Source organism: Dermacentor andersoni, chromosome 5, assembly GCF_023375885.2.
Source record: "Dermacentor andersoni chromosome 5, qqDerAnde1_hic_scaffold, whole genome shotgun sequence".
NCBI lineage: Eukaryota > Metazoa > Arthropoda > Arachnida > Ixodida > Ixodidae > Dermacentor > Dermacentor andersoni.
Window position 1 is genome coordinate 2,035,167 of NC_092818.1, and position 1,130,716 is coordinate 3,165,882.

At 47.4% G+C, this 1,130,716-nt stretch overlaps 5 protein-coding genes, 3 long non-coding RNA genes, 1 other non-coding gene and 2 pseudogenes across 11 annotated transcripts; 6 read left to right on the forward strand and 5 right to left on the reverse strand.

Moving 5' to 3' along the window:
- Nucleotides 1-39,370: 39,370 nt before the first annotated feature.
- LOC126529900 (uncharacterized) lies at nt 39,371-642,951 on the reverse strand. The gene is made up of 3 exons (XM_050177355.3): nt 642,028-642,951; nt 336,166-336,314; nt 39,371-41,960 (listed from the first exon to the last, which is right to left on the reverse strand). The coding sequence occupies exons 1-3, from the start codon at nt 642,657-642,659 to the stop codon at nt 41,812-41,814; spliced, it is 930 nt and encodes a 309-aa protein (XP_050033312.1). The 5' UTR covers nt 642,660-642,951; the 3' UTR covers nt 39,371-41,811.
- On the forward strand, nt 240,286-241,155 carry LOC129384575 (uncharacterized). Its single transcript, XM_055070093.1, has one exon. It carries the CDS (start codon nt 240,301-240,303, stop codon nt 241,153-241,155), a length of 855 nt encoding a protein of 284 aa, XP_054926068.1. The 5' UTR covers nt 240,286-240,300.
- On the forward strand, nt 589,738-591,733 carry LOC126529904 (uncharacterized). Its single transcript, XR_008612275.2, has 2 exons — nt 589,738-590,071; nt 591,693-591,733. It is a non-coding gene; the product is annotated as an uncharacterized lncRNA (long non-coding RNA).
- Nucleotides 642,952-643,427: 476 nt separating the features above from the next.
- On the forward strand, nt 643,428-713,936 carry LOC126529899 (uncharacterized). 2 transcript variants are annotated; one of them, XM_050177353.3, is made up of 3 exons: nt 643,430-644,375; nt 703,257-703,405; nt 713,676-713,936. In XM_050177353.3, the coding sequence occupies exons 1-3, from the start codon at nt 643,588-643,590 to the stop codon at nt 713,816-713,818; spliced, it is 1,080 nt and encodes a 359-aa protein (XP_050033310.1). In that variant the 5' UTR covers nt 643,430-643,587; the 3' UTR covers nt 713,819-713,936. The 2 variants fall into 2 exon arrangements, with proteins under 2 accessions (XP_054926067.1, XP_050033310.1); XM_055070092.2 differs by lacking the exon at nt 703,257-703,405 and having other exon boundaries at nt 643,428-644,392.
- Nucleotides 713,937-787,839: 73,903 nt separating this feature from the next.
- Nucleotides 787,840-932,186, reverse strand: mRpL32 (mitochondrial ribosomal protein L32). Its single transcript, XM_050177300.3, has 3 exons — nt 931,955-932,186; nt 827,918-828,106; nt 787,840-788,095 (listed from the first exon to the last, which is right to left on the reverse strand). Exons 1-3 carry the CDS (start codon nt 932,046-932,048, stop codon nt 787,896-787,898), a joined length of 483 nt encoding a protein of 160 aa, XP_050033257.2. The 5' UTR covers nt 932,049-932,186; the 3' UTR covers nt 787,840-787,895.
- Nucleotides 835,092-835,164, reverse strand: TRNAS-UGA (transfer RNA serine (anticodon UGA)). The gene has a single exon. It is a non-coding gene; the product is annotated as a tRNA-Ser (tRNA).
- Nucleotides 837,389-840,255, forward strand: LOC126529895 (uncharacterized; annotated as a pseudogene).
- On the forward strand, nt 840,161-840,737 carry LOC140218377 (uncharacterized; annotated as a pseudogene).
- A 61,496-nt stretch (nt 932,187-993,682) lies between the features above and the next one.
- Nucleotides 993,683-995,744, reverse strand: LOC129384512 (uncharacterized). Of its 2 annotated transcripts, XR_011894575.1 has the most exons (4): nt 994,373-995,744; nt 994,189-994,236; nt 994,042-994,107; nt 993,683-993,748 (listed from the first exon to the last, which is right to left on the reverse strand). It is a non-coding gene; the product is annotated as an uncharacterized lncRNA (long non-coding RNA). The 2 variants fall into 2 exon arrangements; XR_008612226.2 differs by lacking the exon at nt 993,683-993,748 and having other exon boundaries at nt 993,853-994,107; nt 994,373-995,742.
- A 93,483-nt stretch (nt 995,745-1,089,227) lies between these two features.
- Nucleotides 1,089,228-1,096,802, reverse strand: LOC129384576 (SCAN domain-containing protein 3-like). Its single transcript, XM_055070095.2, has 3 exons — nt 1,096,093-1,096,802; nt 1,093,381-1,096,011; nt 1,089,228-1,089,394 (listed from the first exon to the last, which is right to left on the reverse strand). The coding sequence occupies exons 1-2, from the start codon at nt 1,096,157-1,096,159 to the stop codon at nt 1,095,077-1,095,079; spliced, it is 1,002 nt and encodes a 333-aa protein (XP_054926070.1). The 5' UTR covers nt 1,096,160-1,096,802; the 3' UTR covers nt 1,089,228-1,089,394; nt 1,093,381-1,095,076.
- Nucleotides 1,096,803-1,123,963: 27,161 nt separating this feature from the next.
- On the forward strand, nt 1,123,964-1,129,591 carry LOC126529902 (uncharacterized). The gene is made up of 2 exons (XR_007599328.3): nt 1,123,964-1,124,310; nt 1,125,931-1,129,591. It is a non-coding gene; the product is annotated as an uncharacterized lncRNA (long non-coding RNA).
- Nucleotides 1,129,592-1,130,716: the final 1,125 nt, after the last annotated feature.

The following is a 1,130,716-nucleotide window of genomic DNA, read 5'->3' on the forward strand; positions in this document are numbered from 1 at the left end:
GTATGGGGAGCTTTGACGAGTAGACAGGTACTCTTCGATTTCAAATGGACGCTCACCATTTCGAGGGCAACGTGCGTTCACCGAAAAACCCCGAAGCCCCGCCTGGCGATAGTGGCACATTCTGTACAGGTGGCCAGCCTCACCACAGTGGTAGCAGAAAGGTATTCGGTCAGGACTGCGCCATACACCAGCCTTCCTAAATTTTCTCTCGGGTGGCCGCAGCGTATTTCGAGGCATCGAGCATAGAAGAAGTGGCTGCGACGTCAGCACGTCCGGGAGTTTGCCACAGCACATCGGCATACGAGACGCTCGGCTGGCACAGTAATGGCGCTTGGGGCTGCACACTGAGCTGTGGTTCCCGTACCGCCTGTCTGACCTATTCGCCAACCACGTCTGCCAGCGAAGGTGTTGGAGCGTTGCGGTCAAGCCGTAGCCTCTGAAGCTCTTCTCGCACTACAAATCGCACGAGCTCCCGCGTGACCTCCATGCTGTTTCCGATGGCGGCTGGAACTGCGTCTACAGAGGTGATGCTCATTTCCCGGTTGTACATCCTTGACTTCTGTTTCAACGTGCTTTCCATTGTTGTCGCCTCAGAACGAAACTCAGCGACGGTGCTCGGCGGGCTCCGAACCAACCCTGCGAACAGTTCCTGTTTTACGCCTCGCATGAGATGGCGTAGTTTCTTGTCTTCACTCATGTTCGGATCAGCTCGGCGGAATAGGCAGGACATGTCTTCTAAATACATGGCCACGCTTTCATTGTTCCGCTGGTTTCTTGCCTGCAGGGCAGCCTCGACCCTCTCTCTGCGGTCAGTACTCGGGTAAGTGGCAAGCAACTCCTGCCCGAAAGCATCCCACGACACAAATGTCGCTTCGTGGTTTTCAACCCACGTACGTGCGCTTTCCTCTAACGCGAAGTAAACGTTTCGTAGCTGGCGCTCTCCGTTCCATCCATTGAACTCAGCGACCTACTCAAAGCGTTCCAGCCAGTCCTCCGCGTCTTCAAATGTGTCGCCGTGAAAAGGCTCTGGCGTCATTGGCGAGTTCACCACGATGTGAGTTGGCGTGATTTGAGTTGTCATATTGGTAGCGTTTCCGTTAGCAGATGCTGATGCTCCGATAGAATCCGGCAAAGCGGAAAACTCGGGGGGCTCATCACGTAGGCGACGACACCTGCGTTAGTGAACAGGAGTCAATTCGATGGGTCCAAGTCGCCGTGAGGCCGGGCTCCTTTCTCTGACACGAGAACGGCTTGAAATCATGCCCCACACCTCCACCAGAATTGTAACGCACAGTTGAATGACGCTACTTTAGCAATAGTACCGGAATCTTGGAAAAACGCTAACATAATCCTAATCCACAAGAAAGGGGACGCCAAAGACTTGAAAAATTATAGACCGATCAGCTTACTGTCCGTTGCATACAAAGTATTTACTAAGGTAATTGCAAATAGAATCAGGAACACCTTAGACTTCCGTCAATCAAAGGAGCAGGCAGGATTCCGTAAAGGCTACTCAACAATAGACCATATTCACACTATCAATCAGGTGATAGAGAAATGTGCGGAATATACCCAACCCTTATATACAGCTTTCATTGATTACGAGAAAGCGTTTAAATCAGTCGAAACCTCAGCAGTCATGGAGGCCTTGCGGAATCAGGGTGTAGACGAGCCGTATGTAAAAATACTGAAAGATATCTATAGCGGCTCCATAGCCACCGTAGTCCTCCATAAAGAAAGCAACAAAATTCTAATAAAGAAAGGCGTCAGGCAGGGAGATACGATCTCTCCAATGCTATTCACAGCGTGTTTACAGGAGCTATTTAGAGACCTGGATTGGGAAGAATTGGGGATAAGAGTTAATGGAGAATACCTTAGTAACTTGCGATTCGCTGATGATATTGCCTTGCTTAGTAAGTCAGGGGACCAACTGCAATGCCTGCTCACTGACCTGGAGAGGCAAAGCCGAAGAGTGGGTCTAAAAATTAATTTGCAGAGAACTAAAGTAATGTTTAACAGTCTCGGAAGAGAACAGCAGTTTACGATAGGTAGCGAGGCACTGGAAGTGGTAAGGGAATACATTTACTTAGGACAGGTAGTGACTGCGGATCCGGATCATGAGACTGAAATAATCAAAAGAATAAGAATGGGCTGGGGTGCGTTGGCAGGCATTTTTAGATCATGAACAGCAGGTTGCCATTATCCCTCAAGAGAAAAGTACATAGCAGCTGTGTCTTACCAGTACTCACGTACGGGGCAGAAACCTGGAGGCTTACGAAAAGGGTTCTACTGAAATTGAGAACGACGCAACGAGCTATGGAAAGAAGAATGATAGGTGTAACGTTGAGGGATAACAAAAGAGCAGATTGGGCGAGGGAACAAACGCGGGTTAATGATATCTTAGTTGAGATCAAGAAAAAGAAATGGGCATGGGCAGGACATGTAATCAGGAGGGAAGATAACCGATGGTCATTAAAGGTTACGGACTGGATTCCAAGGGAAGGGAAGCGTAGCAGAGGGCGGCAGGAAGTTAGATGGGCGGATGAGATTAAGGAGTTTGCAGGGACAACATGGCCACAATTAGTGACCATGATGATGATGATGACTCTAATAACTTTACGTTGGGCGAACTTGTGCCCGACAAACAGCTAAGCGAGAGCCTCACTAGAACGTCCACAGTCTTTTTGGCCAGAGTCCCCCACCTCTTCTTCCCTGGTGTCCCGCGCTGATGACAGGTTGCTCCGATTGCACGTGCCTTGCGAGCCGGTGTTGCCCGCTTCACTGCCGCTATCTTTCGCAGGTAGAGCGCAGGGAGACGAGATTTTGATAATGCCCCTCTAGATCAGTCATGCGTATGCCCATATTAACAATAGCTTTGTCCGTCGACAATAAATGAACTTTCAGGTCTTGAACCTAACTGATTAATTGCGACTGACCAGCCGACAAGTTCTCCAATTCAGTTAGTAAAGCATCGGAGTTCGGGCCGGGGTTGCTTTCAACATCGCCCGACAACATCAACAAGGCACGAATTACATCAGAACACTCAAGAGCGACAAGAAGGCAGCAGTGAGGGCTCGGCAGCTGAAGCAGGAAATAATTGCTAGACTTCTTAGAAAAAAGACTGTAAGCTTTATCAACCTGCATGACAAGAGTGAATGGCTTAGCGATCTGCGTCTATGCACAGCCGCCGGACCCATAAGGCACCACCGGTAGTGTCTGCTCATTTATAGTTGACCGGAAAGTTGATGTCGATGACGGCGGGTTTGTCCACGCTGCATCGAGCACCACCGTCCTCGGTAGCGGTATCATCGAAAACGCAGATCTGCCGCTCCCGACGAAATCCAAGGGCTTGAAGGGTGGTACATTTGAAAATCCAGGGGTGCACGACAGGGATGGGTGGGACATGTTCGCCTGAACAGGGACGATGTTGCAGCGGGGCTGCCAGGGAAGCCGTTACAAGAGCTTGAAGCAACAGGCGCACGAATGCGCTCTGAAACACCTGGATGACAAGAGTGAATGGATTAGCGATCTGCGTCTGTGCACAGCCGCCGAGCCCACCAGCGGGAACCCCTTCTTGGACGGTCACCGCCCATCAGAAGGATCCACCGGTGATTGCTGTACTTCCAGGTGACGACGTTGAAGACTGGTTGGAGCTATACGACCGCGTGAGTGACTTTAACCGCTGGAACGGACCTGCAACACTTGCTCAGGTCGCCTTCTACCTACCCAGCGTCGCGAAAACTTGGTTTTACAATCATGAGCTCGATTTCGTCAAATGGATCACCTTTAAACACCACCTACGCCAGATTTTCGCGAACTCGTCTGTGCGCTCCGATATCGTCAAGAGCCTTGCTGAGCCTGTTCAGCACTCGGGCGAGTCGTACACTCCATACATAGAGGACGTCATAGCCCTCTGCCGCTGCGTGAACACCTCGATGGCAGAGAGTGACCGTGTACGCCACCTGCTCAAGGGTATTGGGACTGTGGCATTCGATGCTTTTGTAGTGCTGAACCCCACTGCCGTCGCAGACATCATCAGTACGTGTCAGCGTCTCTATGAGCTTCATAAGCTCCGCTTACACCCTGACACATGTTATTTCAAAGCGTCCAAAGACAGCGAGCTACGTGCCTTGATCCGCTCCATTATCCATGAGGAACTGCACGCCCAAGCTTCGTCAACCCCTCGTGGATGGATGGATGGGTTTTTATGAGCGTCCTCTTTGGAACTGGTCGGCGGGTTGCGCCACCAAGATCTTGTTATTATACTGCCTAATGTCCTATCTAGGTTAAACAATAAAAAAGAAAAAAAAAAAAACACTCGATGAACTCCCACAACCAAATTCTCTGATCCCCTATTGCGAATTGTGCTTTTGTACGTCTCCGTTTCTGTCGTTTCCCTACTTTTCTTCCACCGATCCTCCAATCGCCACTTATTATTCCCTATTGCGGACATGTTTACTTTTCCGCTGCTCTCGCTGAACACAAGGGCTTCAAGGAGGCCAGTGGTGCCTAAAGCGACCGCTGGGTCTTCACATTCTAAGAAAACATGCTCCATAGTTTCCGTAGCTTTACCGCAGCACGCAAGTGCTTCTTCTTCGTTCTTATATCTCGCTTTTTAGGCACGTGTTCTAAGGCATCCCGATCTCGCTTCGAAAAGTAATGAGCTTCCCCTTGAGTTATCATAAATGGTTTCTTTCCTGATTTCATTTTTTCCTCTTAAGTAGTTACTCATGGCAGGTTTATTTTCGATTGCCGCCACCCATGAGATTAATTCAGCCTCTCTGACTTTCCGCTTGACCTTCCTTGTTGCTGTGTTGCCCACCCCACAGGCCGCATACTTGGTGGTAAGCTTTCTAGTTCTTTTCCTCCAATGTGAATCAATGTTATTGCAGTACAGATACCTCAACCCTCTCCAAGCTCATCACTTTCTTCCATATTCCTCAGTCGTTCTTCATACACAATTTTACTGCGAGCTTCCCTCACTTCAAAACTAGTGCAGCTCATATCACCCAGCACAGCTTCATTTGTAGTGACTTTTTTTTGGGGCTCGTAGAGCAGCTCAGAAAGAGCAAGCAGAAGGTGGAAGGGGTAATCAAAGGGAACGGAAAACAGAGTGAGTGCTAACTTCTAACTGATGGTTTATTTCGTGACACAGAAAGCTACTTATACACTCGGCGAACCATGTGACATCAAGAGATTACACAAACCAAGCAACAAAACCGATAGTAAACATGCGAAAACAAATTCAGACAGCATGTGGCTGCAGTCGGAGAAATGCCAATTCATTGCTTGATAAGGATAATGAAGGTGAGCTTACACATGCATGGCCCAGATCTATGATAGCCTTTGCTTCGATGATTTCTCTTGTGAGCTGATTACGACTACGACTTAGAATGACGCATTCCTCTAAGACAGGTTCACAACCACACGTTTTGAAGTGCTCCGCAAGAAACCCCCAGCTGTAATACAATTCTTAGCATTGTAACCATATTCGCGCAGCCTGTCATTCAGACATCGGCCAGTTTGACCAACGTAACGTTTTCCACACTTGAGTCGAAAACAATAAACAAAACAATGTGTGCAATTAACCAACTTCTTATTGTGATTCTTGTCACAGCTAGGAGGAGCCTCCTTATTCGGATTATTGAGCTTGCAAATCCTCATAAGCTTGCTAGGGGCAGAAAACACTACACGAATATGCGCTCACTTGACGATTTTCTTAAGATTATGTGAGACGGTGTGAATATAATGAATAATGCTAGTCCTACCCCGAGTAGTTGCAGGATTATCTTCGTGCTGGTTGTCTTTTCTAAACTCTCTTAGAATCCGTTCTGCTACTGACACTTGTAGGGACACGGGATAACCAGCCTGTGAAAGCCGTTTGCACTGTGAGGCAAAGCTAGACGAAACAGTATGGTGGCACGATTTTTTCAAAGCATTATTTAGGCAAAGGTTAGCAATACCTCTCTTGACTAACTTAGAATGTGCAGAATGAAACGGAAGAAGTGCTTTGTTACCACGAGGTTCATAGTACCAACACGTGTGAATATCGGAACAAGCTAAGCGCAGATCCGAAACCCGGATTGTGTAATAAGAATCCCAAAAAGAAGTTCGTTCATTGCACACATTGTGTTGTTTATTGTTTACCACTTAAGTGTGGAAAACGTTACGTTGATCAAACTGACCGATCTCTAAATGACAGGCTGCGCGACCATGGTTACAATGCTAAGAATTGTATTACAGATGGGGGGGGGGGGGGGTTCTTGCGCAGCACTGCAAAACGTGTGGTTGCGAACCTGTCTTAGAGGAACGCGTCATTCTAGGTTGTAGTCGTAATCAGCTCACAAGAGAAATCATCGAAGCAAAGGCTATCCTAGGTTTGAGCCATGCATGTGTAAGCTCACCTTCATTATCATTATCAAGCAATGAATTGGCATGTCTCCGACTGCAGCCACAGGCTGTCTGACTTTCTTTTCACATAGTTACTATCGGTTTTGTTGCTTGGTTTGTGTAATCTCTTGATGTCACATGGTTCGCCAAGTGTATAAGTAGCCTTCTGTGTCACGAAATAAACCATCATTTGGAAGTTAGCGGCTACTCTGTTCTACGTTCTCGTTGATTAGCCCTTCCACCTTGTTTTTGCTCTTTCTGAGCTGCACTACAAGCCTAAAAAAAGTCATGTGATACCAACTCGCCCAGACTGCCGCGCTTTGACGTTCATTTGTAGTCTTCCCGTAAGCGCCCAATGCGAGGCGACCCACTGACCTTTGGTTCTCATCAAGTCCTGATTGTACGCCGGATTTGAAGCAAACAAATGCATTTCTAAAAGTAAGTCCTGAAACCATTACACATTTCCACATACCTCGGAGGACCTCGCACCTATTGTATCCCCATAGTGCTCTGTGCTTCATTATGGCTGCATTTCTCTTCCCCTTCACTGTTCTTGTTTTTTCCTGTGTTTCCATATATCTATTGCCTTCGTTTATACATCTACCAAGGTATTTATATTCTTTTACTCGAGGTATTTCCTGGCCCTGTATCTCCACTGTCTGTTCACTGTTTTCATTGAATACCATAACACCTGATTTTCTAACACTAAATTTCAAACCTAAATTGTTGCCTTCCTGCCCAGAGATATTAGCCAGACGTTGCAAATCACTTTGCTTGTTAGCTAGCAACACAATGTCGTCCGCATAAAATAAACCTGGCAGCTGCTGCTCTATTACTGTACCCGCCTGTTTGTATGAGAGATTCAACCCGAGATTACTTCCTTTTAGCGCCCTCTCCATCCTCCCCATGTACAGTCGCGGACATAATAAAATGGACCACGGCGAAGGCGGCCGGAGCGGCTGCGGTGCCGCACCACGGCGCTGCTATCGAGTGCTCGCGACGAGAGTACCTCGAGTGACGTCAAACTTCTCCGCACCCTTGCTCTCGCGCTGCTACTTGTCATGCTTGATACATTTCTAGTGCGCCGTTCGGCTGCTCTTCTGCTGACGGTCGGGACGAAGGGGCGCGTGAATCGCCAGTAACTCAGCAATTTGCGCTATCGCGCAGTGGCGGACGGCCGCAGGTCATCAAACCGCCGCGGTGTCAAGGAACCAGAACGTGATTTTTTTTTGTCGGAGATTTGCCATACTCTATGGATCTGCAGTCACAGGACACAATAAAATGAAGCACGGCTTCGGTTAAAAAACGCGGAGCAGTGCCAACTTGTGAAAAAGGCTCCCGGTGTCGAGACGCCTTCGCTCGCATGCACGTCCCTCTTAGCTCGCAGCCGCTCAAGACCTTTAGCATCGGCTTAGCGGTCTTTAATCGTAGGGAGCAGCGCGAGATGACATCGCTATAGCCGCAACGTCTGATGCGTTGCCGGAAGGGGTTGTCGGGAGTGCGGTAGTTCTCTGCACCCAGCTCACGTTGTAGCTTACGGCTGCCACATTAAATCCGCAGGTGCTATACATTTCTTTCCTGTTGTGTGACCACGATGCCGCGTAGGCAAAGGATCGCTGCGGCGTCTCGTCTGCTAGACTCGGAATTATCCGTGCGCGACAGTTGCTGGAATGACGGTGCTCGACCCACTCTTAATATTTGCCCATGCTATCTCACACTGCTGGATCCTGCTGAGTTTATACGCAATAGATGAAGTGGCTTCGGCAGGCTTTTTCCTATAATAACTGCCATCATCGAATTTTTGCTATTTTTTTTTCTTTTTGCTGCAACGTGGAGTGCTTGACGCCGTGCAAACCGTGTGGCTTGATGCTCTACCGCCGGCGTCTCGATATTACCAGAGTGCTTGGCCGGTGTCGTGGGCTTGCTGGTGGGTAGTTTTTACTCCAGCATCTTCCAGGCGACAGTTGCACCGAAGGGGCCTTGTTAGGGTGGCGACCATGTTGAATGGAGTTACCTCTATTTCTGGCGCATGTTATTAAAATCTGTTCGCCCAAGATTCGATGAAAGCAGTTCTTATCAGAGAAAGCTTACCGAAGCCGCTTCATTTTCTGCGAATAAATCTAGCAGTGCGAGAAAGCATGGGCAAATATGAAGAGTGGGTTGCGCACCGTCATTCCAACGACCTGTCGCGCACGGATAAATCTGAGTCTAGCAGACGAGACGCCGCAGCGATCCTTTGCCTACGCGGTATCGTGGTCACACGACGGAAAGAAAAATAATGATGTATAAGGCCTGCGGCTTTAAGGTGGCAGCCGTCTGCTGCAGCGTGAGCTGGGAGCAAAGAACAATCGCACCCCGGACAACCCATTCCGGTAGCGCATCAGACGTAGCGGGTACAGCGGCGTCATCTCGCGCTGCTGCCTACTATTAAAGACCTTTAAGCCGATACTAAAAGTTTTGAGAGGCTGCGAGCGAAGACGTCTAGACACCAGGCGCCTTTTTCACAAGTTTGCACTGGTCCGCGTTTTTTAACCGAAGCCGTGCTTCATTTAAATGTTTCCGCGACTGCAAATCGCCGACAAAAAGACAATCGGGTTCTGGTTCTTTCAAAGCGCAGCGGTTTGACGGCATGCGGCCGTCCGCGGAACGACTGGAGATTCACGCGCCCCTTCGTCCCGACAGTCAGCAGCAGAGCAGCCGGACGGCGCACTAGAAATGTATCAAGCATGACAAGCACCAACGCGAGAGCGAGGGTACGGAGGAGAAGTTTGACGTCACTCGAGGTACTCTCGTCATGAGCGCGCGAAGCGCGATAGCAGCGCCGTGGTGCGGCCTCGCAGCCGCTCCGGCCGCCTTCGCCGTGGTCCATTTTATTCTGTCCGCGACTGTACATCACAAACAGCAGCGGGGATAAAGGGCACCCCTGCTTCAGTCCCTTATTGATATGAACTTTCTGATCGCTCCTCATCCCTTTACATTAAACGCAAACGGTATTTTCTAGGCAAATCTCTCTCAAAAGCTGTAGACAATCGTCACCTAAGCTTTCCCCTTCCAGAATATCCCACACAATGTTGCGGTCTACGTTGTCATAGGCTTCTGTTGTGTCTAAAAAGGCCACATATAACGGCCTGCTTACTACTTTCGATATTTCAGTACGCAAAGTAACCCTTGAAACAGTTGTAGAAACGTTTTTATCTTCCACGCCCCCCCCCCAGACATATCCAAAATAGTTACTAGTGCCGTTAGTAACGAAAACTCTGAATGAAAATCAAGGCTTGATGACTTGGAGGATCGATCATGGAGGGACAACCTTTTGTTCTATGGGGTTGTTGATAATGCTTCGGAAACATGGGCGCGAACTGAAATCCTTGTGCGCGACCTTATTAAAAACCATCTAGAATTAGAAATATCTGATGAAGCGATTGCTAGGGCACATCGTCTTGGCTCTTTTGTGGTCGGCAAGACTCGCCCCATTATTATCAAGTTTTCATTATTCAAAACAAGAGAAAACATCCTGTCACTGAAAGGCCTACTAAAGGCCACAAAGGTATCGCTGGGAGAAGATTTCTGCAGGGCTACACGCCAATCTCGAAAGAAACTAATTGAATTCGGGAAAGCCAGTGGGCAATCATTTTCTTTGCGGACAAATAAATTAGTCATGAACAAAAAAAGCTATGTGTATTCTTCTGTTACCGATACTATCTGCAAACTTCATTCTTTCGATTTCACCGCTGAAGTAAATAGCGATGCCACAGGTCTTAACAATCCTTTCTCTCAGTCTGCATGGCTATCTTCAAGTCGACCTTGTCAAAATAGCGTGTCTGTTCTTTTCAGTAAAGTGCGTAGCGTTTCCAACAAGCGAACAGCTTTATCTTCAACTATCGATTCTTGCTCCCCTGACGTCATTGTCCTTACTGAAACTTGGCTGTCCGCGAAAATAAAGAACAGTAAAATATTCGACTGTGACTGTGCTTATAACCTCTACAGGTGCGACCGCGATATCCGGTCAGGAGGGGGCGTTTTCATTGCTATCAAAGATAACCTAGATTGATCTCTTTTTGACATTACACCACCCCTAGAATTAGTATGTGTGCGCGTCAGCATTTCAGACCGCCCCTTTATATTCTGTGCATGTTATAGGCCACCAAATTTGTCCTCTACATTCTGTGCAGATTTCCATGATGTACTTAAGAAATTGATTATTAGGTTTCCCAAGTCTCCGGTATTTATTTTGGGGGACTTTAATTTTCTAGATATAGTATGGGAGACTGACTGTGTTAATTTTAGGCGTACTTCAACCGAGTCCATTGAATTCTGAAGTTTTGTGCTTTGACTTCAACTTAACACAGCTGGTCCACAAACCGACCCGAGTCACTCCAACATCTTTAACACACTTGAACTAGTGCGGTCTACTACCCCCGACCTAGTTTCCTCCTTAACTTATCTTCCTGGGATAAGTGATCATTCATGCTGCAGTTTGATTTAAAAACACGCTTTTCTTACACAAAGAAGGTTAAGACAATTCGCAATTATTTCAAAGCTGATATCCCTGAATTACGCAAGAAATCGAGCATTTTATGGATGCAGTAATGCCCGATTTCGATCAACGAATACTTGAAGAAAAATGGCCCCTTTATAAGTGCAAACTGTTATTCCTACTTCGAAATTATGCTCCCCAACGAAACGAACACTGTAATCCCCAGTCGCCTTGGTTTACGGCCGCCTTGCGCCGTCTTCAGAACAAGAAAAAACAGTTATTTCATTCCGCAAAAAAATTGACAGCCCGATTCGTTGGTCCGAATACCACGCAATGAACGATGAATATTGTAGCGCAATTTCCCAAGCTAAGCAAACCTTTTTCAACATTACATTACAATCATACTTAAATGTCAACCCACGTAAATTCTGGAATGTTGTTCGTGATAATACACCAGCCACAATACAACTGTCCCAATCTAACACCCCTGTTCAAAGTGATCAGTGGTGCACAAATTTTAATATTGTCCTTGCTTTCTTTTTTCATGACGCTGCACCTATGCTTTTGCCACCTTCACCGAAAGTTTATGATACCCCAATCGATTCAATTCTTATAGAATGGGTGGACATTAGAAAACTAATCGGTAATTTGAAAATATCTTCGTCTGCGGGTTCAGATAAATTTATTCAAAAATGCTCAAATGTACCGAACTGTATTCATCAATTATTCCTTCTAGGATATTTCAACAATCATTACACTGCTCATCACTACCAAGCCACTGGAAGGTGGGGAAGGTGGTTCCTGTTCACAAATCAGGTAACACACATTGTCCCGAAAACTACCGCCCCATATCACTAACCAGCATTCCTAGTAAGATTCTGGAGCATATAATATATTCCCACATGGTTGATTTTCTTAGAAGGGTTTGGGTGCGAGCTAGTTGGTACGGATCATTCATGTTTAAAACAGCGCCAAAAAACACGGACAAGGGAGGACACAGGACGAGCGCTGACTGCCAACAACTCCTTTATTGGAGCCTGCGCGAATATATACAGTTTGCAACAGGCATAAAGAGAGTGAAAGAAGAAGGGGAGGGGAAGGCGAGTCGTCGTCGGTCAACTCCTGCTGCGCATGCGTCAATAACATTAACCCTTTAGTGCACCTTGTTGCATTTACGCAACATTCCGATGAATGGCGTTAAACACAGAAGCCAAGTCCGTTTAAAGCTGCCCGTACACGTTGTTGTATTTCCGCAACATTCGTCTAAAAAACGCGCCCCTTTTTGCTGCCATCTGTGCTCATCCTTCGCATCTTCTACCAAAACAAACTCAGCGGAGGCTGCGCGCGCCCGCGAGCAGTGATACGGATAAGTTTTGCCACATCTATATGTATTTCTCCATAGGAAAAAGCCCTCATAAAAATTTTTACGCTAAGATCCACATCCTCTTGACTCTGTAGATTCAAAGAAACATCGTTATCTCGGAATATTTTGTTCCTGGCGACGGAACGTTGCTATGTTGCGCAAATGCAACAACGTGTACATGGTTAATTTTCTTCGCAAAAGTGAAATGGCTCCCAAACACTTTTATGGTCGAGCAATTCCTCCTGAAGCAATTTCTCCTAACCTAACGCAGCGACCTTCCCAGGAGTGACGACAACCACGAGTGTAAATCCCTTTCGATTCAATATGTGTGGAAAGTGTTTTCTTGTCTATTTTATTTTTTCAATAGGATGCGGTGCATCCGCACGCTGCCACGTCTCGTCGTCACGGGCACAGCCTTACGTCTGTCTTTCTATTTTCTAAATTTTGACAATAACGCGAAAACACTATATTGCTTACTGGCTGCACGGGAATCTGCACCACGTACTGCACGTGGGGAACCACCTGTGGTACACAAGCAAGTACAATTGCTTCTTTTTGTTCCACACTAAATCATAGGTGCGCCAATGATTGTCACGTGCAAATAAACATCCAAGTATGAAAGGCACTAAGTCTATCCTTCACCTTCAAGTTCTTCTTTATTTGCACGTTGTTGCAAATACGCAACATACCCTTCTTCTGCAAATTCAAACCACAGAAATTCGCTAAAGTTAGTTTCCGTGGCAGTACAGCTACTGTTATCCTTCCCTACAACTCCATGAAAAATATTTTGAGGAAACAAAAAATTGTGCAGTAAAGGGTTAAACAATATAAAAGTAACCATAACATGGTGGGCACCGGCCAAACTGCTTAACTTCTAAGGAACTTAAGTTCTTTATCACAAAGTGCTATGGAAGGGGAAATAACACATGTGGCTCCTAACTCACACATTGAAAATGCCTCAATGATTTCTCTGGCCATCTGATTGCTGTACCTTTTCAACACACGTGTGTCGTCAAGGAGTGGAGAACAGCCACACTTCGCACAATGAACAGCCAGATTACTGGCAGTCTTAATCTTGACACAGTGCGCATGCTCACGCAAACGTTCATTGATACAGCGTACTGTTTGCTCTATGTAAGTGCAGCCGCAAGAGGTGGAAATGGAATACACTACATTGGTACTGCAATGTACAGGCTTGGCGACATGTTGCTTATTGCACGGTCCAGGTGTTCTCCGGCTTTCGTTGATTTTTTTTTGCACATCCTTCCCAACTTGTTAGGCGCAGTGAACACGACCTTTATAACAGCCCGGCCTGCGGCTTTCTTGATGCGATGGGACACACCATGTATATACGGGATCGCAATAGCCTTGGTTGAGACATCACCCGCTTCGCGCTGTTTCCTGGGGGAACGAGCCTCTTGCAATAAAACTTCCGCCAAGGATGACAGCAGTTGTTCAGGATAGCCACTTGTTTTTAGCCACTGGACTTGATTGGAGGGGCTGCTGGACAACGAGTGGTGGCAAGAGCGAACGACCACATTTCTAAGGGCCCATAGGGCGATGGAGCACTTCACCACTTTAGAATGGTTGGATGTGTATGGGAGAAGTTGTTTTTTGCAAGAGGCTTTTACACAGTTTTATTGCAAGAGGCTCGTTCCCCCAGGAAACAGCGCGAAGCGGGTGATGTCTCAACCAAATCCCCTACATACATGGTGTGTCCCATCGCATCAAGAAAGCCGCAGGCCGGGCTGTTATGAAGGTCGTGTTCACTGCGCCTAACAAGTTGGGAAGGATGTGCAAAAAAAAATCAACGAAAGCCGGAGAACACCTGGACCGTGCAATAAGCAACATGTCGCCAAGCCTGTAGATTGCAGTACCAATGCAGTGTATTCCATTCCCACCTCTTGAGGCTGCACTTACATAGAGCAAACAGGACGCTGTATCAATGAACGTTTGCGTGAGTATGCGCACTGTGTCAAGATTAAGACTGGCAGTAATCTGGCTGTTCATTGTGCGAAGTGTGGCTGTTCTCCACTCCTTGACGACACACGTGTGTTGAAAAGGTACATCAATCAGATGGCCAGAGAAATCTTTGAGGCATTTTCAATGTGTCAGTTAGGAGCCACCTGTGTTACTTCCCCTTCCATAGCACTTTGTGATGAAGAACTTAAGTTCCTTAGAAGTTAAGCAGTTTGGCCGGTGTCCACCATGTTATGGTTACTTTTATATTGTTTAATGTTATTGACGCATGCGCAGCAGGAGTTCACCGACGATGACTCGCCTTCCCCTCCCCTTCTTTCACTCTCTTTATGCCTGTTGCAAATTGTATATATTTGCGCAGGCTCCAATAAAGGTGTTGTTGGCAGTCAGCGCTCGTCCGGTGTCCTCCCTTGTCCGTGTTTTTTGGCGCTGTTTTAAATATGAATTGATTTTCTTGAAACGAACTCTTTTTTTTTTAACAACAGTCAGCATGGCTTTAGGAAATCCTTCTGCTGCAAAACGCAACTAGCTTGCTTTACTAACGACCTCTTTTCTAACACCGACTTAGGATTTGACACCGATTGCATCTCTATCAATTTTGCTAAAGCCTTCGATACCGTATCCCATAACCTACTAATCCATAAACTTAGTCTTCTTAACACTGACCCGCTAGTACTGGACTGGATTAAAAACTTTCTAGCTAATAGAACAAAATACGTAATAATCGCGAACAATTCGTCGTCAGCGCCTCTCGCGGTAACGTCAGGCGTGCCGCAAGGGTCGGTTCTTGGTCCTTTACTTTTTCTAATCTATATTAATGATCTTGCTTCCTGTGTGAAATTTTCAACTATTAGGCTTTTTGCTGGTGACTGCGTGATATGTCGTAAAACTACTGACCTCAATGATTCTCGTAAACTTCAAGACGACATTAATAACGTTCTGTTACGGTGTAACAAGTCGTCTATGGAGCGTAACTTGAGCAAATATATATGCATGCGCGTATCACAGCGTACCAATACTGCTAATCTGCATACATATTTCCTCAATAATAGCCCTCTCTCAGTTGTCTCATCGCACAAATACCTTGGACTACACATCACCAGCAACCTTTCCTGGCACATGCATGTCGACATTATATGTAACAATGCCAATCGCCTATTGGGCTATTTGCGCCGAAACTTCTCATCCGCACCATCGGTACTGAAACTAACTCAATACAAAACATTAGTTCGCTCCAAACTAGAATACGCATGCGCCATTTGGGACCCGGCAAACATTACACTCATAAACAGCATAGAAGCCATTCAAAATTGTGCAGCGCGTTTCATTTTATCAAACTACTCCCGACATGCTAGCGTTACCTCAATGAAAACAACACTTAAACTTGCCAGAAGTTTCTTTCCGTCGTAGATTCTTCCGCCTTTCACTATTCCATAAAATCAACCATCACAACCCTTTGTTGAAAGAACAGCTTATCACCCAACCGTCATACATATCATCTCGCTCTGACCACAGTTTCAAAGTTGGTGTGCCGTCTTCACGTACAAAATTTTGTAGTAATGCAATTATCCCTAGCACAAGCAAAGATTCGAACCATCTTCCCGCCACCGTTGCAGCCATACTGGATACCGACACCTTCAAAACCAGCGTTCATGAAACGCCACGTTGAATATGTCTTTGCATCTTGTACAATGTTTTGATGTTCACCCACTCCTTTCTGTAATGCCTTCGGGCCTTGAAAGTATCTTGAATAAATAAATAAATAAATAATTAAATAAATAAATAAATAATAAAATAAATAAATAAATAGTTATCATCTAAACGCCTACCAATTCTGAAGCCATGCTAAAGTTCTCCCAAAATGCCATTTTTCTCTGCCCATGCTTGAAGCTTTAATTTGATTGCCTGCATTGCTGGCCTGTATATTACCGATGTAATGGTCAACGGTCTATACGAGTGAACTCTACCTTTCTCCCCCTTATGTTTACAATTAAATTCATTCTACTTTGTCGCCAACTGTCCGGTATTCGTCTATCTTTTAAAAGTTTTTTTCACTGATTTCACCAGAGCTTCCTTACTTTTTGGTCCTAGTTCATTAATCAGCCTAACGGGAACCTCATCTCACCCTGTCGCTGTGCGCATGGGAATTGTCTCTTCGGCTTTCTTCCAGTAGAAATTTGTCAGCACCAGCTCCTTTTCCACCTCGGTCTCTTTCATGCTCTTTTTTTCTTCAATTACAACCTCGTCATTGCCTTAGAAAGATTCGGCTGTTATTTTCCGGATGTAATTTCTGCCGCTTCTCCTTCCAGTCTGTTTTCAACTTCCTCTAGGATATATTGTGGTATTGTTGTTGACTTCCTGCCTAATAATTTTATCTGGTTCCAAAATATTCTAGGTGCGGCCATCGTTCTCTCACGTATTTCTGACAACCAACGTTCACTTTCACCTTTTAATTTTGCTTGCACCAGTATTTGTACCACCGACTTTTTCTCCCAGTATATTTCCCATTTACTGATTACTTCATCCTGCGGCAACTGTGCCTTTGTTGCCTTCCTGCGCTCTCGGGATGTTTTCCGTCGTTCGGCGATCGCTTCTCGTATCACCCTGTTCCACCAGCTTTTCGGCTCCTTTCTTACTTGCCAACGAACATGTGGTTTCTCTTTCCGTATATCTATCGTTATTACACTTAGAAGCTCACTATATTCACACTCTTTATTTGGTCATTTGCCAAGTTCTTCCTCGACTCTAGTGACTATATTTGTTATTTGTTCAGCGTTCAAATTTGGACTGGCCATATTGTACACCTTGCTCTCTTTCCCAACTACATGCCCCATTTTTAAAATGGTGCGTTTATGGTCACTCCCTGTGCTGCTACACCCTTACTCGTCAATGACAATTTCTCTCAACATATCATGAATTTCTTCTGTCGTTAGACAGGACAGTAATCAATCGCTGACGGCCGGTTTCCCACTTTCCACGCATTTAGGCCCTGTATTCACGATAACGAGGTTATGTTGCTCACAAAGGTCTAGCATTGACTTCCCGTTATTCTCGGTATAGCTATCTAAAACCTTCATGTGGGCATTCATGTCAGCTAATAGAATAATTTCAGCACCATTCACGAAACCCTTAATACCATCGCTTATGCATTCCGCTAACTTTTTATTCTTCTCGGTGCAATTCTTTCAGGTTCAAAAATACGTAACCCCCAAGCCAAGTTTTTCTGCCGCTCATTGTACCTGATAACCAATGATGCTCTTGGCATTTTAGATTTACTCTTTCCATTTGGCTCCCTGATGGATGAGCATTCCGACTTCCCCTCCCTTTCTTTCCGAATCAGTTCTGTTGCACCCTTCCCAAACACAATTCTCAATCACTGGCGGCTCTTCCGAGTCTAGAAGGTGCGTTTCTGTAACCGCCTACACCGCTATTTGTTCTCTATTTAACTGCTCCTCAATCTCTGCCCATTTTTCCTTTCTTCTGCCGCCCTGCATGTTTATGTAGCCTATTGCATGGCGAGCTCTCTTTCTTGCTTTCCTCCTTTTTCTGTTATGGACGGCGATGCTCTTCTGAGGTTCCCTTGGGGGACCTTGATCATTACTACTTACTCTGGCCTCCTGAGCGCCCGTTGTCCCCCTAACAAAGCAACAGCGCGACCACCAAGACGCCAGCCCACTTCTCGTGCAAACCTTTAATTTAAGTAGATCCCGTCTCGTTTAAAACCACCGCACCTTGTCACTTCCCTGTTTACTTCGACAACATCGAAGCCTCTCCCTCGGCTCATTTTCCATATCGCCTCATTAGCAGCCACTACCGCTATTTGTACGTGACTAACGTACAGGCACCTCCAGCACCGTGTACATCACGATCTGCACCTGGGGGGATAGCTCGCGCAAGTCGTCCACCCCCTTCGCCAAGCGTTGGGCTAGTCCTGTCCCTTTCCTGTTTAGGACTTAATTTAGCCCACTTGCTGCTATGACAAGGTTGCGCACGTGGAAATTTTGCGCGAGCTTTTCTTTTGCTCTCTCAATGACAGAACCCAATGTCCGCCCTGGAAATATCCCTACCGCCACTCTTTTATCGTGTTTCACCCTCTCTACAATTGCTTCTGAGCACCTAGCCAGGCTTGAGTCGCCGGCGATAATCACCTTTCACTCTCTGCTACCTCTCTCTGCTTCCCTTCGTCCTTTTCCGCGTGATTCGGACTCGAGAAGGGTCATTGTCTCCTGTGCTCCTGCTTTTTCTGCGTGATGGCATCAAGGTATGTGCGCCTCTTTCCAGCTAACCGTTCATCACGTTGCACGCATTCCACGTACTTTGCTAGCACTCCTTCTCCTGTCACGTCGGGGGACTGCGTTCCATTGTCACGCACATTCTCGTTCACAATGGCGGCCCTGTTGAGGTTTTCCTCGGCATATTCAAGTCTTTTTTCAACTACCTTCCGCGCATCACGCTCCCTATTTACTTCACGTTTGAGCTCTTCCACCTGTTTGACAAGCTCTTCCTGAAAAGCCTCTATTTTCTGCAGTCTAGTATCGACATCACAGCGTGTGCCGGTCGACTTGATTTCCTCTCCATTCTCATCCGTCCTCTCATCGGCCTTGAGGGACCCCCGCGCACTGCCTGCTTTCCCGGCTTTTTTGTCATGTATTGCACGGCTTTTTCTGATGGAAATACTATAATACTACAATACTATAATAATGCAGAGCGCGTGCCTTTTAGCGAAAACCGGTACGCACAGGATCCAAATCCTCAAAATGTCGCAAAGCAACTCTCACCACTGTTTCAAAAGCAGTCAATGCCGCGGAGAACCAAGGTATGCAAAAAAGAGGTGAGGCGTGCAGACAGGACACAAGAGAAGTGGATAACACGAACGTCGACTATCAACTGAAGGGAGCACTGAGGCGAAAAAAGAAAGAAGACACAAAACGCATCTGCGCAAGCTCAGGAATGGTAACACCACGTGTCAGTCGGGTACATGTGCCGGTCTACGTGTACCCGACTGACACGTGATGTTACCATTCCTGAGCTTAGGCAGATGAGTTTTATTTTATTTAATTATTTATTTATTTTCAATACCCTAAAGGCCCCGAGAGGCATTACATAGGGGGGGGATACAATTCACACATGATATTGTAATAAAAATGACTGAAGGCAACAAGCACAGATTTCGGTAGAAGAAACACTTTGTAAAAGAAAGATGAAAAAAAAAGAGGGAAAAAAAATGAAAAGTAATTTGGGCGAGAGTACATGGTACAATTCATATTTGCTGTACATGGCACTTTTCAACAAGGCACAAGTGGCAGGTGGGTGCGGGTAAATGGAAATTTAGAAATTATACATATATGTAACACAGGCCAGTCAAGAAGTGGCAGCTGAACATATTATACATTTAAAAATGTGCGCAGGGCTGATTGGAAGGCAGACGGGTCAGTGATTGTTACAATATCTTCAGGTAGGGCGTTCCATTCGTTCGCTGATAACACGAAAGGGGAATTTTGGAATTTTTCCGTCCTAGCAAATATGGGAGCCACTTTGCATACATGGTCATTGCGGGTGGACAGATAATGGGCGGGTAAGATGGGAGCAGATGAAAAAGATGAACCACTATAGTAAAAGGGAGTGAAAAAAAGACAGACGGAAATATTTCCGTCGTGTGTCAAGATCCGGAAGATTAAGGGTCTGCTTTAATGCTGACACACTTTGATATGGAGAGTAGGAGCGCAAAATAAAGCGGGCGGCCTTATTTTGAATTGATTCGATGCAATCAGAAAGGTTAGCTGTGTGAGGGTTCCAAATAATTGAGGCGTAATCGAGGGTTGTTCTGACAAGGGAGATGTATGCACGAAGTCTTGTGTCACTGTTTGCAAGGTACAGACGGCGTTTTAAAAAGCCAAGTTTTTTTATTGCCTTGTTAGTAATATGCTCAACATGCATGGCCCAGCTTAAGTCAGATGTAAGAATAACGCCCAGATATTTAAAGGAAGAGGTTCGTTCGAGTATGCTATTGCGTAGAGTGTATACGTTAGATGGAAAGGTTAGCTTGGAAGAAAATGTCATGACCTTAGTTTTCTCTGCATTAATTTCCATCTTCCATACGCGACACCATTCAGCTAATGTGGTTAAATCTTTTTGTAATATGGCAACGTCATCAGGGGTGGTTATCTGTCTATAAATTACACAATCATCGGCAAACAGCCGTATTGTTGAAGTTATATTCGTAGCTATGTCATTAATATATATTAGGAATAATAATGGGCCTAACACTGACCCTTGGGTACCCCTGACCTAACGCGGCAGAAAGTAGATTGGTTGTTATTAATAGTTACCGACTGAGAGCGACCAGATAAAAACTCGTTAATCCACTGGGTAGTTTTCTCATCTAACTTAAGGCTGTTTATTTTCATGATTAGCCGTTTATGGGGAACACGATCGAAGGCTTTCGAGAAGTCAATAAATATTGCGTCAGTATAAAGCAAATTGTGCAAAGAGTCATGTAGGTCAGTGGTTAGTTCGAACAACTGTGTTTGGCAAGACCGTTTGTATCTGAAGCCATGCTGATTTTTGAATAACAGATTATTTGCATTAAGATGACTCATAATGTGGGAGTAAATTATATGCTCAAGGAGTTTACAGCAAACTGATGTCAGTGAAATCGGGCGGTAATTGCTTGGACATGAGGGATCACCAGATTTGAATATAGGTATGATATGGCCAGACTTCCAATCATCTGGAACACAGCCGGTATCCAGTGATTGTTGGAAAATTAAACACAGTATAAATGCTGATACGTGGGAAGTTAGTTTTAGTAGTTTAGAACTGATGCCATCCGGTCCAGGACTGGAGCTAAGCGGGAGCCTGTCGATAGCCCGTGATACACCTGTTGCAGTAACGGTGATGGGCTCGCTTGGATGAGTTATCGTAGAAAGAGAGACGGTACAAAACTGGTCCAGTGGCGGTTCGTCGGTAAAAGCTTGACTGAAAGTGTTGTTCAAGAGGTCACCACATGCTTCATTGGGCACCATGCAGCCATCTGCGTCCTTTAGGGTTATTGCAGTGTCCGTATCTTTAGGGTTAATTACACGCCAAAACTTTTTTTGGATCAGACATTAACAAAGTGGGCAGGGTATAATTGAAATAATGATCCTTAGCTTCTTCAATTGTTTTTTGTGATTCACGAGCTAATTCTTTATATTTTTTCCACGCATAATCAGTTTTGGTTCGCGAGGCTTTATTATACGCTCTTTTCTTTTTATTCAGGCAATGTTTGACTTTTTTTGTAAACCAGGGAGCATTTGTTCTTGACGTGAATGAAATCTCAGGGATGCCTGAGATTTCGCCTCTTTTCGCCTCAGTGCTCCCTTCAGTCGATAGTCGGCGTTCGTGTTGTCCACTTCTCTTGTGTCCTGTCTGCACGCCTCACCTCTTTTTTGCAAAATGGATCCTTACCAACTAGCTCAGCTTTCTGTCGTTCCAAGGTATGACACGCTCTCGCACGCGCTCAACCTCGCAGCCACGCTCTCAATTTCCTATGAAAACACGCACAGTAAAACCACTAATAGCTATTAGTCTTGCCACCTTCAAGCTACTATTTAAAGGCTACAAACACTCAACGTCCCACCCGGCTGCACGTGTTGAAGCACGTGGCGCGAAAGGACGCTCTAACTATCCTGCAAAACCAAATGTACACCAAACACACCCGCGCACACGAAATACGAGCTACAAAAGAAAAAGAAAGAAGAAAACCACGCAATTACTATTTAAAGGCAAAAAAATCTGTAAATAAAAAACAGAAGCAAGTTCAAAGCATACACAAAAACTTATGATTTTGTCGCTGCTACGGATCCCCGAAAAGCACGTCCATTCGCCACAAAATCTCAAACACAAATTCTGGGGTCCATATGACGCCTCCCGGTGGCGGCCTACGCCATATTGTGAGGGAAGAGATAGCTGCCGTGACCTGCCCGCAAGTCGCGAGTCCACACCCTATCCCTACGCTAACTTATGCTCAGGTTGCCTCTGCAATGCCACACTCCCGGCAGCCACCACAACAGGCACCTGCACCGCACGTGTCCCTGAATCCTATCACTACAAGACCAACACCTCTTCCGTCTTACAACGCATGGAGCCCACCTCGACCGGTTTGCTACTATTGCAGCATCCGTGGCCACATTTCAAGGTCCTGCCGAAGCCGTCAGCAAGGTGATAAGCGTAACTATGATGGGTTTGAAAGGAATGAGTTTTCTGGCCCTGTACCACAACTTCGGCATCCTTACTACGATTATTATGCACGACGTTCTCAATCTCCACAGGAGTTCAGCGCTGCCGGTTCATTGCGTTTCCCGCGTCGTCGCTCTCCATCACCGATGCGGCTCTCCTCCTCCCCGCTTCGACCGGCTACTTCGTCCTCCTATCACCGCCCGGAAAACTCAGTGGTGCAGCTTCAGGAAGGAAAGCTGCATCTTTTGGACAACGTGAAACACCTTCCGAGCGCCCGTCAAATTTACTTTTAGTGTGTGTTGCAGGTGTCCGAACCGAAGCCTTGGTTGACGCAGGTGCATCGCTTTCCGTTATTAGTACTTATTCGTGTTCTCGCTTGCGAAAAGTGAAGACACCGTATAACGGCCCTCCGCTTCGTTGCGCTAATGCAATTCTTGTTTGGCCCTCCGGTGTTTGCCCTGCGCGTGTTTTCATTGATGGCATCCTTCACCACCTTCAGTTTGTCGTGCTCTCTTCGTGTACCTACGCGATGATATTGGGACGGTACTTCCTCTCCTCCGCCTCAGCTTTCATCTCTTGCCGTCACGAACTATTCATATGACGGACACTGAATCTTCGTCCACTGTCGATGCTCCCAGCCTACATTTCGTCACGTCTACCGACTGTTTCATTCCCACGGGCAATGAGCATATTCTCACACTGACTTGTCACACTATTGTTAATGGTGATGTGTTCCTTGCGCCGAGCGGTCAGTGCATTTCTGGTGGGCTCAGTCTTACTCCTAACCTAGTGCGGTTTCTGGACGGTAGAGCGTTCGTCGCTGTTCGTAACCCTACAACTTCGCAGTTGTGCTCTCCCAGGGCGCTACTGTGACTTGCTTTACTGACACCGAACCTCTTTCGCCGGTGCCGCTTCACACCGAATCACCACCTTTGTCTACCAAAACTGATGATATACTGCTGCCGCTGCTTTCACGGCGGCGCTAAATCCCGATCTGTCTGCTCCGCATAAAGAAGACCTTTTGGCACTCCTGCAAAAACACAGCGCCTTATTCGACGTGCCCTCCAAGCTTCTTGGGCGCACTTCCGTTGCAGTACATCGCATCGAAACCGAAGGCAGAACGGAAAATCATTGCGGATAACGTTGATGACATGCTCAAAAGAGACATCATTCGGCCATCGTCCAGTTCTGAGTCGTGTCCTTTTGCGTTGGTTCGCAAGAAAGACACTCTGTACGATTTTGCGTCGATTATCGAGCCCTTAATATCCGATGCTAAGAATCGACGATGCCATGAGTCCCTACAGGGTGCAGAATATTTCTCAAGTCTAGACCTCCAATCCGGGTAGTGGCAAATCCCCATGCACGAAGCGGACAAGTACAAGACAGCCATTGCAACAGCAGCCGGACTTTGCGAGTTCAACGTGATGCCCTTGGGTTCATGTAATGCTCCTGCAACATTTGAACGCATGATCGACACAGTTTTATGTGGTCTTAAGTGGAAGACCTGTCTGGGCTACTTAGATGACATCGTTATTTTTTATACAACTTTTCGTCAGAATCTTGAGCGTTTGGACGAAGTTTTCACATTCATTTTCAACGCTGGACTGCAACTGAACACAAAGAAATGACATTTTGCCAGAAAGAACATCAAAGTGTTGGCCCACTATATTAGTAAAGATGGCGTTCGACCAGATCCCGACAAGGTTGATACCGTGCTTCGCTTCCATCGCCCTGAAAATGAAAAATAATTAAGAAGTTTCTTGAGCCTGACAGCCCACTTCCACCGCTTCATCAGTCATTTTGCTGCCATGGCGTCGCCGCTGCACAACTTGCTGACGTCGGGCACTGCTTTCCCTTGGACAGACGTCTGCGAACTTCCTTTCCAAGCCCTCAAGCAAGCATTCACCACTGACCCTGTCCTCCGTCACTTCGATGAGAACGCACCAACTTATTTGCACACCGGCGCTAGTGGCCATGGGATCGATGCTGTCCTTTTACAGCGTGATAGCATCTCACGAGAGAGAGTTGTTGCGTATGCCACTCGCGCATTAACGGCTGCCGAAAAGGACTACTCGATCACAGAACAGGAATGTCTCGCAGTAGTTTGGGCGATACAAAAATTTCGACCATATCTTTATGGACACGACTTCACGGTCATAACCGACCACCACGCCTTATGTTGGTTGTCGTCAATCAAAAATTTGTCTGGACGCCTTGATCGCTGGGTGGTCTGCTTACAAGAGTGCGATTTTGACGTTGCCTAGAAGTCTGGGAAAAAGCATCAAGATGCCGACGCTCTCTCTCGCTGCCCCCTGCCACTAGTATCTTCGAGTGCATCTCTCCATTGCTCGCCACTTGATGATGAAACTAAGTCTCCACTCCCGTTATTACCTCTGGCGGTCACTGGCACGTTATCTTCCAATCGGGTCACTCATCTCGGATCGTGTCAACGTTCTGATCCCTACTCGAATTTTTTCGGATGTCGGGTTTGTAGCGTAGAGAAGTGCAGAGCCATGATCAAACCTAACCAGCCCTGATGCAAAGGCGATCCCTCTTGCGAGACAACGTGCAGATGGTAATACGAGCACGTCGCCGCAGTCAATCACATCAGACGTGATAGTCACAATGCTTTGATGGCGAGGAGGTAGCGCGGTATCTTCTGCAGCAAGAAAGTGAAGTGGTGCGTCATCTGCATGAAATGAATAGGTCGTGTCATTCATGTGGAGAACGCGTTGCCCACAGCAGATGGAGGCGGAGGCCGTAGAAAGAAAATCCCATCCCAATATGAGCTGCTGGCCACACGAACTCAGCACTGCAAATTGTACGTAATGCAGAAGTCCATCGATGGAAATACGAGCTGTGCACACGGCGATAGGTCGAATGGCAGCCCCTTGAGCAGCGAGTAGCGTAGGTCCATCATAGGGGGTCGTAACTTTCCGAAGTCGCGAACACAATTCACAGTGAATGACTGAAACCCTTGCACTAGTGTTTATTAAAGCTTCTACTTGTACACCTTCTATTACAACCAATATCACATTGCACGGACGCGATGGAGGAATTTCTGTCCTGTAGTTCGATGCAGCTTTTCCTCCAAAAGCTGCATAATTTAGTTTCCCGGACGACGCTCGGCGAATTGAGAAGCAGGTCTCAGTGGGGACGCAGAGCGGTGAAGGGGTGACGGCGAGCGGCGTCTCGCAGGACGGTACGTCTGAGCCGTCTCGGATGCTACAGTAGGCGATGGAGAGCGTCCGCGCGGTGCACCATAAGGACGGCGTTGGTCATGGAAGCTCCCTAGACGCTGGAAAGTAGCTCTGGGCGAAAAGTCATCCCGTTCGTATACGTCATATCCGCGACGCTCGTCTTGCTGGCGCTTGCGGCAAAAACGTGCTATGTGGCCACGATAGCCGCAGTAGTAGCAGATTGGACGAGGAGGACGCCACTGCGGATAGCTGGTTTGGGTAGGTGCACTGGTAGTCATGGACGCGATGGGGGCCGATGTTGGTTTTTGAGGCATCGGTGGAACGATGACTGGAGTAGCTGCGGCTACTTGTGCGTACGTGGATGGGGCCCTAGGGGTTAGAGGGTCCGTGTACGCTGCACCAGTCATGGACGCCAATTCCTCCTTGATAACGTCTCGCAGATTGGTATCGGAGGCATGAGAAGGCATAGGCCCTGCGGCTAAGCCAAGATACTGGAGCTCTTCTCGAATTATTGCGCGTATCATTGCTCGTAAAGTAGGGTCGTCGGCAGTAGTGCTCGCAGTGGTGTCTGGCTGCAACCGTACTGATTCGAGTTGGTCAAGGCGCTGGCAAGTAGCGACGATATCAGCGACGGTAGCGGGCTTCTGGATGGCTAAAGCATTGAAAGCAATAGCTCCGATGCCTTTGAGGATGTGGCGAACCACATCCATATATACCATATATCCATATACCAACCATATATATATATATATATATATATATATATATATCATCAGCCTGGTTGCGCCCACTTCAGGGCAAAGGCCTCTCCCATACTTCTCCAACTACCCCGGTCATGTACTAATTGTGGCCATGTTGTCACTGCAAACTTCTTAATCTCATCCGCCCACCTAACTTTCTGCCACCCCCTGCTACGCTTCCCTTCCCTTGAAATGCAGTCCGTAACCCTTAATGACCATCGGTTATCTTCCCTCCACATTATATGTCCTGCCCATGCCCATTTCTTTTTCTTGATCTCAACTAAGATGTCATTAACTCGCGTTTGTTCCCTCACCCGATCTGCTCTGTTGCTTATTACGTTACACCCATCATTCTGCTTTCCAGAGCTCGTTGCGTCGTCCTCAATATATATACATATATACATACATACATACATACATTGTAAAGGATGTTGACAAACGGCATGGACGCGGAGAGGTAGTTTCGCCCCAGGATTGTGGGAGGTCGCCATCTGCGGGCTTCGCCGAGAGTGAAACCAGCCGGGCGCTTCGGTAATGAGTCGGGGGGCGCTCTTTGGCGGCAGGTATAGCCCGCGCCGACACCTCGGGACATCTTAACCTGTCGCGCGTGCGGTCGTGAAACGTAGGAAAGGGTGTGACGTTGGGGGCCCTTTGGCCCGGAAGCGCGGACGGGGGCGCCCTGCTGGGACGGACCACGGGCAAAGCGTCGTTAGGGCGTCAATGGCCATGCCCGGGGTACAAAGGGGCAGCTTAAAGCCAGGGGGATCGGTGACCCGACGCGCGGTCTCTTGAAAGGCAGGCCGGCACCCGAGACAAATCCATCTGTGCACTTAGCTTTACGGCCCCGCGGAGGAGACGAACCATGCACAAGACGGCATGGTGAATCAGTGGGTGCACTTCGGCAGGGGTGCCCTTTGCGGCATGCAGTGCGTGATGTTTTTAATTAAGGTGCGAGGATGGGGCGACGCAGATGGTCGCTTCCCGTAAGTGTTCGTCGAAGTGTCGGGAGGCTTTTCCATATATGTCGCGGAGACGAAACGGTTGGGATGTTATTTGTTTATTTGTGTCTGGTGGTTCCTTTCTCTCCCTCTATCTCTCTGAATGTTCCGAGGAACGCAGAGAGAGGGTGAGAGAAAGAGAGTGTCCAATGAGTGACAGCCCAGTTGACCCAATCAGGTCATTGGGGTGTCGTGATTGGCCGGGAGGGGATTCGGGAGGAGCAACTGAAGGGTTAAAACCTGGCTCCCGACCTTTCACGGTGGTTCCGGGCGCAGGACAGGTGCTCTGCACTTTCGGCTCTGCCGAGTTAAGGCGCCGGTCCCAGTGTAACCCAAGGGTCTTGACGTACGAACGGTGCTACGCACTATCGGCTATGTCGAGTTGATACGTCAGACCCACTGTAAATAGCTGTCAATGTAAATGTTCTGTACATAAAGTCTATTCTCCAAGTGCAACGTCTATGGCGTCCCATCTCTGATGGAAGGGGAGAAACGACGACAGCTGAAGAAAAGTTTTCTACCAAGTAAGCTGGTTACGCCAGCTTGGAGCACTCGGTGCTCACGTTTGTAAGAAGGAAGAGGTAGAAAATTTACTGGCGCGTACATGCACATACAATGCACAAGCACTAACGAATGAAAATGAACAAAGCAATAACAGACACCGAACACGGCTCATGAACAGCATCGCGAGTCTGGTAGTGTTACTGTATCACCATGGTGTGTTTGCATTCAGTGTTAGCGCAGGGGGGCTTGGTTGTTAAGGAGCGATGCTAGTTTAGGCACAGAAATCGTAGTGCCGAAAGCGTGACATTTGCTTTACTTTCTTTGCAACATCCTTTTTGTTTTGTTAGTATTCAGGTACCCGCATTTGAGCGCGTACATGAATCTTAGGGAGGGCGTGTAAAGGATGTTGACAAACGGCATGGACGCGGAGAGGTAGTTTCGCCCCAGGATTGTGGGAGGTCGCCATCTGCGGGCTTCGCCGAGAGTGAAACCAGCCGGGCGCTTCGGTAATGAGTCGGGGGGCGCTCTTTGGCGGCAGGTATAGCCCGCGCCGACACCTCGGGACATCTTAACCTGTCGCGCGTGCGGTCGTGAAACGTAGGAAAGGGTGTGACGTTGGGGGCCCTTTGGCCCGGAAGCGCGGACGGGGGCGCCCTGCTGGGACGGACCACGGGCAAAGCGTCGTTAGGGCGTCAATGGCCATGCCCGGGGTACAAAGGGGCAGCTTAAAGCCAGGGGGATCGGTGACCCGACGCGCGGTCTCTTGAAAGGCAGGCCGGCACCCGAGACAAATCCATCTGTGCACTTAGCTTTACGGCCCCGCGGAGGAGACGAACCATGCACAAGACGGCATGGTGAATCGGTGGGTGCACTTCGGCAGGGGTGCCCTTTGCGGCATGCAGTGCGCGATGTTTTTAATTAAGGTGCGAGGATGGGGCGACGCAGATGGTCGCTTCCCGTAAGTGTTCGTCGAAGTGTCGGGAGGCTTTTCCATATATGTCGCGGAGACGAAACGGTTGGGATGTTATTTGTTTATTTGTGTCTGGTGGTTCCTTTCTCTCCCTCTATCTCTCTGAATGTTCCGAGGAACGCAGAGAGAGGGTGAGAGAAAGAGAGTGTCCAATGAGTGACAGCCCAGTTGACCCAATCAGGTCATTGGGGTGTCGTGATTGGCCGGGAGGGGATTCGGGAGGAGCAACTGAAGGGTTAAAACCTGGCTCCCGACCTTTCACGGTGGTTCCGGGCGCAGGACAGGTGCTCTGCACTTTCGGCTCTGCCGAGTTAAGGCGCCGGTCCCAGTGTAACCCAAGGGTCTTGACGTACGAACGGTGCTACGCACTATCGACTATGTCGAGTTGACACGTCAGACCCCCTGTAAATAGCTGTCAATGTAAATGTTCTGTACATAAAGTCTATTCTCCAAGTGCAACGTCTATGGCGTCCCATCTCTGATGGAAAGGGAGAAACGACGGCAGCTGAAGAAAAGTTTTCTACCAAGCAAGCTGGTTACGCCAGCTTGGAGCACTCGGTGCTCACGTTTGTAAGAAGGAAGAGGTAGAAAATTTACTTACATATATATATATATATATATATATATATATATATATATATATATATATATATATATATATATATATATATATATATATATATTATATATATATATATATATATATATATATATATATATATATATATATAATTTTTTGCATTTGAAGAAACTTCGGAAAATGTTCGACGTATTCACGGATACATCATGAAGAGAGTAGAATCTCTACCAAACAAAGCCGCTAGGCTCATTTTATCGGATTACACTTTTTACTCAAGTATATCTAATTTGAAAAGCAGCCATGACCTTACATCACTAGCAAGGTGGCGGAAAGCTTCGCGAAAAACATTCTTTTATATATTATTCATTCTTTTATATATTTTTTATCGATATTATAATCCTATTCCTTACACTACAGCAACAAAAGAAAGGTAGCAGCTGCAGCTCTTCCACGCTTGCACCACTCTTAAAAGTTCACCAATCTTTTAACCACAGTGACCTGCTCAGTCTTTCGGTCAACTTGGCAATTCAGAAGTGAAACCAGTTGCCGAAATCATCGGATGACGTATTTATGCAGATAAATGTTCAGAAGCATGGAACCAGTTTCGGAAGCTTGCCAAGAGGCCACTAACATAAACATAAAAATGTTCCTGATTGTTTCCACCTATGTGAAATGGCATGTAGTTTGCCGCTTCACATCACGCTTTGCTTAACTTTATTTCTCTAGCTTTTCTGAAGCAATCCTTTATTAATTCTGTATTTGCTTTTCGAAATTGCTGTATTATATATTTCTATGCAAGTTCTTTCTTGTATTTTTATACTAAATCAAGAAGTCTGTCTGCACCTTTTTATGCAAATGACGTTCTATGATGTTTTCTAGGAATACATCACAAAATGTTGAAAACTGCAGGGAGCTTTGTTGCACGCATGAAATTTTCGGTGTTCATTGCACCAAAAGATAGACACTCAACCTAAGGGGCGTTACGTGCGTTAAAATCGGAAGCATTAGCGCTCTTCTGCGCGATACTTATTGCATTCTTTGGCGACGAAACAGCGTGTCTTGGATTGTCAACTATATCGAAATCCATGCTATTTCTACGTCCATGTAACGCGACATTTTCAGATGAAATTATCACTTGGTTATGTGCTCCAATTGGGCAAAGTCAATTTTTAGGGTGGACCACCAAGCTTTTATGGGTAGGCCAAGTCAATTTTGGGAATGGTTATGCACAATACATAGGGCAGTAAGAACAAAGGACAGATCGAGACTGGACAAACACTGACTTTCAAAAACGTTTCATAGCGGACCTTGAGGGCGTCCAAACTATCACGCACCAAGATTTAGAAATCTATAAATGCCACGTAGTTGTAAAGAAGCAAAGTAATGTTTGTGCCGTCGCTTGGAGATAGCTTATTTTTTTTACATGGCGCCTAGTTCCATAATCAGCCTTAATTAGTTATCTTCTAAAATGTTATAATTAGACTAAAAGGGTCAATGATAAAATTGTAGAGCAACATGAAAAACTCGCGATACAGCTTTCTGTTGCTCAATACGTGCTACATAAGAAGAAGACGACCAGCGGTAGGCTCGCTTCCGAATGCCCTGCTGTAATTTTAAATCTTTTTTAGCAAGTGTAGAGCTCATTTTTACTCCTTGTGCCTCTCTCTCACCGAACGCCGGTCTCGGGGTCACCGTCCTGCGAGAGAAGCACAGCAAGCGGCTCCCGAAGCGCACCGGACTGAAGCAACGCGGCGAGCCTCCGCCGTCGGCCGCCTTTCGTGATGCTCTGATGGCATCCGTCGCAAGCAAGCATGTTGCTTCTGTATACCACAGAGAAGATGAGCAAGCAAGGAAAAGGCTACGTGAAGATGAGATCGATACAAGGGAATGCACAGGAGACAACGAAGAGATGGACCAGACAGCCTTTACTGCTGTCTCTTACAAAAAGAAAAGAGCCGCAGGTGTTCCTGTTATATTCAAGCCAACTCAGCCTGACAGCACCTTATGGAAAGTAAACCCAAATCTTCTGGCTTCTGCGGTCGTGACAACAGCCCAAGAAAAGATACTCAGCCACCGCCTCAACAAGGATGGCAGCCTCATGGTGACAGTGTCTACACTTCCTACAGCCAATCGTCTCCTCACAGTGACAGATCTATCGGGTATTCCTGTAGAAGCTCGAGTTCCATACTCCTAGAACGACAGAAAGCTGAGCTAGTTGGTGAGGATTCATTATGCAAAATAGAAGTGAGGCGTGCAGACAGGACACAAGAGTATAGAAGTGGACAACACGAACGCCGACACATCATTTGAACTTCCAATGGGACGACACGATTACGACTATAAACCACGACATGGTTCTAGCGCGGAACATACATATCGCAATTAGGGAAGCTAACGAAGCAGGATTGTGCAGATAAGTAGGGGAACATGGAAAAGGGCTCAGAGTTAGAAATGAAGCTTAGAACGACAGAAGGCTGAGATAGTTGGTAAGGATTCATTATGCAAAATAGAAGTGAGGCGTGCAGACAGGACACAAGAGTAGAGAAGTGGACAACACGAAGCATTCGTGTTGTCCACTTCTCTATTTCTTGTGTCCTGTCTGCACGCCTCACTTCTATTTTGCATAATGAATCCATACTCCTACTCTGCCACGTACGGGAGGATACAGGCCGTTCCTGTTGAGTACTCGGCTGACGACCTCAAGAAGTATTTGAGCGAGCAAGGAGTCATATCTGCTAAAATGCAAGTTTTGTACGTCCCTAACGAAGATGACATAGTAACGGAAACCCGAAGACGCTCGGTCATCCTGGAATTCTCTAAGGACGCCCCTTTACCAAACCGAGTGTCGCTTGGATTTGCCGTTATACCGTGACGGAATACATGGGGTCTGCTACTCAATGTTTCAGATGTCAAAGACATGGACATATAGCGAAATATTGTAAAGGCCCCATCCGCTGCAAGATATGCGCTGGTCCACATGCGCATAAGGAGTGTACGTCACGTTCCCAGCCTCGGTGTGCAAACTGTGGAGATGAGCATGCTGCGTCATACGGAGGGTGTCCTAAAACGAAATCAGCCACTCTTGCACGGACGATGGGGCAAATCCAAGGAAAAGTGCGGAAACGACGAGAACCACCACCGAATCCGGATGCGATATATACATCTACAACCCAAAAGCAACACCACATGGTGCAGCGCAGCGACACGGCTTCGAAAAAGTCCTTCGCCTCAGTCGTGAAAGAAAACCAGCAAAGACCTTCGTCTGCAAAGAGTACATCAAAGCCCTCAAGTGATATTACCTCAAGCCCACGACAGCAACAAGTGTCCTCAAGGTCGCAGAAGAAGAACAGGAAGAACCAAGAAAAGCTGTTAGATGGTAGTACTGCAAATGAGATATCAAGTATGCTGATTTCCATGATCGCCGCAATCAAGGCTATTCTCCGTGCCAGCCCATCGTTTAAGAGCATCCCTAAGGTAGAGGCCGTCCTGGCTTTGGAACCGCTGGTGTCTTCTTTCACGGCGCAAAGCTGTGATTCTTCGCAGTAGCAACGATGGCTTCGCCAATAGTCGTCTCACAAGCGGTGTCCACCAACAAACACTTCCGCACATGTATTATATTTCAGTGGAACGCTCGCGGCTTGCGCTCGAAGTTAGCAGATTTTAAGCATCTTGCGCGAGTGTACCGATTCCCTTTTATGGTCATTTCCGAGTCTCGCGTCGACGAGCAGTTTAGGATAAAGGGTTATTATTTACATCATTCAAGGCGACAAAATGGAATTAGCCGACTGCTCGTTGGATTTCGCAACGACATACCTGCCTCTGCGATTGACGTAGCACCACATGACAAGAACGAATATATTTGCGCAACCACAGTGATTGCATCCAAAATGTGTACCCTGATCGGCGTCTACTTGGAACCAGCATCACCTTTCGACGTGACGAGATTGGAAAGCTTATTGACAAACACTCAGTCTCCACATATTATTTGTGGCAATTTCAACGCACATAACGAGATCTGGGGCAGTTCACATACATGTGCTCGGGGTGCTAAGCTGGCGAAGCTTCTTGCAAAATATAATATAGAGCCCTTGAACGATGGCAGCATAACATACCTGAAAAATCCGAAGACTGTTAGCTGCATTGACGTCACATTCGTATCAAGTCAAATGGCCCCTATGTTCGTATGGTGTACAGATTTCGAGACTCGAGGTAGTGATCACTACCCGATCCTAATCTCTGCCCTTCATTTTCAGACGTCGCCCAGAAAATTGAAACTGAAGTCGGTAGACTGGGAAGCTTACACAGCAGCTGTAGACAAAGGGATCACAGCCTCGACTACGAATGCAGAATTAATACCGACAATAGCTCATTGCCTCAAACAAAGTACCCGCTCTGCCACTAAACATTGTAAGGTACCAACTAATGTCGAGGAATCTGAAAGGTTATGTGCCATTCGAAGGCGTGCCGAAAGGAAGGCTCTACGAACTAAGAATATTGAAGACATCAGAACTTATCGACGGGCACAAAGACATATACGACGTTATCTCACCAAACTGGACCGGAAAAGGTTGAGGGACTTTTGTGGGACACTGGACATACGACAACCGCTGAGCATAATCTGGCGAGTCGTCAGAGGCATTCGCAAAGAGCCGCAACAGCTTTATCCTTTTATCGCCCTCTCATTACATGAGCGCGCATCCCTGAAAGAGGTGGCTGAGCAGTACTGCAGGCTTCTTTCCAACGGGGCACAACCTTTTCGGCAAATTGCAAGTCATCAGCCTAGTCCACCTCGAGCTACGCTTCCTGACTTAGAATTACCATTCACCATCGAAGAGCTCACGGCAGCAATCGGCGACGTAAACAAGCGATCATCACCTGGCCATGACGGTGTGAGTTATGAAGCGCTCGCGAATCTATGCCACGCATCTCGCCTACGCCTTCTGGAGTACTACAACGCCTCATGGATAACTGGAGAGGTTCCTACGGAATGGAAGCTTGCGAAAGTTATTCCTATATTGAAGCCAGAGAAGCAGCCAACAAATTACGCCTCCTTCAGACCCATATCTTCGCTTAGCTGCGTAGGGAAGCTATTCGAAAAAATGATCTACAAACGACTAAATTCGTTTCTGGAAACTACAAAAGTTTACCGGGAGGAAATGAATGGCTTCCGGCAGTATAGGTCCGCAATTGATAATGTCATTGCCTTGGTCTCATCAATTGAAGAGGAATTGTTCTCTGGAAACATACCTACTGCATCATTTTTAGACATTAAGGCAGCATATGATTCGGTCTATCATAAAGCAATACTTGACGCTTTGGAAACCCTTGGTCTTGGAGGACGGCTTTACGCATGGATTGAAGACTATCTTCAAGGACGCCAACTTTTCATGTGTACCCCTGATGGCCCCACGGCGCTTCATGCTGTCGAGAAGGGAGTGCCACAAGGAGCTGTGTTAAGCCCGGTATTACTTAATTTAGTCCTCATCCATCTGAGAAGAAACCTGCCCCGCGGCGTCCAAATCACACTGTATGGGGACCACATCTGCATTTGGAGTGCGGCGCGTTCCCGCAGTACCACCCAACAACGCCTCCAGAGAGCGCTAGCAAATATATCGGCCTACCTGAATCCAAGGGGTCTGAAATTGTCCCCCGACAAAAGCGTTGCCATGGCTTTCACGCGGAGGTGTATGGAAAAATACCAACTAGTGTTGGGTGGTCGTGCCCTTCCATACGTCAAGATGCAAAGGTTTCTTGGAGTGACGATGGACAGGAACCTCACATGGTCACCCCAAGTGAAAAAACTGAGTGAGAAGATTTCCTCGGCGTCGCACGTATTCCGATTCTTAGCCGCATCACAGTGGGGCAGCAACTGTCGATCAATGGTGCTCCTCCATAAGGCCTACGCCGACGGAACACTACGATATTACCTCCCGATCCTGCCCAAAATGTCTCCCACAAGCAAGAGAAAACTTGAGGCAGCACGAAACAACTGCCTTGTCTTGACCTTCCGAAGGGGTCGTCCCGCTCAGGAACTGTAGCAGAAGCTGAATGCCTGCCTCTCGAAGTGCTGTCTTCGCAGGAGACACTTCAGATTCACCTCCGCCACGTCATTCATACGAAGACTCACTTTTTAAAGGATATTTCTAGAACCCGTGCTACATCTAACTTTAGCCAGGACGTCGGAAGCATATCTATTTCCATTCCTGTTCAGGCGTCACAAATTATGCCCCGAAACATTTCCCATGGACACTGTCCCCACTGGAAATCGTGCCATATATACCTGGAATCAGTGCGAAAAAGAAAATGCCTCAAGCAGCGACTTATCAGATAGCTTTGGAATATATGCACAAAGAATACTCAGCCGCAACGCACATTTTCACAGATGATTCTACAGCTCCGCATCGTTCATCATGCGGACTTTTTGTTCCCTCTACAGGGCAACGATTCTCGTTTCGTCTTGAGCGAGCAACATCATCTACTTCAGCAGAGTTATATGGTATTAAGGAGGCCCTTGTGTATGTACTTCGACAACAGCCGCCAAAGACATGGGTAATTTTTACAGATTCAGAAGCAGCCCTACAAAGTATGTGCAACAGGCACAACCGTTGCAATAATCAACCTGCAGCATTTGACATTGCTTATTTTCACCACAGGGCTAAGCTTGCTGGGCATTGCATAAAATTCCAGTGGATACCTGGCCATGCAGGCATTTCGGGAAATGAAAGAGCGGATGAAGCTGCCAGAAATGGACTCCAATACCGCAAGTTCAAAAGAACATTTTTTACAAAAGCCGATGCTTCAAACATGGCAAAAAAATATGCCTATCAAGAAAAAGACCACATCTGGAATCTTCTGCTTCACCAAGATAACTTGCTGCGTTACATTGACCGAGAAATGAGATCGAAAATTCCACGACCACTTCCTCGACACATAGAGACATTGTACCATCGTCTTCGACTGAACCTGGCATACACGAATAATTATCTGTACCGCATAGGGCTTGCCACAAACCCATACTGTGATAACTGTCGCAACGTAGAGACAGTTGAGCACATATTACTAGAATGCCCCGCGTACCGCGACGAGAGACAATTTTTTGAGCAACAAATGGACATGATTTGCCACGAACCGTTAACATTACTGAGCATCTTAGGTCCAATGCCCGGCCCTGCAAAACAGCGACGGGTTTTAGATTTATTGTTCAAATACCTGTCAGAAATTAGTCTAATAGGAAAGCTTTAAAAATTGCACACTTCATATACAAAAGCCCAAATTTACCCGCCATGTCACCTGGAAATGTTAGTATCAGGTCCACTCGGACATTTCATATTTATTTTTATTCTCTTTCTCTCCCGCTCTCTTCTGGAATCTTTTAATCCCATTCCCCATCCCTATACAGAGTAGCATGCCAGCGGTTACATACGCGCCGGTGAAATTCTCTGTTTTACTAATAAAGAGCCCTCTCTCTCTCTTTCTCCTAGGACGAAAGAAGCCCATGAATGCACGCAAAATAATCGCGCGACTGGTCGCTTGACGAACTTTGTGTGTATTCGCGGGCTTCTTTCACGCTCGAGAAAATACTTTTATGTAGTACGTATTGAGCAACAGAAAGCTGTATTGAGAGTATTTCATGTTGCTCCACAATTTTCTCATTGACACATTTCATTTAATCATAACATTTCAGAAGTTCGATAATTAGGACTGCTTGCGCAACTAGGCGGAGTGTAAAAAACTGGGCATTTTCAAGCGACGGTAAACAACATTATCGTGGTTCTGTCCAAGTACATGACATTTGCATATTTTTAAATCTTAGCGCATGATAGATGGGACACCCTGTATATAGATAGATCTGAATCTGCAAATGGAAAGAACCGACAAAGAGGAAGAAGGTAACCTGCCACGTGTCGCCTACGCCAAGAGGTTAAGCTCTTTTTTTGATAAAGCCGCACACGTCCGATTGACGCATATATTTCCTGCCCGTGCTACCTCGATGGTTTCTACGATTTCCCTAGTAAGGCTGTTGTGGTGCCGATACACAACAGTACGTTCAAGAAGAGAGACGCCGGTTTTAAACGTGGGTCAATTCAATTATGGAATTAGGTAAAATCTGTGACAAAATTTTGGGGGTGGACCGTCAATTTTTGGAGTGGGCCAGGTCGGATTTGAACGTGGTTCAACTGAACTTTAGAATTGGGCAAGGTTAAATGTTTTTTTTTTCGTACTCAATACCGGTTTAACACAGAAGGTCTAGCGCCGGGAACGGGGCGTCACTTGGTCACGTGGGTTTTCTTGTCATCCGATGTTAACGCCGGACGCTCGCCGGATTTTCCGCTTCATGGGTATCGCCACTTTATAAAGGTATCGCCACTTTGTACTCCGTGATTGGCTTTTAGGACGAGCAATTTTTTTAAAAGTACCCTAAAGGTCGTGGAGTGACCACGAGATGCGTACGAAACACGACGACAGGTTTCAACAATTGCTACCCCCCCTCCTTCGCCCGTTCTTACACAGAAGTTATCAAAACAAAGCGACCTGGGTTAGAGCGGGAAAAAAAGGGAGAAATGTGGGCGGGAAACAAAAACAAGAAGTAAAAGCTGCTTGTCTGTGTCGGCGTCCTGCACATCCGACAAATTCCGGTGCAGAGCAGTAAACATTCCGTTGCAAGGTAGTGTCGAGACCTGTGGGGATCTCGTTCTCGTCTCAGGTCTTTCTATAGCGATATCAATGATATAGACACTCCAGGTGCATTCTTGTCGTCGGCATCGCCGTTCCGTATAAAGTCCAAGAGCGATAACACTGTCGCCGTATGCTGTATGTGCGAGTGAAAGCGTGCGAGGGTAGCCAACTATCGTGGCAGAATATTGCGCTCGCAAGGGAGGAAATCAGGAAAGCGCCTTCTTCCGTTGCGCGCTATGTTGAAAGCGACCATATCTTAAAATCGATCTGCGCTGAGGGCATAGTCTTTGTGTGTGCTGCGTTCTCGGCGCTGAGTTTGCATTGAAGCGAACTAAGCTCGCTCCGGCGCAGCAGAGACAGCTCATACCTTTGTGCCTCGCCGCTCAGTGTGCGTCGAAGCGATGGGCAGCGCCGAGGCCACTGGTGCTGGCGCGCTTCCTTTTGACGGCCAGTGTCCGCGCTCATCAGCTGTGATGTGTTTATATTTTCCTTTGCGCACTGACACCGTGTTTGTTAATTTAGTTAGTAAGCGAAGCTTTGCAAGTTTATACGGTAGACAAAACAGACAAAGTAATTTCCCCATATGTTGTCCTCGGTGTCAGTGTTTGTTGGCTTCTTATGATATGACTAACAAAAATCGGGCACCTCGGTTAACTCCCTTTCTCCTTGTTTATTACACAACGAGAGTATCGAATCCGGCGACATTGATGCCTTCAGGTAGCATGTGTGCGTTTTATTGACCGCTTGCCTTCACCCAATAAGATGACGTTCTCGTGACGCCTGCGGCAGACAGGATGCTCCACATCCGCCACCAAGGTCTGTGAGTGGTGGCGCTGCCTAACACTCCCAGGGTTCTACTAGGAAACATAAATACCCAAGAAAGTGGATGGGGAAACGGCGCCGCAGTAGCTAAATCGGTAGAGCATCACACGCGAAATGCGACGGTTGTGGGATCGTACCCCACCTGAAGCAAGCTGTTTTTCATCCACTTTTATTTCCGTGAATTTATCGTTTCTTTATTTCATTTCTTAAGCACAAGTAATTTCCCCTATGTTGTCCTCGGTGTCAGCGTTTGTTGGCTTCTTATGATATGAGGACACATGGCATTCATGTCATCATATGAAGGACATGCCATGTCTTGACAAACTGAATGCATCCGTGACCTGTGTTGCCAACTAGACATAACAGAACCCACTAGTCGAGGCCTTAAAACATGCAATGCGAGCACCAAAAGTATGCTAAAATTCCGCTAAGTGAAGATAACAATCAGAATCCTGTTCAAATTATGTTTTATTGCTTCTGCGTTGAACACAGCTGAAATGAAATTACACTGGATAGAAAAACTCATTTATTTTTACCCATAAAACCCATGTCTTCGCTAAAGTTCACTAAACTGAAAATGACAAGGTGCTTCGACAGTTATTTGACCGGCTACCCTTCGAATGACGGCGTTTGGTCGTCTTCCATAGGAGGATCGTCGCTCGCCTTGAGGTGGAACGGAAGTGCCTGGGTGATTGTGCCGGTAGGCGTCCTGCCAGGGACACCGGTCGGATCGTAGCCGTGGGGATGCCGGGGGGAGGGGGGGACGTATTCTGTAATTTTCCATGTCGTCTGTTGCTGAAGTTCTGATAGACTGGGCTGCAGTACACATCAAAAGGAGACAGGCGCTCCCAGCCAACCAGCACTTTTATAGCAGACGAAATGGACCGGTCCCCTAGTCGGACACTTCCAGAATGCCCTCTAGGCCTGCGCCTGAGAAGCTACTCAGGTTTAGGGTCCTCGTGCAGGTTGAAGACCTTGCCTGACTCAGCCGCAGCTTACTCCTCTTGCCACAACGTCCAGAGCACTATCAAGCAAGGTGGTACTAGGCGAGATGCCGTACCATTGCGACATTTCATCGTAGGCCAGAGGCAACACCGTTGCATAGGTAGGGGCAGTGTGGGAAATATGTTTCGCGTGACAAGAACAGACATTCATATAACGCACCTAGCGAAAATAAGATCACCGTAGCACCGACCTAAGCCGGAACTTCGTGAGCGTTACTTCCGCACACTGCATAATAAAGAAACAGAAGGAACACTTGCCATCTCACCGCAGAAGATGACATACACATCAGACTAATATCTGACGCTTTTTAAGGATTAATAGCATTATAACTGGTTTTGCACGCACCGGTATAGACACGTCACGTTCGAAAAATTGTTAATCACCATGTGTCACTTCTCCTCTTTGTATTTCGTCTTGTACTGACAGTAGCGATCAATACCGATGTATATAACATTACTGCATTAAGGGGCAACAAAGGACATTTGCGTTTTGTCATACGTTTCCTAGTCTACTATTTAGTCTGTTGCTCGTTCCAAGTGCATTTTTTGTACTAAGCGAGGCAGGCAAGTGAGCAGTAAATGCCGTTTAACCTGTATAGCGAAAACTGGGCGAGCTGGTTGACCGTCATGGCAAATGCAGCACAACACAGAAAAGTACGCAGCGCCTGTCAGGTGTGCGTCTCTGTCTTGCGCTGCCGCTCTTCTTGCGCTGCTTTTGCTCTACAGGGAGTGGTTTTTGCTCAATTGAAAACGTGAATTAGACCACCAAGCATACCGAGTGCGCTGTATCATTGCTGGGAATGGGCTCGCGCGTCAACTGCGCTTGGTATAACGTAACGCATATTACCTTGGGCGCTTCGGCTGCAATCCTGCCCTAAATAGTAACAAAATAATATCGACAGGCATAATATCGACACGTGTCATGCCGCAAATTTGCGGATGTGATAAAACGCCTTTCTCTGTTGCCCGTGGGAACTGCACAGGTCTCCTAATGGCGCACATAAATACTGACCACAATCACTCGGCTTTCCCTTTTACACTGGCTTGCCACGATGCCCACCTTAGCACTCTCCCGGGAAGACATGATTTATTGAAAATAACTGTGAATACTACGCACGCAAAGTGGTAATAAGACACGATTAGGTAAATAAAAAAAATTTCAGAAATTGAGCGATTAGGATTCGTAAACAGGTCAAACGCTATATGCCCTTAAGCGCAGCACCAAGTATGCACTGTTTTGGTTGGTTTCTATATTGTTATGCGGCTCAAACAAATGTAAGATGTGCGCTTTGAACGTGTGGTAAGATTAAGCAGCGCGTACTGTGGATGCGAGATTTCTCGTGCTCACCTGCTTTCTGCACAAGGACGGGCACTTTTTTCAATAATTAAAGCTTTAACAAAACTCCACGGGCTTCTCATTTCCTTTAGAAACATTCATAAATCAAACTATACAAATTTGTAATTCTAAACTGGCTGGGTAAAGTGTCTGCGGGAAGGTTGTACTTTCACGATGCCAGCCATCATGATGTACCCAATACGTGTAGGGCCGGTACAGACAGTTACCAGCAAGGAATAGAGAACGCCTCTGGCGATGCTGTGAATTATGTTGCGTCGTATAAGTTAGTCATCTCTAAAAAAAACGAAAAACAAGTCTGGTGCGAGAATAAATCACAGGAAATGAAGAACGGATTTCTGAGCCGATGACAGTAACAAACGCTCGAGCACTAAGGTGGAACGATGACCGAAAGAAAAAACAGCGCTCTTTGTGAAAGCCAGCGATGCTTCTATGACGTTGCTGCGTGCAGATCCTGCGGCTACGCGATGCCAATGGCAACCTGCAATGATTAACGCTTGCGTCGTTTCATTCCCTCCTCAACGTGTGTTCGCTCAGGCGGCCCCGCACTGGAGGTCTTGCTCCGTCAGTTGGCTGAACGACGTGTTGCGCAGAGCTTCGGGTTCGGTACACTCCGCGTGGCGCCAGATGTCCGGGAAGCTCAGCAGGAACCGCAACCGGCAGTCACACTCGAGTGGGTTTCCTGCGCGGAACCAAAGGGGTCAATGCTTGTCACAAACAGTCAACGACATCATGACGAGACCGATGACGAGACATCTAAGAACAGTGCGCACTTCTAGTGCAGGAGACCGGCCTAATCAGCCAAATGAGCGTGATACACTTTGAGTGTCTCCACTGCTATAACTGAGAGAATAATAAAAAAGTGCGAGCAGGCTTTAATTTCTCGCGGCAGTGATCTGCGAAACGAAACAGGCATCGGCAACCATGGAATAAATATGGACAAACACCGCAGCAACATGAACGGTTAGCGGCGAACGATCTTTATGGGAGCGAGGGTGCCATAAATGAAGGTTCGCCGTGACAGAAAAAAAAAATTTTCGACAAGTACGATACTCCCTAATGCGAAATTTGAGTGCAGCTGTATACGTGTCTTCATTTTCCGACATACTCAGCAAATAATTTGAGACCGCAATTACCAACTGGCAGTAGGCCAGTGCCGTCAGTGTCTTCGCAGAGGCTGTATCGGATTGCTGGCATGATTAGCGGCATCGGAGCCAGCTGTCGAAGACGACGACAATGAACGCGCTAGCAGTGCCACGAGCGCGTTCGCCTGGTTACGCCGAGGGACTCCTACGTTAAACGCAGGAACGGCCGCCTAGGAGCTGCGCTGTAAAAAACTCCGACGACGCTAGCAAATTCGTAACGCCAATGTTTAAGATGTTAGTGCAGATTAGGCGTGTTTACTCCCGATGCAGAGCTTGTCGAATCACTAGGGGCCCTGCAGATCCTGTATGTTGCATGACATTTTAGTGCAGGTACTCACTACGGCGATGGCCTGTCCTACTACTGTTTTGTTAAAGTCCGGGGGTCATATTTATGAAATCGCATGCTATGTACGCAGAGTAGCGCTAGTCAGTGGTTGTCCCGTGTCACTGGAGCACGCGAAACATAAGGTTAGCCGCTAGCTTTGCAGTGCGCCTTGGGGGCTCTCCATATTTGGCCAGCGTCAGAACTGCCAGTGCGAAGGCCGTGGACGATGGGCGCTAGCAAGATCATCATCGACACATACGCATTTGTTTGAAAACCTAATTATGGCACTTTCGACCTAAAAGCTGCGGACACAGACAAAGTTTTAATACTGCAACAATATTTCAAGCACGTGATTTGAACCGAAAAACACCCAGTCACAAGCGCAATATATGTTATTGCGCGGCACCGAAAAACAATCTCTTTAAAAGCGAAGCATTTATTTGCCTCGTAGGAGCCAATTTCAAACGCAAGGTCGTCCAAGGTCACAGATTTTGTCACCGATGTGCGTCGCACACGCCCGCTTTCTGGCCGCTGTCGGCGCTGTCCGCCCGCGCTGTTCCACGCACCCGCTCGCATGGCTTGGCGCTTCCTCTCCCTGCTCCACTGGCCGGGCGCCACAAACAGATGTGTCTCAGTTACGCTAGCTCTGCTATGCGTCGCCTATGACTACTTGCAGATAAAAGGATGGGCCCTAGAAAGTGCCAAGCGGGAGACAAACGTGCATAGTCTGTAAAGATTACATAGGTGTGCGATGCGTACCGAAGCGGCGAGGCAGACGGCGAAGCCAACGAAATACGCGCGGCCGACAAAACGCAGAACGCTGTGCGAACAGCTGCTGAACAGGCGCCGCCGAGACCGAGTGGCGCTTATTGGAGGACTCGCGGGACGCGTACTTTCAAAAGCACCTTTTTCGAAGGCGAATTTGGTTGGGCGCCACGTGAGGAGCCCGTGAGTTTGTTCGGGCGCCACGTGCAGGCGAGAAATTCCTCCTATTGACTTAAATAATCAGCGGCGATGGTTTCTGCAGTTGTTTCGTTTGCATGGTATTTATTAGAATGGATGAGATGGTGTACGGACAGGAACTATTTACCACGAGCACCAGATGGTCACAACAAATGACAGGACACCCAGTGGTGCATGCGCAGAGTGCGCCTGGCCCCGTCTGGTCACAATGCACTTTTGCAGTTTCAATGTGCAAGTAAACCAACTAGCGGAGTTATGCATTTTGTTACGTCATACTAAGTGCCTGCTTGTATCACAAGGAACATTTGAAATGAGAATTGCAATCCGGCTGACGTTCAATTTGACCACAAGTGTCGTTCAAGTACATAATCAAATGTACTCTTAAGAAAACTATTCTCTCTGCATTACGGTATAACACACGCGTTTCCCATCGGCTAAGCAGGCCTATCAGTAAAAACGTATCGCATGGTATGTGATCATACGGTACAAAATATGAGATACTCTGAGAATTTAGATGACACGATTTCTGCATACTCCTATTTAGAGCATTGCAGAATAAAATTGCATCTTCAGAGCCTATACAGCAGTGTTTTATAGATTAAACTACGCTAAACGGGCAACATCTAATTGACAACACGAAAATATTATTTTTCCAAGGCCATATATATATATATATATATATATATATATATATGTGCCAACCTGTTAACTGTACAATTCGTAAAATTCCTCGGCATGGCGGGAGCGAAGGGAAAGATAGCACAAATTATTTTAAAGCTGGCTCTGAGCACACGGATTATTTTAGGAATAGATAGTGCGTACGCGCCCAAGAGTAGCGATGATTTTAACTTTTAGACGTTCCGTCTAAGCCGAGCAGCAGCAAACTATGAACTCTCATAAGCTGTGAACAGTTTATAGCTTGCTCGAAGCCAGCATCTCGTTCGTTCACCATCAAAAGACTTGCAACGGAAGCTACGCACGCGCGGACACTGGCGTGCGATGCATTTTTCCAAATGGAAATAATGCTGCTTAAAACTTGAAGCGACGGTTGTAAAACGGGTCTAAATTTGTAAATATTGCGAAATATTTGGGAAAGTCGCAGGTATACATGTTGTCGCGAAGCGCTTGGGGTAGTAAGCATTCGCGACTAGAACGATAGAGTAGCGAGAGGTAGTACAACCGATCGAGCCCCGAAACAAGGTTTTTCCCTGTCGTCGTCCTTCTCTCAGTCTTAGCCACAGCCCCACTGCTCCTTATCTTACAGTACAGTTATCTCCCACGCGGAAAAGGAAGCCGTCCCGGCGACCTACGGGTAGGACAACACAGGCGGATCGTAGTACGGCTTGAGACGCTGGACATGCACAATTTCGCGTCCTCGACGGCGATAATCCAAAGATAGGTTGAGAGGTTCCAGCATATTGTCACGTGGTAGTGACGGTGAAGAAAGCAAAATGGTGATTGCCCAAACTAGCGTTTTATTTGGCAAACATGGGCCCACAAAAGCAAGTTACATTCAGAGTCGAGCAATAGCGGCGAACACGATCGGCTGTCGTCGAAATCTGATCAGCGGGTCAAGTGCGTCGGCTTTTATACATCAGTCGTCGAATTTTCCAGACTGGGACTGTTCGGCTGGGACTCGCGTGTCTTCCACAAAGTTCTACATTATTCGAGTTGCGCAACATGCAGTCAGATTACACAAGGTTCGGTCACAGACAGCGGATGGAACCATCGATAACATTCCAGAAACTTCCGATACGTGCAGGCGCGTCCTACGCTGTGCGATAACATTTGTTAGGCGGTGAATTAAACGTGGTTGCCCGATAAAGATAAACAAGTCCACATGTTAATACTCTTAAAAAGCATCGACCCGATGCTGCAAACAAACGAAAGTAATGAACAAAAACACCCGTAGCAAAGAAACAACAAAATAAGGAAGTTCGTCAGCGTGAGTAAAAGGGTTTGACTCCCATATTCTTAAACACGCATTCACTCAACGCTTCTCCTTGACTCAGCGAAGTCGAGGCGACGGGGCTTCCTTCGCTCAAGGCGCCGTAGCGTTTCGTGAACACTACTCCACCTTTCCTCCGCCAAGAAAAACCTTGAAAATGAGCCCTTGACTCGAGTGAAGTGCACCGACCGAGAAAAGCTTCTGATATCGAGACTATTCCTAAAGGTGCTTATCAAAACTACAATTATTTAAAACAAATATGCCTTTCGGTTAATTTATCTTCCTAATCAAACGACTACATGGTGCAATGCACAACTTCAGCTCGGCAACGATGCCACTGTGAGCATTCGACTGATAGATCAAGCGGGAGCTGTGTTTGAGGTCCGGCAACGATCGCACCCCAACAGACGAGCACATCATAAATGCATTTCTCCGCTCTTTCTGCGCATGCGCCAGCAGCAGTAGTCGCGAGAGAGAAATATGGGGACTTTCAGTCCTTGAGATTTCTCTTCGCCTAGGTACTACGGAGAAGAAAGTTGTTAGCTCCGTTCGTCCCTAGCCGAGCTGGCAACGCAATCGACAGAATGCGTGGCCGGCAAGGCGAAGAAGCCTTGTCCAAGGAGAGTTTGTTGCTATTTTCTTGCGGCGGTATCATATTAAATTCTGATAGTCGCAAGGGGATAAGTTTGGACGTGAGGCGTTTTCTCGGATGACTTTAATGACAAAACATTACGTCGTGCTGATGCATTTTCATTAGTGTCGTTGGGCATATCACACACTTCAAGGGAATCGCGGGAACAGAAACAATTTGTGAATTCAACTGCCGTGCCGATGAATTAGTTCTTAATGCAACTGAGCATACGACACACTTGAAGATTCGTGGAAATGGAACATATTGTACTCTGTATGTGAAAGTACTTAAACTTGCGTCGCCATGCAATCTGAGTCGTAAAACGTTGTGAAAGCTGCACAGCCACACTGGCAAAACACTACGCCCTGCGGATGAATACGGAACAAATGTATGCTGAATAAAAATGGTCGTCATGCAATTTCATAGCAGTAGACCCTTGGAAAGCTGTACAGTAACACTGATATTGGCTACGTGGCGCAGATTCGTAGCGATTCTGAGGTGCTTGTGCGCAAGGGTAATTAATGAAGGAGCGCGTATTACTAATCCCGGCTCTTACGATAGCTCATATACGGGGAGCTCTATGTGGGCGAAACAAGGGCTCAGATCGCTATAACGCGTGCGAAATAGCTCTGAAGGCCTGTCAGTACACTTATTCGGCGTCTCCGTGCTTGTACTGCGACAGGAGATGTGACGGCAGGTGCGCACGTATATCACACTATATCCTCTGACAGTGGCCGCTTTCCACTATTGGTATACTTCGCCGCAATACACTGCGCATACTTGATTGCGCGACATTGGTGCTTTACGGCGAAGCTGACTTTAAGCGAAGCCCATCGGAAAATGCACAGCTGTGGCTTTCCACAGGAAGGTCCCGACGCTGCTCCGGGCTCGGCCGCACCGCTCAGTCGAAACCTCAGCAGTCATGGAGGCATTGCGGAATCAGGGTGTAGACGAGCCGTATGTAAAAATACTGAAAGATATCTATAGCGGCTCCACAGCCACTGTAGTCCTTCATAAAGAAAGCAACAAAATCCCAATAAAGAAAGGCGTCAGGCAGGAAGATACGATCTCTCCAATGCTATTCACCGCGTGTTTACAGGAGGTACTCAGAGACCTGGATTGGGAAGAATTGGGGATAAGAGTCAAAGGAGAAGACCTTAGTAACTTGCGCTTCGCTGATGATATTGCCTTCCTTAGTAACTCAGGGGACCAACTGCAATGCATGCTCACTGACCTGGAGAGGCAGAGCAGAAGGGTGGGACTAAAAATTAATCTGCAGTAAACTAAAGTAATGTTTAACAGTCTCGGAAGGGAACAGCAGTTTACGATAGGTAGCGAGGCACTGGAAGTGGTAAGGGAATACATCTACTTAGGACAGGTAGTGACTGCTGATCCGGATCATGAGAGTGAAATAATCAGAAGAATAAGAATGGGCTGGGGTGCGTTTGGCCGGCATTCGCAGATCATGAACAGCAGGTTGCCATTATCCCTCAAGAGAAAAGTGCATAACAGCTGTGTCTTACCAGTACTCACGTACGGGGCAGGAATCTGGAGGCTTACGAAAAGGGTTCTACTTAAACTGAGGACGACGCAACGAGCTATGGAAAGAAGAATGATAGGTGTAACGTTAAGGGATAAGAAAAGAGCAGATTGGGTGAGGGAACAAACGCGCGTTAATGACATCTCAGTTGAAATCAAGAAAAAGAAATAGGCATGGGCAGGACATGTAATGAGGAGGGAAGATAACCGATGGTCAATAAGGGTTACGGACTGGATTCCGAGGGAAGGGAAGCGTAGCAGGAGGCGACAGAAAGTTAGGAGGGCAGATGAGATTAGGAAGTTTGGAGGGTCAACGTGGCCACAATTAGTACATGACCGGGGTAGTTGGAGAAGTATGGGAGAGGCTTTTGCCTTGCAGTGGGCGTAACCAGGCTGATGATGATGATGACTTTAAGCAAACGGCATTGTGCAACGCTCGAGCCATCTTGTCCGTCACTGCGGATAGAAAACGCATACGCGTTCAACCTATTTGAGGTGCATCGTTTTGTCGATGTTTATCCCTCTTTACTAAATGAAGAGGCTAACGTACGCCTGTGTGGGTGATTTAAAAGATTGATAGAAAGCCTGGTAACCTATGTGCAGTCAGTCAAAAAACACTATTTATGCATATGTCCACGCTCCAGTAAAAAAAATGCAATTCAGTGATGACCCTCTGGAGGTGGATCCGCACCTATGTAAGCACAGACGGCTCATCAGTCGCAAAGTAGGAGCCGAAGAGAACTTTTTAATTCTAATCATACGATAGTAATAGCGATTCATTTGTGGTCAGCCAGTGACGAACGCATTGCCCTAAACAGTGAGACTTCGCCTTAATCCGCAATGCTTATGTGGAGAACAGGATAGCAAAAGGTGAAAACAATGTTTTCATACGAGGCAAGTCATCCGTGTAGTGGAATTGCGTTTATCGTTGGTGTAGTGTTGACGCATTTACTTTCTGAAGTCCAACTTTTACTGCAACTTAGTTTCCATTGATGCAGGTGCTTCTATTGGAAACATCCAAATTATGACTTATCAAATCAGAATGCCGTCTTGTAGTTTGAGAAATTTTGGTCCGGTCTTAAGTCTTTTCTGAATGTGGAAGAGCTGGCTGATTGCACAAACCACGTAGCCAATATCAGTGTTACTGTACAGCTTTCACAAGGGTCTACTGCTATGAAATTGCATGTCGACCATTTTTCTTTAGCATACATTTGTTCCGTATTCATCCGCAGGGCATAGTGTTTTGCCAGTGTGGCTGTACAGCTCTCACAACGATCTACGGTTCAGATTGCATGGCGACGCAAGTTTTAGTACTTTCGCATACAGAGTACAAAATGTTCCATTCCCACGAAACTCCAAGTGTGTTGTATTCTCAGTTACATTTAGAACTAATGCATCGGCACGGCAGTTGAATTCATAAACTGTTTCCGTTCCCGCGATTCCCTTGAAGTGTGTGATATGCTCAACGACACTAATGAACAATGTATCGGCGCGACGTAATGCATTGCCATTAAAGTCTTCTGAGAAAACGCCTCACGTCCAAAGGTATTCCCCTGCGACTATCAGAATTTAATATGAAACCGCCAAAAAAGAACGCAACAAACTCGCATCGGCACGGCAGTCAAATTCATAAACTGGTTCCGTTCCCGCGGATCTCCTGAAGTGTGCGGTATGCTGACTTTGCTCAACGACACTAATGAACAATGTATCGGCAAGATGTAATGCTTTGCCACTAAAGTCATCCGAGAGACACCTCACTTCCAAACGTATCCCCCTGCGACTATAAAAATTTAATATGCTACCGTCGCAACAAAATAGCAACAAACTCACCTTGGACACGGTTCTTCGCCTTGCCGGCAACGCATTCTGTCGATTGCGTTGCCAGAATGAATGAATATATGATCTTTAATGGCGCAAGGGCCAGTGTGGCCAAAGAGCGCCAAGCTAGTGTTAATGAGTTCGTAGTGGACTGATGTGTTCTGTGAACTTAATGTGACGTGGCTGTGAAAGGCCTAAAAGAGTTGATATATATTCCATAAAATCTACGTGTAGTAATATTATGGGAATGATTATTGACGTGTAGTATGAAGATTAGAATGCATAAAGAAAGAATGATGCAATGTATAAAGTCTGTGAGGTGCTAAAATTGTCTAGAGCACTACTGCCTCACCAGAGCCCTTGGATGCCAAGGGCTTTGAGGCATGTGCTTTACAAAGAAAACTATCGTAGCAGCATCCTCTGGAAAGCGGATGCTCTACGAAATTAATGGGCTTGTGACATGGAGCACAACATCTTTCAAGAAGGCGAGGACTGCTTTGGTCTTAAAAAGCGGTTCGTCACCAAGGAACATAGCCGGATGCAGGGGAATACAATGGCTATATGCAAATGGAAAATGTTTTCTCCTGTCTCTTTCGGCTTCCCGGCACTCCAGGAAGACATGGAGAACGGTCAACCGGTCGCCACATCTACCACAGGTTGGAGGCTCGTTACCGGTTAAGAGAAAGTTGTGAGTGCTAAATCTGTGTCCTATTCTCAGTCTAGTGAATAGGACATCGGTTCTTCGTGTTTTCGTAGTTGGGTGCCAGGAACCTAACTTCGGCTTAATTAGGTGAAGCTTATTACTTGTTTCTGCGTCCCACAAGCGTTGCCAGTGGCTTCGGAGTTTGTTTCTTAGGAAAGGCTTCATGTCTGTGGCAGGGACAGCAGCAGAAAGAATGCTTCGCGATGCTATTGATTTGGCGATATCGTCGGCAAGCACATTTCCCTCGAATCCTCTATGGCCAGGAACCCAGCATACTACTACTTGCCTATGTGATAGGTACATGTTACATAAGAGTGAGTAGAGTTCATTGAAGACAGGATTCGTATGCTTTTGAAAAGAAATGAGTGCTTTTACAAGACTTACCGAGTCTGTGAATATGATGGCTTTGTCGAGCTTAAGTTTCTTTATATGTTTTACTGCACATAGTACTGCGTAGACTTCTGCAGTGAAGATACTTGTTATAGGGTTCAACACGTCAGATTCAGTAAAAGAGGGACCAACAGCAGCGTAGGATACGCCAGCATGTGATTTTGATGCGTCTGTGTAAAACTCGGAGCAGGAGTACTTCAATTGAAGCTCACGGAAATGCATGGCAATTTCAAGCTCAGGAGCGTGCTTTGTGACCTTTAGAAAGGATACGTCACATTCTATCACCTGCCAATGCCAGGGCGGTAATAGCTTAACTGCAGGCATTAGGCGACGTTCGAGAAATGGGACGTCAATTTCTGCGCCAAGTTCTCTTACATGCAGTGAGAAAGGAAGTCTCATGGAGGGTCTATTCCGAAAAAGTGTTTCACACGTCAAGTCGTTAACGGTTGTGAAACACGGATGTTCCTTATTAGAGCGCACTTTCAGAAAATAGTTAAAGCTGATGTATGTTCTCCGAAAATGGAGTGACCACTCATCGGACTCAACATACAAACTTTCAACAGGGCTTGTTCTAAATGCGCCAGTGGCCAGGCGGATTCCCAGATGGTGAACGAGGTCTAACATCTTTAGCGCGCTCGGGGCGGCAGAGTGATATACTACGGCACCATAGTCTATTGGTGACCGAACTAGGCTCCTGTAAAGATTCAACAGGCACTTCCTGTCGCTACCCCATGTGGAATAGGATTTTAAGTAGGTTCATTGTTTGTAGACATTTTGTTTTTAGACATTTTATGCGTGAAATGAATATAAGCTTGGAGTCAAGTATAACACCTAGAAATTTGTGTTCTTTGTTAAAAGGAACTTGTTGTCCGCCCAGTTCTAGAAAAGGGTCTGGGACCAGGCCTCTCTTTATTGTGAAGAGAACACAAGAACTTTTGTGGGGGTTGATTTTAAATCCATTTTGGTCTGCCCACATGGACACCTTGTTTAGGACCTGCTGTACCTGTCTCTCGCAGACTGTGAGGTCGCAGGATTTGAAACCTATTTGTATATCGTCTACCAAGACGGAATAAAAAATAGCTGGTGGTAATGATGCTCGATGCGTGTTCATTTTTACGACAAAGAGCGTGCAGCTGAGTACTCCACCCTGGGGTACCCCAGTTTCCTGTATGAATGTGCTTGACAGTGCAGGACCTATTTTCACCCGAAATGTACGGTTCTTTAGGTAGCTCTCTATAATAGTTAACATATTGCCGCGGATGCCCAGCGCCGAAAGGTCGCGCAGGATACCGTACCGCAAGGTTGTGCCGTACGCTTTTTCCATATCCAGAAACACAGATAGAAAACATTGTTTGTGCACGAAGGCATCGCGAATGCTCGTTTCGATGCGCACGAGATGGTCGGTTGTAGATCGCCCTTCCCGAAAACCACATTGAAATGGGTCAAGCATTTTACTGGACTCTAGGAGATGTATGAGACGGCGATTGATCATTTTTTCAAAAAGCTTACAGAGGCAGCTTGTAAGCGCTATGGGACGGTAGCTAGTGAGCAATGAAGAGTCTTTACCATGCTTCAAAACAGGGATCACAATAGCCTCCTTCCACTTTGATGGGAGATAACCAGCAGCCCAGATAGTATTCAGAAGTGTAAGTAGTGTGATTTGGGTGTCGGAGTGTAGGTGCTTAAGCCTATCATACATGATTCTATCGGGGCCCGGTGCAGAGCTCCGACATACTGACAAGGAAGCTTTAAGCTCCGCAATCGTAAAAGGACGATCATAAGGATCGTTTGGGATGGATTTCCGATTCAGTGGCTTAAGTTCTTCTATTGCTTTATGCTTAAGAAAGTTCTCCGAATACTGAGTTGAGCTAGACACGCGCTCGAAGTGTTCACCAAGAGCATCAGCCTGGTCTTCCAACTTCTTTCCTTCTTTAGTAAAAAGGGGCAATGGCTGAAATTGTGTTCCCTTTAGTCTCCTCAGCCGGTTCCATACTTTTGCCTCTTGTGTGTAGGAGTTAATGCCTGACAAGAATCTCTCCCAGCTTGCCTTCTTTGCTTGCCTTCGCGTCCGCCTTCCCTGCGATTTAGTGTTTTTAAATTCAATCAGATTTTCTGCAGTGGGGTATCGGCGCAGTATGCCCCACGCTTTATTTTGTTTTTTCCTCGCCTCCTTGCATTCCTCATTCCACCATGGAACTCGTCTTTTGGAAGAGGTACCCCTTGATTGTGGGATGAAGTTATTCGCTGCCTCGATGATAAAAGCGGTAAAATACACTACCGCGTCGTCAATACTAAAATCGGTGATAAAATCTCGTGATAGGTAGGTCGATTCCTTAAAATGCTCCCAGTCGGCAGAAGCTAGCTTCCACCGAGGCGTATATGAAGCGCATTGATGTTCTTCAATTAAGTTTAAAAGTATCGGAAAATGGTCACTTCCGTACGGATTTTTAATAACACTCCACTCTAGGTAAGGGAAAAGATCTGCGGAGCCGATAGATAAGTCTGTGGAAGAATATGAGTGGTGATACATACTATAATAAGCTGGTTCGTTTTTATTGAAGAGGCATGTTCCCATGTTTACTAAAAAGTTTTCTACTAAACGACCTCTCGCGTCGCATCGTGAGTCTCCCCACATCGTGTGGTGAGCATTAAAATCTCCCACAAGTATGTAAGGTTCGGGAAGTTGGAAAATAAGGTTGTAAAAGTCTGTTTTTTTTGAGAAGATGGTTCGGGGGTATATAAATAGAACAGACAGTGATTAATTTTTTACAGAGAATGGCCCGAACTGCCACTGCCTCAAGGGTCGTCTGAAGGGCGACGTGTCGGCAAGCTACAGACTTGTCCGCTATTATTGCTACTCCGCCGGAGGCGTTAGCCTCATCGCGGTCTCTTCGAAAGATGAAGTAATTGCGAAGAAGTTTTGTGTTTGTAGGTTTCATATGTGTCTCCTGAAAACACAGCAACTTGGAATTGTGTTTGTGTAGTAGTTCTCTAATGTCATCGAGGTTATTTAGAAGTCCTCGTACATTCCACTGTAGTATTTGTGTACCCATTATGATATTTGTGTTTATTGCTGTGTGTTTAAGACACGAGGATTAGCTCACGAGCCTTTTTCAGGCGCCGTGACGGGAGTTTTGTCTCTTTTGGAGCGGTCGAGAGTGCCTCGCCGCTCCTTAGGCGCTGGTGGCACCGTCTTGCTGGTGGTTGTGTCCATTGCCTCTTGCGAAGCGCTGGACACGCGCTCTTCCGAGCGCTTTGTTTGGCGTGAAGGCCTCGGCACGTTGGACGAGGCCTTTGAGGTCACTTGCCCGGAGGTAGATGGCCCCTTCTGCGGGGTTGGCGTAGCTGCGCTAGCTGCAGCCGCCGGGGAAGGGGGGGGGGGGGGGGGCGGGGCGGATGGCGTCACTGCCGCCTCACTGGGTGTGGGACGGTCAGCCGCCGGAGACCGTTGTGGCACTGCCCCCTGACGCGCCACTTCGGCAAATGTGTTCTTAGGCAGGTATGCCACCCGCCTACGTGCCTCCTTGAACGATACATTTTCTTTGACTTTGATCGTGACAATTTCTTTTTCTTTTTTCCAAGACGCGCACGACCGCGAGTACGCGGCGTGCTCGCCTTCACAGTTTACACAATGGAGAGAGTTTTCACACGATTCAGAGGTGTGCTCATGAGCACTGCATTTCGCGCAGGTTTGGCGGCCTCGGCATCTCTGTGAACTGTGACCGAAACCCTGGCATTTGAAACAACGCAGGGGATTAGGAACATATCGGCGAACACGGAGGTTGATATACCCGGCCTCCATGGACTCGGGCAGAACACTTGTGCCAAAAGTAAGTATCAGATGTTTGGTCGGTATTTCCTTATTATCACGCCTCATCTTAATTCGCTTAACATTTATGACATTCTGCTCACTGAATCCCTCCAAGAGCTCAGCCTCAGTCAGCTCCAAGAGATCATCATCGGAGACTACGCCACGGGTGGTATTCATGGTACGATGAGGAGTTACTGTTACTTTGGCGTCACCAAATGAAACTAGATTGGGTAGCTTTTCATATTGTTTCTGGTTGCGGAGTTCCAAGAGGAGATCGCCGCTTGTCATCTTGGATGCTTTATAACCTGTACCAAAAACTTGGGTAAGAGACTTGGACACGAGGAATGGTGAGATTGTTCGCACGGGTTTGTCTGGTGTTTCGGAGTGCACTACATGGAAACAAGGAAAAGTTTCTTTTTGACGGGCAAAAAATTCGAAGACATCATCGGTGCGCCCCCTCTTGAGGGAGCGATCAGGTAATGGGGGGAAAAAAGAAGCCATAAGAGATTGTAATTTCGGCAGTAACGCTAGCCACCCACCGTGGAGTCCTACAAGGGGACGTTGCAGGACCTGTGAAACACGGCCTGCAAACGCCAGCTGTACATTACCACTATAAGCAAATATGATATAACCTAGGCTGGCTGTTCACAGAAGGTTAACCCTTGCTGCCTGAAAAAATTGGAAGTAAGCGGAAGCTAGGAGAAGACAGGAAAGATGAAAAGTGAGAGAAAGACGAAGACTAGAGGTAGAGAGAGACAGGAAAAGGCAACTACCGATTTCCCCCGGGTGGGTAAGTCCGGGGGTGCCGTCTATGTGAAGCAGAGGCCAAAGAGGTGTGTTGCCTCCGCCGGGGGGCCTTAAAGGTCCAAACACCCGGCATCGGCTCAACCTCCAGGATCCCCCTTTCCACAGGCACGGCTAAGCCGCGCACGGCTACACGCGGGAGGGTCCGACCCTCGTGTGCTCGGGTCCGTGGTGTCGCAACACACCAAACGCCTGCTGACGCAGACGCCCCTGCGGGGGATTGCGTTGTCAGCTCGGCTAGGGACGAACAGAGCTAACAACTTTCTTCTCCGTAGTACCTAGGCGAAGAGAAATCTCAAGGACCGAAAGTCCCCACATTTCTCTCTCGCGACCACTGCTCCTGGCGCATGCGCAGAAAGAGCAGAGAAATCCATTTATGATGTGCTCGTCCCCAACAGCTGAGGGCGTGGCGCATGGCTAAAAACCCAGAAAATTTGCGCTGGCATTTGCCCGCTGCTCTTTGTTTTCTACTGCTTCATTGGTAGTTCACGTTGCGGTTTTTAATCGCGGTTATTAAAGGTGATTTTGTCCGTGTTTGTATGGTGACCGAGCCGGATTGACTTCGAAGGAAGCCACAGATGGAACGGCCGACGGGCAGCTTTGTTTACCTTAAAGATTCAAGACCGATTGGTGCTGAAAATTTGCTGAAAGCATCAAGAGGACAGAAAATACGGGTGAGTGAGCCATCTTTGCATAGAAGCACATTATGTTGATGCGGTTTTTGCGAGGTTGCTGCGGCGCTGTCGATAAAATTTTCCAGTGTGTTTAAGCATGACTGTTGTTCATGTTGCGGGAATTAGCACCTGAAGCAAATTTGAGGCAGCATAAGCTTGCGCAATACATTTTTTTTACTAATCGGAGCTTGTGGGAGATTCGGCACGACCATCTGTGATTGGTTCCGCTTCTTTAAGCAAAAATGCTGAATGTACCGATCGGCGCCTATGTCCAACGATAATTCCAGTATTGCGTATGAAATCTTTCAGTATTGAGCAGAAACCGTTATAGGTGCATGTGGCAGAATGTATATGGTATTTTGCGTAGCACCGGTAGGTTAAAGAAAAGCGTTTTTGAGTCCTGTACTTTGTTTTAGAAACCGTGGCGGTTAGTCGGTTTGTTCAAATTGTAGCACATAGTCAGTGAACCAGCACTGGTGCCTGCATTTTCAGTGATTCTTCACTTCACATGCACGCTACGCAATGTTTTAGTCTTCGGAAAATCCACTTGTAAAAAAAAAAAAATTAAAATATCGGGTTTAACGTGCCAAAACCACTTTCTGATTATGAGGCACGCCGCAGTGGAGGTCTCCGGAAATTTCGACCACCTGGGGATCTTTAACGTGCACCTAAATTTAAGTACACGGGTGTTTTCGCATTTCGCCCCCATCGAAATGCGGCCGCCGTGGCCGGGATTCGAACCCGCGACCTCGTGCTCAGCAGCCCAACACCATAGCCACTGAGCAACCACGGCGGGTAATCCACTTGTCACTAGTTCATCACCAGCATTAGTGTGTTTTCTCCTTACCTTTTTCAATGTGCTGTGTGGTAGCATCTGATGCGTGTTCCATTAACTGTGCTTTAACTTCGCGCTGTGGCCACATTTTTTAGTTGTGCTATGTCTTTTCATTTCCGTTGCTTAGATACACTGCTTTTACTTAGCGCGCGAACGTCCAGTGTACATAAAGTTTTTTTGCATTCTGGTGCAGGATCTGGGCTTTGGAAGGACCAGTTGATGCAAAAATCAATATCTGTGCTGCACAGCAAGGCTTGTGGCAGACCTGAAAGCATCGATAGATACAGTGCCTGCCCTGTTGGAATTACACCAGCCCGCTTCCCTGAAAGAACCTAGGTGCTCAAGATGTACTTGATTAACCTACTCGGTAATTAGTCTGTGCTTATTTTCATCAACTTTGTAATAATATTGATGTTACGTCTCCCTACATTCAAGAAATGGCAAAATGGACACTGTTATTTCGAACCACAAACGTGAAACAGCTATACCATAATGAAATGAAATGCATATTTTATTCGTGTTCAGCTCTCACATAAACTGGTTTTGGAGACCATATATATTCATGATTATGATGTGCGAAGTCATCGGTTGCGCATGATGCGTTACGATTGCAATGTGAGCTTTTTACTGCCCACAATTTGTGATGCAGCAGTTTCGTAGCACTTGTAACCACCACTTTTGTATGCTGAAGCTACATTAGCATGAGCTAGTGTACATTAAGAAATATTCCATAATTTTATGGTTAATCGCAGCTTGTCTGAAGTAACCGCAGCGATGCAGTCTATGCTGCATTTTTAAGGATCGTCACTATGACCGTCTGCATCATCATTTGGCCTAATTTGTGACTCTACAAGACACGCTGCTACCCTGCGTTTTGTTCCTCGGTCAATTGGTGAAGTTCTGCAAGCCCCATGGAAGCCAGCTATCATCCCTATCGAATGGAAGAAATTCATTGTTGCGACCCTCATAATTCATCTTAAGCTGAAGCTAGAACCAGAGCCGAAACAGCATATATTCTGCGAGGGTTTACCATTACACACCCTCGGGTGCCTGCTCCCGACAGGCTACTGTCTAGAATACAAGTGGCGTTTTATTCTAGAATATATTTGTAAGCAATACTGCTGCTTCTATTGCAATATCAGAGTTCACGCTGTATTTGCATACTATCAAAGTACAAAACGACGAGCACAATGTTAAGTCGTTTTATAAAAAATAATGGCGCTTGGATTGACCAGAAATTATTAAGGGGTACATACTATATTAATAAATATGGCTGAAGAAAAAAAAATCTGGATAAAAATACAATCACTTCAGCTACAACGTGTCTATGAAGGCAAATGCATGCAGTCAAACTGCTTTCAGTTGTGATGTTTGAGCTGATAGGATGTCAGATGCGGTAGGATAGACGTCTTAGCCAGAATATTTCGACACTCTTGTAGTGCAGCAGGACACATTAACTGGAGCTCTTCACTTGCACACCAATGCAAGCGGATAACACACAGCACACTTGGAAAGGCAGTTGCTCTGCGTGCTTGTGTTGGCAGTCTGGTTCCTGCATAAGACAAGCGGTTGGTGATAAATATACAACGATGTTAAGGCGCATGAAAAGAAGCTTAGGTACTCTATTCAAAAACTTTCAAAAGGGGCAACACAAGGACGAGCGCTCGTCCTTGTGTTGCCCCTTATCTTTGTCCCTGTCTGTTTGCGCACAAGAAGTTTTTAAATAATGAATCTGTTCCAACTAGGCCGACTCGCGGTTGTACTGTATTCGTTTTGTTTTGTTTACTTTTCGTGCTAATTAAATTCGTTTGAGGCTTTTATGTTCTAGAGCGCGTTTTCTTACTACAATAAGCTCATACTCTTTTTATTTATATTTGCAAAGAAAGATTTTTCAGCTGGTTTGGCGCTTGCGCCTCCAGACCGACATACAGCGATCTAAGGTTTACTTAATGAAACCTCTAGAGAGCAGGAATGTTCGCAACAAAGATATGCGAGATATACCTGCTACCACTTGCTAGCAATGTCTGTAATATAGGAGCTGTCACTCTACTGCTACAGCCTTTTTTGTCACAATAAAAAATAATGCGATGTGCAAAAAGTGTACTTTGTTGTATTGTTATTGTGGTTTTTACTCAAATAAAACATTCCATTCACCTGTGTACACATGCATGTATAATTCTCAATGCCGTTTCATAACTGGCCACTTCCTCGTTGGGCTCGGATGTTCATAGGCATGATAAGCTAATTAACTGAATATTTTGAAGCAAGACACACGTAGTTATTGGTTACGACTTTAAATTCCACCAACTGCAAACGATCCACACAAAATTACAGTACATTATTTTGTTTTCCCTAGCAAAACTAGCTGCATGGAATTCAAAGAAAATTAAATAAAGATAAAGTGAACCCACCTGCTCGTTTATAGAGATGAACAACTTGCTACGGTGTGCTTCCCTGTCCTTGGATTAGAGCAGTCAGTGACGATCTACTCTAGTGCAAACCACGCGAACGTGGAAGACTGCCGGCGCTTGCACAAGCAATACACGCACTAATCGCAAGAATCTTCGTCGTTGTTTTCATAGGTTTGAAGTCCGCCGCAGTTATGTATTGCGCCGTGCTTGAACTGATGCTGTCGTGTATACGATCAGCCGCGAGATACACGTAAATGCTCTGGCGCCAATAATAGTTTTGGAGCACTCGCACGAAGTATACCTGTATGCAGGTCAACAACTGGCTCATGCCAGGAGTAATATGACAGTCACTGCAGTAGCTCGCAGTCTTCTTGACAGGACGGCCGATCTGTCTCGGCGCCGCAGTGGAATAATTCCGTTGCCAAAGCACTCCAGAGGATTGCACCGGTCCCAAAAACGAAGCCTTTGAAAATGCGGAGCATCGTTAACATAAAGAAAAGCTACGGAGGCAACTGGCGTCCATCGGAAAAAGCTGACGAGGCGAGCGATAGATAACAAGGCCGCCATGTTTACGCACTAACTTCACTCAAGGAGCGATTCAAGGTAGCTGCGACAGGTAGCTGCCACCTTGACATTCTCGAGTAAGACGCTCGTGCTTTCCTTGACTGAAGGCGAGTTTCGAGTGGGGGGCGATTTGTGAAATGAAAAACCGCACTCAAGGAGAATTTCGAGTGTAGGGTCGAGTCGAGGCGCCTTTGTGAATATGTACGACGCACATCTGTACGACGAATCTGTACGACGCAAATCGCACTCCCTCCTTAAGTATATGGCCGCCTTGACTGCTAGAGGTACTGGCTGCGACCAAACAACGGCTCTCCAGGTGTGCCTGTCATGTGTACTCAGGCATGATGTACGCGTTACCAGTCCTGAACATAGCACCTAGTTTGATGGCCCAACTGGAACGAGATCATCGCGTTGCCCTTCGACTACGCATTTAATTCTTCTTTTCTTTCTAATCTTCCATCATCATCCGGAGGTGACAGCCTGTCTTACATGCAGCCGCGCTGCGAGCATACAATGTTTCTGCGACCAGTACCTGAATCGGAAGTTATTACAACGTACACGAGTTAAAAAAATAGCACAGCCACATATATGATGGACCTGCAGATAGAACTGGTAAAATTTGTTATTGACTTTAACGCATATAATTATTGGCTTAACGCATATAATTAACAATTTTCTTTCATGTGCGGTATTTCCTCGTAAAATGCAATGCGCAAAAGTTACACCAATCTACAAAAAAGGTGATAGGAATGATCTTACAAACTACCGTCCAATCTCTATTCTACCTGTTTGTTCAAAAGGTCGTGAAAATTTATTTTAGCGCGTTTAATTTCATTTACTGATCGCTAAAACATGCTAACTGACTCGCAGTACGGCTTCAGGAAAGATAAAACTACAGGGCTGGCATTGCTCATGCAAAAAGAAATAATATTTGAGATGTTTGAAAGTCAGAGCTTGGTCCTTGGTATCTTTCTGGATTTCACAAAAGCATTCGATAATATTATCACAACATACTTATGAAAAAATTGGAGCCCTATGGCATTCGAGGGAAAGCTCTGCCACTCATTTCATCGTACCTACAGAATCGGTCGCAGTTTGTCATGATTAATGATCACTCTTCTTTAGTCAAACCAGTTAATTCAGGTGTTCCATAGGGAAGCACCTTGGGTACTTTTCTCTTTGTTGTAACGATATTGTTAACATTGATCATACCGCCAAGTATATATTATACGCTGACGATATACCGGCTCGGATGTCGCATGCCTATCTTTTCGCGCAAATTAAAAACTTGCGCAATTAAGACCGGTGTACCGCAAGGCAGCGTGTTAGGCCCACTCTTATTTAGCACATTCGTAAATGACATTCCCGACATCGACACTTCACTTAATTTTGTTATTTACGCTGACGATAGCACTGTTTTGTTTTCTGGTCCAGATACAGACGTTTTGGCAAGAAAATGCAACATTTTTCTTGAGAAGTTGTTTTACTGGTCCCAAGAAACTAGACTTGAAGTGAATCAAACTTAAACCAAAATCATTATGTTCCGCGCAAGAAACAAACCATTGACAATCAATCGCGCCGTTTATTATGGAGGGCAGGAAAGTGCAAAAGCGCGTCGAATGGAAGCAGTGACATTGCTAGGGTAAAGCAAGTTGCTGTGGTACCATACATTCATTGCATTTCACATAATCTCGGAAGAATAACGGAGAAATCGGCGGTGGACGTGGTTTTCTCTGCCCCTCAGCGTCTACAGAAGCTATGCAAACAGGTTAACACAGAGAATAACAAAAGGCACGCACGTTCTACCCAACATCGCAAACAATTTGTAACCTGTACTCATGACGTCTATGCCGTTCCACTTTTATGCGGAAGAACGTATATTGGTCAAACCGGCAGATGCATCAATGAGAGATTAAAAGAGCATCGATATAACGTCACGAGGGTAATCTCGGGTCATTTGGGTATTCACTGCCGAGATTGTTCCTGCAAGCCCATGTTTGAAAGCACTTCCATTCTGTGTAAGGCTCATAGCAGGATGACGAGGGAGATTGCGGAGGCCTACGAGATAGCAAAATTAGAGCAAAAGTGCGTAAGCAAGCCTTCGGTGTCACCATCGGAAACGAAGACACGATTCCTCGGTTTGTCTTTGTGACCATTGCAGTACATATTTTCTCCATGCCTTGCACACGTGTACGGTTCATCGAAATGCATCACTGAATGTTCTTTTTGGCTGTTACGTTTGTTTCCGCTCGCAAGGTATATAGTTATCGATGCGTGCGAAAATAAAATATATTGTTGAGAGTGAAGCGCTGTGTCTGTGTATCTGTTTCTTTCTACGTCCTCGTTCAGTCGCGCTTATACACTCTACCATGGTAAATATTGTTACGTAGGAAGACACCGACGAAAAGCTATTTACAAGTATATTTACAAGGCAATACGCCGCAGTTGGCCAAGAGGCAACAGCCCGCGCTAGCTTCCAATTGTCGTCGTCGTCTTCTTACTGCTCGGCTCTTCGCCATTGGTAATACTATCCCGTAGCACTACCCCCGGCGACAAAAGCGCCGTCCCGGAGCGACTAAAGGCCGGACTCTGAAGCAGTGTAGTAGGTCTTGAGCCTACTGACGTGCACGACATCACTAGATGCCAGAGTAGATGACGAGGTTGAGCTCACAGGAGCAATTTCGTACATCACAGGCGTCACCTGGCGCAGCACGCGGTAAGGTCCTGTGTATCGCGAAAGGAGCTTTTCTGAAAGTCCGACGTGACGAGAGGGCGACCACAGGAGCACGAGTGCACCAGGCGAAAGCTGTACGTCACGGTGACAGGCGTTGTACTGACGCTGCTGCGTGGTTTGCGAGTCCGTCAGTCGAGCACGGGCAAGCTGGCGTGCATGGTCGGCGAGGGCGATGGTGTCGCGCGCATACTCGGTTGTTGAGGTCGCAGCAGGAGGAAGTACCGTGTCAAGGGGCAAGGTCGGTTCGCGACCGTAGAGTAGATAAAATGGAGAAAATCCGGCGGTGTCGTGCCGCGAAGAATTATAAGCAAATGTGACGTAAGGAAGGGCAACGTCCCAGTCGTGGTGGTCCTTCGAAACGTACTTGGACAGCATGTCGGTAAGAGTACGGTTTAACCGCTCTGTCAGGCCATTGGTTTGAGGATGGTATGAGGTAGTCAGCTTGTGTTCAATAGAGCAGGAACGCGCAATGTCGGCGATAACTTTCGAGAGGAAGTTACGACCACGGTCAGTAAGCAGCTGTCGCGGGGCGCCATGCACTAAGATAATGTCACGCAAGAGAAAGTCCGCGACGTCAGTGGCGCAACTGGTAGGGAGAGCCCGCGTTATAGCGTATCGGGTGGCGTAATCAGTTGCGACGGCTACCCATTTGTTCCCAGACGATGCCGTGGGAAAGGGACCGAGGAGGTCTAATCCAACAGGAAAGAACGGTTCCACAGGGACGGTGATCGGCTGGAGATGACCGGAAGGTAGCACCTGAGGTGTTTTCCGACGCTGGCAGGGATCACAGGCAGCAACATAGCGTCGGACGGAGCGAGCGAGACCAGGCCAATAGAAGCGGCGGCGGACGCGGTCGTACGTGCGGGTTACCCCAAGATGTCCTGCAGTGGGTGCGTCATGCATCTCAAAGAGCACAGTCTGTCGTAGATGTTTTGGCACGACAAGAAGATCAGGCCCATCAGGGAGGAAGTTCCTTCGGTACAGAATGCCGCCCTGGAGGACATATCGGCGAACAGATGCGTCGGTAGGTGAATAGCGCAGACGCTCGATGAGTACTCGCAGCGATATGTCTCGGTACTGCTCATTGGCGATGTTAGCGAAGGCAGACACAGAGAAAATGCCGTCGGCAGTACTACTGTCGGCGTCGTCAGGCTCGTCTACCGGGTAGCGAGACAGGCAGTGAGCGTCCTTGTGTAGGCGGCCAGATTTGTAGGTGACAGAGAACGAATATTCTTGGAGGCGTAAGGCCCAGCGACCAAGTCTTCCTGTAGGGTCTTTCAATGAGCATAACCAGCAAAGCGCGTGATGGTCTGTGACAACGGAAAAAGGTCGGCCATATAAGTATGGGCGGAACTTCGCAACCGCCCAAACTAGGGCCAGACACTCACGCTCAGTTATTGAATAGTTGCGCTCCGCGGGCGAGAGGAGCCTGCTGGCGTAAGCGATAACACGGTCGTGGCCACGCTGGCGTTGTGCCAGTACTGCGCCAATTCCGTGACCGCTGGCATCAGTACAGACTTCGGTAGGCGCAGAAGGACCGAAATGTGCGCAAATCTACCGCTCAAGAAGTAGAGAATGACGAAGACTAAAGGAAAGCAGAAAGAGACTGCGACGTTATTTCAATGGAACTGTAGGAGTATTAGAAACAAGATAGGGGAGTTACAACTATTCGTTGATAAATTGGACCAAAAACCGGATATCATAGCGTTACAAGAGACCAACGGCCGGGCCAAGCTCGCGGGATACATTACGTATACGGACCCTAGCGAAAAGGGTACTGCGATCTTGGTCCGCAGCAACGTGGCGGCCACACAGCACGTGACCGCTCAGCGAGGCTGCGAACATACGCTCATCGAAATTCACAGCAGAAGAGTGGGGGGGGGGGGGGGGACAAGAACTTTTTCGTCCTGAATGCTTATTGCCGACCGTCCAGCAGGGTCATTGACTTTGAAGGCATTATATTGGACTGCATTAAAGAAGCAAAAACAAGACCGATTTTAGTGCTAGGAGATTTCAACGCCGCCCACACGATGTGAGGTTATAAATATTCGTCCAAAAGAGGAAACCAATTGGTTAAAGCTATAGAGGATCACGACATGGAGGTGGTTAACGAACCGGGCGTACCAACCAGGACAGGCACTAGCACGGTCAGAGACACCACACCTGATCTGACTCTAGTTCGAGGGAACCTCGACGTAACTTGGCGTAACACGGGGGAAAATCTTGGCTCGGATCACGATATAATTTGTGTAACCCTCGGGGGGACTGACATCAAGGCGAAACTGGGTCAAGCCAACATTACAGACTGGGACCGGTTACGTAGAAGCGCAGACAGTGAAGGCGAGGACGAAAACCAAGACACCAAGACGTATGAGGCGTGGGCCAAAAAGCAACGCGAATTGGTAAAGAAATTTACGCAGAAGATTACTACGACCACGCAAATTCCCTTCGTAGACAGCAGGCTTAGTCACATGTGGGCGGCCAGGCACGGTCTTACTCGAAGGTGGAAGAGGCAAAGACATAACAAGAAGCTTCGCAGACGTATACACGCGCTCAACAAGCAAGTGACCGAGTATGCGGAACATTTATGCAGGGAAAACTGGATGAAGATGTGTGATGACCTGCAAGGCACACTGTCTACGAAGAAGACTTGGAAGCTGTTGCGGCACCTCATAGACCCGTTAAAAAGCAAGAACGGGTGCGCTCGAGACCTCACAAGAACGATCAACAGTTACGACGGGGACGGGGAGAAGCTCATTCGTGAACTCACAAGTAAATACCTCAAGACCGAGAAGAGCGGTAACCCGACTCACGAGTATGAAGGCGATAGCAACGTCGAGATGGCCGAAGCCTTCACCGAACTGGAGCTGATTGCGGCCATCGATGAAAGTAATCAAGGCAGCGCACCGGGAATTGACGGCGTTACATACAAGATGCTAAAAAATATGCGCGACAAAAGCCGAGCTGAACTACTAAACCTCGTCAACGCGTCCTGGGAGAAGGGTTCGTTACCAAAAGAATGGAAAGAAGCGGAGGTGCATTTCATTCCCAAGCCGGGGAAACCACCCCACGTCGACAATCTACGCCCCATCTGCCTCACGTCATGTGTAGGGAAGGTGGTCGAGCGTATGGTGTTCAAGAGACTACAGAGACATTTGGATGTCACTGATCAGATGCCACCGACCATGTGCGGATTCCGGAGGCACCTGAGCACACAAGACGTCTTGGTGCAAATACACGAGCTGGTTATCAAGCAAGCGAAGACCCCTACGCCAAGAGCTATCCTGGCACTCGATCTCAAGGGGGCCTTCGATAACGTCACACACGAAAGTATTCTCCGTAACCTGCACCAAACGGGATGTGGAAAGCGAACATTCAAATATGTACAGGATTTCTTAAGCAATAGAACGGCAACCATCAAAATTGGAGAGGAGAAGTCGAAACCGATAGCCCTGGGAGACAGAGGCACCCCGCAAGGATCGGTTCTTTCGCCGCTTCTCTTCAACCTGGCACTCCTCCCTCTCCCGACTTTGCTTCAAGACATAGAGGGCATAGATCACGCTCTCTATGCAGACGATATCACTGTGTGGACGTCGAGGGCAGGGTCGGAGAGTTGGATGGAGGAGACCCTTCAGACAGTGGCGAAGACCGTGCACGAGTTCGCTAAATCGTGCGGCCTCAGTTGCTCGCCACAGAAGTCCGAGTTACTCGTCATCAAGCCAAGAAGAAAGAAAGGAGACCAAGAGAACGTACGCATCACCATCGACGGGACGACCATAACACCAACCACGCAAGCACGTATCCTCGGTGTCATCTTCCAGAACAATGGCAAGGCGGGGGCGTCGATCAACAAAATCAAAGTTTCAACAGAACAAATTTCGAATATGATCAGAAGAGTCACAAACAGACAAAGGGGATTGAAGGAGGACGATGTACTGACGCTCGTCCAGGCCTTCTTGACGTCGCGCATCGTTTACGCGGCGCCGTACCTCAAGTTACTGAAAAAAGACAGGGACCACTTGAACGTCATTATACGAAAGGCAACCAAGATGGCGCTGGGCATTCCGAAGCATTCTTCGACCGACAAGCTTCTCGGCATGGCCAAGCACAACGTCGTCGAAGAGTTAATAGAAGCTCATCTGTCTAATCAAAGAGTTCGGCTTAGTCAGACGTCGGCGGGACGTCGCGTTCTTGCCAAGTTGGGCTGGCAAGAGGCAGAGCGGAAGGAAACGGGGCCGTTACCCAGGTTGTGGGCGCATAAAATCCACAGTAAGCCGCTGCCTAGAAACATGAGGTCGGGTCATAACGACGGCCGCAGAGCGGCTCGTATAGCGGCCTTGACGGAGACTTTGGGTCAAATAGTAGAAGAGGAAGAGGGGGTCACTCTCTTCACAGACGCTTCGTTACCCAAGTTTTCATCAAAAGCAACGCTGGCAGTTACGACGCGGGATGTGCTCGTAACCTGCGCCTCCATCAAGACGTCTTTTCCAGAGGTGGCAGAAGAGGCCGCGATAGCGCTAGCACTCGCGCAGCCCAAGGTGGGAAGAATTGTCACCGACTCGCAAAAGGCGTATAACAACTACAGGAAGGGGTGGGTGTCTCTTGCGGCACTAGATATTTTCCAAAGTAAACGCGACGTACCTGAAAGGAAAGTTGAGTTAATATGGACACCGGCTCACTCTGGGCTGGAGGGCAACTGCCCACCAGTTCGCCCGAGAGATGGAACACCGGGTTGAGGAAGGTGAGCCACAGTCCATATTTAGTTACAGAGGCATAACGAACCATTATAAGACGGAGAGGCGCCGTTACCCCGATCCTCACAAATCGCTTAGCAGAGAACAGCAAGCGATCTACAGGCAAATACAGGCAGGATCATTCCCGCACCCTTACCTTCAAAACAAGATGTACCCGGAAAGCTCCGACAAGGATTGTAACTTCTGCAAAACTCAGTTAGGCACGCTCCAACACGTCATTGGAGTATGCGATTTCATCAAGGCGATCCCCCCACCTCTTAACTGCCCCGCTACCTTACCCCATCCCTCATCCACCCTTACCGAGCGATGGGAGACCTTGCTAACCAGCACCGCCCTGGAAGACCAGCTCGTCCTGATCTCCAGGGGCCAGGCGGCTAGGGAAGCATATGGGTCCCGTGAAGAGGGAACCACTTCCATCGACGGCGTCTAAGAAGATGTCGAGCTCGGCTCAATGAAGTTGTTTCTCTCTCTCTCTCTCTGGGCCAGAACGGGAGGCGTTGTGAGTTGATGCGTTCAGTTGCAGACCGGCTCGCCGAAAAACGTCCAGAACTGCTGAGAGGCGCTCGAGGTGCGTAGCGAACGTTGGGGAGAATACTGACACGTGTACTTATCTTTATCGGGCGACCACGCTTCGCCGCCTGACAAATGCTATCACACAGCGTGGGACGCGCCTGCATGTATCCGAAGTTTCTGGAAAGTTATCGATGCTTCTATCCGCGGTCTGTTGTCGCCGAACCTTGTGTTATCTGATTTCATCGCCTGACGCGAATGGTGTAGAACTATGCGGAAGGCACGCGGGTCCCAACGATTAGTCTGGAACATTCGATGACTGCTCTATAAAAGCCGACGCGCTTGACCCGCTGATCAGATTTCCGACGATCGCCGACCGTGTTCGCCGCTATCGTTGTGCTATAAGTGTAGCCTGTTTTTGTGGCCACAGGTTCGCCCAATAAAAGCTAGTTTTGTATTCCACCATATTGCTGCTTTCTTCACCGTCACTACCACGTGACATCTGGTGGAGGTGCGTGTCCGTTCATGTACCGGACGCCCCCGACAAACCGTGATCCAAGCCCGGACCTCAAAGACAGCACCAACGTAGTCCCGGATCATCGAGCAAGCCGCCGTCTTCAACAATTGCCCCCGGAGCACGGACGTTTGCCTGAAACCAGGAAGATCACCACCAAGTCCACCCCAATGGCAGCCCCAGCATCTCCCTTCGTGCTGCAGCAGCCCAGGGAGCCTCCGACGTTCCGCGGTTCAACGTTCGAGGACCCGGAAAGCTGGCTTGAGACATACGAGAGGGTCGCTGCTTTTAACAACTGGAACAGCGACGACAAACTGCGACATGTCTTCTTCGCATTGGAAGACGCTGCCAGGACGTGGTTCGAGAACCGAGAAGCCACCTTTACGACCTGGGAGCTGTTCCGAAGCGACTTCCTGCAGACATTCGCAAGCGTCGTACGCTGAGAACGAGCCCAAGCGCTATTAGAAACCCGGGTGCAACTACCAAATGAGACCACCGCAATTTTTACAGAAGAAATGAGCCGCCTATTCCGCCACGCCGACCCGGAAATGTCCGAGGAAAAGAAAGTCCGCCTACTCATGCGTGGTGTGAAGGAGGAACTTTTTGCCTGGATGGTACGAAGCCCACCGAAGACTGTCGACGAGTTTCTTCGCGAGGCCACCAGCATCGAGAAGACACTCGAGATGCGAAACCGGCAATTCGACCGCCGCACGAACGCGACAAACTACGCCGGAGTTCAGTCACTGGCCACCGACGACCTACGCGAGACTATCCGAGCTGTCGTGCGGGAGGAGCTACAAAAGCTGTTCCCATCATCACAGCCTCAAGTGGCTTCGATTGCCGACGCCGTGCGTGAGGAACTCCAACAACAACTTGGATCCTCCGCCGCCGACGAAGACGCCGAAGAAACTACCTCGACGACATACCGACACGCCGCCGTCCCGACAAACTGTGAAAGCAAAGACTACACCGACGAAAGACGACTTGACGACGCGACGTTCAAGCTTCAGTTCAACACGACGCAGCCGTGATCCGACGCCAAGACCCAACTGCAACGCCAGACAAAGAACCACCGATCTCGACGTGCTTCTCGACGGCCACGCAGTTACCGCCTTAGTGGACACAGGGGCTGATTACTCCGTCATGAGTGGACACATCGCCGCCCAGTTGAAGAAGGTTAAGACTGCATGGGAAGGCCCTCAAATTCGCACCGCAGGAGGACACCTCATCACGCCGACTGGAATCTTGCACGGCAAGAATAACCATTCATGACCGGACTTACCCTGCCACTTTCGTTATCCTCCAACAGTGTTCACGAGACGTCATTCTCGGTATGGACTTCCTTAACCAACACGGCGCAATCATCGACCTGAAGTCACAGTCAATAACGCTGTCGGGAGATAAAGCGATACCGCCGGAGAGCCCTTATAGTCACCACGCCTTGAGTGTACTCGAAGATCAAGTGAGCATCCCGCCTCGCTCCAGCATTGTTATTTTGGTCGGCACCGAAACACCCGCTGACGTAGAAGGCGTCATCGAAGGCGACCAACGTCTACTGCTCGACCGTGAAATTTGCGTCGCAAGAGGGATCGCTCAACTGCACGGAGGAAACACGAAAGTGTTGCTGACAAACTTCACCAAGGAGTTCAAGCACATCAACAAGGGCACGACGATCGCATACATCGAGGAAATTGTGGAAACCAGCGATGCCTTTGTCCTCTCGGATTCTGTCGCATCTACCCCGACGACCGTAGTTCCCGAGCAAGACTTCGACATAAGTCCAAGTCTCCCCGTGATTAAGCAGCAACAGCTCAGAAGTCTGCTTCGACGATACAAAGGCTGCTTTTCGACGTCATCGAGGATTCGACAAACACCAGTCGCAAAGCATCGCATAATAACCGAAGAATGCGCACGACCACTACGCCAGAGCCCTTACCGAGTTTCGACGCGGGAACGTGAAGATATAAGAGAACAAGTCGACGAAATGCTGCGCGACGACATCATCCAGCCGTCGAAAAGCCCGTGGGCATCCCCTGTTGTCCTGGTAAAGAAAAAGGACGGAACCCTACGTTTCTGTGTCGATTATCGTCGACTGAACAAGATCACGAAGAAGGATGTAGACCCCCTCCCACGGATAGACGACGCATTACATCGGCTCTGCAACTCTAAATACTTCTCGTCGATGGACCTCAAGTCTGGCTATTGGCAAATTGAAGTCGACGAAAGAGATCGCGAAAAGACCGCCTTCATCACGCCAGACGGCCTCTACGAGTTCAAGGTTATGCCATTTGGACTGTGCTCGGCGCCTGCAACGTTCCAGCGCGTGATGGACACGGTTTTAGCAGGATTGAAGTGGCAGACCTGTCTCGTTTACTTGGATGACGTCGGTGTCTTCGCCGAAAATTTCGACGATCACCTTAGGCGGCTTGCAACAGTACTCGAGGCCATCAAGTCATCAGGGCTCACTCTGAAGCCAGAAAAGTGCCGCTTCGCCTACGATGAGCTTCTGTTCCTAGGCCACGTCATCAGCAAGTCTGGAGTCCGCCCCGACCCGCAGAAGACAGCTGCCATCGCAAAGTTCCCGCAGCCCACCGACAAGAAGGCAGTGCGTAGATTTCTTGGCATGTGTGCCTACTACAGGCGATTTGTCAAGGACTTTTCACGCATCGCTGAGCCGCTGACACAGCTAACTAAATGTGACATCGAGTTCAAGTGGGAAACGCCGCAGGCCGACGCATTTGAAGAACTCAAACGACGCATGCAGTCGCCGCCCGTACTTGCGAACTTCGACGAGCTCGCCGATACTGAAATCCACACTGACGCCAGTAGCCTAGGCCTCGGTGCCGTCCTAGTCCAGAGAAAAGATGGACATGAACACGTGATAGCTTACGCTAGCCGGTTGTTGTCAAAAGCGGAAGGCAATTATTCCACAACGGAAAAGGAATGCGTCGCCATCGTTTGGGCTACAGCGAAATTTCGCCCCTACCTATACACTCTTAGCACGGTACCTTTTATGGTAACCGGTAATCACGAGTAACTTATAAAATAAAGGTTACATGCGAAATATGTTGATGTTTTAATTAAATGTTGTTACGTATATGTATATCTACAGGTTACAAGAGTGAAAATTGACGGATTTAAAGGTTAATTCAGCGCAAAGCGCCTTGTAACCTTTAGATTTTAACCTCTAAAGAACACTGCAGCGCATCAGTGAGGAGACCTACATCATGGATTGGACGTTTGCTGATAAATGTATCCTAATGTGTTCGTGTTCTGCATTTATGATCTGGTTATTACAAACGTAGGCCTTCGGCAGTTCGGGCTGTATTCGGTCTTAATTTCTGTCAGCCAAGCACTTACATTTTTCACGATTTAAAACCAAAAAATAAATCGAGCACGATCGCACTTGCCAGTTCATCTGCGCGCTGTTCTTTGACGACCCTCCATACTTGGCGCACAGCCATATTTGAAATATCAGCAACGAAGACTCTGTCATCGAATGATGTGGCGTGCACTGCCTGCCGAAACCCTGCGGTCGAACGTGACGGAAGCCCCCTGCTCTCGCACGCATTCTAGCCACCATGAGACAGGCATGGAACATCGGTATTTCAACACGAGAAAAAAGAGCGGGCGAGTTTCTTTAGAAAAATGAACATTTTTTGACAAATTTCATGTGCGAGGCGAGAAAGAACAGTAGAAGAAAAGCACACGAACGCGTTGGGTCTTTCAGTAAAAGGTTGTTGAAAACATTGGATGGTTATATCACATGTCAATATAATTCAACTTGTCTACTAAAATGTCCCTGTGCAGAACCTTTCAGTTATCTGCATACATTTTCTGCCTTTAACCGGGTTCGTTTCATTCCCTGCACTGCCTTGATGCTGTCAACCAAAAATTTTCCATGCCTCAACCATAAGCGCTCAAGATGAGGTTAATAGTTTGTGTGCAAGAAGCGCGTGCCTAAGAAAACCATGCCGACACGCGGTACCAGCTAGGCAGCGTGCGTACATAAGTATAAACGCGCGGCGAGGGAGCTGGGGATGCGGTACGCGCTAGGCGACCGGCGTAACTACTTTGAAATAGACAACAACCTAAATGTCGGCGAACCATTCTGCATTGCACTTAGGATGTTTTCTAATAAAACTTGTAGCAACTGATTCCACTGCCAGCTTTCTTTGGGCATCTTAAGCTGTACCGAAGATTGGCACTACAACGACAGCAAATTTAAGTTACAGCAGACACGAAACGCGCCAAACGTTCAGTGAAATCAACAGGATGCCGCTACACTCACATAAAAGCGAGCGCCGTCCGCTCCGTTGTCTTCTTAGGAGACATAGATGAAAAGAGCGTTAAATGTGTGAAGCCGCCAGCTGAGAAATGAAATCTTTATCACTGTCCAAACACGAAATGCTTCCACCATCACACCAATAACATCACTGGCACCTCTGACATTTATTTCTGTAATTCATTGCTTGTTTTCATTCTTTTTTTCATTTTTGCTTGTGCCTCTAAGTGCCTCTTTCTAACATGGCGGAAGCGAGCAGGCATCAGCCACACTGGAGTGCGGCCATCCACGGTGCTATCATCTCTCCTCCTCGGTCCAATCGAGATAGCTCGAGTTGCACGCTGGGAAGATTTTAAGCGGGAGCGGGAGGCTCGGATCCGGCGGGAGTGGTTAGCGCGCTGTCGTCCTGTCGTTGTTGTAGTTGTCGTTCTGAGACGGCCATTATATTTGCCTTGTTTGGATACCATCCGATCACCGTTGTGTGCTGCCACCACTTGTAGCCTGCAGTAGTTATTACCGCTTCTACTGGGAACTTGCGCCATCCGCTGCACCCTCATGCCTTTGTGCAGCAGAGGCCTTTTCGGTGTGTTGCGCGGTCGCTGCAACGAGCCGGGTTGTGAGTGCAAGCGATACACTATTCTGCGCCTGTCGGAAAGTGACAACCTGGTGAGGTGTGACTATTGTGACCACGTCCCAAATGCACACGGAAAAATATGTGATCTCGGTAAGCAGCACTTTTGCTTTTAATTATTTTTAGGTGGATAGTACGTGAATTCTTTATAGTTCGCAATTCAACATTTGACATAGTGCATGCTCTCGCTGCGCGTAAGTGTTTCTGAAAAAAGTTATTGTTGATATATTTGCTTCTTTAAGCTCTTCGATTTATATTGAGCTAAATTCGATGTCATGTTGTCATTTTGTGCAAATATTAGATTAGACCTTTCTAAAATATTGAGATTGTCGGCGGGATGAGTTGTGTCAGGGCAACTAAATGACCTCAACAATACGTTTCTTGTACTGGCACCGTGCTTTGGGCTGACGTAGTAGACAGAAATCGTTCCGTATTGTACAACTCTCCTCGCGCACCCTCCGTTAGCCATGCTGTGGTGGTGCGTGACTGCCCGCGCCCTGGCCTGGAGGTAATCTCCGGTGTGTGCAGAGGTCGGGCAAGCCGAGGCGGCTCGTGGTTGCATTTCCGCTTTCTTTCGGTGCGCGTAGTGCTGGAGGTCGCGTAATCTCAAAAGTTCGGAGACACGCTGAAGGGAGCAACAAAACGTTCGCTCCCCTCTGCGTTCTTCAAGCCAACTTGATAGCGATTGTTCGCGGTCGTCAAATGATATATGTTCATTTATGCCTGTGCTCGCGTGACACCATGGTTATTAGTAAGCTAATGATTACTGTTACGGCAGGTAAAACTACGTGCCTTAGTTTGAGTAGTGGCCTAATGCTTTGCTATCGCTATTAGTGCTTCGCGTTTTGGGTGAAAATACGTGTTTTTTCTATGTTCTTTTAGTCAAACGGGCCAATAATTTAACATGGGAATCGGTGGTTAGCATTGACTATCTGCGAAGAATACACAATTCTCTTTTTACCACAACGTCACCCCTTCTCTTACAACTTGCATTCAAATTTCGCACAATGATGTATAATTATATACAGCGTTGTTCCGGAGAATACATGTTGTATAGCTGTCGCACGAATTTTGCTTACGTACGCGTTTTTTTTTCGCCTAGAGCTCTGCAATGCGCTCTGCATTGCTTTGTGAACACTAATGATGTTCTTTCGTTGCGTCTATAATTTCAGAAATGAAAAATGCAGCCGAGGCAAAGGCGCAATGCAATGTGCCAGGCACCGTGTCCGAGGCCTCAGTGTCAGATGAAACCGTGGAAGCTTGCACATCTAGTCTCTCCTCAGTACAATATGGTTAGTATAAAGTGGAATGTTAGCCAAAGCTTTTTTGATTGCCTAGTGTATCAAATATTTTAAAGCGAAGCTTTCTTTGCCACTTCCCTCGGCTTTTCCACTGCTGCTGCTGTCGCTTACCTGCACGCGGCGCGGGGAGTGGTTGAGTACGTAATGTATATAATGTACGCAATGTACGAGAAATTACATTGTACGTGTACATAGTAGGGACGCTGGAGTGGCGTCTGTGAGCCCTTTCCAGCAAGAGCGGCGCGGGCGTCGCCACAATGCCCTCTGGAGCTCTTTAGTCGTCACAATGTCCTCTGGAACTCCTCGGTCATCGAGACAATTGCCTCTGGAGCGCTGTAATTACGCGTTAGCCTGCGGTATAAGCATTGTAGAAGCTGCAGCGCTTTTGTACTCATGTGCAAATTTCCAGAGGGGAGATAGTCAATGGAAAGATAATACAGAGAATGCGTAAAGCCAACGCCTTGACCAAACGGATGAATAATAGCTGATATTCGCTCGTGGCGCCTTGCATACATAGTATGATCGCGGAAGAAGGGAAAGACGCCACCAGAAAGCATGCTTCATTTGGGGTCGCTTAAATAAAAGAGACGTCGCTACTAGACATGGCAACAGTTGCGGAGAAACTGTAAAAATGTTAGTTTAAGAATGAAGCGGCACGTTTCTGCTAATTCTGAAAAATAAACACCCTCCAAGGTTGTACATGATGACAACTGATGCAGGCGTGCAGACGCAAAGCTGCACTCAGTACCGCAGCGTCAAGACGACAACACGCAAGCGGCTGTCGAGCAAATAAACATTTCAGCCACGATGCCATGCGCCCGTGTGAAGAATGGCAGTGCTAAATTCCTTGCAGCATACGAACAATAGCGCACAACAATGCCTACTACGTAGGCAAACACAAGTGGTGCACGTAAGGTAACATTTAACATCGCATCACGACTGTCGTAGGCCGTCAACATCACCGCCAAATATTGCCACTGAACGCAAACAGCACAGAAAGCTTTGCTTACATCGATTCCCACAGTGCGTGGGATCTATATATAGTCCTTTTCTTTTTTTGCTTTAGAGAAGACTGTCCCAGTAGGTGCCTCCATAGAAGATGAATTGGCCTGCATGCCTGTGCAAGAATCACAGCCTGGCTGCTCTAAAGGTAAATGCATATCGCATACAGGAAAGAATTGGTTTCATTGGGTGCTTTGTTATCACTTGTTTGTTTCAGACTCCGCACCGTGGCCCCATGTGGAAGAGCCCCCACTTGACAGCCCAGTGGTTGCCATAGAGAAAGAGATCCGCGATACTGAATGCGGCCAAGGTATGTGATGTGAAAGATAATTTACTAGTTCATAAGGAAAACATCTCAAATGTAACGATGCTAAATATTACATTCATTTGTAAACTTTTCACATATCGTCCAGAAAGCTCTCTGCATTTACTTTGTAATTACTTGTACTCACATCTGTGTTCCTGTTCAGTACGTATATTGTAGCATTATCATTTGTATTGGTCAGTGGTGCGAGTCGAGCGGAGCATCACTACACGATTTAATGTTGTCGCCTTAGATTTTCTTCCCCTGAAATAATACTAAGGATGGAGGCATCGCTCATACTTTATATGCGCTTAAATTGAGGTATGGTAGTAATTTGGTGCTATTTTTTATTCACTCCTTCCGTTTAACTAGACTGCACGATAATTAACACATGAAGGCACAGAATGTAGAGAAGGAACAAATTAATGAAATTAGATGAAATTGTTAAATTATATTTCACAATTTAATTTAAATGTGATTTACTGCATTTGAAAGTTAATAAAGGTGAGGTAAGCAAAAACCGTAAGAGACATCCTGCCGGACGGAACGTGCACACAGCCAGCTCATGAAGTGTGCGATGCTGCACCAATTTACCTGGTGAAATCTCGTTAATGCTTATCTTGTGGGAACAGGGCATAATTACGCGCTAAACGGTAGTATCCTTTAGTGAGATTTCAGTTGTTTATAGTTCAGCAAACAAACGAAAATTAGTATTATACTGATTACTTTCAGTAAAATAACATTTCATTGCTTTTTCCTGCATGCTTAGTATAATGAGAGCTAAAGGTGAGCCAGTTCTAATTTTCCTTGATGTAGAATGGTTGGGCTCTTTGGGGTTGTGTTGTGCTCTGCAGTACTGCACGTTTTTGGTAAATTTTACTTCGTCAGTTCACATTATACTGTGCATATTTAATGTTTGATAGGCGAATGTTTATAGGCTCTAACTGTCTTTGTAGGCTCCACTGCCCAGTGGTGATATCCAGATTGCAGCTCCCCACGTCTACACATGCAGCGAGCACACGTGTGTTTATGCTGGCAGCAGGCAAGAAATAATTTGGGTCTCGAACGGCAGCCTGGAGCTAGCTGTAATTTATTGTATTTTAACCTACTACATCAAGAACCTCGATTATCCATATGCATTTGCACCATTCCTGGCGCTGATGCAGAAACTTGTGCTTTCCAGCAATGTTGTGCCTAGAGGGCCCATAAATGACAGATTGAAGTGTTTCTTTGCTCTTCTGAAGAAAAAGAATGTGATTTGACTCAACGTCTAGTTAACAATTTTCACCTTGCATTAATGTTCACTTGTTGCCAGGAGGTGGTGAACAGATGCATCATTTTGTGCATTAAATTTGCATGCCTTTTTATAACTTCAAAATTACTGAGGTAATACAACCATTCATGCAAGTGGCACTTAGTATTGTGCACAAGTATTTCATTTAGCTGCTCAAAATTCTTAAATTCGTGCAATGTGAATTATGGCGGCCTTACTTTGTCACTGAGTTATTCTAACTGCTAGCCTCTAGATGATAGAGTAATTGTGCAGTACTATGCATAGTAGTGTCCAAATGACCTTTTTCAATATTGATTTTAAATAGGTAGTGCATTCAAGAAGTTTGAATCCCATCCTTGACATTGTTAGCTAGACAGTAAAATGTGTCTTGTAGTAATTTTAATAAAAAAATGTTCATGTTTGTATTGTCACAAGGATCTAAACTGAGAGTTCACTATGCTGTAAGCATCACCACTTCCAACCTTTTGTCATTTGGCCCTACAAGCCAGCACTTTGCACATCTCCTGGTTAAGCTTTGTCTGATGTTTGTAAGAGCAACAAGTGGTCTTTTGATGCCAGCGGTGGTCAATGCTAACGCTAAGGAAACGTTGCTCAGGTATAGATGGGCTGCATGCATGCATGGCCTTGTGGTCTAGTCTTCTTTTTTAGGTTCACCTATAGCCAATACTTTGTATATTTTTTGCATTGGCTACATTGCATTGGCAACGTCTTTATTGACCTGCTCTAATGCTGCACAGGATGTGTAAAGCTTTTTATATGTAGTGTCCAATGTGGATCTGAACACAAGTGTCCAGTTTTTGTTCCTGCAATTCTCATCTACTAATCTTTGCCTTGTTTTCTTGCTTCCTGACAGCAGTACAAGTTTTTACATGGACAGTTAACACGAATTTATTGTCGACATGCATGGCTGAAACACGGTGATATGCTTTTAAAAATTCCTGTGATATGATGCAAGTGATAGTATTCTCTTGAATTTTCAGATCTAGTCATGTGCCAGCAAGGCCTGCTGTACTTGTGGTGTATTCTATGTTGTATTTTCAAATAAAGATGTTGCATTCTGAAGTTAACCTTATACTGCCTGTGGAACTGTCAATTTATACTCAAATTATTTATACAAGCTAACGGTGCCTCCTCCTCAGGCGTTCAAATTGTGTTTTGATCTGTATTTTTGGGAACATAACCGTTACATATTTGCTCAAAAGGTGCCGCACGGGGAGTTTCATTTCGTCAGAAATCCCAAGGGATACTAGTACAATAGTATCATAGTAGCCCTTTGTTGGCTGAAATACGACGATTTAAGTGATTTAAATGAATGTAAACTTTTGATACCACATTCAGTTGAGCGTTTCTTTTTTTTTTTCAGAGAATTTCATGTGCGCCCCGTTCTTTACATCGTCCGACAAGCCGGGTGCGGCCTAGCAACGGGGAGGCGCCACCTTGGGTTTTGTTCCAGAAAGGCCAAATCTCCGCATGGTACACCGAGCCGGCTGCCGCCAAACAACAGAGGTGCGTCATTTCTTTCTTTTGCGGTTCTCTCTGCTTGCGCCTCTTCTTACTTGCGCGCTTCTTTTCGCGGTCGGATTAAGCAGCCGACAACCATGCCCGGAGAAACGTGAGCCCTCGCGGAGGACGCCACTCGGCCAGTCTTTTTTGGACACTGTCTTTACACGCGGTTGCGCTTCGAAATAGTTCACCTGTACACCTCGTGTGGTTTCCACAGGAAAGGGTGTCCCTGTGTCTCTCCCAGCCTAAGCAAAAAAAAAAAAAACTGCGTTTTGCTGGCAACTTACGCAAGCCGTAACATCTCTTCGACTGCAATAATATCTAGTCAAAAAATTCTCTAGCTATCACAAAGCACAACAACGAGGAGCGCGGGAGTACAGATCTCCACTTACGAATGGCATAGCAAGTGACAGACGCATACTGTTTTTGGGTACAATTGTGTAGCTGTTTAGCGATAAATGAAGCAAATTCTTGCTTTGCTTATGAACAACGGCAAGTGTTCAGGCCCTTTACCCGTGCTGTTGCTGTTTTTCTCCTGCGCATGCATTTACGTTTACTGTGTGGATTGTACCAAGGGTATCATTCAGCATGCAGAAATTAAAAAGGAAATTCAGTCAGCTGAAATTAATTTTTTTTTTTTCATTTTCGCATGCTAAATGATACCTTAGGAACAATCCACCGAGTAAACACAAACGTATGTGCAGGAGGATAAAAACCGCAACAGCGCGAGCCAAGGGTCTGAACACTTGTCGTTGGCAAAGCGAAAATTTGCCTCATTTATTGATTAGCAGCTACAGAAATGTAGCCCAAAAGAATATGAGTCTGTCACTTACAATATACTATTCGAAAGTAAAGAAATTTCTCTGGCGCCCGCGCTCACCTTTGTTGTACTTTTTGGGATAGTAGGCTGCATTTTGTCTTCGTATTTTTTAGGTCAAACAAGAGATGTTGCGGTATGCGTAAGGTCTAGGTTGCCTGCAAAACGCAATGTTTCTTTTTTTTTACTTAAGTTGAGAGAGACACAGGGACACACTTTGTCCCGAAAACGGCACGAGGTGGACACGTGAACTATTTCGAAGCGCAAGCGCATGTAAAGGCAGCGTCCGGAAAGGACTGGCCGAGGGGCTTCCTCCGTGAAGGCTCACATTTCTCCGCGCACGGTTGTAGTCTGCTTAATCCGGCCGCGGAAAGAAGCGCACAAGAAAGAAGAGGCGCAAGCAGAAAGAAGCGCGAAAGAAGGAAGAGACGCACCTCTGTTGCTAGGCGACAACTGCCTGGGCGGAGCGTGCGCAGAGCAACGGGCTTTTATGAAACATAGCGCAGAAAGAAGCCCGAAAGAAGGAAGAGCCGCGTCCCCGTTGCTAGGCGACACCGGCTCTATATACGGAGCATGCGCAGCGCGGTGTCCATCTGGGACCTCCTGCAAGCCGCATTGTGTGAACATTTTAATCGTTCAACCGGTATATTGTAAAAGTAACCTTTATATTTAGGCAAAGGCACTCAATACTGTATGCCTATACTAGAGGTTAAAGTGTTGTAACCTCTAGTTGAGGTGCACGCTTTCTTACCTTTAATAGAAGTTAAATTTGTAAAGGTTGCTGTGTAACTTATAAGTTAAAGGTGCACAAATCTGTGAGAATATACCCCTTTAATAAACGTTACCGTGCTAAGAGTGTATGCAAGACGTCGTCCTTACACACGGGATCACAATACCTCGGCGAATTGCGTCTGCCTGCCAGTGGTCAATTTTGGCTTGACGACACAAGTGCTGCCACGAGGGATGTGTCTGGCCCAACTTTGCTCATTCGAGGATCACTCTGTAGCATCATTTCAGTAGGCAATTCAGCCGATCCTCCTCTACCATCGCAGTCGGCAACTTGTACCATCGCCAACTTACAGAAAATGATTGCACCCGACATGCCGTCCGAGCACGCTCGTGCACTCTACCGCGTTCCGATTTCTTACCAAAATATTTTTGACTTTAACGATCGTCCTTTGGCCCAAACAACAGCTGTTAAACATCGCATTAATACCGGCGATGCCCCTCCTATTCATCGCCGCCCGTATCGAGTATCACCGGCTGAGCGTCAAGTTATTCACACCGAAGTTCGCAAAATGCTTGCCAAGAACATTATTGAACCGTCATGTAGTCCATGGGCGTCACCTGTTGTGCTGGTGAAAAAGAAGGATGGCTCATGGCGCTTTTGCGTGGATTATCGGCACCTTAACAGGGTTACCAAAAAGGACGTGTATCCCCTACCTCGGATTGATGACGCCCTTGACTGCCTCCACGGTGCTCGCTATTTCTCCTCTATTGACCTTCGCTCCGGCTACTGGCAGATTGCCGTGGACGATCTCGACCGCGAGAAGACTGCCTTTGTAACACCCGACGGTCTTTATCAATTCAAAGTGATGTCGTTCGGTCTATGTAACGCTCCTGCCACTTTTGAACGCATGATGGACTCCCTTCTTCACGGTTTCAAATGGTCCACGTGCCTGTGCTACTTGGACGACGTCATCGTATTGTCACGATGTCACGTGGTAGTTACGGTTAAGAAAGCAGCAATATGGTGGAATACAAAACTAGCTTTTATTGGGCGAACCTGTGCCCACAAAAACAGGCTACACTTATAGCACAACGATAGCGGCGAACACGGTCGGCGATCGTCGGAAATCTGACCAGCGGGTCAAGCGCGTCGGCTTTTATAGAGCAGTCATCGAATGTTCCAGACTAATCGTTGGGACCCGCGTGCCTTCCACATAGTTCTACACCATTCGCGTCAGGCGATGAAATCAGATAACACAAGGTTCGGCGACAACAGACCGCGGATAGAAGCATCGATAACTTTCCAGAAACTTCGGATACATGCAGGCGCGTCCCGCGCTGTGTGATAGCATTTGTTAGGCGGCGAAGCGTGGTGGCCCGATAAAGATAAGTACACGTGTCAATACCCCCCTCTTAAAAAAGCATCGACCCGATGCTGCAAACAAACGAAAGTAATACACAAAAGCACTCGTGGCAAAGAAAACAACAAAAATAACGAAGTTCGTCAGCGTCCGTAAAAGGGTTTAAGGCGCACCACGTGGACCACTTCAGATCGTGCGCGGCGCCGCTGTGAATGCGAAATGCCGTCTGGCACGACCTCATAGTCCAGAGCGCCAATACGTCGGATGACCTTGTAGGGTCCGAAATAGCGCCGCAGTAGCTTCTCACTGAGTCCTCGTCGGCGTATCGGGGTCCAGACCCAAACACGGTCGCCGGGCTGGTACTCGACGAAGCGTCGTCGGAGGTTGTATTGTCGGCTGTCGGTCCTCTGTTGGTTCTTGATCCGGAGGCGGGCGAGCTGTCGGGCTTCTTCGGCGCGCTGGAGATAGCTAGCGACGTCAACATTCTCTTCGTCAATGACGTGGGGCAGCATGGCGTCGAGCGTCGTCGTCGGGTTCCTGCCGTAAACCAGCTTAAACGGCGTGATCTGTGTTGTTTCTTGCACCGCCGTGTTGTAAGCGAAGGTTACATACGGCAGTACCGCGTCCCACGTCTTGTGCTCAACGTCGACGTACATCGCTAGCATGTCGGCGAGGGTCTTATTCAGGCGCTCCGTGAGACCATTAGTTTGCGGATGGTAGGCAGTTTTCCTCCTGTGGCTTGTCTGGCTATATTGCAGAATGGCTTGGGTGAGCTCTGCTGTAAAAGCCGTTCCTCTGTCGGTGATGAGGACTTCTGGAGCGCCATGTCGCAGCAGGATGTTCTCGACGAAAAATTTCGCCACCTCGGCTGCGCTGCCTTTCGGTAGAGCTTTTGTTTCAGCGAAGCGGGTGAGATAGTCCGTCGCCATGACGATCCACTTATTCCCGGATGTTGACGTCGGAAACGGCCCCAACAAATCCATCCCAATCTGCTCGAATGGTCGACGAGGAGGTTCGATCGGCTGTAGTAACCCTGTTGGCCTTGTCGGTGGTGTCTTGCGTCGTTGACAGTCTCGGCATGTCTTGACGTAACGGGCGACGTCGGCGGTAAGACGCGGCCAGTAATACCTTTCATGTATCCTCGACAGCGTCCGGGAGAATCCGAGGTGCCCAGCAGTTGGATCGTCGTGTCAGGCGTGCAGTACTTCTGGACGCAGCGCCGACGGAACAACAAGAAGGTAGTTGGCGCGGACTGGTGAAAAGCTTTTCTTCACGAGTAGGTTGTTTTGAAGCGTGAACGAAGATAATCCACGCTTAAATGCCCTAGGGACAACGTCGGTGTGCCCTTCCAAATACTCGACAAGGGCTTTTAGCTCCGGGTCCCCTCGTTGTTGATCAGCGAAGTCTTCCGCGCTTATTATTCCAAGGAAGGCGTCGTCATCCTCGCTATCTTGCGGCGGCGGGTCAATGGGTGCGCGTGATAGGCAATCGGCATCTGAGTGTTTTCGACCGGACTTGTATGTTACAGTGATGTCGTATTCTTGTAGTCTGAGGCTCCACCGTGCCAGCCGTCCTGAAGGGTCCTTTAAGTTAGCTAGCCAACACAACGCGTGATGGTCGCTGACCACTCTGAGTGGCCTGCCATATAGGTAAGGGCGGAATTTTGCTGTAGCCCAAATGGTGGCGAGGCATTCCTTTTCAGTCGTAGAATAATTGCCTTCCGCTTTTGACAGCGACCGGCTAGCATAAGATATCACCGTTCATGTCCATCTTTCTTCTGGACTAGGACGGCATCGAGGCCTAGGCTACTGGCGTTAGCGTGGATTTTGGTATCGGGGTCTTCGTCGAAATGTGCGAGTACCGGCGATGACTGCATGCGTCGTTTTAGTTCTTGAAATGCGTCGGCCTGCGGCGTTTGCCATTTGAACTCGACATCGGATTTGGTTAGATGCGTTAGCGGCTCAGCGATGCGTGAAAAGTCCTTGACAAAGCGCCTGTAGTAGGCACACATGCCAAGGAATCTACGCACTGCCTTCTTGTCGATGGGCTGCGGGAACTTTGCGATGACGGCTGTCTTCTGTGGGTCGAGGCGGACTCTAGATTTGCTGATGACATGACCCAAGAACAGAAGCTCGTCGTAGGCGAAGCGGCACTTTTTCAGCTCCAGAGGGAGCCCTGATCACTTCATGGCCTCTAATACAGTCGCAAGCCGCCTAAGGTGATCGTGGAAATTTCAGACGAAGATGACGTCATCCAAGTAAACAAGACAGGTCTGCCACATCAACGCTGCTAACACCGTGTTCATGGCGCGCTGTAATGTTGCAGGCGCCGAGCACTGTCAGAATGGCATGACCTTGAACTCGTAGAGGCCGTTTGGCGTGATGAAGGCGGTCTTTTCGTGATCTCTCTCGTCGACTTCTATTTTCCAATAGTCCATCGACGAGAAATATTCAGCATTGCAGAGCCGATCCAATGCGTCGCCTATCCGTGGAAGAGGTAAACGCCCTTCTTCGTGATCTTGTTAAGTCGACGATAATCGACGCAGAAACGTAGTGTTACGTCCTTTCTCTTCACGAAGACTACAGGAGATGCCCACGGGCTTTTCGACGGCTGGATGACATCGTCGCGCAGCATTTCGTCAACTTCTTGCCTAATAGCTTCACGTTCTCGTGTCGAAACTCGGTAAGGGCTCTGGGGGAGTGGTCGAGCGCACTCTTCGGTTATTATGCGATGCTTTGCGACTGGCGTTTGTCGATGACGTCGAAAAGCAGTCTTTGTATCGTGGAAGCAGACTTCTGAGCTGTTGCGGCTTAATCATGGGGAGGCTTGGATTTATGTCGATGTTTGGTTCGGGAACTACGGTCGTCGGAGTAGATGCGGCAGAACCCGAGAGGACAAACGCATTGCTGGTTTTCATAATTTCTTCGATGGAGGCGATCGTCGTGCCCTTGCTGACGTGCTGCAACTCCTGGCTGAAGTGTGTCAGCAACGCTTTCGTTTTTCCTCCGTGCAGTTCAGCGATCCCTCTTGCGACACTAATTTCATGGTCGAGCAGTAGAGGTCGGTCACACTCGATGACGCGTTTTACGTCAGCGGGTGTTTTGGTACCTACGGAAACGATAACGCTGGAGCGCGGCGGGATGCTCACTTGATCTTCGAGCATACTCAAGGCGTGGTGACGGTATCGCGGTGTACAGCGGTATCGCTTTATCTTCCGACAGCGTTATCGATTTCGACTTCAGGTCGATGATTGCGCCGTGCTGATCCAGGAAGTCCATGCCGAGAATGACGTCTCGCGAACACCGTTGGAGAATAACGAAGGTGGCAGGGGAAGTCCGGTCATGAACAGTAATTCTTGCGCTGCAGATTCCAGTCGGCGTAATGAGGTGTCCTCCAGCGGTCCAAATTTGTGGCCTTCCCGTGCAGTCTTAACTTTCTTCAACTGGGCGGCGATGTGTCTAGTCATGACGGAGTAATCGGCCCCTGTGTCCACTAAGCCGGGGACTGCGTGACCGTCGAGAAGCACGTCGAGGCAGGTGGTTCTTTGTCTTGCGTTACAGTTAGGCCTTGGCGTCGGATCACGGCTGCGTCGCGTTGACCTGTGGCTGGTACGTGGCGTCTTTCGTCGGCGTATTCTTTGCTTACAGACTTCGTCGGGACGGTGGATCTTCGTCGGGACGGCGGCATTGTTATGCCGTCGAGATAGTCTCTTCGGCGTCTTCGTCGGCGGCGGAGGATCTTCGTCAGTCCGACGAATAGCAACCACGTTTTCAACCAAGTTTTCCAAACAAGCAACCAAGTTTTCCCGATATGGGCCAGTGTATGGACGACGCTGCGGCGACAGGTAGCGGCCTTGTGAGGGCGAACGGGACGGCTGTTGAGAGCTCCACTGAGTAGCGGCGAGGTAGTCGGCGATATCGCGAGGGCGGTCAGCTTGCTGCAAGCGCGAAGCGTTGACAGCGAACCCTCGTAGTCCCATTTCGCGGCATGGACATCGGCGGTAAACTCTTAGCGCGGTAACGTTTAACGTTTAAGCCTTTAGTTGCAAGTAATTAACCTATAACATAAAGGTTAGTAGGTTAGTAAACCAACTTGATATTTGTGTATTTGTTAATTTCCGTCGTGGCTAAAGGTTACATGTGTCGAAGTATACTATTTTAAAGGTTACTGCAGTGCTAAATATCTCGTAACCTTTCGATTGTAACTTATAAAAAGAAAGTTGTAATTCGTGACTCAGGGGGTGTATAGTATGGATTGGAATCTTGTTGATTATTGTGTCGCATTGCGGTCCCGATATGGTATATTCAGCCGGGAATAGCATGTAAAATATGGTGTGGGGCTGCGGGACCGAGGCAGGATGGTCTAAATTAAGATTTTTTTGGTGCCAGTCGGAACGTTTGTTTTCGCGATATAAAAAAGAAGTTTAAAACATGCACGAGCGCATGCTCAAGTCAACCAGCAGCAATTCAGTGGTCGATCATATATACTGCATACGTGTGATTATAATGTAAAAGCAAGCCACAGAAACATTAAACATACATCGGAGAATATTGTGGCGAGCGATGCTGTGGCATTAATTATAACTACGGTTCAGTGTGGTGGAAAGCCCTCCGCTACCAGTGTAGGTATATTATGCTGTGGTATAAAACCTACATGCCCAAAAACTAAACGCAGATGCATCTTGGTGATTGAATATACATTGGTGCCCAATAATTTTTCTTTATTTCTGTGGGCATCAATGCTTCCTTTAGTCGCGTCACCTTTTGACAGCAGTACGCACACTGAAAGGCGCACGCGGGCGCACGCAGGAATACTGTAAAAGTTTGACGACCGACATAATAGAAGCGTCGAGCAAACCCAATAACTATTCTGTAGGGGAGCAAAATGCGTCGTACACTGCAACAGAATGTAATATCATCATCATCATCATCATCAGCGTGGTTACGCCCACTGCAGAGCAAAGGCCTCTCCCATACTTCTCCAACAACCCCGGTCATGTACTAATTGTGGCCATGTCGTCCCTAGCTGCAAACTTCTTAATCTCATCCGACCGCCTAACTTTCTGCCGCCCCCTGCTACGCTTCCCTTCCCTTGGAATCCAGTCCGTAACCCTTAATGACGATCGGTTATCGTCCCTCCTCATTACATGTCCTGCCCATGCCCATTTCTTTTTCTTGATTTCAACTAAGATGTCATTAACTCGCGTTTGTTCCCTCACCTAATCTGCTCTTTTCTTATCCCTTAACGTTACACCCATCATTCTTCTTTCCATAGCTCGTTGCGTCGTCCTCAATTTAAGGAGAACCCTTTTCGTAAGCCTCCAGATTTCTGCCCCGTAGGTGAGTATTGGTAAGACACAGCTATTATACACTTTTCTCTTGAGGGATAATGGCAACCTGCTCTTCATGATCTGAGAATGTCTGTCAAACGTACCCCAGCCCATTCTTATTCTTCTGATTATTTCCGTCTCACGATCCGGATCCGCCGTCAGTACCTGCCCTAAGTAGATGTATTCCCTTACCACTTCCAGTGCTTCGCTACCTTTTGTAAATTGCTGTTCTCTTCCGAGACTGTTAAACATTACTTTAGCTTTCTGCAGATTAATTTTTAGGCCCACTCTTCTGCTTTGCCTCTCCAGGTCAGTGAGCATGCATTGCAATTGGTCCCCTCAGTTACTAAGCAAGGCAATATCATCAGCGAATCGCAAGTTACTAAGGTATTTTCCATTAACTTTTATCCCCAATTCTTCCCAATCCAGTTCTCTGAATACCTCCTGTAAACACGCTGTGAATAGCATTGGAGAGATCGTATCTTCCTGCCTGACGCCTTTCTTTATTGGGATTTTGTTCCTTTCTTTATGGAGGACGTCGGTGGCTGTGGAGCCGCTATAGATATATTTCAGTATTTTTACATACGGCTCGTCTACACCCTGATTCCGTAATGCCTCCATGACTGCTGAGGTTTCGACTGAATCAAATGCTTTCTCGTAAACAATGACAGCTATATATATGGGTTGGTTATATTCCGCACATTTCTCTATCACCTGATTGATAGTGTGAATATGGTCTATTGTTGACTAGCCTTTACGGAATTCTGCGTGGTCCTTTGGTTCACCGAGGTCTAAGGTGTTCCTGATTCTATTTGCGATTACCTTAGTAAATAATTTGTAGGCAACTGACAGTAAGCTGCTCGGTCTATAGTTTTTCAAGTCTTTGGCGTCCCCTTTCTTATGGATTAGGATTATGTTAGCGTTCTTCCAAGATTCCGGTACGCTCGAGGTCATAAGGCATTGCGTATACAGGGTGGCCAGTTTCTCTAGAACAATCTGCCCACCATCCTTCAACAAATCTGCTGTTACCTGATCCTCCCCAGCTGCCTTCCCCCTTTGCATAGCTCCCAAGGCTTTCTTTACTTCTTCCGGCGTTACCTGCGGGATTTCGAATTCCCCTAGACTAGTCTCTCTGCCATTAACGTCGTGGGTGCACTGGTACTCTATAAATCTCTATAGAACTCCTCAGCCACTTGAACTATCTCATCCATATTAGTAATGATATTCCCGGCTTTGTCTCTTAATGCGTACATCTGATTCTTGCCAATTCCTAGTTTCTTCTTCACTGCTTTTAGGCTTCTTCCGTTCCTGAGGGCATCTTCAATTCTATCCACAATATACTTCTTTATGTCAGCTCTCTTACGCTTGTTGATTAACTTCTAAAGTTCTGCCAGTTCTATTCTAGCTGTAGGGCTAGAGGCTTTCATACATTGGCGTTTCTTGATCAGATCTTTCGTCTCTTGCGATAGCTTACTGGTATCCTGTCTAACGGAGTTAGACAGCCTTACTAAAGCATAATAGCGGGTGGTTCCTAAACTGCAGCAAATGTCGGGTTCCGTATAGAGAACGCCAGGCACGCAACACTTTTGCCCGCTCGGTAACACGCGAGAAAGACGCCGCTACATTCACATGACAGCAGGCGACAGCCGTTCCAGTAAGGTCTCGTAGGGAGATGAACGGGCGCTCACGGTATGAGGCCACAATGGCGGTCGGTCAAATGAGCAGAGAGAAAATATATAAGCAGAAACGAACAGCAGCATCTTTAAACTACAGAATATTAGAGTCTTGATATACTGTTATGTGACACTTTGGCGGAACCGTAGCTTGATTATTGTATTTAGTTGCGCTCTATAGAGGGACGCTATAATCAAACGCCCTTCAGCTTCAGCCAAACATGAGCGCAGTCATATCTCTGCGTTGTGTAGCTCTCAAGAAGCATGCTGGGAAGAGTACCGCCGATGCGGACTTTTTGTAATGGTCGTGTCGCTCTTTGTTTCATCGCTTTAACCACGTTTGAACGCTCTCAGGTTTGGTGGCATGCGCTTACCAAGCGTGTTGTATGTCTGAGTCGCTCGTGACGCGCGTTACCAGAAAGACCCCTAAAGGTGCGCGAGTTGCTGAAAAAGAGCATTGCTGCCGTGGACTAGCGACATCTTTGGCGCGCTGCGTGGCCGCTGCAAGGAGCCGCATTGCTGATGGTCAATGGTAAAAGTTCTTCGCCTACATGAAAGTGGTGAGCATGGCTTATGTTGTGACTGCTGTTGCGAATACCCGAGACAGAAATAAATGTGATCCAGCTAAGCAATGCTTCGTGTTCAATAATTTATTTGCTGGTGTGTGTGTGTGTGTGTGCGTGTGTGCGTGTGTGTGTGCGTGCGTGCGTGGCAGTCAGCGACAAATACGTTCCCGGAGCTAATCATTTCATGCCTTTCGGCAGGTGCTGCATGCGGTCATCGGACGCTTCACTGAGACACGGGCAGTGCAGCCGCTAGCATCGGTGAGTCTGGATCAGCGCAGGGTCTGCGCAGACAGCGGGTTTCCGTCTGCAATTTTCGTCCGAAAGCTGTCACCCTCTCGTCAGCACATCACCTAGCCTGCACCCTAGACGCTTGGGAATGCCTACTTAAGGAAAAGCATCGCTCGGCTTCTCTGCAGTCAGCAGCAAATACGTTCCCGGAGCTAATCATTTCATGCCTTTTGGCAGGTGAGCCTTTTGGTCTTAGTTATTTTATCATTGCAATTTTTTGCCGCTGACTGCACAGAAATGCCTTCTGATTGTGCTGCTTGCTCTAAGCCGTTACCTTTGGATGCGAAATTTTTAACATGTTCGGCTTGCCAAGAAGGTTTCCACCTTGGAAAACGATGCTCTACAGTAGTTGAAAACAGCTACGCAAAAATGATTACAGTTAAACGTGAAACCTGGCTGTGCCAGTTATGTCGACCGGAAGAAAGCATACAAGGAGGCTTGACACAGACAGCAAAAGAAGAATCGTTTGCACAGCAATTTATTGCTGTAAATGAAAAACTAGACCGACTCGCATCTAACGTAGAAATACTCGCCACGAAAGTACAGGAACCTCTTACGTTTCAGGACTCCGTTGGAAAGATCGAGAACGCGATACAGGAAGTGCAGACTTCAATAGAATTTCTTTCCACAATATATGACTCGGTATTGGAGACAGTCAACACAAATCAGACGGAGGTGGTGGAATTACGTTCCAAGGTTGATTCGCTGTCTCCTATCGTCGAGTTTCAGTCAGACGTGATTGACAAAATAAGTGAGCAATCGAATGAAATGGAGCAGTATATGGTAGGAGAAAGAATTTCGAGATCCACGGGTTTCCCATCAAGCCAAAGGAGAACTTGCAATCCTTCCTCAATGACCTTGCACAACAACTTGACGTACCTAACTTTGCAACAACTCAAGTCTCTGCTATTCACCGTCTACACAGTAGGGACAATACTGCACCAGCTATTTTTCTCCAGATGTGCTCCGTTGAAGCGAAGGAACAATGGTATCGATCACGTAAAAACTTGCCAGGATTAGTTCAGAATTATTTTCCACGGTTGTATTTCAATAACAACCTCACACGGGTTAATCGTGAACTGTTCTGGCTAGCTCGTACTAAAGCAAAGGAAATGTCCTTCAAGTAGGTTTGGACAAGAAATGGCAAGCTGTGTCAAAGAAAGCAGACGGCGCTCCACTCGTTGGAATTAACAGAAAATTGGACATTGAAAGGCTTATCTAGTCATGGGTAGTACTTTCAAGGTTTGCAATGACGTTTTAGAAGTTTCTCGGTCTTTTTGTTGTCCGGGTATTCACGCGTTCTATGTTACTCATCTAAACATCAGAAGCATTCGTAAGCACTGCGACCATTTAGTAGCCCTTCTATCTTCTGTTCCACTGCCTTTTGATGTCGTCGTACTCACCGAGATAAATATCTCTCCAGGTCTATTTTCTAGTTTCGCGCTACCAGGCTATCTATCAGTCGTTCTCCTTTTTTCGTCCGGTCCGGAAGGATGCAGGTGTGGCTGTCTTCGTAAAAAACACTTGGTCAGTCTCCGAACTAAAGTTGCCTTTCAACCACGCCGAAACTGTTAGTCTCCGCTTATCTAATCCTCGATTTTCATTGGCCTTGCTTTCTGTAGATCGTCCCCCATGTGGTAACAGGCGTCTTTTTTTGACTGAGCTCGACTCTGCGTTATCTCGTCCAGTAACGGATGAATGTATTTACCTAACAGGTGACATTAATATAGATACGTTACGTCCAAGAGTAGGAATAGTTGCTGATTCTCTAGATACACTATGTAAATGGGGAATCGAAATAAAAATGCATGCAGCAACTCGCGAGGAATTCCTATCTCAATGACTTGTTTCATCCTGTATTGATCATGTAAATGTTAGAGCCCATAATCTGGAAATAAAATCTACCATTGCACAGGTTAAGCTTTCTGACCACTACTTCGTCTGCTGTTCACTGAAACAGACTGTGAATCCTTTGTTATCAGAGGCTATTAACTCTGTCAAACAAATTTGTATAATTGATCCAAGGCTTTTCGATAAACTAGTCCAGAAAAATGATTGGGATAATTTTCTATGTACTGTGTCACCTGAAAACGTGTAACGCGAATTTGTAACTGCGTTTGATGCTTTTAGGCAGGCGGCAACATGCGTTGTCGAAATCAGGCAACGTAACCTGAGCCAGAAATGGATGACCAGCGAAATCCTACCTGCTATAAAGGAAAAAGACTTGTTGAGGACTAAGGCCAAGCGGTCGTCAAACTGCAATGAGACGCGCTTAAGATATAAATGTGCCAGAAACAAGGTAAATGCAATGATCAGACTTGCGAAGCGCGTTTATCTTAGAAAGAAATTTCAAGAAGCTCGATCTGACATAAAGAAAACATGGTTCCTAATCAATAATCTTAGAGGCGGCAACATTTCAACGCCTAAACAGCGCCTTTCATCTTCTTTTTCTGCAGACGACGAAACTGTGGCAAACTTATTTAATCAGTTCTTTTCAAGTGTCTCGGGATCGAGGACACGGCGACCATCGGGGTGTACTTTAACAGATAGCTTGCTAGATTCCGCATATCTTCCTTTACTATCGCTTGACGAATTAAGGTCCATTGTCTTTGATCTTAAGACCAATAAATCACCTAGCTTCGACAAAATCGCTGTCAATGAACTCCAGGGAAATTTTGACGCAATTAAACTTGTATTGCTATCTCTTTTAAACTCTGTTTTGGATGGTGGTGTGATTCCAATTGATATGAAAACCGCAATTGTAATTCCGCTTCATAAGCAAGGTGCACGCAATAGTATTGAAAATTACAGACCTATTTCGATAATTCCCTGTATAGCTCAAATATTAGAAAAACACATGGCTATTACGGTAACACAGTTTCTAGATAAGCATAGTGTATTATCATCACATGAGTATGGATTTATACAGGAGAGGGTACACAAACACTGTTAGAAGCTTTCTCTGATCTTTTAACCTTGACACTAGACCGTAACAGGGTAGCATGTGCCCTCTTTATGGATGCCTCTAAGGCATTTGACAGTGTTTGTCATGATATTTTGTTACAGAAACTGTCTCTCCCAGGCCTTCGTGGATCATTCTTGAATTTATTAACAAATTTTCTGCAGGATAGACAACAGTGTGTAAAGGAGGGGAAATAGTGTTTTTATCTCTATTCATTCCGGAGTCCCCCAAGGCTCAATATTAAGCCCCCTCCTTTTTAACATTTATGTGAATGATTTATCCAATGTAGTAGGTAATTATATATATCGATATGCCGATGATACTGTTCTTGTATCCTGTGCAACTAATTACTCTGAGGTAATCATCCCCTTACAGAATGAGGCAACTAAAGATATGGACTGGTTTGCGGCTAATTTAATAAGCATCAACTCTTCTAAAACGCGACTTGTCTGTTTCCATAACCGCATGAAAAAAATTATGCCTACGACATCATTATTCTTACACACATCGGACTGTTATGAATGCACATGTCAACCTGTTAAAAATGCATCATCTGTTAAGTATCTTGGGTTGCTTTTTGACTGATCTTTTATGGAACTTGCAATTATCCCACCTCTGTAAAAGGCTGAGCGCGGTCTCCTGTGAAATATACAATATGCGATGTCTTATGCTAATCTCCGTTCGAAAAATTATTGTCCATGGATGCTTTAGTCTACAGTGTGCTACCTTACGGCTTGACTGTGTATGGCCATTGTACTCTTAGGTGGAGCTCAAGAATTAATTCAATTTTACGTTCACTGCTGTCAACAGTGGCTTACGATTTGTGTCCAAAGCAAGATGCAGACATCTTTAGGTTGTTGAATTTGCCAAACTTCACTTCCCTGTTTGTCGAAAGTGTTGTAATTAAACACTTCTGGAATAATGATGTTAAAACACGATATACGCCTGTCCGCTCCTTAAGACCGAAGGAACCCTACGTCATCCCCAATACTGCGACAAAGTACGGAAGGAGAACGCGGCAATACTATGTTCTAGCCATATTTAATAAATTTCCAACGCCTGTGTTAGAAGCAAACACAAGACGTGGGATTAAGAAACCACTCAGAATTTTCGATGTTTAATGTAACATTTTGCATAGTTATTCAACATTTTGCTCCGACCCGCTAATAGCTAACTCTGCTATTAACCCTGTGCAATTTTCTGTGACCTGACTGTCAGGCACTGGCACTCAAGCCCTCTGAAGCTTTGGTAGGCCTGCTTATGTACTTTTTTTCTTTATGCACAATAAAGATTATAGTGTGTGTGCGTGTGTGTGTGTCTGTGTGTGTCTGTGTGTGTGCGTGTGTGTGTGCGTGTGCGTGCGTGTGTGTGTGTGTGTGTGTGTGTGTGTCTTTCACTGTCATTTCATGCTTATGCTTACACTACTCAGTTTTATTAAAGCGCAATACTTGCTCTCTTCATAAACACAGTTTTTTTTTAATCTTTGAGTCCCCGTGTTGGTTATTCTTAAAGCTCGGCTATATGTTGCACTTTTGTGCGTGCGCACAACATTAGGCCTCATGCACGGAACTGGTGTTTTGTGCTGGTATGGTCACATGTTTACAAATGAATTGCAAACTATCTTTAATTAGAGAATAATAATTGCAGTAATTCAGTTTGTAATTTATTTCTTCATTTTATTTTATTTGTTTCCACAAGCAAGGAAGTACATGGTTGTGGCGAAACAAGGGGAAAAAAGCTGCGGAGAAAGCAGCTTGACTGGCCATTTGATAACGCGTTTTTACTGTTGAACTGTCACATTCTTGCGGTGTTTTTTGTACTGGAGTTGTGTACGAACTGACATGGGAATTAATTTACATTATTAGTTTGAACTGATTAATAATATTTTAAATATATAACCTTGAATTTTTATTGTTACCGAAATTTCATTGCTAGAACATACTTAAATATTGCGTGTTTAATTATACGTTCTCTGGCAATAATTTGTCCGTTTTGTTAATTAATGCCTGTTTCATTACATTTTGAAAGCTGTTTGCAGTGGAACTTAAACAAGTAAATATAAGATTTTAAGATTACTATTCTGTTATTGTAGGCTCCACTGCCCAGCAAGGAGATCGAGAATTACCAACTGACATACTGGCCGCAAACAGACATGATTGTGCTCACCAGAAGGCTGAGATTTTCTTTCTTATGACAGTCTAAAATTTATATGTATTTGTATTTAGACATATTGTACTCGAACCTTCAACATTTATGTCTATTTACGTCATTCCTGGTGCTACTGTAGCAACAAATGTTTGCTGCCACGCAGCGCTGTGCTCAAACGTTTTTTCATTATTGTTTCATGGCCGTGAAGAAAATAAAGGGAGCAACCTGCAGCGAGTCTGCAGCTGCCGCCACAGAACTTCGCACCCGAGCGGGGATTTGTCCATGAGTGGCGGAAAGGTTAAACGGTCTAATCGGTAGCGTGTGCAGATGTCGTGGTAGGGAATAAGCCGACCCCGCGCTGTAAACGGCGCGTCCTCCGTGGCGAGGTCCGACACATCTGATGCCTGAGCCCGCACTGTAAATCCTCGGGCACTGGCATGAGCCGCCTCGTTTCCGGCAAGGCCTGCATGCGCGGCCTCCAGATTAATGCCACATTTCGATGGAAAGGATGGGCCAAGAGGAAGGAAAGGGCTGGCTTAGAGACCCTGCCCGCTCCGAAGTTATGTATGGCTGCCTTGGAGTCGCTAACGATAACTGATGAATTTGGGATCGTGAGGGCCAGTGCTAGGGTCGCCTCCTCCGCCTCCTCCGAGGAATAACCAGGAATGGATGCGGCCGCAGCGACCTGGCCGTGAGAGTTAATGACTGATATTGCATAATGATTTCCGTTACCATATTCGGCGGCATCAACATAGAGCACGTCTTTTGAGGTGGAGAATTGTTTTTGGAGAGCCTTTGCTCACTGCCTCCTGCGCTGTTTGTGGTGCACATGGTGCATGTTTTTAGGAAGTGGGAGGATGCAGAGGTTCTCGTGCATGCGATGTGGAATGGTGTATTGAGGCTTCATGATGGGTACCGGAGTGATAGAGTTTGTAGAATGTGTCTACCTTTTGCGGTGTTAGAAAGTATCCTTGAGGTCCAACAGGAGATGTTGCGGTGTTTGTAAGGTCTATGTTGTCTGCAAAACACGTTTCTTTTGTTTTGCTTAGACTGAAAGAGACACGGGGACAACCTTTGCCCTGGAAACCGCACGAGCTGGACACGGGAACTATTTCGAAGCGCAAGCGCGTGTAAAGACAGCGTCCGAAAATGACTGGCCGAATGGTGTCCTTCACGAGGGCTCACATTTCTCCGCGCATGGTTGTAGGCTGCCTAATACGGCAGCAGATAGAAGCGCGTAAGAAAGAAGTGGCGCAAGCAGAAAAAAGCGCGAAAGAATGAGAAGACGCACCTCTGTTCCTAGGTGACAACTGCCTGGGCGGAGCATGCGCAGAGCAACGGGCTATTATGGAAAACACGTTGTAATTGTAAATGTAATTCCACGGTCAGTGTCAATAAGATTGTTCGCATATGACTGCGTTGTATATAAATAAATAACATCAATAGAAGACCATCAATTGCTCCAAGAATCTTTGCTTAAAATATGTCACTGGTGTGAGGAATAGAATATGGATTTAAACATTGCTAAGAGTGTGCTTCTCCGAGTTACGCGAAAAAGAAATGTTAGCTATTACCAATATTGCCTCCACAACAGTCACATTAGCGAGGTCTCACAATATAAATATCTAGGAATAACTCTTAACAACCGATTAACCTGGGGCACTCATATTTCTGAGATCTGTTCAACTCCATTCTCGAAGCTCTGTTTCTTGAGACGAAAATTAAAACATACTCCTAGCCATATTAAGCTCTTGGCTTATAAAACTTTCATCAGGTCCAAACTTGAATACTCCTCCGTAATTTGGGACCCCCACACTAAGAAAGACATCTACCAATTAGAGCTCGCTCAGAGAAAGGCAGTACGTTTCATGTTTCATAAATACAGAAGACCAGACTCCCCAACACAGCTTATGAAGGACAATAATATCCCGTTGCTTAGTACACGTAGAAAACTGAACCGCATTTCTTTCCTTCATAAAATTTTGGCAGGAAAGCTTAGCATTCCTGCCCCTCATTCCTCAGGCACTCCACCACTCGAAGGACTCGCCACTATAGCGAACACTCATTACAGCCTATGTTTGCTAAAACAAACTCATTTAAGCGCTGTTTCTTCCCTCAAACAATAGCTGATTGGAACACGCTTCCTGAATCGGTTTTTCGATCTCCTGACGTGGAACAGGCCCTTCAAATTTTGTTTCTTCAGTAGAAAGGAAACAATTTTCTTATGGGAAATTTCAATGTTCATTGGTTTCGTTTCTGCTCTGTCATCTTTTAATTTTTGATATTGTTGTATGTTACATGCAATGTAATTTTTTTTTTGCATGTACGTTTTTTTGCATTTGTGTTTTCATGCCCCTCCTACTGGGCCAATTCTGGCCTGCAGTATTGTGAAATAAATAATAAAAATTAATAAATAAATACCGCAGAAAGAAGCCGGAAAGAAAGAAGAATCGCGACCCCGTTGCTATAGGCGACACCGGCTCTACGGAGCATGCGCAGCGCGGTGCCTATCTGGGACCTCCTGCGAGCCGCTTTGTGTAAACATTTTGAAGTTTCAACCGGTGTACAGTGGAAACTTTCTGATTCCCTATTGCGAATTGTGCTTTTGTACGTCTCCGTCTTTTGTCGTTTCCCCACTTTTATTCCACCAAACCTCCAATCGCCTCTTACTAATGTCTATTGCGGACTTGTTTGCTTTACTACTGCTCCCGCCGAACCCAAGGGCTTCAAGGAGGCCAGTGGTGCCTAAATCGACCGCTGGGTAGACGTCTTCACATTCTAATAAAATATGCTCCGTCGTTTCCCTAGCTTTACCGCAGCAAGCACATGCTTCTTCTTCCTTCTTATATCTCGCTTTATAGGTGCGTGTTCTAAGGCATCCCGATCTCGCTTCGAAAAGTAATGAGCTTCCCTTTGAGTTATCATAAATGGTTTCTTTTCTGATTTCATTTTTTCCTCTTAAGTAGTTACTCATGGCAGGTTTCTTTTCGATTGCCGCCACCCATGAGATTAATTCAGCCTCTCTGACTTTCCGCTTGACCTTCCTTGTTGCTGTGTTGCCCACCCCACAGGCCGCATACTTGCTGGCAAGCTTCCTAGTTCTTTTCCTCCACTGCGAATCAATGTTTTGCCTGTACAGATACCTGAACATTCTCCCATCCCATTTACTTTCTTCCATATTCCTCAGCCGTTCTTCATACTCAATTTTACTGCGAGCTTCCCTCACTTCAAAACTAGTCCAGCCCATATCCCCCTGCACAGCTTCATTTGTAGTCTTCCCGTGAGCGCCCAATGCGAGGCGACCCACTGACCTTTGGTTCCCGTCGAGTCCTGATTGTACCCCTGATTTAAAGCAAACAACCGCATTTCCAAAAGTAAGTCCTAGAACCATTACCCCTTTCCACATACCTCGGAGGACCTCGTACCTATTGTATCCCCATAGCGCTCTGTGCTTCATTATGGCTGCATTTCTCTTCCCCGTGACTGTTATGGTTTTTTCCTGTGTTTCTATATATCTATTGCCTTCGCTTATCCATATACCAAGGTATTTATATTCTGTTACCCGAGGTATTTCTTGGCCCTGTATCTCCACTGTCTGTTCACTGTTTTCATTGAATACCATAACACCTGATTTTTAAACACTAAATTTGAAACCTAAATTGTTGCCTTCCTGTCCACAGATATTAGCCAGACGTTGCAAATAGCTTTGCTTGTTATCGAGCAACACAATGTCGTCCGCATAAAATAAACCTGGGAGTTGCTGCTCTATTACTGTACCTGCCTGTGTGTATGAGAGATTAAACCCGATATTACTTCCTTCCAGCGCCCTCTCCATCCTCACCATGTACATCATAAACAGCAGCGGGGATAAAGGGCACCCTTGCCTCAGTCCCTTGTTGATATGAACTTTCTCCGTGCTCCTCATCTCTTCCCATTCAACGCAAACGGTATTTTCTAGGTAAATCTCTCTCAAAAGCTGTATAGAATCGTTACCTAAGCCTTCCCCTTCCAGAATATCCCACAAAATGGTGCGGTCTACGTTGTCGTAGGCTCCTGTAATGTCTAAAAAGGCCACATACAACGGTCGGCTTTCTGCTTTTGATATTTCAATACACTGAGTAAGAACAAACAAGTTATTGTCCAAACGCCTACCTATTCTGAAGCCATTCTGAAGCTCTCCCAAAATGCCATTATTCTCTGTCCATGCTTGAAGCTTTAATTTGATTGCCTGCATTGCTAGCCTGTATATTACCGATGTAATGGTCAACGGTCTATACGAGTGAATTCTGTCTTTCTCCCCCTTACCTTTATAAATTAAATTCATTCTACTTTGTCGCCAACTGTCTGGCATCCGTCTATCTTTTAAAGTTTTTTCCACTGCTTTCACCAGAGCTTCCTTACTTTTCGGTCCTAGTTCATTTATCAGCTTAACGGGAACCTCGTCTAGCCCTGTGGCTGTGCGCTTAGGAATTTTCTCTTCAGCTTTCTTCTAGTTTAAATTTGTCAGAATCAACTCCTTTTCCTGGGTCTCTTTCATGCTCTTTTTTTCCTCAAATACAACCTCGTCATTGCCTTGGAAAGATTCGGCTGTTATTTTTCGGATGTAATTTATTGCCGCTTCTCCTTCCAGTCTGCTTTCATCTTCGTCTAGGATATGTTGTTGTATTGTTGTTGACTTCCTGCCTAATAATTTTATGTGGTTCCAAAATATTCTAGGTGCGGCCTTCTTTTTCTCACGTATTTCTGACAACCAACGTTCACTTTCACCTTTTAATTTTGCTTGCACCAGTATTTGAACCATAGACTTTTTCTCCCGGTATATTTCCCATTTACTAGTTACTTCATCCTGTGACAACTGCGCCTTCTTTGCCTGCCTGTGCTCTCGAGATGCTTTCTGTCGTTCGGCGATCGCTTCTCGTATCTCCTTGTTCCACCAGCTTTTTGGTTTCTTTTTTCCTTTCCAACGAACATGTTGTTTCTCTTTCCGTATTTCTGTCGTTATTACACTTAGAAGCTCACCATATTCCCACTCTTTACTTGGCCATTTGCCAAGTTCTTCCTGAACTCTAGTGATTGCATTTGCTATTTGTTCAGCGTTCAAATTTGGACTGGCCATTTTGCTCTCCTTGCTCTCTTTTCCAACTACATATCCCATTTTCAATATGATGCGTTTATGGTCACTCCCTATGCTGTTAAACCCTTCCTCATCGATGACCATTTCTCTCAACTTATCATGAATTCCTTCTGTCATCAGACAGTAATCAATGGTTGATTGCCGGTTTCCCACAGTCCACGTGACCTGTTTTTCACAATTAGGCCCTGTATTCACGATCACGAGGTTATGTTGCTCACAATGGTCCAGCATTGACTTCCCGTTATTGTCGGTATAGCCATCTAAATCATGTATGTGGGCATTCATGTCACCTAATAGGACAATTTCAGCACCACTCCCGAAACCCTTAATATCAGCGCTTATGCATTCCACTAACTCTTTATTCTTCTCTGTGCAATTTTTTCCGGTCCACAAATACGTAACACCCAGCCAAGTTTCTTTCCCACTCATTGTACCTGATAACCAAAGATGCTCTTGACATTGTGAATTTACTCTTTTCCATTTGGCTCCCTGATGGATGAGCGTTCCGACTCCCCCTCCCTTTCTTTCCGACTTAGTTCTGTTGCACCCTTCCCAAACATAATTCTCAATAACTGGCGGCTCTTCTGAGTCTCTAAGGTGCGTTTCTGTAACCGCATACACCCCTATTTGTTCTCTGTGTAACTGCTCCTCAATCTCTGCCCACTTTTCCTTTCTTCTGCCGCCCTGCATGTTTATGTGGCCTATTGCATGGCGAGCTCTTTTTCTTGTTTTCCTCCTTTTTCTATTATCGACGGCGACCTTCTTCATTACTATCTACTCTGTCCTCCTGAGCGCCTGCGGGTCCCCTAAAAAAGCAACAGCGCGACCACCAAGTCGCCAGCCCACTTCTCGTGCTAACCTGTAATTGAACTGGATCCCGTCTCGTTTAAAACCACCACAACTTCTCACTTCCCTGTTTACTTCGACAACCTCGAAGCCTTTCTCTCGGCACATATTCCAGATTGCCTCATTAGCAGCCACTACGGTTCTTTGTACGTGACTGTCACGCACAGGCACCTCCGGTACCGTGCACACCACGATCTGCACCTGAGGGGATAGCTCACGCAAGTCGTCCACCCCCTTCGCCAAGCGCTGGGCTAGTCCTGGCCCTTTCCTTTTAGCCCACCTGCTACTATGACGAGGTTGCGCACGTGGGCATTTTCCGCGAGCTTTTCTTTTGCTCGCTCCATGATAGAACCAAGTGTGTGCCCTGGAAATGTCCCTACCGCCACTCTTCTGTCGCCTTTCACCCTCTTCACAATTGCTTTTGAGCACCCAGCCAGGTTTGAATCGCCAGCGATAATGACCATTTCACTTTCTCCTACCTCTGCCTGCTTCCCTTTGTCATTTTCCGCGTGATTCGGACTTGACAAGGGGGGTTGTCCTCTGGGCTCCTGCTTTTTCCGCGTAGCGGCCTCAAGGTAGGTGCTGCTCTTTCCAGCTAACCCTTCATCACCCTGCCTGCGTTCCACGTATTTCTCTGACCCTCCCTCGCGTGTCGCGTCGGGGGTCTGCGTTCCATTGTCTCGCACATTGTCGTTCACAATGGCGGCCCTGTTCAGCTTTTCCTCGGCTGCTTCAAGCCTTTTTTCAACTACCTTCCGTGCCTCACGCTCACTGTTTAGCTCATTTTTGAGCTCTTGCACCTGTTTGAGAAGCTCTTCCTGGAAAGCCTCCATTTTCTGCAGCCTAGTATCGACATCAAATTGTGTGCCGGTTGTTTCGACGCCCCCTCCATTCTCACTCGTCTCCTCATTTGCCTTGAAGGACCCCCCCCCCCCCCCCGTACTGCCTGCTTTACCGGCTTTCTCGCCATGTATTGCACGGCTTTTTGCAAATACTATAATACTATATCAATGCAGAGCACGTGCCTTTTAGAAAAAAAAAACGATACGCACAGGATCCAAATCCTCAAAATGCCGCAAAGCAACTGTCACCACTGTTTCAAAAATAAACAATGTCGCGGAGACCGAAGGTGTGACACGCTCTCGCACGCGCTCAACCACGCGGCCACGCTCTCACTTTTCTACCAAACACGCACAGTAAAACCGCTAATAGCTATTTGTCTTGCCACTTCCAAGCTACTAGTTAAAGACTACAAACACTCAACGTCCCACCCGGCTGCACGTGTGGGAACACGTGGCACGAAAGGACGCTCTAATCATCCTGCAAAACAAATTTACACGAAGCACAGCCGCGCACCCGAAACACGAGAGACAAAAAAGGGAAAGAAAAGGAAAACCCCCCAATTAGTATTTAAATTCAAAAAACCAGCAAATAAAAAACAGAAGCAAGCTCAAAGCATGCACAAAAACTTATGATTTCGTCGTCGCCACGGAGCTCCGAAAAGCACGTCCATGCGCCACAAAATACGAACAGGCCGGAAACGAATACGAAATACGAATAAGCCGGAAACGGCGGGCGCCACCTATCGGCGTCCCGCTGAGGCGTCAGTCACGTGTCACGGCCGGTCTCTAGGGGAGCGAGCGCGCGCACCCCTCGAGACCAGCCGTGCACCTGTTTCGCGCCTCCTCCGAACGCGATGGAGCTGGCGGACGAACCTCCCCCCGGCTCGTCCAAGCAGGGCCCCGAGCACCTCGCGGCGCAGTTCCTGAAGGACCCGCCACGCCAGCCTGCCCCGCTGCCGAATCGAAAGGGGAGGAAGCACCAGAAGCACAACAAAGCTCCTGCCGTTGCCTCGTCTTCGTCTCCCATCGCTTCGGACGGCTCGCGGCGCCCGCCCGCCAGCCCTGTCACTCCCAGCGTGCCTGCAGCGGCTGTACTGAGGCGGACACCACCCGCCAGCGAGCCAACCTCAAATGGCTTCACCCTCGTGCAGTCGAGGTGGGACAGGCGGCGTGCGAGGGCCCTGGAGACTGCAGCACTCCCGGTGGACCCTGCGGTCATCGGTACGGTGCTCTTCCGACCCTCGGCGCCCGGCGGAGCTTTCAGGGGAGCACCGCGCCTCGCACTCGCGGCGGCCCTCTCATCGCGGGCCGGTGTTGCTGCGGTGCGCGTCAACCACAGGCGCAACATCGTGGCCGCCGACACCACCACCCGGGAGTGCCAGGAGGAGCTGCTGGCAATAACCGAGCTGCACGGCATCTCGGTGACTGCCCGACTGCCGGCCGTGCGCGGCCAGAGCACCGGCTACGTGCACGGGGTGAACGGATTACCTGCGGATGCTGACCTGCAAGGAGCCATGGAGTCGAGCGTTCCAGTGCTGTCGGCGACGCGGGACGGGAGCACCGTCACTATCCGGTTCGCGGGACCGGTCCCCCATGAACACGTGAGCCTTTTCAAGCTCGGCTTCAGGGTGAGGCCGGCCAGGCCGCGTCCAGTGCAGTGTCGCCAGTGCGGCCGCTTCGGGCACGTGCTAGAATCCTGCAGTTGGCCGTCCGACTGCATCTCCTGCGGCAAAAGCCATGTGGAGGGCGAACCCTGCCGGACGGTTCGCTGCAGGAACTGCGGGGGCCCCCACAGGGCCGACACCCCCGCCTGCCCCAAATGGCAAGAAGAACGCCAGGTGGCAACCATCATGGCTTCTTCCACCGCAGCACTGTCGAGGCGTGCTGTCAGGGCAGCAGTCAGGGAGGAGCAGCAGCAGCAGTCCTCAACCTTGGCGCGGTCATATGCGAGCGCGCTGAAAGGCCCCAGCCCCGCACCCAAGCGTCCGGTACCAGCCCCTCGAGCCTCCCGCCGTCAGGAGACACGGGACAATGCTGCACCCCCCCCCCCCCCCGGCCAGACTACAGTGGATCAGCTGGTAGCAAACTTGCTGGTTACCATGCAAGCAGTCGGCGCTATGCTGCCAGCTGACCACCCACTACGACCCATCTGCCTGCAGGCAGTGGCTTTAAACAGCCACCGAACCATCATGGCCAGTCCCACTGCTGAATGTCGGCCGCGCATCCTTCAGTGGAACTGCAACTCCCTGCGGCGAAGGCACGCCGAGTTGGCCGAGCAGCTGCCTCTGCACGACTACGACGTCCTCGCCTTCCAGGAAACGTATGAGCGTGCAGAGGAGGTCTCGCTGCCCGGCTACATCGGATACAGCAGCCCCACAGGGTGCCGACGCGACGACGGCGATGCTGCGCCCTGCACCGACGCGGCGCACCCGCCTGGCTCCCCTCGCGCAGCGGTGTATGTGCGTGCCTCTCTCCCGCACGCCCTCATCGCCACGGAACATCTGTGCTGTGCAGTGGTCGAGTGCGTGGCCGTTACCGTCCGTGTGCGCGGCACCGATACGTCGGTCGCGAGTGTGCACGTGCGACCCGCTCTGCAGTGCGACATGACATTCCTGTCGCGCCTCGCCGCTTCGCTCGCGCGTGACTGTGTGGTGTGCGGCGATTTCAACGCGCATCACGGGAGCTGGGGCTCTGCGAAGACCAACATCCGGGGGAAGAACTTGATGGGCGCGGCCGGTGCGGCGGGCCTTGCCGTCATCAACAGCGGCCAGCCCACCTTCGCCCGTCGCAGCGGGACCGCCACAGTGATCGATCTCGCGCTTGTTTCGGAGCGCTGCTCATACGACTGGCAGCGCGCCCCGGACACTGCGGGATCCGACCACTTCCCCATCTCCCTCTCCCCCGTGCGGCCGAATAATCACGCTGGCCCTTGTTCCGCGATTTCTGTGCCCAAACACCGCGCGGCGACGATTTCTTCGCGCACATCGCAGAATGCGCGAATCGGGCTTCGACGCGTGTTGCCGTACCTGCCGGTTACCCTTGCCTGGACATCAAGCTCCTCAATGTGCGCGCCGCTCGCCGCCGCGCTCAGCGGAGAGCGATACGAACCGGAGCCGAGGCGGACTGGACATTGTACAACCGCCTGGACGCTGTGTGCAGAAGACACGCCCGTGAGCTGCGCCGCCGATCTTGGGCCGGCCTCTGCTCGTCGCTCGCCCAGCCGTGCAACGAGCGCCGTGGATGGCGAGTCCTCCGGGCCCTCCTGAACCCGAAGGCACCGCGGTTCCCGGTGCTAGCCATCGCCATAGCGCGCGGGATCAGCGAGCTGGAGCTCGCCGAGCTTCTGGCGGACGCTTTTGCTGCCACCCCTCCTGCTTCCAGCGCGCCCACGGCTGTGTTACAAGCGCTGTACGCTGCGGTGTTCGTGCGGGGCGAAGCTCACACAAACCACACACAGGCAATCACAAGCCTGTGCGAGAGTGACTTCACTCATCACGAGCTGCAGCGGGCCCTGTCGCGCGGCCGGCGCCGCCGCAGCGCCGCCTCCTGCTCGACGCTTACAACGACGTCCTGCACAGCGGCTCCCTCCCGGATTCGTGGCGACATGCTGTAATCGTCCCCGTGCTGAAACGCGGCAAGCCACCTCACAGCCGTGCCTCATACCGGCCGATCTCCCTCACGTCTATCCCGGGCAAGACGATGGAGGCGATGGCTCTATCCCGGCTCCAGTGGATTGCGGATGCCCGCGGTGCTCTACCTCCCGAGCAGTGCGGCTTCCACGCTCGCCGCTCCACGGCGGACTGCATCGCTGTCGTCGTCGGCACCCTCGAGCAGGCCAGGCTCGACAGGGAGACTGCCTTCTTGCTGCTCCTCGATGTCCAGAGCGCATCCGACTGCCTCCCTCACGACACCATCCTCTCGGCCGTGCGGGCGCTCTGTGTGGAGGGCAGGCTCCTTGTTTACATCGAGGCCTTCCTCGCCGGGAGAACATCAGCTGTCCGAGTCGGGGGCACGGTCGGCTCGCCCCGTCCTGTGAGCTGCGGTGTGCTTTAGGGAAGCGTGTTGAGCGCATTTTTGTTCAACCTTGCCCTCGCGCCCATCATCGAGTGCATTCCCAAAACGGGCCGCTTCCCTGCGCGTGCTGTGCTCTACGCAGACGACATCGCGCTCCTCGTGCACGGGCCGACCTCTGCGACGGGGGAGATGCGCTACCGGCTTCAGGCGGCGCTGGTGGTGGTGAAAAGCATTTATTGGGCTATATATACAGAGAGGTGCTCGGGGAGAGACCTCTATATAGTTGGTCGCGCCCCTTGCAGTACTGGGCAGAGTCTCTCATTCCGGGACCCCGTTGGTCTTGACCGCTACGCAGGTCCGCCGAACTAGAGCTTGTTGGGCCGATAGTTCCTGGCAGCCGAGTAGGGCCGCCTCCCAGTCCTCTCGGGAAGGGGTGATGGGGGGAGAGAAGGATTTTGCCTGCGTGCCCAAACCATGTGGAAGGTGTCGGCCACCTCCCCTCAGAAAGAGCAGCGGCCGTCAAAAGAAGGGTCAAAGTGCTTGAGAACCGCCGGGCACAACAGGGTGTTTGTAAAGAGCCTAAGGAGAGTTCGTTCGCCAGCTTTACCCAATCCCTTCATAGGAACCGGGTAACGGCGGTATTCGGCACGATAGTACTCAGTAATGTCTTTAAAAGAAAGAAGAGGGCTGTGATCTGGGTCAAGGTCATCCCAAGTGATGCCTGGTGCCCGGTAAGTGAGTGCGCGGGCTGCCTCATGGGCGGCTTCGTTACCTGGCATGCCTTGGTGGCCGGGGACCCATATTATTGAGCGATGAGTTGGATCGCAGTCGCGAATACAGCGGCGAAGAATTTCGTCGGCGAGAGGGGTGATCCATCCAGATTGAATGTTACGACCGGCTCCACGGGAATCTGTGAGGATGAATTTAGAGTCGGGATGGGAGGCTGCGAGGGCGATCGCCACCTCCTCCGCATGCGTTGAGCTGGGCGCTTTGAACGAGAGGCCGTCCACTTGTATTTCCTCGTGTATGATTGCAGCCGTGTACCATCCCCCCCTGGAGTGGTTGGGGCCTGCAATATCGACGTAGAAGACGTGTTTCTTAGAGCCATAGTGGCGGTGCAGGGCATCCGCCCGCGCCTGGCGCCGGCCATTATGGTCCTCCTTGTTCTTCTTAGTTGGAAGGGGTCGAACGTAGAGGGCGCGTCTCCACAGTTCGGGCACTCCAACCCTTTGCATCGTATGGTGGTCATGTTTAATATGTAACCGGTCTAAGAGGCGGCGACCGGACACGGTCTGGGCGAGACGCGTGTATTGGTTAACGAGATACGCCTCGCGAAGTTCCCGATAGGTGTTTACCACCCCACCGGGAGAAGGCGCGCGTTGTAAGTGGAGATCGGGAGGTCAAGGGCTCTCTTGAACATTTTGCGGAGTACTACCTCCAAGCAATCTTCGTCATGTTTCCGTAAGCGTAGGTATGGGGTCGAGTACAGTACTCTACTAGTTACGAAGGCATGTGCGAGCCGCACCGCATCCTTACTTCGCAACCCTCCTCGCTTGTTGGAAACGCGGCGAACCATCCGGCCCACCTGGTCGCCGACCTTGCGGAGTTTGGCAATAGTTGTGCCTGCCATGCGGTGTTGATTAATGAAGAGACCGAGTATTCGAGTCTCCTCCACTTCTCGGATGGGGCCACTGGTGAGAGAAAGCTGAACTGAGATTTTGCATTTCGGGGAAGTTCGAATATGCACAAATTGAGACTTGGACGGGGAGCATTGGAGGCCGCAGTACGTGGCATAGTGGTCTACTATGCTCGCCGCTGCTTGCAGGCATTCCTCCATCTCTCCTAAATTTCCCGTAGTGGCCCAGATGGTGATGTCGTCGGCGTACAGCGCATGCTGAACACCATCGACACCCGTCAGCTGTGCCGGGAGGTGTGCCATGGCAATGTTAAAAAGAAGCGGGGACAACACAGCGCCTTGTGGTGTGCCCCGTGTTCCCATCACAAATGGGCCGTACTCGGTCTCTTGTAGTCGTATATAGGCCAAGCGATCCGTTAAGAAATGTTTGATATAGTTGAATGTACGAGCGCCGCAGTTGGTCTCGCTAAGGTGCGTTAGTATGACGGCGTGCTTAACATTATCAAAGGCACCCTTGAGATCGAGTGCCAGGACTATCTTGTCGTTATGTGAGTGTTCTATGGGTTCGAGGATCTCGTGATGAAGCTGTAAAAGGATGTCTTGTGCCGACTTATGAGGTCGGAAGCCGAACATGGTGTCGGCGAAGGTGTCCTTGCTCTCGAGATATTCCGAGAGGCGGTCACGGACCATCGTTTTCACGAGTTTCCCTACACACGAAGTGAGGGAGATGGGCCGGAGGTTGTCTATGTTTACCGATTTCCCCGCCTTCGGAATAAAGGTTACCAAAGATGTCTTCCAATCTGCTGGCAACGAAGTGTCCCCCGTCCAAATGGCGTTGATGTATTCTTGTAGGGTTTCGTACGCCCGATCTGGAAGGTTTGTCAATAGTTTGACTGTTACCTTATCCCTCCCGGGCGCCGTCCCCCTGCGCATTCGTGCAAGAGCCGCGCGAAGGTCGTGAAGCTGGAAAGGCTGATCCATTTCCGGATTATCGCAGCCTGCATACGAATAATCCATCCCTCGCGGGTCTCGATCCTGATTTAGGTATTGTGAGCGCAAAGCGTTCGCTAGCTGCTCCGTGTTTCCTTGAAAGTTGTGTAGTGCGCGAGTGAAGTGTTTCTTGGTTTCCGATCGTGTTTGTGTAGGGTCTATGAGACTCCTGAAGAGCCGCCAAGTGTTGCGGCTCGACATCTGTTTTGCTGCGCTGTTACATCTATCTACCCAGTTAGTGTCGGCGAGCTGGGGAGCGTACTCGGCTGCTTGCTGAGTAAGGTCAGAGATACGAGCGCGGAGTTTACGATTGTGTTTCTGCCGCCGCCATCGTATGGTTAGGCTGCGGCGAGCTTCCCAGAGGTGCATCAGGTGGTTATCCACGTCCGGTGCACGTTCCGTAAGCTGTATCTGCTTTTCGTGTGAACGGAGTGTTTGCATGAGTCCGTGCGCCCAAGTGGAGTAACCTTGTTCCAAGAGAGAAGTTACTGGGAGGGCCTGGCGGAAAGCATTCCAGTCGGGGAGTTTCGCTTGTGCAAGGGGGCGATGTAAGGGTCGAGTGTTCAGTATGCAGTGGTCGCTACCGAGGGTCTCTTCGGTGTTGATCCAGTCTGCGTGTCGGATGTGTTTCGTGAGGGTAAGGTCGGGGCAGGTGTCCCGAGTGACAGAATTCCCTACACGTGTTGGGTGGACCGGCTCGGTTAGAAGAGTGATGCCCAGCGTAGATATAAGTCCCGCCAACTTACGACCACGCGGCTCTTCCTTGCGATAGCCCCACATGGAACAGGGGGCGTTAAAATCGCCCACTATCTTCAGGGAATCGCGACCCGCGATCCTTAGCGCTGCGCTAAAGATGTTAGAAAAAGTAATGTTTTTTAGTTTCGGGGGCAATATAAAGTATGTGTACGGCGCTATCTGTTCGCCGCAGGGGGAGGACAGAAACCATCACGTACGAATATTCCAGATTTAGGTCGAGAGCAGCCTCCTGTGCTGTGTAGCCGTTATTGACTAGGAGACAGGTGGACGGGTCTCGCTGAAAAGCGTTATAGCCCGAGAGCTTAACCGCAGCCCCGGTTTCTTGCAGTGCAAGTACTACGGCGGGGTACTCGAGATTTTCAATGTATGCCCTTAAGTGTGCGCGTTTCGTCCTGTCTTTGAAACCCCGACAGTTCCACTGTACAAGAGAGAGAGAGCTTGCTGTCTTAGTGGGGGGCGCCGCCCTCTAGGGTGTTGGTTGGGAGGGGACGCAGCCATGTTGATTTGAAGGGAGATCGCCTTGGAGAGCCGGCCCAGGTTCCGTCACCTGTAGCTGGAGCGATTCCGGCTCCTCCGAGATTTCGGTTAGATCGATAGGCCGGGTGAATTTTGATGGGCGGTTCGCGTCTTTGAGGGGTCCCGTTCGGCGGAAAATCCGGGGTTTTGACTCTAGCCACATCTTAACGTTGGCCGTCACGGCAGCCGTAACCGTAGCTGTGACCGCCTTGAGAAGGCTGTCTTGAATTTGGCCAAAATTTGATATCTGAGCCGTTAATTCGGCAAGGGCGTTTTCGAGGGCGGTGAAACGCTCGTCAGAGCTAGATGGTGTCAGGTCCGCCTGCACCACTTGCATCGGTTCCGGAGCTACATGGGCAGGGGGCGGGGAGGACCGAGCCGTTTCTAGCGCGTGAATTTTGGCGCTAAGTTCAGCATTTTGTGCCCGGAGAGTCTCGAGCTCGCGGCGGAGGTCCGCGACGTCAGAATTAAGGGGGGGATGAGGAGGAATCTTTGGTGGGGGAGAAGGTAGGGGAGTGCGGGGAGGCAAGGGAGGCCCGTCTCGGCTGCATACCTTGGGCTGAGACGTATTCTTTGGTGTGCCAGACGGAGGGCCTTCGAGAGCCGGAAAGTCCCCGTCTTGGAATGTAGGGGCGCCTGTATCCCGTGACGCTATCGGATTAGTTGACCGAGATGACTTGGGGGCACGTCCAGGCAAGGTGCCTGCCGGTGGCGCTGGTCCCGTTGTGCCTTTCGTCCTCTTGTTGCTAGTCGTGGGAGCTTTTGAAGTGGTGTCAGAACCCGAGGACACTGCAGTCCGAGGTTGGGTTCGTTGACCGGTCGGCTTGCCCGGTTGTTGCAGCCGTCGAAATTTGGCTGTGCAGTCTTGCGAGCCCGTAAGATGAGCCCCACCGCACACGATGCAGGAAGGAGTGCACTCGTGGGGCGCCATGTTGCCGTCTTCGAGGACTGCGACCGTTTCGCCGCAGTGTCCACAGCGATTGTCTTGAGGATTCGGGCATAAGTCCGGACGGTGACCGATGGTGGCGCATCGGAAACACGCGGGAATAGTCCGCTTATATTCGCGCACCACAGTCACCACAGTGTTATAGTGCACGTAACGCGGTACTCTGTGTCCCACGAAGGTGAGCAGGGTAATCGTCGACTTCCCCAGCTTGCGGATGGAGGCTATCTCTTCTCCGCGCCACTGGACTTTAGATTTCAGGGTGGTAGAAGTTTCCTGCTCATGGACCGTAATAATCCCCCTGCAGACTTCACCGTTGACTTTGGCGTGTCCGACCACCGGGATGGGACCTTTCGAAGCATCGAGTGTAAATTCACGAGCGAGCGCGTTCGCCACATTGACGTCTTGAGTGGTGGCAATGACAATATTCTGGTCCCAGATGGGCCAGACACTAAGAATGTCCACCGAAGATGGATTTACATAGGCAGAGAGCAAAGCACCAAGCTCACCGTTCTTCAGGGCTGTCTTCAGGGAGATCGTCACTCTGGGCTTGATGACAATCGTGAAATCTTTGCGGAGTCGAGGCATAGCGGTGGGCCGCCATTTCTTCGATCCCGCTGCTTGTGAGAGCTGAGGGTTGGACTTTTCAGGATTCGTAGGCACAGAAACGCCGGAACTCATGGAGCGTCCGTTGACCGCCGAAGTGTTCGAGCGTTGCTGGCGTTTACGAAGTGCCACCAACGAAGGTTGGTGGCACTTCGTTAGTGGCACTTCGCCGCCAAGCGGAGGCCGCCATGGCGGCCTCCGCTTGGCGCGGTCATGGCGGCCGCGGAGAACGATGGAGATCGAGTACGGGGCGTTAGGCTCAGCTGGGAGAAGTGGCGGAGACAAAAATGCGCCTAAAAGGCCCCCAGAAATGGCCCACCTGCTCCACAGCGGTATCTTCGGGCGCCGGGTGATGTTATCCGTCTATAGTAGAGGCAAAATTTCACGGGGCCCCTTGGAATTTTCGGTAAACCGGAGAAAAATTGCCGGAGCCGATGTGAGGCGCGTCCGCTCGCTCCGCGCTCGCAGCGTTCCCGGCGCTGGACGGCGTCGCGAATTTCCTGCGCGCCATCGGCTTGCGGCTGTCGTTGATGAAACCTGAGGCTATCCTGATCCGCCCCTGCAGTGTACGCCGCCGTACCGGCTGCGTGCTCGTCGAAGGAGTGCCCCAGCCCTGGCGCCTGACAGTGCGGTACCTGGGACTCACGATAGACAACCGCCTCACATGGTTCGCTGCTGTGCGCCGGCTGCGCGCTGATGCGCCGAGTGGAGAGTGTGGTGCGCGGCCTTCTCGCCCGTGGCGACGGCTGCCCTGCCTCGTTCGCGGCGGCGCTCTACTCTGCGGTGGCACTGCCGAAAGTGTTGTACGCGCTACCACTGCGTCGTGTCAGTGCCCGGCTGTGGAAGCTCATCGACACGGACCACCGCCGAGCGCTTCGCATGTGCCACGGCCTCCCTCGCTCATCGCGGGTTGCGGAGATGCTCGCGGAAACTGGCGCGTGGACCGTCTCTTTGACGGCTGACCTGCGTGCCCTCGGCCACCTCGAGCGCCTCTCCTGTGCCCCTGACGCAGGACCCATCCTGTCCCTCATCCGTTGCCTGCCCCAGTCACGAGTGGGAACAGTGTGCGAACTGTATGACAGCCTGGTGGTCGACCTTCCGCCCGTACCGCCGACCTGGCCACCGCCACACCAGCGCACGCCACTTCACGTGTGTCTCGACCTCCCGGGCGTCCGCTTCAAACATCGAACGCCTCTCTGCGCTGTACAGCAGGAGGCTGCTGCCAGGATTGAGGACGACCTGGGAGGAAGGACGCACTTGTATGCCGATGGCTCCGTCCTCAGCGACGGCTCGGCGGCTGCCGCCTGTGTTGCTCCCGAACTTGGCATCACGAAGCAGTGCCGGCTCTACTACCGGGCTTCCTCTACCACGGCGGAGCTAGCTGGACTTCACCTCGCTGCGGACATCCTCGAGGAGTCGCCGCACATCACCAGCGCGGCGATTCTCTGCGACTCGACGAGCGCGCGCCGCCCCTTGCACAGCGCCTTGCCGTCCGTCTGCACGCACTGCAAGGGCGATGCAACCTACGCCTGCAGTGGATCCCCTCGCACGTTGGAGTCGCGGGCAACGAGACGGCGGACGAGCTGGCCAGGCGCGCACACGACCCATCGACCACGCTGACAGATCGACTGCGTGGAGCTAGGTGGAGCCCCCTCTCTCCTTTGCGGCGACTGCGGCGCGATCGAGACACTCCAGCATCTGCTATGCGAGTGCCCCAACTTCTCGCTCGCGCGCGCGTCTCTTGCCCGTGTTTACCGTGGGCACGGCCTGCCGTGCGACACCGTGACTGAAGTCCTGCACCCCTCGGGCTGCCCTTCACGACACAGGACACTACAACGTGCGCTCCTGACATTCGCCGAGGCTGTCGGCCTCGCCGACAGCCTTTAGCTCCATCGCATTGCCGCGGCGTGCTGCTGTTTCTGGTGCACTTTCTCTCCCTCTACTTTCATTCCCTACCCCCTGTGCAGCGCGGTTGAGGTGTCCTCTGCTGAGAGACCGTTACTGCGCTGCACTTTACCCCAACTTTTCCTTCCCATCAACAAGAATCTCCTTCTCTCATCTCAAGAAACGCTATTCAGACAGACCACGCACACCGACGTGAGTTTATTCTTCACGCAAGTACTATTCCTGAAACTTGCAAGGCGACGACCGTGCCCAGCTAAGCCTACCCATGATTGCCGATCCCGCTGCCCGGGGCCACGCGCCTCGTGCCTCGAGATCCACGAGCATGCCGGGCCGCCCGATAACGGCATTTAATGTTTTTTCTCTCGTCAAACGTAGCCGCAACCAAGCGTTATGGAAGTTGACTGAACGAGCTCCATAGCAGGAATAACAAATAATGAAGCAGAGATGAACGACACGGAGCCGACGTTCGACAGCAACAGCGGAAGAACACTATGCAAGACTGGACCGTGGGTGATGCTACAAGCGCGGCATCAGAAGAAGAAAGAATCCATTGCAACGTCGAAGACGCAGAAGGAGTTCGCATACGAACACAGCAAGGGGCAGAACACGAATGACGGATCAAACCAACGCAACCAAGCCACGTCCTCGCTGGCCAACGACTCCACCGCTACCAGAAAACCATTACAAGATTGTGTACAAACCTAAAGCCGGTGTGAAAGTATCAAACTGGAAAGGCGGAGTGATAGCAAGAGGATTAGATTAGCCCAAGCATGCGGAGTCACAACCCAGGAGCTCTACGCCAAAGTGGTTATACAGACACAGTGGCAACAAAACTTAATTCTGGCAAGTACCGAAGAAGAAGACTGCGCACTTAAACTAGCAGAAATAACAAGCATCGAAATAGGACACGCAACATATGGAGTCACACCATACCTCAAGCCTATTCCGGGCACTGTACGTGGTGTTGCTCACGGAATAGAGGAAGGCACCACCGACGAGCAGCTAGTAGATCTCCTAGCAACGACCAAAACTTGCAAAATCCTCTACGCTAGAATGCTGGGAAGATCGACGTCGGCAGTGATCACCTTCGAGGGCCCGCATGTTCCGTTCTACGTTAAAGTTGGATGTACGCTCACCCGCTGCAGACCCTACAGAAAGTCAGTCCAGTACTGCAGATCTTGCGGTGAGATAGGACACAGACAAGACGTCTGCCCTAATCCAAACGACGAACTATGTGACAACTGCGGAGAACACAACGCTGATCCAAACAACCACCAATGCGAGCCGAAATGTAAGCTCTGCGGAATGCCCCATGAAACGGCGAGTAGACACTTTCGAAGGAAGCTAAACCGGCCCCGCCACCATTCAGAGTCAGGGAGCGGTCAAGATCGAGACAGAGAAGATTCTGCTACCAGGCCAGCGAAGTAACTATCAACGACAACGAGCACATGATGACCATGTCACCATCGCCGCAGTCACCGAATCAGACCGAAGAGACAAAAAGATCGAGATCCAAGTCGGGATCAAGATCGAGATCGAGGGAGAGAGAACAGAGCATCGTCTGGATACCAGCAACGGGCGTGGAGCACGACAACACCCAGCGCAAGGCAAGCTGGGCCAACGTCATCACAGGGCACAATCATACGTCGAGGGAAAATAATGGCGTTCAAACCACAATACACTCGAGGTACGAGGACACGATAATGATTCTCCGAAGACAGAACGATGAATTGAAGCGCGAGCTAGAACAGGAAAAGAAGAAGACACAAGAGAAGGAAGCTAGCACTGAAAAACAGCTCGAATACCTCATGCGAGAAATAGAACAACTACGGAGAGAAAAGGGCCAGCAATCGCAAACACCACTACCGCGACCTTCATCCCCCCCACCACCATCCTAAGCAACACAACCAAAGCCAGCAACACTGTCGAATCAAGCGGTGATAACCCAGAAAGACCTCAGGACACTTGAAGACCGCATCAACGCCAGCGTCACCGCCATGATGGAAACCACAATGTCCACGCTAACATAGGTTATGCAAAACACGGTAACCCAGATGATACAGACTGGGTTCCAATCTCTCAAAAGAGATATGGACAACCAGATTCAGGCCCTACAGAACAATATGACTCAATCGGGAGAAAGTTTCAGTCAACGCATCCACATGCTAGAAGAAACAGATAATACTCGCAAGAAGCCTAAGTACCCTGCGAGAGAAGCCAAGATCATGCAGACCCTAGGCGAACAAGATGGCGAGGCTAACTAAAGAGAAAGATGACTACAAGCAACACTCACGGCTCAAAATTTGGCAATGGAATTGTCATTCTATCCGAAGTAAGAGAAGCAACCTTGTACAATTCTGCACGCAGTTTAACCCGGACATTATAGCCTTGCAAGAAACCGAAGCTGAAGACTTCAAGGTCGGTGGCTACCTCACTCACGTCACCGACGGTAAGACGAGGACAGCAATCCTGACCAAGAAGGCCATCAACGCTCAACGACACGACATCCAACACCGCATCGAACACACCCTCGTCGAAGTCGTACCCGAGAAAAAACAGCAGCAAAGCCTCTTTGTGTTAAACGTGTACAGCCCGCCAAAGGACCACCTAAAGGATCTAGGCAAGCTAATGCGAGAAGTAAAGAAGCTGAGCAAGGATAACGGACTCATAGTCGTTGGTTATTTTAATGCTCCCCATGTGGCCTGGGGATATGCGGCCTCAAAGAAAAAAGGAGATGATGTACACAACGTAGCCCAACAACACGTCCTCACGCTACTCAACGACCCGCACACACCCACGCGCATCGGTAACAGTGTATCTAGAAACACCAGCCCCGACCTCCCATTCGTACACGGACTCAAACAGTATGAGGGGAGCTGCATGGACGAGAATCTGGGTAGCGACCATTATTTTTTATTTTTTTATTTACACATACTGCAGCCCCTGCTGGGGCTATAGCAAGAGTGGATAGTACAAGAAATACAATAGACAACAAAGAAAGTTTAGGCGCAGTGTTGAGGGAGTACAGACAAGAATTCATTTAATGGGAGAGAACGGTTGGTTCCTGGTAGCGAATTCCATGTCTATAGGTGTTTATTTGGCAGAGCTCGGAGCAGCGCAACGTCGACGGGCAGGGCAGTCACAGCTTCCAAGCACGAGAGCTGTTGCTGAGCAGGAGCGCTCAACCCACTAGCGTTTAGAGCCAGTAGCGCTGAACCCACTAGCGTCTCTCTTCGCTACCATTACCCCCCGGGAGCGAGAAGGGAGCCGTCCGGCGACCTAACAGCTCGTCAGGATGAGCGGGTCGTAGTAACGCTTTAAATGGTCGACATGGACAATGTCTCGTCCACGGCGGCGCATGTCCGAAGATGGCTCAACTGGTTCTATGACATAGTTCACAGGAGGTGCGCGTTCGAGAACACGATAAGGGCCTTCATACTTAGGGACCAGTTTTGATGAGAGGCCAGGGGCAGTTAAAGGAACTGAGAGCCACACTAGCGCTCCCGGATCGAAGGTGACTGTGGCAGTGGCGTCACCGCGAGTGCTCCTCTGGCGCTCTTGACCAGCGGAAGTAAAGGCCCGTGCGAGGTCACGGCACTCTTCTGCATGTCTGACCGTGGCAGAAATAGGCACGCACTCGGACGCATCCGGCCGGTATGGAAGAATGGTGTCGATGGTGTGCGAAGGGTGTCGACCATACAGCAAGAAATAGGGTGAAAATCCAGTGGTGCTCTGCGTAGCGGTATTATACGCGTAGGTGACGAATGGCAGAACGACGTCCCAGTTCATGTGGTCGGAGGCAACGTACATTGAAAGCATGTCGCCGAGCGTACGGTTGAAGCGTTCTGTGAGGGCATTCGTTTGAGGGTGGTACGCCGTAGCCGTACGATGAACAACGTGACACTCTTTGAGAATCGCTTCAACTACTTCCGACAGGAAGACACGTGCGCGATCGCTGAGCAGTTCTTGAGGTGGACCATGCCGCAGGATGAATCGGCGAAGCAGGAATGATGCAACATCGCGCGCTGTAGCTGCTGGGAGAACGGCGGCTTCAGCGTATCGTGTAAGGCGATCTTTTGCCACAATGGCCCAGCAGTTACCAACCGACGTCAGGGGAAGTCGCCCATACAAATCGATGCCAACGCGCCCGAACGGCCGGGTAGGGCAGGGTAGAGGCTTCAGACCAGCTGGCGAGTGGTGGGGTGAAGATTTTCGGCGCTGGCAGTCGGGGCATGAGCGAACGAACTTTTGAATGTAGTTGTACATTCCTCGCCAGTAGTAGCGTCGTCGGAGGCGCTGGTAGTTTTTGAAAAGTCCCGAGTGAGCACACTGTGGATCAGAGTGGAAAGATGCGCAGATTTCAGAACGCAGCCTTCGAGGTACAACTAATAACCACTGGCGGCCGTCAGAGGTGTAATTGCGTCGGTGAAGCAGGTCGTCGCGAATGGCGAAATGGCGAGCTTGACGGCGCAATGCACGAGTGGTTGGCTGCGATGACGGATCAGCAAGGCAGTCTATGATGGAGGCAATCCAGGGGTCCTTGCGCTGCTCAGAAGCGATGGCTCCAATGTCGACGGAAGAAACGTCAAGCTGGGATATTGCGCAGCAGGCATTGTCGTCTGGCAAGGGAGAACGTGAGAGGGCGTCAGCATCAGCATGCTGGCGTCCGTTACGGTACAGTACGCGGATATGGTAATCCTGTAAGCGAAGCGCCCAGCGGGCGAGACGGCCTGAGGGATCCTTCAATGACGACAGCCAGCATAGTGCATGGTGGTCCGTGACGACATCAAATTGTAGACCATACAAATAGGGCCGGAACTTGGTAAGCGCCCAGATGATCGCCAGGCATTCTTTTTCCGTGACGGTGTAATTGGTCTCGGCTTTAGTAAGCATACGGCTTGCATATGCCACAACATATTCAGGAAACCCTTCCTTGCGCTGCGCTAGGACAGCGCCGAGGCCAACACCGCTGGCATCTGTGTGTACCTCTATAGGTGCCGTTGGGTCATAGTGGCGCAAAATGGGAGGAGACGTCAGCAAACGACGGAGCTTAGTGAACGCCTCGTCGCACTCGGACGACCACGAATGGAGAGGTCCGTTGCTGCCAAGGAGCTTCGTCAGGGGCGATATGACGGCGGCGAAATTGCGAATGAAGCGCCTGAAGTAGGAACACAAACCTACAAAACTGCGCAGTTCTTTGACGGACGTCGGTTTAGGAAATTCAGCTACGGCACGAAGTTTGTCTGGATCGGGGAGGATTCCATCCTTCGAGACGACGTAACCTAGTATCGTGAGCTCCCGCGCTGCAAATCGGCACTTCTTTAGGTTCAGTTGGAGGCCAGCGTTTGCTAAGCACGTCAAAACACGTCGTAGGTGTTGAAGGTGCGTGGTGAAGTCAGAGGCAAAAACAACAACGTCGTCGAGATAACATAAGCACGTGTGCCACTTCAAACCGCGGAATCTGTGTCCATCATGCGTTCAAAGGTTGCTGGCGCATTACAAAGTCCAAACGGCATGACGTTAAATTCGTATAAGCCGTCGGGTGTGACAAAGGCTGTCTTCGGCCTATCGACGTCAGCCATGGGTACTTGCCAATAGCCGGAGCGTAAATCTAAAGATGAAAAGAATTCTGCTCCGTGTAGGCTATCGATGGCGTCATCGATTCGCGGCAGCGGGTATACATCTTTGCGAGTGATCTTGCTCAGGCGCCGATAGTCTACACAGAACCGTACTGAGCCGTCTTTTTTCGTAACAAGGTCGACAGGGGATGCCCATGGACTGTTCGAGGGTCGGATCACTTCGCGGCGAAGCATATCGTCCACTTGCTCATTAATCACACGACGTTCTGTGGCAGAGACGCGATATGGTCGTTGCCGCAATGGCGGTTGGGAGCCAGTGTGAATATGGTGCGTGACAGCAGACGCCCGGCCCAGGGAAGGTTGCCCGACATCAAAAGAAGAACGAAATTCTTCTAAGATGCGCAGAAGCTGCGAACTCTGAGATGGGGTGAGGCCATCGGCAATAGATGAATCGAACACACCTGTGGGCAAAGTGTCCGACGTAGAGAGAGTACCGAGCGTGTTGTAACTGGCGCAGGACGTGTCTTCGGGAACATCCCTAATTTGTACGGCGTCGATCACTTCCACGTGGCCAAGACATTCGCCTTGAAGCAGCATGAGAAGGGGTTACAGACAAAAATAGCTGTGGAGCCCTGTTTGACGTTCACAGTCGCAAAAGGCAGCAGCAGACCTTTTCGAGTATAAAAGTGGCCTGACGGAGAAAATAGTGCGATGGCGTCAGAGAGACTGCTGCAATGCATTGATACAATCACTGACGAGTTGGGAGGAACGTTTGTGTCGTGCCTGACGAGTAGTTTGTTCGCAAACGAAGCATTATCGGCAAGCGTCATATTTGAGATCGGCGACAGTTCTAGTTCGGCCTGTGCGCAATGAATGACGGCATCGTGGCGGGCGAGAAAGTCCCACCCCCGGATAACTTCGTGGGAGCACGAGGAAATCACAATAAATTCGACGGCGTATACAACGTCCTCGATAAGAACACGAGCGGTGCACGCCGCAATCGGGTGAATACGCTGTGCGCCTGCTGTTCGGAGGGCGAGTCCAGCAATGGGCGTCGTAACCTTTCGAAGGAAGCGACAAAACTTTGCGTTCATAACTGATACATCGGTCGATTGTCCGCTGTACGCCACCTAGTCGTTGCGGCAGGTCCCATCCATGTGGAAGGACGCGTTGGACGTGGCGGCTGGTGAAGTGATTGCATAGCAGGCTGTTGTCGGGGCATAGCGAGGACTTCGGCATACGTGAGAGGTCCCCGTTGAGGGAGTTGTTGAGGCGGGGTGACGACTTCCGCGTAGCTGAGTGGCACAGCTGTCGGGATCTGTTGGGGCCTGGCCACGACTTCGGCGTAGCTGTGAGGCGCAGCCGCAGGAACACGCTGGTGGTGCTCAGGCAAAACCTCGTGCAGTTCTTGCGCTATGACGCGGCGAAGCGGAGGCGCAAAACTTGGCGTATACGCGTGTACCGACAGCGGCTGTGCAAAATCCATCAACGAGAGTTGCCGGGCAACTTCCTCGCGGACGAACGCCTTCATTTCTGCGAGCAACGCTGCCTGGTTGGACATGGCAGCCAAACCAGCGAGGTGTTCGTCACGCGGTAGAGATCGACGGGTCAGTGACCGCTGCCTGCGGAGTTCTTCATAGCTCTGACACAGTGTGACGATTTCAGCCACAGCGCGTGCACTTTTGGCCAGCAACATGTTAAAGGCGTCGTCTTCTATGCCCTTCAGGATGTTTCGGATTCGATCAGAATCCGCCATGGTCGAATCGACTTTCCTGCATAGGTCCAGGACATCTTCGATATAGCTGGTGAACGTTTCGCCTGGCTGTTGAGCTCGTTCTCGCAAACGTTGCTCGGCACGCAGCTTACGAACAGCAGGGCGACCAAATACATCGGCGAGGGAAGTCTTAAATTCCGACCATATCTGGAACCCTGCTTCATGGTTGTTATACCACAGGCTGGCCACTCCAGCGAGGTAGAACAGAACATGGCTCAGTTTGGCCGCTTCGTCCCACTTGTTATGGTCGCCTACCCTGTCGTACGCCGTGAGCCATTCGTCCACGTCAGTGTCGTCCGCTCCAGTGTAGATAGGAGGGTCGCGATGACGAGGCACCCCGGGACACGCAGTGGTCGCGGGAGGAGGCGTTTGCTGGGAGGCGTCTTGGGGCATGGTAGATGGTAGGGTACGGGACCGGAGTTCCAGGATGATCGTCTGAGGGTACCCCGCACATTTCACCAATTCTATAGGTGTTTATTTGGCAGAGCTCAGAGCAACGCAACGTCGACGGGCAGGGCAGTCACAGCTTCCAAGCACGAGAGCCGTTGCTGAGCAGGAGCGCTCGACCCACTAGCGTTTAGAGCCTGTAGCGCTGAACCCACTAGCGTCTCTCTTCGCTACACATGTTTCAATTGTTTTAGGGAAAAAGTTATACTTAAAAGTATTAGTGGGTGCAAAAAAATGGTGTAATGTTAAGCGCGTGATATCTCCTACTAGAAGAGATTTTTGCAAAGGTGATATATTGATTACTGGAGAGGCGACAAGATGAGTGAATAACGCCATGAAAAAATTTTAAAGAATTAACGTGTCGTTGTTCGGCGAGAGATGTCAGGTTGAGTGAAGACATGACTGACGATGGTGAGAACTGGTGGTCATAACGTCAGTAGACAAATCTAATGGCTTTCCTTTGTATGGCCTCAACTCTGTCTATTTCGTATTGCTTGTAGGGATTCCAAACGATGCTACCATGCTCAAGTATAGGGAGAACAATAGTTTTATATAACAGTAATTTAGTGTCGCGCGGAGAATTAGACAGAGTACGACGTAAATAACCGAGTTTTTGTAGAGCTTTAGTCGTAATGGAATCAATGTGCTTTGACCAGGACAGGTTAGTGGTGAACGTGAGACCAAGATATTTATATTCAGAAACGCGTTGAATTAAATTATCATTAAATCCGTAGCTGAAAAGGAACGGACTAGCTTTATTAGTGAAGGACATAACGACAGTCTTACGGAAGTTAATATTCAATTGTCATGTTTCACACCATTTAGAAAATCTGACGAATGATTCACTAAGGCGAACATGCTCAGAGGGAGATGGAATGATGTCATACAATACGCAGTCATCTGCATACATTCGAATTTTAGATGATATCTCGTGTGGCAAATCATTAATATATAGTAAGAAAAGTAGAGGTCCGAGGACCGAGCCTTGAGGGACACCTGATGACACATCCACCACCGAAGAATTGATCGAGTTAAAGCTTACGAATTGAGTGCGGTGAGACAAAAAACTTTCTATCCAGTTCACTAATTGAGGATTGTTAAGAATGGCATTTAGTTTGGACAGTAGTTTTGAGTGAAGTACGGTGTCGAAAGCTTTGGGAAAATCTATGAATATAGCGTCAACTTGAAATCCCTTATCCAGGTTAGAAGCTATGTCATGCGTGAACTCGACAAGTTGTGCTATGGTGCTAAAACCGCGTCTGAATCCATGTTGTACATGAGAGAGAATGTTATTTGATTCAAGGAATTCCATAATCTGTATATTATATGCTCTAGTATTTTGCATGAATATGGTGTTAAATATATTGGCCGGTAGATAGAAAGATGCTGCTTACCACCTGACTCATGTAATGGAATCACCTTAGCCATCTTCCATTATGAAGGTACTATGCCGGAAGTTAGTGATTTATTGAAGATAAGAGTAAGGTATCGTGAAGTCCGTAAGGCATACCGAACGAGAAACAAATTCCGGATTCCATCAGGCCCTTCACTTTTCTTTGTATCAAGATTTAGTATGAGGTTTAAGACACCTTCTGTGCTAACTAAGATATCATTAATGGGGCAAGTCGGATGAATGTTTAGAAAAGGATGAACAATATGATTATCGCAAGTAAAAACGGACTTAAAGTATGCGTTGAAGGCGTTGGAGTATAATAGTGAATCACTAGTAATTTCGTTCTTCACACATAAGGATGTACAAGAGCTGTCACGAGGAAAAATGGATCCCCAGATTTTATGCGGGTTACTTTTCAACAGAAGCGGTAGCTGCACGTTATAAAAAAAATCTTTGGCTGATTTGGTTTTTGTGCAAAGATTCGCCTTAGCTAACCTAGCAGTGTGTACGGGGTTATGGGAGTCCCTCAAGCGTCTAAGCCTGCGAACACGACGTGAAAGATGTAGTATATCTCTGTTCATCCAAGGGATTTTAGTATTTTTCTTTTTTGTTTTGATGGGAATGAAGTGTTCGATACATGACATGACAATATTTTCAAGATATGTCACGAGAACATTCACGTCACTTGATATGCTGAGTGTTTCAAAGATGTCAAAGACATCAGCCAATGCATCTAGAATAGAGGTGTCGTCAGCGTGATTGAAATCGCGAAATGTAGTAAGAACGAAGGATGGTTTAGGAACAATGCACGGAAGGGAAACAAAAACAACCTTATGATCAGAAATGCCTTCTACCACTTCACAAGTGTAATCATTCGCGGTGAGGTTCGAGCTAAGAAAAACCAAGTCCAAAAGAGCATTGTGCCTGGTAGGCTCGCAAACGATCTGAGTAAGCCCCAAATTCAGGCTAAAATTCAAAAGTTCTTTATCGAAAGAGCCATCATGACCGCATGTCGATAGAGAGGGCCAATGACTGCCAGGTGCATTGAAATCGCCCAGACAAATAAAGTTGGAAGGACCTAGGTTGTGCATCTGCATGAACGTTTCGATTGCTTGAAGCGAGTCCACCGTTGTTCCTGGGGGGCGATAGAAAGCGCCGTTTACAAAATGCGTTTTTTCTATGTAAAGTTTGCACCAGGCCGACTCCGTATCTAGAGGAGCTGGAAGAACGGCAAACGTAAGATCAGACCGAAGCAAAAGGGCGACGCCGCCCCCCTTGCTGTTCTGTCTGTCCGTCCGAATTACGATATATTCCGGTGGAGTGAATTCCGAGTCAAAAGTCCCATTGTGTAGCCACGTTTCCGTGATAGCAACAACGTGAGGACAGTACGAGTGAATAAGAGATAAGAAGGCAGGAAATTTATTGGTGATACTTCGTGCATTAAGATTGAGTAAACAAATGCAATCAAGCGATGTGGGAGCTGCTCAAAGATGCGATGACGGTGATGCAGCATGGCTACTCGCATCGGCACAGTTGTTAACTAAAGGCACAGATTAGGAGCGAAATGAATTACTGGAAGAATTCACCATTGAGTTAGACAAGTGATCCCAGTGATAGCGAATCTTGTTAATAAAGACATGATCATAGCGCAATTTTACAACAAAACCGTTGTTGCGAAATGAACCGGAGGGTTCCCAGAGATTTTTGCGAACAGATCTCACATTTGAAGACAAGTCATCGGTGAAGCACAGATCGGAATTTACGAGTTTAGTGGGATTATTGAAGATCTGAAGCTTTTCCTGGAAACTCAACATCTTCATTATTACGGGGCGCCGGTGGCCTTCCCAAGGCCGACCAATCCTGTGACACCGTTCAATGGACGGACATTGCATCATCAATGTCTCAGAAAATAGCCGTGAAATATTAGCTAATAATGTTTCGTGAGTTTCGCCAGTCGGTTCATCAAGACCGTGTAGAATTATATTGTTGCGATGGGACCTGTTTTCTAGTTCATCATTCTTGGAAAATAGCCGTGACACAGTTGTCGAAAGCGAAGTGACCTCTGCCTATAGTTTGGTGCGCAGGTCGTTGACCGCAGGGGCCTTAACCGCTGCGGTCATGCGATTGTCTAAGTCCTCGAGAAGTGAAGAAACAGCCTTGAAGTTGTTTTGACTGAGACATGCTTCCAATTCATCATTCTGCGTGACAAGCTTGTTCACTGTGGCTGTTGATGCCAGAATTTTATTTTGCACGTCATCAGACACAGAGCCAGAGGCCGAGAATGAAGATTCAAGTGAAGCTGGACGGCTTTCAAAGGCCTTGAAACGGGAGTCAACGGAAGTTTTAAGATTAACAATATCTTGCGCAATTCGGTTCTGGCCAGCGAGGAGCTGAGCAAACATATCACCAACGTTGTGAGTGTCAGCAACCGCTGCTGGCGACCTATCAAGGGAGGGGGCGCATCCGGACTGAGAGTTTAGCTCTGTGTTGGCTTGAGGGTTCCTTCTAGGAGGCCCTGGGTTCGTCTCAACATCACCACTCAACAAAAGGCTACGAACAAGATGCACAAGCTCTTTCGAAATGTACGCAAAACAGGAATCGCAGCATCGCGGGCAAGGCAGCAGCAACAAAAAGGGGTTGTCAGATCGAATGCAGTAAGCATTACTGAAGTGACATACCTGCACAAAGAGCAGAATTCGTCTAAGCATGGTTGCGGCGTTGCTGTCACCTTGCCCACTGAAGAAAGCGGCCAGCGGTGCTGCTCTTATAGTCGCAGGCGCTGACGTCACAGCGTTGAATACCAGTAGGATTGGACAGTCCGTGATTACGTAGTTGAACGGAGATAAGTTGAAATCGGCGGCGGTCGGGCCAAGGCTATCTCCACCAAAGAAGACAGGGCAGGCCAGACACGGGCGAGATGAATCCTGTATCCGTTGTTCCGGAATCGACGACGCATCCTGGACCGCCGGAGGGGGGCCCGCAGTAGCAAGGAACCCGAAGAGAAACTGCACAAAGAGCAGAATTCGTCTAAGCATGGTTGCGGCGTTGCTGTCACCTTGCCGACTCTTGTGGAAGTATAGTGCAAACGATCATCCCGCACCACAAAGCGACGATGAAGATTGGAAAACCCAAGATCACGGACTGGCAGGCATTTCGCAAAGACGAGAGCGCCATTAATGCGACGATAGACGACATAGAAATATGGATCAGAGGAGTCGTGGAAAGAGCCGAGAAGCATACGAAGACAATCCAGCTGTCGCAATTGACCCCCGTGGTCGACCCCCACTTACTCCACCTGTGGGAGGCGCGGAGGGGACTCGCGGAACGCTGGCAGCGTAACAAATGCAACCGGAAACTCAAAATTCGAATCTCCAAGCTGATCAAGGAAACACAAGAGTACTCTGAACAACTTAAAAAACAGAACTGGCGCGACACATGTAACAAGCTTCAAGGGACCTTAAGCAGCAAGCGCACTTGGGTTGTACTCAAGACACTCCTATCAAAGAAGGAGAACAAGAACGCCGCAAAACAGAAAGTGCAGAGACTTATACACAACCACCCGGGGAAAGAGGAAGACATCATCAAAGAAGTGAAGGAGAAGTTCCTCGGTACAGAGCGGAACATACACTTTGACGAGTATCGAGGGAAACCAAATATAGAATTGGATCGGCCCTTCACAGAAGCAGAAATCGAGAGGGCCTTAAGCAAGCTCACCCGCAACACGGCGCCGGGGTACGACAGAATAAACAAGACACTCCGGAACCTTGATGGACCCTCTGTTGACGCACTCTTAAAATACATCAATGAGTGCTGGGAACACGGTAAAGTACCACCGGAATGGAGACATGCCGAGGTAACCATGATACCTAAACCCAACAAGCCCATCAGCGTGCAGAGCCTTCAAGCTATATCCCTCACCTCGTGTGCTGGAAAACTCTATTAGCACATAGTGCACAACCGCATGATCGAACATCTCGAAGACAACGGACACGTCCCAAACACCATGTTCGGATTTAGAGCTCACCTGTCCACGCAAGACGTGTTACTGCAGATCAAAGAAAAAGTCATCGACAAACTGGACACGCACAGCAAAAGAGCCATCCTCGCACTTGATGTGAAAGGGGCTTTCGACAACGTGTCACACGAAGCCATACTGCAACACCTCAACGTATATAACTGCGGTACAAATATATATAATTACATCAAAGCTTTTCTGAAAGAACGGACAGCCACAGAGGCAATTTGCGCTCTGAGAAATTCGACATACCGCAAAAGAGAACGCCACAAGGCTCCGGCATTTCGCCGATGTTATTCAATCTAGCGATGAGCTCGCTACCCAAACAATTAAAGCAAATAGAAGGGATTGGTCACGCCATATATACTGAGGACCTCACCATCTGGACCACGGGAGGGTCGACAGGTAAACAAGACGCTCTGCAAGAAGCGGTTGACACAACGGAGAGGTACCTGGAAGCATGTGGACTGACGTGCGCACCAGAAAAGTCAGAGATCTTGGTGCTAAGAAAGCGCACAAGAGGCCGACAACCGCAGCATATACCAGACCCGGAAGTAAAGGTGGGAGGCATCGTGATTCCGCAGGTAACGAGGCTCCGCATCCTCGGACTCCTGATTCAAAAGGACGGGGCCGGGGGAGCAGAGCAACAATGCAACAAATAACCCACCTTATCAAAACAGTGACGAGCAAAAGGCACGGACTCAAGGAGGAAGACTGCACGAGAATAATACAAGCGCTGCTCACGAGCATCGTCACCTACGGGACCCCATACGTTGACATGAAGAACAGTCAACGAGATAAAGTAAACGCCGTCATTAGAAAACCCTACAAAATTGCGTTGGGCCTGTCCCCTTCCACATCCACAGTGAAACTAGTCAAAATGGGAGTTCACAACACGTGGGAAGAGCTCGTGGAAGCGCCCAACGTCAACCAACTGGACCGACTAAAGCTAACAAAAACGGGAAGAGCCCTGCTTCAAGATCTGGGCTACCAAGTCGAGGATGAGAGGCACCTACCTCAGCGTATTCCCCACGATATCAGAGACAAGCTACACATAAGTACCATTCCCAGAAACATGCATCCCGTGTACGACAAGGAAAGGAGACAGGCGAGAATACAGGCGCTCAAGCACATACTGGAACGCACCAACAGCAAAGAAGAAAATGTGAGATACACGGACGCAGCTGCGTACAGAACAAACGACCGATTTGCAATCAGCGTCGTCGACGAGAAGGGTGAACAACTTACAGCCACATCCATACGTGCCAAGGACGCGAGCACAGCGGAGGAGCTGGGCATAGCTCTGGCCATCGCAACGTGCAAGCAGACCCTGGTTACCGTGGTGACGGACTCGCAAGAAGCATGCAGGAGGTATGTGAACGGAAGGATCGGAAAGGCAGCACTTCAGGTCTTGACCAACACCGAGATAGAAACAGCACAAATCCACTGGACGCCGGGACACGAGTCTCTCGCGGGGAACCAGGCGGCGCTCGCCGCGGCTCGAGATCATGCACGCCGAGCCATCTCCGACACGCAGAGCTCACGGACCAACGACGGCTACGAGGATGATGAACGGATATCCAAGAAGTACTCGGACGTCCTGGCGCACTACAGGAAGCAGAGGCGTCGCTACCCACCCGCGCATAAGACGATGAGTAGGGAGCAAGCGGTAACCTGGAGAAGACTCCAGGCTGGAACCTACCCGCATGGAACACTGTTGCACGCCATGTATCCGGGCACCTAAAGTTCTGCCCGCCGGACACGCCCAACACCTTGCGCCATATGGTGCTGGAGTTCAGAAATAACCGCGAAGTACCACCGTCATCATCACCACCAGGCGATAACATGCAGGAAGAAGCGGATATAGAGGAAGAATTGGAAGACCAGTGGGAGGCTCTGCTGGTGACGCAAGACCCTGACAACCAGCTACGGTTGCTGAACAGGGCTCGGGCGGCGGCAGCGAGCCATGGCTACCTGGACTGAGGAGGCCACCCACCTTTGGGCTCAAGGAGCCTGGTCTAACAATAAAGTTTGTTTCTTTCTCTCTTCATTCAAGCTCTCCCAAGCAACAAGGAACCTAAGAAAAAACTACAAAGTATATGTGTCCTTTTTAAGAGATCAGATATAATTCGCGGAACTGTCCAAACGATCAACAGGGAGAAAGTAACGGATATTCGAAATTATAACATGAGAAAAATTGAGGAAGTATTAAAAAGTGGATGCAGCTTAAAATTAGTGAGAAGAAAAGTTGGCATAGGACAAGCCGAGATGTATGCGCTGAAAGATAAGGAGGGCAATATCATCAAGTTAGTTAATTGGGGTTTAATGGCGCAAAAGTGACTAAGGCCATGCTGCGCCAGCCACAAAATATTAAGAAATCAAATGTTCAAGCGGCGAACGCTGCGTTACTTTATAGTCTGTGCAAAAAAAGCGGTTTCTTGTGAAAAGCTCAACAAGTCGGTGAAGGGCACTAGCGGTTCATCTCCGAGTATTCAGGCGGGGTGTAAAGGTATGTGTAAGTTATAGAGATTCTGTAAAAGCTTCCACCCCTGTGTTTCAGTATGTGGTTATGTCATAATAATGTGCATTACTATAAGTGGTTCATGGCACTTCTCGCGACTTCGCAGGTTTTCGTTTTGACAATATCATCAACATTTCAGAATATATAGCAAAAGCAGCGGAAGAATTCTATACTGACCTGTACAGTACCCAGAGCAGCCACGCTACCTTTATTCGAAGTAATGATGAACTAACGATGAAGTTAGGAGGGCCTTGCAAGACATGACCCGGAGAAAAGCGACCGGAGAAGATGGAATAACAGTCAGTTTATACAAAACTTGTCGAGATATCATGCTGGAAAAGCTTGCGCCCTTTTATACAAAATGCCTCATGACTTCAAGTGTACCAGAGAACTGGAAGAATGCCAATAATATACTAATACACATGAAGAAAGACTTTAAAGAACTGAAAAATTATAGGCGCATTAGCTTGTTTTTGGTATAGTATAAAATATTCACGAAGATAACTTCCAATAGAGTGAAGGCAACACTTCACTTCAGTCAACCAAGATAACAGGCGGGCTTCAGGAAGTAATATACTACAGTGGATCCCATTCATGTCATCAATCAGATAATCGAGAAATCTGCAGAATACAATCAACCCCTCTATGCGGCTTTCATAGATTATAAAAAGACGCTTCATTTAGTAGAGGTACCAGCAATTATAAAGGCGTTAAGTAATTAAGGAGTACAGAAGGCATACCTGAATATCTTGTGAAACACCTATAAAGATTCCACAGCTACCCTTCTCCACAAGAAAAGTCGAAAGTTACCTATCAAGAAAGGGGCCAGACAGGGAGACACAATCTCTCGGATGCTCTTCACTGCATGCTTGGCAGAAGTATTCAAGCTATTAAACTGGGAAGGCTTAGAAATGAGGATCAAAGGCGAATATATGGCCAACCTATTATATAAACACTTTTTTATGTGTCACACCTGCTATAACCTCTATTCGAGATTGCAGTATCCATAAATGAATAAATAAATAAATAAATTGATAGTACGCATTTAAGGTGAGATGTGCTCGTGGTTTATATGAATACCCAGTAAGAGACAACGGCCGAGCAAGGCGAACGCGAGCACCAACAACAACCGTCTTCGTGCTCTTCGTCTTCTGCTGGCGTCCGTATTCTCGCTACAATCACTTCTTGGCGAAAAAGGAGCAATCCTGGCGACCTATGGAACAGGCAGCACTGGTGTTTCGTAGTGCGGCTTCAGTGGGCCGACATTAACAGTTTCGCATCCGCGACGCCGTTTCCGTAGATGGCTCAATAGGCTAAATGACAAAGTTGACAGGGGACGTCTGTTGTAGAACCCGGTAGGGGTCATCATACTCTTAGCTGAACTTTGTAGAAATGCCAGGAGTAGAGGAAGGAACGCGGAGCCATATAAGCGTTCCAGGTGAATATTGACTCGTGTACTAATCCTTATCGGGCAACCACGTTTCGCCGCCTAACAAATGTAATCGCACAGTGTGGGACGCGCCTGCATGTATCCGAAGTTTCTGGAAAGTTATCGATGCTTCTATTCGCTGTCTGTTGTCGCCGAACCTTATGTTATCTGATTTCATCACCTGACGCGAATGGTGTAGAACTTTGTGGAAGGCACGCGGGTCCGAACGATTAGTCTGGAACATTCGACGACTGTTCTTTAATATTCACTTTTGGCAGCAGCGGTTGCGGTCGCGAGCAAGTTGCTAATCTACTTTTACCACAGGACAGCATATGCGGAACAAATCGACGGGCTGAAGCAAGGAAAGGCTACCACCCCTGCCCGTGCGGTGCCCAGCTGACCACCTCGTCACAACAGTGACTGCTGCGTCTGCTGCGTCTGCCCTCTACCGGCCGAGTTCCAGCATATAAGCAAGCATCGTTGGCGCTGTCTCTCACTTTTGGCAGCAGCGGTTGCGGTCGCGAGCAAGTTGCTAATCTACTTTTACTACAGGTTGGTCTTTTTTTCTTCTCCTTTACTTTCCAACCACATTTTTTCTCTCTGTATACCGCTGCCGCTGCTGCCAAACTGCGTGCTGTTTACACAATGCCGACCAATGCTGAGTTGGCAAAAGAAATGGACGCTTTACGCGCTGAGGTTGCTGTGATGCGTGAAAGCCTTAACATGTTCAATGAACTGTTCGAGACGGTTAAGAAGCAGAATACCGATCTTGCTATTGAAAACAGGGCTCTGAAAGATGAAAATGGCCACCTGGCACGCAGGGTTTCTGAACTGGAACAGTACTCCCGACTCAATAACGTAGAAATAAAAGGTGTCCCTGCAACTAAAGGTGAAAGCTGTCTTGCGGTTGTTCAGTCTATGGGTGATGCTATAGGATGCAAAATCGCTCCTGAGGGTGTCGATACTGCACATCGTGTACCAGCCAAAAAAGAAACAAATATTATTGCCCGCTTTTGCTCCCGAGAAAAAAAAAAAGCTGAGTTCGTGAAAAAGGCACGCAAGGCTCGCTTGACCACTGCGACCCTTGGGTTTCCACAAGAGGATCAGAAGCCCTTATATGTCAATGAACATCTCACGCAAGTAAGAAAGCGATTGTTCGCACAAGCTCTCGAACTGAAAAAAGCAAAAGGCTGAAAACACCTCTGGACAGACCACTGCGTAATTAAGGCGCGAAAGACAGATGACAGCCGTGTCTACCGTATCTCTAGTGCGGGTGATCTTGGTGTTTTCACCTAGCTTACTAGTGTTTGCGGCTGCGTATCCTAAACCTGCACAAGAATGTTCTCTTGTCAGGATCTTAAAAAATATTTCAGTGATGAAACTCCCAAGTTATCGCTCATACATTTTAATATTCGTAGTCTGCGAAAAAACTATGACAGCCTCTTAGCATTTCTTTCTATAATTAATCACAACTTCTCTTTTATCTGCTTATCTGAGACATGGTTATCACTGGACGATAGAAATTTATATGCGCTACCAGAGTACAATGCAGAGTACTGCTATCGTGCTACGCCACGTGGCGGCGGATCTGCCATATTTATCAAGTTATCATTGACATACAAACCCCGCAATGATCTTGCCTTTTCTAAATTACTCTGCGAGTCTGTATGGTTAGAATTTGATCAGAGTGTTTTTTCAGTTGATGGCCGGAACACAGTGTTAGCGTGCATTTATCGTTCACCATCATCGTCATACTCTGAGTTTTGTCTGCAGTTTGAAAAGTTGTTGCACACTGTTGCGAACGAAAACAAAAATGTCATTATCTGTGGAGACATCAACATAAACATTATCGACCCTAATATTCCATCATGTTCTGATTATCTCGGGTGCTTTCTTAGCTACGGCCTTGCTTCTTTAATCACTTCTCCAACTAGATGTGACAAGACAGGATCTAATACGTTAATTGATCACATATTAACCAACTTTACTGCAGATTATACAGCAGGAGTCATCGAGCACAGCATAACTGACCACTACCCTATATTTTTGACTTTAGGTACAGAAAATTCTAAATCGATTGAACAGAAAGAGAAAGTGCATTTTGACTCTCAAAAATTTATCTCTATGATACAGTCAAATGACTGGACCACCGTACTCTGTGAATCTTGCGCTGAAGAGGCTTATCAGTTGTTCTTGGCTGAAGTTACACGCTGTATTCATGAATGCACTACTACATCTATCATAACTCGTTTTTTCAGTTCCCCTCGAAAACCTTGGGTAACGAGAGCGCTACTTCGATGTATCTTGAAGAAAAGTCGGCTCCAGAAAAGGGTAATTTGTGAGCCATTTAACTGTGAACTTAAATCTCGTTTCAAAAAATATTCTAACACACTTGCAGCCACACTTAAATGTGCCAAACGAGATTACTTTCAGAAGAAGATTTTGAATAATGGGAATAATACGAGGCGCAACTGGCAGGTCATCAACAAATTACTAAATAATAAATGTCATGAGAATTTACCAAAAATAAAAACTGAGACACAAACATACTGCCACCCTGCTGATATCGCCAATGCCTTCAGTGAGTATTTTAGTAGTACTTGCGATTCTCTAACAGATCCCCCATTACCGACATTACCTCGTCATCTTCATTCATTCTATTTGCGACCTACGAATGCAAAGGAAGTTCTTCATGTTATATCTTCGCTTAGGTCTACAGGACCTGCCCTAGACTGTTCATCCATCTCGTATCAAGTTAGTTTCTAATGAACTGTCTCCTATCATAGCAGATATTGTTAACAAAATGTTTAAAGCAGGCACATTTCCCAGTTCTCTGAAAGTTGGTAAAATAACACCTGTTTACAAAAAAGGCAATCGTGAGCTTCTGAACAACTACAGGCCTATTTGTATTCTTTCATTTTTCAGTAAAATAATTGAACCACTAGTTCATACACGTTTATCATCCTATCTAGCAAAATTTAATCTACTATCACCTAAACAGTATGGCTTTCGGCAGGGTTACTCAACTGAGCTTGCGCTTCTAACTTTCACCGATAAAGTCAAGAGAGCAATCGACCAAGGCTTGCTGGTTGGAAGTGTATTTATAGATTTAACAAAAGCTTTTGACACCATTAATCACAAAATTCTAATACATAAACTCGAATCTTACGGCATAACTGGCCCGCCACTTCAGTTTATTTCTAGCTACTTAACCAATCGTACCCAAGTTGTTCAGATTGACGGCAAACTCTCATCTTCTAAGAACATATGTCAAGGCGTTCCTCAGGGCTCGATCCTTGGTCCGCTGCCGTTTCTACTATTTATTAATCACCTGCCTAATGTTCTGACCACTGCCGACTGTATATTATACGCAGACGACACGACTATTTTTACTTACGCTAATAATGTCGACGAGCTTCAGCGAAACATTAACGTTGATCTGCATAACGTAACTTCCTGGTGCCGAAAGAACATGTTGCGCATCAATCCGCTAAAAACGGTTTTTATGGTTTTTCATTCCTTCCCGACACTAATTTCGAAATCTATATCTGTGTGTCTCGACAACAACTTAATACCAATATCTGATAGCGCAAAGTTTCTTGGCATAGTTTTAGACAAGCATCTGAAATTCACTCTCCATGCGCAGTCACTTGTCCGTAAGATTTCTTTTGGAATACGCGCCATAATCAAAACTCGCTCATATTTTCAGCCGCACATTATCCATTCCCTTTATCATGCGCACATTCACAGCCATTTATCTTACTGCGTATCAGCCTGGGGAAACACATACCTCGCTCACCTCAGCCAACTTCAACGCCTGCAGAATCAGGCGCATCGTCTCATGACTTTCAGCCATTTTCTATCCAATTCTACGCCACTTTATTGCCGTTTAAACATTCATCCTCTTCACCAGCTTTTTCAGTTCAAGTTAACAGTCGTGATCTATCAGTTATTTCGCAATATTGCACATATAGATGGCTTTGTTGCTGAAACGTTTGTAAATACTAACACTACTAGGTTCTCTGAACTCGATAATCGTCTTTTACCTAAAGTGCGCACAAACTATGGTAAGTTCACTACCACATTTGCGGGAATAAAACTGTGGAATTCAATTCCACATACCATTAAATCATCCCCCACAGAGCATATATTCAAGAACCAAGTCAAGAAATATTTTATGCAGCAACTCTCTTCATCCTAACAACTGACTTTTGTGATTGTAATAATATTTCGCTTGGCTATTGTACTATGTTATATTACTCCTACTTTTATTGTGTTGTAAATTTGCATTACTTGTTCACTACAGAAGTTTTCTTCGCAATTTTTGTTTTACTAAACAGCTTTATATTCTTGTTTTTTCACACTGTTCCTTATTTTTATGAAATTGTTTGTAAAGTCACCGTAACCAATGCTTGATCTGTATCTTGTTTTTTTTTATTTTGTTCATGTATGGGAGTCCCCCTGACAGTTTTTAACTTTGGGACTCCCTGTGTAGTGCTAATTCTGTACACAATTCTTTGTAAGACTCACATCGCTGATGAATAAACTTGAAACTTGAAAAACCGACGCGCTTGACCCGCTGATCAGATTTCCGACGATCGCCGACCGTGTTCGCCGATGTCGTTGTGCTATAAGTGTAGACTGTTTTTGTGGGCACAGGTTCGCCCAATAAAAGCTAGTTTTGTATTCCACCGTCACTACCACGTGACATCTGGTGGAGGTGCTTGTGCGTTCATGTACCGAACGCCCCCGCAAAGCCACGATCCAAGCCCAAAGCCCGACGACAGAACCAACATCGCCCAAGACCAGCGTGCTAGCCGCAGAGTGCAAGGACTGCCCCCAGAGCACGGACTTCTACCTGAGACGACAAAGAAGATCGTGGTCAAGACAACCCCAATGGCTGCCCCAGCGTCCCCCGTTATCCGACAACAACCTCGGGACCCACCAACCTTCCATGGAGCAGCGACTGAAGACCCGGAATCATGGCTGGAGACCTACGAACGAATAGTGACATTCAACAACTGGGACTCCGACGACAAGCTGCGGCATGTCTACTTCGCCTTAGGAGACGCCACCAGAACGTGGTTTGAGAACAGGGAGTGGACCTTGACAACGTGGGACCTGTTCCGTAGCGGCTTCCTGCGCACCTTTACAAGCGTCGTGCGCAAGGAAAAGGCCGAAGCTATGCTGGACGCCCGAGTGCAGCTACCAAACGAGAACGTTGCCATCTTTACGGAAGAAATGAGCCGTTTGTTCAGCCACGCCGACCCGGATATGGCCGAGGAGAAGAAAGTCCGCCTACTGATGCGTGGTGTAAAGGGGGAACTTTTCGCCGGAATGGTAAGAAGCCCACCAAAGACCGTCGAAGAGTTTCTTCGTGAGGCGACGAACATTCAGAAGACACTCGAGATCCGAAACCGGCAATTCGATCGCCGCACGACCAAAACTCCGACGTGGAGATGCCACGCTTTTCCATCGACTGTGGTTGGGTGTTGACGTCGCCGCACGACCAAAACTACGCCGGGGTTCAATCACTGGCTACCGACGATCTAAGCGAGACTATCAGAGCGGTCGTACGGGAGGAGCTGCAGAAGTTCTACCCAAGGACGCAGTCCCAAGTGGATCCAATCGCTGAAATCGTCAAAGAAGAGGTTCAGCGATCGCTTGGAGTCCCTGAGGTGCAACCACGATCACCGCAACCTCAGCCGGAAGCGATGACCTACGCCGCCGTCGCCCGCCGTCCAGGTCCAGCTCCGCGACAACGCCAGGGCCCTGTAACGCCGCAATTCCGTCGTCCACCGCCGCCGCCGCCAGCACGCTCACCCGTCGCCCAGCGCAGCTACACGAGGAAGACGGACATTTCGCGAGCCCCCGACCACCACCCGCTCTGCTATCACTGCGCAGAAGCCGGCCATGTGTACTGCCGATGTCCATACCGCGACCTGGGATTGCGAGGGTTCGCCGTCGATGCACCGCGCCCTCGGGAAGGTGAACGCCCTCGTGACATCGCCGACTACCTCGCCGCTACTCAGTGGAGCCCTCAACGGCCGTCCCGGTCGCCGTCACCAGGCCGCTACTTGTCGCCGCAGCGCCGTCCATACGCTGGCCCAGCATGGGGCCGCTCTGCGAGCCCATATCCGGAAAACTAAAAGCAGCAACCGATGGAGGTGCGGTTGCTGTTCGTCGAACTGACGAAGATCCTGCGCCGCCGACGAAGACGACGAAGAGACCATCTCGACGACATAATAACGACACGCCGCCGTCCCGACGAAGTCAGGAAGCCAAGACTACACCGACGAAAGACGACTTGACGACGCGACGTTCCAGCTTCAGTTCTACACGACGCAGCCGTGATCCGACGCCAAGACCTAATTGCAATGCCAGACAAAGAACCACCGACCTCGACGTGCTTCTCGACGGCCACGCAGTTACCGCCTTAGTGGACACAGGAGCCGATTACTCCGTCATGAGTGGACCCATCGCCGAGCAGGTGAATAAAGTTAAAACTGCATGGGAAGGCCCTCAAATTCGGACCGCTGGAGGACACCTCATCAAGCCGACTGGAATCTGCAGGGCAAGAATAACCATTCATGACCGGACTTACCCTGCCACCTTCGTTATCCTCCAACAGTGTTCACGAGACGTCATTCTCGGTATGGACTTCCTGGACCAATACGGCGCTATCATCGACCTGAAGCCGAAGTCAATAACGCTGTCGGAAGATAAAGCGATGCAGCCGCAGAGCCCTCGTAGTCACCACGCCTTGAGTGTGCTCGAAGATCAAGTGAGCATCCCGCCTCGCTCCAGCATTGTTATTTCGGTCGGCACCAAAACACCCGCTGACGTAGAAGGCGTCATCGAAGGCGACCAACGTCTACTGCTAGACCGTGAAATTTGCGTCGCAAGAGGGATCGCTCGACTGCATGGAGGGAAAACCGAAGCGTTGCTGACAAACTTCAGCCGGGAGTTCAAACACATCAACAAGGCCACGACGATCGCGTACATCGAGGAAATTCTGGAAACCAGTAACGCGTTTGTCCTCTCGGATTCCGCCGTATCTGCCCCGACGTCCATGGTTCCCGAACCAGACTACGACATTAATCCAAGTCTCCCCGTGATTAAGCAAAAGCAGCTGAGAAGTCTGCTCCGACGATACAATGGCTGCTTTTCGACGTCATCGAGGATTCGACAAACACCAGTCGCCAAGCATCGCATCATCCCCGAGGAGTGCGCTCGACCACTCCGCCAGAGCCCTTACCGAGTTTCGGCACGAGAACGTAAAGCTATAAAAGAACAAGTCGACGAAATGCTGTGCGACGACATCATCCAGTAGTCGAAAAGCCCGTGGGCATCCCCTGTAGTCCTGGTGAAGAAAGAGGACGGAATCCTACGTTTCTGCGTCGATTATCGTCGTCTGAACAAGATCACGAAGAAGGACGTATACCCCCTCCCACGGATAGACGACGCATTGGATCGGCTCTGCAACGCTAAATACTTCTCGTCAATGGACCTCAAGTCTGGCTATTGGCAAATAGAAGTCGACGAAAGAGATCGCGAAAAGACGGCCTTCATCACCCCAGACGGCCTCTACGAGTTCAAGGTTATGCCATTCGGACTGTGCTCGGCGCCTGCAACGTTCCAGCGCGTGATGGACACGGTTTTAGCAGGATTGAAATGGCAGACCTGTCTCGTTTACTTGGATGACGTCGTCGTCTTCGCCGGAAATTTCGACGATCACCTGAGGCGGCTTGCGACAGTACTAGAGGCCATCAAGTCACCAGGGCTTACTCTGAAGCCAGAAAGGTGCCGCTTCGCTTACGATGAGCTTCTGTTCCTAGGCCACGTCATCAGCAAGTCTGGAGTCCGCCTCGATTCACAGAAAACAGCTGCCATTACAAAGTTCCCACAGCCCATCGACAAGAAGGAAGTGCGTAGATTTCTTGGCATGTGTGCCTACTACAGGCGATTTGTCAAGGACGTTTCACGCATCGCTGAGCCGCTGACAAAGCTAACTAAATGTGACGTTGAGTTCAAGTGGGAAACGCCGCAGGCCGACGCATTTCAAGAACTCAAACGACGCATGCAGTCGCCGCCCGTACTTGCGCACTTCGACGAGCACGCTGATACTGAAATACACACTGACGCCAGTAGCGTAGGCCTCGGTGCCGTCCTAGTCCAGAGAAAAGATGGACATGAACACGTCATAGCTTACGCTAGCCGGTCGTTGTCAAAAGCGGAAGGCAATTATTCTACAACCGAAAAGGAATGCCTCGCCATCGTTTGGGCTACAGCGAAATTTCGCCCTTTCCTATATGGCAGGCCATTCAAAGTGGTCAGCGACCATCACGCGTTGTGTTGGCTATCTAAATTAAAGGACCCTTCAGGATGGCTGGCACGGTGGAGCCTCAGACTACAAGAATACGACATCACTGTAACATACAAGTCCGCACGAAAACACTCAGATGCCGATTGCCTATCACGCGCCCCCATTGGCCCGCCGCCGCAAGATGACGAGGATGACGACGCCTTCCTTGGCATAATAAGCGCGGAAGACTTCGCCGAACAGCAACGAGCAGACCCGGAGCTAAAAAGCCTTGTCGAGTATTTGGAAGGGCACACCGACGTTGTCCCTAAGGCATTTAGGCAAGGATTGCCTTCGTTTACGCTACAAAACAACTTGCTAGCGAAGAACTTCCCATCAGTCCGCGCCAACTACCTTCGTGTTGTTCCCTCAGCGCTGCGTCCAGAAATACTGCATGTCCTACATGACGATCAGACCACTGGGCATCTAGGATTCTCCAGGACGCTGTCGAGGATACAGAAAAGGTATTACTGGCGGCGTCTAACCACCGACGTCACCCGTTACATCAAGATGTGCAGAGGCTGTGAGCGACGCAAGACACCACGGACAAGGCCAGCGGGATTACTACAGCCGATCAAGCCTCCTTACCGACCTTTTCAGCAGATCCGGATGGACTTGTTAGTACCGTTTGCGACATCAAGATCCGGAAATAAGTGGATCGTCGTGGCGACGGACTATCTCAGCCGCTTCGCTGAAACTAAAGCTCTACCGAAAGGGAGCGCAGCCGAAGTGGCGAAATTTTTCGTCGAGAACATCCTGCTGCGACATGGTGCTCCAGAAGTGCTCATCACCTACAGAGGAACGGCTTTTACAGCAGAGCTCACGCAAGCCATTCTGCAATACAGCCAGACAAGTCACAGGAGGACAACTGCCTACCATCCGCAGACGAATGGTCTCGCGGAGCGCCTGAACAAGACCCTCGCCGACATGCTAGCAATGTACGTCGACGTCGAGCACAAGACGTGGGATGCGGTCCTGCCATACGTAACATTCGCTTACAACACGGCGGTGCAAGAAACAACACAGATCACGCCATTTAAGCTGGTTTACGGCAGGAACCCGACGACGACGCTCGACGCCATGCTGCCGCCCGTCACTGACGAGGAAAATCTTGACGTCGCTACCTATCTCCAGCGCGCCGAAGAAGCCCGACAGCTCGCCCGCCTGCGAATCAAGAACCAGCAGAGGACCGAGAGCCGACACTACAACGTCCGACGACGCTTCGTCGGAGGTTGTGTTTGGGTTTGGACCCCTATACGCCGACGAGGACTGAGCGAGAAGCTTTTGCGTCGCTATTTCGGACCGTACAAAATCATCCGACGTATTGGCGCACTGCACTATGAGGTCGTGCCAGAAGGCATTTCGCTATCACAGCGGCGCCGCTTACGACCTGAAATAGTCCACGTTGTGCTACTCAAGCCGTACTACCAGCGTTAATGAACTTTGGGGCTTCGCGTAACTGACTTTCGGACTTTGTTTCTTTTCGTTGTTTTGTTACTTATGTTTAATAAGTGTCCTTTTGTGTTTCACTCTCTTATATTTCTAGCATCGGGACGATGCTTCTTAAGAGGGGGGTATTGACACGTGTACTTATCTTTGTCGGGCAACCACGTTTCGCCGCCTAACAAATGTAGTCGCACAGCGTGGGATGCGCCTGCATGTATCCGAAGTTTCTGGAAAGTTATCGATGCTTCTATCCGCTGTCTGTTGTCGCCGAACCTTATGTTATCTGATTTTATCACCTGACGCGAATGGTGTAGAACTTTGTGGAAGGCACGCGGGTCCGAACGATGAGTCTGGAACATTCGGCGACGGTTCTTTAAAAGCCGACGCGCTTGACGCGCTCATCAGATTTCCGACGATCGCCGACCGTGTTCGCCGCTATCGTTGTGCTATAAGTGTAGCCTGTTTTTGTGGGCACAGGTTCGCCCAATAAAAGCTAGTTTTGTATTCCACCGTATTGCTGCTTTCTTCACCGTCACTACCACGTGACAATAGGATGGAAAAGTCAAGCTTGCGTCACGGCCATGTTTCTGGCTGGCCTGGTCTTGCGCGGTCAGTGCGATGGCGATCTGACGACATTCTTCGGCATAAGTGGCAGCTTCGGATGGAGTCGGAAGCGTCGGGGCGATACAAGAGAATTGTGTCCATAAACGAGGACGGTTCGCGACCATAACGAAAAAGGGAGAGAATCCCGTGGTAGACTGAGCGGCGCTGTTGTAAGCATACGTAACTGTAATGAAGCAGACACCCCCTGTGTATGTGCCGTCTGAAGAGGAAGACGAAGGGCCGTGCGGTGATCTCGAGCGACCCCCGTGCTTCGGACAGCCCTTGCAGTGCCTTGATTTACCTAACGTTCCACAACGTTGTGAACGAGAATAAACCTCATCTTATTTGGTGGAGGTTGCTGAGATCCTTCGCCTCGTCCTGGAATTCCGCACTCGAACCCTGCCAACAAGATCGCCTTGCACTATGCCTGATCCCGCCACCTCGTTGCCTGCACCACCGGCTGCCACTGTCATCTGCGCCGGCGTCCCTCGTCAACGTGACCCACCCATTTTCAGTGGGACCGCCGAACACGACGTGGAAGACTGGCTCTCATCGTACGAACGTGTAAGTGCCCATAACAGATGGGATGACCAGTCTAAGCTGACCCACGTGCCGTTCTACCTCGCCGACGAAGCCAAGCTTTGGTTCTTCAACCACGAATCAGACTTTACAAGGTGGTCCGCGTTTAAGACTCTGTTTGCTGAAGTGTTTGATCGCCCAGCTGTGCGTAAGCTACGCGCTGAACCGCGTCTACGCCAGCGCGCACAGCAGCCTGGAGAGACATTCCCCAGCTACATCGAGGATGTTCTCGATTTGTGCAAGCGGGTAAATCCCAGCATGTCAGAGGATGACAAGATCAAACACATACTCAAGGGCATCGAGGACAGCGCATTCCAGATGTTGCTGGCCAAAAGCCCAACTAGCGTATCCTTCATTATTAACCTCTGCCAGAGCTTTGACGAGCTGCGCCGCCAACGTTACATCGCCCGCCAGAACATTCAGCACGCCGATTCCGTCTCGAGCATCACGGTTTCTACCGAAATAACCAACTCGACCCTCTCGCAGCATATCAAAGATTTTATCCGTGAAGAGGTGGCCAGGCAGGTCTCGGTGCTGCCTCACAGTGACGCACCCACGGCAGCTTTGCCTCCAACGCTGCAGGAAGCCATCCGAAATCAGATATCTGAAGCGCTTCCGGCAGCTCAGAAGTTTTATTGGCTTATGTTCTTATTTTCGTCGCTTCGTACGCAATTTCGCATCCATCATGGCGCCTTTGACAAGTTTACTTTCCGCCACTAACGGCCTAGCAGCATGGTCACCTTAATCTGATGCAGCATTTGAGCAGTTGCGCCACTTGTTGACCTTACCACCGATTCTTCGCCACTACGACCCTGATGCTCCCACGGAAGTCCATATTGACGCCAGCCGAGTTGGCCTTGGCGCGGTCTTAGCGCAACGGAAAGCTGGCTATGATGAATACGTCGTCGCTTATGCGAGCCGTACTCTAAAGAAAGCAGAATTAAATTACTTCGTCACAGAAAAGGAGTGTCTAGCGATCGTATGGGCACTAAGCAAGTTTCGCCCATACCTTTACGGCCGTTCCTTCGCCGTTGTTACTGACCACCATGCCCTTTGTTGGCTTTCTTCCTTGAAAGACCCGTCTGGACGCTTGGGACGTTGGGCGCTTCGCTTGCAAGAATACGACATCCGCGTCATGTACCGCTCCGGTCGCAAGCACTCGGACGCTGATGCGCTCTCTCGCTCCCCACTCACGCCTGATTTGGCGTCGCTGTCAGCTTCCTCGTGCACCCTGTCACCGTTCACCATCACTGGCATGCTCACATAGCAGCGCAAGGAACCATCCCTTGCAATGTTACTTGACTACCTTGCTGCTCCGTCTGATGTCCCTTCGACACGAGCACTGCGTCGCCAAGCAACCCACTTTTCAGTGCGGGACAACATTCTATATCGCCGGAACTACATGCCCGACGGACGCAAATGGCTCCTCGCTATACCTCGTCATATGCGCTCTGACGTCTGCGCGTCTTTTCACGCTGACCCCCTAAGCGCTCATGCCGGCGTCCTCAAAACTTACACAAGGTTGTGTCAGCGCTTTTATTGGAGAGGCATGTACAACTTTGTGCAAATGTACATTCACTCTTGCACTACCTGCCAACAAGGCAAGACACCTACACAGCGTTTCACAGGACCGTTGCAGCCGCTACCATGCCCGTCTCGTCCGTTCGACCGCGTCGGCATCGACCTCTACGGCCCGTTTCCATGCAGCGGGCGTGGAAATCGGTGGATTATTGTCGACGTAGATCCCCTTACTCGCTACGCTGAGACTGCAGCACTGCTAGGAGCGACCGCCCGTGACGTTGGTGTTTTCATCCTTCACAATTTCGTTCTTCGCCACGGTGCTCCCCGAGAATTACTGAGTGATAGGAGCCGTGTCTTCCTGTCGGAGTGCAGGATAATTCATCGCAAATCGACCGCGTACCATCCCCAAACCAACGGTCTGACCGAGCGCTTCAATCGCACATTTGGCGACATGTTGCGGATGTATATTTCATCCGACCACTGCAACTGGGACACCGCACTCCCCTTTGTTACGTTCGCGTACAACACCGCGATGCAAGCGACCACCGGCTGTTCCCCCTTTTTCCTTGTGTATGGCCGTGAGCCTTCATGCCCTTTGGACACCATACTGCCGTACCAACCTGACGCTACAGAGTATACTCCGCTTTCCGTAGTCGCCAAATATGCTGAAGATTGCCGTCAGCTGGCACGTGCCCTGACTAGTGAGACTCAAGAACGTCAAAAGACAAGACATGACCGTGCTCATGAACCACCGCACAACATTGCTCCTGGTTCGCTTGTGTGGCTTTGGATACCAGCCCACATTCCTGGCCTTTCTTCCAAACTCTTGGCGCGATATCACAGTCCATACCGTATAATCGAGGCCACTTAACCGGTCAACTACATCGTCGAGCCACTCACAGTGTCACCAGACCTGCGTCGCCGTGGGCGAGAGACAGTACATGTCAACCGCCTGAAACCGTACTACGACCCGCTCATCTTCTCCGCGCCCTGAGTCGCCAGGATGGCTACGCTTCACTCCCGGGGCATTGTAATGAAGCAGACGCGCCCCTGTGTATGTGCCGTCTGAAGAGGAAGACGAAGGGCCGTGCCGTGATCTCGAGCGACCCCCGTGCTTCGGACAGCCTTTGCAGTGCCTTGATTTACCTAGCGTTCCACAACGTTGTGAATGAGAATAAACCTCATTGCAGTAACAAAGGGAAGGATACGGTCCCAGTTAGTGTGGTCAACGGAGACGTGCATGGCGAGCATGTCGCCGAGTACGATTAAAGCATTCAGTCATACCATCGGTTTGCGGATGATAGGCGCTTGTAGTTCTATGTACAATGTTGCATTGGCGATGGAAGGCTTCTACAGCTTCGGATAGAAATAAACGACCACGGTCACTCAGTAGCTCGCGAGGCGCACCGTGTCGAAGGAAAAGGTTGCGAAGAATGAACAAACCGATGAACAAACCAGCCGCCGATAGCGCAGAAGTTGCCGCGTAGCGCGTGAGGTGGTCCACAAATCCGTACAAATCCGTACAAAGAGGGCCGTACAAATCAATGCCGATACGGTCGAAAGGCCGGGAGGGACAAGGCAATGGTTGCAACGGCCCTGTTATCTTGTGTGGTGGGCTCTTGCGGCGTTGGCACTTGGAGCACGAGTGGACGTACTGCCGAACGAAGTGGTACATCCCTCGCCAGTAGTATCAAAGCCGTACGCATGGATAGGTCTTCAGTACACCGGCATGGGTGCATTGCGGATCCGCATGAAAAGAGGCACGGACGTCGGAACGTAAATCGTCGGAACACACGCCACATTTAACATCATATGCCGCCGACACGAGAACTTTCTTTTCCGGCACGGAATTAAAACCATTACATGATCAGGCTAACGATTGGCTGCAGGAACTGTGAAAATGGCTTAAAATTAACAGTTAAGAATTAACCATAAAAAACAAGGTATCTTATGTTTAGACTTCGTAATAAGCCAGCTCCTGACGAGAACTTTATTTTCGTAACCAAGTAATCGACCGAGTTACATCATACAGATTTCTTGGTATTCTTTTTAACGAATACCTAGATTGGTCTATGCATACAAATATTGTCCGTGGAAATGTGTCGCGAGGGATTGGTATTATATGTAAATTGCGAAGGTTGATTCCAGTGTGCTTAAAGAAACAGCAGTACTACGCTTTGGTACACTCACTCATTGATTACTGTCTACTTGTGTGGGGTACCACGACAAAACCTAACATGGAAAGTATACTTGTGCTCCAAAAAAGAGTATTATGTACTATCAAAGGTGAACCATACCATTGTCACACAGCCCCAATATTTCAAAAGCAAGAAATCCTGACTATTGGTAATATACTCAATAAGAAACTAGCTACTCTAATATGTAATCAAAGAGTATCTGATCCCTCTGGTTTCCTAAATAAATACCTTCGGAGAGAACACTGCCACGACTTGCGACGTATGTTTCATAAAAAGGAAAAGCTGCGCACACACTACGGCACCCAGAAGCTTGATTACGTAATACCAGACCTCTTACACAAACACCCTAATGCATCGTCCCTTATCGAAAGCAGCACTTCTGTCCACGCCCTGAAAGAAACTATGCATACCTACCTATTATCATTTCAGTTGGGACGGACTATGTAGGCAAATGATCACCTTTGTTCTACGGAATTGTTCTCATGTTTTCAATCGTCTTCAGTACTTGGTTACGAAAATAAAGTTCTCGTCAGGAGCTGGCTTATTACGAAGTCTAAATATAACATACTTTGTTTTTTATGTTTAATTCTTAACTGTTAATTTTAAGCTATTTTCACAGTTCCTGCAGCAAATCGTTAGCCTGATCATGTAATGGTCTTAATTCCGTGCCGGAAAAGAAAGCGCTGGTGTCGGCGGCATATGATGTTAAATGTGGCGTGTGTTCCGACGATTTACGTTCCGACGTCTGTGCCTCTTTTCATGCGGATCTTCAATGCACCCATGCCGGTGTACTGAAGACCTCTGCATGCGTACGGCTTTGATACTACTGGCGAGGGATGTACCACTTCGTGTAGTGTTTGTATAGTTCCTCTTGAAGTCATCATATTTTACATATATTGTGTATCCTTGCAGTTATATGTGGTTTCCGCTACCTTTCTAACTTTTTAAAATATGAATTGCCGTTGTTTGACTGTTCCTTTTTTTGTTATTATCTAGTAAAGCAATGAAGGGGGCTAGTTGGTGGACGTTAATGATTATATTGCGCTTAGTGTTACACTTACGATTTTGTTACACTGATTACACTGACGAAACTCGTCAGTGTAACACTAAGCGCAATATAATCATGATTTGTTATTCTCACTGAGTGTTTGTGCGTATGGGTAGGTGGCATTTTGTCAGGCATTTATTTGCATATTCGCCAGCGTCCACGGAAAATCTCTACATGATTGTCCGTAATAAACAAACTTCAAAAAGAAATTGAAAAAATAAATGGCGAGCAATCACTATTCGAAACAGAACAGCGCGTATTTTGACAGGGACAAGGAGTGAGACACGGCACGGACAAGCGCTGAGCTGCAACTGAAGTTTATTGCTTGAAACGAGGAAAATATACCAGCTCCAAACGACAAGAGAACCAAAAAAAAAAGACATTCATAGTTTCACAGTCAATCATACATGCCGCACTGAACCAAGGAAACAACTGTAATCATCATATATCCCCTCGCTAAAAATGAAGTTCTTTGGATGAAATCGATAAGGATGGGCTACTGATGCATGCGTCTTTTGATCTGGCGATGTGCGCTGCTTCTATGATTTCACGCGTCAGTTAGTTACTATGTGTACTTAAAACCTGTGTTCGAGCGAAGTCAGGCTGGCAAGCCTTGCTGCCGCAGTCTCTACAGTGGATGCCAAGGTGCCCTTTTACAGTATTATGCAACATTGTTGTTCTGCTCCTTCAGGTGTTCATTAAGGCCCCGTCTAACCGACATAAAGCCTGCCACAAGAGAATAGCGTAGTCAACACCCTCTTTACAAGAGACGAATTGATTTTCATGTTGGACATTGCAGCCTCTTTGAACGAATTCGTTATTAACCTACGAGGAATAAAAACAGCGCTACACAACAGGACGAGTGACGGGACACAGACAACAGCGCTGTTGTCTGTGTCCCTTCACTCGTCCTGTTGTGTAGCGCTGTTTTTTATTGCTGGTAATCATGAACCAACCAGCCCAAATGCGTACTCTTCTGCGGTATTAACCATTTTTCACATCTTCCCAAGCTTATACGGAGCCGAGAAAACGACTTTGACATATACTCTCTTAGCTATCTTTTTTTATTCTGTGGGAGACATGATGAATATAGGGCACTACAGTGGTTTTATCTTCTTCCTTTGGTGTAACCGAATCTACACGTTGTCCTTTTCTGTTTTTCCTCAAACTACTGCGGGTAGTTTCTGACACTGACACAAGCAGCTGCTTGGGATAACCAGCCTTTACCAGTTCAGTTTTATTATTGAAGCTATCTTGCATGGAGTGCATGCAAGATTTGTTAAGGGCGATGTGATAGCATGATTTGGCCACGGCTCGTTCAACCAGCTTATTATGAGATGACGTAAAAGGTAGCAATGGCTTATTGCTTCGTGGCTCGTAAGACCAACACGTGTGATGTTGCATTAATCTGAGTTTGATATCCAAAAATCTGCCGACTTCGTTTTCTGGCACTTCAGTAGTTAGTATGAGTGGATAAAGGCACTGAAGAAAGAGCTTTGATCTGCCTAACACTGCATTAAATTTTTCCACACTTGTGTCTATATGAACAAGAAAGTCGTCTACATAGCGAAAACACTGTGAAACATTTGACCCTTTAAATTTATCTTGGAGCCTCCTACCCTTTTGTGCTAATAAGAAGTCACTAAGCACAGGAGCTATGCATGAGCCGATGCAAACTCCCCATTTTTGCAAGTAAAACTCGCCGTCCCAGAAAATTAATGCAGAACTTAAGTACACTTGAAGTAGTTCTAAAAAAAATCGCCGGTGAATGCACCGGCTTTGTTTTGGGATTCAATTGATCCTTGTCGGTCAGTACATTCCGATATGGTCGAGAAAAGCTCATTATGCGGTAGTGAATAATATAAGTACTTAATGTCAAAAGAGCAGGCCATCAGTCCTTTGTTCTTGTTAGTTTCTAAAAACTGCTTTACATCCTGCTAATTTTTTCCCAGGAACAGATCGTCTAACGTGAGCGAATTAAAAACTTCTTTAGGAAAACAGCTACAGTTTTTTGCCAAGTGCCTTTCTCAGATACGTCACAAGACGCCAACGAACACTGACACCAAGGATAACTTGTTGGAAATTACTTGTGCTTAATAAATGAAATAAAGAAACGATAAATCAATGGAAATGATTGGAAATGAAAGTAGATGAAAAAGCAACAAGCCGCAGGTGGGGACGGAACCCACGCAAAATGCAAATCACACACGAAATGCAAAGGTTGTGGGTTCGGTCCCCACCTGCGGCAAGTTGTTTTTTCATCCGCTTTATATTCCTCGTTCCAAGCAATAAACTTCAGTTGCAAGTCAGCGCTCGTCCGTGTCGTGTCTCCCTCTCTGTCCCTGTCAAAATACGCGTTGATCTGTTCAAAATGGCTTACCAACTTGCCCAAATGTCCGTTTTAACGAGGAATCACTAGCAACCCCTTACGGCCATCAGGTAGGTTGTTGCGGCGGTACAGGAATCCTCCGCGGGTGGCAAAGTGGCGAGCAGTGCGACGAAGCGAGCGGTCAGTGGTGCGAGGTGACGGTTGACATAAATACTCTAGAAGAGAGGCTATCCAAGGATCCCTGCGTTGCTCTGCTGGCATTTCGGCGAATGTAAGAGACGAAGAATCGTAGCTGGAGATAAACGGGGTGCTATGCTTATCGGGTAGGGGTGAGCGAGAAAGAGCGTCGGCATCCGGATGCTTATGGCCTGACCGCTACACAGCCCGAATGTCATAGTCCTGCAGACGAAGCGCCCAACGAGCTAGATGACCAGATGGGTCTTTTAATGGCGACAGCTAGCACAGGGCCTGGTGATCGGTCACGACGTCACATGAACGGCGATATACGTAAGGTCGAAATTCGGTGATAGCCCAAACGATTGCAAGACATTCTTTTGTCCTTTGTGTCCTTTGACAGTCACTCGCGCTGTGCATCGTCCTGGTGGCGTAATGAGGTGGCCCCCTGCGGTGCGAATTTGTGGGCCATCCCAGGCGGTCGTGACTTTGTTCAGCTGCGCAGCGAATGTTCCATTCATCACTGAGTAATCGGCTCCTGTGTCGACTAGCTGTAACTTTCCGGCCGTCGATAGTCACTTCTAAGTTGGATGTCTTGGCTCTTGCATTGCGCGTCGCGCTCGGCATCGGGTTACGGCTTCGTCGCGTATTCGAGTCGTGGGTGGGGCGTATCGTCGAAGCTTTCCTGGGTTGTGGCGTCGTTTTGAAGGCAGTTCGGGTCGTGGTTGTCATTCTCTGCGGCGGCGCTGCAGCGAGTGGAGCTTATTCATGCGGCGTAGCGGGTGTAGCGTCTTCACCGAGCGTGGTCGGTGGAGGATCTTCGGCGTTTCGCTCGTGAGCCACCTCACCTCCAGGGGTGGCTGTCTTTAGTTTTCCCTACGGGGGCTGCGAGACCTTCCCCGTACCGCGCCTGCGTAGCTGTGGCGTGGCGACGCAAAGCGGGAGGTTGACGGCGATGGTGAGCGCGAAAGGCGGTTCGGCGTGTACTCCTCTCGGCGCAGGTACTCGTCGATTTCCTGCGGACGTTGGCCGAAGCGTGGTCGTGGAACGTCAACGGCAAATCCTCGAAGACCGATACGTCAGTAAGGGCAGTGACGAAGAATATGGCCGGCTTTACCGCAATGGAAGCACAACGGCCGGTTGTCGCAAGTCCTCCAGGCGTCGCATTTCCTGGGGCTTGAGCGTTGCTCGTAGGCTGGGCGGGCGGGGGCAGGGAGGCGGTATTTGGGAACAAGTTGTTCATGTCGGACAGGATGTAGTGGTTGTCGTTGGGGCTGAGGAGTGCGTACTACAGTGCGGCCTGGGGTTCTGTGGCCGTCGGGGTTCCAAGTGCCTGTTGCACTTGTTTCCGTACCATATCCATGGGAGTTGTTGCTTGCGGCTGTGCGGAAGATGGCACTATTCGGCGTAGCTCCTCGCGAACAATTTCGCGGATCACTTCCCGCAAGCTGTCGCTGGTGGTCGTGTCCGGACGGGTTGCACAAACAGAGGAAGGGCGGTCGTACTGCCAAGCCCGGACGTCGAGGGTCTTCTCAATCGTGCTGGCTTCTTGCATGAATTCCTCGGCTGTTTTTGGCAGCTGGCGGACGAGGCAGCCAGAGTTGTTCTTTTACGCCGCGTATTAAAAAGTAAACTTTCTTTGACATGGTCATCTCGGGGTCGGCGCGGCGAAATAGGCGCTTCATCTCTTCGACGAAACCACGGGCGGGTTCATTTGGCAGCTGGATCCTGGACTCGAGGAGTCGTTCGGTTCTTATTTTTCTCATGACACTGCAGAATACCTACAATAGTTCCCTCTTGAATAGCTCCCATGTCGTTAGGGACGACTCGTGGTTTTCGTACCACGTGCGTGCGGAGCCCTCCAATAAGAAAAATACTTCTCCCAATTTTTGCCGCATTATCCCACTTGTTGAAAGATGCCTCGCGCTCGAATTCGTCCAACCATTCTTCGGGGTCTTCGCCTAGGGATCCATTGAAGGTTGGTGGCACCCACGGCTGCTGCAGTATGATCGGTGTCGACATCTTCGGCGAGGTTGCGGTACTCTTAGCGGCGTCTTTTCGCTTTCTGGTGCAGTCCGGCAGGGTCCCGAACTCAGGATCCTCTTCCTGGAGACGTCGGCTGGCTCGCTGAGCTGCTGGCTCGTCCTCGAGTGCGAAGCGCTGAGGGCTGGCTTCACGACTTGAAGGAGGCGCCCGGAACATGGAAGGCTACCCCGCCCCTCCACCATGTGTCACGTAGTGGTGACGGCAGTCGCAGGCGCGATGAACACGGATAAAAGTTCTTCAACAGAAAACTATTTATTGGGCTGACTTCCGCCCACAATGGACGGAATAAATGGGCGGCGGCGAAGCGACCAGCGTGCTCGCCAGTCGTCGAACAGAATGCCCGCCGCTGTCGTCCGCGCTAAATTTAAAGCTGATAGCGAGCTTTCTAGATAAAGTGTGCAAAGTTACTAGAACAATCTGGAACAACTTATGGTATCTTCGACTGGTCGCCTGTATGCCCCGAAGCAGAGTCGGGTAGATCGATCGTTTCCCGAGTTCAAAGGTAGGGGACAAGCGCGCAAGCCGAACGTGCGACTGGCTCTCGGAGGAGGAAATTGCTGATGCGAAATCACGTGACTACTGCCAACGTCCGATGTTTCGCCTATCCAAAGCTCCCGGCGCTGCCCAAAAAACCGGCGGACGTGCCGGCGGGACGAACGTTCGTCGAGACGCCAGCATGCAGTGGCCTAGGTTGCCAAGGTTACGGTGGGCCGTCGCCAACAGCAGCGACGCGGCGCTGCGATGACGTTTCAATCTCGATGACTGCTCCGACGACAGGGCTCGGAGCGCCTCAGAGCGCTCCAAGATACAGGAGAGCAATCGAGAAGAACCAGCCGAACGCAGGGCGCGCACCCTCTTTCAACCAGTCGAAGACAACGCCGCTCGCGAGAGCGCTCCAGAGTGCTCAGAAACGACCAGCCGAAGATAGCATTAGAATCAGCGCTGGCTGGATGCTATCAATCGAGATAAATCTGGGCACGTCTTGCGTCGCAAACAAAGCGATAAAGCGGTGTGGCGGCAGATTTGAAGAATGAACAAACACTGCAAAGATTCGCGGCAATAGAAAAAAGATATTCTTGTTACAGAAAAAAGCGATTGGACGTATCGCAAGCGCCCAATACGACCCCAATACGAGTGAATTGTTTGGAAAATGTAAAATTTTAATAATCCACCAAATACACAGCTTTAACCTCATCATAAAATAGAAGCGAAGCTTGATATCCTACATTGCTTAATTTCTTAAGTTATGCAACCTTAGGAGAAATATGAAATCGCGTTATAATATTAGGTGAAGGCATTCCTTGTTTGTGCCTTTCTCTCGCACTAAGTGTTAAAGAAAATTGAACGCTACATTCCTGTTTGCTCAAACTGATTAGAAAATAGGAACATGGGAATTTTTAACATTTTCAAAAATGAATTCAAGTTTCAAGTTAGAAACGACGGCATGTAGTTCTTTTTTCTACATAGTTTGTTACGCTACTATGTGTTTTACATTTTCACACAAACTGCCCATGTAAGAGGCGTCCTCGAAGCCGTCTTGGAACGCGGGCGCCGATCGGTGGAACGCCGGATCACTTTATGCGTGCGCGTTCATCGAAGCACTGGTTGCGATCGATGCCAGGCCACAGTAACAACTCACGTTCCGGAGCAACTAGCACCGAAAATTAATGGCCCTTTATGCTTCGTTTCACAAGCCATTTGCAGCGCTGTGGAAGGTTGGGGCCTCTTAGCCAATCAGGGCTGCAGGAGCACAGCAAATAGTCCGTCAAATATATGAGCAGTTTAGGACTGTATTTAAAACATTAAACACAAAAATTTTAAACAGTTTGGCGTGACAAGTTTGAAGTATAGAGGGCGCTTTCAATCAGTCGCGAAACCGATAGCAATGACCCGCACGAACACAGCTCCTCAGAGGCCTGTTACAAGGTGGTCAATCGCCGTCTTTCGGCAACATGGCGTCGCCCGATTCGGTTGTGTCCCCTGTGTGCCGTCTTTCGAATGTGCGCTGTTTCCCAAGCTGGCGAAGCAGATAGCTTTAAATGTTTCTCAAGGGCTTCGCGTCGAGTGCGGAGGCAGTTCAAGGTTGAATTCACTTATCAAGAGGACTGCAAAACTCACCCAGGTGAGTGAGCGAGCGCTCTACCAGTGGACAACGGAGACGGACAATGCGGGCAGAGTGTTGTCACCGAAGATGCGTTGTGGTTGAAAAGGAGAAGGAAGCTGGGCGATTTTGACCTGAGCGTGTTGCGAAGGATGTTACACAACTGCTTCCAGGGAGGGTACATTCCGACTCTCGCCAAGGTGATGCACCGTTTCAGAGAGGACCACCCGCTACCGACTATTTCCACAGCAACTATGTAAAGCATGCTGAAGAAGCTCGGCTTCCGGTACAAGAAACGGTCTCGGAATGCGCTGCTCTTCGAAGCGACGTACAATGTGTAGTGTAGCCACCGGCACCTGCGTCAGATAGCGGAGCTGCGACGCAAGGGTAGGCCAATTTTTTTCACCGATGAAACGTCGCTCAACGCCGGCCACACGCGTAGTCGGGTGTGGATTGAAGGCACCATCCAGTCTGCGCCCGAAGCACTGGACTCTCGACTGGTCTTCAGTACCCCAGTGGCAAAGGCGGTTGACTGGTTGTGACGCATTGCGGCTACGAGCGCGGTTTTGTCGAAAACACTGCGGAAGTCATCGGAGCTAAAAAAAAAAAAAAGCTCGGGTGACTATCACGACGAAATGAACGTGGTTCTCACAGGAACTTCTCCCACAACTACCACCAGATAGTGCTATCGTCATGGATAACGCACCATATCATTCTTTGAAGCAGCATAAAGTGCCGCGCATGAGAAGCTTCAAGAAGGACATACGGGCATGGCTGTCGGGAAAAGGTGTTGCGTGGAGTAGCGACATGGTGAAAGCGGAGCTCATGAAGCTTGAAACACAGGCGGGGAACGATATCGTGTAGACTGCATCACTGAAGCTGCTGGTCACCTCGTTGTGCGCCTGCCACCCTGAAATGGTCAATCGAACCAAATAGAGCTTGTTTGGAGCGACGTCAAGGGCTTTGTGACGAGTGGCATTGAAACGTCAAGACGTGGAGCCCCTGGTTTGGCAAGGCATCGCGCAAGTGACTGCTGACAAGCGGAAGAGATATGTGGAGCATGTTCTCAATCAGGAGGATGAGATAACTTCACTACAGAATCGATGATGCTGTTGACCAAGGTCCTGTTGTGAGCAACCTGGTAGACGAAACAACCAGCGGGTCTGATCTCAGTTGTGACGAGGACGACGAATTGTGAATCCCTCTGACGGGATAACTTGATTCATTTCTTGTGGGCACACAAGTCGAGATCATTCAGTACCGTCGCAGTGAGAGCAGCGAAAATGAGAACGAGAACTTCTCCAATGAGCTATAGCAGACGCCGTAGTGGAAGGCTCCGGATTAATTTTGGCTGCTTGTGTGTAGAAAAAGAAATGGGGCCAGTACCTTTCGAACGGGCGTCGCCCGTCCAAAAAGAAAACAAAAGAAAGATAGAAAGACAGGATTGCCGCATTCTACAAAAATAAACAAGCTAAATATTAGTACACTTGAGCAGAACTTGTTGCTGGGCGAGTTGGTTGGGATCTAATGAATACATTGTTGCGCCAAGAAAGGACATAAAGACTTGCGAGGGAGAGTACGAAACGGCAGAGTTCAGAGCTCAATCTGTCGTTTCGTACTCTCCCCAGCCCCGAACACTCTCAAGTTCAAGAAATGGCCACAGAGGGCGAAACATTCGAGCGCGCGCCGCTGCTAATAAAATAAGCATAGCAGAAGCACTCAAAGGCTGCCCGAGTTAGTTTCAATATCTCCCTCTAGGGGCGCCGTAATAAGCGCCATTTTTTCTTACAAGCTTTCTCCTACAGTCACCGAAGTATCTTTACTATATAGAATAGGCCATAAAATTGTCATTGCCAATTAGATACTGTACTTTTCATTAGTAAGTTTAATGTTTTTTGTCATTATAAACGCTAATAGCGTTCATCATCATCGATCTTCCACGTGACCTCTGGCCTGGATTAAAAATTTTTACCGGTATTTTCGAGTGCATGGCGGCTCGGATCCATTCGTTCGTACACTTAGACTGGTTGCTTCTTTGTTGCTAAAACTAGTTTATAGCGCTTCGATGTCTCCCTTTATTTAACTTGTGGTGAAGTGACGTGTTTGCAAGCGGACATGTAAGCCCGAAAGCTATGTTTCGGTCGTGAGCCATGCATCTGGATCGAAACGGGAACCATATTCTGCGACTGAGGACAGCAGCACCGGTGAGTTCTTTGATATCGCTGCCTGAATCCAATCAATCAATCAAAGTTTATTTCACCAGAAAATTCTGGATGGTCTTCAGGGCTAAAGCTGCTCTAGGCAGCTTGACTGAGTCCCTGAAAACCCTTACATCGGCAGCATGCGACGTTCACAGCACATATATGCATATCGGATCATAATTATAACATGTGAGTAATACTGTAACAAGTTTACGTAAGGATCACTTGAAGTTAAAATACAGAGTTTCAGTAGGATTCGCATCAATTGTTTTATACAGCATAAACATCATCGTATAAAGACTTTTGACTTCAAAAAATAAAATAATAGTATATAAAAATGAAATTCCGTTAATTTTACAAGTTTCACAAACACTAAAGAGTAAAAATAGCACAGATAACAGACATCGCGCAACGATGACAAGACCAAAACAGAATGCAATAAGTACAGGATAGGCAAAAGCCACGTAAACAAGACACACGCACGCCTTTCCAAAGATAACTATGCGACATCTATTTACAACATTGTTGTGAAGAACTGACATAGCTGCCGTTGTCTAGCAGTAGTTAGTTCAGGAAATTCGTTTAGAATGGGGATGGTAAATTGAAGTGGAGTGCCTGTTAGTTGTAGGTGGTCCGGTAACGAGGAACAGACCATGTTAATGTATGTCGCGTACGCCTATTAGGGTAATTAGGTGTTAGGTTTGATATAGTTACAAGGAATTCTTTATAAGTGTTTGAAAAGAAGAAAGATCGCAAAATCCGAAATTTGTATAAGTGCTGTACCCGTATGATACCATATTCCTGAAAGACCGTTTCAGTTGAAGCCAGGTAGGAAATGTTTGCAACATGACGAAGAATCTTTTTTTACGAAGGTAAGATTATATTTAAGTTCCGTTTAGTTGTGGTAGACCAGATTAGACTACAGTAGTTAATGTAGGACGCGAATAGTGCGTAATACACTTGAAGTTTTACCTTCGAGGGGAGTGAGCGTTGACATCGGGATAATGCTCCAGTAGTTGATGACAGTTTCCTACATGCGAGCTCCAACTAAGGTGAGCGGAAAACATAACGCCGAGTATCTTGTGTTCGTTTACTACAGCGATGTTCAGACCTTTATATACAACAGGGCTTAACCGTGAAACTACTTTACTCCTTGCACGAAATATAATAATTTTAGTTTTTAGAGGATTAATCTTTATTTCTTTAAGGCTTGACCATGTCGATAACTTTGAAAGTGTGTTATTACATTGAAGGACAAGATCATTCATGTTTGGCACAGAAAATAGTAGGCTACTGTCATCGGCATATATGAGAAGATTTGCTGATTTTTCAATATCTACGTGGTCACTGATATACACATTGAACAAGAGGGGACCCAGAATGCTCCCTTGTGGCACACCTCTTGAAATTCACGAATTCACGAAAGACAAATCGAAATCGGAACGCGCGTCACACTTTTTATCTCGTTGTAGCCGTAGCCATGGGTGACAGAGTAGCCTTATCAATGTATTTTCTTTCCGAGTCCGCCTGCAAGTTCTTTCGTCCAAAGAACCGAATAACCTTTTCATAAACTGAAGCTAAAGTACTGAATTTAATGTATCAAACAGTTTCACGCATGATAATTCCCCCATATTTCGTAACTGTTGGTTCCAAATGTTCTGTCTGTTCAGTTTGGTTTACGTGAGGACATTTATTTTTGTAGTAGTGAAGCGGTGCATCACGATCATGCAGAAAAAGAATGCATCATTTTTAATAGCTCCATGTCTTTCATACATTTGCTTGTGAAACCAGCAGTGTGATCCCTTCTAGTGTATAAATGAGCGCACAAATGTTCTCATTTGTGATCTTAATAATACTTAAGCTGTTGACATGTATTGTAGTTATGCAGACATCAATTTTATGGAGAGTAGCAATACTTATTTACAATGCAGCTAAGCACCCTAGAACAAACAGTAAATATTTGCATGTGTTCTGTAGTCACAAACCATTACAATGTATCTCACACCTTTTCGCATTTCATATTGCAAACTTGTGCTAATTAAATTTCTGATGCAGCCAAAATTTCTGTTCCAGACATGCAGTAATGAGGACGGCACCAGTATAAAGCAACAAACTCCGCGCACTAAAGAGAAGTTGCTGCCTGCTACAACAAGGTCATTGCGTGGACTTTGGCTGCTACTACAAGGTAAACAACACCTGGTTCAGAAATAAATATGCTTGATATATGCTGTATTCACTTGCTAGTCTTGAGATACATGTAATATGTTTGTAGCAGATGATATGAACGTTTGTTCGTATTTACCGTTCAGCATAATTTGTTTGAACATAAAAGAAAACACTACATGAGTTTGGATAATCTCTGCTGTATCTCATGTGTCACTGTACTGCCCCAACAGAGTCTGTGCCAAGCACATCTTGGTCATCACGGGAGCACCCATCTACACCAACAGGAACGGGCTGGAGCCCAATTCGCAAGGCTTTACACCACGAACAAAGAAGTCGTTCCAGAAGTATTTGGATGAGATATCAAGTCTACAGACAACTGTGTCAAGAGTGAAAAGAGCCTCTGCCATCATTCCACCAGCACGGATATTGGCCGAGTCATCCAGGTACCTCAGCAACAAAAAATGTGTCGTTAGATGTACCTGCAACCTCTGCACAAATAAACACGACCCTGGCCAAAAGAGTTCTGTCAGCTTGTCATTCCTTAATGAGTTTCCTGGCTTTGTCAAATACCATTTGTGCCAAATATAATTTTTTTTCAATGAATGCAAGCTTTTTCATTCCACATTCTTGTTAAAGATCATTCCTCTTCCTCTTCCAAACATTAAAGGTCAATCAATTATTTGCTCATACTTAATACCAGTTACTGTCTAGTAGCATAACATATGTCTAGCAGTATTTTCTAGTGTACGTTGCCATGTGCAATTCCTCTCCTGAAATAGCTGATGCGGCATTGACGTGTGTCTTGCATTAACATTTGCGCTGTGGGCTATGCAGCATTGAACTTTTCCTAATGTTATTGGCTTTCAGTGCTTGCAAGGTAGAGTGGCTTCTTTCTTTAATGCAAGCTTTCTCATTCCCATATTTAATTTCTAGTCTCGTTCAGAATTGCTATTCTTGTTCGACAGCCTGTGTTCTTGCGCAAGCTACATTGATATATTGCGGAATCTTGTTTCGCTGCTGTCCGACTTGGTACTCGTCACCGTGTTACGTTTCTCGTATGTGGGAGCCTGGTCAGTTGCATTGGGAGACAGTCTCTTGGGGCAAGCCCCGGCTCCTACAGTCCGCACAGCAACGTAGACTACGAATTTACACGCACCGTGATTGGTGCTCCCCATTCCGTCCTTTCCTACTGCTGCTTTGTGCAAATTTTGCTTGTGGCCTTCCTCGGCCATGATTTGGCGTCAACGGAGGCTATTATACGTAATTGCATGGCCCGAAGTGTATGAGGTTGATATCCACATGGGTGGAAAGGACTGAAAAATGGCGATTCCCAGAAAACAGACTATGTCCATATTGAGAGCAGGTGGTGCACCAAGTGCGAGCAACACATTAGAGGCCACCGAAAGAACAAAAGGAAACGTGCAGACTGGAAAGCAGGTAACGCTAAAATGCCAGGTAGTCCATGTCGCTGCCTTGTCTATGGCAGCAGATGCGTGCATCACCCAATTGATTCGCAATGCCACTTACAGCGACTGTCGATGCAAACAGGTGGGACACTGTCCAATCTGCTTCTGCTGCTTGTCACTCGTTACTAGACCACCATGTGTGACGAAGGCAAGCACTGTGCCTCAAGTCGGATAGCTGAATTTTCTGTAAGCGACCCGTAGTGCGTGAATGCTCACGGTTGTCACGCGGATCTTAGCCAATGTACAGTGTATTGTCTGAACCTTATGCGGTGATTGAATGCCGAGTCTCATTTGATCATGATTGCCGTGTTATATTTCTTGGATGTGGCGACCTGGTCAGCCGCATTGAGCAACAGTCTCATGGGGTAACCATCTGCTCCTGCAGTCCACACAGCGACAATGACTCCCAGTTGACACACACCGTAATTGGTGCTGCCTGTTCGACCTTTCATGCTGCAGCAGTGGGCAAATTATGCTTGTGGGCTTTCATCAGACGTTATGTGGCGTGAACGGAGACCAGCATACGTGATTACATGATACGAAGTGTACGAAGTTGATAGCCACATGGGTGGAAAGGCCTCTGCAAAAGTGGCTTCAAAATGGTGATGCCCACAAAACCGACCATGCCCATATTGAGAATGTGAGCTACGAAGGTCTATTTACACATTAGCGGCAAGCGAAAGAACAAAAAAGAAACGTGCAGGTCGGAAAGGAGGTAACGCTAAAATGCTGAGTAGTCCATGTCGCTCTGTTGGCCGGCAGCAGATTCCGGTGTCACCTGATTGCTTCGCAATGCAAGTTAGGGCGACTGTCGATGCAAACAGGTGGAGCACTGCAATTTGCTTGCGCTGCTGATTGTCGCGCGTTACCAGACCGCCATGGGCGACGACGTGAGTGAGTTTCTCAGCGCATCTCGAGATGCAAATTTTATTCCTGCTCTTGTACGAGAAGGTGCACTGCTTTTCTTCTGCCAATAAAGTTGCACGTCCTGTTCACTCACTTGTGGGTTGTTTGTATGGGTACAATGTACTAGAATAGGCGCAGTGTGTTCAGACGGCGGACGCGCCGCGCACTGCTTTGAAGCAGGGAGCGTAGACAGGTCCCGGATGTATGCGGCGGCACTGCAGTCGCACGGGCTGTACGGACGCGTTCCCCGTGTGTTGCAGCCGGTGGCAGCGTGCTTGCTCTGAAGGACTCGGAAGGAATTCCTCTGAAGGAATAATTTCTGGTTACGTGGCAGCGTGGCTCAAAACAAATTTAACGGCTTTACGCCACTACTTGGGTGTCTGCAAAACCTTTGCTGTCAGGTTAATAAATCCGTCTAATGGGCGTTGAGATGCGCTACGAGTGCACATATAATTCATCTCATATATGAAGTGAGTTTCGGGGATGCATCTTAACATCCGCCGAGCATTTTCACGTCTATTTGACTGCGACAGAAAATGATTATCAATATATCAACATGCAGCGCTGGCTCTGCACCATCCGTTCCGTACTGGATGGATGGATGGATGGATGGATGGATGGATGGATGGATGGACGGACGGACGGACGGACGGACGGACGGACGGACGGACGGACGGACGGACGGACGGACGGATGGACGGACGGACGGACGGATGGATGGATGGATGGATGGATGGATGGATGGATGGATGGATGGATGGATGGATGGATGGATGGATGGATGGATTTCATGAGCGTCCCCTTTGGAACGGGGTGGTGGGGTGCTCCACCAAGCTCTTGTTATTATACTGCCCAATGTCCTTCCTAGGTTAAACAATAAAAAAGAAAAAGAAAACACGATGAACTCGCACAACCAAATTTTCTTTTCCCCTATTGCGAACTACCCGCCGTGGTTGCTCAGTGACTATGGTGTTAGGCTGCTGAGCACGAGGTCGTGGGATCGAATCCCGGCCACGGCGGCCGCATTTCGATGGGGGCGAAATGCGAAAACACCCGTGTACTTAGATTTAGGTGCACGTTAAAGAACCCCAGGTGGTCGAAATTTCTGGAGCCCTCCACTACGGCGTGCCTCATAATCAGAAAGTGGTTTTGGCAAGTAAAACCCCATAACTTAACTTAACTATTGCGAACTGTGCTTTTGTACGCCTCCGTTTTTTGTCGTTTCCCTAATTTTCTTCCAACAATCCTCCAATCGCCTCTTACTAATCCCTATTACGGACATGTGTACTTTTCCACTGCTGCCGCCGAACCCAAGGGCTTCAAGCAGGCCAGTGGTGCCTAAATCGACCGCTGGGTAGACGTCTTCATATTGTAATAAAACATGCTACATAGTTTCCCTAGCTTTACCGCAGAAAGCACATGCTTCTTCTTCCTTCTTATATCTCGCTTTATAGGTGCGTGTTCTAAGGCATCTCGATCTGGCATCAAAAAGTAATGAGCTTCCCTTTGAGTTATCATAAATTGTTTCTTCCCTGATTTCGTTTTTTTCGTCTTAAGTACTTACTCATGGCAGGTTTGTTTTCCATTGCCGCCACCCATGAGATTATTTCTGAGCCTCTCTGACTTTCCCCTTGACGTTCTTGCTGCGTTGCCCACCCTACAGGCCGCATACTTGCTGGTAAGCTTCCTAGTTCTCTTCCTCCATTGAGAATCACTGTTTTTGCTGTACAGATACCGCAACACTATCCCAATCCATTTACTTTCTTCCGTATTGCTCAGTCGTTCTTCAAACTCAATTTTACTGCGAGCTTCCCTCACTTCAAAACTTCTCCAGCCCATATCACCCTGCACAGCTTCACTTGCAGTCTTTGCGTGAGCGCCCAATGCGAGGTGACCCACTGACTTTTGGATCCCATCGAGTCCTGATTGTACCCCTGATTTAAAGCAGACAACTGCGTTTCCAAACGTAAGGCCTGGAACCATTACACCTTTCCACATACCTCGGAGCATCTCGTACATATTGTATCCCCATAGCGCTCTGTGCTTCAATAAGCCTGCGTTTCTCTACCCCTTCACTCTTATTGTCTTTCCTGTGTTTCCATATATCTCTCGCCCTCGTTCATCCATACACCTACGTATTTATATCTCCACTGTCTGTTCACTGTTTTCATTGAATACCACAGCACCTGATTTTATAACACTTGAAAGGGGGTTTATTGCAGCTCGTACGCGGGATCGCAAGTAGCGCTTGATCGCGAGTCCTAGGCGTTCGCATCAGCAGCCCGAGCTCGGGTCTCGTGCCGCAGCGGTGGTAGACCGCACAGCGCCACATGCATCTTACCCACTACAATTGCCCCCGCGGCGAAGAGGAGCCATCCTGGCGACCTAAGGTGATGACACGATAAGGGGGTCGTGGTACGGCTTCAGACGGCTGACGTGAACCGTCTCGCGGCCACGGCGGCGTTTGTCCGACGATGGCGTCACCCGTTCGACCTCATAATTTACAGGCGATGTACACGCGACGACCCTGTACGGACCCTGATATTTCGGAGCAAGCTTTGGGCTAAGGCCTGGAGATTGGAAGGGCAGCTGAAGCCAGACGTGAGAGTCCACGGCGAAGGACTGTGTGGGCTGCCCGTTGTCGTGGCGATCTTTGTGAATTCCTTGGATAGCCGACGTGAACGAGCGAGCCAATTGGCGGCACTCTTAAGCATGGCGAGCAACTTCGAAAAGAGGGGGGAATTGAGAGGCATCCGGATGATATGGTAGCACGGTGTCGAGGGTAGTGGATGGTTCACGTCGACAAAGAAGGACAAATGGTGAGAAGCCTTTGGTAGCCTGAACGGCGGTATTATACGCGTACGTCACGAAAGGGAGGACATCGTCCCAACTGGAATGATCAGACGCAACATACATGGTGAGCATGTCACCAAGAGTGCGGTGAACCGTTCCGTTAGACCATTAGTCTGTGGGTGATACGCCGTAGTGGTGCGGTGAATAGTGCGGCAAGCGTCGAGTAGCTCATTAATAACTTCGGACAAGAAGACACGGCCTCTGTCGCTGAGCAGTTCTCGCGGTACGCCATGCCGTAAGATGAAATGCCGTAACATGAATGCGGCGACGTCGCGAGCAGCAGCTGAAGCAAGTGCAGCAGTTTCGGCATATCTTGTTAGGTGGTCTACTGCGACAATTATCCAACGATATCCTTTAGCAGTGCATGGAAGAGGCCCATAAAGGTCAATGCCAATCTGATCAAAAGGACATGCAGGACACGGTAAAGGTTGCAGGGGGCCTGTCGTACAAGGAGATGTCTTGCGTCGCTGACAGGCTACACATGATCGAATGTATTTGCGGACATAAGAATACATGCCGCGCCAGTAGTAGCGCTGGCGGAGTCGCTCGTAGGTTTTCAGGACGCCAGCATGAGCTTGTTGTGGGTCGGTGTGGAAATACGTGCATATGTCGGAGCACAAATGGCGAGGGATGACTAGCAGCCATTTGCGACCCTCCGGCTGATAGTTTCGGCGGTACAAGATGGCGTCCCGTAGCACGACATGGGTGGCTTGGCGACGAAGGGCTCGAGGGCATGTAGCCGTTGAAGAACTGTGAAGAATGTCAATGTGAGACACAATCCACGGATCTTTCCTCTGTTCAGACGGCATGTCAGTAACAGCAAGTGTAGCAACCGGGCACTCTATGGATGAGGGTGGCGTTTCGTCGGATCGCATGGGCGATCGGGAGAGTGCATCTGCATCAAAATGTTGGCTCCCGAATCGATAGATGACGCGCATGTCAAATTCTTGGAGCCGAAGAGCCCAACGTCCAAGACGGCCTGACGGGTCTTTTAGTGACGCAAGCCAGCAGAGCGCGTGGTGGTCTGTCACAACATCGAACGGATGGCCATACAAGGGCGAAATTTGTTTAACGCCCAAACTATAGCCAAGCATTCTTTCTCTGTGACAGAATAATTGGTTTCTGCCTTCGTGAGGGCACGACTCGCATACGCAACCACATATTCCGGAAAGCCAGGCTTGCGTTGCGCAAGGACGGCTCCAAGACCAACGCCGCTGGCGTCCGTATGAACTTCGGTCGGTGCAGTCGGATCATAGTGGCGTAGAACAGGCGGTGAGGTAAGCAGGCGACGCAAAGTGGTGAAGGCGTGGTCCCATGACCGGAGTCCAATCGCGAAGGTCACCAGAGCCAGCCAGGAGCTTCGTCAGGGGAGCGATGATGCAGGCGAAATTGCGCACAAAGCGTCGAAAATAAGAGCAAAGGCCGACAAAACTTCGGAGCTTTTTCAGTGTAGCCGGCCGCGGAAATTCTGCGACAGCACAAAGTTTGTCAGGGTCGGGAAGGACGCCGTCTTTGGAAACGACATGGCCAAGTATGGTCAGCTGGCGGGCTCCGAAGCGGCACTTTTTCAAGTTAAGTTGAAGGCCGGCGGTGGCAAAGCAAGTAAGGACTTCGCGTAGACGAGAGAGGTGAGTGGTGAAATCAGGGGAGAAAACTACCAAGTCGTCTAAATAACATAGGCACGTCTTCCATTTGAGGCCTCGCAGAATATTATCCATCATCCTTTCGAATGTCGCGGGCGCATTGCAGAGGCCGAATGGCATTACAGTAAACTCATACAGGCCATCAGGCGTAATGAAAGCTGTCTTCGAGCGGTCGGATTCATCCACTGGCACTTGCCAATAGCCCGATCGCAAGTCCAAAGAAGAAAAGAATTCAGCACAATGTAGACAATCCAGGGCGTCATCTATGCGTGGTATAGGATAGACATCTTTTCGTGTAATCTTGTTGAGGCGACGATAGTCCACACAGAAACGAATCGAGCCATCTTTTTTCTTAATGAGTACTACGGGCGACGACCAAGGGCTGCAGGATGGCTTGATAACACCACGGTCAAGCATGTCTTCAACTTGCTCGGTGATGACACGACGCTCGATGGATGACACGCGGTACGCACGCTGGCGTAATGGTGCGTGATGTCCCGTATCAATGTGGTGAGAGACGGTACTTGTGCGGCCTAATGATGCTTGGTTCCAGTCAAAGGAGGCGGGAAAATCATTTAAAAGAGTTATTAGCTGCTCACGTTGTGCCGGCTCGAGGTCACCGGCAATGGAGCGACAAAAAACATCTGGTGGTACTCGGTTAGATGGCACATGGGGTGTCAGTGCTGTTACGTTGGCAGTATCTACGTCGTCGGCAATAGGGAAATGCACAATAACGTCAGCGTCCACAGACTCGATGGTACCAATAGTCTCTCCACAGTGCAAAGCCAAAGTGTACGAGTTTGGGCTTGAAATCTGTATTTCTGCAGCACCATGGTGAACCGTGAGGAGGGCGAAAGGCAACAATATAGGCTGGCGGGGAATGAAGACGGCAGCGGGTGTAAACATGAACGTCGCTTCGGCAAGCGATGCGCATAAAAGAGGGACAAATACAGCACTGAGGAGGAAGGTCAGTATCTGAAGCTACACAGATCCTGCTAAGATCCTGAACTTGAAAGTCGTGAGATGGCAAATCGCACAGAACGGAGAACTGAACCTCAGCACGTGCACAGTCAATGACGGCATGATGGCGCAACAGAAAATCCCAACCGAGAATCACATCGTGGGAGCAACAAGTTAACACAAAGAAATCAATCGAATACAAGATGTCTCGAATCAGCACCCTGGCAGTGCACATAGCGACTGGCTGTACTTTTTGTGCACTGGCTGTTCTAAGCAATTGTACCGAAGGCTTCATGGTCACTTTCCGTAATGCACGACAAAGCTTCTCACTAATCACGGATACAGCAGCACCTGTATCGACGAGTGCAAGAGATTTGATGCCATCAACGGAGACTTCAATAACGTTAGCGGGGGAAAAACGAGGACTTTGATGTTCTGACAATGACGCAGTTCGTGCCTCAGGAACTGCGGAAATCAGTTTTCCGCCTCAGTAGTACTGGCACTGGGTCTACGACGCATGGGTGAGAGTGAGCGCCGACGAGGGGAAGGCGAGCGACGAGTGCCGTAGAGCTGTGACTGCGGTGCCGGTATGTCATCAGCAGCGTAGACTTCCGGTGGTTGTCGTTGAGGCATACGGAAAGGTCGGAAGTCGGAGCTGGGTCGTCGCGGGCTGCCCACGAAGGCCGGCAAGCGCCGGCGGCAGAAGCGCACTACATGACCCGGGGTACCGCAGGCATAGCATATTGGGCGGTTGTCAGCAGTGCGCCAAGGATTTGTACCCTGCTGCTGTGCACTGAAAAAGGGATCCGCCGGCTGGCGAGGCGAAGGCGGAGGAGAGAACCCCGGCAGACGAGGCGCCCGTGCAATGGCTTCAGCATACGTCAGAGGCGCGGCCACGGGAGCCGGCTGACACGGAGGTGGAAGAGCTTCGGTCACTTGCTCTTGAATTATCTGTCGGGTCGCTGGAACCAAACATTGAGAAGGATTATCCGTGGTCGGCAAAATCGAAAGCTCTCGTGCAACCTCCTCGCGCACAAATTCTTTTATTTGCGTCAGCAAAGTTGTGTGGTTGTCGCCAATAATTAATGCTGCTAACGAATCTTCCGTAGGTGGTGGGCGCCAAGCTAAGATGCGTTGTTTCCTTAGCTCGTCAAAACATTGGCACAAATTTATAACTTCAGCCACGGTACGCGGATCCTTCGTTAACAACATTTGAAAGGCGTCCTCATCAATGCCTTTCATAATGTGTTTTATCTTGTCCTGTTCTGACATGGACGGATTCACGCGCTTACACAGGTCAATGACATCTTCGATGTAACTTGTGAAAGTCTCACCGTGATGTTGCGCACGCCCCCGTAAGCGTTGTTCTGCGCGAAGCTGGCGCACAGCGTGGCGCCCGAACACATCTGCGAAACTTGTTTTGAGTGCGCTCCATGTTGCGAAATCGTGTTCGTGGTTTCGGAACCAGGGGTTCGCGATGCCGGTTAAGTAAAACAACACGTTGTGCAACTCGGTGACGTCGTCCCACTTGTTATGCTGGCTCACCCGTTCGTAAGATGACAACCAATCCTCCATGTCATGATCATCGGTGCCGCTAAAGATGGCAGGATCACGCTGGCGCAACACACCGGAAACGATGACCGCCGGAGGCTGTGGTGCATCTTCCTGGGTGGTTTCGTCAGGCATGGTCGCAGCAGTAGGTAGCATCCGGCTTCGGAGTTCCAGTTTCCGAGGTCTACCCCACAGCTCCACCAAATGAAAGAGGGTTTATTGCAGCTCGTACGTGGGATCGCAAGTAGCGCTTGGTCGCGAGTCCTAGGCGTTCGCGTCAGCAGCCCGAGCTCGGGTCTCGCGCCGCAGCGGTGGCAGTCCGCACAGCGCCACATGTATATTACCCACTACACACTACATTTAAAACCTAAATTGTTGCCTTCCAGTCCACAGATATTAGCCAGACGTTTCAAATCACTTTGCTTGTTAGCTAGCAACACAATGTCATCCACATAAAATAAACCTGGAAGCTGCGGCTCTACTACTGTACCCGCCTGTTTGTATGAAAGCTTAAAGCCGATATTACTTTCTTCTAGTGCCCTCTCCATCCTCACCATGTACATCATAAACAGCAGTGGGGTTAAAGAGAACCCCTGCCTCAGTCAATTGTTGATATAAACTTTCTCCTCTCTCCTCATCCTTTCTCATTCAACGCAAACGGTGTTTCCTAGGTAATTCTCTCTGAAAAGCTGTAGACAATCGTCACCTAAGCCTTGACCTTTCAGAATATCCCACGAAATGTTGCGGTCTACGTTTTGTCATAGGCTTCTGTAATGTCTAAAAAGGCCACATATAACGGTCGGCTTTCTACTTTCGATATTTCAATACACAGAGTAAGAACAAATAAGTTATCATCCAAACGCCTAGCTTTTCTGCAGCCATTCTGAAGTTCTCACAAAATGCGATTATTCTGTGCCCATGCTTGAAGCTTTAATTTGATTGCCTGCATTGCTAGCCTGTATATTACCAATGTTATGGTCAACGGTCTCTACGAGTGAATTCTACCTTTATCCCCCTTACCTTTATAAATTAAACTAATTTTACTCTGTCGCCAACTGTCTGGTAGTCGTCTATCTCGTAAAGTTTCTTCCACTGCTTTCACCAGAGCTTCCTTACTTTTTGGTCCTAGTTCATTAATCAGCCTAACGGGAACCTCGTCTAGCCCTGTGGCTGTGCGCTTAGGAATTTTTTCTTCGGCTTTCTTCCAGTCGAAATTTGTCAGCACAAGCTCCTTTTCCACCTGGGTCTCTTTTATGCTATTTTTTTCTTCAATTACAACCTCGTCGTTGCGTTGGAAAGATTCGGCTGTTATTTTTCTGATGTAATTTACTGCCACTTCTCCTTCCAGTCTGTTTCCAGCTTCGTCTAGGATACGTTGTCGTATTGTTGTTGACTTCCTGCCTAATAATTTCCTGTGGTTCCAAAATATTCTAGATGCGGCCTTCTTTTTCTCACGTACTTCTGACAACCAACGTTCACTTTCACCTTTTAATTTTGCTTGCACCACTATTTGAGCCATAGACTTTTTCTCCCGGTATATTTCCCATTTACTGGTTACTTCATCTTGCGGCAACTGCACCTTCTTTGCCTGCCTGTGCTCTCGGGATGCTTTCTGTCGTTGGGCGATCGCTTCTCGTATCTCCCTGTTACCCCAGCTTTTCGGTTTTTTTTTTCCTTTCCAACGAATATGTTGTTTCTCTTTCCGTATGTCTGTAGTTATTACACTTAGAAGCTCACTATATTTGCACTCTTTATTTGGCCATTTGCAAGTTCTTCCTCGACTCTAGTGACTCTATATTTGTTATATGTTCAGCGTTCAAATTTGGACTGGCCAGTTTGCACTCCTTGCTCTCTTTCCCAACTACATATCCCATGTTCAAGATGATGCGTTTATGGTCTCTCCCTATGCTGCTATCCCCTTCCTCATCAAGGCCATTGCTCTCAACTTATGATGAATTCCTTCTGTCATGAGACAGTAATGAATTGTTGATTGCCGGTTTTACACTTCCTACGTTATATGTCCTTCACACTTAGGCCCGGTATTCACGATAACAAGATTATGTTGCTCACAAAGGTCCAGCATTGACTTCCCGTTGTTGTCGGTATAGCCATATAAAACCTTCATGTGGGCATTCATGTCAGCTAATAGGATAATTTCAGCACCATTCGCGAAACCCTTAATATCATCGCTTATGCATTCCGCTAACTCTTTATTCTTCTCGGTGCAATTATTTCCGGTCCACAAATACGTAATGCCCAGCCAAGTTTTTTTCCCACTCATTGTACCTGATAACCAAAGATGCTCTTGACATTTCGAATTTACTCTTTTCCATATGGCTCCCTGATGGATGGGCATTCCGACTCCCCTTCCCTATCTTTCTGACTTAGTTCTGTTGTACCCTTCCCAAACATAATTCTCGATCACTGGCGGCTCTTCCGAGTCTCTAAGGTGTGTTTCTGTGACCGCATACACCCCTATTTCTTCTCTACTTAACTGCTCCTCAGTCTCTGCCCACTTTTCCTTTCTCCTGCCGCCCGGCATGTTTATGTAGCCTATTGCATGGCGAACTTTATTCCTTGCTTTCCTCCTTTTTCTGTTATCGACGGTGATGCTCTTCTGAGGTTCCCCTAGGGGACCTTCTTCATACTACCTACTCTGGCCTCATGAGGGCCCGTTTTCCTCCTAAAAAAGCAACAGTGCGTCCACCAAGTCGCCAGCCCACTTCTCGTGCAAGCCTTTTACTGAAGTTCATCCCGTCTCGTTTAAAACCATCACACCTTCTCACTTCCCTGTTTACTTCGACAACCTCGAAGCTCTCGGGTGATTTTCCATATCATCTCATTAGCAGCCCCTACTGCTCTTTGTACGTGACTGTCACGTACAGGCACCTCCGGCACCGCGCACACCACGATTTGCACCTGAGGGGATAGCTTGCGCAAGTCGTCCTCGCCCCCCCCCCCCTTTCGCCAAGCGCTGGGCTAGTCCTGTACCTTTCTTGTTTAGGACGTCATTTAGCCCACCTGCTACTATGACATGGTTGCGCACGTAGGCATATTGCGCGAGCTTTTCTTTGGGGTCCATGTTTCTCGGTAGGGGGCTAATCTGCAATGTCTGGCGAACGCTGTCTGGGATGCAAGCTGCCCGATCCTCTATTCCGTCTGTGTTATGCCCTATTTTTTTTTCAGGAGCTTGCGGCCGGCGGCAGTCTGCTGGAGCCTGGCGATCTGTACATCGAGGATCTTCTGGATACCGGCACACACCGTGATAGAGGGCAACTCAAGGGTGGACAGCCTAGTTCGCGAACTCACGCACCGAGCAGAGCAGTCGGAAACCCTAGACGCCCCCTTAACGGTGGAGCCGACAAATGCAGAAATACTTAACCGCTACAGAGGAACGAGACTTAAATACCCCCCCCCCCCCCCCCCCCCCCACACACGTCGCTCACACAACACGAGGCAGTCAACTGGCGAAGACTGCAAGCAGGCACGTTCTTCAACCTGCACACACTACACAAAATGTTCCCTACTCAGTACAGGGATACATGTCTGTGGTGCGGGGCAACCCCCGCGTTATACAACATCACGTGGGAACGCAAGCGTAATTTCGCATTCCATAAAGTAAATAACCCAAGTGCGGAACAATGGGAGAGTCTGCTCACCAGCAGCGAGCTCACAGCCCAACGGGCAATTGTGCAGCACGCCTACGAGGCTCAGCGGTGCCCTGGAATAGGGGCGCCGACCCTGTGAAGCGGCCAGGACTCAAGACACGAAGACACCGGCCCACCGCCAATCTCTTTGAGATAAAGAGCAGTAAAGTTTTTCCATTCCATTCCATTCCCTTTGCTCGCTCCATGACAGAACCCAGTGTCCGCCTTGGAAATGTCCCTACCGCCCCTCTTTTATCGCCTTTCACCCTCTCTACAATTGCTTCTGAGAACCTAGTCAGGTTTGAGTCGCCGGCGATAATCACCCTTTCACTCTCTCCTACCTCTCCCTGCTTCTCTTTGTCCGTCTTCGCGTGATTCGGACTCGACAATGGACTCGACAGCCCATGTTCTTACAATGCCATCTCGTGCTATCTCCATGAAGCGCCCCAGCGGCGAACGCTTCCTGAACACACTGTCCCTATTCTAGTACACTGTAATATGGGCATCAGTAGAGTCTCTTTGGTCTCCTGGCAATTAGAACACACCAGCTACGCGGCAGCCTAGACAATGAGGCATGCCGCATTGGCAGCAGGGCGAGCACCATGACGCGTACCAAGCGCACACCACCGGTGGGAAACGGCCATATTTGAATTTACTCTAAAAAAAACTGCACTTCCGCTTCCTGGTTGAGCAACGCGATCTGGCGTCCGCCCCGTTAACTTCCACGCGCTGCCGCTGCTTATTTTCGTATCACTGTGGAAGGTACAGTTTCCCTTCTCTAAAGTTGGCTCTTTATTCTATGCTCTCCATCCCAAGTGTTTATTTTTCTTCTTTTTTTTGGCGCAACAATGTATGTATTAGTATACTTCTTTTAACATAGATGGAGCCACCTTTCATTACTATCAAGGAGCGACAGGCGCGTAGGAACACAGTTTTCTAATGCGCTCCATCCTGATTGGCTAAGCAGCCCCTACCTTCCATAAAACAGCTTGTGGAATTAACTGTAGCATTCACGCCTACGTAGCCGGCAGAGAAGCACGAAATGTAAAGGTGCTAAGCCGCGACGCGTAGGAGTTCACCACAAGAGAAGCACAAACATAAAGAAATGAAGAAATAACTTTTTCTTTATTCTTGGCTCAACGCAAGGAAACACTGCATTTTATAGACATGGGTAAATGATTCCATAATGCGATCGCACAGGAGGACTATCAAGATTTACAGAAATTATTAGGCACGAAATGCTTTTTGCGCCGGTTGCCGGCCGCCTTCAAGAGACCTTGAGCCAAAAGCCAGGGCTGTTATTCAGGCACTGAAGACGAGAACGGAGCGAGACAATCCAGCCATCGTTGCGTGAACAAAACGAGATCATATGGGCGAGTAGTCAAAACAAAAGAAAACTCTGGCTCCCGGCCAGAGTTACTGCCCAAACAAGTTACGAAAAAATAGTTTCCGAGTTGTTCCTTAAGTTTGCTCAAAATATCAGTCAAGCTGCAACTTCTACTAAGCTGATGTATTATTTATCATTTACAATAGCGAACGTTCAAAAGGCAGATACTGTGCCCCGTACACTTGACTGTCATCTTTTGGCGCTGAGACAGGGTTTGCTATGTTCTTTTTAACGCCAGCGGTCCGTGAGTTTTGCGGCGTTGGTCTTGCGCCGCCTCCTTCCAGAGATGGCGCCACGCTGCGTGACCAGGTCAGCAGTGTCCGGCGCGCCGGGAATGGTTGCGAGATGGTTTTAAGTAATTCTCGTAATTGCTCCAACCAATCTGCTTCGCCGGTAGCCACTTGTTGCTTACAGCTACTCTCAATTATGGCACAGACAGAATGTTATAAACTTCTCGAAGCAAAAAAAATTATTAGCTGAAATCTAAGTGCACTTAGTACACTCAGAATGAATAAAATTATTAGAAAGTTGATTTCACAGTAACACAGACTGAAACAAGTTATTAACAGTCAAGGTATCGTTGCAGAGAAGCAGGGTATTGGCGCTGCCATTGAGAGAACTGCAAAAAATAATCTGAATAGAGGGATGTTGCAAAACCTGAAGTGATGAGAAAGATTATGTTGATATGTATTCCCCCATGATATGATGCCATTATTAGTATGACTGAATATGTAAGCGAAGTAAAGAAAGAAAATGTGTATGATAAGAAAGAAAAATGAGGGTGCTTTTAAGCGCTCGTCCCGTGTTCCTGCTTCATCTTTGTGTCATTCTTGCGCTATGTATCCCAGTTTGTATGTATCCCACCAACACGCCCAAACTTCTTCCCTGCTAAAGTGCTTTTAAGCAGTGCCCGAACGCCACAGGCTGAGATATTTGTAATGCCAGCAATACGGTTAACAAACATAACGATGGCATCAACATGAACGTCAAATGAAGTCCAGTAATGTGGAAAGTTCACCTAGTTGGTGATTGATCATCATACCTTGCTGGTGAAGCAGCGCACTGACACGGACACAGTGAAGACACACAAGAAAAGCAGCGAGTGTCATGTTTTCTTGTGTGTCTTCACTGTGTCCGTGTAAGTGCGCTTCTTCACCAGCAAGGTATGATGAAGGACGTCAATGATTGGTCCACTATCACTGACACTAAGAAATGCGAGTCAATTGGAATGCCCAGTAATGAGGTTAGCTTACGTTGACGTGACATAAAAACAAGAAATTTTAATATATTCCAATAATTCTCCTTGCACCTCTTGGACCCGCTACAAAGAACAGCATTGCATTCAGTAGTGACAGCGTTATTGCATGCTTTACCAAACGAAATAGTACCACCGGCATTAAAACGCAATGAGTACTGTCAGGAAGATCATTTATATTAAACAAAGAAAAGAAATATTGTACCAAATAGTCAACCTTGAGTCACTCCTTGACTGAGCAACTAAGGTTATATTGAACGAAAATGTTTGATCCGCTTTTAAGAGGAATTGATCATAACACGAAAGTAACACGTGTATCTTAAACAATCGTGCTAGCGTCGTCGCACACTAACAAGTACAAGTCGATAAAAGGGCACAACATTCTATCAGATCTCGCAAACGTATTCGGGGAACCTAATACGTCAATAGACGTTAGCGCTGTACCCTCCATAACACTACAAATGTTGAAGAAGTTATCCAAAGTAACTTACGAGGCGCGCTGCCGAAGTGTGCTTTCTTTCATGATACAAAATTTCCGTACAAAAGGAACAGAGAAAAATGACGAGAAGGCTTTACGGTATTCACGCAAAGAATAAGGAAAAGCACGTAGCGACACCATTTGTAAAGTTGACACACAGATTTTTATCATGTAAGAACTTGTGTTCGTCTTCCTTTCCGTTGTGCCGTCCCGTTGCGCTATATTTCAAGGCGGTTTTGATGTCAGAACGGCCGTATTTGCGTCCATTCCTTTCGTCTACTTTTGGGCTTATTCGTTCTTGCGTGTTTCTGTTTGTGTTCCCATGAATTGTACAACGAGTGCAGCGGCAAACAGGGCCGCCAATTGCTTCTACGCGCGAAGTACACAAACCATGTCTGACTGATCGCAGACGGTCTTATTGTCGCTTAAATTAAGCATAGCATTCTGACTTGCTAGGGTCTGAAGCGTTGCCGGTACGCTAAGGGGCCCGTTCCACCATTTCATTCTTCTCATGAGCTCTGGCTTTCCAAACCTGCAGAAAGGTCGAAGACACCTAGGCGCTGTCAAGGTCGCCTGTTTTACGCGCGGCTCAGAACCACATTGTTCTGGCGGCCCGTCTCGCCACTCTTAGTATTTGCCCGGGAGCGAAAGTTTTGGTGTAAATGCAAGCCACAGCTCGGAAACAGCCGCAAAAAGCAGACAGACGCGACAATAGGTGGACGTGGGCCTCAGGGCTTCCCGCTAAACGTTGATTTTTTTTTCCTTTTTCTTCCTTTCTTTCACACATGTTTTAACTGCTGTTCAAGTTCGCCGAAAATATATCAAGTACCTAGCCACGCTCATGGCCGCCTGCGTACGTGAGATTCCGGAACCACGATTTCAGAACTATTGAGATATGACAGTATATAGTGTCGGATAAATCAAGGGCTCTTTAAAGCATGTAAGGCCCTCTGGAATGGAGTTTTGTGTGATAAGTTAGCCTCGCCGCTTATAGGGTTATCTGAATGAGCTATGTCGGAAGCTCGGTTGCCCTAGTCAGTAGTGCGAATCTTCGTATGAAAAAATATATTTTTCTTTATTTTTTACGCTGAGGATGGTAAGCTCGAATTTCATCTCCGCCAGTGTACTACATCTCAGGCTTGGAGTGGCGCCTTACAACGGCAAAAGATGTCGAAAGTGAGTGCGGCTATACTAATCCAGGTACAACGAAATTAGAAAGGTCCACTAAGCTTCAACAACAGACGCTCCCTCACCTGAACAGGAACTGGCCTGCCTGGCGCAGTATTCTGCCACTGCCTCCCAATGGACTCATTCGATCAACCAATGGCCCTTAGCTGCGGAGCAGCAGACCAAGGCGGCGGTCAGACCTGTAACGCAGCAGAGGGTGCTAAGAATCTCTGGACTTGGACAGGATACCAATGGAAACTGATCCTAGCAACCTTTAACACCCGAACTCGAGTGAGGCTAGCTTAGCGTGAGTCTTTTAGGAACTATCAGGCATTGTTTGAGATATTACTGGCATTAGTGAGATTAGAAGAACTGGTGAGGCTTATACAGTTTTGGCTAACGGCCATGTATAGAGGTCTCCCAGGTAAGATGCAATACGGGGTAGGATTCCTTATCCATAACGACATAGCGGGTAACACTGACGAATTCTATAGCATTAATGACAGGGTAGCAATAGTCGTAATCAAACTTAATAAGAGGTATAGATTAAAGGTAGTACAAGCCTACTCTCCAACATCTAGTCGTGACGATGGTGAAGTAGATCAGTTTTATGAAGATGTTGAATTAGCAATGAGAAAAGTGCAAACTCAGTATACTATAGTAATAGGCGACTTCAATGGAAAAGTGGGGAAAAAGCACGCTGATGAACAAGCAGTTGAAAACTACGGCGTCGATTCTAGAAACGCCATAGGAGAGATGCTAGCAGAATTCACGGAAAGGAATAAGCTGCGAATAATGAACACCTTTTTCAGGAAGCGTACCAACAGCAAGTGCACCTGGAAAAGCCCTCATTGTGAAACAAGAAATGAAATTGATGTCTCCTTTCTGCCGATTCCAGCGTAGTGCAAGGCGTAGAAGTGCTAGGTAGGGTAAAGTGCAGTGATCATAGGCTAGTGGAGGCTATGATTCACGTCAATTTGAAGAAAGAGTAAAATTGGCCAAGAAGAAATAGGCCCACCTAGATGCAGTAAGGGTAAAAACAGGCAAATTCAGGTTGTTACTTACAAACGATATGCAGCCTTATAATTGAGAGAAGAAGACGACATAGAGGTAATGAATGAAACCGTAACTAGGCTGGCTTCAGAGGCAGCATGTGAAGTGGGAGGTAAGGCACCAAGGCAACCAGTAGCCAAGCTTTTCCAAGTAACAAAGGATCTAATAAAGAAACGACAAAAAAGGGAAGGGTCCCAGAGATCAGATAGATTTTCCGGAACTGTCAAAGCTGAACAACAAGGAGAAAATAACAAATATTCAAAATTATAACGTGAGAAAGACTGAGAAAGCAGTAAAAAAAATGGACAGAGCCTAAAATCAGTGAGAAGAAAACTTCGCATAGGACAAACCAAGACGTATGCAATGAAAGATAAGCAGGGTAATACCATCAGCAATGTCGAAGATGTAAATGCAGCGAAAAAATTCTATACTGACCTGTGCAGTACCCAAACCAGCCCTGATACCTGTATTCGAAGCAGTAGTGAACAGGTTGCAGAGGCTCCTTTTACTAGCCATAGGCTGGAAGGGCCTTGCAAGACATGAAATAGGGAAATGCGACAGGAGAAGATGGAATGACAGTCGATGTAATAAAATCTGGAGGAGACATGTTTGAAAAACTGGCGGCTCTTAAGAGGAAGCTTTAGCTCGGGCGCTCCTATCTAAATGCATGTAAAAGGAGAATTCGTTTTTCTCGGCAACCAATGCACCAAATTTGACGAAGTTTGTTGCATTTAAAAAGAAAACTTAGTCTAGTGACTGCTGGTTTCGAATTTCTGAGTTAGGTTGTCAATTTTTTATTAAAAATTGGCAAAAATAAAAAATTTTCGGAGAATGAAACTATAAAGTTTACAACTCTGTAACTCAATAACTCTGTAACTCTGATGATATTGCCTTGCTTAGTAACTCAGGGGACCAATTGCAATGCATGCTCACTGACCTGGAGAGGCAAAGCAGAAGAGTGGGTCTAAAAATTAATCTGCAGAAAACTAAAGTAATATTTAACAGTCTCGGAAGAGAACAGCAATTTACAATAGGCAGCGAGACAAAACTTGGCTGGGCGTTACGTATTTGTGGACCGGAAATAATTCCACCAAGAAGAATAAATAGTTGGCGGAATGCATAAGCGATGATATTAAGGGTTTGGCGAATGGTGCTGAAATTATCCTATTAGCTGACATGAATGCCCACATGAAGGTTTTAGATGGCTATACTGACAACAACGGGAAGTCAATGCTAGACCTTTGTGAGCAGCATAGCCTCGTTACCGTGAATACCGAGCCTAAGTGGGAAGGGCATATCACGTGGTAAGTGGAAAACCGGCAATCAACAATTGATTACTGTCTGATGACAGAAGGAATTCACGATAAGTTGAGAGAAATGGTCATTGATGTGGAATGGGATAGCAGCATAGGGAGTGACCATAAACGCATCATATTGAAAATGGGATATGTAGTTGGGAAAGAGAGCAAGGAGTGCAAACTGGCCAGTCCAAATTTGAACGCTGAACATATAACAAATATAGTCACTAGAGGAGAGGAAGAACTTGCAAATGGCCAAACAATGAGTGGAAATAAAGTGAGCTTCTAAGTGTAATAGCTACAGAAATACGGAAAGAGAAACAACATATTCGTTGGAAAGGAAAAAAGAAACCGAGAAGCTGGGGGAACAGGGAGATACGAGATGCGATCGCCGAACGACAGAAAGCATCCCGAGAGCACAGGTAGGCAAAGAAGGTGCAGCTGCCACAAGATGAAGTAACCAGTAAATGGGAAATATACCGGGAGAAAAAGTCTATGGTTAAAAATATGGGGTTTTACGTGCCAAAATCACTTTCTTATTATGAGGCACGCCGTAGTGGGGGCTCCGGAAATTTGGACCACCTGGGGTACTTTAATGTGCACCTAAATCTAAGTACACGGGTGTTTTCGCATTTCGCCCCCATCGAAATGCGGCCGCCGTGGCCGGGATTCGATCCCGTGACCTCGTGCTCAGCAGCCAAGTCTTTGGTTCAAATACTGGTGCAAGCAAAATTACAAGGTGAAAGTGAACGTTGATTGTCAGAAATACGTGAGAAAAACAAGGCCTCCCCTAGAATATTTTGGAACCACAAAATATTATTAGGCAGGAAGCCAACAACACTACGACAACGTATCCTAGACGAAGCTGGAAACAAATTGGAAGGAGAAGCGGCAGTAAATTACATAAGCAAAACAACAGCCGAATCTTTCCAACGCAATGACGAGGTTGTATTTGAAAAAAAAAAAGAGCATGAAAGAGACGCAGGTGGAAAAAGAGCTGGTGCTGACAAATTGCGACTGGAAGAAAGCCGAAGAAAAAATTCCTAAGCGCACAGCCACAGGGCTAGACGAGGTTCCCGTTAGGCTGATCAATCAACTAGAACCAAAAAGTAAGGAAGCTCGGGTGAAAGCAGTGGAAGAAACTTGAAAAGATAGACGAATACCAGACAGTTGGCGACAAAGTAGAATGAATTTAATTTATAAAGGTGAGGCGGAGAATGATAAAAGTCACTCGTATAGAAAGAAATCGAGGGTTCGACGGAAGCCCGTCTGGTCGGGATGAAGCATTGAAGAAATAAAACGAAGGACACCGACCAACAGAAGTGCTAAAAATGAATAAATCTAAAAGACGTTTCGGCTTCGCTACGGTAGCCTTGTTCACAATGGGATGACGGAAGGTTCATGGAAGCTTATGAATACTACAGAACGTGACGTAAGCAGCGCGTGTATGACGGGGGGAGGGTTCCCTCATTCCGATTGAGCGTGTGACGTGTTTTCTGTATCTCCAGTGATTCCAGATACAGCCGCGATTTTAGGTTTATTTCTTGGCCGATGATTCTCGAGCGATCCCAGTCGATATTGTGGCCCGTTGCATCCGTGTGCTCGGCAAGGGCATTCGACACTGTACGGTTCTTTTGGACATCTTTCTGATGCCGCCTCAGTCTCTGTTTGAAATTGCCCGATTCACCGATGTATGCGTAGTCGCAATCTGCGCAGGGTACCTTATCTTATGTAGCATACAGGGTATCTGCGCAGGGTATCTTACGTTCTGTAGCATACATAAGCTTCCATGAACCTTCGGTCATCCCATTGTGGACAAGGCTTCCGTAGCGAAGCCAAAACGTCTTTTAGATTTATTCATTTTTAGCACTTCTGTTGGTCGGTGTCTTTCGTTTTATTTCTTCAATCACTCGTATAGACCGTTGACCATTACATCGGTAATATACAGGGTAGCAATGCAGGCAATCAAATTAAAGCTTCAAGCATGGGCAGAGAATAATGGCATTTTGGGAGAACTTCAGAATGGCTTCAGAATAGGTAGGCGTTTAGATGATAACTTATTTGTTCTTACTCAGTGTATCGAAATACCAAATGTTGAAAGCAGACCGTTATATGCGGCCTTTTTAGACATTACAGGGGCCTATGACAACGTAGACCACAACATATCGTGGGATATTCTGGAAGGGGAAAGCTTATGTGACACTTGTCTCAACAGCTTTTGAGAAAGATTTACCTAGAGAATACCATTTGCGTAATGGGAAGGGACGAGGAGAGAAGAGAAAGTTCATATCAACAGGGGACTGAGGCAGGGGTGCCCTTTATCCCCGCTGCAGTTTATGATGTACATGGTGAAAATGGAGAGGGCGTTAGAAGGAAGTAATATCGGGTTTAATCTCTCATACAAACAGGCGGGTACAGTAATTGAGGAGCAGCTCCCAGGTTTATTTTATGCGGACGACATTGTGTTGCTAGCTAACAAGCAAAGTGATTTGCAACGTCTGGCTAATATCTGTGGGCAGGAAGGCAACAATTTAGGTTTCAAATTTAGTGTTCGAAAATCAGGTGTTATGTTATTCAATAAAAACACTGAACAGCCAGTGGAGATACAGGGCCAGGAAATACCTCGGGTAACAGAATATATATCCCTTGGTATATGGATAAACGAAGGCTATAGATATATGGAAACACCGGAAAAAACAATAACAGTGAAGGGGAAGAGAATTGCAGCCATAATGAAGCACAGAGGGCTATGGGGATACAATAGGCACGAGGTCCTCCTAGGTATGTGGAAAGGTGTAATGGTTCCAGGACTTACTTTTGGAAATGCGGTTGTTTGCTTTAAATCAGGGGTACAATCAGGACTCGACGGGAACCAAAGGTCAGTAGGTCGCCTCGCATTGGGCGCTCACGCGAAGACTACAAATGAAGCTGTGCAGGGTGATATGGGCTGGACTAGTTTTGAAGTGAGGGAAGCTCGCAGTAAAATTGAGTGTGAAGAACGGCTGAGGAATATGGAAGAAAGTGAATGGGCTGGCAGAGTGTTTAGGTGTCTGTACAGGAAAAACATTGATTCACAGTGGAGGAAAAGAACTAGGAAGCTTACCAACAAGTATGCGGCCTGTAGGGTGGGCAACACAGCAACAAAGAAGGTCAAGCGGAAAGTCAGAGAGGCTGAAATAATCACATGGGTGGCGGCCATTGAAAAAAACCTGCCATTAGTAACTACTTAAGAGGAAAGAACGAAATTAGGAAAGAAACAATTCATGATAACTCAAATGGAAGCTCATTACTTCTCGAAGCGAGATCGGTATGCTTAGAACACGCGCCTAATAGCGAGATATAAGACGGAAGAAGAAGCACGTGCTTGCTTCGGTAAAGCTAGGGAGACTATAAAGCATGTTTTATTGGAATGTGAAGACGTCTACCCATTGGTCGATTTAGGCGCCACTGGCCTCCTTGAAGCACTTGGGTTCAGCGAGAGCAGTGGAAAAGCAAACATATCCGCAATAGGCTTTAGTAAGAGGGGATTGGAGGATTGCTGGAAGAAAAATAGGGGAACGGCAAAAAACGGAGACGTACAAAAGCACAGTTCGAAATAGGGGATCAGAAAATTTGGGTGGGGTAGTTCATAGTGTTTTTTTTATTGTTTAATATACGTAGGACATTAGGCTGTATAATAGCAAGACCTTGATGGTGAAACCCACCGCCCCGTTTCAAAGGGGACGCTCATAACATCCATCTATCCATCCATCCATCCGACCGTAAGATCTCTAATTTGCATAGACTTGGGGAGGGAATGGAAGAAGGTGGTACATAAGAAGCCGATCAATGAGCTAGCGGTAAGAGGGAAAATAGAGGAATTTCGGATCACGCTACAGAACAGGTATTCGGCTTTAACTCAGGAAGAGGACCTTAGTGTTAAGGAATGAACGACAATCTTATGGGCATCATTAGGGAATGTACCGGTAAGCTATCGCAGGAGACGAAAAAACGCCAATGTATGAAAGCCTCTAACCCTACAGGCAGAATAGAACTGGCAGAACTTTCCAAGTTAATCAACAAGCGTAAGATAGCTCACGTAAGGAAGTATAATATGGATAGAATTGAGCATGCTCTCAGGTACGGAGGAAGCCTAAAACCAGTGAAGAAGAAACTAGGAATGGGCAAGAATCAGATGTATGCGTTAAGAGACAAAGCCGGCAATATCATTAATATTATGGATCAGATAGTTCAAGTGGCTGGGGAGTTCTATAGGTTTATACATTACCAGTGGAACCCACGATGATAATGGCACAGGGAATACACTGGACGAATTTGACATCCCACAAGTAATGCCGGAAGAAGTAAGGAAAGCCTTGGGAGCTATGCAAAGGCGGAAGGCAGCTGGGGAGGATCAGGTAATAGCAGACTTGTTGAAGGATGGTGGGCATATTGTTCTAGAAAAACTGTTGTTCTAGAAAAGTTCACACGTACTCGGCTCTGAAACATCAGGTCCCGGAATGCCTTTGGCAACATCAACTGAGGCAGCTCCGGGCAAAAGGTTCCACGGAGCAGCACGTCCTATCCAGCCACACAAGTAGCAAGGCCCACATTCCGGAAGGACTTGCCTTGACAGAAAAAGTGCGTCAAGTCTTCCAGCGAGGACCTAAATTCGCTATGGAAAGCAATGAAGGGGGCTAGTTGGTGAACGTTCATGGTTATATTGTGCTCAGTTCTGCACACATGATATGAAGGAAGGACAGGACGTGGACGGACGTAGCGCAACTAGCGAACGTAGCGGACGGACGTAGCGCAGTCGCGCTACGTCCGTCCACGTCCTGTCCTTCCTTAATATCGTGTGTGTAGAACTGAGCGCAATATAACCATGATCGCTATGGAAGCTAACACCACAAAACTGGAGCTACTCTCTGTCGTGCGGCAGATCTCCAGACGTGCACCGGAAGACGAAGGCGTGACGATGAACTCTGAAGGCGTGGATGTCCTGAACAAATGTAAGCTGCAATGTTCGAAGTTACCACTGATACGCGTTGTTTCGTACTTTGTTGAAAATGCACTGTCTGCCCTACCTGCTAACAAAGAAGGACACTTTACATTATTTTCACATGGTGGCTACAACAAAAATCTAATGAAGCAATAACAGCCGTGTTTAATTAACACAAGGAAATTTCCCTGGCGAAAGTTAAGAGCAGAGCTGTCGCGATGTGCAGAGGCATGAACCTAAATAAAGTATTGAAAGCAAAAGGAAAAAAAGCAAGAATGACAGTCTCGATGTATTTTTTAGCGCGAAAACGCAGAAAGAAGGTACACCGTTCAGGGTAATAGTATCGGAGAAAGGCACATGCCAGAAATCTATTGCAGTCCATTAATTAGACAAACTTAACCTACTCGAGATTAGAGATTCGTTCATCACGAGAAATTCCGAGGAAGTTTTATTCTTTGTAGAGGCCAACTGTAACGTGGGACTGTATGTCAAGGACCTGTATTATCATTTGCCCCAAAATGAATTGTTAAGTTGTGTTCAATCATGTGTAGATGAATTTGGGGCTGTCAGATCTAGTACGAAAGCGGGCACAAGCGTTCAATATTTTTAGAACTTTTAGATTTTTACATGAAGTCAACATTTGTGCAAAGAAATGACATTCCGTGTCTTCAAAAACAAGGTGTCTGTATAGGATCCTGCTTAGCGCCAGTTTTAAGCGAACTGTACTTAGCTAAGATAGACAGTTCACGCATCAATGATACAAAAGTTGTCAAAATATTTAGATTTGTTGACAATTTTTTAGTCTTTGTCAATGTTAAGCTAGACAACTTTGACACAGAGTGTTCAACTGTTAGTAATATTAGACGTGAGCGCCTTTGTCCAGTACAAATTACGTTCGAAGTGCCGATGAAACAAAGGATCAGGTTTCTTGATGTTAAATTTACCTTCGCGGATGATCTAACTTGCTGGTGCTACAGTCCCAGGACAAATAAATCGTTGTTGTCATATCATACAGCCCATTCTAAATTGGCGAAAAGAGGAATTGCGAAAATGTATTTTACTAACACACTTACTAAATCATGCCATCATTGCACTGACGAAGCGTTCAGACAACAGGCCATGCGGCTACATGGAGCAGGTTATCCCAATCATGTTCTGGGATCAGTTGCAGAGGGAATACTTAGGCAAGTGCAGCAATCTGGGACTTCTGAACGTGCGGATATAAATAGTAACCGCCTGGAAAAAAGACCAACAGTGATAACCTATATCCACCGGTTATCGCACAACTTAGAATTGCCTGCCGAGGTAACACTGATGTGTTTTTTTTCTGCACCTAACAAACTAGTCAGCTTGTGCAGGTAAACTAAACAAGAAAAGAAAGAAAGTGCTTCTGGCTGCTAAGTTAAGCATAGGAACAAGTTTAGAGATTGTAAGACATCAATTATATATCGTATACCCTTATCATGTGGGAAGTATTTATTACATCGGACAGTCGGGCAGATGCATTAACGATAGACTGCGCGAACACAAAAATAAAGTCGACAAAGTTGTATCAGATGGGTTTCTCTCCCTTCATTGTAAGTAACATAAGTGCTCCCCTCTCTTCGCATCAACAACCATTACTGGTAGAAATAAGTGCGAACTCACTAGACTTATAATAGAAGCCGAGCAGTTTGATGCCCTATAGGGGATTCATGTATCAGCAAACCCTCATTGGCTCCCTTTGAAAAACTACTGAAATTTTTGCGTACGACTTAACGTATCACTTACAAAAATGTTTCGCTCTGATTGATTGTTTATCTGTTCACGTGGCTGACTCATGTTTGCTGAGTGTATAAGTACGACCTGGTTCTCGATAAACATTGTTGGAAGTTAGCGCTGTGTGTGTCCCTGTGTGTCTTCTTTTGTCCCTTCTTTTAATCGCGCTACCATACACCCCTTCTATGGTGGAGTTCAGGGTAAAAAGTTGCGCGTAGGCAACTTGACCAGCCCAAAAACCCACGAAAGGCAACAGCATTCAGCGGGCACTCCCATGTGATTACACAAGAGGGTACAGTTACTCGGAGGGAACCCTGATCATGAGAAGGAAATTCACAGAAGAATAAAAATGGGTTGGAGCGTATATGGCAGACATTCTCAGCTCCTGACTACAAGCTCACCATTATCATTGAAAAGGAAGGTCTACAATCAGTGCATTTTACCGATGCTGACATATGGGGCAGAACCTTGGAGACTGACAAAGAAGCTTGAGAACAAGTTAAGGACCGCGCAAAAGAGCAATGGAACGAAGAATGCTAGGCATAACGTTAAGAGACAGAAAGAGAGCAGTTTGGATCAGAGAACTAACAGGTGTAGCCCATATTCTAATTGACATTAAGGGAAATAAGATGGAGCAAGCCAGGTCATGTAAAGCGCAAGTATGATAACCGGTGCACCATTAGGGATACAGAGTGGGTGCTAAGAGGAGGGAAGCGTAGTCGAGGACGTCAGAAAACTAGGTGGGGCGATGAAATTAAGAAATTAGGGAGAGCTAGTTGGAATCGGTTGGCGTAGGACATTGTAGATCGTAGGGAGAGGCCTGGGTCATGCAGTGGACATAATATAGGCGAAGGAAAAAAACCAGTCACAAAACACAAACGACAAGAAGAGTGGTTCACACCACAACGACGGCACTATCAACTGAACTTTATCAGAAACGGCGTAGTCCCAGCAAGGCCAGCAGAGCATGCGCAACAACAGCATCCTTAATCACAGAGCATGAAACAGTCAAATCACAGGTGAAAACAGTCAAAGACGGGGTCCTGAAGACATTCTGCCGACCAACGACAGAAGTTGTGCGTTTGTAATCACCGTGATATACCGGTCGTGTCTAACAACGAGTAAGAGTTCGATGCCAAACGATCGAACGATTGGTTCGTTGAAATTCACCCCCACCGTCGGCGCCCGAGACGCACCGTCAGAGACAGTCTGCACAGGTGGCTCAATGGGTGACTTAGGCTCGAAGGACAAATACGCTGAAGTAACGAACGAACAAAAACTTGTATTTACAGATAAAATTACAAAGTTCGGTTACAAAAGTGCATAGTTTCAACAGTACATCGGTTACAAATAGCTACACTGGTTTGGACCACATAGGGCGACCCTATTTCGGCAGAGCCGATGGTGCTTAGCACCGAAGCCAGGTCCAGAACTCTCCATCGCAGCGCTGCGGCCGCGTTTTGTAGACGCAACGCTCCGCCCACAATATTTGCTGGCGAATTACCGCCGGGTTGCGTCTCAACTGGACAATTCGTTCACCAATCACTGCGTTCAGCAGAACTTGCGTGCGCGATTGGCCAGTCGAACAACCCTCAATCTAAGAACATCTTTTTTTTTTTGTACGGTTCACAGTGTAGAACCCTCACCCGAAATACACAACATACAACAACAAAGGGGTGAGGGTCATGCCAGCTGTACACACAGCAAGTTCCGAGCACCGGCTCACGAGCACAGCCGGCGCAACAAGCACTGACCAACAAAATACATTCCCAAAACCCAAAAGCCTGGGAACGTCGGGACCATGTTTTCAGTGCTCGAACACGTGCGCGACGCGACCGGTTTACAAGAAACCGCAGGCCATGCGGCGCCATAAACAAGCGATTGTTTGCAAGTCAAACTGTCACAGAGGAGCACGGGATAATTGTCCACCCGCCGAGGTCGGCCTCGTGTCCGGGCCGTAAGCCGAAGAAGACGTTCCCACGGCGCCTCGGAACCGAGCCAAAACCGCAGGCTCTTTTGCGGCTCAAAGAATCCCTACGCCGGTCAGCGCGCGGTGCAAAGCCATAAAAAGTAATGAGGCTGGCGCGCCTGCTTGAGGCCGCGCGATCTCCGTTGCCCGCGGCCAGACCCGAACCAAGCACTCTTCGAGGGCACCCATCAGAGCACCGCGGAAGTCAGACGCGCCCGCCCGTTGCGGCGTTCGACGCCCAGTCGGGGAGACCCCAGCTGGGAAGGAGTTTACCCCCGCCAGCCGGCCGCGCGCAAGGAAAACGCCTGCGGGGATTCCAAGGAAGCGCAATGCGACGGGCATCCGAAGCTCCCTTTTTTACTGTGATGCGCGACCGCTAATGTGGCGCTGCTGGTCCTCTCCGCTCCCCGAACTGTGCGGCAGCCATGGGTGCCGACAGTGTGGTTACTCTGCTTGCTTGCAAGGCCCCGCTCTGTGTCAACCGTTTACAGCCATTACTCAAGTGTGCAAACAATCTCGTCGAGACGTATGCCCCCTGCCCAGATGGCCCGCGTCGTCCTTTTGGTTTTGTCTTGCCGCTGCCCACAGCGGGGCTTACACCCCCCACCCAAGACGAGACAACAACTCGCTTACAGTGTTGTCGAAGCAGAAACCAAAAAAAAAAGCACGCCGCGTGTAAACTTGTACACACGCCGCATCTGGAGATGAGATACAAAAGTTACCAGCCAAGCTTAGGCAGCGCGTTTTAACGATGGTCTGAGTTCGCATACGTAGGAAATGCGTGAGCCGTGCCTTGCTCATGACAGTAAGCAACGAAGAACAATGTACAGCGCTGGCTCGCTTACTGAAACAACACAACTAAATGCCAGCGCTTTATGATGGGCGCTGTATGTGGCACATTCCGTAGAGTGTTAACACAAGAATAAGTTTCATCGTAAAAAAAAAGTACAACCAAGACACACACAAAGCAAATACACAAACGAAACAAATAGTAAGGCTTCCCTGATGCAACAGGGCTCGCTTCGTGAAACTATAATATGCAGTATCGTACAAATATGAGCCGGAAGGACACTGTCAGCCTCTAGTTTGGGATGAAAACATGCAAACATGCATCACTGCGCTTAGACGACGACACTCGCCGAAACAAACACACTAAAAGAACAAGGTACACACAGAAATGTGGAAGCATGAGTTCATCGTCCAAGGTCGTCTGTGTGGTTACCGCAGTCATATCACATCACACCACACTTGTTCCCTCGCCTCCACTGTCCGTCACTGCGGGTTCCCTGTCTTCTACATTCTTTCCCCAGCAATGGTTGGTCAGACGCGAAAGTGCGTCGGCGTTAGTATGTGCGATTCCCTTTCTGTGTCGCACCGCTACATCATAGCGCTGTAGCGCTAAAGCCCAACGCGTCCGTTTTGCACCCTGAGGCGTGGACTGAGTGAGGTACGTAAGAGGGTTATGGTCGGATTCGGATACTACCAATATTTTCGAGCCAAACACCCACGTGTCAAACTTTTTGAGACCCCAAATGACACCAAACGCCTCGCGTTCAATCGTAGACCATCGCATCTGAGTGGGCGTGAAGCGGTGACTGGCAAAAGCAATGGGGTACTCTGTGCCATTGTCGGTCATCTGAGCTAGACATGCCCCCACAGCAATTGCAGAGGCATCGGTGAACAGCCAAAATGGCTTGCTCGAGTCTGGAGTCGCCAGATCTACGGCACTGCACAGAGCACCTTTGAGACCTTCGAAAGCCTCGTTGGCCTCAGGAGACCACGGAATGCGATTGGGAATGTGCTTAGCAGTCATCTGCGTGAGCGGCTTCGCGATGGCCGCGAAATTTGAAATGTATCCCCTGTAATAACCACAGAGGCCGAGGACGCTTCTCAATTCCTTTTTAGTACGCGGCACCTGCAGTCCCTTGATGGCTGCGAGCTTAGTAGGGTCCGGACCATGCTTGCCGGAGCCTACCACATGCCCAAGATAGCGGATAGATCCACGGGCCACCTGACATTTTTCGAGGTTCGCTACCAATCCCACTGATGTCAGAGCTGAGAAAACAGCGTGAAGGTGTCGGATATGTTCCTGTATCGACCTGCTGAAAACAGCAATATCGTCCAAATATGCGCAGGCGTAGTCCTCGCGCGGTGCTAACAGCTGATTCATGCTCCTCTGAAAGCTAGCTGCAGCGTTCCTGAGACCGAATGGCATCACCCTCCAAGCGAATTGACCCAAGTGTGACACGAACGCCGCAGCCCGCTGCGAGTCGTCCGCTAAGGGCACCTGCCAATAACCACGACGGAGATCAATAAGGGTAATATGGCTAGCCTGCCCGACGTTCATTATTAAATCCTGTGGGAATCCCATAGGAAATGCGTCTGGCTCGGTCATCGCGTTTAAGCTTCTATAATCAACACACAGTCTCACTGTGCCGTCTTTCTTGGGGACGCACACCAACGGATGTGCAAAGGGGCTTTCACACCTATAGATCAGGCCTAATTCTAGTAGTTCCGATATTTGTTTGGAGACTTCGCTCTTCAGGGCTACCGGAATGCGATAGGGGTGGCAACGCTTTGGCGCGGCTCCTTCCATCAGTTTTATGCGGTGCTCGTTCACCCGCGCTATCCCAATATCGGCAGCAAACAAGGCGGCATGTGTCTGAAACACTTCATTCACTAACGCTCGCTCCGATGGTTCCAAATGTAATATGCTCTCTGCCGGCAGGAGGGCCGTAGTGCCGAGAACCCTGCCCGGACGCGGCGTGTACTCCACCTCTCCAAACTCGCGGTCGTCGTGGAATATAACGCCTATGCTAGCTACGCGAGATGTGTACGGTCTCAAGTGGTTCGCGTGAACGAGCATGCGCCTTCCTTCCGGGGTTTCGATGTAATAAGAGTGCTGCCTGTACTTCTCCTTGACCGTGCAAGGTCCTAGCCACTTTGGGTACATCTTACCAAGGCGATTACTATCGAACGCAAGCACCTGGTCCCCTACCTGAAATGCCTTTTTTTTCGTGCGGAGATTGTACTGAGTGGCATATGCCCTCTGCTGGTTGGTCGTAGTCAAGTCGGCCGCCTCAGTTGCTATCTGCAGCTGCCTTTTCAATTTCTGCATGTACTGCGAGGGTCTATCTGCGACCAAAGCGGGCACCTCCTACTCCCCTGACCACGTTCGTTTTAATATGGCGAGTGGGCCGACTGGTTCTCTCCCATACATCATACGGAATGGCGACACGCCCGTAGTATCGTGCGGGACTTCTCTGTAGGCCCACAACAGGAAGGGGACAAACTTATCCCACTCTCTCCCCTGTTTGCTGATCACGTGAAACAGCATGTTTTTGAACACTCGGTTCCACCGCTCCACCGCTTCGTTGCTTTCCGGGTGGTCAGGCGTGGAAAAGCGAGGTGAACAGCCGAGGCGCGAGAGAAACTCATTGGTGACTGAGGCGGTAAAATTCGTTCCGCAATCGGAACAAACTACCTCTGGTATCCCGGTTCTGCTGAAAACTCCTAACATCGCGTCGCAGGTTGCCTTAGCTGTTAATGATGTGAGGCACACGACCTCAGGCCAGCGGGAGCAAAGATCTATAATGCACAAGGCGTAGCGATGGCCGCGACTGCTAGGGGGATCGATCGGTCCTATAACGTCTAGGTTTACCTTCTGAAAAGGGTACTGCGGCCTTACAAGAGGCGTGATGGGCACTCGATCTGATTGTCTTTTGTCTGCTCCGATTTGACACCCGTGGCAACTGTTGCAGAATGCCTGAACGTCTTTTTCGACGCCTGGCCAAAAGACACTAAGCTTAATCCTCGCTCTCGTCTTGCGACAGCCAAGGTGGCCGCCCCAGCTTGACTCGTGGGCGAGACTAAGTACCTCCGCGCGCCGCGTCGTAGGTAAAACTAGCTGCTTTACCGGCTGTCCCAATACGTGGTCGCGGTGGTAAAGCAGACCATCAATCACGATCATGCCACCCCTTCCTTCTTCCGCATTTTTCCAGGCCCTGCTGAGAGTGGCATCACTCTTTTGTTCCTCACGTAACGTCCCGGCATCCCCCTTCACTGTATCGGAGCTACTATTGGATTCTTCTTGTGCCCCTTCCTCGTTTGGATGGAGCGCATCGGCCTTGCTCGCACCGCTAACCGGGTTTTCGTGATTAACCTGTCCCCCATCCAGTCCTACGGCTGTAACCAGCTCTTCGCTGCTGCTCGGCGAGAGTTTTTTGGTGGGCGGCTCGCAAGCCTCGTCCCGACCCTGCTGGAGTGCGCTCCAGTCCTCTGCTGAGAGCAGGCAATCCGCGCTCCCGCTCAGCCTATCCGTGAGTGCGCACAATACTGGCGTCGCCTCCTCTACTTTGGAAAACACGGGCTGGCCCTGTTTTAGTGTCAGTGGTAGCGCCACGAGTTTTGCTTCAACTCGTTCGCCAAAAGCTGCGCGGAGACTTACACTGCCATGCGACGGTGCTAATTCCGGTGGTACAGCACTTTCGCGAACTACAGTTATCTCGGCACCCGTATCGACTATCGCCTTCATTGTTCGGCCCCTACAATTGAGAGCTACACACAACAAGCGGTCACCCGCAGCTGGGTTCGCTAGCGCGACCCGAGCGGTGAGCCTCTCTGGCTGTTCCTGCTGGGCGGCCGTCTGCGCCAGCCTTTCGCGGATGCGCGGACAATTTGGTCTAATGTGCCCGGCCGACCCGCACTCAAAGAAAATTGTTGGCCTCTGCTGTCCTGCGGGTGGACACGGGGATTTTGGTTTTGTCCTCTGTCCTTGGTGCGAAACCAAACCACTGCTGCTGCGGTTCTCAATTGTAATTTCTGGGCCCTTACTGCTGGCGCCCCGGGGTTGCCCCTTAAGTAGGTCCACGCGGCCGTGAGCGTCCTCAAAAGTTTGCAAAAGTCTAGCAATTTCGGACGCCTTGTACCACCCTGCACCTTCTCGCAGCCTGACGTACCTGAGCGCCTCTTCCGACAACACTGTCTTCAGCTGGTCAGCCACCAAGAGTTCTAGCAGCTCCGTAAGATTTGACACGTCCCTAGATGCCACATAAAAAATTAGGTAACTGGCAAGACGTGTCGTGAAACTCTTCCACGTCTCGGTCTTCCGCTTCCGTACACCGAAAAACCTTTTTTGATATTCAAGGGGAGACAACTGCAGCTCATCAAGGACGACTTCTTTTAAAGCTTCATAATCACGGTGCTGTGCGGGGGTCAGACGTGTTGACAGGTACTCAATGCGCTCCGCTAGGAGCGGAAAAACTATCTGACCCCAACAGCTTCGCGGTACCTCGTAGGCCTCCAAGGTGTACTCTACAGATTCGAACCAAATGGGAACCTCGGCGTCTGTGGGAAATTTGGGGAAAGCACCAACTAATAATTTTGAATATTTACGCCATTCCGTGTTTCTGTCATTCTCAAGTGCTCTGCCACTACCGTCCCGACCACTCGATGGTGACGCTGTGCGTGCCCTGGCGAGCTCCAGTTCAAGGGCAAGGCTCTGGCGACGTTCCTGAGCCATCTTTAATCTAAACTCCATCACCCGCTCAGACAGAAAGGGCTCGCTTTCACTATCACTGCTACCCCTCTCCCTCTGACCATCCTCATCGTCCCTGTCGTTCTGCATCATGATTACTTCGAAGCCCCGCAGTGACTGAACAGTAAGAGTTAAGGAAACTCACGTTTCAGCCGAGGATCACTGTTGGACGAGGGTCGAGGTTTTCCTGCGTCGCTCTCGCTCGGGCTGCTTCCTTGCTGGGATTCAGTCAGCGCCTCGACGTCTCACTCGCTGAGGTGCGTCGCCTAGCGATGTCTCGCTGTTGGGCTTCCTTCTCCAAGGCTTGAGTCAATTGCAGACACCGGAGGTGGGGCTAGCTCTTGGGATGCCACTCTGGCAGATGTACCACTGTCTTGATAGCGTTTAGCTTGTCTTCCGAACCTATCCTGTCGACTGCGCCAGTAAGAGTTCGATGCCAAACAATCGAACGATTGGTTCGTTGAAATTCACCCCCACCGTCGGCGCCCGAGACAGTCTGCACAGGTGGCTCAATGGGTGACTTAGGCTCGAAGGACAAATACGCTGAAGTAACGAACGAACAAAAACTTGTATTTACAGATAAAATTACAAAGTTCGGTTACAAAAGTGCATAGTTTCAACAGTACATCGGTTACAAATAGCTACACTGGTTTGGACCACATAGGGCGACCCTATTTCGGCAGAGCCGATGGTGCTTAGCACCGAAGCCAGGTCCAGAACTCTCCATCGGAGCGCTGCGGCCGCGTTTTGTAGACGCAACGCTCCGCCCACAATATTTGCTGGCGAATTACCGCCGGGTTGCGTCTCAACTGGACAATTCGTTCACCAATCACTGCGTTCAGCAGAACTTGCGTGCGCGATTGGCCAGTCGAACAACCCTCAATCTAAGAACATCTTTTTTTTTAGTACGGTTCACAGTGTAGAACCCTCACCCGAAATACACAACATACAACAACAAAGGGGTGAGGGTCATGCCAGCTGTACACACAGCAAGTTCCGAGCACCGGCTCACGAGCACAGCCGGCGCAACAAGCACTGACCAACAAAATACATTCCCAAAACCCAAAAGCCTGGGAACGTCGGGACCATGTTTTCAGTGCTCGAACACGTGCGCGACGCGACCGGTTTACAAGAAACCGCAGGCCATGCGGCGCCATAAACAAGCGATTGTTTGCAAGTCAAACTGTCACAGAGGAGCACGGGATAATTGTCCACCCGCCGAGGTCGGCCTCGTGTCCGGGCCGTAAGCCGAAGAAGACGTTCCCACGGCGCCTCGGAACCGAGCCAAAACCGCAGGCTCTTTTGCTGCTCAAAGAATCCCTACGCCGGTCAGCGCGCGGTGCAAAGCCATAAAAAGTAATGAGGCTGGCGTGCCTGCTTGAGGCCGCGCGATCTCCGTTGCCCGCGGCCAGACCCGAACCAAGCACTCTTCGAGGGCACCCATCAGAGCACCGCGGAAGTCAGACGCGCCCGCCCGTTACGGCGTTCGACGCCCAGTCGGGGAGACCCCAGCTGGGAAGGAGTTTACCCCCGCCAGCCGGCCGCGCGCAAGGAAAACGCCTGCGGGGATTCCAAGGAAGCGCAATGCGACGGGCATCCGAAGCTCCCTTTTTTACTGTGATGCGCGACCGCTAATGTGGCGCTGCTGGTCCTCTCCGCTCCCCGAACTGTGCGGCAGCCATGGGTGCCGACAGTGTGGTTACTCTGCTTGCTTGCAAGGCCCCGCTCTGTGTCAACCGTTTACAGCCATTACTCAAGTGTGCAAACAATCTCGTCGAGACGCATGCCCCCTGCCCAGATGGCCCGCGCCGTCCTTTTGGTTTTGTCTTGCCGCTGCCCATAGCGGTGCTTACACAACGGAAGACGCCAGACGGGGAGGGTTCGGTGCGCGTCGCCATCGTGCGGCCTGACTTTTCTTTCAATAGGGAAGTGAGCCTTCCTCTCTTTTATTGCTCTTAGTTTGAATGTAGCGGCTGGCCCGAGGCTCTGCTGGATGCATTTCCACGCATGAGCGCACCTGAGATAATTTGCTCAAACCCCGGCTCTAACTTTACAGCCCAGCTGACGCAGGGGTTCTTAACTAGGGTACGTGCGATCCCACGATCTTTGACTACTGACCACCCGCAGAGCGATGGTCTTGCTGAAGGCTTTGATTGTATCTTTAGGAGCGTGCTTGTCGACGTAGTGCGTAAGGATGGCCGGGACTGGCAAAGACAGACACGTGCCAATTCTTCTTTATGCCTATCGTCAAGACCCCAGCGCAACTACCGGAACTGCTTCACTTGAGATTTTGGGAGGGCACCTGTGGGAACGTTAACGATACGACAGAAAACAGGTCAGGAGAGTTGGTAGTGCCTGAGGGCTTCAACCATTCCGCCAACTGCGTTGATGAAGACATTGAAGAGGAAGCCGCTAATGAACAGGCAGAAAAACTATCGGCTATAACACAAGCGAATCATGATGATAATAGTACTACAACTAACTGTGAAAATATTATAATAATATGAACAGCAATTGTATACTTTTAATTTTCATTATTTCTGAAAAGCGCAGTGTATTCACCAGGCCTGCCAAAAACGCAATGGGCTTGACTGGCAGAGCATGGCAGGCAGCATAAAAACTCTTACAAGGCAAATATCAGTAGGGGGTGATAATGGAACAAAAAGGAACAATAAAATGCGTATAAATCCGCATATGTACGGCAATACGGAAGTAATGCACACATTTACATACATGTACGCACATACACAATTATACATACATTTACGAAACATATCTTGCAAAGCACATTCGCCCGTACAATTCTCCCCATACTACCTAGTTTACATGGTACAATAAAAGGAACTACATGGACATTATAGAGAAGGGAATAAGTTGAAAGACTGAAAAGGCTCGATAGAACGAGACATATAAACAGCGAAAACTACAAAAAACGCTGAAGCAACATTTGCACAAGCATTGTGATCACGTTTTTTTACCATCACCCCCCCCCCCCCCCCCCTGCAGTCATAATACAGTGAATCTACTTTTTCATACGCTGCAGCCGCTCGAATCTACACCCTTTGCTGTATATTGAGCTTATATTTTGTAGTGCTTAGAAGAACTTCTTGTTGGGCGAGTTGGTGCATATGAGCAAACAGTTTTATAACTGCGCAAACGAACAACCACAGACAGAGAGCACACAAGAACAAGCGCCTGTCCTTGTGTGGTCTCTCTCTGGGGTACTTCGTTCGCGTTGTTCTAAAACTACTTTGTTGTGGACTGCTGCACATTACAAGCCAAAGGATTGAACAGCACCGAAACATAGTATTCGCTCATTCAAAATTTAACGGTATTTTGTTGCACATCGTGGTAATTGATAGCGCCATTTTGTTTTGAGGCTGCGTGAGGCTACATGGGGAACTTTAAAACGGTTGTCCCAGAAATCTCTCACGGCCATTATATGTAGCAAAACTGAAATAAAGTACGACATTCATAATGCTTTCAAAATATCAGTGTTCCCTTCCAGACACAACTCATAACCAATCACGTTTAGAAGGAAGCGCATTACTTAATTACCGTATTTTTGCTTTTAAATTTACCTAGAATGAAATTTACGCATTTTTACCTGTCGAATTTCGAAAAATTTCACAGTAATGTCGGGGCGCAGGCTATATGCACGGACACTGAGGTGTGGCTTCACGGGCTCACGCTGCCGTGAAGCACACCTAGGTTCTCCGTAATTCAAGATTTCGTTATCCCCCCCCCCTGGTGCCTGTTTGCTTCCTCCCCTTTGTAGCTCGGCGAATGGCGCACGCGGCCCCGGCTCGTACACGCCAGCCGCGGCGAGCCAAATCGCCGTCGTCATCTTCGACTCGGTCGCGTTTGCTTCATGCGAGGGCTGCTCCGTCCGCGCGGTCGTCTGCTGTTATGTGAATGCTAGCTGCGAAAATTACCCGAACCACATCACTTATTACGTGATTGATTCGTCCGGAATTACGTCCTGCGTGTGAATTCAGCTTTGTCAGCACAGCCGAAGGATGGCAGGTCGAAGTTACGACGTGAGTGAGTTGCGCATCCGCGAATGGAGACTATTTTCCCCAATATATTAGCGTTTTTTATATGCGCTTATTTCCACAGATTATACGCGCGGATATTTTTCTTTCTTTCCGGGATCTAGTAATTGGGGGTGCAGGTTATACTTGGGAAAATACGGTAATTAATTTTAGCCAACGAAGAGCGCAGTGAGCGCACGCAGTTAACTCTATCGAAGTGCACTGTAGGATACCGCAGGCGCTGTGGCTTACTGATATTTGCATGGGGTGACGGACATCCTAAAGTAAGCACAGCACTGAGAGAAGTCTATCACAAACATACAAGACATGCGAATTCCATGAATGATCGCCGTCAAAATGCAAGCCGACGCATTTTACGGATGCGCAGTCGATAGGATCGAAAGAACAAGGATTACAATTAGACCTATGTAGTATTATTTCTTTAGTAGGGTGAACGTTTTTAAAGGGGTTCGAAAGCACACGAATTTCGTTTTAATACGCTAGTATCAATTCAATTCGTTGCAAACCAGTCAATCACCTTGATTTCTGATTATTGTACGTGAGAGCCTGCATAAGAATATTGCTTTGCATGAGAAACTAATGCTGCATCGTCTACATACTGAAATACAGTTAAACCTCGACCTAACGAAATCTAATTTTACAAAGTTCCCGACCTAACGAAGAAATTTCCATTCCCCGGCAGGTACTCATAGTGTTCAGTGTATCATCAACCTGAATAACGAAATTAACTTGGCCGAACTCGCTATAACGAAGTTCTTTCCGAAATGAATGAGTGCGAAAGAAACTGTGCCAGCATCTAATCAATGTAAGCTTCACACAAGTGAAACGCCTTCGTGAATTTGGGTACCGTAACCGCATCATCGTATCGGTAGCTGAAGGATTACTGAAGCAACTTCATCAATAATTCTTTTTGGGCGAGTTGGTTCATTTCGAAGCATATGGTTAACAGCGCGAACAGACGGCCACAACAAGGGAGACACGTACACAGAAGCGCTGTGTGTTTACGTTTCTCCCTTCTTTTGGTAGTCGTGTTTCCGCTGTTACCCATGCGCTTCAAGCAACTTCAATGGAAAGTATTCTCGCCAGTGTGTCCGAATGCAGAGAAGAATAGGGTAGTAATCGTACCGTACATGCGTGGATTGTCGCATCGATTCAAGAAAATGGCACAACGCAATAACATGCCCTTGGGGTTTTCATCGCCTAACAAATTATGGAATGTCGAAAGACCAAGAAACACCAAGAGGTACAAAGAAGACGACCTGCGAAAAGAATCACCGGAATGCGCTTGTAGGGTGTATAACAGGTGTTGTGTACCAGATACCTACAATCTGCGAAGCTTGCTACATCGGCCAGACCAGGTGGGGCCTGAGTGATAGGCTAACAGAGCATAATAGCAATTTAAACAAAGAGCAGGTCGATGGTTTTCTTGCACAGCACTGCAAGAGATGCCGCTGCCGGCCCCTCTTCAAAGATAGTGATCCTAGGAAAAAGCCTTAACAAGAGGACCTGGCTCGCCACTGAAGCATATCACATCGCCACCTTCAGTCGGTCTTGTATCAGCAAACGATCCATGTAATTATCAGGAAAAGAGGTGGAATTTATGCGCTTGTCATGATTCTTTAAGAAAGATTTGCCATTCTGCCGCAAGAGACGCTATCAGGTTGCTCGAAGCACGTGTTTTGTGGCAGGCGGGAAAAGGGGATATATAGGGTGTTCAAAATTCTTGAGGGTTCGTTACAGCGCAACACAAGACAAGGACAAAACAAGGTATAAAACTACGTCTGGCCCAACTTGACGTCTTGATGTTGTTAAGAACGGCCCGCTGACGTGCAAGTTTTGCCAACCAGTTGCGACCACGGGCGTCATCTTTTCCTGGAGCGTCGCCGCAAACCTCTAGCCACGGCGTGACTAATTCGACTGTGTGTCGAGAAAATACGCGCGTCATCCACTCTCCGTCGTTGGAGCCGAGTTCGACGAAGCAGGCTTTGTGCCAGCACTCGCCACCGCCGCCCTGGTCTGCCGCGAGCGGGGAAGCGCCGCGGGAACGTCGATGGGGACCCCTTCCCACGCACCGTTCTTGCAGTAAGCCCCGAATTCTACGAAGTCCGCGTGACGTCGGTTCCGGACCATGAACCTTCGTGTGTGTGTGCGTGTGTGTGTGTAAGTCGTCCCGCAGAGAGGCGGCGTGTTTACGATGACTGGACGAACGTTTCCGCCACCTTGGAATCGGGGGAGAACCGAGTGTTTATAAACCGCTGTTGTGCGGATGCTCAACACAATCTCTCAAGCAGTCATCTTAGACTGACGTACTTTCTCTCGCAGTCATGCTAGACTGATGAACTGCATGTAAATACTGTAAATAAACCCATATTCCTCGTCCTCGATGAGAAGCAGTCCTTCCCTTCACCAACGTCCTCAGCGTGGATAAGTTGGACGACAGCATGGGCCAGCTACCTTCTAATTCATGCCGGACTCCAATCTCGACAACGGGTTACGAGCGATGGGATTGAGCCCCCAATCCTAGCAACTGGCTGACAGCGGTGAGATGGACTTTGCGACGTGGTGCTGTGACTGCAGTGAGTGCTTGGTTCTTGCTTTGACTCTCTAGGCTTCATTTTGTGGTTGTTCTGTTTAGAACAGTAAAGAAGCTAGATTGCTGAGTGTTAGCTAAGTTGTGTTTTCCTAGCTAGATTTAGCGAGCAGGACCAAGGCAGTAAAGCAGCAATCATGGAGTTAAGGACACTGCTGAGAGACGAATTGTTGATTGTTTGTGAGGAACTTGGCCTACATATACGCAAGGAAATGCTAAAATCAGAAATGTTGGAGCTAATTTCCGAACAGGCCAGTGAGGAAGAAATCGAAATGGGGTTGGAACTTCTGAAAAAGAGAGAAGAACGAGAGAGAAAAGAACAAGAGAGAGAGGAACGCGATAAAGATCGCGAGTTAAGAAAAATGCAACTTGAACTTGAAAGCAAACGTTCGGAGTTGTCTCAAGGAAGTGAAGGGGCTCTGGGACGTTGAAGTGAGGCAGAATCATACCGCATGGACAGGCTATTAAAGCCATTTGAGGTCGGGACCGACATAGGCTTGTTCCTATGCAATTTTGAAAGGACTTGCAAGAAGATGAACTTCGGTCCGAGTACATGGCCACAGCGGTTGCTGTGTATGTTGCCGTGTGAGGCGGCGGAAGTAATCGCCAGACTCAGGGCACAGGATGCATATGATTATGCAAAAGTTAAGGCTAGTCTCCTGAAGAAATACCGCCTTTCAGCCGAAGCTTTTCGGCAAAGGTTTAGGAGCATAGGCAAGAAAGATAGCGAGGGGTATCCGGAGTTTGCATACGGCTTAAAGGCCAACCTAGTCAAGTGGCTGAAAAGCGCGGAAGCGTACGACAGCAGAGACAGGATCATTGAATGCATGTGTCTAGACCAGTTTTACGAAAGCCTCCCCCAAGCTGTGAAACTGTGGGTGCAAGACAGAGGGAATGTAAACACTGTGGAAAGGGCGGTTGAATTAGCCGAAGAGTACGCAACGCGTAGAAAGTTGAACGCCGAGGACGGAAATTGCGACGGTCAAAATGGACAGCGGAAACCATTTCCGTGCAAAAAGGGTTCGCAGACTAGACGACCGGAGCATGTAGACGGGGAGGAAAAGTCCGCAGAAAAGAGCGAAGAGAAACTTAACGGGTAATCCGCACAAAATGAACAGAAAAGAAGATTGGCATCGTTTAGGCCGATCCGCTATTATAAATGCCACAAACTGGGACATATAGCTGTAAACTGCAGGAAGCCTAGCGTAGTTTTCTCCTATGTGTATGAAAAGGACGAGAATATGGAGCTTTTAAGCCCATATCTTCACGACCTGCAAGTTAATGGTAAACCATGCCGGGTGCTGCGAGACAGTGCCGCCACGATGGACATTGTCCATCCGTCTTACGTGACGGTAGATGACTTCACCGGAGAAGTAGCATGGATCAAACAGGTTGTAGAAGAACACAGCGTGTGTCTGCTCATACCCAAAGTCAAAATCAGTGGACCATTCGGGGAGCTAGAGACTGCCGCAGTTTCCAAATCTTTGTCACTGCAGTACCTTTACATCTTTTCGTATCGTTCGAATCAGTTACTGCGTGACAAAGGGCTTAAACTGGGAGAGGGCATAGTACAGGCATTGACCCGAGGTCAAGCTCGTAAAATGGCGTCGCTTTCGGAAGAAAATGCACAAGCTGCTCCAGAGGAAGCAGAAAAGGGGATAACTTCAATACCCGAATCCGAGCTAGGCCCGAGGGACAAAAGAACGGTTGAGGAGAGCCTGTCAGCTGACCAGCTCAATGAGAGCGTAGCACTAGAGTGTCAAAGTTCAAGCCTGCAGGAAGAGCAAGCTGACGCAATCGCAAGCGAGACAGGGTCGTTATTATCACCGGCCTCAAAGAACTTTCATCAGCTCTTACGTGTGGATAGAGAGTCACTGGCAGCCGAACAAAAGAATGATGAGAGCTTAGCTAAAGTACATCAGACAGCTAAAGAAGGCATTGCTAGGCGCAACGTGACGATAGGAGGATTGTTGTATCGGCACTACCGAGATCGAAAGGGTAGGATTTTAGATCAGTTAGTCGTGCCTACTAAGTACAGGGAGGACCTTTTGAGTCTCTGTCATGGAAATGGGTGGTCCGGCCACCTAGGCATAAACAAGTCAAAGGAAAGATTGCTTATGGAATACTACTGGCCTGGCTATATCAAAGACGTAGAAAACTTTGTAAGGTCATGCGACGCCTGCCAGCACTCGGGTAAACCAGGAGAGACATGGAAAGCTCCACTAAAGGTAGTGCACTTAATAACAGAGCCTTTCAGGCGACTTGTGATAGACACGGTAGGGCCTCTACCAAACACAAAATCGGGTTACAGGTACTTGTTTACCATGCTGTGTCCGGCTACGAAGTTTCCAGAAGCAATCCCTCTGAAAGAGCTCAGCTCCACCGAAGTAGTAGACGCACTTTTGACAGTGTTTGCACGAGTTGGGTTTCCAGCCGAAATTCAGGCGGATCAAGGGTCAGTATTCACCAGCGCACTGACTTCCAAATTCTTGAAAAAGTGCAGGTTAAAGTTAATACACAGTTCCGTCTATGACCCTCAGACAAACAGTGTAGAGAGGTGGCATTCAGTGCTTAAGCGAGTTTTGTGTGCGCTCTGTTACGAGCACAAGGAGGACTGGGAGAACTATCTGCCGGCAACTTTGTTTGCTTTGCGAACGGTTCCACATGAAGCGACAGGGTGCTCGCCAGCAGAACTAGTGTATGGGAGGACACTCCGTTCTCCGCTAAAAATGTTAAGAGAAATGTGGAAGGAAAGAGGAGAGAGTCCTACAGTGATTGAATACGTGCTAAATCTGCTGGAACGGCTAAGCGCAACCCAAGAACTAGTCGGAAAGAACATGGGAGTAGCTCAAAAGAACGCCAAATTCTATTACTACAAGAATGTGAGGCTTCGTACATTTAACGCCGGAGACCAGGTAATGATCCTCAAACCTTCAAGAAAGAACAAGCTTGAAGTTCACTGGGACGGGCCCGTTAAAGTGTTGCACAACCTTTCAGATACTAACTATGCTGTGAAAATGCCCAGTCGCAGGAAAGAGGTGAGGATATCTCACTGCAATTTGATGAAGCCGTATGTAGAGCGGAGCGGAGTCGTTAACTATACCATCAAAGAGCAGGATGGCACTGGTACCAAGTTTAAGGAGTATAGGGCGACCTCCAACTCTGAAATCAGCCTAGAAGAAGTAGTAGCAATTTTTTCGGACAGCTGGGAACAACACGTATCGCACCTCAAACAGGTGTTCTCATGGTTGAGGGAAGCTGGCTTAAAGATGAAAGCGGAAAATGTAGATTTGGTTGTTCACAGGTTACTTATCTGGGCCATGTTGTCGGCCAGGGCACGAGACGGCCGGCCGAGCTGAAAATAGCTATGATTGGAGAATTTTCTCAGCCGCGTACGAAAACAGACCTTCGTTCATTTTTGGGACTTGTGGGGTGCTATCAACGGTACATTCCGAATTACTTGCAAATGGCAAGTCCATTAACGGACGCCCTCCGAAAGGGAGCACCGAGTAGCGTACACTGGGATAAGGACAAAGAGAATGCTTTCCAAAGTTTGAAAACGCTATTGGTTTCTTGTCCTGTGCTTCGCGCGCCAGTCTACACAAAGGAATTAATAGTTTAATGCGACGCAAACGACAGAGGTATGGGCGTGGTACTTAGTCAGGTCGACGACGATAACGAGGAGCATCCTATCCTCTATGCCAGCCGTAAACTAAATGTGAGAGAGGAAGCCAGAGCGCTTAGGAGAAGGAATGCGCTTGTTTAGTTTGGGCCGCCCAGAAGTTGTCGTGTTACTTGTACGGAGCGAAGTTCATCGTCGAGACCGACCACTGTCCTCTGACGTGGCTCAATCAAATGTCACACAAAAATGGCCTCTTGCTCCGATGGAGTCTCACTCTCCAAGAGTACAACTTCTCCGTTAGATATAAGAAGGGAAAGTTGCATAGCAATGCGGATGGTTTGAGCAGACTAATTTGAATTCTGCGTTTGAGGGTCCCGCCTAAATTTTAGGTTTACTAGTGTTAACGTTGTTAAGCCAAGAAGATTCCCTCTCATTTAACAGTATTCCCTCCATGACTGCTGAATTTGTCAGCAAGAAATTGCTTCAAAAATTGGCATAGCGAAATGCAGCAGTTTTTGTTTCTGCACTTATATTTTCTTTGAAGCCAAGCGCGTCTAAAGTGAAAGCCAAGGTACGTCATCTCGACGCAGAGTCGTGTTGTGGGGTTCGTTTTGCAGTTGCCTGTCCTTGTTGGATGTTTTGGGGCGGTGACATCATTACACAAGTGGTCGCTGCGAGCCAAGGCATCACCCCATGGCCACCAGCCGTTCTCTTCCTGCCCAGCGGTTGTCAGCGCTGGACAGTCGAGATTTTCCGGGCCATGGAGGCGCTGTCAAGAACGGCCCGCTGACGTGCAAGTTTTGCCAACCAGTTGCGACCGCGGGCGTCATCTTTTCCTGGAGCGTCGCCGCAAACCTCTAGCCACGGCGTGACTAAGTCGACTGTGTGTCGAGAACAATACGCGCGTCCTCCACTCTCCGTCGTTGGAGCCGAGTTCGACGAAGCAGGCTTTGTGCCTGCACTCGCCACCGCCGCCCTGGTCTGCCGCGAGCGGGGAAGCGCCGCGGGAACGTCGATGGGGACCCTTTCCCACGCACCGTTCTTGCAGTAAGCCCCGAGTTCTACGAGGTCCGTGTGACGTCGGTTCCGTACCATGAACCTGTGCGTGCGTGCGTGCGTGTGCGCGCGCGCGCGCGTGTGTGTGTGTGTGTGTGTGTGTGTGTATGTGTGTGTGTGTGTGTGTGTGTGTGTGTGTGTGTGTGTGTGCGTGTGTGTGTGTGTGTGTGTGTGTGTGTGTGTGTGTGTGTGTGTGTGTGTGTGTGTGTGTGTGTGTGTGTGTGTGTGTGTGTGTGTGTGTGTGTGTGTGTGTGTGTGTGTGTGTGTAAGTCGTTCCGCGGGGAGGCGGCGTGTGTACGATGACTGGACGAACGTTTCCGCCACCTTGGAATCGGGGGAGGACCGAGTATTTATAAACCGCTGTTGTGCGGGTGCTCAACACACTCTCTCAAGCAGTCATGTTAGACTGACGTACTTTCTCTCGCAGTCATGCTAGACTGATGAACTGCATGTAAATACTGTGAATAAACCCATATTCCTCGTTCTCGATGAGAAGCAGTCCTTCCCTTCATAAACGCCCTCAGCGTGGATAAGTTGGACGACGGTATTGGCCAGCTACCTTCTAATTCATGCCGGACTCCAATCTTGACAACGGGTTACGAGCGATGGGATTGAGCCCCCAATCCTAACAATGTTTAAAATTAAGCTTTGTGGTTTTGTTAAAATTAGGCACTGTGAGGCACGCGAAGACCACCCGTGCGAATAAAACATGTGGCCAAGGGACGGAAAGTGATATAATAATTATCGCTGTCAGCAGCCCAATTACCTGAAATTGAATAGCTCACTTTTGGTTAGAGGCAGTCGCGCTTCTACACACTATCAGGTGCAAGAATTCTTCAAGTTTGTCTGTGCCCCAAGATATCCGACTCCGAATTTGAATTGTCTTTCGCGTGATTACGCATGCAAGGGAGTTAGGATCGACGCAAAGCTCCTCCCTGATTTGACGCGGGTGTTGCACGCAGCATTTAATCTGACAACGGGGCAGAGGCATTGGCAATAATGATTCCAGTGGCATGTTAGTTTCTGTCAAAAAAAAAAAAGAGCGGATACTATAAGTTAAAGCGACGGAATGGTCCCAATTATTCCTAATGCAACATATATTGAAATGGCTTATCCGCAAAGATTTTCTCAGTCTATACTTCTGCCACCAAATGACTAATTCATGGCCTGAGGAGTGTGACGTGATGAAGACAGCTTGAAGAGCACGGGATGTTGGTAAAGCCTGTGCACTGAACAGATCCTTAAGTGCACATGTCCGTAGCCTTGCTGAAGGGCACGAGTATGTGAGCGCCGACGATGAGCCTGCCAAATGCAAATTGTAATGTTCAGCATTTTTAAAGAGTCTCCCACTGACTACAAGTGTCTACAGTTGCAGCACGATTTTTAAGCATCAGAGGAGACACGAAGCGGCAGAAGCATGGCCTGACGCTCGTGACGGGGTGAATGCAGCTTGCATTATATGTTGCATTGTTTGCAGCTTGCAGTCTCGCATATGGCAGATTGCAGCCTTGCATATTGTCACGTAGTAGTGGCAGTAAAGAAAACAGAAAAACTGAGAATGACGAAACTAGCGTTTTATTGGGCGAACCTGTGCCCTCAAGAACACGATAGAATCAAATAACGGCAATAGTTGTGAACACAATCAGAGATCGTCGAAAATCTTATCAGTGGGCCAAGCGTGTCAGCTTCTACACATCTGTCATCGAAGGTTTCAGAGTATTCCCTAGGACCCGCGTATATTCAAGAAAGTTCGGCACCACTCGCGTCGCGTGATGAAATCAGGTTACGCAATGTTCGGTGACAACAGATTACGGAACGGATAGACAGCGATCGAGGCAACCTGAGGCTGGGATCTTGCGAACATCTTCTGAAGTTTTTTCCGCACGACCGCTCTGGTCGCGTCGACCGCAGGTCGTCGTTGGCCAGTGATTGAACTCCGGCGTAGCTTATCGAGTTCGTGCGGCAGTTGAATTCTCGGTTCCGCATTTCCAGGTTTTCTCGATGGTTGTTGCTTCGGAAATACATTCAGCAACAGTACTGGGCGGGTGGCGCATCGATCCGACGAAGAGCTCTTGTTTTATCCCACGCATGAGGAAGCGAACTTTTTTCTCCTCAGGCATATCCAGGCCGGCGTGGCGGAAATATCGAGCCAACTCTTCGGTGAAGATCGCTGTGTTCTCGGTGGGTAGTTGTACTCTATTTACTAGCATAACTTCGGCCCTTTCTTTGGGCACGACGCTTTTAAATGTTCGCAGGAAGCCGCTTTGGAACAGATCCCATGTTGCCAGGGTCGACTCCCGGTACTCTAACCACGTTCTGGCAGCGTCTTCTAAGGCAAAGTATACATGCCGCAGCTTGTCTTCGGAGCCCAGTTGTTGAAGGTTTCGATTCGTTCAGAGGTCTCCAGCTAGGTTTCTGCGTCTTCAGACGATGATCCATAGAAGGTTGATGGGTACCGTGGCTGTTGCAGAAGAATGGGGGACGCTGGGGCAGCCATTGGGGTTGCTGACTTGGGCTTGATCTCTCTGGTCTTCTCGGGAAGGGGTCCATATTCAGGTAGTAGTCCTTGCTGCCTACGGCTAGCTCGCTGGTCATTGGCGACGTTGGCGTTGTAGAGTTTCGGGCTGGGATCGCGACTTTGCGGAGGCGTCCGGTACATGAACGTAAAGCACCTCCACCAGATGTTACGTAGTAGTGGTGGTAAAGAAACGGGCAAAACTAGAAATTACGAAATTTAATTGGGCGAACCTGTGCCCTCAAAAACAGGATACGCTCGAAGAACGGCGATAGCGGTCAACACAGTCGGGGATCGTCAAAAATCTGATCAACGCATCAACCGCGTCGCCTTTTATACATCAGTCATCGAAGGTTCGAGAATAATCGCTGGGACCCGCGTGTCTTCAAGAAACTTCGATACCATTCGCGTCGCGCGACGAAATCAGATTACACAAGGTTCGGTGACAACAGAAAGCGGATAGAACCATGGATAACTTTCGAGAAACGTCTGATACGTACAGGCGCGTCCAGCGAGCGCTGTGCGATAAAATTTGTTAGGCAGTGAAACGCGGTCCCCCGATAAAGGTAAACAAGTACACGTGCCAATATGTTGCCGATCTCAATCTAAGAGCTAAATATTAGGAGTTACACGCGCAGGACCCAGGTTCTCGTGCAGGAGTATCTGGGTCCTGGAGAACGATAACAAGAACGATTAGAACGATGATGAAGCAGGAGAACAATGACACAGGAAAGCTAGCTTCAAAATCAAGAGGACAGGCAAGTTTGATTGGCCGTGAAGGGCCGTATGCATACCTAATCGAGCTAAATGATGGCACCTGATGGAAAATTATACCACTAAGATGCATGAGTATATAAAACTAGGCTAAGCTCTGTGAGAGTCACATGTGAAACCGATGAATAGTTTTATAAGGAGCCAGCGTTGCCGAGGAGCACAAAGGGAGAAAATAACTTCTACGCTGAAATAGATCACTTACCAGACGCTCCGATACAAGAGCTAAGACAGCTCATAAGTAGCTACTCACAAGGTTTTGGACATAAACCAGGCAGGTGCAAAGCAGACGCACACAGTATCCGCCTAAAATCAGAGTGAGCCCAAATGAGCCTAGAACTATCGTAAAGGATCTTCATTAGGGAAAGTACGCGAGTACAACGTAAGAGAGAGCAATAACTTCTAACAAACTTTATTCGAGAAAGTGCCGCAAATATTGGCACGCGCGCTTGTTTATCTTTTAAGGGTGAGTGCTTTTCAGCCTCTAACGAATGTTATCGCTCAGCGCGGGACGCGCCAACATGGATCGGAAGTTTCTCAAATGTTATCGATGCTTCTGTTGTCACCGAAGCTTGTGCATTGCGGTTGTATGTGATTTCCCTCTTTACTTCCCCTTTCCCTTCCCATAGTATAGGGTAACAAACCGGAGGCTTTAACTCTGGGTAACCTTCCTGCCTTTCTCTTTTTTGCACCTCCCTCCCTTCCTCCTCTCTCTCTCTCTCTCTGTTTGCAAGTGCGACGCGAATGGTCTAGAACTTTCCAGAGACAAGCGGGCACCAAATATTACTCTGAAACCTTTGATGACTCGTGTATAAAAGCTGACGCGCTTGACCGGCAGATTACATTTCTTGACGATTGCTCACTGTGTTCGCCGCTGTCACCTTTCTTTCAGTGTAGCCTGTTTTTGAGGGCGCAAGTTCACCCAAGAACAGGCTAGGTTCGTCATTCCCAGTTTTCCTGCTTTCTTCACCGTAACAACTACGTGACAGCTTCTGGAAGTGCTAGCGCGTTCATGTACCGAACGCACCCACAAAGCCGCGAACCAAGCGTGAAACCCGAGGACAACACCAACGTCGCCACGGATGATCGAGCTAGCCGTAGGCAGCAAGAAGTGCTACCGGAATACCGACTGCTTTCTGAGAAGACCAGAGTGATCAAGCCCAAGTCAACAACCCCAATTGCTGCCCCAGCGTTCCCCATTCTGCTGCAACAATTTCGGGACCCACCAACCTTCCATGGGTCATCGTCTAAAGACCCTTAAACCTGGATGGAGACCTATATATTGACACGTGTACTTGTTTATGTTTATCGGGTGACCGCGTTTCACCGCCTAACAAATGTTATCGCTGAGCGCAGGACGCGCCTATATGTATCGGAAGTTTCTAGAATGTTATCGATACTTCTATCCGCTGCCTGTTGCCGCCGAACCTTGTGTAATTTGATTGCATGTATGCGCGACGTGAATGCTGTAGAACTTTGTGGAAGGCACGCGGGTCCCAGTGATTACTCTGGAACATTCGATGACTGACGTATCAAAGCCGACTCGCTTGACCCGCTGATCAGATTTCGACGACCGCCGATCGTGCTGGCCGCTATTGCTCTCGATTGAGTGTAACTTGCTTTTGTGGGCACAAGTTCGCCCAATAAAACGCTAGTTTCGCCATTCACCGTTTTGCTTTCTTCACCGTCACTACCACGTGACATCTTGTGGAGGTGCTTTACGTTCATGTACCGGACACCCCCGACAAGCCGTAATCCAAGCCCGGACAGCAAAGACAACACCAACGTGGTCCCGGAACATATACCAAGCCGCCGGCTACAGCAGCTGCCCCCGGAACATGGACTTCTACCAGAGACGACGAAGAAGATCGTCCAAGAAGATCGTCCAGAGGCGACCAAGAAGACAGCCCCAATGGCAGCCGCAGCGGCCCCAATAGTTCTGCAGCAGCCCAGGGAGCCACCGAAATTCCGCGGTACCACATGTGAGGACACGGAAAGCTGGCTGGAGACGTATGAGATGGTCGCTACGTTTAACAGCTGGAACAGCGACAACATGTCTATTTCGCAATGGAAGTTGCGGCCAGGACGTGGTTCGAGAATCGAGAAGCCACCTTAACGACGCGGGACTTGTTCCGACCCGGCTTCCTGCAAACATTCACAAGCGTCGTACGTAAAGAGCGCGCCCAAGCGCTACTTGAAGCCCGAGTACAGCTTCCCAATGAGACCATAACGATCTTCACGGAGGAGATGGCCCGTCTTTTTTGGCACGCCGACCCGGAAATGTTGGAGGAAAAAGAAAGTCCGCTTCCTGATGTGGGGAGTCAAGCAAGAACTTTTTGCCTGACTGATTCGCAACTCGCTGAAGACCATAGCTGAGTTTTCTGCAGAGGCATCGACGATCGAGAAAACTCTGAAAATGCGCACGTGGCAATATAACCGCCAAGTGCTCACGCCGCAGTGCGCCATCCAAGGACTGGGTTCAAACGACCTTCAAGAGACCATCAGGACCATTGTGCGCGATGAACTGAGCACAATGCACCACAATGAATTGCACCACAATGCATTGCGCGCGAAGAAAAAGGCGCCAACACAACTCCGCAGACGGCGCGCGACTTGGCGAACGTTGTGCGCATGCTCCGAAGATAGTAGCCGACGGCGGACGCGTTGAAGTATATAGGGGATGGCATCTCGGCTGGCGCAGCGCAACCGACGTAGCGTGACTGACCGCGAACGACGCTCGCCCGCGCGCCGATAACGTCGGACTATAAACGGGCCTTTAGGCGGCTTACGACAGTACTAGAGGCCAACAAGTCATCAGGGCTCAGGGCTCACTCTGAAGCTGGAAAAGTGCCGCTTCTTGTACGACGAGCTTCTGCTCCTGGGCCACGTCATCAGCGAATCTGGAGTGCGCCCTGACCCGCAGAAGAAAGCTGCCATCGCAAAGGTCCCGCAGCCCATCTACAAGAAGGTAGTGCGTCGATTCCTTGGCATGTATGCATACTATAAGCGATTTGTCAATGACTTTTCACGCATCGCGGAACCAGTAACAGATCTAACCAAATGCGATGTCGAGTTCAAGTGGGAAACACCACAGGCCGACGCATTTCAAGAACTCAAACCGCGCATGCAGTCGCTGCCCGTACTTGCACACTTCGACGAGGACGCCCATACCGAAATCCACACTAACGCTAGTAGCCTAAGCCGCAGTACCGTCCTTGTCCTTGGAAACGATGGACTTAAACGAGTGATAGCTTACGCTAGCCCGTCGCTGTCAAAAGCGGGAGGTAATTATTCTACGACCAAAAAGGAATGCCTCGCCATCATTTGGGCTACAGAAAATTTCTACCCTTGCTTATATCGCAGGACATTCAAAGTTGTCAGTGACAATCACGTGTTGTGTTGGCTAGCGAACTTAAAGGACCCTTCGGGACGGCTGACGCGGTGGAGCCTCAGAAAACAAGAATGTGACGTCACGGTAATCTACAAGTCCGGACGAAAACACTCTGACGCCGACTGCCTATCACCTGCCCCCCACCCGCCGCCGCGACATGACGAGGATGACAGCGCCTTTCTTGGAATAATAAACGCGGAAGACTTCGCTGAACAGCAACGAGCAGACCCGGAGCTGAAAAGCCTTGTCGATTATTTGGAAGGGCACACCGACGTTGTCCCTAAGGCATTTAGGCGAGGATTCTCTTCGTTCACGCTACAAAACAACCTGCTCATGAAGAACTTCCCATCAGTCCGCGCCAACTACCTTCTTGTTGTTCCCTCAGCGCTGCGTCCAGAAATACTGCATGCCCTACATGACGATCAGACTACTGGGAATCTAGGATTTTCCAGGACGCTGTCGAGGATACAGGAAAGGTATTACTGGCCGCGTCTGACCACCGACGTCACCCGTTACATCAAGATGTGCAGAGACTGTCAGCGACGCAAGACACCGCCGACAAGGCCAGCAGGACTACTACACGAGGGTTGCGATCTGGGCTTGTTGGTAATGCCTATTCAAGGGGTGTACGGTAGCGCAATTAAAAGACGGGACAAAAGAAGACACACAGGTACACAAACAGCGCTAACTTCCAACAATGTTTATTATCGAAAACCAAGCGGTACTTATGCACTTAGCCAACATGAGTCACAGCCACGTGAACAGATAAACAATCAATCAGAGCAAAACATTTTTGTAAGTGATATTGACACGTGTACTTATCTTTATCGGGCAACCACGTTTCGCCGCCTCACAAATGTAATCGCACAGCGTGGGACGCGCCTGCATGTATCCGAAGTTTCTGGAAAGTTATCGATGCTTCTATCCGCTGTCTGTTGTCGCCGAACCTTATGTTATCTGATTTCATCACCTGACGCGAATGGTGTAGAACTTTGTGGAAGGCACGCGGGTCCGAACGATTAGTCTGGAACATTCGACGACTGTTCTTTAAAAGCCGACGCGCTTGACCCGCTGATCAGATTTCCGACGATCGCCGACCGTGTTCGCCGCTACCGTTGTACTATAAGTGTAGCCTGTTTTGTGGGCACAGGTTCGCCCAATAAAAGCTAGTTTTGTGTTCCACCGTATTGCTGCTTTCTTCACCGTCACTACCACGTGACAATATTATTACGATACGATTCCGCGAGAGACGAGCAGCCGCGAGAACGACGAAGAAGTTGGTCGGTGCCCTCGGCACGAGCGAGTGTCAGCCTGGCTACCTGGCTCCAGTGTAAATAGCGTGTAAATAGCATCTCTCGTCTGTGTCTTTCCACGCGTAACATTTCTGGTGGAGGTCAGCGATCCCCGTCCTCACCACGGAACTCCGAAGTGGTCGGCACACCAAGCTTGTCACCATGCCTCCTGGTGACGAACCCGCCTCCGCAACGGCTTCGGCTTGTCCGACTGCTCCAGTCGTCACGGTTGCCCCACATCGTGACCCAGGTGTGTTCTCTGGCCTGGAGGGACAGGATGTCGACGACTGGATCAAGCTCTATGAACATGCCAGCGCTAATAACAGGTGGGACCCAACGATTATGCTCGCCAATGTCATCTTTTATCTCGGCGGCACCCCACGCGTGTGGCACCAAACACATGATGACGAAATAACCAGTTGGGACAGTTTCAAAGAAAAACTGCGGGAACTGTTCGGCGACCCCATTGCGCGCAAGGCTGCCGCGAGAAAGGCTCTTGCATCTCGTGTTCCGTCACCTACAGAGCCATACGTTTCCTACATCCTCGACGTCTTGGCTCTATGCCGTAAAGCTGACGATCATATGTCCGAAGGAGATAAAGGGGCTCATGTGCTAAAAGGCATCGCCGACGACGCTTTCAATTTGCTTGTTTTCGGCAACGTGTCGACTATCGATGCCATTATAAAAGAATGCCGTCGCCTTGAACAGGCTAAAAGCCGCCGTATCTCAAACCACATTGCGCGCCTACCCAACACTGCTGCTACGTCGACATGTGACGGTCGACCACGTCAGACCACCACCTGTGACGACGTCACCCGCATTGTTCGCCGCGAACTCGAGGCCGCCTCCTTGCCAGCCTTCTCCACGCCGCATCCCGATCCGCCAGCAACCACCATTGCGATGATTCAGGCTGTCGTCAGACAGGAATTTGAAAACATGGGTCTGAACACCGTGTGTTCCACGTCTCGACCCAGCGTTCCCCAGTTATCTAGCGGCCCTCCTCGTCCCCGGCAGTCCTTTTCTGCCACATCTCGCCGCAACCCGTCCGAATGGCGTACACCTGATGACAGGCCGATCTGCTTCCACTGCTGTCGCATCGGCCACGTCGCCCGTCACTGCCGCAACCGATGGCCACCACCTCCTCGGACTTACGCCCCCACTTATTCCCGCACCTTTGGACCTTCTGTACCCTATGCCACCCGCCATGAACCTACTACTGCTGATGTCCCTGCTCCGAACCTTCGCTACAGCCGCTCGCCCTCACCTCGACGCCACCAGTCTCGTGCGCCCCAACCCCGCCGCTTTTCTTCGCCGCCTATCGCCTCCCGCACCCAGCCGGAAAACTAGGCACTGCAGCTTCTGGAGGTGAAGCTGCGTTGTCGACCCTGCCCTCAAATCCTCTGCTCACGTTACCTACTAACCGAAACCTTCTTGACGTTGACGTTGACGGCTATCCTGTCACTGCACTCCTCGATACAGGAGCACATCTTTCTATTATGAGTGCTGCCTTCCGACGACGACTGAACAAGCTCCTCAGCCCAGCGTCGGCACGTGTCGTCCGCGTTGCGGATGGCGGTACTGTGCCTATCATCGGCATGTGTACGGCACGTGTCAGCATCGCCGGCCGCCACACTCCTGTACTCCTCACTGTAATTGCTCATTGCCCCCACGACCTTATTCTCGGCCTCGATTTTCTCTCCGCCCATTCTGCCCTAATTGACTGCTCTTCCAGTACCCTTCGCCTCGAGTTGCCGATGCCCGCAGAACCTTCTGACGCACCCCACTGCCGCTTACGCTCCACCGGCTTTCTTCGCCTGCCGCCAAAGTCCATAGCCTACATTGAGCTGTTGTCTTTCCCACCAGTTCCTGATGGCGAGTACCTTGCCACACCTCTGCCCGACATCCCAATACAGTATGACGTCACTGTGCCTCACAGTATAGTTACTATTACTACGAACCACATTCGCATGCCTGTCAGTAACTTTGGATTGGCAAAGCAAATTCTACCGCAAGCTATTTGCCTTGCCACCATTGATTGTCTCGGCGACCAATACGTGGCAGCGTTATCGACCGATGGTTCTCGCGACCTTAGCATGCCCATCGCGCCAGCCTCGGGCGTCGATCCCAACATAAAGAAAATGGTTGCGACGGACCTGTCCTCTACGCAGGCTGAAGACCTTTGCGAAGTATCATCGTCCTACCGCGATATTTTCGACTTTGACGATCGCCCTTTAGGCCAGACGCTCGCGGTCAAGCATCGCATTCTTACTGGCGATGCTGTGCCTATTCACCGACGACCGTATCGAGTTTCTGTGTCGGAACGCCGATTAATTCAAGATGAAGTGAACAAAATGCTCGATAAAAACATCATTGAGCCTTCATCGAGTCCCTGGGCGTCACCTGTGGTGTTGGTTAAGAAGAAGGACGGCACGTGGCGCTTCTGTGTTGATTACCGTCACCTGAACAGCATTACAAAAAAGGACGTCTACCCGCTCCCACGTATAGACGACGCCCTTGATTGCCTGCACGGTTCCAGATATTTCTCGTCCATTGATCTTCGTTCGGGATATTGGCAGATTGCTGTTGACGATATGGACAAAGAAAAAACCGCGTTCATCACACCTGATGGCCTATACCAATTTAAAGTAATGCCGTGTGGATTATGCAACGCCCCTGCCACCTTTGAGCGTATGATGGACACCTTGCTCCAAGGTTTCAAATGGTCCACATGCCTCTGCTACCTCGACGACGTCATCGTCTTCTCGCCAACGTTCGACACTCACCTTGAGCGTCTCACAACTATACTTGATGTATTTCGAAAGGCGAAGCTGCAACTTAACTCATCGAAATGTCGTTTTGGCCACCGACAAATTACTCTTCTGGGCCATCTAGTTGACGCTTCCGGAGTACAGCCTGACCCCGACAAAACTCGCGCTGTCCGAGAGTTTCCGGTTCCGAAGACAGCCGCAGACGTTCGAAGTTTTGTAGGGCTGTGCTCGTACTTTCGTCGTTTTGTTCCAGATTTTGCGACAATTGCTAGGCCCCTAACTAATCTTTTGAAGAAAGGCATACAATTCTCGTGGGGTACTGCAGAAGCCGCCGCCTTCTCTCGTCTCGTCACCCTTCTAACCTCACCACCCATTCTCGCCCACTTCGACCCTGATGGCCCTACAGAATTACGTACAGATGCCAGCGGTCATGTCGTAGGTGCCGTCTTAGCCCAGCGTCAGCGTGGCAAGGATCGCGTTATTGCATATGCGAGCCGCCTCCTAGCACCATCGGAGCGCAACTATTCCATTACGGAACGCGAATGCCTTGCTGTTGTCTGGGCGGTTGCAAAGTTCCGTCCTTACCTTTACGGTCGCCCTTTTTCCGTAGTCACTGACCATCATGCTCTTTGCTGGCTCTCATCGCTAAAAGATCCTACAGGCCGGCTTGGTCGATGGGCTTTGAGGCTACAGGAATTTTCATATTCCGTGGTGTACAAGTCTGGCCGCCTGCACCAAGACGCTGACAGTTTGTCGCGTTACCCTGTTGACGACTCTGACTCCTCCAATATTGCCAGTGCTTCTTGGGTATTCTCGGTATCCCAGCTGCTTCATTTCGCCGACGAGCAACGCCGTGACGCCTACATCAGAGCACTCATCGACCGTTTTGAACACTCTCCGGCCGATGCTACTCTACGCCTCTTCGTCCTCCGCGACGGTACTCTGTACCACCGTAACCTTTATCCAGACGGCTCTGAGTTCCTGCTTGTAGTACCTAAACACCTCCGCTCCACCGTTCTAGAAGAGCTTCACGACGCACCAACGGCAGGACACCTCGGCGTATCTCGAACCTATGACCGTGTACGTCGCCGTTTTTTCTGGCCGGGCCTTGCCCGTTCCGTACGACGTTACGTCGCCGCTTGTGAACTTTGCCAACGACGCAAGAAGCCTTCCCAGCTCCCCGCTGGTTACCTGCCGCCGCTCGACATCCCTGCCGAGCCCTTCCATCGTGTCGGCTTGGACCTTCTAGGCACATTTCCGGAATCTACATCAGGAAACAAGTGGGTTGCAGTCGCGGTGGACTACGCGACCCGCTACGCCGTAACCTGTGCTCTTCCGACCAGTTGTGCAACTGATGTTGCGGACTTCCTGCTACATGATATTATATTGATGCATGGTGCTCCGCGTCAATTGCTTACAGACCGCGGCTGCACCTTTTTGGCCAAAGTCATTGAGGACATCATGCGTGCCTGCTCAATACAGCATAAATTTACCACCTCCTACCACCCCCAAACGAACGGCCTCACTGAGCGTTTGAACCGCACCCTTCCAGACATGCTATCCAAATACGTTTCAGACGACCACCGTGACTGGGACCTGGCTCTACCTTACATTACCTTTGCATATAACTCTTCCCGTCTCGAAACTGCTGGCTTTTCCCCGTTTTACCTCTTGTATGGCCGCGAACCGACGCTACCACTGGACACTGTGCTTCCGTCCGCCACAGCTTCAACTAGCGATTATGCCCGTGATGCAATCGCCCATGCTGACCATGCTCGCCAACTTGCGCGCGCTCGTCTACAAGTGTCTCAAGACAAGCAGAAACAACGCTACGACCTCCGTCACCGTGATGTCCATTTTGTGCCCGGAGCCCTCGTGTTGCTTTGGTTACCATCGCGTAAAGTCGGCCTTTGTGAAAAACTGCTTTTCTGTTACACAGGCCCATATCGCGTGATACGCAAAGTGACCGATGTCACCTATGAAATCGTTCTAGCTACGCCCACGACGTCCTGCGCTGTGACAACCCGTGACATTGTCCACGTTGCCCGACTCAAGCCCTACAACTCTCCATGCCCCTTGGATATTTAACAGCACCGTGACGGTGCTTTTGCCGCCGGGGGGTAATATTACGATATGATTCCGCGAGAACGACGAAGAAGTTGGTCGGTGCCCTCGGCACGAGCGAGTGTCAGCCTGGCTGCCTGGCTCCAGTGTAAATAGCGTGTAAATAGCATCTCTCGTCTGTGTCTTTCCACACGTAACAATATGTTAACCCATACGCAAAAATTTCAGTTCTTTTTTAGAGAGAGTCAATGACGGTTTGTTGATGCATTATTCCCCTAGGGCATCAATCTGCTAGGCTTCTATTAAAAGTCTAGAGAGTTCGCACTTATTTCTACTAGTAATGGTTGTTGATTCGAAGAGAGGGGATCACTTATGTCGCTTACAATGAAAGAAGAGAAACCCATCTGATACAACTATGTCGACTTCATTTTTGTGTTCGCGCAGTCTCTCGTTAATGCATCTGCCCGACTGTCCGACGTAATACTTCCCATATGACAAGGGTTGTTAGATACGGACCCTTTTCCTGGCATCACCTAAATTCACCAGACCACATCGAATCGCCGTCGTACCCAATTAAGGTGCGCAGAAGCGCGTCTAACACGTTCCCGGACCTGTCAGACAAGTTGGCGAACCCCCACCCAAGGCGCCGCAGGTCCAGACAAGTTGGCGGCCCACACCTCGTGCGCCGCACGTGGAGCTATTGTCCAACTGCTTGACTCTTCCCGAAAGTGCAACGGGAGCCCGCACGGTTCTGGGTAGTTAATCCTGGTCGCGAGCAAGGCTGTTTTGTAGCTCGGAAAGCTCGTTCGAAAACAACGCGTCTCCTCCAGCTGAGCGCTTTCAGACGGGGATGCAACACCAAGGCAACGCCGGCTGTAAGTCACCGTGCAGCCCTCGAAGCCATACCATCTGCCGATTGTGACGGCAGTTGCAGATCTGGAGGCCATACCGGTGGCAAGTCATCCCTCGAACATTGCAGCAGTTCGGGTGGCCCCCTCAGCCGAATGTGACTGCACTTGCACGGGGGCCTTCCATTGGCCGCAAATGGCGACACCTGAGCGGGCTCGACGATTCGCCGAAAATGGCGTGACCTCGAGACACCGAAGGGGTTAAAAGCCAGGGACAGGGAGCAGAGAGAAGCATTCCTTCATTCATCGCTTTCGGGCTTCTTGCCACGGGCCGCAGCGTCCGATCTGCTGCCGGCCATCAATGACTTTATGAATGTTAATTACTTCATGTTTGTACTGTAAATAATGTAAATAAACCTCCAGTTTTCATCTCAAAATCCTCCTCAACGTCGGCTAACTTCCGCACTCAACGGCAAGATCCAATAACTGGTGGCAGCGGTGGGATGAACCTTCGTCCAACGAATTCCTGAGGATCTGGGAACAACGAAGAAGAACGAGCTAGAGAGTCCGGAGGAACCAGGAACAACGAAGACGAATGAGCCTTCGTCCACAGAAGTCCTGAGGAACTGGGAACAGCGAAGAAGGACCAGGCACCGACCCAGTCAGTCCTGAGGAACCCGGACCTCGAAGAATTCGGACTGTGCGCGTGAGACAGCGATCGACACCAACGAGTTGTGCGCAGATGCACAACGTGAGCTGGGCATGCAGTAGAGGGCAGTTCGCAAGAGTGCGAGTTGCACAGCTCGAGTAAAAACAGCTTCATTGTTCCAGAGTCGGTTGAACTTTGCGCCAGTCGAGGCAAAGCGAGAGTAGATTTAAAGAAAAATCACACAGATTGTGCGGGTAGGAAAGCAATCCAAGCCGACGATATGTGTACCGGCCAGATGGAGGCGAGAGAAGGCGGCATGAAAGGGAGTTCGAGGAAAAAGTACCGTACGAAGAAGCGCCGTAAAGATCGGAATGCGGTGAATAATGGAGTCATCTTAAAACTTTTTGTGCGCAAACAAACAGGGACAAAGAATAGGGACAACACAAGGACGAGCGCTTCTAACAACTGGTTTTATTTTTTAAGAACCACCTGCTTATGTACCCACAGATCTGCGCGATCTAGTCAACAGAGCACGCCTATAGCGCACATGATACCCGCAGATCTGCGCGATCAAGTCAAGAGAGCACGTCAATAGTACATATAACACTTGTGATAAAAAGACGTGGACAAAAGCCACCCGGTCAACATAAAAACAGCAAGGTGCATAAAACAACCACTTAAAATAAAATGCGTTACAGATGTGATGATAGAAGCGAATTTTCTTTATCCAACAATGAAACAGAAGGATGGCTGATGCATTTTTCTTTTTGTTTTTCAATTCAGTGTGCTTCCACAATTTCTCTAGCCGTTTGATTCCTATGCCTATACAAAACGTCTGTGCTACTAAGACAAGGTGAGCAATCATGTTCTTGGCAATGCATTGCCAAATGCGTACTAGGGCGACCTTTCAGACTAGACAAGTGCTCCCTTAACCTCGTGTTAATGCATCTCGCAGTCCGCCCTACGTACACATGACCACACGTCATAGGAATCTGATAAACGACGTTCTTCGCGCAATCAACAAATTGGTTCTTGCGCGGATGTTTAACACTACATTCTTTCTTTACTTCATCCTTACTTTCAAACTTCTTTTTAACCTTAGAACAAACACTACCTATATTGTTTTTTGCCGAAAATACCACTTTTACTGCATAACTACCAGCCACCTTTTTAAGTCTGTGTGAAAGGCCGTGCACATACGGAATCACTGAAACCTTGGAAGCTACATACTTCTGGTCTTAATGAGTAAATTGGCGTCTTTTGTGAGTAAACTGAAGCGTTCAGGTCATCGGTGAGAGGCCTGTAGTAAGGCGCGTGTGCATTAGTTAACCTTCTTTATTTTTAGAATTGTTTCCGAAATTTCTAAGGTTAAGCCCGCAGGTTTTCAGTAAGTGCATAATTTGTACTGAGAAGCGTTCTTAGTTCCATTAGCGCGTGTCCTTTGCGGACAGAAGGAAGCAGAATGTTTATGACTGGGTCGCTCGTGTGTGTTGAGGACGGCCGCGTTCTGACTTACCTAGTAAGTGTGAGTGAAACTAGTTATTAAGAGACGCATGGTTTTAAGAGTTCTGCGGAGTGCGTAAGTTACGCAAGTTTAGTTGTTGTTTAAGTTACGTGTCCTGTATGGACTAGAGGAAGAAACGTGAGCAGGCGTTACGAAACCTTTGCATACGACGCAAGTGCGCGTTCTGAATAGGGACCACAAGGCTAGCGCGATTGTTATTACATATCTTTGGAGTGGACCAGACTCTTTAGTGGCACCAGTACGTGCTATAGGTACGCCACTGCGATAGGGTACGAACAGTCTGTTCGTGAGGTTAGGCCGCTTTAGTTATGTTCGTTTGTTTTCCTTAATTGTTTAACTTTCTCTCGTTTCGTTTGCAACGACAATATCATTCTGGCCTTGTCGGCATTCGATGAAATATGGAAAGCTGTTTAGAAAAGGGGTTGGAACTCCTTTATGAAAATTGGGGAAAGAAAAGAACAGGGTTCATTTTGACATAGTAATAGCCTGGCGAGTCAGGGGTGAAGAGCCTGCGTTTGCACGTGGTGCAGCGCTGTGTTGTTTCGTTTGTTTTGCGTACGTTCTCCAGAGCCCGGGATCCCGAAGTCGTCAGATGAGGCTCGTCACAAGTACCCTACATGTTCTATCAGCGTTCCTCATGGCCAGCGAATTGAGTTCACCGGCCATTCCGAACTTTCGGGGCGAGGAGGAGCTCTTAGATACGGACCCTTTTCCTGGCGTCACTCGAATTCACCAGACCGCATCGAATCGCCGTCGCACCCAATTAAGGTGCGCAGAAGTGCGTCTAACACGTTCCCCGACCTGTCGGACAAGTTGGCGAACCCCCACACGAGGCGCCGCACGTCCATACAAGTTGGCGGCCCCCACGTCGTGCGCCGCACGTTGACCTATTATGCCACTGCTTGACTCTTCCCGAAAGTGCAACGGGAGCCCGCTCGGTTCTAGGTAGTTAATCCTGGTCGCGACCAAAGCTGCTTTGTAGCTCCGAAAGCTCGTTCGAAAACAACCCGTCTCCTCCAGCTGAGCGCTTTCAGACGGCGATGCAACACCAAGGCAACGCCGGCTGTAAGTCACCGTGCAGCGCTCGAAGCCACACCATCTGCCGATTGTGACGGCAGTTGTAGATCTGGAGGCAATACCGGTGGCAAGTTATCCCTCGAACAGTGGAGCACTTGGAGCGACCGCTTGAGCCGAATGTGACTCCACTCGCACCAGCGCCTACCATTGGCCAAAAATGACGACACCTGAGCGGGCTCGACGATTTTCCGAAAACGACGTGACCTCGAGACACCCAAGGGGTTAAAACCCAGAGACCGGGAGCAGAGCGAAGCATTCCTTCATTCATCTCTTTCGGGCTTCTTGCCACGGACCGCAGCGTCCGATCTTCTGCCGGCCATCAATGACTTTATGACTGTTAATGACTTCATGTTTTTACTGTAAATAATGTAAATAAACCTCCAGTTTTCATCTCAATATCCTCCTCAACATCGGCCAGCTCCCGCACTCAACGGCAAGTGGGCAGTACAGCAGCGACGCCGGAATGTTGCTTAAACGCTGCCTGTTTTTCACGCAGTTCTTGGGATGCTACCATGGATTCTTCTGCGGGGAAGCTGTCTTATCTTCCGCGCTTCCTTTTCACCGGCACGTGGATGCGGTCGATGGTGTGCCCATGGACAGCCCTGTCACTCCTGTTGGTGATAGCCCTGGCATGCCCCTTGGCTTTGCCGACGCCCTCCCACGTGCTTCGCTTCTGGCTGATGTCACCGTCGTTCTACCAGTCACCGCTAAGCTGCGGCCAGCGACGTCTACACCGCATGATATAAAGTTCTTGGGATGCTTCCATAGTTTCTTCTGCGGGGAAGCTGCCTTATCTTCCACGCTTCCTTTTCACCGGCACGTGGATGCGGTCGATTGTGTGCCCATGGACAGCCCTGTCACTCCTGTTGGTGATAGCCCTGGCATGCCCCTTGGCTTTGCCGACGGCCTCCCACGTGCTTCGCTTCTGGCTGATGTCACCGTCGTTCTACCAATCACCGCTAAGCTGCGGTCAGCGACGTCTACACCGCATGATATAAAGTTCTTGGGATGCTTCCATGGACTCTTCTGCGGGGAAGCTGCCTTATCTTCCGCGCTTCCTTTTCACCGGCACGTGGATGCGGTCGATAGTGTGCCCATGGACAGCCCTGTCACTCCTGTTGGTGGTAGCCCTGGCATGCCCCTTGGCTTTGCCGACGGCCTCCCACGTGCTTCGCTTCTGGCTGATGTCACCGTCGTTCTACCAGTCACCGCTAAGCTGCGGTCAGCGACGTCTACACCGGATGATATAAAGTTCTTGGGATGCTTCTATGGATTCTTCTGCGGGGAACTGCCTTATCTTCCGCGCTTCCTTTTCACCGGCACGTGGATACGGTCGATGGTGTGCCCATGGACAGCCCTGTCAATCCTGTTGGTGATAGCCCTGGCATGCCCCTTGGCTTTGCCGACGGCCTCCCACGTGCTTCGCTTCTGGCTGATGTCACCATCGTTCTACCAATCACCGCTAAGCTGCGGTCAGCGACGTCTACACCGGATGATATAAAGGTCTTTGCAACGGCACCTTCCTTCAGTGGGCAGTACAGCAGCGACACCGGAATGTTGCTTAAACGCTGTCTGTTTTTCACGCAGGTATGTTATACTCAAGGTGCCTATAGCTACCGTTCTGATGACAGCTTTTTGCTGCTGCTGTTCTGCCCGAACAATGTTGTTACTTCCTGCTTTCGCATTTTGCACTGTTACAATAGCCTTCTCTTGAGTGGGGATGTTGAACTTAACCCTGGACCTAGAGGTGTGCCTTCAGCAAGTACATCAAAGTCAAGCGAGGCTCATAACACTACTACAAGTAGCAGTCAGTGCTCCACTATTTCCCCTCCAGAGACGGCTAATCTTCTCGCTCAATTGTTGGCTGGCCAGAAACAAATTGCACTTGACATTGCCGATATTAAGGAATCTTTTAATTCCCGCTTCGAAGCCCTTGAAACACGTGTATCTTCGCTCGAGTCTTCTACAGGAGCTGTTGACTGTAGTGCAATGTATGACAAGCTTAACTCCGAAATAGTCTCACTTAGGGAATCTATCACTAAACTCACTTCTAAATCCGATGAGGTGGAAAACCGGTCACGCCGGGACAATATCAGACCTACATCAGACCTCTCAGACCTTCAAGCCAAAATTGACGACTTGGAAAATCGTTCCCGAAGGTCAAACGTAATATTCTATGGAATTGACGACGGGGGACAATTTGAAACATGGCAATCGTCTGAACGCCTTGTGCGTGACTTCTGCACGAACCGACTTGGCGTTTCGATTTCGTCACTAGCCAGGGCTCACCGCATAGGTCGCTTCCCCTCAGATAAAAAGCGCCCCATCATCGCTAAACTTTCTAATGACAAAGAAGTCGAAACCATTCTGAGCAAAGGCTTCAAACTAAAACATACGCCCTTCAGTGTCGCACGGGACTATACTGAGGCTGTGCGGGACAAACGCAGGAAGTTGTTGCAGTTTTCGAAAACACTAAGGAAGGTAGGTGATCGTGTGCGTCCTATTTTTGACAGGCTGTGCCTAAATAACGTCACTCACATTTGGGACACAACTTCTAATTGCGCGGTGTGTGTACCACGCACCGACACACGCTCAGCAATGACCCCACCTACGTGACGTGCCCCTTCTAAGCGTCAAGCACATGTAACCACCCCATCTCGTTCAGACGAAAAGGTCTCTACACTAATAACAGAAGTGTTCTTTCTAAAAGTATTGAACTATCCTCAATTATCGACTCAAGTTCTCCTTCCATCATCGCACTAACAGAAACGTGTCTGAACGACACTGTTTTCGATAATAATATTCTTGTCAGTCAAGTAGATTTTAACTTCTTTCGCTGCGATAGAAAGGATCGAAGAGGTGGGGGTGTGCTTATTGGAATTTCTGAAGATTTCTTTGCTATACTTATCTTTGTTAACTCATTTCTTGAAAGCCTATTTGTGCCCCTGAAGCTTGGTTCCACTGACCTCATTGTTGGTGTTTTTTATCGCCCCCCAGACATGAATGCGACCTTCGAAGGTGAATTTCATCGCGTTGTTGTTGAAATATGCGGGAGGTTTCCAAATGCGGTTCTTATAATCTTAGGAGACTTCAACTATCCCAATATTCAATGGTCCACACTATCTGTTTCAGCCAACGATACTCAGGCACACGAATTTCTTGATTCTTGCCTTGATTTTTCGTTGTGCCAGCTTCTCGAAAAACCTACACGTTGCTCGAGCACATGCGCAAACATTCTTGACCTAATTTTAACTTCTCGACCTGACCTGTTTACTGACATAGCCCATCTCGATGGTCTTTCTGATCATGACATAATTACAGGAAGCTTAACTTGTTGACTTAACAAAAAGAGAGTTGCTGGAAAAAGTATCAGGTGCTATAAGCGAGCCAATTTTGATGCAATATGTATCGAATTATCCCATTTCACGGATCATTTTTTAGACGCCCACTTGTCACGTTCCATTGAAGATAACTGGAGCCTTTTTAAACATACTCTCTCAAACTTAATTGACAAATACATTCCAGTTATGACCATCAAAACAAGCAACATTTCTCCATGGTTCAATCAGCAATTACGTCGACTTAATAATAAAAAGAAACGACTTTTCAGAATGGCAGACAAAAACAGCTTATCGGCTTTGTGGTGTCGCTATAAAAAGTGTGACAAGGAATATCAACAGCTTTTAAAAACTACTCGTCGTCGCTTTTTCAGTCGTGATTTGCCATCTTTGCTAATAAATAACGCTCGGCGCTTTTCGCGCACAATAAATCCCAGCAACCACCCCGATGTAACTCTTGCTAATACCAATGGTCCTCCTGTTACTGAATCCGAATGTACTAAATTATTAAATGATTCATTCTCAACAGTTTTTACTCTTGAGGATATTACTACATGCCCTAGCATTGATGTTGTTTCCGGTATTAATATGACTGAAATAATAATTGACGAAAATGGTATTTTATCTCTACTTGGAAACTTAAAAACGTCATCTGCATCTGATAATAATGGCTTCAACAACAAAATACTTAAACATATTTCTTCTGGTATCCATCGTTGCTTGGCAGCCATCTTCCCTCTATCAATATCGTCAGGCACAATTCCTCAGGACTGGCTAATAGCAAAGGTAGTGCCCACATTTAAATCAGGGGATCGCTCGTCTCCACTTAACTACAGGCCTATATCTTTAACTAGTACCATCTGTAAACTCTTCGAACACATTATACACTCACAAGTAATTACATATTTAGAGGAACACAATATCATCTTCAAATACCAGCATGGTTTCCGCAAGGGCTTCTCATGCGAAACACAACTTGCAGGGTTTACTCAGGACTTACACTCATCATTGGACGCCGGCATCCAAATTGACGCCATATTCCTTAACTTCTCAAAAGCGTTCGATCGAGTTCCTCACCACCGGCTCTTACTAAAACTTAGACAACTTAATATTCACCCACTTGTTCTGGCATGGGTGCAAGCCTTCCTCTCTAATAGACAACAGTTCACGTCGGTCAATAACTTTGACTCTCCTTTCGTCCCAGTCTCATCCGGTGTTCCTTAAGGAAGTGTGCTCGGTCCATTGCTTTTCCTAATTTATATAAATGAGTTACCCTCGTCCCTCAAATCTAGAGTTAGGCTATTCGCTGATGATTGTGTTATTTACCGCAACATCTCTTCTGAAGCTGACCGCCAATCTCTGCAATCTGACCTTGACTCCTTAACTTCGCGGTGCACAACTTGGCTAATGACACTAAATCCTTCAAAAACTAAGCTGATGTCTTTCACTAAAAAAGCTTCTCGAATTCCAACGTCTTACTTGCTAAATAATACTTCAGTGGAACTTACGACCGCGTACAAATATCTTGGAGTTAACTTTCAGTCTGACCTGTCCTGGAATTACCATATTAACGTCACCCTTGCTTCAGCAAACCGCTCACTTGGGTTTCTTAAACGTAACTTGAAACACACCCCATCGCACTTCCGTAAACAGGCTTATATCACTTTAATCCGTCCTAAAATAGAATATGCCTCAGCCATTTGGGATCCCGACCAAGCCTACAATATTAAAAACATTGAAGCCCTGCAGAACCGTGCTGTGCGTTTTATTTTTTCGGATTACTCGCGTCACACCAGCGTCACTTCATTGAAGACTCGTGCTGAACTGCATGTGTTATCATGTCGCCGCAAAATCGCTCGCTTATCACTTCTTCATAAGCTCTATCATCATGCATCACTTCGCGAGGACTTCTTTAGACCACACCCTGCCATCTTTCCCCGCCGTGATCACCCTTTTAAAATCGGACGCTTCACCTGTCGCACACTAACTTATGCCAAATCATTCATACCACGCACCATAACCGAGTGGAATAGCTTGCCATCACACATCGCAACCGTCACCGACATAAATGAATTCCAGAAACTACTAATCCTTAATGAAAGTGCGTAAACCTTTCTTGTGTCATGTCCCCCCTCCCCCCCATTTTTTTTCCCACTACGAATGATGTTAAAAAATGTTCTTGTCCTCTATGTAACATGCATATTTTTATGGTAATTGTTCCTATTTTTATTGCGGTGTTTTGCGTTTTTCTTTTTAGTTTACGTGTTTCGTTTACTGATCTGTTATACATTAATGGTCCGAGTGCTTTCTATGACCCAGATTACCCTCCATTTTTTGTGTGTTTGTGATATGTATTCTCTTTTTGTACACTTCTGATTATTATTACTACCACAATAATCTTATTGGTCTTGTATTATTATCTTTTGTGATAATTGTTCATGAGTTCCCAATTTTTGTTTTCAACTTATTACTCATTTATTACATCTATATGCGTTACTGCACCCCCCCCCCCTATGTAATACCCTCCTGCGAGAGGGCCTTTAGGGGTATTCTGAATAAATAAATAAATAAATAAATATATAATGGATGTCTTACAATCTCTAAACTTCTTGCTGTGTTTAACTTGGCAGCTATAGAAGCACTTTCCTTCTTTTCTGGTCTTGTTTTCCTGCACAAGCTGATTAGTTTGTAGGCGAAAAAAAGAACTACATCAGTGTTACCTCGGCGGGCACTTTTCTTTATGTTGTGCGACAACCGGTGGATGCAAGGTATCACTGTTGGTCTTTTTTTCTCGCGGTTACTATTTCTTTCCGCACGTTCAGAAGTCCCAAATTGCTGCACTTGCCTAAGTATACCCTCTGCAACTGATGCCAGAACATGATTGGGATAACTTGCTTCATGTAGCTGCATGGCCTGTTGTGTGAACGCTTCGTCAGTGCAATGATGACATGATTTATTAAGTGCGTTAGTAAAACACATTCTCGCAATTCCTCTTTTTACCATTTTAGAATGGGCTGTATGATATGACAACAATGATTCATTTGTCCTGGGACTGTAGCGCCAGCAAGTTATATCATCCATGAAGGTAAATTGAACATCAAGAAAATTGATGTTTTGTTTCATCGGCACTTCGAACGTAACTTCTAGCGGACAAAGGCACTCACGTATAATATTACTAACAGCTGAACGCTCAGAACCTTCTTCTGAGATTGCGCTCCTGCAAGCGCAACTTCTCAGGGCCCACTTCGGCCCACAAGTGCGCTGTAACTACAAGCCTAGTGTGCCGAAATACCAAGTTCACAGGTACCCGGCTGTGACACATCAGGTCACGGAATACCTTTGGCAACATCAACTGAGGCAGCTCCGGGCAGAAGGTTCCATGGAGTGGCACGTCCCATCGAGCCACACAATAGCAAGGTCCACATTCCGGAAGGACTTGCCCTGCCACAAAAAGTGCGTAAAGTCTTGCAGCGAGGACCTAAATTCGCTATGAAAGCTAACAGCACAAAACCGGAGCTACTCTCTCTCGTGCGGCAGATGTCCAGACGTGCACCGGAAGACGAAGGCGTGAGGATGAACTCTGAAGGCGTGGATGTCCTGAACAAATGTAAGCTCCAATGTTCGAAGTTACCACTGAGACGCGGTGTTTCGTGCTTAGTTGAAAATTCCCTGTCTGTCCTACCTGCTGACAAAGAAGGAGACTTTGCATTATTTTCACATGGTGGCGACAACAAAAAAGCTAATTAAGCAATAACAGCCGTGTTCAATCAACATAAGAGAATTTCACTCGCGAAAAAGCAGAGCTGTCGCGATGTGCCGAGACATGACCCTAGATAAAGTATTGAAAGCAATAGGAAAAAGCAAAAATGACATGAAAGAGCGTAGGTTTGGGCATGTTGGTACTCCATAACTTTTAGGTTTGTAGTGCACAAAAAGGGGAAGAGAGACAGAGGTACTACGCGGACACAGCGCTTACTTCCAACAATTGTTTTGTTCTACGAAGCGGTATACATATATGTGTACCGCTATACACTACTATATGTTTTTTCTACACCTCTGTCTCTCGTCCCCTTTTTGTGCGCTAAAAACCTAAAAGTCAAGAATGAGTCTCGACACATTTTTTTTGCGCGAAAACGCACAAAGCAGGTGTTCCGTCCAGGGTAATAGTATCGGAGAAAGGCATATGGCAGAAATCCATTGCAGTGTATTTATTATACAAACTTAACTTACTCAAGATTAAAGGTCCCTTCATCACGAAGAATTCCGAGCCTTTGTCTCTAGAGGCCAACTGTAACGCGGGACTAAAGGACTTCTCAGCAGATGTGAAGGACCTGTACTATTCTTTGCCCCAAACTGAATTGTTGTGTTCTATCATGCATAGATAAATTTGGGGCTGTCAGATTTAGTACGAAAGCGGGCACAACCGTTGAATATATTTTAGAACTTCGAGACTTGTATATGAAGTCAATATTTGTGCAAAGAAATGACATTCCGCATCTTCAAAAACAAGGGGTCGGTATAGGATCCTGCTTAGCGCCTGTTTAAAGCAACCTGTACTTAGCTAAAAAAGACAGAGACCCGTGTTCACACATCAATGATACAAAAGTTATTCAAATATTTAGGTAATTGTTTATGATTTTTTAGTGTTTGTCAATGTTAAGCTAGACAACTTTGACACAGAGTGTTCAGCAGTTAGTAATATTATACGTGGGTGCCTTGGTCCACTAGACGTTACGTTCGAAGTGCCCATAGAACAAAAGATCAAGTTTCTTGATGTTAAATTTACCTTCGGTGATGATCTAACTTGCTGGTGCTACAGTCTCAGGATAAATAAACGGCTTTTGTCATATCATTCAGTCCATTCTAAACTGGTAAAAAGAGGAATTGCGAATATATGTTCTACTAGCGCAGTTACTACATCATGCCATCATACACTGACGAAGCCTTCACACAACAGGCCATGCGGCTACATGAAGCAGGTTATCCCAATGGTGTTCTGGCATCAGTTGCAGAGGGAATACTTAGGCAAGTGCAGCAATCTGGGACTCCTGAACGTGCGGAAGGAAAGAGTAACCGCGAGAAAAAAAGACCAACAGTGATACCTTACATCCACCGGTTGTCGCACAACTTAATGAAAATTGCCCGCCGAGGTAACCCTGACGTTGTTTTTTCAGCACCTAACAAGCTATTCGGAACTGCGAGTCGGCCTAGTTGGAACAGATTCACCTTAAAACTTTTTGTACGCGAACAAACAGGGACGAAGAATAGGGGCAACACAAGGACAAGCGCTAGACGAGGAAAACGATCGGACGAGCGCTAGACGAGCGCACAAGGATGAGGAAAACAAGACCAGAAAAGAACGAAAGTGCTCCTAGCTACCAAGTTAATACCCTCCGTGGTTACTCAGTGGCTATGGTGTTGGGCTGCTGAGCATGAGGTCGCGGGATCGAATCCCGGCCACGGCGGCCGCATTTCGATGGGGGCGAAATGCGAAAACACCCGTCTACTTAGATTTAGGTGCGCGTTAAAAAACCCCGGGTGGTCAAAATTTCTGGAGTCCCCCACCATGGCGTGGCTCATGATCAGAAAGTGCTTTTGGCACGTAAAACACCATATTTTAAGCTACCAAGTTAAACACAGGAAAAAGTTTAGAGACTGTAAGACATCAATTATATATTGTCACGTGGTAGTGACGGTGAAGAAAGCAGCAATACGGTGAAATACAAAACCAAATTTTATTGCGCGAACCTGTGCTCACAAAAACAGGCTACACTTATAGCACAACGATAGCGGCGAACACGGTCGGCGATCGTCGGAAATCTGATCAGCGGGTCAAGCGCGTCGGCTTTTAAAGAACAGTCGTCGAATGTTCCAGACTAATCGTTCGGACCCGCGTGCCTTCCACAAAGTTCTACACCATTCGCGTCAGGTGATGAAATCAGATAACATAAGGTTCGGCGACAACAGACAGCGGATAGAAGCATGGATAACTTTCCAGAAACTTCGGATACATGCAGGCGCGTCCCGCGCTGTGCGATTACATTTGTTAGGCGGCGAAACGTGGTTGCCCGATAAAGATAAGTACACGTGTCAATACCCCCCTGTGAAAAAGCATCGTCCCGATGCTAGAAATATAAGTGAAACACAAAAGGAGACTTATTAAACACAAGTAACAAAACAACGAAAAGAAACAAAGTCCAAAAGTGAGTTACGCGAAGCCCCAAAGTTCATTAACGCTGGTAGTACGGCTTGAGTAGCACAACGTGGACTATTTCAGGTCGTGAGCGGCGCCGCTGTGATAGCGAAATGCCTTCTGGCACGACCTCATAGTCCAGTGCGCCAATACGTCGGATGATCTTGTACGGTCCGAAATAGCGACGCAAAAGCTTCTCGCTGAGTCCTCGTCGGCGTATAGGGGTCCAAACCCAAACACGGTCACCGGGCAGGTACTCGACGAAGCGTCGTCGGAGGTTGTAGTGTCGGCTGTCGGTCCTCTGCTGGTTCTTGATTCGCAGGCGGGCCAGCTGTCGGGCTTCTTCGGTGCGCTGGAGATAGGTAGCGACGTCAAGATTTTCCTCGTCAGTGACGTGCGGCAGCATGGCGTCGAGCGTCGTCGTCGGGTTCCTGCCGTAAACCAGCTTAAATGGCGTGATCTGTGTTGTTTCTTGCACCACCGTGTTGTAAGCGAATGTTACGTACGCCAGGACCGCATCCCACGTCTTGTGCTCGATGTCGACGTACATTGCTAGCATGTCGGCGAGGGTCTTGTTCAGGCGCTCCGTGAGACCATTCGTCTGCCGATGGTAGGCAGTTGTCCTCCTGTGACTTGCCTGGCTGTATTGCAGAATGGCTTGCGTGAGCTCTGCTGTAAAAGCCGTTCCTCTGTCGGTGATGAGGACTTCTGGAGCACCATGGCGCAGCAGGGTGTTCTCGACGAAAAATTTCGCCACTTTGGCTGCGCTGCCTTTCGGTAGAGCTTTAGTTTCAGCGAAACGGCTCAGATAGTTCGTCGCCACGACGACCCACTTATTTCCGGATCTTGGTGTCGGAAACGGTCCTAACAAGTCCATCCAGATCTGCTGAAAAGGTCATAAAGGAGGCTTGATCGGCTGTAGTAATCCCGCTGGCCTTGTCGGTGGTGTCTTGCGTCGCTGACAGTCTCTGCACATCTTCATGTAACGGGTGACGTCGGTGGTTTGACGTGGCCAGTAATATCTTTCCTGCATCCTCGACAGCGTCCTGGAGAATCCTAGATGCCCAGTGGTCTGATCGTCATGTAGGACATGCAGTATTTCTGGACGCAGCGCTGAGGGAACAATAAGAATGTAGTTGGCGCGGACTGATGGGAAGTTCTTCACGAGCAGGTTGTTTTGTAGTGTGAACGAAGACAATCCTCGCCTAAATGCCTTAGGGACAACGTCGGTGTGCCCTTCCACATACTCGACAAGGCTTTTTAGCTCCTGGTCTGCTCGTTGCTGTTCAGCGAAGTCTTCAGCGTTTATTATTCCAAGGAAGGCGTCGTCATCCTCGTCATATTGCGGCGGTGGGTCAATGGGGGCGGGTGATAGGCAATCGGCATCTGAACGTTTTCGTCCGGACTTGTATGTTACCGTGATGTCGTATTTTTGAAGTCTGAGGCTCCACCGCGCCAGCCGTCCTGAAGGGTCCTTGAAGTTAGCTAGCCAACACAACGCGTGATGGTCGCTGACCACTTTGAATGGCCTGTCATAGAGGTAAGGGCGAAATTTCGCTGCCGCCCAAACGATGGCGAGGGATTCCTTTTCGGTTGTAGAATAATTGCCTTCCGCTTTTGACAACGACCGGCTAGCGTAAGCTATCACGTGTTCATGTCCATCTTTTCTCTGGACTAGGACGGCACCGAGGCCTAGGCTACTGGCGTCAGTGTGTATTTCGGTATCGGCGTGCTCGTCGAAGTTCGCAAGTACGGGCGGCGACTGCATGCGTCGTTTGAGTTCTTGAAATGCGTCGTCCTGCGGCGTTTCCCGCTTGAACTCGACGTCACATTTAGTTAGCTTTGTCAGCGGCTCAGCGATGCGTGAAAAGTCCTTGACAAATCGCCTGTAGTAGGCACATATGCCAAGAAATCTACGCACTGCCTTCTTGTCGATGGGCTGCGGGAACTTTGCAATGTTGGGGCGGACTCCAGACTTGCTGATGACGTGGCCTAGGAACGGAAGCTCATCGTAAGCGAAGCGGCACTTTTCTGGCTTCAGAGTAAGCCCTGATGACTTGATGGCCTCTAGTACTGTCGCAAGCTGCCTCAGGTGCTCATCGAAATTGCCGGCGAAAACGACGACGTCATCGAAGTAAACGAGACTGGTCTGCCACTTCAATCCTGCTAAAACCGTGTCCATCACGCGCTGGAACGTTGCAGGCGCCGAGCACAGTCCGAATGGCATAACCTTGAATTCGTAGAAGCCGTCTGGGGTGATGAAGGCCGTCTTTTATTTATTTTATTTATTTGTTTATTAGATACTGCCAGCTTGAATGTCAAGCTTTTGGCAGGAGTGGGGTACATAACAATACAGCATGTAGGAATAGAATGTACATTTGGTCGAGCAAGTACGGCATGAGAAGAACCCACATAAGCTATACAAAGCGGAGTACAAACAATATGCCACGACAATGTGAACTATCGTTAGCTATTGTGGAATACACTTAAGAAAGAAGACACCGTCGAACCCTCAACCACATTGGCAGGTAGGTTATTCCATGTGCGAATTGGGCTCGGGAAAAATGAGGCTTTGAACATGTTTGTTCTGCACAAGAACTCGCTCACCTTCTTTGAATGGAAAGAACGGGTTTGTCGCTGGGTAATTCAATGAAAATATGCATTTTTATTTATTCCAAGTTGGTTATGGTAAATTAAGTAGAACATTTTTAGTTTGTCCTGGTGTCGTTTTACCTGTAGGGTCTCTAAATTAGCGGTTTGCAAAAGGGCTGATGGGGATTTTTTCCAACTATAACAATTATATATGAACCTGACGCATTTGCGTTGGACATTTTCAAGTTTGGTAATATTGCACTTTGTGTGTGGATCCCAGAAAATTGCTGCATATTCTAGAATTGATCTAATGAAAGTTTTGTACACGAGTAGTTTAATTTCTGTGGAGGATTTACTAGGGGTTCTTGTTAAATATCCAAGTTGTTTCATTGCCTTATTTACGGTGTACGTTATGTGGTCATTCCATTTCAAATCTGATGTAATTATGACTCCTAAGTATTTGTATTTTGTAACATGAGACAAGGCGTTGTTATCGATGGTGTAGCGGAACTTCAAAGGATTAACTTTACGTGTCACAGTCATAGCTACTGTTTTTTTATAATTAATGCACATTTGCCAAGTTGAGCACCAGGCTTCGTCCTAATTCCTCATCGTCGTTGCACAAAATCTCATGGTGAAGTATGCAACCATCGGCAAACACACGTATTTTAACTGATATATTGGCTGCAATATTATTTATAAATACTAAGAAAAGTAATGGTCCCAGGACGGAGCCCTGAGGAACACCGGACTCTACAGGGGCAGGGTCCTAACTGATTCCATCAATATATACTGTTTGATGCCTGAATGATAAGTATGCCGCTAGCCATGCGAGCAATGTATCATTTTTCATAATAGGCTTAAGTTTCAAATGCAGCTTTTGGTGGCACACTCTATCGAAAGCTTTCTCGAAATCCAGAAATATCATGTCTATTTGATTGCTCCTATCTAATGCTGCTGCGAGGTCATGGACAATCTCTAGTAACTGCGTTACCGTGGAATGTTCGCGACGGAAACCATGCTGTCGGCTATCAATAATGCAGTTTTCCTCAGCAAAAGTGGAAATATGCGGGAAAATAATGTGCTCGAGTACCTTCGCACATGTACATAATAAGGAAATAGGCCTGTAGGAAAAGACAAGAGACCGGTCGCTGGTTTTGGGTATCGGTGCGATTTTAGCATGTTTCCAATCGTTCGGAAGTTCAGCACAGGACAATGATTTATCAAATACCAAGCATAAGTACTTTGCGCACCATTCAGCGCAACGGAAGAGAAAAGAAGCAGGAATGCCGTCAATTCCCGGCGACTTTCTGATATCTAATATCTTTCTGATTTCGCGATCTCTTTCGTCGACTTCTATTTGCCAATAGCCAGACTTGAGGTCAATTGACGAGAAGTATTTAGCGTTGCAGAGCCGATCCAATGCGTCGTCTATCCGTGGGAGGGGGTATACGTCCTTCTTCGTGATCTTGTTCAGACGACGACAATCGACGCAGAAACGCAGAGTTCCGTCCTTTTTCTTCAACAGGACAACAGGGGATGCCCACGGGCTTTTCGACGGCTGGATGATGTCGTCGCGCAGCATTTCGTCGACTTGTTCTCTTATAGCTTTACGTTCTCGCGGCGAAACTCGGTAAGGGCTCTGGCGGAGTGGTCGAGTGCACTCCTCGGTGATGATGCGATGCTTGGCGACTGGTGTTTGTCGAATCCTCGATGACGTCGAAACACAGCCTTTGTATCGTCGGAGCAGACTTCTCAGCTGCTGTTGCTTAATCACGGGGAGACTTGGATTAATGTCGTAGTCTGGTTCGGGAACCATGGTCGTCGGGGTAGGTGCGGCGGAATCCGAGAGGACAAACGCGTTACTGCTTTCAAGAATTTCCTCGATGTACGCGATCGTCGTGCCCTTGTTGAAGTGCTTGAACTCCCGGCTGAAGTTTGTCAGGAACACTTCGGTTTTCCCTCCATGCAGTCGAGCGATCCCTCTTGCGACACAAATTTCACGGTCTAGCAGTAGACGTTGGTCGCTTTCGATGACGCCTTCTACGTCAACGGGTGTTTCGGTACTGACCGAAATAACAATGCTGGAGCGAGGCGGGATGCTTACTTGATCTTCGAGCACACTCAAGGCGTGGTGACTACGAGGGCTCTCCGGCGGCATTGCTTTATCTTCCGACAGCGGTATTGACTTCGACTTCAGGTTGATGATTTCGCCGTGGTGGTCCAGGAAGTCCATACCGAGAATGACGTCTCGTGAACACTGTTGGAGAATAACGAAGGTGGCAGGGTAAGTCCGGTCATGAATGGTTATTCTTGCCGTGCAGATCCCAGTCGGCGTGATGAGGTGTAATTCAGGAGAGCACGTTGTTGGGCCAGTCGGTCGTACATACTTAAAGAAGAGAATTGTGCTAAAAAAGACACGGACGAGTCAGGACATGGACGGGCGCAACGTGCGCCCGTCCATGTCCTTACTCGTCCGTGTCTTTTTTAGCGCAATTCCCTTCTTTAAGTGTGATGAGGTGTCCTCCAGCGGTGCGAATTTGAGGGCCTTCCCATGCGGTCTTACCTTCCTTCAACTGGGCGGCGATATGTCCACTCATTACGGAGTAATCAGCCCCTGTGTCCACTAAGGCGGTAACTGCGTGGCCATCGAGAAGCACGTCGAGGTCGGTTGTTCTTTGTCTGGCATTGCAGTTAGGTCTTGGCGTTGGATCACGGCTGCGTCTTGTTGAACTGAAGTTGGAACGTCGCGTCGTCAAGTCGTCTTTCGTCGGTGTAGTCTTCGCTTCCTGACTTCGTCGGGACGGCGGCGTGTCATTGCTATGCCGTCGAGATGGTCTCTTCGTCGTCTTCGTCGACGGCGGAGGATCTTGGTCAGTTCGACGAACAGCAACCGCACCTCCATCGGTTGCTGCTTTTAGTTTTCCGGATATGGGCTCGCAGAGCGGCCCCGGGCTGGGCCGGTGTATGGTCGGCGCTGCGGCGACAGGTAACGGCCTGGTGACGGCAAACGGGACGGTCGTCGAGGGTTCCACTGAGTGGCGGCGAGGTAGTCGGCGATGTCACGAGGGCGCTCACCTTCCCAAGGGCGCGGTGCATCGACGGCAAACCCTCGCAATCCCAGGTCGCGGTATGGGCATCGGCGGTACACATGGCCGGCTTCGCCGCAGTGGTAGCAGAGCGGGCGGTGGTCGGGGGCTCGCCAAATGTCCGTCTTCCTCGCGTAGCTGCGCTGCGCGGCGGGTGGGCGGGCTGTCGGCGGTGGCGGTGGACGATGGAATTGCGGCGTTACAGGGCCCTGGCATTGTCGCGGAGGAGGAGCTTGACGGCGGGCGACGGCGGCGTAGGTCATCGCATCCGGCTGAGGTTGCGGTGATCGTGGTTGCACCTCAGGGATTCCAAGCGATCGCTGAACCTCTTCTTTGACGATTTCAGCGATTGGATCCACTTGAGACTGCGACCTTGGGTAGAACATCTGCAGCTCCTCCCGTACGACCGCTCTGATAGTCTCGCGTAGATCGTCGATAGCCAGTGATTGAACCCCGGCGTAGTTTGTAGAGTTCGTGCGGCGATCGAATTGCCGGTTTCGGATCTCGAGTGTCTTCTCAATGTTCGTCGCCTCACGAAGAAACTCTTCGACGGTCTTTGGTGGGCTTCTTACCATTCCGGCGAAAAGTTCCTCCTTTATACCACGCATCAGTAGGCGGACTTTCTTCTCCTCGGCCATATCCGGGTCGGCGTGGCTGAACAAACGGCTCATTTCTTCCGTAAAGATGGCAACGTTCTCGTTTGGTAGCTGCACTCGGGTGTCCAGCATAGCTTCGGCCCTTTCCTTGCGCACGACGCTTGGAAAGGTGCGCAGGAAGCCGCTACGGAACAGGTCCCACGTTGTCAAGGTCGACTCCCTGCTCTCAAACCACGTTCTGGCGGCGTCTTCTAAGGCGAAGTAGACATGCCGCAGCTTGTCGTCGGAGTCCTAGTTGTTGAATGTCACTATGATTCCGAGTCTTCAGTCGCTGCTCCATGGAAGGTTGGTGGGTCCAGAGGTTGTTGTAGGATAACGGGGGACGCTGGGGCAGCCATTGGGGTCGTCTTGACCACGATCTTTGTCGTCTCAGGTAGAAGTCCGTGCTCTGGGGGCAGTCCTTGCACTCTGCGGCTAGCACGCTGGTCTTGGGCGATGTTGGTTCTGTCCTCGGGCTTCGGGCTTGGATCGCGGCTTTGTGGGGGCGTTCGGTACATGAACGCACAAGCACCTCCACCAGATGTCCCGTGGTAGTGACGGTGAAGAAAGCAGCAATACGGTGAAATACAAAACTAACTTTTATTGGGCGAAGCTGTGCCCACAAAAACAGGCTACACTTATAGCACAACGATAGCGGCGAAGACGGTCAGCGATCGTCGGAAATCTGATCAGTGGGTCAAGCACGTCGGCTTTTAAAGAACAGTCGTCGAATGTTCCAGACTAATCGTTCGGACCCGCGTGCCTTCCACAAAGTTCTACACCATTCGCGTCAGGTGATGAAATCAGATAACATAAGGTTCGGCGACAACAGACAGCGGATAGAAGCATGGATAACTTTCCAGAATCTTCGGATACATGCAGGCGCGTCCCACGCTGTGCGATTACATTTGTTAGGCGGCGAAACCTGGTTGCCCGACAAAGATAAGTACACGTGTCAGTATCGTATACCTTCATCATCTGGGGAGTATTACGTCGGACAATCGGGCAGATGCATTAGCGATAGACTGCGCGAACACAAAAATAAATCCACGAAGTTGTATCAGATGGACTGAAGCGTAACTGCAAGTCGGCCTAGTTGGAATAGATACATTATCTAAAAATATATTGTGCGCGAACAGACAGGGACAAAAAAAGGGCAACACAAGGACGAGTGCTTTCTAACAACTGGTTTTATTTTCGAAGAACTTCCTGCTTAAATACCCATAGATCTGCGCGATCTAGTCACACAGAGCACGCCTATAACTCATGAGATAAAATGCCGTGGACCAAAGCCACCCCGTCAACATAAAAACATGAAAGCGCATGTAACAAGAAATTATGATGAAAATACGTTATAGATGTGATGACAACAACGAATTTTGTTTATCCAGCAATGAAACAGAAGCATGGCTGATGCATTTTTCCTTTTGTCTTTCAATCCAGTGCGCTTCCTCAATTTCTCTCGCGGTTTGATTCTTATGCTTATACAAAATTACGGTGCTATTAAGACACGGTGAGCAATCGTGTTCTTGACAATGCATTGCAAAATGCCTTCCAGGGCGACCTTTCAGACTGGATAAGTGTTCCCTTAGTCTCGTGTTGATGCATCTCAAAGTCTGCCCTACGTATATCTGACCACACGTCATAGGAAAATCATAAACGTTTTTCACACAATCAACAAATTGGTTCTTACGCGGGTGTCTAACGCTACATTCATTCTTGGCATCATCCTTTCTTTCGAACTTATTTTTAACCTTAGAACGCACACTACCTATCTTGTTTTTTGCCGAAAACACAACATTTACTTCGTAACTCCCAGCCGCCTTTTTAACTCTATGTGAAAGGCCTGTAACCTTCGAAGCCAAATCCTTCTGCCTTTGGTTCTTTGTGCCTTGTTCTTTATCCTCTTTCAGTTTTTTCATTAGTCTATCGCATGACACCAGCATCACAGTGAGCGGGTACCCAGCCTTTCTCAACCTATCAACTTGCTCAAGAAACGCGAAGTTTACAGTGTGGTGACATGACTTCATCAATGCTGACCGGAAACATGAAAGGACTATCCCATTCTTCACAAGCCTGGAATGGTTTGAGGCATTGTTCATTAGCGGTTTTCCAGCTCGGGGAGAGAATGACCAACACACATGTTCCGGTAGAAATTCTAACTTGACGTCAGGAAACTGTAGCTTATTATCTACCGGTACTTCCGGTGGCCAAAGCTTCGGTAAGCGATAGATCCAGGCCTAATGTTGATAGGACTGCTAAATATTTGGTTGAGAGCGATCTTCGTGTGGTTCAAGCAGACAAGGAAGGCTTTCTGGTGGTTGCACCGCAGGATTGTTATTTAGAAAAGGCTTTCCTAGCGGTGAATAAGTGCTTTAAGAAATGTGATGTAAATGTAGAAAGCGCTAAAAAGAAGGCGGTGGAGCTATTGAAAAAATGTGACCAAGAAAAGCTTTCGTCACATATAAAGAACTCAAAAGGAATGAAACTAGAGATATCTTTTACGGCAAAAACGCACAAGCAAGGAATTCCTTTTAGGCCATTTGTGTCCGAGCGAGGATGGTGGCAGGGTCTGGTAGCGGGGTTCCTGCAGAAAATGTTGAATTCCTTAGAAGCACAGGATGCGTACTTGTTAAAAAACTCTGAAGGCCTAGTGAATTTTCAGGAATCGGATAGTACAAGTCGCAGCTGGGGATTCAGCATAAATGTTCAAGATTCCTGACCGCATGAGCCCCTAATGTGCAGTGTAAAAGACTGCATAACAAACGAGAATGACGAGGTGTCATTGCGCAACACGTGGGGGATGGTTATTGAATCCGTTCTTGGAATTCTGCATTTTTACTTAGCGAATACACATGTAGGATTCTTTGGTGAATCGTATCTACAGGCAAGGGGTGTGTGCATTGGGTCAAAGGTAGCTCCCATCCTTAGTAGCATTTTTTTATGAAGCATAGACAGAGAACTGGCAAAAGATTTGGAAGGTGTAGTATATAAGGTATACAGATATGTCGATGAATACATTATTTTAGGCTTTCACGTAGACAAGTGTGCTCTCAGGAATAGGGTACTAGAAGCCTTTAACTCTCTGGGCAAAGGCTTGACATTTACTTCGGAAGTACCGGTAGATAATAAGCTACAGTTTCTTGACGTCAAGTTAGAATTTCTACCGGAACATGTGTGTTGGTCATTCTCGCCCCGAGCTGGAGGAAAACCGCTAATCAACTATGCCTCAAACCATTCCTGGCTTGTGAAGAATGGGATAGTCATTTCATGTTTCCGGTCAGCGTTGATGAAGTCATGTCACCACACTGTAAGCTTTGCATTTCTTGAGCAAGTTGATAGGCTGAGAAAGGCTGGATACCCGCTCGCTGTGATACTGGCGTCATGCGATAGACTAATTAAAAAATTGAAACAGGATAAAGAACAATGCACAAAGTCACTGAGCACGTGCTGGTGGGCGAGTTGGTTATGCACGATTACAAAGAAGGCGCCAAATAAAACAACAGAGGAAGGAAGGAGACACGAGACACGTAGGCGCACTAACAACAGAGTATTTTATTTCTTGACATGGGAATATATAGCTGCTGTCAAGGATCAAAACAACGAGAAGAAACAGGGCCGTCATCTGCATCGCGCAAGGAAGCCATGATACAGAATAACTTCTAAGTGTCGCTGCCAAGATACGCCAGTTCTTTTGTCAAAAAAGAAACTGAGGCTTCACTGATACAATCATCACCACGCTTCTTGATCTCAAGCGCTTCCAATATCACCCTTGTCAGTTGATCATCAGCTCTGTTCAAAACACACGTTCTATCAAAATCTGGAATGCACTTGTGAGCCTTACGATGCGCACTTATATGACCGGAGAGCTGGTTTTCCATCTTATATCGATGCTCATGCAATCTGTCATTCAGACATCTGCCCGTTTGGCCTACATATGATGAACCACATGACAAGGGAACCGAATAAACTACTTTACACATCCGACATATTTCTGCCCATGTTTTTTTGCGCACACCTGTTTATATTCTCGATGCCCTGCGTTCACCTTGGCACACATCAAACGAAGACGTTTAGGAGCGGAAAATAAAATCCGAACACCAGCTCGTTTACCTACTTTTTTTCAGATTGTGAGATATACCGTGAACATACGGAATGATAGCACACCTGGTTTCAGAAGGGCCTGCTCGACCCTGGTTTACAACGTTAGGTTGCTTGAGCTGTCTGAGCATTTTTTCTGCAACAGATACGATCACATGGTGAGGATAACTTGCCCCTTTTAGGCAGCTGACCTGACATTGAAAACTGCTTTGCAGCCGATGCAAAGCCGATGCACTGCTTTGCAGCTTTGCAGCCGAGCGGCTGCAAAGCAGTTTTAGCGACACTTAGAAGTTATTCTGTATCGTGGCTTCCTTGCGCGATGCAGGTGACGGCCCTGTTTCTTCTTGTTGTTTTGATCCTTGACAGCAGCTATATATTCCCATGTCAAGAAATAAAACACTCAGTTGTTAGTGCGCCTACGTGTCTCGTGTCTCCTTCCTTCGTCTGTTGTTTTATTTGGCGCCTTCTTTGTAATAATGCACAAAGAATCAAAGGCAGAAGGATTTGGCTTCCAAGGTTACAGTGATGCCGTATGTTCACGGCCTTTCACATAAACTTAAAAAGGTGGCTGGGAGTTACGAAGTGAAAGTGGTGTTTTCGGCAAAAAACAAGATAGGTGGTGTGTGTTCTAAGGTTAAAAATAAGCTCGAAAGAAAGGACGATGCAAAGAATCAATGTAGCGTTAGACATCCGCGTAAGAACCAATTTGTTGATTGCGTGAAAAACGTTGTTTATCAGATTCCTATGACGTGTGGTCAGGTATACGCAGGGAAGACCTCGAGATGCATGAACACGATACTAAGGGAACACTTATCCAGTCTGAAAGGTCGCCCTGGAAGGCATTTTGCAATGCATTGTTAAGAACACGATTGCTCACCGTGTCTTAATAGCACCGTAATTTTGTATAAGCATAAGAATCAAACTCCGAGAGAAATTGTGGAAGCGCACCAGATTGAAAAACAAAAGGAAAAATGCATCACCCATCCTTCTGTTTCATTGCTGGATAAAGAAAATTCGTTGTTGTCCTCACATCTATAACGTATTTTCATCGTAAGTGCTTGTTACATGCGCCTTGATGTTTTTATGTTGACCGGGTGTCTTTGGTCCACGGCATTTTATCTGGAGAGTTTGTAGCGGCGCGGCGATGGAGCTGCGCACCACCCCCGCAGCCATAGACAACTCCGCGGGGCGTCCCGCGGGCCTCCCGTAAGCGGACCTTCGCGACTGTTGGAAACCAGGCACACGGACACATGATCCGACTCACTGTGCCGAACGTCGTGCGCGAGCTCCCTTTTCTTATTACTTTGTTTACTGCTTTCCTTTCGCACTAGGTCCGCGCACCGCACTTCTCTATGCTCCTTTTCCCTCTTTTCTCCTCTCTCTCTCTAAAGCCCTCGCCACTTCCGGCGCGCTGCGCGCGCCCGCTCAGTTCTCTTTTTGGACAGAATAAACTAGACCTTGTTACCGAAAAGACGTGTGTCCGTCTCGTTTACCACGGCTCTGCAAAGGGGTGACCCGTAGTTTTCTTCGCGGCACTGCCGAAGTTATTGTGGAGCCATGCACAGCAACGAGATGCAACCAGACACTGAACTTACGGGCACGACCGAGCAACAAGACGTCTCTGCGGTTTCCATCCGACTCCCACCATACTGGGACCGCAACCCTGCAGTTTGGTTTCTTCAAGCGGAATCGCAATTTATTCTCTCTGGAGTTCGCACGGAACAACGCAAGTACCACCTAGTTGTTTCGGCACTGTCGCCTACTGCTGCAGAAGAAGTTGCCGACCTGCTTTCTGGACCGGCTTCCGCCGCTCCATACAGCGATCTTAAGGCTGCACGTCTCGAGCGCACAACAACATCGCAGCGAGCCCGCATGCAGCAGTTGCTCTCCGCACAGGACTTGGGAGACCGTCGGCCAAGCCAGCTCCTTCGCCGTATGCGACAGCTCATGAGCGGCAACACAACAGTAAACGACGACCGCCTCCTTCGGGAATTGTTCATGCAGCGCCTTCCAGTAAACGTTCAGATGATACTCGCTACAGCCACGGTAATGGACCTCAACAGCCTGGCCAGCCTGGCGGACAAAGTCATGGAGGTGGTGACGCCAGCGGTGTGCAACGTAAGACCATCAAGCACCACTGCGAGTTCAGTGCCGCAAAGATCCTCCGCCGCTTCTCCCATCGACATGCTCTGCAATCGCCTTGAACAATTAGTTTGTGCTGCGGAGCGTCATCGCACTTCACCCCGTCACGGAAGGTACCGCAGCTCGAGTAGATCACGGCGTCCAAGAGAAGAACGCTCCCGGTCTCAAACGCCACCACGGGTATGCTTTTATCACCGCCGCTTCGGGCACGAGGCACGCCACTGCCTCCGTCCTTGTGCATGGCAGGGAAACCAGCCGGCCGAACTTTAATGGCGACAACCGGTCAGGGCCAAAGCAAAAGTCGCCTATTTCATGCCATGGACAGAACCACAGGCCAGCAATACCTGGTGGACACCGGGGCGGAGGTCAGCATTATTCTCGCGCAACGTTCCGACCGAACTACACCGCCGACCTCCTACCTTCAAGCTGTCAACGGTGGCAGGATACCTGTTCACAAGTCGCGGTCCCTCACCCTGAACCTTGGCCTGCGCCGCGTGTTCCGTTGGGTTTTCCTCGTCGCTGACGTTCGCCGTGCTCTTATTGGCGCTGATTTCCTGGACCACCATGGACTGCTGGTCGATGTGAAACGCCAACGCCTGCTGGACACTGCTACGTTGCTCTCTGTTCATGGCGTCGTTTCCTGTGACTCGCCTATAGTCGCCCCAACCACAACAATTGCTGGTGATCCTTTTGCTTGCCTCCTTCAAAAGTTCCCCAACCTCACGCGACCACCCGACTGGACAACATGATGTACGTCATCACATCCTAACAACTGGTCCACCTGTATTTGCTCGCCCACGACGACTCGCCCCAGACAAACTCAAGATTGCCCGAGCAGAGTTCGAACACATGTTGGAACTTGGAATTATACGACCATCGTCCAGCAGCTGGGCGTCTCCGCTCCATCTGGTCCCCAAGAAATCAGGTGACTGGAGGCCATGTGGGGACTGCCGATCCCTGAATGCAAAAACCATTCCGGACCGGTACCCACTGCCTAACATCCATGATTTCACGTCGGCACTGGATGGCACTATAGTATTTTCCAATATTGACCTAGTGCGAGCCTTTCACCAAATTCCTGTCGCACAAGAAGACATTCCAAAAACAGCAATTACCACTCCATTTGTCCTCTTTGAATTTTTGAGAATGCCATTCGGGCTCCGAAATGCTGCACAGACATCACAGCGGTTCATCGACACAGTCACACGTGGTCTGCCGTTCGTTTTCGCCTACGTTGACGATTTGCTTGTGGCAAGCTCATCCCACGAAGAGCACCTCCAACATCTCCATCATCTTTTTGAGCGCCTATCAGCAAATGGTATCGTCGTCAACACTGCCAAGAGCGAGTTCGGAGTACCATCACTTGATTTTCTCGGCCATCGCTTGGATAACAACGGCATCCGCCCTCTTCCTCACTAAGTGCAAGCCATCATGGAGTTTCCCAAGCCAGCTTCAATCACTAAGCTGCGCCAGTTTCTAGGCCTGGTAAACTTTTACCTCCGATTCATTAGAAACTGTGCTATGCTGCTGGAACCCCTCGCGCGTTTGCTCTGCGGCAAACAATCGTCAACTGCACTGCCCTGGGACAGCACAACAGATGAAGCTTTCAATTCCATCAAGCACGCTTTGGCCGATGCCACACTGCTAGCTCATCCCAACCCCAGCTATCCGTTGTCGCTCATGACGGATGCCTCCAGCTCTGCGGTCGGAGCGGTACTGCAACAAAAAGTAAACGGTGGGTGGCAGCCCCTTGCCTTTTTCTCAAAACGCATGACCCCCGCACAAACACGTTATAGTGTTTTCGGCCGTGAGTTGCTCGCCATATTTCTTGCCGTGAGGCATTTCCGGCACCTACTTGAAAGCCGCTCGTTCACAATCTTCACTGACCACAAGCCTCTCACCTACTCAATCGGCCGCTCTGAATCATTATACTCTCCACGTGAGGTGCGCCAGCTCGCCTTCATCTCAGAGTTTTCAACTGACATACGCCACGTCAGCGGCGTTGACTACTCACCAGCTGACGCTCTCAGTCGCGTGGATGCTATCACACGCAGTCGCTCCAGGAGCTCTATCTCAACATCATTTCCTTTCAACCTCCAAGAATTGGCTACAGGACAAGCTAGTGATTCTGAGCTCCGTCACCTACGTGACGCGTCAACATCTCTTCAGCTTGAATCAGTTACCTTTGAAGATGTGCCAATTGTTTGCGACACCTCCACGGGCACACCTCCGCCTTACCTAACCACCTCTTTCCGCAAGCAAATATTTGACTCATATCACACTCTTGCACACCCAGGCATTCGCGCATCTCAAAAGCTTGTCTCATCACGCTTCGTCTGGCCGGGCATGAACGCAAATATCAGGGACTGGGTCCGCTCGTGCGCACCTTGTCAGCGCGCGAAAGTTCAGCGGTACCCTGTCCCCCCTACAAAGCCTTTCTTGCAACCCGACGAACGTTTCTCCGTTGTGCCCGTCGACATTGTCGGCCCGCTACCCCCATGCCAAGGCTATCGCTATCTTCTGACGTGTCGACCGCTTTACCCGCTGGCCCGAAGCGACACCTATCCCCGACATGTCTGCAGCTACTGTCGCCGCAGCTTTTGCGTCCATTTGGGTATCCCGATTTGGCTGTCCAACGAAAGTTGTCACTGATCGAGGCCGGAAATTTGAGTCGTCCCTTTTCACGGAGCTACTTCAACTTCTCGGAACAGCACGCTTGCGAACTGCCTCCTACCACCCTCAAACAAATGGCCTCGTCGAGAGATTTCATCGCCATCTCAAGGCAGCACTCACAGCGCACGGCTGCCCAAACAAGTGGGTTGACAGACTTCCGCTCACGCTTCTCGGAATTCGATCTGCCTTCAAAGAGGACCTCTCCTGCGCTACTGCGGAGCTTGTTTACGGCACCTCGCTTCGCCTGCCAGCCGACTTCTTCGAAGAAAAGACCCTCACCTCCTCTGTAACAGCAAGCGAGTACGTCGACCAGCTTCGCGATGTGTTCCGAAACCTCCGTCCGCAGCCTACACGTTTTAACAAACCCCGTGCAGTGTATATCACTTCAGACTTGCAGACAGCCACACATGTTTTTGTGCGTTACGGCCCCGTGCGCGGCTCGCTTCAGCCCCACTACCTCGGGCCATTCCCCGTTTTAGAACGTTTGCCTTCTAACTTCGTCGTTGACGTAAATGGGACACGGGATACGATCGCGCTTGAGCGACTCAAGCCAGCATTCAGCGAGGCACCCGCGCTTAATTATCTCGCCTTCCCGGGACATGCGGACTCCGCCTTGCAAGTGCGCGGTTCGTCACCTCTTCGTCGCGTGCACTGGGCTGCCACTTGTGCATTGTGAGCATCGTTCTTCGCTTCCGCTTCCTCTCTAAGGGGGGAGCAATCTGTAGCGGCGCGGCGATGGACAGAATAAACTAGACCTTGTTACCGAAAAGACGTGTGTTCGTCTCGTTTACCACGGCTCTACAAGTTATATGCGCTATAGGCGTGCTATGTGGGACTAGATCGCGCAGATCTGTGGTTATCTAAGCAGGAAGTTCTTCGAAAATGAAACCAGTTGTCAGAAAGCGCTCGTCCTTGTGCTGCCCTTTTCTTGATTGATTTGATTGATTATGGGGTTTTACGTGCCAAAACCACTTTCTGATTATGAGGCACGCCGTAGTGGAGGACTCCGGAAATTTCGACCACCTGGGGTTCTTTAACGTGCACCTAAATCTAAGTACACGGGTGTTTTCGCATTTCGCCCCCATCGAAATGCGGCCGCCGTGGCCGGGATTCGATCCCGCGACCTCGTGCTCAGCAGCCTAACACCATAGCCACTGAGCAACCACGGCGGGTTGCCCTTTTCTTTGTCCCTGTCTTTTGCGCACAAAAAGATTTTAAATAATGTATCAGATCGGTTTCTCTCTCTTTAGTGTAAGCAACATAAGTGCTCCCCTCTCTTCGAATAAACAATCATTAACGGTAGAAATAAGTGCGAACTCACTAGACTTATAATAGAAGCCGAGCAGATTGATGCCATAAGGGATTCACGTATCAGCAAACCGTCATTGATTCTCTCCGAAAAAGAACTGTTTCACTCTGATTGTTTATCTGTTCACGTGGATGTGACTCATGTTGGCTGAGTGCATAAGTATGACCTGGTTTTCGATAATAAACACTATTGAAAGTTAGCGCTGTGTGTGTACCTGTGTGCCTTCATTTGTCCTGTCTTTTAATTGCGCTACCACACACCACTTGAGGATTACTACAGCAGATCGAACCTCCTTGCCGACCATTTCAGCAGATCGGGGATCTGCGGCGTTTGTGAAAAGCGCTAAACACCGTTCTTCTGCCTTTTATAGCGACACCGTCGACGTCGCTGCTGAACCTGTGGGGATCTTGGGCCACGAGCTTCGTACTGCGGCTGTGATCTGCGCATCGTAAATCACGGTACACCGACACAGCTGTCTACTGTGATCGCTAAGGACGGCGCTTGCGTCGACTTCTGGCTCATGTGATACCTGGTTAGCTCAGATGGTAGAGCGGCTGCCCCGGAAAGGCGGTGGTCCCGGGTTCGCGTCCCGGACCAGGGGGAATTTTTTTTTCAACTGTGACGCTTTTCTTTCGAGGAACCCGTAGGGGTTTACTTTGTAGCAATTGCTACGAACGGGTGGATGTCTGATTTTTCCTTTATTAATTACTTCTCTCAACCTTGCGGGTATCCGCAGAACTATTACGATACCAATATATAAAACCGGCGACAAAAACAAGCTAGCAAATTATAGGCCTATATCCCTTACGTCTGTTGTATGCAAACTATTTGAACGCGCGTTATCTTCTCAAATCATGCAGTGCATGGCTAGCAACCACATTTTATTTGCAAACCAGCATGGTTTTCAACGAGGCCGGTCATGTGAATCCCAGCTTCTTGAACTAACTACAGACTTTCACCTTAACTTTCACTAACTTATACGAACTGACGCCATATTTATAGATTTTGCTAAAGCCTTTGACTGTGTGGCTCGTAACCGCGTAATATATAAAAGAAAGCTCATGAAAGCTGACGGAAAAGTAATAAACTGGGATAAGGAATATTCAAGTAACAGACCACAAGCTGTCGTAATTAATAATGCCCGTCCGTCATTTCAACCTGTTCAGTCCGGTGTTGCCTCAAGGTTCCGCTTTGGGACCCACTCTATATTTAATTTATATAAATGATATTCGTCAGGGTATAGACTCAGAAATCCGGTTATATGCCGACGACTGCGTTCTGTATCGGCCATTGAAATGTAAGTCTGACTGTGATAAATTACAAAATGACTTGAACAGGATTGAAAGATGGTGGTCAGACTGGTAAATGAGTGTAAATACCTCAGAAACTAAACTTATGAGATTTACTACTTGCAGTGAAATTACGAAACACACATACTTTCTTAAGGGTGAGGCTCTAGAAACTGCAGAATCATTTAAATATCTAGGTGTTCATCTTTCCCCGACTTAGTCTTGGGAGAATCATGTGGGTTGTATTGTTTCCGCTGCATGCAAATATCTTGGCTTCATTCGTCGAACGCTTCGTCACGCTAATAGTAATGCCAAGCTTCTTGCATATACCACCGTACTTCGTTAAAAGCTTGAGTGTGCCTCATTTATATGGAACCTGCACCAAACGCATCTTGTTAACAAATTAGAATGTTTTCAGGACAAGGCAGCGCGACATATTAGAGGTAACTATTCACAACATTCAAGCGTCACTAAAATAAAACATGACCTAGGGACTCATCCCATTGCGGACTAGAAGAAAGATATCTCGGTTAACTTTCTTCAATCAGCTTTTTCATCACGCAAATATCTTCTCTCAGGCACACATCTTACCAGCCAAAAGGAAATTCCCAACAATTAATCACGAATTTAAGAACGAACAACCATTTGCACGTACTAAACTATTGCAGTTTCCATGTCTGCACTTAGCCATTTTGGAATGGAATCATCTCCCAAGTAATATAGCCGAAATAACTGACCATATTCTATTCAAACAAGCACTTAATGAAACATTCGAAAATTAGAAACACTAACATTTCTTCCTACATTTCTTCAGATGTCAAGATTATTGTTTGTAAAATGTAAGAATTATTGGCGTATAGGATAGAAATAACATTAATAATGTGCCCGCAACCGACGGTTTAACGCTGGCCAACGCTGACGCTGACGCTGGCCAAGCGTCGACTCGGGGTTATACGTTACTCTGCACTACCCCAGTCGGGCCCGTTTGTAGTGGGTCATGAGGCTTGTGCTTTTCGAGCGCGCCCCGGGCCTCCTGGAGGGCCCATAGTTGTGTGTCCTTTTATGCAGACTGCAGTGCACCTTGAAGTTCGGGCAGGTAAGTCCTGGAAGTAGCTGCTGTCGGGAACCTGGCACAGTCCCACATGATCTGCCATTGGTCCGCCGGACAACAAACACCGCACAGCCCACTTGCTCTGGGTGGCTCTGGGTGAAGCACGTGCAGCATTGCGGGCGCAAGGAGTGACGCGGTCTGTATTTGCCTTAGGATTACGGCCTCCTCCCGACTGAGTGCCGGGTGGAGAGGCGGCATTGTCCGTTGAGCTAAGCGGTAACACTTGGTTACTTCGGCATAGCTGGTCAATCGGTCCTTGGTTTCGAACCACCACACGGAGCGGTCACTCTCGGGGACGCGGAAGGTTAGCGCTCACGCCGCCGAATGGGCCGTCTCGTTGTGGTTATTTTATTTATTTTATTTATTGAATACTGCCAGCCGCCATTTGGTAGCCAAGGCAGAGTGGTACAAACATACATCGCTGTACAACGCGATGCAACAAAGCGACGAAGTTGAAGAAGAAGCGGACGAAGAAGAGGAAGAGCGACGAAGAGCGACAAAGCTGGTGAGGATGCACCCTCGCCAGCGTGCGCCTGGAACCACTTGACACGGATGGTGCTACCGCGGTCACGAAGTAGGAGCTTGCCGATGATGGCGGCCGCCGGCGCGCATATTCGTCCTTTGGCAAAGTTGCGCACGGCGTTCCTCGAGTCGCTGAGCACGGTGCGACACTCGGCCTCGGTGATCGCCAGAGCGATGGCAACCTCCTCAGCGTCTGTGGCGTTCGTGCACCACACGCTCGCTGCCGTTGTCTTGGTGCCAGTAGCCGCCGCAACGACCACTGCCGCGAAACCTTCCCGCTTGTATTCCGCTGCGTCCACGTACCGGGCGTGCGGGTCTTGGGCGTGTTGTTCGGTGAGGGCCTTGGCCCGCGCCTGCCGCCGTTCTTGGTTGTACTCTGGATGTATGTTCTTCGGGATGGGGTCCACGTAAATATGGGCCCGCGCCTCCTCTGTGATCTCACACGGTTGCCGGCTGGGAGCTTGGGGGTTGTAACCCAGGGACGTTGGTATACTGCAGCCCGTCTTGGTGGTAGAAAGGCGCTCAATTTGCGAGGTGAGCAGCGCCTCGGCTATTTCTTCTAGGATGTTATGGACGCCGAGCTGCAGGAGCCGAGCCGTACTCGTGGTCTCCATTAAGCCCAGCGCCGTCTTGTAAGCCCGTCTGATCAGCGTGTTGATCTTGGTCCTGTCAGTGACCTGCCAGTTGAGGTAGGCTGCAACGTAGGCGATTTGACTGATCACGAATGACTGGACAAGGCGCACGCGACTGTCCTCACGCATGCCCGCCCGTCGTGTAGAGACTCGGTGTATGAGCCGGATGGCGTTCATTGCCTTGGTGGTAAGCTTGTTGATGGTCTCGTCGTTGCGGCCGCTCTTCTTGAGCAGCAGGCCCGGGACCCTGATCTTGGGAACTTCGGGGATGCGTTGCCCCGATGCAGTAACAATCTTGATGTGGTCACACTCCCGAAGGGGAGCGCGCTTCCGTCGCAGTCGAAGCGGTGTGAGGACGAACAGCTCGGATTTTGCGGTCGAGCACATTAGGCCTGTGCCTTCAAGGTGCTGCTCGATGGCGGTAACCGCCGCTTGCAGCTGTTGCTCAATGCTGGCGCCGGTGTCGCCGGCCACCCACAGGGTAATGTCATCGGCGTGGATCGTATGCCGGACGCCGGACCCCGCTACTGCCCTCGCTACCCCGATCATGACGAGGTTAAAGAGCAACGGCGAGATGACCGAACCCTGCGGAGTACCCGTACTGCCGAGCTTGTGTTCGGGGAGCTTGAGGTTTCCGGCGTGCAGTTCCAATGTGCGGTTCGTCAAGAAGTCTTGAATATAATTGTAGCTCGTTACCCCCATGTTGGCGTTACCCCCATTATTGGCGTATGATGTTGTCGAATGAGAAGCGATGTAACGGTTGCATAGCCTGTACGACTTCATATAAGGATATTCGACTTACTTGCACGTTACCTGATACCTTTGTATATCAATTGTTCTCCCCCCCCTCTATGTAATGCCGAAGCTGGGCCTTCAGGGTAAAGAAATGAAAAAAAAATTGTCGGGACGGTTTCCGACATCAACATCCCGAAATAAGTGGATCGTCGTGGTGACGGACTATCTCACCCGCTTCGCTGAAACTAAACCTCTACCGAAAGGCAGCGCAGCCGAAGTGGCGAAATTTTTCGTCGAGAACATCCTGCTGCGACATGGTGCCCCAGTAGTCCTCATCCCCGACACAGGAACGGCCTTTACAGCAGAGTTCACCCAAGCCATTCTGCAATACAGCCTGACAATCCACAGGAGGACAACTGCCTGCCACCCGCACACGAATGGTCTCACGGAGCGCCTGAACAAGACCCTCGCCAACATGATAGCAATGTACGTCGACGTCGAGCACAAGACGTTGGACGCGGTGCTGCCGTACGTAACCTTTGCCTACCACACGGTGGTGCAAGAAACAACACAGATCACGCAGTTCAAGCTCGTTTACGGCATGAACCCAATGACGACTCTCAACGCCATGCTGCGGCACGTCACCAACGAACAGAATCTTGACGCCGCCACCTATCTCCAACGCGCCGAAGAAGCCCGAGAGCTCGCCCGCCTACAGATCAAGGAGCAGCAGCGTACCGACAGCCGACAGTACAACCTCCGACGACGCTAGGTCCAGTACCAGCTTGGCGACGGTGTTTGGGTTTGGACCCCAATACATCGACGAGGACTCAGTTAAAAACTATTGCGATGCTATTTCAGACCCTACAAGATCATCCGACATGTTGGCGAACAGGACAATGAGGTCGTTCCAAACGGCATTTCGCATTCACAGCGGCGCCGCGCACGATCTGAAGTGGTCCACGAGGTGCGCCTGAAGCCCTTTTACGTACGCTGGCGAACTTTATTAGTTTGTTGTTTCTTTGCCACGGGTGTTCTTGTTTATTACTTTCGTTTATTTGCCGCATCCGGTCGATGCTTTTTAGGAGGGGCGGTATTGACACGTATACTTGTTTATCTTTATCGGGTGGTCCCGTTTCACCGCCTAACAAATGTTATCCCTCAGCGCAGGACGCGCCTACATGTATCGGAAGTTTCTAGAACGTTATCGATGCTTCTATCCGCTGTCTGATGTCGCCGAACCTTGTGTAATTTGATCACATGCATGCGCGAAGCGAATGGCGAAGAACTTTGTGGAAGGTACGTGGGTCCCACCGATTACTCTGGAGAATTCGATGACTGATGTATAAAAGCTGACGCGCTTGACCCGCTGATCAAATTTCGACGACTGCCGATCGTGTTCGCCGCTATTGCTCTCCATTGAGTGTAACTTTCTTTTGTGGGCACAAGTCCGCCCAATAAAACGCTAATTTCGCCATTCACCGTTTTGCTTTGTTCACCGTTACTATCACGTGACAATATTGTCACGTGGTAGCGACGTTAAAGAACGCAGTAGCAGTACTGTGAAAGACAAAACTCGCTTTTATTGGGCGAACCTGTGCCCACAAAACAGGCTACACTTAAAGCACAACGATAGCGGCGAACACAGTCGGCGATCGTCGAAAATCTGATCAGCGGGTCAAGCGCGTCGGCTTTTATACTGCAGTCGTCGAATGTTCGAGACTAATCGTTCGGACCCGCGTGCCTTCCACAAAGTTCTACACCATTCGCGTCACGCGATGAAATCAGATAACACAGGGCTCGGCGACAACAGACAGCCGGATAGAAGCATCGATAACTTTCCAGAAACTTCGGATACATGCAGGCGCATCCCGCGCTGTGCGATTACATTTGTTAGGCGGCGAAACGTGGTCGCCCGATAAAGATAAGTACACGCGTCAATACCCCCCTCTTAAAAAGCATCGTCTCGATGCTACAAATATAAGAGAGCGAAACACAAAAGGACACTTATTAAACATAAGTAACAAAACAACGAAAAGAAACAAAGTCCAAAGGTCAGTTACGCGAAGTCCGAAAGTTCATTATCGCTGGTAGTACGGCTTGAGTCGCACAACGTGGACTATTTCAGGTCGTGAGCGGCGCCGCTGTGATAGCGAAATGCCGTCTGGCACGACCTCATAGTCCAGTGCCCCAACACGTCGGATGATCTTGTACGGTCCGAAATAGCGACGCAAAAGCTTCTCGCTCAGTCCTCGTCGGCGTATAGGGGTCCAAACACAAATACGGTCACCGGGCTGGTACTCGACGAAGCGTCGTCGGAGGTTGTAGTGTCGGCTGTCGGTACGCTGCTGGTTCTTGATCCGTAGGCGGGTGAGTTGTCGGGCTTCTTCGGCGCGCTGGAGGAAGGTCGGGACGTCAAGATTCTCTTCGTCAGTGACGTGCGGCAGCATGGCGTCGAGCGTCGTCGTCGGGTTCCTGCCGTAAACCAGCTTAAATGGCGTGATCTGTCTTGTTTCTTGCACTGCCGTGTTGTAAGCAAAGGTTACGTACGGCAGGACCGCGTCCCACGTCTTGTGCTCGACGTCGACGTACATTGCTAGCATGTCGGCTAGGGTCTTGTTCAGGCGCTCCGTGAGACCATTCGTCTGCGGGTGATAGGCAGTTTTCCTCCTATGGCTTGTATGGCTGTACTGCAGAATTGCTTGGGTGAGCTCTGCTGTAAACGCTGTTCCTCTGCCGGTGATGAGGACTTCTGGGGCACCATGTCGCAGCAGAACGTTCTCGACGAAAAATTTCGCCACTTCGGCTGCGCTGCCCTTCGGCAGGTCTTTAGTTTCAGCGAAGCGGGTGAGATAGTCCGTCGCCACGACGATCCACTGATTTCCGGATTTTGACGCCGGAAACGGTCCCAACAAATCCATCCCGATCTGCTGAAATGGTCGGTAAGGAGGTTTGATCGGCTGTAGTAATCCTGCTGGCCTTGTCGGTGGTGTCTTGCGTCGCTGACAGTCTCGACATGTCTTGACGTAACGAGCGACGTCGGCGGTCAGACGCGGCCAGTAATACCTTCCCTGTATTCTCGACAGCGTCCGGGAGAATCCGAGGTTCCCAGCGGTTGGATCGTCGTGTAGGGCGTACAGTATTTCTGGACGCAAGAAGGTAGCAAGAAGGTAGCTGGCGCGGACTGGTGAGAAGTTCTTCACGAGCAGGTTGTTTTGTAGCGTGAACGAAGACAACCCGCGCTTAAATGCCCTAGGGACAACGTCGGTGTTCCCTTCCAAATACTCGACGAGGCCTTTTGGCTCCGGGTCTGCTCGTTGCTGTTTAGTGAATTCTTCCGCGCTTATCATCCCAAGGAACGCGTCGTCGTCCTCGTCGTCTTGCGGTGGGGGATCGATGGGGGCGCGTGATAAGCAGTCGGCGTCGGAGTGTTTTCTTCCGGACTTGTATATTACCGTGACGTCACATTCTTGTAGTCTGAGGCTCCACCACGCCAGCCGTCCTGAAGGGTCCTTTAAGTTAGCTAGCCAACACAACGCGTGGTGGTCGCTGACGACTTTGAATGGCCTGCCATAGAGGTAAGGGCGGAATTTAGCTGTAGCCCAAATGATGGCGAGGCATTCCTTTTCAGTAGTAGAATAATTGCTTTCCGCTTTTGACAGTGACCGGCTAGCATACGATATCACCCGTTCAAGTCCGTCTTTCCTCTGGGCTAGGACGGCACTGAGGCCTAGGCTACTGGCGTCAGTGTGGATTTCGGTATCGGCGCCCTCGTCGAAGTGTGCAAGCACCGGCGGCGACTGCATGCGTCGTTTGAGTTCTTGAAATGCCTTGGCCTGCGGCGTTTCCCACTTGAACTCGACATCACATTTGGTTAGATGTGTTAGCGGCTCCGCGATGCGTGAAAAGTCCTTGACAAAGCGCCTATAGTAGGCACACATGCCAAGAAATCTCCGCACTGCCTTCTTGTTGGTTGGCTGCGGGAACTTTGCGATGGCAGCTGTCTTCTGTGGGTCGGGGCGTACTCCTGATTTGCTGATGACGTGGCCTAGGAACAAAAGCTCATCGTAAGCGAAGCGGCACTTTTCTGGCTTCAGAGTGAGCCCTGATGACTTGATGGCTTCTAACACTGTCGCAAGCCGCCTAAGGTGATCGTCGAAATTTCCGGCGAAGACGACGACGTCATCCAAGTAAACGAGACAGGTCTGCCACTTCAATCCTGCTAAAACCGTGTCCATGACGCGCTGGAACGTTGCAGGCGCCGAGCACAGTCCGAATGGCATAACCTTGAACTCGTAGAGGCCGTCTGGGGTGATGAAGGCGGTCTTTTCGCGATCTCTTTCGTCGACTTCTATTTGCCAGTAGCCAGACTTGAGGTCCATCGACGAGAAGTATTTAGCGTTGCAGAGCCGATCCAATGCGTCTTCTATTCGGGGGAGGGGGCATACGTCCTTCTTCGTGATCTTGTTCAGACGACGATAATAGACGCTGAAACGTAAGGTTCCGTCCTTTTTCTTCACCAGGACAACAGGAGATGCCCACGGGCTTTTCGACGGCTACGCAGTTACCGCGTTAGTGGACACAGGGGCTGATTACTCCGTCATGAGTGGACATATCGCCGCCCAGTTGAAGAAGGTTAAGACTGCATGGGAAGGCCCTCAAATTCGGACCGCTGCAGGACACCTGATTACGCCGACTGGAATCTGCACGGCAAGAATTACCGTTCATGACCGGACCTACCCAGCACCTCCACCAGATGTCATGTGGTAGTGACGTTAAAGAACACAATAGCAGTACTGTGAAAGACAAAACTCGCTTTTATTGGGCGAACCTGTGCCCACAAAACAGGCTACACTTAAAGCACAACGATAGCGGCGAACGCAGTCGGCGATCGTCGAAAATCTGATCAGCGGGTCAAGCGCGTCGGCTTTTATACTGCAGTCGTCCAATGTTCCAGAGTAATCGTTCGGATCCGCGTATCTTCCACAAAGTTCTACACCATTCGCGTCACGCGATGAAATCAGATACCACAGGGTTCGGCGACAACAGACAGCCGGATAGAAGCATGGATAACTTTCCAGAAACTTCGGATACATGCAGGCGCATCCCGCGCTGTGCGATTACATTTGTTAGGCGGCGAAACGTGGTCGCCCGATAAAGATAAGTACACGCGTCAATATGAACAAATTGCGACTTTCAACAAGTGGGAACCCGATGACAATCTGCGGCGTGATACTTCGCCTCAGAAGATGCCGCCAGAACATGGTTTGAGAACCGGGATTCGACCCTGACAACGTGGGACCTGTTCCGTAGCGGAAGGCAAGGGACGATGATATGCTAGAAGCTCTTCCCAAGGTCACAGCCTCGAGTGGCGTAAATCGCCGACATCATCAAAGATCACGTTAAGCGATCACTAGCGGCTACTGAAATGTAACCGCCGTCGCCGCAGCCCGTAGCCTGAAGCGATCGCATACGCTGCCGTCGCTCGCCGCGAGACGGGGGATCCCCCTTCGCGCTCGCGCCAGGGCCCCATGACACAGTCATTCCGTCGCCAGACATCATCGCCGCCGCCGCCACCTCGCCCACTTGTCGACCAGCGAAACGCCCCGAGCAAGACACATTTGGCACACCCGCGACCACCGCCCGCTCTGCTACCATTGCCGGGAAGCCGGCCATGTGTACCTCCAATGCCCAATACCGTGACTTGGCACTGTCACCGTCAACGCGCCGCGTCCACAGCTTGGGGAGCGCCCTCCTGACATCGCCGACTACCTCACCACCACTCAGTAGAGTATTCGACGACCGTCCCCTTCGCAGTGAGCGGGCCGCTACCTGTCAGACAACAACGACCATGCACTGGCCCAGCCCGAGGCCGGCCTGTGAGCCCATATCCGGAAAACTAAAAGCAGCAACGAATGGAGTTGACGAAGATCCTCCGCTACCGACGAAGTCACCGAAAAGACTATCTCGATGACATATCAACGAGACACCGCCATCCCGACTAAGCCTGGAAGCAAAGAATACGCCGAAAAAGACCTGACGATCCAACATTCCAGCCACAGCTCAACACGACGCAGCCGTGATCCAAGACCTAACTGCAACGCAAGACAAAGAACCATCGACCTCGACGTGCTTCTCGATGGCCACTCAGTCACCGCCTTAGTGGACACAGGAGCCGCCTACTACGTCATGAGTGTACCTATCGCCACCCAGCTGTAGAAAGTTAAGACTGCATGCAAATTCGTACAACTGGAGGCCACCTAGTAACGCCAACTGGAATGTGCACAGCAAGAATTATTTTTCATTAACGGACCTACTCTGCCACCTCCTTTGTCCTCCAACAGTGTTCACGAGACATCATTCTCGGCACGGACTTCCTGAACCAACACAGCGCAATCATCGACTTGAAGTCAAAGTAAATAACGCTATCCCAAGGTCAAGCGATACCCCCGGAGAGCTCTCGTTGTCACCACGCGTCGAGTGTGCTCGAAGATCAACTGAGCATGTGCCTCTCTCCAGCATTGTTATATACGTCGGCACCGAAACACCCGCAGACGTACAAGGCGTAATGAGGGTGATCAACGTCTACTGCTCCATCGTGAAATTTGCGTCGCAAGAGGGACCACTCGACAGCATGGAGGATAACCGAAGGTGATGCCGACCATCTCCAGCCACGAGTTGAAGCACGTCTACAAGGACACGACGATGGCATACACCGAGGAAATTGAAGAAACCAGTAATGCATTCGTCCTCCCAGACTCTCACACATTTACCCCAACGAAGATAGTTCCCGAAACAGACTTCGACATAAATCCAAGTCTAAAAATAAAATTAAATTATGAGGTTTTACGTGCCAAAACCACTTTCTGATTATGAGGCACGCCGTAGTGGGGGACTCCGGAAATTTCGACCACCTGGGGTCCTTTAACGTGCATCTAAATCTAAGTACACGGGTGTTTTCGCATTTCGTCCCCATCGAAATGCGGCCGCCATGGGCGGGATTCGATCCCGCGACCTCGTGCTCAGCAGCCCAACACCGTAGCCGCTGAGCAACCACGGCGGATATAGAAATCCAAGTCTCCCCGTGAGTATGTAGCAACAGCTCTGAAATCATCAGCGACAACACAAAGGCTACTTTTAGACGTCATCGAGGATTCGACGAAGACCAGTTGCAAAGAATCGCATAATAACCGAAGGGTGCGCTCGGCGAAGCCGCCAGAGCCCTTACCGAGTTTCGACGCGAGTACCGTGAGGCTATAAGGAAACAAATCAACGAAACGCTGCGCGACGACATCATCTAACTGTCGAAAATCCCGCGGGAATCTCCTGTAGTCTTGGTGAAGAAAAAAGATGGAACTCTGCGTTTCTGCGTCGATTATCCTCAACTGAACAAAATCACGAAGGAGGTATACTTCCTCCCACGGATAGATTACACACTGGATCGGCTCTGCAACGCTAAATACTTCTCTTCGATGAATCTCAAGACTGGCTACTGGCAAATAGAAGTCGATGAGAGGGATCGTGAAATGACCGTCTTCGTCACGCCAGAAGGCCTCTATGAGTTCAAGGGCAGGCCGGTCGGACTGTTCTCGGCGCCTGCAACGTTCTAGCGCATCATGGCCACGGTGTTAGCAGGATTCAAGTTGCATACATGTCCTGTTTACTTGGATGATGATGTCGTATTCACTGAAAATTTTGGGAATCACCTTTGTTTATTTATTTATTTATCTATCTATTTATTTATTTATTTATTTATTCATTGATTGAGTACTTTCAAGGCCTAATAGGCACAACAGAAAGGATTGGTGAAACTATACAATATTCGGAGTACAGGGCAAGAATAGAAAATCAAACTGCAGGGCACTTTGAACGGTGGTCTTCAAGTTAGTGGAGTCACAAATTGAGACTGTGGAGGCAGGAAGGAAGTTCCATTCAATGGCTGTTCTTGGCAAAGAGGAAGAATGGCACAAATTAGTTCGACAAGATAGCACTTGAACTTTAGGTGGATTGCGACAGAACTAGCGGTGGTCAAGTAATCGGGGCTGACTCTGAAGCCGGAAAACTGGCGCTTTGCTTCCGATGAGCTTCCGTTCTTGGGCCTCGTTATCAGCAAACCTGGAGTCCACCCCAACCCGCAGAAGAGAGCTGCCACCGCAAATTGTCAGCGGCCCGTCGACAAGAAGGCAGTGCGAAGATTCCTTGGCATGTGCGCCTACTACATGCACTGCGTCAAGGTTTTTTTCACGCATAGCTGAGCGTCTGACACATCTAACTAAATGCGATGTCGAGTTCAAGAGGAAAACGCCGCACGCCGACGCATTTCGAAAAGTCAAATGACCCACGCAATCGCCACCGATACGGTAATATACACTGACGCCAGTAGCCTCGGCACCGTCCTAGTCCAGAGAAAAGATGGACTTGAACGGGTGGTAGCTTACTCTAGGCGGTCGCTGTCAAAAGCTGAAGGCTATTATTCTGCAACCGAATAGGAATGCTTTGCCATCATACGGGCTGGGGCATAATGTCGCCCTTACCTATATGGCAGACCGTTCAAAGTCCTAAGCAACCATCACGCTTTGTGTTGGCTAGCAGCCTGAAAGGACCCTTCAGGACGCCTGGCACGGTTGCGCCTCAAATTGGAATGATACGACATCACTGTAATCTACAAGTCCGGACGAAACACTCTGACGTCGACTCCCGTGGACACGCCGCCCCAAGATGACCAAGACGACGACGCCTTATTAGGGGCCATAAGTGCAGACGACTTTGCAGAGCAGCAGGGTGACCGAAGCTGCAAAAAACGCCTGAAGCAAACAAGACCACAAGGCCGACCAAGACGCGGAGTGCACAAAGCTGCCCAACAACACTGACCCCGGTGGTTTGTAACAGAAGACGAAGAATTGGAGCTCAGTGACTTTCCGGAGCTCCCTCAACGGCAAGAGGGGACCCCCTTCAAACTCAGGCAAGCAGGAACATCGAGATCCAGATCGAGATTGCGTACCAGGCGGCGGAGTCGTCAGAGATCTAGGTCAACATCCTGGGCACGTAATGTCAAGCCTCTAGCCCCCAAACAGGAGAGGGCTCCGCAGGCTAAACATCAGACGGCGGCCATCGCCACACAACAGGTAAGCTGGGCGCGAATAGTGTCTCCCACTGCCGATCCAGTAACTCAGAGTCCAGCCTATCAAAAAATCTTAGAGGAGAACAGAATTCGAAAGGACAGTCCTGAGGAAATTCTAAGGGAGCTAGCTGATTTGAAACAAAGGAATGAGCCCCACACGAACAAAGCCAAGCCAGGAGAAACCAAGAACGCGAACACACAGGTGACAGGAAAAGACGATAAACTGGATACCATAGCCTAACAAATCCAACTTCTTTTCGCAGAGCTGTACAAGCTCAAACGACAGATAGAGGACTCGTCTTCTCAAGCCACGAAAGAGGGACCGAACAAACGAAAATGTGCCAGCCCAGGAACTCCTCCACGCAGGCCTAAAGAGAGAGAGCTGACCGACAGCGAAAGTACTATAGATGGCTAATCGCCACACGAGAGTAGCCGAAAACCTCGAGGTCTGGCAGTGGAACTGCAGGACTCGTAGAACTAAACACGCAGCACTTTTGAGTTTTATAGATGCGACGCCTGTTCCCCCGGATATAATATGCATACAAGAACCAGGCAAGAAGATATCGAACCTCAGAGGATACAAAATGCACACGCACCCTGACCATCCTCAGATAGCAGCACTGACACGGGCGGACATAGCGGTGAGCGTGGACTACGTCCCTAACTGCGGTGTCCAACATCAGGTTCTCATGGTCTGGCCATGTAGACGCTGCAGTTATTGCCAACATCTACAGCCCACCTAGAGATAGGAAGGCAAAGTTCGACGTGCTAGTGACGGTCGCATTGTTCAAAGTGAAAAGCAACGACCGGGCAATTATTCTAGGGGACTTTAACGCTCCGCACTCTGATTGGGGCTATGATCGAGGCACTCCTAAGGGCCAAAGGCTAGCCGACCTCGCGGAGTAGCATGAGCTGGTCCTGCTGACGCGACCGGGTGAACCAACCAGAACGGGAAACAGTGTAGTCAAAGATACCACGCCGGACCTAACTTTCAGCACCCATGACAGAGGTGTTACCTGGACCAACCTAGGCGAAGACGGCAGTGATCACTGCATTATTAGTGTCTCAGTTAACACGACGTGGTTTCACTTTAGATTAGGAAAAGCCACCATAACCAAATGGACAGCTTATAGACAGAAGCAAAGGTGGGTCACACCATGCGATAGTGTTACAGCATGGACGGAATTCATCAGGAGAATACACAGAAGCACTACACGGGAAATATCGACAACAGTCGAAACACCGGCAGTAGACAGGCATCTACTACACCTGTGGGAAGCACGCAGAAGTCTTACCAAACGTTGGAAGAGACAGAGACACAACAGAAAACTCAGGATCGGGATAGCCAGGCTTGCGCAGGAAGCCAGTGAGTACGCGCAGCAGCTGCAAGACACCAATTTCCTTCAGTTTTGTGATGTACTCAAAGGAACGCCTAGCACAAAGCGAACATGGGCTATTCTGCGCAGTATGATAGATCCGACAGGAACACGGACCACCACAAACACAACACTGATATTAATTGAAAATGAATACGATGGCACGGCCGATGCCCTCATTGAGGACCTTAAGAGCGTCTACATAGGAGTACCGGACATAACATCGGTGCAATACAACTATGAGGGACCAGACAACGCGGAGCTGGATGCACCCATAACAACGGCAGAGCTCTATGCAGCCGCACAATCTTTCCGGAAGAACACCGCACCTGGACCGGACCACATTACAAATGCGATGCTGCGCAGCCTGAGTCAGGAATCACTGCGGCAGCTTGCGACCTATTTCAACGATGATGTCTGGCCCGACAACGGGGCACTGCCACAAGAATGGAAAGAGGCTACTATCATACTGATACCGAAGCCGGCTGAACCCAGAGATCTGCAAAACTTGTGACCAATATCGCTCACGTCGTGTGCAGGGAAGCTTTTTGAGAAGGTGATCCAAACACGACTGAGCAACTACATCGAGCGGAATGAACTTTTTCCCCTCTCTATGCTCGGCTTCAGGCCACACGTCTCGGCACAGGACGCCTTTCTTATGCTTCGCAACGAAGTTTTGGACCCGCCACGAAGCAAAGAAGCCAGGATAGTTGTGGCGCTCGATGTAAAAAAGCATTTGACACGATCTCTCACGAAGCAATCCTCGAAGGTCTGGAAGACATAAGTTGCGGAAGAAGGGTGTTTCGGTACATCTTTACCTTCCTTCGCGACAGGAAGGCAACGATTGGGTTGGACAGTACGCGCTCTGACGTCTTTGCGATGCCCAACCAAGGAACTTCTCGGAAAAGTATTGATGTGCTGTTCTTTTCCCATTTCATTGTAATTTCACTCCTGCTTGGGCCACATTGGCCTGCAGTATTGTGAAATAAATAAATAATAAAACTCCACAGGGCTCAATCTTGTCACCGCTTCTTTTCAATGTCGGGATGAGGCGACTGGGCCTAGAACTCGAGCAAGCATGGGACATCGGATATGCGATTTACGCCGATGACATAACGTTGTGGGCACACCAGGATTCCTACGGAGAAAAACAAGACCTATTAGAGGAGGCCATAGACAAGGTAGTAAACTTCACCAAGCACGCGGGTATCACGTGCGCACCCGAAAAATCAGAGTTCATGTGCGTACGCAGCAAACGTCATAAGAAAACTGCCACACCAAGGATAGACTTACATCTCGACGGCAAGGCCATTCGTGAAGTCGCCCAAATGAGAGTGCTCGGCCTACTTATCCAAGAGAATGGCAACGTCGATGCCACAATTCGGAGCTTAAAACCAACCGTTAAGAGTGTGGCACGTATGATATGGCGAGTTGGACGCAGCCGCAACGGACTCGCGGAAGAAGAAACTATTAGGCTGGTGCAAGCATTTCCGATTAGCCGCATTACTTACGGCCTGCCGTTCCAAAAACTTAACCAAACTGAAATGAAGAAGGTGGACACCCTTATCAGAACGGCATAAAAATCTGCTATGGGACTCCCGAACACAGTCAGCACGGAGCGCCTGGAGCGGTGGGGTATTTACAACAAACATGAAGAACATGCCACTGCAGTTCTGATATCGCAAAGAGAAAGGCTGAGCTCTACGCCCCAGGGCCGCTCTATTCTCCAAAGACTGGGATACAACGCTCGACCCCTGTTCTGCGGAGACAAAACAGACTTGTTGTCACGAGATTTGAGGGAGCACGTCCATGTCTCACCTACACCAAGAAATATGAGTGCCAGGTACCACGCAGGCCACAGACAGGCCAGGACGAGGACTCTGCAGAAGCGATTCGCCAAGGATCCGGCCGTCTACTACACGGACGCGAGTGCAACCACTCGCAGGCACTTCTACGCGATCGCCGCAACCAATAGAGTCACCACGATAACCGCTACGGTTAAGACTACATCGGCATGCACAGCAGAGGCAGCGGCAATAGCGCTGGCAATACGAGACGCCGACTTTAAGGGTCAGTCGGCTCATGTGCTTACAGACTCGCAGGCAGCGTGTCGACTCTTCATGCGGAGAATGTTACCGCGCAGCGCCCAAAGAATACTCGGCTCACGGCTGGACCTGGACCACGGCATTACATGGTGCCCCGCGCACAACGGACTCGACGGGAACGAAAGGGCAGACCGCATAGCTCGAGGGAGCAACGACCGAGCAGCGGCCAGAACCCTAGAGGAACCACTGTCCGCAGTGCGCGACATATTAGAGAATCAGAGGCGAGAAAGACGGACCTACGGCCCTCCGCACTGCAAACTAAATAGAAGACAAGCCCAAGACTGGCGTGGCATACAAACCAATTCATACCCACACCTAAACCTCTTACACAAGAAGCACCCGACATATTACGCTGACACCTGCCCGTGGTGCGGCGCAAAACCCACGCCGGCCCACATAACGTGGGAATGTGCAGCTCGGCCAACCAACGTCAATTCACCTTTTCTAAGCGTCACAGACTTCGTACGGCAGTGGGAGGCACTACTCGCAAGCGAAGATCACGGGAGCCAATTGACCCTCCTGGACCAAGCTCAGTGAGCCGCAAGAGCCAGTGGAGCGCTGGACTGAGGGCCCCACCCAGACCTGCCATAACTCCGATTAACTGAGCAATAAAGTTTTTTTTTCTCTCTCTCTCTCGCGCGACTATGGCTTCCGCACTATGATGACGAGCCCCAGATACCCCAGGCAAATGGGGAAGCAGAAAGGATGGTCCAAACAACTACACGGCTGATTATAAAAGCTATGGACTCCTATCTTTCGCTGCTAGCGCAGAGGGACACCCCAGGACCACTTGGAAAAAGCCCTGTAGAGCTTCTGATGGGCAGGCGGCTACGCACAATAGTTCCTGTCCCTCCCAAGAGCCTTCTGCCCCAGAGGGTGAGCTTGAAAAAGTTCAGAGATAGCGATGTAACCATCCGACAGCGGCAGCGTAGGTACTTCAATAGTCGTCATAGGGCTCTTCCACTGCCAGTCCTGAAACCAGGAGCGGAAGTACGGGTGACAGACTGCAAAGTGAAAGCGCTAGTCTCGCGTCTTGCACAACGTGCGAGGTCGTATGTAGTTAGAATTTCTACTGGTGTAGTTCTAGAAAGACACAGGAAATTCCTGGTTCACTTTGTTTCCCTGCAGAATGACTGCGAGGAAGAAGGACGTAGCTATGAGTTTCCGCAGGCATATGATAGTAGGGTAGAAATGGAAAGGGAAACTAATCCATCTAAAAACAAGGCACCTGCCGATCCATCTATTACTCCCTTGCCACGAACTGACCCTCCTGGATATAGAACGCGACTTGGCCGTCATGTCCGACCGCCAGACCGATACGGGTTCAGTAACTGACTGTTATATTGTTCTGAGCATTGGTTGCTTCCATTAAAAAGTGTTCATCTTTTGTTGGATGCAGTGCTAAGTTTCGTCGCAAATGCCGCTGTATCTTTTCAGAAAAAGGGAAGATGCGCTGATAGCGCCTGTGCCGCGTGTCATTTGTCTGCGTTATCGGGCACCCTGATGCCTGACACGTTGTCTGTCCATGACGTCACTTGTCACGTGAGTGCTTGCTATATAGATATGCTGCTTGCGTGAAATAAAGGTGGTTGTTATCGTGCCGGGATCGGAGCCAGGCTCAGTTCCTTCCTGCCCGCTGCCCGGCTGCGCTCGGCGTCCGGCTAGGGCCGAAACACCACAACAAGGCCAGCGGAATTACTACCGCCGATCGAGACTCCCTGTCAACCATTTCAGCACATCGGGATGCACTTGTTTCCGACGTCAACAACAGGAAATAAGTGGATCGTCGTGCCGACGGACTACCTCACGGGCTTCGCTGAAACGAAAGCTCTGCCAAAAGGCAGCGCAGCCGAAGTGGCGAAATTCTTCGTCGAGAACATCCTGCTGCGACATGGTGCCCCAGAAGTCCTCATCACCGACAGAGGAACGGCTTTTACAGCGGAGGTCACCCAAGCCGTTCTGCAATACAGCCAGACAAGCTACAGGAGGACAACAACCCACCACCCGTAGACGAGCGGTCTTAAGGAGTGCCTGAATAAGACCCTCGCCGACATGCTAGCGGTGTACGTCGACGTCGAACACAAGACCTGGGATGCTGTCCTGCACGGCAGGCACCTGACGATTACTCTGGGCGCCATGCTGCCGCACGTCACCGACGAAGAAAATTTTGACGTCGCCATCCACCTCCAGCGCGCCGAAGACGCCCGACAGCTCGCCCGCCTGCGGATCAAGAACGAGCAGAGGACTGACAGCATTACAGACTTCGACGACGCCACATGGAATACCAGCCCGACTACCGTGTTTGGGTTTGGATGCAGACGAGGACTCAGTGAGAAACTATTGCGACGCTATTTCGGATCCTGCAAGATTATCCGACGCATTGGCGCACTAGACTATGAGGTACTGCCAGATTGCATTTCCCAATCGAAGCGGCGCCGCTCGCCGACAGCGTTAAGGAGCTCGTGTCGCAGAAAAGCCGGTGTCGTCGGTGTCGGCGTCGGTGTCGGCCTCGGTGTCGACGTCGGCGGCGTTGGCCGTGAGCGATAAATCCCAGCAGGCACTTCATGAATAAAAAACAACTTGCAAGATGGGCTGGGTGAGAATCAAACCAGGGTCTCCGGAGTGTGAGACGGAGACGTTACCACTGAGCCACGAGTTCGATGCTTCAAAGCGGTACAAAAGCGCCTCTAGTGAACGCGGTGCTGCCTTAGAAACGCGCTCAGGTGTGCGTCGCTTGCTCAGGCGCACATTTCGTTGTCGCGCCGAACGCTGCGTTGCTCGACGCTCACCGCGTCCGACGCGGGGTGCGTAGTCGCTGCGCCGTAGCCCATTGTCTTACACCCCTTGGCGGGTCGACGAGAACGCTGTCGCGTTCCACTCTTGAAGGCGAAGCTTAAGCGTCCTCCAATTTCCGCTCTCCCGTTATGTTTGCGGCAGCTCGGACGATCGTATTTAAGAGGGGGGTTATGATAAGGTTACTTGTTACCTTTATCGAGTGATCGCGTTCCACCGTCTAACAAATGTTATCGCTCAGCGTCGCACGCGCCAGCATGTATCGGAAGTTTCTCGAACGTTGTCAAGGGTTCTATCCGCTGTCTGTTGTCACCGAACCTTCTGCGATCTGCATAATTGCATGTATGTGCGACGCGAATTGCGAAGTACTTTCTGGAATACCCGTGGCCACCAGCGATTATTCTGGAACCTTTGATCACTCGTGTATAAAAGCCCCACAGATCAGATTTTCGACTATCGCCGACTGTGTTCGCCGCTATCGTTGTTCTTTGAGTAATTTATTTTCGGGGGCACAGGTTCGTCCATTAACGCGCTGGTTTCCTAATTCAGGTTTACTGCCTTCTTCACCGTTACTACTACGTGACAGTATAGTCCAGCCAAATGGGCCACAAGCCATTGAAAGGGATACGCGACTTCTTTGAAATCTACACACCGTGGTTGCTCAGTGGCTATGGTGTTAGGCTGCTGAGCACGAGGTCGCGGGATCAAATCTCGGCCACGGCGGCCGCATTTCAATGGGGGCGAAATGCGAAAACACCCGTGTACTTAGAATTAGGTGCACGTTAAACAACCCCAGGTAGTCGAAATTTCCGGAGTTCTCCACTACGGCGTGCCTCATAATCAAAAAGGGGTTTTGGCACGTAAAATCCCATAATTTAATTTTTTTTCTTTAAAATCTCGGATATATGAAAGCGCACCTATGGTCTATGCAGTATCCATGGTGGCACTTCAGAGATGACGATAGGTTGGAAGCCTGAGGGAATGATATGCTTATGAGTAGTGAAAACACGGGGAAGGCGGGAGATGGAAATACAAAACGATGAGTAAAACGAGAACAAAGTGAAAGCAAGAGCCAACGTTTCGACAAGTCCACTTGTCGAAACGTTGAGTGGTGAGACATCTTGAGTAGGTGCAGCTTGGGCGGTTTCCTTGAATTGAAGACAAGGGATGGTGCGTTTGTCGAGTGTGTCAGAAAGTGCGTGCCCACGCCCCTCTCGAGTTGGCCGCCATTGCCGCCGCAGCCGCAATGCCGCTTGCACGGCGATGGGGAACAGGGCTCCCCATTGTTCCCGGACTCGCCGGAGCGTGATGAGGGACGAGGCGGTTCGGCGAGCGGGGAGAGTGGTTTGGAAGACGGAGCAGCGTGGTCGCGCACCGGGAGACAGCTGAAGATGTGGTCAGCAGGCTGAAATCTCCAGGCCGAAGTCTTCGCCGGTCGATCGACAGACGGTGCAAGTCCGTCAAGATCTTCGGCAGCGAGGTACCACCAACCTTTGACAACTGGCGTCCGCACGACAGGACTCGCTGATCGCGATCTTCCGTGACCACGAGACAGAGCGGGTGGAACAGACGCGCAGCGCCTAGAGTGGGAGAAGGCCGAGAAGGCTGATGGACTGCTCGATGAATTGGAGCGCATCGTGGCTTTCGGGAGGTATATGGGCCTTGAGGGGCCAGCGCTCCGGGAGTTTTTGCGCGACATGCGCTCCAAAGAGGCAGATCGTCGTGAACGCAAGAAAGCGCGAGAATTGCGACAACGCGAGGCCGACGAGTGCGATGCGGCACGGTCTTCCCAGCGCGTCCTCGAGTTGGAGATGGAAATTGCGCTCTTGCGCGCGGAGGACCGTGTCGAGAGCATTCGTGACTCGGAGGGGCTGCCGGGCTCGACCGCCGCCGCTCTGAAACCTCATCCCTCTGGAGTGAGCCTTGCTCAGGTTTGTACCCAGCCCGTATCCTCCCTCGTGCCTCAGCCCTTGGGTGCTGGGGCCTTCGAAGCGAACGAGAGGCCGTTGCTTCGAGAATTTGGCGGTGTGGTGGGTGACGATGGTCAGAGGCCGCCCAGGAGAAACGTCAGTCGCTGCTCATGCAAATGGTGCCGACATCGCAAGCCAAGAGAGGCGGCGAAATGTGTGGCCCGGCGGAGGCTGGCGAGTTACCACACACCGCGGGGGCACGAGGTACAGACCACTGGAAGACTCCGGAGAGTGAGGAATAGGCCGCGCAAAATGACGCAGAGGTCACGGAGGCGTCGACAGAGCTTGGCGGTCGCGGAGCGTTGCTCGTCTCCGTCAAAGAGAGCCCGAGCGAGATATGCGGTTTATCTGCGACAGATGCCATTGAGCCGCGACCTTCGTAGCACCCGGTTGGTCAGGCGCTGCGCGTAGGTCTGGACCGGGCAGGGTTATGCGAAGCATATTACGAGAGCTCAACCCAGCTCCTCAGGCGCGGTGGTGTCGCCTTCAATACCACGTGACACCGTGACGTCACGACAGAGGAGAAACGGGGCTCCAATTCGCGCCGTCGCTCGCGGCGTCATATAAGCAGCTGCGCTTGCCTCTGCTAGACACTCACGAGGTGAGATGCCTCCTGGAGACAGAGCTGCTCGTTGGAATGAGAAGCGAAGGTTGCGGCGTGCTACAGAGACTGATTTTCTAGGTGGCTTTGGCTCAACTCTTGCAAGATGGGCTGGGTGGAAATCGAACCAGGGTCTCCGGAGTGTGAGACGGAGACGCTACCACTGAGCCACGAGTACTTTTTTTTTTCTTTATTTGATGTTTCAAAGCGGTACAAAAGCGCCTCTAGTGAATGCGGTGTTGCCTTAGAAACGAGCTGTTTCTAAGGCTCAGGCGTGCGTCGCTTGCTCAGGCGCACATTTCGTTGCCGCGCCGAACGCTGCGTTGCTCGACGCTCACCGCGTCCAATGCGGGGCGCGTAGTCGCTGCGCCGTAGCCCATTGTCTTACACCCCTTGGCGGGTCGACGGGAACGCTGTCGCGTTCCACTCTTGAAGGCGAAGCAGAGTAACGCATGAGTTGTTTCTTCGTCTAGCCGAACCAAATATAGCGAAGCAACAGCAGTTCACCAGGCTAAACAGTGGTTCAACAACTAAAATAAAGGCTAGTATGCTTCGCATCCTGGGCTTAACCTTAGCTAAGCCACAGCCATTTTTTATGTGTGACTGCGTTTGTTGTTTGGTCTTCCTGCCCTTCAATTCACTGATCTGAATTCAATGAATTCACACGTGCAAACCGAAGCTGAGGGACTTGTTCGGCCGTCCTGCCGGGCGGGAGAGCACCGCTAATAACTAGCGACGCGCAGACGTCCACAGAATCATAAGTCTGTTACAGCGAGGACGTGCTGGCTTTGTGCCGTAAGGCCGACAGCGATATGGCTGAGTCAGACAAGGTTGGGCATGTACTAAAGAAGATCGCTGACGGTGCTTTCAACCAGCTCATGTGCAAAAATTGGTGAACAGTCCAGGACATCATAAAAGTGTGTCAACGCTTTGAGCAGACCAAGAGCCGCAGCTTTGCAACGCCGTTCACACGCCTGCCAAACACAGCTGCGACATCCTGTTGTGACGACAGGCTAGGAGGGCAGCGACCATCATCACCATATGATCTGACAGATAGTGCGGCGAGAACATGAAGCCTGCAGCCCCTTTTTCCCGCCCCAGTGAGCCGAGCTTGCAATTTGTGCAGGCAATAGTCGGCGAAGAAGTCTCAAATTTTGTAGTTAATTCTGCACGTGCCGTCGCCTTTTCACAGCTGTCTCATACTCTAGCTCCATCGACTGGTCTGCCGTGTCCTGCACGCTACCCAAATCCAGCTGAGTGGCGAATCGCAGGCTATCGGCCAATCCGTTGTGCCTGCCGACGTATTGGTCACGTTGCTTGCCACTCTGACAACCGTACGGTCTCCTCCACTCTGCGACCGCCATTCGCCAATTATTATTGCCCCGAACAGAACGAGCGTCGTTACCAGCCTCCATTGGCACCGCAACAACGTGGGCACCGCAATGTTGTGCATGTGTCCCGGCTGAAGCCTTAAGTTGCCGCGACTTCACGTCCCGTATAGTTGACGCCGAGAGGGCGCCTTTACCGTCGGGGGCTACGTTGCGGCGCAACCAAGAGTGGCGCCAGTCAGAAGAGAATTTGACATGTAGAGGTGGAATCTGCCTCGACAGCTATCCTGCTTATGCATCGTTCTCTCTCTTGTAAATATTGTCAACACAACTTTATATGTAACTTCTGCAATGTATCAATATTTATATATACGCTGCTCAAAGTGAGACAGCCGTCTTCTTAGCCCTCTTGCATTCCATTCTCTGCATATCATTCTCTGCCATCCCTCCAAGCCGAACTAGAACTTATCAAACATAACACCGTTCATACAGCACGCATTACAGATGACACTGAGGTACGTTTGGATGACGCCGAAAACAGGTCGCGACGTAACAATCTAATTTTCAACGGCCTTCCAGAAGCCAAGCCATCTGAATCGTATGCCGAATCTGAGCAAATAATCATTCGACATTGCCGTGACCACTAAGGTATAGATATTAACCCAACAAAAATCAACGATGCGCATCGCTTAGGCCGCCACACAGGCGGGAGATGTAGGCCGATCACAGCGAAATTCGCGTTCCACAAGACGGGATCCCTTCAAATGGACGTAAGTTGAAAGGAACGCCCTATAGCTAGGTGAGGATTTCTCACACAGGTTTCAGAACGCCAGAAGTCACTTGGTCAAATTTGCAAGACAGAAATCTGTTACATTTTCCCTACGCTATAAAACACTTCACATCGGCTCGAAACGCTATCTATTCAATGAAACCTCAAGAACAGTGCAAGAAATCCAGTAGCAACCATATTGGCGTCAAGCAGTTATCACCTGCTTTCACCTTAGACCAAAAACTAACCTTTCTTTTTCCGTATTCTTCACGAACATTCGAAGTTTTATATCTAAACGTGAGCACCTGTCTCATTTTGTCAAGTCTTCAGATAGCAGTATTCTGATACTAACCGAAACATGGCTATCAAGTGATGTTGCCGACGCAGAAGTACTCGCCGTTTTTACCAAATTTCAATGTCTATCGGAATGACTACAAGAGCACTCGCGAGGGAGGTGTTCTCATTGCAGCCAGTAAACAATTACCATGTTCTGTAGTTAACATTGGCTCCCGTTTGGAAAATTTATGGGTATTATTTCAAGCTTTACCACAATCTGTATTATTGGGTGTTTGCTATAGGCCCCCCATATAACTCCAGCGCATTTTTAATCTTTCCGTCCCCTTTCCCTTTCCCCAGTGTAGGGTAGCCAACCGGGCTCAGTCCTGGTTAACCTCCCTACCTTTCATTTATCATTCTCTCTCTCTCTCCCGCGCATTTAATAATAATCTAAACGAGCTTACCTTGACATATCCTAAAGCCGATCTCGTTCTTTTTGACGATTTCAATTTTCCTGGTATTCATTGGAGCGAAGAAACTGCAACGGCTAACACAACTGAAGCTAGAGATTTTTTTTTATGTTTGCCTTGACTATAATCTAACGCAGTTAGTAACTCAGCCAACGCTTGTCACTTGCGATTCCTCTAACATTTTGGATTTAATACTGACAACCCATCCCCATGGCCTGTCTTCGATTCAATATCTCCGTGAAATTAGTGACCATAAAGTTATTCATGTAGGTTTAAGTTTTTGCCCTACTGCCAATCCCTCGCACAAGAAAACTATAACCTTATACAATTGGGGAAACTATGATGCCATAAATAACGAACTTTGCACCTTTTTCCCGACATATGAGGGCAATTTTTACCATTGTTCCCTTCAGGAAAACTGGCTCACTTTTAAGCAGAAACTAACCGCGCTAATACACATGTTCATCCCTAAAACTACTATCCGTGTAAACAGCCAAAAACCATGGCTTAACAATATTTTGCACCTCCTAGACAACAAGAAAAAAACGTTTATTCCGGAATGCCAAACTTAAAGCGGGCGCCCAAAACTGCGAGAAGTATTATGCAGCTGAAAAATTTATCTCACGGGAATCCGTAACGCCAAATTCACTTTCTCTAACAACGATTTGCCTAATATTGCTACGGAACAGCCGCCACAGTGTGGCTGCACTGAGGAGGACGAAGACGACGTGTGTGCCGGTTTGATATAGCGTATCCATTATCTATTATTAATTATTATTGTAATTATTATTATTATTTTCTTATACTCGGTTTTCATCTAATTATCTATTTTTTTTTCTCCAGACACAAAACGTTTACTTTTAAGCTCACACGCCCAAATTGTTAACTCCCTTGTTTCATTATTATTTTTAGGCACCTAATTAAACCGCCCGATTCTTGACCAATCCCCCACTGTGGGTATGTGCCACGGCCACATAGGACAACAACAACAACAACAGCGTCGCCATTTTGGCCTCCGTGAGCTTACCTGTAAATAAATTGTAAATAGTATTCGGCTTCAGCTTCAAGTAACATTAATTTGGTGGAGGTGGACGTTTCCCGTACCCGTCATGGAGCTTCGCAGCGGTCCCAACGGCGACAATGCAACTTCGGCTCCTGCTGGCGGCATTTCATCTACGCAAGCGTCTCCGCCTGCAGCCCCGACCTACGTCGCCGTTTCCCCACCTCGGGATCCTGGTGTTTTCAACGGAGTCGGCAGTCCTGATGATGACGACTGGCTCCGCTTATACAAACGTGTCAGCACCAGTCACAGGTGGGATCCGACTATTATGCTTGCCAACGTACTTTTCTACCTCGACGGAGCTCCATTGGCGTGGTTCCAGACTCACGAAGAGGAGATCTCGAGCTGGGATCTCTTCAAAGACAAGCTACGCGACCTTTTTGGCAATCCGTTTGGTCGACAAGTCAACGCCAAGAAAGCCCTTGCCACACGTGTACAGACGTCGACCGAGTCCTACGTGTCGTACATTCTCGACGTGTTGGCCCTTTGTGCCAAGGCTGACCCGAACATGACTGAGGACGATAAGGTTAACCACGTCCTCAAAGGCAATGCTGACGACGCCTTCAATTTGCTGGTGTTTACGAACGTCACCAGCATCGATACCATCCTCAAGGAGTGCCGCCGTCTCGAGCATGATAAAAGCCGCCGGGTATCCCAGCACATCACGCGACTTCCCAACACAGCTGCTACGGCATCCTGTGACGACCTCTTCCACCAGCCGTCGCGCTGTGACAACTTGACTCGTATCATTCGTCGTGAAGTCGAAGCGGCACAACCGGCGGCCCTTTCATTCCCGTTATCTGATCATTCTCCGGTGTCAATCTCCTTGATCCAGGCCGCCGTCCGTCGAGAGTTGTCCAACGTCGGCGTGCAGTCCATTCGGTCCGTACGCTCGGAACCTTTGTCTCCACGCACGTCCGCACCGCGCTCTTCTTACTCCTCTTATGGACAGCGCAACCCCTCTGAATGGCGAACCGTGGACGACAACCCGATTTGTTTTAGCTGCCGACGCAATGGACATGTCGCTCGCCACTGCCGCAGCCGCTGGACTTCTCCGACGAGCTATTATCCTGATTAACTAATAACCCCCCAAGTTCTGGCAGATAATTAACCCCCAAGCAGTGGCTTCTAACAGTCTTACCAACGACTCTGGAGAGGTTATTTCAGAAGCTGAATGTGCCGATGCTTTTAACAAGGCCTCTTCGTCTGTCTTTATTAAAGAAGTAGACGTTTCCTTATCTATGTTTTCATGTCGTATCACATCTCCCATGCCTGAAATCAGCTTTTCTGTTTATGCTATCTCATCCCTTATCGAAAAGATCAAGTTGTCATTGTCATCTGGACTGAACGACATTCACGCTTAAATGCTGAAAAATATAGGTCACATTGCTTCGGCTTATCTTGTCATGTTATTTTCGCAATCTCTTTCAACAGGTATCATTCCAGATGACTGGAAAGTGGGAAAGGTCGTTCCCGTCTTCAAATCCGGTAACAAAAACTCACGTCTGAACTACCCACCAATTTCGTTGAACAGCGTATTTCGCAAACTCATGGAACACGTCATTTACTCTTACATCATGAATTTCCTCTACTCTCATAACTTCTTTCACCATTCTCAATATGGGTTTCATAGGGGTTTCTCTTGCCAAAATCAAAAATCAGAAAATCAAGATCTTTATTCAGCATTCTTCCGCGTATGACAAAAAGAATGCTGGGACAGGAGCAAAAAAGCTGCTACAAGCAGCTTGACGAGGCCCTTGCCCCTGTTTGACTGGCAGCGCGAAGGTTTTACACTCATCGTAAATACATATTGTTTACATATATGCGTTGCATCTCACAGAACAAAGCAAGACAAATGTATTCGCGTACAATAGCATCCCACGTACAGGCCAACTTATCTGAAAACATATACAGGAAAAGGAAAAAAGAAACGCATTTCTGGTCCAATTTAGACCATTTTCACTCAGGTCGTACAGACAATAAAAGAATCATACAAAGTTAATACGAAAACAAGTGACCTGCAAAATAAGAAAAAACGTTTACATTACATTTTTTTTTCTTTCGCCTTTTTTCCTTCTTTTTCAAGTTGAAGACCGTCGTTTGCCATTAAAAATTCTTTCCATTGTTATCTAGTGATGGTCCTCGGATCTATATGCCTCTTTTCCAGGCTATTTAGCAGGAATGGTACACGATATTGTAACCTGTTAAAACCATTATTGGTTCGGAAAAATGGCAAATCCCATATTTCTCTTTGCCTTACGCTGTACGGCAGCTGCAAGGATTTTTTGAGGCAGCTCATCCGAAGAAAATGCTCATTTGTGTGTTTTAAGGTGGTCTTGTATTTTAAGAACAGGTTAAATATGAATGCATGCCTGACAGAAAGGACATTAAGTGACTGAAACAAATCCCGCGTATGGGAATCGTATGGGGCATTTGCGATATGGCGAATAACTTTTTTCTGTATTACAAGTAATTTGTGAATGTTTGTTCGAGATGTTGTCCCCCAAACAAGGTTACAGTAGTTTATATGCCGGAGGAATAAGGCCTTATACAGAAGAAGCTCGAGTTTCAGTGGAATCGCCTGTCGCAATCTGCAAATCATTCCACATGCCCTCGCCAACTTTTTAGCTACAAGGTCAACATGAGCGTCCCAAGTTAAATTTTCGTTAAAAATGACTCCTTGTGTTTTAACCTGTTTCGCAAGCTCGATTTTAGAATTGTCAAAATAGATATCCAAGCAACCATTTATTTGCTTTTGCCCCGGCGCAAATAAAATACATTTGGTTTTCGCTGCGTTTATTTTTAAGGAATTTACTGTGCTCCATTGAAACAATCTATCAAGGGTAGTATTTGCTAAGCTTGCGAGTTCCTTAATATATTTGGACTGAAAGAAAATGCTGGTATCATCTGCATAGATAACAAAATATGCTTGATCACTAATGCTTATTAAATCATTAATATAAAGATTGAATAAGATCGGTCTCAGTATACTGCCCTGTGGAACCCCAGCCTTCACATGAAGCAAAGATGAATATTCGCCTGAAATAGCGATGCACTGTTTTCTTTGTTCGAGATATAATTTTAGTAATTCTAAAGGTATTCCACGAAACCCATAACGTGATAATTTGCATAATAAAGTAGTATGATTAATCCTGTCGAACGCCTTCGAAAAATCTACAAATATGCCAACGATTAACTTCCTTTCTTCAAATCCATTAAGTATGTACTCTTTTTGCGACAGTAGAGCCAGTTCGGTTGACACCTGCTTTCGAAAACCGTATTGCTGAGACGTTATAATCGAAAACCTATTACCAAAGCGTTGTCACTCTATTACAAACAACTTTTTCCAGACCTTTTGAAATAACAGGTAATATTGCCATTGGTGGGTAACTGGATAAATCATTTCTGTCTCCAGACTTATACAACACCGAAACTTTTGCGAGCTTCATTTTGTCTGGAAAAACACCTGTAGGCAAACAAGTATTAAACAGATGGGTAAAAACTGGTACCAGGAGATCGAGCACAAACTTAATAGGTCCTATTTGAAGTCCATCTATATCACGCGCTTTACTGTTTTGTAGCGATGAAAATACTAAGAATATTTCCTCCGGAGATGCCGGCTCAAAAAAAGTACTGTTCGTAATCTGCATGTCCAGGAAGCTCGTGGCAGTGTCACCTTGGACGCTATCAACCAGATTTATGAATTATTCATTAAACTTGTTCGCCAAATTTTGCTCGTTAAATGCTTCATCACTAATTATTATTTCAACCCAGCTGGCCATCTTTGTTCATGACCTTCATGCTAACCTTGATGTTAACGTACAAACTGACTCCTTATTTCTTGGCTTCGCGAAACCCTTTGATAAAGTACCCCACAAACGCCTAATTTTAAAATTATCCTTCCTAAACTTGCACCCAAATGTACTAAATTGGATAAAAGATTTCTTCACTAACCGTTCACAAGTAGAGTTTACAAATAACAAATTATCCAGTCAACTTCCAGTGTCATCGGGGGTGCCTCAGTGCTCTGTCCTCGGCCCTCTTCTGTTCCTAATATACACTAACGAGCTACCTTTGCATGTCTCTTCTAATATCCACATGTTTGCTGACGACTGCGTCATCTACCGAATCATTACTAGCCCACCTGACCATATGATTCAACAACAAGATATCGACCACATAGTACAATGGTGTGATGACTGGCCAATGTTCCTAAACCCTACTAAATGCAAGCTCATTCCCTGTACTCGTCGTAAAATTCCCCTTCACTTCACTTATAGCATGGCTAACGTCCCTGTTGAATCAGTAACCACTTATAAATACCTTGGAGTTACCTTATCTAACAATATGTCTTTGAACACGCACATTGCTAAAGTCACGTCATCAGCTAACAGAACTTTGGGTTTCTTAAAACGTCATTTAGGTAACGCTCCGAGACACGTAACACTACTTGCTTACAAATCATTAGTGAGGGCAAAGTTAGGGTACGCATCTCCCATCTGGAACCTACGGGAAGGAAGTCTCACTAATACCCTAGAATCCGTTCAAAATCGTGCTGCTAGATTCATTCATGCTTCGTATTCATATGAAATCAGTGCTTCATCCTTCAAAGCCGAGTGTAACTTCTAACCTTTGTCCTGCCGCCGACGCATTGCAACCCTCTCTCTACTTCGCAAATTCTTTCACCCGCCACTTAGTTGCGCTCCTTAGATTATGCCTGTAGCTCACATATCTCATCGCACAGGTCATGCGTTACAAGTTTCTCGCCCACGTTCCCGCACTAAAACATCTTCTGCTTCATTTTTTCCCAGAGCAGGAAAAAACTGGAACGGCCTTTCTCGTAACATCGCCACTATCACCTCATCAAGTCCATCAAGCTTCATGCAAAGCATATCAAATATAACATCGCACTGATCGTTGTCAACAATATTCTGTCTAACAAAGAAAACCCACCCATCCTGTAATGCGCCCTCGGGGGGTCTTTAAGGAAATAAAAATAAAATGAAATGAAATTTATTTCTTGAGTTACCTCACAGGTTCCCAAAGGAGTATTGTATGAGAGGAGGATACAGGGAATTAGCAAAAAAAAAAGGAGTACCTGAAATTATACATTGTTAGCTCAGAAACCTCAGCATTGCTCAGTAATGCAATGAAATGCATTATAGCAGATGCGCGTACACGCTCTTCAAATGAGTTCGCCCTTCTGTCTTAGGGAAGCGCTGCCCGAAGCGATTCCAGCACGTTGAGAACTTGGACTGCTGCCTTGGCAGCTGGCGTATGCAGCTCACAAAGAATTACACGTATTGCCTTTAGCACGTTCTTCAGCATGCTCTGGATCTTTTCATAGTCTTGCCTATCGTTTTCAGCCATCTTTGGAGACGCAGCCCATGATGTAGTCTTGCTCACTGCTATAGATGGTAGCGAAGGTCAATCTACCTCTGAAGCAACTGAGTGCGAGGCTGCTCCACTTTGCGATTCCCTTGGACGGGGCGCAGTTGCGACAGTTGTAACGGCTTTACGCTGGATTGGCAGGGCCTAATGGGGTGGTGCAAATCCTTGTGTGGCATATAATCCATCACTCCGGTAAACACTGCGGCTGCGCTGGCGTCTGCGTCTCGAACGTTGTCTGTGACGGTGGATAGATTAGACAGCCTCCCTGTGGGTCGAATTGTCCCGTAACATCTTCCGCAGGATGCGCTTTTCTCCCTTTGTCTTCGGACGATCTTTAGATGTCGCTTCATGTGCCACGGAGCAGTTTCAGCATTTAAGCAGTGCAGAAGCGTCGCAGTTCTCCATTGTGTGAGGTCCGCCGCACCGCTAGCAAGTTATTCCGCTTTTGCACACTGCACTGACGTGCCCCAGCTTGCAGCAGTTGTGATATTGCAAAAGCCCTGGCACGTAAGGAGGCACAGCATGTCTGACATGTCCAACCTTTACGTAAGCTGGTAGATTCTCATAATCAAATACTAGCTTAATACATCGAGACTGTCCTAAGCGGTGTATGGTCATGATTGGAACTGTCGACGTTAAAAGCTTCTGTAGGCTGGTGTAATTGATGTCAGCATCCACGTCGTATACTACAAAAGTCGCCGTTCCTCGACGGACTTCAGCGTCTCGAGGGTAGTCTTCTTTATGCAAAAAAGGTGAGGCGTGCTGACAGGACACAAGAGAAGAGAAGTAGACAACACGAACGCCAATTCTCTGGTGTCTTGTCTGCATGCCTCACCTTTTTGCGTAATGAATCCTTACCAACTAGCTCAGCTTTCTGTCATTCTTAGTCTTCTTCGTCACGTTCACTGACAGAATATTCTTCCTGCCCTTAAAGGGAATCTCATTTACCTGCGCAGGAGCGATTCGCTGAAAATATTCAATTAAAGACTGCCTGTTAAGAGAGTTCAATTTGTCTGTCGTGGTTGTTGCCACGTAAGAGATCATAACAGATTGCTTGCCGTTATACGTCTCGGGCTGTGAATCTCTTGAAGTTCACGTCCTTCGCAGGTTCCTTTTCAAACGACGGGAGGTGAACGTTGTAAAATCGGCCTCTGATTCCACCTCTTTCTCCGATGAGTTGTCGGAGGACTCACTAGCAATGGATGCGACGTCGACTCGTTGACCCATTTTCGGTCCATCAACAGGCGAGCCGTCAAAGTCCACGGTGCCTTTGGGTGACAATTCCCAATCATGGAGGAGGACGCCCTCCGCTTGGTTCAAAATTATCAAAATTAGGACATAACAGAGAGCGATCCAAGTGTTTTTTTATCTGAAGGTTGGAAGCTCGAATTCGCTTCCTTCAGTACAATACATCTTCCGGCTTGGAGTGGCGCTTGACACCGGCAAAAACACCGAGAGCAAGTGGTGCTGTACTAATTAGGAAGGCTCAAATTAGGAAGGCCCACTAAGCTTCAACAAAAGACACTCCCTCACTAGTACAAGAATTGGCCTCCCTGGTCCAGTATTGGCCATTCTCACTCAAATGACTCATTCGATAACCAATTGTCCTCAGTCCCCAGCAGCTGCGAAGCACCTCACCAAGGCGGCGGTCAGGATTGTGACGCAGTAGGGTGTGCTAAATATCTCTGGACGCGGACAGGCCGCCAATGCAAACTGACACTTGCAACGTTTAACACCCGAACTCTCTCGAGTGAAACTAGCCTAGCAGGAATCTTTGAGGAACTAACAGGCATTACTTGGGATCTCACTGGCCTTAGTGAGGTTAGAAGAACTGGTGAGGCATATTCAGCACTGACAAATGGCCACTTCCTCTGGTATAGAGGGCTACTAGATAAGAAGCAGTTCAGAATAGGATTTCTATTCCATAAGGACATAGCGAGCAACATTGACGAATTCTGCAGCATTAATAAGAGGGTAGCAGTAGTAGTAATAAAGCTGAATAGGAGGTATAGAATAAAGTTAGTACAAACCTACGCCACAAACTTAAGTCACGATGATGCAGAAATACAACAGTTTTATAAAGATGGTGAATTAGCGATGCGAAAATTTGAAACTCAGTATACTGCAGTCATGGGTGACCAACGCAATAGTGGGTGGAAAGCAGGCTGGTGAACAAGCAATTTGCAACTAAGGCGTGGAATCTAGGAACACTCGAGGAGATGTGTTGGTAGAATTCGCGGAATGGAATAAGCTGCGAGTAATGAACACCTTCTTCAGGAAACATTGGAACAAAAAGTGGACCTGGAAAAGCCTAATGGTGAAACAAGAAATTTTATTTATGCAATACTGCGGACAAGAATCCCAAGCAGGGTGGGCGAAATACAAGAGATTATATACACAGAAGAGCAAGATGAAACAAGTGTGTAACACGTTTTTCACAGAAATTGTTGGTCATATGGTAGACGATTAACAAAATTTTGAACTTGATTACAATAACTATAATTAATACGCGAAATAAGAAGAATATTTACACGAATGGTGTACAGCTCACGGGCGCTGGGGGGTATGCTTCAGTTAGTTTATTCTAGTCATGTATTGTTTGTGGAAAAATGAGTACCGGAAAGTGTCAGTCCTTGCGAAAATTGGTGTTAGAGAATGAGGGTAGTGGTGTCGAGTGGGTCTGCTTATCAAGGGGGATACGTATTTTGCGGTGTCTAAGGCTAGCCTATGATTAATTAAGTTCGAAAGAAACTCTAGCCGACTTTTCTTTCTTCGAATTTGTAATAGTTCAATGCCGTTATCGGTTAGTAATGCAGTGGGGGAGTCAGTAGTCTTATGTTTACTGTAAATAACTCGTACTGCTTTTCTTTGAATTCTTTCTAGGTTCTTGATGTTAATTTTTGTGTGAGGGTCCCAAACTATGGAAGCGCACTCAAGTTTTGGCCTAATTAAGGAAAAGTAAGAGAGTAGTTTAACACTAGGCGGAGCAGTCTTGAGTTTTTGGCGCAGAAGGCATAGTTTTCGGAAAGCGGCAGAGCAGATGGTATTTATGTGCAAGTTCCATGATAAGTCACTCGATAATGTTAAGCCTAAATATTTATAGCCGGCTACTTTCAGTAAAGGCACTGCAGCCAAATTGTAAGTGCAGTCTAAGGGGACTTTCTTGCGCGTTATGGGGAGATAGACACACTTAGTTGCGTTAACAAGCATTCCCCATTGCTCACACCATTTCAACACATTGCTTAAGTTAGAGTTAAGCTCACATTGGTCAGTAATGCAGGTGACTTCTCTAAACAAAACACAATCATCAGCAAATAGACGAACTTGAACTGGGGTGTTAACCACACTGACAATATCATTAATATATAGTAAAAAAATAGATGGCCAAGTACGCTCTCCTGCGGAACGCCAGAAGTTACCGGAAGGCCGCCAGAGTGTTGTCCTCCAACCTGAACATATTGGTTTCGGTTGTTCAGATAGACCGAAATCCAGGAAATGAACAATTCTCGTATGTCAATTATCCGAAGCTTAGTAATTAGTTTATCTTGTGTAACTGCATCGAATGTTTTGCTGTAATCTAGGAATATTACATCAATTTGACTGTTCTTATCTAGACAAGCTGCAAAGGTGTTAACTATAGTAACCAATTGTGTTGTAGTAGAAAATCCGCTTCAAAATCCATGTTGATGATTTCATAAAACTGCGTTCTCTTCTAAGAATTTGTGTAATTTGTGAGCTATTATGTGTTCGATAAGCTTACAACATGAAGATGTTAAAGAGATCGGGCGATATTTTTGTAGTGATAGACGGTCGCCTTTCTTGAATATAGGCACAACTCGGGCTGACTTCCAGTCATCTGGCAATTCCGCTGATAGCAGAGAGACACAAAAAATAATGACTAAGTATTTAGCAACAGACTCGACAAAGCGGCCAAGAAATATGCTGGGTATATTGTCGGGATCGCAACAAGCTTTAGTCTTAGAGTCAAGCAACATAGCAACGACGCCAGGATAAGAAATGAAGTTTACATTTACAGCATGGTCCATGTTTCTGGTGGATAGACAATCACTAGGGCTAGAAAATACACTATGGAAATAGTCATTGAAAAGTTGAGCAATGGCGTGCTGATCAGATACCATTGAACCATCGACAAAAACCTGTGATATGGGCTTCTTTTTTTCGCTGATATAGTTCCGAAACTTCTTTGGATCATTTTTTATGAAGTTTGGGAGTGACGTATTTAAGTAGTATTCTTCGAAGTAAGTACCGCATGTGCAAGGTTATTTAGAGCGTCTGATATAAGTTTGGGATCAGCATACTTTTTCTTTATTCTTTTCGCTTAACGCTTGAGGTGAATGATGTTTCTTGTCATCCATGGTGTATGTTTATGCACATTCTTACGTTTAAACAGTATAAAATTTTCAATGCAGTAGAAGCATACGCGTTTAAATTGGTCGCACAAACTGAAAACATCGCTATCAACAAAATCTATCGGACAAGTTTCCAGGTGGTCGATAATGCGTGCATCACGGGCACGTGTATAGTCTTTCACATAATGAAAGGACGGGTTCATAGTTTGCGAAAGCAGCACCAGAGGAATAGAGACTGAGACAAGGCAGTGATCAGACAGCCCTTGATCAATTACAACGGTGGATGTACCGAAATCACGAGGAATCAAGACCAAATCTAAAACAGATTTACAGGCACCTTGATAATGCGCTAGTTCATGAACAAATTGTATCAAATTATGTGTGAGCATTTATGTCAAACACAGTACTTGCATGATTGGTATTGGTTGAAAAGGTCTCAAAACCTTCCAAGTCTACTCCAGGCAGATTAAAATCGCCAATCAAAAGAACTTTGTTTTCCTGGTATTTAGACATGTGTACCTTTAATTTTAGTAAGTAATCAAGAGTTGAGTGAGGCGGTCTATATAATGCGTATAAAATTAATGAGCGGCCCCAAAAGGTTACCTTAACGCATATACATTCAAGTTCCGGTACGCCCTCCAGCAAGACAGCGTCAAATACGTGTTGGATCAGAACGGCCACACCACGTCCCCTTGACTGTCTGTCCTTACGAAAGACCGTATACGAAGGCGGCAAGATGTCGTCATCATTCACTTGTTCATGTAACCACGTTTCACGGTAATGTGAGGATCGTACTGCAGCAGCAAAATTTCAAGGGGCTACGTTTTATTCCTAATACTACGGGCGTTCAAATTGAAGAGACAAAGTTGCTTGTCGTGCGCATGCAAATTACGTCAAGTTTTTGACGGCTTAGGGGTGGTGCTTTTGTAGTTGGTCATTTTCACCCGCCTGTCTTGCACTTCGTCCCAAAAATACATATCCTTATTGATCTTAAGTTTGCCGTGTATCAGGTTGATTCTTTTGCCTTGTTCTATCTCGGCCTTCGCGCTGTTCCAGAGCAGACTGCGTTTTCTTAACGTTGATTTAGAATAAATATTCTTAATAAAGATATTTGAGCCCTTATGTTTGTTTGCGTTTTTTAGTATTCGTTTTTTTTTCTTGAAGTCTTGCAGGTGTACTATTACAGGCCGATTTCCCACCTACTTATCAAGTCGATGGATACGCCCAACAGATTCCCATTTAACCTCAAGTTTGTTGTGAAAAATACCCTTGACAACTTTGATCTTTAGTTCTTCTGAATCTACGGAGGTCCCAGGTATACCATGAATAATTAAATTAGAGCGTCTGCTATGGTCTTCGAGGTCTGTTAGCTTTTTTGTTTGAAAGGACATCACGTGTTCAAACGATTTCAATGTGGCTTGCATTGATCACTATTTTCATGCTGCACTAAGCGCTCAGACAACATATTTTCCACAGTACGCCTAAAGTCGTGCATCTGTTCTTTCAGTTCAGCAAAATTAGTTTTTATTTCTAATAGTTCCTTGCAAATTTCTCTCTGACCTTGAAGAAGTTGCTCGTACAGTTCCTTCTGGTTTTACCCAGTAAGGGTAAAAGTAGACCATTTCCGGTGGGAACTTGCAAACAAGTATGCAGCCTTACAACAGAGAGATTAAAAAGACATAAAGGCAATGAATGAAATTGTAACTGCGCTGGCTTCAGAAGCAGCAATTGAAGTGGGAGGTAAGGCACCAAACCTGTAGGTAAACTCTGCCAACTAACAAAGGACCTAATCAAGAAACGATACAGAATGAAAGAGATCAGATAGAATTCACGGAACTGTCAGAACTGATCAACAAGGAGAAAATAAGGGATATTCGAAATTATAACGTGAGAAAGACTGAGGAAGCAGTAGAAAAAAATTGCCGACGATTACGTTACTTACTAATGCGAAATATGAGCGCAGCTCTTCAGCTGTTCCGACTCTTCAATATATTCAGGCAAATAATTTGAGTAAGACATGTATGTCTAATAAATATCAAGGTACACATACTTCTTCATCCAAGGAACTGCGAATGCATTTTGTAAGCATGTGATCAGTAATTGTTTATCGTTCTTCAGATACAACTGTGTTACTGATTTTGTAACCCATACACATGTATTTCTATCTTCTGGTGTATCGAATGTTTCTTCTTTTTTTTAGTCTGTATTATCTAGTCTCTATATCAGAGCGAATTGTGTTAGCTTTGTTAGTAACCCTTACACGCATACTTCCACTTTTCTGATGTATCAAATATGTTTTTTCTCTTAGTCTCTATATTATTTTCGGTCTTGTTATTGTGCATCTATGTAATTAATTTATTCTGAGTCTCTAATAATGTTACGATTTTGATGCAACCACCATGTATATCTTGTAACGGACCATCGGCCTAGTCAAGCTGTTTTTCCAACAGCTTTTAGCCTTTGGTATCCAACAGAACATTTGTAATTCTGGAAATAAAAGTAAGTTGAAATTGAAATTGTACAGTTACAGACAACTTTTTATTCTTCACACACATTCCTTCTTCCAGAAACACTCCACTCCAAGTTCTTGATTGCCAGGAACGAAGCTTTGTGGTCGGAGAACTACATGGATATATGCTCGACTTGCTGCACCAATGCCTGGTATCGCGTAGCGCCCCTCTGGATTCTGGCGGTGACGGCGCCTCTGCTCTGGCAGCTCGTTTAGCAGCAGCGGCAGACGAAGGACTTTCACCGCTTGCCTCGCTCATGGCTCAGAACTGGCTGAGAATAAGCTATTTATCTAGGCGGATTATGTTATAAAGCGTCTGTGAGTCTCGGACGATCCATCCCGTGCGGAAAATTTCGCACCAGCCGCCGTAAACGGAGCGCAGCTTGGCGCAACTGGCTCGCGTATCGGGAGGTCGTGGGAGGTAGCGCGTAGGCGCATAGGAACGATGTCCAGCGGCCTTGTGTTTCGGCTTGAGGAGCGCGCACTGCTGATACCAAGCCGGCGATTCCGGAGAACAGCGCTCGCTCTCGCGCCGCCACGGCTTGCACGCTGTGGCGAACGGCGGCATCGTTCGGGCACATCGTCGAGATCAGCCTGATTGCCGGAGCAAGGCTCGCGCCGAGAGATGGCTCCACGAGTGCGTGCAGCGAGAGCAGGCTACGGCGAGGGTTACGGCGAAACGCAACAACGGGCGCCAAAGAGCTGCGCTCTCAAATGGACGCAGCATGACATCAGTGAGAAGGACACTTGCCATAGGACAAACCAGGATAAGCACGGTAATATCATCAGCAATCTTGAAGATATTGTAACTGCAGCGGAAGAATTCTATACTGACTTGTACAGTACCTAGAGCAGCCACTATACCTCCATTCGAAGTAGTAGGGAACAGGTTACAGAGGCTCCTTCTGTAACTAGCAATGGAGTTAGAAGGGCCTTGCAAGACATGAAAAGTGGAAGAGCGGCCGGAGAAGATGGAATAGCAGCCGATTTAATCAAAGATGGAGGAGACATAATGGTTGAAAAACTGGCGGCCCTTTACAGGAACTGTCTATCGACTTCAAGCGTCCCAGAGAACTTGAAGAATCTCAACATTATACTAATCCACAAAAAGGGAGACGTTAAAGAATTGAAAACTTATGGGCCCATTAGCTTACTTTAAGTATTATATAAAATATTGCCCACTATAATCTATAATAGATTGAGGGCAGCACTGGGCTTCAGTAAACCAAGGCAACCGGGTGGTTTCAGGGAGGGATACTCTACAATAGATGACATCGATGTCATTCGCATGGCATTCGCATATTTTAAAGCTCTGGTAATGTGAGCAGGGAGACCCTGTACATACTAATCTTTGGCCCGTAGGCCGTGTAAACATTTTGGCCAGCACATGCTTAACCACAACCAAAAAAGATAGAAAGAAAAAGCGGCGCGGTTGCCTATTAGTGACTAAATAGTGGATATGACGTTGGGCTGCTTAACTCGAGCTCACTGGTTCCAACCACGTCGTGGAATTCGATGAGAACGAAATGGAAAAACACTCGTTTACTTCTGTTTAGGTGCACGTTAGAGAACCCCAGGTGCTGAGAACTCTACAGGGTGCTTCATAATCGTATCGCAAGAGGTAAAACGCCAGAATTTGTGTAATTAAAGAAACATAAAAGTAGCTGCGTCCTTCGCCTTCTTTTCTAGGCGTGTAAACAAAATAAAGTATTCTCGAGTCTGATTTCTGAGAAAAGCTTGTTACACTTATCTTATGTAATGCCATTCCCGATTGCACGTCCACGCAACTAAGCAGCTTCTGTATTATAAACGGCTGCTTTAAGTTATGTGGTGCACTGTCTGTAGAAGCGCGAAACATAAGGAAGGAACGACGATAGACACCGAATGAAAAGAGCGCTGACTTCCAACAGTTTATTATAATGTCATGGGTATGGATATCATACATACGAAGCGCCAGCAGGAAAGGCAAGAAAGAGAAGAAAGGAAAGAACAACAACCAGCATGAGTGGCACAAGGTGATATCACCATGCTCCTAATCACCAACCATCTAAAATCCGTAGCTCTCTTTTGGTCAATGTAAGTGATGGCATGCTTACACGCCCCTCTCCTCCACGAGGAATCTTGACCACCTCGATAATATCTCTGATGCACTCATCCTTGTATCTAGAAACTATCCCGCTTTTTCCGAAACTCGGTCACGCAGCGCTTGGTACGATGACGCGTAGACTTATCGAATGTATGGCAGCGTAACCTTAGGTGGCCCTAATTACCGTTACTTATATTCTTGTCGTGGTCTTTTAGTCTGGTGTTTATGCGTCTGCCAGTCTGTCCAATGTGTTCGCGTCCGCAAGACAACGGCAAGCAATAAACATCCTCGTCGCAAGAGACACAATGATTTTGGTGTTGAATCTAGCATGATTTTTTCTCTTTACTGTTGCACGGGTTTGTTTTCCTGCACAGGATTGAAAGTTTTAACGAAGCCGAAAACACATCAATGCCCACGCGTTCTCCCATTTTTTTTTCTTTCTTTTTTTTTTTTTTGAGGCTGTGGGAAGCCTGGTGGATATACGGAATAATGGCTATTTTCTTGCGCGCAACCGGACCTGCGACATGTTGCTTCTCAGATTGTCGCACTGTTTTCATTTTTTGCCACGAGCCCTCGGCCACAGAAACCACAAGGAATTGTGGGTACCCTGCGACAGAGAGCCGTCTAATTTGAAGTGCGAGGCTTTCTTCCAGCATATTGCCGCAGGGAAATCTACACATGCCAGTTACGAGCACTCTCGCGAAATACCTCATTGCTAAAGTCCCTTGGCATTACTGATTGCGTCGCCATTAGAAGAGCGCCAGGAACGGCTAGCGCATGGCAAGCCAGCACGTGTCTCTCGTGCACGCGACAGCGCCCAAGTCCGCCATCCAATGATGAGTCACGGCGTGGGTGCTAGTTTTCAGGGCGCATGAAAGTGTGTTCGGTTTAGAGACGTTGTTCACTGTTGATTATGCTCCTGTTAACTTTTCTTGTAAATTGTGAGTTTGCGGGCACAAGTTCGGCCCACATTAAGCCAGTTTGTTTATTGTGCCTCATTCAAGAGTGCTACATTTCTGGTGGAGGTGTGGGGTATGATTAGAAGTCCCCAGTTCGTAACACAGCGGAGCCCCGACACTCAGCGATTGGAACCCCGAGAAGTGACTACAGTACACAAGCGCACAAGCCTGGAGACCCGCCCGAGTTCGGACGGCTTCCTGTTGCTGCAGCAGTGTAGGCAACTGTTACCAGCGACGGTGCAACCATGACCAGCCCCGTTGCATTGTCCCAGCTCATCGTGGACCCGCCGCGCACGCTTGAGTCCATCCACGGCGATACGTTCGGAGATGTGGAAGACTGGTTAGAACACTTCTAGCGAGTCGAAGATTTCAATGGTTGGGACGAGGCACGGAAGCTTCGCAACGTGTACTTCGGGTTAGATGAGTCAGCGATGACATGGTACGGGAAACATGAAGCGGCGCTATCTTCATGGGAAGAATTTCGGCGACAGTTGCTTGTCCCGTATACCAGCACCGATCGGCGAGAGAAGGCAGAGCCGCTCTACAATCCAGAAATCAGCGCACTAATGAGAGTGCCAGCATGTATATCGAGGCCATGTCCCTATCTCTTCAAGCGCGCTGATCCAAACATGACCGAAGAGAATAAATTGCGCCATCTGATGCGTGGCGTTAAGCAAGAGCTGGTTGCAGAACTCGTTCGCAACTTCGCATCCCACCACACAGTTTTGCTGAGTTTCGCGCCGAAGCGAGGACTAGAAGGCGCTGCAGCAGTGTGCCCATCACTGCACTCGTGATGTCAACAGCGCACCAGCCCACCTCCTCCCAGCAGACACCAGGCCGTAACACCGAAGTGCCAAGACAACTGGTATGATCATTAGCAACTGCAGGCCACGCTGAAAGTTTCAACTCTCGGCACCGTCATTCAGGATGAAGTGCGGCACGCCATTATGCAGCCAGAACTTGAGGCACCGCCTGTGCATCTTGAACCACCCCACCGGTACGTCGCGGGCCGGCGTACGCTGATGTGTTATGCCAACCGACCGCGTATAGTGCTCCACTCGCGACCTCCAGCAGCCACTAGCCGACTCCGTGCAGTGGACCCCTTCTAGCAGGGCTGAGGCCACGAAAAAGCGACGTGTACCCGACTGAACGCCACTCTGTTTCCACGGCGGAGAAGCTGGACACCTCTACAGACCATATCGCGGAGCAGGTCTTCGTGGCTTTCCGATAAAAGCACCTTGTCCCCATAATGGTGAAAAACCCATCGAAATTGAGGACTACTTGACCAGACAACAAGACCCGGCTGCTGCATACCAACACCAGCCACCATTGCCAGCGTTTACACGCTACCGATCACCAAGTTCACCGCCATCCTGGATTTCACCAAGGCATCGTTCCCTGAGCCCACGTCAATAAACCTGAAGTAATCGACCTGTAGAGGCGAGGCCGCTGACGTTCGAAAAAGTCAAGATCCTCCGTCAAGTTTGCCGAGGAGCAGCGATGGACAGGAACAGAAGAATAAGTTAATGGAGAATTTCTTCAGACTTGCGTATTGCCATAGACGGTCGTGAATTGAGCGCATTATGACCAATGTTAGGGCCCTTCTGTGTGCATTAGTTGACACATGTGCCGATTATTCTGTCGTAAGATATGCACTCACCAAGGAACTGAAAAAAGTTTTATGCCATGGAGTGCCATACGTACGGCTTGTGGCCACCTCATTACACGCCTGGGAGATGTACAGCGAGAATCGGAATTCAAGGTTTTTGTTACGTCGCTGATTTGGTCGTACTACCGGAATGTTCGAAGGATGTAATACTCGGAATGGACTTTCTTCTAGCAAATTGTGCCATAATGAACCTGCAGAATTCTAGTGTGTCCTTTTCTACAAAGCAGGCTATAAACATGCAAGAGTCGGAGGAGCGAAAGCACGTTGCATTGCGGGTTAGCGACGATGACAAAACCGTGCCACGACAATGCAGCATGCTGGTTCGCTTAAGAAAAGAAGCATTAGACGACTCGGAAGGTATATCGGACGCCAACGTCGAGTTACTGTTGAAGAAAGGTATTTGCGTTGCACGTGGAAATGTTCAACTACGCGTAGGGTGTGCTGACGTATTGCTGTCGAATTTCGGAAGTGAATTTCAGCATGTCGCAAAGCACACAGCCATTGCCTTCCTGCAGAGCGTTACTGCAGTCAGGGATGTATATAGTTTACCGCCAAGGCTGCTTGCTGTGCAAACTACGCATGAAGCCGCAACATCAGTTGCAATCAACCTAAGTCTGTCGCCAGCACCGAAAAAAGAACGATGGAGAGCTTTATAAAAGACTTTGCAGAATGTTTCGCCACCTCGTAAAAGGTACGGAGCACACCGATTATTAAACACCGTATAATAACAGACGACGTGACCAGGCCAGTATATGGACGACCAACTTGGACGAACAAATAGCCCAACATTCAACTCTTCCAGTATACCAACATCCGTGCCGAGTATCACAGGTTTTACCAGAGGTCACAAAAAATGTTTTCCTTGCCTGAATGAAGTTAGCATATTTACAGGAAGCCCCAAAACGGGGAATTTATGTTTAATGACAACTAGGAACTTGTTCGGCAGAACCCATTAGCATCCGTGCGTTAATTCTCTCATGAACAAGGCCACGGCTCTCGAGCAGCACAATCATTCGGAATAAGAGTCCTCACTTGCAACTGCCCCTCACTTTCGAGACTTAAAATTGCTGTTATGCGTTAATTTCGAATGGAAACGGCTAATGGATAATTTTTGATATTGAATTCTGAAGTCGAATGCGATCTGAATAGAAAATATCATTGGATCAGGCTATATGTTTCTACTTCATTTCGCATGCTGGCACGTTGAAGGACATTGCCAGACAAATCACCGAGATCACATTGGTAAAGGCACACCGAGAATTAGGTCTGAGTACACAGGCGATACCTTTTCCCTAACACTGTTGTTGATATTAACGTGCAATAATTGCATTGATTGCTTTTCTCGGAAAGTCGATTGGTTCACCTTGCGCTGGTCCAGCGTTTAAAAGAAACGCGCTTATTCTGGTTGGCAATTCTCACTTTTTCATTCAGTTCATTTAGAATATTTGATAATGTTTCTTTTACAGAGTATGTCGTGGATATGTATGTCTATGTACCCATAGATTTACCTAGAAGCGCATTGGTCTTCTGCATATTTCCCTATAGTATTCTTTTCTTTGATCATTATCCAAGACCAATATTCCACAAGCAAGAAAAGTGCGTAAAGTGACACGATATCAATCCCATTTTCTTACGTGGGTTCATGTTCCAGATAGGCGGCTTCCGTGGCAAAAAATTACGTGCTACTTTTGGAAAGCAATCTTAAATATAGCAGTTCGCCTGGCTAAAGCTTCAGTTGCTACCAGCTGACAAGTGTCGCGAGCGCACCAAAGCATGTAAAACCATAAACAAATTTTCCTGTACAGACTTCCTGCGAGAAAAACTGGGGGACTGCCAGCGTCCGCTGCAACGAACGCGCGCTCGCTATAGGAGACGACGCAGTCGACAACGACAACAGAATTGAAGACGGTATGTTGTAATACCCATCATTATTCAAAAGACTAGCGCAATATAGCAGGGACAGAAGACGACAGGACGAGCGCTAAACATCAACTGGTTTTTACTGCGAGCGAAGGTACATATATACATTTCGTTGGTGCATGCGCACACAGTGTTAAAACAGTACAATCACATTCTAATCAAAATGCGGCAGATTGTTCTGTAAGTACATTTTTTCTTTTTTGGACAAGGCAAGTGAAGCCGTGCTGAATTATTTATCACCTTCCCTGTCAATGAGATATGCCTCACAAATCTCGCGCCCCCACCTTGTGCCTCCCCTGCCAAGCACATACGTGGTGTCAAACGCAGGCACGCACCCGCATCGCTCACAGTGCATGACCAAATGGCCGCCCCCCGCTAATGGAATCTACCAGCGTTCGGTGCTCTCCTAGCCGTTCATTTAGGCAGCGGCCAGTCTGCCCCACGTAGCATCTACCGCATGAGAGAGGTATGCAGTATACGACCCCAACAATGCAGGGTACAAACTTGCATGCATGTGGGGCAGACTGGCCGCTGCCTAAATGAACGGCTGCGAGAGCACCGAACGCTGGTAGATTCATTAGCGGGGGGCGGCCATTTGGCCATGCACTGTAAGCGATGCGGGTGCGTTCCTGCGTTCGACACCACGTGTGTGCTTGGTAGGGGAGGCACAAGGTGGGGGCGCGAGATTTGTGAGGCATATCACATTGACAGGGAAGGTGATAACTGTCTCAGCACGGCTTCACTTGCCTTGTCCAAAAAAGAAAAAAATGTACTTACAGAACAGTCTGCCACATTTTGATTAGAATGTGATTGTACTGTTTTAACACTGTGTGCGCATGCACCAACGAAATGCACATATTGTCGCGGTACAACGCGGATAGAACACAGGGAGACGTTCTTCACGAACAACAGGACAATCTGTTCAAAAACAAACAGAGCAGAGACACGTCTTCTTCGTCACCGACCAATCTCACTCTGACCCACTATAGGCGGAGTCCGCTAGTGCTCCCATCGTCGTCGTCGTCTGCATAGAATACACGCGTCATTTGCCCCTCCCTACGAGAGCATCGTCCCGATGCTAAACAAGAGATGTCACTTGCGGAAAGTAAAGGCCGCTAGCATAGTCATTCGCTCACATACGGCTTCATGCGCACAACATGCACAAGTTCAGGACGGTGTGTGCGGCGCCGCGTACAGTTGGGATTATCGGGAACGACCTCGTAGGTGACATCACTGAGGCGCTGCAATACCCGATATGGTCCAAAGTATCGCCTTAACAGTTTCTCGGAGAGGCCTCGTTTCCGTATGGGTATCCAAACCCACACTCTGTCGCCGACTTCATAGGTAACTATTCTACGGTGAAGATCGTAGCGGCCTGCGTCGTAGTCTTGCTGCTGGCAGATCCGCAAGCGCGCGAGCTGCCGAGCTTCTGCGCGTTGCGTAAATACATCGGCTTCCGTATCAGTGTCGTCAAAGTCGTGTGGAAGCATCGCATCCAGCATCGTTCGTACATCCCGTCCGTGAACAAGTGAGAACGGAGTCATGCGCGTCGTCTCTTATTTCGCCGTGATATATGCAAAGGTGATGTAAGGTAGGATGTCGTCCCAATTTTTATGATCAACATCCACGTACATGGAGAGCATGTCTTGAATTGTTTTGTTTAAGCGCTCTGTTAACCCATTGGTTTGTGGATGGTAGGCGGTGGACTTTCGATGGGCCGTTCCACTTAGTAGCAAGACGTGATCTAAAAGTGCAGCCGTAAATGCGGTTCCTCGGTCGGTTATTACGACGGTTGGCGCACCGTGTCGCAACACCGCATGCTCAATGAAAAAGCGCGCTACCTCGGCTGCTGTGCTGCTCTGGATTGCCTTTGTTTCAGCGTAACGTGTGAGATAGTCGGTTGCGACGATAACAAAGCGATTGCCTGCAGTAGAAGTAGGGAGTGGGCCCAAAATATCCATTCCGATTTGGTCAAATGGTCTTCGAGGGACCTGGACGGGTTGTAGGAGGCCGGCTGGTTTCGTCGGAGGCGACTTGCGCCTCTGGCAGTCGAGACAAGTGCGAACGTGATGTTTCACGGCGGTGGTAAGTCTCGGCCAGTAGTACCTTTGCTGCACTCTGGCCAATGTTCGCGTGTAGCCTAAGTGACCAGAAGTCACCTCGTTGTGGCAAGCTTGAAGTACTTTCGTACGAAGAGCTGCAGGAATGACAAGCAGATAGGGGGACCCGGTCGAAGAAAAGTTTTTTTGTAAAGGACCTTGGCCCGTAAACAAAACGACAACAGTCCTCTTGTGAAAACTCTAGGTGGTTTCGCAGATCTTCCCTCCAAGTAATTGATTAGTTCAAGCAACTCAGGGTCGTCCCGTTGTTGCGCGATGGCGGATGTATCCATAACACAAAGAAAAGTTGAGTCTTCTTCTTCGGGCGGAGCAGGTGACGCTATCGGCGATCGAGACAAGCAGTCGGCATCCATATGTCGTTTCCCCGACTTGTACGTGACAGTCATGTCAAACTTTTGCAGCCTTAGGCTCCAACGCGCCAGTCGTCCAGAAGGATCTTTAAGGTTTGTCAACCAACATAGTGAATGGTGGTCGCTGATAACGGTGAAGTGGCGGCCATACAAATATGGGCGAAATTTCATAACCGCCCATACCACGGCGAGGCATTCTTTCTCAGTTGTGGAGTAATTAGCCTCCGTACGTGAGAGTGTTCTACTTGCATAGGCAAGCACTCTTTCTGTGTCCTCTTGCCACTGCACAAGAACAGCTCCCAAGCCAACATTGCTGGCATCAGTGTGGAGCAATGTAGGAGCGGTCTCATCAAAGTGAGCAAGCACTGGAGGTGTCTGGAGACGTTGCCGCAAGTCGTTGAATGCACCTTGCTCTTCGTCGCCCCATACAAAAGCAACGTCGTCTCTCGTCAGGCGAGTTAACGGCGATGCAATGCGCGCAAAGTCTGCAATAAACCGCCGGTAATAGGCACAGAGGCCGAGGAAGCGCCTGACAGCCTTTTTGTCGGATGGTACGGGAAACTGTGCGACGGCTGCAATTTTTTCAGTATCCGGCCGGACACCTGTGTGGCTGACGACGTGAACGAGAAACTGCAGTTCCTCGAAGCCAAAGTGGCACTTCTGCGGCTTCAGGGTGAGGCCGGCGGAATGTATGGACTGCAGAACCGCTTCAAGCCGTTCGAGGTGTTCTTGAAATGTTGCGGAGAACACGATGAAGTCGTCGAGATATACTAAGCAGGTTTTCCACTTCAGACCCGAAAGTACAGTATCCATGAGGCGTTGGAACGTAGCAGGGGTAGAACACAAACCGAAAGGCAAGACTTTAAATTCGTATGGGCCATCTGGCGTCACGAAAGCAGTTTTTTCACGGTCTCTCGAGTCTACTTCGATTTGCCAATATCCGCTTTTTAAGTCCATTGAAGAGAAGTAACGTGCCTGTCGAAGCCTGTCGAGTGAATCATCTATACGGGGAAGCGGTATACGTCTTTCTTTGTCACCTTATTTAGCTTTCGGTAGTCCACACATAAACGCAAGCTGCCGTCTTTTTTCTTGACTACAACTACAGGAGATGCCCAGGGACTTGTTGATGGTTGGATCACGTCATCTTCAAGCATTTGTGTCACTTGTTGTTGTATGGCTTCACGTTCTCTAGGTGCCACACGATATGAATTTTGGTGAATTGGTGTTACCGTATCCTCAGTAATTATTCGGTGCTTTTGTCAGAGGCGTCCGACCGACGCTGGACGTCGACGCAAAACAGTCGTTGAACTTGGCCAATAGCGTAAGGAGCCGCTCACGTTCGTGCTCCGACAAAGCAGTGCTAACGTCGAGTGCAGGAGCTGGGTCTCGCGTAGGCGCTTCTTCGAGTAGTGAACAGCAGCCACGAACATCCGCAACGCCGTCAAAATAAGCCACAGCTGTGCCCTTGAGAAGGTGCCGTCGCTCTGTGCTGAAATTTGTTAGCAACAGGTTTGTGCGCCCGTCGGTGACATTCACGATTCCTCGCGCGACCGAGATACCGTGAGTAAACAACAACGAGGTTATTTGGTCGGCAACTCCTTCGCAACGAAACGGTATGTCGCATGCTACTGAAACAAGGGCCCACGATCGAGGGGGGATGACGACGTCGTCTTCTGTTAGACGAAAGCAGTTGTGCTGCGGCGATAAACAATGGACTAAACCGGAGCTCTTATAAAACGTCACCATGCGGTCCGGGATGTTAATTACGGCGCCATATTCTTTTAGGAAGTCTATCCCAATAATCAAATCTTTGCAGCATACAGGGAGGATGATGAAAGCGGCCACGAAAGAAGAATCCCCGATGTTAACTCTAACAGTACATCTTCCAGTAGGCATCAGTTTTTGGCCGCCTGCCGTCCTTATGTGAGGTCCCGTCCATGGCGTCTTCACTTTCTTCAGGCGGAGGACGAGTTCCTGACTCATTATAGAGAAGTCGGCACCAGTGTCGACTAACGCTGTCATTGGTTGCCCGTCCACGAAAACATCAATGTCGGCGCTCACAATTTCTTCAGTGTTTCTCGCCTTCACGTCGTTCTGCAGCGAGAATGTTGGGGGCTCTTTAGTGTCTTGCGGCGGGCCTGCAACCTTGCCCCCAGAGGTCGCCGCCTTCAGTTTCCCCGACGGGGGCTGGGCGACCTTCATCCTCGGAGCTCCGCAAAAGTACGTCCAGTAGATGAAGCCATTTGACGTGGAGGAGTTGGAGAGCGCGATCGACGGCCGAAATCGGACCGATCATTGGGCATGGATTCGTCACTCGGGTGCGCTATTGGGGGTCCCTGAAAAGCAGCGTCGTCGCGGCGTAGCATGGCGTCGTCATTTGCCCGTCGACCATAGTACGACGGACGAAGAGGTCGAAATGATGTGTCACGATGCCAGCAATGACGCGAAATATGGCCGGCGCCTCCGCAGTGAAAACAGAGTGGGCGCCTATCGACAGTGCGCCATACGTCGGTTCTCCGAAGTTGCGGCCGTTCCGTAGCGTCGTTTTGCGGCGGTGACCAAGACGCGGCGAACGACGGCTGGCGGTATGACTGAAGCGGCATAACGGCTGCGCGCCTCGAAGCCTCCTCTTGCGGCGACGACCAAGGAGTGGCTGTCGGAGGCTGTTGGTACGGTGATGTGGTTGCAACCGGTGGTGGACATCGGACAGCAGCGGCGTAACTCAGGGGTCGCTGGTGGTCTTGAAGATCGGTTACCGGGAACGCCTGCCGGATTTCATCACGCACCACTTGGGCGATTGACGCGACGGGTCTATCTAGTGTCGGCGTCAGGATCTTTTGAATTTCCTCTCTGATGAGCTCTCTGACCAACTCACGCAAGGAGTTCTGATACTCGGTAGTCACTGCGGCGGCATTGATTGTAGTGCTGGTGGACAGTCGATCGTATTGCCTGCATCTTTGATGAAGGGCCCGCTCAATAGCCGTAGCCTCTTTGATAAACTCAGTAACAGTGACTGGCGGATTGCGCACAAGCCACGCGAACAACTGCTCTTTTACATGAGGTAGCGCAACTTCCTATCTTCGGTCATGTTCGTGTCGGCTCTACGAAAGAGGCGGGCCATGTCTTCAGCGAACATTGTGACCGACTCATCAGGTCACAATGGCATGGTGACGTTTTATAAGAGCTCCGGTTTAGTCCATTGTTTATCGCCGCAGCACAACTGCTTTCGTCTAACAGAAGACGACGTCGTCATCCCCCCTCGATCGTGTGCCCTTGTTTCAGTAGCATGCACGCGAAGCTCCATCATTTGCTGGGCGCGGTCGCGTCGGTCGGCACTCGCAAAGGTATCGGTGATCTTCTGCCGAAAGTCATGCCAGCTCGTGAGGCTGCCTTCGCGGTTCTCCAACCAAGTACGGCCAGTGTCGTCAAGGGCGAAATAGACGTGGTAGAGCTTTTGCTGCTCAGTCCACTGATTAATCTGTGCGACGCGTTCATACTTGTCCAGCCAGTCTTCAATGTCTTCGAAGACTGCTCCGCGATAGCGATCGGGAAACAGCGGATTCAGAACGGTTACCTGTTTTGGACTGGGAAACCGACTGCTTTGGGGTGCTTGTGTTGGACTGGTTTCGGTCATTGCGGAATGTGTGCAGCTCCTGGAGAGAGGTGGTTGAAAAGCGGAGAACTCCGGGGCAAGGCCTAGCAGTCGACGACTAAAGCGATGCACCGGTGTCGTAACTGGCGATAGTGCGTCCGGGCTAGATGACCGACTCCCAGAAGGACTCCGACGCATCAGACGCGGTCAGTACCCGGCACCTCCACCAGTGTCGCGGTACAACGCGGACACAGGGAGACGTTCTTCACGAACAACAGGACAATCTGTTCAAAAAACAAACAGAGCAGAGACACGTCTTCTTCGTCACCGACCAATCTCACTCTGACCCACTATAGGCGGTGTCCGCTAGTGCTCCCATCGTCGTCGTCGTCTGCACAGAACACACGCGTCAATATGTACCTTCGCTCGCAGTAAAAACCAGTTGATGTTTAGCGCTCGTCCTGTCGTCTTCTTTGTCCGTGCTATTTTGCGCTAGTCTTTTGAATAATGATGATACACCAACTAGCCCAGCTTTCTGCCGTAATACCCATGCCTCAAATATGTATACGTAGCAAGAATGTGTCAATATAAATTTGCTGGCGAAATAAAGGATCATTATAGAAGCGTGCGCGGGCAAGTGGTCTCAGCGCCCACAGCGAAATTCCGTTGAATATGCCGCAAAGCGCGTTTCCGCCCCAATGCAGTTAGCGCCCTCGCACAAATGCTTCCACGTGCGGCTCCTCAGCGGGAGAGCTCCGTTCGACCCACTTGATCATTCTCTAGTGCACTCCAGGCAGCAGCTGCATATGACGCGAGCCGTATACTGAAAGCGATATGCAATGCTCCCTGGCAGCAGTGGCATTGCACGAGCCACACCTTAAGGGTTCCACGCAGTTACCGTGACTGGACACTTTTCACCCACCCCCCTCTGTCTCAAACGGCGATCTTCGTGGAGACACATCGACGTACTGCCCTCCCGGACGCTGAATCATCGCCACGTGGTGAAGCTGCCTCTGCGTGAATACATCGTGGCTTGCTGACAACAGCAACGAGATTACCACTGGAGGTCGCTGCCCGGAGCACCACACCTTTAAATAAGCACGCACCGACGCCCACCCTTCACTGGCAGCAGTGACATTGCACGAGCCACATCTTAAAGGTTCCTTGTTTAAACAGGCACTCTTACCAACTCTTATTTTTCTTTTTTTTTTCTTTTTCCATACCACTGCCGCTGCTGCCACCAACTATGTGCTCCTCCTTCTTGTGTTCGAGTTTCTATTTAATTTTTATACCATGCCAACTAATGCTCAACTCTAAAAAAAAATCGAGGATTTATAGGCTAAAATTAACAGTTTACGTAAAGACACCTCTGATAAGGTGTTCGGCAGGTTCTTGCTAAAAATGAAAGGTTCCGGCATTGATGTTGCGGAGTTAATGAAGGAAGTTGAGTCCCTTCAATCAATTGCACAATACTTGAATCAACTTGTCGAGGACTTACGTGGCCAAAATACCTCATTGGTAAACGAGAATAAAGAACTACAAACTCCTCTCACTCGTAAGGTCGAAGAACTTGAGCGATATTCATGTCTCAGCCACGTCGAGATCAACGCCGGTTGCCAACGGGAGGACTGCGTCGCAGTTATGGAAATGCTAGGGGAGAAAGCTGGACATCACCTAATGAATTGCTCATCGTGTGCCTACACGGTCTACTGACAAAAAAAATAATTGCACGTTTCTGCTCTCGAACTAAGAAAACTGACTTCATCAGTAAAGCACGTAATGCCAAGCTTTGTGCCAGTGATCTAGGCTTCTCTGGCATTTCTAACGCACCTATCTTCATAAACGATCATCTGACCCCATGTAACAAGGCCCTGTTTTCCAAAGCCCTAACACTGATGAAATAAAAGAAGTGGATGCTTCTTTGGACTGAGAACTGTGAAATCGAGGCTAGAAAGACTACTAACAACAGAGTTTTGCGCATCCGTCAGCATTCCGACTTGACTCGAATAGGCTAACAGCATAGCAACCAGTGTTCATTGTCTCACCGCTTATCATATCAATAATGGCCTTTTTCCTGGAACCTAATTAAGTTAACTCTTTCATAAGTGCATTTCATTCCGTCATTCATTTCAATACTTCAAGTCTTCTCAAACACTTTGATAAGATTGGTCATTTCCTTTTATCATCTTCTAGCTCATTCTCATTAATTACCTTGACTGAAACTTGGTTATCAGACGATGAAAAATATCTTTATTGCTTCCTCAACTACAATTCAGAATATTTTAAAAGATTAACTAGCAGTCATGGTGCTGCGGCAATATATATCTCTCCTGATCTTACTTATCGCAGACGACATGCTCTACACTTACACATCACTAATTGCGAATCTGTCTCGATTGAAATAGTCAATTCTTCTCCCTTTAATAATCACAGAGATTTCATATTTGGTTGCATTTACCGTTCCCCTTCATCATCAGTCGATGGCTTTTTTTATAATCTTTATCATACTTTACATACCCTTTCACTAGAAAATAAAAATGTCATTATAATGGGTGATATTAGCATTAACCTACTCAATGACACAGCACCAACAGTTATTTCTTACACCAGTCTACTACGAAACTACGGATATGAATGCTTACTTGATGTTCCTACACGACAGGTTCCCAATGGCACAGAGACGCTAATTGATCACGCCCTCTCTAACTTAATACCTTCACCAGAGGTGGAAGTTCTTGATATTGACATAACAGATCATTACCCATTGCTTCTACGTTTTAAATATAACTCGAGTCCTTGCCCCCTTCCACACTCTAAATACGTTAACGACAAATAGAGATTCATAACTGCCATTGCTTGTAGACTGGTCTGAAATAAAAGTTTTAATGATCCTTAGAAAGCATTTTCTAAATTTCCTACTGTAATTATATCACTTATTCATAAATTTACTTGCAAAAGGAAATGTACAAAAACCATTGTATTCTCTCACAATCCATGGAATTTCTAAAAAGTTATTAGCAGCTTTGCGCAAACGCGATAACCTGTACAAAAAAACTAAAAACCAGCCTTTTAATACCAAATTAATTGCCCGATATATAAGGTTACGTAGCTCTATAAACAGCCAGTTAAAAGTGGCAAAACGAACGATTATATCTTGAACAAAAAATCTTGCAAGCCGGCAATACCAGCAAATTGAAATGGAACATCGTCAACTCCTTCTAAACAGGAATTCTAAACCAGAACCGGCATCAAAAATTATATACAATAACTCCGAGTATAACTCCCCTATCCAAATAGCCAACGCCTTCAGCTCCTATTTTTTTCATAATGACACACCCTCTCCTTCACAAGTAACTAGACTTAATCGTCTCCCTCACTCATTTCTTTCTTTTCCCCACAACGCTAGACGAAATATATAACGTTATATGTCACCTAAAACCCACCAGTTCGGGAAAATATGAAGTTCTACCTGCTACCATTAAAATGATTGCCCACCTAATTTCTGATATCATGTCTTATATTACTAATTCGATATTCAAGACAGGTGTGTTTCCTAACGAACCTAAGTGCGGTAAATTCATCCCAGTTCCAAAAAAAAGTTGACAGCACGTTAATACATAACTACCGCCCTATTTGCATCTTACCTTTTTTCGGCAATGTTCTGGAGAAATTAATCGAATTGCGCCTAACCAAATATCTCACTAAAATTTAGCAGTCTCTCCATGCGAATTTGGCTTTCGTAATGGATACTCCACAGATTTGGCACTCATACATCTAACTGACCAATTAAAAAAATTAATTGACAATGGTCTATTTGCGGGTTCAGTTTTCATCGATCGAACAAAGGCATTCGACTGCTTATACCACAGTATCCTTTTTGCTAAGCGTGAGGCTATCGGTGTTCGTGGTCCTGCGCTCTCACTATTAAAGAGTTACCTATCAAAGAGAGTTCAGGTAGTGTCTGTGTCTAATGTCTATTCGAGAGAATAAATCACTAACATTGGCATACCTCGAAGATCCATCTTAGGATCACTACTGTTTTTGATTTATATCAATGACCTATCTAATTGTTATCGTCTACTAAGTGCATTCTGTACGCTGATAATACTACCATATTTGCCTCTGATCAAAACGTGTCACTTCTTATTACCAAGCTAAATACTGATTTAGAAAATATTTTAATTAGATGCAATGCTAAGCTATTTCCTATTAATGCCACCAAGAATAAATTAGTTGTATTTTCTTCACATCAACAACATTCGGCATCCGCCACTTTAACTTTTGGCTCACACACTATTTCTCCCAGTCCATGCTCATCTTTTCTGAGGATTTCGCTTGACTGCAACTTGGAATAAAAAGATCACATTTATCACATCAAAAAGAAAATAGCATACGGTATTCGAGTTCTAATTAAAACTCGTCCCTACTTTACACATAATGCATTCATCTCGCTATACCACTCATTCATTCACCCTCATATTAACTACGGCATAATATGCTGGGGTAACACATATAATACTCACTTGGCATCCCTCCAGGTAATCAAGAACGAATACATAAGAATTATTACAAGCAGTTCACGCTTTGCGAATGGAAAGTCACTACTACATGAAAGGGCATCCTACATGAAAACAACATCGTTTCGCTGTTTTAGAAAAACGTGTCGCTCGTGCAGATCAACTCGAACAAACCGTTAAATCTCTAGAAACTAAGATAGTGGAATTGGAAGATAGAAGTAGGCGTTCCAATCTGACACTATTTAGCCTTCGGGAGGAAGCCGCTGAAACAGAAACCGAGCTTAAGCAAAAAATTGTGACTGACATATTTTCCCATATGCTAAACGTAAATTGCAGCTCGATTGGAAGAATCCACCCTTTAGGGAAGACTGGTAAAGTAAATACCCGTTATTATGTTCTTCCAGGACTTCAATGAAAAACGCGCAATCTTAAGAAACGCCCACAAGCTAAAAGGGACCATAATTCCTGTACAAAATGATTATTCACATGAAACCCTCAGAAAACGTAAACTGCTTTGGGACAGCGCGAAGGCTGAAAAGAAAGAAGGCAGAAAAGTTAGTTTGATAGACGCGTAACTGCGGGCCAACAATGAATACCTTAGATGGAACGATGCCACAAACCCCAGGAGTAAAATCCATGACTATCGCAATACTTCAAAAAAGGACTGACTTGCTCCCCCTCAATAATTCCGAATCTTTAATAAATATCAATGCACGCAGTGTTATCAACAAGAGTGATCAGCTTGACGTGATTATTCTTGTGCGTGACCCACACATTCTCGTCATCACAGAAACATGGCTGCACGACGAAATAGAAGATGCGGATGTCTTTCCCTCTAATTACCGTGCTTTCCGTTGTGATAGACCTACTAGAGGTGGCGGTATTGCTATTTTGGTGAGACAAGATATCTCGGCAGTTCTCCTACGTCAAGCAGATAATCTTGAAGTCATTTCTTTAAAAATTTTATACCATAATGCCTCTGTTTTTATGTTTGCAGTTTACCGAGCTCCCCATACCACTTCGCAGTTTCTCAATGATCTACGTGAACACATGGCGTCGTTTGAGCACGACAAAACTTTTCTCATAGGTGATTTCAATCTTCCGGGAGTTGACTGGATTCGCGGAACTGCTGGCGCTGATGTTATTATTAATATTGAGCAGTTGCGTAACATCAGCTTGATGCACAACTTGCAGCAAGTGGTTACTGAGCCAACACAAATTAGCACTACTGCTGCCTCAACAGTTGAGCTTGTGTTTATTAGCCGGACTTTAGATAATTATTCGGTCTCTGTTGAACATGGCACTTCTGATCATGAACTTGTGATTTTTTTTTTTTTTTGCTACCTTGATCCTCTCAGATCTACTCATTGTAAAACTATTACTGCAAAAGATTTTGCACGCGCCAGGGATGAGAGCATACTGGATTATCTTGACTTTCGTCTTAGCGGTTTTGGGGGACATGACACTGTTCAATTTTGGGATGAATTTAAGAACATTTGTATGCACTGTATTGACAACTTTATTTCAAATCTAGAGCTACTCCCTGGATGACGCGTGACATAGTGCACATAAAGAGAAAGGTCAAGCGACTAAGACGACATTTCTCGTGACATATTAGAGCCCTACCAAGCAAAAGTAAATGAGGCTGTCAGTGTTGCTAAACTTCGCTATTACCAGTTAACCCTTCCTAACTACATCAGAACTACTCCTTCCAAGTTTTGGGGTTATCTTAGTAAAAAAAAGTCAATCAGTTGACATATTATCCATGAGGGCAATCCTGTCGTCGCTAAACAAGATATCGCTGTTCACTTCAATGCTTATTTTAACAGTGTGTTTTCGAACTCGCCCGTTTCCGCTCGTGTGAATGGCGTAGCATACAACGATGATTTTAGTTTTATTTCTTTGTCTGGCGTCTTTTCTATGCTTTTGAATATTAAAACAAGATCATCTCCTGGGCTTGATAACCTACCAAGCGTCTTTCTTCAAAGGTATGCCGAAATGCTATCTCGCTTTCACATAATTACCTTTCGTGCTTCCCTTTCATCGGCGGTGCTGCCTAACGACTGGCTTTCTGCTCGTATTGTCCCGATACTGAAGACAGGCGATCCATCACTAGTGGCAAACAACCGTCCCATTTCACTAACCTCATCTTGTTGCAAACTTTTAGAACACAGTATTGCCTCTGAAGTCAATAAATTTTTTGATGATAGAGCCATTCTATCTCCTGTGCAGCATGGTTTTAGAAAGGGCCTCTCCACTGTAAACCAATTAACCACTGTAATTCGCAGTGTCGCTAGCACTATCGACAAATCAGGGCAAGCTGACATCATATTTTTGGACTTCAGGAAAGCATTTGATCTTGTATCGCACGCACAGCTAATAGAAAAACTTGAACATCTCAACATTCCTTCACATCTCGTAAATTGTATTCGCGCTTATCTTTCTAACCGTACGCGATTCGTAGTAGTTGATAATTGTTCTTACAGTATCCTTCCTGTCACTTCTGGTGTTCCCCAGAGTAGTGTTCTTGGACCATTATTATTTAAATAATTTATTATTAATTAATTTACTATTTATTTGATATGCTATTTACATTACTATTAATGACAATGTAGGCACTGTTACTCAACCCGTACAAATAAAGCTATTTACTGATGACTGTCTCCTCTTTAATGAGATCACCTGCCAACAAGATCAAGTTACTCTAAACTCTAACCTTCAAGGCATACTAGCTTGGTGTGCGCGCTGGGTTATGCAGCTTAACTTTGATAAAACAGTATTTATGAAAATCACTAGAAAAATATATAAATTGTCGTTGACGTATAGCCTAGCATCCAAACCTCTTACGGAGGTGAATGAATATAAGTACCTCGGTGTTACAATAGCCAGTAACCTTAGTTGGAACTCGCATATCTCTCATCTTTGCGACTCAGCTTTTAAAAAGCTTTGCTACCTCAGGCATAAATTAAAGCACGCTCGTTCTGAAACCCGTCTTATTGCCTACACCTCTCTTGTCCTCTTAAACTCGAGTATGCAGCTATTGTATGCGATCCCTATACATCGATGCGCTAGAAATGATACAACGTAAAGCAGTAAGGTTCATCTTCTCTAAATATCGCTCAAGTGATTCCCCAAGTCAGTTAATGGCTGAACACAATATTCAGTCTTTGCAACTAAGAAGAAAAATTCACAGGCTTAAATTTCTCTTCTTACTGAGTAACAATAAACTATCTCTTTCTCCCGAACCTTACATAACACCCCTTACTGCTTCCCGAACAAGACATCGCCACGCTGCCTCATTAACGCCTTTTAATGGTAGAAACAACGTCTTTATGTATTCCTTTTTCCCTCGCACAGTAACGGAATGGAACAGCCCACCTTATAACAAACTTCTCAGCACTGACTCAATAGCGTCTATTACTATCTAATATTAGTGCTTGTTGTTACGAAATCTCGCTTCAATTTGTATCGTTGTGCAATATTTAATTATTTTGGCGTTGTAATAATTCTGAATTATGCGCTCCTTCATTTTTCTATTACATTTCCAGTGCTTCTTCTACTCCTTCTTCAATCTATTGTGTTTTATTTTTTTGTATGCACCATTCCCCTCCTGCATGGGCCTTCTAAGGCCTGCAGTACTCCTAAACAAATTAAAATAAATAAATAAATAATCATTTCAGAACTCACCAAACATAATCTAGGGATTTTATTCTACAAATATATGACTAAGGAACTACCATCGATCTGCTTCTCACCCTGTGACGTGATAGCTCATAGTCGCACTAGACTTGCACTTAATAACAATTCCTGTCTGCATAAAGTGCGAACTAACTATGGTAAACAGACTGCGGAATTTTCCTCGATATCGCTTTGGAATACTCTACCACCTATAATCAAAAATGCAAAATATTTATACAAATTTAAAAGAGAACTAAAAGCATTCATAATAAATACTTACTGATATTATCCATTTTTTTAATTTTATTGTTTTTTTATATTGTCATGCTGTTAACAAGTGTTTTGTTACTCATATGTTATAAACATGTTTTGATATTATTCTTAGCTCTCATCTCTACTACTGTTGCTTAAAACATTGTATAACATCATAACTGTCTTAACAGGAGGTCCTGATACAGTCTATGGGACCTCCTTATGTATACTACACACATGTAATTATCTGTATATTTACTAATAAATAAATTATGAAATAATGAAATTAAATTAGGAAATTAATGTGTACCGAGTCTAGGTACGTCGGCGGCTCATAGGTTGGTGTGCGCTGTGTTCTCTCCGCATAGGTCGCGTTTAATCGAGAGGTAGCACGAAGCTGAATTCGCTCACTGTTGCTGCCGCTCTTCCTCACGCCAGCTTGTTAACGCGATAGCATTAAAGAGCCCGTGTCGTAGGAAATCTGGCGCCGACGTCCGGCATCGGGCGTCGTTTAAGCAAAAATATTTTCGAACGACAGAACGACAGAAAGCTCAGCTAGTTCGTAAGGAATCATTATCAAACCACCCACACCCAGGCCATTTGATGAATTTACGGAATTAATTGAATTTCTCAAGCTAAAATACCTGGAAAAATCGTAAACAATAGCTTACACACAACCTAAATACATACTAGCTCGCGGATTATAATTTCACTATGCGAGAAAACAATTCTGTTATGCGAAAACTCAAAGAAACCCCTTCTCCAGCGTTTCTACCATTTGCTGACCAACCGCGGCGTCTGCCATTCGCGCGCCGTTTCTGCGATACCTCGCCTCCGTCGCGTCACGTGGGAAACCGGCAATCGAGTATTGACTACTGTCTGATGGCAGAAGGAATTCATGATGAGTTGAGAGAAATGGTCATCGATGAGGAAGGGGATAGCAGCATAGGGAGTGACCATAAACGCATCATCTTGAAAATGGGACATGTAGTTGGGAAAGAGAGCAAGGTGCGCCAAATGGCCGAATTTGAACGCTGAACAAATAGCAAATATAGTCGCTAGAGACGAGGAAGAACTTGGCAAATGGCCAAGTAAAGAGTGAGAATATGGTGAGCTTCTACGTGTAATAACGACAGAAACACGGAAACAGAAACAACATGTTCGTTGGAAAGGCAGAAAGAAACCAAAAAGCTTGTGGAACAAGGAGATACGAGAAGCGATCACCGAACAATAGAAAGGATCTCGAGAGCACAGGCAGGCACAGCAGGCGCAGTTGCCGCAGAAGGAAGTAACCAGTAAATGGGAAATATACCGGGAGAAAAAGTCTATGGTCCAAATACTGGTGCAAGCAAAATTAAAAGGTGAAAATGAACGTTGGTTGCCAGAAATACGTGAGAAACGGGAGGCCGCACCTAGAATATTTTGGAACCACATAATAAAACTATTAGGCAGGAAATCAACAACAATACAACAACATATCCTAGACGAAGATGAAAACAGACTGGAAGGAGAAGCGGCGATAAATTACATCCGAAAAATAACAGCCGAATCTTTCCAAGCCAATGAGGAGGTTGTATTTCAAGAAAAAAACAGCATGAAAGAGACCTAAGGGGCAAAGGAGCAGGTGCTGACAAATTTCAGCTGGAAGAAAGCGGAAGAGAAAATTCCTAAGCGTCCAGCCACGGGGCTAGACGAGGTTCCCGCTAGCCTGATTAATGAACAAGAACCAAAGAGTAAGGAAGCTCTGGTGAAAGCAGTGGAAAAAGCCTTAAAAGATAGACGAATACCAAAGAGCTGGCGACAAAGTAGAATGAATTTAATTTTTAAAGGTAAGGGGGATAAAGATAGAATTCACTCGTAGAGACCGTTGACCATGAGATTGGTAATATACAGGCGAACAATGCAGGCAATCAAATTAAAGCTTCAAGCATGAACACAGAATAATCGCATATTGGGATAACTTCAGAATAGCTGCAGAATAGGTAGGCGTTTGGATGATAACTTATTTGTTCTTACTCTGTGTATTGAAATATCGAAAGTAGAAAGCCGACCGTTATATGTGGCCTTTTTAGACATTACAGGAGCCTATGACAAAACGTAGACCGCAACATTTTGTGGGATATTCTGAAAGGGGAAGGCTTAGGTGACGATTGTCTACAGCTTTTGAGAGAGAATTATCTAGGAAACACCGTTTGCGCTGAATGGTAAAGGATGAGGAGAGAGGAGAAAGTTTATATCAACAATTGACTGAGGCAGGGGCGCCCTTTATCCCCGCTGCTGTTTATGATGTACATGGTGAGGATGGAGAGGGCGCTAGAAGGAAGTAATGTCGGGTTTCATCTCTCATACAAACAGGCAAGTACAGTAATAGAGCAGCAGCTTCCAGGTTTATTTTATGCGGACGACATTGTGTTGCTAGCTAACAAGCAAAGTTATTTGCACCGTCTGGCTAATATCTGTGGGCAGGCAGGCAACAATTTAGGTTTGAAATTTAGTGTTAGAAAATCAGGTGTTATGGTATTCAATGAAAACAGTGAACAGACAGTGGAGATATAGGGCCGGGAAATACCTCGGGTAACAGAATATAAACACCTTGGCATATGGATAAAGGAAGGCAATAGATATATGGAAATACAGGAAAAAACAATAATAGTGAAGGGGAAGAGAAATGCAGCCATAATGAAGCACAGAGCGCTATGGGGATACAATAGGTACGACGTCCTCCGAGGTCTGTGGAAAGGTGTAATGGTTCCAGGACTTACTATTGGAAATGCGGTTGTTTGCTTTAAATCAGGGGTACAATCAGGACTCCATGGGAACCAAAGGTCAGTGGGTCGCCTCGCATTGGGCGCTCACGGGAAGGCTACAAATGAAGCTGTGCAGGGTGATATGGGCGGGACTAATTTTGAAGTGAGGGAAGTAAAATTGTGTATGAAGAACGGCTGAGGAATATGGAAGAAAGTTACCGGGCTGGGATAGTGTTCAGGTATCTGTACAGGAAAAACATTGATTCACAGTGGAGGAAAATAACTAGGAAGCTTACCAGCAAGTATGCGGCCTGTAGGGTGGGCAACACAACAACAAAGAAGGTCAAGCGGAAAGTCAGAGAGGCTGAAATAATCTCATGGGTGGCGTCAATGGAAAAGAAACCTGCCATGAGGAACAACTTAAGAGGAAAAAACTAAATTAGGAAAGAAACAATTTATGATAACTCAAAGGGAAGCTCATTACTTTTCGAAGCGAGATCGGGATGCCTTAGAACACGCACCTACAAAGCGAGATATAAGACGGAAGAAGAAGCATGTGCTTGCTGCGGTGAAGCTAGGGACACTATGGAGCATGTTTTATTAGAGTCTGAAGACGTCTACCCAGCAGTCGATTTAGGCACCACTGGCCTGCTTGAAGCCCTTGGGTTCAGCGAAAGCAGTGGAAAAGTAAACATTTCCGCAATAGGAATTAGTAAGAGGCGATTGGAGGATTGGTTGAAGAAAAGTAGGGAAACGACAAAAAAACGGAGACGTACAAAAGCACAGTTCGAAATAGGGGATCAGAAAATTTGGGTGTGGTAGCTCATAGTGTTTTTTTTATTGTTACACGTAGGTAGGACATTAGGTAGTATAGTAAAAAGAGCTCGGTGGCGCAACCCACCGCCCCGTTGCAAAGGGGACGCTCATAACATCCATCCATCCATCCATCCATCCATCGTAGCGCCATTCTTAGATCTTTCCGCCACCCCTCTAACCCTGGCGTTTTCTCGTCCACGGCTCCTGTCGTGCCAGCCTCCTCCGCTCCCCAATTGGCCAATCTGTGTCACGTGGAAGCAGGCGCCGCGCTTTTGTATATTTTTTCTTTCCAACGCAGAAACAGGCGCTGCGCTTTTGTATATTTTTTCTTTCCAGCGCGGAAGCAGGCGCCGCGCTTTTGTATATTTTTTCTTTCCAGCGCGGAAGCAGGGGCCGCACTTTTGTATATTTTTTTTTGCTTTCCCACGCGGAAACAGGCGCCGCGCTTTTGTATATTTTTTTTCTTTCCAGCGCGCTACGACCTCCATTGTTGGCCATGCGCGACGAAAGTACGGCAGACGGACTGATCGAGTGCGTTAGCGGAATGGGCGTCTTGCACTCGAGTTTCAGGTATAGTATCGTCGCCTGGTGGCGGCGCGCGAAACGTTATCTGGGTCGTACCGGCTTGGGTAGTGTTGAGCCCTGGCTGTGGCGAAGCACGTTTCTAACCCGAGTCGATTCGCACTTTTTTCTGCCCTGTTCACTTCTCACAGACCACGCCGTACGTACCACGCTGCGAGCTAGCCGCAGCCTATAGTTTTAACTAATGAACTGTGAGGCCAGGCTCCCAAGAGTTTCGCTTCCGTAAATGGCCTGTCATCCAGTCTATTTAAGGCACACTGGAGAGTCTCACGTTGATTATCGAAGCGAGAACAGTGGCACAGAAGGTGACTGATTGTCTCTTCACACTTGCACTTAGCGCCCATTGGTGAATCCGCCATTCCAATGCGATAGCTGTAGGAGTTGGTGAATGCTACTCCTACCCACAGCCGACACAGCAATGTTGCGTCACGTCGTGGAAGGCTCGCTGGTAATTTAAGTTTCAGTGATGGGTCGAGGCTGTATAAACGACACTTAGAGTTCTGTGGTGTATGCCAGCAACCTAACGTGATGGTACGAGCGAGACTGCGAAGCTCTCTTGCAGCGTCGACTCTGGATAAAGGTATAAGGAGTGTCGGTGAGCCAGCCTGGGCACGTCGGGCAGCGTCATCGGCGAGGTGATTACCAACGATGCCAAAATGTCCCGGCAGCCACTGAAATATGATATCATGTCCTCGTTCAGAAGCGCAATGGCAGGTTTCGTTGATTTGTGACACCAGCTGTTCATAATTGCCACGTCGTAAACTACGCAAGCTCTGGAGGGCTGCTTTCGAGTCACAATATATGGCCCATTTGTTGGGCGGTTCTTTTTCAATGTATTCGACAGCAGCTCGAAGAGCGGCCACTTCGGAACCTGTAGATGTCGTTACGTGTGAAGTCTTAAACTTGATGACGACCGATTGAGATGGTAGAACAACGGCGCCCGTAGAATTTTCCGAGACGGAACCATTCGTGTAAACATGAATTCGGTTAGCGTATGAACAATGCAGAAGTTCCAATGTGATCTGCTTGAGAGCTGCGGTGGTCAGGCTAGCTTTCTTCACTATTCCTGGAACAGCAACGTACACAGGAGGCTTCTTCAAGCACCACATAGGGGATGGCGTTCTTGTTGCGGGTGAGTGGCTCAAAGACAAAGAGTGCCGGTTAGCCGCAATTAATTCGAGCGCTTTTTCGCTACCTTAGGGCAACAGATTTGAGTGCCCGACTATAGACATCCTACACCTAAGTTCTCTCTCTCTCTCTTTCACTCCCCATTCCCCTGCCCACGTGTAGAGTAGCAAACTGGACTCAGTCTGGTTAACCTCCCTGCCTTTCCGTCTTCCCTTCTCTCTCTCTATAGTTTAACGAAAACTGACTCTCCGTGAGACGTAATGCTGGAAGCAGAAGGAATCGGCGACGCCGATCCGGAGAAACCTAGCTCAGCCTCGAAAAAGCGTCACCGTCGTTACTTCTGCGTCGTGGGCTGCCATGAACAAGAAGGCCTCAATCCCAACATCAGATTCTACCGTTTTCCTTCAAGGCCTCACGAAGCGGAGCGTCGGGCGCGCTGGATAGCTGCAGTTCGTCGCGCAACTTCGCGCCATGCTGACTGCTTCGCCTGTCTTGAAGCTTGCTTGATTATCTGCGTTCTAAAATTCGGTCTCTTGCGCCTACAGTCCCGACGGCAGACCTACATATAGCAGCAGGCATGGCTGGTGATTCACGATTCGAGACCCGGCCACAGCGACAATCCACAATTCGACTGGTGCGAACTGGTGAAGTAACCAGGTGTGTGCAAATGACCACAAATGGTCGGGCTGATTCGGTGACAATTAATTCACTACCCCACTACGAGCAGCACAGGTCAGAGAGTTAAATGTGCTCATCCTTGACCTCAAGCCAGCACGCTGAGGAAGCGCAGCAAGGTAGTATTGATTGCAGCACATCGATGTTCGAGCGCTGTCATTAAAACCTACATCAAGCGAGCAGCGCACGAGCTCTCGCACGTACGTACTGCGAGCTCATATTATTTCGCCAGTTATTTATCAATTGCTAAAGGGATAGATGGCCGCTACTACAGTGCAGGCATAACTAATTGTCTAGCGGCATGCAGTGAACAAAGATTGCAGGAGGCCCGCCGTTTCGCGGCATGGCCAACGACCGCTGCCGTCGCGGCACGCAGCGTCGTGCGCTCGGACAGTTCCGTACACGTGATGCCTGGTGATCGCTGCTGTGAATTCATTTATAGCAAGGCGGACCATCGACAAGCATGTGGCTTAAACCGTTCTGCTACCTTGTGCAGGTTAGTACTGCACGATTAGAAGTGATTGTCGTGGTCTTTTGGTCTTGCCGTGCCCCCTACGGTGTGCTTCTATTGTCCATGATGTGTACTGCGCATGCTTGCCGCTGATGTGCGGCGAGATTGAGTTAAATCCCGGCCCCACTGACGATAGTGGGGCCTCTATCGAATCCATGCTGAAAGAGCTGCTGTCTGGTCAGAGCAAGTTGGCAGCTGACGTGACTGCGCTCAGGGAGCAACAGAATAAGGTGGAAAACGTTATAGCTGATTGGGGAGCCAGATTCGTTGAATTAGACAAACGAGCCTCGCGTGTAGATGACCTTGAACGTACAGTAAGGTCACTGGAGGCGAAGTTGGCTGATCTGGAGGATAGGAGCAGGAGATCCAATCTGGTAGTCTTTGTCATTCCGGAGGATGCCGGCGAAACTGAACATATTCTTAAAAATAAAGTTCTTGACGAGGTGTTTTCTGCGAAGCTTGCTGTCCCTTGCAAATCTGTCGGCCGAATTCATCGTCTTGCTAACAAAGGTAACAAGAGACCAGTAATAATTTATTTCCAGGATTTTACCGAAAAACAGCTTGTCTTAAAAAGTGCGTACAAACTAAAGGGTAGTCGAATATCGATTCAAAACGATTACTCGCGCAGCACACTAAGGAAACGTAAACTCTTGTGGGACAGTGCTAAAAGTGAAAGAGAAGAAGGCAAGAAAGTTCAATTAATTAATGATAAGATGGGTATTAACAATGAGCTTTTCACAAGGGATGACAGTAAGAACTTGAGGATCAAAACTGACGGCCATGTAAATACTTCGAAAAATGATTGACTTGTCTCCGCTGATAATTCCCCTGGTGCTAAAGAACTGAGAATTTTAAAAATCAACGCCTGCAGTGTCGCTAATAAATCGGAAAGCCTTGAGGCAACTATCATGGGATACAATCCACATGTAGTTGTGATAATAGAAACATGGTTGCATGACAATATTGATGATGCTGTTGTGTTTCCTCCATCTTATCAAGCATATCGCCGTGACAGGTGTACTAGAGGGGGCGGGGTAGCAGTTTTGATAAAAGAAACTATATCCGCTACTCTGTTATGTCAGGCCGATAACTTGGAATCTGTTACAATGAAGCTTACTTGCTGGGATAAATCATTTTTGCTATTTGCAGTTTATCGAGCACCTGACTCGCACCCAGAATTCTTTCGTGATCTTTTTGAACACATGGTTTCACTCACAAGCGATAAAGTGCTACTTATAGGCGACATCAACCTACCAGATATTGATTGGGAGAACGGGTTTCTCTGCACCGGGATTAATTCACACTTAGATTACTTGCATGACATCATTCTGTCTCAGTCTACACCAGGTTGTGAGACAGCCAACGCGCACCTATGGTACGTCAGCAACCATACTTGACCTCGTTTTTGTTAGTCGTTCATTAGAAAACTTTTTTGTTTCGGTTGAGCCTGGAATTTCTGATCATAGTCTGGTATATTTTTCTTGTTCTTTGGAAGTGCTTAACACCAAAAAATGTAAAACAACCACTGTTAAAAGATTTTTCTCGTGCCAGAGACGAAAGTGTCTTGGATTATCTTGAGCAATGCTTTGATAACTTTCACAGTAACAATACTACTGTGCTTTGGGATAAATTTAAAGAAATTATCGCTCACTGCCTTAGCAACTTTATTCCTAATAGAACTAAAAAAAACTTCCAAGACTACTCCCTGGATAACGAGAAAGATCTTGCACCTTAAAAGAAAAGTTAAGCGCTTAAGACGACGATGTGCCTCACGTGTTTCAATCCATGAAATCCAAATTAAACTGAATCAAGAAGTACGGCTAGCTAAGCGCTGGTATTTTCACCATACATTGCCAAATTTCATTCAAACGGCACCCCAAAAATTTTGGGCTTTTCTAAGCTCAAAAACCAAGTCAATTAACCAAATTCTTCGCGAGGGCCATGTCGTTGTCGATAAACAACGCATCGCGGAGCACTTCAATAATTATTTTCAGAGTGTTTTTTTCCATTTTGATGGTGGTGTAAACGTTAACCGCATGTCATGCAACTCGACCTCTGATATTGTATCGCAACCAGGTGTAGTGTCGATGCTGCTGAACCCCAAAGCTAAATCATCTCCAGGACCAGACAACATACCGAACGCTTTTCTGCGCAGATATGCTGAAGCGTTAGCCCCTTCACTTGTTGTTATCTTCCGTTCCTCGTTATCTTCGGCTAAGCTTCCTACAGACTGGCTAACTGCACGTGTCGTTCCCATACCGAAAAAAGGTGACAGAACCCTAGTAACTAGTTATCGTCCTATATCATTAACTTGATCATGTTGCAAGTTAATCGAACATATTATAGCTAATGAAATAACCAAATTCCTAAGTGACAACAACGTACTGTCTCCTCATCAGCATGGTTTCCGGAAAGGTTTCTCTACTGTGACACAATTAACCACAATTATTCACAACTTTGCAAGTGCTCTTGACAAGTCAAGCCAAATTGACGTAATATTTTTACACTTTAAGAAAGCGTTTGACCTTGTACCTCACAATAAACTTATAGAAAAATTACAGTCAATAGATCTTCCAGCCTATATTATTAACTGAGTGGCGGCTTATCTGTCTAATCGCAAGCAGTTTGTTTCAATTGATAATTACTCTTCTAACGAACTTTCAATAACCTCTGGAGTACCTCAAGGTAGCCTGCTAGGATCTTTACTATTTCTAATTTACATAAACGACATCACTAACGAAATTGCTCATCCCGTTCAAGTTAGACTATTTGCTGACGATTGCGTGTTGTTTAACGAGGTTACTTGCCACGATGATCAATTAATGCTTAACTCTGACCTTCAAAACATTCTTTCCTGGTGCAGTCGGTGGGGTATGGAATTGAACAGAGAAAAAACTGTTTATATGTCCATAACAAAAATAAAATAAATATAATGTCGTTTGTCTATAACCTCGGCTCTGAACCGCTGACCAAGGTCAGCCAATATAAATATCTTGGAATCACAATAACCAGTGACCTCAGCTGGAATAGCCACATTTCTAACGTATGTAACTCGTCTTTCAGGAAGCTTTGTCTTCTCAGGCACAAACTAAAGCACACTCCCTCTAGTACTAGATTACTTGCTTACACTTCACTCATCCGACCGAAACTGGAATATGCATGCATTGTGTGGGATCCCTATAAGAAAATTAACATTAACACTTTAGAGATAATCCAACGTAAAGCTGTGAGGTTTCTTTTTTCTAAATATAGACTGAGTGACTCTCCTACTAGCCTAATGAATCAACATAATATCCAAACGCTACAACTACGCAGGAAAATACGACTGAAATTTCTTTTCTTGCTTAAAAACAACTGTTTGTGCCTCCAGCCACAGGCTTATGTTAAACCACTTACAGCGCGCCGAACACGGCATCGCCACGCTGATTTTTTGACGCCTTATAACACCCGAACTAACTTTTTAAGTTTTCATTCTTCCCTCGCACTGTAACAGATTGGAACAGCCTGCCATTATCACAATTGATAAACACCGATTCTATTGACCACTTGTGTCTTTGATACTGGGGGTGTTTCCATATCGGCAAGCCTTGTTACTGTTTTCTTTTTTACACGTGAACATTGTATAATACTTTCCACATCATCCTTATTCTATTATTTTCAGTATTTTGCAATGAGCGCTCGTTCAACTTCTGATGTATTCTTTTTCTCCCCCCTTTTTTTTTCCTCTCTCGATAGTGGTTGCCATTGCTCAAATATGCGTGTGATACTATTCCAATGTTTGTCAAGTTGCCTTCCTTCACAATGCGTTGGCGGGCTAGTTGGTGCGAATCCATGAATACTTTGTTTAGCGCAAAACGACAGAGACAAGAAAGACGACAGGACAAGGCGTTACTCTCAACTGACATCATTTTATTGCGTCACTCCTTTAGAGACCGCTCAAACCAGAGGAACATGCGCAGTGAGCACCATGCGGTGGAGCCACCAACATCCGATCCCAAGAGCGCACTCATGCGACAGAATCCAAAAAACCAAATTCAGCGCTGTACAAGGTTAAGGAAGGCACACTAATGCACTGTGACCCCAATGACTGAATGAAAAAAGCTTCCGATAACTCTCGGGCGGTGGTGTCACGGCTCTTTTTCAAAATCGTGGTATCACGAAACATGGGTTTGCACTTGCATGTTTTACAATGCTGAGCCGAATGGGAACCTGTGCCTGTTGGTATGGATCGCTCATGTTCTCTAAGGCGCTCGTTAACAGAGAGGCCTGACTGCCCTACATACACTTTGCCACATGACAAGGGAATCTTATAAACCACACCGACTCTGCAATCTACAAACTTCACGTGGTTCTTTTCACAATCAGGTTTTTTATTTGTTTTAGAAATACGGCTGCACAGCATTGACAGTTTCTGAGGAGCGGTAGGGTTTTCTGAATTCCGGTAGTGTTTTCCGCTCCTCAGGCCGCCATTGTAGTGTTTTCCGCTCCGGACAGGCCGCCATTGGAATATGAACCTGGCAACGTTTAACGCAAGAACATTATCTAGTGAGGCGAGTCTAGCAGTGCTATTGGAAGAATTAGAGGGCAGTAAATAGGATATAATAGGGCTCAGTGAAGTTAGGAGGCCCAAAGAAGCATATACAGTGTTAAGGAGCGGGCACGTCCTGTGCTACCGGGGCTTAGCGGAGAGACGAGAACTAGGAGTCGGATTCCTGATTAATAAGAATATAGCTGGTAACATACAGGAATTCTATAGCATTAACGAGAGGGTGGCATGTCTTGTTGTGAAACTTAATAAGAGGTACAAAATGAAGGTTGTACAGGTCTACGCCCCTACATCCAGTCATGATGACCAGGAAGTCGAAAGCTTCTACGAAGACGTGGAATCGGCGATGGGTAGAGTGAAAACAAAATACACTATACTGATGGGCGATTTCAATGCCAAGGTAGGCAAGAAGCATGCTGGAGACAAGGCAGTGGGGGAATATGGCATAGGCACTAGGAATAGCAGGGGGGAGGTATTAGTAGAGTTTGCAGAACAGAATAATATGAGGATAATGAATACCTTCTTCCGCAAGCGGAATAACCGAAAGTGGACATGGAGGAGCCCGAACGGCGAGACTAGAAATGAAATAGATTTCATACTCTGCGCTAACCCTGGCATCATACAAGATGTGGACGTGCTCGGTAAGGTGTGCTGCAGTGACCACAGGATGGTAAGAACTCGAATTAGCCTAGACCTGAGGAGGAAACGGAGGAAACTGGTACATAAGAAGCCGATCAATGAGTTAGCGCTAAGAGGGAAAATAGAGGAATTCCAGATCAAGCTACAGAACAGGTATTCGGCTTTAAGTCACGAAGAGGATCTTAGTGTTGAAGCAATGAACGACAATCTTGTGGGCATCATTAAGGAGTGTGCAATAGAAGTCGGTGGTAACTCCGTTAGACAGGATACCAGTAAGCTATCGCAGGAGACGAAAGATCTGATCAAGAAACGCCAATGTATGAAAGCCTCTAACCCTACAGCTAGAATAGAACTGGCAGAACTTTCGAAGTTAATCAACAAGCGTAAGACAGCTGACATAAGGAAGTATAACATGGATAGAATTGAACAAGCTCTCAGGAACGGAGGAAGCCTAAAAGCAGTGAAGAAGAAACTAGGAATTGGCAAGAATCAGATGTATGCGCTAAGAGACAAAGCCGGCAATATCATTACTAATATGGATGAGATAGTTCAAGTGGCTGAGGAGTTCTATAGAGATTTATACAGTACGAGTGGCACCCACGATGATAATGGAAGAGAGAATAATCTAGAGGAATTCGATATCCCAGAAGTAACGCCGGAAGAAGTAAAGAAAGCCTTGGGAGGTATACAAAGGGGGAAGGCAGCTGGGGAGGATCAGGTAACAGCAGATTTGCTGAAGGATGGTGGGCAGATTGTTCTAGAAAAACTGGCCAGCCTATATACGCAATGCCTCAAGACCTCGAGCGTACCGGAATCTTGGAAGAACGCTAACATAATCCTAATCCATAAGAAAGGCGACGCCAAAGACTTGAAAAATTATAGACCGATCAGCTTACTGTCCGTTGCCTACAAAGTATTTACTAAGGTAATTGCAAATAGAATCCGGAACACCTTAGACTTCCGTCAACCAAAGGACCAGGCAGGATTCCGTAAAGGCTACTCAACAATAGATCATATTCACACTATCAATCAGGTGATAGAGAAATGTGCGGAATATAACCAACCATTATATATAGCTTTCATTGATTACGAGAAAGCGTTTGATTCAGTCGAAACCTCAGCAGTCATGGAGGCATTGCGGAATCAGGGTGTAGACGAGCCGTATGTAAAAATACTGAAAGATATCTATAGCGGCTCCACAGCCACTGTACTCCTCCATAAAGAAAGCAACAAAATCCCAATAAAGAAAGGCGTCAGGCAGGGAGATACGATCTCTCCAATGCTATTCACAGCGTGTTTACAGGAGGTATTCAGAGACCTGGATTGGGAAGAATTGGGGATAAGCGTAAATGGAGAATACCTTAGTAACTTGCGCTTCGCTGATGATATTGCCTTGCTTAGTAACTCAGGGGACCAACTGCAATGCATGCTCACTGATCTGGAGAGGCAGAGCAGAAGGGTGGGACTAAAAATGAATCTGCAGAAAACTAAAGTAATGTTTAACAGTCTCGGAAGGGAACAGCAGTTTACGATAGGTAGCGAGGCACTGGAAGTGGTAAGAGAATACATCTACTTAGGACAGGTAGTGACTGCTGATCCAGATCATGAGAGTGAAATAATCAGAAGAATAAGAATGGGCTGGGGTGCGTTTGGCAGGCATTCGCAGATCATGAACAGCAGGTTGCCATTATCCCTCAAGAGAAAAGTGTATAACAGCTGTGTCTTACCAGTACTCACGTACGGGGCAGAAACCTGGAGGCTTACGAAAAGGGTTCTACTTAAATTGAGGACGACGCAACGAGCTATGGAAAGAAAAATGATAGGTGTAACGTTAAGGGATAAGAAAAGAGCAGATTGGGTGAGGGAACAAACGCGCGTTAATGACATCTTAGTTGAAATCAAGAAAAAGAAATGGGCATGGGCAGGACATGTAAAGAGGAGGGAAGATAACCGATGGTCATTAAGGGTTACGGACTGGATTCCGAGGGAAGGGAAGCGTAGCAGGGGGCGACAGAAAGTTAGGTGGGCAGATGAGATTAGGAAGTTTGGAGGGTCAACATGGCCACAATTAGTACATGACCGGGGTAGTTGGAGAAGTATGGGAGAGGCCTTTGCCCTGCAGTGGGCGTAATCAGGCTGATGATGATGATGATGATGATGTATCTTTACGTGCATACTTAAATATTTATGTATTCTGCCCCTCCTGCTTGGGCCCTCATTTGGGCCTGCAGTATTGTATAAATAAAAAAAAATAAATAGCAAGCATTTCCTCGCATTTGTGCGCCTGAATCTAGCAGCGTGCAAACCTTCCATGAAGTTCAACTTCGTACGCGCCTCGCTTCACTTGCGACTTACACCGCGCTAAAACTTCGCCGCTTATTTGTTGAACGGCGTAAACGTATTCGGCGTTGCATAATTTATTGACTTTACGCAGCGTGCCGCCCCTGAAAAAATCTTCGGCGCCCGATATTCGCTACAAGCCGTGGTACAACAAAACCGAAAGTGGCGGGTCCATATTGTAAACGTGCTTTCCGAAGCAGACGACCGAGCTTGGTACTACCCAGTTCAGGACAGATGGCGCTTTTTAGCACCATTTTCGCTGTGCCGCTTGGGCAATGCAAGAGCCCCATAGAATGTGTTAGGGCCGAGAACTTAATTGTGATGCCGTGCTGCTGCGCCTTCGGTTATCACAACAGACACAGCGACGGCAAAAAGCATTTTTCTTTGCCATCCTGCGGGCGCAACGCACAAAGAAGAAATGTGTGGATACACAGGATCGGATGGGCTGACTTCGAGCAAGTGCAAAAAATGCACGGCTTTGTGAAGTAAGTGCCACGGCTCCTCACAACCTCTTCTTTTGAGGCTAGTTCACGCCTTCCGCTTCGAGAAAGTGTATGTGTTCATGCTCTGCGTGGTTTTTAGCGCGTTTAAGCTGACTTTTTTTCGAATGTGCTCTCTTTGTTTCATGTAGTTTCGTCTTACGGTGAACGTGTATGCACTGCAGCTGGCCTGTGACATAAAAGCGACTTTATTCAGGCTGTGTTTTGAGCTCCACTAGAAGTTAGCACATTCTCGACGCTTTTTCAAGGCTCAATATGACTTACGGATGCATTCTTTTAGCTTCGAATATACGTCCGCATGTATTGATTTGGTTTGTGGTGATTAACGTTTTTAACGTCCCGAAGCGACTAAAGCTATGAGGGAGATCGTAGTGGATGGCTCCGGATAACTTTATTTAGGTAGCCAGGGGATGTTTAATGTGAACTTTGATCGTAAAGTCTTACGTGGGCCGGTAAATTTCTCATTTGCGTTTCGTAATTCTCGCGCGGGTGCGGCAGCGCTGCGCCAGAATTTGTCGCCTCGGCGCGATTGTATTTCTTTAATTGATTTTATTTACTAGTTGTAACAACGTGTCATTATTTCGTACTATTGATGGCGCCTCCAGGGCACCAAAGCAGCAACGGGAACACCAAAGCTAGAACCAGGGCTGGATGGGGCTCGCCGAAGCGTGTGCATGCCATGCGGGTATAAGATCGCCTGTCCGCGAGAGCGGGCAGCCAATTTTGTATGCGAACACTCCCTGCGCCGCCTGCTTTATTGTAATGTCACGGGCTCTTCAGAGGCCTCCGTTAGCCATTACATGTGCCCTCCTGGAGCAGTACTTGTAAAAAAATAAAAAACAGTCGATCGTCACGATTACCAAAGCACCCCGCAATGAAAAAAGCGCACCGCGACTGCTGCAACATGCCACGCCCGTGCGAGGGAAATTACGGAACACCAACGGGGAATCTCTTTACGGGCCGCTCGCATTTCGCCTCTATCCCGGCTGCTGCCGGACGCGTGCTTGGTATTGCAGGCATGAGCAGTGGCCACTCGCACGTTTTGCGTGCAGGACTATAATAGCCGAGAAAGGCCGCAGAGGACCGCAAGCCCGCTGATAAGGATTAACATTTTTACTGCTTAACGTTGACATTTTTATGCGTCCAATTAAGTAAATGGGTATCGCATGCGTCACATGCACTGTATGTTGTCTTCCATCTCTTGACAAATAATTTCGTATTTTTGATTATGGAGTGCGGACAGGGTTGCCGTGGAAGCTGCGTATTGAGATGTTATATAAATGCGTTTTCTTTTTCAATTCAGTATTGAAATTTCTTGTCTCTCTTCTCAAGACCACTTCGCTGAAGATCTGAAGATCAGATCAACTGCATTATAATGAAAAAATTGCTCTCAATGTCTTTTGGACTTGTTTGTGTTTACCAAGTTTGCATCCCTGTACCACTTGAAGAATCAGTGCATCTCTTGCAATCCACTTTAATACTTCTTTTTTCCCTTCGGGTTTGATTGCTTGTGCGAGCCTGACAGCTCAGTAGACTGTGTGTATTTGTGCTGTATACTTGTCTGCGAGACTGTGATAAGCACCTTTATTAAACCCATTTGAAGAGTGTTCGGTCCTATACCCCTATTGTTCTCTCTGTCTCTATACCCGCCGCGGCCACTAAGCCACCGCGGCGGCCGCACTTCGATAGGGGCGATATGCAAAGACGCCCGTGTCCAGTGCACTGGGGGCGCGTTAAAGAAGCCCAGCTGGAAAAAATTAATCCGGAGTGCCCCATTACGGCGTGCCTTATAATGAGATCGTGGTGTTGGGACGTAAAACCCAAGAATAAATTTTTTTTTCTGTCTTGTGTGCCTTCACTGTTCCAGTTAACGCAACACTGCTTCCTCCCGAAAACTTACAACGCAAAAGAATGCAGACGCACGTAGTATACAGATATAAAATTAGCACTTCAATAAAAGTGTTTCTGGTGCCAATGACGGAGAGGGGGATAATTATTTTCAGAACCTCTGTCCAGTTGTCCCATCAAGTTCCTTCTTTTCTTGCTATCAAATTCGAACCAGTTGCACTGTAAGGAATAAATAAAAACGATTTCATGTGCTGGTACGTTGTTCGAATGATCTACACCATCTATGTGTGAAAACGTTGCTCATGGCCGCCACAACCTTAGCATGATCTACACACATCTGTAGAAAGCGCGTAACAGATGCGGCCCTGTTGCTAGGCATTGCTGACCGCAGACAGTCGGACTATCTCACGCGCCGGCCGAACAAAAGTATCCTGCCAGTGCGTAAATGAACCTACGAAACCACGTACACATACTTTCACGCTGTCAAAACCTGAAACTCTGGTAATTACGCGCATGATTTAGCATACCACGCACTTGCGTCGTGTTTCAGCAACACGGGCTCTCAACGTGCGCGCGCTTTACGCCTTGAATACGCCTTAAATGATGGTGCTTTTCTCTATTTCTTCCGCAATTCCAACATGACACTCGTAAGGCCAGTTACCCACTGAGGAAGCAAGATCTCGATTGAAAAAACTGCTCCGTAGGGCTCGAACACGAGCGCATCATAATTAGATTTAACCGCTTTTTCTGCGCATACGCGAGGAGCAGTGGTTGCGAGAGAGAAATGTGACGACTTTCGGTCCTTGAGATTTCTCTTCACCTAGGTACTACGGGGAAGAAAGTTGTTGGCTCCGTTTGTCCCTAGCCGAGCTGGCAGACAGAATGCGAGGCCAGAAAGGCGAAGAAGTCGTGTCCGAGGTGAGTTTGCTGCTATTTTGTTGCGACGGTAGCATATTAAATTTTTATACATTCATCGGGATACGTTTGGAAGTGAGGTGTCTTCTCGGATGACTTTAGTGGCAACGCATTACGTCGTGCCGATGCATTGTTCATTAGTGTCGTTGAGCATACCACACACTTCAGGGGAATCGCGGGAACGGAAACAGTTTATGAGTTCAAGTGCCGTGCCGATGCATTAGTTCTTAATGTAACTGAGCATACAACACACTTGGAGATTCGTAGGAATGGAACATCTTGTACTCTGTATGTGAAAGTACTAAAACTTGCGTCGCCATGCAACCTGAGCCTTAGGTCGTTGTGAGAGCTGTACAGCCACACTGGCAGAACACTACGCCCTGCGGATGAATACGGAACAAATGTATGCTAAAGAAAAATGGTCGTCATGCAATTTCATAGCAGTAGACCCTTGTGAAAGTTGTACAGTAACACTGATATTGGCTACGTGGCGCAAATTCGTAGCGATTCTGACGTGCTTGTGCGCAACGGTAATTAATGAAGGAGCCCGTATTACTAATCCCAGCTGTTACGATGTCTAGCTCATATACGGGGCGCTCTATGTGGGCGAAACAAGGGCTCAGATCGCTACAACCGCGTGCGAAATAGCTCTGACGGCCTGTCACTAAACTTGTTCGGCGTCTCCGCGCTTGTACTGCGACAGGAGACGTGACGGCAGGGGCGCACGTATATCACACTAGTGGGGGCGAGGAGTTACGGAGTCGCCATCTATCGGAAGCGCCTCGTTGGCGTAGTATGAGGGATCACGCGGCGTGCTCCTCAGGTTTCGCTGTCAGCGCTCACTGGAAACACCGCGCGCGAGCTCTCCTGGACATTTCTGTAAGTACTTTCGAAACGAGGTAAGTTTTTTACTGTCTAAATAATAATCTTGGCCAAACTGAAAGCACAGAATCGTTTACAGACGCTATCTCTTTACCAAATACGTACAGTGAACGCCACTGCGCGCGGGCGCCGCGATGGAGCCTCCCGAACCGGCTTCTTGCGTGAAAGATAGGTAAACGCTGAGAGCAAACTATGTGAAATATGTTCTTATAGTGTTTGTATAACTAAATGGAGCGTAATAGAATGAAGCATCAATGCAGCGATCGCACAGATTCGTAAAGACCAACTGCGCGTCTGCATGCTTGTCCGCGCACTGTTTCGCTTTCGCCGCGTGCGCGTTTTCGCACCGTGCCATGAGCTTTAGGCCGCAGAATATGAGCATTTGACAGTATACAAGCAACCATTGTTGCGCGGGTGCTATCAGAGCTGTTCAAAAATAATTTCATTGTAGAAACTTCCATGCTTAGGGGGACGTGTCGTCGCGACGATCCAATCTTTTTTTTTTCTTCTAAATTCTTGGACATTTCAATATTATTTCTCGAGTTGCGTCGCACTGTGTGTTTATCGGTGTTCTCAGCGTGCGATTTCCCGCTGCCTTTTTTTTTTGTAATCCAGTGCTATAATTCATAACACAAAAATGACCATATGTCATACTTTTTTATAATGTGCTTCTTACCGCTTCCTTTACGCTCCAGTGAACTTGCCAGTATCTATAGCATCGACAAGTTCGTAGACCAAACCGTCATGACATTAGTCGGGCAGCGGACTCGGGCGAGCGTCTCAGTGCGCGTTTTCCGACGATCGCAGACCCGGCGCCGTAGCAGAAATCTTCCTCGCGTCTGTGCTTGCTGCATACCCGAGTTGTATCCGATGACTGTTTGCCGGTTTTATGTTTCGCGAGCCAAGCTTCACGCAGCTTGTCCTGCGGCTACGTGTGGATAAGGCTGACACCGGGCTCCGTTGCGTACGTCCGGCATTCCGGCACCGAGCAGTAGCCTACCATGTTGCGCGCCTTCAAAGGCAGCCACTACCTATTGTAGTGCTTTCAAGTGTTGTAAAGGAGACATTCGAAGCAGGAAAATCTCGCTACTAAATGAGGACCGCAGCGTACGAGGGAATTTAAACTCTCGTTTTCAGCTCGCTTCGGCGCTCCCGAAGCAGCCGACGCGGCCGCTATGTTCCCGTGATCCCTCATAGCACGTCGCGCCGATGGTGGCGCCAGCTTTTCCAGTGGTGGAGCTTGAGGCCAATTTACTCTGACAGTGGCCGCTTTCCACTTTGGTATACTTCGCCGTAATACACTACGCATGCTTGATTCCGCGACGCTGGTATCTTGCGGCCAAGATAACTTTAGGCAAACTGCATTATGCAACGCTCGAGACATCTTGTCCGTCACTGCGGATGGAAAACGCATACACATTCAAGCTATTTGAGCTGCATCATTTGATCGATGTTTACCCCTCTTTACTAAATGAAGAGGATAACGTACGCCTGTGTGGGTGAAATAAAAGATTGATAAAAAGCCTGGTAACCTGTGTGCAGTCAGTCAAAAAACACTATTTATGCAGGCATCCACGTTCATGTAAAAAAAAATCCAATTCAGTGATGACCCTCTGGCTCATCAGTCACAAAGTAGCAGCTGAAGAGAACTTTTCACTACATGGATGACTTGCCTCGTATGAAAACATTGTTTTCACCTTTTGCTCTCCTGTTCGCCACATAAGCATTGCGGATTATGGCGAAGTCTCACTGTTTAGCGCAATGCGTTTGTCACTGGCTCACCACAAATTAATCGCTATCAATGTCGTATAATGAGCATTAAAAAGTTCTCTTCAGCTCCTACTTTGTGACTGATGAGCCGGTTGTGCTTACATACGTGCGGATCCACCACCAGAGGGTCATCACTGAATTGCATCTTTTTTTTTTTTTTTTTTTTTTTTTTTTTACAGGAGCGTGGACACCTGCATAAATAGTGTTTTTTCACTGACTGCACATAGGTTACCAGGCCCGTATATGAGCTAGACATCGTAACAGCCGGGATTAGTAATACGCGCTCCTTCATTAATTGCCCTTGCGCACAAGCACCTCAGAATCGCTACGAATCTCCACCACGTAGCCAATATCAGTGTTACTCTACAGCTTTCACAACGGTCTACTGCTATGAAATTGCATAACGACCATTTTTCTTTAGCATACATTTGTTCCGTATTCATCCGCAGGGCGTAGTGTTTTGCCAGTGTGGCTGTGCAGCTTTCACAACGATTTCGGGCTCAGATTGCATGGCGACGCAAGTTTTAGTACCTTCACATACAGAGTACAATATATTCCATTCCCACGAATCTCCAAGTGTGTTGTATGCTCAGTTACATTAAGAACTAATGCATCGGTACGACGTAATTCTTTGCTGTTAAAGTCATCTGAGAAAACGCCGCACGTCAGAATGTATTCCCCTGCGACTACCAGAATTTAGTTACCTACCACCGCAAAAAAAAAAAAAAAAAAAAAAAAAACAACGACAAACTCGCATCGGCATGGCAGTCGAATTCATAAACTGTTTCTTTTCCCGCGAATCTCCTTAAGTGTGCGGTTTGCTGACCTTGCTCAACGACACTAATGAACAATGCACCGGCACGATGTAATGCTTTGCCACTAAAGTCATCCGAGAAGACACCTCACTTCTAAACGTATCCCCCTGCGACTATAAAAATGTAATATGCTACCGTCGCAACAAAAAAGCAGCAAACTCACCTTGGACACGGCTTCGCCTTGCCGGACACGCATTCTGTCGATTGTGCGGCCAGCTCGGCTAGGGACGAACGGAGCTAACAACTTTCTTCCCCGTAGTACCTAGGCGAAGAGGAATCTCAAGGACCGAAAGTCCCCACATTTCTATCTAGCAACCACTGCTCCTCGCGCATGCGCAGAAAGAGCGGAGAAATCCAATTATGATGTGCTCGTGGCTCGAACGAACGTTTCCGCGTATTTCCTCCCGTAGCGCATTAGCCGTCGTCTGCTACGGCAGGGCCAGCACCTGCAGGGCCACCGTCGAAGCGACGCCGAGCGGAGGGAAGTGGTTGTCGATGGGTTGGCGCTACTTTGGGAGATTGAGGGGATTTATCGCGGCCAGCGCCAGAAGCCTTTCTAACGCGACAGCGTTAAGGAGCTCGTGTTGCAGAAAAGGCGGTGTCGTCGGTGTCGGCGGCGTTGACCGTGAGCGATAAATTCCGAAAGGCACTTCATAAATAAAAAAACTTCCAAGATGGGCTGGGTGGGAATCGAACCAGAGTCTCCGGAGTGTGAGGCAGAGACGCTGCCACTGAGCCACGAGTTTTTTTTTGTCTTTATTGCCGGCTTTGACATACACAAACAATACACAAAAAACAAACATGTCAACAAGGATTTCGCTGGCACCACATATTAACATTTTTTCAATACTACAAGCTTATCTAGCTTGTCAATCCATGTTGGTTGTTGAGGGAGTGCCCGATGGACATCCCTGAACCGTACTACAGATTTAATGAAGTAATCACGTGTAGGTCGCCAATTGACATCAGCATTGTTGAACTGCGTTCTAGCTTTCCACAAACTGTGGAGGCCCAGGAGAATTATAGAGTCATACGGAAAAGCCTCCGTTTCTACCGGTAAGAATCTTATTCCATGTGGATCTAAAGGTAACTCTTTCTTTAAAGTCCTTTGTAGCACATCCCAGAAAAATATGGGGTCCCAGCAATCTAGAAACGCATGCTCTATTGTTTCAGGTTTCTTGCACAAGAAGCAGTTAATGGACCACGGGACAAAGATACCCGTGTTATACATCCATGTTTTAACTGATAATGTGTTAGTGTGTAGTTTAAAGAAAAATATTTTTACCGAAGGGTGTTCACCGAAGGGTTAAAAGAATGCCAGTACTGAGCCACGAGTTCGATAATTCAAAGCGGGATAAAAGCGCCTCTAGTGAATGCGGTGTTGCCTTAGAAACGTGCCGTAGAAACTTATACTGCGGTGTATATCGGTAATTATGAGCATGTAAATTACAGAAGTCGCAGTTACACGTGTAGCGAAGTACGTTTCCGCTACATTTCTTCTGCGCTCTGTGCACACGCAGAGCCATCTTGCGGCAAACACAGAAGACCCCCCTCCTCGCAATGTGCGGCGCTGCCCCGACACGTGGCGCGCCATTCGCCCGCTTCTCCCCTTCGGACAGTGCGGAGACCGGTGTGAGGATGCCCCAATACCGTTGTGTTTGATAAGTTTTCTCGCTTTCTCTCCTTCCAACTTTCAGCGTGCGTCGCTCGAACACTCGTGTTTAGGCGACGCGGTTCCTGTTTCCGCTCACAGCGCGATTCCTAGGTGCAGAGTCCAATGCGGGACGCCTCTGACGTGATCGCTGCGCCGTAGCGCATCTGATGCGAAAGCGTCCCCTGCTATGTGTGCCGAGCTGCTTCCGAGGAGTCATGCGTCTGCGTGGTGCTCGCTGCGAAATAGAGGACGATCCTATCGAATCGTCAGCCCATGATCGCGTCCGCCTTCATGGCGCGTCGCGGCTCCGCTCTCCGCGCCGATCACGACGTTTGGCTCGCGTAGATCGTTTCTCCCTCCGAGACACCGAGTTCTTTGGTTCGTTCCGCTTGCTCAGGCGCACGTTTCGTTGCCGCACCAAACGCTTCGTGTGACCCAAGAGCATGCCGAGCGAATGAGCGGGCGGTGCTAACGGTGTGCGATAACGCTATCGCGTTCCACTCTTGAAAGCGGAGCTTAAGCGTCCTGCAAGGTTTTTTACGAGAACCTCCGTGCATAGCGTTCGCGGCCAGCGTTTCCCGGTAAACATTGCGCTTGCATACGCTCCAGTTGCTGGGAAGCAATCCGGGATCTTTGAATGCTATCGCGTTCCACTCTTAAAGGGGAAGCTTAAGCGTCCTTCACTTTTTTTTTTCACAGCGAATATCCGGGCTCATCGAATGAGATGTGTTTTTGTTAAAGTGCGCGCATGACACTAAGCTTGTTAATTCAGTTAGCGAATGTTTACGAATTTACACGGCAGATAAAGCTTCTAACCTCGCTTTGCATAGCTCTGTACTAATTTGCTATCGCAATCAATGCTCCGCCTTCTGTGCGAAACTGCACCTGTTTTGTGGTTTCTGTGACATCCAATCCGAACCGTGGTATGAATCTGAAAAAAGCGTTCGCGACATCTCATCGACGCTACTTAACATGCAGCTATTTGAAGACGCCATTGGAAGCACACATAGGTTGTGTAATATTGTTCCTTATGAGCAACGTCCAATAATTCGGAAGTTATATAGTTTTAATGCAAAGGTGTCGGTTCTGTCTGCCCGGTGTAAACTAAAGCAGTCGGGTATCCGAATATTTCTGCCTAACCACGCGTGTTTCTCGGAAGAAGTTGAACGAAACTGTGAAATTGAGCAGTCAGCAGTTTCACATTAGGTACAAAAATTATTTATAAGCAAGGGTGTTAAGTGCTATGCCTACGTTTTTTCACGTGACAGTGTTCAAATAGGCATGGGAAATCATGCATTAGATCAAACCAGTGGTATTTTTTGCTTAACCTGGGAAGCAAGTCTATGCTACATCATAGCTATCGCGGCCTTGACCAAGGATAACAAGCGTCATTCGTTTTAAAATATTTATTCTATATTTCCAATGCCGGGTGGTAAATGGGGTGATTTCTACGGACTTGTCGACACTTGCAATGCAGATGTCACTGCCTTCACCTATACGTGGATGCTCCTATTAGCAACGATGAACTATTGTAATGTGACAAATCGTTCAATATCTACCGATGTGACCATGATGCCGACAAATAGGAGGCGTTTTAATCGCTGTGTCTGATCCAATGTACTCATATATTATACCATTTCAGTGTCACCTGTCATTTGATAGGGTGTGCGTTCGTATCAATCATCGCGATATCGCTTCATATTGCTATATTGTCTACCCGGTTCTTCGACGACAATCTGCGCAAATTTTCATGATATATAAAATGAGATCTTTGTAAGGTTCTCGCATGCCCCTTTATTCTGAATGGGTGACTTCGATTACCCAGATATACAGTGGTCGCCTACCAGACTAATCGCAAACAATTCAATTATGGAATTTTCTTATCATTTTTTAATTTGTGCCAATATTTCCATTTTACTGAGTTCGTAACAGAGCCAACTCGAACACGTTCAACGAGTGCACATATGCTCGACCTCGTCGCAACTGCTTCTGTAACTGACCCCTGTTTTATGCGAAGCATATTACTAGAGCTCAACTCAGCTCCTCAGGCGCGGCGGTGCCGCCTTCAATGACCTTTGACCCCATGCCATACCACGTGACATCGTGACGTCACGACAGAGGAGAAACGGGGCTCCAACTCGCGCCGTCGCTCGCGGCGTCGCCTTCAAGGCTGACCACGTGACACCGTGACGTCACGACAGAGGAGAAACGGGGCTCCAACTCGCGCCGTCGCTCGCGGCGTCGCGGCGGTATATAAGCAGCTGCGCTTGTTTCTAGGTGGCTTTGGCTCAACTCTTGCAAGATGGGCTGGGTGGGAGTCGAACCAGGGTCTCCGGAGTGTGAGACGGAGACGCTACCACTGAGCCACGAGTTCGATGCTTCAAAGCGGTACAAAAGCGCCTCTAGTGAATGCGGTGTTGCCTTAAAAACGAGCTGTTTCTAAGGCTCAAGCGTGCGTCGTTTGCTCAGGCGCACATTTCGTTGCCGCGCCGAACGCTGCGTTGCTCGACGCTCACCGCGTCCAATGCGGGGCGCGTAGTCGCTGCGCCGTAGCCCATTGTCTTACACCCCTTGGCGGGTCGACGGGAACGCTGTCGCGTTCCACTCTTGAAGGCGAAGCAGAGTAACGCAAAAGTTGTTTCTTCATCTAGCCGAACCAAATATAGCCAAGCAACAGCAGTTCATCAGGCTAAACAGTGGTTCAACAACTAAAATAAAGGCTAGTATGCTTCGCATCCTGGGCTTAACCTTAGCTAAGCCACAGCCATTTTTTCATAGTTAATTGTCTAATTTTGAACAAACAGGGTAGCTGTGGAATTTTTCTAGAAATATCCCAAGATATTTACGCACGCCTCCTGTACTTGATTACACAATGGCCTCTTGACCGCTGGTATTTCGACTAAATCAAATTCCTTTTGATATTCTATCAAAACCGCATAGGAAAGATGATTAATTGTATTCCGCAGATTTCCCAAATTACCTAATTACGTCATCAATAGTAGAATATGCCTTCCTGAAGCCAGCATGTTCTCTTGGCTGATTAAAGTGAAGTGTTGTTTGACACTATTTTAAATTATCCTAATTGATGAATATTTTATACGATAGTGAAAGCAAGCTCATGGGCCTACATTTCTTCAATTCTGTAACGTTAAGCGTAATGTCGGCAATCTTCCAGCTTTCTGGTTCAATTGAAGTCGTGAGGCATTGCGCATAAAGGGCCGCCAGTATCTCGAGCATAATATCTGCTCCATCTTTGCTAAAATTGACTTATATTCCATATTTTCCCGTCGCTTTTTTCCGGGACATGTCTTGCATGGGCCTTCTAACTTCATCGCTAGTTATAGAAGGAAGTCTGAATATCCTCTTCATCACTGCTTCCAATGTATGTTGTGTTGCTGCTCTGAGCACTGTACTGGTAAATGATCATGCAAATTGCTGATGAAATAACCCTGCTTATATTTAATTGCATACATCTTGCCATGTCCTATGCCAAGTTTTCTTCTCACTGTTCTTATGCGGTGACCATAACTGCGAATACCGCTTACTTCTTTCTCGTTTATCAGCTCTGATAATGCAACGAATTCTATCAGATCTCTTGATTTAGACCCTTTTATGAGTCGTCGCTTTTTTATTAGGTTCTTTCTTATTTGCGAAAGCTTAGTTAATGGTTGACTTCATGCCCTACCTCCCACTTCAATTGCTGCTTCTGAAATCACCCTAGTTAACGGTTTCATTCATTACCTCCATGTTATGTTGATGTGCTGTGTCTTACCAGTGCTCACGTACGGGGCAGAAACCTGGAGGCTTACGAAAAGGGTTCTACTTAAATTTAGGACGACACAACGAGCTATGGAAAGAAGAATGATAGGTGTAACGTTAAGGGATAAGAAAAGAGCAGATTGGGTGAGTGAACAAAAGCGAGTTAATGATATCTTAGTTGAAATCAAGAAAAAGAAATGGGAATAGGCAGGACACGTAATGAGGAGGGAAGATAACCGATGGTCATTAAGAGTTACGGAATGGATTCCAAGGGAAGGGAAGCGTAGCAGAGGGCGGCAGAAAGTTAGGTGGGCGGATGAGATTAAGAAGTTTGCAGGGACAACATGGCCACAATTAGTACATGACCGGGGTAGTTGGAGAAGATGGGAGAGGCCTTTGCCCTGCAGTGGGCGTAACAAGACTACTGCTGCTGATGGTGATGTTGTTGATGTTCCTGTTTTAAAGCTACATATTTATTTGCGAGCACCAGTCTCATAAGGGTATTTGTAAGCGTATGATACACAGACAAGGGAGTGGACGCACACAACATTAAACTTACGCCTGAAGTTTGTTTTCCTGAGCTCCGCTACAAATGCACATGATCAGGAAAAAGTTGGAAAGACAGACAGGTGAGGAACTAAATGGTGATCAGCCGCAGGCACGTCACGATTATTTCTGGATAAGAATTCGCGCTTCTTGCTAGACAAGAGCGATGCGACGCTTACGCACTTGTCGTCCCTTTTCGAAACATTGTGGGCTTCGATCATTTCTCCATTAAGGCTGTCTGCCTTTTGCGATTTCACACGCTTTACCAAACGGAAGCCGGCAGCCACAGTCGCGACAATGCACACCAAGGTGCGCACTGGCAACGGTTCGTCGTCATATGTGTGTTCACGAACACGTTCGTTCAGGCACCACCCGGTTAGCCTGAAATTCTCTTTATGACTGTACAAACTTTATCAATATATAACGCATGAGACGGCGACCTTCTCGCCCCCGATAGAAAATACCTCCGTAATATAGATCCAATTAGCCCAGCGATCAGACTTGGTGAAGAAGCTGTTCTTTCTTGACTAATTTTACTCTCTCTCTTCAATATAAGAGTAATTATAGACCTTGCTAACCTATGACCATTGCCCATTACACGGCCTAAAAGTTCTACATCCTGCACTATGCTGGGATTGGCAGAGAGTATGAAATCTATTTCATTTGTTGTTTCTCCAATAGGGCTTTTCCAGATCCCCTCCCTGTTACTGCACTTCCTGAAGAAGATATTCATTATTAGGTATCTGCGGATTGTGCGAATTCTCTCGTCTACTCTAATTTTCTGCTCATTACAGAGAATCACGGACGAGTTCCCGGGTACGGATAAGGAATTAGTACAAGCCCTTAAAAACAGATACATCGGGGAAGACACCAATACTAGCAGGAGTCCAATTAACTACACGGGTGTAAAAAACGAGAGCCTCTACGCCCCAATAACCAAGGGAGAGGTCCTTGCGGGAGCTCAGGCGACCAAAAGAAATACTACCCCTGGTGCAGACCAAATTACAAACGCAATGATTAGGAACCTCAGCGATAAGGCCATAGAGGCAGTGACAAACCATTTTAACGAACACTATTGGATCAAAGGGAAGATCCCTGATGAATGGAAAGAAGCCAAAATTATAATGATACCGAAATCCGGGAAAAAGCCATCCCTGCAGGCACTGAGACCCATATCTCTGACGTCGTGGATGGGGAAGCTTTTTGAACGGGTTACTCAAGCTCACCTTCAAAACTTCATAGAGGACGAGGGCCTATTCCCAACCACTATGGTGGGTTTCCGCAGTGGCCTGTCCACTCAGGACACATTCCTCCTATTACAAGGGGCAGTTCTGAGCTCCGTACCCAAAGGAGGAGAACATTTAATACTAGCCCTTGATCTAAAAGGAGCGCTCGACAATATCTTGCATAAGGACATCCTATCCGAATTAAACAACATCGGATGCGGTGGAAACACCTTAAATTACATAAAGGCTTTCCTAACAGCGAGGAGTGCTACAATAAGCGTAGCACAAGTCACGTCGGAACCTTTTCAGATGCCAAACAAAGGTACCCCTCAAGGAGCCATCATCTCTCATCTGCTCTTCAATATCGCCATGAGAGGACTCGCGCGGGCCCTGGTTGATGTACCGCGGTTGAGATGCACCTTATATCCGGATGATATCGCTTTATGAGCAACGCGCGGATGCTTGGATAGCAAGGAGCAGGCACTCGAAGAGGCTGCAACAGCAATTCAAAATTTCGCCAGGGCCAGCGGGCTCAATTGTGCCCCAGATAAATACGAAATTATCAGGGTACATGAAAAAAAATACAGAAGTAATGGATACATAGACATACAAATTGAAGTAGTCAAAATAAAAGAGGTAACCATTGCAAGAATTCTGGATTACTGGGTTCAGAGTAACGGAAGAGTAGACCACACAATAAACATGTTAAAATCAGCGACAAAACAATTTGCCAAAATGATACAAAGAATAACGTATCACAAAAAAAGGAATGATGCAGGCGTATACAATTAGATTAGTACAGGCCCTTGTATTGAGTAAGGTAACGTACAGTCTACCTTTCCACACGCTAAACAAAAGTGAAGAAGCAAATATCGAGTCTATTATTAGGAGCCCCTACAGGGTGGCCGTAGGGCTACCGGTAGGCACACCAACCCAAAAACTATTAGTGCTCGAAATACATAGTATCTACTCCGAGCTAAAGACGGCGGTACTGACCGCGCAGAGAAGTCGTCTAGGCCAGGCGAGGGCGGGGAGAGAGATACTCACTAGGGTGGGCTTCCCACCCTAACCCCCTAACCTGGACGAGGTACTGGTGGCAATCTCGGATCCCGTCCGATGCAAGATCTCGGTCGCTCCCCTGCCCAAGAATATGGACCCAAACCAAAACAAAAAGCGGAGGAGAGAGTGAGATGGGTTCATAAACACCTAAAAAACAAAACAAATGTTTTGTATGTGGACGCTTCCAGGTTCAACTGCAGGTACAACTGCCGTAGCAACAGTAATTGGCAGCGACAGGAGAATGTTGACGAGCCTCCCTGTACACGTCCTCGATCGCCAAGGCGGAATGCTTTGCCGTTGCCCTGGCGATGAAAGAGCAAGAACGGAGGGGGGAACCACACACGATTATCATCTCGGACTCGCAAGATGCGCGCCGTTTCTTTTTGAACGGCCGCCTCCCGATAAAAGTTAAAAATTTCCCGGGCGGGATATTGACAAACAGATACAAGTTTATCTGGTGTCCGCGACACACAGGCCTGGAGGGAAAGGAGAGTGCGGACGCTTTTGCTCAAGGGCTCACGAACCGAGCAGAGCCTCGACAGCACTGCCAATCCCCCCAAACATCCCAGGAGGAGTGAATCGAGGAGGACAACGACCTATCCCGAATGGCCCCTCGCGAATTTCTTGCTCACCAGCGCGGCACGCGACCAAAATACAGCACCGCCCACAAATCATTAGAAGGGGAGTACGCCATAGACCTCCGCAGGATTCAAACGGGGGTCTTTCCAAAGCTACAAATATGAAACAAAATATTTCCAACGCTGTATGGGCACACCTGTCCGTGGTGTGGCGGCCCGCCATCGCTATATCACATTTCGTGGGGCTGCCAAAATAGACCACCAAATTTAAATACCTTTTTAGGGCAATTTTACTTATCGAACACTTTGGAGCAATGGGAGGCACAACTCGCCAGCTCTGACCCGGAGGTGCAGCTTGCGCTTTTGGATCACGTCAGGCAGGCGGCAGCAGCCAGTGGAGCCCTGGACTTGGGGCCCCACCCATCGAGCTCATAACCTTTCATCCCAACCCTTTCAATAAAGTTATTCGTCCTCCCCCTCCTCATCTACTATTCCTAGAATCGATGTCATAGTTGCCGATTGTTTTTCACCAGCCTACTTCTTCCCTACTCTTGCACTGAAATTGGAGCGTAAGCTTGTACTGCCTTTCACCTGTATCTCCCATTTAGCTTTATTTTGACGACTGCTACACTCTCATTATTGCTGTAGAATTTGTCAATGTTGCCCGCTATGTGCTTATGAATGAGAAATCCTACCCCATATTCTCTCTTATCTAGAAAGTCGATGTAACAGAGGACCATTAGTAAGGACGGTAGTACCAGTTCTTTTAAATGCACTAAGGGCGATGATATCCCAGGCGGTGCCTGATAATTCCTCAAGTAGTCCCGCTAAGCTAGCCTCACTCGTCAGGGTTCATGTGCGTTGACAAGTTCAGTTTCCAGTGGTGGCCTATCCGGATCTAAAGATACTTAGCACTCTCTGCCGCGGCGCAGGCATCACTGCCGCCTTGGCCAGATGCTTCGCAGCCGCTCAGTATTGAATGCCACGGGTTTATTTCAGGAGTCATCCGGCAGGTAGTGACCAACTACTACACCAGGGAAACCAATTCCTGTTTGGTAAAAGAGTGTCTTTTGTTGAAGCTTAGTTTGGTTGCACTGGTAATATTATAGCTCCACTGGCTCTCGGCATATTTTGCCGATATCAGACACCAATCCAAGCTTTAAAAATGTAGTGGCCTGGACGAGGATTTGGACAAATGACCTTGAGATTAGAAGCCCGGTGTTCTAACTCTGCTACGCGCTACCACTTCTGTTGCACATACTCAGTGACTAGACAAAAAGAAAGGAAGTTTACAATAGCAGAGTCTAGGGTCAGTTGGCAATGCAGGTTTGACCACAGTGAATCGTCATAGACGGGGAAAGAAAGGCGAGACAGACGGAACAAGCACTTGTCTCGTCAATCTTACATTCTACCCAGTCTATCGCAATTCACCGTAGTAAAATAGGTTAAATGAAAGATTCCGTGAAATATATTTAACCATACCGCTATCACATCGGCGTGCCCTGGAGACGTCTGTAAGTGGACATTGAATGCTCAGGTATTGTGTGCGGACCAATATTTTTTGTTACTAAGCGCATACTTGATCGGCATATAAGAATACCAATATATAGCCATATAAGCCACTTCACGGTTTCCTTTAAAAACACTTTATATATATATATATATATATATATATATATATATATATATATATATATATATATATTCTAGTGACTAACCCAGAGGGCCGCCACACCAAATCGGCAAGGAAGACGGTTTCGTCAATGACAAGTCTGTGTGTTGCACAGCAGTGCGCGAAACTTTAAAAAAATTCTTCTGAATTTGGCTGTACCACAAGATGGATGAGGTTTCTCCCCACTTTTGCGAAGTGCCATAAGCGCGCCTTCTTTCATTCATTATATCCATGCTGTCCGCTCCAAAAAATATTGCTACTAATTAATGCTTCTCCTCTATCAGCCTTGTCTTCGGTTGTGCACTTGCTGATACGTTAAATTATGAAGACAGCTGACCACCAACACAGTTTGTCTGTCTGTCTGCCTGTCGGTCTGGCGATAACAGCGTCGGTATTGATCAATTGGCCCTTTGCGTGATCCACATCTATGCCGCTCACACAAGATAGGAAGTGTAGCTTTCTTGTACACGCGTAGCTTCAAAGACTATGCTATAGCAAAGATCTTTGCAAAACTCTCACCATCGAGGCTGGCACTTGTTACACTGGCTTGCAGGGGTAGCAGGCTGGCCTCGAGCACGGTGGCGATTCGGTTGTGCGAGAGGTCGAGCACGCGAAGCGCTGGCAGCTCCTCGCCGAAGTCGACAGGCAGCGTCGTCAGATGGTTCCGGCTGCGCACGGGTACCATAAACATAAACACGTTGAAGGATCGACATTTGGGCGACTAGGTACTGGCTGAACATCTTGAACATTTTGAACATTATGACGTAGGGAAACACCAGGTACAACAGAACCGGCATGGATCAGCCAATTTTTAACTATTTTATTTTCAGTAGAATACAGACTCTTAGGGTGTCCCAACTAACGTTAGCGAAGGTGTTCACCAATACAAGCAGGTTAAGAAACATGTTGCAAGATACTATTTCAAGACTTCAATGTGTTCGGTCGAGCGAATACCATAGGAGTTACAATTGTATCTTGCATCGTTTTTCGAAATATTTTCAACAGCTTAGTTAACGTTAGCGGGGACACACGGGTATATAGAGGTATACAGAACATGTCCTTTCCCATGTTCGCCTTTCCATGTTGGTTCTTCATTTCGTGGTTATTATGAAATAGCTCATCGGTATCGCTTGAGGCGTCGCGCGCTTCCACCACCGGCCAAGCAACTCGACAAAACGCAAGCGGTAGCGTTTCGGCGACTTCAGACAAATACATACCCACACCCAAAATACATTAACAAAATCACAGGGGGCAGGGAAAGCGACAAATGTAGGCTATGTTCAGAAACAGGAACACTAACACACATAATGTGGGAATGCACCTCGCTCCCGTTCTCTCATACCCCCGTCAGCAGCGAGACTGACTGGACAGCCTGGCTCAGTTCCGGGGACGTCGACCGACAACTTGAACTGGTGGACTGGGCGGAAAAGGCCAAGCAGGCCCAGGGCCTTACTTGAGCCCTAACCCTCAGCCACGTCCCTCTTTCCCCTTCCCCCTTTTAATAAAGTTTATCCCCACCACCACCTACTGCACTCTAATACTGGTACAAAATTGGATGATCCATCTTTGAGAGGAACTGGTCATAATACGAAAGTGAAACGTGCAGTCTAAGAAACCGTACAAATACATGCATATAAATGTCCGATCTTATTCATTACAGCCTATTGAATAAGGTCATTTGCATATAACTCATACATCTAATTAGCCGATATGAAACATATATGATCCCATAGAAAATCCCGTTTTTCGCCTATTGCATAGTATGTTATTGAATATGGGAGTTATGGGGATTACGGGTTTCTTTCAGTGGAGCAGTATCGATAGAAGGGTGAATCAGTGACAGCGATAACAAACATGGAAGGCGTGTGCTGCTACGTGGCGTAAACACCACCTCTGAGCCTACCGGGTGTCATAGCTTCGGACACGACGCTATGCTAAATGTGTATGTGGCGAAAAAGCGTCGTTAGGCCTTACTCACACCGCCGTCAAACGTTCCGCCTCGTCACTGTCACGTGAAAAATAAGTACAACAGGCGCGACTGAGAAGTGTACTAATCGGCAACGGCGGCGTTGACGTTGACAGCAGCATTGTTTTCTGTTATCATACAGGAACATGTGAGGCTTGGCTAACTCAATACCCGATTGGACGTTGAAACGCCCTTCGTCATTGTCCATGTCGCACATTTCAGCACCACCGAAACGCACAGCTCAATATTCGATGTGCCACGCGTGGAACGCAGATATAAACAAAGCAGCAGCCGCTGCTGTTGCCAGCTTCAGCTTTGTAAAATGGCTGTTTTTGGCGACGAATTCTTAATTTCTGATTGGTCCCTTTCATAGCGGCGGGGCTCCGTCACCGTGATGATGACGGAAACGTAAAACGCCGGCGACCCGTCTGTGAGGAGAAAACAATTCGGAAACCCTCTCCCTTGAAGAAAACCGGTGTTGTGATGGTGACGCAACGGAACGTTTGACGGTGGTGTGTACGATTGTGTGCATCCAAAGAATGAATGTGGGGTGTTTGGTGGCGCAAGGGCCAGGTACGTGTGCATACAACTGTACATGCCTATCGCTATGCAGTACACGTTAGCACGAAGATGACATTTGTACTCCGGCGAAGAAATTGTAAAACAGAGAAGCATGGGCGATCATGAAGTCAATAGAACGTAGCACAATTTCCACCTGGCGTTAGATGCTACGAGGAAAGTGCTGTGGAAACATGGCCTCTCCTGGAGATAGTGCATTCTAATATGGCGCCTCAAAACGCGAGCTGTCCCAACGAAAAAAGAGGAGAAAGTAACGCGGGAGGTGCCTCAAAGAGCTGGCTGGCTTTCCAGCACGAGTAGTATGCGTGCGATCGTGTCGTAAAATGCTTTGTTCAACAGAAAAACAATAAAGCAAAAAACACTATCTTGGCGTATTTGTTACATGGCTGTGTTTGACATCAAAGGCTCAATTTCTCGATCGGTATAACATTATTTCGACCTAGTGCAGCGGTGCACTAGGTCGAATTTTCCACCGGATTAAAGAAAAATCCGCGTGTTGATAAAATTGCATAAACAGGCCTGGACTGTGGCCTGATCCCGGTGACCAGAACCGGTAACGCACTCCCTCACTAGAGTGGGATTGGCCACCCTGGTGCAGTACTTGGCCACGACCTCCTATATGAACACAACGATCAAATCCCAGCCCTCAGTTCCCAGCAGCTGCGAAGCGACTGACCACGGCGGCGGTCAGACCTGCGACGCAGCAGAGGGTGCTAAGAATCCCTCGCTCCGGACAGGCCGCCATTGCAATATGAACCTGGCAACGTTTAGCGCTAGAACGTTATCTAGTGAGGAGAGTCTAGCAGTGCTATTGGAGTAATTAGAGGGCAGTAAATAGGATATTGTCACGTGGTAGTGACGGTGAAGAAAGCAGCAATACGGTGGAATACAACACTAGCTTTTATTGGGCGAACCTGTGCCCACAAAACAGGCTACACTTATAGCACAACGATAGCGGCGAACACGGTCGGCGATCGTCGGAAATCTGATCAGCGGGTCAAGCGCGTCGGCTTTTAAAGAACAGTCGTCGAATGTTCCAGACTAATCGTTCGGACCCGCGTGCCTTCCACAAAGTTCTACACCATTCGCGTCAAGTGATGAAATTAGATAACATAAGGTTCGGCGACAACAGACAGCGGATAGAAGCATCGATAACTTCCCAAAACTTCGGATACATGCAGGCGCATCCCGCGCTGTGCGATTACATTTGTTAGGCGGCGAAACGTGGTCGCCCGATAAAGATAAGTACACGTGTCAATACCCCCCTCTTAAAAAGCATCGTCCCGATGCTACAAATATAAGAGAGTGAAACACAAAAGGACACTTATTAAACATAAGTAACAAAACAACAAAAAGAAACGAAAAGTCCAAAGGTCAGTTACGCGAAGCCACAAAGTTCATTAACGCTGGTAGTACGGCTTGAGTCGCACAACGTGGACTATTTCAGGTCGTGAGCGGCGCCGCTGTGATAGCGAAATGCCGTCTGGCACGACCTCATAGTCCAGTGCGCCAATACGTCGGATGATCTTGTTCGGTCCGAAATAGCGACGCAAAAGCTTCTCGCTCAGTCCTCGTCGGCGTATAGGGGTGCAAACCCAAACACGGTCACCGGGCTAGTACTCGACGAAGCGTCGTCGGAGGTTGTAGTGTCGGCTGTCGGTCCTCTGCTGGTTCTTGATTCGCAGGCGGGCGAGCTGTCGTCACTGTGTCCTTGTCAAGTGTGCGCGCTAACTATTTTACTATGAATTCGTACCAACTCACCCAACTATCAGTTCTGCTGCAGTTCGAATCTTATACCCATCCCTTATGTAACACCCCTGAAATCTCCTACCTCATGGTAGGAGGAGGTAGGAGAAATCTCCTCCTCCGATATCTCCTGCCTCATGGAAATCTCATGGCTCCTACCCCGATGGTCCATTTCTCGATTCAACTTCCGTCGCACAGCTCCCGCCAGTCTACCCAACGCCATCTTCAACGTAATCACTTCTGCCTGCGAATTTAAACAGCTGGCACTCTGGCACGCTCTTCAGTGGGCACGGGACCAGCGTTGGCAGCGTTGTGCTTAATCGGCACGTTTTTGCGATGCAGGCGGTGTTATCGCTATCCCTTGCTTGGCTCTCGTCAGCTCCCGAATCCCGGACTAGCCTTACCTCACCGTTGCCGAGCTTCGACTACAACCATGGCTCCTACCTCGATGGTCCATTTCTGAATTCAACTTCCGTCGCACAGCTCCCGCCAGTCTACCCAGCGCCATCTTCAACGTAATCACTTCTGCCTGCGAATTTAAACAGCTGCCACTCTGGCACGCTCTTCAGTGGGCACGGGACCAGCGTTGGCAGCGTTGTGCTTAATCGGCACGTTTTTGCGATGCAGGCGGTGTTATCGCTATCCCTTGCTTGGCTCTCGTCAGCTCCCGAATCCCGGACTAGCCTTACCTCACCGTTGCCGAGCTTCGACTACAACCATGGCTCCTAACCCGATGGTCCATTTCTCGATTCAACTTCCGTCGCACAGCTCCCGCCAGTCTACCCAGCGCCATCTTCAACGTAATCACTTCTGCCTGCGAATTTAAACAGCTGGCACTCTGGCACGCTCTTCAGTGGGCACGGGACCAGCGTTGGCAGCGTTGTGCTTAATCGGCACGTTTTTGCGATGCAGGCGGTGTTATCGCTATCCCTTGCTTGGCTCTCGTCAGCTCCCGAATCCCGGACTAGCCTTACCTCACCGTTGCCGAGCTTCGACTACAACCATGGCTCCTACCCCGATGGTCCATTTCTGGATTCAACTTCCGTCGCACAGCTCCCGCCAGTCTACCCAGCGCCATCTTCAACGTAATCACTTCTGCCTGCGAATTTAAACAGCTGGCACTCTGGCACGCTCTTCAGTGGGCACGGGACCAGCGTTGGCAGCGTTGTGCTTAATCGGCACGTTTTTGCGATGCAGGTGCGTACACGGTTCTTGCTATACACTAAAGAAACTGATGAACTCTGCCTGATTGTCTTCCCGTGCCCACGGGTGTTGTGCGAGTCGTTGCTCCAGTGCTACGCAATGGCGATTTTATTATTGTTATGCGCTGGCGACATTGAATCTAACCCTGGACCTAACACACGTACTGTCGCCTTATCTGAACCCGCAGACCAAATGAAGATCGTGTTTAAACTGCTTAAGGACGTACACTCTCGTTCCCTACAGTCTTCGAAGTGTCAAACCGAACTTGTATCAGATGTCAAAACCATTACAAACGGACAGAAAAACATACAAACTGAGCTAGCAGGTATCAAGAAAGGCTTGACGATTTAGAAGAAAAATCAAAATCCCTTGACCGTTTTGACACTAACATAATACGCATGCAAGACAACGTAGATAGCCTCGCTGCTCAGAACAACTCCTTATTATCGCGTCTGGATGATGTGGAGGACAGGTCTCGTCGCAATAATTTAATATTTCATGGCCTACCTGACTCGAAAGAAACCTGGCAACAGACAGAAGAAAAACTAACCTCAGTACTTAACGCCGCTCTTGGCTCTTTTCCCAGCAATTCAATTCAGCGAGCTCACCGGCTCGGCACTTACCAAGCTAAGAAATGTCGCCCGGTAATTGCTAAATTTACTAACTACAAAGCGAAAGAATCAGTACTTTCATCACGCGCGCAGTTAAGACCTACCAACATTGCAGTTAATGAGGACTTTTCACCCGCAACTCGACTTGCCCGTAAAAAACTAATTGAGTTTGCTAAATCACAACCAGACTCGCCACAGTTTAAACTCAGCCACAAGAAACTGCTACTAAACAACAAATGCTACATGTACGATTCTAACTCCAATAGTATTCAGGAGATGCCAAGATGCAACGTCGGCCTAAACCAAGTTTCAGCTGCCTCGCAACATGATCCTACTTAGGGACAAGTGAGGGGTAGTGGGCATGCGCAAAATAATCAAGTCAGCATCCTTTATACTAACATCAGAAGTGTTCTGAAAAACCGTGACTCATTATCATCCGCAATTGGTCCGTGTTCAACCCATATCATCATTATCATCATCATCATCATCATCATCATCATCAGCCTGGTTACGCCCACTGCAGGGCAAAGGCCTCTCCCATACTTCTCCAACTGCCCCGGTCATGTACTAATTGTGGCCATGTTGACCCTCCAAACTTCCTAATCTCATCTGCCCACCTAACTTTCTGTCGCTCCTGCTACGCTTCCCTTCCCTCGGAATCCAGTCCGTAACCCTTAATGACCATCGGTTATCTTCCCTCCTCATTATATGTCCTGCCCATGCCCATTTCTTTTTCTTGATTTCAACTAAGATGTCATTAACGCGCGTTTGTTCCCTCACCCAATCTGCTCTTTTCTTATCTCTTAATGTTACACCTATCATTCTTCTTTCCATAGCTCGTTGCGTCGTCCTCAATTTAAGTAGAACCCTTTTCGTAAGCCTCCAGGTTTCTGCCCTGTACGTGAGTACTGGTAAGACACAGCTGTTATAAACTTTTCTCTTGAGGGATAATGGCAACCTGCTGTTCATGATCTCAGAATGCCTGCCAAACGCACCCCAGCCCATTCTTATTCTTCTGATTATTTCACTCTCATGATCCGGATCAGCAGTCACTACCTGTCCTAAGTAGATATATTCCCTTACCACTTCCAGTGCCTCGCTACCTATCGTAAACTGCTGTTCCCTTCCGAGACTGTTAAACATTACTTTAGTTTTCTGCAGATTACTTTTTAGTCCCACCTTTCTGCTCTGCCTCTCCAGGTCAGTGAGCATGCATTGCACTTGGTCCCCTGAGTTACTAAGCAAGGCAATATCATCAGCGAAGCGCAAGTTACTAAGGTATTCTCCATTTACTCTTATCCCCAATTCCTCCCAATCCAGGTCTCTGAATACCTCCTGTAAACATGCTGTGAATAGCATTGGAGAGATCGTATCTCCCTGCCTAACGCCTTTTATAGGGATTTTGTTGCTTTCTTTATGGAGGACTACAGTGGCTGTGGAGCCGCTATAGATATCTTTCAGTATTTTTACGTACGGCTCGTCTACACCCTGATTCCGCAATGCCACCATGACTGCTGAGGATTCGACTGAATCAAACGCTTTCTCATAATCAATGAAAGCTATATATAATGGTTGGTTATATTCCGCACATTTCTCTATCACCTGATTGATAGTGTGAATATGATCTATTGTTGAGTAGCCTTTACGGAATCCTGCCTGGTCCTTTCGCTGACGGAAGTCTAAGGTGTTCCTGATTCTATTTGCAATTACCTTAGTAAATACTTTGTAGGCAACGGACAGTAAGCTGATCGGTCTATAATTTTTCAAGTCTTTGGCGTCCCCTTTCTTATAGATTAGGATTATGTTAGCGTTCTTCCAAAATTCCGGTACGCTCGAGGTCATGAGGCATTGTGTATACAGGGTGGCCAGTTATTCTAGAACAATCTGCCCACCGTCATTCAACAAATCTGCTTTTACCTGATCCTCCCCACCTGCCTTCCCCCTTTGCATAGCTCCCAAGGCTTTCCTTACTTCTTCCGGCGTTACTTGTGGGATTTCGAATTCCTCTAGACTATTCTCTCTTCCATTATCATCGTGGGTTCCACTCGTACTGTATAAATCTCTATAGAACTCCTCAGCCACTTGAACTATCTCATCCATATTAGTAATGATATTGCTGGCTTTGTCTGTTAACGCATACAACTGATTCTTGCCAATTCCTAGTTTCTTCTTCTCTTCTTTTAGGCTTCCTCCGTTCCTGAGAGCTTGTTCAATTCTATCCATATTATACTTCCTTATGTCAGCTGTCTTACGCTTGTTGATTAACTTCGAAAGTTCTGCCAGTTCTATTCTAGCTGTAGGGTTAGAGGCTTTCATACATTGGCGTTTCTTAATCAGATCTTTCGTCTCCTGCGATAGCTTACTGGTATCCTGTCTAACAGAGTTACCGCCGACTTCTATTGCACACTCCTTAATGATGCCCACAAGATTGTCGTTCACTGCTTCAACACTAAGGTCCTCTTCCTGAGTTAAAGCCGAATACCTGTTCTGTAGCTTGATCTGGAATTCCTCTATTTTCCCTCTTACCGCTAACTCATTGATCGGCTTCTTATGTACCAGTTTCTTCCGTTCCCTCCTCAAGTCTAGGCTAATTCGAGTTCTTACCATCCTGTGGTCACTGCAGCGCACCTTACCGAGCACGTCCACATCTTGTATTTTGCCAGGGTTGGCGCAGAGTATAAAGTCTATTTCATTTCTAGTCTCGCTGTTCGGGCTCCTCCACGTCCACTTTCGGCTATCCCGCTTGCGGAAGAAGGTATTCATTATCCGCACATTATTCTGTTCCGCAAACTCTACTAATAACTCTCCCCTGCTATTCCTAGCGCCTGTGCCGTATTGCCCCACTGCCTTGTCTCCAGCCTGCTTCTTGCCTACCTTGGCATTGAAATCGCCCATCAGTATAGTGTATTTTGTTTTCACTCTACCCATCGCCGATTCCACGTCTTCATAGAAGCTGTCGACTTCCTTGTGATCATGACTGGATGTAGGAGCGTAGACCTGTACAGCCTTCATATTGTACCTCTTATTAAGTTTCGGAACAAGACATGCCACCCTCTCGTTAATGCTATAGAATTCCTGTATGTTACCAGCTATATTCTTATTAATCAGGAATCCGACTTCTAGTTCTCGTCTCTCCGCTAAGCCCCGGTAGCACAGGACGTGCCCGCTTCTGAGCACTGTACATGCTTCTTTTGGCCTCCTAACTTCACTGAGCCCTATTATATCCCATTTACTGCCCTCTAATTCTTCCAATAGCACTGCTAGACTCGCCTCACTAGATAACGTTCTAGCGTTAAACGCTGCCAGGTTCATATTCCAATGGCGGCCTGTCCGGAGCCAGGGATTCTTAGAACCCTCTGCAGCGTCGCAGGTCTGACCGCCGCCGTGGTCAGTTGCTTCGCAGCTCCTGGGGACTGAGGGCCGGGGTTTGATTGTTGTGCTCATATAGGAGGTTGTGGCCAAGTACTGCACCAGGGTGGCCAATCCTGCTCTGGTGAGTGAGTGCGTTACCGGTTCTGGTCACCGGGATCAGGCCACACTCCAGGCCTGTTTATGCAATGTTATCAACACGCGGATTTTTTTTTTTATTCCGGTGGAAAAATTGCGCGGCACCGGGATTCATGTTGCTTAGCAGTACGCGAATGGCATTCATTAAAGGCCTAATAAGTGCTATCACTTGCTCATCTGTTTTCCGCGACTCCTCGGATACAGCACCTTGATGTACTGTACTAGAATCAGGAACACCTTAGACTTCCGTCAACCAAAGGACCAGGCAGGATTCCGTAAAGGCTACTCAACAATAGATCATATTCACACTATCAATCAGGTGATAGAGAAATGTGCGGAATATAACCAACCACTATATGTAGCTTTCATTGATTATGAGAAAGCGTTTGATTCAGTCGAAACCTCAGCAGTCATGGAGGCATTGCGGAATCAGGGTGTAGACGAGCCGTACGTAAAAATACTGAAAGATATCTATAGCGGCTCCACAGCCACTGTAGTCCTCCATAAAGAAAGCAACAAAATCCCTATAAAGAAAGGCGTCAGGCAGGGAGATACGATCTCTCCAATGCTATTCACAGCATGTTTACAGGAGGTATTCAGAGACCTGGATTGGGAAGAATTGGGGATAAGAGTAAATGGAGAATACCTTAGTAACTTGCGCTTCGCTGATGATATTGCCTTGCTTAGTAACTCAGGGGACCAACTGCAATGCATGCTCACTGACCTGGAGAGGCAGAGCAGAAGGGTGGGACTGAAAATTAATCTGCAGAAAACTAAAGTAATGTTTAACTGTCTCGGAAGGGAACAGCAGTTTACGATAGGTAGCGAGGCACTGGAAGTGGTAAGGGAATACATCTACTTAGGACAGGTAGTGACTGCTGATCCGGATCATGAGAGTGAAATAATCAGAAGAATAAGAATGGGCTGGGGTGCGTTTGGCAGGCATTCTGAGATCATGAACAGCAGGTTGCCATTATCCCTCAAGAGAAAAGTTTATAACAGCTGTGTCTTACCAGTACTCACGTACGGGGCAGAAACCTGGAGGCTTACGAAAAGGGTTCTACTTAAATTGAGGACGACGCAACGGGCTATGGAAAGAAGAATGATAGGTGTAACATTAAGGGATAAGAAAAGAGCAGATTGGGTGAGGGAACAAACGCGCGTTAATGACATCTTAGTTGAAATCAAGAAAAAGAAATGGGCATGGGCAGGACATGTAATGAGGAGGGAAGATAACCGATGGTCATTAAGGGTTACGGACTGCATTCCGAGGGAAGGGAAGCGTAGCAGGGGGCGACAGAAAGTTAGGTGGGCAGATGAGATTAGGAAGTTTGGAGGGTCAACATGGCCACAATTAGCACATGACCGGGGCAATTGGAGAAGTATGGGAGAGGCCTTTGCCCTGCAGTGGGCGTAACCAGGCTGATGATGATGATGATGATGATGATGTACTGCGGGCGGCTTCTTCTGCGGCTCTTCTGGCGCTCGTGGACGCGGAAGTGGCGGCCATTCCTTTGTGGAAAGAGATCTGTCAGTTTTCTCCCTTCCAACATCGGTGTTCAGAGTGCTGGAAACGTCCGCTGATGATGATGCTTGACGAGGTGACTTTTCCTGAAAGCTTGATGTTTTCCGCTGTGAAGACCTTCGTCGGTGACGTCGTCTTCGCCGTACTTTCACAGCGGCCTCTTTGTGGGTAGAGTTGTCTCTCACCATTTGTTTAAGAATGGTGATCTCTTTCTTGATCTGAGGACAGTCTTTGGAAGAGGCGCAGTGATCACCTTGACAGTTAGGACACTTCAACATGGTAGCGCTGCAGTTGTCTTCTGAGTGGGGTTCGGCACATTGAGGGCACACGGCCGAATTTCTGCAAACACCCTTCACATGTCCAATCTTCTGACAATTGAAGCATTGCATTGGTCTTGGAATAAATGGTCGGACCTGGTGGCGAATGTGGCCAACCTTCACGTAGGGTGGAAGGAAGTCGCCTTTGAAGGTTATCCTCACACAACGTGTGTTGCCGAGGCGAGCAACATGCACAATCACGTTGTGTTCGCTTGCTGGTTTTATGAGAATTGGGAGGTCTGCATTAGATATTTCATTGTCAATGTCATAGATGACTCCTGTTATTGTGGCACCATTCGTTGGCACGATGGATCGGACCTTGATGTATCCCAGCTGCGTTACATGTTGTAGTATGGTCAGTGCACTCGGGTTCATCACATCGATTGCCAGGATGTTTCGCCTAGTGTTTATCCTAACATCCTTGATCTCATTTGGCACGGTGTTTTCTAGATACACGGAGAGGGCTTGCCTGTTGAGGACGCGCAGGTTGTCGGTAGCGTTCTGTGGCACAAACAGGATGGAGTGAGGCCATCGCTGAGGAGTTGTTTTCACAGTGTTCGAGCTGGACGCCGAAGATGAGTTGATAATACTTAGTTTGGCCTTGCGGTACTGGACAAGTCGAAAGCTGTCTTCCGAGGACTCGTCACCTGATGCGCAGTACAGCTCTGTGTCCTCGCTACCACTCGACGTATTTCCTCGCTTTCTCGAACCGATGTCCGCGGGTGAACGGGAACCGGGAGGATCCTCGGGGTGTTGTACATCCATCACCGCGATGGAGGGGGCGGTAGACCCCACAGGGGCAGTAAGAAGTCCAGAAAAACACAGAGACGGGCAAGATGTGTTCCGCAAGAGAAGCACTTCGTCTTCTTCTTCTTGTATAATTAGCAAGTATTGTGTATAAGGTCATGATTTATTTCCTTCTTATTTATTGTATAACCCACTCTCCTCTCTAATGCCGGAAGGCCCTGAGGGTAAATAAATAAATACATAAAAAATAATAGATTACAGCAAATCTGTATATGGCTAGGGTTATATGCATTTTTGTTCTCCATGAACAAAAACTATCATCATCAACGGCTCTTGCCCCGATAAATATTCATGCTACCGTCATCAAGCAAAAAATGCAATGGCTCATAGCCCCGTAAGGCACAAGCTACAAACATTCATCAAAGTGAAGCCAAATGCGATTATATTCTTGCTAATCACGCATACAACATACAGAACAACATGCCGAAAACTGTCATCATCAATGGCTCGCACCCCTGTGAGCAATAGCTCATATCTCCGTAAGCAAGCAAACAATGCAATGACTTATAGTCCCATAAGGTTCATGGCTACTCAATTTGCGTGACTTAGCTGCGATGACACTACCCCTGCTTTTGTCGGTGATTTCAATGTGGATGTGTCAGTACCAAAAAGGCAGCGGTTTACGTGTTCCGTGTTGCGAACACAATGCTTGCAATTGCACACCGATCCGGCTCAACCGATCACCGGATCGGTGTGGCATCGCAAGGGCTATGTCTACAACAAGGAAAGCGCAAACCGCTGCCTTTTCGGTATCGACACATCCTCATTTAAATCGCCAACAACGACAACAGGGGTAGTGTCATCGCGATCCGGCCCAACCAACCACCCAGCGGCGTACGTGGAATGATCTGACATTATCAAAGATTGTGATTGCAGTTGCGAGTGAAATAATGACCACCGATCAAGAAAACAAATGAGTATGCGTACCTTTCGTCACCATGACGACCCATCAAGACCATAAATGAGTTCGTATCTTTGTTCGAAATTATGTTATCACCTCCGTGTCGTGTGATAAACAGCTTCGCTGGTCAACCACCTTCACAAAGTCGAATGGCTCATGAATTTCAAGATGAGCCACTGTCTTCTTCTGAGTAAAAATTCATTACGACAATTACGACAGTCCCTAATGCGAAATTTGAGCGGAGATGTATACGCGTTTTCATTTCGCAACATATTGGCTGGCGCGGACAATCTGTCTCGTGTGGCACGTTCCAAATGGAGCGAAGTGTGATGCGACTGCCTCGGTAATCGGGGGGCAGGTCATGCGCAGCCGCGGTTCACGGCAGCCGCCGCACACGGAGCTCCCGTGTCGTTTTCAGTAGACGGTCAAAGCGGGCGAGCAATATTTTACAGAACATACGGGCTAAGCCAGAGCCAATGAAGATGCCCTGCTTCTGTATGTACAGGCCATTTGCGAAATTAATTAGGGCAGCACCAAGATCACTTTTCGGCAGCTCGAGGACGTGTTTTTTACGGCGAAAACACATAAGGAAGGAATACCGTTCAGATGTATCGTCAGGGAAAGAGGGGCTTGGCAGAGCCATGTTAGTGGTTTCCTGCTAAGGAATCTTAATAGTTTAGATGTTGAAGACCCATTTTCTTGCAGGAACTCTCTTTATGTTGTTAAATTTTTGAATGACAATAAGTCTTCAGGTTATATCTTTTCTATTGACGTTGTTGATCTGTTCTATTCTATCCCACAGACCGAGTTGTTAGCCGCTGTACTGTCGTGCATTGAAAAGAATGAGCCGGTTTCCTTCCAGAACTCTGCCGGTGTTTCTTTCGCGAATTTCTTGGCAATGTTAGAGTACTACTTGTCTTGCACGGTGGTACTAATTGAAGACCAGATGTTTGTTCAGAAAAAAGGAATTTGCATTGGTTCCTGCGTGGCTCCTGTGCTATGTAACATCTTTCTTGCGCAGATGGACAGGTCACTGGCGGATGCTTTTGACGAAGCCAAAGTGCTGAAAACTTTTAGATATGTTGACGATTCTTTAATTATTTTAAAGAAACAGGTTTCCTCATCTTACTTACAAATAGTGGAAGCTTTATCTGGTTTTAAACTACTTGGAAAAGGTTTGGACTTCACCCATGAGCTTGCCCAAGGCAATAGATTGCAGTTCTTAGACATTGGAATCACCCTTAAAGACCAAAGCTTTTGCTGGATGTATCGCTCTCGCGCACAAAAAAAAACTAATGCCCTATGATTCCTCACATTCAAAAATAGTAAAGCGCGCCATTGCTCAGATGCTCATCGCATTGGCTGTGGCGGTGGAGCGCAAAGGACACGGCACTTATCGCTCTTTCTGCGTTTTTCAGGTTGGCTGGGGACCCAACGCTACCACAACCGAACTGTAGTACAGCTTTTCTTGGACCTGCCCAGCTGCTTCCATCTTCAGTAGTGTGCTACCTGCCAAAAGCATTTTCATCGCCTCTGCCAAACTGGACATTTGAACTTCGCGCCTTCTGTTCGCAAGCCGGACCACGTGTGCCGCCATCGTCGTCGACGAAGCGCAGCTCGTAACTGAGCTGGGGGCGTTTCCTATCACATTGGCTGTGGCGGTGGAGCGCAAAGGACACGGCACTTATCGCTCTTTCTGCGTTTCTCAGGTTGGCTGGGGACCCAATGCTACCACAACCGGACTGTAGTACAGCTTTTCTTGGACCTGCCCAGCTGCTTCCATCTTCAGTAGTGTGCTACCTGCCAAAAGCATTTTCATCGCCTCTGCCAAACTGGACATTTGAATTTCGCGCCTTCTGTTCGCAAGCCGGACCACGTGTGCCGCCATCGTCGTCGACGAAGCGCAGCTCGTAACTGAGCTGGGGGCGTTTCCTATCACATTGGCTGTGGCGGTGGAGCGCAAAGGACACGGCACTTATCGCTCTTTCTGCGTTTCTCAGGTTGGTTTCTTTCATTACGTTACTCATCTTGCAACGCGCTCTTTCCGCTACAGCCAATGTACGAATTTGTGTTCATTTGTTGTTCTCATTGCCCTATTTTGGAAAGTGATAGACCTGCACAGCTGCAAACTATGTCGCGCTGCTGTGAATGTCGCTCTGTGATAGATGAAAGCGAATTGTTTCTGACTTGTTCACAATGTGAATTTTCGTATCATAGCGGTACCTGCTCCGGCGTTGCTGAAAGTGCCATTAAGGGCAAACGAGATCAATCCAAAAAGAATTGGAAGTGCGAGTCTTGCAAACCTACAGGAAGTAAAAGCTCCTCCTCTGCTAAAGCATGTAAGAATGAAAGTGAGATAATCAAAAAACTTGCTGAAATGGACCAAAAACTAAACTTGCTTGTTAGTCTGCCAAACAAGGTAGACGGGATCGAACAGTCCATCCAAACACTTTCCGATCACTTTGATGAAATTCAACGAAGGCTTGAGAGCCACGAAAAGGAACTAAACACTGTCAAACAGAAAGTAGAAAAAATAGAGAAGTACGCTTCTCCTAGGGAGCTCAATCAGATTCAGGCTGACATAGACGCACTTGAATGGCACAGCAGACGTCTTAACATTGAGATACACGGTGTACCTGAGGCTGACAATGAAAACCTACTCGAAAAGGTAAATGATCTTGCAAAGAAGCTTGAACTTCAACCTCTATCTGAGGAAGATGCTGTGGCAGTTCACAGGCTCCCGGCAAAGCAAGGAAAAATGCGAGGAATTATTATCCGTCTTGCACGGCAGGAACTGAAGGAAGCATGGATCGCCAAAAGGCGAGCCTTAAGAGACAGTCAGGGCAACATCTTGATTAACGAAAACCTAACCTCTCGCTCGAGGAAGCTCCCCGCCACTGCCAAAGAATGGGCAAAGGAGGCGGGATGCCAGTTCGTGTGGCACTCAAATGGAAAAGTACTCGTACGTAGGGCAAACGGTGAATCGGCAGTTGTCGTTAAGGGTGAAAATGATCTTCGTGCTCTATTGCAATGAACGCCAATTTCTTGTTGCTATTATTTGACTCTTTGCCGAAATGAATCATCTGGGATGTATTGGCAAGCAGGATTGGTTCACGTTATTGGCCACTCAAAAGAAGGGACTGTCTTTCATGCATATGAACATTCAATGAGTCTCCAGCAAGCTACCTGAATTAGAAACTTTTTTTTCTGATATAAATAGTCAGTGTAATGTAGTCATGCTAAGCGAAACATGGTATTGCTCTGATGATGTTTTTCGCCTGCCTTGCAAAAAAGTATTTTATAAAAACCGAACCTCACGTCGCGGTGGAGGAGTATCTGTTCTGATAGGTGATTCTCTAACATGTGAACTGTTAGCCGAATATTCCTGTATGACAGAAAATTGTGAAATCTTGTGTGTAGAAACACCGGGTGTACTCTTTGCAGTATGTTACCGCGCGCCAGATTGTTTATTGGAATCTTTTTTCATTTTTTTTAGAGCGCATGCTAGAATCTGCGTCAGAAAACAAGTATAAAGTGGTCTTAGGAGGAGACTTCAACATTGATATGAGTTCCGATGGTGCTAGGAAAACGATATTTCAAAGAATTTTTGTGGCAAGCGGATGTATAAATGCGGTTGAAACCTTCACGAGAGTAACAGAAACTACGAAAAGCACTCTTGATCTCTTTATAACGAACTATAATCCATTCTTAGTAACTAGTGGAGTCTTAAACTGTCCTCTCAGTGACCATATGCCGATAGTCATGTTTATCCACACAAGAGCAAACGATACCGAAAAAGATAACACTGAAAAAACATTTCTGACAATAAACGAGCACACATTAACTGCGTTTCAGGATGCCTTGAGACAAGTATCTTGGAAGGGGGTTTTTCAACAAAACGAGGCAGAGCCAGCATACAGCATCTTCTTAAAGAAATTCTCAGCTGTTTATGCGCAACATTTCATACATAAGAAAAGAAACCAGAAAGCTTATCGGAAACGTTGGATGACCAAAGAGCTTCTAAAAAAAATAAAGGAAAGAGATAAGCTTTATGCCAGGTTCATAAAATCTCGGAACAGCGAGGATCTAAAATCCTTCAAAATTTTTAGAAATAAATTAAATAAAGCGCTAAGAAATGCAAGAAATCGCTATTATTTACGTACTTTTTCTTCATGCGAGGGACAAACAGAGAAGATGTGGAACAAGTTAAATGAACTAATGGGACGTAAACAGAACACTGAACCTATAAAGAAAGTTTCTGTAAACGGATGCATTTTAACCGGAGATAATTTAGTTAACGCATTTAATGATTACTTTACAGACACTGATTCCCATTTATCACTAAGCCCACCATGTACATTTCAATTCCCTGCAACTATGGACACTATTTTTTTCCAACCGACAACACCTACCGAGGTTTGTTCAGTTTTTCTCAAACTGAAAAATTCATGTAGCTACGATGCTGATGGCCTCCAAATAAGACCTATCAAACACGTCATTTGTAACATTGCACCTGTGTTAGCTTATATTTATAACTTATGCATAACATCAGGTACTTTTCCTGAAAAAATGAAAATTGCAAAAGTAATTGTGTTATACAAGAAAGGTGACAAGCTTGATTTAAAAAATTACCGTCCGATATCTATTCTCCCGCAGTTTTCTAAAGGTCTTGAAAAAATCATTCTTAACCAATTAACATCTTTCAGCAATAAACATAAACTAATAACAGACGCTCAATACCGTTTTCAACAAGGTAAATCAACAGAATTAGGACTAGTAGCACAAAAAGAATATATACTGCAGAACCTCAAAAATAAGTCACTTGTAATTGGTCTATTCATAGATTTCACAAAAGCGTTCGACTGCATAAACCATGACCTCCTAATACTTAAGCTTGAAAGATATGGCATCAGGGGCCTTCCTCTTCAGTTACTGACATCCTACCTTAGAAATCGACAGGAATATGTGGCTATAAACACTAACATATCATCTACACGAAAAATACAAACAGGTGTCCCTCAGGGAAGTATCCTTAGGCCATTTTTGTTTAACATCTACATAAACGAAATAGTTCTTATCCACCGAGAAGCAAAATTCATAAACTACGCAGACGATACGTGTGTTTTTTTATCAAACAACTCTTTTACAGGCCTCATCAGTGCAGCGAACAACCTATTAACCCATCTCTCAGAATGGAGCCAGGACAACTTTTTAAAAGTAAACTCAAATAAAACACAAGCAGTCATCTTTAAAACAAGAGGTACATGTACTCCATTGACCCACAACATATTTTATAACTCTGAGAAAATACAGGTTGTTGACACGGTAAAAGTACTTGGCGTATATTTTACTGACACATTGCAATGGGACGCTCACGTGGATTTTGTACTGCAGAAACTGAGCCGCGTAACAGGTATACTACATCGAAATCGCTACCTTTTACCAATGTCAGCTAAATTGATCATTTATAATGCACTGTTTGCCTCACATGTAAATTACTGCCATCTTGTATGGGGCACGACATCAGCTTCCAATCTACATTTATAATAATGAAACTGCTTTTTTACATACACGAGCGTGAGGTACGTGTGTGCCTCACACATATTTTATCTGCTTTATTTTGTAAAACCCTTGCGCGCATGTATGGTTCTTGCTACCCATCTTGATTTGTCCTATTATTCATTCGCATACGCGGTGAATAAACAGTTGGAAGTTGCACCTGTCCCGTCTAGCTTGCTATGTGTTGTCTTTTTCGGCGCAGGAGCCTTCTTCTGGAAATGGTCAGTAAGTTCAGTCACAGCTCGAAAGTGCCCGTCGTGTGGGGCAGAGTAAAATAGTTCTTCGGCGTTGATGCAGTTCGCTCATCTGATACATTGCTGTAGAAAAACTTTCACGCATTTGGAGCTCCTGATCTTGAAGGGATCCTCTGGTGACAACTTGTTCAGATGCTTTAGGAGGTAGCTGCTCAGACAACCTGCCAGCAGCCCCTCCCGGAGAGCACATGCGGGCATGTCGCATTCAATTGGGTGGCTTCCTTACTCCAGGATGCCATGGCCCCCGGCTTCCTCGATCAACCAGTTGTATCTGGTCCTCCGGGTCAGCGCTGGTCAGCATCTCCTTCCGCTGCTCTTCAGATGGCGCTCTGTTTGCTGGCACCTCCGTGACACCATTGCACCCGAGAACTGACAGTTGTATTTGTATAGAGTGGGATGCATCTCGTGTAATAATGTGGCCTGTGGGAAGGGATTTGTTTGGAGTCTTCGTAGGTTCACGGCTTCCTGCATACTAATAGTGGGATGACGTAATGGGTATTTTCTCCTGTTTAACCTGTAATGTTCTAAAATGTTTCTAAATGTTCTAAATGTTAAGCAATGGTCTATTCGCGGGGATTAAAAAAGTTGTCCCTAGTGAAGTATTTCAAACAAACCAGCATGTAGTGTCAGTCACCTTTTCCCAATGCACACGTATCCTATCGACATCGCTCGCCGATGTGTGTCGTCTGTTTCGTTCGGAAGACGATGAAATTATACTTTGCTGTTTCTCCACCATGATTAGACGCATAACGGTACACAGCGAGTCTTTCAATATCATTTTCTTTTCTATTACAGCGAAGCTGTCTATGGCTACTGTCACGTGGTGGTGACGTTGAATAACACAGTTGCAATACTGTGAAAGACAAAACTAACCTTTATTGGGCGAACCTGTGCCCACAAAAACAGGCTACACTTATAGCACAACGATAGCGGCGAACACGGTCGGCGATCGTCGAAAATCGGATCTGCGGGTCAAGCGCGTCGGCTTTTATACAGCAGTCGTCGAATGTTCCAGACTAATCGTTCGGACCCGCGTGCATTCCACAAAGTTCTACACCATTCGCGTCAAGCGATGAAATCAGATAAAACAAGGTTCGGCGACAACAGACAGCCGGGTAGAAGTATCGATAACTTTCCAGAAACCGGATACATGCAGGCAGTGGCGTAGCCAGGTCGTCTGGCACCCGGGGCCCATAGGTCTTCTGTCACGCCACCCCCCTTCCGGGTGTAGCCCGCGGAAGGAGGGGTGTCTTCAGACGTACATGACATCCCCCCCCCCCCACACTGGCCCCTTGCACCCGGGGCCCACGGCCCCCCGGCCCCCCTCGTCGCTACGCCACTGCATGCAGGCGTGTCCCGCGCTGTGCGATTACATTTGTTAGGCGGCGAAACGTGGTTGCCCGATAAAGATAAGTACACGTGTCAATACCCCCCTCTTAAAGAGCATCGACCCGATGCTGCATACAAACTAAAGTAATAAAGAAAAACACCCGTAGCAAAGAAAACAACAAAATAAGGAAGTTCGTCAGCGTCCGTAAAAGGGTTTCAGACGCACCACGTGGACCACTTAAGATCGTGCGCGGCGCCGCTGTGAATGCGAAATTCCGTCTGCCACGACCTCATAGTCCAATGCGCCAATACGTCGAATGACCTTGTAGGGTCCGAAATAGCGGCGCAATAGTTTCTCACTCAGTCCTAGTCGGCGTACCGGTGTCCAAACCCAAACACGGTCGCCGGGCTGGCACTCGACGAAGCGTCGTCGGAGGTTGTAGTGTCGGCTGTCGGTCCTGTGTTGGTTTTTGATCCGTAGGCGGGTGAGCTGTCGGGCTTCTTCGGCGCGCTGGAGATAGCTAGCGACGTCAACACTCTCTTCGTCAGTGACGTGGGGCAGCATGGCGTCGAGCGTCGTCGTCGGGTTCCTGCCGTCATCATCATCATCATCTTCAGCCTGGCCACGCCCACTGCAGGGCAAAGGCCTCTCCCATACTTCTCCAACTGCCCCGGTCATGTACTAATTGTGGCCATGTTGACCCTCGAAACTTCCTGATCTCATCTGCCCACCTAACGTTCTGTCGCCCCCTGCTACGCTTCCCTTCCGCTTCCCTTCCTGCCGTAAACCAGCTTAAACGGCGTGATCTGTGTTGTTTCTTGCACCGCCGTGTTGTAAGCGAAGGTTACATACGGCAGGACCGCGTCCCACGTCTTGTGCTCGACGTCGACGTACATTGCTAGCATGTCGGCGAGGGTCTTGTTCAGGCGTTCCGTGAGACCATTCGTTTGCGGATGCTAGGCAGTTGTCCTCCTGTGGCTTGTCTGGCTGTGCTGCAGAATGGCTTGGGTGAGCTCTGCTGTAAAAGCCGTTCCTCTGTCGGTGATGAGGACTTCTGGTGCACCATGTCGCAGCACGATGTTCTCGACGAAAAATATCGCCACTTCGGCTGAGCTGCCTTTTGGTAGAGCTTTAGTTTCAGGAAAGCGGGTGAGATAGTCCGTCGCCACGACGATCCACTTATTCCCGGATGTTGACATCGGAAACGGCCCCAACAAATCCATCCCAATCTGCTTGAATGGTCGGCGAGGAGGTTCGATCGGCTGTAGTAATCCTGCTGGCCTTGTCGGTGGTGTCTTGCGTCGTTGACAGTCTCGGCATGTCTGGACGTAACGGGCGACGTCGGCGGTCAGACGCGGCCAGTAATACCTTCCCTGTATTCTCGACAGCGTCCGGGAGAATCCGAGGTTCCCAGCGGTCGGATCGTCGTGTAGGGCGTACAGTATTTCTGGACGCAGCGCTGACGGTAAAACAAGAAGGTAGCTGGCGCGGACTGGTGAGAAGTTCTTCACGAGCAGGTTGTTTTGTAGCGTGAACGAAGACAACCCGCGCTTAAATGCCCTAGGGACAACGTCGGTGTTCCCTTCCAAATACTCGACGAGGCCTTTTGGCTCCGGGTCTGCTCGTTGCTGTTTAGTGAATTCTTCCGCGCTTATCATCCCAAGGAACGCGTCGTCGTCCTCGTCGTCTTGCGGTGGGGGATCGATGGGGGCGCGTGATAAGCAGTCGGCGTCGGAGTGTTTTCTTCCGGACTTGTATATTACCGTGACGTCACATTCTTGTAGTCTGAGGCTCCACCACGCCAGCCGTCCTGAAGGGTCCTTTAAGTTAGCTAGCCAACACAACGCGTGGTGGTCGCTGACGACTTTGAATGGCCTGCCATAGAGGTAAGGGCGGAATTTAGCTGTAGCCCAAATGATGGCGAGGCATTCCTTTTCAGTAGTAGAATAATTGCTTTCCGCTTTTGACAGCGACCGGCTAGCATACGATATCACCCGTTCAAGTCCGTCTTTCCTCTGGGCTAGGACGGCACTGAGGCCTAGGCTACTGGCGTCAGTGTGGATTTCGGTATCGGCGCCCTCGTCGAAGTGTGCAAGCACCGGCGGCGACTGCATGCGTCGTTTGAGTTCTTGAAATGCCTTGGCCTGCGGCGTTTCCCACTTCAACTCGACATCACATTTGGTTAGATGTGTTAGCGGCTCCGCGATGCGTGAAAAGTCCTTGACAAAGCGCCTATAGTAGGCACACATGCCAAGAAATCTCCGCACTGCCTTCTTGTCGGTTGGCTGCGGGAACTTTGCGATGGCAGCTGTCTTCTGTGGGTCGGGGCGTACTCCTGATTTGCTGATGACGTGGCCTAGGAACAAAAGCTCATCGTAAGCGAAGCGGCACTTTTCCGGCTTCAGAGTGAGCCCTGATGACTTGATGGCTTCTAACACTGTCGCAAGCCGCCTAAGGTGATCGTCGAAATTTCCGGCGAAGACAACGACGTCATCCAAGTAAACAAGACACGTCTGCCACTTCAATCCTGCTAACACCGTGTCCATGACGCGCTGAAACGTTGCAGGCGCCGAGCACAGTCCGAATGGCATGACCTTGAACTCGTAGAGGCCGTCTGGCGTGATGAAGGCGGTCTTTTCGCGATCTCTCTCGTCGACTTCTATTTGCCAGTAGCCACACTTGAGGTCCATCGACGAGAAGTATTTAACGTTGCAGAGTCGATCCAATGCGTCGTCTATCCGTGGAAGGGGGTACACATCCTTTTTCGTGATCTTGTTCAGTCGACGATAATCGACGCAGAAGCGTAGAGTTCCGTCTTTATTCTTCAGCAGGACTACAGGAGAGACCCACGGGCTTTTCGACGGCTGGATGATGTCGTCGCGCAGCATTTCGTCGACTTGTTGCCTAATAGCTTCACGTTCTCACGTTTCGCCGCCTAACAAATGTAATCGCACAGCGCGGGACGCGCGTGCATGTATCCGAAGTTTCTGGAAAGTTATCGATGCTTCTACCCGGCTGTCTGTTGTCGCCGAACCTTCTGTTATCTGATTTTGACTTCAGGTCTATGATTGCGCCGTGATGGTTCAGGAAGTCCATGCCGAGAATGACGTCTCGTGAACAGTGTTGGAGGATAACGAAGGTGGCAGGGTAAGTCCGGTCATGAACGGTTATTCTTGCCGTGCAGATTCCAGTCAGCGTAATGAGGTGTCCTCCAGCGGTCCGAATTTGAGGGCCTTCCCATGCGGTCTTACCTTTCTTCAGCTGGGCGGCGATGTGTCCACTCATGACGGAGTAATCAGCCCCTGTGTCCACTAAGGCGGTAACTGCTTGGCCATCGAGAAGCACGTCGAGGTCGGTGGTTCTTTGTCTGGCGTTGCAGTTAGGTCTTGGCGTCGGATCACGGCTGCGTCGTGCTGAACTGAAGCTGGAACGTCGAGTGGTCAAGTCGTCTTTCGTCGGTGCAGTCTCGGCTTCCTGACTTCGTCGGGACGGCGTCGTGTCATTATGTCGTCGAGATGGTCTCTTCGTCGTCTTTGTCGGCGGCGGAGGATCTTAGTCAGTTCGACGAACAGCAACCGCACCTCCATCGGTTGCTGCTTTTAGTTTTCCGGATATGGGCTCGCAGAGCGGCCCCGGGCTGGGCCGGTGTATGGTCGGCGCTGCGGCGACAGGCAGCGGCCTGGTGACGGCGAACGGGACGGTCGTCGAGGGCTCCACTGAGTAGCGGCGAGGTAGTCGGCGATATCGCGAGGGCGTTAACCTTGCTGCGGGCGCGGAGCGTTGACGGCGAAACCTCGCAGTCCCATCTCCCAGTATGGGCATCGTCGGTAGACGTGGCCGGCTTCGCCGCAGTGGTAGCAGAGCGGGCGGTGGTCGAGGGCTCGCCAAATGTCCGTTTTCCTCGCGTAGGTGCGCTGGGCGACGGGTGGGCATGCTGGAGGCGGCGGCGGCGGCGGAATTGCGGCGTTGGAGGGCCCTGGCGCGGTCCCGGAGGGGGACCTTGACGGCGTGCGACGGCGGCGTATGTCATCGCTTCTGGCTGAAGTTGCGCTAATTGTGGTTGCAGCTCGGGAACTCCAAGCGAACGGTGCACCTCTTCTTTCACGATGTCGGCGATCGAAGCCACTTGGGGCTGCGACGAAGGCAGGACCTTGCGCAGTTCTTCGCGCACAATGGCCTTGATGGTCTCCTGAAGGTCGCCGGAATCCAGTCCTTGGATGGCGTACTGCGGTGTGAGCCCCTGGCGGTTATATTGCCGGGTGCGCATCTCCAGAGTTTTCTCGATCGTCGATGCCTCTGCAGAAAACTCAGCTATGGTCTTCGGCGGGTTACGAATAAGTCCTGCGAAAAGTTCTTGCTTGACGCCCCGCATTAGGAAGCGGACTTTTTTCTCCTGTGACATTTCCGGGTCGGCGTGCCGGAAAAGACGGGCCATCTCCTCCGATAAGATCGCGATCGTCTCGTTTGGCAGCTGCACTCTGGTTTCTAGTATTGCTCGGGCTCGCTCTTTTCGCACGACGCTAGTAAACGTTTGCAAGAAGCCCCTTCGGAACAGGTCCCACGTCGTTAAGGTGGCTTCTCGATTCTCGAACCAGGTCCTGGCGGCGTCTTCCAGTGCGAAATAGACATGCCGCAGCTTGTCGTCGCTGTCCCAACTGTTAAACGTAGCGACCCTCTGACACGTTTCGAGCAAGGTTTCCGGGTCCTCGAATGTTGATCCGCGGAACGTCGGAGGTTCCCTGGGCTGCTGCAGCACGATGGGGGACGCTGGGGCTGCCATTGGGGTTGCCTTGTCTACAAACTTCTTGGTCTTCTCAGGTAGAAGTCCGTGCTCCGGGGCAGCTATTGAAGACGGCGGCTTCCTCGATGCTCCGGGACTAAGTTGGTGTTCTCTTGGCGGTCCGGGCTTGGATCACGGCTTGTCGGGGGCGTCCGGTACATGAACGAAAAGCACCTCCACCAGATTTCACGTGGTGGTGACGTTGAATAACACAGTTGCAATACTGTGAAAGACAAAACTAACCTTTATTGGGCGAACCTGTGCCCACAAAAACAGGCTACACTTAAGCACAACGATAGCGGTGAACACGGTCGGCGATCATCGAAAATCGGATCTGCGGGTCAAGCGCGTCGGCTTTTATACAGCAGTCGTCGAATGTTACAGACTAATCGTTCGGACTCGCGTGCCTTCCAGAAAGTTCTACACCATTCGCGTCAAGCGATGAAATCAGATAACACAAGGTTCGGCGACAACAGACAGCCGGGTAGAAGCATCGATAACTTTCCAGAAACTTGGGATACATGCAGGCGCGCCCCGCGCTGTGCGATTATATTTGTTAGGCGGCGAAATGTGGTTGCCCGATAAAGATAAGTACACGTGTCACTACGATCTGGAAAAAAGAACATGTCGGAGATGTTGACAAAAACAAATCATGTGGTCCGATCCTGGTGATTGTGCAGAAAGGGTCCAAGCTCATACCCGATCACATACCCCTATGGGCTCTGGAACCTGTAAGGCGCCCTTGAACTACCCTTGTCGCACATGGGTCTCTTGTAACACATGGGACCCAAAGAGAACCCAGGCACAAGGGTAAAAAGAAATGTTATTGGAGAAAATGTGTTGTACAACTTTCTTAAAAACGACTTCTCGGCGCCAACCGCGCAAACGCTCTAGTTGCACTACTCGCGCGTTCATCGTCGTCTTCTTCCATAGCTGGCTCGGTTGTGCAAAAAACTATCATCATCAGCAATGGCTTGAGCGTTGTCTTCTTTCACAGCTGGCTTCGTAGCCGCTCATCATTCCAGCGTAGAATTTTACTTCTCCTCTGTCGTCGTAAAGGGGAGGCCGCGTTTACGATGGTAGAGCCATTCCTTAAGGGGCTATGAGCCATTCATTGTCTTACGTGACAGACACATTTTACAACAGAGGTAATACGCGAATGTGTGTACGTAGCTATATCACCGCTTTGAGCACAAATTAGGACAATAAATATGTCCGTACCTTTGTTCAATATTCTGGGTCACCTCTGTGTCATGTGCTAAACAGCTTCGCTGCTCGTCATTCACCTTCACAGAGTGAAATGGCTCATGATTGTTGTTGTTCTTTTTTTTTGGCGCGGGGGGGGACTGCGTGCGGCTACATCACGACGATTTGACAAACCATGAGGCAACTTTTCACAGCAAGCCGTATATGATAGCGTGTTTTGTGTCACGCCTGAACCGGCTGGTTCTTGGCGCCACCGCAAGGTGGTAAATAGTAAGGTGGACTCGCTAATAGTTTCAATTCCGACATACATTGCCTGGGTTGAAAGGACTAAAGGCAGCGAAACTGTGCCTGACTAGGTCCATCCACCCATACATTTGCTCAGAAGCAGTGGAAAAATATATATAGAACAATGGCTATTCACATTAGAACAATACAAAAAATAGTTCAAATACAGGATTAACATCACGAACAAGCGTCTTAAATTATGACACAGAATCAGCAATAACTTATCACAAGAGCAAAAACACGCAAAAAAAAAGGTATAACCGACACGCAATAGTAAAAAGTACAACATGGTGCAAGCCCTATAGAGAATGTAACATAACAATTTGTAGCAATCTCTAGAGAATATAGCAAAGTACAAAGGAATGCATCATGTAACCGCGCAAACAACAAAGGACAAAGAAGGAAACACACAGGACAGGTGTGGAACTTCAACTTCAGACAGTTGAAGTTCCGCGCCTGTCCTGTGTGTTTCCTTCTTTGTCCTTTGTTGTTTGCGCGGTTCCATGATGCATTCCAATATCGACCACCAACTAGCCCGCCTCTCCCTGTTAAATAAGTACAAAGGAAGTGGGATAATAAAAAGAAATATTTTTCATACTCAAAAACTTCTTTAGGACATAGTGCCAGAGGGTAAGTACATTTCGACATTTTTTAAAGGGAGTTTTGAACTACATTGTTCGATAAGTTCGTGGATATAACTATTGTTGTAGAGAAGATTAGGTATTTGGTGCAACAATGTTTGATTTCCGTAGATTGTTCTGCATAACGGTGTTCTAAATCGCTCGTGTGGGAGATCATTATCAATTTCCTTGTGAATATATAAGGCAAGTTTAAAGCTGCAAAGTTGGCTAATGGTGAGTAATTTAAGCATGTAACGTTAGGAGACAGGAAGAGAGCGGTGTAAATCACAGCGGAAACATGGATAGCCGATATTCAAGTTCACGTTAAGAGAAAGAAATGGAACTGGGCAGGTCATGTGATGCGTAGGTTAGATAACCGGTGGACGTTTTAAGGAGCGTGCAGGTTTGGGCTACTTGGTAAGACATATTGACAGATTAACAGCACAATTGCGGACGATGGCATGCGCATCCTGTCAGCCGTCTTGTTTTCACCCACTATTGTGCTGTTAATCTTTCAATATTCCATTCTAATTTCATTTCCTATCTCCTGACGTCGAATATATGTAACTGCTGAAGTTCGGGACGCGAGATCGAGACGCGACCAGCAGCGTTGTTTCAATAGCCCGAACACTCTCCTCAATTAGAGGGGGTCATGACCCGCCATGGCGGCGTAGTGGCTTGATGTTGCACTGCATTTCGATGTAAGCCGTATTGGGCGCACTGTAGACAACGCCAGCTGGTTGCTGTGTCGTCCCCACAATGGCGTGCCTCCTAGTCATGCCGTGGTTTTGGAACGCAATTGGAACCAATAATTGACAGTTTCCTTTTTAGGCCGACTTGACAGCTGTGGCAAGAGAAAAGCATCGGGCAGTAGGGGAGACGGATTCGGTGCAGCCGAGCTAGCTCAGTGGAAGCAGATAACCGAGTATGGACAGTGGTGCCAGCGTGTGCGCTTGGTGCGCTTCCCTTGCTTAGCTTGCGTTGGCTGGTTGAAAACTGCAGAGGCCCGTGCAGCGGGAACTTAAGTCACCGCCCGAGCACTCCATACAGAACGTACTGCCCCGGTGTTTTATCACTGGATTAACCCTGACGGTTCGTTAAATCGCGGCTGCGGTATCCTGCGTTAACTTCTGGTTTCGGCTTTGGGTCGTTTACGTCAGGGCGCCACTCAGCACCAAACGCTGTAAGTTGCCTCCTGTAAGCTGCCTCCGCAGAAATAAACATTCTTTCTTTGTCTGGTCTCCGACTAAAGCAGTCCGGCTCTTTCATGCGGCGCTGCGCGCCCTGGCCGTTAACGCCTCATGCCGTAAATCTTTCGTCCGGCCACCCCGTCGAAGCTACAACAAACTGGCGACGAGGTAAACCATTAATTACTCTGCTTCCTACGTGCCCTTGCCGTACTTCTGCTCCTCCTCCTGCTTCGGGCATGCAAAACGCCGCAACTACGTCTCCTCCGTCAACCGCAACTCCCCCGCCTTTGTTCTCGGTGCCCAGTATGGCGTTCGTACCCCCCATGCCGCCTTTCCTGCCGCTACCCGGTACTCCTGCGGTACCGTGGCTCACGTGGAAACGGTACTTCTGCATGTTTCTCGAGGCAACCGGAGGCGAGGCACTACAAGACGAGAGGAAGAAGGCCATTTTACTGAGTAGCTTAGGCTTCGAGGGGCAGCGTCTCTACTACGACCTCGCGTCGCAAACGGACCAGACGCATACTACGCTCGAAGACATTCTCCGCATCTTCGACCAGCACTACGAAGAATGCACCAATCCCCTGGTGCACCGCATTATCTTCCGGGACAGGAAGCAACTACCTGGAGAAACCTTTCAGGACTTCGTCACCGCGCTACAAAGGCTGGTGCCTGCTCGTCGGCGCTTGGCACGACGTGTCCCTTCGCGACCAAATCCTCCAAGGCGTCGCATCAACAGTAATTAGAGAAAGGTTACTCTACGAAGGAGCGTCCCTCACGCTCAAGAAAGCCCAGGAAATCGGACGAACCGTACAGCAAGTTCATAAAGAACTTCAAGTCTTTAACAGCTCGTCTGTTCAGCGCGTCTCCACGCAACGCCAAGATGGCGTCGACAGCCATCACCTACCTCGCCCGGGCGCGCAAGATGGCGGTTCCCGCGACCCTTCTCCCTCGACCCGGCGGCTTCAAGATGGCGCTCGGCGGCATGGCGGAAAGTCGCGACCTGGGGAGGCCGGACAACATGGCGCGCGGCCCGAACTCCGCGAAGCCACTCGAGACATTACGGGCCATTGCTACCGATGTGGTTCACCTCACCACATCGCATCTGATCCAGGCTGTCCAGCCAAGCACGTTTCCTGCCGTGCGTGAAGAAAAGTGGGACATTTCGCTTCAGTTTGCCGTTCGAGGAACCGAACGCATCGACAGCCCCCTGCTCGCACGCAGCTTGTTTTCGCTGCATGCCAACAAGTGTCGGGAGCTCCAGCTGACCCAAGCGTTCAGTTTCAGTCTCTCCCGCACAACGCTCCCTCGGAGTTCGCCCAGCCGTACTCAGGACAATCTGGACTTGTAAAGGACTTCATCCACGACGTTCATCTTCGAGCTTCAATGCAACCAGTCTCGGCGAAACTGCGTCCTCAACCTCGGGCTCTCCGTGAGCAGGTCTGCGCTGCAAACGGTATTTCGCCCCTGGAAAACAAAGTTCAGTCAGTTGTTGAGGCACCGCAGCCAACTGACAAGAAGTCGCTGCATTCATTTCTTGGTGTCACGCGATACTGCGCTAAACTGATCCCGCAGTACGATGAATTGGTAGAGCCGCTTAGGAAACTGCTAAAGCAAGGACAACCATTTGTCTCGGATCAGCATACCGAGTGTATCTTCCAGATTATTAAGGAGGTGATTGCAAGCGAATTCGGCTCTTACGCCAAAAGGGTTAAGACGTACGTGGACCGTCGTCGTGCAACAAAATGCCCTCAATTTCGTCCAGGAGAACTTGTCCGAGTACGTAAATCGAGAAAGTCCGATCCTAAATACTCGGGACCATTTAAGATTTACCGTAGGGTAGTTCGCAATACTTTCACGCTTGGAAATGGCAAACGATGGAATGCATCCAAACTTGTGAAATGCCCTGCACTACAGGATTTTCTTGGAAAATTCACCGAAAAGAGTCACTTCAGTGACTACCCTTCCCTTGATGATTGTCTCCCACCTTTTCTTCCAGTTACTACTGGTATAGGGGATACATTACGTTTCTTGTAGCGTAATCGTGCAGTACGCACATCATTACTACGGTGCTGACTGCCATACGAATTTGTCTTTCATGCCAAAAAGCTTTTTTTTAAACATTAAAAGTCGTTAGCATTCTTACGGGGGGACTATGGAGTGTAAAGTGCTTTTACGCACAATGTCCAATCCACGACAGCCACAGAGACTGTCTCGAGTCAAGCTCAGGGCGAATGAGCCACCCATCAGTGCTGTCCCAGGGGGCATACAGGTGTTTGTACTGTCTACTTTTGTACTTTGTGGAAATTTTTTTTCGTGTGTGATCTGTGTGTGCAAGGCTGCATCTCATCGCCTTCCCAAGACGGGTACCGAAACTCTGCAAAACTGGAGTGCAATAGTTCATATTCAGTTTTCATGTGCGTTTTTCTTAAATGGGGAAGCCCAAGATGTCATTTTCTATTGTGTAAAGATGTCACCACTAAACATGTGTGTTACAGTACTAACATGTGTTGTTTGACCCGTGACTGACTTTTGTTGCGAGGAGCGAGAGTAGAGAATTACCCTTTCAAGGGAGAGGTGATGTGGTATCCTGTGTTAACTTCTGGTTTCGGTTTTGGGTCGTTTACGTCAGGGCACCACTCAGCGCCAAACGCTGTAAGTTGCCTCCGCAGAAATAAACATTCATTCTTTGTCTGGTCCCCGACTGAAGCAGTCCGGCTCTTTCTTGCGGCGCTGCGCGCCCTGGCCGTTTAGGCCTCATGCCGTAAATTTTTCGTCCGGCCGCACCGTCGAAGCTACAACAACGGCTTCGTAGGCTGCTAACTGACTGGAATGAAGTCACAAACAATGCCGTATTGCAGCCCTCCCTGAATATGTTTGCGTCGCTCCTCAGCCAGTGAACTGTTTCGATTTATATTTGTTCATCCGACGTCGTGCACTTGATTCCTGTCACAACGCTTTTCTTTTGTGTGCGTGCGCGTGATTCGGTATGCTACGATAGACCCTGTACGTGTTAATGTGAAACACTCTTTGACTCTTTCTTGCAAACTCGCCACTAGGTAGGTGCCAGGTGGCGGTCTACCCTCTATTTAATAGAAACCAAATAATGTCGTCATCATCATCATCATATTTATCATCATCATCAGCCTGGTTACGCCCACTGCAGGGCAAAGGCCTCTCCCATACTTCTCCAACAACCCCGGTCATGTACTAATTGCGGCCATGTCGTCCCTGCAAACTTCTTAATCTCATCCGCCCACCTACTTTTTGCCGACCCCTGCTACGCTTCCCTTGGAATCCAGTCCGTAACCCTTAATGACCATCGGTTATCTTCCCTCCTTATTACATGTACTGCCCATGCCAATTTCTTTTTCTTGATTTCAACTAAGATGTCATTAACGCGCGTTTGTTCTCTCACCCCATCTGCTCTTTTCTTATCCCTTAACGTTACACCCAGTGGCGTAGCAACAGGGGGGGCCGGGGGGCCGTGGGTCCCGGGTGCAAGGGGCCAGTGGGGGGGGGGGGGGGGGGGCGGGCGTCATAAGCCTGAAGACGCCCCTCTTTCCGCTGGCTTGACTGGGCGCAAATGGCAAAGAATGCTCCGGTATCCAGTAGCCCGAGCTCATGTACTCGATGCGTTGCGCCGAAGAATCCGCCTCTTTCATCTTCCTGTGCTGCCCTCTGACGCACGCCGCTGGAAACGTTTTGGAAGGGTGTTGGATATTTCGCCGGTTGATTTGTGTACCTAGCTACGCCCATGTGGAGTGTGCGTTGGTTGTGTGGTTGGTGGATCGCGATTATTTATTAATGGTTTCTCCGGAGCAGCATGTCGTTCACCCATCGAGTATAGTGGGTAAACATGCTCGAGTACGCTGTTCTGGTAACAGCGCGGCCGATAAAGGCACGCTGAGTTCCGTCTGCCGACGCGGCTGCCTTGCGTTCGTTGTCGCTGATGTCTGCGATTGCACATCGCTTTTTGTATTCCTTTTACACATTCACTAAACATTGCGCATATTCAAGAAGCCTTAGAGCGCAGCCTTCCACGTGGGATTTGCCAAAGCGGTGCATTTGTTTACCTCTACAGCTTCAGATCGCTGTTAGCTTCGGTTATCGTAGCAACGGCGCATCGCTGATCTGAAATAATCTCAAAACGTCGCAAAATATACAGACGAGTCAGTATGAGCGGCCGAGTCCCTTAAACTGATACTGTGATCCAGACACATATATATTACGGGCTGTTACTACTGATTCTCGCTTTTGTTTAACTTCATCATACTTACAGTGTGCGCGTGCTATAAAGTATTATTAGAGACAACTGTGCTCGGCATAAGTCCCCACTTATATGCCGTGTACTTCTCTCGCGAAAAGGCGGATGCCATCGCTGACACCGTTGGTAACTGAGCGAGTTTATGCTGCTGTATAGAATGCACTGTCTCTTCTTTCCTGCTTGAAGCAGAGGTAAACAATGCTTCTTTTGAATTAAGAAATGTTAGCACAACAACACACACAGACCCACCATCTACGGCAATGCGACCGGCAGCGTTCGGGAACGGTGACCAAAGTACGAAATGTCGGCACAGCGCTGTGTCGCCACTTGCCGCTTGTTCTGAACATGCCGTGCGAAGTGAAGAGTAGTTATCAAATCGCTATAGGGCCGCAACCTAACTATAAGAGTGGTTTCCTTCGTCCTGACTGCTTATTTTTCAAGTCCAGCTCCATCGGCAGCGGGCGCACGAACTCGACGGGGTCAGGCCTAACTCAAACTTCGCTACACAGGATCAACATTGACTCAACTTCACGTGCACGGCTTGAGAGGGCTGAAGCTCGTGCATTCCAACTTCGAAGGCCTGTCGACGCATTTTGAGCGCGGATAATTATATTTGCAAGTGAATGAGCTGCAGCTATCGCGTTGTCGGTTCGATGGCTCATCACGTAGGGTTCGGTCAAGCTATCACGGTCGGCACGCTCATTTTGTCGGTGCGGTCGACACGAAAACCCGTCGCGCTATATGACAACTCGCACCCGTCGGTTGCGTCGTCGTCGGCCTATTAGGATCAAATGGTCTCAGTGATACAGTGCTGAATAGTCAGCCAATCGTCGGCGTCTTGTCGGTCTCGTATACCGACCCAATGTTACCACGCCTTAAAACAGTACATGAAGTCAGGCACGCGCTGCCACCACCAGCAAGAGTGGGCCGACGCTGCAAGAAGACTGCTTCTGCAACGTGTTTTTGAAGTGTCGCCCAAGTGTAACGCCGGGGTTTATCGATAAATTTCACAGCCGTCAATGCAAGGCGGCAACTACGTGGTTCACGGTGCAGTCCGAACAAGCCCTGGCCCTTTTCTGTTTCAAAGTAGAGTTTGCAGTCTTACGCACGTTTTCAGCACCGCACCGACGTCGAGTTACCAGTAGCGTTTCAACGCAGTACATGGCACGAGCGTTTGCAACAGCGCGCGTCTGAGCGCTTTTTTTTTCCGGGGTACATTCCCCCGATATCTGGCCACGCGGCCGCGCGCGCGTCCCTTCCAAAACGTTTCGAGACTAATCCGCTAGGGCAGGGCGCATGCGCCGTGGAGCCGTGAAAGAGGCGGATTGTTGGCTGCAGCTCTATCAACACCCCACGAAATAATTGCACGAATGTGCGGGCTAAAAAATTAAATTCGCAAAATGGTCGCTAAACTATTCGCCTTAGCGGAACGTTTCATGTGGGGTGCGCTCATGCCGTGCGTTCATGCTGGGAGCAGGAGTCGCTAAACATACAGTGAGGCGTTGTAAGGCGTTGAGGCTCTTGGGTCCCTCTTCTGTTCAGAACGCGCAGCGAAGACGAACGAAGACAACAGCTAGAGGGCGTTCAACGAGCGCGCCGGGCTCTCGCGTTTACGGCGAAGCGTTCGTTGAGAGCGACGTTGAATAAGTGCGGCCGTCAAAGACGCGAATGGGATTCTCTGGATCATCATCTTCAGATTCGGTGCGGCCGAAGAGTTTGGCAGCGTATGACTCGACAGGCTGTATATAGTCGCGGGCGCCGCGATGTTCAGCTCGCTTTTACTTCCCCTCTCCCGCTCGCTCCAAGAAGCCGCTGCGAAACCTGGCGTTATGTTTCACGCTTTCCTTCTTACCCTCGGAAGTTTAAGAAAACTGTTGTTGTGTGACTTCATGTCACAAGTACAGTGTCTGTGTCAGCTGCACAGAATTTTACAAAAAAACGTTAATTTTGTAAGGATATTTCCCGATATTCTATGAAGTTATGTGTCTGTGATTACTAGGAATTCGGTAGCGTGAAAAATATGGCAGATAAGTAATAACCATATCCTTAATAATCCCTCAATTACTACTTATAGAGGAAGCACTTCAATTCCAGAATTGAGGACTCAGTCATATTATTAACTCAACAAAAGCTTCTTATACAAAATCGTTTTGGGTGCTACAACCTACAGTACTTTGGCACTGCGTGCGGCGCCCAGTAGGAAGTAGCGAAAGAAATATGAAATAGTGGACCAGTGAGGTTGATCCCTCCACCCTCTCCATTACGAGTGCAGACCAATAAGTTTCGCTGGGCTTCATCGCGGTCTTTTTTTTTTTTTAATCGTGACGCCAAGAATCGACGCGAAGCGTGCTCTATTCTGTTCCCAATCTTTTGGTGGTACCGCAGCTCGGATAATCACGTTTGTCCGTATAGCAGCAACTAAAAACAAGGCTTTATTGATCAGAATGAAGAGAACTCGTTATTGTCATAACATTGGCGCCCGCGAAGCAGGGAGGCAGGTGGCGTTTTCCGTTTTGCTATATGGTGGGGAGATCAGAGGCACTCAGACAAAATTTAATTTTCGTTTTCGTTCAGGGCTGCCCACAGCCAAAATACTGCGGGCCATAGTACCTACGACGAGTTTTGTGATGTTGTTTGGCGAGATATGAATGTCGGGCTTCAATTTTGCAAATGCAATATTGCCGCTAAAATTGGTAATTAAAACTTCATAATTTTTTTGTTTACTTGTGACCTGACCCGTATTTGCCACGATGCCGCATTTGTATTGGTTGCCAAGCCTTACAGTCTGACAGAAGATGTGCACATGCGCATATCACAAGTTATCAGTGCAGCACCCTGTGTTATTTGGCGCAGGAAAAAACAGCGTGTACTGACCTCAAGCTGCACCACTGGAAAAGCTGGGGCCACCGTCGGCGTGATGTGCTATTAGGGATCACGTGGACAAAGCGGCCGCGTCGGCCGCGTCGGGAGCGCCGAAGCGAGCGGTCCTCATTTAGTGGCGAGATTTTCCCGTTTCGAGTGTCTGCTTTACAACGATTGAAAGCACTACAATAGGTAGTGGCTGCCTTTGAAGGCGCGCGACATGGTAGGCTACTGCTCGGTGCCGCAGTGCCGGACGTACGCAACGGAGCCCGGTGCAGCCTTCATACGTAGCCGCAGGACAAGAAGCTGCGTGAAGCTTGGCTCGCGAAGCATAAAACCGGCAAACAGTCATCGGCTACAACTCGGGTATGCATCAAGCACAGACGCGAGGAAGATTTCTGGTACGGCGCCGGGTCTGCGACGTTCTGAAAACGCGCACTGAGACGCTCGCCCGAGTCCGCTGCCCGACTAATGTCATGACGGTTTGGTCTATGAACTTGTCGGTGCTATAGATACTGGCAAGTTCACTGGAGGGGAAAGGGAGCGGTAAGAAGCACATTAAAAAAAAGCATGGCATATGGTCATGCTTGTGTTATGAATTAATGCACTGGATTATAAAAAAAGAAGCAGCGAAAAATCGCACGCTGAGAACACCGATAAACATATAGTGCGACGCAACTCGAGAAATAATATTGAATCGCCCAAGAATTTAGAAAAAAAAAAGATTGAATCGTCGCGACGGCACATCACAGTCCCCGTAGGCGTCGAAGTCTCTACAATGAAATTATTTTTGAACAGCTCTGATAGCACGCGCGCAACAATGGTTGCTTCTATACTGTCAAATGCCATATTCTGCGGCCTAAAGCTCATGGCATGGTGCGAAAACGCGCACACAGCGAAGGCGAATCAGTGCGCGGACAAGCATGCAGACGCGCAGTCGGTCGCTGCGAAGGTGTGCGAACGCTGCATTGAGGCTTCATTCTATTACGCTCCATTTAGTTATACAAACACTATAAGAACATATTTCACATAGTTTGCTCTCAGCGTTTGCCTACCTTTCGCGAAAGAAGCCGGTTTGGGAGACTCCATCGCGGCGACCGCGCACAGTGGCGTTCACTGTACGTATTCGGCAGAGAGATAGCGTCTGTAAACGATTCTGTGCTTGCAGTTTGCCCAAGGTTATTATTTAGACAGTAAAAAACTTCTCTCGTTGCGAAAGTACTTACAGAAATTTCCGGGAGAGCTCCCGCGTGGTGTTTTCAGTAAGCGCTGACAGTAAAACACATGAGGAGCGCGCCGCGTGATCCCTCATACTACGCCAGCGCGGCGCTTCCGATAGATGGCGACTCCGTAACTCCTCGCCGCCAATACCTGCTGCATTCGCGATCGCTGGGAAAGAAAGCGAAGGAGAGGGGGATCCGGCGCACGTGCGCGATATCCAAGGCGGCTGCACTGGTGCTGAAACCCGGAAATTGTCGATATCCTAGCCTTCCTCGACTACTCCCAGGGGGGGGGGGGTGACAGAAGACCTATGGGCCCCGGGTGCCAGATGACCTAGCTACGCCACTGGTGACACCCATCATTCTTCTTTCCATAGCTCGTTGCGTCGTCCTCAATTTAAGTAGAACCCTGTTCGCAAGCCTCCAGGTTTCTGCCCCGTACGTGAGTACTGGTAAGACACAGCTGTTATGCACTTTTCTCTTGAGGGATAATGGCAACCTGCTGTTCATGATCTGAGAATGCCTGCCAAACTCACCCAAGCCCATTCTTATTCTCATTATTTCAGTCTCATGATTCGGATCCGCGGTCACTACATGCCCTAAGCATTCCTTTACCCCTTCCACTGCCTCACTACCTATCGTAAACTGCTGTTCTCTTCCGAGATTGCTAAACGTTACCTAACTTTTCTGCAGATTAATTTTTAGACCCACCCTTCGGCTTTGCCTCTCCAGGTCAGTGAGCATGCATTGCAGTTGGTCCCCTGAGTTACTAAGCAAGGCAATATCATCAGCGAATCTCAAGTTACTAAGGTATTCTCCGTTAACTCTTATTCCCAATTCTTCTCAATCCAGGTCCCTGAATACCTCCTGTAAACACGCTGTGAATAGCATTGGAGAGATTGTATCTCCCTGCCTGACGCCTTTCTTTATTGGGATTTTGTTGCTTTCTTTATGGAGGACTACGGTGGCTGTGGAGCCGCTATAGATATCTTTCAGTATTTTAGAGCGCAGCTCTGTGGCGTCCGTTCCTGGGTTTCGCGTCGTCGTCGGCGTTGTCGTCGGCCTCGTAACCAGCTCCGCCCCCCTTTCATCCCCCCAGCGCTAGCAGCGACCGACTGATACCGCCGGATGCCGCTGACGCCGCTAGAGAGTCAAGATAACGTGACTGCATAGAACACCGTCGCCGCCATGCAGAAAGAGGAGGAAAGGGTCCCCCCCCCTGTTCTTGTGTGGCGGACAGGGTGCTCTTCAGTTGCCGACGCGCCGGTTATTTCACGTAGGCCCCGGCACGTCGACGAATACGTGACCACCTTCCCACGGCTAGACCTGGTTCTTAGCGCTGCGGAAGCGAGGGTATCATATTGTTTGTGTCGGCATCGGCGGCGTTGTCCCTGAAACCAACTCCGCAGCTGGGGTTGACTCACTATCGGCGTCAGCGGCATCAGTCAGTCGCTACTATCTCTTCCCTCCTCCCTTTATCGTGTTGTCCGCTTGCTGCGCGCGCTTCTGCCCCCATCGTTTGCCGCTGGGTGTACACGCCGCCCCCCTCCCCCCTCTTCCTGCGAGTCTCCGGTTGTCAAAGCGCCGGCTCGAACTTAATTCCTTTCTTCGCTCCTCCTCCAATGCAACCCCTGTGCGGTGGCAATCAGAGAGCCAGATCGGTGGCGGCGATCTGTATATGTGCACCGCCCGAGCCGAAATTGCCGCTGCCGTTCGCCCTGTGCGGTGGCAATCAGAGAGCCAGATCGGTGGCGGCGGATCTGTATATGTGCACCGCCCGAGCCGAAATTGTAAGCATTGGTGTACCAAGTCGAACATATATCAGTCTATTTCTCCGACCACAAAGCTTCCTTCATGACTGTCAAGAACTGTTAGTGGAGTCTTTGTTAAAGGAATACGTGTGAAAAATAAAAAAAAAATTCTGTGAGAGCGCATACATGTGTTGCTCGATTTCTTTGCCTCAATCTATCGAAAAGGTGAAACAGCTTATTTGCTGCGCTCAAATTTCGCATTAGGAAGTAACGTAATCGTCGGTAATTTTTTACATACGGCTCGTCTACACCCTGAGTCCGTAATGCCTCCATGACTGCTGAGGCTTCGGCTAAATCAAACACTTTCTCGTAATCAATGCAAACTATATATAATGGTTGGATATATGCCGCACATTTCTCTATCACCTGATTGATAGTGGGAATATGCTCTATTGTTGAGTAGCCTTCACGGTATCCTGCCTGGTCCTTTGGTTGACGGAACTCTAAGGTGTTCCTGATTCTATTTGCAATTACCGTAGTAAATACTTTGTAGGCAACGGACCGTAAGCTGATCGGTCTATAATTTTCCAAGTCTCTGGCGTCCCCTTTCTTATGGATTTGGATTATGTTAGCGTTCTTCCAATATTCCGGTACGCTCGAGGTCATGAGGCATTCTGCATACAGGGTCGCCACTTTTTCTAGAACAATCTGCCCACCATCCTTCAACAAATCTGCTGCTACCTGATCCTCCCCAGCTGCCTTCCCCCTTTGCATAGCTCCCAAGGCTTTCTTTACTTCTCCCGGCGTTACTTGTGGGATTTCAATTTCCTCTAGAATACTCCCTCTCGCATTATCGTCGTGGGTGCCACTGGTACTGTATAAATCTCTACAGAACCCCTCAGCCACTTGAACTATCAAATCGATATTGGAAATGATATTGGCGGCTTTGTCTCTTAACGCATACATCTGATTCTGGCCAATTCCTAGTTTCTTCCTCACGGCTTTTAGGCTTCCTCCGTTCCTGAGAGCACGTTCAATTCTATTCGTATTACACTTACTTATGTCAGCTGTCTAACGCTTGTTGATTACCTTCGAAAGTTCTGCCAATTCTATTCTAGCTGTAGGGTTAGAGGCTTTCATACATTGGCGTTTCTTCATCAGATCTTTCGTCTCCTGCGATAACTTACTGGTATCCGTCTAACGGAGTTACCAGCGACTTCTATTGCACTATCCTTAATTATGTCTATAAGATTGTTGTTCATTATTTCTATACTAAGGTCCTCTTCCTGAGTTAAAGCCGAATGCCTGTTCTGTAGCTTGATCCGGAATTCCTCCATTTTCCCTCTTACCGCTAACTCATTGATCGGCTCCTTATGTACGAGTTTCTTCCGTTCCCTCCTCAAGTCTAGGCTAATTCGAGTTTTTACCATCCTATGGTCACCGCAGTGCACCTTGCCGAGCACGTCCACATCTTGTGTGTTGCCAGGGTTAGCGCGCTGTATGATGCCAGGGTTAGAAACAATACATATCAGTACGATAATGAGGCACACCAACTTCGAACAGGTGGTAGTTCTGTAAATAAATATAAGAGTGCTATGTTTATGTAGAACGGTGTTGAAATAATAAATTGATTTGGGCGAGTTGGTTTATCTTGACAGTTTTCATAAAAAGGCGCGAAAAATGAAAACGAAGGAACACATACTACAGGAATGGCGCTACTTCCAACTAACGTGTACTACAAACGGCTATATATTTATGCTCTGAGCATCAGGTACATCATGCACTCATCATCATACACACAAAGATCAAACTGAGACAGATCATGCATACGATTGTATGGTCAATCAGTTCAAGTGCCTAGATACCTCGAAAGAAACCTCACTTCTGTTTCTTGCAAAACCAAAGATGGACAGCCGACGCACTTTTCACGGGTTTCCTTGTAAAATATGCCTGAACTATTTCTCGTTCTGTATGTGTGTTTTCTTTCCTCAAGAAGGTTGCCTCACCAAAGATGGGTGTGCATGCGCAATTTTTGCAATGCTCATTGCACGAACCAGTCAGTGCTTCAGTGACAGGGCTAGACAGCACAACAATGATCTTAGAAAAGGATACTGCAGTCACTTGGCTGAGCACTGCAAAAACGAATAGACAGAGTTGAGCAGATTTACGTGGAAGTTAAAGATCGGGCACATTGACATGACGTAATCGATGTTGCGTTTGCAGTGTGGCAATACTTAAATAAAATGAAACCAGAAGAATGGTTTTTGATGATGAAAGGTGGTTAAATCACCGCGTGTAACGACTGGACAACGGAAGAATGCACGGAGGACAATCGCCGAACTTCAACAGAGAGATAACTGAACATGTGGGTCTCCGATGCAAGAGCAATATCCGAGTTTCGAATGGAATAGTGTTTTATACGAAATAGGCTTTAGGTTAGTAGAGGCGAGAAAGAAGTTGCACTTTACGTAACCAAGCGAACGATTCAAATTACTGACTGTCTAGGCCTAAATATACATACACGTATTCAACAAAGTTTCGCACATACCCTGTCGCACATTGTTGCCTGTGGCCAGGTTGGCATCAGAGATTATTATTAAACAGCGGCAAATACCTAGTGCTACATACCCAATGACCGAAGTTGTTTCGACGGTGTGTTTCGAACCCTGTTCGCTAAGCACACCAGCCCGACGCGCTATAAATTACAGCATGGACTGCCCAATTACTAGTGTTGCCTGGAAAAGGGCTCAAGAAATAAAGAAGGAAAGAAAGATAGGCAGACAGATTGACTTTCAATGAAGAGCCACAAGTACCATTTTGCACTGTTAGATACGGACCATTAATTAGCATCGATCAAGTACTCCAAACGCAACCACTCACCTTCGCATTTCAACTGTGGTGCGCACATGCGCATCGCCCAGGCTACTGGACCCGCCAGAGCTGCAAAGGAAGCCCATTCCTTTGTAGCACTTACCTACGTTTGGGTTGATGTCTCATTTTCCCCTGGTTATTTTCCCGCGCCAGCTGGTCATCCGTCAGAGTCATGACCAATCCGTTGATGTTGTTTACGCAAATTCTTCTATCTGCTGCGGCAGCGATGGCCGGCGCCCTTCAAGATACGACCGGCAGCGTCACACCTGCACTCCCTTTCATACTTTTTTCATACTTTGTGGAGACTGCGCAAACGGACCCCTGCCTCAGCTGGATTCTTGTGCAAGCCTTCACCGGAGACCAGCGCACTCATCATCATCATCATCAGCCTGGTTAAGCCCACTGCAGGGCAAAGGCCTCTCCCATACTTCTCCAACTACACCAGTCATGTACTAATTGTGGCCATGTTGTCCCTGCAAACTTTTTAATCTCATCCGCCCACCTCACTTTCTGCCGCCCTCTGCTACGCTTTCCTTCCCTTGGAATCCATTCCGTAACTTTTAATGACCATCGGTTATCTTCCCTCCTCATAACGTGTCCTGCCCATGTCCATTTCTTTTTCTTGATTTCAACTAAGATATCATTAACTCGCGTTTGTTCCCTCACCCAATCTGCTCTTTTCTTATCTCTTAACGTTACACCTATCATTCTTCTTTCCATAGCTCGTTGCGTCGTCCTCAATTTAAGTAGAACTCCTTTTCGTAATCCTCCAGGTTTCTGCCCCGTACGTGAGTACTGGTAAGACGCAGCTGTTATAAACTTTTCTCTTGAGGGATAATGGCAACCTGCTGTTCATGATCTGAGAATGCCTGCCAAACGCACCCCAGCCCATTCTTATTCTTCTGATTATTTCAGTCTCATGATCCGGATCCGCAGTCACTAGCTGTCCTAAGTAGATGTATTCCCTTACCACTTCCAGTGCCTCACTACCTATTGTAAACTGCTGTTCCTTTCCGAGACTGTTAAACATTACTTTAGTTTTCTGCAGATTAATTTTTAGACCCACCCTTCGGCTTTGCCTCTGCAGGTCAGTGAGCATGCATTGTAGTTGGTCCCCTGAGTTACTAAGCAAAGCAATATCATATGCGAATCGCAAGTTACTAAAGTATTCTCCATTAACTCTTATCCCCAATTTTTCCCAATCCAGGTCTCTGAATACCTCCTGTAAACACGCTGTGAATAGCATCGGAGAGATCGTATCTCCCTGCCTGACGCCTTTCTTTATTGGGATTTTGTTGCTTTCTTTATGGAGGACTACGGTGGCTGTGGAGCCGCTGTAGATATCTTTCAGTATTTTTACATACGGCTCGTCTACACCCTGATTCCGCAATGCCTCCATGACTGCTGAGGTTTCGACTGAATCAAACGCTTTCTCGTAATCAATGAAAGCTATATATAAAGGTTGGTTATGTTCCGCACATTTTTCTATCACCTGATTGATAGTGTGAATATGGTCTATTGTTGAGTAGCCTTTACGGAATCCTGCCTGGTCCTTTGGTTGACGGAAGTCTAAGGTGTTCCTGATTCTATTTGCAATTATCTTAGTAAATGCTTGTAGGCAACGGACAGTAAACTGATTGATCTATAATTTTTCAAGTATTTGGCGTCCTCTTTCTTATGGATTAGGATTATATTAGCGTTTTTCCAAGATTCCGGTACGCTCGAAGTCCTGAGGCATTGCGTATACACAGGGCGGCCAGTTTCTCTAGAACAATCTGCCCACCATCCTTCAACAAATCTGCTGTTACCTGATCCTCCCCAGCTGCCTTCCCCCTTTGCATAGCTCCCAAGGCTTTCTTTACTTCTTCCGGTGGTTACCTGTGGGATTTCGAATTTCTCTAGACTATTCTCTCTTCCATTATCGTCGTGGGTGCCACTGGTACTGTATAAATCGTTATAGAACTCCTCAGCCACTTGAACTATCTCATATATATTAGTAATGATATTGCCGGCTTTGTCTCTTAAAGCATACATCTGATTCTTGCCAATTCCTAGTTTCTCCTTCACTGCTTTTAGGCTTCCTCCGTTCCTGAGAGCATGTTCAATTCTATCCATATTATACTTCCTTATGTCAGCTGTCTTATGCTTGTTGATTAACTTCGAAAGTTCTGCCAGTTCTATTCTAGCTGTAGGGTTAGAGGCTTTCATACATTGGCGTTCCTTGATCAGATCTTTCGTCTCCTGCGATAGCTTACTGGTATCCTGTCTAACGGAGTTACCACCGACTTCTATCGCACACTCCTTAATGATGCCCACAAGATTGCCGTTCATTGCTTCAACACTAAGGTCCTCTTCCTGAGTCAAAGCCGAATACCTGTTCTGTAGCTTGATCTGGAATTCCTCTCTTTTCCCTCTTACCGCTAACTCATTGATCGACTTCTTATGTACCAGCTTCTTCCATTCTCTCCTCAGGTCTAGTCTAATTCGAGTTCTTACCACCCTGTGGTCACTGCAGCGCACCTTGCTGAGCACGTCCACATCTTGTATGATGCTAGGGTTAGCGCAGAGTATGAAGTCTATTTCATTTCTAGTCTCGTCGTTTGGGCTCCTCCACGTCCACTTTCGGCTATCTCGCTTGCGGAAGAAGGTATTCATTATCCGCATTATCCGCAGCGCACTCAACTTCCATTCTACCCGACTACTTAAACAACCTCCTACCCCGGGATACTCTCAGTGGGTACGCCAGCGGGTCATCCGTCATAGCCATGACCAACCCGTTCAGGTTGTTTATGCAGGTTAGTAACACATACTCCTCCGTCAAAACGGCTCACCGCTGTCTAGCCTAGCTGGCGTGCCCTTCCAGCGTTAGTAATACATAAATGCTCGCTTAAAAAAATGTTGCTCTCGTTGCTGCTGCTCAGTGCGGATATTGAATCCAATCCTGGACCCACTACTGAACAGTTGCTGAGGGAAATTCTTGATGGACAAAAGAGTATGCAGAAGCGAATTAAAAAAACCAATGAGTTTACACTTGAGAACGTGAAAACCATAGCAGCCAAATATGCGGAACTCGGAGCACAATTCGAGAACATGCAAAGAACAATACAGAATTCAGAAAAGAAACTAATTGATTTAGAAGATAGGAGCAGACGAAACAACCTATTAGTCTCGGGCTTTAAAAAAATATGTGGGTTCCGCTCGCACGTGTTTTTCCGTAGCTCCGGATTTTCGCCCTGTTTGCTGTTTTTTCCCCGCTACTGGAACTCTGTTGTTTATGGACCACTTTGGCGGTTCATAATTACTACTGGCGCCTATCTAGAAGGTCCGTCGGCATCTACACCCTCCTACTGCGTCGTCCAGCTCGACCTCTTGCGCTGCTTCGTGAGTGCGAGTGCCCCCGCGGCACTCGCCGCGTCGGCGCGGATCATCCAAGCTGCTGTCCGCTACGTCGAGGGAGCGGAACATTACCGATGCAACTGCAATCCAAGCCAGAAGCGTCTCCTTCGTGGGGACAAGTGCAACGTGCGAAGGCGGTACCTTGAGCAAGGTTAGCACCACCATGGAGCAGAACAGCCCTGTTGTCGTGGCGCACACCTCAGCCAAGAGAGCGAAGGAAGCTACTGGCCTTCCATCGGATGAAAATGTAGCTCCAGCAGCTTCGAAAAGACCTCGCTCATCACAAGGCCTGCCCACACGACCGACACGTACGTCTCCGGAGTCGCCAACGACATCGTGGCACAAAGTGGTTATCAAGACTCGTGCTAGATATGACATGTCCACTTTGCACCAAGCGGCCCTGGACGCCTGCCTCGAGACGTCCCGATTTCAAGGTTTCGCTCTACACAAACCTACTAATACGGTCTCAGTATGGTTGTCTGCTATGGCACTAGTTTATAAACTCGAAGAACTGCAACAAATACAAGTCTCGGAAGAATGTGTCTTGCCAGTCCAGGCGTACCTCGCCAGTGGTACCGATTTAAGACGCTACGTGGTTAATGGCGTTGACCTTGACGAAGAAGCCGAGAGGCTCCTGCAGGAACTATCGTGTCGCACACACAAGGTTGTGGCTGCTCGCTACCTAGGAAGCGTTCGTACGTGCCTAATCACGCTTCAAGGTCCTAATTCCCCACCTGAACGTATCCTGTATTACGGCTGCGTGCTGCGCCCGCGTCCGTTCAAGCCTTCCGTTGTGTACTGCTACTCTTGCTTTAGACAGGTACACATGAAATCATCCTGCCCCTACCCACCCAAGGACGACACCATGGAGCCTGAACCGTCTGCATCGTGTAGATGCGGCTTATGCCAAACAAACGATTATGACATCACTTCCACGACGTGTCCTACGAAGTTGAAGGCCACTAAGAAGGCTCGACAACGCCATTCTCGACAGCCAGTAAGGAACCCTCGAGATCCATTAATGAAACAAGTCTGTGTACAACCGTTACGCCGTTCTGGCCTCGCTGAAAGAGTACGCTAGCCAGGTGACAATAGCAAGTACAGCGACAAGTGATGCTGCCACTCCAACATATAGCGCAGCTGTTAGGTCGTCCACTTCACGACCACAACGGGCATCACAATCGATCGAAGACACGCCGATTCCATTGGCAAACGAAGAGTTCGAGATCGACACTCGCCTGGCAACCCTTGAAAAGGAAATCCAACGTCTCAAGGAACACCGTACAGTGCTCCGGCGTCGTCATGATGGAGCGCGGTCCTCGCATTCGTCGTCAACGTCTAGTCCTGCTCATATGGCTAACCTGGCATCTGTGTCGAAACCTCTTTCACCCCAAGAACTCTTGCACTTCGTTGCGCAACAGCTCCAGCACTCCTCGGTTCCACTGGCCAATCTTATGATGGCTGCTACGAACCTATGATGGCTGCTACGTCTTCAAGTGTGCCAGAAGGCATCTTACAGTGGAACTGTCGCGGCATCGCGGAGGAGGTCGGAGAGCTGCGTCAGCGTCTCAGATATGGGAAGCTGCGTGTTTGGGCTCTACTGCTTCAAGAATCCAACGGCCTGCCACCCATTTCAGGATTTGTGGCATACTCATGCTGTTGTCATGTCATTCAATGTTGGATCGTAGGAGTGCTACGCCCGATGTCCCTCCAGGAAAGGCTGCAACGTATGTAAGATGCACTCTTCATCAGACCCGCATTGATCTTTCACGGTGGTGTACTTTATGCCAAGAAGTCGCGGCCGTATTGGTTCGTCTACAACGCACGGACGTTATCATCGTTTCGTTCTATGCCCGCCCCTACAGCGGTCGTGCGGCTCAGTTGTGTCTCAGCTGGTTGGCGCACCTACGACAGAAACATCCTGGTTGCCTCATTATGGTAGCAGAAGATTTTAACGTACCCCACATCTCATGGGGATACGCAATTTCTAGTGCGCGTGGTACGTGTGTGCTGGACACATTTATAGACGCCCAATTCACTCTGCCTAATAACGTGTCAGTGTCTACTCGTCGGCGTGACCATCCTCGCGCGCCACCACACTCACCGGACTTATCTTGGTGGCTAGGAAGGACGACCATCTCGGGGTCATGTGAACACGACTGCTGGGGTAGCGACCATCGTCCGATTCACGTTGGCTTATCTTCGGGGGGGAGCAGGCCACCTCCGCCGATTATGTCGAGTGGTGGACTGGGATCGATACAGGGCGGTATCACAAAGCACTTTATCCAACTCCATGCTGGACCCGTCCCATTGTCTTAATTAAAGGGAAGGTGAAGAGTCTCTCGAATTCAATAAGACGCTCATATACGGATGCGGGAACCTTATAAACCATGAAGGTAAAATTCTGGGGGGGAGTTTTCACTTAGGAGCGACGCAATCGTCGGTTAAAATTGCGCTGTAGCTCCGCCCCCGTCGAGCGCCGCGCGCTGCTGCTGACACTGACGATGCGAGCGGAGACCGGAAACGGCGGCGTAGTGACGTCAACACTTCCGCTCCTTCGCAGCCTCCGCGACCGTGCCTGACCGGGCTTATTTCTGCGTGCGTGCCGTCCTAATCTGCTTCGCTCGACCCTACATTCCTTTATTTGTGTGTATATAGGAATGGTAGTTGACGTGCGCAGCATCAATTGAATTTGTGGGCCGATCATGCCGGCCTTCTGTGCAGCCTACGCTTGCACGAACACCAGCGGCCGCGACGATGTTCCGATGTTCCATTAGTTCCTGCAAGACAAGAAGCTTTCAGCTAAGTGGAAGGCTGCTGTGAAGCGAAACAACTTCAAGCGCTCAAGAACAAGTGTTGTGCTCTAACCACTTCCGTGACGATTACTACCGGAGTTTATCAATAATGCGTTTTTTGGGTTCTCCCCCCCCCCCCAAAAAAAAAATATAGCACGCTGAACGGAACGTGCATGTTTATCGCCAACCCTTGACGCAGGTTTCATCGCCAAGCGCCGCGAATTTTCTATTCGCACGTGTGTTGTGAAACAGCCTGCATGCAGCTACCATAACGCAGTGCAAGCGTAAAGTTTGCATGTGTTGGAAAGCCTGCTCACGGCAAGACGCTACACTCCCCCTTCTCTCGCACACATACGAAACCGACCATCTCACGTAGCCGATGGAATTCGCCGGTTACGAGTAGCGTGCGGATGGCGCGCTAATGAAGGTTCTATGCTACACGAGCTACAACAGCCCGTAAACTTTTCCCGCGTTTAAACCGTCTGTGTAGATTGCCGACAGCTTTGGAGTAGCGCACAAATGCTGAAGAACGCATCACCGCTTACGTTCTACGAGGAGGCATGCAGGAACATAACACTACAGTTGTTTGCCTGGAAACGTACTCACTGGAACGCTGAATGCAGCTTAGCCAAAAACATACTCGCCAAAGAACATTTCCAACACAAGGAGATGCTAACACTTCGCCTTCGTTCGCGTGGAAAGCAGTGCTTGCACCAGCGTTTTTTGCTTCTTGGAGAGGCCGGCTCTTCGCAATCGGCTCGTACATGTAGTATGTACAAGTATGTACGTACGTGTGGTATGTACAAGTATAAACCCCTTACAAGTGATCTTGCACGCGACAGCGACAGCGCTACAAGCGAGGCGATGGCTGTCGCGTTCACTCGTCGTCTGCAAGCCGAACTCCACGCGAGCGACGGCTTTGAGCGATGACTTCCCGGAATGAGGGCAGCAATATACGCGCCGAAACTAGCGTGACGCATGCTTTATCAATTTAAGTTGATGTATTTTACTGAAGAAGGAGCATAAAATATTTCTGAAGGTCTTGCACTAGATTCTTATTCTTGCACGTGTAAAATTCAATAGTTTGCTCGTTCCGTGCGACAAACAGCAGTATTTGAGTTATGTACATCCAGTTTCGGCTTCGCACAATTGGCTAGTCGCTCATAGCATTTCCGGGCTACGGGCGACGAGTTCTAGATTTCTAGAAAGGAGCGATCGAGCGACAACACCGAGCGATTTGTTCAAGCGACGGCCCGTTTTGTCGCTCGAAGCCGTCGCCCGTCACCGTCGCGCGCAAAATTGCTCTCGTAGGGTTTGGACTTAACGCCGAACTCCTCAGGGAAGCGCAAGCTCTCGAAAAGTTCCATGACCGTCTCAGCAAAACACCACCGAACTACTTTGCACCGTGCTTCGTGTGTAGCGGCAGCAGTCGGTCCGGACGAACATTATTGTTGACGTCACAAGGCGCCCGACCAATCACAGGCGGAAACGAGGCGCGCGAGCTGGGCGTGTCTGCTGCTGCACTTTCCGTCGAAATAAAATATGTTTGCGCTTTTTTTCACTCAATTTCGATGCGATATTCGAATTCAGAGGGTTGAAAACCACGGCGTACTGCTCTTCACTCATTTTTTCTGGAAAACCTTTCAGCTTCCCTTTAAGGCGGCATTAGTTGAGGCAACACGTACGCCGTGGGTTAATGAATCGCGAACCGCTCCTGATTTGCAACTTCTGCGTCTCTGGGCGTCTCGCCGCCAAGCAGAATTTGCATCAGAACGTGACCCTGCATCAAATACCCTTCGGTTAGAGGCCGAACGCCTTACTGCAGTAGCTCGGCGCCATGAACACCACTTAGAACGTGGCCGCTGGATGGACTGGTGCTCTTCTCTCGGACCTTCGTCGTCCAATTCCTCTATTTGGCTCACCTTCCGAAAAATGGAGCGTGGTCAACGCCCTCCAGAACCCGCAGCCTGCGCTCTGTTAGCATCGGGCCAGACACCAGCAGTATTTGCAGAGACTGTCGCCCACACCTTGTTTCCTGCTTTGGACACAGCACCGCCTCCTTTCGTTGTTCAAAACTGCCTTCCCGCGGACGCAGGCACGCCCCCTACGCTCTCCGGCATCAAGCTGTCTTCACTATGGCGGAATTTTTAGCGGCAATAGACCTGTCGAAGCCATGCAAGGCACCAGGACCGGATGGCATACCGTATGAACTTGATAAAAAACACGGGAGGCAAGGTTCTCGAAGTGCTGTTGGGGGCCATAAACGAAGCTTGGGCTACAGGAGCCATCCCCGATTCTTAGCGGCATGCAGAAATGGTCCCTATTCCCAAACCCGGAAAACCCCAAGATAATATCTCTCATATGCGCGCAATAGCACTAACCTCAACGTTAGGCAAGCTGATGGACGGTATGCTCGCGACACGTATTACATGGTGGCTCGAGTGGTACTCATGGTACCATGGTACCATCCTGGCCAAATCGGTTTCCGTGCTCATCTAGGCGCAGAGGATGGCCTTGCGTGCCTATCTTCTATGGTTCCCATCGGAGGCCGCTCCCGAAGAATTCGCACGATTCTAGCAATGGATATTCGTAAAGCGTACGGCCATCTGAGTCACGAAGCAATTGTCGGAATTCGCCATTGGCTTCAGTTCCCTAGTCGAGTCTGCACATTCGTCGAAGCTTTTCCTGCGCGCTCGCATCTTCTCCATTCGCTTGGCTGGCGAAGCAGCAGGTCAGTTCGTCGCACATCGGGGTGTCCCACAAGGATCTGTGCTCGCACCAGTCCTTTTTCAATATTGCTCTCCTTCCACTAGCTTGGAAGTTAGCTACAATACATAACGCACAGTACATAATGTACGCAGATGACATAACTGTCTGGTCAGTTGATCCTGAAATCTGCCACCAAGAACAATAGCTCCAAGAGGCCCTAAACGTGACGCACAACTGGTGTGCTCAGGTAGGCCTTGACATTTCCAAAGAAAAGACGACGTACTATTATAAGCAATATGAAAGGGAACAGAGGAACGCGTAGAAAACACCCTCAGACCCAGCTATGTGGGTGATACGCAGCGGCCACCGTCAGAAACAAAATGGAAAGGGGGACACTGTTCTAACAACTGTTCGCGCTCCAATTGTTCGCACTCCCGCCGTGCGTCTGCAAAGTGCCGAAATTCGCATCGCCAGCAGGCGGCGATAACACTGTTAGATATTGCGTCACTGATAGCTTTTTGCGCCGAATCGTTACAAAAGGTAGCACTGTTCCTGACTTCGATATTGATTTATGGTAGATATTGTAAATCAGGAAAAAAAATGGTCTTTAAGGGTGAGTTCAAAATCAGTTTATTGGCGCTTGCCCAATATTAAAAAGATATTGAAGCAAATGAAATGAGGCAATAGCGTCATCGCTACTTACGCTCGTCCTTTGTTTTGTTCGTTGGTAGCCTAATAACGCTTCATGCCACCGTCGACTAGAACGACGGCCTCCATTCTTTGGGGCAGAGACGCGTAGAGAGCCTCGATGAATGCGGTATCACGCTGAAGGCGCTTCCACTCATGTTCTATTGCTTCCCATAGCAATAGTCGGAGTTCGGCAATTCTAGTGACCTCTTCGAAAGGTTCACTTTCATGCGGCCCCAAACGTGCTCTATAATGTTCATGTCGGCACCCTTCGCGCACCACTGAAGTTGCATTACCCCTCGCTCTTCCAAAAGGCGCGCCACGTCCTTCGATGTGTGAACGGGAGACAAGTCCTGCTGGAAAAAATAACACCCATCCGGGTGCGGCCCGTTCAACACATAGGGGATCATCTGGTGCTCGAACAGAGTGCAATACGCAGCACTGGTGAACCTCCCATCAATTCTCACCAGTCGGCCTAAACCTTCGTGGGAGATCGCCCCCCAGACATTCACAGACACGTGTCCGCTGGCGGCCACCTCCTGGATATTCTGCGGACTAAAGCGTGTGTTTGCGGTCCGCCACACACTCTTTCGTTAGTCCCAGCGGCTCGAGAACGTGAACTCAACAGAGAAAACTACATACTTCCACTCGCTCTCGCTCCAGCTGCGGTGTTCAGAGCGAACCTCAGGCGAGCTGCTTTGTTGGCTGCGGTGAGCAGAGGTTTCTGTGCGGTGATGCGACTTCGCAGTCCAGCTTTTCTAAGCCTTCGTCGTACCGTGCTGTCGCTCAAGTTGTCCAAGCCAAGAGCACCTCGAACGTCCTTTGCACTTAGAATGTCGCTGACGGCCCCCACGATGCAAAGGTCTTGGTCGTTCATCGTTGATCGGGGTTGTCTGCGGTGCGGCGCATCGTTTATGCGTCCTTCGTCTCGGTAAGCCTGGATAATCCGGTTGACCGTTTTCAATGGGTGGCCTGTCACGAGGGCAATATTGCGCTGCGCATAACCTCTTTTGGACACTTCTATTATATCTTCCCGCTGTTTGAGAGGCACTCGAGGCATCTTGAGGCTACAAAATCAGACTTGACTGCTCTTCGTGGGCCACTACAGTGTGCTACGTGAATTTTTCTGAACGAACTTCGTGCAACAAAGTCGCACGAGAGACAGTTTATCAATGTTCTCTTTAAAATTTTTTCTTTATTCTGTTCCTCTGTCGTCATTGGTTCGAGCGCCGCCTCTGTTCGAGGTGCCACTGACAACCGGGTGCGGTTACATTGGAGGCAACGGACTGATCGGTCTATAATTTTTCAAGTGTTTGGCCTCCCCTTTCTTATGGATTAGGATTATGTTAGCGTTTTTCCAAGATTCCAGTACGCTCGAACTCATGAGGCATTGCATATAAAGTAAAGTGGAAAGTTGGGCTAGTTGGTGAGTGATCATCATACCTTGCTGGTGAAGCAGCGCACTGACACGGACACAGTGAAGACACACAAGAAAAGACGACGCTCGCTGCACTCGCAACTATTTTATTTCAGAACACATACTTCATGTTTATATACCTGCGCACCCTCAGGCGTCAAGGAAAATCAAGGCAAGATTAAAGGCATTTCTTAAAAATCATCTGCCCGCGCATACTCGGGCGTCAAATATATGGCACCTATCTATCGTGGTGTGCAATCCTATCGAAATTTGTTGCAACCCTAACAACCAGTTAAGGTCCTCTTCTTGTGTTAAGGCCGAATACCTGTTCTGTAGCTTGATCCGGAATTCCTCTATTTTCCCTCTTACCGCTAACTCATTGATCGGCTTCTTATGTACCAGTTTCTTCCGTTCCCTCCTCAAGTCGAGTTCTTACCATCCTATGGTCACTGCAGCGCACCTTGTCGAGCACGTCCATATATTGTATGATGCCAGGGTTAGCGCAGAGTATAAGGTCTATTTCATTTCTAGTCTCGTCATTCGGGCTCCTCCACGTCCACTTTCGGCTATCCCGCTTGCGGAAGAAGGTATTCATTATCCACATCTTATTCTGTTCTGCAAAGTCTACTAATAACTCTCCCCTGCTATTCCTAGTGCCTATGCCATGTTCCCCCACTGCCTTGTCTCCAGCCTGCTTCTTGCCTACCTTGGCATTGAAGTCGCCCATCAGTATAGTGTATTGTGTTTTGACCTTACCCATCGACGATTCCACGTCTTCATAGAAGCTTTCGACTTCGTCGTCATCATGACTGCATGTAGGGGCGTACACCTGTACGACCTTCTATTTGTACCTCTTATTAAGGTTCACAACAAGACCTGCCACCCCCTGTTTATGGTATAGAATTCCTGTACGTTACCAGCTATATTCTTATTAATGAGGAATCCGACTCCTAGTTCTCGCCTTTCGGCTCAGCCCCGGTAGCACGTAGAGGACGTGCCCGCTTTTTAGTACTGTATATGCTTCATTTGTCCCCCTAACTTCACGGAGCCCTATAATATCCCATATACTGTCCTCTAATCCTCCAATAGCACTGCTAGACTCGCCTCACTAGATAAAGTTCTAGCGTTAAACGTTGCCAGATTCAAATTCCAATGGCGGCCTGTGCGGATCTAGGGATTCTTAGCACCCTCTGCTGCATTGCAAGTCTGACCGCCGCCGTGGTCAGTTGCTTCGCAGCTGCTGGTGACTGAGGGCCGGGGTTTGATTGTTGTGTTCATATGGGAGGTTGTGGCCATGTACTGCACCAGGGTGGCCAATTCTGCTCTGGTGAGGGAGTGCGTTACCGGTTTCGGTCACCGGGATCAGGCCGCACTCCAGACCTGTTTGTGCAATTTTATCAACACGCGGATTTTTTTTTTATTCCGGTGGAAAATTGCGCGGCACCGGGATTCGAACCACGGTCCTCTTGCACGCGAGGCGGATTCTCTACCTCTACGCCACCGCTGCCACTGAATGAACGACGGAATGAACATGTAACATACATTTATAATAAAGCAATGAAGAAACTAGGTACTTTGAGGCGATCATTAAGAAACGCTTCACCTGAAATAAAGCTTTTAGCATATAGAACATTCATCCGGCCCATTCTAACATACGCTGCGATTGCTTGGGATCCGCACACACAAACCAACATCGCTAAAATTGAGAGAGCCCAAAGAAATTCAGCCAGGTTTATTTACAATTCGTACAGCTGATACACAACCCCATCATCTTTTCTAGAAGCTGCAGAACTGAAAAACCATACAATGAAACGTTACCAGGACAGAATGAACTTTTTCTTCTCACTCTATAACAATCAATTAGGAATAGATAAAACATTATATATTCTACCGGCCAGCCACCGCTGCACACGCTCTTATCGCAACAAAAAGATCAGAGAGTTTTCGTGCAGGACCAACGCATTTAAAAATTCCTTTTCCCGCGCACGATTTACGAATGGAACACATTACCTGCCACAACTGTTGACTGACCGAAGGTTTCATCCTTTCTTTCCGCGCTTTGTGAATAAACCATATCGTTCATCTCTCGTCTTTATTCGTCAAATCATGATTGTGAAAAGGTTTCTGTTATGCTGTTTGGTATGCAGATTCTTGTCCAGTATCTGCTATCTTGTTTGATCTGATTTCATACTTGTTTTTTGTTCCAAATGCCCACTCCTGCCTAAGGCCTGGTAACAAGGATGGCAGTACTTGTAAAATAAATAAAAAAATAATGTTATTTACTTCTCTCCACCTTGCGGGTTTTTGCAGAGCTGTTACGTCAAGCAGGTGTCATTCATGTGCGCAACCATCGCTACCTTCAGTTGGCTGCGTGAGCCCTTGACTCCAGGTGCCTGAAGGGCATTACTTTGTATGGTGGAGTTAGACTACGACGACCTAAATTGCATTTATGCATATGACGGAATAAAGGTACGTCCTTAATTGCGTAAATAAGCGCTCGCAAGGCGGCGCGCTTAATAACTCGCGCCGCGTTCCGAATGCCTCACCTAGAGTAAAATCTAGCCACACCACTGTGCGTTCGTGGTCGTGGAGAGCATCTGGCAGGCGAGAGTTCTCGCCCTCTCTCGATATGCCTCGGGAGCACGCGAGAATTCCCGCGCGTTTCAGTCGTTGTTCCTCGCCGGCAATAGAGTTTCTCACTACATTACCTAGAGGGAAATCTGGCGCTGCTGCGCTGTGGTATGCATGGGAATGGCGGTATATTGTGACTTCGGATTGGCATCGTTCTCGGAGAGACAGGACACCTTGAAGACGCGTTTGGCAAGCACCATTCCGTCTGTCACAATGATTCATTTTCTGCTAAAACAGCACGTGAAAAGCTGTGTTGGTTTTATTATTACGCAAAAACATGTTTTGTTTAACTACGAGAACTTGTTATTGCGGGTACGATTATATGTTACGTAAAAAGTTTCAGCGAGCCGCTAAAGTAGGAGGACAGACGGCAAGGTTTGCACTCGCTTCGAAACAGTTTGTCGTCTGTTCTTGCTTTTCTTCGCTTGATCATGCATTGTAGGTGACTAAAGGTCTAATATGCGTGAATTAAAAGATTTTATGAAGATTTTACTTTGAGAACGCGTTATTTGTGTAGCCATATCCACGTTTTAGACGAAACCTCTTACAACACCAGCCAGCACGAGCCTCCCAGACACATATACTCCCATAGATGGTGGCGCCAGATTTCCCTCTAGGTGTTAAAGTGAGAAACTCTATGTCGCCGGCTGCTGGGCTCACCGGCGAGAGCATTGACCGAACCGCCCACGTGACGACTTCGGCGAATGTGATTGGCTCGCTTTGGTTTGACGAAATGCAGCGCCGCAAAAAAATTGGTGCACGGGCTTATTTCCCCAAGCGAACGTACCTTAAGAGGAGAAAAATGTTTCTTTATGTAAACATGCAATAAGCCCGAAACAAATCAGCACAGTTATGCATTCCTGAACACTCTTTGTTAAATTTTTATGTAATAATGCCTGCGGAGACCTGGTTCACATCTCAAAGTGAAGTTGTAAGGGACTATTCAACATCAATTATAAACTTGCTGAACGGGTGGTGGATTAGGAATGCATGTGAAAAAACATATTCAATGCGATATCATTGATCAGTACGGCTTTGTGTCATCTGATATTGAAAGTTTTGCTGGCAAATATAAAAACATGTTTCACAGCGAAGCTGCCTGTGGCTAGGATCCCGGTATTTCTTCACGGCTTAGCGTCTACGAAAAAATATCATCATCATACTCATACCCCAATTCAAAGGCTCATAATCCCATAATGCTAAGATTGCTACTAAATTATCTAAGGAAAGTCTCCTGTTAGCCAAGCTGCCGCGGCGTCGGCAGCTTGACTGTAGCATACGAAGCAGGGAGTGACGTACTTGCATCGCATCTTAGCGACCGTATGCCTATATTCATTCAGTATATTTCATTTTTTTAACTTTTTGTGCGCGAACAAACAGGGACGAAGAAGAGGAGCAACACAAGGACGAGCACTTTTGTGTTTGCGCACGAGAAGTTTAAAAAAAAAAATGAATCTGTTCCAACTAGGCCGACTCGATCGCAGTTATGCTTCAGTACATTTCTTTACAAGAAATGTACTGAATGTACTACTACATTTCTTGTAGCTTTGCTACAAGAAATGTAGCAAAGCTACACCTGATGATCGAAAGATGCAAAATATTGCCATAAACTCGAACCTTTTCGCGCTAAATTAAAAGGAGTTAATTGGCATGAAGTCTATACCTAACGAACACGTGAGGAAGCGTATGATGTTTTTCTTCGTTTGCTCACGAAAGTTTAATGTGACGTGCACTTGTTCATCTTTATTGGCTGACCGCGCTTCGCCATCTAAAACATGTTATCGTTCAGCGAAGGACGCTCCTGCATGTATGAGAAGTTTCGCAAATGTTATCGATGGTTCTATCCGCTGACTGTTCTCACTGTACCTTGCGAAATCTGATTGCTTGTATGCGTGACGCGAATTGTGTAGAACTTTCTGGAAGACACGCGGGGGGGGGGGAATAAACATTTATTGTAGAACCAGCACTTTATAATGGCCAGGCCTAAGCCTCCCATGAGGGGACGTCCTGGGCTTGCCTCGCCGCCGCCTCACGGGCGTGCTGCCCGTGAGGCACGGTCGCCCAGGTTTGGTCGTCGAGGGCGGAGCTCCGCAGAGCCTCATGCAGCCACAACGAAAGGGTCGTGGTGTTAATGTGTGTGTACTGTACTGGGCAGGCACTCCCACAGCATATGCGGAAGTGTAGCCGGGTGAATGCTACATCACCGGCAGTTGGGGGTAGTGTAACCAGCCATTTTTCAGGAGCCACTCATGACTCATGTATCGCCAACCGTGTTCGCCATTATCACTGTCCCTTGAGGGTAACTTTCTTTCATGGGCACAAGGTTGCCCAATAAAAGTTAGTTTTGTCACTCACAGATTTGCAGCTGTAATATTCATCGTCACTACAACGTGGCATCTGTTGGAAGTGCTAGTGCGTTCATGTACCGAACGCCACCGCAAAGCCGTGATCCAAGCCCGAGCCAAGAAGTTAACACCAACGTCGCCAAGGACCAGCGAGCTAGCCGCAGGCTGCAAGGACTGCCACTGAAGCACTGGCTTTTCCCTAGGAAGACTAGGAAGTACACAGCGACGACCGCACCTACAATGACAGCCACAGTGTCGCCAACACCGATCGTGCCGTAGCAGCCCGAGGAGACACCGACGTTCTGCGGTTCCACATTTGAGGACCCGGAAAGCTGGATGGTGACGCCGGTGGAACGCAGACGCCTTCCAACACTTTCTTCTGGAATTTTGCAGTTGCGCAAACCTGACCTGGTGTCATCCTGCTGCCCAACGAATCATCGGACTCCATCGCTACACGTGCGAAGACCTGACCACCTAATCACTGCTGCATGCAATCATGATGGCTGCCATGTGTTCCGTCATCGTGCAACAGCTACAAGGGCGCCACCGACAGCTATAAAAGAAGAAACCACTGCCGACCCCCTCTTCCATTGGCAGCAGCGGCGGTGGAACGCAGACGCCTTCCAACACTTTCTTCTGGAATTTTGCAGTTGCGCAAACCTGACCTGGTGTCATCCTGCTGCGCAAGGAATCATCGGACTCCATCGCTACACGTGCAAAGACCTGACCACCTAATCACTGCTGCATGTAATCATGATAACTACCATGTGTTGCGTCATCGTTCAACAGCTACAAGGGCGCCACCGACAGCTATAAAAGAAGAAACCACCACCGACCCCCTCTTCCATTGGCAGCAGAGGCCGTGGAACGCAGACGCCTTCCAACACTTTCTTCTGGAATTTCGCAGGTTGGTTATCGCCACCTCCCTGTCATCTACGTATTGATAGACATGTCTTTCGCCGCAGCTGCTGCCACTCTTGCTGATTTTTAACTAATGCTTTGTTGTAATTCATGATACTTTTTCTGTTCGTTCTTGGTTCCTGTTTTTGCTTTCTTTTGTCGAATAAGCACTACGTTGCTTTGGTTCGCATCCAAGTACGGGTTGGCGCAATCTGCCGTGAGTGATGTAAGTGTTGCCGATTGTGCAAAGTGTGAACAGGCTATAGAAGCTCACTGTCGATCATTATTATGCAGTGACTGTTTGGGGCAGCATCACCTAGGTTCCTGTTCTGGCGTGTCAGAATCTAGATATAGATATAAAGGGGACGACTATAAACCGTCTTGGAAATTCACGACGTGCCGTAAAACCAAGACAACTGTGCCCAGCTCTAGGGAACCCGATGATAGCACTGTCACGGCGCTTCTGCCCGACATTAAGGGGAAATTAAATGAGCTGCTTCCTCTCAAGAATACTGTAAATGATATGGAGGCTTTAATAAAGCACATGTCCAACCTTTATATATAGCTTGCATTGATTACGAGAAAGCATTTGGTTCAGTCGAAACCTCAGCAGTCATGGAGACATTGCGGAATCAGGGTGTAGACGAGCCGTATGTAAAAATACTGAAAGATATCTATAGCTGCTCCACAGCCACCGTAGTCCTCCATAAAGAAAGCAACAAAATCCCAATAAAGAAAGGCGTCAGGCAGGGAGATACGATCTCTCCGATGCTATTCACAGCGTGTTTACAGGAGGTATTCAGAGACCTGGATTGGGAAGAGTTGGGGATAAGAGTTAATGGAGAATACCTTAGTAACTTGCGATTCGCCTTGCTTAGTAACTCAGGGGACCAACTGCAATGCATGCTCACTGACCTGGAGAGGCAAAGCCGAAGGGTGGCTCTAAAACTTAATCTGCAGAAAACTAAAGTAATGTTTAACAGCCTCGGAAGGGAACAGCAGTTTACAATAGGTAGTGAGGCACTGGAAGTGGTAAGGGAATACATCTACTTAGGACAGGTATAGTGACTGCGGATCCGGATCATGAGACTGAAACAATCAGAAGAATAAGAATGGGCTGGGGTGCGTTTGGCAGGCATTCTCAGATCATGAAGAGCAGGTTGCCATTATCCCTCAAGAGAAAAGTTTATAACAGCTGTGTCGTACCAGTACTCACGTACGGGGCAGAAACCTGGAGGCTTACGAAAAGGGTTCTACTTAAATTGAGGACGACGCAACGAGCTATGGAAAGAAGAATGACAGGTGTAACGTTAGGAGATAAGAAAAGAGCAGATTGGGTGAGGGAACAAACGCGAGTTAATGATATCTTAGTTGAAATCAAGAAAAGAAATGGGCATGGGCAGGACACGTAATGAGGAGGGAAGATAACCGCTGGTGATTAAGAGTTACGGAATGGATTCCAAGGGAAGGAAAGTGTAGCAGAGGGCGGCAGAAAGTTAGGTGGGCGGATGAGATTAAGAAGTTTGCAGGGACAACATGGCCACAATTAGTACATGACCGGGGTAGTTGGAGAAGTATGGGAGAGGCCTTTGCCCTGCAGTGGGCATAACCAGGCTGATCATGATGATGATTATGTCCGCCCAGTATGACACGGTACTCGCGACCATCGCAGAGCACTCAGGTGAAATTAAGCAGCTACGGAACAGAGTTTCGAAACTTGAAGAAGTTAGAACAGACGTTGAACTCGGAGAGTGTCTGCGGCTGTAAATGACCTTGAATACCACAGTCGAAAGCTGAACCTTGAAATTCATGGTCTGGCTAAACATGAGAATGAATGCCTCATGACCAGAATAAACGCCCTTGCTGCCAAACTGGAACTTGATCCTCTTAACGAGCAGACCGTCTCCGCCATTGACCGCCTTCCTTCACAAAAGGATAAGACACCAGCCGTGCTCGTTCGCTTCACGCGACAGTCGACAAGAGAAAAATGGTTCGAAAAAAGGAAAGTTATATCAAGGGTAGAACATGATGCCTACATATCCGAAAACCTAACCGGGTATAATAGATGGTTGCTCAAAGTTGCAAAGGAATGGGCCACGTAAACAATTTCAAATTTGTGTGGCATCGCAACGGAAGAATATTAGTCCGAAAAGCAGAACATGCCCATGTACATGTAATCAAGACCGCAACCGATCTCGAAAACCTGAAAGTGTGATACTGAAGTGTTGTCCCTACGTTTTCCCGTTTTCACATGGCTTCTGTTGACTCGTTATCCCCGTCTGATTTCTTGCATTTTGTTGGACCAGACCATAAAAAATCCACTCGATGCTTCCATGTCAACTGCCAGTCAGTGCGAAACAAGCATGACATGCTCGACCTTTTTTTCAGCAGCTTGACCTTCCAGTTTGATGTCATCATGCTGTCTGAAACGTGGTGTGACCAGCACTCTGTCGTATGGCAACTGCCTAAATATCAGTGCTTTACTAAAAACAGAGAAACGTCGCGAGGCGGTGGTGTCAGTGTGCTTGTCCGTGATAACACTGATGCTAAATACATCAATGAATGTTGCTGTATTACTGATGACTATGAAGTCCTATCAGTCTTGAGTGCTCGAACTGTCTACTCAGTTTTCTACCATCCACCAAGCGGTAATTTAGACCATTTCTTCTAGTTTATTGAAAAGTTCTTCCTTTACGTCGGTGAATTGCAATTCAAACTCGTGTTGGGTGGTGATTTCAATGTCGACATGATGCTCGACAACTCCATGAAGCGAAATCTTGAGGCAGTTATACACGCACATGGTTGCTTCAATGTCATATCATCACCTACCAGAACTACTCATAATACATCTACGTGCATCGACCTATTCATTACAAACATTGCTTTAAGTAAGATTAAATCGGGAGTGTTTTCCTGTGGCCTTAGTGACCATATGCCTATATTTCTGAGCCTGAATCGTGCATGTCCACGATCAACTGCTACTGATACCTTCATACAAGCGATTACGCCGGATGCGTTAGAAAATTTCCATGCCGAATTAGTAAGCATCGACTGGACGGATGTTTATACCACGCAAATACCGGATGCGGCATATGAAAGTTTCCTCAGGCTATTTTCCTCATGCTATCACAAATATTTCCCCTTTACTATTGTGAAAAAGCAACCTTCCAGTATACGCAAGCCGTGGGTCACAAACAATCTTCTCCATCAAATCAAGGAAAAAATTGCCTTTTCGATAAGTTTATCAAGTCACGAGATCCAAACAGCTGGACCGAGTTTAAACGTTTTCGCAATCGTCTCACGAACGAGCTGCGCAACACGAAAAACCGTCATCATACTGACTTGTTTAACTCTTGTGAATGTGACAGCCAGAGGACATGGAAACAGCTAAATCTCTTGCGCAACCATACACCTATTTCCCAGTCACGTATTAACATTGTCAGTAATGGTGTTCAAATAACCGATGAGTCACTACCTGATGCATTCAATGATTTTCTAGTCGGTAATAACAATATTCCCGTATGCATGAGTGCCTGCGATTTCATAAGGACAAGTGTTGCAGACACGATCTTCCTGCACCCGACCGATGAATCGGATTTGATGTGCCTTCCTTCTGAGCTGAGCAACAGCCGCAGCCTGGATGTGGATGATCCGCAGGTAGAGCCAGTTAAGGATGCCCTAGATATTGTCACGTGGTGGTGACGTAGAAGAACACAGTAGCAATACTGTGAACGAGAAAACTAAGTTTTATTGGGCGAACTTGTGCCCACAAAACAGGCTACACTTATAACACAACGAAAGCGGCGAACACAGTCGGCGATCGTCGGAAATCTGATCAGCGGGTCAAGCGCGTCGGCTTTTAAAGAACAGTCGTCGAATGTTCCAGACTAATCGTTCGGACCCGCGTGCTTTCCACAAAGTTCTACACCATTCGCGTCAGGCGAATAAATCAGATAACACAAGGTTCGGCGACAACAGACTGCGGATAGAAGCATCGATAACTTTCCAGAAACTTCGGATACATGCAAGCGCGTCCCGCGCTGTGCGATAAGATTTGTTAGGCGGCGAAACGTGGTCGCCCGATAAATATAAGTACACGTGTCAATACCCCCCTCTTAAATAGCATCGTCCCGATGCTACAAATATAAGAGAGCGAAACACAAAAGGACACTTATTAAACATAAGTAACAAAACAACGAAAAGAAATCAAGTCCAAAGGTCAGTTATGCGAAGTCCCAAAGTTCGTCAACGCTGGTGATACGGCTTGAGTCGCACAACGTGGACAATTTCAGGTCGTGAGCGGCGCCGCTGTGACAGCGAAATGCCGTCTGGCACGACCTCATAGTCCAGTGCGCCAATACGTCGGATGATCCTGTACGGTCCGAAATAGCGACGCAAGAGCTTCTCGCTCAGTCCTCGTCGGCGTATAGGGGTCCAAACCCAAACACGGTCACCGGGCTGGTACTCGACAAAGCGTCGTCGGAGGTTGTAGTGTCGGCTGTCGGTCCTCTGCTGGTTCTTGATCCGCAGGCGGGCGAGCTGTCGGGCTTCTTCGGCGCGCTGGAGATAGCTAGCGACGTCAAGATTTTCCTCGTCAGTGACGTGCGGCAGCATGGCGTCGAGCGTCGTCGTCGGATTCCTGCCGTAAACCAGCTTAAACGGCGTGATCTGTGTTGTTTCTTGCACCGCCGTGTTGTAAGCGAATGTTACGTACGGCAGGACTGCATCCCAGGTCTTGTGTTCGACGTCGACGTACATTGCTAGCATGTCGGCGAGGGTCTTGTTCAGGCGTTCCGTGAGACCATTCGTCTGCGGGTGGTAGGCAGTTGTCCTCCTGTGGCTTGTCTGGCTGTATTGCAGAATGGCTTGGGTGAGCTCTGCTGTAAAAGCCGTTCCTCTGTCGGTGATGAGGACTTCTGGGGCACCATGTCGCAGCAGGATGTGCTCGACGAAAAATTTCGCCACTTCGGCTGCGCTGCCTTTTGGTAGAGCTTTAGTTTCAGCGAAGCGGGTGAGGTAGTCCGTCGCCACGACGATCCACTTATTCCCGGATGTTGACGTCGGAAACGGCCCCAACAAATCCATCCCAATCTGCTGGAATGGTCGACGAGGAGGTTCGATCGGCTGTAGTAACCCTGCTGGCCTTGTCGGTGGTGTCTTGCGCCGCTGACAGTCTCGGCATGTCTTGACGTAACGGGCGACGTCGGCGGTCAGACGCGGCCAGTAATACCTTTCCTGTATCCTCGACAGCGTCCGGGAGAATCCAAGGTGCCCAGCGGTTGGATCGTCGTGTAGGGCGTGCAGTACTTCTGGACGCAGCGCTGACGGTACAACAAGAAGGTAGCTGGTGCGGACTGGTGAGAAGTTCTTCTTCACGAGCAGGTTGTTTTGTAGCGTGAACGAAGACAACCCGCGCTTAAATGCCCTAGGGACAACGTCGGTGTTCCCTTCCAAGTACTCGACGAGGCCTTTTAGCTCCGGGTCTGCTCGCTGCTGTTTAGTGAAGTCTTCCGCGCTTATTATTCCAAGGAAGGCGTCGTCGTCCTCGTCGTCTTGCGGCGGGGGATCGATGGGGGCGCGTGATAAGCAGTCGGCGTCAGAGTGTTTTCTTCCGGACTTGTATATTACGGTGACGTCATATTCTTGCAATCTGAGGCTCCACCGCGCCAGCCGTCCTGAAGGGTCCTTTAAGTTAGCTAGCCAACACAACGCGTGATGGTCGCTGACGACTTTGAATGGCCTGCCATAGAGGTAAGGGCGGAATTTTGCTGTAGCCCAAATGATGGCGAGGCATTCCTTTTCAGTCGTAGAATAATTGCCTTCCGCTTTTGACAGCGACCGGCTAGCATAAGATATCACCCGTTCAAGTCCGTCTTTCCTCTGGACTAGGACGGCACCGAGGCCTAGGCTACTGGCGTCAGTGTGGATTTCAGTATCGGCGTCCTCGTCGAAGTGTGCAAGTACCGGCGCCGACTGCATGCGTCGTTTGAGTTCTTGAAATGCGTCGGCCTGCGGCGTTTCCCACTTGAACTCGACATCACATTTCGTTAGATGTGTTAGCGGCTCCGCGATGCGTGAAAAGTCCTTGACAAAGCGCCTATAGTAGGCACACATGCCAAGGAATCTGCGCACTGCCTTCTTGTCGATTGGCTGCGGGAACTTTGCGATGGCAGCTGTCTTCTGCGGGTCGGGGCGTACTCCAGATTTGCTGATGACGTGGCCTAGGAATAGAAGCTCATCGTAAGCGAAGCGACACTTTTCAGGCTTCAGAGTGAGCCCTGATGACTTGATGGCCTCTAATACTGTCGCAAGCCGCTTAAGGTGATCGTCGAAATTTCCGGCGAAGACGACGACGTCATCCAAGTAAACAAGACAGGTCTGCCACTTCAATCCTGCTAAAACCGTGTCCATCACGCGCTGGAACGTTGCAGGCGCCGAGCACAGTCCAAATGGCATAACCTTGAATTCATAGAGGCCGTCTGGCGTGATGAAGGCGGTCTTTTCGCGATCCCTTTCGTCGACTTCTATTTGCCAGTAGCCAGACTTGAGGTCCATCGATGAGAAGTATTTAGCATTGCAGAGCCGATCTAATGCATCGTCTATCCGTGGGAGGGGGTATACGTCTTTCTTCGTGATTTTGTTCAGTCGACGATAATCGACGCAGAAACGTAGGGTTCCGTCCTTTTTCTTCACTAAAACAACTGGAGACGCCCACGGGCTTTTCGACGGCTGGATGATGTCGTCGCGCAGCATTTCGTCGACTTGTTGTCTTATAGCTTCGCGTTCTCGCGTCGAAACTCGGTAAGGGCTCTGGCGTAGTGGTCGAGCGCACTCTTCGGTTATTATGCGATGCTTTGCGACTGGTGTTTGTCGAATCCTCGATGACGTCGAAAAGCAGTCTTTGTATCGTCGAAGCAGACTTCTGAGCTGTTGCTGCTTAATCACGGGGAGACTTGGATTTATGTCGAAGTCTGGCTCGGGAACTACGGTCGTCGGGGTAGATGCAACAGAATCCGAGAGGACAAAGGCATCGCTGGTTTCCTGAATTTCCTCGATGTATGCGATCGTCGTGCCCTTGTTGATGTGCTTGAACTCCTGGCTGAAGTTTGTCAGCAACACTTTCGTGTTTCCTCCGTGCAGTCGAGCGATCCCTCTTGCGACGCAAATTTCACGGTCGAGCAATAAACGTTGGTCGCCTTCGATGACGCCTTCTACGTCAGCGGGTGTTTCGGTGCCGACCAAAATAAAAATGCTGGAGCGAGGCGGGATGCTCACTTGATCTTCGAGCACACTCAAGGCGCGGTGACTACGACAGCTCTCCGGCGGTATCGCTTGATCTTCCGACAGCGTTATTGACTTCGACTTCAGGTCGATGATTGCGCCGTGTTGGTTCAGGAAGTCCATGCCGAGAATGACGTCTCGTGAACACTGTTGCAGGATAACGAAGGTGGCAGGGTAAGTCCGGTCATGAATGGTAATTCTTGCCGTGCAGATTCCACTCGGCGTGATGAGGTGTCCTCCAGCGGTCCGAATTAACGGGCCTTCCCATGCAGTCTTAACTTTCTTCAATTGGGCTGCGATGGGTCCACTCATGACAGAGTAATCGGCTCCGGTGTCTACTAAGGCGGTGACTGCGTGGCCGTCGAGAAGCACGTCGAGGTCGGTGGTTCTTTGTCTTGCGTTGCAGTTACGCCTCGGCGTCGGATCACGGCTGCGTCGCGTTGACCTGTGGTTGGTACGTGGCGTCGTTAGGTGGTCTTTCGTCAGCGTGTTCTTTCCTGCTAGACTTCGTCGGGACGGCGGTGTGTCGTCGTTGTTATGTCGTCGAGATAGGCTTTTCGGCGTCTTCGTCGGCGGCGGAGGATCTTCGTCAGTTCGACGAACAGCAACCGCACCTCCATCGGTTGCTGCTTTTAGTTTTCCGGATATGGGCTGACGGACCGGCCCCGGGCTGGGCCAGTGTATGGTCGGCGCTGTGGCGACAGGTAGCGGCCTGGTGACGGCGAACGGGACGGTCGTCGAGGGCTCCACTTAGTAGCGGCGAGGTAGTCGGCGATGTCACGAGGGCGTTCACCTTCCCTCGGGCGCTGTGCGTTGACGGCGAAGCCTCGCAATCCCAGCTCGCGGTATGGGCATCGGCGGTAAACATGGCCGGCTTCGCCGCAGTGGTAGCAGAGCGGGCGGTGGTCGGGGGCGCGCCAAATGTCCGTCTTCCTCGCGTAGGTGCGCTGGGCGACGGGTGGTCGTACTGGCGGCGGCGGCGGACGACGGAATTGGGGCGTTGCAGGGCCCTGATGCGGTCGCGGAGGGGGACCTTGACGGCGTGCGACGGCGGCGTAAGTCATCGCTTCTGGCTGAGGCTGCGGTACTTGTGGTTGCACCTCAGGAACTCCAAGCGATCGGTGCACCTCTTCTTTCACGATGTCGGCGATCGAGGCCACTTGAGGCTGCGACGATGGCAAGACCTTGCGCAGTTCTTCGCGCACAATGGCCCTGATGGTCTCGCACAGATCGTCCGTGGCCAGTGATTGAATTCCGGCGTAGCTTGTTGGCTTGGTGCGGCGGTCGAATTGCCGGTTCCGCAATTCCAGTGTCTTCTCGATGCTCGTCGCCTCACGAAGAAACTCGTCGACGGTCTTCGGTGGGCTTCTTACCATTCCGGCGAAAAGTTCCTCCTTTACGCCTCGCATCAAGAAACGCACTTTTTTCTCTTCGGACATTTCCGGGTCGGCGTGCCGGAAAAGACGGGTCATCTCTTCTGTGAAGATGGCGATGGTCTCATTGGGTAGTTGGCCTCGGGTTTCCAGTAGAACTTCGGCCCTTTCTTTTCGGACAACGCTCGTGAACGTCCTCAGGAAGTTACTGCGGAATAGGTCCCATGTTGCTAGGGTGGACTCCCGGTTTTCGAACCAAGTCCTCGCGGCATCTTCCAAGGAGAAGTACACGTGTCGTAGCTTATCCTCAGAGGTCCAGTTATTGAAGGTCGAGATCCTTTCGAAGGTTTCGAGCCAGGTTTCAGGATCCTCTGACGTAGCTCCACGGAAGGTAGGGGGCTCCCTGGGTTGTTGAAGTACGATGGGTGACACTGGGGCAGCCATCGTGGTTGTCTTGGCCACAATCTTCTTGGGCTTCTCAGGTAGAAGTCCGTGCTCCGGGGGCAGCTGTTGTAGACGACGGCTTGCTCGCTGGTCCAGGACTACGTTGGTGCTCTCTTTGCGGTCCGGGCTTGGATCACGGCTTGTCGGGGGCGTCCGGTACATGGACGAAAAGCACCTCCACCAGATGTCACGTGGTGGTGACGTAGAAGAACACAGTAGCAATACTGTGAACGAGAAAACTAAGTTTTATTGGGCGAACTTGTGCCCACAAAACAGGCTACACTTATAACACAACGAAAGCGGCGAACACAGTCGGCGATCGTCGGAAATCTGATCAGCGGGTCAAGCGCGTCGGCTTTTAAAGAACAGTCGTCGAATGTTCCAGACTAATCGTTCGGACCCGCGTGCTTTCCACAAAGTTCTACACCATTCGCGTCAGGCGAATAAATCAGATAACACAAGGTTCGGCGACAACAGACTGCGGATAGAAGCATCGATAACTTTCCAGAAACTTCGGATACATGCAAGCGCGTCCCGCGCTGTGCGATAAGATTTGTTAGGCGGCGAAACGTGGTCGCCCGATAAATATAAGTACACGTGTCAATATTGTTGCCCCATTGCTGGTATACACATACAACCTCGATACCGGAGTCTTCCCGCATGAAATGCAAGTCGCTAAAGTAATCCCGTTATTCAAGCGTGGGGACAGGATTATTATGACAAATTACAGGCCCATATCCATTTTGCCAGTCTTCTCAAAAGGCCTGGAAAAGGTTATATTTAAACGTCTTTCTACATTTCTGGAAAATAAAAACCTCTTAACTGACTGTCAGTACGCCTTCCGTAAGAACCGGTCAACACAACTTGCCTTGTTGGATCAAAAAGAATTTATTCTGAAAAACATCGAAGAGCGCTTGCTCACACTTGCAGTGTTAATAGATTTACGAAAGCTTTCGACTGCATTAATCATGAACTTCTACTCAATAAATTGTTTAACTATTGAATTCGTGGCGTGGCCCTTGACTTAATTAGATCATATCTAAACTCCAGAGTTCAGTTTACACACGTAAATAACCTCTCCTCTCAGTTAAGGAACACATGGATAGGAGTGCCGCAAGGGAGCCTACTTGGCCCTCTCCTTTTCAATATCTACGTTAATGATATTGTCAATATTGACAATGACACCAAATACGTAATCTATGCTGATGACACTACGTACACTACTGTTTTCGTGTCATCATGCCTCAGACTTGTTAAGGACTGCTAATACAGTACTAGACAAACTACATGTGTGGTCCGTTAAAAATGGTCTCCATAATTAACACTACTAAAAAAAAGCCATATTATTCCAAGCCAAGAACAAAAACGCTACGTTGCCTGCTGACATCACACTTAATTCGGAGAAAATTGAACTAGTGAGCTCAGTTAAGAGCCTAGGGATCATTTTCGACCACGATATGTCGTGGAACAGCCACATGTTATCACTTGTAACTAAACTTTCACAGATAGTTGGACTAGTTTTCTCCCTTAGGTACCTTCCACGCCATGTAAAAATGCTTTTCATCAGTCATCTGAATTATTGCTGCCTTGTCTGGGGTACCACATCTGTCACAAATATAGGTAGATTATTCATAATTCAGAAAACAATTCTCCGTGTGATATGTAATGTACCATGGGACTCCCCAAGTGAACCTGTTTTCCAAGAACTGAAAATACACAAAGCGCATAATTTATACACTTACAGGTTAGTCCGTGCCTACGTTAGAGAGTGTAAATCGAATAATTGTTGTATCCGTTCCATAACTAACCTTAAACAGAACATACACCATTATCAGACACGATCTCCAGAATATTGGTACGTAATGCACCCGCGCACTAATTATGGAAAGCAAATGATTGCTTATACGCTGCCTGTCCTGCTTAACACACTGATCGCAGATGATATCGATGTTTTAGTCTTCGTTAACTAGTCTGTATAATTATTATTGCTGCTAGAGCTGGTTTTATGCTTAATACTTTGTACTTGTTGATCACAAATATTACTTTTGGAACATCATCTGCTGTTAGTATGCATGACTGATCTGAGTGACTGATCTGAGTGTCGTATTTTTTCTTCTCACTGTTGATTTCTTAATATACTAGCTACGTAACTTGCTTTGGTTTATCAATTTTTGTATTTGTTTCTTTTGCGTTATTTTTATTCCTCTTATTCTGCTTTATTATCATTTCGACATGCACTGTTGTTCCCCCTGCTGCTGCCATAAAATGGGTTTTAGTACTTAGTCAAGCTGCTGACGCAGCGTTTTTCCTCTAGACCTGTCCATATTCAAATGTATGTTGTATATGGGAAATAAAGCACTTACTAACTAAATAAAAAAAATAAAGCTACATTTAGCTAGCTGCTAGAACAGCGAGGACAAGCTACGCCATGTCTTTCTCGCACTGCAAGGCGCTGCCAGAACGTGGTTCAAGAATCGAAGCCACATTAACGACGTAGCACCTGTTCCGAGGCTGCTTCCTGCATTCCTGCAGACATTCACCAGCGTCGTGCGCAAAGAGCAAGCCCAAGCTCTATTGGAAACCCGAGTACAGCTGCCAATGAGACCATTACGATGTTCACGGAGGAGATGGCCCGTCTTTTCCGACACGCCGACCAGGAAATGTCGGAGGAGAGAAAAGTTTGCTTTCATATGCGGGTCGCCAAGCAAAAACTGTTTGCCCGACTCATCCGCAACCCGCCGAAGACGTAGCTGTATTTTCGACAGCGGCATCGACGATTGAGAAAATCCTGGAAATGCGCGTCAGGCAATATCACCATGTAACCGCACAAAAACAAGGGACAAAGAAGGAACACACAAGACAGGCGCGAACACACAAGTCCGCGCCTGTATTGTGTGTTCCTTCCTTTGTCCCTTGTTTTTGTGCGGTTACATGATGCATTCCAATAACGACCACCAACTAGCCCGCTTATCCCTGTGCAATATCACCGCCAAGTGCTCACGTCACCGTGCGCCATCCAAGCACTGGGCTCCGACGATTTATCAGGGTTATTTGCGCGAGCTGCGCACGATCTTGCCTTCGTCGCGACCCCATGGTACGTCGGTCACTGGCATGGTCAAGAAGGAACCACAGCGATCACTTGGAGTTCCTTAGGTACAGACCCAATAGCCGCAACCCCAACCAGAAGCGATGACATATGATGACAAATAAAGATTATTATTATTATTATTATTATATGCCGCCGTCACCCGGCGCCATGGTGCACCTGCGCGCCCACTCCAGGGCCCCATGCCACCGCAATTCCGTCGTCCACCGCCGGCGCTGCCACCACGCCCGACTGTCGCCTAGCGCAGCGTTCCAAGGAAGACCGACGTTGGGCGCGGCCCCGCCAATCGTGCGCTGTGCTATCACTTCGGATAAGCGGACCACGTCTAGCGCCAGTGCCCATAGCGCCAAATTGGACAACGAGGGTTTATCGACGACGATCCGTGCCCGCAGCAACGTGAGCGCCCTCGCGATATCAACGACTATCTCGCCGCCCATCAGTAGAGCCCTCGACGACTGCACCGTTCACCGTCACCAGGCCGCTACTTTTCGCCGTAGCGCGGACCCTACATTGACCCAGCCCGGGGCCGGTCCGCCAGTTCATATCCGCAAAACTAAACTAAACAACCGATGGATGTGCGGCTGCTCTTCGTCCGCCGCCGACGAAGAGGCCGAAGACACTATCTCGGCGACCCAACAACGACACGCCGGCATCCCGAAGAAGCTTGGAAGCAAATAATAAACCTACCAAAGACCTGACGACGCAACGTACCAGCGATACGTAAATGCGATACGTGTCCGTGCAGAAACGCCACTCCGCCAGAGCCCTTACCGAGTTTCGACGCGTGAACATGAAGGTATGATTAACGTAACTCTTGCCTACGTCAACTCTTGCCTTTGCTTCGTGTTGTCGTCAAATTCGACTTCGTCCTGCCATCTGATAGCCGCCAGGTTAGCTCAAATCGTAAAGCGGCTGCCCCGGAAAGGCGGTGGTCCCAGGTTCGAGTCCCGGACCAGAACGAATTTTCAACTGTGAGGCTTTCGACAAACCTGTCGAGCCAGCGTCGGCAGACTTGTGTATGCGCGCAAGTCTCGGAGGCCACGCTTTAGTTGGGATAGTTTGCTTGAGTTCCGTGAGGTGGCGCTGCAAAAATTATCGTTCGATGTTAAAAAACTTAATTTTGTTGTTATTCCTGCATGTTATAGGTCACTCTTTCTTGCATTACATAGCAACGGAAGCAAGTATTAAGTAGCAGTATAAAGAATTTAAACATCAACACATGAAGTATAAAAAGATACTGTAAGGAAGATAACGAACGTGCGCGCTGGGTCAGCAGCATCGGCAGCATCAAGCGCGCAGCAGAAGCTTGAGCTCGCGAACTGCTCGGTGCATCGTAGAACCGGCGGTCGCTACGAACCCTAATAAATCTCCTTTACAAGTGGTGGAGCCGTGCTGGGTAACGTTCCACTCTACCATCCTGGAACTCCGTTCTCGGACGCTACCCTCTGCCATGTCGGACGCCGACCAGCAGACTCTTCCACCGCCACCCGTCCCTTGCCCTGGTACCGTTCGCCAACGGGAGCCTCCCATCTTCAGCGGAACCGACGACAACGACGTTGAAGAGTGGCTGTCGTCCTACGAGCGGGTGAGCGTTCATAACAAATGGAATGACTCAGATAAACTGGCTTACGTATCATTCTATCTCGCGGGCGAGGCCAGTCTCTGGTTCAGAAATCATGAGAGGGATATCCGAACGTGGTGGGTGTTTAAGACTTCGATTACCGAAGTATTTGACTGACCCGCCGTCAGGAAACTCCGAGCCGAGCAGCGTTTGCGTACACGCGCACAGGACACGGGTGAGACATTCACCAGCTATATAGAAGACGTTCTAGATTTGTGCAGGCGCGTGAACGTTGCCATGACGGAAGCGGAAAAGATAAAGCACGTCATGAAGGGAATCGATGATGACGCGTTCTAAATGCTCCTGACCAAGGACCCACGCACTGTTGGCGACGTCATCAGCTTGTGCCAGAGCTATGATGAGTTGCGTAAGCAGCGAGCTCTGACAAGGCGACATCGCACACCAAATGCGACGTCACTCTGCAGCCTGACCACCGGCCCAGAACAAGCCTCCCTGATAACCCAAATCAAGGATTTCGTCCGCGAAGAAGTTGCACGACAGCTATCTCTGGTGTCCGTTACTCAGGAGTCTGCCAGCACTTTGCCGTCTCATCTCCGAAACGTGATCCATGAAGAGGTCGCGGAAGCGCTGCCGGCTGTTCACCAGCAAGATGTCGTGACTATACCCCTCACTTATGCTATGGTTGCTGCAATGGCCCCTAGCACTGTGCCCGTGCGTCGCTTCCAGCAGCCTGTGCACCGCCCTCCCCCTCCCGTCCCCTGGACCACCACTGCCGTCACTAACCGGATTGTACACGATTGAATTCATAGTTCTTTCATCGTGCTCCCACGCCGTTATTCTAGGATGGAATTTTCTCTCACGCCACAACGCCATCATCAATTGCGCTCGGGCTGAGATTGAACTTTTCCACCTTGGTGACCTGGCCTCCGTCGATGCTCATCCTGCCGCTAAAATTGTCGTGAAAGAAGACACCTGTATTCCTCCGCGCTCTTCTGCATTCGTACCAGTCTTCTGTAGTATCATATCCGACGGGACGGTCTTCTTCATGCCCTCTCATCACTTTGTTACCCGAAAAGCGCTTTCTTTGCCCTTTGCAGCTCTTTACCTTGCCGCCGGTGTCAGCACGATGCCCATTTACAATCATCTTTCATCGCCGCTATCACTGCTCCGCCGCGAATGCCTTGGCTACGTCGAGTCGGTCGATTCAACACGAATTGTCTCCGTCCTCGACGAAGCGCCTGCTACTGCCGTCCATGAACTGAGTGCCCTCTCCGTACCCGACTCAACATGCACTGGTGTGTTCAGCCCATTCATCGCCGAAGATCTGCCGCATTCGCAGCGATCTCAACTTCTCGCACTCCTTCAGCACTTCCGCCGTTCTTTCGACGTTGCGCAACCATCTCTTGGCCGCGCATCGACGGTCGAGCATTACATCGACACTGGCTCTCACTCACCGCTGCGACAAAGACCATATCGCGTGTCCGCTACGGAACGTCGCGTCATTGCAGACCAGGTCGATGACATGCTCCGTCGAGGCGTCATTCAACCTTCCCAAAGCCCATGGGCCTCTCCCGTGGTCCTCGTCCCAAAAAAAGACGGTTCCATCCGCTTCTGAGTTGATTTTCGACGCTTGAACAAAATCACGCTGAAGGACGTCTACCCATTACCACGCATCGATGATGCTCTGGACTGTTTACAGGGAGCCGAGTTCTTTTCTTCGCTGGATTTGCGGTCAGGCTACTGGCAGGTTCCGATGGCAGAGGCCGATCGCCCGAAAACTGCCTTTGTCACACCAGACGGCTTGTGTGAATTCACCGTCATGCCTTTCAGACTTTGCAACGCTCCTGCTACGTTCGAAAGGGTGATGGATAATGTTCTACGTGGCCTCAAATGGAAAATCTGTCTTTGCTATCTTGACGATATTGTGGTGTTCGCCCCTGATTTCGCAACGCATCTGCTCCGTCTCGAGCACGTACTCACTTGCTTGACCAACGCCGGGTTGCAACTTAACCTGAAGAAGTGTAGATTTGCTGTTCGTCAGCTCACAATTTTAGGCCATGTCGTGTCAAAGGAGGGCATTCGCCCGGATCCCGAGAAGCTACGTGCTGTTACTGCGTTCCCAAAACCTACCACTATGAAAGAGCAACGCAGTTTTATCGGCCTCTGCTCTTACTTCCGACGATTCGTTCGAAACTTTGCGTCAATTATATCGCCTCTCACGCAGATCCTTGGTGGCGCTAGAAATCTCTCATCATGGTCTCCAGAGTGTGACGACGCCTTCGCAACCTTGCGCCGTCTTGTTACGACGCCACCCATTCTTCGCCATTTTGACCCTCAAGCGCCAACCGAAATCCATACCGATGCAAGCGGTGTAGGCCTTGGCGCTATGTTGGCACAGCGTCAACCTGGCCACACAGAATACGTCGTCGCATACGCGAGTCGCACGTTAACCAAGGCGGAAACCAATTACAGCGTTACAGAAAAGGAGTGTTTGGCCATTGTGTGGGCGCTTGGCAAGTTTCGCCCATATTTATACTGCCGGTCGTATCACGTAGTGACCGACCACCACGCGCTATGTTGGCTGTCGACGCTCAAAGATCCATCCGGCCGCCTTGCCCGCTGGGCATTGCGAATCCAAGAATATGACATCCGCGTGGTTTACCGTTCCGGGCGAAAGCACTCCGATGCTGACGCGCTATCCCGATCGCCGCTTCCCCCGAAGGCCCGTGACGACTCCGCCTGCGAGTGTACATTATCCTCTCTGGACGTTGACACTATCGCTGCTGCACAGCGTAATGATCCCTGGACTGCATCTCTGCTCTACCTTCTCTCGGATACGTCGAAAGTTCCAGCGTCACGTACGCTTCGGCGCCAAGTTCCTCATTTTGCGATTCGAGACCAGCTACTATACGACGCAACTATGCCCAAGAGGGATGCACCTGGTTACTCGTCATTCCGAGAACCTTGCGATCAGAGCTCTGCTCCTCGTTCCACGTCAACCCTCAGTGTGGCCACGCGGGAGTCTTCAAAACCTACGAAAGACTTCGACACCGCTATTACTGGCGGGGAATGTACAATTTCGTTCGAACGTTCGTCCGCTCTTGTCGTGAGTGCCAACGCCGTAAAGCGCCACCACACAACTCCGCCGGTGAACTCCAGCCTCTGCAATGCCCATCCCGACCCTTTGATCGCGTGGGCATAGATCTCTACGGGCCACTTCCGTTGATTCCTACCGGCAACAGGTGGATAATCGTTGCGGTAGACCACTTAACCCGTTATGCGGAGACCGCTGCTCTACCAAATGCTGCAGCGCAAGAGGTCGCCAATTTCATACTTCACCGTTTTCTCCTTCGTCATGGAGGTCCACGTGAACTTTTAAGCGACAGAGGCCGCGCCTTCTTATCTGAAGTCATCGAACAACTGCTTGCTGAATGCGCTATTCTTCATCGTAAATGCACTGCTTATCACCCACAGACTAACGGTACCACGGAACGCTTTAATCGAACTCTTGGTGACATGCTCGCCATGTATGTTTCACCTGATCACTCTAATTGGGACCTCGTTCTTCCGTTTGTCACCTATGCCTACAACACCGCGACTCAGGCCACTACCGGATTCTCACCCTTTTACCTTCTTTACGGCCGTCATCCTTCGCACACAATCGACACCATTCTGCCCTACCGGCCAGACCCATCCGAATGCCTGCCGATCTCGGAAGCCGCCAGACACGCTGAGGAATGTCGCCAGCTGGCCCGCCGATTCACCTCGGACGACCAGAACCGTCAAAAAGCCGTTCACGATGCCCAGAACTCGACTCCCACTTTTCTCTCTCGTCTGGTTGTTGGTGCCACACCGCACGCCTGGGCTCGCTTCAAAACTCCTTCCGAAGTACGACGGGCCTTACCGCGTTCTCGAGAGAACATCACCCGTGAATTACCTGATTGAGCCGCTAACGCCGCCGTCCGACATGCGACGTCGTAACCGCGAAGTCGTTCACGTTCAGCGTCTCAAGCCGTATCACGATTCTACGGTCCTTCCTGAAACCTAAGTCGCCAGAATGGCTCCTTTATTTCCGCGGGGCCATTGTAAGGAAGATAACGAACGTGCGCACTGGGTCAGCAGCATCGGCAGCATCAAGCGCGCAGCAGAAGCTCGAGCTCGGGAACTGCTCGGTGCATCGTAGAACCGGCGGTCGCTACGAACCCTAATAAATCTCCTTTACAATACAAACATTACCACTAGCTGAGATTCGAACCCCGGTCTTTTGCGTGGGAGGCAGACATTCTACCTCTGCACCATGCCGCGTGAGTGCTACCGATCGCAGTGCCCCCAACGGCGTTACGGTTTTTTGGCTTCACTTTGAATGCGTTTAAAGAGCGGCCGTTCCGGACACTCTCTTGTAATTAAAGTTATTTTTCTGTCTGTCGGACACTCTCCATGTTCTAGTACATTCTAGCCATGCTATGCGTGCTTTCACTCTGCGAAGGGTCGTCTGCTGCGCTCGAGTAGTGTAGGCGGCGCCACGGTCAAGGAGGGAGCGTGAAAGAGAGGAGAAACGAGGATGAGTGAAGGCAGAGGAGTAGAGTGCCGCTACGTGTAAGGGTATTTAGCACCAAACACTTCCCTCCTTCTCCGCTCGGCGCGGCCTCGATGGTGGCGCCGCCCGTGCTGGCCCTGCCGTAGCAGACGACGGCTAACACGCTACAGGAGGAAATCTGCGGAAAACTTCGTTCGAGGCCTCAGGAGCAGTTTTTTCAATCGAGATCTTGCTTCGTCAGTCGGTAACGCAATACATGCGGGCGTACATTCGAAGCTAAACGACTGCATTGGTAATTCATAGTGAGCCTTGTAAAAGCGTCGAGAATGCGCCAACTTCTGGTGGAGCGGGGGAGACCTGGTGGCTTCGTGAAGGGCCCTCTGATTTGACTTCCAGCCGCTTTCGTCGAGAAGGTGCTTCAGCATAACCCAGGATTTGCCGTTGCGCATCTGTCCGTAGATGAATTCGCAGAGATCGTCCCGCTGCTGCTGGCATAGTGCCTTGCAGGGGTCATCGATGTTGAGCCCCGAGATCTTGTTTCGGAGTCTGCGATTGAGACTTTGACCCTTCCATCGGCTGAGCAGGCCGTTTTTGGCCTCAATCAGGTGGGCAAGTCTGCTGGCCATCCGCTCGACGTCGAGATAGGTTTCCACATTTTTGGTAGCCGCGGAAGCGTCGTTCCGGATGCCTTCGCACCATTCTTCGAGAGTGGCGGGTGCCCTGGCTCTGCTGGCTTCTTCGCGAATCTTGCGAAAGTTGTCCCAATTTATGAACGTGAATTCCTTGAGCCCACTCTGAGACACCTTGAAGTTGGTCTCGAGAACGTAGTAGGCGCTGCCAAACTCCATGGCGGTGTTCTCCCAGCCCACGTCCTCAACGTTCCTAACGAACGCGAGGTCGGGTGTCGAGTCCCGAGTGACGGAGTTGCCGATGCGCGTAAAAAAATCCTTGTCAGTGACCAGAGTGAGGTCCATCTCGTTGGCGTCTTGCCACAGGTTGCGGCCCTTGTTAGTGTCGTAGACGTAACTCCAGATTCTCTACGGTGCGTTGAAGTCACCGACGACGACCAAGGGTCGAGGGCCGGCCAAATCGGTCGCTTTCTTGAGGATGGTCTTGAACTGCTGGCGCGAGTCCCTGGGGTTGCTGTAGATATTGAGGACGAACACGCTGTTTCAGCGCTGATTCCGCTGCGGTACGTCGAGCAGGATCTCAACCATGACATGTTCAATTATTCAATTCTACCACTCGCCAGCTTAAGGTCGTGGGTGAGAAGAGTCAGCCTTTTATCAATCAAGATGCAAATCCCTCGCCCCCCCCCCCCCCCCCCCGGGCCGGCCCGACATGGCCCTGTAGCCCTGGAGCGAGGCGGCGGAGGCTAATGTTTCCTGGAGAGGAATGACTTGAGGTTTGACAGCGAAAGACCTGAAAAACTGCTGCAGAGGGGCTTTTTTGTTAGAATACCCCCTGCAGTTCCATTGCCAAATGCGAAAACTCCCTTTGGACCTATCCATTATGGCGGACCGGACGGACTACCACATACCGGGGCAGCTAGGGCAGCGCAAGGGCCGGGAACTCCTGTCGCCGCCCTGGTGGGATACTGAAGTCTAGCTTCCTTTAGTATGGCGGGAAAGGTTAGCGGTTGTACGACGGAGGCGGATGAAGCCATTCGCGCCTCAATGACGTCGATGCGATCAGCGAGAGCTCCGAGGCCCTGTTGGGGTCTCCGAGTGCAACCTGAATTTGGCGAACGTTATCGGTGTTCATGCATCCTAATCGGTCGTAATACTCCTTCATCAACCCTAATTCGCCTTAATCCACCCTAATCAGCCTCAGTTCTCCTTCATACACTTTAATCCTCTTTCATACACCTTAATCTTATTAATGCACCTTAATCCTCCTTAATACCCTCTAATCCTCCTTAGTACACTCTAATACACCTTAATCCTCCCTAATTGACCTTATTTCGATCGTTAATGGTTCATTAGTTAACTTGGCTAACCATTCTCTTATAGAGGGGTGGACACGCTTTGGGTCGCCTCTGGCCCGCCTTGGGTCACGTGATATTTTTTGTTCACAACGCCACCTTGAAACAGAGATCTAAAGGCTTTCACCTTAAAACTTAAACGCAATGTAGACCAGCTAGCGCTGATCACCTGCAATGCCACGCGTATACTTGCCAGTAATTATTTCAGGGCTTGCATTCATTGTATCTGACTGACGCACAGATCGACGTAAGGTAGAAATAGTAGCTCCTCTACAAGCTGCTATTTGAATTTTCAGTAAAACGGGCAGCGGATCCTAAGAATCGGGTAAAGTGCGATCGAGAGGCTGGATCTTCGCATATAATTGTTCACAGCGGAAAACAGAATCTATAATGCCGCCTTTCCGACTGAATAACAACAGTTGGCGGCTTCCCAGGTCATGGAGCCGCCGCAGAATGTTAAGCCTACTGAGAACAACCGCATTTTTATGCAACGTACAAATTGCCGCAACAAAAATGCTGTGGAGCAGGCCGGAAGAATGAAAAAAAATGCAGCATTACGGGATGCTTTGCAACGAGCAATAAGAAAGATATCTAACCTCGCAAACAACGCGGTTCTTTGTTGGAACAAAGTTCTTTCGGCCAATACTATACAGCCACTGCTTCCTACGCAAGCCGTCACGCTTTCCTTATGGTATCATAAGAACGGCATAACCATCTTCAGGCTTCTTACTGCAGTTATATGCGCAACAGCACGGCATAGCGCTAGCACATAGAGCAGTAAACACAGCGTACAAGTTCGCTACGCCGAGCTAAAGCGCCGAGCCAGCCGAGCTGAGGAGAAAACTGGCACGCACGAAAACTAAAAACACAAGCAAAACGAAAGATCCGCGCGTTTCCAAAGACAATAGCAGGGAGACGAATCGTCGTGCAGAAAAACGGGGGCAAAATTGGCGTCCGCGGGGGGGGGGGGGGGGGGTGACGCGCAAGGGGTGAGGAGGAGGCGAGGAGGTCGCGCCGTGGCGGCAGAGTTCAACGAGTGGCGGTGATTCCAAATTATCAAGGGACTTTAAAGGGACAATAAAGCGAAACAATAAATCAGTTTAGACTAATGAAGCATTGTTTCAGAACCCTGCAGGCAGTCATTTAAACAAATAGTTTGATTATTAGATAAGAAAATGAAGGTCCAAGTATCATTATTTGAATTTCGCGCCGAAACCCCAGCGCCGGTACGTCAGCGTGACGTCAGGGATTCCAAAGTATGTTTTCGCATTTGGGCCGCGTTGGCTGAATAAAGGTTCCTGAAACTTGCCATGTTTCATATTTGGTTCCTTTAGAACACAATGTAGTCAATCTGTACCGCTATATATAATTAGTAGGCCCTAGAAGATGCCATCAAAATCCAAGACGTCACAGCCCCCAGGTGCGGGCACTTAAGTAGGCGTCGCCACCCGTATTTCGTTCTTGTGCTTTTTCTGGCTTACCAAACGTCTTATCGTTGTAAGAGTGGTGTTTTTGGTGTTGTAGAACGGTAATTTACTGCTGCAGAAGAAATCATTTTTCATCCCTTTAAGGTGCGCACACTGCTCGCGCCATCCCTCACCCACGGCGCAAGCCTTGCTCCCTTCGCTCCTCTCTCGAATGCCACGCGTATGCGGAGGCAATCAGAGTGGAGACGTTGATTTGAAGAATCACCAGGCGTTTGTGCGCAGGCGCGAGTAAGAGCGGGCGTGAGGGAGTAAATCTGGGGGTTTTGCTTCTTGAATACATGACTCTGCCTAGGCCATGGAGGAAGGAAACTGAGGAGAGGCCCTACGCCCTCCGCGCGCTAGGAGAGAAGTGTGAAGGAAATGACGTAGTAGGTTCTCCTCTCTCTTGCTGTTTTTTTTTATTTCTTTGCTGTAGCGGCCACGCCTTTCGGGCCACAATGCCGGCTTTGTTATGGTTCTGTGCGCTCACACGTGTTGCTCCGTAGGTTTCGTACCGTGGCAAAGGCGCCGTGCGGGCAGGTTTGCGTTGGTCTCCGTGTCTTGTTGCGCTGTGTTATCTGGACCGTGCTCTACCGGATGTTGCTGTGGCCAGGTGGGACAGGAGGAACTAAAGTTCGTGAAATGAACGCGCATGCAACGCTGTACGCAATGTACCGCGCCACGGCAATGGCTACGGACGAAGGAATATCCGCGGGAAATGTTGCCCTCTTTCGCGGAATCATGCTAACGTGCTAACGATTGCTTAGTATTACTGCGGTGCGCGCGGGTCCGAGCAGCACGGTTGCGCGCAGCGCGGCGTGCTTCCGCGAGAAATGTAAACAAGAGAGGAGAGCTGGCCCGATAGGCGGAGCAACGCCATGAGCAACGCCAACTTCCGGCTTCACTTTAGCTTCACAAAGAGTGACGTCAGGGCCTCTCCTTAGTTTCCTTCCTCCGTGGCCTAGGCACTACGGAGGAGGTTTCTTAGCGTTTGCTGTATGCGTTTGTCCCCACGTGCGGTCGACTTTGTTTGCGCTCCGCCGCTAGCTGCCCGCGCGGTGAGGCAGTGGGCACGGACGCCTGATTTGGTAATCGCCATGTCTGAAGGGGCAAGGTTCCGACTGAGGTTGTGTAAGTCGCGGATCGCTTTTTTTCATCGCGATGATAGATTTGATTTTTTACAAGCACTGCTCCAGGAGGGCACGTGTAACCTGCAAACGGAGGCCTCAGAAGAGCACCTGAGGTACCAAGCAGGCGGCTCAGGATCTCCAGGGCACCCAAGGGGTAGCGGGGGGCCAAAGCTGGAAGCAGGGCGGCCCGTGGGTTGGTGCACGCGCAGGCCTCGGCGAGCCGCAACCCAGGGACCAGTCCGGGTTCTAGCTTTGGTATCCCCGTTGCCACTTTGGTGTCCTGGAGGCGCCCCCAATAATACGAAATAATGACACCCCCCGTTCTTACCATTACTAAAAAAAAAACACGATCGAATAAATATAATTACGCCCAACCACCAACTTGTGACGCTAAGTTCAGCACTACCGCGCCCCGCTACTTCTGCAACGCCAATCAGAACTTTGCCTCTGAAGGTGCGTCAGACAGACTTTGCACGAGCAGCGCAGGGGCGAGACAGTCTGTCCGACACAGCGATCGCCAAATTGGGCGTCAGTGCCCGCTGCTTCGCCTATCTTACCGCGCTGGCAGCCAGAGTCCGAGCAAAACAAACTCGACCCCACTTCGCAATACCGGCACGCCTTGGGACAAACGCCTACAACACGTGCTAAGAGACCTCCTCCGTAGTGCCTAGGCAGAGTCATATATTCTAGGAAGAAAATCCCCAAGATTTCGTTTCATTTCATTTTATTTCCTTAAAGACCCCGTAGTAGGGGTATTACGTAAGGGATGGGGATACAACATTTACAAACAAGTGTTATAATGCATTCAATTCTGTAAATAAAAACGTTGATACATCGTGAGCAAATTGTGAACAGCAGGTGATGGTAGCGATTTCATAAGGAAGGCTATTCCAGTCCTTAGATGTTCCGTAGAAAAATGAAGCTGAATATGTATTTGTGTGTGAATGTTGTTGTGCTACCTGCTGGGCATGGCCAATGCGTCGGGAACGGCGCGTAGGGGAACAATGTATGGTGGTCGATTGAGTGTCGAATAGTGGGCATGGGAGCAGCCGTCGCGGGAGCATGGCTAATCCCTTCGCTTTCTACGCTCCGCATGCCTTTGTTACCCTGGTCGTCTACTACGTGGTCGCTATGCCGTCCGCCATCTCGCTCTTGACAGTGACGCTCACCGAAAGCCCCGCGCAGCACTACCGCTTGAAAGGTGCGAGCGCACTCAACGAAATCATGCCTCGGATCATCAATTTCCCTGGTATAAAGTTGTCAAGATCGACACTGGAATCAAGTCCCCCCCCCCCCCCCGTATTTATATGCCTGGCCGCCACCTTGTGCTTTCAGTGGGCATGGGAGCAGCCGTCGCGGGAGCATGGCTAATCCCTTCGTTTTCTACGCTCCGCACGCCTTTGTTACCCTGGTCGTCTACTACGTGGTCGCTATGCCGTCCGCCATCTCGCTCTTGACAGTGACGCTCACCGAAAGCCCCGTGCAGCACTACCGCTTGAAAGTTGCGAGCGCACTCAATGAAATCATGCCTCGGATCATCAATTTCCCTGGTATAAAGTTGTCAAGATCGACACTGGAATCAAGTCCCCCCCCCCCCCCCGTATTTATATGCCTGGCCGCCACCTTGTGCTTTCAGTGGGCATGGGAGCAGCCGTCGCGGGAGCATGGCTAATCCCTTCGTTTTCTACGCTCCGCACGCCTTTGTTACCCTGGTCGTCTACTACGTGGTCGCTATGCCGTCCGCCATCTCGCTCTTGACAGTGACGCTCACCGAAAGCCCCGCGCAGCACTACCGCTTGAAAGGTGCGAGCGCACTCAACGAAATCATGCCTCGGATCATCAATTTCCCTGGTATAAAGTTGTCAAGATCGACACTGGAATCAAGTCCCCCCCCCCCCCGTATTTATATGCCTGGCCGCCACCTTGTGCTTTCAGTGGGCATGGGAGCAGCCGTCGCGGGAGCATGGCTAATCCCTTCGTTTTCTACGCTCCGCACGCCTTTGTTACCCTGGTCGTCTACTACGTGGTCGCTATGCCGTCCGCCATCTCGCTCTTGACAGTGACGCTCACCGAAAGCCCCGTGCAGCACTACCGCTTGAAAGTTGCGAGCGCACTCAATGAAATCATGCCTCGGATCATCAATTTCCCTGGTATAAAGTTGTCAAGATCGACACTGGAATCAAGTCCCCCCCCCCCCCCCCCCGTATTTATATGCCTGGCCGCCACCTTGTGCTTTCAGTGGGCATGGGAGCAGCCGTCGCGGGAGCATGGCTAATCCCTTCGTTTTCTACGCTCCGCACGCCTTTGTTACCCTGGTCGTCTACTACGTGGTCGCTATGCCGTCCGCCATCTCGCTCTTGACAGTGACGCTCACCGAAAGCCCCGCGCAGCACTACCGCTTGAAAGGTGCGAGCGCACTCAACGAAATCATGCCTCGGATCATCAATTTCCCTGGTATAAAGTTGTCAAGATCGACACTGGAATCAAGTCCCCCCCCCCCCCCGTATTTATATGCCTGGCCGCCACCTTGTGCTTTCAGTGGGCATGGGAGCAGCCGTCGCGGGAGCATGGCTAATCCCTTCGTTTTCTACGCTCCGCATGCCTTTGTTACCCTGGTCGTCTACTACGTGGTCGCTATGCCGTCCGCCATCTCGCTCTTGACAGTGACGCTCACCGAAAGCCCCGTGCAGCACTACCGCTTGAAAGGTGCGAGCGCACTCAATGAAATCATGCCTCGGATCATCAATTTCCCTGGTATAAAGTTGTCAATATCGACACTGGAATCAAGTCCCCCCCCCCCCCCCGTATTTATATGCCTGGCCGCCACCTTGTGCTTTCAGTGGGCATGGGGGCAGCTGTCGCGGGAGCATGGCTAATCCCTTCGTTTTCTACGCTCCGCATGCCTTTGTTACCCTGGTCGTCTACTACGTGGTCGCTATGCCGTCCGCCATCTCGCTCTTGACAGTGACGCTCACCGAAAGCCCCGTGCAGCACTACCGCTTGAAAGGTGCGAGCGCACTCAACGAAATCATGCCTCGGATCATCAATTTCCCTGGTATAAAGTTGTCAAGATCGACACTGGAATCAAGTCCCCCCCCCCCCCGTATTTATATGCCTGGCCGCCACCTTGTGCTTTCAGTGGGCATGGGAGCAGCCGTCGCGGGAGCATGGCTAATCCCTTCGTTTTCTACGCTCCGCATGCCTTTGTTACCCTGGTCGTCTACTACGTGGTCGCTATGCCGTCCGCCATCTCGCTCTTGACAGTGACGCTCACCGAAAGCCCCGTGCAGCACTACCGCTTGAAAGGTGCGAGCGCACTCAACGAAATCATGCCTCGGATCATCAATTTCCCTGGTATAAAGTTGTCAAGATCGACACTGGAATCAAGTCCCCCCCCCCCCCCGTATTTATATGCCTGGCCGCCACCTTGTGCTTTCAGTGGGCATGGGAGCCGCCGTCGCGGGAGCATGACTAATCCCTTCGTTTTCTACGCTCCGCATGCCTTTGTTACCCTGGTCGTCTACTACGTGGTCGCTATGCCGTCCGCCATCTCGCTCTTGACAGTGACGCTCACCGAAAGCCCCGTGCAGCACTACCGCTTGAAAGGTGCGAGCGCACTCAACGAAATCATGCCTCGGATCATCAATTTCCCTGGTATAAAGTTGCCAAGATCGACACTGGAATCAAGTCCCCCCCCCCCCCCGTATTTATATGCCTGGCCGCCACCTTGTGCTTTCAGTGGGCATGGGAGCAGCCGTCGCGGGAGCATGGCTAATCCCTTCGTTTTCTACGCTCCGCATGCCTTTGTTACCCTGGTCGTCTACTACGTGGTCGCTATGCCGTCCGCCATCTCGCTCTTGACAGTGACGCTCACCGAAAGCCCCGTGCAGCACTACCGCTTGAAAGGTGCGAGCGCACTCAACGAAATCATGCCTCGGATCATCAATTTCCCTGGTATAAAGTTGTCAAGATCGACACTGGAATCAAGTCCCCCCCCCCCCCCGTATTTATATGCCTGGCCGCCACCTTGTGCTTTCAGTGGGCATGGGAGCCGCCGTCGCGGGAGCATGACTAATCCCTTCGTTTTCTACGCTCCGCATGCCTTTGTTACCCTGGTCGTCTACTACGTGGTCGCTATGCCGTCCGCCATCTCGCTCTTGACAGTGACGCTCACCGAAAGCCCCGTGCAGCACTACCGCTTGAAAGGTGCGAGCGCACTCAACGAAATCATGCCTCGGATCATCAATTTCCCTGGTATAAAGTTGTCAAGATCGACACTGGAATCAAGTCCCCCCCCCCCCCCCCCGTATTTATATGCCTGGCCGCCACCTTGTGCTTTCAGTGGGCATGGGAGCAGCCGTCGCGGGAGCATGGCTAATCCCTTCGTTTTCTACGCTCCGCATGCCTTTGTTACCCTGGTCGTCTACTACGTGGTCGCTATGCCGTCCGCCATCTCGCTCTTGACAGTGACGCTCACCGAAAGCCCCGTGCAGCACTACCGCTTGAAAGGTGCGAGCGCACTCAACGAAATCATGCCTCGGATCATCAATGTCCCTGGTATAAAGTTGTCAAGATCGACACTGGAATCAAGTCCCCCCCCCCCCCCCCGTATTTATATGCCTGGCCGCCACCTTGTGCTTTCAGTGGGCATGGGAGCAGCCGTCGCGGGAGCATGGCTAATCCCTTCGTTTTCTACGCTCCGCATGCCTTTGTTACCCTGGTCGTCTACTACGTGGTCGCTATGCCGTCCGCCATCTCGCTCTTGACAGTGACGCTCACCGAAAGCCCCGTGCAGCACTACCGCTTGAAAGGTGCGAGCGCACTCAACGAAATCATGCCTCGGATCATCAATTTCCCTGGTATAAAGTTGTCAAGATCGACACTGGAATCAAGTCCCCCCCCCCCCCCCGTATTTATATGCCTGGCCGCCACCTTGTGCTTTCAGTGGGCATGGGAGCAGCCGTCGCGGGAGCATGGCTAATCCCTTCGTTTTCTACGCTCCGCATGCCTTTGTTACCCTGGTCGTCTACTACGTGGTCGCTATGCCGTCCGCCATCTCGCTCTTGACAGTGACGCTCACCGAAAGCCCCGTGCAGCACTACCGCTTGAAAGGTGCGAGCGCACTCAACGAAATCATGCCTCGGATCATCAATTTCCCTGGTATAAAGTTGTCAAGATCGACACTGGAATCAAGTCCCCCCCCCCCCCCCCCCCGTATTTATATGCCTGGCCGCCACCTTGTGCTTTCAGTGGGCATGGGAGCCGCCGTCGCGGGAGCATGACTAATCCCTTCGTTTTCTACGCTCCGCAGGTGTGTATCCGCTTTTCTATCTTCGCTACTGGTGTAGCTTCTAATAATCTGCGTTTACTGTCTGCTTTTATTTTAGTACGAATGTAATTTGAATAAGGTTATGGCCAACGCTGCTTACACGCCACACATACTTGAGAAATGGCACCGACCCAGACAAGCTACGATTGCGAAGACTTATACCCGATGCACACATTGCCAGGAGTCATGCAGGGCAGACTTACAACACCTCATTTGGAGCTGTGCAGCTTTTTCACAAGGGAGATCCAACATTCAGCATTTACTACACGGAGACATTAGAACACTGGGAATTGCAATACAAACTAACCCTGAAACACAGAAAGCCATTGCGACATATGGCAGACAAAGTGGCCGGTTTCGAGTAGTGTAGAAGGGGTCGATCAGCCCATGTGAGAGCGGCGGAACTGAACATGCACCTGAGCCTGCATAAAGCGGAAGGTCCAAGACTGAGATGAAGAAGTGATTCAGCCAACAGTCTCGGAACCCACATTCCCTTCCATCCTAATCCCCATCAGCGGCCTAGAGCCGTCCCCTTCCTTAAAATAAAGGCTTTACTCATTCATCTTCGCTAGAAGGTCGGACGACCGCTTCTTGGTAATGCTTCCATGCCCACGGGTGCATTATGAAACTTTATGCAATTGTTTTGATTCTTCTTTGTTGCTGCTCTGATGTGGTGAAATTGAGACTAACCCTAGCCCAGTCCGCACTCGATCTACTTAAACCGAGAGCGAATCGGAGCAAGTGCAGATAGGTGCCATGATGCAGATGCTGAAAAAGACAAATGACAGCGTCAAAGAACTATCGAAAGATTTTTCATTGGGTCAAGCGACTGCAATAGCCGATATTTAGGCAACGAAGTCTAACCAAGAAACATTAGAAACTAGGCTCATTGACATGGTTACCCGCATTGAAACTCTTGAGCGTAAAACCAGCGACTCTAGCTTCATGAGTCATCGCATAGCTGGCGTGCAGGATACTGCCACGCGCCTGACGTCACAGCAAGCTTCAATCCATAATCGCGTAGACGATCTAGAAGATCAGTCCAGACGCGAAAACTTGATTATACATGGTATTCCTGAAGCACGTGAAACATGACAACAAACCCAGCAGAAAGCGCTTGCCGTGTTGTCCACCGCGATGGGCAGTAGCATCTGAGAATCCGAGATCGAACGCGCACACCGTTTAGGCAGTTTCACAGCATCAAAATGTCGGCATGTTATTATAAAGTTTACTTCTTTTAAAAACACAGAAACTGTGCGGGCATTACGGTCAAAATTCAAAGAGCATAGAATGTGAGTTGCCGAAGACATTTCCGCCGCCACTCGCCATGCTAGAAGAAAGCTGGTTCAATTCACCAAAGGATTACCCTGGTCACCGAACTTCCAGCTGCGGCACAACAAGCTCATTGTTCACAATAAACGCTATATATACGACGCAGCCGGCAGCAGCTAAACCCGCCCATTTCCGGTGATTCATCTATAGCGACCTTTAGCGCCAAGCTTGAGCGGCGAAACACCACCATGGGCAAGCGCGAGGGGACGTGGTGGATTGTTGCCGGCACCCAGTGTGTCTGTACTTTTGGCAAATGTCAGAAGCGTACTTAATAAGCGTGAGTACCTTGAATCAGTTGTTGACACGCGCAATTCGGCTATCATTGCGCTCACTGAAACCCGACTTCACCCAAACATTACTGACAACGAAATATTTCATGACGCACCTAGCTTCAGCATTTATCGCTGTGGCCGTGAATCACGTGGAGGAGGCGCGGCGTTATGTTGGCTATCTCCCGAGATATTACGTCTTCCTATATTCCTGTTCAAACTAATCTAGAAACTGCATAGGCGCACGCTTATATCTGTCATTAAAGCTTTGTGTTTGGGGTTTGCTATCGTCCGCCCAATAATTGCTCAAATTTCGCTGCCCATTTACATGATGCCATTGATACCATTATTACACGTCATCCTAACGCATTCATTTTTCTCCCGGGAGACTTCAACTTCGTCCCCCAGCTTTGAAACAGTTTTCATCAGAAAGCTTTCACTTTATCAATGTTAGCTCGGTATTCTCTCTTTATAAGCTTGTTTCACAACCTACTAGGCTATCGCACAATACGGCAAATACGCTGGACCTTATACTAACGAACTGTCCTGATATCGTCTCTGATTTATCGTATCTGCCAGGTATAAGCGATCATTTATCGCTCTGTTTTGAAGTAAAATATCGTGAGTCAGTAAACCGGAGAGTCAAAAAGTCCCTTCGTAATTACAGCAAAGCCAACTTTGAAGCTATTAATAACGAAATGTCTACCTGTCTCAACGTTTTCTTAGATGATTGTGAAAGCCGTACTACCGAAACTAACTGGAATATGTTTACAACAAAAGTACATGAACTAATTGACAGGCCCGTACCTATGCGCACAATTTCTTCGCATTCAAAAGCACTTTGGTATAACTCGCATTAAAACGACTTCGTAACAAAAAAAAATATAACGCGACTATAGTGCTCTACCAAGCATTTTCCCTTCGAGCAGCGGTGGGATGCATATGAGAAAGCGAATAATGTTTATGTCTCCGCACTGAAATGCTCTCGTAATAATTTCCTACAAAATACTTTGCCAGCTATGCTCAGTAATGATCCAAAAAAGTTTGGGCGAACCGTTCACCCCGACCGTAACAGCATTACTTTAAAAAAAAAATTAAATTATGGGGTTTTACGTGCCAAAACCACTTTCTGATTATGAGGCACGCCGTAGTGGAGGACTCCGGAAATTTCGACCACCTGGGGTTCTTTAACGTGCACCTAAATCTAAGTACACGGGTGTTTTCGCATTTCGCCCCCATCGAAATGCGGAGCATTACTTTACTCTTCTGGTGAAGTAATACCAGTTGCAGACTGCACTGTGGTGTTAAATGATGTATTTTCCTTAATTTTGTTAGAACCTTGTCTACAACATTTCCCAACGTGCAGTGTTTTGATCCTCTAACAATGGATCCACTAATTATTCAGCCCTTGGCATCGAAAAAACTATGGAATCACTGAAAGTGTCCTCAAGCCCGGGAATTGACCTTATCATGCTAAATTCTTAAAAAGTACCAAAATATATTCTAGTATTATGCTATCCAAGATATTTCAACAATCAATTGATGAATTCACACTGCCATCCGACTGGAAAGTCGGAAAGGTGGTTCCAGTCCATCAATCTCGAAGTAAAAATTCACCCCTAAGCTACCGCCCGATGTCACTAACGAGTATTCCGTGCAAAATCCTCGAACAAGTCCTCTACACAAACATTGTTAATTTCCTTGATGCTAACTGGTTGTTTTCGACGGCCCAACATGGCTTCCGCCGGTCTTTTTCCTGCGAAACACAGTTGGCTTCCTTTACACACGAACTGCACAAAATTATTGATCGTCGTTCTATAGCTGATTGGGTCTTCCTAGATTTCGCAAAAGCTTTTGAAAAAGTTTGCCACAGTTTACTTCTCTTTAAATTAAGCAAATTGAACATTGATAGGAAACCTCTCTCGTGGATCGAATATTTTCTAACCGGACGCTCACAATTCGTGTCTGCTAACACTTTATTTCCCCGTTGAGGCTAGTTCATTCTGGCGTTCCCTAAGGTTCAGTGCTCGGCCCTCTCCTGTTTCTCATTTATATTGTCACGTGGTGGTGACGTAGAAGAACACAGTAGCAATACTGTGAACGAGAAAACTAACTTTTATTGGGCGAACTTGTGCCCACAAAACAGGCTACACTTATAGCACAACGAAAGCGGCGAACACAGTCGGCGATCGTCGGAAATCTGATCAGCGGGTCAAGCGCGTCGGCTTTTATACAGAATCGTCGAATGTTCCAGACTAATCGTTGGGACTCGCGTGCCTTCCACAAAGTTCTACAGCATTCGCGTCAGGCGAATAAATCAGATAACACAAGGTTCGGCGACAACAGACTGCGGATAGAAGCATCGATAACTTTCCAGAAACTTCAGATACATGCAAGCGCGTCCCGCGCTGTGCGATAAGATTTGTTAGGCGGCGAAACGTGGTCGCCCGATAAATATAAGTACACGTGTCAATACCCCCCTCTTAAAAAGCATCGTCCCGATGCTACAAATATAAGAGAGCGAAACACAAAAGGACACTTACTAAACATAAGTAACAAAACAACGAAAAGAAATCAAGTCCAAAGGTCAGTTACGCGAAGTCCCAAAGTTCGTCAACGCTGGTGGTACGGCTTGAGTCGCACAACGTGGACAATTTCAGGTCGTGAGCGGCGCCGCTGTGACAGCGAAATGCCGTCTGGCACGACCTCATAGTCCAGTGCGCCAATACGTCGGATGATCTTGTATGGTCCGAAATAGCGACGCAAGAGCTTCTCGCTCAGTCCTCGTCGGCGTATAGGGGTCCAAACCCAAACACGGTCACCGGGCTGGTACTCGACAAAGCGTCGTCGGAGGTTGTAGTGTCGGCTGTCGGTCCTCTGTTGGTTTTTGATCCGCAGGCGGGCGAGCTGTCGGGCTTCTTCGGCGCGCTGGAGATAGCTAGCGACGTCAACATTCTCTTCGTCAGTGACGTGGGGCAGCATGGCGTCGAGCGTCGTCGTCGGGTTCCTGCCGTAAACCAGCTTAAACGGCGTGATCTGTGTTGTTTCTTGCACCGCCGTGTTGTAAGCGAAGGTTACATACGGCAGGACCGCGTCCCACGTCTTGTGCTCGACGTCGACGTACATTGCTAGCATGTCGGCGAGGGTCTTGTTGAGGCGCTCCGTGAGACCATTCGTCTGCGGATGGTAGGCAGTTGTCCTCCTGTGGCTTGTCTGGCTGTACTGCAGAATGGCCTGGGTGAGCTCTGCTGTAAAAGCCGTTCCCCTGTCGGTGATGAGGACTTCTGGAGCACCATGTCGCAGCAGGATGTTCTCGACGAAAAATTTCGCCACTTCGGCTGCGCTGCCTTTTGGTAGAGCTTTAGTTTCAGCAAAGCGGGTGAGATAGTCCGTCGCCACGACGATCCACTTATTCCCGGATGTTGACATCGGCAACGGCCCCAACAAATCCATCCCAATCTGCTGGAATGGTCGGCGAGGAGGTTCGATCGGCTGTAGTAATCCTGCTGGCCTTGTCGGTGGTGTCTTGCGTCGTTGACAGTCTCGGCATGTCTTGACGTAACGGGCGACGTCGGCGGTCAGACGCGGCCAGTAATACCTTTCCTGTATTCTCGACAGCGTCCGGGAGAATCCGAGGTGCCCAGCGGTTGGATCGTCGTGTAGGGCGTGCAGTATCTCTGGACGCAGCGCTGACGGTACAACAAAAAGGTAGCTGGCGCGGACTGGTGAGAAGTTCTTCTTCACGAGTAGGTTGTTTTGAAGCGTGAACGAAGATAATCCACGCTTAAATGCCCTAGGGACAACATCGGTGTGCCCTTCCAAATACTCGACTAGGCCTTTTAGCTCCGGGTCCCCTCGTTGTTGTTCGGCGAAGTCTTCCGCGCTTATTATGCCAAGGAAGGCGTCGTCATCCTCGTCATCTTGCGGCGGTGGGTCAATGGGGGCGCGTGATAGGCAATCGGCATCTGAGTGTTTTCTTCCGGACTTGTATGTTACAGTGATGTCGTATTCTTGTAGTCTGAGGCTCCACCGCGCCAGCCGTCCTGAAGGGTCCTTTAAGTTAGCTAGCCAACACAACGCGTGGTGGTCGCTGACGACTTTGAATGGCCTGCCATAGAGGTAAGGGCGGAATTTAGCTGTAGCCCAAATGATGGCGAGGCATTCCTTTTCAGTCGTAGAATAATTGCTTTCCGCTTTTGACAGCGACCGGTTAGCATACGATATCACCCGTTCAAGTCCTTCTTTCCTCTGGACTAGGACGGCACCGAGGCCTAGGCTACTGGCGTCAGTGTGGATTTCGGTATCGGCGTCCTCGTCGAAGTGTGCAAGTACCGGCGGCGACTGCATGCGTCGTTTGAGTTCTTGAAATGCCTTGGCCTGCGGCGTTTCCCACTTGAACTCGACATCACATTTGGTTAGATGTGTTAGCGGCTCCGCGATGCGTGAAAAGTCCTTGACAAAGCGCCTATAGTAGGCACACATGCCAAGGAATCTGCGCACTGCCTTCTTGTCGGTTGGCTGCGGGAACTTTGCGATGGCAGCTGTCTTCTGTGGGTCGGGGCGTACTCCTGATTTGCTGATGACGTGGCCTAGGAACAAAAGCTCATCGTAAGCGAATCGACACTTTTCCGGCTTCAGAGTGAGCCCTGATGACTTGATGGCCTCTAGTACTGGTAGTTCTGGTAGTACTGGTAGCCTCTAGTAGTTCTTCTACCCAGCACCTCCACCAGATGTCACGTGGTGGTGACGTAGAAGAACACAGTAGCAATACTGTGAACGAGAAAACTAACTTTTATTGGGCGAACTTGTGCCCACAAAACAGGCTACACTTATAGCACAACGAAAGCGGCGAACACAGTCGGCGATCGTCGGAAATCTGATCAGCGGGTCAAGCGCGTCGGCTTTTATACAGAATCGTCGAATGTTCCAGACTAATCGTTGGGACTCGCGTGCCTTCCACAAAGTTCTACAGCATTCGCGTCAGGCGAATAAATCAGATAACACAAGGTTCGGCGACAACAGACTGCGGATAGAAGCATCGATAACTTTCCAGAAACTTCAGATACATGCAAGCGCGTCCCGCGCTGTGCGATAAGATTTGTTAGGCGGCGAAACGTGGTCGCCCGATAAATATAAGTACACGTGTCAATATTAATGACTTGCCGCAATGCGTGACCTCTAACATTCACTTATTCGCCGACGATTCCGACGATCTTCCAAGAAATTATTGACCAAAATGATGTTACGATCCTTAAGAACGATATCAGCTGTATATCTAACTGGTGTAAACTCTGGCTGATGGAACTCAACACAACGAAATGTAAGGTATTACGTATCTCCCGTACAACTTCTTGCCCCACTTCCTACTTGCTTGAGAATTCCGCTCTCGAATCCGTAACATCCCATTGCTATTTAGGTGTCCACATAACTTCCTCTCTTTCTTGGTCTATTCATATTAGCAAAATAATTAGAAATGCAAACCGCTCGTTAGGTTACATCCAGCGCAATTTTTCATCTGCTCCTGTTTCTTTAAAACTCCTTCTTTACAAATCTTTAGTCCGAAGTAAACTCGAATATGCCTCTTCCATCTGGGACCCCAGCACTGCTATATTAACCTCTGCCCTCGAGCTTGTCCAAAATAACTCTGTCCGCTTTGTTCTAGGAGACTACAGTCGTTCTGCCAGTATCACTTTAATGAAATACTTTCTACAGCTTGCGTCACTCGCCTGTCGCCGCAAGTTTTCTCGCCTGTGTCGCTTCCACAAAATATATTACTGCGCCGCCCCACACAACGACCTTATTCTTCCTCCATCATACATTTCCCCTCGTTTCGATCATGCACAAAAGGTGGCAATAATGTCGTGCTTAACGCAAACATGTTATCAATCATTTGTACCCCGCACCTCACAGGATTGGAACCACCTTCCAGGATCAGTCACGTCCATTGCTCACTATTCTCAGTTTCATAACGTTTTAAACACAAGTGTATTGCAAATGTAAGTAACCAAGAATGTAATTATTTTTGTTATCGGTCAATTGTTTGAATTTTTGTTGCTTCCTGTTTTTATCTCATCTTTTTAGCTAACATTGTATTAACAGAAAAAAAACCTGTATCGTGTCTTCTTTTCCCGCATGTTCCACTCCCCTCTGTAATGCCTCTGGCCCTCAGGGTAATACTAATAAATAAATAAATAAATAAATAGAACCTGTGGAAGAGGGAAAGGATGGCAATGCGGCGACAGAAGGATAGAAGCGATAAGGAAGATTATTTTTTTAAAGCTGATATGCTGACGTTGTAGGAGTATGTGGAATGAATATACCTGGTGGCGCAATTTTGAACTGCCTCATGGCCATTGGCAGATGCGTATTCGAGTTTCGTTCTTACCAATGGTATATAGGCTAACAGTTTTACATGCACTGGAGCAAGGCGAAGGTGACGTCTTAGAAATCCCAATGTTTTGTTAGCCGATGATATAACATTAGTAACATGCGCATTCCAGGTTAGATCATTAGTCAAGGTGACACCTAGGTATTTGTAGGATTCCACTCATTCCACGGTGACGTCACCAATCAGATAAGAAAAGCGAAGGGGGTGATGACAACGGGTAAATGAGACAAGTTTGCATTTATTAAGAGTTGAATGTCATCAACCAGACATCACACCATTCTTGCGCTCGGTTAAGGTCGGATTGAAGAGTTGCTTGGTCAGTGATGGTATTGACTGCGCGGCAAATAACGAAGTCATCGGCAAACATACGGATATGCAGGACACATGCAAGGGTAAGTGGTTAATGTAAATTAAGAAAAGAAGGGGACCAAGGACGGACTCCTGTGGTACGCCTGATGTGACGAGTGCAATGTTTGAAGCGTGGTTATTAAATGAGACACACGTGAGCGCTTAGTTAAAAATTGCTCAAGTCATTTTAGGATATCAGGATGCAAATGCAAACGAGAAAGTTTTAGTAATAGGCGTTGATGAGCTACTTTGTCAAACGCTTTCGCGTAATCCAAGAATATGGCGTCCGTTTGTATGTTACGGTCAAGATTAGCATGAACATCATGAAGAAATAGTGCAAGCTGGGTCTCGCAAGAATGGCCCCTGGGGAACCCATGCTGCGAAGGATGAAAGTTTTTAGCATCTAGAAAGTTCATATGAGAGTATACTACATGCTCCATGATCTCGCAGGGAACACTTGTCAATGAAATGGGGTGGTAATTTAGGGGAGAATTTTTGTTGCCCGATTTGTAGACTGGAATAACCTTCCCCATCTTCCACTCGTCTGGCATGGTGCCTCTGGAAAGTGACCGTGAAAATAATAAATAGAGAAACTGTGCAGAAATGTGCTTCGTGTTTTTTAGTAGTTTCGAGTCACTGTCATCGATGCCAGATGATGAGGACAACTTAATATTCTCTATCACAGATAAAAGTCCACGTACTGTGAATGTGATGGCTGACATATTGCATTGTATATTTGTGGTTGGCGGAGGAGGAAGTGTGTCCATTTCACTAGTGAAGACTGAAGAAAACGCGTTGTTGAACATATTAGCGCATGTTAAATCTGTCACCGATTCACCCAGCTCGTTAGTAAGATTATTGATACGCGCTTTTTTGGGTTTTATCACCTGCCAGAATTTTCTTGGATTAGTAAGTAAAATGTTTGGCAGGTCATAGTGAAAAAAGGTTCGCTTGCCATCGCGAATTCCAATTAAGTACGCAGCTTCAGCAGCGTAAGTTTTCTCCCACGCAACTAAGCTTGCCTTAAATTTAGCGTGGCGATAGAGGCGCTTTTTTATTTTCTAGTCGTTTTAAGCATCTCGTAAACATTGGTTTTTGTCGATTGGATCGAATGGTTATCCTGGAAATAAATTGGTTCTTTAGTTCACATAGGTTGTTTTTGAACAACAGCCAGTTATCATAAATCGAATGGTTATGAAATTCATCTGCAAAAGTAGAAAAGAATGCATTTAATTCAGTATTTATAGCCTCATAGTTACCTTTGTCATATAAACGAATTGTCTTCTCGTGCATGTCGCGTGGTGGGGGAGCGAAAGTGAAGGCAACATGAATCACTTTGTGATCAGCAATCTCACGAAGATATGCAAGTCCAGAGAAAAGACGGGGAATGCGGGAGATGGAAATTCAAGACGATGAGCAAAACGTGAACAAGGTGAATGCAGGAGCCAACGTTTCGACAAGTGGACTTGTCTTCTTAAAGGCGACAAATGCTTTCCTCGCCACAGTATATATAGGTGGGGCCCCTCCAAAGGGGAGAGGGCGTGAGGCGGGAGGACGCGGAAACGAGGGAAAATGTGTTAGCGTGTCGAATTGAGAGTAAAGAAACACTGTGTACAAGGTCAAAGCCCGCCCCTCCCCCTTCCACCCCGGTCTGTCAATACACGCGCGTTAGCCGGCGTGTCAAGGGCGTCTCACACGACGGCTGACAAAAAAAAAAAGGGAAAGGAAAGGGGAGAAAAGAAAAGGGGGGGGGATACGCCAAGAAATCAAACTAAGAGTTGTCGCCTATAGCTTGAAGTTTAGCATAGCGAACAGATTCTAAAGCTCCCTTTGAAACGTTTATGCCTATTGGTTGCAATGTCTTGAACTTATGCATAAGGTATGATTCTCTGTATTTTCTTTCTCGTTCAGAACGGACATTTGACTGTAAGATGTAGAGTTTAAGTTCATCAAAGTTATGACATGTTTGGTTGAAATGCTCGGCGACGGCTTTGGGAAGCTTTTTAGCTGTGTCCGCGCGATGTCCGTTTAATCTGACGTTCATTGATTGTCCTGTTTCACCGATATATTGTTTCTTACAGAAGGAACATTCAAGCATATAAATCACATCCGAACTTGTGCAAGTGAAGCTAGATTTCATTTCATGTGTATAACTATTTGCGGTGCTTTTAATTTTAATGTCACTTTGAAGGTGCCTGCAGGTTTTGCACCTAGGGCGACAACATGCTTTTATTACGGGGAAATGCGGCTGGCTGACTTTTGCGTGCACTAAAATGTCTTTAAAGTTCTTGTTTCGGCGATAGGTAACCCTGGGTACATCCGGGAACGCTTCTCGCTGACGCTCGTTACTTGATAATATTGGGTGGTATTTTCTTAGGATGTTGTTTATGTTTGGGAGTGCATTAGAATATTTTGTTATTGTTACGTTTCGCCTACGACGCGCGGTATAGCCGGCGCGGATGCAACGGACGCCGGGGCTTCGTTCAAAGCGGCGGACATTTTGGCCCGTTCGGAGCTGCCGCAAAGCCTCCCCGCCAAGGGCGTCCAGGCGTGTTTCAGTGCCACGTGTCTTCGTGTGTGCGTGTGTGTGTGCCCACGCTTGTCAAAGCGCGGCAGCCGGGGAGAGGAGCTTCCCAAGTGTGAAGCGAGGGGGTCTGTCCGGCGCCGGCAAGGCGGATGCGTCACTACACTCGTCTCAACTTGTCTCTCAGCTCGTCCGTGCCCCGCCGTCACGTGGTCTCGTCACGAGGCCTTCCTCTTGCCCTCAACTCCGAGAGTATAAGAGCAGCTGCCCCCGGACGCCGGGAGAGAGGCTCCGATTTCTTCTGTTGAGTAACGTGCTCTCCCGTCTCTCCACTTCGGTCGACCTGACCGCCCGCTCTTTTGCGATGTTAGAATAAACAAGTTGTTCTGTTACCAGTCGACTCATGCTTTGCCGGGACCTTCGGATGCTTCCAGTTGTGCCCCAGGCCGCCAGGCCAACGCTACCCTTGGGGCTTGCGACCCAGATTCTAACAGCTGGTGGCAGCGGTGGGATTGCAACAACTGGCTGGTAGCGGTGAGATCGCGACAACGGAGGCCAGCAGCGAAGAGATGCGGTTGACTGTATGCTGAGCAGCACAACGACCATCCGGGAGCAGTGCAACGAGCCCTGTGTGATGACTGGTTGCCTGCAGCGGAACGACTGCGCTGAATTCTTGGCTGCGAGGTTTGGTGAGTGCGGGAATTTCTTCTTCTGAGTTTTGCCAGGCTTTTGTTAGTGTCAGAAACAGAGCTGGTAATTGTGGTTGTCGTTGCTGCCGGGTTAGTTTGCGGCAAGACAATAGTAGGCAGTAGAGAAAGCAGCATTCAGAGCAGCCATGGATTTGAAGTCGTTGCGCAAACCGAAATTGCTGGAGCTTGCAAGAGAGTTGGGTCTGGATGTCTCAGACAAACTCAGAAAACCAGAACTGCTAAGGGCTATTCTTGAGTTAGAAGCGGAGGATGACGAGCTGTCGGAATGCCTTGAGACCATTGAGGAGAGGGCAAAAAGACAGGAGCGCGAACTTAAAGAACAGAAAGAGAGACAGGAGCGTGAACTTAAAGAACAGAAAGAGAGACAGGAGCGTGAACTTAAAGAACAGAAAGAGAAAGATGAACGCGAACGAAAAGAGCAGAAAGAAAAAGAAGAGCGCGACCGTCAACACGCTTTGGAAATGAAGCGTCTCGAGGTAGAGATGGAACGCGCTCGTAATGGAAGTCAGGCACACGGTGCAGGAGAACGAGTATCGTTCAAAATGACTGATTTGATGCGGCCGTTTAAGCTTGGAGAGGACATTGGTTTGTTCCTGGTGAACTTTGAGCGAACGTGCGAGAAGCAGGGGTTCTCTCGGGAAACGTGGCCACAGCGCTTGCACACTTTGCTACCCGGCGAGGCGGCCGACGTAGTCGCTCGCTTGAAGAGAGAGGAGGCAGAGGATTTCGACCAAGTGAAATCGAGTCTGCTAAAAAAGTACAGGCTGTCAGCGGAGGCGTTCCGTCGGAAGTTTCGGGAAAATGAGAAAGGCAGAAGTGAGTCATATACCGAGTTTGCCTACAGGCTAATGTCAAACATGCAGGAGTGGCTCAAAGAAGAGAAAGCGTTTGGTGACCACGAGAAAGTTCTGCAGTGTTTCGGGCTGGAACAGTTTTATAGTCGGTTACCTGAGAACGTGCGGTACTGGGTCTTGGATAGACCAGACGTTAGTACGGTGGCTAGAGCCGCTGAGCTAGCCGAGGAGTTTGTGACGCGTCGGGCTCGCGGAGCTAAGGACGGTCAAAAGGGTGAATTTGGCTTGAAGTTTGAGAAGCCGAAGTTCACACCCATGAGAAAGCGGTTCGAGACGAGGCAAGCGCGCGTGTGTTATACGTGCCAGAAGCCGGGTCACGTTTCGGCGCAGTGTCCGACCGAACCTAAGGAGACGGCGGCAGCCGAAGCCGAACGCGGAAAACGGTTCGAGATGAGGCAAGCGCGCGTGTGTTATACGTGTCAGAAGCCGGGTCACTTTTCGGCGCAGTGTCCAGAAACAAAAACAAAAGTCGTGTTTTTGTCATCATGCAGCACTGACGAGAACATGAAGCTTCTCGAGCCTTACATGCGAGACCTCCTCGTGAACGGGAAAGAGTGCCGAGTGCTTCGCGATTCCGCAGCTACAATGGATGTAGTTCACCCCTCTTACGTAGAAACCGATATGTTCACGGGCGAGTGCGCATGGATCAAGCAAGCCGTGGAAGCTCATAGCGTGTGTCTGCCCGTAGCAAAAGTGCTTATTGAAGGACCTTTCGGAGCACTTGAGACGGAGGCCGCAGTGTCATCTATGCTGCCCCCCCAGTACCCGTACCTATTTTCGAACAGATCCGATCACCTCCTGTGCGAGAAGGGGCTTTTGTTTGGTGAGGCTAGCGTTCAGGCCTTAACCAGATCGAAGGTTCGGGAGCTCGCTGCAAAGGCGGTAGTTGCGGGGCCGACGTTGTCGAAAAATGAGAAAGGGTCAGAGGCGCAGCAAGCTGATAATCAGAGCACGTCCGAACTGAATACAATTGAGCCTGTAGCGTTGAAGGCACCAGATACTGGAGAGGAAATGCCCGAAACGGGAAAGTTAGAAGAGCTATCTGCAGATTTGCTCATCGCGCCTACGTCAGACGGACTTAATAGGTTGCTAAAAGTCAGCCGGGCGGCTTTGATAGCCGAGCAAAAGAAGGATGGCAGCCTAGAAAACATACGCTGCATTGTCAAGGAAGGTATCGCCAAGAAAAATGTTTGCTTTGTGGAAAGAGGTGGGGTCCTGTACCGGAAGTATCTAGACCGCAGGGGAGTGGAGTTCGATCAGCTGATCGTGCCTCAGTGCTACCGTCAGGATCTATTGCGCTTGTCGCATGGGGGTTCGTGGTCCGGACACCTAGGAGTTAAGAAAACTAAGGACCGTCTCTTGCAAGAGTACTATTGGCCAGGGTGTTTTCGGGACGCAGACCACTTTGTGAGGACATGTGACACCTGTCAGCGGGTGGGCAAACCAGGGGACAAATCGAGGGCGCCGTTGAAGTTGGTACCTATCATTACGGAGCCTTTTAGACGGCTCGTTATTGATACAGTGGGACCTCTGCCGGTAACAGCCACGGCGTACAGACACATTTTGATTGTGATCTGCCCAGCGACAAAGTTCCCTGAAGCAGTGCCGCTTAAAGAACTCAGCTCAGTTGAGATAGTCAATGCACTACTGTCGATATTTGCGCGAGTTGGTTTTCCTGCGGAAATCCAATCAGATCAGGGCACAGTGTTTACTAGAGCTTTGACGACAGCCTTTCTCGAAAGGTGCGGGGTAAAGCTGTTACACAGCTCAGTGTACCACCCACAGTCGAATTCCGTTGAGAAGCTCCACTCCGTCATGAAGCGCGTGTTGAGAGCATTGTGGTTTGAACAACAAACTGACTGGGAGCTGTGTCTGCCTGGGGTGAAGTTTGCATTAAGGACCGCGCCGCATGCGGCTACGGGGTTTTCGCCAGCTGAGCTAGTGTACGGTCGCTCGCTGCGATCTCCGCTTCGCATGCTTCGAGACGGATCACTGCCCTCTCCAATGGCTGCAGACCATCTTTTTCACAAATGGCCGCCTCCTGCGCTGGAGCCTCGCTTTGCAACAACATTCCTATGAGGTGCGTTACAAAAAGGGGAGTCTCAACGGTAACGCCGATGGCTTGAGTCGAAGCCCCTAACGTAAGAATCAGCCTCAAAATTGTTTGTTACTGATGTTTTTCTTCCTGAGGCAGGATTTTTAACATATTGCTTTTGTGTAGTGTTTCAAAGTGATGTGCTTTCTAGTGCAATTTTTCAATTTGTGGATGTGTTCTGAGTGCTGCAAAACTACTGTAAGGAACTAGGCAGTAGTATAAAAGGGGAAAGAGCCTGGCAGGGCTTAGTGAGGGTTGTGCCGTGCTTGCTGACTGAGCGGTTGAGTTTCGGCGTAGTTCTAACGCTTGCCGGGAACGAGAACAAAAATGTCAACTCTCCCGAAGTCACTTTGCAGTGTCCTGTGTTAACCTGAACGAGAGAACGAGGCCTTCTCTGTGCGCTGCGCTCAAGAAACGCCGAAGGACGACCGACTTCGGTTATGAGCATCATCAAGCGACATCCCTCCGGACAGCGGATGCAGTCCCCTGACCATCGGGATCTCCTTCCCCGGTGGGGCGGTCTGTTACGTTTCGCCTACGACGCGCGGTATAGCCGGCGCGGATGCAACGGACGCCGGGGCTTCGTTCAAAGCGGCGGACATTTTGGCCCGTTCGGAGCTGCCGCAAAGCCTCCCCGCCAAGCGCGTCCAGGCGTGTTTCAGTGCCACGTGTCTTCGTGTGTGCGTGTGTGTGTGCCCACGCTTGTCAAAGCGCGGCAGCCGGGGAGAGGAGCTTCCCAAGTGTGAAGCGAGGAGGTCTGTCCGGCGCCAGCAAGGCGGATGCGTCACTACACTCGTCTCAACTTGTCTCTCAGCTCGTCCGTGCCCCGCCGTCACGTGGTCTCGTCACGAGGCCTTCCTCTTGCCCTCAACTCCGAGAGTATAAGAGCAGCTGCCCCCGGACGCCGGGAGAGAGGCTCCGATTTCTTCTGTTGAGTAACGTGCTCTCCCGTCTCTCCACTTCGGTCGACCTGACCGCCCGCTCTTTTGCGATGTTAGAATAAACAAGTTGTTCTGTTACCAGTCGACTCATGCTTTGCCGGGACCTTCGGATGCCTCCAGTTGTGCCCCAGGCCGCCAGGCCAACGCTACCCTTGGGGCTTGCGACCCAGATTCTAACATTATAAAGGCCTGAGGTCTGTCAGATTCTAATGTGGGCTGTCTCTTCTCCAATTCCGACTGTCTCTCCAATCTTGACGCGGCATCATAAGCTCTATCGAGAGCAGCTTGGGGATAGTTCCTTTCTGCTAGTGTTGATTTAAGGTCATTTAGGTGGTGGATATAATCGTGGTCTTCGCTGCAGATTCTTCTTATACGTTTCGCTTGTCCGACAAAAATTCCTTGCTTGCAATGTCACGGGTGATGACTGTTGTAGTCTAAATATTGCTGGCTATCTGTAGGCTTCCGGTAAAGTGTCGTTCTCAGTTTACCGTTTTCTATGTAGACCTTCGTGTCCAGGAAGTTGATCTGACTAGGAGAGTGGTGAGCAGTAAATTTAATACTCGGGTGAAAGCGATTGAAATGGCTAATAAAGTCGGTTAAAACGCTTGTGCCGTGTTCCCATATTATAAATATGTCGTCAATGTGATAGGTGTAGGGTTTTAAAGGGTAGGATTTCAGCAGGTCTGCTTCAAGCTGTCCCATGAAAATGTTCGCATACGTGGGAGCGAATGGCGTACCCATGCTAGTGCCGAAAATTTGCAGGTAGTGTATAGAATCGAATTCGAAATAGTTGAGCGTGAGAACTAACCTAAGGAGCGATAAGTAAACTTCAGGAGCGTGCGCTTGGGGATTGATTGCGAGGGCTCTAGAAACGGCTTCAATTCCTTCACTCATGGGAATGTTAGTGTAAAGGGCACAAACATCCAAAGTGACTAGAATGGCGCCGTCGGAAAGGATTTGGTTGGCGTTGATGCCGTCGATAATTCGAAGGAAGTGCGGCGTGTCTTGAACGAAAGATGGGAGGGTGGTGGGTAAGTTTGACAGGTGGTGATTTAAGAACTTAGATAGTGGCTGAGTAGGTGTGTTGTTATTAGACACAATAGGCCGACCTGGGATTTCTGCTGTAAATATTTCTTCGACTGGAACTTTATGTATTTTAGGAAGAAGATAAAAGCGGCCTGCTGTTTTGTTTTTGGGCATCATGAAGCGATATTCAGATTGCGTTATTAGTTCCCTGGACCGGAGCTCCGCTATTGTGCTTGACACAATATTGCTGTAATCTGAAGTTGGGTTAGAGTCAAGTTTTCTGTAATGGATGTGGTTGCTCAGTTGTTTAGAGGCCTCATTCTTGTACTTTTCTATAGGCCAGATTACGATACTGCCGCCTTTGTCTGCTGGTTTTATTACAATATCATTACTTTTCGCAAGTTCTTTAAGGATTTGGTGTTGAGCGGGGGTGAAATTTTTGCGTTTCCGGCAATGCCGCGTTGACCCTAGAATTTCCTTTGATATCAGTTTTAAGTATAAATCGAGGTCTGGGCACTGTTCGGATTCCGGTGTCCACGTGCTAGGTGGTCTAAGAGAGTCTCTATCTTCTTTTCCTACATCTGGTCTACCGAAAAAGAACTCCTTGATGCGCATGCGTCGTGAAAACTGTTATATCTTTGTGGAGTTCGTATTCGTTTACTGCGTTGTTCGTCGGACAAAACGTTAGACCACGTTTCAGGAGATCAACTTCTTCGGGGCTTAGACTCTGGGACATGTCTACTACATTGCTGCAGCGCTCTGGATGCTCGCCTGTAGGACTGTCGGTGGAGCTACATGCTGCAGGGGTTACATTAGTTTCTTTGGGTGGATCTGCAGCTCTAATATCTTTGCGCTGGTATATATCTAGTAATTTTTCCTCCTTAGTTTGGACGATTTGTTTAAGTTCTCTTCTTTCCGTTTCAGTTAACTTTATGCTGTCGAGTTGATCAGAGATTATCATAAGTTGTTCTTTGCAGTGTTCTTCGAGAATGTCGATAAGGGAGAGCGATGCATTTTCTAGGACAGCATTTCACTTTAATGATAGCCTGGAGGGTAAAGAACCAAGGGCACATCTAACCTTAATTCTGAGACCTTTTGGGATTTTCCTCTGTTTAATGCAGCTAGTGTAAGTTTTTAGGTGAAATCTGTAATTTGTTTGTTTGGCGACGAGTTTGCGGGATTGGAGGAAAGGGCGAGATTTGTTGTTGCCTGTGCTATCCCTAGTGCGTGGTAGTCGTTTCTGTTTGGTTCGCGCAGACCTCCGGGGCGAAAAATGTTCAGGTGGTGTCTTTTTACGCTTCATTTTCTTGTCGAGGCCTGCACCGATGTCTGTCTGTGTATCGGTTTGCTTGTTAGTGTATGTAGCTGTTTGCGTGAAGGCTTCGCGGGTGGCTGTGGGCTTCCGTATGCGCGGATGTTGTAAAGGTGGTGTTGGTTCCGCGTCCACCGTTTGTGTAGATGCTTCTTGGGTTCTAGCTTCGGTGGAACGTGCGTGCGAGCTGGTGTTGAAAATTAAGGCGTGTCTTCCTGTGTTGAAGCTAACTGGGACGCAGGATTTATTGGTGTTGTAGGTTGCGTCGATTTAAAAGAGTTCCTGAGCCTGTACTTGATGTTGTTAGCCATTACCTTGACGCCAAAAAAATTGGGGTGAAGTCCGTCTCGGGCGAGCAGAATGTCGGGGTCCTGGTGTATTTCAGCGTGGTGGATGACATCGACGTTTTCGTGTTGGTTTCCAATGTCAAGAAGAAAATCATTGAGCTTACGTGTCCCTAGTGCGTGAGCTAGGAGTGTCGCTGATTGTTGAATAAGTGGCCTGTGTTTGTTTGCGATCCTGGGAAGTACTGTTGTTAGGGTGATTTCTGCGTTTTGTCTGTTGGTGTGCAAATCGTGTATGAGCGTTTTCATGGCCTTAACTGTGTTGTCACCGGTGTCGTGGTTAAGGTAATTTGTCTCGCAGTGAATGACGAAATGTGTGATGTGCTGTGGTGCTGCGGCAGTGAGGTCTCGGATGGTGTGTGTTGTGGCGCCGCTCTTAAAGCTAATGTATTGTGAGTGTTGGCCTGGTGGGAAATGTATTTCTACTCTAGAAGCCCGCAGAAAGTTTAGTCGCCTTTCATTTCTTTATAATTGTATGTTTGGTAACATAAAAATAGATCTGCCTGACAGTATAAAACCCCTAACAACACGACGCACACGCCATGGCCATGAATTTGCACAAACCCCAATCTTTGCCCGATCAAAATCTTTCAAATTCAGTTGTTTTCCAACAACTGTGGAAAAATGGAATTCTTTGCCGTCTGATATTTTTGGTTCCAATAATTTTCTCGCTGAGTTGCAGTGTCACCTTCTCTCTTAAGCTTTATTTTTCTTTTTGCTTTTTCTTTCTCGCTTGCTTTTTGTTGTCTTTTGTTTTGTACATTCATGTTGGATGTAACCCACACCTGCTTGGGCCACCACGTTGGCCTGCAGTATTTTGAAATAAATAAATAAAATGTTCGTGCATGTACTTGTAGTGACCGTCTCCAATTAGTGCTACGTGTGAAAAGGAAAGCAGAGGGCGCTCACCTTGTTCCTTCATCTTCCGTCAGTAGAAATCCAGAGAAAAGACGGGGAATGCGGGAGATGGAAATTCAAGACGATGAGCAAAACGTGAACAAGGTGAATGCAGGAGCCAACGTTTCGACAAGTGGACTTGTCTTCTTCAAGGCGACATATGCTTTCCTCGCCACAGTATATATAGGTGGGGCCCCTCCAAAGGGTAGAGGGCGGGAGGCGGGAGGACGCGGAAACGAGCGAAAATGTGTTAGCGTGCGGAATTGAGAGTAAAGAAACACTGTGTACAAGGTCAAAGCCAGCCCCCCCCCCCCTCCCCTCCCACCCTGGTCTGTCAACACACGCGCGTTAGCCGGCGTGTCAAGCAACGTTACGTTACGTTACGGCGTGTCAAGCAACGTTTTTCAGCCGGCGTCTGACACGACGGCTGACAAAAAAAAGGGGGGAGGGAAGGAAAGGGGAGAAAAAAAAGGGGGGGATACGCCAAGAAATCAAATTAAGAGTTGTTGCCTATAGCTTGAAGTTTAGCATAGCGAATAGATTCTAAAGCTCCCTTTGAAACGTTTATGCCTATTGGTTGCAATGTCTTGAACTTATGGATAAGGTATGATTCTCTGTATTTTCCCCTTTCGCCCTCTCCCCTTTGGAGGGGCCCCACCTATATATACTGTGGCGAGGAAAGCATATGCCGCCTTGAAGCAGACAAGTTCATTTGTCGAAACGTTGGCTCCTGCATTGACCTTGTTCACGTTTTGCTCATCGAAGATATGTAAGGGATGTTAAGCTTTCAGGATGACCGGTTAGTATAAGATCTAAAATATTGGCAGATGTCCCCTACACATTGGTTGGCTCCAGTACTAGCCCTGTTGAATTGTAATTTAAACACATTATATAAAGTCGCTCGCTTCAGTTTGATTTGTTAGTAAAGCAGTGGCATTGTGCCAGTTAATGCCGGGAAAATTAGCCTCCAAAAAGGATAGTAATAGCATTGCGCTGCTTTGAAATAATTTCATTTAATATGTTGTTAAAGCATTAGAAAAGTCTGGTTGATGGCGACGGGGTCTGTACCGAACACCTAGCAGTACTGTTTGTGGGGAACATTGACATTTTAACCACAGTGTGTCCAAGTGGCTGTCAACTCGTGTGCACGGCAATTGTTGGTTCACGGCAATCGGAACACCTCCGCCACGTGCGTCTCTCCGATCGCATCGAAAAACGTCGAAGTTGGGAAGGTCGGCCAGGACTTCTGCGTCACTGATTTCTTTTGTAAGCCACGTTTCTGTTAGTATCGGTAAGTTACTGGCGGATGATGACATAAGGCTTGATACGTGTTCACGCTTTGGCAGAAAGCTGCGTATGTTCGTGAAAATTACTGAAAAAGACAGATTATTACGCAGGATGGGAAGGCGAGTTCTTAGATTCGTAGGATAATGCGATTGCTATGCTGTTTCTTTGACGGTCTATGATGTCTCGTCAAATATGTAGCATTTACTACCTATGTGTAATTTTTTGTAACGCAATGAAAAGCGAACCGATTTTGCTTTCGCAAAAGCAACAAGGTGCCTGCGGTCGTTTTGCACAGCCTTAGAAAAATTTTCGCCGACACTGTGTTCAGTGCCTTTGAAATTACAGACATCTCATAGGACAGTCTATTTTGTCTTGAAGTCTGTAAATTTAACAATTATAGGGCGACGGCGTCCAGCGGTAGGCCTCCCGAGACGATGTGCTCGTTCAATTTCTTTTGTATCTCTGTTAATGTTAACGTGCTCAGAGCACGGCTGACTTACGGCTTCTTCAGACTGGGGAAATGTTTCCGAAGGATTACTATCAGGAACACCATAAAACATTAGGCTATTTCTGCGTGATCGGTTTTCAGCGTCATCCATACGCCGTTACAAGCAAGTGGCCAGGTCAGTAATTTTAGTAGTTTCTGGTTTTACACCCTCGATTTCATTTCGTAACGGGATGATGCTATGGCAAAGTTTTTCGACTACTGTTACTCGGGAATTCAAATCAGACACCATCTTATTCGTTGCCAATAGTTTGTTCTTAATGTCTTTCATTTCTGTGATTATTTCCTTTTGGCCGGCTGATAGTTTTTGCGGCTCTTTTAGTACAAGGTCTGCACTATCGGGACCCAGGTTAGATTCGATGTCTCCGACAAGAGAAGCAAGGACAGAATGGCACAAACACTCTCAACAGCAATAGCGACAGAGCACCGGGGGCTCGGCAGCTGCACCAGAAGGTAATTGCTGTTCTTTGCAAAAAGAGACTACTTGTTACCAACCTGTGTGGCGAAGAGCAACGGGTTAGTTGTCTGCATTGTGGTACAGCAACCGAGCCCACAGAGCGGTGTCGACAATCGCGGCTGCTTTATACTTGGCGGGAGCCGTAGTGTCAGTGCCGATGGGACTTTCCACAGGGAATCCAACATCCAGGGGCTGAATCTTATAACGGTTCGGTTGGGGGAACCGTTCATTTGACATCACCTGATTGGCCAAAATTTTGATTACGTCACAGGTCGTCAGAGGCAGCGGGGTGGTATCGCAATTTATTAATACCTCACGCATCTGTCAATCATCTTCAAAGCGAACCGGTCGTAGGAACCGGCGAAGGGGTAGTCCCCTTTGGGTTCCGTTGTTGTGGCTTAGCTGTTGGCTTGGGACCCTGGCCGCGTGCGCCGGTCGCGTGACCCCGGAGACAGGCAGGCGTCGCGCGCGGGCGCGTTGGTTGCTTCGGAGGCTATTACTTGCCTTCATCGTCTGCTTGGGCTTGCTCTTTCGGTGTCGACCACGGCTGGAAGTGCGATATGCCTTCGAAGAAGTGACAGATAATGAGTTGCACCGCCCTTGCCGGCTTTCTAAGTAGACCTTTTGCAGGCTACGCTATCAAATGGATGAGACTCGGGTGCAAGTGTACCAGTGGTCATTTCACGCAGACGAAGGAATATTGCGCGCTGCGGTTCATCGCCACCGGCCTGTAGCTCCCAGAGGTCGGTTGTTCGCGAAGCGTTCATCGGAATGGCCTAGACCTCTGCTGCCGACACTGTTCACGAAGTTGCTCTCGCGATTACTGTGTTGGCCGGTGAAAGGGCTGGGTGGGCTTCGCGGCTTTGGTGGGCTTCGCGGCTGTGCCACCACAAAGACCGCTAACCAGTTCATCCTGATCATGCAGGTTTTCGCCCGCATCATCGTCGACCTGCTCGTGTCTGCCTTCTTGGCAGCCTCTTCTGCCACTTCGGGAAACTTCGTGCCTGCTGCCCACGGAAGCGAACCCAGCGTCTGCCTCCTCCCTGTCGCCCATGCTTCAGGACGTTTGGCAGCGCCTCCAGCCCTGCTGTGGATCATCGAAACTAATGCAGCTACCATATCGCCGTCGACAACATCATATGCGCAACCTATAAAGCTGCAACCACTGTCCACCGCGCACTGTGGGCTTCGCGGCTGTGCCACCACACATACCGCTAACCAGTTCATCCTGATCATGCAGGTCAGTAGTTGGTATCAAGCTCCTTCTAAAAAATCAAGTGATTACTTTTTGGTGCAGCTGCCAAGCCCACAGTGCTGCATGTTACTTATTTCTGAATGTATTGAAGTCATACGCGCCTTGCTACTCCTATCAGGGGACATAGAGACAAACCCCGGTCCTGAAAAAGCCGTCCTCGAAGAACTAAAAAAGTTGTCTACTGGCCAGGCCACACTAATATCCGAGATGAAGAGCCTCAAAACCCAGTAACGAGCACAAACTGCACTATTGCTAATCTAAGCACCCGCCTCACAGAGTTAGAAAATCTCTGCAAAAATCTTTTAGCTCTCCGAACAGAAGTTGACGCCATTAGCACTAAGACCGGTCAACTAACCCATCGTATGTGCGATATTGAAGAGCGCCTTGACGACCTCGAGAACCGTTCCCGGCGCAACAATTTAATATTCTACGGTTTTCCTGACACTAACCCGAAGGAAACATACGTTCAATCGGAGCAAATAATCATAAGTCACTGTCTTAAACGCTTTGGTCTTATAGTCGAGCCCAAAGATATAGAGCGAGCACATCGACTAGGGCGTTACACCACTAACCGCAAACGACCCTTCATAGTGAAGCTTTCATCTTTCAAAACTAAAGAATCTATCCTCTCAAACGGTCCAAAACTAAAAGGCACATATTTCAGCATTGGGGAAGACTTCACGCGTCCAGTTCGAACCGCCCGAAAACAGCTCATTGCCTTTGCTAGGAACAAATTCGTACCATTTTCATTACGTTACAAAACATTGCAGATTGAAGCCCAGCGATATATCTTTGACACTGCAGCAGGAATTGTCAAAGCCGTATCGTAAAGATCATGTCGCCGTCAGCAACCACGCCATCAGCACCATAAATGCGCAAGAGCGAATCTTTCATTTTCTGTACTTTATACTAACCTACGTAGTTTTCTTCCCAAACGCGTGCTCCTGTCTAATCCAGTAGAATCAACCGGCAGTAGTATACTGATACAGAAACATAGCTCAATGATGACATTTCAGATACGGAGGCACTGGCTGACTTGCCGAACTTTAACATTTTTCGCCACGACCACAAAAAAGCACGTGGCGGGGGCGTACTCATCGCCACTAACAAAGAACTATCATGCTCTCTAATCATTACATCTTCACAACTGCAATCGCAATGGGTGATGTGTCGTGCCCCTCCCGAAGCAATAATACTTGGGGTATGCTACAGGCCCCCTCGATCTGATCCAGATTTCGCCCTCAAACTTGAATGAAATATTATCCCAGCTTACTCAAAAACACCCCAATGCACACATCCTCCTTTATGGAGACTTCAATTTCCCTAGCATTAATTGGCTCAATCAGGCTTCACCAACTTCAGGAAAAACCGAAGCAAGTGAATTTATCAATGTTTGTCTCAACTTTGACCTCATCCAACAAGTAACAGAACCGACGCGCTTCACTTGTGACTCCTCAAACATTCTAGACCTTGTACTAACGAATAACCCCGAAAGCTTAAAATCTATCGCATATTTACGAGAAATCAGCGATCACAAAGTTATTCATACCACTTAACTTCGCCCCCAAAACACGTCCCGTCTTCCGTAAAACAATTCACTTGTACGATAAAGCTAACTATGAAGCAATTAATAATGAATTACGAGATTTTCTGCCTGTTTTCCAATCCATTTTCGGTTCCCGTTGCCTCAGTGACAACTGGCTAGTGATTAAAGACAAAATTACTGACCTGACTAATAAATTCATCCCCACGGCGAGTTTTCTTGCCAATAAAAATAAACCATGGTTCTGTAAAAATTTAAAAAGACTCGAAAATAAGAAAAAGCGCCTTTTTCGTACTGCGAAATGTGATGGAAGTCCGAGCGCATGAGACAGCTACTATTCTGCGGAAGACGCTTATTACACTGCAATTCGGAAAGCGCAAGAAACATTTTATCATAACGACTTAGCTAAAATTATAAAAACTAACCCTAGAAAATTTTGGGAAGTCATAAACCCGCAACAAACACATGACGTCACACTTACAAGCGATAAAGACGAAATTGTGAGCGACGCTGTTTGTGCTGACACTTGGTCAGTCCGCCCGTCCGTTCCGCCCTCGTCCGCCCGCGTGCTGATGGCTCTCTGCTGGTGAGCGAGGAGCGGTCGCAACTTTCCCGTCCGCACGCCTGCTCGTCTCTCATTGGCTGGTCCGAGGCGGATGGTTCGGCTGTCGTCACAGCAAACATGGCGCGTGCTCGAAGCGAAGCGAAGCGGGGACGTAAGGCCTAAGCTACAGCCGCGTCAGAAACAGCCTATTTTTTCTCCTTTTTGTGATTTGAACTAGTTATCTGGCACCCACGGAGATAGTCATCGAAAGCAGCAAGCCGGCGTACCCTTCCAGACCTCATCAGTGCGTGCGATCGCCAACAGAAACAGACGGAGCGCAGGAAAGTGTGTGTTGCGTTTACTAGAGCGTCGGAAGATATATTTGAAGCCGTCGACTTCGTGATTTTTTGTTCCATGCTTCGCGTGCGTGTCGCAAATGAGAAGTCCATCACATACACGTGCATTCTGAGCAGCAGGACAGACGTTCAGTGCGTGGCGAAATAACCAGCGTCCGATTGGCGCACCCAGCGTACACGTTTGGTTTCTGCTCTGTGTATGCGGATCGTTGCCGCGAAGTGGTGAACGCCAGCCCTTCGCAACTTTCAGAAGTAATGATACGATCAGTAGCGATAAATTTTTATCGCCTTGTTATCACTGCCATTCCGCGTGTGCTATACTGCGCGTGAGCCGTTTTGCCGGCTGCGACGCGTCGAGGTGACCGCGACGTTCGAGCTGTTATGAAGTGCGTTTGCAAGCTACAAACCGTGATATGTATGTGCGATGTGTCGCAGCGTTGCTGGGCGTAGAAGTGCTCGTTCTACGCGATGTGCGTTTGCTCAGAAGTGAACTGTGCAGAAGTGTTGCCGATCGCGTTTTCATATTTAGTACCCTTACAGATAAGCCCTATCACACCGGCCTTTTCTGCTTCGTACATCTATCTTTTCTTTGAAAAGTTGTTACTGCACGGTTGAAGATACTTCTATCGGTGGGGGGAATTAGGGAACATCATAATAATTGCATACGTCAATACGTTCAGCGCTGTCGTGAAATGTGGAGGCACCTGAGAGCACTAATGTCATGAATGCAAATTCCTGGCAGCCTTGATTTTGATAATGTGGAAACTAGTGTGAAGATCAAGAATTTCTAGATTTCACGAAGTAAATTGCTTTATATTTTGCGATGCAAGCGGCTTACACAGCCAACAATCTGGGCTGCTTGTTTTTGAGTAGTGACTAAGCACAGCGTCTGTTTGTCAAGACACCAGTGGCATGGTAGATGAATCTGTTATAGGTAAGAACTGGATACTACCTTCTTATTAACTAAAAATTTTACGCTTGCTGACAAAAAGCAAAATGAGTGTAAAAATGAACACGTAGGACGAGTAGTAACAAGTGTCACAGGTATGGTGTGATATAACATTCTGCATGCAGCCAGCAGAACTGCGTGAAAGAAAGTTTGCCCGGAGTTCTTCATCACTGGCCAGCTATGGTCACGTTATTAATGCAGGCAGAATTGGGCAAGCGAAAGTTTGCGGCTACTTTGTTTATCTACCCTATTTGATTATCTGGTTCGTGTCGCCTGTTTTGGCACGAGCCTTCAGTTTAAAGCGAATAATAGCACAAGTACCAGCATTATATACCTGATAAGTGCTTTATTTTCTTTCCTCATGTTCATGCTGCCAACAGTCGTTAGCAAATAGTGTGCATTAAACGGACTTGGGCCTGTAAAGTATGTCCATTACATGTTTTTTCAGTGCACTTTCATCTGCCAGTAAGTTTACTGCTACCTATCATTCGTGGGTGTGGGATGTTGGACGCTATCAGTGGCTATCTGACTGATCTTTATTTTGAATAGGCCACGGTTCCACTCATTAAATGAACCGTTTTCAGCTGCGCTGCCAGACTATAGAAAGGGGGACCTCGCCTCTTGTCATTCTTTAGCATGTTCATGGCCACAGTGCATTGTCCCTGAGAAGTCAGCTGCTATCACAATATAAAACGTGCCTATTGGCTGCTATGAGTTTATCCTGAACACGAATTTTCACAGTTATGTAAGCATTAGTTATGTGACCGAAGCCAGCCAATGAGCATGAACTGCTGGCAAAATTTTCAAGTGACTCTGCAGGCAGAGTGTCTGCTCGCTATATTATGTTAGCCACACTGCTTTGTCAGTATGCTGAATTGTTCTTTTTTTGACAGAAATTTACTACCCAGCCAGACAAGATATTGCCAATTACCATCAAATTTTAGGCCCGTACACATGGTCACTTCTTTATTTTATGATATTCTGGACATGACACCCATGTCTAGCTTAGATTAGCAACATCAGCTTAACTTATGCACGGAGTTGAGTTGCTGCATGTGAGAAAAAAAATCACTGCATAGCTAATAGGAATTAGACTGGTACGAAAAAATTATTTGTCTTTATGGCTTGTAGTCTAAGTGGTGCTGTTCATTTGATGCACACAGTAACACGTGAACACAAATGTATGTGTACCTTCCATTTATGTGCGTGTGTGTGTGAATAAAACAGCACAACTTCTAATATCAAGGCACGTTGTACCAACTATACCCATTAAAGATGTTCTATGTGGTATTCAGCTGATCTTATTGAAATTTTATCACATGGTGCAGTTACAACATTTCACACCTTTATGTAAACCAATTTAAGACCTGTATTCACTGCATGTGAGAATGCATATTTTAGGCCAATGCAGTACCTGGGGTAGCAGCTTTTTAGTTAGCTTTTGCCACAGCTTATTAGAGGGATCTTGTTAATTATGCCATCCAAACAACTCGAATAAAGGTTTGTGTTTAGTATACCAGCAGTGAAATACTGAATGCAGCTGCAATTCTTTGTATACTAGTGAGATTAATTCCACTGCTCATTGTTCTGTAACGTGTTGTTCTTCAGTCACACATGGTGACAGTATTTGGCGTCATGAGTTCTAAGCTAATTTTCACATGGGCCTTTCGATGAAGTGAAATCTGCCTCTTCAACAGTCAGTTTAGTGGAAAGCCACCACTGAACCAATAGCTCAAAGACCAATCCCTGCATGCTTTTCGCCAATTGGGTAGTGCGCGGAAACTATGTGTGATACATCACTTCAGCTACACCAATAATCACACAGCTAAACCTGCCACATATAGTTAAGTCATTGATATAGGCAGAGGAAGATGATGCACGTATGTAACAGTTACTCATCCCTTGAAATGTGAATGACCCAAACGTTCGTGAGCATATCAGTCACAACCATCCAGTAGCACAAGTGGGAACACTTGTGCTATCACAAGCGAAAACAAGTAGAATAGTACCACTGTCTCAGCTGGTTTGTCGTGATTACCTTGCCTGCAAGTTTCTTGTTTATATTGGATAGGCTTCCTACTTTATGAATTAACAGCTTTCACAACATTTACTGTGCTAACGAAGGCACAGCACAGGTACCAGTACTGAAGGAGGTATATACAAGTAGGGCAGATAACTTGTGGGTAAGTTCAAAAATAAACAGGTAAAACTATGTCGACAAACCATTTTCACAATAGAAGATATACCATCGGCAATTAAAGCACGTTTAGAACATGCAATAAGTGCCCTGTGGGGAGATTGAGACCTGTGATGCGAAAAACTTGTTTGCCTTTTAAATATTGACATAAAGAAAAATTCCAGTCTGTACTTCTGTGTCTGAGGGTAGAATATCAAAGGAGAGGTGCAAAACTGATTTTGCATGTAGTAGTCCCTTATGAATGTGCTACTCAAGTTGTGCCAAGCATAGCTATCTGTGTGCAAAGCATTGCACAAGGTACCATATGTATGTCTGACACATTAAAAATTTTTTGCATTGAACATTCTGAGCTCTAAATGTGATTCATGCTGTTTTCAGCTACAAATAGCGTGTATACATGTTTGACCTGCACCACAAAGAGCTGATGTGACAAAAAACTGTGTACACCTTAGTGTTATGTTGCCTTTCATGGTGTCTCAGTTTACTTAATACAGTTTTGAATTTACAGATTGCTTCACATGTTTATAGCTAAAAACCACAGAAAACTACTTGCATTGTGACTGCGAGGTCACAACACGAGCATTTGTGTGGTATCTTTCCTTTTCATCAGTGTGTCCTTGCACTATAAATGTAAAACATGACACCTGCAAACCTGAGCATCCACCATTACATTTCAAACACTTTGTTGAATGCTCGGCAGTTATGCTTACAAGCACATTGTGACAGCAAATCTACACCACCTTAATTTAAGTGCAATGTAAAGGGTTGTTTGTGCATGGCCAAGCTGTTCTAACGTGCCTGCAGGGATACAGCATTGTCCAGTGGCACCGTATAGTTCAGGCGTAACAGTGCACTAGTAAACAGAGCGGCTGATAATACTAAGCTGACCCATATGTAGGAGCATTATATTAGCTAACCCACACGCAAAGTTGCTTTCAGTGTACTGAATAACCACAGCTTTGATTTGCCAAGTTATATCGCTGCACACACACAGCACTGAAACAAAGTCTGTACAATGGTGAGAAATGCGCCAAGGAATTAGATTACTTGTGATGTGTGGATTTGAATAGTAAATGTGAATGCATACCCAATTCACCAGTATGCATGTTTTCTTTTGGAACAATTTTACATTTGGCCCAGAGGCTGAGCCACTACGGCCTCTTGACTGGAAATTTCTGTGCTCTCTAATGCTCTAATGGGAGTATCATTCATTTGGCTACCTGAATAGTGAATAGGTAATAGAACACTACAATCTTTCAGTTTTACGCAGAGCACCTTGTGCATTATTCAGAAAACTGAACCTAAGGAACTATTCGCTGCTTTGTTATGGAAATAAAAAAAATGGCAATGAATATTTCCTCACTTTTTGTATGGCCCTGTCTTCTGCCCTACGTGCCTTCATTTCATTGTCATGTGCATGCTAAAACAGCAACTAATTAAGAAAGACAAACACAAAACTACTAACTACATCAACTTTTTCACACCACAAGAGGTCACTGAACTCACTGCTAAGCTACACTTGATAATCTCGGTTTGCTTTCAAATAAATGCAGGCACTGGCCAGCTGTTTATGTTGTGCTATGCATTTTTCATTTTCCTAAAATATGGCTGTGCATGAGCTAGCTAGGTTGTTACTGCATAAATACATAAACAACATGCAGCCCATACCCAACTAACTCATATAACCTGAGTAGAGCTTATTTTTTATATGTAGAGCAATCAAAATAGAACATGCACGTATGATGCTGACAGTATCAAACAGTCTCAAGTCGAACATCCTTGTTTGGTGCCATGGGTGAGAGGGAGCATGCCTGTCAAGGTACTGCTTTATTTTGTGCGCTTTGGTAATGTTTGTACATTGTTGAAATGTTAAATTAGGTATGTTAAGTAGTAAGGTGGCAACATATTGGCCACCCAGACTGGCAAGAAAGAATGTAATTGTTCGATTTCACTCAAAATAAGTTTTCTTATCAGCAATGTAAATTATATGCTTTCAAATAAATACTCCCCTTGGAAACATCTCATGAGTATACATATATCTGCGTAAGGTCACTGCTATACATACATATTGCTTTAAGCCAGTCATAGTGAATCGTACACTCGCTGCTTAACCTTCAATTCCTTGCTGCATGAAGTAACCACTTATGCACAACCTTCTTGCACACGGTGAGAACTTCATTCATCGCTGAGCACATCATTTAAGGTTATATTTTGTTTAGAAAGTTTACAAGCAGCAAGTACTAAATTTCTAACGTGCATGTCTCATGCCTCATCTTTGGTGCCTTTATATCTGTAAAGAAAGGAAAAGGCATTCCATGCATCCAACTGCTTTAAGCACTCTCTTAAAATTGGCAGAGTGAAAAAAAAAGCACGAGCAAGCGTATCAGCAAGCTGTACTCGGAGCCTCACACGTGTGCTCAGCAGTAAAAAGGCGCGTCTTGGCGACCTACGCAAATGCATTCCGCGACAGATGTGCGTGTGTTCCGTATTCTTGCAAGCTGTCACTAGCACTACAGAAACCGCGCCACCGCACTTCCGGCGACACTATCAGTTTCGCGTGACGCAGAACGCAGCACGTTGGTTAATTAGAGAGGTTTTGTTCAACCAGCCAAGGCAGCGCGCACTAAAAGTAATCATCCGAGAATACGTCGCGTGATGCGACGTGATGAGATTTCAATACATCTGTAAAAGTTGGCGCAGATAAGACGACTGTGCAATGTTTCGAAGAAGGATGACGGTGCCAATGCAACACATATGGCTGCAGAACGGAATGTGGCAGCCTAGAGTCGCATTTTCACCGGGACGCGGAAACTTGAAATCACATCTGCAAAAATATGCCAGTGTCGTCTGCTGTCAAAGGTCGTTGCCAACCTTGAACACCTTTGCTCCGCCGAACGGTTGCCAGCTGTCAACAGGGCGCGTCGCCCAATAGGAGTGCGCGTGCGTTCCGCTCGTGCGGATTGAGCGCGCATCGAATTTTGCGACACCTTCCGCCTTTTGGGCTACCGCACGCGGGCGGGCGAGGGTGGAACGGACGGGCGGACTGACCATGTACGGGCCCTAACATCGCGTTTTCATCCGTGTTCACTGAAGAAGCCAACTCTTCTCTTCCTACGCCACCTACTGCGACACTGCCAATGATGGCCCCTGTTGAAATTTTTGTCGCTGGCATTTCATCACTCATTGACAAATTAAAACTTTCATCATCGGCTGGTGTCCACGATATTAACTCAAAACTGTTAAAAATACTAAAGAAATTATTGCAGTGTATTTCTCGATGCTCTTCTCACTTTCACTTGAAACAGGAATCTTACCAGACGACTGGAAAGAGGGCAAGGTCATTCCAGTCCACAAATCAGGTAACAAACAATCCCCCCTAAATTACCGCCCTATTTCTCTAACAAGCATCCCATGCAAAATTATGGAACACGTCATATACTCTCACATTATGAACTTCCTTGACACTAACAATTTTTTTCATCCTTCCCAGCACGGATTCCGTAAATCTTTATCTTGTGAAACCCAACTTGCCATATTTCTTCATGATCTACACTCTAATCTCGACCTCAACCTTCAGACCGATGCAATCTTTCTCGACTTCGCAAAAGCATTCGATACAGTATCACACAAACGCCTTATACTAAAACTCTCCCAGCTGAATTTGCACCCTAACGTTTCCGCATGGATCGTAGCATTTCTGGACAAACGCTCCCAGTTTGTTTCAATTAAAAGTAGCCGCTCCAGCTCCCTCCCTGTAACATCCGGCGTCCCCCAAGGATCTGTACTCGCACCCCTCTTATTCCTCATATATATTAACGACCTGCCTGTACATGTATCCTCTCATATCCGTTTATTTGCCGACGACTGTGTCATCTATCGCACAATTACAAAGATTTCTGATCAAACTGCACTCCAACATGACCTTAACCTTGTACAACAGTGGTGTGATCTTTGGTTAATGAAGCTTAATCCTACTAAATGCAAGCTCGTTTCCTTTCATCGCAAACTTAATCCCCTATCATTCTCATACCTAATCTCCCACTCCACTGTCGAACAAGTTCAAACATACAAATATCTAGGCTTCACCTTATCCTCTGACCTTTCATGGAACGCACACATCAGCAATATCATATCATCCGCGAACAGATCCCTCGGTTTTTCAAAGCGTCATTTGCGTCACGCAACATCAGACATAAAACTTCTCGCGTACAAATCACTCATCAGATCGAAACTAGAATATGCAGCGCCCATCTGGAGCCCGCACCAGGCATACTTAAGAAACGAACTAGAATCTGTACAAAATCGTGCCACTAGGTTCATCCATTCTTCATATTCATACGACATAAGCATATCATCCCTAAAACGTGAAACTGATCTTGCTAATCTTTCTGTGCGTCGCCGCATCGCCAGTCTTTGTTTGTTCCGCAAATTATTCCAACGTCCGCTCAATCAAGCACCGTATATCGTCCCACCGGCGCGCATATCTCCCCGTACGTCTCATCCTTACTCAATCGCACGCGCACGTGCTCGCACCACTACTTTTGCAGCCTCATTTTTTCTTCGCACAGCAGTAGACTGGAATGGCCTTCCCCGCAACATTGCAGCCATCACGCGTTCATCAACTTTTGCGGACAACTTAACTACATTTGTTTCTCATGAAGATCACTCTCTGTAACTTTGATTTGTAAACCCACCCCTTATGTAATACCCCCTAACCGGGGTCTTTAAGGTAATAAAGTGATGATGTGATGTGATGTCAGCTTTCCTGTGACGTCCGCTTCAAAGCCAATGCCAAGGAGATATTTGCATGATGAGATCGAATTCCCAGTGCTATCGCCAGCGTGAGTAGCTCGCAGATCGCCGTTCAGCAATCATAAGGGTTCAATCTAGGCTTGTTCAGCGCTTTCTTCGTTCGGCTGATAAAACTATAGTCAGGAGGGGAATATATTGTGGAGATCTCTTATTTGGCTGCCCTTTTTTCTGTAGTTCGGAAGTGCCGCACTTTGTTCCTCAATTTCGCAGCACAGCGCGCACCGTCAGCACCACGCTCTTCGATCTTACTTCGCGCAGGCAATGCAGGGCCCGTATATCGTGATGTCCCATTTCAAGTTCGATCACTTCGATGACGCGACGCGGAGTGGAGCAGATCGCAGGGATAGCGGCAGCGCGGCGGCGAGCAAGTCATGTCCGAGCCGGATGACGAAGGGCGAAAAAAGAAGGAAAATTGATATAGACGGCTAGTAAAGGTGTCCCTAAGAACCAGTTCACGGTTTTGTCGCACTCGCTGTTTAAGAAGTGCTGGCAGTGCGTTCCTGTTGCGTACATCCGCGAGCTCCTGGTAGCAGACGACATAGCGCTGCGCTCTGCCAACTCATTTACGCTTGCGATACCGCCTGTCGGCTGAGAATGAAAAAAAATGACATTAATAAATTACGTCTGCATTGCGTAAACGCCTGGCACCACACGTTTAAACTTCAGAACTTGGCGTATAATATTTAATTTATATCTTACATTTATTTAGCAAGCAGAAACATTCGGCAATTCCTCGATTAGCTCGTCATATAATGACGTACACTTCAGGGGTGGCACCCTCTCATCTACTGGCCGCGTCCTCCCCTTCTTCCACCACCGGCTTGGGAGTGGCACATCTAGTGACGTTAGCGGCGAAGCGAACGGTTCGTATTCCGAACCGTTCTAAGATTCGGTTCCAGCTGTCGCATGGTGGTGCTGACACAGATGAAGTTGCGCAGTCGATTCCTATGGCTCAGACGCCAGATGGCGTACAAGGTAACCACGTGCCGGTTTCATTCATGAGGGACAGCAGCGCACATTCCACTGACGTGTTGGTAACCGGAGTTATTCGTGATGACAGCAGCTCGTGGATGACGACAGCTACGAACACCTGTGTGGCGAAGATCAATGGGTTAGTTGTCTGCATTGTGGTACAGCAATGTACAATTATGTACCTTGAGGGTATCACAAATAAATAAATAAACCGAGCCCGCCTTTTGTCTCTCGCACCCGCTCTTACTTGCGCATGCGCACAAACGGCTAGTAATCCCTTAAATGAACGTCTTGTAAATCAGAACGCCGGTTCGCTGACGGCTGATCTCGATGATGTGCTACCGCCCAAGCCGAAACGCACAGCCGCCGCCGTTCGCCACTGCGTGTACCACTCCACCCTCCGTGGCGGCGACCGCGCGGTGTTCTCCGGTTGCCGAAGCGCCGGCTCGGTATGATCGGATCACAGTGCGTGCTTCCCAAGCCGAAACGCAGCGTCAACGGCTTCAGTCACTCGCTGCCATCTCTTTGCCGGGCAGCGTTCCTATGCACCTACGCGCTGCCTCCCGCGACCTTCCGATAAGCGAGGCAGTTGCACCAATCTACCCTCCGTTTGCGGCGGCTGGTGCGAAATTTTCCACACGAGACGGATTGTCCGAGGCTCACAGACGGTTCATAAAATAACCCATCTGCCTATATAAATAGTTAATTCTCAGCCAAATCTTTGAGCCATGAGCGAGGCAACCGGTGGAAGTACTTCGTCTGGCGCTGCTGCTAAACGAGCTGCTCGAGCCGAGGCCCAGCACCGCCATCGAATCCAGAGGTGCCCTACACTCCAAGAAAAGTTTACACCTTTTGGAGTGCCCCTTCTTCCACACGATAATCGTCATCTTCCTCGATGCGTTTCCTTTCCTGAAAACTCCGCGCCCACTACTTTCCTGTCGGGAGTGCTATCATGCTGATAACGCGCATGCCGTTCGTTACTGGAAAGTACCACGCTCGCAGCGTTAAAGAAAGGAAACGCAACAAGGCAGATGACGATTATTGTTGCGTGGCAGAAGGGGCACTCCAAAGGGCGTAAACTTTTATTAGAGTGTACGCCGAACCAGGCACTGGTGCAGCAAGTCGAGCATATATCCATCTATTTCTCCGACCACAAAGCTCCCTTCCTGACAAACAAGAATTGGGAGTGGAGTGTTTCTTGAACAAGGAATATGTGTGAAGAATAAAAAATTGTCTGTAAATGTATATACATGTCTTACTGAAATGATTTGCCTCAATATATCGAAAAAGCGGAACAGCTGGAGAGCTGCGCTCAAATTTCGCGTTATGAAGTAACGTATTCATTGAAAATTTTTTGACGTGAACGAAGATTCGACACACACCGGTTGTAAAGCACCGCATAATAACCCAAGAGTGCGCTCGACCACTCCGCCAGAGCCCTTACCGAGTTTTGACGCGTCAACATGAAGCTATAAGGCAACAAGTCGACGAAATGCTGCGCGACAACATCATCCAGCCGTGGAAAAGCTCGTGGGCGTCTCCTGTATTCTTGAAGGAAAAGGACGGAACGCTACGTTTCTGCCTCAATTATCGTCGACTAAACATCACGAAGAAAGGCGTATACCGCCTTCCACGGATAGACGACGCATTGGATTGGCTGTGCAACAGTAAATACTTCTCGTAGATGGATCTCAAGACTGCCTACTCGCAAACAGAAGTCGACGAGAGGGATAGTGGAGAGACCGCCTGCATCAAGCCGGACGGCCTCTGAGTTCAAAGTCATGCCACTCGGACTCTGCTCGGCACCTTCAACGTTCTAGCAAGTGATGAACAGGTATTAGCACGATTGAAGTGGCAGAACTGTATTGGTTTAAAATATGGGGTTTTACGTGCCAAAACCACTTTCTGATTATGAGGCACGCCGTAGTGGAAGACTCCGGAAATTTCGACCACCTGGGGTTCTTTAACGTGCACCTAAAGTCTAAGTACACGGGTGTTTTCGTCCCCATCGAAATGCGGCTGCCGTGGCCGGGATCCAATCCCGCGACCTCGTGCTCAGCAACCAAACACCATAGCCACTAAGCAACCACGGTGGGTGAACTGTACTAAAGCGAAAGCCTTTAATGGCTCATACTCGCAGCGTCCGACCGTCCGTCCGTCCGTGCCCTTGAACGGTGCCAGCTGTGGCCTCTCCTCCTCACACTTTCTCAGCAATCGCGTGATGGCACAGTGGCGCATAGCAACAGCTGCGGTGCCACAGCTATGTCCTTTCCCCCTTATACTCTCTCAGCAATCACGTGATGACACAGCGGCGCACGCGGCAACGCTCATTCGTCAGACGTCTCGTTGCAGCAGTCGAGTTAGGCGGATGGCACCTAAGCGGCGCGGTGATCATTCCACGGCGACCGGTTCGGAGAAGCGCCCCAAGAATGTGGATTCCCCCGATACCAAACGCCAAAAGAAGAATGAGCGAATGCGCATGCGGTGGGCTAAAATGTCACCGGGCAGCAAGCCCATGGAAGCGGAACGGAAGCGATTAAGGTGAAAGCCTCTAACGGCTCATAATGGCGGCGTCCGACCGTGGGCACAGGCTTTCGCCGAACACCCTTTGGCATTTACAAAGAGTCCTTCAAGTTTGTCTACTTGGATGACGTCGTCGTCATCACGGGAAATTTCGGTGATCACCTTAGCGGCTTCCTACAGTACTGGATGCCATCGAGTCATCAGGGCTCACTCTGAAGCTGGAAAAGTACCGCTTCGCTTAGGACGAGCTTCTATTCATGGACCATGTCATCAGCAACTCTGGAGTACGCCCTGACCGACTGAAGAAAGCTGCCGTCGCAAAGTTCCAGCCGCCCATCGACAAAAAGGCAATGCGTAGATTCCTCGGCATCCATGCCTACTACAGGCCCTCTGTCAAGGACTTTCTGGTGTCGCTGAGATGCTGACACAGTTAACTTAGTCTGATGTAGAGTTCAAGTGGGAAGCGCTGCAGGCCGACGCATTTCAAGAACTTAAAACGGCGCATGCAGTCGACACCAGTACTTGAGCACTTCGACAAGCACACCAACACAGAAATACACACTGACGCCCGCCAATAGCCTAGGCCTCGCTGCCGTCCTCCTCCAGACGAAAGACGGATTTGAACGGGCTATAGCTAAGGCTAGGCAGTCGCTGTAAAAAGCGGAAGGCAATTGCTGGATGACCGAAAAGGAACGCCTCACCATCATTTGGGCTACAGCAAAATTCCGCCTTACCCATATGGCAGACCGTTCAAAGCGATCAGCGACCGTCACGCGCTGTGTTGGCTTGCAAATTTATTGGACCCTTCAGGACGCCTCGCGCGGCGGAGCCTCAATCTGAAAGAATACGTCATCACTGTAATCTACACGTCGGGACCAAAACACTCTGATGCCGACTGCCCGTCTCGCGCTCCCGTGGCCACGCCGGCTCAAGATGACGAAGACGAGGACGCCTAGGTGCAGACGACTTTGCCGAGCAGCAGTGAACCGACCCGGAGCTCATAAGGTTTGCTGAGTACTTTCAAGGCAAGATCGACTTTGTCTCGAAGTTATTTAGGCATGGATTGTCTTCGTTTTTCTTACGAAACGACGTCCTGGCGAAGAACTTTTCCCCAGCCAGCGATAACTACCTTCTCGTTGTGCCCGCATGCCAGAAGTACAGCACGCCCTGCACGATGATAAGATCAAGGGCATTTCGGGTTTACCCGTACGCTAGCGAGAATACGACGTAAGTACTATTGGTCGTACCTGACCGCCTACGTCGCCAGTTACGTGAAGACATGTCGAGACTGCCGAGACACCACCGATGCAAGACACTACCGACAGTGCTGGCGGGATTAGTACAGCCGACCGAGCCTCCTTGCCGACCATTCCAGCAGATCGGGATATACTTTTTGGGACCTTTTCGGACGTAAACATCCGGAAACGATTGGGTCGTCGTGGCCACCGACTAGCTTACTCGTTACGCCGAAACGAAAGCCTTGCCCAAAGGTAGCGCAGCGGAAGTAGCCCAAATTTTTCGTTGACATCTTGCAGAGGCATGGTACACCAGAAGTCCTCGTTACTGACAGAGTAACGGCTGAAAGCTCAGCAGAACTCAGCTTAACCAAGCCATCCTGCAGTATAAGCGGACAAGTCACTGGAGGACCACTGCCTACCACTCGCAGACGAATGGCCTAACGGAACCACTCAACAAGACGCTCGCCGACATGTTAGCCATGTACTACGTCGACGTCGGACACAAAGCGTAGGATGGCGTGCTTCCATATGTCACCTTTACTAAAACACAGCATTGCAAGAAACAACACAGATCAGAACGTTCGACCTGGTTCACGGAAGAACCCGACGAAAACACTCGATGCCATGCTTCGGCACGTCACCGACGAAGAAAATGTCGACATCGCCGCCTATAGGCTGTTTCACATGGCGGGATTTTCAGTCAGTGGCACAGCGAATTCCGTTCCGTCGCTCAGCGACCGCCGCGACGTCGTAGGCTCTCCGCGATTGGATTCCAACAAGTTGGTTGCGCCGTCGCCGAGTCGCAGGGATCGGCGCGATGTAGGCGGGGCAACGTGTAACTTAATGAAAGCAGCATTCCGGGCAAGTTGGTAATCCATTACTTAAATGATATTGCGTGACAAAAAAACGACATGGACGTTTCTCTCACGTCCGTGTGGTTTTTTTGTCGCGCAATATAATTTAAGCAACGTGTAACGTAACAGAAAGCGCCGCTTTCCTGTTTTACAGCGCGTTGGTAGCTCTGTGGAGCAATGTCACGCGCCAGTTCTGTTTTAATAGGGCGTACCAAGCTGCGCCTACGGCTTAGGAGATTCATTAAAATATTTTTCTTCCGCTTACACAATTCGTTTAAAAGGAGAAGGCACGTACCTACTTGATCGCCACCGCCGTCTTCGTCGCTACAAATTGTGTCAGCTGCTCCTGCACGCACACTCAATAGTAGCTTGTTCTTCCAGGAAGAATACCCATCCCAGAAAGAAACTTGTGGCTTCCCTAGTAACAACGAAACTAGAGTGTACTAAAGGGAACCACCCCAGCGACGCCGCGCAAGCCGCACGATCATACTTTCGTTGTTGTGCAGCGTCTCACTCACCGCATCTGCAAGCTGTCGTGGAGTCTCAACGCTTTTAAACGTTAAAAAATGGTGTACTTATTATATCATCAAATAACAGGAACATTCGAATATTTGACTAGTTTTCATGTTACATTTATTTAACGAAGTAGGCACAGATACTTCGTGAACAGGGGGCAACCTTGCGCATCACTGCGACGGAAATCGCGCTGCTGCAAACGCATGTGAAAGCTGTCAGCGAAAATCGATATGCGATGTGCGTGGCAGAACGATATTGATGCCCCAATCGCGCCATGTGAAACAGCTTTACCTCCAGCGACAGCTCGCGCGCTTACGGATCAAGAACCAGCAGAGGACCGACAGCCGGCATTACAATCTGCGACGAAGGTGCATAGAATACCACCCCAGCGCCCGTGTTGGGTCTGGACCCCGATACGCCGACGAGGAGTCAGTTAGAAACTATTGCGATGCCATTTAAGACAGTTCAAGATTATCCGACGCATTAGCGCACTGTACTATGAGGTCATGCCAGACGGTATTTCCCGTAACATGATCTTGGATTGTAGCGCGAAGTGACACGGACACAGATTAGAAGCAGACAGGACGAGCGCTGTGATTCGCCGATCCCAGCGGCGCCGCTTACGACCTGAAAAATTCCATGTTTTGCGCTATAAGCCGTTTTAGCAGCGTTTATTCATTGCTTTGCTACTTCCTGTTTTACTAACTGCGCTTTAGTTTTCGCTCTCGTTTATTTATTTATTTACTTATTTATTTATTTATTTATTTATTTATTTATTATTACCCTCAGGGCTTACAATAAGCATTATAGAGGGAAGGGGCTTTAGCATACCAGTATAAATAAAATAAGTACAAGGAGAAGTGAAGAACATAGTTATATCGCAAAGAAAATAGAGCAACTACAGGTAAATGAGCACAAAAGTAACACAGTAAAAAAAGCTTAAAAATCAAGTAATAAGAATAGAAAAACTAAAACACTGAGTGCTAGGCCGCTCATCTCTCGAGCATGCGGAATGGACGGTGTAGGGCTGCATGATTGTTTTGTACATACTTTTGCAGTGCCGCGAGTCGCCCATGTGTTTTGTGAATGGGGAGGCGTCCACCCCCCAGCGCGTAGGGCAGCAACCGTTTCTGTTCTTGAGGGGTCGGACGGCCCGCGTGGTGTCGGGTGAGGAGCCGCGGCGCGCGGCGGGGGGGGGGGGGGGGGGGGGGGGACGCGGTGCGGATGCGGAAAACGGATTCGGAGAACGTGCTCTTGCGCGCGCTGTGTTGACATTCCGCCGATGGTCATAATGGTCATAAGTACCTGCACATCAGTGGACACGGCAGCCCTGCCGTGACGATGTCGCCTGAAGTACCTTTGTATGTGCAGGTTTGCGCGTCGATCCTGATCCTAGCCTCCGCCACATCGCCGGTTTTGGGGGACATTGGACGGCAGCGCTCCGATTCCCCGGCTCCGATCGACGAAATGCTGTGGCAGCTTCCTGGATTCATCGCCGACGCCCATCGCCGTGCACCAAATATGACTGATCATCGCCTCGTGGAAAACGGCCTCTGCGCACCATCGATGAGCACAGTGACGTCACACCATCGTGATACGTCACCGAGCCTGCCAGCTATAAATCTGCTACAGAGACCTACGATCATCAGTGGACACGGCTGCCCTGCCGTGACGATGTCGCCTGAAGTACCTTTGTATGTGCAGGTTAGTGCAAAAAGATACGGTTTTCGTGGTGATTACCTTTGTCTAGTTGTGCTGCCGTGTCCACAAGTGCTGCTTGATTGTGTCTGCGACTGTTTTTCAATGGCATGCATACTGCTTAAGCTTTCAGGGGATGTAGAGGAAAACCCGGGGCCTGTTTCTGAAGCTACCCCAAATGAAATTCTACAAACTCAAGAAGATATTTTAGCCAAAGTTACTCAAATTCAAGAAAAACAAACTTCGTCTGAGGCAGGTATAGTGAAAATGCAAACAAGGCTCGATTCCATCGAAGCAAAACTCGTGGTCCTAGAGAAATCCCAAATAAGGCTATCAAATATTGAGGCTACTATGAGTGATTGTCAGGCGGAAATCGCTGCACTAGCTAAACAAGTCGATGGCTTGGAAAATCAATCCCGGCGTAGCAACCTGATTGTAAGAGGTATACTGGAAGAAGAGAATGAAAACGAAGAAACATTGCTGAGAAAAGTAAACGACGATGTTTTTGAGGAAAAACTCGGAGAGAAGATAAGTACCATTGAGAGAATACACCGTCTTGGTAAGGTGAATCCGGGTAAGCATCGTCCAGTTATCCTTAGGATTGGAGATTTTAGGGAAAAAACGAAGATTATGAAAAATTGCTACAAGCCTAAAGGAGGGAAAATAAGTATTTCAGACAACATAGCCTTTTCTGTACTTCCAGATGTGAATGGCGTAGAAGGGCTATGGGTCAAGTTAAAATTAGATACACAAACAGTCTTCATTGGCGGTGTTTACAGGGCTCCAAATGCTCCGTTGGACGTCCTGGTAAATCTACGAACATTTATGGACACTTACCTGCCTCAGGATAGCAGGACATTGTTACTTGGAGAGTTCAACCTACCCGGCATTGACTGGTGTTCGCAATTACCTGGAACACGAGAAGTGCCTGGTTGTGAGCAGTTACTTGTGTATCGTATCTGGCGCAGCGCTGGCTTCGCATCTATGGCACGTGTGACGTGACAGATATCGGTATCGCCCATGACACATGGTGGTGAGGGTACACACCCTCTCCCACTTAGTGTATATATACACGGCTGTTGAGTAAACGGGGACGCTTTCCACTCCCCTTGCTTGGAGCCTCTGCTCATGTCTTGCCTGAGGCACCGCACGATACATGGTGTTAGAAGTGGGATGAACGCCGACGTCCACTCTTGGTGAACCAACGATTATACTACAAGACCAGCCCCATGGACTTCTTGAAGCCACCAGGCCCGCTGAGCTCGGCTGGTGAAATTGCCAAGAACTGGCAGGCATTCAAGCAAAGGTTCGAATTTTTTCTCGCCGCGTCAGAAAAGCCAACCGGCAAGCCATGAACGGAATCATGCAAGACAGCACTTCTGCTGAGCGTTGCAGGTGAGGAAGCCATCGAGATCTTCAACACGTTCAGCTTCGGCGAAGACGAGAGCAGGAATGACTGCGCCACTGTCATTGCGAAGTTCGATGCATATTGTGCGGCTCAGCAGAACGAAGTCCATGAGCGCTACCTTTTCCGTACGCGAGTCCAGGCCCCTGGTGAGCTTTTCGAACCTTTTTTGCGAGACTTAAAGAACCAGGCACGAGCATGCAACTTTGGCTCCCAAATGGACGCAATGATTAGGGACCAAATTGTTTATGGAACTAACGACGAGAAACTTAGAGAAAGGTTGCTGCGGGACACTACACTGAATTTACTGAAGGCTGAGCAGGTTGCTAAAGCAGCTGAAGCGACGGCAGCGCAAGAAAGAGTTTGGGCACGGGACGAAAGCCACATTGACGCGATGCGTAAGGAACACCCAAGTAAACAAAGTGAGTTGCCCAGGCATTACAAGTGTCCTAAGTGCGCACGTATGCACCCGCCAAGAAGGTGTCCTGCATCCGGGAAAACATGTCTCAAATGTCAACGCCCCAACCATTTTGCTATCTGCTGCAGACGATTTGCCGATATTGGCGAACTTCAGGGCGGTGAAGATAACTTTGACATTCTGGACGTGTCAAGCTGCGCAGCAAACCAACACGACTGGACAGTTGTCGGCCAAATCAAGAACGTACCACTTGAATTCAAGGTCGACACAGGAGCGCAAGCAAATCTACTACCTTTCGGATGCTACCGTAAAATTCGCCCGAAACCGCCCCTGAAACCAAGCAGCGCGGTGTTACGTTCGTATGGCGGAGGGGTTATCAAGCATGATGGTGTCATTCGTACAGAATTGGCACTAGGTGATCGTTGCGCCGTCCTCGACTTCTTCGTGGTGTCCAAGGGGCATCAGGCCATCCAGGGCTTACAGGCTAGTGAAAATCTTGGACTTGTGTCACGCATACACGCAGTATCTCGAAACAGTTCCGAGGAAGTCGCAAGGAACTTTCGCCACTTGTTCACAGGAACCGGGTGCGTTGAAAGTGTCTATCGAATGGTTCTACGTGACGACGCCACGCCAATCGTCCAAGCAGCCTGACGAGTGCCGCTGGCTCTACAGGAACCCTTGCGAGAAGAACTGGGACGCATGGAGCGCGCAGGCATCATAACCAAAGTCACCGAGCCCACAGACTGGTTAAGCCCATTGGCCATTGTTAGAAAGAAGGGCGGGAAAATTCGAGTATGTATCGACCCCAGGAGGATTAACCAATGCATCAAGAGAGAACATTACACAATGCCGCGAAGAGAAGACATAGAGGCAGAGTTAGAGGGCGCTACAGTTTTCACCCGCCTTGACGCGAACTCTGGTTTTCACCAAATTCCGTTGGACAACGAAACCTCACGAATTTGCACCTTTGCAACGCCATTCGGGCGCTACAGATTTCTGCGCTTACCGTTTGGTATAGCATCGGCACCTGAGGTATTTCAGAAAACGCTAAATGAAATTGTTGAAGGCCTTCCTGGGGTCAGAGTATACGTTGATGATGTACTGGTGTGGGGGTCGTCGAGGCAGGAGCATGACAGGCGCCTGCAGTCGGTACTGCAAGCAGCAGAACGCGGCGGTCTGACATTTAATCCGAACAAGTGTTCCATTGGTGTCGGTAAAATCGTGTTTCTTGGTGACGTCATTGCCCAGGAAGGCATCACACCAAGCCCGTCACTGACAATATCAATGATTCAAATTCCACCGCCTAACGACCAGCTCGCAGTACAGAGGATGCTAGGAATCGTGAATTATTTCAGCAAATTTATGCCGTCACTGGCCCAAAGGACGACGCTCCTCAGAAATCTTATAAAGCAGAATACTGCGTTTGACTGGACCCCTAATCACGCTGAAGAGTGGAGGCAGCTTTGCGAAAGTTTAAGTAGAGCGGCTTTACTAGCCGTGTTCGATCGAACAAAAGCAACAAAGGTGTCATGTGATGCATCGCAAAACGGAATCGGCGCAGCGCTATTGCAGTGCCACCAGGATACATGGAAGCCAGTCGCGTATGCCTCGCGGGCACTTACAGAGTGCGAACAACGTTATTCGCAAATTGAAAAGGAGGCCCTGGCGGTGGCATATGGATGCGAGAAGTTTAACCATTTTGTCTACGGTCGGCCGTTTATTCTAGAAACTGATCACCATCCCTTGATCGCCATCTCGCAGAAGGCCATTGGCGACATGCCCCCGAGGTTGCAGCGCTTTTTCCTGCGCCTTCTTGGTTATGACTTAAAACTTCAGTTCACACCAGGGAAGCAACTGCTTCTCGCTGATATGCTGTCACGTGCAACAACCGGGCCCATCACGGAAAACGAGGTCATCAACGACGACACTGAAGTGCACGCAGTAAGTGTTCTTTCTTTACTTGTCACCGATAACACATGGAAGAGGTTGGCTATGGAAACTAGTCGGGATGAAGAATTAAAGCAAGTTCTTGTGGACTTGGCGGCAGGAAAAGCACTCCAAGGCCATTGGAAATCTTTTGAAGGAGAGCTTTCTCACGTGAACGGAGTCCTCTTAAAAGGGTGCAAAGTTGTAATTCCGGCTACGATGAGGAAAGAAACTTTGGAACGCATATATCAAGGTCATCTGGGCATCAATAAATCCAAATCACGGGCCAGGCATCTCGTCTTCTGGCCAGGAATAAACCGTGACATAGAAACTTTCGCACAGGCGTGTTCTGCATGCAAAACGTACGCGTACAGCCAGCCTCAAGAGCCGTTAAAGTTACGCCCAGTACCTGATAAACCGTGTCATCGTGAGGGCATCGATATTTTTGAGCATGGTGGATGGTCATACCTGCGCGTCTACGACGCATTATCGAACTTTCCTGAAGTAGAGCTGCTAAAATATACTACAGCGCAGACGGCCATTGAAGCAACAAGTGCAATTTTTGCTAGATACGGCATACCAGATGAAGTTTGTTCGGATAATGGCCCACAATTTTCTAGCCACGCTTTTGCTGCATTTGCCCGAAGGTACGACTTCAACCACACCACTTCCAGCCCTCGGTACCCCCAGTCCAACGGTCTGGCGGAAAAAGGTGTGCAAGTAGTTAAGAGAATTTTAAAGAAAAGCACTCAAATGAATCATGATTTTTGGCTTGGTCTTCTTGCCTACAGATCTACTCCAATGGAATCCGGACCACCACCTGGCGAAGTACTTCAAGGAAGACGACTACGGACAACGTTGCCCGACGTCCGGCCCTGCCCAGGTCGCAGCGTGCAGAATCATCGTCAGACCGACCGTTGCAGCCGACGACTACCACCACTCAACCCCCGAGACACGCTACGCATCAAAGAAGGGAAGTGGGCCACCAAAGGTCAAGTCGTTCAAGCTGCGACATATCCCCGGTCGTATAACATAATCACTGAAGACGGCACATTCCTGCGGTGCAATCGGCGACATCTGCTGCCTACAAGAGAAGCTTTCCGACAAAGAGGCCTTTGTGACTCCGAGGAAGACCTCCTCCAAGGGGCTGACGGAAGACCTTCACCATACAGCAGCAACAGTGCCGCCGAGTCACCAGCCACAACTGGCCACATTCCCGCCTCATCCAACGCTCCTGCATGCTTGCAGCAGAACCAAGAACCTGCGTTCAGAAGGTCAACCCGAGAGCGAAGGCCCCCACAGAGGCTTACTTATAATCGAAGCTTTGTGCAAGTTCCCTAAATCACGTTCTCAATGTTCCTTTCTACTAATGTTCTTTCCTGTGTTTCTTTTTTCCTCCTTTGAAAGAAAAGGGGATGTATCGTATCTGGCGCAGCGCTGGCTTCGCATCTATGGCACGTGTGACGTGACATATATCGGTATCGCCCATGACACATGGTGGTGAGGGTACACACCCTCTCCCACTAAGTGTATATATACACGGCTGTTGAATAAACGGGGACGCTTTCCACTCCCCTTGCTTGGAGCCTCTGCTCATGTCTTGCCTGCGGCACCGCACGATACAACATGAACTGGCTTTTTGTCATAATTTAGTTCAAGTTGTGTCTGATTACACAAGGATATGTCCTACAACATCATCCATACTCGATTTAATTTTTGTTTCCAAACGAATACGAAGTTCTGTCTCCAAATGTGAAACACTGGAGGGCTTGTGAGATCACAGGATGGTTTTGTTGTCATTAAAGGCATCACCAGGTGTCATAAGTACTTCGTCCAAAAAAAGTTTCTTTAATTTTCATGACGCTGATGACGCTGCTGTGATATACTGTCTTGATTATTCATATTCAGATTTTATGCAGCTGTATGACTTAGGTGCTAGCACGGACCAACTATGGGAATTCTTTTCGGAATTAGCAGAACGGTGCCTTAATCACTTTATTCCTAAGAAAACTAAGCGCACGAATAAAAAGAATCCCTGGATAACTAGAGATATACTTCATCTCAAACGCAGACTTAAACGCAAACGTAAGGCTTACTCACCCAACCCAAACCTCGAAAATAAACTATGTATTCGCCGCATGAGTCAGGATTTAAAGAGACTTCTTAAGGAATCAAAAGCGAGATTCTATATTGTGACGCTCACAAAATTTCTTCGCGAGTCACCTGACAAATTCTGGCGCTATATAAATCCGTCTAAAGTTCTGCACCCTGCTCAGACCGAGGAGAACGCCCATAAGCGTGCCGAAGATATTAATTTGTATTTTTCATCTGGTTACATACGCGATAATGGTATACTGCCTCCTTTTAATGTTGAAACTGAAAGACCTCCAATTACTGATTTACAGATTGACGAGCAAGGTGTTCTAAATCTGCTATTACATATTGATATTAAGAAAAGCCAAGGTCCGGATCGTATCCCTAATGAGTTTTTATATAGATACGCTGAATGGGTATCTAAATACTTGTCCAAAATTTGTCAGTCTTCTTTTAGCAGCGGATGCTTTCCAACTGATTGGAAGCGAGTAAAAGTTATACCGGTTCATAAAAGCGGAAATAATTATACTAGTAATTATCGCCCGATCTCGCTGACTAGTACAGTTTCGAAGTTACTTGAACACATCATCTCCAAACACCTGCTCGGCTATCTCGACCAGCATTGTATCCTGTATTATCGTCAGCATGGCTTTCGAAAGGGACTGTCCACGATTACCCAACTGATAGAAATGGTTCATGACCTCGCAGAAACAATAAATTCACCTGGTCAAACAGACATTATCTACCTTGACTTTGCAGAAGCATTTGATAAAGTTTCGCACCAAAAATTGTTATATAAGATTAATGCGGTCTTTAAAAATCAAACACTCACACAATGGTTTTCTGCGTATATATCCTCCCGTGAACAGTGTGTAACTGTTAGAGGTTGTCAATCCAACATACTTCCCGTTGCTTCTGGTGTACCGCAAGGTAGCGTCTTAGGCCCACTCCTATTTTTGATGTTTATTAATGATTTACAAAGTAACATTGATGTTCCATTAAGACTTTTTGCAGACGACTGTGTGATGTACAGTACCGTAAATACAGTTGATGATCAGAATAAATTAAATTTAAACCTGCAAAGAATAGCGAAATGGTGTAACGACTGGCAGATGGAGTTAAACTTTAAAAAGTCTGTGTTCATGTCAGTAACTAGAAAGAAAAATGTTCTTGATTACAATTATCAAATCAACGGTTATATGCTTAAGAGTCGATCAGTATAAATACCTAGGCATAACATTTACATCAGATCTACGATGGAATACCCACATTGAAATGGTCATTTCCAAAGCTTTTAAAACACTATGGTACCTGCGATGCACTATGCACAGTGCTACTCCGGATGTAAAGTGCCTCGCTTACAAAACCCTAGTCAGACCGATAATCGAATATGCTAAAGTAATATGGGATCCTCACACAGCAACTAATCGTCACAAGCTTGATAGGATTCAGCGACTCGCTGTAAGGTTTATCTTTAATGAATACCGCCGGAACCATTCTTCAACAGAACTCTGCCAACAAGCCCAACTACCTATGCAAGAAACCAGGACCAGATATGAAAGACTAAAAACTCTTTACCTCATTATCAATAGTTATCTTAAAATAAATAAATCAGATTACTTTGAGATCAAAACTAATGAAACATCAAGGCATCGTCATAGTAGGTTTATCCCATTACCGACTAAAAAAATAATTGTTTCAAGTTTAGTTATTTTCCCCGAACTTGTAGGGACTGGAACTCTCTTCCAGATTCTGCTGTTCGGTCAACATCATTAGCTGAATTTCTACGCCACTTAGATAACTTTATCTATCACACTAGCATAGGGCGATTAGGTCAGATTGCTGCTGTATAAAATTGCTGTTCTGATTTCTGAGTGATGCATTTTTGTTTTTGTTTATGTGTGCATTTCACGAGATGGTCTTTTTTTTCTTTAATGTATAACTATGGTTTTCAATATGTTCTGTACTACTTATTTTGCTGTTCAGTATCGTTTTGTTTTTCCCACTCCTCTTACAGCCCCTGAATGAGGCTGGCAGTATTAATAAATGAAATGAAAATGAAATGAAATAGGTCCCCGCAGACAAACCTCGAGTGGGACGGCAGTATACGTGACGTTGTGGCGTCGGCTCCTGAGTCCCCTGCTGGTTTGAGACGCAGCCGAGGTTCAGGGGCACCTGGCAATGTTGAGCACGTGTTGCGCGTACGGAGCGGGGGTCCACGCCCCTACGCATCCGGGCGGCAACCACGTGCATCTTGTCTCGAGCGCTGGGGAGAGCCCGCTTGGTGTCGAGTACCACTTGCAGTGCGCGCCGTAGAGAGGGGCGCTTGCGGAGGCCGCGTTCGGAGAACGTCGTTTTAAGAACACCGAGTCCGGATGCCGCCAGTGGTCATTATTTTTCCACGAGGAAAAACCTTGAGGGGGACTGCGGTTCGCGGTGTTGGGACACCAGCGCCCGAGCCCCCTGCTGGCTAGAAACGCCGCTGAGGTGCGAGATGGCCTCAATAAATCGTGCGTGCCTGGCGTGTTTGCCGAGGCCGTCACTGACCACGTGGAAATAAGAGAGGGAAACGAAGTTGTGGGAAGAAGGAAAACAAGGTTGTTTTCCAATGCATTTACTTTTGAGAGTAAGGCCATCCCCTTGGGTTGTGGCTTAAGCAGACTTTCAACTCTCATTGGCAACCGCTTCCGTGGGATGGGCTAACGACCCTAACGCCCTTTTTCTTTCTCTCTTCCAACTATAACAATCGAGACGAGGTGCTTGTTCCTCAGTCTAGGCTGTAATCACTAAACCTGATAGAACAGTAAGACTCCGTACGATGCAATGCTAGTCTGGGCCGTAACCACTTAGTGGTAGAACAGTGAGACTCGGTTCGTCGTACGTAGTGACCGTTGTCCTAGGCTCTAACTTAAGAAAAGGTAGAAGAGTAAGGCGCTGTTTACTTGTGTGTTTTGCATCAGTGTTCTTTTGCTAACTCTGTATTTGACTGTGTAAATATTTTCGTTGCAATATATCTTCAAGTTTTGTTAACTCCAACCTGCCTCCTGTTTCAACAACGCCGATAATCACCTTGAAGAGACTTTGGTCGACTTCAAGGAGAAAAGAACAAAACTTAACTCAGTGTAAAAGCAATGAAAATAACGATAGCAACGATAGCACCTGCTGAGCGATAGCAGGTGACAACGCGGTAGTAACGCAGTTTTGAAGTAAGTTTATAATTCGTTTGTTAGTGCTCTGGGAAAACGGTCTGTATCTGTGACAGCTACTAGTGACGCAGGCAGGCGGTTCCACTCGAGACATGTTCTCGGCAAGAATGAGTATGAGTAGGTGACTGTGCGCTGCGCCGGTACATGAACTTTGAAGCGATGATCGACACCTGCGGAGATATGAGATGCTAGTGTAATGTACCGGGACTTGAGCTCGTGGTTATGATAGTAGATTTTGTGAAAGAGGGACAGACTAGATAATTTTCTTCAGGAAGAGAGAAGGGGAATGCCAAGAGCAAGTTTCGTGTTAGTAACGGTAGCAGTACGATGATAATTTGGAAGAATTAATCGCACCGATCATCTTGCACTCTTTCAAGGATATTTGTTAGAGTAGCATGCCCAGGGTCCCATATCGAGCACGCGTATTCGAGGTTAGATCTGACATAAGTGACGTAGAGTTGTTGTTTCGGTGGAGCTAAAGAAAAGTTACGACTGAGATGGCCAAGCATAGAGTTAGCTTTCGACGTAGTGTATTCAATGCGTCTTTTCCATGAATAATTGCTTGTAATATGCACACCGAGATATTTGGAAAATATTACTGGGTCAAGCGGAGTATTATGAAATACGTAGACAGGGCAAGCTGACTGGTTACGGGAAATTCTCATTGTTTTGTATGTGGAAGTGTTTAGTTCCATTAGCCAAAGCGTACGCGATGCAGTAGTATTATTGAGATCATGCTGGAGTGTTAGTGTATCATGTTAGTGTTAGTATAGTGTAGTTAGTATCGTGAGTGCTTTTAATCTTGCGGTATATAACAGTCGTCAGCAAATAGACAAATGGAACTTGCGATTTGGTTAGGAAGATCATTGATATAAATTTTAAAAAGTAACGGTGCTAAAACAGAGCCTTGAGGTACCCCTGAACCTGCCGGAACTTCAGCAGAATCGTTATCATTAATGCTGACATATTGTGTACGGTTAAAAAGAAACTCTATAATCCAGTTGAAGACCAAGGGATCAATGTTTAGCTGGCCGAGATTCAGTAGGAGTAAGTGGTGGTTAACTCTGTCGAAGGCTTTTGCAAAATCTAAAAATATAGTTTACTATAAAGCCAGCGTCTAGAAAAGTATGGAGATCGCCTCAAAATGTTAATAACTGCGTTAACTGTAATAACTGTTAATAACTGGTCGCTGGCCAAATTTACCTTTATCAGTAATTCTTATTTGAGATGGTCATCTGCGGGGTCGTCGTTTTGTTCCTCTTTCTCAGTCGTTTAATTTTACGTTTGGCTTGGATAATTTACCGATTTATCGACGGATTCAGCCGTTGTTTTCGAACAGCTTTGAAGGGCACAAACTGTTTAGTACAGTACTTTACAGTATTCTGGAATCGTTTGCATGAGAGCTCAACATTATTATCAACTATTTTAAGATCTGTATCTAGATAATGTATGACTGCTACATCATCGGCCTTAGTAAAATATCCAATTGATTTTACAGTTTTATGACTTTGATGCATTTTCGCTGGCACATCCACAAAAAAGATATATGCTTGTGATCAGATATGCGAGGCTCGACCACTGCTGTTCCGCCAAAAAATATTTCGCTCAAGAGCAGAAGATCCAGAACATTATTTACCGGGGATCATTATTAATAGCCCGCTGCAGGTTAAGATGGAGCCTAATGTCTATCACCAAGTCACCAGAAACCGACGAACCATAACTTAAGTGATTCCAGTTTAAACATGGCAGGTTAAGCTCACCTGTTATTATCCAGTTTATTCCTCTCAGTTTTAAAAGATGGTCACAGAATTTATGCATATATGAGTCATCGGCACCTGGAGCTCGATATACAGAACATAAGAAAAACTACAGTCCCCAGATAGACACCTTTAAGAACAAACTTTCGTGTCCACAGATTTGATTATGACAGTTACATAAACATCGGACTTCGTTACGACTGCAATGCCGCCCACCGCGAGAACCTCCTTCTATACATCTTTTTTATACAGGTGATAGTCTGGTGGAACAATTTCATCGTCGCGAATGGCTTCATGCAACCAAGTTTCGAAAATGACGCAAACATGGGGATCATATAACAAAAGCAAATCTTCTAACTTACCTCTTTTATTTACAATACTTCTGGCATTGAACGAAAGAAGCCGAAGCTGATGTACCTACAAGCGCTAGCTTTTGGTCACTAAGCAGTTCGTTCCAGATTTTTGTTTGCGGCGCCGTGAGCTGTCAGTTGCAGAAATCCTTTTTCACGAGTTCGAGGCATCATCGCAAGAAAAGTACTGGTCATCAATTCGGAGCTTGTCGTGTATCAGCTGGACCCTCTTTCCGCTATATTTATCTGTCTTTGCACTATGCCAAATCAATTTGCGTTTCCACTGCGTGTCAACGCAGTAATCACCCTGGATAGAAATATCTGTCCCTTTTAGTTTGCGTGCATTCTGCATGATTCAATGTTCTTCCGCGTAGTCCTGAAAATACACGATAATCGGCTTGCTCTCTGAATTCTTCCCTAGCCTATGTATTCTAGCCGCCGAAGTTCAGCTCACGCCCATTTTTTTTTTCAAGAAGCACTTTGTTTATAACTTTGTTGCGTAACAATGATGCGGTTTCGTTGGGAATATCTGGAATGCCAAAAACTATCAGGTTTGGCCACCTGCTGCGATCTTCCAGGTCGATCAGATTGGCTTGCTGCGATTTGAGCGTCTCTTTTATTTTGCCTACAGTTTCGACCAAGCTAGCATCTGCGCTCGTATTTGTTTTTACATGTTCTTACAACTGAAACGCTTCTAAAAACTATTCAGAGCTTCTTGCGTAGTCTCAAGGCGCGTTTTCAAGGCCGATATATCGTTTCTTATTGCCTGTTGTCCATCCGTCAATGATTTAAGCATTTCTTCAACAGTTGGCCCAGGGTTTTCCTCGACGTCGCCACACATAATCAATTTGCAGGAACAAAAACAATCGTAACCTATACTTATACGAACTTTGGGCACGGCAGAACCACTAAAAACGTATTATCACTACGTAGCAAACAGTTGTGACCAACCTGAATGAAGAAAACGCATCGCATGGTGAATGACCTGCGCCAAGCGCTTTCACCGTGCCCACTGAAAATTCTCGGGTCTGGTAGAGTCTTTATAAGGGTAGAGGCTGGTGACGTCACGAATCCATAGCTTGGACGAAGGGGCGGGTCGCTTATAACGCCGTGTATCCGAGCTACATCGCTGATGTCGCTTGATGTTGTTGAAACCGGCGTTATCGTAGCCGCTAGCGAAGCCTCGTGCGTTGTCAGCAACAGAGCCTGTACGAAGAAAACGTATTGCATGGTGAATGACCTGCGCCAACTGCTTTCTCCATGCCCACTGAAAATCCTCGGGTCTGGTAGAGTCTTTATAAGGGTAGAGGCTGGTGACGTCACGAATCCATGGCTTGGACGAAGGGGCGGGTCGCTGATAACGCCGTGTATCCGAGCTTCATCGCTGATGTCGCTTGATGTTGTTGAAACCGGCGTTATCGTAGCCGCTAGCGAAGCCTCGTGCGCTGTCAGCAACAGAGCCTGTACGAAGAAAACGTATTGCATGGTGAATGGAAGTTCCGAGCTGCGGTCAACTCCAGTTCTTGGATATCAGGCTAGTGTTTCCAAAGGAAGGCCTTTGTTGGATGTACAATCCGCGTTCTTTGAAAGGCCTGCTTCCGTTTGAGAGCGCCCATTCCAAGATTGTAAAGCGTGCAATTGCTACAAATTCTCTGCAAGCGGCTTTAACTAAGTCTTGCATCCATTTGGTGTCAAGTAGCTTTAGCACTCAAGTGCAACGACTACAACAGGCAGGCTTCCCGCCATGTCTGATTTCAGCTGTCTGCGAAACGATGCTCCAAAAACTAAAGCACCCGCCTCTTATCAGGGAGCCAGTTTCACGCAGTTCTGTTGCGGTAATTCCGTACATTCATAAGGTATCGCACAACATTAAGAAAGTGGCAAGTAGGCATAACGTTCAGGTTGTTTTCTCGGCGCCTTGCAAGCTGTCTAAGCTTTGTGCCATGAACGGAGAGAAACGCCCGGCTTGTTCAATCCAGCATCAGAAGAAGTTCACTGAATGCAGGACACGTGTAGTCTACCGAATACCCCTAAGCTGTGGGCGCAGCTATATCGGACAAACAGGTCGATGTTTCAATGAGCGGGCAATGGAACATTGTCGTAATCTGCGCAACAAGGAAGGGAGTTTCCTTGCAGAGCATTGCAGAGACTGCTCTAATTGCCGGCCTCAGTTTGACAAAACCAAATTTTTGAAGTATGGAAAAGACAGGTATGAGCGGGAAATTGTGGAAGCCTTTTTCATCAAAAAAGAGGGCAACGCATGCGTCAGCAGGCCGTCCATTATGCTTAGTGACAAGGAGACGACTTTTTTAGAAGGTTTCATTTAGGCCTCTTGTTAGAGTGATTTCATTTGTTTTACCGTCTGTCATCCTTTTATTTAACTAGTTTTATTTTGCTGACGATTTTCTAGTGGCTCTTAGGCTTTTGTTGTTTTTTGACGCAGACGCTGTTCTTAGACCTTTATCGTTCATCATCACTTCTGTCCATTTCATTGTTTGTCGCGTGGTTCTTTTTTCGCGCGGTTACATGTTCTATCAATTTTTAGGTGAGTGACTATTAGAGATTTTAGTTTTGACGCAGACACTGTTCTTAGACGCATTTTTCATGCTATTTCCGTGTTATTCGTTGGTCATTATTCCCATCGTCGTGCGGGTTTTATCACTGACTGGGTCTTAGGCGTTTGAAGTGTGTTATGTTGTGGTTAGATTGGTTGGTAGTGAAGTGTAGACGGTACTTTTATGTCTGGTTTTTTGTCCCCGTTGGCGCTGAAAAAAAGGCTGTACTAGATCAGTTGGCTCCTGTGCTGATCCACGTGTGGTTCTTGTTTGCTCTGTCGATAGCTGCGCAGATAACATTCCTGAATGGTCGATAGATTGCTGTGTTATTTTTCCTTCAAAAGTTTTGTGCGTGACTCGGCGTGAATGACCTACATAAGGCAGGCTTGTTGCGAAAATAAACTTAGTTGTGAGTGGCGCCCGTCTTGTCGTTTCTGTTCTCCTTCCTAAGTCCTGGTCTTCTGCGCCTTGCCTTTACCTACTTCAAGCATGAACCAACTAGCCCAAGCAAGAGTTTTACTTGAGCATATTTCTTCTACATTGGGCCCTTTCTTTCATCAAAGCTTTCGCACCGATCCTGCCATTTTGTGCGTCAACTTGATCGCCGTCTCAGCTTGCCAGTCTCGAGTGGTGTCGTATTGCTTGAGAAAAAAGCTGGTGCCTTTGGAAGTACAGTCTATCTTCGGCGTCTTGGAACCGTCTTCTGGGCACGTCAGGCGCGTATGCAAAATACTCAAGTCCGAGTATTGGAGGCAAGTTAGATTGTTTCAAGATTGGCTGCGTGTGCTTGTTGTTCTCGGGAAAGAACCAGAAAGCGAAAACAGGCGGTTGCAGCAGATGAAGCGTTTGGCAGCAACGTCCACTGAGTTTCTTTGGCATCGAGCGTTAGTGAGCCTTATATCCCGGTCAAAAAAGTCTCACGATGCAAGCACCGGCCAGGTCACCGTGCTAGGAGACGCAGCTCTGCCTAGACAAGTAGAGCGCTTTTTGGAAAAAGGACCGAAGTTCAGCCTCGAACAAGGATCCCAGCGCCAAGAATTGCTTGCCATGGTGAGAAGAGTGGCTAGCCGCGGAAAGAACCAAGAAGAAAAAGAAAGAATTGTAAGTGACGGTGTTTCCTGCCTGATGGCGAGTGGTGCATCCATTCCGCCGAGAAAGCCTCGCCTCCAGAGGATTTCACAGGATCTGAAGGACAACGTCCTTGTGGTGCTACAGGCCGATAAGGAGGGCGGCTTTGCTGTTATGCCGACTGGTGTTTTTCGAGAGAAGGCCTTGGTTGCTATAAAGAAGAACTTCAAACAGGTGGCGTTCAAGGTTCGGAAGCAAAAAAGTCAGGCTCTCCAACTTTTGGGAGAAATGAATTTGGAAAACCTGCACAAGATGGCAAAGGAGGAAAAGGGGAGGTTTCTTGAGATCTTCTTCACTGTGAAGACACACAAGGCTGAATGTCCGCTGCGCACCATTGTTTCAGAAAGGGGAACATGGCAACGTCTGGTTAGCCGGTACCTTCAGACACATCTGCGAAACATGGTGAGCGACGACCCTTTCCTGGTGCGTAGTTCTCTGGAGGTGCTGAAGGATCTGGACAACCTGCCGCCTCGTCAATACAATGCGTTCTCCATAGACATTGAAGATCTCTTCTATTCGGTCCCTCACCAAGGTCTCTTAGCGGCGGTCAGGGACAAGATCCAATCAAATGGTGAAGTCCGCTTCCAGAATGCGGCAGGTGTAAGCGTGGACAGTTTCATTTCCTTATTAGAGTTCTACCTGAACTCAACCGCCATTTTGTTTGAAGGCAAGTTTTATGTGCAGAAGAAAGGGATATGCATCGGTTCTTCTGTAGCTCCAGTCCTTTGCGATATCTTCCTATCCGTTGTAGGAACTGACATCAGTAATAATCTTTGTGATCCTCATGTAGTGTCAATTTACAGATATGTTGATGATTTCTTGGTCATTTTGAAGGACGTCCCTGAGCACGAATTAGTTTCTACCGTTGAGAGAACCATGACTATCTTCTCGAACCACAGTCGGGGTCTCAGGTTTACCAAGGAAGTTCCGAGCTGCGGTCAACTCCAGTTCTTGGATATCAGGCTAGTGTTTCCAAAGGAAGGCCTTTGTTGGATGTACAATCCGCGTTCTTTGAAAGGCCTGCTTCCGTTTGAGAGCGCCCATTCCAAGATTGTAAAGCGTGCAATTGCTACAAATTCTCTGCAAGCGGCTTTAACTAAGTCTTGCATCCATTTGGTGTCAAGTAGCTTTAGCACTCAAGTGCAACGACTACAACAGGCAGGCTTCCCGCCATGTCTGATTTCAGCTGTCTGCGAAACGATGCTCCAAAAACTAAAGCACCCGCCTCTTATCAGGGAGCCAGTTTCACGCAGTTCTGTTGCGGTAATTCCGTACATTCATAAGGTATCGCACAACATTAAGAAAGTGGCAAGTAGGCATAACGTTCAGGTTGTTTTCTCGGCGCCTTGCAAGCTGTCTAAGCTTTGTGCCATGAACGGAGAGAAACGCCCGGCTTGTTCAATCCAGCATCAGAAGAAGTTCACTGAATGCAGGACACGTGTAGTCTACCGAATACCCCTAAGCTGTGGGCGCAGCTATATCGGACAAACAGGTCGATGTTTCAATGAGCGGGCAATGGAACATTGTCGTAATCTGCGCAACAAGGAAGGGAGTTTCCTTGCAGAGCATTGCAGAGACTGCTCTAATTGCCGGCCTCAGTTTGACAAAACCAAATTTTTGAAGTATGGAAAAGACAGGTATGAGCGGGAAATTGTGGAAGCCTTTTTCATCAAAAAAGAGGGGAACGCATGCGTCAGCAGGCCGTCCATTATGCTTAGTGACAAGGAGACGACTTTTTTAGAAGGTTTCATTTAGGCCTCTTGTTAGAGTGATTTCATTTGTTTTACCGTCTGTCATCCTTTTATTTAACTAGTTTTATTTTGCTGACGATTTTCTAGTGGCTCTTAGGCTTTTGTTGTTTTTTGACGCAGACGCTGTTCTTAGACCTTTATCGTTCATCATCACTTCTGTCCATTTCATTGTTTGTCGCGTGGTTCTTTTTTCGCGCGGTTACATGTTCTATCAATTTTTAGGTGAGTGACTATTAGAGATTTTAGTTTTGACGCAGACACTGTTCTTAGACGCATTTTTCATGCTATTTCCGTGTTATTCGTTGGTCATTATTCCCATCGTCGTGCGGGTTTTATCACTGACTGGGTCTTAGGCGTTTGAAGTGTGTTATGTTGTGGTTAGATTGGTTGGTAGTGAAGTGTAGACGGTACTTTTATGTCTGGTTTTTTGTCCCCGTTGGCGTTGAAAAAAAGGCTGTACTAGATCAGTTGGCTCCTGTGCTGATCCACGTGTGGTTCTTGTTTGCTCTGTCGATAGCTGCGCAGATAACATTCCTGAATGGTCGATAGATTGCTGTGTTATTTTTCCTTCTAAAGTTTTGTGCGTGACTCGGCGTGAATGACCTACATAAGGCAGACTTGTTGCGAAAATAAACTTAGTTGTGAGTGGCGCCCGTCTTGTCGTTTCTGTTCTCCTTCCTAAGTCCTGGTCTTCTGCGCCTTGCCTTTACCTACTTCAAGCTTGCAGTACCTTGACGGAGACACAAGTCTCAGCGTCTCCCACACGTGCTACAAAACTAGAGGAGAGAAAAATCCTGCGATATGACTCTCGCCATTCAAAAATCATAAAAAAGGAGCATCGTCAAGGCTTGCATCGGTCAAGCCATTGAAAAATCATGCCGCCATGCTGTGGGAGAGAGCACTGATTTGCAATTAAGCCGCTTAAAGAAACAGTGGGTACCCCAAAAGCATGGTGGTGCAAATGTGCGAAAACATGTTGCCGGAAATCAGGGCCAAGAGAAAAAAGGCAAAAATCACCAGAAAAAAAGAAAATGAAAGAATCCGTGGTGCTGCCTTACACGTATGGCTGTCCCGTAGAATAAAAAAGACAGCCCAACGCCATGACGTTCAGTACGGTTCTCCGTTCCGCAAAAACTAAAGGCATGTGCAAGAGGGTGAACGCAGGATCCAAAGAAAAAACAAGTGCTACATTTTGCCCGAATGAGCACGTAAAAAAGTACGCGGAATGCGCTAATTCGTGGTTTACCAGATCCCACTGGATTAGGGGAAAATGCACATTGGGCAAACCGGACGCTGTCTACGCGACAGGTTACGGGAGCACAAATACACGTGCCCACTCGTGACAGTGCCTAGCAACTTGGCTGCGCACTACAAACAGTGCAAATGCTCTCCGCAACTAGAAATAATCGTGGCCATTGGCACATGAAAAAGAAAAACGGAGCGAGAAATATGGGACGCACTTGCGATGGCAAAAGAAAAAGTGCAAGCACTCTGTCCATCATCGTCATCGAAGCTAAGGTCGAGTTTGCCAGCACGAACGGGTGCAAGTGAACGATGTTTCTCCGGCCTACTGCACCATCACTGTCGCCTTGTCATATATTTTCATATCTCCCTGCGCCCCACTCCCCACATCACCATGTATATATAAGCGTGTTCTCAAGCAGTATCAAACAAGTTTGTAGTCTGCACCACGTACGTCCACGTTTTGTTTTTTATTTGAAGGAAAAAACAGTCAAAAACACAAAGGACAAGAGGAAAGGTTCGCACCACAACTACTGGACTATCAACTGAGCTTTATTAGAAATGGCGTAGTCCCAGCAAGGCTAGCAGAGCATGCGCAACCACATCATCGCTAATCACAGAGCATGAAAAGACAAGATATCGCATCTATCGTCACCGACCTAGAAATGCTCATTCTTTTTCAAGTAAGCGCACCGAGATTGTACTAATGCAGTCGTGGCCTAATAAGCTGATGTAGTACGCTTCTAGGATTTCTCGCTCTTCTTTGCCCTTGCCCCTAGCAAAAATCGTTACATTGCTGAACAAAGGGTAACCGCCACATTCATTGCAATGGCGAGGCAAGTTTGCACCGTTATCTGACCCCAGGGAGGAGCGGTGTACACGCAGGCGGTCATAAATACATCGACCAGTTAGGCTTATGTAAAATCTTTCCCATGTGAGAGGGAACTTATACACAACCCCTGCGACACATGCCGTAAAACGGGTTTCATGCTGCGTTGTGCTAACGTGGTTCCTTACCCTGCCTCGAGAATGCGCGAGCACGAACCCGAAAGCTTGCAAGGGCCAGAAAACACAACACTTACTCCCTGCTTGGCGGCAACCCTTATGTTGTGGCTCACTTTATGCACATATGGCATGACTTCAAGTTTCCTACGTTCAGTTGCCCGAACATCTGCCAGCTTCGTACGTTTCTTCTTTAGCCTCTGAAGCAGCGATTCAGCCACCGCTTTCAAAAGGGGCTGAGGCAGCCCTGTGGCTTCTAAACGTTGGAATTGCGCGTCAAAGCTACTTTTAATAGCGTGGAGACAGCTTCTTTCGAGTGCATTGCGGAAACAATTCATTGCAATCCCTCTTTTTACAATCTTCGAATGTGCAGACCCAAATGGTAAAAGAGCTTTCTTGCCTCTAGGTGAGAACATCCAGCATGAATGCCCGTCATCAAAGAATGTTGGTTGCAGTTCTAGGAACCTGATAAAATGATTGCTAGGAAGTTCATGAGTGAAATTAAGAGTGCGTGAAGCAGCTTTAAAAGCAGTCAATACATCGTCTACTGCTGCGGGCAGAGTGTCATTAGGTAAAAGCTCTAAAAGTACTAAAAAATCGTCCACATACCTAAAAACTTTGCACTCACGCTTGTTTTGAAGGAAGCCTTGAAGTCTGGTAAAGCACTGGAGCAACACTAGAGCCAATACATGTTCCTTTTTTCTGAAGGAACAAGGAGCCTTGTTGCACACTACCGCAACGAGCGGCGTCTCAAAGATGCCCATTCTGCTGCCGGTTTTCCTGTTTTGAATGTTTCCCTTGGAATCCAGCAATCTTCGGCCGGCCGAGCCCGCCCAGGCACTACCTTTCTGCGACACGGACTGCCGGTTTCCCGAACACCGCCCGACGAACAGCAACGGCACTCTGCACGCACCTGTTCTTGGCATCGACAACTTCTTCGCCTGGCAACCGAGCGCTACTATCAGCGCTCGTGATCCGCCTGGTCTACATAAACTGCCGCCGTCCGGGGGCCAGTTGGGGCATGCTACCGCAACGAGCGGGGTCTCAAAGATGCCCATTCTGCTGCAGGTTAGTTACCTCCCGAACGCGAAATGCATTCGATGTAATGATCCTTTCTTATTTGCGGTGTCGTGCCCCCTGGACGCCCTTGACGGTTGGCGGTGGCTGTTGGGCCTGACGCTTTGTTCTTTCTGTATCAATGGCCATCTAGTTTTTCTTTTACATGTTTTGTCTGGCGACATTGAATTGAACCCTGGACCCCCAACCCTTCAGTCTATATCAGATGCCATTGCCCCAATGGAGCTCTCGCAAAACATCATGTTGTCTGAACTTGCTTTGATCCGTTCTGCTCAGACAAATATAGAAAACATTGTCAGTGGTCTCTGCAGCCGTGTTGATGTACTACAAAAAAAAAGTTGAAGTCTTCCAATCTACTGACCAACCCGTCGCTATACTGTCCTTGAAAAGCTGTCCTCAGAAATCAAGGCGCTTGCAGGGAAATGGGACGATTCAGAGAACGTGGGCAAAGTCTGAGTCGCATATCATATCATTCTGTGCGGAGCACCTTGAAGTAACAATCTCGAGCTCTGATATCGAGCGAGCTCACAGGCTTGGTCGTTATTGCCATAATAAACAACGTCCCATTATAGTCAAACTAAGCATCTTTAAAACTAAATCGAATATTTTGTCTGCTGGATCTAAACTGAAGGACACGTCATTTTCAATTCGAGAAGATTATTCTACACGTGTACGCAAAGCTCGAGCTAAGTTACACGCATATGGCCTCAATAGTATTTTCCCTTTTAAGATCCGTTTTAATAAGCTAGTCATTGTAACAAGCAGTACACTTACGATGCTGGATCTGATTCTGTACTCGAATTGAAAATATAGGGTTTACTGCGTATTTCCAAGGCTTTCACAGCTAACATCGTATCGCACATGCAGAACACATCGCACATGCACATCGCATGTGCACATCGCACATGCAGACCAAACAATATCGGCTTTACTTACCGATATCCGTAGCTACTTTCCTAAAAGGGAACGTATCGAAGCCATTCTAGAAGATAACATTACTGACATCGCTGTTTGTGCAGAAACATGGCTAACCCCTGATATCTCATCCGATGAGCTACTAATATGCCATTTTCTGTGCACAGACGTGGCAGGGTCGGACGGAAAGGTGGTGGTGTTCAAGTTTTCGTGAATCCTAACTTACCTTCCTCTGCACTCGATATTGAATGCCATCTGCGTGAACATATCTCTTCCTGGAAGCACTAACACACTCATCGCATGCTATCGCGCGCCTGACTCTGCCATTTCCTTTGTGGAAGAACTTCACACTGTCCTTCTCGGTTTGCACAACCGCTTTCCTAGAGCCAACGTTATTCTCTGCGGTGATTTCAATTACCCTGATATAAACTGGGATACTTTATGCGCTACTTCTGGCCAATCCAAAGAATTCCTCGATCTTGTACTTACGTATAATCTTACACAGACAGTCAATATGCCAACTAGGATCAACAACACCCTTGACCTAGTTTTTGTTTCGCACCCAGAAATGGTCCACTCAATGTCTCGCGCTCATGGTCTCGGCGATCACAATATAATTTTATTTAACCTATCAGTGTCGAAGCCTCCCCGTAACCCTTCCACTAAAGTTATCCGTGATTATAACAAAGCAGATTTCACTACTATGAACGCTGAACTCACGAATCTTTTGCACACCTTTAAACAGCTCACTACTTCCAGGACTGTTAACCAAAATTGGTTAATATTCAAGCGCAAACTCTTGGCACTAATTGAAGCCTGTGTTCCAGTCATTTACATTCGTGGCGACTCTGGCAAACCCTGGTTCAGTAGTGCCCTAACGAAGCTATCTCGGAAGAAAAAAACCTCTTTTTCGCATAGCTAGGTGTTCTAGGTCAGCCCTCAGGTAGGAAAAATACTTCACATGTCTCAAAGAGTATACAAGCCTCTTGAAGACCTCCACAAAGAAATTCTTTCATCAGGATGTACTGAACATAATGAGCAAAAAATCCACAAAAAATTCTGGAATCTTATTTCCCCTTCTAGCTATCAATCGCACAACATATCGCTTTCTAACCCGGATGGTTCACATGTGTCGCCTGACGAACGGCCTGATGTTATGAACTCGTATTTTTCATCGATATTCACTCATGAACCGCATCATAACATCCCGAACTTTTCTGATCCCAAATTTTCTCAGATGCTGCCCACTACAGTTAGGGCGGAAGGCATCGAAAAGCTAATAGACCAGTTTAAGTTATCAAGCAGTGCTGGCCCCGATAACATATCTGCTAAAGTGCTCAAAGCAACCGTAGTCCCATCAAGTGGTTTTCTACAAATAATCTTTACCCAGTCCCTCAATGAAGGCGCGCTTACAGATGACTGGAAGATCAGCATAGTAGTTCCAGTATTCAAAAGTGGTAACCGGTCTGATCCTTCAAATTATCGTCCAATCTCTTTAACGTGCATTGCATGCAAACTAATGGAACACATAATTTATCCTCAAGTCGCCCTACACCTTGATAACAACGGGATCTTTTTCGCCAATCAACACGGCTTCAGGTCTGGTCTTTCCTGCGAAACGCAACTCTGAATTGACCAACGAGCTTCATTTAAACCTAGATTCAATGTTTCAAACTGATGTAATATTCTTAGACTTCTCAAAGGCTTTCGATCGTGTTCCCCATCTACGACTAAACCGCATACTCTCTTCTCTCAGCCTACACCCGCAAATTCTAGCCTGGATTAAATGCTTTCTCACCGACCGCCTTCAGTGCACCGTTATAGGAGGATGTTCGTCAGCCTCAAGCAAGGTATTTTCTGGAGTTCCACAAGGATCAGTCCTTGGTCCCCTTCTCTTTCTCATCTATATTAATGACGTCCCTTGTGGTATTTCATCACCTATACGCCTCTTCGCGGACGGCTGTGTCCTTTATCGTCGAATTTCTACTGAGTCCGACCAGGCCCTTCTTCAGAACGACCTGCATTTAATAGATAACTGGTGTACCAAATCGTTGATGCAACTTAACATTTCTAAATGCAAATTTATTCAAATTTCCCGCAAGCACACTAACATTAACCGCGAGTACTCATTACGCACAGTCAACACCTCGCAAGTACAAACGTATCGCTACCTCGGTATCCTAAGCGATAGTAATCTAAACTGGTCGAACCACATCACGAAACCGATCGCCGACAGCTCTAAAACACTAGGCTTCATCACAAGAACATTATCGTTGTCACCCACTTCCGTCCGTAAACTGGCATACGAAACTTTTGTTCGAACAAAACTTGAATACGCTTCCGCGATTTGGTGTCCTCATCAAACATATCTAATCAGTGCAATAAAATCGGTCCAGGACCGTGCTGCTCGATTCATATCTTCAATATATGACTACAAAACTAGTATCAGTAGTATTAAGTCATCGCTCAATCTACCCACATTAGTCTATCGACGCAAGATAGCGCGCCTATGCTTATTCCACAAGTTGTACCACCATTTTCAACATCTGCGCCTATCACTTTTACCACCAGCGCGTTCTTCACGACGCCTGTTCGATTCACTCAGTTTACAGCGCCTGTATTGATCAACTTCTGCCTTCAATAAATCATTTTTACCCACAGCAATCCAGGAATGGAATGAACTCCCGGATGCAATTGCCATGGAGCATGATCCTGAAAAACTTAAAGAGCGGTTGTAAATTACAATTGAACGATTTCTCTTTTCATTCCAAGTGCTGTTGCATTTGAAGTCGCCTGTACTCCTATTTTGTTTTGCTGCATTACTTAACCTCCGTTATTGCAATTAATTCTTGTTGTAACATCTTTGACTTGTGTATGTCTATGATGACCCCCCCCCTTATGTAATACCCTGTAAAGGGTCCTTAAGGGTCCAATAAATGATGATGATGATTCAACAACAGTGGATGACAGATAAAAGGATAAGAGCTCCAAAAAGGCATCCACCAACACACGACATGCGTTCGGCAAAAGTAACATCATCGTCCAGTTCAAGCCGCGTGCAAAGCCAGACAGCATTCTAAAGAAGGCAAGGAAAGCTCGTCTCACGAATAAAGACGTCGGACTCACCACTGGAAACGCTATCTATGTAAGCCAGCGTCTTTGCCCAGCCTTTAATAAACTTCTAGCTCTTGCCGTCAAGAAGAAATATGAATACAAATGGTCGTTTAACGGGAAAACCTATGCCAAGCAAACTGACGATGCGCCTGCTATGCACATTCTGAATGAATATGACATTGATAAGGTATTTTTGAGGCCGGCAACCGCACAGGCGCCGGTGACAGCGTGAGCTGGGCCTTTCAGCATATCCTTCACAATGGATAACGATTGCGTATACCTAAAGTTTGTGTCACCTTCCGCTATTAAATCTGGTTGGCCGTCTTGCCAATCAGTTTTACATATTAAAACCCGGTCTGCAGTGAATAAAGAGGATGATATCTTACTTTATTTCGACCAATTCTCATTTAAAGTGGATGTTATTAGGTTTTCTGAAACCTGGTATACAACTGGCAGTAGCAAGTTCGAGCTATATGGATACGAGAGTTTCTTTCTGAATCGACCAGAAAAACGGTGAGGAGGTGTTGCTCTTTTTGTGACTAAACAGAAGAAATGGGTTTCGGTAAATGAATACCGCGTGGCAACAGAATACTATGAAATACTAATAACAGTAAATAAAAATGAAGTATTTGCGGTTGTCTATCGCCCACCAGGTGGAAACTGCATGCGTTTCTTAGAATTTTACGAATGCTTCTTGGATTTTATCTGCAAGAATAACTTTCACCTGACATGCAGTGGTGATTTCAATATCAATATTCTGGAAGACAGCAACGCCTCCAGAGAATTTCATACATTAATGTCGGCGTCTGGGATCAAAAACTTCATTACTACACCAACTCGCCTTACATATACCACATTGTCATGCCTTGACCTTCTAGTAGCAAAAGCCGAAACTAATATTTACACCGCTGGTACTATAGTTTCGGACCTGAGCGATCACTGTCCAGTTTATGCACTATATAAAAACGAAAAAGGCATTAGCAACGATGATATAGAAACTTTCACTATTCAGTATATTACGGGGAGCAGGCTGGTCGCATTTAAGGGCGAAATAATGGAGCAAAACTGGTTTTCTGTCTCGGGAAGAAACAGGCGTCGATGAAGCTTAAAATGAATTTCATAAACAATTTTCCAAAATATATAAAAAGCATTTCCCTGTAAAAGAAATAAAACCGCCGAAGAAAGCAAGAAAGCCGTGGGTAACGAAAGAACACTTGAAAATGATCAGACGTAAAAATTCCATGTATCATTCATTTTTACAGTCACGTTCTACATTGCGCTTAAAGTGTTGCAAAATTTTCGAAACGAAATAAATTCGGAACTTGGGCGTGCAAAACGGGCTTATTATGAACAGCTTTTCTTAACTGCCACACGGCAGCGCCCTAATAAGACATGGAATATAATCAATGATGTTCTTGGCCGTCGGGCCAAAACGAGCGCTCCAGACAGTATACTTAATGACGGTGTTGAATTAAGAGGTAAGGCTCTTGAAAATCACTTTATTCAACACTTCATTAACGCTGCCATTGCTCACAACCTCCTTCGCACAGTAACTTCGAGAGCAACAAATGCTAGCACTATTACCGCTAGCGTTTACTTAACAGGGATAGGCGGGCTAGTTGGTGGTCGATATTGGAATGCATCATGTAATCGCGCAAACAACAAAGGACAAAGAAAGAAACATCCGCGCCTGTCCTGTGTGTTTCCTTCTTTGTCCTTTGTTGTTTGCGCGGTTACATGAAGCGTTTACTTCCAGCCTACCGACAAATATGAAGTGTGTAGCACATTTAATTCATTGTTCCTTAAATAATAGTAAGGCCTCAGACATCAGTAAACTACAATTAGGACCCATTAAACACTGCATAACTTTCATTTCCCCTGCTGTTGCTCATATATTCAATTTAACGCTTCAATCGAGCGTCTTTCCCCAAGCAATGAAGTACGCTAAAGTTTCGGCAATTTTGAAAGGCAGCAGTCCTAAGGACCTAAACAACTGTAGGCCAGTTTCGCTGCTGCCTTTGTTTTCCAAGGGCCTTGAGAAAATTATACACTGTCCATTATAAAATATAAAGACACCAAATAAATGGACACACACAAGAGAAGAGAACGGGACAGGCGCCCTGTCCCGTTCTCTTCTCTTGTGTGTGTCCGTTTATTTGGCGTCTTTATATTTTATAATGAACAGCTACCAACTAGCCCAACAAGAAGTGCTTTTATACACTGTCATATGGTAAATTTCTTTCATAAATTTGTTGTTTTAACTAACGCGCGACATGGATTTAGGAAACACAGATCAACAGAAACAGCCCTACTCTCGATAAAGGAAAATATAATAAAAAAGAGACGAAGGAATATCTATACTCTTGCGCTATTTATAGACTTTAGAAAGGCATTTGACTGCCTCAGCCATAACATCTTATTAGATAAACTGGAGTGTTACGGAATGCGTGGTAGCTGTTTATCTTTATTTAAATCTTATCTAAGTGACATATTCCAGAGCGTGTACGCGAACGGTCACATGTCGTCTATCGTAATGAACAGATTTGGCGTACCCCAATGAAGCATACTAGGACCACTTTTGTTTATTGTCTACATCGATGACATTGCAAAATTTGATACTAAAGCTTAATTCATTATATACGCTGATGACAGCACTAATATGTTATCTGAAAACGATATGCACAATTTAACAGTAGAATGTAATGAACTACTAATCACTAATGCGTCCTAAGCTTGAATATGCCTCTTCTGTATGGGACCCTGGCTTGGATTACTTAACAAATGCAATAGAATCTGTACAAAATCGTAGTGCGCGTTTCATTCTCACTAACTATTCTCGGACATCAAGCGCTACATCTATGAAGGCTACTTTAAACCTCCCTCTCCTCTCATCCTGTAGGAAGTTAGCACGCTTATCACTGCTGCCCAAAATTTATTATTGCAATCCGGAATTAAAAATTGAACTTTTGTCCGAACCTACATATATATCATCTCGTACTAACCATCGGCATAAATCGAGCGTTCCACACTGTCGCATGAACCTATATTTTTGTTCATTTATTCCTAAAACTACCAATGAATGGAATCATCTGCCGGCCCCGATTGTTAACATAACCGACATATCTGCTTTTAGAACTACTATTGAAGAATACTTTTGTTAATCCACACTTTCTAATTCTTTTCTTGTTATTATTATACCTTGTTATCTGCACATGCTCTGTATTTCGTTCCACTCATTTCTGTAACGCCTTCGGGCCTTTAAGGTACAATAAATAAGCAAATAAATAAATAAATAAATAAACTCCTAGAAAGATTGTCCATCAGGTCCTAGCTAAATCAAATGAAGATAATGCGACTAAAACTTAGATAATTATTTTTCGCCCCAAGAATAAGCTGTTCCAGTGACATAATACCATCACGTTTGAGCGTGAAAACATCGGAATAGTTGACAGTAATAAAATTCTTAGAGTTTATTTCTCTTCTCACCTATATTGGGACATGCACGTAAGTTATCTTTCACCCGCCGTGGTTGCTTAGTGACTATGGTGTTGGGCTGCTGAGCACGAGGTCGCGGGATCGAATCCCGGCCACGGCGGCCGCATTTTGATGGGGGCGAAATGCGACAACACCCGTGTACTTAGATTTAGGCGCACGTTAAAGAACCCCAAGTGGTCGAAATTTCCGGAGCCCTCCACTACGGCGTGCCTCATAATCAGAAAGTGGTTTTGGCACGTAAAACCCCATAATTAAAAAAAAAATTATCTCTGTAAAAAGCTTTCTTCCGTTACAGGGGTGGTATCACGATGTCGTACTATACTGACACGTGTGCTTGTTTGTCTTTATCGGGCGACACGTTTCACCGCCTAATATATGTTATCGCCTAGCACAGGACGTGCCTGAATGTATCGAAAGTTTCTGGAATATTATCGATGCTTCCATCCGCTGTCTGTGACCGAACCTTGTGTACTCTGATTGAATGTGTGCGCGACGCGGATAAGGATGAACTTTGTGGAAGGCTCGCGGGCGCCAGCGATTACTCCGGAACATCCGACGACTGATGTGTAAAAGCCGACGCGCTTGACCCGCTGATCAGATTTTCGACAACCGCCGACTGTGTTCGCTGCTGTCGCCGTCCTTTGAGTGTTGCCTGTTTTTGAGGGCACAAGTTCGCCCAATAAAACGTTAGTTTCGTCTTTCCCAGTTTGGCTGCTTTCTTCACCGTCCCTACCACGTGACATCTGGCGGAGGTGCTTGTGCGCTAATGTACCGAACGCCCCCGCAAAGCCGCGATCCAAGCCCGATGACAAAACCTACGTCGCGCAAGACCAGCGTGCTAGCCGCTCACTGCAAGGACTGCCCCCAGAGCATGGACGTCTACCTGAGACGACAAAGAAGATCGTGGCCAAGACAACCCCTATGGCTGCCCTAGCGTCCCCCGTTATCCTGCAACAACCTCGGGACTCACCGACCTTCCATGGAGCAGCTACTGAAGACCCGGGACCCGGAATCCTGGCTGGAGACCTACGAACGAATCGCGACTTTCAACAAGTGGGACTCCGACGACAAACTGCGGCATGTATACTTCGCCTTAAAAGACGCCGCCAGAACGTGGTTTGAGAACCGGGAGTCGACCCTGACAACAGTGGACCTGCTCCGTAGCGGCTTCCTGCGCACCTTTACGAGCATCGTGCGCAAGGAAAGGGCCAAAGCTATGCTGGACGCCCGAGTGCAGCTACCTAACAAGAACGTTGCCATCTTAAAGGAAGAAATGAGCCGTCTGTTCTGCCACGCCGACCCGGATATGCCGAGGGGAATAAAGTCCGCCTACTCATGCGTGGTGGGAAGGAAGAGCTTTTCGACGCAATAATACGAAGCCCACCGAAGGCCGTAGAAGAGTTCCTTCGCGAAGTCACCAGCATCGAGAAGACACTCGAAATGCGGAACCGGCAATTCAACCGCCGCACGAACTCTACCAACTACGCAATAATTCAATCACTGGCCACCGAAAATCTGCGCGAGACCATCATGGCCATTGTGCGCGAAGAACTGCGCAAGGTCCTGCCTTCGTCGCAGCCCCAAGTGGCTTCGATCGCCGACATCGTGAAAGAAGAGGTGCACCGATCGCTTGGAGTTCCCGAGCTGCAACCACAATTAGCGCAACTTCAGCCAGAAGCGATGACATACGCCGCCGTCGCACGCCGTCAAGGTCCCCCTCCGGGACCGCGCCAGGGCCCTCCAACGCCGCAATTCCGCCGCCGCCGCCGCCTCCAGCATGCCCACCCGTCGCCCAGCGCACCTACGCGAGGAAAACGGACATTTGGCGAGCCCTCGACCACCGCCCGCTCTGCTATCACTGCGGAGAAGCCGGCCATGTGTACCACCGATGCCCATACCGGGAGATGGGACTGCGAGGTTTCGCCGTTAACGCACCGCGACCACAGATTGGCGAACGACCTCGAGATATCGCCGACTACCTCGTCGCTACTCAGTGGAGCCCTCGACGACCGCCCCGTTTGCCGTCGCCAGGCCGCTACTTGCCGCCGCAGCGCGGATCATACACTGGCCCAGCCTGGGGCCGGTCTGCGAGCCCATATCCGGAAAACTAAAAGCAGCAACCGATGGAGGTGCGGTTGCTGTTCGTCGAACTGACCAAGATCCTCAGTCGCCCACGATGACGCCGAAGCAACTACCTCGACGACATAACGATACGTCGCCGTCCCGACAAAGTATGTAAGCAAAGAATGCGCCGACGAAAGATGACCTGACGACGCCACGTACCAGCCATAGGTCAACGCGACGCAGCCGTGATCCGATGCCAAGACGTCACTGTAGCGCAAGACAAAGAACCACCGACGTGCTTCTCGACGGCCATGCAGTCACCGCCTTAGTAGACGCAGAAGCCGATTACTCCGTCATGAGTGGACCCATCGCCGCCCAGTTGAAGAAAGTTAACGAACATGAACGAACGAAGAAAGTTAAGACTGCATGGGAAGGTCCTCAAATACAGACCGCTGGAGGACACCTCATCACGCCGACTCACGAATTCAATATCTTGGAAATATAGGTTACTATTCAAGCACCATAGAGGCGTTCCCTAGTATGACATTATTCGAATTGATAACCTATACATCCTGAGTAACTGACAATCCTGACATACGCTCAATTTCATACTTCAGAACACTTTATAAACATCAGTCGTTACTATATAACTTACCATTCACTTTGAACAAATAAAAGCATATTGAGAATTTCAGTAGGAAAGAGCTCCGCATTATCCGACGTGATTATTATTTTGCCTTTGTGTATCTTTACGAGTGTACTCTGTACAACGTGTTTAGTTTTCTCAGCAAATGTTAATCTTCTATAATCATCCTTATGCTGCGTTGTCTAGCTGGTGTTAGATTGTTTTGTATATATAGTATTGCTGGTAGTTGTTAGGCCGCCCATCTCTCGAACATGCAGAATGGGCTGTGAAGGGCTGCGAAGGGTTTCATGATTGTGTTTATATACTTGAGCAGTGCTGGGAGTTGCCCATGTGTTGTATGAATAGGGAGGCGTCCACTCGCCAGCGCGTCCGCGCAGCTACTGTTTGTTTTTGAGGGGTCGGATGGCCCGCGTGGTATCGAATGACGAGCCGCGGCACGCGCCGGGGGGGAGGGGGGGGCGGTGCGGATGCGGAGAACGGATTCGGAGAACGCGGTCTTACGCGCACTGGGTTGGCATTCCGCCGATGGTCATAATAGGTCCACGCAGGCAAGCTTCGAGTGGGACGGCTGTACGCGATGTTGTGGCGCCGGCTCCCGAGTGACCTGCTGGTTAGAGACGCCGCCGAGGTTTAGAGAGGCCTAGCAATGTTGACCACGTGTTGCACGTACGGAGTGGGGGTCCACTCCCCTACGCGTGCGGGTGGCAACCACGTGTATCTTGTTTTGAGCGCTGAGAAGAGCCCGCATGGTGTCGAGTGACAGCTTGCAGAGCGCACCGTAGATAGAGGCGAGGTGCACATGAGGAGATCGCGTTAGGAGAACATCTACGAGGATAGCAATAGGGGCTTGTTGCTACGGCATATCTCATTATGTTATTGCGAAAGCTTGACACGGACAACAGAAGGCACATCTGACACACACAGCGCTACTTTCAACAACAGATTTATTTCTCGTTCTCGTCGCTATATATACACCCTCGACCCGTCATACAGCACGTGTAAAATGTTTGGAAAAATACACAAAAAATATAAACTGGGAACCACACGTAGGCAGTTTCTTGACTCACATATTCACAGACATGTACACGTACAGTACAGTGTACTGTACATGTACTGTACATGTACATGTACAGAACACGTCGTCTTGAGAACACCGAGTCCGAATGCCGCCAACGGTCATTATTTTTCCACGCGGAAAACCTTGAGGGGGGACTGCGGTAGGCGGTCTTGTGACACCAGCGCCCGAGCCCCCTGCTGGCCAGAAACTCCGCTGAGGTCCGAGATGGCCTCAATAAATCGTGCGTGCCTGGCGTGTTTGCTGAGGTCGTCACTGACCACGTGGAAATAAGAGAGGGAAACGAAGTTGTGGGAAGAAGGAAAATAGGGTTGTTTTCCAATAAATTTACTTTTGAGAGTAAGGCCATCCCTTTGGGTTGTGGCTTAAGCAAACTTTCAACTCTCATGGGCAAGTGCTTCTGTGGGATGGGCTAACGGTCCTACCACCCTTTTTCTTTGTCTCTTTCACCTATAACAATCGACACGAGGTGCTTGTTCCTGAGTCTAGGCTGTAATCACTAAACCTGATAGATCAACAAGACTCCGTACGATGCAACTCTAGTCTGGGCCGTAACCACTCAGTGGTAGAACAGTGAGACTCGGTTGGTCGTATGTAGTGACAGTTGTCCTGGGCTCTAACTTAAGAAAAAGTAGAAGAGTAAGGCGCTGTCTACTTGTGTGTTTTGCATCAGTGTTCCTTTGCTAACTCTGCATTTGACTGTGTAAATATTTTCGTTGCACTATATATTCAAGTTTTGTTGCCTCCAACCTGCCTCCTGCTTCATCAACACCGATAATCACATTGAAGAGACTTTGATAGACTTCAAGGAGAAAAGAACAAACTTAACTGTATTGTTGTGTGAAATTCATTGTGTTTATTTATTTATTTTTTATTTATTGATACTGAAATCTCACTTTGGGGATTTTGGCAGGAGGGAAAACATCACAAAAAAGTCAACCAACAAATACATAGGTACATAAGAGTAAATAAACTAATATAAACTAATTTAGAAGGCATACAGTAAGTACTAAGTTAGACACGATGTAAACAAGGTAAGTGAAGGCTGTTGAACTTCGGTGTTGGTAAGCTGGTTCCATTCAGTTATTGTCTGCGGAAAGAAAGAGTATTTAAACGAGTTGTTACGTGTGCGAAACGGAGCAATTGTTAATAGGTATCTTTGTTTAGTGGCATACCCGGATGAAAAGGTTATTACGTCTGAAGTGTCTCATTTATAGTGCCCCTTTACAGTTTGATACAGTAATTTTAGCCTAGATGACCAGTTTCTCTGGGTTATTTGTGGCAAGTTGGCTATGGTTAAAAGGGCAGAAACAGAGGCACGTCCAAAGCTGTTATATATGAATCGCACACAATTTTTCTGCATTCTTTCAATCTTGTTTATATTGGTCTGAGTGAAGGGGTCCCAGATTATGGCTGCATAATCTAATGATAGGAGAATAAGCGCTTTATATGCAGTCATGCGGACATCAGGAGTAGTAAATTTTAAAGCTCTTCGTAAAAAGAACAACTTACAGTTTGCATTTCTTACGACATAATCAATGTGTTTAGTCCAGTCTATGTTACTTGTTAACCAGAGGCTCAGGTTTTTGTAATGAGGTACTTGGTGAAGAACACTGCTGTTGATAGAATAGATAAAGGTTAACGGTCTTTGTTTGTGAGTAACTCTGATGAAGACTGTTTTTTCATAGTTAATACACATTTGCCACATACCACACCACTGAACAATTTAGTTGAGTTTATCATTTAAAAAAATTTGGTCAACTGTACTGTTCCCTTCCGTGTAAATCACGCAGTCATCGGCATACAATCGTATTTTGACAGGAATGTTGCAGACAATATTGTTACGTAGGAAGACGCAGACGAAAAACTGTGTACAAGTATATTTACAAGAAAATACGCTGCGCTTGGCCAAGAGGCAACAGCCCGCGCTAGCTTCTCATCGTCGTCGTCGTCTTCGCACTGCTCGCCTTTTCGTGATCGCACATATTGTTCCGTAGCACTATCATTAATAAACAAAAGAAAAAGAAGGGGTCCAAGCACTTACCACTGGGGAATGCCTGAGTCCACGAATACTTTGTTTAGCGTAAAACAACAGACACAAGAAAGAGACCAGGACAAGGCGCTACTCTCAACTGACATAATTTTATTGCGTCACTCCTTTATAGACAGCTGAAACTAGAGGAACATGCGCAGTGAGCAACATGTGGAAGAACCACCACCATCCGATCACAAGAGCGCACTCATGCGACAGAATAAAAAAAAAACATATTCAGCACTGATATTTAGCACTTACGCTTCGTGTTTCTACAGGTTATGCTGATGGTGACTGCTTATCAAGACAGCATCGATACAACGTGTCCCGTTCCTGATTACACCACTTGCAAGGACTGTACGTGCCCGCCCTTCATCTGCACTACCCTGGATTTCAAATCACCACTGCACATGACAGCGCTGCCTGCGGTTGTTTCTCTCGCTTGCTGGCCACCATGATCACCTTCAGATGAAAGACTACTAAAGCAGCCGCCGCAGCCGATCATTCCGGGATCTGGTGCCGCCATGGCTGCCAGGCACTAACGCTTCGTGTTTCTACAGGTTGGTTATTCCTATCGTTGTGTAAATGGCAAACCTTTTAGAAAACTGGCGTCAGATCGCACCCAATGCCTGTACATGCTTACACGTCACGTGTTCTGTTGAAGATTGTGCTGCTCTATTGTCATTTTTTGTCTGTTTTCAAAGTTGCTCTTACTGCTTGCCGGGGATGTCGAGCTGAATCCTGGTCCTCTTACCGAAGAACAAGAACAGGAAATGCTTAAGGCTATTATGCAGTTACTATCAATCTTGGAAAAGCAATCCGACATTCTTGACGAAATTCGTTCGCTTCGAAGTAATCAGCAGGCCATTGAACAAAAAGTAGAGGAGCTCGCAGCCAAGGTTGTGTGCGCTGAAGACCGTGTATCATGTGTCCCACAGTTAAAAGAATCGATAGAAATGATCTCGTCTCGTATCGAATCAGTTGCTTCCTCGTTTGCGACAGTCCACAAAGGCCAAGACGATCTAGATAACAGAGCAAGAAGGAACAACCTGATCTTTCATGGCCACCCAGATTCCGAGAATGAAACATGGGCACTGTGTGAAGAGCGGACTCAGACTTTTTGCGCTGAGAAACTAAGTGTAGAACTTAGCTCGATGGCTATGGAAAGACCGCACAGACTTGGGCGTTACTCACCAGAAAAGAAGAACGGCCGATTCTAGTGAAATTCTTATCTTTCAAAGACAAGCAACGCTTACTTGCAGCTGCCTCAAAACTAAAAGATACCGGTTTTGTTATCAGTGAAGACTACTCGAATACAGTAAGGAATGAGCGGAAAAAGCTCATACAGTTTGCCAAGGAACGTGGCGGTGACTTCAAACTTAATGTCAACAAACTAAAGTTGGCAAAACAAGTTTACATGTACGACAGCGCTACTGGTACCGTGAAAAGCATAAACCAATAGCCATCAAGGCGTCCTGCATCGCAGAAAAGAGCAGATCCTAAATCCGACTTTATAATTATTGCTGTCAACTGCCGCAGCCTCAAGAACAAAAAAGAAGAGTTTGCTGCACTCTTGGAATTGGTCAAACCACATGTGGTCATTGGCACCGAGTCATGGCTGGACGAAACAATAGGCACCTGCGAGATATTTCCGTCTAATGACAACGTATACCAGAAGGACCGTATCAAGCGTGGCGGTGGTGTCTTTGTAATTGTCGATAATGGACTGAACAGCATACCTCTTAACATGGAATGCCCAACTAGAATAGGCAGTAGTAGTGCAAATGTACTTGATTTGATTTTCTGCAACGATCGCACCCTCGTTTCTTCAACCACCACAATACCCGGTTTAAGCGACCATGAAGTGGTAATCGCAAAATTATCCTGTTTTTCCGAGCACCGCAGAAAGCCGCCACCACGTACGGTATTTCATTACGACAGAGGAGACTATGTCTCGTTATCTCATGAACTCGATGCCTTTCTCCCAGAATTTAGACATCACAGTTCCAGACTTGATATACTGGCCTTAATCCAGACGTATGTTCCATCACGCACCATTTCGTCGAAGTGTCGAACAATAAGCTTTGGATGAACGCCGCCATTCTAACCTTGATAAACAAAAAGCGCCGCTTATATAGGTACTGTCAATCACCAGAGCCTTCCTTGCATTGTGAATTCAAAGAGCTGAACAAGGTTATAACTTGTGAGATGCGCAGGGCCGAACGTGCCTATCTGGGTGTTCTTGGTGGCAAAATAAAGAATAATCCAAAGCAAGTATGGAAATATGTAAAAAGTAAGCAGCGCGTAAGAGAGAACATTCCCGATATTAGAGATGACTTTAACTATAGCTCAGATCTGGAAGGCAAGGCTGAACAGTTTAATGGTTACTTTCAGTCAGTTTTTTTCTCTATCGACATGCCCTACCGACGGTTTACATATTGTGAATAAGTTTACGGAGATGAGTGGCATAGATTTCTCAGTACATGGAATAGTGTTACTTTTGGAGAAGCTCAAGGTAAACACGGCACCCGGTCCTGGCCATATTCCGCACTGCATCTTGAAGAAATGTGGAGTTTCTGTTGCTCCCTTCCTAGTAACACTGTTTCAAAAATCAATGAATGTCGGCGCCTTGCCCGATGACTGGAAAAGCGCCAACGTAGTTCCTCTATATAAAAGTGGCGACAAAACAAAAACTGTAAACTATAGGCCTATCTCCCTTACAAGTGTCAAATGAAAATCGCTAGAGCACATCGTTTACACTGATCTATTTAAGCACCTCCAGGATAACTTTTTCTGTCCAATGCAACACGGCTTCAGAAAGGGATTTTCTTGCGATACGCAACTGATAGAGTTTGCTGAATATATCGCTTTTTCAATTAACAATGGTAACCAGGTTGACTGCACATTTTTGGATTTTCAAAAAGCTTTTGATTCTGTACCGCATAATTTATTATTACTGAAACTGTCTACCCTCAAAGTTCCACCCACCCTGTTGAAATGGCTCGAAGCGTACCTCGTCGGTAGAAAGCAACGCGTTATTCTTGAAGGCGCAAGTTTATCTGATATTGTAGTTTTATCGGGTGTTTCCCAGGGATCAGTTTTGGGCCCTCTTCTTTTTTTAATATTTATCAATGATGCAGTTGGCCGGGTTTCCAGTCGGGTCAGATTGTATGCTGATGATTGTTGCATTTACCGTGATGTCACATGTATAAGCGACTCTTATGAATTGCAAAGCGACTTCGACTCTGTCTTGACATGGTGCAGAACATGGAACATGACATTAAATTTTTCAAAATGTAAAGTTCTGCAATTTACAAATAAAAAGCATCCATTACCTATCCAGTGCTCTTTAGGCGACATAAACTTATCATCTGTTAAGAATTACAAGTACTTGGGTGTTATCTTCGCAAACAACCTTTCTTGGAACGACCACGTAAACCATATTGCTGCCAAAGCTAGCCGTGTGTTAAGCTTTCTAAAACGCAGTTTCAAGCAGGCTCATTTGAAGGAGACGCTCTACTTGACAAACGTGCGTCCCACCTTAGAATATGGTTGTGCGACTTGGGACCCTGAAAGAAAAACACTTATCAGCGAACTTGAACGAATTCAAAAACGAGCAGCAAGGTTTGTGTCCGCAAACTATGATTTCGTTCTTCTCGTTCGCATGAAACTGGAGATATGCGCTCTAAAGAAGGCAGAGGATTTCAACTCTTTCTTCTCCTCAGCCTTCACACGCGATCACGGCTTCCTGCCCGATTTTACAGATGAATCTGAAAGGCCTCCTTTTCAAGATGTAAAAATTGACGAACAGGGTGTATTTAACCTCCTACTCCACATGAACACTAAAAAATATACGGGGCCTGACGGAATTCCTAATCAATTTTTACAAAGGTACGCAGAGTGCGTTTCTAAATTTCTGTCAATTTTCAGGCATCTAATAACCAATGTTCCTTTCCCAGCGCATGGAAGCGGGCTAAAGTTATCCCATTTCTTAAAAACGGCGACAAATCAGAGGAGGAGGAGGAATAAACATTTATTATGGAAGCAGTAATCCCGGGTAAGCCCCGGTTCTACTCTCGGTGGGAGGTCTCCTCATTCCAGGAACCCTCTGGACTTCACTGCTTCCTTGGCCCTGGCGACGAGACGTCGTTGTTGTTCCAGGTCCTCGGAGACGAGCTTTGCCTCCCACGTTTCTATGAGGTCTTCGCTTCTTCGCTTTGTCTGGCGTTGCAACAGTCTCTCGGTGAAGGCAATGCGTCTTTGTCTAGATGCCATGGACATTCGAGGATCAGGTGCGCTAAGGTGTCCGGTACACTGCACATTGGGCAGTGGTATCCTTGCAGCGTTGGGTACAGTCGATGCATGATGATTCCGTGGATATAAGTATTACTTTGCAGTCTTCTGAGTTTAGTCTTCTTTGTTGAGCTTTGGGTGAGGTGGTGGATACACCTTGCGTTCCAGCCTGTGATGTTGAAGGATCGCTTAGTACGTGATGGGTACGGTCTCTGCCTCCACTGGCGCACACCGGGCGTCTCGAGAGTAGGAAGGGTTGGCCCGGCAGGTGTGGCCTCGGGCCGCGGCGTGTGCCGCTTCATTCCCCTCCAGCCCGTCGTGCCCAGGAGCCCATGTCACGCAGGTGTAGGGGATCGGAGTACTGCGGTGCTGCAATAGCTTCAGTGCTTCTGTCGACACGCGACACTTAGCGTAGTTCCTGACGGCTGCTTGAGAATGGGAGAAGATGACAGCTGCGTCCATGCATGTGGTAGTTGCTAGGGCGATTGCCGTCTTTTCTGCAGTCTCGGCGTTTCAACGCGACAGCGTTAAGGAGCTCCTGTCGCAGTAAAGCCGGTGTCATCAGTGTCGGCGGCGTTGGCCGTGAGCGATAAATACCGGGAGGCACTTCATAAATAAAACACAACTTGCAAGATGTGCTGGGTGGGAATCGAACCAGGGTATTCGGAGTGTGAAACGGAGGCGCTACCACTCATCCACGAGTTTGATGCTTCAAAGCGGTACAAAAGCGCCTCTAGTGAATTCGGTGTTGCCTTAGAACCGGCCGCAGAAAGTTATACTGCGGTGTATATCGGTAATTATGACCATGTAACTTACAGAAGTCGCAGTTACGCGAGTAGCGAAGTACGTTTCCGCTACATTTCTTTTGCTGCGCTCTGCGCACACGCTGAGCCATCTTGCGGCAAACACAGAAGACCCCTCCTCGCAATGTGCGGCGCTGCCCCGACGCGTGGCGCGCCACTCACCCGCTTCTCCCCTTTGGGCCGTGCGGGGACCGGTACGAGGATGCCCCGCTACTCTTGCGTTATAGTGCCTAGAATATACTGGCTAGTGTGCCGTGCACCCGCTCTTTTCAATGGAGGAGCGTGGCGCCGCCTGCAATGAATGCCCACGGTGGCCGACTGAGGTCGCTGCCACACGGGTGGGTGCAGACTGCGCGTGTCGTCTGCTTCGCATATCAGTTTCGCAGCTGTAGCGTCGGTTTCTATGTTGGCGTTTTCAGTGTTATTACAGCGTTGCGTGTTTGTTCTTGGTGTTGTCAAAGAGTGAGTGCGTCGCTGCTGTGTTCGTGTGCCTGTCATTACGAGAACTATGCGGCGGCGATGAAAAAATGCCGAAGAGACAGTGCAAGGAGAGGACCTGCTTTGTGCCGTTGTGTCGAAGCGGTTACCGCTCGTACAAAGGGCGTGTATCCTTGTTCACTCCACCACTGATACGAAGCGGCAGCAGAATGGGCAAGAATGATCAGGAGAGCGGACAGAAGGCCGGCACCAACTGCTGTGGTTTGTAAAAAACATTTCGAAAACAGCTTAGTAGACCGTGCGTTGCCTATCACCGTGAACGGCGTTGTCCACGAGATTCCCCGCGATAAACCACGCCTGAAACCCTACGCTATACCCACGATATTTCCTGAGTATCCTAGGCATGCACCTTACTTTTCGTGCGTACCAGGGGAAAAAAAACAAGAAAAAAGGAGCAGTAGTCCTTTGATCTACTATACTGTTATGTTGCACGAAAGATCACTGCCCAAAATTCTTGACCACAGTGTGCAGGCTTCTTTGCGTAAGTAAAGCTGAAGCTAGTGCCGACGCTGCTTCGCTATTGCACTACGCATTTTGACAATGGAGGCCTTGACTATCTTAGACAGACCTTGTCAACCGCTGTGAAGGCCGTGGAAGATGCTTTTACTGTGTTCTTTAGCAAAAATAAGTTACATATAGCGAGTCTAGCTGATTTTTCAGGTCAGCTGCAGACACTGGCCTTTCCCCAACTAGGGTGCCCAGAGCATGAAAAACCAGCCTTGACAAGAAGTTCTACGTTTTCTTGAGGTTTCGGTTTTTTCGTAAAAGGCATCAACAAAGAGAGGGAAGCGCAAAGGCAACGGCAGAAGCTCTTTAAACTGCGTCACTGCCACTAGGTCTATCTTCTTCATGTATGTGTGCATTATCTCATCTAGGGCTGTCTTATATGCCCGCGTTTGACTGTTGTTACGCGAGAATAAAATATTTGTTACGCTTAAATGAAAGATCTGTTTCCCATTTTCGTTCACTTATATCAGACATAAAAAGAAATCTGCACGCGTTTACCAGGTATTAAAAAATGTATAGTACACAGAACACCGCATGCAGTCCATTTTACAGGCAAAATTTTTTTACTTATTATCCTATCCTTGTGGCCCAATGGGCATTATGAGGAGATGGGTACATGGTTTACAAACAATAAAAAAACATTCAAACCTATGAGGACAACAATACGATACTAGGCAGAAATAGCAGCAAATAAAAAAGAGAGGACAGCGAAATTCAAGTCATTTCAATGGATGATCGGTTACAGCGGTTTTCAATGGTTATGCATTAATATAACATCAATAGAACAGTAACGTAAGCTTAGAATTCCTTTACTTTATTAGAATGAAAAATGTAACCTAAAACTTACCCTTAAAAAAATTACGCTGCCATCATGGCTAGAATAAAAAACAAGTGTCCTTAGCTATCGCCGAAGAGACACGTACGAAGGCGAACGCCTTGTAAAGCCTACTGTAATTCACCTTAATGCACCCTAATCCTCCTTCATCCACCCTAATCCTCCTTAATTAATACACCTTAATCCCCCTAGTTCAACCTAATACCCCTTAATCTAATCACTATAATCGATAATTAAATTTGCTAATCATTTAGCATCTCTTATACACGGCTGGACATGCTTTGGTTCGTTTCTGGCCTTCCTTGGATCGTGTGATATGTTCTGTACCTCGCAACACGGCCTTGGAACATGGAGATCTAAGGCATTTGCCTTAAATATTACGTTTTCTCTTCGCCAGCATAGAAACACATCAGGTTCCCCGCTCGAAGCCGAGCTGAGATTGCACACGCTTTTCACACAAGCGACAAGCGCTAGAGAAGCCTGTTGTTCTCAAAACAAACCACGAGTTATAAATCAGCTGCCCACATTTGAACTTTGCTGTTGCTACGGCTTAATAAAAACAAAAAGCGCAACAGCCCGCTTGCCGATGCGGTGGAAACACGGCGGCCTACGAAGACCGGATGGTGCACCCACCTAGAGTCACTGGAAAAAATTTCAGAGTACCGCAAAGGTCGGGATTTCACTGGCAACACTGAGCGGCCACCGCCATATACCTTCCAAGCCGACTGCGTCGCGTGGAGGCCGCCGTGTTGGAAGAGCTTGATATTCAGTGACACATCGGGTTGAGTGTTTAATGAAGTACAAATACTTTGTGCCCGGAGATAATGGTTGCTAAGAACGAAAAGAAAACGTTATTTTGTGCGAAGTAATGCAGCCGGCGGTTGTTTTGCACTCCGATCGTGTTTACTGCTGGAACTGTGCTACGATTGTGGGCAGCAGCTTAGCGCTGCTATCGGGAGCTTATGCACGCATTTTTTTTTCCCTTCCGCGGAGCGAGCTACGTAGGAAACATTTCGTCACTTCGAGCCGGAATGAGGCAAGCTTGTGCTTTTGGGCATGAACATCGTGGACCGCCGTCGGCTTCTATTGAATGTTTCCAAGCAGGACGAAACTAACACCTGACAGTGTCATCGGCACGTACGTTCATTGTATAATTTCACAAGCTAAATCGGATACATTTATTTAGCTTGTAATCGGATACCGCGCGTTCTCGACTCTGCCCGGCGACTTCGTCCGCCGTATACGCACGACACACTGCGACTGCCGTGTGCGCACCGGTGTTTGGCCGTGATCATAAGACGATCTGTGCGCAGCAGGCGTAAAAACCAACTTCGATTACCATTTTGCGCACTAAATCTTGTGGAAGGCCAATATGAGCCATTTGCGTTATTACAGCAACGTATATTTACTTCTGTACACTGATAATGCGCGAGAGTTTGCTACATTGCAATTTATGAACGCGGCTGTCTAGTGCGTCCATGAGCGGCTACTCTTAACTTATTTATGACTGTTTTCTTAGACTGCCAAGATATGCTGCCTGTGTAAAAAAAAAGCAGGAACGCCGGCTGTTGACGCAGCACTTTTTTTTTCTAAATTACATAGGCGATGTATAAAATTCTTGTGCTTTCAGAGCGGTTTATGTAACATGCATAGTGACAGAGTGAAACTAAAGCTACTGGGTGTTCTGTTGTTTTGTATATTTTGTTATGCATCAAGCACAACAGTATTTGGGTATGTACCGTAGCATTTCAACATAAAACATAATATGTATGATGACTTCAGTTATTGCATGTGCTCGGCTTACAAGCTCAAAATTTGAAGCATGTGTTGTGAATACCACCTGGCCATTGGTCTCAAGCTCGAAATGCGTATGTATAAATGAGCAAAGGATAAGTGGGAAAAAGGAAGTATCATGGGCCTCGTATTGACCAGGTTTTTATTGACTGCGATCGTCACGATCTGCGAAGAACAAGTGCGATATGGGTCGAGTGACTCGAGGCGAGAGCGCGCGGAGAAATCATGCGAGTACCTGGTGCACGTGAGGACGTGGAATTCTCGCGCGACAAGTGTGCCTTCGCGTGCCACGAGCACGGAATAACCGCGTGTGTTGAGCAACAAACGCGTACACGTGTACTCGCGTCAAGCGTGCAATACGCGAACGATCCCTACAATGAACTCCTATATTCGTAGCATCGCTAACACCACGTGCACTTCGCTTAAGTATCTTCTAAAACAGTGCCGAAAAGCACAAGCGAGGTATACTTATACCTCGCACACGCGGGTGTTTGTTGTAGGCTTGAAATTCTCCCGGCCGGTTCTGTGTCACCACGCAGAACGACGCCCTCGGTCATTTTTCCCGGCCGGAATCTAGAAAAAAAAGTCTTTCCAGACTCAGTTCGGTTGCTGCATACGAAGGCGCAGCAGTCAGGCACGATTTCCTTGCAACCAAATGCGAGCGCGACAATCGGAACACAAAAGAACGTAGGGAACCTGCGCTGCCTGCGCTCTAACTCAGCCGGCCCGCCCGGCGCTTGAAAGGTGTATGGCGCCCCAGAGGTCACGTGGCACGGTTGGGCCAATGAACGCGCCGGCGGCGCGGGGAAAACGAATGCGGTACTCTGAAATTTTTTCCAGTGACTCTACACCCACCTGCACTGCAGCGCTCCTAGCGACAGCCGCCGGCATTCATTGCATCCAGTGCCACCCGGAAGGCCGCGGACGCACACTAGCCAGTATATTCTAGGCACTATAGACCGTTTTTTCGTAGGCGCCGCCATGTTGTGAACGCAGTGGCGCCGCCTATGAGCAGCGCCATACTGGCTTGGGTGAAAGCGGTCTATTGCATGGCAGGTATACGCTCGGCGGTAGGTTCTGGCGTTTGTTTTCGCGGTCGTGCGGTCTCTTTAGTATGACGTGCGTCTTCTACTTGGGAAACGTTCTGTGAGACGTGCTGAAGTGGTTTAAGGCGTCATGGCCGGAATTTCTGCAGGCGTTGAGGTGGACGGAACACGCAGCGCGATGGTGTGCGCGCATATCTGAGCCTACAATCAGCCTCGGAGATCAATTGTGTATTTCTGAATGTTCCAATCACTAATGTAACCTTATTGCAGTATTATCCTCTATTTCTAAGCTGCGGTTTAGGAGCCATGAAACATACGCGACGATCGTAACAGCGTGGGTACCGTTCTGCTACGATAGGAGCTGTGATGTTATAGTTTGACAAGCGTTCAAACTGTTTGCTGCAGGTTACATTGCGTGACTACTTGGTTCGATGGATGAGGTTTCCGCCCCTGAATAAAATAGTTTTGGCAAGTAATAGCAGCATACCTTAAAGTCTGAATTAAGCTTGTGCAGCAAAGAGACTGTTTACGAACTGCGCGAGCGTCCTAAGCAGTGGTAAGTGCTGGATTACAGATATCTTTGTTCTATATACAGCATGGTTCAAGCATACGGCATCAGCGGTTATATCGCGGCATCAGCGGTTGTGCGGCGTGACTATGCGAGGTCGTATTGCGGCGTTAGCCCGTTTTCTCTTGCTTTTTGGTGATAGAGGATGATAACCGAATTTTTTTTCGGCTGTGTTCGTTCCGTTCTCTACGACGCACTCGCACGTATTACGAAAATTTTGTCCTCAAAAATAAGCATCTCATTCTTTTTATGCGATCCTTCTCATATATTATGGCTGTATGCAGGCCAAAAAGGCAATGCCGAAGCGCACAGCTTACATATGTATCGTGCTGGTTCACCAACCGCAGTGATCGCTGTGTTGAGCAGCGCCATCGGCCTCATGCAGGAATGCTAGCGTAGACATATGGTAATTTGAAGGCTACTAGACTTGAAATGCGCAAGAACGATGCCGGTGCATCACAAATATTTGATAGCGCCTGCCGCTTAGATGTTTCGTGGTTGCCTTATGTTGGCCGTGCACGAGAATGTTTTATGTTTTACTCCCTACGCCAAGTGATCAGACTGAGCTGATTTACCATTTAATGCTGGTAATACACAGACACCGGTTTTCTTTGTTGAATTAAAGCCGATATAAGCAAAATGGTTCACAACACACACATCGCGACTGATAATGCGCGTACACCACGGCTGATTATGCGCGTCACATTTTTGCGCCCCCAAGAGATATTTCCGCCTACTGTAGTTACCGATGCACCGAAAGGCTTCCCCGACGACCTTATATGAACGGACATGGCATAAATTTCACAAAGCACCATCTAAAACATCTCGAAATCGTTCCGCAGCACGCGACAGCAATACTTTCAAGCAGCGCCGCGCCGGATCGCCCAAGCCAGAGAGGAGGAAAGGCTCTCCGCGCGCCCTATCCTCCTCGCCCGATGAAAAGGTCTATACTTGCGTTTAATAAGTTTTCTCGCTCTCTCCCCTTCCAACTTCCAGCGTGCATGACTCGAACCCTCGTTCGCTGGATACAGCGCGACTCCACTTCAGACGGGAGCTCGCGCTCCGCCATCCCGACGACCGAATTGCGCAGGGGCGCCCACCGCGCCAACTCCCGCAGACCGGATTCACTAGGCGCGAGCGCGCCTTCCTCCTCGCCCTTCGGACCGGTTCTGTGTGGCCCGCCGAGCGGCGGCATCGACTGCGTGGAGCCCCCTCTCCCTTTTGCGGCGACTGCGGCGCGATCGAGGCACTCCAGCATCTGCTATGTGAATGCCCCACCTTTTCGCTCGCGCGCGCGTCTCTTGCCCGTGTTTACCGTGGACACGGCCTGCCGTGCGACACCGTGACTGAACTCCTGCACCCCTCGGGCTACCCTTCACGACACAGGACACTACTACGTGCGCTCCTCACATTCGCCGAGGCTGTCGGCCTCGCCGACCGCCTTAGATCCGTCGCATTTCCGCGGCGTGCTGCTGTTTCTGGTGCATTTTCTCTCCCTCTACTTTCATTCCCTACCCCCTGTGCAGCGCGGTTGAGGTGTCCTCTGCTGAGAGACAGTTACTGCGCTGCACTTTACCCCAACCCTTCCTTCCCATCAACAAGAATCTCCTTCTCTCGAACCCTCGTGTTTAGGCGACGCGGCTCCTCTTTCCGCTCACAGCGCGACCCCGCAGGGGCGTCTGCGTCAGCAGGCGTTTGGTGTGTTGCGACACCACGTACCCGAGCACACGAGGGTTGGCCCCTCCCGCCTTCTCCTTTCCTCTCTCCTCATCTTTTTCTCGCCACACTCCTTTCCCCGTGCAGTGCTGTTGAGGTGTCCTCCTGTGAGAGACAGTTACGGCACTGCACTTATCTCTTCCATTCTCTTTAAAATCACTTCACACACGCGTCCGATGCGGGACGCCTCTGACGTGATCGCTGCGCCGTAGCGCGTCTGATGAAAAAGCGTGCCCTGCGATGCAACGTTTATCTATAAACGTTGCTGCGATGTGTGCCGAGCTGCTTCGAAGGAGTCATGCGTCTGCGTGGTGCTCCCAAGCGAGATAGAGGACGATCCCATCGAGGCGTCAGGCCCATCGTTTGGCTCGCGTAGATCGTTTCTCCCTCAGAGACACCGAGTTCTTTGGTTCGTTCCGCATGCTCAGGCGCACGTTTCGTTGCCGCGCCGAACGCTGCGTTGCTCGGCGCTCACCGCGTGATTGGTGGGTGCAAAGTCCGATGCGGGGCGCCTCATAAGTGATCGCTGCGCCGTAGCGCATTGTCTTACACCCCTTGGCGGGTCGACGGGAACGCTGTCAAGTTTAAGGGTCCTCCAATTTTTGTGCACGGACTGTGGCAGACGCTAGCTCTCTGCCCTGAGAATCTAGACGCTCTGGGCGTAAGCGTTTCCTTGCGGGTATTTGGCTGCGTCGGTGTATCTGGCGTCCGGATCTTGCCTGTGTCTTCGCCGTAGAGCATCCACTCGGGCTTGTCTTCTTTCCTTGTGGTACGTGGGGTGCATGTTGCGTGGAATTGGGGCTATGCACAGGGATTCGCGGAGGTTTGAAGGAATTCCTTCTTTTCGGTCCGTTTCAGGTTTCAAAGGTTTCAGGTCCGTTTCAAAGGTTTCACCGTAGCTCAGCCGTTGCAGCACGGATCTTCCGGTGGGCGTGAGCTTCAGTCGTACTAATTTACTGGCTTTGTGAGCTTCAGCTAGCTTTTGCCAGGTGTTGTGTACGCCCACCTTGAGAAATCTTGTAGTCGAAGCCGTAGATGGTAGGCCCAGGGCGATTTTGATGGCTTTCCGTATCTGAATGTTCATTTTTTCTACCTCTACATTCTTCAGCGCGAGGTAGGGCGTGCCGTATGTTATTCGACTGGTGAGGAGTGCTTGCATCACGCGTAGCGTGTCTTGTTCTTTAAGTCCGCTTCTATGGCTTGCAACTCTCCTGAAAGATGCGTGAGCTGTGATAGCGTTCGCTGTAGTCGCGGGAGGGGGGCCGCCCCGGACCCGTCTTTGTGTATGTGTAGCCCTAGAACTCGTAGGGTTTCCACTTTTGGAATGGGCGTTCCATTGAGGGTGACGTTAGGATTGGGTTCATCCTAGCCGGGTGGTCTGCCTCTCGTTCTTGACTTGAGGACGAGGTGTTCGGACTTCTCGGGAGCACAGCGGAGGCCGCATTTGGGCAAGTAGCTCTCGATGGTATCTACTGCTTCCTGTAGGCGTGTTTCTTGTGTTCCAGTGTTTGAGGCCCTTGTCCATAACGTGATATCATCTGCATAGAAAGCGTGTCTTACGTCTGGTATCGCGTCAAGGAGGCGGTGTTGGGTAGTTTGATCACTGCGACGTTAAAGAGCAACGGCGATATGACCGAACCCTGCGGGGTGCCTTTGCTCGGTATCGGCCGTGCGGCCCGTGACGAAATTCCTGACGTAGTTGTATGTCCGAGAAACGCAGCCCAGGTCTTCGAGGTTGCAGAGGATAGCTTCGTGACTGACGTTGTCAAAAGCTCCCTTTACGTCGATGGCTAAAATCGATGATTTGCTTCTGGTACTCAGATGGTCGATGAGGTCTTCCTTGAGTAGAAGGAAGACATCTTGCGTTGACAGGTTCTGCCTGAAACCGAACATAGTGTTTGGAAAATATCCATCGTCTTCGAGGTACGAGGTTAGCCGGTTGTGAATCATATGCTCGAAAAGTTTCCCTACGCACGAGGTAAGGGAAATTGGGCGCAAGTTCTCGATGCTGAGATGTTTATTTGGGTTGGGTATCATGGTAATCTCCGAGTGCTTCCATGCAGCCGGTAGCTTTCCTCTCTCCCAGCATGCATTGAAGTACTGGAGCAGGGCTGCGGTAGCCTGCTGCGGAAGGTTCCGAAGATGCTTGTTCATGATGCGATCTTTGCCCGGGCTGGTGTTTCTGGTGAGCGTCGATAGTGCTGCGAGAGTTCAGCATGCGTGAAGGGTTGATCAAGGTCGGCGTTTGGTTTCCCACCGTAAACTTTGTCATGTGCCGTCATATTAACGGGTGGGTCTCCGCACAGCTTCTTCTGAATTTCTCGGAGGAGGTTCTCTTCCGATCCGGCGTGGTTGTGCACGAGCCTACAGAGGTTCCGTCGCTGCTGTGTCTTCGTAGGGCCGTTGTCGAGAAGGGCTCGCAGGAGATGCCACGTCGGCTTTGTGCTCAGGGTTCCCTGGAGTTTGTCGCAAAATGCGTGCGAGTTCTGTCTTCCTAATCTCTCCGCGTATGCCTGTGCTTGCTCGGTGAGGAGGGCAATTCGCTTCTTTAATTTCTTGTTTAGCTTCTGTCTCTTCCACCTCTGGAGGAGAGCTTTTCTCGCTTCCCATAGGTGGAGGAGGTGCGTGTCGACGGCTGGCACTACTTCATTCAGCTGTATTGTTTTCGCGCGGCGTTCTGCCGTGTCGAGGACTTTCTCCAGCCAGTCATCTATGTTCTCGATGGTGGTCTCGACATTTAGCACGTCTCTGAATGACTTCCACTCCGTTACCCGGGCCGTTCCAAGCCTAGCGGGCTTGCGAGTGTGAGCCACGGTTAGTTGGAGGATGTGGTGATCGCTGCCTAAGGTTTCTGGGAGTCGGCTCCATTCTGCCGAGGGCACGTTTAGCGTGAAGGTAAGATCCGGGTTTGTGTCTCCGGAGACACTATTACCTATCCTCGTTGTTTGGAGTGGGTCATTCCACATGGTGAGTCTGTGCTGTTGTGCAGTGTCGTGCACTCGGGCTCCTTCTTTCGTGGTGGTCTGGTATCCCCAGGCCGTGTGTGGGGCGTTGAAGTCCCCTACTATAACGACTTGATGACCATCGTTGCGCTACTTAATTTCTCGGACAAGGTGGTCGAAGTCTGAAAGGGCGTCTCTGGGAGGGCTGTACACACTGACTACCAATACGCTCTTGAGCGATTTCCTCTCCGGTATGATTTAGATTAAGGTGTGCTCGATCGGTGTATTGACGGGTTCCGATTCCTGTACAGTGAGATTCTTCTTGGTGAGAATTGCCGTGCGGTTTGCTTGTACGTGGGCGTTGTACCCTTGTAGCCGGACGTATTGTGTATTTGTTTCTTGCAGCGCTATGAGGTCGGGTGGGTCTTGTTTGACAAATTCTTGTAAGGTAGCATGCCGTGGTCGATTGGAACGACAGTTCCACTGCCATATGCGGAGAGTTGAGAGCGCATTTGTAGTCCTGTGATTAGGGACCGCCATATTCGGTTGTTTCTGTTCCCTGCCGGCGCTCGCGGGTAGGTGAAACTGAACGAGAGGCACTTCGGCCGTTTGCTTGCGGCCGCTTTCTGTCGGGCTGAATGTCATTTAGTGACGTGTTGAGGTGCTGTTTTGTTACGTACGTCTGCTTGATGTGGGCTATGAAGTTGTTTTGTTGCGCTGCGAGTCCATCCACCTTGGCGTCTAGCGTGGTGACCTTATTGGCTATACATGCGGCGAAATTCGTTATTGCTGCCTGGACGATTTTCTCAATTCTGTCGTGGGTACTTTTTTTTCATGAGAATTTCTTGGAGGATTTGGAGTCTTGCGTCAACTACGGATTGAACATCTGCGTCGGGAAGTGAGGGTCGCGGCTGTGCAATGTTCTCTTGGACTTTCGTACATCCCTGTTGCAGTTTATCAATGATATCTTTTTGCTCCTCGCACTTCTGTAGAAGCCTGTTTATGTTATCTGCTGTATCTATTGACATTGGATCATCTTGTCGATGAGGGCCTGTTGGCTTTGTAGTTGACTGTTTCGATTGTGCAACGTGTTTTGTTGACGTTAAAAATTATAGGCCGATCTCCCTCACTAGCACTTGTTCGAAACTACTTGAACATATCATATCTAAGCAACTATTGGTCTACCTTGACAACTACCATATCTAAACAAATGCCAACACGGGTTCCGTCAGGCACCCTCTACAGTGACTCAACTAATAGAGACTGTTCACGATCTCACATATACAATAAATAACCGAGGCCAAACAGACATGATATTCTTAGATCTGGCCAAGGCTTTCGATAAGGTGTCGCACCCAAAGATACTGTTAAAAATTAAAACTATATTCAAGAACCCTCGCTTATCTGAATGGTTTTCATCCTACCTAAGCCATAGAGACCAATTTGTCACATGTGAGGGATACCGGTCTTCCTTTTCGCCTGTAGAGTCTGGAGTACGCCAGGGAAGTGTATTGGGCCCCCTGATATTTTTATTATTTATCAATGACATGCCGCACGACATTCCCATCAGACTCTTCGCAGATGATTGCGTACTGTATAACCGTGTGGAATTAAATTCGAAATTGCAAAAGGTAAAAAATTGGTAGAAAATCACTAGAAAACGAAGTATTGTGGATTACGCTTATCCCATTGAAGGTGTCGCGTTAAAAAGAGTGTCAACATATAAATACTTGGGTTTAAAGGTTGCCTCGGATTTGCGTTGGAATGAACACGTTGATTACGTATCTACCAAGGCCCAGAAAGCCTTGTGGTCGCTTAGATGAAATCTGTATAATGCTACCCCTGAAGTAAAATGCCTGGCATATAAAACTTTGATTCGACCGGTTATGGAGTATGCAAAAATTGTGGGGGATTCATACACTTCATCTAATCAGTCTAAGCTGGATAAAATTCAGCGGCTTGCTGCACTGCTTATTTTTAACAAATATCATCGTTCCCACTCTCCTACCCAGTTATGTGAACTTGCTGAACTTCCTTCCCTAGAGTCTAGAACTGAGTATGACCGTATGAAGTTTCTTTTTCTTATTATTCATGTCTATGTTAAATTTGATAAAGATGACTATTTTCACTTCTCTCCTAATAACTATTTTCGTCATCGCCACAGAATGTATATCGCTCCTGCTACTACTCGCAATAATTGTTATAAATACAGCTTCTTTCCGAGAGCAATAAAACAATGGAATATATTATCAAACTCAATAGTAAGAACGTCATCCTTACGCCACTTTCTTGAAAATGTCAAAATCACATGTGTACGTATACCATAACTCGGCCAAATGGTTATACTGTACACGTGGGTATTGTATTACATGCTGTATTTGCCATGGTGCTAATATCGGTGCATTACCCAAAATGTACTTTATTTTCTTTATCGTGTAAATTTATTTTTGCTTGTATTGTGACCTACCACTCCTGTAATAGCCCAAAGTTGGGCTTACATTATCAATAAATGAAAAATGAAATGAATAATTTCTAGGCATGTTGCCCTTGCTGCTGCCGCAGTGCCCACTCCATTAAAACCATTTCAAATGCTAGTAACTCGCCATGATGGAACTTGTTTCAGTATTTCCATCCATGAAGAATTGCAGCTATCGCTGTAATTATATGTGAATCATTGCAAACGTCAACACACTGTTTGCTGCACTACTGCCTTGTCTGGTCTTTTGGGTCACGTCAAGCTACGTATGTAGCTTTTAACCCAAAATGGCCGTCCAGTATTTAAACTGGAAAATAAAATTGATCTTATTTGATACCCTCCTCAGCAGTTGCAATGGTGGTTTTCCACTTTCGCTGGACATTCAATTTCGCAGGCCCGGGATAGGGAGTCAATTTTTTACAGCGACGCTGTTAAGCGTTAGTTTCCTCAGTATCGTGTGCGCGGGTAGAAAGAAAAAACTCTAATCATCAGCAATGGCTCCCGCGTCGCCGCCTTCTTCCAAAGCAGTGGCTCGTGGGCGCACCCCGGTCCTACAGTGCGAACGCGCTCGTACCACAGCTCCTGCGTTCGTGGTCGTCATTGATTAATTCAACACAAAGACGTAACTAATAATTTAGAAAGACTAATGAATCGTCCGGATTTACGCAGTGATAACAGTGGGGCCACCCGTTTCAGCTTCGCTGGTTAACCAACTGTTACGGAGTGCTTTGGTTGATAGTTTTTTTTAATTCTTTTTGTCATGTTCTTTTCATCATCATCTTCCTTTCTGGTCTTATCGGCGTCAGTTATTGTTAACTTTCCATATGCTTTTTCAATTAATGGTATTCGTTACTTTTTTGTTTTTATAGTTAATCTGTTGCTTTTGTTAGTGCATTTCTTAGTTTTATTTCCCCTTATGCCGTTTAACTGTTTTTAAGGTGGCCTTGAGGATGAGTGTTTCCCTGTCGTATCAAATTTTTTGCTCCAGTGAAAGACAATGTGCCCGCTGTCTTTGTGCTCGCAATGTGATTGCTGTAGCAAATCCGTGTGGCGCAGGTTGCCCATGCAAAGGCTTCCTGTCATTTCATCAGGTAACGTTTGTAGTCCTGTCCAGTTTTTTTTTCTTGTTCATTTTGTGCATAACGTTAATTATTGTATCGAAGAAAATAAAGGATCTGCTATTCTTTACACTACCAATGAAGGTTCTGTTGAATTACCGTTAAACAATCAGAGTTTGTGTATTGAAAAAGAAAAAGAAGTGCGGGGCTCTTTAGCGTGCGCCTAAATCTATGTACAAGGGTGTTTGCTCATTTCGCCCCATCGAAATGCGGCCGCCGTGGTCGGGATTTGGTCCCGCGACCTCGTGCTCAGCAGCCCAACACCATAGCCACTAAGTAACCACGGCGCGTTGTTTGTGTATTGACTTGGCTGACATTTTAAATTATTTATTAGGCCTAGTTACTAGTCCCACCGTTCAAATGCTGCAAATTTCATTTGCAGAAATGATAACAGCATGAAGCATCCATTTCAACTTTGAACTGTTTTTAGCTATTTCAAGATGGTTCTGCTCAGAAAACTGACAAGTCACAAACTTCTCACTCGAACCATTTACCATAAAAGAGAAGGGGAAGGACTGCGTTACCGAGCTCCCTCTTTCGTTGCACGCGAAATAAATGAGATTCCTCGAGGCATACACCACACAGTCAAACCTTTCTTTTTTTCTGTTTCGAATACGCATGCGCATCGTGCATATCAATTTCACGACGACTTTGTGGAATAAACATTTGACAGTAGCGCTTCTCCCGTGTACGCCCTCTTTTCTTTCATGCCGTGTTTGGCTTTTGCGCTCTTTGTTCACGTCTAGAAAAATATTTTAAATTCAGGATGATTCCTTTTGACTTGCTTGATTATAATTTAAAAAAAAACGCACCGCTAATCACTCAAGCACTTAAGAAAAGAAACTTCCCCACGTTTCCACATGTTACAATGAAAAACCTCCGAAAAGATATTATAATTCATGGGCGGCGTGACGTAACGCTAGCAGAACAAGACAGACGGATAAAATGAACAGGTCATGCACGTGTCCTCTCTCTCTCTCTCTCTCTCTCTCTCTCTTATTTTTCTCAATTCGTCTCTCTCTTTTTTGTATGTGTCACTAGTCGCGCCGCTTATCTGCGAGTCCAACATCAACCTTTAGTAGCAAGAGCTTGATTTCGGCGAGTTATTTCATCTTGAGTAGAACTTAAAACAGCTCTCGTCCTGCTGTTTGTGTTTTCGCTTCTCTTTGTCTTCTTCACGCTGATTCAAGTTTTAATCAACCTGTAGTTCCTTCCACAGCCTGCTAGATTTGTTGTTGCCGAACGCCTTGCGGAGAAATAAAGCCCAGGTAAGAAAGCTACGAAAATGGCCAGCGATAACCTTTCTTCGAGATACGTACAAATACCAGTATGAGAAATTGCGTGAGCTTGTATTTGGTGGTCGCCGAATTTCTCAAAGCGCACACCGTTCTATGAACGATAAAAAAAAAGAATATGGACACGAGGCTTTGCCTGTTCGTGTTTCTTTTGCGCATTGTTCACATCGAGTCTTTTTCGGACTTTCCCAAATTGCATCCGTTCTACATTCTATGAACAACCTAGTAGAGGTAACATAAGAACACGACTTGCTTGAATTAAGCGAAACCGAAGTTCCTGAGAGCCAGTAAGACGGTAATGTGACAAAATTACAGCGAAATATGATCAGACGACATCACGAAGGAACCCCAAGTAACCGCCTCATTCATCCTCACCATCTGTACAAGCACATTGCCTTAGTACATTGAAACAGCCACGATATGCAAAACCACGCCTTATAGCTTATATTCCGACGCTCTTTTGAGTATCAACGGTTCATCTCTCAGAGCTGCCGAGGCCACCTCACCTATGAAAAATGCTGTGCACGCGACCACCCTGCAGACAACTTGGGCACCCGGCATACTCTCGGTCCTGTCCTGCATGGAAGAAGCAAACGGAAAATACAATATTTATGGTCCAAGAGAATATTTCCTTGAAAGATACGAGCAAACGTCTATCGTTTGTGTGGTGAAATTCCTAAGCCGATCTGGCACAGCAGTGGGTAATCCACAACGGTTTTCGGCGGCTGCTCGAACCATGGGCGGAAGCGGAAGCAGCCAGCACGGTTCCGTGACCCAGTCAGCAGCAGACCTCTGTGCCTTCGAGATATAGGGAATATGGTGCTCGGGCCAGGAAGTTCAAAACACCCGCGAGCGTACTGTGCGAGTGCCCTGTTCCAGCTGACGGACACAGCGCAAGGTGTATCTGGGTCCCAGGCGTCGAAATAACGCCGCAGTTATCTGGAGCATCCTAAAATAGACAAACTTTTCCATTTAATAGCGCCACAGGCAATGCAACATATTCCTAGATCTCCTACGACATAGAAAATATTAACTTTACACAATGGCTACGAGGATGTTTCAGTGGAATGGGAAAGAAACCTGAAACAACATCGACGACGTAAAACAAGTTTTCTTAAAACTGAAAGAGGTCTTCTGTGCGCAGACGACCCCTGATTTCCACTCATACCAGCTCACTAGCCAGTAGGTTATGTCTCCTTGCGGCGGAAAAGACGTCACAGGGCAAAAGGGCAAGCAAGAAAGCGACCAGATAGAAAAGACCATTCGTCATAACTTCGTTCCGAGGACATACGCGTTATAAGGTGCCAGGCTTGCACTCCGATAGCAGAGAAGATAGACAAAGAACTTGAAATTGTGAAATTAAACAATTATCCTAAAAGAACACGCAAATATTTCATGCACAGGGTTACCGACGTATTGCTAATACAAACATTCTTTCTTTTTGCGTGTTATATGATAACCCTCCAGTAACTCCCATGACGAAGCATTTTCGCTTTTGCCATTTTGCAAATATAAGAGACACTTATATGACATGTGGCGAAACCACAGTGCATAGGCAAACGCATAAGCATCTTGTTGAATACAAGCTCGTGCTCCCTTGCTGTGCCACTAAGACAACAGAGTGTTCTGCCGATATAGACCCAAATGCAATTGAACAGAATTACATAGATCACGCCAACTGCGCCGCCAGCGTACAGCCTAGCGTCCCTCACGCACTTACAACTTCTGCGCTATTGAAATGTGAGGACCAGCCAGCTGCCGCGGTGCGGAGGGAGGCAAATCTTATTGACGCAGGCAATTACGGATGCAGCCTCCCTCCGCCTAGCAGACGGCCGAGATCCCCTGGTCTCCGCGGCTGCCTCGGCTAGCTGGACGGCCCAGACCTGGTCTCGCTGCTCTGAGCTGAGCGGCAGCCTTCCACTGCTGCCGGTTTTGAATTTTCCGGCCCTCGAAAGGAGCCGCCTTCGAGCATGCCCGTAGAATATGTGGCAGATACCGCGCTGCCCTGCCCTTACATAATTTACATTGATCATTGTATTTTCCTGCATATAATGTGCTGCAGGCCACCGGGTTAGGATACATGTTCGCAGGACGCGCCATCCTACCGCCTGCTTCTTCGTTAGCTTTGGATGAGCTGGTGGGTACCGGGCCGTTCCCAGCGGAAAGTAATCGATGATTTTTTTTTTTTTTTGTAGCTGACTCACTTGGTCGGGGAGTAAGTCCTTGAGCTACGTTGTGAGCCATAGAGTTTCTCTTTACATTACCTAGAGGAGAATCTGGCGCTGCTGCGCTGTGGTATGCATGGGAATGCCGGTATATTGTGGATTCGGATTGGCATCGTTCTCGTAGAGACAGGACACCTTGAAGACGCGCTTGGGAAGTACCGTTCCGTCTGTCACAATGATTCATTTTCTACTAGAACAGCAAGTGAAAAGCTGTTTTAGCTTTATTATTACGCGAAAACATGTTTTCTTTATCTATGAGAACTTGTTATTGTGTGTACGACTACATGTTACGTAAAAAGTATCAGCCGGCCGCTAAAGTTGGAGGACAGACGACAAAGTTCGCGCTCGCTTTGAAACAGTTGGTCGTCTGTTCTTGCTTTTCCTCGCTTGGTCATGCATCGTGGGTGAGTAAAGATGTAATATGCGTGAATGGAAACGTTTTATGAAGATTTTACTTTCAGAACGCGCTATTTGCGTAGCCATATCCACGTTTTAGACGAAGCCTCTTACAACACCAGCCAACACGAGCCTCGCAGACACATATACCGTCATTCCCATGCCGGCACGGTGCCCCCTTAAGAAACTCCCATAGACGGTGGCGCCAGATTACCCTCTAGGCGTTATAGTGAGAAACTCTATGTTGTGAGCCGCCTCTTTGCCGGGGAGAGAGGAGTGCGCGAGCGCCCATATAATTTGGATAGTGCCGCGATGATGGTCGACACCTTGGTCTAAATCATCATTACATATACGCTGTAGTGGCGAGCTAATTAGATTGGCAACAGAAATAATTGGTTCGGCCTTAATTTCATCTGTTCCTGCCGCAGTGGATTTACCTAGGTTTCGAAGGAACGGGAACACTTGATGTTTCACTGCACGGCTTTAAAGATACAGAGCTCAAAACTGGAAGGTAATGCGCCGATTATTCCATTCTTTCTATTTGGTTTCTGAGACAGAGGATAGGAAATGCGCATTAAACTTGTCTGTCAAAGTAGCGCCACTGTAGCTGACTTTATTGAGTAGTTATGTGGTAGGAACATGACATGCAATCCTTCCTTTAACGTCACTAAGAAAATTCGTTATTTTCGTTGGACAGTTTAAACCGCGGCTAATTTACTCTTGTAGCATTCTTTCCGCGCCTTTATAATATCAGAACATAAATTATTTCTTAGTTTTTATATTACTTGATTGTGTCTAGATCTCCTAATCGGATGAATTTCTCAACAAGTTTGTCAGGTGCTAGAATTCGCCTATACAATTACGTCCTTGTTACATGACTTTCGAGACCTTTTGTACGTTTTTTTTTTTGCTAACCAAGGAAATGCGCTATCATATTTACTTTTTACTAACTCAAGGAAGCACTTGTACGCTATACTAGGATTTAACTCATGGTAAGAATCGCTCCATTCAATGACTTCTATCATACGTATAAACATAGCCAGATTATCTCGATTGAAACGTCGGTACACGATTTCTTAGGGCGACAGTTTTTTTCTGTTTTCCTAATAAAAGGGAGAAAAAGCAATATATGGGTAGGTTGTCGCTTAAATCAAATGTCAGCCCACCAGATAGAACACTACACGACTCATTATTTGTGCCACAGAGATCTATTAACGTGTCACTCTCTAAGGATATCCTTATTGATGACTGGATAACATTGGTGCACTGAAGTGCATCGATGACCTTATAAATCTGGGGCAAAAAGACGTCGTGGGGAGCACTTAGTCAAAACAAAGATAGAAAAGATATAAGCAAATATAGCATCCGACACGATTCTTTCCATTAGTGTCTTAAGATATTTCGATGCTTTATGCGATGAGCTAAACAAGAACACGGTGAAAGCTCGAGCCAACGTTTTGACAAGTGGACCTGTCTTTCTCAAGGCGACATATGCTTGCCTCGGTACAGTATATCTAAGTGCGGTTCTCCCAAAGGGGAGAGGAGGTAATACGTCTGGGCGAGGTAACAAAAGAGGCTGTGTTAGCGGTGAGGGTAATAGAGAATAAATGTAGCGGCAGAAATTGGTGCTCGTGGAAAAAAAATAACCAGAGTCTTGTCTGTGGTATTTGTTTCCTTGTGTCCTCGTCTTTTTCGCGCTGTTTCACCTCAGTTCTAAGTATGAACCAACTAGCCCTCACCAAGATCTTACTAGTACAAATAAAGAACGCAAAAAAGGAAGAGAAAAAAAAAGCTAAGCGACCAGAATAGAAATAAAAATAATAGCTACATGCCGTTGTTTATAATTTGAAATTTAGCATAGTGAATAGATTCTAAAGCTCATAATGCAAACAAGAGGTAAGGCTTGCAGACACGGACACAAGAGAAGAGAAGTGGACAACACGATCTCTTGCATCCGTGTCTGCACGCCTTACCCCTTCTTTGCATTATGAATCCTTACCAACTAGTTCAGCTTTCTGTTGTTCTAGTCTTCTAAAGCTCGCTTTGAAACGTTTATGCCTGTTGGTTGCAATGTCTTTAACTTACGAATGAGGTGCGATTCTATGTATTTTCTGTCGCGCTTTTCATAGCAGTGCAAACAAACATTCTGGTGGCTGTAACCCAATGTGTAAGCTCCTCACGAAAGCAAGACGGGGACGTTCATGCTGAGGTCGAGCTTATCTGCTTCTTTTTCTTCCTCAAGAATTGTCTGTCTACGCGTACCTTGTGCCGCTATTTGTGCAACTGCTGCATGGCATGCCACCTGGTGTAATATTATGCAACTGCAATACAAATTGTATATGTACCGATGCTAAGGGGCGCGCATGTCACATGCGGCGTGTCTTGTGGCGCTCGTGTATCCTGGGTCATTCTTCCGCTACATGCTAGCAACGCTGCCATGGCTCCCTGATTCCGGCCAGCTGTCCCGGAGAGAACCGGGTATTTTTGCTCATTCCTGCTGATAGCTGTGACCGACACCGGCGGTGGCGGACAGCATCGCCAACCGAAACGGCTATTAAAGGAGCCCATGACAGCTTACGCTGTAGAAGACTTTAATTGCCCAGATAATATAACCAATGCATTCTTACGCCGCTACACGCAGCCACTGTCACACATCAGGGCAGCTATTTTTCGTGCGTCGTTCAGTACAACGTGCTTGATAGATAGTTCGTGTATTGTTCGTTTAAGTGTAAGTTTTAAAAAGGAGATTTACTGTTAGCGAATAACATCCGCATCTGATAAAATCCCGGGGCATATTCTTGCGCATTTAAGTATTGTATTATATTATAGTGAAACTGTTACCTTCTCGGTCATCGGCATTTTTCGCGTCCGTTCATGAACAAAAATTATTATCACCAACAATGGTTCACACCTAACTAAGCAAACAAAAATGCAATGGCTCATACCCCTCGTAATGCAGCGGCTACAATCACTCAGCAATGTGAAAGCAACAGTGCATACGCTCATTGAATTCACCTCAAAGCAGCATACTTTTCAGTAAAAAACCAGTTCAACACAAACATCCGAACCAACGAAGGTTGAGTCACTTTAGCATGCGCTAAGCAGAATGAAAGCGACAGCCTGCACGCTCACGTGACTATAATTAATTTACTTGACATTCGAATGCGTCATTACTTCCTATTACTTGTTTTCTCCCACAAAAGGCCCTTAGTTTGAGTGCCTAAATTACCTCTACGTTAATTTATTGTGCATTAAAGACTTCCCCTAAAGTAACAATAAAGGTCGTGGGTCCGAGTGCTTATATTCCCTTAATGTTAATTATCTGTGGCTTAATAATGTAGCTTTTATTAACACAACAATACGTGGGTTCGACTACCACCAAAGGTTGAACATTCGACTCCCACCAAAGATCGTGGGTGTGAATGCTTGAAATAACTCTATCTTAATTAACCTTGCCTTAATAAACACCAAATGTCGTGGGTCCGACCACCATTTTTTTGCCATTGAATTTTACTTATGGTCAAATTGAATGTACCATCTAAGGCTTTCTCCTTAATTGAGCATTGCTTACATCCCCTTAGCAGTTGTGGTTTTGCAAAAGCTTCACTGCACATCCGTTTTCGGAGGGCCTGGATGGCGAGATAATTTTTTCTATTTATTTATTTATTTATGGCATACTGCAGTATGACGACCAAGCAAGTGGGCGTAGAACAAAATACAAAAGAACATAATGCAAAACACAATGAGACACGCGAGAGAAAACAATAAAGAAAAATATATCAAAGTCAGTGATGACCACAGAAAACAAGGTAATGATGGCACGAAGTTCGGTACTGCATAAATATAAAGAAAATAAGTTCACTTTCAAGCGCTTTCACATCATCACCCATCAGAACATTTTCTAGTAAGGCGTGTCATTGTGGGATAGTGCATCTAAAAATTAATCTCATGTCTAAGAAGAGCAGTGCGAGCAAAATAACGTACCATATGAAAAACATAGTTGCCACGGCCTACATGCCATTCCGTGTTGGCCGTGACAAACGGCGGATGAAGTATGGCAAGATGAATATTAAATTGATAAAAGTACAATAACAATAATTACTCTAGCAACGGCTCCTTTTTCATCTAAAGACAAATTTTTATCAGTCGTGAGTCGGTGAATCCTTGTGACGAAAGCAGCTAAAGATCAAATTAGCTGGCTTCATCGGATCTTTATGCATATTGAAATGCCGTTTTAATGTAACCACGACCATATACAGTAGGCAGACAATGGTGCCAAGGAATTCGTAAGAGAAATTAGCTGTGGTTTAAACTGAAATGTGGAAAATAATGTAGAAAGAAGGAAATGAAAGTGGGCGATGAGATAACTTGCTACGGGTGGGATCCGAGCCTACAACCTCGGCATAACACGTGCGTTGCACTACCATTTGTGTTACAGCAACAGCTATCAGTCTGGTCGATATCTTGGGTGTTTATTTGCACTAGATGTACCTCTGGACGTAGAGTTTCCTAAAATAGACTAGAGTGAACTATGGCGCTGCAGTCGTTGACCCACCATAGGAATGATGGGATGTAAATGGATTTCTGTGATCTTTGTGCTTGTGGATTCAGACGTTCTTGCGGCTTCGTATATTACGCTTTCATCATCATCATCAGCCTCGTTACGCCCACTGCAGGGCAAAGGCCTCTCCCATACTTCTCCAACAACCCCGGTCATGTACTAATTGTGGCCATGTCGTCCCTGCAAACTTCTTAATCTCATCCGCCGACCTAACTTTCTGCTGCCCCCTGCTACGCTTCCCTTAATTATGCTAGCTGTTAAGCTTTATATGCCTTCATTTTCGCAAATTTTACAACGAACTTCATCCTTCGAAGTGCAGGAGACGCTGGGAACACGCACGATCGCTACAGATTGCAACGAGTGAGCTTGGCGAGGTGGCCAAACTGATATACGCCAAACGTCTCAAGGAACTGGTATGCCCGCGATAAATTCATACGGGCGTTTCGCATTGCCTATCGATGCATGCATCCGTGGCCGAATGGTTTCAATATAAGGCTTCTGCGCTAGAGGTCTTGTGTTCGAATCCTGCTGCCGGATAATATTAATAATGTTCGCATCATGATTTATTACGTAGTACATTGCTCAAAAAGGCGAGTTTACGAAGTCACGAAGCCGATTGTTTAAAGTCAGAATGACGAAGTTTAGGCAAAGCCATGCACTTCCTATAATTCCCATGTTGGCTCAACCGTTCTCATTGCAGGTGCCGTGGAAACAAGCGCTCGCTCCAGTAGCTATTGTATGAAACCCCCATGTTCCTAAGAGGAGTGTTAGCCAGAGCCACTCAGGACCATGGCAGGTGTAAACATCATTTTTTTTTCGATATGGTGTCACGTAACACGTGATCTTAGGAGTATGCACATGGTTACTAAACAATCATATGCTACCTAAGTGCAGGAAGCCCGCAAAACTCGAGACCCTCAGTACGAATCAAAAACAGGTTTTCCCGCTCAAATTAATCCAAGCGCCAGATATTTTAGTCCAAGTGCCAGTCCAATTAATAGAGGTGTCAGGCATTTAGTCCCAGTGCCAAGTAATTTAATCTACGCGCCACGTATTTTAATCCTCTCGCAAATGAATTTACACCAAACATGCATTGCGGAGGTATTCTAGGAAGTTCAACATGGCGTGAAATGTTATAATTTTGCGCATACCAAACAACTGAAGAGATTTCTCGAAGGGCGTTGTCATGTGACAATAAAAGATGCATTTCCCACGTGATACATAATCGAAATAATGCACTGTTAAGGTCATTATATTGTTACGTGTAGAAAGATACAGGCGGAAGAGGCTATTTACAGGCTATTTACACCGGACTTGAGCCAGAGCGCCAGGCCGACGTTTTTCTCGCGCCAAGGGCACAGACCCACTTCGTCGTCGTTCTCGCGGCGGCTCGTCTCTCGGGTATCTACCGATAATATCGTAATACCACCCCCCAGCGGCAAAAACGCCGTCACGGTGCTTTTAAATATCCAAGGCACGTGGAGAATTGTAGGGCTTGAGTCGGGTGACGTGGACAATGTCACTGGTTGCCACACCGGAGGACGTAGTGGGCGTGGCTAGAACAATTTCATAGGTGACATCGGTCACATGGCGGAGCACGCGATGTGGGCCGGTATAACAGGAAGGCAGTTTCTCACAAAGGCCAACTTTACGCGATGGTGACCAAAGCAACACGAGGGTGCCGGGCGCAAAATGGACATCACGGTGACGGAGGTCGTAGCGTCGCTTCTGTTTGTCTTGACAGACTTGTAGACGAACGCGCGCAAGTTGACGAGCATGGTCAGCACGGCCGATTGCATCACGGGCATAAGCGCTAGTTGAAGCTGTGGTGGACGGTAGCACGGTGTCTAGTAGTAGCGTCGGTTCGCGGCCATACAAGAGGTAAAACGGGGAAAAGCCGGCAGTTTCGAGACGGGAAGAGTTGTATGCAAAGGTAATGTAAGGTAGAGCCTGGTCCCAGTCACGGTGGTCGTCTGAAACGTATTTGGATAGCATGTCTGTAAGGGTGCGGTTCAAACGCTCAGTGAGGCCGTTCGTTTGAGGGTGGTAGGAGGTAGTAAATTTATCCTAAATGGAGCAGGCCCGCATGATGTCGTCAATGACTTTCGCCAAAAACGTACGGCCACGGTCTGTTAGCAATTGACGCGGAGCACCATGCATCAAAATGATATCATGTAGAAGGAAGTCCGCAACATCAGCTGCGCAACTGGTCGGAAGAGCGCTGGTTACGGCGTAGCGGGTCGCGTAGTCAGCCGCGACTGCAACCCACTTGTTTCCTGATGTAGATTCCGGAAATGGGCCGAGAAGGTCTAAGCCAACACGATGGAAGGGCGCGGCAGGGATGTCGAGCGGCTGCAGGCAACCAGCGGGGAGCTGGGAAGGCTTCTTGCGTCGTTGGCAAAGTTCACAAGCGGCGACGTAACGTCGTACGGAACGGGCAAGGCCCGGCCAGAAAAAACGGCGAAGTACACGGTCATAGGTTCGAGATACGCCGAATTGTCCTGCCGTTGGTGCGTCGTGGAGCTCTTCTAGAACGGTTGAGCGGAGGTGTTTAGGTACTACAAGTAGGAACTCAGAGCCGTCCGGATGAAGGTTACGACGGTACAGAGTACCGTCGCGGAGGACGAAGAGGCGTAGAGTGGCATCGGCCGGAGAGTGTTCAAAACGGTCGATGAGTCCTCTGATGTTGGCGTCACGCGTTGCTCGTCGTCGATATGAAGTAGCTGCGACACAGAGAATACACAAGCAGCACTGGTAATATTGGAGGAGTCAGGGTCGTCAACAGGGTAACGCGACAGGCTGTCAGCGTCTTGGTGCAGGCGGCCAGACTTGTAGACCACAGAATACGAAAATTCTTGTAGTCTCAAAGTCCATCGACCAAGCCGGCCTGTAGGATCTTTTATGGATGAGAGCCAGCAAAGAGCATGATGGTCAGTGACTACGGAAAAAGGGTGACCGTAGAGGTAAGGACGGAACTTCGCAACTGCCCAGACTACAGCAAGGCATTCTCGTTCCGTAATAGAATAGTTGCGCTCCGATGGCGTGAGGAGGCGGCTTGCATAAGCAATAACGCGATCCTGGCCACGCTGACGCTGGGCTAAGACGGCACCTACGCCATGACCGCTGGCATCTGTTCGCAATTCTGTAGGGGCATCAGGGTCGAAGTGGGCGAGAATGGGTGGTGAGGAGAGAAGAGTGACGAGACGAGAGAAGGCGGCGGCTTCTGCAGTACCCCACGAGAACTGTACGCCTTTGTTCAAAAGATTGGTGAGGGGTCTAGCAATTGCCGCAAAATCTTGAACAAAACGACGAAAGTACGAGCATAGCCCGACAAAACTTCGAACGTCTGCGGCTGTCTTCGGAACCGGAAAGTCTCGGACAGCGCGAGTTTTGTCGGGATCAGGCTGTACTCCGGAAGCATCAACGAGGTGGCCCAGAAAAGTAATTTGGCGGTGGCCGAAACGACATTTCGACGAGTTAAGTTGCAGCTTCGCCTTTCGAAATACATCAAGTATAGTAGTTAGACGCTCAAGGTGAGTGTCGAACGTGGGCGAGAAGACGATGACGTCGTCGAGGTAGCAGAGACATGTGGACCATTTGAAACCACGGAGCAAGGAGTCCATCATACGCTCGAAGGTGGCAGGGGCGTTGCATAATCCAAACGGCATTACTTTAAATTGGTATAGGCCATCAGGTGTGATGAACGCGGTTTTTTCTCTGTCCATATCGTCAACAGCAATGTGCCAGTATCCAGAACGAAGATCGATAGAAGAGAAATAGCTGGAACCGTGGAGGCAGTCAAGGGCGTCGTCTATACGTGGGAGCGGGTAGACGTCCTTCTTAGTAATGTTGTTCAGATGGCGGTAGTCTACACAGAAGCGCCACGTGCCATCCTTCTTCTTAACCAACACTACAGGTGACGCCCAGGGACTCGAAGAAGGCTCAATGATGTTTTTGTCTAGCATTTTGTTAAACTTCGCTTTGAATTACTCGGCGTTCCGACGCAGAAACTCGATACGGTCATCGGTGCATAGGAGTAGCATCGCCAGTAAGAATCCGATGCTTGACCGCGAGTGTCTGGCCTAAAGGGCGATCGTCGAATTCAAAAATATCTCTGTAGGACGATAATACTTGGTAAAGGTCTTCAGCCTGCGCAGAAGACAGGTCGGTCGCAACCATTTTCTGTATCTTGGAATCGGCGGCCGAGGCTGGCACGATGGGCCTGCTAAGCTCGCAAGAAGTATCGGTTGATAACGCTGCCACGTGATGGTCGCCGAGACAATCAACGCTGGCAAGGCAAATACCTTGCGGTAAAATTTGCTTTGCCAATCCAAAGTTAAAGATAGGTATGCGAGTGCGGTTCGCAGTAATAGTAAGTATACTGTGAGGCACGGTAACGTCATACTGTAATGGAATGTGGGGCAAAGCAGTGACAGGGTACTCGCCATCAGGGACTGGTGGGGAAGACAAGAGTTCAATATAGGCTATTCATTTTGGCGGCAGGCTTATAAAGCCGGTGGGGCGTAGGCGGCACTGGGGTGCGTCAAAAGTTCTGCAATAATCGGCAACTCAAGGCGAAGGGTACTGACAGAGCAGTCAATAAGGGCAGAATGCGCGGAGAGAAAGTCGAGGCCGAGAATTAGGTCGTGGGGGCAATGAGCAATCACGGTGAAGAGGACAGGGGTGTGGCGGCCGGCAATGCTGACTCGTGCCGTACACATGCCGATAATAGGCACAGTACCGCCATCCGCGACGCGGACGACGCGTGCCGACGCTGGGGTGAGGAGCTTTTTCAGTCGTCGTCGGAAGGCAGCACTCATAATAGAAAGATGTGCGCCTGTATCGATGAGTGCAGTGACAGGATAGACGTCAACGTCAATGTCAAGAAGGTTTTGGTTCGTTGGTAACGTGAGCAGAGGAATTGAGGGCAGGGTCGACAATACAGCTTCACCTCCAGAAGCTGCAGTGCCTAGTTTTCCGGCTGGGACCGGGAGGCGATAGGCGGCGAAGGGAAGCGGCGGGGTTGGGGCGAACGAGACTGACGGCGTCGAGGCGAGGGCGAGCGGCTGTAGCGAAGGTTCGGAGCAGGGGCATCAGCAACAGTGGGTTCATGGCGGGTGGCATAGGGAGCAGAAAGTCCAAAAGTGCGGGAATAAGTGGCAGCGTATGTCCGAGGAGGTGGTGGCCATCGGTTGCGGCAGTGACCAGCGACGTGGCTGATGCGACAGCAGTGGAAGCAGATCGTCCTGTCATCAGGGGTAACGCATTCGGACGGGTTGCGGCGAGATATGGCAGAAAAGGACTGTCGGGGGCGATGAGGGCCGGTAGAGAACTGGGGAACGTTGGATTGAGACGTTGTACACACGGAGTTCAGACCCATGTTCTCAAATTCCTGTCTGACTACGACCTGAATCATCGCAATCGTGGTTGCTGGCGGATCGGGAGGCGTCGCGGCGAAAGCTGGCGGACAGGCGGCCTCGAGCTCGCGGCGAACCATACGGGTGACGTCGTGACAGGTGGTATCCTGACGTGGTCGACCCTCGCATGTCGACGTAGCAGCAGTGTTGGGTAGCCGCATGATGTGGTGTGTGATACGACGGCTCTTAGCCTGTTCAAGGCGACGGCATTCTTTAATGATTGCGTCGATTGTCGAGACGTTGCCGAAAACAAGCAAATTGAAAGCGTCTTCGGCGATGCCTTTTAGGACATGTGACACTTTATCAGCTTCAGACATAGCGTCGTCAGCTTTTCGGCATAGAGCCAAGACGTCGAGGATGTATGAAATGTACGGCTGTGTATATGTCTGAACACGAGACGCAAGAGCCTTTCTCGCGGCAACCTTGCAGCCAATGGGGTCGCCGAACAGTTCCCTGAGCTTTTCTTTGAAATTGTCCGAACTGGTTATCTCGTCGTCATGCGTCTGGTGCCACACGCGTGGGGGGGTGCCGCCGAGATAAAAGATGACATTGGCGAGCATGATCGTTGGGTCCCACCTGTTATTAGCGCTGGCATGTTCATATAGCTTGATTCATTCGTCAATGTCCTGTCCCTCCAGGCCAGAGAACACAGCAGGGTCGCGATGTTGGGCAACCGTGACGACGGGAGCAGTCGGACAAGCCGAAGCCGTTGCAGAGGTGATCTCGTCACCGGGAGGCATGGTGACAAGATCGATGTACCGACCACTCCGGAGTTCCGTGGCGAGAACGGGGTTCGCTCACCTCCACCAGAATGTTACGTGTAGAAATATACAGACGGAAGAGGCTATTTACAAGCTGTTTACACGGGATTTGCGCCAGAGCGCCAGGCCGACATTTTTCTCGCGCCAAGGGCACAGACCCACTTCGTCGTCGTTCTCGCGGCGGCTCGTCTCTCGCGTATCTACCGATAATATTGTAATAATATTATTGCCATGAGCAGGTATACGAAACGCAACTATTTGATGGATTTGCTTGCGCGCATTGGAACAAAGGGGCATCCGTAACAAACCGTTCATTTATAAAGCTCCACGCTAAAAACAAAGAGAGTTCCGGGTACTCTCTTTGAGGAAGTATCTGCTTGTCCTATATTTCACTCTCTTTTCTAGAGTAGATCGACCCTCTTTGAGAGAGAGTAGGGCAACTCCTGGCAGAGTTTTGTTACTCCACCGCAAGGGTGAGCTAGTACTCTTCCACAGAATGTTAATACTCTCCCCACAGAGAGTGCTAGTACTCTTCCACGGAGTGCTGATACTCTCCCCACAGGGGTAATAGTACTCCCCCAGACCAAGTGCTTCTACTCCTTCAAACCAAGTACTTCTACTCCAAGCCGAGTGTTTATACTCCCCCAGAGGGCTTGTACTCCTTCAGAACAGAGTGCTAGTACTCTTTTCAATAGTGTGAAAGCACGATGTAGATCCATGGTCACGTTTGAAGGGATTCGCAATAATTACATGTGGGGAATATTTGATTCCTTCATAAGCAGCTTCTGCACTTATGCTTGGTGAATGGGATGTAATCCGTAGTCGCGGAGTTACTCACATGAAACATTTTCTCTCTTAAAAGGTCAAAATCTTTATTGAACAGTCGCAAGACAAACTGAATAATAATTTGAGAAACATACTGACAAACACATGCTCCTATATGTTTGTCTCCAGAGAGCATACTTGATTTTGACTTTCCCATCAGAGACATTACATAAATATACCACGTGAAGATGACTGCATGGAGTACGTGAGAGTTTTCATCTTGGTGTGACATACTGTATTTTGATTTTGTTGACATTTAGTCAAATGGTACACCCAATATACCCACACTTTAGTTTTTTTGTCCAAATTGCAGGAAATGTATTTTGGTTCTTTGGCGTGCGCTCCTCTGCACTACGTGAAGTCGCACTGGGCTGGCTCTTTGACATTCTTGTGTCCTTGCAGCTGCCTTCTTGCGTTATATAAAGCGGGTGCCTGAAAAATATCGTGTGCATAACTGAACACGAGCACATGGTGTAAACAACATCAAGACAGACAAGGTCATGGCACTAAAAGAAAGTCTTAGATTTTAGTCTTCCTACTGAAATGCATGCGAAACATCTAAATGACTGCAACAGTCAACTGTCAAACTAACTTCAATATTTAGATTTAAACAAAAAAGAAATAACGGACAGTTCATTCTCGTTCGGCACCAATGTTAAAATACTCCTAATAAATAGAATATTGGTCATTGTGAGATGTCATAGGTCTGTCATTAGTCTGGTGTGCTGCAGACACCACTTGTGACACATCCTAATCACGTGCCTAGTGTGCCTCCCGCACCATCTCTGGTTGTGCCGGTGCTCAAGCCATAATTTGAGGATCATATCTACAAACATGATGCTCAGCAGGGATGAAAATATGGTCCTCCAGTTCAATGGATATGATTGGACGTGCCTATAATAAAGGGTAACAAGGCTTGTTATAGCAAGCTTACCCAAATTTCAATAATGACAAGTAAGTTCACTGCGGCCTGCATCTAAGCTTACTAAAAGGCATGAACTTATTTTGATTTATGTGGTGCGCAATGGAGTTAATTTTGACAGACTCGACTACTGCTGCAGTTTGAAATCTAGCATTTTACATACTTCAAGGCATGTAAACGTTGCAGTTATACCGCAATTAGTTCATTAGACCAACTCTTTGTTTTTGTAAGACAGACGACTCCTAACACGGAATTAAAGCAACGTTTTATTTTGATACTTTATTTCTCTACTAAAATATTAAGGCGATAAACACATTTTGATCTGCCATGCAGAATCAAGATGCACACATTACGCTTGTAACCCCCGAGGAAGGGTGATTTAGCTGTTCATGTGACACAACTCTGAAACGCCAACTCATATTAGCAAATACACAGGCCTGTCCAAAACAATAAGCCTATGCAAAGCGCCCCTGCAATTGTAAATACACACAGCAGCCGTCATATTCGATGCCGATGCGAAACTCCCTGCTGGACAATTCACCGAGTTCGTAGACATAAGCACCCTTTCAGATTCGCACCGTGCTCGAAAACCGCAACAGGAGACATAAAACCAGACATATAATCACACCATTTCAATACATGAGCAAAAACAGTTCAGTCTTAGGGGTAACAGCATGAGAGCGATTTGGTGCGCGACGGCGACCAGCGATGGCTTCCAGCGACAAAAGGGGCCGTCGCTCGGTTCTGGAAATCGTTGCTCGTTTCCCGGAAGTGCTATCAGCGACTAGCCAATAGCGTGAAGCCGGAACTGGATGCACTCTGGCGTGCAGTTCTAATATTTCCCTACATTGCCAAGATTGTAAGGTGATCCACCGTTTAACGACCTTTTATTTTCCATTAGCCTCTGATTGATACACCGTCCCGTTTGCCCTACGTAGAACTTGCCACAGCTAAGGGCAATTGTATAAACCACACTCATACGACAGTCAGTAAAACTGTTGTTCTTATTGTGCTTCACTGGACAAATATCTGTTCTTTTTATACCTTTTACCTGCTACGTTTTCCTCTGTACGGCAGCACATATCTTACTTAGCTTATTGGGAGCAGTGAAAGCAACATTAATATCATATCTACTTGCAATTTTTTTAAGCCTGTGCGACACTGAATGAATGTACGGAATAGCCACTACTCTTTTTTTTTTGTTGCTATTACTGCTTTCTGTAATGACGTCCGTCCCCCTCGAAATCGACTTCTTTAGGCGCTCAGCCACAGTGGCCACTGCTACACTAGGATAACCTGCTCCTAATAGGCGCCGGACCTGGCGCCTATTAAAACTGGCGCTCATTTTGTGCATGCAGGATCTGGTGAGAGAAGATTTAAGGCACTACTTGGCAATTCCTTTTTTACTACTTTGGAATGCTTGGATTGAAAGTTTAGCAACGGCTTCGAAGATCTTGGAGAGTACTGCCAACAAGCGTGATTTTATTCGAAGACCAAGGAAATGTCAAGAAACTGAACTACGCGTCGCTGAGGAAATTCCTCAGCGACGCGACTATGGTTCTGGCAGCGTTTGCGATTTTCAAAGCTCTTGCGGATAGCGGCAAGTGATAAAATCACATGCAGTTATCGCGACAACTGGCTTTTTCGATTGACATCGAGAGACACAGCGCGCTTGCTTAGTCCGTTGTCAATCGCGTTGACTAAGCGCCGCCACGACTTCATGGCGATAGCATGTCATATACGCAGAATGTGCACCCAAGTTAGAATTCACTTACCGTGGAGGATTTGTTGCTATATCCAACGAATGACGAACGACTGTCGTGTTTTCGCGGGGACGCGAGATGGCTGACACACGATCTCCTTTGGATGGCCTTCGCTGCTGCTCGCTGGACGGATCACCTTTCTCCGGTGCTGTGTTGTTCCGCGATGTTGAGCGCGCGCGCGGTGGAGCAATTCCGAGTGAAAAAGTAGAGCGCTCGCTACGCGTTCCTTTGAACTGTGGCTGCCCGTTCTTTTAGAAGCAAAACGATGTGTTCTTTGCTCAGCGTGGGTGAGTAATACATTGCCCTGTTCGGGGCCAGCCTCCTAGAGTTGAAGCAGAAGATTACGCTACGCTTTACTCTCTATTGCCGCAAGAGTAGAACGGGCATTCTACTCTCTCTGAAGGGGAGAGTGAAAAGCACATTTCAAGCTCTCCCTGCATACGGAGTGAACAATGCATTTCACTCCACTCGACATTTTGAGAGGGTAAAACAGCGCTTTTAAGAGTAAATCGGCCGCTTCACTCCTGCGATACCATCTCTAGTTTTTAGAGTGTGATCAATACAGGCTAAAATGAGCGTCACCTGACATCTAATTATTTCATGATTATATTGCGCTTAGTGTTACACTGACGATTTTAAGTGAAAAACAGGACGTGGACGTACGTAGCGCCGGTTGCGCTACGTAAGTCCACGTCTTGTCCTTCACTTAAAATCATCAGTGTAACCCTAAGCGCAGTATAATCATGAACGTTCACGAACTACCCTCCTCCATTGCTTTAGTAAATCTCACTATTTTGTTTTTTACAAGCTCCATCGACATGAATATCAAATGAATGAGCTTCAAACAATCTCTGCTGTTATATCCACGTAGCGCATCTCAGGTCACATGGTGTCACGGGATCTCACGTAACATTCGCCAGCCTAATCATTATTTCCATCCACATTAAAACGGATGTCAAACGATCGGGCTTCGAAGGAGCTCTGCGATAGTACCCACGAAGGGCACGCCAGACCACGGGGTAAATGATATCACGTGACCTTGCATAATCTTCGCCAAGCTCATTGGTCATGCCCAACCACGCAGACATAGATATCAAACTAATGGGTATCGCATAATCCATCCGATGGTACCCACGGTGTCAAAAATGGTGTTACGTTATTCTCATGGGTCATTTCCAACCATACTGATATGGATATCAAACCAACGCGCTTCGGAGAAGCTATGCTATGAAGTTATGAAGTAAGTATAAAGTATGCTATAACGATATGAAGTATGCTATAACGATATGAAGTACGCATGTCGCCTATTTCATACCACGTGAACAAGAGTCACGTAACATCACGTAACCTTCACAAGCACATCGATAGTTCCCAACCATGCCGACACGGATATGACACGAGCGGGAATCGAAAAAGCTACGCGGTGTTACCTACGTAGCTATCCCAACGCCAGGCGGCGAAGGCTATCGCGGGACCTCAGGTTGATGCAGGTTGGCGACCGAAAAAATGGCTTCCATAGTGATGTTCTTGGCCTTATAGTGCTGCCGTGTCCACAGGTTGTCGTTGACTGTATCTACGGCTGTTTTTCTATTGCGGTCCTCTTGTTGAGTCTCTCTGGGGATGTGGAGAAAAATCCAGGACCAATAACGGAAGAAATGTGCAAGGAATTCCTCCATAACGAGAAGGAAATTTTGTCTAAACTCGCTGCGTTTCGAGACAAGCAAAGCTCGTTCAAAACAAGAATCCTAGACATGCAGAACCGGCTTCTTGTTATCGAGACTAAGATACAAAGCTTAGACAAGACTCGGAACAGGCTTGCAACTCTTGAGGGAATTACAGCTGACCGCAGGGTTGAGACATCTTGTCTGGACAAACATCTGGATGATCTGGATAACCGTTCACGTTGAAGTAATCTTATCATGAGAGCAATAAAAAAAAAAGACGAACATGAAAGCGAAGAGACCCTATTAAGCAAAGGAAGAGACGGAATCTTCAGCGCTACTCTCAAAGTTAATGTATCTTCTATTGATAGAATTCATAGGTTAGGCAAGAAAACTTCTGGTAGAACTCGACCAGTCATCCTGTATCAAGTATTAATTCCTGCATTGTTAAATTACTAATAGGAGGTCCCCCTGACAGTTCTTGTAACTCCGGGACCTTCTTCTGTACTAATGATGAATGATGAAAATAAAATAAATAATAAATAAATGAGGGTGGCAGACTATAGGGACAAAATGAAAGTTTTCCGAAACTGCACAAAACTGGAAGACACGCATTACAGCGTAGGCGAAGATTTCTCTAAAAGAGTACAGCGAATAAGAAAGAAGTTATGGGACTCGGCAAGTGAGGAAGTGAAGGCAGGAAAGAAGGCAAAGACTTGTTTTTTGATAAATTAAAGGTAAGCAACACGCTGTACAGCTGGAATGAAGAACGTGAGGAAAGGTGCAAACTGCGAACTGATTCCGGAGCAAGTGATAATTGACGCATGCAGGGCCAGCATGCTGGCTTCAAAATAATCAATGTAAATTCAAGAAGCCTAGTAAACAAAGCGCACGCGCTTGAAGCTCTAGTTCACGAACCTGACATTGCTGTGATTACTGGTTACATAACAATAAACTCGATGGCGATATTCGCTGGCTAGGAGGGATCGAGATCGAAGAGGCGTGGTCCTTCTAGTGAAACGTCATATTTTTCACTTTAGAAGTACCAGGAGATATTGAGGCTGTATGGATTACAACAAAATTGAATAATCGCAGTGTATTCATCGGGGGGATATACAGACCTCCGAACTCGATCTCCTGTAGTACATATCTTGCTGCTAAGAAAATTCGTCGAAACGTATGTAAAAGAGCAAGACAGCATACTGTTACTACTGTTACTGTTTGTTGTAAACAAGAAAGAAGGTGACCTTGCGGTACATATACAGCATCGGTCCACACGAACTAAAAAGAGCAACACAATATAAATATCGATTAACATTTACTCAAGACTTCAGGTGGAATACGCATATCAACCACGTCTGTAGCCGGGCAAATTAGGTCTTATGGGTCTTATGGGACTTCAGGGGAAGGCTGTACAGCGCAACTCCTGAAGTGAAAAGCCTGGAATGTAAGATATTAGTAAGGCCAATTATTGAATACGCTAAGATTATATGGGACCCACACACCGCAACCAACCGTCATAAAGTGGACAGAGTTCAACGATTCGCCTTCAGATTCATATTTAATAAATATCAGCGCGTGCACTCTTCTACTCAACTATTCACGCATGTAAACCGCTCCGCTTTAGAACTAAGGACTGGGTTTCACCGACTGAAATTTTTATACCTAATTATTCATAACCAGGTTAAAATTACTGATTTCTCTGCAATTTCACCAGATCAACGCTCCAGACACAAGCACAGTTTATACACACAGCCACCAATTACAGGGAACGATATATTCAGGTATAGTTTTTTTCCGAGGGCAATCCCCCCTCCCCGCTCCCTCAAAAGATATGGAATGAATTACCCAACCCACTTGTCATATGTTCCTCTGTCAGTGCTTTTACTGCTGATTTGGAAAATCTTATCATCCCGAATATGAATGCGTCATAGCAACTTTTTCTGTATCTGATGGGCATAATGCAAGAGGGTTGTTTCTTTGATCACAGCACGTAAATTTTTACAGATACTGCTATTGTTTTCTTTTCGTTTCTCGTTCCACATCTACCGATATTTTGTATTTTTTCTTTGTTGTATTGCTATCCACTCCTGCAATGGCCTTTTCTTGGACTGACAGCATAAACAAACAAACAAACAATCAATCAAACGTAACAGACTGTTGAACCAATTGGCGTGGATAGCGTGCCGAGAGGAAGCGACTTTGAAAGCGATGTGGTACTGATAGAAGGACTGAATTGGCAAAGCATGCCATGATCTTTTTCTTTCCTCGCACACACACAGGATGACTGAAGTGCTTGTAAATTCTGGCTTGGGTAGTTGCCCTTTACACACTGACTACGCTGTTGAATTGTTGCAATGGTCTCGTTACTGCTGATTTGCTATGTGCCCAATGCAATTACTGCACACTGAATAAACAGGAAAAAATTAGTTTCACTCGATTTTTTCTTTTGTGAACGAGTCAAAATCTTGGGGGGATATGTTTGCAACGATCGCGGAAGCGTAGTGCGCTAATTAAATTTAGGAAGAATTATTTTTTCCCACTTCCATTAAAAACATCATCCGCATCCCAGAAACAGGTTTCATTGGTAGGAAATTAAGCTGTTAGGAAGCTGAGACGGTCGTGGTAAGCGATGATAGTTTAGTGTAGCAAGTTAGGTAAACATGTTTTCTAAAGTATGCTAACGCACCCGCCGTGGTTGCTCAGTGGATATGGTGTTGGGCTGCTGAGCACGAGGTCGTGGGATCCAATCCCGGCCACGGCGGACGCATTTCGATGGGGGCGAAATGCGAAAACCCCCGTGTACTTAGATTTAGGGGCACGTTAAAGAACCCCAGGTGGTCAAAATTTCCGGAGGCCTCCACTACGGCGTGCCTCATAATCAGAAAGTGATTTTGGCACGTAAAACCCCATAATTTTTTTTTTAGTATGGTAACGCCTGCCAGATTGATCATTGCATAAACGGCACTCTGCTTATTTTTATTGTGCGCACGCTGCTTAACTGAGCAAGCTGCTGCAAATGAGCCGCATGTGTTAAGAGAAATCTTTAAAGAAGTTTATCACAAGAAAGTGCAGCGATGCAGATGAGAAGGTTTTGTGACGTGTATCCTCGCAATATTGTCACCTGGTAGTGACGGTAAAGGACACAGTAGCGATACTGTGAAAGACGAAAGTAACTTTTATTGGGCGAACCTATGCCCACTAAAACAGGCTACACTTAAAGAACAGCGACAGTGGCGAACACAGCCGGTGATCGTCGAAATCTGATCCGCGGGTCAAGCGGGTGAGCTTTTATACATGGGCCATGGAACATTCCAGAGTACTCGCTAGTGTCCGCGTGTCTTCCGAAAAGTTCTACACCTTTAGCGTCGCGCATACATGCAATCAGATTACACAAGGTTCAGCGACAACCAACAGCGGATTGAACCATCGATAACCTTCCAGAAACTTCCGAGACATGCAGGCGCGTTATGCGCTGAGCGATAACATTTGTTAGACGGTGAAAAGCGCTCATACGTAAAAGATAAACAAGTTCACGTGCCCATTTTATATTATATCAATGTTATAGTGCGCTATAATATGACAATCTTGCTGTTTGCGCACCTGAGCCTATCGCTAAGCGTGCATATAAATGAAAATGGCGAGCGGAAATATTAGAACAAATTAGGAAATATATAGTACAAGGCTGTGCGAGCTCAAGCATTGCTGTGTTGGAACTAGAAAAATTATAAGAGGATTATTCTCACAAATTTTATTCTGTTCTCATCTTCCGTTCCATCGAGTGGCCAATTCTGGTGAAAGCGGGCTCTCGACTTGTTCGAGCCAAAGTCACACGGCGATTACAAAAAATAGAAATGACTATTATTATCTATAACGCCTAGTCATGTTACCGCTCACCCAGGGTTCGGAAAGGCACGTACATCGTTTCACATAGACATCAAATTTTTGCAGTGACAACGCACAAAGCAGCACAGCAACCCCACCAACAAGACCATAACAATTTAATAACACTGTCAATGCGTGAAGCGCCACTACCAAAGCTGCAATATTCAAGTAGTTTCGTCTGCATATGCGCGTGCGAGTAAAGAAAGATATTATGCCAAGCTTTACCTATTCAGTTCTTGACCTATTCTTGATCTACTCAGTTCAGAATTGACCGAATACCTAAACAAGGAACTCTGGAGCAAGGGCCACGTTCCGAACGTTGTGGAAACACGCGGAAATCGTGACAATTCCCAAACCCGGCGAGAAGCCCGCGATCGACGCCCTGCGTCCTATTTCTCTGACTTCGTGCCTCGGCAAGCTGTACGAGAGGGTCATCGAAACCCGCCTCCAACATTACATAGAGGTGACCTCTTCCCGCACACCATGCTTGGATTCAGGCTGGGACTTTCTGCGCAAGATGCGTTCCTAATTCTAAGGGAAGAAGTTCTCAAGGGCATCCCGAAGGGAGGAGAACACCTCCTGCTCACACTCGACCTAAAAGGGGCCTTCGATAACATCTCTCACGAGGCCATTCTCAAGGGACTGAACGACATCAGCTGCGGGGAGCGCATCTTCAATAACGTTAAATCGTTCCTGACGGGCCGGACGGCCACCATCGGAACAGGCCAGACTCGGTCGGATACGATCGACATGCCGAAGAAAGGAACACCGCAAGGGGCGATAATCTCCCCGATTCTCTTCAACGTCGCAATGCTAGCGCTGACCAAAGAGCTGCGGAAGATCCCCAGCCTAGGTAACGCCCTGTACGCAGACGACATCACGCTCTGGGCCACCAAGGGCTCCCTAGCACGAAAAGACGCGACCCTTCAAGAGGCCGCGACGGCCGTGGAAAGATTTGCGGCAGCGACCAGGATGCGTTGTGCGCTCGAAAAGTCCGAGGTGATTCGGGTGCACGGAGGAAGAATCTACTAGTCCCCCGGCCTTATCGACCTCTATCTTGAGGGCCAGAAGATCACGGAAGGCAATAAGACTAGGATTCTGGGTTCTTGGATCCAGAGCAACCTGAAAGCCTCCCACACCATCCAAACCCTAAGGTCTGTCACCAACCAGATCTCGAGGATTATAAAGAAGAAATATAAAGAATTACAAGAAGCCGCAAGGGCATGCGAGAAGAGGACACGCTTCGCCTCGTCCAGGCTCTGGTGATCAGCAGAATAACGTATAGCATGCCGTATCACTATCACTCGCGACCAAGAACAAGTCGATGCCATCATTAGAGGCGCGTACAAAACGGCCCTGAGTTTCCCTGCCACAACACCTTCACTGAGCTGTCGGACGCGGTTATGGCTTCGCAAGAGGCCAGACTACAGAACACGCGGCGGGCAGAGCCATCCTCCATCGGACCGGAACGGCAACGGAGCTCCGTGCCCTCGGTGGGCAGCGATCACTCCCGCCTGAGGTCAGAGGCAAGATCAAGGCGAACCCGATACCGAAGCACATGAGTCATGAGCTCCATGAAGGAAGACGCAAGGCTCGCGTCGACAGACAGCGCCGACAATTCAAGGGCGACCCGTACGTAACGTACGTGGACGTGGTGGCGTACCCTGTAGGGGGCCTCTTCGCGGTAGCCGCCTTGACGGGAGAGAGAACTCCTTGACCCTCGCGGCCCCCGTAAGGGCAGAGACCCCAGCTGCGGCTGAGATCATAGCCGCGGCGCTGGTAATAAAGCAAGAAGACAGAAGTCCATGTCGTTACCGACTCGCAACAGGCCTGCCGTAACTTTACCAACGAACGAACACCGCTGCTGGCGGCTCAGATTCTAGGCCCGAGGCTGCAAGAATACCAACAAATCACATGGACGCCGGGCCACGCGGGTCTGGAGGGGAACGAAAGGGCGAACGCCCTAGCTCGAGCGCTAATCAACCGAGCGGGGCAAGACCAATCGACTCATGAATCCCCACCCTTTACCTTCATGCCCCTGCCGTCCAATTAGTGCGACCGACTCGAGATCCATCGACTCAACCGCAGGATTTATCCTCCGCCTCACAGAAAGCGCAGCACTGAAGATGCCGTAGCTCTCCGACTTATTCAGACCAACACATTTCCAAACCTACACATATAAGTAAAATGTTCCCACATACATATCGCGGCATCTGCCCCTGGTGTGGCGACACACGCCCTACACTCTTTCACATATCGTGGGGGTGCGGGGGCAAGCCTCCACACTTAAAGACGCCTAGCACGTCATTTGAGCGGTGGGAGGTACAGCTGACCGGCGATACCCTGGCGGGACAAGAAGATCTCGTCCAGCAAGTACGCCGAGCAGCCAAGGCCAGTGGAGTCCTGGAATGAGGACACCACCCACTCGACCTCAAGAGCAACCACCTCGATGGTCCGAATAAATGTTTTTTTTCTCTCTCTCTCTCTCTATCAATATCACATCGCTTTCAAGGTGAATTCCTCTCGCCGTGATATCCCCGTCTATTGGTTTAGCAGTCAGTCACGTTCAACGTAGAGTTACGTGAAGTCACGTGACGGGCTTTTCAGCTCCGTTTCCGTGGTGTTGCTTCGCGACAGAAGCACTGGCTGTTTGATTCCCATGCGTTCAGTATGCATGTCTTTATGTTTGTGCATCACCCAGTGACTAGCGAAAGCCACGTGGCACTTCTCACGTTGTCTGACTTGCTCTTAATGAATACTATCGCAGAGCGTCTTCGAAGCCAGTTCGTATGATATCCATGTCAATAGGTTGGGAAGCACCTATGGGCCCGCGAAAGTTATGTGAGCTTACGTGATACCCTTCGCTACCTGGTCTGAGGTTGACTACGTGAGTACCCCCGCATAGCGTTTTCGATTCCCGTTCGTTTGATATCCATGTCGGTATGGTTGGGAATTACCCCTGGCTTCCGAAAGTCAAGTGATGTTACGTGACTCTTTTTCACGTGGTCTGAAGTACGCGACGTGCATGCCCTCGCATAGCTTCTTCGATGCCTGTTAGTTTGAGATCAACATCGGCATGGTTGTGAATGGACCATGAGCCTGGCAAAAGTTGCGTAATGTCCCGTCACACCCATTTCCTCGGGTTTTGACGTGCGCGACTTGCGTACCAGCACAGAGCTTGTTCGAAGCCTGTTGGTTTGATATCTATTTCAGTATGGTTGGGAATGACCCATGAGCCTGGCGAAACTTACGTAGTGTCACGTGACTCCCTCTTCCTAGTGGTTTAACGTTCGTTACGTAGGTACCATTGCATAACTTTTGCGATTCCTATGCGTTTAATATCCATGTCTGCACGGTTGGTCCTGGCGAAAGTTACGTGAAGTCACGGGACACCTCGTGATTTGACGTTCGCTACGTGGGTACCATCCCCTACCTTTTGCGATTCCCATGCGTTTAATACCCATATCTGCACGGTTGGTCCTGGCGAAAGTTACGCGAAGTCACGTGACCACTCGTGATTTGACGTTCGCTACGTGGGTTCCCTTGGAACCCACGTAGCAGTTCCAAGGGTAGGGAAGCGTAGCAGAGAGCGGCAGAAAGTTAGGTGGGCGGATGAGATTAAGAAGTTTGCAGGCACAAAGTGGCCACAATTAGTACTTGACCGGGGTTGTTGGGGAAGTATGGGAGAGGCCTTTGCCCTGCAGTGGGCGTGACCAGGCTGATGATGATGATGATGATGACGACGTGTGTACCATCCCCTAGCTTTCGCGATTCCCATTTCTTTGATATCCATGTCTGCGTGGTTGGGAAGGACTCATGGGCCTAGCGAAAGTTACGTGAAGTCATTTGACACCCTTTTCCTAGTGGTTTACCGTTCGCTACGTGGGCACATCGCATACCTTTTGTAATTATCACTCGTTTGATATCCATGTATGTATGGTTGGGAATCACGCATTGGCGAGTGAAAAATACGAGAGATCACGTGACACCCTTTCCCATGTGATTTGACGTTCGTACGTGGGTACAATTGCATAGCTTTTGCGATTCCTATTCGTTCGATATTGACACGTGGACTTGTTTATCTTTTTCGGTTTAGCGCTTTTCCCTGTCTAATGAATGCCTATGTCCCACTGATCTGTATTCGCGGAGATGCTGATAAGCACTGGTTTTCTAACGGCCTTCGACGGTTGTTAAGGAAAAAAAACGACTTTTCCGAGCTGCCAAAAATTCTGCCTCTGCTTCAAAATGGGACAAGTACTTTGAATGCCTCCGGGGTTATACAAATCTTTTGAGGCATTCCAAAAAGAAATTTTTCCATAAAGACTTGCATAACATCATTCGGAATAACCCTAAAAAGTTCTGGAATATCCTGCTGCCAAACCGAAACTCGCCTCAACATATAATCTTGCACGACCAAGATGGATCGCACGTCGCCTCAGATCATTGCGCAGATGTCATGAACACTTACTTTTCTTCAGTATTTACTCGGGAACAAGTGCTAAACGTACCCAGCTATCCCAGTCATAACTTCAGCCAGATGCCTCCAATTTCCATTTCAGTCGAAGGCATAGCTAAACTCATTGATAACTTGAAGCCATCAAGCGCTCCCGGGCCGGATGACATAACTACCAAGATACTAAAAGGTACAAGAGATATTTCATGCCAGATATAACAAATAATGTTTAGTCAATCACTTTCAAGTTCAGCATTCCAAATGACTGGACATTACGTAAGGTTGTCCCGCTTTTCAAGTCTGGTGACCGCTCCGATCCATCAAACTATCGACCAATTTCATTAACATGTATTGCTTGTAAAATGCTGGAACACATCATATACTCACAAGTCTGCTCTCACCTGGACAGGAACTCCTTCCTTTTTACCAAACAACATGGATTCCGCTCTGGATTTTCGTGCGATACCCAGCTTTTCGAGTTTACTACCGACCTTCACCTGAACTTAAATTCATCTTTTCAAACTGATATCATCTACCTGGATTTCTCTAAAGCCTTTGACCGGGTTCCACATCAACGTCTTATGGCTAAACTCTCCTCTCTCTCTCTCTAGATCCCTTAATATTGTCATGGATTTCTTGTTTCCTCTCAGACCGCACCCAGTTTACTGTTATCGGCAACCACCGCTCCAAAACCTCCAAAGTCATTTCAGGCGTACCCCAAGGCTCTGTCCTTGGACCACTCTTATTTTTAGTCTTTATCAACGACCTTCCTGCAAATATTTCCTCCACAATTCGCCTTTTCGCCGACAATTGCGTTCTTTATCGTCGCACAACTGCCACCTCTGACCAGAGACTCCTCCAGAAAGACCTTGATATAATAGAAACTTGGTGCACCACCTGGCTGATGAATCTAAACATATCCAAATGCAAGAGCATGCAAGTATCTCGAAAGCTTTCCACCTTTAACTTTTCATACTCGTTAAACTCCACTGCCATATCACGTGTTGAATCGTACCGATACTTAGGTGTTGTTATCACCGACAAACTCAACTGGTCTGAACACATCACGAAATTAGTGGCAGAGACATCCAAAACACTTGGTTTCATTAAGCGTGCCCTTTCTTTATCCCCCAGTTATATCAGAAAACTCGCCTACGAGGCGTACGTTAGGCCGAAACTTGAATATGCCAGCGCAATATGGAGTCCTCACCAGCAATATCTAATTGAATCACTTGAAAGCATTCAGAATCGGGCGGCTCGCTTCATCGTTTCCGAATATAATAGGCGGGTTAGCATTAGTGCCATTAAATCATCCATTAATCTTGAATCGTTAGCTAATCGAAGGAAGATTTCACTGCTATGCCTGTTTCAAAATCTATACTATAATCGCCCTGACCTGAGAACCTCCCTTTTAGTGCCACCTGTACGGACATCACGTCGTCTTTTCAATTCTATGAATGTACAACGCATAACGGGTTCGACAAACACATTTAATAAGTCTTTCTTACCATTGGCGATTGAAGAATGGAACTCGATTCCAGAACCATTAGTCAATGAACGTGACAACTCGAAATTCAGGCAGCTAATATCGGCTCACTTTGCCAAATAATCTCGTAATCGGTAAACATTTCCTGCTTTTCTCATATATCCAACGCGTATTTCACTTTGTGGCTCTTCCCTAAGATGGGACATAACATATATGTCACATTTTCTGCTTTGACTTGTGTGTATATATATGTGTATTGAATTGTATTTTGTATTGAATTGATGTTGTATTGAATTGAATTTTATATTGAATTCTATTGTAACCTTTTTATTCAATTGCAAACATATGCGGAGATCAACTGCATGGGTGTTATTTTCGTCTTTTTTTTTCCGTCTTTGCCTTCAACCACGGTTCCATAACAATGTATAACGTTACTTTGCCTGTCTGCCTTTTTATTTCGCTTTATAATTATATGACCATGTGAATACTTCTCTTGTTAACCCCCCCCCCCTTATGTAATGCCCAATCCAGGGCCCTTAAGGGATAATAAATGATGATGATGATGATGATCGCTCAGCGCGGGACGCGCCTGCATGTATCGGAAGTTTCTGGAATGTTATCGAAGGTTCTATCCGCTGTCTGTTTTCACTGAACTTTGTGTAATGGTATGAACAACGCGAATGGTGTAGAAATTTCTGGAGGACACGCGGGCAGCAGTGATTAATCTGGAACATTCGATGATTCGTGTATAAAAGCCGACGCGCTTGACGGGCAGATCAGATTTTCTACGATCGCCTGCATTGTTGGCCGCTATTGTTGTTCTTTGAGTGTAGCCTGCTTTTGAGGGCGCACGTTCGCCCAATAAAACGCTTGTTTCGTCAATCGGAGTTTTGCTGCCTTCTTCACCGTCACTAGCACGTGACATCTGGCGGAGGTGCTTTACGTTCATGTGCCGAACGCCTCCACAAAGCCGTGATCCAAGCCCGAAACCTGAAGACAACCACACGTGCCCAAGACCAGAGAGCTAGCCACAGACTGCAACGACTGCGGCAAGCTCAACGACCTCAATGGCAGCCCCAGCATCATCCATCGTGTTAACCAACCCGGAGAGCCTCCTATCTTCCGTGGAGCTTCGTCGGAGGATCCGGAAACCTGGCTCGAAACCTTCGAAAGGCTCTCAGCCTTGAACAACTGGACCTCTCAGAATAAGCTACGCCATGTGTACTTCTTGCAAGATGCCGCGAGGACATTGTTCGAGAACCGGGAGTCCACCCTTACAGCGTGGGACCTGTCCCGCAGTATCATCCTGAGAACCTTCACTAGCGCTGCCTGAAAGTAAATGACCGAAGTTCGGCTGGAAAGCCGAGGGCAACTACCCAACGAGACCATCGCCATCTCCACGAAAGAGATGACCCGTCTTTTCCGGCACGCCGACCCGGAAATGTCCGCGAAAAAGAAAGTGCGCTTCTCGATACGAGGTGTAAAGCAAGAGCTTTTCGTAGACAGATCCGCAACTCACTGAAGACCGTAGCTTTGTTCTTGACAGAGGCAACGACGATTGAGTAAACTCTGGAGAGGCGTACTAGGCAATATAACCGCCAAGCGCTCATGCCGCAGTGCTCAACTCAGGCACTGGGTTCCAGCGAACTCCAAGAAACCATCAGGGCTATTGTGCACGAACAACTAACTGCTCAAGATGTTTCCTTCATCGCAACCTCAGGTGTCCTCAGTCACTGACATTTTCAAGGGCAAACTTCGACGGTCACTGGACGCTTCCGCAGTGCAGCCCGAATCGCCGCTTCCCGTGCCGGAAGCGATGACCTACGCCGCCTTCGCCCGCCGTCTGCGCCTGCGCCATGACCCTGTATCGCCGCAATCCCGTCGTTCGCCGCCGCCGCCGCCAGCACGCCCACCCGTCGCCCAGTGCAGCTACGCGAGGAAGACAGACATTTGGCAAGCCCTCGACCGCAGCCCGCTTGGCTGTCACTGCGGAGAATTCGGCCATGCCCGATGATGGCCCGATGCCCATACCGCCACTTGGGACTGAGAAAGTTCGCCGTAAACGCTCCACGTCCACAGCCTGGGGAGCGGCCATGTGACACCGCCACTCAGTGGAGTCCTCGACGACCATCCACCCGCCATGGTCGCTTAGTTGCTATGGTGTTGGGCTGCTAAGCACGACGTCGAGAGATCGAATCACGGCCATGGCGGTCGCATTTCGGTGGGGCGAAATGCGAAAACACCCGTGTACTTAGGTCTAAATGCACATTAAAGAACCTCAGGTGGTCTAAATTTCCGGAGCCCCCCATTACGGCGTGCCTTATAATCAGATCGTGGTTTTGGCACGTAACACCCCATAATTTAATATCTTTTTCTTCGACGGCCGTTACCTGTCGCCGCAACGCCGACTATCATCATCATCATCAGCATCAGCCTGTTTTATGTGCACTGCAGGACACAGGCCTCTCCCTGCGGTCTCCCATTACCCCTGTCCTGTGCCTACCAATTCCAACGAGCGCCCGCGAAGGTCCTAAATTTCATCGCTCCACCTAGTTTTCTGGCACCCTCCACTGCGTTTCCCTTCTCTTGGTACCCATTCTGTGACACTAATGGTCCAACCGTTATTTAACCGGCGCATTACATCACCTGCCCAGCCCCATTTTTTTCTCTTGAAGTCAATTAGAATATCGTCTATAACCGTTTGCTCTCTGATCCAAGACGGTTTCTTTGTCTCTTAACGTTACGCCTAGCAAACTTCGTTCCATCGCTCTTTGCGCGGTCCTTCACTTGTTCTCATGCTTCTTTGTCAGTCACCAAGCTTCTACCCCATTTGTCAACACTGGCAAACGCTGACTATACACTGGCCCAGCTCGGGGCCGCTATGCGAGCCCATATCCGGAAAACTGAAAGCAGCAACCGATGGAGGTGTGGTTGCTGTTCGTCGAAGTAACGAAGTTCCTCCGCCGCTGACAAAGACGCCGAGGATCCTGTCTTGACGACATATCAACGAGACGCCACCATCCCGACGAAGTCTGGAAGCAAAGAATAAGCCGACGAAAGATGGCCTGACTACGCCACGTACCAACCATAGGTCAACGCGAAGCAGCCGTGAACCAACACCAACATCTAACTGTAGCGCCAGACAAAGAACCACCGACCGCAACGTGCTTCTCGACAGCCACGCAGTCACCGATTTAGTGGACACAGGAGGCAAACTCCGTCATGACTGGACCCATCGCCGGATAGTTGAAGAAAGTTAAGACTGCATAGGAAGGCCCTCAAATTCGGACCTCTGGAGGACACCTCATAACCCCGACTGGAATCTGCACGGCAAAAATTACCGTTCCTGGCTGGTCTTAACCTGCCACCTTCGTTATCCTCCAGCAGTGTTCACGAGACGTCATTCTCGGCATGGACTTCCTGAACCAACACGGCGCAATCATCGACCTGAAGTCAAAGTAGATAACGCTGTCGGAAGATCAAGCGATACCGCCGTATAGCTCTCGTAGTCACCACGGCTTGAACGTGTTCGAAGATCAAATGAGAATCCCGCTTCGCTCCAGCATTGTTATTTCCGTCGGCACCGAAACACCCGCGGACGTAGAAGGCGTCATCGAAGGCGACCAGCGCCTACTGCTCGACCGTGAAATTTGCGTCGCATTTGCGTCTGGACGGAGAGAAAGCGGAAGTGATGCTGGCCAACTTCAGCCAGGAATTCAAGCCCATCAACAACATCACGACAATCGCCTACATTGAGGAAATTGTGGAAACCAGCAATGCCTTTGTCCTCTGGGATTCCCCCGCACCTACCCCGACGACCATAGTTCTCGAACCAGACTTCGACGTAAATCCAAGTCTCCCGATGACTAAGCAGCAACGCTCACAAGTCTTCTCCGACGATACAGAGACTGCTTTTCGACATCATCGAGGATTCGACAAACACCAGTCGCAAAGCATCGCGTATTAACCGAAGAGCGCGCTCGACCACTCTGCCTGAGCCCTTACCGAGTTTTGACGCGAAAACGTGAAGCTATTGGGCAACACGTATACAAAACGCGGCACGGCGCCATCATCCAGCCGTCGAAAAGCCCGTAGGCATCTGCTGTAGTCTTGGTGACCAAACAGGACGGAACCCTACGTTTCTGCGTCGATTATCGTCGACTGAACAAGGTCATGAAAAAGGACGTATACCCCGTTCCACGGTTAGACGATGCATTGGATCGGCTTTGCAACGCTAAATACTTCACGTCGATGGACCTCAAGTCCGGCTACTGTCAAATAGAAGTCAACGAGAGAGACCACGAAAAGACCGCCTTCACCAGGCCAGACGGCCTCTATGGGTTCAAGGTTATGTCATTTCGACTGTGCTCGGCACATGCAACGTTTCAGCGCGCAATGGACATGGTGTTAACAGGATTGATGTGGCAGACTTGTCTTCTTTACTTGGATAACGTCGTCGTCTTTTTCGGAAATTTTGATGATCACCTTAGGCGGCTTGCGACACTACAAGGGTCCATCAATCATCAGGGCTCAATCTGAAGCCGGAAAAGTGTTGCTTCGCGTACGATGAGCTTCTGTTCTTTGGTCACGTTATCAGCAAATCTGCAATCCGCCCTAACTAGCAGAATGCGGCCTGCCATCGCAAAGTTCCTGCAGCTCATCGACAAGAAGGCACTGCTTAGATTCATTGGCATGTGCGCCTACTACAGGCACATTGTCAAGGACTTTTCGCGCATCGCTGAGCCGCTGACACATCTAACTAAATGTGATGTCGAGTTCAAGTGGGAAACGCCACAGGCCGACGCATTTCAAGAACTCAAACGACGCGTGCAGTCGCCACCGGTACTTGCGCACTTCGACGAGGACGCCGATACCGAAATCCACACTGAAAAAGTCGTCAGCGACAATCACGCGTTGTGTTGGCTAGCGAATATGAAGGATCCTTCAGGACGGCTGGCGCGGTGAAGCCTCAGGTCGCAAGAATATGAGATCGCTGTAACCTACAAATGCGCACGAAAACACTCTGATGCCGATTGCCTATCACGCGCCCCCATTGACCCGCCGCTGCAAGATGACGAGGACGATGACGCCTGCCTTGGAATAATAAGCGCGGAACACTTCACTGATCAGCAAGGAGCAGGCCTGGATCTAAAAATCCTCGTCGAGTATTTGCAAGAGAACACCGACGTTGTCCCTAAGGCATTTAAGCCAGGATTCTCTTCATTCTAGCTTGAAAACAACCTACTCGTAAAGAACTTCTCACCAGTGCGCGCCTAAAACCTTCTTGTTGTTCCGTCAGTGCTGCGTCCAGAAGTACTGCACGCCCTACATGACCATCCGACTGCTAGACATCTCGGATCCTCCCGGATGCTATCGAGGATACAGGAAAGGTATTACTGGCCGCACCTGACCGCCGACGTCGCCCGTTACGTCAAGGCATGCCGAGAATGTCAACGACGGAAGACGCACCACCAAGGCCAGCAGGATTACTACAGCCGCCGAACGAGCCTCCTTGCCGACCATTTCAGCAGATCGGGATGGATTTGTTGTGACCCTTATTGTACTGTGTTACTTCGGACTTTGTTTCTTTGACAAGTGTCCTTTTGCGTTTGACTCTCCTGTTATGTTTGTAGCATCGGGACGATGCTCTTGGTAGGGGGGCATTGACACGTGGACTTGTTTATCTTTTCGGGTGAGCTCTCTTCTCCGTCTAACAAAGGTTATCCCTCACCGCGGGACGCGCCTGCATGTATTGGAAGTTTCTGGAATGTTATTGATGGTTGTATCCGCTGTCTGTTCTCACTGAACCTTGTGTAATCTGATGAACGACGCGAATGGTGTAGAACTTTCTGGAGGACACGCGGGCACCAGTGATTAATCTGGAATTGTGGAATCTGGATTAATCTGTATGTATAAAATCCAACGCGCTCGACCGGCAGATCAGATTTTCGACGATTGCCGCCGTTGTTCGCCGCTATCGTTGTTCTTTGAGTGTAGCCTGTTTTTGAGGGCACAAGTTCCTGAATAAGAGGCTTGTTTCGTCAATCACAGCTTTGTTGCCTTCTTCACCGTCACTACTGCGTGACAATATCCATGTGGACATGGTTGCTTAAGATGGGCTAGCTAAGATTATGTGATTTCACGTGACTCCTTTTCACGGAGTCTGAAGTGCGCGACGCGCGCATTATCGCATCGCTTGTTCGAAGCGCGATCGTATGATATCCATGTCACTATGGCTGAGAATCACGCTTGGGCTAGTGAAAGATACAGGAAGTCACGCGACAGCTATTTCCACGTGGTTTGAAGTTCGCTACGTTTGTATGATTGCATATCGCGTGATTACCGTTCGTTTGACACCCTTCTGACTGTTTGTGCATCACATGTGGGCTTCCGAAACTTACGCAAGGTCCCGTGACATCCTTTACCACGTGGTCTGGCGTGCCCTTCGTCGGTACTTATGCAGATCTCTTTCGAAGCCCGATGGTTTGATATCCGTGTCAATATGATTGAAAATCAGGAATAGACTGGCGAATCTTACATGAGATCCCGTGACACCACGTGACCTGAGATGCGCTACGTGGCTTAATAGCAGAGATTGTTCGAAGCTCGTTCATTTCATACACATGTCAATAGGGCTTATAGAAAACAAAATTATGAGATGTTAAGTTGCGCTGTTTTTATCTTGTATTTAACAGCTTTATAAATCAACGGTTTAGTAGGGATGCCTCTGTGTTTAAATGTACGCTAGCAAATCCATCAAATAGCCACTTTTCGCATAACCTGCTCATGGTAATAATTATAATGTCCTTAACAGTGCATTATTTCAATTATGTATCACGCTGCAAAAGCATTTCTGATTGTCACATGACAGCGCTCTTCGAGACGTCCCTTCAATTACGTTAGCATCGGCGCAAAATTATAATATTTCACGCTATTTTGACCTTCCTAGAACACCTCCGCAATATATCTTTGGTTTAAATTCATTTGCGAGAGGATTCAAATACGTGGCACGTAGATTAAATTACTTGGCACTGGGATGAAGTTTTGTCTTACGAAGGCAAAAGACAATAACAACAAGGAAAGCATGGTGCAAATTAGCTGTTGTTTAAAGTTAAATGCAAAAACTGTCTCCTCCGCACGTGTCGGTGTTAGAGAATATTATTTATTTAACTATGTATTTATTGTTATTTACTTATACACGGCAGACCCTTGGTTCCAAGCAGGTGTGCAGTTTCAATATTACCGGCATATTAAAAAGGCAGCATTACAAACTGTTTCCAGATTAGCGTAATAGGACATAAAACAAACATAAATAAAGAAACGGTAGCAACAGAGACTAAGCCTGAACCTTTCAATCCCTAATTGTGGGTAGAAAACAACAATACTCATAGGTGTCTGATCTAGAGAAAACACAGCTCCATTTTTCCTATCGGCAGATAAAAACGGTTGGACAGTCACATGAAATTTCGGCAATTTTGCAGAGAATACCAAACGCACACACAAAAAAGTTGAATTCGTTGCAAAAGGACTTCGTCTTGGGCAAGTTGGTGCTTAGATTTCCTAGGTTCGTTGGTTCAGAGGGAAGTCAGCCAAATGGGAACATTTCAGAAAATAGTCCGAATGCTATAACCAATAATACGCCGACATGTTACCATGCATGGCCAAGCAGAAATTTGGGTGCCTAGTTTTTGTGTGAGAAGCTTTTAAAAACGTTCGTGCCCGTATTTCTCATTGCTGGCATCGCGCATAACTTTTAAAACCTGTAGCCAAGAGAGAGTCGGAAATAGTCGATAGGAGAGTCGGAGAGTCGATAGGAGAATACATAGAAAGGCAGGGATGTTAACCAAATAGTTGTATCTGGTTCGCTGCTCTGCGAAAGGAGAGGTAGTAGGCAAACACAAGATTAAAAGACAGAGGGTACAAAAACATCAAGGAGAGCACAACACATGCGCGAAATCAAAGCACGATGAAGCGCAACAAACGCAAAGAAGGAGGAAACTTGCAAGCTCTAACAAACGACGGCTGAAGGATACGCGCTATCGCGCTATGTTACCTTATGGTAACGAACTCAAACTCGAATGCTTCACGTGCATAAGGAATGTCAACACTTTCAAACGGTGATAACGCGTCCATCTGTTATTGATCCTTTTGCACATAATTTTAATCTGGATGCAGCTGGGACAGGGGACATAAAAGGGCTTACTATGACAACTTGAAAAGAAGACGGCGAGCGAGCGTGGTGAAAACAGTCTTGCCTTGGCACTGGAAGAGAAAGCGTGAACTAGCAACATTGTAAAATGTGTACGTCACCGAACGGTGGCGCGACGTGTTAGTAGAGAAATACCAGCCTGTGGAATTCTGAGGCTGAACAGAACGCGGCATGTTACAAAACGGTAACGCCACCCTACAGAGATCTCGTGTGACAAAACCATGTTAGATGATCAGTGATAGTAGAGCCTTAACAAATGTGCTTGTGAGCATGCATAAGCAATTGATTGTTAAGTTTGTAGTCCAAACGCAGTAAGTTTTTTCTATTAGTGACCTGAAGCAGAGCAAGTTTGTCATTTAATTCCATGGATCAAGCCTGGCGCCGCTCTTGAACTGCGTTAAGGCTCATCTTTAGACAGTGTTGGGCTCTCGGGGAATTGATAGATTTGAAGAGAATCCAGTCATCTGAAAATTACTTGACTCCTACTGATAAGGTGTTCGTAATGGGAACAGCGCGAACAAGACGACGACGGAGTGAAAGGACACAGGACGAGTGCTGACTCACAACTACGTTTTTCTAGGATAGCCATCAAGACGTTCAGATATGTTGATGATTATTTTGGTTTTAATTGCCAAAGATAACTCTACTAACAAGGTGGATGAAATAATGGGTATTTTTAGTGAGCTTGGTCAGGGTTTGAGGTTCACCTCGGAGCAACCAAAAGAAGATGAACTACAATCCCTTGACCTTATACTACGCCTTCTGGACGATCATGTCTGTTAAAAAAAGTTCCCCCGTTCTGCAAAGCCCCTGTTGAACTTCACCTTAGGTCATTCTAAAGTAGTAAAAAATGCCATTTGTATCTCCGTACTTCGCGCCGTCCTGGTAAAAACATGTGGGAATGCAATGAGTGAAGCCTATGCACGTCCGGTAGTCAGACTGGAGGAAGCTGGGTACCCGCATAGCTTAATAACGGGCAGCTCTGAGAAATTAACTAAATGGGTAAAAAACCCGAGGAGGCAGGAGGCTGAAGGAACTAGCAGGAAGAAGAACGTAGTAGTGGTACCCTATGCACATCGCCTATCTCAGGGCTTGAAGATGGCTGCAGGTCGTTATGGGGTGCAGGTTGCCTTTTCGACTCCTGGAAAATTGAGCGCTATTTGCCCGGCGGCTGATAGGCGAGAAAGGGGAGCAGAACGCAATCCTAACGTACGGTGCAAAGTGAAACATGTTAAGAAGTCTGTATGCTGCACTACCAATGTGGTATACTCTTTCCCGCTCAAGTGTTGGCTAGTGTACATAGGGCTAACCGGCCGGTGCATAAATGCAAGACTTAGAGAGCATGAATTGTCCTTGGACAAGAATGATTATGCGCATGTCTCTGCCCATTGCCAGCAATGTAAGGGTAAGCCTCTGCTCAAAGGCACAAAAATTTTGTTTAAACATACTGATTCATCCACCGGATTAGTCGTCGAAGCAGCCCACATTGCGCGAAAGGGCACGTGGTGCATTAGCCAGCCTTCGATCGCGCTTTCTCAGCAGGAATTAACGTACCTAGATAGCTCGATACGGTAACAGATGCCCTCTATACACGTGGCCCGGTTGTGCGTTCCTCGATTGGCCATGTGATTGCCTGTGTCGCTTATATACCTGATGTGTGTTTCAGTAAACGTAGTTGTGAGTCAGCACTCGTCCTGTGTCCTTTCACTCTGTCGTCGTCTTGTACGCGCTGTTCCCACTATGAATGTATACCAACTCGCCCAACTTTCCACTTTAGTACATGATACACGACTAATATGTAACTGTGGTGATACTATACATGCAGATAAGGAACGCATCTGGGCAAAGAACACTGCTATGGGGAACTCCGGATGATACCAGGAGGGCTCCAAAGAGCAGTTCTACTGAAAAAAAGTGAAATCGATGATAAATGTAAGAGTGAATCCATTTGGACAGGAGTTTATTGAACAGTAAGCCCGCGCAGGTTGAGTACAAGTTCAATGTGCAAAACAGGATCAAATGCCTTATAAATAAGAAAATGAATAAATTTTTACGCCTAGCTGTATCAACTGCAACTGACAATTCATGAATTGTATCTACTTACACGGTGGTAAAAGAACCTTTTCTATAGCCCGGTTGGAACTAGACAAGAAATAAATTTTGCTGCCAATTATACAGTGAATAAAAATGTTCCATAGATCGGAGACAGGATGTTAATAAAGTTGGTCGCTACTTAACAGCTGCACCTGTACTGCACCACTGCACCGCTGCACCTGTACTTAATAGGTGCAGCGGTGGCGTAGAGGTAGAACACCCGCCTCGCGTGCAAGAGGTCCGTGGTTCGAATCCCGGTGCCGCGCAATTTTCCACCGGATTAAAGAAAAATCCGCGTGTTGATAAAATTGCATAAACAGGCCTGGAGTGTGGCCTGTTCCCGGTGACCAGAACCAGTAACGCACTCCCTCACCAGAGCAGGATTGGCCACCCTGGTGCAGTACTTGGCCAAAACCTCCTATATGAACACAACAATTAAACCCCGGCCCTCAGTCCCCAGCAGCTGCGAAGCAACTGACCACGGCGGCGGTCAGACCTGCGACGCTGCAGAGGGTGCTAAGAATCCCTGGCTCCGGACAGGCCGCCATTGGAATATCAACCTGGCAACGTTTAACGCTAGAACGTTATCTAGTGAGGCGTTATCTATTAGAGGAATTAGAGGGCAGTAAATGGGATATAATAGGGCTCAGTGAAGTTAGGAGGCCAAAAGACGCATATGCAGTGCTAAAAAGCGGGCACGTCCTGTGCTACCGGGGCTTAGCGGAGAGACGAGAACTAGGAGTCGCATTCCTGATTAATAAGAATATAGCTGGTAAGATAAAGGCATTCTATAGCATTAACGAGAGGGTGGCAGGTCTTGTTGTGAAACTTAATAAGAGGTACAAAATGAAGGTTATACACGTCTACACCCTACATCCAGTCATGATGACAAGGAAGTCGAAAGCTTCTATGAAGACGTGAAATCGGCGATGGGTAAAGTCAAAACAAAATACAGTGTACTGATGGGCGACTTCAATGCCAAGGTAGGCAAGGAGCAGGCTGGAGGCAAGGCAGTGGGGGAATATGGCATAGGCACTAGAAATAGCAGTGGAGAGTTATTAGTAGAGTTTCCGGAACAGAATGATATGCGGATAATGAATACCTTCTTCCGCAAGCGAGATAGCCGAAAGTGGACGTGGAGGAGCCCGAACGGCGAGACTAGAAATGAAATAGACCTCATACTCTGCGCTAACCCTGGCATCATACAAGATGTGGACGTGCTCAGCAAGGTGCACTGCAGTGACCATAGGATGATAAGAACTCGAATTAGCCTAGACCTGAGGAGGGAACGGAAGCAGCTGGTACATAAGAAGTCGATCAATGAGTTAGCGGCAAGAGGGAAAATAGAGGAATTCCAGATCTAGCTACAGAACAAGTATTCGGCTTTAACTCAGGAAGAGGACCTTAGTGTTGAAGCAATGAACGACAATCTTGTGGGCATCATTAAGGAGTGTGCACTAGAAGTCGGTGGTAACTCCGTTAGACAGGATGCCAGTAAGCTATCGCAGGAGACGAAAGATCTGATCAAGAAACGCCAACATATGAAAGCCTCTAACCCTACAGCTAGAATAGAACTGGCAGAACTTTCGAAGTTAATCAACAAGCGTAAGACAGCTGACATAAGGAAGTATAATATGGATAAAATTGAACATGCTCTCAGGAACGGAGGAAGCCTAAAAGCAGTGAAGAAGAAACTAGGAACTGGCAAGAATCAGATGTATTGCGTTAAGAGACAAAGCCGGTATTATCATTACTAATATGGATGAGATAGTTCAAGTGGCTGAGGAGTTCTATAGAGATTTATACAGTACCCGTGGCACCCACGACGATAATGGAAGAGAGAATAGTCTAGAGGAATTTGAAATCCCACAAGTAACGCCGGAAGAAGCACAGAAAGCCTTGGGAGCTATGCAAAGGGGGAAGGCAGCTGGGGAGGATCAGGTAACAGCAGATTTGTTGAAGGATGGTGGGCAGATTGTTCTAGAGAAACTGGCCACCCTGTATACGCAATGCCTCATGACTTCGAGCGTACCCGAATCTTGGAAAAACGTTAACATAATTGTAATCCATAAGAAAGGGGACGCCAAAGACTTGAAAAATTATAGACCGATCAGTTTACTGTCTGTTGCCTACAAAGTATTTACTAAGGTAATTGCAAATAGAATCAAGAACACCTTAGACTTCCGTCAACCAAAGGACCAGGCAGGATTCCGTAAAGGCTACTCAACAATACACCATATTCACACTATCAATCAGGTGATAGAAAAATGTGCGGAATATAACCAACCTTTATATATAGCTTTCATTGATTACGAGAAAGCGTTTGATTTAGTCGAAACCTCAGCAGTCATGGAGGCATTGCGGAATCAGAGTGTAGACGAGCCGTATGTAAAAATACTGAAAGATATCTACAGCGGCTCCACAGCCACCGTAGTCCTCCATAAAGAAAGCAACAAAATCCCAATAAAGAAAGGCGTCAGGCAGGGAGATACAATCTCTCCAATGCTATTCACAGCGTGTTTACAGGAGGTATTCAGAGACCTGGATTGGGAAGAATTGGGGATAAGAGTTAATCGAGAATACCTTAGTAACTTGCGATTCGCTGATGATATTGCCTTGCTTAGTAACTCAGGGGACCAACTGCAATGCATGCTCACTGACCTGGAGAGGCAAAGCCGAAGGGTGGGTCTCAAAATTAATCTGCAGAAAACTAAAGTAATGTTTAACAGTCTTGGAAGAGAGCAGCAGTTTACAATAGGTAGTGAGGCACTGGAAGTGGTAAGGGAATACATCTACTTAGGACAGGTAGTGACTGCGGATCCGGATCATGAGACTGAAATAATCAGAAGAATAAGAATGGGCTGGGGTGCGTTTGGCAGGCATTCTCAGATCATGAACAGCAAGTTGCCATTATCCCTCAAGAGAAAACAGCTGTGTCTTACCAGTACTCACGCACGGAGCAGAAACCTGGAGGCTTACGAAAAGGGTTCTACTTAAATTGAGGACGACGCAACGAGCTATGGAAAGAAGGATGATAGGTGTAACGTTAAGGAATAAGAAAAGAGCAGATTGGGTGAGGGAACAAACGCGAGTTAATGATATCTTAGTTGAAATCAAGAAAACGAAATGGGCATGGGCAGGACACGTAATGAGGAGGGAAGATAACCGATGGTCATTAAGAGTTACGGAATGGATTCCAATGGAAGGGAAGCGTAGCAGAGGGCGGCAGAAAGTTAGATGGGCGGACGAGATTAAGAAGTTTGCAGGGACAACATGGCCACAATTAGTACATGACCGGGTTGTTGGAGAGGTATGGGAGAGGCCTTTGCCCTGCAGTGGGCATAACCAGGCTGATGATGATGACTTAACAGCATTACGTCGATCACGGAGCCATTCAATCCGAAAGAAAGCCTTCGTAAAACATATTCCGAACACAAAGATTAGTATATGTCCTATTGGTCGGCATAGTGGTGCGGGCAAGCGTTCGTTATTTCATCTAAATCAACGGAACTACTTTTCAGTATAAGTGTCACATGTAGAACGCCTTCATAGCTTATAACATCCACAGAAAGAGTTGGAGAATGTGACAGTTCGCTTAGCCAATGAAAATACGAATTTATCAGCATTTTGCTTATGCTTTTTCGCACATGTTGCCGCTACAAAGAACGACGCTTCAAGTGCAAGCAATTTCGCACGAGTTTTCAGCTATCTCGATACAGGAAGCGCGCGTAGCACGCGCAATAGAGAGGCAACGACACCCTGGACCTGATAGTATCAGTTCCAGTTAAGGTCAGATAATTCATATTATCGTTTATCACTACTACTGTAGCAGTCACAGGGTGTCTTTCGGATGACTGAATTAGAATTTCTTGCTTTAAATTCGGAGAGGAGCACTTCGCGAACAATTACTGGCATATTTCTCTTACACCAATGTGCTGCGAACTGCTCGAACATATTGTTACGCGAAGGACGAGTCAGTAAGACGAGCAACTATTTACAGGTTATATTTACAACAGCGGTTGCAGCGCTGACCGGTTAGATTCACAGCGCGAGCCCAGTTCTTCCTATTCTTTCCTCGAGTGATGGCGCCCACGCGCCTTGTTCAAACAATCAAAGATCACACGCGTGAGACGTCCCGGAGCGTCTAAACGTCTTCACTGGGAGGGTGGTACTGCTTCAGTCGTGTAACGTGCACGATATCACTGGACTGGGAAGCAGATGGGGCGTCAGGGGCGATCTCGTAGGTGACGGGAGTCACGGCCTGAAGCACTCGGTATGGGCCTGTGCAACGACGCAGCAGTTTTTCTGATGGGCCGACCTGACGCGACGGATACCATAGAAGCACCAAAGAACCAGGCGGGAAGTGCACGACTCGGTGTCGCCAGTCGTACAAACGCCTTTGACTCTCTTGGGATTTCAGAAGGCGGTCACGGGCAATTTCCTTTGCGTGGGCACAGCGGGTGATGGCGTCAAGTGCATATTAACTGGTCGGTGCCGCGTGAACAGGGAGCGTTGTGTCGAGGGGCAGTGCTGGTTCTCGGCCGAACATAAGGGAAAATAGGGGGGAATAACCGGCGGTGTCGTGGCGCGAGAAATTATAAGCAAATGTGACAAACGGTAGAGCGAGGTCCCAGTCAGTGTGATCTGAAGAGACATATTTCGAGAGCATGTCTGTGAGAGTGCGATTGAGACGCTCCGTGAGGCCATTTGTTTGCGGATGGTATGACGTGGATAGCTTGTGCCTCGAGCTTCCTCTTCTTTCAGACGTTCGCCCCGAACAACCGAACACCCTCTGCACTACTGCGTTTGTTCGCTTACCTCCAAAAGCCCTAACCTTCGTAGAATTGGCCTCAATGGCAATCATGGCTGATGGAGACTATGTCGTCGCGCCTATTTGTTCTGGCGCGCGACATCCCTGTGCCACACTCCGTCATAACCCTCGCCGCTAATCGGATGCGCCTCCCCGTTGTTAATTTTGGCTTGACGAAGCAAGTATTAATTGAAGGCATAGCGGTAGCTACACTCCGGTCAGTGACAGACGACCACGTCACTGCTTTTGCACCCGACGCTTCTCCAGATCCTCCTGATTACCCACAGGATGCCTTGAACCTGGACGGCCCATTACGTCCCATGGTCGCTCCGGACCTCGCACCTGACCAAGCAGCCGCCCTATATCGCGTTTTGCTTTCCTACCGCGACATATTTGACGTTGACAATCGACCACTTGGTCAGACATCCCTTGTTAAGCATCGGATAAACTCTGGTGATGCAGTTCCATTCACCGCCGACCATATCGCGTGTCCACGGCAGAGCGGCAAGTTATTCAGCAGGAAGTAAACAAGATGCTCGCCAGAGGTATTGCTGTGCCCTTGTCGAGTCCTTGGGCGTCGCCGGTCGTGCTCGTCAAAAAGAAAGGTGGCTCGTGGCATTTCTGCGTTGATTACGCCGCACCTTCACCACAATGTTACGCGAAGGCTGGGCTCGCTCCTTCTTTCTCGAGTGATGGCGCCCACGCGCGTCGTTCAAACAATCAAACGTCACACACGTGTATCAATATCATTTACAGTCGCATACTGTCTCACATTCAAATGAATAAATTACTTCTTGAAAACCAACACGTCTTACAGAAAAACCAATCATGTAATACCGAGTTATTTGAGCTAGTAACCGACTTACACAACTCCATTAATTGGTCATTTTTCATCGATGTAATTTGATCCCGTCCCACACGAACGTCAATTAAAAAAACTGCGTGGGCTACGGCTAGATGAAAAAAATATCAATCTGCATTAAAGGCTTTCTAAGCAATCGATTTAAAACTCAAAATCGATCACTACCTATGTCGCCACACGCGAGTCTAGTCGGGAGTCCCACAAGGATCGGTTTTGGGACCGCTGTTATATTGTCACGTGGTGGTGACGTTGAAGAACACAGTAGTAATACTGTGAAAGACAAAGCTAACTTTTATTGGGCGAACCTGTGCTCACAAAACCAGGCTACACTTATAGCAAAACGATAGCGGCGAACACAGTCGGCGATCGTTGAAAATCTGATCAGCGGGTCAAGCGCGTCGGCTTTTATAGATCAGTCATCGAATGTTCCAGATTAACCGATGGGACCCGCGCGTCTTCCACAATGTTCTACACTATTCGCGTAGCGCATACATGCAATCAAATTACACAAGTTGCGGTGAAAGACAGTGGACAGAACCATCGATAACATTCCAGAAACTTCTTTTACATGCAGGCGTGTCCTGCGCTGCGCGATAACATTTATTAGGCGGCCAAACGTAGTCGCCCGATAAAGATAAGTACACGTGTCAATATTTAATCAATATAAATGATATATCGACTAATATGGAGTATACAGTAAGTCTTCTTGCAGATGATTGCGCAATATATATAAAAAGACAAACAAGAACGACACTATAACCCTGCAATCTGACTTCACTACATTTTCGGAATGGTGCACGAAATGGCAGAAGAAAATTGACATTGCCAATACTAAGCATATTAAATTTTGCCCCAGTACCAGGTAAGTGCCTAACAAATACACAATCAACAATTGTGGAATTGGAACAATTTCGCCGATTAAATACTGAGGAGTTCCGTTCAATTATAATCTAAAATGGAATGATCATGTAGAACTATTCACTAGCAAAATATTTAGAAAATTGGAGTTCTAAAACGCCGCCTACGACATACTAATTCAGGCCTAGTATTCAGGCATTTAACTCGTTAATTAAACAATCATTAGAGTAGGCTTCTAACACATAGCACAACATCAAGCTTACTTTGCTGGTATGCCGGAATCAATTCGAAGTAAAGCCGCTAGATTCGTCTCGTCATCGTATTCTCGTTATCACAGTGTCTCATCCATAGAAAGAATGCTTCGCATTTTTCCTCTTGCAATACGCATAAAATATTCGCGATTAAGTGTCTTTATTTTCGTGACGAACCTTTTCCCCCCAAATTTATTCATAAGCATTCTACAGCTCTGCCCATATCGACCATTAACACAAGGTATACCCAATATTCGTTCAGGCTAAAGCGTATCTACATCACCTATGGTCAGTGCAGGGCAGTATCGAATATACGTATCTTAGATACTACGTTAGCTACTTCTTCGGTACATTGTATCATGATACGTCTGGCAAGACGTCTATCGGTATCTATATTTCCGATACATAATAGAATGTATCGTGTATCCTAAGATACAACATACTGCTATCGCAACAAGACCTTGCGAAACTATAAACGTTGGCTGAGCGGCGCTTCTCAAGCTGATACTGCCGCCACTAAGCCTCCTGAATTAAACTAAAGGCAACAGCATCCTATTGACACGTGCACTTGCCTATCTTTATCGGGCGACCACGTTTCGCCGCCTAACAAATGTTATCGCACAGCGCCGGGACGCGGCTGCATGTATCGGAAGTTTCTAGAACGTTATCGATGTTTTATTCCGCTGTCTGTTGTCGCCGAACCTTCTGTTATCTTACTTCATCGCGTGACGCGAATGGTGTAGAACTTTGTGGAAGACACGCGGGTCCCAGCGATTAGTCTGGAACATTCGACGACTGCTGCATAAAAGTCGACGCGCTTGACCCACTGATCAGATTTTCCACGATCGCCGAGTGTGTTCGCCGCTATCGTTGTTCTTTTCAGTGTAGCCTGCTTTTGAGGGCACAAGTGCGCCTAATAAAATGCTAGTTTGTATAATCAGTTTTGCGGCCTTCTTCACCGTCACTACCACGTGACATCATTATCTTTCCGCCAGAGACCTCCAGCGGGGGCAGGCGATCAGAGTCACGTGGCGGTGCTCGCGCCGTCTCGACAAAGACAAGCGCGCGGACGTCTACACGCAGCCGCATAAAGAGCTTTCATGTTAAGTAGTTAAACCAACCCAAATACTTTGTTTGCGAATGAAAGTATTACACTTTCAGACAAACATTTTAAGATGCTAACAGACATTTCACTGAAATGAAACAAGGTTGGTCGAAGTTAAGAAATTTTCAAGCAAACATTTTTGTTCTTACGCATTTGCGCCTACGTTATATACATCTATAATAAAAAGTATTCCAACGTATGAAAGTGCCTTAAGGTACAGATGGAAGTAACGTATCGGATACAATAATTACGGCAGTATTTTGTATCTGTATCTCAAATGCTTGTTGCACGAGTATCTTTGATCGTACCATGATACTGCCACGTGCACTCGTTTATCTTTTGCGGGTGAGCGCTTTTACCGTCCACGAAATGTTATCGCTCAGCGCAGGACGCGTCTAAATGTGTCGGAAGCTTCCAGAATGTTATCGATGCTTATATCCGCTGTCTGTTGTCGCCGAATCTTGTGTAATCTGATTGCATGTATGCGTGATACGAATGGCGTAGAACTTTGTGGAAGGCATGCGGGTGCCAACGATTACTCTGGAACATTTGACGACTGATCTATAAAAACCGACGCTCTTGGCCTGCTGATCAGATTTTCGACGATCGCCGACTGTGTTCGCCGCTCTCGTTGTGCTTTAAGTGTAGCCTGTTTTGTGGGCACAGGTTCGCCCAACCCGCCGTGGTTGCTGAGTGGCTATGGTGTTAGGCTGCTGGGCACGAGGTCGCGGGATCGAATCCCGGCCACGGCGGCCTCATTTCGATGGGGGCGAAATGCGAAAACACCCGTGTATTTAGGTGCAAGTTAAAGAACCCCAGGTGGTCCAAATTTCCAGTCCAATGACGTGGAATCGGAGTTGGGTAAAGTAAAAACAAAATACAGTATACTGATGGGCGACTTCAATGCCAAGGTAGGCAAGAAGCAGGCTGGAGACAAGGTAGTGGGGGAATTGGGCCTATGGAATATGGCCGTGACGTCGCTCGCGAGAGGGCGCCACTCCAAATTCTCGCCGCTAATACCCCAGCTATCAGCGCGGAGCATGTGCAACAAAAGTGGTCAGTAAAACAGAAACTGAATAAAAACAGACTAAGAAGGTTCATCCAGTATTTAAATAAAGCAAATTCATTTTCAGTGATTGCAACCGGTGGTTGGCTTATGCATTTTTCAGCGCACTTCTTGATATGAAATGCTTCTGTGATTTCACGTGTTAGTTTGTTTTTATCAGAAAACAAAATGTCAGTGTTAAAAAATACCGGATCACAATGACCTAGATTTCAGTGGTTCGACAAGTGCGAATGGTTTTCTTTACCGAGAGAACGTTCACGTTCTTTTAGACGGGTGTTAACGCACTGACCGGTTTGTCCTATGTACATGTTGCCACAGGTCAACGGAAGCCGGTACACAACACCTACTCTGCATTTTGTGAACTTTTGATCGTCTTTTAGGCCGCAGCTGCATTTTTTTACCCTATTGTCTAACTTATTGGAAATAGCTTGGCACAGTTTTTGCACCTTGTTAGGAGCGCTGAAAACCACTTCAACGCCATACCGGCTGGCAACATTCTTTAGCCCATGGGAAAAATATTGGGCGTAAGGTACAACTGCAAGGCGCTTTTTGTTCGTGCTAAGCCTGTTCCTTGAATCTGTGGGTTGTACACCCTTTACTGTATTTATTACCTTTTCGGCCGCTCTGACTATAATGTGTTCCGGGAATCCCACTGAAGCTAGTCTTGTTACCTGATTGGCAAAGCTTTCTTTTATTCGGTGGCAACAAGATTTTACTAAAGCAGCCCGAAGGCAAGACACCGCAATTCTGCTTTTTACAATCTTCGAATGTCCTTATTTGTACTGTAATATGGGCTTTTTTGATCTAGGGCTGTACATCCAGCATGTGCGATCGGGTAGCAATCGCAGAGAAAGATCTAGAAACTGTAGTTCGTTTTCTTTAGCAATCTCATGGGTAAACTTGAGGCCTAGGCCACATTCATGGAACACTTTGAGTACATTAACCACATTACAGCCATGTTCATTCCCATCAAAAATAACCAAAAAATCATCAACAAATCGGAAAATTTTTGCCAAGCTTCCTAAAGCACTGTGAATATTTTTGTCTAGACGGGCTAGAAAAATGACGCCTAGTATTGGCGCTACCTTGGAACCTGTACATATACCTGATTTTTGCACATACATTGCTTCATTCTAACCCACAAAAGTAGAACTAAGATAAAAGAATAGTATTTCCATAAAGCTTTCCACGGGTGCTCCGCTGTCATTTCTCAATTTTACTTCATCATTATCTTCGCAAATACACATTTTAACATTGTTTTAACAGCTCCGTGTGGGGAATGTCCACACAATCGAGTAAAATAGATGTTGTACGTCAACACTGAAGGCGCTGCATCCCTTTGTTTTGTTTTCCCTCAAATATTGTACAACAGCCTCAGAATTAAAGATTGCTAACGGATCGGGGATTCTTAACGAGGAAAGCTGTTTCTGGATAAACGATGCTACCTGCTGCTGCCAAGTGCTTTTTTCAGTAACAATGGCTCTGAACGGCTCTCCAGGTTTGTGCGTTTTACATGAGAAAAGCGCTTCAAGATGCAGGCGCTTTGCTTTTTTGACTGAGGTACATAGGCTTTCTAAGTTGAGGGACGCAGTAATTCAATAGCACGCTGTTTTTGTTTGACAGGCTTAACATCATTTCTCTTGAAATTTTTATGCATAGCTTCGCAAGCTTTTTGACAAAACATGCCATCAGGTAGGACAACAAAACTTCCTTCTTTACCGGCTGTAAAAACACGTAACCCTCTAGAAGCCAAGTCTCCTGCCACTAGGTTGAGCCGGTTGGGACTCACACATGCAGTTTTTGCCTTTGCAGTAGCGTCAACACATTCACAAACACACCTTGCACGTTCTTCTTCAGGAACCAGTCGGGAGACGGCTCTCGATGCTGCCAGTTTCGCAGGTGGACATAAGGCCGGTTCTAGTGCGAACTTTGGCCCAAACTGCAGAAGCTTGTTGTCCTTTTCTGGAATAAAATATTCCCGGAGCCGTACCACTCTTCCTTCTGTAGAAGGTGCCTTCTTGACAGTGGGCAAGAGCGGTCTCACCGTGTTCCAGAGGAACTCCGTTGTCCGATCCGCTGTTTTGCACGAGTCCAGGAAGAGTCCTCTGCTGGTATCACCGCACTTTGTCTTGCACGCTACTCGCAAGCAGTCTTTATGGTGTCGTACTTGCCTCCACAATTCAGACGCAACTATTCGACATATTCTTCTGGTGTGTCCTATCGACGGTTTCATGAAGCCACATAATCTTTGGACGTCAGGCGGGTATGTAGGATGCCGTACAATGCAAGAGGCCACTCTTGCTCGGCACACGCATAGTGCGATTAGGGAAGCAAAGACAGCTAGGTTAGCGGGAGGAAGAATATGACACGGGAAAGAGCCCTCAGTACTTGAAATGAACTGCAGCAGAACTGATAGTTGTTCGAGTTGGTACGAATTCATAGTAAAATATTTAGCGCGCACAATTGACGTATGTGCCATTGAAATGTATGTGCAAACGTCAGGTATTTGTATAGGTGCCAAGGTAGTGCCAATACTAAGCGACATTTTTCTAGCTCGTGTAGACAAAAATTTTCACAGTGCTTTAAGAAGCTTGGCAAAAAATTTTCCGATTTGTTGATGATTTTTTGGTTATTTCTGATGGGAATGAACATGGCTGTAATGTGGTTAATGTACTGAAAGTGTTCCATGAATGTTGCCTAGGCCTCAAGTTTACCCATGAGATTGCTAAAGAAAACGAACTACAGTTTCTAGATCTTTCTCTGCGATTGCTACCCGATCGCACATGCTGGATGTACAGCCCTAGATCAAAAAAGCCCATGTTACAGTACAAATCAGGACATTCGAAGATTGTAAAAAGCAGAATTGCGGTGTCTTGCCTTCGGGCTGCTTTAGTAAAATCTTGTTGCCACCGAATAAAAGAAAGCTTTGCCAATCAGGTAACAAGACTAGCTTCGGTGGGATTCCCGGAACACCTTATAGTCAGAGCGGCCGAAAACGTAATAAATACAGTAAAGGGTGTACAACCCACAGATTCAAGGAACAGGCTTAGCACGAACAAAAAGCGCCTTGCAGTTGTACCTTACGCCCAATATTTTTCCCATGGGCTAAAGAATGTTGCCAGCCGGTATGGCATTGAAGTGGTTTTCAGCGCTCCTAACAAGGTGCAAAAACTGTGCCAAGCTATTTCCAATAAGTTAGACAATAGGGTAAAAAAATGCAGCTGCGGCCTAAAAGACGATCAGAAGTTCACAAAATGCAGAGTAGGTGTTGTGTACCGGCTTCCGTTGACCTGTGGCAACATGTACATAGGACAAACCGGTCGGTGCATAAACACCCGTCTAAAAGAACATGAACGTTCTCTCGGAAAAGAAAACCGTTTGCACTTGTCGAACCACTGTAATCTAGGTCATTGTGATCCAGTATTTTTTAACACTGACATCTTGTTTTCAGATAAAAACAAACTAACACGTGAAATCACAGAAGCATTTCATATCAAAAAGTGCGCTGAAAAATGCATAAGCCAACCATCGGTTGCAATCACTGAAAATGAATTTGCTTTTTTAAATACTGGATGATCCTTCTTAGTCTGTTTTTATTCTGTTTCTGTTTTACTGACCCTTCTTGTTGCACATGCTCAGCGCTGATAGCTGAGGTATATATGTTCTGTATCTTTCCGAAAATAAGATAGTTGTAAGCGCCCGTGTGTCCCCCTTCACTGTGTCCTTGTCAATTGTGCGCGCAAAATATTTTACTATGAATTCGTACCAACTCGCCCAACTATCAGTTCTGCTGTAGCAAAATTTCGAGAAGCGGGCTTATAGATGCATTATACTCGCAACTGGCGTTAGCGGGAAGGCTAAATTGTATAGCAAGAATAATGCGCTGATCCTTATATGAGCGCCAAGTGATCATGCAATTATTGCAAATAATCCGGTGGAGACAGTAGTGGTTCAAGAAACAGCTGTACGTTTAACGATCAATCTCAGTAATTCACTTTACCAACCACACTTCCGTGATCTAGCATTTCATGTAAAACAAAGCCGTTTAGCGGCTATGATGGCACCATACCACGGCTACACCACCGCCACGAGTGCGTCTCTCTTGCCAGAACATTTGGTGTAAGGATGGCATTAAAACCGAATGAAAAATATTGTTAGGCAGCCACGTTTCATTGCAACTTGGTAATTTCCTTTATTATACTTTGAACCTTCAGGTTCAATATCCCCATTCATTATGTACAACACTCACGTCAGTCATTGTTAAAGATTATCAAGAGCACAGTAAAATTCCAGGCTACCAACATGGTCCTCGCAAGGGTCTCTCCATCACTACACAACTTACAACAAACCTTCATGAAACTGTGCTTGCGCGCTCTTATCGCGCGTGTGTTCCATTACGCTGTTCCATCTTCTGTATCTGTGCCCACAGAAGGCACGGCGCGAAGACGTCATGGCGCTTGTATGTACGGGTGGCAATAAACGTCGGGGGCTGTTCTGCGTGCCTTCGAAAACTGGGCGTGACGTGCGTATTCTTTAATCACCGATCTCTTGACCGCTTGGTTACTTCAGCACGCGGCAACGCGACATGGTATCAGGAAGCTAACCTATCTACCCACCCGTCCGTGTACGGAAACGAGATGTCACCAAACAGGAAGCGCCATGGCTTCTACAGTGCACTGCTTCCAACAACCCCCACAGCTGGACTTCGACAACACGTCAGAGTGGCCGGGTCCAGACGCTCGACGACTATCGCTACGCATCGGGCCTGAACGAGCTCTCGGAGGAGGCACAAGTACGAGCCTTGCTCAACACAATGGGACGAAAATCTCGAGACATCTTTTCTACGTTCAACCTGTCGGACGACGAAATCAAGAAGATCAACGATGCCAAAACGGCATTCGACCATAAAGGAGCCATAAAGGAACGCAACTGGGTGTACGAAAGCGCTCGCTTCTACAAGAGGCAGCAGATTCCCAGAGAATCCGTGGACCACTTCATAACAACGCTACACGTTCCGGCAGACCGGTGCGACTGCGGCGACTCCAAGGAACACCTCGTCAGGGACCGTTTCGTCGTCGGTCTGCGAGACGAGAAGCTTGCTGAATCTCTTCAAATTGACGGCAAACTGACTGTTTCGATGACCCTGGCGAAAGCACGGCTGAAGGAAACGGTCCAGATGCAACAAGAAGACCTTCACGGATCTGAAGGCGTCAGCGATGGGTCCTTGTGCATGAAGTGGGGCGAGGTTGGCGTTAGCGCAATGGGTCACCAAAAGAAACAGTGGAGGAAAGTCTTGGGAAACGAAGGTTCAGCACGTCGGGATGAACGCTGAAACCTCTGTGGCATCAACGTGCACGCCAGGACTGCCTGCCCAGCTAAGGCACAGAAGTGCCACAGCTGCCGTATCAAGGGACACTTCAGCAGGGTGTGCCTCTAGAAAACTTCAGAAAAGCGACAGGTACGGGTCTCGTTGGTGCACACGCACTCGGACGATATCTATTGGGGAGTTGTCAGTGCATCGAGCACGCATTAGCGATTTGTTCAAGTAAGAATTAATGACGTAGTAGTATTTGCTAAGTTTGGTACGGGCGCCGAAATTTATGTATTGCCGCCATCTTTTCCAGGTTTACCCACTAGTGTAAGGAGGGTACGCGAGGTGCTGACTGGTGTATCCGGGGCTCATATGAATGTTGTGAGCAAATTGGAGGCAGAAGTTCAATGGAAGGGAAAATCTTCTCGCCAAGTCTACTATGTCGTGAGCCCTTTGCGCCATATTCTTCTCTGTTTGCCAGCTCTCGAAGCATCAGTGATAATTAAGTTTCTGAAGCCCTTAAGCGAGCACACTAATTACGAGGCCTTCCTCTCACTCGCTAGGCACAAAGCCAGGCGAGTATGACATCAGATTGAACCCGGAAGCCGTCCCGCACTTTTGCTATATGCGCACCGAGCTCGATATCGACTCCACTGAGAGACCGGGTGAAGAAAGCAATTGAGAAAATGGAGGGACGGGCGTCATTCACAAGGTTGACGGGCTAACCCTGTGGTGGGCCGGTATTGTGCCAGTCGTAAAACCTTCAGGAGAGGTCAGGGTATGTGTTGACGCAGCTAAACAAATCAGTTTTGAGAGAAAGGTTCGCATTACATACGGCCGATGAAGCGCTAAGTTTGTCAGCTGGACCAAAGTGGTTCTCGAAAGTAGACAGGAATTCAGGCTTTCATCAGGTTCTACTTGCCACGGACGCGGATTAGTTAACCACATTTCTAACGCTATTTTGGCGCTGTTGCTTACGAAGTTCCCTTTCGGCATTACATCAGCACTTGAATATTTCCAAAAGCGCATAACCGAAATATTGGAGGGCCTCCCTGGTGTAGCTAACCTGATTGACGACGTTCTTGTGTTCGGTGACACTAAAGAGCTGCACAACTCGAGGCTGACAGATGTTCTAGCTAGAATGGTTTATGACAATGTCCCCTTAAACAAAGCAAAGTGTGTTTTTGGTCTAAACGAAATCTCCTTTTTAGGCCATTTCCTGAGTAATGACAGCGTACAATCTGACCTGGCAAAGATGGAAGCCGTAAGGAAACTGGAGCCTCCAGTAAAAGTTACAGAGTTACGCAGTGTTCTGGGCATTGCGAATCATCTTGGACGATTTTTGCCACACATGGCACATGTAACACGTAGTGTCATCGTTTGCCGTATAGTGCATTCAAGGTCTGAATATGGGAAGCAACTTGTTCGAGAGCGTAAAAGAGGCCCAAGGAAAAGATCTTGTGTGTACATCATCGCGTCAGTTATGTCGTATTGGCTGACCAGAGAAACCAAAGCTGCCTTCCTCTCTAGTGCCATACTGGCAATGTAGAGCAATGATAGCCGAGTGTGTAGGCTTGCTCCTACACGTTACCAGGCTTATCATTCCTCGATGCCTACAAAAGGAAGTCCTAACAAAGCTGCATGATGCGCATCTAGGCATTGCAAGAAGCCGAGCACTAGCGAGGGAGTTGGTTTGGTGGCCAGGCCTTAGCGAACAGCTGGCATGCCAGCTGAAAGAATGTGTGATATGCGCGCGAATTGCGCCGCAGAATTCTGAGCCTTTAGTCTCAACCCCTTCTCAACGCTTCGCGTGGGAAAGAATATGGGCTAATCTTTGTTTTATTAACAATTGCCACTATCTCGTGTGGTAGATCACCTGTCGCGTTATCCATGGTCGCGTTGCTTCCTTCAACCAGGACTGGTGTCGTAATCGAAAGACTGAGAAGTATCTTTGCACGCCGCGGCATTTCGGAAACATTAGCGATGGGTAAAGGCCCACATCTTGCCTGTTCGCAGTTTGAGAAATTTGCAAATGACTACGGTTTGATCACGTTACCGTCATCCCACGGTATCCGCAAGCTAACGTAAGGATAGAAAGAATGGTGCACAGTTAAGAGAGTCGTACTGAAATCAAAGGACCCATACTTGGCTCTCCTTGCCTACAGGGTGACACCCGGTGTTGTTGCCCTCAGCCATGCGGAAATTCTGATGGGCCGGCGTCTTTGAACATGTGTTCCAATGGCACCGCAGCTGCGCGGCCCCGTCGAATCGCGTCTTTCCCATGTGATGGCTAAGGACTGCGCTCAAAGGAAGCGGCAAACGCGGTATTTCAAGAAACGCCATCATGCCAGACAGCTAAGAAAACTAGGTCCTGGCGATGCAGTTTGAGTCACGGACATAGAAACTAGAGCTAAAGGCATTGGAGGAGCTGCTGCACTCCGGTCCTCCATGGTGAAAATCGATGAGGGCATTACGCTGAGGAGCCACAGAAGGATGCTGAACCGCCTGCCAAAACGGGAGAAGCCCGGAGGAAGCTACGATTTCCCGGACAATGATGATACGGCTGAATCGATAGGTGACGATTCGAGCGCTTCATTAGCGGCCAGTCAGGTGCCCTCGGTAACGGGGTATGTGGCCAGTGCAGGCAGGGTAGTCAAATGTCCAGTCTGGTGGGGTATGGCAGCGGAGGCAGCATCGGAGACACGCGGCTTACGCTTTTGTATCGTATTCGGTCCTTACAGATGCCCACACTCGAGCTGACAACGATTCTGCGGTGACCAAGCCGCGCAACTTCGCACATCGTGTTCTACGATGGACAGCTGCCGTGACGCCCACTACGAGCAGCTCCGGATAAAAGGGGATGCTGGCACCTTGAGGCTTCACTGGCAGAGGCGTCAGCATTGGAGACACACGGCCAGTGGCGTAGCAACTGGGGGGGGGGGGCAGTGAGCGGGGGTGTCATATACGTCTGAAATTGTTGATATCCTCTCCTTCCTCGACTACACCCGGGGGGGGATGACAGAAGACCTATGGGCCCCGGGTGCCAGACGACCTAGCTACGCCACTGCACACGGCTTACGCTTGGGTATCGTATTCAGCCCTTACAGGTTAGAAATCGCATCAGTATCTACTTTTTAAGACTTACGTAAATATTTCTGTGGCCGCTGCCATATCTTAACTTGTTGATACCAGTTGTGTAATGTGTCATTCACCTCGTTCCTCCCATTATCATCCCCCATTGTGACCCTTTTTCTTCCCCTCTTCCCCTTCCCTTACGTAGAGTAGCAGGCCAGATGCTCCATTATCCGGCCGACCTCTCTACATTTCCAATCATTAAAATACTTCTTCTGTCTTAACTTGTTGATCGTGTTTCTGTCGCCCTATTCTCTTATCCCAAGCATGACACCTGATCCTAAAATGTTAGAAATGTTGAACGAAATGAAGCAGGAAATTCGAGACATGCCCACTTCTCTGGAACGAGAATGTAGAAAACAGAGAAGTGAAAACTGGCATATAACTGATTAACCAATGTTTCGAAGAAATGAAAGTTAGCATGATAGCCAATCAAAAGGAAAACGCAGATACTAAGGTTCAGAATGCTTGCCTTCAGTTTGAGTGCGCACTTTTCAAAGAGCAGGTGCAAGCGAATTAACTAAGAATGGTACAACTGGAACAGTACTCAAGAAACAAAAACCTAGAAATCAAAGGTATTCCAGTTCTGCAGCATGAAAGTCTCCCGAATGTTTTGCAAAACATTGGCGATGCTGTCGGTAAATCAATTGTACAGGGCGATGTTGAAGTATGCCACATGATTCCAACAAAACGCTCATCGCAGTCAAACATTCTTGCACAGTTTTACGGCAGATCGAAACGCGACGCAGTTTTAGAAAAGGCTAGAAAGAAAGTATTTTCAACGGCTGATATTGGCTTTGCACTGTCTGCCCCAGTATGTATGAACGAGCATCTGTGCTTCGAATTAAAGAAGCTGCTGGGCATGGCAATCGCGAAAAAGAAAGAAAAAATTGGCTGTTTATATGGACAAGGGACGGCAAAGTTTTCGCAAGGAAAACTGATCAGTCTTCCCGAGCACTGCGTATAGCTTGTATTTCTGATCTTCATAAGATCGACTAGGAAAAGGATGTTTTCTTTCGACGACGTCATGCCTACAAACACTTCTTGTTCTACTTATCTCTCGCCTTGCGAAGTAGGCAACTTATATGCAAAAAACAAGAACTCATTATCTTTTATCCACATTAACGCACAATCAGCCAGAAATAAGGAAGCCCAAATTGTTGCGCTTACTGCCTCGTTTGGCTTCACCCCAGATGGGCTGATGATAAGTGAAACCTGGTATAAAAATGAAATATACGTGCTTACGTTGTCCGGTTATAAATCATTGTTCGTAAATCGACCCTCTAGAAGAAGAGGAGGAGGCGTTATGTTGATGGTAAAGAACACGCTGCATTGCCAACTGATTCAGTCGTTTTCCTTTGTTACGCTTGATTATGAACTGTTTTCAATTAAATGCAGTGATAATGTATATTGTGTTGTATATAGACCCCCAGGCACAAACATACCAAGCTTTCTGTCCTTTATAGATGAGTACCTAAGCTGGATTAACAATAATAGTTTCAAGCTCATTATGCCAGGTGATATAAACATTGACTTGTTAAATACTTCTAAACCACATGAGGAATTATATAGGGCACTTGAATCTAATGGTTTTGCAAATGTAGTAAACTCTCCCACTCATAATTCAGCTGGCTCAACTACGCTAATAGACGTCTTCATAACAAACATTGAAGATACAAATCACTCATCCGGTTCAAACTAAAGACCCACTCAAACTAAAGAACTCGGAGGATGTCGTTAGGTTGTTACAAGAAGGGGCGTATCCAGCAAGCACAGCGTTCAGCACCGAGGTCACAGATTTACATTATTTCCTTCCTCGAAATCAGCTGATCAAGACAATCAAAGATTGCATTATGGAAAACGGCGAGTTAAAGTTTAAGAATGAGAGTGACGTCCCGGTTTAGTCTTTTCCTGAACTCTTGGTTCTTCATTTAAATTCCACGTTCCGTTTCTGGGATAATCAAATTATGATGAAGAAACAGGGTGTCTGCATTGGCTCTCAAGTCGCACCAATTCTTAGCGAGATCTTTCTCGACACTGTTGACCGGGCACTCGAGAGCATCTTGGCAGGAACATTGATCAAGTGTATCCGGTTTGTTGACGACTACTTTGTAGTTATCCGCTCTCAAAGAAGTTCCAAAGATATTGTAGTTATTCTCGCAGCCTTTGATAAAGAAGGAATGGGCCTCAGATTTACTCATGAACTGCCGATTAATAATGAAATTCAATTTTGGGATTTGCAGTTAAGAATAACAGCGCAATATATTTGTTGGCAATATAACCCCAGGACAAGCAAACCAATTCTAAAGTACACGTCGGCACACTCAAAACTAGTGAGAAGAGGAATTGCTATGACGTGTTTAGGTTCCGCACGTGGAAAGTCATGCCACCACCTCGCCAACCTGAGCTTTTCGCAACCTAATCGTCTAGAGAAGGCCGGTTTTCCAAAATCTATTATCGTGTCAATATGTGAAGGGCTAGTGAAGAAAATAAAAAAAGGGGAAGCAGCACAAACACAGATAGAAAAAGTAAAGCAGTATGCAGTCATCACTTATGTGCATCAGATGGGGCATGGGTTAAAAAAGACAGTCATGAATTTCTTTTTCTTTATTGATACTGGTGTTCAAGTCGCCACCATAAATATGGCGTTCAAGTCATCTTTTCAGCAAAGAGCTTGTTAAACAAGATTTGCAATCTTGTCAATAGGCCTAAACAGGCGTCCAAGGCTATGTGCCGCTCAAACACTCAGGGCAGCTTGTGGCATGCTCGGTGGCAGTGGTCTACGTCATTTCACTTTCGTGCGGCAAAAATTACTTTGGGCAGACGGGACGCTGCCTTAACACCAAGGTACACCAAGGGACGCTGCCTTAGGGAGCACCAAGGTGCGATCAGGAATGCAACAGGTTATAATCTGGCCGCGCATTGTAGAGCTTGCTTATGCAAACCTATGTTTGAACAAACAGAAATATTGTATAAAAATATGAATCAAATCAACCGCGAGATCGTGGAGGCCTACTTCATGCATGTAAACTCAGGCGTAGGCCTCAGCCAGACTTCTATTACTCTGCAGGATAAAAAAACTGAGTTTTTGAATGACAAGACAGGCTAACACCCTTTCACCCATGTAAACGTCACTTGACACGTGTTTACATTTTCTGTATAGCTTAGTCCCTTGTTTGAAAAAATAAACCAGTTGTTAGCCTGCGCTCGTATTGTGTACTTCCTCTTGTCTTTTGTCCAGGTCGCGCTGCCCACCTATAGGAACACGTTCTTTCACTGTAATACGACTCAACTTTATTTGCTGTCTTACTCTCCCTCAAGCACACCAGATGTGCATGCATAGATCAAACTCTTTTCGCCGCGTTAATTCTGACGTGGGTAAGATCTCAATTTATGGCTTTATTTTGCAAACAACAAAAGGTTGTTCTCGTATTCGCCACGCTTTCACTAAACAGAATTGGTCACCTGTTGACGTCTTGTCAATGCGCTCTAGAAATGCATTCAAGCGGTTACCTCACTCGCTGAGGTTTGTTTTGCATACTTATACCTTTAGGCTGTCTTACCAGCTACATTGTACTTTGATTGCTTAATACATTTGTCAGTTCATGTCGCCGTTCAGTTGTCACTTTCTGTGGTAGTTATTATTCAATTTCTACATAATTCCTTGGTAAGTTATAACCGATATTGCGATACTATTGAAGAAAATTGTTGCGATGATGCTCCTACGCTTATTCAGATCGCGGAACGGCAGCCACAAATGCAGCAGCAGGGGTGCTATGCAGGATGCGCCGAGTTTGGCGAAACTCGGGATCTTCACGAGCTCTGGCGACACCCCAAGATGAAAGCACAAATGGTACCGAAACACAGTTTATCTTTCGAGAAGCCTCCAGTTTCATTGGCTTATCTAGATTCACTCTGGGTGGCTATCATTCCTTGGGCGTTGCCTTCTGGGCGGTCGACAAACTGGGGCTCACGTGATCATACCGTCGGTGCATGGTCGCGCCTTCTTTCACTTGTTTGTCGTTCCACCGAGTGCATTACACGCACAAGCGAGTTATAAAACAAATGCATTTAATACAATATTATTAGTTAGTTTAACGTGGTTTAAAAGCATTTTAAAGCTTACAAGATGTACAGTGAATGTGTATTCGACTAATTTGTAATTTAGTACGCTTCGCATTATACCACGAGGGAACGCTGTGGTGGCGTCATCACATACATTCATCGGGCGAGCATGGCGTCTAAACATCGAAGAGGCCCAGTGTAAACAAGCCCGTACAACGAGCTTGCAGTGCGCGACGTAGTGATCAGGCTCGACGATGACCACTATTTCTTGGATAGTTCTGTTCCTCCGTGAGCAATCTTTCCGTGCACCCCGAAAGACTGCGAATAGCTAAGGCGATTTTACAGATCGCAACGCGTACTTACTGTTCACGGCACAATCCTGAACAAACAACTTATCCGGTGCTGCTTCTGTGAGTGCGATGAGTTCCTCCACTCTGCGTGACTGCGAGCGTCACGAATATTGCATAGTGTGTGCAAAAGGAAGACTGCCGATATAGGTACGATGCGACAAGGAGGTCGTGCCGACGATGGATCTCGCAACCAACACAGTGACGGAGGCATCGACAAACTGCAGGTAAGTATATTTCTACTGTTTCATATTTACCATAATAATAGTGCACGGATTAAGTCACTTTCGTAGTAACGAACTGAATGTCCTGCAGTTTAAGAAAGGCATTGATAGCCAATGAGTGTTCGTGCTTTTACATGTACGTGGGCCCGCGAAAATATGGAAAAGATAAAGGTAACCTTGACTAACTTAGTGATATAACAGAAGTTAATCAGTGACATTCAGCCCGCAGAATCTATGGAAGAGTACCTTTATCCAGGTGAAATATCAATAGCAGGTACTGATATAAAGCAGGAAACTTATACAAAAATTTCATGGGTTGAACAGCACATGGGAGGCATTGCCGAATCGTGATCGCCACGTTACCGATATCCTTGAAAAATGTTTAGAATCGTTGCATTCTACCGGTTATGCAATATGGGACATAAACCTGGAGGTTAACAAAGAAACTTGAGAAGTCGAGGACTGTGCAGAAAGCGAAGTAACAAAAATTGTTGGAGATAGCATTAAGGCAGGAAGACAGTGGCGTAGTAAACCGTGGCAACTGATATGCTAGTTGAGATTAAGAAAAAAAATGGAATCGGTGGGCAAGCCATGCACATCTTCAATCACTTGTTGTCAATTTATAACAGGTGATTACATAAGTGTGACAGAATGGATGTCAAGGAGAGAGAACTGCAGCCGAGGATGGTAGAAAATTGCGTAATGGGACAAAAATATGATGTTTGTAGGCATAGGATGCAATCAGCTCGCATAAGACGGGATTGTAGGGAGCGCCATTGATATTGCAATGAACAAAAATAGGTTTGTGGTGCTGACAGTAGAGACTCGTGAAGGTTCGAGGACACGTCAGCTGTTGGCACACTAATAAACATTACAATTGGCTCTGAAAAATACAACCCGTTATGAAAAATAAAGCAATCTTGTCCCGACAAATTGTTTTATTATGCATACACTAAAGGCTTCCACAGTCAAGGGCAGTTAGTACCAATAGTGCAATGAGCATTTTTATTTGTAAATAATGGTTTATATGCGGTTGATTCATTCCAACAATCCACTTTTTTTGCAGCAAAACATTCTGCTGCTGGAGGCACTCAACCGCCTGGTGGCAGTAGGCGAGCGCCAGGCACATGCTCTTGAGAGTGTGGCAAGGTCCAGAGGGCTGCTCTGCAACAGTAGGATCAGTGCACTCACTGCTTTCCAGTCGAGCCCCCAGAACACACCTTATAAAGGAGCTTTCAGTTTATTGCTTTGTTTGTTATTCAAGAGCATGAATAAAATTATTGCAGTAAACATTGTGCTGTGCATATTGGGACACTTGTAACATGCACTTGATGTCTCTTCAAAATGGGCAAACACATACGACAACCTGGACCGTGTAAATGAAAAAGACACTAATGCAGCATATACGTCATTGTGCTGTTTGTTCTTTCTATGTGCAAGAATACAGTGGTTGTTGATTAGCCACAAGATGAACGGTGTGTGTATTTCACAATGAAAAGACAGGAAACGGCATGACCTTAATAATTCTATCACCTATAGACTGTGCACATGAATGCAACACTCCCCGATTTAAACGTTCCATTACATGCATGTTCGATACCACATATTCTTTAACAGTGTCATATATTTGCATGTACTAATTTTCACACAGCTTAAGCGCATGCATAGCTCACTTGTGATGTATCCATTTCATAGGCCAAATAATTGTACACTTTGTCCTTTTGTGTTGTATGAAAAGCGGCATCCTCTAGTCGGATACAACTTCACAATACAGGAGAGGCCCCGCCCAGATGACCAAAGCGCAGCAGCCGATTGCCCCCACGTCTAAAGAAATAGTCCCTCTCCAATGAGCGGGTATTACTGCGTCCAGCGGCACGACGTCAGTGTAGAGTGTGTGCCCACTGGTGCAGGCTTGTGTTCACCTGCCGTTGAAGTGCAGACTCTGCGGCCTCCTAAAGTTGTATCCGACTATAGAATCACGTAATGCCTTGCACTGGTTGCATAGACTTTAGCAACTTGATAGCACACAATGATCAGGAACAGAAATCTATAAAGGCACCCAAGCAAAGCTGGCTGGCCACACTTCCATTATGAGGGGCTGTAAACAGTTCTCACCAAATATTCCCATGACATCCTTAAAAAAGAGGTGGTGTTTGTCACTTTAGGATCAAAAACAAATTACAGTGAATGTTGTGTACCACGTTAAAACAAACTGAGCTTGGTTATCTGCACAGCATGTAATAAAAGCTTGTGCTTCACATAGGAAACAAAGTGCTCTGTCCAGTACAAGTGTCGAGTTTTCTATGGCACCTATTATGTCATTAGTGTCAACATACAAATTTTCAAAGGCCATTCATTTCACCATTATTTTTGTATGATGGTTCTTTCAATCAGTGCTTGTATTACATGAGCAGGTGGATTTGAAAGCAAAGCTTTGTTTGCAAACCTTCAGACTTCCGTAATTGTGTGGCAAGGCACTGGCATGGTGTCGAATAGCTCACACTTCCTCGGTCCTGCACCAAAGAGGCCCAATGCTCTACTTGAAGTTGGACCGCGCAACAATTCGACGGCACACAAAGAAGAGTAACATACACAGCAGAGCGTTCTGCTGTGTGTATTTCTCTTCTTTGTGTCCCGTCGAATTGTGGTGCAATTGAGCTTCAAGCTTCTATACCGATACAACGAGTCTTCAACCTCACCAATGATCTAGTTATTAAGCCACAATGGCGCACATCTTTGAAATGTCCCAACACGAATTAGCTCTCCAAATCACCGCAAGCATAAAATTTTGCTGCACAGGTGTATGCACGTGCCATATTCTGTACCACTAAACTCGCAGGAATCAAAGGGGCAAGCATTAACCAGCCTTACTGCTGCCGTTACCATCATCATCATGACACCAATAGAAAGACAGTGCTGCGTTTCAGTAAAGGGAGTGCCGGAGGGAAAGGCGTGACAGCGAGGCTTGAGGCTTACAATAAAAATAGCCTTTACAAGACATGTTCAATGCCAAAATATGCTGCATATCGCTCATCCTACTTTGGCATTGCGGCAAGCTTTTACACGTTTGAGCATGTCACAGTTTGTGTAATCATTGCTCTAAAGCTGTACAAAAGGTCTATTTGCTCTGCAATCTTTATTTTTATCATGGCGGGTTAAAGACCTACTTTTCATTGGCATCTGCACCCCATTTCTCCCGATATGTAATTTTGCCTTGGTGGTTCACGACATCTTCACGCACACCAAGTTCTGCAGAGCATTGGATCTGCATTGTTCTACTGCTGAAGAATTAGAGCCCTATTATGAGACGAAAATATACGATTTGTCCATACAGAATAACGCTGCCCCCCCTCCGAAAGAAATACATTGAACCACTGGCACATGCACCAACAGTGAACACGGCAAACACTCTGAAGTATTTTCTTCATGCAAGCTAGCACACTAAGATTCTCAATGCATTTTCATTTTGCCATAAATGCATAGGCACAACCGGCTTGGCGCGACATCCGCATCTCGCACTGCAACAAATTGTGCAATGCCTTGCTGTTTCATAGTTTGGCCGATAGATAACGCATGACCAAAATTCAGCATTATGCATACTAAGTAACTTGTACTAAGTACTAAGTAATCTCATAAAAAAACCCAAGTTCTTTACGAGATTAGCGTTCACAGGGTACTTCACACAATTTGTGATATCCATTTATCTATTTATACTTCATTAACCTCTTTCCCCAAAAAAGTGAGCCATTTGGAAGGCACCCTGTTAGACAAGTAGAACAATCGGTAAAAAGTCAGCAACCAGCGAAAAAGTCAGTATCATAGGCTGCCGCATGTGTGACGTTGGAAACACAAAATTTAAATCGGCTACAGAGAAGTGACAAATTTGGCAATATGGTGCGTCTAGACATTGCTTCAATGCTAATCACAGTAACGCTGACATTGAAGGCACCTTAATTCCTACGTACGTTGCGTCGACACACCCGACTACGTTCGTAATGTTTCCGCGAAGTAAGAAGCGTTTTTTTTATAAATGCCCGCTCAGCCGCCGTCTTCGGGAAAGCCAGCCACCGCTTCCGCACTACCGCATCAATAAGCGCATCAGACATTTCTGACACAGAGGCTCACAATAGTTTGATGACGTCCAGTGTAACGCTCGGCGCCGACGCTTCCCTGAAAACTCCCAGTCCCGTAGAAACGGAGGGCGCAGAGGACTTGCTCTTCGACGGTGAGCGAATGAAGCCCCCCACGCTGTCTCCACAGACGAGAGTCTTCGCCTAGCTCGTCACACAGCCAGCGCACTGATGTCTTCGACAGGCGAAAATGACGCTGAAAACTCCACGTCGGTCATGTAGGTGAACGGGCCCAGATGGTCCTACTGACGCTTGCTGCCACTGGATCCAATGACACAGGCTGCTGCTGCCGCCGCCATGTTCCCGAGTTGAGCTCGGAGGGGGTTTCGCGATGTACGAGTTTAGCACGAGTTCGCCTGTCAATCAAAGCCAGAGGTCACGCCCCGCACGAGGCATGTAACGCGCACCCACCACGGTTGGGCCACGCCCAACTTATCTTTCGGCAACAGCGACGCGGTTAGCCACCCTAACGCGGTGCCGAGCTGAGAGGCATCAACAATATTCACCACCGACATAAAACACGCACAACACACTGTCATCGGTGATGTACTGCGCACTACTATCAAAAACAAAGCGTTGACTGTCGCTGGCTTCTCGGGCTGAGATGGCCCCACAGCACGGTTTCATTTCCTGCATTGTGGCGACGTAGCGCACGGTAAATAATTATCGGCACGTCACTGTAGCTGCTTGCAAGGCGTCGATGCGCCGAGGGTGACGACGATGCTGAGGAGTGCGTATCGCAGCAGTCATTTGAGATGGCTGCTCTGTCATCGGTGATGTATCGGAGCCACAACGTCGTAAACACGATCAGCGTCCGAGAATCGCTCGCTCTTCTAGACCCAGTGCAATGGCATTTCTTCATCACAAGCACTGCGCACTCAACAGTTCCACAACCTTGCTCAGTTCCAAGTCTCATTTCATAACCGCACACAAGAGCCCTCGCCTGCCAAAATGCGATTGCTGCGGTGTCGTTACGATATCCTTCTGCGATCGCTGCTGGCTCCAGCATAAGTAATCCGCAAGCACCTTGGTGCGCACAAAACACTCAAATACTGCGTACATGCGCTCAGAGGCACTTTCACTGGGCAAGCGATGACAAGCGATGAATTGTGTCGATGGGAAGCACGCACTTCTTCGCAATGCATCGCCGAGGCTTCGCGCACAAAGATAAACTGGTACATTTTCACTAAACTGTGTCACTACGGGCACTACGGACCACCATTTTTGGTGGTCCCGTATTTATGACTAGTGTGTCGTTTTTAGTTGGTAAAGCGGGGGCCTTAAGGCGCCTGCGATGAACAGCCGTACCACGGCGCTGCGTTTCTATTCCCCTAATAGAGAAAGAGTGGTGATCACTGACATTATTGAGAATAGCACTGCAGCGCCCCTAGGCGACTTCTCACCGTATGAACTGCCTCGTGCGTGCGACCCGCTTCAATGTATCCGCTTCTAAGCTTTCGCCTCGCTGTCGCCACTCGCGGCAGGAAGTGCAAAATTTAATCATTTGCTCGATCTCCGTTTGTCATCAGAAATTTCTAGCATTCAAAACGAAAAACAGACACTTAAAGAAATAAAAATGTTCGTTATTTTATTTGTTGTATTTTAACGTATTCGTTTGAGCGAAAGCGTAGGTGCAAGAATGCGCCGCATGTACCCTGTTCGCATTCGACGAGGATATAAAGATAGTTGCCGAAAGAGGAGGCACGCCCTTGACGCGCCCGGGAAAGGCGTGGCAAGCGGCTCACGGCAAGCCTGCAGACCGACAGCGGGACAGTCACGGTATTGCTAAGTTGCGATAATCCGTTGATAACAATACGCGGAGCTGGCGAGTTTCGTTGCGCAGCCGTCTGCGCTTGAAACGTGGAGGCAGCGTGCCGCGCAGGGTGCGCTCATGTTGTCATACGCGGCCTTTTGTCTGCATATTTTTTTGCCTGCAGCCTTTGCGCGTTTCACGCTATCTCCGTTCACTGACTGCCGTCGAGCAAACTCGGGTAAAACTCGGGTGAATGACAAACTCGGCGCATCCTGCATAGCACCCCAGCACCGTGAGCCCAGCTAGATGGATAAACAGCGCCGGGGCACGCGATAGCTGCGGTACTTGCTTGCTAGCATGCCGATTTCCGTCACAAAATAAATAAATAAATAAATAAATTGTAGTCAAGACGACAGACGCTGGCCAATCATCATCGCCAGCGCTAGGCACGGGGTTCGCCGCTCGTGCTAGAAATGTTGCTGCTGCTTTACGGCACCGTGAGCCGCTGTCAGCCTACAGTGAATAAACCCCTTTACGAAGGATGGAAAGTGCAGGCACTTTAGACTATCCACCCTGGAACTTCGATCCGGCACGTTAACGCCAACCATGCCCGACGACGCAACCGCGCAGGCGCGTCGTATTCGTATTCCAGCAGGCTCCGCTATGCTACGCCAAAGGGACCCTGCTGTTTTTAGCGGCGCGAATGACAAGGGCGTGGAGGATCGACTCTCGCCAGACGAGAGGGTAAGCATGCATAACAAATGGGGCGATGCCGAAAAAGTGAACAACGGGATTTTCTACCTCGCAGGTGTGGCCAGCCTCTGGTGTAAGAACCTTGAGAGGGACTTCCAGACGTGGTCAGCTCTTAATTAAGAGGAAGCTTTAGCTCGGGCCCAACTCCGACGCTGCCTATTCAAATACGTGTAAAACGCAAAAACGTATTTCCGAGATAACCCCTGGACAGATTTTAATGAAATTTGTTGCATTTGAGAGAAAAAGCTAAATTCTAGAGACTGTTGCAAGCGGAATTTCAATTTAGGGTTTGAATATTGTTGCAAGAATTTTCAAAAATTCAGAAGTTTGAAAAAAATAGAAGCACAAAGTTTAAATATTCATAGCTCTGCATCAAGAACAGATATCCGGTTCTGTGAACGACATCCATTAGATCATTGAAAGCGGACAAATTAGATGTGCCATTTTATATCTTACGTGAATTGGTTACGTTGTTTGCAAGGGTTCTGCAAAAGCTGTATTTCCATGTTAAATTTTCTGAGACTCTTGTGTAAGATATCAATTTGGTCCGCATTGGATGTACTAGTAGATGCATTTCACAGAATTGTATAATCATTTTAGTTATTAAGTTAAGGAGTTTTAAACTTGATAGCTTTGTTTATAGAAAATTTTAAATTTTCGCTAATTTTTAATAAACAATTGACACCATAAATCAAAAATTCGAAACCAATAGTCACTAGATTTTAAGTTTTTCTTTTATATTCAACAAGCCTCGTCAAATTTGTTGCGGTGGTTGCCGAGAAAAACTAATTCTCCTTTTACATGTATTTAGATAGGAGCACACGAGCTAAAGCTTCCTCTTAAAGGGAAGCTGAAGATTTTTCCAGAAAAAAATGAGTAATGAGCTGTACGTAATGGTTTTCAACCCTCCGAATTCGCATATCACATCGAAATTGAGCGAAAGAAAGCGCAAACAAATTTTATTTCGACGAAAAGTGCAGCAGCAGACTCGGGCAGCTCGCGCGCCTCGTTTCCGCCTGTGATTGGTGGGGCGCCTCGTGACGTCAACATTGGTGTTCCTCCGGACCGGCCGCCACGCATGAAGCATGGTGCAAGGTGGTTTGGCGCTGTGGTTTGGTGAGACGGTAATGGCCAATTTCGCAAGCTTGTGTTTCTCTGAGGAGTTTGGCGTTGCTCCCTACATGTATACGTAGCCGGCCTCTCCAAGAAGAAAAAGATACTGGTAGCAAGCAGTACTTTCGACGTATGGTCGACTTCCGAGAAAAATGTTATCGACTTGTGTTCGGAAATTCTGGGTATTACCATTGCGTCATCCCAGATTGAACGTGCCCACCGCCTTGGACGACATCAGCCTGATAAAATTAGGCCTATCATTGTAAAGTTCATGCACTTTAAAGACGAAGATAACGTTATAGGATTAGGTAAAAAATTTAAGGGCACTGATTATGCTGTTCGGGAGGACTTTTCGCTCCAGACGCGTATCGCCAGGAAAAAGTTGCGTGAGTACGACAAGGCTTTAAATGTTCCTTTCAAGCTTAATGTTGATAGACTGCGCGTGGGCGGCAAATATTATGTGTATGACCCTGCGTCAGACACGGTCATGAAATCACCAAGATAGCTAAACCGTAGGTCGACTTCACGCACTACTCACAACTCCTGTCAAACTTACAACAAGCAGTCTCACTTACCTCTTTCTTTATCTGTTTCATTTACAAACATTAGAAGCTTGCTTCCGAAACGTGACCAACTTTGTTCTTTCCTTGACGATAGTAACTCTGATATCGTTGTCCTAACAGAAACTTGGCTTACCCCTGAAATTAATGATACGGAAACATTTCCTGGCAACAACTCTTACAATGTTTACCGCCATGATCGTGGAACTAAAAGGGGAGGAGGCGTCCTGCTAGGTATAAAGAAAAAGTTTTCTTCCTTTCTAATTGATTCAAAATCTGATCTTGAAATTGTTTGGTGCGCATGCTCATCATCATCGACTAAGGTACTTATTGGTGTGTGTTATCGACCACCTGACTTTCGCCATTCCTTTGTGGATGAATTTCGCAATAGTATAGCCACAGCTGTGGAGCTATTTCCTTCTGATTACATGTACATTTTCGGAGATTTTAATTATCCCCTAATTGATTGGTCTTCCTTGTTTTCTCCCTGCCGTAAATCTATGGACTTCATTAACTTAGCTTTAGATTTTAATTTATTTCAGGTCATTCACGAACCCACTCGTGGTCAAAATTTTTTAGACTTAATGCTTACCTCTGCTCCTGATACAGTCGGACAAATACTCACCCTCGATGGATTCAGTGATCATAAATTACTACAAATACCTCTTTACATACCACTTGAAAATGTCAGCTTTACATCCAAGAAAATAAGAAACTACAATAAAGGTAACTATACAGATATGAATTCCGATCTTGAAATGTTCTTCCGCCAAGAATTTATGCCCTCTTTCTCTGTACGTCCCGTTGATAAAAACTGGACTCTTTTCAAAGATAAAATATCTTCGCTAGTTGACAAGTATGTCCCATTGATTACCATATCTAATAGCAGGACTAACCAATGGTTCAACAAGTACCTTCGTAGGCTAAAAAATAAGAAAAAACGCTTATACCAGAAAGCCAAGATAAACCCGACAGCTTGGGTTGAGTACAAAAATTTTTTAAAAACTTACTGCTCTGCTATATCAGCTGCCAAAGATAAATATTTCAACCGTGATCTACCCTCACTCCTCAAATCAGACCCAAAAAGGTTTTGGAAAACAATTTCACCGGAAAATGGCTCAACTCGCATTTCCCTGCACGGAGCCAACAACATACCTCTAGCTGACCACGAGTGCCCTGTCGCTTTTAACAATTTTTTTTTCATCAGTATTTACGACGGAGGATCAGTCCACTGTACCCCTTATCCCTGAACCCGACTACCCTTACATGGAACCTATTAACATCACCATCGAAGGTATATCGCGTCTAATTACAAACCTCAAATTATCTACATCTGCCGGAATTGATAACATTAGCTCCAAAATACTAAAGAACACTGTCTCCGTTTCCAGCCAAATATTACTTCACATATTCCGACAATCATTATCATCCGGTCGCCTCCCTTCTGACTGGAAAATTGCTAAGGTAGTGCCTGTATTTAAGGCGGGAGATAGAAACTCGCCTGGTAACTACCGTCCTATCTCCTTAACTTGCATTTCTTGTAAATTACTTGAGCATATCATCGCTTCTCATGTCTACAGCCACCTTGAGTCAAATAATTTCTTTTTACTAACCAACATGGCTTCAGGAAAGGGTTTTCATGCGACTCACAGCTATTTGAACTTACAACCGACCTACATTTTAGCATGAATAACAACAAACAAACCGATTGCATTTTCCTTGATTACTCAAAAGCCTTTGACCGTGTCGCTCATTGTCGTCTAATCTCGAGATTATCTTCACTCCGGCTAGATTCGGTAACTCTTTCTTGGCTACGAAATTTTTTGTCACTTCGCCAGCAGTTCACAGTTGTTAACAGTTCGTATTCACCCCCTTGCTATGTGACTTCCGGTGTTCCACAAGGCAGTGTTTTAGGACCCTTACTATTTCTAATATACATCAACGACTTGCCTACTAACATATCTTCTTCCATCCGTCTTTTTGCTGACGATTGCATAATTTACCGAACCATTAATTCTATCGACGAACACATCGCACTTCAAAATGACCTCAAGAATGTTTCTGATTGGTGTAGCACCTGGCAAATGCCTCTTAACGAATCTAAATGTAACATTATCACTTTTAGCCGTAAGCATGTCAATTCTCAGTTCACCTACTTTCTTAACTACTCTCAGGTCTCGAAAGCATCTTCATATAAATATCTCGGAGTTCACCTCGCTCCTAACCTGTCCTGGGCATCCCACGTCACCGCCATTTGCGCCAAAGCCTCACGAACTTTGGGGTATTTACGAAGAAACTTAAAAAACGCCCCAACCAGCATCCGGAAGCTTGCATATGCAACATTTGTCCGGCCTCAACTAGAATTTGCAAGTCCTGTGTGGTCGCCTCATCAAAAATATCTAATCAATATGCTAGAAGCCGTACAGAACAGAGCAGCACGTTTTATTTCTTGCGATTATAACTATTCTCATAGCGTAACTGAAATTAAACAGAATCATGACATCATTTCACTTGAAACTCGCCGTTGCATCGCACTTCTCTGTTTGTTCCACAAGTACGTTAATAGTAATAGGCTGTCTCCGCTACCTCTCGAAAGGCCTTTGCGCATGTCAAAACGCCTCCATAACAATTTCAGTTACTCACGCATCTTCGGTCACACATTAACCTTCAACAGCTCTGCGCTTCCACGTGCCATTTCTCTGTGGAACGATTTGCCCGACACTATCGCTTCCTTAACAAACCATGATTCCTTCCGCAACCAAGTCAGCAGTCATCTTTCAATAACATCCTTTTAATCTGTTCACCAACTTATTGCTTTTCATTGCTATTTCTCACCTGCATCGTGGTTTGTACTGCGCATCAGTTACTTTTCTTTTTTTTAAAGTGCTGTATCTCTTGTGTTTGAATGCTTTTTAGTAGAAATGTATAAGTGCCACTTGCTACATAATATGTTCACTAGCTCATATAGTACTGTTTCTGTTTATACCCCCCCTTACGTCATGCTCCTACGGGAGCCTGTAAGGTCATTGTAAATACATAAATAAATAAATAAAGTATTAGCATCTCCTCGTGTTAGAACTTCTTTGGTGAGCATGTTTTTTGCAAAGCTGTATTCAGCGATCCAGTGAGTTCGTTTCCGGGCAAACAACTGTACTGCTATGTTCCTGCTGCCTCCTTGTGGAACGTAAGGAGGGATGCGATCGTCGGCATTTGTGCGCTGCCCCAAAGCTGTCGGCAATCTACACAGACGGTTTACATGCGACAAAAGTTTTCCGGCTCTTGTAGCACGTATAGTGGCCTTCATCAGCGCGCCGTCCGCACGCTACTCGTAACCGGAGCCGTAAAGGCGGCGAATTCCGTCGGCTACGTGAGACAGCCGGTTTCTCTCTGCTCGTGATGGGGAGCGCAGCGTCCTGGCGTATGCCGGCTTTCAAACACATGAAAACTTTACACTTGCACTGCATTATGGTAGCTGCATGTTGGCTGTTTCACAACACACGTGCGAATAGAAAATTAACGGCGGTTTGCGACGAAACCTGCGTCAAGGGTGGGAGATGAACATGTGCCTTCCGTTCAGCGTGCTAACATGAAGGAGCTAGCAATCAATCAAAATCCAGGTTTGGACGAGTTCGTGTATTCAGAAGGTCTTCCAAGACCAGTTACCATCAGTCCGCCCGCAACCGTCCCGCCTTTGTGGGTTCGTTGCCCCAACCTTCTCGCGCTGCGTTTAGAAAGCCTGCTAGCAGGAAGCCGTACTCTCTCATCCACGCATTGTTGATAAACTCTGGTAGTAATCGTCGTCACGGAAGTGGTTAGAGCACAGCACTGTTCTTCTTGAGCGCTTGAAATTCTTTCGATTCACTGCAGCCTCCCACTTAGCTGCAAGCTTCTTGTCTTGCGGGGAGTAACGGAACATCGTCACGGCCACTGGTGTTCGTGCAGCTGTAGGCTGCACAGAACGCCGGCGTGATCGGCCCACCACTTCAATTGATGCTGCGCACGTCAACTACCACTCTACATACACAGAAACAAAGGAATGCAGGCTCGAGCGAGGCAGATTATAGACAAGAACGGCACCGAGAGCGGCGCTGCTGCGCCGGCGTTGAGAGCGCCGCATGCGAAGCAAAATTCTATTAGCGGGTGGTACCCCTCTCCCATCTCTCGTTCGTGCCGCCTTGATTGCCTCCTGCGCTGCGCGTGTTTTGGCACGTTTCGCGCCGCGCGCGGTGTGTGCCTACGTGTGTGCGCGTGGAGATTTCGTTCGAAGGGCGGTGTACAGTCTGTTTCACATTTAGGGGAAAACTCGCAGCGCATTGCATCGCGATGCGGCGAGCGCTTGAGTAAAGGCCAGAATACATGGAGCGAACTTTCACGACGAAGTTCGGGCGGCAGAAAATCTGCAGCGGCGCGACGCTGTATGTTCGTCGGGCTGCGCTACATGGAGCGAAGACAGGCCGGCCGCCGCCGGCGAGTCGCTGCGTTGTTATCAGTGTGGCTAGACGAGGCAAATGCGCTGTCGTGAAACACATGACAAAAAAAAAACTTTAACGACAATTATTATCGCTTTTGAATTACGGAACACTCCAAAAACGCGTAAAGTTTTGTTTAGAAATGATTTCTGGTCTTTTTTATGTGTTTGAGACATTCATGCGCCGATGTAGTTTAAAGAAAGCGGCGATGCTATGCGTTGTGGCAACACTGGGCGGGTAAACAACTTTCGGCTCCTCCAACACCTGAACATCGCCCCCGAGTGCTCCGTGATCGCTGCGCATGCGTGAGCTGAGAGAAGGTGAGAAAGGAGAACAACTCTTTTTCGCAGGATGTGACGTCACATTGTTGCTTGTTTTTACTTTTTTGAAAGAGCTACTCTCGAACCTAGACTAGCCATTGCCGTCGTGTCGGCTGCAAGACTTTCTGCGCGCGCTTTTGTGCATGTCGAAAGCGTATAACGTGCGCGATATTCGTGCGAGCGCAGTTTGACTTGAGAAATCGTGGGTTTGGACTCCGTGACTTTTGCTTTCGTCATATGCGAGTTAGGGGCTTGCCGACAGGTAAACCGCCGCTGTACTTAGGTGAATACCTTGTTTTTCGTGGTACTGAAATAAATAGCGCTTCGCTGCGATGGTGACTTCAATCGAGTGCGGTAATTGCTGAGCATTACGGGCGATTTAATTGCACAGTACGTGCTGCATTATCGGTGCAGATAGAGAAAACTTATCCTGTAAGCCTTACTTCCGTCAGTCAGTCGGTTAGATGTTTCGCTCTTATCCAGTGCACATTTCTTGATATCCACTAACGATCTGCTTCAAATATCGACGAAGTGTCTATTGATCGTGCAGATGTTTTTTTTTTTTTTTTTTTCACACAACTGGCGATGGGCAGCAGCGTTACGGCCGTGAGTTTTCCTTTCGAGCAAACCTTTTCAAATTGAAGTTTTCGCTCATGTTCGCGAGATAGCACATTTAAGTGTTACACCCGCTGCTGTATTTTTCGATTCCATGTGACCTAGATTTAAGCTGCCTCAGATTGTATTAACGCGCGCAGAGGCTTTTCGAAAAATAGTTGTCACCTGAGAAATCAATGCAGTGTGCCAGTTCTTTTGGAATGGTGCTATTTGTGAAATTGATCATATTTCTCCTAGTCATGCTCAACTACTTACTGGTCAGATGTTTGAACTTCCGAAGAAGTATTTGTAAAGTTTCCCTTCCAACTCAGCATTGTAACTGACGCTTCTCGGAAGTATGAGTGGTATTTGCCCCTGCAACACTGCCATGAGTTCAAGTTCAAATTGTGCCCACCGACTGTCTGTCCGTGTGCCACTAAAGAGCAAAGAACTCATTTCTCAATTGTTGCAACATTTCTTTTTCATTCCATCTTCAAGAAATTTGTTTACTTCTTTTCCTGGTCATTGTGGACTTGCACACATTGAAGTTTGGGATAGTTTGGCAAAAGCATTGCATAGTGGGCCTGTAGGGTTTTTTTTTTGTATTTAGCGCATTGCTCTTCTGACTGGACAAATTAAGTAACTGCATTACAAATATTTCACTTCCTTGGAATGTCTGTTCCATGTGCCTCATAACAGTACACGGTTGAATTTGGCACATGCACCTTCATATGACCAAGTGTAGGTTTGTATTGCAATGGAAATAAGAACATCAGTGCTTCAATTGTCTTTATCACATTGCTGATACCTTCAATGTGTGAAAATGGCTTGTAACAATATTGCTGTGTTTCATGTGAGGATATGGAATAGAATAACTTTCTTCTTTTATGCTGAAGGTATTCACCCCTTTTGCCTGTTGGGCTTCAAATCTTGTAGAAAATGGTATGAGCAGCCTGGTGTGTGCCTGAAGAGCAATGCTAGTTTGTGCATGATCATATTGTTGCTGCTGGGAAGATGACATCTTAGGCACATTTTTTTCATACAATTAACACAAATGTTTCTATCTTCCCCTTGTGGCTCAATCGTAGTAGACCTGTTCGTTTTTCAGTTACTTTGTTGTTTATTTTTGTTACATATCAGTATTATGTACTATCAAGTTAGTGGGAATATAAAGCTATTTGATGTTGTATTCATGGGGAATCCTAGCCGATCCCTCGTCATGGGTATGTGCCATATGTCACAGGCAACAGTCATTCTAGTCTCTCTTCTTGTGGTAAAAGTATCCCAAAGCCTATTTTGTATGCTTGCAGATGAGTTGAGATTTACACATCAATGCCAGCTCACAAAGCATCTAATACGGCAATCAGCCAGCCACCTCCGCAGATGGAGAATTCTGCAGTTTCCAATCATACTGTTTCTGTTGTCTTTGGCAGAGATTTTGATTGTACACGGCGGGAATAAACTGTAGGACCATAAAAAAACTTGTGATGACAAGGGCCATATATGGTAGAAATTATAGTAGATTATGACCAGCATTAGCTCAAGCCCTGCTAAAGGTCTGTGGTATCTAAAAAAATAATAAAGTGCTGGTTTTCATATCTATAGCTGCTGTGTGCATTAAGCTCAAAACTCCCTTCTTGGCAACATAACCCAGGAATGCCCACTCCAAACACTCTTGCACATGCACTTTCACAGCATCTGCTTTGATCTACCTAATTGCATATCAGTAAAGGTGGGTCTAGTTCACTAAAGACTGACAATGCTGCATTCGAATGGAACCAAACCGTTCTCGAAAAGTCCTTGAAACCAGTCAAGCAGGTTTTTGAGAACTTTTAATCTGGCAAAATGACAAAATGAAAGTTATTTGAAATAAGTGATGCAATGCTGATGAGGTTTGGGCATGCATTTCAAGGTGCTTGGCCTTCATTATCTCTAATCATAGTGAACCTGCCAAATTGGCAAGGATCTTGAATGAATTCTTCACTAGGCCCAACTATTTTGTTGCTGCCCTATATTGTGCACTCTTCCTATATAGGAAGAGCGCACAACAAAAATCTTGTGGCTTCCTGTTATCATAACACCCTATAACTTCCTTAGATGTGGGCCATTTGATATTCACCAATAAATACTTCCACAGGATTTAGATGATGCCTTTAAATATGTGTCCCTCATGCTTACATGTAAAGGAGCACTGACATTAAACTTTTGGACTGAATTTTTTTATATTAATCTGGTTCCAAATGGCAGCTTTTATGGCCACACCATGCCACTGAAAGCTGCATGTGCTTTGAGCGATTCTTAATGTGTGCTAAGACTTGCTTCACTAAATAAATTTTCTTATGACTCTTCTCAAACATCTAAATTAAAATTAATTTACTTCTAGTGTTCTATAAGTCACAACCACGATACGATTACGAGGCATGCCATAGTTGCGGACTCCGGCTTAACTTTAATCGCCTGAGGTTTCTAACGTGCACCCACTCCACAGTGTGCACCAAGACAGAAAGACCAATGTTGTGCTGCATAGTGGTCCTAACATGCTCAGTTTTCAATGACCTAATAATGGCATGGCTTACTCATGAACTGCAGCGTGCATCATTTGTTTGTGACCTACCATGCAATGTTGTCACCAGATTATGGGGCCACACTGCCTTTGGCACATGTTTAAATGTTGGCGTTAAGGATATATTTGTGGCGCATAGAAGGAATTTGAAGTTTTGTAGTGTAGTTAACTGAATGACAGCTACACACGCATAAGAAAAAAATTGTGCCAGGACTACTTAAACTCTGCAGTGTTTGAGTTTGACCAATTCTTGCGATTTTGCACATTTCGGATGACTGCAGGTCATTCATTACAGTTATACCAGCTTTTGTACTCTTTAGACATGCTGTTTGCCCCGGTTTTATACAGTGATCATAGATAGCCACACCACACCATGTTGGTAGAAGAATTCAGAATTTTAGTAAAATGGGGTTGCTCCATGTTGAGGTGCACCAGCATGTCATAGTAAGTGGAAGCCAGAAGCAGCAGCATTTTAAGGTATTGTGCCGCACCATGTAAAGTCAAATTATTGTGCCCCCCTCCACTCTCGCTGGCAAAACCTGCTGGTGAAGCATTGTGAGCAAGCTTTCGAGGTACGCTGCGCTCTTTCCAAAACAGCGTCCGAGGCAGCCATCTATTTTGCCTACAGGACGAGAAGTCCCTGGCCAGGAGTGCATCGAACATACGGAAATATCTGTCAATTGTGCTGCTGAACATCTAGAGATTTATAGTTTTGACCTCAGGTTGCAGAACACAGCAATGCTATAGCAAACAGTGTAGTGAAAGCTGTTTCACGGCTCTACCACGGCATAGCCAGCACTGCATGCATATACTATACACAAGCATGAGGTTTTAGCAGCAATACTTAACAGTAAATTGTATTTGTACAAATTCACTCTGTCTTTAACACTGCCAGGCTTTAAAATACATAAGAAGAGGTCACTGTCTTTCATTTGATGTGTTTATACAAAAAAAGTGTGTGCATGGAAGGGGTTAATTAAGGCTCCTTTGTCAAGCCAAAATGCTTCCTGGCATGATAAAGTGAAGCCTTGTGCATTTCAGTCTGCAAGTTGCTCACTGCACTTTCAAAAGCGCAATCAGCACAGAGAGCACAGGAAAACACACAAGCAATGGTTCAGCAGTTTATTTGAAACAAATGCAACTTTGTTTTACAGAAAGACCACATTCCAAAAAAGCAACCACATGCTTTGCAGACAATACAGCCAACTTATGTTAATTGCACAGATGTTAACATGCCCTGCCTTTATATGTGGAAATGTTTCAAGTCTCAAAGTGTGCTCCTACTTTGTAGCTTGTCCTTGGAACAATGGATGATTCAAACAAATGCTAAATTTAGCACCATTGCCACACTGATAGAAGAAAACTACATATTAAAATGGCAACTTCTTGGAGAACAGAAAAGGGTGTATAGTAAACTTCCAATAATCTGACTCCGGTTAATTTAATTTTTTCAGTTAATTCGATCCTGGCCGACGCCCATGCATTTCTATGGGATTAAACATTCATTATTTCGATCCTAAAACTGGCATTCGCCGGATAATGCGAACTTGACCACACCCCAATAATGACCCCTTTTAGTGGCAGCCCATGTCTCAGTAGAGCTTAGGGGACAGTGAATGCGTTAAACAAATGCCATCTCTCTGAAATGCCTATTTTTGACCCACCCGTGAATGATTTTCAAGCAGTAACGGTAGCTGACGATGTCCGATTGTGGTACTTATCTGATTCTAACGAACACTTTTTGTTTTCAAAGGACATTGAGACGAAAATTGCCTAGCTGTGCAATCGATTGCGAAACTAAAACCGTGGTTGCACCCTTCATATGCTTTACCACATATCATGGCTGTAATACGGCGAAGCTGGCTTTGGAAAATCAGCTGGCATTCTAAAAAATGAGGTACGCGTAGGTTTCTACTTTGGTTTGGAGTTAAGTCATTTCTACTTTAGTTTTATACTGTGGACAAATAGAAATTTGATGCACGTTCGTTTCAGAGGCGTGTTACTCAAGCACATATTGCCAAATGTATCAACGGTGCATCAGCAGGTTTTTGCATCTTAATTCGACCCGTCAGTCTCGTGAGGGTAGAATTAATGGAAGTTGATTGTATAAATTGCGTGATGAAGCACCAAGAAAGTTACCTTGCTCAGGTAGTGAAAAAGCATGGAGAAAGTGCTTCACACAACATCCACCAATGTTCTGTTGCAGATGCAAAAGCTGCCTCCCTTATCTGGAACAGAATAAATTCCTTTCGAAGGCAAAATAAAAAACAGAAAGAGAAGTCATCAAGGCATTCCACATCCATCTTATTCAGTCTTTACAGTGTTGCTACATCACCATTTGCTTAGCCTCCTATGCCAAAAAAAATTGTCGAAAATAAAATGACCTGATTCCCATGTTTTTCACCACCCAAGCAATGTTTACTGTCAATTATTACTGCTTTCTGTAACCTCACCTGTAAATACTGTATGTTAACCTGTATGTTAACACTGAGCTATACGATAAGCTTAGTGAAAGTTAAAAAAGAATACTGGATGTTCATTTCTGTTTTTTTTTTAGAGATAAGAAGGGGTGCGTAGAAGCGAGCCACATTTGCAAAATGCTTGAATAAACAGCAACTGCCCCGGTCATGCGCTAATTGTGGCCATGCTGTCCCTGCAAACTTCTCATCCGCCCACCTAACTTTCTGCTGCCGCCTGCTACGCTTCCCCTCTCTTGGAATCCAGTCCATAACCCTTAATGACCATCGGTTATCTTCCCACCTCATTACGTGCCCTGCCCATGCCCATTTTTCTTGATTTCAAGTAAGATATCATTAACTCGCGTTTGTTCCCTCACCCAATCTGCTCTCATCTTATCCCCTTAACGTTACACCCATCATTCTTCTTTCCATAGCTCGATGTGTCGTCCTCAGTTTAAGTAGAACCCTTTTTGTAAGCCTCCAGGTTTCTGCCCCGTAGGTGAGTACTGGTAAGACACACCAGTTATACACTTTTCTCTTCAGGGATAATGGCAACCTGCTGTTCATGATCTGAGCATGGCTGCCAAACGCACCCCAGCCCATTCTTATTCTTCTGATTATTTCAGTCTCATGATCCAGATCTGCGTTCACTACCTGCCCTAAGTAGATGTATTTCCTTACCACTTCCAGTGCCTCGCTACCTATCGTAAACTGCTGTTCTCTTCCGAGACTGTTAAACATTACTTTAGTTTTCTAGAGATTAATTTTTAGACCCACCCTTCTGCTTTGCCTCTCCAGGTCAGTGAGCATGCATTGCAATTGGTCCCCTGAGTTACTAAGCAAGGCACCATCATCGGCGAATCGCAACTTACCAGGGTAATCTCCCATTAACTCTTATCCCCAATTCTTCCCAATCCAGGTCTCTGAATACGTCCTGAAAACACGCTGTGAATATCATTGGAGAGATCATATCTCCCTGCCTGACGCCTTTTTTGATTGGGATTTTGTTGCTTTCTTTATGTAGGACTACGGTGGCTTTGGAGCTGCTGTAGATATCTTTCACTATTTTTACACATGGCTCGTCTACACCCCAATTGCATAATGCCTGCATGACTGCTGAGGTTTTGACTGAATCAAACACTTGTAATCAATGAAAGCTATGTATAAGGGGTGGTATTAAAATTAGATCTTTCGTCTCCTGCGATAGCTTACTGGTATCCTGTCTAACGAAGTTACAACTGACTTCTATTGCATACTCCTTAATGATGCCCATAAGATTTTCGTTCATTGCTTCAACACTAAGGTTCTCTTCCCTAGTTAAAGCCCTATACCTCTTCTGTAGCTTGATCCGAAATTCCTCTATTTCCCCTCTTACCGCTTACTCATTGATCGGCTTCTTATGTACCAGTTTTTTCCATTCCCTCCTCAAGTCTAGGCTAATTCGAGATCTTACCATCCTATGGTCACTGCAGCGCACCTTGCCAAGCACATACACATCTTGTATGATGCCAGGGTTAGCACAGGGTATGAGGTCTATATCATTTTTAGTCTCGCCATTAGGGCTCCTCCACGTCCACTTTCGGTTATCCCGCTTGCGGAAGAAGGTATTCATTGTCCGCAAATTATTCCATTCTAATACTAATAACTACTAATAACTCTTCCCTACTATTCCTAGAACCTTTCCCATATTCCCCCAATGACTTTTCTCCAGCCTGCTTCTTGCCTACCCTGGCATTGAAATCGCCCATCAGTATACTGTATTTTGTTTTGACTTTACCTAGCTCGATTCCACGTCTTCATAGAAGCTTTCGACTTCCTGGTTATCATGACTAGATGTAGGGGCGTAGACCTGTATGACCTTCAATTTGTACCTCTTATTAAGTTTCACAGCAAGACCTGCCACCCTCTCGTTAATGCTATACAATTCCTGTATGTTACCAGCTATATCCTTATTAAACAGGAATCCGACTCCTAGTTCTCGTCTCTCCGCTAAGCCCTGGTGGCACAGCATGTGCCCGCTTTTTAGCACTGTATATGCTTCATTTGTCCTCTCAACCTCACTGAGCTCTATTATATCCCATTTAATGCCCGCTAATTCCTCCAATAGCACTGTTAGACTCTCCTCACTAGAAAACGTTCTAGCGTTAAACATTGCCAGGTTCAGATTCCAATGGCGACCTGTCCAGATCCAGAGATTCTTAGCACGCTCTGCTGCATCACAGGTCTGACCGCCGCAATGGTCAGTTGCTTAGTAGCTGCTGGGGACTGAGGGCCGAGGTTTGATTGTTCTATTCATACAGAAGGTCAAGGACTGGCCAAGTACTGCACCAAGGTGGCCAATCCTGTTCTGGTGAGGGAGTGCATTACCGGTTCTGGTCACCGGGGTCAGGCCACCAGGCCTGTTTATACAGCTGTATCAACATGTGGATTTTTTTTTGTCCAGTGGAAAATTGCGTGGCACCGGGATTTGAATCACAGTCCTTTTGCATGTGAGGCAGATGCTCTACCTCTACGCTATCGCATCGGGGCGCAAGTAGTAAGTAACTATACAGAAAGCGTTTTATTTACTGTAATTGGAGGATTGGAGCAGATTAGTTCGACCACTCAAGGAGTGGGAATGGTTCAACTGTCAGAACCCCAACAAAAGGACTGGAATCACATAAACCACAACTCTGAAGGAATGAAGTGGGAATAGAATGGAGCGCCCCACTCTGCAATTCTGCACCATGCCGATATATCCTGTTCTTGGGCAATGCCAGCGCAGCTCTAGAACCACAAAGACGACCGCACTACCAGGGCGAAACACATCGAAGGCCCGTCAGCTGCTGCATGAGCACGTGCTGCCAACGAGCAATCCTGCACAACATATTATATATATATATATATATATATATATATATATATATATATATATATATATATATACACACACACGCGCAGTGCACAGACTGGTGCCCTAGGTAGGGGCTAGGACTCACAAAAACTATAGTGTTCTCCACAAATGTGACGAGTACCAGGCCACCAAACTCCTTGCCCTGTGCACGTTGCTGTCTATCTTCATGAGCCTAGATCCTGATGCAACCACTGGTGCCACACTGCTATTTTCAAAGGCCACCACTAGGTGAAGCGCCAGGGACCGCCCAGGCCAGGGGACATCGGCTTGGTCCGATACACAAACGACAGTAAACTTCGAATTGACAGGACTACGAATTGGATTAGTAAATTCTTAACTAACCGGTACCAATTTGTAACTACTAATTAACTTTCTTCTCCGCGATCGCTAGTAAGATCTGGTGTGGCACAAAGCTCTGTATTGGGACCAATTTTATTCCACCACAAACATGGCTCCACACAATAATTTTGTTTGAAAACATATGTGAGTGCATATGCTTGTATTGGACAGCGAGAATAATTAAGAGTCAGTAAGCAATGCCAAACACATGCAATCCGGCTTACAAAGCAAAAGGAACTGGTCACTATTTAGTAATAGTTTTCCTTTGTGTGAAACAACTTCACCCTTGAAAAGTTCCTCATTTTCTCTTCAACATGGCGATGTGTCGCCTCGCGCGCGATCTGGATCGGATACCCGACCTAGGTTACACGCTCTACGCAGACGACATCACGCTGTGGACGAGCAGAGGTTCACTGGGGGATAAGGAATATACGCTCCAAAGTGCAGTATTAGCGGTGGAGAAATTTTCTAGATGGAGTGGCCTGAAGTGCGCACCCGAAAAATCTGAGGTTATCCAGATACACGCGAAAGGCTACAAATCCAGAGGATCGATTAACATCGTGGTTGAGGGCCAATCAGTCCGAGAGGTACCCATGATGCGAGTCCTGGGATTGTGGCTTCAGAGCGACGGGAGAGCAGTACAGACACTCAAGACCCTCAAATCCACAGCCAACAACATAGCCCAAATGATACGTCGCGTGACGTATCGAAAAGCGGGAATGCGAGAAGACGATACCCTAAGGCTCGTACAGGCTTTAGTGGTTAGTCGAATAACGTATGGCTTACCGTACCAAATCCTGAACAGGGAGGAGGAAAAGCAGGCTAACACAATAATCCGAACCGCTTTCAAAGCTGCTCTGGGCCTACCTAAATGTACTTCAACGGAGCGCATGTTAGCTTTGGGAGTGCACAATACTTTCGACGAACTGAGGCAAGCCACCCTGATGCGACAGAGGGAGCGCCTCAGCTTCACAAAAACTGGTAGGGCAATATTGGCTAGACTCAATATCCCAGCATACCCCATTTATCTCACAGAGCAGGCCGTACCTCTCCCTCCTTCGATGAGATCCAAAATTACAGTAGCCCCAATTCCAAAGAATATGCATCCCGAGTACAACAAAGAAAGGCGCAAAGCACACGCACAACACATTCAATCAGCCTACTCTAATAACCATAGGTACAACACGTACTACACAGATGCAGCTCTGTATGCAGAGGCGACTGGGCAGCGCTACCAAAGGAGGTACGCCCTGGCAGTCGTGAACGCTATCAGCCAACAGCATATTACCGCGTCGGCCACGGCGGGATCCCCCACCTCGGCTGAAATATTAGCAGTGGCGATCGCTCACGCGGAGCGTTCGCAAAGGGACTCGGTCGTGGTCACGGACTCCCAGGAGACATGTCGCATGTTTCTCAAGGGGCACGTGACTGCGGCTAGCCTCGCGATAATCCCCAAATCTTTCAACCACCATCATCGCCTACTCTGGTGCCCGGGCCACGCGGGGGTACAGGGGAACGAAAAGGCTAACGCGTTAGCTCGAGGGTTCACTAACCGAGCGACGGTGTCCTCTTCTAACCCCAACCACCCGCACTACCCCTCACAAAATTCCACCAATTTAAATGCCAAAGACATCCTTGCTGATCAGCGTGGAGTCCGAAGAAAATACCCGCCGCCTCACCCACAACTTAACGGGGAAGAGGCCGCCGATTGGCGTAAAATACAGACCGGAGTGTTCCCCCATTTAAAGTTGCTAAACGTCATGTATCCCACTCGTTATAGGGCCAACTGTCCTTGGTGCGGTGGCATACCTACCCTAATACACATAACCTGGGAGTGCACTAAGCACCCTCATAGGCCAAATACCAGTAGGACAATGGAGCAGTGGGAGGCACAGCTCGCCAGCTCCGACCTGGCAGGACAAAAGTCCTTAATCAGCCAGGTCAGGCAGGTGGCAGAGGCCAGTGGGGCCCTGGAATGAGAGGCTCCGACCACCCCTCCTTCAAATTTTTACAATTTCAATAAAGTTTCTCTCTCTCTCTCTCCTCATTCTACAAAGGTTTATATAGTGAAATATAGAAATATTTGGATGTATTTGAGTTATCACCTGGCCCAAGGAACTTCTAGTGGCAGCCTGTCTCGATCTCGCAATTCCTGGCACTGCCCAATATACAGCATGCTTGACTGCTGCAGTGGTCAAGTGCTCTGCAGCTGTAGGAAATCGAGGGATAAGGGTTGATTGCACAATTTATGGCATTTCCAAATTTTTAACTTAGTACCATCTCTATACTATGTCGACACTATGCCACTAGACCATTGCTGTGCTGCAGTCATCATAATATTAATTACTCATCGTATACACAAGCTAGACAACTGCTTAGGCAAAATATTAAACTGCGCGAGGAAGACAGGACGTGAACTGAAACATAGACACACACAAAGCACAGGCTTCCAACTGGTTTTATTTTGTGAAAGCAAAGAATATATAAGGTACTTCAATATAGCAAAACAAGGAGCAATTGCAAATAATTTGTGCACGAGGTATTGACGAAAAATATCAAGGCCATGTATGCATTAAGAGTGCAGGAGAGTCTTAATGTGCCCATCTAAGACTTCAATTCTTTCCTTGAGAATCTCCTCTTGCAGTGCAGGAGCTGCGACAGCAAAAGCTGCCTGCCTTATGAGGAACAGAATAAATTCCTTTCGAAGGCAAACTCAAGAACAGAAAGAGAAGTCATCAAGGCATTCCACATCGCTAAAAGGTGTGACAACTAAGTTAGCTCACCTTCTTGATCCCTATCAAGGAAAGAAATAGAATTCTTAGATGGGCACATTGGGACTCTACTGCGCTCTTAATGCACAGGTGGCCTTGCTATTTTTTGTCACTTCCTCGTGCACAATTTCATTGCGAATGTTCTTTGTTTTGCCATATTGAAGAACCTTATAAACTCTCTGCCTTCACCAAACAAAGCCAGTCGGAAGTCTACACTTTGTGCATGCATCTATGTTTTTGTTCATGTCCTGTCTTCCTCGCAGAGTTTAAAATTTTGCTGAAGCTACGAGCTGACTAGCCCAAAACATGCCTTACTTCAGTGTACAGCTGGGCTTGTTGGTAAAGCTACACAACGCAGCTCAAGTGTGTGTCTGCTCTTCCGTGTTCTCATGATGTGGCTCAGCCTTGAGTGCATGTGTAGTTTCAATACTGGCTACTACATTTTAACGACTAATACAATTTCTATCTTCAACTTCCAGCCAGACAGAGTACTTCATACTACATTCTGAACATTGCTGCAGTGTAGCAGGATTTCTGTCTAATGCATTGGCCTCTACCACCAAATGCCTGAGAAATTAAAAAAAGTTATGTAGATTCCAAGCACAGTGGGGATTCATGTTACAGGAGGCATACTGCAGGTAAATGGCTACATAGTGTTGGTTCGGGTTCTTCCAAACATTGCAGTGTTGACCAATGTGTTTGTGTATGGTGAGTGATTGCGTATATGACACAAGCTTTGTGAGGAGAGTACGAATGCAAAGGCATGGTTTCTTTGCCTCTTTCCTAACACTTTGTGGCGGCTGCTGTTTTGACGAGTGGAAAACTTGGCTTATGCAGTATGCGCAAATGGGTTTGAGACTTTTAAGACCAATTTCCTTGAGGCAAAGTTTAGCATGGAGTCAGTTTTGTCACAAGGAAGTTATTCCTATTCACAAATGCCTGTTTTGTTTTTTGTTTTTTCATTTAGTTTCAGGTCCACCTAAATTATTGCCGTCATGACAGCCGTCACATATATGGTAGCATCAATCTTTGTATTAATCATTCGAGTATTGAAATCTAAAAGTTTGCAGCAGTGTAAAAGGACAGGAGGACAAGAGGAGAGAGGAGAAGAGAGGTTGCAGTGTAACAGAAACAGGCAAGCACTAATTGAGCGACAAGACCACTGGACACAGGAAAAGCAGATTTAGCTGAAACACAGCAGCCTGTAAGGAAGAGACGGAACATAATTCTTTGTGAAGCTTAGTCTGCATCAGTTTTATATACCATCGGAGATCATGAACATGCCAGAGGCAAAGCATACTGTTACGGGGATGTTGGGAGTATAGAAAGACTGTATTTACAATATATATTGTCACGTGGTAGTGACGGTTGAGAAGGCAGCAAAACTATGATTGACGAAACAAGCGTTTTATTGGGCGAACTTGTGCCCTCAAAAGAGGCTACACTCAAAGAAGGATGGTAGCGGCGAACACAATCGGCGGTCGTCGAAAATCTGATGAGCGGGTCAAGCGCATCGGCTTTTATACATCTGTCGTCGAATGTTCCAGAGCAGTCACTGGGACCTGCGTGCCTTCCACAATGTTCCACATTATTCGCGTCGCGCACACATGCAATCAGATAACACAAGTTGCAGTGAGAGACAGTGGATGGAACCATCGATAACATTCCAGAAACTTCTTTTACATGCAGGCGCGTCCTGTGCTGTGCGATAACATTTGTTAGGTGGCGAGAAGTGGTCACCCAATAAAGATAAAGAAGTACACGTGTCAATATACAAGATGAGGCAGAGTAGTTAAGATGGCTGACCACCAACAGCACGCAGCAGCCAGCGTGCTGCGGTCTTCTTCCTCTCTTTTTTCATCCTTCCGTAACAGGACCCCCGGGTGGTGAAGCGCCGTCTTGGCTCATGGTATGCAAAGAGTCGCGAGCGAAGTATGGCTTCAGCCGCGAAACATGCACGACATCAACAGGCGTCAGACTTGAGGATGCATCAAACTGAAGTGGTGAAATCTCGTAATTTACGTTGTTAACTTGACTTAGGACTTCATAAGGCCCTGTGTAGTGAGAGAGAAGCTTCTGGGAGAGGCCAACCCGACGACATGGTGACCAAAGGAGCATCCAAGCACCTGGTGCGAACTTAAAATCGCGATGGCATCAGTCATAACTCTTTTGGTATATGCTGCGGGGCTAATAAACGAGATCGGGCGACTTGACATGCCCTGTGAGCGCGATCGATGATCGAGTTGCAACACGTGGCACAGAAGGGATTATGATGTCAAAGGGCAAAGTGGGGTTGCAACCATACAAAAGATAAAAGGGTGAATATCCTGCAGTGTCACGTCGGGACAAGTTATACACAAACGGCAGTAAGGCCAGCGTGGTGTCCCAGTCGCGGTGATCGTTGGAGACCTACATCGACAGCATCTCTGTGATTGTTCGGTTGAGACATTCCATAAGACCGTTTGTTTGTGGGTGGTAGGCGGACAGCTTATGCTCAGTGGCACAAGAGCGGACGAGGCCGTCGACAACTAGAGACAAGAATGAGCAGCTGCGGTCTGTAATAACTGTCGAGGTGCACCATGGTGGAGAATGACGTCGTGGAGGAGAATATCGACGACGTCTGTTGCACAGCTAGTCGGCAACGCCTTTGTTATCGCATAGCGTGTCATGTAATCAGTAGCGATGGCAGTCGACTTGTTAGCTCTAGTCGTCGTCGGAAAAGTGCCAGGTAAGTCAAGGCCTAAGCGAGAGAACGGTTCACAGGGAACTTCAACTGGATGGAGTCATACGACAGGTGGTAGGGGAGGTTTCTTCCGGCACTGACACATTTCGCAAGTTGCGACATAACAGTGCACAAAGCAGTAGAGACCTGGCCAGAAGAACCGGCGTTGTACATGATCGTATGTATGCAAAACTTCAAGGTGTCCCACCGTCGGTGCATTGTGAAGTTGTTCAAGAGCAACAGATTGCAGATGATGAGGACGGCCAAGGAGCAACTCAGGGCCATCAGCGTTCATATTGCGGTGGTAGAAGATGCCGTTGCGTGGCAAGAACATGCAGCATGTGCCGTCAGTGCTGTCGGAGTGATTGCACTCCGGCAATGATGGACTGTAAGGACTCGTTGCGTTGTTGTTCGGTGCGCATGTCAGTCATGTCAGTGAAAGCCATCACGCAGGTCACTGGATCTTGCACAGAAGGATCAAGTGGATCCACGGGGTGACGAGAGGCAGTTAGTGTCCTTGTGGAGGCATCCAGCCTTGTAATTGACAATAAATGCAAATTCCTGGAGCCACAAAGCCCAGCCACCAAGCCGTCCTGTTGGGTCCCAAAGGGAAGACAGCCGGCAGAGTGCGTGGTGGTCTGTAACGACCGAAAATGTACGGCCGTACAAATATGGCCGGAACTTGACGACAGCCCAAACTAAAGCGAAGCACTCCCACTCGGTGATGGGGTAATTTCTCTCGGCAGGTGACAGCAGGCGGCTGGCGTAAGCTATCACGCACTCCGTACCATTCTGCTGTTGATCGAGAACAACGCCGATGCCATGGCTGCTTGCGCCAGTGTAGACTTCGGTCGGTGCAGATGGATCAAAGTGGGCAAGTATGGGAAGGGTGGTCAGAAACCTGATGAGAGCGGCAAACGCATGAGCCTGCTCCGGGCCCCATGAGAATGGTGTGTTCTTCTTTTTGATCTGTCAAAGGCCGAGCAATGTTGGCAAGGTTTTTGATGAAATGATTAAAGTAAGAACACAGGCCGAAGAAGCAGCGCACGTCAGAAGCAGAATGTGGCACAGGGAAACTCGTATGGCACGAACTTTTTCCGAATCTGGTTGGAGACCGGATGCGTCAATGAGGTGCCCCAACACGGTAATCTGACGGTGCCCAAATTGACACTTCGTGGAGTTGGAGGCCAGCTTTTCAGAAGACCGCAATAACGGCAGTGAGTCGGGTAAGGCAGCTGCCCAACATGGGAGAAAAAACAGCTTCGTCAAGGTAACAAAGACAGGTGGTCCATTTGTAGCATCGCAAAAGAGAGTCCATCACAAGTTCAAATGTCGCAGGAGCATTGCATAGGCAAAAGGGCAAGACTTTGAATTGATATAAGCCATCCGGTGTGATGAAGGCTGTCTTCTCCAACCATTTCATCAACCGAAATCTGCCAGTAGCTGGATCGAAGATCGATGGACGATAAGTATTTAGCTCTGTGCAAGCAGTCCAAGGCGTCATCGATGCATGGTAGTGGGTAGACGTCTTTTCGCGTGATCTCATTTAAGTGGCAATAATCGACGAAAATATGCCAGGCACCATCTTTCTTTTTTCACACGGACGACAGGCGTAGGGCTGGCTGATGGCTCGATGACCCCTTTGCGGAGCGTTTTGCCCACCTCTGATTGGATGACTCGAGGTTCAGCACGCGATGCACGAGAGGGACGCTGACAAATAGGATTTGTGTCTCCAGTGTTTATATGGTAGTGAACAACAGATGTTCAGCCTAAAGGCCTGTTGCCGAAATCAAAGATTCCACTGTACGATTCAAGCAGGAGACGTATGTCCGTGGCCTGTGCAGAGGTGAGGTTAAGTGCAGTCATTTTCGCAAAGTCGTCCGTTAAGGAACCAGAGCTGGGCACTGCGATTGGCACTAATAAACCACTCTCAGAATTCAGACTCACAATATCAAATTCAGAACCACTAGAAACGGTGTCCAAGAACATGCTGGCCGGAATCACTTGAGGGCACAGGCTCAAATTCAGAAGAGGTAAAACAATGTCATTATTAGTAACCGTGACCGGTTCAAAGCACATCGATGATGGGGCCAAGCACATATTCACCATCAGGAAACTGTGGCTGGGCGGTCAAAGTGACGTAAGTAACTGCTTCGAGTGACAGACGCACATCACGAAGCGAGCACAAGTGCGGTGGGGCGGTGCTCGGAGCATCGGCGAGTTGAGGCAGTTCTAACTGAAGAACGTCGGCCGTGCAATCGAGGAGAGCAGAACGAGTGGACAAAAAGTCAAATCCTAGAATAACGTTGTGAGGGAAGATGTTGCTCACAGTAAAGAGAACAAAAGTAGGGCGGCCAGCTATACTTGCAGTACACATTCCAAGAACCAGCATTCCACCGTCAGCCATATGAAGCACTCGGGCAGCTGCTGGGGTGAGGACCTTCTTTAAACGACTACGCAGGCTAGCACACATCACAGGTATGTGGGCTCCACTGTCGATGAGTGCTTGGACAGCTATGCTGTCTATTTTAACACCAATTACACTTCTCCTTGTGTGCATAGACAGAGGATTTGCTGCAGCATTAGGCAATGCAGCACCACCTCCGAGGGCTGCATTTCTTAGTTTTACGAACGGGTGCGGCCAAATGCCACAGGGGACGAAAGGCGACGTGGCTGTGGCGAAAGCGAAGATGGGCGACGTGTTTGCGGTGAACGAGACTGGTGTCCGTGCGGCGATGGTGAGCGACTGTACCACATGTTCCTAGCAGAGTTGGCGCTGTTAGATTCGGCGGTGGGCGAAACATTGCGGGCATTTTCATCACAACGGCTCAGGTTGGTCGGCATGCGAAGTGTTAAGGGCCACGAGTTGTGACAGTATCAGGCGACATGACCAATGCGGCAGCAGGTGAAACATATCGGCTGGTCGTCCGCAGTGCTCTACTCAGTCGGGTTGCGATAACGCGGAGAGAAGCGTCGGGGTGGAGCAAAAATAGTAGAAGGGCGTTTGTTAGCTCTGGGATTGGCAACAGCACAGACAGAACGTAAGCCAATGTTTTCAAGTTCCTGGTGAATGATGGCTTGTAAGAAGGGGACTGAAAATGTTGTAGCATCAGGGATAGGCAAACAGAAATGCAGGCGCCATCGCATCCAGTTCACGTCAACGATTCGCACCACATCCTCCGATGGCGACGCATGCTGCTGTGTGGGTTGATCTTCACACGTTGGCGTTGCAGCAGTAGTGGGAAGTCTGGCGAATGGTTGCAAGACGCATCGGCTTTTGGCGTGCTGGAATTGTTGGCACTCTTTAAAGATAACATCAACTGTAGAGCAGCTTTTGTTTGCACATGAGCAGATTAAAGGCGTCGTCAGCAACCCTTCAGCACATGCCCGATCTTCTCAGCTTCTGTCATGTCGTGATCGTGTTTGCTTTACGACAAAGTGCCAGCATGTCTTGGATGTACAAGAGATAGGACTCCGTGGGAGATTGGGTACAGGAGGCCTATTCCTGTTTTGCGTCAATTTTACGGCCGGCTGGTTTGCCAAACAACTCTGTCAACTTCTCTTTGCATTGGTCCCAGCTGGTTAGCTCCTTTTCGTGGTTTTCATACCACACCTTTGCCGTGCCTCTTAGGTAGAACAACAGGTTAACTAGCACACGCGTGGGGTCCCATCTGTTGATTCCACTCACACGTTCGTACATAGCCACCCACTTTTCAACATCGGTGCCATTGGTCCCACAGAAAGTTCCAGGATCCTTGGGTTGTGCAGCCACAACCTTGGCTATGCCCGATGACAAGGTACAGCAAGATGCTACTTTACCCCCAGATGTCACCTCTTATGACATTTCAAGGCAGCGAGACTGAGACTGCACTGTATTCAGCGGCACTGACAACCATGATGTAGAGGATTGACTTTCCCCCTATGTACAACACATCAGCAGAATAAGAACGAGGAAATGCCCTACACAGGTGCATGGCACTAAACTGGACGCACTACCTGCTGTATGCAAGAGAGAATGAGGAAGAATGAGCTTCCCGTTACTCCTGAGCACCTACCTACAACTGCTTTTATGGGCACAGCATTGAAGCAGCAATTGAGGTAATGCCTAACACCACATGAAATACAAAGCACACTACGTCAACACAGAGAAACCAAAACAACTGCACACACTTCTCACCGAAATAGACACAACACCTGCTTTGTTGCATCTGAGCTGAAACGGGTGAATCCCAAACTCTGTGTCACATAACATCTGAAAAAATTAGATGCTACGAGAGAACCAACGAGATTAATCTGGCGCACTATGCATGCATATTTAGCCTAATGGGTAAAGAATTGGGCTGCTGCACTAAGGACCCAGATTAACGACCCACCATCAGGCACGTTACTAACTGTTATTGAGCCTATCTGACCGGATGTACCAAGAAGCCAGGAGACAGCTCATGATAATACTTTGCATAAGAGACAACGAAGCTGAACCCACGTTTTCGGCCTTGTGCTTGCAATGCTCTACCAAGTGAGCTTCAACGGTAGTTGTCCCGATGTCAATTTTCTTGGATAGCTGCGCATATGTACTAAGCAAAGCCATGGGAGTGCTAGGCAGCAGCACTCACAGTTATGATGGCAGACGTGTAGTATCCTTTAAAACACCCACATTACAAAGCACACGATCTTAGAAGCTGACAACTGGCTAATAAACACTCGTTTTCTACCATGAGGCCCCAAGGCAGCCGAAATCAAAACATTTGTATCTTATGATCGAGAAAAATCAGGGGAATCATGCAGCTCAATTTTTTGTTTATAACAAGCATGTGATGGCAACAGACAATGAAGCAACAGTGACTATATAGAAAAATGGGTTAGAGCTGACGACAATCATTGGCAGCTCACACTATAATGCTTTCTCAAGTTTATTGTCGCAAGACATCTGGCAGCAAATCCTCTGGATTCTTCTTCTACTATGTCTTTTGCAACTGAAATTTTAAATGTGTGTAATACTTCATGGCAACTTAGAACACTTAAATGGTTAAGCATCTCCATACCTTAAATTTGTGGACCAGCTTTGTCACCTTTCTAGAACAATAACTCTCTGGTGTCATACATCACTCAAAGCAACTAATTCCCACTCAAACCACTACTTATTAAATCTACCTTTAGATGAGCAGTACCTGCATTAGACGCAGCTGCATACCCTTTTAGCAAATGGATATACATACCACGCTCAGACTGAGCAAACATCAAACCAACAGCAACCAGTACTTGTGTCCATTTGTCTTCAACGAGGCAGAGACAGGCACAGGTCTTGACAAACACAACAAATATAAGGTGCAGGCAGAGGAAATAAGCAGAAGCTGTAAAGACAGCAGCAAAGTGAAACAAATTAGACAAGTTCGCAGACAGTCAGCGATCTGGGCCGAGGACAATTCACAACGTTACTGCCACAATTAGAAGCAAATGCTCCTCATGCAACAAGAAAAAACACGTTTTAGCTGTAAACAGCACGACTGCACGGGGTTGGTTGATATTCTAAACACAGCACATACAACAATTAAAGCAGACACATTACTTGTGCCATCTGTCTTCTTGCTCTTTTTACAATATCGGTCACGGTCGCAAAGCTACGCACATGATCTATGAACGAAAGCAACGGACGTGCATATAAAGTTTGGTGAGCCGATTCATACTCATATAGGTTTAATTTTGAAAGTTCCCGTAAAAGTGATAGTAGCAGCAGCAGTAAAGTGGTTTCGTTTACCAGCTCGCTCACAACGTACGCATTGTATGATTTAACTCCACGGCTCGCAAAGGAGCTACTAAGAAGCTTTAAGTGAAGGAAATACGCTTTCGTTATCTCACTGCAACGAATGAAAGCCTCTGACGCCCATACCGCGGTCAGCAGTGAGAAAGGTAATTAAATGCAGCAATGCGCTGCATGGGTAAATAAGAAGGCCATAGCATAGTCATCCTATAGAGATGGAGAAAAATAGACTTAAGAACGCGATAAACATCATAGGACGACATCCACGCTAGTTGAGTGCATGCATTTCTGGCGCGTGGAAGATGTCGCTGTTTTTTGTTCATTTTTTTACATCGGTGCAACGCGTAGGAACTGCAGCGTTGAAGGCACGAACGAATAAATTATACTGCGATCACTGCGGGACCTGCGACAACCGTTTCGTGTTCCTTCGAATTTCGAGATCACATCGACCACAGCTCGAATGCGCAACCGGTTTTTTACGTGTCAGCAAGAGAACGGGTAATCGCACAACGCTTACCGTTGTTCCAAGTACTTCGCGGTAGCACCAGCAGCTGGGCAACAAATGTCATCAAGCCCTGGCCCACCGCAGTGTCCGCAACTTGAAGCTTCTAAGCATTCGCCAAAAACTAAAAGCGGACCACATTTATACGTACGCGCGCGAACGAGACGCGAGCCATGCCGTCTGAGTTCGAGAGTAGTTATTTCATAAAAGCAAAAACAAACAACAATGTGACGTCAGATCCGGTAAAGCCAACTTGTCCTCTTTTCTCATAGCGTCCTCGATCACCCGCACCGGTGCGCACCGGGGCGCCTTGGTGCGCACTTTCATCCTCGATCAATCGCACCGGTGCGCACTGAGCATCCTCGATCACCGGAAGCGCACCCTGTTGGAGCGGTTTTCCGTTGCCCCGTCTCGCACCGAGAAAATCGGCGGTGCGCGGAGTGCAATCCCAGCAAGCACTGCGGGACGCGCGACGTGCGCGCGTACTGCCGACTGCAGAACCGCGGACGTTCTGGCCCGATAGCTGCGGTACGTTGCAACGGAGTTGACGGAGTTAGCTAGTGGATTTGTCGTCGATGAGAAAGGAAGCGCTGCTAGTTGCCGCAATCGATGAGCATTCTTCAAGTTCGTCTGACAGCGAAGACGACATTCTGCTCGACCTCGTCCAAAAACAGTGTGGTGAAGAGCGGCCGAAAGTGGACAGGTTCATTGAACGGGTCGTCAGGATTAATTATAAAATTCATTGGTGTTTGCTTGCAACCAGGTATGTCGGAGCACGCAGTTTGACAAGGTTCGAGCGCTTGCCGCAGATGCTCAGCATCTGCAAACAATAAAATATGCGCGTGCGCGTGTTCGCGCACGTTTTGCGCGCCAGGGGCGAAGTAGCGCTGCATGCAAGCACTCTGCGCAGGGTGCAGTTTTGTCCTCGATGTTGACCCTCCGCAGTGCGGCACCACGGCGGGGCAAAGCGCACCATTCTGGTTTCGGGGCAACCCCGGGGCAAGGTGATCGAGGACGCTATCACCTTCTCTCAGCTAACGCATGCGCAGCGACCACGGAGCCCTCGGGGGCGATGTTCAGGTCTTCCAACTCCGCGGCTGTGTTCTGTGGCTCAACGCGCGCGCGGCCGAAGCAAGCAGACCCGAAAGTAGCGCACGTGAGCTTGTCTAACCATGGCTGTTATTAACTTGTTAAATTCCAGCCGCGCCGCTTTGGATGCCATGAATACGAAAAGCGGGAGACCGGCGTGAAAGATAGAGCGGGATCGGGATACACGGACAAGCGGGGAAGCCTAGCCGGAAGCCGGGGCGGATAGTGAGACCTGATTGGCTCGCTTTGGGGCGCCGCTCGTTTGCCGCTTCCGGTGTCGTCGCCGCCCGACGAACTTTTCTGCGCCAGCTGGATCGGCGGCGAACGACGTTTTCTCCGCCGCCGCGCGTCGCGCGTACGCCGCCGGGCGTCGAACGCCGACTATTCGTCGCATATTCGGTCCATGTATTCTGGCCTTAAGGTGGCGCCAGCAGCTCGCGCAGGTGCTCGAGGGGCGGGATCTTGAACGGCGTCGTCTGCTACGGCGGCGCGCGCTGGCCGCATTGTCGGGAAACGTTCTACTATCAGTTGCAGGGCGCCGATCTCATCGCTACGGCGTGAAATGAGCCGGTATTCTTTACTATGCGTTGTGCGACGCCAACTGATACGCCTCGAAGGTAAGTTCATCACTGCAGGGCAGTCATAGACGACGTACTGATTCCATACATTCTTGACGGCCCGTTTATGGAAGGAGACTATATATTCTAACGCGATAGGTCGCCAATCTACACTGCTTGTGTGGTGCAACAACTGCTAGAAGAGCGCGCAGTCACTCTCTTGGAGTGGCCGCCTCAATCCCCGGGCGCCAACATCATTTAAAATGTCTGGGGCTCGTTGAAAGTATCGCTGGCGCACCGTCCCCTCTATCAGTCGCCCGAGGATAGGCTTCGATCCACCATCGTCAGTGACTGAGACGTGCTGCGAATGAACACATCCCTGATCAAGTCATTCTGCACTTCACTGCCTTCCAGGATGAGCGCTGTCATCGCTGCCGCTGGGGACATGACGAGATACTAACTGAAGTTCCGAGCGTGACGTGTCCATTTCCCCGCCGGCGGGCAGAGTCTGTGTGGTGTAGCGAATGATTGTCGAGAAAAACCATTTCCAGCTCATTGTCTGAACCTAAAACATTCATTTAATCGTATCCGTTTGTTTCATCGTGTTCGACTCCCATAGTTATGATTATTGAGTGCTTTGTTTTCCTTTCGAGTCAAACAAAGACTGAACACGTTGCGCGCACATCTTGGTGCGTCTTGTCGCTGCTTATTACGGTAGCACACACAGTGAAGAAATATACGTACACTGCCCCTGACAGTAGCACGCTTCCCGACAATGCGGCCAGCGCGCGCCGCCGTAGCAGACGACGCAGATCACGACTCCGCCCCTCGAGCGTCTGCGCCTGCTCGAGCTGCTGCCACCGCACGACTGCATTGCTTGCCGCATCGCGATGCAATACGTTCCCAGTTTTCGCCTAAGTGTGAAACAGACTGTACACGCTTCTATTTGCCTTTAAGAAGATCGGTAGGCTTGACGATTATTTTTATGGCTGCAATGCGGCGAAAGGGCAGCGTCTGCTTAACCATGTAAGTGACGCTGAGCAGGTGATTGGAAACGACATCGTATGTACCGCCGGAAAAATCGTCAGCACATACGATGCGGCACATACGAGCTAAACTCATTTTTGCAGTTTCTCACAATATGTTTACTACAAATCCGTGTTGTCTCTGATGGCGACAACGGTCTTCCATCGACACTGTGCGGAAATAAACAAAATATATCGCTGCATAGCACAAGTACGACATGCGCACACAACATTAACTAGTGCGTCCCCTACAATATGGAATAGAAGCAGCAATGTAGACAGCTTGGCCATTTTTTAACAGTGCTCAAGAGACGGAAGTTGAAAGTATTAGTAATCATTCCTGCTTCAGCAATGCCGGCGCGACCAAGACGCGGGCCGCGTATCGTCCAGTAACTCGATCGATCGGTGCAGTGGTGAAGCGGGAATGAACTCCGGTCATGTTCAATGCATCGTGCACATATTCACTTTCTCGGCACGCGTGAACTTCGGCCACTGCTAGCGCATACAACAGAAGTGGTTTCCATTCTTGGGCAGCGCACACATAAACGAAACACGAGAAAGAAGACAGGACAAGCGCTCGTCGAACAAAAGTTTTTATATGAATAAAAGGATTATGTACCGAGTAATTATTAAATTCATGTGGGTTACATATAAAAACCGTCATACACTCAGGAGTGATCAATGAACGAGCTCGCTTCGTTTGCCAGTTGTTTACTTCGCTCGGCGCATCGCAGTAATCCATGTGTGTCGTCTGCTTTTTTCGTACCATTTTCTTGTGAATCGGCAGAATTTCACTGGTGGCATCAACCATTTCGTGTTTACATTGCTGTCGTGACAGTTAACAACACAATAATAATTTCCGGTCATCCGAAGAGGTGCCCTCGCAAACAAGAGACGTCTCGCGCGCAGCGCGAACTGAACGCGGGCGCGACCGGGAAGCGGCGGCGGAAACCTACACCCGTTGGAGATGAAATCGTTCCGCCAGGGGAGAAACGAGCGCTGGCGTCTAGGATGAAACTTGGCGTGCGGTCGTCCATGATGGCACGCACGCCGAAGCAAGCGCGGTCAGGCACGTTCGCGGAGACTGCGAAGGAGCGGAACACCAGTGCTGACGTCACTACGCTGCGGTTTCCGGTCTCCGCTCGCATCGTCAGCATCAGCAGCAGCGCGCGGCGCTCGACGGGGTGCGAAGCGACAGCGCAATTTTAACCGCTGATTACGTCGTTCCTAAGTGAAAAATCCCGCCTAAAATTTTACGTGCATTATTTATAAGGTTCCCGCATCCGTATATGAGCGTCTTATTGAATTCAACAGACTCTTCAGCTTCCCTTTAAGGACTCTTTCGTAGACGTGTTTGGCCACCTTGCTGTTCGCAAGCTGCGCGCAGAGCAGCGTTTGCAGTAACAAGCTCAGCAGCCAGGTGAATATTTCACGAGGTACATAGAATACATTATAGACTGGTGCAAGGTAGTGAAGGTGTCAGAGTCAGAGAGAATCAGGAATATTATGAAGGAAATAGAGGACGACGTTTTCAACATGCTGCTTGCCAAGAATCCACGCACTGTGGCACAAGTAATTGCCCTGTGCCAAAGCTACCAGGAGCTGTGAACGCAGCGGTCGTTGACCCGCCGACCTTCTCCGCATGACCAACACCTGACTGGATTGGTTGCCATTACTGGCCGGTCAACGCTGCTCGCTGAGATAAAAGCGTTTGTGCGTGAGGAAGTTGCCCGCCAGCTCTCCTTAGCGCCCTTCTCAGCCGCAGCATATATTCAGCAGCCTGCTCTCTTTTTTAGGATCTCACTCTGCCACGCCATAGATCAAGAAATTGCCGAGGTCTCACCTCTCCACCGCCAATAGATTCCTGCAGTGGCGCCTCTCGGTTATGCTGAAGTCGTCACCAGGCCCGACCATCCCTTGCAGCTGCAGCTCTGTCCCTCAGTTACGCCAACGTGGTGCCTAGGCCCCGACCACAAGTTCCCGTCCCGTTCTTTCACCAGACGCCACGTCCACCACGTCTTGTTACCTGGACTGAACTTGCCGTCGCAAACTCGTGGCGTAGGTCCGACGTTCGGCCAATATGCTTTGCCTGTGCCTACGCTGGTTACATCACCCGCTGTTGTCGACGCGCTCAATCGACTGGTGCCGCATCACCCATGACACCCCGTGACACAGTCGTGCCAAGCACATTATGTAGATCTTACGACTCATCTTCGGCCTCGACAGCTCTTCAACCGATGCCCGTTACCCGCCGTTCATGTTCTCCGCGCCAGCGCTCACTATCGCCGATGCGACCTGATTCTGTGGCTCGAGAAGCGGGAAACTGATTGTCGCAGTCCGCGAGGAAAGAAATGCGGCGCCGTTGAACTACAAAAGCCTACCGTCGCCCGCAAAACGTTGTAGGTGTTTGTGTTGAGGATGTACGCGCATTTCCTCTCATTGGCACTGGCATCGCCACCTCTGTCATCATCATCAGCTTGGTTACGCAGGGCAAAAGCCTCCAGGCTGATGATGATGACATCTGTTATGGACGCAAAACTGTCGCTCACTTCAGGAAGCTAGGACGGCACTTTCGGGCTTCGCACACCAAGCGCTTAGCATGTTCACCCTCTCGCGGCGCGCACGGTGGTCATTGAAGATGTGCTATATATCACTGAGTTTAATAATGCGTAAGCATTTTATGGCGAGCTCCCCAGCCCTGTCACACGAAAAGTGTAATGCCTTTTATCTGCACAAAAATGCGTAATTTGCAAAGTTAAAATATTTTATTGTCATGATAGTGCAAATATAGTTTACCGGTAGCTTTTAAGCTATAAGGAACAAATAAAGCAGAAATAATATTCAGGAAGAGTACCCATAGAGATACATAGGCCTCCATAGAACATGCATGGGGACTTTACAGTAGGGGTTCGCCAACTGAACTTTGGCGCTAGGTGAACTTCAAATTTTCAGGTGGGCCAACTGAAATTTCGGTGTGGGCTAATTGAAATTTAGGGTGGGCCTACTTAAATTTGTGGATGGGCCAACTTGAAATTTGCAAGTGGGCCAAGTTGAAATTTGTGGGTAGCTTAACTTGAAATTAGGAGGTGGGCCAAATGAAATTCGGGGATTGGGCCAAGTTCAAGTCTGGGGTGAGCCAAATTGAAATATGGAGGTGGGGCAATTGAAATTTGGGGGTCGGTCAATTTGAAGTGTGGGTCCGGGCCAGCTTGAAATTTGGCTGTAGGCCAGCTTGGGATTCTGGGGTGGCACAATGTCCAATTTAACGCTGCTGAACGTCCTTCGAGTTATGAACAGCTCGCGGGCAAGCGAGCGCGTTCAGATGCTTGTCGCGTTTTTATTGGGACTTACCGAGGCGCAGCTGAGAGCATGAGTGGACAAGGAACGCGCACCTAACACAGGCTTGCGAAAGCGAGGGTGACATGGCTTCGCAGCAATGCACTTTCCTCTGGCGTAACGCCTCGCACTCTGCTGCAGAAGCTGGTGTTCCTTTTCGACCGCTCTGCTCCGTCGTAGCGCGCTCCGGCCGGCCGTTCCGGCTCGATGGGTCCGATTGCATTGAAGAGGCCCCATGCGGCGAGAAAATCTGACAATTGTCTTCTGAAGCCTGAGCATTCTTTGCCACCGAAAAGGCCATAGGGAAACGCGCATAAGCTAGCAAAAGTAAGTAAGCAAAACTAAACAAAAACCAAGTCAAAGACGAGCCAAAGAATGCTTAAGCATTAGTAGACAATTCTCAGGATTTCTGTAGCTTTAAGCATGAAATGCTTTTAGCTCCCGTTATCGGTGACCTTCAAGAGACCTTGAGCTGAAATCGAGAGCCGTTATCCAGGCACTCCAGAGAAGAATACGATGAGAACGAAAACAGAACATCCGGGTATCGTTGCGAGAGAAAAACGAAGTCATCCGTGCAACCAGTCAAAACTTAAGAAAATGCAGTCTTTGACTCCCAACCCCTTTTACTGCAGCGCATTGCATACGCTAGTTACTGACCAAACAATTTAGAAAAAATTATTGCTTCCGATTTTTTCCTAATGCTTGTTCACAATACCGGTCACGCTATGATTTTTGTACTTTCAAGATTTCATTTCATTTCATTTATTATACCTTCAAGGCCTGTGAAGGCTTCACAGAGGGGAGTGGGTTACAAGTAAATTCAAACAGTAAGTCTTAGAAAAGGAAAATATACAACATAAAAGTACAATCTGAGAAATAGTTCAGTCGGGATACAATGAGCAATTACAAAAGCTATTACAAAAAAGGACAAGATATACAAGCACATTAAACAACATTCTAGCAAGTAACGTTGGTTAAGGCATCACGAAACAAGAGAATATCATTGATGTACACAGTGTTTGCGTTGAAGATTAATTTGTCGTTTCCAGTAGCGACGTTCAAAAGGCAGATACAATGCTGTACACTTGACTCGCGATCTTTACTGGTATCATCTGGCGATAAGATCATCAAAAAGGCATCAACAATCCTGGAAATGTATTAGCTTCCCTTGCAGATCTGACAAATCGAATGCCGGTATATTTCACTCGAAGCACGGAACCTTGGCAAATACCATTTTCGAGAACATCCTATGGGGAGCAAATGCTTCGATGTTCTCTCCCTATGCTAATAAATTACCTGCACAAACAGACACTAACGATAAAAAATAGTAGTAGAGCAAGACTCCGCACATTTTTTGTACTTGTCGAATAATATTTTCAAAAGAAAAGTTAAATTTGCTGTATGTATGTTGATAAGTTCATGTTTTCTTCTCATTTGTACGTTGGGTTATTGTGGGCTAGTTATTATTAGAACTTGTTCTCTATACTTGATTCTATTGTTTGCTTGTCTATTTGTCACCTTCGCTGTGCCTTGTAAAAGGGGGCCTGAACCCTCGTCAAGTGGACGAGCTTCCACTTTTTGTTCGGGCCTCCATCCAAATGTTCTTTGGAAAAATAAGCGTGATGTGATTTGATCTGATTGTCATCTTTCGGCGCTGAGCCAGTGTTGCTCTTTTTAACGCCAGCGGTCCGTGAGTTCCACGGCGCGAGTTTCGCGCCGCCTCCTTCGAGAGATGGCGCGTGACCAGGCGGGCAGCGTCCGGCACTCCGTGGATGGTTCCGATATGGTCGTGAGTGATCTTCGTGATTACTCCAACCAATGTGCTTTGCGGGTAGCCATTTGTTGCTTATATCTACTCTCGATAACGGCAAAGCCAGCATTTTCTTTTGCTATTTCTTCGTCCTCTCATGACGGCCATAACGCCGTCATTCATTGCGCCCGTTGTTGCGACTGTGGCTTCGAAAACCTGGGATCCTCTTTCCTCCTGGAGGAGTTAGTGAACGTGAGGTTGGGACCGACATTCAAGACGTTAGACAAACACGTATATATTGTTACGCATGAAGAAAACGAAGACCGGTGAACGGGCTTGCGGTCCCGAGTAGAGGAAGGAAGAAGAGAACGACGCTGAGTTGATTAACCAGGTGGCCGTTCTTGCGCTCACCTTCGCGACCTAAAGTAAACGGCCCCCTTCATCCGTAAGGGTTAAAAACGGTCTCCTTCGCTCGTAACGAAATGGTGGAGGTGCGGGGTAACGCTCACAACAACGGAACCGTCACTGCCGCAGCTTCGTCGAAGCCGTCGACTTGCCGGCCTCCCGCCATCAGCCGTGACCGTCTTCGAGATGCCAGAAGAAGGAGCCGCTCCGAGGGCAGCGCCTAGCAGTCCACTGCCATACTACCGAGTTCCACCCACCTTCGGAGGCAAAGCGGCAGAAGATGCCGACGAGTGGCTCGTCCACTACAAACGAGTGAGCAAGTCCAACGGGTGGGATGCAACCGCTCAGCTCACCAATGTGGTGTTCTCCCTGACCGATACCGCCCTCGTGTGGTACGAGAACCAGGAGGACGCGCTTACGACGTGGGAACATTTTGTTGACGAGCTAAAAGCGTGTTTTGGGGACTCAGTCGCCAAAAAGAAGCGTGCGGAGCAGACACTGTCGCAACGGGCGCAGCTACCAGGTGAGACATGCACAACATATATCGAAGAAGTGTTAAAGCTGTGCAAGGTGGTCAGTGCTCGCATGTCGGAAGAAGATAAAGTTGGACATTTGCTGAAAGGAGTGGCTGAGGATGTGTACAATTTTCTAACTGGAAAGGAGAGCCTCAGTTCTGTGTCTGACGTCATTCGGCACTGCAGAACTTTTGAAACGCTCAAGATGCGTCGGATTGCGCCAAGGTTTGGTCGGTTGGCAAACGTTACGACGGTTGCCAGTGTGGACACGAGTCCTTGCCTCGACCTTCCTTCCACCATCCGACAGATTGTCCGCGAGGAACTTTCCCGCCGCGAGGAGTTGTTGCATTCAACTGACCACCATGGCGTGTACACGTCACGTAAGGCTATGACGACGCCACATTCGGCCCCTTGGCAACCGATGGTTACCGCAGCGGCCGTAGAGTACAGCGCAGCGCCACAGTCGAGGATGACAACACGCCCTCCGACTCCGCGCTATGATCAACGCGCTCAACGCGCGCCTCCTCGACGCCCGATGTATCGTCGTGACACACGCCACGAACCAACCCACTACACGCGGGAAAATGATAATATCCGCTTCATCGACGAACAACCAAGGTTTCGACCTCTCCCAGTGTGTTATTCCTGCGGTGTCCCGGGTCATATACCGCGGTTTTGCAACCAGCGTATGACCACGTGGTATGGCCAGCCCTCAGAGTTTTCTCGGCCCTCCGAACGGCCACACGGTGCCCCGTAGCCTGCACACGTATCATCTGGCGACGAGTATTGGCTGAGCAGCTCCCGGAATCGCTCCCCGGCACCTCCACCACTTTGTCACGCGCGAAGCAGACCATTTTTTAACCCTTACGGATGAAGGGGACCGTTTACTTTAGGTCGCGAAGGTGAGCGCAAGAGCGGCCAGCTGGTTAATCAACTCAGCGTCGTTCTCTTCTTCCTTCCTCTACTCGGGACCGCAAGCACGTTCACCGGTCTTCGTTTTCTTCATGCGTAACACTAATTACATAAGTACAGGAAAATGCAAAGAAATACACAAAAGTTCATGATGAAGTGGTAGCCGTCCATCACTCCCACCGTGCGTAGCTCCTTTTATGCCTTGCGTGACATTGTATAGTCACTTCCCCAATGCGGTGCCAGGGAGCCAATAACATCAGGTCCGGAGGTAGGTTGCCCTTTTCACCGACGCCGATCGTACTCTGAGAGGTGATGGCCGGATCATCGCACTGAGCGCGTCTCTGGCTTTGACACGCCAGTTTGTGCTGCTGACAGGCGACAGCCGTATCATTGCTAATTCCTGAAACCTCTCATGAACGGAGTATTCCCGCGCAGGTCATAATTCAGCCGTGTCGAGAACCATTTCGACGAGGCCGTCGGCCAGTTCCCCATAATCGTGCGAGCCGTGACCGAGGGGTGTCGCGGGGTGAACGGCCGATCACAACGCCGTGCAGAAGTTGAACTATCACCAATGGGAAATATCACCTTGCCGCCCATTTGCTATACACTACACGTGCAGGAAGATACGAACATTCCCCTCGAGCGCCTCAGCGCTTCTGCCCGTGCGCTGCAGCAGCCCTTACGACGCAGTCGTACGTTCTCTCCATCTGGATTATGTCTTGCACGAAATGCTATTGTGCTACCTTTTGCTGCTGTTGGCATTATGTGACACTGGAGCAATCTCGTTGCTTCGAACACGCTTCCTATCCAGTGGCACTACTTCGAGAAGAATGCCTCAATTAGGAAAAAAATTCGCAGGTACAAGGTGCGCTTTATACGCTCCCAATAACGAAGCTGGTTCACAGAAATGCTCCGTTATTCTAGCCTGGACCTGTTAGAAACGCGCAGACAAAAAAGGAATTGATTGAAACTATCATTCCGGATACTCAATGGTGAAGTATATATTTGAAAATAAACATACATACTGGCACCTGGTAAACGGACCTCTAGAGATAGCCATAATCGGCCAATCCAAGCTTAAAATGCTCACACTGATATGTTCAGGTACTCCTTCTTCCCCAATATAATTGAAATGCGGAATAAGTTACCGTTGTGTGTCGTGGAACATACTGATCTGTCTAAATTCAAACTCTCGATCATGCTCCTATGGGTGAACAGCGCAACCCGGACGAAAGACTAGAGGAAGTACACAATAAGCCCACCCATAGGAGCATGTTCAACCACCAACTCGCCCAGCTTGCCGTGTTAGAACAATCCAGGTGACCTCTAGACGGTACATTGTTAAAGTGGTTTAAGCGTCGAGTATGACGGTATAAGAGTGACAGGTGCTTGAGTTTGTGAAGATGCGTGAACCATCTTGTGCACTGTGATAGGCCGCTCACATGTGCGCCTCTGCTGCAATTATATTCTTATTGTTTGCAGCGGTGGCGTAGAGCTAGAACACCCGCCTCGCATGCAAGACGTCCGTGGTTCGAATCCCGGTGCCGCACAATTTTCCACCGGATTAAAAAAAAATCCGCGTGTTGATAAAATTGCATAAACAGGCCTGGAGTGTGGCCTGATCCCGGTGACCAGAACCGGTAACGCACTCCCTCACCACTGCAGGATTGGCCACCCTGGTGCAGTACTCGGCCACAACCTCCTATATGAACACAACAATCAAACCTCGGCCCTCAGTCCCCAGCAGCTGCGAAGCAACTGACCACGGTGGCGGTCAGACCTGCGACGCTGCAGAGAGTGCTAAGAATCCCTGGCTCCGGACAGGCCGCCATTGGAATATGAACCTGGCAAAGTTTAACACTAGAACGTTATCTAGTGAGGCGAGTCTAGCAGTGCTATTGGAGGAATTAGAGGGCAGTAAATGGGATATAATAGGGCTCAGTGAAGTTAGGAGGCCAAAAGAACCATATACAGTGCTAAAAAGCGGGCACGTCCTGTGCTACCGGGGCTTAGCGGAGAGACGAGAACTAGGAGCCGCATTCCTGATTAATAAGAATATAGCTGGTAACATACAGGAATTGTATAGCATTAACGAGAGGGCGGCCGGTCTTGTTGTGAAACTTAATAAGAGGTACAAAATGAAGGTTGTACGTCTACGCCCGTACATCCAGTCATGATGACCAGGAAGTCGAAAGTTTCTATGAAGACGTGGAATCGGCGATGGGTAGAGTGAAAACAAAATACACTGTACTGATGGTTGGAGAATTATTAGTACAGTTTGCGGAACAGAATAATATGTGGGTAATGAATGCCTTCTTCCGCAAGCGGGATAGCCGAAAGTGGACGTGGAGAAGCCCGGACGGTAAAACTAGAAATGAAATAGACCTCATACTCTCCGCTATCCCTGGCATCATACAAGATTTGGACGTGCTCAGCAAAGTACGCTGCAGTGACAACAGGGTGTTAAGAACTCCAATGGGCCTAGACCTGAGGAGGGAACGGAAGAAACTGGTACATAAGAAGCCGATCAATGAGTTAGCGGTAAGAGGGAAAATAGAGGAATTCCAGATCAAGCTACCGAACAGGTATTCGGCTTTAACTCAGGAAGAGGACCTTAGTGTTGAAGCAATGAACGACAATCTTGTGGGCATCATTAAGGAGTGTGCAATAGAAGTCGATGGTAACTCCGTTAGACAGGATACCAGTAAACTATCGCAGGAGACGAAAGATGTGATCAAGATACGCCAATGTATGAAAGCCTCTAACCCTACAGCTAGAATAGAACTAGCAGAACTTTCAAAGTTAATTAACAAGCGTAAGACAGCTGACTTAAGGAACTATAATATGGATAGAATTGAACATGCTCTCAGGAACGGAGGAAGCCTAAAAGCAGTGAAGAAGAAACTAGGAATTGGCAAGAACCAGATGTATGCGTTAAGAGACAAAGCCGGCATTATTATTACTAATATGGATGAGATAGTTCAAGTGGCTGAGGAGTTCTATAGAGATTTATACAGTACCAGTGGCACCCACGACGATAATGGAAGAGAGAATAGTCTAGAGGAATTCGAAATGCCACAGGTAACACCGGAAGAAGTAAAGAAAGCCTTGGGAGCTATGAAAAGGGGGAAGGCAGCTGGGGAGGGTCAGGTAACAGCAGATTTGTTGAAGGATGGTGGGCAGATTGTTCTAGAGAAACTGGCCACCCTGTATACGCAATGCCTCATGACTTCGAGCGTACGGGAATCTTGGAAAAACGCTAACATAATCCTAATCCATAAGAAAGGGGACGCCAAAAACTTGAAAAATTATAGACCGATCAGTTTACTGTCCGTTGCCTACAAAGTATTTACTAAGGTAATTGCAAATAGAATCAGGAACACCTTAGACTTCCGTAAACCAAAGGACCAGGCAGGATTCCGTAAAGGCTACTCAACAATAGACCGTATTCACACTATCAATCAGGTGGTAGAAAATTCATTAAAACTTCTTTCTGGGCCAGTTGGTGCATACTTGACATAAAAATTGTTACAGTTCAATCACATGCAACCACAAGTATGATGTACGGGACGTGTCCTGTCCTTCATACTTGTGGTTGCATGTGATTGCGCTGTAACAATTTTTATGTCAGGTGATAGAAAAATGTGCGGAATATAACTAACCTTTATATATAGCTTTCGTTGATTACGAGAAAGCGTTTGATTCAGTCGAAACCTCAGCAGTCATGGAGGCATTGCGGAATCAGGGTGTAGACGAGCCGTATGTAAAAATACTGAAAGATATCTATAGCGGCTCCACAGCCAACGTAGTCCTCCATAAAGAAAGCAACAAAATCCCAATAAAGAAAGGCGTCAGGCAGGGAGATACGATCTCTCCGATGTTATTCACAGCGTGTTTACAGGAGGTATTCAGAGACCTTGATTGGGAAGAATTGGGGATAAGAGTTAATGGAGAATACCTTAGTAACTTGCGATTCGCTGATGATATTGCCTTGCTTAGTAACTCAGGGGACCAACTGCAATTCATGCTCACTGACCTGGAGAGGCAAAGCCGAAGGGTGGGTCTAAAAATTAATCTGCAGAAAACTAAAGTAATTTTTAACAGTCTCAGAAGAGAACAGCAGTTTACAATAGGTAGTGAGGCACTGGAAGTGGTAAGGGAATACATCTACTTAGGACAGGTAGTGACTGCGGATCCGGATAATGAGACTGAAATACTCAGAAGAATAAGAATGGGCTGGGGTGCGTTTGGCAGGCATCTCAGATCATGAACAGCAGGTTGCCATTATCCCTCAAGAGAAAAGTTTATAGCAGCTGTGTCTTACCAGTACTCACGTGCGGGGCAGAAACCTGGAGGCTTACGAAAAGGGTTCTACTTAAATTGAGGACGACGCAACGAGCTATGGAAAGAAAAATGATAGGTGTAACGTTAAGGGATAAGAAAAGAGCAGATTGGGTGGGGGAACAAACGCGGGTTAATGATATCTTAGCTGAAATCAAGAAAAAGAAATGGGCGTGAGCAGGACACGTAATGAGGAGGGTAGATAACCGATGGTCATTAAGAGTTACGGAATGGATTCCAAGGGAAGGAAAACGTAGCAGAGGGCGGCAGAAAGTTAGGTGGGCAGATGAGATTAAGAAGTTTGCAGGGACAACATGGCCACAATTAGTGCATGACCGGGGTAGTTGGAGAAGTATGGGAGAGGCCTTTGCCCTGCAGTGGGCATAACCAGGCTGATGATGATGATGATGATTATTATGATGATGATGATGATGATGTTTGCAGTAAGAAAATTCCTGAGCGGGTACTTGGTCTTTCTCGCCAGTCGAGGTACCGCCTAACATATAAAGTGAGGAGCTTCTGTGAAGGTAGACGACCAGGGAAGCTGTAGGACATCACACAGAGTTAGACAAGGGTACATGTATTTATGTTTTTTTTTTCAGTTCAGTTTTCAGTTTTATTCGTCATTCCAAAAACAATAAGTAAACAACAAATAGTATGCAGACGAGGGTCCCAAAGTCAATGACTGCAACGGGACCCTCGGTTCTAAAAAGAAAAAAAGAAAGATGTATACAAAACGTAGGTTAAAGCAGCAAATATAAAAGAGTACAAGGAAAACAAATGAATGCGCGTAATGCAATACATTAGTAAGAGACAACAAACGAAAAAGTACATATATCAAAAAGCATAATTATACAGAGAACATATTATAGGACATGAAACTATTTACAATAAGAAATAAAGCATCTTAACTCATGTTTGAATATATTCAAAGATGAGAATATATTCAAAAATGTTCACACTTTTGTATTGACACTGACGATAGCTTTGTGACGACGCCGCTACGACAATGGGACGCTCACCGCTTCTGTTGTTACAGTTCCTCCTGCTCGGGCTGACGTGCCAGCCTCCCGTCACTCTTGAACATGGCTCCGTTGGTGTGACACCTATCTTGGACGCGCATGCGTGGTCTTCTTGGCCGAGCCCTGTCAACAACGGTATCGTGGATCTACCGCAGACCAAGGGAGCGCCTACGGAGTATGCGGCACCAACTTTAGCGGATGACGGAATACCCATCTGGCAACGCGGGCAATTCACCAGCACGAACATCGGATCCGGGGCGGAATATAAAAGCCCGCCACAACCGCTCTCTGTTGGTCACGACGCCGCTACGACAATGGGACGCTCACCGCTTCTGTTGTTACACGTTAGTTACCTGGACAATACCAGCGGCTTTAAGTGCAATAATTTCTGTCTAATAGCGGTGTCGTGCCCAATTGAGCTCTATGACAGTGTCAAGTGCGCACTGTGCTGCTTTGTGCGACTTCATGCTTATTTCTGTGTCTCGTTGCGATTGATGCTGTCGGAGGATGTCGAACTTAATCCTGGACCTGAAGATTCTGTGTTAAACATTGTACGCAGGATAGAAGCGGGCCAAACTGCAATTTTGGTGGAACTTAAGGGGATAAAAGAGAAGCAAGACACCACAGACGTTGAGGTGAAATGCCTTAAGGTCACAGTTGCCACTCTCGAGTCCACCCTCAGCCTACGTGAAACCTCTGGGATAGATACACCTGTCAGAATCCAGTCATTTTCACGCCAGTTAAAAACCATAACTTCAAGGTGCGAGGACGCCGAAAACAGACTACGTAGATCAAATTCACTTTTTTTTGGCATCAGTGATGAGTCTGGTGAAGATTGGACATCAGAGCAAAAAGTCATTAAACTCTGCGCTGAAAGGTTGAAACTTACTTTATCAAGCGACCAGTTTCAACGAGTGCACAGAATTGGTCGATTCGCTCATGACAAATGCAGGCCAATAATCGCTAAGCTTGTCACATTTAACTACAAACAGAACATCTTGGCTTCTGCGAGGAAGCTAAAAGGCTCCTGCGTTCGCGAGGACTTCGCGCCAAGCACTCGCTTAGCAAGAAAAAAACTGTTAGAATATGCAAGAGCACAGGGCAAACCGTGCAATCTTTCGCTTGACAAAATGCGCATTAACAACAATACATGTACGATGTTGGTGGAGACACCGTCGTATTATGTAGCAGATAGCTAAAAAAAATCTACGGGTGCACAGGTCCCTAAACTTCCCCTTACACTGACTCATCTCGCTGGCTCACAATATCGTACACTAACATACGTAGCATACTAAATAAGCGCAATATATTTTGTTCCTTTATAGAATATAGCAATGCCGACATTCTAGCCCTAACAGAAACATGGCTGCACCACGATGTTTCAGATGGTGAAATTTTTACAGAAAGTGACATATTCAGCATTTATCGGCGTGACCGCAATGGCAAGGGTACATGTATTTATTTTCATACTTTTGTAATGACACTGGCGATAGCTTTGTGACGACGCCGCTACGACAATGGGACGCTCACCGCTTCGGTTGTTACAGTTTCTCCTGCTCGGGCTGACGTGCCAGCCTCCCGTCAATCTTGAACATGGCGGTGGTGTCTTGCTTGCAATAAATAAAAGGATTTCTTCTTATGAAGTTGACACCTCATCATCGCTTGAGATTATCTGGGCTGCCTGTCAAACCATTTGTGGAAACATATTAGTTGGTGTCCGTTACCGCCCTCCTGAACTGTCCCTTCCATTTGTTGATTAACTACGCGAAAGCATTGTTGCTGCCATGCAGAAATATTCAACTAGTTATGTTTATCTGCTTGGCGATTTCAATTTCCCCCGAATCAATTGGCCATGATTGTCATCATCGTCCAAGCACGCAACCGATTTCATTGAATTAACCTTGGACTTAAATCTTTCTCAGGTAATCAATCAACCCACCCGTGACAATAACCTTTTAGATTTGGCACTAACTACTGCACCTGAAACCGTGTGCCATGTGTTAATTTCTGACGGTTTTAGTGACCATAAACTGCTTCACCTGCGTGACAGAAGTCTAAGGTGTTCCTGATTCTATTTGCGATTACCTTAGTAAATAGTTTGTAGGCAACTGACAGTAACCTGATCGCCCTATAATTTTTCAAGTCTTCGGCGTCCCCTTTCTTATGGATTAGGATTATGCTAGCGTTCTTCCAAGATTCCGGTACGCTCGAGGTCATGAGGCATAGGGTATACAGGGTGGCCAGCTTCTCTAAAACAATCTGCCCACCATCCTTCAACAAATATGCTGTTACCTAATCCTCTCCAGCTGCCTTCCCCTTTTGCATAGCTCCCAAGGCTTTCTTTACTTGTTCCAGCGTTACTTGTGGGATTTCAAATTCCTCTAGACTATTCCCTCTTCCATTATCGTCGTGGGTGCCACTGGTACTGTATAAATCTCTATAGAACTCCTCAGCCACTTGAACTATCTCATCCATATTAGTAATGATATTGTTACGGTGAAGGGAAGGAAGAAGTGGGATTGGACGAGAGGAAGACGAAGTCTGGCAGTTGCCTGAACGCCATTAACCTCAGTTGTAAATATACATTATTTTACACTCGTGGGCATGCTTTCTTCCTGCAACAATTTGGTGGAAGGTGCGGAGTACAATCACGGAACTTCGCAGCGGACGTCATCTACCTGCCGCCACAATGGCAAATCAACCGACACAAGCGACATTGCCTCAGCAGCCCGTGCCAACGGTCATCCTCACTCACCCGCGGGACCCAGGGACATTTTGTGGCACGGAAAACGCCGATGTCGAGGACTGGCTTGCGATGTACGATCGAGTGTGCGACAACAACAGGTGGGATCCGACAATGACGCTTGAAAACGTGATATTTTATGTAAGAGTAACTGCGAAGCAATGGTACGACACACACGAAGCTGACCTAACGAGCTGGGATGTCTGCAAAGAAAAAAATGCGAGACCTGTTTGGCAGACCTGTCGGTCGTCAGCTGGCAGCGAAAAAAGAACTTGCGTGCCGTGCTCAGACGTCCACAGCATCCTATGTCGTGTACATACAGGATGTGCTGGCCCTCTGTCGCAAGGCTGATGACAACGTGACCGAGGCAGACAAGATTGGTCACATACTGAAAGGTATTGCAGACGATGCCTTCAATCTCCTAACGTGTAAGGATTGTGCCACTGTGGATGCAATTGTAAAGGAGTGCCGGCGCTTCGAACAAGCGAAGGGCCGCCGCGTCGCTCAAACTTTCGACCGGCTGCCCAATACCGCGGCGACATCTTCTTGCGAAGACCCGCCGCGGTTCATTCAGCCCGCAGGACCGGAAGATATCACGCGCATCGTTCGCCGTGAGCTTGAGGCCATGGCTCCGGCTCCAGTTCGTCCCGACTGTCGGGAAAGCGTGCCCGCTATCTCCCTTATACAAGCGGTCGTTCGGGAGGAAATAGCAAGTTTGGATATTCCATCTCTCTGCTCGGTGCGCCATACAAACACCTACCAGATTTCTCCGGCCGCTCGCTCCCAGACGCAAAGCTTTCCGCCACGCCGTCGCAACCCAGCTGACTGGCGCACAGCGGATGATAAACCCATCTGCTTTAATTGTTCCGCTATTGGACACATCGCCCGTCATTGCCTTACCCATTGGTCGTCGCCCCCTCGGTGGTCGTCTCCGAGTCACTACCGCCAAGTACCAGAGAATCGTACTTTCTCGCCCTATACGCCGTCGAGGAACATCAACGCTGACAGTGCTCCACCAAGATCTAGCCGCTCCCCGTCTCCGCAAGGTCGTAGGTCCCGTTCGCCTCTCGTTCACCGCTCTTCGTCCCCTTCTGCAACCGGTCGCTTCGCTTCGGGAAACTAGGCGGTGCAGCTCCCGGAGGTGAAGCTGCAACTACGACCCGGCCCACAAATCCTCTGTTGACCCTGCCTAAATGTGGAAACCTACTGGACATTGAAGTTGATGGCGTTCCTGTTAGATCTCTCGTTGATACAGGAGTACTCTGCATGCCTCTGTTACCTCGACGATGTGATTGTGTTTTCGCCAAACTTTGAGAGCCATCTGCGGCATCTCACAACCATACTCTCCGTGCTTCGCAGGGCTGGCCTTCAGCTAAACTCCTCCAAGTGCCATTTCGGTCGCCGTGAAATTAACATGCTCGACAATCTCGTAAACGCCGCCGGAATCCAACCTGATCCACAGAAAGTTCACGCCGTGCGAAATTTTCCTGTACCTTGTTCAACAAACGATGTCCGTAGTTTTCTGGGCTTATGCTCTTATTTCCGGCGTTTTGTGAAAAATTTTGCCGACATAGCTCACCCTCTCACTGACCTTCTTAAGAAAGACGTCTCTTTCTCTTGGGGACCACTGCAGGAGAAAGCGTTCTCCACCCTGATTGAGCGGCTTACAACTTCCCCAATTCTGTCACACTTTGACCCTTCTGCGCCCACTGGAGTACGAACTGACGCGAGTGGTCATGGCATCGGCGCTGTCCTCGCTCAGCGTCAACAGGGCCAAGACCGTGTCATCGCTTACGCTAGCCGCCTTCTTTCCACGCCCGAGCGAAATTACTCCATCACTGAGAGAGAATGTCTCGCGCTCGTATGGGCGGTCGCGAAATTACGGCCGTACCTTTTCGGTCGGAGCTTCTGCGTCGTAACCGATCACCATGCCCTCTGCTGGCTCTCCACTTTGAAGGACCCTACTGGACGACTTGCACGTTGGGCCTTGCGTCTACAAGAATATACATTTTCTATTATGTATAAGTCAGGGCGCCTGCATAAAGACGCTGACTGCCTGTCCCGCAATCCAGTCGATCAACCGGACGATACCGATGCAGACTCGGACATCAGTGTTCTATCCCTCTCCGGCTTCCTCCATACTGGCGACGAGCAGCGCAAAGATCCTGTTCTTCGAACGCTCATGGAACGCCTAAGCTCCTCGCCCAATGACCCGTCCCTCCGGATGTTCACCTTGCGCGATGGAACTTTATACCGTCGTAGCGTTCGTCCTGACCACCCGGAGCTCCTCCTAGACGTTCCCAAGCACCTTCGACTAGCCGTGCTCCAGCAACTTCACGACGCTCCTACTGCTGGACATCTGGGCATCACTCGAACATACGACCGCCTGCGGCGACGCTTCTTCTGGCTCGGCATTTATCGCTCTGTGCGCCATTATGTTGCTTCTTGCGACCTGTGTCAGCGCCGGAAGACGCCTGCTATGCCTCCGCTGGTTTGCTGCAACCAATTGACATCCCTACACAGCCCTTATTCGGTGTGGGCCTAGACCTCCTTGGCCCCTTTCCAATTTCCATCAAAGGAAACAAATGGATAGCTGAAGCAACCGATTCTGCCACGAGATATGCCATTGCACGAGCGCTACCAACCAGCTGCGCTACAGATGTCGCAGACTTCTTACTATACGATGTCATCCTGCACCACGGCGTCCCCCGCCAGTTGCTGACGGATCGCGGCCGCGACTTTCTATCGACGGTCGTCGATGATCTCCTCCGCTCCTGTTCTACAGAACACCAGATTGCTACCGCGTACCACCCTCAAACGAACGGCCTCACCGAGCGACTCAACCGCACGCTAACTGAAATGCTGGCCATGTAGGTTTCCGACTATCACCGCGGCTGGGACGTCGCTTTACCATACATCACTTTCGCATACAACTCGTCCCGTCACGATACTGCCGGATTTTCACCATTTTATCTGTTGTATGGCCGCGACCCCACCTTGCCCTTTGACACGTTGCTACCTTCCGCAGTACAATCATCCAGCACTGATTACGTTCGCGATGCTATTGACTTAGCCGCCCAGGCCCGAGAAGTCGCCCGTCATCGCCTCACAGTCTCGCAAGCTTCTCAAAAGCGACGCTACGACCTTCGGCACCGAGACTCCCATTTTTCACCTGGTTCCCTTGTCCTTCTCTGGACGCCTTCACGTCGCGTCGGCTTGTCGGAAAAACTACTTTCCCGTTATTCTGGAGCGTACCAGATCTTACGCCAACTGTCCGACGTGACATACGAGATCGCCCCAGTCGGTCAGCCTTCAGTGCCTTCCAACGTCACCAGCGATGTTGTTCACGTCGCCAGGCTGAAGTCCTATGTCCCCCCATTAAGTGAGGCTCTATAACTTGCACCGGGACGGAGCTACTCCGCCGGGAGGGTGATGTTACGGTGAAGGGAAGAAGTGGGATTGGACGAGAGAAAGACGAAGTCTGGCAGTTGCCTGAACGCCATTAACCTCAGTTGTAAATATACATTATTTTACACTCGTGGGCCTGCTTTCTTCCTGCAACAATATTGCCGGCTTCGTCTCTTAACGCATACATCTGATTCTTGCCAATTCCTAGTTTCTTCACTGCTTTTACGCTTCCTCCGTTCTTGAGCGCATGTTCAATTCTATCCATATTATACTTCCCTATGTCAGCTGTCTTACGCTTGTTGATTAACTTGGAAAGAAGTTCTGCCAGTTCTATTCTAGCTGTAGGGTTAGAGGTTTCATACATTGGCGTTTCTTGATCAGATCTTTCGTCTCCTGCGATAGCTTACTGGTATCCTGTCTAACGGAGTTACCACCGACTTCTATTGCACACTCCTTAATGATGCCCACAAGATTGTCGTTCATTGCTTCAACACTATGGTCCTCTTCCTGAGTTAAAGCCGAATACCTGTTCTGTAGCTTAATCTGGAATTCCTCTATTTTCCCTCTTACCGCTATCTCATTGATCGGCTTCTTATGTACCAGTTTCTTCCGTTCCCTCCTCAGGTCTAGGTCAATTCGAGTTCTTACCACCCTATTGTCACTGCAGGGTACTTTGCTGAGCACGTCCAAATCTTGTATGATGCCAGGGATAGCGCAGAGTATGAGGTCTATTTCATTTCTAGTTTTGCCGTGCGGGCTTCTCCACGTCCACTTTCGGCTATCCCGCTTGCGGAAGAAGGCATTCATTACCCACATATTATTCTGTTCCGCAAACTGTACTAATAATTCTCCAATGCTATTCCTAGTGGCTATGACATATTCCCCCACTGCCTTGTCTCCAGCCTGCTTCTTGCCTACCTTGGCATTGAAGTCACCCATCAGTACAGTGTATTTTGTTTTCACTCTACCCATCGCCGATTCCACGTCTTCATAGAAACTTTCGACTTCCTGGTCATCATGACTGGATGTAGGGGCGTAGACGTGTACAACCTTCATTTTGTACCTATTATTAAGTTTCACAACAAGACCTGCCACCCTCTCGTTAATGCTATAAAATTCCTGTATGTTACCAGCTATATTCTTATTAATCAGGAATGCGACTCCTAGTTCTCGTCTCTCAGCTAAGCCCTGGTAGCACAGGACGTGCCCGCTTTTTAGCACTGCATATGCGTCTTTTGGCCTCCTAACTTCACTGAGCCCTATTATATCCCATTTACTGCCCTCTAATTCCTCTAATAGATAACGCCTCACTAGATAACGTTCTAGCGCTAAACGTTGCCAGGTTGATATTCCAATGGCGGCCTGGCCGGAGCCAGGGATTCTTAGTGCCCTCTGCTGCATCGCAGGTCGGACCGCCGCCGTGGTCAGTTGCTTCGCAGCTGCTGGGGACTGAGGGCCGGGATTTGATTGTTGTGTTCATATAGGAGGTTGTGGCCAAGTACTGCACCACGGTGGCCAATCCTGCTCTGGTGAGGGAGTGCGTTACCGGTTCTGGTCACCGTGATCAGGCCGCACTCCAGGCCTGTTTATGCAATTTAACAACACGTGGATTTTTTTTTAATCCGGTGGAAAATTTCGCGGCACCGGGATTCGAGCCACGGACCTCTTGCACGCGAGGCGGGTGTTCTACCTCTACGCCACCGCTGCACCAGCTGACGCTGCAAATACCCATGTTATTTACTGGATTTCAGTATAAAGAAATTCGGAATTACAACAAAGCTAACTACGTTGCCATCAACACTGAACTTGAGTTATTTCTCAGTGACTGATTCTTGCCGTCTTTTTCCCCACGTTCCGTTAATGAGAACTGGATACTTTACAAAGACAATTTACTCGCTCTTGCAGACAAATATATTCCGTACGTTTCAGCAGCCAACGACAAGTCTAAACCATGGTTCGATAAAAAACTTCGAACACTACGTAATAAAAAAAAAACGTCTGTACCGCAATGCTATAAACCGTGCAAGCGAGTCCTCATGGAGCAAGTACAAAAGTTTCCTTAGTGTGTACACTTTAGCCTTACGCACTTCTAAAGACAAGCACTTCGCTCACGACTTATCTTCTCTCCTGAAGACTAATGCGCGAAAATTTTGGCAAACGTTAACACCAGGTCACACTGCCGATATTTCCCTGCTTGACGACAAACAACAACCTCTTTCAGAAGGGGAATCTTCATCGCTATTTAATGCATATTTTTCTTCTTTTTTTACAAGGGAAGGCCATTCCGATACTCCAGTGGTTCCGGATTACGATTACCCATTTATGGCACCCATGAATATCTCAAGTGAAGGCATTGTTAGCCTCATTAGCGAACTTAAAACGACATCTGCCTGTGGTATTGACAATATTAACACTAAGCTATTAAAAGAACACAGTATCTATCTCAAGTGTCATTCTGTATCATATCTTCAAGCAGTCCTTGTCGTCTGGTGTCCTGCCCGTTGACTGGAAGATTGCGAAGGCTGTCCCCATTTTTAAACCTGGAGACAGACATAAGCCTGAAAACTATCACCCCATATCGCTAATATCTGTGTCATGCAAACTATTTGAACACATAATCGCCTCGCACATTTACACGCACCTACTAAAAAACAACTTTTTCTTTCAGAAACAGCATGGCTTCAGGAAAGGTCTATCTTGTGAAACAGTTACTGGAGTTTACCACCGATCTACACAGCAGTATGAACAACAGTGAACAAATAGACGCCATTTTCCTGGACTTCTCAAAAGCTAACGTACAGCGCGAACGACAAGGACAGCGATAGACGACATACACAGCGCTGTTTATGTCGTCTATTGCTGTCCTTGTCCTTCGCGCTGTACGTTAATTTTGATCATGAATTACCAACTAGCCCAAGCAACCACCCTAGTTCTCAAAAGCATTCGATCGCGTTGCCCATTGGCGGCTCATTTCTAAAATATCTCATCTAAGTATCGGCTCACTAACCCTTTCTTGGCTTAGAAACATTTTATCGTTTCGTCGCCAATTTACCGTTGTTAACGATTCTCCTCCTACCACTGAGGTCACGTCTGGTGTACCACAGGGGAGTGTGTTGGGGCCTCTGCTTTTCCTAATATCTATTAACGACCTAGCTTCAAACATTTCCTCTTCCATACGACTGTTTGCCGACGATTGCGTTGTTTACCGACCCATTAATTCCATTAACGATCATACCGCCTTGCAGCATGACCTTCACACTATTACCGACTGGTGTAACATATGGAAAATGTCTCTTAACCCATACAAATGTAATAATATATCGTTCTCACGCAAGCGCACTAGCTCCATATTCACATACACCATAAATAACACGAATCTGTCACGTACCACTACTTACAAATATCTTGGTGTAAACCTCACTAGTAACCTTTCTTGGTCTTCGCATATCACTACAATTTGTGCAACTGCATCTAAAACGCTTGGCTTTCTGAGGCGCAACTTTCAAAATTGATCTGCTGACATCCGTGAATTAGCATACCTGACGTTCGTACGCCCGCAATTGGAATTTGCATCCGCTGTATGGTCACCACACCAAGAATATTTAATAACCAAGCTGGAAGGCATCCAGAACAGAGCTGCCCGATATATATCTCGGAATTTTGATTGAAAGTCAAATATAACGCAGATCAAGCTCGATATTTCTTTACAACCCCTACACATCCGCCGCAAGGTTGCTTTGCTCTGCCTATTTCACAAATATGTTCATTCCGATAAGCGATGCATATAACCCCTCGAAACCCCCGCCCGTACGCCCTCAAGGTTACATAATCATTTTAGCTTCAAGCGCGTTTTCGGTCAAACCACTGCTTTCAATTTATCTGCTGTACCTCGTGCCATATCTGACGGGAATGCTCTTCCCGATGATATCGTCTCGATAACTGATCGCAAAATATTTCGTGAATGCCTGCGCGTGCTTTTTACATCATCTCCTTCTCTTTATATATCTGCTATACTTGAGCATGCTGTACTTTGTTTTGTTTTTTAGTTCAGCCACTGCACAGTTATCTGAGGTTTATTTTTAGTTGTTTCCACTGTACTCCACAATTCTTTGTTACATTGCCCCCCTTACTCAATGCCCGACAGGGCCTGTAAGGTGCTTTCTAAATAAAATAAAAATAAATATACACCGATTGGTTCGGTTACAGCCTTAGACAGAGTCTTGGCCAAAGTTAAATCAATCCACGGCCGTTGTTTAGGAGTTGAGCGACTTGGATTAGTGTGGCGATCCAAACCAAACTCTTCTAGCACAAATTCAGTCAACCATTTCTTGTCTGGTTTTGGAATGTCCACATTGAAGACTCCAACGATGATCACAGAGCCAATGTCATTACGGCTAACCCATGCAACATGCGTGGTCATGAACTTCTCGATATCACACTTGGATGTGCCTTGAAATATATACACAGCGAATATCACAGTTCCGCTTTTCGTTTGTACGGCACACACATCCCCACAGTCGATGGCATTCTCCTCTTACGAGTCAAAGGTGTATGGTTGTATACACATATTGATCTTTGCCTCCTGCTCGTGAGTCCATGTGTTGTTAACAAACGATTCCAATATACCCATCAATTTGAAACAATGCATTTTGATTGGCTAATGTCACTTATTATTATTATTATTATTATTATTATTATTATTATTATTATTATTATTATTATTATTATTATTATTGCAACAAGAAGAACATGGGAACTTGAAGGAAAAACTGGCTGACCTTGCGAACAAGCCAGAGCTGAACTTTTTGATCTCGGACATTGAATCAGCCCATCGGCTGCCTAGGAAAAAAGAAAACCAAACTGTGCTTATCCGTTTCTCGACAGTATCAGTGAAAGAGGCGTGATTTGACGCGCGTAAGAAACTGCGACAGTTATGTGTGACTGATTCAGACTTGAACCTTTTCTTCAACGACAATCTAACCAAGATGAATCGGGACCTGTTCTGGCGCACGCGCATGGCAGCGAAAGAAAAAAGGATTCAAGTACTGCTGGGTGAAAGGCGGAAAAATGCCTCAAATGCCCCTCATTCGTGTGAACCGGGAAGCTGATATTAAAAGAATTGTTTAAGCAGAATGGCAGCTACTTTCAGTCAGTTATCCGATTTCACCTCTTTCAAGAAATCGTTTGGGCGCACGTCACCACGCGATTTTACACTTGTGAATATAAACATCAGGAGTCTACGTAAATACGGGGGTGAATTAAATGTGCTAGCTGAATCTTTGCTTGATTTTGTAGATGCTTTTGTGGTCACAGAAATCAACGTGTCAGAATATTTCCTACATATGTTCTCATTAAATGGATACAGGTGTTGCAGTATAACACGGACTAACCGTAGAGGCGGCGGCATTGCTATATTTGTAAATTCAAGATACATTCACTAAAGATGCATTGGGGGTAGAGGTATACAGCTTCGCTGTAAAACGTCAAAACCTCTGGCTAAATATAGGTGTTACAATATTCGAAAGATACCGTAAACCGAATGGGCTCGGTAAGCGCGTCAGAGGACAGCTTCTAATTGCAAATGCTACGTCGCTTGCATGCGATGACGGGAGCTTAGGAATATGTTCAAAATAACGATTCTAGATTAATCGCTTGTTGCATCTGAGCCCACAATCGCTGGTGCGCTACTTACATCTGCATCGAAGGATAACATTACCTTTTACGCTTTTCTGCAAGGAGTGCTGCAGATATAAGAGAGTTTGCGGGCAACACACACGCAATATCGCAGGGAATGTGAGGGATAAAAAAAACATTGGCTATGGTTTATCTACAATAGGAGACGTCATATTGTCGAGTTTGTTTCTCGGCGCTGGAGAAATAAATGTGTTCTTTTTGTTTAATTTAATACTAATAATGCGCGATCATTTCTTCCGGACGTATTATAACGGAAAAATCGAGTTTGAAAGTTTGAAATTATGGCGGGGAACATATACAGCACAGATTTTCACATTATAAGATACAAATGCATTTTTGGACGATTGTAGCAGCAGAAATTTTAGAAGTGAGACACAGAAAGAAACGAAGAGATGTTGGCATAGTTGCTGTGTTGTACTATTTCTGCTGCTGTAATGCTCCAAGATGAACCAACTAGCTCAGTTAAACACCCTTCTGACATACAAATGCACTTGTGTGTAGATAGGTGCGGCCTTAACCATATTTTTGACAAAGCCACAGAGGCGACCCCAATATTCATAAATGCAATAATTTCGCACGCGCAATATGTGTATAGTGCTGATATAAATGTACACATAAAGGATGCAGTTTCTGTTACTTGTACATTGCTTGAATGTAAATTTAAAAGCAGAAAGCATTAAAAAATTTAGAGGACGTTTAAGCTTCGCCTTTAAGAGTGGAACGTCATAGCATTCCAAGACCCCTTACTGCGTTTCATGCTTCCCGGCAACTGCAGTTTATGTAACCGTAACGTTTACCGGGAAACGCTGGTGGCGAACCCTATACATGAAGGCAAGCTTTCTGTTAGAAACGCGGCCTTTTGCGTGGGTCGATCTCCTGTTATTATTTCACACATTTAATATTGCTACGGAATCGTATTACCAATGACGAAGAGGCGAGCAGTAAGAAGACGACGATTGGAGGCTAGCGCGGGCTGTTGCCTCTTGGCCAAGTGCGGCGTATTACGTTGTAAATATACTTGTATATAGCTTTTCATCTGCGTCTTCTTATGTAACAATATTTCAGTCTGAGAAAAGATATGTGCTGTTGCTGCTTTTTTTCATTACATTTGTTTGTGGGCTGCCGTTCTCAAAACTCCGAGGAATAACTTTGTAAAGAATGAAAGACAAGGTATGAGTAACTTTCGTGGTAATAGACTGGTTGAGTAATCGTGGTTCGGAATTTTGTTCAAAATGCCTTTCGCCGAGGCGACGTCCGACGCCGGATTTTCTGCGACACGCGGCCCTTAACGCTATCGCGTTAAAATGATTGAAGCTGAATGAACGTTACTTCTGTATGCAACCCTTTGTATTAAATTATCGCTTACCTGTAGCAAAAGTATACTTATTGCTTTTACCGCCCATCAGATTGTGGATTGTGATTTCCTGCCCATTTGAACTCCATGCTCTTAGACGTGCACAAAATTTCTACGACTGAATTTGGTATTCACGAGAGATTTCAACTTCCCAGACAAAAAATTTAATAGTAAGACTGAACAATTGCGTATTTCCAGAGACCTTTGTGACCTTCCCTTCACATTCAGCCTCTCTCAGACAGTGAATGTGTCGACTCGTGGTACCAACACGTTCAACCTATTCCTAGTACACAAACCGGAACTTATACAATCCATTCACTGCATTTACGAGCTTCGTGTCCATAACATCCCCATTGAAAAATATTTTTATGTCCCATAACTTACTTATCCAATAATCAAATATGGAACATATAGGATTACAGATTTTTAAAGCAATTGATGAAAGTAAATTTGTAGCCTCGATATTCGTTGACCTACACAAGGCCTTCGACACAATTAATCACACAATTCATTGTGGTAAACTTGAAGCCATTGGAATAACTGGTCCGCTTCTACTTCTAATCCGCAGTTACAAGATAGAAAACAACTCGTTAACATTTCTGGGTACTACTCTAAAGAAGCTACTACTAACATGGTGTACCACAGGAGTTCATATTAGGTCTTCTACTTTTCCTAATTTATATTAATGATCTGCCTAGTTGGCTCTGCTCATCGAAGTGTAATCTGTACGCTGATGATACTACTATATTTAGTTCTAACAATTGTATATCAACGCTAACACGTGAGCTAAACGAAGATCTCGTGGAAATTTTCATATGGTGTGAACTTAACAAGCTGCAGAGTAATCATTAAAAGACAAATTTTGTCGTCTTTGCCTCACATCAGCGATCGCCTGACCTTCTTCAGTCTATTTCCATCAACAATCACTTAATCACTGCAGTTCATCATTGCACCTGGTGTGGAAGTTGATGGACATCTTAAATTTCACCTTCACATAGCTAATGTGAAAAAGAAAATGGCCTATGGAATACGTGTTTTAATCAAAGCACGACCATATTTCTCATTTTCTATTCTCAAGTCGTTTTATTATGCGTTTCTTCATTCTCATATTAACTGTAACATTGAATCACGGGGAAACGCTTATGGATGACTTGCAACCTAACTTCGTTGCAAGTCATCCAGAACCGAGCTATTCGCCTAATAACGTCTTCACCTCGTAGCATTAGAGCAAATCAGCTGTTACACTAACATAATATTTTGAATGTGACTGACCTTGTTAAATGTACCTTAGCCATATTTATTTTTACGGCATTGAACATTGATATTCCAGTAACCAGCATACCAAAGACATATAAATAATACTAGATTCGCAGGAAATATGAACTTAATTTTACCCTTCGTTCGCACCTAAACAGTCATTGCACTGTTCAGCTTTATCTCTGTGGATCAGATTACGATTCCCTTTAAAATTGTTCAAAGCTCACAGATTTCGTACACAATTTAAGCATTTTCTTTTAGCTTCCTCCGACTTGCCCATTTGAGTGTAGTATGAGTTGTATTATTAACTTTCCCTTTGTTTCTCTATTGGTATCCCGCATTTTTTTTACTTTCTTTCTTCTTATGCTATTTTTGTTGTTTTACCTTTTATTGACTAATCCCAAGCCTTGTTATTGTTTAATACATTCATCTGCTACTTTTCTGTTCATTTATGCCTTGTCTCCTAAAACCTTTATTATATCGTAAATTTTACATGTTGCCGTTGTTGTTTTCATTTATAATTCTAGTCATTATGCACAGCACAGGAGGTCCCATTTCAGTTTCTAACTACGGGACCTCCTTCTGTATATACGTATGCTGTAATTATGCTTATTTTTGTCATGAATAAAACTGATTCTGATCCTGATTTTTATACAAAACCTGTTTTTCCCACGTGTCATATGATGCTATTGGATATAGAAGTTTAGGGTAAACATGTTCTTTTCAATACGCATACTACTGTTTACCCTGTCAATTGAGGTACCAAACCGACAACCACCAAATAGCACGATCGGTGTTCACAAAATAATGAACACGTCGAAATTTTTCTGCACTTTATTCTGCCTTTTGTACGACAGTCTACGAAAACGGTTTGATATTGAAGCAACAACTTCTATGACTTCCCTAGAAGCAAGTGCCGCTAGTCCGAATCCGTGACGCGACGCTGGTAAGTCATGGTTTAGGAATTCTTTAGGAAGCTATAAAAAAGGAACCTCTCTTTCTGCCAAACAAGCAAACTCAATTTCGCAGTGGGATAAGTATCTGCAAGTTCTTCATAAAAGCAACAGAATGTTATGACGATCAAAGCGAAAACGTTTTCATCGGCATTTGCTCAGTTTTCTTTGTTTAAACACTCACAAATTCTCCCGTCTAAAACGACAAATTATGCCTCATATATTATGTCCCTATGCTATCCCGATTGTTCACCCGTGCCTTCTGATCAGAGGTGACGAATTCACTCTTCTCATCTGTCTTCATTCACGACATCTCTCCTGATAATTCCTCTCTCCGAATCCAAAACTACTTTCAAATGTCTCAGCGTAAGTCATATGAAACCAACCATTGACATCCCACATTAGCATCACGTCGCAATTATTCACGACTGCGGTTTTCCCGTAAGCTGTTCTGGATTTCGTCAGCCTAAGTGAAACCCTTCACCACATCGAGCTTCGCGTTCTTTATTTAATTCTTTTATCATACAATAACTACATGACTCGACTAACGCTTTCAGCCAATCATTCCTTCCGGTAGACATTGATGAGTAGAATAAATCGCCCTATTGAAGTTTGAATGAACATAACCCTTTGGTTTACGCGAAGCATTGTCTAAACATCTATGCAGTCGACCACACACTATGCGTTGATGGTCGTTTTACTCATCGTATTTCTGTGGCGTCATACAGTTGCGTAATGGCACGAATGGCGTTGTCTAAGTAACATATGGTACTGTTTCTGTTCTTATGTTCACGTTATTTGTTTTTGCCCTGACGATATATTTTTACTATATCAATGACCTTCCTTATTACTGATGATCGCCCACCCGCCATTATTTAGTACCCTGCTAGGCTCCCTTAAGGGTAATAAATGATAATCTGATGATGGTGCATGGTTTCGTAACCGTGAATATGCAGAATGTGTCGAAGTTCTGATGGTGCTATTTAGACAGTTATAAATTGCGCATTTGAGAGCCCGGTGTCGATAAACAAAAGCCAATCGCAAACTGTGCCCCATCATCATTTCCGGAACATTCATTTGCAGGAAGCGCGTCTGAAGCCTGGCATGGAAAGGACAGATAGTAAGCAAAGTGCTAGACGCACTTTTTTGTGAGAAGGCTTTCGCTAGAATGCACATAATAATATCTTGTCGCGAGTTTACTCGAGCAACGCGGGCACTCGAGCGGCACCGATAATGCACCCTTATCGCCGGCGACCGATTGCGCTGGAGCCACTTACGACAGGTCAAGGTTCCGAAGCATCGCCGCGGGCCGGGCCATAATGGAGCGCTTGAGCTCGGACACGTCTGTGTTGCGTAACGCCAAGCTCTCCAGGTTGGCGAGAGCCGCCACCCACAAATCATCCAGGTATCCCACCTGAGCAGAGTCGATGGTCACGTGGCGCATTCCACTGGGCAGCAGGCCGAAGTCACGTGTCAGGTTGAGTGGTCCGGCCGCATCGACAACGGCCAAGGCACGCAGACTCTGCATGTCGGCCAGAATGGCCCATGACGGAGGCAAGCTGCTGTGACCACTGAACGTGACGTTCTCCACGGAGCAACGGAGGCCGGCGAACGGATTGTCCTCCTCGGCAAACTCGAACGTCTCCACGGTGACATTGTTGAGCTCCAGCGAAGTGGCGCTTACATCGGTAAATGCTCCCGCGGGCAAACGCTCTAGGCGGCTGTCCCGCAGCACGAACGAGAGTGTGGGCCGTGACAAGGGTCGTTGGATGAAATGCTCAAAGTCCACGGCACTGCCAAACTCAGCGCAAGTCACCGAAGCAGTCGTGTTACGACTCGAGATGTGGCAGGATGGCGAGCCCAGTGCCGCGCCCACGAGAAAAAGCCAAGCGAGAGCTCCGCGTGACATGCTGGTGCCAGACTGTCTGAGGCAGCCGCTCGGGGGAACGCGCGCGACCAGATAAGGATGTCTTCTCTCTCTCTCCCTTGGCTGGCCGCGAAATTCGTGCACAGTCTCCGGTTGCCGACACGGGACACCCGCGGCCTGCTGCTGCGTTGGTGGGCGTCAGGGCAACGCAGGTGCAACGTTGCAAGCGTAAGCGCAGAACACGAACCCGCCATGGTATTTTTCCGCGCTGCACTCTTCACGTGCAGACGTGAGCCCAGGGGCACAGCCATGTGAGTCTATAACGGCGTGGTTCTCCTTAAACGCAGTCTCCCGAATTTCCTTATGACTGTGCCTACATAATGGCTAAAATGAAAAGTTATGATGTATATGGCAAACGCAGTTTGTTTTGTGTTGTTTAGGACATAAGCCTTGCCTGTGTTTTGCTGCATTCTGCGCGTGCATACCTATCCAAAATATTTATTTATCCACGTGAATTTGAACATTTATGAGCCTTTCATGGAAAATAAGATCGTCCGACCAGCTTTGATGTTTCTTCCGCCATGACGTCATTTTGAAACCCAGTGCCGATTCTACCACATTTTCTGAGGAAAGTTGCCTCGCGCAAGGCAATGTCGACCACTCGCTCTGTGTGGGCGGCCCTGCCTCCGATCGGCGCCACGTGACAGCCCGTGACGCACCGCGCACGGCACGAGCCCAGCGGAAAGCACGAGAAGGATGAAAACCATGTGATCAGGTTTCTCAGATACAAGCTTCGTAGATAGGCACACCCTTGATGGCGATGACTGAGCGTGCGGGAACATTTCTTTCCGGTTCCTGTCAAGCTTTCGTATCCTATGTTTTTTTAAAGTGCACGACCTTTGATTCGCAAGAAATATTGCTTGCCACTACGTGATTCCATTCCTTTGAAAATAAAAGTGCCGCCTGGTGAATGCGTGTTTACAGGAAGGTTTATATTTGCGAGGTGGTAATGAAAGCTGTGCTTCGCCGCCGGAAAAAAATCTGCTGCTCCGTCTACGGCGAGTCAGTCGTGTCCTTCGCCGGGACCGGTTCGCAACGTGTGATGGCGCCTGTGCGAGTGGCCTTGCTTCTGCTTTGCCTGGGACACGCGTCGGCGGCTTCTTGCCAGGATACGGACTACCTAGGGACATGCACTTCCAACTGCGGCAGCTACAAGTTCTTTGTGTGCAGCAACGTTCACAGGGTGAGCGATTATTATCACTATGTTCAGCAGGCACTGCACTACCCGAATCTTTGGTTCGTCCTCAAAGACAGTCATTTGGACTACTACCCGGCGGGATCGTTTACCGATGGCAACTTAACCGTAATTGAGTTCCGAAACGCCCGGGTCAACAGCTTCACGCAGTTTGACAAGGGACCGAACCCGTTCCTTGGCGCCGAGCAGACTGTGAAAGCTATTGTATTTCGTGAGGACAGTAGCCTGCCGGGCAGCTGGGCACTCTTTAGCAGGCTTGCCAAGTTGACCAAGGTTGAATTCCGGGACATGGCGCATCTAGAGCTAACCAGCGACTTCAACCTGCTGCCAGCGAGTGTGGAGAAAGTATACATATACAACTCCAGCATCGGCTACGTGCACCCTGGATGGCTCTCCCAGCTGAATGCTCTCAGAGTGGTCATCATACGCGACACAAATCTGAACCAGTTCGTCCGGTCCATGCTGCCTCGACCGGCGCCCTTGCTCAAGGAACTGGATCTTGAGTACGTGTACAACGCTAGTGAGTTGGGCCACCGTCACCTATCCATTAAACGTTCTTTGGTAACTCAAACTTTCTCCTGCTAGAACGAGTAAAAAATTTGGCAGTTTCAGCACATATATTGCATTATCTAAGGCATGAAAAAAATATTACCATCCACCTGGAAAGCAGCAAAAAGTTAGACGGATGGTTTCTCAGAAAGAGACAGAGCTGGGGGGAGCCTCTAAGAAACCTATCTGGGCTCCCTTCCTTTGTTGCTTCTTGACACTCTAAAAGTAGACTCTATGGTTATAATAGTTTTGAATGTCACCTATCTTCAATACGGACGGCGTCAAATAATCCCCTAGCCTTTTTATGCTACTTATGTGCTACTCCATCTTTTTTTGTGTGTGGGGTTTTACATTCCAAAACCACGATCTGATTATGAGGAACGCCGTAGTGGGGGACTCCGGGAATTTGGACCACTTGAGGTTCTTTACCGTGCACCTAAATCTAAGTAGGCGGTTGTTCTCGCATTTCGCCCCCATTGAAATGTGGTGGCTATGGCCGCGATTCAATCCCGCAACCTCGTGCTTACTAGCCCAACACCATAGCTACTAAGCAACTACGGCGGGTCGTCTTAATTTAGCACCCCGTCTGCTGATCTCATAACGCTTCCTGTGACAATCCCAGCCCCATCCTTTCGCTTTTATTTGATAACTTTACAGGCGGACCTCAGCCACTTTCTTTCGGTATATGTGTGACGAAACTAGGGGTCGATGCTGAAACCGGTGCAGTCTAACTCTGCGTTTCAAAGCGCTACCTGACACTAGGGAAGAATTCAAGAAACTGACACATGACGAATGCGCAGGTCATATCAAAGATAGACTTGGCACGAGGAAAGCATGCATGCTATCATTACCTAATGCTAATATGGTTAGAGCGTTGGGCTGCTGTGCTGCAAGACATAAGTTGGATCCCACCATCCGCCATGCAATTCTTTATGGCATGATAGGATGACTTAACCCGGCTGAGAAGGATCTCGCCGAAAACTAGGTTTGTCTAGCATACGCGAGCACATGGCCGTGTGCGCGAAACTGCAATTTTGTAGTACATATGAGGAACGTGATAAACTTTGATAAATGAGCGTGTGCCCGTCATGCGTGTTCGCGCAGCTGTCTAGACGCTTACAGCGCGTCAGAAGAAGTTGTCTGACCCTGAAGATAGTGCATTCTTACATCACTGTCGTGATTTGCTCGGCTCAGTAATTGCCGTGGAGCAAAATGTTGTGCAAAGAGTAACAGTATTATAGCAAATAAACAACCGCATCAAGAAAGAAATCGTTTGGCATAGAATGCAACATATGGGTTGGATCTCATATAGTCGTACCGATATTAAAAATTATCCAGATCGAATGTTCACCTTGTAATCTGTGTGAAGCTAAGTTTTCGTAAAGCGCGTAATCAAATGCTATAAATTCGCTAGTTCATTCCTGTGCCTCTCGCATGAAAAAAAAATTAGCATGCATGCGTGTGCTCTCGCGCAACGCAATGTGACGCACACGGTAACCACCTAAAATATTGCATAGGAGCAATGCAAATATGCGTGCGGTTTTGGCCTAATAATGGAGCATCGAGCTGGTTTGCTCTGAGATCGAGGTTCAATCCCACCATCGGGCCACTAATTCAATTTTTATTTCACAGTTGAGCTATTCGTCAAGACAGCAGCACCCAGCGGTGGTCCGGAAAAGGTGGGACGGCTTGCAAACAAGGTTTCGCTTTAGTATATACCCCTATAACTTATAAGCATGTGATCGCATATTCTGACAATTACGGGTAGCTAAATTTTGCACACTTTCATTTCATAAATTTTTTCAGCAATACTCTAGCCAAACTTTCATGCCTCGGTCTCGACCCTCTCGCACTGTCATGGATCCGTTGCTTTCTTACTAATCGATTCCAGTACATAGCTATCGGAAATCATTGCTCAACCACTACTAGCGTGATCTCCGGAGTACCACAGGGGTCCATCCTCGGTCCCCTTCTCTTTCTCATCTTCTTAAACGACCTTCCCAACGGCATATCATCCAATATGCGACTTTTTGCAGATGACTGCGTAATCTATCGTCGCATTACAGACCCAACCGACCATGCAATGCTCCAAAAAGACTTACATTCATTAGAAACCTGGTGTTCCAACTGTTTAATGAAACTTAACATCTCCAACTGTAAAGTTATGCAGGTATCCCGTAAAGACTCTAACAAAGATCCCCCATACTTTTAAACTCGACAGCCCTATCCACCGTTGAATCGTATCGTTATCTCGGTATCACTATTAATAGCAAGTTAACCTGGTCCGACCATATAACAAAATTGGCTACCGACACCGATAAATCACTTGGTTACGTCAGACGTTTCCTTGCGCTGTGCCCCTCATCCACAAGAAAACTAGCTTATGAAACTTTTATTCGAAGTAAACTTGAATATTCCTCAGCTATTTGGAGCCACCACCAAGCTTTCTTAATTAATATATTAGAATCAATACAAAATCGTGCCGCTAGATTCATCACTTCCAGGTACAGCCGTGAAGAAAGTGTCAGTGCGATTAAATCATCTCTAGGACTTTAACTATTGGATTGCCTCGGAAAATTGCAAAACTGTGCCTTTTCCAGCGACTTTATTATTACTTCCCCGAACTGCATGGAAGGCTTCTAATCCTACCAACCCGTACATCTTGTCGCCTTTTTAACTCTTGCAGCATCTAGCGCTTGCATGTTTCAACATTTTTCTTTAATCAATTGTTTTTGCCTAGCTCCATTATAGAGTGGAACGATTTACCGGATAGAGTTATCAATGAGCGCAACCCCATTATCTTCAAGCAGCTGCTTACTGATCACCTTAAACCCTAACCTTATAATGACCGTACTGTGCCTTCACTCTTTTGAGATTGCCGTCTCACATTGTGACTGTTCTGCTGATTTGCTTTTGCATTCTATTCAGTGTGCCTCTTAGCTTTTGTTTTTGTTCTAATACGAATCTACAGGCTGAGTTTTGTAAGAAATTGTAACCATATCTTTGTTTTTACCCTTATCTTCTGTAACCCTCCCTTATGTAATACCCCGACAGGGGTCCTTAAGGAAAAATAAATGATGATGATGATTATTATAATGCTGATGATGATTATTATAATGCGCTTTGGCGATCTGAGATTCTCACCAGTTATTGCTTTCATTTTCTTTGAATTCGAGCTCTTTGAAACATGGTTTCTATGAGGGTTGCTCTATGGGCTCGTTACGTAGTGCAAAAGGACGGACACAAAGAAAAACAAATTTGTTATGCAATGTGCATTCCTGTGGCTGTGCTTCTGTCTGCGCTACAACAAAATTGAAAGGTGGACGTTCGCTACGGTTATGGCTGGGTGACGAAAAACAGGAACAGCGCAACACAGGACGAGCAAGTAAAGAGCACAGGACAAAGTGCTGACTAGCAACCAAATGTTTTATTTGCGGAAGCAGCATATAAAGACATCATTGAAGCTGACATAAAGAACAGAAAAACAGGGATAATAAAGATAAGCGTGAGCCACGGAGATAATCCAGTTCTTTTGTTGAGAGCGTGAGGGACGCAGAACTGACGGATTCGTCAGTTCTGCGTCCCACATTTCGATGGGTGCTAAACGCAAGAAACGCTAGTGTGTCATGCATTGTGTGCACGGCAGAAAACCCCAGCCGGTCAGAATTAATCTAGACTACTTCACAATGGCGTGCCTCATAGTCCTCTGGCGCTAAAAATCCCTGAATTTTTTAACCTTCATTTCAATACAATATGCTGAGCCATCTGCGCATTTATTAGGCACTAGACGCATGTCTCAGCCTATTGCAAATATTTCATGCTGTATATTTTTTCTCAAAGTCGAGTTATTCAAAGTAGGACGAGATATGCTTGAAATGCTTGCGGTACTTATAAGCAATGACATCACGCATACAAGACAGGTCTAGGAATGCCAACGTTATACTAATAACTAAGAAGGAACACTTGAATTGAAAAGAATTGAAGAATAATAGGTCCATTAGCTTGCTTTCACTACGGTATAAAATATTCGACAAGATAATTTTAAATAAAATCAGGGTAACACTCGACTTCAATCAGCTAAGAGAACAGGCTGGCTCTGGGAAGAAATTTTCTACAATTGATCACATCCATGTCATCAATCAATTGAGAAATCTGCCTGCCACAAAGAAGTTCTCATATAGCTTTCAGAGATTCTGAAAAGTCATTTGATTCCGTAGAGATACCAGCACTCATGGAGGTTTGCGTAATCAAGGAGGACAGAAGGCATACGTAATTATGTACAAATCAAGTGGAATCTACAAAGATTCCACTGCTAGCTTTGTTCTCCACAACTAGAAAATTACCTATAAAGGCGACAAAATGTCTTCAGTGCCATTCACCACATGGGACGGAGAAGCAGTCATGCTATTATATTGGCAAGACTTAGGACTGAGGAACAATGGCAAATCTCTCAACGACCTTCGGTTTGCAGATGGCATTGTCCTGTTCAGCAACACTGGGGATGTATTTCAACAAATGAGTGCGGATTTTGAGCGAGAAAGCGTAAGAGGAAGATTGAAGGTTAGCAAGGAAACGAAAATTCATGATCGCCAGTCAGCCGCTATTGTCTGTGCAGGAGTACGCTCATCTAGGTAGATTACACACAGTGGACCCTGATCATGCGAAGCAAATTTACAAAAGAAGAGAAATGGGTCGATTGCACACGGCAAACATGACCGAATCCTGACCGAAAGCTTGGCACTGAACATGATAATAGAAGTGTAGAATCACTGCATTCTGCCGGCGCTAATAGATGAAGCTTGGAGGTTGACGAAGAAGCTCGAAAGCATGTTAGGGACGCGCAAGGAGCGATGGAGCAAATTGCAGGGCGCAGTGTTAAGAGACAGGACGAGAGCGGAGTGGTTCAGAGAGTACACGAAAGACGGCGATATTCTACTTTACGTCAAGACAAAAAATAGAGCAGCGCTGTTCAAGCCATGCGTAGGGCCGATAACCGGTTGACCAGTAGAGTTACATAATGACTGCCATGTTAAGGGAAGCGTAGTCGAGGACGCCAGAAAATTAGGTCGGATGATCAAGCTAGGAAATCGGCAGGCGCAAGTTAGAATCAGCTAGCGCAAGAACGCAAGAACGCAAGAACTTGGAAATCACTGGAGAGGCGTACGTCGCGCAGTGCACATAAAAATAGGCTGGTGATGATGATGTTGATGGTATGCTCCTAAAGAGAGAACAGTTGCAAGTACATCCATCATTTCTTTCGACCGCTATGCAGTAGAGACACTCATAGGGCGCGTGGGAGGCGAACTAGTTACAGCCTCTGGCGCCACGCAATATCAAAGCGAAGCATTCTTTTGGCGGCACGTTGACTCTGTCTGTCGGTCCATCCATCAATCCTGCTAGGCCGTCATGGTGCCACTGTGATGTCACAACGGTCTAACTAAATCACCTTTAACTGGACTTAATCATTGTATACTTGACTGCATGGTATATATTACATGATGAAATCAAGAATTTGATGGAAACCGGGAGGAGACATTGTTAGTTGAAACACGGAAACGAACTGAAAGTATGACATCATATGTATGACGTCGATGACACGCATGTAGTGATATACCTCTTAGCCATTGTGATGTCATCGTGGTAATTTGTTTAACCGTATCATCAACATCATCATCCTATTTTCATGTCCACCGCAAGACGAAGGGCTCTCCCGGCAATCTCCAATTACGCCTATCCTGCTCTAGCTGATTTCAACTTGCACCTGCAACTTACCTAATTTCATTAGCCCACCGACTTTTCTGCTGTACTCGACTGCGCTTTTCTTCCCTTGGCACCAATTATGTAACTATAATGGTCTACCGGTTATCTACACTGGAGATTAAATCGCATGCGCAGCTCTATTTTTACCTGCTCTAATCACTCTAACTATCATATCACATCTGTCTTGCATGCGTAATACTTATGGCATTGCATGCACAACCTTAGAGACATGGCATGCATAACGTGACATGATAAGAATGACCTGCATTTGTGACCCATGGCATGCTATGACGCACATGCTTGACACAACACACGTATTATGACATAACAACCTAGGAAGTATCGAAAAGGCATAACATGTATATTACGACACATTTGATGACATCATTTGCATAAACAACGACGTGAATGACAGAAAATGCATTTTTTACGTTATTTGTATCACGTCATTGATATCATTGTGCATTCCTAGGTTGGGTCACTAGGTATGTGCTCGTGGTGGTGCACGTCATTACGTTATTCATCATTTGAAATGCCTCAGTATTCATGCCGTACGTGTAATGTTATGCGTGCATGCCATTTCTGCATTGCATGTTGCCAAGACATGTCACCAGCCATGTTATGCATGTACCTCATTCTTGTCATGCCATGACATTGATGTAATTTATGTCACGCATGAATTTAACGAGATGTAATTGATGTCATGACATGAATGGCGTGCCATATTTGGAACCGATGTTATGTATGTCATGTTGTGCTTGCATGTCATACATGTCATGTCTTCATTTCATGTCACGCATGAAATGTCATGCATGTCGTAGCGTGTAAGAAAAAAATGATCTGAAAGAAACTGTTCTGCAAACAGGAGCATGCGTGAATGAAGCTCTAACACCAGACGAGGTTTAAATCGTGCAGAGAGTAAAAGGATGACATGATCAGGCTTGTCCAAATATTCTGGTTCAATTTAGGAACCGAAGAAAATGCGACGCACTCTTAGTATAGGCTAAAAATACTCGGTATTCGACATCCGACATAAGTTGCTCCTCAAGCGCCCAAACATTTGTGAATGAGCATTTTTGCCCTGCTATGGTTTGCTAGGGATGACAATCGAGAAGAAACATAGTTCAAAATAGAAATTTCTGTGGACTAAAGATGGCAAGATACCAACCAGCGCGGATTGATGAGCAGGTGTAATTTATGGGCGCAACCATCGCTACCTTCAGGAGGTTACGTGAGCCCTTGATTTCAGTTGCTTTAAGGGCATTAGAATGCATCGTGGCGTTAGACTACGATGAGGTAAATCGCATGTGTGCATCTGAGAGAATAAGAGGACAAAAATATTTCCATGTAAACACGCGATCCGCGCGAAAGTAATTGGACCAGTTATGGTTTCCTGGAGACTTTCTGTTACATTTTGATGTAATATTGCTTACGGACACCTGGTTCACATCTGAAAATGAAGTTGTAAAGGTCTCAAACTATTCAACATTATTTCTAAACTTACCTAGGTGATAGGGCGGTGGATTATTCATGCATTTAAAGAAGGTATTCAATGTGACATCAATGATCAGTTCTGATTTGTGTCATCTGATGTTGAAAGTTTTGGAAACAAATATAAAAACATGTTTGATAACGAAGCTGTCTATGGCTAGGATCCCGGGAATTATTCGTGGTGTAACATCGACAAAATCTGTCATCATCAATGGCTCATATCTCCAAATTCAATGGCTCATATTCCTGTAAGGCAAAAGTGACTGTTAATTTGCCCCAGTAAAGATTTCCGTTGCTTAAGCTCCTGCGGCGACGGCAGCTCGACTAGCATGCAAAGCAGAGAGGGACCTAATTACACTTTTGCACGTAAAAGTGAAACCCATCCACTGCTTGATTTGTGTTGTGACAGAGCTATGGGGAGAGTAGAACTTGTTGCTGGGCGAGTTGGTTGGAATCTAATGAATCCATTGTTGCACCAAAAAAGGAAAATAAAGACTTGGGAAGGAAGACTACGAAACGACAGATTGAGCGCCGAACTTCAACTGATTTTATTCTTACAGCAGGGCAGGGAGAATGAACAAATGCGCATGCGTACATCAGTGTTGCCTAGAGTGATTACAGTGACGTTTTTAATATTTGCAACTCGTTTTCAAACTGAAAAACAGACGTGTTCCTAATACAACTCGTGCCTTTCTTTTATGCGCTATGCCTCCAAAAGTTCTCTTGCTAACGTATCACCACTCCTGCCAAGTATCTTTATCTCACGCAGTAGTGGCTGGCATGGTCCTTCCATGCAAACCGTGCAGTGCGCAGGTAAATGCGCATTACCTTTGTTGATTACAGACAATTCGTGCTCCCTGGCCCGGTCATTAACACATCTCCCCATTTGTCCAACATAGGATTTCCCACATTTTAGCGGCATTTAGTATATAACGCCCGTCACACATTTCACGCACTGTATAGTGTGCTTTTTCTGGTATCCTGACTTGTCAACACGGCTTATGCGTGGACACAGTCCGTCCAACTTGCGTGGTGCCGAAAAAGGAACTGGCCCACCAAACCTAGTAGCGACTTTCTTCGTGTTGTGGGAAAGCTTGTGGACGTATGGCACCACTGCGGGTTTGCCTCGTTTTTGGTTGGGCCTAGGCGTATGCCTTTTTCCCTTCACCTTCTGGAGCAATGTTTCAGACACCACCCCAACGACCGAGCTCGGGTAGCCGGCTGTGTGTAGCCTCGCCAGTTGCTTATCAAAGCTAGCCTGCATCGTGTGGGGACGACTTCATGAGAGCAGATTCAATCAAAGCAAAGAGTGGCTATTCCTCTTTTAACTACCTTTGAGTGTGCCGAATCATGCGGTAGCAATTCCTTCTGGGCACGTGGGCTATGCTGCCAACATACGTGGTTTTTGTAAAAAACTAAAGACAGATCTAAAAACTGAAGAGTGCCATGGGAAGGGATTTCATGTGTAAATATCATGCCCTTCCCATGTAATCTAAAAACATCTAAGACCTGGCTAATGCACTGGTCAACGGTAAAATCATGGTTACTTTTTAAAAGAATTAAAAAATAATCGCCATATCTAAAAGCGTTAAGGTAGAACCTACCGTCTAAGGAAGTGTGCAGGTCGCGGTCAATTGAAGCCAAGAAAATGTCACGCAGCACAGGAGCGACGCAGGACCCAATGCATATATCCCTTGTCGTTCGTTGTTTAAAAGAAATTGCTCCAGAAGGTGAAGGGAAAGGGGAAAAGGCATACGCCTAGGCCCGACGAAAAACGAGGCAAACCCGCAGTGGTGCCATACGTCCACAAGCTTTCCCACAACACGAAGAAAGTCGCTACTAGGTTTGGTGGGCCAGTTGTTTTTCTCGGGACCACACAAGTTGGCTGGACTGTGTCCGCACATAAGCCGCGTTGACAAAAAGTGAGGATGCCAGAGAAAGCACACTATACAGTACGTGAAATGTGTGACGGGCGTTATATACTAAATACCGCTAAAATGTGGGACATCCTACGTTGGACAAACGGGGAGATGTGCTAATGACCGGGCCCGGGAGCATGAATTGTCTGTAATCAACAAATGTAATGCGCATTTACCTGCGCACTGCACGGTTTGCATGGAAGGACCATGCCAGCCACTACTGCGTGAGATAAAGACACTTGGCAGGAGTGGTGATACGTTAGCAAGAGAACTTTTGGAGGCATAGCGCATAAAAGAAAGAGGCACGAGTTGTATTAGTGACACGTCTGTTTTTCTGTTTGAAAACAAGTTGCAAATATTGAAAACGTCACTGTAATTGCTCTAGGCAACACTGATGAACGCATGCGCATTTGTTCATTCTCCCTGACCTGCTGTAAGAATAAAATCAGTTCAAGTTCGGCGCTCAATCTGTCATTTCGCACTCTTCATTCCCAAGTCATTATTTTCCTTTTTTGGCACAACAATGTATTCATTAGCCATGGGAAGGTCACGTATAGTGAAGACTCCCGAAGAGCTGCATGTTTAGGAGGTCCTTGTCCGGTCCCCGCTTTATAGGTGCACAAAGTACCGGCGCAGGTCAAGTCTCAGGCTGCCGAAATGTTTTAGCCCAATGATTAGGCAAAGTTCACGTGAATGGCGCCAAGTTAATAGTTTCAACCTACGTCCCAATGGGTAATCGTTCGTTTTCATTTGCAGCTTCGCTGTCCAACCACTTTTACAGTTTCGATTGGAAACCATCTTTTTTTTCACTAGTGTATAACCCAGTTGACGGATATGGGGGTAATTTCACCAAAATTTGATACCTTACTTTGATATGTAAATCATAATGATCTAGCATTTACTTGGTGTAGAATACAACACTGACATGTTAAATCCATCTCCATCGCATCAAGTGCTGGTTTTACGTGGATTCAGTAGTGTCATTAACACGCCTGCAGGTGTTACCCCGCATGTAAGCTCCGTGATAGACGTCTTGATAACTAATCTCGCTCCTAATCCTAATTGTGAAAAGTTTATAGCTAACGAACACGAAACGAAACGCATGATATATATTTATTTATTTTATTTATTTATAGTACCCTCAGGGCTTACAATGAAGCATTACTGAGGGGAGGGGCTAATAAATACAGATAAGTATGCAAGAAAGGAGAAAGGAAAACACGAATACTAATCAGATGACAATGCATGGCACAATGTAAAAATAACGCGAGAGCGACACAAAAAAAGCATATTACGGTAAAAAATAATTATACAAAGAAAAACGGAAAACTTCGGTAATACAGATTAAACATAAATACATGGTATATAGGAGAAGTTAGAGTGAGACAATAAGCACAGAATGATAGAAAATAAAGCATAATACAAAATACACTGTTTGTAGATTAGGTAGATAATAAAAAAGAAAACTTATAAACAATACTGATCAGGAGAAAACGGAATTGCTTCGTTATACATTCACATCAAGGCATACTAGATAATATTAGTGAATGCCTTACGGAAGTTATCTGTGTTAATTATTATATAGACTAGTGGATCCGGTAGGTGATTCCATTCCTGGCATGATTTTGGAAGAAATGAATTACCATAGGTAGACGTTTTGTGGAATGGGATGTTCACCTTATGGCGATGGTCCAAGCGTGCAGAAGTAAAAGAGGCTGGCTCGATAAAGCGTGATTTGAGTGTATGAATTAAGTGGTATATTGTATAGAATAGACAAAGGCGAGCGCTTTTTCTGCGTTTGGAAAGGAGATATGTTGAGGGCAAGTCTGATGCTAGTTACGCTTGCTGTGCGCTGGTAATTGTTAAGAATAAAACGAACAGAGCGACTCTGAACAGCTTCTAAGCTGTTAATTATTCTTAATTGATGAGGGTCCCATATTGAGGATGCATACTCTAGATTAGGCCAAATGTAGGTGACATATAACTGTTGTTTCAGGGAAGAAGGTGCGAGTGAAAAATTTCGTTTAAGATAGCCCAGCATGCGGTTAGCTTTTGATGTAATGTGTTCGATATGTCGTTTTCATGAGAGATTATTTGTAATGTGCACTCCGAGGTGTTTATAACAAGATACTGATTCAAGTGGGATGTTGTTAAGATGGTAGTCATAAAAAGATACTTGGCTGCGTGATATTCACATGAATTTACATTTTGAAGTGTTAAGATTCATGTGCCAGCGGGAGCACCAGGTTGTAACGTTATCAAGGTGTGAATGTAATGTAACCACATTAGAATCGTTAGTTATCTTTCGGTAAATTACGCAATCGTCGGCAAACAAACAAATAGAGCTAGTGATTTGATTAGGCAGGTCTTTAATATAAATGAGGAAGAGTAAAGGCGGCAACACAGAGCCTTGAGGTACACCCGATTCTACTGGCACCTCTGGTGAGCCATTGTCATTGACGGTAACATATTGGGTACGATTACAAAGAAAGCTGCAAATCCATTTGAATATTAAAGGTCAATATTTAAAAGGCTTAGCTTATGGATAAGTAACTGGTGATGAACTTTATCAAAGGCTTTAGAAAAGTCTAAAGAAATACAGTCCGTCGCAAAACCCGAGTCCAAGAACGCATGCAAGTCATTAGTGAATGTTATTAGTTGTGTTTCACAAGAAAAAGATTTTCTGACGCCGTGCTGATAAGGGCTAAAAATATTGTTTGATTCAAGAAAGTTTACAAGGTAAGTGAAAATGATGTGCTAAAAAATTTTGCAGGGTACCGAAGTTAATGAGATGGGTCTGTAATTCAAAGGGTGATGTGGGTTTCCCGATTTAAAAAGCGAGGTCACCTTACCGGTTTTCCAATCAATGGGTAGGGCACTGTCGTTAAGTGATCTAGTAAAAATAAAGGTAAGTATGATGGAGCTGTATTCTGCAGTGTTTTGGAGAAACTTGGAATTAATACCGTCAATACCACATAATGATGACCGCTTTGTATTAAAAATTCTGGCTCGGATACCTGCTGGGTCTAGGCTAATGGGATCCCTTGTCGGAAAGTTAACGGATGTAAAAGGGGGATAGTCACTTAAATTTTCTGTGCAGAATGATTGGGCAAACGTGTTGTTTAGTACAGAAGCGCAAAGATGATTCGGAACTTGATCGCCTGAATCGTTTACGAGACTTATAACGCTATCTTTGGTACATTTCATAACGTTCCAAAAGCGTTTTGGGTTAGCTTTTATCAGAGACGGTAGGGTTGAGTTAAAGAAGTTAAATTTGGACGTGTTTAAAGCGCTTGTATAGGCTTTCGCAGCGGATGTATATGCTAACCATCGATCAGCGTTTAATGACGTTTTGGCGGAACGCAAAAGTCTGCATTTTTTGTTGGATAATCTTTTCAGAAGGTTATTGTACCAAGGAGAGTTTGAAGATTGATGAATTATTCTAAGTGGAATATATTTGTAGATAAGATGCATTATTGTAGTTTTAAAAGACAACCACATTTCTTGAACTGATAAGTGTACATGTGTCATAAGAAAGCAGTCAAGAAAGGCTGATAGCTATGAGTTTATAGCGTTAAAGTTAGCCTTTCCTTTTTTGTACTCCCTAATATATTTGGTGCGTTTCTTTACTTTTGTAGGCGGGATGGAAATGTTAAAGTGTAAGATGTCATGGTCGCTTAGGCCAGGCACGTGGCTCACTGGTGAAACCTTATCAGCATCAGTGGTCGGAATCAAGTCGAGCAACGAACTTGTAGTAGATGTGACACATGTTGGTTTGATAACGAGCTGTGCAAGGTTAAAATCTACGCAGACGTTAAGAAATCCTGTAGCACCCGCCGTGGTTGCTCACTGGCTATGGTGTTAGGCTGCTGAGCACGAGGTCGCGGGATCGAATCCCGGCCATGGCGGCCGCATTTCGATGGGGGTGAAATGCGAAAACACCCGTGTACTTAGTTTAGGTGCACGTTAAAGAACGCCAGGTAGTCGATTTTTCCGGAGTCCTCCACTACGGCGTGCCTCATAATCAGAAAGTGGTTTTGGCACGTAAAACCCCATAATTAATTTTTTTTTTTAAATCCTGTAGCCTCTACAGATGTCGGATTAGAAAAGGGGCAGGAACGCGACCAGTCAGTAGCTGGGAAATTAAGGTCTCCTAAAGGAAACATAGGTGAACCAGGAAATCGAACGGATATTTCACTTAGGGTGTCATGAATTCTTTCTGAAAAATCACAATCGGGATTAGGGGGACGATAACAGACCCCTATGATTATTTTTTGAAACTGTAAAGGGGGGTTTATTCGGCTCGTAGAGCAGCAGCGACAAACTCAGCACCAGTAGGTAGGGCGCAGCCAGTGAACGAACTGGGTACCTGCCACGCGAAGGCAACGGGGCTTTTCAGCCTGCCGGTCTTCTTCGTCACAATCACTCCCGGAATTGAAGAGTAGCCATCCTGGCGACCTAGGAAGAGGTGGGCGGATCGTAATACTGCTTCAGCCGGTCTATGTGCACAGTCTCTCGCCCCCGACGACGCAGATCGGAAGATGGCGATACGGGTTCGACCACGTAGTTCACTGGTGATGTTTGTGCAACCACGCGGTAGGGCCCGTGGTACTTCGGGAGGAGCTTCGACGAAAGGTCAGGAGCAGCAACAGGTGGGACCCAAAGCCACACGAGTGAGTCGACGGGGAAGGGATGAGGGGGAGGATTGAGGTCATGGCGTTCTTTTTGGGGGCACTGTTGAGCAGAAGTCAAAGAACGGGGCAGTTGTCGGCATTTCTCGGCGTGCTGAGCAACCACAGAAACAGGTGAGCATTCAGCAAGGTCCGGCCGGTACGGGAGAACCGTATCAATGGTGCTGGAGGGATGGCGGCCGTAAAGCAGGAAGAATGGTAAGATCCGTTAGTGGCTAGAGAGGCAGTGTTATTTGCGTAAGTGATGAACGGAAGTACAAGGTCCCAGTTGGAGTGGTCAGGCGCAACATACATTGATAGCATGTCACCAAGAGTTCTGTTGAATCGTTCTGTTAAGCCATTGGTCTGTGGATGATAAGCAGTAGTAGTGCGGTGAATAATTTGGCATTCAGATAGGAGTGGCTGCAGGGCATCCGAGAAGAATACGCGGCCCCGATTGCTAAACAGTTCACGAGGTGCGCCATGGCGGAGAACGAAGTTGTTTAGAATGAAAGAGGCGATGTCTTTTGCTGAAGCGGCAGGCAGGGCGGCGGTTTCAGCATACCGTGTCAAATTATCTACAGTGACAACAATCCATCGGTTGCCAGCGCCAGTAGATGGAAGAGGCCCGTATATATCAATGCCGACACGGTCAAATGGCTGAGCTGGGCGCCCAAATACCTCTGTCACGTTAGTCTTGAAGGCCGTTCATGTCGTCAGATCACGTTCGTGGTTGCGGTGCCACACGCTGGCGACACCGCTCAAGTAAAACGACACGTAATTAAGTTTTTTGGTGTCGTCCCAGTGGTTGTAGATGCTCACCCGGCAGTAGTCAGCTAGCCAGTCTTCTACGTCATGGTCTTCGGTACCACTGGAGATGGGTGGGTCACGTTGCCGCAACGGGCCGGGGCAGACCACGGTAGCCACCGGGGTAGCGGGTTGTGGTTGTGGTGGTCCTTCTTCCGGCATTATGAAGACGGGCTGCAGTGTCCGATTGCGAAGTTCCAGAATTCTGGTTGTACCCCGCACCTCCACCAATTGTAAAGGGGGGTTTATTCGGCTCGTAGAGCAGCAGCGACAAACTCAGCACCAGTAGGTAGGGCGCAGCCAGTGAACGAACTGGGTACCTGCCACGCGATGGCAACGGGGCTTTTCAGCCTGCCGATCTTCTTCGTCACAAAACCAATAGATAGGCAGCACCAGAGTAATTCCAAATTAGTAGTTACACTCAAAAGGAATAATTCAAAACTAGAGTTAATAGCAATTAAAACACCACCGCCTATTCTATCGGCGCGGTCTAGCCGATATACAGTAAATTTCTTGTTGCACTGAAAGAGCTCGCCTGTCTCTATTTTGTCAGAGAGCCAGGTTTCCGTTAGTACAACAATATCAGCTCCAGTATCGTTAATTCAACTGTTCAAACTATCTCTTTTAGGAAAAACACTCCAAATATTAGTAAAGATTACGGATGCTGTTGCCGATGGGCCTCTTCCCCTCGCGTGAGCCTATTTATTTCCCGCATAGACACGTCCAGAACGCGTTGCTCCTGGTGACATGGCCACAGTATTGCTCGTTTGTCTGCCAGTATTCATTTCAATAACGGAATTTTCGTTGGCATTGAACATGTAGCACTTTCCTTCCGAAAATTGTCTTTTGTAGTTTAATTTGAAGTTAGTGTTCAAGCCTCTACCGAGGCTTGAACATCTTCGTGAATTTCCAGGATAACCAGCATGAATATGAGGGCAGAAGTGGAAAATGTGCCCTGGTTTTCCACAATTGTAACAGAATGGTCGACGATCGGTGGTGCGCATTTATCGGTGCTGCGAAGCTACTGGAGTTGCATAAAAGGTTATCAACGGCCCCGGGTTGTGACAGGTGGGCCGTTCCGGTACTGTGGCGTCGGTATTGCTGACAATGCACGAGAGACAGCATCGGTATAGCTGTATCCACTTGTCTTGACGCATGGCTCGGGGCATGGTCAAATAGGTGCAAAGCCTTGTCGGAGTTCCTGGCGCACGACTTCAGCGACGGAGGCGACTGCGAACACCTTCGGCGTCGCTGTTTGCTTCACATTCTCCTTGCGCACTATCTCTCTGATCAATTGACGCAGAGAATTTTCGTCGGTGGCCACCAGCATTGTGGCTCCGGCAATTGTTTGCTCCAGCGTGCCGGCCGTATTGCTGGTTCCGCTGCTGCAGCGTCTGCTCGGTTTTTGTTTTTGTTTTTTGCCTCTCTAATGAATTTTTTCACTGTTGCCGATGGGTTGCGTACAAGGCAAGCAAAGAGCTGTTATTTGACGCCACGTATGAGATGACTCTGCTTTTTGACTCGGTCATGGCTAAGCAAACGTTCCATGTCTTCGGCAAACACTATGACACCCTCATTTGATTTTTTACTACGCGACTCAAGAAGTCGAACGTTATCCCATCGATTCGTATTTCCGAAGGTCTCACGTAACCGACGACAAAACTCGTCCCAGTTTTGCAAGTTCCCCTCGCGGTTCGCAAACCATGCTCTTGCAGTCCCTTCAAGCCGAATACATATTCGACAGCTTCTGGCCGGAACGCCAGTGATTTGAGTTCGCTCTGCGTTCATAGCGGCCCAGTCAGTCTTCAGCACGTTCACCCCGCAGGGGCGTCTGCGTCAGCAGGCGTTTGGTGTGCTGCGACACCACGTACCCGAGCACACGAGGGTTGGACCCTCCCGCGTGTAGCCGTGCGCGGCCTAGCCCTGCCTAGGGAAAGGGGGATCCTGGGGGTTGAGCCAATGCTGGGTGTTTGGACATTTAAGGCCCCCCGGCGGAGGCAACACACCCCTTTGTCCTCTGCTTCACAAAGACGGCACCCCCGGACTGAACCACCCGGGGGAAATCGGTAGTCACCTTTTTCTGTCTCTCTCTCCCTCTAGTCTTCGTCTTTCTCTGACTTTTCATCTTTCCTGTCCCCCCCTAGCTTCTGCTTACTTGCAGTAAAACATGTTGTGAGGCTAGTTGGTACATAGCTTTCAGTAGCACCAATAGCACCTTCCAGTAGCCCGTGGGCCTCACCGGTTGTCTTAGTGAAGAAAAAAGACAACTCGTGGCGCTTCTGCGTTGACTACCGTCACCTCAACAGGATAACAAAGAAGGATGTTTATCCTCCGCCTCGCATTCATGACGCTTTTGACTGCCTTCACGGATCCCAATACTTTTCATCAATTGACCTCCGCTCCAGCTATTGGCAGATTATCGTCGATTTGCTGGACCGCGAGAAAGCCGCCTTCATCACACCGGATGGTATGTACCAATTTAAAGTCATGCCCTTTGGATTGTGCAATGCGCCAGCTACATTCGAGCGCATGATGGACTCTCTCTTGCGCGGCTTGAAGTGCTCTGCATGCCTCTGTTACGTCGACGATGTGATTGTGTTTTCGCCAAACTTTGAGAGCCATCTGCGGCTCCTCACAACCATACTCTCCGTATTTCGCAGGGCTGACCTTCAGCTAAACTCCTCCAAGTGCCATTTCGGTCGCCGTGAAATTAACATGCTTGCCCATCTCGTAAACGCCGCCGGAATCCAACCTGATCCACAGAAAGTTCACGCCGTGCGAAATTTTCCTGTACCTTGTTCAACAAACGATGTCCGTAGTTTTCTGGGCTTATGCTCTTATTTCTGGCGATTTGTGAAAAATTTTGCCGACATCGTTCACCCTCTCACTCACCTTCTTAAGAAAGACGTCTCTTTCTCTTGGAGACCACTGCAGGAGAAACCCTTCTCTACGCTGATTGAGCGGCTTACAACTTCCCCAATTCTGTCACACTTTGACCCTTCTGCGCCCACTGGAGTACGAACTGACGCGAGTGGTCATGGCATCGGAGCTGTCCTCGCTCAGCGTCAACAGGGCCAAGACCGTGTCATCGCTTACGCTAGCCGCCTTCATTCCACGCCCGAGCGAAAGTACTCCATTACTGAGAGAGGATGTCTCGCGCTCGTATGGGCGGTCGCGAAATTTCGGCCGTACCTTTTCGGTCGGAGCTTCTGCGTCGTAACCGATCGTCACGCCCTCTGCTGGCTCTCCTCTTTGAAGGACCCAACTGGACGACTTGCACGTTGGGCATTGCGTCTACAAGGATATACATTTTCTATTATGCATAAGTCAGGGCGCCTGCATAAAGACGCTGACTGCCTGTCCCACAATCCCGTGCATCAACCGGACGATACCGATGCAGACTCGGACATCAGTGTTCTATCCCTCTCCGGCTTCCTCCATATTGGCGACAAGCAGCGCAAAGATCCTGCTCTTCGAACACTTATGCAACGCCTAAGCTCCTCGCCTAATGACCCGTCCCTCCGGATGTTCACCTTGCGCGATGGAACTTTTATACCGTCGTAGCGTTCGTCCTGACGGCCCGGAGCTCCTCCTTGTCGTTCCCAAGCACCTTCGACTCGCCGTGCTCAAGCAACTTCACGACGCTCCTATTGCTGGACACCTGGGCATCACTCGTACATACGACCGCCCGCGGCGCGGCTTCTTCTGGCCCGGAATTTATCGCTCTGTGCGCCATTATGTTGCTTCTTGCGACCTGTGTCAGCGCCGGAAGACGCCTGCTATGCCTCCTGCTGGTTTGCTGCAACCAATTGATATCCCTACAGAGCCCTTCTTCCGGGTGGGCCTAGACCTCCTTGGCCCCTTTCGAATTTCCATCAAAGGAAACAAATAGATTGCTGTAGCAACCGATTATGCCTCGATATATGCCATCGCACGAGCGATACTAACCAGCTGCACTACAGATGTCGCCGACTTTTTACTATATGACGTCATTCTGCACCATGGCGCCCCCCGCCAGTTGCTGAGGGATCGCGGCCGCTACTTTCTATCGAAGGTCGCCGATGATCTGCTCCGCTCCTGTTCTACAGAACACCAGATTGCTACCGCGTACCACCCTCAACCGAACGGCCTCAGCGAGCGACTCAACCGCACGCTAACTGAAATGCTGGCCATGTGCGTTTCCGACGATCACCGCGACTGGGACGTCGCTTTACCATACATCACTTTCGCACACAACTCGTCCCGTCACGACACTGCCGTATTTTCACCATTTTACCTGTTGTATGGCCGCGACCCCACCTTGCCCTTTGACACGTTGCTATCTTCCGCTGTACAATCACCCAGCACTGGTTACGCTCGCGATGCTATTGACTTAGCCGCGCAGGCCCGAGAAGTCGCCCGTCATCGCCTCACAGCCACGCAAGCTTCTCAAAAGCGACGCTGCGACCTTCGGCACCGAGAGTCCCATTTTTCACCTGGTTCCCTTGTCCTTCTCTGGACGCCTTCACACTGCGTCGGCTTGTCGGAAAAACTACTTTCGCGTTATTCTGGTCCGTGCCAGATCTTACGCCAACTGTCCGACGTGACATACGGGATCGTCCCAGTCGGTCAGCCTTCAGTGCCTCCCAACGTCACCAGCGATGTTGTTCACGTCGTCAGGCTCAAGCCCTATATCCCCCCGTAAGTGAGGCTCTATAACTTGCACCGGGACGGAGCTACTCAACCGGGAGGGTGATGTTACGGTGAAGGGAAAGAAGAAGTTGAATTGGACTAAGGAAGACAAAGTCTGGCAGTTGCCTGAAAGCCATATACGTCAGTTGTAAATATACATTATTTTACACTCGTGGGCCTGCTTTCTTCCTACAACAATACGAAAAGTTGCCCAGTCTTGTGTCATTTGGGGATGTTTCATTGACAGTAACTCCACACCGCACTCTGAACGCCACCCGCGGCGTTGTCTCTGATGATGATTTGCTCCAGCTGACAGAGGTTGAGGTCTTGGAGGGCTTCAGTTAGCAGAATGCTGTTAATGTCAGAAGAATTAAGATGAGAAGGGATGGTAAAGAAATTCAAACAAAGCACCTAATAATCATCTTTGGTTCGAGTTTCCTACCCGAGTCATTCGAGGCCGGCTACATAAAGTTCCGTGTTAGGCCATACGTGCCAAATCCCCTCCAATGTTTCAAGTGCCAGCGTTTTGGCCACAGTTCGCAAAGCTGCCGAGACCGTCAGACTTGCGCGAAATGCAGTGCCCATGAACACACATCTGAGGCTTGTCAGAATTCTCTCCACTGTGTAAACTGTGATGGGGAACACGCCGCGTACTCGCGGTCGTGCCCATCCTGGAAAAAAATGTAAATTGTAACATTTAAAGTAAAGGAAAATTTAAGTTTTAAGGGGGCACACAGGCGAGTATCCTACCTGCCCAAGAAAACATTTGCCGATGTGGTGCGTCAGGGGGCAGCGCCACAACGGTCTCCGGCGGCTGTCCGACCCACACCCAGTGAGGCGGCAGTGACGCCATCCGCCCTCCCCCCCCCCCCCCCCCCCGGCGACTGCAGCTAGCGCTGCTACGCCAACCCAGCAGACGGGGCCATCGACCCCCGAAGGTCGGCGCAGCCGAGGCTGCCCCAACCTCCCCGGTCCCTTCCAGCGCTGGCGACAGCCGGCGCAGACAAATCCCTCAGGGAGTCCCATCGACCTCCGGGCTGGTGGGCGCATGGGTCTTGCCCTCCAAGGCGGGACTCTCTCTGGTAACTTCTCGCTCGCAAGAGCATGCGTCCGGCGCCTCACAAGAGGCAATGGACACTACACCTATCTTCAAGGCGCACCAAGTGCCTAAGGAGCGTTGAGGCTCCCTCGAACGCTTCAGAAAGGGCGAAACCCCAGTTACAGGGCCTCGAAAGAGCTCTGTAATCTAATCTCAGAAATCTCTGTAATTAATGCTTCTGTTTCTGTAAACACAGCACCTATTTACTTCCAATATGGATACACAAATAATTCAATGGAACGACAGAGGTCTCCTTATAAAGCTTGATGATGTGCAAGAACTCATCCACAAACACAATCCAAAAGTGCTGTGTTTAAGGAAACACACTTAAAATCCAAACACGCAAACTTTCTCAGACAGTATGTTGCGTTTCACAAAGATAGCGATGATGCTGTCGTATCATCAGGCGGTGTTGCCGTTTTTATTCATAAAAGCATTTCATGTCAGCGTTTCCAGCTACAAACGCCCCTTGAAGCAGCGGCGGTTCGAGTTGTTCTAAATAAACTCGTCACGATTTGCTCGCTTTACTGCGTCACCATCGATCTGTAAAAGTCCTCCATTGTCGCCTTCGAACGTTGTCGATCTTACTGTTGACGGCGTCCCTACCGTTGCGCTAATTGATACTGGAGCAGCCGTGTCTGTCCTAAACGAACGCCTCTCTCGCGCTTTACGATGACCTCACTTCCAAGCAGCGCTCCCAGCTTCTTCACCTGCTTGCCCAGTTCCGCTCTTCTTTTGATGTCGCTCAGCCTACTCTGGGTCGCTCGTCAACCGTCAGCCACCACATCGACACTGGCTCCAACGCGCCATTGCGGCAGCGCCCGTACCGCGTATCCGCCAAGGAGCGTCAGGTGATCAGTGAGCACGTGGACGACATGCTTCAGCGCGGCGTCATTCGACCTTCCAATAGCCCGTGGGCATCACCGGTGGTTCTCCTCACAAAAAAAGATGGTTCCATTCGGTTCTGCGTCGATTATCGCCGTCTCAATAAGATAACGCGCAAAGACGTCTACCCTCTACCGCGCATTGACGACGCTCTGGACAGCTTGCAAGGCACTAAATTCTTCTCTTCGTTGGATTAACGCTCGGGCTACTGGCAGGTCCCGATGTGAGCAGTTGATCGCCCTAAAACTGCATTCATTACGCCAGATGGTTTATACGAATTTAATGCGATGCCATTTGGCCTATGCAATGCGCCTGCTACCTTTGAACGAATGATGGACAATATCTTGCGCGGCCTAAAATGGAGCACGTGTTTGTGCTATCTCGACGACATCGTTGTGTTCGCCCCTGATTTCAGCACGCATCTTCTTCGCCTTAGGCAAGTGTTGACGTCCTTGACCAACGCAGGCCTGCAACTGAACCTGAAAAAGTGCCAGTTCGCTGCGCGCCAGCTCATGATTCTAGGTCACGTCGTATCACAAGACGGCATTTGCCCCGACCCATCCAAACTTCGCGCCGTCCAGAATTTCCGAAACCTAAGACACTCAAAGAACTCCGCGCCTTCATCGGCCTCTGTTCTTACTCCAGACGCTTGGTTCGTAATTTTGCCTCGATATCACCTCTGACACAACTCTTAAGTGGCGCCAACGACCTATCCTCCTGGTCTCCTGCATGCGACACCGCGTTCGTAACCTTACGCCGTCTCTTGACGTCTCCGCCTATACTGCGACACTACGACCCCACCGCCCCAACTGAAGTGCATACCGATGCCAGTGGTATTGGCCTTGGCGCTGTCCTTGCGCAGCGCAAGTCTGGGTACTCCCAGTACGTCGTTGCTTACGTCAGTCGTGCGCTGACCAAAGCGGGACGCAATTACAGCATCACAGAAAAAGAATGCCTGGCCATCGTTTGGGCACTCGGGAAGTTTCGCCCCTATTTATACGGCAGGCCTTTCAATGTGGTTACTGACCATCACGCCCTCTGTCGGTTATCCTCTTTAAAAGACCCGTCTCGACGCCTTGCCCGCTGGGCTCTGCGCATTCAAGAATACGACATACACGTCATATACCGCTCAGGTCGCAAGCACACTGACACTCTGTCCCGCTCTCCGCTGCCAGCCGACACGGCCTCCCTCTCCACCATTAAGGCGGTATCCTCGGTCGATATCGACACCTTCGCATCAGAACAGCGCAAGGATCCTTGGGTGGCCTCTCTTTTGGATCTCCTTTCTGGCTCGCCTGCATCTCCGATCTCCCGCTCCCTGCGTCGGCAGGCTGTCCATTTTGCTCTCCGGGATAAGCTCTTGTATCGACGCAACTACCAGCCCGATGGTCGCAAGTGGCTCCTGGTTATCCCTAGGACTTTGCGTTCCGACATGTGCGCGTCTTTCCATACTGACCCACAATGTGCACACGCAGGCGTTTCGAAGACGTATGAGCGCCTGCGGCAACGTTACTACTGGCGAGGAATGTTTACTTTCGTCCAAAAGGTTGTCCGCTCGTGCCCGCAATGCCAACGCCGCAAATCTCCGCCTCATCCGGCCCACGGTTTCTTACAACCGCTTCCGTGTCCTGCTCGTGCCTTCGACCGTGTGGGAATTGACCTGTACGGGCCGCTACCACTAACACCTCCTGGAAAATGATGGATTATTGTAGCAGTTGATCACCTTACACGCTATGCCGAAACCGCTACTCTACGTGCAGCGACCGCCAGTGACGTTGCATCCTTTCTGCTCCATCGTTTCATTCTTCGTCATGGCCCACCTCAGGAGCTGCTGAGTGATAGAGACCGTGTGTTTCTGTCGCAGGTGGTTGAAGCTCTGCATGCTCAATGCCGCATAGTTCACCGGAACACCACGGCGTACCATCCTCAAACTAACGGACTTACAGAGCGTTTCAACCGCACCCTTGGTGATATGCTCACCATGTACGTTTCATCGGAGCATACAAACTGGGACATCATCCTCCCATTTGTCACGTACGCATATAATACGGCTACACAAAGTACCACAGGATTTTCTCCATACTTTCTTCTCTACGGTCGCGATCCTTCCCATACCATTGATACGGTTTTGCCTTATACACCAGACGCGTCAGAATGTGCTCCCGTTTCAGCCGTCGCCCGATACGCCGAGGAATTCCGTCAATTAGCCCGAAAGTTCACCTCCGCTGACCAACAACGACAAAAGCCAATCGTGATGGCGACGCTACGAATCCGAACTTCGCTCCCGGCACCCTTGTCTTGTTGTCCGTGCCTTCTACCACGCCTGGACTTTCGACAAAACTTCTCTCGCAGTATGATGGACCATACCGCATCGTCGAACGCACCTCTCCGGTCAACTATGTCATAGAGCCGCTTACATCGACATCCGACAAGCGCCGCCGTGGACGGGATGTTGTTCACGTGCGCCGCCTGAAACAATTCTATGACCCGCTCGTCTCCACGTCGTAAGTCGCCAGGATGGCTCCGCTTTTGCACCGTAGGTAATTGTGATGAAGAAGAAGAGCACAAGAAAAAGGCCAGCCAGGTGGTCTCTTCCATGCCTGCTGTGCAACCAGTGGGCCAGCCGGATCGCCAGTGCTTGGCACGAGTGTGAGCCGTTCGGGCAACCAGCTGTTCCTGCTCTGCGTCACCTGCCTCCTCGGTTACGAAGAGACGTTACCCTCGGAACTGTTCAGTGCACCCATTACAATATATACATATATATATATTGTGCGCACAATATTCGCAGCTCATCTTCTTCATCGACTCTTATCATCATCATTTTCGTACATACCAGCATCAGAGCTGCGACTTCTTTGTCCTTACCTGCCGTGGTTGCTTAGTGGCTACGGTGTTGAACTGCTAAGCCCGGTGTCGCGGGATCGTATCCCGGCCGCGGCAGCCGCATTTTGATGGGAGAGAAATGCAAAAACACACGTGTACTTAGATTCCGGTGAACGTTAAGAACCCCAGATAGCCACATTTCCGGGGTCCCCCACTACGGCATGCCGCATAATAAGATCGTGGTTTTTACACGTGAAACCCCATAATTTTTTATGCAGAGTAGAAAGAAGACCGTTATCTGCGGTCTCTTAGACAATACAAGAGTGTATGACAACGTAGACCGCAACATTTCGTGAGATATTTTGGAAGGGGAGGCTTGGGATGGGATGGCATCCAGCTTTTCAGAGACATTTACCTAGAAAATACCGTTTGCGTTGAATGAGAAGGGATGAGGAGCAAGGAGAAAGTTGATATCAACAAGGGACTGAGGCAGGGGTGCCCCTTCACTCAACTGCTGTTTACGATGTATATGGTGAGGATGGAAAGAGTGGTAGAGGAAAGTTATATCGCGTTTAATAAGTCATACAAACAGGTGGGTACATAGTAGAGCAGCAGCTTCCAGTTGTGTTTTATGCGGACCACATTAACTTGCTAGCAAAAAAGCAAAGTGATATGCAACGTCTCGCTAATATCTGTGGACAGGAAGGCAATAATTTATTGTTATTATTATTATTATTATTATTGTTTACATGTCCCTTACAGGCCGACGAGAGGGCATTGTGTAAGGGGGGGGGATACATCAGTACAATGAGTGGAATATTCACGCAACATGGAAAATTAATACATTAGCAAAGACAATATGAAGGGCAACAACAAAAAACAGTAAACACAATAACATAGCATAACAACATTATAAACCTCTTTGCATGTATACAGTAATGACTATAGTAAAAAAAATTTAGGATCACAGAAATTCCTTTATTACCTTGCAGAAAAATATAGGAAAGAAATTTAAATAAGGCGAGACGTGCTAAAAGGTTGAAACGGCGTATTTATCGATTAAAAGATTGGCGAAATGCACTATGTTTCGATTGGCAAGCGATGTTATCTGGTAGAGCGTTCCATAAACGGACCGCACGGGGTAAAGCTGAAAAGTTAAAAGCGTGTGTATTACCATAAATTCGGGTGCAGCTGAACTGATTGCTCAGTCTTTGTGACGTCGAGGATGCTTTTTTTATGTTTGATAACGATTGGCGAACTGTTTGAATTAATCTGTGTAATAATAATATAAGGGAAACACCCCGGTGAGTAGTTAGTGGTTGCAATGAAAGGTCGTCTTTTATTTGAGTTACACTAGACTGGTTGCTATAATTTTTTGAAATGAAACGGCTCGCTCTATTCTGGATGCTCTCCAGGAGTTCGATGATGCATTTAGGTCCGAAATTTAGCGTTAAAAATCAGGTGTTGTGGTATTCAGTGAAAACAGTGAACAGACAGTGTCAATTCATGACCAGGAAATATCTGGTGTAAAAGAATATAAATACCTTAGTATATGGATAAACGAAGCCAATAGATATATGGAAACATAAGAAAAACAATAACAGTAAAGGGGAAGAGAAATGCGGCCATAATGAAACACAGAGTGCTATGGGTGTAACGTGCCAAGGGAGACGACGCTTACAGCCGCATGGTCAGTGCAGGAAAGAACGAAGGTATATTGAGAGAGTGGCTTATAAAGACATGAATGCAGCGCGCTGTACACACTGCGCATCACCGATGCGCATCCGCGCTGATATAATCAGTACACGTGTCCGAAACATCCTCCCTCGGGCAACAAACAAAAGAGAGACTTAGATACATATACACATTTGCCAAAACTTATGACACTTGCTGAAAATGTTCATCATAATGAAGCTTCTGGGGAGGCCGGACGACACGAGTCGACCTTCTAGTAGCATGCGTCGGTTGGATGCCAGGCGAAGGACCGCCGTCACTTGGTGGTAGCATTGAACCTACGGCTGTTTCTAGAGATGACGCCTCGGAGGCTTGCGCTGTTGGTTCAGCTGGTGCTGCAGGCGCCGGCGCACGGGAGCTTTCACATGGTGGAATCTCCTTGCAGTCATCACTTTCACCGCTATACTGTTCACCCGTCCTAAGTAGATGTCGGCGGTTGCGCAGCAGAACACGGTGATCTTGCGTTCGTACCAAATAGGAACGTGGAGCAGTTTCACCAACGACGTTCGCTTTTGGGGACCACGCAGTCGCATCCTGAAGCCTCACCTTCGTGCCTCTGCGCGGTATTGGCAAAGGCTTCCCGGCCTTGGCTTGGTGGTGCTTGCTCACAGGTTCTGGGACACCCTGCCGAAGTCAGGAAGGTTAGAACGAAGTCGCCTTCTTCGCAGAAGCTCCCCCGGAGAATGCCCATCTTCCAGTGGTGTTGAGCGATGGGCTAGTAAACCCAGCCAGAAGTCCTCCCTCGCCTCTCGAGTCTTTTTCAGGATGCGCTTTACGATTTGCACACCTTTCGCAGCCAAGCCGTTAGACTGCAGATAACGGGGGCTGGAGGTTACATGGTTAAAGTCATATGTTTTGGCAAATCTGGCAAATTCATGGCTTGAAAACTGGGGTCCGTTATCCGTGCAAACTTCTACAGGTACGCCGTACCTGGCGAACATGGCGCTAATGGCTGCGATCGTAGTTGCTGCAGTTGTGTCGTCAAGTTTCTCAACCTCACGGAAATTCGAAAAGGCCTCGTAAGCAACCACGTACGAATTTCCAGCATAAGAAAAGATGTCTACGCCGTCCCTATACAAAGCACATTTTGGAACTGGCCGCATTAGAAGTGGTTCGTGTGGTTGCCTGTACGCGTACCTTCGGCAGGTTGCGCAGCTTTCTACTAGCGCAGTGATTTCGCCGTTCAGACCGGGGCAAAATACAAGAGTTTGGGCCCTGTCTTTGCACTTTTGCAACCCGAGGTGGCCAGCATGTATCCTGTTCAGGATGCTTTGCGCATACTCTTGGATATTACAACTTTCGATTCCTTCAGCACTATTCCATTAACGACTGACAGTTCTTTCGCAAAAGGCTTGAGTTCCCCGTTCACCGGCTGCCCGCTTGTTAAGCTCTTCCTCACGGCCTGTAAGTATACGTCACGAGACGTTTCTTGCTGCAGTAACCGCTGCGTTTCGGAAGTGACCATGTAGCCCAAGGACTGCACCGCATAGATCTCCACGTCGTCTGTGGTACCAGAAGTAGTGCCAACTTGATCTTTGCCCTGGTCAGCCGTTGAGCGTGACAACATGTCAGCGAGAACCAGCAGTTGTCCGGGAATGTACTGCAAGACAAAGTTGTATTTTAGTAGCCGCAAAAAGAATATTTGCACTCGCGGTGGCATGTCGGCGATTTCCTTTTGCGCGATCGCTATAAGAGGCTTATGGTCTGTTTCAAAAAGCACTTTTCTTCCGCACACAAACTCGTGAAACCTTTCACAGCCAAAACAAATTCCGAGTGCCTCCTTTTCAATTTATGCATAGCTTTGCTCGGCTCGGGTTAATACACGAGATGCATACGCTACCGGTCGCCATTCACCATTGTAGCCTTGCAATAATGCTGCACCGACACCTTCCTTTGATGCGTCGCGCGTTATCTTAGTTTCTCGTGGCGGATTAAAGATTGCAAGCAGGGGGGCGGTAGTCAAAACTTGCGTTAAGATTTGCCACTCTCGCGCGTGGTTTGCCGTCCATTGGAACTCTGCGCGGGACTTGATAAGCTCTCGTAAAAGCGTCGTTCGCTCGAACAACTGTGGCACGAATTTGCTGAAATAGTTCAGCACTCCCAGCATCCCCTGGATGTCAGTCTTGGACGTTGATGTCGGCATGTTCATCAAGCTTTCGTTAAGCTTTGGGTCAGGCGATATGCCCGTTCGGCTTATGACGTCACCAAGGAATTTGACTGATTTCACACCGAACTTGCATTTCTGCGGGTTGAATGTCAATCCTGCTTTCTCGGCAGCCTTAAGCACTTCCGTCAACCGTTCATCGTGTTCTTTTTTACTGGAACCCCAAACTAAAATGTAGTCAATGTATACCAGCACACCAGATAGGCCCTCGAATACTTGACTCATGGTTTGTTGAAATACCTCCGGTGCGGACGAAATGCCGAAGGGCAGACGCAGAAAATGGTATCTCCCAAACGGTGAAGAGAAAGTGCAGATCTTATATGTGCGCTCGTCAAGCGGTATCTGATGATAGCCGGAGTTCGCGTCAAGACAGCTGAAGTACGCTACATTGGTTAAACGGGCTTCCAAATCCTCGCGCCTAGGAAGCGGGAAAATTCTGCCGCTTTATGTACTTGTTAACAGCTCTGGGGTCCATGCACACCCGTAGCGAGCCATCTTTCTTTTTTGCCAGAACTAAAGGACTGGCCCAGTCGGTAGGCTCGTTCACTTTAACAATTATGCCAGCACGCACCATTCTTTCAAGTTTCTTCTTTAGAGGTTCTTCCAGTGCCAAAGAAACTCGTCGAGCTGGTTGCACGATTGGCACCGCTTCAGGTTGCAGGACCATGCTGTATGCGTGCTGCAAACAACCTAGGCCCTCGAAGACATGCCTGAAATTCTTGAGAAGTCCGTCGTTGGAAATCTTGTCTACGGCGCCTACTACGAAGGTTTATTAAGAGAGTAGCTTATAAAGACATGAATGCAGCGCGCTGTACACACTGCGCATCACCGATGCGCATCCACGCTGATATAATCAGTACACGTGTCCGATACAATGGGGATACAATAGGAACGAGGTACTCCGGGGTATGTGGAAAGGTATAATTGTTCCAGGACATACATTTGGGAATGCTCCAGGAACTCCAGTACAAAGACTCCTGCACGGAGTTCTACAAAGATGCATCGAAGTCACGCGACGGGGTGTCCTATGCACCCGTCGGTCCATCCTTCTCGGAATCCGATTTACTGCGTCCGGAAACTAGTATCTTCACGGCTGAGGCCTACGCAATATTGTCGACCGTGAAGCATATAAGGAAATCAAAACTCAAAAAATCAATTATATATACGGACTCCCTAAGTGTTGTGAAGTCTTTGATATCGTTCTGTAAGCACAAAAATCCTATAATAATTGAACTCTATTCCGTCCTATGTAAAGCATATGTATCTAACCAGCATGTGATAATATGCTGGGTGCCTGGACATAGGGGCATCCAGGGTAACGTTCTAGCGGACCAAATGGCCACATCAATTGCATCACACACTGTTAATTCTACCGCTGCAGTCCCTGTCGCAGACCTGAAGCCTTTCTTAAGAAGGAAACTGCGAAACTACTGGCAACGCTTGTGGGACCTGGAAACAAATAATAAGCTGCATGTAATAAAGCCACAATTAGGTTTCTGGCCTCCTGTAACAAAATCACGCCGGACAGATGTCCTATTCTGTCGTCTAAGAATAGGACACACTTTCGGCACGCATAACTTTTTACTTACTGGAAATGAGCCCCCAACCTGTGGGAGATGCGGGGAGAGGCTGACCGTCCTCCATGTCCTCCTGGAGTGTCGGAAAGCCGAATCTGACAGAAAGAAACATTTTCCATTAGCATACCGGCAGCACATTCCCCTTCATCCTGTAATGTTACTCGGCCCAGAACCACTCTTTGACACTAACGCAGTCCTAGACTTCCTGAAAGATGTTGTGTTACATGCAATTAGCCCTATACGTTCATAGCGTCTCCTCTCTCCAGAGGATGCCGCTGTGATAGCTATTTTGTATAGCACATGCCTCTCGGCCCTTGCGTTTCAAGGGCTCTGGCGAGGCAGTAGTGCTCTTAGACAATTTTAGTCTCTCGCATATTTTATGTAATGCATCATTCTTTTTTAATGCATTTTAGTGTTCATAGTACATGTCATTAATCATTGCCATAATTTTATTACGGGTAATTTTTATGCAATTTACACAAACTCTTTTAGGCCCCTCTACAGCCAAGTCACATGAAATTCACAGAGCCCATCAGACCACGACATATTCATTACCACTAGCATGGCGCTCTTTGGTCATATCTGGCCCTTGCGCCATTAAACCTCAAACATCATCATCGTACATTTGGAAATGCGGTTGTTTGCTTGAAATCAGGGGTACAATCAGGACTCGATGTGAACCAAAGGTCAGCGAGAAGCTTCGCATTGGGCGCTCACGGGAAAACTACAAGTTAAGCTGTGCAGTGCGACATGGGCTGGACAAGCTTTGAAGTGAGAGCAGCTCACAGTAAAATTGATTATGAAGAGCGACTAAGGAATACTGAAAAAAGTATACGTGCTGGCAGCGTTTCAGTTATTTGTACAGTAAAACGAATGATTCACAGTGGAGGAAAATAACTAGGAAGGTTAGCAGCAAGCATGCCACCTGTGTGGCGTACTGTGTGGCAACAGAGAACGTCAAGTGGAAAGTCAGAGAGGCTGAGATAATCTCATGGGTGGCGGCAATGAAATAGAAGCCTGCCATGAGTAAGTACTTAGGAGTAAAAAACAAAATCAGGAAAGAAACAATTTATGATAACTCAAAGGGAAGCTCATTACATTTCGAAGCGAGATCAGGATTCCTTAAAAAACGCACTTATAAAGCGAGATATAAGAGCGAAGAAGCATGTGCTTCTTGCGGTAAAGCTAGGGAAAAAGTGGAGCATGTTTTATTAGAATGTGAAGATATCTGCCCAGCGGTAGATTTAGAGATCACTGGCCTCCTTGAAGCCCTTGGGTTCAGCGAGAGCAGGGGGAAAGTAAACATGTCTGCAATAGGGGGGGGGGGTCAGTAAGAGGCGATTGTAAGAATAGGGGCAGTAGGGAAGTGACAAACAACGGAGGCATAAAAAAACAAAATTTCCAATACAGGTTCAGAAAGTTTGGTAATGGAAATTCACCGGTTTCTTTTTAAAATTTTTTTTAACGTAGTTAGGTCATTAGATAGTAAAATAATAAGAGCTTGGTGGCGCAACCCGCTGCCCCGTTCCAAAGCTCATAGCACCCATCCCGCCATCCTGGGAGAGCAGTCGCGCCGACGTCACATCCGTTACAGGAAGTTGATGGTGGACCTCGGCATAAACACTTTCGTGGTAAAAACGAATTTTAACCTGCTAACAACATCTTGATCATTTGCTAGCAACCAGCAGGCTTTACAAGCTCCTAGCTTGCTTAGTGAAAATCCACACTGCCACAGTATTTCCTCCTGCACCAGCCACTTTACAATGCAATGTGTTCCGAGCCCTTGCCATCAGTTTTTCTGCTTTGGAAACAGTTACCGTGCTGTGAGCTGGCGTCGAGAAAGGCGACACAAATACTGTGTGCATTACTGACGTCTACAATGTTTTGCTGGATGCTACTTGTCAAGCAATGGTGATGTAATGTCTATGCATACAACCGTAACCCATGCACTTGTGCCACAGCGCCCAACGAAATCAACTTCCCATACAAGTCTGCCTCATACGAGACTGAAACTAAAGCATAAGTTTATACAGGCACCCTAAAAGGAGCACCTCATCTTTACATTTGCACTTCAGTTTAAATAGATTTCTGCTGAAGCCAACTTCCTACAACGCTGAACCTTGCTGAATGCTTTACAGGGAAATTATAGCGGTAGCACTTAATTAGAAAGCTATTCAGGGCTCTGGGAAAATGTTTGGGAAAATTAACATGCTGGGAAAATGTTTGGTGATCAATTGCGATGCATGCTCACTGACCTGGAGAGGCAAAGCAGAAAGGTAGGTCTAAAAATTAATCTGCAGAACATTGAAGTAATGTTTGACAGTCTCGGAAGAGAACAGCAGTTTACGATAGGTAGAGAGGCACTGGAAGTGGTAAGGGAATACATCTACTTAGGGCAGGCAGTGACCGTGGATCCGGATCATGGGACTCAAATAATCAGAAGAATAAGAATGGGCTGGGGTGCATTTGGCAGGCATTCTTAAATCATGAACAGCAGGTTGCCACTATTCCTCAAGAGAAAAGTGCATAACAGCTGTGTCTTACCAGTACTCACGTATGGGGTAGAAACCTCGAGGCTTACGAAAAGGGTTCTACTCAAATTAATTGAGGACGACGCAACGAGCTATGGAAAGAAGAATGATGGTTATAACGTTAAGGGATAATAAAAGAGCAGATTGCGTGATGGAACAAACGCGAGTTAATGCCATCTTAGTTGAAATCAAGAAAAAGAAATGGGCATGGGCAGGACACGTAATGAGGAGGGAAGATAACCGATGGTCATTAAGAGTTACGGAATGGATTCCAAGGGAAGGAAAGCGTAGCAGAGGGTGGCAGAAAGTTAGGTGGGCAGATGAGATTAAGTTTGCAGGGACAACATGGCCACAGTTAGTACATGACCGCGGTAGCTGGAGAAGTATGGAACATGCCTTTGCCCTGCAGTGGGCGTAACCAGGCTGATGATGATGATGATGATGATGACGACGACGATGGTGACCCACTTGTTCCCGGCGGATGACGATGGAAGAGGCCCGAGTACGTCCATTCCTCGAATGAAGCCTAGGTAGTGCGATTGGTTACAGTAACCTCGTGGGCTTCAGTGGATGGGATTTGCGGCGCTGATATTCATGACAACTTTTTACGTAGCGCTTTACAGACACAGAAATTTTGGGCCAGTAGCACTCCTGGCGAACTATGGCGAGAGTGCGTGAGAGCCTAAGTGACCAGATGTGGGCTCGTTGTGGCATGCAAGGAGAATGTCTTCGAGCATGCCAGTAGGTACAGCGAGAAGGTAGGCTTTACCGTTGCTGTTCGAGTTTTTCTTATACGAGACACCACTTCGGAGGCAGAAGGACAAGAGACTGCGAGAAAGGCATCGTGGTATGGAAAAGTTGGGTCCTTGGAGATTTTCGATGAGTGCGCCGATTTCGGCATTCTCGCGCTGCCGTGCGATCCAGTCAATTAAGGTGAGAGCCCCAAGAAATCAGCTGTAGTCCTCAGCGTCGGGGTCACAAACTTCGTTGCGTGCACACGACAACGAATCAGCATCTTCGTGCTTGTGGCGTGATTTATATACGAAGGTAAGGTCGAAAATTCTTGCAGACGAAGGCTTCATCGTGCGAGGCGCCCAGCGGGCGGCTCGAACGAATTTGGTCCCATATGTTGGTCCCGTATGTTGGTCCCGTATGTTGGTCAACCAGCACAATCAATGGTGGTCGGTCACTACTTTGAGAAGAGGCGAACGTAGAGGCTAAGGCCGAAACTTTATTGTGGCCCCTACAACAGCAGGCACACTTTCTCCTAGGTGGAGTATTTTACCTCTGCGCGTGAAAGAGTACTTAAAAGCACTTCCTGTTGGGCTAGTTGGTAGCTGTTCATTATAAAATATAAAGACTCCAAATAAACGGACAATAATATATAATAAATAAACGCCCTGTCCCGTTCTCTCCTCTTGTGTGTGTCCGTTTATTTGGCGTCCTTATATTTTATAGTGAAAGAGCAGGGCTGGCAGAATCTATCACGCGCTCAGTGCTCTCTTGGTGTTGGACCTGGATGGCGTCAAGACCCACGCTGCTAACGTCGGCATAGACTTCAGTATAAGCGTCCCCATTAGAGTGAGAAAGAACTGTTGGTGTCTGCAAACGCTCCCGTAGCCTTGTGAAAGCCGCGTGGGGCTCTTCATTCCAGACAAATGGCATATCTTCTCGTGTGAGGCAAGTCAGAGGTTCCGCATACTCTCTACGCTATAAAACCTTGTACATCGGTCCTAAACGATATGTTTTTGATGAATCATCTAACTCTGTAAACGAAATTGTGTAGCAATCATCCCGTCCTCTACAAAAAAAAAATAATCAACCAGAACTTGCACCTAGAAAAGATCTTTCGTTTTCCGCAGTCTTTACTAACGCACGTAGTTATCTTTCGAAGCGCGAGCTTATATCTAACATCATATTGCTACGGAATAGTATTACCAATGACGAAGAGGCGAGCAGTAAGAAGACGACGATGATGATTGGAGGCTAGCGCGGGCTGTTGCCTCTTGGCCAAGTGCGGCGTATTACGTTGTATATATACTTGTATATAGCTCTTCATCTGCGTCTTCTTACGTAACATATCTGGTGGAGGTGGACGTTCCCTGTTCCTCGTCACGGAGCTTCGCAGTGGACGGTACGTCGAGCCTAGCGTCATGGCTCCCGGCGATGACAACTCGACTCAGCCGCCTCCGACACCTGCTGCTACTTCGACGACCTACATCACTCTCCCTGCTCCTCGTGATCCTGGCGTATTCTCGGGCAAAGATGGGGAAGACGTCGACGACTGGATCAGCCTGTACGAACACGTCAGCCACAATAATAGGTGGAACCCTACTATAATGCTCGCCAACGTAGTCTTTTACCTCGGTGGCACACCTCGAGTTTGGTTTCGGACGCACAAAGATGAGCTCACCAGTTGGGATTCGCTCAAGCAAAAGCTCCGAGACTTGCTCGGCAACCCATACGGTCACAAACTTGCCGCGCAGAAGGCGCTTTCCGGCCGTGTGCAGACCTCAACGGAGCCCTATGTCACGTACATTCAGGACGTCTTGGCTCTGTGCCGCAAAGTTGATGCACACATGACTGAGTTAGACAAGGTATCCCATATCCTCAAAGGCATTGCCGATGACGCCTTCAACTTGCTCGTATTCAACAACGTCGCGAGGGTGGATGCTGTTATAAAAGAGTGCCGCCGCCTGGAACTCGCTAAAAGCCGACGTATCGACCAACAGTTTGCCCGTTTGCCCAACACCCCAGCGACATCTTCCTGTGCCGACGCTCCTCGTCCCAACAACACTGGCGATATTACCAAGATCGTCCAGCGTGAGATTGAGGCCGCCTATCCGGCTGCCTTCGACTCCAGCCCCACTAACGCACCTACAGTCACGGTTTCCCTGATCCAGGCAGTTGTCCGCAAGGAGTTCGAAAACATAGGCATTCACACCATCTGCTCGGCCCATCGCCCTGATACCCATCCGGCTTCTTCGATTCCGCCCCGTCCCGCATCTTCTTACCCACCACTTTTCCGCAACCCATCTGAATGGCGCACTGCTGACGACAAGCCCAGTTGTTTTCACTGCCGTCGCATCGGGCACATTTCTCGGCACTGTCGAAGTCGCTGGACTTCGCCGACCCGGTCTGCTTATACTGTCTACTCTCGCCCCTCAGGTGGCCCTTCTCATCCCTATGCCACACGCTCCGATAATGCCGCCACTGACTCTTCTGCGCCGAACCGCCCCTATTCTCGTTCACCTTCGCCCCAACGACGACAATCTCGCTCTCCACAGCCCCGTCGCTGCTTTTCGCCGACTCCCTTCGGACGCCGCTCCCAGCCGGAAAACTAGATGATGCAGTGCCTCGAGGTGACGCTGCATTGCTCCCTACGCCGCCAAATCCTCTACTGACGTTGCCCAGTCATCTGAACATTCTTGACGTGCAAGTCGACGGTGTTCCTGTATCTGCTCTTATAGACACTGGGACGCATTTGTCAGTAATGAGCGCTGACCTACGTACCCGCCTGAAAAAAATAATCACGCCCGCCACGACGCATGTTGTCCGTGTCGCCGATGGCGGAACAGCCCCCGTAATTGGTATGTGTGCCGCCCGCTTCTCTTTCGCCGATCGCTCCACTATCGTGCTGTTCATAGTCATCGCCCACTCTCCCCACGAGATCATCCTCGGCTTAGACTTCCTCTCCGTACATTGTGCTCTCATCGATTGTTCCGCCTGTACTCTCCGCCTTGACCTGCCTGTTCTGGATCCCGCTGAACCACACCCCAGTCGCCTCAGTTCCGTCGACTTCGTTCGCTTGCCACCTTCGGCGCTGACTTACGTTGACTTCGTGTCATCTCCACCAGTCCCCGATGGTCACTACATCGCAGCTCCTATGCAAGACGTCCTCCTTACACACGGGATCACAGTACCTCATACAGTTTTATCTATTACGGCGAATTGCGTCTGCCTGCCAGTGGTCAATTTTGGCTTGACGACACAAGTGCTGCCACGCGGGATGTCTCTGGCCCAGCTTTGCTCATTCGAGGATCACTTAGTAGCATCTATTGAGGTAGACGACAATTTAGCCGATGCTCCTCTACCATCGCAGTCGACAACTTGTACCATCGCTGACTTACAGAAAATGATTGCGCCCGACATGCCGTCCGAGCACGCTCGTGAGCTCTACCGCGTTCTGTTTTCCTACAACGATATTTTTGACTTTAACGATCATCCTTTGGCCCAAACTACAGCTGTTAAACATCGTATTAATACCGGCGATGCCCCTCCTATTCATCGCCGCCCGTATCGAGTGTCACCGGCTGAGCGTCAAGTTATTCACGCAGAAGTTCGCAAAATGTTTGCCAAGAGCATCATAGAACCGTCATGTAGTCCATGGGCGTCACCTGTTGTACTGGTAAAAAAGAAGCATGGCTCATGGCGCTTTTGCGCGGATTATCGGCACCTTAACAGGGTTACCAAAAAGGACGTGTATCCCCTACCTCGGATCGATGACGCCGTTGACTGCCTCCATGGTGCTCGCTACTTCTCCTCTATTGACCTCCGCTCCGGCTACTGGCAGATTGCCGTGGAAGATCTCGACCGCGAGAAGACTGCTTTTGTAACTCCGGACGGTCTTTATCAATTCAAAGTGATGCCGTTCGGTCTATGTAACACTCCTGCCACTTTTGAACGCATGATGGACTCCATTCTTCGCGGTTTCAAATGGTGCACATGCCTGTGCTACTTGGACGACGTTATAGTATTCTCCCCAACGTTCGCTACGCACCTCGAGCGCCTCTCGGCAGTCCTGGACGTTTTTCGTCGCGCCGGTCTGCAACTGAACGCATCGAAGTGTCAATTCGGCCGTCATTACATTACATGTGAGTGCTTACGTCACATTCGCTTATCGGCACGACACCGCCGGATTTTCTCCCTTTTATCTACTCTACGGTCGCGAACCGACCTTGCCCCTTGACACGGCACTTCCTCCTGCTTCGATCTCAACAAGCTAATATGCACGCGACGCCATCGCCCTCGCCGACCATGCACGCCAGCTTGCCCGTGCTCGACTGACGGACTCGCAAACCACTCAGCAGCGTCAGTACAACGCCCGCCACCGTGACGTACAGTTTTCGCCTGGTGCGCTCGTGCTCTTGTGGTCGCCCTCTCGTCACGTCGGACTTTCAGAAAAGCTCCTTTCGCGATACACAGGGCCCTACCACGTGCTGCGCCAGGTGACGCCTGTGACGTACGAAATTGCTCCTGTCAGCCCAACCTCGTCATCTACTCTGGCATCTAGTGATGTCGTGCACGTCAGTAGGCTCAAGGCCTACTACACTGCTTCCGAGTCCGGCCTTTAGTCGCTCCGGGACTGCGCTTTTGCCGCGGGGGGTAGTGCTACGGAATCGTATTACCAATGACGAAGAGGCGAGCAGTCAGAAGACGACGACGACGATTGGAGGCTAGCGCGGGCTGTTGCCTCTTGGCCAAGTGCGGCGTATTACGTTGTAAATATACTTGTATATAGCTTTTCATCTGCGTCTTATTACGTAACATATCATCAACAGGCAGCAACTTGCTCATTCTAACAGAAACCTGGCTACACAATGACGTCACTGACACCGAAGTTTTGGCCGAGCTACCCGACTTCCATGTTTATCGAACTGACCGCGTAGGTACAAGGGGTGGTGGCGTTCTTGTAGCAGTTCACCGGCAACTGTTGTGTGCATTTATTAACATGGCATCAAAACTCGAAATACTATGGCTACTATATCGCACATCACCACTTACAGTGCTGCTGGGGGTTTGCTACAGGCCTCCCCATGACCCTCCTGAATTCTTTGGGGAGCTCAATAACAATTTAATAGAACTAACAACCACCTACCCTAATGCCTCCATCCTACTTTTCGGGGACTTTAGTTTCCCAAAGATAGACTGGTGCAACTTACCATATTCTTTAATAGTAAGTCCCGCAGAGACTTTAACCTGACACAATTAGTTTCGGAGCCAACGCGTGTCACACCAGAATCCGCAACCATTCTGGACCTCATCCTGACTAATGATCCCAGTACTCTCTCATCAATTACACACCTTCTAGGAATTAGTGACCATAATGTCATTCATGCTACTTTCTCTTTTTCTGTAACACCAAATAAGACGCATAAGAAAACTATAAGGCTTTACGAAAAGGGTGACTATGACGCAATTAACCGCGAACTTGAGACCTTCTTCCCGACGTTTGAAGCCGCGTATCGCAATCAGTCAATATTCCATAACTGGTCGATGTTTAAGGATAAGTCAACAGATTTGGCTAACAAATATATTCCTAAAGTTCACATTCGCCTCAGTAATCAAAAACCTTGGTTTACTAACGCCTTAAAAAAACTAGAAAATAAAAAGAAACGTCTTTACCGAGTGGCTACAAATAACGGGAACTCGCATCGATGGGAAATCTAATACAAAGCTGAAAACGAATATCTGATTGCAATCCGCAGCGTTCCTATTATGGCACTACACTCCCGAATTTGCTGCGGACTAACCCAAGACAACTGTGGCAAGTAATAAATCCTCATTCTATTCACACTATTACGCTCACCAATGACTCACACGAGACAATTAACGATACTGAATGCGTTGACACTTTTAATTCCGCATTTGCAACAGTATTTACGAAAGAAATCGAAACAAACATTTCTTTACCTTTGTACAACATTGAAGGTCACATGCCGTGCATCACATTTTGTGCTGGCGGAATTTCATTCATAATCTAGAAGACTAAGCTATCATCTTCATTTGGCATTGATGAAATTAACTCTAAACTTCTAAGAAACGGAAGACACATGGCTGCATCATACTTGTCCTTACTGTTCTCACAGTCACTCTCTTCAGGAAACATGCCGGGTGATTGAAAAGTAGGAAGGGTCATTCCAGTCTACAAAACAGGTAACAGGAATTCTCCATTAAATTATCGACCCATCTCACTAACAAGCGTGCCGTGCTAAATCATGGAACATGTCATCTACTTTCAAATCATTGCCTTCTTGGACAGTAATAACTTTTTTCACCCTTCACAACATGGTTTTCGCAAAGGTTGCTCTTGCGAAACACAATTAGCTATTTTCGTTCATGACTTGCATACTAACCTTGACATCAATGTACAAACTGACGCAATCTTTTTAGATTTTGCAAAGGCATTTGATAAAGTATCCCCCCAACGTTTGCTACAAAAACTTCAACTGTTGAACTTGGACCCTAACATTCTTATCTGGATAAAGGATTTTTTGTCTAATCGCACACAAATGGTTTTAATCAACGGTAACCTATCAAGTCCCCTCCCAGTAACCTCTGGCGTGCCCCAAGGATCTGTTCTTGGTACCCTGTTATTTTTAATATATATTAATGATTTACCTCAGTGTGTCTCCTGTAATATACGCATGTTTGCAGACGACTGCGTCATCTACCGCTCTATCAATAACTCATCTGACCATACTGCACTCCAAAATGATCTTAACAATGTTTTAGAATGGGGCAGCAATTCACTGATGACCCTTAACGCCAACAAATGTAAATTCGTGTCCTCCTTCCGCCGTCGCAACCCTTCCTTCTTCGCTTTTGTCCCGTTCCATGAGTTCGATGGAACCAAACGGGCGCTTTTGTCCCGTTTGGTTCCTTCGAACTCATGGCTTTCCTCTCACATATTGTGGTATCCGGTTCCTTCCTTTCAAAAAGACAGCCAGTAATACACCATACGATTTGTTTATGTTAATAGGACTTTATTCATTATGGAGAAGTCGAATGATCGACAGACATGCCGAGCCACCTCGCTCGACAAGGTCTATCTTCCGTGAAGAGACTGCTCAAGTCCGTAGTGTGGTGGCTACATATGATCCCGTACCTGAATGGATTTCGCGTCTGGACGCTTGTGTTTGTTTGCCAGAATTTTGAACTGTCATTGGACTGCATACTGTGTGTGAATTTGTTTTGTGTGCGTGTATGTTCATATGTAATGTAACTGCATTGATTTGACACTACCAATATTTCCATGCAATAAAGAAAAAAAAATCGAACTCATGGCTGAGTGGCAGCGTCTCCGTCTCACACTCCGGAGACCCTGGTTCGATCCCCGCCCAGCCCATCTTGCAAGCTGTTTTTTATTTATGAATTGCCTTCCGGGATTTTTCGCTAACGGCCGACGCCGACACCAACGCCGACGACACCGGCTTTTCTGCGGCACGAGCTCCTTAACGCTGTCGCGTTAAAATATCACGATACCATTTTGCGTTGATATTCGGAGGCTTAACAAGATTACCCCGAAAGGATGTATACCCGTTGCCACGTATCGACGACGCACTGGGGTGTTTGCAAGAAGCGGAGTTGTTTTCCTCGTTAGATCTCCGCTATGGCTACTGGCAGATGCGCCTTGTCTGTCGTGTTCTTTCGTCCTCGTAGCGCTCTCTTTGTTCTGCTCAACCAACTCGCCCACATCAAGCTTCTGCTGCTTCAGATGCCTATGGCTAAAGCTGAGTGCTCCGAACCCGCGCACGTCACACCAGCCGGCTTGTATGAGTTCACTGTGATGCTGTACGGTCTGTAACGCGCCCGCCACCTTTGAAAGCGTGATGGACGGCATCCTGCGCGGCCTGAAGTGGCATACTTGTCACCTCGATGACGTTGTCTTCTTTTCCTCTCATTTTCCGACCCATCTTCGCCATTTATATCACGTTTCGACAAGTCTCCGTAATGCTGGTCTCCAGTTTAACTTTAAAAGTTTCTATTTGCAGCTCGAAAACTGGCTATATTAGGCTATTTTGTCTCCAAAGAAGGCATTCTTCCTGATCCTGCTGAACTTCGCATGGTATCCGAATTCCCGAAGCCCACTAACTTGAAAGCGCAGCTTCAGTGGCCTATGCTCGTATTTTCGACGATTAGTTCGCAATTTCACTACTGTGATCTCACCCCTAAACCAGCTTCTCCTCAGCGACAATCAAGTTTCTACTTGGTCTGAAGCTTCTGATGGTGCCTTTGCAGCTCTTCGTTGCCCGCTTAAGTCTCCGCAAATCTTGCGCCATTTTGATCCGAGCGCACCTACATATCTTCACACTGACGCCAGTGCTGTCGGCCTTGGTGCCGTGGTCGCACAACGTAAGACCACTAATTTCATTTCACTTTATTTTATTAAAGACCCTCGTGTGAGGGTGTTACATAAGGTGTGGGACACATATAGGTTAACAACAGAATACACAAAAAAGTTTGGACGAGTTATACCAACAAAAATGATTATTGCGATGCCAGCGCACGCCTAATTTGGTTAAGGTATATAGATTGGCATGTGATGGCAGGAAGTTTTTGGGTAAGGCCGTTCCAGTCGCTAGCGGTCCGGGGAAAGATTGACGAAGAAAAGGTTTTTCTGCGTGTTCGTAGTCGAGATAGCTGCTGCTGATGTCCGGTGCGAAGAGAGAAACGTGGTGGGGGAGGGCAGATGTAGGGTTCCCGTGATAGCTCGGAATAAAAGAATTTATGAAATAAGCATAAACTAGCAATGTGGCGACGAAGTGCAAGAGTAGGTAGGTGGGACTGCGATTTCAGAGATGATATGCTGATATCAAAAGAGTACGAGGAATGAATGAATCTAGTAGAGCTGTTGTGGTATCCTGTGTTAGCTTCTGGTTTCGGTTTTGGGTCGTTTACGTCAGGGCGCCACTCAGCGCCAAACGCTGTAAGTTGCCTCCTGCTTCCCCTCGGAGAAATAAAATAGCATTCTTTTTCTGGTTCCCCCCGGCCACGGCGGCCGCATTTCTATGGGGGCGAAATGCGAAAACACCCGTGTACTTAGATTTAGGTGCACCTTAAAGAACCCCAGGTGGTCGAAATTTCCGGAGTCCTCCACTACGGCGTGCCTCATAATCAGAAAGTGGTTTTGGCACGTAAAACCCCATAATCTAATCTGTCTGGTTCCTGACTGAAGCAGTCCGCAGGCCACGAACACTCAAGTTCAACAAATGGCCACAGAGGGCGAAAAAATCGACCGCGCGGCGCTGCTAAAGAAACAGACATAGTACACCAATTAAAAAGGTTCCTCGTTGAGCTCATTATCTCCCGCTAGAGGCGCCGTAGTAAGCGCAATTTTAACCTACAAACTTTATTTAACAATAACCGAAGCGTTTGTATTACATGACAAAGAGTACAAAATTATCATTCCTAATTTACATTGTACTCTTTATCACAAACTTTGTTGTTTTTTGCCATTTTAAACGCAAAATATCGCTCAGCATCGTCGATCTCCCACGTGACCTCTGGCCTGGATTTAAAATTTTTACCGGTATGTTCCCGTTCACGGCAGGTACGGATTCGTTGGTTCGTACATCGGTTGGTTATTTTGTGCTAAAACCAGTTTATTTCGCTTCGATATCTGGCGTTATTTAACTGGGGTGTAAGCCCGAAAGCTATTTTTCAGTCGTGAGCCGTGTGGAACACGTCTGCATCGAAATGGGAGCCGGGTCCTGCTGCAACTGAGGACAGCAATACCGGTGAGTCGTTTAACATCGCTGCTTCAATCGCTATGTAATTTATTGGTATCGTTAACTTACAGGCGCAGGCAAGTTAACGAACTAGATGCTGCATTACATATGGGCAGTCAGGACCCTCCGTTGCTGTTTCCGAAATAAACTTTCAGTTGCGAGGCCATCATTACACACACATTCACGAAAGAGAAAGCGATATCGGAACGCGCGTCACATTTTTAGTCTCGTTGTAGCCGTAGCCATGGGTGACTGAGTAGCCTTATCGATATATTTTTTTTTTCGAGGCCGCTGGTAACTTCTTTTGTTCACAGAACCGAATAACACTTTGATAAACTGAAGCTAAAGTACTGAATTTAATGTATTAAACAGTTGCACGCATGATAATTCATCCATATTTCGTACCTGTTGGTTCCAAATGTTCTTGCTGTTCAGTTTGGGTTACCTCAGGACATTTTTGCAGTAGTGAAGCGGTGCATCAGGTTCATGCACAAAAAGAATGCATTATTTTTAATAGCTTCATGTCTTTCATCTATTTGCTTGTGAAACCAGCAGTGTGATCTCTTCTAGTGTATAAACGAGCGCACAAAGGTTCTCATTTGTGAGCTTAATAATACTTAAGCTGTTGATATGCATTGTAGTTACGCAGACATCAATTTTACGGAAAGTAACAATATTTATTTATCATGCTGCTTAAGCACCCTAGAACAAACAGTGCACATTTGCCTGTGTTCTGTAGTCACAAACCATTACAATGTATATGTCGCACCTTTTCGTATTTTATATTGCAAAATTGTGCTTATTCAATTTCTGATGCAGTCAAAATTTCTGTTCCAGACATGCAGTAATGAGGACAGCACCAGTATAAAGCGACACACTCCATGCACTAAACAGAAGCTGCTGCCTGCTACGAGGTCATTGTGTGGACTTTAGCTGCTACTACAAGGTAAACAACACCTGGTTCAGAAATAAATATGCTGATATATCCTGTATTGGCTTGCTACTATTGAGATACATGTCATTTGTTTGTAGCAGATTATATGAACGTTTGTTCATGTTTACATTTCAGCATAATTGGTTCAAACATAAAAGAAAACACTACGAGAGTTTGGATAATCTCTGCTGTATCTCATGTGCCACTGTTCTGCCCCAACAGAGTCTCTGCCAAGTACATCTTGGTGATCACGGGAGCCCCCATCTACACCAACAGGAAGGGGCCGGAGCCGAATTCGCAAGACCACGAACAAGAAAGCCATTCCAGTATAATTTGGATGAGATATCAAGTCTACGGACGACTGTTTCAAGAGTGAAAAGAGCCTCCGCCATCATTCCACCAGCACAGATATTGGCCAAGTCATCCAGGTACCTCAGCAACAAAAATTCTGTGTCTTCAGATGTGCCTGCAACCTCTCAACAAGCACAGATGATGCTGGCCAAGAGTGTTCCGTCAGCTTGCCCTTCCTTAGTGAGCTTCCTGGCCTTGCCAATTCGTGCCAAGTGTAATTTTGTTTCAATGAATGCAAGCTTTTTCATTCCACATTTTTGTTAGAGATCATTCCTCTTTTTCATATAAACATTAAGGGTCAACTAATTCTTTGTTCATATTTAATACCAATCACTGTCTAGAAGCAAGTACATCTGTAGCAGCATTTTCTAGTGTAGCTTGCCATGTGCAATTCCTCTCCTGAAATAACTGATGCGGCATTGGCGTGTGCCTTGCATTAACATTTACACTGTGTGCTATGTAGCATTTAACTTTTCTTAATGTTTTTGCCTTTCAGTGCTTGCAAGGTAGAGTGGCTTCTTTCTTGAATGCAAGCTTTCTCATTCCCATAATGAATTCCTAGTCTTATTCAGGATTGCTATTTTTGCTCGACAGCCTGTGTTTTTGTGCAAGCTACATTTAAGTGATTGATTGCAGAATCTGGTTTCGCTGCTGTCCGACTTGGCACTAGTCACCGTGTTACATTTCTCATATGTGGGAGCCTGGTTAGTTGCATTGGGAAACAGTCTCTCAAGGCAAGCACTTGCTCCTGCAGTCCGCACAGTGACATACGCTGCGAATTTATGCACACCGTGGTTGGTGCTCCCCGTTCCGTCCTTTCCTGCTGCTGCCGTGTGCAAATTATGCTTGTCACCTTCCATAACTTGGCATCAACAGAGACCTCATACATGATTACATGGTTCTAAGTGTATGAAGTTGATATCCACATGTGTGGAAACGCTTGCAAAATTGGCTGCAATATGGTGATGTCCACAAAACCGACCATGCCCATATTTAGAGAATGTGGGGCACCAAGTTTGAGTTACACATCAGTGGCATGCGAAAGAACAAAAAGAATCATGCAGGTTGGAAAGGCAGTAACGCTAAAATGCCGGGCACTCCACGCCACTGCGTTGGCTGCGGCAGCAGATGCTTGCATCACGCGATTGCTTCGCAATGCAAGTTGCTCATCTTCAACGGCTACTGTCGGTGCAAACACGTGGGACACGCTGTCCAATCTGCTTGCGCTGCTGGTTGTTGCTTGTTACCAGACTACCATGTGCCACGAAGGCAAGCACTATGCCTACAGTCGGACGGTTGAATGTGCCGCAAGCCACCCGTGTGGGTGTATGCTCGCTGTTGTCATGTGGATCGTAGCCAATGTATAAATCGAGCATTATGTTAGAGTATGCTGAAGTGATTTGATTGCAGAGTCTTGTTTCAGTGTTGTCCCACTTAGTCATAGTTGCCGTGTTTCATTTCTCGGATGTGTCAGACTAGTCAGTTGCATTAGCCAACAGCCTCTCGAGGTAAGCACCTGCTCCTGCAGTCCGCACAGCGACACAAACTCCCTGTTTACATGTACTGCGATTGGTGCTCCCTGTTTGTCCTTTCCTGCTGCAGCCGTGGGTAAAGTGTGCTTGTGGCCTTCTTTGGCTGCGATTTGGCGTGTACGGAGACTATCATACATGATTACATGGTTTGAAGTGTACGATATCCACATGGGTGGAAAGGCGTGCAAAATGGTTATTCCCAGAAAACGGACCATGTCCATATTTAGAGCAGCTGAGGCACCAAGTGTGAGCGACACATTAGCGGCCACCAAATGAACAAAAAGAAACGTGCATGTAGGAAAGGAGGTAACGCTAGAATGCCGGGTAATTCATGTCGCTGTGTTGGCTATGGCAGCAGGTGCCTGCGTCACCCGATTTGTTCGCAGTGCAAGTTACGGCGACTGTCGATGCAAACAGGTGGGGCACTGTCGAATCTGCTTGCGCTGCTGGTTGTCACTCGTTACTAGACCACCATGTGCGACGTAGGCAAGCACTGTGTCTGAAGTTGGATAGCTGAATGTGCTGTAAGCGACCTGTAGTGCGTGAATGCCCACTGTTCTCGTGTGGATCTTAGCCAATGTACAGTGTATTGTCTGAACCTTATGCGGTGATTGAATGCAGAGTCTAATTTGATAATGGTCGCCATGTTATGTTTCTTCGATGTGGCGCCCTGGTCAGCTGCGCGGGCAACAGTTTCCCGAGGTAACTGTCTGCTCCTGCAGGCCACACAGCGACAAAGACTCTCAATTTACATGCACCGTAATTGGTGATCTCCCCGTTCGACCTTTCCTGCTGCAGCCGCGGGCAAATTATGCTTTTGGGCCTTCATCGGCCGTGATGTGGCCCATATTGAGAATGTGGGGCACCAAGTATGAGTTACACATTAGCAGCCCCCGAAAAAACAAAAAGAAACGTGCTGGTTGAAAATGAGGTAACGCTAAAATGCCGACTAATCCATGTCGCTGTGTTGGTTGCGGCAGCAGATGCCTTGCGTCACCCGATTGCTTCGCAATGCAAGTTACGGCGACTGTCGATGCAAACAGGTGGTGCACTGCCCAATTTACTTGCGCTACTGATTGTCGCTCGTTACCATATCGCTATGTGCGACGACGAAAGTGAGCAGTTTACGAGCTCGCGTTAACAGCTTCAGCGTATCTCGAAATGCAAATTTTATTTCTGCTCTCATACGAGAAGCTGCACTCCTTTTCTTCTGCCAATAAAGTCGCACGTCCTGTTCACTCACTTGTGGCTTGTTTGTATGGGCGTCAGTAGAGGCTCTTTAGTCTCCTGGCAATTAAAACGCGGCAGCTGAGGCATGCCGCAACGCCAGCAAGGTGAGCACGGCGCCTACCCAGCGTACGCCAACGGAGTAAAGGGCCATATTGGATATTGCACTAAAAAAGAGCATTTCCGCTTCCTGTTAAAGCAGCGCCATCTGTCGGGCCCCGCGCTAAGTTCCATGCGCTGCCGCTTCTTATTTTCGAACCACTGTGGAAGGTACAGTTTCCCTTCTCTAAAGTTGTTTCTTTATTCTATGCAGTCCGGCTCTTTAATGCGGCGCTGCGCGCCCCGGCCGTTTAGGCCTCCTGCCGCAAATCCTCCGTCCGGCCACCGCGTCGAAGCTACAACAGCTGTTTTGAACTGATTCGAGTGAATTAGCAAGGTATACTTGCTTGGGACACCAGATGGGCGATGCATATTCTAATTTTGATCGAACTAATGATTTGTATGCGAGTAGCTTAACATGCTGGGGGGCAGAGTGGAGATGACGCTTTAAGAAGCCAAGCGTTTTGTTAGCGGATGAAATAATACTCGCGATATGGGCTATTCCGCGTAAGATCATGACTAAGATGAACACCGAGATATTTATAAGATTGGACAGGGTCGATAGGAACGTTAGAGATAGTGTAGGGAAACAAGAGAGTATTACTGTGACGGTGGAAAGATATATATTTGCATTTGTTTATATTAAGTGTCATTAGCCAGTCGTTGCACCAGTTTTGTACCAGATTTAGGCTATTCTGTGGGGATTGCTGGTTAAAGGCGTCAGTAAGTGTTTTGTAAATGCCGAATATGTGGTCGCCTACGCCAGTCGTCCTCTCACAAAACCTGTGGCCAATTAGTAACAGAAGAAAAGTAACTGGCCATCGTATGGGCTCTTCAGAAATTTCACTCATACCTCTACGGTCGATCCTTTGACGTGGAGACTGATCATCACGCTCTTTGCTGCTTGTCAAACTTCAAATACAAGTCGGGCAGCCTCGCTCGGTGGGCCCTCCGAATCTAGGAATATGATATCCGTGTGGTCTATTGCTCTGGACGCAGACATTCTGACGCCGATGCTCTCTCGCTCTTCACAGTTACTTCGGACGCCAGTACTTCTACCTAATGACATAATGTCTCACCATTTGACATCCTGGACATGGCCTCAGAGCAACGAAAAGACCAATGGGTCGTCGTCATGATATTCGATTTTATGTCAAATCCTCCGGCAGCTTCGGCACCTCGAGCGTTACGCCGACCAGCGCAGCATATCACCATCCGCGACGGACTTTTATACCGCCGCAGCTACCACAATGACGGCCGCACATGGCTCTTAGTAGCGACCCGCCACAATCGAAAAATTTATGCTCAGCTTTTTACTCTGACCCACAGTGTGGTCATGGTGGAGTGTCAATGACCTTCGCATACGATATTGCTACACGCGTGTGGTATTTGATTGTTTCAATGAGGCGCGTCGGCGCCATCCCTCGACAAAAGAGGAGAAAGACCGAACTGGGCTCGCGCTGTGAATCTAACCGGTCAGCGCTGCAACCGTTGTTCTAAATATAACCAGTAAATAGTTGCTCGTCTTACTGACTCGTCCTTCGCGTAATATTGTGGTGGAGGTGGACGGTTCCCCGTCTTCGCCACGGAGCTCTGAAGTGGCCGCACCGTTGCCTTCTCAGCCATGGCTTCCGATGGAACCACCCCGTCGTCATCTACACCTCCGGCGCCAACCACAACGTATGTTACGGTTCCTAGTCTCCGTGATCCTGGGACATTCTCCGCCCAAAATGACGTTGACGTCGACGACTGTCTCAGCACTATGAGCGTGTTAGCCAAAGCCACCAGTGGGACCCTACCATCATGCTTGCCAATGTGATCTTTTACCTGAACGGGACACCGCGTGTCTGGTTTCGCACCCATGAGATCGACCTCTCCAGCTAGGACATCTTCAAAGAGCGGCTTCGCGATTTATTTGGCAACCCGTTAGGTCGCGAAACGAGCTTGCCACCCGTGTCCAGTCATCGACCGAATCGTATGTCTCCTACATACAGCAAGTGCTCGCGCTTTGCCGGAAAGTCGACGAGCACATGACCGACGTTGACAAAGTGGGCTATATCCTAAAAGGCATCACGGACGACGCCTTAAATTTGCTCGCCTATAACGACGTTTCTACCGTCGACGCCATCGTCAAAGAATGCCGCCGCTTCGAGGTAGCTCAAAGCCGCCGCGTCGTCCCACAGTTTTCCCGGCTCCCAAACACCCCTGCCACGTCCTCTTGCTCCGCTCTTACCGCCACACGACCATTTCAAGAGAACGTCACACGTATCGTTCGCCGTGAGATTGAAGCGGCGAGTCTGGCCCCCCTTCATCCACGACCCCCTCACGGTACCTTTGACCACGGAATCCCCACTATTTCTGTTATTCAAACAGTTGTGCAGCAAGAAATTGCAAACCTTGGCATCCCTACCGCGTGCTCTGTCTCCCGATCTGATTCGGCACCCATTCCCATGTCCACAACCTGTAATGACCAGTATTTCGCTCCCAGACCACGCAATCCTGCTTGATGGCGAACCCCAGACGACAAACCGATCTGCTTCCGCTGCCACCGCGTTGGTCATGTATCACGCCACTGCCGCACCACCTGGATGCCGCCGTACTGGAGCTCATTCCCTGCTCCTCGCCCATACGCCGACGCTCGCCGTTATTCACCTCGCCGTCTCTATCCTACTTCTGATGCCCCTGGCAGCCGCTCGTCCGTGCGATCGCCATCGCCTCAACGCCGTCGCTCCCCGTTAACCCAACCTCGCCGCTTTTCCTCGCCAAACCAACGGACGGAAAACTAGGCCATGGAGCTCTTGAAGGTAGTGCTGCATCACGTTCGTCCTGTCCAAACCCTCCGTTGACGCTCCTCTCCAACACAAACCTAATTGAGGTAGACGTAGGTGGTGTTCCGTTCACGGCATTAACTGATACTGGAGCCCAAGTGTCCCCATGAGCGCTAACTTAAGTCGTCACCTCAAAAAAGTTCTTACGCCTGCCTTGGACAGGCCGGTGCGGCAGACGAGCTCGTATTTCAACGCGTCGTATTGCTACTCGGTTGGAGGCGCGAGGATAATGTCTCGTACCTCGGCTGCTTCGCGTGGTGTTAGATCCGCAGTAACGTGATGAAACTTTGTTTCTTGAGACACAATTCTCCTGGATGAAAATTTGGCTTCCACTTGCGCGAACCAAAGAGCAGGGTCTGCAAGCCAGAAACACGGGAGTTTTCGAGCGACGGCTGAGACGGCAGCATATCCCTGGGATTCATAGTCTATCCGTCGGGGCAGCGTCGGTGGCTGCCATACCGCTTAACGTTGCAGCTTTGCGCTTATTAGGCTACCTGTCCAGCATTGCTGAAAGCTGTAGCGCTTGCTTCTGGAAACTCCGGGTGACCATTTGTATGGAGGAGAGTTCTATCGTCACATTAAACTACTTAATTATTTATTACAATAGGTATACATGACTGTGTAGGAAAAATTCCACGAGCGTGTCTGTTCCACGCGGTAGCGTCTGGTCTGCTCCCCGGTTATGTGCCTAACATGATCTAATGTTTATTTTACCCGCGCCATCCGGCGACATACCGAGGCCGCTCGTGGTTGCCAGACGCTGGAGGCGAAACCGAAACTCGCTTAACCGAAACAGCAGGCTCGCACGCTGGAACAGAGTTTTTTGGCAACGCCTCCTGTGGTGCACACTTTCGGCTCTTGCGAGGAAGTTTCGGTGGTGCTTGAGCCACCGAAAAATTATTGGGCAAGAAATATTTCATCGGTAAATATTTCACTGACTTTTCGTGTTGTACGCAAGCACCAAATTTTTTTAGAAAGAAACGGCAGATGTTCAAGCGCCAATGTTGGTACAGTTTGCATGGAACGGCCCATACATAAATGAACTCATTGCGACAAACAAACGTCGTGAAGAGCACAGTTCAAGATGATAGAAGACTGGGATCGGGAGTTGCTATGTTTCATGACTAATAACAACAGCGCACTGAAAACGAAGATGAAAGGTTGCGTAGACACAAGGCACGCCTCCCTTCGTCTTCTTTATCAGAACGCGGTTGTTATTAGCCAAGAGTATAGCTGTCTTAACATAAAAACCTTTATAACCTTTGTATACCTACTTTCCTAACCATTAGGTAGGCAGAAAACTGGAATGTATCACCATCTGAATTGAATATTGAATTGAATATATCTTTATTTCCAACAGATTGGTGGAGACAGGGAAGAAAAGCTGCAAGTGCAGCTTGAAAAGATACCCTGCCCCCTATGACCACAAGACATGGTCAGCGCGGAGCTGCCGCGTGTTTTTAACAATACAAAAATACACAGTTTGCAAGAATGCATGAGAAGCGCTAAGTGAAAAGTGAGTAGTTGCGCGTAATTAAGTTACAAAACGTTTCACACATGACAGATGAAAACAAACATATGTATACACATATATATGTAATATAAATGTGAATAAAAAGCTGTAAACTCATCTAATCTGCACTTCTGAAATAGCTGACCGCATAAACATGAATATTAGTCCCGCTGATTAAGTCGAGAAAATTCTGATGGGGTAAGGGCACATATATCATTGCCAGATTTGTTGTAAGCATTTAAAAGCCTTGGTAAGTTGTTTTTTAGCATTTGTGAGCTGTAATTAGTTCTAACACCGTGCACTGTCCAGGGTTCTGTGTTTCTTGTGAAACGTGAGGGGACACGTTCTTCTAAACATAATAATTTAAAGATCGCTTTTCCTGTTTGTGTGATAAAACTTCTGCAAAAGTCAACGCCTATAGATTTCGTGCAGTGCGATAATTTTAAACTTGTGAAATAAATGGCCGGTGTGTGAATCATACGGCACATTTGCGAGGACGCGTACTATCCTTTTCTCTAATAAAAATAATTTGCTTAAATTCGTATCAGTTGTAGGGCCCCATACGAGGTGACAATAATTGAGATGAGAGGTGAATAAGGCGTTATATAATAGTACTTTAACTGATGTAGGAAGAAGGTAACGGTTTCGGCTTATTACACCTGTTATCTGATTCAGTTTTTGCGTTACAAAGTTTACATGGTCATTCCATAGCAGCGATGAAGAAAAATGCACGCCTAAGGTTTTGATGCTACAAATTCAATTGGAGCATTATTATAGGCTATGCCATGTAGTAAAAGGGAGGTGCTTCCTTTTGGCCGAAAAATTATAGCTTTAGTTTTGGTTGGGTTGACACATAAACAGTTTTGCTTAGGCCATGTACTAAGTTCAGGAGCACTTCATTTGATATGGTGATAAGCTCGGTGTAAGAACGTGATGTTATAAATATGCTGGTGTCGTCTGCGTAAATTAAAAATTTTACATTGAAATGAATATTTACAATATCGTTAACATATAGATTAAAAAGCAAAGAACCCAGAATGCTGGCTCGAGGTACTCCAGAAAGTATAAACCTCTCTTGGGACATGAAGCTATTTATCTTTACATATTGGCGTCTATTTTGAAGATACGACTTCAGAAATTCAAGAGGAAGTACTCTAACTCCATAACGATAGAGCTTATGAAAAAGAATATTGTGGCTAATATAATCGGACGCTTTACTGAAATCTACAAATAAACCGAGAGTTATGAGCTTGTTTTCGAAATTGGTAAGGATATATTATTTATGATGCAGATAGGGCTAACTCTGCAGACTTGTCTTTTTGAAACCCATACTGAGATACGCTAATTAAGTTGTGCTTATTACAGAATGAGTTTAACGTACAAATATTTTCTCTAAAGCTTTGGAAAAGATAGGGAGAACAGGTATGGGCCGGTAATTATTTATTTCTACCTTGTTGCCTTTCTTATGAAGTGCTGTTACTCTCGCACTCTTCATCTTTGCAGGAAAAACACCAGTTGAGATGGATAAGTTGTATATGTTTGCATGTAGTTCAGTGATCTCATGTTGCACAAGTTTTACGGGTGTTATTTGCATCCCATCAGGATCAATTCATGACCAGTTTTTAAAACTAGAAAATACTGTATGCACTTCATGAACATCTGTAGGCTGGAAAAAGAGCGTGTTTTGATTTGGAGGGAAAGTAAGGTCAGGAAGTTTTGCAGAAGTAACATAGGTATCGCAATACACAAAATGTTTATTAAACTGTTCGACCATTTCCTGCCGTGATAACTTCTGTCCTTTGTAAGCAATTTGTTCTATAGACTCGCTCCTTCTTTGTCGCCCCAATATAAAATTCAGGTTCTTCTAAAGTTTATGGCTCTGAGAGCAAGAAGAAAACATCTGGAAATAATGTGCATCTTTTGCTTTTCTTAAAGGGAAGCTGAAAGGTTTTCCAGAAAAAATGAGTGAACATCCGTACATAATGGTTTTCAACCCTCCGAATTCGAATATCGTATCGAAATTGGGCGAAAGAAAGCGCAAATATATTTTATTTCGACGAAACGTGCAGCAGCGGACACGCCCAGCTCGCGCGTATCGTTTCCGCCTGTGATTGGTCGGGCGCCTCGTGACGTCAACACTAGTAACCGACCGCTGCCGCTACACATGAAGCGTGGTGCCAGGTAGTTTGGTGCAGTTTTTCTGAGACGGTAACGGAAAATTTAGAGAGACTGCGTTTTTCTGAAGAGTTCGGCGTTACTCCCTACATGTACGAGCCGATTGCGAAGAGCCGGCCTCTCGAAGAAGCAAACGATGCTGGTGCGAGCAGTGCTTTCGACGCGAACGAAAGCACAGTCTTGGGATCTCCTCGTGTTGGAAATGCTCTTAGGTGAGTATGTTTTTTGCAAAGCGATCTCGTGATCTCGCCGATCTAGTGAGCTCGTTTCCGGTCAAACAACTGTAGTGTTGTGTTCCTGCATGCCTCCTCGTGGAACGTAAGCGGGGATGCGATCGTCGGCATTTGTGCGCTGTCCAAAGCTGTCAGCAATCTACAAAGACGGTTTAAACGCGTGAAAAGCTTCCCGGTTCATGCAGTACGTGTAATGACCTTCATCTGTTGACTACCACGTTGACTTCCACTCAGGTTGATTACCACTCACGTTGACTACCACGCACGTTGACTACCATTCTACATACACGCAGACGCACCAACAAAAGAATGCAGGGTCGATCGAAGCAGATTACGATGGCACGCACGCAGAAACAAGCGCGGTCAGGCACGGTCGCGGACGCTGCGAAGGAACGAAACACTAGAGTTGACGTCAGAACACCACGGTTTCCGGTCTCCGCTCGCATCGTCAGCGTCAGCAGCAGCGCGCGGCATTCGACGGGGGGCGGAGCTACAGCGCAATTTCAACCGACGATTACGTCGCTCCTAATTGAAAAAAAAAAAACCCAAATTTTACCTACATAAGGTTCCCGCATCCGTATATGAGCGTCTTATTGAATTCGACAGACTCTTCAGCTTCCCTTTAACTGTTTGGCTAGTTTATTTCTATACTCCTTGAAAGCCTTCAGGCCAGCAGGGTCACGGTATTTTACAAATTTACCATTAAGCTGGTCGCGCTTCTTTATTTTCTTAAACAGGTATTTTGTTAGCCAAAGCTTTCTGAAATATATATGCTTACTTTTTTGCAGACGAAGTGTTTTGAATACACGTCAAGAAACATTGTGATAAGCTTAGTGTAAGCCACTTCCGCATTATTTCCTTGAAGGATATTATCCCAGCTTACGTCGCTTAGTTGAGCCTGAAATGCCTGCGGCGCTTGTTCAGTAATGTCCTGATAAAATATGTCAGACGCGTTGCTGCGTATCGCAATATGTGCACTTTCAACGTACATACAAATTGGCATCTGATCACCTATGCAATGCGCCAAAACACAACCGCTAATACATGAAGGGTGATAACTTGTCAAAAAGAGATCAAGCGTAATTTCACTTGTAGCTGTAACCCTAGTTGCTGATTATATGGCATTATTGCAACCGTTCCGGACAAATGTGTTTAAACTCGCGCGTCGTTGCGTTTTCACAACCCATATCAATATTCATGTCGCCACCAATAACTACACATTTTTGATTTTCACTGGCGAATGACAACAGATTATCCATAAACATGAAAAAAGCATTCAAACTGCCATCAGGTGGTCGGTAACAAACAGCAAATAACGTCTCATTGGTTTCAACACATAGAACCTCAATATTTTCATCCGTGCACGAAAAGTTGCCAGATAGATCACATGATATAGACTCATTTACCAACAAGGAAACACCTCCTCCACGCCGTGATTCTGTTTAAACAGAAAATTTTCTTATTAGATAACTGAAAAATATTGCTAGCATCAGTGTACCACATTTCAGTAAACATCACTACATCGCACAAGTTTTCTATTTCTGAGAAGAAGGTTTCCAGTTCTGTTTAATTATTCGCAGATTGCACATTTAAATGTATACAGCTTAATACTATTTTTTGTACGCGTAGTGTACAGAACCATTCGGTCTTTGTTTTATAGCCTAGGTGCATAATGGTTCTATTGAGCTCAAAAATATCTCTTATTGATGAGCTAGGGCAGAAAGGTCGTCAGAACATTTTACAAGAACCGCAGGATCCACCATTTTTACGTACCAGGACTTTCCCATTAGAACACCAAGCACACCTATAGCCAGAACTTTTTGCCCATTCTTTAGCACAGTAGAGAAGCTTTCTTGTACGGAGGGTCAGGCTTTCAGCTATGTAAACCCTATCCTCACTGTTTGTCAGGTTTCGTGTCAGGTTTCGACAAAGTCAGCAATATTATTACTATTATGGATGAAATAGTTCAAGTGGCTGAGGAGTTCTACAGAGATTTATACAGTACCAGTGGCACCCACGACGATAATGGAAGAGAGGATAGTCTAGAGGAATTAGAAACGCCACAGGTAACGCCGGAAGAAGTAAAGAAAGCATTGGGAGCTATGCAAAGGGGGAAGGAAGCTGGGGAGGTTTAGGTAACAGCAGATTTGTTGAACGATGGTCGGCAGATCGTTCTAGAGAAACTGGCCACCCTGTATGCGCAATGCCTCATGACCTCGAGCGTACCGGAATCTTGGAAAAACACTAACATAATCCTAATCCATAAGAAAGGGGCCGCCAAAAACTTGAAAAATTATAGACCGATCTGCTTACTGTCAGTTGCCTACAAACTATTTACTAAGGTAGTCGCAAAAGGAATCAGGAACACCTTAGATTTCCGTCAACCAAAGGACCAGGCAGGATTCCGTAAAGGCTACTCAACAATATACCATATTCACACTATCAATCAGGTGATAGAGAAATGTGCGGAATATAACCAACCCTTATATATAGCTTTCATTGATTACAAGAAAGCGTTTGATTGTGTCGAAACCTCAACAGTCATGGAGGCATTACGGAATCACGGTGTATACGAGCCGTATGTAAAAAGACTGAAAGATATCTATAGCGGCTCCACAGCCACCGTAGTCCTCCATAAAGAAAGCAACAATATCCCAAGAAAGAAAGGCGTCAGGCAAGGAGATACGATCTCTCCAATGCTATTCACATCGTGTTTACAGGAGGTATTCAGAGACCTGGATTGGGAAGAATTGGGGATAAAAGTTAATGGAGAATACCTTAGTAACTTGCGATTCGCTGATGATATTGCCTTGCTTAGTAACTCAGGGGACCAACTGCAATGCATGCTCACTGACCTGGAGAGGCAAAGCCGAAGGGTGGGTCTAAAAATTAATCTGCTGAAAAATGAAGTAATGTTTAACAGTCTCGGAAGAGAACAGCAATTTACAATAGGTAGCGAGGCACTGGAAGTGGTAAGGGAATACATCGACTTAGGGCAGATAGTGACGGCGGACCCGGATCATGAGACGGAAATAATCAGAAGAATAAGAATGGGCTGGGGTGCGTTTGGCAGGTATTCTCAGATCATGAACAGCAGGTTGCCATTATCCTTCACGAGAAAAGTATATTACAGCTGCGTCTTACCAGTACCCACCTACGGGGCAGAAACCTGGAGGCTTACGAAAAGGGTTCTTCTTTAATTGAGGACGACGCAACGAGCTATGGAAAGAAAAATGATAGGTGTAACGTTAAGGGATAAGAAAAGAGCAGATTGTGTGAGGGAACAAACACGGGTTAATGATATCTTAGTTGAAATCAACAAAAAGAAATGGGCATGGGCAGGACATGTAATGAGGAGGGAAGATAACCGATGGTCATTAAGGGTTACGGACTGGATTCCAAGGGAAGGGAAGCTTAGCAGGGGGCGGCAGAAAGTTAGGTGGGCGGATGAACTTAAGAAGTTTGCAGGGACGACATGGCCACAATTAGTACATGACCGGGGTTGTTGGAGAAGTATGGGAGAGGCCTTTGCCCTGCAGCGGGCGTAACCAGGCTGATGATGATGATTATTATTATTATTATTATTATTATTATTATTATTATTATTATTATTATTATTATTATTATTATTATTATTATTAGGTTTGTTCGCGAGCCAAGCATCGGCCAATTCCTGGCATGCAAAACGTACGATCATTCCTCGCGGCTTCCCGGGATTTCCAGGTAACCTATGTAGGGCTACGACATCTTGCCTGCACTACAAAGCAGCCTGTAATCTTCCGGCGACTCCATTTACTTTACTCCACAGGTCTCCGTCATCCTCAATCACACCTTGAATTTCCAGATTTAATCGCCTGCTCCGTCTCTCAAGATCCTCAACATCAGATTCCAGCTGTGAAAGCTACTGAAATGCGCCCTGTTTCTCAATTTTCTCCAACCGGTTCTTATCGTGTTTCATATCTTTCTCATGAGTATCCAGCCACTGTTGAATAGCGTCGAAAGGATCAGACAAGACCTGAACAGATTTTTCCATGCATGAAATCTGGGCAGGATGCTCGAGAACAGAACTTAGCTCGCGGTCAATTTCTGCCAACTTAACAAGGTTGTTGTTTTCAGATGCTTGATTTGCAACGGGAACATGGCTCTTGCCACCGACAGGCTTACAGAATGAGCATTTCCACGTTTTCGGTGATGTCTCGCGCTTGCTATTAAACGCCTTTTCAGATACTCCAGAACAATCCCTTACATGAAAAACAAACTCGCACTCAGAGCAAACTAGAACCCGGTCAGCATCGTCCAGCGAAACTCGGCAAGCACTGCAACGGCCCGTTTTGCACGTCTTGCACTATAAGAAGGAAGAAGGCTGCGGCACTTCAAGAGACACAAAACACGTTGAAGTGTTCAACTGTTTGATGCACTTCGACGGCAGCAGCGGAGCAAAAAAAAGTGAAAAAAAAAAGGGTGAGGTAAGGCAACCAACCTGGGAATTGCAGAAGAGCAGTTTAGAAACGTGTGCGATGCGCTCCGGGGCTGCGGTCAAGTGATGGGAAACGCCCCACGAAATGATCAAGATTGTTGATCCATGCCAGCAGGGGATGCACACGTCAGTGTCCAATTTCTTGCCGCGTGAATTTCAAAGAAGAAAGGCCGCTGGTCCGGCGATGTCGGTGTGGTTTGGCACACCAGAGTGGCAGTCCCGCAAACGTTGTACGCTCCGCATTTGCTTGTAAGTCCGTGGCGAAAAACCTGGGAATTGCAGAAGAGCACTTTGGAAACGTGTGCGATGCGCTCCGCGGCTGCCGTCAAGTGTCAATCATCACCATGCGGATTTGCGTGGTGATGGTTGCGTGACGTACTTCCAAGGAAGGGATTTTAGGTGCAGCCCAGCAAAAAAGACTGTCATGTTAAAATTACCAAACAACGTATCCGAAACCATGCGAACGAATAACTCATAGGAAACATGTTTGAATGAGTAGCGCGACACCTCCTCTACAAGTACGCGAAAACTTTCTCAATAAAGAAAGCAGACCATCGTTCTCGGATACGTGCATCTGATCAGCTGGGAAACATCAATTTAAAAAAGAAATTGGAGAGCTAGGCAATCCACATAGAGAGGATTGGAGAGGCCTGTGTCCGTGAGACGTCTGTCTTGAGCAGGCTACAGCTGTAGAGCCTTCACGGCAAACTGAAAGCTTCCCAGCGCGTTGTGTGTGCTGAGTTCGTTGGACGTTTCACAAGCTGTCGAAAAGTTACGCAGTTTTTATTGCGCCAGTAATGGTGCCCAACTCGTCTTCTCCACAGAAGGAACGCCCTGACTGGTCTTCCGGTGGATATTGGTGAGGAGGTGCCCATGCTCGAGTTTCTCAATGTAGGACGCAACAAAATTACCACCTTGGACGAGCGAAGTCTGGCTCCCCTGAGACGAAACGGAACCTACGTGTACCTTTTTGGTAGGTGCGAGCCCACATGGTAATTTCCAATATTTTATAATTCATTCATATCACAAAGACAAGAGAGAGACATGAAGTGCGGCAATGTAGTGATACAAGCATGGCGTTCTGAATAGTTGAATTTTTCGTGGTAGTCCTGATGCAGGCAATGGTGCTGCTGAAATGGTGCAGGTAATGTGAATAGATAGATTGCTCTAGTCTTGGGGCTTTTTGTAAAAAAAAGTAGTGTTCAAATGTTTCGCAGGCTCTGAAAGTAAAGATCGTTTGAGTGGTTGTGGCAGGAGGCGCTTTGATTGCTGTCATGCTGGAAGGGTGTCACAAAATGTGTCCCTAGAAAATAGGTCTCGCCGGAACAACTTGATTTTATTCGGCCTTCCCGACACCATGAAGGACACATGGGCTGAATCAGAGGAAAAGATTCCGTCCTTCTGTACAGAGAAATTAAATGTGTCACTCGAACTAAAATCTATGGAGACAGCACATAGAATAGGGCGGTACTTTGAGCACAAGAAAACACCGGTAATAGTACAATTTATATCCTTTAAAGAAAGACAACGTGTCCTTGAGGCCGCTTCGAGGCTAAAGGGAACAGAATTTGGCATTAGTGAAGACTACTCAAAGAAGGGTTGTTTTGAGCGCGAGAAGTTACTTCAGTTTCCTAAATCACGTGGCGGTGACTTGAAACTTATCTTCAATAAGCTCAAGACAGGTAAAAAGACCTACAAGTATAATGCTAGTTCTGATGACGTAATCGAGTTTGACGGACAGCCGTCACAGTTCGCTACATCTCGGAAGACAGCTCACAACCTGAATTTCATTGTCGTGAATTGTTGAAGTCTAAAAAATTAAAGAAAAAAACATGACTGAAACCACATGTAGTCATTGGCACAGAGTCATTGCTAGATAGTTCAGCCTACAACGGCGAACTATTTCCGTCAGACTGCACTTTGTACAGAAAAGACCGCAACAGCCACGGTTTTGATCCACAGCAGTCTCAGCAGCACTCCCATCAACGTAGAAAGCTGCCTTTGTGAAACGGTCTGGTGTAGGATGATGTTCTGTAGCAATGGATCGTTCTACTCTACCCCAAATTGCAGGTCACCGCAGCATTTCTTTCAAATGAATGACATCATGCTCTCGTTAAACACGACATATATTATTCTTGGTGGCGGCTTTAACTTTCCCCATATTAAGTGGGAAAACTTTCAACCGCAATACAATGCCTCGTCTCTTATTTCCACAGCATCCTGCGAGCTGATAAACGCCGACTCTCTGTCCCAGTTCGTTGAACGCTCAAGAAGGTTAGAATCAGCTAATGAAAGCATAACTGATCTGTTTCTCTGTAACGATCAAGATCTTGTGCGCAGCGTCACCGTAATTCCCGGTACAAGCGGCCACGGAATCATTACTGCAAAATTTACGTATACTGCTATGCGCCGAAAAAGCCCACCGCCACGGAAGGTGTTCTTTTACAATAAAGCAGATTCATCATCATCTTCATCATCAGCCTGGTTACGCCCACTGCAGGGCAAAGACCTCTCCCATACTTCTCCAACTACACCGGTCATGTACTAATTGTGGCCATGTTGTCCCTGCAAACTTAATCTCATCCACCACCTAACTTTCTGCCGCCCCCTGCTACGCTTCCCTTCCCTTGGAATCCAGTGCGTAACCCTTAATGACCATCGGTTATCTTCCCTCCTCATTACATGTCCTGCCCATGCCCATTTCTTTTTCTTGATTTCAACTAAGATATTAACTCGCGTTTGTTCCCTCACCCAATCTGCTCTTTTCTTATCCCTTAACGTTAAACCTATCATTTTTCTTTCCATAGCTCGTTGCGTCGTCCTCAATTTAAGTAGAACCCTTTTCGTAAGCCTCCAGGTTTCTGCCCCGTACGTGACTACTGGTAAGACACAGCTGTTATAAACTTTTCTCTTGAGGGATAATGGCAACCTGCTGTTCATGATCTGAGAATGCCTGGCAAACGCACCCCAGCCCATTCTTATTCTTCTGATTATTTCAGTCTCATGATCCGGATCCGCAGTCACTACCTGTCCTAAGTAGATGTATTCCCTTACCACTTCCAATGCCTCACTACCTATTGTAAACTGCTGTTCTCTTCCAAGACTGTTAAACATTAGTTTTCTGCAGATTAAATTTGAGACCCACCCTTCGGCTTTGCCTCTCCAGGTCAGTGAGCATGCATTGCAGTTGGTCCCCTGAGTTACTAAGCAAGGCAATATCATCAGCGAATCGCAAGTTACTAAGGTATTCTCCATTAACTCTTATCCCCAATTCTTCCCAATCCAGGTCTCTGAATACCTCCTGTAAACACGCTGTGAATAGCATTGGAGAGATCGTATCTCCCTGCTTGACGCCTTTCTTTATTGGGATATTGTTGTTTTATTAATGGAGGACTACGGTGGCTGTGGAGCCGCTATAGATATCTTGCAGTATGTTTACATACGGCTCGTCTACACCCTGATGTCATAATGCCTCCATGACTGCTGTGATTTCCACAGAATCAAACGCTTTCTCGTAATCAATGAAAGCTATATATAAGGGTTGGCTATATTCCACACATTTCTCTACCACCTGATTGATATTGTGAATATGGTCTATTGTTGAGTAGCCTTTACGGAATCCTGCCTGGTCCTTTGGTTGACGGAAGTCTAAGGTGTTCCTGATTCTATTTGCAATTACCTTAGTAAATAGTTTGTAGGCAACTGACAGTAAGCTGATCGGTCTATAATTTTTCAAGTCTTTGGCGTCCCCTTTCTCATGGATTAGGATTATGTTAGCGTTTTTCCAAGATTCCGGTACGCTCGAAGTCATGAGGCATTGCGTATACAGGGTGGCCAGTTTTTCTAGAACAATCTGCCAACCATCCTTCAACAAATCTGCTGTTACCTGATCCTCCCCAGCTGCCTTCCCCCTTTGCATAGCTCCCAAGGCTTTCTTTACTTCTTCCGGGGTTAATTGTGGGATTTAAAAGCAGATTAGTCATCCCTATCTCTGGAACTTGACGACTTTCTACCTGTATTTCGTCGACACACCTCAAACATCGACGTTAATTCTGCCTGGCGTTTGTTTAAAGCTAAGCTATTGTCATCAGTTCAAATTCACGTCCCATCCCGCACCGTATCTTCCCGACGGCAAACTGATAGGCTATGGATGAACCGCAACCTTCAATCAATTATTAACAGAGGGCACCGATTATATTGTCACGTGGTAGTGACGGTGAAGAAGGCAGCAAAGTGATTAAGGAAACTAGCGTTTTATTACGCGAACTTGTGCCCTCAAAAGCAGGCTACACTCAAAGAACGATTGCGGCGAATACACTCGGCGATCGTCGAAAATCTGATCAGCGGGTCAAGCGCGTCGGCTTTTATACATCAGTCGTCGAATGTTCCAGAGTAATCTCTGGGACCTGCGTGCCTTCCACAAAGGTCTACATTATTCCCGTCGCGCACACATGCAATCAGATTACACAAGGTTTTGTCACCGACAGCGGATGGAACCATCGATAACATTCCAGAAACTTGCGATACATGCAGACGCGTCCTGCGCTGTGCGATAACATTTGTTGGGCGGTAAAACGTGTCGCCCGATAACGAGAAGTACACGTGTCAATTTCGCAAATATTGCGCATGCCCAGATTCCGACACGTATCTTAAGATGAAAGACTTAAGCAAGACTATAACAAAGAAATGAGGAAAGCTGAGGCTACATACCTGCGCGCATTAGGTGACAAAATAAAATCTAATCCGAAAGATCTCTGGAAGTACGTCAAAAGTAAAAGGAGCAATAAAGTAGCTGTGCCTGATACTATAGATGACGTAAATTATGGTGATGACGTAACCAGCAAGACTGAGCGCTTTAATCACTACTTCCAGTCAATATTTTCCGGCACTGCTGCTATTGTGAAAGACTTAATTACCAATTCCTACCGACTTCGAACAAACGGAAAACATAGAAATAACAGAACAGGGAGTTGCTTCACTGCTCAAGAACGTTAAAGTTAGTTCCGTATTTGGTACTGATCACATTCCAAACTATGTCTTAAAGAACTGTGCTGCATCCGTCGCCCCATTTCTAGTAATTCTTCTTCAAGCATCCATCGAACAGGGGTCCCTGCCTAAAGATTAGAAAAGTGGTAACGTAGTACCTGTATTTAAAGCATGGCGACAAGACAATGACAAAAAATTTCAGACCTATTTCACTAATTAGCGTCTCATGTAAGCTACTAGAGCACATAATTTATACCAACTTAATGAGTCACTTACAGGGCAACGGATTCTTTTGCCCCATGCAACATGGATTTCGCCGGGGCTTCTCGTGTGACACTCAGCTAATCGAATTCACCCATGATATCGCATCATCAATAAATAACGGACACCAGGTTGACTGCGTATTTCTGGATTTTCTGAAAGCTTTTGACTCTGTTGCACATTACCTTCTACTGACAAAATTGTCTGCCATGAAAATTCCAGCATCACTGATGAAATGGCTCGAGGCGTATCTGACTGGTTGAAAGCAGCGTGTTGTCCTATGCTGGACAAAGGCAAAACCCGAACCATGCTCTAAGAAACATGCAGCGCAGTAGACGGCTTGCAAAACTAATGTCTTATATGAGATACCCCTAAGTTGCCAACAGGTTTATATCGGTCAAACCGGACGGTGTACCGCCGTTAAGAGGGTACCGCTTGTCAAAAATTACTTTCTAAACACTGAACCATTCATCGAGGTAAGTAGTTACAAGTACTTAGGCGTTGTCTTTAAAAATAATCTTTCTTGGAATGACCATATAGAGAGCGTGGCGTCTAAGGCTAGACGTATGTTAAATTTTCTAAAACGTAATTTCTGGAGAGCCCCCAATAAGGTAAAGGAAACGCTTTATTTAACAAACTATCCTCCGATGTTAGAGTACGGCAGCTCTGCCTGGGACCCAGAGACAAACACAGCCATTTATCAGCTGGAACAAATACAAAAACGCGCCGCCCGGTTCGTTACCGTCAACTATGATTTCACTCAGAGCTCATCACAATACGTGTTAACTTGGGATGGCCACTTCTCAAGAACCAACGAAAATATTTGCGACTTAAACTTTTCTTCAATATTTACACAGGCAAGACTGGTTTGTGCAGGGACACATACATGAAGAATCCAAGTTACATATCACTCCGAACAGATCATCCGCTAAAAGTACAAGAGTACAAATGCCCTATCAATCTATATAAGCATTTCTTCTTTCCAAAAACTTTACATGATTGGAATAAACTGCCGCCTGAAATTGTCACAGCAACGCCATCTGTGTTTGACAATTTGTTGTCGAACCATTTATACGTTTAGTTCAAAAATGTGTTTTGCTTCGGAAAGAATAGGAGATTAACCTTTCCTGTCCGCGGCTTTCTGCCTTAAGCGCTGTTTTTTGTAATTACATTATTATTATCATTATTATTATTATTATTATTATTATTATTATTATTATTATTATTATTATTATTGCGTTGCACTATGTACTAAATTGTATGTATATTGTATTTCATAATAACCTTAGGTGTAATGTTCTATTAAGTACTGCATTTTTGAACATTAATATTGTGTTGCATCACGTATTAGATTCAGCATTTGTAAATTCCTTCCCCCTACTCTAATGCACAACGTAGGGCGCTGTAGGTATGTAAGTAAATAAATAAATAAGTAAATAAATAAATAAATAAATAAATAAATAAAGGCAATAGCACGAAGCTTAAGGCGAGAGAATGAGGTATAGCAAGTCGCCTATTTATGGCACTCATGATAATATTTACGTCTGCTGAATTTTATCGGCGCAGGCAATGGAGTCAACGTTCCTGCGAAGTTCAAGGTGAACATATAAACACGAAATCAACAGACTCCACAACTGTCCACCTTGTAGAAGAGCCTCACTACACAGAAAGCAGCTGTAAGCCACCAAGCGCAGCCTGATCTGAATTAACATAAATTATGCGCATAAACATCTGTGTAGAAATTGCTACGCATCCTAATTAAGGGCCAAGATTCAGCGTAAGTCCACTATTGGGCTGGCTCACGGAGAGTCCGGAAATGCAGGGACTCCGAGACGACATCGGGTCTTTCTTGCTCTCGTCCTCTGTATTCTTAGCGCCAGTTAGTATGTTTCGATTCCGGGTTGGACTTTACACCTTGAAACCGTATCTGCAGCTGCGCGTGATGGTATGGCGTCGTTATGTTGGGATGTAATATATCTACGCGCTGCTCATTGTCAATCGCCGTTGAAGGTATTAAGAATAGAGCACTTACTGCTCCCCTTCAATTACTCGCATGTTGGCATTATGTCCTTCTGCTTATGATGGGAAATGCAGAGATTTTATATCATTGTGCGCGCTCTACATAGTTGCATACAGCCATAAGAAGCTGAGGGAGGCCCACTGTTTTCGCCAGTACGAGTAGATTGGGAAAGCGCCAAGAGAGCGCATAGTTTCTTGGCATAGAAGCGATAACATCTGAAAAAGCAATGCTGCAGGCTACCTTGCAGAATCACAACCCAATTTTCAGCGAAGCTGTTTCTTTCAAGCAGTGGTTATAGCCTATCAGTGGACTTCAAATTAATCACATAGCTTAATATGCTGCGCCTATATAACTTATGACTTGTATGGTTCAAGCCATTCGCCGTATATAATGCTCTCCAACCTTTAAGGAATTTTTCACAACGGACGTTTTACGTACCGAAAACAATGGCCCTAGGGTCAAACTCCCTCTCGCCACCCCCATTTTCGCTAAATTTGACCTCGGTTGGTTTTACATTTTTCCTGGCAGCGGAATAAATTCTGCTTTTTTCGAGAAACACAAATACAACGCTTGGCATCGCTTCCAAAACGATTTTACAGCAATGGCCACATTAGGCGACACATTTTGAAACACTTTTAACTTAGCTGCTCAACATTTCCAAGAAACGTAAAGAAGCTCTATGAGAAGATTTATAGGAGACTTCGAAAACTTTTTTTCCATGGACACTGGAGAAATTTACTACGCACCTTGCACAGGCATAAAGAAATACGATAAATGCACGAGGGTTCTGTAATTACTTGCCAAATTTCTAGTCAGGAACGCTAAACTATTGCTACACAATGCACTTAATATGGTCCTCATTCCCACAAATTATAAACTTGGTTAACGTATTTTAAGGCATCGGCAAACATACCTCAAAAGAATTCTGCGACACTTTTGAACAATGGATTAGACTTTTTTTTAACTACTGTAGTTAATCCACGCGTATTTTACGTCACACAGATAAATGCCGTAGCGTTTCTGCAGTTCTCGCTCAGCTTTATTTTGGTGGCATTTGTGCTATTGCCAAATGAACGAGGCAATCGCGCGTCGCTCGTAGGGAACACTCATGGCGCTCAAGAGCGCGCGCTTTCGTAATTTCATTTGATTTATTTGGGCAACACAAATGCAAGGTTTGGCCGCAAGGTAAGGCAACAGGAGGGCGTAATCCTCCTGACTAAGGCCTTTACCTCGCTGGAGCAGCAGAAGCCTACTGATAAAACAAAGTACAACTCATAAGACACAAGACTTCAAAACCATTTACCGCAAAATTTTAAACACATTTAAAGGTATCAACCGTTTGCCAAATAGCAAGTAACTAAATAAGTACAGCACAGCAAAAAATAAGAACATTCTGCTATTAACAAAAGTTATATGTTCAGAATATAACATTAATAACTTTACTATTGACATTAAACAAAGAAACTCTATTAAAATTCGTTAAACACACTGTGACCAGAAAAGATTATGTTTTGTATTGCATGTTTAAATTTGTGAATTGTTCTACAATTTATAGCTTCGTCAATAATGTTAGGGTATGTATTACATAAACACATGGTTTCATATTCAACGTTTGCGTGCCATATTTTGTCCTTGGTTTCTTTATTACTACTGGTGTGTGACGTACGTTGTATCCTTTGTCTCTACTCAGGTAACGAGTTGAAAATAGTTCACTGTTGCTGAAGATCTCTTTAAACAGTCGTATGCAGATCTGTGTTTTGTAAGAGTCTCTAATATTAGGAATGCTGTAGCGCATCATTAGTATAGAAGATCCTATGCATTGTTTTGAGAAGTTCAGCAACCGAACAGCTCGCCGTTGCAGCACTGCCAATTTTTCTATATCTGTTTTATTACCGTTTCCCCACACTAAGAGGTAGTAGCTAAGATACTAGTACACAAACGAAAAGTACAATTGTATGAGAAGCCTGATAGGCACGAAGCATCAGATCTGTTGTAGCAAGCCAACAGATCATGCAACCTTAGTGCGTACCTTATTCATGTGCTCTGTCCAGCTTAGGTTGCAAGGTCATTTAATTAGGTCATTGCAATTAATTGCAATGACCACCAATAATCTACCTGCTTTGAAATTTACCTCCACATGTCCTATCATCCAGTCCTTGCATACACCAAATATAAACAGGATGCCTCGTTTATTTCACAGAGTAAACTGGAAGAAGGTCATATAATTAACACATGGAAAAACTAAAAGAAATAGGGTTAAAGAATTATTTGTAATCCTCCTAAATAAACAAGAAGCTCAAAAATGTCTCGACACATTCAGCTTCAGATGGCGCCCATTCTACTGAATCTAAAGGTTCTGTAGTACTCACTTATCTCGGTACATTGCGAAACCTAGGTAAAAACGTTGACATGACACTGTCAAACACTTGTTCAGGAATACGTTTTCAACGGGTGTATTTGACCCACACCTATTTAACATCGCACACATAGCAGACATCCTCACTTGGCTAAGTTTGATTTCTGTGGTTTTCATAGTTTCGCCAAGGCAGCGTGCTCAGTTTCGCGCCACATATAAAATACACTCACACAGTTGCAGACGTAATTTATTTCGAAGGCCCCAATTGCTCTAGACACTTTGAAGCTGGAGTTCGTTTTTCTCATTATGCCAAATATGAGCAAGGCGTCTAGTACACTTCACCAAGGTCACCGGAGGTCACCTGAGGAACCTTTGTATCGTAACATTCCCCTTGCATTCTCCAACTTTGACCTTGGTGGCGTGTGTAGTTAGGCCAAGGCAGCAGACTAAATTTAGCGCCACACATAAAATATGTTCGTGATGCCTCCTAGCACTTGCAAGCGTAATTTAGTACAAAGGCTGCATTTACCCTACAAACTTCTAACTTTCTCTACACACTGTTCTTAACAACACGCTTATCTTCGCTAAATGTAAAAAGAGGTCTTGCCTTGTTCAGCAGGAACAGCGGAAAACCAGCTTGGAACATATTATCAAACATGAAAACGGGGAAAAACGAGAGTTCACAACTTATTTGCTGCGGTTCTACTTTAACCAGGAACGTGAAATTTTCGCCACACATTACAATTAGAATGTGACCTTCGCTGAATTTAGAATGGCGTCTTGAAGAGTTGCTGTAGGACTGTGAGCAGCATTCGGGAAAAAAAAGTAGTATGACACACTGGAAGGCATTAATAAGTAACTTTCTACAACGGCTGTGACTCACCTACGCACATTAAACAAATATCTTTCGTGACTCAAAACATGCTTCCTCCTTCAACACAATATTAACACCGCGCCTCTCATAGTTCACTGAGGAGACTGGGGAAAAGAAAATACATGCCACGTACCAGGCATAAAATTTAAGAGAACTGCATAATAAGCCTACATACCTGAAACTTTTAGTACGCATCACCCGTATAATTGGCCTTCCTTTGTAAAATACAAAATATCTGCTACCTTTAGTCGTGTCACCAAAGTGGCACAACTTTTAAAGTGCTTCATGTACCACATTGAAACGGGCCGAAAACAACGGTTGAGCAAGTTTAATCTAACCGCTAATTGTTACACAGGCTTTGCTTACATATTTCCTCTAACAGTATTCCATTTTCTTGGAATATAAAGTTTGTAAGTTAAGTTCTTTTCAGAAAGCTGTGCAGACACACATATAAAATTTTTTGAGCACTTCTAGTTGCAAAAATGTATTCGCCGTACTACGTTGTTGGTCAATAACGCGTAGAGCTTACGTCGGTTGGCAGAACAGCCGCACCAGAATGGCACTAGCACGTAGCTGGATCCCTGGGTTCAAACGAATTTTTTAACTACCGATCTACCTTCGTGTGATAATTGCGCATGCTTTTTGTCCCTCTCGGGTTATTTACGCGTGGGTATACCCTTTTCATGAAACGTCTTTCAACTTTAATTATTTCGTTACATTTACCTTGTTTACCATGCTGCTTGCAGGAAACCCGCTTCGGTGTGACTGCCACCTAAAATTCCTGGTGGAGTACGAGGAGAGCTGGACGTACTCGGAGTGCGCCCTGCCTGAAAACCTCAGGGGTCGCTACTTTGGAACTCTCAGCGCAGAGGAAATGACGTGCGACTAGAGTAGCGAGTTTTTATGGACAGGCCTACACCCACGAGATTGGCGGTGTGGCAATTTCGTCCCTCACTTTATGGAAAAATTGTTTTTTTTTTAAGTAAATGCCTATCAAGTGGTAACTCGGACAAGTTGCTGTGACATAGTTGGGGTTTTATAACAGCGAAACAAGACGGAACATCTGACCAACACAGACACAGATGCGCGCCTCTCTCTGTCATGCCGCAAACGCTATGTTGACCAAACAGGCCTTAGCCGATGTTTAATCAGCGGCTAAGGGAACAAGTCTATAACTGATGCATCTTCAGCTCTTCAGAAGAAACAAAAGAAATCTGAGGGTTAAAAAGAACAGGACAGGCAGGAAGGTATGGTGCCCTGAAGCATGCCTATAGTGTTCCTTCGACGCCATCTGGTCACCTCGGCTAAGTTGCCATGACTGCGAATGCGTGCTTGAGTTTCAACGATGTGAAGTTCTGAAACGCTGTCGGGACCAGCTGACACAAGGCCGTGTAAATGTCCAGGTTAGGCAATACGTGCGTGTTCGATTGCTCTATCAAACGAAGAAATTAATTTTTTTCCCTTGTCTACGTCATTGCCCCTTCTCACATTTGAGCTTATTAAGGCAAAAGCCTTAGGTGGCTCATGGGTCGAAAAATTCGATGTCCAGCGTTGTCGAAAAATTAGCCATGCGGCGTTATGGCGCGAAAATTCAATTGCACCAAAATTGATGGGCGTCGAAGCCAAGACATTTGGTGGGATTGAGGGCCACGATCTTTGGTGTTAATTAGGGTGAAGGTTATTAAGGCACAGTTAAATAGGATAGAGTTAAGGCACTCGAACCCTCGACTTTTGGTGAGACCAAAATTCAGTGACACCAAAATTAATGGTGCCACCAATGACGGTCCTACCCACGTCCATTCTGGAGCCACGACTTTTGATGTGAATGAAGCGAAATTAATCAAGGTGCAGCCTGTAGCGGCAAGAGTATCTCGCCTACAAGGCAGGACAAAACGGGCGTGGGCACAGAAGCGCGCTCAACCTGAGCTCCCGTGATCCCGCTGCTGCACCACGGCTGGTCGGCTACCTCCTCACGCCGCCTCCCACAAATTGGTGACGCGGACGCTGCAAGTCGCGCCGCTATAAGTTATATTAAGATAGTTAAAGGGACACTAAAGTGAAAAATGATTTCTTATGCATCAGTAAATTACCGTTCTACAACACTAAAAACACCACTCTTACAACGATAAGACGTTAGGTAAGCCAGAAAAAGCGCAAGAGCGAAATACAGGTGGCGACGCCTACTTAAGTTCCTGCACCTAGGGGCCGTGACGTGTTGGATTTTGATGGCGTCTTCTAGGGCCTACTAACTATATATAGCGGTACAGATTGACTACATTGTGTTCTAAAGGAACCAAATATTAAACATGGCAAGTTTCAGGAACCTTTATTCAGCCAACGCGGCCCAAATGCGAAAACATACTTTGGAATCCCTGACGTCACGCTGACGTACCGGCGCTGGGGTTTCGGTGCGCAATTCAATAACTGATACTTGGACCTTCATTTTCTCATCTAATAATCAAACTATGTTCTTGAAATGACTGCCTGCAGGGTTCTCAAACAATGCTTCATTAGTCTTAACTTATTTATTGTTTTGCTTTAGTGTCCCTTTAAGGCACTTCAAGACCTTTGGTGGGAGTCGAAGCCACGATCTTTGGTGTTAATTAGGGCGAAGCTAACGACGACACTCCAAAATGACTTCTTCTTGGGCAAGTTGGTGCTTAGATTTCGTCGGTATACTTGTTGTTGTCAGATCAAAATACACTATAATGATGGGCGACTTCAATACCAGGGTAGGCAAGAAGCAGGCTGGAGACAAGTCAGTGGGGGAATATGGCATAGGCTCTAGGAAAAGCAGGGGAAATTTATTAGTAGAGTTTGCAGAACAGAATAATATGCGGATAATGAATGCCTTCTTCCGCAAGCGGGATAGCCTAAAGTGGACGTGGAGGAGCCCGAATGGCGAGACTAGAAATGAAATAGACTTTATACTCTGCGCTAACCCTGGCATCATACAAAATGTGGACGTGCGCGGGAAAGTGCGCTGCAGTGACCATAGAATGGTAAGAACTCGAATTAGACTAGACTTGAGGAGGGAACGGAAGCAGCTGGTATATAAGAAGCCGATCACTGAGTTAGCGCTAACAGGGAAAATATAGGAATTCCGGATCAAGCTACAGAACAGGTATTCGGCTTTAACACAGGAAGGGGACCTTTGTGTTGAAGATATTGTCACGTGGTGGTGACGTTGAAGAACACAGTAGCAATAGTGTGAAAAACAAAACTAACTTTTATTGTGCGAACCTGTGCCCACAAAAACAGGCTACACTTATAGCACAACGATAGCGGCGAACACGATCGGCGATCGTCGAACATCTCATGAGCGGGTCAAGCACGTCGGCTTTTTACATAAGTCGTCGAATGTTCCAGAGTGATCGCTGGGACCCGCGAGCCTTCCACAAAGTTCTACATTATTCGCGTCGTGCACACGTGCAATCAGATTACACAAGGTTCGGTCACAGACAGCGGATGGAACCATCGATAACATTCCAGAAACTTCCGATACATGAAGGCGCGTGCTGCGCTGTGCGATAACATTTGTTAGGCGGTGAAACGTGGTCACCCGATAAAGACAAGTACACGTGTCAATACCCCATCTTAAAAAGCATCGACCGGATGCTGCAAACAAACGAAAGTAATAAAGAACCACTCGTAGCAAATAAAACAACAAAATAAAGAAAGCTCGTCAGCTTCCATAAAAGGCTTTAAAACGCACCACGTGGAACACTCCAGACCGTGCGCGGCGCCGCTGTGAATGCGAAATGCCGTCTTGCACGACCTCACAGTCCAGTGCGCCAATACGTCGGATGAACTTGTAGGGTCCAAAATAGCGTCGCAATAGTTTCTCACTCAGTCCACGTCGGCGTATCGGGGTCCATACTCAAACACGGTCACCGGGCTGGTACTCGACTAAGCGTCGTCGGAGGTTGTAGTGTCGGCTGTCGGTACGCTGCTGGTTCTTGATCCGTAGGCGGGCGAGCTGTCCGGCTTCTTCGGCGCGCTGGAGATAGGTAGCGACGTCAAGATTATCCTCGTCATTGACGTGCGGCAGCATGGCGTCGAGCGTCGTCATCAGGTTCCTGCCGTAAACGAACTTGAACGGCGTGATCTGTGTTGTTTCTTTCACCGCCGTGTTGTAAGCGAAGGTTACATACGGCAGGACCGCGTCCCACGTCTTGTGCTCGACGTCGACGTACGTTGCTAGCATGTCGACGAGGGTCTTGTTCAGGCTGTCTGTGAGACCATTCGTTTGCGGATAGTAGGCAGGTGTCCTCCTGTGGCTTATCTGGCTGTATTGCAGAATGGCTTGGGTGAGCTCTGCTGTAAAAGCCGTTCCTCTGTAGGTGATGAGGACTTCTGGGGCACCATGTCGCAGCAGGATGTTCTCGACGAAAAATTTCGCCACTTCGGCTGCGCTGCCTTTTGGTAGAGATTTAGTTTCAGCGAAGCGAGTGAGATAGTCCATCGCCACGACGATCCACTTATTCCCGGATGTTGACGTCGGAAATGGCCCCAACAAATTCATCCCAATCTGCTGGAATGGTAGGCGACGAGGTACGATCGGCTGTAGTAATCCTGCTGGCCTTGTCGGTGGTGTCTTGCGTCGCTGACAGTCTCGGCATGTCTTGACGTAACGGGCGATGTCGGTGGTCAGACGCGGCCAGTAATACCTTGACTGAATCCCCGACAGCGTCCGCGAGAATCCGAGCTGCCCAGCGGTTGGATCGTCGTGTTGGGCGTGTAGTACTTCTGGACGCAGTGCTGACGGTACAACAAGAAGGTAGCCGGCGCGGGCTGGTGAGAAGTTCTTCACGAGCAGGTTGTTTTGTAGCGTGAACGAAGACGGCCCGCGCTTAAATGCCCTACTGACAACGTCGGTGTTCCCTTCCAAATTCTCGACGAGGCCTTTTAGGTCCGGATCTGCTCGTTGCTGTTTAGTGAAGTCTCCCACGCCTATACCAAGAAAGGCGTCGTCGTCCTCGTCGTCCTACGGTGGCGAGTCAATGGGGGCGCGTGATAGGCAACCGGCATCAGTGTTTTCATCCAGGGTTATAGGTTACAGTGCGGCGTTTCCCACTTGAGCTCGACCTCACATTTGGTTAGATCGGTTAGCGGCTCCGCGACGCGTGAAAAGTCCTTGACAAAGCGCCTATAATAGGCACACATGCCAAGGAATCTGCGGACTGCCTTCTTGTCGATTGGCTGCGACAACTTTGCGATGGCAGCTGTCTTCTGCGGGTCGGGGCGTACTCCAGATTTGCTGATGACGTGGCCTGGAAATAGAAGCTGATCGTAAGTGAAGCGGCACTTTTCTGGCTTCAGAGTGAGCCCTGATGACTTGATGGCCTCTAATACTGTCGCAAGCCGCCTAAGGTGATCGTCGAAATTTTCGGCGAAGACAACGACGTCATCCGATAAACAAGACACGTCTACCACTTCAGTCCTGCTAGCACCATGTCCATGGCGCACTGAAACGTTGCAGGCGCCGAGCACAGTCCGAATGGCATGACCTTGAACTCGTACAGGCCATCTGGCGTGATGAAGGCGGCCTTTTCGCGATCTCTCTCGTCGACTTCTATTTGCCAGTAGCCCGACTTGAGGTCCATCAACGAGAAGTATTTAGAGTTGCAGAGCCGATCCAATGCGTCGTCTATCCGTGGAAGGGGGTGCACGCCCTTCTTCGCGATCTTGTTCAGTTGACGATAATCGACGCAGAAGCGTAGGGTTCCGTCCTTTTTCTTCACCAGGGCTACAGGATATGCCCACGGGCTTTTCAACGGCTGGATCATGTCGTCGCGCAGCATTTCGTCGACTTGTTGCCTAATAGTTTCACGTTCTCGCGTCGAAACTCGTTAAGGGCTCTGGCAGGGTAGTCGAGCGAACTCTTCGGTTATTATGCGATGCTTGCTTTGTTACTGGTGTTTGTCGAATCCTCGATGACGTCGAAAAGCAGTATTTGTATCGTCGGAGAAGACTTCTGATCTGTTGCTGCTTACTCATAGGAAGACTTAGATTTACGTCGAAGTCTGGTTCGGGGACTGTGCTCATTGGGGTAGATGCGGCAGAATACGAGAGGACAAAGGCATTGCTGGTTTCCACAATTTCCTCGATGTACGCGATGTTATGCCCTTGTTGATGTGCTTGAACTCTTGGCTGAAGTTGGTTAGCATAACTTCCGCTTTCCCTCCGTGGAGTCGAGCGATCCCTCTTGCGGCACAAATTTCACGATCGAGCAGTAGATGTTGGTGGCCCTCGATGAAGCCTTCTACGTCAGCGGGTGTTTCGGTGCCGACGGAAATAATAATGCTGGAGCATGGCGGGATGCTCACTTGATCTTCGAGCACACTCAAGGCGTAGTGACTACGAGAGCTCTCCGGCGGTATCGCTTGATCTTCCGACAGCGTCATCAATTTTGACTTCAGGTCTATGACTGCGCCGTGTTGGTTCAGGAAGTCCATGCCGAGAATGACGTCTCGTGAACACTGTTGGAGGATAACGAATGTGGCAGGGTAAGTCCGGTCATGAACGGTAATTCTTTCCGTGCGGATTCCGGTCGGCGTAGTGAGGTGTCCTCCAGCGGTTCGAATTTGAGGACCTTCCCATGCAGTTTTAACTTTCTTCAACTGGGAGGCGATGTGTCCTCTCATTACGGAATAATCGGCCCCTGTGTCCACTAAGGCGGTACCTGCGTGGCCGTCGAGAAGCACGTCGAGGTCGGTGGTTCTTTGTCTGGCGTTGCAGTTAGGTCTTGGCGTCGGATCATGGCTGCGTCGTGTTAAACTGAAGTTGGAACGTAGCGTCGTCAAGTGGTCTTTCGTCGGTGTAGTCTTGGCTTCCTGACTTCGTCGGGACGGCGGCGTGTCGTTATTATGTCGTCGAGATGGTCTCTTCGTCGTCTTCGTCGGCGGTGGAGGATCTTCGTCAGTTCGACGAACAGCAACCGCACCTCCATCGGTTGCTGCTTTTAGTTTTGCGGATATGGGCGCGCAGAGCCGCCCCGGGCTGAGCCGGTGTATGGTCGGCGTTGCGGCGACAGGTAGCGGCCTAGTGATGGCGAACGGGACGGTCGTCGAGGGCTCCACTGAGTGGCGGGGAGGTAGTCGGCGATATCGCAAGGTCGGTCGCGAATCTGTGGTTGCGGCGCGTTCACGGCGAAACCTCGGAGTCCCATCTCCCGGTATGGACATCGACGGTTGATGTGCCCTGCTTCTCCGCAGTGATAGCAAAGCAGACGGTGGTCGGGGGCGCGCCAAACATTAGTCTTCCTTGGAATGCTGCGTGGGGCGATGGGTTGGCGTGCTGGCGGCGGGAGTGGTGGTGGACGACGGAACTGTGTCGTCACTGGGCCCTGCCATGGGCGCGGAGGGGGAACGTGACGGCGGGCTACAGCGGTGTATGTCATCGCTTGCGGCAGAGGCTACGGCCATTCAAGGGCTACTCCGAGTTGTTGATGGAGCTCCTCACGGACGGCGCTGGCAACTGAAGCCACTTGAGGCTGTGATGAAGGGAACAGCTTTCGTAGCTCCTCCCGCACGACCGCTCGGATAGTCTCGCGCAGGTCGTCGGTGGCCAGTGACTGAACTCCGGCGTAGTTTGTCGAGTTAGTGCGGCAGTTGAATTACCGTTTCCGCATTTCCAGTGTCTTCTCGATGCTGGTGGGCTCGCGAAAAAACTCCTCGACGGTCTTCGGTGGGTTCCGTACCATTCCGGCGAAAAGTTCCTCCTTTACACCACGCATCAGTAGGCGGACTTTCTTTTCCTCGGGCATTTCTTGGTCGGCGTGGTGGAATAGGCGGCTCAATGCTTCTGTAAAAATCGCGGTGGTCTCATTAGGCAGCTGCACTCAGGTTTCTAGTAGTGCTTGGGCTCGTTCTCGGCGTACGATGCTTGTGAATGTCTGCTGGAAGCCGCTTCGGAAAAGGTCCCAGGTCGTTAAGGTGGCTTCTCGGTTTGCGAACCACGTCCTGGCAGCGTCTTCCAATGCGAAGAAGACATGTCGCGGTTTGTCGTCGTTGTTCCAGCTGTTAAATGCAGTAGACGAGAAAATGAAGATAGCGAGTATAAGGGACACTGAAGGCTGGGGTGCGTTTGGCAGGCATTCTCGGATCATGAACAGCAGGTTGCCATTATCCCTCAAGAGAAAAGTGTATAATAGCTGTGTCTTACCAGTACTCACCTACGGGGCAGAAACCTGGAGGCTTACGAAAAGGGTTCTACTTAAATTGATGACGATGCAACGAACTATGGAAAGAAGAATGATGGGTGTAACCTTAAGGGATAAGAAAAGAGCAGATTGGGTGAGGGAACAAACGCGAGTTAATGACATCTTAGTTCAAATCAAGAAAAAGAAATGGGCATGGGCAGGACATGTAATGAGGAGGGAAGATAACCGATGGTCATTAAGGGTTACGGACTGGATTCGAAGGGAGGGTAAGCGTAGCAGGGGGCGGCAGGAAGTTAGGTGGGCGGATGACATCAAGACGTTTGCAAGGACAACATGGCCGCAATTAGTACATGACCGGGGTAGTTGGAAAAGTAATGGAGAGGCCTTTGCCCTGCAGTGGGCGTAACCAGGCTGATGATGATGATGACTTGTTGCACTGAATACATTTTGGTAGGTATACTGTTGCGCAATGTTGCGATGAATACATTTCGCGCCACGATCAAGTTTAGCTAGAAAATTAAGGCAGTTAATTAACGTTGAGGTAATTAGGACGGTCTAACCCACGAGCTTCGTGGGAGAAAACTAGTCATAGGAATCATAATGCAAGAGAGGGCAAGGCATGCAGACACGAACACAGGAGATGAGAAGTGGACAACAGGAACGCCTCAGGGCTTCCTTCAGTTGAAAATGGCGTTCTTGTTGTTCACTTCTACTATGTCCGTGTCTTCTCCGGCGCACGCCTTACCCATTTTCGCATTACGAATCCTTACCAACTAGCTCAGCTTTAGGTCGTTCTAGTCATAGGAAGCAACAACGCATTCGAATAAACATGTCAAGTAATTTCATTTTTCTCTCGTGAGCGCGCCGGCGTTCGCCTTCATCGTCTTCAAGGCTGTGCTAAAGTGACTGACAGCTTTTATTTCACGCAAGATTTGTTTTTTTTTTGCTTCATTGCTTTGGTTCTGCACATGTTCCGTACAGCTCACTGTGTCACTCTGTCGTTCAGAGGACTAAAGCTGGCTCACACCGACAGGAGTACAGTCAGTCTCACATTGTCTTTAGTCCTCTCGCCTTTCATTTCATGTTTGATTTTCATTGTTACTTTCATGTGTCCGCCTTTTGTATACGGATATGGCCTTGTAGAGTCATAGGATACTTCGTTGTAAGTCTGTGTCTTTTTTCGTGTGGTGGCCCGTCTTCTTGCGCTGTTTTACAATCCCGAGCCATTGCAGGGCTACCAACATATATTTCCCGGGGGCAAGTATTTCTGTGCTAGAAAAACTGAGAAGCGTCTTGTGAGGGAGAAGTGCTTGGAAAAATGATACTGCACAAAACACATGCAATCCTGAGAGGGTAGACATACGGACAAGCGCACGTCCGCGTCTCCAGCATCTTGTGCTTGCGTGTTGTTTGCGCAGTGCCTTTTTCACGGCCATTAGAGACTTACTATAGCCAAACAATTTTTATGGATATTTCTATCTCCCGCAAAAAGAACGGCAATATAAATGCTTGGCTACGATTTGTAAAAATGATTAGCGAGACGTTACGCCATATATGTCAAGTTAGTAGCGAGTTAGCCAGCACCCAAGTATGGAGAAACGAAATCTTGAGTAGTAAATGCTGCGTAATATTTATCAGAGCTTACATTCTTTTTATGGTCAACTTCGGCGCAGCAAAAAATCGACGCAGGTACTGCCTATTAAAAGATGACGTCTTTGTGCGTAGAGTATAACGTGCTTTATATATGCATTATGCGGAAGTTGGTTGGCCCCCAGCCTTTATTCGCAAATTCCTTGCAGCAAGTGACACAGAACGAGCGCTTGATATCAACAAAATATTTATTCAGAGTAACCTGCGAATATGAATACAGTAGACTTGGAATAAGAAAACATTTGTAGAGTTTTACTACGGTGAAGCACAACAGATGCGATCAAAGGAAGGCAAGACTGTCTCGCTTTCCTTTCTTCCCGTCTATTGCACTTCACCGCCGTCGAATATGCATCACCGATTGGCCCAAATTTACACTTTGGTAAACGTCCTAAGGTCTGGCGAATAAAATCAGCCATGAATGAATGCTGTTTATTATACAGACAGCATACCGATAACCTGCCTCATGCACTCTGAGAAAAAAAGAAAGAGTAAATGGGGTGTCGAAGTTTTTTCTTTTGTAGATTAACTGACCTGTCAAACCATTTTCCTTGTGGGTTCTAGGTGCGCGGCGATGAACTGTTGCTCCCCATGTGGTTACTCCTTCAAGGAGTAGCAGCTGCTTCTTCCGATGCTCCTCAAGGGGCCAACGGCCATTTTCTTCGATGCTCCTGAAAGAAGCAATTAAGCACATTATGCATTTATATGCTACATTATGCATTATACATTATGCATTATAAGCGCGAAATTGTGACATCATGGATCTCGAAAGCACCACGCACACATGCCACGCAGGCACCTTCAGTTCATGGGCGGGAAGAGTAGGCGCAATTGAGGGCTGCGTCGACTTTCTTCGATGTGCTCGCGGTACAAATGTCGTTTTACTGTTTTGAGTTGCTCACCTTGTGCTGTGATGTTGAAACGAAGCCTGGGCCCGATAGGGTTGGCCAAATTCTTGAAGCATTTGAAGGAGTTAATTTACGCGAGATAATTTGACACGAGACAAAAGGAAATCACTGTCAGGTATATTTACCCGGCATTACAGACCTCAAAAAAAGCCTTTCGAAACTGGAGACAGTACTTGACCATTTGGGATGCAATATTACTGTCAAACAAGAAGTCACGGAATCTGTGAAAAACCATCAAAAACGAACTTTCAGCTCTTTCGAGTAAGAATTAGTATCGTCTCTTTCAAGCAAATTTGGTCCGCCTTGTTGAGGACATGAACAATAAGATGGGCCATAAGAACTTTATATTCAAAGATCCGCGTGAGAAAGAAAGGGAAGGTCACGAGACAGTGCAATCTCTGATCATAGAATGCTGCAAGAAATGTCTGGGCCCTGGAATCACTGACGTAAAGCGGGCCTATCGCGTTGGTCCTCGCCGAGAAAGGTACAACCACGCTCTTGTTGTCGGATCCTCTAGCTATAGAACAAAGCGTGAAGTAAAGGGTAATGCCTTCAGAATAAAAATCCTACAATCAAACAAGGCCTCGAGCGAACAAGACTTTTCGCGGCGTATGCAGTTCAACCGGAAGAAACTCGGCGTCTTCAAGCGCGAAGAACGTGGACCAAACGAGAAAACGAGCTATTGCAATAGTCTTGTTCTAGGAAACACACGGTATCGATATGACGATGTGAATGGCCGGGTTTGCGCGATAATTTCTTAAATAAAGGCACTTTGACAACATGACATTTCGCAATCAACTGCGCAGGCGCCAGCCTCGTCCATAATCTATGCAAATTTCCGCAGTACCAAGCACAAATAGGACCATTAGATAAGTTTGTTCCCACGCGTTCTGGCATCGTTATCGGTAGTGAAACATGGCTAACTTCAGAAATTTATGAAAAAAGATGAAAAAGAGAAAAAGAAAACTTCTAAACTTCTAACATGTAGTACGGTTTCTGGTTTCCGCAAAGGTAGACTAGGCGGGAATGGAGGTGGCGCTGAGAAAGAAAAATCTCAATGGAAAAATTTACCGAAGATTGCAATACTCCCAAATGACGGGGGGGGTAGAGCTAAAGAGGAAGGGCAGGGAGGTTAACCAGGTATCAGTCTCCGGTTTGCTACCCTACACTGGGGATGGGAGATAGAGGTTAGAAAGATGACAGAGAGGAAAACGCAAAAATAACCATAAAAAATACATGCACACGCGGAGAGAGACACACACAAAAGGCGTTCCAGTTAAAGACGTTCACAAAGGCCGGTAGATAGCAAAAAGCGCAATAGCACTTGCACGGCCTTCTTCTGTGACGTTGGGTCCTTTCGATGGTGTAGAATTCTTTTTTCCGATAGCGGTCGGTCGTCCAGCTGGTCAACTTCGTGGCGATCGAAGGCTTCCCTCTGTGGACTGTACTGCGGGCAGGCACACAAAATATGGCCAATGGATTCTTCATGACCGCAGTGGTCACAGAGAGAGAGAGAGAAAATGATAAATGAAAGGTAGGGAGGTTAACCAGGACTGAGCCCGGTTGGCTACCCTACACTGGGGAAAGGGAAAGGGGGACGGAAAGATTAAAAAAAGAGAGAGAAAGTCCACTGGAGATATCAGTCGGTCACTCAGTCCGAATCACAGACGCTGACTCAATCCGGTCGCTTTCAAATATCGCAGCAGCGCTTTTGTGGCCTTTTGTAGCTGTGATATGCGAGGCCATGATCCCAAGATCTTGTTCAAGGTGAACGGCTTTCAATCTAGCTGATTGAGAGCTGTGCAGAGGTCTGGCCTTTCATTTTCATAAGATGGGCAGTAGCACAGTAGGTGTTCTATGGTTTCCTCGACACCGCAGGCATTGCACTCGGCGCTATCAGCCACTCCAATCAGAAATGCATAAGCATTTGTGAATGCGACGCCCAAACGTAAGCGGCACAGCATTGTTTCCTCATTTCGCGGAAGACCTGGTAACAGCCGCAGTTGCATAGAGGGATCGAGGGAATGCAAGCGATGGTGAGTGAATTCAGGTGTGTGCCACTTCTCCAATGTCAAAGAGTGCGCTAGCTTGCCTAAGTGTTGGGCTGCGTCGGTCCGCGATAAAAGTATTGAAACAAGGGTTGCTCCCTCGTGAGCTTTTCTGGCAGCTTCGTCAGCGAGGTCGTTGCCGGAGATACCGCAATGACCAGGCAGCCACTGAAACACGACGTCGTGTCCTTTCGCGATCATGTGATGGTGCATTTCTCGTATCTCCGACACGACTTGTTCACATGACCCGCGACGAAGAGATGCCGGAAGACAGTGTAAGGCCGCTTTCGAATCGCAGACCGATTAGCCGGTTGGTTATTAATATAATCAACGGCACCTCGGAGGGCAACAAGCTCCGAACCGGTCGATGTTGTCAAGTGAGAAATCTTGTATCGGATGCTTAGTGATCGTGATGGTATAACCACTGCCCCGGTGGAGCTGGTCTGGGTGGAAGAGCCATCCGTATATATGTGGACGCGGTCAAAGTAGAAAGTGTGCAAACAATCCAGAGCTGCTTGCTTCAAGGCCAAGGTAGGCAGGTCGGTATTTTTTCTTATCCCTGGAACCGTAAGACGCACTTGAGGTTGTTTTAAACACCACAAAGCTGAGGTTGAACGTGCAGAGGGTGTGAAACCCGATGGTAAGGAGGCACGATGGATGTTGACCTTGTTGGAGAAGGACGCCTGTGGTCGTCGTTCTGGCAGGCACGCAAGAGAGCTTGACTGCATCCGTGAAACATGACGAACATGGGCTCTAAGCGAGTCGGTGCTGATGTAAGTCGTGATCGGATGGTCTTGAGCCATTATAATGGTTCCAGCTGTCGAGGCGCTGCGCGGAAGGCCTAGGCAAACACGTAGTGCCTGCGCCTGCACGCTCTGAAGTTCTCGAAGATTTGACTTGCATGTTTTAGCAAGCACGGGGGAGCTATAGCGTAGGAATCCGATGAACAGTGCTCGATATAACTGTAGCATGGAGCCCACTGACGATCCCCATGTTTTGCCGATGAACTTGAAGACGTGAACAATAGATGTGAGCTTCTTTAAGTGGGCAACATGAGGGCTCCAAGTGAGGTCCCGGTCTACAATGACGTCCAAAAACCGGTGATTTCTCTTGTAGGAGATAGCCTGACCATTGATGCATACTGGATAAGGAGTCATCGTTTTTCGCGTAAAAGCGACTAATGCACATTTTTCTGTTGAGATGGTAAGGCCTTGTGTGTGAAGGTAGTCAGATGCCTGTGTTGCTGCTTTCTGTAGCCGTGCGCGAACCTGCAGGCGAGTGACCGCTGATGTCCAGATGCAGATGTCGTCGGCGTAGATTGAAACACTCACTGTTTCCGTTAGGAATTCGGCCAGCCCAAGAAGTGAAAAGAATAGGGCTTAGAACACCGCCTTGGGGAACGCCTCGGCATGTGTAGTGGTCGGTAGTCGGACCATCTTCCGTTCGTACGAACAAGGACCTTTGTGTCAAGTAGTCAGGTTGCGGTGTCGGTCATACCTATGCGGAACGCATATAGGCTTTGGTAAAGGCAACGCCCAACCACAGTCGATGCAAAAGCGTGGCGTCTCCACGGCGAAGCTGTGATGGCGCTCGAAGACTTAATGTGGGGTCAAGGGAGTACAGTCGAGAATTTCTTAAAAGGGGACCATTCCATTGCGACATGGTGCACTGCCGAGCAAGCAGGCGGAGCTTCCGTGCTGCTTCAGTCCTAGAAAGTGGAATTTGTACGTGCTGCTCATCGGTAAATGAGGAGCAGCACGTACCATTTCGGAAATAAAATTTCCCAAATGACAAATTTCAGCGCAGCTGCATACATGCCTTCATTTCGTGATATATTGGCTGGCGTGGATAATCTGTCTCTTGCGGCACGTTGCGAACTGAGCGATGTGTGGCGCGACAGCCTCGCTTATCGGTAGAGATGTGCTGCGTGCACCAAGCGCGGGCACGGTTCACAGCAGCCGCTGCTCATGCAGCGCTTTGTTTCCTCACAGACGACGCGTGCAACTCTGGCGCCATCTCGTAGTCCCCGCAAAGGCCGTCTTGCGCGGCGTTATGTTCTTCTCACGTTTCCGCCATGCCCTCCTCCTTCGTTTTCCGCTCAACTCTCCTCCTCCACTTTCCTCCAGCGCTCTCTTCACTGTCGCAGTCTTTCATCTCCCGCTGCATTCACTATCATCCTTCAGTGTGTTCTTTCGCTCGATTACCAGGGACAGCGCCGACGCTCGCCGTAGAAATGAGTGCCTAAGAGCGGCGCGCGCTCTAAAGGAAAACATGTTCAACCAATGCCTGTTTTTATTGATAACTGTCGTGAAACTGTATGGCTCGTGTGCTATATACAGCATATAGCGCTCGTAATAGGTGCTTGTTATAGCTCCCCCAATTGTCATGCAAATTTTCTCGGAGAATAACGGGATGTGATCTCTTATGTGCAAAGCGAATACATTAATGCGGAGGTTATATTAGCGTGTGATTTCGACTACCGTGGTACCCACTTTTCCACCAACTAATACTAGCAAATCTCAGAAGTGCACTGATTTCATTAACTTGCTTAGAATCTTACACATGACGCAATTGATTTCGACGCCAACAAGTGATGATGCAACCCATGATAGGTCGCTTACAACGCAACCCGAATATGCTAGTGCAAATGTTATGGGATGGATAAGTTACCGCGGAATGATCCAATATCTGTTTATAGCCAAGGGCACGGCGAGGGTACCGCGAGACCATCGCAGATGCAGCCATGAACCGCCTTATGTTTCTGTTCAGGTCACGCTGTCCACTTCAATCCTGTGCGTACCATCGGCCAACTCATCTTGCAGTCGTGATGACGGAATTCTTTTGGACCCCATGGCTGCCGATATCAACCGAGGCTTGGTCACGCAATTTGCTCATCAGCCACTTCCTTCAGCGCCACCGCTCACAGTACAAACACCCGGAAAAATCGGGCACACCTTCAGAGGGCACGGCAAGACTATCGCAGATGCAGCCATGAACCGCCTTATGTTCTTTGTACAGGTTCCTCCTCATTATTCCCGTCGCTGCTTTCATAGTGATGATAGGTGAATTATCATCCAGCCGTGCCTTGAACAGTGCCTTTCTTTACTTGATGACGCATGGGGTGTGCTTTTGCTGTTGCTTGCTGGTTATATTGAACAAAATCCCGGACCCTCTAGGGATGAGATTAAGCTTCTTCTTTCCGATATGTCCTCATCCTTACAAGTATCTATTGATAACGTAGCTACATCGCATTCCGATCTCGAAAACTCGATGAGCACCCGTTCCAAATAATTAAATGATACGCCAAAAGTGCTCGCGCAGCATACCGAAGCAATCAGCCAATTAAAAACTGAAGCTGCTTCTCTAAATAAAGTGATCAATGCGCAACAAAAGAAATTAGACGATTTCGAAGACAGAAGCCGGTGCCGCAATTTATTTGTTTTTGGCCTTCCTGAATCTGATCGCGAGAGTCCGAGCAGTTTAAAGCACGTAAATACTGAAGACTTAATCCGCGCAAAGATGGGATTATCGGTCAATGCCGTAGAAAGGGTGCATAGAATAGGAACAGAATGGCCTGATAAACCTAGAGCAGTCATAATGAACTTCTTTGATTACAGCGAGAAATTGCGCGTCCTACATAACTCATTCAAACTGAAAGGCTCAACTATTTCTGTCAGCCACGACATTCATGTGGCTACTTTAAAGAAACGTTCTAAACTATGGGAACATGGCAAATACCTTTTTTTTTATTCACATACCCTAAAGGCCCTTTACAGGCATTACATAGGGGGTTACAAAATACAATAAAGGGATCATATTGCATAACACAGTGAACAATTAGAAAAAGCATAAACAAACATGCGCTCAGGAAAACACGGAACATATCTGTATAAAAGCAAGTGTTTGAGAACACGTACACATGTGGACCACAATTCTCAAGACAATGTAAAAAAAATACACTTCTGATAATAATCTATTAAGGACCAGCACAGAGTAAGCACTGCAGTTTGTTCACAAATGCGTCGTAATTATTTTCGGAAACGATTTCTGCAGGTAGTTTATTCCAATGATAAATGGCAAGGAACAATGGTGAATGACGCATAAGTTTGGTGTGAGCTATCTTGGGTTGCACTTTGAGGCAGTGGTCTAATTGGGGGAAAATGCGATGTGCTGGTTTGATATGAGATTCTGTGAACGTTGAAGGATTGTGATAGAGCTTGTGAAAGTGACATAGCAGGGTGACAAGTCTTCGCTTTTCAAGTGAGCTTAAATTTAGAGATGATTTGATATCTGTGATGCTGGAGTAGCGAGCGTATTTCCTTGTGATAAACCTAGAAGCCTTATTTTGAAGTGATTCCAGTTTATCGGCAAGATAAGCCTGATGCGGGTTCCAGATGAAACTGGCATATTCTAGTTGAGATCTGCCTAAAGTTGTGTATGCTAAGAATTTGGTTGCCTGATTTGCAAAGTACAAGTTACGCCTAATGAAACCGAGAGTTTTGGATGCTTTGGTGGTTATATATTCAATGTGTTTGTGCCATGCCAAATCAGAAGTAATGTGGACACCTAGGTATTTGATTGCAGGAACTTTTTCAATGGCCACGCTACATAGAATAAAAGATGGGTTCCGTGACTCTAGCCGTCGTAAATGTTACAAGTTTCGTTTTTGAAACGTTTATTTCCATATGCCATTGTTCGCACCACTTAGCGATTTTGTCAAGATCTGATTGCAAAGTATTAGTGTCATGAGGGTCAATAATCTTTCTGTAAATGAAAGAGTCGTCCGCAAACAGTCTAATTGTAGTAATGAGGTTGCTGCTTATGTCATTACTGTAAATAAGGCAGAGGATCGGCCCGAGCACCGAACCTTGAGGCATATCAGACTATACATGGGTTAGTGCGGAGCAAAATTCATTGGCAGACACGAACTGCTGTCTGTTAGTTAAAAAGTTAACTATCCAGTTCAAGACATTGTTGTTTATGTTTAGATTTGCAAGTTTAAATATAAGACGATTGTGAGCAACTTTGTCGAACGCTTTGGCAAAGTCGATGAATACGGCATCAATTCTCATTAAATGGTGTATAGCGTCGTGCAGGTCGGCCACGAGTTCAAATAACTGTGACTCGCAGGAACGGCCACACAAGAAGCCGTGCTGGTTTTCAAAAAAAAAAAAAAAGGAAGTTCTGCTGACTGAGGTACTTCACTATTGCTGATGATATGATGTGTTCCAGAATTTTGCAAGGTATACTCGTTAATGAGATGGGCCTGTAATTTGAAAGGACAGAAGAATCTCCAGATTTAAATATAGGTATAATGCTTGTGATTTTCCAAGCGTCAGGCACAATTCCTGTATCAATGGATTGCTGAAAAATTGGGACGAGTATGCGAGCTATCACTGGTTTCATTAACTTGGGCAATTTCGGACATATGTCATCGGGTCCGGGGTCTTAATTACTCGTTAAACGATCAATAGCTTGCTCAATGCCTTCCTGCGTAATTAGGATGTCATTCATGTCCGCGTTTATACTAATAGCATTAAAACTTGTGGGAAGTGGCGTTTCGTTAGTAAACACGGAACTAAAAAAATAGGTTCAATTCAGTGGCAACTTCAGATGGCTGAATAAAATCACCGTCTTTTACTATTGTTATCAGACTAGATGAAGGCGGCTTAGGATTGATTACTTTCCAAAACTTTTTGAGTATTGGTTTTAGGCAAAGTTGATATTGCTACGGAACAATATGTGCGATCACGAAAAGGCGAGCAGTGCGAAGACGACGACGACAACGAGAAGCTAGCGCGGGCTGTTGCCTCTTGGCCAAGCGCAGCGTATTTTCTTGTAAATATACTTGTACATAGCATTTCGTCTGTGTCTTCCTACGTAACAATATGTCATTATTAAAAAATTCACCTTTGGCTCTCTCAATTTCTGCTTGGCATATTCTCGACTGCGCACGGTAGTTATTCCAATCGCCCTCAGATTCCGAACGTTTTGCTTTAGTATAAAGGCGCTTTTTCTTCCCGATGCAACGTTTAACATTGGAAGTCAACCATACGCTCTGTGATGACGTTGGGAGCGTGATTTTTGGAATGTGTCTGTCTTTTAATTTTTTCAGTTTAGCGCTCAGTAGATTCCAGTTGTCATTTGAACAACGGCTTGATATCGATTCCAGGAACTGCTCACTGAACAATGACAGTTCACTAACCAATGCTTCAATATTTGCCCGTGCGTAATTGTAAATAGTTTTCCTAGGAATTTGTGGCTTCTTTTTTTCTAAGGTGTATTCGCAGTGAAGAGCATTGTGGTCACTGACACATTCCAAGACATGCACTCATTCCAAAACATGCACTGTCATTTTTTCAGGTTGCGCTGTCAAGACAAGATCTAGGACCGACTCGCCACGTGTCGGAGCAGAAACAATCTGTGACAAACTGAACTGAGATATCAAACAAAGGAATTCTTTACATTCATTCTTCCTTGCAGTGCCTTCGGCTGTGTACGTGCGCCAATTTATACCTGGGTAGTTGAAGTCGCCGGTAAGAATTGTTTCTGAGGTTGGATATTTGTCATGTATAAAACACAGTGATTCATTCAGGTCCCTAAGAAACTCAGCAGGTGAATCCGGCGGACGGTAGCAAACACCGATGATGCAGGTAATAAAATCACGCAGTCGCAATGCAAGCCACAAGATTTCAATACATGAAGGGCTGTCTAGGAAGGTGGCTTGGAAATTAGTTTTTACAGCAATTAAAATTACCAGCACCACGTGAGGTGCACCTGTCTTTCCTAAACACAGAAAAGTTACGAAACAAACCAAGTTCGCTATTGCCGATATCAGGGTGCAACCATGTTTCAGTTCCCAGCACTATATCCGCTTCACAGCATTCAATGAGTGCGTTGAGGGTGTCTTGCTTGCCAAGACAACTCCGAAAATTACACACGATGAATGAAAGTTTTTTATCTGCACCATGTTTCTTGCGTCAGTCTGAACTAGCATCCGCCTCGTGTCCTGGAAGAGGAATAGCTTGCTGAGTTGCAGCATCGAAGGCATATATTTTTTTATTGAAAACAAGTTTATCGAACAGCAATTTGTACTTTTCATCGACGGACTGCCGCTCACTGCGTGGAAAATCTCTGAGTTCTTTTCCTAATTGAATTTGAGGTGAGAAGTCTTCCTCGATCCAGACACGAGGCGAATCCAAGTCCTTTAATTTAAAGGCATTTTCAAAACAGTGCTCTTATCCCTAAAGTTCAGAAACTTCACAACAATAGGGCGCACATAATCTGTTTTCCTTCGGCCCATTCGGTGAGCGCGTTCGAATTCACCTGTTTGGACACCAAGGTTTTTTGCCACAAATTCGCTTACCAATTTCTCTGTGTCTTTCCATTTCTCTGCTTCCTGTTCAGGGATGCTCTTAAAGATGAGATTCTTTCGCCGCATTCGGTTGTTCAAATCATCAACGACTATGCTTGCACGTTCAGCCTGTTTCTTTTCAATAGTTTTTAGGTGGGCATTTTTAGGTGGGAAGTGTGGCATTTACACTGGTGACGTCGTCGTGCAAGTTATTCACGACCTCAAATCTGTCTTCTATTTTGGGAAAGCCGCCTTTTGATCTCCGTTACGTTCGTTTGAATATCCTTAATCTTACTAGACATGTCTTTGTGGAATTTTTCATTCGACAGTGCTAGTTCTTTAACGAGAGTAATGATCTGGTCAGACTTGTCCGGGCCTGGGTTCGTCTCGACATCACCAGCGTAAATCAGTAAGTGCGCGACACAGAAAAAGACCACAAGTATTCGCCCTCCCCGACGCCAGCATCCAGTAATTGCACTTGGTTGCATCCACAATGGTGAACGATTCTCGTTAGATTTAGTATGCACAACAAAACGATCGATTCTGGCACGGTACGCGCACAAGTCAGTTCCCAAATTGGAACAAAAGCACTACTTGAACAAAAACACTATTTGGGATTTGCAGCCAATGGACAGTACAACAATGAAACCAAATGTCAGATTTTATACACTCACCTACAAAACACAGAGCGTTCCGTCAGCCCACAGTACTCTGCTGCAAATCCCACACGACGATGGGTGCTGTGGCTATTTATAGGTGACTCAGAGGGCGCTCCCGTCGATGACGTGCAGCTTGTTCAGTAGTCGCGCCAGTCACTGGAAAGGTGACTGATCAAGGCACGAGGTCTCTGAATCCGCTGTCCGGTGACTCGCTATCAGCCTCTGAAGGCTGATATCTAAAGGCCATAAAGTTTCTCTTGACTATGAGCGACTTCGGGTAGACGATACCGTTTACGTTTGGGATGAGGCCACCTCGCAGCCTGTTATGCTACCTCAGACTAATTTGCCTAGAGCTGGTCCTTGGTTGCAGAGACGCTTCGTCTTAAAAGGACGTCTTAAAGGACAGAGCGCCCATCCCGGACAGGCGCTCTGTCCCGTCTCCTTCCTTGAGTCGTGTTTGTTTTCGCGCCTTGTACCCAAGATGCTTCGTCTTATCTTGCTTAGTGGAAGAAACCTTGCCAACAAGTCAAACCTATTAGAAGATATCCTCATCCTCTATGACCCTCACATTTTGGCAGTCACAGAAACTTGGTTGACACTGGAGATAAATGACTCCGAAATAATTAGTTTTCTTTATTGTTTTTCTTTCACGGATTCTCTCCGTGTAGGGGGCAGAGGTAAAGGCACAATGCCTGACTGAGCCTCTGCGCCCCTACAGTTCAAAGCAACATGACATATCATTCACATACAGATTTACCAAACATATCTTTAACACACAGCACACAGCAACGAAAAATTCAATTATTAAGAACACACGTCTCCAAAGCATTACTTTTGCTTCAATGGGATAGATTTCGAAAAAAGCAGAAGGTACATATGCAATAAGTATTGTATAACAATAAAATTGGCTTACATCAGAAGTCAACAAAGAAAAGAAAACCATAGAATCACTGGCCCGAAAATAAATAGCATATACAGTAAATAGATCAATACATAGAAACATTTCAGAAAAGAACGAAGGTTTAGACTGATGCACAATGTAAATGCCGAAGCAATGGCAAATATGATTTACAAGTGCTGAGAAAAATCTGTAACATAACTGAGGTTACATGTGTTATCAGGGGTGAGCACAAGTTACTCAAAATGAAAATGCAATGTTACTGCCCACTAATAGGTTTTTACAGTCTTTTTTGAAGTTGTGCAAGGATTGTGTGTATTGTACGTTAAATTGATCACTGTTTAATGTAGTAATCGTTTGATAATTCAATGTTTGCCTTCCGTAACTAGTTCTTGTAGCGGGCTTTAGATAGTGTGGTTTACGTATTGGGTATTAGGTGCAACTGTCGACAGGTATTGTGCAGCCTATTTTTATATATCCACTAGAGTAGTTTGAAATATTAAACTTGATCTGCTTTAAGCGTGCTATATTTAATGAAGAGCGGTTTTGTTCGGAGTCCTCGTTTGTCACCCACATAGTTTTCACACATTCTCAATATTTTCTTTTGCACAATGATTAGTTTGTTGTAGTTTGAAGCTGTCGTAGTTCCCCAGGCTAAAATGCCGTAACCGAGTTTAATAGAAAAGTGAGTAGTATAATGTTCGTTTCAAACAGGTGGGTAGTATATATTGTATGTGATACATGCAGCCAGTAACTCGATATAGCTTACTTTTTCATTTGTTAACGTGAGTATTCCAAGTAAGGTCCTCTGTAAACCATACGCCCAAGAACTTTTGCTCTGTAACTTGTTCCAGTAACGTGTCCTCAAAGTGCAGATGAACACAGTAGGGGTCTCTCTCATTTGCTGGCTTAAAAATTATGTACTTCGTTTTGCATGTGTTTAAACTCAGCCGGTTGCTATTAAGCCACCTGGAGAGGTGTAAGAGCTAACTGTTAGCTGATGATTCTATGACCTCTCTTGTAGTGCCAGTAAAGAAGATATTAGTGTGGTCAGCATAGATTATTATTTCAGGGGAGTTTGGTATTGACGTTATATAATTTATGTATACAAGAAATAAGAGGGGTCCTAAGATTGATCCTTGAGGGACGCCATATCCGACTTTCAATTTTTGTGATACCAGATTGTCGACGCATACATACTGATACCGATTGGAGAGATATGATGTAATTAAATTCTGTGCTACTCCTCGAACACCATATGCAGCAAGCTTCTTAAGAAGGATATCGTGTTGCACAGTGTCAAATGCCTTTTTTAAATCCAAGAAAATTCCCAGAGTAAGCAGTTGGTTCTCAACATTTTCAATTATTTTGTCCTTTATGTTTATTAAAGCTAGTTCTACAGACTTATCTTTTTGAAAGCCATACTGCGACTTCGTAATTATTTCGTGTTTATGAAAAAAAAAAGACTTAAGCCTATCATTAATAACACGCTCAAATATCTTGGAAAACACCGGCAAAACAGATATCGGCCTGTAGTTGGTAAGCTTTTTCTAGGCCTTTATTTCGTCTTCCCCGCCTGCAGCTTTGTCTTCTAGGGTCATGATAATTGCTTCAATTTCAGTAGGAGTCGCTGGTGTAAGCATAATGGAATCAGCCTGCCCTGTAGTTATGAAACTATCCGCTTCCGAGTCTTGTCCACTATATACGCCTGTGCTAACAAAGTGTCGATTCATTTCATCAACAAGCTCTTTCCCAACTACACTGGCATTATCGATTACAATTTCATTCACGATTTGCGTTTTTCGCCCTCGTCCAGTTAAATCGTTACAGTATTCCATAGTCTGCGTTGATCGTTTTGAATTTTGTAAAATTTTCTTTCGTAATAATCATCCTTTGCCTTTTCCAAATCGAAGTTTAATTTATTTCTGAATCTTTTAAACTCAGTCAATATGTCACAATTACGAGAGCTAATGAAACTGTGGTACAATTTGTTCTTTTTACGTATTCTTTTCACAGCTATCCATGGTTCTCGAACTTATTTATTTCTTTTTTTTTTTTCTGCTTTCGCAGGGGGAAGGCTATATAGTAGCACTGTTTGAATTTATCCAAGAAGATGTTGTACGCAGTCGCGGGGTTATGCTCATCATAGACGGCCTGCGAGCTTTCTTGGTTGATAAGTCAGCTGAACATGTTTAGCGTAGTTTCGTTTACCGTGCGGAGCAAGAGGTTTCCGTCATCATTATGTTGTTCCTTGTAGGATGCGTTTGTTAGGCAAAATACGGGCAGGTGATCGCTGATGTCATTCAAGATTACACCAGCAGAAGGACCATCGCTATCTATGTTTGTGACGCAGATGTCAAGGGATGTGGCCGTGTTAACGGTCACTCTAGTGGGTAGTGCTATCACATTGTTGCACGCGTACTGGTGAACAACGTCTTGAAATGTGTTAGCATGTAAGTTACCGGATATTGTGTCAATATTTATATCTCCAAGGTTCATAAACCACGCATTCGCCGACCTAAAAGAGCAAAGTGAATTTTCAAGAAATGACATGAATTCAGATGCGCAGCCAGAAGGTGGCCTGTACATGGTGCAGACAGTGGTGTTAAGCACTTTCACCGATAAGCTCTCGACATTTTCATCCATTCTGCACACGCTGTCTAATACCTTATGCGGTAAATTATATTTTAAGTAAAGGGCTATCCCATCACCTCTTGTTTTTTCTACTTATGCTTTCCCATTTGTAACCTTGAAGGTAAGGGGGTTCCTTTTCATCTGACAACCAAGTGTCCGTAAGTACTATAACGGTAAATTTTAAGCTAAATGACTGCAGAAACATTTCAAGATCTTGAATCTTATCTTTAAGGCTTCTCATATTTGGATGAATTGCTGAGAACTTTCCTTAACCTTTTTTGGATTTTTCATTGAAATGATCACGTTCATAATAGTCGCATTCCTGTGGTATGTCTTCCATTAGAGCTGTTTTGCACTGTACAGCTTGTACAGTGTTTCTATACAATTATCTGCTCTATGTCAGCAGCGCTGCTAATTCTGTGGCTTGGGGTTCACTCGTCCTTGCGGGCAAAAATTTTCGCACCAGTCACCCACACAAATTTCTATCCTGCTACTTTTTTCTGAGCGATCGCAGCACCCAGAATTATCTTGTTTGAGCTGGTCAGGTGCTCGTTCACATAGATGGGTGTGCCGTCTCCACCATAATCAAGATCTTTTGTAGTCACCCTCTGCTTTCTCGCTTTTTGCGGAATCTTGTGCCGTTTTGTGCGTTGCACAAAACGGACAACGTTTTTTTCGGATGAGTTTGATGTGCGCACACGATGGCAGATGTCGATGTCCGAATCAGCAATCGGCTCATTCAGAGTACTCGCGACCCTCCTCACAACATCGACGACGTCACCTGCCTCAGGCACTTCTTTTATTTCCAAGTTCTTCATCCTTTGATACTATTCTAATTGATCTATCCTGTCACTCAATCTGCAGTTTTCAGCTTCCAGTTCTTTGTTTTTCTTTGAAAGACTTTGGACTTCCTTTCGAAGTTCTTTCATTTCACTTATGATTTCATTGACAGTACTCACCTACGAGGCAGAAACCTGGAGGCTTACGAAAAGGGTTCTACTTAAATCGAGGACGACGCAACGAGCTATGGAAAGAAGAATGATGGGTGTAAAGTTAAGGGATAAGAAAAGAGCAGATTGGGTGAGGGAACAAACGCGAGTTAATGACATCTTAGTCGAAATAAAGAAAAAGAAATGGGCATGGGTAGGACATGTAATGCGGAGGGAAGATAACCGATGGTCATTAAGGGTTACGGACTGGATTCCAAGGGAAGGGAAGCGTAGCAGGGGGCGGCAGAAAGTTAGGAGGGCGGATGAGGTTAAGAAGTTTGCAGGGACGACATGGCCACAATTAGTACATGACCGGGGTTGTTGGAGAAGTATGGGAGAGGCCTTTGCCCTGCAGTGCGCGCAACCAGGCTGATGATGATGATGATGATGACACCATCACAGGTATCGTTGCAGTTTTTCACACTTTCTTTCAATGACCTGAGATCTGTCCTTAGTTCTCGCCTCAAGTCCTCAACCGCCTTGGCAATATCTTTCACGTCCTTACTCATTTACGTTTCAGTATCGCAAGTGCCCTACAGAAGTACCCAACAAAAGCAATGGCAGGTCAAAAACAATGTTTGCTGTGTTCGGCAGCAGTGCACAGTCAATATTTCGGGCTTTTACAATAGAAAAGAACATTGCACAGCTGCAGAAGATACAGAAATTAGTCGTTACTCTGTGGTGCACCGCTGCCGAACTGAAGACTCAGCTGAGGCGTTGTTCCCAATATAGGCAGATTAGTCCACCGGGGGCGTCCTTGTGAATGCGCTGTTCCGCCACTCGAAGCTTGTAATGCTTGCAGTTATCCGCTGACGGCCGCTGATAGCACCGGACCAGCGACGAAGCAATGCCTTGCACGTTAGATGGGCACGTGCCGAAAGCTGCAGAAGATACAGAAATTAGTCTTTGCTCTGCGGTGCACCGCTGCCGAACTGAAGACTCAGCTGAGGCGTTGTTCCTCATATAGACAGATTCGTCCACCGGGTGCGTCCTTGTGAATGCGCTGTTCTGCCACTCGAAGCTTGTAATGCTTGCAGTTATCCGCTGACGGCCGCTGATAGCACCGGACCAGCGACGAAGCAATGCCTTGCACGTTAGATGGGCACGTGCCGAAAGCTGCAGAAGATACAGAAATTAGTCTTTGCTCTCTGGTGCACCGCTGCCGAAGTGAAGACTCAGCTGAGGCGTTGTTCCTCATATAGGCAGATTCGTCCACCGGGTGCGTCCTTGTGAATGCGCTGTTCTGCCACTCGAAGCTTGTAATGCTTGCAGTTATCCGCTGACGGCCGCTGATAGCACCGGACCAGCGACGAAGCAATGCCTTGCACGTTAGATGGGCACGTGCCGAAAGCTGCAGAAGATACAGAAATTAGTCTTTGCTCTCTGGTGCACCGCTGCCGAAGTGAAGACTCAGCTGAGGCGTTGTTCCTCATATAGGCAGATTCGTCCACCGGGTGCGTCCTTGTGAATGCGCTGTTCTGCCACTCGAAGCTTGTAATGCTTGCAGTTATCCGCTGACGGCCGCTGATAGCACCGGACCAGCGACGAAGCAATGCCTTGCACGTTAGATGGGCACGTGCCGAAAGCTGCAGAAGATACAGAAATTAGTCTTTGCTCTCTGGTGCACCGCTGCCGAAGTGAAGACTCAGCTGAGGCGTTGTTCCTCATATAGGCAGATTCGTCCACCGGGTGCGTCCTTGTGAATGCGCTGTTCTGACACTCGAAGCTTGTAATGCTTGCAGTTATCCGCTGACGGCCGCTGATAGCACCGGACCAGCCACGAAGCAATGCCTTGCACGTTAGATGGGCACGTGCCGAAAGCTGCAGAAGATACAGAAATTAGTCTTTGCTCTGCGGTGCACCGCTGCCGAACTGAAGACTCAGCTGAGGCGTTGTTCCTCATATAGGCAGATTCGTCCACCGGGTGCGTCCTTGTGAATGCGCTGTTCTGCCACTCGAAGCTTGTAATGCTTGCAGTTATCCGCTGATGGCCGCTGATAGCACCGGACCAGCGACGAAGCAATGCCTTGCACGGTAGATGGGCACGTGCCGAAAGCTGCAGAAGATACAGAAATTAGTCTTTGCTCTGCGGTGCACCGCTGCCGAACTGAAGACTCAGCTGAGGCATTGTTCCTCATATAGGCAGATTCGTCCACCGGGTGCGTCCTTGTGAATGCGCTGTTCCGCCACTTGAAGCTTGTAATGCTTGCAGTTATCTGCTGACGGCCGCTGATAGCACCGGACCAGCGACGAAGCAATGCCTTGCACGTTAGATGAACACGTGCCGAAAGCTGCAGAAGATACAGAAATTAGTCTTTGCTCTGCGGTGCACCGCTGCCGAACTGAAGACTCAGCTGAGGCGTTGTTCCTCATATAGGCAGATTCGTCCACCGGGTGCGTCCTTGTGAATGCGCTGTTCTGCCACTCGAAGCTTGTAATGCTTGCAGTTATCCGCTGACGGCCGCTGATAGCACCGGACCAGCGACGAAGCAATGCCTTGCACGTTAGATGAACACGTGCCGAAAGCTGCAGAAGATACAGAAATTAGTCTTCGCTCTGCGGTGCACCGCTGCCGAACTGAAGACTCAGCTGAGGCGTTGTTCCTCATATAGGCAGATTCGTCCACCGGGTGCGTCCTTGTGAATGCGCTGTTCTGCCACTCGAAGCTTGTAATGCTTGCAGTTATCTGCTGACGGCCGCTGATAGCACCGGACCAGCGACGAAGCAATGCCTTGCACGTTAGATGAACACGTGCCGAAAGCTGCAGAAGATACAGAAATTAGTCTTTGCTCTGTGGTGCACCGCTGCCGAACTGAAGATTCAGCTGTGGCGTTGTTCATAACATAGGCAGATTCGTACACCGGGGGCGTAGTTGTAAAAGACGGCTGTAATGTGCCGTGAAAACCTGGCGGCGTCGCCCCCCCCCCCCCCCATCCATCTATTGAGACGGCGCATTGCAATTCAGCAAGGCAAGACCGCAGGGAGATGAAAGCCCTCGGACAAACACACGAGCAGCGACTCTCTTCGCCGGGTGTGGCTCCATCGCACGGGCGCCTACCATTGGCCGAAAATGACGACACCCGAGCGGGCTCGCCGATTGGCCGAAAATGGCGTCACCTGAGCGGGCTCTCCCACTGGCCGAACGTGACGTGTCTTCGAGACACCGAAGGGCTTAAAAGACACGGACCGGGAGCAGCAGGAGAGCATTCCTAGAGCGTCCCTTGATTCATCTCTTTCGAGCCATGGGCCGCAGCGTCCGAGTTGCTGCCGGCCCGTAATGACTCTACGACTGTTAATTGACTCTCACTGTAAATAATGTAAATAAACCTCCCAAGTTTTTCATCCCGACGTCCTCCTCAACTCCTACAACTGGTTGCTAGCGGTGGGATCGCCTCCAAATGCAACAACTGGTTGCAGCGCTACGGATCAACCTTCGTCGAGAGAAATCCTTAAAAACCCGGAACAGCGAAAAAGAGCATTCGCCTAAAGGAGTCGCGAGGAACCGGGAAGAGCGAAGAAGAGAGTGTTTTGTTTTATTTTTTGAACATCGGATAATTTTCGCGATTTAAGTTTCTTTCAATATGTAAAATTATGAGCTTTGTTTATGTTTTGTTTGAGAAGCTCCGAGAGTTGAAAGACGCGTTTTAAGTAAACATGTAGTATCGCGAGGTGTTCATTAATAAGTATATAGGCTCCTTTTTTTTGTGTGTGTGAGTAACCTGAGTGTCAAGGTTATCGTTGAGAGGCGTATCGTAGCGCGCGTGTGTTTTAGTTAATCTTCCTTTTTTTATAAGCGTTTTTTTATTTTCTAAGGTTAACCGCGTAGGTTTTCAGTAAGTGCATCATTCGCACTGAGAAGCGTTCTTAGTTCCATTAGTGCGTGTCCTGTGCGGACGGAAGGAAGCAGATTTTTGACTGGGTTGCTCGTGTGTGTTGGGGGCAGCCGTATTCTGACTTCTCTGGTTAGCGTGCCTGGAACTAGTTATTAGAAGACGCATTATTGTAAGGGTTCTGCGGAGTGCTAAGTCCCACAAGTTTAATTGTTCGTTTAGGTTACGTGTCCTGTGGGGTCTAAAGGAAGAAACGTGAGTAAGCGTAATAAAAGGTTTGCCTACGACACAAGTACGCGTTCTGATTAGTGACCACAAGGCTAGCGCGCTTGTGATTACGTACTTGTGAAGTCGACCAGACTGTTCAGTGGCACCAATACGTGCGATAAGTACGCCACTGCGATAGGTTGAAAACATGCTGTTCGTGTAGTTAGGCCACTTAAGTTATGTTCGGCTGTTTTCACTGTTTGTTTGCAACGGCAACGACCCATTGTTTTGCTACTACAATAGCACTCTGGTCTTGTCGGCATTCGGGGAGAAATGTATAGCGGTTTGGAAAGGTGGTTAAAACTGCTTTGTCAAAATTGGGGAAATAAAAGATCAGGGTTCATTTTGACTCAGTAATAGCCTGGCGAGTCCGGGGTGTAGAGCCTGCGCTTACACGTGGTTCAGCGCTGTGTTGTTTTGTTTGTTTGACGTATGTTCTCCAGGGCCCAGGATCCCGAAGTTCGTCAAACGAGGCTCGACACCAGTACCCTGCAGGTTCTTTCAGCGTTCCTCGTGGCCAGCGAATTGAGTTCACCGGCCATTCCGAACTTCCGGGACGAGGACGAGCTGTTAGATACGGGACCGTTTCCTGAGCCTAGCCTACATGGCCGCACCCGAACACGCCCTCCGCGGCGTCATACACAACGCAGTGGACTCCCAAACCCAGGACGAGATCGTCCAAGACCTCCAGTCAATGAACGTGAACACCCCCTACGCCATCGCTGACGCACGCGAGATGGGGCGTTCCCAATCCATCCTCATCCCCTTCGTCGGCACTTCTACTCTTCCCTCCACCATCGTCTTCAACTGCGGGGTCTACCGCTGCCACCTGTTGCGCCCGAGAGCCGAGGCCTGCACGAACTGCTGGGCTCCTGGCCACCGAGCGGATGTCTGCACCAAGCCCAAGTCCGCCGTCTGTCACCGCTGCGGCCAGGCCCACAAGCCAGTCGAGCCCCCGGCCTGCGTCCCCTGCTGCATCGTGTGCAAGGGAGCCCACGTCACGGGCTCGCGCTCGTGCGGGCTCCGGTTCGAGCGGAACGGCCCGTCATCGCCCCCGGCCACCTCCAGGCACCAGCCTCCCCCACCAGCGCCACCCACCGTGCCCATCCTCAAGACCTCCCGGCGTTCCGCCGGCCACTCTGTCTCCCGTGGTGCCCAGTCTGGCAGCCTCCTTCCCGCCTCTGCCTAAGTCCGAGGCGTCCATGCACCGCCCCCGCCACCACCACCACATCACCGGTAAGCTGGAAACCGCAGCCTCACACGTCGGACTCCCAAACCGCGGCCCTCGAGGCCACTATCGCTGCCCAGCAGCTCCAAATTCAGGAGCTGTCGCGCCAGCTGCAGGCCGCGCTAGTGCGTCTGTCCTCCCCCGCTTCTCCTCCTACTTCCCCAGCTACCGCACCTCCACAGCCGCCGTCGCTAGCTGTGGAGCCGATGAATACGGCATCCTCGGCTGCATCATCGCGCGCCTCCTCTCCCAACCGCAGTCCCCCGCTCGAATGCCGATCACCTTCCTCCGACCCCGTCGCGCCCGAGCGTGACGTGATTCGCCAAACAACCTCCTTCTTGGAAGCGTTTGCGAAGCGCGTCATGGCCCGCTTTGCGCGACTTGAGGAGCGCGTCGCCAGTATCGACACCAGTGTGGCCGCCATCGAATCCCACCTTACCGCCCTAGACACCAGGGTCGCGGCCTTAGAGACCCGCCAAAGCGTGACTGAGGCCACCGTCGCACACCTGTCGCTCCCTGCCCCACTCACCCCGGCACCTACCCCAACTCTGTCGGGGGACTCCGCCATCCATCATGGCCAGACACCCCACGCGCCTTAATTTCTGGCAGTGGAACTGACGGGGGTTCCGCAGCAAGCGGAACACCCTGCAGCTCCACCTCCAGAACGTCCCTCCCGACACTCTCCCCTCCGTCCTAGCACTCCAGGAACCCCTAACTCCCGTGAAACTGCGCGACTACACCTCCTTCCATCCTTCTTCTGAGGTCCACCCAAACGTTGCCACACTGGTGCAGCGCAACGTTCCTGCCGTGCAGCACCAGTTGGACGTTTCGGACTGTGCCCATCTCCTCCTTGAAATCATTCCTCGCCGTCGCACTGAGACAAGCCTCTTTGTTCTCAATGTGTACAGTCCTCCCAAAGCCCCTTCAGCTCCTCTCCTCCTCGTCCTCCGCCGAGCGCTCTCCTGCGCTGGCCGCAATGCCCTGCTCGTTCTTGGCGACTTCAATGCCTCACACACCAGCTGGGGCTACCCCCAGAACACTCGCAAAAGCCACTCACTCTGGACTTTCATCCACAACGAGTGCCTTTCGGTCCTTAATGACTTCGCTCGCCCCACCAGGATCGGATCTAGTGTTCAACGAGACACCAATCCGGACCTTACCCTCGCCAAAAATGTCGCCAATCCGACCTGGACTAAAACAGGGGTCTTCCTCGGTAGCGATCACTACGTCCTCTGTACAACTTTCCCACTCCCCTCCCTTGCTCGCGCCTCTAATCGTCTCACCCAGATAGTCGACTGGGACCGCTTTCGCTCCACTCGTCTCTCTACTTCCTCCTCTGCTCCTATCACCGATCTCTCTGCCTGGACCGAGACCCTTTTGGCGGACGTCCACACTGCCACATCCACACTCCCTACAGCACCACACTCCACTACGGCAGACAGCCGTCTGCTGCACCTTTGGGACGCCTATCACGCTGTCCACCGCCGGTGGCAGGCTCAGAAATACAATCGCCGCCTGCGCCTCCGTTCGGCCCGACTCGCGTTGGACATGGAGGAGCACTGCGCCTCTCTCGTTAGTCAACAGTGGGGCCAGACCTGCGACCGCATGGCAGGCAACCTGGGCCTCCGCGACACGTGGTCGCTACTCAGGGTGCTGCTAGACCCTACACACACTAAAGCTTCCCAGCGCAAGGATATCTCCCATCTCCTTCATTCCTCCCCACTCACCGATACTGACTTCCGGCGGCCCTCCGGGACCACTACCTCTGCACCGACCTACGTACTCCGCTTCCCAGCTACTCCGGCTCCCCAAACCCTGACCTTGAGGCAGACATCTCCGTGGGCGAGGTTCGTGCGGCGCTACTCAGACTCCGCACCACCTCGGCCCCGGGGGCGGACCGCATCACTAACAAGGTACTCCGCAACCTAGACACCCCCTCCCTCGAAGCCCTTACCGATCTCCTCAATACACATTGGCAGGCTGGCACTCTTCCATCCTCCTGGACCCATGCACCTGTCTCATTCATCCCCAAACTCGGCAAACCTATTGCCCTCGAACACCCCCGCCCCATCTCTCTCACCTCCTGTCTCGGCAAGCTGTTCGAGCATGTCATCCTGGCCCGCCTCCAGACCTATCTGAATGATCATGACTTTTATCCGGACTCCATGTTCGGTTTTCGTCCCCAGCTGTCCACCCAGGATGTCATGCTCCAACTTTCCGACGATGTCCTACACCCCTCCCACCACAACGCACTCGAGCTATCCTGGCGCTGGACCTTTCTAAAGCATTCGACAATGTACACCACACTGCCATCCTGGACGCTGTCTCCTCCCTCCATGTCGGACCCCGTGTCCATGCTTACGTCACTGCGTTCCTGGCCCACCACACAGCCGAAATCTCATACGGCCCACTTTCTTCTCCTTCCTTCTCCCTTGGCAACAAGGGTACCCCCCAAGGCTCTGTCTTGTCCCCTCTTCAGTTCAACATCACCCTCTTCCCGCTGGCACGTGCTTTACGAGCTATCCCAGCTCTGTCTCATGCTTTCTACGCCGATGACATCACCCTCTGGGTGACCACCGGGAATCTTGGCGACATGGAGACCGCTCTACAGGTGTGGACGCGGTAGCAGCTCACGCCCGGGCCATCGGGTTGAGCTGCTCCCCGACCAAATCGGAGCTTTTGCTCCTTCGGCCTGGGCGGATGGCCCCCCTGTCGCCTTCTCCACTCACGGTCTACCTTGACGGCGCACCCATTCCTCTCGTCTCTACCCTCCGCGTCCTCGGACTCTTTGTTCAGTCCAATGGCAAGCACACCGCCCTCATCACCCGACTCACAAACACTGTACACCACACTGTCCGCCACATACGCCGCATTGCAAACTGCCACCACGGCATGCGCGAACACGACCTCCGCCGCCTGGTCCAGACCTTTGTTCTCAGCCGCTTCGTTTATTCTCTTCCGTATTTCTACCTTCCTCGTACCGAGGAAGACAAAGTCAACAGCCTCATTCGCCACGCATATGACTCAGCCCTGTCCCTTCCCATATCTACGTCGACGGCTCGGTTACTGTCGATGGGCGTCCACAACTCCCTGACGGAGCTGACGGAGGCCCATCGCACGGCCCAGCTCCTCCGTCTCTCCCGCACCCGCCCGGGTCGCGCAATTCTCTCCACCCTTAATCTCTCCCCTCTTATTACTCTTCCCACATCACTGCCCATCCCTTCCCATGTCTTCCCCCTCCTAACCGTTAATCCCCTCCCTAAAAATATTACGATATGATTCCGCGAGAGACGAGCCGCCGCGAGAACGACGAAGAAGTTGGTCGGTGCCCTCGGCACGAGCGAGTGACAGCCTGGCTGCCTGGCTCCAGTGTAAATAGCGTGTAAATAGCATCTCTCGTCTGTGTCTTTCCACACGTAACATTTCTGTTGGAGGTCAGCGATCCCCGTCCTCACCACGGAACTCCGAAGTGGTCGGCACACCGAGCTTGTCACCATGCCTCCCGGTGACGAACCTGCCTCCGCAACGGCTTCGGCTTGTCCGACTGCTCCAGTCGTCACGGTTGCCCCACATCGTGACCCAGGTGTGTTCTCTGGCCTGGAGGGACACGATGTCGACGACTGGATTAAGCTCTATGAACATGCCAGCGCTAATAACAGGTGGGACCCAACGATTATGCTCGCCAATGTCATCTTTTATCTCGGCGGCACCCCACGCGCGTGGCACCAAACACATGATGACGAAATAACCAGTTCGGGCAGTTTCTAAGAAAAACTGCGGGAACTGTTCGGCGACCCCATTGGGCGCAAGGCTGCCGCGAGAAAGGCTCTTGCGTCTCGTGTTCAGTCACCTACAGAGCCATACGTTTCCTACATCCTCGACGTCTTGGCTCTATGCCGTAAAGCTGACGATCATATGTCCGAAGGAGATAAAGTGGCACATGTGCTAAAAGGCATCGCCGACGACGCTTTCAATTTGCTTGTTTTCGGCAACGTGTCGACTATCGACGCCATTATAAAAGAATGCCGTCGCCTTGAACAGGCTAAGAGCCGCCGTATCTCAAACCACATTTCGCGCCTACCCAACACTGCTGCTACGTCGACATGTGAGGGTCGACCACGTCAGACCACCACCTGTGACGACGTCACCCGTATTGTTCGCCGCGAACTCGAGGCCGCTTCTTTGCCAGCCTTCTCCACGCCGCATCCCGATCCGCCAGCAACCACCATTGCGATGATTCAGGCTGTCGTCAGGCAGGAATTTGAAAACATGGGTCTGAACACCGTGTGTTCCACGTCTCGGCCCAGCGTTCCCCAGTTATCTAGCGGCCCTCCTCGTCCCCGGCAATCCTTTTCTGCCACATCTCGCCGCAACCCATCCGAATGGCGTACACCTGATGACAGGCCGATCTGCTTCCACTGCTGTCGCATCGGCCACGTCACCAGTCACTGCCGCAACCGATGGCCACCACCTCCTCGGACTTACGCCCCCACTTATTCCCGCACCTTTGGACCTTCTGTACCCTATGCCACCCGCCATGAACCTACTACCGCTGATGTCCCTGCTCCGAACCTTCACTACAGCCGCTCGCCCTCACCTCGACGCCACCAGTCTCGTTCGCCCCAACCCCACCGCTTTTCTTCGCCGCCTATCGCCTCCCGCACCCAGCCGGAAAACTAGGCACTGCAGCTTCTGGAGGTGAAGCTGCGTTGTCGACCCTGCCCTCAAATCCTCTGCTCACGTTACCTACTAACCGAAACCTTCTTGACGTTGACGTTGACGGCTATCCTGTCACGGCACTCATCGATACAGGAGCACATCTTTCTATTATGAGTGCTGCCTTCCGACGACGACTGAACAAGCTCCTCACCCCAGCGTCGGCACGCGTCGTCCTCGTTGTGGATGGCGGTACTGTGCCTATCATCGGCATGTGTACGGCCCGTGTCAGCATCGCCGGCCGCAACACTCCTGTACTCTTCACCGTAATTGCTCATTGCCCCCACGACCTTATTCTCGGCCTCGATTTTCTCTCCGCCCATTCTGCCCTAATTGACTGCCCTTCGCCTCGAGTTGCCGATGCTCGCAGAACCTTCTGACACACCCCACTGCCGCTTACGCTCCACCGGCTTTCTTCGCCTGCCGCCAAAGTCCATAGCCTACATTGAACTGTTGTCTTTCCCACCAGTTCCTGATGGCGAGTACCTCGTCACTCCTCTGCCCGACATCCCAATACAGTATGACGTCACCGTGCCTCACAGTATAGTTTCTATTACTGCGAACCACACTCGCATGCCTGTCAGTAACTTTGGATTGGCAAAGCAAATTCTACCGCAAAGTATTTGCTTTGCCACCATTGATTGTCTCGGCGACCAATACGTGGCAGCGTTATCGACCGATGGTTCCCGCGACCTTAGCATGCCCATCGCGCTAGCCTCGGGCGTCGATCCCAACATAAAGAAAATGGTTGCGACGGACCTGTCCTCTACGCAGGCTGAAGACCTTTGCGAAGTATTATCGTCCTACCGCGATATTTTCGACTTCGACGATCGCCCTTTAGGCCAGACGCTCGCGGTCAAGCATCGAATTCTTACTGGCTGTGCCTATTCACCGACGACCGTATCGAGTTTCTGTGTCGGAAGGCCGAGTAATTCAAGATGAAGTGAACAAAATGCTCGATAAAAACATCATTGAGCCTTCATCGAGTCCCTGGGCGTCACCTGTGGTGTTGGTTAAGAAGAAGGACGGCACGTGGCGCTTCTGTGTTGATTACCGTCACCTGAACAGCATTACAAAAAAGGACGTCGACCCGCTCCCACGTATAGACGACGCCCTTGATTGCCTGCACGGTTCCAGATATTTCTCGTCTATTGATCTTCGTTCGGGATATTGGCAGATTGCTGTTCACGATATGGACAAAGAAAAAACCGCGTTCATCACACCTGATGGCCTATACCAATTTAAAGTAATGCCGTTTGGATTATGCAATGCCCCTGCCACCTTTGAGCATATGATGGACTCCTTGATCCAAGGTTTCAAATGGTCCACATGTCTCTGCTACCTCGACGACGTCATCGTCTTCCCGCCAACGTTCGACACTCACCTTGCGTCTCACAACTATACTTGATGTATCTCGAAAGGCGAAGCTGCAACTTAACTCATCCAAATGTCGTTTTGGCCACCGACAAATTACTCTTCTGGGCCATCTAGTTGACGCTTCCGGAGTACAGCCTGACCCCGACAAAACTCGCGCTGTCCGAGAGTTTCCGGTTCCGAAGACAGCCGCAGACGTTCGAAGTTTTGTAGGGCTGTGCTCGTACTTTCGTCGTTTTGTTCCAGATTTTGCGAGAATTGCTAGGCCCCTAACTAATCTTTTGAGGAAAGGCGTACAATTCTCGTGGGATACTGCAGAAGCCGCCGCCTTCTCTCGTCTCGTCACTCTTCTACCCTCACCACCCACTCTCGCCCACTTCGACCCTGATGCCCCTACAGAATTACGTACAGATGCCAGCGGTCATGGCGTAGGTGCCGTCTTAGCCCAGCGTCAGCGTGGCAAGGATCGCGTGATTGCTTATGAGAGCCGCCTCCTAGCACCATCGGAGCGCAACTATTCCATTACGGAACGCGAATGCCTTGCTGTTGTCTGGGCGGTTGCAAAGTTCCGTCCTTACCTTTACGGTCGCCCTTTTTCCGTAGTCACTGACCATCATGCTCTTTGCTGGCTCTCATCGCTAAAAGATCCTACAGCCGGCTTGGTCGATGGGCTTTGAGGCTACAGGAATTTTCATATTCCGTGGTGTACAAGTCTGGCCGCCTGCACCAAGACGCTGACAGTTTGTCGCGTTACCCTGTTGACGACTCGGACTCCTCCAATATTGCCAGTGCTTCTTGCGTATTCTCGGTATCCCAGCTGCTTCATTTCGCCGACGAGCAACGCCGTGACGCCTACATCAGAGCACTCATCGACCGTTTTGAACACTCTCCGGCCGATGCTACTCTACGCCTCTTCGTCCTCCGCGACGGTACTCTGTACCGTCGTAACCTTCATCCAGACGGCTCTGAGTTCCTGCTTGTAGTACCTAAACACCTCCGCTCCACCGTTCTAGAAGAGCTTCACGACGCACCAACGGCAGGACACCTCGGCGTATCTCGAACCTATGACCGTGTACGTCGCCGTTCTTTCTGGCCGGGCCTTGCCCGTTCCGTACGACGTTACGTCGCCGCTTGTGAACTTTGCCAACGACACAAGAAGCCTTCCCAGCTCCCCGCTGGTTTCCTGCAGCCGCTCGACATCCCTGCCGAGCCCTTCCATCGTGTCGGCTTGGACCTTCTAGGCCCATTTCCGGAATCTACATCAGGAAACAAGTGGGTTGCAGTCGCGGTGGACTACGCGACCCGCTACGCCGTAACCCGTGCTCTTCCGACCAGTTGTCCAACTGATGTTGCGGACTTCCTGCTACATGATATCATATTGATGCATGGTGCTCCGCGTCAATTGCTTACAGACCGCGGCCGCACCTTTTTGGCCAAAGTCATTGACGACATCGTGCGTGCCTGCTCAATACAGCATAAATTTACCACCTCCTACCACCCCCAAACGAACGGCCTCACTGAGCGTTTGAACCGCACCCTTACAGACATGCTATCCAAATACGTTTCAGACGACCACCGTGACTGGGACCTGGCTCTACCTTACATTACCTTTGCATATAACTCTTCCCGTCTCGATACTGCCGGCTTTTCCCCGTTTTACTTCTTGTATGGCCGCGAACCGACGCTACCACTGGACACTGTGCCTCCGTCCGCCACAGCTTCAACTAGCGATTATGCCCGTGATGCAATCGCCCATGCTGACCATGCTCGCCAACTTGCGCGCGCTCGTCTACAAGTGTCTCAAGACAAGCAGAAACAACGCTACGACCTCCGTCACCGTGATGTCCATTTTGTGCCCGGAGCCCTCGTGTTGCTTTGGTCACCATCGCGTAAAGTCGGCCTTTGTGAAAAACTGCTTTTCTGTTACACAGGCCCATATCGCGTGATACGCAAAGTGACCGATGTCACCTATGAAATCGTTCTAGCCACGCCCACGACGTCCTCCGCTGTGACAACCAGTGACATTGTCCACGTTGCCCGACTCAAGCCCTACAACTCTCCATGCCCCTTGGATATTTAACAGCACCGTGACGGTGCTTTTGCCGCCGGGGGTTAATATTACGATATGATTCCGCGAGAGACGAGCCGCCGCGAGAACGACGAAGAAGTTGGTCGGTGCCCTCGGCACGAGCGAGTGTCAGCCTGGCTGCCTGGCTCCAGTGTAAATAGCGTGTAAATAGCATCTCTCGTCTGTGTCTTTCCACACGTAACAATATGCATCCCGAACACCACCCCTCCCGTAGAGCAGCGCGAGCCTCCGCGCTCTGGCGTCAGTACGAACGGCAGGCCGCCGTGGCTTACGTAGATGCTGCCCCGTACCGCCGCTACCCAGCACATGCCCTTGCCGTCACTGACAATTCTCTCCGACCCACTCTTACTGCCTCAGTCTACACTTCTACCTCTGTCGAGGCCGAGGAGGCAGCTATTGCCCTTGCCATCGCGCAAACCTCCGCGAAGTACATCTTCAGCGACTCCAAACCTGCGGTCTACAACTACGCGGTTGGACGGATGGCACACCCGGCCATCGGAATCTTGCGTTCCGATACCGTTCCATCTCGCCCCATCCAAATCATCTGGGTGCCCGCTCACGCGGCCCATCCTGGTAACGAGGCGGCCAATTCCATCGCTCGAGATTCGACTGACCGAGCAAGCCCGTCCCCGCCGGGAATGGATACGCGCGACGCGCTCCTCACGTACAGCGATATCACGCAGCACTATCGCCTCTCTCGTCTCACCTTCCCCCCTACGCACTTTCCCAGCCCAGCCCCACCAACACTTATGGCGCCACCTTCAGGCCCATACCTATCTTACTCCCGCACGTCTTGCCCTCTTCCACCCCGGGACGCACTCGCCGGCTTGCCGCTTATGTGACGGCTCCCGCGCCGATTACGCTCACGTCCTATTCACCTGTCCGGCACACTTGCCCCCTGCCTCTTGGCGCCTAAGCAATCCGCAGCAGTGGGAGGCTGCTTTGTCCAGCACCGAGCCGGATATCCAACTCCGGCTGGTGAACTGGGCGGAGGACGTCCCGACTAGGCATGGCCTGGACGCCACAACCGGCAGTCTGAAGGCCGCCCACAACGCTGGTTTTTAATTTTTTTAATTTGTTTTTACTTTTGGCCTTCTCATCAATAAAAGTTTTTCACCACCACCACCTCAGCCTACTTCGATTTCCCCAGACCACATCGAATCGCACCACAGCTAATTAAGGAGCGCAGAAACACGGATACCACATTCCTGAGGCACGGCACGTGCAAACAAGTTGGCGCACCCCAATTCGTGTGCAGCCGGTGGAGCTATTCACTGCTTGACCCTTCCCGAAAGTGAAGCGAGAGCCTGGCACTGTGGCGGGTAAAGTGGGTTCCGAAGCAAGACGGCTGTAATGTGCCGTGAAAACCTGGCGGCGTCGCCCCCCCCCCCCCCGCCCCATCCATCTATTGAGACGGCGCATTGCAATCCAGCAAGGCAAGACCACAGGGAGAAGAAAGCCCTCGGACAAACACACCAGCAGCGACTCTCTTCGCCGGGTGTGACTCCATCGCACGGGCGCCTACCATTGGCCGAAAATGACGACACCCGAGCGGGCTCGCCGATTGGCCGAAAATGGCGTCACCTGAGCGGGCTCTCCCATTGGCCGAACGTGACGTGTCTTCGATACACCGAAGGGCTTAAAAGACGCAGACCGGGAGCAGCAGGAGAGCATTCCTAGAGCATTCTTTGATTCAAATCTTTCGAGCCACGGACCGCAGCGTCCGAGTCGCGGCCGGCCCGTAATGACTCTACGAATGTTAATTGACTCTCACTTCAAATGATGTAAATAAACCTCCCAAGTTTTTATCACGACGTCCTCCTCAACTCCTACAAAGCCCAGTGTCATTCGTGGAATCTTGCCGTCTACCTAGAGCGCATGCTCCGACCTAATCATAAATTATTGATGGCCAGTGACTTCAATCTACCTAGCGTTGATTGGGAACAGCTATCAATCTCTGGCTCTCATGATGCTGACAGTGCAAACGTCCTTCCTGATTCTAAGTTCTTTCATGATCTTAAAGATGTTCTATTACATCCTACACGTGTCACATACCTGACCAAATCGGTTCTTGATCTTGTATTTATCAAAGGGTTGTCGGAAAATCCGAATGTTGTATTAACTGAAGGTATAGCTGATCACAAACTTGTACATGTGGACTTAGAAATACAAAAATGCGTCCAAGTTACACCTGTCACGCAGTCCTTTCTAGATTTTTCGTCGGCTGATGACGAATCCGTCTTGGAATGCTCACACCTTTCCCTTGATGAATTTAAACGCGATGACGACGTCACGCTTCTCTTGAACAAGTTTAACTCTGTTGTTAAGTATTGTATTGATATATTCGTACAGACGCGTAGAAAGAAAACTAAACGTTATAATCCATGGATCACTCGTGAAATCATTAGTCTCAAACGTAGAATAAAGCGCAAACGCAAGTATAAGCTAGCTCAGAATATCGAATTCCGCTCTTTAAGGGATGCTTTATTCATCAAACTACGTAACGCTCGGGACAAATTTCATAATCAAACTATGATTACATTCTGAAAAAACTCCCACAAGTTCTGGTGTTTCCAGTCCGACTCTAATCGAAATGTTCAGCAGCTAATAATAATCAACAGCGTAAATTCTAATCTTAATGATATCGTCATTGAATTAAATGACACATTTTATAAAGCATTCATGCGACCTTCAGTTCTCAGCGCCCATGATAAATCATACACACCATCTGCATCTCAATCAATACCTCACGTTTCAATTAGTCGCGAAGGAATTCTTTCTGTGTTGATTGATATTGGCGTGAAAAAATCGCCTGGAGCCGACAATTTACCTAACAACTTTCTTCGACGCTACTCCGAACTAACTTCTGAATTCCTACACATTATATTTAATGCATACCTTGAATAGAGCTCAGTACCAAAAGGCTGCCTAACGGCCAAGGTAATACCGGTGTTTAAATCAGGTGATAAACTTATTCCTAACAATTACATACCTATTTCCTTCATAAGCACATGTTGCAACCTCTTGGTTAGTATATTATCGCTAATCACATGTCCAACCACTTGGAAGCGAATAATTTTTCTGTTGAAGTTCAGCGTGGCTTCCGTAAAAAATTTTCAACCTCAACTCAACTATTATCTATTGTACACGACTTTCCCAGTGCCATAGATGACCGCCTGCAGATTGAGGCAATATTTCTAGACTTGTCAAATACGAGAAGAAAGGGGGTTAACCGACGGGCCCGATTTGTTTAGTCACATCATAAGAATCCAACAAACACTGATTATGGAAATTAATGGAAATGAAATTGACTGAAAAAACACCTTGCCGCAGGTAGGAAACGATCCGACAACCTTCGCATTTCGCGTGCCATGCTCTACCAATTGAGGTACTGCGGCGCCGTTGCCCCATCCACTTTCTTGGGTGTTTCTGTTTCCTACTGGCTAAGCCTGGAAGAGTTAGCCAGCGTCACCACTAATAGACCTTGACGGCGGACGTGGAACATCCTAGACTAGTCAAAGGCATTCGACCGTTTGCCATACGCAAATCTAATTGAAATTCTTAGATCACTTGGACTACCAGAAAATATAGTGCATTGGATTCAAGCTTATTTAGCGAACCGTGTTCAGTTCGCGGAAATCGATGGGGTGAAATCTAATAGCCTGCTTGTCTTATCCGGTGTACCACAGGGGTCAGTGTTGGGAACCCTGCTGTTTCTTATCTATGCAAATGATATTGCTAAAAATTTGGATCCTAATGCCAAGGTGAAAGTGTTTGCTGAAGATTGTTCATTTATTCTGCTGTCAGGAGTTCTTCATGCCAGAGTACACTTAACAATAGTCTTTGTAAACTCGCGGACTGGTGCGGCGACAGAGGAATGCAAATAAACTTTTCCAAAACAATGTCAATGACAATTACACTGAAACCAAAACCACTACTTTCTACTTAGCACATTGGCAATCGTAACCTTGAATCGATTACCTCTCTGAAATACTTAGGCATAACAATTAACAGTAACCTCAAATGGGACACCCATATTAACAACATATGCAACAAAGCCTTCAAAAAGCTTTGCTTTCTACGCAGAAAGCTAAGTCACCTTCATCTGTCAAGCCGCAAGCTTATCGTTCCCTCGTACGCCCAGTCCTAGAGTATGCTTCCATAGTGTGGGACGCGTTCATTAATAGGGAAATTGATAAACTTGAACATATTCAGCGCCTGGCTGCACGGTTTATTCGCTCCGATTACAAAACATTATCATCAGTTTCTGGCATGTTAGGCCAAGTTGGACTGCATCCACTACACGTGCGCCATAAAATCGCCAGGCTAAACTTTTTTTACTCGTTGTTTCGTAATCAAACAGGTTTAGCAAATGCCACATATATTACCAGTGCTCCACAAAGCTCGTCACGTATTTTTCATTCTAAAGTAGTTCAGTCATACTTTGCCCGCACTAAAATCTTTCAGAAATCATTTTTTCCACTTACGAGCGAAGAATGGAATCATTTACCTGAATGTGTTGTTGAATGCACATCTTATGTTTCATTTGAAAATATGTTAAAAAAGCATCTTTTGTAAACCCTCTCCTGCTTGGGCAGCATTGCTTGCCTACAGTATTGTGTCAAACAAAAAAAAATCATTAAGCAACAGTCCCAAACTAACAAAACATAAACTTTTTTCAAAGCTGATTCTCACAATACAGGAAGTAAAATTAAAGAATTCTATTAAATTTTTTGTCGCTAATGAATTACTGGCACACAAATACCTGGCATAGAACTTAGTAAGAATTATTCAGCACATGTACCTACACTCCTTTTTCAGCAGTCATTAGTGACCAATTAGACCCTGGACGACTGGAGACTTAAAATAATTTATTTCTGCCTCAAGAAAATACAGACAGGGGAGCTGCAGAAAAAGCTGTCATAAACAGCTTGACTCGACCGCAGCCCCGAAATACAAAGCAGCAGCGACAGGCAATCTCATTGCAGACATGACGGTTTCATGTTAAAAAAAATAAAAATATATAACAACATAGAAGAACATAAGAAGACCAAACAAAATCTTATCTGCACTTACATGTGCAGAAACCAAATTACTTCGCCACAAGCGTGATTACACTTATTTAAGATACTCGTGAAATAACATGCATAAAATAGCACAAATGACAAAGAATAATGGACAGAATAAAAATAGAACAAAGAAAACTTCACTTACACCTCACTTTCATTTTTATTTCCTTAAAGACCCCTCAATGGGGGTATTACATAAGGGGTGGCGTTTACAAATGTTGTTCATTCTAATTAGTGGCCACATGAGTTCAATGAAGAATATTAGTATTAAGCTTATCAGCAAACGTCGATGAACAGGTGATTTCGGATATGTGACTTGCCAGGCCGTTCCAGTCGGTTGATGATCGGCAAAAGAAGGATGCACAGAAGGTTGTAGTACGGCTGCGTGGACGGGTTACTTGCAAGGGATGCCCTGCACACAGGGAATTGCGAGGGGGTGGGGCCAACACATGTGGTGCATGATGGAGCGAACTGTAATAAAACTTATGAAAGAGGATTAACAAATCAATGCGACGCCGGGATGAGAGCGTGTTTAAGGGAGACTGGGCTTTTAGTAGTGATACGCTAGTGTTGTAAAAATACGAATAATGAATAAATCTTGCCGCACGATTCTGAATTCTTTCAAGTTAATTGATAAGGTAAATTTGATGTGGTGACCAGATCCGGGATGCGTATTCAATTTTCGGACGTACGAGCGTCTCGAATGCTAGTAGTTCTATGTGTTGCGCTGCATGACGCAGATGGCGTTTTAGGAATCCTAATGTTTGGTTAGCGGATGCAGTAATGCCCGTCTAAATCCTATGATCAGTCTAAATCCTATGAAAGGGTGACGCCGAGGTATTTGAATGTGTCCACTTTTTCTAAGGTAGTATTAGTAATATTGTTACGGGTAGGAAGACGCCGACGAAAAGCTATATACAAGTATATTTACAAGGCAATACGCCGCACTTGGCCAAGAGGCAACAGCCCGCGCTAGCCTCTAATCGTCGTCATCGTCTTCACCCTGCTCGCCTCTTTGTCATCGCAAATACTCTTCCGGAGCATTACCCCCAGTGACAAAAGCGCCGTCCCGGAGCGACTAAACGCCGGACTCGGAAGCAGTGTAGTAGGCCTTGAGCCTACTGACGTGCACAACATCACTCGATGCCGGAGTAGAGGACGAGGTTGAAAGCACAGGAGCAATTTCGTACGTCACAGGCGTCACCTGGCGGAGCACGCGGTAGGGCCCTGTATATCGCGAAAGGAGCTTCTCTGAGAGTCCGACGTGACGAGAGGGCGACCACAGGAGCACGAGCGCACCAGGCGAAAACTGTACGTCACGGTGACGGGCGTTGTACTGGCGCTGCTGAGTGGTTTGCGAGGCCGTCAGTCGAGTACGGGCAAGCTGGCGTGCATGGTCCGCGAAGAATTGTAGGCAAATGTGACGTAAGGAAGGGCAATGTCCCAGCCGTGGTGGTCCTTGGAAACGTACTTGGACAGCATATCGGTAAGAATACGATTTAACAGCTCTGTCAGGCCATTGGTTTGAGGATGGTATGAGGTAGTCAGCTTGTGTTGAATCGAGCAGGAACGCACAATGTCGGCGATAACTTTCGAGATGAAGTTACGACCACGGTCAATAAGCAGCTGTCGCGGGGCGCCATGAAACAAGATAATGTCACGCAAGAGAAAGTCCGCGACGTCAGTGGCGCAACTGGTATAGGGTGAGCCCGCCTGATACCGTATCGGGTGGCGTAATCAGTTGCGACGGCTACCCATTTGTTCCCAGAGGATGACGTGGGAAAGGGACCGAGGAGGTCTAATCCAACACGATAGAACGGCTCCACAGGGAGGGTGATCGGCTGGAGATGACCGGCAGGTAGCACCTGAGGTGTTTTCCGACGCTGGCAGGGATCACAGGCAGCAACATAGCGTCGGACGGAGCGAGCGAGACCAGGCCAATGGACGCGGCGGTGGACGCGGTTGTATGTGCGGGATACCCCAAGATATCCTGCAGTGGGTGCGTCATGCATCTCAAAGAGCAGTCTGTCATAGATGTTTTGGCACGACAAGAAGATCAGGACCGTCAGGGAGGAAGTTCCTTCGGTACAGAATGACGCCCTGGAGGACATATCGGCGAACAGATGCGTCGGTAGGTGTAGAGCGCAGACGCTCTATGAGTACTCGCAGCGATAGCTCTCGGTTCTGCTCGTCTGCCATGTTAGCGAAGGGCGACACAGAAAAAATGCCGTTGGCGGTACTACTGTCGGCGTCATCAGGCTTGTCTGCCGGGTAGCGAGACAGGCTGCCAGCGTCCTTGTGTATTCGGCCAGATTTGTAGGTGACAGAGTACGAATATTCTTGGAGGCGTAAGGCCCAGCGACCAAGTCTTCCTGTAGGATCTTTCAGTGAGCATAACCAGCAAAGCACGTGATGGTCTGTGACAACGGAAAAGGGTCGGCCATATAAGTATGGGCGAAACATCGCAACCACCCAAACTAGGGTCAGGCACTCACGCTCAGTGATGTAATAGTTGCGCACCGCGGGCGACAGGAGCATGCTGGCGTAAGCGATAACGCGGTCGTGGCCGCGCTGGTGTTGTGCCAGTACTGCGCCAATTCCTTGACCGCTGGCATCAGTACGGACTACGGTAGGCGCAGAAGGATCGAAATGGGCCAGAACGGGAAGCGTTGTGAGAACGTCGATTAGAAGCGAGAATGCAGAGGCCTCGTTATCGCCCCACTGGAAAGGGCGTCTTTTTTCAAAAGTTCGGTTAGTGGTCGTGCTATGGCCGCGAAATTTTTCACGAAACGGCGGAAGTACGAGCAAAGGCCGGTGAAGCTGCGCACATCCTCGACACACTTTGGAACAGGTAAGTGCGTAACAGCATGGATCTTGCCTGGGTCCGGTTGCACTCCAATCGCGTCAACGAGATGTGCAAGGACGGTAATCTGGCGACGGCCTAATTGGCACTTCGATGCGTTCAGTTGCAGACCGGCTCGCCGAAAAACGTCCAGAACTGCTGAGAGGCGCTCGAGGTGCGTAGCGAACGTTGGGGAGACTACTATAACGTCGTCCAAGTAGCACAGGCACGTGGACCATTTGAAAACGTGAAGAAGAAAGTCCATCATGCGCTCAAAAGTGGCAGGAGCGTTACATAGACCGAACGGCATCACTTTGAATTGATAAAGACCGTCGGGTGTTACAAAGGCAGTCTTCTCGCGGTCGAGATCGTCCACGGCAATCTGCCAGTAGCCGGAGCGAAGGTCGATAGATGAGAAATAGCGAGCACCGTGGAGGCATTCAAGGGCGTCATCAATCCGAGGTAGGGGATACACGTCCTTTTTGGTAACCCTGTTAAGGTGCCGATTATCCACGCAAAAGCGCTATGATCCATCCTTCTTTTTACCAGTACAACAGGTGACGCCCATGCACTACATGACGCTTCAATAATGTTCTTGGCAAGCATTTTGCGGACTTCGGCGTGAATAACTTGACGCTCAGCCGGTGATACTCGATACGGGCGGCGATAAATAGGAGGGGCATCACCGGTATTAATGCGATGTTTAACAGCTGTAGTTTGGGCCAAAGGACGATCGTTAAAGTAAAAAATATCGTAGTAGGAAAACAGAACGCGGTAGAGCTCACGAGCGTGCTCGGACGGCATGTCGGGCGCAATCATTTTCTGTAAGTCGGCGATGGTACAAGTAGCCGACTGCGATGGTAGACGAGGATCGGCTGAATTGTCGTCTGCTGCAATAGATGCTACTAAGTGATCGTCGAATGAGCAAAGCTGGGCCAGAGACATCCCGCGTGGCAGCACTTGTGTCGTCAAGCCAAAATTGACCACTGGCAGGCAGACGCAATTCGCCGTAATAGATAAAACTGTATGAGGTACTGTGATCCCGTGTGTAAGGAGGACGTCTTGCATAGGAGCTGCGATGTAGTGACCGTCGGGGACTGGTGGAGATGACACGAAGTCAACGTAAGTCAGCGCCGAATGTGGCAAGCGAACGAAGTCGACGGAACTGAGGCGACTGGGGTGTGGTTCAGCGGGATCCAGAACAGTCAGGTCAAGGCGGAGAGTACTGGCGGAACAATCGATGAGAGCAGAATGTGCGGAGAGGATGTCTAAGCCGAGGATGATGTCGTGGGGACAGTGGGCGATGACTGTGAACAGCACGATAGTGGAGCGATCGGCGAAAGAGAAGCGGGCGGCACACATACCAATTACAGGGGCTGTTCTTCCATCGGCGACACGGACAACAGGCGTCGTGGCGGGCGTGATTACTTTCCTCAGACGGTTACGAAGGTCTGCGCTCATTATTGACAAATGCGCCCTAGTGTCTATGAGAGCAGATAAAGAAACACCGTCGACTTGCACGTCAAGAAGGTTCAGATGAGTGGGCAACGTTAGTAGAGGATTCGGCGGCGTAGGGAGCAATGCAGCGTCACCTCGAGGCACTGCATCGTCTAGTTTTCCGGCTGGGAGCGGCGTCCGAAAGGAGTCGGAGAATAGGAGCGACGGGGCTGGAAGGAGCGAGATTGTCGTCGTTGGGGCGAAGGCGAACGAGAACAGGGACGGTTCGGCGCAGGAGAATCTGTGGCGGCATTATCGGAGCGGGCAGCATAGGGATGACAAGGGCCACCTGGGGGGCGAGAGTAGGCAGTATATGTAGGCCGGTTCGGGGAACTCCAGCGGGTGCGACAGTGCCGAGAAATGTTCCCGATTCAATGACAGTGAAAACAAATGGGCTTGTCGTCTGCAGTGCGCCATTCAGACGGGTTGCGGAAAAGTGGTGGGTAAGAAGATGCGGGACGGGGCGGAATTGAAGAAGCCGGGTGGGTATCAGGGCGATGGGCAGAGCAGATGGTGTGAAGGCCCATGTTTGCGAACTCCTGGCGGACAACTGCTTGAATCAGGGAAACCGTGACTGCAGGTCCATCGGAGGGGCTGGAGTCGAAGGCAGCCGGATAGCCGGCTTCGATCTCACGCCGGACGATTCTGGTAACATCGCCAGTGTTGTTGGGACGAGGAGCGTCGGCACAGGAATATGTCACTGGGGTGTTGGGCAGACGGGCAAACTGCTGGTCTATACGTCGGATTTTAGTGAGTTCCAGGCGGCGGCACTCTTCTATAACCGCATCCACCGTCGCCACGTTGGTGTATGTTTTATAAAAACGAGCAAGTTGAAGGCGTCATCGGCAATGCCTTTGAGGATGTGGGAGACCTTGTCGGACTCAGTCATGTGTGCGTCAACTTTGTGGCACAGAGCCAAGACGTCCTGAATGCACGTGACGTAGGGCTCTGTTGACGTCTGCACACGGCCGGAAAGCGCTTTCTACGCGGCAAGTTGGTGACCGTAGGGGTTGCCTAACAACTCTCGGAGCTTTTGTTTAAGCGAATACCAACTGGTGAGCTCATCTTCGTGCGTCCGAAACCAAACTCGAGGTGTGCCGCCGAGGTGTGCCGCTGAGGTAAGACTACTTTGGCGAGCATGATAGTAGGGTCCCACCGGTTATTGCGGCTGACGTGTTTGTACAGGCTGATACAGCCCTCGACGTCTTCCCCATCTTTGCCCGAGAATACGCCAGGATCTTGGGGAGCGGGGAGAGTGATGTAGGTCGTCGAAGTGGCAGCAGGTATCGGAGCCGGTGGAGTCGAGTGGTCGTCGCCGGGAGCCTTGAAGGAAGGCTCGTCGTACCGTCCACTGCGATGCTCGGTGACGAGGTACAGGGAACGTCCACCTCCACCAGATATGTTACGTAGGAAGACGCCGACGACAAGCTATATAGAAGTATATTTACAAGGCAATACGCCGCACTTGGCCAAGAGGCAACAGCCCGCGCTAGCCTCTAATCGTCGTCGTCGTCTTCACCCTGCTCGCCTCTTTGTCATCGCAAATACTGTTCCGCAGCAATATTATGCGGTGAGTATAAGGGCCTAATGGCGGCGAGTGAAGCCCTTTACATTACATTTATTGGGGTTAAGGGGCATTAACCAGTGGTTGCACCAGTCTTACACTTTGTTAAGGCCATTTTGTAAAATACTGTGGTCAGAGTCGTTAGTAATTATGCAGTAGATGACACAATCGTCAGTGAATATACGTATCTGAGAGGAAACATTAAGAGGAAGGTCGTTAATATAAATAAGGAAAAGTAGGAGGCCTAGAACGCTACCTTGAGGGATGCCAGATGTTACAGGGAGGGCCGCGGAGGTGCGATTATTGACATGCACTGACTGTGATCGGTTAGTGCAAATTCCATAACCGAATTTAAGATGTCAGGGTGCACGTTCAGCTGGGAGAGCTTCAGTATTAGGCGTTGGTGAGGTAACATGGGCATGGGCAGGACATGTAATGAGGAGGGAAGATAACCGATGGTCATTAAGGGTTACGGACTGGATTCCAAGGGAAGGGAAGCGTAGCAGGGGGCGGCAGAAAGTTAGGTGGGCGGATGAGATTAAGAAGTTTGCAGGGACGACATGGCCACAATTAGTACATGACCGGGGTTGTTGGAGAAGTATGGGAGAGGCCTTTGCCCTGCAGTGGGCGTAACCAGGCTGATGATGATGATGATGATGATGATGATGATGATGTAACTTATCAAATACTTCAGACTAATCCAAAAAATGGCATCGATTTGGGTGTTAGCATCGAGATTAACGTGCACGTCATGGACGAGGATAGCAAGTTGGGTTTCGCCCGAGAGACCCTTACGAAAACCATGTCGGGATGGGTGAAAGAAGTTGTTAGTGTCAAGAAAGTGCCTAATTTGGGTGAAAATGACGTGCACCAATATCTTTCAGGGTACGCTGGTTAGGGAAATCGGTCTGTAGTTAAGAGGCGAGTTTTTATTACCTGATTTGTAGATTGGAACGACCTGCCCTTTCTGCCAGGTGATGGGGATGCTATAAGATGATAAAGACTGAGAAGATTAATCTAAAGTACGATGCCCAGATGAGTTTAGTATTTTTTAACAGTTTGGAGTTGATGCCATCCGCCCCTGATGACGATGAGCGTTTTAGCTTTTCAATTATTGCCGTTATGCCATGTTCAGTGAATTCGATGGGTGACATAACAGATTGCACAGGTGAAGGTGGTATAGGTAACAGAGAATCAGGTTCAGTGGTGAATACTGATGAAAACGCGTGGGTAAATGCATCGGCACACTCTTCTTCGGGGATGACTATATCGTTATGGTCGGTGATAGTGATAGCACCCGGTTGCTTTGGGTTTAGAAATTGCCGAATTTCTGGGGGTTAGTGCTTAGAACACGAGGCAACGTGTCATAGAAAAAGGAGTGTTTTTCGCGGCGTATACCTGGGAGATAAACTTTCTCTGCCTCGTAATATTTGTCCCAGGCCATAGCACAATTCGTTTACTTTGCCGACCGAAAAAAATAGTTATTTCCTGTTTTCTAAAGTTGATAATTGTTCGTGAAGCAAGGTTTATTGCTATTAGTCGCTACTGAAATAACTGGGATGTGGTTAACAAGGTCGGCGATTTTTCGTTGGAAGACCGACCAATTTTCTTGAAGTGCGCGGTTGTGGAATTCACCACTGAAAGTGAGGCAGAAAGACGCAAGTTCGTTGCTAATGGCGTCGTAGTTGCCTTTGTCGTATAAGCGTAATATTTTATTCCACGATTCTCGTTTTGGAAAGGTATAGTTAAAGACAGTGTGGATTACTTTATGGTCGCTAATTGCCTGGAGATAAGATATCGAAGATTGGCTAGACGGATTGTTAGTTAATATGAGATCTAAAATGTTGGCCGAGTCATTCACTGCGCGTGTTGATTCTAAGACTAGCTGGGTTAAGTTGAAATTAAAGCAGACTTCGAGGAAATCATTTTCGGTTGTAGTATGTGACGAAGGTGGATAGCTATCCCAATCAATATTAGGGAAATTACAGTCTGCGAAAAGCAAAATCTGAGCGTTAGTGTATTTTTTTATTAGTACATCTAGGACGCAGTTGAGCTTGTCAGTAAAGCTAGTGTCTGCTCGCGGGGGGCGGTAGCAAACGCCAAGTAAAATAGTTTGGGGGGTTGCACGAAAGAGTAGCCATAATATTTCAAGGTCACTTGGGTTGTGAACAACGGAGCAGGGCATCGTATTACTAACGGCTATGAGCCCCCCCGCCGCCTCTGGAGTACTGGCGTCGTTACGGAAAACATGGAAACCGGGTAGGTCGTCCATGATCTCCGCGTCGGATACGTCAGCGGTTACCCAGATTTCGGTAAGTATCTACAAGTTACATCCAGATGATAAAACCAGATTAGATACAACGTCACGTTTGGAAAGGAAGCTACGTATGTTAGGATAGATTGCTGAAATAGTAGTGTTAGGACGGGTTGTCGTTATCGAACAGTGTGTTGGATGACGGTGATGCCGCGATTGCTATTGTATTTCTTTTACACATTTTGTAGTTTCGTCGTACATGTACTTAGCAGATCCTATAAACAAAGTTTTGTAGCGTAATGAAAACGGAACTGATTTGGTGACTCGCAAAAGTCAAAAGATGTTTCCGGGCATTTTGCACAGTACGAGAGTAGTCTTCGCGAATGCTATAGTTAGTAACCATAAAATTCAAACAGCGCTAGACGACAGGACCAGAAAGAGGAGGAGACAAACACGGCGCTGAACTTACAACTATAGCAGAGTCTTAAGTTCAGCGCCGTGTTTGTCTCGTCCTCTTTCTGGTCCTGTCGTCTAGCGCTGTTTGAATTTTATTGTTACCATGGAACACCAACTCGCCCAATCCGCTGCCCTTCTGCAGCTATAGTTAGTCCCTTTTAACTTGCAGCAGTTAGACAGAATTGTTTCTTTTCTGTTATAAAAAAAGGAATTTTCCGATTATAGGACGGTTCGGTTAGCGGAATGGGGGCCGAGACGATGCGCACCTTCAATCTCCTCAGGATTCACAGTCATGTTTAATTGGTATGCGCACTCACTGCCAAATTATTTTTTCCTCTGCCTGAGTGGCGGATTCAGGCGCACTTGGGTCGGGGACACCGAAAAAGATAAGGTTATTGATCAAGTCACGTTGCCACCCAAGAGCAGCGTGCTTACCCTTGTCCGATGCGACATGGAGGACGACGCCGAAGGAATTGCTGAGGCGAACATGCCCCTGCTTCTTGAGCACCACATTTGTATAGCCAGAGGGCTTCTTCAGGTGCGAAACAAATGTTCAGTCGTTTTGCTAACGAACTTTAGCAACGAATATCGGCATGTACCGCGAGGAACGCCAATCGCATTCCTTCGCGAAATCACTGATGTAACTGACATTGCTACATTTGAAACCGCATCGTGTCAGCATACTGGGTAACCCAGCCTAAAGGAAGGATTCACGTTAACGCCGCTCTGCCAGACCATCAGAAAGATTGTCTACTGAGTCTCGTGAATGAATTTGCGGACTGTTCTTCAACGTCATCCAAAGTGCGGCGCACGTCCATCACAAAGCACCGCATTATTACGGACGAGTCTGCACGTCCTGTCCGTCAGCATCCCTACAGAGTATCTCCAGCGGAAAGGGAAGCGATCAAGCATTAGGTGAAAGAGATGCTCCAAGACGACGTGATCCAGCCGTCCACCAGCCCGTGGGCCTCCCCTGTAGTGTTAGTCTGCAAGAAAGACAACACACTACGCTTCTGTGTAGATTACAGAAAGTTGAACCGTGTCACCAAGCGCGATGTTTATCCATTACCACGCATCAACGACGTACTGGATCGTCTACAACATGCCAAGTTATTTTCATCGTTGGATCTTAAATCAAGGTATCGGCAAATCGAAGTTAATGAACAGGATCGTGAAAAAACAGCGTTTGTGACACCTGACGGGCTTTGAGTTCAAAGTTCTCCCCTTCGGTCTCTGTTCCGCACCTGCCACCTTTCAGCGGATGATGGATACCGTGCTTGCTGAACTCAAATGGCAAACCTGCCTCGTATACTTGGACGATGTCGTCGCGTTCTTGAGCACGTTTGACGAACGTCTCGCACGACTCGAGAGTGTCCTCGCTGCGATCCATACTGCCGGCCTCACCATCAAGCCTGAAAAAATGCTACTTCGGGTTCCAAGAGCTCAAATTTCTTGGCCATGTCGTTGGTCCTGAAGGCGTCCGACCAGACCCAGACAAGTTAGCCGCCGTAGCCAAGTTTTCACCACCCACAGACAAGAAGGCTGTCCAACGCTTCCTTGATTTGTGCGCATATTATAGGCGCTTCGTCGAGGGATTCTCGAGAATTGCTGAACCTCTGACACGGCTCACACGCGACGATGTGCCTTTCATTTGGGCGGACGAGTAGCAGCAGTCGTTCAATGAATTGCGCAAGCGTTTGCAAGAGGCCCCAATACTTGCTTATTTCGACGAAGACGCTGACACTGAAATTCATACTGACGCCAGCATTGCGGGTCTCGGCGCTGTTATTGTGCAGTGTCAAGCTGGTGCGGAACGCACCATTGCTTATGCAAGCCGCAGTCTCACCAAGGCTGGGAAAAACTACTCAACCACTGAAAAAGAATGCTTAGCGATAGTGTGGGCCATTAGTAAATTCCGACCCTACTTGTACGGTAGACCCTTTAAGGCAGTCAGTGACCACCACGCGCTGGGCTGGCTTGCCAACCTCAAGGATCCTTCATGCAGTCTAGCACGTTGGAGCCTGCGCCTACAACAGTACATTACAGTTGTCTACCGATCTGGAAGGAAGCACAGTGACGCTGACTGTTTGTCACGCGCACCACTCCCTACGACGTCATCAGACCCTGACCATGACTTGCCACTTCTCGCCGTTATCGACGCCATAAAAATGGCTGAGCACCAGCGCGCTGACCCTGAGCTGCTGCCGCTGATAGAGCACTTTCAAGGAGTTGAAGGTGTTTTACCCCGCTCGCTCGTCCACGGCTTATCATCATACTACTTGCACAACAACGTCCTTCACAGGAAAAACTGCGGAAGCGGTCCCAATACATACCTCCTTGTCATGCCGTCGCCGCTGCGCCAAGACATTTTGCAAGCGTGCCATGATGAGCCATGCGCCGGACACCTGGGATTCGCTAAGACATTAGCAAGGATACGACAGAAGTTTTAGTGGCCCCGGCTTTATTCTTCTGTACAACAGTACGTGAATACCTGCTGTGATTGTCAGAGCCGCAAGAAACCACCAGTCAAACCGGCCGGCTTTCTCCATCCTGTAGACCCTCCTCAAGCACCGTTCCAAGGTCGGCGCCAGGTCGGCGCCATGAAAGACGATGAAGTGCGTAAGCTGCACGCTCTTCTTCTGGCCCACCATTAAACAGAAACGTCTCTTTTGTAACACTCCGTCTCCAACCTACGTTACAATATTGAACAGCAGCAGTTTAGTGGACTGTATCATGGCACAGCCACCGAGCTCACAGCTTGGCACGCGATGGTGTTGCTCTTTTATAGGTGATCTGCCGACGGATGTTGCTGACGTAGGCAGCTCCCTGGTGATAGGGCTGATCACGCTCGTCACAGGCGGCACTAGTAGAAGCGTAGGGGAGGAGGGGGAGGGGGGGGGGGGGCTAGCGTGACTTGGTGAGAGACAGCAGGGGCACGGCCAAGACACGGTTCCAGGCAGTTTGATGTTGCGTGTTGGACAGCCGAGATGGTAGCGGGCAGAGCTGCGCCGATCAGTGCGATGATGAGCACCTGCATATTGAACAGCAGCAGTTTAGTGGACTGTATCACGGCACAGCCACCGAGCCCGACATCCTATTTTAAGCTTAACTATACCTAAAGATTACTCAGTGGTACATTCTTTTGCATATGAATTTCATATGACACGTATATCTCGTTGGGTACAGGTAAACGAGTTGATGTTAGCAGACTCGTACGCGTTGAGAAGGAAGTGTGGGTTGAAGGCGCTCTTTCCCCGTATTGATGCATGCTGTTAGCACCAACCAGTTTTCGGGGTGACTGAAAGAGTAATTCTTATTTTCTTGTAAGTTTGATAGATGCCGAATGTGACTTATATGATTTCTTGCTTCTATTTTAAAACGAACGCTGAGCCGATGCTGATACAAATTAAAATTTCGATCATGCCAGTTTCAAGAAAAAAGCGTTTGGTGGTTCTTCCATAATTTGCATTAAAGACATTGAGAAGAAACTTTTTTTGCAAAATGTAAATTTTCCGTAGACAGGACGATATTGCAGTGCCCCATACCAGCTCGCAATAGTTAATGTGAGAATAAAATAATGAGTTGTATAGAAGCAGTTTAATTGGCTTAGGAAGAATGTATCTAATGAAGCCGATTGCGCCAGTTATTTTAGCTAACTGCTTGACAATTTGGTCCACATGTGCTGTCCATGACATAGTTGAAGAAAATACTGCATCGAGACATCTAAAATGATCAACTATTGCTATTTGTTTGGAGTTAAACAGGACACTTTTGTGTGGAGAATTGATCATGTAATGCCCATATTGAAAACAGGTGGCAAGAATGAGATGACCAATTATCGGCCAATATCCTTAGCATCTGCCACTCGTAAACTCTTAGAACACGTTCTGTCATTTATATTTATGGAATACATGACTAACAAAATTTTAGTTTTATTTGCTAAGCAACATAGCTTTCAGCAGCGGCGCTCTTGCTAGACACAGCTTTTTGAACTTACAACTGACATTCACACCAACCTACATCACCAATAGAAACTGATGCGGTTCTTATTGATTTCGAAAAGGTATTCTATCGCGTAGGTCACAAGCATTTGACTTGTAAAATGAGGCTTACTAAAATAGAAAATAGTCATCGATTTGGCTCAAGAATACTTACTCGACAGGCATCAAGCGGTATTTGTTCATATCGTTCTTTCTAACATCTAGCCCGTCATGTCTATCATGCCCAGGGCTCGGTACTGGAGCCAACATTATATGCAATCAAGATAAACAATAATCACGTGGCTATAAATTCAAACATTCATATTTTTCCGACTACTTTGCTGTTTATCGGTTTGTTATTGACCGTCAAAATTACAGCCAAATAAAAAAGGACTTGCAGAAAATAAACGTGTGGTATTTTGATCGGGAGATGAATATTAATATCAAGCAAACAAAGCTAATGCGGCTTACTACCCAAAAATGCTTGCCGCACATTTATCGAATAAATAATGATGCAATTTAACCAGACTGCATGCATTCGGCGTGCAGTCTGTCTGGCCGCGCTGCCCGTAGGAAGCTTGCATTTGTATTTGATAGTATCCGTGGTTTTTTCTTTTTTTTCGGGCATTTACACGCAAGTGGTGTCTCTCTGGCAGCGCTTCTGGTGGGAAACCTGCATTCGTATTTGATAGTATTCGTGATTTTTCTCAGGCATTGACAGGCATGTGTTCCGCATGCACTCTGTCCGGCCACGCTGACAGAGCGAAACTTGCATTCGTATTTCATAGTATTCTTGTCTTTTCTCAGGCTTTTCTCTTTTCTCAGGTATTCCTGCCTTTTCTCAGGCCGCCATTGGAATATGAACCTGCCAACGTTTAACGCTAGAACGTTATCTAGTGAGGCGAGTCTAGCAGTGCTATTGGAGGAATTAGAGGGCAGTAAATCGGATATAATAGGGCTCAGTGAAGTTAGGAGGCCAAAAGAAGCATATACAGTGCTAAAAAGCGGGCACGTCCTGTGCTACCGCGGCTTAGCGGAGAGACGAGAACTAGGAGTCAGATTCCTGATTAATAAGAATGTAGCTGGTAACATACAGGAATTCTATAGCATTAACGAGAGGGTGGCAGGTCTTGTTGTGAAACCTAATAAGAGGTACAAAATGAAGGTTGTACAGGTCTACGCCCCTACATCCAGTCATGATGACCAGGAAGTCGAAAGCTTTTATGAAGACGTGGAATCGGCGATGGGTAGAGTGAAAACAAAATACACTATACTGATGGGCGACTTCAATGCCAAGGTAGGCAAGAAGCAGGCTGGAGACAAGGCAGTGGGGGAATATGGCATAGGCACTAGGAATAGCAGGGGAGAGTTATTAGTAGAGTTTGCGGAACAGAATAATATGCCGATAATGAATACCTTCTTCCGCAAGCGAGATAGCCGAAAGTGGACGTGGAGGAGCCCGAACGGCGAGACTAGAAATGAAATAGGCTTCATACTCTGCGCTAACCCTCGCATCATACAAGATATGCACGTGCTCAGTAAGGTGCGCTGCAGCGACCATAGGATGGTAAGAACTCGAATTAGCCTAGACCTGAGGAGGGAAAGGAAGAAACTGGTACATAAGAAGCCGATCAATGAGTTAGCGGTAAGAGGGAAAATAGAGGAATTCCAGATCAAGCTACAGAACAGGTATTCGGCTTTAACTCAGGAAGAGGACCATAGTGTTGAAGCAATGAACGACAATCTTGTGGGCATCATTAAGGAGTGTGCAATAGAAGTCGGTGGTAACTCCGTTAGACAGGATACCAGCAAGCTATCGCAGGAGACGAAAGATCTGATCAAGAAACGCCAATGTATGAAAGCCTCTAACGCTACAGCTAGAATAGAACTGGCAGAACTTTCGAAGTTAATCAACAAGCGTATGACAGCTGACATAAGGAAGTATAATATGGATAGAATTGAACATGCTCTCAGGAACGGAGGAAGCCTAAATGCAGTGAAGAAGAAACTAGGAATTGGCAAGAATCAGATGTATGCGTTAAGAGACAAAGCCGGCAATATCATTACTAACATGGATGAGATAGTTCAAGTGGCTGAGGAGGTCTATAGAGATTCATACAGTACCAGTGGCACCCACGACGATAATGGAAGAGAGAATATTCTAGAGGAATTCGAAATCCCACAGGTAACGCCGGAAGAAGTAATGAAAGCCTTTGGAGCTATGTAAAGGAGGAAGGCAGCTGGGGAGGATCAGGTAACAGCAGATTTGTTGAAGCATGGTGGGCAGATTGTTCTAGAGAAACTGGCCACCCTGTATACGCAATGCCTCATGACTTCGAGCGTACCAGAATCTTGGAAAAACGCTAACATAATCCTAATCCATAAGAAAGGGGACGCCAAAGACTTGAAAAATTATAGACCGATCAGTTTACTGTCGGTTGCCTACAAAGTATTTACTAAGGTAATTGCATATAGAATCAGGAACACCTTAGACTTCCGTCAACCAAAGGACCAGGCAGGATTCCGTAAAGGCTACTCAACAATAGACCATATTCACACTATCGATCAGGTGATAGAAAAATGTGCGGAATATAACCAACCCTTATATATAGCTTTCATTGATTACGAGAAAGCGTTTGATTCAGTCGAAACCTCAGCAGTCATGGAGGCATTGCGGAGTCATGGTGTAGACGAGCCGTATGTAAAAATACTGAAAGATATCTACAGCGGCTCCACAGCCACCATAGTCCTCCATAAAGAAAGCAACAAAATCCCAATAAAGAAACGCGTCAGGCAGGGAGATACGATCTCTCCAATGCTATTCACAGCGTGTTTACAGGAGCTATTTAGAGACCTGGATTGGGAAGAATTGGGAATAAACGTTAATGGAGAATACCTTAGTAACTTGCGGTTCGCTGATGATATTGCCTTGCTTAGTAACTCAGGGGACCAACTGCAATGCATGCTCACTGACCTGGAGACGCAAAGCAGAAGAGTGGGTCTAAAAATTAATCTGCAGAAAACAAAAGTAATGTTTAACAGTCTCGGAAGAGAACAACAATTTACAATAGGTAGCGAGGCACTGGAAGTGGTAAGGGAACACATCTACATAGGGCAGGTTGTGACGGCGGATCCGGATCATGAGACGGAAACAATCAGAAGAATAAGAATGGGCTGGGCTGCGTTTGGCAGGCATTCTCAGATCATGAACAGCAGGTTGCCATTATCCCTCAAGAGACAAGTGTATAATAGCTGTGTCTTACCAGTACTCACCTACGGGGCAGAAACCTGGAGGCTTAAGAAAAGGGTTCTACTTGAATTGAGGACGACGCAACGAGCTATGGAAATAAGAATGTAACGTTAAGGGATAAGAAAAGAGCAGATTGGGTGAGGGAAGAAACGGGAGTTAATGATATCTTAGTTGAAATCAAGAAAAAGAAATGGACAGGACATGTATTGTGGAGGGAAGATAACCGATGGTCATTAAGGGTTACAGACTGGATTCCAAGGGAAGGGAAGCGTAGCAGGGGCGGCAGAAAGTTAGGTGGTGGATGAGATTAAGTTTGCAGGGACGACATGGCCACAATTAGTACATGACCGGGGTTGTAGAAGTATGGGAGAGGCCTTTGACTTGCAGTGGGCGTAACCAGGCTGATGATGATGATAATGCTCGGCATGCAGTCTGCTCGGCCACGTTGCCGGTGCAAAACTTGTATTTGATAATATTTGTCTTTTCTCAAGCTTTTTCAAGCACCTGTTTAGCATGCGGTCTGTCCATCCGCGTTGTTGGTGCGAAATTTACATTCGTTTGATAGTATTCGTTTTTCTCGGGCTTTTGCACGCATGTGTTGCGCAGGCCCTCTCTCCAGCACGCTGCCGGTGCGAAACTTGCATTCGTATTTGATATTATTTGTTTTTTTTTTCAGCCTATTGCACACACGTGTTCCGCATAGTCTATCCAGCCGCTTTACCGGTGCGAAACTTGCATTCGCATTTGACAGTATTCGTTTTCTCTCAGAGTTTAGCACGCACGTGTGCCGCATGTAGGCTTGCATTCGTATGTGATAGTATTTGTGTCTTTTGTCAGGCGTTTGCACGCACATGTTTCACATTTTCTGTCCGGCCGTGCTGCCCGTGCAAAACATAATCGTATTTGCTATTATTCGTGTTTTCTTTGGCTTTTGCACGCAAGCTTTCCGCATAGTCTGTCCGGCCACGCTGCCGGTGCGAAATTCGGATTCATATTTGATAGTATTCGAGCTTTTTTTCGAGCTCTTGCACGGAAGTGTTCCGCATGCAGTCTCTCCGACAGCACTGCCAGTGCAAAACGCATCCGTATTTGTGCTTTTTCTAAAGCTCTTGCATGCACATGTTCCACATACAGTCTCTCAGGCTGCCCTGCCGGTGCTAAGCTTGCATTCGTATTTGTTAGTATTCGTGTTTCTTCTCGGGCTCTTTCACGCAGGTGTTCCTCGCATTTGTATCGCAGCGCAACAAGTTGGCAGGGACAAACAGAGTAGAGACAAAAAAAAAAAGAACGCCAGGCCGAAGTGCTAGGCTAGTTGGTTCTGCATGTATTTTTGATCAAAGCGGTCAAGAAATTGACTGGAACTGGCAATGTAGACATGCCAAGACATGCAAAGTAGACTGCCACTTCGAAGCACTGTGGAAGAACTGGTGGGCTAGTTGCTTATGCATGTCTATCTGATCACAATACACAATAAATTGACAGGAACCTACGTAGTAGACATTACAAAGCACTGTGGACCAATTAGTTGGAGGGCTAGTTATGATGTCTGATCACAGCACAGTAAATTGACAGGGACGAACATAGTAGACGGCTTAATGGAGTGTAAGGCTGATGTGGTGGGTTAGTTGATTGTGCATGTATATTTTATTAAGGCGCACAAGAATTTTACCGGAACCGAAAGAGTAGACACCAAAACGCGCTTTGGACGAAGTGGTGGACTAGTTGGTAATTAATGTCTGTTTAATCACAGCGCACTATGAATTGACAGGGACTGGCAGAGCAGACACCACAAAGCGCTGTGGACGGACTGGTAGGATAGTTGGTTATCCATGTCTATTTGAACACAGTGCTTAATAAATTGACAAGGAATGACAGAGTAGGCGCTACAACGCGCTATGGAGGAAGTGGTGGGTTATAATATTGTGAATGTCTGTTTGGTCAGAGCGCAAAAAAATGACAGAGATGGACAAGTAGACACAAAAGTGCTGTGGACGAATTAGTGGGCTAGTTGGTTATGCATGCCTATTTATTCACAGGACGCAATAAATTGATAGGAAACTGCAGAGTAGGCACTGCAAAGCGCTATGGATGAAGTGGTGGGCTGGAATGTTATGCGTGTCTATTTGGTATGCACGTCCATTTTGTCTATTTGGTTGTATTTGCTGTTGCCGCATGGCGGCATAATCTTAAGTCATGCCTGCGATTTCACACCTTACAGACCGAGGGTTGGCTGCATTGTTTTGCATTACAACCACCGCTCGATCCTGGTACATGATAAGGAATTCAACTTTATTGATAGTTTTTTTTCTTTTTAACGTTGTATTCGAAAGATTTAACCTATGATCCTCGACACACCATGCGCAACCCTCCTACTCTATTTTCTGTCAGCATATATTTGTTTCCCATCAACAAAATTATTCAGTTGTAAGTGCCTTGTCCTGTCTTCGCTCTTTGCGCTGGTCTTAGTGCGCTTTTATAGTTTCAAGATGCAAGTAAATCAACTAGCCCAGTAGTACATTCTGGTACACCCGGCAGCTCGTGCGACCTGCCGTCCGACGCCGTGGCTGGCGTCGCTTTCCAGCCACTAAGATGGCCACACGCTTTGCGAATACAACCCCAAGGCTGGCTCTCTTGTGCGAGACTCCAGGCGTATGTGAGGAGTCACTGTCTGGGTGCTTGTGGCACTGTGGCTCAAATCGCCACAGCCAAGTCCAAAAAAGCTCTGAAGGTCTGCCAGTACACTTATCAGGCATATCGGTGATTGTACTGTGACAGGAGACAGCGGGTGCAGGTGTGCATAATTCGGGAATACGTACTGTGTGCCGTGACAATTGCCCCTTCCCACGCTTGTTAAGCTTCACCGCACTACTTTATGCATGTTTCACCGCGCAACATTTCTGTGCTGAGGCAAAGCTGCCAATCTGGAACCGGCATTATGCAAACCACTGTGCTTTTTATTAAGCTTCGAAGCCAATCGCGAGGATTACAGAGGCGGAATCAGTGCCGTTGCTGGCAGCAGCGAATTTTTTCAATGAAAAACACGGCACCGAACGGCAACAAGGTCAATAGCGAACGTCGAGGCAGCTAGGCGTCGCGTTGCCGCGGTGGTGGCTACGGCTGCCAGCGGATCTGTGTGCTCTCGAGAGCGCCGGTTCAAGCCGGCGAGATGATCAATACGGTGGTATTGGCTTTAATGCCTTCTTGGACCTGCGGTCGCGGCAAGAAAGGCAGGAAAATCGGACGGCAAAGGGTACTTGCGCCGGAAATTTCAGACGTTCTTACACATTGACTCTATGGGGTACATGGTGGTGCCAGGAAGCCATTCTCATTGTTGGGCATGTCCCGAAAAACGAGCGGCCGGGAAATCGGTCGTTAACTGTGCAATGGCAACTCCTCCAACCGACGACACGGCGTCAAAGACAATTCGTTACGATTCCCCTATTTTACTCGAGCCAGCGTTACGGTAACGTTCGTTCCTTTTAATGGAATGACAGCTTATTTTTCCTGATAGCACAAATTCCCTGAGTATTTCCAGGCTATTCAAAAAACCTGAGAATTTCCGGTTGGTAGACACTCCGCTGCTGCCTGCCTCGACTGCCTGCTGCACTCCTGGACTATAGATGGCTGCCTGACTGCATCCTGCACGCCTTTGATATCACTGGCTTCCTGCCTGTACTGCCTGCTACCCGCCTTGATCAAGGCTGGCTGCCTGCCTGCCTGCTGGACTACCACTGGCTGCCTGCCTAGACTGCCTGATGCAAATAAAGACGGCGCCCCGAGCACGAGCGGCTGCTACGGTCACTGCTCCCTCTGTTGCTGCCAGATGACGAACGAGTCAGACGTCCGGGTCTAGTTCCCGCCGTTGTCTACTACACTGTCTACCTAGACTGCCTGCTGTCCACCTGGAGTACCTGCTGCCCGCCAAGACTGCCTGCTGCATGCGTGGACTGCCTGCGGCCTGTCCGGACTACCTGTGCTGAACTGAAAGCCTGGACTGCCTGATGCCCGCCTGAACCACCTGCTGCTTGCCTGAACCACCTGCTGCCCGCCTGAACTGCTTGCTAGGACTGTCTGCTGCCCGCCTGGACTGCCTGGTACATGCCAGGAATGTCTGCTGCATGCTTCAACTACCTCCTGGCTATCTCGACTACCTGCTAGCTGCCTACTGCTCAGCTGCTACCTGCTGCCCGCCTGCTGGCTGCCTGGTACCCGCCTGGACTGCCTGCTGCCCATCTAGACTGCCTGCCTGAACTGCCTGATGCCGGCTTGGACTACCTGCTGCCCACCGGGACAGCCTGCTTGGACTGCCTGCTGCTCGCCTAGGTCACCTGCTTCCTGGACTGCCTCCTGCTTTCGTGGACTTCCTGCTGACTGCCTACCTGCCTGGACTAAAGACTTGACTTGCTCTAAAACAAAGCTGCTACATTTATAGTAGGAGATCATTCCGATTATCCAATCATATGCTACACCAACAGTTTCCTAGTGTACCTTGTTCTCTTACTGTCGAATGCCAGTAACTCCTGACTTGCCTTTTCTGCCAATTCTGTATCACAAATAAGTCACTTACACAGCAGCATAAAAACCACCTCAAAAGATATTTTGGCGAAAAAGATAAAATTGCTTGCCTGTAAATCACTTGGGCAGTCAGAACTGGAAAACGCATCGACCATCTGAAGCCCACATTGAACATATCAAAGCTGACTTGAAGCAGTTCAGAACCGTGCTACTAGGTTCACTCAATATTCATATGAAGTCGGCATTTCTGTACTGAAAGCCAAATCCGGATGAACACATCTAATTGCCGACGCATTGCTAGTTTCGTACTCTATCAAGTTTTCTCAGCACTCATCATGTGCCTTACATCGTTCCCGGGAAAACACGGGGAAGGCGGGAGATGGAAATTCCAGACGATGAGCGAAACGAGAACAAGGTGAAAGCAGGAGCCTTTAAAGCCAATGTTTCGATGAGTGGACTTTTCTTCGAGGCGACATATGTTTTCCTCGCCACAGTATATATAGGTAGGGTTCTTCTAAAGGGGTGAGGGCCTAAGGCGGGTGGGTGCGGCAACGAGCGAAGGTGTGTTAGCGTGTTGAATTGAGAATAAAGGAGTGCTGCGCGCAAGGCCAGGGACACCACCGTCTATCAATCACGTGTCAACGCCCGTGTGTCAGCCGGCGTGTCCACAGCGTGCACAGCAGCCCTCTATTACCTGTTTTACCGGTGCTCGTAAAAAAAGGAAAATACTCAAATGTTATAAATAAATAAATAAAGGGAGGAAAAAGGAAAGAAAGGGGGAAAAGGAAAAAAAAGAAATAACGCTAAGAAACCAAACTAAGTGTTGTTGCCTATCGCTTGAAATTTAGCACAGCGAATACATTCTAAAGCTCCCTTTGCAATGCTGATGCCTATTGCTTGCAATGTCTTGAACTTATGGATAAGGTACGATTCTCTGTATTTTCTTTCTCATTCAGAGTAGAAATTGGAGCGTAAGATGCAGAGTTTACATCCGTCAAGGTTATGACCTGGTTGGTTGAAACGCTTTGCGACAGCAAGCTTTTTAGTTCTGTCCGCGCGATGTCCGTTTAATCTGACGTTCATTGATTGTCCTGTTTCACCGACATATGGTTTCTTACGGAAGGAACATTCAAGCATATAAATCACATCCGAACTTGCACAAGAAAAACTATATTTGACTTCGTGTGTATAATTATTTGCAGTGGTTTTAATTTGAATGTCACTTTGAAGGTGTCTGCAGGTTTTGCGCCTGGGGCGACAACATGCTTTTATTACGGGGAAATCCTTTTGGCTGACTTTTGCGTGCACTAACATGTCTTTAAAGTTCCTGTTGCGGCGATAGGTAAACCTAGGTACATCCGGGGACGCTTTTCTCAGACGCTCGTTAATTAAAACCGCTTTTTGTTGGGCTAGTTGGAGGCTGTTTATTATAAAATATAAATACATCAAATAAACGGACACACAAGAGAAGACAACTGACGCCGCTCGCAACTGCTTTATTCACTGAACGCAGGCACATATACGCCGTCAGTCAACGCATACGCAGAAACTTACAATCACGCATCTAATCAAACATTCCGGTTGAAGCCTATCACATGGGCAAGAAAGGCAGCTTCTGCGTTAGCGAAACTTCGTTATCATTATTTATCGTTATATAAGGCCGAGAAGGGGTTTCTTGAGCGTTGTGTATCATGAATGTTTGATTAAATGCGTGCTTGTAAGTTTTCTCTGGGCGTATGCGTTGTCTGACGGTACACATGTGTCTGCGTTCTGTGAATGAAGCAGTTGCGAGTGGCACCCTCTCTTCTCTTGTGTGTCCGTTTATTTGGCGTCTTTATATGTTATAATGAACAGCTCGTTACTTGACAATATTGGGCGGTATTTTCGTAGGATGTTGTTTATGTTTGGGAGTGCATTAGAATATTTTGTTATCAAGGCCGGCGGTCTGTCAGATTCTGGTGTAGGCTGTTTCTTCGCCAATTCCGACTGTCTCTCCAATCTTGACGCGACATCATAAGCTCTATCGAGAGCAACTTGGGGATAGTTCCTTTCTGCTGGAGTTGTTTTAAGGTGATACAGGCGGTGGATATAATCGTGGTCTTCGCTGCAGATTCTTATTCGTTTCGCTTGTCCAACAAAAATTCCTTGCTTGCAGTGTCGCGGGTGCTGACTGTTGTAGTCTAAATATTGCTGGCTATCCGTAGGCTTCCGGCAAAGTGTCGTTCTCAGTTTTCCATTTTCTATGTAGACCGTCGTGTCCAGGAATTGATCTGACTAGGAGAGTGGTGAGCAGTAAATTTAATGCTCGGGTGAAAGCGATTGAAATGTCTAATTAAGTCGGTTAACGCGTTTGTGCAGTGTTCTCATATTATAAATATTTCGTCGATGTAACGAAGATATGTGTGGAGTTTTAGACGGTAGGATTTCAACAGGTCTGCTTGAAGCTGTCCCATGAAAATGTTCGCATACGTGGGAGCGAGTGGTGTTCCCATGCTAGTGCCGAAAGTTTGCAGGTAGCGAATAGAATCGAATTCGAAATAGTTGAGCGCGAGAACTAACCTAAGGATCGACAGGTAAACTTCTCGAGCGTGCGCTTGGGGATTGATTGCGAGGGATTTAGAAACGGCTTCAATTCCTTCACTCATAGGTATGTTGGTGTAAAGGACAGAAACATCCAAAGTGACTAGAACAGCGCGGTCGGAAAGGATTTGGTTGCCGTTGATGCCGCCGATAATTCGAAGGAAGTGCAGCGGGTCTTGAACAAAAGATGGGGGGGGGGGATGTTTGACAGGTGGTGATTTAAGAATTTCGATAGTGACTCAGTAGGCGTGTTGTTATTAGACACAAGAGGCCGACCTGGGATTTCTGCTGTAAATATTTCTTCGACCGGAACATTATGTATTTTAGGAAGATAAAAGCGGCCTGCTTTTTTGTTCTTGGGCATCATGAAGCGATATTCAGATTTCGTGATTAGTTCCCTGTACAGAAGCTCCGCTATTGTGTGTTTCACAGTATTGTTGTAATCTGAAGTTGGGTTAGAGTCGAGTTTTCTGTAATGGGCGTGGTTGCTCAGTTGTTTGGAGACCTCATTCTGGTACTTTTCGATAGGCCAGATTACGATACTGCCGCCTTTGTGTGCTGGCTTTATTACAATATCATTCCTTTTCGCAAGTTCTTTAAGGATTTGGTATTGAGCGGGGCACAAATTTTTGCGTTTCTGGCACTGCCGCGCTGACAAAAATTTCCTTTGATATCAGCTTTACGTATAAATCCAGGTCTGGGCACTGTTCGGTTTCCGGTGTTTATGTGCTAGGTGGGCTAAGAGAGCCTCTATCTTGTTTCCCTACGTCTGGCCTATTGAAAAAGAACTCCTTGATGCGCATGCGGCTTGAAAACTCTGTTATATCTTTGTGGAGCTCGTATTCGTTTACTGCGTTGTTCGTCGGACACAACGTTAGACCACGTTTCAGATCAACTACCTCGGGGCTTAGACTCTCGGATATGTCTACTATATTGCTGCAGGGCTCTGGATGCTCGCCTGTAGGACTATCGGTGGAGCTACGTGCTGCAGGGGTTACATTAGTTTCTTTGGGTGGATCTGCAGCTCTAGTATCCTTGTGCTGGTATTCAGTAATTTTTCCTCCCTAGTTTGGACGAATTGTTCAAGTTCTCTTCGGTTCAGATAAACTTATGCTGCCGAGTTGATCAGCAATTATAAGTTGGTCCTTGCAGAGTTCTGTCCTAGAAAATCCATCGCTCTCTCTTATTCAAATTCTCGAAGCATTCCACTTCAATAATAGCCAGGAGTATAAAGAACCGAGGGCACATCTAACCTTAATTCTGGGACCTTTTGGGATTTTCCTGTTTAATGCAGCTAGTGCAAGGTTTTAGGTGAAATCTGTAATTTGTTTGTGTGGCGGCGAGTTTGAGGAATTGGAGGAAAGGGCGAGATTTGTTGTTGCCTGTGCTATCCCTAGTGCGTGGTAGTCGTTTCTGTTTGGTTCGGGCAGACCTCCGGCCGTAACAGCTTCAGGTTGCGTCTTTTTACGTTTTTCTTGTCCAGGCCTGCACCGATGTCTGTCTGTGTATGTCTGTGTATCGGTCTGCTTATTAGTGTAGCTGTTTGTGTGAAGGCTTCGCGGCTGGTTGTGGACTTCCGTATGAGCGGGTGTTGTAAGGGTGGTGTTGATTCCGCGTCCACCGTCTGTGTAGATGCTTCTTGGGTTCTAACTTTGGTGGAATGTGCGTGCGAGCTGGTGTTTAAAATTTCAGGCGTGTGTTTCTGTGTTGAAGCTAACTGGGACGCAGGATTTATTGGTGTTGTTGGTTGCGTCGATTTAAAAGAGTTCCTGAGTCTGTACTTGATGTTGTTAGCCATTGCCTTGAGGCAATGACTAACATCATCAACAACAATGGCTAACAGAACGTCCAGAAGAAAATCATTGAGCTTATATGTCCCTAGTGCGTGGGCTAGGAGTGTCTCTGATTGTTGAGTAAGTGGCCTGTGTTTCGTTACGATCCTGGTAAGTACTGTTGTCAGGGTGATTTCTGCGTTTTGTCTGTTGGTGTGCAAATCGTGTATGAGCGTTTTCATGGCCTTAACTGTGTTGTCACCGGTGTCGGGGTTAAGGTAATTTGTCTCGCAGTGAATGACGAAATGTGTGATGTGCTGTGGTGCTGCGGCAATGAGGTCTCGGAGGGTGTGTTGTGGCGCCGCTCTTAAAGCTAGTGTGGTGAGTGTTGGCCTGGTGTAAAGTGTTCGTGCATGTACTTGTAGTGCGTGTCTAATTAGTGTTACATGTGACAAAGAAAGCAGAGGGCGCTCACCTTGTTCCTTCATCTTCTGTCGGTAGAAATCCAGGGAAAACACAGTGAAGGCGGGAGATGGAAATTAAAGACGATGAGCGAAACGAGAACAAGGTGAAAGCAGGAGCTCCTGCTTTCACCTTGTTCCCGTTTCGCTCATCGTCTTACATCATTCCCGCAGCACACATCTCTCAGACATGAGCAGGAAGGCCGCACAGCTCATCCCCCCCCCCCCTCATTCATTCATTCGACCTGCCAAATACTGGAATGGCCTCACTGCTGACACCGTAGCCATAACTTGTCCATCCTTGTTCGAACAGTGTTACTGATCCCTTTGGATATAGCTAATGATGTGTAGATGATGTGGAACATATGTGAAACACGTGCTAAGAGATTTATTAGCAACGGGCGCGAACGGGTAGCCGTCACAAGCGTTCGGCGAAAGGCAGCAACTACGAGCTCATGCCGGTAGCGATGGTGCTGTGGCGCAGGCAGGCTACTCTTCTTCGTTACAATCACCCTCCGCAGAAAAAGGCGCCATCCTGGCGGCTTAAGGCGAAGAGACTACTATTGGGTCGTAGTACGGCTTAATGCGAGAGACGTGGACAAGTACGCGGCCGCGATGGCGTAGGTCCGTCGATGGCATGAGGGGCTCGACGATGTAATTGACGGAGGACGTTTGCTCCAGAACGCGGTAGGGTCCTAGGTATTTTGCGACAAGTTTTGAGGAGAGGCCGGGTGTAGTAGCGGGTACCCGAAGCCATACCAGAGAGCCAGGCAAAAAAGTTGGTGCAGAACGACCGGCAGGTTGACGGGATTGCTGCTGCCACTGGTCCTCGGTGGAAAAAGAGCGGGCAAGCTGGCGGCATTCCTCGGCATGACGAGCAGCTTCAGATAGCGGAGTACTTTCGGACGCGTCAGGTGTATGACAGAATGGTATCGAGCGTAGTAGAACGTTCTCGTCCGTATAGGAGAAAGTAAGGGGAAAAACCAGTAGTTGCTTGGGTCGCAGTATTGTACGCATACGTCACGAAAGGGAGAACTTGGTCCCAGTTTTGAATGATCAGAGGTGACGTACATGGAGAGCATATCGCCAAGAGTACGGTTGAAGCGCTCGGTCATGCCGTTAGTTTGCGGATGGTACGCTGTACTGGTGCGGTGAACGATTCGGCATTCGTCGAGTAGTGCCTTCAAAGCATCGGAAAGAAAGGCGCGGGCTCTATCGCTCAGAAGTTCGCGAGTGGCACTGTGGCGAAGAACGAAATGTCGTAACAGAAACGATGCAACGTCGCGGGCGGTGGCAGTCGGCAGAGCAGCTGTTTCAGCATAGCGGGTCAAGTGATCCACTGCAACAATAATCCAGCGCTTGTCTGCTGGAGTGGAGGGTAGCGGTCCGTATATGTCTATACCAACACGATCAAAGGGCCGACTAGGGCAGGGAAGGGGTTGTGACGGGTAGACTTGTCCGGGAGGTAATTTTCGGCGTTGGCACTGAGCACAGGAGCGAACGAACTTTCTGACGTAGTTATACATGCCGCGCCAATAAAATCGGATGCGTTGTCGAGCATAGGTCTTGAAGAGGCCGCATGTGCGGACTGAGGGTCTGCGTGGAAAGCGTCGCAGATAAGGTCACGAAGATGGCGGGGTATCCCGAGAAGCCACTTGCGACCGTCAGAGAGGTAATTACGACGATAAAGAAGGCCGTCGCGAATGCAGAAGTGGGTAGCCTGGCGGCGAAGAGCGCGAGATGGTGAAGACGTGGACGGATCAGAAAGGATGCTGATAAGAGCACTGATCCAGGGATCCTTGCGCTGCTCCGACGGCATGTTGCGCAGTGCATGAGATGGAACTGTGGGCTCAACGGCGGATAGGCAAGCGCAGTCAGCGGAGACCGGTGAGCGAGAAAGGGCGTCAGCGTCCGTGTGTTTGCGGCCGGAACGGTAGAGAACGCGGATGTCGTACTCCTGTAGCTTAAGGGCCCAGCGAGCAAGTCGGCCAGATGGGTCCTTAAGGGTAGACAGCCAACAAAGGGCGTGATGGTCAGTGACGACATCGAAAGGGTGACCATACAAATAAGGACGGAATTTCCCAAGGGCCCAAATAATGGCTAAACACTTTCTCTGTAACAGAGTAATTAGCCTCGGCCTTTGTCAGAGTTCGGCTCGCGTAGGCAACGACATATTCATCAAACCCCGATTTTCGTTGCGCGAGTACGGCGCCAAGTCCGACGCTGCTGGCATCGGTGTGGACCTCTGTGGGCGCTGCAGGATCGAAGTGGCGGAGGATAGGTGGCGAGGTTAGCAGGCGGCGTAATTTCGTGAAGGCGTCATCAAAGGCGGGCGACCAAGCGGAAAGTTCTTTGTCGCCACTTACAAGGGCTGTCAGGGGTGCACTTATGGAAGCGAAATTTCGAATGAAACGTCGGAAGTATGAGCATAAACCAAGGAAACTTTGAAGCTCCTTTAACTTTTTTTGGTTGCGGAAAGTCGGTGACAGCGCACAGCTTGGCTGGATCCGGAAGGACGCCGTCTCGCGATACAACATGGCCAAGAATAGTGAGCTTTCGGGCGCCGAAACGACATTTCTTTAAAATTAAGTTGAAGTCCCGCGTCAGTAAGGCATTTCAGAACTTGCTCGAGACGGCTGAGATGGGTTCGGAAATCAGCGGAAAAGACAACTACGTCATCCAGGTAGCATAAACATGTGTTCCATTTGAGGCCGCGTAAAATATTATCCATCATTCTCTCAAAAGTGGCTGGAGCGTTACACAGGCCGAAATGCATTACGATGAATTCGTACAATCCGTCAGGTGTTACAAATGCTGTTTTAGGTCGATCAGATGGTGCCAAGGGGACTTGCCAGTACCGGAACGTAAATCCAGCGAAGAACTCAGCTCCCTGCAAACAGTCGAGGGCGTCGTCGATACGCGGTAACGGGTAAACGTGCTTGCGCGTTATCTTGTTCAGACGTCGGTAGTCGACGCAGAATCGAATAGAGCCATCCTTTTTCTTAATGAGGACGACCGGTGATGCCCAGGGACTGTTGGAAGGCTGCACAAAGCCACGCTTGAGCATGTCAGCAACCTGGTGGTCAATGACACGGCGCTCAGAGGCGGATAGTCGGTAAGGGCGCTGCCGTAAAGGTGCATGACTGCCAGTATCTTTCTGGTGAAAAACAGTCGATGTGCGGCCCAAACCGGAAGCATGGCTGTCGAAAGAAGCGCTGAACCTCTGCAGGAGAGCATAGAGCTGGCTTCGTTCTGAAGATGACGTGCCATCGTCGATGGAGCAGTGGAAAGCGTCGAGGAGTGACTGATCAACCGCAGAGTCACAAGTGCGCAGAGGCCCGCAGAAGTAGAAACGGCAGGAGTGTCAAAGATGCAAAAGGTGTCGACCGGTTGAACAAAGCCTAGGCATTCACCATGAAATAAAGCTAAAGGGCAGGCCGTGGGATTGTCGACGACCATTTTTGTGACGCCATTGCGAAGAGTAAGGAGAGCAAAGGGCGGCGGAGAACATCGGCGGCGAATGAACAGCTCAGAGGGCGTAAAGAGAACAGTGGCATCAGAAATAGCGGCGCACGACACAGGCACAAGCAGGGAAGAGCGTGGAGGGACAGAATTGTCTTCGGAAACAAACAGTTTAACACTGGAAGGGTGGTTTTCGATAGTCTCGACGTCGGGAAGTGCAGAAAGTTCCGAGTTCGGCGTGACAACAGTCAATAACGGCGTTATTATTTGCAAGGAAGTCCCAGCCTAATATGATGTCATGGGAACACGAGGGCAGCACGACGAATTCGACGGTATACAGTAGACCTTGAATGAAGACGCGAGCAGTACAGGCAGCGCGAGGCGTTATATTTTGAGCGTTCGCGGTTCGAAGGGAGAAGTCGGAGAGAGGCGTCAAAACCTTTCGTAGTGTGCGGCAGAGTTCGGCGGAAATTACGGATACGGCGGCTCCTGTATCTACAAGTGCCAGGACGGTGATTCCTTCGACAGAGACTTCAATTACGTTGGCTGGAGAGGGACGAAGACTTGGGCATTGCGATGTGGGGGCGCAGTCCGTGCCTCGGGAACTGCGGCCATCAGTTTTCCTGTTCGGTGGACACGGGACGGCGCCGCATCGGAGAAAGCGAGCGACGACGGGGAGATGGTGAGCGGCGAGTAGAGGCGGTTGGGCGGTCAGGGGAAAAGGAAGAGGTAGGAAGGCTGGAAGGCGAAGAGGAAAACGGAGCGGGGAAAGGTGGCGCTCGCCGGATGTTCTGAAGAGGAAGCATGCCACGACGACAATGGCGCGCCACGTGACCAGCACCACCGCAAGCAAAACATATTGGGCGGTCATCGAAGGTGCGCCACTGGTGGGGGTAAGGTCCGAGTCGCGGTTGAGGATTCGGAAAATGCTGTCGGTCGGGCAGCGGCATAGGAGGAAAATGCCGGCGGTCGTGAAGCGGCATAGATGGCGGCAAAAATGTCGGTGGTCGATGCATAGAGGGCGGCAGGGGCGTTTGTGGACGAGATCGGGAAACTGCTTCAGCGTAAGTGAGAGGAGCCGTGACTGGTGTCTGCTCAGCGGCTGGAGGAACGGCTTGAGATACTTGTTCTTGAATGAAGTCGCGGATCGTAGGATGCAAAGCAGGTGGTGGTTCCTGGACAGAAGATATCAAAGATAGCTGGCGCGCGACCTCTGCGCGAACGAATTCCTGAATTTTTACGAAGAGAGCAGCATGGTTGTCGTCGACTGCAAGGATTGATAGAGAGTCGGCGGGCGGGGTGGGACGACGGGTGTGAAGCCGTTGCCTGCGCAACTCGTCGTAACTCTGGCACAATTCTATCACTTCAGCGACAGTGTGAGGACTCTTCGATAATAACATTTGAAACGCATCGTCCTGAATACCCTTCATTATATGTTTGATCTTCTCCTCCTCTGACATCGACGCATTCACCCGTTTGCAAAGGTCGACAATGTCCTCAATGTAGCTCGTGAAGTTTTCTCCTGCCTCTTGGGATCGTGTGCGCAAACGTTGTTCTGCACGAAGCTTTCTTACTGCAGGTTGACCGAAAACTTGGGTAACGTTGGTCTTGAAGACCAACCACGAAGTGAGGTCGGCCTCATGGTTTAGAAACCATAGTTTCGCAACGTCCGTAAGATAGAATGCGACGTTTCTTAACTTGGTAACGTCGTCCCACTAGTTATGGGCACTCACTCGCTCATAAGACGAGATCCAATCTTCAACGTCTTTGTCATCTGTGCCGGAGAAGATAGGGGGATCTCGCTGACGCAAGGCACCGGCACAAACCAAGGTGGCCGGCGCCATTGGAGGAGCTGGAGGAGTGCGTGCGTCGTCGGGCATGATGGGGGGTAGAGTGCGACTCCGAAGTTCCAGGGTGGTCGAAACCCAGCACGTCCACCACTTGCTAAGAGATTTATTAGCAACGGGCGCGAACGGGTAGCCGTCACAAGCGTTCGGCGAAAGGCAGCAACCACGAGCTCAGGCCGGTAGCGATGGTGCTGTGGCGTAGGCAGGCTACTCTTCTTCGTTACACACGCCCCTTATGTAATACCCCCTCCGATGGCCTTTAACGGCAGTAAACTGAACTGAACAAAGTTGAAATATATCTTGCTTCCGTTGGTCATGTGCATTGTCACTGAGTTCCAAGTACGTATAATTAACCAACAGTATTTTGTTCAAGTCAATAAAATCATTGTGCCAGAATGCTGATAATGTGTGCTAAACATTAGGGTGCTTACCATAAGTTAAATGCAGTGAACCAAGCTATCTTGTTCAATCATTACAACTTTTAATTTATGCTATCGATATTTGCCGGAGTACATTGTCGTCCATATAGCGGCCATTAGGGTAAATCAAAAGAAAAGAAAGCATACAGGCATATTTATTGAACTAGGAGTCTCCACTACTCTAGCATTTTGATCACGAAGAAGATTGCTTCATCAGGTTCTTGCTAAACCATGCTGGCCGTGGGCGGTCCACCTTAACCCGACGTCCTCCCTGCTTCTCTTCTCCCTGGTAGGCAATGACCACTTCCTCTTCCACTGGCTCCAGCTTGAGCTCCTTGGCAATGGTATCACGCAGCTGCTCAGTCTCCTGCTTCACCTTGCCATAGCAGTGGCCTGAAACACACAGCAAAAGTAACGTCACAGAGGGCCACCATTCCTGCTCAAAATTTGTTCTCAATGAACAAGAAAATCATAATGCACACCAAGTCATCGAAGGTCAAATCAAAGTAGTCCGACAGACCAATAGACACCACTTTGGCATAATAGTTCTGAGGAAACCGCAAGGTGGAAAGAAGGGATTACTAAAGAGAAAATGAGATATCCACCCAATCGTAGCAACTGCTACAAAGGAAATCCATACGGGTTCTTCGAAAGAAAAGCCTCTTAGTTGAAAAAAAAATTCGTCCTGGTCCGGGACTCGAACCTGGGACCACCGCCTTTTCGGGGCAGCCACTCAACCATCTGAGCTAACCAGACTCAGATGGCAGGGCGAAGTCGAATTCATCAACAACTCAAAGCAAAGGCAAGAGTTTGGCGTAATACTTCTACGGAAACCCGCAAGGTGGAGAGAAGTAATAAAGGGAAAATGACATACCCACCTAACCGCAGCAATTCCTACAAAGGAAACCCGTACGGGTTCCTCGAAAGAAAAGCCTCGCATTTAAAGAAACATGGTAGCACAGATGGTGGAGCGGCTGCCCCGGAAAGGCGGTGGTTCCGGGTTCGAGTCCCGGACCAGGACGGATTTTTCTTCAACTGCGAGGCTTTTCTTTCGAGGAACCCGTATGGGTTTCCTCTGTAGCAAATGCCACAATTGGGTGGATGTCTCATTCTCCCTTTACTAAAAGACCACTTCGTTGCATGTAGCTACAATATATAAAGTTACATCAGATGTGATATTACATCACTAATGCTGAAACGCCACTACTGCCAAGCCTGCCTTTGTTGAAGGCATCACTGCTATGAGCACAACAGTTCTCACTAGATCCAGTCCTGCTCAATATTTCAACCGGGTTCGGTAAAGATACTTTGCGATTGTATTGTCACGTGGTGGTGACGTTGAAGAACACAGTAGCAATACTGTGAACGACAAAACCAAGTTTTACTGGGCGAACCTGTGCCCTCAAAACTGACTACAATTATAGCACAACGATAGTGGCGAACACGGTCGGCGATCGTCAAAAATCTGATCAGCGGGTCAAGCGCGTCGGCTTTTATAGAGCAGTCGTCGAATATTCCAGATTAACCGCTGGGACCCGCGTGTCTTCCACAAAGTTCTGCACTACTGGCGTCGCGCATACATGCAAGTAGATTACACAAGTTGCGGTGAAAGACAGTGGACGGAACCATCCATAACATTCCAGAAACTTTTTTACATGCAGGCGCGTCCTGCGCTGTGCGATAACATTTGTTAGGCGGTGAAACGTGGTCGCCGGATAAAGATAAGTACACGTGTCATTACCCCCCTCTTAAAAAGCATCGACCCGATGCTGCAAACAAACGAAACGAAAGTGGAGGTGCTGGGTAAGTCCGGTCATGAATGGTTATTCGTGCCATGCAGATTCCAGTCGGCGTGATGAGGTGTCCTCCAGCGGTCCGAATTTGAGGGCCTTCCCATACGGTCTTAACTTTCTTCAACTGGGTGGCGATGTGTCCACTCATTACGGAGTAATCAGCCCCTGTGTCCACTAAGGCAGTAACTGCGTGGCCGTCGAGAAGCACGTCGAGGTCGGTGGTTCTTTGTCTGGCGTTGCAGTTAGGTCTTGGCGTCGGATCATGGCTGCGTCGTGTTAAACTGAAGTTGGAACGTCGCGTCGTCAAGTGGTCTTTCGTCGGTGTAGTCTTGGCTTCCTGACTTCGTCGGGACGGCGGCGTGTCGTTATTATGTCGTCGAGATGGTCTCTTCGTCGTCTTCGTCGGCGGCGGAGGATCTTCGTCAGTTCGACGAACAGCAACCGCACCTCCATCGGTTGCTGCTTTTAGTTTTCCGGATATGGGCTCGCAGAGCGGCCCCATGCTGGGCCAGTGTATGGACGGCGCTGCGGCGACAAGTAGCGGCCTGGTGACGGCGACCGGGACGGCCGTTGAGGGCTCCACTGAGTAGCGGCGAGGTAGTCGGCGATGTCACGAGGGCGTTCACCTACCCGAGGGCGCGGTGCGTAGACGGCGAACCCTCGCAACCCCAGGTCGCGGTATGGGCATCGGCGGTACACATGGGCGGCTTCCCCGCAGTGGTAGCAGAGCGGGCGGTGGTCAGGAGCGCGCCAAACGTCTGTCTTCCTCGGGTAGCTGCACTGGGCGACGGGTGGGCGTGCTGGCGGCGGCGGCGGTGGTGGTGGACGACGGAACTGTGTCGTCACTGGGCCCTGCCGTGGGCGGGGAGGGGGAACATGACGGCGGGCTACAGCGGCGTAAGTCATCGCTTGCGGATGAGGCTGCGACGATTCAGGGGCTACTCCGAGTTGTTGGAGCTCCTCACATACGGCGTCGGCAATCGAAGCCACTTGATGCTGTGATAACGGGAACCGCTTCTGTAGCTCCTCTCGCATGACCGCTCAGATAGTCTCGCGTAGGTCGTCTGTAGCAAGTATGTGACGCCCCCTCGGACATAATCTTGGTTCGCCCGCCAAGCTCGGCGGCCTGCTATAGCTCGGCAGGCAACACTGGTCACCGCACCACAATAAACACCGACGAGCACGGCAGCTCGCCGGTCAGTAATCATTCAGCACCACCACGCTGCGGAGCGTCCGTCTATCGGAGGGTGCCAGAAGCCCTCCCTTGTTCACGTCCCGGGGTGGATCGTGACACTGGCGAAGAAGCTGGCGACGAGTACCTGCGGAGCGTCCCACGCCGCCGCGAGCGGCGAAACACCGCCCCCCGTTGCTGTCGCCATGCCGCTGTACGGAAGGCTCGAGCCGTTCGAGGGAGATGGGTCCGCCTGGCAAATTTACGAGGAGCAAGTCCACGTGTTCTCCCGGGCAAACGACACACCCGAAGCCAAACAGCGGGACATTTTCCTGGCCAGCTGCGGGACCCGCGTCTTCAGCTTCTTGCTCGACCTTCTGAAGCCAGCCACGCCACACGTTAAGACGCTGGGTGAGCTGCTTGCCATACTGCGCTCGTATTTTAACCCAGCACCGTCCACACTAATGGAGCGTTTCCGCTTCAACAACCGGAGCCGCCGGGAAGGAGAGACCCTCGGGCAATTCGTTGCTGCGCTACGAGGGTCAGCGAGTGCCTGCGCCTTCGGGGACCAACTGGACTCGCTGCTCCGGGACCGTTTCGTCGGCGGAATCAACAACCCCGCCATGCAGACGCGACTCCTGGAGCTTCCCGACCCGTCGCTGGACGACGCCGTGAAGGCAGCGCTGGCAATGGAAGCTGCCGCCAACGACGCCGGCAAGATTTCCCGTGCGACTGGCTCACCGTCGGTGGAAGCGGCGGTCAACAAGTTCGCGACAAAGGGCAGTACCTGCGGTCGCTGTGGTGGCGCCCACTCCCCTTCACAGTGCCAGTTCTCTCAAGCACAATGCTTTACGTGCGGGAAAACTGGGCACCTGGCACGTGTATGCCGAAGTGGGAGGACGAACAGCAAGCAGCAGGCTGATTCAAGCCCAAGTAAAACACAAGCCCGCGGCCAGGGTAGCCGTCGCAAGGGTACGCGGCGGAGGCATGCGGCAGCAAACTCAAGTTCCGCGGCCAGGCTCCACGTCGTGGCCGAGGACCCGCCGATTTTCGACATGTGGCACACAGGCTTTGCACCGTCGTCTGTGCCGCCATACATGCTGACCGTCGAAATCTGCGGGCACCCCATTTCCATGGAGCTGGACACAGGGGCCAGCGTGTCTGTAATGGCCGGGAAGCTCTTCAAGCGTACCTTCCCCGGCGTGTCCGTCGAGGCTTCGGGCGTGATGCTGCGCAGCTCCTCCGGGCAACGCTCCCAGGTCCAGGGCCAGGCACAGGTCAGCGTTCGTTTTGGCGACAGGAAGGAAACCTTGCCCCTTTACTTAACGAAGGGGTCGTCGCCGACGCTGCTGGGCCGAAACTGGATTCATGTTCTGGGCATTCGTCTGCCAGATTACACGGAAGCCAGCCTGCATGTGGTGGAGAGCTGCCAAATCTGCCAGGAGCATCAGCGAGCCTCGCGTAATGTGGAAAGCACCCCCTGGCCGTTTCCACAGAGACCCTGGTCCCGCCTACATGTGGATTTTGGGGGCTGTGGCGGTGGTGGCGGAGCAGCCTCCCTGCGCTTGGAGGACCTGCAGAGCCAGCTCGAGGAACAGCGGGAGCTGACATCGGCACGGCTGCTGGAGCTGGAGCAGCTTCAGCTTGACCACAAGGAGGCCCTGAAGACGGTGGAGCGGCTGCGGATAGAGCTGCGGTCGCTGCCCGAGAGCCTGGTGGTGAGCACGGCAGAGTACAAGTGCCTGCAGAGCCAGTTCTCCGTGCTGTACAATGTGAGCATGCAACTCAAGACTCAGCTGGACGAGTGTCGCTCCTTGCTGTCGACAGCCAAAAACTCACACCTTCGCCACATTGAGCAGATGGAAAGCGAGGAGCTGGCTGTCCAGAAGAAGCTTCGCTCGGACGTCATCCGCCTCGAGGACAACATCGCGCAGATTCGTCGAGAGTACGAGAATCTACGCCTTGAGTTTGAGGCGTCGTCGGTGTCCAGCGAGCAGGCTCAGCCAATCAACCGGGAGATGCGGCACATTATAATGAGCCTGCAGAGCCGCAACAGGCAGCTCAAGAGCGAGGTCTCCCGCAGCAAGCGCAAGCTGCGCGAGGCCCAATCAGAGAAGCAGAAGCAGAAGCAGAAGCTGGCTGCTGATCAAGGGTGCCGTCCCGGGCCTTTGCCAGAGTCGGGAGCTCCAGTTCTCGCCAGGAACTTCCGCCCTGGCCCACCCTGGTCTGCCGGACAGGTGGTGTCTCCTGCCAGCGCCTCATCGCTGCTCGTCCGCATGCCAGACGGGGCCATGTGGCAAAGACACGCCGACCATGTCAGACCTCGCCTCGGGACCTGGCCAGCACCCTCAACTGCCACTGAGTTCCAGCCCACAGGAGGACTAGCGGCAGCACCAGTCGCTTCCAGTGGAGTACCACCTACCTCGGAGGCGGCAACCGTAGCCAGTGGTGCGGCACCCGTTGGACCGGTGTCGAGCTCGGCACCACTCACGAGGCTGACCACTACGAACCCCCCGGATGGAGCAAGGCTGGCTCAGGCAGCACCCGGCGTTGCCACACCCGACCCGTCAACACCGGTGCCCAGGCGGAGTACTCGACGGCGGAGGCCACCAGACCGTTACTCGCCTGGGTAGCAGGCACCGTCGACCCAGCTAGGGTGGAGGCAGAGCCTCATAATGTGAACTTTGACGTTTGTTTTTTATTTAACAAACAAATGGGGGTAAGGGGTTATAGCAAGTATGTGACGCCCCCTCGGACATAATCTTGGTTCGCCCGCCAAGCTCGGCGGCCTGCTATAGCTCGGCAGGCAACACTGGTCACCACACCACAATAAACACCGACGAGCACGGCAGCTCGCCGGTCAGTAATCATTCAGCACCACCACGCTGCGGAGCGTCCGTCTATCGGAGGGTGCCAGAAGCCCTCCCTTGTTCACGACCCGGGGTGGATCGTGACATCGTCGGTGACCAGTGACTGAACTCCGGCGTAGCTTGTCGAGTTCGTGCGGCGGTTGAATTGCCGGTTCCGCATTTCCAGTGTCTTTTCGATGCTGGTGGCCTCGCGAAGAAACTCGTCGACAGACTTTGGTGGGCTTCGTACCATTCCGGCGAAAAGTACCTCCTTTACTCCACGCATCAGTAGGCGGACTTTCTTCTCGGACATATCCGGGTCGGCATGGCGGAACAGGCGGCTCATTTCTTCCGTAAAGATGGCAACGTTCTCGTTAGGCAGTTGCACTCGGGCGTCCAGCATAGCTTCGGCCCTTTCCTTGCGCACGACGTTCGTAAAGGTGCGCAGGAAGCCGCTACGGAACAGGTCCAACGTTGCCATGGTCGACTCCCGTTTCTCGTACCACGTTCTGGCGGTGCCTTCTAATGCGAAGTATACATGCCGCAGCTTGTCGTCGGAGTCCCAGTTGTTAAATGTCGCGATTCGTTCGTAGGTCTCCAGCTAGGATTCCGGGCCTTCAGTAGCTCCTCCATGAAAGGTCGGTGGGTCCCGAGGTTGTTGCAAGATAACGGGGGACGCTGAGGCAGCCATTGGGGTTGTCATGGCCACGATCTTCTTTGTCGTCTCAGGTAGCAGTCCGTGCTCTGGGGGCAGTCCGTGCTCTGGGCAGTTGGTTTTGTCCTCGGGCTTCGGGCTTTGATCGCGGCTTTGCGGGGGCGTTCGGTGCATGAACGCACAAGCACCTCCACCAGATGTCACGTGGTAGTGACGTTGAAGAACACAGTAGCAATACTGTGAACTACAAAACTAAGCTTTATTGGGCGAACCTGTGCCCACAAAACAGGCTACAATTATAGCACAGCGATAGTGGCGAACACGGTCGGCGATCGTCGAAAATCTGATCAGCGGGTCAAGCGCGTCGGCTTTTATAGATCAGTCGTCGAATGTTCCAGATTAACCGCTGGGACCCGCGTCTTCCACAAAGTTCTACACTATTCGCGTCGCGCATACATGCAATCAGAATACATAAGTTGCGGTGAAAGACAGTGGACGGAAGCATCCATAAGATTCCAGAAACTCTTTTACATGCAGGCGCGTCCTGCGCTGTGCGATAACATTTGTTAGGCGGCGAAACGTGGTCGCGCGATAAAGATAAGTACACGTGTTAGTATCATGACACAATGGTAACAAGATGCTTCAGCAAGAAGTACTTGAGATACAGATACCAGATACTACTGCTATAATTGTATCTGATATGTTACTTTCCATTTGAATCTTGGAGTACTTCGATACATTTACAAATTTCTTATTATAGGTCTATATATTGTAGCAGTAAATGCGTATGCACAGAAGTGTTTGCCTGGAAATTTCCTAACTACGACCAACCTTGTTTCACTTGAATGAAATGTCTGTTTTATTGGTGTTGCTCTAGCCGCTTAACATGAAAGTTATTTCACTGGTTTTTGGTTATTTCGCTGGTTTTTTTGCTGCTTTATTATTTGATGGGAGTCGATGCTGTTTGCCGACAAGCTAGCGGATCGCTATACAAGAATGTCAATAAGAAGCCTCTGGACAGTGGCGCAAATACCGCTGTGGAGCTCTACCTTGTCTGTAAACGTATTACCGTTTACGCAATACCGGATCACCAGAGAGGTGTACAGCAGCAACAACACTGGTAGTGCCATCTTTTGTGACACATCGTGCATACATAGATCACATAAGGCTAAAATGGCCTTTCAAGTTATACGTATCAGCTGGGGTAAAGCGTTCATCAGCGAATTACTCATTTATTCAAGTAGCTTAGTCGCAGCAGTATTAGCTTGAGAAGCAGAGTTCAGCCAACGTTTATAGTTTCACACAGTGATGTTGCGATAGCAGCCCCTTGTATCTTAAAATACACGATACATTATTTAATGTATAGGAAATACAGATACTGATACACCTCTTACGAGACGTGGCATGATACAGATACCCAGAGTATCTAAGATAGTGTCCAAAATACATGCATCTTCGATACCGCCACAGTCCTTTCATGTTGTCGCGAAACTCCGTCGCCAAGCTTTGGGAGAGGTTCAAACGCTGCTCAAAGCTACCACGACGCGGTGCCCTCAGCTGGCATCATTCACGCAGCACAACGCTTGCGCGGTGCGAGACGAGCAGATTGATATGGTGCGTTCCGTTGGGCATGTGTTGCATGCCGGGGTGCTGTTCCGTCTACAAGGAAATGACCGAAAAGGTGTCATTGTTTTTTTTACCGAGTGACAAGGAGCAGCGCGAGAAATGGAAGCGGGTAATACGGATTCCATCCCAAAGTGGTGGTTTTAACTTTCAATGCAAATATACGTGAGTGAAATCCACGGGCAGCTGTAGCGGCACAGAAAAGGCGCATCTCTGACTGCTCGTGTACTTGCAGATCGCATTTCTTGCAGATCGCATTTCAGCAGGAAAGCTGGGCTTTCCTGCTGCTTCCGTCACACCCAGCCGACCTGGACCTGCGCACATCGGCCAAAGCCGGAATTCTGCGCCCCGCCTCTGCCGCTATAAATGAAGCTGCCATCGACTTTCCCGGGCACATGGGCAGCTGTACCGGCCCAGAAAAGACGCATCTCTGCCTGCTCGTGTACTTGCAGGTTTGTCACTGAACACTTGAACCTATCATGCATTCGTTACCCTGTGCTGCTGCAGCACTGCCCTGTAGCTTGCAAAGATGGGTAGTGAGCAGGACGACAGATGCTTTGAGTGTGGCAAATCTGTTGAACCTGATGACTGCATGGTGTGTAATGAGTGTTTTTGCTCGTATCATTTGGGTTCTTCAGGTATCTCAGAAAGAACTTACAAATCAATGGGGGAATCTACTCGAAAACAGTGGCGTTGTCCAACCTGTCGAGGGGTTAAAACTGCTGTGATTGCAGAGCTCCAAGAAAAAGTAAAGTCGCTCTCTCAGACACTGTTGCTTCAATGGAAGAAAGTGTTCAGGTGATGTCTGAAAAGTTTGACAAAGCACTCCCTGAGCTTAGCCAACATGACAATAGTACAAAGGAGATTTATTGGGGTTCGTAGCGACCGCCGGTCCTAGGATGCACCGAGCAGTTCCTGAGCTCGAGCCTCTGCTGCGCGCTTGATGCTGCCGATGCTGCTGACTCTGTGCGCACGTTCGTCATCTTCCTTACAATGCATGGCCCCGCGGAAATAAAGGAGCCATCCTGGCGACTTAGTGTTCTGGAAGGACGGTAGAATGGTGATACGGCTTGAGACGCTGAACGTGAACGACTTCGCGGTTACGACGGCGTTATGCGGCTCAACCAGGTAATTGACGGGTGATGTTCTCTCGAGAACGCGGTATGGCCCGTCATACTTCGGAAGGAGTTTTGAAGCGAGGCCAGGCAGTGCGGTGTGGCACTAACAACCAAACGAGAGCGCCCGGGAGAAAAGTGGGAGTCGAGTTCTGAGCATCGTGAACGGCTTTTTGACGGTTCTGGTCGTCCGAGGTGAATCGGCGGACCAGCTGGCGACATTCCTCGGCATGTCTGGCGGCTTCCGAGATCGGTAGGAATTCAGATGGGTCAGGCCGGTAGGGCAGAATGTTGTCAATTGTGTGCGAAGGATGACGGCCGTAAAGAAGGTAAAAGGGTGAGAATCCGGTAGTGGCCTGAGTCGCGATGTTGTAGGCATAGGTGACAAACGGAAGAACGAGGTCCCAATTAGAGTGATCAGGAGAAACATACACGGCGAGCATGTCACCAAGAGTTTGATTAAAGCGTTCCGTGGTACCGTTAGTCTGTGGGTGATAAGCAGTGCATTTACGACGAACAATAGCGCATTCAGCAAGCAGTTGTTCGATGACTTCAGATAAGAAGGCGCGGCCTCTGTCGCTTAAAAGTTCACGTGGACCTCCATGACGAAGGAGAAAACGGTGAAGTATGAAATTGGCGACCTCCTGCGCTGTAGCTTTTGGTAGAGCAGCGGTCTCCGCATAACGGGTTAAGTGGTCTACCGCAACGATTATCCACCTGTTGCCGGTAGAAGTCAACAGAAGTCGCCCGTAGAGATCTATGCCCACGCGATCAAAGGGTCGGGATGGGCATTGCAAAGGCTGGAGTTCACCGGCGGAGTTGTGCGGTGGCGCTTTACGGCGTTGGCACTCACGATAAGAGCGGACGAACGTTCGAACGAAATTGTACATTCCCCGCAAAAGAGTACGCATTTGGGCTGGTTGGTTCATGATTACGAGCAATAAAAACAGCGCAAAACGACGGGACGAGTGAGGGGACAAGGACAACAGCGCTGACCTAACAACCAAAGTGTCTTTATTCTTTCAGTCAGCATATATATGCTCCGCCGCTATCTGAAACCACAGATTCTACAGAATTGGGCTGGGAATCGCCCACGGCAAATGGTTGCGGTTATACCATATGTTCACCAGGTTGCGCACAATCTCAAAAAGGTTGTCAGCAGGGCAGGCGTCAGGTTGCTGTTTACTGCCGAAAATAAGTTAGGTAGCCTGTGCCACTAAGTCAATTGGGTAAGCATGAATAACAGCAAAAAAAGTTGTAAAAAGCAGCACAGACAGAGGTTCGTTGGTGACTGTCGTGACTGTGTGGTGTATAAGATCTCCCTTTCATGCAAGCGTTTTTATATCGGCCAAACGGGGCGTTGCATCAATGACCGCATGCGCGAGCACTTAAACAAATTTCAAAAACGGGCAAAAGAGAGTCAATTGTCACTGCATTGCAATGAATGCGGCTGCAAGCCATCTTTCGAAGGTGTAACCTACCTGTCAAAATATCGTGATGACCGCGCACGCCTTATATCCAAAGCCTACCACATTCACGTTGGTGGCGAAGCATGTGTAAGCCTTCCGTCCATTTCTCTCCTTCCGAAGGAGATTGCCTTCCTATCACATTAATTGCAATTCCCTCTGCGCATGCCCAATTCTGTAGAATCTGTGGTTTCAGATAGCGGCGGAGCATATATATGCTGACTGAAAGAATAAAGACACTTTGGTTGTTAGTCAGCGCTGTTGTCTGTGTCCCCTCACTCGTCCCGTCGTTTTGCGCTGTTTTTATTGCTCGTACATTCCCCGCCAGTAATAGCGGTGTCGAAGTCTTCCGTAGGTCTTGAAGACTCCCGCGTGGCCACACAGGGTCGACGTAGAACGAGGAGCAGAGCTCTGATCGCAAGATTCTCGGAATGACGAGCAACCAGGTGCGTCCCTCTGGGGCATAGTTGCGTCGATATAGTAGCTGGTCGCGAATCGCAAAATGCGGAACTTGGCGCCGAAGCGTACGTGACGCCGGAACTTTCGACGTATCCGAGAGAAGGCCTAGCAGAGATGCAGTCCAGTGATCATTATGCTGTGCAGCAGCAATAGTGTCAACGTCCAGAGAGGATAATGTACACTCGCAGGTGGAGTCGTCACTGGCCTTCGGGGGAAGCGGCGATCGGGATAGCGCGTCAGCATCGGAGTGCTTTCGCCAGGAACGGTAAACCACGCGGATGTCATATTTTTGGATTCGCAATGCCCAGCGGGCAAGGCGGCCCGATGGATCTTTGAGCGTCGACAGCCAACATAGTGCGTGGTCGTCGGTCACTACGTCAAACGATCGGCCGTATAAATATGGGCGAAACTTGCCAAGCGCCCACACATTGGCAAAACACTCCTTTTCTGTAACGCTGTAATTCGTCTCCGCCTTGGTTAACGTGCGACTCGCGTATGCGACGACGTATTCTGTGTGGCCAGGTTGACGCTGTGCCAACACAGCGCCAAGGCCTACACCGCTTGCATCGGTATGGATTTCGGTTGGCGCTTGAGGGTCAAAATGGCGAAGAATGGGTGGCGTCGTGAGAAGACGGCGCAAGGTTTTGAAGGCGTCGTCACACGCTGGAGACCATGATGAGAGATCTCTAGCACCGCCAAGGAGCTGCGTGAAAGGCGATATAATCGACGCAAAATTTCGAACGAATCGCCGGAAGTAAGAGCAGAGGCCGATAAAACTGCGTAGCTCTTTCATAGTGGTAGGATTTGGGAACGCAGTAACAGCACGTAGTTTTTCGGTATCCGGGCGAACGCCCTCCTTTGACACGACATGGCCTAAAATTGTGAGCTGACGAACAGCAAATCGACACTTCTTCAGGTTAAGTTGAAACCCGGCGTTGGTCAAGCAAGTGAGTACGTGCTGGAGGCAGAGCAGGTGCGTTGCGAAATCAGGGGCGAACACCACAATGTCGTCAAGATAGCAAAGACAGATTTTCCATTTGAGGCCACGCAGAACATTATCCATCATTCTTTCGAACGTAGCAGATGCGTTGCAAAGTCCGAAAGGCATGACGGTTAATTCATACAAGCCGTCTGGTGTAACAAAGGCAGTTTTTGGGCGATCGGCCTCTGCCATCGGAACCTGCCAATAGCCTGATCGCAAATCCAGCGAAGAAAAGAACTCGGCTCCCTGCAAACAGTCCTGAGCATCATCGATGCGTGGTAAGGGGTAGACATCCTTCAGCGTGATCTTGTTCAACCGTCGAAAATCAACACAGAAGCGGATGGAACCGTCCTTTTTTGTGACGAGGACCACGGGAGAGGCCCATGGGCTTTGGGAAGGTTGAATGACGCCTCGACGGAGCATGTCATCGGCCTGGTCTGCAATGACGCGACGTTCCGTAGCGGACACGCGATATGGTCTTTGTCGCAGCGGTGAGTGAGAGCCAGTGTCGATGTAATGCTCGACCGTCGATGCACGGCCAAGTGATGTTTGCACAACGTCGAAAGAATGGCGGAAGTGCTGAAGGACTGCGAGAAGTTGAGATCGCTGCGAGTGCGTCAGATCTTCGGCGATGAATGGGCTGAACACACCAGTACATGTTCAGTCGCGTACGGAGAGGGCACTCAGTTCATGGACCGCAGTAGAAGGCACTTCGTCGAGGACGGAGACAATTCGTGTTGAATCGACCGACTCGACGTAACCAAGGCATTCGCGGCGGAGCAGTGAAAGGGGCGACGAAAGATGATTGGGAATGGGCATCGTGCTGACACCGGCGGTAATGTCAAGAGCTGCAATGGGCAAAGGAAGCGCTTTTCTGGTAACAAAGTGATGAGAGGGCATGAAGAAGACCGTCCCGTCGGATATGGTACTACAGAAGACTGGTACGAATGCTGAAGAGCACGGGGGAATAGAGGTGTCTTCTTTCACGAGAATTTAGGGGCAGGATGAGCATCGACGGAGGCCAGGTCACCAAGGTGGAAAAGTTCGATCTCAGCCCGAGCGCAATTGATGATGGCATTGTGGCGTGAGAGAAAATCCCATCCTAGAATAACGGTGTGGGAGCACGATGAAAGAACTATGAATTCAATCGTGTACAAAACGTCCTGTATGGTCACACGGGCAGTACAAGCAGCGGTAGGGCAAATGGGTTGAGCACTAGCCGTTCGTAGCGACAATCCAGACAGAGACGTCGTCACTTTACGAAGCGAACGGCAAAACCTGGCATCCATAACTGAAATAGCGGCACCAGTATCGACGAGGGCGACTGCGGCGACATTTTAGATAAACACATCATTGACATTGGCAGGTAAAGGAGGAGGACTTCGGCATGTCAACACTTGCGCAGTTCTTGCCTCAGGAACTGCGTCGTCTAGTTTCCCTCTTCGTTAGAGGCGGGTCGTCGACGCATAGGGGAAAGCGATCGGCGACATGGAGAGGGTGATCGGAGGCGTTCGAAGCGAGAACGGCGATCAGTCTGGGAGCGAGCTGGTGATGGGTCGAAGGGTCCGTAAGGCGCATTTGAATCAGGCGGCACATAGGGCGCTCGGCGATCGTCATCCAAAGCCTGCGATGGGCGGCGGCAGAACCTTGCGACATGACCGGGACATCTACATGCGAAGCATATAGGGCGATTGTCCGGCGTACGCCACGGGTTAGTGACGGCAGTAGTGGTCCAGGGGACGGGAGGGGGAGGGCGGTGCACAGGCTGCTGGAAGCGACGCACGGGCACAGTGCGAGGGGCCATTGCAGCAACTGTAGCATAAGTGACCGGTGTAGTCACGACATCCTGCTGGTGAACAGCCGGCAGCGCTTCTGCGACCTCTTCATGGATCACGTTACGGAGATGAGTAAAGTGCTGGCAGACTCCTGAGTGACGGAAACCAGAGATAGCTGTCGTGCGACTTCTTCGCGGACGAAGTCCTTGATTTGGGTTATCAGGGAGGCTTGTTCTGGGCCGGTGGTCAGGCTGCAGAGTGACGCCGCATTTGGTGTGGGATGTCGCCTTGTCAGAGCTCGCTGCTTACGTAATTCATCATAGCTCTGGCACAAGCTGATGACGTCGCCAACAGTGCGCGGGTCCTTGGCCAGAAGCATCTGGAACGCGTCATCATCGATTCCCTTCATGACGTGCTTGATCTTTTCCGCTTCCGTCATGGCAGCGTTCACGCGCCTGCACAAATCTAGCACGTCTTCTATATAGCTGGTGAATGTCTCACCCGTGTCCTGTGCGCATGTCCGCAAACGCTGCTCGTGTCGTAGTTTCCTGATGGCGGGTCGGTCAAATACTTCCGTAATCGACGTCTTGACCGCCGACCACGTTCGGATATCCTTCTCATGATTTCCGAACCAGAGACTGACCCCGCCCGCGAGGTAGAATGATACGTAAGCCAGTTTGTCCGAGTCATTCCATTTGTTGTGAACGCTCACCCGTTCGTAGGACGACAGCCACTCTTCAACGTCGTTGTCGTCGGTTCCGCTGCAGATAGAAGGCTCCCGCTGGCGAACAGTGCCAGCGCAAGGGGCGGGTGGCAATGGAAGAGTCTGCTGGTCGGCGTCCGGCATGGCGGAGGGTAGCGTCCGAGAACGGAGTTCCAGGATGGTAGAATGGAACGTTACCACGCACGGCTCCACCACTCCACCGCTTGATGCTGCCGATGCTGCTGACTCTGTGCGCACGTTCGTCATCTTCCTTACAGTAGCCTGGCTGATATGAAAAAGCGCATTGAACAGTTTGAGGCTAACCAAAGCAATGGACTGATTGAAGAGACCAAGAAAGAAACCAATGAACTAGAGAGACATAACAGGAAGCTAAACCTAGAAATTCACGGCATACAAAAAACAGATCATGAAGATCTTCTTGTCAAAGTTAACGCCTGTGCCGCTTCTCTTGAGCTTCCGCAGCTTACGACTAATGACGTGACAGCAATTTACCGGTTGTCATGTAAACCTGATAAGACGCCTGCAATCATTGTTCGCTTCGCTCGGCAGGCTGTTCGTGATGACTGGTTCAAAAACAGAAATAAACTGAAGGATGCATATGAAGATGAAAATGTGTACATCCAAGATAATCTGACTAAACAAACGCGAGCACTTCTCTGGGAGGCAAAGCAATGGGCACGTGACAAGAACTATCGCTTCGTTTGGCAGAGTGGCGGCAAAGCTCTCGTCAGACAGAAAGAAGGCGACAAAGCCATTGCTATCAAATCTAAAAATCACTTGATGACGCTTGCTTAAGGGGTGTTCTACAAGTGTCGCGACCTGTTTATGCATATTACTCCTGACAAACTAAAGTCGCATATTGGTAATAAGTGTCTCAGAGGTTTAAAGGTCTTTCATTTGAATAGTCAGTCAGCCAGAAATAAACATCAGTATTTAGATTTATTTTTTGATAGTACTGGATTTTCTTTCGATGTCATGCTCTTAGAAACCTGGTATACTAGTGATGACAATGTTCTTTCAATACCCGGATATGATGTGTTCTACCTGAATCGCCATGGTGGCGGTGTTGCCATGTTAGCGAAAGAAAATCTCAGATGTGACCTCTTGCCTGATTTTACCTTTTCGAAATGTGAATGCGAAATGTTGACAATAGCAATGTGTAACTATGTCTTTCTGTCGTGTACCGGCCCCCTAATAGTGATCACGCTACATTCTGTGCTTCCGAAAAAGCTGTTTTAATACTGCTTAACTAATAAGCTTAACTTAATTTGTGGCGGGGACTTTAACATTGACTTGATTTCTAATACTCGTGAGTCAAAAGAAATTATATGGTTATACGAGAGCTATGGCCTAAAGAATGTTTTTTCTCCAACTAGAATTACTGGTACGTTTTCGACACTAATAGATTTCTTTCTCGTCAGCTTCTCCATGAAACATTCTGCATCCGGAGTCATAGCTTGCGATCTTAATGATCACTTACCTGTATACGTAGTCATCCCACATCATGCAATAGAGACTAACCTTCCGATCCCTTCAAGAAATGTTTCATCCAGAAACTTAGAAAATTCTTGCCATAAAATATTGACACGTGTACTTATATTTAACAGGCAACCACGTTTCGCCGCCTAACATATGTTATCGCACAGCGCGGGACGCGTCTGCATGTATCCGAAGTTTCTGGAAAGTTATCGATGCTTCTATCCGCTGTCTGTTGTCGCCGAAGCTTGTGTTATTTGATTTCATTGCGTGACTTGAATGTTGTAGAACATTGTGGAAGGCATGCGGGTCCCAACGATTAGTCTGGAACCTTCGATGACTGCTGTATAAAAGCCGACGCGCTTGACCCGCTGATCAGATTTTCGCCGATCGCCGAGCGTGTTCGCCGCTATCGTTGTGCTATAAGTGTAGCCTGTTTTGTGGGCGCAGGTTCGCCCAATAAAAGTTTGTTTTGTCGTTCATAGTATTGCTACTGTGTTATTCAACGTCACCACCACGTGACAATATCAACTGTATCTTCGGAGAACATGCTTCCTTCATCTGATGCAAACATATCTGTTGATATCTTTTTTTAACTTGTTAAGAACCACTTACGAAACAAGCTTTCCATTTCTGAATTCTTCCAAATTGAAAAAAATCAGAAAACCATGGATTACTCGAGATTTACTTCGTAAAATAAAAACAAAGTATACAATGTACCTAGCATTTCTTAAGCAACGGGTTCCGGAACTTATTAAATCATTTAAGAAGTATCGTAATAAACTAAACAAGGACCTTAAGCATGCCAGAGATAGCTATTTCAATAATATTTTTTAGGATCATCCAAAAACGCGGCCGTGACATGGAAAAAACGAAACGCAATATTTCAAAACGTGCAGGCGTCAAAAGGAGTTAGTGAAATGGTTGTGAATGGCACAAGAATTTCAGGAACTAATCTAGCTAATGTTTTCAACGACTATCTAGTAAACTTGAACTTCCCTGCACCATCAGGAGACTGTACCCAATACTTGGCTGGCAGTTGTCTTGAGACAATTTATTTGAGTCCAGTTTCGGAAACGGTAGTTTTCTATATTGCCATGAAATTAAGAAAAACTAGCTCCAGTGATCTCTTTGACATACAAGTCCGCCCGATTAAATTCATTGCTGACATTATTGCTGTCCCACTTGCCCATATTTTCAATCTTTGTCAAGTGGAGTATTTCCAGCACCGCTACAGTGCGCAAAGGTTTGTGTTCTACACAAAAAAGGTGACAAATATAATTTAGCAAATTACAGACCCATTTCTATATTACCAATTTTTTCTAAAGCACTTAAAAATGCCATCCATTCACGTCTGGTTTTATTTACAGATAAACATGACATCCTGACTGACTGTCAATACGGTTTTAGGAAACATTGTTTCACCGGATTTCTCCTGCATCATCAAAAAGAGTTCATTCTAAAAAAACTTGAAAAATGATACGTACTGGTAGTTTTTATAGACTTTGCAAAGGCATTTGATTCTCTTAACCGAGGTATTTTGCTGACAAAATTAGAATTCGACGGAAATCGTGGTGTTGCCTTGAAGTTATTGGAATCATACCTTCGTACTCGCATGCAGTCTGTTTCAGTAAACAACAGCACCTCCACATTTAAATCTACTTTGTTTGGTGTTCCTCAGGGCCGTATTTTGGGACCGTACTTATTTAATATTTACATAAATGCATTGTTAACATTGATGATAGGAAATTCCTGATCTACGCAGATGACACCAGCCTGTTTTTCGAGGGTGACGATTACGAAAAACTTGTTAATCGCCCACACAGCACTTTAAGTAAACTTCATGATTGGTGTTCCTGCAACGGCTTGGTTATTAACACCCACAAAACTAAAGCAGTCGTTTTCCGAGCGAAAGGCAGACATTATTCCAAATAATCTTCTTCAAATACAGTGTCAGCCGATAGAAATTGTGACAGAATTTAAAACTCTAAGCGTAATTTTTTCAGAGCACATGTTCTGAGACTCGCACACTAATCATGTTATCACGACCCCAGCTCGCACTATAGGATTAATCTACAGGCATCGAGACTTATTTCATGTAAGCACAAGACTGCTCATTTATCATTCATTGTTTTTATCGCGCATGAATTACTGCTTTTTAGTGTGGGGCAAGACAACCTCAACAAACGTCAGGAAACTGACAGTAATGCGAAATAAAGTAATCTAGATTATTGCAAGTTCTCCACCAGACCCTTCAGCAGACAGCTTGCTTAGAAAGTTTAGACTAATTAGCATAGAGAACTTGTATAACTGTCACCTTTGTGAAAAGTTAAGAGATGAAAAGAAACAAGGTATTAATCTCATAACTAATCTGGCAAACTTGCAAACGAATATCCATTATTATACAGCTAGACATTCTGAGCACTGGGAAGTCCATCGCAACCGCACTAATTACGGTGAACAAATGTTACGACACACAGTACCAAGTGTATTAAATTATCTTTTTCGCAAAGAAATTGATATGATGAGTATTTCGAAAACAGAATTGAGAGATTTATTTCTTTAGTTGTTTACAAATAGCGTTGAGGAAAAGTAATTCCTTCTTTTTTTCTTCTTTTTTCTTTCTCAAATGCTACAAATGTACCACCTATACACTACCTTTTATGGAAAGTTCTCAGGTTTGATCAGTATGCTCCGTGTACCTGTTAATTCTTCTGTTTGATTTTATATCTGCTGTTCTTTCAAATGTTTGAAGTATTCTCAATCATGCATACTTAGACTACGTTTCGTGCTTGTATATATTTTACGGAAATTGTCTTTCACCATTTTTAGTGACGTATAAAATATCCATCAAAACGTGTGTGTGTGTGTGTGTGTGTGTGTGTGTGTGTGTGTGTGTGTGTGTGTGTGTGTGTGTGTGTGTGTGTGTGTGTGTGTGTGTGTGTGTGTGTGTGTGTGTGTGTGTGTGTGTGTGTGTGTGTGTGTGTGTGTGTGTGTGTGTGTGTGTGTGTGTGTGTGTGTGTGTGTGTGTGTGTGTGTGTGTGTGTGTGTGTGTGTGTGTGTGTGTGTGTGTGTGTGTGTGTGTGTGTGTGTGTGTGTGTGTGTGTGTGTGTGTGTGTGTGTGTGTGTGTGTGTGTGTGTGTGTGTGTGTGTGTGTGTGTGTGTGTGTGTGTGTGTGTGTGTGTGTGTGTGTGTGTGTGTGTGTGTGTGTGTGTGTGTGTGTGTGTGTGTGTGTGTGTGTGTGTGTGTGTGTGTGTGTGTGTGTGTGTGTGTGTGTGTGTGTGTGTGTGTGTGTGTGTGTGTGTGTGTGTGTGTGTGTGTGTGTGTGTGTGTGTGTGCGCGCGCGCGTGCGTGCGTGCGTGCGTGCGTGCGTGCGTGCGTGCGTGCGTGCGTGCGTGCGTGCGTGCGTGCGTGCGTGCGTGCGTGCGTGCGTGCTGATCTGTATATGTATATTGTATGAGCTGCTGTTGCCTATGTAAACAAAGGGTGTGGGAGCTTGTCTAGCTGCTGTTCAACTTTTTCTTCCATCTTCCCATGTTTCAAACAAACATGAAATAAAACCGTATTCCTATTCGTATTCGTAAACACTTCGACGCCTTGGACATCATCACTGCCTACAATTTCGATATAAACGGCAACGCCGTGTGCCTGGAAAGGCGATGCCGAAGCCCTCCACAAGTATTTTCGAAGGCCTTCCCGCGCATCTCACGAAACTCAAACCTCGGTTGCGCGCAGCCGTGGAGTACGATTGAAGAGCCCCAATTTCTTTATTCTTGAAAGCTCGTCTGAGTAAGAAAAGACAGCGGTATTGGTGCTGAAGATACTCGTGTTCAGTTAAGAGTTGATTTGCCCTGTGTTATTAAATGCTTATGCTTACTTGTCTACAGAAATGATCGATTATACATTCTGTATTTATTGCCATTCGCTTGCTGGTGTTTCCTGCGCCCCAATGCATATCTCCCATGTTTTGATCTGCTTTCTTTGGGCTTCTTATAACAGTACCATGCTTTTAACAAACTTCTTCGATTATTAATGATGGAGCATTCGTGACCGTACGCCTCTGTGTTGTCTGTATGTCACTTATTTTACCTCATAAATAAATTATCGTACTTGTATGTTTTCGACAATGAGCAAAACGATAACAAGGTGAAAGCCGGAACCGGCTCCGGTTTTCACCTTGTTCTCGTTTTGCTCATTGTCTTGAATTTCCATCTCCCGCATTCCCCGTGTTTTCCTTGTATGTTGTTGCACACACGTTTTGTTTCTTTTTCTGATTGAACTATAAGACTTGTTTATTTTTCATTTTTCGACCATGACAAAAGTATCAGGACTGGCGATTAGAATATTTTAACTTCTTGCAAATAGTTGCGCATTAAGTCGTATCATTTCTGCGTCGAAACCACTTGCAACGTGAATTAGTGCTGGGCTTACCGACGCTTCTAAAGGACTGCTTGCTAAGATGCACAATGCATTGGCGGGCTAGTTGGTGCGAATCCACAATTACTTTGTTTAGCGCAAATCAACGGACACAAGAGAGACGACAGGACATGGCGGTACTCTCAACCGACATCATTATATTGCGTCACTCCTTTATAGAGAGCAGAATCTAGAAGAACATACGCAGTCAGCATCATGTGCTTGAAGCACCAACATCCGATCATCAGAGCGCACTCATGTGACCGAATCCAAAAAACCATATTCAATGCTGTACAAGGTTAAAGAAGGTACACTAATGCTTTGCGAACCCAATGACTGCGTGAAAGAAAGCTTCAAATAATTCTCGAGCAGAGGTATCACGGCTCTTTTACAAAATCGTAGTATCATGAAACATAGCTTTGCACTTGGATATTTTGGGAACCAAGTGCAAAGCTATTTTGGGAACCAAGTGCATTTTGGGGATATTTTGGAAATGGGAACCTGTGCATGTCGGTATGGTTCGCTCATGTTCTTTAAGGCGCTAGCTAACACAGCGGCCTGACTGCCCTACATACACTATGCCACATGACAACAGAATCTTATATAGCACACCGATGCTGCAATCTACAACCTTTGTGTGGCAATCACGGCAGTAGCGGTGCTCGCATGAGAGGGCATGCAGTTATGCCTCTAGCTGCGGGCGCTGGCTCTATATGAAACTGAGTCCAGTTTCATGACCAGAAAAAAAAAACATACAGGTCGATACCAACGACTGCGGAAAGAGCTTCGGGACATGGTAAAGGTTGTAGCAGTCCAGCCGGAGGTGAGGTCAGTCGTTTACGATGTTGGCAGCGGGAGCAGGAAGCCACGTAGTTCGCTACTATGGTCCAGGCTATGAGATGCGATTGCAGATGCGCTTATAGGTTTTATGGCAACCGAACTGACCGCCTATGGGATCGTCGCTAAAGGTCTGCAGTATGTGGGCCCGAAGTGATCGGGGAACGACAGGAACCTTACGCTGTCTTTCGGGATGAAACACGTATCTGTATACGATCGAATTTTCGATCTTGGTCTTCAACTGCCGACAAAGCCGAGCGTGAGGCGGATGGTAGGGTCTGCGGAGACGTTCCATAATGGAGTGACAGTACGAGTCACTACGTTGGCAAGATGCAAACGTATGAGGATGGTTAGATGCGAGTTGGTCGAGAGCTGCGAGCGAAGGAGCCACAGAAGACGCGTACTGAGATTTGCTCATGGAAAGAGGTAAGCAAGCTGCGTTTCAAAAAGGTGGTAGGGGAAAACGAGAGTGAGCATTGGCATCTTGGTAACTTTTTTTTTCAGACTTATAAGTGACGTCAAAGTCGCACATGTCTACCATGTGCCAGCCGTTGCTATAGTTCACTTGGGCTCTCCCGTGCTTCAGAATCTTGCTGACAAGCTGTCTGGCCAAAGCCGCGCATTGCAAGCTGTCTCTTACTTCAGAAAATAAGGTTGTTACAAAGAGTACTTGATCGTTTTTCAGCTATCTCAAGTTGGCAATGTGCCCTTGCACAGGCACCACTCGAGACCTAAGTGTGCGCATTTTTTTTATTCATCTGGTTGTTAGAGGCATATTCGTGGCCAATGTCACCACGTCATTTTATTGAGTACTCTCTGTTAAGGGCCCATCCGGTCTAGTTGTATTACACTTTTCTATATTGTAAAGCTTGATGCTTGGGTACCAGGTAAACATTGCTTAGAATTTCTCCACGAATATTTTAGGAGCACAAAAGCCAGCAAAACTTGTTAACTCGGAGCTTAGCTAGTTGCCAGGATTGGGGCGTACACTAGTGTGGGTCACTGCATGGCCCATGGAGACTCCTCTGATTGTTGCCACTTGAGTGATACTTTAATAGAGTTCAATGCTAAACATTGTGGGGATGCGCGACTCTCACGCGTCCCTTGATATGTTGGTTTTCCCGCACGGCTCGCGTGGCCTGGCGCCCGCGGCGGTCGGAGTGCTTGAGGCGTAGTACGAGAGATGGCGCGAGTGTTGCGCTGCTAATAAAGTCCCTTGATAATTTTAAAGTACCGACACTCTTTGAACTCTGCCGCCGCCGCGCGACCTCCTCGCCTCCTCCTCGCCCCTTGAGCGTTCCCCCACAGAACACCTATACAAACTTAGAGAAGGGAAACTGTACCTTCCAGAGTGCTACGGAAATAAGCATAGCGGTGGCGTCGTGAACGAAAGTATGCGACCACAGGTGGCGCTGTACAACAGGAAACGGAAACGGGGTTTTGCACACGCTTTACCAGGTGTTCTGTGGCTTTACTGGGTTTCTGGCTGCTGCGCCTCGATCGTGCTCCCGCCAGTTTAGTTGCTGTGTAGCAAACGTAGCGCCTACATATTTATGTAGGCGCTACGTTTGCCACACAGCAACCAAACTGGCGGGAGCACGATCGAGGCGCAGCAGAATACATGTAGCGCTGAGTCATATCGAGTTAAGGCACACTCTAAACTGACTTTTAAGGGCATCCCAAGCGGTTTTTCGTTTATTACGCCGCCGTTGCCCTGAGTTAAATTGTGCAGCCGCGCTCCAGCTGTTGCATTTCGTGTAGGGCTACTGACAGAATGCGGTTTCCAGGTGGCACGATGGCCTCGACTGGAATAAACGCACACGACACCAAAGATTGAGTAAGCCTGAAAATATTTTATTTGCATTTTACAAGTACAACAAAAAGCACACGTCTACGCATCCACACAAACGCGGTTACATAGTCAAGAACATAGTCAAGAAATGGCTCATTAATAAGGGTAGCACAAACGCACAAGAAAGAAGACCTAGGCTACAAAACGTACGGTCGGCTGCTAAGTATAATAATTTCCCTGTCACCGCGTGTCACTTTTATACAGCATCTTTACAGCACTGCCAGGCCGGGTAGTTTGGCGGAAAGAACGCAACCGCTTATACGGCCGTCAGCTGCCTCTTCCTTACGGGTGTCATAATTATCCTAATCTCCGCATCAACGTCGTGCAAGTTCGCATACAGGTATCTGTATCTGAACCATATGTGCCAGCTTAATACACGTGTAGTGAAATTATGATAACCACTGCGTCTTATCAAACGTATTTTGGTTTTGCAAATGCGCATTACAGCTGACGGAACGACATACTGTAAGTGAAGCACAAGAGAGCAAGGACAAAAGGAGGATACAGCACTTGAAGTAATGAAGAATTAGTAGGCATACAGCAAACAAGCGATGACGGAGAACACACAATGATGCATCGGTTGTTCTGTGACATCGGTTTGCGTACTTGCGGTGTTATGGAGATCAACGGCATAAAAACGTACCTTCAAGCGTACTCCCTCAACCTCCGCCGCATTCGTTATGATAATCAACGCCTAAACAAAATGAGGCACTATTCTTTGCCAAGAGTAGACCTTTTTACAGCAAGTCTATGTAATGACTCGCAGACGAAACCAGCATGCTTTCGAAAATGTTTTACCGCCGTAGTATTCGAACGCCAACGGCCAGGAAACACATCGATACCAATAGGCTGTCGGCTGTCGGCTGTCGGTGGTTAATCGAGCACAAAAACCTTGACGCTATGACTAAAAAGCAGCTTCAACAATCAAATTTTTAAAAAATCAACTGCCTATTTGCCTGAGGTAAAAAATCATCCTTAGACACCTCGATTGTTCATGTCAATGGTTTGTGTAAATTAAAAAATTCAGCATGTTCAGCGCCCCTAGCAGAGAAAGCACAAATTAAAGTAGTCGACCAAATTACAGTAGCTCCACTTGCGCGCTTACGCTGAAACGCGCCTCGATTGATTTTTCGCCCTCTGTGGCCATTTGTTGAACTTGAGAGTGTGCGGGGCCCGGTTCCCCCCGCGGCAACCAGTTTTGCCCCCGTTTTTCTGCACGACGATTGGTCTCCCTGCCGTTGCCCTTGGAAACCCGCGGATCTTGAGTTTTGCTTGTGTTTTTCTTTTTCGTTCGCGCCATTTTCCTCCTGAGCACGGCTGGCTCGGCGCTTTAGCTCGGCGTAGCGAACGTTGTACGCTGTGTTACTGGTCTATGTGCTAGCGCTATGCCGGGCTGTTGCGCGTATAACTGCAGCAAGAAGCCTGAAGATGGTTATGCCGTTTTTATGATACCACAATGAAAGCGTGACGGCTTGCGTAGGAAGCAGTCGCTGCATGTCATTGGCCGAAAGAACTTTGTTCCGACAAAGAACAGCGTTGTTTGCGAGCTGATGAGTCTTTCTTATAGCTCGTAGCAAAGCATCCCGTAATGCGGCATTATTTTTTCATTCTTCCGGCCTGCTCACCAGCGTTTTTCTTGCGGTTGTCCTCAGTATCCTTAATATTCTGGGGCGGCTCCATCACTTCGCACGTCGCTAACTGTTGGTATTCAGTCGGAAGTGCAGTATTATTGATTCTGCTTTGCGCCCTGAAAAGATTAGTGGCAAGTATTCCCGTAGTATTGCAGGTGATGAGCGTTTAGTCAAAATGGAGCTTTCTTTAAGTTTTAAGGCGAAAGCCTTTAGATCTTTATGTTTCAAGGTCGCGTTGTAAACTAAGTATCACGTGACCCAAGGAAGGCCAGCGGGGACCCAAAGCATGTCCACCCCTGTATAAGAGAATGATAACCCAAGTTAATTAATGAATCATTAGTGGTTGACATAAGGTGGATTAGGGAGGATTAAGGTGGATAGAGTGTATTACGAAGGATTAAGATGCATGAATAAAGGTTAAGGTGCGTGGAGGAGGATTGGTCCTATAAGAGAATGATAACCCAAGTTAATTAATGAATCATTAGTGGTTGACATAAGGTGGATTAGGGAGGATTAAGGTGGATTAGAGCGTATTAAAGATTAAGGTGGATTAGAGTGCATTACGAAGGATTAAGATGCATGAATAAAGGTTAAAGTGCGTGGAGGAGGATTAAGTCGGATAATGGTGGATGAAGGTGAAGTGTTGATGAAAGGGTATTAAGACCGATTGGGGTGGATTAGGGTGCATGAACAAGGATTAGGGAGGATTAAGGTGGATAAAGGAATATTAAGGTCGATTAAGGTGAATTGGGGTTGATAAAGGAGGATTAAGACCGATTTCGATGAACTAGGGTAGATTAATGGGGATTAGGGGCCATGGAGCTGGATTAGGCTTGATAGAGGCGGATTAGGGTGCATTATGGTAGATTGGGACCATTAAGCAGGATTGAGTGGGATTAAAATGCGTGAATAAGGATTAAGGTGGATGAAGGAGGATTAAGGCGGATTATGATGGGTAACGGTTGATAAAGGAGGATTAAGACCGCATAGGGTAGGCTAAGTTGCATTGGGGCGATGTAGGTTGATTAAGGTGGATGAAGGAGTATTAAGGTGGATGAAGGAGCATTAAGGTGGATTAGCATGGACTAAGGTGAATTGGGGTTCATTGAGTATTAAGACCGCTTAGTCTACCACAATCCTCCTTCATTCACTTTGATCCGCCCTAATCCATGAAAGTCCTCCTTAATGCACCCTAATCCACCTTCATCGACCTTAATCTACTCTAACCTTCCTTAATGCACTTTAATCCTCCTTGATCAACCGTAATGCTTCCTCATTAACTTTGATACACCCTAGCCCACCATAATCCTCTTAAATACACCTTAATTCCTCTCAATCCACCCTTATCCTTCTTTATGCACTTTAATCCACCATAATCCACTATGATCGTCCTCAATGCACATCAACGCACCTTCATCCACCCTAATTAACCTCATCGACCTTAATCCAACCTAGTCCTCCTTTATGCACCTTAATCCACCTTCATTCACCCTAAAGCACCTTCATCGACTTTAATCCACCTTAATCATCCTTAATACACGCGAATTCATCTTAATCCAATCACTAATCAATCATTACTTTGCTAATCATTAATCATCTCTTATACGCGGCTGCATATGCTTTGGTTCGCTTCCCGCCTTCCTTCGGTCACGTGATATTTTATGTAGCTCACAACGGGACCTTGAAACAGAGGTCTAAGGCTTTCGCTTAATAAGACACACACAAAGGGATGTGTTACAAGCAATACTAGATCAGCCGCACGAAGTAAAGCGTCTGATCGTGTGGCAGAAAAATTGTCTGGAGTATAGAACTCGCCTCTGAACTCCCTTTAAACCAGTATACCCCGCTCATACGGCTTTAAGAAAAAACCAACCTCCTCATAAGCGTTGCCTCCAGCATTATCGATGCTGTTATTAGCATTTCTCAAAATTTTCAGCCCCACTGGGGCGCGCAACTGGCCAAAAATAAGACACCTCCATAGAATCCTGCGGCCCGTCCCCGGGAGCCGAGGAGATATAGCGTGCCGTGCGCAGCCGGCGGGCGAGGAGAATCGAGGAGGAAAGCGCCGTGAGGAGGAGAGTGTCGCTACTTTCAAATTATCAAGGGGCTTTAGCTGCTAACGCCGCCGACAGACGGAGTTACTCGGGCGCCGAGAAACAAGGCGCTTGCTCTTTGGCGGCGGGACAGCAAGCAGTACGGACGTGCCGTGCGTGTGCCGATCCATGCTTCTGCGAGACTGCCTCGCGTGGCCGCCTTGGAACGCGCCACCGTTTGCGTGACCGTACACGCGAACGACCAGGCGTTGGGATCCAGCATGGGGCGAACATATTCGCTCGCTATCCGGTCGCGGTGAGTCGGACTTCTAGATTTGTCGCGCGCCCATCGGCATGTTTTGTGGATACCAGCTCGGCTAGCTGGCATTGATCTATGAAAGGTGCAATAAATGCCCTTGTGATTGTGTGCACTACTGTGTTGTCGTTCCTTTGACCCAAGAGTACGGGAGGAGAACCCCACATCTGGCTGCCCAACGTGGACCTCTTGGGGCATCGGACGACAGATTTAACAGTTTTGCTTCGTTCGAGACCTTTGTTTGAACCGAAGCGTAGGGTTAGCGCCGATTTTGATCGCTAGCGTTGGCGGCGTGCTTTCTTGAGCGAGGCGACGGTGGCTGTAGTGTGTTTGAACATGTCAACATGCTAAGCCTTTTCGTAAGTGTTTTTTTAATGACATTCGTCGGTACGAGAGCCACGTGGTCTGCATCCTGGGATAGCGAGGCATAGCGCCCGCGGAGCATATTGGCAAGCCTGAAGCGAGTGAGTACGGAAGCCTCGTGGGTGGTCCGAATTTCTCATGTAAATAGCTTCTCCTATCTCTTTGACTCTGATGAAGTCGCGACTCTGGGAGCCGGGTGGCAGCGGGCCACGGGTGCCGCTACGGGCTGACTGTTATTGCGGCCTGGCACCGGGCGCTCCGACACCGTCTGGGACGGTGGGCGCCGTCAACTCGGATGCTGTGTGCACCGAGCGGAGTAGGACCACCTCACAGAGCTGACGTCTCCTCGCGGCTGCCTGTGTTGTGCTCATTTTGGGTGTTGTTTTTGGATGCCGGTCGTTGTCAGGGTAGCGACGCTTTAGGCCTAAGGCTTTACGAAGCTGCCTGTCGCACGTGGAGGTACACAACCTGGTGGACCGTGGCGTTGAGGTGTTGCAATTTGCTTCCCTCATTCTATTTAGCCTCGCACGAATTGAAATTACTCGTTCGACTCAAGGAAGCGAGCTTCGTTCACGTGAACTTAGCATCTGAGTAGCTGCCCGATCTTTTGCTAGCCGAGATGAACATCGTACCACGTGGGCGATGTGCATGCAGAATTCCTCTCCCTTGCACTACGTTAGTGTTTGCCGAGTGTGTTAAGTGTACGCAGTGTGAACGGAGTCACCCCTGGTTTGCCGTCACCTGCACATCGTCTGCGCTACTGCCCCGGACTACGATCGAGTCACTCCGGGCGATGGTGATGCTGTGGCCAGTTCGGCGCAGCGACTTCGGCGGCCTCCTGCATCCAGCTCACAACCCTCGGTGGCGGACAAAGGAGCCAGCGGTCACCGGCAGCTACGGCGGCTCTTGCCAGCAGGGCGCGTCGGCGCGAGCGACACTTGCTCGTACCGACTACTGCGTCGTCGTTTCCGGAGTCCTGGCCTGGAATCGTGCCGTCGAGTCTGCAAAGCTGCTGCTGTGACCGGCGGACGCCAGCGGTGTACCCAGGAACAATGTCGGCTCGCATGTTATGGACAGCGTGTGGACATTTCCTCGGCGCGGCCAATGTTGCATGTACTACCTTGTTCGCGAAGCACGCGTTGATGTTAGAGCGTGTGACATGTTTCGCCGGAATATGTAGTGATTTAAGGTTGGGGGGATGTGGGGATGCGCGACTCTCACGCGTCCCCTGATATGTTGCTTTTCCCGCACGGCTAGCGTGGCCTGGCGCCCGCGGCGGTCGGAGTGGTTGAGGCGCAGTACGCGAGATTGGGCGAGTGTTGCGCTGCTAACGCCGCCGACAGGCGGGGTTACTCGGGCGCCGAAAGACAAGGCGCTTGCTCTTTGGCGGCGGGACAGCAAGCAGTACGGACGTGCCGTGCCGGGCGTGAGCCGATCCATGCTTCTGCGAGACTGTCTCGCGTGGCCGCCTTGGAACGGGCCACCGTTTGCGTGACCGTACACGCGAACGACCAGGCGTTGGGATCCAGCATGGGGCGAACATATTCGCTCGCTATCCGGTCGCGGTGAGTCGGACTTCTAGATTTGTCGCGCGCCCATCGGTATGTTTTGGGGATAGCAACTCGGCTAGCAGGCATTGATCTATGAAAGGTGCAATAAATGCCCTTGTGATTGTTTGCACTACTGTGTTGTCGTTCCTTTGTCCCAAGAGCATGGAGGAGAACCCCACAACATACAACAATAACATGCTGCACGTATGTTACGTATCAACAATGTTCAGACTTGGCTCGCCTTCTATCTAGACCGCGGGCAGAGCTGTGGCAGGGCCTCTACGCCTATCGCATACGATTTTGCGGCTACATTGAAGCTCAAAGCTTAGCAACGACGTACTAAGTTTCCCAATCTCAAAAACTTATTCAGACCTCTCAGGAAAACAAGAAAACTTGCCACTCGTCGTCAACACTACGTTCCCTGTGCACCCTTTAGCATGCTCCCACATATGAGCAAGGAGCCAGACAATCGACTGCTCTGTGATCACAAAATGGCGGCGCCCTGATAAAGCAGTCTACAGCTAAAAGAATGTCGACTTAGAATGCAAACTTTCATTTATGTGTGTTTAATAGTTTTCTTAATAATGCGACCGCAGTTAGGCAATATTCAGAATGCTGTGTAGTACTTGTGCCGATTTTTGTGGGAAACTACTAAAGACGTGAGGCTAAAGACGTGAGGCTGGGGTTTCATATTAAGAAACTAGAAGCTTCAATCCAAATCTCAACATATTGTCACGTGGTGGTGACGTTGAACACAGTAGCAATACTGTGAACGACAAAACTAACTTTTATTGGGCGAACCTGTGCCCACAAAAACAGGCTACACTTATAGCACAACGATAGCGGCGAACACGGTCGGCGATCGTCGAAAATCTGATCAGCGGGTCGAGCGCGTCGGCTTTTATAGAGCAGTCGTCGAATGTTCCAGACTAATCGTTCGGACCCGCGTGCCTTCCACAAAGTTCTACACCATTCGCGTCACGCGATGGAATCAGATAACATAAGGTTCGGCGACAACAGACAGAGAATAGAAGCATCGATAACTTTCCAGAAACTTCGGATACATGCAGGCGCGTCCCGCGCTCTGCGATTACATTTGTTAGGCGGCGAAACGTGGTTGCCCGATACAGATAAGTACACGTGTCAATACCCCCCTCTTAAAAAGCATCGTCCCGATGCTACAAATATAAGAGAGCTAAACACAAAAGGACACTTATTAAACACAGGTAACAAAACAACGAAAAGAAACAAAGTTCAGTTACGCGAAGCCCCAAAGTTCATTAACGCTGGTAGTACGGCTTGAGTCGCACAACGTGGACTATTTCAGGTCGTGAGCGGCGCCGCTAGGATAGCGAAATGCCGTCTGGCACGACCTCATAGTCCAGTGCGCCAATACGTCGGATGATCTTGTACGGTCCGAAATAGCGACGCAAGAGCTTCTCGCTCAGTCCTCGTCGGCGTATAGGGGTCCAAACCCAAACACGGTCGCCGGGCTGGTACTCGACGAAGCGTCGTCGCAAGTTGTAGTGTCGGCTGTCGGTCCTTTGTTGGTTCTTGATCCGTAGGCGGGCGAGCTGTCGGGCTTCTTCGGCGCGCTGCAGATAGCTAGCGACGTCAACATTCTCTTCATCAGTGACGTGGGGCAGCATGGCGTCGAGCGTCGTCGTCGGGTTCCTGAAGTAAACCAGATTAAACGGCGTGATCTGTGTTGTTTCTTGCACTGCCGTGTTGTAAGCGAAGGTTACATACGGCAGGACCGCGTCCCACGCCTTGTGCTCGACGTCGACGTACATTGCTAGCATGTCGGCGAGGGTCTTGTTCAGGCGTTCCGTGAGACCATTCGTCTGCGGATGGTAGGCAGTTGTCCTCCTGTGGCTTGTCTGGCTGTATTGCAGAATGGCTTGGACGAGCTCTGCTGTAAAAGCCGTTCCTCTGTCGGTGATGAGGACTTCTGGGGCACCATGTCGCAGCAGGATGTTCTCGACGAAAAATTTCGCCACTTCGGCTGCGCTGCCTTTTGGTAGAGCTTTAGTTTCAGCAAAGCGGGTGAGATAGTCCGTCGCCACGACGATCCACTTATTCCCGGATGTTGACATCGGAAACGGCCCCAACAAATCCATCCCAATCTGCTGGAATGGCCGGCGAGGAGGTTCGATCGGCTGTAGCAATCCTGCTGGCCTTGTCGGTGGTGTCTTGCGCCGCTGACACTCTCGGCATGTCTTGACGTAATGGGCGACGTCGGCGGTCAGACGCGGCCAGTAATACCTCTCCTGTATTCTCGACAGCGTCCGCGAGAATCCGAGGTGCCCAGCGGTTGCATCGTCGTGTAGGGCGTGCAGTATTTCTGGACGCAGCGCTGACGGTACAACAAGAAGGTAGCTGGCGCGGACTGGTGAGAAGTTCTTCTTCACGAGCAGGTTGTTTTGTAGCGTGAACGAAGACAATCCACGCTTAAATGTCGTAGGGACAACGTCGGTGTGCCCTTCCAAATACTCGACTAGGGCTTTTAGCTCCGGGTCTCCTCGTTGCTGTTCGGCGAAGTCTTCTGCGCTTATTATTCCAAGGAAGGCGTCGTCATCCTCGTCATCTTGCGGCGGCGGGTCAATGGGGGCGCGCGATAGGCAATCAGCATCTGAGTGTTTTCGTCCAGACTTGTATGTTACAGTGATGTCGTATTCTTGTAGTCTGAGGCTCCACCGTGCTAGCCGTCCTGAAGGGTCCTTTAAGTTAGCTAGCCAACACAACGCGTGATGGTCGCTGACCACTTTGAATGGCCTGCCATATAGGTAAGGGCGAAATTTCGCTGTAGCCCAAACGATGGCGAGGCATTCCTTTTCGGTTGTAGAATAATTGCCTTCCGCTTTTGACAACGACCGGCTAGCGTAAGCTATCACGTGTTCATGTCCATCTTTTCTCTGGACTAGGACGGCACCGAGGCCTAGGCTACTGGCGTCAGTGTGGATTTCGGTATCGGCGTGCTCGTCAAGTGCGCAAGCACGGGCGGCGACTGCATGCGTCGTTTTAGTTCTTGAAATGCGTCGGCCTGCGGCGTTTCCCATTTGAACTCGACGTCACATTTAGTTAGCTGCGTCAGCGGCTCAGCGATGCGTGAAAAGTCCTTGACAAATCGCCTGTAGTAGGCACACATGCCAAGAAATCTACGCACTGCCTTCTTGTCGGTGGGCTGCGGGAACTTTGCGATGGCAGCTGTCTTCTGCGGGTCAGGGCGGACTCCAGACTTGCTGATGACGTGGCCTAGGAACAGAAGCTCATCGTAAGCGAAGCGGCACTTTTCTGGTTTCAGAGTGAGCCCTGATGACTTGATGGCCTCTAGTACTGTGGCAAGCCGCCTAAGGTGATCGTCGAAATTTCCGGCGAATACAACGACGTCATCCAAGTAAACGAGACAGGTCTGCCGCTTCAATCCTGCTAAAACCGTGTCCATCACGCGCTGGAACGTTGCAGGCGCCGAGCACAGTCCAAATGGCATAACCTTGAACTCGTAGAGGCCGTCTGGGGTGATGAAGGCCGTCTTTTCGCGATCTCTTTCGTCGACTTCTATTTGCCAATAGCCAGACTTGAGGTCCATCAAGGAGAAGTATTTAGCGTTGCAGAGCCGATCCAATGCGTCGTCTATCCGTGGGAGGGGGTATACGTCCTTCTTCGTGATCTTGTTCAGACGACGATAATCGACGCAGAAACGTAGGGTTCCGTCCTTTTTCTTCACCAGGACAACAGGGGATGCCCACGGGCTTTTCGACGGCTGGATGATGTCGTCGCGCAGCATTTCCTCGACTTGTTCTCTTATAGCTTCGCGTTCTCGCGGCGAAACTCGGTAAGGGCTCTGGCGGAGTGGTCGAGCGTACTCCTCGGTGATTATGCGATGCTTGGCGACTGGTGTTTGTCGAATCCTCGATGACATCGAAAAGCAGCCTTTGTATCGTCGGAGCAGACTTCTGAGCTGCTGTTGCTTAACCACGGGGAGACTTGGATTAATGTCGTAATCTGGTTCGGGAATTATGGTCGTAAAGGTAGATGCGGCGGAATCCGAGAGGACAAACGCATTACTGGTTTCCAGAATTTCCTCGATGTACGCGATCGTCGTGCCCTTGTTGATGTGCTTGAACTCCTGGCTGAAGTTTGTCAGCAACACTTCAGTTTTCCCTCCATGCAGTCGAGCGATCCCTCTTGCGACGCAAATTTCGCGGTCTAGCAGTAGACGTTGATCGCCTTCGATGACACCTTCTACGTCAGCGGGTATTTCGGTGCCGACCGAAATAACAATGCTGGACCGAGGTGGGATGCTTACTTGATCTTCGAGCACACTCAAGGCGTGGTGACTACGAGGGCTTTCCGGCGGTATCGCTTTATCTGCCGACAGCGTTATTGACTTCGACTTCAGGTCGATGATTGCGCCGTGTTGGTTCAGGAAGTCCATACCGAGAATGACGTCTCGTGAACACTGTTGGAGGATAACGAAGGTGGCAGGGTAAGTCCGGTCATGAATGGTTATTCTTGCCGTGCACATTCCAGTCGGCGTAATCAGGTGTCCTCCAGCGGTGCGAATTTGAGTGCCTTCCCATGCAGTCTTAACCTTCTTCAACTGGGCGGCGATGTGTCCACTCATGACGGAGTAATCAGCGCCTGTGTCCACTAAGGCGGTAACTGCGTGGCCGTCGAGAAGCACGTCGAGGTCGGTGGTTCTTTGTCTGGCGTTGCAGTTAGGTCTTGGCGTCGGATCGCGGCTGCGTCGTGTTGAACTGAAGATGGAACGTCGCGTCGTCAAGTCGTCTTTCGTCGGTGTAGTCTTGGCTTCCTGACTGCGTCGGGACGGCGGCGGGTCGTTATGTCGTCGAGGTGGTCTCTTCGTCGTCTTCGTCGGCGGCGGAGGATCTTCGTCAGTTCGACGAACAGCAACCGCACCTCCATCGTTTGCTGCTTTTAGTTTTCCAGATACGGGCTCGCTGACCGGCCCCGGGCTGGGCCAGTGTATGGTCGGCGCTGCGGCGACAGGTAGCAGCCTGGTGATGGCGAACGCGACGGTCGTCGAGAGCTCCACTGAGTAGCGGCGAGGTAGTCGGCGATATCGCGAGGGCGTTCACCTTGCTGCGGGCGTGGAGCGTTCACGGCGAAACCTCGCAGTCCCATTTCCCGGTACGGACATCGTCGGTAGACGTGACCCGCATCCCCGCAGTTGTAGCAGAGCGGGCGGTGGTCAGGAGCGCGCCAAACGTCGGTCTTCCTCGGGTAGCTGCGCTGGGCGACGGGTGGGCGTGCTGGTGGCGGCGGCGGCGGACGACGGAATTGCGTCGTTGCACGGCCCTGGCTTGGTCGCGGAGGGGGACCTTGACGGCGTGCGACGGCGGCGTATGTCATCGCTTCTGGCTGGGGCTGCGGTAATTGTGGTTGCAGCTCGGGAACTCCAAGCGATCGGTGCACCTCTTCTTTGACGATGTCGGCGATCGAAGCCACTTGGGGCTGCGACGAAAGCAGCACCTTGCGCAGTTCTTCGCGCACAATGGCCCTGATGGTCTCCTGAAGGTCGCCGGAATCCAGTCCTTGGATGGCGTACTGCGGCGTGAGCCCCTGGCGGTTATATTGCCGGGTGCGCATCTCCAGTTTTCTCGATCGTCGATGCCTCGGCAGAAAACTCAGCTACGGTCTTCGGTGGGTTACGAATAAGTCCTGCGAAAAGTTCTTGCTTGACGCCCCGCATTAGGAAGCGGACTTTTTTCTCTTCTGACATTTCCGGGTCGGCGTGCCGGAAAAGACGGGCCATCTCCTCCGTGAAGATCGCGATCGTCTCGTTTGGCAGCTGCACTCTGGTTTCTAGTAGTGCTTGGGCTCGCTCTTTTCGCACGACGCTTGTAAACGTTTGCAAGAAGCCGCTTCGGAACAGGTCCCACGTCGTTAAGGTGGCTTCTCGATTCTCGAACCAGGTCCTGGCGGCGTCTTCCAGTGCGAAATAGACATGCCGCAGCTTGTCGTCGCTGTCCCAACTGTTAAACGTAGCGACCCTCTCATACGTCTCGAGCCAGGTTTCCGGGTCCTCGGATGTTGATCCACGGAACGTCGGAGGTTCCCTGGGCTGCTGCAGCACGATGGGGGACGCTGGGGCTGCCATTGGGGTAGCCTTGTCCACAATTTTCTTGGTCTTCTCAGGTAGAAGTCCGTGCTCCGGGGGCAGCTGTTGAAGACGGCGGCTTGCTCGATGCTCCGGGACTACGTTGGTGTTCTCTTTGCGGTCCGGGCTTGGATCACGGCTTGTCGGGGGCGTCCGGTACATGAACGAAAAGCACCTCCACCAGATGTCACGTGGTGGTGACGTTGAAGAACACAGTAGCAATACTGTGAACGACAAAACTAACTTTTATTGGGCGAACCTGTGCCCACAAAAACAGGCTACACTTATAGCACAACGATAGCGGCGAACACGGTCGGCGATCGTCGAAAATCTGATCAGCGGGTCGAGCGCGTCGGCTTTTATAGAGCAGTCGTCGAATGTTCCAGACTAATCGTTCGGACCCGCGTGCCTTCCACAAAGTTCTACACCATTCGCGTCACGCGATGGAATCAGATAACATAAGGTTCGGCGACAACAGACAGAGGATAGAAAACAAGCGGTAACGCCGCAGCAGATGTATGAACTTGCTATATTATTTTTCTCACAGTCAATATCAGAAGAGTCAACATAACCTTCGAAGTGCGACAAACTCTGAGCACACGCCGCTGAAAAATTAGCAGGTGCGGTCCCTCTGTATCCTCATGCACATGAATCACAACAAAATGCTGCCGGAAAACCGAGAAATTGATACTATTTTCATCACTACAGAGGAAATGATGACATAGTGCCAACTACATGAATATAACGAAATTACTGAATCGAGATCACTGTCCCTTCGAATGTCGCGAGTTGGAACATTTTACCTCAGTTGTGAACGTTTTAGATTTCTCCAACAAGAGCTCCTGGTCACACCCATAATGCCTTCCATTCGTCTTGCATGTTGCTGCTGCCTACATGTTGCTGGCTAGGTTGGTGCAGTGCAGACAAGGCTAGGGCACGCACCAGCCAAGTAGTGAAGAGTCGAATGCATGCAACACGAAGCGAGGAGGGATTGCCTATCGTGCGCTAATAAAACTTGCCTGAAACTTCCATTCAGCTGGTTCCACGGTGGTGGTGATTAGAAGTGCATAATAAACGAACCCTTCTCCTTGCTTTCTTTTTTCTTTTCTTTCCTGGTTGAACCCATAGCTTCCACTGTACTGAGATGGAATATAACTTGCAGTGCGAGCACAGAACACATGCACTAAGCAGCTTAATGTCTCATGCATTACCTTCCTGTCGCCCAGTTAATTTGCGTCGTCAGTTTTGTCACGTCCACGGCATCATTCGACAGTTTCTTTTTTTCCGTCGTAACCTTGTGCACAGGACACAAAAATATGGATGAGTTATCGAGACCTCACTACTGATATGCTCAACATGTAACACTAGTGCCAGCCCAACTATTCACCATCCATTGTGGGATTGTGTTGGCACTCCGGATATCAAGAGCTTGAGGGAGGGATTGGATTTTACCTCAAAGTGCTCCTTGCGCTAAGGACACTATGCTATCGCTATGGGCCTTCGCGTGCACCATCAGCATTGACCAACGAATGTGAGTTCTTTTCCTCCTCCCCTCCTTCCAGATAACCAGGTTGTTGAGCCATTCTTGTTACATTAAAGGGATTCATTCAAGCTCTAACAGAGGCGCTCTTCCTCCGAAAACAGGACAACGTACCACACATGGCTGTACACACGTGTTCGATTGTCGCATCACAGGATTTCTTTACTATTGTTCTGCTTCTATGAAATTATATTTATCCCCTCGTCTGGCACTTTCCACCGGAAACATGAATAATAAACAAACTTGTGCTGCTGATCTCAGTGTCACAAGTTCAATATCATGTTGCGGCAGCTGCATTTCATAGATGTGCTATGTAAAAATACTGCGACAAGTGTCTGGAACACCAGGCAACGCTCCGAACGAAATACGTGCAGTCATATGTAATGTGCAAACATTACTTGTGGCTACGGCAATAGCTTGGTTCATGCCTGCATATCAAAAATGGTACAAGAATGGTGCAAGCGATCAATCCTAAAACAAAACATTATTGCTTACTATAAACTATGTGGTGTGTACTATAGTCGAACCCGCTTATAGCGGTACCGGTTCTAACAATATATAAGTCATAACAATGAAAAGCTGCTGCACCGTCAACTTTTGTATGTTTCCTTTGGGGAAATAACCCGCTTACTACTATGTCCATGTGCCGCGTTATTGGTTCTCACAGTCTGGCTGCTGGGTGTCCACGTAGAAAGTAATAGAATGCGAAATCCTTGAAAAGAAAAAAGTAAAATGCGAGCCATTGCACAATCGCCCGCCACCTCGACTGCCGCCACACGCTCCTCTCCATGAGATGCACGCCAGCCTCGCGTGCATCTCTCCCCTCACCCTTCCACCCGTCCGAACATGAATGGCCTGCGCCGCGCCACCCTCCGAAACACGAATGAACCGTGGCAACTGCGCTGACAACGCTGCCAGTGCTGCTCCCAAATTTCTCGCTGGGCCCTCACAATTGGTTTTTGATTCTATGGCCCTCATTCCAATTCTGCTGATTACGTCGCTCGTGCTTGTATTTGTTCATTGCGTCGAAGTCGTTACTGGCCATGTTGTTTCTCAGCCTCGTTTGACTCGCAGCCAAAACGGAAGATGGCTGATCCGCCCACTAAACATCGGCAATGCAGGACACTGCTGGTGAATAGAAAGCACCCTGCTAGAGATTTGGAAACAAAGTGCTTCTAACCGATGAGGCGATCGTGGCAAACGTGCTTACATCGGATAGCGACAGTGATGACCACGACGGCAGCGCTGATGCAGTAGGGCAGGCTGCCTCAACGTTGTCCCCGCGGGAGGTCCGTAGATGATTCTGCCTATAGATGGTCTGTAGAGAGTCCCAGATGGGCTTGCTTTTGCGAGGGACCTTCTACTTCACTATGTGGAGCATCTGGATGCCTTGCAGAAGGATGTCAGCAAGTTTTGCGTAAAGGAAACAAGGCTGACGGACATGCGCTTTCTCGTGCAAGCCAGTGGGAAGTATGTAGCGATCACGTCCAAACATTTCTTCTGGATTTCTCAGGCTGAGATGCTGCCTCGGCAACCTTACCGAATTTTTCAATAGGCACATTTTGGGGCTTCCAAAGCGATGCCTCGGCAGAGCTCGCATGTGACTTGCCGCCCGTGAGCCCTCCTTGCTTCCTGCGCGCTCTGATCGCAAGTTGTTAACAAGCAGCGGCTGTCGGAGTTTAAGAATGGCACTGCTATATAACAAGTGCAAAGAGGGTTCACAGTTAAACGTTAAACGAGTCAACACAATCAGTAGCTGGATGGAAGAAAATGGTGAGGAGGAGCCCAGGCATGGTGAAAACATACTGCAATGGTTACAAAGATAAACTGAGGAATCGTATCGCCTTGCACCCGTGTACGGTTCACATTTTTTTTTTCCGCTCCCACGGTATATAATGTTTGATGGGCGCAAAATAAAATCTATGATTGAAAGTAGCGCTGTCTCTATCCGTTTCTTTCTACTTCCTCGTTCAGTCCCGCTTACACACTATCACGGATTCAAACCAACTAGCCCACCAACGTGTTTTAATCTTTTGATCCAATACTTTCCCATTTTACTCATGTACTAAGATAGCCTAGCTCGTGGGCACTCGGCAATACACACGTGTAAGCTTGTCTCCACGGCCTGTACAGACGAGACTGTACGTCTCGGGGAAGGAGACAGGTCTGGCCATGCAACGCGAGGGTATGTTGGGCTACTGCTACTACCACATGCGTGGATAGTGCTGAACAGTCTACTGTGGCCATGCAGCTCATCAAAGCCTGTGCAACTTTCTAGAGCAGTCTGTTCTTAACACCCGGCTGCACCCTATGTATCTGCCGAAAACTAGGGGAGGGCATCGCTGCGAATGCAGAACTTTCCACAGCATTTATAAATATTACAAACACTGTAATTAGCCCCTTTACTCTTTTCTTTGTTCTTTCTCACTCTGTCTCTCCCTAAGCTGTCCACAGCTGTTTACCCCTGCTGGCTTATGTTCAGCTGTCTGCAAGACAGTTACAGTCCAACCAGCAGAACCCTCTCCTTTTTGTTCTCAGCACCACAAATAACATTGTTTGCTCATCGTTTGCTCGCGGCAGCATCGTGATGGTCAGGAATGCAACCCTAAATGTCAGGATAGGACGTGACAGTGGACTGCTCTGCGGATTTTTGATGGTGCACTCTGGGTGGATGGACGAATGTGCTTTTCTTTCGTATGCTGTTCCCTCATGCTACATTTAGCACAAAATAAACCCTAATCAATGCAGGCGACCAGAAGAATACTTCACCATGAGAAGGAACTTGTCATGCCAATGTTCAGTTGTAGTCCAATTTACACTTTACACAACTACAAAACGACTACGGCACATGTCAAGGCAGTGCTCGTCACTCACGAAATTTAAGTGGTTGGGTGGGGTAGACACTTTTCCCGACCAAAGCAGATCTCCTGTCAATACAGCTGTGTTGAATCAGCAAAGAGCCTTTTTTTTTTCCTAAATGAACGGCGTTGCCTAATGGTGGAAACCGAACCAGTCGCAAGATGACTGCTGTAGTACCCCACCTTAAGCCAATTTAAAATTTAACGAGTGAAAACAGAGAAAAAAAAAAAGAAAAACTCATACGGGGGCTTATGAGCCTCCTCGCAGTCAACGCTACATGTCACAGCCAACGCTGTATGGTTTCTTGTTCTTCTGGCTCAAGCTGTTCACACAAAAATTGGCAATTTCCATTAAGATTTCCCTAATCTTAAAGCTATGCAAGGGTCTGATAACGGATATTCATAGCACCTATTTTGTTTAATGCAACAGAAAGCTTGCAGTCTAGACAGCCCAATCGCAGCAGTAATGTAGAGAGCATTGGGGAGCATCATGAAAATATTTCATTCTGTAGTGATGATTACGTTTACGTAGGCCTGAATTAGATTACACGCAGAAGTTGACAAGTGCGGTTAAGAAATTATGCCTTGATGCAAAGTGAAGTCTTACCGCAAATGCTGTGGGCCAGATGGAAGTGGCCGCAGATGTGGCAGCTCTTGATGTAGTCCTTGGGCTTGATGCGGAAGAAGGGGTGCGAGATGCGACGCATCAAGCGGCGTTCCAGGCTGACCCGACGAGTAGGCACAGCCCACACCACACCCCGATCTGGGAGGTCACCCACAAGTGCGGGGCTCCAGCCTGCATTATCATCAGGAATGCACATTACACCTGTCCTCGAGCATTTTCAATCAACACATGTGGCAGAAAATGCACTTCGTCTTTTTCTGTATCACTACTCTAGTAAGCAGACTGAAAAGTCGACTGCCTCATTGATGAATACAATATTCACAGAAAAATATAAGTGCCTGAAATGTCCCACAAAGACTTACGAGTGTAGCCATTATATTTTATCCCTACTGCTGCCTCGAGTTTCCCTAAAGAAGCGGGACTGGTGTCACAAAAGTCACATTATTTCTTCAATTCTCAACCCCCGCATCCTATGTATACATGCCTATTAAGCATCGCTTCTTTAAGAATGGGCCGAAAGCCTATGTGCCGCACCGTTTCGCAAATGGTAGGAAACATGATCTTAGGTATATCCAGAGCTCATTGAGCTATGTGCGTTCGTGACTGCTGTTTTGTGCATGATTAAATTGTTCGCAGGAGATGGTGAGCGCTGGTAGGGTCGAAACCATGGTAGCTACACACCCGGGCTACGTGAAGCAGGGTGGGTCCATGGCTGTTGTTTTGCATGCTATGAAATTGCTTGCCAGTGAAGGTGACCGCTAGCAGAGTCTGAACTACGGTGGAAGCACACCCGGCCTACGTGAAGCCATCTTCGTCCGCAGCTATTGTTTTGTGTGATTAAATTGACTGCCGGTGAAGGTGACCGCCAGCGTAGTCTGAACTACGGCGAGAACCAGCGCGTGCATGTGTTATCCCTGTCTAGACGGGAAGAGGTGAACGCCGGCGCCTCGAGAGGTTTATAAAAACGCGCCGATCCGACACTTCGGCAGTCTGCTCCGGGGACGATAAACGAACGCCGAGCAACTCCCGCGCAAATAAGATGCCGACATCACGGCCTGACACGGAACACCGCCAGCCGTCGTGGAATCCAGCCGCTGACGTCGAAGCGCCGACTTCAAGGGTCACTTCGGGGCCGCATCGGTTGGGACGGTCTGGCGGCGCGCCCGCTTTGCTGCATGTCACTTTTGATTCTGTGGACTCTAAATATTTGCTTTCCCGATTGCTGTTTAGGAATGTGGTTTGAACCGATGTTCATTGTTCACGTTTAGTTTGCACATAGTAATTGTTCAACATTGTTACACCTGGTCTTTGGAATTGTCCCTTTCATATTTTTTCTGTCTAATATATTTACATCCACTGCTTAATAACGTTAGTTTGTTTTGTTGCTGACAAATCGCATTAAATTACTGCCCTTTTCTTGATTTCATCAGGCCTTTGTCTCGTTCACGATGGCAATTGGCGAAAGTCAGGCACCAGACTCCACCCCCTTATGCCACTACTAAGGAGGAGCTAACGCATCGACTCTGAGTCGTGACCACTGGCATGCCACAATGTCTATCAAGGGGTTAAAATATAAAAATAAACGTTGTATACATATAAAGAAAACTTGCGGTCACCAAATGACTAGACTATATTCTGCGACTCAGTGACAGCCCTGCAAGCCCTCTTATCAACTCAGCACCGCAGCCCACATCAACAATCGCTATCAGAGACACGATTATGCTACCATCAAGCGGTGGACAGAGGCCACAACATTGTATTTCAATGGCTACCTAGGCACTGCAGCATTAATGGCCATGAAAGTGCTGATTAAGCTGCCCGTGAGGCACACGATGAATGTGAAAGCACCTAGATACCACTTTCAAGAACAGATGTAGTGCATGACTTTTTTTAGGCTTGTAGCGCAGCTCAGAACGAGCACAAAAAGGAACGTGGAAGGAGTAACGAAAATGAATGGAGAACAGGGTGAACGCTAACTTCTAAATGAATGATGGTTTACTTCGTGTAACGATCCGCCCGGGTTCGTGAACAAGGGAGGGCTCGAGGCACCCTCCGTTAGACGCTCCGCAGCGTGGTGGTGATGAACGACTGACCGTCGAGCTAGGGTGGCTAGGGAGCTAGCCACCCTAGTCGAGCAGCTGTGTTTATCGCGGTGCGGTGACCAATGTTGCCTACTGAGCATGGCAGGCCTCCGAGTCTGGCGGGCCAACGAAGATTGTGCCCGAGGAGGCGTCAGATGCTTGTTACATTTCTTGACTCAGAAGCCTACTTATACACTCAGCGAACCATGTGACAGGAAGAAAACAAAACCAAGCAACAAAAGCAAAAGTAACCATGCGAAAAAACATATTCCGACAGCCTGTAGGGTGTTAGATACGGGACCTTTCTCTGAGCCCCCTTCGGTTCCCCAGACGACATCGAATCGCACCACAGCTAATTTAGAAGCGCAGAAGCACGGATGCCACATTCCAGAGGCGCGCGGGCAAACAAGTTGAGGGCCCACACTTCGTACGCCGCCGGTTGGGCTATTCAATGCTTGACTCTTCCAGAAAGCGAAGGGATAGCCCGGCACTGTTCCAGGTAACGTGAGTCCCGAAGCAAGACGGCTGTGATGTACCGGGAAGGCCTGGCAGCGTCGCCCCGGCCGCCTTTGAAGAGGGCCCTCGGACAATTGGGGCCCAAGCGTCGTCCCCGTTCTCTCGTTGTGACGACGCATTGCAAGTCAGCAAGGCAAGACCGCAGGGAGCCGCCGGGTGTGACACCATCGCACGGGCGCCTTCCATTGGCTGAAAATGGCGTCATCTGAGCGGGCTCTCCCATTGGCCAAACATGACGCGTCTTCCAGACATCGAAGGGCTTAAAAGAGAGACCGGGAGCAGCAAGTACAGAGGATTCTAGAGGATTCCTAGAGCATTCCCTGATTCATCTCTCTCGAACTTCTAGCCACGGGCCGCAGCGTCCGAGTTGCTGCCGGCCCATAATGACTCTAAGAGTGTTAATTGACGCTCACTGTAAATAATGTCAATAAACCTCCCAAGTTTTTTCATCCCGAAGTCCTCCTCAACTATTACAACTGGCGCCAGCGGTGAGATTTCCTCCAACTCCTTCAAGGGCCAGTCTGAGATACGCCAATTCATTGCTTGATAACGGTAATGAAGGTGAGCTTACACATGCATGGCCAAGACCTATGATAGCTTTTGCTTCAATGATTTCTCTTCAAAGCTGATTATGACTACGACCTAGAATCACACATTCTTCTAAAACAGGTCCAAAACTACACGTTTTGCAGTTTGCGCAAGAAATCCCCCAGCTGTAATACAATTCTTAGCATTGTAACAATGTTCGCGCAGCCTATCATTCAGATATCGGCCAATTTGAGCGACATAACGTCTTTCGCACTTCAGCGGAAAACAATAACCAACACAATGTGTGCAATTAATGAACTTCTTTTTATGATTCTTATCACAGCTAGGAGGAGCCTCCTTATTCGGATTAGTGAGCTTGCAAATCCTCATAAGCTTGTTAGGGGCAGAAAACGCCACACAATTATTTGCTCGATTGGCGATTTTCTCAATATGTGAGGCGGTGTGGATATACGGGATAATGCTTGTCCTACCCCGAGTAGTTGTAGGATTATCTTCGTGCCGTTTGTCTTTCCTAAACTCTCTTAGAATCCGGTCTGCTACTGAAACTTTTAAGGACACGGGATAACCAGCCTGCGCTCACCCTGTTCTATGTTCCTTTTCGTTACCCCTTCCACCTTCTTTTTTGCTCGTTCTGAGCTGCGCTACAAGCCTAAAAAGGTCATAACATACCACCTCGCCCAAACTGCCATACTTTAGATGTAGTGCAGGACATCAGCTCTCTTTGCCCATATTGTTACTCAAAAGTAAATGGAACACACCGGAGTTCACTAACCGGCACCTATATACCATGGACCCGCATATGAGATTACAACTTTCACTTGGTTTTACCCACGGGTAGCAACATTACAGTGAGTCCTGCGAGTAGGAGTTTTTTTCGCAAGTGCTTACCCATTCCCAATTGGAATGGTGAACATGTAGTGCCGAAGAAACGACCACACATCTCCTGTGCAACTGCCCCACATACGAAGATGAGAGGAGTGCCCCTTAGACAGCTTTGGGGCACTTAGATACACAGAGGAGAAGATCTTGGGCCTGTGGCCTCGTGCACCTGGCATGTGCAAAGTCACAAAGGCACTGCTGCGTTGCTCGAAATGCACCAGCCTTTAAGACCGCCTTTGACTCAGCGATGAACGCTTGTGTGTAACAGTGCAAACTGTGAACTTCTCTCTTCCTTTTCTTTCAATCAGCTTTCCCCCTTCCCCTGTGCAGGGCAGCCTACCGGGCTCAGCCTGGTTAACCTCTCTGCCTTTCCCTTTTCACTCCTTTCTCTGCTGTTACCACTTCTGCCAATAAAAAGTGAAACAATTCAGTGTTTGCATACTAACACCCGTATTCAGAAATGCATTTTAACTTGAAGCTCATACTTGACTTGATCATGTGACGCCTGGCATGAATGTGCACAAGACACTCGTTCTGTTTCCTTCGGTGCGTTCACGACATTTAGATCAAGTCAAGCATGCACTTCAGGTTAAGATGCATTTCCGAATGTGGGGATAAAGGAATGCCATGCATGACATTTATTTCAATAAAGAGGTGAGTGAATGTTGATAACGGCAGTTTCTTTTAACAGTGATGGCAACTAACATTCCAACTGCCGCTATCCCAAGTGAGTTCTTATTATTTCTTTCCACAAAAATTATGCTGCCCATAGAAACAATTATCCTCTAGCAATACAACAGCTTAGTGTGCTTTCGAAACAGGTCAACTCATCTTTTTACCTTGCAAAAAAAACCTGCCGTGGTTGCTCAGTGGCTATGGTGTTGGGCTGCTGAGCACGAGGTCGCGGGATCGAATCCCGGCCATGGCGGCCGCATTTCGATGGGGGCGAAATGCGAAAACACCCGTGTGCTTAGATTTAGGTGCACGTTAAAGAACCCCAGGTGGTCGAAATTTCCGGAGTCCTCCACTACGGCGTGCCTCATAATCAGAAAGTGGTTTTGGCACGTAAAACCCCACAATTTATATACCTTGCAAAAAAATGAGTCAACCTGTTTAGCACAGCTGTATTTGTATGGCACAGGTGTTCTTACTGTGCCACAGGGGTGGCCAAGGATAGCTATAGGGGCTTGTTGGTACGGCACATCGGAAATCAGCGCGAACAAAGATAATTGAGCTCTTTTGAGGATAATGAAATGGAAAGTTTACTGACGCATGCGTCGCCGAATGTGTCTAGCTTCTATTATCAACCAGGTCATCTCACACCTGCTTCTACTCATGATGACTGTTTCTTTAAATCTAGGTTTGCATTTGCATCTCTGGCAATGGATGTCAAGGAAGCCATCAGCGGCCAAGTTGTTTACTTTGCTATTGTGTTCTCATAGCCTGTCATTTATACATCTGCCTGTTTCACCAATGTAGGACCGTCCACACCTGGTGGATGGCGGTATACCACACCCGCGATGCGATCAATGAATTCGTTTTTACGTTCTTTTTCGCATGCGGTACGTGCGATTCTTTCTGGCCTTGTGTTTTTACACAGGCTGACCAATTTATTAGGCACCGAAAATACAATGTTGATGCCGCTCTTTCCAGCAATTTTCTTTGATCTATGGGAGAGCCCGTGTATGTAGCGGATGACAGCAACCTTTCTTCATGGCAATGCTTAAACCATGCACCTGCTCCGAACTGCTTTCCTGTGCCTCCTTCTGCGACTGACACGTGGCTCGGGCAGCCAGCGCAGCTTAAACGCGAGGATTGCCGTCCGAAGCTATCGTGCATTAGGTGTTGGCATGATTTTTTTCAGTGCTTCGCTGAAACACATCTTCGCGATTCCCCTCTTCACAAGCTTTGTATGCGCGGAATGTCTGAATATGTGAGTCAAGAAATTGCTTACGTGTGGTTCCCATTTTATATATTTTTGTTCATTTTTTACCAAAATTTTACACATGCTGTATGACGGTTCGAGGATGTATATATAGTGACCAGAACGGGAAATAAATCTGTTGCTGAAAGTTAGCCCTGTGCGGGTCAGATGCGCCTTTCTGTTGTCCTTGTTCAGCTTGCGCTGCAACAAAATAAGACAGGGGTGGCACAGCAGGAACAGCTATTGGAGGAATTTTTGGAGCAGGAGAGTTATGATTTTGGAGCAGAATACTTAAAATTTTGGGCAGGTTAACAAGATAAATAATGCCATTTCTGGAGCTGCTAACTTGAAATTCGCAGAACACTTAAAATCTGTAGCAGCTCAAGGAAGTACATTATCACACTTTTTACTCTATTCCTACGTGTTCTCTCCCGCTGTCCCCGTCTTTATTTGCGGTCAATATGATATGCAGTAAACACCAACTAGGCCAAACTGAAGTTCTTCCTTCCTTTTTGCATTGGCTTCTGCAGTCAATAGACTGCAGAAGCATAAATCGCAAAAGAAGACTGCTGTGTTCCGCTTACTGTTTACCAGGTAAAGTCTCTCTACGAATCTAGTTACCATAGGTCAAACTAACAAATAACTCGAACAGCATTTTGGGTTCCATCATGGCTCAAGGTCTTTAAATTGATAACAGCTCTGGATATTCGCGAACACATAAAGGCAATTATTTTGAAATATATTCCCATTTCTGCCTACCACTTATCATCGAAATATGACGCCCAAACACGAACTCAAATCCCGTTCGAACAGTATGGAGCAAGCATTTGGATTCTCCCTTTTTTTTTTTTTGCGCGCAATGCTCGGGCTCCTCACCACACTTCTTTATTTATACTGTTACACGAATGGGATTAAACACTGAAGGCTATTTACAATGTACATTTACAAAACAACTGCAGTGCTGGCCAGTTCAGCCAACAGCTTGAAATCCAGGAGCAGTTCATCTTCTTCGTGGAGGCACCAACACGCATTGTCCAAAAGGAACAAGAAATATGCATATCATAAGAAGCCAACAAACACTGACACCAAGGACAACATAGGGGAAATTACTTTTGTCTAATAAATTAAATTTAGAAACGATATACTAATGGAAATGAAAGTGGAAGAAAAAAACGACTTGAAATGAAAGTGGAAGAAAAAAACGACTTGCCGCATGTGGGGAATGATCCCACAACCTTCGCATTTCACGTGCGATGCTCTACCAGTTGAGCTACCGCGGCGACGTTTCCCTATCCACTTTCTTGGGTATTTATCTTTCCTAGTGGAAACCCCCTGGGAGTACTAGCCAGCGCCACCACTCAAAAACCATGGCGGCGGATGTGCAACATCCTTTCTGCCGCAGGCGTCATGAGAACGCGATCTTTTTGGGTGAAGGCAACCGGTCAATAAACCCACACATGCTACCTGAAGGCATCAATGACTAGGCCAAGGTTTTGAAGCCGGCAACTAATAAAAACGGGCTTCTCGGTTAACCACCTTTCTTCTTGTCCAAGCAATATGCATGGAACACATGGGGAACGTGGGAGATGGAAATTCAAGATGATGAGCAAAACGAGAACAAGGTAAAAGGAAAAGCCAACGTTTCTACAAGTGGTCTCTTTCAAGGCATCAAATGCTTTCCTCGGCATAGTATAGACCGTTTCATCGGGCGAGGAGGATAGGGCGCCTGGAGAGCCTTTCCTCCTCTCTGGCTTGGGCGATCCGGCGCGGCGCTGCTTGAAAGTATTGCTGTCGCGTGCTGCGGAATGATTTCGAGATGTTTTAGATCTTACTTAGTGAAATTTACGCCATGTTAGTTCATATAAGGTCGTCAGGGAAGCCTTTCGGTGCATCGGTGACTACTGTAGGCGGAAATATGTCTTGCGGGCGCAAAAATGTGACGCGCATAGTCAGCCGCGGTGTACGCGCACTATCAGTCGCGGTGCGTGTATGTGTTATTTACTATTTTGCTTATATCGATTTTAATTCAACAAAGGAAACCGGCGTCTCTGTATTACCAGTATTAAATGGTAAATCAGCTCACTGTCTGATCGATTGGCGTAGGGAGTAAAACATAAAACATAAGAGCGCATGCTCGTGCACGGCCAACCTAAGGCAACCACGAAACATTTGAGCGGCAGGCGCTGTCAAATATTTGTGATACACTGGCATCGTTCTGACGCATTTCAAGTCTAGTGTGCTTGAAATTACCATATGTCTACGCTAGCCTTGCTGCATGAGGCCCATGGCGCTGCTCAACACAGCGATCACTGCGGTTGGTGAGCCAGCACGATACATATATAAGCTGTGTGCTTCGGCATTGCCTTCTTGGCCTGTATACAGCCATAATATATGAGAGGATTCGCATAAAAAGAATGCGATGTCTATTTTTGAGCGCAAAATTTCTGTAATACGTGTGAGTGCGTCGTAGAGAACTGAACGAACACAACCGAAAAAAAAAATTCGGTTATCATCCTCTTTCTCTAAAAAGCAAGAGAAAACGGGCTAACGCCGCACAATGTTTATAAATATATAACCGCTGATGCCGTATGCTTGGACCATGTGCTATATAGAAAAAATATATCTGTAATCCAGCACCTACTACTGCTTAGGACGCTCTCGCAGTTCGTAAACGGTCGCTTTGCTGGACAAGCTTAATTCAGACTAAGGTATGCTGCTATTACTAGCCAAAACTATTTTATTCATGGGTGGAAACCTCATCCATCCAACCAAATAGTCACGCAATGTAACCTGCAGCGAACAGTTTGAGCGCTTGTCAAAGTATAACAGTAGAGCTCCTATCGTAGCAGAACGGTACCCACGCTGTTACGATCGTCGCGTATGTTTCATGGCTCCTAAACCGCAGCTTAGAAATAGAGGATAACACTGCAATAAGGTCGCATTAGTGATTGGAACATTCATAAATACACAAATGACCTCATAGGCTGATTGCAGGCTCAAATATGCGCGCACACATCGCGCTGCGTGTTCCGTCCACCTCAACGCCAGCAGAAATACCGACCATGACGCATTAAACCACTTCAGCACGTCTCACAGAACCGTTTACCACGTAGAAGACGCACGTCATACTAAACAGACCGCACGACCACGAAAACAAACGACAAAACCTACCGCCGAGCGTATACCTGCCATGCCAAACACCGCTTTCCCCCAAGCCAGTATGGCGCTGCTCATAGGCGGCGCCACTGCTCTCACAATATGGTCTATATATAGGTGGGGTTCTTCTAGAGGAGAGAGGACGTAAGGCAGGTGGGCGATGCAATGACCAAATGTGTGTTAGCGGCGAGGGTGCAGAATTGAGAATAAAGGGGTGCTATGCATACGGCCGGTGACGCGGCCATGTTATGGTGGCTAGAAGGGGGACGTGACGCCGGCATATCCGCCGAGAATCCTCGCGTTCATGCGCTGCCGCAAAGGCCACGGTGGCGCTGCGGTCAGCTTGGCGATGCAGTCACACGGTTGCGCGCATGTGCAGCTTCCCGCGGTGACTGGCCGGCGCGACAGCGTTCCTGTTTCTTCGCGGCTGCCAAAGTGTTCTCTTGTTTATGGCAATATGTGTTTCGCTGCTGACATGTTAATGTGAGTGTCGGACTTCGCCGAACAGATGAATTCCAACGCAAAAAACGCCAGGCAGCGTCACTGCTGCGCCCCTGGCTGCACGTCCGGCTATGTGTCGTCGAGGCAGCAGAGTCAGCGTGTGTCTCTTTTCTGTGCCGAAGGACCCTGCACGCTTCGAAGCTTGGCGACGAGCCGACCCCCGTGCCGCCAAATCATTGGACGCGAAGTCGGCGCTATGTGAGCGTCATTTCGACGAGCAGTTTATTGAGCGTTGTTTCACGCACATGATAAACGGTGAAACTGTGCAGATTCCGCGAGAGCGGCAGGTGCTGAAACCCGACGCGGTTCCAACCGTATTCCCCAATGTTCCCGCATATATCTCGAAGAAAGTGCCGAAGAAAAGGACATCAAGAACTTCAACCTGCGGTTTGCCTAAGGAGATCCGGCGCCAGGAATCAAGCGTGTCTGTTTGTGCAAACCAACGGACTCGGGTGCAGAAAGCGATTTTAACCAAGTGCCAGAAATTCCTTATGTTCGCAAGTGTGATCTTCCCAGTGCTTACTGGGCTAGACACCTTATTGCTGGAGCCGGCAACGTCACGGTGTTTAGCGTGTGCGCTCTAGAAGGTGAGAACATATATTTTCAAAAGTATGTGCTGATAACATCAAATGAGAAGACAGTTCAGGCGACGGTTTTTGTGCGAGCCACAAAAGTCAAAACTGTTCATATTAGTGACATGGAAATGGCAGAAGAGTTGCTTCGCAACGTGGACTCCTTGATCCAATGCAGAGGATTTGGTAAAACTGGCGAATTTGAAGCAAACGCCAAGCGCAATGACAAGACCTGTGGTAGCAGAACTTTCAGCTCATTCTGCCGCGGAGTTGCTCAGACGCCAGAAAAAGCCTGTGCACAGTGCAAGCAACTCAGGAGACTGCTGCTTAATCAGGCATCCTACAGAAGAAGAAAAGTAAAAACCGGGGTCCAGTCGCTTTCGTATAGGTTGAAGCTGCGAACAGCAGAAGCGAAAAGGCGCAGGCTAAGTGTCCTTCGAGCCAAATTACGCATTGAGCAGAGTTGAAGTAAAAGAATACGCAGCTTGATTCTGCGGTCTTTGAGGAAGCAGTCAAGACCTTACCCATGAAGCAGCAGCAGCAGGTCAAGGCGTGCTTTCCAGCATCGAAGAGAAAATGTACGAAAGGAATGAAGTACGAAAGTGAGTGGGCGCTGGAGTGCTTGATAATGTACGTGAAGAGCCGCAGACTATGAGCACATACGCAGAAACAAAATAATGACCTTGCCTTCTCGAACATCCTTACGCCGATATCTAAAGAGTTACAGGAGTGGGTTCGGCCTTAGCGAGAAGGTGTTTGGTGCCGTGGCAGAAAAAACTAAATCAATGGACTCATTCCAGCGCCATGGCGGACTCCTAATTGACGAGATCAAGCTATTCGAAAGCTTGAGCTTAGCATCCAATGGCATAATCGAAGGTTTTGTGGACCTTGGAAAGTTCACATGAAAGTGAGCGCGCCATGACATGCGACCATGGCCTTGTTTTGTTTTTGCCTTTTACTGAAATGTGGCACCAGATTATTGGCGTGTTTGCATCCCAAAGCAATGTGAAGTCGGACACTTTAGGCAGAATAATCCTCGAAGCTGTGGTCATGTGCGAAAATGCCGGCTTGCACGTAGATCTCATCACTACTGATGGAGCTGCGTGGAACAGGTGTATGTGGCACTCGTTTGGCACACACGGCCGAAAAGAAAACACGGTCTGTAGAAGGCAGCACCATAATGACCCAGAACGCTTCCTGTTGTTCATATCTGACTTTCCGCATCTCGTGAAGTGTGTCAGGAATGATTTTGTTCGAACAGGTTCAAAGCTACCAGAAGCCCGTGCCAGTGTTGATCCTATTGATTGTGCCCGAAACCTTGATGAACAGCACGACACGACCCTCAGAGCCATGCCTCATATTAATAAATCAGTCGTGCGGCCGAACGGTTTCGAGAAAATTAGGGTTAATTACGCATTCAGGCTTTTCAGTGATGAAACACTGAGAGGTCTTTTCTTGTATAATGAACAGATTGAAGAAAAGCATGGGAGCACGGCTGCAACAGTCAGCTTTGCGGAAAAAATTAGAAGGCTGATTGAGGCCATGACATCAAGGTGCAGCTTAGATGCACTCAGGCCTGGAGGTACACACGAGAAGTGCATTGAAAGTTTTTTGGCTTACTTGGACGCATTGGAAGCAGCTCCTGGCCCTGAAGGCTTCCTTAGTCGCATTACAGCAGAGGGATTTCGTGTAACCTTATCAAGCACCTTGCACCTGCTCCGCTATGTGACAACGAAGTTGAACTTCCACTACATGACTTCCCCTTTGTGTCAGGACCCTTTGGAGAGACTGCTTGGAGTCGTCCAGCAAATGTCTGGGTGCAATGACCATCCAACTCCCTCCCAATTTCTGATACCTGTGAATGCTTTCAGCTTCCAGAATTTGGCTAAGTCACCGATGGGAAGCAATGTACCTTCAGGACTACTAAGGAGCCTGCTGGGAGCTGAAAACAGAAACGACAAGACCACTCAAAGGAGACCGGATGAGCTTCTGGATCTAGGCAACCTTTAATTATGGGTTTTTACGTGCCAAAACCATTTTCTGATTACGAGGCCTTGCCGAAGCACATGAAGTGCTAAGTGAATGCGGCCACGGCATCCGGCATGCTGCCATGGAGGTTCAAGCCAGCGATTCCAGACTTATACATTACATGGCTGGCTACGTAGCAAGAAAGAGCGTTGCAAGCACAATATGTGCAGAGTGCAGCCAGCAGCTTCTACAAGGGGAGGACGAAGCAGCTCCAGCTGCAGCATGCCTCACTGCTGCTGTTGACCGAGGAGGCTTGCTCTACCCATCAGCCAAGCTCAATGCACTCGTGACCTCTTGAGAACACTTTCACCCACTGCTTTAGTGTAAGGCAAATAAACACTGACAGCATAATGGATTTGGTTTCGTTCCTGCAGTTGAGAAAGCTGACCCTTGTTGGCTGCCGTAATCACAGTATGTCCCTCACAAACAAAATTATCAAGTTTTATGTTCTTACTAGGCTCCACTTCTATGTCAAGGTCCAGAATTGCAAGCGAAACGCTAAGCAGGAAAAAATGAAAATGCTGAAACTTAGGAGGGTGCTCGAAGTTTTATATTTCTTCAAGGTCGAACGTATTAATATTTTTAGTGGAAAGTGATATCCTTGCCTCCCCATTTCTTAGTGGGTGTTCAATATTTAATGTTTTTCTTTCAAATTACACAGAAGCATGTGTGAATGTGATACCTTGTATATTGAATTACCCTGAATGTACGATGTGCAGTGCTTTGCTATTACCACGATGTGCAATAAGCTTTTGCTATGCTTTGTATTACCTGTTCTGAACCCCATTCACATTTTTAGGAGTAAGCTGACGCTTCATATTACTGAAAGTTAAGGAGTGGAAGACACTGGCCAAAGAACAGCCAACCTTTTTTTCTCTAATTTATTACCCCTTGTAACTTCCTTTTTACATATTCCTTTATGCCCTGAGGCAATAAACAACGTTATTTAAAAAATGCAATCGCACGGACCCGAAACATATTTCCATCCTAATTCTTTTGGTCTGCGTCTCCTACTGTCGTCATGCACTATCTTGACCCCACGGGACTCATTCGGACCCTTCAATTCCTGAAACTGAAAGGATTCGCGAATAACGCTTTAGATACGGCGATGTGTTACGCAGCAGATGTATTGCAGAGGCAACCACTCAATTTTAATGGTTTTGTTTGTGGGGTTTCACGTGCCAAAGTGACTCAGGCTATGTAAGATGCCGTAGTGGAGGCATGAAGGACTCTGGAAATTTCGACCAACTGGGGTTCTTTGACGTGTACTAACATCGCACAGCAAACGGGCGCCTTGTTTTTCGCCTCCATCGAAAAGCGGCCGCCGCGGCCGGGATGCCATCCCTCATCCTTCGGCACAACAATCGGGCGCCCTAACCACTGCACCACCACGGCTTAAAATTGCATTCTGTCAGCCGTAGTCATGTTCGACTAGCGTTTAATGAGCTAAACCATTGGTTGCAACAACATCACTGAAAGGCCGACGCGTCGCGTGCACGGCAGGCCTGCGTCCTTGCGCATGCTCAAAGCCAGCGGCGCCTACCATGCATCGGATGGATGGATGGATATTATGAGCGTCCCCTTTGGAACGGGGCGGTGGGTTGCGCCACCAGGCTCTTGCTACTATACTGCCTAATATCCTACCTAGGTTAAACAATGGAAAAAAAAAAAAAAACACTAAACTACCACGCCCAAATTTTCTGATCCCCTATTGCGAACTGTGCTTTTGTACGTCTCCGTCTTTTGTCGTTTCCCTACTTTTCTTCCACCAATCCTCCAGTCGCCTCTTACTAATGTCTATTGCGGACATATTTGCTTTACCACTGCTCCCTATGAACCCAAGGGCTTCAAGGAGGCCAGTGGTGCCTAAATCGACCGCTGGGTAGACGTCTTCACATTCTAATAAAACATGCTCCGTAGTTTCCCTAGCTTTACCGCAGCAAGCACATGCTTCTTCTTCCTTCTCATATCTCGCTTTATAGGTGTGTGTTCTAAGGCACCCTGATCTCGCTTCAAAAAGTAATGAGCTTCTCTTTGAGTTATCATAAATGGTTTCTTTCCTGATTGCGTTTTTTTCCTCTTAAGTAGTTCCTCATGGCAGGTTTCTTTTCCATTGCCGCTACCCATGAGATTAATTCAGCCTCTCTGACTTTCCGCTTGACCTTCTTTGTTGCTGTGTTGTCCACCCTACAGGCCGCATACTTGCTGGTAAGCTTCCTAGTTCTTTTCCTCCACTGTGAATCAATGTTTTTCCTGTACAGATACCTGAACACTCTCCCAGCCCATTTAATTTCTTCCATATTCCTCAGCCGTTCTTCACACTCAATTTTACTGCGAGCTTCCCTCACTTCAAAACTAGTCCAGCCCATATCACCCTGCACAGCTTCATTTGTAGTCTTCCCGTGAGCGCCCAATGCGAGGCGACCCACTGACCTTTGGTTCCCGTCGAGTCCTGATTGTACCCCTGATTTATAGCAAACAACCGCATTTCCAAAAGTAAGTCCTGGAACCATTACACCTTTCCACATACCTCGGAGGACCTCGTACCTATTGTATCCCCATAGTGCTCTGTGCTTCATTATGGCTGCATTTCTCTTCCCCTTTACTGTTATGGTTTTTTCCTGTGTCTCCATATATCCATTGCCTTCGTTTATTCATATACCAAGGTATTTATATTCTGTTACCCGAGGTATTTCTTGGCCCTGTATCTCCACTGTCTGTTCACTGCTTTCATTGAATACCATAACACCTGATTTTCTAACACTAAATTTCAAACCTAAATTGTTGCCTTCCTGTCCACAGATTTTAGCTAGACGTTGCAAATCACTTTGCTTGTTAGCTAGCAGCACAATGTCGTCCGCATAAAATAAACCTGGGAGTTGCTGCTCTATTACTGTACCCGCCTGTTTGTATGAGAGATTAAACCCAATATTAGTTCCTTCTAGCGCCCTCTCCATCCTCACCATGTACATCATAAACAGCAGCGGGGATAAAGGGCATTACGGCCAACAGCGCCACCTACGCCCGGCTTGAAATGGAGGAGCGGCTTCCACCCGCCGTTGGCGTCACCTCTCCCTTCTGCCATGTGTCAGCCGGCGTGTAAATGTTCATGTGCATAGCACCCCTTTACTGTCTGCTTCGCTGGAGGTCAGTGGGCTATTGTCTCTCTGATAGTGTCCTCGATCACCTGCACCTGTTCAATGCGTGTTCAATGCTGCATAAAAATGTGAGCGCGGCCTGTTACCTATACGTCGTAAGAGGGCTCTACCGGGCGTAGACTCACTCAATCGTAGTAGCTGGATCATCAGAGCCTGGGAAGCCTGAAGTCGTAGAGGGCGTGACTCAGCTTCGTAGAGCACTTTCTTGTTTGACGCTGGCTGAGGGACTCCAAGGCAAAGCCGGATACCTTTTCTGTGGATGGCTTCTAAGCGCTCGTATTGGCTCTCTGAGGGTGACATCAGAGGTAGCTGATACAGGATTCGACTGGTAACCAACGCTGTATGTAGCCGTAGCATCGACGTCGGGTGGTTGCCCCAGCGTATGCCAGCGACTCGCTTGAGCACATGTAGCCTGGGTGACGATGATGCCACAACGTGGTCAACACCGCGGCGCCAGAGTAGCGTGTAGTCTAAGGTAACGCCCAGAAATCGGACGTTGGTGACTTGTCGAATCTGGTATCCGTCCAAATTCAGCGTCAAGCGTGTAGATTTTCTTTTCACTCCAGGAAATAGTACGAATGACGATTTCTCTGCTGATAGTGATAATCCAATCGTTGCCAAGTGGCCCTGAATGGCTTTTACTGCTCCTTGGGCTATTCGTGCGAGGCGGCGATGCTGGTAGCCGGAGACCCATATGCAGATATCATCGGCATATATAGATATCTTCACTGGTGTTCGATGGTTTAGTACTCTTGGGAGGCTACTCATGGCAAGGTTAAATAATAAGGGGGATAAAACACTCCCCTGTGGCACACCGTGAAATATACGTATTTCATCGCTCAAAGTGTCGCCAAGACGAACTCTGATGCGACGATCATTGAGGAACGTATGTATGAAGTGCAAGAGATGACCTGTGACACCTATAACTTGTAACTGGCTGATGATGGCTCTTTAGAAACATCCATGAAAACAGCAAGTGTCGACAGGCCATCCGCACTGTAATGTTCTATGTGGCTTAGCAGGTCCAGCACATTGTCTTGAGCGCTTAGACGCTGCCGAAACCCAGTCACGCACGATGGTAGTTTTCGACCCTGCTCGACATACCAAGTGAGTCTTGTGCACGCCATCTTCTCCATTAGCTTCACTGCACACGAGGTCAGTGATACCGGTCTGTATGAGTCCAGAGCTGCAGAATTTTTTCCAGGCTTCAGAACCGGTACCACCCATGCTACGTTCCATAAATGTGGGATAGCCCCACTGGCCCAGACTTGGTTAAAAAATGCCAGCAAATCATGCCGTCTCTCAACCGGTAGGTTAGTCAGCATCTGATTACTGATAAGGTCAGGTCTCACCGCACAGCGACGTCGGAGGCTGCTCATAACTAGTTCCAGCTCTCTGAGTGTGAAAGGAGCATCCATTAGAGACGACGATAGCGGCGGAGGCGGGTTGGTTGTGCCGGCTGACCTGCCGGAAGAGTATGTTTCAGCGAAGGCATTCGCAAGACAAGCGAGTGTCTTGCCTAACGTCAATGCTAGGGCTTCAAATGGCTTGTTTGGTCGAAAGTTTCCAGCAAGGTTATTAACGACCCACCATATCCTTGGAACTGGCGTGAAGACCGATAGGCTTGCACAAAATGATGCCCATTGATCTCTTCTTAGTTTCCTTGTATAACGTCGAATCACTGCGTTAATCCTGTTATATGTAGTCTTCATTGGTGGGTCGCCCTTCGTCCTCATCAGCCTCCGTTCCGCTCTTCTACGGGCAGCGCATAGATTTTTGAGCTTTAGATCCGGAGCGGGGAAGTGGACGGGTAGCTTCAGCTCAGCGGTAGCCAATCTCTTGCTACGTAGCATGTCCGCGAACAGGTCTCCAGATGATTCGCTTAGGCTGTCCCTGTACGTATCCCAATGCGTCACAGGACAGGATCTTCGGCCGTTGGCTCTATATCCAGCAATGTTAACAAAGACAGGAAAATGATCACTGCCCATTCTATCTTTACTATAGTCGTTGACGATGCGAGGATGTCCGTTGAGTGTAACGTCAAGTCAATGACACTGTAAGAGGCCGGTTGTCGAAAAAACGTTGGCTGTTTGTCATTTGCCACACAGAGTCCCTCGGTGTTTAAAGCACTGACAATTTGCTTTCCACGTGCATCAGTCGCCTTGTCGCCCCAGAAAGTGCTATGCACATGGCCGTTGACATGCCGGCTGACACACGGCCGTTTCATCGGCCGTGTGCAGAGGCACCCCTTCTTTCTCAATTCTACACTCTCGCTGCTAAAGCACCTTCGGTCGTTGCCTCACCGTTACCTTACCCCCTCTCCCCTTTAGAAGAACCCTACCTACATATACTACGCAGAGGCAAGCATATGTCGCCTTGAAGAAAAGTCCACTTGTCGATGTTGGCTCCCACATTTAGTTCACGAAGGTTGCAATGGGGGCTTGTTAGAAATGCATCTTCAAGGGGTGTACGGTGGCGCGATTAACAGACGGGGCAAAGGAAGACACACACAGCGCTAACTTCCAACAATGTTTATTATGGAAAACCAGTTCGTACTTATACACTCAGCCAACATGAGTCACAGCTACGTGAACAGATAAACAATCAGAGCGAAACATTTTTGTAAGTAATACGTTATGCCATGCACAAAAATTTGTTCTTTTTCAGAGAGAGCCAATGACGGTTTGCTGATACATGAATCTCCTAGGACATCAATCTGCTCGGCTTCTATTATGTCTAGTGAGTTCGCACTTATTTCTACCAGTAATGGTTGTTGATTCGAAGAGAGGGGAGCACTTATGTTGCTTACAATGAAGGGAGAGAAACCCATCTGAAACAACTTTGTCGACTTTATTTTTGTGTTCGCGCAGTCTATCGTCAATACATCTGCCCGACTGTCCGGCGTAATACTTCCTACATGATAAGGGTATACGATATATAGTAATTGATGTCTTACAATCTCTAAACTTCTTCCTGTGCTTAACTTGGTAGCTAGGAGCAATTTCTTTTCTGGTCTTGTTTTCCTGCACAAGCTGATTAGTTTGTTGGGTGCAGAAAAAACCACATCAGTGTTACCTCGGCGGGCAATTTTGCTTAAGTTGTGCGGCAACCGGTGGATATAAGGTATCACTAATGGTCTTTTTTTCTTGTGGTTACTATTTCCTTCCACACGTTCAGAAGTCCCAGATTGCTGCACTTGCCTAAGTATTCCCTCTGCAACTGATCCCAGAACATGATTGGGATAACCTGCTCCATGTAGCCGCATGGCCTGTTGTCTGAACGCTTCGTCAGTGCAATGATGGCATGATTTAGTAAGTGCGTTAGTAAAACACATTTTCGCAATTCCTCTTTTTACCAGTTTAGAATGGGCTGAATGATATGACAACAACGGTTTATTTGTCCTGGGACTGTAGTACCAGCAAGTTAGATCATCCCCGAAGGTAATTTAATTTAAATGATATTGCGCGACAAAAAAACGACACGGACGTGAGAGAAGACAACACGCCTAGCACTAGGTGTGTGGTCTTCTCTCACGTCCGTGTCGTTTTTTTGTCGCGCAATATCATTTAAGTAATGGATTACCAACTTGCCCGGAATGCTGCTCTCAGTAAATTTAACATCAAGAAACTTGATATTTTGTTCTATTGGCACTTCGAACGTAACTTCTAGTGGACAAAGGCACTCACGTATAATATTACTAACAATTGAACACTCTGTGTCAAAGTTGTCTAGCTTAACATTGACAAACACTAAAAAATCATCAACATATCTAAATATTTTAACAACTTTTGTATCATTGATGCGTGAACACAGGTCTCTGTCTAGCTTAGCTACGTACAGGTTGCTTAAAACAGGCGCTAAGCAGCATCCTATACAGAACCCTTGTTTTTGAAGATACGGAATGTCATTTCTTTGCACAAATGTTGACTTCACGTACAAGTCTAAAAGTTCTAAAAAATATTCAACGCTTGTGCCCGCTTTCGTACTAAATCTTACAGCCCCAAATTCATCTATACATGATCGAACACAACAATTCATTTTGACGCAAAGAATAATACAGGTCCTTCACATGTGCTGAGAAGGCCTTTAGTCCCGCGTTACAGTTGGCCTCTACAAAGGCTAAACCTTCCTCGGAATTTCTCGTCCAATACTTCGTTGTGGGTGTCTGCATACAGAAGCAGCCTACAACAGGCTTTTTATAGCCTCAAAATTTGCTATCTCAACCCCTTTAAACACAGAAAGAAGTTTAGAGATGTAAGGCATCAATTACATATCGTGTACCCTTATGTGGGAATTATTACATCAGAGAGTCGGGCAGATGCATTAATCATAGACTGCGCGAACACAAAAATAAAGTCGACAGACTTGTATCAGATAGCTTTCTCTCCCTTCATTGTAAGCAACATAAGTGCTCCCCTCACCTCGAATCAACAATCATTACTGGTAGAAATAAGTGCGAACACACTAGACTTATAATAGAAGCCGAGCAGATTGATACCCTAGAGTATTCACGTATCAGCAAACCGTCATTGGCTCTCTCTGGAAAAGAGCTGAAATTTTTGCGTATGGCTTAACATATCACTCACTAAAAAATGTTTCGCTGATTGTTTATCTGTTCACGTGGCTGTGACTCAGTTAGCTGAGTGCATACGTACGAAATGGTTTTCGATAATAAACATTGTTGGAAGTTAGCACTGTGTGTGCCCCAGTGTGTCTTCTTTTGTCCCATCTTTTAATTGCGCTACCGTACACACCTTGAAGATCCCACATTTAGCTTGTTCTCGTTTAAAAAAAGAAAGCTTTACTAACCGCGTCGAGCAGAGTTTCGCTGTCGCCAGCAATTTGACCTTCATTGGACGCAGCTGAGCCATAGCCTTGGCAACACACAACGTGATTCGCAGAGCCGAGCTCCGCCGCCGTGGGCTTGGCGCATGCGCTCTGCAGCTGGGTCGCCACCTGAACACAACTCGCCGCACACCTGGCTAAGAGGAGCGCCACGCTCGCCTAATCAGTGTGAGCTTAGCCATGGAAGAGAGCAAGGCCAGGTCATCATCTGTGAGCATTGCGCGGGAGGTAAGGAGGCTTTGAGAGCCGTCACCGCCAAGCGGCGTCTGACCACTGTTGCGTTCTCCAGGGTAGCGTACCCCACCGCTGCCGAGTTGTTGCGACGCCTGTTTATCGAAGCTCGACCGACGCTACTATTGGGTAGCGTGGCGTTGTCGGCTGGTTGCAGGCATCCAGTAGACCATGGTAACCAGGCAAGGACGAGAAGACTTCTAGTGCGAAACTTGCACGGTTTATTCAAAGGTTGGTGAAAGACGATAAGAAGAGAATGAAGTGAAAAAGTACATTGCAGAGCCCCTTTAAATAGGCTCTCTAAAATCGTGGGTAGGATCTTGCTCGCGTCAACGTCACGTGACAGGCACTGAGTCTTGTTTGTGGATGGGCGTCTCCCACTTCCAGTGAGCCGGTACGGGTCCGCCTCCGCAGGTACCAAGCCCCCAGGTCCGGGATCGGAGACACTTATCCTTTCTTCTAGGCGACATTGTTTTGCGGAAAGGGTGCCTGGTCCATTTTCCCAATTGACATGATAAGCCCTCGTCGTGGCTTTGCAGCTGCTCTTGCTTTCAGTGAGCCTGCAGGTCCGGGAGGGGCGGCTTGATCCTTTCTGCTAGGCGACGTTGGTTCGCGGAAGTTCTCCTGTAGAGCTTGACAGTTCGTGGAAAGGGCGTCTGGTTGTGGATAGGCAGCTGATACATTGTCCCAGTTGACGTCCTCACGAGCGTGTCTCCGCTGGCGGCTGCCCGGGGTTCCTGTATAGTTTGTGGAAAGGGTGCACACACACAAAGGGGCCTGTGAACACCGCGGGGAATCCGCCAGACCGACATCCACTCGAGATAACAACAGTGAACTAGGAATTCACCCTTCGTTTCGATGAGGCATGGTGGTCGAGCATCCCTTCTGCACGTTGCTACACGCCAGCCGTAACACCACCCGACGGATATCGCCCGTCGAGGTGCTTCACTGGAGAGGGTCAGGAATGCAACAGGCATCGCAACGTCGAGATGAACGTAGTGACCGCGCTCGTGCCCTGTCCGTTTGTGCTTCGACGCTGCGCACGTTTGCAGTGTCTCTTCTAGCACTTGCGCTTTCCCTGTGGCGCAATAGGCGTCGCACTGTCGCACGACGCGTGTCTACCCAAGCCTAATCACAGTCATGTCTAGCCAGCAACCTAGGCACAGCCGTCGTACTTGGCTTAACAATGAATGTGTACCTAAGTATAATTGAAGCTAAATCAAAGGTTAACCAAGTGAAACCAAGACTGAACCAGGCTAAAGCAAGCTTTGGTTTTGCATATCCAGGGTTAGCTGAGCTAAGCAGCAGCCATATTTTTCAAGCAATATGCAGGCAGCGTTATCCCTGGTGGTTATCCCTGGTTCATCTAAATATTGCTGTTAATAGGAGAGAAATAAGGTATCTGACGTGCGACATGCACAACGTCAGTGGAATGCGGGGCAGATAAGGCATTGGCATTGCTTGGGCAATTTCAGATGTCACTGGAGTCAAGGCACGCAGCACTCAGTATGGGCCTGTGTACCGAGACAGGAATTTTTGCGACAGCCCAACGTGACGTGTCGGGGAGCACAGCAGTACCAGAAATGCAGGTGAAAAGTGCACGTCTCTGTGTTGGCAATTGTGCAAATGCCGTTGGTTTTCTTGAGAGATAAGGTGAGCGCGGCCAATTTCGCATGCTTGGGCTGGCCTGGTGATGGCATCGAGTGCATATTCGCTGGCCCCTACTGCAGCAGATGTTGGTCTTCGGCCGAACAACAAAAATAACAGGGAATAACCAGCATTGTCATGACGCGAGGAATAATATAGAGATCTGACAAAAGGTAGAGCAAGGTCCCAATCAGTATGATTGGACAAGACATAATTTCCAAGCACGTCAGGGTGTCTACCAAGTTGACATCTCTAAATTCCGCGAGTTTTCCAGGTTTCCCTGGGTGCCTTTGCAAAATTCCCTGAGTGACACAGAACTTTCAAGACAGGCTGACACCATGTCGCCCAATGTTTTCGCTCTCTAGTAAGCATGTTAAAAAATAAAACGACTTCATCCAGTTTGAATACTAAAGCGCAGCGTTTATTTTATTCAAAAAGAAAACTGAAGGGAGGGGTTAGTAAAATGCAGAGCAAATATCTTCAGAAAAAAATTTTATAACCTATTGCAAATCGAGTCTAACATTCTCAAATACAAATAAAATGGATACGCATAGAGAAACCAATATTTTCCAACATGAGCAATTTCTAACAACTAATAGCAAGCTCACTGGCATAAGGCCGAACTTTGTCACAAGTGAGATTCTCTCAACAGCTGGTAAGTCAACCTCAACTGTCCTAACATATGCTGAAGCAAGGCAGCAAGGTGGGCGAGTTGGTTAGAATTCATCGTACTCTTGGTAACAGCGCAAAGGGACACAGAGAAAAAAGAAACATGACAACACTGGCGCCTGGATTATCACGTTTCTTCCTTTTGTCCATGCCCCTTTGCGTTGTTACCAAGAGAACGATGTGCCCTGGCATACTCTCAGCTAGTGCACAACGCCTCAGTGTTGTATTTCACTGTTTTAAAGAGTTGATTTTGGTTTGGATGACGAACATCTGCATCTCAGTGTCTGCCAACGCTTTGTTTTTTGATGAACTCAAGCTCCTTCAATGAAGCGGCGGCACACTTCCTTTCCCGTTCATTCCTCAATGTGTAGGTCATTCCTGTTCTCGTCCTCCTTGCGTGTTTGCCCCACGCACCATTTAATGCATCCTCTTGGTCAGTTGTACAGCCAACATCACTATTTTTTACTGCCCAGGGGCCGCGAAGGCGCCCGAAAAATCGGGCAGTTTGAAAAAAATGAATGCATGTCTTTCACTGCCCTTAAGGTGGACACGGGTTGTGGCGACCAAAAATCGCGAAAAAAACTCGATTTTTTATTGCATTTTTGGAATGTACAGCTATTATTGCATCTACATTGCTAATTTCATACCGATAACATCAGTATTTTAGCCGCAGTGTCGCCTTATACCAGATGAATTTTAGGCGAAGCTTGCGCTGAAACGGCACATTTTCCGAAACGCGCGCCTGCTCTTCCACGTGTGCTAGCACGGTCATCTTGGTCTAATTTGAAAGAGTTGCCTTTTCCCTTCAAATTCCAGCCAAAACGGGCCCCATTCAGCCATTGGCCACTTTGAATATGCACGGCAAAAAAAGCACTAGAACGCCCTCCTATTCAATACTCGGTGCACGTTACTTGAGCTTGCCTCCCGATTGGAGGAACTGCATGGCCACCGTGTGCTCTGAGCTTGGAGCCGCGCATTGAGGCGATGTTGAGGCGCGCCATCTAGCCCCAGTGTCAGCGAGGAAGCAGGACGCGATATCTGAAACGGAGCGCAAATTTCGGACGCGGCACAAGTTTGGTACGAAAAAAGTGCGACGGACGCTTATAGAAAACTTCAAAAAAAAAAAAAAAAGCGCTGCTCGACACTGCAAAACGCCCAGGACGCCACAACCTCAGCGTCCGATGCCGAAAGCGTCGATGCAGCAACGACCACATCGGCTGCTGCGGATACTGTGACAAGTCCGCCTGCCGCTTGCTTGCTTGAAAGTCTTTATTGAAAACAAAAAGAGAGGTGGAGCCCTTAAGGGGCTCCGCAATGGGTGGAGTCCCTATTCCGGCCGGGACCCCATTGGTACGAGCCGCTAGCTTAGTCCTCTGGACCAAGGCGTTCTGGGCCTGAAGGTCCGAGTAAACGAGCAGCGTCGCCTCCCACTCCTTTCGGGTTGGATTAGGGTTGAGGGAAAGAGCTGAATTTAGCTGAAAAGCCCTAACCATGTGGTAAGTGTCAGCCAATTCCCCACAGTATTGGCACTTGCCAGTGAAACAACAATCGAAATGTTTCAAGTTTGCCGGGCACAATAAAGTGTTAGTGAAAAGTCAGATGCGTTCATTAGCCTTGCCAAGCCCTTTTGCAGGAGTTTGCTATTGGCGATGCCTATCTTTGTAAAAGGTCGTGATATCTTTGAATGTAACGAGATAGCTGCCTTCGGATTCCAGGTACTCATGGTCTAACTGGGACGCCCAGTAGATGAGTGCTCGGGCCGCCGTGTTCGCGGCTTCATTCCACCCTGCTAGGCCCTGATGGCTCGGAGTCCAGACCAGGCAATGGGGGGTAGGATCAATTCTCCCGTTGCTATAGTTCTCCAACATTCGTTCCGCTAGTGGGGTGACCCAACCAGGCTCATAATTGCCACAAGCCCCGCGCGAGTCGGTTATATATCGAGACCGGGGGTCAGAAGGGCGATAGCTACTTCTTCTGCATGTGTTGAGCCCGAGGCCTTGAAAGTGAGCCCATCTACTTGCTTTCCTCGTGGATGACCGCTGCCGTATACGTCCCCCCCCCCCCCCCCCCCCCCCCCCCCCCGGCATGGACAGCTCCAGCGACGAAAAGTAAACACGAGTTCGTGGGTGATAGTACCGACGATGCACTTCGCCCGCCTGATGGGATTACGTTTACGATTGTGGATTTGAGTGCCTTGAACACTTTATTAACGTTTGCGAACTGCAATATCTGCAATGGTGCCTTAGAAATAGTCCGAGACGAGCGGGAACACGGTTTATGTGCGCAAACTGTGGAGAGATTGCTTCGGTGTGGAGCTTGCCGCGCGTCCACAGTGCTAACTAATGAAGCCCTTTGCTGTGAGCGTTTTGGCTACGCGTGTCATGCAGGCAACGGGGAACCGACAGACCGCGTTCAATGACATTTTCTCGTTGATGGGCACCAGCCGTCGGGCTCTTCACACGAAAACGTGGCAGAGCTACGTGAAGACGAAGTTGACGCCAGCGGCCGATCGCGCGGCGCGTAATATGACGAGCGACTAGCGCAAATAGCGCCCGGCATAGAGGAAGCAATAGAGTAACATCCCGTGGAAAAGTGGGATTATTATCAGTTAAGTACTCATCAGTACAAAAATAAACGTAAAAGGAGTAAACCGCTGGAGAGGAAAGACGAAGCCACGAAGTTGGTGCAATAAGGAAATTAGGGAGGCCATCGAACAACGACGGTTGGCATCACGGGAACACAGCGAAGCAAAGAGCGTTATCTGAAGTTATCTGAAGAGGAAATAGGCCAAAAATGGGAATATTATCGACAAAAGAAACAAGAAGTGCAGGTCCTCATCTAGGCTAAAATAAAGCAGTCCTCTGATCGCTGGCTGGCTGAAGTTCGCGATGCAACTAAAGGGGGGTCAAGAAAATTCTGGAACCATATATGCTGGCTGGGTAAAGCGAATCACAGAAAGCAGGAACAGATTCACGATGTCGAGGGAAATTGTTTAGAGGGAGCTGACGCAGTGAACTACATTGGTTCGGTTATAGCTGAGTCATTTAGGAAAGACGATAGGATAATCGCCCCAAATGAGGGAGCAACACAGGATAGCACATCAGAAAACAGCTTAGAACTGACCAATCTTAACTGGAAAAAGGCGGAAGCAAATGTTCCAAAATAAACGTCTGCAGGGATGGACGAAATTCCAATCAAGTTAATTAATGAACTTGGCCCAAGAAGCAAGGAAATGGTGATAAAAGCATTGGGGGCAGTCATAACAATAACAAATAAGTAAATTCCGCACAGCTGGAAACAGGGTAAAATGAATTTGATTTATAAAGGGAAAGGCGATAAGACGAATATAGAATGCTTCCGACCAATTACGATAACATCAATTATATATAGGCTGGCGATGCAAGCGGTGAAATTGAAAATGCAGTCATGGGTATAAAGTAATAGAATACTCGGAGAAATTCAGATCGGGTTCAGAAGTGGTAGGCGCTTAGATGATAGCCTGTTCGTGCTTACCCAGTGCATAGAAATAGCTAAGGCGGAAAATAGACCTCTGTATTTAGTCTTCCTGGACATAAGCGGTGCATACGGCAACATGAACAGGGAACTCATGTGGAACATATTATTACGATATCATCGAGCTATGCTCAAGAGACGAGCCGCCGCGAGAACGACGATGAAGTGGGTCTGTGCCCTTGGCGCCAGCGAATGTCGGCCTGGCGCTCTGGCTCCAGTCCAGTGTAAACAGCCTATAAATAGCCTCTTCCCTCTGTGTCTTTCTACACGTAACATTCTGGTGGAGGTGCTTGGTATCGATCCCAGTACCTATATTAATATTACCTATAACAGTACCTATAAGAGTACCTATAACAATATTAAAAGACGAAGGTATCGGTCATGAGGTAATTGATTTTTTACAGGAAATACATCGAGAAAATAATGTTGAAATAACATGGGAAGGAATTAAGAGTACGAAAACTGTCGTGGTACACAAAGGATTAAGGCAAGGTTACCCTCTATCACCGCTGCTGTTCATGCTTTATTTGGTAAGTATGGAAAGAAGGCTACAAGGAAGCAATCTAGGGTATATAATCTGTCGTACAGATTAGGCGGAACGGTTGTTGAGCAACGACTACCGGGTTTAATGTATGCGGACGATATTGTACTGTTAGCAGATAGCCAGGAAGATTTCCAAACTCTGGTTAATTACTGTGGAGACGAAGGAGACAGTTTAGGTTTCAGTTTTAGTGCAGCGAAGTCTGGTGGGATGTTTTTCAACGATACAACTGGTCAGGAGCTTACAAGGCCATGAAATACCCTGAGTGGCCGAATACAAAAAAATTGACAGTGGCTTAGCTCGGCTATGCCAGGATATACGTAGCGAAAGCTGGTTAGCCTTGGTTAAGCTTGCTTGCAAGTCCAGGTCAGTCTAGTTGTCTAGCTATGTTGCGGCGTTTAGCCAGTCGTTCGGCACGCTGTTCGTCTGTTTCCTAGGCGATTCGTTTCCTCTTCATCTTGTTCCGATCTCTAGTCCTGGTCAGCCGCTTTATCCGTTAAGGGCTTTTTAGATATGCTTAGTTGCTACCTTCACTCGACGTATGCAGCATGGAATGACGACATATTCATTCAAAAGCAGGGGGTTTGCATCGGTTCATGTTTGGCGCCTATACTAAGTGACATTCTTCTTGCTCACCATAACAAAAACCTGTCCCGTACCTTGTCGCAGCACAGCGTGGTTAAAGTCGTCATGTAGGTTGATGACTATCTCGTCCTTTTTGAACCAGACGCACGTTTTACAGTAGGCAAGCTTTACGAAGTTTTTTCTGCAAGCCTTAGCCCACTTACTCTCACGATTGAAGAGCCCACCGATAACGTGCTGCGTTTCGTAGATATTCAGCTCGAGTTCATCGAACGGCACACGTGTTGGAAGTATAAACCTAGAGCTAATAAGCCCCAGTTACCGTATCGGTCAGCCCACTAGAAGCTCGTCAAGAGGAGCATTGCCAACTTATGCTTTGGAAGTGCTTTAAAGAAGTCTTGCCACCATAAGATCTATACGAGTCTTATGGATCAGTCTGGAAGGTTATCAGCAGCAGGGTTTCCGGAATCAATTGAAGTTTCGGTCGTAGAGGGGCTGCTAAAAAGGTGCGGGTCAGATAGCACAATTCGGGACGCGGCAAATCAATGGACGGAATGCAGAAGGAAGGTATCGGTAGTGCCCTACCTGCATAGAACGGCACATAGTCTTAATAAAATGGCTAGCCGGGTGGACACAAAAGTGATCTTTTCAGCACCAGAAAAGCTGGCAAAAATATGTCGATTAACGGACCCGTACCGTAAGCCAGCTGCCGGATGCTCTACGAATCATCAAAAAGCACCAGTGGGTTGCGTAGAAGCTGTTGTTTATGAGCTTCCGCTGTCCTGTGGGAAAAAATACATCGGACAGACAAGGAGATGTCTTAATGACCGATTACGGGAACATGGCCTAAACGTGAAAAATAAGCAATACGGCCATCTGTCAACTCTGTCAGGAATGCGGCTGTGCGCTGGTGTATAGATGCTGCCGGGCTCTTGCGAAGCACAAAGATAAAGATGTGCGAGAGATTATTGAGGCTCAGGCTAACTGGCGGAATAGTGACACGTCTGTTAGTGCCCCTTCGGTAGACCTGTTAGATAAGGAGACGGCTTTTTTGGATGGTTAAGATTTGGATGAGGTGGCGCCACTGTGCATGGGTTATTTATCTAGGTGTATTTCCTGAAAACCAAGTTGTTGAAGTAAGCGCACTGTGGTGTCGTCTCCCTTCCGTCCTTGTTTGCTGGCGCTGAATATGCTTTCAGTTTACCAACACGCCCAACAAATGGCAATGTTGTTTATTTTCATCAGATTTGGCTATAAGATGCAGGAAATCTCCACAACCCATGTTCCCCCTTAAGAGTTCAAGTCGCCGCAGGCACATCCGAAACCGCTCCGAACTCCTGCCCGTAGACTTATTAGGCATATCAGTGCTCGTACTGTGACAGGAGATGGCGGGTGCATGTGTGTATAATTAAGGAATAATAGTGTGTGCCGTGACAATTGCCCCTCCCCATGCTTATGCTTCACCGCGTAATATTCCTGTACTGAGGCGAAGCTGACTTTTGGCAACCGGCTTACGCAACGCAGTGTGCTTTCCGAGCTTCAAAGCCATTGGCGAAGACCACAAAGGCGGAGTCTGCGCCATTGCTGACAGCGGCAAATTCTTTTAATGAAAAACCACGGCACTGAACGGCAAGAAGATTAATAGCAAACGCAATATCAAGACAAGTGTACTGTGAGAAACACGATAAAAGAAAGACACAGAAGTTCAAGAGCTGAAAGAGCATTAAGCTCTTACAGTTCTAAAAAGAATTCCATCAGAAATCGTACGCTAGCGAGACAGGTGATGATCATCGCTTCTTGCAGAGACAGGCACTTTAGGGTCAGCGCATATGGCGTGCCAATGTCCACAAAAAGTTCGTCAGGGATATGTGTGGCTTTTTTGGGGCATTGTGTCATAACGCTTAAGCTAATCTTAAGCAAATGCATTTATGCTACCGGGGCATTGTGTCATAACGCTTAAGCTAATCTTAAGCAAATGCATTTATGCTACCATGTGTAACCCTTACTACCGAGATTCAAGATTAGGTTTAAGACACCACCAGAACTTCACACAATATCGCCTAATTTATTAGTTTCTGCATAATGACTAAGTTTTGGAACTACATGAATATAGAGCGCGAAAAAAAGATTGAAAGTACATTCGAAACTACGATGGGTCATTAGCAATAGCTTCGTTAATCTTGGAAGAGGTACTGCACATTGCACTAAAGTCGGGTACAACTTTAGAAAAAAGGGGGCGTTTGCTCCTCCGAGAGCGTGAGATTTTGTGGTGAATGGACGTGCTTTTCGGGGCTCCGTGGCGGCGACGAAATCCTAAGTTTTTGTGCATGCTTTGAGCTTGCTTCGGTTTTTGGTTTGCCGGTTTTTTTTTTGCCTTTACATAGTAATTGGGTGTTTTCTTTTTTTTTCCTTTTTTTTGTCTCTCGTATTTCGTGTGCGAGGATGTGTTTCGTGTACATTTGGTTTTGCAGGATGGTTAGAGCGCCCTTTAGCGCCACATGCTTCAACACGTGCCGCCGGGTGGGACATGGAGTTATTAGAGACTAATAGCTATTCGTAATAGTCGAGACTACTAATAGTTGAGTTGACTACTAATAGACTACTAATAGTTGACTAATAGTTGAGACTAATAGCTATTACTGGTTTTACTGCGCGTTTTTTGGCAGGAAAGTGAGAGCCTGGGCGCGTCGTTGAGCGCGTGCGAGAGCGTCATATCTTGGGTCTCCGCAGCATTGATAGCTTTTGAAACAGTGGTGAGAGTTGCTTTAAGACATTTGGAGGATTTGGATACTGTGGGTATCGGTTTTCACTAAAACGCGCGTGCTCTGCATTATTATATTATTACAGTATTTGCATCAGAAAAGGCCATGCAATACATGGCAAGAAAGCCGGGAAAGCAGGCAGTGCGCAGGGGTACCTCAAGGCAGATGAGGAGACGGATGAGAATGGAGAGGGCATCGAATGAACCGGCACACAACGTGATGTCGATACTAGGCTGCAGAAAATGGAGGCTTTCCAGGAAGAGCTTCTCAAACAGGTGCAAGAGCTCAAAAATGAGCTAAACAGGGAGCGTCATGCGCGGAAGGTAGTTGAAAAGAGACTTGAAGCAGCCGAGGAAAAGCTGGACAGGGCCGCCATTGTGAATGAAAATGTGCGTGACAAGGGAACGCAGTCCCCGGACGTGACAAGAAAGGGAGGGCTAGCAAAGTACGTGAAATGCGTGCAACGTGTTGAAGGGTTAACTGGAAAGAGCGGCACCTACCTTGAGGCTGCCACGCCGAAAAAACAGGGGCACAGGGGACAATGCCCCTTGTCGAGTCCGAATCACGAGGAAAATGACAAGGGGATGCAGGGAGAGGTAGGAGAGAGTGAAAGGGTGATTATCGCCGGCGACTCAAACCTGGCTGGGTGCTCAGAAGCAATTGTGGAGAGGGTGAAAGGCGATAAAAGAGTGGCGGTAGAAACATTTCCAGGGCGGACATTGGAGTCTGCCATGGAGCGAGCAAAAGAAAAGCTCGCGGAAAATTCACACGTGCGCAACCTTACCATAGTAGCAGGTGGGCTAAATGACGTCCTAAAGAGGAAAGGGATGGATGGATGGATGTTATGAGCGTCCCCTTTGGAACGGGGCGGTGGGTTGCGCCACTAAGCCCTTGCTATTATACTGCCTAATGTCCCACCTAGGTTAAAAAATGAAAAAAGAAAAAACACTATGAACTACCACGCCCAAATTTTCTGATCCCCTATTGCGAACTGTGCTTTTGTACGTCTCCGTATTTTGTCGTTTCCCTACTTTTCTTCCACCAATCCTCTAATCGCATCTTACTAATGCCTATTGCGGAGATGTTTGCTTTACCACTGCTCCCGCTGAACCCAAGTGCTTCAAGGAGGCCAGTAGTGCCTAAATCGACCGCTCGGTAGAAGTCTTCACGTTCTAATAAAACATGCTCCGTCGTTTCCCTAGCTTTACCGCAGCAAGCACATGCTTCTTCCTTCTTATATCTCGCTTTATAGGTGCGTGTTCTAAGGCATCGCGATCTCGCTTTGAAAAGTAATGAGCTCCCCTTGGAGTTATCATAAATGGTTTCTTTCCTGATTTCATTTTTTCCTCTTAAGTAGTTACTCATGGCAGGTTTCTTTTCCATTGCCGCCACCCATTAGATTATTTCAGCCTCTCTGACTTTTCGCTTGACCATCTTTGGGGCAAGACTAGCCCAGCACTTGGCAAAGGGGGTGGACGACTTGGGCGAGCTATCCCCTCAGGTGCAGATGGTGATGTGCACGGTGCCGGAGGTGCCTGTACGTGACGGTCACGTACAAAGAGCCGTAGTGGCTGCTAATGAGGCGATATGGAAAATGAGCCGAGAGAAAGGCTTTCGAGGTTGTCAAAGTAAACAAGGAAGTGAGAAGGTGTGGAGGTTTTAAACGAGACGGGATCCACTTCAATTACAGGCTGGCACGAGAAGTGGGCTGGTGACTTGGTGGTCACGCTGTTGCTTTTTTAGGGGGCCCACGGGCGCTCAGGAGGCCAGAGTAGGTAGTAATGAAGAAGGTCCCCTACGGGAACCTCAGAAGAGCATCGCCGTCGATAACAGAAAAAGGAGGAAAGCAAGAAAGAGAGCTCGCCATGCAATAGGCTACATAAACATGCAGGGCAGCAGAAGAAACGAAAAGTGGGCAGAGATTGAGGAGCAGTTAAATAGCGAACAAATAGGAGTGTATGCGGTGACAGAAACGCACCTTAGAGACTCAGAAGAGCCGCCAGTGATCGAGAATTATGTTTGGGAAGGGTACAACAGAACTAAGTCGGAAGGAAAGGGAGGGGGAGTCGGAATGCTCATCCATCAGGGAGCCAAATGGAAAAGAGTAAATTCAAGATGTCAAGAGCATCCTTGGTTATCAGGTACAATGAGTGGGAAAAAAACTTTAGCAGTGTGCTCAATGGGGCTGGTTGCTTCATGTTTAGAATAAAAACAGGTACAGTGCAACACAGGACGAGCGAGTAAACAGGACAGAGCGCTGAAAAAAACTTGGCTGGGCGTTACGTATTTGTGGACCGGAAAGAATTGCACAGAGAAGAATAAAGAGTTAGTGGAATGCATAAGCGCTGGCATTAAGGGTTTCGGGAATGGTGCTGAAATTATCCTATTAGGTGACATGAATGCCCACAGACAGGATTTAGATGGCTATACTGACAACAACGGGAAGTCAATGCTAGACCTTTGTGAGCAACATAGCCTTGTTATCGTGAATACAGGGCCTAAGTGTGAAGGGCAGATCACGTGGGAAGTAGGAAACCGGCAATCGACCATTGATTACTGCCTAATGACAGAAGGAATTCATAAGTTGAGAGAAATGGTCATTGATGAAAAAGGGTATAGCAGCATAGAGAATGACCATAAACGCATCATTTTACAAATGGGATATGTAGTTGGGAAAGAGAGCAAGGAGCGCGAAATGGCCAGTCCGAATTTGAAGGCTGAACAAATAGCAAATACAATCACTAGAGTTGAGGAAGAACTTGGCAAATGGCCAAGTAAAGAGTGGGAATCTAGTGAGCTTCTAAGTGTAGTAACGACAGAAATACGGAAACAGAAACAAAATGTTCGTTGGAAAGGAAAAAAGAAACCGAAAAGCTGGAACAGGGAGATACAAGAAGCGATCGCCGAAACAGAGAGCATCGCAAGAGCACAGGCAGGCAAAGAAGGCACAGTTGCCGCAGGATGAAGTAGCCAGTAAATGGTTATACCGGGGAAAATATCTATGGTTCAAATACTGGAGCAAGGAAAATTAAAAGGTGAAAGTGAACGTTGGATGTCAGAAATGCATGAGAAAGAGAAGGCCGCACCTAGAATATTTTGGAACCAGATAAACTTATTAGGCAGGAAGACAACAACAATACAACAACATGTCCTAGACTAAGATCAAAACAGACTGGAAGGAGAAGCGGAGAAGCGGCAATAAATTACATACGAAAAATAAGGCAATGCCGAGGTTGTACCTGAAGGAAAAAAGAGCATGAAAGAAACCCAGGAGCTGGTGCTGACAAATTTCAACTGGAAGAAAGCCGAAGAGAAAATTCCTAAGCGCACAGCTACAGGGCTAGACGAGGTTCCCGTTAGGCAGATTAATGAACTAGGACCAAAAAGTAAGGAAGCTCTGGTGAAAGCAGTGGAAGAAACTTTACAAGATAGACGACTACCAGACAGTTGGCAACAGAGTAGAATGAATTTAATTTATAAAGGTAAGGGAGATAAAGATAGAATTCACTCGTATAGACCGTTGACCATTACATCGATAATATACAGGGTAGCAATGCAGGCAATCAAATTAAAGCTTCAAGCATGGGCCGAGAATAATGGCATTTTGGGAGAAGTTCAGATTGGCTTCAGAATATGTAGGCGTTTAAATGATGTCAGGAGTGACAATCGTAAAGAAAGAAAGAAGACGAGGAAGAAAGAGTGAAGCGGGCGCGTGGAGCCGCCATCTTGGGGAAGGGGCGCGCGCAGGGAAGGACGTGGTGGCCAGGGCGCAGCGTTCCGAGGAGAAGACGGCCGGAGATCGCCTCTCTGGGTCCTGCCCCAGTTCCTCGGCGACACATCGACGTCCCGCCCGAGTACCAGGCTCGGCGAGCAGATGTCCGACGTCCCCGGAACTACCGCTGGCCCGGACCTACCCGCCAGGACACGTCAGCGTTTGTGCCGCTGAACGTGGACGAGGGGAGGCTGGCTACAGCCAGTCACCGTCCCGTCCGGAGAACTACGCTGGGCCGGCGCGCACCGGGAGCGCCAGCCGGCACGAGCCGCGCCCTGCCGGAGCGCGACAGCTCCTCAGCGACCGTGCCTTCGTCACGTCGGCCGGGGCATCGGGGACGCCGGACACTAACAACGACTGACGACGACCAGATCGCATCGACGGACCACAGACCGGGGGACGCCGATACCCGCATCGAACAGAACCGGTACTGTAAGCGCCACTACTACAGCGAATAGACGATCGCCGCACAGACGTTTGTAAACGCGGTAGTGTGAGCGGAAAGCTGAGCAAGGGAGGACGCATTCCGTGTGTGATAAGTGTTGAATCTTACCGTGTGTTCCTGTTACTAAAATAGCCTATTGAATGAATGTTACGTGTGTATTGCATCTTGCGTTCGTGTGTTCCTTCCGCCCGCTGAAGCAAGCGTACCAGGCGTTAACGTACGCGTAACGCCTGGTCGTCGAAGAAATGAAGCGCCTATTTCGCCGTGCCGACCCCGAGATGACCGAGGAAAAGAAAGTTCAGTTTTTAATGCGCGGCGTAAAAGAACAACTCTTTGGCAGCCTCGTCCGCCAGCCGCCAAAAACAGTCGAGGAATTCATGCAAGAAGCCAGCACGATTGAGAAGACCCTCGACGTCCGGGCTCGGCAGTACAACCGCCCTTCCCCTGCTTGTGCAATCCGTCCGGACACGACGACCACCACCAGCGACAACTTGCGGGAAGTGATCCGCGAAATTGTTCGCGAGGAGCTACGCCAATTAGTGCCATCTTCCGCACAGCCGCAAGCAGCAACTCCCAAGGATGTGGTACAGGAAGAAGTGCAACAGGCACTTGGCACCCCGACGGCCACAGAACCCCAGGCCATGACGTACGCCGCTGTAGTACGCACTCCTCAGCCCCAACGACAACCACTACATCCTGTCCGACATTAACAACTTGTTCCCGGACACCGCCTCCCTGCCCCGCCCGTCCAGCCTACGAGCAACGCTCAAGCCCCAGGAAATGCGATGCCTGGAGGACTTCCGACAACCGGCCGTTGTGCTTCCATTGCAGTGAGGCCGGCCATATTCTTCGTCACTGCCCGTACCGACGTATCGGTCTTCGAGGATTTGCCGTTGACGTCCCACGACCACGCTTCGGCCAACGTCCGCAGGAAATCGACGAGTACCTGCGTCGAGAGGAGTACACGCCGAACCGCCTTTTGTGCTCTCCATCGCCGTCAACGTTGCGCTTTGCGTCGCCACGCCGCAGATACGCAGCCGCAGATACGCAGCCGCGGTACGGGGAAGGTCTCTAGGCCCCCGTAGGGGAAACTTAAGACGGCAACCTCTGGAGGTGAGGTTGCTCACGAACAAAATGCCGAAGATCCTCCCCCGACAACGCTCCATAAAGACGCTACACCTGCTACGCAGCATGAAGAAGCCCCACTCGCTGCACCGACGCCGCAGAAAATGACAACCCCGACCACGACGCGAACTGCCTTCGAAACGACGCCTCCACCCAGAAATGCTTCGACGATACGCCCCACCCGCGACTCGAATACGCGACGAAGCCGTAACCCGACGCCGAGGGCGACGTGCAATGCAAGAGCCAAGACATCAGACTTAGAAGTAGCTATCGACGGTAGGAAAGTCACTGCTCTAGTTGACACAGGAGCCGATTACTCAGTGATGAATGGAACATTTGCTGCGCAGCTGAGGAAAATCACGACCGCTTGGGATGGCCCACAAATTCGCACCGCAGGTGGCCACCTCATTACGCCATCAGGACGATGCACAGCGCGAGTGACTGTCAAAGGACACACCTATCCTGTGACCTTTGTTGTGCTACCGCAATGCTCCCGCGAAGTGATCTTGGGCTTGGATTTCCTTAGTGAGCATCAGGCGATCATCGACCTGCGATCCAAGCTGATTACGCTTTCGACGAACGAGGCCATCCCTTCGATGAGAACTCTGGGAAATCACTTTGCCCTGAGCATCCTGAAAGAAGAAGTGAGCGTCCCACCCCGTTCAAGCGTTATTGTGACCGTAGGTGCCATGAAAGCCATTAACTCTGAAGGCATCATCGAGGGGAACAGGCAGTTGCTTCTCGACCGAGGAATCGGTATCGCAAGAGGCATTGCACATTTCCGCAACGGCCAGACCGAAGTACTGCTGACTAACTTCAGCGAAGAATACCGGCACATTAACAAAGGAACAGCGATTGCTTTCTTCGACGAAATATCCGACGTATGGGATTCCTTCGCCCTCTCCGACCCATCCGCAGAAGATTCGTCTGACCATGAGAACTCGCCCACTTTCGACATCAACCCAGCCCTGCCCCGGAACAGACAAGACCAGATCCGCAATCTGCTTCAAAGTTACAGCCAGTGTTTTTCGTCATCGCCAAAGGTCCGACAAACGCCAATTGCCAAGCATCGCATCATAACCGACCAGCACACCCGACCTCTCCGTCAAAGCCCCTACCGTGTGTCGCCGCGAGAACGACAAACCATCCGGAACGAAGTGGAAGAAATGCTTCGCGACGACGTCATCCAGCCATCAAACAGCCCATGGGCTGCACCGGTTGTTCTAGTGAGAAAGAAAGACGGCGCACTTCGATTCTGCGTTGATTACCGCCGCTTAAATAACATAACAAAGAAGGACGTCTACCCCCTCCCCCGCATCGACGACACACTGGACCAGCTTTGCAACGCCAAGTATTTCTCATCGATGGACCTGAAGACCGGCTACTGGCAGATTGAGGTCGACGAAAGAGATCGCGAGAAGACAGCATTCATCACTCCTGATGGGCTCTTTGAGTTCAAGGTGATGCCATTTGGTCTCTGTTCCGCACCAGCGACGTTTCAGCGGGTGATGGATACAGTGCTCGCAGGCCTAAAGTGGCAAATTTGTCTGGTATATTTAGATGACGTCGTTGTCTTCGCCTCGAACTTTCAAGAACACCTCAAAAGACTTCGGACAGTGCTCGATGCCATCAAGTCGTCTGGCCTAACCTTGAAAGCCGAGAAGTGCCACTTTGCTTATGCAGAGCTGCTGTTTCTAGGCCACATCGTTAGCAGGGAGGGTGTACGCCCAGACCCGCAGAAAACAGCCGCTATTGAACAGTTCCCACCGCCGGCCGATAAGAAAGCTGTGCGCAGATTCCTTGGACTGTGCGCATATTACCGACGATTTGTGAAAAACTTTTCGCGCATCGCCGGGCCCCTGACCCAACTAACGAAGGCAAACGTGCCATTTAAATGGGAAGCACCGCAAGCAGGAGCCTTCAAAGAACTCCAGCGCCGTTTACAGTCTTCACCGATCCTCGCGCATTTTGATGAAAACGCTGATACTGAGGTGCATACCGACGCAAGCAGTGTGGGCCTAGGCGCCGTCCTCGTTCAAAAAAGCGATGGGCTGCAGAACGTCATCGCATACGCTAGCCGCTCCCTTTCCAAGGCCGAGGCTAACTATTCCACGACTGAGAGGGAGGGCCTTGCCATCATCTGGGCTACGTCGAAATTCCACACCTACCTGTACGGAGGACCGTTCAAGGTGGTCAGCTATCACCACGCGCTGTGCTGGCTTGCCAATTTGAAGGACACCTCTGGCCGCCTCGCTCGATGGAGTCTTCGCCTCCAGGAGTTTGACGTCACCATGGTTTACAAGTCCGGACTCAAACACTCTGACGCCGATTGCCTCTCACGAGCCCCTGTAGATGCGCCACCACCGGACGACGATGAGGATGCCTTCCTGGGACCCATCAGCTCCAGCTCTTTTGCCCAGCAGCAACGCTCGGACCCTGACCTAAAATGCCTCATAGAGTACTTGGAAGGCAACGTTTCTTCGCCCCCTGCCTCATTCAAGTGAGGACTTTCTTCCTTCTGTGTAGAGAATGATGTCCTCATGAAGAAGAACTTCGCAGCGAACAAAACAGCCTACCTCCTTGTTGTACCCGCTTGTCTCCGTGAAGAAGTTCTACAGGCTTCCCACGACGAGCCGACAGCGGGACATCTCGGGTTTACTCGCACTCTCCGCCGCATTAAAGTATTACTGGCCCCGCCTTTCTGCCGATGTCGCACATTATGTGAAAACCTGCCGAAATTGTCAGCGACGAAAGACACCTCCCACCCGACCAGCAGGATTCCTGAACCCCATTGAACCCCCCGCAAGACCCTTTCAGCAGATCGGCATGGACTTGCTTGGCCCTTTCCCAAAGTCAACGTCTGGAAATAAGTGGATCATCGTAGCCGCCGACTACCTGACTCGCTACGCAGAGGCAAAAGCCCTACCGAATGGAACAGCAGCAGAAGTCGCCAAATTTTTCGTGGAATGCATTCTTCTGCGACACGGCGCCCCCGATGTACTCATCACGGACAGAGGAACAGCATTCACGGCGGAACTAACGCAAGCCATCCTGCGTTACAGCCAAACCACCCACCGGAGGACAACTGCATACCATCCGCAGACCAACGGACTGACCGAGCGCCTGAACAAAACCATCGCCGATATGCTCGCCATGTATGTTGATGCCGAACACAAGACCTGGGACGTCATCCTGCCATTTGTGACACTACGTGACACCACTACGTGACAATATTGTACATTTCTGCGAAGAAAACTACATTCCCTCCAGAAAGAAACGAGTGAACATCCTTGGGTATCGCGCAAAATAATAAATTTAAAACGAAAAATTAAAAGGAAGTGCAGAAAGAAAACCACACGTGACCTTCAAGATCTTGTACGCTTGCTACAAGATAAGATCCAAATGGCCAAGGAGCGTTTTTTCACTGTTACTCTGCCTTCTTACATGGCGAATAAACCACAAAAATTCTGGCACTACCTGTCGAGGAAGCGGCACACCGTATCACAGATTACTGCTTCGAACGAGATGGTTGTTCAGCCTGACGTCATAGCAAGCAAATTTATTGAATTTTTTAATGTGTATTTAAGAGAAGTACCTTTAACGACCCCTCTCCACGGTATCAGTTCCACAATTCAATGCCTGAGATAGATTTCGACCAAGGAATTTTTCATCTCTTGCGAAAACTGGATGTAAGGAAACCCTGTGGCCCTGAACTTATATCAAACGCATTTATGCAAAAATATGGAGTTTGGATGTGAAAATACTTATACGTAATTTACAGGCGATCTTTGGAAAATTCAGTGATACCTGACGACTGGCGAAGGGCCAAAGTAATACCTGTGCACAAATCTGGCTCTAAACTCAACGTAAGTAACTATAGACCTGTTTCATTAACATGTGCATCCAGTAAATTGTTCGAACATATAGAAAGCAATCCGTAGCTGTGAATGATATGTGATTACATCAACGGTTTTTCTGGTGTTCCACAAGGCTCGGTTCTTGCGCCCCTCCTATTTCTGATCTACACCAATGATATTCGTTCATGCGCTGAGCCGCTCATTCAAATGCGCCTATTCGCCGATGATTGCGTAGTGTACACAATAGTGAATACCAGAGAGGATCAGGTAAAACTAAACGATTTGTTAGCTGCTATACAAGATTGGTGAAAGAAATGAGGGATGAAACTGAATGCAATAAAAACTACCAGTATCTCCTTCACACACAACAAAAATGCACTTCAGTTTACCTACACAATAAACAATAATATACCACTAAAAAAATTCAATGAGGTCATATCCCGGGGTCACTCTTACAACGAAGTTAAATTGGGAAACTCATAAATAACATATATGACAAGGTGATACGTAAACTACATTTCTTGAGAAGAAAACTTAGAAACACACCTCCTAGTGTTAAATTAAATGCATACAGAACCCTCATTAGACCCGCTTTAGAGTATGCTACATTATTTGGGCCCCGCACCAGAAGTATTTAACCGACAAAATAGACCGCATACAGAACTTAGCATTGAGATTTATATATTCATAATATTCGCGTCAAACGAGCATTACGAACCTGCGCGTCAAGGCTAACGTTCAACCACTGGCTCAACGTAGAATGATTTCCAGATTAAAATTTCTATACTTGCTTTATCACAGCTCCTATCGAATACCACAAGCAACATACATTCAAGCGCCATTCATACTTTCTGCCCGAACGAATCAAATCAATACAGCACCATCCCAGCCATAATAATACTCACAAGTACTCTTTATTCCCACACGCCATTTTCCATTGGAACATGCTACCCTCTGCCAATCTGCCAATGCATTTATTGACAGAATTGAGAATCTGGAATTCAAATGGTGAAGTTACCTGTATTTCATAAGCAGCCTCTGTCAATGCATACTTATGGTAAACGTTTCTCCTGCTTCACAAACCGCTCATTTAAGCAGAGTGTATATAATTATTGAGTATGTTCATTTTTGTGTGTGCTAATACTCTTTGTTTTGGATACAGTAGTTTCATTTTCTTCTTTTTTGTACTGTATTTCATGTTGTAACCACTCCTGCATGGGCCCGACAAGGACCTGCAGTATTGCAAAATAAATAAATAAATAAATTGATAGTGAGCTAACGATGCCCAATGGGCGCAGTAGGGAAAGAGTTAACACTTTCGAAAAGATGATTTGGAGGAACATCAGCTTGATAAACAAAATAACACTTTCTCACAGCTATGGCTATACCTGTCATTTGCCTCCCACCAATGCCAGCATGTAATCACTATACAGCTTACTTCATCACTATTTTCAGCATGCTTTCAGTAGACAACAACATCCTCATTGCAGATAGGAAAATTTTTATCAAAAACCAAGGACACCTAAGCCCCTCTTATGAGTTTTGAATGCGAAAGCATTGATGTCCAGTTGAATGCCCCTGAGCAGTCTGAGTTTTGCACTGCGAGTAATGTACCATAGCGGTGCGTGCTGCCCAAGCCAGCTAACAGCAGCAACTTGTGGTGCCAATGACACATGCCACTAACATCCTGCGCAACGAGAGGGCGAGGAAGCAGCAATGGTCACCAAGGCCAGCAGGTGTGCACAGCAGATAAGCCCCGAGGGGGTGAGACAGAAAGAGATATCAACCGAGAGTGAGGGTGATATGGCATCACACCAATGCACTCTCCTCTCACGCAACACTTTATGCGCTAGCGTGGCAGCAGGTGTACCCTTTTGCCCGCTCTGCTCCATTGAGGTGTGCTCGTGACATGGTGTCACAGCGAATGAGAACACCACTGAGGTGCACTAGTGATGTGGCGTCGCAGCCAATGGGATTTTAGATGCCAATTCGCTGCTGAAGACTACAGACGGCAGCTTTTTCACTCAATGAGCCACTTAACGCTTTCACATGAAAAATGTTCTGCTTCTCAAACAAGCACCAAATATAAACATCTCGAAGGGGCAGCGCAACAGAATGAAGACAGAAGGCAAGAACACACAGGACAGCGCTGATCTCACAACTAACTTTATTGCGCTACCCCTTCAATATGTTCAACCAGTACCAACTCGCCCAAATGTCGATCCTTTTACGAAATATAACATGAATTAAGGTTGACATGAGCTCCAACAGCGATGGCGCAGAGGTAGAGCATCCACCTCGTGTGCAAGATGACCGTGGTTCAAATCCTGGTGATGCACAATTTTCCACCGGATTTTTTTTTTAAATCAACATGTTGATAAAATTGCATAAACAGGCCTGGAGCGCGGCCTGATCCTGGTGACCAGAACCGGTAACGCACTCCCTCACCAGAGCAAGATTAGCCACCCTGGTGCAGTACTTGGCCACAACATCCTATATGAATACAACAATCAAACCCCCGCCCTCAGTCCCCAGCAGCTGTGAAGCAACTGACCGTGGCAGTGGTCAGACCTGTGACGCAGCAGAGGGTGCCAAGAATCTCTGAATCCAGACAGGCCGCCACTGGAATCTGAACCTGGCCACGTTTAACGCTGGAACGTTATCTAGTGAGGCAAATCTAGCAATGCTATTGGAGGAATTAGCGGGCAACAAATGGGACATAACAGGGCCCGAACACACCGTCATTGGAATCTGAACCTGGCAACGTTTAACGCTATAATGTCATCTAGTGAGGCAAGTGTAGCAGTGCTACTGGAGGAATTAGAGGGCAGTAAATGGGATATAATAGGTTCATCTTGGGTACTAGGCGCGAACACGCACAAGACACAAGGAAGGAGATGGGACAGAGCACCACTTACAACTGCTTTATTCGGAGGCACACCACACACTTATATACCCATCTTAGGTGCAAGGAACACAATCAGATCAAGATTGATATAGAAGCGAACTGGTTAAATTCTCTTTTCAGCCATATATAAAGATATTGATGGACCGCTGACACACATACTTCCTTTCATTCTGATAAAGAAAGCTTCAATTAGCTCCAGAGCTTTATCTTTACTCTTTACTAGAATCCGCACCCCTGCAAAACATGCCTCACAAGAGCGTGACGGGCAGGACTTGATGTGCTTGGGAATGTTTGGCCCTTCTTTATCTTGTTCTACATTTCTTTCATGTTCCCTAATTCGGTCATTAACGCAGCGCCCAGTTTGCCCTATGTAAGAGCGGCCGCATGAGAGGGAGATTTCGTACACGACACCTTCAGCGCACTTCATAAACGGTAGCCCATGCTTGGTGCCGCATCCATTTTTATCTTCTTGTGTTCTTTCGATACGAGAACAAAGGCTTCCTAGCTTTTTGAGGGCTGAGAACACAAGCGGGACCCCATGTCTGCTAGCAACCTTCTTTAAGTTGTGGGCCATCTTGTGTACATAGGGCACCACCACAGGCCTCACCACCTCATCTCGACGGGGATGTTCCCCAGCTCTCACAGCCGAACTCTTCATCTTTTGAAGCAGGCTTTCAGCGACAGCCGTCACAATCGAATCAGGGAATCCAGCTGAAGACAGCCTGGCCAATTGGTTCTGGAAGCCGAACTGCATCCTGTGAGGGCAAGATTTTTCAAGGGCGGATTTCAGGCAAAGTGAAGCAGAAGGGCCAAACATTCCCAAGCACATTAAGTCCTGCCCGTCACGCTCTTGTGAGGCATGTATTGCAGAGGTGCGTATTCTAGCAAAGAGTAAAGATAAAAAAGCTCAAGAACTAATTGAAGCTTTCTTTATCGGAAAGAAAGGAAGTATGTGCGTCAGCGATCTATCAATATCTTTATATATGGCTGAAAAGAAATAGTTAACCAGTTCGCTCCTATATCAATTTTGACCCGATTGTGTTCCTTGCGTCTAAGACGGGTATATAAGTATGTCGTGTGCCTCCGAATAAAGCAGTTGTAAGTGGTGCTCTGTCCCCTCTCCTTCCTTGTGCCTTGTGTGTGTTCGCACCTAGTACCCAAGATGAATTGCGACCAACTCACCCAACAAGACGTACTTTTAAGGATATAATAGGGTTCAGTGAAGTAAGGAGGACAAAAGAAGCATATACAGTGCTAAAAAGCGGGCACGTCCTGTGCTACCGGGGCTTAGCGGAGAGACGAGAACTAGGAGTCGGATTCCTGATTAATAAGGATATAGCTGGTAACATACAGGAATTCTATAGCATTAATGAGAGGGTGGCAGGTCTTGTTATGAAACTTAATTAGAGGTACAAATTGAAGGTCGTACAGGTCTATGCCCCTACATCCAGTCATGATGACCAGGAAGCCGAAAGCTTCTACGAAGACGTGGAATCGGCGATGGGTAAAGTAAAAACGAAATACACTATACTGATGGGCAACTTCAATGCCATGGTAGGCAAGAAGGAGGCTGGAGACAAGTCGGTGGGGGAATATGGCATAGGCTCTAGGAATAGCAGGGAAGAGTTATTGGTAGAGTTTGCAGAACAGAATATGCTGATAATGAATACCTCCTTCCACAAGCGGGATACCCGAAAGTGGACGCGGAGGAACCCAAATGGCGAGACTAGAAATGAAATAGACTTTATACTCTGCGCTAATCCTGGCATCATACAAGATGTGAGCGTGCTCGGCAAGGTGCACTGCAGTGACCATAGGATGGTAAGAACTTGAATTAGCCTAGACTTGAGGAGGGAATGGAAGAAACTGGTACATAAGAAGCTGATCAATGAGTTAGCGGTAAGAGGGAAAATAGAGGAATTCCGGATCAAGCTACAGAACAGGTATCCGGCTTTAACTCAGGAAGAGGACTTTAGTGTTGAAGCAATGAATGACAATCTTATGGGCATCATTAAGAAGTGTGCAATAGAAGTCGGTGATAACTTCGTTAGACAGGATACCAGTAAGCTATCGCAGGAGACGAAAGATATGATCAAGAAACGCCAATGTATGAAAGCCTCTGTCCCTACAGCTAGAATGGAACTGGCAGAACTTTCCAAGTTAATCAACAGCGTAAGACAGCTGACATAAGCAAGTATAATACGGATAGAATTGAACATGCTCTCAGGAACAGAGGAAGTCTAAAAGCAGTGAAGAAACTAGGAATAGGCAAGAATCAGATGTATGCATTAAGAGACAAGGCCGGCAATATCATTACTAATATGGATAAGATAGTTCAAGTGGCTGAGGAGTTCTATAGAGATTTATACAGTACCAGTGGCACCTACGACGATAATGGAAGAGGGAATAGTCTAGAGGAATTTGACATAATGAAAGCAGCATTCCGGGCAAGTTGGTAATCCATTACTCCGATAATATAGTGCAAAAAAAACAACACGGACGTAAGAGAACACGACACACGAAGCGCTTGGTGTGTCGTCTTCTCTTACGTCTGTGTCGTTTTTTGTTGTGCAATATCATTGGAGTAATGAATTTGACATCCCACAAGTAATGCCAGAAGAAGTAAAGAAAGCCTTGGGAGCTAGGCAAAGGGAGAAGGCAGCTGGGGAGGATCAGATAACAGTAGATTTGTTGAAGGATGGTGGGCAGATTGTTCTAGAAAAAATGGCCACCCTGTATACGCAATGTCTCATGACCTCGAGTGTACAGGGACCTTGGACGAACGCCGACATAATCTTAATCCATAATGAATGATGCTTTATGGCGCAAGGGCCAAGTATGGCCAAAGAGCGCCATGTGCGTGGTAATGACTTCGCAGTGTAATCATGAGTTTGATGAAGTTGGTGTGACGTGGCTGTAGAGGGGCCTTAAGAATGGTCGCGCTAAAGTGCGTAAAATCTGTACAATAAGATTATGGCGATGACTTATGACGTGTACTATGAACATTAAGATGCATTTAAGAAAAATGATACGATGTGTAAAAATATATGAGGTTAGAAGATATGCTAGAGCACTACTGCCTCCTTAGAGCCATTGAATAACAAGGGCCTGGAGGCATGTGCTACACAAAACTGTTATCGCAGTGGCATCCTCTGGAGCGAGGATGCTCTACGAATTTAATGGGCATATAACATGTAGTACGACATCATTTAAAAAGTTGAGGACTGCCTTGGTGTCAAAAAGCGGTTCCTTACCAAGAAACATAGCCAGGTGTAGAGGGATGTTTTAATGGTAAGCAAGCGGAAAATGTTTCTTTCTCTCCGTTTCGGCTTCCCGACACTCCAGGAGCACATGGAGGACGGTCAGCCTCTCGCCGCATCTACCACAGGTTGGAGGTTCACTTCTAGTAAGCAGATAATTATGGGTGCCAAATGTGTGTCCTATTCCGAGGCGACAGAATAGGACATCTGTTTGCCGAGATCTTGTTGGGGAGGGCCAAAAACCTAGCTGTGACTTTATAACGTGCAGTTTGTTATTTGTTTGCGCGTCCCACGAGCACTGCCAGTGGTTTCGGAGTTTATTTCGTAAGAAAGGCATCAGATCTGTGACAGGCACATCAGCGGCAGGGTTAACAGCTTGCGATATGATTGACGTGGCCATCTCGTACGCGAGAACGTTACCTTCGATTCCCTTATGGCCAGGGACCCAGCATATTATGATATTCTGGTTAGATGAGTACGCTTTGCACAATACCGAATACAGTTCATTGAATACGGGATTTTTATGTTTGTAGAGTGACATTAAGGCCTTCACGACGCTTAGAGAGTCTGTATAGATCGCTCGGCCGTAAATATGCTTGTTTCCGGATGCAGTACATTGGATTCCGAGAAGGATTGGCTGACGGCTGCATAGGATACCCCGGCATTTGACTTCGAAACGTCTGTGTAGAGCACTACACAGGAGTGCTTGTGCTGGAGTTCTAGGAAATGCATTTTGATTTCGATGTCGGGTGCATGTTTTGTTACTTCTAAAAAAGATATGTCACATTCTACGATCTGCCACTCCCAAGGTGGTAACAACTTGGTTGGATGCATTATGCGAAGCTTGGATGTATTATGCGAAGCTCAAGGAGTGGGACATAATTTCATGACCAAGCTCCCTCACATGAAGCGAGAAAGGCTGTCTTATGGAGGGACGATTGCTGTATAGTGTAGCGCACGTCATATAGGTAACGGTATCAAAACATGGATGTTCAGGATTAGAGCGCACTTTAAGGAAATATGTAAAGCCGATGTATGATCTTTGTAGGTGGCGAGACCATTCATTCGATTCGGCATATAAGCTTTCAATCGGGCTTGTTCTGAAAGCGCCCGTGGCTAAGCGGATACCTAGATGGTGAACAGGGTCTAGCACCTTTAGCGCGCTTGGGGCGGCAGAGTTATGTACCACGGCACCATAATCTAATCGTGACCGGATGAGGCTCTTATAGAGATTCATTAGGCACTTCCTGTCACTACCCCATGTAGTCTGGGATGGAAGTTTCATTAGGTTCATTGTTTTCAGACACTTTTCTTTCAGATGTTTAATGTGTGGGACGAAAGTGAGTCTATTGTCAAGTATAACACCTAGAAATTTGTGCTCTTTGTTTACAGGTATCTGTTGTCCACACAGTTCTAAGCAAGGATCTGGAACCAGGCCTCTCTTTCTTGTAAACAAAACACAAGAACTCTTATGAGGATTGAATTTAAATCCATTTTTCTCTGCCCACCCTGACACCTTGTTCAAACCATGCTGTACCTGTCTCTCGCACACTGCGAGGTTACAGGATTTGAAACCTATTTGAATGTCGTCCACATAGACGGAATACAAAATGGCCAGTGGTAAGGATGCACGAAGTGTTGTCATCTTAACAATAAAGAGTGTGCAACTGAGCACGCCACCCTGGGGTACACCAGTTTCTTCTGTAAAAGGACGTGACAGGACATTGCCAACTTTTACCCGGAAAGTGCGATTGGACAAGTAGCTTTTTATTACGTTTAGCATATTACCATTATAGCCCATTTCCGATAAGTCTCACAAGATCCCGTATCGCCACGTTGTGTCATACGCCTTTTCCATATCGAGAAATATTGATAAGAAGAACTGTTTATGTACAAAGGCGTCCCGGATATTTCCTTCAATACGTACAAGATCGTCGGTAGTGGAGCGCCCTTCTCGGAAGCCACACTGATAGGGATCAAGCATTTTGTTCTGTTCAAGGAAATGGATGAGTCGCTGATTTATCATTTTTTCAAATACCTTACACATGCAACTTGTGAGAGCTACGGGCGGTAACTTGCCACTGAGGAAGGATCTTTGCCTTGTTTTAAAACAGGGACCACAATGGCTTCTTTCCATGCGGTCGGAAGGTGCCCTGCGTCCCAGATAGTGTTGAAAAGTGTAAGTAGTGTAACTTGCGTGTCATTGTGCAAGTTTTTCAGCATTTCATACATGATTCTATCAGATCCCGGTGCAGAGCTCTTGCATGCGCTCAAGGCAGCTCTCAACTCTTCAATACTAAAAGGGCGGTTGAACGGTTCATTCTGCCGACACTTTCTTATGAGTGGCTTGCATTCTTCTATTTGTTTATGTTTGAGAAAGGGTTTGGAATAATTGGTGGAACTTGACACGCTCTGAAAGTGCTCCCCAAGTGAGTCTGCTTGTTCAAGCAGGGTATCGCCTTGTGTGTTTACCAGGGGGAGTAAATAAGTTTGTCGTCCTTTTATCCTGTTAACCCTGTTCCAGACTTTCGCCTTATCTGTATAAGAGTTGATACCCGATAAAAACTTCTGCCAACTCTCTCTTCTGGCCTGTCGGCGCGTTCTCCTGGCTTGAGACTGCTTTTTTGAAATTAATAAGATTCTCTGCAGTGGGAGAGACATGTAATGATCCCCACGCTTTGTTCTGTTTCCTACGGGCGATCGTACATTCGTTGTTCCACCACAGTACACGTCGTTTGCATGGCAAACCGCTTGCTTCAGATAGGCATTTTGATGCGGCATCTATTATGAACGCTGTAAAATACTCCACAGCAGCATCAATTTCTAAAGAAGACGAGATTCCAGGAGATACTAGTGAGAGTTCGGAATTTCTCCCAGTCGGCTGTATCGATCTTCCACCTAGGAGCCTGTGGTAGATATTCGTTTTTTTTATATGTTCTCAGCAGTATGGGGAAGTGGTCGCTCCCGTAAGGATTGTTTATAACTTCCCATTCGAGTTCAGACAGTCTTGACGGGGAAACTAGGCTAAGATCAATTGAAGAAAAGGTATTGTTTGCAAGAGAGTAATAGGTGGGTTCTTTCTTATTCAGCAGACACGCACCGGACGAAACAAGGAATTTTTCAATGAGACGACCTCGCGCATCGATACGGGAGTCTCCCCACAAGCTGCTGTGTGCATTGAAATCACCCAGAACAACATAAGGTTCTGGCAATTGATCTATAAAGGATTTGAATTCATGTTTAGTTAATTTGTAATGTGGGGGTATGTAAAGAGAGCTAATAGTGACGAGTTTGTTTAGGAGAACAGCTCGAACCGCCACTGCTTCAAGAGGTGTTTGTAGCTGTAAATGTTGACACGCAATGCTGTTATGGATGACAATGGCAACGCCGCCCGATGATGCGACACCATCATCGCGATCTTTACGAAAGGTTATATACTGTCGGAGAAAGTTTGTGTGTTTTGATTTTAGGTGTGTTTCCTGTAAACACAGCACTTTTGGATTGTGTTGGTGTATCAGTTCTTGTACATCATCAAGGTTTCTCAGAAGACCTCTAACATTCCATTGTATGATTTGTGTATCCATATTTAATGTAAATTGGTGCTGTGTATACGGAAACAGAAATTATGAATTATATTACAGAGCTCTTGCGAGGCCCTGTAACCGGGGTTTTGCCTTTTTTTGGAGCGTTCGAGGGAGCCTCGCCGCTCCTTAGGCGCTTGGTGCGCCGTGGGGATAGGTGTTGTGTCCATTGCCTCTTGTGAGGCGCCGGACACGCGCTCTTGAGAGCGAGAAGTTTTTCGAGAGAGTCTCACCTTGGAAGGCGAGACCCCTGCGCCCACCAGCCCGGAGGTGGATGGGGCTCCCTGAGGGATTTGGCTGCGCCGGCTGTTGCCAGCGCTAGAAGGGGCCGGGGAGGTTGAAGCAGCCTCGGCTGCGCCTACCTTCGTGGCCGCTATCGGTCCTGTGGGATCGCTGCGTGTAGCGCAGGGTGCCGCAGATAACTCTTGTGGGGCCGGCAACCCAAGGGTAGCCTGGCCTGGTTGCTGGTTGGATGGAGTAGGCTTACCTACTTCCACCCTGGGGGCAGGAGCCAAAGCTACCTGCTCGCTGCACGCGGACTGGGTACTTGGCAATGGCCGCTGCGACGCTGCCCCCCGACGCGCCGCATCAGCATAAGGTGTGTTGTGGAAAGGAGAGCACCTTTTACGGGCTTCCTTAAACGAAATGTTTTCTTTGACTTTGAGGGTAATTATGTCCTTTTCTTTTTTCCAGTTCGGACAGGAGCGTGAGTAGGCAGGATGGTCTCCACTGCAGTTCACACAGTGAGGTGTGCCACTGCAATTGTCGGAAGGGTGGCCCTGGACTCCACACTTTTCACAAGTTATTTGACCACGGCAGCTCTGCGAGCCATGGCCAAACCTCTGACATTTGAAACACCGTCTAGGGTTGGGGATATATGGTCGCACGGTTAACCTGATATATCCTGTTTTGATGGTTTCTGGTAGTACGCTGGATGCAAATGTTAAGATAAGATGCTTGGTTGGAATATCCTTATTGTCCCGTCTAATGATAATTCGTTTTACATTGGTAACATTTTGTTCTTTCCACCCTTCCACGAGTTCTGCCTCTGATACGACTCCGCGTGAGCTATTCATTGATCTGTGTGGTGTAACAGAGACTGCTATATTGCCAAATGTTACAAGCCTGCCTAGTTTCTCATACTGATTTTTCTGAGGGATCTCAAGAAGAAGGTCTCCACTAGCCATTTTAGTCACTTTATAACCTGACCCTAAGGCTTCGGTCAAGGATTTTGCTACTGTGAAAGGTGAAATGAATCTGGCTTGTTTTTCAGGGTTCTCACTGAGTACTACGTGGTATTTTGGGTAGGTCTCATTAGTGCGGGTGAAACATGTGCTCAGGTCTTCGGTGCGCCCCCTCTTCTGAGGGTGACGATCAAGTAGGCAGGGAAATGCGGGTGTTCCCATAGTATAACTTTCTTTTCGGCAGCAATGGCGGCCACCCACCACGGAGCCCAACATGGGGACGCTGCAGGACTTAATGCGTAAGGCCGCAGGTGCCAACCGTGCATTGCCACTATAACCTAACATATTATACCCAAGGGAGGGCACATACACAAGGTTAACCCTAGCCGCCTAGGAAAATTAGGAAGTGACGGAAGAGAGATGAAAGGACAGTAAAAGAAAGAAGATAGGAAAGAAAAAGGTTGAAGAGGTGGACAGGAAAAGGCGACTTCCGATTTCCCCCGGGTGGGTCAGTCCGGGGGTGCCGTCTACGTGAAGCAGAGGCCAAAGGGGTGTGTTGCCTCCGCCAGGGGGCCTTAAAGGTCCGAACACCCGGCATCGGCTCAACCCCCAGGATCCCCCTTTCCCCGGACACGGCTAAGCCGCGCACGGCTACACGCGGGAGGGTCCAACCCTTGTGTGCTCGGGTACGTGGTGTCGCAACACACCAAACGCCTGCTGACGCAGACGCCCCTACGGGGCTTAATCCATAGGAAAGGGGACACCAAGGACTTGAAAAATTATAGACCAATCAGCTTACTGTCCATTGCCTAGAAAGTATTTACTAAGCTAATCGCAAATAGAATCAGGAACACTTTAGACTTCTGTCAACCAAAGGACCAGGCAGGATTCCGTAAAGGCCACTCAACAAGACCATATTCACACTATCAATCAGGTGATAGAGAAATGTGCGGAATATAACTAACCCTTATATTGTCACGTGGTGGTGACGTTGAAGAACACAGAAGCAATACTGTGAAAGGCAAAACTAGCTTTTATTGGGCGAACTTGTGCCCTCAAAAACAGGTTACATTCAATGAACGGCGACAGCGGCGAACACAGTCGGCGATCATCGAATATCTGATCAGCAGGTCAAGTGCGTCGGCTTTTATTGATCAGTCGTCGAATACTCCACAGTAATCGTTGGGACCCTCGTGCCTTCCACAATGTTCTACGCCATTCGCGTTGCGCATACATGCAATCAGATTGCACAAGGTTCGGCGACAACAGACAGCAGGTAGAAGCATCGATAACATTCTAGAAACTTCCGATACATGTAGACGCATCCTGCGCTGCATGATGACATTTGTTAAACGGTCAGACGTGGTCAACATATAGCTTTTATTGATTACGAGAAAGAGTTTGATTCAGTCGAAACCTCAGCAGTCATGGAGGCATTACGGAATCAGGGTGTAGACGAGCCATATGCAAAATACTGAAAGCTATCTATAGCGGCTCCACAGCCACCGCAGTCTTCCTCGAAGAAATCAACAAACTCCCAATAAAGAAGGTTATCAGACATGGAGATACGATCTCTCCAATGCTATTCACAGTGTCTATACATGAGGTCTTCAGAGACCTGGATTGGGGAGAATTGGGGATAAGAGTTAATGGAAGATACCTTAGTAATTTGCGATTCACTGATGATATTATTGCCTTGCTTAGTAACTCAGGGGACCAATTGCAATGCATGCTCACTGACCTAGGGAGGCAAAGCGGAAGGGTGGGTCTAAAAATTAATCTGCAGAAAACTAAAGTAATGTTTAACAGTCTCGGAAGAGAACAGCAGTTTACGATAGGGATTCAGGCACTGGAAATGGTAAGGGAATACACCTACTTAGGGCAGGTAGTGACCGCGGATCTGGATCATGAGACTGAAATAATCAGAATAAGAACGGGCTGGGGTGCATTTGGCAGGCATTCTCAGATCATGAACAGCAGGTTGCCATTATCCCTCAAGAGAAAAGTGTATAACAGCTGTGTCTTACCAGTACTCACCTATGCGGCAGAAACCTGGAGGCTTACGAAAAGGGTTCTCCTTAAATTGTGAGCGACCCAACGAGCTATGGAAAGAATGATGGGTGTAACATAAGGGATAAGAAAAGAGCAAATTGGGTGAGGGAACAAACGCGAGTTAATAACATCTTAGTTGAAATCAAGAAAAAGAAATGGGCATGGGCAGGACATGTAAGGAGGAAGGAAGATAACCGATGGTCATTAAGGGTTACGGACTGGATTCCAGGGAAGGGAATCGTAGCAGGGGGCGGAAAAAAGTTAGGTTGGTGGATGAGATTAAGAAGTTTGCAGGGACAACATGGCCACAATTAGCACGTGACCGCGGTAGTTGGAGAAGTATGGGAGAGGCCTTTACCCTGCAGGGGGCGTAGACAGGCTGATGATGATGATGAGCTCCAACACCAACACACCGTTGTCATGTCGTAGTCGTCACTTCGCCTTCAAGCCCTTGGCCCATTCCTTCGCTGTCACGTCATTATCAGCGTTCTGCCATTTCTACTCTGTTGGTCTCATTGCGTTGTCATATACTCGTCATTATGCCACACTCTTTGATCCATCATCATTATCATTCCACTGTAGTCATGCTGCTGTCATCGTGTCACTATCCCAGGGTTAATGAATAAAGGGAAAATCAGACATCCACCCGTTCATAGCAATTGCTACAAAGGAAACCCAACGGGTTCCTCGTAAGAAAAGCCTCACAGCTGAAGAAAATTCGTCCTGGTCCCGGACCAGGACGAATTTTTCTTCAACTATGAGGCTTTTCTTTCAAAGAACCCGTTGGGTTTCCTTTGTAGCAATTGCTATGAACGGGCGGATGTCTGATTTTCCCTTTATTCATTACTTCTCTCCACCTTGCGGGTTTCTGCAGAACTACTACGTCAATATCCCAGGGTTGCAGTCATGCCGTCGTGACCCTTCAATTGCAGTCATTTTGTTGTAGCGATTCCACTGCCATGCTCCCATTGTAGATGCGCCTCTGTCATCATGTCATCATTACAGCTCAGTCATTCCCTTGATCACACCATTGTCATTATACCATCGGCATCATTCCAGCATAGGGATCATATTGCCGCGACAACTTGGTCACATTCAAGTTGTGTGCCCTTCGTATTGGGGGTGCACGCCGTACCATGGTGTTTTTCAGCAACAACAGGCACGAGTAGCCGGTTGGACCCGGCTCACATGCGCCACACTGACGAGGTATCACGCGAGAAGAAGAAAGAATACGGTTCGACGCCAGTTTTAGAATGTGACTGCCGGGGATTCTTCACGACCGCAGTGACTTTTCGTTGTGGGCACAGGTTCGCCCTTAATAAATATTGTTTTGTTAACCTCAACATTGTTATATTTCTGATGGAGGTGCGGGGTATGAGTCAAAGCCACACGAATGAATGTCAGCGTAGCCCCGACCACCAGCGAATCCATCCTGGGGAACTGACACCTGTGCACCAGCGGACCAGTCACAGTCTTCGAAGTGACTCGTCCGAGTTCGGCCCTCTTCTCTTCACGCCAAGGGAAACTCAAATAACGGACACCGCCACAATGACTAGCCAGGTAACACAGGCACAGCTGGTCGTAAGCCAACCTCGCAAGCCGCCAACATTCCATTGCGACTCGTTCGAAGATGTGGAAGACTGGTTGGAACTGTTCGAGAGAGTGGCGAGCTTTAATGAATGGGATGAGAGACAAATGAGTAACAAATATTTCGCCTTGGAGGACTTCGCAAAAACATGGTATGAAAACCACGCACCCTCTTTGTCCTCTTGGGAGAAATTTCGACGACAACTACTAGCAACAAATGCCAGCACAAATAAAGAAACGGCGGAAATGGCACTTCAAGCTAGGAACCAGCTCACAAACGAGAATGTGGCGATATACATCGAGGACATGTCCCGCCTGTTCAGCGTGCTGATATAAACATGAGTGATGTTACGAAGCTGCGCCATCTCATGCGTGGAGTAAACCAATAACTCTTAGCAGTTCTCGTCCACAACCCACCGTGCACGGTCGCCGAGTTCAGATACAAAGCAACAACCATCGAAAAGATGCTGGAACAGCGGGCTTAGCAATACAACCGTGAGGCAAGCTGTGCACCTGCCCATGTCTTCTACGGAGGTGTGCCAAAAACCTTGAAGCCCTGCAGGAGCTCATCCGGTCAGTAATCAGGGAAGAGCTCAACAAGTTGCAGACACCTCAGACTCCAACTGCACTATCTATCGTCGATGTTGTCCGGGGTGAACTGAGGCAGGTCATATGGGATTCAGAGTGTGAGCCACAGCCGATGTGGCGCACCCCAACGTACCCCGACGTGCCCAGGCAACCCGCGGTACACAGTAGTGGAGCAGTTGTCACGACCGTTCCCTACCCACCGACAGTACGCAGTGCACCTCGTCTGCTGGAACCACCGGCGGCCTATCCGCCTCCAGCATATAGTGCACCTTGTTTTGTGAAACAAAGACCCTGGAAAAGTGACGTCTGGCGTGACCACGAGCGCAGGCCTCTGTGTTTTCACTACGGAGAAGCGGATCACCTGTATAGGTTCTGCCTGTACCGTCAAGCTGCATTAAGGGGTTTTCCCTTAAGTGCATCATGCCCCCAAAACGGTGAACAGCCAGCAGAGATCGAAGAATACTTGTCCTTGCGCCAAAGCCCCATTACTCCTCGCCAACACCAACCACGGTCACCGTCGCCCATGCGCTACCGATCGCCTAGCCCACGCGCGTCTCCAAGATTGCCTAGGCGTCGTTCACCAAGCCCCCACCAGGAAAAGTGATGCAAGTGACCTGTGGAGCTGAGGCCGCTGATAACCAGAGTTACGAAGATCCTCCAACACTGTTCCGGAGTTGTGACGACATAATTCCAGTAAACAGGTACAGGAACAAAATGATTACATCAGATTTGCAGTTAATAGTAGACGGATGCGAGCTTAATGCCTTAGTCAACAGCGGCGCCGATTATTCGATAATAAGCTTGAAGATGGCGAAGAACCTGAAAATAGTTGTGATACAGTGGATGGGACCGCAGATACGCACAGCAGGCGGTCATCTTATTACGCCCTTTGGCCTATGCACAGCAAGACTTACGATAAAAGGCTTCCATTACGTTTCCAGCTTTATTGTACTGCCAGAATGTTCACGGGAACTTATATTGGGATTGGATTTTCTACAAGCTAACGGTGTCATAATTGCGTTTGTGTGTCTTTCTCGACAAAACATGTTTGTGTGTCTTAAAGTGTGTCTTTCTCGACAAAACAAGCTATACCCCTGGAAGAATCGGAGAAACGACGTCTTGCTGCACCGAGCGTCGTTGATGATGATGATGTAACTGTGCCGCCACGCTGCAGTATAATGGTTCTTGTGGAGAATGAAACATTTTACGACTGCAAACGGAGCTCTTTTTCAACAAAGGTATTTGTGTGGCTCGGAATCTTGTTCACTAAGCAATGGCCGTGCAAATGTCGCACTTACAAATTTCAGAAATGAATTCCAACACATGGCACAAGGAACAGCTATTACACTGGAAGCATAGCGCGCAGAAAAATGAACCACAAAGACCAGACAGGACGAGTGCTAACTTTCAACGCAGCGTTTATTGCGGAACAGGAGCATATATACGCAACTGATTCTGCCAAGAGAAAGAAGGACAAAAGTCTGGTCTTTTGTCTGTCTGGTCTTTGTGGTTCATTTTTCTGTGCGCTATGCTTCTAGTGTAACCATGTTTCACCAACCAGCCCAAGCCTATACTCTTCTGAACAGCTATTGCCTATTTCCACGAGTTCTGTGTAGTGACCGAATTTCGCAGCCTAACGACAACTGCTCTGCCAGGAGCCTGCAGTGTCAACAGATCAATTACCGTCAACCGGAGACTCCCGGAAACCCAAAAGAAACAGATGTACGTCCTGATAAAGGGCTTTTCTGACTGCTCCTCCATTTCCTCGAAGGTTCATCGCATGTCTGTTGCAAAGCACAGAATCGTAACAGAGGATGCCACAAGACCGGTACGCCAGCAACCGTATCGAGTTTCACCGAAAGAAAGGGAAATCATCAAGAAGCAAGTAGAGGAGATGCTTTCAGATGACGTTGCAGCCTTCCAGCAGTCCATCGGCTGTAAGAGTTGGAGTAGGGCATGAAATAGATGGACGACGGCATGGGCCAGCTACCGACTCATCCAGGCTAAGGACGTTGTTGAAAGGAGGGACTTGTTCTCATTGAGAACGAGGAATATGGGATTTATTTACAATATCTACATAAAGGGTGGAGAAAATTACAGTTCATCAGTCTAGCATGACTGAAAGAGAATGCACCCTGAGCGGCCACCAACGGCTGCTTAAGAACACTCTGTCCTCCCTAGATCCCTAGGTGAGAGAAAACTGCCGTTCAACCTTCGTCCAATGAGACAGCCATCGTAGCCGACCCGCCTTTGAGGGAAGGGTTCACACACCTACTTCTGCCCTTGAGGTTCACTGAACACATCGAGGTGAGAGGGTTCTTGTAGACTGGGATCTTGACCCAAGCAGGCGCCTCTTAATCCCAGAGCTGACCCCGCACAGTCAGTAGACACCGCGTCTGTCCATTGACTGTGACGACATCTGGGGCCCATGGAAAAGCACCGCAAAACATCCCCTTCCAGGAGTTCCCCAGCTCCAAGCAAACCATGAAGGCGACAATGAATCGACTAACTATACTCTGTCTGCCAAAAGTGGCTAGACATGCCGACGCTGTCGGGCTGTTGAAGAGGCCCATTTTTGTCCTTACAAAGTGAGTCGTCGCAGCGGGCTGGGAAGGGTTCAGAGGTCGCTTCTCTGTTCAGTTCAGTTCAGTTTTATTTCCTTAAAGACCCCTGTGCTAGGGGTATTACATAAGGGGTGGGTACAGTTGATAATGCAAATATAAACACAGGTATACAGAAAAAATTGAAGATCATCAAATCCCGCAGGCCAATCGTAACAGCTCCTCCATGTCTCGGAAAATCTTGACTGGCCAGTGCAGCTGGGCCGGAAAAATTAGGAAGGAACAGCGCCAACTAAGACAATCACGAGAGGAAGAACGACACAGGACAAGCGCCTTGTCCTGTGTCGTTCTCCCTCTCATGATGGTCTTAGTTGGCGCTGTTCCTTCCTAATTCAAGTATGCACCATCTAGCCAAATTAATGTTGTCCTGGGCAGGAAGAGAATGGCTGGTGGCAACGGGGGGATGTCTTGGCTTGCAGCGACCAGCTGTGATATGATGACACCGCCCCAAAACATCCAACAAGGACAGGCAACTGCAAAGCAAACCCCACAGCACGGCTGTGCGCCAAGATGATGTATCTTGGATCACACTTTAGACGCGCTAGGCTTCAAAGAAAACATAAGTGCAGAAACAAAAATGCCGCATTTTGCTATGCCAATTTTTGAAGGAATGCCATGCTGACAAATTGAGCAATCATGGAGGTCCTGCTAAATGAGAGGGTATCTTCTTGGCTTAACAAAATTAACAATAATAACCCCAAAATTTAGGCGGGATCCCTAAACGCAGAATTCAAATTAGCCTGCTCAAACCATCCACATTGCTATGCAAATTTCCCTTCTTATATCTAACGGAGAAGATGTGCTCTTGGAGAGTGAGGCTCCATCGGAAGAAGCGGTCATTCTTGTGCGACATTTGAGCAACGTCAGAGGACAGTGGTCGATCTCGAAAATGAACCTCGCTTCATACGAGTAACATGACAACTTCTGGGCTGTCCAAACGAAACAAGCACATTCCTTCTCTGAAGCGCTACAGTTAGTTTACAGCTGGCATAGAAGATAGGATGTTCCTCATTATCGTCACCAACCTGAATAAGTACCACGCCCATACCCATGTCGCTTGTGTCACACTGAACTATGAATTCCTTTGTGTACTCTGGCGCATGAAGCACAGGACGAGAAACCAATAGCGTTTTCAAACCTTGGAAAGCATTCTCTTTGTCCTTATCCCAGTGCACACTATTTGGTGCTCCCTTTCAAAGGGCGTCTGTTAAAGGACTTGCTATTTGCAAGTAATTCGGAATGTACCATTGATAGTAACCGACAAGTCCCAAAAATGAATGGATGTCTGCTTTCGTGCGCGGCTGAGAAAAATCTCAAATCGTAGCTAATTTCAGCTCGGCCGGCTGTCTCGTGCCCTGGCCGACAACATGGCCCAGATAAGTAACCTGCGAGCAGCCAAACCTACACTTTTCAGCTTTCACCGTTAAGCCGGCTTCCCTCAACTGTGAGAACACCTGTTTTAGGTGTGATACGTGCTGTTCCCAGCTGTCCGAAAAAATTGCTAAATCATCAGGATATGGCAAAGCGAACTCCTGCAAGTCTTTTAGAACAATATCCATTAACTTAGAGAAGCTAAACGGTGTGTTCTTCAGCCCGTAGCTGAGGGCGAGTGAGCGAAAAGTGCCTACAGGCGAGATAAATGTGGCATAGTGGTTGGCACTTTCTGAAAGGGGAACTTGCCAGTATCCCCGCACAAGATCTATAGTTTAAATGTATTTAGCAGCACTAACTCTTTCAATTCGTTCCTCAATGTTGGGTATCGAGTACAGCTGATCCCTAGTGATGGCATTTAACTTCCTGTGGTCAGCACATGGACGAGGGTCCTTATTAGGGGCTTCTACAAGTATTAGTGGTGACGTGCAGTCACTCACAGCTGGCTCAATAACTCTCAACTCTAGCATGCGCTGTATCTCTGCCTCCATAATTTCTCTGTCATGACGACACCCCGTAAGGCTTTGATCTTACGGGTTCAGTTGATGTCAGCTCTATTTCATGCGTTATTAGTTCGGTTCTACCTGGCCGATTGCTGAATCTGTTGAGATATTCCCCCAATTGGACTCAGCAGAACTGTACGGCGCACGATGCTGAATTTTGTGTTCTGTTTGTACAGGCGTTCCTGTGGCTGCCTGGATCCGCCCATGGCTGTTCCTTGCCATTGACCGACTCCGCATTCCGTCCATGTACAGAGACACCAACAGCATTGTGTCTGCACAATCAAGTGCGGACTACTGATGCACGCGTTTTCCCACTGAAAGCACCGCCACACGAGGACAGCTGCGCAGGGCTGCTCAAACTGGACCCCTCATTCTGCGCACGACGTAGGCGAATCACGTCACTGGAAGAGCATAAAAAGATGGATCAACCTGCTGCACCTTTCAGTGGAATCGGGGGCACCGTACGGTACACGATGCTGAATTTCGTGTTCTGCTTTGTACAGGTTGGCGAGAAACAATTTTGTAGAAGTCCTTTTAGAAGTAACTGTGTTGGATTACTGGTGCTGCCGAGTCCCCACTGCTTGTTCCAGTGTTGTGTCAACCTATGTCGTGTTACTAAAGCTTAGTGGTGACGTTGAAGAGAACCCAGGGCCCGATCAACACAAACTGGATGCGATTTTAAGCGCTGTTACTGAAATTAGGACATCACAACATCAGTTAGAGTCAGGTCTACAGAGTGTCCAAGTCAGGCTTACGGAAGTAGACACAAATCTTGCTTCTCTCCAGCTTTATAATGAAAAGGTTTAAAATTCGAGGAAGCTATTACCGCTATGAATAGGGGGATGGCTCGGTTAAGCAATAAATTAGAAGACCTGGAAAACAGAAGTCGTCGGAACAATCTAATCGTATACGGTCTTAAAGAGGGAGACAATGAAAGTCCGGCAACATTAGAAAAACGCGTTACACATGACATTTGCAAGGACATTCTTGGAGTTTAAGTTAAATCTGTTGAACGGATTCATTGTATCGGCAAGAAACGTACTGCACATGAACGCCCAGTAATCCTGTTTTGATTTCACTGAGAAAATGTGTTCTTCGAAACTGTTCCAAGTTGCAAGGTGAAAACATATCAATCTCCAAAGACTTCTCACCAGCAGTACAGGAGATGCACCGGAAACTATGGCATTCATCCCAAGAAAATCGTACCAGAGGAGACAAGGTCAAGCTAATATTTGATAAAGTGAGGATAAACAGCGATCTGTATGCCTGGAATAGCACTGAAAATAAGAGAACACTCGTGAAGCACGAAAACCGTGTGGCTTATGAAAACAGCCACTCCAGCTCATGACAACATTCACCCCAACTCTCGCTTTTGAATGCAAGGAGCGCTGTCAATAAAACCGAAAAATTAGAAGAAATAGTGCTGGTATACAGCCCCGATATAATTGTCATCACCGAAACCTGGTTGCATTCTCACATTCACGATTCAGAAGTACTTCCCAATTCCTATTCTATCGTTCATTTCGACCGCGATAGCCAGGGAGGGGGCGTTGCCATTGCTATTAAATAAGGCTTCTTTAAGAAAGACAAAGGAATACCCAAACACGAGAGTGTGTGGTGCAGTATCACTATGTTTGTTTAGTATCACTATGTCACTATGTATCACTATCTGTGTTGTTTGAGGCGCGTCAAAATTCGCTTATTGTAAAACCAGTGATAATGTTCAACTGCAACATTGAAATAGTTGATACTGTAAAAATGCTAGGAATACTTTTTCAATAAAAACATGAGCTGGGATCCTCACGTTAGCTCAGTTATGTCTCGCCTAAATAGGTGTGTTGGTGTTCTAGCAAAATTTCGCTCATACCTTCCCGCATCCGTAAAATTGTTAATTCATAACACACTCTTCTTATCACATCTTAACTATTGTTTCCTGGTTTGGGGAAATACCACATCGTCTAACACTAGCAAACTGCATGTGCTACAAAAGAAGGCATTACGTCATATCACTAGTGCTGATTACAATGCACACATTGCTAAACTGTTTCGTCAGTTTAAAATTGTTCCCGTGCCCAAACTTTACGAGTATTTTCTATGCATAAGATACAAAAAATCTGTATATAGCAGCGAGCATGCATTTCTTAGCATATCATCGTTGAAAACGAATACCATTGTATATCCATTCCGTAGTAAAGAATATTGGCACGTGCCATTTTGTCGTACTGAGCATGGGCGGCAAATGTTAGGTCATGCACTTGCAGTTCTGTTGAACAAACTAATTTTCCAGGACATTCATGTGTAAATGTGCAGCATACGTGATAGGAGAGTTCTTAATTCCATGATGTCAGTACTCTTTTTCCCCTGCTGTTAGTATTTTTATGTATCTATAATTACTGTCAAGCTGTTCGTATTACATTACATTGTATAACACTAGAGGTTAACCTGCAATGGTAAACAGTTAAAATGCCTTGTTAATTGTCGCCCTTTTTGTATGCCTTGTATATTGGGGGCTCGGGCGCTTCTCAAGTGAATTGATTTTCACTTTTAGCTTGAGCATCCCCGCATTGTAATGATGCAAATAAATTTCAACTTCAACTATCAATGGAACGTCAGTGTTCGTTGGCGGCATATACCGACGACCAAATGCACCGACTGACTATTTTGCTGAACTGCACGACTTTCTGTGCCAAAAATTACCGAGTGTACTAAGCTTATCTTAGTCGGAGACTTCAACTTAACGGGGATTGACTGGGGAAGTCTGACAATTGGTAGAAACGAGCACAGTAGTTTTGAAATGCTTCTGACTCTTACGTTTAGTTTTTCTTTAACCTAGCTTGTTAGGGAGCCAACACGTATATAAGGGCAAGCTAGCTCCATTCTTGATCTTGCTTTCGTTTCCAAGACACTTAACCCCGATATCAGTATCGAAAATGGAATCTCGGACCATAAAGTGCTTTTACTTACTTTCGATAACTTCAGTTTCAGTCGCAACCAAATCACCAGTATATCTCGTATACCTGTCAAGGATTACAGCAGGGCAGATGATGTCACTGTTATTGATTACATTGAAATAATGCTAGATAGTCTTTTACAGTCTGGATTTGAAAACGTGAATGACTTATGCTTGAAGCTGAAACGAATAGTAGCGTACTGTGATGAAACATTTATCCCACCAATAAAAAAGCGAGTAAATAGGAGGACACTTTGGACTACATGCAGCATTATCCAGCTCAACAGAAGGTTACAAAGAATGCATAAAAGGAAAACCAATGTCGATGCTATAAATGAACTTTCGCAAATGCTCAGAGCAGAAATTTTTTCAGCAAGAAGCAATTTCTTCACAAATACACTGACCAATTTTATGACACACGAGCCAAGAAAGTTCTGACATTACCTGGCAAAACGGGGGGCTTCGACGACCAAATGGAAATAGACGGAGCCGTTATGGATGATGCAAACTGTATCGTGAATGCCTTTAATCACTATTTCCAGTCTGTGTTCATCCGTGCTTCTGCCTCAAAATTCAATCAAGCGGAATATCATTCCCGCATGCCCGACCTTGTCATAAAACAATGTGGCATTCTTAACTTACTGCTACAGCTTGATGAAAAGAAATCACCTGGGCCCGACGGATTACCCAATGCTTTTCTAAAGTGACACGCCAACTGTCTCCCCTTCAAAAAATTTTCTACTTGCCCATAGAAACAGCATCCGTGCCCGCCGACTGGCTTTGTGCGAATGTGGTCCCGGTGTTAAAAAAAACGGGAATAGGCTCTTAGTAAGCATGTATAGGCCTATATCACTAACCAGCTCTTGCTGCAAGTTAATGGAGAATATTAAATTATGGGGTTTTACGTGCCAAATCCACTTACTGATTATGAGGCACGCCGAAGTGGGGGACTCCGGAAATTTCGACCACCTGCGGTTCTTTAACGTGCACCTAAATCTAAGTACACGGGTGTTTTCGCATTTCGCCCCCATCGAAATGCAGCCGCCGTGGCCGGGATTCGATCCCGCGACCTCGTGCTCAGCAGCCTAACACCGATGGAGAATATAATTAACAAAGCAGTCATAACCTACCTGGAAAGCAACAAACATTTATATGCAAACCAGCATGGCTTTAGGAAGGGACTATCAACAGTTACGCAATTACTTGAAATTACACATGACTTCGCGGCTGCTATTAACTCGTGTTGTGTCTGTTCTCTCCAGACTGCGGGGCCTTCTTCTTCGTCCCTGTCTTCAGAAGAGTGTCAAGCTGTGAAGAGGCTTCGCAGCAACTGCAAGGTCGTGATCCTTCCCGCGGACAAGGGGAACGCGACTGTTCTGTTGGACAAAGTCGACTACTCCCAGAAGATGTTGACGCTGTTAGAAGACACGAATACGTATGTTCAACTTGACCGGGATCCAACACCCAAGGTGCAAAGAGACTACCAGAAGCTTTTGGCTGATGTCTTTTGTGTGGTCCCCCCTGAACGCAAGTCACTGTATTTCACATTACTTTGTCATAATGGTTCGGCACCTGCTCTTTATGGCCTCCCCAAGGTTCACAAGCCAGGCATTCCCATGCGTCCAATTGTAGATTTTATGCATTCGCGCCTGCACAAGCTATCAGGATTTTTACATCATGCCATTTCGCCCCTTGTCGGACAACGTGCCACTCACATACGCAATTCCTACGACTTGATGGACAAAGTCCATGACGTCGTACTGGATAAAAACATCTTGGTCTCTTTTGACGTGAAATCGCTTTTCACTAGTGTGCCAATGGAACTGGCCTTGGATGTATGCAGGACCGCTCTGGAGTCGGATGCAACTCTACCCAAGAGATCGCCCATTGATGCACAAGACCTGGCTTGGCTGTTACAGTTCTGTTTATCAAACACGTACTTTACGTTCCAAAAGACTTTCCATAAACAGGTCCATGGAACGGCTATGGGAGCTTGTATATCAGTAACCGCCGCTATTGACAGTGGAAGCACTTGAAAGTCAAGCGCTCTCTTTATTCAGCCCTGCTCCGAAGGCATTTTTTCGCTACGTGGACGACTGTTTTTGCATCATTCACAAAGAAGCAGTTCAGTCGTTCACTTCGCACCTAAACAGCATGGAAGCAGCGATCCAGTTCACGGTAGAAGAGGAAGTCGACGGCAAGCTCCTGTTCCTTGATATGCTGATTGAAAGAAAGGGGCCTACTTTGTCACTCGCAGTTTTCAGAAAGCCAACTCACACAGGACGCTACTTGCATTTCGGCTCTTTGCAACCTGCTTCTCACAAAAGAGCAGCGATTTCCACGCTTCTACGACGCGCAGAGAAAATCTGCACAAGACAAGAAGACTACACAGCCGACGTAACCCTGCTACCGCGGGAACTATCAGCCTGTGGTTACCCGTGTTCTTTTTTGAATACTGTTGAATGACAAATGGCACGTCCGCAGTTACCCTATGCTGCCTCTGGTCAAATGCGCGCCGGAATACCACATACCCCGTCCACAAGTGAAGCTCTAAGCCGTATTCTGCGTTCATACAATGTTCAAGTGGCACACATTCCAAACCAGAAACTACGACAATCACTCGTCAATGTTAAGGACAAATTACCAAAAGAGAAATTCCCAGGTGTTGTGTACGTTGTCCCATGTGCGGATTGCGACTACGTGTACATTGGCAAAACTGGCGACTTTGAAAGGCTTCTTAAACAGCACAATTATGACGTCAAAAAAGAAAATGTGAAATCCAGTGCTTTGGCTGAGCATGCCGCTTCAAGTGGCCACACAATCGACTGGGGGAAGGCACGTGTCCTTGCCAGGGAAAAAGGGCTATCTCGACGCCTTTATCGTGAGTTGCTCATGGTTCAGACTACGCCACACTCTGAACAGGAGCGATGGCAATCTGCCGTCAGTGTATGCGCGTTGCCTACGTCACATGTTCAAGACTATTTAAGCGAGCTGCTCGAACACCTTTGTTTATTTTACCTGTGAACAAGGCTCCCGTGTGGGAGCCGAAACGTCATCTTTTCTTTTAAATATTTATTTGGTCGGCGTAGTGCCCTGGGTTTTTGTTTACCTTTTAACCATGGATGCAGTGTTCGTTGACTATGCAAAGGCCTTTGATTCTGTCCCACATCGGAAATTAATTGAGAAGCTTAATATTATTGGTATTAATTCAAACATAGTTTTCTGGATTGCAGCTTACCTCTCAGGCCATACTCAATATGTTGAAATAAAAAATGCCAAATCCAATAGCCTAGACGTTTGCTCTGGTGTTCCACAAGGATCAGTATTAGGACCTACAGTATTTTTAATCTATATAAATGACATTTTTTCCTGTGTCACTTCCAATGTTTTACTGAGATTATTTGCAGAAGACTCCATAGTGCACACTGCGGTTCGTTCACAAGAAGACCAAAATAATTTGCACTTAACACTAACATTGATTCTTGGTGTAAAACTTGGGATATGAAAATAAATGTAAGCAAAACGTCATCTTAAAAAGACTTAAAAAGGTGGCTGGGAGTTACGAAGTAAAAGTGGTGTTTTCGGCAAAAAACAAGATAGGTAGTGTGTGTTCTAAGGTTAAAAATAAGTTCGAAAGAAAGGATGATGCAAAGAATGAATGTAGCGTTAGACATCCGTGTAAGAACCAATTTGTTGATTGCATGAAAAACGTTGTTTATCAGATTCCTATGACGTGTGGTCAGGTATACGTAGGGCAGACTTCCAGATGCATCAACACGAGACTAAGGGAACACTTACCTAGTCTGAAAAGTCGCCCTGGTACGCATTTGGCTGTGCATTGTCAAGAACACAATTGCTCACCGTGTCTTAATGGCACCGTAATTTTGTATAGGCATAAGAAAAACCGCGAGAGAAATTGTGGAAGCGCGCTGGAATGAAAAACAAAAGGAAAAATGCATCAGCCATCCTTCTGTTTCATTGCTGGATAAAGAAAATTAGCTGTTGTCATCACATCTATAACATATTTTCATCGTAAGTGCTTGTTACACGCGCCTTGATGTTTTTATGTTGATCGGGTGCCTTTGGTGCACAGCATTCTATCTCAAGAGTTATATGCGCTATAGGCGTGCTGTGTTTGACTAGATCGCGCAGATCTGTGGGTATTTAAGCAGGAAGTTTTTCAAAAATAAAACCAGTTATTAGAAAGCGCTCGTCCGTGTGTTGCTCCTCTTCTTTGCCCCTGTCTGTTTGCGCATAAGAAGTTTTTAAATACATGTAATGAATCTGTTCCAACTAGGCCGACTCACAGTTATGCTTTAGGTGTGAATTATTCAAATTTTCATTTTTTCCTCGATCCATAGAACCATGGAACAACCTGCCCCACCATATCATGAATGATGTGTCACTTGATGCTTTTGTTGCGAATGTTGAATATTTCATTGAAGAGCAGTCCTTTTGTAAATGTGTTTGTAGCCAAAGCTTTCTTGATTATGAGTCATGAATTGTATGATTCTAGAGCTCCGCACACTTTTGATTCGACTATTTATGCAAGCTATGTGTCTTTTCATTGATGTTCCGGAACGCCAAACCTCTTGTACTACCTACTGTTCATTCCACTCCTGCCAGAGCCTGAGGAACGCTCACAGTATTATGAAATAAAAATAACTAAAACAGCCCACTCACCTCAGCTAGCTGCTCGGGTCTAAGAGCATGCGAGCTTACCGGATGTTTTAGTTCTTCCAGGTTGATTTCAGAGTTGGAGGTTGCCTTATACTCATTAAATTCGGTGCTAGTGTCATCCTGCTCTTTGATGGCACAGTTAACGACTCCGCTCCGCTCCACGTACGGCTTCATCAAATTGCAGTGGTATATCCTCACCTCCTCCCTGCGACCAGGCATTTCCAGAGCATAGTATCTGAAAGTTTGTGCAACACTTTAACGGGTCCATCCCAGTGAACTTCAAGCTTGTTCTTTCTTGAAAGTTTGAGGATCGTTACCTGGCCTCCGGCGTTAAACGTACGAAGCCTCACATTCTTGTCATAATAGAACTTGGCGTTCTTTTGAGCGACTCCCATGTTCTTTTCGACTAATCCTTGGGTTGCACTTAGCCGTTCCAGCAGATTTAACACCTATTCTACCACTGTTGGACTCTCTCCTCTTTCCTCCCACATCTCTCTCAACATTCTCAGTCGAGAACGGAGTGTCTTCCCATACACTAGTTCTGCTGGCGAGAACCCTGTAGCCTCATGAAGAACCGTTCGCAAAGCAAACAAAGAGGCCGGAAAACAGTTCTCCCAGTCCGCCTTGTGCTCGTAACAGAGCGCCCGCAAGACTCGCTTAAGCACTGGATGGATGTGTGTTTAGTGGCGCAAGGGCCAGGTATGGCCAAAGAGCACCATGACTGATAATGTTGTGTTAAGCGCTGATTTGTGAGTGGCGATGGTGGAATGTAACATGGCTGTAAAGTGGCCTAAAATCAATCAGTGTCATGGAAGCGTGAAATAGTATATAGCATAAAATTATGATAGTGATACATGTAATGGTCTGTGGATATAGTATGCGTGATAAGTGATCATGGAGCTAAAATGCAAGAATATGTAAATAGCACTTATGCCTCCGGGGGGCCTTTGAGCCCAAAGGCTGGGAGGCAGGTGCTTTCTTTTATTGCACCTACCGCAGCAGAAACCTCTGTTAGAGCCTGTGCTACGGATTTCCTGGGGCTATAATATGAAAACTATGTACATCTTTTAAAAATCGGAACAGGGATTCATGTTTAAAGAGAGGTTCTATACCTATAATCATTTGAGGATGGAGTGGAATCAGCTGCCGATGTGGTAACGGAAATTGCTTTTTCCTATTAGCGTCTAATTGAGTGCATTGCAGCAGGATGTGAAGCACGGTAAGTGGCTCACCACATTTATCACACGTGGGTGGATCGCCACCGGACAAGAGGTATGAGTGTGTGCTGTATGTGTGTCCTATCCTGAGTCTGCAAAGTGTTACTTCTGTGTGGCGATTCTTTGATACCGGCGGCCAGTTGCCAAGATACGGCTTGATAACATGTAATTTATTTTCTGTCTCTTTATCCCACAAGCGCTGCCAGAAAGCCCTTAGCTTTTTTCTTATTGAGGGCTTGAGGTCCATTACAGGGACAGTCGTGCAAGTGTTGGAAGCGTTCGCGTGGACGGATGTGGCTAGTTGGTCAGCACACACGTTTTCCTCTATCTCTCGGTGCCCCGGCACCCAGCATACGACGATATGCTGCTTGGACTCATAGGTTGTGCATAATGCTGAGTAAAGAGATAGAATTACGAGGTTTTGATATTTCCTGACAGTTTTCAAAGTACTTACGACACTCAGAGTCTGTGTATATAACTGCCTTTGGGATATTAAATTCATTAATGTGTTTAACGGCAGCCAATATCGCGTACGCCTTTGCTGCGAAAATACTTGTGTTAGGGTGCAGAACACCGGCATTTGAAAAGGATGGACCGACCGCTGCGTAAGATACGCCAGAATTACACTTCGATGCATCTGTAAAGAATTCAGGAGAGGAGTATTTGTGCTGTAACTCGAGGAAGTACATTCGTATATGCCTGACAGGCGCGTGCTTTGAAACAGCTACGAAAGATGTATCACAGTCTATTGGTTGCCACTGCCATGGTGGGGGCCGTATAGCAGGGGACATAAGGTGGTATTCAAGCAGTGGAACCCTTGTTTCTTCAGCCATGTCTCTAACACGCATGGAGAAAGGCTGTGCCACTGTGGGCCGGTTGCGGAAAAGTTGACAACTGGACAAATCGTTTATGGTGTAATACGCGGGATGCTGACTGTTTCCGTTCACTCTAAGAAAATACATGAAAGACGAATATGTTCTCTGCAGATGCAGTGACCACTCATCCGATTCAACGTACAGGCTTTCCACTGGGCTTGTTATAAAGGCGCCTGTGGACAGGCAAATTCCTAAGTGGTGGACAGGGTCTAGCATCTTTAGAGCAGTTGGAGTAGCCGACTGGTAAACTATGGCTCCATAGTCTAGTCGTGTGCGTATGAGGCTTTTGTACAAGTTCATGAGACATTTTCTATCACTGCCCCAGGTTGTGCGTGAGAGAACCTTTAAGATATTCATTGTTTTCATACATTTGTTTTTAAGATACTTTAAGTGCTGTATAAAAGTTAATTTCGCATCTAAAATTATGCCTAGAAATTTATGTTCCCTGTTTACACGCAGATGCTCATCATGCAACACAATTTCAGGATCAGGATGCAGGCCTCTTTTTCTAGAGAAAACGACACAGGTGCTTTTTTGTGGGTTCAGTCTGAACCCATTCTCATCAGCCCATTTGGAGACCTTGTTAAGACCAAGCTGAACCTGTCGCTCACAGATTGCGAGAGAACTTGATTGAAATCCTATCTGCACATCGTCAACATATGTTGAATAAAAGATGTTATGTGGTATATGTAGACGGAGAGAATTCATTTTTACTATAAAGAGCGTGCAGCTGAGCACCCCGCCCTGCGGCACTCCAGTCTCCTGTACAAATTTCCGTGACAAAACATTGCCCACTCGAACACGGAATGTCCGATTTGACAGATAGCTTTCGATAACATTGAACATATTTCCGTGTATACCTAAGTGTGAGAGGTCTCTCAATATCCCGAACCGCCACGTAGTATCATAAGCTTTCTCCATATCAAGGAATACAGATAAGAAAAACTGCTTATGGACAAAAGCTTCACGGATACGTGCCTCGATGCGTATAAGATGGTCACTGGTAGATCGGCCCTCCCGAAAACCGCACTGGTATGGATCAAGCAAATTGTTTGATTCGAGGAAGTGTAGTAGTTTTCGAAAACTTTGCAGAGGCAACTTGTTAATGCTATGGGTTACAGAGGAAGGATCCTTTCCTTGCTTTAGAATTGGGATTACAATAGCCTCCTTCCAAACAGAGGGGATCTCGCCGGAAAACCATATAATGTTGTAAAGGTAAAGGAGGGTTTCTTGTGTTTCGGGGGGTAGTTGTTTCAACATCTCATATATTATGCGGTCTGAACCTGGGGCGGATGTATTACAACAGTTCAGTGCTGCCTGCAGTTCTGCTATGGAGAATGGTTCGTTGTACGCCACACTTTTATCACATTTTCTTTGTAACTTTTGCTGTTCTATTCGCGTTTTGTTCTTTAGGAAGGTTTCGGAGTAGTGCGAGGAGCTCGATATGTATTCAAAATGTGCACCAAGAGAGTTGGCTTGATCTTTCAGACTTTCTCCGTGGCTGTTTACTAAAGGTAAGGAATATGTTTGTTGCCCGTTAACTTTCTTCACTCTATTCCAGACTTTTCTCTCATCTGTGTAAGAGTTAATGCTTGAGATAAACTTTGCCCAACTCTCTCGTCTTGCTTGTCGGCGCATTCTCCTCGCCTGTGATTTGACATGCTTAAAGTTTTCCAGGTTTTCTCCTATTGGCGAATCGCGAAGCTGCGGCCATGCTTTGTTCTGGTTGCTCCGCGCTTGCTTACATGCAACGTTCCACCAGGGAACACGCCGCTTAGAACCAGTGGCGCTCACTTGGGTAATACACTTAGAGGCGGCATCTAGTATAAAAGCCGTAAAATATGTGACAGCATCATCTATGGCTATACCGGACATCTCAGTCCACGTCATATGAGTAAGAGCTCGGTACCGTTCCCAATCGGCTGATTCAACCTTCCACCGGGGGACCTGCGGGAGAAGTTGATCTTGTTCCATCGTACTTAAGATTATTGGAAAGTGGTCACTTCCATACGGGTTATTAAGCACACTCCATTTAATATAAGGTAAAAGTGTCGGCGATAAAATGCTAAGATCTATGGCAGAATATGACTTGTTAGCAAGGTTAAAATACGTAGGCTCCTTTGTATTCAAGAGACATGCTCCAGAAGAAAAAAGCAGCTGTTCAATCACGCGAACTCGCGCATCACAGCGTGAATCGCCCCACAAACTACTGTGTGCATTAAAATCACCAAGAATCAAATAGGGCCCCGGGAACTCATCTATTAACGATTCTATGTCTCGTCTGTGAAGGTGATAATGTGGTGGTATATACAAGGAGCAGATGGTTATGAGTTTATTTGAAAGTACGGCTCGAACGGCCACTGCCTCAAGGGCCGTTTGGAGCTTTAAATGCTGACACGCTAGACTTCTGTCAGCAATAATGGCTACACCGCCAGATGATGCGACAGCATCCTCGCGGTATTTGCGAAACGTAACATACTTTCGGAGAAAGTTTGTGTGTATAGATTTTAAGCGTGTTTCCTGTAAACACAGCACTTTTGGATTGTGTTTTTGTACAAGTTCCTGCACATCATCGAGGTTTCTGAGAAGACCTCTGACGTTCCATTGAATTATTTGTGTATCCATATTGGGAGTTAATAGGTGCTGTGTGTACAGAAACAGAAGTAGTGATTATGGAAATTACAGTGATTAAATTACAGAGCCCTTTCGAGGCCCTGTAACGGGAGTTTTGCCCTTTCTGGAGCGTTCGAGCGAGCCTCGCCGCTCCTTAAGCGCTTGGTGCGCCTTGAGGACAGGTGTGTCCATTGCCTCTTGTGAGGCGCCGGACACGTGCTCTTGCGAGCGAGAAGTTTTCAGGGGGAGTCCCGCCTTGGAGGGCAAGACCCTTGCGCCCACCAGCCCGGAGGTCGATGGGGCACCCTGCGGGATTTGGCTGCGCCGGCTGTTGCCAGCGCTGGAAGGGACCTGGGAAGTTGAGGCAGCCTCGGCTACGCCCACCTTCGGTGTCGATGGTCCCTTCTCCTCGGTTGACGGAGCAGCGCTAGCTGCAACCGCCGCGGGGCCAAAAGGCGTAACTGCTGACTCACTGCTTGTGAGCCGGACAGCCACCGGAGGCCGTTGTGACGCTGCCCCCTGACGCGCCACATCGGCAAAGGTTTTCTTGGGCAGGTATGATACCCGCCTCCGTGCCTCCTTGAAAGTTATGTTTTCCTTGACTCTGATTGTAACGATTTCCTTTTCTTTTTTCCAGGAAGGGCACGACCGCGAGTACGAGGCGTGCTCGCCATCACAATTAACACAATGTGGAGTGTTCTGGCACATTTCGGAGGAATGTTCTTTGTCACTGCACTTGGCACAAGTCAGATGGCCTCGACAGTTCTGTGAACTGTGGCCGAAACGTTGGCACTTAAAGCATCTGAGAGGATTGGGAACGTATGGTCGAACACGAAGTTTGATATAACCGGCCTCGATGGACTCCGGGAGGACACTTGAACCGAAAGTGTGTATCAGGTGCTTCGTCTTGATCTCTTTACCATCTCGCCTGATCTTAATTCGTTAACACTTATGACATTCTGTTCACTGAAGCCCTCCAAGAGTTCAGCCTCAGTGAGCTCCATCAAGTCATCGTCGGAGACAACACCACGGGTGGTGTTCATCGTGCGGCGCGGGGTTATAATTACTTGGGTTCAACGACACTAGTTTTGACAATTTTTCATATTGTTTCTGATCGCGGAGCTCCAAGAGGAGATCACCGCTTGCCATCCTCGACGCCTTATAACCTGGACCAAAGATTTCAGTCAATGACTTGGAAACAAGGAAGGGTGAAATTGTTCGCACTGGTTTGTCTGGTTTTGCAGAGTGAATGACATGGAAACGCGGGAAGGATTCTTTTTGTCGGCCAAAAAACTGGAAAATTTCATCGGTGCGCCCTCTTTTCTGAGGGCGATCAGGCAGTTGAGGGAAGGAGTTATCCATAGAGGAATGTGTAGTTTTCGGCAATAACGCCAGCCACCCACCGTGGAGCCCTACAAGGGGACGCTACAGGAACTGTAAATACAGGTCTTGCAAACGCTAGCTGTACGTAATTACTATAACCGAATATGAAATAACCTAGGTTGGCTATTCACACAAGCTTAACCCTTGCCGCCTGGAAAAATTGGAAGTAAACGGAAGGTAGGAGAGGACAGGAAAGGTGAAAAAGTCAGAGAAAGATGAAGGCTGGAGGGAGAGAGAGAGAGACAGGAAAAGGCAACTACAGATTTCCCCCGGGTGGGTCAGTCCGGGGGTGCCGTCTACGTGAAGCAGAGGCCAAAGAGGTGTGTTGCCTCCTCCGGGGGCCTTAAAGGTCCAAACACCCAGCATCAGCTCAACCCCCAGGATGCCCCTTTCCCCGGACACGGCTAAGCCGCGCACGACTAAGCCGCGCAAGCCGTGCTCGGGTCCGTGGTGTCGCAACACACCAAACGCCTGCTGACGCAGACACCCCTGCGGGGTCGCTTAAGCACTGAATGCCACCTCTCTACACTATTTGGCTGAGGGTGATAGATGGAACTGTGTATCAACTTTACCCCGTACTTTTGTAAGAATGTGGAAGTCAGTGAGCTGGTGAATACTGACCCTTGATCCACCTGAATTTCAGCTGGAAACCCAAATCGTGCGAATACTGACAAAAGCGCGTCTACTACTTCGGTGGAGCTGAGCTCTTTCAGAGGGATTGCTTCCGGAAACTTTGTAGCCGGACACAGCATGGTAAACAAGTACCTCTAACCCGACTTTGTCTTTGGTAGAGACCCTACCGTGTCTATCACAAGTCATCTGAAAGGTTCTGAAATTAAGAGCACTACCTTTAGTGGGGCTTTCCAGGTTTTTCTTGGTTTACCCGAGCGCTGGCAGGCGTCGCATGATCTTACAAAGTTTTCTACGTCTTTGAATCAGCCAGGCTAGTATTCCATAAGCAATCTTTCCTTCGATTTGTTTATGCCTAGGTGGCCAGACCACCCATTTATATGACAGAGACTCAAAAGGTCCTCCTTGTACTTAGTAGGTACGACTAACTGATCTAGAATCCTGCCCTTTTGGTCTCTGTAGTGCTGATACAACAATCCTCCTCTCTCTTGTATTGTCACATTGCGCCTAGCAATGCCTTCTTTAGCTGTGTGATGCAATTTAGCTAAGCTGTCATCATTCTTTTGCTCGGCTGCCAGTGATTCTCTGTCGACACGTAAGAGCTGATCAAAGTTCTTTGAAGCTGGTAATAGAAACGATCCTGTCTCACTTTTGAGTGCGGCAGCTGGCTCTTCCTGCAGGCATGAACTTTCACACCCTAGTGATATGCTCTCACTGAGCTGGTCAGCTGGCAGGGTTTCCTCAATCATGTTTTTGTCCCTCGAGCCTTGCTCGGATTCGGTTACTGAAGCTACCTCTTTTGCTACTTTTGCTCGAGCAGCTTTTGCATTTTCAGCCAAAAGAGATGCGATTTTACGAGCTTGGCCTCGCGTCAACGCCTGTACTACGCCCTCTCCCAGTTAAACCCTTTGTCACGCAGTAACTGATCCAAACGAGTCGATAAATGTAAGGGTAGTGCAGCGACAAGAATTTGGAAACTGCAGCCTCAGTCACAAGCTCCCTGAGCAGTCCAGTGATTTTGACTTTGGCCATGGGCAGACACACGCTGTGTTCTTCTACAACCTGTTTGATCCATGCTACTTCTCCCGTGAAGTCATCTACCGTCACGTAAGATGGATAGACAGTGTCCATAGTGGCGGCACTGTCTTGCAGCACCTGGCATGGTTTCTCATTAACTTGCACGTTGTGAAGATATGGACTTGGAAGTTTCAGTTTCAGTTTCTGTTTGCCCTTACACGCCGCCAGTGGCGGCAGTGTTGTCACCTGTATATATACATGCTTCTGCATAAAGAGTGCTAGTTCCGTTGCGGCCGTGACTGTATTCGTGGTTCATCTGCAGCTACCACCGAAATACAACAATGGCGACGAAGATGGGACCTTTTCGAAGGGCGTAACCGCGGCTGCAACTTTAGTACGCCATGAGCTGCATCATGCTCGCTTCGCCGCCCCCCTTCTTGCCTGTACCCGGCCGCCCTCCTGTTCCCTGGCCGCAATGGTACTGGATGTTCGAGAACTTCCTGCTGGCATCAGGTGCATCCGACTTCAAGCCCGAAAGTCGCAAGGCCCTGCTGATACACAGCCTCAGCATTGAGGGTCAACGTGTCTTCTCCAGCCTACTGCTTACGTCGGATGCCGCCCAGAGCAGTGAGTCAGCTGCCGGTGGTAAACGTAGTAAGGATAGTGGGGACGCCGCTCAGTCTTCCGTTTATGACGAAGCTATCGAAACCCTAAAGCAACATTTCACAAGCTGTTGTCGTGGAAAGGCACCGGTTTCGCCGTCGTATGCAACCGGGGGAGTCTGTATAGGAGTATGTTGCTGCACTACGTGCTCTCGCGGTAGCATGTTCTTATGTGTCTCTGGAATACTCACTTCGTGACCAGTTTGTGAAAGGGGTCGCGTCCCAGCACCTTCGCGAACGCCTTCTTGAGGGCTCGACCCTCTCGTTCTCCCGAGCAGCGGCATTAGCTTCACAAGTCGAACAGGCCAATGAGGACATTCGAGAATTTGCTTCCGGCAATGTGCAGCGCATATCAGGGCACTCTCGCTTGGTGCTATACCACCATAAAAGCGCTGGAACGCACCACCCTCCGCGTAACGACGCGCCCCTACGTGAACCTCCTACGGAGGCGAGCCTGCAGCATGACAGCCGCCAACCTGCCTCGTATCTGCGCCCATACAACTCGTCCTCTCACTGCTATCATTGTGGTTCGCGCCAGCACCGTGCCGCATCACCCCCCTGCCCAGCCCAAGGTCAACATTGCTATCATTGTGGTCTCATTGGTCACTTCAGCGCAGTATGCAACAAGAAGCGACAGGCCGAAGCGGTTCGTGAGCTTAGCGAACAGACATTGCCCGACAATGAAACCTTGCCCAACAGTGAAACTGACAATGAAGCTGTGAGCATTCTATGTGTGACCGCGTCCAGCCGCGCTGGAATTCTAGTCAAGGTAGCAGTTGGTCACATGACTTTAACATTCCTTATCGACTCGGGATCTTCAGTCTCCATTCTAGTGGGGGATCTTTTGGATAAACATTTTGCCGAACAGGTGCTGCTATCCGCACCCCATGTGCAACTGTTAGATTATTCAAAAAAGCCTATTCCAGTGCGAGGATGCTTTCTTTCGAAAGTCGCACACAAGGAACGCGAGGCGTCCCTTCTGTTCTATGTTGTCTCGCAAGGTACATCGCTTCTGGGTGTCGACGCTATTATGGCTCTTGACTTCTAGATTGATGGCTCGTCCCTCCGCTGCCTTGAGACTACTATGTCAACTAATAGTGCTACCAACGTACAAGTTCCAGTTCAGGAACCAGTTTAATCTGCACATCTTCCAGCACAGTTGCGCAATGAATTTGCATGTCTTTACCGACTCCACCCTCGGCCTAGCAAATGGGTTTGTACATCGTGTCAAAGTACGGCTCTCGATTCCGCACATTGTAGCAAAACTTCGCCGCCTTCCTCTTTCACTCCAAGCTAGGGTATCTGAGGAACTTCGTCGGCTAGAGCAGTTGGGCGTGATAGAGTGCATTAACGCTTCAGAATGGGTGTCTCCGATTGTTGTTGTTTAAAAGAAGGATGGAGGCATTCGTGTTTGTGTGGACTTACGAGAGCCTAATAAAGCTGTCGTGACGGATAGCTTCCCTCTTCCACATACCGAAGAACTCCTCCACAGTCTTGTTGGGGCAACGCAATTTTCGAAGCTAGATCTCGAGTCGGCCTATTACCAGGTTTTGCTCAATTCTGAAAGCCGTGACTTGACCGCTTTCATAACTCACTATGGCCTCTTCCGCTTCAAACGCGTTTGGTTCGGGTTGGCATCCGCCCCCGCTGCATTTTAACAAATGATGTCGAAAATCCTTCAAGGATGTTCTGGTGTTTTGTTCTATATCAATGACATCATTGTTTTTCGGGAAGAACGAACAGGAACACTTGGCCAACCTGACCACTGTACTGCGGGGCATTAAGGAAGCAGGGCTCAAGTTGAATGACAAGTGCCTATTTGGTGTACAGGAACTTTCCTTCTTGGGACACAGGATCACACCGCAAGGCATCTCTCCTTTGCCAGAGAAAATTGTTTCCATTATTAATACTCCGGCGCCCACTGATAATACTAGTCTGCGCTCTTTCCTCGGACTGATCGAGTATTATGCCAAGTTCGCTCCCAGGCTTGCTGACGTGGTAGAACCAATGCGAGCTCTTCTCCGGAAGAACCAGCCATTAATATGGAATGATGCTGTAGACGTCAGTTTCGCCCAGGTGAGGTTTCTGCTCTCTTCCAGCAAAGTCCTGCACATGTTTGATGCGTCCCTTTTGGTTGTAGTGTCCACTGACGCGTCCGACTGCGGACTGGGAGCTGTTCTCCAGCAGGTTGATGGCCACATGCTGCGAACTGTTGCCTTTGCTTCATGCACACTTTCACCTGCAGAGAAGAAATGCGGAGTTGGAGAGCGTGAAGCGCTGGCATGTGTTTGGGCCTGTGAGCATTGGCATACGTACTTGTGGGGACGGCATTTCACGTTGTGCACGGACCACCAAGCTCTGGTGTCGCTGCTCTCTTCTCAAGGCACTGGGCGCCGCCCCCTTCGCATTGCACGCTGGTCTGAACGGCTGCTTCGCTACAATTATACAGTAGAGTATCGGAAGGGGTCTCAAAACCAGGTGGTGGATGCCCTTTCCCGCCATCCAGTTCCGTCTCCACAGGAAAATGTTTCATTTGATGAGGTTGTGTCCTTTGTTGAGTTACCGTGCCTCACTAAAGAGCAGTTTCAACAGGCCCTTCGTGATGACTGCATGTTAGAACAAGTCAAGATCTATGTCGCCACATCTTGGCCTGCACATAAGATGCTCTCGGGCGAACTTCAGCCTTTCTTCTTGGTACGTGAAGAATTGTCCGTCGTTGACAACCTGCTTCTGCGCAGCAAACGAATCGTCGTTCCCTTTCTCTCACGCCGCAGGTAATCACTGCTGCCCATGAAGCTCACCCTGGTATAGTTTGAACAAAAGCTCTGCTACGAGAGCGGTACTGGTAGCCAGGCATGGACAGGCAAGTGGAGCTTTCTATCCAGAACTGCAGCATGTCAGATGGCTGACAAAAGTACCAAGACTGCTGCTACCCCCTGCAGCCAGTACCCCTGCCCGAGCATCCATTGCAGAAGCTTGCTGTTGACATCGTCGGCCCTATAGAGAGAGCCCCACATGACTGCAGATACACCATTAGGCTCATAGACTATTTTTCCAAATGGCCAGATGTTCAATTCTGCAGTGAAGTATCCTCCCACACCGTCATAAACTTTTTGCTTCACGTGTTCGCCCGTGAAGGCTATCCGGACGTGTTGGTGTCCGACAACAGGCCCCAGTTCTCAACTAGGGAGTTCATTGAGTTCCTCAAAGATCGCGCCATCTGCCTTGTGCACTCTTCCATTTACTACCCCTAAGCGAACGGACTTGTCGAGCGGTTTAACCGGGTCTTCAAGAATTTTGTGCAGGTCGCTATGCTGGAACAGCGTCCGCTTCGCCAAGCGGTAACCGAGTATTTGGGCATATATCGCTGCACGCCACATGCCACTACGGGAGTTGCACCGTCTGTTCTTCTACACGGACGGCGACCAAGAAGACGCCTTGACGTTGTGGGTCACCCGTCACCAGCTTTCTTCAGCGATCCTGTTTCCGAACTTCATCATCTGCGCCAACGAATTAAGAGCAAGCAAGACTACAGCAAAGAGCACACAGCCCATCGCAGGGCCGCGAAGAAGACAACAGTGTCTGTTGGTGATTACGTCAGAATTAAAAAACCTGGAATATCGGTTAAGGGAGACTTCGCGTTTAGCCACCCGAGAAAGGTACCTAATCCGTCAACAAGGTCTATCTTCGTTTCGGCTTGATGATGGACGAACCTGGAACGCGTCGATGCTATCCAGGGTACCTGCAGCTTCAGCCACATGGAATCTGCAGCATAATGCCGTTTCCGAACCCATGACTCCATCGTCGGCATCTCAGCAATCCAACGATTACGCCTCAACTGCTCGACCCGAAGCCTCACCAGCTACGCCTCCGCTACGAGCTCCAGCGTTAGCTGCGTCGGATGACCGTGTGCTTCAACGTCGGGTCCAACCACCGAGGAACAGAAGGCCTCCAGATCGATACCGGGACCACATGTAGCTTGTGTGCTAGGTGCAGACGGGTGCAGTGTCAGAACTTGAGTGCTGCATGAACTATGTGCAGATGGCTGTGTGTCTCTGCGAGCAATTTGTGCTTTTTTGCTTTGTCTTTTTGGCGTTGCTTGTCCTAGGCCATGCTGCTATTCCATACAGTATCATTAGCGATGAGCACATGACATGTATGGTTGAAGATATTTGTCATCATCATCATCATCAGCCTGGTTATGCCCACTGCAGGGCAAAGGCCTCTCCCATACTTCTCCAACTACCCCGGTCATGTACTAATTGTGGCCATGTTGTCCCTGCAAACTTCTTAATCTCATCCGCCCACCTAACTTTCTGCCGCCCTCTGCTACACTTTCCTTCCTTTGGAATCCATTCCGTAACTCTTAATGACCATCGGTTATCTTCCCTCCTCATTACGTGTCCTGCCCATGCCCATTTCTTTTTCTTGATTTCAACTAAGATATCATTAACTCGCGTTTGTTCCCTCACCCAATCTGCTCTTTTCTTATCCCTTAACGTTACACCTATCATTCTTCTTTGCATAGCTCGTTGCGTCGTCCTCAATTTAAGTAGAACTCTTTTCGTAATCCTCCAGGTTTCTGCCCCATATGTGAGTACTGGTAAGACACAGCTGTTAAAAATTTTTCTCGTGAGGGATAACGGCAACCTGCTGTTCATGATCTGAGAATGCCTGCCAAACGCAACCCAGCCCATTCTTATTCTTCTGATTATTTCAGTCTCATGATCCGGATCTGCAGTCACTACCTGTCCCAAGTAGATGTATTCCCTTAGCACTTCCAGTGCCTCACTACCTATTGTAAACTGCTGTTCCCTTCTGAGACTGTTAAACATTACTTTAGTTTTCTGCAGATTAATTTTTAGACCCACCCTTCGGCTTTGCCTCTCCAGGTCAGTGAGCATGCATTGCAGTTGGTCCCCTGAGTTACTAAGCAAGGCAATATCATCAGCGAATCGCAAGTTACTAAGGTATTCTCCATTAACTCTTATCCCCAATTCTTCCCAATCCAGGTCTCTGAATACCTCCTGTAAACACGCTGTGAATAGCATTGGAGAGATCGTATCTCCCTGCCTGACGCCTTTCTTTATTGGGATTTTGTTGCTTTCTTTATGGAGGACTACGGTGGCTGTGGAGCCGCTATAGATATTTTTCAGTATTTTTACATACGGCTCGTCTACACTCCGATTCCGCAATGCCTCCATGACTGCTGAGGCTGAATCAAACTCGACTGAATCAAACTCTTCCTCGTAATCAATGAAAGCTATATATAAAGGTTGGTTATATTCCGCACATTTTTCTATCACCTGATTGATAGTGTGAATATGGTCTATTGTTGAGTAGCCTTTACGGAATCCTGCCTGGTCCTTTGGTTGACAGAAGTCTAAGGTGTTCCTGATTCTATTTGCAAGTACCTTAGTAAATACTTTGTAGGCAACGAACAGTAAACTGATCGGTCTATAATTTTTCAAGTGTTTGGCGTCCCCTTTCTTATGGATTAGGATTATATTAGCGTTTTTCCAAGATTCCGGTACGCTCGAAGTCCTGAGGCATTGCGTATACAGGGTGGCCAGTTTCTCTAGAACAATCTGCCCACCATCCTTCAATAAATCTGCTGTTACCTGATCCTCCCCAGCTGCCTTCCCCCTTTGCCTAGCTCCCAAGGCTTTCTTTACTTCTTCCGGTGTTACCTGTGGGATTTCGAATTCCTCTAGACTATTCTCTCTCCCATTATCATCGTGGGTGCCACTGGTACTGTATAAATCTCTATAGAACTCCTCAGCCACTTGAACTATCTCATCCATATTAGTAATGATATTGCCGGCTTTGTCTCTTAGCGCATACATCTCATTCTTGCTAATTCCTAGTTTCTTCTTCACTGCTTTTAGGCTTCCTCCGTTCCTGAGAGCATGTTCAATTCTATCCTTATTATAATTCCTTATGTCACCTGTCTTACGCTTGTTGATTAACTTCGAAAGTTCTGTAAGTTCTATTCTAGCTGTAGGGTTAGAGGCTTTCATATTTGTAATTAATTGCAAATACTGTGTATATATATATATATATATATATATATATATATATATATATATAACAATACTAATCTATTAATTATTAGCTACCTTGTTCTTGTAAGGAGGGGAATATGTAGTATCTCAGTTTCAGTTTCTGTCTGCCCTTACACGCCGCCAGTGTAGTCACCTGTATATATACATGCCTCTGAATAAAGAGTGCTAGTTCCGTTGCGGCCGTGACTGTATTCGTGGTTCATCGGCGGCTACCGCCGAAATAGAACAAGATGCACCCCTTCATTTACCATCGTCCCGCGCAACTCACAGAATGGATACCGGCTCAGCACACCCCATCCGCCGGAAGCCCTACAGAGTGTCATCGTCTGAGCGCAAAGTTATTGCAGAGCAAGTCAAGGAGATGATGAACAAAGGCGTCGTTCAAGAGTCGTCTAGTCCATGGGCAGCCCCAGTAATCCTGGTCCGAAAAAAAAATGGCTCCTGGAGATTCTGCGTGGACTACAGATATCTAAACGCAGTGACAAAGAAGGATGTCTATCCACTACCACGAATTGATGACGTCATTGATTGCTTACATGCTGCTTCTTACTTCTCAACACTTGATTTGCGATCGGGGTATTGGCAAATACCTATGGACCCTGCCAACAAGTAAAAGACCGCTTTCGTGACTCCAGATGGCCTATTCTAATTTAATGTTATGCCTTTTGGCCTTTGCAATGCTCCTGCCACCTTTGAAAGATTCATGGACACAGTACTACGTGGTCTAAAGTGGGAGATATGCATGTGTTACCTCGATGTTGTAATCTTTGGCCGCACGTTTGAAGAACATAATGAATGCCTCAGCCTCGTTCTTGACTGCATTGAGAAAGCTGGACTGGTTCTAAACTCAAAAAAGTGTCGGTTCGGCGAACGTCAAACACTGGTCCTGGGACACTTAGTCGACAAGGATGGCGTCAGACCCGATCCTCATAAGACTGAAGCGGTGAGCACCTTCAAGCCACCGCAGTCAGCACGAGAACTCCGCTCATTCATTGGCCTATGTTTGTATTTTCGTCGTTTTGTTCCCCAGTTTGCCAACATTGTTTACCGGTTGACAAGTATTTTGCGACAAAATGCATCCTTCAATTGGACACATCAGTGTCATGTGCATCATTCTCTCAACTGAAGTTTATACTAATGTCAGCACCCCTCTTGCGTCACTTCGATCCATCCTGCCCGACTGAAGTTCACACTGATGCTCGTGGAATCGGCATAGAAGCGGTGCTTGTACGTCACAGTGGCGCACAACATATCACATATGCCAGCCTTTGCCTGAGCAAGTCTGAACGCAATTATACGGTTATGGAACAGGAATGCCTGACAGCCGTTTTCGCCATACAAAAGTTTCGGTGTTATCTTTACGGCAGACCATTCAAGATTATCACCGACCATCATTCTTTATGCTGGCTGGTCGGTTTGCGTGATCCCTCTGGTCGCCTCGCATGTTGGGCGCTGCACCTCCAGGAATACGACTTTGTGGTATCGTACAAGAGTGGCCGACGTCACGCTGACGCAGACTGCCTCTCTCGGGTTTCTCTTACGACTACTGACTGCGATGCTGAGAATTTTGACGACTGTCTCGCTATTGTTACTTCTACATTCCCTGATGCGGCAGACTTTCAGCGAGAACGGAATGATATTACCCTCGATCCGCTTTTTGTCGCCGCACATACTTCTAAAGGCAGCGGTCGCTTTACTGCCCGTGATAAATTGCTTTACAAAACTAATTACTCCGGGCACGGAGTGCGTTTTCTGCTTGTTGTACCCAACAGTCTCCGCTCCAACGTTCTACACGCCATGCTTGATGATGTGACATCCGGCCATTTCGGCTTCGTACGAACGCTGCACCGCACGCAGGAGCGCTTTTACTGGCCCAAGATGCACGAAACAACCAAGCGCTATGTCGCTAGTTGTGAAACGTGCCAACGTCACAAGCAACCGACCACCGCAGCCCCGGGTCCCCTTCGGCCATTGACACCGCCCAGTATGCCGTTCGAGCAAGTAGGCATTGACCTTTTGGATCCATTCCCGTTATCTAACAACAAGAACCGTTGGATAATTGTCTGCATAGACCATCTTACACGATATGCAGAAACTGCAGCCGTACCATCTTCCACCGCTGCTTGCGTAGCGGTCTTCCTGCTGCGTTCCGTGGTCCTTCGTCATGGCCCACCACGTGTCATCATCAGCAACCATGGTCGCCAGTTCACTGCTGATGCCATTGAAGAGTTACTTCGTTTGTGCACTGCACAGTTCCATCATTCCACGCTGTATTATCCACAGACCAATGGCCTCGTTGAAAGGACGAACAGAATGCTGACCAACATGCTTGCCATGTACGTCTCCTCCAATCATAAGAACTGGGACGACGTGCTTCCATTCATCACTTACACATACAACAGGGCGAAACACGAAACCACGAACTATAGCCCATATCATCTCCTGTATGCAAGGTTACCGTGAAGCCCTCTGGACACTTTCTTACCCTTCGTACTGCACAGTGACGATTCTGTATCAAAGACTGTGTCTCGCAGAAGAAGCCAGTTGAATAGCTCATCTTCGTACTCTGGCCTCGCAAAGTCGTTCGCAAGAGCGATACGACGACTGTCACGTACAAGTATCGTTGGAAAAAAGGTGACTTGGTCCTTCTTTGGACACCGCAATGCAAGCGTGGATTGTGCCAAAAGTTCTTGTCACAATATTCAGGCCCACTTGTCGTGGACCGCCTGAGAGAACTCACATCATAGCTCGCCTCCTGTGCAATGGCTGGCGATCAAGCAGAACTCAGCTGACTCCTATTGCTCGCCTGAAACCTTTCTACCCTGCTTGTCCATCCCGACTCGCCCCACGGGCTTCGTCTGCTTGTGGGGAAATGTAACGGATACGAAAGGCGCGGACAAGAAGAGAGAAGAGAATACGAAGAGAATGAGGAGTTTGAGAGGCCAGGCTGCGCTACGATCACGTTACGATCATCGTCCACCTCTTGTAAATAAAACCATTTCTTCGCAGCTCTTCGTAACAATACGTATAGCATACTTTTTCCCAGAAATGAATAAACCTTACTGCAGCAGAAGCTTGATGTGGGCGAGCTGGTTTTGCATACTTGACACAAACCTTACTGCACAAAGCATTTGAACAAATATTAATGTGAGATATCAATATACTTCAACACACTGTTTCAGAGAGGACACTTAGTGTCCTGAGGACATCCTCTAATATTATAAACATCTCGGTTTTTACAACGTCCTTAGGATGACATTCGCTGGTTCATCTCGACAGCATTTCTCGCAGGACCTGTTCAAGGAGTACAGACACAAAATTTCAGTCAGGATAATTTGTGTGAGCACTTTCTTTGGGTAGCCAGACCATCTACAATATATAAAGGGCAAATGAAGCATAGCTGTGCTACTCGCTGGGCCCGTTTGTTCATACTGATGCTTGAGAAAAACCAGAAAAAAAAAACTTAGATGCAAACACGAAGGAAAGAAGCGACACCACAACGATGGACTAGCAGCCGACATATATTGAAAAATGGACCATCCCTCGAACACCAAGCTGCCAAAGCATGCACAATGCTAGGTACAAAATTCTTTAAATTGATAGATACAGAATTTGCTCTTTCTCTTTCTAGTTCCTTATATTTAAAACTCAGCTGTTGAGGAAAGCTATCTCTATCGCTCAGAGATTGAAGGAACACTAATGCATTTTTCTTCCTCTTGTTCAGCGATATGAAATGCCTTAAGTATTTCTCTTAGGTTTTTCTCCTGCCTCTGCCGAGAATTGCTACATTAAAAAAAAAAATGGTGCACAGTCACACTTATGACAGTGAAAAGCCAGGTGTCCAGCTCCTTCAGAGTTGGTCAATGCATAGCTATAAGCAATACATAGCTTATCAAAAAGAAAGTAATCACCAGGGAGGTGATTCATTCCTGAGGTGTTCATTCCTGTACATGACAGAATCAGAAGTGTACCTGTTGTGTCCGTGATTAAGTTCGGGTTTTGGTAATCGGATGCGAACGGGTGCAGCCACATAGTGGGAGTGTCGAACTACACGTGAACGTTCCCCATTGTGTCGATGGGTGGCGCCACATCCCTGGCAAGCCCTGTTGTGGGACAGTCACGTGGACAGTGTGTTCGCGCCAAGTGATGTTGTGTGGTCGCCATATCTCTGACAAGGCTACGTTCATTATGTGTACTACGTGCGGAATAAAGTAATTCCCAGTACATAACAGTACTGTTACACTGTGATGTTTCTTCAGAATGTATTTGGTGCAGAATATTGGTTTCTGGTGGTAACAGCTTAGTGGTGGGATCGCTTCACAGGCCCCCATCTTCAACAAGCATATAACTATTTCACAGCTTTGCACAATCGGTGTTGGTCTTATCGGAAAGTATTTTACTTGGGGGCGATTTTAACATGCCTGAAGTTGTATGGCATGACCGCTATCCTGTAGCGACGAGCGCTTCGGCACTTCACTTGGCCTTCATTGAACTAACACGAAACAATGAACTTGCTCAGTTAGTAAATTTCCCAACGCGTTATGTTTCAGCTAAAGACAGTATGTTTGACTTGTTGTTTAGCAACAATGATGATTTAGTTGAAGCAGTTACGGCAGCCCCAGGAATAAGTGATAACGAGGTCGTAAATGCAACAATAGTGTCCAAGAAGTTACAGGTTAGCAAGAATTGCCCGAGAAAGATTTTTGTTTATGAACAGGGGAATTATAATGCCATAGATGAAGAGTTACACTTATTCCTGCCAGTATTGTTGGAATACAGCAATCAGTACAGCATGGAAAGATTATGGGCTCTGTTCAGAGACAAAATCCTGTCTTTGGTCGCTAAATACATTCCCTTAAGAGTGACATCATCTAGACGTAGAATGGATAAACCTTGGATTAACAAAGAACTGCGTCTGTCAATAAGAAAGAAAACCGGAGTATACAAGGCATCCAAGATAGCACCAAGTCAGAACTTATATGACAAGCTTAAAACTAACTGAAAACTTGAAACAAGAATTAAAGGTAGCAAAAAGAACATACTTGTCGTCACTAGCTGATAAAATAAGATCTAATCCTAAGGAGCTATGGCGATACGTCAAAAGTAACAGAAAAGACAGTGTTGGCGTTCCGGCTCTCCGGCATGAAAATGATATGTTAACTGATGACACAAAAAAAGCAGATTGCGTTAACGAATATTTTCACTCCGTCTTTACAGCATGTTGGCATACTCCGATACCTGAATTACACGAACAATTACCTCAAATGCATGACATCGTTTTAAATGAGGTTGGAATTAGGGCTCTGTTGGGCCACATTAATCCTCATTCTGCTCATGGTCCGGATGGTATATCAAATGACGTCTTGAAGCGCTGTTCCCACAGTATTGCTCCCATGTTGATTGAATTTATTAAGTCAATAAATTCTCAAAGATTACCTAGTGACTGGAAAATGGCCAATGTAACTCCTATATTTAAAAGTGGTTGTCGTGATTTGGCAAGCAGTTACAGAACGGTGTCTTTGACATCTGTTTGTTCTAAAACACTAGAACATGTTATTTACTCTGGTCTTATTAAGCATCTTCACGACCATGATTTTTTCATCCCAACCCAGCATGGATTTCGCATGGGATTATCCTGTACCACTCAACTTACTGAATTCATACACGATGTTGCACTTGGGCTTTAACAATAGTACACAGACAGATGCTATCTTTATTGATTTTCGAAAGGCGTTTGATGTAGTCCCGCACGACTTACTTACAAACTCATTTCTTGGCTTCCCCGATTCACTTTATGGTTGGTTAAAGATTATTTGTATAAACAGCAGCAAAAAGTGGTTCTGAACGGTGCGACGTCGAGAACGGTTAATGTTTTATCAGGTGTGCCTCAAGGGTCCGTCCTTGGGCCGTTGCTGTTCCTCATAATTATCAATGATTTAAGTGAAGGCTGTGTTTCAAATATCAGATTGTATGCGAATGATTGCGTTGTGTACCACCCTGTGTCATGTGCTGAACATACGAGTGTGTTGCAGTTTGATCTAGAAAAAATTTGTTCCTGGTGTGCTAAATGAAAAATGGGTGGAATCTAGGGTGGAAAAAATCTAGGGTGGAAGTTGCTGTCCACACGCAGAAAAATAATCAGGTTAAAGCTTTTACACAACATTAACAGCAGTAACACAGGAATCGATACGACTGTACTATATTTAAAACCACCTCATTATCAGTATAAGAGACGCGATAATTCCAAGAAAATAGGGGCCTACTGTTATATTAAGTTTCGTTATTCATTTCAGTTCTTTATTCCCGAGGGGGCACTTCTGTTCTTCATTATATATATTCGTTGTATATGTTAAATAAACGGCTTTTACTTCGGGACGGCTGGAGTCTGACTTCCACCTTCGGTCAACACCACATTGGCGACGAGGATGTCGTGAACGTACCCCCAGCCCCGCTGCGCCGTCCGTATCCGCCACCATGAGCTTTACCGGGCTTGCTCCGCCACCGTTTTTCCTTCTGACGCCCGGCCGTCCCTCATTGCCATGGGAGCAGTGGGAGCAGATGTTCAACGTGTACTTGCTGGCATCCGGAGCCGCCGCATTCAAGCCGGAGCAACGCAAGGCTATTCTTTTGCATTGTTTGGGGGCAGAGGGCCAACGTATTTATCAGACGCTACATGCAGGGACGAGCGTCGCAGCACTGGCCGCGCCAAGTGCCGCAGCACACGCCGATGACAAGTCTGTCGTGGCCCCTCCTGACGAATACGACTCTGCACTTGCCGCATTATGGCACCAGTTTTCAACGTCGCGCAACGTTATCATCGAGCGCCATCGCTTTCACCGCCGTAGCCAACACACAGGCGAGTCCGTTCATGACTTTGTTGCCGCTCTACGGGAGCTAGCGTCACATTGTTCGTTTGCCTCGCAAGATGATGCTTTGCGGGACCAATTCGTTGCCGGCGTAGCTTCCACTCGCATACGTGAGCGGTTACTGCTCACGTATGCGTATTCAACTTCACGGACTCGGCCTTGCATTTGGGTTAGCTTGCGGTTGCACACCCTTTGAAAGTGGCCCTTGTGACTGCAAAACGAACAAGTCTTGCCATGCGCTGGGCACTGTGGCGCTGACGTGATGTGGTCCCGCGAACCGCATGAGAAACAATGTGGCGAGCCGGAGCGGCTACTGTTCTCGTTTCCGCTTAGGGGGGCGGTTCCGCTGCGGCGCACGTGAGCCGCCCGCGCTCCTCGTTAAATGCTGCTCTACGGTGACTGCCGGTCGTGAATTCCTTTTTTTCGAAGAATGCGACGATGGTTTTCGACACTGCCGCAATGAAATTGCTTCGACCGAAGCAGAAAGCTCCTTTAGCTCTTCAGCCGCCTGCTCAAACTGAAGTGCAATTCGAACAGAATTCTCGAATTCATACGTGGTCCGACGGGTAGAGCAGCCCACCTCGATCTTGGCTCCGAGTGAGCTGAAAGAGCGGCTGGTTGCTCACCGGCTTCGTACACAAAGTAACACAGTTCTCGCAGTCAATATGCTCGCCTACAACCCTTGCAATGTAGCCCCCCACATAGGTGGTAGCCGAAATCTGTAGCGATGACAGCTGCTGTGGCAAAATTGTGGTATTAAGTCTCTGCAAGGCCAATCTTGCTCTCAAGAGCTGGGGCACTGCTTGCACAGTCGACGGCAGGGGAGGCATTGAAGCTGAAGCAGAAGTTGGTTGTGCAGAGGAATGTGCATCACACAGTATATGTCCCGACATTGCACCACATTCTTTGTGGGCAATATTGGAGGCTGCATTGAACACAGCAATCCCGGTCTTCAGTAGCTTTTCGAGGCCTGACAGTGCAGCCCGAACGTCCAACATGTCGTTGCACCCGGATGACATTCACAAACTTCCAAAGAGCGATTCAATTGGATCGCTGTTGAATTTTCGAGTGAGCACAAAAGAAAACTTCTCTTCTGTCAACAGATATCTGACACACGCCACTGTCGAATAGGTGGTTAACAGAATTGCTTCATACGTTTCGGCTGTGAGGAATTCAGAAGCATGTCCAGATCTTTTCTTTAACGTCTCCAAGTACATAGGAAAAGTGACCTCAAGCCATTCAAGCCGCGGATCAGCACTGTCGTCAAATTGACGGTCATCCGAAAAATTGTGGCGTATGTGCTGCGTCGTGTTGCTGACATCGTGAAGCACAAACCACCGATAAACGTTCTTCATGAATGTAATTGTTGGGCCTGCGGCTGAAAATGACAGCGCACAAGTGTGTCCAGCCTGATCCTTGAGATGATCCAAGGCAGCGGTTACACTTGGAGACACGAGCTGGACGGCTCTTGCCACGTTCATCTTTTCTATGTTGCTCGGATAAACATGCTTCCTGCTTAAAAACCGAACAGGCTTTACAGACAAGCCTTTCTGCAGTTCGTAGAGGTCTTTTATGTGTGAAGCAGAAATCTCACCTTTCGGGCCGAAGTCACGCGATAGAAACTGTGACCTCACGTTCTTCAGCACGTGGCACGGATCAAAGCTAATGAAAAGAATCCTGCTGCGGTCACAGGGGTGTTCAATCCGGTAGGTAAGCAGGCCATTTCCAAGCAGTTTCATGCAATTCACGTTCACTTTATGATTGTCCGTGACAAGGCGAACAATCCTAAACCCACAAGCTTCCACTTTTTGCATGACGAAAATCAGCAACTTGTGGAGTTGGGGGCCCGTTAGCCCTTTTGTAAAATAGTAGGCAACTGGAATTCGAAACTTTGTTGTCAGTCCACTGATGACAAAGCACAGGAGCGAATTGGCTAAGACAAGGTCACCGTTTTGCTCTTCCACCCCGATGTCTACTTGCCCAACAAAGCAGTCACGTTGCTTGCAGTATTGCAACTTCTGCTTTACCCTCATCTCGTCAACGATGAGCGAGCAGACCTTTGATTGCGGTTTGTCAAAGTTTTCGGCTTCACATATCAGCCGAGCTTCCACCAGTTTGCTGAAGCCGGTCTCACCACTTGTAGTTCCAATATAGTTGGTTAGGGTCTTTCGGTCTGGAAGCTTCAAAAGCATCTCCCCTCGAATATGTTCGTAGGCTTTCGTTGATAAATGCCTCAGCACCACACAACGTCGAGTAGTTTCTTCAGACCAGGTAGGCCTTTTTTTTTTTTTAATAGGTAATTTGGTCCACGAGAAACAATGCTGAAGCCTCTTTCTCTGCTGCTCTTTCTCTAATGTAGGAAACGTCTGCAGTCAAAGAGTCCTCCTGCAGTTTCTTGAGCTCCTCTTTGTACTTGTCGATTGTCTGATGTAGTCTCAGTATCTGGCTCCTCAGATCTCTTTCTTTTCTCTTCCATTTGGCCTTTTCGGTAGTGAGCAAAGCAGAGGCCGAGTTGCTGTCGACCTGGACACTTTTGTCGCATGAGGCAGCCTGGTCAGCCCTGTGCACGCATTCATTCTGGCACTGTACACCATGATGGTCTCTTGTTTCGCAGGTAGCGCTTGTAGTATCCATCGGCTCCGATTCTTCAACTTCGGGACCTGATGTTGCCTGCGTTGCACATGACAGCGGTCGCGAGGCAGCATGGCTACTGGTGCAATCATTCGTTGACTGTTCGTTCGCAGCACGGTCACGTTTAGTGATACTTGCCATGCTTCGTTTAATTGTTGCCTTCGGCTGCAAACATGAAGGGTAGTCTGCAAAGACTGACGGAACTGCATCCTTCCTGAGCCGCCGTTTTCTTCCTTCTATGAAGTCTTCTGTTCTGAAATGGCGGCTGCATACTCTAGTGTAGTTAGAAGTTGTATTAGGCGACCAATCACCCCGCCTAATTACTGCAAGCCACCTCTCTCGTATACCAGCGGCAGCTGGTATTTCGTGGAACGACAGCCCGACAGTCTTTTTCTTTCCGTTCGATTTGCACAATGGTACGCAACAGTAAGACATACTGAGGCATAGGGAACACGTGCTTGCAAAATCCTGAAAGAAGAACAATACGAATTCAAAGTTTCGCAATGTTAGCGTGGCCGGACAGGCTGCATGTGCAACACGTGCGTGCAAAAGCCTGAGAAAAAAGAAAACGGATACTATGAAATACGAATGCAAGTTTCGCACTGTCAGCGCGACCGGACAGACTGCATGCGGAATACGTACCTGCAAAAGCCTGAGAAAAAACGGAATGCAATCAAACGCGGATGCAAACACGAATTAGTCAGCTTCGTACTGCGCGCGGCCCGTCAGCGCCAGCTTACTATCCTACTCACACAGCGCCGCCACGCGGCGGCGGCGACGCGGGCGCCCGACGGCCTGGGGAGAGCATTCGCCCAGGCACTGAAAAAATAGAGGAGGCACGTACCATGGCTGAGCAGCCTTCAGGTAAGCATTGACTTTCACAATGTATGACTTTTGAAGTCTCCAGCATATGTCGCTGATATTTTTTATATTTATTTCATGCTCGTAGCGTAGGCGGCATGCGAAAAATTGTAGGCCTAACCTGCATACTTTTTTTGTAGTAACCCTTTGTTTACATGTCCACTTTTGACATCAGAGCTTAGTGGTTATAAGTCGTGCGTTCGTCGTTGTAACCATATTCTCTTTCATATTTTTTAGGTACATCGATACCGGCGGCCTTATTTTATTCATGCCATGGTAAACGCTCACGACGCTTGCAAGAATGCACGGATAGTCTTTTTGAAGAACTCGACAACGGTAATTTATCCGACGTGGAAGGCGAGTGCGACGAGCCTGACGGCAGCTGTGACTAGGGAGACGACGCACTTGGAGCCCCGGCGGAGAGCGAGAGTGATAGTTCGGAAAATGATAGCACACCTGCAACGGCAAGCGGATGGACGAGAAAGCCTTTCAAGGTGCCAGAGACTAAATTCAAAGGGGCAGCTCACGAAGACCTTCACATCGAAGGAGACCTACTCTCACCATTTGGTTATTTTAGCCGTTATGTCCCGAAGAGCGTCTTTACTGAGCTTGCTGAGAAAACAAATCAGTACTCTGTTTTTCAGTATGGCACGTGTGTAAGCACTGATGAAGATGGAATCAGCCGACTGGTGTGGAAGCCTGATATGAGAACTGCTCTCATCGCATCATGTGAAATCTCGCGCAACCGCTTCGAGAAGCTGCGCAACACACTTCACATTGTGGATGCGAAGAAGCCAGACATCAATGACAGACTCTGGAAGGTGAGACCTCTGCACAAGAATTTTCAAGCAAGGTGCCACGATCTCGAGGTAGAGGAGCATCTGTGCATTGATGAGCAGATTGTTCCTTTCAAGGGGCGTTTGGACATAAAGCAATATGTGAAGGGCAAGCCTCACCCTTGGGGTGTGAAGGTATTTATGCTATGCGGCGAGTCCGGCCTGATTTATGATTTTCTGGTATACCAGGGCTCTACAACAAAGCTGAATGAGAGGGAAAAACAGCGGTATGGTGTGACAGGTGCAACTGTTTCGCACCTAGCCGAGCGAATCCCGCCATTTGTTGGCCACAAGCTTTTTTTTTATAATTACTTTACTTCATTGCCCATGCTGCGTGCCCTGCATGAACGAGAAATATTTGCAGCTGGTACCGTACGCATGAACAGGTGTGAAAAGTGCCCGCTCATGAGTGAAAATCAACTAAAGAAAAGTGGTGGAGGGTCATCTGACAGTTTGGTCAGCAATGACGGCAAGATTGTTGTGACGCGGTGACTGGACAATCGTGCCGTAAATATGACCTCGAATTTTATCGGTGTAGGAGAAGAGGAAACAGCACAGCGCTGGAGCAAGGTGGACAAATGTTTCATTGATCTGAAATGTCCAGCTGTAGTCGGAGCGTACAACCAAAGCATGAGAGGCGAAGACAAAACGGACTTCCTTGTTTCCTTGTACAGGACCACAACTTGGTCAAGAAAGTGGACTCTCAGAATGATTTTTCATTTTGTGAATTTTGCTGTTGTGAACTCTTGGTTAGAGTACAGACATGATGCCGATGTGCGAGGAGTCTCATCGAATGAACAACTTGACCTCCTTGACTTCAATCTCAGAATCATTGATGCTCTTGCAAAGAAAGACAAGAAATGCAAGACAATGAAGCGTGGTAGGCCATCCTTGTCTCCACTAGAGCCCAGGAAGCAAGTTCGCTACACGGAAAATAGGCCTACAGAAGATGTGAGGTTCGACCAAGTTAGACATTGGCCAATTCACGCTGACGCTAGGGCGCAGCGGTGTAAAATGGGCGATTGCACAGGGAGAGTTTCTTGTGAAAAGTGCATCTGTGCTTGACAAAGTCCAAGAATTGCTTCAAGGACTTTCACACAAAGAAATAATCAATTTTGTGCTTAGTTTTTGTTGTAAGAGCCGCATGAAATAAAGTGAACATTTTTTCATTCCTACAGCCATTGAGCCCTGATGTCCTTTTTTGAGGACATGATGCCAAATCGGTAGTTGCTTCACACACAAGCTTTATATTTTGTGAGCATGTTATTTGGACCTTCAATATGAAGAAAATGTGAGAAAGAAATCTGCGGTAAAAATAAAGATTCCAGGGCTGAAAGGGTTAATTCTACAGCCCTCACTCAAGCAGACTCTTACCATTACTTCGGCGTTACTGTCACTAATCAGCTTACGTGGTCTGCACACATAATGCCACTTATAAACCCAAAAGATCACGTTCTCGTGACGCCTGCGGCAGAAAGGACGTTCCACGTCCACTGCCAAGGTCTGTGAGTGGTGGCGCTGGCTGACACTCCCAGGGTTCTACTAGGAAACAAATACCCAATAAAGTGGATTGAGAAACAGCGCCACAGTAGCTCAATTGGTAGAGCATTGCACGCGAAATGCGAAGGTTGCGAGATCGTTCCCCACCTGCAACAAGTTGTTTTTTCATCCACTTTCATTTTCATTGCTTTATCGTTTCTTTATTTCATCTATTAAGCACAAGTAATTTCCCCTGTGTTGTCCTTGGTGTGAGTGTTGACTTCCTATGATATGACTTCGAAGGAAGATTTCACAACTTCCCCTTTTCCACAAAATGTATTATAATTTCCCACACTTCAGAAACGCTATTCTACTTCACCGAGTATGTCTGCATGGTTTCTCTAATGCCTTCAACAAATCTTTCTTACCTACTGCTATCGAATTGTGAAACGCGCTACCCAACAGTATTGTAAATGAAAGTGATTCAGGTAAATTTAGGCACCTATTATGTTTTTTAAGCCCTTAACCTACCACTAGTGTGCTGTTACTCTAACGTCTGCCTTTTTTTTTACTGCTCTGTTATACTGCCGATTGTGCTGCCATTGCTACTGCCGGTTTGTACCTTATTTTTTTTTTTTTTCTATTTTTTTCTCACCCATCATCTTCTAACATGTATACTAAGTTTTGTTTACTATTGTATAAATAAGTTAACCACTGTGCAATAATGACCATAGTGTTTATTGATGCGTTTGCCCCCTCCTTATGCAATACCCTGAAAGGGGCCTTTAAGGGACAATAAATGATGATGATGATCACATGAACTTTAATTTCTTTGTTTTTGTTGGATTTTCGGACTCGGCTGCCACCTTGAGCACTTGTGACTGAAAACCCACTGGAGTTAGCCTGCGATCTTGGCAGTCAAGGCTTTCCTGGATGAGATGACAAATCCTGGATGGCGTGACAACTGCTTTTCTGTAGCGCACTCTGGAAATATAATGTGGCTATACATTTTACTAGTTTTGAATGGCTTGATTCAAACAGTAGGAAAGCCTTCACAGTTTTATGGAAGTATATGCAGCAAACATGACTGTCGTCTCGAATTATTGGTGTTATATCTAAAACCTAATGCTTTTTTCTTTAGGAAGTTCAAAGCTAAAATTCATGGTGTAGGTGTAGAATAGTGTAGAATGTAGCTTAAGACATTTAAAATCGGTTTTAAAGTATGTAGGCAGAGAAAACAACGCTCAGCCTGTTGTGACATTGACATCAACAAAGTGCGTTTGTAAATATCAAAGCTAGAGCAAACAGCAGTGCTACGTCACGAGTTTGCGTTGGCCACCATGCTCCTTGCGCGTCCTCTTCCTCGTCCCACAAGATAGCTCATTGCTGCACTCCCAGACCTCCTCGGTTATTAGTCATCATGGGACATGCCGCTGCAACAGTTTTTGTCATGGATTTCCCACACTATCTACATTGACTGTGCTGCACTGACCATGAATGAAACGTGAGAATAGCACAATGTCAGGTTAATACTCCTGCCTAACACATTCAGGGCCGGAAATAGTCATGCATAGGCTTCCCCACAATCACCCTCAGAAGTGAACCAAGTTTGCAGGTGCCACTGGACGCGAAGAGCGGACGCCACTGAAGGGCAGGGCGTCCACTCTTCCCAACCTCAATTTGAGCTTAAAAAAACAGGTATTTTACACTTGCCTATACTTTGCCTTACTGAAAATTGGGTTGATGAACAAAGAAATAAGTGGCATATTCCAAGTAATAACATTAAGTAGGTCACGGAGATTTTTAATTACACAGTGCACCGCAAGAGGATGAGGACAGAATTTTGATGCACACACACACAGTGTCAACTTTTAACGACAATTTTTTTAATTTTCGCATGTGCACAATATGTATACATAGCTGGGCGATTGAAAACAAACACAGAAATATCAATTTTGAAAGGCACAAACCAAAGAACCGATACGAGTCGAAACAGCTTAATCGCAACATGATTGCATTTTTGCATGGCCACCTCAATAACTCAAGAAACCGCATCACTTTCTCGTAACTGAAAGAGCATCCTTATTATGCTAGAAAAGGTATTTCAGGCCATCAAGGCACGCATTGCCACGGGTGCGGCAGTGTCCCAATCTTTGAAAAAACTATCTTGAACAGGATTCAATGCAGAATGACAAAAGAAATTCTTGAGGCTTATGAAATTTTAAAAAATCACTGTGTGAGCTTGCCTTCGGTAGCAGTCTTGGAAAAGGAGAAGCGGTTTCTGGAGTTATCCAGATAGCCTTGCAAAAGTGCCGTGCATTCAAAAGAGCAAGCAAGCTGCGATTAAGCTGCTTTGGTACATATCGGTTTCTGTTAACATTCATGCTTTTGTTTTTGTTAGTCATGGTATGTATATATATTGTGCACAAACACACACACACACACATATATATAGAGAGAGTGAAATAGGATTCATTGTGCATAAAAAGGTGAGGCGTGCAGACAGGACACAAGAGAAGAGAAGTGGACAACACGAACGCCGGCATAGGAGTGGCGCCGCTGAAATAAATTTCCAGCAGCGCCACTGCCAGCAAGGTATCTCGCGATTTCAACCAACAACCAAGCTACCTCACTCTCTTTTCTTGCTGGCAACATTGGGACTTTTGATTTGAATATTAAAGTCAAGCCAGCCCACGCAAAGCGCAGCCCTGAAGAAAAACAAGACAGCGGGTGAGTCTCTTTTTTGTGTTTTTCAGGGTGGCAGAAAGTGGATCGCAGATTTGTACAGGGGAAGAAACAGACGCATTTGCACATGTTTGCATCTATATAACAGCACTGTCGCAAATAGGTCTGAAGTATTGTGAACTCACGAAAACGAAGACTCAATTCAGACTAAGAGCAAAATGCAACAGCACAGTCCAGGGGCTACCTCGAAACCTCCACATCGACAAGGGCAGGACGTAACTGTCGCAGGCATCAATAAAGGCCACAGAAGCGAGAGGTCAGGGCTATGCCAAGATACAGTTCTCGCCCACATACTAGAGCAAACGGAAAATAGCCAAACATTCAGACAGAAACTTCATTGATTATCTAGTGAATCGGACGGCTTCACACGATTTTGCCATGGAGTTCTCTATGCCATATGGTACACGGGTGCTGGCACCCATTCAGTCGTTTTGCCAGTAGAACTAGACAATTGCTAAAGTTACTCTGCACAGGTTCATGACATTTTGTGTCTGGTCATGAAGATGGACACTTTCAATGTGACAATTTCACATTTTGATGACTCATTACTACTGTAGCCTGCTTCTCTACTACTCCTCTGCCCCAAGTGCCTGTCCATGACAACTTCACTGGCAAGAGCATTGTTGGAAACGCCCAAGAAATCAAAAATTTTAGAAGTGGGACACAGCAAATATCAATAGCAATTTCAAGGCGGGACAAGAGAGGACAATGACACACAGGGCAAGCGCTAATCTTTATTGTTAACGTTTTACCCACTTACATACACCACAGAACAGTACTGTGCAAGTGCAGTGCCCATCAAGCCACAAATGCGTGGCACCACAGAGCGTACAGACTACAGCAGCCCTTCTACAAACTTGATTTCCTAGTTACACCCTACAATTGAAATATCGCTAATACAAGCACTCTCTTTCTAATATGATATGATTCTATGATTTCCCTGGCCAAAGCATTCCCACTCCCGCCTAAAATCCGAATACCAGAAATAACTGGCTCACAGGCACAGGACCTACAACATATAGGAAAATGAAATGAAGCTTCATTAGCTATAGTTCACTCGTGTTCCCATGCCCGATCATTGACACATTGCCGGTTTGTCGGAGATAAACCTTTCCGCATAAGCGGATTCTTGTACACAATGCCAGCGGCACATGGGCCTGGCATGCTTCTTTCCTCGCAGGTCCTGAAATGTGTGGGCATAATAACCCATCAAGTTTGCATGGTGCAAAAAAACCAATAGGCCCTTTGTACCTTTAAATCACAATCTTCCAGTTATGCGACACCCTGTGAAGGTAGTGCACCACTTCAGGCCTTTCACCTAGTTCGAAGAATCGGAAGAGGCTCTGCTCTTCCCTGCCCTTCAGTGGGCCTCTTCGATTTTCCACTTCTGGCTACCCGCGAGCTGCCACAGCCTGGCAGAGCGCCTTCCGTTTTTTGCTCCGCCCACTGTGCCACGCACTTCCGCTGGGCATTCGTTTTAGTCGGGCTGGACGATTCTGGCTACCTGCAGGCTGCCAAAACCAGCCAGGACTATTTTGGTCTGGCTGCTCTCTGGAAGTTCTCTGGCTAGCAGATGACTAAAAGAAGCGATGAGCTCTCACTACCATCTTTGTGGGGACTTGACAGATTGCAACAAAGGTACTTGAGGATTTTACCTAGCTCAGCTGACTGGCTAGTCTTCTTCGAATTTCCTTACTTCTAGCATTATGTTCTTAAGTTCTAACGCACCGTTCCGCATTGCAAGTATGTGTGTCCCATGAAGGCTTCTTCCCGGCAGTGAACAGCGTGCTGTGCTTGCATGCGTGGATGTTATCTGCATCGTGTTCCGCGCGAGTTGTAAACATTCATTCACACAGACTGCGGCACATTTTCGGTTCATCTTTCTCTGGCGGTGTTCCTTTTCACATATCTCATGCACATATGTGGTGATATCTCCTATTTCTGCAGTTGGTCAAGGCATTGCAGGTAGACCGTGTTCACTCCGTCTCTCCGTCGTATGCTTGGGTGGCAGCTCGAAACCGGTATGTGTTCGAACTGCAGGTCACTGATGTTAAGAATGCACTGGTTGAGTAAAAGACACAGGTAAATTAGGTTATTGCTCTCATGATCTTACGACTACTGACTGCGATGCTGAGAATTTTGACGACTGTCTCGCTATTGTTACTTCTACATTCCCTGATGCGGCAGACTTTCAGCGAGAACGGAATGATATTACCCTCGATCCGCTTTTTCTCATGATCACGATCAATATTGCTTTTTGTGTGAAACTTTTCATCAGTCACAGGTGATGTGCATTTTTATGCGGCAGCCGCATCTCTAGCTCCTTAGGGTCGTAAGAGAAGCACCATCAGCCGAAACAAACTTTCCAAAATTGACCTTTCCAAAACCCAAGCAGGTCGGCACTAAATTTTTTGCGTGTCTATGTACCCGATATCCTGCTTTTTCATGTTGTCAAGTGATGACACAACAACAGCTTATCACTGTCGCCTGTAGGCAGCACGATCGCTGTAAGCAGGGGTCCTCGAGCGATCGCTTTCAGGGATACAACTTAAGCACAATTTTGAGTCTTGGCACGTCAGAGGCAGTCTGTTGCGCTTTGCAAAGTGAGCTTGGCCCAGTGCGCGTCCCGTGCTGAGTAGCGTGAAATATCACAAAAGAGACTGTATCCCTGAATTTAACTATATATTTTCAAGCTGGCAACAGATAAATGGGCAGACTACACCGAGTGCTGTCATACAGGTAGCATTTTTACATTTATCCCGCAGCCAACTGCCTCTGCATTCGATTCTGCAAACTTCGGATAGCAATTGGGTTGTCTTGGGATCCCAGCCCACGTGACTTCCTATCAGGACTGGAACTAGCTGGCTGCCATCTGGCTGCCAGAACTCTGAAAATTGAAGAGGCCCAGTTTCTGAAGGAAGGCCTCGGACACAGCTGTCAAAATCAAGTTAGGGAAACCAGCCGCCTGTAGGCACTCAATCTGGCAATTAAAGCTTCACTAGCACCGACTCTAGACATTCAGTTGCGATTCCTCGTTTTACCATCTGACTGTGTGCTGAATCAAATGGTAAGAGCTCTTTACGAGCTCACGGAGAGTATTTCCAACAAAGATATAGCCCACAAAAATACATGTTAATATCTAAAAACAGCAAGATGTCATTATTAGGAAGTTCAGGAGTAAAAACTAAGCCTTTTCCATGTAGTCAAAGGAGGTTCACAACGTTTCCAACAGCACAGGTACTCATATGGAAGGTATTAGTATAGAAAATCACAAGAAAGTAATCTACATATCTAAAGACTTGGAGTATCTTCTGGTTGTCTAAAAGGCTATTCAAGACGCAGTCAATAGACACTAATAAAATATCACAAAGCTGGGGAAACACAGATACCAATAAAAATTCCCTTTCACTGGATATGAACCTGGTCAAAAGAAACAAGTTGAGCATAGGTAACATCCTAGCAAAACTAAAAAATTCTCGACAGAAATCGCTGCAGAGTTCTGGGATGCCATATCACCATTTCCTTCTATACAAGAGCGCACAGCAGGCAAAAAGACAGCAAGTGGTACTGAGTGAAACAGGTCCTCAATATTTATGGAAAACACAAACTTACAGGAATTATGCAATCCCAACAAAGTTGTCACTTCTTTCGAATTGCTAACGACATAAGGGTCACCAATACCCAGAGCGTTTAGATGTTTTAAAAATTCGCTGAGCTGCTGCTGCCCAGGTACCCTTCTCACTTACAATACTGTTAAAAGGTATGTAAAATTTATGCATTTCAATGCTAAAATATAGACATAGTGATGAAGGTTTACAATCGATAATAAACTTAGCCAACCTAGATAGTTCCATATCATGACACAATGAAATCGCATTTGTCTTTAGCTTGGTCATGCTCGCTTTTGCAGGCGCAAAGTTCTTGGTTAAAGCCTCGGCAGCTTTTTTTACCAAACATAGCTGTTGGCATCACCCTAAAGCCACCATCTTTATCCGCTCGTAAAAGACATAATTTTCCTTGCACAATTCCACAACAGTGCTCATTTTATCCTTAGTTCATAAAGGGGGACATCTGTCTTCAGTATGCCATCAACACCAACCAACAGGCACCTTCCCTTATCGTCATTTTATGCTTTTTTGGCCACCCAAGCTCATGTGCCCAAGAAGCTTGTGTGCATGTACACTCAGTTGAACGTTAAGCCCCGGTCCTTCTTTGAGGGTCTTGGAAATCATCATCAGCCGAGTTACGCCCACTGCAGGGCAAATGCTCTCCCATACTTCTCCAACTACCCCGGTCAGGTACTAATTGTGGCCATGTCGTCCATGCAAACTTCTTAATCTCATCCACCCACCTAACTTTCTGCCGCCCCCTGCTACGCTTCCCTTCCCTTGGAATCTAATCCGTAACCCTTAATGACCATCGGTTATCTTCCCTCCTCCTTAGATGTCCTGCCTGTGCCCATTTATTTTTCTGGATTTCAACTAAGATGTCATTAACTCGTGTTTGTTCCCTCACCCAATCTGCTCTTTTCTTATCCCTTAATGTTACACATATCTCGTTGCGTCGTCCTCAATTTAAGTAGAACCCTTTTCGTAAGCCTCCAGGTTTCTGCCCCGTACGTGAGTACTGGTAAGACACAGCTATTATACACTTTTCTCTTGAGGGATAATGGCAACCTGCTGTTCATGATCTGAGAATGCCTGCCAAACGTACCCCAGCCCATTCTTATTCTTCTGATTATTTCAGTCTCATGATCCGGATCCGTAGTCACTACCTGCCCTAAGTACTTCCCTTAGTACATCCAGTGCCTGGCTACCTATTGTAAACTGCTGTTCTCTTCCGAGACTGTTAGACATTACTTTAGTTTTCTGCAGATTCATTTTTAGACCCACCCTTCTGCTTTGCCTCTCCAGGTCAGCGAGCATGCATTGCAATTGGTCCCCTGAGTTACTAAGCAAGGCAATATCATCAGCGAATCGCAAGTTGCTAAGGTATTCTCCCTTAACTCTTATCCCCAATTCTTCCCAAGCCAGGTCTCTGAATACCTCCTGTAAACACGCTGTGAATAGCATTGGAGAGATCGTATCTCCCTACTTGACGCCTTGCTTTATTGGGATTTTGTTGCTTTCTTTATGGAGGACTATGGTGGCTGTGAAGCACCTATAGGTATCTTCCAGCATTTTTACATACGGCTCGTCTACACACCGATTCTGTAATGCCTCCATGACTGCTGAGGTTTCGACTGAATCAGATGCTTTCTCGTAATCAATGAAAGCTATATATAAGGGTTGGTTATATCCCGCACATTTCTCTATCACCTGATTGATAGTGTGAATATGGTCTGTTGTTGAGTAGCCTTTACGGAATCCTGCCTGGTCCTTTGGTTGACAGAAGTCTAAGGTGTTCCTGATTCTATTTGCGATTACTTTAGTCAATACTTTGTAGGCAACGGACAGTAAGCTGATTGGTCTATAATTTTTCAAGTCTTTGGCGTCCCCTTTCTTATGGATTAGGATTATGTTAGCGTTCTTCCAAGATGAGGGAAATGTGCTGTGGAAATTGCACATCTTAAATCACGATAAAGTAATCAGGCTTCGGTTTCGTCCTTCCAGGTCCTTTAGGCAGACGAACAAGGCACTGCCACTCCATTACAAAAGGTACAAAGTGCCGATTGTTTTTTCTGCGCCATGCAAACTTGCTGGGCTGTGCCCAAGCATTTCGGGACCTTCGAGGAAACCCATCTCTGGAAAGAAGCAAGCCAGGACTTCAGTCACATGCGCTGTTGGCATTGTGTACGAGATTTCACTTACTTTCAGAAAGGTTTATATCAGACAAGCTGAACGATGCATCAATGATCGGGCACAGGCACACAAGCGATCTGTAGCTAATGAAGCTTCATTCCATTTGCCCATGCATTGTAGGCCCTGTACCTGTGAGCAAATTCTTTCTGGTATTTGGATTCTAGGTAGCAGTAGGAATGCTTTGGCCAGGGAAATCATGGAAGGGTTTCATATTTAAAAAAAGTGCCTGTATTAATTATATTTTCGTTGTATTGTGTAGCAAAGAAAAGGGGTTTTTAGAAAGGCTGCTGTAATCTGTGCCCTCTGATATGATGCATCTGTGGCTTGATGGGCACTGTGCTCCCACAATCGTGTTCTGCTGTGTACATAAGTAAGCAAAATGTTCCCAATAAAGATTTGTTGCTAGTAGAGCTTGTCCCGCGTGTCGGTGTCTTGTCCCTCTTGGAACTGTGCTTATCAGTATTCATTTGATAGTATGAACCAACAAGCGCATGAATTTTGTTAAAATATCACCATGTCAGCATCAAAGCTAGTTATGCTTCATTTTTCTTTCCAAATATCACAGCTAAGAAAGCAAATTATTATTCGCTATCAAACACATTTTTATTGCATTGCTTTTGCCACATAGAGCAATATTCTATCACCACAAGATGCTTTGTTGCTTCATACAATACTTTTGTGCTGCAGTGCGTCCAAGTAGGTGGCACAAACTAGCTTGTAATTTCTTTGTGTTTGGATCTAACTTGTCTTTGACGATGTGCTGCTTTATTATTTCCTTCAGTATTTCTTAGACTTTCGCTTTGCAGAGTTCTTGGATACAAAATTTTAAGGGTCAAGTTGCCTGGTGAAGTTTTTGCTAGAGTTGCCGGGAAGCGGCCACTATCGCTTGGTCTGTAAGCACTCGGTCAAACTTATGCCCCATTTTCCGCCGAAATTTTGTGCTGCCACTGCACGGAAGAGGACGCGCTCCGTTTCGCAAGTCGTCTGTTCTCTGACCACTGGGAGTAGCATCAAGGCAGAAAACGCCCGGAGAAAAGTGTGGCTACGAGAGAACGATGGAAAGGTTCTGACTGATGTATGTCGCGGGCCGCTTCTTTCGCCGCGACGATAGAGTGGATTTTTTAGAAGCACTGCTCCAGGAGGGCAAATGTAACCGGCAAACGGAGGCCTCAGGATAGCACCTGAGATTATAACGGAGGCGGGGCAGGCTCTCCGGGGCACCCAAGGGGTAGCGGAAGAGGGGGGAGCAAATGACAGTTTTAGGACTTGAACGTTGCATTTCATTTTAGAAATAAACGTGCGGCACAACCGTGCTTTCGTAGCACCGACTCTACACTATAAAGCAAGTGCAGCCAAATCGAAGGGACGGCCGTCTGACGCGCGACCAAGGCGGGCTAGCACAGAGAGCCTGTTCGCCGCCCGCGAATGATGCGTCGCTAGCACGTGCACACAGTGCGGAACATTTTAGACTGTGTGGTACAGGGCGAAGCGGGACAGGAGATACAGGAAAAAACGAGGACAAGCGCTTTCCTTGTTTTTTTGCTGTGTCCCCTGTCCGGCTTCGCGCTGTACCACAGAGTCTAATTAATGGAAAACCAACTAGCCCAAAACCATCACCCATATAAGTGCCTAACACTTACGGTTGGGTTGGCTCACACGAACAAAGCCGTTGGCATTTTTGAGAAGAGCGTCAGAAAACTTGAGAATCTTCTCCACAACAGAGAAAAATGCCATAATGAAGCGCCGTTAGAGAGCACGGTTGACACCAGCGGACGCAACACCACAGAATAAATGTAACAGCCCCAATGAAGAGACGGTCATTTGAGAGAGGCCGGCGCTGGTTGCACGCACGCACTTGGTAGCAGACGACCCCAAGTGGAGTCCACTGCTGCACGCATCATGACGTCACACAAATAAAAGGCTAATATAAAATATATAAAATGCTAACATTATCGTTTTAATATTAAATGTACTACGCCTAAATAGATAAAGCATTTATTTGATGCTGTGTTTTAAAATCGAAAATGACTGCCGGCGCTTACACGCCATCTACACGCGTGCAACCACATGACTATGGTGGCTAGAAGGTGGAGACGCGAGCGCCGGCATATTCGCCGAGAAAGCGCGATCCTCTCGTTCATGCGCTGCGGCAAAGGCCTCGGTGGCGCTGCGGTCAGCTTGGCGATGCAGTCACGCGGTTGCGCGCGTGTGCAGCTTCCTGCAGGCCCCGCACTAGTAGGGTCCCTAGAAATACTTGCTAGTCTGGCGTCCGCCGGCTGCGGCGGGGGGCTGCTGCTGATTGATCGCCACGGTGGCGCTGCGAGCAATCGGCGCGCCATGCCAGCCGCGGCGTCTGCTCTAGACGCGCGCGTCTCGCCCCCGCGAAACAAATTCACTGCGCGTGTTGATTTGCCTTGCGCATGCGATTGCACTGTTTTTTTTTTCTTTGATTTTAGCTTAGTCGTGGTTTTTCAATGTGAACTTCATTTATTGGCGTAGCGGCGCAAACGATTTTTTTTATTGCGAAAAATTTTGGACGCGTACCCCAGAGTCGAAGGTGAAACTAACCCACTTATTTTTTACATCATATTCTCCTTTCTCAATACTGCTGCCCATCCACGTATTATAATACCGCCTTCTGAGGAATTTAAATAAAAATTCCTTGCATCAAAAAACATTACCCAGGATTCTAAACCCCACGACCGTGTGTGCGCGCAACAGTGCGCTATTGACAGCGCCGTTTTCATTCATGCTATTGATCCGATCTCAACTTCTACGGACTATAAACGAAGTTAGAAGGCAGACTGAGCACTGGAAACTTCTAGATGCACGCACAATTAAAACATATAAGATGAGAACCTGAGCCCTGTAAATCACGTGCTTTAGGCAAACTGCAGGAACGCATTCCTTAGTGCTTAGGCAACCGTGTTACAGAAGTAATGAACACAAGCATGTATTCTAAGTAGTTCCTTCGAATCACGTGCTTGGTAAAAGAGGCTTATTAGCCCATGCTATGTAGGTAACACGTATTGTCAGGGAAAAGATACCAAAGGATCACTAATGTAATGCACAAAATAAAAATCGTTGTTGAACCCATTTATTTTCATCACTTTGCACTCAGGCTGCCCACATTTTTTGTTTTCACCACCTACTGGCATCTTCTCATCTTTAACAGCTTCAGCTGCTCTTTCTTAGCTGCCCTCTCAACATTGATAGACTTCGTGTAGAAGCGCAGGCGAAGCAGAATATAAAATTTCATTATCCATTAACAATTTCACGTCCATGTTTCACGCAGGCCAGAGACGGAACATTTACATGTGTTAAAATATCAGCGAAGTCAACAATGCTTTTTTCGTGCAAGTTATTCAGACTAAAATAAGTAGTGAAGCTGTCTTCAAGGACGGTGACAATATTCTTCAAGGGGCCAGACGGATAGAGTAAGCCACCATTATCAAAGTTTGCAGTGAAAGCTGCAGCCTGATCATTTTCTGTAGCCACTGCTTTTTCACTCGTCAGGGCTGACGCACTGAAGAAAAGCCATTGCATAGAGTGTGCTTTTCTAGCTATGTAGCCTGAGATATAATAAATTAACATCTCGTGGCTTTTTTCCTGTCACACAGGCACTGTGGTCAGACGTAATACTTGTACGTGTAGCACACAAGACCAATGCAGTTTCTGCCTCATTAAGCGCTCCTTTATCAATAAGGCTGTCGAGAATAGCCAGCATATTCTCGCTGCTTGGGTGTTCCTTAGGCACCGAAACTAAGGGCGTGACAACTTCTGGTAAACAGTTTCCCGATGGTGGTGGTTTCGCAAGATTGTAAAATGCGAGCGCATTAACAGTTACCAAAAACTGAGCAGCATTCGGATGGTCATTACTTCCTGATGATTGCCGAGCGATGCTGAATACGCTTTCAAGCCTGTCTTGGCTCAAGTTTGCAGTCATCATGTACTTAAAGCCAAGTGTGCCGAGAAATGCAACTAAACTGAGTGCGCTCTTGCATCCCGGCACGAAACACGTGCTGTCGCGCTTGTCACGTTGCCTAGACATGACGCGATCGCACATCTATGAGCGCACGCACACCAACAAACACGCAAGTTAGCGTTCACGTATTTTGAAAAAAACAACAGTATTGTGGGCTTGCGACCAAAAAGCAGCGCGCTACACTTCCGCAGCCACGGCAGGCACCGCACGACCGTCCCTTTAGGCACAACGCTCCGATTGTGTGCAGCGCCCCCCTGCGCATTCATCCGAGGCGTAGCCAACCGGTTCCGTGGGGAGCTCCGCGCGAACGGCAGACTCACCGTTTATAGATCTTTTCAGTTCCGTATCTCCTCGCCGCCACCGCAGCGAGTATGCGGCCCGCCTCTGCACCCGCCACCGCGGCGCTGATGTCGAAGTTTGCGCCAAGGAAGCGCGTCGTCCGCTGCAGGCGCCTAGCGTTCCGTTGTGCTTTCGCACGGCGCTTAACGGAAGGCATTGCTCACGCTTCACGGCGTCATTATCTGCGCTTTACAAGTTTTAGGAGTTAGCCCACGTATGCGTACAAACGATCGGCGATTTAGAAAACAGTGGGCTTTGGCGATTATGTTTTGTTTTCGGCAGAATAGTCGCTTTCGCGCACGTGCATTTCGCGCTTTCGGTTTTTAATGCGTTTAAACTCTCTAAACCTGCTGTAGAAAACTACGCTGTCGCATATATGGCGTATGAATCAACGTTTATTGATCAAAACATCTATAAAATGGTATAAATCGTGTGAATCTCACGGATCGTCTGTGCATTACGGCGCTGGCGTTTCGTACCCTCCGCATCTGTATGGCTAAATGAAAAGTTTACTTCGCACTTGCGCTTGAAAGGTGACGCTATCTCTCCTTATCAATCACACTGATCACGAGTAATTTTTATTCGTTTTCCGAACGCGAAATCGCGCATCTCAGGATTTACAGAAATTGAAACAGCAAAGCTTGAACATTTCCCCCGATCTTATTAAGGACGCGATACACCCTCCAGGGTCGTCTAGAGAGGTTCCATAAGGAGACTCCTTAGTTTTCAAGGAACATGTGGAGGGCTACTTGATAAATGGATATCATGCTGCCATTGCTCTGCTACCTCTGGTAAATAGTTATAAAATAAATATATTACAGAGACGTTTTTAGTGGACTTGTATTAGTTTATTAAAATTCTTCACACACTTTCAGCTGCCTTCTTTGTCGCTTCATTCACCCTTCACACGAGCTTTGCTTTTTTACGCTCCCTCCGAGCTCTATTGGCGCTGTCGTTCTCCTGGCTCTTCTTTCGGGAAAAAAAGTGCATACGTGTCACCAAATAAAAGTGTACAATCTGTGCTGTAAAATCACAGCTATGATCTGAGCAACCAATACAGTTCGTCCCTGTCTTGGCAAGGGCATCTAAAACCCTCCAGAAAAGGTCTCCAAAGGATTCTTTTTTTGATGCTTGCACAACAGTTTCTTCCATGCCTTTCACGCAGCTAAACAGTTTCCTTGAAGGACAAACAAGGCTACCAGTCACAAACTCGCGTTCAATCACAAGCATTGCTTCAGGAGGTAGAGAGTCTTGTGATGCCATTGTGTCCCTTTTGCACTCCATGCAGGAGGTCACTTTCATCATTTTATGTGCCACATATCCAGCTAAATAGTACAATGCCGCCTTTTCTGGACTAGAAACACTATACACATGATCGTCAAATGGGGCTGACAGTACCCTCGAAGGCAGTGATGTGAGCCGCCGGAAGACTTCATCTTTAACCTTTCTTTTTTGTACAAGTGCTTCACGGCGCTTCTCTCCAAGGCTCTCAAATGTGCTGAGCAGAACCCGTTCATCCCCGGCTTCACAGTTCCCTTTCGTGGCAAGCTTAACAGGCGTGTAAAGGGACAGAAGCCTGAAGAGCTGGCCGAATTTGGTCACGGTTGGATGGTCCTCATCTCCTCCGAAGGACCTGACAAGTCCGAAGAATCGCTGCAAGGCAAGAAATTGGAGATTAACAACTGTAATTATGAGGAGTTGAAATTGAAACGGGATGGAAGGGGTACGGTTACCTCCAGTGGATCCTGGTTCAGGCTTGCTGTCAGAATGTAGCCAACACCTTGGTTGAAGAGAAACTCAACAAGTGACAGCACAGACATTAGCGTTACACGCAGGGACTCTATAGTCTGCCTAGATGCAAACAGCTTGACATTAGGAATACACTCTGTCTCGTTCATCATTGTCAAGAAGTCCTCCAAAAACTGAAAACGAATAGAAACAGCAAACAGTTTATGAGAAAACGGGTGAATCGATTGAGTTTCATATTAATTAGTGCAAAGCTTTTGAATAATAAAGTCTCCATTCATTCACCAAAATAAAAAGGCAACATATAACAATTCTTGTACCTTAATTTTTGGAGATCCCTTTCGTATCCCAGCTGCAGGAACCTTGGAGTTCAGAATGTCGAAGAGATCATTTAGGAGCATCGTGAAATGTTCCGTTCCAGAACTGTCGGCGAAGCCGGGTACTTTCATTTGTCTGTAGACCTTCAGGCCAATCGACACACTTCGGCTGAAGAGCTGCAATCAAAAAAATGAGTAAAAGAAATTTCTCAAGTTGCAAGAAACATAGCGGCAAATAAGTTTTGAGAAGGCCTGGATGCAGACAAGCCCAGTTGCCATGTAATGTATAAGCGTGCAGTTTAATGGTATCAACCACTTACAGCATTTATAATCATAATGACTAAATGGCTAGAACACACTACCTGAGTTGCTAGACGAACGTTCATGGTCTGCAGCTTCTGTGGCTTGACGTGATGCTCAGTCAACTTAGGTACCACTTTTATAGCGACTTTCTTTTCAGCCTCAAAAAGGCGTTCATAGTGCTGGAAATTTGCTTGGTATTCACCTATCTGCAATAAATTATTGTACACCGTTCCGTTATACACAGTAATTAAAAACAGGTCAAACGAGCGTCGGCAAGGACACCAATCAAGAGGCAGGCATATCCGAGGAATAATTGAACTTGCCTGGCCATACTTGTGATTCATCATATGATTCCGGATACATTTCACAATATGTGGCATGTCACATATGAAGTGGAGGAATGTGCCATCTGGAAGGCAGGGATGTTCAATCTTGCACTGTGGGTGCTCCACCTTACCGCTGATTCCAAGATGCGTCCACATCGATTTGTTATTGCCGGCACCATCGCTGATCACTGCCAGCACACGAGCACCGTGTTCATGCAATTGTAGCACTGAGCTGATCACTATTTTTGCCAAGACCCATCCTGGTGCTGCACCTTTAGCTGCAAAAGTTGCTATCGGCTGTACCCATGAAGCAAACATTGGGTTGAACATTACAACCAGTGCATGGTCTGCAAGTTGGTCCGTGCCAACTTGAGTAACATCCCCGTAGTCTACAAAGCCGTCAAATTTGTAGGACGACCTGTTAAACTCGGTTCCTTCCCTGAGTTTCACTTCATCAATGATTAGACACCAATATGTGTAATGTTCTGGCTTGCCTGCCATATGCAGTTTAATGCTACCAAGGGCAAATTTGTTTAGGCCATAGCCACACGGAAGACCCTTCAATAGCTGCACAAGACGGCTGGCACTCGGCAGGGGCAAAATCTTCAAGTCAGATAGAGTTCTGTAGCACTTTGGGCTTGTCAGCCTCAGGAGCAGACAGATCATAAGCCAATCTGTAGTGTATCGGTGCCCACGTGGCGACTTGGCTGCTTGTTGCATGACAGCCGCCTGTATGGCCATCTTTTGTGCATCTGGCAGGTCTTGAGTCACTTCACTGAGAGTTGTTGAAAGCGCTTTCTTCAGCTTTTCACTGAGTTGGCTAATTTCTTTCTTCTTTCTCTCCCGAGCTGCAGCGGCACGAATGAGCCTCTTCCTCAAAACACGGGCTGCAAGGCACACATTTTTCTTGGGTTTCAGTCCACTTTTTCTTTTGGCGTCCTTCATCATCTTCACACACTTTACACAGACCCCTTGTTCTGCCTCAGTCAGAACTTTGCACAGCTTGTGGTACACAGTCCCCCCACTGCTAGACGTGCAACCATGGCAGGCTTGCATAGTTTGTACAACCTGCACAATTGCCTCTACGTCTCCTAGCGAAGTGATTGTCATATCCATGGGCAACGTTGGCACCAATTTTCCGCCGGCAGATACTACGTAGCTCATGTTTTTGCGGACTACGACACTCTTCAATATTTTGTACACCTCTCCCTCCATTCCTGCCTCGTAAAAAACAATCTGTGAACGGTGTCCATTTTCGTCGTCAAGAGCTGCTAATCTCCACTGTTGAGGCAACCGCAAAGACGCGCTCTTCTCCATCAACTCATTAACAGTCAAACAGCTGATTTGCACGGGCTCCGGTTGCTCTTGTACGGTGTCCTCTGCAGCTTCCCTGTGAGTTGCCCCTGCGTTTCTTGCGACACTTGCTCTCTTTTTCGGAGATTTTCTTCGCTTACGACTTGAGGACAAGTATTGCGGGAGATTCGGAAATATGGTAGGAACTGCATCACTCCTGAGGGACCATACTCCGCGCTCGATTTCAATCACTTTTCCGTTGATTATATGTTTATAGGACTTCACAATGTTCCCTTCTTGGAAGTGGGCGTCGCACACTTTGCATGTTTTCCCCAACACTTTGTCTGCGCGGGGAATCGCTCTCTGCCACTTTGCAAGGAGAAGCGGATCGGTCGGCGGAGAGAAGAAGTGCCTTTTCTCTGTGTTGCGCCGGTACCCGCTGGTGCATCCCGGCACGAAACACGTTGGCATTTGGTTGCCGAGTCCTAATAAATTGCAACGAAGATAATTCACACGTACCACCTACCTTCTGACAGCGAAAATTAAAAAAACAATCCGGCGTTCAAGAGTGGCAGCCCACGCTGCTTGCAAACTTGCAGGTCCAAAGGGCGACGTGAGCGCGCACACCGACCACAATACACCGAAAGCTGCTGAAGCGCAAATTGCGCACTACTCACGATAATGCACACCCACTTGCGGGGAAAAAATCAGGACCACTCGACAAGAAAACGCGACGCAAATGTTCTCGGCTACTACAACATCGGCAGCATGGTCGGCAGGGTTGCTGCACGGCAGCGTGGCTAGCCTAGCGCAAACTTAGACTGCAGCGCCATCTCAGTGCCTAGGCGCAAAACGCGCCCGCTTTGGGAGGAGCAGTTTCGAAACTAAAAAAGCTTTATAAACGGTGGGCAGACTAGCAAGTATTTCTAGGGACCCTAGCACTAGGGTATGGTGGCTAGAAAACTAGGGTGGCTAGAAGGGCTAGCTACCCTACCCGCACACTCTCAAGTTCAACAAATGGCCACAGAGGGCGAAAAAAATCGACCACCCGCTTCATGCTTTATATGATAAGCATGGAAAGAAGGTTACAACGAAGCCATCTAGGGTATAATCTGTCGTACAGATTAGGCGAAAAGGTTGTTGAGCAACGACTACCGGGTTTAATGTATGCGGACGATATTGTGCTGTTCGCAGATAGCCAGAAAGATTTGCAAACTCTGGTTAATTACTGTGGGGACGAAGGAGACAGTTTAGGTTTCAGTTTTAGTGCAGCTAAGTCCGGTGGGATGTTTTTTCAACGATACAACTGATCAGGAGCTTACAATACAAGGCCACGAAATACCCCGAGTGGCCGAATACAAGTATCTCGGGGTATGGATAAACAAAGGGCAGATGTACACGGAAAAGCACGAACAGTCTCTAATAGCAAAAGGGCGAAGAGATGCCGCGGGATAATGAAACATAAGGCATTGTGGGGTTACAACAGGTATGAGGTACTGAGAGGCATTTGGAAGGGAGTAATGGTGCCGGGGCTTACTTTCGGGAATGCGGTCCTGTGTTTAAGGGCAGAGGTTCAGTCGAGACTAGAGGTAAATCAGAGAGCTGTGGGAAGGTTAGCACTAGGTGCCCACGGGAAAACCACAAACGAAGCAGTACAGGGAGATATGGGCTGGGCGTCATTCGAAGCACGGGAAGCTCAGAGTAAAATCCTATACGAAAAACGTCTGAGGAAATTGGATGATAACAGGTGGGCAGCTAAGGTGTTTAAATACCTATACAGAAAGAGCGTTGACTCACAATGGCGGAAAAGAACTAGAAAGCTAACCAGTAAGTATGCCAGACACGAGGACGAAAAAGGACAGAGCATTAAACGACAGGTTAAAAATGCGGAAGGTAAAAATTGGATAAATTCAATGGGAAAGAAGCATAGTGTAGAACTATATCGATACTGGAAACAGCAGATCAGGAAGGAAACGTTTTATGATAACTCAAGAGGCAGTGCCCTACTCTTTGAAGCTAGATCAGGATGTCTTAGACCGCGGAGCTATAAAAAGAAATTTAGCGAAGAAGACACATGTACTGTGTGTGGTAAATATGTAGAAACAATGGAACACCTCATACTAAAATGTGATGGTATCAACCCCGATGTCGATGCGGCCACAGTCACCCTTCCTGAGGCCCTAGGGTTCAGAGATAATGATAGTCATGTAAATAAAGGTGCGGTGGAAATTAGCAAAGGCCGCCGTTCTTGCGACCCGGTCGACGGAGTGGAAAGGGGGGGGGTAAGCGTTATAGTGCCCTGGTCGTTCGAACGCTTAGGGCCCGAAAGCGTTAGGTTCACCCAAATAGACGCTAAATAATGGTACTGCAGTAAAACACGTTGTGGGGCTAGTTGGTGCATAGCTTTCAATAGATTAAGCGCCAAAAGTGACGGCACACAAGAAGAAATACAGACAGGACAAGGCGCTTCCTGTCTGTATTTCTTCTTGTGTGCCGTCACTTTTGGCGCTTAATCTATTGAAAGCTAAATAATGGCTTGGCTTGGCTCCGTATATTATTTTTAAATAGGTGGCGCTAAAGCGATGAACGCGACGAGAGCCCCGAATCGGTGCTTCCGTTCTACCCGTGCGGTATGGTGCGGTCTTCGCTTGTGTCCGTGGCTGTGGAGAAGTGATTTTAGCTGTTTGATGTCGTTAAATGTGAGAGCTTGTGGCGAAGTCATTGAGTATGGCCGTAGTAGTTTTGCCGATGTAGTGTTTTGCGGACTTCACCTGTGCCTGTGACTGATCGTGTTGCCCAATAGCTTTGTGGAAAGCGACGTGGTTTGTGTGGATGTCATCGCAGCGTTTGCCAGCTCCTGGGTGGCCCCTGTGCCAGTTGTTGATGGCGTTGCGCAGTAGCTTTGCGGAAGTTGATGTACCTTGTGTGGATTTCGTTGGCGCTTATGACTGCCTTAATTATAGGTGGTCACGCTGCCTTTTGAAGCGCGTTCGAGCGCGAGAAACTTCACCGAATTTTTCGTAAACAACGTGGACGTCTCGAAATGTTAGCTAGAAATCAGCCAGCAGCAACCAAGTCTGTATTTTGTGGTTTTTCGAGCTTATGCTCATGCGAGCAGCAGAAGGACAAAAGATCCGTTACATAACGTCAGTTCCATAAAATCAGCTTTGCCGCAATACAGTCATGTTATGCGGTGAAGCATACGTAATGTATTGCGGTAAAGTGTATGAAAAAGTAGGCAGGGACCACGGCGTTACTGGGGCGATTTTCTTGTATTATGATCATGGCCGTGCGCAAACAAGGAAGAATCACAGTCGAAGCGCATGGCACAAACCTTGCCAATGCTTCAATTAGAAAATAAAAGAAAACGAATTGGAGTGGGTGATGCCAAAAACAAAGCCTTGACTTGTATTATCCAAACAGTTCCGAGAAGAGTCAATCATATTCCAAGCTCCTGCATTATTTATGATTGTTTAAAGTATATGCATATATTGTGCACCAGCCATAGCACCAATTCTAATGTACTTTAATGATGTAAGTTTAATAACACGTGGCAAATATATATTTTATGCTGTATGGTGTTGTGCTGTTTATAAGCTGCTGCTTTCATGTGGTAATGTGTACATTGGCTGGAAAAGTTGATGCATCCTCCTTATAGAACTCATTGAAAGGTGAACCACCTGTCAAGCCATCATTGTTCTTGCGGTTGTACACCAGATTTCACAAACATGGAATAGTTATATAGAAAGAGTAGCTGAGGCTTAACATATCCACATGCATGCACAGGAGTGCGGGAGTCGACCATCTATCTCTCTAACTCAGGTTGAATGTGCATACTTGAGTAACATGTAACACTTGTTGGGTGTCAGGTTTCTTTTATTGTTAGCCTAGTTTGTGTTTTTTCTCCCATTTGTAGGTTTTAGTGTGTGTTGCTGTGTATGTATATAATTGCTTCCAGAGTGGCTTTCTTGTTGCTAATAAATTTATAGAAGGCAGCGTTCTTCCTTTTGTGCATCAGACAGCAAGTGAGCATGTTTCAAAGGATGTTGGATTTTGTTGCCATAAGCAAAAAAAAAGGCATAAGCATATAGACTGCTTGCTAGAGGTACTCTTTATAGCATTAAGGATATTATCATGCTGATAACTCTGTGCACAATAACTAGAAAGATCACATCATGTCTGACATGTCTTCTTGCCACCATGAAATCTTGTCAGATGCATAACACGGGACATACACCACAGATCTTGGCCAGCCATCCTCATTTGTGGTCTCGACCTCCTACCATTAAGCATAGTGGTCCAAGAGACAAAACATGCAACTTTTATCTGATTAAATGTAGTGCATGTTGCACAAAATTAGATGTCAGGTGTTATTGTTGACACAGATACATATCTGTGAGCCTCATAAACTAATGTCAAAAGAAAGAGAGTAATACCCATGAAATGCACTCTTGGTAGGATGGCAGGACCATTCTCTTGCAGAGTTAAATAACAACCATGCAGCAGTATCATGATATCAAGCTGAACAATAATTCACTCCAAGAATAGGTTTCTTCATGCAACATTGCACTGATAGTCTTGAAATACAATACCCATTGCTAACAGAAGGCCTTCCAAAGTATGCATGACAGGAGGGCATATTTTAGGAAGCAAGAATGAAAATGGAGCCGGTTTACTATGAAAGTTGTGAATGCAAGTCTGCAGAAGTTTGAAAAATGAACCAAATGGAATAGTTTAAAATTAAGTTTTTTAGAGACAAAAGGCCGTTTTATTCCATGCCAGAAAAGCAAGCACAGGTTGAAATGCTTTCCACATACATACCTTCAAGGTGCATGTACAGGGTCTGTCCTGAGAGTAGTGTCAGTAAGGCGATTAAAAATCATTTATTGAATTTGTTGTTACAAAAAGTTTAAAAATCTTCAAAATACTCTCCTTTTGCGTCAATACATCGGCTCCAGCGAGACTTGCAGCTATCGAATGCGTTGCGGTAGTCCTCCTCCAGAATGGCGTTTAATGCTGGGGTGCTAGCTGCTTTGATCACGTCCGCTGTCCCAAAATGATTGCCTTTCAGGGGTGTTTTGAGGCATGGAAACAGAAAAAAGTCGGGGGGGAGCCAAGCCCGGGCTGTACGGGGGCTGGGGGATCGTTGGCACCCCTGCTTTAACCAGGTAGTCGGTGACGATGAAGGCACTGTGGGCCAACACATTATCGTGGTGCAACTTCCAGTTGTGTGCAATGTCCGGCCGGATGTATTGAACCCTGCGTTTCAGTCTTTCGAGGACATCCACATAAAATTTGGAGTTCACAGTGGTTCCAGGTTCTTCAAACTCATGATGAACCAGTCCGTGGATGTAAAAAAAAAACGATGAGCATGATCTTGATCTTTGATTTGCTCATCCTGGCTTTCTTCTGGAGAGGGGACAAGTGTGTGTGCCACTCAGATGATTGCCTTTTGGTCTCCAGGTCATATTCAAATACCCAAGTCTCGTCTTCTGTAATGACGTCCAAAAATTTTCGCTCACGTTTGCACATGTTGAGATTTTCTTGGCACGTTTCAACACGGCGTGACTTTTCGTTTTCAGTTAGCACTTCTGGAACCATTTTTGTGCACGCCTTCTGCATGCCAATATCGTTTGTAACAATTTCATGAACTTGAGTTTTCGGAACGTTTGACATGTCAGCCATTAAACGAACACTTAATCGTTGGTCTGAGTTCAACAATTCCCTCGCTCGTGTTACATTGTCAGTCGTAGTGGTTGTGGATGGCCATCCAGCGCAGTCCTTGTCGTCGCCCTCTTCCCGGCCTTCCAAAAAGGCCGTGTTCCACCGAAACACTTGCCGATCTGACAGGGCATGTTCTTTATAAGCAGTCTTGAGCATAGTAACAGTTTCCGCAGCGGTATTGCCAAGTTTCACACAAAACTTGATCGCAAATCTTTCTTCTAATGAGCGTTGCATTTTCACTTGCACAAGAATAAAAAACAGCTCTCACGGACAGGCCCGTCCAACACTCTCCGATGTTCGGAGCACAGTGAGTGACGGACCGCTGTGTGATGTGTGGTGCACGACATGGTGCTTAGATGGATTCTGTCACTACTAGTTTCAACCAGTTAGACCGCTCTGACATACAGTCACATCACAATAAATTTACTGACATTACTTTCAGGACAGACCCTGTATGTGGTGATAGACAAGCTTTTTAGATATAAATGTTGGGAACCTGGATGGAGGTGAGGGACATGTACAGTAAAAACAAGATGTATAAGGTCAAAAATTTATTCTTTTAGTCAGAAATTGGTCAGTGGTGTCTCGCTTCTCTTGTTCCCTGGCCCTGGATGGTGAATACAAAGTATATATTTATGTATATATATATATATATATATATATATATATATATATATATATATATATATATATATATATATATATAATTGTCTACAATCAAGCATAGAATCATTGCCTTCTACCTGTGCTAACGTATGGGGCAGAATCTTGGAGGTTTCTTGGAGACAAAACAGGGCATTGTGTTGTCATGTTGGAAAGCACTTTTCCGGAGGAGGGTGTGTCAGCCACTGACATAAATTTTAATGAAATTTATACCAATATAGCTGACAAAATGTTGAGCTGTCACAAAGTTGAATCAGTTTAGTTTGACAACAGTCTGAAATGATGTTAAGGTAGAAAAAGGTCTTCTTTTATGCGCCTTCTTCAGTGCAAAACACACAAGCTTAGGGAATCCGTTTCAGAACCATTTTGTCGGAATATAAATCATGGCTTCATGTTTCAGAATTTCTGCAGACCTTGACAGGCTGGGAATCAACGACCAATTTCTTGCTGCCAGCTCTCAGACTGTTGTACACTTCCTGCAGGAGCATAATCTGGGAAAATGGACAGGCTTTAGTATAGATGCAAAAGATCTATACAATTATTTGCTGCAGGTGCGTCTCTTGCAGTTTGTTAAGGACTGAATACACAATCAAACAGGTTAGCTGGAATTTGCTGAAAGGTGTAAAATTCTTGTTGCAAACTTTCTGGAGCTTCTTGATTTCTATTTAAGGTCAATTTTGGTCTGGTGGGAAGGTAAAATATGTGTCCAGAATGCTGGCATCTGCATAGGTTCCGGTGTTGCACGAGTGCTCAGTAATATTTTAAGTTATGTTGACCAGAAAATAATCAAAACCTGAGTGGGCTTACTCTTAAAATTTTCCAATACGTGGATGATTATTTGTTTTTCATGAGCAAATGATAACTTTCGCAGAGCTGTCATCGAAGTACTGAAGCTATTTAGAGAACAATAGGAAAGTTTCAACTTCACTTTAGAAGTTCCAGAAAAAAAATGTGCTGCAACTTCTTATATCAGGCTTACTTTTATGTGGGATCACGTATGCTGGGGATATCAGTCGAGAACTTCTAAGCCCCTCCTTGATTATAGGTCTAGCCATTCAAAACTTATTAAGTATTGCCACTCACACAATTAGAGATGCCCCAACCAAGAGCTATCCTCACCTTATCCGTGAAAGTGTAAGGAATCTGGTGACAAGGCTTAATGAGGCAGGTTATTCAGTTTCAGTGGTTTTTTTTTTTATCTTGAAACACGTTAATTAAGGAACTTAAGGTGCAACCAGGGTGAAAGAAGCTTAAGGAGCCAGAGTGGATCAAAGTTGCCATTATCCCCTCTAATAATTGTCGCACAGGCAGAAAAAGGTGACTTCCAAGTTCCAGGAGAGGATTGGGTTTTCATTTAAAGATAAGCTGAAGGGAATATGTGAAGCAATAAACAAGCACATTCTTCACAATGGGTGTCTGAGCAGGGAGGACTGCAAAGTGAAATAGCATACAGTTTGTCTCTTGCACACGAAATGTTGCTTATTCGATTCCTTTTTCTTGAAGCCTACAAAATATATATCAGTCAGACTGGAAGGTGCTTAAACATTAAACTAAGGAAGTACCATAGTTTTTTAAGGGTTTTTGCGCATCCACACCGTTCTGTGCATTGTTGCAGCATTGGGCATCATGCAGTTTTTGAAAGTACTATTCTGCTGTTCACACACTGTGAAAAGCTCTCACATGATATAATGGAGGCTTATCACATTAGAAAGAAAGGCTCACTATGTGTTAGCCAGCCATCCATTTCGCTGCAAGATAGCGAGGTTGCCGTGTTAGATCTTAAGTAAAGCCACTGAGTTGCATTGTGCCTTAGTAATTGTTTTTTTACGTTGATTAATCAGCCGTGACATGTGTGTTGCCATCAAAACATGTGCATTCAGTGATGTGAAGGTTGTTTTGGTATGTTTCTGCATATGCTAGGGGGCCGGGTGTTGGTCACGTGATGTGTGTTATATATTGGTTGTTTTCTTTCAATAAACTTCATTTGATAGTGCTGTATCCTGTCCCGTTCTATTACTTTTGTCGGCATCTGTCATGCAGTAGCTGCCATGAAGCTTCAACAACTTGCCCAATTTTCTATCGTATTTTCTATCGTATGGAGCATTAGAGTTACGGAATGGATGCCATGGTGTGTGTGTGTGTGTGTGTGTGTAAAGGTAAAATGGTGGTAAGGTGGGGTGGTAAAAGTAAAATGAAGAGATTTTCACATCATGACTAGTCCTTTTAACACATTTACCTACAAAATTAAACACCCTGCTCTTATTAAGCACCTTGTACATAGGTATTCATATTACTAATAATCTTTCAATGCAAATGCATATCAACTTTTTGAGTAATGCTAATAACTGAACACATGGCTTTTTGTGCTGCAAGTTTTCTTGGACTCCTGCTTCCCTTAAACTTATACTGCATAATATGCTTGTAAGATCAAAACTGGAGTATGCTTCATCAATCCGGGATATACCTACAAAAAATACAACTCTCATATTTAGTTGAAGCCATACAAAACCAACCTGTAAATTTTATTGTAGCTGCTTATTCCCATACCGCAAGCATATCAACAATTAAAAGTTGCCTTGATTGGCTAGGCAACAAGAAAACTTACCTGTTTATTTCACAAATTCTAAATTGAAACATGTTTTTATTACCTCCTTGTAGCTCATTGATATATACGTGTGTGTGTGTGTGTGCGTGTGCGTGTTCTGAGGCTGCCTTTTACAGGAATAGTAAAGATTGGTTTGGCAAGTTGGCACCTGTACCTGGAGGTTGTAGTTCATTCTCAATGAGATACAAGGAGGTAATAACATATGTTTCAATTGAGAATTTGTGAAATAAATGGGTAAGTTTTTTGTTGACAAGCCTGGCCAATCAAGGCAAGCTTTAATTGTTGATAAGCTTGCGGTATGGGAATAAGCAGCTACAATAAAATTTACAGGTTGGTTTTGTATGGCTTCAACTAAATATGAGAGTTGTGTTTTTTGTCGGTGTATCCCGGATTGATGAAGCATACTCCAGTTTTTTGATCTTGCAAGCATATTATACAGTATAAGTTTAAGGGAAGCAGGAGTCCAAGAAAACTTGCAGCACAAAAAGCCATGTGTTCAGTTATTAGCATTAGTCAAAAAGTTGATATGCATTTACACTGAAAGATCACTAGCAAAAAATCTGATAGGGCAACCTAATAAAAATTATATCAGTTTTCTTTTATTGCATTATGAAACGATACAACTGATACACTGATAAAATTACTTTTAGTTCTATTCTGGACGTATTTGTGCTATTCTGCTTGTACCAGTCAACTAGTGTATTCTTTTTATTAGTGTAATAATGTATTCATATTAGTTTGCCAGATCTATAGTCTATCAGTATCTATATGTGTTGTATAGGTGTAATGTGCTTCAAGGAGAAGCAAGCTTCCTCATTTGCCCGAAAAATGAGTCAGAAATACTGCATTTATATTATCACAAAAGACAATACATATAAATCAAATATGAAGCCCAGGATTCAGAAAGGAAAGATTGTTAGAACAAATATACACCATACAACAGCTTAAAAAGAATAAAAATGTGATCCCATTTAAAAGAGAAAAGATGTTTACATTGGTTCACAACAAAGTTTAGCCTCTTTAAACAGGAGGTTATTGGCAGTCAAGCCACCGAATTGGTTCACACGTACACCACGAAGATTATCAGACTTCACAATCTGGAAAGCTAGTGAATGGAAGTGGTGGGTTCTTCATTATTCATTACCATGCCTTCATGGCTTTTTGCCGGATAAGTATGTCAGACATTCCAGTTTGCTTGTGGAGGGTGTCTATATACTTCTACTGGACACCATCACTTCAGATGACCATAATGAGATCATCTGATCTCTCGGAGTTTGTTGTGAGAGCACAGTCTTTGTATGAATTGGGTGCAATGGCATACAACGTACACCAAATCCTGCATCTTCTTAAAAGTGCGGCTAAACTAGGACCTCATTGGTCGCATTCTTCATTTGTATTTGAAGGCGGAACTGAACTTCTTGTGAAATTGGTACGCGGAGCTAATGATGTTCCTTTACAAATATTGGAATGTTACGTACTTGCTCGAAAGTTACAGGCAGCTGAAGCTAGTTTAAATCTTTCACCAGAAGCAGTGAGTTTTTTTGGTGCACAGGAGAGGGGAGCTGATCAGCAGACAGTTTTGTTGGGCACTGGAAAGGTGTGCCTGAACTTGGATGAAAGTGAAAAACAGGCTGTAGTCCACAACCGTGGCTGTGACTCAACAAGTGTCACTGAATATTACCAAATGGTCGTCAACCAACAAACGTTCCACTCTCTGCAGTACACTTGAACTATAAAGACTAAAAACAGTGCATTTGTCAGCTTCTCAGGTGCGTTTTCTCTCATTTGTAGAATTCTTACTGGAGCGAATTCTTGTATAATTCTGAAATGCAAGAAACTACTTCCTGTTGAAATTCTCCATGCAAAGCACCTTTCAGTCTGTGTCAGAAGAGAGAAGTCACTAGTTTACGTAACACCCAGCAAAATTATGCGCCTTTATGTGTTTATAGAAATAGACAACAATATTTTTGAATGAAAAATATGAAACCATTATGAAAGAGACTAATTCCCGTGCTCAAGACATGGCAACGATGAACAGTATGTCTTTAGCCATGGTACATGAATGTCTGGTAATAACAGGTTATAGCTTTAAAAAACAACAGTTGGTAACAGTGCAGCACGCTTTATGGCGTTCTGTAATAATCAGCTTTTTGATGTTTGAATATATTACACAAGCCAGAGCCATCAAAATTCTAGAGTGTTTATTTTTTCTTGCGATAGCTTCTTGTTTTCCTAATGAACCAGCTAGCCCAATTTGCCACTCTTCATTATTGTACTCTTGTTGATTAAGTGCTTGGGGAATTGCATGGTCTGCATGTTGGCAGCAGTGATGCAGCTGCTGATGAACAGTTGCAGTAGCCAAAACATGACAATATCTTACAGGACTTATGCACAGTTTCGGGTCGGTGTTCTTACATGTAGCGCAGGGCCCTACTTAACCACGTGACTGCCTGGAGTGGGTGATCACAGTGAACAAACAGTGCTTCACTAGCAGATGGTGAAGAGGTAAAGCTTCTCAGTCTGTATACAGAGGCATGGAAAGCAGCTGAATGTTAAGTGAGCAGTTATGCTACTTGATACAACAGCAACATTTTCACACCGTGCATCTGTCTTCCTCACTTTATTTTCTCCTTTGACTCAATGTAGCTGGTGCAAGTTAATCCGTTAACTGTGGCGGCATGACTAAGACACTATCTTTTTTCTGAATGAAACAAGCAAACTCTGAAATTTTATTTTAACAGTGTATTACGGTTTGAATCAAAGACTCCAAACACTATATATGAAGCCTGTTCTGATAGTCTTCTTTGCTGTCGCGTGCTGAAAGCTACACAGGTTAAACTGATTTTACACATTTCGACGTGCGGTGGTTGAACTAGCACCCAGTGAAGAATTGTGTCTTCTGATTTTGCAATATGTGCACTGATGTATAGCTGTTTTTGTTCATGAATATGTGGTTTTAAAAATGGTAAATCCATGTTCTTACTTGAATAAATTCTCAGATCTGTACTCACTTTTGCTTAAATAATATTGCTGTATTGTCATGTTCTGATATATTGCTGTAGATCTTGTACCAATAGCGATGCTTGTCCTATTTCCTTGCTTCCTGTCAGTGTGCCATGCCAGCTTGTTCTTTTTGCACAAGCTCACTTGTGTTCTGTCACATATCACAACACTTTCGGGATGAATGCAAAAGTGCATAGTCTAAAGAAAATAGCTTCATATGAAGTTGTAATATGATAAAAGCATGTGCCAATTAGACCTGGCGTTATATCCAGCATCTGTGAGCACAAATGGGCATGGTGAAGTTGGTACTTCAGTCTGTGTTCTTCCTCTTATGTGCTTGTTTAAATGTGGCTAAAGTTGCTTGCTTATTCTTTAGATAATGGAGTGTAAAATAAACCCTAGTCACGTTTGTAGTCATGTTGCTTGTGTCTTGTCCTTGTTCCTTTGTGGATGGATGTATTTGCGTTGTCATAATTTTCAAATCAAGTATGCACCCACTAGCCCAGAAAGTAGCTTTAATGAAATCACGTTAGTAGTGTCTAATTTATGGCATTCACAAACTCAGCCTGACATGTTAGAGCTACAGTTAGTATCCACAGTCTTGAAAGTGCTTTGTTTTGCTTTTGTAAATAAACTTTATTACAACAGTAGGAAGATACCTATGAAGAAAGGAGTCAGACAAGTAGACACAATCTCTGCAATGCTATTCACTGCGTGCTTGGAAGAAGTATTCAAGCTATTAAACTGGGAAGGTTTAGGAGTAGGGATCGACAGCGAACACCTCAGCAACATTCGGTTTGCCGATGACATTGTTCTATTCAGCAACACTGCGGACGAGTTACAACAAATGATTGAGGACCTTAACAGGGAGAGTGTAAGAGTGGGGCTGAAGATTAATATGCAGAAGACAAAGATAAGGATAAATAACCGGGCAAAGGAACAAGAGTTCCAAATCGCTAGTCAGCCTCTAGAGTCTATGAAGGTGTACGTCTACCCAGGTCAACTAATCACAGGAAACCCTGACCATGAGAAGGAAATTCACAGAAGAATAAAAATGGGTTGGATCGCATACGGCAGACATTGTGAGCTCCTGACTGGGAGCTTACCATTATCATTGAAAAGGAAAGTATACAATCAGTGCATTTTACGGGTGCTGACATATGGCGCAGAGATTTGGAGACTGACAAAGAAGCTTGAGAACAAGTTAAGGACCATGCAAAGAGTGATGGAACGAAGAATGCTAAGTATAACTTTAAGAGACAGAAAGAGAGCAGTTTGGACAAGAGAGCAAACAGGTATAGATGATATTCTAATAGACATTAAGAGAAAAAAATGGCTCTGGGCAGGTCATGTAATGCGCAGATTAGATAACAGTTGGACCATTAGGGTGACAGAATGGGTACCAAGAGAAGGGAAGTGCAGTAGAGGATGGCAGAAGTCTAGATGGTACGCCAAAATTAGGAAATTTGCGGGTGCTAGTTGGAATCGGTTGGTGCAGGACAGAGGTAATTAGAGATTGAAGGGAGAGGCTTTCGTCCTGCAGTGGACATAAATATGATGATGATGATGATGATGATGATGACAGTAATCCTGTTTTGGATATGCATTAAATGCTGCACATCCGTCTCACAAAATTTGTAAATGTAATTTTGTATAAAAGAACTGGAGCACACCTGCTACAAAGATGGACTGATACTTTTCTCATGCAACTTCCCCAATGTAGTTTCACAGGCTAAGTAACGCTGCTGTGCTTTGAAAACGTGTGCTTTAATTTATGTTGAAACATGTTTAGGATAATATATGTGCATACAAGCTGTAAAAAGTTTTGATAATTGCACAGTTTACACGCTTCATTTTTATTTGATACTCTAATATCCCAACTGTGTTTGTTAATCTGTTCACGTGGCAGGCAATGCATTCAGGGTTGTATATTCAGTTCATTTTAAAAACGTCTCTTCAGGCGTGTGGGCACTGGCATGTGTGCTATTTCTAACATGCTTTATCAGTGCCTCAATCAGATTCCTGTATGTCATATGATGATCTCTATCTGGGTTTAAAAGACTGATACATCATGCTATTTGGTCTTGTAGGCAGCACAGTGAGATCTATCTGCTGCCTGCCAGTTTGGTAAAGAGTTCTATGGGTCAGGTAGGAATATATATCACTCTTAGAAGGACCCATACAACCTATACATATTCCTAAGAGACTTGTAGAAATTTCTATCAGTTTTTTTTGCTAGGGTACTGATATTAGGTTTTAAACTAGTGATGGCACTCCGAAGAGACATTAGTGGAGACATTGCCCCACTGGGCACGTGCAGCAGCTAAGCGCAGTGGGGGGGGATATGGACTGGGCGCCGGCTAGCGAGAGCAAGGATGACGTGGCATTGCGGCGGCGCCCTCTCCCCTCACGTAACACCTGGCGCACTAGAGTGATGGCAGATGTACCCTTTCACCCGCTCTGCTCCGTAGAGGCACGCTCGCAATGTGGTCACAACCAATGAGATGTGAGGTTCCATTTCACTGAGACGACAGACGCTGGCTTTTTTACTCAGTGGGCCATTTGTTTAGTCTGTTTGAACAGAAACGGACCTGCCAGAGTTTGGTTGTTTCACGACAAAACACACAGTCATCAACAGAAAGTTTAGTTTTCTACGTTAAGTTCTTTGCTAGATCTAAAATGAGAAAAATCAAGGGCCTAAACACTCAGCATTGTGGCATGCCAGAAGTGACAAAAGACAGATTTGTGAATTGGAGTTGTTAACATACAAATTGTGTTTAGTCATGAAGAAAGCATTCAGTGAATTTTAGTAATTGCATGTGGATCAATATTAAGTTAGCTTATTCAGGAGAAGGAGGCAGTGGCACAAAGTAGCAGAATTTAAAACGCTAGAAGCATCCATTCAACGCAAGAACTAAGTTCAATGGAGGAGATCAAGTTAGTGAACATGACAATATAGTTATGTTTTTCATGCGAGACAAGGTCTTATGGCAACCATGTTGACATTTGTTGTAGAAGTTTTGTGACACAATTTAGGATTATTCTGGAGACTGAAATAAATGATGTTAGGGAGGCTTGGCGATTGAGGCCAGCAATTGTTCCGCCCAAGTGTCTCTCATAATATTACTGCGGCAGATCACCACGTGCATTCTGTCCTAGAAGCTGAAAAGGTAATGCTAATCTATGTAATGCATCTGTCGAATGCCGACAACAGTATGATGCTGATGCGGTGACAACGATGGCATGATCGACGCTGGGATGACAATTCTAGAGTCATCACGATTGAGGCATAACAACTTTGGGATGATGAGTGCATGCATGGCAATGACTGCGTATCTACTACACAGCGTGAAGGTGGCAGCATCCGACGGCGTGATATTACAACTAATTTGAAATGACAATGCAATGATGACGACAGATTGAAGACTGTGAATGGTGAACAATGATGCGTCCACTTGGCAACTAAAGAAAAACATATGAGGACAGCTAAGCATGTCTTATCTGAGTTGTGATTGCGAAAGCATTAATGCCCAATTGAACGCCACTGAGCAGTCCTTCGAGTTTGATGCTGCAAGTGATGCACCCTAGAGCTACATTGGGCCCGAGATAGCAAGCAGCAGCAGCCTGCGGTGCCAACACCGCATGCCACCGACGTGCCGCATGACCAGAGACCAGGAAACAGCAGTGGCAAGCAGCAGCAGAAGGGAATACCCATTGCCACACGGTAAGCTTTGCAGAGCCCAAGCGGTCACATTACGTTTGCTACAGACAAGAACATACCCAAGTCCATATTTTATTAACAAGATCTATCCGGAGAGGGAAATTCAAACCAACTGTAATAAGTGCAATGGCATCATTACTCTTGACCACATGCTTTGGCAGTGCCCCGCGGTCTTCACAGACCGTGACAAGGAACAAGAATGGTGGCGGCAAATGCTACACAGTGAATCACTCTCTGACCAATTACGGGCAGTCCAGAAGGCCCGCGATGTGGCTGAAGGGCTCGGCCTGACAGTCCCAACGTGGGAGCGGCCCGCGTCAATGTATGGTTGACCTTCAGGACCCAATAAAGTTCTCCATACCATACCATACCATACCAAGGCCGGCAGGCACGCGCAGCAGCTAAGCCCAGTAGAGGGGGGAGATACGGACCGGGCGGCGGCTTGCGAGAGCAAGGATGACGTGGCATCGCGGCGATGCCCTCTCCCCTCACGCAACACCTGGTGCACTATAGCGACAGCAGGTGTACCCTTTCACCCGCTCTGTTTCGTCGAGGCGTGCTCGTGACGTGGTCGCAGCCAATGGGATTTGAGGCGCTGTTTCGCTGAGACGACAGACGCCGGCTTTTTTGCTCAATGGGCCATTTGACGCTTTGGCATAAATAATCGCTACAGAATAATGACGACGTGGTTATGTTGAGTTCGCGTTCACACTTCATCTGCACGGACCGCCCTACCTGTGTACTTTTGGTACTGGGGCCAATTCTATACCATGCAATACACTCAGCCATGGAGCACCCGCAACGATCACACGATAGGCAAAAAACGCTGTGCTTTAAACATGCACCCATAGAGTGCCCCAATATTGCAACCAGCCGATCCACGCATAGTGAAGCGTCCGCATGGCCGCGTTTGCCACGTGGCCATGCTATGCGAGTGTGTGGCTGATATATTAATTGAGTAATCGAAAGACTGGTTCCGAATGCATTTACTAACCAATTTGAGTCCAGGCACTTTTATGTGCTGCTTTGAATAACTGCGTGTGGTACCGCGGTTCCCACAGTTGCCCAATGCATGTGGCGCATACTTTAGCAGCAGTGCTCGGCGTGTTTCGACTAAAGCAATTTCATTTCAATTCTGCTCGCCACTCATGGCGGCTGTAGCTGCTTATAGTTATACAGTACTTTGGTTATAAAGTACAGTAAGTCTAGTTAATAAATGTTATTGGGATGTGAGGTTTTATTATGTTAAATCGAGAACTTCGTCAAATTGAAACCACTTGATTAGATCACGCAACATGCCATAAAATTGATGTGAGGGCCAAAAATGTCGTTTTTTGCCTACGTTCACACTTATTGTAGCAGTTGAGCATGTACTCTGCCTTAACGGAAGAAACGATTAAGCATTCTTAAAAGCTATATGTCAGTGATACTAAAATCCCCAGAACTCAATTAGACCTGCTATACCCACATTTTTCTTTTTAATTATGACAAATCAGGCAAGATATTAGTTGATTCTAGGTTTTCAGTGCGCATGAATGTGACAGTGAAAGTATTGAATGTCATGTAGTGTAATGCAACGAAAACAAGGACACAAGAAAAAGGAAAACACAGACATAATTAGGCGCTTGTGTCTGTGTTTCATTTCTTCTTGTGTTCCTGTTTTTGTTGCGCTACACTACATGCCGTTCCATGATGATCAACGAACAAGCCCACATTGCCACCCCCGTGTAGAGAACAGGAAATTTCTTTATACACTTAAACCTTGATATAACAAAGTAGGTAAAATCGGCAATTCGCTCGTTATATAGAAATTTCCTTGTATTGAAATTCGATCTGTTATGCAAATGTCAGTACAGTCGCCGATCGTTTTTGTTGCACGGAAAGGGGCCATGCAATTTTCCGAATTATTGGGCAATAAAAAAAAGCAAGTTTGAATGAGAAAACATTTTATTTTGACGAATATAGGAGTCAGCGATGAATGATACGGTTTCATGCCACGTTGATATCTTTACATCAGCGGTACGAATTGAGTGACGCCATGCTTTCGCGTGCACTCCGCCCCCAAAGCGTCACCCTGTCGCACTGCGACGACGCTATCATGAAAAGCGCCGGCAGCTGGGAGCGAATGCTTCGTCTGCTTCTCGTTCAAACGGGTCATCAAAACTCGAGACTGCGCAACCTTCAATACTAAACGTGCGGGAAAACAGCTTACATGGTGCCACGCCGTCTTGACATGCCCGCTCTTTCCACACGCAGCAGATTACCTCTAGAGCAGGGTGCGCGGCTGCGTATGCACTCAGCCGCGCTTACAGCCGCGCTCAGCCGAGTCATGGCCGAGACGCGCGCCAACTTACCCCCCCCCCCCACTCCGCCCCCTCGCGCGCGCTTGATCGCGTTTCCGCGAGCTCGCTTTCCTTCCCCACTTTCCATTGCTCGCGTGGGAAGGCCGCACTTATGAAGCCACCATCTTTCTTGTCTCACCCTCGCACACTTTCACTCGCACCTAAAGCACAAGTGCGCGGGGCGCGATAGGATCTGATCGCACTTGGACTTAATTTATACGGAACATGATGCGGCTCCAAGCTGTTGTTCTTGTCGCGCTGCACGCAGTTTGAGAGGTGCGTTTGCAAGGAGCCGCTTGTAATTAAGTCATTTGACTATCTGCGTCCGCGGAAGTTACCATTGATTGTCTCAATTGGCACTCCTCTGCGGCAGAAGCGAAATTTCGTTATATTGAAATTGCACGCAAACACACTTCTTTATATTGAGGCTCTAAATGCATGGTGTTCTATGGAGAAGAGGTTATGAAAAGTTAAATTCTTCGTTATATCAAGAAATTCGTTATACTGAGGTTTAACTGTATAGAGATTTGAATTTATATACCTTGTTGTGCAGCTCCTTGGGTCATGGTTTCTATGACTATGACTCATATGACTCTGTATCTGTTGCGTAGGAAACCTCTCTCACCCCGTTTCCCTACGGTTCTCCTTTTGGAGGAGGCCCCCTATTGATGCTATCCTTGTTCCACTCTTGGCCCACATCATTTCATAATCGAGGCATCTAAGGCCACAGTTCCTTATGCTATGCAGCTCTGACATCATGCGTACCATACAGAATTGTACATGAGCCTGAGCCCTTGCATAACCATTCTTCTGATCAAATGTTAATTTTTAGACTGACGTCCTTTCTTCTTGCATGACAGTTATCTCTGCTGTATTGTTGCTGCTCTCTCATGTACGTATACCAATAAATTATCTTAGTCAATTTCTTCTTGAACATTGAGTCCAATCTTTGCCAACTTAAGTGTGTGTTGAATGTTAATTTTTTAAGACCTGTCTTCACAATCTGCCTCCACCTCATCCATTTTAGCATCCTCAATTCAGTCACTTCTCCATCCTGACTTCTAGGTGACTTTATTAAACTTGTTTAGGTTCCATACAGTATTGCTGGTCATGTATTGTCTTATAGGTTTATTAGACAGTGAAAATCTTCAACTTGACTGGAACCTGTGTAACATAAATATCATAATGCATCTTTTCAGTTTTTCCAAACTATGCCAATTCTGCTGATTCTGTGGGCTGTCCAAATTTTCCATGTTGGTGCTTTCAGTTATCATTGAACCAAGGTATCCGTCTTCTCTATGGTTTACCCTCAAGGCTTCCCTTTCATCTACTCTGAGAAATTGGCATGCAGCTACCAGATGTGGGCAGCTTGCCTCACAACACATGCACATGCTCAGCTACTTTCGCCAACCTTTGTGTTAGATGTCAATCAGCATGAGCGAAGCAGTGAGAATGGGGAATTATGAAATTAAGGCAGAGGTTCGAGCATTAAGGGAAGTCATACTTATGAGGTGAGTACATGTGAAGAAAAGTATTCAGAAATGCTGGGAATTTGCAGTTTCCTGTTTATTGGTCTATTCAACTCTCCCTAGCTATTTCAGTTATTTCATCATGTGTTGCAATATTTAGTTGCAATATGTTCTTCTTAAGTGCTGCCACACTTACTACTAGAAGTTTGAGAACCTATATTTCTTATTCACTTGGTTCATTCATACCTACAAGCAGCAGTCTTTTCACTTTACATCAGCTATTGAATGCAATGCCCAGATATGTTCTCAGTCTACTTCAGTGGGAGTCACTAACACAGTGAATGATCATGAAGCATGTGTGTTCTTAGAAAGTGCCTTCATGTGATGCAGCTGTAAGTTAAGGTAGGGGATGCTTTGGAAAGCATGTTACGTGGCTTACATGAGAATTATTTTGTGCCAGAAAGCACACAAATATTTGTGTTTATTTCTGGTGTTCTTCTTCCTTAATTACCTTCTTGATTCAGCACATATATATGAAGCAAGAGATCCTGGCTTGTTCTTTCTTTACATTAGCAAATTACATTAATCATGTAATAGCACACTTTACATAATTGAGCACACTAAAAGCCACTTGGCGAGCAAAACATGTACTTGTCTTTATGAATATCCCAGCTTAATGTTTTAGTGTGTGCAGTTTGGACGTGATTCTTCAGAAGCACTACATCTGCTTCAAGTATATGAGGTATAATTACTTTTGCTTAAAAATAATCCTAATCTTCCTTGATAGCTGTCCTTTTTTTACTAGACAATATAAGCATGGTGCTTAATACCAAGCTAAATATGCCTCTGTAACTGTATGCATCAGTGTTTGAATATTCGTTACCTACTATTCCTATTAGAAAAATGTATTTGCCAACCTCCAATTATTTGCATTGAAGTAGTGAAGAGTTTGATGGCAGCCTGTCTGGTTTGGTCAAAAGAGGCACGGTAAGTAGTTTAAAATTAGATGCCAACCATAAAAATGAAAAATAAGAACTGGTTCAACTGGAGCTTTGTTCACAATCTTTGTGAACAAGGCTTTCAAGTGGGAGCCGAAACATTTATCCTGTATGCCCAATCTTCATTTACTTATTATTATTATTTGAATTCATCTAGCCCTAAAGAGGTGGCAATTTATTTCAAATACTACTCTTTGCATTTTGTTTCCATTGCTGAGTTGTTGTTTTTTAAAGTAACTTCATGCACCACACAAGTACAACTCAAACATTTTCATTCTTTCAAGGATGTCACAACTAGTGGAAGGTATTCTGCACTAACATAATTATTATGAGATTTCCAGTAAATATGTAGTCCTCATAAAAAGTATCTAAATAATTTTGGCCTAAGCGGTTATACATTAACCATGTAGGCTTCATCAACTTCTGATATCACTTGGTCTTGGCAAACTTGTGAGCTGACAAGTTTGAGCATGGAGTCACTTCCCTCCATATTTGTTTCGATGAAGGCTTGCCCTTTGGTGCTACTCTGGATCCACCCCCGTTTCCTGTGATTACCACTACGGGCTTCAAGGCACACACCCTCAGGAAAACTTTTCATGAACAAACCTGGTTCTTTCACACTTTTACTAAGACAGACATTGAAAGCAAGGATGGCATAGCAGGCATGTTGGTTACAGAAGTACTTTATTAAATAGCTTTGTAAGTATTCATCTAGTGGACATGTCCATATCCTCTTCTGCTGAAGTGCAAATTAGCTGGGGGAGCATGTCTCCTTCTCATGCATATGCCAGCCCAGCCAATCAGAACTTCAGGAGCGGATGAAATGTACATTTCCACCAGGTGGACACAGAATACATCCCCTGTTCTCTGTCCTATCTTACCACCCTTCTCCATGTATTTTACTCAGTAAACTACTGGTTCAGCATGTTGGTCACCTTAATCAATCTTCCAGTAGCTCAGCACTTAAAAGGTATACAATACAAATAAAGCACTGTAAACCCAAGCAGTTAGGCTGGCGATTGCTGCTGTTATGCACCATACAGGCTGAAGCAATGGCTTCACCGTAGCTTTCTAAGTTAACGTTACTGAACTTTGAATTTAGAGAAAACAGAATATAAAAACAGACTAGCATTTTTTTTATGTGCTTTTTTGTGTTACTAAAATAAGTATATTGAACCTAAATGAAGTAAAAAGACAAGGAAATTGTGTCACTAATTTCATTTCACTGTCTTTTTAAAAGTATAGCAAGATTTTTTAATTGCATTACGAGTTGTTACTTATGTTTCAATCTTAATGTTCATTTCTCATGCTCCAAATAGGGCTACAACTGTTCCCTCATCCACAGCTATCAAGGCCTTATGGCAACTTTGGAAGCTCTCTGAACTGAGTAAATGCTATGCATTGCATAATTTCTTAATACATTTCCATGGCTGCCTTTAACCTCTATACTTCCTCATTAAAGCCAGCATCTCTCTTGCGGCCACCTTTAAAGACCTTGTGGTAATGTATGCCTAACAAGAAAGATGGGTGCTTTGTAGTGCTAGTATGCTCTAAGTAAATCGTTTTATGCAAAAATTGCTGACATAATTGTCTGACAAATACTGCATCATGTTTGCTATTTTGCCTTCTGTTTCAATTTCACTGCATCTTTACATTTTACCAGTGCATGAGTAGGGTTCAAGGCTGTTCTTTAAAATGCTCATGAGCACTTATCATGATCAGTTCCCCATATAACTGGTTTTGCTGAAGAGAATACAGGAATATGAGCAAAATTGACATGGAACCAACATATAGATAACGTCTGCATAAGTGCCTATCAAAAGTTATATTTTCTTAGAAAAAAAAAACTGGAACGTGCATCGCGTAATGTAAAACTTATTGCATACAACGCCTTTATTAGGATGATACTAGAATATTCAGCGTTGTTTGGAGTCCCCATCAAGTGACACTTTAGAGGAAGTTGGAAAGAGTCTGGCGGCGCGTTTTATTTCTTCGACATACCGAAGGAAGAAATCGGTCACGCTTATGTTACAGTGTTGCAACTTCGATCTTCTTGAGGTACGTAGGAAAAAATATAGGCTGAAGGTGCTTTATCAAATAATGCAGGATCAACTTAAGATTGATAAGCTCAAATATCTACATGCTCCAGGCAAAAGATACCCGCGAACTAACCACGACTACGTCATAAGCCGGACCATACCAACAGTGATACATATCGATACTCATTTTTCCTGGATGCGATAGAAATGTGGAACCAATTGCCAAACGCTATTGTTAGCCTAAAAGATGTCACCGACTTTGAAAATGCTGCTGAGGCATATTTATGGGAGTTTTCGATTTAGTTTTGAAGTGCCAAGTGATACGTGCGACTTGATATTCATTGTACGTATTTTGATAAATGTCAGAAGTGTGCTGAACAGCATTCAAGTGAACATCTTATTAACTGTGAATTGACAAGTGTTAAGCAACTTTACGTACATTGACATTGTCCATATTTGGTTTATGTAATTGTATTGTCCTCTCTGTTATGACCCTCTATGAGGGTTGACAGTATTAATAAATAAATAAATAAATAGACAACGAGGAACGTGGGTAAGGACACTTTATTTTCAGCACACATGTTTTTTTTAATGAACTGCTGTTATACTGCTAAAATCTGCACATGTAATAAAAGTACACTGCTCTGCTTCATCACTCCATGCTAAGTGCAAGTATCCTGTACCAGGAAGTCAAACCAAGACGTGGGATGTTCAGTCTGTGAAAATAAAAACGAGTTTGAAACATTAACATGCAAAAACTAAAGCACACTCAAGAAAATAAACACAGCACAGGAACATAGCCAATGAATCAGAATTACCTTTGAGAGCAAACATATAGTTTCTATGGCACAGCGAAGAAACCTTATTCTTCCGGCTTTTTTAGTGCGCGAGAAAATATGAAAGTGCATGCGTTCTCCCCATATTGTGTATCTGTCACCTTTTCACACAAAACAAAGATGTTGTCTAAATGTGCCCAACTGTCTTTGCATATCCATTTCTCTGCTCTCATACCATGATACCTACAGTTAAAGGCTGTAGCAATGCTTAGCTTGAATGAACGAACACAAGCTACATGCACTGTGCTGTTGAACATGGCATTGTAAGTTAGATTCATGCACAGCACATTCATGTGCCATAAACATTTGATTGTGATTGTAGGCGAGATAAATAAAAAGAAGGTATGTAAATAAGAATATTCCCTAATAAGCTGTGCAGAAGTGCTCTCCCGTTTGGACAGAACCCGAGCACAGCTGCAGTGAACAAGAAGCCAACTTATACAGCATTTAAAATCTAGGTTCTAAATGTGCTACAGATTTTTCTGAATTCATGGTCGAAAATCTAGGTGTTAAAGGTGACAAACATTTAAACAGGTCTCTATTCGGACTGGTAATGCTATGTGTCCCCTAGTTTGATAAAATATGCCATATCACTGGTCTCCCAAGCTACGGCTGCTGTCCAGTTGCAAGTGCAAATCACTCAATTACGTCTAGGGCACGTTTGAGCAAAAGGCAGCCAAGATTACTGTGCCATTGAGATCTATTTCCTGACATCTGATTTCTTCTCAGAAAGCTACCTCTAAAAAAAAACCTTCACAACAACATAACCCAAACCTTTCTTGAGTAAAGCCATCACACTGGTCCTTCAACACTAATTACACAGTGGCTGTAATGTTATGTACGTCAGCACCTAACAAAGTACAGGAAAATTTAATAATGGCAGCGTGACAGGTACACAAAAAAGTAAAGGGATAAAACATCACACAGGCTGCCATCAGTGTTCATATCTCCATTTCAATGTGGATGTTTTTAGCAGTGAATACATGTTCTCATTAAACTGAGTCATATTATTACAAAAGCGAAGGGCAAGGGTCTTTACATTCTAAACTGACAAATGTGCTTTATTACGATTCACCACAATACAGGAGGTGTTTTGCAGTGAACCATCACATAAGGTTTTGGCTAACTACGGCGGGCGTGTCCTGCAGCGGAGCCTCTTGTGTATTGCGGTAAAGCGTATTTTGTGACAAGAGCTAACCTGGCACGTATGGCTTTAGCCAACAAAAGTTCTCAAGACATCATGCATCCTGCCACGAAAATCTGCTTTGATGAGAGTAGAACATTAGGTTAGTCGCTGACAGAAACCATACATTCCAAATTCACGTAAATCTTTCCCAATATCGGCATGCTTCACCGCAACACACAAATATGTTGCGGTGATAACGGTGGTCGAACAGGCTGGTGCAAATGTTTCGACAGGGGAGCGTGCCTTCATCAGGGCAACTGCTTTCCTTGGCAGTTTTCATATACGTGAGTCCCCCCAACTCCCAACAGGGGAGATTTACCTGGACCTTTGCCAAGAGACGTACCGACAAGCGTTTGGTAGTGGCTAGTAGAGATGCAGGAGTCTAAAAAGCGTTGCGAAATTCGGTTCCGTAAGGTTAGCTTCACCGCAATACAAATATGTTAAGCGGTTAGACATACAAAATATGTTGCGGTGAATAATAGCAAGGGTACCTGGCCTTTGATGCAAATTAGCAGCTTCCCAAGAGGCACGGTAATCCCGTAGCTAGTTATGCAGTTCCCCGCATGCGAGTGAGTTCCCTGCGTTCGGCGGTTTCCCAGTGACATACAAAATTACATTGATTGACTGTGTTGTAAATGGGCGACTGCACTATATGCTGATGCAAAAGCGTCGTTTCGCTTTCGAAAACTGCGCTCGGCTAAAGAGAACACCTTGACTCGCATATGACCAAAGCAGTTGAACAGGAAACTACGAAATTACGTAGCTATTATGGAAGAAATCAACAGCTCAGAAAAAAATGGCCGTGTAAACATTAACTGGCTTACGAGGTCGACAAACCAACGGTTCAAAGCATCACAGCCACGTCCGAAATAGCGCTGAAGGCCGGCCAGTACACTTGGGCGCCTCGGCGCGCGCAATGTAACAGGAGACGGCAGGTGCACGCGTACATCATTAAGGAACACATATTATTTATGTCGGTGAAAGCGGTCACTCTTCAGTTCTGACATGCTTCAGCGCGTAACACTAGTATACTGCGGCGAAGCTGACTTCAGAACGCCGATTTCTTCAACTCATCTAGCGAGGCAGGTCCGTTTATCACGCTTGGCAACGTTTGACATTTTCTGCCTCAATTTCGTTTGTTCTTTTAATATTCTTATCACAGTGACCCTGTATCACGCAGTAGCAGAGCTGGTGCCGCGTCTTAACTGCGTTAGGAAAGGCAAGCGTGTATGCAGCAGGCACGGCAGCATTGGCTCTTGTTTGGAAACTTCAAGAGACGCTCTACCGCGCAGCGATGTCATTTGTATTATTAAAAGAATGCAGGTGATGATTAAATGAGCCGCAGCAAAGCTGTAAAAAAGCAGTAGTAATGCTGTTCTAAGATCCTCTCGCTCGAGCGAGATGGTCTTAAAAGAAAGCGCGATGTAACGCGATCTGACGGAACAGCTCGTCATGCCAGTGTTTTCTTACGTCCTCGTTCTTTCGCGCATCCTCCCCTGAACCAGACTACTGAATGGTTCTGTGCACGCACTGACGATCCTGACGGAGGCAATACCACCCACATGAGCAGCTCCATATAAGATGCCACGGCCCATTCCACATGCCGGCTGCAATTTGACGCGGCCAGGAGGCAAAATATGCGCACAAGGTACCTAATGGTAACGCATCAAACTGCTCACAGCCCCAATCCTTTATTACACGCATATAGCGTGGAAAGATGAATTACTCACGCTCTAAGTGGGCACGGAATACGGACCGCTTCGCAGCGCAGCCGGCTCCGTAAGACGGCCGCCATGGAAATGAGCGGATGTGACATCATGGGTTATAGCGGACGTGACGTCATAGGTGAACGTAGACATTTCGGGCACCTTTCGTCTGCTGTGCCCCGGGCACAGCAGACACGGCCATTAGCAAAAGGCGATTGGAGGATTGGTGGCTCAAAAGCAGAGAGGTGACATAAGGTTAAAAGGGTAGGAAGACGTATTTCAAGAAAATCGAGAAATTCAATAACACACAACACAGATAAAAATTAAAATTAAAGGCAAAATAAAAATCTGAGCATGGTGGCAACTGCCATCGCCCCGTTTCAAAGGGGACGCCCCTACCTTCTATCTATCTATCTATCTATCCGCTGCTGCTAACAAAACAAGCATAGTAAAATCACTTCGGGATGCTTACGTTAGTTTGAACATTTTCCGCTAGAGGCGCCGTAAAAAGCGCAATTTTATCTTACAAACTTTCTCTTACAATTACCGAAGCATTTTTATTACAAAAAAAAGACGGCGAAATTATTATTGCCAATCAGATATTGTACTCTTTGTAAGTAACTTTGTTTGTGTGTCACTATAAACGCAAATAGCGTTCAGCATCATCGATCTTTCACGTGACCTCTGGCCTGGATTTCAAAATTTTACCGGTATTTTCGAGTGCATGGCGGCACGGATTCATTCGTTAGTGCACTCAGACTGGTTCCTTCTTTTTTGCTAAAACTAGTTTATTGCGCTTCGGTGTCTCGCGTTATTTAACCTGGGGTGAAGTGACGTGTTTGCAAGCGGACATGTAATCCCGAAAGTTGGGTATCGGTCGTGAGCCATTCGGAACATGTCTGTATCGAAACGGGAGCTGGATTCTGGTGCGGCTGACAACGGCAATAACGGTGAGTCGTTTAACACCGCTGCTTGAATCGTTATATAATATTCATCTCATTAACTTACAGGCGGAGACAAGTTAACGAACTAGATCCTGCACAACATATGGATGTTGAGATCCTCCGTTGCTGTTTCCTAAATAAACTGTTACTTGCGAGGCTGTCGTTATAGACCGCAGACTCTGCTCAGGCGGCGCTGCGGAAAAACCCATCACCAGCGCCCCCATCGCAGCCTTGGCGCTAACTGAGTAGTGCATGGAGAGCTGCCCGCAAGCGAAGCCGGTGCTAGGGTGGCTACACCCTACCGGTGCATAGGCCACAATGGACCCTTCTCTTTCGTTTGTGTTGAGGCACGGTTTCCTAAAAATCTAGGACCTGGAAAGCTTCTTCCGCCCATCCACGCTTCGGAAAGGAAGCTCAGTAGGGCGAAGTACGTGTACAATATAAAATAAAGTCGCAAGTGTTGATTCGGCGTGCTGCAACTCGCAAGTACAGAGAGCATCAGGTTTTTCTATAGGCATATCAGCATAAAAATCGAAGCATTTCAAATTGGTTCATATTGAATATGTCCTGAACCCAAGACTTAGGTATCTCCTCTATTTTTATGTATGTTATCGTAATGTTTTGTCTCGCAATTATTCACAGAGAGTAAATCTTTTCATAGCCTTTTCCAGGGCAGCAAACAAAAAACGTTTTCCAAGGCAGCAAACAGCGTGCGATCATAACGAAAGTAAGCTTCCTACAGTGCCTACGCCACGACCTACTGTATAAAGATACAGTAGGTCCCTTATACAGTAGGTCGTGGCCTACGCGCTGCATCTTTCTTTCTCGCAGGAGCTACAGCATCGCTCAGTACCTTAATTTGAACTTTTCGCAGACGCTTCGAGCAACAAGCGCGCACAAATAAATGTAAATAAACGTGACATTTTTTTCGTTGCACACGTGCGTTACTTCGCAATTACTCATCCAGTGCTCCTACAGCAACTTTATTGCTCACATTTGGAAAACGCAGTCGAGCAGGCTCAGCACACTGCGAAGCGTGCTTGTTGTATCGGCGCAGGACATGCAAAATAGCGAAATTAGAAATGAGCTCGCGATACAACGATGCTCTAGAACAGGATTTTGAATTCATAAACGAACCAAAATGTTTGGTTAAGCTGACCTGCCAAATCTCTCCGTTCCATTTGAGTCAAGCGGAGGCGGACGTTTGTGAAAAGGTGGAGATGTCGATGGCACATAAGCAGGATGGTTCGCAACGTCGTTTTTTCTATTACCAACGAAGTGTTGGCTGCAGATTCTTGAGTTTTCGCTTGGTTACCACGGTCCTCCGTCAGGGCTACTCAACACGATTACAGAAGAACAAAATTGTCGCACTTTCTCATGCGAGCCGCTGTGTTGTAGGCAATGCAAGTAATCCGATTACCCAACAGGTTGAACGGCCCGTATCCAGCGCTCTCGCCTTTCCCCTTCATACGATCGCGATGGAAATCGGTAAAACTGAACGTTGTTATTCCGTCCTTCACGTTCATGGCAATTTACAGCACAACAGTAGCGTCGATTGCGGCGTTTCTTCGTAGCGCGCGGAGCTATCGCGGTTGCCGTCGTTTCCATCATCAGTCTGAAGAGTGAGCCAGCAAGCGCTTTATGGCAGTTCAGCGGCGCGTCCGACTAGCGTAGAAATTCATAGCTCTGTGTCTGGGTGTTAAATGCGCAAAACACTCGCAATATGGACCAAAATCTAGTCAAATCGTTGTTCCGCAGTCGCTAGCTGCATAGGCAACTTAGCAAGGGAGTCGCGCTTCGCACTACTCAATTACTGCCTCTTCGCAACGACAGGTGGCGCTACGCGTCTTGCAAAACTCCAGAGTCTGACGTCCATACACACACAATCGGGAAAGAGCGACATCAGAACGCGCGTCTCATTTTCCATCTTATTGTAGCCGTGGCCATAGGTGACTGTGTAGCCTTAACAATATACACATAAAACTTTTTTCGAGTCCGCCGGCAACTTCTTTCGTCCACAAAACCGAATAATTCTTTGGTAAAATGATGTGAAAGTACAGAATTTAATGTATTAAACAGTTGCAAGCATGATAATTCACCCATATTTCGTACTTGTTGGTTCCAAATGTTCTTGCTGTTCAGATTGGTTTACCGTAGGGCATTTATTTTTGCAGTAGTGAAGCGGTGCATCACGTTCGTGCAGAAAAATAATGCATCAGTTCTAATAGCTTCATGACTTTCATGCATTTGCTTGTGGAGCCAGCAGTGTGATCTCTTCCAGTGTATAAATGAACGCACAAATGTTCTCATTTCTGATCTTAATAATACTTAAGCTGTTTACATGCATTGTATAGTTAGGCAGACATAAATTTATGGACAATGGCAGTATTTATTTAATGTGCGGCTTAAGCACCCTAGAACAGACAGGGTACATTTGCCTGTGTTCTGTAGTCGCAAACCATTACAGTATATATGTCACACCTTTTTGCATTTCATATTGCAAAATTTTGCTTTTTCGATTTCTGATTCAGTCAAAATTTCTGTTCCAGACATGCAGCAATGAGGACGGCACCAGTATAAAGCAATACACTCCACGCACTAAACAGAAGCTGCTGCCTGCTACAACAAGGTCACTGTTTGGACGGTGGCTACTACTACAAGGTAAACAGCACATGGTTCAGAAATAAGTATGTTTCATATATGCTGTATTGGCTTGCTGTTTGCAGCAGATATGAATGTCTGTTCATATTTATGGTTCTGTATAATTGGTTCGAACATAAAGGAAAACACACAAGAGTTTGGCTAATCTGTGCTGTATCTCATGTGTCACCATTCTGCCCCAACAGAGTCCATGCCAAGCATATCTTGGTCATCACAGGAGCTCCTATCCACACCAACAGAAAGGGGCTGTAGCCGAATTTGCAAGGCTTTTACACCACGAACAAAGAAGAGCATGCAGAAGAATTTGCATGAGATATCAAGTCTGCAGATCACTGTGTCAAGACTGAAAAGAGCTTCAGCTACCATTCCACCAGCAGGGACAAATTGGCTGAGTCATCCAGGTAACTCGAAAAGGACTTTATAGAAATTCTTCGTCTTCAGATGCACCTGCAACTTCTTATCAAGCACGGACGACGCTGGCCAAAAGAGTTCCGTCAGTTTGCCCTTAAAGGGCCCCTGAAACGGTTCGGACAAATTTTGTAGACGCGTAGGGTACAGCTTAAGTAGAACATTCACACCACAATTTAAGTGAAGCGTTACGTATTAATGGAGCTACAAGCGATTAGAAGTTACCCTCCTCCCTAGTCATGCTTTTCCTCCTCAACTCGTTCGCCGAGCGATCGGGGCTAAGCTCCGCCTTCACTGGTTTCGCGTCACGATGCGACGTCACATCGTCCACTTCCGGTTGTTTTGGAGCCCGCCCCCGCCCGCGTGAAACGTCTCCGCTAGCCGCTTGGCCGTCGACCCCAAGCGAGAGCTATCGAAGCAGCGTGCGTTGCGAGCATTCTGTCGTAGCGCGGAACATGTCTGGTATTCCGGTAACCACAGGCAAGCTAGTCATTTCGGCAAATGACTGGAGGCATAAACTCAAGCTGATGAAGGAACTTTAGCGTAGACGTACGTGCAGCCTGATCGGTCTGCACGGTCCAGCCACTTGTTGGCGCAGCGCTTAACCAGCCAAACAAAGCGCTAATATTGCTCTAACCAAGTGTAAAACATTTTAAACATTTATAAAAACAAAGTGTTGATGATTACACTTCTGCGAAAAATACACACCAGCAGCAAAGAAGAATACACTTCGTTACTGCTACTGTGTATGGTTCGCATATGCGATTTTGCTCATCCCATGGCTCATCCCGCTACGGCACAGTCAAGCGGCCAGACCCTGTCCCCTTGCGCTTGCATTTGCCCTAATACCGGACTCGCGAAACGCTATTGCGTTAGTAATTTTCCGGTGTAAAGTGACGGCCACAAACGCGCAAACCCTGGCGCCGATCGGATAGCGGCAGTCCGATGCGCAGCAGCCAGCTCGCTCCTATGCTGCCTTGCAGAGGGACACGATGTCGCAGCTTGACATATTGCCAGTCGCTACGTTTGCAGTCCACAAAGCAACAAAGTCGAATCATAGTGCTCGCGAAAAGACTGAGACCGACTCTGACCGCGGAGCTCTCGTCAAAATGGAGTACGTTGTAACACAAGCAGACGACACTTGCTGTGTGCCGGAAGTGCTTAATTGTATTGAAAAATCGTTCTTGTGCATTCTCTTTATGTTACTTTCTGTTTATAAAAACAAATGAACTAACATTCCAACTATTACGAAGATCATTTGTTTACCATAAAGTTGGAAAAATTATTGATCACGCGCCCTGGTCAGCCAATCGGATAGCTCGCCCCACTGACGTCATATGGGTGATTTTCGTCATATGGGTAGGGGCGGCTTAAAATTCCGCCGAGCAGCGTGCTCCGATCGGCAGCGATGTGCATTTTTAAAACCTTATAATAAATTACACGCTTTACGCGGAGCACTTAGATGTGTCAATTAATGATCAGAAGGACCTACTCTAACGACTCAGTATGTTTGTAGAAAATCGTCAAAATCGTTTCAGGGTCCCTTTAATCAGCTTCCTGGCCATGTCAATTCCATTTGTGCCACGTGTAATTTTTCTTCTATAAATGCAAGCTTTTTCATTGCCCATTCTCGTTAGAGATCATTCATCCTCATCCAAACGTAGAGGTCAACCGATTCTTCGCTGATACTTAATACCAGTCACTGTCTAGTACCATAACATATCTGTAGCAGTAGCTTTTAGTCTATGTTGTCATGCACAATTCCTCTCCTGAAATAGGTGATGCAACGTCGACATGTGTCTTGCATTAACCTACGCACCATCTGCTATGCACCAGTTTACTTTTCTTGATGTTTTTGGCCTTCAGTGCTTGCAGAGCAGAGTGGCTTCTCTCTTGAATGCAAGCTTTCTCATTTTCCATATTCCTAGTCTCGTTGATGATTGCTCTTCGTCCTCGATAGCCTGGGTCTTTGCGCAAGCTACACTGAATGATTGATTGCAGAATCTGGTTTTGCTGCCCCACTTGGTTGTGGTCGCCGTGTTACATTTCTCGAATGTGGGGGCCTGGTCAGTTGCATTGGTAACAGTCTCTCGAGGTAAGCATTTACTCCTGCAGTCCGCACAGCGACATAGACTCCCAGTATACACGCACCGTAACTGGTGCTCCCATTCGTTCTTTCCTGCCACAGCCATAGGCAAATTGTACTTGTGGCCTGCCTCGGCCATGATTTGCTGAGAACGGAGACCAGCATATGTGCTTACATGGTACGACGTGTTTGAAGTTGATAGCCACATGGGTGGAAAGGCCCGCAAAAATGGCTGCCGAAGGTGATGCTCACGAAAGCGACTTGTCCATATTGAGACAAAGTGGGACACCAAATGTGAGCCACACATTAGCGGCCCTCGACAGAAAAGAAACGTGCAGGTTATAAAGGAGTTAACGCTAAAATGCCGGATAGTCCATTTCGCTGTGTTGGTTGCGGCAGCAGATGCCTGCGCCACCTGATTGCTTCGCAATGGAAGTTGCTCATCTTCAACAGCAACTGTCGGTTAAAACAGGTGCAATGCTCTGTCCAATCTGTTTGTACTGCTTGTTGTACCAGACCACCACATGCGACGAAGGCAAGCATTATGCCTGTAAGTAGGCGGCTGAATGTATCCTAAGAGACCCGTGTATGTGAATGCTCACTGTTGCCATATGGTTCGTAGCCAATGTATAATGTATTCTCTGAACCTCATGCATTGATTGATTGTTGCTTCACCCGCCGTGGTTGCTCAGTGCCTATCGTGTTGGGCTGCCGAGCATGAGGTCGCGGGATCGAATCCCGGCCGCCGCGGCCGCATTTCGATGGGGGTGAAATGCGAAAACACCCGTGTACTTAGATTTAGGTGCATGTTAAAGAACCCCAGGTGGTCGAAATTTCTGGAGTCCTCCACTACGGCGTGCCTCATAATCAGAAAGTGGTTTCGGCACGTTAAACCCCATAATTTAATTTTTTATTTATTTATTTATTTATTTATTGATACTGCGGCCCTGTTTCCAGGACCTTAGCAGGGTGCATACAAAGTGAAAAAAAAAAAATCTAAGTACAAAATACAGCGATACATAACATAGGTCACTGGCGATGTACAAATGCAAGCAGTTACTGAACAACACAGTAAATCACTCGCTACTTAAACATAGGTGCGACTCAAACAATGGTAGTGAGCATTGAGTTACAACGTCATCAGTAAGATTATTCCATTCAACAATAGTTCTGGGGAAAAAGGAAAATTTGAAGAAATTCTTTTTAGTAATTAACGGTGTTATTGTCTGTGAGTGTCGATGACGTGTAGTATAACCAGTAGAGAAAGTGATAAAGCGTGATGTATCAATGTTGTAATGCCCTTTTATGAGCTGAAATAAAAATTTAAACGGCATGTTTGGTTCCTTTGTGTCACAGATGGCAATCCACTTCTCTTGAGAAGCTCCGTAACTGAAGTGCGGCCATACGAATTATATATGAATCGTACTGCCCTTTTTTGAACTTTTTCTAGTTTAGTAATGTTTCTTTTAGTAAAAGGATCCCATATGACAATTGCGTATTCCAACATTGGTCGAATGATTGCATTGTAAGAAAGAAAACGCACAGGAGGCGTAGCGAATTTTAGAGAGCGTCTTAGGAAAAATAGTTTTCGAAGGCAGTTTGCCGTGACAATGTCAACATGTTTGTTCCACGAGAGAGTGTTAGTAATCCAGAGGCCAAGGTATTTATATGCGGTTACCTCAGAAAGCATGATGTTTTCGGCATTGTAGTTGTACAATAAAGGCTTATTTTTTAACGATATTCTCATAAAGACAGTTTTATCGAAGTTAATTTCCATTTGCCAATCATTGCACCATGTTACTATGCTTTTAAAGGCATCATTCAGTCTAATTTGATCGTCAACAGAGGAAATTTTTTCGTACAGAACACAGTCATCAGCGTACAACCTAATACCCACAGAAATCTGATCCACAACGTCATTTATGTAAAGTAAAAACAGAAGCGGACCAAGAACTGATCCTTGGGGGACGCCAGAATCAACGGGCACCTTATCTGAACTGGCTGAATTTAGTGTTACAAACTGACGTCGGTTAGTCAAATAACTCTTTATCCAGGCGAGTAGTTTGTTATTTTGCAGAATGTAGCTTAACTTATGCAACAATTTGTTATGCGAGACCTTATCAAACGCCTTACGGAAATCCATGAAAATTACGTCTGTTTGTTTACCCTCATTTATGGCTGCTGCAAAGTCATGAATGATTTCTACAAGTTGGGTATTAGTTGAAAATCCTCGCCTAAAGCCGTGCTGCATACAGGTAAGTAGCTTATGTTCTTCAATAAAAGCAGTTATATGTTTGTGAATAATATGCTCCAACATTTTACAGGCTGTTGAGGTTAGCGAAATTGGACGGTAATTCTGAATGAGCGTTTTGTCACCAGATTTGTTCAAAGGCACGATTCTGGCATCCCGCCAATCATCAGGTACTGCAGCTTCGTTTAAACACCTAGTGTACAGAACATGTAAGTATTTTGCACACCACTCAGCATAACGTTTCAAGAACGCATTTGGGATATTGTCTGGTCCAGGAGATTTTTTTACCTCAAGGTTCAACAGCAGATTTAAAATGCCATGTTCACTTATTACGACATCAGGAATAGGAGGTACGGACACTTCAAAAGGCGGAATACGGCCATCATCTTGCGTAAATATGTCTTTGAAATTTTTATTGAATGCCATCGAAGCCCCTGCATCATCCTGCACGCAACCACCATAAACTACACGTCCGTTGTTAGAGCGAGACTTCGGGTTGACCAATCTCCAAAATTTTTCGGGTGACCTTTTGATAATGGATGGCAGTGTTATATCGAAATAGTTTTGCTTATCATGCGCAATCTTGTTCTTCACCTCTTCCGATATCTGTTCGACCATTAGTTTCAAGTCAGACCTGTTTGTCGTTCTCGCCCTCTTCTTTAGGCGTTTCAATTTTCGCTGCAGCTGCAGCGTTACTCGACTTATCCATGGATTTCGAAGGTTATGTTTTTTAGCTATCCTTGGCACGAAACGCTGAATGCATTCGTGAATTACCCCCTTGAAGAAGAGCCACAAATCATTTACCGAACAAGTGTTGTTTCTAAAAGAGTCATAATTAAAACTGAGAGCATCAAGAATAGACTAGTCTTCTGCTTTAGAAAAATTAGGAAACATCTTGACATTGCCTCGCTGTTCCAAAGCGACGCCCTCTAACGTCAAGACTACTGCTTTGTGATCTGAAATGCCGGAGGTGACGCTGCAGAGCACTTTGTCTTTAATATTCCCACTTATAAGGAACAGATCAAGGATTGACTCAGAGCCGTTCTGAATTCTGGTTGCCTCATTTACAACTTGCAAGAGGTCGAAGTTCATCACAATGTTTAACATTTCATTCTCAACACTTTTGGCACTGGTTATTGAAAAGGTGTTCCAGAGCAGATTGGGAAGGTTAAAATCACCTGCCAGAATCAGTTTGTCTTCAGGCTTTACGTGGCGATGCATGTACTCGTTAAGCTGTTCAAATATTGTGGCACGTGAATTCGGAGGCCTGTAAACTGCTCCTAAAATGTAGCAGACTTTATTTATGTAAAGTTTGCAAAATAGGCTTTCCACGCCTGTTACGTCAGGCATTGCTATAACATGTAATGAAGATTTGAAAAGAACCGCTACGCCTCCTCCTCTTCGATCACGATCTTTTCGAAAAACGTTGTAGTTTCTTGGAACGAACTCACTGTCAAAAACGTCTTCGTTCAGCCACGTTTCTGTGAGCACAACTAAATCAGGATCGTGGCAGACCAACAGCGCTTCGAGGGACTCGATTTTATTCATGATGCTGCGGCAGTTAACATTAAGGATGGTGATGTTCCGCGTATCTAATATTATAGGTCACGTCTTATTTTTTGCTATATTGAAACGCCCTCCCTTCTCATTCCACCCGTACAGTGTGCCATTTACGATTAGCTTGTCAAAGACCAGCTTAACTTTCGCGCCTTCTGCTGGTTCTTGTGCTGAGCTCAGCCAAAGTTTCTTTCTTGTTTCGCGCACGTTTTTCGAAAAATCCTCCGATATTGAATACTCACTTCCTTTTAGCTTCGGACAAGCCTTCAGTATCGACACTTTATCTCGGTGGTCGAGCAGTTTGATTATAACTGGACGAGTCTTTCCCTTCTTTTTCCCAATTCTATGACACCTTTCAATATTGTTAACAGTGAGGCCGAGCTTCGCCAAAAAAATGTCGTTTCTTATTGTATTTGTAAGTTCATCAGGGCTTTCAGTGGTTTCTTCTTGTATGCCAAATATAACTAAATTGTTCCTTCGACTTCTGTTCTCTAGTTCGTCGACCTTGAATGTCAAGAATGACACGTCACTTTCAAGTTTTACTACAGTAGATTTCAATTCCTTCATTTCTGCCTTTAACTCAGCTATTACGGTCATCTGTGCTTCTAAACCATTCATTCTCTCGGACACGCTTGCAATGTCAGCTTCCATTTTCCCCTGTTTTGCCAGAACATCATTGATAGATGCAGTCATGTTACTCTGCCCCTGAAGAAGTTCTATCAACATTTCACGCTCAGTTGGGCCTGGGTTGGCCTCAACGTCACCACATAGCAAAAGATTCTGTTTAAATGACAAAATACATGAAAAGAAATTACCAATATTGGGTAGGCACGGCAGCAACACCAAAAAGCGGTCGTCATTACGGTAGCCTTGTGTAGGCAAGTAAACACCAACCTGCACAGCGTAGCGAAACGGGTTCGTCAACATGTCTGATGTGCCGCTGCCATGCCCACTGGTTGCAGTCGCTGCGTCGAAGCCTTTTATACCGTCTCGAACGTTCACGTGATGAGATGTGACCAGCTTTGGCGCAGTCGCAGATGCTGTCACGGGTGCAACGTTGATTTCCGTGATGACACACTGGTCCACACGTGCCGTTCCGTCTAAGCCGCTGGATTGAAGATCAATTGTAGGCAGCCTTGTCGTCGCGAAGCCCAGCATTACGGACTGCATGCCCAGAGCCACTGCGAGAACCTGCACAGCGTAGCGAAACGGGTTCGTCAACATGTCTGATGTGCCGCTGCCATGCCCACTGGTTGCAGTCGCTGCGTCGAAGCCTTTTATACCGTCTCGAACGTTCACGTGATGAGATGTGACCAGCTTTGGCGCAGTCGCAGATGCTGTCACGGGTGCAACGTTGATTTCCGTGATGACACACTGGTCCACACGTGCCGTTCCGTCTAAGCCGCTGGATTGAAGATCAATTGTAGGCAGCCTTGTCGTCGCGAAGCCCAGCATTACGGACTGCATGCCCAGAGCCACTGCGAGAACCTGCACAGCGTAGCGAAACGGGTTCGTCAACATGTCTGATGTGCCGCTGCCATGCCCACTTGTTTAAATTGCTGCTTAATTTCGCTGTCATCTTACTTGGTTACGTCGCCGTGTTATGTTTTTCGAATATGGCAGCCAGGTCAGTTGCATTGGGAAGCAGTCTCTTGAAGTAAGCATTTGCTCCTCCAGCCCACACAGCGACAGTGGCTCCCAATTTACACACACCGTGATTCGTGCTCCCTGTTCAGCCTTTCCTGCTGCAACCATGGACAAATTGTGCCTGTGGCCTTTCTCGGCTGCGATTAAGCACGAACGGAGACTAGCACCTGTGCTTGCATGGTCCGACATGTATCAAGTTGGGTGGAAAGGCTCGCAAAAGTGGCTGATGAAGGTGATGCCCGCGAAAGCGACTTGTCAATATTGAGACAATGTGGGACACCAAGTGTGAGCCACACATTAGCGGCCCCCGAAAGAAATGTGCAGGTTTGAAAGGAGTCAACGCTAAAATGCCGGGTAGTCCATTTCGCTGTGCAGGCTGCAGCAGCAGATGCCTGCGTCACCCGATTGTTTCGCAATGCAAGTTGCTGATCATTAATGGCGACTGTCGCTGCAAACAGGTGGGACACACTGTCCAATCTGTTTCTGCTGCTGGTTGTCGCTCGTTACCAGACCACCACAAGCGACGAAAGCAAGCATTATGCCTGTAAGTAGGCGGCTGAATGTATCCTAAGAAACCCGTGTATGTGAATGCTCACTGTTGTCATATGGGTCGTAGCCATTGTATAATGTATTGTCTGAACACTGTGGTGAATGATTGCCGTTTATTTTTGCTGTTATCTCACTTGGTTACGGTCGCCGTGTTGTACTTATCGGATGTGGCGGCCTGGTCAGTTGCATTGGAAAGCAGTCTCTCGAAATAAGCATTTGCTCCTGCAATCAGCACAGCGACATGGACTCCCAATTTACACACCGTGATTCGTGCTCCCCGTTCAGCCTTTCCTGCTGCAGCCATGTGCAAATTGTGCCTGTTGCCTTTCTCGGCCGCGATTAAGCACGAACGGAGACCGGCATACGTCCTTACATGGTCCGACGTGTGTGAAGTTGGGTGCAAAGGCCCGCAAAGTGGCTGATGAAGGTGATGCCCACGAAAGCGACTTGTCCATATTGATACAGTGTGGGACACCAAGTGCGGGCCACACATTAGCGGCCCGCGAAAGAAAAGTAACGTGCAGGTTGGAAAGGAGTTAAGGCTAAAATGCCGAGTAGTCCATGTCGCTGTGTTGGCTGCGGCAGCAGATGCCTGGTTCACCCGATTGCTTCGCAATGCAAGTAGCTCATTTTTAACGGCGACTGCCGCTGCAAACAGGCGGGACACTCTGTCCAATCTGCTTGCGCCGCTGGTTGTCGCTCGTTACTAGACCGCCATGTGCGACGACAACGGAGAGCCGTTTACGAGCTCGCGTCAAAGATTCCAGCGTATCTCGACATACACATTTTATTTCTACCATTGCACGAGAATGTACACTGCTTGTCTTCTGACAATAAAGTCGCACGTTCTGTTCACTCACTTGTGGCTTGTTTGTATGGGCGTCAGTAGAGGCTCTTTGGTCTCCAGGCAATTAGAACGCACCGGCTGCGCGGCAGCCGAGGCATCGAGGCATGCCGCATAGCCGGCGGGGCGAATACGGCGCGTACGAGCGGATACAAGCGTACACGACCGGCGAAAAGCGGTCATATTGGATGATGCTCTAAAACAAAAATGCGCATTTCCGCTTCCTGTTTTAGCAGCGTCATCTAGCGTCCACCTAGGTAAGTTCCATGCGCTGCCGCTGCTTATTTTCGAACCACTGCCAAAGGTACAGTTTCCCTTCTCGCTTCCCGCGGTGTCTGGCCGGCGCGACAGCGTCACAGCGTTCCTGTTTCTTCGCGGCTCCCAAAGTGTTCTCTCGTTTATCGCAATATGTGTTTCGCTGCTGACATGTTAATGTGAGTGCCGGACTTCGCCGAACAGAAGAATTCCAACGCAAAAAACGCGAGGCAGCGTCACTTCTTCGCCCCTGGCTGCACGTCCGGCTATGTGTCGTCAAGGCAGCAGGGAGGGTGCTCTGAACTTGGGAGGGTGCTCGAAGTTGCATATTTCTTCAAGGTCGAACGTCTTTATTTTTAATTTAGTGGAAAGTGATATCCTTGCCTCCCCATTTCTTAGTGGGTGTTCAATGTTTAATGTTTTTCTTTCAAATTACACAGGAGCGTGTGTAAATGTGATATCTTGTATTTTGAATTACCCTGAATGTATGATGTGCAGTGCTTTGCTATTACTACGATGTGCAATAAATTTTTGCTATGCTTTGTATTACCTGTTCTGAACCCCATTCACATTTTTTAGGAGTAAGCTGACGCTTCATATTACTGAAACTTAAGGAGTTTTGGAAGGCACCGGCCAAAGAACAGCCAACCTTTCTTTCTCTCATTTAATACCCCTTTTAATTTCCTTTTTTACATATTTCTTTATGCCCTGAGGCAATAAACAACGTTATTAAAAAATGCAATCGCACGGACCCGAAACATATTTCAATCCTAATTCTTTTGGTATGTGTCTCCTACTGTCGTCATGCACTATCTTGACCACACGGGACTCATTCGGACACTTCAATTCCTGAAACTGAAAGGATTCGCGAATAACGCTTTAGATACGCCGATGTGTTACGCAGCAGATGTATTGCAGAGGCAACCACTCGATTTTAATGGCTTTGTTTGTGGGGTTTCACGTGCCAAAGTGACTCGGGCTATCAGAGATGCCGTAGTGGAGGCATGAAGGACTCTGGAAATTTCGACCACCTGGGGTTCTTTGACGTGTACTAACATCGCACAGCAAACGGGCGCCTTGTTTTTCGCCTCCATCGAAAAGCGGCCGCCGCGGCTGAGATGCCATCCCTCATCCTTGGGCACAACAATCGGGCGCCCTAACCACTGCACCACCACGGCTTAAAGTTGCATTTTGTCAGCCGTAGTCACGTTCGTCTAGCGTTTAATGAGCTAAACCATTGCTTGCAACAACATCACTGAAAGGCCGACGCGTTGCGTGCACGGCAGGCCTGCGTCCTTGCGTATGCTCAAAGCCAGCGGCGCGTACCAGGCATCGCATTATAAAGCCCCTTAAACTTCGTAAAGTAGTGCCACGCTTTGAAGAATGCCGCTTCCTCCTCCAGCGCTCTGGCCGAAGCCGACGCCGCGTCGCTATTGGCCTAATGGCATCACGTGGCCCCTTGGGCCGGCTTCGTTTGTTTACAGTCGCGCTTCAGTGCCATCTTTGCTCGAGAAGCGGCGCTTGTTGGCGGCATTCCTTCCGTTCCTATTCTGTGTTGTTTTGATCTTGTGAACACCTTGAAGGATGTTTTGTGGCAAGTGAGACGTCGCTTCACGTCATTTTCTGTTACCAAGACTTGCTGCGCGTTTGGATGCCAATATAGTTTTAGCAAAGGCAAGAATATGTTCGCGATGCCGTCCGGTACGCGCAACGGGTTAAGAAGAAAGACATGGCTTCACCGAATCGGGAGGGAGAACTTCCGACCAACTTCCTCCGCGCGACTATGTGATGTAAGTTGTGGCTCTCTCAGAGTATTGTATGTGCCAGGCTTGCGTATTGTGCTGCGGGCAATAACGTAGTAGATATTGCACAGTTCACTGTGTATGTTGTCATTTGTACGCACGCTTTAACATGATTTTTACGCAACGTCTGCTTTGCTTATATGCGCACTACGTGGTCGTGTTAGTCATATTTGGTGCGCTTAATCGTTTTGAACGCCAACCGGCTGGAGTTCGCGGGCACGCGAGGTTGCGTGCGATAATGTGATTACGAAGTTTTTAAGATTCAGCGCAGTCCTTTTGATAAAATTTCAGTCTCGATCATGAAAGCGCCTCAGGAGAGCAACTCTCTGCCTTTTGTGGTTACTTAATTACTAGCCTTCTTTAGATAGGCTAGCTTTGTTTGCCACATTTGTTCATGTTCCTCGTTGGCGGTCGCCCGGTGGATTTGCGATACAGAGGCACCGATGAAAAGCGTGCGTGCTCTCCCGAAACCGTGTTACGCGGTGCGTTCGTCGTCAAGCGACCACATCATCGGTAATTGAGACGTATGTGCTAATTCGCGTGAGCTTTAAAGTGTGCGAAGCTTAAGATGCGGCGGTGGAGCACTCGCAAAGAAAACGTGCGGTCGCCCGCCCGTTGCCTGGCTGGTTTAGTCGTCGTTCGTGCTTAGTCGTTTGCTCGTTCGTTCGCACGCTCGTTTAGTTCGCGCGCTCATATAGTCGTTCGCTTGCTCGTCTATGCCACTATTATAGTTTCTACAGTCACTATGCCTAATTGAGACGCGCTTGCTGTAGGACTCTTGCTGGTGCGTTTATTTACGCTATGAGACAATAAATGGTGCACACGCACTTGTGACTGCAAAGGCAAATCTGTCATGCATCTATGTGAAAATAAACTGTTAACTTGCAACTCGAATGCCGTTTCATATCATTTTAACCTATGGATAAAGCATTTCACTTGCCGCAATTTCGGCCGCGTCATGGCGGGGGGATTCTTTGCGCGATCATGACTTCACTAATAAAGTCATGTCTCGCAAATGTTACTTCGAAGGGAGTGCAAACGTCCTCAATGCATGCACCTCAGTGCAACTCGGTTCGCGACAAGTACGTCACTTAGTAAACGGACGAACCAACGCACGATGAACTGTTATTCGTGATAAGTCATTAACCTGAAAAAATTACTGAAGGCCACAGTGGTCTTGTTTGAGATTGAGTCAAGCATTGTTATCGCGCTCCCGCTTCGCGCACGAATGCTAAAAACTCATTTTATTTTCTTGTGTACGCACAGTCCCGACTCGATGATCGGCCGCGGTATTTCTGTCGGCGTTGATACACGAGAAGCATAATAGCACCAGCGCCCACCTCTGAGGCTTTGCGCGCGCTTAGATTGGCAAGCACGCACGTTGGCGGCACTGCAGCTTGTAATACACTTTCGAACCTCCAGAGCAGTGATCTCCGTCAGCCTTTGTACGTCATAGCTGATACGCGCCGCGAATTCACATGGTAAGGGCGGCGCGGATTCTTTAGGCTGAGGGCTTTAGGCTGAGGGCTGGAAGCCAAGAGGTTGTCATTCGATGGTAAACGTGTTATTTACAACCATTCGCAACAAGATCTTGCGACACGCCCTTGACAAATGTTGCGTACCTAATTGTAGGGCACGCGATACATTCGCAGTCGTCAACGCACAGCGTTAACACTCCTTCAGGTACTTTTTTAAGAAATGGTAATCAAAAAATGAAACAAAAGCTGTCGTTACCGAATTTGTATAAGCATCCGACTAGAAATTCTATGCTGTACACGAAGTTACGCGGAGCTGGAAAGCCAACGTGAACGCCTAAAGAGCACTGCCTTGCTATGCGTGCATTCACTCTGCGAAAGGTCGTCTGCTGCGCTCGAGCAATGTAGGTGGCGCCACGGTTGAGGAGGGAGCGCGAAAGAGAGGAGAAACGAGGAGGAGTGAAGGCGGAGGAGGAGAGTGGCACTACTTTACGAAGTTTCAGGGGTTTTATCGCATTACGACCAACAGCGCCACCTGCGCCCGGCTTGAAATGGAGGAGCGGCTTCCAGCCGCCGTTGGCGTCACCTCTCCCTTCTAGCCACCATAAACATGACTGCAACAGTGTACTAGAATATTTCCTAGAATATATGTACTGCAGGTGCCACCGCCCCTCCCGCTGACGCGCGCGATGGCACCTGCAGCGGCAGCGCTGCAATCGACCACTGTTGAATGCTCGCCCTCCATGCTGGTTCGCCTCTGCAGCGTACGTGGTACACAAAAACAGAGAGCGTATTTGGTTATGTACAGCCGCTGTGTTAACGTAATTCAGCTTCGGTTTGCAATTATTTTTTGGATACTTTATGTGCGCAGATGTGTTTGAGCTGGCCGTATGATTTCGGGCGTGTCTTACAAACTGCATTTTTTTTTCACGCTTAGTCGCCAACTCGGGCTCGGTGGCAATACCGGAATAATTTACGAGCACTAAATTTTACGAAGCAAAACTTATTCGCGGGACCAAACATTCGCATGATGTTCGCGATCGCAAAAGACGTCACCTTGTTTACAGTATCTACAATGCACATGCACACAAATCCGGCTGATTAAGGCGGATTTAACATTTACACGAGAAAGCACTTCATTTTAAAGCATGTGCTACCGAAGACGAAATATGACGCGCAGAAAAAATCGAAGGAAGAACAACTTCCAAACTGCTTACTCTAGTCCCGTACGATTTTATTGCATGCGCTCTGCAATAGCACATGAATCATCCTGACAGCTTTAATGCAGTTAAATGAGTACTGACATAAAAAAAATCCACGTGGTTTTTTCTGCATTAATAAGTAGTTAATGACCCAGTAATCACGGCACGAAACCTTATTTACTTCAGAGCGCGACAGGTAATTATTTGCAGCCTTTTTTGTAGCGACCAGTCGAAGTTTCGGTTCCAGAGAGCAACGAGACGGGACAAACGGGAATGTAAACAAAGGCCTGTTTCACATGATGCGATTTTCGTCGCACCGGAAGTGCGATTTCCGTCGTTTGCGATGAAAATCGCAGTCGCAGTGCCGACCCCCCGATTTTCTGCCGCGACCAACCGGTTGGTCGCACAGTCGCACCGATCGCTGTGATTTTCCGTCGAAATTGCGCGGAGAGCTGTCAACGGAGCTATTTCGCCGGTTTGTTTTGAAAAATGGCGTCTCGCACGACAAGTGCAATGCGCGGAGACGTGGATCGTCAAATTCGGACACATTACTTCCCCCATAGAGTTTCTCACTATAACATCTAGAGGGTAATCTGGCGCCACCGCCTATGGGAGTTTCTTAAAGGGGTGGAGACATCAAAATTTTCGTTCATGCATTTGTTGATTCAAACGTTGCGTCATGCTTCAGGGAGCACGATACACACAGCGGGATTCATATATATCCGATAAATAATTTAATAATAGCATTATTATACCGAGCGATTTCGGTTTCGGTTTCTGGGCTCCGGAGGATGCTATGACGTCACAGAGGAGGAAACGCAACATGGCTTGGTCACGTGGGCCTCAAAAAATAGTGACGTAAAACTATGCTGCGTCGTCTGCTCGCGCATACGCGTGCTCTGCCAGCAGAGGTCAACAACTGGCGATTCGAAGTGCATGTCGCGATTATTATAATTATTGCGAAGTGCGACAACAACGGTAAGAAAATATTGCGGCTTGTGAGAGTCGGTGATTCATTCCGAAGCGCCGTAAGCTTTAGCTTTGAAGTGAGCCGGAAAAGGCCTAGCGACGATATCGGCGGCGCCGAACGATCAGAGGCTGCCGTCGGTGCCAGGATGACTACTCCTCGGTCGCTGATTGGCCGCTTTGCCGTACGGCTGCCGCACAAATGGGTCCCGGGCCCGTCCTCTCTACGGCAAGGAAATATCGCCGTTCGCGAGCAAAACCGCCGTCGCACGGGGGCACGCGAACGGCAAACGGCGTGCGGCGAGTTTCCGTGCCGGTAACGTGGACGGGCCCTCACAATGAGAAAGGCCAAGCGAACGAGAGACCGCTCCGAGCTGCCGAACTAAGCGACTATGGGAGGAGAGAAGCGGACAACACGAACGCCGCATATCCTGGTCCCTTTCGGAGTCGGCCGGCTAGTGTTACACTCAAGGCCCGTCCGCACGGCAACTCGCCGCACGCAGTTTGCCGTTCGCGGGCCGCCGTGCGGCGTTCGTGTTGTCCACTTCTCTTGTGTCCGTGTCTGCACGCCTTACCCCTTATTTGCATTAAGAAAGGATTTCTATATGCCTGTAGCTCGGTCATAGTGGAGGCTATGCTCGGTCGCTCGGCTCAGCAGGCTCCGTAATCGGCATTTCATCGCTACTCATCATACGTCACGTTTTTGTGCTAGTGTGCTATGACGTCAATATTTTCGTTCCTCCTCTGTGACGTAGTAACTGCCGCGCTAGCGATAGGTCTCGACTACGAGAAGGAGTCTTTAATGAATTTTTGGAGCTGAATTAGAATTATTTTGAAATGTTTGCAGCTTCCAATACCTCGTTCTGGGTGTCCTTGCATACGGAAGCAGCCTACAACATGCTTTTTATAGCCTCAAAATTTGGTGTCCCAACCCCTTTAAGGGGGCACCGTGCCGTCATGGGAATGACGGTATATGTATAGTGCCTAGAATATACTGGCTAGTGTGCCGTGCACCCGCTCTTTTCAATGGAGGAGCGTGGCGCCGCCTGCAATGAATGCCCACGGTGGCCGACAGAGGTCGCTGCCACACGGGTGGTTGGAAGCAGGAAGAAGAAGCATGTGCTTGCTGCGGTAAAGCTAGGGAAACGACGGAGCATATTTTATTAGAATGTGAAGACGTGTACCCAGTGGTCGATTTAGGCACCACTGGCCTCCTTGAAGCCCTTGGGTTCAGCGGGAGCAGTGGTAAAGCAAACAGGTCCGCAATAGACATCAGTAAGGGGCGGTTGGAGAATTGGTGGAAGAAAAGTAGTGAAACGACAAAAGACGGAGACGTACAAAAGCACAGTTCGCAATAGGGGATCAGAAAATTTGGACGTGGTAGTTCATAGCGTTTTTTTTTTTCTTCATTGGTTAACCTAGGTAGGATATTAGGCAGCAGAGTAGCAAAAGCGTGGTGGCGCAAGCCACCACGCTCTTATGAGCGTGGTGTTATGTTATGAGCGTCCCAAAAGGGACGCTCATAACATCTATCCATGCAGACTGCGCGTGTCGTCTGCTTCGCATATCAGTTTCGCAGCTGTTGCGTCGGTTTCTATGTTGGCGTTTTCAGTGTTATTACAGCGTTGCGTGTTTGTTCTTGGTGTTGTCAAAGAGCGAGTGCGTCGCTGCTGTGTTCGTGTGCCTGTCATTACGAGAACTATGCGGCGGCGATGAAAAAATGCCGAAGAGACAGTGCAAGGAGAGGACCTGCTTTGTGCCGTTGTGTCGAAGCGGTTACCGCTCGAACAAAGGGCGTGTATCCTTGTTCACTCCAACACTGATACGAAGCGGCAGCAGAATGGGCAAGAATGATCAGGAGAGCGGACAGAAGGCCGGCACCAACTGCTGTGGTTTGTAAAAAACATTTCGAAAACAGCTTAGTCGAGCGCGCGTTCTCTATCACCGTGAACGGCGTTGTCCACGAGATTCCCCGCGATAAACCACGCCTGAAACCCTACGTTATACCCACGATATTTCCTGAGTATCCTAAGCATGCGCCTTACTTATCGTGAGTACTAGGGGGAAAAAACAAGAAAAAAGGAGCAGTAGTGCTTTGATCTACTATACTGCAGGTTATGTTGCACGAAAGATCACTGCCCGAAATTCTTGACCACAGTGTGCAGGCTTCCTTTGCGTAAGTAAAGCTGAAGCTAGTGCCGACGCTGCTTCGCTATTGCACTACGCATTTTGACAATGGAGGCCTTGACTATCTTAGTCAGACCTTGTCAACCGCTGTGAAGGCCGTGGAAGATGCTTTTACTGTGTTCTTTAGCAAAAATAAGTTACATATAGCGAGTCTAGCTGATTTTTCAGGTCAGCTGCAGACACTGGCCTTTCCCCAACTAGGCTGCCCAGAGCATGAAAAACAAGCTTTGACAAGAAGTTCTACGTTTTGTTGAGGTTTCGGTTTTTTTTGTAAAAGGCATCAACAAAGAGAGGGAAGCGCAAAGGCAACGGCAGAAGCTCTTTAAACTGCGTCACTGCCACTAGATCTATGTTCTTCATCTATGTGTGCATTATCTCATCTAGGGCTGTCTTATATGCCCGCGTTTGACTGTTGTTACGCGAGAATAAAATATTTGTTACGCTTAAATGAAAGATCTGTTTCCCATTTTCGTTCACTTATATCAGACATAAAAAGAAATCTGCACGTGTTTACCAGGTATTAAAAAATGTATAGTACACAGAACACCGCATGCAGTCCATTTTACAGGCAAAATTGTTTACTTATTATCCTATCCTTGTGGCCCAATGGGCATTATGAGGAGATGGGTACATGGTTTACAAACAATAAAAAACATTCAAACCTATGAGGACAACAATACGATAATAGGCAGAAATAGCAGCAAATAAAAAGAGAGGACAGCGAAATTCAAGTCATATTTCAATGGATGATCGGTTACAGCGGTTTTCAATGGTTATGCATTAATATAACATCAATAGAACAGTAACGTAACCTTAGAATTCCTTTACTTTATTAGAATAAAAATGTAACCTAAAACTTACCCTTAAAAAATTACGCTGCCATCATGGCTAGAATAAAAAACAAGTGTCCTTAGCTGCCGCCGAAGAGACACGTACGTACGAAGGCGAACGCCTTGTAAAGCCTACTGTAATTCACCTTAATGCACCCAAATCCTCTTTCATCCACCCTAATCCTCCTTAATTAATACACCTTAATCCCCCTAATTCAACCTAATACCCCTTAATCCAATCACTATAATCAATAATTAAATTTGCTAATCATTTAGCATCTCTTATACATGGCTGGACATGCTTTGGTTCGTTTCTGGCCTTCCTTGGGTCGTGTGATGTGTTCTGTACATGGAGATCTAAGGCATTTGCCTTAAATATTACGTTTTCTCTTCGCCAGCATAGAAACACACCAGGTTCCCCGCTCGAAGCCGAGCTGAGATAGCACACGTTTTTCACACAAGCGACAAGCGCTACAGAAGCCTGTTGTTCTCAAAGCAAACCACGATTTATAAATCAGCTGCCCACAATTTAACTGTGCTGCTGCTACAGCTTAATAAAAACAAAAAGCGCAACAGCCCGCTTGCCGATGCGGTGGAAACACGGCGGCCTACGAAGACCGGATGGTGCCGCGGCACCCACCTAAAACCCCTCAATCTCCCAAAGTAGCGCCATTCGCTTCCCTCCTCCTCCGCTCGGCGCGGCCTCGACGGTGGCGCCGCCGGTGGTGGGCCTGCCGTAGCAGACGACGGCTAACACGCTACGGGAGGTAATCCGCTGAAAAGTTCGTTCGAGCCCTGCGGAGCAGTTTTTTCAATCGAGATCTTTCTTCGTCAGTCGGTAACTGGCCTTTAGAATTTCGTGTTAGAATTGCGGAGGAAATAGAGAAAATGACCATTATGCAAGGCGTATTTAAGGCGTAAAGCGCGCGACGTTGAGAGTTCGTGTTGCTGAAACACGACGCAAGCACGCGGTGCACTCAAACACGCGCGTAATTACCAAAGTTTCAGGTGTTGACAGCGTGAAAGTATGTGTACGTGGTTTCGTAGGTTCATTCACGTACCTGCAGGACACTTTTGTTCGGTCGGCGCGTGAGAGATTCCGGATGTGTGCGGTCAGCAATGCCTGGCAACAGGGCCGTTTTTTTCATTGCGGGGTGCTTTGGTAATCGTGACGATATATTGTTTTTTTTTTTAGAAGTACTGCTCCAGGAGGGCACATGTAATGGCTAACGGAGGCCTCTGAAGAGCACGTAACATTACACTAATGCAGGCGTCGCAGGGAGTGTTCGCATGCAAAATTGGCTGTCCGCGATCTTATACCCCCTTGGCATGCACAGGCTTCGGCGAGCCCCATCCAGCGCTGGTTCTAGCTTTGGTGTTCCCGTTGCCGCTTTGGTGCCCTGAAGGCGCCGTCAATAATACGAAATAATGACAAGTTGTTACACTAGTAAATAAAATTTATTGAAGAAATACAATCGCGCCGATGCGCCAACTTCTAAAGCAGCGCTAGCGCACGAGTATTATGAAACGCCAACGATGAATTTACCGGCCCACGTACGACTCTACGATCAAAGTGCACGTTAAACATCCCCAGGCGAGCTAGATAAAGTTATCCGGAGCCATCCACTACGACCTCCATTCTAGCTTTAGTCGCTTCGGAACGTTAAAAACATTAATCACCACAAACCAAATCAATACATGCGGGCGTACATTCGAAGCTAAAAGACTGCATCGTAAGTCATAGTGAGCCTTGCAATAGCGTCGAGAATGTGCTAACTTCTGGTGGAGCTCAAAACACACCCTGAATAAAGTCGCTTTTATGTCACAGGCCAGCTGCAGATGCGTGCATTTCACCGCAAGACGATACTACATGAAACAAAGAGAGCACATTCGAAAAAAGAAAGTCAAACAACGCGCTAAAAACCACGCAGAGCATGAACACCCACTTTTTCGAAGCGGAAGGCGTGAACTAGGCTCAAAATAAGAGGTTGTGAGTAGCCGTGGCCCTTACTTCACTAAGCTGTGCGCTCTTAGCCACTTCCTCGAAGTCAGCCCGCCCGATCCTGCGAATTCACACTTCTTTTTGCCTTGCGCCCGCCGGACGGCAAAGCAAAAAGCTTTTTGCCCTCGCTGTGTCTGTTGCGGCAACCGAAGGTGCAGCAGCATGGCATCGCAATTAAGTTCTCGGCCCTGCACATTCTATTACGCTAACGCACTCCGTCAGTCCGCCTGCCGTACTTTCGTCGCGCAGGCCCAACAATGGAGGTCGGCGCACGCTGGAAAGAAAAAAATATACAAAAGCGCGGCGCCCGCTTCCACGTGACACAGATTGGCCAATGGGGGAGCGGAGGAGGCTGGGGCGACAGGAGAAGTGGAGGTGGACGCGCCAGGGTAAAGCCCCTTAAACTTCGTAAAGTAGTGCCACTCTCCTCCTCCGCCTTCACTCCTCCTCGTTTCTCCTCTCTTTCACACTCCCTCCTCGACCGTGGCGCCGCCTACGTTGCTCGAGCGCAGCAGACGACCTTTCGCAGAGTGAATGCACGCATAGCAAGGCAGTGCGCTTTAAGCGCTCGCGTTGGCTTTCCAGCTCCGCGTAACTTCGTATACAGCATAGAATTCCTATTCGGACGGTTACACAAATTCAGTGACGGCAGCTTTTGTTTCATTTTTTGATAACTATTTCTTAAAAAAGTATCTGAAGGGGTGTTAACGCTGTGCGTTGACGACTGCGAATGTATCGCGTGCCCTACAATTAAGTACGCAACATTTGTGAAGCGCGTGACTCAAGATCTTGTTGCGAATGGTTGTAAATAACACGTTTACGATTGCATGCTAACATCTTGACTTCCAGCAAGCCCTCAGTAGCCTAAATAATCCGCGCCGCCCTTACCATGTGAATTCGCGGCGCGTATCAGCTATAACGTACAAAGGCTGACGGTGATCGCTGCTCTGAAGGTTCGAAAGTGTATTACAAGCTACAGTGCCGCCAACGTGTGTGCTTGCCAATCTAAGCGCGCGCAATGGCTCAGAGGTGGGCGCTGGTCCTATTATGTTTCTCGTGTCTCAACGTCAACAGAAATACCGCGGCCGATCATCGAGTTGGGACTCTGCGTGCTTAATAAATAAAATAAGTTTTTAGCATTCGTGCGTGAAGCGGGAGCGCGATAACAATGCATAACTCACTCTCAAACAAGACCATAGTGGGCTTGAGTAATTTTTTTCAGGTTAGTGACTTCTCACGAATAGCACTTCATCGTGGATTGGTTCGTCCGCTCACTAAGTGACGTACTTGTCGCGAACCGAGTTGCACTGAGATGCATGTATTGAAGACGGTTGTGCTTCCTCCGAAGTAACATTTGCGAGACATGACTTTATATAGTGAAGTCATGATCGCGCAAAACATCGCCCCGCCATGACGCGGCCGAAATTGCAGGAAGTGAAATGATGTTTTATATAGGTCGAAATGATATGAAACGGCATTCGAGTTGTATGTTAACAGTTTATTTTCAGCATAGATGCATTACAGATTTGCCTTTGCAGTCACAAGTCCATGTGCATAATTACACTTAGCAATATAGGCATTCTTCGCATGCATGAGTTTAACAAGGGCAGGATGCAGTTCTATAGGTTTATTAAATCACATTAACTACTGAAATGCTTTCATTTAAAGCACAATAGAACACCACTGAGCATTGCTGATAAAAAAAAATAAGTTAACAAAGCTGAATTTACAGCGAACGTACATACTTGAAAAAGGCAGCCTGCATTCAGAAAAATGCGGGGTGCTGTTTTCTCAATTCAAAGTGGGATATCTTCAGGGAGTTCAACTAGGCACTATCTACAATATAACTCACAACAGGTACTTAATCACAAGGTAAATATAATCAGAGAAAACAATTACAATGAATAATCACTCGGAAAATAATGTACAGTGAACACTAAAGGCTCCCGAGAGCAAGAAGCAATAAAAAAAACTGCGCGACATTAGCTAAACTCTTCTCACTTAACGCCAGTTGTTGCCACTTGCTTTCCCACACTACGACTGCCACACTTCAAGTTTGCACTTTTTGAAGCTGCGCGCTCATTTTCCTTCTTCAAAATAATGTGCAACCGTGTCCTGAAAAACACGTTCAACAGCTTCCTCTCAACATCATGACAAGAAGGAAAACAGTTTACCGACTGAATATTGTTCAGAGCAGAGGCTTCCAGCTGTGCAAGAGGCACTTTATTGTGCAGGAGGCCTCGGCTATTTGCACGAAACAAACCCTCTGCAGCTTCCAATAAATGTAGAACTGCTGGCGAAGGCATCACCAGATTAACGTTGTTCGTGTAGGATTTCATCTGTGTCAGCATACTAGCACTGTTTGACTGCATTGCTGCCTTGCACTCGCTACAGCACACTGTGTTTTTCAGTACATTGTTCACAACGTACCCAGCTAGGTAGTCTAATGATTCTTGCTCGGCATTGCTCAGTGCAAGAATGTCGTCAGGAAGGGCGACAAACTCTGCGCCTTCTGTCTTCGAACTGGCCTTTCTATCTGTTTTGTCTAGGCCTACCAGAAAAAATCCATCATCGCTGGCATAGCTGCTATCCTTGCTAGGTTTTAAAAACTGTGCCATTGTTGCAGCTCGAATTGCACACCGAAATTCAAGGGGCCTGGGCACTGGGTTTTTTGAGCGCAATGTGGAAAACAGATTTTCTAATGCGTCTTGTCCGAATCTGCTTAGGAGTACACAGAAAAAGTCCTTTTTGTTCAAGTAGTATTCTTGCAGTTCGAGCGCAACTGTTGTCGCTAGTACTACTCCTGTTTGTACCGGCTTCCAAGCATTTTTCTTTGCACTGCCAATTTGCACTCTTCGAAATAGGTCAATAACAGCATTAAGGAATGAAACTGTCTCGCCGTACTTTTCCTCATCAAGCTTGCTGATGGCAAGCTTTGTTGTTCTCGATGTCATCAACTTAAACCACCTGAAAACAGTCTCAAAGAACCAAGCAGTTGTCAGAGCTTCCACAGGTAAATCTCCTTTCTGAACTAGGAAACGAATTGAAGCTGCAGTGTCATGGTTAAAAAATGAATAGGCAAGGCTTACTTTCATTTTCTCGAAATGTCCAGGATCTAAGCAAGCTGGCTTCAAGTGAGGTGCAAGATTCAGATCAAGCTTCGCATCAAGCTCTACAAGCATCTTTATGTGCTCAATCTTAACCTCGTTAGACGGCAAGTTATGGTCAGTTACAATATCACTTGGTAAGAAAAATGACTGACCTCTTGTAAAATGATTGCGAAGATTCTTTAAGAGATGCGCTACATCGGCAACAAAATACAACCTCCGACTTGTATCATAGGGGTGCGGGCATGAGACGGAGGTTTTGCAGTACTTGCCGACAATTATTCCAAATTCCCTCCAAACACCTTGGTTACCACCTCCCATATCACTGACCACTGCATCCACGTAGATGGAAATTTTTTCACACTGTTGAATTACCTCTAAGATTACATTCTTAACAGCACTAGAACTAAAGGAATTCCCTGTGAAATGGTATGCCACAGTCTGCTTCCACCGTGTGGTCACACCACCTAACATGAAAACTAGCGCATGGGTAGCCAAGGCATCCTCTGGCAGTGTCCCATCAGCTAACGGTAGGGTAGGCCTGCCAATTACAAGGCCGGTCGATTGATCAAGAGCTAGACCTGGTGTGAGTTGAATCTCGTCCAGCATTATGACTGCGTGCCGCTCGTGGTCATCCATAAGCTTAACCTGAAGAATAAAAGCAGAGCAGATATGTAGAGAATATCATGACTACGTATCATGAACGTTGTCATACACACTTACTTTAAGAGCAAGACACTGCAGAATGTCGTGAAGCATGCCTGGAGAAAATTTGTTCTTTTCCAAGTGCCTATATAGGGTGCGTTCAGATGGTAGTGGTGTGCAAAGTTCCTTTACAACAGAATACCCACGGGCACCACAGGACAGTCTAACCTTGAGAGCTTTTTGAATTGTTGCTGGAGACCAACGCACACCTCTCGTCGATGACTTTTCCATGCACTGGAGCTGGTCACAGGCTACAAAGTGATCAATTTGTTTCTTCAGGTTGATCTTTTCCTGGACTGCTTTGTTTTTCTTTCGCTGTGTAAATGCCAGGCTTCTCTTTGTGCTTTGCAGCTGGTTTTCTAATTGCCGTATCCTGTCCTGTAGAGCACCTACATCATCCGGAGAAAGGTACTGGGCCTCTGGAGGAGCTCGTACAGGTAGACTGTCAGTCATGGCATTTGATAGAGCTGTAAATGAGACATTAGATATCAGCAGTTACAACAATTCAGCGTGGAAGAAAAAGAAAGCAGGAGCGAGGCATACCGACGGTAGAATTGGCACTTTCACCGCCCATTTTTCTTAGCCTCTCCAAACTGTGACACTCCCCGTGCGAAGATTCAATAGTATCGATAACACTTGGGGCAGCTGCAAATAGGAATGCATAAGAAAATCGGTGTGCTGGCTATTCATTGCAGGGATGCTGAATTCTAAGGAACACAACCTACAGCTGCTGTCACACATTGTAGCCTGTGAGTCATGTCTGTTCGGGATACGTGCACTGGTCAAGGATGCTGTTGACAGAGAAAACTTGGAGTTTAGGCGTAGCTATACAAAGGTGGCACAACACAATAAAAATTTAACCACAACAGGAGCTGCAGCTTTCAGAAGGAGGTGAGAACCCGCATTCTTGTTCATTAGTGAAGCTCCACAAGACATAAATAAATATTTCCTAGACACTGCACACCACTTTACTACTGCAAGGTTTTCACAGAAGATGTAGCACATGCCTTGTCAAGCGCAACTTCACATTGACACTACGAGATGCAGAAAAAGCTGAATGTGAGAAAGAAATAGGTATGTGAAGCAGGCTTTCAGAAACCAAACTTGCTGAAGACACCTACTTGAAGCATTATGTGCAGTGCGCTCAGGCAGCTCCTCATCAAGGACATCTGGGCTGTCTGGATTGGAGGCCAGCGCTGCTGAGTAGATGGAACAGTAAAGGGACAGCGCATGACAGCTGAAAGGGACAGCTGCACACAAGCACCACAGCAAAGCAAATATAGACTCACATTCACTCTCAAGCAGAAGTGCCTGGTAGTTAAAGGGAGCCGCATCTTGTGAAGACACCTGTGGACCTGTAATGTTGCCATAAATCCAGAAAGTACAATGGCTTGTGCAGTTATACTGCAGCAATATTGTAACAAACTTGCAAAGAAATGCTTCATATGGTGTTACTGTTACCAAATACAAAGCAATATAGCAGCATCTAGTTTTCTTTAGTTCGTGACTTACAACTGTTGTGAGGGGTGGCAGCTTCCGAGCAGAGCTTGTTCTCGAAATATGAACTGTTGCAGGATGCTGCTGACATATAAAAGCATCCCACACAAATGGTAAGCCAGACATGCATAAAACATAAATGACAACTTACATTCAAGATGAGCTGCAGCTGCCAGTAGGAGGCATGCACCCACATTGTTGGCATTGGTTTCTCCAGCTGCATTTAGCATAAAAAATGGATGGAGCACAGTAATCAGCGTCCTTTTTATAAATACGTTATTTCAAGTGTCATACATACCCTGCCAGTTGTAACCATGCATCTTATTGTCGTTGCCAGTAGAGGCAGCTGGGAATAGAAAATATGATACAAGAGTTGTAAGTGAGCAATACAACAGGTATGCAATGTTTATTAACTACAATGAAGTTGCAATGTGTGATCGGAAAAATGTGCACAAAGTAAATCCAAGAAACTAACAACTCACATTCATTATCAGCTATAGCTTCGAACGTGAGACTTGAGCCCGTATCTTGTACTGCGCTTTCAAGGCCTGCATATGGTAGATTGAGTAAGCATAAGCAGCAATGATACCGCATTGTTGCCCAGAAAGTTGCTGTGCTTACTGCGCAAGGAGAGCCCTGACACATCATGGCTGACTTCTGCAGCTGAAAACCCCCCAAAATATATTGTTCGGTAAAATTAGTAGGATGTTAAGAAGCTAAAGATAAGTTTTCCTTGAAACTATACGTCATGGCTATGGTGATGAAATACCTTTCAATGGAGGGTCCTCTGAAGAATTTGCATTGCTCGACAATACGGCACCTGAATTGTAAACAAATGGGTTAACCATGATACAAAGTTGCCCCTATTGTGCAGGAAAACGAACAGAGTAAAATGGGGACGGCAGTTTTTTCTTTTTTTTTTTTTGAGGGATTACCTCTGTTACGTTCCAAAGGGGGCTTCCTAGGCTTTGGTAGCTTCCGATGTATGAATAGACTTGGTAGAGCGTTAGGTCGTAATTTCTTAATGCCGAGCTTACTCAAAAATAAAGGCTCGAATTGGTCCTCGGTGAAATGGTCCTAAAAAAGGTAATTTCAGTTAGACAACTTCGAATAGAATTCGGCTGATACTAGTTATTTGCACTGCACCTAAAAGTAAACGAAACCGCGAGTGCAAGACCGTGTCTCGGCCAGTAGACGTGACAGTTAAAAAGATATGCAGAAAATATTGACAATGACTGGCAATGTAAGCAGCAGCCGAAACCTTCGGGAAACCTGTTCGTTCTTTGTTAAAGGAATGATGTGCTTGAAGGCGGACATTTGTTACAGTCGTTGACATTTAGGCACCATTTATCGTCTCATTGCGTAATTAAACGCAACAGACTAAGAGACATACAGCAAGCGCGTCTCAATTAGACAGAGTAACTGTAGAGACTAATAGTGGAATGAACGAGCAAGCGAACGACTAAACGAGCGCGCGAACTAAACGAACGAACAAGCGACTAAACGAACGGCTAAACGAGCGCGCGAACTAAACGAACGAACAAGCGACTAAACGAGCGTGCGAACGAACGAGCAAACGACTAAGCACGAACGACGACTAAATCAGCCAGGGAACGAGCGGGCGACCGCACGTTTTCTTTGCGAGTGCTCCACCGCCGCATGTTAAGCTTCACACACTTTAAAGCTCACGCGAATTACGCACATACGTCCCAATTGCCTATGATGCTGTCGCTCGGCGACGAACGCACCGCGTTTTGGGGAGAGCACGCACGCTTTTCATCGGTGCCTCTGTATCGCAAATCCACCGGGCGACCGCCAACAAGGAACCGGGCGACCGCCAACGAGGAACACGAACAAATGAGGCAAACAAAGCTATTCTATCTAAAGAAGGCTAGTAAGTAACCACAAAAGGCAAACAGCTGCTATCCTAAGAGGAGCTTTCATGATCGAGACTGAAATTTTGTCCAAAGGACTGCGCTGAATCTTACAAATTTCGTAATCATGTTATCGCACGCAACCTCGATTGCCCGCGAACTCACGCCGGTTAGCGCATAACACGATTAAGCGCACCAAATAAGACCAACGCGACCACGTAGTGCGTATATAAACAAAGTAAACGTTGCGCAAAAATCGTGTTAAAGCATGCAGACAAATGACAGCATGTACAGTGAACTGTGCAATATCTACTATGTTACTGCCCGCAACAAAATACGCAAGCCTTGCACACACTATACAAAGAGAGACACAACTTACCTCGCATAGTCGCGTGGAGTATGTTGGTCGAAAGTTCTCCCTCCCGATTCTGTGAAGCCATGTCTTTCTTCGCAACTTGTCGCGCTTACTGGACGGTATCGCGAATAGTTTCTTGCCTTTGCTAAAGCTGTTCTGGCACCCGAAGGCGCAGCAGGCCATGTTCACAGAAAATGACGCGAAGCGACGTCGCACGTGCCACAAAACTTCCTTCAAGGCGTTCACGAAATCGCAACAACACAGAGCAGAAACGGAAGGAATGCCGCCAACAAGCGCCGCTTCTCGAGCAAAGATGGCACTGAAGCGCGACTGTAAACAAACGAAGCCGGCGCAAGGGGCCACGTGATGCCATTAGGCCAATAGCGACGGGGCGTCGGCTTCGGCCGGAGCGCTGGAGGAGGAGGCAGCATTCTTCAAAGCGTGGCACTACTTTACGAAGTTCAAGGGGCTTTACGCCAGGGTGAGCGGGGTGGCGGAAAGATCTAAGAATGGCGCTACTTTTGAAAGATTGAGGGGCTTTACACCCACCTGCACTGCAGCGCTCCTAGCGGCCATAGAGTTTTTCACTACATTACTATGGTGGCTAGAGGGCCCTCTAGCCACCATAACATTACCTAGAGGGAAATCTGGCGCTACTGCGCTGTGGTATGCATAAGAATGCCGGTATTTTGTGGATTCGGATTGGCATCGTTCTCGTAGAGACAGGACACCTTGAAGACGCGCTTGGCAAGTACCGTTTCGTCTGTCACAATGATTCATTTTCTACTAGAACAGCACGTAAGAAGCTGTTTTAGCTTTATTATTACGCAAAAACATGTTTTGTTGAACTATAAGAACTTGTTATTGTGTGTATGACTACATGTTACGTAAAAAGTATCAGCGGGCCGCTAAAGTTGGAGGACAGCCGACAAGGTTCGCGCTCGCTTTGGAACAGTTGGTCGTCTGTTCTTGCTTTTCTTCACTTGGTCATGCATCGTGGGTGAGTAAAGACGTAATATGCGTGAATGGAAACATTTTATGAAGATTTTACTTTGAGAAGGCGTTATTTTCGTAGCCATATCCACGTTTTAGACGAAGCCTCTTACAACACCAGCCAACACGAGCCTCGCAGGCACATATACCGTCATTCCCATGACGGCACGGTGCCCCCTTAAGAAACTCCCATAGACGGTGGCGCCAGATTACCCTCTAGGTGTTATAGTGTATAAATGAACCCACAAATGTTCTCACTTGTGATCTTAATAGTACTTGCGCTGTTGACATGCATTGTAGTTAGGCAGACATCAATTTTATGGACAATAGCAATATTTATTTAACATGCTGCTTAAGCACCCTAGAACAGACAGTGTACAATTGCATGTGTTCTGTAGTTGCAAATCATTACAACATATATGTCACACCTTTTTGCATTTCATATTGCAAAAAATTTGCTTTTTCAATTTCTGATTCAGTCAAAATTTCTGTTCCAGACATGCAGTAATGAGGACGGCACCAGTATAAAGCGACACACTCCACGCCCTCAACAGAAGCTGCTGCCTGCTACAACAAGGTCACTGTGTGGACATTGGCTACTACTACAAGGTAAACAACACATGGTTCAGAAATAAATATGTTTGATATATGCTGTATTGGCTTGCTGTTTGCAGCAGATATGAATGTTTGTTCATATTTATGGTTCAGTATAATTGGTTCGAACATATAAAACACACAAATTTGGCTAATCTGTGCTGTATCTCATGTGTCACCGTTTTGCCCCAACAGAGTCTATGCCGAACACATCTTGGTCGTCACAGGAGCTCCTATCTGCGCCAACAGGAAGGGGCTGGAGCCGAATTTGCAAGGCTTTTACACCAAGAACAAAGAAGCAGATGCAGAAGAATATGAATGAGATATCAAGTCTGCAGAGGACTGTGTCAAGACTGAAAAGAGCTTCAGCCACCATTCCACCAGCACGGACATTTGGCTGAGTCATCCAGGTAACTCAAGAAGGACTTTCTAGAAATTCTTCATCTTCAGATGCACCTGCAACATCTGACCAAGCACGGACGACGCTGGCCAAGAGATTGAGTTCCATCAGTTTGCCCTTAATCAGCTTCCTAGCCATGTTAATTCCGTTTGTGCCAAGTGTAATTTTCTTCTATAAATGCAAGCTTTCTCATTGCCCATTTTTGTTAGAGGTCATTCATCCTCATCCAAATATAAAGGTCAACCGATTCTTCGCTGATACTTAATACCAGTCACTGTCTAGCAGCCTAACATATCTGTAGCAGTATCTTCTAGTGTATGTTGTCATGCGCAATTCCTCCTGAAATAGCTGATGCAGCAGCGGCATGCGTCTTGCATTAACCTATGCACATGTGCTATGCACCATTTTACTTTTCTTTATGTTTTTAGCCTTCAATGCTTGCAGAGCAGAGTGGCTTCTCTCTTCAATGCAAGCTTTCTCATTTTCCATATTCCTAGTATCGTTGATGATTGCTCCTCTTCTTTGATAGCCTGGGTCTTTGTGCAAGCTACACTGAAGTGATTGATTGCAGAATCTGGTTTTGCTGCCCCACTTGGTTGTGGTAACTGTGTTACGTTCCTCGGATGTGGGTGCCTGGTCAGTTGCATTGGTAAGCAGTCCCTCGAGGTAAGCATTTGCTCCTGCAGTCCGCAAAGCGACATAGACTCCCAATATAGACACACCGTAACTGGTGCGCCCCGTTCATTCTGGCCTGCTGCAGCCATGGGCAAATTGTGCTTGTGGCCTACCTCGGCCATGATTTGCTCAAAACGGAGACCAGCATATGTGCTTACATGGTTCGAAGTGTATGAAGTTGATAGCCGTATGGGTGGAAAGGCCCGCAAGAATGGCTGCCGAAGGTGATGCCCACAAAAGCGACTTGTCCACATTGCGACAAAGTGGGACACAAAGTGTGAGCCACACATAGCGGCCCTCGAAAGAAAATAAATGTGCAGGTTGGAAAGGAGTTAACGCTAAAATGCCGGGTAGTCCATTTCGCTGTGTTGGTTGCGGCAGCAGATGCCTGCGTCACCTGATTGCTTCGCGAAGTTGCTCATCTTCAACGGCAACTGTTGGTTCAAACAGGTGCAAGGCTCTGTTCGATCTGTTTGTACCGCTGGTTGCCGCTCGTTACCAGACCACCACATGCGACAAAGGCAAGCATTATGCCTGTAAGATGGTTCGTAGCCAATGTATAATGTATTGTCTGAACCTCATGCGGTGATTGACTGCTGTTTAATTTTGTTGTTATGTCACTTGGTTACGGTCGCAGTGTTATGTTTTCAGAATATTGCGGCCTGGTCGGTTGCACTGGGAAGCAGTCTCTCGAAGTAAGCATTCGCCCCTGCAGCCTGCACAGCGACATAAGACTCCCAATTTACACATACCTTGATTCGTGCTCCCCGTTCGCCCTTTCCTGCTGCAGCAATGGGCAAATTGTGCCTCTGGCCTATCTCGGCCGCGATTAGGCATGAACGGAGACCAGCATACATGCTTACATGGTCGGACGTGTATGAAGTTGGGTGGAAAGGCCCGCAAAAGTGGCTGATGAAGGTGGTGCCCACGAAAGCGACTTGTCCATATTGAGACAATGTGGGACACCAAGTGTGAGCCACACATTAGCGGCCCCTGAAAGAAAAGAAATGTGCAGGTTGGAAAGGAGTGAACGGCTAAAATCTGGGGTAGCCCATGTCACTGTGTAGGCTGCGGCAGCAGATGCCTGCGTCACCCGATCGCTTCGCAATGCAATTTGGGCATTTTTAACGGCGACTGTCGCTGCAAACAGGTGGCACACTCTGTCCAGTATGTTTCCGCTGCTGGTTGTCGCTCGTTAACCTGTCCACCACGTGCGACGACGACGGTGAGCCGTTTACGAGCTCGCGTCATTGATTCCAGCGTATCTCGACATGCAAATTTTATTTCTGTTATTGCACGAGATTGTACACTGCTTGTCTTCTGCCAATAAAATCGCGCGTTCTGTTCACTCACTTGTGGCTTGTTTGTATTGGCGTCAGTAGAGGCTCTTGGCAATTAGAACGCACCAGCTACGCGGCAGCGAAGGCATTGAGGAATGCCGCATAGCCTGCAGCGCAAGCACGGCGCGTACCAGCGTACGCGACCGGCAAAAAACGGCCATATTGGATTTTGCTCTAAAAAAAAATGTGCACTTCCGCTGGATGGATGGATGGATGTTATGAGCGTCCCGTTTGGAACGGGGTTGTGGGTTGCGCCACCAAGCTCTTGCCACTATGCTGCCTAATATTCTACCTAGGTTAACCAATGAAAAAAAAAACACTATGAACTACCGCGTCCAAACTTTCTGATCCCCTATTGCGAATTGTGCTTTTGTACGTCTCCGTCTTTTGTCGTTTCCCTACTTTTCTTCCATCAATCCTCCAATCGCCTCTTACTAATGTCTGTTGCGGACCTGTTTGCTTTACCACTGCTCCCGCTGAACCCAAGGGCTTCAAGGAGGCAAGTGGTGCCTAAATCGACCGCTGGGTAGACGTCTTCACATTCTAATAAAATATGCTCCGTCGTTTCCCTAGCTTTACCGCAGCAAGCACATGCTTCTTCTTCCTTCTTATATCTCGCTTTATAGGTGCGTGTTCTAAGGCATCCCGATCTCGCTTCGAAAAGTAATGAGCTTCCCTTTGAGTTATCATAAATGGTTTCTTTCCTGATTTCGTTTTTTCCTCTTAAGTAGTTACTCATGGCAGGTTTCTTTTCCACTGCCGCCACCCATGAGATTAATTTAGCCTCTCTGACTTTCCGCTTGACCTTCCTTGTTGCTGTGTTGCCCACCCCACAGGCCGCATACTTGCTGGTAAGCTTCCTAGTTCTTTTCCTCCACTGTGAATCAATGTTTTGCCTGTACAGATACCTGAACACTCTCCCAGTCCATTGACTTTCTTCCATATTCCTCAGCCGTTCTTCATACTCAATTTTACTGCGAGCTTCCCTCACTTCAAAACTAGTCCAGCCCATATCCCCCTGCACAGCTTCATTTGTAGTCTTCCCGTGAGCGCCCAATGCGAGGCGACCCACTGACCTTTGGTTCCCGTCGAGTCCTGATTGTACCCCTGATTTAAAGCAAACAACCGCATTTCAAAAAGTAAGTCCTGGAACCATTACCCCTTTCCACATACCTCGGAGGACCTCGTACCTATTGTATCCCCATAGCGCTCTGTGCTTCATTATGGCTGCATTTCTCTTCCCCTTGACTGTTATGGTTTTTTCCTGTGTTTCCATATATCCATTGCCTTCGTTTATCCATATACCAAGGTATTTATATTCTGTTACCCGAGGTATTTCTTGGCCCTGTATCTCCACTGTCTGTTCACTGTTTTCATTGAATACCATAACACCTGATTTTCTAACACTAAATTTCAAACGTAAATTGTTGCCTTCCTGTCAACGGATATTAGCCAGACGTTGCAAATCGCTTTGCTTGTTAGCGAGCAACACAATGTCGTCCGCATAAAATAAACCTGGGAGTTGCTGCTGTATTACTGTACATGCCTGTTTGTATGAGAGATTAAACCCGATATTACTTCCTTCCAGCGCCCTCTCCATCCTCACCATGTACATCATAAACAGCAGCGGGGATAAAGGGCACCCTTGCCTCAGTCCCTTGTTGATATGAACTTTCTCCGCGCTCCTCATCCCTTCCCATTCAACGCAAACGGTATTTTCTAGGTAAATCTCTCTCAAAAGCTGTAATCGTTACCTAAGCCTTCCCCTTCCAGAATATCCCACAAAATGTTGCGGTCTACGTTGTCGTAGGCTCCTGTAATGCCAAAAAAGCCACATACAACGGTCTGCTTTCTGCTTTTGATATTTCAATACACTGAGTAAGAACAAACAAGTTATCATCCAAACGCCTACCTATTCTGAAGCCATTCTGAAGCTCTCCCAAAATGCCATTATTCTCTGTCCATGCTTGAAGCTTTAATTTGATTGCCTGCATTGCTAGCCTGTATATTACCGATGTAATGGTCAACGGTCTATACGAGTGAATTGTCTTTCTCCCCCTTACCTTTATAAATTAAATTCATTCTACTTTGTCGCCAACTGTCTGGTATCCGTCTATCTTTTAAAGTTTTTTCCACTGCTTTCACCAGAGCTTCCTTACTTTTTGGTCCTAGTTCATTTATCAGCTTAACGGGAACCTCGTCTAGCCCTCTGGCTGTGCGCTTAGGAATTTTCTCTTCCGCTTTCTTCCAGTTTAAATTTGTCAGAACCAGCTCCTTTTCCTGGGTCTCTTTCATGCTCTTTTTTTCCTCAAATACAACCTCGTCATTGCCTTGGAAAGATTCGGCTGTTATTTTTCGGATGTAATTTATTGCCGCTTCTCCTTCTAGTCTGCTTTCATCTTCGTCTAGGATATGTTGTTGTATTGTTGTTGACTTCCTGCCTAATAATTTTATGTGATTCCAAAATATTCTAGGTGCGGCCTTCTTTTTCTCACGTATTTCTGACAACCAACGTTCACTTTCAGCTTTTAATTTTGCTTGCACCAGTATTTGAACCATAGACTTTTTCGCCCGGTATATTTCCCATTTACTGGTTACTTCATCCTGTGGCAACTGCGCCTTCTTTGCCTGCCTGTGCTCTCGAGATGCTTTCTGTCGTTCGGCGATCGCTTCTCGTATCTCCTTGTTCCACCAGCTTTTCGGTTTCTTTTTTCCTTTCCAATGAACATGTTGTTTCTCTTTCCGTATTTCTGTCGTTATTACACTTAGAAGCTTACCATATTCCCACTCTTCACTTGGCCATTTGCCAAGTTCTTCCTCAACTCTAGTGATTGTATTTGCTATTTGTTCAGCGTTCAAATTTGGACTGGCCATTTTGCTCTCCTTGCTCTCTTTCACAACTACATATCCCATTTTCAATATGATGCGTTTATGGTCACTCCCTATGCTGTTAAACCCTTCCTCATCGATGACCATTTCTCTCAACTTATCATGAATTCCTTCTGTCATCAGACAGTAATCAATGGTTGATTGCCTGTTTCCCACTGCCCACGTGACCTGGCCTTCAGACTTAGGCCCTGTATTCACGATCACGAGGTTATGTTGCTCACAAAGGTTCAGCATTGACTTCCTGTTATTGTCGGTATAGCCATCTAAATCCTGTATGTGGGCATTCATGTCACCTAATAGGACAATTTCACCACCACTCCCGAAACCCTTAATATCAGCGCTTATGCATTCCACTAACTCTTTATTCTTCTCTGTGCAATTTTTTCCGGTCCACAAATACGTAACACCCAGCCAAGTTTCTTTCCCACTCATTGTACCTGATAACCAAAGATGCTCTTGACATTGTGAATTTACTCTTTTCCATTTGGCTCCCTCATGGATGAGCGTTCCGACTCCCCTCCCTTTCTTTCCGACTTAGTTCTGTTGCACCCTTCCCAAACATAATTCTCAATAACTGGCGGCTCTTCTGAGTCTCTAAGGAGCGTTTCTGTAACCGCATACCCCCCTATTTGTTCTCTGTGTAACTGCTCCTCAATCTCTGCCCACTTTTCCTTTCTTCTGCCGCCCTGCATGTTTATGTAGCCTATTGCATGGCGAGCTCTTTTTCTTGTTTTCCTCCTTTTTCTATTATCGACGGCGATGCTCTTCTGATGTTCCCCTAGGGGACCTTCTTCATTACTATCTACTCTGACCTCCTGAGCGCCTGCGGGCCCCCTAAAAAAGCAACAGCGCGACCACCAAGTCGCCAGCCCACTTCTCGTGCTAACCTGTAATTGAAGTGGATCCCGTCTCGTTTAAAACCACCACAACTTCTCACTTCCCTGTTTACTTCGACAACCTCGAAGCCTTTCTCTCGGCTCATTTTCCAGATTGCCTCATTAGCAGCCACTACGGCTCTTTGTACGTGACTGTCACGCACCGGCACCTCCGGTACCATGCACACCACGATCTGCACCTGAGGGGATAGCTCACGCAAGTCGTCCACCCCCTTCGCCAAGCGCTGGGCTAGTCCTGGCCCTTTCCTGTTTAGGACGTCATTTAGCCCACCTGCTACTATGACGAGGTTGCGCACGTGGGCATTTTCCGCGAGCTTTTTTTTGCTCGCTCCATGATAGAACCAAGTGTGCGCCCTGGAAATGTCCCTACCGCCACTCTTCTATCGCCTTTCACCCTCTCCACGATTGCTTTTGAGCACCCAGCCAGGTTTTAATCGCCAGCGATAATGACCATTTCGCTTTCTCCTACCTGTCCCTGCTTCCCTTTGTCATTTTCCGCGTGATTCGGACTCGACAAGGGGGATTGTCCCCTGGGCTCCTGCTTTTTCCGCGTAGCGGCCTCAAGGTAGGTGCTGCTCTTTCCAGCTAACCCTTCATCACCCTGCCTGCGTTCGACGTATTTCTCTGACCCTCCCTCGCGTGTCGCGTCGGGGGTCTGCGTTCCATTTATCGCACATTGTCGTTCACAATGGCGGCCCTGTTCAGCTTTTCCTCGGCTACTTCAAGCCTTTTTTCAACTACCTTCCCTGCCTCACGCTCACTGTTTAGCTCATTTTTGAGCTCTTGCACCTGTTTGAGAAGCTCTTCCTGGAAAGCCTCCATTTTCTGCAGCCTAGTATCGACATCACATTGTGTGCCGGTTGTTTCGACGCCCCCTCCATTCTCACTCGTCTCCTCATTTGCCTTGAAGGACCCCCCCCCCCCCCGTACTGCCTGCTTTACCGGCTTTCTCGCCATGTATTGCACGGCTTTTTGCAAATACTATAATACTATATCAATGCAGAGCACGTGCCTTTTAGAAAAAAAAAAACGATACGCACAGGATCCAAATCCTCAAAATGCCGCAAAGCAACTGTCACCACTGTTTCAAAAATAAACAATGTCGCGGAGACCGAAGGTGTGACACGCTCTCGCACGCGCTCAACCACGCGGCCACGCTCTCACTTTTCTACCAAACACGCACAGTAAAACCGCTAATAGCTATTTGTCTTGCCACTTCCAAGCTACTAGTTAAAGACTACAAATACTCAACGTCCCACCCGGCTGCACGCGTTGGAACACGTGGCACGAAAGGACGCTCTAATCATCCTGCAAAACAAATTTACACGAAGCACACCCGCGCACCCGAAATACGAGAAACAAAAGAAGGGAAAGAAAAGGAAAACCCCCCAATTACTATTTAAATGCAAAAAACCAGCAAATAAAAAACAGAAGCAAGTTCAAAGCATGCACAAAAACTTATGATTTCGTCGTCGCCACGGAGCCCCGAAAAGCACGTCCATCCGCCACAAAATTTAAACGAGAACCCTCGAACCTGCTCAATCCGCTTCCGGATTGAGCAACGTCATCTGGCGTCCACCTAAGTAAGTTCCATGCGCTGCCGCTGCTTATTTTCGAACCACTGCAGAAGGTACAGTTTCCCTTCTTTAAGTTGGTTCTTTATTCTATGGCTCAGTGTTACCCCAAAAAGTTCTCAGTGCAGTCCATATCGCACGCGATTTCCTCGGCTCCAACGTCGCCAGATAGTTCGCACGACATTGTGCACGCCTTTCCTGCACCAATCTCGAAAATATCTTTACAGAAAACTCCAAAATGTTTCAGGGCCTTGAGGTTCGCTGGAACAACTCGGGAGTCGGGACTTGACAGGTGGCGCGTGACAGCCGGCTGCGCGCGTGCGCGCGTATATATACCCGCGCTAGCGTGTGACATAAGCGTCAGTTGTTGAGCTAAATTGTAACCGAACATAATAAACAAGCGATGGAAACACGCGGCTGAGAAAGCGCATCGCTTGCCGTGCACTTAGTTTGTTTCGGTCTTGGCAGTATTACTTAAAAAAAAAAACGGAATAGTTTCGGTTTTGGTTCAAGGATGTTTTAAAGTTTGGGTTACGTTTTCGCCGCACGTTGCGGTTGCGGGTGAGTAGCTTGTTGATAGTGCCACTTGTTGATGTGGCACGTTGTTGACGGTGCCAAGTCGGGCTTATCTGTACTGGACTTATTGGCACCTCTTCACTACGTACTTTCCAGTTACCTGTGCTGTGGAGGTTTTGTGGCTTACAGGCGTGTGGCAGAAATGGGCAACACGCAGCACACTCGGATTACTAAGAGAACCGGCTCAGTTTTGCTAAACGGTGGTAAACATTTGTACCACTCACCACTGCTACCCACACGCTGGATTTGATAGCCATTTGCTAAAGCTGGGCGCAACGCGATAAGCAGCTATCGTTTTGGAAAGATTAAGTAGTCTCCCACCATGTCTGCGAAGAAGCAGTTTAGTCTTTTAGAAAGCGCGGAACGCGAAAAAATAAAACAATAAACGGCATTACAGGTGATTGAAGCGCGAGAACGTTACGGTTTCGGTTTCGGCGCAAAAAACGCCAAATGACACTTGCCCTCTCCACGCACATGTTGCCGTTACGACGTTCGGATGTTTAACATGATGTGGCCGCTACGTCAGTTACGTGAATGCCATAAGCAAGGCTTTTGCAGTAGCTTAGTACAGCACGAACATTTATAGATCTAATCTGAAATTGTTGGTAGAGCACACGGTTTACAAACTTCGATAGGGTTCTCACTTCCCGTTACTTTCGATTGCTGTCACCAGGGGTCTCTCTGAGAAGTGTTTCAAACATGGCGTCTCCCGATAGAGTTAGTAGAACCATAGAGTTTCCCATAGAGTTTCCTACAAGAATTACTAGAGGGAACTCTGGCGCTAGTGTCTACGGGAGCTGCAACGCGAGCGGTTGTCCCAGCATGGGAATTATGGGAAGTACATGGATTTGCCTAAACTTCGTCCTTTTGGCTTCAAACGGCTTTGTGACTTTGTAAACTCGTCATTTTCAACAGATTATTGCGTAATAAATAATTAAATAAACATCATTAAAATTGCCCGACGGCAGGATTCGAACACAGGGACTCTAGCACAGAAGCCTGATATTGAAACCATTAAGCCACGGACGCATGTATCGACAAGCAAATGAGACGCACTTATGAATTTATCGCGGGCATGCCAGTACCTTGAGACGCTTGGCGCGTTTCGATTTTGCCACCTGGACAAGCTCAATCGTTGCAATTAATAGCAATTGTACGCGTTCCCGGCGTCTTCTGCACTTCGAAGAATATAGATTGCGCCGAAATATACGACAATAAAGTTTATATAGCGTAATAAAGAAAGCCACAAAAACGTCTGAATCCAGAAGCACGAAGATCAGACAAATCCATGTACTTCCCATCATTCCCATGTTAGGACAACGACTGCAGCGCCAGAGTTCCCTCTAGTAATTTTGTAGGAAACTCTATGAGTAGAACAACTCTAGAGGAAAAGCTGGGCCGGAAAAGTGGGAACCTCGAGGGCGCCGCCCTGTTGCTACTGGTCAATGTGGCCAGCGCAATTACTATTGAAAGAGCTGAAAACAAGTACAGGTCACCTTATGCTTTGTCATCTAAAAACGCATACCTGATAGCTTTATGAAGGTGGTGCGTTAATATTAAGTTTATAGAAAGCGATCGCTAAGTCCGTGACTTATGTGAATCACGATGTACGCATTCATGCAATAAAGGATGACGCGAATTTCGGTTTCGAATCTGTTTTTTGGATGCGTAGTAGTTTCGTACAGTTTAGGTTTGACATGAGATCGCGCGTCGACATCGGATGTTATGGCACATTCGTGCCTTATGTGCCACCGAAGCCCCGAAGTGCTCTGGCATATACCATCACATGTAAGTAAACGAATGTATCTCCTTGTTGAGAATATCACGCGAGTAGGCAGCTCTTGTGGGGCATCACAATCGTTTGAGAAGCGTCACAGTAGAGCATTTTTCTCCATGCGGAGCGGTGTTTTTATTTGCAGGTTTCCCTTCAGTAGAAAATTGCTGGACAGGCGGACCAGCGCACCAGAACTGTACAGGCGAAGCCACAAGCAACTCAAAGAATCTGTTTAATTGTTGCACTTTGAACAATCATGCTTCTACAAAGGCCACAGCAGAAAAACAGCCTGATGCCGAGTATTTCTGTGCCACGAAGTAATCAAGAGGCGAGTGCCTAATGCGGACGAAATCGAGTGCATCGAGACTTAGAACGACAGAAAGCTGAGCTAGTTGGTAAGGATTCATTATGCAAAACAGAGGTGAGGCGTGCAGACACGACACAAGAGTAGAGAAGTGGGCGGCGCGCGTGTTGCATGTTTGCTTGTAAATACTCTACTCTCGTGTCCTGTCTGCACGCCTCACCTCCGTTTTGCATAACGAGTGTATCAACCCACATATTAATAGCGTAAGCGTTTTATTAACTGTGCAATATTTTCAACACTTCCTTGCATGCCATTTCAAGTGGAATATCTTTTCTGGTCACAAATTTGTGCAGCGAATCTATTTGCATAATCGACTCCGGGCCTGTGGGACCGTTCACATGCACTTGATGCTGAGTCTTTTACATGTATCCATAAACTGCAGATATGCACATGAGATCCCTTCGAGCATTTTCAAAATTCAATTATTTTAGACAACAGGCACATATGCAATACTGACATAATCTCAGATACCACTAAGCAGCTGGGACACATTTTTGTTGACCATACTCGCAGGTAAAATAAGTAGATCATGTAGACAGCTCCAGCTCATTTTCCTTAAATCAGTGTGTACAAGGGGTATGCAAAAATAATTTTTTTCTCGCGCACCGATTATATTGCTGTATAAGCAAGAGAACCCACCACGTTAGTGTAACGTATCTTGTACATCACACTAATAAGTGCTTTAATTTACCAAGTGAGATGAGTTACTTTTATGGATCATTCAGTCATATCACACTGCAAGCTGCATTCATCAATCTTCAATTGGATTTTGCAAATGTTTAATGAAACATGTTTCCCTTCTATACAGATATGCAATGGCAAGCCCTTCCGTGTGTTCCAAAGGTAAAATTTAAGCTCTAATATAAAGAAGACATTTCTAGTCAGAAACAAGCAATACTGGTGAATGCAGAGTATCAGAAGCCCAAGGTACAGAAATTATGAGAAGTGTCGAATGATTTTAAGCAAAGAATGGTATTTGAAGATGCAAGATTCTTTAGTGGATTTCAAGCAAGTCAATATAGGTAGAATACTCTGAGAAATTATGCGAGTAATGGGATAGCACACAATGGGTCAGGAAATGCGTTGTTTTTCTGAAAAACTAAAGCTTATGACTGTCATATCATGGGTCACTTTAGCATCATGAGACTGCAGTTTGATAAATTCAGAAACAAACCAAAAAGCAAGCCATGCAAAAATAAAAAAAGACTATTTATTGATGCTCTCTCCACACTGGGATAAATAATAAGAAACGGATCACGTCTAATGTGGACATATCAGACACCTTGTGAAACACTAAAGGAAGAATTCAGTTTCGAGCTATGGCACTTGCCGCATAGATGTGGGGGGCCTTGCACCAATAGTAATAGTTACCACTGCATCTAGAAATTGAAAGCATTCATGCAGACAAGGATGATTCTTTATATTTTTGGCTACCCCTTCAAATGCCTCCACTGAGTGTTACAATGCTGCACGCAGCCATACTAAGGATCTCACAGCAACACTTGCAGGTAAAAAGCAAAAGCAGTCAAAGTGCTGGTGTATTCTGGACACTGTCTTTGAAAACCTTTAGGCAAGAACAGTGCAAGAAACAGACATAAGAACTGCATTTATTTCTATAATTCCCCATTTGAAGGGCCTTTTCTTTTTCTATAGACAATGCCTTCGCCTAGCCACAGCAGCTCCCTCATACAGACTCCGCAAGCCAAGAGGCCGTGGAGGCAAATGCAGGTAAGAGGCAAGAAGCAATAGCACTGTTATCGACATTCATCTAATTTCTTTCTTTTTCTTTCGTTTAGACAGCCAGCACACCTCGAACAGCCACCTTGACCGCGGGTGTGTCACCCTAGTCGCCAAGGAAACATTTGAGGGAAAGCGACAGGCAATGTGAACAGCCACTTCTCCATGTAAACGATACTCTTTCTCTCGGATGACTCCTACGCCTCGCCACGCCAGCACAGTTGTGCACAAATATGCCGCGGAGGCACGTACAGGTCAGAGGCAAGAAGCAGTGGCACTGGTGTCGACATTCACCCAATTTCTTTTTCTTACACTGAGGCAGCCAGCACACCTTGAACAGCCACCTTAACTGCGGGTGTGTTAGTAGATTCCTGTTGTACATATGCTCATAATATACTTCAGTAAACTTGAACTTGATAATAAACTTGAAGGCAAATGGGACATTGATGCATTGTCTTTTTTGAACATTTATTGTACACATACAATATATGTTATACTTTGCAGTGCTACAGAGCGTATTTTGAAGCATCTCCCTATATTTTGCACCTTTAATTACGTATGTGTTGCGTGGCCCTCAATGCAGTTCATGTTGTAGCAGCTGCTTTGTCTGTGTATCGCACATTGGCTTAAGCTCGTGATATCCACATACTTCTCTTCACACATACACATACATACTTCTCTCACATATACAAAATAAAGTTCTATGTAGTCCTCAGTGTTACAACAAAAAATGAAAGTAAACAATCCGATCGTGGAATTGTGTTTATTACAGTGATTCCTATGACAGTTACTGACAAGTTGACAACTTGAACTGGTCAATCCGTCCATAGCCTCCTTTATTTTTGAAAAATAAAGGAGGCTATGATCCGTCATGGCAAGGAATTGTATGTATACATAAAAAAAGAGGGGGGGGGGTATGTGTGTGTTTGTAGTGGGGGCTATAACAGGATTAGGGCGGTACGAAAAAATGTACCAACACCGTCCTCTAGACCCATTCCGTTAAGGTACCATAACAAAGCGTATTATGCATAAAGTTCATACAAGCAACTCTGATATTACTACACACGCGAGGCGACGCGAGCTACATTTGCCATGACGCATTCGCGACTGCACCGGATGCCCTCCATATTATTCTCATTAATCGTGCTCACTGCACCGAGGCAAAAGAAAGATCATGGGCGCAGGTGCCATTACAGTGTCTCGACCTTAAGAGGCACTGCTGCGCGTGCCAGGGGAGCTGTCCGTGCGAACTCTCCCTGGCACACACCTGCCTCGGCGGCCCCAACCTACGTACCGTTCTGCTTCGAGCTTTGATCCCTCCACTGTCCCTTGGGTGCCCTGGAGTTCCTGTGCCGCCTGCTTTATTATAATCTCAGGTGCTCTCCTGAGACTTCCGTTTGTCGGTTACATGTGCCCTACAGCTGGATCAGTACTTATAATAATAAAGAAACCCGATCTATCGTCGCGACGATAGATCGCGAAAGCGGCTTTTGCAACATACCGCGCCCGTGCGAAGAGAATTACGGAACGCCAACGAGGAATCTGACCACAGCTTCGAGCTCGTAACCTCGTCGAGTACGTGACACTCCTGCAACAGGCGTGACCGCTGAAAACCGCATACCGCCGGGAATTTCAACAGGATCATCCCTCGGTTGCATAACTGCCACCTGTACGGCCAACATAGACCACACTTACACCGTCCCGCAACTTAGAATAAAGAACCAAATTATAAAGCCCAAACACACGGCTGCACGCACACATCACGACAGTACTAGCGAGACGCCATGCTGCTACCATAGAGAAAGAAATTCTTGAAATTTCTTTCTCTATGCTGCTACGCTGCTACGGTTGCCGGATTAAAACTGACTACTGTCACCAAGTCTAGCAAGCGTCTCAGGAGCTGGCAACCTCGGCGCGTAGCAACATGGCGGCGCTCTTGCGGTTCCCGATTTCAATGCATGGGCCCTATGGGTAGCTTGTCCTCTAGAGTCAGTATAGTAACTCTATGCGTCCCCCAGTAGCACCAGCCATAAAGTTTCTCACTACATTACCTAGAGGGAAATCTGGCGCTGCTGCGCTGTGGTATGCATGGGAATGCCGGTATGTTGTGGATTCGGATTGCCATCGTTTTCGTAGAGACAGGACACCTTGAAGACGCGCTTGACAAGTACCGTTCCGTCTGTCACAATGATTCATTTTCTACTAGAACAGCACATAAAAAGCTGTTTTAGCTTTATTATAACGCGAAAACATGTTTTGTTTAACTATGAGAACTTGTTATTGTGTGTACGACTACATGTTACGTAAAAAGTATCAGCGCGCCGCTAAAGTTGGAGGACAGACGACAAGGTTCGCGCTCGCTTTGAAACAGTTGGTCGTCTGTTCTTGCTTTTCTTCGCTTGGTCATGCATCGTGGGTGAGTAAAGATGTAATATGCGTGAATGGAAACATTTTATGAAGATTTTACTTTGAAAACGCGTTATTTGCGTAGCCATATCCACGTTTTAGACGAAGCCTCTTACAACACCAGCCAACACGAGCCTCGCAGACACATATACCGTCATTCCCATGACGGCACGGTGCCCCCTTAAGAAACTCCCATAGACGGTGGCGCCAGATTACCCTCTAGGTGTTATAGTGAGAAACTCTATGGTACCAGCACTCTGCGCGACTCGCGTGACAATTCACCGTGGTTTTTGTTCCAGGAAAGGTAAATGAAGTTTTTTTGCGATGACTGCTTATATTGCGGTAGCATTTAGGAGTCCCGTGATGTTTCTGTTGGCGTGCATCACATTTGACTAAGCGTCTCTCGTACGAGCGCCCTTAGGTCTCCTCGATTTGGCTGCACCTTTTGCACTAGTTCAGGAAAGTGTCGTGCCAGTGCAGCGCTAGTTCTTGAAGTGTGAGTGTAGCGCGACGCTAGCGCTGTCGATGCAGCGGTCAAATCGAGGACAAAAGTGCGGAAACGTACAGGCCTTCGTCTGCTGCGACTGGGTGGCTGTGGCTTTTCTTTTGTTGGTGTGTAATTTTGTTGGTGTGTCATTATTCAGAAAGCATGACCAAGCGTGGTTTCCACACCTTTCTGAATCATATATGGCACAACGTTTCAAACGACTGACCGATGTGGTTTCGCGCAAACTTAACGTCGAGGTAGCGGTAAGCTCGTGAAAATTAATACAGACGACTGTGAACTGAGGGAAAATCCCGCCCTTCAGTGCACTTAGCAGCAGTTGAACCCGGAAAGCGCCCTTAACAAGATGCTGCGTGCACATCCTGAAGAAAACTGGCGTCCGTGCTGCGTTACTAATAGCAGGCGCCGTCGATGCCGTCTACCAACACCCGCATGGCCACGGAGCCGCATGTGTCGTCTGCTATCAAAAGCCTTGCACTACGTGCACGAGAAAAGAACTTGCGGAGAGTCTAGTGTCGAAGTGTACATGAACTCGTGCAGCACGACGTCAAATCGAGTGCCGAAGTGCAGGTGGTACTAGCTGCACTGGCAAATCGAGTGCTATAGAGTCCTGCACCCCCTGAACTAGTGCAGAAAGTGCAGCCAAATCGAGGAGACCTCTTGTTTCAGAGTTGAATCATAGGCTAATGCTAGCAACTTACTTGATCGCTCTCTTTTTCTTTTCTTGTTGTCAGTACGTAACATGGTGTTGAGAGCACTGTACCAAGAGGAACACGACGAAAAAGGTTACGTGTTATCCCCGAGCGCAGGGAAGAAAGAGTGTCTTTTCGCCTGCTGCGGCTCTTGACTTTGATGTAAGGCGAAATCGAGAAGAGAAGACAGGCAAGCTGTAAGCATCAGTTAAAAAAAAGAAGAAAATGAAGAATTCCACTAGGAAGTGAGAAATAACGGCGTAGGCGTGTTCAGATGAGGACACACTTGGGGGAGTGCCGACTATTCTTTCTCAGCGAAAATTTTTGTATGAGGTGGGCATGTGCTCTAGTGCCTCTATAGAAAAGAATCAATCAACCTTTGTGTTAAGAAATTCAGCGCGAATTTGGAGAAAGTCTAATCTGGGAGAAGAGCATTCTTGCGACTTTCAGATTTTGCAAACTTGAAGACCAATCACTTCAAAAACAAAACTTTGTACACTGCCAAACATATTTTTCGTAATATTAAACTATTGGAACTACTGACCCAAGAAAACTGAGATTTATGCTACCCACAATCTTTTTTTCTTTAAGTTGCCGTACCTTTCTTGTTCAGCAAGCGCCTCTCATTGACCCTGAGATCAGCGGCCATGTGGGGCTATTTTAGACAGGGCAGCGAAGCAGAAAATTTCCAGACAAATCTTCGAAGAAGTTTTTTGCAAATTAACGTAAAAAATTAGCAGCTACACTGCGTATTTATTTTGTGAGAAAATGGCGAAGTCACCAAAATTTTACAGTACACCCACACAGGAGTCATAAATCTAGTGCTACAAGAACATTCAGCATTATTTTAGGCAGAAAGATTGGTCCTATTTTTTAGAGCCCTATGATGTGTGTAGTTGTAATAATAACATCAAAGTTACATTCACATTGCATTCCGAACTCGCTGTTTTTCTGTTACTAAAGAATAGTGACCCAGATTCTGCAGTTCTTGCCTCTTCCGACTCACGAAATGACAAACTTGGGTTTTCGGGGCTCTGGTATCCACATTTTACTTACGGTACGTTAAGGTAGCAAGCATGGGAGAGCGGGCACAGCGAACTGTTTAATACCCCTGTGACATGGGCACCCACAAACTCCTTTTAACATTGCCGTCTTTATCTCGAGGGAGATGCACTTGGTGGCACACAGTCACCCTTCCCCTGAGGGAACTTAATGGAGCTTTTGGTCAAAGGAGATTGGCGACACCCCTAGACGGCTAAATGGAGCACTCTCGTGCCCATACTGGTTGTTGTAAAATTGAGATTGTTTGCATTAAACTTTGTTGTTGTGTGTGTTTAGAACGTTTGTATTGAATTAAATTAAAGCTCAAGCACAGTTCAGCAGCAGTTATACTTGCTGCTGCACAATACACTTGACCTAGGCCGCTTGGCACAGTGTTTTTCTCGTCTTTCAGGGTGTTTACATGAACCCGACAGAATCAGGTTGAGCCGGCTTGTCGGGCCGGAATATACCGTATTTATTCGAATCTAGTGCGATAGTTTTTTTCAAATAATCATATTCCAAACCTAGGGTCGGCTTAGATTCGAGGATTTAAAAAAAACGTGCCAGTTTTTCATTGAAACTGCTTAGTATGGTGCATAGCTAGCGCCATCTAGAAAAGTCAGTATCGCAGCCGCTACTAGCCGTGCCAGTAGCCAACCGTACACAAGCGAGGTCGCCATTTTGACCTGTGTCGTGTCGGCCGTGGTGTTATCACGATGGCACCAAGCAGGAGATGCCACTACAGTGCCGCTTTAAAGCGAAAAGGTTGTGACAGCCGCAGAGGCATCGTCGAACCTTCAAGTCGGGCAGCACTTCGGCGTCGACGAGAAAAACATCCGTCGTTGGAAGGGACAACAGCAGCTTTTTGCTTGCGCCGCAACAAGGATGGTATTTCGCGGACTAAAGAAAGGCCATCGCAACGAAGTAGAGACAGTTTTGGCCGACTTTGTTCGGACGCAGAGAGCAGCTGCCCTTCCAGTGACAACAGAAGTGCTCCAAGCGAAAGCTAGGAAACTTTCGAGGGAGCGAGGCCTAACGCGAAATGATTTCAAAGCCAGCCGGGGCTGGCTTCTGAGATTCATGAAGTGCTTCGGCTTCAGCCTCCGACGTCGCACTTCAATCACCCAGAATCTGCCAAGCGATTTTGACGAAAAGCTGATAGCTTTTCAGCGCTACGTGCTGCGAAAGAGAGAAGCAGCAGGCTACAACCTTGGGCAAATCGACAACGCCGACCAGACGGCTGTGTATTTTGATATGCCAGTGGCGTACACCGTGAATGAAAAGGGTGCCAAGGAGGTGAAGGTGCACTCTGCGGGCTACGGGAAGCAGCGCGCAACTGTGATGCTGTGCTGCAGATCTGATGGACATAAACTCCCTCCTTATATGATATTGACACGTGTGCTTATCTTTATCGGCCGACCACGTTTCGCCGCTTAACAACTGTGATCGCACAGCGAGGGACGCGCCTGCATGTATCCGACGTTTCTGGAAAGTTATCGATGCTTCTACCCGGCTGTCTGTCGTCGCCGAACCTTGTGTTATTTGATTTCATCGCGTGACTCGAATGTTGTAGAACTTTGTGGAAGGCATGCGGGTCCCGGCGATTGGTCTGGAACGTTCGACGACTGTTGTATAGGAGCCGACGCGCTTGGCCCGCTGATCAGATTTTCGACGATCGCCGAGCGTGTTCGCCGCTATCGTTGTGCTATAAGTGTAGCCTGTTTTGTGGGCACAGGTTCGCCCAATAAAAGTTTGTTTTGTCGTTCACAGTATTGCTACTGTGTTATTCAACGTCACCACCACGTGACAATATTTAAAAGGAAGACACTGCCTGCTCGAGAAACTTTCCCAAGAAATGTCATTGTGCAGGCAAATGAGAACAGGTGGATGACGGGTGCGATGGTGGAAGAATGGGTTAAGATTGTGTGGCGACGGCATCCAGGAGCCCTTTTGACAAAGAACTGGCTCCTTGTCGTCAACTCTTACCGTGGGCACTTGACCAACAACGTGAAGGCTGCGCATGCCCAAGCGAACACGGAGCTCGCTGTCATACCAGGCGGCATGACGGGCCAGTTGCAGCCACTTGATGTCTGCATCAACAAACCTTTCAAGGATCGTCTGCGGAAATATTACACGGACTGGTTGACTGATGAATGCTAACGGCAACGGGCCGCATCAAACGTGCATCACAATCGCAGCTTGCGGGCTGGGTAGCTGCAGCGTGGGACGACATCCCAGGTACTTTGATCGCGTGCTGCACTTTAGAAAGTGCAGCATATCTAATGTGCTTGACGGTACCGAAGATAGTGCACTGTTTGAAGGTGACAGTGGCAAGGAACATAGCGACGAGTCTAGCAGCGATGATGACGTTGAATGAGCTCTGCACGTTCAGATTCAATAAATGCTGTTGGTATTTTGTGAACGCTGTCCTCAGTTTTCTTGTTTGGCCTGCATTCGAGGTAATATATATATTTTTTTGTTGGCTTTGGAGTTTAGGGACTCAGCCTAGATTTGAGTAAATACGGTACCTGTCAAGTTCCTGTAAACATTAGCCGGTTGGACTGAACAAGCGTTGAGTTGGGCTGCCCAACTTGTTTGCAGCGTGTATGCACACGTAGAAGGGTCGGGCCCGCCAGTGCCAAGACTTGTGCAGGAACACTGTGATGTTGCGATTTAGGTGGCAGCAGCGGGAATAGCATCAGGGTGAGGCCAAAACAAGCACTGTGCAGCCCAACCTCATCGTAGCAATAAGACCCACGGAATAGAGCTGTTGCAGACAGAAACGAACCAGAAGCTCAGTTAGGACGCGTTGGTGTCTCAGCTCGACACCGTGTGCCATCGTTGTCTGGACTTGTCAGAAGCGAGTTCATGTAAGCGCGGTCACGTGGGGCTCAGTCAGCCCAATTTTTTACTGCCCACTTGCGTTGGGTAAATGTAAATGCAGCCTTTGTCGTGCTAGTCATGCAGGTGTAGACAAAATAAGAAAGCTCACAAGGTGACCATTGCATGAAATGTGGCATTTTAGTATAGCTTGCAGCAGTTTGGGTCGCAGAACGCAGAGCCTACTCACTAGACTGCAAAGGAAAATGCCGATAAGCACAGGGTGGCTAGTGTGGCTGTCAGCACTGCTGTTTAGCGAGCGCATTTTGTTTTTTAACGAGGTGTATGTTTCATGCATCAAATATATTGAATAATATTTTTGTGGAAGGAGCGTTCATTGTAATAGCTACAAGAATAATTACAGTTAGTTACATTCTTGTACTGAATGCACCTCTCGCGGCTTCTTTTATAGGCCGTGACACAATCACAACTTCCTTGAGGTCGAACTCTCTTATCGTAAAGAAGTTTGTGGGTGCCTGTATGACACAAGCATAAGGCTAGTCTGGGTAAAGTACTACTGCACTGCTCTCTAATTAAGCTTGATATCTGAAATTCATCCCATTCACATGACCAGTGTATATGCCTAGTGGGAAGTGACGCAACTGCAGTGGAGGAGTCAGCTGGGTGTGTTTAGATAAGGACAGATTGTAGAAGCAGTTCCAAATATTTATTTTAGGCACGAAAACCATCCCACAGAATAGGACAGATATTACTTTGTCACAGAAGAAATCTCAACTGTAAAAAAGTGCGAAAATCGCATTATCAGGCCGCAAAATTTTGCAACTTGAAGAGCGCATGGTATAGAGAGTAGTTTTCTACACATTAAACATTTCACTATAGATCTATTGAATTAAGGTGAATTCAGTATGTGAAAGAACGTTACGTTGTGCGACCTGACCAAGGTAATTCCTTATATGTTGTGCAGTGTGCATGCACAGATTGGAAAAAGAATGTTCCGTTTGCATTAGTACTTACGTCTCTGAATGGTTACTTACTGGGCACAAATAACGCAAATAATTACATTCCGAAGTCGTAAACCTAAAGCTGCGGTTCTTCCACTTTCATATAACTTCATCACACACAGACCTCTCAACCCAAGCTTTGAATGATAATCCAGCAGAACTTTTTGTTGGGCTAGGGTGCATATTACTGAAGTACTATAGCGCCAAACAGACGAAGCAAGAAGAAGAGACACGGACGAGCGCTTACTAACAACTGATGCTTTAATGACGGAAACACACAATATATATACGCAAATTTGGCGGCGCAACTCGCGCATTGTCAAAACATCACATGGTAACTAGGCAAAAGGCGATAGAACGATTGTGAAGGTGACGTTCGTGAAGATGACACGTGGTGTACAGGGCCAAATGACTGTAAACGATAATGGTTACGCGATACACAAACACCGCCGTAAGGGAGTACCCCATAAAAAACTAAAGGATTAGGAATATTCACCAGGCGCAGGCAGCGCAGCAACATGCTCAGTTTTAACTATGGGCTTCTAAAAATGACATCTCACTTTTATACAGAATTTTTGATGGTTCGCTTACGCATTCAAGGCCCTTCCCTTTTATGTGGAAGGCTTCCTTCAGCTCACGGGCCACGCTGTCTCGACTTCTGTCCAGAACGACGGTCTCTCTTAGGCGAGGCTTGCACCCGCACTCTTTGCAATGGACGACCATATTGGAACCAGTTCCTTTTTCCTGTGACCTTTCGTGTTCTTTTAGCCTTTCATTTAGACACCGCCGCGTTTGTCCTATGTAAATCTTTTTGCATGAGAGCGGAATTTGATAAACTACCCCTTCCTCGCAACTGACAAGTGGATTGGTATGCTCGGTTTCGCTGGTCGCGCGTTCTGTTTTTTGGTTGGTAACGCGGGCGCACAATGTAGCAAGTTTTGAAGGGGCTGAGAAAACAACCGGGACTTTGAATTTACTCGCGACCTTTTTCAGGTTGTGGGCTACGCGGTGAGAGTACGGTACGACTACAGGTCTTAATCTCCTGGTTTATCATTACCATTATCGTTTACAGTCATTTGGCCCTGTACACCACGTGTCATCTTCACGAACGTCACCTTCACAATCGTTCTATCGCCTTTTGCCTAGTTACCGTGTGATGTTTTGACAATGCGCGAGTTGCGCCGCCAAATTTGGGTATATATATTGTGTGTTTCCGTCATTAAAGCATCAGTTGTTAGTAAGCGCTCGTCCGTGTCTCTTCTTCTTGCGTCGTCTGTTTGGCGCTATGGTACTTCAGTAATATGCACCAACTAGCCCAACAAAAAGTTCTGCTGGAATATCTTTCTTGTACAGTGGGCCCTTCAATATGTGTTTCCTCCCCTACGTCAAATATGGCAGCCCTCGTCACCCACATCACATGGTCTTCATGCCGCGCCAGACACATCTCGTTTTGCCTCAAGAAGGGACTGATCCCTGGTGAAATTTCCGCCCTCTTCGGTGCCATTCAGCCTTCCTACGGGCACGCAAAGCGGGTGTGTAGGATTGTACGTTCGGAACTGTGGAGGCAAGTGCGGCTCTTTTTTGACTATTTGCGCGTAACATGTCACATCAATTATCCTGAGTGGGTTGCCGAGAAGAAATTCCGGGAACACAGGAAGCTTGCGGCTCGAACGGTGGAATTCTGGTGGCGACATATGCTAAACAACACACCCAAGCCGCCAGACAAGAAGAAGGCCAGTGGTGCCGTAAAAATCCTGGGACAAGTACAAGTCACGGAGGATGTAAAAAACGTGCTGGTGAAGGGACCGAAGTTCAGCCTCGAACTGCAGCGCACGAGCTACTTTCTTTGAATAGGCGTGTTGCCGAGAAGGCGTCACCTGAAGACCAGGAAAGGTGCCTACTGGAAGGAGTGGACACTCTGTCAAGAACAGTTACGAAGAAATCTTTAGACCGCTTAACCTTTCCGCCACTCATGGGCAAATCCCCGCGTAGGCGTGAAGTTCTGTGGCGACAGCTGCAGACTCGCACCTTTCCGTCCCCTTACCTCCTCCACCGCATTCATCCCGCCATTTACCTTTCTCCCTCTTGTAAATTCTGTGTCTGTCCCAGAGCAGACTTAAACCACATCATGTGGGGGTGCCCTAAGCACCCCCTTCCCCCTTTCCTCAAGCAATTAATATCTAGTGAGGAGCAGTGGGAGGCTGCCTTGCGCAGCTCCAGGCCCGAACTTCAGGAGGCCATCCTGGAGTGGGCTGAGAGGATAAAGGAGGCCTACTTCAAGTAGTTCCTCCCTCCACCCTCTATTCCATTGCCCCCTTCCCTTTAAAGAGGGCTAAATAAAGTTTTTCATCATCATCGAGCAACCGATCTGGGATTAACAAAGTTGTCACATTCTTCAAGGACAATGGCCTGCTGCTTTTACAGGCTGACAAGGAAGGAGGCTTCGTTGTGGTCCCGCAAGGAATTTACAAGGAGAAGGCCTGCCGAGCTGTGGAAAAGAATTTCGCCACGTCAAGCCTCAAGCCGGCTAGGGTGAAATCTCAGGCTGTGTCCCTCTGCAAGGAACTGGAACTAGGAAAAATAGCAAATGCCATAAGTAAGTGCAAAAATAAGACTTTGGGCATGTTTTTTACCGCCAAGACCCACAAAGAAGTTCCGTTCCGGTGTATCGTGAGCGCAAGGGAATCTTGGCAACGTCATGTTAGCCAGTTTCTGTTAACGCATTTGAGTTCACTTAACATAGAAGATCCTTTCGAAACAAGGAACTCCTATGCTGTGGTAGGATTATTACAGTCCTGCGGTACCGTAGGTGGTTTTTTCTCGGTCGATGTTAAATATCTTTTCTATTCTATCCCACACAAGGAACTGTTTTTAGCTGTCCAGGCATGTATTGAAAAGAAAGGCACCATTTCGTTTCAGAATTCTGTGGACATGTCAGTTGAAAATTTCATTAGGCTTCTGAAGTTTTATCTTAGTTCCACGCTTGTTCAGTTTGATGATAGGGTTTATGTTCTGAAGAAGGGCATCTCTATAGGGTCCTGCGTAGCCCCTATCTTAAGCAACATTTTTCTTTCGGCCGTTGATAGCGTTTTGGACAGCATGCTTGACAAACAGAAGGTTTTGAAAGTATTTAGATATGTAGATGATTACCTAATTGTGTTAAACAGACAGGATCCACCAGGCCACCAGGAAACTGTAAAAGAGATGCTAGATGTTTTTATGAAATATAGCCATGGTTTAGAATACACCTTTGAACTACCAAAGAACAATAAGTTACAATTTTTAGACCTCGAGCTCAGCCTGGGAGCTGAAGTGCACTGGAAGTACCAACCCCGAGCGCAAAAAGAGCTCTTGTCTTATGAGTCAGCCCACTCTAAGATCGTAAAAAGAGCGATAGCCACAGGGGCACTGGAATCGGCTGCCAGGAAGTCATGTAAGCATGCCATACGAAGCAGCTTCCATCAGCAGATTGAAAGGCTAAAGGAGGCGGGGTTTCCACAGACAGTTATAAGTTCTGTAGTAGAGTGCCTGCTCCAGAAGATAAAAGGGAAAGCAAGAAAAAAACACGCAAGAAAAAACCAGGAGATTAAGACCTGTAGTCGTACCGTACTCTCACCGCGTAGCCCACAACATGAAAAAGGTCGCGAGTAAATTCAAAGTCCCGGTTGTTTTCTCAGCCCCTTCAAAACTTGCTACATTGTGCGCCCGCGTTAACAACCAAAAAACAGAACGCGCGACCAGCGAAACCGAGCATACCAATCCACTTGTCAGTTGCGAGGAAGGGGTAGTTTATCAAATTCCGCTCTCATGCAAAAAGATTTACATAGGACAAACGGGGCGGTGTCTAAATGAAAGGCTAAAAGAACACGAAAGGTCACAGGAAAAAGGAACTGGTTCCAATATGGTCGTCCATTGCAAAGAGTGCGGGTGCAAGCCTCGCCTAAGAGAGACCGTCGTTCTGGACAGAAGTCGAGACAGCGTGGCCCGTGAGCTGAAGGAAGCCTTCCACATAAAAGGGAAGGGCCTTGAATGCGTAAGCGAACCATCAAAAATTCTGTATAAAAGTGAGATGTCATTTTTAGAAGCCCATAGTTAAAACTGAGCATGTTGCTGCGCTGCCTGCGCCTGGTGAATATTCCTAATCCTTTAGTTTTTTATGGGGTACTCCCTTACGGCGGTGTTTGTGTATCGCGTAACCATTATCGTTTACAGTCATTTGGCCCTGTACACCACGTGTCATCTTCACGAACGTCACCTTCACAATCGTTCTATCGCCTTTTGCCTAGTTACCATGTGATGTTTTGACAATGCGCGAGTTGCGCCGCCAAATTTGCGTATATATATTGTGTGTTTCCGTCATTAAAGCATCAGTTGTTAGTAAGCGCTCGTCCGTGTCTCTTCTTCTTGCGTCGTCTGTTTGGCGCTATAGTACTTCAGTAATTTGAATGATAAACCCGCCGTGGTTGCTCAGTGGCTATGGTGTTGGGCTGCTGAGCACGAGGTCGCGGGTTCTAATCCCGGCCCTGGTGGCCGCATTTCGATGTGGGCGAAATGCAAAAACGCCCATTTAGGTGCACGTTAAAGAACGCCAGGTGGTCAAAATTTCCGGAGTCCTCCACAATGGCGTGCCTCATAATGAGAAAGTGGTTTTGGCACGTAAAAACCCATAATTTATTTTTTGAATGATAAATTAGTCAATCTCTATTAGCCTTGTCATAGCTTCGAAACGGCCCTTTATCACAATGATGATTCTGGCTGCCTGTGCATGATTGCCACCAACTCCAGCTACTGTGAAATTTGTTTTCTTGGAAACAAAATTGGAATAAATGTGCTGTTGACCTTGATAACTACCCCCATCGTTGAACAGTGAAGTGAGTACCTTAGTATATATGTTGCATATTTTTGTCAATAACAAAACATAGCAACATAATTTTGCAGGAAACTGATCACAAGAGATGAACGTCAAGTAATTTTACAGAAATCGGAACTTATTTTTATTTTTTGAAGACAAAAATAGTTGATATTCTGACTTATGATTTTTGTTTTACATTTACCATCCAGTTCCTAGCGATAAAGAAAATGGTAAATACACTCTTTTGTAAGTTATGTAGCACATTACGAATAGAGCAAGAGATTTTCCATACGTAAGCAGTTCTAGGCGTACCCAACCAGGAAACCCATCCATCCGTCATGTAAGATGAATCGGTATAAAGAAATTAATGTGTAAAACAAAATAAATTCGAAAAGAAAAACGTTGGCAATATTGAATTTTGAACCTAACACCCCACACTCCAAAACTGAGTGTCTTAAGCACTGAGCTAAATACCCACGCTTGCTGAATATAGCTGAACCATATGAATGTTGTACCGGCAGTACAAAACAAATGTCAAGAACAGTTTCTGTGAAGGCTTTGTTGAAAGATTTGATGATGGTGCAATAAAAGCCATCTCTAGGACCACACGTAGAGCCATCTTCGAGCTTTGTGCATATCATGAAAACGCAGACTTTGGGAAGATGTAATGCCAAACACGCCACATCCCCAATGCATTTCAGTGGTCACGGGATGCGCCTTGCATTGAGGGTTCCTTCACCGACGGAAATGCCACTGATCTCCAAGGGCTCGTGTGCTTCGCATCTCGCAGCACAGATACACAAAGAGTCAATGAATTGATATAAGGAGTGATGAGGGGTAGTATGGGTCTTGTTACGGTTGCTACTGGTTCAGTGTGGGTGGATGAAGTGCTAAAAAGGGCTTATAATGATCAGAGCAATACTAGTAAGGTTGATAGTAGTTGATAGCAGTTGGATTGTGCCCCATAAGGACAGATAAGTGTTAATAAGGACCAAATCAATTGCGATAAGATTGATAATGAATTATAAGGGTTGATAAGCATTTATAATGACCGGCCGGATCAAGTTTGATAAGATTGATAGTGGTACTGGGTTGCATGGAGATGAGCAAGTGGCACAATGATTGTGCATACTTGGACAATAACTGTTGAGTTCCTGCATGAATTCTTTGAAGTTTAAGCCATCATTTAAAAATGCCAAATAAGCCACCAATTTTTTCTTGAATGTGAAAGTGGAAAGTTAGCATTTTTGTTCATGCCGTGCTACGATTAAACTCAACTTACCTTAATTCTGTGAGAGAGGTTGTATAGATGACTTTTCAATGTGTACAAAACTGTATTCTCTATACCATTCGCTTTTTAAGTTAGAACATTCTGAAACATGGACGGGACATTTTTGCACTTCATTTCAAGATTTTTTCTGTGTGAAACAAAGACGTATGTGGGGAAAGTAGTCTCGGTTGCAATGTGTGGATAGGTTTTTCTGCCTAATACAAATATGTTAGTTAACAGAAAAAATATTCTGGACCTCTTTTGTAACTGTCATTAACTGATCACACACACATGACTCTTCTACTACAGCGGTGTCGTTGCGATTTCCCACTGGCTGGAGCACCGGTCATATAAACGAAGCATTTTAGAGAGTAGTGCCAGTAGCAGTTTCCCAGACCAGCCTTCACCAGCTTGCTTTGCGCTCTCTTGTGTGCTTGCTACCTTAACATATGGTAGGTGAAATATTGATACAGGAGCCCTGAAAACTAGGGGTGTGCGAATATTCAAAAATGTTGAATATTTTTAATCATACTCGACTCGACAATAGGTCCTCGATAATTTTTGAATATTCTATTGGATAGGAATATTTGAAATAAATTGAATATATTTCTTTCGGTGCAGGAGTAAACACGCTTCATAACGTTTGGTTTTAACCAATGTAAGCAAGTTCGTGATTTTGTGCTGAATTTCGCGATTTTATGCAGCTGGCAAAATTTCATTTCTAAAACATGCTTAGTCGCTGGACTTCTAAGCTGTGCAAGGAAGCTAACCTCTCTCTGGCAAAGGACATGGATTTGTAAACAGCGAGGGTGCACTCTTTTGCAGGTTGCAATCCTGAGCTTATTGCTTGTCAGCAAATTTGATGAGTTTCGGCAGGTACAGGGTCAAATGCCTCTGAGTTTCCAGGAACTTCATGCAGTATAACAGGGCACAGGTTGGTGAGAAGAGACAACCAGCGGAAATTATTCAATTTTCAAGAGATAACAATCTTTTAGTATACCTTACTACTTTATTTTTGTACCAATGACAATGTAATTGCAGTGTTCCAACATGTTAAACCAACTTGCTAATAAATGCATGTGCATATCATTTGATATTCGATTGTAAGTAATCATATTCAAACATTTTTATATTTGCACACCCCCTACTGAAAACCCAAGCTCATGTCATTTCGTGGCTTAGAAGAAGCAAAAAAGGTGCGATATTAGTCGCTTTTCCTTACTAACAGAAAAACAGCGAGCTTGGAATACAATATGAATGTAATTTCGATTTTGTTATTCTACATACGAGGAAAATTCCAAATGAAAGTTCTCCTATTTTGGGGGGACATAGAGAAACTGTTAATACAGTGTTGGCCACACCGTTGTGAGTGGCGCTTCCTCCACTCCCAAATAAGCCTGTGTGCGCTTTGCTTGGATGCTCAGTCTTGGTTTAACAGCCATTGAAAATGAAGCTCCCGTTGAACACTACTGCCACTACGCGCAGTTATTAAATTTTTTAATGCAAAAGGCGTTCAGCAGGTTGAAATTCATAGGTAATTGATGGAAGTGTATGACCACTTGTGCATGGATGTCAAGAACGTTTGCAAGTGGTGTAGAGAGTTTACAGCCGGCTGTACTGAAATTCACGACAAAGAAAAGAGCGGTAGGGCGTCAGTTTCCGAAGAGACAGTCGCGAAGATTGAGGTCATGCGTGAAGATCGGAGGGTCACTCTGGGTACTCTCTACATTTTGGTTCCCGAGGCTTCCCGAAGCACCATCCACAGGATTTTAATGGAAACGTTGCAATATCAGAAGATGTGTGCAAGATGGGTACCATGGCATTCCACTTTACACCTGAGACAAAACAGTCCCGCGAGTTGCGGCATCCCTCTTTGCCCCAGCCACAAAAATTCTAACACAGTCTGCCGATAAAGTCATGGCAACTGTGTTTTGGGACTGGAAAAGGGTACTGTTGGTCAACTTTCTGCCTGCTGAGACAGCAATAAACATTGACAGATATTGTGAAACACCAAAAAAACTATATAACACAACCTATATGTAAAGATGTCTTGAACAAGTACAAGTGTTTCTAACTATCTCTTGTTAAATTAGTGCTCATGTAGCCAATCTGGGAGCGAAGAAGATTCCAACATCTTCTTTGTTTTCTATATTTTGAACTTCACGGAGTCAAAATGCTTCAGTTCTTCCAGCCTGTAGAGCTCCGAAGAGCAATGTTTCGCTGTTCAACATTGCTTTTCTCATTGGCGCTGCCAGGCATGGTTGTTCGACACTATCATGTCCATAACTTGATGACATCGTGGGTGCAAAATGAACAAGTAAGGTGGCAACCTGTGCTTTGGTACAATCACAGTGGGTTTTGTGATGGTGAAAGCTTATATTTCTATTGTTCTGATTCAGAAGAATAATCATTTCCGATGCACTACTGTATGCGGCCTCTGTGAAGCTTTGTAGAAAGGATGGCCACATTGACAGTGAGCATGTATCAGGGATGAATTCTGTATGGCTCGGTTGAATATTGTCACTGTTAACCAAAAAGGTGACAACTATGCAGAATCCTTTTCGTATCTCTGAAAATATTCGGCGAATCTGAAAAATGATTTCTGGCAAGCCTTTGGGAAGGGCAATGCGCTCGCTGCAATGCATATTTCAGTTTTCATAGAAAGTGTTTCCGGGCCCCTCAAGCTTTTTGTGGATACTCATGTACCATAAAACTAGTAATTACGACGGCCACTTTTCTCGGAGTGTATCACTTAGCAAAGGGGAGGTTGTGAGCAGTGACAAATGTCAAGACAATGAAAGCCGTTATAATGACCGTGACGAGGACAAAAGTACCCTTAGACTGTGTAAATAATTCTTCGAGGGGAAAAATGGGAAAATGAAGCCATTTCGTTTCAGTGCCTAAGCAAAGCAATTTTCAGGTGCAAGGTGGGCTAGTTGGTTTCTTGGCTGACCTGTGAAACGTGTCACATTTTTATCTTGCAGGCTAGACCACCTGTCCAGTCAGCTTGTTCGGCGAGTGGCTGGGTACGTAGCTGGCTGAAAATGCTGCCTGTGCACATAGTTGAGAGCACAAGCAAGGCAGCAGTACATGCATTATAAATTATTACGATATAAATTTACAGACTTGCAAATCACTGATCACCTTGGTTCAATTAGTAATTGCAGTTGGTACTACTGTGAAGCTGAACCAATTTTGCAGCCAAGTCCGACAAATTGAAAAAAATTTAAAAGGTGAAATCTTCAACATGCACTTACATTAGTCTATTTTTCTCCTCTCTGAGCAACATGCTAGTGTGAGCCTTTCAACTTTAATACTATTAGTGGTTGCTTCTCACTGGTGTTGAGCAATTTTGTTTTTGGTGTGGGAGACTAAGCCTTTCTTTTTTTTTTGTTGCATTGTGTATTGCAGTTTTTATCATGTCACCCAAGAAGTAGAGTAATTACTGTTTAAGAATAGACATACTGAGATGCATATATACATTGTTGAATGTAATTTCTGCTTGTGCAATAAAAATGCGTCTTTTTCATAAAAGAATGGCTGTCCTCATTACTGTTTGATACAACTGCTGGGTGGGGTGTTTCAGAGATCAAGTATCATTTACAGCAAGCACATATTTAACAACTGCACTGTAATATGTAGCTCGTACTGGACCTACTGTATACACATATACAACACATTGACATTTTTTATTTAATAATTTAAAAATTTCTTCATGATAGAAATTGCAGTTTCGGTGCCTTAACTTTCTTTGCACTATGTGTTGCACTTGATTAACTTGAAATGATCGGAACTGCTCACTTTTTAATTATTGGCATGAGATTGCTTTAAGACTTTTATTTCCGAGAATGATTATGTATTTATTTAAAATACCTTACAGGCCCAAAGGGCATTGAGTAAGGGGGGTTTAGTTATTAGAATGAAAGTACAAGCAAACTAGTAACATCGAAATGTAATGCAACAAAGCAAATTGCAAAATACAAAACAAGGTTCCAATGCAAGTGAACAAAAATATGCAACGCAACAAAATATGTTTGCGAAAAAAGCACTAAAAGAGCATTTGACTGCAAGTGAAGAAGAAAGTGCAACACATCACAAAATGAACAAATTATGGACTAATCGGACTAATCCATAATACAGCACTACTGCAAAAAATTCACCTCAAGCTTGTGACGGAAGTTATGTAGTATTATGTGTTATTGGTCATGTAACCCCCCCTTACACAATGCTTCCTCGAAGAGTCTAAGGTACATGAAATAAATTACTTAACAAGAAAACATGCACTTTTTGTGACGGCAAGAGATTTATATATTTCAATCCACAGGCTTCTTTTACTAGTCAGCACTTGAACTGTTTGACATTATGGAGGCGCCTAGGTCTTATTTCACTTGTTACCAAGCCAGAAACCTCTTACTCTTAGCGGTTTTCTATCCGGTGGAAACAAAAGCTTCTCAAGGAGTGCAAACTGCACTGGAGTGCACAGATATGTCTGTGTTGTAACTTGGGAATGGATGCCAAACCATCTGGCTCTCTCGGGACATCAGGTAGTATACATATACTGCAACACTGCAGTAACTTTTGCACACACCATGTGTTTCAGTCAAGTAAATGTAAAAAAGAGTTGTATATATTTGTGCATTTTTTCCAGTAATCCATTATTTGCTGTGGTGGACATCAGGTGCATATATTGAAATTGCTTATGAACATGCAAACAGCTTGCTAATTAGATTTTTACCTATTACTTTTAGAGGCCATGTAGTAATGAAAGTCAAAGCTAGCCAGTCGGGAAAGTATTTGTTAGTAGGTATGTCAACTGGCAGCAGCTTCAAGAAATGTGCATTAGAATTAAACGTTGCACGCAAAATTTTCACACACTGACCAAACATAGTTAGGCGCGTAGAATAGAGAGCAGGATGTCACTGCATCTGGAATATCTTTAAACTGGTGCCACTTATGAAGCTTCTGTCAAATATTCTTCCTGCACGAGGTAGGTGCAGTTTGGCAATCACATGATTCCAAAGTAGACACATTTGCATTAAATTTTGTTGGCATGTTCATTAAGAATTTGAAGATGTACACCTGTAATTTACTGAGACTAATATTACTTGAACCCCCTTATCTGAGAAAATATGTATTTATTATCCACATAAAATTGTTTTAACACGTAGTATAGTTAAGTAGTCTCTATTTGTTCCTGACAGTACATATAGTACTATGCACCTTTCGTTATACTAATTTGGATGGATATCGCAGGAGTTTTGTTGAGTGCGATCCTAAAACTACCAGAAAGGTGCACATAGCAAGCACCCAGATGTTACTAAATTTTCTCTTCAAAGAAGAAAATGTATTGGGTGCCTGACAAAACAGTGCCCAATACACACTTGAAGCCGTGTTAGACCTTTAACATTGGGCACTTGAGACTGCAGTTAATCGAAATGTTCTGTGTAATGTATGGTGCACAAACACATTGTGCAGGTGGTGCTTGCGGCTGAGAAGCCTGCGTGTTGAATGATGTGTGAATATCTTTACTGTTATTTGCCGTCTTCTTTACCACTGTATGAAGAAGAGATGTAAAAAATAGACAGCGAGAAGGGTGCATGCACATGCGTGCCTAACTGTACACAAAATAAAGTTTATCCAAACAAAGTGCCACTACCAACTGAATTTTCTTTCACAGTACAAGTCTTTTTTATTTATAACACCCATCATGATTGGCTAAGGCAGAACTGTTGCTAAGCATGAGACAGCGGGATTAAATTGCAGCCACAGTGGCTGCATTTTGATGGAGTCAAAATGCAAAAACATCCATCTGCTGCCTGCATTGTAATGAATGTTAAAAAAAACTTAATCGTCAAAAGTAATTGGAAGCTATCCACTATGGCGTGCCTTTTAATCATACGGTGGTTTTGCTTTAAACATCAGAATTTTTTTTATATATAACACTGGAGGTGCACATGGGTATTGTTCCTTATACTACAGCATGCTGGAGAGCAATTCCCGTGTTGTACAATGAAAGTGATGTGTTGCTGACATACATTTCCCAATTTCTTGATATGAAATGCTATGAGGGCCTCTCCTGCCACTGACTCTCCAACCCTTCTCATTGTCTTCAATATGAACTCTCCCAGTAGCTATAATAACTAAAGCAATGAGTTGCACTTTGCCAATAAGTAAAGGGAATGGGTGGAGCAGCAGGCCAGAGCCATACTATTGCAGGCACCTTTTTGTACAAAAGATAGCGTGTCTTTCTCTGTGTGCTACAAGTAAATTATTGGCAGGGGAGAAACTCAAAACAGGGGGTCACTTCACTTGATCCCCCATGGCACCTGTACAACACTTTGAGTGGGAAATATGCCCTTCACCACATGATAAGCAATGGAAGTTGGCTGCCAATAATAAAATCGCCTTCAGAACAACTCTGTGCTTGGTCACATCAACGCTTTGTATCCTGTTCTTTGAATGGATTTTCATGACAGCGTTTTCACGACCTGCAAAAAAAGAAAGCCTTGAAGTGTGACAACCTTGCAGTAGACAATAGCAAAGTCCAGTGGAGCTACTACAATGATTAACACAACAAACTTTTTTTTCTGCAAATTGTCAGTGTACACTGATTGTAGGATCGGAGCTTCAGGTGGCCCATGAGGACTTACAAAAAAAAATTCATTTAAGCAAGCAACACCTTGAAACTCCGCTCAGGTACTGCACCCTTTCCCATCTATGTGGCTGGAAATGCCACCGAGCACATCAGTGTGGGTAAGAGTCCTATGAGGCTATTCAGTTGAAAATTTGAGCCTTTGCAATGTTGTGTGCTTTTTGAAAGGTTCAGCGTTTTCTTTTTTTTGTAATTTGCACTACCAGAAACGTAGCTATACGGCCTCCATTCAAACATCAAATAAAAGTAATGGTACGGCTTCTTCATACAAATGCGGTTCACTGTTTAATTGGCAGTGGAAAACGAGTACAATGTTTTTGTTCAACTGCAGCACTGCCCCTCATACGTTGAGCATACTTATAACTTAATTTTTGGCTGCTGCTTGAGCATTTGCAATTATCACAAATGCGGATTCGCACCGAGTTTCGGAAAATTGCGCGACTCGCATGGTTTCTCGCGTATATGATTCTGCATACGCGAATTCACCATGTGAAACGGGAATACAGGGGTGCAACATGGTGACAAAATAACTGAATGACGAATAATGCAAAATACATTGTCGCGTTTTAAATCGCAGCAAAGTATAGTCGCTAAAAGTTCATCGGGGATAGCTTTCATTAGTATGAAGCCACGTTTGATACTGTCCCCCCAAAAAACCCATTTATGTTGGAACCTTGAAAAGGGGCGGCACGAGTGTCTACCAGTTTATTACGAAACAATACGTTCTACATGTGGAGCACTTGTACTTGATACAAGTGATCGCGTCACTAAAGGCGTATGGGTTTTTCAATACACGCCGCCTAGGCTACTCCGAAATAAAAGTTGCGTGCGCGCGCTAGGAGTAACACACGACGAAATTTTTCAGTGTGGATAAGGGGATAAAGGGACGTGATAAGAAGGTGTATATGGTGCGCGAGGCGCTTCGATCTACAAAAGCTGGGATAATCGTGTGGCATGGAGCGTTTCTCGCAACAGCCATATCATCGCTGCAATGAAGCGTCCTTCTTCACATCACTGCCTCTCTTCCAGGCGAAACAGTATCAAGGCACAGGCGCCACACATCACGCATATTAAACAAACTATCGCGTGACATGGAGAAAAAAAAACAACAAAAAGCTTACCTACACGCGCCCAAACTTTGCGAATGCAGGCAAAGCGGGCTTGGGCTGAGCAGACTGCTGGGCGTGCGCGCCCCAGGCGTACCGCATCTCCCTAGTGCCTAGGGACGTACCCAGTGGGATCGAGGGCGCGTGCCGTGCCGCTTCGGTGAAAAAGTACCCGAAAACGTGGTTCGTGCGAGCACCGCATAGTGGCGCAGCGGTCGAGCGCTGGGCTTGGGCGTAAACAGAAACACGCTGCCGGGGCTTACTTTCGAGAGTGCGGTCCTGTGTTTAAGGGCAGAGGTTCAGTCGAGACTAGAAGTTAATCAGAGAGCTGTGGGAAGGTTAGCACTAGGTGCCCACGGGAAAACCACAAACCAAGCAATACAGGGAGATATGGGCTGGGCATCGTTCGAAGCACGGGAAGCTCAGAGTAAAATCCTATACGAAAAAACGCCTGAGGAAATTGGACGATAACAGGTGGGCAGCTAAGGTATTTAAATACCTATACAGAAAGAGCGTTGACTCACAATGGCGGAAAATAACTAGGAAGCTAACCAGTAAGTATGCCAGACACGAGGGCGAAGAAAGACCGAGCATTAAACGACAGGTTAAAAACGCGGTAGGTAAAAATTGGATAAACTCAATGGAAAAGAAGCATTGTGTGGAACTATATCGATACTGGAAACAGCAGATCAGGAAAGAAGCGTTTTATGTGATAACTCAAGAGGCAGTGCCCTACGCTTTGAAGCTATATAGGTCAGGATGTCTTAGAACGCGGAGCTATAAAAATAAATTTAACGAAGAAGACACATGTACTGTGTGAGTGGCTGAAGAAACTTTGTGATGAATGCCTGCAGAACGGTTAGCCTTCCCCTGTTAGGGAGGCGTCACCATGACGCGGCCATGACGTCTTCGCGGCGTGTGGCGCCTCTATTTCGGCCGCGGCCGCACTACTTCCTTTGATCATGGAGAAATCTTTGATGGACCGCGCCTGCCCCTCTTTTGGGGTGGCAGCCTCCCTCCGGTTTCGCTCGGTCGTTGCCTTTCGAGGGCCGCCGATATCTGCTGGACGGCCTGGGTTTGGACATCCTGATCATGCACCTCGTTGCGGCCTCGAGCCGCAGCGGGATCGTTGCTATCGTTGCAGCTTCGTGCGGATTTTTATCACAGTCCCAAAGGATCTGAGCTGCAGTGGCTCTTTCCTTTTGGCACACACAACACAAGTCACTTATATAAACACTTGGACACACATGCCTCATCATCACCGCGGTGAATAACGACCCCGTTTGAAGTTGTCGATATAGAACCCCTTTCTTACGGGTCAAGCCCGGATGAGGTGGCGGCATAGCCCTTCGCTCTAGTCTGTACCACTTCACAATTTCGTTGTAGGAAGTCATATTGTCGTTGGTTTCCCACCACCACGACGGGTCGAACGCAAAAGCCGCGGCACGGTTGGTTATAGTCCTCGCGCCGCCGCGTTCGCCGTCTCGTTGTGGTTTGCGTTGCCGCGATCCGACACATCACTGCTCATGTGGGCCGGAAACCACTTTATCACTACACACCGATTTTCACTCGCGAGATCGACCGCACGCACCACACGCGCGGCTTCACCACACACCCTTGCTCTGGCGTTTTTTCGCACTGCCGTCCTAGAATCACAGAGCACAGTCGTGCACTCGCGGTCGGCGATGGCCAGGGCAATCCCCGCCTCCTCGGCTGGATGCGCCCCTCGAGTCCGCATACTCGCCGCTGTTGTCGTTGCACCGGTCGATGCCCCGACGACTGCAGCGGCGAATGCCTTTCTGTCATGTGGATACTCTGCCGCGTCCACAAACACGGCACCCCTGTCTTTGGCATGGAGATTGTGGGGACCCCTTTTGGGACCCCTGTCTCCTGTGCACGCGCGACTTGGGCCATTCGGCCGCGCGATCGCTGGGGACACGCAGTTCCAAGCCTCATTTTGGATAGCGTACATTCCCCGCGGCCGCGGGCGCCGGCGCGACGCGGAGCCTGCTGCTTGCGCGCGCGGCTCACGTTACGCCGTGCGCCGCGCGTAAGAACAGTGCCTGAGGAGCGGGCCCCTCTCGCCCTCTCTTCGGTTTCCCTCTCCTTCAGCATCGGAGGTGCGCGGGCGCTTTCGCCCGGACAGATTGACTTTCGGTGCTCATGGCTGTCGGACGTGCTCTTGGTCCCTTGGTCCCGCGCCCCTCTGAGCAAGGCGGCCCCCTTTGGTGTGGCGAACCTGCTCGGAAGAGCCAGCGTGGCGGAGCAGACTTCCCGGGAGCTTTCACCCGTAGTCTGCGACTGCCACCCCAGTGCCGTATTCCTGTATTGTACTCGCATTTTGTACATAGCAGGAAATAAACCCCCATTCGTTGGTGCCACGGCTGGAGTCGTCTCTACGCCTTGCCGGTGAGTCAGCGAACCCGCCGCGGCGCCCCTTTGCGTGCGCTGCGGAGTGGGGACGAGCTACGTGTCTCCTTAGACCTTAGCTAGCTGGGTCCGGGCACGTTAGCCCGAAGCCCCACATATCTGGCGCCCAACTAGGTTTCGGCATGGCGTCGGAGCAGGCCCCTTTGCGGCCCCCGTCGCAGCCTGAGTCCTTGGTTGCGGACCTTCTGTCGTTTGAGGCAGCGGACAATGCTGTAAGCTTCAGGGATGCTCTTCGTGGCAACCCCATGCTATCAGATGCCAAGTGCGACCCCCTAGGGACGCCCATTGGTCAGTCCGTTCGCCCAGCGGCACCCTACGGTCCAAGCAGCGTGAGCCCTTTAACTGCTCAGCTGCTTCGGCGTTCTGCCGAGCAGGAGCCATCCCGCTCCGCCGGCGACTGCGATCCGCTATCCGGCCTCAGTTGGCCTGGAGGGCAACCTTTTCGCAGCACCGTCGGCCGGCCTCCCATAGGCCCGCACGACATTTCTCCGCCGTTCGCCGGTCCCTTAGGGCCACGAGCGGGCACATCCCGGCAGGCACCCTGTGAGCCTCGCGCGGACCAATTGCCGCTGCACAATGCAGCCGCGCAGTTGCTATCATCGCTGATGGAAATGACGCAATCTCAGGCTAGCGTCAGGCCTCCCGTGGTGGACCCTAGTCCCCCTAGGCCTGCCCTGCCGAGCAACTTCAAGGTACATATTCCGACGTACAGCGGTTACTCAGACCGCATGAGCGCTACGGAATACCTGGAGTCTCTATGCCAATACCAGAAAGCGATGAGGCTGGAAGACAGCGTGATTATAGGCACCATACTGCCTGTCTCGCTGACCGCCCAAGCTGCGCGGTGGTACCGCCTAGTCGGACAGCGCGCTCGTAGCATGGAGGAGTTTAGGACGCTGTTCAGCCATGAGTTCCTCCCTCCTGACTATGAGCAACGCATGCGGCGCGAGTTGGAGCTTCGAACCCAACACAGGGACGAATCTCTGCTCGAGTACGTGAGAGCCATGCAGGAGCTTTATCTCCTGGCAGAGCACTCGGCGTCGAACTCTGAGAAGGTGGAGCGGGTGATTCGGCAAGCCCATCCAACCTTCGCCGCTTACCTTCGAAACGGCCGGTTCCACGACCTGGACGATTTGGCCGCTGAAGCGAAGCGTATTCAGGGTGACATTCTGGCCGCGCGGGCCTACCGCCCGCCGCCGCCAGCGTCGTTGTCCCTTGAACCCCGGTGCGCTTGGAACGGCGGCAACGTGTTTACGCCCGCCCCTTTCCGGCTAACCGACGCAACGGCAGCCCTCGTTGGAGAAACGGAGCGAGGCGCGTGGGAGCTCTCTGACCGCGCTCTTGACCCGTACTCGTATGCCAGGCGGGCGCACACAGTCGCCCAGCCCGGCCGAGCAAGAAACTGGGACCGCCGAAGCGGCCCGGCGGTGGAAACTGATACCAATGCCCACGCGGCGCAACAGAAACCACCGCCGGCGCGCAGCGCTCCGCGAGCAGCTCCGCCTGCACGCAGCGTCGTCTGCTACACGTGCAATGAGACGGGCCACATTGCCCGGGAGTGCACAAACCGCCGCGCTACCGAAGGGCACAATCGCCCGACGGGAAACGGCGTGCGCCGCCGGTGACTCTGCCTTCGCCGGCGGTGCCTGAAACAAGGGGTTCCTTAGCCCCGATGGCGTGTAGGGTTGGAATTGAGGACCCGTGGCCAGCCCCCTTCCTTGCGCTCACGATCGCTGGTCGAACGTTTGCAGCGCTACTGGACAGTGGCGCCACAGCCTCGCTGTTCGTAAAACCCCTTTGTTCGGGGAGGAAGTTTTGGCTCACTTACGCCGGCACTCAGTCCCGCTGCGAGCCTGCAACACCGCCTTCCATCTCGCGAGCGGTGCGACTACCTCGTGTGGCTCGGCGAGATTGGTTGTGCGCTGGGAGGAGCGTGTACGCCGTCACAGGTTCGTGTACCTCCCTGGTCTGTCCGTACCCGTGATAGTAGGCCGAGACTTTCTGGCCCGCACTGGGATCGTGATAGACATTGCGAACAAAGGATACAAGGAGGGCCCTGGTGCGCCCCTGAAACCTTTTGCGCGGTTCCCTGTCGCTTCGGTGGCACCTAGAGCCCCAGGCGCGGCACCACGGCAGGAGGAGGGGCGAGTCCAATTGACCCCCCAGACTCCGGCTGTCACAAAACCCGCTGTACGCGGCCCCTCGTCGGCCAGCGAAGCGGGCAGAGCTCGTTGCGAGACTCATTCTCCCGAGCCGAGCGCAGCGCTAGCGGATCGGATTTCATGTAATCCTACGATCGCAAGCGCGCGCGGCGAAACGAACCGCTCGCTGCCGCCTTTGCCTGGCAGTTTGTCGGAACGTGAGAAGGCGCGCCTGTCATCGCTGCTGAACCAATTTCACGCGATGTTTACAGATCGGCCGGGACGCACCACTCTTGTGCGACACCGGATCGACACAGGCGACGCGCTACCGTGGAAGTGCAATCCCAGGCCCGTGAGTGTGGCCAAAAGGAAAGCTATCGACCTCGCAATGGACGAAATGATCGAGACTGGCGTAATCCGCCGATCTAATAGTCCGTGGGGTCCTCCGGTAGTGCTGGTCCCGAAAAAAGACGGCTCCTCTCGTCTTTGCGTGGACTACCGCCGACTCAATGAAGTCACTCGGAAGGATGCTTACCCTATGCCGAGCATTGCCTCAATCGTGGCGAGCCTAGGTGGTGCACATTATTTTACCACTCTAGATGCTAGCCGCGGTTACCTGCAAGTGCAGATGGAGCCAAGGGACGCGGAGAAAACCGCTTTCACCTCACATAGAGGCTTGTACGAGTTCACTCGCATGCCCTTTGGCTGCTCGGGCGCTGCAGCGACTTTCCAGAGATTGATGGACAGAGTTCTCGGAAGGGCAAAATGGCAATACGCCCTAGCCTACCTAGACGATATTGTCCTCTTCTCTCGCACCTTTGAGGAACACCTCCGCCACTTGGAGGACATCCTCGGAAGGCTGCACGCTGCCGGGATCACTCTGAACCCGAAGAAAGCTCAGATCGCAGAGACCCGTGTCTCACTGCTGGGCTTTACAATAGAGCGAGGCCGTGTTTTGCCGAGCGAGGACAAGGTCCGAGCTATCCACGAGTACCCAACGCCGGCTAACATACAGGCCCTCAGACGCTTTTTGGGCATGGTGAATTACTACCGCCAATTTGTGCCCAACTGCGCCGCTCTACAGGCTCCCTTGACCTCGTTGTTGAGGAAGTCTACAAGCTGGAGCTGGGGTCCGGAGCAAGATGATGCCTTCAGGGCTCTCTCTAAAGCTCTTGTGGACACAGCCGAGCTGAAGCTGCCCGACCTGAACAGGGAGTTCGTAGTCCAAGCTGACGCGAGCGACCTGGGTATAGGTGCGGTGCTGCTCCAAGAACATGAGGACGTTCTTCGGCCAGTGGCCTTTGCCAGCCGGTCGTTGACGCCCGCAGAGCGTAACTATTCCGTGACCGAACGTGAGTGTCTAGCGATAGTGTTCGCTCTGCGTAAGTTCGATCACTACGTCGACGGAGTGCCTTTTGTTGTTGAAACGGATCACATGGCACTTACCTGGCTGAAGCGCTTGCGCGAGCCCTCAGGCCGCCTCGCGCGCTGGGCATTGACGTTACAGCGCTACAACTTTGTTGTTCGCTATCGGAAGGGGAGCACAAACGTTGTGGCCGACGCCTTGTCGCGCGCCCCCGTTTCAGACCCGGACACCTTTGACCGGCACCCCTCCGCGACAACGCTTCTGAACGAAGCCGGAGCCCTTGTCTCCAATGGCACGGAAGGAGCGAGTTCAGGCGGCTGTGCGGCCTATAAGCCGCCGTCGCCGGGCGAAAGGGCGTACCTGCTGGACCCTGTAACGTCCATGGGTATCACATTCAGCAGACGGGAGCTGCTGGAAGCTCAGCGGAAAGACCCATTTTGTCAGCAAATCGCTGACGAGCTCGAAAAAGAGCACAGCTCCGAAAGGGAGCGAGGAGGCAACGCCGATGGGCGCAAATTGACAGCTGGTATTGCTGTTGGCGCCGGGTGCGACGCAGCTGGTATTGCTGCAGGCACGTTGGATTCGTATCTGCTGGATGCTGATGGAGTGCTCCTGCGCTATATCCCATCTGAAGAGGCTCCTAATGAGTCCTTTAAGGTGGTGATACCCCGCAGTCTACGGAGGGCCACGTTGAGCTATTTCCATGACTCGCGGTTGGCCGGACACGCGAGTGGCCGTAAGACTTATATTAAGTTGAGCCGCTCCGCAACCTGGCCAGGCATGAAGCGTGATGTACTTCATTATTCTCGCTCGTGCCGCGTGTGTCAGACTGTGAAGCCCCGTGGTGGCAAACCCCCCGGCCTCATGCAGCCGATCGACAGCCAGCTACCCTGGCAAATCGCGGCCTGTGACGTTATGGGACCTTTCCCAAGAAGCCGGCAAGGTCACACATTCCTACTGGCCGTCACAGATCATTTCACGAAGTGGGTGGAACTATTTCCCCTTCGGAAGCTAACGGCACGCGTCATATGGGACAAGTTGCTCGAGGTATTCACCCGCTTTGGCTTTCCGGCGGAGTTGATCACTGACAACGCGTCCTATTTCACGGCCAAGGTGTTCGTCGATGTCTGTGCAGCCTTTGGCATAAAGCACCGCAAAACAACGACTTATCAACCTCAGGCCAATCCCACCGAGCGGATGAACCGAAATGTGAAGCCCTTGCTCGCGGCCTTTGCCCAGCAACACAGGGACTGGGACGCCTGTCTCCGCGAGATAGGTTTCTCTTTGCGCACATCGGTGAACCGTTCGACTGGGTACACGCCCGCTTTCCTCAATTTCGGGAGAGAGCTGCCAAACCCTATGGATCGCGTTCTGCGAACCGGCAGCGGGGCGAGCGCCGTTGCGTCGGGTCTCTCCGACTACGCGGTGCAAGTGCGCGCTAGGATGAGCGAGGCCCTTTCTCATGCCCGCACCAACCTGGCGAAAGCACACGCTGGACAAAAAGCACAATACGACCGGTCGCATAGAGAGGTACATTATCAAGTAGGTGACCTCGTCCTCAGGCGCAATCATGTGCTGAGTGACGCAACAAAGGGCATCTCAGCCTCTCTGTCGGCCAAGTGGTCGGGCCCATACCGAGTGGAGACCAAAATGTCGCCTCTTGTGTATAAGCTGGTGGACTCAAACGGTAGACCATCCGGCGGTCCAGTGAACGTTTCTGACCTCAAACCTTTCGTTGCCAGAAGCAGCAACTGGGAAGAGGAAGAGACACAGCAAGCGCAACCGAGCAAGACGGCGGATCTCAATCCGCGCACTCGCCGGTATAACTTGCGAAAACGCTCTTAGTCGCCGCTTCTCGCTGGTAGGCAGAGGGACCTTATTCCCCGCCGAGCTGGCAAGCGGAGAGGTGTGACTATAGCGTGAATGCACGAGTTAAAGCGGAAAAAAGGCACTCATTAGCCGAATAAGACGCTTTTTCGTAGTGCGCAGCTTCTGCTGAGGGCCGTGGTGAACCCAAGTGATCCGCGAGCCCGCCGGCGTGAGCTGTGAAAGCCGACCTAGCCGTTGCCTTACTGCTCGCGCCCGGTGAACTTTATCCTCCAGTGGCGCTCGAGTGCCATGAAAGGCACGGTTAGCGTTTCAGCGCTGGCCGGAGGGATGCATGAGGCTACCATAAGCCCAATATGCCCCTTTCCGTGAGCCTCCTCCTTCCCTCTGGCAGCCGCCTGCAAAGGTGAATGCGCCAGAACGATGCGTGATTGGCAAGCTGACGGATGCAGTGTGAGCTTCGTGTTCTGTGTGTGAACATTGTCGTCGGACTGAGAGATTTGCTTGTAGTGTTGTTATTATAATCGGAGTGCGGTTAGTTGTGTGAAGTGCTGATTGTCAGTGTGGTGCCAGACGGACGCCAACAATGAAGCCGTCGCAACACGCCTCGAGGACGACGACCGACTCGCCCAGGTCCCGCGGGAGCCGTCGCCGCCGCCGCGGGCGCCTCCAGTCGCAAGCCGTTCGAGAGGCCTCTGCGGTCGCACTCGCTCCTGAGACCACAGCACGACCCGTGATGCAAGCTGGCGCTGTTACCACCTCCGCATCCTTCCAGGTGCGGTCGTTGCCGGTGTCTCCACAGCCAGCTGCCCGTTTGCCTCCACGCCGCCATGTCGCTACTTGGGCCTTCCAATCCGGTTCCGAAGCACCACTTTGCTTCGTGTCGACGAAACGGTGGAAGGAGCAAAGAAAGGTGGAGAACCACATGAGCGGGCGAGAGATACCCCGCATTTTCCGCGGCCGCACGCTATCAGCCATGGTCGAGGCCTCGGGTGGAGCCGTCATGGCCTCGGACCCTTCGGCAGTGTACTGCGGCGTGTGCGGTGTGCTGCGGCTGTGTGCTGCCCATGACTCCAGCGCGGTGCACAAGCTTCACGTGAAGGGGACGGAGCCAGCTGCCGAGGAGCCCGGGACGGATCCAGCCCCACAGGTGCTGCAGAACACGGACCCGGACGTCAACCCGGCCCTGTTGCGTTCCGTTGTCGGCGCTCTCGCTTCGGACCCTGTGTTCGCGGCGACCATCGCGGCAGCTGTGCAGCAGGCGACGGCGCTGGCGCCCCTCCACAACTCCGTCCTTTCTCCGGAAGCCGGAGGCACCGACCCCGCGAACGAGAGTCTCGACTTCGACATTTTCGCTTGAGAAAATAAAACAGGTCAGACGTCAGCTTTGCCTTTGATTCCGGTCGGCTCCCTCATGGGCCGGCCCGAGTCTTCAGGAGGGGGGGGGATGTGGGGACCCCTTTTGGGACCCCTGTCTCCTGTGCACGTGCGACTTGGGCCATTCGGCCGCGCGATCGCTGGGGACACGCAGTTCCAAGCCTCATTTTGGATAGCGTACATTCCCCGCGGCCGCGGGCGCCGGCGCGACGCGGAGCCTGCTGCTTGCGCGCGCGGCTCACGTTACGCCGTGCGCCGCGCGTAAGAACAGTGCCTGAGGAGCGGGCCCCTCTCGCCCTCTCTTCGGTTTCCCTCTCCTTCAGCATCGGAGGTGCGCGGGCGCTTTCGCCCGGACAGATTGACTTTCGGTGCTCATGGCTGTCGGACGTGCTCTTGGTCCCTTGGTCCCGCGCCCCTCTGAGCAAGGCGGCCCCCTTTGGTGTGGCGAACCTGCTCGGAAGAGCCAGCGTGGCGGAGCAGACTTCCCGGGAGCTTTCACCCGTAGTCTGCGACTGCCACCCCAGTGCGGTATTCCTGTATTGTACTCGCATTTTGTACATAGCAGGAAATAAACCCCCATTCGTTGGTGCCACGGCTGGAGTCGTCTCTACGCCTTGCCGGTGAGTCAGCGAACCCGCCGCGGCGCCCCTTTGCGTGCGCTGCGGAGTGGGGACGAGCTACGTGTCTCCTTAGACCTTAGCTAGCTGGGTCTGGGCACGTTAGCCCGAAGCCCCACAAGATCGATGAGCGCCTTGGCCCTCGCCGCCCGCCGCTCTTTGTAGAACTCAGGGTTCATGTTTCTTGGCACCGGACATACCCGTAGCCGTCTGCTAATTGCGTCCGGTACAGGCACTTCTGTATTTTCGGGTCCCCTTTCCTTTGGCCCCCGGCCGAGGTCACGCAGCACTTGTCTGCCCGTTCTTGTTTCCGATAGCCGAGCGAGCTGAGCGGTCCTCCGCGCCTCGGCGCAGGGTGTTATGCGCTCCCAGGGCCAGGAACTTGTCGGTGCTTGTGCAGTCGAGAAGTCCGAGTGCAGCCTTGTACGCTTTGCGTATGAGCGCATTGATCTTATTTCGCTCGCACTGCCTCCAGTTGTGGAAAGCAGCAACGTATGTAATATGGCTTATAGCGAAGGACTCCACGAGCCGGGTGAGGCTTTCTTCCTTCATGCCTGCTGTTCTGTGTGACACCCTCTTGATGAGGCGGATGGCCATGGTGACTTTGGCCGCGAGCCGGTTGACCGTCTCGCCGTTGACTCGTTTGCACTCAATCAGCATCCCCAGCACTCGGATCTTCTCGACAACCGGGATCGTGTGACCGCCGCTCGTCTTGATCTTTATTGTCTCTTGCTCTCTCGCAGGTTCGTTGCCTTTCGTCTTCCTAGCTGCTCTTTTCGGAGGAATCACCCACAGCTCAGACTTGCTTGGGGAGCAGACGAGCCCAGACCCGTCCAGCTGCTCCTCAATAGCGTCAACCGCCTCTTGCTATGTACTCTCGATGTGTCCGTCGCTTCCTCCTGGGACCCAGAGCGTTACGTCGTCGGCATAGATGGTGTGTCGAACCCGCGCGACTTGCGAGAGGCGCTCGGCCACCCCTATCATTACAAGGTTGAAAAGTAATGGCGAGAGGACCGAGCCCTGGGGGGTCCCGACACTGCCGAGCTTCTTCTTTTGAAGCCGCAGGTCACCGACAATTATTTCGGTAGTCCGTCAAAAAATCCTTGATGTACGCATATGTTCTCTTCCCATGTTTAGCCGTGACACCTGGGCCATGATCGCAGAGCGTCTCACTTTGTCAAAAGCGCTCTGCAGGTCCAAACCCAAGATGGCTCGCTTGTCTTTCGTGTTGGTAGTGTCATCGAGGATTTCATTTTTTCAGTTGTATCATGGCGTCCTGAGTTCCGAGCTTTTTTCGGAACCCGATGAGGGTGTTTGGGTAGAGCCCCGAATCTTCCAGGTACCTCTGCCACCTGCTCATGAGTACATGCTCCAACGCTTTGCCCACACAGGACGTAAGCGAGATCTACCGGAGGTTCTGAATGTTGGGTGGCTTGCCCGGCTTGGGAATCAAGATGGTGTTGGCTGCTTTCCACGGCAGGGGTAGTGACCCGGCTCGCCAGCAAGTGTTGAAGTATGCCGTGAGGTTCTCGATGGTCGCATCGTTAAGATTTTTTAGCGCTCTGTTCGTAACGCGGTCGGGACCAGCAGCGTAGTTGCTGTTGAGATTGCGCAGGGCAACCCTTACTTCCCATACGTCAATGTCTCGATCTAGCCACTCGTTTGCTTCGCCTAGGTAGTCCGGGTGCGTTTCTGTGGGAGTGACCGGCAGGTACTTGTCGTCGAGGCGTTTCTTCACTTCGTCTTCCCCGTGCTCGGTCAGCGCCCTGTGGATGATCTTGGCCAGGTTGTGGTGCTGGTGAGACTTGGTCGTGGTCGCATCCAAAAGATGCCTCAGCATACTCCACGTCTTGCCGCAGTGCATCTGGCCGTCCGCTGCGTTACAAACCTCATTCCATTGCTGAGTGCATAGCACTCTGCTGTGGGACTCGATCTCGCGGTTGAGTTCGGCAACCTTCTTGCGTAGCTTTCTGTTTGCCCGCTGCGTCTTCCACCTTGACAGGATGGACTGCTTGGCTGCGATGAGGTGGGCCAGGCGGCTGTCGACCCTGTGGACACGCTCGTCCGTCTCGACTTCCTTGGTGGCCTTTTCTACCTTGTTTACAATCTCGGTGGACCACTCCTCAATGCCTGTAATTTCGGCCTGCTCCTTGGGTAGCAATCCTCGAAACGCGTCCCAATCAGTAAATCTATGTTTCCGAAAGCTTCTGCCGACTTCGTCGTTACCACCGAGCGGGACAGTGACCTCCACAATGTAATGGTCACTGCCCAATTCGTGGCCCGTGTTTCGCCATTCAAAGTCCGCCATACGGCCACCGTTACCCCTGACGAAAGTGAGATCGGGCGTTGTATTTCGGGTGACCGAGTTGCCGATCCTTGTAGGGTATGCTGGGTTGGTGATTAGATTTAGTCCCAAGTCGGTAGCATCTTGCATTAAGTCCCTGCCCTTTGCCAATGTTTTGGGTAACCCCAGGCTTGATTCGGCGCATTAAAGTCCCCGCAGATTACCAGCCTGTTGTCGGGCCCCGCGACGTTGCACGCTTTGTGTAACAGTGCTTTGAATTTCTGCTTTCCGTACGTGTGACGGGCTACTGTACACGTTTGTCAGAAAAGTGCTTTCCTTCTGCCTTTTCCCGGTAACCACCTCTACCATGGTGTGCTCGATTGTGCTTTTGCTCAACAACTCGTGCTCGACGTACGTGATGCCTTTTCTCACCAAGGTGCAAACTCCCCTGCCGTTACTGCCGGCCGCGGCCCGGAGGCTTGGCGGGCTGGCGTGGGACCGGTAACCTGATAGCTTGACTTCCTCAATGACGGTCTCTTGCAACATGATGATATCTGGCTTTTTTATACTTGTTCTAAGTGTTGTTAAATTACAGCCTTTTTCCCAGCAAAACCGTTGCAATTCCAACGCCAGAGCAGGAGGCCTTTCACTGCTGTCGTGGTTGTGGTATATCCATGTTTGCCGAAAGTTAGTCAATTGCGTCGCCAAATTCTGTACTGTCGTAGTTAACTGTGTGTCGTAAATCTGTAGAAATAGAACACCTCATATTAAAATGTGATGGTATCCATCCCAATGTCAATGCGGGTACAGTCACGCTTCGATGCCCTAGGGTTCACAGATGATAATTGTCATGTAAATAAATATGCGGTGGAAATCAGCAAAAGGCGATTGGAGGATTGGTGGCTCAAAAGCAGAGAGCTGACATAAGCTTAAAAGGGTAGGAAGGCGTATTGAAAGAAAATGGCGAATTTTAATAACACACAACACAGGTAAACAAAAATAAAAAGTTGAGCATGGTGGCAACTGCCATCACCCCGTTTCAAAGGGGAAGCTCCTATATCTTCCATCCATCCATTCATGCATGGGAATGCCCACTGTTTGTAAAGCTTTTTTAGTTTCAAAGCTGCTCCTCCCAAAACGGGCGCGTTTTGCGGGCCGCCGTTCCTGCGACCCAGTCGATGGAGTGGAAAGGGGGGGCAAGCGTTATAGTGCCCTGGTCGTTCGAACCACGACCTACTGAACTCCAGACCTGCACAGATCTCCTTCCTCCAGCACGCCTGGTCTAGTTCGCCCCTTTTGCCGCTAGGGAAAGAACGTACGAACATAGTGGCGCTAGTCATAACCTGTTCACTGTCGTCTGCTTCTTCGATCTGTTCAGCGCTTGTCTTGCTATTTCGGCAGGCACAAAGCGCTTGTATTGGCGGTAAATGAATAAATTCACAAATATATAAAAGAAAACATATTTGTGAATGCTTTGCTTTTAAATAGTGAAACTAGAAGAGGAGGAGCGGTGCAAGAAATGTAAACAACTAGCATAGGTGGCAGCTGCAATGCTAGATCGACGGCATAGATTTCCCTTTCCTAGCCTCCGTAAGAGACTGGGAAATTGTTTAAAAAGATTCATAGGATAATCTAGCTTTCTTTAGTTGATTACGGATAGCCTAATGTCTTACATGACATTAGGATTTACTGCTGTGTGCCGTAGTGAAAGGCAGATGATCAGTTAAAAGTATAGTAAAAGTATTCACGAGTAAGTCCTCCGCCCGATATGTGCAATAGGCTGATCGATTCTGTTTCAAGGGAAGGTGAGCATATCTTGCTTTTAATATCGTTGGATGTCTAGCTCAGTAGAAAGCTTGCAAAAAATTAAGCGATCCCAGTGCTTTAAAACGTGCTGCACTGCAGGCCTTAAATCGTGTCACGGAACTCTTTTCAAACTGTAAAGCTAGCTTTTCTGCGTGGTACGGCGGCACCATAACGGTGGTGGTTAAGATACGTACGCAGTGAAGCTGTGTGCGCAATTCACTTTTTGAACTCAAGACGCATTCACGGACAACTTTTAAGAGTTAAAATGAGTGGTAATCGTTCTGTCGTCGAACATTATATATGGTGGTTTCAAGTTTCTAAAGAGCGCAGAAGCGAATTTTACAACGTGTACAATGAAACTGTTGTGTACGTTGCAAACTCTATACACAATGTGATTTATAATAATCTGCTTGAAAAAGGCAATAGGAGCGGCTATTTAACGCTATTTTAGAGAGCAGCGGACTACACGCTCCGCCATTTTTTAGGTTGGGGCAGTCAACTTTTGGAGCCAAGTGACCGATCAAAGCCTTGTGACATCACTGTCACTGTGTTAGCAAAAATCATCAACTAGAGAAGCAGTTCGTCAAACCACAACAGCTGCCGTACTAATTACAACGCCGCACAGCCGCCCACCGCGTAGCAGACGATGGATGGATGGATAGGATGGATATTTTGAGCGCCCCCTTTGGAACGGGGTGGTGGGTTGCTCCACCAAGCTCTTGCTATCATACTGCCTAATATCCTACCTAGGTTAAACAATGAAAAAAGGAAAAAAAAAAACTCTGAACTACCACGCCCAAATTTTCTGATCCCCTATTGCCAACTGTGCTTTTGTACGTCTCCGCCTTTTGTCGTTTCCCTACTTTTCTTCCACCAATCCTGCAATCGCCTCTTACTAATGTCTATTGCGGACCTGTTTGCTTTACCACTGCTCCCGCTGAACCCAAGGGCTTCAAGGAGGCCAGTGGTGCCTAAATCGACCGCTGGGTAGACGTCTTCACATTCTAATAAGATATGCCCCGTCGTTTCCCTAGCTTTACCGCAGCAAGCACATGCTTCTTCTTCCTTCTTATATCTCGCTTTATAGGTGCGTGTTCTAAGGCATCCCGATCTCGCTTCGAAAAGTAATGAGCTTCCCTTTGAGTTATCATAAATGGTTTCTTTCCTGATTTCGTTTTTTCCTCTTAAGTAGTTACTCATGGCAGGTTTCTTTTCCACTGCCGCCACCCATGACATTAATTCAGCCTCTCTGACTTTCCGCTTGACCTTCCTTGTTGCTGTGTTGCCCACCCCACAGGCCGCATACTTGCTGGTAAGCTTCCTAGTTCTTTTCCTCCACTGTGAATCAATGTTTTGCCTGTACAGATACCTGAACACTCTCCCAGCCCATTCACTTTCTTCCATATTCCTCAGCCGTTCTTCATACTCAATTTTACTGCGAGCTTCCCTCACTTCAAAACTAGTCCAGCCCATATCCCCCTGCACAGCTTCATTTGTAGTCTTCCCGTGAGCGCCCAATGCGAGGCGACGCACTTACCTTTGGTTCCCGTCGAGTCCTGATTGTACCCCTGATTTAAAGCAAACAACCGCATTTCCAAAAGTAAGTCCTTGGAACCATTACCCCTTTCCACATACCTCGGAGGACCTCGTACCTATTGTATCCCCATAGCGCTCTGTGTAATTATGGCTGCATTTCTCTTCCCCTTGACTGTTATGGTTTTTTCCTGTGTTTCCATATATCCGTTGCCTTCGTTTATCCATATACCAAGGTATTTATATACTGTTACCCGAGGTATTTCTTGGCCCTGTATCTCCACTGTCTGTTCACTGTTTTCATTGAATACCATAACATCTGATTTTCTAACACTAAATTTCAAACCTCAATTGTTGCCTTCCTGTCCACAGATATTAGCCAGACGTTGCAAATCGCACAGGGTATAAAAGCGCCACCTATGGCCGTCAGTTGCACGAAAGTGGGCGCAAGCTGCTCTCATAGAAGCCGGATATTTGTGCAGGTCTGGAGTTCCAGTAGGTCGTGGTTAGGTTCACCCAAATAGACGCTAAATAATGGTTTGGCTTGGTTCCGCATATTATATTTAAATAGGTGGCGCTAAGGCGATGAGCGCTGAACCGATGAACCGTGGCCGAGCTTGGAGAAGAGAGGGAAATGAGAGCAGAACTGCATAGGCGGCTTGATGCGCTTGAGACGCGGGCAGCGGAGAATGATGGGTCGGGACACCAAGCTGGTGGCAAAAGCACAGAAAGTAGGGTAGACCCTACAGGCGAAGTGGGAGGCAGGGAGCCAGAGCAAGCGGGAGTCGCCTCGCCGCCGGTGAATCGGCATGGTTATAGTGAAGCAGCGCAACACGCCCCGAGTGAGGCGACGCTGCAGCCACAGGGGCGCCAGCGAGCGCGAGGAGAGGAGGGGAACAAGCTAACCCCAAGGAATGAGCTCATAGCCAATGATAAGCATAACCTGGAAGTTAGGAGGGAGGGAAAGAATGCCCTAGTACTCATCGGTCGTGATTCAAATATGAAGAGGTGCAAAAGAGCTATAATGGAGCGTGCAAAGGGTGATAAGCGGGTAGCAGTCGGGACGTCCCAGGCAGGACAATGGACGCAGTACTGAGAGAAACAAATTTCTGAGAATGTTGCAGAGCGCAATTTGGTAGTGGTAGCGGCGGGGCTAAATGATGTCTTGAATGGTGAAGCCGTAAAAGTAGTGGAAAGATTAGCGGAGGGAGTTGACGATTTAAGGGCGATAGCACAGCAAGTCCAGATCGTGGTATGCACAGTGCCGGAGGTGCAAGGAAGAAACGGAGCAATTGCCAAGGACGTTGTGGCTGTTAATTGTGAGATAAGAAAGCTAAGCCAGGAGAAAGGATTTTAAGTGGCAGACATAAACAGAGAAGTGCATAGAGCAGGCTTTGGCGGAGGCTTTACACGAGATGGCATCCACTTTAATGGAAGGCTAGGAGCCGAGATCGGCTGGCGCCTGGCAGGGCGGGCAGTAGCTTTTTTAGGGGGTCCACTGCGCCTCAGGGCGTAGGGGTAGGTAGAAACAGTGTAGAAAGTGCAACAATAGAGGCTGACGCCAATAAAATGGCCACTAGGAGGTGCAGGAAGAAAACTACAAAGAAATTTAACACCAGGATCAGGTGCATAAACATGCAAGGTGGTAGAAAGAGAGCGAGGTGGTTAGAAATAGAACAGCAGTTAAAGGACGAAGTAGGTGTATACGCGCTATGCGAAACACATTTCAGCGATCTAGAAGACCCACCGTTTATTGAAGGCTACGTCTGGGAAGGGAGCAATAGAACTACAACTGAGAGCAAGGGAGAAGGAGTAGGTATGCTCATACACCAAGGAACAAATTGACAAAGAATAAAGTTAACTTGCAAACAACATGTCTGGGTATCAGGTACAATTGCTGGCAAAAGGCATGGCTAGGAGTAGTTTATTTAGGGACAGGGGACAAATGTAGGCAAGAGAACAAAGATCTAGTGAAGTGTCTCGATGACTATATAAAGCAGTTTGGAGAAGGTGCCGATATTTGTCTGCTGGGTGACATGAATGGCCACATCGAGGATCTGGATGGATACACAGATTGTAATGGGCAGATGATGCTAGACTTCTGTGAGCGACACAACCTAGTTATAGTAAATAGAGAAACTAAGTGTGAGGGACCAATCACGTGGGAGTCCCGTAACAGACAAACGACCATTGACTACTGCTTAATGTAGCAGGGGTTGTATAGCAAGCTCGCAATAATGGAAATAGACGAAGAGGGGAAGTACAGTCTCGGAAGTGATCATAAGCGTATTAGTCTACAGTCGGGAGCCCTACTCAAAAGAGAAATGCAAGGAAGTCAAAAAGAGTACGCAAAATTAAATGACGCGCAAATAGCGCAGATAGCGGCTGACATAGAGGAAGCAATAGAGAAACATCCCATGGAAAGGTGGGATTATAATCAGTTAGAACTACTCATTAGTACAAAAATAAAAGAAGTAAAAGGAGTAAACCGCTGGAGAGGAAAGAGGAAGCCCCGAAGTTGGTGGAATAAGGAAATTAGAGAGGCCATCGAACAACGACGGTGGGCATCTTGGGAACACAGAGAAGCAAAGAGGGCGCAGTTATCTGAAGAGGAAATAGGCAAAAAAATGGGAATATTATCGACAAAAGAAACAACAAGTGCAGGTCCTCGTCCAGGCTAAAATAAAGCAGTCCTCTGATCGCTGGCTGGCTGAAGTTCGCGATGCACCTAAAGGGGGGTCAAGAAAATTCTGGAACCATATAAGCTGGCTGGGTAAAGCTAATCACAGAAAAGAGGAAAAGATTCACGATGCCGAAGGAAATTGTTTAGAGGGAGATGACGCTGTGAACTACATTGGTTCAGTTATAGCAGAGTCATTTAGGAAAGACGATAGGGTAATCGCCCCAAGTGAGGGAACAACACAGAATAGCATAATAGAAAACAGCTTAGAATTGACCAATCCTAACTGGAAAAAGGCGGAAGCAAATGTTCCAAAATGCACGTCCGCGAGGATAGACGAAATTCCAATCAAGTTAATTAATGAACTTGGCCCAAGAAGCAAGGAAACGCTGATAAAAGCATTGGAGGCAGTCATAGCAAATAAGCAAATTCCGCACAGCTGGAAACAGAGTAAAACGAATTTGATTTACAAAGGGAAAGGTTGAAAGAAGAACATAAAATCCTTCCGACCAATTACGATAACATCAGTTATATATAGGCTGGGGATGCAGGTGGTGAAATTAAAAATGCAGTCATGGGTAGAAAGTAATAGAATAATCGGAGAATTTCAGAACGGGTTCAGAAGTGGTAGGCACTTAGATGATAGCCTGTTCGTGCTTACCCAGTGCATAGAAATAGCTAAAGCGGAAAATAGACCTCTGTATTTAGCCTTCCTGGACATAAGTGGTGCATACGACAACGTGAACAGGGAACTCCTGTGGAACATACTAAAAGCTGAAGGTATCGGTCATGAGGTAATTGGTTTTCTACAGAAACTATATCGAGAAAATAATGTTGAAATAACATGGGAAGGAATTAAGAGTGCGACAACTGGTCGAGGTGCATAAAGGATTAAGGCAAGGTTGTCCTCTATCACCGCTGCTGTTCATGCTTTATATGATAAGCATGGAAAGAAGGTTACAACGAAGCAATCTAGGGTATAATCTGTCGTACAGATTAGGCGAAAAGGTTTGAGCAACGACTACCGGGTTTAAAGGGAAGCTGAAGAGTCTGTCGAATTCAATAAGACGCTCATATACGAATGCGGGAACCTTATAAACCATGTAGGTAAAATTTGGGTTTTTTTTTTCAATTAGGAGCGACGTAATCGTCGGTTGAAATTGCGCTGTAGCTCCGCCCCCCGTCGAATGCCGCGCGCTGCTGCTGACGCTGACGATGCGAGCGTAGACCGGAAGCCGCGGTGTTGTGACGTCAACTCTAGTGTTTCGTTCCTTCGAAGCGTCCGCGACCATGCCTGACCGCGCTTGTTTCTGCGTGCGTGCCATCGTGATCTGCTTCGATCGACCCTGCATTCTTTTGTTGGTGCGTCTGCGTGTATGTAGAGTGGTAGTGAACGTGCGTGGTAGTCAACGTGCGTGGTAGTCAACGTGAGTGGTAATCAACCTGAGTGGTAGTCAACGTGGTAGTCAACAGATGAAGGTCACTACACGTACTGCATGGGCCGGGAAGCTTTTCACGTGTTTAAACCGTCTTTGTAGATTGCTGACAGCTTTGGACAGCGCACAAATGCCGACGATTGCATCCCCGCTTACGTTCCACGAGGAGGCATGCAGGAACACAACACTACAGTTGTTTGACCGGAAACGAGCTCACTAGATCGGCGAAAGATCGGCGAGATCACTAGATGGCTTTGCAAAAAACATACTCACCAAAGAGCATTTCCAACACGAGGAGATCCCAAGACTTTGCTTTCGTTCGCGTCGAAAGCACTGCTCGCACCAGCATCGTTTGCTTCTTCGAGAGGCCGGCTCTTCGCAAACGGCTCGTACATGTAGGGAGTAACGCCAAACTCTTCAGAAAAACGCAGTCTCTCTAAATTTTCCATTACCGTCTCAGAAAAACAGCACCAAACTACCTGGCACCACGCTTCATGTGTAGCGGCAGCGGTCGGTTACTAGTGTTGACGTCATGAGGCGCCCGACCAATCACAGGCGGAAACGAGACGCGCGAGCTGGGCGTGTCCGCTGCTGCACGTTTCGTCGAAATAAAATATATTTGCGCTTTCTTTCGCTCAATTTCGATACGAAATTCGAATTCGGAGGGTTGAAAACCATTATGTACAGATGTTCACTCATTTTTTTCTGGAAAATCTTTCAGCTTCCCTTTAATGTATGCGGACGATATTGTACTGTTAGCAGATAGCCAGGAAGATTTGCAAACTCTGGTTAATTACTGGGGAGACGAAGGAGAGAGTTTAGGTTTCAGTTTTAGTGCAGCTAAGTCCGGGGGGATGTTTTTCAACGATACAACTGATCAGGAGCTTACAATACAAGGCCATGAAATACCCCGAGTGGCCGAATACAAATATCTCGGGGTATGGATAAACAAAGGGCAGATGTACACGGAAAAGCACGAACAGTCTCTCATTGCAAAAGGCGAAGAGATGCCGGGATAATGAAACATAAGGCATTGTGGGGTTACAACAGGTATGAGGTACTGAGAGGAAGGGAGTAATGGTGCCGGGGCTTACTTTCGGGAATGCGGTCCTGTGTTTAAGGGCAGAGGTTCAGTCGAGACTAGAAGTAAATCAGAGAGCTGTGGGAAGGTTAGCACTAGGTGCCCACGGGAAAACCACAAACGAAGCAATACAGGGAGATATGGGCTGGGCATCGTTCGAAGCACGGGAAGCTCAGAGTAAAATCCTATACGAAAAACGTCTGAGGAAATTGGACGATAACAGGTGGGCAGCTAAGGTGTTTAAATACCTATACAGAAAGGGCGTTAACTCACCATGGCGGAAAAGAACTGGAAAGCTAACCAGTAAGTATGCCAGACACGAGGACGAAGAAAGACAGAGCATTAAACGACAGGTTAAAAATGCTGAAGGTAAAAATTGGATAAATTCAATGGAAAAGAAGCATAGTGTGGAACTATATCGATACTGGAAACAGCAGATCAGGAAGGAAGCATTTTATGATAACTCAAGAGGCAGTGCCCTACTCTTTGAAGCTAGATCAGGATGTCTTAGAACGCGGAGCTATAAAAAGAAATTTAACGAAGAAGACACATGTACTGTGTGTGGTAAATATGTAGAAACAATGGAACACCTCGTACTAAAATGTGATGGTATCAAGCCCGATGTCGATGCGGCCACAGTCACCCTTCCTGAGGCCCTAGGGTTCAGAGATGATAATAGTCATGTAAATAAATATTGTCACGTGGTGGTGACGTTCAATAACACAGTAGCAATACTGTGAACGACAAAACTAACTTTTATTGGGCGAACCTGTGCCCGCAAAACAGGCTACACTTATAGCACAACGATAGTGGCGAACACGCTCGGCGATCGTCGAAAATCTGATCAGCGGGTCAAGCGCGTCGGCTTTTATACAACAGTCGTCGAATGTTCCAGACTAATCGTTGGGACCCGCATGCCTTCCACAAAGTTCTACAATATTCGAGTCACGCGATGAAATCAGATAATACAAGGTTCGGCGACAACAGACAGCGGATAGAAGCATCGATAACTTTCCAGAAACTTCGGATACATGCAGACGCGTCCCGCGCTGTGCGATAACATTTGTTAGGCGGCGAAACGTGGTCGCCCGATAAATGTAAGTACACGTGTCAATATGCGGTGGAAATTAGCAAAAGGCGATTGGAGGAATGGTGGCTCAAAAGCAGAGAGGTGACATAAGGTTAAAAGGGTAGTGTGGTATCCTGTGTTAACTTCTGGTTTCGGTTTCGGGTCTTTACGTCAGGGCGCCACTCAGCGCCAAACGCTGTAAGTTGCCTCCTGTAAGTCACCTCCGGAGAAATAATGATTCATTCTTTGTGTGGTCCCCAACAGAACCAGTGCGGCTCTATCTTGCGGCGCTGCGCGCCGCGGCCGTTTAGGCCTCATGCCGTAAACCTTCTCGTCCGGCCACCCCGTCGAAGCTACAACAAACTGGCGACGAGGTAGACCATTACTCTGCATCCTACGTACCCTTGGCGTACTACTTCTGCTCCTCCTCCTGCTACGGGCATGCAAGACGCCGCAACTACGTCTCCTCCGTCAACCGCAACTCCTCCGCCTTTGTTTTCGGTGCCCGGCATGGCGTTCGTATGTACCCCACATGCCGCCTTTCTTGGCGCTACCCGGCACTCCTGCGGTACCGTGGCTCACATGGAAACGGTACTTTTGCACGTTTCTCGAGGCAACCGGAGGCGAGGCACTACAAGACGAGAGGAAGAACGCCATTTTACTGAGTAACTTAGGCTTCGAGGGGCAGGTTCTCTACTACGACCTCGCGTCGCAAACGGACCAGACGGCTACTACGTTCGAAGACGTTCTCCGCATCTTCGACCAGCACTACAAAGAATGCACCAATCCCTGGGTGCACCGCATTATCTTCCGGTACAGAAAGCAACTACCTGGATAAAGCTTTCAGGAATTCGTCACTGCGCTACAAAGGCTAGCGCCTGCTTGTGCGTTCGGCGCTTGGCACGACGAGTCCCTTCGCGACCAAATCCTCCAAGGCGTCGCATCAACAAGAATTAGAGAAAGGTTATTCTACGAAGGACCGTCCCTCACGCCCAAGAAGGCAAGGAAATCGGACGAACCGTACAGCAAGTTCATAAAGAACTTCAAGTCCTTAACAGCTCAGTAAAGTGGAAAGTTGGGCTAGTTGGTGAGTGATCATCATACCTTGCTAGTGAAGAAGCGCACTGACACGGACACAGTGAAGACAAACAGGAAAAGACGACACTCGCAGCAAGGTATGATGACCTTAACAGCTCGTCTGTTCAGCGCGTCTCGACGCAACGCCAAAACGGCGTCGACAGCCATCACCTTCCTCGCCCGGGCGCGCAAGATGGCGGTTCCCGCCACCCTTCTCCCTCGACCCGGCGGCTTCAAGATGGCGCTCGGCGGCATGGCGGAAAGTCACGACCGGGGGAGGCTGGCCAACATGGCGCGCGGCCCGAACTCCGCGAAGCCAGTCGAGACATCGCGGGCCATTGCTACCGATGTGGTTCACCTCACCACATCGCATCTGATCCAGCCTGTCCGGCAAAGCACGTTTCCTGCCGTGAAAAGTAGGACATTTCGCTTCAGTTTGCCGTTCGAGGAACCGAAAGCATCGACAGTCTCCTGCTCGTACGCTGCTTGATTTCGCTACATGCCAACAAGTGTCAGGAGTTCCAGCTGACCCAAGCGTTCAGTTTCCGTCTCTTCCGCATAACGCTCCCTCTGAGTTCACCCACTCGTACTCTGGACAATCGGAACTTGTAAATGACTTCATCCACGACGTTCATCTTCGAGCTTCAATGCAACCAGTCTCGGCGAAACTGCGTCCTCAACCTCGGGTTCTCCGTGGGCAAGTCTGCGCTGCAAACGGTATTTCGCCCCTGGAAAACAAGGTTCAGTCAGTCGTTGAGGCACCGCAGCCAACTGACAAGAAGTCGCTGCATTCATTTCTTGGTGTCACGCGATACTACGCTGAACTGATCCCGCAGTACGATGAATTGGTAGAGCCGCTTAGGAAACTAAAAAGCAAGGACAACCGCTTGTCTGGAATCAGGATACCGCGTATAGCTTTCAGACTATTAAGGAAGTGATTGCATGTGAATTCGGCTCTTACGACAAAAGTGTCAAGACGTACGTGGACCGTCGTCGTGCAACAAAATGCCCTCAATTTCGGCCAGGAGATCTTGTCTGAGTACGTAAAACGTCCGATCCTAAATACTCCGGTCCATTTAAGATTTACCGTAGGGTAGGTCGCAATACTTTCACGCTTGAAAATGGCAAACGATGGAATGCATCCAAACTTGTGAAATGCCCTGCACTACACGATTTTCGTGGAAAATTCACTGAAAAGAGTCACTCCAGTGACTACCCTTGCCTTGATGATTGTCTCCCACCTTTTCTTCCAGTTACTACTGGTATAGGGGATACATTACGTTTCTTGTAGCGTAATCGTGCAGTACGCACATCATAATGACGGTGCTGACCGCCATACGAATTTGTCTTTCATGCCAAAAAGCTTTTCTTTAACATTAAAAGTTGTTAGCTTTCTTACGGGGGGACGATGGAGTGTTAAGTGCTTTTATGCACAATGCCCAATCCACGACAGCCACAGAGACTGTCTCGAGTCAGGTTTAGGGCGAATGAGCCACCCATCAGTGCTGTCCCAGGGGGCACACGGATGTTTGTTACTGTCTACATTTGTACTTTGTGAATTTTTTTTTCCATGTGTGATCTGTGTGTGCAAGGCTGCATGCATCTCATCGTTTTTCCAAGACGGGTACTGAAACTCTGCAGAACTGCAGTGCAATAGTTCATTTTCAGTTTTCATGTTGTGCGTTTTTCTTAAATGGGGAAACCAAAGATATCATTTTCTATTGTGTAAAGATGTCATCACTAATCGTGTGTTACAGTGCTAACATGTGTTCTTTGACTAGTGACTTACTTTTGTTGCGAGGAGAGCGAGTAGAGCATTTTAACGCGACAGCGTTAAGGAGCTCGTGTCGCAGAAAATCTGGTGTCGTCGGCGTCAGCGGCGTTGGCCGTGAGTGATAAATCCCAGAAGGCACTTCATAAATAAAAAAAAACATCTTGCAAGATGGGCTGGTGGGAACGAACCAGGGTCTCCGGAGGGTGAGACGGAGACGCTGCCACTCAGCCACGAGTTCGTCCCTTCAAAACAGGACAAAATCGCCTCTAGTGAATGCGGTGTTGCCTTAGAAACGTGCCGTAGAAAGTTGTACTGCCGTGTATATCGGTAATTATGACCATGTAGCTCACAGAAGTCGCAGTTTCACGAGTAGCGAAGTACGTTTCCGCTACATTTCTTCTGCGCTCTGCGCACACGCAGAGCCATCTTGCGGCAAACACACAAAACCCCCTCCTCGCAATCACGGCCGCCTCGATCACGCGCGCACAGCGGGGCTTGCTCGTGCGCGCGTGATCGAGGCGGCCGTGTCGCAATGTACGGCGCTGCCCCGCACGTGGCGCGCCACTCGCCCCATGATCGCGTCCGCCTGCATGGCGCGTCGGGGCCCGGCTATCTGTGCCGATCGCGACGTTTGGCTGGCGTAGCGCGTTTGAGTAGGCGGTGTGAACGGCGTGCGATAACGCTATCGCGTTCCACTCTTGAAGGCGAAGCTTAAGCGTCCTCCAATTTTTTTCCCTTTCAAGGGAGAGGTGATGTGGTATCCTGTGTGAACTTCTGGTTTCGGTATTGGATGGATGGATGGAAGGTAGGAGCGTCCCCTTTGAAACGGGGCGATGGCAGTTGCCACCATGCTCAGATTTTTATTTTGCCTTTAATTTTTATTTTCATCTGTGTTGTGTGTTATTGAATTTCTCGATTTTCTTTAAATACGTGTTCCTACCCTTTTAACCTTATGTCACCTCTCTGCTTTTGAGCCACCAATCTTCCAATTGCCTTTTGCTAATTTCCACCGCACCTTTATTTACATGACTATCATTATCTCTGAACCCTAGGGCCTCAGGAAGGGTGACTGTGGCCGCATCGACATCGGGGTTGATACCATCACATTTTAGTATGAGGTGTTCCATTGTTTCTACATATTTACCACACACAGTACATGTGTCTTCTTCTTCGTTAAATTTCTTTTTATAGCTCCGCGTTCTAAGACATCCTGATCTAGCTTCAAAGAGTAGGGCACTGCCTCTTGAGTTATCATAAAACGCTTCCTTCCTGATCTGCTGTTTCCAGTATCGATATAGTTCTACACTATGCTTCTTTCCCATTGAAGTTATCCAATTTTTACCTTCCGCATTTTTAACCTGTCGTTTAATGCTTTGTCCTTTTTCGTCCTCGTGTCTGGCATACTTACTGGTTAGCTTTCTAGTTCTTTTCCGCCATTGTGAGTCAACGCCCTTTCTGTATAGGTATTTAAACACCTTAGCTGCCCACCTGTTATCATCCAATTTCCTCAGACGTTTTTCGTATAGGATTTTACTCTGAGCTTCCCGTGCTTCGAATGACGCCCAGCCCATATCTCCCTGTACTGCTTCGTTTGTGGTTTTCCCGTGGGCACCTAGTGCTAACCTTCCCACAGCTCTCTGATTTACCTCTAGTCTCGACTGAACCTCTGCCCTTAAACACAGGACCGCATTCCCGAAAGTAAGCCCCGGCACCATTACTCCCTTCCTCTCAGTACCTCATACCTGTTGTAACCCCACAATGCCTTATGTTTCATTATCCCGGCATCTCTTCGCCTTTTGCTATTAGAGACTGTTCGTGCTTTTCCGTGTACATCTGCCCTTTGTTTATCCATACCCCGAGATACTTGTGTTCGGCCACTCGGGGTATTTCGTGGCCTTGTATTGTAAGCTCCTGATCAGTTGTATCGTTGAAAAACATCCCACCGGACTTAGCTGCACTAAAACTGAAACCTAAACTGTCTCCTTCGTCCCCACAGTAATTAACCAGAGTTTGCAAATCTTCCTGGCTATCTGCGAACAGTACAATATCATCCGCATACATTAAACCCGGTAGTCGTTGCTCAACAACCTTTTCGCCTAATCTGTACGACAGATTATATCCTAGATTGCTTCGTTGTAACGTTCTTTCCATGCTTATCATATAAAGCATGAACAGCAGCGGTGAGAGGACAACCTTGCCTTAATCCTTTGTGAACCTCGACAGTTGTCGTACTCTTGATTCCTTCCCATGTTATTTCAACATTATTTTCTCGATATAGATCCTGTAGAAAATCAATTACCTCATTACCGATACCTTCAGCTTTTAATATGTTCCACAGGAGTTCCCTGTTCACATTGTCGTATGCACCACTGATGTCCAGGAAGGCTAAATACAGAGGTCTATTTTCCGCCTTAGCTATTTCTATGCACTGGGTAAGCACGAACAGGCTATCATCTAAGCGCCTACCACTTCTGAACCCGTTCTGAAGTTCTCCAAGTATTCTATTACTTTCTACCCATGACTGCATTTTTAATTTCACCGCCTGCCTCGCCAGCCTATATATAACTGATGTTATCGTAATTGGTCGGAAAGATTTTATGTTCTTCTTATCACCTTTTCCTTTATAAATCAAATTCATTTTACTCTGTTTCCAGCTGTGCGGAATTTGCTTATTTGTTATGACAGCCTCCAATGCTTTTATCAGCGTTTCCTTGCTTCTTGGGCCAAGTTCATTAATTAACTTGATTGGAATTTCGTCTATCCCCGCGGACGTGCATTTTGGAACATTTGCCTCCGCCTTTTTCCAGTTAAGATTGGTCAATTCTAAGCTGTTTTCTATTATGCTATTCTGTGTTGCTCCCTCACTTGGGGCGATTACCCTATCGTCTTTCCTAAATGACTCTGCTATAACTGAACCAATGTAGTTCATAGCGTCATCTCCCTCTAAACAATTTCCTTCGGCATCGTGAATCTGTACCTCTTTTCTGTGATTAGCTTTACCCAGCCAGCTTATATGGTTCCAGAATTTTCTTGACCCCCCTTTAGTTGCATCGCGAGCTTCAGCCAGCCAGCGATCAGAGGACTGCTTTATTTTAGCCTGGACGAGGACCTGCACTTGTTGTTTCTTTTGTCGATAATATTCCCATTTTTGGCCTATTTCCTCTTCAGATAACTGCGCCCTCTTTGCTTCTCTGTGTTCCCAAGATGCCCACCGTCGTTGTTCGATGGCCTCTCTAATTTCCTTATTCCACCAACTTCGTGGCTTCCCCTTCCCTCTCCAGCGGTTTACTCCTTTTACCTCTTTTATTTTTGTGCTAATGAGTAGTTCTAACTGATAATAATCCCACCTTTCCATGGGATGTTTCATTATTGCTTCCTCTATGCCCGCCGCTATTTGCGCTATTTGCGTGTCATTTAATTTTGCGTACTCTTTTTGGCTTCCCTGTATTTCTCTTTTGAGTAGGGCTCCCAACTGTAGACTAATACGCTTATGATCACTTCCGAGGCTGTACTTCCCCTCTTCGTCTATTTCCATTATTGCTAGCTTGCTATATAATCCCTGCGACATTAAGCAGTAGTCAATGGTCGTTTGTCTGTTACGGGACTCCCACGTGATTTGTCCCTCACACTTAGTTTCTCTATTTACTATAACTAGGTTGTGTCGTTCACAGAAGTCTAGCATCAACTTCCCATTACAATCTGTGTATCCATCCAGATCCTCGATGTGGCCGTTCATGTCACCCAGCAGACAAATATCGGCACCTTCTCCAAACTGCTTTATATCGTCATCGAGACACTTCACTAGATCTTTGTTCTCTTGCCTGTATTTGTCCCCTGTCCCTAAATAAACTACTCCTAGCCATGCCTTTTTACCGGCAATTGTACCTGATACCCAGACATGTTCTTTGCAAGTTAACTTTATTCTTTGCCAATTTGTTCCTTGGTGTATGAGCATACCTACTCCTCCTCCATTCCTCTCCGTTGTTGTCCTATTGCTCCCTTCCCAGACGTAGCCTTCAATAAGCGGTGGGTCTTCTAGATCCCTGAGGTGTGTTTCGCATAGCGCGCATACACCTACTTCTTCGTCCTTTAACTGCTGTTCTATTTCTAACCACCTCGCTCTCTTTCTACCGCCTTGCATGTTTATGTACCTGATCCTGGTGTTAAATTTATTTGTAGTTTTCTTCCTGGACCTCCTAGTGGCCATTTTATTGGCGTCAGCCTCTATTGCACTTTCTACACTATTTCTAGCTACCCCTACGCCCTGAGGCGCAGCGGACCCACTAAAAAAGCTACTGCCCGACCTGCCAGGCGCCAGCCGATCTCGGCTGCTAGCCTTCCATTAAAGTGGATGCCATCTCGTGTAAAGCCTCCGCCAAAGCCTGCTCTATGCACTTCTCTGTTTATGTCTGCCACTTCAAATCCTTTCTCCTGGCTTAGCTTTCTTATTTCACAATTTACAGCCACAACGTCCTTGGCAATTGCTCCGTTCCTTCCTTGCACCTCCGGCACTGTGCATACCACGATCTGGACTTGCTGTGCTATCGCCCTTAAATCGTCCACTCCCTCCACTAATCTTTCCACTACTTTTGCAGCTTCACCATTCAACACATCATTTAGCCCCGCCGCTACCACTACCAAATTGCGCTCTGCAACATTCTCAGAAAGCTCGCTTTTTGTTTCTTTCAGTGCCGCGTCCATTGTCCTGCCTGGAACGTCCCGACTGCTACCCGCCTATCGCCCTTTGCACGCTCCATTATAGCTCTTTTGCACCTCCTCATATTTGAATCACCACCGATAAGTACTAGGGCATTCTTTCCCTCCCTCCTAACTTCCAGGTTGTGCTTATCATTGGCTATAAGCTCATTCCTTGGGGTTAGCTTGTTCCCCTCCTCTCCTCGCGCTCGCTGGCGCCCCTGTGGCTGCAGCGTCGCCTCCCGCGGGGTGTGTTGCGCTGCTTCGCTATAACTACGCCGACTCACCGGCGGCGGGCTGACTACCGCTTGCTCTTCCACCCTGTCCCCGACTTCGCATGCAGGGTCTACCCTACTTTCTGTGTTTTTGCCCCCGGCTTGGTGTCCCGACCCATCATTCTCCGCTGCGCGCGTCTCAAGCGCATCGAGCCGCCTATGCAGTTCTGCTCTCCTTTCCTTCTCTTCTCCAAGCTCGGCCACGGTTCTTACTAATTGCGCGGCCTGCACCGCTTCCACCTTGACCAACTCGGCGACTTTCGCCTGCAAAGCTAACCGCCTCTCCCGCTCCTCCCTCAGGTCTGCTTTCAGCTCCTCGAACTTGGCTGTCCAATTTCCTTCCAGTTTTTGTACTGCTTCCCTGACCCCTTCGCACAGCCTGCACGTAAAGCTAGACTCCTCCGCGTCTGCTAAGCTCTGGAAACTGGTCTCGTCGAGGGAGCACCAGCGCAGGCACTCGTCGCACTGCACTTGCTCCGCGTCCCCCGCGGCCTTCCCTTTCTTTGGTTTCATCGTTAGGCCTACGTCCTTAGGCTCAACGAGCACGTCCGCCAAATCACTTCGAAGAGCTAGCTGATCGAGATAGTTAAATAGGCCTATCAAATAGGTCCCGCCTAGCACCTAGGCCTAACGAGGGAAACCGCCAGACCTAGACAAAGCCGGTACGTTTACCACGCTTACCGCGAATTCAAAATTTGCGCTCCTGCTCCATGCAAAATAAAACACTTCAAAAACATCAGCTAATAAGAAGAAAAAAAGACTATTTGGCTACGAACGAAGTCGCTGACGCCTCGACACAGGAGCGTCCGCACGCCCAATTACTATTTAAATGCAAAAAAACCAGCAAATAAAAACAGAAGCAAGCTCAAAGCATGCACAAAAACTTATGATTTCGTCGTCGCCACGGAGCCCCGAAAAGCACGTCCATCCGCCACAAAATCCAAATCCACCGACTCTGGGTCTTTACGTCAGGGCGCCACTCAGCGCCAAACGCTGTAAGTTGCCTCCTGTAAGTTGCCTCCGGAGAAATAAAGATTCATTCTTTGTCTGGTCCCCGACTGAAGCCGTGCGGCTCTTTATTGCGGCGCTGCGCGCCCCGGCCGTTTAGGCCTCATGCCGTAAATCCTTCGTCCGGCCGCCCCGTCGAAGCTACAACAGGTAGGAAGACTTATTTAAAGAAAATCGAGAAATTCAATAACACAAAACACAGATAAAAATAAAAATTAAAGGCAAAATGAAAATCTGAGCGTGGTGGCAACTGCCATCGCCCCGTTTCAAAGGGGACGCTCCTACCTTCCATCCATCCGACTGAGGGACTTTAGAACGCGACGAGAGCCCTGAATCGGTGCTTCCGTTCTGCCCGTGCGGTCTTCGCCAGTGTCCGTGGCTGTGGAGAAGTGATTGTAGCTGTTTGATGTCGTTAAATGTGAGAGCTTGTGGCGAAGTCATTGAGTATGGCCGTAGTAGTTCTGCCCATGTAGTGTTTTGCTGTTTTGCGGACTTCACCTGTGCCTGAGACTGATCGTGTTGCCCAATAGCTTTGTGGAAAGCGACGTGGTTTGTGTGGATGTCATCGCAGCGTTTGCCAGCACCTGGGTAGCCCCTGTGCCAGTTATTGATGGCGTTGCCCAGTAGCTTTATGGAAGTTGATGTACCTTGTTTGGATTTCGTTGCCGCTTATGACTGCCTTAATTATAGGTGGTCACGTTGCCTTTTGAAGCGCGTCCGAGCGCGAGAAACTTCACCAATTTTTTTGTAAACAACGTGGACGTCTCGAAATGTTAGCTAGAAATCAACCAGCAGCAAGCCAAGTCTGTATCTTGTGGTTTTTGCTCATGCGAGCAGCAGAAGTACAAAAGATCCATTACATAATGTCAGTTCCATAAAATTAGCTTTGCCGCAATACAGTCATCTTATGCGGTGAAGCATACGTAATGTATTGCAGTAAAGTATATCAAAAAGTAGGCAGGGACCACTGCGTTACTGGGGCGATTTTCTTGTATTATGGTCATGGCCGTGCGCGAACAAGGAAAAATCATGATCGAAGCGCATGGCACAAACCTTGCCAATGCTTCAATTAGAAAATAAAAGAAAACGAATTGGAGTGGGTGATGCCAAAAACAAAGCCCTGACTTTTGTATTATCCAAACAGTTCCGAGAAGAGTCAATCATATTCCAAGCTCCTGCATTATTTATGATTGTTTAAAGTATATGCATATATTGTGCACCAGCCTTAGCACCAATTCTAATGTACTTTAATGATGTAAGTTTAACAACACGTGCCAAATATATAACTTTTGCTGTATGGTGTTGTGCTGTTTATAAGCTGCTCCTTTCATGTGGTAATGTGTACATTGGCTGGAAGAGTTGATTCATCCTCCTTATAGAACTCTTTGAAAGGTGAACCACCTGTCAAGCCATCATTGTTCTTGCGGTTGTACACCAGATTTCACAAACATGGAGATAGTTATGATATAGAAAGAGTAGCTGAGGCTTAACATATCCACATGCATGCACAGGAGTGCGGGAGTCCACCATCTATCTCTCTAACTCAGGTTGAATGTGCATACTTGAGTAATATGTAACACTTGTTGGATGTCAGGTTTCTTTATTGTTAGCCTAGTTTGTGTTTTTCCTCCCATTTGTAGGTTTTAGTGTGTGTTGCTGTGTATGTATATAATTGCTTCCAGAGTGGCTTTCTTGTTGCTAATAAATTTAGAGAAGGCAGCGTTCTTCATTTTGTGCATCAGACAGCAAGTGAGCATGTTTCAAAGGATGTTGGATTTTGTTGCCATAAGCAACAAAAAGCCGAAGCATATAGACTGCTTGCTGGAGGTACTCTTTATAGCATTAAGGATATTATCATGCTGATAACTCTGTGCACAATAATTAGAAAGGTCACATCATGTCTGACATGTCTTCTTGCCACCATGAAATCTTGTCAGATGCATAACACGGGACATACACCACAGATCTTGGCCAGCCATTCTCATTTGTGGTCTCTACCTCCTACCACTGAGCAGACTGGTCCAAGAGACAAAACATGCAACTTTTATCTGAATAAATGTAGTGTATGTTGCACAAAATTAGATGTCAGGTGTTATTGTTCACGCAGATACATATCTGTGAGCCTCATAAACTAATGTTAAAAGAAAGAGAATAATACCCATGAAATGCACTCTTGGTAGGATGGCAGGACCATTCTCTTGCAGAGTTAAATAACAACCATGCAGCAGTATCAAGATATCAAGCTGAACAATAATTCACTCCAAGAATAGGTTTCTTCATGCAACATTGTACTGATAGTCTTGAAATACAATACCCATTGCTAACAGAAGGCCTTCCAAATTATGCATGACAGGAGGGCATATTTTAGGAAGCAAGAATGAAAATGGAGCCGGTTAACTATGAAAGTTGTGAATGCAAGTCTGCAGAAGTTAGAAAAATGAACCAAATGGAATAGTTTAAAAGTAAGTGGTTTAGAGACAAAAGGCCGTTTTATTCCATGCCAGAAAAGCAAACAGAGGTTGAAATGCTTTCCACATACATACCTTCAAGGTGCATGTACAAGGTCTGTCCTGAGAGTAATGTCAGTAAGGCGATTAAAAATCATTTATCGAATTTGTTACAGAAAGTTTAAAAATCTTCAAAATACTCTCCTTTTGTGTCAATACATCGGCTCCAGCGAGACTTCCAGCTCTCGAATGCGTTGCGGTAGTCCTCCTCTGGAATGGCCTTTAATGATGTGGTGCTAGCTGCTTTGATCACGTCCGCTGTCCCAAAATGATTGCCTTTCAGGGGTGTTTTGAGGTGTGGAAACAGAAAAAAGTCGGGGGGAGCCAAGCCCGGGCTGTACGGGGGCTGGGGGATCGTTGGCACCCCTGCTTTAACCAGGTAGTCGGTGACGACGAGGGCACTGTGGGCCAGCACATTATCGTGGTGCAACTTCCAGTTGTGTGCAATGTCCGGCCGGATATGTTGAACCCTGCGTTTCAGTCTTTCGAGGACATTCACATAAAATTTGGAGTTCACAGTGGTTCCAGGTTCTTCAAACTCATGATGAACCAGTCCGTGGATGTAAAAAAAAACGATAAGCATGATCTTGATCTTTGATTTGCTCATGCTGGCTTTCTTGTGGGGAGGGGACGAGTGTATGTGCCACTCAGATGATTGCCTTTTGGTGTCCAGGTCATATTCAAATACCCAAGCCTCGTCTTCTGTAATGACGTTGTCCAAAAATTTTCGCTCACATGTTTGCACATGTTGAGATTTTCTTGGCACGTTTCAACGCAGCGTGACTTTTCGTTGTCAGTGAGCACTTTTGGAACCATTTTTGTGCACGCCTTCCGCATGCCGATATCGTTTGTAACAACATTATGAACTTGAGTTTTCGGAACGTTTAACATGTCGGCCATTAAACGAACACTAAATCGTTGGTCTGAGTTCAACAGTTCCCTCGCTCGTGTCACATTCTCAGTCGTAGTGGTCGTGGATGGCCATCCAGCGCAGTCCTTGTCGTCGCCCTCTTCCCGGCCTTCCAAAAGGCCTTGTGCCACCGAAACACTTGCCGATCTGACTGGGCATGTTCTTTATAAGCAGTCTTGGGCATAGTAACAGTTTCCGCAGCGGTATTCCCAAGTTTCACACAAAACGTGATCGCAAATCTTTGTTCTAATGAGCGCTTCATTTTCACTTGCACAAGAATAAAAAACAGCTCTCGCGGGCAGGCCCGTCCAACACTCTCCGATGTTCGGAGCACACTGAGTGACGGAGCGCTGCTTAGCTGGATTCCGTCACTACCAGTTTCAACCAGTTAGACCGTTCCTTACCTTAGTAATACCTTTATAACTTGCGATTCGCTGATGATATTGCCTTGCTTAGTAACTCAGGGAACCAATTGCAATGCATACTCATTGACCTGGAGAGGCAAAGCAAAGAGTGAGTCTAAAAATTAATCTGCAGAAAACTAAAGTAATGTTTAACAGTATCGGAAAAGAACAGCAATTTACAATAGGTAGCGAGGCACTGGAAGGGGTAAGGGAATACATCTACTTAGGGCAGGTAGGGATCGCTGATCCGGATCATGAGACTGAAATAATCAGAAGAATAGGAATGGGCTGGGGTGCGTTTGGCAGGCATTCTCAGATCTTGAACAGCAGGTTGCCATTATCCCTGAAGAGAAAAGTGTATAATAGCTGTGTCTTACCAGTACTCACCTACGGGGCAGAAACCTGGAGGCTTACGAAAAGGGTTCTACTCAAATTGAGGACGACGTAACGAGCTATGGAAAGAAGAATGATGGGTGTAACGCTAAGGGATAAGAAAAGAACAGATTGGGTGAGGGAACAAACGCGAGTTAATGACATTTTAGTTGAAATGAAGAAAAAGAAATGAGCTGGGCAGGGAGGAGGAGGGAAGATAACCGATGGTCATTAAGGGTTACGGACTGGATTCCAAGGGAAGGGAAGCGTAGCAGGGGGCGGCAGAAAGTTAGGTGGGCGGATAAGATTAAGAAGCTTGCATGGACGACATGGCCACAATTAGTACATGACCGGGGTTGTTGGAGAAGTATGGGAGAGGCCTTTGCCATGCAGTGGGTGTAAACAGATTGACGATGATGATGAGACCGCTCTGACATACAGTCACATCACAATAAATTTACTGACATTACTTTCAGGACAGACCCTGTATGTGGTGATAAACAAGCTTTTTAGATATTAATGTTGGAAACCTGGATGGAGGTGAGGGACATAAAGTAAAACAAGATGTATAAGGTCAAAAATTATTTCTTTTAGTCAGAAATTGGTCAGTGGTGTCTGGCTTCTCTTGTTCCCTGGCCCTGGATGGTGAATACAAAGTATATATTATAAAAGAGATTTATGGGGGTTCGTAGCGACCGCCGGTTCGAGGATGCACCGAGCACAGTCCCCGAGCTCGAGCCTCTGCCGCGCGCTTGATGCTGCCGATGCTGTTGACTCTGTGCGCACGTTGGTTATCTTCCTTACAATGGCCCCGCGGAAATAAAGGCGCCATCCTGGCATCTTAGTTTTCTGGAAGGACGTTAGAATGGTGATACGGCTTGAAACGCTGAACGTGAACGACTTCGCGGTTACGACGTCGCATGTCGGACAGCGGCGTTAGCGGCTCAACCAGGTAATTAACGGGTGATGTTCTCTCGAGAACGCGGTATGGCCCGTCGTACTTCGGAAGGAGTTTTGAAGCGAACCCAGGTGTGCGGTGCGGCACTGACAACCAGACGAGAGCGCGCGGGAGGAAAGAGGGAGTCGAGTGCTGGGCATCGTGACCGGCTTGTTGACGGTTCTGGTCGTCCGAGGTGAATCGGCGGGCCAGCTGGCGACATTCCTCAGCTTGTCTGGCGGCTTCCGAGATCGGCAGGCATTCGAAAGGGTCCGGCCGGTAGGGCAGAATGGTGTCGATTGTGTGCGAAGGATGACGGCCGTAAAGAAGGTAAAAGGGTGAGAATCCGGTAGTGGCCTGAGTCGCGGTGTTGTAGGCGTAGGTGATAAATGGAAGAACTAGTTCCCAATTAGAGTGATCATGTGAAACATGCATGGCGAGTATGTCGCCAAGAGTTCGATTAAACCGTTCCGTGGTACCTTTAGTCTGTGTGTGATAAGCAGTGCATTTACGATGAACAATAGCGCATTCAGCAAGCAGTTGTTCGATGACTTCAGATAAGAAGGCACTGCCTCTGTCGCTTAAAAGTTCACGTGGACCACCATGACGAAGGAGAAAACGGCGAAGTAGGAAATTGGCGACCTCCTGCGCTGTAGCATTTGGTAGAGCAGCAGTGTCCGCATAACGGGTTAAGTGGTCTACCGCAACGATTATCCACATGTTCCCGGTAGGAGTCAACGGAAATGGCCCGTAGAGACCTATGCCCACGCGATCAAAGGGTCGGGATGGGCATTGTAAAGGCTGGAGTTCACCGGCGGAGTTGTGCGGTGGCGCTTTCCGGCGTTGGCACTCATGACAAGAGCGGACGAACTTTCGGACGAAATTATACATTCCCCGCCAGTAATAGCGGTGTCGAAGTCTTTCGTAGGTCTTGAAGACACCCGCATGGCCACACTGAGGGTCGACGTGGAACGAGGAACAGAGCTCTGATCGCAAGATTCTCAGAATGACGACTAAAAAATTAACCAGGTGCGTCCCTCTGGGGCATAGTTGCGTCGATATAGTAGCTGGTCTCGAATCGCAAAATGCGGAACTTGGCGCCGAAGCGTACGTGACGCCGGAACTTTCGACGTATCCGAGAGAAGGCCTAGCAGAGATGTAGTCCAGTGATCATTATGCTGTGCAGCAGCAATAGTGTCAACGTCCAGAGAGGATAATGTACACTCGCAGGTGGAGTCGTCACTGGCCTTCGGGGGAAGCGGCGATCGGGATAGCGCGTCAGCATCGGAGTGCTTTCGCCAGGAACGGTAAACCACGCGGATGTCATATTCTTGGATTCGCAATGCCCAGCGGGCAAGGCGGCCCGATGGATCTTTGCGCGTCGACAGCCAACATAGTGCGTGGTCGTCGGTCACTACGTCAAACGATCGGCCGTATAAATATGGGCGAAACTTGCCAAGCGCCCACACAATGGCCAAACACTCCTTTTCTGTAACGCTGTAATGCGTCTCCGCCTTGGTTAACGTGCGACTCGCGTATGCGACGACGTATTCTGTGTGGCCAGGTTGACGCTGTGCCAACACAGCGCCAAGGCCTACACCGCTTGCATCGGTATGGATTTCGGTTGGCGCTTGAGGGTCAAAATGGCGAAGAATGGGTGGCGTCGTGAGAAGACGGCGCAAGGTTTTGAAGGCGTCGTCACACGCTGGAGACCATGATGAGAGATCTCTAGCACCGCCAAGGAGCTGCGTGAGAGGCGATATAATCGACGCAAAATTTCGAACGAATCGCCGGAAGTAAGAGCAGAGGCCCATAAAACTGCGTAGCTCTTTCATAGTGGTAGGATTTGGGAACGCAGTAACAGCACGTAGCTTCTCGGTATCCGGGCGAACGCCCTCCTTTGACACGACATGGCCTAAAATTGTGAGCTGACGAACAGCAAATTGACACTTCTTCAGGTTAAGTTGCAACCCGGCGTTTGTCAAGCAAGTGAGTACGTGCTGGAGGCAGAGCAGGTGCATTGCGAAATCAGGGGCGAACACCACAATGTCGTCAAGATAGCAAAGACAGATTTTCCATTTGAGGCCACGCAGAACATTATCCATCATTCTTTCGAACGTAGCAGATGCGTTGCAAAGTCCGAAAGGCATGACGGTGAATTCATACAAGCCGTCTGGTGTAACAAAGTCAGTTTTTGGGCGATCGCCCTCTGCCATCGGAACCTGCCAATAGCCTGACCTCAAATCCAGCGAAGAAAAGAACTCGGCTCCCTGCAAATTAGTCCAGAGCATCATCGATGCGTGGTAATGGGTAGACGTCCTTCAGCGTGATCTTGTTCAACCGTCGAAAGTCAACACAGAAGCGGATGGAACCGTCTTTCTTTGTGACGAGGAACACGGAAGAGGCCCATGGGCTTTGGGAAGGTTGAACGACGCCTCGACGGAGCATGTCATCGACCTGGTCTGCAATGACGCGACGTTCCGTAGCGGACACGCGATATGGTTTTTGTCGCAGGGGTGAGTGAGTGCCAGTGTCTATGTAATGCTCGACTGTAGATGCACGGCCAAGAGAAGTTTGCGCAACGTGGAAAGAACGGCGGAAGTGCTGAAGGATTGCGAGAAGTTGAGATCGCTGCGAAGGCGTCAGATCTTCGGAGATGAATGGGCTGAACACACCAGTTGATATTGAGTCTGGTACGGAGAGGGCACTCAGTTCATGGGTGGCAGTAGAAGGCACTTCGTCGAGGATGGAGCCAATTCGTGTTGAATCGACCGACTCGACGTAACCAAGGCATTCGCGGCGGAGCAGTGATAACGGCGATGAAAGATGATTGTAAATGGGCTTCGTGCTTGTACCGGCCACAAGGTCAAGAGCTGCAAAGGGTAAAGGAAGCGCCTTTCGGGTAACAAGGTGATGAGAGGGCATGAAGAAGACCGTCCCATCGGATATGGTAATACAGAAGACTGGTACGAATGCTGAAGAGCACGGGGGGATGCAGGTGTCTTCTTTCACGAAAATTTTAGCGGCAGGATGAGTATCGACCGAGGCCAGGTCACCAAGGTGGAAAAGTTCAATCTCAGCCCAAGCGCAATTGATGATGGCATTGTGGCGTGAGAGAAAATCCCATCCTAGAATAACGGCGTGGGAGCACGATGAAAGAACTATGAATTCAATCGTGTACAAAACGTCCTGTATGATCACACGGGCAGTACAAGCAGCGGTAGGGCGAATGGGTTGAGCACTCGCCGTTCGGAGCGACAATCCAGACAGAGACGTCGTCACTTTACGAAGCGAACGGCAAAACCTGGCATCCATAACTGAAATAGCGGCACCGGTATCGACTAGGGCGACTGTAGCGACATGTTCGATAAACACATCTATGACATTGGCAGGTAAATGAGGAGGACTTCGGTATGTCGACACTTGCGCAGTTCTTGCCTCAGGAACTGCGTCGTCTAGTTTCCCTCTTCGTTAGAAACGGGTCGTCGACGCATAGGGGAAAGCGATCGGCGACGTGGGGAGGGTGACCGGAGGCGTTCGAAGCGAGGACGGCGATCAGTCTGGGAGCGAAATGGGTCGAAGGGTTCGTAAGGCGCATTTCGATCAGGCGGCACATAGGGCGCTCGGCGATCGACGGCGGCAGAACCTTGCGACGTGACCGGGATACCTACATGCGAAGCATATAGGGCGATTGTCCGGCTTACGCCTCCGGGTTTGCGACGGCAGTGGTGGTCCAGGGGACGGGAGGGGGAGGGCGGTGCACAGGCTGCTGGAAGCGACGCACAGGCACACTGCGAGGGGCCATTGCAGCAACCGTAACATAATTAAGTGATTGGTGTAGTCACAACATCCTGCTGATGAACAGCCGGCAGCGCTTCCGCGACTTCTTCATGGATCACGCTACGGATATGAGACGGCAAAGCGCTAGCAGACTCCTGAGTGACGGACACCAGAGACAGCTGTCGTGCGACTTCTTCGCGGACGAAATCCTTGATTTGCTTTATCAGGGAGGCTTGTTCTGGGCCGGTGGTAAGGCTGCAGAGTGATGCCGCATTTGTTGTGGGATGTCGCCTTGTCAGAGCTCGCTGCTTACGCAATTCATCATAGCTCTGGCACAAGCTGATGACGTCGCCAACAGTGCGCGGGTCCTTGGCCAGAAGCATCTGGAACGCGTCATCATCGATTCCCTTCATGACGTGCTTGATCTTTTCCGCTTCCGTCATGGCAGCGTTCACGCGCCTGCACAAATCAAGAACGTCTTCTATGTGGCTGGTGAATGTCTCAACCGTGTCATGTGCGCGCGTACGCAAACGCTGCTCGGCTCGGAGTTTCCTGACGGCGGGTCGGTCAAATACTTCTGTAATCGACGTCTTGAACGCCGACCACGTTCGGATATCGCTCTCATGATTTCTGAACCAGAGACTGGCCACGCCCGCGAGGTAGAATGATGCGTAAGCCAGCTTGTCCGAGTCATTCCATTTGTTGTGAACGCTAACCCGTTTGTAGGACGACAGCCACTCTTCAATGTCGTCGTCGGTTCCGCTGAAGATGGGGGGCTTCCGCTGGTGAACGGTGCCAGCGCAAGGAACGGGTGGCGACGGAAGAGTCTGCTGGTCGGCGTCCGGCATGGCAGAGGGTGGCGTCCGAGAACGGAGTTCCAGGATGGTAGAGTGGAACGTTACCCCGCACGGCTCCACCACTTATAAAAGAGATTTATTGGGGTTCGTAGCGACCGCCGGTTCTAGGATGCACCGAGCACAGTCCCCGAGCTCGAGCCTCTGCCGCGCGCTTGATGCTGCCGATGTTGTTGACTCTGTGCGCACGTTGGTTATCTTCCTTACAATATATATATATATAGAGAGAGAGAGAGAGAGTTGTGTACAATCAAGCATAGAATCATTGCCTTCTACCTGTGCTAACATATGGGGCAGAAACTTGGAGGCTTCTTGGAGACAAAAAAGGGCATTGTGTTGTCATGTTGGAAAGCACTTTTCCGGAGGAGGGTGTGTCAGCCACTGACATAAATTTTAATGATATTTACACCAATATAGCTGACATAAAATGTTGAGCTGTCACGAAGTTGAATCAGTTTGGTTTGACAACCGTCTCAAATGATGTTAAAGTGGAAAAAGGTCTTCTTTTATGCGCCTTCAGTGCAAAACACACAAGCTTAGGGAATCCATTTCAGAACCATTGTGTCGGAATATAAATCATGGCTTCATGTTTCAGAATTTCTGCAGACACACCTTGACAGGCTGGGAATCAACAACCAATTCCTTGCTCCCAGCTCTCAGACTGTTGTACACTTCCTGCAGGAGCATAATCTGGGAAAATGGAAAGGCTTTAGTATAGATGCAGAAGATCTATACAATTCTTTGCCGCAGGTGCGTCTCCTGCAGTTTGTTAAGGACTGCATACACAATCAAACAGGTTAGCTGGAGTTTGCTGAAAGGTGTAAAATTCTTGTTGCAAACTTTCTGAAGCTTCTTGATTTCTATTTAAGGTCAATTTTGGTCTGGTGGGAAGGTAAATTATGTGTCCGGAATGCTGGTATCTGCATAGGTTCTGGTGTTGCACCAGTGCTCAATAATATTTTAAGTTACGTTGACCAGAAAATAATCAAAACCTGAGTGGGCTTGCTCTTAAAATTTTCAGATACGTGGATGATTATTTTTTGTTCATGAGCAAATGATAACTCTCGCAGAGCTGTCATCGAAGTACTGAAGCTATTTAGAGAACAATAGCAAGGTTTCAACTTCACTTTAGAAATTACAGAAAAAAATGTGCTCCAACTTCTTATATCAGGCTTACTTTTATGTGGGATCACGTATGCTGGGGATAACAGTGGAGAACTTCTAAGTCCCTTCTTGATTATAGGTCTAGCCATTCAAAACTTATTAAGTACAGTATTGCCACTCACGCAATTAGAGATGCCCTAACCAAGAGCTTTCCTCACCTTATCCTTGAAAGTGTAAGGAATCTGGTGACAAGGCTTAATGAGGCATGTTATTCAGTTTCAGTGGCTTTTTTATCTTGAAACGCGTTAATTAAGGAACTTAAGGTGCAACCAGGGTGGAAGAAGCTTAAGGAGCAAGAGCGGAACAAAGTTGCCATTATCCCCTCTATTAATTGTCGCACAGGCAGAAAAAGGTGGCTTCCAAGTTCCAGGAGAGGATTGGGTTTTCATTTAAAGATAAGCTGAAGGGAATATATGAAGCAATAAACAAGCACATTCTTCACAACGGGTGTCTGAGCAGGGAGGACTGCAAAGTGAAATATAGCATACAGTTTGTCTCTTGCACACGAAATGTTGTTTATTCGATTCCTTTTTCTTGAAGCCTACAAAATATATATCAGTCAGACTGGAAGGTGCTTAGACATTCAACTAAGGAAGTACCATAGTTTTTTTAAGGGTTTTTGCGCATCCACACCTTTCTGTGCATTGTTGCAGCATTGGGCGACATCCAGTTTTTGAAAGTACCATTCTTCTGTTCACACACGTGTGAAAAGCTCTCACATGAATTAATGGAGGCTTATCACATTAGACAGAAAAGCTCACTAAGTGTTAGCCAGCCATCCATCTCGTTGCAAGATAGCGAGGTTGCCGTGTTAGATCCTAAGTAAAGCCACTGAGTTGCATTGTGCCTTAGTAATTGTTTTTTTACGTTGATTAATCAGCCGTGACATGTGTGTTGCCGTCAAAACATGTGCATTCGGTGATGTGAAGGTTGTTTTGGTATGTTTCTGCATATGTAGGAGGCCGGGTGTTGGTCACGTGTTGTGTGTTATATATTGGTTGTTTTCTTTCAATAAACTTCATTTGATAGTGCTGTATCCTGTCCCGTTCTATTACTTTTGTCGGCATCTGTCATGCAGTAGCTGCCATGAAGCTTCAACAACTTGCCCAATTTTCTATCGTATTTTCTATCGTATGGAGCATTAGAGTTACGGAATGGGTGCCATGGTATATATATATATATATATATACGTGCGTGTGTGTGTGTGTGTGTGTGAGAGAGAGCGAGATTTTCACATCATGACTAGTCTTTTTAACACATTTATCTACAAAATTAAACACTCTGTTCTTATTAAGCACCTTGTACATAGGTATTCATATTACTAATAATCTTTCAATGCAAATGCATATCAACTTTTTGAGTAATGCTAATAACTGAACACATGGCTTTTTGTGCTGCAAGTTTTCTTGGACTCCTGCTTCCCTTAAACTTATACTGTATAATATGCTTGCAAGATCTAAACTAGAGTATGCTTCATCAATCCGGGATATACCTACAAAAAACACAACTCTCATATTTAGTTGAAGCCATACAAAACCAACCTGTACATTTTATTGTAGCTGCTTATTCCCATACCGCAAGCATATCAACAATTAAAGGTTGCCTTGATTGGCTAGGCAACAAGAAAACTTACCTGTTTATTTCACAAATTCTCAATTGAAACATGTTTTTATTACCTCCTTGTAGCTCATTGATATATATGTGTGTGCGTGTGTGTTCTGAGGCTGCCTTTTACAGGAATAGTAAAGATTGGTTTGGCAAGTTGGCACCTGTACCTGGAGGTTGTAGTTCATTCTCAATGAGATACAAGGAGGTAATAACATATGTTTCAATTGAGAATTTGTGAAATAAATGGGTAAGTTTTTTGTTCACAAGCCTGGCCAATCAAGGCAAGCTTTAATTGTTGATAAGCTTGCGGTATGGGAATAAGCAGCTACAATAAAATTTACAAGTTGGTTTTGTATGGCTTCAACTAAATATGAGAGTTGTGTTTTTTGTAGGTATATCCTGGATTGATGAAGCATACTCCAGTTTTTTGATCTTGCAAGCATATTATACAGTATAAGTTTAAGGGAAGCAGGAGTCCAAGAAAACTTGCAGCACAAAAAGCCATCTGTTCAGTTATTAGCATTAGTCAAAAAGTTGATATGCATTTACATTAAAAGATCACTAGCAAAACATCTGATAGGGCAACCTAATAAAAATTATATCAGTTTTTTTCTATTGCATTATGAAACAATACAACTGATACACTGATAAAATTACTTTTAGTTCTATTCTGGACGTATCTGTGCTATTCTGCTTGTACAAGTCTACTAGTGTATTCTTTTTATTAGTGTAATAGTGTATTCATATTAGTTTGCCAGATCTATAGTCTATCAGTATCTATGTGTGTTGTATAGGTGTAATGTGCTTCAAGGAGAAGCAAGCTTCCTCATTTGCCCAAAATATGAGTCAGAAATACTGCATTTATATTATCACAAAAGACAATACATATAAATCAAATATGAAGCCCAGGATTCAGAAAGGAAAGATTGTTAGAACAAATATACACCATACAACAGCTTAAAAAGAATAAAAATGTGATCCCATTTAAAAGAGAAAAGATGTTTACATTGGTTCACAACAAAGTTTAGCCTCTTTAAACAGGAGGTTATTGGCAGTCAAGCCACCGAATTGGTTCACACGTACACCACGAAGATTATCAGAGTTCACAATCTGGAAAGCTAGTGAATGGAAGTGGTGGGTCCTTCATTATTCATTACCATGCCTTCATGGCTTTTTGCCGGATAAGTATGTCAGACATTCCAGTTTGCTTGTGGAGGGTGTCTACCTATATACTTCTACTAGACACCGTCACTTCAGATGACCATAATGAGATCATCTGATCTTCTCTCGGAGTTTTTTGTGAGAGCACAGTCTTTGTATGAATTGGGTGCAATGGCATACAATGTACACCAAATCCTGCATCTTCCTAAAAGTGCGGCTAAACTAGGACCTCATTGGTCGCATTCTTCATTTCTGTTTGAAGGCGGAAATGAACTTCTTGCGAAATTGGTCAGCAGAGCTAATGATGTTCCTTTACAAATATTGGAATGTTACGTACTTCCTCGAAAGTTACAGGCAGCTGAAGCTAGTTTAAATCTTTCACCAGAAGCAGTGAGTTTTTTTGGTGCACAGGAGAGGGGAGCTGATCAGCAGACAGTTTTGTTGGGCACTGGAAAGGTGTGCCTGAACTTGGATGAAAGTGAAAAACAGGCTGTAGTCCACAACCGTGGCTGTGACTCAACAAGTGTCACTGAATATTACCGAATGGTCGTCAACCAACAAACATTCCACTCTCTGCAGTACACTTGAACTATAAAGACTAAAAACAATGCATTTGTCAGCTTCTCAGGTGCGTTTTCTCTCATTTGTAGAATTCTTACTGGAGCGAATTCTTGTGTAATTCTGAAATGCAAGAAACTATTTCCTGTTGAAATTCTCCATGCAAAGCACCTTTCAGTCTCCGTCAGAAGAGAGGAGTCACTAGTTTACGTAACACGTACCGAGTGAAATTATGCGCCTTTATGTGTTTATAGAAATAGACAACAATATTTTTGAATGGACAATACGAAACCTTTATGAAAGAGACTAATTCCCGTGCTCAAGACATGGCAACGATGAACAGTATGTCTTCAGCCATGGTACATGAATGTCTGGTAATAACAGGTTATAGCTTTAAAAAACAACAGTCGGTAACAGTGCACCACGCTTTATGGCGTTCTGTAATAATCAGCTTTTTGATGCTTGAATATATTACACAAGCCAGAGCCATCAAAATTCGAGAGTGTTTATTTTTTCTTGCGATAGCTTCTTGTTTTCCTAATGAACCAGCTAGCCCAATTTGCCACTCTTCATTATTGTACTCTTGTTAATTAAGTGCTTGGGGAATTGCATGGTCTGCATGTTGGCAGCAGTGATGCAGCTGCTGATGAACAGTTGCAGTAGCCAAAACATGACAATATTTTACAGGACTTATGCGCAGTTTCGGGTCGGTGTCCTTACATGTAGCGAAGGGCCCTACTTAACCACGTGACTGCCTGGAGTGGGTGATCACAGTGAACAAACAGTGCTTCACTAGCAGATGGTGAAGAGTTAAAGCTTCTCAGTCTGTACGCAGAGGCATGGAAAGCAGCTGAATGTTAAGTGAGCAGTTATGCTACTTGATACAACAGCATCATTTTCACACCGTGCATCTGTCTTCCTCACTTTATTTTCTCCTTTGACTCAATTGTAGCTGGTGCAAGTTTATCCGTTAACTGTGGCGGCATGACTAAGACACTATCTTTTTTCTGAATGAAACAAGCAAACTCTGAAATTTTATTTCAACAGTGCATTACGGTTTCAATCAACGACTCCAAACACTATATATGAAGCCTGTTCTGATAGTCTTCTTTGCTGTCGCGTGCTGAAGGCTACACAGGTTAAACTACTTTTACGCATTTCGACGTGCGGTGGTTGAACTAGCACCCAGTGAAGAATTGTGTCTTCTGATTTTGCAATATGTTCACTGATGTTTAGCTTTTTTTCTCCTTGAATGTGTGGTTTTAAAAATGGTAAATCGATGTTCTTACTTGAATAAGTTCTCAGATCTGTACTCACTTTTGCTTAAATAATATTGCTGTATTGTCATGTTCTGATATATTGCTGTAGATCTTGTACCAATAGCGCTGCTTGTCCTGTTTCCTTGCTTCCTGTCAGTGTGCCATGCTAGTTTGTTCTTATTGCTCAAGCTCACTTGTGTTCTGTCTCATATCACAACACTTTTGGGACGAATGCAAAAGTGCATAGTCTAGAGAAAATAGCTTCATATGAACTTGTAATATTAGAAAAGCATGTGCCAATTAGACCTGTTCTATACAGCATCTGTGAGCACAAATGGGCATGGTGAAGTTGGTACTTCAGTCTGTGTTGTTCCTCTTATGTGTTTGTTTAAATGTGGCTGAAGTTGCTTGCTTATTTTTCAGATAATGGAGTGTAAAATAAACCCTAGTCACGTTTGTAGTCATGTTGCTTGTGTCTTATCCTTGTTCCTTTGTGGATGGATGCATTAGTGTTGTTATAATTTTCAAATCAAGTATGCACCAACTAGCCCAGAAAGTAGCTTTAATGAAATCACGTTGGTAGTGTCTAATTTATGGCATTCACAAACTCAGCCTGACATGTTAGAGCTACAGTTAGTATCCACAGTCTTGAAAGTGTTTTGTTTTGCTTTTGTAAATAAACTTTATTGCAACAGTAGGAAGATACCTATGAAGAAAGGAGCCAGACAAGTAGACACATCCTCTGCAATGCTATTCACTGCGTGCTTGGAAGAAGTATTCAAGCTATTAAACTGGGAAAGTTTAGGAGTAGGAATCGACGGCGAACACCTCAGCAACATTCGATTTGCCGATGACATTGTTCTATTCAGCAACACTGCGGACGAGTTACAACAAATAATTGAGGACCTTAACAGGGAGAGTGTAAGAGTGGGCTGAAGATTAATATGCAGAAGACAAAGATAATGATAAATAACCGGGCAAAGGAACAAGAGTTCAAGATCGCTAGTCAGCCTCTAGAGTATGTGAAGGTGTACGTCTACCCAGGTCAACTAATCACAGGAAACCCTGACCATGAGAAGGAAATTCACAGAAGAATAAAAATGGGTTGGATCGCATACGGCAGACATTGTCAGCTGCTGACTGGGAGCTTACCATTATCATTGAAAAAGAAAGTATACAATCAGTGCATTTTACGGGTGCTGACATATGGCGCAGAGATTTGGAGACTGACAAAGAAGCTTGAGAACAAGTTAAGGACCGTGCAAAGAGTGATGGAACGAAGAATGCTAAGTATAACTTTAAGAGACAGAAAGAGAGCAGCTTGGACAAGAGAGCAACCGGGTATAGATATTCTAATAGACATTAAGAGAAAGAAATGGCGCTGGGCAGGTCATGTAATGCGCAGATTAGATAACAGTTGGACCATTAGGGTGACAGATTGGGTACCAAGAGAAGGGAAGTGCAGTAGAGGATGGCAGAAGTCTAGATGGTACGCCAAAATTAGGAAATTTGCGGGTGCTAGTTGGAATCGGTTGGCGCAGGACAGAGGTAATTAGAGATCGAAGGGAGAGGCTTTCGTCCTTCAGTGGACATAAATATAATGATGATGATGATGATGATGGTGACAGTAATCCTGTTTTGGATATGCATTAAATGTTGCACATCTGTCTCACAAAATTTGTAAATGTAATTTTGCATTAAAAGGACTGGAGCACACCTGCTACAAAGATGGACTGATACTTTTCTCATGCAACTTCCCCAATGTAGTTTCACAGGCTAAGTAACGTTGCTGTGCTTTGAAAACGTGTGCTTTAATTTATGTTGAAACATGTTTACGATAATATATCTGCATACAAGCTGTAAAAAGTTATGATAATTGCACAGTTTACACACTTCATTTTTATTTGATACTCTAATATCAAAACTGTGTTTGTTAATCTGTTCACGTGGCAGGCAATGCATTCAGGGTTGTATATTCAGTTCATTTTAAAAACGTCTCTTCAGGCGTGTGGGCACCGGCATGTGTGCTATTTCTAACATGCTTTATCAGTGCCTCAATCAGATTTCTGTATGTCATATGATGATCTCTATCCTGGTTTAAAAGACTGATACATCATGCTATTTGGTCTTGTAGGCAGCACAGTGAGATCTATCCGCTGCCTGCCAGTCTGGTAAAGAGTTCTATGTGTCAGGTAGGAATATATATCACTCTTAGAAGGACCCATACAACCCATACATATTCCTAAGAGACTTGTAGAAATCTCTATCAGTTTTTTTTTTGCTAGGGTAGTGATGTTAGGTTTTTAACTAGTGATGGCACTCCGAAGAGACATTAGTGGAGACATGCCCCACTGGGCACGTGCAGCAGCTAAGCCCAGTGGGGGGGGGGGATATGGACTGGGCGCCGGCTTGCGAGAGCAAGGATGACGTGACATTGCGGCGGTGCCCTCTCCCCTCACGCAACACCTGGAGCACTAGAGTGATGGCAGATGTACCCTTTCACCCGCTCTGCTCCGTAGAGGCACGCTCGCAATGTGGTCACAACCAATGGGATTTGAGGTTCCATTTCGCTGAGACAACAGACGCTGGCATTTTTAATCAGTGGGCCATTTGTTTAGTCTGTTTGAACAGAAACGGACCTGCCAGAGTTTGGTTGTTTCACGACAAAACACAGTCATCAACAAAAAGTTTAGTTTTCTACGTTAAATTCTTTGCGAGATCTAAAATGAGAAAAATCAAGGGCCTAAACACTCAGCATTGTGGCATGCCAGAAGTGACAAAAGACAGATTTGTGAATTGGAGTTGTTAACATACAAATTGTGTTTAGTCATGAAGAAAGCATTCAGTGAATTTTAGTAATTGCATGTGGATCAATATTAAGTTAGCTTATTCAGGAGAGGGAGGCAGTGGCACAAAGTAGCAGAATTTAAAACGCTAAAAGCATCCATTCAACGCAAGACCTAAGTTCAATGGAGGAGATCAAGTTAGTGAACATGACAATATAGTTGTGTTTTTCATGAGAGACAAGGTCTTATGGCAACCATGTTGACATATGTTGTAGAAGTTTTATGACACAATTTAGGATTATTATGGAGATTGAAATAAATGATGTTACACGGAGGCTTGGCGATTGAGGCCAGCAATTGTTCCGCCCAAGTGTCTCTCATAACATTACTGCGGCAGATCACCACGTGCATTCTGTTCTAGAAGCTGAAAAGGTAATGCTAATCTGTGTAATGCATCTGTCAAATGCCGACAACAGTATGATGCTGATGCGGTGACAACGATGGCATGATTGACAATGGGATGACAATTCTAGAGTCATCACGATTGAGGCATAACGACTTTGGGATGATGAGTGCATGCATGGCAATGACTGCGTATCTACTACACAGTGTGAAGGCGGCAGCATCCGACGGCGTGATATTACAACTAATTTGAAATGACAATGCAATGATGACGACAGATTGAACACTGTGAATGGTGAACAATGATGCATCCATTTGGCAACTAAAGAAAAACATATGAGCACAGCTAAGCATGTCTTATCTGAGTTGTGATTGCGAAAGTGTTAATGCCCAATTGAACGCCGCTGAGCAGTCCTTCGAGTTTTACACTGCAAGTGATGCACCCTAGAGCTACATTGGGCCCGAGCTAGCAAGCAGCAGCAGCCTGCGGTGCCAACACTGCATGCCACCGAAGTGCTGCATGACCAGAGACCAGGAAACAGCAGTGGCCACCAAGGCCGGCAGGCACGCGCAGCAGCTAAGCCCAATGGAGGGGGGAGATACGGACCGGGCGGCGGCTTGCGAGAGCAAGGATGACGTGGCATTGCGGCGACGCCCTCTCCCCTTACGCAACACCTGGTGCACTATAGCGACAGCAGGTGTACCCTTTCACCCGCTCTGTTTCGTCGAGGCGCGCTCGTGACGTGGTCGCAGCCAATGGGATTTGAGGTGCTGTTTCGCTGAGACGACAGACGCCGGCTTTTTTGCTCAATGGGCCGTTTGACGCTTTCGCATAAATAATCGCTACAGAATAATGACGACGTGGTTATGTTGAGCTCGCGTTCACGCTTCATCTGCACGGACCGCCCTACCTGTGTACTTTTTGTTCTGGGGCCAATTCTGTACCATGCAATACACTCAGCCATGGAGCACCCGCAATGATCACGCGATAGGCAAAAAACGCTGTGCTTTAAACATGCACCCATAGAGTGCCCCAATATTGCAACCAGCCGATCCGCGCATAGTGAAGCGTCCGCATGGCCGCGTTTGCCACGTGGCCGTGCTATGCGAGTGTGTGGCCGATATATTAATTGAGTAATCGAAAGACTGGTTCCGAATGCATTTACTAACCAATTTGAGTCCGCGGCACTTTTATGTGCTGCTTTGAATAACTGCGTGTGGTACTGCGGTTTCCGCAGTTGCCCAATGCATGTGGCGCGTACTTTAGCAGCAGCGCTCGGCGTGTTTCGATTAAAGCAATTTCATTTCAATTCTGCTCGCCACTCATGGCAGCTGTAGCTGCTTATAGTTTTACAGTACTTTGGTTATAAAGTACAGTAAGTCTAGTTAATAAATTTTATTGGGATGTGAGGTTTTATTTTGTTAAATCGAGAACTTCGTCAAATTGAAACCACTTGATTAGATCATGCAACATGCCATAAAATTGATGCAAGAGCCAAAAATGTCGTTTTTGCCTACATTCACACTTATTGTAGCAGTTGAGCATGTACTCTGCCTTAACGGAAGAAATGATTAAACATTCTTAAAAGCTATATGTCAGTGATACTAAAATCACCAGAACTCAATTAGACCTACTTTACCCACAGTTTTCTTTTTAATTATGGCAAATCAGAGAAGATATTAGTTGATTCTAGGTTTTCAGTGCTCATGAATGTGACAGTGAAAGTATTGAATGTCATGTAGTGTAATGCAACGAAAACAAGGGCACAAGAAAAAGCAAAACACAGACATTATTAGGCGCTTGTGTCTGTGTTTCATTTCTTCTTGTGTTCTTGTTTTTGCTGCGCTACACTACATGCCGTTCCATGATGATCAACGAACAAGCCCACATTGCCACCCCCGTGTAGAGAACAGGAAATTTTGTTATACAAACCTTGATATAACAAAGTAGGTGAAATCGGCAATTCGCTTCGTTATGTAGAAATTTCCTTGTATTGAAATTCGATCTGTTATGCAAATGAGTACAGTCGCCGATCGATTTTTGTTGCACGGAAAGGGGCCATGCAATTTTCCGAATTATTGGGCAATAAAAAAAAAGCAAGTTTGAATGAGAAAACATTTTATTTTGACGAATATAGGAGTCAGCGATGAATGATACGGTTTCATGCCACGTTGATATCTTCACATCAGCGGTACGAACTAAGTGACGCCATGCTTTCGCGTGCACTCCGCCCCCAAAGCGTCGCCCGGTCGCACTGCGACGACGCTATCATGAAAAGCGCCGGCAGCTGGGAGCGAATGCTTCTTCTGCTTCTCGTTCCAACAGGACCTCAAAACTCGAGATTGCGCAACCTTCAATACTAAACGTGCGGGAAAACAGCTTACATGATGCCACGCCGTCTTGGCATGCCCGCTCTTTCCACACGCAGCAGATTACCTCTAGAGCAGGGTGCGCGGCTGCGTATGCGCTCAGCCGCGTCTCGGCCAGTCATGGCCGAGACGCGCGCCAACTTACCCCCCCCCCCCCCACTCCGCCCCCTCGCGCGCGCTTGATCGCGTTACCGCGAGCTCGCTTTCCTTCTCCACTTTGCCATTGCTCGCGTGGGGAAGCCGCACTTATGAAGCCACCATCTTTCTTGTCTCACCCTCGCACACTTTCACTCGCACCTAAAGCACAAGTGCGCGGGGCGCGATAGGATCTGATCGCACTTGGACTTAAGTTATACGGAACATGATGCGGCTCCAAGCTGTTGTTCTTGTCGCGCTGCCCGCAGTTTGAGAGGTGCGTTTGCAAGCAGCCGCTTGTAATTCAGTCACTTGACTATCTCCGTCCGCGGAAGTTACCATTGATTGTCTTGGCACTCCTCTGCGGCAGAAGCGAAATTTCGTTATATTGAAATTGCACACAAACACACTTCTTTATTTTGATGCTCTAAATGCATGGTGTTCTATGGAGAAGAGGTTATGAAAAGATAAATACTTCGTTATATGGAGAATTTCGTTATACTGAGGTTTAACTCTATAGAGATTTGAATTTATATACTTTGTTGTGCAGCTCCTTGGGTCATGGTTTCTATGACTGTGACTCATATGACTATGACTCATGTGACTCTGTATCTGTTGCGCAGAAAATCTTTCTCGTCCCGTTTCGCTACCGTTCTCCTTTTGGAGGAGGCCCCCTCTTGATGCTATCCTTGTTCCACTCTTGGCCCACATCATTTCATAATCGAGGCATGTAAGGCCACAGTTCCTTATGCGATGCAGCGCTGACATCATGCGTACCATACAGAATTGTACATGAGCCTGAGCCCATGCATAACCATTCTTCTGATCAAATGTTAATTTTTAGACTAACGTCCTCTCCTCTTGCATGACAGTTATCTCTGCTGTAGTGTTGCTGCTCTCCCATGTATGTATACCAATAAATTATCTTAGTCAATTTCTTCTTGAACATTGAGTCCAATCTTTACCAACTTAAGTGTGTGTTGAATGTTAATTTTTTAAGACCTGTCTTCACAATCTGCCTCCACCTCATCCATTTTAGCATCCTCAATTCAGTCACGTCTCCATCCTGACTTCTAGGTGCCTTTATTAAAATTGTTTAGGTTCCATACAGTATTGCTGATTATGTATTGTCTTATAAGTTTATTAGATAGTGAACATCTTCAACTTGACTGGAACCTGTGTAACATAAATATCATAATGCATCTTTTCAGTTTTTCCAAACTATGTCAATTCTGCTGATTCTGTGGGCTGTCCAAATTTTCAATGTTGGTGTTTTCAGTTATCATTGAACCAAGGTCTTCTCTATGGTTTACCCTCAAGGCTTCCCTTTCATCTACTCTGAGAAATTGGCATGCGGCTACCAGATGTGGGCAGCTTGCCTCACAACACATGCACATGCTCAGCTACTTTTGCCAACGTTTGTGCTAGATGTCAATCAGCATGAGCGAAGCAGCGAGAATGGGGAATTATGAAATTAAGGCAGAGGTTCGAGCATTAAGGGAAGTCACACTTATGAGGTGAGTACATGTGAAGAAAAGTATTCAGAAATGTTGGGAGTTTGCAGTTTCCTGTTTATTGATCTATTAAACTCTCCCTAGCTATTTCAGTTATTTCATCATATGTTGCAATTTTAGTTGCAATATGTTTTTCTTAAGTGCTGCCACACTTACTACTAGAAGTTTGAGAACCTATATTTCTTATTCACTTGGTTCATTCATACCTACAAGCAGCAGTCTTTTCACTTTACATCAGCTATTGAATGCAATGCACAGATATGTTCTCAGTCTACTTTAGTGGGAGTCGCTAACACAGTGAATGATCGTGAAGCATGTGTGTTCTTAGAAAGTGCCTTCATGTGATGCAGCTGTAAGTTAAGGTGGGGGATGCTTTGGAAAGCATGTTATGTGGCTTACATGAGAACTATCTTATGCCAGGAAGCACACAAATATTCGTGTTTATTTCTGGTGTTCTTCTTGCTTAATTACCTTCTTGATTCAGCGCATATATATGAAGCAAGAGATCCTGGCTTGTTCTTTCTTTACATTAGCAAATTACATGAATGATATAATAGCACACTTTACATAACTGAGCACACTAAAAGTCACTTGGTGAGCAAAACATGTACTTGTCTTTTTGAATATCCCAGCTTAATGTTTTAGTGTGTGAAGTTTGGACGTGATTCTTGAGAAGCACTACATCTACTTCAAGTATATTAGGTATAATTACTTTAGCTTAAAAATAATCCTAATCTTCCTTGATAGCTGTTCTTTTTTTACTAGACAATATAAACATGGTGCTTAATTCCAAGATAAATATGCCTGCTGTAACTGTATGCAACAGTGTTTGACAATTCGTTATCCAATATTCCTATTACAAAAATGTATTTGCCACCATCCAATTATTTGCATTGAAGTAGTGAAGAGTTTGACGGCAGCCTGTCTGGTTTGGTCAAAAGAGGCACGGTAAGTAGTTTAAAATTAGATGCCAACCATAAAAATGAAAAATAAGAACTGGTTCAACTGGAGCTTTGTTCACAATCTTTGTGAACAAGGCTTTCAAGTGGGAGCCGAAACATCTATCTTGTACGCCCAATCTTCATTTGCTTATTATTATTATTTGAATTCATCTAGCCCTAAAGAGGTGGCAATTTATTTCGAATACTACTCTTTGCATTTTGTTTCCATTGCTGAGTTCTTTTTTTTAAAGTAACTTCATGCACCACACAAGTACAACTCAAACATTTTCATTCTTTCAAGGACGTCACAACTAGTGGAAGGTATTCTGCACTAACATAATTATTTTGAGATTTCCAGTAAATATGTAGTCCTCATAAAAAGTATCTAAATAATTTTGGCCTATGCGGTTATACATTAACCATGTAGGCTTCATCAACTTCTGATATCACTTGGTCTTGGCAAACTTGTGAGCTGACAAGTTTGAGCATGCAGTCACTTCCCTCCATATTTGTTTTCGATGAGGGCTTGCCCTTTGGTGCAACTCTGGATCCACCCCCATTTCCTGTGATTACCACTACGGGCTTCAAGGCACACACCCTCAGGAAAACGTTTTATGCACCAAACCTGGTTCTTTCACACTTTTATTAAGACAGACATTGAAAGCAAGGATGGCATAGCAGGCATGTTGGTTACAGAAGTATTTTATTAAATAGCTTTGTAAGTATTCATCTAGTGGACATGTCCATATCCTCTTCTGCTGAAGTGCAAATTAGCTGGGGGAGCATGTCCTGTTCTCGTGCATACCCCAGCCCAGCCAATCAGAACTTCAGGAGCGGATGAAATGGACATTTCCCTAGGTGGACACGGCATACATCCCCTGTTCTCTGTCCTATCTTTCCACCCTTCTCCATGTATTTTACTCAGTAAACTACTGGTTCAGCATGTTGGTCACCTTAATCAATCTTCCAGTAGCTCAGCACTTAAAAGGTATACAATACAAATAAGGCACTGTAAACCCAAGCAGTTAGGCTGGCGATTGCTGCTGTTATGCACCATTCAGGCTGAAGCAATGGCTTCACCGTAGCTTTCTAAGTTAACTTTACTGAACTTTGAATTTAGAGAAGGCAGAATATAAAAACAGACTAGCATTTTTCTTATGTACTTCACCACTCTGCTTTTTTGTGTTACTAAAATCAGTATGTTGAACCTAAATGAAGTAAAAAGAAAAGGAAATTGTGTCACTAATTTCATTTCACTGTATTTTTAAAGTATAGCAAGATTTTTTATTTGCATTACAAGTTGTTACTTGTTTCGATCTTAATGTTCATTTCTCATGCTCCAAATAGGGCTACAACTGTTCCCTCGTCCACAGCTATCAAGGCCTTATGGCAACATTGGAAGCTCTCTGAACTGAGTAAATGCTATGCATTTCATAATTTCTTAATACATTTTCATGGTTGCCTTTAACCTCTATAGTTCCTCATTAAAGCCAGCATCTCTCTTGTGACCACCTTTAAAGAGCTTGTAGTAATGTATGCCTAACAAGAAAGATGGGTGCTTTGTAATGCTAGTATGCTCTAAGTAAATCGTTTTATGCAAAAATTGCTGACATAATTATCTGACAAATACTGCATCATGTTTGCTATTTTGCCTTCTGTTTCAATTTCACTGCATCTATACATTTTACCAGTGCATGAGTAGGGTTCAAGGCTGTTCTTTAAAATGCTCATGAGCACTTATCATGATCAGTTCCCCATACAAGTGGTTTTGCTAAAGAGAATACAGGAATACGAGCAAAATTGACATGGAACCAACATATAGATAACGTCTGCATGACTGCCTATCAAAAGTTATATTTTCTGAGAAAAAAAAACTGGAACGTGCATCGCGTAATGTAAAACTTATTGCATACACCGCCTTCATTAGGATGATACTAGAATATTAAGCGTTGTTTGGAGTCCCCATCAAGTGACGCTTAAGAGGAAGTTGGAAAGGATACAGAGTCTGGCGGCGCGTTTTATTTGTTCGACATACCGAAGGAAGGAATCGGTCACGCTTATGTTACAGCGTTGCAACTTTGATCTTCTTGAGGTACGTAGGAGAAAAATATAGGCTGAAGGTGCTTTATCAAATAATGCAGGATCAACTTAAGATTGATAAGCTCAAATATCTACATGCTCCAGGCAAAAGATACCTGCGAACTAACCACGACGTCATAAAGCCGGACCGTACCAACAGTGATACATATCAATACTCATTTTTCCTGGATGCGATAGAAATGTGGAACCAATTGCCAAACGCTATTGTTAGCCTAAAAGTTGCCAAGGTTGACTACTGGGCGTGTTGGTATAGCATATTAGAGGTTGGATTGCGCAACATTTTGACGAGACACACAGAAGAGACACACACCACAGAGCGCTATGTGCTGTGTGTCTCCTTTGTGTGTCTCGTCAAAATGTTGCGCAATCCAACCTCTAATATCCTAAAAGATGTCACCGACTTTGAAAATGATGCTGAGTCATATTTATGGGAGTTCTCGATTTAGTTTTGAAGTGCCAAGTGATATGTGTGACTTGATATTCATTGTACGTATCTTGATAAATGTCAGAAGTGTGCTGAACATTATTCAAGTGAACATCTTATCACTGTGAATTGACAAGTGTTAAGCAACTGTACGTACATTGACATTGTCCATATTTGGTTTATGTAATTGTATTGTCCTCTCTGTTATGACCCTCTATGAGGGTTGACAGTATTAATAAATATTTAAATAAATAGACAACGAGGAACGTGGGTAAGGACACTTTATTTTCAGCACACATGTTTTTTTTTAATGAACTGCTGTTATACTGCTAAAATCTGCACATGTAATAAAAGTACACTGCTCTGCTTCATCACTCCATGCTAAGTGCAAGTATCCTGTACCAGGAAGTCAAACCAAGACGTGGGATGTTCCGTCTGTGAAAATAAAAACGAGCTTGAAACATTAACATGCAAAAACTAAAGCACACTCAAGAAAATAAACACAGCACAGGAACATATCCAATGAATCAGAATTACCTTTGAGAGCAAACATATAGTTTCTATGGCACAGCGAAGAAACCTTATTCTTCCGGCTTTTTTAGTGCGCGAGAAAATATGAAAGTGCATGCGTTCTCCCCATATTGTGTATCTGTCACCTTTTCACACAAAACAAAGATGTTGTCTAAATGTGCCCAACTGTCTTTGCATATCCATTTCTCTGCTCTCATACCATGATACCTACAGTTAAAGGCTGTAGCAATGCTTAGCTTGAATGAACGAACACAAGCTACATGCACTGTGCTGTTGAACATGGCATTGTAAGTTAGATTCATGCGCAGCACATTCATGTGCTATAAACATTTGATTGTGATTGTAGGCGAGATAAATGAAAAGAAGGTATGTAAATAAGAATGTTCCCTAATAAGCTGTGCAGAAGTGCTCTCCCGTTTGGACAGAAGCTGAGCACAGCTACAGTGAACAAGAAGCCAACTTATACAGCATGTAAAATCTAGGTTCTAAATGTGCTACAGATTTTTCTGAATTCATGGTCGAAAATCTAGGTGTTAAAGGTGACAAACATTTAAACAGGTCTCTATTCGGACTGGTAATGCTATGTGTCACCTAGTTTGATAAAATATGCCATATCACTGGTCTCCCAAGCTAAGGCTGCTGTCCAGTTGCAAGCGCAAATCACTGAATTATGTCTAGGGCACGTTTGAGCAAAAGGCAGCCAAGATTACTGTGCCATTGAGGTCTATTTCCTGACATCTGATTTCTTCTCAGAAAGCTACCTCTCTAAAAAAAAACCTTTACAACAACATAACCCAAACTTTTCTTGAGAAAAGCCATCACACTGGTCCTTGAACACTAATTACACAGTGGCTCTTTGTGATGTAATTTTATGTACGTCAGCACCTTACAAAGTACAGGAAAATGGCAGCGTGACAGGTACACAAAAAAGTAAAGGGATAGAACATCACACAGGCTGCCATCAGTGTTCATATCTCCATTTCAATGTGGATGTTTTTAGCAGTGAATACATGTTCTCATTAAACTGAGTCATAATATTATTACGATATTATCGGTAGATACCCTCAAACGAACGGCCTCACTGAGCGTTGGAACCGCACCCTTACAGACATGCTATCCAAATAAGTTTCAGACGACCACCGTGACTGGGACCTGGCTCTACCCTACATTACCTTTGCATACAACTCTTCCCGTCTCGAAACTGCTGGCTTTTCCCCGTTTTACCTCTTGTATGGCTGCGAACCGACGCTACTACTAGACACTGTGCTTCCGTCCACCGAAGCTTCAACTAGCGCTTATGCCCGTGATGCAATCGCCCGCGCTGACCATGCTCGTCAACTTGCGCGCGTTCGTCTATAAGTCTCTCAACCCAAACAGAAGCGACGCTACGACCTCCGTCACCGTGATGTCCATTTTGCACCCGGCACCCTCGTGTTGCTTTGGTCACCATCGCGTAAAGTTGGCCTTTGTGAGAAACTGCTTTCTTGTTATACCGGCCCATATCGCGTGCTCCGCCAAGTGACCGATGTCACCTATGAAATTGTTCTAGCCACGCCCACTACGTCCTCCGGTGTGACAACCAGTGACATTGTCCACGTCACCCGACTCAAGCCCTACAACTCTCCATGTGCATTGGATATTTAAAAGCACCGTGACGGCGCTTTTGCCGTCGGGCGGGGGGGGGGGGGGGGGTAGTATTACGATATTATCGGTAGATACCCCAGAGACGAGCCGCCGCGAGAACGACGACGAAGTGGGTCTGTGCCCTTGGCGCGAGAAAATGTCAGCCTGGCGCTCTGGCTCCAGTTCAGTGTAAATAGCTTGTAAATAGCCTCTTCCGTCTGTATCTTTCTACACGTAACAATATTACAAAAGCGAAGGGCAAGGGTCTTTACATTCTAAACTGACAAATGTGCTTTATTACGATTCACCGCAATACAGGAGGTGTTTTGCAGTGAACGGTCGCGTAAGGTTTTGGCTAACTACGGCGGGCGTGTCCTGCAGCGAGGCCTCTTGTGTATTGCGGTAAAGCGTATTATTGTGACAAGAGCTAACCTGGCATGTATGGCTTTAGCCAACAAAAGTTCTCAAGACATCATGCATCCTGCCACGAAAATCTGCTTTGTTGAGAGTAGAACATTAGGTTCGTTGCTGACAGAAACCATACATTCCAGATTCACGTAAATCTTTCCCAATATCGGCATGCTTCACCGCAACACACAAATATGTTGCGGTGATAACGGTGGTCGAACAGGCTGGTGCAAATGTTTCGACAGGGGAGCGTGCCTTCATCAGGGCAACTGCTTTCCTTGGCAGTTTTTTCCTTGGCACTGGCGGTCGTCGCGATCGGTCACAAAATTGCATTTACGCTGAAACCGCATGATGCGGCGCTAGAGTCACTGGAAAAAATTTCAGAGTACCGCATTCGTTTTCCCCGCGCCGCCGGCGCGTTCATTGGCCCAACCGTGCCACGTGACCTCTGGGGCGCCATACACCTTCCAAGCGCCGGGCGGGCCGGCTGAGTTAGAGCGCAGGTAGCGCAGGTTCCCTACGCTTTTTTGTGTTCCGATTGTCGCGCTCGCATTTGGTTGCAAGGAAATCGTGCCTGACTGTTGCGCCTTCGGATGCAGCAACCGAACTGAGTCTGGAAAGACTTTTTTTCCTAGATTCCGGCCGGGAAAAATGACCGAGAGCGTCGTTCTGCATGGTCATACAGAACCGGCCGGGAGAATTTCAAGCCTACAACAAACACCCGCGTGTGCGAGGTATAAGTATACCTTGCTTGTGCTTTTCGGCACTCTTTTAGAAGATACTTAAGCGAAGTGCACGCGGTGTTAGCGATGCTACGAAAATAGGAGTTCATTGTAGGGATCGTTCGCGTATTGCACGCTTGACGCGGGTACACGTGTACGCGTTTGTTGCTCAACACACGCGGTTATTCCGTGCTCGTGGCATGCGAAGGCGCACTTGTCGCGCGAGAATTCCACGTCTTCACGTGCACCAGATACTCGCATGATTTCTCCGCGCGCTCTCGCCTCGACTCACTCGACCCATATCGCACTTGTTTTTCGCAGATCGTGACGATCGCAGTCAATAAAAAACCTGGTCAATACGAGGTCCGTGATACTTCCTTTTTTCCACTTATCCTTTGCTCATTTATACATACGCATTTCGAGCTTGAGACCAATGGCCAGGTGGTATTCACAGCACATGCTTCAAATTTTGAGCTTGTAAGCCGAGCACATGCAATAACTGAAGTCAGCATGCACATTATGTTTTATGTTGACATGCTACGGTACATACACAAATACTGTTGTGCTTGATGCATAACAAGAAATACAAAACAACAGAACACCCAGTAGCTTTAGTTTCACTCTGGCACTATGCATGTTACATAAACCGCTCGGAAAGCACAATAATTTTATACATCGCCTATGTAATTTAGAAAAAAAAAGTGCTGCGTCACCAGCCGGCGTTCCTGCTTTTTTTTTTACACAGGCAGCATATCTTGGCAGTCTAAGAAAACAGTCATAAATAAGTTAAGAGTAGCCGCTCATGGACGCACTAGACAGCCGCGTTCATAAATTGCAATGTAGCAAACTCTCGCGCATTATCAGTGTACAGAAGTACATATACGTTGCTGTAATAACGCAAGTGGCTCATATTGGCCTTCCACAAGATTTAGTGCGCAAAATGGTAAGGTTTTTACGCCTGCTGCGCACAGATCGTCTTACGATCACGGCCAAACTCCGGTGCGGACGCGGCAGTCGCAGTTGTGTCGTGCGTATACGCGGACGAAGTCGCCGGGCAGAGTCGAGAACGCGCGGTATCCGATTACAAACTAAATAAATGTATCCGATTTAGCTTGTGAAATTATACAACGAACGTACGTGCCGATGACACTGTCAGGTGTTAGTTTCGTCCTGCTTGGAAACATTCAATAGAAGCCGACGGCGGTCCACGATGTTGATGCCCAAAAGCACAAGCTTGCCTCATTCCGGCTCGAAGTGACGAAATGTTTCCTACGTAGCTCGCTCCGCGGAAGGGAAAAAAAAAACGCGCGCATAAGCTCCCGATAGCAGCGCTAAGCTGCTGCCCACAATCGTAGCACAGTTCCAGCAGTAAACACGATCGGAGTGCAAAACAACCGCCGGCTGCATTACTTCGCACAAAATAACGTTTTCTTTTCGTTCTTAGCAACCATTATCTCTGGGCACAAAGTATTTGTACTTCATTAAACACTCAACCCGATGTGTCACTGAATATCAAGCTCTTCCAACACGGCGGCCTCCACGCGACGCAGTCGGCTTGGAAGGTATATGGCGGTGGCCGCTCAGTGTTGCCAGTCAAATGCCGACCTTTGCGGTACTCAGGGTTGCCGTTGGGAATTTTTCAAAAAGAGCCAGAACTGAGGCTAAAAGTAGCCAAAAGTAGCCACGCCACCTGGTCTTGGCGCCAAATTTGTAGCCAAGTAGAAAAGTACCATTATTATAAGCAACTTTTATTAATGAACAATAAATAATATCATTTTGAATCAACACAAGAACACAGAGTAAATAAAGAGCAAGGAAATTTGGTTCTCTTGCTTGGCCTTCAAGCATCAGGTACGTTGCAAATAAATAAAAGTTCAGTCCGCGTAGTTTATCTAGAGTAGATAGTGTTCATGCCGGAGTAATTTTGGCACATTCTATTCAGCAACTCAGCAGGAACGTCAAACGATGATGCTGTTTTTTCTTGAAGTCGTAGCCCAAATTTGATTCGCAGAATCGCCATGAGCAAGTCCAGCTTCATTTTGTTACGGATCTCTGTTTTCGTCAAGTTCACGCAAGAGAACACGCGCTCTGCATCAGCGTTAGAAATTGGAAGGGTCAAAATTTTCAGTGCTCCTTGCGCCAGGTGTTGAAAAGGGCATTCGCCGCAAGGGTCCTTGTACGATGCCGCTGCGTGCCAGAAAGTCAAACATGATGCGCGATCAAGTGCACCGCTAACACTCTGCAGCTGGCGTATTTCAGACTCCAGTTCGATTGAGGAACATCCAAAAAAATGCAGCGGTAGCTTCATTATGCATTCACGGCTCTTAGCACTTTCTATGCCATCGGGATTTATGGCACACAGTCTTCGAAGTGCAGAGGAGGCATTTGGAAGTCGCTGCTGGAGTCCCATCGCCATTTGCCTCAAGAATTGGAAACAGCGCTCCCTCACGGCCCGTTGGTCTTCAATAGGGACTAGTGAAATCTTCTCTCTGAAGACGTCACCTAGGTCCACTACCTCTGGTTGCAGGAAAATCGACTTCATTTTTGCCAGGTCTAGCGACAGCAGACTTGCCGTTGTGTTGTGCCTCAAAACTGATGGATTCAAAATCCGCCTAAGAATTTCCAAATACAAATTTTCTAGCTCTTGGAAGACAACCAGTGGGTCAGTTGTGTTTGTTTGGAACATTTTGTTCACTCGCCTAACGTTACGGAGAACTGAGGCAAGAAACACGAGGTAAACATAATTTTTTCTGTCTCGATACATCTCTCGTAAAATGCGCACGTTGTAGCTGCGATCTTCTGCTTTCTCAAAAAACTCTTCGAGAGACTGGTACTACGCCAAAATTCTTTCTACAGAGTCTGCAATAGCAAGCCATCTCGTCTGCGAAAGCGACAGAATCTTGGGCGGTGGATTTGCACTTTCATCTTCCACTGTCATACTGGCATACAGTCTCTTATAAGCATCTTGCCGGCAGCTGCTGTGTGCAAAGTAGTTGTAGGTTTCTCGCACTACGTGCTCAACCGCAGAAGGAATCGCCTCCATCGACTTGGATGCCACAAGGTCCAGGCTGTGGCAAGAGCATTTCATCAGAATCAAGTCTTTGTTGTCCTCACTAAGACGACTGAACAGAGAATTGTGTTTGCCGCACATGGCATTTGCACCATCGGTGCAGAGTCCGAGACAGTTCTTGATCGATAGGCCGTGCTTGTCCAACGTCTTCAATACCGTGTCGTGAAGCGTTTCTGCCGTTCCATCAGACAGCTCTACGAGATCAAGAAGGGTGGTTGCAATCCTGTTTTCTTCTAAACTCAGAAACCGCACAACCATGCAAAGTTGCTTTGTCGTGGATACATCGGTTGATTCATCCACCATTAGAGAATAGCTGGAGCCGTTCAGTTGTTTGTCCATGTTTTCCGTGAAGTACGGGAAGAGAACATTCGTAATTATAGCCGTGTACTTCGTTCTGTGCAGATCAAAATCATTGAATTCGGAATGCAGAATCTCACCAAGTTCGTCGACAGCATTTATGGAAGTGTGCACTGCAGTGTACAAGGCGATCCTTAACTCTCGGCGAGCCTTTTCATAGTACGTTCGACTCGAAGACGCTAGAAGCTGCGGCAGTTTTTGTTGCGAACTTGGGATTACTGCGCACTCGCGGTGCTTTTTGGTTTCTGCGTGCTTCAACAGATCACTGTAGTGGGGTCGAATGTTGCAATTGCAGTACTTGCAGTGAGCAGTCGTTCCGCCGTCACGTGACGAAATCCATCCTGTAACGCATGGTAATATGCATATTAGATACTAAGCGGCATGCGACTAAACGCCTAAAGAATAGTTTCCGTTTTGCTTACCGCTCAGTTTCTTGTCCTTTCTCCATTCTTCTCGAAACGTGCGCTTTGCTCTTGCGTCTTTTCCCATGGTAGACGCCGGTGTCGGCAAGCCGAAGGCACAAAAACAGAAGCTTTGTCGCCTTGGGGTACACAAGTGTTATTTCACCTGTACTGCTCGTTCCTCTCTGGTGTCATGCCGTGCACACGGCTGCACCTAAACGCATGGTTTCGGATGCATGACCCTAACGGAGAAAGTACTCTAGATTAGTGTTATTTTCTCCAGATGGAGCGCAGCGTCCTTGCGGCCTTTGCTTCGCCGTGCGCTAGAATTAGCGTTATTTTCTCCAGATGGCGCGCAACGTCCTCACGGGCTTTGCTTCGACGTGCGCCCATCACCCAGAGTCCGTGCGTCTGCGCACCCGCGTCTGCTAGTTGGTCTCTATGTGCGCACCGCCGGCGGAGAGAATATATGCGTACAGGACGCGCGCGCTATGGCGCGCGCGCGTCAAGGCGACCGGAACAGCCATGAGGAGAGCAAAGCTTTAAAAATAATTGTTCTTCTTTGTTCTTGCTTGCTATTGTATATGCAATTGCAAAAAAAATGGCTAGTGAATGCGCCAAAATAGAAGTTCAAAGTAGCCAGAAAGTAGCCAAGGAGCCAACGTGAAATTTTCATCGCCAGACGGGGTCGAAAAGTAGCCAATTTGGCGCAAAGTAGCCACCAACGGCAACCCTGGCGGTACTCTGAAATTTTTTCCAGTGACTATGTGCGGCGTGCGTCTATTTGTCGTACAAAAATCCCTCACGTGACCTGATCCTAGGTGCCTAGGGACAGCATCGTTTAGGGATTTTTGAGAAGGCGCGATGCTGGCGCCGAGCGACGCCGTGGCGTGTTCGTCCTCGGCATGATCGTTGTCTGGACCGCGCGTTGTTCAACATTGCACATGTGATTATGCTTGCGTTGCTTATGTGTTGGTTGTAGGTTCTGTGTTACTTGGCTGAAAGCCGTGAGTAGTGGCGGTGCGGCAGTGCGGCTTTGGCCTCGGTGAGCTCTGGCAGTACAGAATCTGCGTTGTGTGACCCGTGCTTTCTTGAGAACCCGGCGGTGGTGACAATTGAAATATCGAACTGGCCTAGCGCCTCGGCAGCGAAGTTCTGCGAACCGCGATGTGGTGTCGCCGTGTCCGACTTTGCTTAACGGACATCGAGGGATGTGCTGCTCGCTGCAAGTCATGGAAATGCAACTGCGTCGACCGCCCACTGTTCAGCGCTGAATGTGTGTTTGGTGTGCTGTGCTTAAAACGAGTGGTGCAGCCGTGCAGCGGGGGTGGCGGAGGAGCAGAGTGGCTTAGGGGCTCCGTTTGCGCGTTCACAGACATGTGCTCCCGTCTTGGTCTCATTAGCGGCTGTCGCGGGATTGTGGTGTGCTAGCTCCTTGCCTAGTATGAAGTTTACGACGCTAACACACAGCATGTTCACGTTTTCCCGCGCTATATGTCATTTGCATGACGGCCGATTTGAAAACGAGACACATGTCTGTGTTCTTTGCGTTTGTGTGTTGTAAATTACTTTCTGTTGTGGAAGTTCTGGGAGTCTTATTACGCAAGGAGTGCGAATGTAAACATAAACACGTGTGTCTGAAATTTTGAATTACCATAATACCCTTTACGACTGTTAAGTGGGCTACACGGCCTGTGTGAATCAGCTACCGTACGTTGCGACGCTCTTCCGTGCGGTAGACGGATGCATGGTGTGCGTTTATTTCTGTACTGTTGTAAAAAAACATTTGTTTATTCTCTCAATACAAATGTGCGGCTTTTTTGCCGCAGTACATTTTAGTACTGCCAACTAGGAGGGCAGGTTTGTTGCAATCGCTTCTGAACTGTATTGCCACCAAACCAACAGTGCTCTCGATGACAGCTTTTGGACAGTAGAATGCTTGCACCCAGCGAAGTCCTAAGAAGGAAGCATTCAGGATGTGCAAAGTAGGCTTTTGAAGCTGGCAGCATTACTGAAGGGGCTTTGCCCATCTGCCCTCTTTATGGATACACAAAGATGATTTCCTCTTTAAGAGGGATTGTTTCAGAGGTCGTTACATGGCAACAGTGCTGGGTGTTTAGTAGCTTGTCTTTGCCCACTGTAATTGTTCCTTCTCCAGCGCCTCTGTGGAAGTGCCTACTTTTCGGACACAATGTGCTCTCCATGCATGCATGCATTTTTAGCTTGTAAAGATATCTATTACCCCTTGCCTCAACCTGGTCCTTGCTGATGTCACCCAAGAAGGCATTGGGGAGTATGGCAATGTACACTTACAAAACACTGATGATACCAGTGAAACCAAATTAATGGAGCTGCTGTTCTTTTTTTGTCCACTCCATCCTTGTTAGTTACAATGAGCAATGTCCGAACAGAAGGCATATGTAGTTGGTCGTGCATAGCCTGCACGCTAAGACTTGTTGGCATGTTATGACCTTAGCACAGTGTTTATATGTAAAAACCTTCTGATGTGTTGATGACTTCCTTCTCTTTATCATACTTTGCCTGATGGAGCCAGCAAGTGGGTCAACCAGATGTTCAACAGGCTTCCCACTAGTTTTCCCAGAGTCTCCTTTACCAGGGTGCTGCTCATAGATATCTGTTTTCTTGACCTTGCACGGCACTTCAACCATGGCCACACCTGCTAAACCTATAGCATGCAATCAAAAAAGTGCTATACATCATGTTGCTCCAAACTTGTGACATGTGCTACAAGGCCTTGCGGAACACCCTCATTTATTTATGCCCTCATCATACTGTACGAAGCTTCGCATGATAAGTGCTAGAATTAACATCTGCTGGTTTTTCAGTGTTATTCCTGTCCAGCTTGCTGAAAGCTATCCCGAGTGTTTCAAAAGCAAACGACCGCTGCAGGACTAGAAGTGCTTAAAACAAGGATTGCTATAACCACATGTCACACGAAATGAAGGCCACTGAGTATACAGGCGGTTTACTTCATATCCAACAAGCTTGGTTCTCCCTTTGCTAGTGAGTAAACTCAACTTGCCCCGAATACATGGCCTCTGACAAACTATGTGCCAGGTGCTGTATCCCCTGCAAAGCTGAAGATGTGTATGAGATCCTGACACCCTGCAGCGGCTTCTACACTGGGCAAACAGGCTACTATAAAAACGACTGCCTTTACTAACATGCTAATAACATGAAAACGGGCAAAAATTTGGCTATTCATTGGACCCAACTGCAGGTGCAAGCTGCTCTTCCACCAGATGTGTGTTGTTCACAGAAACTGGAGCTATAGAAATGTAGATAAAAACAATGATGTTTGAAAGTAGTAGAGTTGAACTATATTCTGCACAACCAGTGCTACCTGCAGCACTGGTACCTTATAGCCACAATTCATGGCTGCACTATTCTTGAATTATTCGCTTCTATTATATTTATGGTGGCCATATATTGCAAATACTTATCATCCACATTGTGTGCAATATGGTTAAATGTCAATTATGATAGCCATTCTTAATCTGAAATGCAACAAAAGAGCAAATATAGGCAACAAATTGCAATTCAAAGAGACAAAAGACAACCGGTGCACAGGTTAAGTGACAGACTTCCTTTTATTGAAATGTCGCATGTGTCATGCCACCAGCAGTGGGTAGCAATCTTTTAAGCTTTGGTGCGACGCTGTAAAACTGCCTTGGACACAAAAAACCGACATATTGTACAGAATGAAATGGCAAGACTTCATCTAAGAACAGTCTATGGCACCACAAACTTGACATGGTGTAAAAAATGTTGACATGCCCTACCCATAAAGGAAAAGCAACAAACACAGTAAACACGCCTTAAAATGCAACATGCAGAGTCTGAAACCAAGAAAAAACAACCCGAAAAAGGTTTTGCTAAGTCTTTCAACGATTAAAATTGTCAAACTGTCTCATCACTTCTTACCTTGGGAAAGGGCCCCATGCTGAACTGGATCAAAGACTACCTTACTAACAGCACTCAATTTGTAGAAGTTAACCAGGAATATTCCATGAAATCTAGCGTAAGATCCGGAGTTCCACAAGGAAGTGTTCTGGCTCCAGTTTTATTTCTTATATACATTAATGATCTGCCTTCTAATATTCCAGTCAATGTTAGACTTTCTGCTGACGATTGTGTTCTGTATCAGGTAATCAATTCTCATAATGACCATGTGGCCTTGAACGACGCTTTGTCACTTGTGTACAAATGGTGTAACAAATAGCAAATGACTAAATATTAAAAAATCAGCTATTTTATCAATTACTAGAAAAAAGCTCGCATCAGAATTTAACTACATTATAAATAACGCCACACTTAACAAAGTGAAGGAGCACAAGTACCTTGGCTTAACATTAACAATTTCAGACGGGAGCGCCATGTTAACGTTACCTCGACCGCGCGAAAAAAATTGTTTTTCCTGAACAGACGTCTTAGACTAGCAACCCCAAACACAAAACTACTAGCATATAACACATTTGTCAGATCTGTATTAGAGTATGCTAACGTTGTTTGGTTTCCTTTCACCAAAGAACTCATTAACAAACTAGAAGCAATTCAAAGGAAGGCACTAAGATATATTTACAACAAACATAGGTTAACAGACTCACCCACAGAATTGCTAAAACAGGCCGGTATACTGACCTTACAAAAACAAGCCAAGCTTGCACGATTAAAATTTATGTATCAACTTATTCATAATGAATTGAAAATAGACAGTTCCAAATACTTATCTTTAGCACAAACACGACTCGCCCGACATAAACATTCACTATCATTAAATGAACACCCATTTCATACGAAAAGCCATAAGCATTCATTTTTCCCTTTAATGACACGTGAATGGAATAAGCTGGACCCTAGTATTACAGACAGCCCATCGTTAACTACTTTTTTTGACATTAGCCGAAAATGAATTGCGTGCTTCACAATTACGATGTACCTGTGTCACCATCTATTTTTGTGCCATTTTATTTCATTAGATTGTGTACATAATCACAATTTCTTTAACGACACCTTAAACGTATCTTGTGGATTACTACCTCTTGTGTATACCTCATTTTTATAACTTGTATTGCCATTACTGAGTACTATTGTTTATTTATGCAAATTGTTTACTTCTTTTCCTGTTGTAGTTATTGCTTACCACCATTGATATTTGACAGACTACCTCATTACCCCTTGTTACTCTTAAATTTAATGCTATGTATTGTATAATTTATGCCTACCATTTTGTTCACCTTTGTAAAAGTGTATAACGTTACTTTTCTGCCTACTACATTGTCTGCCTCTGCTAACTGCATGTCTAATATGTCTAATCTTATTATTGCGCTAATTATTGTTACACTGCAAGATAACTATCCTGTTATGATCCCTGATGGGATCGACAGTATGAATGAATAAATAATGAACCTGCACAGCTGAAAAGGAAGGAAAGTCCAATAGCAGGGCTGCAGAAAATGTCACCGAATAAATATACTTTGCTTACCAACGATACCTATGGTTTAGTTGTGGTCTGTGTATAAACTAATTGTGTACAAACTTTTCTTGTTTAGAATGGTTTAGCAGATAGGAAAAAATGACCATAAGAGCACCAGGTGTATGCATAGTCTACACACGAAACGCCACTGCTTTCTTATATATTTTTTCTCTACTACTATTCATGAGTATTTATGTGTCGTAATAGCACTGCTAACATCCTGCTGCAAAACACAAAATTGGGCAAGTTGTAGCATAAAGAAAATTGCAGCTTCATAATGTGAAACAATGATGCAGTAGCTGGTGAAATATGCGCAGGAAGCTTACTTCATGCAGTGTCTCTTGAAGTGAACACTTGCCCATGCAAGTCGCTAACCTCCTTAAAAAAGTCAAATAAGTAAGATTCGTATTTATTTGTGGGAGTTGTGCCTCCCAGTGATGAAGTGGAAGGACTCGGCTTATCTTCCTCCTCTTTCATATCCGGACTTGGCCACTGGTCTACACCAAAATAACCCTTTAGCTTCTTACAGCTGAATTCGTTTTGGTTTTCTCAAATCTATATTTGGGCTACCCATTGCTAGGTCTCACGCTTAATCAAAGAATGAATAAATGAAATGAATCAATTCTCAAAGAGCATGTGCAGTCCAGCCATAAGCAGGGGCAAGAATCTGCATTGTGCTCCTGCATTGAGGGTGATTAACACGTACCATAATGGCAAATGTGCTTTAGTAAGCTTCCCTGCAATATGAATTTGTAATCTACAAAGAATTGTCAATGAAGCTTACCGCAAGCATAGATGCACTTGCAAATTATGTCACAATTGAAAATAATGAGCACAGTGTAAACCTATGTTCCCTTTCCACTCTTAGTATGCTTTACTGCACAATGCTTATTTACACCCCTGTATTGCGGTCTAGCAAGCTACAAAAGAAACGTTGCATAATTAGGCTTTTTACGATTATCTTTCTCGCAATACTCCAATATTTCGCGGTGAAGCATACTAAAAGTGAAAAGGGGCCACAATCACTACATAATAAGAGTTCTTTAATTATACACTCGCGCACCCGCCGCCTCTCAGGTCGCCTAAGTGGACATACTATGCTGGCTGATAGCGGCCCCCTCCCACTTTTAGTATGCTTCACCGCGTAACTAAAATGTACTGCGGTGAAGAAGCCGTACATTTGTATTGAGTGAATAAACAAATAGTTTTTACAACAGTACAGAAATAAACGCGCACCATGCATCCGTCTACCACACGGAAGAGCGTCGCAACATACGGTAGCTGATTCACACAGGCCGTGTAGCCCACTTATCAGTCGTAAAGGGTATTATGGGTATTTCAAAATTTCAGACACACGTGTTTATGTTTACGTTCGCACTCCTTGCGTAATAAGACTCCCAGAACTTCTACAACAGAAAGTAATTTACAACACACAAACGCAAAGAACACAGACATATGACTCGTCTTCAAATCGGCCGTCATGCAAATGACATATAGCGCGGGAAAACCTGAACATGCTGTGTGTTAGCGTCGTAAACTCCATACTAGGCAAGGAGCTAGCACACCACAATCCCGCGACAGCCGCTAATGAGACCAAGACGGGAGCACATGTCTGTGAACGCGCAAACGGAGCCCCTAAAGCCACTCTGCTCCTCCGCCACCCCCGCTGCACGGCTGCACCACTCGTTTTAAGCACAGCACACCAAACACACATTCAGCGCTGAACAGTGGGCCGTCGACGCAGTTGCATTTCCATGACTTGCAGCGAGCAGCACATCCCTCGATGTCCGTTAAGCAAAGTCGGACACGGCGACGCCACATCGCGGTTCGCAGAACTTCGCTGCCGAGGCGCTAGGCCAGTTCGATATTTCAATTGTCACCACCGCCGGGTTCTCAAGAAAGCACGGGTCACACAACGCAGATTCTGTACTGCCAGAGCTCACCGAGGCCAAAGCCGCACTGCCGCACCGCCACTACTCACGGCTTTCAGCCAAGTAACACAGAACCTACAACCAACACACAAGCAGCGCAAGCATAATCACATGTGCAATGTTGAACAACGCGCGGTCCAGACAACGATCACGCCGAGGACGAACACGCCACGGCGTCGCTCGGCGCCAGCATCGCGCCTTCTCAAAAATCCCTAAACGATGCTGTCCCTAGGCACCTAGGATCAGGTCACGTGAGGGATTTTTGTACGACAAATAGACGCACGCCTATAGACCGTTTCATCGGGCGAGGAGTATAGGGCGCGCGGAGAGCATTTCCTCCTCTCTGGCTTGGGCGATCCGGCGCGGCGCTGTTTGAAAGCTTTCGAGATGTTTTAGATCGTACTTTGTGAAATTTGCGCCATGTTCGTTCATATAAGGTCGTCAGGGAAGCCTTTCGGTGCATTGGTAACTACTGTAGGCAGAAATATGTCTTGGGGGCGCAAAAATGTGACGCGCATAATCAGCCGCGGTGTACGCGCATTATCAGTCGTGGTGCGTGTATGTGTTGTTTAATATTTTGCTTATATCGATTTTAATTCAACAAAGAAAACCGGCGTCTTTGTATTACCAGCATTAAATGGTAAATCAGCTCGCTATCTGATCGATTGGCGTAGGGAGTAAAACATAAAACATAAGAGCGCATATGCTCGTGCACGGCCAACCCAAGGCAACCACGAAACACCTGAGCGGCAGTCGCTATCAAATATTTGTGATACACTGGCATCGTTCTCACGCATTTCAAGTCTAGTATGCTTGAAATTACCATATGTCTACGCTAGCCTTGCTGCATGAGGCCCATGGCTCTGCTCAACACAGCGATCACTGCGGTTGGTGAGCCAGCACGATACATATATAAGCTGTGTGCTTCGGCATTGCCTTTTTGGCCTGTATACAGCCATACTATATGAGAGGGTTCGCATAAAAAGAATGCGATGACTATTTTTGGGCGCAAAATTTCCGTAATACGTTGAGTGCGTCGTAGAGAACTGAACGAACACAACCGAAAAAAAAATTCGGTTATCATCCTCTTTCTCTAAGAAGCAAGAGAAAACGGGCTAACGCCGCACAACGTTTATAAATATATAACCGCTGATGCCGTATGCTTGGATCATGCGCTATATAGAACAAATATATCTGTAATCCAGCACCTACTACTGCTTAGGACGCTCGCGCAGTTCGTAAACGGTCGCTTTGCTGGACAAGCTTAATTCAGACTGTAAGGTATGCTGCTATTACTAGCCAAAACTATTTTATTCATGGGTGGAAACCTCATCCATCCAACCAAGTAGTCACGCAATGTAACCCGCAGCGAACAGTTTGAACGCTTGTCAAAGTACAACAGCACAGCTCCTATCGTAGCAGAACGGTACCCACGCTGTTACGATCGTCGCGTATGTTTCATGGCTTCTAAACCGCAGCTTAGAAATAGAGGATAATACTGCAAAAAGGTCACATTAGTGATTGGAGCATTCGGAAATACACAATTGATCTCCGAGGCTCATTTTAGGCTCAAATATGCGCGCACACCATCGCGCTGCGTGTTCCGTCCACCTCAACGCTCAGCGAAAATTCCGGCCATGACGCTTTAAAGCACTTCAGCACGTCTCACAGAACCGTTTACCACGTAGAAGACGCACGTCATACAACGGACCGCACGACCGCGAAATCAAACGCCAGAACCTACCGCCGAGCGCATACCTGCCATGCAAAAGACCGCTTTCACCCAAGCCAGTATGGCGCTGCTCATAGGCGGCGCCACTGCGTTCACAATATGGCGGCGCCTACGAAAAAACGGTCTATATGCGGCGTGGTTCGCATGCGCCCTCTGGTTGTCCAAATAGGTAACCAGCAACTGGCAACATGCATCAGCGAGTTGGCAGCCTCGAGTGCTGGCGACCAGTAATATTTCGCACCGTGCCAGGATTTTGGTATTACGTTTGCTGTATGATTAGTTATTTTTTTATTAGTTAGCTCGAGCGGTTCGAATGCGCCTGCATCCGCACTTCGGCTTGGGGACGCGACGTCTGTTGAAAGCTGGCAAACATTCGGCAGTGCGCAGAGCAACACTGTTCGAAGTCGGCAACTATCGCCAACAGCAGACGACACTAGCATATTTTTGTCGATGTAGGTTGAAGCTTCCGCATCATGGTGAAAACGCGACTCCTGCACTGTCACATTCTGTGCTGCATGTGTGGCATTGACGTGGTGACCCACCTTTGGAACACTATGCAGTCGTCTTACCTGTGCCGCTTTTTTGTTATTTGTTTATTGCTACCGCATAATGTTGCGGCAACATACGTCACTATGTGCTCGGTTGTGTACGGCGCGCTTGCCAAGTTTTTGTAGCTGTGCTAGCGAAAGCTTGTGTTGTGGACAAGCGACGCACCATCGCTCCTCGGCTGGACGAAGCACCAGCGCGGAAGTAACGGGATGCGACCCCATCCCGAGTCGAGTTCTGAGAATCCTTCGTCGTCGCCCTCAGCGTCTCGGCTACCGGACAGGGACCGAGAGTTTGCCCCCTCGAACACATGCAGCTCTCACCTGCGTCTTTTGTAGAAAATAAACGTAGTCTGTTTTCTGCCACCAACCGATGCGCACTCCATTCACGGATGGCGCCAGACCCCGTACGTAACACAGGCGATGAGGCAGGAGTTGCGAAGCGGATAATTTTTCGACCGTGGCTACAGGACGAATGCACGGCGCTGTCGAGCCTTTCTCGGGCAAATCATGGGAATCGTGGATCCAGCGCCTCGATTTTACTTCGTGGCGAGCGACGTCAGCGACGAAGCTGTGTTGAGCCGACACTTTCGAACACCGTGTGCGCGCGCTGATAGCGCCGAAGATCCCGGCAGAAGTCAACTTAAATGATTTAGTGACACTTCTTAGGCGGCACTTCGACAACAGGACATCCGAGCTTTAGAGCCGGTACGTGTTTCAAAGACCCGACCAACGGCCAGACGAGTCGATCAGCAGCTACGCTGCCGCCCTCGGAACCTTGACAGCCGACTGCAACTTCGGAGCGCTGCCTTCGGCTACAATATCGACGACGTCACCTAACACCCAAACGACCGCTGCAGCGGCGAACCCAACTATGCCGTCCCAAGATGTGATGCTGCGGGACAGGTTCGTCCGCGGCGTCTGGGACGAACATCTTCCGCAGAGACTGTTCGCAGAAAAAGCCTGACACTTCAATGCGCTGTGGACTTCGTCTTGTCAGCTGAAAGTGCGTCAAGGCATCAGCGAGATATCAAAGGAGTGGTAAACTCGGGGGAAATTAACAGGACGTCGCAAATCAAGCCAGGAGGCAAGCATACGTCAGCGCGACATTGCTATCGATGCGACGGCTTGCATGACCCTGAAACATGCAAATTCAAGACAGCCGAGTGCCGTTTCTGCTCCAAGGAAGGTCACGTCGAGCATGCCTGCATCTCAAAGAAAAAGAAAAACACGGAACCACGCTCCGACAACTAGCAGCTACGGGCACACAGTGTCAAACCACCACCTGTCAGCAAATCCTCCTGCAAGCTGCACACAGACAGTGTACGTACACACTGCCCCAAGTTCCTCGTGGACTTGACAGTGGAGGGAAAGCCAGTCCAGTTTGAGGTGGACACAGGTACGGCATGCTCCCTGATAAGCGAGGACATGGACTACAGAAGGTGGAAGAAAAGCACTCTGTGGCTTTCATGCGAGCCGCTCGATTTGTGCACATGGTCAGGTAAACAATTACACGTCCTGGGCTCCGCAGAAGTTCATCTGATGTTGAGATCAAAGGACTATCTGCTGCCATTGTTGGTTATGAAGGGCACCGGATGCAACCTCCTAGGAAGAGATTGGTTTTTGGCACTTCAAATTCAGATGAAGGGGATCAACCACGTTGGAGAGCCAGCACTAGAAATGACAGAGGTCATGGGATGACACCCAGATGTCTTCAAGGAAGACATTGGCAGCTATACAGGTCCTTTAGTTCACCTGGAACTCGAAGACGGTGCGACGGCAATGTTTTGCAAGGCTCGTCCAATTTCAGTGGCGCTGCAGGCTCTTATGGAACATAAGCTTGACCATCTACAGCGCCAAGGCATCCTAAAACCAACGCAGCTTATCAAATGGGCAACCCCATTGGTACTTGTTCAGAAGACCGACGGTACACTCAATGTCTGTGGTGACTACAGGAGTACTGTTAATACTGTTACTGTTAATGCAGCAGCGAAGAAGGCATCTTACCCACTACCAACTACAGATGAAGTGTTTGCAAACCTACATGGTGGAACCCTCTTCTCAATGTTGGATTTTTATCAAGCATATCAACAACTGAAAGTTGATGAAGAAACAGCAGCACTGCTCACAGTGAACACCACAAAACGACTATTCAGGGTGGAATGCCTCCTGTTCTGAATTTCCGCTGCGCCAGCTATCTTCCAGTGCCTGAGGGAGACAAAGATACCTGGAATTCCAGGGGTGAGTGTTCACCTTGACGACATCATTGTCAACGGGAATAGTGCAAATGAGCACGCACAGTGTCTTAATCAGGTTCTGTCGAGACTAACTGAGAAAGGCTTATGCCTCAAGAAAGAAAAGTGCAAGTTCAGAATTCTGTCAGTTTAGTTTCTGGGACATCGAATTGATGGCAGTGGTGTTTGCAAGACCGAGAAAAAGGTTGAGGCTATACTTCAAGCACCCAAACCATCTGACAAGACATCCCTAAGGGCTTTTCTGGGCCTTATTTCATTTGACAACTGCATTTTGGAGAACAGAGCAATGGTCGTGGTGGAATTGTATAGGCTCCTAGAGAAAAACATGCCCTGGAAGTGGAAGAGCAAGCATCAAGTCAATTTCGATCGAGGCACTTAATGAGATGATTCGTGCATCTACAGTGTTCGCTCACTACGACGGGACGAAGCCCCTTCTTTTGTCTGTGGACGCATCGCCGTACGGCGTTGATGCCGTCCTCGCTCGGGAAGATGCTATTTGCCGAGAGGCGCCCATTGCATTCAGTTCATGAACACTGGGAAGTGCAGAAAAGAGCTACTTCCAGCTCAACAAAGACAGTGCAGCAGTAATCTACAGCATCAGTCATTTTCATAAGTACATAGCTGGCCGGCATGTGACCATAACAGATCGCCAGGCATTGATTGGAATCGTGAGCGAAACAAAGCAAGTACCCCGGGTCTTTTCATCAAGAATTACGCGATGGTGCCTTAAACTAGCAACGTACGATTACAAGTTGCTGTACAGGCCTGGCCTACTGCACCAAAATGCGCACACTCTAAGCTGACTTCCACTACCGGCACAAGTTGAACCTTATCCCCCAAGAGACGTGCTCATGTTGGCTACCATGCTCAGCTTCGAGCTTTCACCGTGTCAACTAGCACGAATGACTCGAGAGGACTCAGTTCTGTCCCAAGTGCTGGAGGCTGTTTCAAACGGTGAAGTTCATAAACTGCCAAAAGAACAGTTTTCATCGTGCCGGAAACTGGAGACTGAGCTTTCAGCGCAGGAAGGGTGCCTTGTTAGAGGCTCCCGGATGGTAACTCCAAAACAAAAGGCAAGAAACTACCTTCTTATACTCGCACCTGCAAACCACCATATAATTGTGGTCATGAAGGCATGTGCACGAAGGTACTTTTGTTGGGCAGGCATTGACGCAGATATCGAACGGCTCACTAGAAACTGTGCAACTTGTTGTCAACACCAAAGGGCACCAGCCAGGGCACCAGTGCCCAAATGGGAACGCACCAGAACGCCTTGGGACAGTTGACGCAGACTTCGTTGGTCCCATAGAAGGCAGAATGCTGGCTTATTGTGGACACATACAGCAAATTGTTGGAAGTGTGCTCCATGCATAATACACAGTCTGCCACATTGAACTCCGGAACCTTTTCGCAGCTTTTGGGCTCCCCAAAAAGCTTGTGACTGATAACGGGCCATCCTTCGTTTCAGTAGAAGTTGAGAGCTTCCTAAAGAAGAATGGGGTGACCCATTTAACAAGCACACCGTACCATCCTACAACAAATGGCCAAGCAGAAAGGATGGCTTTTGAAACAAAACGAGCATTAGCCAAAAACAAGGACGGAACATTCGCGTGTAGGCTGGCCCACTTTTTCTAGAGCAACACACCACCTGCACATCAACGGGTGAAATGCCAGCTGCACTTGGGTTTGGGCGTGAGCTGGATACAGCTCTCACGTGCATTCAGCCCCAAGCAAAAGCGAACAAAATCCATACCAACTGCAACAGGGACACAAAGTCGAGAGTACTCGCTGTCGGACAAGCAGTTTTCTTTCGAAACTTCGGAGGGAATCCGATCTGGACAGAGGGAACGGTTTTGGAAAAGCTAGGTCACAGATTGTGGCTCATTAAAGGCCCCAACAGGTTAGTGCGATGACAATGTGACCACATCAAGCCCGGTGTTTTGAGACACCCCACAGAAGATTCGGCGACACAGGATAAGGGCTGTACGCTAACCGCGAGCAGTGTCCCGCTCCCATTTATGCTTGGGATAAAAGCAGATAACTCCACGTCGTCAGAGGCCACTCTCTCAGGAATGCTGAAGCCTTCGTAATCATCGGTGACCAAACCAGAGATTGGCACTGCCCCTGAGACCGTGCCAAACACAACTGCAGAGTCATGCCCGCTGCGGGAACGACACCCTCCGGATTACTACGGCGACTCCATCTGAGAAGGGAGGAAAATGTTTTGTACAAGCGATGCACCACCACTCCTCGGCTGGACAAGGCACCAGCGCAGACAAAACAGGAAGCGACCCTGCCCCGAGTAGAGTTCCAAGAATTCTCCATCACCCCCAGCGTCTCGGCCACTAGACAGGGACCAAGAGTTTGCCCCCTCGAACACATGCGGCTCTCATCTGCATCTCTTGTAGAAAATAAACTCGGTCTGTTTTCTGCCACCAACCAATGCGCATTCCTTTCACATGGGGCCAGACCCTGTACGTAACAGCTTGGAAGAACGCGCATACATGAACACACAGGTGTATCTAAGCCAATGAGCAAGGGATCTGTCACAGCAACAGCATAGCCTGCTGAAGCGCCGCAGCATTATCTATTAACATACTCCTATACAGATGGTTCTATTATCACGGAATACAGCTGTGTTGATTGACAAGTCACTTCGTCACCGAGCACGCATGTGAATCATCAATAGTGGCTTGTTGATTTAGTTGCACTTTGCTGCTGAGGTCTCTTTAGTAGCTGTCAAGTTAATAGTGAGCCTACAATTGCTTACATGATGTAACACCAAATGAACGTACAGGAGCGCACAGAGCTAGCATTTGTTCATTCTATGTTACGTCATTATTTCAAAGTGCACTGCCATGTTAAGTCATGACTAAACAGCTAGCCATCAGTACGTCTTGAGCAATCGATTACAATTATGACATACATAAAAGTGATGTGTACATAGTGATGTGTACATATCACAGTTACTTCTTCAGGCAGAGATGCTTGTCAGATATGTTTTCAAGAGAGGAATGTTTGCATGAAAACAAATATTAATTCATATTGCTGAAAAGACACCCCATATAGGCGTGAATTCACCTAATGTTTACATTTCTTGTTGGTGCTAAAAATGTCCCTGCCAATAGAAGTAGTGTTATGTCATTCATGCCTTAAAAGACGACAGAGGTTTACAGGGCACACAAGGCAGCAATGCCCATGCATAAAGGCCTGGGTCACCAATCTGCTGCCCCTTCACTATTTATCCATACCTCTATCAGCATTTAAACAATGTACAGCCTGTGGTCAAAGTGAATACAGGCATGCTTGCTCTCTCAGCAATGGCGACAATCAAGGATGATTGCCTTGAGACCGTTTGCTGCTGTCAACATCATTTATGCATGCATTCTCTTTTTTATTCTTTTCCTTAGATAAAAAAGAAGCGTGCACAGTCAGTGAGCTATAGCAAAGTAATGTTATTTGATAGCGTTGGGCATGGCCCTAATCTCATTCATGTACTGACAACCTAGCTAGCTAATGCACAGCCACATTAAAAAGAGAAGTGCATAGGCTAACAGACAGGTGCACAGTACATGTACTTCATCTCAAAGCAAAGCAAGATCATCAAGCGACTATAGAGATCTAGATTAAGGGGATGCAAGCATTGAGGCCCCCTAGTACTTCGAGCCTCAACGATTGCATCCCCCTGATCTAAAACTCTCTAATAAGCTTTGCAATGAGTGCAGTGATCTTGCATGCGAAATGGTTGACGTAGTAAGTGGTTTTATTTTTGCCTTTCTGAATCAGTAACAGCTTAAACAGGTACACAACAATGAAATGAAATGCTGGCTCATATGGTGTACAAGACACAAGTAGGGGAGAACATTTGCCATGCCTGCTGTAACACCAATTCCAACATGCAGTAGCTTGTAGGCAATGAATGCAGGTTCATTGTGTCAGGGCAACTTGCACCTACCCCTAATGAAAGAACAGAATGTCTGCATCGTAGACATTAGTTAATTAGCAGCATGTGCGGGGCAGCACAAGAAAGTAAGGGAATGTTTGTTGGCATTTTTTGTTTTCATAACCAACGGACAGTTTCTTGGGTGGAGCTCTATGATGAATTCATATTATGTTCTGTGTAAATCTGTGATGTGGGCATGTTCTATTATCCAATCACTTCATAAGTGGTCAAATGAATGCAGGTAGCCCCATAAACACTGTGAAACGGAACGCAGAAATTTCCAGTTTTGAAGCCGCAGTGACTCACACTCTGTGCTGAACATAAAATAGAAAAAATGCGTAGTGGCAAATTGGGTGCACATTCTCATCTGCCATACAAATCCATATATTACAAGTAATCTTTCACTCGTTCTCGTATTTCTTACAGTTGCACAAACCTTACTGCAGCATCCTCTGTGGAGTAAAATAATCTTGCCAGTCACAGCTACTTGTTCACTCTATTAACATACATTAGCCCCCAGGCTCTCCTGCATTCCTTCATGCATGCTACAATAGCATGGCTGTGCTCAATCACCTCATTCCATTCCACTGAAATGAAGATGGCATATATTTGTTACCAAAATATGCTCTAAAGCATAACTGTTTATCATTCTTTAAGCCTCTGAGAAGTAGATGGATGTTCAGCCTTGCTGTTGTGGCATTTCATAGGTTCTAACCCACCGTCATATTTCTAAACAAGCAATGATGAAATTATATAATCAAGCCATACCATTAGTACAACTGAGGTATTGCTTTCCCAGGGAGTCTCACTGCCACCTCCCCAATTTCGTAAATAATTAGACATGTTGACAACCTCGACATGTTGAAGTTACCTTCACAGCCTGTGTTTTAACACGACAAATTAACCAGATTAACCAAACAGCCCTTACATCATTCTCTTAATCACTTGATATACTAACTAGCACATGGCATTATAGTCATATTATATTCTGTTTGTTGGTGAATTGCACAAATCATTTATGTCGCCCTTACAGCCTAGCTGATGCTGGCTTTCTTTATAACAATGAAGCAACAACCTTACTTGGTGCATTGCTGTGAGAACTATAACTAGCTTCACAGTAGCACTGCACATGTACCCTCAGACCACATCGTAGACATGCTTCTGTACATACTAGAGGCTAGCCACAATCAGCATAATTTTGAAATCTAGATGAACAGGGTGCAAATTCATGTGTATCAAATAAATGTCTGTTCCATTGAGAGGCTGTGTGTATGCGATATAGTTATCAGTTCACTATACTTATGGCAGAAGAACAGAATACACAGAACAACAAAATCAAGTTCTCTCTGAAAAGCTGCTTTTTGCCACTATTATATGCAGCAAAGTAAGACTTCTGAAAGCACAAATATGGCTTAGAACGACAGAAAGCTGAGCTAGTTGGTAAGGATTCATTGTGCAAAAAAGAGGCGAGGTGTGCAGACAGGAAGAAAGAGTGGAGAAGTCCACTTCTCTACTCTTGTGTCCCGTCTGCACGCCTCACCTCTTTTTTACATCACGAATATGGCTTGGGCGCAACTTTGTGCATTGTGAGGTGGGCGAATGTTAACTTTTCTAACAGAAATTGAACAAAAATAGTAAGTGTCAAATATTGAATAGTGACACGACGACGTGAGTACTTGCAGTAGCAATATTTATTTCCGTATATTTAGGTACTACATCTTAACCAACTATAGGGGACAAAGGATAAGTTTTAAATGCAAGGCTACTAATGTTATATATAAAAAAAATACTTGAATAGTGTGTCAACAACTTTAGAGCCTCGTTGCAAAGAAGCTTTCCAAGAAATAATGGCTGCTGTATGAAGAGCTTCCAAAAATGCAAAATAAATTGTTTCCAAAAAAACATGAAAGTTGTAGAAAAAACAAACATAATGAAGGGCCAATGTTTTGTGGACACATGTAAAAGGACTTGTTGCAAGGAAAACAGCACAGACTTGTCACATAAAAGATAAATCTGCTATATCGAGATGGGTGGTTGGCTTTAGGCAAAAAAAAGCCCATGGGAAAGTTTTGTGCCAATACAGCTAAACGATACATTCGTTACCATGCTTGCCTTTTGAAGGCTGCATACGCTTGTTCACATGCAAGTACTTGTCACATATTCGTTGTTAAAAAACTTCCAATTTATGTATTGACACAAAAGCCTCCTCTGATCACGGAAAAAGAATAGTATTGTCATATAGTATACATAACATTTAGAACATCAGGCTACTATTTTTCACATTACGCAAATACTCGTGAAAGACAAAACTGCAAGAAACAGCATAACAATTTGGCATAATCCGTAACTGATTATATCAATGAGTTTCCCATTTCATGAGGCAAAGTTGCATAGGGCAGATGGGATGTGATATCTGTGATTCAGAGATGCGTTATTGTATCTGAGCACAAGTATTATACAACTGATCATTGTGGGAATAAAGAAATATCAGGCATTGATTACCAGTATGTCATCATGTCACTTCTTTCTGAAAAGTCAAACTTGCATTGAGAATCATGTTTATGTGCCCATAGATGTGGGCCCCATGAACCGTTGCTTTAAGTTATGACCAGTGTCATGTCATTCCTGTATGTAAATGTGGTTTTGCACTTTACACCTATAAAACTTTTGATCAGCATCCGAGTACATTTCCTTGAATTTGCACCACAGGCTTTCTGTCGCAACACCCTCTTCGCACCCATGATAAATGCTGCAGTCAGTAAAATAGAGCTTTAGATTATTTCCTAAACTGCTTTCATTCCAGCAAGTAGACGCCGAGCAGATGCTGTGCCGCAAGTGAACATTTATGAGGGCGTTCATCCTTGCTGTTTATTAAGGTGGCTGCAAGGTAAATGGAGGGAAAGTGTACAGGTGAAGCGAAGCTCCGCTGTCGCATGCACGTAAACAAAGCTTCTGGTTATGGAGTGAAAAAATTTTTCATCAATCCTCCAACAATGGAGCATGTGCTGACAGGATGGAAAGCAGACACCGAGCAGACGGTGCGGTGCGATGAAGACACCTTGAGGGTCATTCAGCCTTCCTATTAACTAAGGAGCCCTGCAGCTTCCCCAGTGCGGCAAGGAACTACTGAGATGGAGTACAGCTCACAGAACAAATTGTTAGCGTGAAAGGATGGTGTCGTGTTCCAGGGCTTCCGTGAACGAAGAGGCAGACTGAACTTGAAACATGTTTTATTGCATGGCAGCAACTTAACGAGGCAGAATGACAGCCAAGGAATATAAGGACAAAAAAGTACACCACAGCTTGGCGGCCAACGATTATATACACATAGTGAGCGAGGGTGATGTGATTGCAATGTGGCCCGCATGACAGAAAGGGAAACGCTATCACACATGTACACGTGTACAGATATGCGACAGTTGGGCAGTGGCAGAGAAGGTGTTTTGCTGAGTTGCCACATGTGCAAAACATTGCATAAGGAGCATTTCCATAGCTTACATTACAGCACATGACACCTAGCACAAAATGAATAATTGCAATAGGTGGAGCAGTGATATAACTTCTAAGCTGTTCCCTAGCCTCCCCTCTTCATAAAGTGTTAAATGTGCAGAGACAGCTCTGGAAACAAGAGTACAAAGCAAGGAATCTGCTTTGATACAATACCTATATTGAGAGGCATAAGAGCATAAGCGACCAGCGATGCTTCTGCAATGTTTATAACTGCAGAGCACATGCAATTGACAGAAAAAAATCACAGACAATTACGATACTCCCTAATATGAAATTTTAGTGCAGCTCTACATGTGTTGTCATTTCGCTGGCAAGGACAATTGGTCTTGTGTAGCATGTTGCAAACGGAGCGAAGTGTGGCGCCACTGCCTTGCCAATATGGAGATCGCGTGAGCCAGCGCATGGGTGACGCGTGGGAGTGGTTCACAGAAGCCATCGCCAACAAACCTCCCAGACATTGCGTGCTACTCTGGCACCATCTCGTAGCTACTGTCACTGCACTTCGCTTTTATTCGCACGCTTTTGACATACACTCCTCTGCTTACTGCCTCATGGTTCTGCTGCACCTTCCTATCCACTTTCCTCCTCATGCCTCTTCTCACTTGCAGATTTTTTAATCTCCCACTGCATGCTGCCTTTGCTCTCATCTTTTGCTGAACTCGTTCGCTCAGTTTAACCGAGCAAACGAGTGGTCCTCACAGCACGACAAAAGCTAAAGGAAATGTGCTCAAAAGTAAATGGAATGAGCAGCGAAAGGAATACCCTGAATGCATGCACTATAAACCATGTTAAAGGATTGACTGAATGCACGATAGACATGGTCTACAAGATACCTCTGACACGTGGGGCGGATTACATGTGCCAAACAGGCAGGTGCGTAAATGATTGACTGTGCGACCATCTATACAACTGCAGTCTGATACAAGCACCCAGAGACCTTGCCATACATTGCGCTTCATGCCGTATCTTCCACAGGATGGGGATCTTGCTGAAATGTAGTAACCAAAGAAAAAGAAGTCATGGAAGCCTACAACATCAAGATGACCCCATGTGCCATCTATATCACTCAACAAAGAGATTAGCTTAATGAATGACAATAGATGGCGTGGCTAGACTGGGAAGAACATCCCTGAACATGCGAGTAGGCTATATGAAGGTCTCATTTTCCGAAAAATAAGACAGTTGTTAGTTTGCACTCGGGTGTCGTGCATTGTTTTTCTCTCTTAAGTCCTGTCCCTTCGTCACTTTGCGCAACCGTGTTATGTTGAACCAACTATCCTACTGGGATATTTTCGTTAATTATATGTAATATGCTCTGAGTGCACATTTATGTGAGTCTTGTTTGCAATGCACATGTGAAAGACAGCACAAAAAAGATGCAATATTAGAGGTGAGCAAATAAGGATTTTCAGGGCCGAATAGTATAGTGCCAGAAGCAAATTGAATCGAATACTTTTCTAAAAATGAATAGCCATTATCACTATTAACATAAACTGATGTTTATATCCGTTTATTTTTGAAGTTAGCAAGTTTCTGTAATAGTATAGTACCTTACTAAGTATTGTATTTGAAAAACACAAACTGAGCACACGAGCAAACAAGTACTTTATTCGCATGCACAGGGCTCTTCAGAGGATGCAAATGATCACTGTAGAGCCTGTAAAGTGTGGCTGCCTGAGTGACGTAGCCTGCTCCTCTACGCAAGTTCTCATGTTTTACGGCTATAACGCCTGTCATGGTGAAAATGTACCATACTTTTCTGCAATTTAGTGTTTATGTGGGTGCAGTTGGCATTTTGAAATACCTGAAACGTATGAAAAAAATATTCACATTTACAAAAAGTGACCACCGAATCGAATAGGGCACTATTCGATGCATAATTACAAAGTTGCAAATATTCACACATCCTTATGCAATATCAACAGCTTAAAATTATGGTTTCAACACTTACATACACACTACATGCTCCAGCAGCCAACAGAATATCATATATTGACAAAAGGGTGTTTAACTGGGCTACTTGGTTATTCTTCGAGGATTGTAGCAGCAGAACTTAAGGAAAATGGACACAGAAGGAACGACTAGACGACTACGCAGGTGCACTGTCAACTGATTTCTTGAGTGAAATTCCCACTATTATTGATTTCATCGCCATATCTCTTCTCTTATACATCTGAGGCTGTCTCAAGAAGGTGACTTCCTTTCTTGTCAAGGCCACTGACGGTGTGCTTACACATTACGCTCCCGTTTTACTTATCTCGAATGCCTCAAGCATCTCCTGAGTTAACCTATCGTCGTTCCTTTTCAGGACTTGTACTTCATAGTTATGACGAGAAAAGTTTGCCAAAGTCTGGTGCCTACTGTCAGCGGCGTGTGTGTTCGTGTAGTGTCTCTGCATTTCTCGCCATCAACTTAGCGTGAACGATCATTGTCAGCAGTGAGATAGCCGAGCGTCTAACGGTGGTGTTCGAGCATTGTGTAGCACCGTCGATTGATTGCTTTCTACCAGCGCAAGCTGTAGAATGCGCGCTGTGGCACAGTCACGCATAAGTTGTGTTGCCAGCGCTCGATATGGTTTCCCACAACATAGCTTCACGCTGCTTTTCGATTCTCGTGATATGTTGCAATTAAAAATTCCCAAGACAGTGTTAAGAGAGCGGTAAAAAAAAAAAAAAAACATACAAGAAGGTAGGCACAGCAGCTTGTGAACCCACTCCTGTAATATCTCTACCCGCGTCTGTTCGTAAATGTGTGTGTTTTCTTGTGTTTGTCAATTTTTTTTAATTTCCCACATTTGAGTTTTTCTTAGTTTTCGCGTTTGTGTGTGAATACGTGCCTGCTACCATGCGTGTTTGCGCTTACTCTTATTTCTGCCCTTTTATTTTATATTAGCATTTGTTTTTGCTAGTTTTTTTTAGCAAAGTCATTACACATTTTCATTAACCAATCTCATTCAAAGCACTAACTCCTGTACACTGCAGGGCTGGCCTCCTCCATCTCATTAAAACCTGTCCCACTGGTCTACCTCGTCTTCTCAATCTGCCTACTTGCTGTGTTTTCTGTCCTTGCTTCTTGTGTTGTTGCTGCATGTGATTAACCAACTTGAAAGGTTTAGAGATACATTTTCTTAAAAGCGTCATGTGGGTTGCACAGTAACTTTGCCTCTTACCTCTGTTCATGTTTATGCATCAGTGTATGTGGCATCTCGCCAGAAGTGCACATGAAAGGCTGCATATTGCAAAACAACACCTTGCTATGCTGTTGCATTTTTCTTGCATTCAGTCTTAGTAAACAGACGGTTTCACTGCCCACCACATATGATTGTAAAAATATTCAACATGAATAACATTGTGCAGTGGGGTATGATTTCCTGTCTGATGCTTTCGTCGTTGCAGACATTTTTCAGTGAATGGAGCCCGGCAAAGCAGTGCACTGAGAGCTTTTGCAACTTTCACCATTTATTACTTCACAAATGTCATTGTCTGAACCTGGCCGTCGATCGCTATGTCAATGGCTTGTGAATTAAATAATTGCCCCAATAAAACACATTCAACTTCACTCAGCATTCTTTAGTACAAACAATGCTAGCAGAGCTATTCAGGGTGAATAATTGTGCTAACATTGGTGTTCCTTGCCCGGTCAGATAAACAAATACAATGGCTACGGCATGACTGTGATTTGAAGTGCAGACTGCAAATGGTGCCTTTCAAGCGTGCCCTCGACTACTGCTATTAATAGCTGCCCGACTGAGTATTTTGGGCCTAACTAAGCTAATGTTTGATAATTGTTCTCTTATTTGCATTACTTGCCTGGGCAAGATAACTAAGATAAACAATGCCACCACATTAATGTGTTTGCATGCAAGCTGCCAACAGTGGCCGTCATTTTCGCGTTGATTGCTGCCGTTTCACTAACAGTGGCGACAGCTTGACTGTGCTTTGACGTGCAGACTGCTAATGGTGCCTTTAAAGCGTGCCCTCGACTACTGCTATTAATAGTTACCCGACTGAGTATTTTGGTCCTCACTAAGCTAATGATGTTTGATAATTGTTCTCTTGTTCATATTACTTGCCTGAGCCATATAACCAAAATAAAGAATGCGACCACATGAATGTGCTTTTGCAAGCAAACTGCCAAAAGTGGCGGTCAATTTCGCGTTGACTGCTGCTGTTTCACCTACAATGTCTACGACGTGGCTGCACTTTGAAGTGCAGATGCTAAATGTGCCTTTCAAGCATGCCCTGACGACTGTTATCTCATCACAGGGCCCGTCATGCTCGTAGGTGGCTGCCCAATAGAGTATTTTAGGCCTTCTGACATTGGCATTATTCATCTTAATGGGCTGGAAATAACAGTAGGGGCAGCACAACTGCACACAAAGCACAATGTGCTTTGGCATGCACATTGATGTGGCTGTCACTTTCACGTTGACTACTGCTTTTTCGTGTGAAGCTGGACAGTGGCTGCCCGAATGAGCATTTTGGGCCCCACATAGTTATTCAGGGTTAACAACTGTATTTGCACTCATATTTTCCAGCATTTCAGCACGTTTCCATGCCAATACTTATATTGAGCACGATCTGTGCAGGACGTTGCTTTTTCAGAATTGGGCTTCCATTAAAAGGAATATGTCACCAAATAAACTGCTTATTTATTTGAGAATGCTTGGCTGCTGCGAACCCACCGGCAATATTTTGGTAGCCCTAATAAGGGCTGTTCTTTCATTAATAAGAAGCTGTTATGCTTCATCGAGTGGCTCAATGCCGGACAGCTCACAGTCGGAGTCGCTTTCTTCACTATCATCTTCACCCAATTGGATGATGATGGGTTGGATGCGGTCACTTCCAGACGTATCAAGCCTGAACTTTGCCTCCAGGTCCATCACATGGTGAAGCTTCTTCCTCCAGTCTTCCGCCGTTACGTGCTTGATTCTTTCCCTCAAGACGTCTTTGACCGTGGACAGTTTGACGCCTCTGTTGTCCTCAGCTATGCCATTTTTTACCTTTGTCCACATGAGCTCGATAGGATTAAATTCGCAGTGGTACAGTAGGAGCCTGAGTACAATGCAACCGGCCCTTTCAGCTGCATTGTCTCCGATGTAGCTCAGAAAGCATGGCTTTACAGATGCTACCAACTCAAGCAGCTGCTTTTTAACCACGCTTTCGCTGTAGGTGATGCTCTTGCTTTTGAGTCACTCCTGTATTTTTCCCTTCTTCCAAGCTGTTGTCGGCAATTTCTCTTCTCGCCGGGAATGGTAAGGTGCATTGCCCAAAACAATGACGCTACCAGCAGGCAACTTCTGCAGAACATCATTAAACAATCCCTCGAAGTGATTGCCGTCCATTTCTTCGTAGTAGTCGCTTGTTTTTTGGCCTCGGAATATATCTAAGCAGCCGTCGACGAAGCCATCCTCGCTGCCAATGTGCGTCACAATCAGGCGCTGGCCTTTTCCAGAAGGTTGTTTCAGACCCGTCGACAGGCCATTTGCTTGAGCGTATAGGTGTCCGCGCTTCTGCACCACGATGTCTGTCCACACGATCGACCCAGTGTGTACTGCCGTCACCCATGTCTCGTCCAGGAAAAAGATCTTTCGGCCTTCTGCCCATAGCGCTCCACGTCACGAAGGTAGCGATTCCGCCATTCAGCGATGTCATACCGGTCGATCAGCAGCGAATTGCGGCTCCTCTTCTTGTGCTTGAATCAGATCTCGACAAGCAGGTGACGCACAGTACAACGCTTCAGTGATGGGAGATCCAATGTTGCGTGTGTCGAGGTATGTGTGGCTGGCAGGAGGTGTGGACCCCACTTCACGCAGAGTCAGAGATGAGGAGAGCTTTCTCGGTGAAGAATTCTTTATACAATGTTTACATGTTGTCGTCGTTATCAGGAGAGAGACCAACAGAGCAGCTGCAAGCTGCTTAAATAACACCCCTTAGTCCCCAGATTCCCCAGACAGTCCCTAAGGACGAAACAAGGTCGAGAGAGAGAGGGTCTGGGCAGCCTCCGTGGTCCTAACGCCGCTCTCGGTGGCCGGCACTTCCTCAAACCGCGCTGTGGCGTTGGGCCGATCTGGTAGTTGGTCAGAATGGTGCACCAGGGAAGTTTTATGGCCCGCATAGGACAAAGGGAACCAACTGTAAGGCACAGGGTCGAAACACAGCCCTCCTTTGGAAACCGTCCCAAACACAGCGGGAGTTGTTCGTGGTGCGGGCGCTGCCGGACAAAGGAGGGGGGGTTGCATTGCTGCCTGCACGGGGAGGGGCCGAATAGCAGTCTGTGATTCGTTGGCCGCTTCCGTCGTGGATGCCATGCAGCCGCAGGTAAACCCGAGCCGTGCACGTAGTCGTGTGCCCAAAGCATGGACCATGCGGGGATGCATGCTGCCTCCACGGTCGACACACCATAGCACTGGCCTTATGTCCGACAAATCCCAGGGCACAAACATAACACCATATATGCTTCGAGAACTCGTTAGTGATCTTCTCAACCGTCGGTATCTCGTTGCGGCGAAAGAAATCGTGCACACGACCTTGGTGCGCAAGTGTCATACTTCGTGCTGCGTCTTCTTTTCTCCGCATTTCATGGGCGCTTTTGTGAGGGTGTCAACAGTTTGCCACCCGAAATATGCGAAGCTTTGATCTCCCTCCTCACCTTGAACACTGTGCTTTCGCTGACACAGAGCATCTTGAGTTTGTAATGGTTGCGATAAATGCATTGTTTTATATAAGTACTTGTTCAATAGAAACTGATTCATTTGAAGCTCGGAACAGGAGTAGTAAATGTGCCGTGTACATGTAAACAAGCGCAAGAGCCAGAGCTGCTCTTTATACTTTTGTCACTTGCAATGAAGCTAAAGAGCAGACGACGGGCAGCGTTGTGGAAGGCAAGGGGTTATTTTTGGGTCGCGATCCGGCATGTGCTGTAGCACATGAGAGCTCTACTAAACCAGTTATCAAAATACAAAAGTCTTTATTTATACCTAGAATTGCACGTTTCAGAAGCACGATTTTTTTAGTGGAATTATTTTAGTCACGAAGGCAATTGGACATCACGCTTTGGTCATCTGGGCGGGGCCTCCCTGTTTTCTAAAGTTGTATTTGACTATAGCCGTTCCTTCTGTGTCCTCTGTTTCTTCTGCTACAATCCTTGAATCATATATTGACCATACCAGTTGTGTTGTCATCTTCAGGCTTTGTTACATGCATATGGCTTTTTATCGAAAAATGCAAATTGTCAAGAATCAAAATGAAGTATCTAGTTTTCACACATTATATGCTTATCATGCTGTGCCACAGGTGTTGGCACTAACAGTGTGTACTCAGTCACTAACAAGAAACAAGCAGCTGAATTTCTTGCACATGCAAGGTGCTCACATCTCTCAGTATAAGAATGTATACTTTGCTTAATCTAGAAATACGCCTCAGGATTTCTGCTGTTTACACCTAACCTAACCTAACCTAACCTAACAGAGTGCCCGAAATTTGCATTCATGAGAACGGTGCACACGCGCGTCCACATTTCACGACAGCGCGCATGTACTCATGTAACTTTTAAGCTGTTCCTTATATTGCCCTCACCGATAATAAACACCTTCATAGCACAGAAATAACTCCTGAAAAACACAAGATACGTGAACGAGGCAGAAAGGGCCGGAACCAAAACTCGCCCGCAACGCTTATGCACTGTTCACTTCAGAAAATGTGCATATTGCATAAAACGAACACTTATACACCTAGCACCACTGCGACGCATTGCACGTACTACATATCACAGTACACTTACGCTTCGTAAAAGTAAGAACCCTAGCGCTCGAACGTTCTGTACGTGTTCGCGGTCACCAAAACAGCTCACACGAAGGTAAACACAAACAGCACATTACGAATGACTGCGATGAGGCGATAATGAAGCTCATCGCTACACATCGTGCCATCACTTCTGAAACACAAACCAGTACTGCACAAACTTGCAATCTTCGTATCGATGAAGCGCGCACGCACAACACCTACGAACACCATATGCTGAGGAGGGCGATTGCAATCTTTTCATTTTGGCGCGTACCGAATTAGTGTCAAGCTTAGAATTCAGGTGTATGCGATGGCCTTCGCGTTTGTCATGCACATGCAAAAAACAGCGAAACACACGAAATCGGCGGCTCCATAACTTCCGACCCTCGCGTAAACACAACACACATCCGTCTGTTTCCTTTGGCGATCGCACGTACTGAAGCGGTCAGGAAGAGTACAGCTGCTTGTTGCATTAGACAAATAGCTTTGCAGGTGCTGAATAGCTCTTGCAATGACCACAATAAACCACACAAAAAACGAACTGCCGCTACAGCCTAGGTGCCTAGGCCTCGCACTCCGCTTCGCTACGAACCAGCGCCATGTTTATGCGGGCGCCGCACGGAGGCGAAAGTTCACGACCGCCCCTCGTGACGTCACGTCGGCCATTACTGGCGGACCGCTGGCTTGCGGTGCGGCGATGACCTGAACATCGCCCCCGAGTGCTCCGTGATCGCTGCGCATGCGTGAGCTGAGAGAAGGTGAGAAAGGAGAACAACTCTTTTTCCGCAGGATGTGACGTCACATTGTTGCTTGTTTTTACTTTTTTGAAAGAGCTACTCTCGAACCTAGACTAGCCATTGCCGTCGTGTCGGCTGCAAGACTTTCTGCGCGCGCTTTTGTGCATGTCGAAAGCGTATAACGTGCGCGATATTCGTGCGAGCGCAGTTTGACTTGAGCAATCGTGGGTTTGGACTCCGTGACATTTGCTTTCGTCATATGCGAGTTAGGGGCTTGCCGACAGGTAAACCGCCGCTGTACTTAGGTGAATACCTTGTTTTTCGTGGTACTGAAATAAATAGCGCTTCGCTGCGATGGTGACTTCAATCAAGTGCGGTAATTGCTGAGCATTACGGGCGATTTAATTGCACAGTACGTGCTGCATTATCGGTGCAGATAGAGAAAACTTATCCTGTGAGCCTTACTTCCGTCAGTCAGTCGGTTAGATGTTTCGCTCTTATCCAGTGCACATTTCTTGATATCCACTAACGATCTGCTTCAAATATCGACGAAGTGTCTATTGATCGTGCAGATGTTTTTTTTTTTATTCACACAACTGGCGATGGGCAGCAGCGTTATGGCCGTGAGTTTTCCTTTCGAGCAAACCTTTTCAAATTGAAGTTTTCGCTCATGTTCGCGAGATAGCACATTTAAGTGTTACACCCGCTGCTGTATTTTTCGATTCCATGTGACCTAGATTTAAGCTGCCTCAGGTTGTATTAACGCGCGCAGAGGCTTTTCGAAAAATAGTTGTCACCTGAGAAATCAATGCAGTGTGCCAGTTCTTTTGGAATGGTGCTATTTGTGAAATTGATCATATTTCTCCTAGTCATGCTCAACTACTTACTGGTCAGATGTTTGAACTTCCGAAGAAGTATTTGTAAAGTTTCCCTTCCAACTCAGCATTGTAACTGACGCTTCTCGGAAGTATGAGTGGTATTTGCCCCTGCAACACTGCCATGAGTTCAAGTTCAAATTGTGCCCACCGACTGTCTGTCCGTGTGCCACTAAAGAGCAAAGAACTCATTTCTCAATTGTTGCAACATTTCTTTTTCATTCCATCTTCAAGAAATTTGTTTACTTCTTTTCCTGGTCATTGTGGACTTGCACACATTGAAGTTTGGGATAGTTTGGCAAAAGCATTGCATAGTGGGCCTGTAGGTTTTTTTTTTTTTTTGTATTTAGCGCATTGCTCTTCTGACTGGACAAATTAAGTAACTGCATTACAAATATTTCACTTCCTTGGAATGTCTGTTCCATGTGCCTCATAACAGTACACGGTTGAATTTGGCACATGCACCTTCATATGACCAAGTGTAGGTTTGTATTGCAATGGAAATAAGAACATGAGTGCTTCAATTGTCTTCATCACATTGCTGATGCCTTCAATGTGTGAAAATGGCTTGTAACAATATTGCTGTGTTTCATGTGAGGATATGGAATAGAATAACTTTCTTCTTTTATGCTGAAGGTATTCACCCCTTTTGCCTGTTGGGCTTCAAATCTTGTAGAAAATGGTGTGAGCAGCCTGGTGTGTGCCTGAAGAGCAATGCTAGTTTGTGCATGATCATATTGTTGCTGCTGGGAAGATGACATCTTAGGCACATTTTTTTCATACAATTAACACAAATGTTTCTATCTTCCCCTTGTGGCTCAATCGTAGTAGACCTGTTCGTTTTTCAGTTACTTTGTTGTTTATTTTTGTTACATATCAGTATTATGTACTATCAAGTTAGTGGGAATATAAAGCTATTTGATGTTGTATTCATGGGGAATCCTAGCCGATCCCTCGTCATGGGTATGTGCCATATGTCACAGGCAACAGTCATTCTAGTCTCTCTTCTTGTGGTAAAAGTATCCCAAAGCCTATTTTGTATGCTTGCAGATGAGTTGAGATTTACACATCAATGCCAGCTCACAAAGCATCTAATACGGCAATCAGCCAGCCACCTCCGCAGATGGAGAATTCTGCAGTTTCCAATCATACTGTTTCTGTTGTCTTTGGCAGAGATTTTGATTGTACACGGCGGGAATAAACTGTAGGACCATAAAAAAACTTGTGATGACAAGGGCCATATATGGTGGAAATTATAGTAGATTATGACCAGCATTAGCTCAAGCCCTGCTAAAGGTCTGTGGTATCTAAAAAAATAATAAAGTGCTGGTTTTCATATCTATAGCTGCTGTGTGCATTAAGCTCAAAACTCCCTTCTTGGCAACATAACCCAGGAATGCCCACTCCAAACACTCTTGCACATGCACTTTCACAGCATCTGCTTTGATCTACCTAATTGCATATCAGTAAAGGTGGGTCTAGTTCACTAAAGACTGACAATGCTGCATTCGAATGGAACCAAACCGTTCTCGAAAAGTTCTTGAAACCAGTCAAGCAGGTTTTTGAGAACTTTTAATCTGGCAAAATGACAAAATGAAAGTTATTTGAAATAAGTGATGCAATGCTGATGAGGTTTGGGCATGCATTTCAAGGTGCTTGGCCTTCATTATCTCTAATCATAGTGAACCTGCCAAATTGGCAAGGATCTTGAATGAATTCTTCACTAGGCCCAACTATTTTGTTGCTGCCCTATATTGTGCACTCTTCCTATATAGGAAGAGCGCACAACAAAAATCTTGTGGCTTCCTGTTATCATAACACCCTATAACTTCCTTAGATGTGGGCCATTTGATATTCACCAATAAATACTTCCACAGGATTTAGATGATGCCTTTAAATATGTGTCCCTCATGCTTACATGTAAAGGAGCACTGACATTAAACTTTTGGACTGAATTTTTTTATATTAATCTGGTTCCAAATGGCAGCTTTTATGGCCACACCATGCCACTGAAAGCTGCATGTGCTTTGAGCGATTCTTAATGTGTGCTAAGACTTGCTTCACTAAATAAATTTTCTTATGACTCTTCTCAAACATCTAAATTAAAATTAATTTACTTCTAGTGTTCTATAAGTCACAACCACGATACGATTACGAGGCATGCCATAGTTGCGGACTCCGGCTTAACTTTAATCGCCTGAGGTTTTTAACATGCACCCACTCCACAGTGTGCACCAAGACAGAAAGACCAATGTTGTGCTGCATAGTGGTCCTAACATGCTCAGTTTTCAATGACCTAATAATGGCATGGCTTACTCATGAACTGCAGCGTGCATCATTTGTTTGTGACCTACCATGCAATGTTGTCACCAGATTATGGGGCCACGCTGCCTTTGGCACATGTTTAAATGTTGGCGTTAAGGATATATTTGTGGCGCATAGAAGGAATTTGAAGTTTTGTAGTGTAGTTAACTGAATGACAGCTACACACGCATAAGAAAAAAATTGTGCCAGGACTACTTAAACTCTGCAGTGTTTGAGTTTGACCAATTCTTGCGATTTTGCACATTTCGGATGACTGCAGGTCATTCATTACAGTTATACCAGCTTTTGTACTATTTAGACATGCTGTTTGCCCCGGTTTTATACAGTGATCATAGATAGCCACCACACCATGTTGGTAGAAGAATTCAGAATTTTAGTAAAATGGGGTTGCTCCATGTTGAGGTGCACCAGCATGTCATAGTAAGTGGAAGCCAGAAGCAGCAGCATTTTAAGGTATTGTGCCGCACCATGTAAAGTGAAATTATTGTGCCCCCCTCCACTCTCGCTGGCAAAACCTGCTGGTGAAGCATTGCGAGCAAGCTTTCGAGGTACGCTGCGCTCTTTCCAAAACAGCGTCCGAGGCAGCCATCTATTTTGCCTACAGGACGAGAAGTCCCTGGCCAGGAGTGCATCGAACATACGGAAATATCTGTCAATTGTGCTGCTGAACATCTAGAGATTTATAGTTTTGACCTCAGGTTGCAGAACACAGCAATGCTATAGCAAACAGTGTAGTGAAAGCTGTTTCACGGCTCTACCACGGCATAGCCAGCACTGCATGCATATACTATACACAAGCATGAGGTTTTAGCAGCAATACTTAACAGTAAATTGTATTTGTACAACTTCACTCTGTCTTTAACACTGCCAGGCTTTAAAATACATGAGAAGAGGTCACTGTCTTTCATTTGATGTGTTTATACAAAAAAAGTGTGTGCATGGAAGGGGTTAATTAAGGCTCCTTTGTCAAGCCAAAATGCTTCCTGGCATGATAAAGTGAAGCCTTGTGCATTTCAGTCTGCAGTTGCTCACTGCACTTTCAAAAGCGCAATCAGCACAGAGAGCACAGGAAAACACACAAGCAATGGTTCAGCAGTTTATTTGAAACAAATGCAACTTTGTTTTACAGAAAGACCACATTCCAAAAAAGCAACCACATGCTTTGCAGACAATACAGCCAACTTATGTTAATTGCACAGATGTTAACATGCCCTGCCTTTATATGTGGAAATGTTTCAAGTCTCAAAGTGTGCCCCTACTTTGTAGCTTGTCCTTGGAACAATGGATGATTCAAACAAATGCTAAATTTAGCACCATTGCCACACTGATAGAAGAAAACTACATATTAAAATGGCAACTTCTTGGAGAACAGAAAAGGGTGTATAGTAAACTTCCAATAATCTGACTCCGGTTAATTTAATTTTTTCAGTTAATTCGATCCTGGCCGACGCCCATGCATTTCTATGGGATTAAACATTCATTATTTCGATCCTAAAACTGGCATTCGCCGGATAATGCGAACTTGACCACACCCCAATAATGACCCCTTTTAGTGGCAGCCCATGTCTCAGTAGAGCTTAGGGGACAGTGAATGCGTTAAACAAATGCCATCTCTCTGAAATGCCTATTTTTGACCCACCCGTGAAAGATTTTCAAGCAGTAACGGTAGCTGACGATGTCCGACTGTGGTACTTATCTGATTCTAACGAACACTTTTTGTTTTCAAAGGACATTGAGACGAAAATTGCCTAGCTGTGCAATCGATTGCGAAACTAAAACCGTGGTTGCACCATTCATATGCTTTACCACATATCATGGCTGTAATACGGCGAAGCTGGCTTTGGAAAATCAGCTGGCATTCTAAAAAATGAGGTACGCGTAGGTTTCTACTTTGGTTTGGAGTTAAGTCATTTCTACTTTAGTTTTATACTGTGGACAAATAGAAATTTGATGCACGTTCGTTTCAGAGGCGTGTTACTCAAGCACATATTGCCAAATGAATCAACGGTGCATCAGCAGGTTTTTGCATCTTAATTCGACCCGTCAGTCTCGTGAGGGTAGAATTAATGGAAGTTGATTGTATAAATTGCGTGATGAAGCACCAAGAAAGTTACCTTGCTCAGGTAGTGAAAAAGCATGGAGAAAGTGCTTCACACAACATCCACCAATGTTCTGTTGCAGATGCAAAAGCTGCCTCCCTTATCTGGAACAGAATAAATTCCTTTCGAAGGCAAAATAAAAAACAGAAAGAGAAGTCATCAAGGCATTCCACATCCATCTTATTCAGTCTTTACAGTGTTGCTACATCACCATTTGCTTAGCCTCCTATGCCAAAAAAAATTGTCGAAAATAAAATGACCTGATTCCCATGTTTTTCACCACCCAAGCAATGTTTACTGTCAATTATTACTGCTTTCTGTAACCTCACCTGTAAATACTGTATGTTAACACTGAGCTATACGATAAGCTTAGTGAAAGTTAAAAAAGAATACTGGATGTTCATTTCTGTTTTTTTTTTAGAGATAAGAAGGGGTGCTTAGAAGCGAGCCACATTTGCAAAATGCTTGAATAAACAGCAACTACCCCGGTCATGCGCTAATTGTGGCCATGCTGTCCCTGCAAACTTCTCATCCGCCCACCTAACTTTCTGCTGCCGCCTGCTACGCTTCCCCTCTCTTGGAATCCAGTCCATAACCCTTAATGACCATCGGTTATCTTCCCACCTCATTATGTGCCCTGCCCATGCCCATTTTTCTTGATTTCAAGTAAGATATCATTAACTCGCGTTTGTTCCCTCACCCAATCTGCTCTCATCTTATCCCCTTAACGTTACACCCATCATTCTTCTTTCCATAGCTCGATGTGTCGTCCTCAGTTTAAGTAGAACCCTTTTTGTAAGCCTCCAGGTTTCTGCCCCGTAGGTGAGTACTGGTAAGACACACCAGTTATACACTTTTCTCTTCAGGGATAATGGCAACCTGCTGTTCATGATCTGAGCATGGCTGCCAAACGCACCCCAGCCCATTCTTATTCTTCTGATTATTTCAGTCTCATGATCCAGATCTGCGTTCACTACCTGCCCTAAGTAGATGTATTTCCTTACCACTTCGAGTGCCTCGCTACCTATCGTAAACTGCTGTTCTCTTCCGAGACTGTTAAACATTACTTTAGTTTTCTAGAGATTAATTTTTAGACCCACCCTTCTGCTTTGCCTCTCCAGGTCAGTGAACATGCATTGCAATTGGTCCCCTGAGTTACTAAGCAAGGCACTATCATCGGCGAATCGCAACTTACTAGGGTAATCTCCCATTAACTCTTATCCCCAATTCTTCCCAATCCAGGTCTCTGAATACGTCCTGAAAACACGCTGTGAATATCATTGGAGAGATCATATCTCCCTGCCTGACGCCTTTTTTGATTGGGATTTTGTTGCTTTCTTTATGTAGGACTACGGTGGCTTTGGAGCTGCTGTAGATATCTTTCACTATTTTTACACATGGCTCGTCTACAC

Excerpts from the sequence above, each read along its gene's own strand:
- LOC129384575 (XM_055070093.1), top strand. The coding sequence starts at position 240,301 with ATGCACAGCAACGAGATGCAACCAGACACTGAACTTACGGGCACGACC.
- LOC126529900 (XM_050177355.3), bottom strand. The coding sequence starts at position 642,659 with ATGTCACGCGGAGCTCTCGCTTGGCTTTTTCTCGTGGGCGCGGCACTG. Across the intron at positions 336,315-642,027 it reads CTTCGGAACCTTGACCTGTC|CCGGAACCATCTGACGACGC; the intron begins GTAAGTGGCTCC and ends ACCCGTGCGCAG. Across the intron at positions 41,961-336,165 it reads AACAAGTGCCAGCCTCGATG|GAAACCCACTCGAGTGTGAC; the intron begins GTGAGAGTTTTG and ends GGTTCCGCGCAG.
- LOC126529899 (XM_050177353.3), top strand. The coding sequence starts at position 643,588 with ATGCGTGTTTACAGGAAGGTTTATATTTGCGAGGTGGTAATGAAAGCT. Across the intron at positions 644,376-703,256 it reads CTCAAGGAACTGGATCTTGA|AAGGAACGCCCTGACTGGTC; the intron begins GTACGTGTACAA and ends TCTTCTCCACAG. Across the intron at positions 703,406-713,675 it reads AACCTACGTGTACCTTTTTG|GAAACCCGCTTCGGTGTGAC; the intron begins GTAGGTGCGAGC and ends TGCTGCTTGCAG.
- mRpL32 (XM_050177300.3), bottom strand. The coding sequence starts at position 932,048 with ATGGCATTTTTCTCTGTTGTGGAGAAGATTCTCAAGTTTTCTGACGCT. Across the intron at positions 828,107-931,954 it reads TCGTGTGAGCCAACCCAACC|GCTGGAGCCCCGCACTTGTG; the intron begins GTAAGTGTTAGG and ends ATGATAATGCAG. Across the intron at positions 788,096-827,917 it reads TCTGGCCCACAGCATTTGCG|GCCACTGCTATGGCAAGGTG; the intron begins GTAAGACTTCAC and ends TGTGTGTTTCAG.
- LOC129384576 (XM_055070095.2), bottom strand. The coding sequence starts at position 1,096,159 with ATGGGAAAAGACGCAAGAGCAAAGCGCACGTTTCGAGAAGAATGGAGA. Across the intron at positions 1,096,012-1,096,092 it reads AAAGGACAAGAAACTGAGCG|GATGGATTTCGTCACGTGAC; the intron begins GTAAGCAAAACG and ends CATGCGTTACAG.